Here is a 1,153,433-nt window from a genome sequence, read left to right as displayed (position 1 = left end):
TAAATAAATGTAATTTAAAAAATTAAGAAGACCTATCTTCTATTTAAAAAATGGAACAGATATAGTTGAAGATTAATTAGGATAGAAAGTAAATTAGATACAATAGGATAGATAAAGGAATTATTTTCTCTGAATTTGTCAAATACAAATGAACTAGACATTGTTTAGGTATTTATTACTTGTATATATTGTATATAGTTATTGTACTTTTGTATATAGTTTTTCTTATGTTAGTTATAAGTTGCATAAGGCCAACTTGCATCTTAAGTGACAAATCACAATCACACTTGAAATGTTATTGTATATACATTTGTGTGTCTTTTATTGCCTGAACCAAGAATCATCAAATGTCATAGAGGAATCAAGGAGACAAGAGGCAGCCTGGATGAGCATTCCTCCTCATCACAATTTTACTTCCCACGGCCTTAATTTTTTGATGGTTATTCGTTTTGACTTTGTATTTTACAAAATATGTTTGGTCATTTTATTATAAGCTTCATGTATTCTGCATTTTCCATTTACACCATAATTCTTCCTCTCCCATAAACTAATGATTTATTCTCCTTCAAAATATGATAGCTTGCTATTTAACCAATGGAAAACTATATGACAATGTCAACTTTTTACTTTCTACATACATATAAGCACCTTTAAAAAAAACTCTATTGTGTTTCCAATTGACATATTTCATAAGTTCCTTTTTTTAAGTCTTTTTTTATTTTATAATTTAATTTAATTTTACATATCAGCCACGGATTCCCTTGCTCTCCCCCCTCCCGCCCTCCCTTCCCCCCAGCCCAGCCCCCATTCTCATCTCCTCCAGGGCAAAGACTCCCCTGAGGATTGAGTTCAACCTGGTAGATTCAGTCCAGGCAGGTCCAGTCCCCTCCTCCCAGGCTGAGCCAAGCGTCCCTGTATAAGCCCCAGGTTCCAAACAGCCAGCTCATGCACCGAGGACAGGACCCAGTCCCACTGCCTCCCAAACAGATCAAGCTGATCAACTGTCTCACTTATTCAGAGGGCCTGATCCAGTTGGGGGCTCCTTAGCTATTGGTTCATAGTTCATGTGTTTCCATTCATTTGGCTATTTGTCTCTGTGTTTTTTTCCAACCTTGGTCTCAACAATTCTCGTTCATACAAACCCTCCTCTCACCAATTGGACTCCTGGAGCTCTACCTGGGGCCTGGCGGTGGATCTCTGCATCCAGTTCCCTCAGTCACTGGATGGGATTAGGTCACAAAAAAATATAAGTGTGGTGGTATTGTGTTCACCAAAATATTGTGTACCTTAATAAACTTATCTGGGGTCAGAGAACAGACAGCCACTAGATACAAAGGCTAGAAAATGGTGGCACTCACACCTTTAATCCTAGCATTCCAGAGATAGAAATCCCTCGGGATCTCTGTGAGTTCAAGGCCACATTGGAAACAGCCAAGCATGGTGACACGCCTTTAATCCCAGAAAGCCAGCCTTTAATCCCAGGGAGTGGTGGTAGAAAGTAGAAAGATATATAAGGCGTGAGGACCAGAAACTAGAGGCATTTGGCTGGTTCAGCATTTGGCTGGTTAAGCATTCAAGCTTTGAAGCAGCAGTTCAGCTGAGGGCCTTTGGGATGAGGACACAGAAGCTTCCAGTCTGAGGAAACAGGACCAGCTGAGGAATTGGCAAGGTGAGATAGCTGTGGCTTGTTCTGTCTCTCTGATCTACCAGCATGGACCCCAATAACTCGCCTCAGGTTTGATTTTATTAATAAGAACCTTTAAGATTCATGCTACATATAAGGGCTTATATATAAGAACATCTTTGTAATGTTTGGTTGTAAGCTTCATCAGATCCGCTGCTTTTTTCTTTATTATTATTAGTAAGTTTTCTGAAGGTAGCTCCTAGTCAGATTGACTATCTGTGCTGTGTCATGCCCATGGCATACAGTTTGTTTGGTTGTTATTCAATTATTAAAGTAAAATTTAAAAAAAGTCTCCTGGACATGAGTGGGAGCAATGAATGGCGAGGGTCGAGGGAAAGAGAGTGGGAGATCCTAGCTGGATCAAGAAAAGAGAGGGAGAACAAGGAATAGGAGAACATGGTAAATGAAGACCACATGAGAAAAGGAAGAAACAAAGAGCTAAAGAGGCCCGCAGAAATCCACAAAGATACCCCCACAAAAGACTGCTGGCAATGGTCGAGAGACAGCCGGGACTGACCTACTCTGGTGATGGGATGGCCAAACACCCTAATAGTTGTGCCATAAACCCCATCCAAGGACTGAGGAATCTGGATGCAGACATCCACGGCTAGGCCCCTGGTGGAGTGCTGGGAGTCTAATTAGTGAGAAAGAGGAGGGTCTATATGAGCGAGAATTGTTGAAACCAAGGTTGGATAAAGCACAGGGACAAATAACCAAATAAATGGAAACACATGAACTATGAACCAAAGGCTGAGGGGCCCCCAACTGGATCAGGCCCTCTGAATAGGTGAGACAGTCGATTGGCTTGATCTGTTTGGGAGGCATCTAGGCCGTGGTACCAGGTCCTGGGCTCGTTGCATGAGTTAGCTGTTTGAAACCTGGGACTTATGCAGGGACGCTTGGCTCAATCTGGGAGGAGGGGACTGGACCTGCCTGGACTGAGTCTATCAGGTCGATCCCAGTCCTTGGGGGAGACCTTGATCTGGAGGCGGTGGGAATGGGGGGTGGGCTCGGGGGAAGGGGAGGGGGGCAGGAAGGGAGAGAACAAGGGAATCTGTGGCTATTATGTAGAACTGAATAGTATTGTAAAATAAATAAAAAAAATAAAAGGGAAAAAAATAAAAAAAGTCTCATACTACAATGAATTGACATTTAATTTATAAAATCAATTTGATGTTTTTAAACAAGGTTTTATGTTTAAGATTTTTCCCTGTGTTTATTATTTTCAAACACATTTTCTTGATAATGAATAAAAATCATAATAAAACTTTATGGTGTGGAATTAATAGGAAAATATAAAGAACAAAATGAAAAAATACCTGTAATCTCATTATGCAGAGAAAATTGCTGTTAAATAATTTGAGTTTGTTTTTCAGGCCACTTTCTCTGTTTCCACATAAAATTGATAAATGACATGTATGTTAATACACAGGCACTCAAATATGTTTTACCTCATTCAGTTTGGTATCCCATGCCACAGTAGATCATATGAACTTCCCATATAAATGGCTGTTTTACTAACTGTGAAATTATTGCATAGGTAAAGCTCTTGCCGCAGTGCCTGGGGCATAGTGAACACAGTGGTAACCATTGCTAATGTCTGTGTATGTAAATATTTATACGTTAAAATGCTTATTGTTAAAATGTACAGAATTGTAGAAATTTTAATTTATCCAAATTCCCATCTTCCTTTCAAAAAAAAGAGAGAAAAAGATAAGTACTCTTAGAAAGTCTATTTCTTGTTTTCTAAGGAGCAAATGTTCTCTGACCTTTCATGCATCAGTAGGATATCTGTGTTCGTCTGTGCTAGCAATAATATGGTCTGCCTGAACTGGGAGATAGGTGTTTCCCAATCATTGTGTGCCTATCTATTTCTTTGGGTTCTTTCTAGTTTTAGTTTCATAATTTTCATTAAGATAGCATACATATCTCTGCCTGAAGATTGGATATTTCAATAATGATCATTTTTTACCTTAATAATTTGTATTTTAAATGCGACTTTACCTAAATTTAACATCCTTGCTGTTCCTGGTGGCTTTGGCTCCGCATGATCCTACATGTCATGGGAACTGAATCCCAGAACCTCACGAATGCAGGGCAAGCGCTGTGCCGCTGAGCTGGAGCCTCAGCCACTCCTCTAAGGTTTTTATATTTAACTGATTTTAATTATTCTTTTTCATTTTGTTAATTGGGGAATTAGTGCCATTCACACTCATGGGTCTGTTTTCATTTATGGTTTGCTTTTTCTTGCCCTTATTACTAATTCCCAAATAATAAGTTTTCATTAATTTGAGTATTTCCTGGGTTTTCTCCTCTAGTGACTGAGAGACATACTATAAGTTTGTTTCATGTTTTAAAGATAATTTTATGTGTATTTCTGGTCACTATTTTAGTAAGATGCATAACACCTTCTTGATCTCCCTTTATACTACTTTTATTGTGGGCCCATGATAGCCCTAAATTCTTCATCTTTATTAGTTTTATTTTGGATTTTAGGCCAGCTATATTAATGGTTAAATAAATACTTGATATGTTACATTGTTTTTAGTTTCAGTGGGCCTTTACTGAGATAAATTGATAACAACAACAACAACAACAACAACAACAAAAAATCAAGATTTTTGCTAACCATCTTTTCTGAATCTTAAGAACTCAGTGAAGAGTCCAGTCTACACATCTGTATACAAAATATAACATGTCAACAAACTAGAGCCCCAGAAGATGTAGCTAATTAAACAGAAAACTGATTTCTCTTTCTTCAAAATGTTTACAAAATTTTCCTGTTTTTTTTTTTTTTTTCCTGGTAGAACTGCCCCCATATAGTAAAGGACATTAGAATTTTCTCCCATTACTGGGACTGGAGAAATGGCCTAGTTGTTAAAAGCATATAACAATCTTACAGAGGATCTGAGTTCACAACCAGGTCACAACCACATGCAACTCCAGCTCCAAGGTCTTCAACACACTCTTATGGCCTCTACAGGCATCTACACATATAAACAGACATGTACATACATACACATAAAATAAAAAAAATCTTTAAAAAAAGAATTTTCTACCATTTTTGCTGAACAAAAATTACGTTTTTTCCAAGTTTGTTTGGTTTATAAATTGAGAAGTGACTTTGTTCTCTCTAGGCACCCCCCTCTGTAACAACTACTGGTTAAAACACAACAGCCTATATCTTACTGACACAGTCCTGCCCCCTCTTGCTACCTGTGAGATTTTTCACTCCATTTTATAATCAAGTGTACCATTATGTTTTGTAGTCAATCATGACTTGGCTCCACTGATCATCACCATTGGTCCTTATGTGGGAAAATGTTGTGTCAAATGTTGGCTCAAATCTTTTGAGGCCATTCTTAGTTAACTGACTTTAGATGTTCAAGAAAGCCTACCCTGACAGCTGTGCTCCCCAATATGTTCTAAAGAGCTGGTAACAGACAAGGGTCAAGTGGGGTGAGGAACAGCTAAAGTCCACAGCACAGAAATGAGCAAGCTTTAACAGGAAAACACAGTCCTAATATGTTGGCTTATAAAATCATTAAAAAGGCAAGAGACAGACTGGAGTGAACCTCAAACATCTCCAAACCCAGCCACCTGGAAAGGTTAAAGCAGGAGGTTCTCCACCTCTTAGAAACAGTCTACCTTCGGTTCAAAGACATCTCTTCATGTCCAGGAATCCATTTCTGTTGTTGACTGCATAACCATGCCAGACTTGTTACAAAACATCCCAGCAAGAGAATGGATGACAGTCTGTTTTTTTTGTTTTTGTTTTTTTGTTTTTTTGTTTTGTTTTGTTTTGTTGTCACAGCAGTTGGTAGGGACCGGAGTCCATGCTGTCCCAGAGAAAACAAAGGCCTCCATGACTGTGCTGCCATAGTGCAGTCTGTACCGCTGTGGCTTTCTTTCCCAGATCTCCTCCAGGTGTGTTTGACCCATCAAACCCAAACCATATCTGGAACTTTAGCTGAAAAGTTTCCCATTCACTCATCTGTAGGACTCTTCTCTGAGGAAGGACAGAATGGACACCTGGAGTCAAATCTCCTAGCAACTGCACTAGTAGATAAAACCCAGCATGCTGAGGGGGAATCAGGCAGCCAGGCAGTGGGTGGACTATATACATCACCTTCCTTCAATCCTGGAGACCCAGTATAGGTAGTCTATCAACCACAGCTAGAAAAAGAAAATGGTATACGCTACCTGAACAGGTACTATGTAAACTTTTCCCGAGGAGACAGGCAAATGTCTTCTCACCCCAGAGAGGGTACCACTGATAGATCAAAGAAATGATTCTTTTCGAGTTCATCTTGGTGAAATGATGAGTATAATTAGGGTTATTTACAAGAGTATGGGTGAGAGGTCACTTACAAAAGCAAGGCTCCACCACCAAAGAAGTTGCTCCTCTAGCAACCATTAACTGTCCATATACCCTTGGGGAGGAGCGTGACCTCTGAATCTCTCCTTCTAGCATCCGTTAACTGCCTTTAAATCTTGGTGAAGGGCAGGGCCTGACTTTTGAGCCTATTCCCATAGCAACTATCAATTGTCTATAAATCCTTGGAGGGTGTGGCTTCATGAGCTCCTCTAACCTCCATGACAGAATGTTAGTGGGACAAATCCTTTCCTTAATCACAGCCGCTGATAGGTCAAGAAGACCACATTCCACAGCAGCTTTCTTTGTGGAGTTTTCTTATTTACCTAATTTTATTCCTAGGCACTTCATTTTTATTTGAAGCAAATCCACTTTACTACGAATCCCTCTCAACACAAACAAACAAAGGAACAAATGCTATGCTTTCAGTATAACGAGGCACAGAGCAGATATAAATATTTTCATTCCAAAAAGGGAAGAACAGGGTCAGAGCAAGAAAAGATCAGACCAAAGCAAGATGGGATCCTAGCAAGGCAAACAGCCAAGCCTGGAATTCCAAGCTTGATCTCTGGGGCTCATGGCAGCATGATCTGGGATCCAAGGGCTTTGAACATCTCTGCCCTTCCAGGTCTGCTACCCACAGCACATGTGACCATCCTCTTTATGATGGCTCAACCAACTGTGGAGCAAAACTATCAACAAAATAAATGTATCGAGACTACAGATACATGGACTTGTTTGTCATCGTTCCCTCAATGATATACTATATAACAAGACAAGTAGGCTTTGGAGATATTGTAGGCTCCATTCCAGACCACTGCAATAAAGTGCTTATTACAGCAAGGGGAGTCACAAGGCCTGTTTGGCTTCCCAGTGCATTTATGGTTATGTTCACACTCTAATATAGCCTCTAAAACACACACACACACACACACACACACACACACACACACACACACACACATACACACACACACACACACACCAAAACAAAACAAAACAAAACAAAACAAAACAAAACATTGTGTCTCAATGTAAACATCCTAACTATAAATATTGTTTGAAAAGATGTTGGAAAAAATAGTACTGATAGACTTGCTTGGTGAAAAGTCAAAGATTAGAGATGTGGGTCCTGGTTGTTAGAAGAGCTTCAGGGAGTTGCCAAGCCAAAGAACTGAAAATCTGGTACCCAAGTCCTGAGATCTGTAACACTAAAAGGAGCTAGGTAGGATCCCGACACACAGCAAGGTCACATTGGCTAGAACCTGCTGCTGCCACTATGAGCCATAGATTACTGCTCCACAACAGTCAAATCCCGGGTCAGGAAGCTCTGATGGAGGGTCTAGGGCTGTAAGTCTCTGGCCTCTGGAGCTCTGAGATACAACTTGTAGTTTTCAGGTCTCAGAGCCATAAGCATTTTAGCCTGATGGTCTACCCAATGGGCCATTGGCCTTCTACTGCTTGGCTTGGGACTGCCTATACTGAAGAAACCATTCTTGCTTGTTCTTGATTTCCATATGGATAGATGAAAGGAATTTCAACCAATGGATCAGTAACCAGGAGAGGATACCTCTGTGGGGAGCCTGTTGACATTCCTGAATTGAAAGCCCATGAAATCATGGGACTTTCTCTAATGTAGAAGCCCAGGGTTTCCCACTTTCCCACTAGTCTACACTAGGATGCCAGTACTTTCTCAATATAACTGCTTAAGCATTCCTACCAGTACACAGTCCTAGTGGCATCAGCTCCAGGTAACCAGATCTCAATTATTGATTCTCCCTAGAGGCATCTGTCACTTTTATGTTTGTGGAGGGAATTGATCTGTGGCTTCAGTTCTCTGATAGGTCTAAGAAAGGTTATTGATTTCTTAGTTTGACTTTATTTTTTCTTACTGTAAGGATGGGAATAAAATCTTCCAATAGCTTTTATATCAGAACTGAAATTAGAAGTTGCCCTGATGGAGTCTTTTGGAAGTCTTCTTGCCATTTTTTTTCTAAAGTATTTTATTTTTTTCTGTTGGTTTTGCCAGGTGAATAAGCAAGAGAGCAAGCCAACTGATCTAATCTAACCCTGTGGTCAGCGTTGTTTGTATTCTAGATGAACTGGAAGTTGAATACAACATGTGAAGAGTATGTGAAGAGTGATTAAATTCTTCTGTAATATTGGCCAAATATGAATATCTAAAAGTTTTCCTTTCTAGATTACCTATGGAGCTCTAGAAATTTTCACATTTTCAAAATTATATGTATGCAACACACACACACACACACACACACACACACACATATACATATGGAATTGGAGAGAGAGAGAGAGAGAGAGAGAGAGAGAGAGAGAGAGAGAGAGAGAGAGAGAGAACATTATGTGATGCCTTAGGCTTTCCAACCTCTCTCCAACTTTATGAGAATTTATTTTTAGCTGATGCAAAAATACTTATTCTAAGTAAATGATCTTAGTAGTACTTTCTCCCTGTAACAGACTTGTGATAACCATATCTTTAGACTCTACAGATAACGTTATCAAAATAGTCTTGATCTAAAACAATCTACTCTGCTACAAGAATAACATCTCCTATATCCAAATGTTTTGCAGCTGTGCCTTAAAGGGAGAGGAAAAAAAAAAACCCTAAAATCCACATACACTTGCTTAAACATTAATTATTTGAGCAGCCAAAAGAAAAATAAAATGTGAAAATTATTTGCACTAATTCAATACATTTGTAACTTCAACAGTCACCTTCACCCTGGACAATGATTGTTTTCCTGAGGACTCTCTTATCTCCACCCCTTACACACACATACCCTGATAGAAAGGCTCGATCAGCTAGGTGCGGGTTTACTTCCAACAGACTGTAGTTGCTTTGAGTGAAGGAGAGGCAATTGTATTTTTAAAATAGGTTTAGAATTTTGATTGAGAGATACTTCGCCTATGTTGTTTGGAAGCATATATCTGTCAGCCACAAGTTGTTAAAGATACATTGTTAATAAGAGTCAGGAAGGGCTTTTATGGACAGAGGGAAGGCTGAATATTTTTTTTTAAACATGAATGCTTAGAATTTCCTAGGTACACAGCTGTACTTGAAGCTTATACTAATGATTAAGTTACTGGGTTTTATTTTTTTAATAATGATGTAAGAACATTCTGTATTATTCCACAAAGCTTCCATTCAATGTTATAAGATTGGGAAAACTTATTTGATTTCATTAGATTAATGCTTGTATCTACTTTGTATTTATAAAACTTTAATACAATTTTCTAAGCTGATAGATTGCTCATGTTTTATTTTTTTGAGTAACATGAGTTATTAATTCTACCCAGATGAACTTAATTATTGTTTAAATCTGTGGACTTTTTGGCCCAATTGTGACAAAAGAAGGGGGGGACATTTATTAAATAGTCAGATATGTGGTATGATTACAGTCTTTGGAAAAGAATAAAAGAATCATGTGAAAGATGGATGGATAAACCAATTATTGCTACAGAGATGTTTTTCCAGAGGGCACTGAGAGCTTCCCCCTGATCTCTTTTCACTACTTCTTAAGAATTTTGATATTTGGCCTTCTTCACAGTGCAGTCTTTAGGCTTGTAGGAGAGAGAGAGAGAGAGAGAGAGAGAGAGAGAGAGAGAGAGAGAGAGAGAGAGAGAGAGAGAGAGAGAGAGAGGAGAGAGAGAGAGCGCTTGCGGATACTAACAAATTGTGTGACTCTTGTGCAAAGTAGAATTAGATAGTCAATGTGTGATACAAGCATCTAATAGCTATACTATGCTTATGATTTTAGTATAAAAAATTTCCAGTCAAAAGATCTTAACAGATCATTCTCTTTTGTATGTATGTATGTATGTATGTATGTATGTATGTATGTATGTATATTTTTTATATGGAGAGTGAACACAGAGAAAAGAGATTTTAGCATGGCTAGACATAAAAAATGCAAATTAAAATAGAAAGTTATCACAACACCTACACAAAGATTAAAAATTTAAAAGTCTGACCACACCAAATATTACCAAGAATAAAGAACTGGAATTGCATGTGGAATTACACCAAATGGAGTTGGTGATGTGGTGGTTAATTCTAGGTGTCCACTTATCTGGACTGCTAAGAAAGATCACTCCTGGGTGTCTCTCTCCCTCTCCCTCTCTCTCCATCCTTCCATCCTTTCCTCCTTCCATTGCTCTCTCCTTCCTTTCCTTCTTCCATCCTTTCTTCTCTTCCTCTCCATCCTCCTCACCTGAGATGTCTGTCTTTACCTAGACTCCCTGTCCTTCTTCCCTGACTTTAGCTCCAGGACTCAAACCAGCTGTTTCCTCAACTTTGTCCACTCATATACACACTGGTGTTCTGGCTTCTGGTCTCAGAATGCAAGATATGCTATACACTAGCTTCTCTGGTCTCAAGTATTGTACTTGGGCTAAACTACATCACTGGCTTTCCTGGATTTTCTAATCTACAGACAGTTGATGGTAGGACGGAAAGCTGATGGTAAGACTGACCACCGGCTACAATGATCATGAATTAATTCTAGTATGCCCAACCCTCTACTGACTCCAATTCATTGTCACTTTTTTGGTGACATGCTAAATCTCTTTTCCTGTGTTCATTTGCCATACATATGCATATATTATATATGCATATTTATATATATATACATATTCAAAAGTGAACTATCTTTTGACAATTGAAATCTTTTGACTGGGATTTTTATTTTATACTCTAGAGTCGTAGGCAAAGTCATTTCTTTGTTAAACACCTGCTGCATGGCCCAGCTATTTCATTTCTTGGTATTTATACAGGAGACATGAAAGCACATGTCCACTGAAATATTCAGTCACGATGTTGGTAGCATCTTATTAACAGTAGCCCCAAGCTAGGACATCAACAGGCAAATGTGTACACAATGCCATGTGTGCATACTAGCATATAAAAGCCACTACTGATAGATCCCTGGGAATAGATGGACTTCCACAGTTATATGAGTGCAGGGAGACAGAAGAAATATTATATAATCTGCAATTCTATCCCTATAAAATTCTAGAAAGTACCCACAAATCTACAGTTACAGAAACAAGATGATTGGTATTTGTCTGAGAATAGTGAAAGGATTGTGGGAGGACGTTGCTCCAATGGCACTGAGTGGACATAGAAAAGTAGAGTGTGTTTGGTATGTATCTATTCAGTTTTTATCAGAAAAGGAGCTTGATAACTTTTCCTTTAAAATCTCAGTTTTGATACTTCTTTTACCCCAAATTAGCAACTTCATTAAAGAATGAGGCAGAGGCGCTGGGGAGTATAAGTTTGCCTGTCCTTGAAGATCTCGTGGATCTACTGTACACCATATGGCTCCTGCAGATGTGGTGGTATCAAGTGTGTGTGAAGGATAGTCTCAAAATCATTTGGTTCATAAACCTGTCAGTTGATTTCATCCATCTAATTGAAGCATTTTCTACCTAGAATGTGGCAATTTGCAGAACTGCCTCTGCTTTATTTACATCGAATTTTCCCATAAAGCAGCAGGTTTGCAATAAGGCATTTGACACCCCCATGGTATTTTGGAAAAAAAAAAAAAGAAAAACAATATACAATCTGGCACGGGCTAGACTCAGTGTGAGATGGCAGACTGGGGGGATCACTTAAGCAGCAGTGACTTCTACAACTAAATGAAGTGTCATCTTAAGGAGTCTGCTGTTAATGCAGTTTAAATTACTCACCTGAAATTAATATTCTGCTGAGGGAAATAAAGCAATTTAAAAGACCACATAATTTCCAATCACTTTAATGACATTATGTGGTCATGGACGGCTCCCTTATCTAATATAGTAACACTCCAGTTTCTTTGAACACTAAACACATTTTTCCATTTTAATTACTTGGCTTCTGGAGAAAAAAAAAAGATCTAGTCATTCCCTGCAGATGGTTAACTATTTGAAATTTATGCTTTGCTTCATTACTATTAGGTAAACATGACCTTGACATACTTATTATCAAACCTAATAGTCATTCCTACAGAAGAGGGTAGAAATCAAAGAACTGTGGCCTACCAAGAGAGTTCTTCCAGCCCTTCAAGCCCATAGAAGCCAATTTCGCTTTCCTTCCTCCTTACAGCTAGAAGCAGAGTGCTCCCATCACCTTCCTCCTTCCCATTCGGGTATGTGGAAATGATAAAGGAGAATTACATCTTTCAAAACTGCCCAGTTGTCTGTGGAAAGAAAAGCAATCTCACTGGATTCTTTGAGGGGGATTTCTGTGTTTGGGGGTTCAGTGTATGAGACTAAGAGAGGACAAATGTGTTGACTGTCATTAGTACACACAGAAATAAGTATTGCATTAGAGTGTTGATGTGGCTTCAGGAGGGAAATGAGATCACCGAGGCCAGAGGCCTCACTGTTGGCTCCTCTCACTTTTAGTTGGTTCCACCTTTCTGTGGAAGGGGCGCTCCCGAGGCATCTCCCAGCAGATGCCCCTGCCCCTGTCCTCTGGACACAAGCTACATTTTCCTGTCTCCCCTGGTCTTGCATGGGGATAGCAGCCATTTGCTGTGTCTCCCATCCTTTGGGATGAGGTGTGGCAGTAGTGCCCTTTGTATCCTAACAATTAACTAGACCGCTACTTCTGGGGAAAGAAACTAAAAGCAAATGCGTCATAAGATTCTCCAGTCCATAACTTTTCTTTGGATTTACAGAATCCAAAGCATGTGGTGACTGATGGATATCAGCAGCCTGTGCTGCTTCCTCTAAAACAGACCCACAGAATTTCCTAACTACCCTAGCTTCCCTTACCTGGCTCTTCTTCCACAGCCCCCTGATCATCCTGTAGTCCCCAAAAGAGTCCTAGGTTGATGATAGGTTGATGGAGTTTGCCAGTTTTCCACATAAACATTCAGCAGAGCTTGGTGTAAAGTTTACTCCCTCACCCACCAGACCTGAGCCGGGAGTCCATCTCTTCTTGGAGCTTCAGCGTTTCCCTTTTGTTTAATGGTATCAGTAGTCTACGATAAACCTTTTGTTTGTTCATCTATCATCCTCTTGTTGTCTAGGAGTTCTTGGAGGAAGTTTGATGCTAAAGACAATAGGTGACAAGATCTGAGACATCCCAGCTGGTTCGGATCAAGAAGAAATTAGGCCAAGCTGGCTTGAGGCATAAAAACCATGTATAAAAGCGATCTGTAGGTCAGGTGGAAGCTTCCAATTAACCCGCTTCAGGGTTTGTTATGGCAGAAGGCAAGGCCTCAGTGCTCTGTTTCAGCATATTGCATATATAGCTCATCTGGAGGCTGCTGGCCTCATGCATGCGTCAGTCCTTGAAGAGCAGTTATGGAGATGCTTTTGTCCATACCTTATGTAGGAGCCCTGCTGTTGGAAAACAGTTTTGTGGCACTGTTAATGAATCGGGAGCTTGCATAGCACCTCACCGCAGGGATGGGAGACACAGCCAAAGAAGAGGAAAGGGAAGAAAACAAAACCCAATATCTTTAGGTTGTAGCCTATGTACATTGCTTTAATGTGGATTCTGTAGGGCTGGGGAGAGGACTCAGTGATGGCTGTGTATGTGTGGGGGCTTAAGTTGGACATAAGCATCTTTAGAACTCATGTCAAAAGATGGAGGTGGCAGTGTTCTTCAGGTTTGGTGAGAGACCCTGTCTCAAAAAGAAAAAGAAAAAGAAAAAACAAAACAAAACAACAAGCAAACAAACAAACAAAAAAAAAACAAAGCAAAGGAAGGACACCCAAGGTCACCCTCCACCTCTGGTTCCTACACCTAAACACACTCATTTGCACATCCGTATGTAGACATCCACACTAATAAGCATACATGCCACATATACATACACCACCACACACAAAAACTTACATATTATTCAACCTATATGATCACGGAATGAACTTGAGGTGCAGTCATAGCCTGTCTCACTGAAAACCCTTCTGTCTTCCTAGCCCAAACCTAACATATTCTTGGGGCTTCTTTACCCAAGGAATGACAAAGGATCCTGAGATGTTATTGTTTAGTTCAAAGTGGGAGATGTAAAGAGATGTGCTGTACAACATCCTCTGTAACCTTTGTTGATTGCTCTACTGGGGTGTGGCTGCTTGGGACCAAAGCTCTAGACATTACAAACAAACGAACGAATGAGTAAACCCACTTTTTCCTCCCTCTGCATAGTCACTGGTCTCCAAAGCCTAGTCACTTCTGTTTTTTTTTTTTTTTTTTTTGGTTTTTTTCGAGACAGGGTTTCTCTGTGTAGCTTTGCGCCTTTCCTGGAACTCACTTGGTAGCCCAGGCTGGCCTCGAACTCACAAAGATCCGCCTGCCTCTGCCTCCCGAGTGCTGGGATTAAAGGCGTGCGCCACCACCGCCCGGCTTCACTTCTGTTTTTAAATGTTTGTTTTATTTTTATTTATGTGCGAGTGTGTGTGTTTGTATGAATGTATGCCATATATATGTGGGTGCTCTCAGAGGCCAAAAGAGGAAGTCAGATCCCCTAGAACTAGCACTGTAGGCACTTGTGAACAGCCTGATGTGGGTGCTAGGAGCTGAACTTGGATCCTCTGCAAGAGAATAAAATGTTCTTTACTGCTGAACCATCTCTCCAGCCTTCTCCCCCAGTTACTTTTTAATGCATACAAAATACACACATTCTTGCATAATGCTGATCTACAAAAATCAGCCAGAAATTGCTGAGCCCTTGAACCACACGTATTGGGCTATGGTGTCCGTAGAGCTGAAAGGTTATTTGTTGGCAGTGTGAGTCACCTGAAGGCTTATAGTGCCTCTTGCATTAGGGCTCTCAATCTTCTTATCTATTTATTGGTGTTACTTGCCTTGGCTTGCTGACACAAATCCCATAGGATTTGTTAGGAAGTCAGAATTGGCTCTTTTTCCATGACCTCTGTTAGAATTACCCATTTTAGCTTTCTGTTTCTTGTGTTCAGATTCTCCTTTGGAAATATTATGCATTCTCATTGTTTACAGTAGCATTTTTAGGCATTCATCTCCAATTTACATGTCCAGCTTAATTCATAGTTCCATGTACCCCCACCTGTTTTTCACTGATTACATTTTTCACATGTTTCTCAAGCATTTAAAATAAGATGCATGTAAGACTGAAGTCTCCAATTTTGTCCTTTAAAACTACTCTTTTTACAGTATTTTCATCCAGTTGATATCTACTCAGCTTATGACACAGAACACATTCTTATACAAACCACCCCATCCCTTAAGAACATTTACTTATTTCCTTCCATGACCTCCTGTATCTATTTACCTTACGATAATTGCTGTGTGTCTAAATAGAAATTTCACCTTGAATCCACTTAACATGTATATGTATTTACTTGGGTGCTACAGATTGAACCCAGGGCCTTGTGAATACAGATAGGCACTCTACAGTAAGAGACCCTAGATCTAGCTCTTGTTCTTATAAGACAGGATCTTACCCTCTACCTCTGGTTGCCCCGAAGCTCACAGAACCCAGTTGTCTTGCCTCAGCTTCCAAAGTGCATAGATTATAGGCATTAAATACCATGCCTGGAGATGATTAATTTATTATAAATAAAAGCATTAGTTTTCCTGGTATCAAATCATTTAATGATGTTCCCTGGCACTTAGCATGAAGTTCAAACCTTTCACTCAGCTCTTAAATCCCTGCAAGATTTTGATCTCTGAGTAGCTGTGTTCAGCACCATTGTTTTCATCTCTGTCCTTGTTCATTCTTTCTAAGGTCTCTGCTCATTTCTTCAACATTTCTTGAAGCTCATTTTTGCCTCTGGGCCTTTGTAGTTGTTTCACAAGCTGTTTATGGCTCTCTGTCTAGCATTCTGAGTACTCCAGTCACACTCTCTACCTGGTTCTCTTGGATGTGACAAGTCTGCTTAAAGACTCCAATCTAATCTAATCTAATCTAATCTAATCCAATCTAATCTAATCTAACCTACTTTTCATAGATGTCTTATCTGACACTTTCCCATTATTTCTTTTTTTTTTTTTTTTTTTTTTTTTTTTTTTTGGTTTTTCGAGACAGGGTTTCTCTGTGTAGCTTTGTGCCTTTCCTGGAACTCGCTTTGGAGACCAGGCTGGCCTCCAACTCACAGAGATCCGCCTGGCTCTGCCTCCCGAGTGCTGGGATTAAAGGCGTGTGCCACCACCGCCCGGCCCATTATTTCTTTTTTAAGAAATATTTTTATTCATTTTGCATATCAACCCCAGATCCCCCTCTCATCTCTCCTCCCACTTTCCCCCAGCCTTCCCTGCCTAACACCCCCCCCCCATACCCTCTTCCAAAAGGCCTCCCATGGGGAGTCAACAAAGTCTGGTACATTCAGTTGGGTCAGGACCAAACCCCTTCCCCCTGCATCAAGGCTGAGCAAGGTGTCTCACCAGAGGTAATAGGCTCCAGAAGGCCAGCTCACGCACCAGGTATAGATCCTGATCCCACTGCCGGGGGCCCTCAAACAGATCAAGCTACACAACTGTCTCACACATGCAGAGGGCCTAGTCTGGTCCCATGCAGACTCCACAGCTATTGGTCTAAAGAGTGTGAGTTCCCACGAGCTTGGCTCCACAATTAATAAATGGGACCTCCTAAAACTGAGAAGCTTCTGTAAGGCAAAAGACACAGTAAATAAGACAAAATGATAGCCCACAGAATGGGAAAAAATTTTCACCAATCCCACATCTGACAGAGGACTGATCTCCAAAATGTATTAAGAATTCAAGAAACTAGATAGCAAAAATACCAAACAATCCAATTAAAAAATAAGCTACAGAACTAAACAGAGAGTTCTCAACAGAAGAATCTCAAATGGCTGAAAAGACATTTAAGGAATTGCTCAACATCCTTATTCATCAGGGAAATGCAAATCAAAATGACTCTAAGATATCATCTTACACCTGTCAGAATGACTAAGATCAAAACCACTGAAGACAGCTTATGTTGGAGAGGATGTGGAGCAAGGGGAACACTTCTTCACTGTTGGTGGGAGTGCAAACTTGTACAGCCACTTTGGAAATCAGTATGGCGTTTTTCTTAGAAAATTGGGAATCAATCTACCTCAAGACCTAAGGATACCACTCTTGGGCATATACCCAAGGCATGCCCAATCATACCACAAGGACACTGGCTCAACTGTGTTTATAGCAGCATTATTTGCAATAGCCAGAACCTGGAAACAACCTCGATGCCCCTCAACTGAAGAATGGATAAAGAAAATGTGGTACCCATTATTCTTGGTCATCATCTTCACTCTGGTCTTTGAGAACTGTCTATACTTTTAGAATGGTTGTGCCTTTTGTTGGACTAGGGTATCCTCAACAGATAGTGAATTCTGTAATGTCAGTGACTATGCCTGCTTTGCTCGCTGTGGAAATACAGGGCACAACACAGTGCCTGGTACAATCTACAGTGGTCAGTTAAGAGGAGAAAAAGCATGGAAGTGGAAGCAAGTGATGCTCTGAGCTGCCAGGTGCTGCTTTACCTCTATCCTGAAGTTTGTGGATTCATTTTCTACCCAACCCCTCAACACCTTCTTTTCTTTCTACTAACTTTATTTTTTTTTTCATAAGAAAGCCCATAATTTTCTCTCCTTTCTGCTCATGTTCTCCACTGCTATTGCCATCACCTCTGCTATTTGAGTTTGTAGTCTTTCCTTCTTCTCAACTCTGTGAGGTATTCAAGCTGAACCACATAAATAGAAGTGTAAGTTAGGTAATGCAATATTGCTTTGTGCTGATGAAATGGGAAAGAAGATAAGGGTAACATGATTAAAGCCTAGGGCAAAGATTTTCAAATTTTCAGTCCCTAAGTGTTTCATGAAAAGCTTGTTTAAAGAAATTAGCTTTTGCTTATGCTTCATCTGGTTTGGGGTCTGGGAATTTAAAGTGGTAAGAAGGCATTCTGGAGTGATGTCATTGAGAAGGAGATAAGAAGAGGAACCAACCCTCTCAGATATTTGTGTTACTTTTCCTTTCTTACTGAGGAAGTTGCCTGTGGGACACAGTAAAATTGAGAACTCAGGTGTCTGCTGGATCATGAACCAGTTTTCTGCTTTGAGAGAAGCTCTGGCTATGATGAGAGATTCCACAACTTGGAGGTGAAGTTGAAGTGTGGTAGCTGGAAAGTTAAGGGAGTTGAGGTTTTCAGGCCCTAAGACGCAAAGCCCTGGAAGGTGTGTGGGAGCCAGCTGGCACTCTCAGATGTGACTTTTGGATAAGTTGAAAAGCTAAAGCTAGAAGTACAAGGCGTTGTGCTTCAGTGTGTGGGGTGGGAGGGGCTGGACTCTGAGCAAATGTGTGCGAGTGAACACTTGCCTCTGTGCTGCCCATAGTCTCTGTCCTGGCATCCACCAGGGCTCTGATTTTGTGTTCTGGCCCTAGCCTTCAACATCTTCACCTCCATGGAGGCAGCAACTGTGGCTGCCACCTCATTCCTGTTAGATGACAGAATTGAATGGACTGTAACTGAGGATATTTGGGCAAGCACCCTCAAAGATGTATCACCTGTAGATGAACTACAGTCTCAATACTTTTACCAGCCCAGAAAGCTCAGGGAGTTTCCCAGATTCTTGTGTTAGGCATAATTTGTCTGGGCTCTTTTGTAGAAGTCCATTTCTGCAGAAATGAACTAGATTTAGTCAGAACAGGGTCCAAAAATCATGCAAGGGGAATTCTGAGTGCTTGTGAGAAATCTCCAAAAAAAAAAAAAAAAAAAAAAAAAATAAGACTAGAGTCTTGTGACCTCAGTTTCTTCAAAAACACAGAATTGTTTTGGAATGCACTTTCATTCCATGCCCCTCCCAGGTGTAGCAGTTAGGAGTGAGGTACTTTGGATTATTCATTACAACTGGCCATTGTAGTTTGTTTACATGCCTCTATAGAAAAAAAAAAAAAACATGTTTCTTGTTACATGTGTGCAGCTTGTCCTTGTGGTTATATACAGCTTGAACTTGTGAAACTTTATGCAGGTGACCTTTCCTAAGCCTCAGGGTATAAACTGTCTGATGCTCTGAGTAAAGTTGGCTTATTGCATAAGACTTTGCCTCCTTTTTAGGTTCCATCCCCCAGGGTACTGTCTCTAGAGTGGTAAACAGATTTATCTTTAGAGATCGTTAGAACAAACCCTTCTCCAAGGCATTTATGAGAAGCAAAGGACATCTGGGATGTCCCCAAGAGGTGGTAGGACCCGTGGAAGGTAGGCTGGACTTCTGGACTTTCTACTTATTACCAGTAGAGGTACCATGGAGTTTGTCTTCTGCAGGTGAGCTGTATTGATGTGCCCCAGCATAGGCAGACTAGCTTAGCAAGTATCTTTGTGAGTGAGATTTATTTATTTTGATTTTTTATGTGTATGAGTGTTGTCCCTGTGTGCACGTATGTGCACAGTGTGTGAGCTTGAGGACCCCAGAGATCAGGAGAAGGCATTGGATCCCCTGAAATTGGAGTTACAGATGGTGGAGAGTCACCATGTGGGTACTAGGAACCAACCCAGGGTCCTCTGAAAGACTAGTCAATGATATTTATTATAGGATAGAACACCAAAATATTTCAAAATGCTGATCATTTTGTTTTATTCACAAGTGGGGTTTCTCAGTTGGTTCACACTCCTAGGAACTTTGAAACACCTGAAATAAGTACTTATCATTCCATTAATTATTCCCTTTGTTTCTACTTTGTAAATTTAATCGTCTTTGTTTTGAGGTAGATTAAATTTAGGGCTTTAAAAAAGTATATTATTGTGGTTTCTGCCAATCTTTACTTCTCCTACTCTATTTAAAATTGCATGAATTAAACTGACCCTTGAACAACAGAGGTCTGAACTATGTGGATGCATTCATTCCTTGACTTTGTTTTGGAGATTTGAAAGAATTTGAAAAACTTTAAAAAGAAGCTATATTGCCTACAAATATTGAAAAATTAAGAAGAGGAATTTTATGAATGTATAATATATGTATAATACATTAACATAAGTCACTACCATTAATACATGCAAATAAAACATTAAGTTTATTGTTAAATTTTTAAATTGGGGGCCGTAGAGACAGCTCATTTGACAAATTGCTTGCTGTGTAGATGTAAGGACCTGAGTCTTGTCCTCAGCATCATGTGACAATCTAGGTACAGTGTCATTGACTTGCAAGCTTAGAGCTGAGGAAGCAGGAACAGGCATATCCCCAAGGCTTGTTCTGCTCTGACAATTTCACAGCCACCTCTGCTGCTCTGTAGTGACCTTAAGTATTAGTGAGCATCCACAGGAAAGCCTTGTGATGCTAATCACCTCTGTAGGAGCCATCCAACTCGTTAATGAATTGCTTACAACAGTTAAAATCTCACAATGCCCACATATTTTAAATAAATAACATGTATAAGCATTGACTATTGATATGGATGCATTGATAACCTGTTGGTCAAGAGTAGGTTGCTAGTTTTGTGGAAGTAAAAGGTAATAGGGTAAATGTGAGCTGAACAATAGACACGTTAAAGTGGACTGGGGAAGGACCAAGAAACCTCAACCTACACAACAAGAAATGAAGGGGAGGGAGAGAGAGAGAGAGAGAGAGAGAGAGAGAGAGAGAGAGAGAGAGAGAGAGAGAGAGAGAGAGAATCTTTCCCACGGAAGAGCACACCAAGAGCATATACATACAACTAACATACAGACTAAGAAGGTTGAATTTAGGAATTTACATGTATGCACATAGTACATATGCATGTGATAACAATCAATGAAAACAGAGGCCATGGATTTGAAAGAGAGTAAGGAGGGATATATGGAAGGAAACAGAAGGAGGAAATGATGCAACTATATTACAGCCTCAAAAAATAAAAGAAGTAATTTTAAAAAGGATGGATTTTTTTTTAATTGTGTGGGATGTTGGGGGTCCCTAATTCCTACATTATCCAAGGGCCAACTGAATTTTGTTTATTGTTGTTCCTATTAATACAACAGTATGATGATAGCAAATCACATTTTAAAAAGTGAGGAAAAAACCCTACAATTCCATCATTAATTACCATTAGAGCTGGGAGTGGGGGTACACTTGTTCTCTTTTTAATTGAATGTGCATGTATTTTCTTTCAAATGCTACATTGGATGAAATTTCAATGATCTTTAGATTGTAATCACAAAAAATGCCTTCCAAACACAAAAATTCTTCCTTTCCCCAAAGCTGTAGTCCATTTACAATAGAATAAAAAGGATAATATCATTTATATTGCGGTGATATTAAATTTTCGTCTAACAATGGAGTGACCCGTGGCTAGGACAGCAGCTCCTAACTTTTACTTAGTGAGATCACGTTGCTTATAAGTAAAGCGAGACTGCCTCAAAGAAGTTGCATTTCTTAGATTTACCTCCAAAACATACTTTTCACAAATTTGGTATTCCCTGATTATTTTCAAGAAAGAAACACAATTCATAATTCATGCTAATGAAATAAATATAAGCGTCCTCCACATTTGGTGTGATGGGTACAAACAGCTTGCCGTTTTGATTGTTATTTACGAAACCTGTGTGTGTGTCCGCAAGGCAGCTGAGGTCAGGGGTTGCACGCCGGTGGAAGCATCCATCAGCATAGGTGGTTCAAGGTGAGACACAGCGGACAGTGAAGCTGTCACACACAGAGACACATGAAGAAACCTGAGGAGAGGGTGGGGACCTGACGTTTTTCTTCCTCTCCTGACAGCACATCCATCCTGCCTGCCTTTCCCTCGGTCCCTTCCGTGTCGGCAGGCTAACAATACAGTCTGTACTATCTTCAACTTTGGATGGGGAGCATAGATTACATCGGTTTTTGATGGAATGGCTTGGGTTCAGGAACGGGGAAGATAAGGGATGTTTACAGTCTGAAAAACCGTTATCTGTGTTATTTTAACCACATGTATCTGTTTCCAGATTTTTCTTTGATCAATATTCAGTTTCCCTTTATAATTTTCCTCCCTCTTCCTTTTTCATTCGTCTTGCCTGTGAAGTTTAGATAGAGCTGTCGGGGTGGAGGCTGGTTTTGTGTTGCACGTTGAATCTGGTGTGTTTGCTTGTGTCATTACTGTGATTGTTATTATTGCCCTCCTATAATTTTAATGCTAGATCTTCCTTGCTCTCTAAAACTAATTATTTTTATATGAGTTCTGCCTTGGAAGTTGCATTACAACCCAGAGAACACACATGAATAATAGATTGCCGTTGTACCTTTAGAAAATAGTTTGTTTATGCTGGAAAAATTGCTGCAGCACCCAGAAGCATGAGCTTTTCAGGTGTCCAGCTGCTCACAAAAGGCATGGAAGTTCACCCCCAGCCTGGCATCTTCTCCTAGTCCCTGCTTAATATCTTTAAAAACTATTATAACAAAACTTCACCTCTTTGGTTTATGTAAAAAAATCAATTCAGGTGCCATGACTGACTTTGATACATTGTTTGGCAGGCTAGTCCTGTTAAAATAGCAGTGAGAGATTGTCCCCAGGTGTCACAAACCAGAGGTGGTATGCCGCAGCCTGGAAATAGACAGTGTGGGAGCCGCTCTTAAGAAACTTTAGAACAGTGGTTTCTAATAGTAGGCACTAAAAATACTCATTAATATTGTACTAATCCCATGTAAGATCAAAAAGCTATAACATTACACACAAGGTTTCATGAACTAAATGGGTACTCAGGTAATTTTTATTACATTGATTTTTGACAGGAAATTCATTCAAGAAGGAAACAATCGCTTTGTTGAAATGTATTTCATGTTTAAAATACTTAAAATTTATTGATCTCTTACTTTGTGTCAAGTGGTTTGCATAAAGTCTTTGGATTTTAATGAAGACTGAGAGATGGTTCAGTGATTAAGAGCACTTGCTGCTCTAGCTGAGGATTTGGGTTCGATTCTCAGCAGCCATGTGATAATTCACAATCATCTGTAAATTCAGGCCCAGGGGAATCTGACACCATCTTTTGGCTTCTGAGGGTTCCAGATGTGCACATGGTACACATACATAGATAAATGCAAAACACTCATACATGTAAGAAAATTAAAATTCTGTCAGTGTAATGTTTACTTTCCTGAGTCAATGTGACTGGGGGAAGAAATGACCAAATATTTGGTAACATAGTATGCCCAAGTACATCTGCAGGATGTTTCCAGAAGATACCACATTTGATTCAGTTTACTGAGTATGTGAGTGAGTCTGCACGGAGGCCCAAGAAGACAGCCAGCCAGAGGAAGAGGATATTCTAGCGCACCCTTCTTCCGACTCTGAGCATCCATGTTCCTAGTTCTCAGTCCTTAGAGTCTTGGACTTGCCCCAGTGGTTCCTATCATCTTCTAGCTTTTGGATTCAAACTGAATTGCATCATCACCACTACAAATATTTTGGTATAAGTCATTCAATTTTTCTATACATATTCTATACATATAATGACAGTTTGAGAATGATAACATGGCATACTGTGTTCTGTTTTTTTTTTTCCCAACTCAGGCAATTCCTCCTGCAAAGATGCATTATTCAAATAATAAAGCACCGTTGACTTTTCTGTCACACTCTAGGTCACTGTAAACAGCTCTGTAATTCTCTATAATTATTCTGTATGTGCATCATATTTTAAGTAGATGTGTTTATAGATATAACTATATTGTCAGAAAACTTCCTGGGAATGTTTCCCTTATGATATAACAAAAGATTCGTTTTCTATGGCTGTAGTCTTCTTTGCAAATTACAAAGTAATTTCCAAATTAATTAATTTTTTTTTTTTTTTTTTTTTTTTTTTGGTTTTTCGAGACAGGGTTTCTCTGTGTAGCTTTGCGCCTTTCCTGGAACTCACTTGGTAGCCCAGGCTGGCCTCGAACTCACAGAGATCCGCCTGGCTCTGCCTCCCGAGTGCTGGGATTAAAGGTGTGCGCCACCACCGCCCGGCTCCAAATTAATTTTTTAGTAAGCATGCTAAATAATAGGTGTCTCTATGACATTTTCGTGCATAAACAATGCTGATCATTTTTATGGTTAATGCCTCTTCAAGTTTTTGTTAACTTGATCATGTTATTATTCAACTGTGAACTTCCATTGTCTTATCTATGAACTTTTTTCCTCTTCTTTTATTGCTTTGATTTTTTTTACATATACAAGCTAGCTTTTTGCTGTTATATACTAGCAACCACATATTTTATGTTTGCCTTTGCGTTTATGTTTAAGTCTTTCTTACTCTAAGATAAGAATAAATTATTGATTTTTTTACAATTTTATTTCATTCATGAACTAATTTTTAAAAAATTTATTTTAAAATAAGTTTTTTTTTTTAAATTTTATATACCGATCCCAGATCCCCATCGCTTCCCTTCTTCCGCGCCCTCCCACCTCCCCCCATCCAACCCCACCCACTCCTCGGAGAGGGTAAGGCGTCCCTTGGGGAGTCAACAAAGTCTGGCATATTAAGTGAGCTAGGACCAAGCTTCTCCCCTACTGTGTCAAGGCTAAGTAAGGTATCTCACCCTGGGGAATGTGTCCCAAAAAGCCATTTCATGCACCCAGGATAAATCCTGGTCTCACTGCCAGGGGCTCCTCAAATGGATCTAGCCACATAACTGTCACCCACATTCAGAGGGCCTAGTTCAGTCCCATGCATGTTCCCCAGCTGACAGGCCAGAGTCTATGAACTCCCACCAGCTTGGGTCAGCTGTCTCTGTGATTTTCCCCACCATAATCTTGACCTCACTTCTCTCCTATGATCCCTTCTCCCTCTCTTCAGTGGAAGTCTAGGAGCTCAGCCCAGTGCTTGGTTGTGGATCACTTCATCTGCTTCCATCAGTTACTGGATGTGGGTTCTATGATGACAATTAGGGTAGTCACTAATCTGATTATAGGGGAAGGTAAGTTCAGGTACCCTCTCCATTGTTGCCAGGAGTCTTATCTGTTGTCATCTTCGTGGATTCCTGGGGATTTCCCTAGCACCAGGTTTAGTTCAGGTACCCTCTCCATTGTTGCCAGGAGTCTTATCTGTTGTCATCCTCGTGGATTCCTGGGGATTTCCCTAGCACCAGGTTTCTTCCTAACCCCCTAACGGTTCCCTCTACCAAGATATCTCTTTCATTGTTCTCCCTCTCCATCCCTTGTTCCACTTGGCCTTCTCATTCCCTCTTGTTCCAATCCCCCATCCCTTTCCTTCTACTCACCCTTTCCAGTTTACCCAGGAGATCCTAACTATTTTCCCTTATTGGGGCCCTCCATGTGTGTCCCTCTTAGGGTCCTCATCTTTATCTAGCTTCTCTGGGGTTGTAGATTGTAGCCTGGTTATCCTTTGCTTTGTATCCAGCTGTGAGCACAGACACTCACCTATTCCTGTAGGTGCAGGTGGTTCCTGTGGTAGCTCATGAACTAATTTTTTATGTAAAGATTTTGTGTTTTACATTGAGCCTCCCACAGAGGCTGACTGACTAGAATTTCAGAGAGTTGAAATGTTAATGTCCAGAGGTAATTACAACTTTTCCTGGCCTCCCTTTAGCTCTCTTAATAGCCATTCATTGCCCATCTTGGTGTCTGACCTAATATCCCTATCAGGTGAAACCTTTGGAATGTATTAACTCCACAGACCACTCTCTCCAATTCAAAATCAAAGAATGCCATTGGATAACAGCTGAGGCCTATTGCAGTGACTTCCCTGTAAAAGCTTCATGGAATTGTTGCCACATTAGAACATGGAATTTGAAAATAGCCTAAATTTGTGCTCCTGGGCAATTGTATTTGACTTAAGAATAGACTTGTTTCATCTTTGAAGTAAGAGCTGTTTTGAAACTTTTTTGCGTTAACAAATTATTATACATTTTATTACTTTTGATAAATTAAGAATTTGTTTTCATGCATGTGAGTATTTCTGAGTCCATGATTGAGGAATACATTTTTGTTTACTTCACGTATGAACACCAGTAGGATTAATACAGATCTCTTGAGATCAACCTTTCTCATGAAAAATTCTGTACGCCTTGGTCCAGGATATTTTACTGCTTGATAATGGCAATGACTTGGTGTTCCTGAGCACATATGAGATTGTTCTTAAAATTGAAAAATTCATCCAGCTATGTTTAGATGTTCTCTTTTGCTTTATTTAGGATGAACTATCTAACTGTAGAAAAGTTTTCTTTTATAAGACATTTTGTATTATCTTCTTCTCTGCTTTTCCATAGCTCCAGCTACCTATAATAAGGGATCTATTTCATATATATATGTATGTATACATATATATATAAATATATATATGTATGATTTTCTTTTTATCACTTAATTATTCTCTTTGCATTGTTTTTCTAATTAGAATTCTGCAGTGTTGACTTACCTCAGATGCTTCTAAGGTCTTCAGTTTAAATACATTAAATATGGTTTTGTGTCTTTAAATTCTTGCCTGTTCAAATCCTTACCGTCTCCAACTTTGTTTTCTCATCTGTTCATGTTTGCAGTTTTTTTTTTCTAATTGAGGCTGACAAGAAGATTCATGTTTCATTTCCTGTAGCACAATATTCCATTCAGTTATCAAATCATTTAATTTGCTCCCCTTTCTTGTCTTTAAAGAAGATGGGTATGTAGGGTCAGTATATGTGCCAAATGATCAATAATGATAAAATATGCACAACAGTGTGTTGTGTAGCTATTTTTTTCTGAAACAAAACATTCCCTGCTGGAGGGAGACTTGTGAGACTTGAGAGGTAAACAAAACTGATACAGCTCAGAAAACTCTTAAAACTTAGAAGATTCGCAAGGTCCCTCTTGAAGGTTACATACATAGCAACAATTGCTAAGGAGAAGAGACTCACATCTGCTGAGCTCCTGCAGGTTGTGCAGAGAGTTCCAGGGATGCAACTCTCAAGATCCAGGGATGCAACTTTCAAGAGCTGTCACTCATGCAGAAATGTGCTTTTTAGGGATGCAGCTGCCACCGAGTTACCCATAGGACTGTAAGATATTCCTCATCCATGCTCCTGTACCTAAACTGAGAATCTTACCAGCACACTGTCTTAGTGTTCTATTGCTGTGAAGAGGTACCCCAACTATGCCAACTCTTATGAAAGAAAGCATTTAATTGGCTTGCTTACAGTTTCAGAAGCTTAGTCAGTTATCATCATGGCTGGGAGCATGGCAACATGCAGTCAGACATATTGCTGGAGAGTTCAAACATCTGGATCTGCAGGCAGCAGGAAGAGAGAGACACTGGGTCTGGCTTGGGCTTTTGAAACCTCAGAGACCACCACCAGTGGCACACTTCTTCTGACAAGGCCACATCCACTCAACAAAGCCACACCTCCTAATCCTTCTTAAATGGTGCTACTCCCTGATGACTAAGGATTCAAATATATGAGCCTATGGAGGCCCTCTGTATTCAAACCACCGAGTTCACTGAATAGACTTGTGTGAAACCATTTGTGTAGTCTGTAGCCAGTTCCCTATCTGGGGTGAATAGGCTTTGTGTTTGCTAAGCACAAGCACAATCATATGTCAAAGTCAGGCCAAAGATGAGATGACAGATGTACTAAGCCTAAGAGATTATACAGTATCTGGGGTTTGTCTGTATTTCAGTGACCTTAGTATATCCTGGTGTTGAACCAATGCTTTCAGGTTCTTCAAAGACTACTGGTTCAGAACATATAGATCCTACTACTATATAAGGGATGCAGATGATAACACTGTTGTTATAAGCCCCTGTGCCTGGTCTAAATCCAACAACAACATAGCATATAATGAGGAGGAAATATACTTTCATATATATGGCCAAGGGCAGTGGGAGTATACAGCGGGTGACAACTAGTGTTTGACAAGTTGAACCACCAGACATGAATCCCTGTTGGGGGGGGGGGGCACTTGGCAAAGCCATGGGGTTATTGACCGTAAATGACTAGTTGTTGATGGGGGAATGTCTTTCTGGACGCTGCAAATATGTGTTGCTCTGATTGGTTGATAAATAAAGCCATTTGGCATATGGCAAGGCAGCTTAGAGGCAGGCAGGAAATTCAAAGAAAGACAGGAAGAAGGTGGAGAGGGATGCCAGTGAGCTGCCCAAGGAGCAACATGTAATGGGACACAGGTAAAGCCACGGAACATGTGGCGATACATAGATTAATAGTTATGGGCTAATTTAAGATATAAGAGCTAGCTAGCAAAAGGCTTGAGCCATGGCTATGCAGTTATAATTAATATAAGCCTCTGTGTGTTTACTTGGGTCCGAGCAGGTGTGGGACTGGTGGGTGAGAGATTTGTCCTGACCGTGGGCCAGGTGGGATGCAAAAAAACTTCAGCTACAGGTTTTTTTTCTGTCTGTAACTTTCTTGGGTGCCACTGTTATGCCTCCCTAATAAGAACAGCGGTGGGTGCTTTCCTCAACTCTTTGGTAGTATGTTTTACATCTGTGGGCACACATTTAGCGGTAGATTTCTGTTTAAACTGTATAGTTCTGATGTATAGAAATAATACCAGAATGTTCTTTACTGACACAGGAAAGTAACAGTATTTTCAGTCTTAAAGACAGCCTTTTACACATTTTGCAAAGACCTTAGAACTAATCCAAAACAGACTAAGCTGCCCCTACAGAATATACACAAAGACTAATTCCCAGGTGTTGTTTATTGCTAAATCAAGGCCAGGCTGTTTACATCAAAACATAGTCCTAGCATTAGCTCCCTTTCTGCACGTACCCCAACCACTCAAGGTTCGGCGAATAGTTTAATGTCTGGGACCCCTCACCAACTTAGAGTTACATGCATGGGTTATTGTGACATTACTAGCCTCAGAGAAAATATGTGACTTATCCTGTGTTTTGAGCATTGGCTGAGAGGGAGCAGCAGGTGGTGTGGAGCGAGATGACTGTGTAGAGCTATGTGAGAGCTGCTGCAGAAAGTGAGTGATGTGTGTGTGTGTGTGTGTGTGTGTGTGTGTGTTGAGTGAGATGAAGAAGCATGAGAGAAGTATGAGGGAATGAGTGGATTTAAGAGTTAATGAGCAAAGAACGAGTGAATAATCTAGAAGTATGTGTGTGTGAATGAGTGTGTGAGAGAGAGCAGTATATAAGAACTGCTGCTGTGTAGAGGAGCTATGCCTAGGAACTGTGTAAAGTGCTGTGTGGTGAGAGAGCTATAAGCTCTTCAGCTGTGGCTGTGTGGAGATTTGTAACTGTGTGGAGACAAGGAAGATGAAGCTGTATAGAAAAGAGATATAGAAGAGAAATTATGTAAAAGAAAGATATGTAGATGTGAAAACAGATGTAACTGTGTATTGAGATGTATGACTGTATGTATATAAAGAAAGACATGTAGCTGTATGTATAGAATGTTGCAATGTGGAGATATGTAGTTGTGTGGAGACAGAAAGAGTCAGAGATCATCCTTAAGATGAAGTAAAAGAGAAAGTTAGTATCAGAAAGCATGTTTTCTTATCTTACCAGTCAGAGAGATAGAAACTTATTTCTAAATACCCTCAGATTAAAAAAAAAAGTCTAGCCCTTGCCACCTTCATGGATTTTCTTGCATTACCGTGGAGGTGGTCTTGGAGCAGGCTCTCCATAGGCCCTGAATAATGTATGATCTATTTTGTAAGTTTTGATGAGATTTCTTAGCATATTTGATGATTTCTTACCACAGTTGGTCCTCTATATCAAAAGTCTTTATATCTTGGAGCCTAACAGTCATGGATAGAAAATAATAGTGTGGACAAATTAAAATTTTGCTGTCCTTATTCCCTGAACAATGGAATGCAGTAATTATTCCCAAGCATCTAAACTGTATTTGGCATGATAAGTCATTTTGACACGATTTAAAGTATTTAGGAGTGTGTGGGTAGGCTGTATGTAGGTACCACAGCATTTTGGAGCATCTGCAGATTTTGATGTCTGTGAAGTTTTAGAACCCAGTATCCCTATGGATAGTGATGGACAGCTCTGGATTCATCTTTCTGTTTGTTATACTGTAGGAACTGGTGTGTGTTGATTACAAAGGCTTCATTTTCCCACATCATGGTACATCTGCTCTCATTTGGATGTTGTTTGCTTTGTATCATAAAGTAGCAGCACTGTCTGCCTAGGAGGTTGAAAGTACCTTTTCTTCAATAAGTTTGCCGGTGTGTGTGTGTGTGTGTGTGTGTGTGTGTGTGTGTGTGTGTGTGTGTGTGTGTGTGTGCATGAAATACTCTCAGATTTAGTGAGCCTTTCTGATAAGCTGGCTCAGGCTTTTCTTCAGTTGGAGAAAATTTATCTACCAAAATAATTATGACATTTTGTTCTACCTGCAGTAAGCAATCTGCCCATTAAGATCTGTCCTTGAGGTTTCTTATTTATTTCCTTAGAATACTTGTCCAAACTAGATGTGGCACATACTTATAACCCCAGGGTTTAGGCTGAAGCATGAGGACCAGAAATTCAACATCATCCTCAGCTCAATAGTAGAACTAGAGGCTAGCCTGAGCTACATGAAACCCAGTCTCTAAATATAAAATAAATAAATTAGCAAAAACAAAAAAAATGTCAATTTTCATAGGACCTAAAGTGGGTCGAGAGATTGGGAAAAACAAATCTACATCAATGAGCCAATTTTAAATTTGAAAATCATGGCTATTTTTAGAAAACCTTTTTGTCTTGTTCAATTTCAACCTCCTTACAACTGCTTATTGTTTTCTATTCAGTAGTCATCTTTTCTCCTGGCAATTCTTTTTTTAAGGTGGAGCATCTGCTAAGTCTCTCAGGCTATAAAGATGGGTGGTCAGTGTGACAGGAGAGTCCACATTTCTCCTGAAGTCAAGAGGGGCACGAAGGAGGGCCTCCCATCATTTCAAGATTTTGCATAACCATGGAATTGGGCATTTCTATCTGTTACTAGAAATGCAAGTTTCACAGATTTTATGCGAGAAACCATGGTTTAAACTAGAAAAAGTCTTTTTTTTTTTTCTTAAAAATGACACGTCATCCTTCTCTTCAGGAACAGCAGTTGTGCAGGCTCTGGCAAGGTGACATTACCAGGGGGAACCTAGTGACGCCGCAGACCTTGGCGGATGGTGGTATTGGCAGTGAAGGTTCATAGTACTTCATTCATGCTGCTGTTGCCTAAATATTAATGATTTATAAAAGCTAATGAGACATAAAGAAAACTATGTATCACTTTATTTTGTATTGTGCTACTTGTGCTTCATGGCTGAATGTCAGAGTCCCTCCAAAGCAAGCCACTTTTATGATGTGGCTATAAATCAGGAACAGGGAGCCAGAGCCCATGCCTGTGTGGTGATTCTACCTCACCGCCCCTCCCCCTGATCTCCTGCCACAGGTGTGGTGAGTGAGGCTTGATTTTACTTCCTAAACTTGGCCTTCCATGTAATGTTTCATTTTTTTTTCTTTTTGGAAACATGCTGTGGTGATGTTGTGTTCCCCCAAATATTATGCACCCTGATAAACTTATCTGGGGTCAGAGAGCAGAACAGCCACTAGATATAGAGGCCAGAAAATGGTGGCACACACACCTTTAATCCTAGCATTCCAGAGGCAGAGATCCTCCTGAATCACTGTGAGTTTAAAGCCATACTGGAAACAGCCAGGCATGGTGACTCACGCCTTTAATCCCATGAAGTAGGCCTTTAATCCCAGGAAGTGAGCCTTTAATCCCAGGAAGTGATGGCAGAAAACAGAAAGGTATATAAGGTGTGAGGTCCAGGAACTAGAGGTGGTTAAGCTTTTAGGCTTTTAGCAGCAGTTCAGCTGATATCCATCTGGATGAGAACTCAGAAGCTTCCAGTCTGAGGAAACAGGATCAGCTGAGGAATTGGCAAGGTGAGGTAGCTGTGATTGGTTCTGTCTCTCTGATCATTCAGCATTCACCCCAATACCTGGCTCTGGGTTTGTTTTTATTAATAAGAACTTTTAAGATTCATGCTACAACATGCTTTACTTCTTGTGTGTAAAAACACATTTCTGTGCACCTGTGCGGAAGATCTGATTACATGCATGCTTATAATGCATGAGCACAGGCTGCCTCCTCCTTCATGCTCTTTCTTTCCTCCCATTTTCTGATATGTGTTTAATTTCAGTTGGTCTCCATCCTCTGAGTACCCTCCCACATCACCAACATGGCAGATGCTGGAGGACACAGCAGTAAGTACAACATGGCGCCCGAATGCCCTCCCAATGGGCATGTGAACACTACCTGTGTAATGCTGCTTAAAATACTCCACATGCTCATCAGGCCACAATCGTTCTACAGAGTAAAGCTCCAAGTTTTGTTTCACCTTTATAGACAAGATGAAGCATGGTTTTACAACTGAGATAAAGGTAAATTATATGAGGGATGAGGAATTGGGGGTGAGGCTTTTTTTTTTTTTTGATCCTCATTTGTTCATCCCATCCCAGCCATAAAAGTCAGTTGTTTTTATTTCCTCAAAAAGCGGATATTCATCCCCTCTGCCGTTTTACTTTGCAGATTCCAACTAGAAGAGCGTTTGTAGCTGCCGCACAGGACACCATGCCGGGGAACATGGATTCCAATTTGGGATCACAGCCTGGTGAAATATCAAGTTCCTGTTCCAAATTAATTGGATGGAATGGGACATTTGATTTTCATCCTGTGGAAAACGTTCAGGAAATGTATCATCTTTTGTAAGGTGGATTTGTAGAACCTGGTAGACAGCGTATAACTGAGTTGCAATCACTTGGAAAGATATGAAAGGATGCTGTCCTAATGATTACTGCTGAAGCTAAATTTTAGACTCACCACTGGGTCATACATTTCCTAAGTGGAAACTGACTTGAATGATTTGCCTGTAATCTGAAAATCAGTGGCTGAAGCTCAAGATTTTTTTTTAAAAATAGAACAATTAAAAATTATTTTTGTCAAATACTGAAGTTATATAGCCTTGGTGAAGCAAAGCAGTTAAGTGGCCTAAAGTAAAGAAATATTAAGAAATAGAACAATCTTCTTGAGAGTGACTTGTAAGCTAAAGTGAGTTCTTAGGTGTTGCAATGATGAGATAATTCTAGGGACCTAATTTTCATCTGCACAGAATATTCCTCTCCAAATATAAATATCTAGCTGAAGGTTAACCTGTCGGGAGTAGATCTGTGCTGACAGTGAGTGGAGAGGCAGGCCAGGTTCAGAAAAACTCTGGCCTTGAGTGAGGGATCATGTTCAACTGAAGTTAAGACGCTTACTTAACTTGAGAAGCTGAAGATTCTTCATTCTAACATAAATCTCACAGATTAAGAGATAGGCAAGTGTGGCTGAAGCCAGGAAAAACAGCATCAGCACCACATGGGTCTGTGCTCCTCCACATGTTTGTGTGGGTTTGGTAGACTGAGATTTGTAAAAGAAAGAGCTGGCTTCTACAGCATGCCTTCTGTGTTCCCGGATGTGCAGCTGTGTTCTGAGGGCAGGATGAGGGAAATTCGTTCCTCAAGGCTTTTAGCCATGAGTCAACATAGCCACGTCGAAGCCCTGAGTAGGGAGGTCTTGAAAAACAAATGGTTTGCAACTGTGGTTAAAGCCAAAGATGAAACAGTTTTCTTCACTCAGTATATTTCCGCTTAAGACAACTTATCTTAAACTTTAGTCTAAAACTTGATCTGGTATAATTTCCTTTAGAATATAAGAGTGTAACACTAAACAAGTGTAAACTTGTTTAGAAATGGATTTCAAGTTTGTTAGGAAAATAAGAATGTGAAATAGTATACATATTAGTGTTCTTAAAGGAAATCTTACCAGCGATTTATAACAAGAAATATGAATTTCCAGAATTTGGCATTAGCTATTGTGATGATATCTTCCTTCATGAATAAATTATGTTTTGATTAATGAATGAGATGATGCCTCAACTTGAAGCAAGATAATTGGATTATTTTTCACTTCAGCCAAGGTTTGCACTGCATAGTAACCATTCCTTAACCATGGCCAACTCAACATTATTTGTGAGGTCCCAGAATCAAGGAAAATTAAAATATTGGAATGAGAAAGACATGCGCAGTGCCTTTGTGCCAACTGATCAGGGCTGAAACTATCTCTCTTCCTCTTTTCTTTTTCTTTCTCTCTTGTTCCTTTGTGTGATGAATCAAACCTTAACTTGTTCTTAACTCAGAGAGCTGTTTGCTTTGAGCAAACACACACAGAAAAGACCTCAGGCATTTCTTTCTCTCTTTCTCTCTCTCTCTTTTTTTTTTTTTTCAAGACAAGGTTTCTGTGTGTCGTTTTGGTGCCTGTCCTGGAACTCACTCTGTAGACCAGGCTGGCCTCAAACTCACAGAGATCCACTGGCTTTGCTTCCTGAGTGCTGGGATTAAAGGCATGTGCCACCACCACTGCTGCCCAGCTCTTTCTTAGTTTTTAAAATAAAGTCTCCAGATTTCCAGATCGGCTGTGTTTATGCATATATGTGTGTGTGTGTGCTCACGTACTGTGTGTGTGTGTGTGTGTGTGTATGTATGTGTGGTGTATGTGTGTGTGCACTGTGTCTGTATATGTGTATGCTGTGTGTGTATGCACTGTGTGTGGTGTGTGTATGTGTGTGTATGTGTACTGTGTGTGTGAACATGTACTGTGTGCTTCTGAATACATGGAAGTGCTTTGCCTATGGGTATGAAAGTGGAGCCATCAGGTTTCTTCATCTATTGTTCCCTCTCTGTCTTATTACTTGGAGAAAGATGTGTCTCCTACCCATCCTGACACTCACCATTTGGGCCAAGCTGACTGGCTAGTGAGCCTCTAGTATCCTCCCCTCTCGGCCTCCCAAAGCTTAGGTTCCAGGCATGTGTATCCATGTTCAGCTTTTACATGGGTGTTGGAGATTCAAGCTCAGGTCCTCAAGGGTGCAGAGCAAGTGCTCTTAGGCACTTAGTCATCTACTCACTCCCCAGAGTTAATTTTAGTGTTATATCTATGAAATACATATCAAAAAGCACATTAGCAAATATTAATGGATTACGCTGGAAATTATGACCAGATTAAAACAGCAGGTGTTCTAATGTTTCCATAGGTGCAACATCTTCCAATTTATATTTTTCTTTTTGACTACCATTGCTTTATATTCCATTTCTGCAATGATTATTGCATTTTCCTTTCAAAATAGTTATTAACAATGATTCCTAAGGGTATAATGTTGTCTGCCTCTTAGAAGAGGCTAACAGAAATGGAATGCCCCAGGTTCTGTTTCTGAGCTGGCACACAGCGACCCAGCAGCAAGGTCTTAATCTGAGTCTTCCCCTTAGAGAAAAATAGAAGTTTTGATTAGCAATTACTTTCAAATGCAATTATCCATAGGAAAAAACCATTGTTATTCAGTGAACACACTTACATTAGCCATACACAGGCACAAAAACTGAGGTGTCATCCTTAGGAAAAGGTCAATCTCCTCTCTCTCTCTCTCTCTCTCTCTCTCTCTCTCTCTCTCTCTCTCTCTCTCTCTCTCTCTCTCCTTGATGTCTTTTTCCCCCCACACTGTGTGGGCAACCTGGACATTGAAGCTGAGACCATTTGTCCAATGGAATTTAGGATATCTTTCATGAATGTGTGTTCTTTTACCTTGTTGAGTCTTGGACAAGTAAGTGAGAATTTCTGGAAAGAAGCTGTGACTCCAAAGACCAATTGATGGATGTTACAAGTCTGGAGTCAAATTATATTGGACTATCTTTAATAGCAATTTTATCCTCCTCCATATATGACTGAGTATCTTTGTGACCACTAGTTAAATCCATTGGCACTTATAGACAGACTGCAGCTGCCACCAACCAAAGGCTAAGACGAAGTCAATAGCAGAAATTTCCCTGCTCTGCTATGTCCCATCTACCCTAAGTTTCCACCAAAGTATTTAAAGTGCCTTGATTTGTGGCTTTCTTTGTTGTGTCACTATAAAACTTCGTGGTGCAGTTACCACGTTGGAGCGTGGTATTCGGGAAACCAGAATCTATGTTCCCAGGCCACGATGATTCGCACTTGGTTCCACTCTTTCGTTGACAACACACACAACAGAATCTTCTCAGCATGTGAAGTGTAAGTGCTGTGAACAATGCTTTCTTCTCTCTCCCTTTTGTAAAGATGGTCTTGCCATGTAGCCCAAGCTGAACTTGAACTCACAATCTTGCCTCCACTTCCTGGGTGCTGGGATTACCATCCTGCCCCCGACACACAGTGTCCCTCTCTTTCTGTCTCCTGCTTTCACTTATTTTTTCAGCCCTTTAGAGTAGGTCCCCTGGATGGCTTCTGCTCTGCAACATCTCAGCCATTCTACTCAGTCCTCTATTACTGATTACATTAGCTCAACAGTCGTTAACTACAGTTTCCGTGGTCAGTCATTAAGGATTGTTGCATTCTGCCTGTCTTATTACTTTGCCAACAAAACTGCTGGGAAGTTAATTACCTGGCAGTCATTTAAAGCATAAAGATGCAAAGAAAAGGCTTCTGCAGTTAAGTCGTCAGGCAGACCCACTTTTGTCCTTACGGAATAACAACAGATGCCTTTGACAACAAAGCCAAGCAGGCCACTTGAACCCTATTGTTGAAACGGTTGACAAAATATTCACAAAACTGAAATCTGCCGGGGTCTGGAACCCGTGGCTGTGCAGCTTGGACCGCATTTAATTATGCCCTTTGAAGAATGTTCATATTCTTTGAATCTAGCTTTTTAAAAAAGCTTATTTTTTGACCTGCTGAGCTTGTAACATTTAAAGGAGACTAAGCAGCTTCCAGAAATCATGGCACCCTAAGCAGAAAGGGTTTTCCTCTCAAACAAAGGCTAAGAGAGAGACCTGACCTCAGGAACCATCCTGAGGCTGAATTGTTGGGCCTCTGCACTGTGGAAAGGGGATGTTTAGGGAAGACATAAGAGTTCACTGTTCTTACAGGATTGAGACTCCTGCCCATCTTGATGCCTCTAATAAACAATTGTTTATCAAGATATGCTGACACTGCTCAGAGGTTTTTACTTAGCAGTTTCCGATGTCCTGTTAAGGAACATGTGAGGAACAGTTGAAGTTCAGAGCGAATGTGTATTGTTGACATGAGCATGGCCATGTCAAAGACCCCAGTGCATCAGATCCATGGGAATGGCAAGAACTACCTCTGGTCTCAGTTCAGGTATTGACAATGTATACAGAAAGCGTCAACCACAGCTTCTTCCTCCAGGATAACTGCAGCCTGAGACTGCTCCCCTACTGAGACTCCCTGATTATCAAGATTAGCTAACCCACTTCCTGATTCAGCTGTACATAATAAGCCGGCTTCCTCTTTAGTTTAGCCATATACAATAAATGTGCTTCGTTTCTAGGCTGCTGGTATCTCCAGTAAAGCTCCTGACGTACCAAATCCCAGCTTTTCTATGTCTGCCATTTCTTCATTCCCTAGTTCCCTACAGCACCAATCAAGTCAATCCCCAAAGCTGTGCAGCTCATGGCAGGAATGTATGAAGATCAGGTTGTGCCTTGTTCTAAGTTACTCCAGTTGCATGAAATGGTGACTTAAGTTGTGCCTTGGCCTGGAAGACTATTATACAAAGCAGGACTTGGTGCTGTTTGAGTGCAATATAGAGGGAGAATGACTATGCCCTGTTGTGGGTGTGGATGGACTACCTGTATAATGCCCAGCACAAGGCATGGACCAAAGGATAGCTTATTCCTGCAAGGAAGAAGGAGGAGCCACATCTAAACGTATCAAAGCAGATCAGGGACATATGGGCACAGGCATGTCTTCAAACCTTTTATATATATATATATATATATATATATATAAAAGCAGACCAGAGAGCTGATCAAACACATCAACCAATGAGGGAGACAACACTTTCATCTAGACTGTGTGAAAAGGATGCATAAAACTGTCATGCTGTTGACCCTCCTGACCTGTCATCCTACCACTGGGTGTGTGTCAAGGGATGGACAGGAGAACTCTCAAAGCCCACTAAAATTGTGAGCTTTATCTGTGTGCCTGTCTGTCTGGATTAAGTCTTATGACTCTCATGTATGGCCCTGAACCTCTGAGGCTTGGCTTGACCTTGTGACTCACAGTGGCTTCTATAATATTTTACCTAGTCACCTGGAGTGACTGCCTGTACCCAACCAACCCCTTTGAACTCACTGTTCTCTTTTATACTTTTATAGCCATTATGCAACACACACACACACACACACACACACACACACACACACACACACACTCACACTCACGCACACACATAACTGTATGCTGTTTAATTTGTGACTTGGGGGCTAATATTAGTAATTAAGATTGCCAACCTCCAGACATCGAAAGAAATTGAGTCTACTTGATAAATTGCAGCCAAGGAAATGGACCAGCTTGTGAATTTGTTGCTACCCAGTAAATTCCAATGTTGCCAGGAGCACAGTCTCCATTTGAGATGGCCAGAGTTCACAAGCAAACAGATAGCCCAGGAACATTTGAATTTCAGAAAATTAGTGTCGGCCAGGCAGTGGTGGTGCACGCCTTTAATCCCAGCACTTGGGAGGCAGAGGCAGGGAGATCTTTGTGAGTTTGAGGCCAGCCTGGTCTACAGAGCGAGATCCAGAAAAGGAGTAAAGCTACACAGAGAAACCCTATCTTGAAAAACAAACAAACAAACAAACAAAGAAAATTAGTAAGTGTCATTACCCTGTGCTTCCCTAGGAAGTTCTATGTTGAGTTCTATTTGTTTTATCCACATATATGATACCCGGATTTTACTGTCATATGTAGCATGTTGGGGCACAAATGAGATATAATTTACTATTTTGTTAATACTCTAATTTGGTTAGGGGCAATTTTTACGCCATTTCTAAATATCTCAAAGCATTGGTTTCTAACCTTGGGTAGCTGTCAAATCTCATAAGTTCATAAAACTCATTGATGTGTGATCAAGACAGTCCCTGTGCCCCTTTCAGCTCCAGTTAACTTCAGACATTTTTTTTATAATAGCTCTAACATGAGGTAGGAGCCTAATTTCTGTAGAAGATAGTTAGCGAACACCAAGAGCCTCTCCATATTGAAGTTTTCCTGCTAAGGGTCTATATTTGCATCCACTAGCTTGCACAATGTTTAAAAACTTCCCCTGCTTTTGTTTCGCTGAGGCCAAGATGAACTCTGCATAAGTCTTTCCTATGATGGTCCCATGTATGGAACTGTCCTGTTGTAAAGGTGTCTTTTTTCGTTTGACAAGGGCAATGCCTGGTTCTGCTAAGTTTCCACGTCCTGTGGATGATTCTGCTCCTGACCAAACTGGAGAGGCATTTTGGCTTTTTGCAATGGTTTACACAATGCCATGGTAATATATCTCAAAATCCATTTCTGATTATAGAACAAATAAGGCTCTGAGGACTAGCATTCCATATAGGAATATAATTTGTGTAAATTAAAAAAACATAAAATTAGTCATTGCTCACTTTATCTTTTTCTCTAAACAAATTGGATAATGGTTCTGAACTTCACAGGCAACTTGATATTCTTGGTTACTGAACTACATGGCCTGGCTTTCTCCTGAGTATGGCATTCACTCTAAGGAGGTAGAGAGAAGTGGAGAAGAAAGAGGAGGTTGGAGTGCCACCACTCCATCAGTCAGGTGAAAATGGAGCAAAAGACGGGTAAAGGGTTCCCTGTAACTGAAATCATGGACTGTTTGGAGCATGCTATTAAAGCCACTGCAGAAGTGTCATTAAAGGGACTACTCTACCCCAGGATCCTAACATGCTCCTTTCCATGTCCAGCAGGGGTGGAAACGCTGCAGCAGGTGTCCATCAGTCTCTGCTGCAGCCAGGAGACCCCCATCATAGCATTGGAGATTTATCTGGATGGGCAACATTGGAAATCCTTATGACTGAGAAGGAGGATAGCATGGCATGGTTATTGTTTTAGTTAGGTTTCTATTGCTGTGACAGAACACAATGACACAAACACCTTAGGGAGGAAAAAGTTTATTTTAGCTTGCAGTTCATATCACAGATCATTATCCAAGGAAGTCAGAACAGGAACTCAAGGCAAGAGCTTAGAGGCAGGAGCTGAAGCAGAGGCCTTAGAGGCATGCTGTTTACTGGCTTATTCTCTATGGCTTGCTTTTGTATACAACCTAGGATCACTTTCCCAGGGATGGCACTAGTGGCTTAGACCCTCCCACGTCAACCGTCAATCAAGAAAATGGCCCACAGGCTTGCCTAAGGCCCATCTGATGGGGGTATTTTCTCAACTGAAGTTCCCTCTTTTCAGATGACTCTAGTTCTTGTCAAGTTGACAAAATCCTAACCCATCACGATTGTGATATCAGGGTGGATGAAGTGAGGTAGACAGGAATGTGGCAGGGAAGCTGTCTTAGGGACACTGGTGCCTAGATGCTCAGAGTGGGAAAAAGGGAGTCCCATGCCAGGAAATCTATTGGTAGTGTTCAAATAAGGCAGTGACTAGACTGTTAACAGTATGTGAATAATGAGCATTGAGAAAGTCTCTTGAGACAGTCGTATTCTTTCAATTAAATTTTGTTTGTTACAAATACTTTAATTAGTATTCTTTTCATGTAGGATATGAATAGGTATACATGCCTTATTTCAGAAGTGAGCATAAAGCACCAAGGGCATTTATTCTCTCTGTCCTGGTTATTCCATATTACGTCATCTCTCTTTCTTGGCTGAAGATAAGTGGAGCATTAATTCCTTGCCCTAACAGTTGCAGTTAGCTCAGGATTTTCAGGAGAATTTATGTTTTAAAAATATTTTAAACATTTCAAAAATTTTTAAGTATTTTCTTAGTCACAGACTTTGATATGTTATGACTATTTTTTTTCTTCAAAATTACAAATGTACTTTCAAGTGGTTCAAGGCTTGCCAGAAGCCTCAAAAGAAAAGCCCATGGTCAGAGGGGGCTTCTCTGGCAGAATCCTGGTTATCAGGAGATGCAGAGGCACCTCTGCCTCTGGCTTATTTAAGCACTCCCCCTCCCTTCTTTTTTAGTTGTGTTGGTGGTGAGTCTTTCCACGACTCAGTGGTCAGTGCAGCCATCGTGGTGCCTATAAACCTGGGAGTTAGCAGGGTGAGAGTGCTTCTTTATGATGACTTTCCTGTCTATACTTGAAGTGGTTTTCTAGTGGTTTTTGTGCCAGGAGATCCCAAACACTGAGACTTGAAATGGCTTGGCTGAATTTCTTCAGGGCATCCAGATTCTCACTACGCTTGTCGGGAACACTCATGCTGTGGCTGTGACCCGATGTGGGTTTCTCTACCTGAATGACGGGGGCTGGAAAAATCTTAGAAACAATGAAAGATCACAGAATGCACAACTGCTGAAGGAAGACTCAAACACAGAGTGGATATGAAGTGTTTCTGGCACTGCTTTCTCATTGGTATCAAGAGGCTTCATTCACTGCAACCTTAGTTTTGAATACACAGCATGCACACTTTGCACTATGTGTGTTATCACAACACACAACACCAGTGAACACTGCCCCAAACTCCCAGGCTCAGATTCATGTCTACTATAGGCTATTAACTGCAATGGTTTTTACTTTGTGTACAGTTTTCTGTCTGATAGAAGATATTATAACTATTAAAAAACCAAGTACTTTAAATATTCCTCAGCACATAAATACTTAATTAGTATATATTTTGATAGCACGGTGTTAGGATGCTTGATTTAAGCAATTATGGTGGAGTTACTGACTTGCATTTCATAAAAAATTCTTAATTATAGTTTAGGAATAGAACAAAATTTACAACAGTTTCTGAAATAGTCCTAAATGTATTTCTGTGATTTTTTTTATAATAAGTATGTACACAAAGAAGCATTCTTAGCCTTGACCATTATAAAATCAAAATGTTGATCAGTTCTGACAAATACTGAAAATGCCCTATATTTAGTAATATTGAGTATTCAGCCAAGATTTAATTCTTTATGCAAAAATAAATAAGCACACCTATCTCATTAGCATGCAAATTTACTTTAGTCTTTAAGAAATGGTAAAACTGTATGTATACTAGAGTTGTTTTAAAATAAATTTTAAATGATTTTTATCAGTAAGTGTTTAAATTTATATACCTATTTTGTACAATTACATACCCAAGACTTGTAAAAATATGTTTAGATGAAAGGGTTCACTAGTGGGAAAAGTTTAAGAAATTATATTAGGGAAGGTTCTGTCACAGAGCACTGTTGTGCCCTTAGTTTTATTTAATTTTGAGATGGTCTCATGGCTGGCATTGAACTTGCTATGGAGTAAAGAATGACCCCGAGCTCCTGATTCTCCTACATCCACCTCCTGAGGGCTAGGAAAGGTCTGTACCACTACACTTAATTTTATACAGTGGTGGGGATCTAACCTAAGACTTCATGTGTGCTAGGCTGGCACTCTATCAACTGAACTATTGCCACAAGCCCATGCTTGTTTGTCAGAGGACCAACTATGGAAGGAGTAGGCCCTGCTTTACAGAGCAATAGCATAGTGCTAAGATTAGGAGTCCAGAGTCCCGAGGAAAGCATGGCTTATGAGGATTGCAGAGTCGGATAACCTGCAAAAAGCAATTGTCGAGCATTATTCAGTTTCCATGAGATTGTAGGTTTTCTGTAGTTTTTGTTGTTGTTGAAATCTAACTTTAAACCATGGTGATCTGATAGAACACAGGAGGTTATTCCAATTGTTTTGTATCTGTTGAGATTTGCTTTGTGGCCAAGTATGTGGTCGATTTTAGAGAAGGTTCCATGGGGTGCTGAGAAGAAGGTATATATATATATATATATATATATATATATATATATATATATATATATATATTTTTTGTTAGGATGGAATGTTCTGTAGATATCCAAAGACTGAGGGATCTGGATGCAGAGATCCACGGCTAGGCCCCGGTTGGAGCTCCGGGAGTCTAATTAGCGAGAAAGAGGAGGGTTTATATGAATGAGAATTGTTGAAACCAAGGTTGGATAAAGCACAGGGACAAATAGCCAAACGAATGGAAACACATGAACTATGAACCAAAGGCTGAGGGGCCCCCAAATGGATCAGGCCCTCTGAATAGGTGAGACAGTTGATTGGCTTGATCTGTTTGGGAGGCATCTAGGCAGTGGTACCAGGTCCTGTGCTCATTGCATGAGTTGGCTGTTTGAAACCTGGGGCTTATGCAGGGATGCTTGGCTCAGCCTGGGAGGAGGGGAGTGGACCTGCCTGGACTGAGTCTACCAGGTTGATCTCAGTCCTTGGGGGAGGCTTTGCCCTGGAGGAGGTGGGAATGGGGGGTGGGCTGGGAGGAAGGGGAGGGGTCAGGAGGGGGGAGAACAAGGGAATCCATGGCTGATATGTAGAACTGAATGGTATTGTAAAATAAAATAAAAGGAAAAAAAATGAAAGGAAAACAAAAGCAATTGCCAACTATGTGGAGCCATTCTAACAAATTTGCAAGGCCATGATTGGTGGGTAATAAGAAGTTACCTTAAAAAATGGCTGATTTTGGAAACAGCAAATGGCTGAGGACACCATCCAGTTGAAAATGGAGGTGCTTAGAAGCTAGAAGAGATGGAGTCCCTCTCTTCGTGATTAAATCAAGGGAGACCCTTGGCATCTCAGGGTGTACTGTCTGTGGCACGTTCATTCTTACACCTCAAGCAGTAACTACCTTTACCTTGAATGGCAAACTCTCATCACTGCTCCATTGTGGCACAGTCTTTCTACTTTCATATGTATCATTCCCACATGGTTTTATTAATTCAATTTGTTTTTTGAAATTGTCACAGATGTGTGAAATGCTCTCTCATTACTTTCACTTCCTACCCCATCAAACACCCTCCTCCCTACAAATCCCCTTTTCACAATCACGTCTTTTTAAAACACATGTTTTCTTCTCTGAGAATGTCATACAATGTATTTTGATCACATTCACCCCTTTCTCCTCTCTTTGAGATCCAATCCTACTTCCCTGTCCCTGTAACTTGTGTCCTCTTTCTTTTTATAAAATTAGTAACCACTTGACTCCAATTTGTGCTGACCACGTACTTCTGGGTGTGAGGCATGGTCAGCTTACCAGAGGCCCAGAAAACTGACTCTCCCTCCCCACAGAAACCATCAGCTGTCCACAGCTCCTCAGTTAGGGATGAGGGTTCAGGAATCCCTTCCTAGTCCATGCTAGAATATTGATTGCTTTGATCTTGTGCATGTCTTATGCCAGCCACCACAGCTGTTCTGAGTTCATGAGTATAATGTTTGATTTTGTTTTACGACTCACTGGGCCTTTTTTTGGACATAAGCCCAGATCCCAGACTAACCTGGAACTTGGGATCCTCCTGCTACCCGTGGGACTGCAGGCACAATAACACCATACTCCACTATTTGAGTCACATTTGGTTAGACAGTACCACCAGCTCTACCGCCTTTCGGTTCTAGAATTGTGGGCTTGACAGGTCTCATAATTCTCTCTGCTTTCTTGGAGCATAGATCAAATGGAAGAGGTGCAGTCTATCTTGTTACACAACCTGTGACAAACCACATCATGAATGTCACTAACCTTTCAAAGAATCGTCACTATTTTTTGTAGAAGAGTATATTTTTTTAGATCATTTCCTGTTTTGAGTTAAAACATAGGTTTTGTAGCAAATGTATATTCAAACACTTTAATGGGCCTATTTAATTAAAATTCTGCATATTTAAATTTATTTAAATTGGCTTATTAATTCAAATGAGAAAAGTGTGAGTGTCTTTATTTCCAGAACTGTATGTCAATCTTATATTAAGAAACACAGCCCAATGCCACTAAGATAAATGGAGAGGTGATGGAGAGGTGAGAGAGATGGAAGGTCGAAGCGTCTTTTTGGTTCTTTTGTTGTTGTCTGTTTTTATTTTTGCTTTTGTTTTTTCATTTGTCTTTTAAATTAATATTCTTATTTATATCATTTATTTCTTTATATTTTATTTTTATTATTTCTTTTTAAGTTTTCCTTTGGTGAGGGTATGATACAAGGGTAAAGGGCAGATACAGAGGGACTGGGAAATGAATAAGACTGATGTGAATGATGTGAAATTCCCAAAGAATCAAATAAAAATTTATTGTAAAAAAGAGAAACACATTCAAGAAGAATATTTTCTCTGCACCTCTGTTAATTTTGAAATAAATTCCTTCTCAAGTTCCTATGAACTAAAACCTAAACTTGTATCCAAAATACATTTCCAAGTAAATCTGGCAAAGTCAATGTGTTAGAAAAGAATTCCTACTTTGTTTGCATCAACACACACATCAACATATGTATGAATGCATATAAACATACACATACATATCTATGTTGTGCTCCTTGAAATATCTCCACACATGTATGCATGTACCTAAGTGTAGGATGCCACCACATAGTTTTGGTGAATTAACATTGGCTTTTACTTGTTCTCACACAAGTATGCATATTTAAGACTGTGACTCCCTTCACTGATTTCACAAGTTCTTTCATAGCAAATTACTGGTTTATATTTTAAACAAATTACCATCATTTTTAAAAGACATAAAGAATATAATGACATTTTTCCTTTTAATAGCAAAAGCACATTTGGAAGTTTTGGAATTTACACATAATTTTGCAAGCATTTGCTCAGAAAATAAATCCAAGAAAAGAAGATTTATATGAAATTAACTACCCAAGTAGGGGGTGGATTTTAAACTCAGAGAATAAAAGGTTTATTAAAACATATCAGCCCATAATTTCCAGACTATGCCTTTGAAAGAGCCAGCATTCTTCCTTCAATTTTGGATAGTGTTCTGTTCTTTTAGGTCATAAGATGGATGAATGGATAGACAGAATCATTTCCTTCAAGTATTTAATTCCTTCTTGCTGTTTTCTACCTGCATGTTCTATAGCCATGTTTTCTATGTGTGCACTTATTTTGTTACATTCAAGTTATAAAAATCACTTACATCTGAGTTCATTTAAGCAGACCCAAGCTGCCATAAAATTGGGAGTAAGTGTCCCATTGTTGAGTTAGTGTGCTGGTGACCCATGAGTACAACTATTAGCATATATTGTTGTGCATGATAGTTTGTTTTAGAGTAAAGCAGAAGTGTATGTGTGTGTGTGTGTGTGTGTGTGTGTGTGTGTGTGTGTGTGAGAGAGAGAGAGAGAGAGAGAGAGAGAGAGAGAGAGAGAGAGAGAGAGAGAGAGAGAGAGAGAGATATCTGAGATCTGGTCAAGGGTACGTATGTGCAGGTACACATGTGGGACAGATGTCAATGTCTTCCTTAATCTTTCCTCCCCTTGCTTTTTGGGACAGGATCTCTCACTTAACCTGGAGCTCATTGATTTGGCCAGACTATCTGGCCATTAAGTCCTATTATTCCTCCTGTTTCTGTCTCCTCGGTACTAGAATTAAAGGCACACACCACCACAACCAGATTTGGGGATCTAAAGCCAGGTCCTCATGCTTGTACAGCAGGATCTTTACTGGCTGAGCCATCTCACCAGCCTCAAAGTAAAGACTTTTTGAATTGCAAGAACACCTGGAAATGAGGTGGGGACTATAAATGCCAGAAGGAAAATATGGCTGTAACCCACTGGGATTTTTGAGCTCTAGAAAGTAAGGGGAAAGAATGCTAGGGGTTGCTTTCAGGAGGAATGCTATTTTGGGGTGAAATGCTAGGCTGCTCCAAGGACATTACTAGAGAAATGCAAAGAGTATGTGAGGATTCTTATTCCCAACTCCAGAGAGTGATTGGTGTAGCTCTGTCTTTGAGATAGGCTACTTTGTGAATGCAGAGGGGCACATTGGTACCGGCTTGGGCATTTCACAGAGATCTAGGAAAGCTATCGCCGTGACTGGCAGTTTCCCAGCAGAAAGGCAGTATTGGAAGAGAGAGGTAGAAACAGATAACATAGGAGATTTCTTATCCCTTCGAGGATATCCAGGACCCGGTCAAGGGTCCCTTCCTGATATTAAAATCTTCCCTTATGGGCAGAGGTGAAGAATGAATTTTGGGCATGGATTGTTAGTAAGAGCTTCTTTTTTTTGCCATAGACTATTGTCATTTGGACACATCCACATTGTTTTTATCTATGGAGGTTCAAAATCACTATGATAAACCTTTTAAAGGTAAATGTAAACTTATTTGCAAACACTTAAGAAATACAAACAGCACTTGATCGATATCAAGTAGTGCTATTTTCTTTCCATAATCTAAGTCATTATTGAACACACAATTGCCTTTGTGCATATTAACTTAGTTAATAGTTATAAAATAAGGGAGGCAGTATAATTTAAAAGCTATTAGCCAGCATTCAGACATAGCCTATCTATATTATACCCATATTTATCCAGAAAGGTATTTTCAGTTTCAGAGTTTTATTATATATTAAACTATTAAAAAAAAGTTCTTTTGTTAGTAAAATTGGGATTGCAATTTCAGCCTTACTTGATTGGTGCTAGGACACACACTAAGTTAAACATTTTATATAGAATGCTGTCGTGAAATCAGAAGTAGGCCAGCTAAACAGTTGCCAGTTTTCAATGCAGCTTGTGCTTTGTTCTCCTTTAAAACTTCAATCATATTTGAGGTTGAGGAACCTCTGAGAGGCTCTGTGGGATTTTATGAGTCATCATTGTGCATGTGATCTGTTTTGAGTTCATAGTTCTGTTTTTTTCCCTCAGTTATTTGGGCTGTGATAAGCTGATAAATTTTCCATTCTAGCACAAAACATATGTGGGGGTGTGTTCAGACATTCATGTACATTGTTTTATTACTAAAGAAGCAGCATGCTCCTCCATTTACTAAGATATACCTAAGCAGACACCTAAGCTCTTTATAGTTGTAGATTTAGCTTTGTCATCTTTAAAGTGGGGATACCAGAAACCTTGATACTGATGGGGAACTGCAACATGTTTTCCCACGCCTGGTGTGGTTGAGTACTCTCTGACTTCCTTCTGTAATGCAGCTCTCGAACGAGCAAAGACTTCACTTCGAACTTAAGTGTGTGGTCTTTTCCCACCAAATATCCAAGGCTGATAATTAGACTGTTGTCATGTCTTAACTCTGGACTTAAATGGCCTATCAAAGACATAGGATGAGTACATTTATTTCTAATTCCAATAAATTTCTGGCTGCATAATTTTCACATGGAATGTCCTTTTGTGCTATCTCTTTTTTTTCTTAGCACCATGATTGTAATTTGGGTCTTTAGCATCCCATGCAAGGGTCACTGAGCAAAACCAGTAGGCATCAGACTATATTTTCTCTCCTTTTTTTCCAATTTGCATATTGCTAGGTTTATTTTCTTAAAAACCATCACTTCCCTGATCACTACAGGATGGTGAAACTATAGATTTGAATTATGTCCTTGTTTCCTTCTGAGCTATGATGATTATTTATAAAAAGTACATTTTATTTTTGCAGTCATTTCATCCTCCTTTTACATTCTATGTTCCCGGGAGGAGTATTTCTGTTGTGGTCCTTTGCTCTGGCTTCTGTGCCTGTGTGTGCCCTATACCCATCACCTGGTATGCTTGTCCTTTCACCTCATGGATCAAGGGATCATTCAATTTGATGTTTCCAATCCAAGTTATATGAAAACTCACAAAATAATCATGTCTCTTGAAGCTTTTTCAAAGGTGTACAGACAACTCATCTATTCTGACATTTTTGATGAGGGAAAATAGAGAAAGCATAAACATGCTTTTTTTTTTCCATAGATATGCCCAGATTATCTTCAAGGTCATTCTAGGTATTGCCAAGTTGACAATCAAGATAAACAATTATGTCTCTTAAATTTTATTTGTTTATTTTAAATGACCCCTCAACTTAAAAGTAGTATGTGTCTATACCTGGTGCAACAGACATGAAAATAAATAAAGGAGGTGGATTCATATACCGTGTATAAACTGTGATGCACTGTGAACTTTCCTTCTGAGGTCTCACATGCCTTGTTTTTGAGTTATTGTCTGTGCTGTTTGTATGATTTTATCAACTATTTTCTTTATAAAAACTTATTTTGTATCAAGGTCCCCATCCTTAGATTAGATCACCTAATCTGTTAGAACTATATATAAAATTAGATTAAATACTCTGATGAGTGCATAAGTGACTTAGGACTCAGCTATTGTACAGAATAAATGCTTCATTGTTTGGAGTTTGTGATATAAAATCATTGCTTAATTTGTTTACTGAGAAAGCCAAGTAAGAAGGAGGAGATGTGAGATTTGTTGTGATTCTCAAGGGAACAGCCACATTTGGTTATTTACCCATTGAGTTAGTCAAACTTTGCACCTCCGTGCTAATCTAAAGAAAAGTTAGATGTACTTTGGCTTATGGCTTCAGTCTAAGTCTTGGGGTGACAGAGAATATCATGGTAGGGGAGAGTAACCCAGAGGCTTCTTACCTCCTGGTGACCAGGAGACAGAGAGGAGACTATGAAGAAGGGGCCAGGGTCAAGATACTCCTTTCAAAGGCACACCTTCAGTAACATACTTTCTTCAGGTAGGCACTGCTTTCTATAGTACCACTGTTACCAATATTCTATTCACATTTTAGAATCATCATTGGATTAAATCATGGATTATACTTGAGCTCTCACAATCTAAAAGTCTCTGGAAATGTCTTCATAGATGACCAGGGGTATGATTTTCTAGTGTACCAGGAACCCGTCTCAAGCCAGTATGTTAACAACAGAGATCAGCTATTACACGTCCCCTCTGTGCAGCATGCTGGATATTTAGTGGATATTTAATAGCTTAAGTGCCTTTTGTAGGTCTGTTGAAGCTATATCACAGAACAGTTTTTATATTCTGTCATAGCTGTTAGAAATTGGAGCTGCAAGCTTAGGAAGGGAAGCTGAAACCAATTTACCATTCATAAATTAGCTTTCTTAGGGCAGATAGCTCAAAGTGAAAGTCTTGATCATTTGGAGGCTAGATTTGTTTCTCCCCTTGCTCAGAGCTTGTGTGTTAAGAACAGGGACTGTCAGTCCTTTGTCTCAAGGAACAGATTGCAGGAGTCATGGCCTGATTTGTTCAGGCTGCCTATTTGATCTCTTAGAATGAACAGTGTCTTAAAGTGGTAGGCCTATGATCTAGCAATGGCTATGTCAGTTCTTTTTATCATTGACTCTAAAGTTATGGCCATTATTCGGAATGGGACTTCTATGTTATAAAACAAAGATCACTTTCTCCTTTTGCATGCATCTGTGGTTCAGCAGTTTGGGCTAACCTCTACTGGGCTGTTCTGATGCTCTTACCTGGCTCACTCTTGGGGCTTTAGTCAGTTGGGAAGTTGGTTGGAATCTGATTGCCAAGAGATGTTTTATTCACAAGGACAGAAGTTGGTCCCAGGGAGTGTGGAGACTGTAGACGAATTTCTAAATGGTCTTCTTAAATAAAAAACACAGGGCCAGATATAAGGGTGAAAGCCTGAGAGAGATCAGGGAAACAGGGAAAGCCACAGCTAACCTTACCTCACCAGCTTGGCAGCTTCCAAGTGAGAGCTAGCCACTTCCTGTCTACCCACGCCTATATGACTTGCTATTCTGCCATCTGATTTGCTCTCTCTGTCCAGCTACATCACTTCCTCTTCCTGCCCAGCTCTGTCATTTCATGTCTGTCTATACAGACCTCCAGACCTCCATGGTTAACTAGTGTTGGGATTTAAGGCATGTGCCACTACACCTGGCTCTGTTTCCAGTGTGGCCTTGAACTCACAGAGATCCAGACAGATTCCTGCCTGCCAAGTGACAGTATTAAAGGTGTGTGCTACCTTTGCCTGGCTTCTTTGTTTACTTATAATGGCTGTTCCTATTCCTCTGATCTCCAGGTAAGCTTTATTTATTAAAGCACAAATAAAATATCACCACAGGGGACTGTATCATGTATCTCTACCTCTGCCAAGACAGTCTGCTTCCTATAGAGTCCCAAAAGTAACAAGTGAAGGCAAGATCATATTTACTAAAGTCCCTTGGCCCAAGAAATTTCATGGCTAAGGATCAACTCAAAGGAAAAAGAAATAGGTTCTATTTCTGCAGGGAAAAACTTCAAAGTGTTGCCAGTTGTTTTGTTTTTAATTGAACACAATCTTCATATTCGTTCATGGCCCTGGTGTTCATAGATGTAGCATAATTCTTATAGTAAAACAGTATTTCAAGTATGGTGTTTATACCTTGTATGCAGATTGAAGCAATAAGTATAGGATGTTGACATGTTATGAGGCTTGGAGGCTCCTCTTTGAGTGTATGGTGTAAACTCTAAAATATTTTGAGCAGGATTAAAAATTCAGTACTTTGCCTTTTAAACAAAGTTTTCAAGGCAAGAGAATTACTGTAATGCCAAAATGTCTATGCTTAAATCCCACAACTGAGTGCTGAAAATTTCAATATGAAATCACTCCCTAAAGCAACTGTGTCCTTTTAATTTTTAACTTCTATAGAATATTACAAAAGGGAAAAAGAGAATAAAAAAGAAAACGTGGAGTAAAATTGTAGTCATCAATCTATTGAAGGTACCTATGTTATTTGGAAGCTAATTATGACTGTGTGCGAAGCAAATGAAGTAAGAACTGAATTAATGGATACCAGCTACCTCCCACAAGGTAATGAGGCATGCTTTATAGCAATAGTGCCTCAAATTGAAAAATTAAACTGTGGTGGAGAGAATAAAGGGGCAGTCAGGTTAGGAATAACAAACAAGGCCAAAGGACTTCCCAAAGGCCTTCTCTGGGACTCACAGCCTTTGCTTGCTTTTCTGTGATATGGAATATACTACTCAGCACAGAATTTTAATGACTTCTTCCACTCTTCTTTTTCTCAAGAGAAAAGAGAAGAGGAGAGGAGAGGGCAGGAGAGGAGAGGATATATCTATATATCAATATCTATATCTGTCTGTCTGTCTATCTATCTATCTATCTATCTATCTATCATCTATCTATCTATCTAGAGATTCAAATATATTTTCATTTCTTAGGTGCTGTTCTTCACTTTGATGCAATGCTAGCCTTGCTGCTTTTCTTGCTATGAACACACTGGTGATTTTGAACTAGTTTCTTTTTATGTACTCTGTTTTTATGTGCTAAGGTTCTTTTACCAAAGGAGTCACAAGACTATCAAATTCAGGAGACAAAAGTACGTTCTATAAGTTGCATCCCTATGCGGAAGAAGCAACTGTAAACTATTGTGTATAGTTTTTCAATGTTTCACCACAATACCTCAAAAACAAAACTCATTGACTTCATATTATGTAAGTATGCATGCATGTATGTATGTACATATGTATGTTTCTGTTGTGTGATACTGTTAAACAAATGTTCACTTATTCAAGTAAGAAACCAGTGAGAGCCCAAAGTACGATACTACCAAAGTCCAACTGATGAGTCAAAGAATTTTGGGGGGAGTTACTTACAGAAATACAGGTGAGGAGTTACCAATAGGAGCAGAAATGACTCATTGACAGCTCCATCACCAGAACTTCCCTCAGCATGGTGACTGCTCACAAAACTGGGGAATCTTGAGCACACTGAACAACCTACAGGCAGTAGGTTGAGTGTCCTTTCCAAGTGGCTTGCTTAGTTGGTTTGAACCTCTTCCCGATAGCTCAGAGGGTCTCTTCCTCCATGTGGCTCGGTTGATGCCTATTTTTTCTAGATAACTCAGTCACTGCTGGTTCCTAGCCCCACTAGACAGCTCAGCTTGACTGAGAATCCCAGCAGTCCTTACTGTTTATGTGTGTCTGGGGATGGAGGGGCCTAGCGGATTTGGTTTTAGGAACTTCCTGAACCTATTACGTTGTTTACTTCCTATAGGATGGACTGTTTCACTGCCCCTTAGAATATCCCTGTAAACAGCCTGTGTTTTAATGAACTCTTCCATTAGGAATCTTTTTTTTTTTAACCTTTGAACTTTTAACATCCCATCTTAAACTATCCTGTCATTTTTATCTCTCCTTAAATATAGTGTGGTATAATGCATTCTGCCCTCCAAGATGGATTGTTTTTATGTAAGAGAAAAGTGTTATATAATAGTGTTTATCTATCTATCTATCTATCTATCTATCTATCTATCTATCTATCTATCTATCTATCTATCAATCAATCTATCTATCATCTATATCTATCATCTTTAAGAAGATATAGAAACAAAAATTTCCAAAATTTATGGGTGGCATTCTTTCTTTTGGAAATTTCATTTCTTGTTTTCTTTTTTAATCACCCTTTCATACTCATAAACCAATGCTGTACTTTTATAGTTTCTGTGTGAGTATATCTCCTTCTCATTTAATAACTCAATTCATATTTTTAATCTTGAAGAGGCTACTACTTCACATAAATTATCTTTTTTAACTTTAAATTATCTGTATAAGTGTGTGTAAAGATATGTATGACTTTGAAAATATTTTAATTTTAAGCCATTCAAGAAAGATTTCATGCATATGTGTGCGTCAAGTAGTAACACACACACACACACACACACACACACACACACACACACACACACACTTGTCCAAGTATTGGAAGCTTTAGTTAAAAAATATTTTGGCAAACCTTAAAAGTCCTATTTGCTTAAGTTTTGCCATGCTGGTATCAGGGAGATCCTCTTATTGAAGCACTAAACAGTAACAGCACCATCATGGTTCCTGTTCCTGTTGCTGCAACAACATGCCCATAACACAATGAGTTTTAAAGCATAGAGTTGGTTCTCGCTCACAGTTCTGAGGTATAGTCTGTGATGTGGAAGTCGTGGAAGCAGGAACTCGAGGGAGTCCTGGTCACATTTGTATCCACAGTTAGGAAGGTGAGAATGAATAGTACGTGCTGCTGCTCATTCTAAGTTTCCATTTATACAGTCCAGGATATCCCACCAGTACTCATTCTAAGTCTCCATTGATACAGACCAGGATACCCCACCAGGGAATTGTCCCATCTTCAGCTGAGCGATCGTCTCACATCAGTTAACTTGATCAAGAGAGCCCCTAAACTGGGCCCAGTTCCCCAGGTGATTCTGCAGTCTGTCCAGTTGGCAAGCAATACTATCACAGCTACAATAACACAGTAATGTTTAGAGTTAAAAGGAATAAATTATATGGAGTATCTTTTGTAAAACATTTAAAAATTCCACCCTTTACTCAAAGAAAACAGAATTAATCTTTATTTTACCCCTTTTAGAAAATGTTCTAATCATTTAAACTTGCTGTTTTTTCAAATACTTAAAAACTATTTAAATTTTTCTGAATGTAAAAGTGAGAAATAATTCAATAATTATAAGCAGCAAATTATTATATTACAGTATAATTTGAGATTTAGATGCATACTTTGACATATTTCCATTCCCAAAGTATGTATACATTATTTAAATATAATTTATGCCATATAAATTATAGTGACTATATAGATACTTTGTGTATTCTGCTTCTCATTGACTATGGTTGTGAAGCTTCTATGATAAAAATTTATTTTGAAGGATGAATTATATATATTCCCATGCCATTCTATTAATGTTTCCAAATTAACTATCTTATGGGCTTGGTTTAATATACTTATATCACTGTTTACTGACTATTTCAAATGAGCACAGATAATTAAAGGTTTCTTATTAAATATGCTAATGTTATAAACTAATATAGGAGACATAATTATTTCTCTCTTTCTTTTGTCCCTCCTCTCTTTCATTCTGTTCTTTTATTCTAATCAATAAATTTTGATAAGAACCCATTTTACTATTTTTCTGTCTGTTGTTTTGTTGTTGTTTTCCAGGTCTTATAAATACCTGAAATCTTTTTTTTTTTTTTATTAATTAAGCCTGGATAAAAAGTCCCATGATTATGTGTTTAGAAAAAATACCTGAAAAATTACGTGATGAAAATAATAGGGAGCAACTGTACAAAGCATTGTATTTGTAAGCTTATTTGAGATTAGCAACAGTATATGCTGTTAACAATTATGGTTGTGACTGTGCTCATACGTAATCTAAACACTACCAAATTAACAATAGATTTATTCTATTCATCCTATCTTATTATTGTCAGCATTCCATAAACATTGCTGTCTTTCGTAGTGGTGAGAAATACAGTATAAGGACTCTATGGCTTCTGTTGCTCAATGCCAATTCTTAACCTTGATTATCCATTGTTCCTGCTAAATGAGGGATTATAAATTTTGCTAGGGTGGGTTGCTAAAACTCTTGCTGTGACTCGATAAAAGTGTAGGTGGATGATTCTTTGAATTGCCTACTATCTACCAGTTACTACAAATGTTGATTGTCTCTAAGGAGAACTAGGACCCCCCCACACACTCACCTTAAAAGTTGGACAATCTGGGGTGAACAACTGGCTACCCCAAGGTGAGCAACTTTGCTGCATTATATGTTTTTGATTCCATGACTTTTTGCTTTATCACACAGGCCCAAGGCAATGGAATAAGCCTAGCACAGTCAGACACTTTCCAAATCATGATCAAAAATATACTTTTAGCTCTTTAAACAAAAAACTATAAGCTTTTTTGTTATAGGAACAAAAAAAAAATCCAACTAATGCAGAAAACTGGTACTGGGAATTGTGGACCTTGCTGTGACTGACTATGTAATTTAGAAGCACTGGAAACTGGTTTGTGAGAGGAATTTGGAAAAGCTTGGACATAGAGGATAGAATACTGCAAGCATTCTTAATGGATGGTTCTAATAGGGTCTTAGAGGACCAGAATGCTGATAGAGATACTAACAGTAAAGACTGTGGAGGTTTTTCAGGGAACCGAATGTCTGGAAGTGTACTAGAGGCCAGTCATGCCGCATTGTTGGAAAGGACTTGCCTGCCTGTTTCTGTGCTCTCACAGTTTGGGGAGGCTGAGTTTAAAGGTGATAGACTAATTTATCCGAGAAAGGGACTCCCCAGGCAATCCAGCATTCAGACTATTGCACAATTATCACTAGTTTATCTTAGTCAATTTTATGGTGAGAATCAGGAGGTAAATGAGAAAGAGATATTTTAAACACTTGCAGTTAAGTAACGAAAGTTCATATAAAGCTTAGCTTTAGAAAAAGTAAGGTATCTGAAGAAATCATCGCTATTAAAAAGAAGGCAAGTATTTTTTACTTGGATAATAAGAAAAATGCCTGGAGGGTATTTCAGGAATTGGCCAGAACCTATGCATTGTAAATTTAAGAGGAAAAAAGTGTAAATGCACTTGAAAAATTTTCCTTTGAGGATGAGAACCGAGGTAAACTTCTTATAGACATAGATTCCTAGAAATCGTGATTTTCTCAAAACACAGATGCTTTCCTGATGTCCAAGAATAAGGAAATCCTTGAGTCAAAGAGGAAATGGAGGGGCCTGAATCTGAGGCTTGGGGAAGGTCAGGGGTTCGGGCGAGGAGAGTAGAGGGAGGGGAAACTGTGGTTGGGATGCATTGTATGAGAGAAGAATCTATTTTCAATTGAGAGAGAGAGAGAGAGAGAGAGAGAGAGAGAGAGAGAGAGAGAGAGAGAGAGAGAGAGAGGAGAGAGAGAGAGAGGAGAGAGAGAGAGAGAGAGAGAGAGAGAGAGAGAGAGAGAGAGAGAGAGAGAGAGAGAGAGAGAGAGAGAGAGAGAGAGAGAGAGAGAGAGAGAGAGAAAGAGAGAGGAGAGAGAGAGAGAGAGAGAGAGAGAGAGAGAGAGAGAGAGAGAGAGAGAGAGAGAGAGAGAGAGAGAGAGAAAGAGAGAAGGGGATCCAACTGTGACTGGGGAGGCTGCTTCTTTGTTTAGCTCCATGTAGCCCCCAATTTTCTTTGGACCCAGGTTGATAATCAGATTTGAAATTCTCTAACATCCAGAGGAGTGACTGTGGCTGATAGTGAGTATTGGATATTTCTCTTAGATTTTTAAATGTGGTGTATAGGATGAATAGGGATACAGATAACACAATTTTTGTTGTTATTTTTCTAAAAATAGTGTTATGACTTACAAGCCATACCCAATTTTAACCAGTAGGGTAGTTTTTATAAACTCACTTTAAAATATGAACATGATAGGGATTGATGAAAGCTTTAAAAAATAATTGAATAGGTTACTATAGGTTCATTTTCTAAATTACCAGATAGTACACACAGTTCTTGATAATCAGATAAGGAAAGTACAGAATAGATAGGAGGAAATGTAAAATATTACCCAGTAAGTAATTTCTAAACCTCAACCCTGGACAGTTATGTTAGACCTTCTTATTTATATACCATTTGATTACTATCAATGATGGAACAATAAATAGTATTATTCAAGTATTATTATTTTTTGTTAATTTTACATTTCAGTTCATAAATAGTATGATTTCCATGATGGACACTAGCAGAAAACCTACTTTTGAGTATGACTACTCAAGAGTATATCTTGGCTTCTGAGTGGTGTATTGTTGAAAGGGAGATGACATTAGCTGTGCTTACCAGTTGCTTATGAAAGTTTAATGGAATTTGTGATATAAAATGAAATATTGGATGAACTTAAGACAAGTTGTCTTTAATGACAGCTTGGAATACAAATACCTCATTCTAGAGGCCATTTACCTAAGGCTTGTAAATTAAATTTTCTAAGTATCTTGCATGTTCAGCTCTACATTTAAAGCAAGTGGCACTCTACTTCAGGGAACTGAAACCACTTATGGTCATAAAATAATAGATTTAGATTGGCCTTTCAATAAAGAGATGAGCATGCCAGAAATCTGAAGGGTATTACTGTAAGTAAAAATCATTACTGAGATCTACAGAGAACAAATTGATTTTAAAGGTTGTCATCTTTGCTGGCACATGATAAAATACAATAATGATAATCAATATTAAAATGTTCCCTAGGAAGGAAGATATCCTGAAGCAATACATAATTTCAGTCTTGCATAGCTCAATGTCATTGATAGGATTGCTGAGTGCATGAAACAGATGGATTATCTCAGTGGGTAACTGAAAATGAAGCTTGAATACAAAGGACAAAGCATGGAAATTTACCATTGGAGTTGTCTTTGCCTTTCTTAGACATACTGTCCTTTAGTCCACCAGACTCAGTTTACAAAGAGATTTATCAGTCTATACCAGTCAGCATTGCATGCAGAATGCATCCACAAGGAAAGCTGCCTCTAATCAAAGCTGTTAGAAAGATTTGAAGGTAGAATTATTTATGACAGTTCTTATTTATGCCTTTTTAATATTTTTGATATGTAATTCATTTTATTACTGTCTGTTTTTGAGGGGGAAGCATGCTTTCTTTCATTTCCTTTTTAAAAAGACAACACCTGTAAAATAGGAATATGCTATTCTGAGGTTCCTCATACATATCTGGGTTTTGGAATATTAGATTATCAAAGCATCAAGAGAACTGCATAATGGATAGTTTGAATTGAAGGCAAAGTAGGCTAAACAGGGACAGAATTTTGCAACTAAAAATATCCATAGCAACAACTTTTGAAAGATGATTTATTAAAGTAACATTGGTCATTTTATTGCTACAGCCCAGCAAGGGCATTCACTTGTAACATTTCTCAATTCTGATCATAACTGATCATCTCATTCTTTTTCTACATTTCAAGTTTAAATGTAAGCATAAAACATTCATCAAAAAATTTACAGAATTGAAAGGAGTCCTATGAAGGAAATTTATAACTGTGACTACATTAAAAAAAAATTCAGAAAAAGCACAATTAAATGGCTTAATGATGCAACTCAAAAAGTTGGAGAACAACAACAAACAAAATCCAAATACAGTCAACAGCAAGAAATCATACAAATCAGAGCAGAAATCAATAAAATGGAAACAACGAAAACAATGCAAAGAATCTTTGAATCTAAGAGCTGGGTCATGGAGAAGATAAACAAGGTTGACAAGACCCTTGTCCCCACTAACCAAAAGAAAGGTAAGACCAAAATTAATAGAATCAGAAATGAGCAGAGAAAGATTATATCAAACACCAAAAAGAAAAGACCAGAATATTAAAAGGAAATTCTTTAACAACCTGTACTCCATTAAGCTGGAAAACCTAAAAGAAATGGATGAATTTCTAGATTCAGTCAGACCACCAAAATTGAACTAAGAAGTCAACAACCTAAAAAGCCCATAACAAAGGAACAGATTGAAACAGTAATAAAAAAGTCCTCCAGCTTTAAAAAAAAATATGTTCAGGAGCAGATGGATACACAGCAGAATTCTATCAGACTTTCAAAGAATATCTATAGACAGTCTTTATAAACTATATTTTTAAAAAGAAAGAAGGAAAGTAGAGGAAATGGAAGAAACAGAAGGAGCACTCCCAAACCCCTAAGAAGCCAGTGTTGTTCTAATACCAAAACCAGGTAAAGACACGACAAGATACAGAGACTACAGGCCAATATCCCTGATTAAAAAGAATTCAAATATGCTGAACAAAATACTTGAAAATAGAATACAGACATACATCAAAAAGATGATCTACATTGGCCAAATTGGCCAAAGACCACCTAACAAAACTCTAACACTGCATGAGAAGCCCTCTTGTGAGTTGTTGGTCAGGGCTGTTGGAAAGACTCCCCAAACATTACAGACTATTGCTATTGCCTTTGGTTGCCCTACAGAGATGGAAAAGTAAGTCCCTATTGCTGAAGACACCATGTACTTTAGACACATGGGTCAGAGGCCCATGAACTGGAACTAATCTGGGGACCAGCTTTCATTGAATGCACCATATAAACTTCCTGAGGTACTACATTGCTATGAGCCACAACGATGACCAGCATGTCACAATAATCTTAAGGGTGCAGTAGTGATACGCATAACTTGGTGGAAGCCAACACCTCTCTAATTGGATTTAATGCCAACTCAATAAGAGGAAAATCATTCCTGGTGCTGGAAACCTAGCCAATAGTTAGTGAAGTCATGAGGAAAACTACAGCTTTATTAAACCAGCACAATCTCGAACTACATACTACATATTTGTCCTTATACCCACAGGTAAGTGCAGCCCTCATAACCCTCACTCTTCATGAAGGATACTCATTTTGCAACAATGGAGACTTTTACAGAAAACCAGAACCAGTCCAAATGCAGTTATGGGGGCCAGTCTCAGTGGATACAAAACGCTACTGTATCTAAGGCACAATAAATATTGAAGAGGGGGCAAAAAGATTGTAGGAGTCAGAGGACCAAGGAGTTTGCTGTGAGACTGTATCTCCTAGTAATGTCATAAGCTACACCCATAAAGTCTCACCAACATGACTGCTTAAACATGAGCTGAACAAGGACAACATTAGACATGCCAAAGTGGATGAAGGAAATCCCAGGAGACCTCAACCCTACACACAGAACTATAGCTAACTAAGGAATGCTGAGAGCAGGAGAATTAGTTTTCCTAAGGGAGGAGCACACCAATTGGTTATTGAATACCATATGGTCAGCACTGAAAATACACACATAACTAACATTATATAGGCTAAGCAGGTTATATTTAGGAATATATATGTATTTGCACATATATACATGCATATAACAGCATTTAATGAAAAAGAGGCCATGAACTTAAAAGAAAGGAATTAGGAATATATGGGTGTGTTTGGAGGGAGAAGGGGATAGGGAAATGATATAATTTTATTAAAATATCAAAAATAAAAAGTAATCAAAAACTCTACAGAGTGTTTGGATTTATTTATTTTTATTTATTTATTTTTGTCTGTGGTCATAGTAAGGAGTGTAAAAAAATCTCCTGTAAGACTAGCCCTATTCTCTTTTTATATCTATAAAATATTACGAGAAGTCATGTAGAGTCATGCAAAGGTATCAACTTTCTAATAACAAGGATGTTAGTGGTTGAAACCCACAAAAAATAACCTTGAAATTCAATAGAAACTTAGTAAAATTATGTTTCAAAGAACAGTAAATCTAAATTATTCACTCACTAGTAACTTGGCAATGACAGACTCCATGCTGTCTTTTACACTCGTTTGTGTGTGTGTGTGTGTGTGTGTGTGTGGGTGTGTGTGTAATAGAGGGATTATGATTTACCTCTAAATAGAAGTCATCATAGTTTTATTATAATTATTAATGCATATTAATTGTAAATATTAATAGGCATCACTGTAATATTTCATACTGATGAATTTCATGCTTTGGACATAGCCACACTTTCAACTGTCCTATCTTTCACAAATTCTGGTGTGATATGTTTTAATTTTTATTTGTTTTAGTTTTCTACTGCTTAGTTTTCTACTGCTGTGATGAAACACTATGGTCAAATACAACTTGGGGAAGAAAGGGTTTATTTCACTTAGATATCCTAAATTACAATCCATTAAGTGAAGCCAAGGAAGGAACTTGAAAGGGCCAGGAACTTGGAGGCAGGAGCTGACATAGAGGCCATGTAGGAGAGATGCTTACTGGCTTGCTCCTTGTGGTTTGCTCAGCCTGATTTTTTTGTAGAACCCAGAACCACCAGCTTAGTACCCTCAGTGGTCTAGGCCCTCCCCATCAATCACTAATTAAGAAACTGTTCTACAGGCTTACCTACTGTAGCCTGACTTTATGGAGACATTTCATTAACTGGGGTTCCTTCCTCTTAGGTGACTCTAGCTTGTGTCAAGTTTTTATAAAACTAGCCAGCACATGACTTGATTTCAGAAACTTTTTAATGTCTTCCTGCCAGTTTCTCCAGTGGTCCACCGATCCTTTAGAAGCGTATTGTTCAATATCCATACGTTTGTATAGTTTTATAGTTTCTCTTTATGTTGATTTTAAGTTTTATTCCATTAAGGTATGATACGTTATAAAATGTTCTTTTGGTTTTTATAGTTGGCTTATACCCCAAATATGATTTATTTTGGCAAAGTTTTGGGAACTGTTGAAAAGGGTGTGTGCCTTGCTGCTCTTGAATGAGATGTTTAGAATATGTCAGTTATTTCATCTGATCTCTCGTGTTTGTCACTGGTAATTTTGGTCTATAAACTCGTTTTCTTGGCCCGAGTGGGGTAGCGAGGCCCCTCACCATTAATGATCTGGACCCAGTTTCTCCCTTATTTCCCGCTGTGTTGCTTTATCACGTTGATGCTTCGGTGCTTGGTGCTGGCTTGCTTTCCATTGTTCTATCTTCCTGATGGACTGCTCCCCTTATTATTGTGGAGAAATGTGAATAATTTTGGCTTCAGATCTGTCTGTTCCATTTTTGAGTTCCATTTGTCAAGACCTTCACTGCTGATCTTTCACTTTCAAAGACTCTGTACGTCTTTGCGGGTGAAGTGGGTTTCTTGCAAGCAGGAACTTGTTGGGAACTTATTATAATTTTAAAATATAGTCAGTCTGACCCTTTTAATTAGAGAATTAAGACTGTTACACTCAAGATTATCAGTGAAAGGTATGTAACTTTTCCAATTATTTTTGCCGTTTTGAATAATATTTCTTTCCCAACTATTCATTCTAGAGGTTTAATGTACTGAATTAATCATGTTTGATTGTTTACTAATTCTTACTTTCTTTTCTCCTCTTCTAATGAGGTTTGTTATGTTTTCCAGGTATTTGTATTATTCCATGTATTAAGTATTCCCATATTCTTATGATTGCTTACCTTGCTTCATGTTTATTATATGTGATTTCATTTGGTAACTTCTCTAATGCTGTTTTAGTGTTCATAATTTTTTGACTGCCTGTCTTGGGAGACCTTCATTTTACTGTAGACTTCGAAAGATAACTGTGTGGGATGTATCAACCTAAGTTTGTATCCCTTTTCTTTAAGAATTTGAAGTGTATCAATCCATGTCATCCTGGTCTTTTCATCTTTCTGCTGAGAAACATTCTGTCATTCCATGGGCTTGTGTTTGAAACTGGCTTGTGCTTCTTTTGCAGGTTCCAATATTTTTTCTTGATTCTGCATTTTAGACACTTAACTATAAAATGGTGAAAACAAGTTCTTTCCATTATGTCTGTATCTGGAAGGAAATAAAAGGACCAAATTGCTTTGTATAATAGGGTGCCATCAATAATACCCATTTGAATGATTTAAAAACCTTTTCTTTGCATAAATTCATACATGTACATAATGTGCTTTTATCAAACCCATTCCCATTCAACCCCTCAAGTCCCTCCACTATTGCTTACCACTTTTCCCTTCCAACATCATTTGCTCTATCTATCTATCTATCTATCTATCTATCTATCTATCTATCTATCTATCTATCTATCTATCATCTATCCACTATATATTTATATTTATATATTTTATGTATATTTATATACTATATGTATTACATATTATATCTATCTATCTATCTATCTATCTATCTATCTATCTATCTATCTATCTATATGTGTGTGTGTGTGTGTGAATATAAATATCTACTGAATTCACGTAGTTCTACCTGTATGTGCATGGTTGTGGGACCATCTACTGGATCATGATTCGCCTCTCAGTGGATGCATTCTTAAAGAAAACTGACTTTCCTTTCTCTAGCAGCCATTAACTACCAATAGCTTCTAAGATAGAGCATAGGACCTCAAATAGAGGTCAGACTCAGATCTGTAAAAGGCAGCTTCCCTGATGATGGTTTAAAAGCACACGCTTTATGGTTATAAAGATAAGAACTTAGGCAACTGTTTATTACTTTTATTTTATTACTTTTAGTAAAATAATAGTACAAGGCTCTCCCTTAGGTAGAGAGACTTAGCAAGCCATGGATTTTTGGCCCAGTTAACTCTACTAGACACGAGTTCCATCTTATGAAGTGAGATTTAAACACAATCATAAAGTGGTTGGATATTCTCATAACATTCATTTCACTCTTATAGCAGTGTGCATATCTTGCCAGACCAGTCATTACTGAGGCTTGCAAGAGTTCACAGATGGATAAGACTGTGATGACTTTTCTTTCTTAGTAGCATGCATAGACCCTTCCAGCATAGCTATGTATTAGAGGGAAATACATACATATTGGCCAGAATATTGGCTTCAGAATGTCTGTTGTGGGACTAATTGTTAATAGTGTCTTCTCTTTCTTCAAAAGGTCAGATAAGGGCCACCATGATAAATTGGCAGATGAAGGCACTTGCTGCACTAGCCTGTCCACCTGAGTTGATCCCTGAAATCCATGTAAAGGTGAAAATAGATACACATCAATATTTTCTATGCCTTTGATCGGCTTTCATTCCATTCTTCAATCCCTATTATTTGTAGATTTGATCTTTTTATAGTGTCCTGGATTTCCTGGATGTTTTGTGCCTATATATTTTTAGATTCAACATTTTATTTGACTGTGCTATCCATTTCTTCTGTGTTGTTTTCAACACCTGAGATTCTCTCTTCCAAGTCGTATAGTCTCTTGGTGAGGCTTGCCTCTAACGTTCTTGTTTGACGTCCTAAATTTTATTGTTTCATTCTGCTGTTCATTTGTGTTTTTATAGACTTCATTAAGGGACTTATTCATATCCTCTATAAGGTTCTTGAACATAGTCATAAATTTTTAAAGTCCTTTTCTTGTGCTTCAGCTATATGTTATTTTCCCAGGTCCTATTGCAATAGGGTTGTAAACTTCTAGAGGAGGCATATTGTCTTGGTTGTTCATGTTTGTGGTCCTGCTCCTGGATCTAGTCATTTGGAATTACGATGTTTAAGGTGTTTCTTAGTGTTAGTATCTGGTTTTGACTTTGTGGGGTAGGTATTCCATTCTTCAGTTTCTGCTGCCTTCTCTAGACCCAGGAAGTGTGGTGGCTGTGGGGTTTCTTACCGAGAATGCTTCTGCAGGTGGGTGAGTGACAGAAAGTGATGTAAATGGGCTGTGATGAAAGGCTGAGCGTGCTGCAGGGGAGCTCTGGGTAGACTGTACTCTGCTCCAAGAGGCAGAGTTCCCAGGGAATGAAAACAGAGTGGGACGAAGGGCTCCTGCTGATGGGCTACAGTAGGACAAAGGATAAGTCTGGAGAGACGGGGCAGGGGTGGGGGGGAGAACTAGGTTGACCCCAGGTTCTGCACTGGAGTCCTAGGGAATGGAAATGGGATAGGAAGAGGGGCCCCTGCAAGCAGGCTGTTACAGGACTAAGACTAAGTCTAAAGAGATCACAGTGGAGGAGAGGAGGATAGTGAAAATTGCCTGCCCAAGTTCCAACCCAGCATGGCCACTGGGAGCGCATGGAAGAAAAAGTTTGTTAGGTTATCATGTTGGTAATTGAAACCAACCATTGCCACATCTCTTATTTTGAGTTTGCTGCCCCTGCCTCCTCTTCCTTTTGCATTTGCGACTTTATGACTTTTCTTCCTGTTGGTCTCTTGTCCTGAATCTGCCTACCTATTTAGTCAGTCTTTATGAAGGGCTGCTGCCAAGGGATTGGTTTATTTCATGCCCACTGATGCCAGTTATAATGTCTCACATTTGGTCGTTGTTCTAAGTTTAAGAAGATAAGAAGAGAAAGCAGAAGACTCAATAAGATTTTTAAAAGTGGGGGTGGGCTGGGGGGAAGGGGAGGGAGGCAGGAAGGGGGAGAACAAGGGAATCTGTGGCTGTTATGTAGAACTGAATAGTATTGTAAAATAAAATAAAATAATAATAAAAGATTTTTAAAAGTATGATACTTAGTCACAGAAACATCCACACTTACCTTCTGTGGCAGAAGCTAAGCTGGTGACCGCTTGGAACTAATGAGGCTGAATACATAGTCCCTCTTTCTCAGGCAGTCCATTTCCCTAGCCTTATCTCTAGCCAATGCCAGCATCTGTGTGTCCCTGCTTCTTCTGATCAGTGATGTTTAATGGTGGCATGAGGCCTGGATGCGAAAGAGGATCAGTTTCTTTCTTGCTCCTGGCAAAACAACTCCTGACTTGCACTGGGGGAAGGAATGTGGCTCAGCAGAAACATCCTACTTCAGGCCTTTTCCACTGTTAACGATTTTCCAGAGGGAGGTGACTGGGTGAAATACTTAGGTGATATAAAGTGCTTTAAACTGCTAATTATGACGCTTTGTGGGTCTGTTTTGCAGATGATCTGTGCTTGGTGAACCTGCTCGGAGACATGGGGAGCAGAACAATATTGTACCCCGCTTATCTCTACTCCCTATGAGTGCCTCTACCTCTATCACAGGTAGGTTTTGGCATCTTACAGCATTTACAAATGCAATCTCCCATTGTGATTTCTCAACCTGGCTCAGAAGGAAAATAGAACAAGATAGCTAGGAACATCTTTTTAGGAGAACAGGAAGATTAGAAGCATGAGATTAACAGGCAGTTCACACCATTAATCATGTACCACGAGCTAACAAAGGACTGGGATCTTACACTGCACAGGAGAAACAACAACAGCCCAGAAGCAAAGAGCAGCTACTGATGCTAGGTCTGCTGCGGAGTGCTTGTTCCAAATGTGCAATTTAATCTCCTGCAACAGCATGAAGATTTGAGAGATATAGAAGTAATTACTCCTGTCCCTGGCAGATCAAGCTCTTGCCCATTAAGGAATTACAGTCAGCTCTAGAGAGGATGTAAGGAGCTATCTAACATATACAGTATGCAAAATTGAGTAACCCCTAGTCCATCATGCCAGTACAGTTTACAGTAGGTGTTAAATAATGTATCTTTATTAATGAATTTACTGTGTTTGGCAGCTACACCTTTCCTCCATAAGTCATAAGGGAACCTAATAAAGTTCAAATTTATGGCCCTTAGTCTAATATTGGATGGAGTCAATTAGATGCTCTGGACACCATCACTTTTAATGAAAGATCTTTTGGAATGTTAGTAAGAGAAAGGAATTTGGAAGTAGATAATGTAGTGCTTAGTATGGGACTCTTGGATGCTGTTGTTGATACATGTATACGGAGGTAGAAAAATAAATTAGCAAAAATCAAATTCTACAACAAAGATACTTACAGACAATTCTTTTTTTTTTTTAAAGTAGCAACTAATCACACTGAGAGAATAGAATTTCTGACAACAATCTTTACTTATACCCCCTGGTCCTTCATTATTTCACTTCTTGTCCATGTGTGATCTGAAAATATATAAGGTGGTAATGGAGAGCCAGTGGGAAAAGTCTGTGTCAACGCTGAGGTTACATCTGAAGGGACCTCTTTGTGCAGCATCTGGAGTTATATTCCTGTAGGGATATGAGGGGATATAGTGGGGTGAAGTGGGAACATCCTAATAGAGAGAATGAGAGGGCTATATGGGAGGGTTGGGAGGGAAGAAAGGGGAACGGTGAAATGATGTAATTACATAATAATCCTAAAAACATAAAAATACATTAGAGATGTGAAGGGTATGCAAGCTCACACCTCTAATTGTTAACTGTTAACAAACTAATTGTTGGCTAACTTTTAGGTAGTTAATTAGATAACTTTTGAGAAAGGTGAACTACGGACTCTACTGTGAGTATGTTCCAGGTTGAAGTTCTCTTCCTTTCCAGACTCACTTTTTCTCCCATAATCCTCTCAGTCAATCACACCCTTCTGGAGTCAGCTGTGATCTGACTCCCTCACTCTTGCTGAATTCAGTCCCTCAGGGATAGAAAGATGAGCACATGGGAGATGCTGTACGCCACTATCTTTGTGTGTGATTTCTTTTTTTTTTTTTTTTTTTTTGCGAGACAGGGTTTCCCTGTGTAGCTTTGCACCTTTCCTGGAACTTGCTTGGTAGCCTAGGCTGGCCTCGAACTCACAGAGATCCGCCTGCCTCTGCCTCCCGAGTGCTGGGATTAAAGGCGTGCGCCGCCGCCGCCGCCGCCGCCGCCGCCGCCGCCGCCGCCACCACCGCCCGGCGTGTGCGATTTCTTAACTTGACTTCTTCCTGTTACTCCTATTCTATAGTCTGACTGTTCAGCTGTCTTATGGTCTGTTGTTAGATTAATTTTTTTGAAGCAACATTCTATATGACTATAATCTTTCTGTCTGGCAAATCCTCGCAGCTTCTCAATAGTTCTTTGCAAGGAACTATATAGACTTCACGGTATGACCCCACCCTAACTTCACAGTTTAGTATGTAACTTGATAGTCCTATCAAACTAGCCAAGTTAACCTTTCTCTACCATTGTTCATGTTCCTCACTTCTCCAATGGACACTGTCCAGTTGCAAACAGGTCTTCTCTGAATTGTTCCCTCTGACCTTTGCCTTTCCACAGTTCTAATCTTCTTCAAGATGCTGCCTACACACGTAGGATCACCTGTGAGGACAGTTGGTGCTGCAGTGGTAGAAGATGTCTCTGCTCCTTGGACCTAAGCGCATGTGAGGCTGAGCCATGTCTTCATCTGGAGATGCTCCCTAAGATGTTCCCTTTTAATATGTGGTCACCAAATAAGCTAAACTAATGAACAAATGCAACGAGTTAATCATACAAACCAGAAAACTCCCACTTTGAGTTTAAATGTTCTTATTTATAAAGTCTTGATTTTTGTTTCCTTCTGACTTATAACGACTACGGTTCTATATCAGTTCATGTCATCACATTTATATTTTAAATAAATGTGAACAGCAGTGCTTTGAACATTGTGAGCCTTTTGCTATAATTACTATTTTGATTCCTTCAGCTCCACAGTCCTATTACTTTTAACTCCCTGTCGCTGTTAGCATATTAAGTACAAATGGCATTATTATTTTTTAAAAGTAATTAATTAAAATCTTTTCTCAAATAGAGGAATATAATGGGATTTTCAGCGGGTGAAAGGCTAATAGAATCTTATACCAAGGTGTTCACAGATTGACAGATTTTGCAAAAATTTAAGATTGCAATTTGGTAAGAAGTGGGGAACTTATATATTTGCTTTTATGTAAAAATTAAGTAAGGTTCTTAATGCTAGTGTTTCTTTTCCTTTTTTGCATCTTTACTTTTCTAAATACGTATTGTGGCTACTTTGTGGAGCTCCATCCACTCTTCTGTAGAGACGCCTAGGACTAACAAGGCTCTCTGATAGAGCTTTCATTGTCTATGTGATGTTGTCTATTTCCTTAAGCTACAGAGGGTGTGCTCCAACATGGTGAGTAACCTGTGAGGTGGTGTGGTCGTTTGAATAGAAATTACCCCCATGGACTCCTGTGGTTGAATGCATGATTACCAGGGAGTGGCACTATTAGGAACTATGTATGGCCTTGTTGGAATAGGTGTGGACTTGTTGGAGGAAGTGTGCCCCTGGGGGTGGGTTTTAAGGTTTCAAATGTTCAAGCCAGTCCCACCCTCTCTCTGTCTTTCTATCACCTGCCAGTCCAGATGTAGATGCTCAGCTCCTCTCCAGCACCATGTCTGCTGAATGTAACCATGTCCCACCATGACAATAATGTACTAAGTCTCTGAACTATAAGCCAGCCCCAGTTAAACGTTTTCCTTTATGAGTTGCTATGGTTATGGTGTCTCTTCATAGCAATAAAAACCCTAACTGAGAGACATGGCAAGAAACTCTCTGATAGCACTTTTCTGTTCTGCAAAAGAATATTCTTGATGGGAATGTTACTTTGAGTCATTATTCAATTAAATGACAAAGGCATGTGCTAGATCTGGTGACAGCATGAATGTTATATTTCCCTTTGCATTTCATTGAGTGTTTTAATTTATATGTTTTATTAACTGATACACCAGCAGTGTAATTCCAGTGTTCTTATTTTCTGCTTGGGAAAGACAGTCATAGTTTCATTTCCTGATGCTTTGATAAAATATTCTGACAAAAGCACCTTAGAGGAGAAAAGGTTTGTTTGAACTCATAGTTCCAGGTTCCAGTCTGTTACAGCAGGTAAGTCAAGTCACCAGAAGCTCGAAGGAGTTAGTCCTATCATGTCCATAGTCAGGAGCAGAGAGCAATGGATGTTCAAACACTGGTTCAAACACACTTGCACTCAGCTCAATTTCTCTACTTGGGCACACCTCAGGATCCTTTGCCTGTGGAGTGATTCCACACACAGTGGGTGGGTTTTCCTACCTAATCAACCCAAATGCTCATAAGCCAACCTGTTTTAGAAAATTCCTCATTGTTTCTCCCTTCCCAAGTGAATATAGATTTCGTCAAGTTGATGATTAACTAACCATCACAGACGATAAGAATTTTTGTAATATACTTGTGGTAAGGTTGGATATTTTGAAGGTTGTTTTATTACATGGTCTGATTTTCATACATCTCTGATGATATTCTTTAGGAAGTTTTTGTGTCTCATCATGAAAAGGTTGTCATTAATAATTCCAGTTCCTTTAGAGGTTGGAAAAAATCCACATTCAATTCATAATTGCTTCTTTGCTTTGATTTGAATTGCAAAGATGATTTATTTCTATTTAGAATTTTAATGCTATTTTTACATTTTGCATTTGTGAACACACATATTCATGGGATATATTTTAGTGTACAGATTATTTAACCAATTGCTTTATCTTCCTTCCTGAGAACTTTATGTTTATCTTTATCCTGTGTTGGTTATTTTTAAAATTTGCACATAATCATGACCCTTTCAATTACCAAACACCTTGGTCCTACCTAATATATTCAATATCAAGAGGAACAATGATTTACATAAAATTTGCTGATTTTCAAAATAGTCTCGCAAGTTTTCCTTACTTGGTATAAAGGGAGCTGTGTTCAGTGGCACGCATTTGGAAAATAGGCCCCTCCCACATTATTTTAAGATGTTATGTCTCTTTGGGGGGACCCTAAGTGAAATCTCTGGCAAACCTTCTGACTTTTTTAGTCACTTTAAAATGCATAATACTCTTATTTTTAAATATTAAGAAGACCTTTGTAATGCAAATAAAAACTGTTCGCTTACAGCTTCTCTTCTGTTCACTCTGGCAGAGTCCTGGCTGCAGAAGAGGAAAGTGGAGGACTGCATAGCTGATTTCCTTATTGATTTTTGTCCCTGCTGCTTCTTCCACTTGTTATTTGTTCCTTCTGGCTCCATCAGGACCAGACACGGAGGAGGAACTGAATAAAAAGAACAAGGTCTTGTTGTTTGTTGCTAGCGTTAGCAGGATTAAAGGCACAGTGTTGTCCCATGTTCAAACACTGGTTCTTCATCTCAAAGGATGTCGTTTGGACTTTGTAGATCCTTTTGTACTGCTTGCTCCCCTGCAACCCACAGACGGATGGTCCCATTACTCCCTCTGAGGTAGATGACACGTTCTATGTCAGCAAGAGTGGTCATTCATCCCTTCAGGTCATGCTTCTCTGACCGTAGCAGAAGGCAGGCTTCCTGAGCTGAGAGCTTTTCAGATGTTTCAAGTCCAGATACTTTCTACTCTAGAAGAACACTCAGAATTTGGGTCTTGATATCAGAAACTTAGGCATGTACCCTGTGTCACCTCATCTCCTATTCTCATATTTGACATTATGAAGCTCTTCCAGGTGAGAGCCCTACACTAGCCAATTGGGTAGTATGTCTTCCATATCTAGGCTCAGTATGAGCTCAATAGCCCTCATCTGAAATGCTCTTATCTATAGTGTTTTGAATTTCAGATTTTACACATAGGGAGACTTGTTGAGGAGAGGATCCAGATCTCAACACGTTTCATTTGTATTTTATAAATATCTTGTATGCACATGAAAGGTAATTTTTAATATACTGTGTTTGATTCATCCATTATATGATATCAGATATCAGTTAAACCTTCCACTTGTGACACCAGTTGGTCCTAAAAGAATGCTAGGTTTTAGAGTATTTCAGAATCTGCTTTTACACTGGGGTGTCTAATTGGTATTAACACTGCAAGATGGCCTGTGGGCTTCTATAAGTGAGTAGGTGTAGCACTAGGGGCTGGAGGTGGAGGAGGGGGTGCAAGATGCTGATTTTATGACTTGTCAATAGATAGTTGTCCAGGCACAGCAACACTGAAAAGTAGAAAACCCCGTTTAGCTGTTTGAACTGATTTCATTAGTGACTTTAGATTTAAGTGAGGGAAAATGTTCTAGCTAGCATTTTTAAATGAGTAAGTGCAGATATACATCCACACAGCAATAGCATGAATGCAAAGGTAGCTAAAGTCTACTGTAAATGTGTGGTATTGGGATTCAGAGACTATTGTAGTCATTGGTTATGTGCTTTCTTGGCATTTTAGTAAGTTTCTGAAGAAAGAAATTGTAAAAGCCTTCAACTTATACGAATCCTCATCTTCCTAGTTGAATTTTTAGGAAAATGTGTGTGCTTTTAAGTCATGCCAAACTTTCAGGTGCAGCTGTGACTGAATAAATTATATCAGTTGGAACTTCCTTTCTTTAGGTAGGTGTATGTCTGGGAGGAAGGGGACTCCTGAGAGATCTCAGAGTCCTCAAGGGAGAAGAACTACACAGAAGCAGGACATTAGAGAGAGGGAGACACATGCTGCGCCACCTTCTTTCTTGAGACATTGGATGAATCATAAGAAGGAAATAGTGAGAGACTAAAAAGATGAGCAAAACCTGTCTGGCAACACGGGAAGATGCTAAGCTGAATTTTTAGAAGCGTCATGTTGCTTGAGTGACAGAAGCTAGAGGTTAGGCTTGCCACAAAGAAGGGGCCCACGTTTTCAGTTGGAACCAGAAAGATTTATCTGTGTTGAAATGACATAGCTAGACAGGCTCTCATAAAGATTGAAGTCAAGGTTTGAATTAACTCTGTATTTAATTTAAACCCTAGACAAACACTGAAATAAATCCTCTCTGGAGGCAAGCCATGACATCTGGAGTCCACACAAGCGATCATACCTGGTATTTACATTCAATAAACACTCATCAGGCTGAATGACAAATGAAACTGAGAAAAGGAGGGACTATGGAAACAGACTCAGTCATATGGATATAGACAGAGACTACATGACACAATGTAACCATGGAAACAGAAGACAACATTTGAGCAGAAAGCAACACATACACACTCCCCTACAATCACATATGTTCCTAAGATCCTAATGTTTGTGTCCCCACTTTCTTATTTGAAACTTAATCATCAACATGGTAGTATTAAGATATGGAGGTCTTTTTTTTTTTTTTTTTTTTTTCGAGACAGGGTTTCTCTATGTAGCTTTGCGCCTTTCCTGGAACTCACTCGGTAGCCCAGGCTGGCCTCGAACTCACAGAGATCCGCCTGCCTCTGCCTCCCAAGTGCTGGGATTAAAGGCGTGCGCCACCACCGCCCGGCCTGATATGGAGGTCTTTGGAAGGTCATTAAGCCACAAGAGATTCACCCTCATAAATTGAGATTAGAGCATTGTATGGGAAACTTGAGGGACTATTCCTTGTGGGGACATAAATAGAGCCCATCATCCATGAGAAACAGACTCTCCTAAGACACCATATTCATGGGCACATTGATCTTGGAATTCACAGCCTCTAGAACTGCTGGAAATAAATATATATTGTTTATAAACTACCTATAGTATTTTATAACAACTGGAATAGACTAAGAAATACATATACCTGTGTATACATTACTAGTAATATTATGTAAGACAAAATTAGGTCCTAGGTTCAGATAAACATAAGTATAACCTGAACATTAAATAAGCTTAGATATATGTTATACCTATGTGAGAATATTTGTTCGGACATTTGATAAACTGTGGTATATGAGAATATTCCTCATTGTATAGAACTGTCCTGAGGATTGCAAGGTACCTAGTGGCCCATCTCACCCCAGTGCCAATTTCCTTTGGGGAGTAATATTTCTATTGAGAACTATTGCTCACTTGCCTAGTATACCCTAGCTGTTCCTTTTTTATTGTTGAGACATTATTGCTATGTAGTGGAGGCTAGCCTGGAATTTACTATGTAGCTCCTGCTGGTTTCAAACTTGCTCTCTTTCTTCCTCAGTCTCCTGAATGCTGAGATTGTGGGAGTGTACCACTGTGTCTGGATAACCCAACCCATCTTTGGATGGGGACAATAAAACCAGAGTGCTGTGACAGCTTCACAAATCTGACCCAATCATACAGCCAGTTATTTGCAGAGAAGAGGATGAAAACTGATTTAATAACTCATAATGTACATCTTATCCATGAGCCCTCTGTTCTGCCAAGTTTCCTAAATTCTTGAGAGACATAGCCTGGATTTCTTTGTCAAACAGTAATAAATAAGTGCTTTTTTATTATACTGATTTAGATGTTTAATACAATATACTCGCCAACCACTGATAATTAAAATTACTTTTGGTAAATGGTAATAAAAATTTCTTTCCAAATTCTGAAGGAGTTTGACAATTTTGCCTGAAGATTTAAGAATCTCAAAACATCTTACCTTGTTTCAGCTTAGCGGCATTTAAGGGGTATTTCCAAATCTCGATTTTAAAAAGAAATCTCAGGAAGTACCTGTGATATAGTTCAAAGTGCATGGCAGGGGTTGAGGGGGGGCAGGAGTTTGTGTAGAAAGTTGGTGTTCAAATATATCTTTCCCCTGAAATTCACGTGGACTTCTCATTTCAGTTGTGGTAGCATTTTTATAAATTTCCTCACAACTCCACAGTTCTTCATTATCACCTGAAACCACAGCCTCTACTCACTATGAACACTGAGATGTTACAAGATGTCTACAGAACTTCTGAGACATTCAGCCTTTTATCCAGTTGCCCTCTGCTTCCCTCACTTTGGCAAAACAGAACTTGTGTAAAAGATTTGTTTTCTCATAATTTCAGATTTTTATTTTTACCACTTCCTTCTCCAAACATGTTGGTGTAGCTATTGTGTTCTAAGTTCTAGTGGTTCTTTATTGGTAATGCTATACATTAGTGCATGCTTGTTAATTAACCTCGGTAGGCTGAAATGCACGATATGCCCTATTTTTAGACTCATTCCCTATTACTATCCCTTGGACTTGTGACTTCTTAGTATCTATTAGTTATCTACAGAATAATATGAATAAATATATATTTAAATATACATACTAACTTATACCTCATTTTTGTAAAGTCTACAAATGAACACCCCTACATACCTTCAGAAAGTAACTACATAGTTACCAAATTTTTAGTTCATTTGCTTGCTTGAATTTTAGGTAGAGTCTCTCTATGTGGCCCATGAAGATCTGAATTTTGGGATTCTTCTGCTGCAGCATCCTTGATGCTGGGAATTCAGGAAGGGACTTGTGCAGGCCCACAAAGGTTTTCTAGTGAGAGCTGAGCTTGCTTCACCCAGCAGGGTTGCATTAGAGGATTGCTTGACCACATGTGTGGTTACCAGGTGATTGGAAGGGTTTGCACTTGGCTGTGCTAGGGGGAGGTCTTTTGCTCCACCCCTTGGCATTCCTATAAATAGCCCTTTAGAAGAGACAGAAAAGGGCTGGTGGATATTGATCCAGGCCCTCCCGAGGCTATCCTGTGTTTCTATTTGTTTTTCTCCCCTCTATCCTTCTATCTAATATTTCTTATCTTTCACTCCACAAGAGTACCCTGTTGAAAAATGTGGGAGCCGGTCTCCCAGCTGGGCTCCAACAGGGACTGCTCTCTGGCCAATTCTGTCTCACTTTTCAAAGACTCTGTGAGTACAACTTCAATAAAAAAAAAAACTTATTAGGGAGGTGCTTCACCTTGACAGAGGGATCAGCATAGCCTTTGCTTGGTGAGAATCTAGGTATACTGGGGCTGCTTGAAAAGTGGTGAACACACCAGTAGCCACCCTTTATCCCATCACCATTTAGTAATGGCCTCACTAGTACTGTATCTTGGAAACTTAAATTGTTTTTCTTCATTTTTTCCAAGCAACACATACATGTGAACTTTCGTTTGTATACAAAGTTTCTATAATTGACATATACCTGACCGTTATTGGACTTCAATACTTTAATTTCAGTCCTTGGATCGCTCCCCCTTCACTTGTGTGTGTGTGTGTGTGTGTGTGTGTGTGTGTGTGTGTGTGTGTGTGTGTGCTTGTGCGCACGCACATGTATGCAATTCATGTTTGTGAAAGCAGGTGCACAGATGCCATGGTGTGCAGGTGGAGGTCTGAGAACAGCCTTGAGTGTTTGTCCTTGCCATTCCTCTTGTTTGAGGCAGGGTCTTTGTTCTTTCCCCATGGTGTATGCTAGTCTGGCCCATGAGCTTCCAGAAAGTCTCCCATCTCCTCTCCCCTCGTCCAGTAACAGTGATGGGACTTCAGATTCTTGTTCTATGCATCTGGCTTTTATGTGGGCTCCAGGGACTCAGCACCAGGGCCTCACATTTGTATGGCTAGCACCTTACCTACTGATTCTTTCCTGCATCCGTCTTAGCTTTTTATATGCTTCTGCCATGCCTGTGCAAATACTTCAGTCTCTGATTTCTTGAGTCTTCTTTATGTAGCTTCACCACAGAAAGTAACTAAATGTAGTCGGAGAAAATTTGTGGAGCTACATTTCAGGGTTACTGTGGAGGCCTCTACCTTCTTTCTTGTCCTTTTGTTTTTCTTTCCCCTCCAGCAGCATGGAAGCTTCTTGTGCCACCTCAGGAACCTGGCTATTTAACTCCAGTGGTTTGTTTTGTTCTGTTTTACATTTAGAACACACATTTTTATTTGGTGGCATGTTCCTGTGGACTGACCTTCATTTAAAAAAATCTATTTTTATTGATGTATTTATGTCTGCGTACGTGGGTACCTTCAGAGGTGGGAAGAGGAGGAGGAGCAGGAGTTGCAGGTGGTTGTGAGCTGATGTGAGTGTTGAGGACTGAGTAGGGAACTGAACTCTGCTCCTCTGAAAGAGCAGCAAGTGCTCCTATCCTTTGAGCTATCTTTCTATATTTTTAAAGGTTGTTTTTAGATTTATTTATTTTATTATATCTGTATGAATGTTTTTCCTGCATGTTTATATGTGCATCACATGCATGCCAGCTGCTCACAATGGTCAGGAAATTTCACTGAGTCCCCCAGAACTGGAGTTCTAGATGGTTATGAGCCACCATGTTGATGTTTTATATCAAACCTGGGTCCTCTCCAAGAGTAATAAATACTCTTAACTTCTGAGCTATCTTTCTAGCCCAATCATCTCATTGTAAGATAATGATTATGATGAGAAGATGACAAATTCTGGTTTCTCTAAGGAGAATGAAGTGCAAGTGTAAGAGGCAGTCAGGGGTAACCCAAGCCTTACAGATCACACTGGACCCTGGTGACGAAGTCCTCACCAAACTTGTTCTTACCTTGAATTGGGAATTATCTCGGGGTGAAATGAATACGCAGTCTAACTGCGTTGTTATGCTGCCTACTCAAACTGCCAGTGAGCACAGGTCCAGTCTAGAGGAAATTGCTTAACAGAGCAGATTTAACAAGCGTTTTCATCTTTCAGGGTGAAGACTGGGGTACAGTAGCATAAATATATATTTGTTGTCAAGTTGTATATCAGTAATAATATGTTATGTGTCTCAATTCTAACACAGACAGACAGGCAGACAGACAGACAGACACACACACACGTGCACACACACACACACACCACAAGTGATTATTGGATGTATAGTTACTAGAAATCATCAGCCTGAATCCTGGCTGTGCCACTTACTGGCCAAGTGACCCAGAGCATATTGTATCATGGTGCTTAAGTTTCCTGCCAAATGGAGACAAGTTGTTTTTGCCCTGAAAGAAGCTCCCTCTGTGGCTGGCAGTGGGCTGCAAGCCCTTCCATCCCTCAACATGAGATTCCTGGAGAGAGTCCAATTCCTTAGGGCCTGTTGTTTCAATAGCGTGATAGCCAAAGAGCAGGGCACACTTACCTCTCTTTGAAACCCATTTCCTTATGTCAGGAGGATAACACTTCCTGCCAGGACATAGGGACAAGGGACACACTTCTACTTAGAAAAAGAACAGGTACAAAACATTGTTAAAATCACTATTGGTGTTTATGATAAGTTCTTTCCATTTATTTGTGCAATCCCTCTTTCTGATGCTCAGTTTCTTGTAAATAAAACTATTGAACTCTTCCTTGATGCTGAGCTGCCTTGAAAGATAGGGCTGTCTGTAGCATCAGCTGGTCCTACCACCCCCATGCAGGCACCAGCCATCTTGAACACTCCATGCACACCCTGAAATAACTACACAAAAAATGGAAGATGATTATCTGTCTCCTGAATGCAGAGCATAAGCCCTGGCTGTGACTGTCTGAAACCTTTCTAAAAGACCTCTTGAAATCACCAGCCTCAGTGACCCATTTCCACCTAAACCAGATGGGGAGCCTTGCTCTAGTGTGCGTCTTGGAACTGCTATGATTGGTGGAAAGGCTGAAATTGGACCAAAACAGCAGCCCTAATAGCTGCAATTAGTTCAAATGAATATTTGTGATTGGCCAAACAAATGACTGTGATTGTACAAACATCCTTTTGGAGGCTATGTAGGCAGCTGTTCATGCTCACTCAGGGAGTTGCCTGGGAAACACGCTGCTCTTGCATTGCCTCTCTTGGTGTTGAAATGTAAGGTTCGGTAAAGACTGCTTTTGAGTGATTTTTCCTTGCCTACTTTTCAGTATTGCAGGCCTAGGTGGTAACTCCGTGAAAGAGGTAGCAGAGGCTGGCGGCGGCACCAAGGATAGCGGCAGCACCAAGGATAGCGGTAGGCAGAGCTGCCAGACCACCGAATAAATGCCAGCACTGGGTCGGCTCAATGACAGGTGGGCGGGGCGTAGCCCCTGGTGCAACCCTGCCTTGGCCTGCTTGACAGCTAGCTGAAGATTGCACAGGACCCTGTACTGCCTGTGACTCACAAGGGTTCAGTGTGGCTCCCAGTGGAAACAAAGTGCCTGTAACCACTACTTTTTGCTGAAGAAGGGGCCACCTGCAGAGGCCCTGGCTCTGCACCGCAGGAGCATTTCCACATACCTGAGTCCACTAGGTATCAGGTGGTGTTGCTTACCACTGATTGTTGCCTGGGATCCCAATCTGGGTGGGAGTGCAGGTCTGAGCCTCAGTGATTACAGCTGTTCCATGTACCCCAGGTCCTGAATGGCTCCTTAGGTGCCTCGAGTCAGCGATGGATCACTGAAGGAGCAGCTTGAACCGTTTGGGGGCGGGCACTCAGGGAGGGAAAACATCTGAAGAAGAAAGATGGCAAGAGAGAGCTGGCTGTAAGGAGTCAGACAACGTGCAGGCCCTCTTCCACAGAAGAGTTCCTGATAGCTGTCAAGTGTTCAGGACCAAGAACCCTAGCTGCTACGAAGGGTCAATGCCAACACAGACTCTGGAACAAGTAGAGGGCTGGGGTTCCCATCTCTGAGGCTATAGATCACTCTAACCTGTTGCTGTTTTCTCCTGTCTGCTACTCTCATCAGACACTGAGGGAGATGAAGGCTTCTGGAAGAGACCAGCATGTGAGTAGCATTCTTCCATACCTATGATTAATATATAGGTAGAGTGAAAGAGCCCTTAGTTATCTGACTTTTTTGATAGGCACAACCCACAAGAAGTAGTGATATCCAAAAGGTAGTAAAAATATCCGAACCGGGTCACCTTTGCCTGGGGATTTTAGCAACTGGAGGAAGGAGTTGGGTTTTCATCTTTTCGTCTCTACTGCCAGTAGCGGGAAGTCTGCTTGGTGCTTTCTCGCTGTCAGCTGGACTGAGAACAACAGGGAAGACACTGATAAAGAAGAGAGCATTTGGATAAGTTTGAATTCCCAGATCCATTAATAAGAGCCAGGTAGACTTAGCTTGACTGAGCTGTACATTACTTGAAAATAAGAGCAAAGAAGTTCAGTAATAAAGCACGCTTTGCCTTCAATGTCAAAGTCGCGGGAGGATTTTAATGGTTAAATATTTAGTTATTGTAAACATCTGTTTATGTTATGCGAGTGCATGTGTATGTGTGGGTTGGAGTATGTACACATCAGTACATGTGCCCACGGAGGATTCCCTGGAGCCAGATTCAGGCAGTGGTGAGCTACCTGAAATGGGAGCTGGGTATGGGACTTGGGTCCTCTTATCTAGTGAGCCATCTCCCTAGCCCCAGGTTTCAATATTTTAATCAAAGCTCATATGACAGTGTAAGATTGAATGCCTCTGTCAGAATGCAGCTAGTCTAGAGAATTTATCATTTTTTTTGAATGCTCCTTACCATTGCTTGTGTAAACCGAACACGGCAGTGGCGTGAAGTTGAGTGAGCTCATATATTGAGTGGAACATTAAAACACAGCAGGTCAGATCAAGGTTCAAACCCTGACGACAACTTGCCACCTAAGTGATCCTGCCGCTCATCTTTACATGTTCCCTTTTGTGAAATGGGGGTTATAGTGACCCACGGTGTGGGCCTGAGAGTAAGTGACATATTGAGTAGAGTTTAACAGACATGTCTCTCCAAGGATAAAGCTATCTTCATTTTTCTGCCCTTTTGTGGCATTCCAGACTTCAGCTTTTGTTTTGCTGCAAATCTTCCTGTGGGCAGGGACTGGGGTGAAGCTAGTCTCAGCAGCAGACTCTAAAAGCCCCTATTCAGCCGGCTTTTCTGTTTACTGAGACCTTTTCACTGTTATTCAAACCCTGAGCATCCAAACTAAAAGAGTTGTCTGATGCTTCTATTGTTAACACACTCCCCGATAGGATACTTGCTTTCCATAGCACCCTCCAGCTGCTGTTTGTGCTACTGATCTCTGGCAGAAAAACAGAAGCTAAAAATAGGCTCTCCCTCAGCCAAACCTCCTCATGCACTTTAGCTCCTCAGCACCCTTGCCCATTTTCTAAGTTTTGTTATTATTTGTTCTTAGTACCTTCTCTGATAAGGACTGAGTTCAGTTTTCCTCCTGTTCTCCATGGCTAGAATCCTCCAGTCCACAAGAAGTTCTGCCATTCCTTATTCTCTGGACACTAGTCATTCCAGGTTGACATTAATAGCGGCTTCTATTCAGGGATGCACTTCCCTGTCATGCTTTGGATCCACTAGGCCCTGACGAGTTTGAAACACTGAGTAAATGGTAACTGTAGTTACCAGCACCACAGTTATGATGTTCATTATGTTTACAAATGCTAGGACACCAATGAACTGACTTCTCTCATGCCTCTGGTCACCAGATCCTATGATTTTTTAACTAGTGTAATCGATGGGGTGGATGTTACCTTCCTCTGTATAGCAGGTGTGTCTGCTCTGAAAGCATTCACTTGGCCAGGAAGGGTTAGGAGTCTTGCAAGCAAAGCGCCCTTGTTTGTACAAAGACTTTCTCCTACTGGAATTTTCAAACAATATTTTTTAGGCTTATATTTACAGAGACTATAGTAACTGTTCTTTTACCAAATTTATTCAAATTGGGGCTATCTAATACTATCTGTCCTGAATGCTTGATTTCTCTGAGTACTAAGGTCTGGCCACTGTACGTTTTTTTTTTTTTTTTGGTTTTTCGAGACAGGGTTTCTCTGTGTAGCTTTGCGCCTTTCCTGGAACTCACTTGGTAGCCCAGGCTGGCCTCGAACTCACAGAGATCCGCCTGGCTCTGCCTCCCGAGTGCTGGGATTAAAGGCGTGCGCCACCACCGCCCGGCCAACTGTACGTTTTTGATAACCAGTCAAGGTGGCCTCAGGAGAAAAACCTTGAAATTTTCCATCCTCCTTGGTCTTGAAAATGTTTGCCACCATGGAGATAAATGGACAGAACTGCTCTAAGTCCTTGGTTTTGGGGTTCTGCATTCCCGCCCTCCCTACAGCAGCCAGTGCCCCACAGCACTGGTCTTGTTGGCTAGGGTCATGGCGCCTCCAGAGTACTGCCTATTTTGGAACTGGGACCCTGAAAATTCAGCTTTGACCATGCTGCTGGAGACACTGCCCCCCTCCACTACTCCCCCAACTCTACCTACCTACCCCCCTCCTACAGGGACCACATGTTCAGCAGCCAACATTCCTCACATTCCTCCCTCTATCCACCCCTCCCTCCTTGACAAAGGCAGAAGACTAAATTCCCCCTCCTTACCTGTCTTCCTGGCCTCCCCTCCCCTCCACTGTTTCCTCCTATCCCCCAATGCCCCAACCTACATCCTGGTGCCCCTTCTACACACTGGCCTAACACCCATGAAACCTCCCTGGTTTCTTCTCATACCCGGTCTCACCAGACTCCTGCCCTCCTGGGCCCTCTCTGAGAGGGAGCTGGAGCCAGTGGGATTGTCTGAGGAGTCCAAGCACCCTTCTCTCTTCAGGACCTTTCATTCACAAATAGAAAAGCAATTGGATTTCTTCTCTGCTGATCCTTCTGTTTGTGTCAATGAGTTCCACTACCTGTCCCAGGCCTTCGATCTGACCGGGCATGACCTTTATGTGATCCAGGCCTCCACTCTCACTCTGGAGGAGCAAACTCGAGTTTCAGGCAGCAGCTAGGCAGTAGACCAAACCCTCCTAGTAGACAATATGATCCCTGTGGGTGATGTGGCAATGCCAGCTACAGAGCCCTCCTGGGATTACCAACCAGGTCAAAATGGCCACCAGAGAAGAGACCTCATGGCTCCTTGCAACCTCCAAGGTATGGAAAAGGTCTCGGCAAAGTTGTTAATTTTGATAAGCTCTGGGAAATTACACAGCTAGCTGATGAAACAACAACAACAACAACAACAACAACAACAAAAGAGCCATTTTTCTAAACTGGTTAGAAGAGACTATGGTTCAGTATACTCGCCTTGACTCATCCTCCCCAGCAGGAGCCACAGTCCTGGCCACCCATTTCATTTCTCAGTCAGTGCCAGATATTAGAAAGACATTAAAGAAGGCTGAGGAGGGTCCCCAAACTCCTTTATAGGAATGGGTGAAAATGGCTTTTAAAGTTTTTAATGGCAGCTGAGTCACCCTGACCCACAAGGCTGCAACAGAAGGCTATGCTCTAAGCCCAAGCCTTCGCAGCTGCCCTGAGGCCACCAGGGCCCCCACAAGGGGGTCAAGGGAAGTCAGCCACGAGGTTCTCCATCCTGCCAGAGCTCAGCCTAAGTCGACTCCACCAGAAGCCTGCTTCAAATGAGGCCAGCAGCCACCCAGGAGGCCATGCCCTGTCTACCGACAGCCTGGACACTGGAGATGTAAATGCCCACATGTGGCCTCATCCTCTATCCATGCCATGGAGGTCCAGCCTCACCAACATTGGCCACTGAGACTCTTCTGGCCTGTGGACTCCTAAGCCTGGTGGAGGACTGATGAGGCCTAGATTTGGTGAGCTTAGGTTGGGCCTAAGGTTGATGCTGCAGGTAGTGGGTAAGTCTGTTGACTTTCTGTTAGACGTGGGTGCTACCTATTCTGTTTTGACATCTCTCTCAGATCCTACAGTTCCCTCTTCAATTTCTGTCATGGACAGGACCCTTTCCTTCCCACTTAAGACTCTGACACTTCCCTGCATTCTTGCAGGACGATTCTTCTCACCCTCTTTTTCTAGTCATACCTGCTTGCCCCGTACCTCTGCATGGTTGTGATATTCTTAGCCACTTTGGGGCCACACTCACCTTGGCCACCACACTCTCTCCTGAGTATTTCATGGGTCCATTCTTCCTGCTAGATGTGTGCCAAGGCCAATTCACAGCGGGCCTTCCAGATACATCAGCCTCTGCACCAGCTTTGAGGACACCAACTGGGCGAGGATTGGCGGGGAAAGAGCAGATATGGTGGCCCAAGTACTCCTGGAACACATCATTCCTAGATTTGCCTTGCCACAGGCCATACAAATGGACAAGGGGCCAGCCTTCATTTCCAGGGTCATGGAGCTCACGTCAGAAGCTCTCAGCATTTCCTGGAAGCTCCACATTCTTTATCACCCACAATCCTCAGAATAGGTTGAGAAGGCCAATGGACTCATCAAGCAACAGCTCACCAAGCTCTCCATTGAACCCAGGTTATCTTGGCCCTCCCTTCTCCCCATTGCTCTTACCTGCCTCTGGGCCACCCCATGCTCTCTTACAGGCCTGAGCCCTTTTGAGCTCTTTTATGGAAGGCCCTTCCTCCTCAATCACCACCTCCCAGTCTGAATTCCTCCACTGACCGGGTAACTCCCCTACCTCTCCCTTCTGAGGTCCCTTCTCCATCCACATGCTGACAGCTATCTCCCTGCCCCCCACCAACAGACCCAACTGCCCCTGAGCATGCCCCACTTTCCCCAGGGGACCAAGTACTACTCAGTTATCTCCTATGTCTCTGATGGAAAAGACCTTGTATTGTGATCCTCACCACCCCTTCAGCTGCCAAGCTCCTGGGACATCCATGCTGGTACCAGCTCTCCAGGCTCAAGTGGGCACCTATTCAGGATATAAGGTCTGTCCAGCAGCTGGGACCCTCCACCCTCCAGTTTTCCAAGATGTCCCAATGAAGGGCCCATCTGCTCTTCTGCCCTGTACATTCATCTTTTCAGTACAACTAGGGCAGATGTTAATGATCTATTTTTTTTTCTAGAAACTTGCCTTTTCTGCTTCCTCAAGAAACAGATGCCTGAGGTCTCCAGGAGGACAATTAACTGGGTATTTCTCCACTCACACCTCCTGCCGAATGTGAGCTCACCAACTCCTGACTCCCCACTTCTCCATGTTGCTGCATGCCCACAGGAAGTAGCCAGATTTGAACCAGCTCTCCTTATATCCAAAGAGTCTGGGATGTTCTGGTGGAAGCCCCACCTCTCTGCCCAGACCCTGCCCTTCAGAAAGTCCTGCCAAACACAGCTTCTTCTCCCCCAAAGATGCTCAAGACCACTCCCATAGGATATTTAAACTGCATCCCAGAAAACAGACATGTGGTTTTCGGTCTCTCTCTCCTCTGGGAGGTTGGGGCAGGGGGCAGAGAATCACCTGGGAACACTTTACCCATTAAACCGGGCTTTTACTAATTAAGTCTGATTTGGATTGCTGTGTCGGCAGGAGGCTTACTGACCAAAATTAAAATAATCTATTTGGCCATTCAGCTTGAACGTAGACACTACCCACATACATGCTAAGAATAAGCCTGTTAGTACATTATGATGACTTTTAGGGCTTGACAAGAAAAAGAACAGTTATTTGTGACAGACCTGACTGGAAATCATTTTTGAGTTCTAGAATTCTTTCTATTGTCTTTGAAATCAAAAGCAACATTTGGATGAACAGGCAGTTGGTAGTATGTCCATGGCCTGGTGCTAATCAGCTTTGAAGAAGAGAATTAGGTTGCTTTGAATAATGTTCTTGTTTGCTGATGGTTTTCAAGTACTTTCTACCATTTCTGTGAGCTCACTAACACTTAGGCATGAAGGACAGGAAAATGAAACTGTTACTAGGAGTTACCCACCAGAATAGCTAGAGGCAAGGGTTTGAAAAGGAAGGGGAAGAGACCAAGAATTGGTCTTTTTGTAAATTATACTGTGGTTTTTCTGAAATAATCATGTATTAGGAAAAAACCATATTGGATGTTAGAGCCTCTGTAGTCTGAAGGACACTTTCTTTCAACTTCTCCTACCAATTAAAGTATGCATTGCATTTTAAAATTACAGCTGGTACTGTCTGAGTGCATTGGCCATGGTGTGAAAAGATGATGTATGGTATGCATCATTTTGAGCATGTCAGAGTGAAATGAATAAGAAGGAAGAGATTCAGACAACCAGGTGGCACAACATGTTAGTGTTTGGACCAAATGGTCATAGTCTTTAATCATCCTTATATTTCTATCAAATTGACCAAGATTTGTCTAGCAATTTAAGTAAGATCATCAGGGGAGAGGCTGCACCCACTTGCTGATGCCTTGTCTAAACTTAGGTTCAAGAAAGATGCCTTTCAGTGCAGATTTTAATTCCTCTACTAGGTCTGGCTTCTGGGAAATGTTGTTCTTGGGAGTACTTTGTAGCATTTCTTCTGTCCTGATAGTAGAGATGAGGTCAAACATTAGTCAGCATCAGATGATTGATGTAATGTAGTGCCAACTCCATCATTCTGTGAACATAGGGCTTGGGTCTTTCGTGTCGTTTACCACAGAAGGGTAAGTACCTTGCAGTTCCTTCACTCTCAATTATGTTGCACTGAAGTGAGTTGGTTTATTTCCTGCTGGTGTCAGTTTATGAAATCATTGAGAAAAAAACATGAAATTAGCTTATGGTGTTTGTAGTTGTTCTGTGAGAGTGCTGTGTTACATCAGGTGTTAGGCAAACAATGTTTTCTTTGTTTTAAATGACAAGGTACCTACTCTTTTATGAAGGGGTATTCCTACTCTTTGGCATATGCATTAATTCATACCTAGTAAGAAAATGGAAATAAACTTGAAGATATTTCTTTGCTGTCTTGACTTAGGTTTCTGGGGAAGCTACTTCATTGGCTAAAAAAAAAAAAAACAAAAAAAAGATACTTTCTTTTTTTGTTGAAAATATTATGGCCAAAGTGCACCTGAGATGTTTTCTATCTCAAGGGAAATTATAATACAATGTAATAAGTTACAGTGGCTTCTTGGGGCTGCCATAACAAATGATCACAAACCATGATAAATTACCATAAACTTGTAGCTTTTCTGCTCATAGTTCTAGAGGCCAGAAGTCTGAAACCAGTTCTACAGGGAAAAAATTGCAGGCTACATTTTCTGGGGCTGCAAAGCAGGGTCTGTACATTATCTCTTCCAGATTTCCACATGTGCTAGCCAGCATTCTTTGGCACATCATGTTTTATCATTCTAATCTCTGCCATCAATCAATTACTCTTTTCTATTTTGTGTAGTAAAATCCCCCTTTGTCTTGACCTTATAAGGACATAAGTGACTGTATTTAGGGCTCATCTAGATAATTGTCTTACCTCAAGATCCTTAATCACAGTTTAAAGTTGCCCTTTTTTTTGAATTTTGTTTTTTGCTACATAAGGTAATGGTACCATGCTCAAGGGCCTGTAATCTGTTGTCTTCTGTGAGCCGATTATTAAGCCCACACACAAACATGACCAGGATTTAATACATTACTAACAACAATGCTTTACAAGAATTAGCAACACTTCATTAGGAACATAGAGCATCTAAGCATCAAATATGAGGAACATCACAAAAGAAAACACAACCAAAGAGGAAACACCCAGAGTTTGTGTTATTTTATGCTTGTGTGCAGTTGTGCATTTAAAATTGTGTAAATTTTAGGTTGCATGTTTGTCAACACTGCCTGCCTTTGTCTTTGAATGTTTTCTCAAAACCAGAGTAAATTCACTGTAAATTTACTTTACCCCAGACAGACCAGTAACCATTAAGCAAACAAGCACCAAATGCTGGCAAGGATGTGAACAGAAGTCCTGTGCTCAAGGAGATAGACAGGTGAGAAAATTCTGATGTTAGATAAAATAAAGGGGCGGTGACCTCAGGGCACAATCCCTTCCAGCTAAGCTTCCAGTTTGTAAAGAGGAATTAAAAAAAAAACTTAGAGCTGGGTGTAATGGTACACACCTTTAATCCCAGCACTAAGGAGGCAGAGGTAGGCAGATCTCTGAGTTTGAGGCCAGCCTGGTTTACAGATCGAGGTTCAGAAGAGCCAAGCTTAGGCAGTGAAGGTAATCACTGAAAACAGAAAGTTTTTACAGATGTAATTGAAAGAAGGGACCATGTTCCAGCCCCAGCAAAGAGCAAAACTTGGCAGCTTTGGCCAGATGGTTTTGGCTTTTAAAGTCAAGGACAGAAGAAAGGGTTATGGAAGCTCCCTCTATGACTAAGGAAAGCTGCTGAGACCAGGCACATGTTAAGGATGTCCCTGATTCAAGGCTTAGGCCATTACATGAATCTGTGAAGGTGAAGCCTGGATTGCATTGGAACCACAAGAATCGTAGAATACCTGTTGAGGAAAGCTGATAATATGGAGTGGAACAAGACCAAGAAAGAGAAGTATGTTACAGTCCACAAAGATGAAAGAAAGTTGGGGATCTGAAAAGTTTTTTTTTGACATGAGACATGGAGATGCAGTTTGGAGTTTGCCTAGCTGGTTTTCAGTCTTGCTTTGTCTGATATTTTCTCACCATGTTCCCTTTTGGAATGGTAATGTATATCCAATGCCATTATATGTTGGAGGTATGTGGTCTGCTTCTTGATTTTCATTTTACAGGGGAATTGCAGTTAAGAGATTGCAGGAGACTCAGAAGAGACTTTGAACTTTTGATTTTTGATACTGTGATATAGACTATGGGGACTTTTGAAGTTGGACTGAATGCATTTCTGCATTATGATATGGCTACAAGTCTATTGGAGCCAGGAAGTGGAATGTGGTAGCTTGAATGAAAAGGAGCCCCATAGGCCCATAGGGAGTGGCACTGTTAGGAAGTGCAGCCTTGTTATAGTAGATGTGGCCTTGTTTGAGGAAGTGATCACTGGGATCAGGTTTTGAATTCTCAGATTCTCAAGAAAAGGCCCAGGGTGGCTTGGTCTTCCTTCCTGCCACCTGCCATCCAAATGTAAAACTCTCAGCTCCTTCTCCAGCACCATGTCTACCCTGCATGCCACCATGCTTCCCACCAGGACAATAATGGGCTTAACTTTTGAAAGTGTAAGCTAGCCCCAATTAAAAGATTTCCTCTATTATAGTTGCCATGGTCATGGTGTCTCTTCACAGCAACAGAAACCCTAACTAAAATGGGGGCTAATAGGAGGAGGGAAAAGAAAGGAGTATACAAGTATTGGGAATACCCTCACTGTATATGCTGTATATGTATACAAAAGAGGGAGAAGTCTTTCTGCTAGGACACAGTATTTTTATCCTGCAGATATTGCTGGAACACCGATTTATCTATCTATCTATCTATCTATCTATCTATCTATCTATCTATCTATCTATCTCAGAAGTATGAAAAACAGTACACAAAATCACTGTTTTTCTTCCATAATAAGTATCTCTTTATTAGGTAACTCAAACCAAGGTCTGATACACAGTGGTGATCCCTGGGTTCCCATTTGAACTGCAACTTGCTCCCTGGTCCTAGATGTTCTTTATTACACCACTTCTCCATCATGGTCCCTGACTGTGAGGCCCAGGTTGTGATTTGGTCTTGTAGTTCCATTGTTAGAATGCTCCAGGCCAGAGGCTGCCTTTATGCTTCATGATGCCTCCATGCAGGTGTTTCTGGGCAGCAGGTTCTTTGGCTCCTTCAAATTCCTTGCCTGTCCCATGTATCCTAAGATAAGCTTATGCTTCCTTCTCAATTCTCTACTAAGACACAGCTTTAATAATGACAATGTAAAAACCTCAACACTGTGGGTAATAGATTGAAAAGTTTTATCTTTCTGTGGCTAAATGTAAAATAAATTGCCTAGGCTTCTAGGCTATTAGCAATGCTAAATGCAGACTATGAGAGACAATGATCTCATTAACCTGTTTTGGATAAGACTGGCCTACAGACATTCATTGATTCATTCAACAAATAAAATTTCTGTCTATAATCACTTTGGCTAGGTGATGGTGAGACAGGAATAATTATGGACTACGATATGTCTAGGAGTCTGGTTGAAGCCTTTCACTAGCCAAGAAGCAAGAACTCCAGCACAGTTAACATCTCCTGTGAAGATCCCTACCACACAGAAAATATTCCTTTCACAGCTGTATATTTTTATTTAAGAACTAAATGTATGTGACTTTGGATGAGCCCTCATTACTTTCATTAGATGTCTCCTAAAAATCACACACACACACACACACACACACACACACACACACACACACACACACACTCCAAAAACAAAACAACCTCAAAAAACAAAAACCCTGTTTACTTTCTTTACAGTAAAGATATCCCACCTCACCTCCCTGGACTCCTCTGGCCCAAATTTTTACCTGATCACTTGTAATGCTGTCAGGCACCTCAGGAACCACCATCCTGTGATCTCATGGAGCTCCCTTAGCAACCCTCAGCAACCCTTTGAAGACAGTAACTTCAAAACCCTTGAGAATCCTACCACAAAGAAAAGCAAACTGCAGTTGTGTCTTGGCGAACCCTTGTCATACCTTTGGTTGTGCCATACTCTCTGCTATGGTCCTCTCTCAGGCTTTGATCCTTTAGCTTAGATCTGTGTTAAAACACCTCTGTTGGCCCCCGACCTTGCTTCATACTGGTTACTCCGGGAATTCTTTTTTGCATCAGGCTTGGCTTTAGCTGCAGAAAGGATTTGTGGAACTCCTCAGACTACTGTGGGTGGGACCAAATGGAGTTGTGCCTCAAGTGTCTCCCCACCTGCTGACTATGGGGTAGAATTTAAGTGAAAACAGGTTTGTTTTGTGCCTCTTGAGAGCTTACATCTATTAAGAAGAATCATATATTAAATAATCATCAACCTTGCATGTTACGATCATGAGGACTAGAAGACCTATTTGAAAAGAATGTGGGACACATAATTGCTAACTTAGACTAACTAGTTGGAGAGACTTATTTTGCAGGCTTTCTCTGAAGAAGGAACATCTATATGGGAATTTGAGGGAGGAATGGGTGGGAACTGGGGTGGTGGTGGAAGAGAGAGCATTGGGTAGAAAGAACACATGAGAAAACATGCTGCAGTAAGATGGAACATGGCATTATGAAGGAACTTTAGTAAGATGAATGAGTATGGAAAAGTACTAAGTAGCACACAAAAATAGCAAGGAATAGGCATAAACCAGAGATACTGGAATCCACAGACTTTTTAAAGATTTGGTCTTGCTGGAGTGCCAACAGCAAACTGTAAAAAAAAATGGGATCAGACTTGTGTCTTCTTTTTATTTTAATCACCTAATTTGCATATTAGTTATTTTGCTTAAAGGACAGTCCAAATGTGATGAAAGATTCTAGTAGATGGGTAGCTCCAGTTACCTTTGCTTCTTGTCCTGACATACAGAATGTCTATCTGCCTGTTCTTATCATTGCTGGTGTTTTACATAGTTCAGGATTTTATTTATCAGTTGATGGACTGATGTATTTTGAAATTTTTTATTTTATTATGGTGGACCTCTTAACATACAGTCTGCCATCTTAAGGCCTTTTTGAGTACATAATGCAGTATTGTCTACCATGGCTGTGCTGCTACACACTTCCTTAGAGAGTGTATGCAGTTTTACTTACCTGTTGATTATCTGGTGATACTACCCTTTGCCTGTTATTAACTCTCCATTTACCTGGGAGGGGAAAAACCAAGATCAGATTAATCTTTATTAAAAGGGAACTACTTGGAAAAGAAGTGTGGAAGCCTGTTTTCAGGTTCCTCGTGGCTTTACCCAGCAGGTCCACATAGAGAGGATGAATAGGACCACGGGCCCGAGTGCAGGTGTCTGAGATGGTCTGCACTTGGCTGTGCTGGGGGGAGGTCTTTTGCTCCACCCCTTGGCGTCTCTATAAATACCCTGGGGCAGAGACAGTTGGGGCCCGTTGGAAAAGGTTCCAGGCCCTCTCAAGGCTATCCTTTATTTTCTATCTCTTTATCTCTGCAATATAAATCCTTCTATCTAATATTTCCTGCTGCTCACACTCAAGAAAACTCTGGGGAGCTGTGGGGTTGGTGGGTAAATGCCCCACAAAGAAGAGGTGTAAGAAAGCACAGTCCATATAGGACATCTAGCTTGGAGACTGCTGTAAAAATGGAAGTGAAGAATGACTTATTCTGTTCTTCGATAATCTTTGGCAAACTTTTCTAGTTTCCAGCATTGCATGGTTAAGGAATGACAAAAGATTTGTGGATAGATAAATGGAACAGTGGCTTGGTATAAGAAAGCAATTCTGATAGGCTGTTCTGTGAGTCCTCAGTGTCTGGCTTGTGATAGACCCATATTCAATTAAACATTCAAAAGTTCTGCCATATCATCAAAATATAGAGAGTGAAATGCTGAAATACAAGAAGTTACAGAACTTGTATAGCTCTAGGACAGACATCCCACATCTTAATCCTTGTGAGCCAACAAATGATTAAACAAAATTCAAGACCTGATTAAGGTCGCAGAGTACAGAGATTCCTGGAGTTCTTGGTAAATTAAGCAATAGTGATTTAATCCAAATTGGCAGGAAATTAGTCTTTCAAGGATAAGAAAATGCTAACCAGGTCAGTGACAGTGCAGTCTGAATACTTCATCTGAGTCTAACAGATTACACTAACTGGTTCATTAAAACTCCCAACATTCTAGCACAGTGAAAATATTCTAAGTATACCAAGTGTTAGAAAATAACCTCCACACTAGATATTTTGAATTGCAAATGCTTGGTGTTAATTCCTAAAAATTAATTTGATAGGCACAAAATACAGAATGGCGGTTTCTGCTGGAAATTCCCTTATTATTTATCAACAGTACGAGTACAGTGTTCCAAATTACAACAAGGCTGTGGTCGGAAGCCTTGGAATGTCTTGGAATGTCCTTGCTGGTCTTGTGAGGAGGCATGAGAGGCATCAGAGTACCTCCTAGCTTCTCCCAGACTTCCCACTTGTTCCTCAGAGATCATATTTGGAGCCTCATGACTTTATTTACTTAGAAAAGTGGACTGAAGGTTCTAGAATAAAAGGTTGAAACCACAATTTAAAGGGAACGGAAGATATAATGACATTTAAAGTCTTATTTTATAATCTAAAAAATCTGAGGCAAGTCTTTCTCTGTCCCACCATCCAGCTCCCAAATAATGACATGGAGACATTATTAATTATGAAAGCTCAGCTTTAGCTTAGGCTTGTCCCACCAGCTCTTATAACTTAACCCATTTATTTTAATTTATGTTGTCATGTGACTTGTTACTTCATCTCTCCATATTGCTCATGCTGCTTCCTCTGCATCTGCCTTCTTCCTAGAGTTCTCTCTCAGCCCAGAAATCCTGCCTATACCTCCTGCCTAGCTATTGGCAATTCAGCTTTTTATTACACCAATCACAGCAAATACATCTTCACGCAGTGTACAAATATCTCACAACATTTTCTCTTTTTTGTTTAAATAAACAGGAAAGGTTTTAACTCTAACACAGTAAAACTATGTACAATGAGAACAATTATCAAGTAAGAATTAATTCACAATGTTTATTCCATATGTATTTGGTGAATTCAGAGAAAATACTATATTTTCTCTGAGTGACTTGAAAGTTTTATACCTAAATCATTTTCTATTATAACTTGCATTACCATTCTAAAAGTACCTTTTTGGACCTAAAGATATCTTATTAGATAAACAACTTAAGTTTTTATGTTTCTATGTTTTTTTTCTGAATTTGGTAACATGGAAAACTGTATACTTTCTAGTCTTCAATCCCCACCAGAGAACAAAGAAGGATATTACCTGAGTAACCAGGAAGTGCAGAGCAAACAACTTGCAAAACTATAGAAATTACAGAAACAGCTTGCTGCCCGTAAAGTCACCCCAAGGTTCCTCTGCAATGTTGGGGCATCCATCTTTGGCCTATGGGCCTAAAATATCTGACAGACTTTTTGGAGAAGCAGGGCAGTTCTAATTTGTCTTGGAAAAGTTTAGCAGTCACTTTCTTTTGTGTCCTGCTTATCAAGTTTGGACAGCATACTGTCAGAAGTTGAGGCAAGGGCAGTTTCTTGTCCAAATGGCTAGCTTGGCCACTTAGAAATCAAGCTCCATATAGAGGTTCTCTAACACCCACCATCATTTTTTGAAGTAAATTGATGCTGCCAGGAAAAGATGTGTCTCACTGTCATGAAAAGCCTTCTTATTTGAAACATTTTAAATGCCATAATATGTATGTCTCTTAAGTGTTTGAAGACCATTTATCTATCTAAAATATATTTCTATATGATCTTGAAAAAACATAATTAGCATGACAATAAGTTTGATTGTTATACATGACTATCTACTAATGTGCATTTTAAATTATCTTAAATAGTTTATAATAATAGCTTTTAAATACTAGAACTTTACATTACATTTTTAAATGAGCTGCATAGGTATAATACCTCAAACAACAGTAGAAAGATATATACAGTATAACAAAAACAACCTTAAATTTGTATTAATATACAAAATTTTTGAATCAATATTCAATGGAAATATGCATGGAAAATATTTGAGACTAGTGATTATTCAAAAGTAGACACAACAATCCATCTACTATTTTATCCCATGATTTCTAGACTATATCCTCCTTTTTCCCTTCAGAAAGAGACTCTTGAATCTAATCTTTGTTTAGCTTTTTTTTGACCATGACCAATAACAATTTGTACCCAACATCCCTAAATGATGACAAACAGCCATAACCCACTGAACAACCCAAAGCCACCCACCCTAGCTCTTGGGAACGTAGGCATTGTATTCTCTAGACTGCTTCCTGCTATCTGGTGGTGATGGCATCTTTAGTGGACCCTGAGAAAATTGAGCTAATGGTCAAGTCCTGGGAGAGCTAGCTATATTATTTTTTTGTTTAGTCTCTGTGTGATTGGAAAGTGTATAGCTTATCTGAAGTCTTGGCTGGACAGTCTGTGAGGCTGGGCCATCTCAGCTAGTAGCTTTTAAGTTGTTCTGGACACAGATTTTTGAGGAGACTGCAAGAGAGGCATTTTGAGAGGCTGTCTTACCTGAGCTACTTGTCTTTATTGGTATCTGGTCCTTTTTTGTCTGAAAACACACAAACTTTTAAAGATAACATGCATATCTGCATTAATAGAAGTATAGAATGTATACTGTACACAAATCAGTTAAAAATGATTTTCTGTTCTATGTTTGAGCAGGTAAAACTCATCTGTTAACTTTCTAAGCCCTTTTGGACTGTATATCCAAACCTCTATTTATGTCATATGAAAGTAATAATGTCATGAGGACTTGGTAGCCAACAAGATTTATTATGTCTTATCCAGTCTCAGAGCTGTTCCTATGTGGAAGAATCAGCATATATGTCACCTGTTCTGTAGTCTTTCTTGGTTTCTTTCTTTATGTTTGTAGTCAAGATTTTCATGAGTTCTCCCCCAATCAAATCTGATCTTCATTAATTTTGAAGAGAGCCATATGTTTTGTTTCCAGTGGAAACAAAGATATAACCTCTTGCCCAACACAACATATTTTATGACTTCCATTTTGAGGTTAAGACATTTTTAAAATTAATAGGTTGGTTTAATTTAGCAAATTCCACAATCCAGTGTCTCTCAGTAGCTATTGATTTTTGTAAATTAGTATTTAAAAAATAAAGTCAACAAAGAACCATGCAGGATCCAGACATCCTGTATATTTTCTATCTTTACGTGACTCATTCCTTTTATATTACTTTACTCTCTCTTTGAGGGTTTTACATTATTATTTTTAAACTTATTATTAATTTAGACTTATTATTAATTATGAAAACTTGGACTTAGCTTAGGCTTGTCCCACTACCTCTTATATCTTAAATTAACCCATTTAACTTAATATACATTCTGTCACCTGGCTCATTACCTCATCTCTCTGTACTGCTCATACTGTTTCCTCTTCATCTGGCTGGTGGCTCTGCCTTCTTCTTCCCAGTGTTCTCCCTCCCTCTCTGCTTGAAAGTCCCAACTATACCTTCTGCCTAGCTATTGGCCATTCAGCTTTTTATTACACCAATCACAGCAAGACATTTTCATACAGTGTACAAATAACCCACAACAAAAATCTGCTTTACTTCAGACCCACAAGTAGGAAGAACAAAGTGAGGAAACAAATGCTGAGTCTCAAAGCAAAGTCCCAATATTATTGAGAAAGGAGATAGCCTGGAAAATATTTCTGAGAGTGTTATTTCTAGGGTCCAGTCAACCCAAAGGTAAGCTGTCATCTTATTAAATAAAATTTACTTCCAGGATCTATTGAAACATAATATCAATTAAAAGAACCATACTGCCATCAGTGCTGTATTCTTTGTTATAGAACTTATTTCTATTTACTCGTTGAGTATGTGTATGTGTGTGAATGTGTGTGTGTGTGTGTGTGTGTGTGTGTGTGTGTGTGTGTGCACATGTCAAGGTCAGAGGACAACTTGAAGGAGTTGGTTTGCTCTTCTCTCCTTCTACCATGTGGGTCCCAGGGATCAACCTCAGATGGTCAAGCGTGGGAGCACATACCCTTACCCACTGAGCAATCTCTCTGCCTCCCCTAGTCTTATATTATTAAGGCAAATCTTGGTGCTACCATTTGTTATCCACGGAGGCCTTGATCAGAATCTTAGCTGTTAAATGTTTCTCACTTTTAAATGGGAGTAATAATATGATTTACTTTATACAATCAATGGGTGAATTAGATGATTTTATAAAAATGAGGCCTGTACACAGGGTAAGCCCCAAGAGTGGGAGAAACTTCTATTAAGAGGCCTTTAGGAATTTTGTCCAGTCTTTAAATACAAACAGAATAAAGTGAAAAGTTGCCATAGTTTATGATAATTATGTAATCATAGTGACTATTTTATGAAATGAACACCAATTCTCAGAAATAGTTATACAATTTTAGGAGAAAATGATTATAAGTTGCAATTCCAGTAATTCTCTGATTTGATTAAACATTTATGGTATTCTCTCACTTTTCACTGCCATGGATGGAGAAGTATTAATGGCATACTACAGGTATTTTTCTTATATTCAGAAATAGTTTTCCTTGGGAAATATATTAACTGTTTAAACAAATTCTGAAAACTAAGTGACCGGAGGGGATAAACCTAATGCATACATTGAATATCACAGTGTTTTCTTGATTTATTTAAATGGGATAAATCAAGTGATTTTTTTTGAAAAGTGCAATTTATATGAAAATGTAATTTCTAGACATTCAGCAGCCCATTCAAATGGTAAAAATCTGTTGTTATAATTCCAAGCAAATGTAATCTTACATTCTTGTGGCTATCAAAAATGAAATATTTTTTTCTGCAGGCACGATAGACAACTTATTATTATACATTTGGGGTGTTTAAAGATTTATATTTCTGTTTCAGAAACAAGCTATTATTTCTGATTGACTGCTGTGGATTTTACAACCAGTATTGTCATTAGCAAAAAAATATACCATGGCACATGAACATAAATGAAAGCAGACTACATCTGAGGAGAACCTCATAGGAAGATTCTCAAGAACCCATTTAGATAATTTAAAAATTATTTTTGTTCGTGATGTTCTGAGGTGGTTCATAACGATGCAAGACGTTTGCTGCTGCTATGCCTGGATCTGTTCAGGCTACTGCATTTGTATCTTAAGTAGGGTGGCTTATGAACCTCAGAGAGTTATTTCTCATAATTCTGGAGAAGAAGGTGGAGAGTCTATCTGGCGAGGGCCCACTTTTCTAGTGTTATAGGTGTGGATCTGAGTTCCGAGGTACCTACCTAGGTTTCCAAGTTCATCTGTTTCAGGGAAAAGAAATGGAACAGGGGCATTTTGTTAGAAACAGAAAAAAATAAGAATTTATTAAGAAATGGAAAGTGGGCTGGGCAGTGGTGGTGCATGCCTTTAATCCCAGCACTCGGGAGGCAGAGCCAGGCGGATCTCTGTGAGTTCAAGACCAGCCTGGGCTACCAAGTGAGTCCCAGGAAAGGCACAAGCTACACAGAGAAACCCTGTCTTGAAAAACCAAAAAAAAAAAAAAAAAAAAAAAGAAATGGAAAGTGTCCTTCCGCAAGGATATGAGTGGGCCAGTGAGCAGGGCTTGGAGGATTATGGCCCTTTACTGGTCATTTATGTATCATCCACATCTATATCTGTATATCCTGGGTTTTTCTTGAACATGCAATTTGTTGTGTGTACCCTGGACTGGACAGTGTCTAGTCTTTCTTGGGCAATAAGCTTTTTTTGAATGTTAATCTTCGTGTCCCATTGTCTAATTCTTCCTCCAGTGCCATCATTACCCCTTGAGTTCTGTGTGTGTTTGGGGTTGCAGAAGGATGATGAATGTTAAGTCAGTTTTCTATTAAGTGTTCTCCTGGTGACAAAGGGCATAGTCCCTGCTCTCAAGGGACGGCATGACTTCTCTACGTTATCAATTGATTGTAAGGGAAGGGGAGAGTTTGGATTTTTTTTTTTTTTTTTTTTTTTGGTAGTAGTAGGAGGTGACTTGAATCTCTGCATCATACAGAATTTAGTTTGAAATTGTCATGGGTCCTAGACACAAGTTTATATGAATGAAGGAAGTGTGTCATTTCTTTCCTCCTTTTAGGCATTCATCCTTTATTCATCTCTGCCCCTTCCCAGGCTCAAGCTCACTAGGGAGTAAAACCCTTGATATGACCATTATGTAGTATTTATTACCTGCCAACCATCTATCTCTCTTCTCTCCCTCTGCTTTTCTTGAAGTTCAGTAGAACTAGGAATTATTTTTGAATGTCTCTGAAAGTAGGATTTTTTTGCGAATTTTTTTTTTAAGCAGATTCTGGTGTAAAACCTTTTTTAAACATTTATTTTATTTTTCTTGTGTGTGTCGGGGGGCATTTTACCTTCAAGGCTTGAAGAGAGTGTCAGATCCCCTAGGGTTACGGGCTTGTAAGCTTGGTACTGGGAGACAAACTTGGGTCTTCTGCAAGCATAGAATGTACTCTTAACTGCTATCCAGCCCCTGGCATTTGCCTCTTTATGTACAGTATAAGACAGCAGGTAAATGAATACCTCTCTCAGCTACCACTTTTAAAATTAGGCTCTAGAGACCCAATACTTTTTATTACCTTAAATAAAGCTGAATGTATCAGAAGATCCTGTTGTGCTTTTTATAGTATATTTGGCAGCTCTCTGTAGTTGACAGTGACAAATGAGCATAGCTTAGGGTTATTTTCATATTTATTGATCCATGCTAAAAAGACCGATATAGTTCTTATTGCAATATGTTATGAGTCTAAAAAACAATGGAGAAATTTATGATGAGTCAGTTTCTTGAACTATAGCAAAATATATTAGAGATTTTTTTTTATGAATGAAAGAATAAACACGATAGCTACTATAATTACTGAAAACATATCCAATAGAATTACTATTTTGTCTTCAGTTAGAGAAACCCAGTACCATACTACCTGGAGTAATTCTTCTGGCTCCAAAGTTTTGTTTAGATAGAGAGATTGTAATCAAGTTGCAGAAGCTATTGCTTCCACGAGTTTATTGGGGAAAAGGAACAGCATTAGGAATAATTGACAAAGAAGGGCTGAGAGGGATAAAAAGAGATGGACTGGGAAGAATTTAATGACTCTGTGGCTTTACATCTGTCATGGTTTTTGTGCTACATTAAAGTTTCATTATTTTCACATTTTCTGTTTTCATATTTTCCGTCCCCTTCTTTCTGCTAAATTTACCAAGTAATACAATGTAGATAATGGAGAGCTATTTCTGCAAATGTCACCGACTTTGTTACTATAAATGAATCAAGTATGTCGGCGATGCATCTCCTCCAGGATGCATTCTCAATTAGCAGGAAAATACTGTGTACAAAACACACTTTTTATAAAGTTGCATTAAAAAATAGACTGGGGCATAAAAACACAAAGATGTAAGCTCATGTATCTTTGGTCTTTTGTTCAATTTCATTTGGTCAAATGGTTGCATCACTTAGCTTTACCAACTGCATTTTTTTTTTCATGAAATTTGGAATTTATCTGGGAATACACCCTGACTCAGCTCCTTGAACTTTCTCTTCTACAGGATCCATTTCATTGTATGTTGTATTAATTTTAGTAATGGGTTAAATATATTTTATGTCTGAATATTTGAGAACACTTACGGAAATGATTTCCATCACTTGCATTTGTATAACTATTATTCTGGAGTAAACATTTAAAGACAGTTAAAGACTTCTGACTATGCCTGGACCCCAAATCTCTATATTATGTTGAGACTGAAACTAATCAAACAGCAAGATGTATCTCCAGTCCTAACAATTATAAATGGGACCAACTTAAACTCACCCTAGGAGATCTCTAAGGAAAGGGTACCTGCTTAATGTCACCAAGATACCCCCTATAGTTCACCCTATGCAGATTCCTGTACCCATATACAGCAGCTTAGCTCCAGAAATGGTGACTAAATGTATTTCCAGGTCCCAGAGACTACCTGGCTTGCTTGCACTAACAGCTTAACCAAGTGTGTGTCTTCTAAATTGTTTACACTGGAGGAGACCTCATTCCTTTGCGCTCTCATGTACAAGATGTTTATCTATAATTGAAAGCAGGGCAGGGCCCACCTAAATCTAGATTCAGGGCTTCTCTGTTCATGTGAGCAGTCCCCATTCTCATCCCTCTGTTGGTGGGGATAGGTATTGCAGACTCCACTTCATCTAGAACCTCAGCCCTAGTTATATATGATAAAAACTTCAAGGAACTCAGTGCTCAAGTAGACATAGATCTGAGCCATCTGGAAAATTTCGTTTCCTGTCTGGAAAACTGTGTTTCCTGTCTAGACCTCATTAGCTAAATTTGTTCTTCAGAATTGAAGAAGACTGGACCTCCTCTTCATGAAACAATGAGGTGTTGGTATGGCACTGGGAGAAACTTGTTGCTTCTATGCCAACCAGTTGGAAATAATTAGAGAAAGTTTAGCCACGGTCAGAAATAACCTTCAGGAGAGAGAAAGGAGACATCAAGGATCTAACAACTGGTACCAATCTTCCTTTTCTTAGTCCTAAGGGAAATTACTCTACTTATGGCTATGATTGGGTCATTAATCCTTTTGCTCCCAGTCCTTACCATAGGACCCTGCTTGCTCAACTACCTACTTACTTAAGTGTTTAAAACAAAGAGTAAACTCCGTTGAATTGTTAGTGCTGGTGGGATGTCATAGCTCCCTGTCCCACAAGGAGTCTACGGTTTGACTCATGCCCATAGAACCAGTGGGGCATATAACAGGTCTTGAGAGCTCAGCACAACTGATGCTGTGTTAGAAGTACCATTATGACCTTAGAACCAAGCATGTAGGCCTCAACATCTGCAAAATGGGAACAAAGACTTAATCCATCAAAGACCTAGTCCATAGTTCCAGGACCTAGGAAAGTTCCTAAATACACTACCTTGCATTTTGACTTCTGTAATTTCACACATCTGGCTAACTGTTCTTGCTAACCAAGTAATGTCAACCAGGATAGTGTGTGTGTGTGTGTGTGTGTGTGTGTGTGTGTGTGTGTGTGTGTGTGTGTATAAACGACAAAGAATGGTGAGCTTGGTTGGAAATCTAAGCTCTCACTACTCATGGTATAAAGGTTTTAGTTAAATCACTTTTCTTTCTTGAGCCTCAATATTTTCTTATGTCAAAGAATACAAATACATTTGCTTAGGTTCATGTGCAACAATTCCTGAAAAGCATTTGTAAATGCTAGGGAGGCTCCCAGATTTAAGGTACTAGAATTACTATAAAATGCTCAGGCCACTATTGTGATGTAGTAAATGTAAGCACGTGCAATGAAAATGTCATGCCAGCTGAGACCTTGCCAGAATATCTTAGCCAGGCCTCCTTTGAAAACTGAATTCCAGCTGGACTCTGGTCCATGATTGACAGTACCATGCTTGGAGCACTACATAGACCCGCTTCAGTGCTCCCACTGTGTTCTCACACTGCCTGCTCATTGTTAATTAAACCGAGTGGAGTGTCAGCATTTATTAGGCTGGACCCTGGACAAGCCTGGAATTGTGAAATCTAAAAAGGGTTTAAAATTTGTGAAAGGTGATTTAAAACACATAGGCTTGGAGGTTTGCATACTTTTCCTTCCCATGGAATATAATGTAAAATAGGCATCTTTCCCAAAGAGGAAAAAAAAAAAAAAAAGAAATGTCCAGCCTCGCTAATGCTGATGGGCATGTGGGTCTTTCAGCACCACCAAAGCATTTAGATTTGTATCCCCATGAGGCCTGCAGTCTTCACTGAGCTGGAACGAGTGGGAAAGGATTTTAGAGATAACAATGTTGTAGCCAGAATGCAAGAGCCAGTCTTGTCTGCATGGTATGTTTTACTTTTATCACCTTTAAAACAGAAAGAGGAGAGAGTTCTTCCTGGAGCCTTTCACCTAATTGAATGGCACAACTCCCATCTTGAAAAGCTATGGACAGCTTCCCATTTCTTTGATTTATTTAGCCAGTAGGGTCTCTTGACAAGGAGATGTCATTTCCATACACTCTCAAAGGTGGAAGTTAAGGAATAAGAAGAGAGACTGTTCTCCTTTCTTTCTTTCTTTCTTTCTTTCTTTCTTTCTTTCTTTCTTTCTTTCTTTCTTTCTTTCTTTCTTTCTTTCTTTCTTTCTTTCTTCCTTCCTTCCTTCCTTCCTTCCTTCCTTCCTTCCTTCCTTTCTCTCTCTCTCTCTCTCTCTCTCTCTCTCTCTCTCTCTCTCTCTCTCTCTCTCTTTCTTTCTTTCTTTCTTTCTTTCTCCTTTTTTGTGTTTTTTTTGTTTTTGTTTTTGTTTTTGTTTTTTTTTTTGAGACAGGGTTTCTCTGTGTATCCCTGGCTGTCCTGGATCTCACTTAGTAGCCCAGGCTGTCCTCAAACTCACAGGGATCCACCTGGCTCTGCCTCCTGAGTGCTGGGATTAAAGGCGTGCACCACCGCCGCCCGGCTCCCATTCTTTTCTATTACTTTCAGTTACAAGATTTCAGCTTTGTCTGGAAGAAACCTGGCTTGTTCACGTATCTGGTGGTTATATACTATAGTTGCCACTTGGGTGTTAAATTACCCTGTTTTAAATTTTCATGAACACAACTTTCTTGAGTCATTACAGATGGGATTTCTGCACCCTTTTTTAAGGGAGAGCACAGTCAATTTTTAAGAGTCTACATAAAAATAAAATTGTACTTTTGTCCTTTTTTAATAAGCAGAAGAGACAGAACAATTGCAGTTAAAGAGAGAAATGCCACATCAATCAAAATGTATAAGAAACCAGAGATTTATTGGGAGTATTAACTAGTAGGTGACAAAGGAGCACACTAGTGTTTCTGCAGTTATAGCCTGGGGCAGATGTGTGGTGTCATCATTAGTTACAGATTTTCGATTAACACTAACTCCAATTTACACAAGTTCTCTGATGATATTTAGATGGTATGCTGAAAATGTACAGTGTATTTTAAAATATTAGATTATGGTTTATTATGTAAAAAAATTATAATGAATGAATTTTTGCTCTCTGGATAATGTTAAAATATCATCTTTTAATCCAGGCAAACATATGTGTATGTATATGTACATGTATATATATTATATGTATGTGTGTAAATACATATGGATGTATATATGTATGTGTGTATATGTATATATGTGACTATATGTATATTTGTGGCTATATATACACCTATGTGTGTATGTATATATATATATGTTTGTAACTGTTTTATGCAATTTTGCTAAAGTTGATCATAAATCATTTTCTTGCATTAATTTTCTTGTTTTTTAATAGGTCAGGCATGCAATCATTCTTTGTGATGATTCCAATCTTTAAAATGGTTAAATTGTCTTTTGACAATTTTTGCCTACTCTGCCTATAACAACTAGGAGAGGTAGAATGGATCTGACAAAGAGACATTCATTAATAGACAAGTTATGGGGATTAGAAAAGTCTGTCTGAGCACAAAGCATGGATGGCATTTAGTATCCAAGTCTGCTCTCAGACAAAATTAGCAAGGGCTGCAGTGAAGTTAAGCCTGCTGGTTGCAAAATTGGAAATTGGTTTCCTGGGGCTCTCTGTAAACTCTTCATTACTTTACTCAATCATGGTTCATTAGCAAGTTAACAGACAGAGGACCAGTGCACACTGGGATACGTGTGGAGTTAAGCCTTCCGTCTCCTTGAGCATCACTTAAAAACTTGAATGTCACAGTGGATTAGATACCACATCAGACAGCGTTTTCATCCAGTGCTGTCCACGGTCAGCAGCAGATCATATCCACTTAACCTCTAAATATTGTCAGGGATTTTGGTTTTGTCATGTGTGCATTTCATAGAGGAACAAAAGGTTTAATTCAAAGTGACTCTGACGGAACAAATAAAAAATCTCTAAAGGCATCTGAGAAAGAAACAACTCAAAGAAACTCAGTTAAGAGACTCAACTAAAGTAGATTTAATGGGTCCCATTAACTTGGATCTAATTCACTGAAGGAGAAAAAAATCTATAGGGACATTAGAGCATTTAAATGTGTTTCTGAAAACGGCTGGACAAACTGTAGCCTTGTTGCATGAAATAGTTTCATTCAACTTGAGCAAATGGCTTTGACTCTCAACCTAAAACAATTCATGTTATGCAGTACATATTTTAGGACAGTATGTTTATTACCTCATACTAAGTGAAAACAGTGACAAAAGAATGCATGGGACTCTGGAAGATGCACTAGGGCTTCCAGTGAATTTCTATTTTTGTTTAATAGGTATTTTTTTTTTATCACTCAGAGGATATGCTATTAGTTATTGTTTAGATTCTCTATTACCCAGATCTTCTGTGTGTTTTATATTTGGAGAGTGTTTCCTATGAGGGCATAGGTCTTACAGAGGAAATGCAGCCCACTGGTATAAAAAAAATTGGGTGGTGGAAAGGGGGAAAAATACACCTAAGGGTGATTGTACATGGTTTTTCAAAGTTTACTGTAGTAATACTTAATCTTCAGCAATAATCGTAGACACAAAGCTGCTGTTTTACTTAGTCTTTATTTTAATGGGACGGAAAGCGTAACAATGGTTTATTTGGGCTTTCCTTCGATAAAAGGCTTTGCTTTTTCTTTCCACTTTATTTTCAGTTGTGTTCTTTTACTTGTATTTTATAATTTGGAGATCAATCTCTCCTACATAATTTTACATGTTTTCATGTAAATTAGAGAATTCTATGAAATGGCCTGCATACTACAGCTAAGGACACCGCCGGTTAGCATTGCCCGATGCATTCAAATGTATTGATTAGAACGAGTGCTTCACTTGAAAATTTCAACTCCCTACAGAGGTTTTATTTAATAGTTAAACTACAAATACATCTACATTTACATTCAGGCTACCGAATTCCATTGCCACGTAGTCCTTGTTGACATTAATAATTAGCTGCAGTAGGCCCCTTTGCAAACTACTCTGTGTAGGAATACCTGCTGTGAAGTCAAATTGCTTCTTTCTCTGACTGACTCTAGATTAAATTACAATTGACTCAGAGGCGTCCCAACTGGGAAGATGCATGGGCGTCTGAAGTGGTCTGTGGGTAGCTTGGACCGTGAGACTTCTCCTAGAGGGACTCATGGGTGCCTTCTGTACTGGCCTCAGATTAATCCTGATTCTAAGCAGTCACTCAGATTGGGGCTGAATAGAGGTTTGAGCTGGGCCTGAGGCCTGCATCATAGGCTATGTGTGATTTATTTTGCTAGATCTTGACTCTAAGAAAAAGCCTCCATCCTGTACCATCTTCCTGTTCTTTTCCCCCTTTCACTGACTCTTCTCAATTGCTCTATTATATTCTCACATTCTGTGTCCACCCCCCCACCACCAAGGTAATTCAATAGTGTTGTGCTTCGGTTTTTATTCTGTTTTGTTTGCTTGAGATAAGATCTCAATCTCGCCAGGTGGTGGGCACACGCCTTTAATCCCAGCACTGGGGAGGCAGAGCCAGGAGGATCTCTGTGAGTTCGAGGCCAGCCTCGTCTACAGAGTGAGTCCCTGAAAAAGCACAAAGCTACACAGAGAAACCCTGTCTCAAAAAACCAAAAAAAAAAAAAAAAAAAAAAAAAAAAGAAAAGAAAAGAAAAAGAAAAAAGATATCAATCTCACTCACTCCAGGCTAGACTCAAATTTACTTTGTTGATGAGGATGACTCTGAACTTCTGTTTACCCTGCCTCCACCTCCCAAGTGCCAGGATTACAAGCAGGCACTGCCACAACCTTGTATATGCTGTGCTCAGGGATCGAGCTCATGGCCTCCTGGATGCTAAGCAAGCACTCTACTGATGGAGCTACATCACCAGCCCCCAACATTAGGAGTTGAAAATACTCTCAAATAGTAAAACAACACTAACATAAAAGCCCCACTTGCATAAATCAGGTTGATGTCTTTTACATTCAGCAGTATCGTTTTAGAGTATAAACTCTTAGGAAGCAAGGATAATGGAAGCTTTGATTAACTTTTATACAAATGCCTTGTGGTTACACATACAGCGAGCACACAGAGAGATAGAGCCTCCACAAAGCAAAGGGTAGTATTGGGAAGCCCAAGCCTGCCCTCATACTGAGGTCTGGGTATTTTATTTTTTAAGTCTTTGAAGGGTCTTCCTCCCCTAATTTAGGTTTGGTCAGTTTGAAAGAAGACAGGATGGCTTATTGGCCCATAACTGTTGTGTAAACTTGTCCCGATTCGCCCTTGAAACTTGTTGAACCAGTCTACCAGAAGGGGGCTCACTAGGCCTTTGTTTTAAGCAGTCAGGCTTCTGTCTCAAGTCAGGAAGGTGAGAAAGAAGTCATCTTGGAAGTCTGCCATCTTTATTATCTAGTCATGGCCCCTCTCCCTCTCTGTCTGCCTGTCAGGCAGTCAGATAGATCCTTTCTTCATTAGCTACTTTCTTCGTGATCTTCCTTCCAGATGTTTTTAGGTACTAGCTTCTGTTTCCGAGCATCTCAAACACTATTATTCTTCCTCTGTGCAGAGTGCAGAGTCCATACTTGACAACTAGATGCCCGAGGGAACTAACAGTGAGGCTGTCATCGTTCTTTAGTCTCCTGACATAATACATTTATTAGTGTTAGGGCTCTTGCTTGTGTGCTTGTACCACAGCTTGATGGATTCTGACCTAATTTCTTTAGTGACATCTAACCTGCAGAGAAATATTTTTGTCTCTTTCCCTGAGAACAGCTACCTAATGAAACAATTAATCACCTTCCAAATCAAACCAAACTATCAATTAATAAGGCTGAAGAAACAGAAACTAGAGGTGCTACATCTTGAGTGTGAAAATGTGTGAGATACAGGGCCAGTCAACCCAGGTATTGGATAATAATACTGATAATTACGTTTCAAGAAGAACTGATTTGGCTACCATATTAAAGACTAGATGAGAATCAATAGTTTAGTATGTAGTATATGTTGAGAAATTGTTCATATACAGCTTTCCTATAATGAGAAAAGGAAAACACAGTAGTGAATATATATAATCATATTATATATTATAATATATAATTACATATATAATTTCTAGAGTAGGATGCAGATTAGCATGAGAAATCACAGATAATCTCCAGCACTAACTACTCTGTTTATTAAGAAAGCATAGTCAGAAGCCGGGGTGGTGGTGATGAGTTAACCAAAGCTAGGGATGTATGAAAAAAGCCTTAGGAAGCCCACGGCTTTGTAAGCTAATAACAATAATTAAAAAAATAAAGAGCACGGTGGAGATGGTTCAGTGGACAAAGTGACCTGGCTCCGAGCCTGAGAGCCTGACAACTTGATGAAATAGTAGATAGATAGGTAGGAGAGTAGGGTCTGATGTAAGGTTGACTTCCAATGGAAAAGTAGAGCTAAGCATCCCAAATTGTGGGCTTAGAGTAGGGTGGAGGAGCATAGGATGCGGTACACTTGTCTGGGGTTTAAAGGGCTTGACTTCTGAACTTGGTTCTCCTAACAATCTTTGCTACTTACAGCCTATTGCTTACCCTTCATTAGCTTTGGGTTTCATTTTCTGTGAAATAAATGGAAACGCAAAAAAAAAAAAAATTTTTTTTTCTAAGTTCTACCATTGTTTTAAATCTGATTCTATGATCTTAAAATCTGATTCTTAATCCAAAGCTACCATACTGTTGAAAGAACAAAGCTGCCTGGAAAACATTAGATTTAAATTGAAAATAACACTCATGGCTAACTAGTAACTTAGCATCTGAAGCTACCAAATCAATTCAGGAGAAAGATGAAAATACATTCTATCAAAAATGCTTTTTTGCCAGTCCGGTGGTGTACACCATTAATCCCAGTACTTGGGAGACAGAGGGAGGTGGATCTCTGTGAGTTCAAGGCTGACCTTGTCTACATAATGACTTCCAAACCAGCCTGGATACACAGTAAGAACCACCCCCCTCAAAAAATTTTTTTAAAAAAATATGCTGATTAGTTAAAGCAGATCAGAAATGTCTCTTAGACAAGTAGTGTATTTTTATAAATTCTTTAACGGGGGTGGAACATACTCATTTGAGATTTTGCTTCCCTACTTTTAAAAAAGCTCTGTTTGCCCGTAAACAGAAATGTTTTGTACAAGAGCACTAAAACCCATTGCTTTACTTATATTTGAAAAGAAATTATACCAACATCATACTGAAATTGAAAATGACTGTGTTGCATGTGTCCATCTCTTTAAAGACACATTACAATGCAGACTCTCTCCACAACCATATCTCCTGTGTATGTTTAAAAAGCCTGAATAGAGAGAAAAGCAGGAGTTATTCAGAGGAAAACCAACTTGTACTATCCTGACCCGAGGTGGCAGAAACAGCTGCACGAGAGCTTAATCCCTGTGACAAGCCCCCAGTTCTACGATCACGGCTGGCACTGCCTGATGAAATTGCCAGGGAGCCAGATGCTACAGCTGGGAACATTATCTTTGTGTTTCAGATCTAATTGATGAAGCAATGACACTACACTTTTAACTCTTCAGTATTCATTCCTGTTTACTACAAGGAACTGGTAATTATTACATAAAGACTCCATTCTAAAGGCTAACACTGAGGAATGAATGGAAAGGAAATCCTTTTATTGGGAGAAGACAGTAGAGATTTAAAAATATTGATCAAAGGAAGTAAACATGGAAAGTCATGGAAAATGAGATGTGATTTTAAATAATCTACAGAGGAGTAGGAGGATGTTTGACAGCATCAGGTGCCCTAAAATTTATGGCTAAGTTTCCTGGAATTCAATGGGATTCAGGTTGAGAATCCTTTCTTGAAATGCTTGACCCAGAGTGTTCCCCATTTCAAATGTTGAAATGTCTGCATGGGATGTTGAGATATGTTGTGATGGGACCCACATCTAATATGAAGTTTGTGGTGTCTTATATGCATCTCATAAATAACCTGAAGGTAACTTTATATATTTTTTCAATTCAATTAATGTTGATTTTGACCCATCCATATACAATCTGATGTAGAATTTTCCTTTTTTGGTATCTTGTAGTGCTCAAAAAATTTCACATTTGGGAATATTTTAGATATTGAACTTTCAGGGATATTTGGCCTACAGTTTTTTTTTGTTTTGTTTTGTTTTTTACTAGATGAAATGAAGGGAAAAATAGACAATATCTGAAATAAGAACGGTGATGGATACTTCTCAGAATAACATTTAAAATAGTCTGCAATTCTTCACTGAATATTAGAACATATATAATTCTGTGTTTAGGAATGGATGTATCTAAAAGGACATGTGGTATAAAATCGTCCCCACGAAATAGGAATGTCTCCAGGACTCTTTTTTTTTTTTTGGTTTTTCCAGACGGAGTTTCTCTGTGTAGCTTTGCACCTTTCCTGGAACTCACTCTCTCACTCTTTTGACCAGGCTGGCCTCGAACTTACAGAGATCCACCTGCCTCTGCCTCCCGAGTGCTGGGATTAAAGGTGTGTACCACCACCGCCTGGCTTCCAGGACTCTTAAAAGAAGAGAATGAAAGTGCTGAAGATGATGGGGGATGAACTTGTCTCCCAGGAAGAGATTTCACATTTTCTTACAATTTGTAATTCCAACTTGCAGGAGAGGCTGGAGCTAAGACTGATGAGTTAATGATGGTTGAGACCAACCTTGACCAGAACTTCCCAGTTGTTGTTCTAGTTTGGTTTGCAGCTGTGATAAAACACTTGACTTACAGGTTACAGTCCATCACCAAGGAGAGCCAGGCCAGGAACTCAAGGCAAGAACTTGGAAGCAAGGATTGAAGACCACAGGGGAACACCGATTACCAACTTTTTTTGAACCCAAGACCACCTTCAAGGGGGCAGTACTGCCCACAGTGCACTGGGCCCTCCCATATCAATCATTATTCAAGAAAATGTTTCACAGACATGACCTTCGGCCAATCAGGTGGAGGCATTTCCTCTATTGAGTGAGGGTCCTTCTCTCTGGGTGTGTCAAATCAACAGTCAAGGTTAGCCATCTTTGGTAGAGGAAGATTGGAGGAATGAAAGGGGAAGAAAGGAGATGATGGAATAACATTTTAATAATAAAAAAATTCTTAAGAAAATAAAAACCAGCCATCACAGTATACATTTCTTTGCCCTCTATTTATTTATTATTAATTAATTTTCCTTTAAGTTCCTTTATTGCATTTTATTCATAGAGAATATAAAGGTATTTAAACTTTTGACAATAATTTTAACTTGATAAGCCCAAGCTTAACTTGCTTTTTTAATATATTTATAGATATAAAATTAGGCCTCTAACAGTGATAGGGACAGGGAAATTGCTGCCACTGAACAATTAAAAACAAAACAAAGAGGTAACTTCTTCCTGTTCTTCCATCTCTTGGCCCGCCCCCACTTCTCCATGACCTCCATCACAGACCCCCATCAGGAGGAGGATGGGATGAAGAGGAGAAAGTGGAGAATACATAATCAAGTGCAAAACATTGTGGTAAGTACAGAGTAAGTGCAGTCCAAGCCTCATGTCTTACCATAAGTTAGAGTTAGATTTTCACTATTGTTGGTCTCTAGTTGGTGTACTGGAGACAGGCGGCTGGTTTTAGAACTGTCAGGCGCCAAACATTTACAAACTCAACAGTTTATCTCTTTGAGTTCAGAGGAGGCTAGAATAGCTGATCCTACCTCCTCCTCCTGTTCCTTCCTTCCTTTCCTTTCTAAATTGAAGCAGGGAAATTACTAGAGCATGAGAAGGGAAAGGGGTCTCTCACTCAAGAGTTCAGATGACTTCTCTCCCAGGCTGAGAGCCTGCAATTCCAGCACAATCAACATTTTCTATGAAGCTTCTTCCCATAGAGATGCCATTCCTTTTATATGTTCAGATAAGAACATTAAAATAACAATGAGACATATGGTTGACCTTACAATATAGCCTGACTCCTTTACTAGCTATAAGCCTCCAGTTTTCTGAGAATCCTACAAACAGGACTATAAACTTTTTTCACAGTAAAAAGCATCCTAACTTCCCATGCACTTATTGTCATCTAGGGATTATTATTAGTTGTAATGCTGTTCAATGCACCTCAGGAAACCACTCTGTGATCTCATTTGAACCCTCCAGCAACACTTGCAAGATAACTCAAGAATTTACCAAAATAATATATAGGGCTATTGTAAGGGCAACTAAAAATATTTGTACCTGTACACTTGTCCAATGGGGCACTGTGGAGGTCAGATGACAACTATTGTGAATTGGATCTTTCCTTCTACCATGGATTACTCAAGTAATCAGGCTTGGCATCAGGCACCTTTACCCACTGAAACATGGCCCTGTAGGAACAATTAAGTGTGACTCTCCTTTGAGAATCCCATGCTAATGTCTTATCCTTTCCCTGAGCATCTCTGTACTAACATCCATAATCAAATCTATGGTAAAAAATACCCATTTTAAATAAATCCCAACTGTGCTTTATTCTAGCTCCCCCCGAATTCTTTTCTGCAATGAAGTCAAGGATTCCTAGTCATCTGACTGGAGGAGTCTGTGTGGAAGGGAGTTCCACAGGTTGCTATTTGTCTTCTACTAGGATATCTCTAATATAAACTAATTAAAATAATTCTACAAAAGCCAGTAGGGTGGAGGTCTGCATGGAAGGTCAGAATTCTGAGTTTTTCCTTACTTGAAATGTTTTTTTTTCTTCATTTCATGATATACTTGCAATGTAGAAATTTAGGCCTGATTTTGTTTCTCTTAGAAACTTGGAAGATATTTGTTCCACTGCTTCTTGAGATCCAATCCACAGAAGGGATATATTATATTAAAATGAGATTTCATGTCTTTGTAGCAGCTTTGGGGATTTTTATCTTTATTCTAATTTCTAAAATGTTATGAGGGTATATCTAAGTGTGAGTGTTTCTGCCATTTATTGCTTTGGAGATTTTCAGTTTAAATGTTTGTGTATAGAACTTACCCATCTCTCATTATTTCTTGCATTCTTTCTCAATACCATACATTAAAAGTTAAAAGATAGCTAAAGAAAAACTCAAAACAACAAGAAGTTTAAGGTAAAAATAAGGATGGCCAAATGTTTACTTATAAAACAAATTAAACAAATATTGTATAAAATATAATTAATATAATGCTTTTGCAGCATATAGTAACATGGTGGATTATGCATTTTATCACACAAAGATATAATTGTATACACCCAGAACCCCAAACTATGACACAAGGAGAAATGGGGAATATAGTTATTACAAAACAGTGTGAAGGTTTGAACATGACCTTACAAGCTAAGAGTTTTGTGCATTAATATTTAATCACACAATGATGCTGAAGTAGATACTATTTTCCTCATTTTATGTATAAGAAAGTGTAATGTTGAAGGTTTTAAGTAATGTACCGTGGGTCAAGCAACTATGGGGTAGTAAAGTTGGTTTGTAAATTCAAGTACATCTGTGTTTAGGGCCTGGGAGGCTACGCAGCACTTTCAGGGTAATCTAATATGCATCTACCTTTTCTCCTCTACTGCAGAAACCCCTTGGTCTCTTGGTCAGTAGATGCTGGGGAATGGAGAATTATGGACAATTTCAAATTAAAGAATGGACTAGAGAGTATCATAATGAATAGTAACATTTGTTTTAAATCTATTCAATTTTATTGAATAATTTCAAGGCAAATTGACATGTGACATTTCACCCCCACAGATACCTAATAATAAGCATTTTCTATACTACTTCAATATTATTACCATACCTACCAGAATTGCCTAATATAAGCTAATATCCAACAAAGGTAAAAATTTTCAAATTGTTCTCAAATTGTATCTTAGAATGCTCCTCCTCAGCTTTGCTTTCCTTTTAATGGAAATTATTTGAGGAAATATGTTTAGTATATAACATGAATCACTTCATGGAGTTGTATTATGATTTTCCTTATGTTATGAAATAAAATTTATTGTGTCTATTTGAGGTTTATAACATGATATTATGAGACTCTCACAGATAATAAAATCGTACCATACTGAAGCAGATTAACATATCTGTCATCTCACACAATTATTTTTTGACAAGTTAAATTCTGTTTAGCCAAAATCCCTAATCCAGTACAATTTCATTGGCTCTATAGTTTCATTATGTTCCTAGACTTATTAGCTTTACATATCTGCTACTTTTTACCTAAGTCCCTCTATTTTATCCCAGCACATACTGTCCCTAACAACTAACATTTTAGTATTTGTCTCTCTATATTCCCCTCCCCTCTTTAGAAGCAAGCATTATTTTCATCATCCATTCATCTGTTGAAGAACATTTATGCTGTTTCCATTTCTTGGCTATTGTGAGTATGGTATCTATGAATATTGCTGAGCAAGTATCTGTGGAGTAGGATGTTGATGCTTTGAGCATATGCCAAATAGTGGTATAGCTGGATCATATGGTAGATTTAATGTAAATGGTTTGAGATTCACCATACTAATTTCCAAAGTGGCTGTGTCAACTGGCATTCCCACCAAAAGTGAATGAGGGATCTTCTTGCCAGCATTTATTTTCAGTTGGTGTAGTGGAGTTTTCTTCTGTAAATCCTCAGGGTCTACATTTTTTAATATTCACACAATATCAAAGTATCTGGAATTTTTAGCTCTCAACTCCCTCAACTGTGGCAAAGAGATTTTTTTTTGGTTGTGAAATCATCCTATCATCTATGAGTATTTATAATTCTTATACAAATAGTACCTTTCTTTTCAATCTTGTTTAACCATTTAGGAGCTGATGAGAAAGTGAAAGAAATTGAGAAAGTTGCTCCAGTTTAAAGTAAAACACCAGCAAAACCAGAAGCATGATCAAGTCCAGCATTTTCCTTGATGGTGACAAATTTGTTTGCTCTACACTTTTTTTTTTTTGAAGAAAAAAAAGTTTTCCTAGTTTGCCATTAAGTTTAGAAGCTTGTTTAAATTAATTGTATGTAATGTTTAATTAGCTAACTAATGTAGCAGGAATCTTAAAAGTTCTTATTAATAAAATCAAACCTGAGACGAGTTATTGGGGTCCATGCTGGTAGATCAGAGAGACAGAATAAGCCACAGCTATCTCACCTCACCAGTTCCTCAGCTGGTCCTGTTTCCTCAGACTGGAAGCCTCTGAGTCCTCATCCAGAATGAATCTCAGCTGAACTGTGTTGCTCCATAGCCTGAAAGCTTAACCAGGTCAAATGCTTAACCAGCCAAAAGCCTCTTGTTTCTGGTCCTCACGCTTTATATATCTTTTTGCTTTCTACCACCACTCCCTGGGATTAAAGGCTGGCTTTCTGGGATTAAAGGTGTGTGTCACCATGCTTGGCTATTTCCAATGTGGCCTTGAACTCACAGAGATCCAGAGGGATTTCTGTCTCTGGAATGCTAGGATTAAAGGCGTGTGCTATCACTGCCTAACTAGTGGCTTGTCTGTTCTCTGACCCCAGATAAGTTTATTAAGGTACACAATATTTTGGGGAACACAATACCACCACAAACTAACAGGCAATAGTTTTATCTTAGCAACGGACATACCCAAGTTAAGCTTTAGTTGGACAAAGATACCACTCCACATGCCTAAACAACACATCTTGTTTTAAAAACAAAAGTTTGAAGTTCAAAATAATCAAAATTTGAAAGTATTTCATCATACTTATGAGTTACATTTAATATTAAGTGTTTCAACTAGAGTTTTCAGGACATTGACAGATTCTTCAGGAAATTTCTCCCAGATGACTAATTTCTTTTCTATTTTGAAGCTATTTTGGTTGCAGGATATTTTATTCACAATACAGTTTATCTACCTTCACATGATTTCACAAGTATCACCCAGTTCTTGTACTGTTTACTCCTATCCCTTAAATCTCTTATTGTTACTCTTCTGAGGTTCTTCCCCTACTCAATATTCTTAAGAATAATTGAAGTAAAGAATAGCTATATTTAGTAAGAAATGTTCTTGGTAGACACACATGCCAATTTCTTTATTAAAACTTAAATACTCATTCTGAATTTCTAGGGGAGTCTTTTTCTTTCATTTTTATGGAAGCTACTGTTTTTGGTGTTTGTATTGTGATCTTTGGAGCTATTGTATTTCAGTGATTTGGCAAGATGTAAGCTGCAATGCAGATATGAGCACTCCAGATGGCTGTGAGGCTGTGTCCTATGAATTTGTAGCAAATCTACTATTAGAAAATGGAGGGAATGATTTTTTCCTATTTTTTTATGAGAAGAGTATTTTCTTCCTTACTTTTACAGTGTTCCCCTTATTTTTATGTAGGCTTTCTCTACAGCAGTTCTCTATGGGTCCTTTTTAAATAATCCCCCAAACTACTCTGCACCTCAAGAAAATATTTTACAGTCAGTTTACATATATACCTCCTGAGAGAAGATTGTAGTAAACTTATACACACACAGTGGCCTAAAGGGACATATAAATTTAAAGTGGATATCTTGTGCATACATATTACCTTAACTTGTAAAATTTCTGTATTGGAGTATTAATATTTTAAGATATATCTCTACAAGTGTTCTTTTGAAATATTTAACTGTTGAATACCCAGCAGTATGTGAAAAAATATTTTTAAAGTTTCTTGTGTTGTTTGCTTCATGTTTATAGTTCTACACATGACCCAGTTCTGTTTACAGTAGCTACAGGATACATAATTCCTTAATTGATTTGAACTGAAATTATGTTTGCCAGTGACATGCAGTTTAAGGTAGAGATGCCTATGCTACTAAATTGGAAGAACAGATAATCTAAACAATGATACCAATATTAATTTTTAACTGGTTATAAAACAACAATAAACAATTGCTTAGGATGAAAATTTAGAATTCCACATTGTATTGACTTAGGAAATAAAGACATAATAAAATAAAAATACTAACATAGTAATTCCTATATAAAAAGTAAGAGCTTAGCATTATTTTCCTTTAAATTGTTTTAATTCTGCTATTCTATTTTTCTGTTTATTATCAGTTATCAGTTCCCTTACATTGCTCTTATACGTGCTTTGGGAATTTCTTTAAAAATTAATTAATTCTCTAAAAATTAATACTCATATCATTTGGTGCACTAGTTTTTCTCTAAACATGCAGCACATACAAAAAACTACTCTGTCTTCCTAAATAAGCATCTAGTAAAAAAAAAAAAACACCTAAAATTTACTGAACACTATGATACAAGTTATGAGTGTTAGCAGCAGCCATGTTTATTTGCTCACGTATTGATAAGTTGCTTATCAAATGCTGAGCTAGACTGTTCAGATTTACTGGCAACACCAACTGAAAGAACAAGTCCTTACTAGGATGAAGTTTCTGCTAAGGAAGACCAGGGACAAGTACACAGCTATAGACTATAGAAATGCCTACATTATCTCATAAAATGAGATAGTTTTACATGATGAGGAAAATAACAATAAATCAAAAATCCAATTGATTCTGACTTTATTAGCATAATTACTTTCACCAAATGATTGGTCATGTTGTCAGTCTGCTGTCTAAATGTTTATGCTGCTATCTATCCACCCGGCCTACTCTCAACCTTGATGAGAGAAGCTTCTTTTTGCAGTACTCAACAGTATTCCACTGATCAAAGTGCTGAGAATGAGTGACAGTGAGTACTAAGCCATACATATGAGATCTCTATCAACTTGCCCATCACCCAGCCCCCACTGGGCTCAGGGAACATCACTGAAAGGAGGCAGGCAAAAGACTATGAGAGCTAGAGGATGGGGAGAACTGCTATGAAATGCTGTCTTCTGTTAATGACGTGAGTATTGCACTCGTGACTTCATAGCATATGTGCCTAGCTGCACAAAATCTGTATAAGATCAAGCCAGCCAAGTCAGTATGGATAGACAAGAACCCACAAGGCCTTACCCCTAATCGAGGAGGTATTGACAGTTGATAGCTGCTGGGAGGAGGAGAATAATTCTTTTTTTTGAGAGTATTCCTTCTGGTAGGTTTCCCATGTTCCAGAGGATGGCCCAACACCCATACACATGTGTACATCACCAACTGAACTTAGTGGATTATTTTTTAAAAAGACAAACAACATTTTGGGTAAATCCAACCAAGAAAGTAAAATCTTGTGTAAATAAAACCTCAAGATACCGAAGAAAGAAATTGGAAAAGATACCTTAAGATCTCCCATACTCAAGGATTGGTAGGTTTAGTACTGTGAAAATAGCCTTCTTACCAAAAGCAATTAACAGATTCAGTGCAATCCCTATTAAAATTCCAATGCAATTTTTTCACAAAAATTTTCAAAAATCTAGGATAGAGAAATCTATCCTGAATAATAAAAGTACTAGAGCTATCACTATCCTTGATTGTAAGTTATATTGCAGAGCTATAGTAATTTTAAAAAGCAATATGGTAATAGAATGAAAACAGACACAGTGATCAATGGAATAGAATTGAGGATTCTAATATAAGGCCCACACTGTTTTTTGACAAAGAAGCCAAAATATATACACTGAAGAAAAGACAGCATCTTCAACAAATGGCTCTGGTCAAACTGGATGGCTGCATGCAGAAGAATGAAACAGATTAATAGGTTATCTCTCACCTTACACAAAGCTCAGCTCCAAGTGAATCAAGGACCTCAAAAACGAGGCCCGAGTCATTATTATCTGTACATCTGACAAGGTTTAGTATCCAGAATATAAGAAGAACTGAGATACTTAGCAAAATTAAGAGAACAAATAAGGGCTGAAGAAATGGCTGAGAAGTTAAGAGCACTGATTGCTCTTCCAGAGGTCCTGAGTTCAATTCTTATCATCCCTGTGGTGGCTTGAAACCATCTGAGACCTGGTGCCTTCTTCTGGCATGCAGGCATACATGTAGGTAGAACACTGTATACATAATAAATAAATTTTTAAAAATTAAAAAATAGAAGTTGGGTGGTGGTGGCACATGCCTTCAATCCCAGCACTTGGGAGGCAGAGCCAGGTGGATCTCTGTGAGTTCGAGGTCAGCCTGGGCTACAGAGTGAGTTCCAGGAAAGGTGAAAAGCTACACAGAGAAACCCTGTCTTGAAAAACACCAAAAAAAAAAAAAAATAGAAATGGTTGAGAAATGGTGTTTAAGATGCTTAATGTTCTTAACCACTAGGAAAATGAAAATAAAAACAGTTTTGAGATTTCATCTTACCCAAGCAGAATGGGCAACGAAACCAAAACCAAAAAAACAAATGAGAACACACCAGGGTGGGTGTGGAAAAAGGAGAAACATTTATTCATTGCTGGTGGGCATGTAAACTAGTGCTATCAGCATGGATGTTACTCAAAAGCTGAATAGATCTACCACTATTCAGCTGTGCCTCTCTTGGTCATTGTCTTAGGGTTTCTATTGCTGTGATGAAACACCATGACCAAAAAAAGCAAGTTGGGAAGGAAAGGTTGGCTTATACTTCCACATCACTGTTCATCATAGAAGGAAGTCAGGACAGGAACTTAAACAGGGCAGGAACCTGAAGGCAGGAGCTGATGCAGAGGCCATGGGAGGGTGCTGCTTACTGGCTTGATGAACATGGCCTGCTCATCCTGCTTTCTTATAGAACCCAGAACCACCAGTTCAGGGATAGTACCACTCACATTGGGCTATGCCTTCCCCCATCAGTAACTAATCAAGAAAATGCCCTACAGGCTTGCCTGAAGCCCAGTCCTATGAAGGCATTTTCTTAATTGAGGCTCCGTCCTCTCAGATGATTTTAGCTCATGTCAAGCTGACATAAAACTATTCAGTACAGACATATACCCAAAGGATTCGGTATCCTCCAGTGATACTTGCTCATGCGTGTTCATTACTTCTCTATTCACAATAGCCAGGAAATAGAACAGCTTAGATATCTATCAAGTGATAAATGAATAAGGAATATGTATCATATTTATACAATGTGATATTATTTAGCTGGTAACAATGAAATTACAAAAATTTCAGGTAAATGGGTAGAGCTAGAAACAATTGTCCTGAGTGGAGCAACCTAGACCCATAAAGACAAACATCATATGTTTTCTCTCATATCTGGAGGTTAGCTTTGAATCTTTAGATATGTATGCTTCATTTGGAATCCCCATAGATGTGAGGAAATTAGCAAGGTGTCATGAGAGTGGGGTTATCACTCAAGGGTGGAGAGATAGAATGCAGTGATGTAAAGAGGGGAAAGGCAAAAAGGGAACAGGAAAGATTAAACAGGGTTTGAGGTCAAAGTCTAGGGCACAGGAAGGAATAGAGGAGGGATAACCAACATTAAACGCATTTAAAACATCACAGATATATCTACTACTGAAGAAGCTTCCTAAAATAGACATATATACACATACATATACATCACATACATATATAAAAAGATTCTAAATGAAGTTACCTTATAATAGGAAGACAATAACCCTAACAGCACAGTCTGGCAAATAAAATCCCAGTGCCAGGAACGTTTTACCCTCTTTTGAGTTGTTGGCCAGAGAAACTCCATAGACCTTTAAACATTAAAGGGTATAGCCATTGCTCTTGATTACCTTCCAGAAATTGAAAATAAGACCCTATCAATGAAGATGCCATGTACTTGAGACACGATACTTGGGAAAATCAAGCTTGTACACACTTGGAAACATCATCCCTACTGACTAGCTTCTGTGGTGTGGGAGGGTGCTACGTTTGCACACTACCAGGGAAGAAAAGCAATCATCCGTCTTACCCAGCTGCAAACTTTGTGAACTATAATAATGAGTGTCCCAGCATTATAACACATGAGAATAACCAATCATTTTCTGATTAGATTTAAAGCCCGTTCCACAAAATGGAGCCTACACATGGCACTGTTAGTGGAACTGAGAACCTGTGGCTAGACAGGTCATAGGCTCTAGGAGAGAACCTACTACTCTTATTCGGCTACATGAACATAGTAGTAAAATGACTACTTCTGTGAGCTTATCTCACTATTGCAGCCAAACAGGCCATTATAACCCCCTCTTCAAGCACTTTGGCGTCTATCATTTGCCCTCCATTCCTGTATCGAATCCCTTCTTAACTTATTCCCTGTGTGGTTGAACTTCTCATATTTTAGCTTTGTAAGGAATGTATAACCCAAAGGGTTGTTTCCCACCCTGTATATAAAGCTGATGGCTGCTGTGGTTTTTGTTACATACTGCATTTCTTGATCTTAGCCCAAAGGAGAAAAGCATTTGTTGACTGCTTTTTTTGACAATGTGACAAAAATAATATTATAAATAGTAATGGTGGGTTTCCATATGTTATATTTATATTAGTATATTTATCATCCATGACTCCATGAAGCTTGTGTAATTCTTTAATGACAAGTATCACACTATGTATTTAATTCCTGATTTGGTGTATTTTGTGTGATTATATTTATAAAGTGAATATGTCTCTTATGTTCCCTTAGTTCACTAAGACATTCCTGACACTTTGGTGTGGGTGGAATTAAACAATTGCTTAGTTTTACTATGTGCAAAGTCCTGATTTTTATAATGTCCTTTTATCAAGGATCAGATAACCAGGCTAGACCTCTTTTTCTGAACCTGTTGGGTTTGCCAATACTTTCTTCTTGTACTCTTATTGTGTATTGAATTGGGGATACTCATTCTAGATCAGCATACACGCTACATGGTCTTTCCCTTCAGTTAAGAGCAATATTTGTCCTTAAATATTACTGGTAAAAATTCCATTTAGAATGTTTAATAGCATTAATAAATATTTCTGGTATAAGACAGAGAACGGAGTGTAATTTGGTTATTCATTCTTTACTTCCTCAAAAGGATAGTAAGAAAACTGACACCAGGGCTGGGGGAAATTGAGGGACAAAAAAACATCAATATAAGCAGGGGGAATAGGTTGATAGCAGTTGAAAACCAAGCTAAATTTGATTTATTATCAGAGGAAACTGACAGATAATGTCTCCAGTGGATAAGAGAATAAAGTGACATGAATCAACTGGAGGGGAATGAAGGACTCCAGGCAGAACTACTGCCTGAGAACCAGGCATTCAGTTGTTTTTTCCCCCTATAATAGATACACAGTTGCTATTTAGCGTCCTATATCTACCTGTAACTTAGATCAGATACTTAATATAAAAGCTGCCATATAACCCTGGAGAGATGGCTCAGTGATTAACATCACATAATGCTCTTGCAGAATAATTGAGTTCACTTCCCAGCATCCACGAATTTGGTTCCCAGCATCCCCATCATGTAGCTCCATCAACCTATAATTCCAGCTCACAATCACTTGTAATTCTAACTCCAGAGAATCCGACACCCTACCCTCTGTGGGCATCTACATTCATGTGCACAATGCCCCTCTCCTCAACACATGCACACACACCTAATTCAAGAATCTCTAAAGCCAATTTTCAATTTCCATGTGTATCCAAAGCTTCTTAGTGATGACATTTACATGATTTTAAAAACTGTTCATAGGAAAATTTGCATGTAGTGGAAGATGCCTATACTCACAGCACTGAGGTAAGGGGGTAAAAGGTTTGAAGCCAGCCTGAACTACCTAGGAAGATCGTGCCTAAAACAAAAGACAAAAAACAAAAGCATTTTTTACTACAAATCCTACAAGTCATTTTTGCATATTTCCAATTTATTTTGAAATGTGATATGATTAGGTCTGTCCTGGGAATTCATAATTTGAATAAAAATACCAAATGAATTTATGTGTCTTGTTCAGATAAGAAGGTTACATCTCAGGAGGTTCACGGTTTCTTGATTTTGTTTCTCTGTTTGGTGTTGGGTTATCATCAGTCTTCTCTTGATGGATTTTTAGTGCAGCAGACTACTAGAGTACTTATGCTTGTGGGAGCACAAAGGAAGTCACTGGGATAAAGGAAGGAAGGAAGGAAGGAAGAAAAGAAGGAAGGAAGGAAAGAAGAGGAGTGATATCATTGTAATGTAACATTTTCAAAGGATATTACAGTACAAAATTATTTGTATTGGTGTGTGTGTGTGTGTGTGTGTGTGTGTGTGTGTGTGTGTGTAGCTGGGGATTGTTCGTAGAGTCTAGGCAAGTGCTTTACAACTGAGCTACACACCTAAGCCCTTCTTTGTTGTTATTAGGCCCGTAAATCCTAAAAAACCAGGATGTTTGGTTAAGAATCATTCCATTGTGTATTATTATGCTTTAAAAGTTAGTCAACCAATATTATACATATATATTACATGTGCTTATGCCCACACTTGCTTATACAACACAGAGACTGGATGTTGACTCAGCAGGGCAATAAAACAGTCATCAATTTTATCCACACAAGTCTACAAAGTTTTTACAAGAATAAAATTAAAAATATTTTCATATATGAGTTCCTTACAATACAGTTATTTTTATTAAAAAAAGAAATATTAGCAATTAATCCGTAAAATTGTGCTTTCAAAGTTTATCAGCATGGATATACTCTTGGTGATTTTACATTTCCTCAATGCCATACTTTATCTTATCTATCTAGCCCCAAATCAGATTATTTCAGTAGAAGCAAATTAGTGGCAGCATTATCCAGCTCTTAGAAGTACCTTTTTATGCCTCCTTCATTGAAAGAGTCCCTTTTGTGTTGTGAATTTGCTTCAGTGATATTTATCACAAAATAGAAATAGTTAATTATAATTTTAATTGTAGCATCACTAAATTATTTTAAAACAAATATTCAGAACTTGTAGATATTTCTTTTCTATTTTTATTTTATGTTTTACTTTTAGCTATTTCCTTCTTTGTGTTTTATAAAAAATAGGTTTCTCATACAATATATTATGATTACAGCCTCCCCTCCTGAACTCATCTAGTTCTTCCCCACTTCCGCTCCCATCAGGCTCCACATTCTTGATGTCTCTCTTTAGTAAATAAACTGGTATCTAAGGAATGATAATAAAATAAAATATGATAAAGAAACCCCCCAAAAAAGAAACCCAAATCGAAACAGGATAAACAAACAAAAGAAAATAGCCAAAAAAAAAAAAAAAAAAAAAAAGCATGAGAAACATATATAGATACAGAGAGACACGTTTGCATACATAGGAATTCCATTAAAACACAAAATCAGAAGCCATGATACATACGCAAAAGCCTTGTAGGGGGGTAAATCCCAGACACAACATTATGAAACAAAGAACCTTCAGAGACGTCACTGAGTTCCTTTAGTGTTAGCCTTCTACTGCTGGACACGGGGCCTGCCCTTAAGGATGCTTTGCTTCCCCAGTGAGATTCCTTTGGAGATAACTAGTTTTTCATGTTCTCGTAGCTTTAATGCTTGGCTTTCTGACCTCCACCACTCTCTTGTGAACTGAGCCCTGCACTGAACACTTTTGTTTTTTTTGTTTTTTCTCCTGTGAAGCCTTATTTCCTGATGTCTCTTGCCTTTCCATCTCTGCGAGCCCAAACATGTCTTCATTTGCTTTATCCTAAAAGTTTCTTCTTTTCCTACATTCTGCAAACATTCACTTTGTGGGTCTCTTTCAACACTTACCATTTTATATTCTATATTGACAAAGGAGGGCAAAGGTCATGCTCCAAACATACAACTGACTTAATCCATCAACTATTCCTAATTGGAACTTCCTATGATGTTTGCAGATGTTCCATGCAGATCATAAAACAAGTCTAGGTGATGAATGTTAAGAGAATGGAGTCAGTAACTCTTGTGACTTTGGGAGAAGAGTGACTGAAGGACCCACAACATCAAATTTGTTTTCATACAAGGACTAGGAAAGCCAAAATGCCTATCTGGCTTCAGATAGTAACTATGGATCATTAAAATATTATTTATAATGACAAAAATACACATAAGCATATGAATACATGTATATCTTGCTCAATAATAATACAACTCTTTCTAAAAGTTAGTGATATTGAATTCTAAGTCTTTAATAAACTAGTGTGAAATCAGTCTCTGATTTGGAGTCATCACTGCAGTCTTTGGCAAAAAGGAACTGGCTGCTGAAGTTTAATGTGGCAGTATAGTATAAGGGCCATGGGACAGAGAGGCATGATCTTGACTATTGAATATTGGATAGCAAATGTGTCAACACCCAACTCTACCAGTTTGACTTTTTTTTTTAATTTCTTGGAAATTGGAATCAAAAAGGAAAGAAATCATGGGTCTAGAAGAGTTACCAAGACCACACATCAGCTCTAATGGCACACACCAAGTCCGGAAGTCCTCGCTCCAATTGAAGGTCTGAAAGAATGGTGAGATTTGTCATCTTGCCTTCTCTTTGTTGCTCTTAGTTAAAGGAAATACTGTCTGTTGATGGCACTGTGTACTAAGTCCTCCTTAAGATTGACTTTGACTCATGCAGAATATTTATAGAGGACTGGAGTAAACCTACTCGTTTTCATAAACTCTTTAACTCACAGGATGACTTGTAAAGCAGGGGAAGGTGAGGAAGGCTTCCTGGTAGACAAAGATCTGTCATATAGATCAGAAGAAAAACAGCTGAATAATTTACTGTTTAATCTAGAAATGAGAAGACTTAAGGGCCATAATAACTTTTAGTAATATATACTATAAAATAATGTATGTATAATAATGTGTGTATATATATAAAATATTTCAAGTAAGATAACTATACATTTCTGCTTTGATGAATAAGCATACTAAGGTTAATAAACAGCCTATATAGAGAGGTAGACAATGAAGGGAAAAGACAACACATCACCAACCAACCAACCAACCAACCAACCAGCACAAATTTTTACCATAAGAGAAAATAATTGCTTTCTTATATGGTAATGAGTTTTGGGTCATTGGAGATATTCAGGCAGAGACCAAATGGCCACTTTCAGGCAGTAGGGCAGAAAAGATTGCAACATCTGATAATAGCTGGGTTAAATGATCTGTAAGGTTGCTTTAAAATCTAGCATTTTATGTTTCTAAGAATGTGCCAGAATTTATGCCTTAGATATAAGGGCTGTGAAGCCATATTATTTTTAAGCAGTTTCTCATGCCCTATTTAACAAAAAATAAGGAAAAGACTAGCTCCTGAATAGGAAAGGAGTAGAACTAGAATTTCTGTTTTTCTGTTTGTTGAGATCTTCAAAATCTTTGGCCTCATAGATTCTAGGAAAATACATAGCACACTAAATTCTGTGTGTTTTCTTTTTACTTCTTTTGTGGAAACCACTTTAATTTCTCATTCTGTAAGATGTTAGCTTTGAGGCTGTTGATACTTTTGGATCCCTTTACCTTGGAAAACAGCGTTTCTCAATGTGCTGTCCAGGTACTGCTTAAATACTGCAGCCTGTGCCGCAGCTTTCAGATGTCTACCTCTGGTTTCAGTCAGGCATCAGAAATCAGAACTTTGGGGTTTGGTCTGAGTCCTAATACTAAGCAAACACCTTCTGATGCTCTGTATTCATTCATATTAAATTGAAGAATGCTTGTGATAGGTTTAGATGATAGGTGGGTTCTGTATGCACACATTTTATTTTCATGTCATCAATTATGTAAAAACTCTCTTATATAATATCTGGCATTAAATGTTTTGAAAAAATCAGTAGAACCCCCAACAGTTCTTTTCTTGTTGTAGTTTTTTATTTGCTTCTTTTCATTGATTAAATTAAAAATAACAAAAATATTACAATTATATTTATATTTTCATATGCACATTTACTTACTAAGAGGTAAATTGTGTCAGAAGATTTGAAAAAGAAGTAGAAAAATGTTTTATCTTTCATTTTCCCATAAAAACAATTGGTAGCACTTTTGGTTATTATTTTCTTTCTTTTTTTCAAGACAGGGTTTCTCTGTGTAGCTTTGCACCTTTCCTGGAACTCACTCTGTAGCCCAGGCTGGCCTTGAACTCACAGAGATCCACCTGCCTCTGCCTCCCAAGTGCTGGGTTTAAAGGCATGTGCCACTACTGCCCAGCTTCAGTCATTATTTTCAACAGGATGCTACTGAATTTAAACATATGCCAAACTATGATATGTTCAATAACTCCACAGTTTAAAAAAAGTATTCCCTCATTTTAAAGAGAAACTGTGGTTTTTTTTTTGGGGGGGGGTCATTAAAATATTAATAATAGCAATACCATTCAAACCACCTTAAGAAAAGAAAGAGTCGACTTCAGATATCTTTACCTGGGGCTCAGGTGATATCATCAGAAGGTAGTTTTAGAACATCATTAGTGTAGCTGGAAGTTTCTCCTGCCCTGCCCAGCCCCACAGTTGGAACAAATCTCTCCTACCTGTTTCCCTCAGCTGCTTGGTCCCCAGTCAACACACAAAAGCTTATATTATTTACAAAATGTATGGCCTATGGGTCAGGCTTCTTGTTAGCTAGCTCTTGTAACTTAATTCAACCCATTTCTATTAATCTATATGTTGCCACATGGCCGTGGCGTTACCAGTCTGCTGGCATCTTCTTGCTCCTTGGGCAACAGGGTGGCATCTCCCCCTCCTCTCCATTCTCCTCTCACTATCTCTCTTGGATTTTACAGCCTGACTCCATTTTGCCCTGCTGTAGGCCAATGCAGCTTTATTTATTAGCCAATGGGAGCTATCCATATTCACAGCGTAAAGAAAGATATCCTACAGCTATGTAGCTCTCACTTTTTTCTGGATTAATATTATTCTATATGCACTCTCTATGTAGTGGGAGAAAAAAATGGTTATCACCAGCTTGAGACTTTCATTATTCTACACAGTGGTCAAAGAAAAGAGAGTGTCTCTTTCTATTACTCCAGGACGATTCCCAGAGGTGAGCATACCTATTCATGACTTGTGCTGATAATGACAAGAAGTGCTTGGACTTCTCTGAATGTTCATTCTGAGTCACACCTTTTGAGTCAAAGTTGTGTCATACCAGAGGGACCTGTAGAGACTTGGTTGAGCAAAAGGCAGTAGATGTGCCTTCCAATGAAACTACTTAAAAGCTTTTCTTTTGTTTGTTATTTATTGACCACAAAACCCTGGAGACATAGAGGAGCTCGCCATACTCACTTCCTCCCAGGCTCAGTCTAGTGGCAGGATTGTTTTTTTTTTTTGCTTTTAAATAATTGATGTAAAAAGTGGTAAAGGCTGTGAGAGAGGTAGGAATAAATTCTGGGGTCACTAGGAAGAGTGTGCAGATAAATGAGACTCATAAACTTGAAAATACACAAAGTGACCAGCAAGCTGGTTCTGGAAAATAAAGTAGATGACGTAGAGCCTGGCAGCAAGTAAGTGTGAATATCCTTCTTGGGTAGCTAGAATATATATTAGTATTAAAATAGGCTTAACAGGCAAAGAACTTGAGCAGAAATACTGACTCAAGGTAAAATTTCAGTCATTTGTCCATTTTGGCTGGAAGCCAGTGCAACTTACCCTGGATAGCTCAATTTCTATTAAACTGAACCGTGTTTCTACTTGTAAAAAAAAAAAAAGCCTCAGAGTAGGAATAAAGATTTTTTTTTTAAAGATTGAGCTGTTAAGATAAAATGTTAGGAAGCTCTTAAAAGCAATTGCTGTGATGTTTAGCACTTTCCCTTCCTTCTTACTGAAAGGGAAAAAAAGTGGTAACAGTTCGGGAAAGGCAACCTTGAGATTCCGTATCATGCAGACGTTAGAAGCAAGATACCTTCCTGCAAATTTGAATTGTTTTTAAAGACGGCAGTGCATTTTGTCTGTATATCACTGGTGATGACTCGAGGGTGGAATATTCTGGATGCTGCAGTGGATTAAAATATAAAAATATAAATGGCTTTAAATACTCTGGAGCCAGGAGGAGTGTAGAAGAGCTGGGGATGAGACTGTAATAAAGTGAAGAATAGTTAAGAAGCAAATGACTACAGAACGAGGCTTCACAATGCATGGGAGCACAGTTACAGGCAGTGAAAATAAGATTTTGGAAATGTGAAACCCTATACATATGCTATTACACTTAACTTTCAAAATTATCCTTTAATTTAATAGACTTTATCAAATCAATTAGAGAGCTGAGAGAAAGAAGGTACAGAAAGACTGTGTAACATGGCCGAGGTCAGAGAACTAGTATAAGTCCTGGGATTCTGACTCATGAAGAGTGACATTGGAATCTGAATTTGGAAGATATGAGCTAGTGTTTATGAGCATTTGGTATGATGCCATGAGTTAAGAGTTACAGGTGATTGAACAGTGTCTGAGAAGTAAGCAGGCATTTGCGCAGGAGTCACAAAGTTTATGCAAAACTGAAACTTATCTTAGATTTTTGTTATCATTTTTATCTAGCTCAGGAAAGTAATCAGTCATACAGAGTTTTGACTCAAATTCAGTCTGTGAATTCCAGAAGACCTATATTGACCCTGTGCTTTTCAGTCTAGATTTGACTATATGGGGTTTTGAGTAATTTTAATCAGCATCCCATTACCTTGCATCTGAATAGTATAGTGTAAAATAATACTTATTAATAGTGAATTGGGAAGAATAGATGATACACTAATAAGAATTTAATAGTAAAGAATAGTAACTGAAGTATCTAAATATACCAATTATAAGATAGTTAAAGTAACTTATGTATGTGCTATAAAGAACTATGTATACAGGTTAGGGTTTCAGTATATTTATGAAAAATTTACATTAAAATATCTTATGTACTGATTCTCAATTTCTATCTGATTTTTTCTTTTAAATATGTTTTAGAATTTTGATATGATTTCAAATATGATACGTTAAATCTGCACTTATGCATAGCTGCTAACATTAGTGTTCAAGACTGTAGTGTGCTAGGCATATACCGATATTTACTAGTATGTTCCAGAACTCCTGATAAAAGAAAAGATGGGAAAGGAGTTTGTGTAGTGTGAATGATTTTTATCAAACCTAATGGGAGGTAAAGAGCTGCTGAAGGAGTAGTGGCAGTTAAAAAGGACAGGGGAAACATTGCCTTAGAGATGCACCTGGGCATACAAATCCAACAGTAACTTTTCCTTTCAAATCCTGGGGGTCATAGGTGATTTCGTGACTTAAGGTTGGGGCAGGCAAGGGGGAAATTGCCTTGCAATGAAGGAGGTACCCTTTGAGACTCACCAGATCCTAGCTAAGTGTCTTCTAGGGACTTTCCAGACTTCTTACCTGGCAAGGATACCAAAGTAGGCCACCCGAACTTTTCTATTTACACAGCCTCAAAGCCCCTTGGTTATTTGCCATGGTCCACCACCTTTCCTGGACCTCTAACCTCTCTTTGGAATTTGCTAGATCTCAGTCTGCTCTCTACCAGGGATTCTTCAACCATCATATATGGTATAGAAACCCAGAAAGGCTACTGTACCCCCTTTTCCAACACCCTCTATTTTGGTTACCCCAAAAGTCCCTTGGCTGCTTGCTAGAGACCACTACTTCTTCCCAAATGGCAGGGAAAGCAAGGCCTTCCCACCTCTTGGGGCTCACCAGAGCCTGCCATCTACCTGATCCAGATGCTCCAGTTGTCCTTTCTGTTCTTGGGATCCCAAACCAGTCTACTCTGCTAGGGAAAAGCTTTTCTAAGCTTCTTTTTTTTTTTTTTTTTTTTTTTTTTTTTTTTTTTTTTTTTTTTTTTTTTGGTTTTTCGAGACAGGGTTTCTCTGTGTAGCTTTGCGCCTTTCCTTTGCGCCTCTCCAACTCACTTTGGAGACCAGGCTGGCCTCGAACTCACAGAGATCCGCCTGCCTCTGCCTCCCGAGTGCTGGGATTAAAGGCGTGCGCCACCACCGCCCGGCTTTTTCTAAGCTTCTTGACTTGAAAATACCAGGTTGCAGCTTACAAGCAGAAGACCCAAAATAGGGACTACACCCTTAAACACCAGACAAGCCGAAGGTATTGACATGCCAACCCTGTGTAAGAATTAGCCCCATCTTGAACCTATTAACAACTCTACTGAAAGTGAAAGGTAACTTGAACAAAAAAATAAAGAAAACCTCAGATAGCAAACTACATACAGATGCACAAATCCCAAAGAAGGAATCAAACAAGAAAACCTCAAATAACGTATCTTTGCCAAAACCACAAATACTGTAGTAATAACCCTCATGAAAAAGACCTAGAAAAACTTCTAGACAAGGAATTAAAAAGACTGATTATGACAATGTTTGAACAACTCAAAGACAATAACAAAGAGATGAATAAAATAAGGAAGTCAATCCAAGACATGGAAATAGAGTTGGGATTGCTGAAGTAAACAAACATTGAAATGATGCTAGAAATGAAAAACTCAATCAGTAGGCAAGTTAAGAATTTCAGGGAAAAGCCTCACCAACAGAATGGATCATGTCAAAAACAGACAAGCAGGGATAGAAAAAAAGGCAGAAGAATTAGATCACTCAGTAAAGGTACATAATGAATTAAAAATACATGAGCAGAATGTGGGAGAGTTTAGGGATATCATAAAAAGACCCAGCCTTCAAATCTTGGGGGTAGAAAAAAAACTATAGCAAAAGCATAGAGAGTATCTTCATTAAAATCCTAGAAGGAAATTTCCTGAATCTAGAGAAAAATATGATCATCCAAATCTACAGAACACCAAATAAACAGGACAAGAAAAGAAATTCCCCATGATATATTACACTGAAATATTAAAAACAGAATAAAGAAAGGATATTGAAAGCAGAAGGGAGAAAGGCAGGCCCATTGGAACAATACCTGAGTATTCAACAGAAATCTTTAGAGACAGAAGGGCTTGAAAAGATGTATTCCAAGTTCAGAAAGACCCAGACTACCACACCTAGCAAAAATATCTTTAAAATTGAAGAATTAATAGAAACCTTCCATGATAAATAGGAGGTGGAGGACAATGGAAAAGCTGTATGTGGATAATAGTTGTATTCCTTTCATTCAAGAAAAAAACTCAAACCTAAAATCACTATCTAAATCAAAAATAAAAACTAATTAAAGGTGGACACAGGAAATAAAATCCAAATGCTGTTGCTCTTCAAGGGATTTTCCTGGTTAATAGGTTTTGTGATTTTTCTTGGGAAGATGTGAACAAGCACCTATCCACTCCAAATAGGGGACTGAAGACAGACCCAAAATACCATTCTAAGTTCAGCTTTGCGAACAGTGAGCATATCTGAGTTACTTGTAGGAGCATGGGTAATGGTCTACCTATAGGAGGATGGATGACAAAGGCATTCTGCACAAAGTATAACCAAATATTCATAGGAATGTTATGCATAACAATCCCAAAGTAGAAATAATTCAAATTCTGTCAACTAATGAGAGGTAACAAAATGCAATCTATATATAGTAGAAATATGTACAAATGTACATACACAACAGAAAATTAAGGTGTCACATGTCACAGAATGGCTACACCTTGAGGACATTATTTTAAGTGGATGGAGCCAGTCACAACCACCCAGATGAGAAAAGTCAAAAGTTTACCCAGAGTTTCCTATAGCAAGAGAGTTAGGTAGCATTACTTGGTTTTGCCAGAAACACAAAGGTGACAGTGAAGTGAGAAGGCTTATCATATAGAAAATGGACAATAGACTACTGGCAATGGTCAAGAGGAAGCCCGAACTGACCCAGTCTGGTGACCGGATGGCCAAACACCCTAACTGTCCAGGGTAGAACTCTCATCCAATGACTGATGGAAGAGGATGCAGAGATCCACGGCCAGGACCCAGGTGGAGCTCCGGGTCCAATCAGCAAGAAAGAAGAGGGATTGTATGAGCAAGAATTGCTGAGACCATAATTGGAAAAAGCACAGGGACAAATAGGCAAACTAGTGGAAACACATGAACTATGAACCAATAGCTGAGGAGCCCCCAACTGGATCAGGCCCCCTGGATAAGTGAGGCAGTTGATTAGCTTGAATGGTTTGGGAGGTCCCCAGGCAGTGGGACTGGGACCTGTCTTTAGTGCATGAGCCGGCTGTTTGGAACCTAGTGCCTATGCAGGGATACTTTGTTCAGCCTAAGTGCAGGGAGGAGGGGACTGGGTCTGCCTCGACTGAATCTACCAGGGTGAGCTGAATCCACAGGGAAGTCCTTGCCCAGAAGGAGATGAGAATGGGGGGTGGACTGGGGGGAGGGCAGGGGGCAGAGGCAGGAGGAGGGAGGACAGGGGAATCCATGGCTGATATGTGAAATTAAATTAAATTATAAAATTAAAAAAAAAAAGAAAACGGAAGATTTTGGCTGTTCTCTTACTGGAAGTTGTTGACATGCAGAAGTTGTAGGTTGACTTCTAAGAGTTAGGTATCCTATGTGATTTGTTAAGGAAATGCAATCCCCATCAAAATACTAACACAATTCTTCACAGACCTGGAAAGAATAATACTCAACTTCATATGGAAAAACAAAAAACCCAGAATAGCCAAAATAATCCTGTACAATAAAACAACCTCTGGAGGTATCACAATCCCTGACTTCAAGTTCTACTATAGAGCTACAGTAATAAAAACAGCTTGGTACTGGCATAAAATCTGACATGTGTACCAGTGGAATTGAATTGAAGACCCTGACATTAATCCACACACCTATGAACATATAATTTTTGACAAAAAAGCCAAAACTGTACAATGGAAAAAAGAAAGCATCTTCAACAAATGGTGCTGGCATAACTGGATATCAACATGTAGAAGGCTGCAAATACATCCATATTTATCACTGTGCACAAAACTTAAGTCCAAGTGGATCAAGGACCTCAACATAAATCCAGCTACTCTGAATCTGCTAGAAGAGAAAGTAGGAAGTAGTCTTGAACGCATTGGCACAAGAGATCACTTCCTAAATATAACACCAGTAGCACAGACACTGAGAGAAACAATCAATCAATGGGACCCCTTGAAACTGAGAAGCTTTTGTAGAGCAAAGGATATGGTCAACAAGGCAAAGCCTACAGAATGGGAAAAGGTCTTCACCAACCCCACATCTGACAGAGGACTGATATTCAGAATATATAAGGAACTCAAGAAATTAAACATCAAAATGCCCAACAGTCCAATTAAGAAATGAGCTATAGAACTAAACAGAGAATTCTCAACAGAGGAAACTCTAATGGCTGAAAGACATTTAAGGAATTGCTCAACATTCCTAATTATCAGGGAAATGCAAATCAAAACAACTCTGAGATACCACCTTATGCCTGTCAGAATGGCTAAGATCAAAAACACTGAAGACACTCTATGCTGGAGAGGATGTGGAACTAGGGGAACTCTCCTCCACTGCTGGTGGGAATGCAAGCTTGTACAATCACTTTGGAAATCAATATGGCCCCTCCTTAGAAAATTGGTAATTAATCTCCCCCAAGATCGAGCTATACGACTCTTGGGCATAAACCCAAGGAATTCTCAATCATACCACAAGAGTACTTGCTCATCTATGTTCATATCAGCATTGTTTATAATAGCCAGAACCTGGAAACAACCTAGATGCCCTTCACCTGAAGAATGGATAAATAAAATGTGGTACATATACACAATGGAATACTACTCAGCAGAGAAAAACAATGACATCATGAGGTTTGCAGGAAAATGGATGGATCTAGAAAAAAATCATCCTGAGTGAGGTAACCCAGACTCAGAAAGACAAACATGGTATGTACTCACTCATAGGAGGATACTAGAGGTGGAACAAGGATGACTGGACTGCTACTCACATCACCAGGGAGGCTACCTGGAAAACAGGACCCCAAGAAAGACACGGGGATCACCCAATGATGGAGAAATGGATGAGATCTACATGAACAGCCTGGACATGAGTGGGGGTAATGAAGGGCGAGGGTCAAGGGAAAGAGAGCTTGGGGGAGCAGGAGATCCCAGCTGGATCAAGAACAGAGAGGGAGAACAAGGAATAGGAGACCATGGTAAATGAAGACTACATGAGAATAGGAAGAAGCAAAGTGCTAGAGAGGCCCACAGAAGTCCACAAAGATACCCCCACAAAAGACTGCTGGCAATGGCTGAGAGACAACCGGGACTGACCTACTCTGGTGATGGGATGGCCAAACACCCTAATTGTTGTGCTAGAAACCCCATCCAATGACTGAGGGAACTGGATGCCAAGATCCACGGCTAGGCCCTGGGTGGAGCTCTGGGAGTTTAATTAGCGAGAAAGAGGAGGGTTTATATGAGTGAGAATTGTTGAGACCAAGGTTGGATAAAGCACGGGACAAATAGCCAAACGAATGGAAACACATGAACTATGAACCAGTGGCTGAGGGGCCCCCAACTGGATCAGGCCCTCTGAATGGGTGAGACAGTTGATTGGCTTGATCTGTTTGGGAGGCAACTAGGCAGTGGTACCAGGTCCTGTGCTCATTGCATGAGTTGGCTGTTTGAAAGCTGGGGCTTATGCAGGGTCTCTTGGCTCAGTCTGGGAGGAAGGGACTGGACCTCCCTGGACTGAGTCTACCAGGTTGATCTCAGTCCTCGGGGGAGTCTTTGCCCTAGAGGAGGTGGGAATGGGGGGTGTGCTGGGAGAAAGGGGGGGGCCAGAGGGGGGAGAACAAGGGAATCCATGGCTGATATGTAGAACTGAATTGTATTGTAAAATAAAATAAAATAAAATAAAATAAATAAATAAATAAAAAAAAGAAGTGGAGGAAAGAATGGAAAACCAGTGATTGGGTAGAAAGCTGTGAAATGCTGTCCTTCAGACATGACATGGTTACCAAAACTCTGGGTACCTGCACAGGACCTGAACAAGATCAAGCCAGCCAATGGGAGCAAAGATGAGGCAGATGACCTCCGGACCCCACCCTTACTAAGGATCTATTGGTGAGTGATAGCTTCTGGTGGGAGGGACAATCATTCATTTTGAGGATGTGGCCACTATATAAGTCACATGCTCTACTGAATGGTCCTACAGCCATGCATATATGGGCAACACTAACTGGATTTGTTGATTATTAAAAAGAAAGACATGAAGTTCAGAGGGAGTGTTTAGATCGATTTTAGGATATATATATATATATATATATATATATATATATATATATATATATATGAAATTCTCAGGAATAAAGAAAAATTTAAATTTTGTAGATGTTATGTCATTTTTTTCTGTCAATCATTATAATAATATATATCTGGTATTCAGATATCCTAGAATTCCTGGAAGAAATAATTTTTGGTTATATTGCATTCTTTCTTGATTTTGGGCTTATTATTATAATTATTCTATATTAATTGAGGTTACCTTATTCCATTGATAAATACAACATGATTTTTGCATGCATAATTTCAGGTAATTTGGTCTGTAGTGATTTCTTTGGGGACTGCCTGTGCCAGGTTTGGATATTTTGATTATAAGTAGCTTACAGAAAACTCACTTATTTTGTTTATGTGTTTCTGTGTGTTTGCTCTTGAAAAGTAAAGTTTTTATTTGTCTATTTATCAACTAATATATTGATTTAGTAGTTTAAGGAAATCTCATAGTCCATTGGCTTCACTTCCCTCTTCTACTTCTCTATCTCACAGCTTGTTCCATGAATATTAAGAAAGATAATATTTATATTATATTCTGTACTTTTTACATGGATTTTCTTTAAATTAAAAACTGTCAAATAGCTTGCTTAATAAATATCAGGTAAATAATTTTTACTACACTATCAAGTAACTCTTAAGCCAACTATTAAGGAACTGTAGCTTTCTGTATCATCAAACCTGTGCTACTTGAAGTACCTTATTCTAATATTCAAGATCTATATTTTAGCCCCAAACTTCTCATAAACACGTGACATTCTGATTTGCTTATTGACTCTTGGTTGTATAAGAATTATTTTCTCATTTTTGAAACTTAATATTATATTTTAATTTATATGAGTATTTTTATATTCATTTGTGTTTTTGTTTTTATTTATACATGTTACTTGAATCTTCTATGTCTATGAGACATCTTGGGGCACACTGAAGAGAGGTCTGTGCATAAGCTCCTGCTGTTCTTGTTCTTGACATCTTATGGGGATTTAGGACAGTCTTCTTTCCCATGTCTCTTTTGGACTCAGTCTCCTTTCTCTCTGACACACTAAGTCTAGTGGCTCCACTCTTGTCTCAGACTGGAGTATGATCTTCCCTATGGTGGTTCCCTGTATCTTTTCATAACAATAGATACTCCTCTTTTACTTCCTTCATCCCAGACAGGTTGTGGGCCCAGTGTTATAACGGCACCTTACAATGACTTCAGCTTTGTCACCGTCTTTCTTCACTGTATTCACTTGGTGAATAGTACTGAGTTGAGCTAATTAGTCTCCATCTTTATGATCCCTGACACCCACAACCTCCTTTAGGAAATGTGCACAATGTTGATTTGTATCACTTCCAGCCACAAACATAAACTTCAGTGCCTACTCTGTAGTATCTTGGAGCTCTACTAGGCTGTCTCTAACATGAACAACTGTGAGGAAAGCCAGTAGTTTCACTGTTAAATCATTGCTCTGACAAAATTTTTAGCTTGTGCTCATCATGAATCTAATTCTCCACATGTGTCTTCTGAGATCCACTTCCTCCAATGCTCTTCAGATCACTCCCATCACACTGTGTGCCGCTGCTCAGTATGTTCTTCTAGTACATATTTATCTCTACTTATGGGTGCAAAGGGATTGTGTCTAAAATGATCTTTCATTTACACAAATAAATCTTCAAATGGATATTATACAGTTTTGTTGTTTGGGGATTATGTATTGCTTTAATTTTTCAAAGATTTAATATCAACAGGGTTTTGTGATACATGCCTTTAATCCTGTCACTTAGGAAGCTGATGCAGGAGGACCTGAATTGGAATGCAGTCTGAGTTACCTAGTGATATTTTCTCTCAAAAAAAAAAAAAAAAAAAAGATGAAAACATCAGTCTATATGTTGTTTCATCTTAATTATGGAGAGATTTGAGTCTAGTCTGAACATGATATAAGTGGTGTTTTCTTGTTTCATTTTGCAGTTTCTCTTAGCTATCTAGGGTCTCATGGGGAATTAAAAGCAAACATTCAGAATTTCAGTTAGACAGAACCGCTGTGTAAGATTAAGCAACTTGAGTAAAGCACCAGCATGTCCAGCTGAGAGTATGAGTGGAGATTGCTTTCAGTCTCTGTTCTCCTACAAAGCCCTAAACTTGGTGAAGAGTGGCATGTTCCACAGAAAGGGGTTCTCTCTCCTTCTTACAATAACATGGTCTATCAGCAGGATCAAAAGCATGGAGAACAGTCTGCATGCTGAAATCAGAAATAAATCAGTAGATGGGCCTCAATGGAAGTACTCTTGCTTAGCCTGAATGGTGCTCTGGGTACTATCCCTAGCAAGACAAAAAAAATTACAAATAAAACAACAACAACAAAGTAACAGGAAGTACCTGTGACCCCACAAATGCAAATCTCCTACCTGCCTACATTGCTATGTCTATCTGCCATCTTTCCTGAGCCAGCCTTGCTCCCAAGGCGAGCTGTCTGCCTTTCTATCCATCATTTTCTTCAGGGACACATGCTGCCATCTGACAAATATGTAAACTCTTCCATTGACAGATGAGTTTCTTTTCTCTCCATGTTACCCTGTCTTCTGCCCATTTCCCTGCTCTAGAGTGACAGCAAACTCACCAGCTGGAGAGTTGTCAATGTTCTTTAAATCTCTGTTCTATTTCCTAGCAATCTTTTAAAATCCTTGTCTTCTCATTCCTAGCAATCCTTATCTTCCTTCCCGAAGTTTGTTTCCTCCATAACATCAGAATCATTTGACATACTGATTTTTTTTTTTTTAGTTTTAGATCTGCAATATATAGCTAGGTCACATTCTATATGTTGGCATTTTCCAGGGCATATCTACAGATTTCTATTTCATCCATGTTAAAAGGGCTACCTTATCATAGAGATGAATTCAGAATAAAGCTAAGTAAGCTTAAGCTTCAGGCTCCTCCCTCACTGGCACAGACCAGTGAGAATGTCTTAAGTTGCTGAGAAGTGGAGAGTGCTCTAGCTAGGAGAGGAAGAAGGCTTACTACCAGGAAACATGTCTCTGGAAGCCATTCTGTACATTACACACAGAGAGCTCAAAAGAAATTATCTTCCAGTTTTAAACTTTTAACGTGATTTCAAAATAAATACATGCTGGTACTCTAATTTTAATTAAATATATTGCTTTCACAAAGAGGGCTCACCAATTACGTGTGTCAGACACTAAAACTGTATTTTCTACATTGGGATTGGTTGATTTAAATGAGTTCAATAAACGTGGAACTGAAGAATGTGAAGCAGGATTCCTCGATACAGACATTTGGAAATGCTGTCTGTGTAAACGGCAATGTAAAGTTCTAGAAGGCCCTGGGGCATGCAGTATTTCCTGTCTGCACATCTGTGTCTTCACGGATCCTCTCACACAGCCAACATCCTACAGCATGTGCTGTGGAAAAAGCTATGTCATTCTTCCTGCTCCCTAGCCCGTTTCCATCAAGAGCTGTGAGAAACCCTCCGCCTCTTCTTAGCTGCTTGAAGAGCTTGTTGAAGTGATGGGAGGTTATCTCCAGAAATATACTGAGACTGATCAAACACCGGGGTCTTAGTAAGACTCTGGATAAAAAAAAGAGAGAAAAAGCAATGCCCTTGAATACAAGCTAGCCTGCCTATAAAAATGACTGTTTAACCCCCCTCGGTCTCATGTTGATGAAGAAGATTCAAGCTGCTTTATTGATGGGAAAGCCATCGTCATATTTTCAGATTCCACTGGCTCACAGGGAGCCTCCAGTCAACTGCCCTCTACCCAGAAGTTGCATTAATGCAAATGCTGATGGAAGCACTCATCATAGTCTTCAAACAATTTCAGCTGATTATTACACATAAAAGAAGCATGGTTTATAAAATCATTAAAAGTGTGTGTGTGTGTGTGTGTGTGTGTGTGTGTGTGTGTGTGTGTGTGTGTGAGAGAGAGAGAGAGAGAGAGAGAGAGAGAGCACTCTGGTGCCAATACCTACAGAGTTCAGAGGACAACTTACAGGAGTCAACCTTCTTCCACCAAGGGGTTCAGGGATCAAACAGATTGCCAGGCTTGATGGCAAGTGCTTTTGCCCATCTTACCAGCCCCTCTTTTTTTTTTTTAACTTTCTAAATATAATTAAACTGGGTAATATTCTCACTAAGAAGCAGATAATAGATTAAATTAGACAGTTCAAATCTTCTGTACTAGAAAAGGCATTTCAGATGGTAGAAGCGAAGTTGTACTTTATCCAAACCAGGTGGCATTTTAAATAGTTCTTCCCCAAGGGAGCTGGAGTAGTGTGAATGTGTGGGGTTATTGGTGAGAGCTACATCTCTCTTTGTATTTGATATTTTTCAAATGTATCATCTATGTTTCTATCTTTTAATTTGAATTTCATCACGTGTAGCACCTGCATTCACCAGGATCACTCAGTTCCCTCGATCAGATTTCATGGCGTTTAACAACTGTAATTACGCTTTTCAAGTGCCTCACCAATCTTCAATAGCAGGATTTTAGCTTTCAAAAATCCAAAAGGCTCTTAGAACTTCCATTTGTAAAGATGGCTGTTCTTAATTTTGATGGTAGTTATCTTGTGCATAACTACACCAAAAAGATGAATCTCATTAGAAGTGTATCACAATTGGCAAATCTAAATATGATGGACTGCACTCTATCATCACATCTGTAGAAATGATCTTAGATAGGAGTTATTTAGAGTTTTAAGAAAAGTGGTTGTAAAAGACAATCTCCTTCCTTCTTGGTAACTATTATTCCAGATTCACAGATAGTGTGAAATTATATTTTGATTTTATCAGGGCATTCCCCTGTATGTGTGCTCCTTTGGCTTGTTAATGGTATTTCCTTTTGTTATCAACTATGTCTTGGTATGGATAATAAATTACACAATCATCCAATTTATAGATGGTCCACTGAGATCCCATAACTGGAATGATTAAGTCATCCAGTCCTTTTACTTATCTTCCCTCATACCTACTAACAGGAGGCTTGGATGGACCTATTATACTCATTTACTTTTTATGTGAGCTATAAAAACTAAATTTTATGTCATAAATGTGTACATACTTAAGACACAACAAAGTAACTAAGGTCAGTAGGAAAGCTGTTGAGTGTGTGTTATTTTTAATCCACTTTCTTACCTTCAGATATTAAAGGCCTCCAGTAAACCCTGCCCTGTGATTATTTCCCATCCATGGGTGTAGGGACATCTGTATCAATAATTAATACTCCTACATCCTAAATCAAGACAACCACCAGATGAAAGAAAAATGTGGCTGTTTGCTAAAGATACAGGCATTTCTAATTCAATCCCCGTGTCCCTCCTTTTAAATTGAACCTAGTGACAATGTTCCAGCAGTGACAGACATGGTGTCATAACCAGCTGTTTCCTTACTTACACTTACTGAAAAGTTGGGTCCCTGATTTGTGGTGATAAAGCTTTTAGCACTTTGAATCATTTAAAAGAATTCCATCTTATATATTTAAAATACAAAGAACATAATCCATAATATTTATATGGTTTATATTTCTTCCTGGTATATAATTAATCTCTGCTAGCATTTAAATATATCCAAACTTCCTACCAAGTATTACCAAAATACACGATGTATTTATCTTATGTTATAATATGAAAGTCACTCCCTGCATTTATCAGTTTAAAAGCCACGCTAGTGTTCCCTTACAGTTTCTGTGAGTCCATAATACAGGATGTGGTCCCACAGCCTCAGCTTGGAGCTCAAAGACCCAAGCCACTGACATTACCCCAAACCCTCACCCAGTCCTACCATCTGCCCCCTTGCCATGCTCCTATTCCCTACGTAGGCTGATGTCTGCTGCTCAGGTGCAGACCACACCAGTCATAGCATGTAATAGCCCTACTTACACTCAGAAATCTCCCACACCCTTGGTTTCCAAAGACCCACCCTGCAGACACCCCTTTCTGTGCCCACCCCTGCAGCATCCCTCCCTCCACCTAGGGTGGAAATCCAATGCTCACATATAAGCCATGCCAGCCAGAACAGAGAAGAGCTTTACCTGCCATCTACACCCTCTCACTCCCTAGGTTTGGAGCTGAAAGACCCAAACTGCTGACACCTCCCCAACACCTGCCCCTGCTGCCCTGTCCCTATACAGGCAGACATCTGCTGCTCAAGTGCAGGCCATACCGGTCAGAACAACAGAGATCTCCTGCTGGATCAAAGGCCACACTAACTACCAGGAGTCCAGACCCAAACTCTGACAGAGACTCCCTGCTGGACCAGAGATCATGCCAGCCACCAGAAACATAGACCACAAAGACCAGAAGACCAAAGAGGAAACAGAAAACAAGGAACAAAACACTCATCCAACAAAAACAAACTCAGAGATTGACTCTGACCTATATTCATCCCAAACACAGATGATACCCAGATGCCCAGATGCCAGTATAAAAACACAGTCAACAATAGTCAGGGCAATATGGCACCACCAGAGCTCAGTTATCCTACTATAGCAAACCTGGAATATTCCAACACAGCTGAAGACAAGAAAATGATTAAAACCAACTTTATGAAGATGACAGAGGTCCTTAATGAAGAAATGAATAAATCCCCGATAATAATATGGGAAAATACAAACAAACAATTGGAAGATATGAGTAAAACCTTTAACATAATCCAGAATAAAACCAGATAAACAAAGAGAGGAAATGAATAAAACTCTTAAAGAAAGCCAAGAAAAAATAAACAGGTGAAGGAAATAAACAAAATTGTTCAAGGCCCAAAAATGGAAATAGAAGCAATAAAGAAAACACAAACTGAGGAAACCCTGGAGATGTAAACCTAGGTAAGTGAACAGGAACTACAGACACAAGGATCACCAACAAAATACAAGAGTAGAAGATACAATAGAAGAATTGATACTTTGATCTAAGAACATGTTAAATCTAAAACGTTCCTGACACAAAACATCCAGAAGATATTATGAAAAGACAAAACCTAAGAATAATAGGAGGGAGACAATTCCCAGCTCAAAGGCCCAGAAAATATTTTCAACAAAGTCATAGAAGAAAATTTTCATAACCTAAAGAAAGAGATGCCTATAAAGGTACAAAAAGCATACAGAACACCAAATAGATTGGGCCAGAAAAGACAGTTCCCATGCCACATAATAATCAATACAATAAACATACAGAACAAAGAAAGAATACTTTATCCTTTATTTTTAGAAAGATTTATTTTATATTAAGCTACAAGTGGAAAAGGTCAAGTAACATATAAAGGCAGACCTATTAGAATTACACACAACTTCTTAATGGAGACTCTAAAAGAGCCTGGACAGATGTCTTACAGACCCTAAGAGACTACAAATACAAGTCTAGACTAGTATAGCCAGCGAAACTTTCAATCACTGTATATTGTGGTGGTATTGTGTTCCCCAAAATATTGTGTACTCTAATAAATTTATCTGGGGTCAGAGAACAGACAGCCAGTAGATACAAAGGCTAGAAAATGGTGGCACTCACACCTTTAATCCTAGCATTCCAGTGACAGAAATCCCTCTGGATCTCTGTGAGTTCAAGGCCACATTGGAAATAGCCAAGCATGGTGACTCACGCCTTTAATCCCAGAAAGCCAGCCTTTAATCCCAGGGAGTGGTGGTAGAAAGCAAAAAGATATATAAGGCGTGAGGGCCAGAAACTAGAAGCTTTTGGCTGGTTAAGCATTTGGCCTGGTTAAGCTTTCAGGCTATGGAGCAACACAGTTCAGCTGAGATTCATTCTGGATGAGGACTCAGAGGCTTTCCAGAGGAAACAGGACCAGCTGAGGAACTGGTGAGGTGAGATAGCTGTGGCTTGTTCTGTCTCTCTGATCTATCAGCATGGACCCCAATAACTCACCTCGGGTTTGATTTTATTAATAAGAACTTTTAAGATTCCTGCTACAGTATATGAAGAAAACAAGATATTTCATGACAAAGTCAAATTTAAGCAATATCCACAAATCCAAGCCCTACAGAAGATATTAGAAGAAAAACTCCAACACAAGGAGGTAAACTACACCCATGAAAACACAGGAAATAAATAACCCCGCACAGGTAAAACCAAAAGAAGGAAAACACACACACACACACAACACACACACACACACACACACACACACACGCACACACGCACGCACGCACGCACGCATGCACGCACGCACGCACACTACCACCACCACCAACAACAAAATAACAGGAAGCAACATTGATCATTTCATTAGGTGCTGAAAAGGCCTTTGGCAAAGAATCCAACACCCCTTCATGATAACTGTCTTAGAGAGATCAGGGACACAAGGGACATAACTAAACACAATAAAGGCAACATACGGCCAGCTGATAGCTAACATCAAATTAACTGGAAAGAAACTCAAACCAATTCCATTAAAATCCAGAACAAGACAAGACTTTCACAATATAGATTCAATATAGTACTTGAAGTTCTAGCTAGAGCAATAAGACAACAAAAATAGATCAAAGGGATATAAATTGGAAAGGAAGAAGTCAAAGATTTGCTATTTGCAGATGATATGATAGCATACATAAGCGATCCCAAAAATTCTACTAGGGAATTCCTACAGCTGATACACATCTTCAGCGAAGTGGTTGGATTTAAGATTAACTAAAAAAAAAAAAAAAAAAGTAGCCCTGCTATATACAAATTACATATGCACTGAGAAAGAAATCAGGGAAACAACACCCTTCACAATAGCCAAAATAATATAAAATATCTTGGTGTAATTCTAACCAAGGAAGTGAAAGTGAGGAATAGATTTGAATGCATTGGCACAGGAGATAATTTCCTGAACAGAACACTAATAGTTCAAGCACTAAGACTGACAATAAATGGGACCTCATGAAACTGGAAAGCTTCTTTTTTGTAAGGCAAAGGGCACTGTCCATAGGACAGAACAGAAGCCTAGAGAATGGGAAAAGATTTTTACTAACTCCATATCTGAAAGAGAGCTAATATCCAAAATATATAAAGAACTCAAGGAAAGTAGTTATCTACAAATGTAATAATCCGGTTAAAAAATGGAGTACAGGTCTTAAACAGAAAATTCTGAACAGAGGAAACCAAAATGCTCAAGAAACACTTAAAGGAATGTCCAACATCCTTAGCCATCAGGGAAATGCAAATCAAAGCAGCTTTAAGATTCCATCTTACGCCTGGAGCCGGTGGTGCATGCCTTTAATCCCAACACTCGGAAGGCAGAGACAGGCAGATCTCTGTGAGTTTGAGGCCAGCCTGGTCTAGAGAGTGAGATCCAGGACAGGCACCAAAACTACACAGAGAAACCCTATCTCGAAAAACCAAAAAAAAAAAAAAAAAAAAAGATTCCATCTTACACCTGTCAGAATGGCTAAGATCAAAAACACAAGTCACAGCTCATGCTGGCAAGGATATGGAGCAAGGAAAACACTTCCACTGCTGGTGGGAGTGAAAACTTGTACAACCACTTTGGAAATCAATATGGTGGTTTCTTAGAAAATTGGGGTTCTATCTACCTCAAAATCCAGGTATATATATATCATATACCCAAAGGACACTCCATCCTATCACAAGGATAGTAGCTCAACTATGTTCACAATAGCCAGAAATTGAAAACAACCTAGATGTCCCTAAACCAAAGAATGAATAAAGAAAATGTGGTAATTTATACAATAGATTATACTACTCAGCTGTTTAAAATGAAGACATTATGAAATTTGCAGGCAAGTAGAACTTGAAAACAATCATCCTGAGTGAGGTAACCCAGATGTAGACCAGCAACTAGTCAGTAGATATGTGTATAAATGTGTTTATGAAGAGAAAATTCAATAATGGAAATAATGTAAATATGTAATAAATGCATTACTATACATAAGATATATGAAGCTATATCTAAAAGAAATGAGTCATTTTAGTTATGGAGAGAGTATAAAGATGAAACTGACTTCATTTTCAGCTACCAAATCATGGGTAGGTGACCTGGGCAGCATGAAGTCTTAAAGTAACATGAAAAATAATGTTGGCTCTGAATATCTGTGTTATAAAATTTAATAAAAACCAATACTAAAAAAAAGTAAAGCAAAGAAAGGAAAGAAAAGAGAGCACACAAAGTTGGGTGGAGAGGAAATGGTGGTTAGTACATCTTGGAGGAGCTGGGCAAGGGGTGAGTATGATAAAAAATGTGATGTATGAAATTCTCACAGATTAATAAAAATATTTTTTTTTAAATTTCAAAAAATAAAAGAAAAAGAAAATGGTGAAGGTGTTTAGCATTATGGTTCTCATGGTCAGGGGTTCTCTCAGGAGGTTACAGCTGGAGTTAATACTCACCCAATGACTTAATCACTGCTGCTGAGAGGGCTTACTCACACTGCTGACAGAGGCATAGTTATCTTTCTGGTGACTGCCTGGGGTTTGTTCTCATCGCAAGTCCTCTTCAGAGGCTGTCAGATATCTTCATGAAGCCTACGTGAGCTTTCTTCCCGACATCATCCCTGAGGTCCAAAGAAGCCGAAGTGCCTTTTATTACTTAATCTCAAATGTAGATACCAATCATTTCTACCATATGTAACAACTCTTTGTCCGAACTTAAGAGGAAGAAAATTAATCTCTGCCTTTTTATTGGGAAGTTTCAAAGAATTTGTGAAAATACTTTAAAGGTCATAACACAAGGCAGAAATGTAGGTGATCAGCAACAGAACATGGAAACATTGAGAGTTTAGACACCCTGCGGCAGAGAAGCTAAACAAATGGAAAGATACATTCAAAGATTTCAGACTCAGTATCATTGATATGACAACTCACTCCACATTGCTTTACATAGATGATGCCATCACAGTCTAATCTCTAATCAGCAATATGTCATGGAGAAACTGATAAAATGACTCCTAAATTAATATGAAAATCCAAAGGGCCTAGATAATAGGATGACCTTAAAGAAAAGGAACAAAATTATGGACCATCTGCCAGGAAATTTCAAGACCATGAAGCTGTAATCAAGCAAGATGGTTCGAGCGTAAACAGAGATAAACGATTCAGTACGATGAAAGCAAAGTCCCAGGAAGACCCATTAACCACTTGATTTCAGTGAAACTGCCAACAATCCGCAGGGCAAGATTCCAAACTGAGAACAGTGGGAAACAAACTGGTCTGTTCATACTCTGAAATACTAGGCAGTGGTAAAATGAAGAAAGCTGTGACATCTAGAACCCTGTGCAGGTCTTTGGAAATACCTTACTGAGCAAAAACAGTGAGATACAAATGAATGCATATTTATTTGATTTTCAGAACAGACAAAATTTACCTCTAGGCATATAAACAAAATTAGTGTTTAATGTTGGGGGGAAGCGTAGTCGGGGCTGGAGCACAAGGAGATGTTTTAGAGTGGCAGAGTTCAGCACTCTGAGAACATGGTGGCCAGGTGAGGGTGTCCATTGGTGAAAAGACGTGGGATTTTACTCACACAACAAACACACATTCTTCTCTATCCAAGTTACTCCCCAATAAAAACACACACAGAATAACAACACAACACAAAAACAAACCTGAAACACATAGAATAGACAAAAATCCTGGCAGTTTCCATGAGGTGCCAGAATGCTATAGGATCTGTATGTTAAAGATCAAAGTACCAAATTTACAAAATGGGAAACTATGTTCCAGTTGTTTTACAACTTTTGGGCTCCTTGGAAAAGTCAAGGCAAACTGTGATTAGATTCAGGAAGAAATTGCACTGTCTTCTTTTGCTCTGTTGTGGGATGTGAGATTATCACCTATCATTAAATCTAGACCAGATACAAAAGAGAACTGTTGTTTATTTCTGCCTGGAGTAGCAGGAAGATAGCACAGATTAGATGCTGTGTATGCACAGAATGACCGGAAATGGAAAGAGGCCAGTGGGAGATAAGCATTGCTGCATGGACAGAGGGCTGCTGCTGCTGAAAATACAGGGGAGAGGATGAGCCATCTCTGCTCACATAATACCACATGTTATGTCTATGTGATCACGGTGTGTGTGTGTGTGTGTGTGTGTGTGTGTGTGTGTGTGTGTGTGTGTGTGTGTGTGTGTGCAGGTTCCTGCATGCCATGAGTACTCAGGTTGAGAGGGTCATCAATTCTCTCCTTCCACAGTGGGTTCCAGGGAATGAACTCAGTTCTTTAGGCTTGTGCTCTGTTTGCACAGGTTGAGCCATTTCAGCAGCCTTCTGCATCCTTTGTTGGGTAGCTTGTAAGCAAAGGAGGATGTAAACAGCGGAAGGAATAGGAGGGAAGAACAAATGCCCCCATCCTCTTCTTTACAGAGTGAAAATGCACCATTCCATCTGCAGACTCCACTTGAGGATCAAGTCTTGTATTTCCATAAAGGCTAATGAGGACTTCACAGTTTGGATTTAGAACATTGAATTTGGGGGGTTCCATTTTCAGTCGACTCTAGACTGTTGTCTATTAGTAGAAAAATCACAGAGTTCTTCCCTGAATTAAGTTTGCAAGGGAGAGTTGTAGCTGGAAGTTTTCCTGTGTCCCCCCAGGTCCTGTAGACACTCAGACCCAAATAAGCACACAGAAGTTTATATCAATTATGAACTGCATGGCCATGGCCTATGGCTCAATTTTTTTGCAAGCTAGCTCTTGTAACTAAACTCAGCCCATTTCTATTAATCTATGTGTCACCACATGTTCTGTGGCTTTACCTGTGTGCCATTACATGCTGCTCCTTGGATGGCAGGAAGGTGTCTCCCCTGCCTCCCCTTTCTCTTCCCCCTATCTCTCTCGGATTTTCCTGCCTGGCTCCATCCTGCCCTACCACAGGCCAGTGCAGCTTTATTTATCAACCAATCAGAGTAACACATATTCACAGTATATAGAAATACATCCCACAGTGCAGAGGGAAACACATTGTTTCATTATATCACAACACTGCTCTTTTTTCAGAGAATTAAGGTGCAGTGTTTAGAGACTCTGGATATATGCCTTCACTACTGTGGAAGAAATGTTAGGATTGGAGCAACAGAGTACTGGGCATCATGTTTGATTGTAAAACCTCCCTGTTAGTAATAATAAAGTAAACCAAAAAAGGAATGTTTGTCTCATGAATGGTGGATAAAATAAAAAGAGAAGTATCTCATGGTTTTAAAATTAATTCTACTTAAAACAGATCAAGGATGTGTCAGACATGTGGTAGATCCCACTTCATTTCCTTGGTTTTGTTTCTTTGGCTTCTGGAGGAATTGCTACCAGCAGTTAAATGAATCCTGAGCCCAGCTGCTACAAATCCTCTGTGATTTCCAGACTGAACTATTATGTCAGTTAAGAATGGGTCTCATTTAACTACTGGCCTGTAAATCACAGCATATTGACCCAAATACAGAAGGCTATAGTATTGACTGAATCACACCTATTTGTATTGCAATATTTCAAGAACCCTTTTCTTCTGACAATATTCCTTTGAGCATGGTTAGAATTATAGTCTGAATAAAAAAGTTACATTGAACTTGGTTATTTAGTTTGGAGAATCTTAAAAGAGACAAGCCATTACCAGTAATATTTTGAAGTTATGTAAACAACTCTGGTCACTGTAGAGGCAAGAGAAGTTTGAGGATATTACAGGTCTAACAATTAGAATAATCTAGTGACAAATTGCTCTTCCTGCATGCTGCTGAAAGTCCTGTTACTGAAAATCTTCAACCAGTTAATTATCACTTTTTACGAAAGTTATAAATAGGACCTGGAGACTTATTAACTGGAATTTGTTGGGTTTCTTCCTTAAACTAAGACAATGTGATTTTAGTAGCAGGTAAATTTTCCTCATGATTTTCCCACAGCAATTTGTAAATAGATTAGAAACTGTAAGAAATAGAAAGAATTATTATCCTACAACTCAAAGATAAGTATTTCCTAGAATTATCTAGATTTGGATATTATTGTTATATAGCTCAACATGATTCTGTATATTAGTGCTTACAGTTTTATTTTCTAGATTCTTCATTATCATGTGAATAGTTTTGTGCTGTTACTAATTATTTGAATGTATTTTAATGACAGTTAATCCATCTTAAATTCAATATTTTAAAACTTTTCTGATCTTTGAAGAGTTTATAATTGTCTTCTGTTATTTATCCTATCTTTATGAGAAACTTTGTTTACACAGAAATTTTGGTGTGTCTTTCTTCTTGCATCTATTATTTTGTTTATGCATTAAGGGATTCAGATTTTTTTAATATTTAAATATATTCTCAAGTTGTTTTGTAGATTTTTTAAATTTTTACTGTCTTCCATGTGTATGCTTGTCATATAATTTTTTTAATCTTCACTCTTTACATTTGGATAATTTATTATAAGAGATTGAGCATTTCTCCCATATCTGTTGCCTAGTTAGCTTTCAAATGATCTATTCATAGCACCGGTTGTTGAAGATATTAGAGTTCCAAGCACATATGTGATTATGTGCTAAGTTCTTGCAAATGCAGTCTATCACCCTTTAGCAGTTTTACATTCTACATGATATGCTACCATGGTTTTCCTTTATGTAAGTACATGTATCTTTCATGCCAAGTTGAGAGGTCATAGCGTCTGGCCATGTCTAATGAAGGGCCCATACAAATGAAGGTTCAGATTCATTAATGTTGCCTGCTATATTTTCATGGAAATATATTCTGCGATGTGATTTCTGAAGTTCCAGTTTTTATGATTTCAATATTTCTCATTTTGTTAGATGACTTCACTGTAGCTGTCCATTTTTACACCTTCTATGATTTCATTTATTAATTCTAAAATAAGAATACTCTATTACTACAAATGGTTCATGGATATCTATGCTTATAATTTTCCAGTTTAAAAATTCAGGATTACTTGTAAATTATTTGAAGATTTATGGAACCTGATTCAGTAAATATTAACTATTTCCTATTCTGTATTTGTAGAATAATTCATCACATGAGTCATCTTCTAAAAGTGGTCCTTTTCACCTTTGCTGTGCTATCAGGATCTGCCATACTCAGTTTTGAATTAAAATATTAAGGACTTTGTTATTCTATAATCTTGTTGAGTTAGTCCATATTTTCCTTGCCAGTTTCCATTCTAAGTGTTATTCAGCATTTTTTCCATATAACATGAGTGAGGCAATGAAATATTCTCAATGTAAGTAAAAATGTCTCTTTTTAATTATATAAATGCACATTGATAACATGGAATAATGGGTTTCCTTATGGCATTTTCATACATGCAAACAATGTATTTTGATAGCAATGACCCTGCCTCTGCCCCACCCTACCTCCCGCATGGCTCCTTTGTCTGCAAACAATCTTCTGCTATGTCCTTATCATTTACAAAAGATCTATATTTTATCTGTGAAAGAAAATGTGATGGTTATCTCCCAGTCTAGCTCATTTCTTTTAATACAGTTACCTCTAGTTTTATTCACTTTCAGAAAAATGATTTAAATTTGTGCCTCTTTATGGGTGAATAATACTCAAGCATATGTACACTCATGTGCAAGTGTGCACACACACTTGTGTGTGTCTATACCACATTTTCTTCATTCATTTACCTATTGGTAGGCATACAGACTGATTCCATAACCTGGCTATTTTGAGTAATGTCCCCATAAACATGAATGTGAAAATATTTCCATTACACTGATTATGATTTCTCTAGATATATACCTAGGATATGATAACTGGGCCTTCGATTTTTAGATTTTTGAGGAATCTCTGTACTGATATCCAAGGCAGTTAGATTACTTTACATCCCCTCCAAAAATATATAAAGATTCCTTTTTCATGTTTCCTTGACAACATTTCTTCTTCTTTTCCTCCTCCTCCTCCTCCTCCTCCTGCTTCTTCCTCTCCTCCTCCTGAGGTATGTAAGTTGTTTTAACTTTTACTATTTTATACTCTCACTGAGTATATTTTGTGGAGTATATAATGTATATTGAGTATATCCGCTCTGTAACCCGTTACCCTCCTTTTTCTTGCTCCTCCTTTTTCTTGCTCCTCCTCTTCCTGCTCCTCCTCTTCCTGCTCCTCCTCTTCCTGCTCCTCCTCTTCCTGCTCCTCCTCTTTGTCCCTCTAAACAGCTTTACTTCTATTCTCACATCATATATGCTTTCATTATTTATATAATTTGTAATTATATTGAGTTTAGGAATCATGAATGAGAAAGAAAATGATATTTGCTTTTTTGAGACTGGCTTAATTTGTTTAATATGATCCTCTCCAGTTACATCCATTTTCCTGCAAATGATGTAACTTAGTTCATCTTTATGGCTGAAAACAGTTCCAATTTTGACCAAAATTTCTTTATTTATTCCTTTGTCTCAGATACCTAGACTAGTTGGTGCAAATAGTGCTGTAATAAGCATTGATGTGCATGTACCTCTGTGATAGACTGACTTGGAGTGATCGGAGGAACTATACAGGAGTGCTATAGGGACATCATACATTATACATCTGCTTTTAGGTTTGGGAAGAAACTCCACACAGATTTCTATAGTAGTTAGAGTGTACATATTCCCGCAAGCTGTATACAGGGCTTCACTTTGTCTACATCTTGTAATTTGTTTCCTTAATCACTGCCATTCTGACTGGGATAAGATGGATTTTTTAAATTAATTAATTAATTAATTAATCTTACATCTCAACTGCAACCTCCCCTCCCACCTTCCCTTCTACTCCTCCCCCCACCTCCCCTCCTCTGTATTTGCTCAGAAAGGGACAGGCCTCCCATGGGCATCAGCAAAGCATGGCATATCAAGCTGCCTTAAAACCAAGCACGTCCCCCTGTATTCAAGCTGGGCAAGGCAATCCAGCATGAGGAATAGGCTCCCAAGAGCCAGTCAAAGCACCAAGGGCAGCTTGTTCCCATTGCCAGAAGTCCCACAAATAGACCAAGCTACACAATATATGCAAAGGGCCTAAGCTGATCCTATGCAGGCTCCCTGGTTGTTGGATAAGATGGAATTTGAATGTTGTTTTATATTGCAATTTTGATGACTAGGGGGAGTGAACAGTTTTTCATAGTTAGTGACTATTTGTATAACTGTCTATTCATGTAATTAGCTCATATATTGATCGGGTTGTTTGACCTCAGGTTGTTTAGTGCTTTGAGATCTTTTTATATTCTAAATATTAATCCCCTATCATAGTACATAGAGGGTTTTTTTTTCACCCATTCTGTAGGCTGCATTTTCACTCGATTGTTTCTTTTGTTATGTGGTAACTTTTTAATTTTATAAGGTCCCATTTATGAATTGCTGACATTTCTTGAGTGACTGGAGTCCTTTTCAGAAAGTCCTTACTTAAGCTTTAGAGTTTTAGGTCTTACATTAAAGTATTCGATCCCATTGCAGTTTATTTTTGTGGAGACTGAGGAATAGAGATGTAGCTTTACTCTTCTATGTGTGGATATTCAATTTTCTTAGCACCATGTGTTGAAGAGAATTTCTTTCTATCAATGTATACTTTGGGCTTCATTCTGTACAAATATGTGGCTATTGTAATGAGTATTTACATGTGGGGCCTCTAGTCTGATAATCTGCCTGTCTGTTTTTCTGCCAGAGTCATGCTGTTTTAGTTACTGTGTCTCAATAGTACAAACTGAAATCAGGTACAGTGATAACTATAGCCTTGTTTTTTTTTGCTCAGAGTTGCTTTTGACTATTTCAGGCCTTTTGTGCTTTAATATGGAATTGAAGAGCAATTTATTCTATTTCTATGAAGAATGACATTGCTGGTCACATTGTGTCCATATTTAAGAGGCAGAGTGAGATCAGTTAGTGTTCAGCTTGCTTTCTCCTTTTTATTAAATCTAGCAATTACAGTAGGTTTTTCTACATCAATTTATCTACTCCACAAAATCTCCCACAGATACACCCTAAGATGTGTCTCTAAAATGTTTCTACATCCTGTCAAGTTGACAATTAATATAAACCATCACTCTATTTTGTTAATCTCTGCAATGATGCTAATTATTTCTTTTCACATCCTGATTTGAGGTTTATCTAACCTGGTTGTTCCAAGGCCCTAAAGTGTGTGATCAAGTCATTTATTATCAATCTCCGGATTTTTATCAAAGTCACTTGTGGCTAGGAACTTCCCCTTTAGGACTCTTCCATTTGCCAGACAGGTTTGCTACGTTGTGTTTTCATTTTCATTTGGTTCTATGGATTTTTATATTTCCCTTTTTTTTATTTCTTCACTGTCCCTTCCACTGCTCAATACGATATTGTTCAGTCTCTCGAACTCATTCGTGTTCTCTTGCTCCTTTAGCTGTTCAGTTCTAATTTTGTTCCACTGCAGTCAACCGCAGTCAGATAGAACAAAAATTATTTCAATTTTCCTTTATCTGTTGCGACTTGCTTTGTGTCCTGTTATATGACCTATTTTAGAGAAAGTACCACAGCGGGCTGAGGAGAATTTGTATTCTGACGTGTTCGAGATGGATTGTTCTGTAGATGTCTATTAGCTCCAATGGACTTAAAATATCACTTACCTCAGAAGTTTCTCTATTTTTTGTTGAGATGATCTGTTGGAGACAGTGGGGTACTGAAGTCTCCCACTATAATTGTGCTATAGTTAATCATGATTTTATCTCTAGTAGTATTTGTTTTATGAAACGGGATGTACCTGTATTGGGGGCATCTACATTTAGAACTGCAATATTCTTTAATGACATGTTCTTTTAATCAGAACAGAGTGACTCTCTATTTTGAAATCAGATTTCAGAACAACGACACTTGTTTGTTTACTAGTTCTATTTCCTTGATATAGATTTTCCAACCTTTCACTCTAATATTGCATCTGTTAGTTTGATAGTTAGGCATACTTCTTGGAAGTAATTACTATCAAAAGGATGGGTCACCATTAAAATGCAAGGAAAAAAATTAAAGTATAGTAAGCATATGTCTAACTCCAATCATTTGAAGAAGCAAAGGAACACTAATATTGCTCTTTGTACAGTTATTTTGTGTAGAAAGAGAAAAAGGTAGAGGAAGACTACTGGTTCATATTGAGAAGATAGAGAATAAATAAAGAAGTGAAAATAAAAAGAAAAGGGGAAAAGCAAGGCTGGGAGAAATGAGACTGTTCTGTCTAGAAGAGGAATAAAAAGCCAAAAAAAAAATTGTAAAGAAATGTGATGAGGTAACTTAAAACAATCCCAGCTCTCAAGAGGATGATGCATGGAGAATTCCCAAACCAAGCAACCTATGGAGAAACTTATTCTAGAGAAAATGAGAAAGATGTGAAAATAATGGTAAAAAAGACAAAGGATATTAAATGAGAGGAGAGAAAAGAGAAAAGAAATATGAAAACAGAGGGAGCAGAGCTGGCCTGCTGAACTGGCCTTGAGTGTTTAACACAGGGAACAGAAGTGGAGCAAAGGCAACCAGATAGAAACACAGGACTGAATGCAGCTTCGTGCTTTCTTGAGAGGTTCAGTCTCTTCTCTGGGCATTCCTTCCAAGTGTCCCAGATGCAAGTCACACTCTTGGATAGCCTTTTGAGGGGTTGGGTTGAAAATGTTGGTCCCATCTTCAAAGGCCAGGTTACCAATGCTGGTGGATCACAGATGATGGTTACCCCTTGTGTAGTTCTTCAGGGGTTGAGTACCAAACGCTGTTCTCACCCCTTGGGTAGCAAGGTCAGGTTGCAAGTGATGGTTTGCTCTTCACAGGTAAGTTTGTGAACTGGCCTGGCCCCTTAGCAATTCCTTTCAATGTCTGGCACACTGTTTGGAGCCTGAATCTATTTTCCTTGCAGACATTGGCTTCCATTGGTTTTTTCCTCACTCCACACTACAGTTTTGATGCACATTTTCTCTCACAGTCTGAAAATCTCCTGGCGAGGCTGCATTGTACAGTCCTCTGACTGATTCTGAATTTGCCCACTGTGTGGTTTATGAAGAGCCTCCCGTGGTTAAGCCAAAGGCTGTTTTTTATTTAACAGTTTCTTCATGCAATAGTTTTTTGATCATGTCCTTCCTCTCCTCTCACTCCTCCTAGATCCTCCCCACCTCTTTACCCAAACAAACTCATGTTCCTCCTCCCCCTTCTGAAAAAAGAAAACAAAAATAAAACAATATTGAAAATCAAAACAAATAATAACTACCCAAACAAAACAAAATGAAACAAAATCCACAAAACTCTTCCAAAGATTCTGTTTTATGTTGGCCAACTACTCCTGCGTATGGTGCTTGTCCTGGGGTGTGGTTGACTGACACAATGTCACCCCATTGGAGAAAACTGATTTTCTCTTTTGCAGCGGACATCTCTTGCAAATGGCTTCATGATTACGGGTGGTACTTTGTGTTCACTTCTTCTTCTCAGTCTGGTTGGAACCTGTGCAGGTCTTGTGAGTGCTGTCACATTGTCTGAGTTCATATGTGCATCACGTGTCTAGAAGACACTGTTTCCTTGGAGTCATCTATTTTCCTTGGAGTTACACTATTTCCTTGGAGACACTATTACCTGCAGATCTTATACTCTTTCAGTTTCCTCACTGCTATAGATCCTTGAACTTTCCGGGGACAAGGCTTGAGGAAGACATCCCATTTAGGACTGAGTACACTGAAGTCTCTCACTCTCTGCACATTGTCTCCACACAGTGACACACTGTTGTGGATCTCTCTGTTTTAATTCTCATTTGCTGCAAGAAGAAGTTTCTCTGATGAAATTTCTATTGGTACAGCAGTACGTCATCAGGAGTCATTTTATTGCTATGTTCTTTTAGGACAGTGGTTCTCAACCTTCCTAATGCTGTGACCCTTTAATATAGTTCCTCATGTTGTGGTGACCCTCAATCATAAAATCATTTTCATTACTACTTCATAACTGTAATTGTGATACTGTTATGAATCATAATGTGCCCAGAGCTGCTGGTAGCAATGGCTTCACCAGAGACCAGAATATACAGCAGATGGCAATTCAATTGATGGTTCAGGTATCAACCCACCAAATGAATAATTCTCTGATGGAGAGACCCTGTCAAGCAAGGCTTGCAGGACCATGGACTGGGAAAGCCAGTTGCCTCTGTAATTTTTCTCTTGTGCCACTACATTTTCTCCCTAAAGACAGCTGTTTTCCCACAGCTTGTGTGTTTACCTTGTGAATATATTCCATCTACTGGGCACACATATAGCTGTGAATGGTCAGGAAGATGATTTCTTCTTAAACTGTGTAATTTTGATGAATATACATAATACTAGGATATTTCTCACTACTAAGACGGACAGGAAAATGGGACTATTCTCAATTTAAAGACAGCTTTTTAAAATCCAAAATAGACTAGTATCCCTTGCAAATAATGCACAAAAAGATAAATTACCAAATGTTTAATTGTGAAACCAAGGTCAGACACAAAGCGGGTTTTTTTTTTTTTTGCTAGATCCCTGCTTGCTAAGTCTGGTTGATAAAGACCTATTTCCTACCAAAATTCCTCAGCAGCTTTTCTCCCTGGGCACCAGGCCCCTGGCCTCAGGTTACAGCCTGAATTTTGCAGCTAGGCATTGCCAAGGTTTCTCATTCCTTTAGATTTAACCTTTTTACTTTCCACAGGATGTATACAAGGGGAGACAGAACAAAGAAAGAGAGAAGCTTGAGAAAAATAAAGAAAATGATAGTCAGTATGTGCATGAGCCCTATTCCCTCAGATAAATAAGAGTTATTCCTAAGTCCCACTTCTCTGACGGCATTTTCTTTACAACCCTGGGTACAGTCCTCTTAGGCTGCAGTAATAATTTAAATATCTGTGTTTTCCAATGGTCTCAGAGGACTCCTACAAAAGGGTCCTTTGACCTCCAAAGGGGTTGGGACCCACAGGCTGAGAACCACCACTTTAGGGGTGTAATAGTTTTAGGATTTTCCTGAAGGGGTATTTTAAGAATGGAATCTTGGTGCTGCTCTGGCCTCATGCCAGAAGCAAGTGGCCATGTACAAGTTTTTTCCTATCATCCCCCCAATTTTCCTTGTTCTTTAAAATGTCTGTTACTGCAGACACAATGTAGATTATCTGAGGGGTCAGTCGTGTCTGCTTTAGTGGGATGGAGAGTGCCATTGAACTGCAGCGGTCTCTCCATCATGTTCCCTGAGCTTTCTTTCCTGCTTTATCATGGTTCCTGTATTACTTTGCTATTACAACCAGACATATTCAGGTATCGCTCAGCTCTTCTGACATCTGTTATCAGTTTCTCCCACTTTATTCTCCAAAGACGAGCAGACTGTGTGTGCCTGTCACCTGGTACCTTTCCATCTCAGAAGATGACCACGAAAATGCTCCAGACAATAACAACGATTAATTTTCTTCCCTAAAATGGTCTTTAAAAGTATGTGAGTTTTGTTCTCTTGATGGCAGTTACTGGAACAGGCCTGAGATAGAATCCTCCTGTAGTTTTTATTTACAGTTTCCTGATAGCTAATGACAGTGATTCTTTTTCATGGATTTATTGGCCATTTATACTTCCTTTGACAGCTGTTTGTACAGTTGAATTGCAATGTATTGATTGGGTTGTTTTTCTTTGGCATTTATGATTTTTAGTTCTTTATTTATTTTAGGTACCAATCCTCTTTTAAATGAACAGCTGGCAAATACTTCTATCTCATCTTGTAAGCTTTCTCCTTGAGTTTTGATTTTTAAGCTTTTCTGTGCAGAAACTTTTTCATTTGATGCAATTATGTTTTTTTCTTCATGGGGATTATTTCCAGAGCTGTCAGAGTCATTTCCGGAAAGATCTTGTCTGTGTCTATGTCTTTCCTATGCTCTCTTTTAGCAGTTTCAGAGTTTTAGATCTTGCATTTAGTCCTTGATCCATTTTGAACTGATTTTTATTTAGGGTGAGAGACAAGGATCAATATTTATTTTCTCATGTGTGCAAATCCATTTTTCTGAGCATCATTTCTTGAGTGACTATCTTTTCTCTAATATATGTTTGGTATACTTGTACAAGTATTGCATGGTTGTGGATGTTTAAATATATTTTTGGATATTCTATTATATTCAGTTTCTTCATATTAATTATACAATCATTTGTAGTAAACTAGGAGCTGTTGTTTTAAAAATGAACCTCAGGGAAATAGAATGGGAGAACAAATTATAGACACTGTTATTGGTGCCAGTTTTATATTTCAACTGTTAGTCAAAATTTTTATGGTTGTCAAATATCCTGTCCAAAGCACTGATGTGTTCTTTGGATGTCAGGCATGATCTTCACTGCTGGGGCCAAGCTCAAGAAGTGTGTGGAAGAAGGAATGGCTCTATGGTTTCAGTGAGAGCATGCCTATGCCACCCCTCTGTGACACACAAATGACTCATTTCCTAAAGATAATGACCACAGAACTGCAAGGAAAACTGAAGACGGCCTTAATTTATTATATTTGAGACCAAAGTTAGTCATGTGAAGAACTACCCAGATGAGAAAGGGCAATTTAATCAAGCCTCTCAACCCTTACCATGAAGACTTACATTTTTCTCAACTCTCTATCATCTTGGCCCCCAGGTTACAAATGTTGGGGTGTGTATATCGCCTATTTTTTTTTTTTTGAGGAATGTGTTCTCTGATTTGTGTCAATATTGGAAGGCTGGCGTTTCATTGCTTAAGGAACTGTGATCTCCTTTCAGGATTTTACAGCTCCTTTCCCATTGTAGCAGTGTATTCAACTTTGCTTAGTTTTCAAGCCTCGCTGCCAGAGTCACTGTCCCCAAATTATAACATAGTACTCTTAAACTCACTTTACAGTAAGGGAAAGCTGAAACCCAGAAAGATTAAATGGCTCGGCTAAGGTTAAAAAATAGGTCATCCCAAGTGTGACATAGAAACCAATTCTTTTGATCATATCTCACAGGCTTCATTCCGTGTGACTGCACCATCTCCACGAATCTGATTTAATCCTGCCTTTCTTCTTCATATTCTCTAGCAGGATTGCACCATCAATCAGTTTCCAGTGACATGAAGGCCATTTATTCTTACATGGAGTACTGTCTTCTATGTCAATACATCTTAGACACTTTTTTTTGCCACTGACTCTACTTTTTTTTTTTGTAGTGCATTCTCAACTTTACATAAATCTTCTATCCTTAAAGTCCTTCTGTTTTAATTTTCATATATCTAGTTAAATAATTGTCTTGTGGATCATTTTTCTCTATAGTTATTCTTATCATGGTATTTTATTTCTCTTTTAAACTATATTTCAGGGAATGAAGGGAAAGCTCAGCAGTTAAGAACATTTATTCTTGCAGAGGACTTGGGTTCAATTCCCACCTCTCATGTGGTGGTTCACAATGGTCCATAACCCTAGTTCCAAGGTCCCTGATGCCTTCCTCTCACTCTGTGGGCACAAGACATACATGTGGACATATATACAGGCAAAACACTCACATACATAAAATTAAATAAACATAAGAAATTGTAAACTGTATCTTGTTTTTATGTCTTTCCTTTTCTGTTAGCACTAGTTTCTATTGTCTATAGATTGCATTGAAGAGTCCTATTTATTCCAGTGTACTTTGAATAACACCAAACTGGCTCTATTGGTCTTTCATTTTATATCTTTATTTTTGATGTGTGTGTGTACTAGTGGACTTGCACGCATCACAGCTCATGTGTGGAGGTCAGCAGAAAAACTGGCAGCCTTCACTTCTCTCCTGCCACAATGTGGGTCCCTAGGATTGAACTCAGGTTGTCAGGTTTGGCGTCAGGAACCTTTGTCTACTGAGCCACCTTCCCAGACTCAAACTGCCTTTTAAAAACAATTTATTGCTTTGCATTGTTCCTGAAAAGCCCAAGATCATGAGTGGCAAAGGATTAACAGAGAAGCCTGCAAGGTGGTTCAGCTGGTAAAGGTGCCTGATGCTTAGAGGGCCAAAAAGCTGAGTTTGATCCCTGTGTGCCCCATAGTAGAAGGAGAGAATTGAATCTGTTGAGCTATCCCTTGACCCCTGTGTGCACACACACAATAAATAAATAAATTAAAATATTTCCAGACTCAGTTCTGGCAATGTATGTGACAGAAACCAACTATGATAAAAAGCAAAACTGAGATGGATCTTCCCATAGAAGTTAATGTCCCTGGCCTGGAATGTGTCCTAGTAGATGAGAAGTATCTAAAAGCATTCAAGAAGAAGCAATGGGGAATGAAACAACTCTACATCGCTTATAGGATCTTTCCCAACATAAACATCAGGCATAAGGATATCGGTTCTCCTGGCCCTGCCCCCTGCTCATGGCTGCAAGGAGTGAACTCGCCAGGGAAATGCATGAGAACACCACCCTGGTGCTGAAGACAGGGGAGAGTTGTCAGGCTGACCAATCCTCAACTACCTAGGCCCAGAACCAGGGTTATGTGTTGGCCCACCCCAACATCCACCCATGTGTGATCTGCTAGAGCACAGGACAGGGTGGGGTGGGGCTGTTTGTCCTTCCTATGGACCCAGGGCTGGAGGATCTCCACCACACAAGACAGTAAGGGGATGTCCAGGAAGACTCACAGTGTAACAGAGACCAGGGGCCTTGAACGAGGCCAGTGATATTTTGTGATGAATACCTATATGTAAAAATGTACAGATAAAGAGGTTTACTGTGTGACTAACTGTCACACTGCAAGCTTCCATGATGAGATTTTCCCTTTCTTCCTTTTCCTTTTCCTTTTTTTTCTCTTAAATTTTATTTTGTTGCTGGGTGGCAGTGGCACACGCCTTTAATCCCAGCTCTCAGGAGGCGGAGCCAGGCAGATCTCTGTGAGTTCAAGGCCAGCCTGGTCTACAGAACAAGATCCAAGACAGGCACCAAAACTACATGGAGAAACCTTGTTTCGAAAAACCAAAAAAAATTTTGTTTTATTTGGGGCCAGGAGATGGGTGGGCTTAGGTGGCATGATGTGAAAGACACAATAAATTTTTAAAAAGTTTAAAAAAAAAAAGAATATTGGTTCTCAACAACCAGCCTATGTATCCCGCTGTGTCTTTCCTGGAGCCTAATAATGTATCCTGAAGAGCATACAACGAAGGACTGCATCTCCATTAGCAGCACTGATGTGTATATTCTGGAAGTGCAAACCCCAAAACAACTCTGGATAAAGGAAATGAGAGACATGGACATGGAACACTGAGCTTCCCTCTGTGGAGTAGGGTGCTGCAGGATTACGAGGGAAAGGTGCATTAGGAATCCCAGAATGATTATTCCTAGCATATCAGAGTTCAGGATAGCAAGATTTGAAGGAAACCAGTCACAGGGCAATCATGCCACACTGGAAAGAAGCCCATAGATACTGGGAACTGGACTATAATTAAGAATAGTATCCTGTCATGCTTTATATTTGAACAGTACATCGTGGAAACAAATTACAGCCAAATGATGGGTTTGGACAATACAAAGGGTTAGGACCTCTTTTCCCCCAATGAGAACTGAACAGAAAATAATCAACAAAGAGATTCTGGAAAAGCTAATATAAAGCAAGGGAAAAAGAAATAGTGTCTTGAAGATGCAAGAGAAGAATAAATCTCAGTAATAGGTTTAAATCAGAATAAAATGCAACCTTGAAGCAAACTGCCATGCAGAATGAAAAAGGATGATTTTATGAAATTTGAAACATGTTGAGAAAACAATGAGAATAAATTGTAATGTGGATTGATGAGACAAAAAACTCTAAGGAACTTAAAATTCAATGGCAGTGGAATAATAAAAGTTAGAAATGTCATTGTGAAAATTAAATTAAAATACATTACATTTATCATTTTTTTGGAGGATGAACTTGAAAGGATCTCCCAAGGGGATAGAGTAAGACAAACAAATTAATGAGGGAGAAGGTAAATTGAATAAGGAAAATATACTGTTGATGACTTTCTCTACTACCAAAGTAATCAATAATAAAAATGTGTGTATGGACTTATATAATTACAGAGTTCCCTCACCAACAAACAACTGAATAAGTAAGTAGAAGCAATTTTGTCCCTTCATTAGAAATAATAAACAGAAAACCATACTCCAAGGTCTTAGCAATTTTTTAAGGTGCCAGAAATCCCTACATTCAGCAAGTTATTTCAAAAGGCATAAATGTAAGTGTAACCTCTGACTTCTCCCTTGTGGTCCTGTTGCAAGATAATGAAGTAACTCCTATAATATTTCAGAGCAGTATCATTGAGGAGTCATTAATAACAACCACTGGTCAGCACCTTGCAAGCAGTGTTTGAGCTTACCCTTACTGTCAAAAGTGGACAACTGCCTCAGTGAATTGCATGGGTATGTATAGAATGCATACATAGAGTACACAGAGTGATCTTGGTAGTATTGGTGTTTGCCTCCTCCCACCATCCTCTGTCCCAGCAAGTCCTCTGGCTCCACCATCAAAATGTTTCTAGAAAGCATCCTCAATTGCCATTCCCACTGCTATAACCCTGAGCTGGGCTTTCATATTTTTGGCTGCTTGTGGAAAGGGTCTTTGATGAATTTGAACATAATATTCCTCTCAGTTGGACTGTACTAAATTAGATAGGATTCGTTTGAATTTCCCAGCTTAACCTATTTTCTTAGAGCACTTACTGTTACAGTTTGCATGAGAAATGTCTTCCGTAAACTCATGTATTTGAACACTTGGCCTCCAGTTGGTGGCGCTGTTTGAGGAGGTTATGGGAGCTTTAGGAGGTGGGGCTTTGCTGGAGTGTCATTAGGGGTGGGCTTTTAGGTTTTATAGTCCAGCCCACTTCCTGGTCTCTGTCTCTGTCTGTCTCTGTGTCTCTGTCTCTCTCTGTGTGTGTCTCTGTCTCTCGTTCCTGTGTGCAGATGAAATGTTATCCTTCTGCTTCCTGACTGCTAGGCCTCACAAACCTGTTGCCATGACTTCCCGGGACTCCATCCTCTCTGGAACAATGCGATAAAGTAAACCATTTCTTCCTGAATTGTTCTGTGGAAGTATTCTATCTCAGCACCAGAAACCAGAGCACCTTAGAGAATTTTTCCATTTAGTTTTTTTGTGCCTTTGAGGTGTCTTTTAAGAAACTTCCTGAGAATTGTTGAAACCAAGGTTGGATAAAGCACAGGGACAAATAGCCAAACGAATGGAAGCACATGAACTATGAACCAAAGGCTGAGGGGCCCCCAACTGGATCAAGCCCTCTGAATAGGTGAGACAGTTGATTGGCTTGATCTGTTTGGGAGACTACTAGGCAGTGGTACCAGATCCTGGGCTCATTGCATGAGTTGGCTGTTTGAAACCTGGGACTTATGCAGGGACGCTTGGCTCAATCTGGGAGGAGGGGACTGGACCTGCCTGGACTGAGTCTACCAGGTCGATCTCAGTCCTCGGGGGAGGCTTTGCCCTGGAGGAGGTGGGAATGGGGGGTAGCTGGAGGGAAGGGGAGGGGGGCAGGAAGGGGGAGAACAAGGTAATCTGTGGCTGTTATGTAGAACTGAATGGTATTGTAAAATAAAATAAAATAAAATTTAAAAAAATTCAAAGGTTGTGGGTTCGTGTCCCACCAGAGTCGCTTTAAAAAAAAAAAAAGAAAAGAAAAGAAAAGAAACTTCCTGACAGTTTAACAACCCAGAGCTGGAGCTGTTTTGGGGGGATCTGGGAGCCATCCCTTTGAAACGTATCATCAAAGAAGATAGTGGCCTTGGCTTCACTTCTGTGAGGTCACAACACCTACCTTTTCCACAGGGACCCTTAGTCCAGGTCACATCTCCTATCATACCATTAAGAGAACACTTCATTTTCCTTTGGGTTAAGTCAATTAGCAAACACATATGGCTTGAGGTCTCCCCCTCACTCCAGCTTTTAAAACCTTTCCAGTCTTTCGTTTCAGCAGAGCCCACTGACTTCTGCCCTTTCTCACGTAAGAAGAGGACTTGTGTTTGTTATTACACATGGACACACAGATATGAAAAGTACAGAACTTGATCTGCTTGAAGACGAATGAGCACTGCTGAAGCCATAGTCATCATCATGCCACGGATTCTCCATCACCTCCAAACATTATTGGTTGCTCGTTTGTTGTTGTTGCTGAGGTTTCTTTTGCATGGCTACATCCAGTCTCTTAGCAAAATTTTAAGTACATAATACAGTATGCTTAATCAAAGGCACTCTGATGTATAGTGCCTTCCAGGACTTATTTTCTAGAACTTTAACTTTGTACCCTGTGACTGGCATCTTCCCATGTCGGCCTCTGGCCACCACAACTCTATACTTTGCTTTTGCTTGTAAGTAAATTTATTCAGTCTCTCTCTCTCTCTCTCTCTCTCTCTCTCTCTCTCTCTCTCTCTCTCTCTCTCTCCTCTCTCTAACGTATATAATTTAGAATAACATCTGCCTGCTCCGTCCTCCATGTTGTTTGAATGGGCAGGATTTCCTTTCTTTTTAATATGGATGGTTTTATTTTATATGCATATATCACGTTTTCTTTATGTGTTCATCTCTAAATGGATATTAATCTGCTTCTGTGTTTTGGCTGTTGTGGATAACGCTTCATTGACTGTGAGGATGTAGATATTACTTTCAGGTCTGATTTTAATTTGGGGGATGTTAAATCAAGTAGTCATTCTGTTTTTGACATCTCTGGGGAACTTTATTGTTTTTCCTAGCATTGGTCTCAATTTGCATTTCCCTAAACAGTGTGCAGAGAATGTCCTTTTTTTTTCATCCTCACTAACATATATCCTTTGTTCCATTGATTGTAGCCATCCTAACGAGTATGAGGTGTTATCTCAACAGTTTTTTTTTACTTGTATTTCTCTCATTTATGACACTGAGTACTTTGCCATATACTCATTGTGTATTTGTATCACTTAGGTATGGTACTAAAGGTATTGGCAACAACAACAACATAAACAAGTGAGATTCCAGCAAACTAAAAAGATTTTTGCATAGCCAAAAAGAAGACAAAGAACAAGGAGGAGGAGGAGGAGAGGAAGAGGAAGAAGAAGAAGAAGAAGAAGAAGAAGAAGAAGAAGAAGAAGAAGAAGAAGAAGAAGAAGAAGAAGAAGAAGAAGAAATGAAAAAAGAGTTTGAAGAGAATACCCTGTAGTTTGGAGGAAAAAAAAACATTTGCTTGCCCTATGTTTTCAAAAGGCATTTAATGTCTAAAACATATAAGGAACATATACAACTCAATAGTGAGAAACAAATAATTCATTGAAAAATAGTCATAGAACTCATTTCTCCAAAGAAGGCCAGGGTGGCGGTAACAAAAAGGCTTTTGTCTGATGCAGGTTTTGTCTTGACAGTTCTGAGTAGACTTTCCTGCTTCTGTTGACTTTGCCCTCATGGAATTTGCTCCTTAATTCAGCAGCCAGGGCAGTATGATCTCAGCATCCCTGTAATCAAAACCATCAGTGAGAGAAAAACTTAAGTTCTTGTTAAAGCTATGGGGCAATCCTTGGTGTTTCCCTTTGGGGCTTTCCTGATGTCATGTCCCACACTTCTCAAGTCATTTTCTGCTACGTGTGCCTCTGTGTGTTTCTTGAATAGATGTTTTCCTTCTTGGGGGTCTTTACATGATTTTTCCCCCTTCACCTAAAGAATAGACTAACTTCACCTGTGCCTCCAAATTTTAATACAACGATTACTTCCTCAGTGAGACTCACTCTGACCAATTAATTCAATGTGTGTGATTGACTAAAGAATGATCTCCCAAACATGTCCACCTTTCAGTGAACAGAACCTGTGAATATGTTATCTTACATCGAGAAACAGACTTCTCACATATGATTAAATTATAAACCTTGACGTGGGGAGATTTTTCTAGATCATCAGGTGAATTCAATGAAATTATGGAGCTCATCAAAGCAGGACAGAGTGTGAGGAGCTTTTCTGTGCCATTTGAGGTCTGGATCCCTTCCATACTTCAGGTCCACCTGCTGTTCACCACCTGAGACTGGGAAGGCTGCCAATGCTTTGGACCAAATACTCTGTTACCTTCTGAAGTTCGGAGTGCACCAAGACTCCAGACCCACCCCTGGTCTCCCTGTGAGAAAGTCAGTCAAGAATCCAGCCTCACAGCCAGTTCCCATCCAGCTCATGCTCCACTCTACTGCTCTTCCTAATTCCTATGATGCTGAAGGTTAGAGTCGCAGGAGGCTTTGGACCTTCACTATTTCCTCAGTGTTTGCATCTCTTTTTTATTTCCTTTCTCTATAATCTTCCCTCCTTTTATTACATCTTTCCAAGGACACAAGCTTCCCCACCTCATCATCTCTATAACTTGACCTCCCGAGAGATGACATTAGACTACATTGTCTGGTTGCACATTCTTTCCTTTATCTTTTCTTTCTGTCTGGAAAGTGCCTACATGTCTCTCATGCCTCCTTTACTACTATCCTTCTTCCTATGTATGTGTCCCATGTTCCTAATACTAATTCCTAATCTTACTATGATTTTTTAAATTTATCTTTAGGTTTTCCACCCATACTCAAACAACTAATATACTAGTACCTGAAGTTCTATTGGCTCTATACTGAGGAGGGAGTGTTCTGCAGTTAACTGATAGAGAGTGAAGGTAGCTGCAGATAGTCCCAATCCCTTGATAGGGGTCTGAGGACAGATTCTGGTGCCCCAAGCAATAGTCAAAGAAGGGAAATGTTACTTTAATCCTACTATAACCTAGTTTCTATTGAACACTGTATATATCTCCACTTAAAGTAGAAAGGAAAACTGAATTAAAAGACAATAATAAAAATTCTTAACCAATGATCTGTCACCAGATGGGCAGGTCAGGGGGCTGAAACATAAGAAACATGAAACAAAACAAAAGAAAACAAACAAACAAACAAACAAACAAAAAACAAGACAACTCATTACCTCTCCAAATTACAGATCCCATAGTTGTGTTTCCCCAGTGAAAATGACCTAGATGAAATTCCAGATACAGAATTTGAAATAACTATCATAATAGGTTTGAACAACTCAAATAGGATACAATATTTATTCCAAGAAATAAAACATCTGAATAAAAGAAGGCAGTTAATTCAGGATATGAAAAGAGAATTCAAAAAGAAATATTGAAGACACATCAAGTTGAAATGATGGAAACAAAATAAACTATAAGTTAAATAAAAAGTTCAGGGAAAAAAGTCTCATAAAGGGGCTAGAGAGATGCTCAGGTTAAGAACACTGACTACTCTCCCAGAGGACCAGGGTTTTCATCCCAGCACCCACATGGTGGCTTACAACTTTCTGTAACTTCAGTAGCAGGAGATCTGTGGCCTCTGTGGCCACTGCTGCCATGTGGTACATGGGTATATATGCAGACAAAATACCCATGAACATAAAATAAAAATTAAAAAATTAAAAATACCAATAGGCTTGAGGAGAATGATGTATAAGGAATTGAAGAAAAGGTAGAATAATTGTGTCATTCAGTCAGCTAAAGATTACTTTTTAAAGTATGTGAATGGAACATGCAAGATGTTTGAGGCACCATGAGAATGCAAAATTACTAATTATGGGTATAGAAAAGGGAGAATAATTCCACACCAAAGAAACAGTAAACATTTTCAATAAAACACCAAAGTTCTCCAAGTCTAGAGAAAGAGAACTCTATCCAGATAGAAAGGGCACACAGAAGATCAAATGGACAGGACCAGAAAAGAAACCCCTCATGCCTTATAGTTCAATCATTGCAATTACAGAGCAAAGAAAGTGTATTGAAAACTGCAAGAGAATGGGGCCGGAAAAGAGCCAAGACTCCTCTGAGGGCAAACCAGTCAAAATAACTACTGACTTCTCAATGCAAATCTTAAAAGCCAAAAGGCTGAGAAAATTGTATTTCAAATTCGGAAAGACAATTGCCAAACCTTCCTAATATACATGGCAAAATTATCTGTCATAGTCAAAGAGAAATAAAATTTTTTCATGACCAAAGTAGGCTAAAAGAATTTATGACCATCAAGCCAGATGTACAGAGGATATTATATTGGAAGGAATCCATCAGACTGAAGAGAAAGATAAACACTCACAAGTGTCTACAGGAAGAAAATAAATGAGATTAAGACAGTTCTAAAATGAAAGACTAAGAAAATACCAAAAATTACAAAATCAACAAAATGGTGGGACTCAATACACACTTGTCAACAATAACCATGAGTATTAATGTTCTCAATATTCTTAATAAAAGACACAAACTAGAAGATTGAATCATAAAACAAGATCCTTTTGCTTTCTCCCAGAATCACACCTCACCATCAACAGTAGACACTTCTTAGGGCAAATGATGGGATAGGTACTTCAAACAAATGGAACTAGGAAACAAGAATGAATATCTTTTCTAAACTGCCTTTTAAATATATTTTTATAACCATAGTTAGTTCTGAGTTCAGTCTTCATCCAGCAATGTTCTTATTGCAGTGGGTAGGTAATGCAGAAAGCCATAACTTGCTAAGATGTCAAGAGTAAGTGTTGTTGATCAGTCCTAAATGCACTGTTTTGTCACCCCATCCAAGGCACAGGGAACACTGAGGAAGAAAGGGTAAGAAGAATGTGGGAACCTGTAATGGGCATATTTGTAGCAAAAAGGTGGATTCTGGATGTTACATAGCTGTCACACTCACGAACATAGCTGTCACACTCACAAACTTGCTGCAACTGTGAGGTTGCAACACAAGACCTTTCAAGATTGGTCCTGTCAACATTTGAGCATGTGTGGAGAGGGGCTTGTGAGGACCCACCCTTTGCTCAGAGTCTATTGGCAGGTTGCTAATGGTTGCTGGGAAAAGGGCTACTATTTTCTTCAGTGGTATAACCAAGGATTAAGTTCCCTGTTCTCTGATAATTGGCCTTCTACCAGTGGTCATACAAGCAACCATGATTAAACTCAGTGTGTCAAGCACACAAAGAAGCTGTGCAAGTGGGGGGAGGAATTGCTTGGAAGAAGAAAGTGCTTATTAGGGGGAAAGGAGGAGAATGAGAGATAAAAATTACTAAATATATAATATTTACATATTGCTTAGAAATGTCATATATATGACACTGTAGGAAAAATTAATCAGAGTGAGATAAGGTACAGCAATAAAGGGAGAGATAGGGATGTAGCTGCTACCCAAAAAATGCTAGTAGCCCTAGAAACTGGGACAGGAAATAGATTCTTCACTTGAGCACCTAGGAAGAACACAACCCTACCCACTCTTTGATTTTAAAAATTGCTTGGACTTCTCACATCTAAGCTGTGAGACAATACATGTGTGCTGTTTTAACCCCCTAAGCATGTGGTAACATACTACAGTAGTGATGGGAAGCTAATGGCATGTGCCTCTCAATACTCACCCATTCTCCTCTCTCCGTTACTTTTCTGTTCTTTTATTCAAAGCTTTGGGTCTTCTTAAAAAAATTATTGCTCTTTTCATCAAGAATATGTGTTTCATGTTTAGAGATTTCTTTTTGTTTCACTCACTTATCCCTGAGAACAGTGTATGAACAAATGAAAGTGCCTGTAAAGGTTTACTGAATTGATTAAGGAAGGAAAACTGTATCTCAGATAGGTAAGGAATCACACAGTAAATTGCTGCAGGCCGCAGGAATACATCATAAGAACTCAGCCGGTTATGGCAAAGTCACTACCTGGAGGAATCAGGGAATTCCTCCAGAGGAAGCTGAATCCCAAGGAGTTTTTGGTGTTACTTGGCTTGTTATATATCAGCTGTATTCTGTTATGAGAAATCATGTGTGCCTTCATAGTTTTCCCAATTAACTTTTCCCTAAGAAGGGCTAACAGTGTGGACTGGTCACTCTCTGGACATACACATTCCAGGTATTTGGAGAACAGCCTCAGGAAAGGCTTTCTCTGGAATCAGATATCCCCTTTAGCTACTTTCAAGGACTAGCAGTAATAACAGTCTACATGAAAGTCTCCCGATTTAAGGTAAATTCCACAAAGAGACACCGCGTGGGTCAGGTGGATGTTAAGTAATAGCTTTACACAATTCAGCTTAGACCCTCCTTTCCTACAGCCTTACTAACTTTATAGACCTCTAACTACTTACCTAACCACTTCTAGGAATATTTAGATAACCTTCTGTGCTGACAGCTATGCTCAGCCAGAACCCCAGTTCAAGCCTCCCTGTAATTATCATTAGCAGCATCCGGCCAGGTCCATCCCCAGATGGAGGAAAGTACCTTATCAGAGATACCTCTGTACTCTCTAAGAACAGACTTAAGCATACAGGCTACCTATCTGAGAAGGCCTGGCAGATGTGCCAATTAAGCTTTACTTCCTCCTTTCCCAAACCTTACCTCTGGTTCCAGATCTCCCTTTATCTATAACCAGAGGCATCTAGCTGTACATAGGTTGCCTAGCGACTGAGTACACTTTCCCCCACCCTTCAGAAAAACGGCAGATAGCTTGGACAGATAGGAGCCACAGGAAAAAAGAAGACAGTTTTATTTTCTCCCATTGACCTAGCAATGTACAGATTCTTAACATTTTCTACTAATCACGTTTAAGACTATAGTTGAGGACATAAAAGGCCTCTTCTTAGATATTACGTGAATTTAGTCTTTAGTTAATTCATTTCCCCATTGGTCACTTCCCTTTGGGGTTGCAAATGATAATTAACGGTTATTGCCTCCCTATGTGATTCTTATCACCCCTTCATTTGACCCTGGAAGCCTGGCTTTGCATGGCTAAGGGAATACTGCTTGTAAGTGTATATATACCAGGACTTCCAGGGAACGTGGAAGACAGAGAAGAGAAAAGAGAGTGGAAGAACTAGACGGGTAAGAACTTGCGAGGAACAAACTGAGATGGGGAAGAACTAGATTGAAGGGCTAGAAGAGAGGACTAGAGGAATGAGATGGAAGATGAGGAAGAGCCAGATGGGGAAGCACTAGCTGGGTAAGAACAAGGGGAAAAGGACCGAGATGAGGCAGAATTAAGATGAGAGAAATAAGATAGAACTTAGAGGGAGCAATAGATAAAACAGAGAGAAATCAGGCAAGAAGGGAGCTAGGCATGAGAACAGAACTGAAGCTGTGCATAAAGGATGTTATGCCAGAGGAATTAAAGCAAGTGGATGATAGAGCTCGGTGTGCTGAGATTCCCTTTCCTGAAAATAGTCCTCGCCGTTAGTAGTTCTCTCTCCTGAGCCCCTGGGATGTATAATATTAAGGCTGGTCCCGCTAATATTATACAAAAGTAAATGACTTGTGATGTTTATTGCATATCTTTGCCTTAGACACACTGAAGTTGAATATAGTTAACCAAATAATTCAGCTGGGAAATTTCTAGAAGTGTCACTCTCTTTACTCTGCTCCTTTTCTGCGGAGTTTTAACTGCATGGTGCTATATAACAGTCATTTCACTGCCCCAGAACTTTGGAAAAATTTGATGCATTCCCCCCCCCCTCTCTCTCTCTCACACACACACACACTAAAAATGGCACATCAACTGAATTATTTTCTTCATCTAAAGTTTTATAAACCATCTGAAGTCAGATGTTTTTGTAATCAAGTTTGGCACATACTCACTTTGGGGTTATTTTTTTAATGTTCTAATATTCTAATATAGAGACTAACAATTTTTTTCTCTAAACGACAAATGGAAAATATTTTCACCCTTTTAGACCTTATGTTATTTCTTACAACTGCTCAATTTTTTTTTTATTTCTTACCACTACTTGATTTTTTTTTCAATGTGGTACAAAAGCTGCTGTGAATAATGCATAAATGAATGATGTGTGCCAATAAAGTTTTATTTCCAAAATCAAATGGTGGCTGTAGTTTCTCCTTTTATGTTCTAGACTCCTGAGAAAACATTTTTGGTAGTAATGATCAACAAGGGGCTCAGACTCTTACAGAATCAGGATGGTGAAAAGGTAGTAATAATTCTCTAGGGAACCATGCCCAATTTGCAGATACACACACACACACACACACACACACACACACACACACACACACACACACACACACACACCTATATACCTATACCATCTCTATCTATGTAGCATGAATTGTTAGAAGGTCTTGTTAATAAAAACCAACCTGGAGCCAGGTATTGTGGTGAACACTGAAGATCAGAGAAACAGAACAAGCCACAGCTACCTCACCTTGCCAATTCCTCAGCTGATCTTGTTTCCTCAGACTGGAGGCCTCTCAGCTGAACTGCTGCTCAAAAGCCTAAAAGCTTAACCAGCTCTAGTTCCTGGTCCTCATGCCTTATATACCTTTCTGCTTTCTGCCATCACTTCCCGGGATTAAAGGCTCACTTCCTAGGATTAAAGGCATGAGTCACCATGCCTGGCTGTTTCCAGTGTGGCTTTAAACTCACAGAGATCCAGATGGATCTCTGCCTCCCAAGTGATAGAATTAAAGGCGTGTGTGTCACCATTTTCTGGTCTCTATATCTAGTGGCTGTTCTGTTCTCTAACCCCAGATAAGTTTATTAGGGTATACAATATTTTGTGGAACACAATATCACCATCTATCTATCTATCTATCTATCTATCTATCTATCTATCTATCTATCTATCTATCATCTATCTATGTCTGTGCATATTTATTTATAAAACATATATACACAATTGATCTTTGCTATTCAAGACTCCTAAAATATTGAATTAGTGAATATTGAGTAACTGCTTCCAGGGAAAATCTAGGGTAGGTTTCTTGAAGCCTCTGGTCACAGTGGTCTTCTTTGTCCAGTCAAGGCATAGTCTTGTTTAATGCATGTTTCTATTTCAAGGGATCTTATTTGATTAAGGTTGAACTCAGAGCCCCACCACAAATCAGATGTAAATGAAAGTAAGAAGTAAGATCCTGGTCCTATGTTCAAGGGATTCTCATGTGTAGAGACATTAGATAGTACTGTCTACATATACTGTGTATGATTGGAGGTCATTTTAAACAGTCATATCACTAAAAAAATACATAAAAGTTGTTTCAAATTTGATCCTTATTGTACCATGAAAAGGAGAAAAGGACAGAGCTTGGCTTTGTATCATCTCCATTGGGAATTTGAATGTAAGGTGGTACTTTTTTTCCTTTTTGCACATATCAGGAATGACCATGAAAATCTTGCAAATACTGATTTTGGCTCTAAAAGTAAATGCTAGTAAGTAGATATTCATAAGTGAAAATATATGAATTGAGAGTATCTTCTACACACACACACACACACACACACACACACACACACACACGCACCTCATTTCAAGGTACTGACTCTTAGGATTGATAGGACCTGGTGAGTCTGGAGTATATGGGGTGGAGCAGGCTGCATACTCCCTCAAAAGCTGGTGTTGAAACCCTGAGACTTCATTTCTTTTTCCATGGGGAAACCCTAGGTTTTATTCTTCATGCTTTTCAGGGGATTGGAAACCCAAATTACCACAGATTATCTCCTTTACTGAAAGGCAAGTACCTAGTCCATGTGTGTTCTGTTCATATCTAACAAATGGCCACATATTTAACTCTGTCAATGTACACAGACTATATTACCAGCCCGAGCACAGATGACCTTTCCTCATCCTCTCATCAGACTCAAATCACAGTGGTAGGCAAGGCTACAGAGCCATCTGAGGCACCAGAATTCCATCCAACTTTGCTGGCTGTTGGCAGTCGGACTAACTTTCCCCTTTGGCAGCTACCTGTTGGCTAGCTTGAGTTGCTTTCAACTCATTGAGAATGAATTTAGGCCAAAGCCATGTGATTTTCTCAGAACATGGTATCTCCTTCTCCAGTCAGCAGGAGAATGTCCGGTAAACTAAGAGGGGATCTTACACAAAATAATCTAATCACAAGAGCAACTAACTATCCAATCATATTCACAGATCTTACACAAATTCAACAAATGAATTAAAAAGACTATACAAAACATTTGAAGGTGAAGGGTCATTTTAGCATTCTGCCTTCCATATCATGTAACCACAAGTATTAAAAATACGCACGTGATAACTGACCTGAGGCACATGTGACCCCTTTGTGTACAAGCTACCTTTCCTGACTGAGTCTCTCCTTCCTTTTCCCCTCCTTTCCCAAACCTTCAGGCATCTACAAACCCACAAGCCTGCTCCCAGATCTTCAGCCTGTGAACCCTTTCATTTGTAAGGCTCTTTGCCTGTCTTAGCTTTAGATTTGTAGTTTGGGAGCCATCTTTACCGGGTCCAATTAAACAGCTCATTGACTCATCTTTCATGGCTCAGGTCACACATCTCCAGCACTGGTCCAATCTAAGAATGGACAGTTTGCCACATCTGACAAACAAAGAAAGAGGTCCACATGCCCAGTTCAATTAGCAGAAACAGAAGCATGAAGACCAAAACAGCATGTCTCCCATCAAACCCACTAGCCCCATAGAAAGGTTCTCTACAAAAAACTACCTACACTGGGTGGCAGTGGTGCATGCCTTTAGTTCCAACACTCAGGAGGCAGAGCCAGGCAGATCTCTGTGAGTTCAAGGCCAGCCTGGTCTACAGAGTGGGTTCTAGGACAAGCACCAAAACTACACGGAGAAACCCTGTCTTGAAAAAGAAAACAAAACAAAACACCAAAAAAAAAAAAAAAAAAACCTACCTAGATGAACCCCACATGGAATTTAAAATAATAATTATAAACTTTATCAAGGAATGCAAACAATTTAAAGAAAATTTACAGACAAAAATTTCATTGAACTTTAATAACAATAATCTAAACATGTAGTTGCCTTTAAGTAAGGGAGATAATCTGAGGTCTTTTGGATGGGACATTTTCAACCCCTTGATGAGACAATACTTTATGATATATCCTTAAAAACTCTGATAATAACACCCAAGAAAATACAATTACATACCTGAATGAAATGACAAAGTAATTCAGGATTTGAAAACTGAATTCAATAAAGAGAAACATTGATGAAAACATAATCTGAAATGAAGCTAGAATTGGAAGACTGAATATCACAGCTAGAAAACCAGGGGAAAGACTTCCAAGTAGAGTAGATCAAGTAGGAGACAGAACATCAGAATATGAAGATAAGGTAGAGGATTTAGACAAATTAAACAAAGAAAATTGAAAAAAATTAAAATATGCATGAGAAGCTGAAGAGCAATAAGCAAAATATGTTAAATGTTTCCCCTGAGAGATGGTACCATGCAACTTGGTGGTTAAAAATTCTTCTCTACTAATCATTTCATTATTATATTCATTCAATTTTAACTAATTTCACTTACAGAAGTAATACCAATAAACAATGCTGGAGGGGCTAATGTTGGAAGTAGAAAGTTTTACTCCTTCTATGGCTTTCCCTAGATATGCCCTGTAGGTAAATAACAAATACATGGAGAAATCCAAGCCATGTGTGTTCTTCAAGGTTTCCATTTCCATCGAACAACATGCACAAGGCATTCTGTATATGAATACAGCTATTAAAGTCTTAATTTTAATAGTTATGGTTTCATATCTAAGAACTTTGGTTTTATCCCATTGAGATTTCACTTCCTTAGTAAATATACTCGTTTCATTGTGCATGTCAAATATAACCAAACTCTGTGAATTTACTGTTTGACAACAAAGTCCATTTTTGTTTCTTTCAATGTATGGATTACCTATGAGTCTCTTTCTCTCTGTCTCTGTCTCTGTTTCTCTCTCCTTGTCTCTCTGTCTCTCTCACTCTCTCTGTCTCTCTTCTTAGATTTAGCACTCTGGGTCTGACTTATTTCACTTAACAAGGTCCTCATGTTCATGTCTGCTGTTGGAAATGGTAGAATTGCTTTCTTTTGAAGGTTGAAAGTCCCATGCATGTACTCATCATGTATTTTTTAAAGTCATCTGTTGATAGACACTTAGGTTATTTCCTTAACTTGGTTGCTATGATCAATTCTGCAAAGTGTGTGGCGCTGTGCATTATCTCTCCAAGATTTTATTTGCAATTCCTTCAGCTATACAAAAAAGTTAGATTGAATGGTAAGACTTTTGAATTTTTTTGAGGACTTCCATACTGTTTTGTATAATGACCTCATTGTGGTGTACTCAGCCACTGTGTTCACAATAGGATCACTACACCTTTGCCCATGTTTGTTCTTGGTGCTTCCATGATGCTCATTTGATTTATTTATTTCTCTAATCATTAACAATGTTGAGTGAGCACCTTTTTTGTGTACTAGGTAGCCATGTATAGGTCTTTTTTAAAAAATGGGACAGTTTAATTTCCTATTGAAACATGGTAAGGCAGTGGTAGCACACATCTCTAATCCTAGCACTCAGGAGGCAGAGCCAGGTAGATCTCTATGAGTTCAAGGCCAGCCTGGTCTACAGAGTGAGATTTTTTTTTTAATTTTTTGAAATTTTTTTAAAAATTTCCTTTTTTAAAAAAAAAGGAAAAAAGGAAGGAAGGAAAGGAAGGAAGGAAAAGGAAAGGAAAAGGAAAAGGAAAGGAAAAGGAAAAGGAAAGGAAAAGGAAAGGAAAAAAGGAAAAGGAAAGGAAGGAAAGGAAAGTGAAGGAAAGGAAAAGGAAAAGGAAAGGAAAGGAAAAGGAAAAGGAAAAGGAAAAAGGAAAAAGAAAAAAGGAGAAAGGAAAGGAAAAAGGAAAAGGAAAAAGGAAAAAAGGAAAGGAAAAGGAAAAGGAAAAGGAAAAGGAAAAAGGAAAAAAGGAAAAATTACACAGAAAAACCCTGTCTCAGAAGCCCCCACCCAAAACACCCAAAAGTGCTAAAATTAAGTTTTGCTGGGCAGTGGTGGTGCATGCCTTTAATCCCAGCACTCAGGAGGCAGAGGCAGACAGATTTCTGTGAGTTTGAGGCTAGCCTGAGCTACAGAGTAAGTTCCAGGACAGCTAGGACTGTTTCACAGAGAAACCCTGTCTCAAAAAACCAAAAATAAAATAAAATAAAATAAAATAAACATGGTGTTTGACCTTTTTCAAATACATTTAGTAACAGTCTATTGTTAGTGTTTTCCCTATTATCTTGTGAAAAAAATGTCATATTAGGGTTGGCAAGAAGGTTCAACCTGTAAAAGTGTTTGTCATGCAAGCCTGGTGCCATGATCCCTGGAACTCAAATAAGAAAGCTGGATGCAGTGGCAGCATGCATTGACAGGATGCAGTGCAGCATGCATTGACAGGATGCAGTGACAGGATGCAGTGACAGGATGCAGCGGCAGGATCCCAACACTCCTGTGCAGAGATGGGAGGCAGAGGTGGAAATAGGCTGCAAACTCTTGTAGGCAGCATGGCAGCAGATACAGGAGTGATTCTTCTTCTTCTTAAAAAAAATTACCTTTTAGATTAGTTTATGTGCACTTATATGTATGTGAAATGTGATTGTTTAAGTGTGTATGCGTGCATGTGTGTTTGTGTGTATGTGTGAAGGTGCACATATGCCATAGCACATGTGTGGAAGTGGCAAGACAGCATATAGGAGGGACCATTTCTCTCTTTCCACCCTGTAGGTTCCAGGGATCAAACTCAGGTTGTGAGGCTTAGGGACACAACAGTCTTTACCCAATGACCTATGTCAATGGCCCAAATAAACAAATCTTTTAAAAATGTCATTTTAAAAAATACCGTTGTTCTTTAATGAAAAATTTTATTTATATAATTCCTGGCTAACTTTTTTTGTTCCATCAAATTGTTGACATTGTGTCACATGCCACAACTTTTGATTTTGCTGTGGAGAAATCAGCCCTCAGCCTGGTGATTGTCCACTTTGAGTTATCAGCCTCTTTGCTCTGGTCATTTTTATCCTTTTTTCTTTTTCTCTCTCTCTGTGTGTGTGTGTGTGTGTGTGTGTGTGTGTGTGTGTGTGTGTGTGTGTGTTATCTTGGTAAAGACAATATAATAATACTGTGAACATTGTTGAGCATATAATAAATAAGAATGACTATGGTGAAGCCATCTCTGCTCTGCAGTCCTCTCACCTAAGAACCTCCAGTCTTCCATATACCATTGTTTCTTTCTGTGTAACTTACACAGTGTGAGATTTGGGGTGCTTCCTGAAACGGTGTTCTATTTCTTCTGTCTGAAAGAATCTCAGTCATTCTCTCTCTAAATTGGGATTTTCTTTGACTTTCTCCATTCTCCTTTTCTGAGACAGCCACTGGACAATTATCTCCTCAGTCATGGGTCCATTTCTTGTCATTCCTCAGTGTGATCTCTCTTCAGTTGTGTCTGATTTACAGTTCATCAGACACTGCATTTCTACTTTCAATTATACTTCCAGTCTAGCAGGTGCATTCCACCCCCACCTCCCCTCTTCTGTCTACCTCCTCTTCATCATTGTTATTTTCAGTGCTTGGAATTTACACCAGGGATCAATGCATGCAAGGCAAGGGATCTGCTATTGAGGCTGGTGTTTCCACCACTATTTTCCCACCCGTTAAGTGGGTAAGCTGATCATTGATAGAATTACAAAAAGCGCAGGCTGTGCTCCTTGCATTTGGGCTCCAGGACCATGGTTCATGCTGGGTCAAAGTTCAGACATGTTCCTTTACTTCTCAAGGCCTTGATGTCCTCATCCACAAAACTATTAGCACCTGATTTATAGTTGGGAAAAATTCAGTGTGCGAATACATAGAGATAGATTTAGGACAGGGCCAGACACAAAGAGAACATGGTGCAAATGTTGATGAAGTAAAATATATTTTTGTGTATTAGTTACTGATCTTGTCATGGGAACAAAGTATCAGGGAAAAGGAAGTCGGAAGAAAAATCTGTTCATTTCACTTCATCTCACAGTTGCTTGGCGTGGAAATCATGGCGGCTGGGAATGGCCTGGTGACAAGTACTTGTGGGATGACCAGTTCTATATCAGGAGGTTCGGCTGCAGCTACTTGAACCACAACCAGAGCGCTATAAACCTCCAGCCTTACTCTCATGACCCTATGTCTACCAGAGGTGGCTCTTTGCTGGAAAAGTTCCATAACCTCCCAAAACAGCGCCACCACCTGGGGGTTCAGGTGTTCAAACACATGAGCCTGGGGGAAGCTTTTCACATGCAAACTGTACTGTTTCCTTTTAAGTATTTTGAACAGACACTTTTGTATGCTGATTAGATAATTTAAATAGTAGAAATCTGGAATTCCAGAGATTGACTTCTTCTTTACACTAATGTCCTCCTTCTCTCTGTTGTATCTTGGAACTCTGTAGCTCTCCTTGGATCCACTGGATTCTCTGGTGTATACTCCTTGATTCAGTTTAAGTACATGTTTTTATTTAGGGGCTCTATGAAAATTTCAGCAGAGATGTGGTTATGAATTCTCACTAGGTAGTATTTTCCAAATTCATGATGCTGAAACACGTTTATCCTCTTCGTTAGCTAGAAATGTCTATTCTAACTCACTCTACTGAAAATACAGCTTGTGAGGATCCTATCTATGTCTTCCAAGATGTGTTGGGACCAACACATCTTGCTCCTGTTGGGAACAGCAGAACCCAGACTCTAAATTTTCTGCATCTGCAAATGTCTAGAGAATTTGAGCATAATTCCAAGGCTGGTTTGTCTTTCTGGTTTCCGATCTTTATTGTGGGGTCAAGGGAATACTTACTTTCATATAAACTTATAATGTGAAGTAAAAGTTGTCACAATTTGTGAAAACTTGTCCTATCCGTACCTGTAATCATTGAGAGTTATTTGCACTTCATTTTTGTGTGTGCATGTGTACACATAATGCTTTTCACTATATTTTTCCTCATTATATTTGTAATATTTATTACATACTCATTCTTTAACAACATGACCAAACTTACTCATCATTGGAATCACTCTATGAATTGTATCAAAACTGTATCCTTTGTAAGCCAGCGATTTTCAAAGTGTAGGCCACAGATCTCTAGAGTTCCCATGCAAAATGTCTGTGAGGTTAAAAGACATTTATTTTAAAATCATATTTTCCTTCCTTCCTCCCTCCCTCCTTTTCTTCCTCCTCTCTTCCTCCCTCCCTCCCTCCCTCCCTCCCTCCCTCCCTCCCTCCCTCCCTCCCTCCCTCCCTCCCTTCCTCTGTCCCTCTTTCTCTTCCTCTCTGTCTGTCTTTCTTTCTTCTTTCTTTCTTTCTTTCTTTCTTTCTTTCTTTCTTTCTTTCTTTCTTTCTTTCTTTCTTTCTTTCTTTCTTTCTTTCTTTCTTCTTTCTTCCTTCCTTCCTTCCTTCCTTCCTTCCTCTCTCTCTCTCTCTCTCTCTCTCTCTCTCTCTCTCTCTCTCTCTCTTTCTCTTTCTTTCTTCTATGTTATTGAGGCTCACACTAATGATACCAAGGCCAAAGCTCCTAGTTACTTTATACAAACTGAGGCCACAGCCCTCACTTTACATGTGAAAGGAAGCCCATTCACATCAAATTTCCATTTCCCTTAGGAATGATTGTGGTAAAGAATCATAAAATCATTCCACTTGTAAAACACTGACCTCTAAGTCCATACCTTTTTAATATTCTGTCTGATGAAATGGAAAGCAGGTACAGAACATTTGTGCTGCAAAGCAAAGTACTGTGTTATGGTGGTTGTCTGGAAGAAAAGGGTGTGTGGCTGAGCTTTTTGAATAGAGCCTGTACTGTTTTAAGAATGCTGCGCTTTTACATTGAAAAATGACAAGCTGTGGCTATTCAAAATTGGGTATTCAGCAGAAATTATCTCAGTTTTGAACAAAGTGAGCCTGTCAGTTTGGGGAATAATCCTGACGGTAAATTTTGCCAAATTATAAATGAGCTTTCAAGTGAAAATGAGAATTTTATAAATTTGTATAAACTTCCCAAATGCTTAAGAACTTCTTTGAAGAGGTCATTGGTGATATTAATTAGTGTGCTTTTCAAAATATTGAACCAACATTTTCTGAATGAAAAATTTATATCATAATTCACAGACATGCGAGAGCTTTCTTCTTTTTCAAGATTGTAGGACTTGTTTGTGGTCTCTTGAGTTTTATGACCTTGGAGATGGACTTAAATCTCTTCCAAAAATGGTACCAAGATTCTAATAGAAATTGCATTGAGTGGTAGATCAATCTGAGTGATGTTGCCATCTTAACATAAATCTTTGTGTTTATGTGTCTTTAATTTTCTTCATCAATGTTTTAGTTTTAAGTACGAAACAGTTTTGACACTTTAGTTAAGATTGTTGATAGCATTTCGTTACTTTTGATGCTTTCATAGGGTGGACTAGTGTTTGCAAGCAACATCTTTTGAGTACCAATATTGTTTTGGTGATTTGACTAGGATGTGCAAAATGGGTTGCATTTTTAAACTTAAGTCAAGAAGGATACCCTTGCTTTGTCATATGCACTCTATAAGAGGTTGTTCCAGGGTGCCATTTTTATCTCACTTCAGATGTCATACTTATCATCAGGTAGGTTTCATCTCAACAGACCCTTGATGAAGAAGCAGGTTTGAGAAGGATTAAAAGATGGATGTCGGGAAAGAAGGTGTGGGGCAGCATCAAGTATACAGAGAACTTCAGAAGCTTGAAGTTGAGCTGAGAGTGTCCCAGAAGGAGACAAGAGGGAGAGGCTCTCCCCTGTCCCCACATCCTCACCAGTGTTTGTTGTCAGTTGTTTTCTTGACCTTCAGCCACTCTGACTAGGGTAAGATGAAATCTCAAAATCGTTTTGATTAGCATATCCCTAATAGCTAAGAATGTTGAACATTTTAAAAGCTATTACTTAGCCATTTTTATTTCATTTTTTTTGGGGGGGGGGAGAATTCTCTGTTCAGATTTATAGTTCATTTTTTAATTGGATTGTTTGTTTTAACTTTTTTAGAAATTATTTTTCCAATTAAAATTCTGCAACATTTCTTTCCTCCTTTCTCCTCTTCCCTCCAACTATCCCATGTCTCTTCACTCCCATTCACATTCTTTTCGTTTATTATTCACACACACACACACACACACACACACACACACACACACACACAATCTGCTGAGTCGCTTTGGTGTTGGTGATATTTATATAATATTTAGGGGATTCGTCCCTGGGGAAGACTAATTTTCCCTTTCTGAGAACCTGTTAACTGCTTGTAGCTCTTCATGAAGGGCCCTGTGAGATTTCCTCCATCTACATTAAGAATATCAACTGGTGTTTGACTTGTTCAGGTATTTTTTTTTTAGGCAGCCATATATTGATATTTCATGGGTATAGCTTCTCTGTGGTATCTACAAGACATAATCTTGCAGCAACTTTCCTGTTCCTCTGGCTCTTATGATCTTTCCACCCCTTCTCTGGAGATGTTCCCTGAGCCTTAGGTATAGAAGTTGTATTGTAGATGTATCAGTTGAAGCTGGGTGCTGTGTTCAGTTGTTCTCTACATTTTGACCGGTTGTAGCTTTCTGTAATGGTCTCTGCAAACTGCACATGAAACATTTTTTGACAAGAGATGATACTTATCGGTGGGTATAAGGATAAGTATTTAAACTGTAGTTAGAATTACATGGTATAGGAAAGTGGTGGTATTAGTTTCTCCTTAAAGAGCAAAACCTCCCTAGCCCCAATAGTGGGCTAGGTTTATAGTACCAGGCATGATTTCCTTCCTGTTATGTGGGCCTGAAGTCCAATTATACAGCTGTTGGTGACTGCCAAGATATGAGTGCCACTATTGCGCCTTAATGGATATCTTGCTATGCTGATCATTGTTGTGGTTCCTAGGTATCACAGCTGGGTAGAGCTATTGAATGCTTCAATCATTTGGTAGCTTGCATATCACCTTCTAATACTATGAAAGCTAGTCCTCGGGAAGGAGATTTTGGGATTAGATTCATCTTGAGTTTTATGTCCAAAGTATGTGATGTTTTCAGCTTCTGAGAGACAGCTAAGAGCCACAGTAGTATATTGAGTAGTATATTGTGGGCATCTTCTGGACTCCCCTGACTAAAGACTAGAATGGACATTTTTTATGTGTGATATGAGGCTTTTAGTAAGATGGTCATTTTCACAATGTTAATTTTACCATTCATAAGCACAAGACCCTAGTATTTTCATTAATATCTTTTTTTCAGATGCTTAAAAATTTCATTGGTGAGCTATTTTTATCTCTTTGGTTATATTCATTTCTAGATACCTTATTTATTTTTGAAGACATTGTGAATGGGAGTGTGTCCATGATCTCTTTCCTAGCATGCTTGTTATTGATATAGTAAGTCAATAAGGGTGTTTATTTTTGTTAGTTGATTTTATATTCTGACACTTTGCTGAAAATTTTCAACATTTCTGGAAGTTTTCTAGTGGAATTTTGGGATATAATTCACTTTTGGTGGGATTGAAAACTAGTACTGTTATTGTGGAAATCAGTATGAAGAATTCTCAAGAAGCTGAAAGCCGATTTCCTATATGATCCGGCTATCCCATTCTTTGTCATATGACCAGAGGACTTGACATCTTACTTCACAGATACTAGCTCAGCCATGTTCACTGATGCTCTATTGATGTTATCTAGGAAATAGAAACATCTGAATGCCCTTCAAGTGAAGAATGGATAAAGAAAATGTGGTACATATATGTAATGGGATTCTTTTCATGTATAAAGAAGAACTAATCATGAAGACGAACTGCAAGCAACCAATAATTGCTAAGATAGCTAAAATCAGTTCTCTTCAGGGACAAGCCTTCTGATGTGTTAGCCATAAATACATATACATATGAACAACACTAAAGGACTTAGCCGGATTTATCTATCATCTATCTATCTTTCTATCTAACTACCTACCTTCCCATACATTCATCCTTTTATTTATCTATCTCAATAATAATTAAGGTAGAAGACATCATAAAGTGGGCAGGGACATGGGAGAAGTTGGAAAGAGAAGGAGAGGGGTAGAATTGGGGTAAATGTATTCTCAAAAAAATAAAATATTTTTAAAGGAGGAAGATGGTATAAAAAGCAAGCTAGAATTGATTTGGAAAAACAAAAATCCCAGGACAGCTCAAAAATCCTGTACAACAAAGGAACTTCAGGAGGCATCACCATCCCTGATTTCAAGCTCTACTATAGAGCTATAGTAATAAAAACCATGTGATATTGGCATAAAAACAGACAAGTGGATCAGTGGAATTGAATTTAAGACCTGACATAAACCCATATACCCTTGAACACCTGATTTTTGACAAAGAAGCCAAAATTATACAGTGGAAAGAAGAAATCATCTTCCACAAATACTGCTGGCATAACTGGATGTCCGCATGTAGAAGAATGCAAATAGATCTATATCTATCACCCTGCACAAAACTCAAGTCCAAATGGATCAAAGACTACAACATAGATCCAGTTACACTGAATCTCATAGAAGAGAAAGTGGGAAATAGTCTTGAACACATTGTCACAGGAGAAAAGTTCCTGACTAGAACACCAGTAGCACTGACACTGAGGCCAACAATAAATGGGACCTCCTGAAACTGAGAAGCTTCTGTAAGGCAAAGGACACAGTAAATAAGACAAAACGACAGTCTACAGAAGAGGAAAATACCTTCATCAACCCCATATCTGACAAAGGGCTGATCTCCAAAATATATTAAGAACTCAAGAAACTAGACAGCAAAATACCAATAATCCAATTAAAACATGGGTTACTGATCTAAACAGAGAATTCTCTACAGAAGAATCTCAAATGGCTGAGATACACTTACAAATTATTCAACATCCTTAGCCAATCAGGGAAGTGCAAATGAAAATGGCTCTGAGATACCATCTTACACCTGTCAGAATGGCTAAGATGGAAAGCACTGATGACAGCCTATGTTGGAGAGGGGAACACTCCTCCACTGCTGGTGGGAGTGAAAACTTGTACAGCCACTTTGGAAATCAGTATGGTGGTTTCTCAGAAAATTGACAATCAATCTACCCCAAGACTCAACTGTAACAATCTTAGGCATATATCAAAAGGATACTCAATTATTCCACAAGGACACTTGCTCAAATGTGTTTATAGCAGCATTATTCATAACAGCCAGAACCTGGAAACAACTTAGATGCCCCTCAACTGAAGAATGGACAAAGAAAATGTGGTACATTTATACAATGGAGTATTACTCAGCTGTAAAATAAAAAAATGACAACATGAAATTTGTAGGCAAATGTATGAAACTAGAAAAAATCATCCTGAGTGAGGTAATCCAGACCCAGAAAGACAAACATGGTACTCAATCATAAGTGGATATTAGCTGTAAAGTAAAAGATAACTAGGCTACAATCCACAGCCCCAGAGAAGTTAGTTAATAAGGAAGACCCAAAGAGGGACACATGGATTTCCTTGGGAAAGGGAAATAGAAGAGATCTCTTGGGCATGCTGTATGTGGGTGGGGGTGGGAATATGAAGGATTGGGTTGGTCAAGTTGGGGGTGTACAGAGGGGGAGAGTAATGAAAGAGATGTCTTGATGGGGGGAATTTTAGGGTTATGGAAAAACCTGGTGCCAGGGAAGCTCCCAGAAATCCACAAGGATGACCCCAGCTAAGACTCTTAGCAATAGTGGAGAGGGTGCTGGAACTGGCCATCTACTGTAATCAGATTGGTAACTACTTTAATTGTCATCAGAAACTGATGGAAACAAATGCAGAGATCCACAGCCAAGCACTGGGCCGAGCTTCAGGAATCCAGTTGAAGAGAGGGAGAAAGTATTGTGTAAGCAAGGGGCTTCAAGATCATCACAAAGGAACCCACAGAAACAACTAACTTGGACTCTTAGGAGCTCAGGCTCTGGACTGACAGCTAGGGAGTCTGCATGGGACTGGCCTAGGCTCTCTACATATGTGTGGCAGTTGTGTGGCTTGGTCTACTTGTGGGACTTTTAGCAGTGGAATCAGGCTCTGTCCCTAATGCTTGAGCTGGCTTTTGAGAACCTATTCCCCATACTGGGTTGCCTTGCCCAGCCTTAATACAAAGGGAGGAGTTTAGTTCTATGTCAACTTGATATGCCATGCTTTGTTGACACCCATGGGAGAACTGTAGCTAGAGTTTTCCTGCCTTACCCACAGGACACATCTTTGTCACCCACCAGTCCCACAGCCACTCAGACCCAAGCAGGTAAACACAGAGACTTATATTGGTTACAAACTGTATGGCGTGGCAGGCTTTTTGCTAACTGTTCTTATAGCTTAAATTAATCCATTTCTACAAATTTATACCTTGCCATGTGGCTCATGGCTTACTGGCATCTTTACATGCTGCTTGTCCTGGTGGTGGCTGGCAGTGACTCCTTCTGCCTTCCTGTTCTTTCTTTTCTCCTCTCTGTTAATCCCACCTATACTTCCTGCCTATCCATGGGCCAATCAGTGTTTTATTTATTGACCAATCAGAGCAACTTGACATACAGACCATCCCACAGCACAGCCAAGTGCAGACCATCTCAGACACTTGCACTCAGGCCCGTGGTCCTAATCATCCTCTACGTGGACCTGCTGGGTAAAGCCACGAGGAACCCAAGAATGGGCTCCCACAGGACATACAGAACATCACACAGCAGAGATCTGCCCTTTTCTGAACAGAAACAGAAGAGTGGATGGAGATTGTATAGAGGGGAGGGGGCCATGGGGGAACTGAATGAGAGGAGGGTGGGAAAACTGTGGTAGGGATGTAAAACAAAGCAAACTGGATCAAATTTTTTTCTTAAAATTTAGGTTTTGGGAAGTCCATAAAGTCCTTAGTGACATTTCACCCACTTGCCTTGCCAAGGCATCTACTAATAATATTATGTGCAAATGAATCAATATAATGAAGTTTATAATCTGCTTATATGCTGAAGATAGTGCCTGGACACACACTGCTGGTTATTCATTTCCGAATTCAGTGCATATTTTTGAATAGAAAAATTCCACAGTAATACTACTATTTTAGAAAGGCAGGTTTTTTTGTTGTTGCTGTTGTTTTTGTTTTGTCTGTTTTTTTTTGTTTTTTGTTTTTTTTGGTTTCTGTCTTATCTTTATGGTAAATTTTACAAAGGAGACAGACAAAACAACTGGAAAATTTCACAGAGAAACCAAGTGATGAGATTTCCAGAGTCAGTGTGTGACTCTGGAAACAGAAAGCCATGGGTCCAGAATGTGCTGTATTCCACACACACACAGTGAGGAGATGTACTCTAGAGGGAATCAGGGTGTGGGATAGCTCATGGCTAATGCCATCTGTAAGCTGAGTTCAGAAGGGAGACCAATGTTCCAACATTCACAAGGATTTGGGGCTGGCTGTGAAACAATCAACTTTATTGTCTTTCAGGGAAAATGTGATCAGAAGGGAAGCAAAGAGAGTAAAGTGAAGAGGGCTGCATAGCTTAAGAAGAGATTGGAGAAGAATTTGGAGTTCTTACAAGCAGGAAGCCTCTCCTCGAAAACCTTGCTTCGAAGGCAGTTTGTTTCTCAGACGCGAAGGAAGCTGAACCGACCATCTGTCTTCTGACCTCCCTTGCAAGTCCTCCAGCTCTGCTGCCCGGGTCGAGTGCTTTTCCTACAAGTATCCATCTGCACCCACTGTGTCATGTGAAGACTTTTAATTTTCCATTGCTGTAACAAGGCAAAATCATTTTAGAAAATAGGTTTTCTCAAGAAATTCAGAGTGCTATATTAATCTTTTTGTAGACCAATACAAAATAAAGTCATTGCTATGTCATTTTTTTTTCAAGAAAAAGAGAAATGTGCAAAATTATTCAAGGTGACAGAAGCACCTTCAGCTCTCATATGCCAGCAATGCAAATTCTTTATGGAGTGACCTTGGATCACAACAGTGAAAACAGTCTGTTGTAATGTGTCTAGGCCACTGTAAGACTGCCATGAAAAAACCAGAGGAAAAAGAACCTTTATTCACAAGCTACAATTTTAAAAATTACATACTGCGTGAGAGGATATTATTCTCTGTTTGGAGAATATGTCCAACAATTACATAGAAAATGTCTCTTTTCTAGCAAAGGTTGATCAAACAAGATTTAAGATTTGAAACTATCAACTTGAAATGTTTCCTTGTTTTATTTATATTTTGAACTAAAATAATAATTTTGGGCTATATGACTAAGGTAAATAAAATTTATTTTTTAAATTAATTAATGTAGCACATTAGCAACTCAAAATGTTCAGTCAAGGACTTCCCAGACATACAAATACTGGCAGCATAGTAGCATGTTACAACCATGGAGAGAGCACCATCACAAACAAACTTCATTCAGAGCATGTTAGTATACAGTACTCAATACACTTTATAAAATATGCAAAAGTGTTTCAACCACTGCCTAAAATGGCTAACCTCCTTGATCTTTACATAATTTTTCTATGTAAACTGACTTCTGTAGTTGGACTTTCTCATTGGGACTTCAACTCCTCAGATAATGACCTGGAGACTTATTATTAATTATGAAAGCTTGGCCTTTAGCTTAGGCTTATTCCAAACTAGCTCTTATAAATTAAATTAATCTGTTTCTATTAGTTTAGTTTCTGCCACATAGCTTTTTAACCTCTCTTCCATTTTGTATGTCCAGCGATCTTCATGTCTCGCTGGTATCTTTTGTGTGCCTGCATTCCTCCTGAGTTCCTCTCTTTCCCTGAAAGTCCTGCCTAGTCTCTGCTGTCATGTTATTGGCCATTCAGCTCTTTATTAACCAATCAGAATAAAACAGTGACACATTTTCACTCACTGTGATCAAATATCCTGCAATAATTCCCCCTTTTGGTCTAAAAATGTAAAGGAAACATTTTTTTAACTCTAACACAGTAAGACTATATACAATAAGAACAACTATCAAGTAAAAATTACATTCACAATGTCCAGTCCATTTGTATTTGGTAAATTTAGAGAAAATACTTTATTATCTATCCTATCTTGGAGAGTCCAAAGTTTTATACCTAAACCATTTTCTATCACAATTTGTATTACCAACCTAAGGCTATCTTTTTAGACTTAAAAACATCTTCTTAGATAAAAACATAAGCTTTTATGTCTATCAACCTTATAAACTTTATATCTCTTTTGTAATTTTCTTTTCTGAAATTGGTAACAAGAAAAACTGTAACTATAACTTTCTAGTCTTCAACTCCATCAGATACCTGAGAAGGATATAGTATTACCCAAGTAAACAGGAAATACAGAGCAAGCAACTTCCAAAACTATAGATAAGACAGAGACATCTGGCTGCCTGGACAGTCACTCAAGGTTCCTCTGCAACACTGGGATATCCATCTTTAGCCTACAGATTTAGAATATCTGACAGACTTTTCAGTGAAGCAGGAACTTTGAAGGACTGTCCTGCCTTTTCTTGGCAAAATTCAACAGTCACCTTCTTTTGTGTTCTGCTTGTCCGATTTGGACAGCATATTGTTAGCAATCAAGGCAAGGGCACTTTCTTGCCCAAATGGCTAGCTTTGCCACAGGGAAAGCAAACTCCATATGGAAGTTCTTCAGTGCCCATCCTCCTCCTTTGAAGTAGATTGGTGCTACAAGGAGCAGACATGTCTCACTGTCATGAAAAACCTTATAGTATTAAGACATCTTAAATGCCATATTTTGTAGGTCTCTGAAGCATGTGAAGATCACCTATCTATCTAAAATATGTCTATTTAACCTTGAAAACATACCTAATAGGATTACAAGTTTGATTATTATAGATGATTAACTACTAGCCTGCATTTCTTTATTATCCTAAACAGTTTCTAATAATAGCTTTCAAGTACCAGCCTTTATATTACATTTTAAAAGGACTATATAGGTATAATACCTTAAATAATAGTAGAAACATATATACACTGTATTAAAACAAAAATAACCTTACATTTGTATCAATATACAAAACTCCATACCAATGTAAAATATTTGAGACTTATAGTTGCTTTTTTAAATTTTTTAAAAATTTATTTTATAATTTAATTTAATTTTACATATCAGCCATGGATTCCCTTGTTCTCCCCACTTCCACCCACCCCCTCCCTTCCCCCCAGTGCACCCCCCATTCCCATCTCCTCCAGGGCAAAGACTCCCCTGGGGATTGAGTTCAACCTGGTGGATTCAGTTCAGGCAGGTCCAGTCCCCTCCTCCCAGGCTGAGCTAAGTGTTCCTGTAAAAGCCCCAGGTTCTAAACAGCCAGCACATGCACTGAGGACAGGTCCTGGTTCCTCTGCCTGGATGCCTCCCAAACAGATCAAGCTAATCAACTGTCTCACTTATCCAGAGGGCCTGATCCAGTTGGGGGTTCCTCAGCTATTGGTTTATAGTTCATGTGTTTCTATTCGTTTGGCTATTTGTCCCTGTGCTTTTTCCAATCTTGGTCTCAACAATTCTCGCTCATACAAACTCTCCTCTTTCTCACCAATTGGACTCCTGGAGCTCCACCTGGGGCTGGCCATGGATCTCTGCATCCAGTTCCCTTAGTCATTGGATGAGGTTTCTAGCATGACAATTAGAGTGTTTGGCCATCCTATCACCAGAGTAGGTCAGTTTGGGCTTTCTCTCAACCATTGCCAGTAGTCTATTGTGGAGGTATCTTTGTGGATTTCTGTGGACCTAACACTTTGAGACTTATAGTTGCCTTTTTTAATTTAAAAGTAGATTCAATAATCTACTTTTTCCCCTAGCATTTCTATATCCCCCTTTTTTCTTTTTAGAATGAGATCCCTGAATATAATTTCCTTTGCTTAGTTTCCTCCCTGACCATGACCAATAACAACTTACAACCAACCCTGCTGTGGGATGTCCTCTATGTTGTGAATAAATAAAACAGTGATTGGCTAGTAGCCAGGCAGGAAGTATGGTATAGGTTGGACAAACAGAGAGGAGAGGCTGGGAGGTGGAAGTCTAGAGGAGACACCAGCCTGCCGTCCAGGGAGCATAACGTAAAGGCAGCAGGTAAAGACACGGAACACATGGCGACATATAGATTAACAGAAATGGGCTGAGTATAAGAGTAAGAGCTAGACAATGGTAGGCCCGAGCTAATGGCTGAGCAGTTTAAATAATATAAGCATCTGTATGTTTATTTTATAAGTGGGCTATGGGACTGCCGGGGGCTTTGCGGGACCCAGAGAGAAAAACTCTAGCTACACAACCCCCTAAACAATGATAAACATCCATAACCCATTGAATGACCAAAAACCTTACCTATTGGATATATGGTTGCTCTGATCTTTAGACTCCTTCCTGTTGTTTGGGGTGACAGAGTCTTTAGGGAACCTTGAGAAAATTGGGATAATGGTCAAGTACTAGGAGAGCTAACTGTTGTCCAGTCTTCAAGTGATAGGAAAGTGCAGGGCTTATCTGAAGTCCTGACTGGAGTAGTCTGTGAGGCTGGATCATCTCAGATAGCAGCTTTGAAGTTGTTCTGGATGTAGATTTTTGAGGAGACTGCAACAGAGGCATTCTGAGAGGCTTGATTACCTGGGCTACCTGTTTTCTTCATTGGTGTCTAGTCCTTTTTTTTTTTTTTTTCTGAACACACACAAACTTTTAAAGGTAACATGCATATCTGTATTAGCACATGTATAGAATGTGTGGTGTGCACAAATCAGCTAAAATGATTTATTGGTGCCTGGCCCAATTGTCTTTAGAGAGGCATCATCCAGCAACTGATGGAGGCAAATGTAGAAACCAACAGCTAAACATTTGGCAAAGTTTGGGAATCCTGAGGAGAAGGAAGAGAAAGGAGTGTAGGAGCCAGAGGGGTCAAGGACACCATGGGAAATCTCACAGAAACAACTCACCTGGGTTCACAGGGGCTCGCAGAGACCGAACTGACAAGCAGGGAGCGTGCATGAGACTGACCTAGGCACTCTGCATATACATTACACTTGTGTAGCTTGATCCTCTTTTGGAACGCCTAACAGTAGGCACAGAGGCTGTCTCTGACTCTTTAACTGGCTTTTAGGATCCGACTACTCACACTGTGCTGCCTTGCCCAGCCTTAATACATGAGGAGGGCTTAGTCTTGCTGCAATTTGATATGCCATGTTTTATTGATACTCATAGGGGACCTGTCCTTTCCTGGATGAAGACGGAAGAGGGGGGGGATTGGGGGATGGGAGGGGAGGAATGGGGGCAAGGGACTGGGAGGGGGGATGGGGGGGAGGCTGTGGCCAGGATGTAAAATAAATAGATGAATTTTAAAAAGATGATTTTTCTGTTCTATGTTTGAACAGGTAAAAGGCATACGTCAATTTTATAAGTCCATTTGGACTGCATAACCAAACTGTCATGAGGACTCTGTAGCCAACAAGCATTATGTTTCCTTGTTCAGCATCATATATTTCTATTGGAAAAACAGCTAAGTGGGACCTCCTGGTTTGTCAGCAAGACCTAGTTCAAACACTGATTTTATGCTATCATCATGCAATTTGTAACTGTATTTCTGCATTTTCTGTATACCACACATTATTCAGTGATGAAAAGAAAATTTTGACCTTAGTTAATTAGAATCAGTTTAATGCTATCTTATCATGTCTAATTCTTTTCACCACATCTAATGAAGAACAATCTTTTTATATTTTTACTATACAACTGTTCTCAAAACATGTGCTAATAAAACTAATCTAAATGTACTGAGGATGTTTATCGAAGATAAGTAAATGTTCTCCTTAAGAGTTTAAAATATAATTAGAAAACAAAAACTAAAACAAACAAAGAAGGAATGAAGTAAAGAGCTCTTATTGACTAACTCGTATGTGATAGGCTTTGTGCAAAACATAACTGAAAAATTGAGCTTCAAGAATTCCTAAGTTATAGGTGAACAGCATGAAGTTCAGTCTATATTTTACAAAGCCAGAATTCTAGCTGAGGTCCTTCTGGCTTCAGAATCCCTCCCTGCTCTTTTCTCTAGACTCCAGGAGCATGCATGAGTAGTTGTCTGGCTAGAGGGAAATGTGTGCTACAGAACAAGACCTTAAGAACAGCCAAAGAAGACTAGCTGGGTAGGGAAAAATGCAGCACATTAAGGAGACGCTTCTGTGCTTTTCACAAAAACAGAGCATTAATAAGAGAAGAGGACAGTTTATTCAGATTCCAGCATTTATGCTTCAGTATAAAACTGTTATGATCACATATTAATAACTAACAGCCTAAATTTCAAGAAGACCACTATAATATCAGAATTTTTTTTTTTTTTTTTTTGGTTTTTTTATTATTATTATTATTATTATTATTTTACAACACCATTCAGTTCAACATAATAGCCACAGAATCCCCTGTTCTCCCCCTCTCGCCCACCCCTCCCCCCAGCCCACCCCCCATTCCCACCTCCTCCAGATCAAGGTCTCCCCTGAGGACCGGGGTTGACCTGGTAGACTCAGTCCAGGCAGGTCCATTCCCCCCTCCCAGACCGAGCCAAGTGTCCCTGCATAAGTCCCAGGATTCAAACAGCCAACTCATGCAACGAGCCCAGGACCTGGCACCAATGCACAGCTGCCTCCCAAACAGATCAAGCCAACTGACTGTCTCACCCGTTCAGGTGGCCTGATCCAGTTGGGGGCCCCTCAGCCTTTGGTTCATAGATCCTGTGCTTCCATTCATTTGGTTATTTATCCCGGTGCTTTATCCAACCTTGGCTTCAACAATTCTCGCTCATATAAATCCTCTTCATACTCACTAATTAGACTCCCAGTGCTCCACCAGGGGCCCAGCCGTGGATGTCTGCCTTCAGATTCCTCAGTCCTTGGATGGGGTTTATGGCATCACTATTTGGGTGTCTGGCCATTCCATCACCAGAGTAGGTCAGTTCCTGCCGTCTCGCGACCATTGCCAGCAGTCTTTTGAGGGGGTATCTTTGTGGATCTCCGTGGGCCTCCCTAGCTCTCTGCTTCCTCCCCTTCTCACCTTCCCATGTGGTCTTCATTTACCATGGTCTCCTATTCCTTGTTCTCCCTCTCTTTTCTTGATCCAGCTAGGATCTCCCACTCTTTCCCTCGACTGTCGCCCTTCATTGTTCCCACTCATGACCAGGCTATTCATGTAGATCTTGTCCATTTCTCCGTGTCTTTTTTGGGGTCCCGTTTTCCAGGTAGCCTCACTGGTGATGTGAGTAGCAGTCTAGTCATCCTTGTTCCACATCTAGCATCTTCCTATGAGTGAGTACATACCATATTTGTCTTTCTGAGTCTGGGTTACCTCACTCAGGATGATTTTTTCTAGATCCATCCATTTGCCTGCAAACCGTGTGATGTCGTTGTTTTTCTCTGCTGAGTAGTATTCCATTGTGTATATGTGCCACAATTTATTTATCCATTCTTCAGTTGAAGGGCATCTAGGTTGTTTCCAGGTTTTGGCTATTACAAACAATGCTGATATGAACATAGCTGAGCAAGTGCTCTTGTGGTATGATTGAGCATTTCTTGGGTATATGCCCAGGAGTGGTATAGCTGGATCTTGGGGGGAGATTGATTCCCAATTTTCTAAGAAAGCGCCATATTGATTTCCAAAGTGGTTGTACAAGCTTGCATTCCCACCAGCAGTGGAGGAGAGTTCCCCTAGTTCCACATCCTCTCCAGCATAAAGTGTCTTCAGTGTTTTTGATCTTAGCCACTCTGACAGGCGTAAGGTGGTATCTCAGAGTTGTCTTGATTTGCATTTCCCTGATGATTAGGGAAGTTGAGCAATTCCTTAAATGTCTTTCAGCCATTTGGGATTCCTCTGTTGAGAATTCTCTGTTTAGTTCTAAAGCCCATTTCTCAATTGGACTGTTGGTCCTTTTGATGTCTAATTTCTTGAGTTCCTTATATATTCTGGATATCAGTCCTCTGTCAGATGTGGGGTTGGTGAAGATCTTTTCCCATTCTGTAGGCTGTCGCTTTGCCTTGTTGACCGTATCCTTTGCTCTACAAAAGCTTCTCAGTTTCAAGAGGTCCCATTGATTGATTGTTTGTCTCAGTGTCTGCGCTACTGGTGTTATATTTAGGAAGTGATCTCCTATGCCAAGGCGTTCAAGACTATTTCCTACTTTTTCTTCTAGCAGGTTCAGAGTAGCTGGATTTATGTTGAGGTCTTTGATCCACTTGGACTTAAGTTTTGTGCACGGTGACAGATATGGATCTATTTGCAGCCTTCTACACGCTGATATCCAGTTATGCCAGCACCATTTGTTGAAGATGCTTTCTTTTTTCCATTGTACACTTTTGGCTTCTTTGTCAAAAATTATATGTCCATAGGTGTGTGGGTTAATGTCAGGGTCTTCAATTCGATTCCATTGGTCCACATGTCGGTTTTTATGCCAATACCAGGCTGTTTTTATTACTGTAGCTCTATAGTAGAGCTTGAAGTCGGGGATTGTGATGCCTCCAGAAGTTGTTTTATTGTACAGGTTTCTTTTAGCTATCCTGGGTTTTTTGTTTTTCCATATGAAGTTGAGTATTGTTCTTTCCAGATCTGTGAAGAATTGTGTTGGTATTTTGATGGGGATTGCATTGAATCTGTAAATTGCTTTTGGTAAGATTGCCATTTTTACTATGTTAACCCTGCCTATCCATGAGCATGGAAGATCTTTCCATTTTCTGAGATCTTCTTCAATTTCTTTTTTCAGGGACTTAAAGTTCTTGTCATATAGGTCCTTCACTTGCTTGGTTAGTGTTACCCCAAGGTATTTTATGTCATTTTTGGCTATTGTGAAGGGTGATGTATCTCTAATTGCCTTCTCAGCTTCTTTGTCCATTGTATATAGGAGGGCTACTGATTTTTTTGAGTTGATTTTGTATCCTGCTATGTTGCTGAAGGTGTTTATAAGCTTTATCAATTCCTGGGTGGAATCTTTGGGGTCACTCAAGTATACTATCATGTCGTCTGCAAATAGGGAAAGCTTGACTTCTTCCTTTCCAATTTGAATCCCCTTAATCTCCTTATGTTGTCTTATTGCTCTGGCTAGAACTTCAAGTACTATATTGAATAAGTATGGGGAGAGTGGACAGCCTTGTCTCGTTCCTGATTTTAGTGGAATTGCTTTGAGTTTCTCTCCATTTAATTTGATGTTGGCTGTTGGTTTGCTATATATTGCCTTTATTATGTTTAGGTATGTTCCCTGTATTCCTGATCGCTCCAAGACTTTTATCATGAAGGGGTGTTGGATTTTGTCAAATGCCTTTTCTGCATCTAGTGAGATGATCATGTGGTTTTTTTCTTTGAGTTTGTTTATATGGTGTATTACATTAATGGACTTTCGTATGTTGAACCACCCTTGCATCCCTGGGATGAAGCCTACTTGATCATGGTGGATAATCGTTCTGATGTGTTCTTGGAGTCTGTTTGCCAGTATTTTATTGAGTATTTTTGCATCAATGTTCATGAGGGAGATCGGTCTGTAGTTCTCTTTCTTTGTTGCATCCTTGTTTGGTTTAGGAATCAGGGTAATTGTAGCCTCATAGAAGGAGTTTGGTAATGTTCCTTCTGTTTCTATTATGTGGAACAATTTAGAGAGTATTGGTATTAACTCTTCTTTGAAGATCTGGTAGAATTCTGCGCTGAAACCATCTGGTCCTGGGCTTTTTTTGGTTGGGAGACCTTTAATGACTGTTTCTATTTCCTTAGGGGTTATTGGACTATTTAAATAGTTTATCTGGTCTTGATTAAACTTAGGTATGTGGTATCTATCCAGAAAAATGTCCATTTCTTTTAGGTTTTCCAGTTTTGTGGAGTAGAGGTTTTTGAAATATGACCTTATAATTCTCTGGATTTCCTCAATGTCTGTTGTTATGTCCCCCTTTTCATTTCTGATTTTGTTGATTTGGATTCTCTCTCTCTGTCTTTTGGTTAGTTTGGATAAGGGCTTGTCTATCTTGTTGATTTTCTCAAAGAACCAACTCTTTGTTTCATTAATTTTTTGTATTATTCTCTTAGTTTCTAATTTATTAATTTCACCTCTCACTTTGATAATTTCCTGGCGTCTATTCTTCCTGGGAGACTTTGCTTCTTCTTGTTCTAGAGCTTTCAGATGTGCTGTTAATTCACTAGTGTGCGATTTCTCCAACTTCTTTATGTGGGCATTTAGTGCTATGAATTTCCCTCTTAGCACTGCTTTAATAGTGTCCCATAAGTTTGGGTATGTGGTGTCTTCATTTTCATTGATCTCTAGGAAGTCTTTAATTTCTTTCTTTATTTCTTCCTTAACCCATTGGTGATTCAGTTGAGCATTATTCAGTTTCCATGAGGTTGTAGGTTTTCTGTAGTTTTTGTTGTTGTTGAAATCTAGCTTTAAACCATGGTGATCTGATAGAACACAGGAGGTTATTCTGATTGTTTTGTATCTGTTGAGATTTGCTTTGTGGCCAAGTATGTGGTCGATTTTAGAGAAAGTTCCATGGGGTGCTGAGAAGAAAGTATATTCTTTCTTGTTAGGATGGAATGTTCTGTAGATATCTATTAGGTCCAATTGGGTCATGACATCAGTTAAGTCCTTTATTTCTCTGTTAAGTTTCGATTTGGGAGATCTGTCCAGTGGTGAAAGTGGGGTGTTGAGATCTCCCACTATTAATGTGTGGGGTTTTATATGTGGTTTAAGCTTTAGTAATGTTTCTTTTACATATGTGGGTGCTCTTATGTTTGGGGCATATATGTTCAGAATTGAAACTTCATCTTGGTCGATCTTTCCTGTGACGAGGATGTAATGTCCTTCTTGATCTCTTTTGATTGATTTTAGTTTGAAGTCTATTTTGTTGGATATCAGGATGGCTACCCCTGCTTGTTTCTTAAGACCATTTGATTGAAAAGTCTTTTCCCAGCCTTTTATTCTTAGGTAGTGTCTATCTTTGAATTTGAGATGTGTTTCTTGTATGCAGCAGAAGGATGGGTCCTGCTTTCGTATCCATTCTGTAAGTCTATGTCTTTTTATAGGTGAATTAAGTCCGTTGATATTAAGGGATATTAATGACCAGTGATTCTTCATCTCTGTTATTTTTGGTGGTAGTGTGTGTGTACTTCTCTTCTTTGGGGTTTACTGTTGTGGCTTTATCTATTGCCTGTGTTTTCAAGTGTGTATCTGACTTCCCTCGGTTGGAATTTTCCTTCTAGTGCTTTCTGTAGGGCTGGGTTTGTGGATAGGTATTGTTTAAATCTGGTTTTGTCTTCGAATGTCTTGTTCCTTCCGTCTATGATGATTGAAAGTTTTGCTGGGTATATTAGTCTGGGCTGACATCCATGGTCTCTTAGTGTCTGGATTACATCTGTCCAGGTCCTTCTGGCTTTCAAAGTCTCCATTGAGAAATCGGGTGTTATTCTGATGGGTTTACCTTTATAGGTCACTTGGCCTTTTTCCTTGGCTGCTCTTAATATTCTTTCTTTATTCTGTACATTTAGTTGTTTAATTATTATGTGTCGAGGGGACTTTTTTTGGGGGTCTAGTCTGTTTGGTGTTCTATAGGCTTCTTGTATCTTCATAGGCATTTCCTTCTTTAAGTTGGGAAAGTTTTCTTCTATAATTTTGTTGAATATATTTTCTGTGCCTTTGAGTTGGTATTCTTCACCTTCTTCTATCCCTATAATTCGTAAGTTTGGTCTTTTTATGGTGTCCCAGATTTCTTGGACATTTTGGTTCATGACTTTGTTGGCTTTAGTGTTTCCTTCGACTGATGGAACTATTTCTTCTACTGTATCTTCAATGCCAGAAATCCTCTCTTCCATCTCTTGCATTCTGTTGGTTATACTTGCATCCGAAGTTCCTGATCTTTTACTCAGGTTTTCTATTTCCAGCATTCCCTCTGTTTGTGTCTTTTTCATTTTTTCAATTTCCCTTTTCAGATCTTGGACTGTTTCCTTTGTTTGTTTCATTGCTTTTTCATGGTTTTCTTTCAGTGCTTTATTGTTTTCTTCCAGGATTTTAATGTTTTCTTCCAGGACTTTATTGTTTTCTTGGAGGGCTTTATTGTTTTCTTCTAATTTGTTTGCCCTTTCCTCTAGTTGTTTACAGCGTTCTTCCAATTTTCTTGTCTTTTCCTCTACACACGCCTCTACCTTCTTCATGAAGTTACTCATAAGGCTACTTTCTTCTGCTTCTTCCAATTTTTGGTGTTCAGGTCTAGATGTTGGAGGCGAGCTAGGTTCTGGTGATGCTGTATTGCTCTTCATTTTGCTGTATGTACTTCTGCTTTGACGTCTGCCCATCTCCTTGTGATTCCTTCTTGGTCTTATCAGTGGACTTGTTTCACAAAGATCTGACAGACTCAGGAGGACTCTCTCTCTTGTCCAAAAGGGAGTTCTCTTGTCCAACTCTTTGGTCCAGAAGGGAAGTCAGGGGCAAGCTCTGGTCCAGAATGGCAGTCGGGGACAGGCTGGGAGCTGGGGGCCGGTCTCTAAGTCTCAGGAAGTGGGTGGGGTCTTGGGCAGATGGGCGTGGGGGCAGGGCGCGGAGACTGCAGGGGCTGCCGGGGGCTTGGAAATGGGGATCCCTCCCGGTGGGGCTAGAAGGGGAGCTGCCCGGTGGCCAGAACCCGGCGCCAAGCTGGGCAGGTCCTCCCGGGGTGGCTGGTGGCCAGGGATGCGGTCCGGGTTGGACCCGGGTACTCACCTCTGGTCCAGAAGGGAAGTCTTCGGGGGCAGCCAGAATTTTTTTTTTTACAGAGTACATATCCACTGCATTTTTGGAGATTCTTCCAAGGTACAAATATGAAAAATTCTCAGAAAAAAATGTGGTAAGCAAATATGGAATTTTTCCAAAGTAATGGAGTGGATACAATTTATGAAAGTGCTATGACATGTAATCACATTTCTCTGAATAGTGATGTGATGGTTGATGTTGTTAACTTGGCAGAATCTATAATCACAGGGCACACAGAGAGAGAATGCTGGGAAACCTGGTGGTCTTTGAAATCCCAAGCCCACTCCAGTGACACACCTCCTCCAACAAGGCCATACCTCCTAATCTTCCCAAACAGTTCCATCAACTGGGGACCAAGTATTCAAATACATGAGCCTATGGGAGGAATTCTCAATCAAACTACCACATACCCCATTTGCTTGGCATCAATAGGTTACTTGGTTTCAGGATGGTTTAACCAAGCTGGTTATAGAAACTCATAAGATGCAAAATGCTGGGAAGAAAGTGAAACAGTGTAGTAATTACTCCACAAAAACTACAGCCTGTCTCCCAGGTTCCTCACACAGTTATGCTGTTATCTTTTCTTTGGCATCAGGCTGTTCTCTCTTCATAGTGACTCCCTACCCAGCTGGAATTGCATCATCCTTCAGTCTCGTCCATTTGCCTTTCTCAACAGTTCCTTTATTAAATGTTGCTCAAATGTCCTAGTCTGCACACTGCCATCTGTTTTCTTCAGAGACCCTGTCTGATACATACAGTTACTTAAAAGAAGAAAATATGCATATCAATTACAAAAGATAAACAGATTGGGAGTGGAAAAAAATCATGGCTTGATAGAAAGGCAAACTACACTTTAACTATTTCCCATGGATCCTCTCGTTTAGTAACACAGTAGAAATGAGCTCAGGACACTAGAGACACTCAGTCAAAGCAAGAGGCACTAGTGTCATAAAAGAGACCAGCAGTAACTAGTTTCTTGCTTCAGATTTCCCCTCCACCCTGCTTAAACCTGCATGTGTACCTCTCAGCCACAAAAGTCATGCAGTTCCCTTGGCTTTTTATTGTTCCAGGGCTTTGTAATTAGCTTCACCCCATGTCTCTTCCTGAAAAGAAAAATGCCCCTGCATTGTTTTTTTTAGGGACCCCTGACCCTAGGGCAGTGGCTTGGTGGTAGAAACTTTGTAGCTATACACTGTATATGGGCTTAAACTCCCTTAGCTATTAGTTCAATGTCATACTTACATAATTAGTTTTCAGGCAAGCACTAGAGGCTTAGAATGAAGAAGATCTTAGTTCCAGAAACTCTCAGTCATTAAACATGAATATAGGGGGAAAAAAGAACTTATTAAGGAGAAGGAACAAGGTATTTGCATTCCCTGTACATTTCCCCTTCAGCTTGCATGTATTACGGCTTATGGTAAGATGTCTAAATCACCATTGCATTTTTTTCCATTATAGAGAAATAAAAGAATATTCCTTAAAGTTCAATTTTATTATATTTAAATTTCTTATTATGGGATATTACTTTACAGGCATGGAAGCTAACCTCCTGGAAATACTTTCATTGGGTACTAATAACAAATACAAGGAATCAAATTTTGTAGCTAGACATTTGTGCTATCACTTTCAGATTGATAGTAAGGAATTAATCATGTAGTGTACGTGAATGTTTTTTAGTTAGGTCGTGATGTCTTATTCAATATAGAAACTGTGAAGATTTTTATTGCAAAGGAAAATTGTAAAAAAAAAATCACATGTAGAGCCTAGATCACTAATCTTTTATTTTATTCCCCCCCCAATAAATAAAATGCTACCCTGCTTTTAATCTCTGTTGAAGGAAATAATGTACTCATGAATATAACGGCAAGGGAATTTTTATCTGTCTTTTCTATGCACCCTGTTCCTATGTGGTATAAAGGTTATCTATGTGATGATAACTAACACATTTTCATCTACAGCCAGGCTGTTGTGCAGAGCTCTTCACTTATATACATATTCCCCTTCAGATATTAAATTTCATCCCTAGAGCTGGGCTCCAGGTCCACGGCGCAGAACTGGAGTGAATGCAACCCTTGGCATCCCAACTGTTGGCGCTCTGCTTGCCCATCAAGCCAATCCCGCCTCCATCCTCGCCGTCTTCCTCTCACATCCCGTGTCCAGTTTGTTGGGCGATCTTACTGCGTTTACTTCAAAATCCAAGTACCTTTTCCCACCTGGACTGCTTTTCCTCTGGCTTAAGCCGCCATCACTCGTCTCCCAAACTGACAGCAGCCTCTTCACCTGTTTGACATCTCTTCTCTTGGGTTGCTTTTGTTTCCTCCTCCACCGATTCTTAGGACAAGAGTGAGAGCGGTCATCAGAAAAACGAGGCAGATGATGCCACGTCTCTGCTCAGAGCAAAAGCCACACTCTCTGATCCTTTGTGTTATCGGACTGCTGCTCTGAGCTCATCTCTTGCTGCTCTGCCTCTCACCGACCCACTAGACTGCAGGAAATGTTCCCCAGCTGCCTCCCCCGCTGCGTGCCACCCCCCTACCCCCGCCTCCTTTGCCCTCCAGCTCCCATCCTCCTTACCTACAGCAATTTTCTTTACTCTAGAATACCCACTGCCTTTTTTCTTTCCCTAGTAAAACAAATACAGATTTATTAAAGAAAAGGAAGTAAGAACTCCTGAGATTGTGTGGGGCCCCAATGGAGGAAGACCTCCTTCCACCTCTTAACACATGAGGGCTTTACTTATCATGCTTGTCTTATAGTGACTTTTCACCTCTTAAAATGAAGCCTTAAGCCCTCCAGGTTTTGCTTCCAAATCTTCCCCTTATGCCTAAACTAGTATCCAGGCCACAGAGGCCAGTTTGTGTTTAATATCTGGCCCAAAGTGTTCTGAACTGTCTCTGTTGTAAAATTGTTTGGAGGGCTAAGCAGGAAGCTGTTTTGTTCTCAGTGTCTCTACAGCTACATTGAAGTGGAGATGAGTAGCAATACTTTCCTAAAAACAGAAAGAAGCTTCAGGGTTGTCATGAATATCCGGAGATGACATCCCTGAAAGAAGTACTTCCTGGGACAAAGGGTTTACTTTGGCTCACAGTCTGAGGATACAGTCCATGTTTTGGTTACTTTTCTCTTGCTGTGCTAAGAGACCGTGGCCAAGGCAAGTTATGGAAAGAAGAGTTTATTGAGGTTTACAGCTTCAGAGGGTTTAAGTCCATGACCATCATAGAGGGGGACATGACAGTAGGCAGGCAGGCAGGCATGATGCTGGAGCAATAGCTGAGAGCTTACATCCTTAGGAGAGTAACCACAAAGTGGGGAGAGAGCTAACTGGGAATAGTGTGGGCTTTGAAATCTCAAAGGCTACTCTCAGCTACACATAACCCTCCCTCAAGGCCATACTTCCTAATCCTTCCCAAACACTTCCACCAACTGGGACACAAACATTCAAATATATGTGCCAACGGGGGCCATTCTCATTCAAATCACCACCCCATCGTGTCAGAAAGGGTGGCAGGAGTTTAGAGCAAGCTGCTCACACTGCCTCTGAAGTCAGAGAACAGAGAACAAGAAATGCGTATGCTCAGAGCGCTTCTTCTCCTTAACCAACAAACAATCAAATGCAACATTTATTTATTCAGTGTGCACGTGTGCGCACACACCTGTAAACATCTGTGTGGGCACACCTGCATTTGTGAGGGTCAGAGAACAATCTGAGGAACTGATTTTTTTCCTTCTACCACATGGTTCCTGAGGACTGACTTCAAGTTATCAAGCTTGGCAGCAAGTGCCCTTCCTCACTAAGCTGTTTCATTGGCTGCAGCTTCCTCATCTTTTAGTATACAGGACCTAAGCCCAGAAAATGGTACCTCTTCTCTTAGAGTGGGTCTTGCCTCTCAATTTACCAAATCACAATAATCCTTCATGAACATGCCCAGAGGGTAACCTGATCTAAATACAACCCTCCCCACAAGAAGCTTGTCTCCTCTTAAGTTGACAGTCAGTACTAAACACCACAGAAGGTTAAAAATTGATTACTCCTCATTTTACTTGTGAGATCTGTTCATACAAATAAAACAAATTGAGTTTTAGGGTTAGACTAGATAGGTTCCACACACAACTGTGACATAAGGAGAGTAACCTTGAATGAGACATTAACATTCTTTTGGCCTTGGTGTTGTCTTCAGTGGAACTATGATTATAATGCCACCTACCTCCTAAGGTTAATTTAAAGATCAGTGAGTTAGCACATGTACAAACAAAGATGACTAGACTGCTACTCACAACTCCAGGGAGGCTACCTAGAAAACAGGACCCTAAGAAAGACACAGGGATTGCCCAGTGACAGAGAAATGGATGAGATCTACATGAACAACCTGGACGTGAGTGGGGGTAATGAAGGGCAAGATTAGAGGGAAAGAGAGCTTAGGGGAGTGGGAGATCCCAGCTGGATCAAGAACAGAGAGGGAGAACAAGAAATACTAGACCATGATAAATGAAGACCACATGAGAATAGGAAGAAGCAAAGTCCTAGAGAGGTCCACAGAAATCCACAAAGATACCTCCACAATAGACTACTGGCAATGGTCGAGAGAAAGCCCAAACTGACCTACTCTGGTGATAGGATGGCCAAACACTCTAATTGTCATGCTAGAAACCTCATCCAATGACTGAGGGAACTGGATGTAGAGATCCATGGCCAGGCCCCAGGTGGAGCTCCAGGAGTCCAATTGGTGAGAAAGAGGAGAGTTTGTATGATAGAGAATTGTTGAGACCAAGATTGGAAAAAGCACAGAGACAAATAGCCAAACGAATGGAAACACATGAACTATGAACCAATAGCTGAGGAGCCCCCAACTGGATCAGGGCCTCTGGATAAGCGAGATAGCTGATTAGCTTGAACTGTTTGGGAGGCATCCAGGTAGTGGTACCCGGTCCTGTGCTCATTGCATGAGTTGGCTGTTTGGAACCTGGGGCTTATACAGGGACACTTAGCTCAGCCTGGGAGGAGAGGACTGGACCTGTCTGAACTGAATCTACCAGGTTGAACTCAATCTCCAGGGGAGTCTTTGCCCTGGAGGAGATGGGAATGGGGAGTGGGCTGGGGGGAAGGCGGGGGAGGGGCTGGGGGCAGGAGGAGGGAGGACAAGGGAATCCGTGGCTGATATGTAAAATTAAATTAAATTATAAAATAAAATTTTTTAAAAATGCCTCACCTAGGGCATGCTGCAAAGCACAACAGAATCCTCAGTTCACTTGAATCCTAATATGGCCCACTGGGTTTCAATTCTCCAAGAACAAAGATAAAAATCTATTCTTGCTGCTGTTTGTGACATTGCCAAACACTTTTTCTATAGACCAGGACTTAAAAAAGAAGTAAAGATTTTTTTTCTGGATGTGGGGTGGAGTTCATCAGTAGAAATTGAAACTATTGGGCTTGGATGTAGCTGGGTTGTTAGAGTACTTATCTAGCATGCACAAAGCCCCAAATTCTACCTCCAGAATCACATAAGCTGGGTGCAGTAGTTTAGAACTAAAATCCCAGCCCTGGGGAGGTGAGAAAAGAAAGATAGAGAGTTCAAGGATAGCCTTGGTTTATAGTTAGTTCAAGGACACCTGATATATAAGAGACCCTGATGGAAAGAGCTGGGAGAGTGTGAAGATGTGTGGGTACTGGATGAGCCAGTGAATTTATGGTGAATTGAGAATCTAGTCTATAGTGGGTTCTCAGCAAACCAGATAGAAGAATTAGCTTGCCCTAAAAGGGAAGGTTATCCATGGAACGGTTATTAAAGTCTAAAACATAAAGCATCAGTGACAAAAAGTAACTTTTTCAAGTAAACACAGCAGGAATGTTGAGTCACATGTAACTAATGGGGATTGGTAATTTGGGAATTTAATATTATTACAACATTGGTCTACTTAAGAAATTTTAATGTTCTGCACCCTGTGTCTGCGTAGCAGTTCCCAATCATCTGAGATCATTTCTATAATGAGTCATCTCTTCAAGGTCTTTGCATAGCATATTTTTTCTACTTGTGTGTGTGTGTGTGTGTGTGTGTGTGTGTGTGTGTGTGTGTGTGTGTGTGTGCCAGGTATGTACAAGTTCCTCTGTAGTCCAGAAGAAGCCATGGGTTCCCTGGAGTTGGATAACAAGAGATTGTGAGTCATTTGATGTGGGTGCTGGGAAATAAATTCCAGCCCTCTGGGAGAATGGGAAGCATTCTTGACTGCTGAACTATCTCCCCAACCTTCTCCTCCACTTTGGAGAAAAAAATTGCAATAAGTAGATTAAATGACTTATGCAGGCATAATCATACAACCAATGATAAGACTGAGACTTAGAAACAGCCTACTTTCTTTTCTTACCATATCTGTATCTCATATGATCATCTCTCCAAATGCCACTAAACAGATTTTCTAACAAAATGCCTATGTATGACTGAGTAAGTGGAAGAGATGAGGCATTGTTGGGGAGGGGGCATGGTAAATTGAAGATGAATACTTCTAACATGCCCCTGAACAAATGGGGATGGCAGAAGCAAGTGTCTCTGAATAGCCTTATTTGGGAATCTTAATGATAGTCACATGGGTTGACTGCAACAGACATGTGAATATCAATCTAACTCCAGGGGCCAAAGTCTGATCTGTAAAGCTTTGCATTTTTCTGGACTCTCTCACTTGGGTGATTTTATCTGAAAGTCAGCAAAGTTCAGAAATGCTGCTGGCAGCCTGAAGTGATAAGATTGTCCTTCAGACCCATAGCAGTGCAAACCTAAGTCTGTTGACTCTTAGTGCTGGATGCCAACTTCAAGTCAGAGCACAAGCAGTTCTGCTCACAAAGACTTGAGCCCAGCAGGAGCACTGAAATCATCAGGTGCATCTGTACTACCCACACGTGAATTATGGTGGATAAAATACTCAGTCACTTCACTGTCAAGGTTACTGCCAGGGCAGGCTCGTGACACACCTTACACCATAAATTATTGCTCCATATCCTTTCATTAAATCTAAGTTTCGTACTTCAGTATTATGGAGACTCCTATGCTTGACTCTCCTATAAAGTTGTCTCAGAATGTCTATTAACCGCAAGGACTTCAGGCTTGATGTTTTGGTACTTTAATTGCTACTGTAATTGATTTTACCTTTGACTTCGCATGGCGGTTTCTTTGTAATTTGCTGATGATTAATGGCTCCCCTCTGGTTATCACTTCTCCGACAGCCAGGAGTGGAGCAATTGGTTTGCCTTGGCTCCTAACTTTTCTCAAAGACTTTAAAAACCATTGTGTGATGTGGTATAAAATGAATTTATGACTTATGTGTCTTAACTGTCTTATCAGAAAAAATCTGGAGATCAAAATAAATAGATATTGGTTAATTTTATCTTATATTCTTGAGATACATCCAAAACTTTCCAGTATATAACATTTCAGTCAATATATTTATTTTAGAAAACTGAATGCTTTTGAAGGTTTTGAAGAGTTGGCATTTTTAAATTATTTCAATTGTTTTCTGAATAAGAGTCTTCCCCAAAGTAATACTATTATCATTAGGGGCATTATTAAAATCCAAGTAATATAAACTATTGACCACCACACCAGCAGAGAAAAGAAAATGTCCATAAGTCTTAGGAGAGATTCATTTAAAATGATCTTCAACTTAAAAAAATTAAGCATAAAATTATGAGTTAACAGAGTAAAAAGGCATTCCATCCGATATTGAAGAGATGGATACGTACACAGACATGCCATTTAGCCCAGCTCTCTCCAGAACAGCATCACCTAGAGATTAGAATCAAAGGAAATCTAAGGGACACAAAAGAAGGAGTAAAAAATGTACAGCATATAAAAAAGGTGGTGGGCAGGAAAGTGTGCATTATTTATGACCCTTTTGTATACAATTTTCTGAGAGGAGGGCTAAGATACATGTATTAAATTGCTCCAGACAAGCAACTTTATCATGAAGCTGACATTGAGTGGCAATAGCATAGGGAGAGAAATAACCACTAAGACATGCATTTCTTCTCATTAAAGACTTTGGTGTAGAGCTGGCAGCATAGATGCAAGCCTGTATCTCCAGCTACTCAAGAAGCTGAGGCAGGGGATCAGTTAGGTCCAGAGATCCTTAGCAAGCCTGGACGACATGGTGAAAACTATCCCTGATCTCAAAAGAAATCTAAAAGATATATACTGCTGTTTTAGCCTATTACAGTTCTACTTTTAAAATTAAGACAATACATTGTGATTTAAAGTGCCTCAAGCTAATACACAATCTTATTATAATATATACTATTAAATGATTTTAGGGTACCAGGTGTTTAGAGCAGTGACTCCTTGACGTAAGCATTTGATTTATTTTATCATGTAGTCTATAAATGAAATTTTGTTAATTGATTTTAATAGCAATTTAATAAGGGAATATATTTAATGTTTAGCCATGTAGATCTATTTTTGTGAATTCATAGTACATCATTCATTTTCCTACCTAGCAATTTCCAGGTATTTTTTTTAATGAAGGAAAATAAGTCGTGAGGGGCTAATACCTTACCCAGGGATTATGCCTTTGATTTAGAATATTTTCACACACTCAAAACATATTGAAAAGCATTTTAATTAAATTGGTTAAAATATTGAATCTATTTTCCAATAGTTAAAATATTTCACTGATAGTTATGTTTTTTTTTTTCAGGGAATGTCAATATGATCTTCTAACTTAGAATTCCTGAGGATCTGCTCTCAGGGTAAGAACTTAACTCATGTCAATATTGCTATTTCAGAAAGACAATGTGTCTGGAGATGGAGTCCTTTCCCACTCTGTACCTGCCAGGGGTAATTTCTGGTTTCTGGGTGTCTGTGGAGGCCCACAAAGGTTTCCTAGTGAGATCTGAGCTTGCTTTACCCAGCAGAACTGGATTAGAGGATTGCTTGACCACATATGTGGTTACCAGGTGATTAGAAGGGTCTACACTTGGCTGTGCTAGGGGGAAGTCTTTTGCTCCACCACTTGGCATTCCTTTAAATAGCCCTTTAGAAGAGACAGAAAGGGCCAGTGGATAATGATCCGGGCCCTCCTGAGACTATCCTGTGTTTCTATCTGTTTCTCTCCCCTCTATCCTTCTGTCTAATATCTTTTATCCCTCTCTCCTCAAGAGTACCCTGTCATAAAACATGGCTGGGCTCCCACAGGTCTCTAAGAAGGTGAGAACAGGAAATGAACAGAGCACCAGGATCTTACGCAGCTGTGGTCACAGAAATCCTGTTCTCTATGGCACTCTCTTCCCTCCTCATCCCTTAGTCCCTTGTCCAGCAAAGGTTTTTATTCCTTCTTTAAACAGGGTACGCAATCCAGTCTCAGCTCCTTTCCTGCCATTGCATCTGTCTGACAACTGAAGGTCCTTCTGGAGTTTTCCACAGATGCTACAAGTTCTGTGACAGCAGCCTGTTCAGGAGTAGAGTCTTCATGATTAAGAGAATCCCTGTGTCAGCTGAATGGCTTCCTGAAGGTTCTTTAAAACGTTTGATATGATTCCACATCAGAATAGTTACCAGTGTCTGTCTGCCCATCTATCTGATGATCTCTATATATTTATTTTTATCAATCATCTAAGACTCTATCATATATCTATTATCTATCTATCCATCATCTACCAATATATCATCTATTCATCTGCCATGTAACATCCATTTATCATCTCTGATACCATCTAGCTTTCTAGTGAATTTGGTGGTGCTTTGAGAAGAACATGGTGAGAAGAAAGGGCACTAAATATTTGACTTACAGAGTTCTAGCACACTGTAGATGCTACAAAGGTTGTTCCTTGCATTCTCTTTGGCACTGTGCTCTACTCCCTTAAAATTTGAAGGAAGGACAAATAAGAGCAAGTGTTTATTCTTTTTATGCAGATGGAGATTCGAAACACTGGCACATTTAGAAGGATGTCCACCAAGAGTTGGTAAATGCAAAATATAACTGAGTGTCAGATTAGAATGAAAAAGGCTGAGTTTGGCCATGCTGGGTGGGCAAGCAGTGGAGAGACTTGGCAATACTGAGTGTGAGACCTCAGCCAAGAGACCTGCAGTGGAGGCTGGAAATTTAACCCAGCTGTTCATCCGTCAAAAATGAAATGCTTTTTAGTGATACTCATCTCTGCCAAAAAAGCAGAAGTTTTTTTCGCCCAGTAACACATCTAAAATAGTAAAAAAAAAAAGGGCACTAAAATAAAAGGCGCTATAGAATTCTGCTGATTAGTATGTTGTGACTTTCTGTTCCCATCTCCACAGTCTAAACTCTCTTTCTCTTTCTTTAGCTGATATTTTGTGTGTGTGTGATATACATGTTGATATGTGTATATGCATCTACTGATACTGAAATATTGTCCTTCTTCTAACCCAAATACTAGGATTTAAGTAAAACCTTGTAAAGAATTTTCTTGTTGATTTAGGAGAGCTTCATAATTAATTAAGTTGCTAAAGATTCTAGTGGAATTTGAAGTCGAATTATATTTAATTTCCATGTTTAATTTACAGAGACTTTATAGGTTAAAAACACTGTCTTTCTTTCTAAGAACATGGTATATCTTTCTGTTCATTCAATCATTCTTGAGCCTCTGAAACCCATTTAAGCCTCTTTGGGAGGGAAGATAGACAGAGGAATGATAGGTTTAGCTCAGGCAGAAGGACAATCAGATTCTCTTTTAAGTTTTGAGTTCCTGCTACATAGAGATAAGCTCCCAAATGCCTTGTCATTTCTCAGAATGATAAGACCAGATGGAACACTTATCACCTGAAAACATCTTTAAGCCAGGAAACACATTTGTTAAATTTAGTTGCTGGCCTTTTATAGATGGACCTTACCTAGGTCATGACATATCTTCCAGCTACTAAAATAGTCTTGGTTAAGTGTGAGAAAATGCCAAGAAATTCACACCAAAATTATTTATTACATATGCATTTAACAGAAGTTATTTATTGTTTGGCCTTTTTAAAAATAACTTTTAAACATTATGTCAAAAGATATATTAGTGAATCTTGCAGTTATGTTTATCTAAGACTAATCTACATGTTCTTTTTGTTCTTTTATAACATTTAATTAAAAGGTAAAGTTAAAGTTAAAAACTGATTTATTTTTTTTAATTGTGAAATTTGTGGAAAAAATTACTGTATTTTATAAAAATTAATATATTCTGTGTCTAACATGTAAGGTCTTTTTTTAAACTTAAAAGTTTGTATATTGTATACTTCAATGTTTTCAAAGCGTTACAGAGCTCAAATTCATACTTGAAGATCATTCTGATCTTACCCAACCTGACCCAACAAAACCTATTGTTTTATCTGCTCTACTGAGAAAATTCTCATTTAGTCGACAATGTGTTAAATCTAAAAAAGACCCAAATATTCTTTCACCCAAGGACCACTGCATATTAATTTCTACATAAATTTTCTTTTCCTATTTCTTCAAGATCATTCTTTAAAAATCAATTAAAGTACCAAAGATAAACTCATAGGCTTTATTCTGACAATTTGTTCTCTCCTTACTTGGTGTTCTGAAACTCTCTCTCAGCCTGTTGAATATTAGACATGCTTTGCAGGGATCTGGCACATAGCTCATTGGTAGAATACATGCTTAGTATGTGTGAGGATCTGAAGTCAATCCCCAAAACAAGTGGGAAAAAATGAAAGAAAGAAAATAAAACAAAACCTTCCAGGGTATACTATCTGCGCAGGTCCAAACAACTGCTTACTAATACTCACTTTAGATAACAGAAGACTTTTGACTGTACTGTTTAGTTTTATGTTTTCATACTATTTTATTAATTATTTTCATTTTAATTATATTTTTAAAATCACTGAAATATTTCTTCTACTTTTCACTGTTTACACATTTTGGGGGATTGATCTTTGCTAAAATTGAACATGATTCAAGGAATACTTGTTTGTTTGTTTTTCAAACTGTGTGTGCATGTGTATTTGTGTGTGTATGTTTCAAAAAGCTTTATTTTCATTTGGTTCAAGATTGAAGATGGGCCCCGGGGTAGTTACAAAACTGCCTAGGGGCTGCAGGGGCTGAGGCAGAGGTCTGGATGCTAGACTGTGCCAAACAGATGAGCCTTTTACAAAGCAGCCAAATTACTAGTTGCGCTTGAGTCTGAGAGACTTATTAGCCCATTGATGGCTGAGGCTCGATAGTCTGTGATGGTTGCAGCCAGCCAGCTTGCACAGGTTAGGAGGTTGCCCATCTTCACGGTGAGTTACACCTTTTCATCCTGGAAATGGCTCTCCAGGAACTGACAGAGATGGGTGTTTGTTCATGTTCTTTCAGAACACAAAGATCCAAGAGAGCCTGACTCAGTCTCTTCTCTGAGCCATAACAGTTTCCCTGGCCTCCTAGGCTTTGTGCCATTCATTCACACAGCTTCATTACATCCTTCTGGGTTTGCAATTTGAGAAGATGGTAGGTACTCTTGCACTTCTCCTGGGCCAATTCTGAGAAGTAGCCTTCTCCCTCCAGAGCTATATCTTCTCAGTGGAAATACTGGTCCTGGGACAGGTGGGTAGGAAAACCCCTGTGTACATTGACCAAGGTATTGTGGGTAGCTACCTCTTCTGTGAATCTGGGAGGTCATCATTGATAGGAAGTAAAGAGATAACTGCAAAAGGATGGTGTTGGATGCTCCTGGGATGTGGAGACAGCAAGAAGGTGATCCAGCAGGCTGTGACTGGAGAGACTGGGGAGGCAGTTGGAGGTTTAAAAAGAGAGAATCCTGCTGAGTAATACAGCATTGTGTAAATGCACCACATTTTCTTTATCCATTCTTCAAGTTGAGAGACATCTAGGTTGTTTCCAGTTTTTGGCTACTATGAATAAAGCCATATGTTCTGCTAAAAACATAGTTGAGCAATTGTCTTTTTGATAGGATGTGGCATCCTTTGAGTATATGCCCAGGAATGGTATAGTTGGGTCTTAAGGTAAAGAGATTGACAATGTTCTGAGAAACTGCCATATTGATTTCCAAGTTGACTGTACAAGTTTTCACTCCCACCAGCAATGGAGGAGTGCTCCCCTTGCCTCACATTCTTTCCAGTGTGAAGGGTCGCTTATGTTTTTGATCTTATCCATTCTGACAAGTGTAAAATGGAATCTCAAAGTTGTTTTCATTTGCATTTCCCTGATGGCTAATGATGCTGAACATTTCTTTAAGTGATTCTTGGCCATTTGAGAGTCCTCTGTTGAGAATTCTCTCCTTAGATCTGTAAGCATTTTTAATTGGATTATTTGATTAGTTGATGTCCAGTTTCCTGAGTTCTTTATATACTTTGTTAAAAACAGTGTCATCATGAAATTTGTAGGCAAATGGATGGAAGTAGAAAAGATCATCCTGAGTGAGGTAAACCAGACCCAGGAAGACAAACATGGTACGTACTCACTTATAGGTGGATATTAGCTTTAAAGTAAAGAATAACCCTGCTATAATCCACAGAACCAGAGAAGCTAAGTAACAAGGAAGGGCTCAAGTGGCGACATGTGAATCTCACCATGAAGGGTAAATAGGATAGACATCGACAGTGGAGGGGGATGAGGAGTCTGGATGGAGGAGTGGGAATCAAAACAGGAGGGATCAGGTGTAGTCAGAGGTTTTCCTGTGTCCCAGACAGCTGGCAGTCAGGACAAATCTCTCCCACTCATGTCCCCCCAAGTAAACACAGAGGCTTATATTAATTATTACTGCTTGGCCATTAGCTCAGGCTTATTACTGACTAGTTCTTACACTTAAATTAAACTATAATTCTTATTTATGTTTAGCCACATGGCTTGGTAACTTTTTTCAGTTCTGCCTTGTCATCTTGCTTCCTCTGTCTGGCTGGTGACTCCTGACTCAGCCCTCTGCTTCCCAGAATTCTCCCCTCTGCTTGCCCTGCCTATACTTCCTGCCTGGCTACTGCCCAATCTGCATTTTATTTATCAACCAAATCAGAGCAACACATATTAACAGCATACAGAATGACATCCCACAGCACTTTACCTTTTCTGTGTAATCAAAAAGAAAGATTTTAACTGTAACACAATAAAATTACATACAGCAAAACAGTTATTAAGCCAGAATTACAGTTATAATATCTAGTCTATTTGTATTTGGCAAATTCAAAGAAAATATTCTACTTATCCTATATTTGTGAGTCAAGGTTTCATATCTAACTTATCTATTATACCTTTTTATTACCAAGGGAAATTATAACTGTCTAGTCTTCAACTACATCAAAGACCCCAGAAGGATACAATATTACCTAAGTAAACAGGAAGAGCATTGTAAGCAACTTCCAAAAAAATCTAGAAAAACAAAGACAACTTGGCTACCTGGACAGTCATCCAAAGTTCTTCTGCAATGATGGGGCATCTATCTTCAGCCTATAAGCCTAGAGTCTCTCAGTCATTTTTCCTGTGTCCTGTAAAATGTGTGGCAGTCTCCTCTGCAAAGCAGGAACCTGAAGGCAAATTCAGTGGTCATTTTCCTATGGGTCCTGCATGTCCAGTTTTTATGACATATTATCAAGCAGTTGACACAAGGGTACATTTTTTTTGCCCAGTGGCTAACTTTAGCCATAAGGAAAGCAAACTCCATAATGAAATTCTTCAATGCCCATTATCTTCTCTGAAGTATATTGGTGCTGCCAGGAGCAGACATGTCTCAATGTCCAGAAAGTCAAAATTCTTAAAATATTTTAAATGCCATATTCTGTAGGTCTTTGAAATGTTGGAAGATTACCTACCTAATTGAAATATATCTATGTATAGCTAGAAAACTTAACTAATATGACTAAGTTTGATTATCATAGATGATTAGCTATTAATCTGTATTTTCTAATGATACATTACAATTTTAAATGAGTTGTATAAACATAATACCTTAAATAAGTAAAAATACACATACAGTATAACAAAATTAACTTTAAATTTGGATTGATAAACTAAAATCTATAGCAATGTAGAACATTTCAAACAAGTTGTTGCTCTTTAAAAGTAGATTCAATGATCTACCCTTTCATCTGATCATATCTATATCCTATCCTAGCCCTCTTTTTTTCTTTAGAAAGATACTGACTATAACCAATAACAATTTGTAACCAACAACCTAAACAAAGACAAACATCCATACTCCATTTTTGGGGGAATGTGGACATAGTGTTCTAGGCTACTTCCTGCTGACAGGGGGTGCTGGTAGTCTTATGCGGATCCTGAGAAAATTCAAGATAATGGTCAAGTCCTGGGAAGACTGGCTATAACCTTTGTGGATAGGTACCATCTGTTAAGGTTCAGGAGGTCTGGCTTCATCTTAATCTGATCCATCTTAACCTGGAACAAATCCATAGCCTCTTGCTTCCCGTGAAAACAAAAACAGAGCCGCCCTTTCCAAAGCAACATATCCTTAGATTCAAATTTTGAAGTCAAGATACCTTTAAAATATATATATATATATATATATATATATATATATATATATATATATATATGTATGTATGTATATATACATAGGTTGAACAGAGCCTTTACAATCAAATGTCTCTGTGCAGTTAAAATCCCAAAGACAATATAATCCATACTCTCTGTGTGATTTCCATCTTTATGTGACTTATTTTTTATATTACTTCTATTCTTTCTGTAAAGATTTTATTTTTTTTAAAACTTTCTATTTTTTATATAACTGTCTATATTTCTTTTTCTCTTTCTTCCAAGCCTACGTATATTTTTATAGACATTGTAAACCATTTAAAGTCTTATTCCATCTGAATCTGCCTTATTATGAATCTATTGCTTTAAACTGCAGAGTGGTTAGGACAGAGAAGCATGGAACTATGTTTACATCCATCTCTGGGGGAACCTTACTCATTGCTGACTCTGTGAAGCAGTGGGTTTATGCTTCCATCCAGCAGCGTGAAGCCCAGAAACCTCTTGGTTTTTGTTTGCTTGTTCCTTTCTTTCTTTCTTCCTTTTTTTTTTTTTTTTTACTAGCAAAAGCTAAATACACCATGCTATGCAGCTTGGAGACATCCCTGTGTACTGCAGCGGGAATCTGCCATGCTGCAGGTCAAGCCCATATGCTGTGAACCCACCATACTGTAGCTCAAGTCCACATGCCATGGCCTCTTTGAACCTTGGTGTCCCTATATCTCGACCCGCATGAGACATGAAGTAGAAATCTGTTTTTGGTTCTGTTATTGTGTGTTTAGAAGCCCCTTTTAAACTTTTAGGCCTTATGGAAATTCGAGATCCCCACATTGGGCACCAAGTATAGACAGAAGTTTCTCTGGTCCCACCAGACATTACCCCCTCCCCCCTGCAGTCTCATGGCCCACTTATAAAATAATCACTCGGAAGCTTATATTAATTATAGCTGATTGGCCATTAGCTCAGGCTTATTACTGACTAGCTCTTACACTTAAATTAACCCATAATTCTTATTTATGTTTAGTCACATGGCTTGGTAACTTTTCTCAGTTCTGCCTTGTCATCTTGCTTCCTCTGTGTCTGGCTGGTGACTCCTGACTCAGCTCTTCCCCTTCCCAGAATCCTCCTCTCTGTTTGCCCTGCCTATACTTCCTGCCTGGCTAATGGCCAATGAGTGTTTTATTTATCAACCAAATCAGAGCAACATATATATTCATAGCATACAGAATGATATCCCACAGCAATCAGATAGGGGGAGGATGGGGACAGAGAACACTGGAAGAGATAACTGGAATTAGAGGACATCTCTGGGAAGAGCTAGAAACCTAGTGCAATGGAAATTCCCAGGAATCCATGAGAGTGACCCTAGCTAAGACTCCTAGAAATGAGGGACACAGAGCCTAAACTGGCCATCTCCTGTAACAAGGCAAGACTTCTAGTGGAGGGATTAGGACACCAACCCAGCCATAAAACCTTTGACCTACAATTTTTCCTGCCTACATGGTGTGCTAGGGTAAAGGAGGTGCAGAAATTGTGGGAGTGGCCAGGTAATGACTAGTCCAGTTTGAGACCCCACACCAAGAGGAAGCCCAGCCTGACAACTCCTGGAGGGCCAGGACTCAGAGGTAGGATATCTCAGAGACCTGGGATAGAGCCAAACATGACTGGCCAAAATAAAGGTCAATGAAATGATTCTTAATGATATTCTGCTATACTCATCGATTGGTGCCTGGCCCAGTCATCATCAGAGAGGCTTCATCCAGCATCTAATGGAAACAGATGTAGACCCACAGCTAAACATTAGGCAGAGCTTGAGGAATCCTGCTGAAGGGCCGGGGGAGATTGTAGGAGCCAGAGGGGTCCAGGACACCACAAAACCCCACAGAATCGACTAACTTGGGGTTATAGGGGCTCACAGAGACTGAACCGAAAACCAGGGAGCCTGTGTGGGACTGACCTAGGCCCTCTGCACATATATAACAGTTATATTGCTTGGCCTTCTTGTGGGTCTCCTAACAGTGGGAGCAGGGGCTGTCTCTGACTCTGTTGCCTGCTTTTGGGACCTGTTTCTCCTACGGGGTTGCCTAGTCCAGCCCTAATAGGAGAGGAGGTGCCTAGTCTCACTGCAACTTGATATACCATGGCTGGTTGATATCCATGAGAGCCCTGGCCTTTTCTGAAAAAAAAAAAAAAGGGAGGAGTAGAAGTGGGTGGAGGTGGGGGAGCCAAGTGTAGGGTTGGGAGGAGAGGAGATAGGGAACACTGCAGTTGGGAATATAAAAACAGTAGTAAATAAGTAAGTAAGTAAGTAAATAAATAAATAAATAAATAAATAAATAATGCACAGGAAAAATAAAAGAGGGAATATAGGCTGGAGATAATGCTGAACTGTTAAGAACACTTGTTACTCTTGTAAGGGACCCAGGTCAGGTCCTAGCTCCCACATGATAGCTTACAAACACCTGTGATTCTAGCTCCAAGGGATCTGATGTTATTTTCTGACCCCTATGGGCACCAGGCACACAGGTGGTGCACAAACACAATTGCAGTTAAAACACTCAACCATGTAAAATAAAAATAAATCTTTTCTTGAAAGAGAGAGTCTTTTATTTTTTTTTTTTTAAATCTGAACATGGTTGAAGGGAGACATAGATCTATCTAGAGTACTAGGGATATATGTATGTATGTGGGGGTGCTGGCTCTTAATATCAATCTTAATCATAGTAATGTCTTGATATTTTAACTATTCAAATAAAGCTTACTATTCTGACCATTAAGCCAATGCTTATCCGAATCCTAGGGCTTGTCCTACATACATCCAGTCATTTGAATTTAAGACCAGTCAGTAGAAAACAATATTTACTACTATTGGGCAAGTGGCATGCAGTTCATTCTTGAATAAAGGTGAAGATTTGTTTATAAACCTTTATTCAAGTATCTTTCCCCTACTTCACAGTCACCAACGCATCACGATATAAAGATGTCTCTGCAGAATGCTAGGAGGTGATTTCCAGCTCACATGGATCGCTTCGCTTGACTAGTTTCTTTGTTGACTATGGAGACCTTGCCGTTGGACAATCTACAAAGTGATTTAAGATAGAGTTGCTGGAACAAGCCAACAAGCCTGGTCAGTTTTCAACTCCCAGTGAACCTTCCATGTAGGTGTGACCAGCCCCAAACCTGAAGTTTGTATGTGACCACGAATAGGCATGAATGCAGCAGAACACAAAATCATTAACTTACTTAAAACATTAAGGAAAGTTGTTGCTGTTGTTATTTTGTGTGGAGGATTTGTTTGTCTTTTTTTTAAAATCTAGAATGTGTTGTCTCAGGTATGAACTATGGAGATGGCAACACTGTATTACAGTGTCAAGAGGTTGAACACCCCCAGGAAGGCTATTGGTGAACAATTTGAATCGCTCTACCTTGAGGAACTAGCGAAATTTAACACTTGTTCAGACTATTATGTAACCTAAAGTTCTCTTCTGAGATGATTTTTCTGTTTGATATTGCCCAAAGACACATTGTTTTTATAGGATACTTTGAGGTGACTAGAAGTCAGCCTTGTGTTCAATGTGAGGTTAACCCCAGTGAAAAGCCTTGGACTTTAGATTTATGTCAACTTTCTTGATTGGTGATATTTGGTGTTGTCGCATAGAATACTGTATTCCAGAAAAGGTAACACTGGCAAGCTATCACAAAGATGCTACCTTTGGACCCTCCAGATCTGCTCTGTGCATCTCTCCTGAGGTGGATCTAATCTGTACCCTTTCATTATACTAAAACTCTAACAGCAAGCACAGCATCTCCTTAGGCTCTGGGAGGGGCTCTAGAGAATTAGCAAATCTAGCGATGGTCATAAGAACTCCAAAATTTATAGACAGGTGATCTGAAGTGAGGGTGATTCCGGAGTTCCTCAAACTTGTGACTATTATCTAAAAACTAATATCTGTCAAATATTGGGAGAAGGAAGTCTTTCAGTAATTCTTGCAAGAAATATTGATTTTTGAAGTCATATTAGTTCATCATGGCAATTTGTGCTTACTTACAACAGAAATAATTAGAATATGATAATATATCAGGATGGAAAAAATCTAAAAATAAACCACCATATTTGTGAGCAGTTTGAATGATTTGACCTTGGGACATTAGTTAGGCTATCTGTAACCTAGAGTCCTGAGAATCTTTTTAGCTTGATGGTAATGGAATATTCATTTAAAAAAAAAAAAACAGGGTTTAAGGAAAGATAGAAAAGATCAATTAAACCACAAAATTTGGCAATTTAGAAGAGTCCCTTTTAACTGGAGATAAATTGATTCAGCACACGAAATTTTCCTAGGTTTCATTGTGTTCAAAGGTTACTAGAGATTAAAAACTCAAAAAGGATGGCAAGCCCACAGAGACTTCTCTTACATGCCCCTGGGGTGACTACAGAGAAGTAGTCAGTATGAGACCAGATGAATGATCTCCCAGAAAGCCTTGCTTAATAGTTTGAGAGAGATTGTAAAAGCATTCTAAGGAAATTTTGAAGATGCTAAGTGAAGGTCTTTAAAACACCACAAAATTGGCCAAAGTATGAAGCAGGGAATTAGGAACATGAAGTGCAATTATTTCTCAGGATTCAAGTGGTAATGTCTGGGGAGAGGTAGTGGCAATTATGAGGACAGTTTGGGGCTTTCTAGAGCAGTGTTTATCTGAGCTTGACCTGCCAGCCATCTGCAGCTTCTGTTGAATTTGTTTATATTCTTAAAGTTCAACACAGTTGCTTGGAGATCTACAATCACAGTTAATAATTCATCCATATTTAAAAAAATTTTTTAAAGGACTTTACAGTTTGGGTTTTGAAGAAAACATCATTGGGAAAATTAATTATCTAAATCCATCTAATTCTACTATGAACTTTATTTGTTGTTCATTTTTATAATACTAACCATGCATGCCTTGCTATGTAATTTTTACAGCATCAGCATCTATTCTTAGAGTTAACAGATTAATGAACGCTATAATTTTTCTTATTATCTCTTTGATTCTATAACCTTTGAAACCCCTTAAGGCTTACCGTCATTTCCCAAGAAGAGTGCTGATAACAAAACCAATTTAGTAACTTGTGGCTTTCTGTCCAGTGGCAGAAGTGGGATGGTAGTTGAAAGAGTTAATGTGGTTTCGATCGGTGTCTATTTACAAGCCCGGAGTGGCAAGCATAGGGGAATAGGGCTGAGTGCACGTTTGTAGAGTCAGCGGTGGAATTTCAGAAAAATGACTTAATGCTTTGGTCGTGTGCTTCAGTTCCAAGGTTTGGGGTTATTAGAGTGAAGACAATATTCACAGTGTCTTACACCTTCTGAGTGTTCGACATAATGTTATCCTTCCAACTGTGAAATGAATTCTGGGCTGTCTTCAAATCCCAGTAAGTAACTAAACCTGCTCTAATGTAAAGTAGGAAGCAGAGCAGTAATTACTGCACACACTTAAAAATGTACCGAGCTCATTTACTCGAGGTTTTTAAAGTGATACATAGGGTAGCCAAACTGACACTAATTCAACTCATCACCGATGCTGCAGAATGGCACAGGTAAGAATGTGCTTCCTCTAATCCTGCCTTATTTCAGGCCAGATTTCATGATAGCTTAAATACTGGCCAGGTTGGTATGCCTCTCAAATTCCCATCTTTGAACAGGGCTTGTAGGACTGTACAGTCAGAACTTAAACTTGAACATTTGGAATAACACTCCATTTGTCACCATCCCAAATGAATCACCATAAGACGATGCCTGAGACACAACCAGTACTACTCAGCCAATATCTTAAGCAGTTATCTGTACAGGGCAGATTCCTGAGAGATAGCGATGATGCTTCATGGCCTGACATGGACTGAGAAAATTATGTCTAGAAATTTTAGGTGTGTGAATGTATTAAATGATCATAACACAGGTGTTACAAGCAATTCTGCTGTTTTCTACTTTATAGCTTGTGGATGTGAGGCAGAGCAGTAAGTTAGCTGAAGTCATATACCAGAAACGCTGAGGTTCGGAATCACGCAGTCTTTCTGCTAGAATGCCATTTCATGATGATTTAGGAATTCTGACATAATTGGCCCCTATTACCTACATATATTTATATTGCATGCCCTAGGTATATTTAAGAAGTTTCCAGACTTTATTCTGGCAAACATACTGAACTCAGAAAAATCATTTGGGGCTGGCATTCCAATCAAGTAACACCTGGTACTGTATGTGACTTCAGTATGCCTCAGAAGGGCCATCAGGTTAAGAATATCAGATATTAGATCATAATCAGATAGTGGCTGGTAGAGATGGGGTATCTTTACTTCATCTGGTGGCAGCCCTCATTCTTGGAAAGCATGGTATAAGAAGGTTATTGAGCTTCCTGAAATAATATGGTTTGTAGGTAAATTGTTCCCGTCTTCCAATTCATAAAGAATTCTATCACCCTCACAAGACAGAATACAACCTGTGTTTGGCTAATGCGTCTTACCTTTCTTCTCCCAGTTATCTCCTTGAAGATGCCCATTTTCATCTTTTCCCTTCATTCCCAGCTTCTGCTTCCAAGCACGTTACCATACAGAAGCAGGTTCCTATTTGTCTAATTATGAAAGCTGGTAGTACCAGCAAATTCATTTTCTTTGGCTTACAAAAGAGCCTACCCTTGAACCACAAAATGGTTTAAAGAAGGTGCTGTTTTCACGTCCCTTTTCTGAAGCCATTCACTTCATGATGCTAAGCCTGCGAAGTGCCAAGCTCCCACCCCCGCGCCCCACCCCCATCAGAGATACCCTGTAGTAATAATGTTGGAGCCCGGCTTTCAATCTCTAGCAACATACTATTTCTCTCACTTATGCTGACTTATGGAAATGTTCTCTTTCTCTTCTCTTTCAAGACAGATGCAAAATATACTCAAAAGTATACTGAGTAGGGAATACCTAAACAAGAGAAAGCACCATCTTGTAGTTTCTTCAATTCTTACTTAACATTCTAATTGAATTTGCTCATTAAGTCCCCCACTCATCCATTTATTCTTTATTTCATTCACTGTCCCGACATCACACCGGGTGCTAATGACATACTTTTTGCCTGGTGCATCCTTAATTCAAAGCCACCTCCTTTACTTTCTCTGAACCATGGTCTTAATTTAGGTTTCTAAACGAATAAATTATCCGTTCTGAAGGCAGGGTAACTTTGGTGCTGCTCTGGAAGGGGCTGCTCCATTCTTTGTCCACTTCTTACTAGGTAGCTTCCAGAGAATTCCTTAATATTCTGGCTTCCTGTTAACTCATAAGCGTGTATAACAAAGACTATAGTAACACTGCGTGATTTTAATGACCAGACACTAACTACCCTGAAAACACACAGAGCTTGGAGTTACAGGGCGCAGGGGCCATTTGAAATCTCATTTCTATCTGGCTGCCTGGGTAGCCGTTTAACTCAAATTCTGTCCTCCTTATGTAATTTCCTTTGTGGTTGCCGACATCCCTGATGCCATTATCTGCTGTTTGACTTGAAAATTGAACCTGTCTCTTTGAAATATGTTACACGGTTTCAAAAGTGTAAGCAAACTTGGACATTAAAATCAACTTAAGTAGAAACAAACAAAATGAATACAGATGGGCTGCTGCTAGCTCCGCCCCTCCCCCAGCTGCCCTTTGGCGGCGATGTGCAGCATTTGACAGAGCCATAATTCAGGGCATGTTCAAAGGCTACAGATCCAGCAGCAAGCGCTTAAATGGTACTGTAAGTGATATCTTAACAACTTCTGTTAGGCTTAAAAATGAATCCTTGCAGGGACTAATACATTGAACAATTTTTTAAAAAGATGAATGGAGAAAATAGGCTGACTTTAATAGAGTACTTTCCCATAATAGCACCAATTTGTGACACACCAGCAGACCCACTTCAGGGTCTCTGCAGTGGTGATATTGCTGTTTAAGGAACATTCTGCTCTCGAGGCTTCATTAATTAGAATTTATATCTAATCAACATAAAAATAATAGAATCCTGGTAAGAGAACTATTTCTATAGCATTTCTAGCTGGGGTACAGTTCTGAATATCACAAGTATACTGAATATGGCTGTAGCTACTGACCACTTTTTTTTTTTCAAGACAGAGTTTCTCTGTGTAGTTTTGGTGCCTGTCCTGGATCTTGCTCTGTAGACCAGGCTGGCCTTGAACTCACAGAGATCCACCTGGCTCTGCCTCCCGAGTGCTGGGATTAAAGGCATGCACCACCACTGCTGGGCTGCTACTGACCACTTTAAAAACAGGTCCTGGGCTGAGTTCTTGCTATGATTGGGAAAGGAGTATAGGGCAAAGATTCCAGGATAGATAACTGACTAGGAATCTACCGAATATGATGACCTTAATTGCTTTGGGAGAAGCTTGAGACAAGGCCATGAAGAATGCACAAGAGCACAGCATTGTATCACATGAATAATTTTTTTATCACCTTTTTTCTTTGAAATAAACTTTGATTAGTACATGTGTATGGAAGATGCTAAACTAAGGAAGAAGGAAGGAAGGAAAAAATCTTCTGTGTGCCCTGATCTGTGCACCTACAGTAGTTTTTGTGGGAAACTGAGGAAGCAGCTATATTCTGAAACAATGTTGGTGCCATGTTACAGCCTTGAGGTTCTATGCAGGACGATGAAACTTTGCTCAAAGCCTGTGTTTAACCGGTATGTTTGGATAAGGGAGTAAATGAGTTTTGTGGCTTCAATGAATTCTGAAGTATGCCAAGCTGTAGCCAGAAGTTTTCTTTTGTCCTGACCAGCCAACATTTGGGACAAATCTCTCTCACTAGCACCCCCAAAGTAAGCACACAGAGGCTTATATCAATTAAAATAGTTTGACCGTGGCAGGCTTCTTGCTATCTAGTTCTTACATCTTAAATTAACCCATTTCTATAAATCTATACCTTGCCACATGCCTCGTGGCCTACTGGCATCTTTACATCGTACTTCTCAGGGCAGCGGATGGCTCTGTCTCCTGACTCAGCCTTCTACTTCCCAGCATTCTTCTCTCTGCTTATCCCGTCTATACTTCCTGACTGGCTACTGGCCAATCAGCACTTTATTTATCAGTCAATCAGAGAAACACATTCACAGCATGCAGAAAGACATCCCAAGTGCCAAGCAGAAGCAGAAGCAGTGGGCAAAGTCAACAAACGGTGCCTAATTCTCTGCCAGGTGTGGAAATGGATACAGAGTAGGAAAGGCGAGCAATGGAGGGGTATGTAGATGAAGTGAGACTTTTCTGAACTCCCAGACGATGGAAGCTAAAGATTGCACCAGCATTAGAGCACAGATAGAACAGATCTTTGAAATATTAACTAACAAAATGAGTTCTATATGCAGTTTAATTCAATGACTTCAGATCGGTGTCCTGGTAGCTAGGTGCTAATTGTAATAAGCTCAGAACTTGGCATTGTACAATAGAAAAGTATATTTTGCCTTTAGATCTGTAGCCTCCCTGTTGGGTTCATAAGAAATAACTTTTTTTATTCAACTGAGAAGTTAACAGTATGTTGTATTCATTGTGCAGAGAATGATATAGCCCCTCACTACATTTTGTCTGGGAAAACTGAGTGCTTCTGATGTTTCTTTCTAAGCAGAGACACAAGTTCAAGGTCGATAGCATCAGGGACCTCATTAGGAAGCAAGCTTGCTGATTCTGTGGTTAAGCTTTGAGGTTCCCCGGGTTGTGTCGGCTTCTTTACATTTTTTTTTTTTTTTTTGTTACTTGAATTTCTCTTCTTGGAGTTAAAGTGATAAATTGCATGTGACTGAAGCAGTCTCATTTCAGCATTGGCTTCCTCTCACCAACAAAGCCTCCAGCTCTGTAGGAGGTGTTCTTTAATATGGAGACACTCTGTCAAATTCATATCATGCTTATAATCACATGCTGGAATTCAGAGTCAAATTGTTTCTGCATAGGGCACATGGCTGTCAGGGAATACTCGTTGTTGTTGTAAAAAGCTTTGGCGGATCAATGTGAATTTTCCCTTTCCTGCTCTCATCACTCTTCCTTCTAGGTCTCCCCTTACATCTTTGTTTCCTACCTAATCTTGTGCTGTAGATGAGAACATAACACATCTTCTCTCTCGGGAGAGGATGCTTATCCCTTTGATGGGTGTCTGGTATCAGCAGGAGAGTGGAGAAGAACAGTCACAACAGAATGATAATGAATAGCTTTCAAGCATGAAGAGAGAAAAGGAGCCTGCACCGTACAATTTATGTGAGTCATCTACCACTCTGGCCTTTTGATGTTCAAAAGTCACAGCGGACCTGCCTTTAATCTTTGCGCATGTAGGTTTAGCTACAGTTCTTGGCAGAGCAGGAGTTCAAAGAGGAGAAACGTAATAACAACAACAACAAACCCCAATACAGGAGTAGAAGGTCTGAGCAGGCCAGGAGTGCTAAGCAGAGTTTTGTTTTTTTTTTAATTCCACTTATATGCACTGTATTAATATCATTTTCTCCCTTGCTCCTACTCCACCCCTGACCCCTTGTCTCTCTCTTTAATGAATGGCTTCCTTTGCCTTTAGTTATTATTTTTACACCCTCCCCCACATAATTGAATAAATATATAAATATAACCTGTTGAGTTCATTTAGTATGTACTTTTAGGGCTGACCACTTTTTCTTTAATAACCAATAGTGAGGGCGAGAATTACTCCTTGTGAAAACTGATTCTCTCTCCCTCAGCAGTCATTAATTACCTGCAGCACTTTATGTAGTGTGGGGCCTTGTGAGATTTCTCCCCATCCACGTTGGGATGCCAACTCATATTGTCATTTTTCAGGTCTTATTTAGGTAACCATACTGTTGATAGTTCATGGGTGCAGCTTTCCTGTCACATATAGATAACACAATCTCAGAGCAGATGTTCTGGCTCTTAATTTCTCCACCCCTACTTCCATGAAGGCCTGGACGAAGGACTTGTGTTGTAGATGTATCAGTCATCAGGGCCCAGTACTCCATGGGTTATTCACAACAGCTAAGAAATGGGAACCAACTAAATGCCCTTCAAATGATGAATGGAGCGTGGAAAAAAATAATACATGTACACAGTGAAATACTATTTAGCTCTAAAGAAAAATCAAATGCTGGTTTTGTGCTACCCGTTTCTGATTTGAAAGATTACAACGTGGAAGCACCGCCATCATTTCTAGGAAATTAACATGGTAACAACGTTTGATGTGAGTAATACAGATCCCACAGGCCCCCTCAGGTCTCTGTGGTTCTGAACCCCAGGCATACACACGGTGTTCTGGAGGCCCTGGGTTTGTTTATACGGGTGTAAGATGCCTGGTTTCTGTTTGTTTTGTTTTCTCAACACTACCCGGGATGCTGACATTGAACCTGGTCTTCACATGACAATTGTCCACAGCTTCAACCTCTTCCTATCACTCACTCCTTCATTCAGAGCCGGCAAGTCGTCAAGTGAGGCAGCAGCTGTTGCATTCATGGCTCTGGGGTTAATTTGTTCAGAAACAATTTATGGAGGTTTGAGTTATTGTTTTCCATAATAAAATTTCAAATGCTCAAATGACATTGTCAGAGCAGCAGCATTAGCTATTCTTCAGAAATTAAGAAATAATTTGCCCTTAGGTACCTTATTCCAGAAATGTTTTTCTCTAAATTAATTTGGGTGGTAGAGCAACTTGATGGAAATTAATTCTTTTGGGGGAATTGTTTATTCTCCTCTAGTGTAGGTTTAACTAAATAAAAATGCACACAATTAGGTCAATATTTTGTGTAGATTTAGAATTTGTTTGTTTTTAAGCAAAGGAAGGTTGGATTTATTGTCTTCCTCTGTGATTAAATCACCACCCTATAAGAAACGTAGTTATGGATGGCTACTGACTTGGTCCCAGTCTCATTAAGTTTTAGGCAGTCACATTCCTTGAGTCTGAGGTAGATTTATTATCTGAGAAAAGTAGGAGGCTCTGTCCCCTAAAAACCACGGATAAAAGAAAGGAGTGGTTTCATTTGTAGAATTATTGTGACTGGAGTGCAGGGACTAGAGACAATAGAATGGAGACTGACATGGGAAAGATGCAGCCGGAACCTTTCCCTACCCTGGCTTCATAAAGGAAACTGGATGTACTCAGTCTGAGGGCAGAAAAAGACCAGAAACCTGCAGACTGAGACGGGGCATAGATACTTACCTCCTTTGCCCTCCTTGTCCTGTGCTGATACACTTATCCCTGGCTCACTAGCTCCTCTTCTTGAAAGTACTTTTCCTTTCTTAATAGACAATCTCTATTTCTATTTCTAACTATGGGTCCCCGGTGTGATCCTTTGTCTGGAGACACGGATCTTGGGGTGACCTCTGAACTTAGATTTGAAACCTGGTAATAAGCACGGTTTTCCTTCCTGTTTCTTTTTCAGATATTGGCCAAAACTTAAGTATGCTTTCTCGGAAACTCGGGTTTCTAGGTGCTTCTCTGACCACTCCTTCCCTGCTTTGCACAGACGCTGAACAATGTGCATGACCAAGCTCAAAGATACGATTTTTCTTTCCTCTTCTCCATCTTCCTCCTCCTGACAGCTGCCGGGATTTGCGTCTTGCTTGTCCTTTGTTTCTTTCCTCAAACTCTAATAAAAATGGTCCTTAAGCTTCCTTCTGAGCATTTTTTTTGAAATTCTTTCATTAACAAGATTAAGAACTTATAAAAGGGATTCTCTGATAACACAGTGTGCACATGATTTAGGAGTTGATTCATTTCCTTCTCTTACTGTAGCTAGGTTTTCAGCTTAAGTCAGATTTATTTGTATGACTCTTTTTAGCATTTCTTGTAGGCATAATATACGAAGAAGGCTATCACTAATGAGAGACAAGCCCAGACTTTGGATCAGAGCACTGAACTGGTGAGCAGCCCTGGCAGGCTATTCCTTCCCTGTCTCTGAGCCTTACTTTCCCCCATGAACCAAAGGAAATTAAGAGCTTCTTTCTTACAACATCGTTGTGAAAACTCAAGGTGAAAAGCTCCAGCTAAATGAAAGACATTTAGGTTGTATCCTCTGGGATTTGCTGGTTCACAAAAATGTTTTATAAAGATTGATTAGGTCCCACTTTAAAATTTAATCCATGGGGTATAAATCTTGAATTAGGGCATTCAAAACATGCTGCTATTAAATGAATGCAAGACAAAGGGATACAGTGAGGGAATCTAAATGATGTGCATGTCTCTACCCACTTCATTCATTGAGTCTTTATTGTGCTCCCACAGTGTGTGGAGAGTACTTCAAGTATCAAGATGAATGCCTATGAATTTATGAATCCGATAAAATTCTTGCCTTTGTATAAAGGCCACATCAAAGTGAAAGCTGTCTATATGATAGGTTTTACAACATGGGTTGTACAGAGTAGGTTCTTCAAACAGGAGAATGACAACACAGTGTAGGCATAGTTGGGGGAGGGCAGAAAAAAATCAGGCTAAAGAACAAACTTGTCCAAGGCTCTTATTTCCTTGCACCCACATATATAAGTCTGGCCTTTGAAAACAGAACAGTGAGTGGCTATCCAGAGAAGGTTGAAAGATTCACTGGGAGCAAGAAATTCCAAGGATGTCTTATTTTCTCTCTGGCTTGTGCTGAATGGCTTACATATACAAGCTCATTCTATTACCGGAAGGAGTGTTGCCTACTGGCTCAACATATGTATTTTTGAAAGTCCTGCAAACCTGTATTTTAACCTAGTTTGTCAAACTTTGCTATTTGTATTATATAACACACTAATCTCTAAGCCTTTCTGTCCGTATAGAAGGGATAAACAAGCTACTTAGGGAAGTCAGCATGGGGTTTCTTAGAGAGCTTCTAATGCAACCAACTGTATCCAGCACATAGTGAGTGCTCAGCAGGCACCCTGGATGTTCTTGTTGGTAGGTTGTGAGGCTGTATCATCAGTATCAAATGCCATTAAGCTCAATAAGGAGCATTCCCAATACTAGTGGTGGAAAAATCAGGATTAGAATCCACTACAAAACCCCAAATCTTGAGCACTAAAAGAAGTTATAATCAAACTGATTTCTGAAGTGCTCAGGAATATGCCCAAAACTGAAGATAACCACTTCATTTTGAAGTGCTTTTGAAGTTTTGGGCTGCTGTGCTGTGCCAGTTGGAGAAAGAACACACTCTCTCTCTTCTCTCTCTCTCTCTCTCTCTCTCTCTCTCTCTCTCTCTCTCTCTCTCTCTCTCTCTCTCTCTCTCTCTCTGTGTGTGTGTGTGTGCAAGTATAAAGGCCAGATTGACCTTGGGTAGCCTCAATTGCTCTCCACCCAGTTTTTGAGACATAGTCTCTCACTGAACCTGGCTAGACTTGTTGGCCAGAGAGTTCTAGGAATCCTCCTTTCTCTACTTTCTCTGTTCCATGATTATAAACAAAAATGTCATATCCACCTTTTTTGGGGAATATATGGTTTCATTTTACAGACATTTAATTTAGAATATGATATCTAACAATCATATTTTCATTAAGGTTGGGTGTGGTGGCATACACCTTTAATCTCAGCACCCTGGAGACAGAATCAGGCAGATGTCTGTGATTTCAAGGCCAATTTGGACTACACAGCAAGCTCCAAACCAGCCATGGCTTTATATTCAGACACTTTGTCAAAAACAAAACGTGAATCTTTATTGAAGTGCTGAGTATTTCCAAGCAATTGTGAAATGATCATAATAAGGTTATTTCTATGCTGTTTATTTTTCAAATTAATATTTTTATCTATTCTTCGGGACTTTCACCTCATACACCCTTATCACACTCACTTCCCAGTCCTTCCCTGTCTGTGCCCCTCCCCCATTGTGGGGTATTTGTGCACTGTGTGAAGGTGGACTGCTGTGATTGGTGTAATAAACAGCTGAAGGGCCAATAGCTAGGCAGGAGAGACAGGGGAGACTTCTGGGCAAAGACAGAGGAAGTAGGAGATGAATCAATCCAGGTGTGTGAGACACCATGCAGACATGGGATGAGAGAGAGGTAAAAGCCACATGGTAGAGTGTAGACTAATTAAAAATATATATGGGACGCCGGGCGGTGGTGGCGCACACCTTTAATCCCAGCACTCGGGAGGCAGAGCCAGGCGGATCTCTGTGAGTTCGAGGCCAGCCTGGGCTACCAAGTGAGCTCCAGGAAAGGCGCAAAGCTACGCAGAGAAACCCTGTCTCGAAAAACCAAAAAATATATATATATATATATATATATATATATATATATATATATGGGTTAATTTAAGTTATAAGAGCTAGTAGGACAATCCTAATCTAAGGCCAAGCTTTCAAAATTAATAATAAGTCTCTGTGTTATTATTTGTGAGCTGGCGGCCCAAAGGAAAGTCTGATTGCAACCTCCCCTCCCCCACAAAAAAAGAAGAAAAAAAAAGTCCAATTTGTGTTGTCAGTATATTTACTGGAGCATAGTTGGGCTTCCAGAGGCCTGGCCCCTAAAGAAAGTTGATCTTTCCCCACCTGCACCCCCTCAGAAGCCATCGGTTGTGGAACACTACACTTCAGCATCCGTATCACAATTTTTAACAGTTCTTTGTGATGGCTTCCTTTTTAGGTTGTTACTTTTTTTTTGGTGGGGAGTTGAGGTGGAGGGGTGGCGGTAGGGGTAGTCTCAAAAGCCTCCCATGTCCCTCTTTCTCAATTGTGTGTCTGCAGTTATCTGTATCACTGTCCAAGTAGCTTCCTTGCTCTTTATAGCTGGAGCTGGGATTATGGGCTTCCTAATGGTTTCTGGCACAGATCATGAACAAGGGCCCCAGCCAAAGTAGGCCCACAGACCCAGACAAGGCCCCCAGAGGCAGTGGACTGAACAGCAGTATGGCCTCAGGTGGCAGCTCAGGCCACTCAGATTGGTATGGCCCCCAGCAGTATCAGCACCTGAGGAGAAAATGGCTTCAGGTTGCAGCGTCGACTACAGACATCTGCATAGCCTTCGGTGGCAACATAGGTCACAGACATCAACACAGACCCCTGGTGCAGTAGGACCTCAGACCTAGACATGGCCCTCAGTGGCGGCAGGGACCCGGACATCACATTGGCCTCAGGTGGCAGCCCAGGCGGCTCACATCAACATGGCCTCTGGGGGTAGCATGGCCCATGGACATCAACATGGCTTCAGCTGCAGCCTAGACCATTAACACCCACATGGCCTTCAGAGGTTAACACAAACATGGACATCAACATCGACCCAGGGACCCAGGCTGCAGGAGGATCATGGACCCAGATATGGCCCCCTGCAGCCACATAGCTGACAACATGGAGGACATTAACATGGCTTCACGCTGCAGCACAGACTATGGACATCTGCATGCCCTCTCATGGCTACACAGGCCACAGACATCAACAGAGACCCAGGCTGCTGTAGGACCATGGACTTGGACATCATGATGGTCTCAGGTAGCAGTGTAGGCAGTTCATATTCATATGGCCCCCATGGGCAACACAACCCATGCTCCATGCTCTTTTTTAAAGTAACTATTCTTTTGATATCCCCAAATCATTTGAGTATTTTATTTGTGTTCCTGGGAATGGAACTCACAGCATTGTGAATGCTAGTCAAATGTTCTTCGTCAGAGCTCTTCCCTCAGCTCCTCCCCCATATAAATGCCTATTTATGTGGATAATGAGATTGAACTCACATCCTCAGTTTTCACAAGTGTGAACCAACTGAACCCAGTAACAAGAACTCATTTTAAAGACATTTATCCACATTACTGCAAAGCACATCAAAGGTAGGAATTTGTAATTGATGGTGTGATAAACATTAGCAATGTTTGTGCTCACTGAGCAATCTCTAGTTCTTTCTTGGACAAGAGAATTACTTCCATTCATATCCCAGAAGCTGTGTCAATTGGATGCTAATCACTTGTCTGTGGCTACAATGTGCATACGTCTCAATAGCTAGCTTTCTTCCAATGGCAGTATTTTGTGAGTCCATAGTGCGTTTGCCTTACCTTAGGTTTTTGTCTTTTTGTCTTGATATCTCTCAGGCATTCTTGGAGCACATATGTCATTATTGATGGAGGTGTCATTCCCTACTCCAGTGATAATGAACTGTCAGCAACAATCCCTACTCCTCCATGCTTCAGGCTCCAATACCTTACAGCTCAGTTTTCTTGAGCAACCCTGTTTCTTAGTAATAAGTGAAGTCCTTGTAGGGTGAACCTATGTTTTGCACTTATAACCCTATGTTTAAATTTTAGACAAGTAACTTCTGTCAGTTTCCTCAACTGTACAGGGAGATATCTATATTATTGGTTGTCATAGTAACCAATAGTAAGCAGTTGTTACCATAAATTGTAATATTCAAGAAGAACATTTTCTCTCATGCAAGGACTGGGACCTACAAGGCTTTCTCTTTGTGCGTGTGCAGATATGGGGGATGAAACCCAGGACATTGCTCATGCTACGCAGGTGTTCTACCAGGGAGCTCCATGCTCAGCACTAAACCACCTGGAGTTTGATGTGAAAACTTATTGTATTTAAGGTTATCTTTAAATAACTAGATTGTTTAACTTTTGACACCTTAATCATTTTCCAAAATGAGTAACAGTCTGTTAAATACGTGCCCCCTGAAGATATCAACATTCATGGAAGGTCTAGGTCTGTGACCCAGGGGACAAACTGACCTGACCTCACTTAAGAGGATCTGATGTCTCTTGCCAGGGACCAACTGCTGCCATCCATCTCTCTCTCCTCAGTTACAGTGACCTACCCAATGAAAGATACATTTTACCTTTCCTTGCATATCTCTATCCTAGCCATGTTCTCCAAGCTACACTTGGCTTCTTTGCCTTAGCTCTGCCTCCGGATGCTCATTGTCCATTTGGACTTCGTGTTGCATTTGCCCTTATTGCCAGGTTTCATCTGCTTCACTTGCTTCCTTGCTTGACAGTTCAAACGGGCTGTTAGAACGGGATTTAACCCAACCTGACTAGAATTTTATAAGAGAAGGTCAGCAGAGGAGAGGCCATGTGCGGGCACAATAAGAATGCAGCCACCTGCAAACCTTGCTTAACGTGCTCTGGAGTAACGGAACTTGATGGCAACTTAATTTTACCCCTACCTTCTCCAGACAGCGAGAAAACAAATTTCCTTCTGCTCTTTAAACCACTCAGTAGGTGGCACTTTGTGAAGTCAGCTCAAGCAAACCAATGCAATAGACCTTGTAATTTTGGAGGAAAGCAATTTAGATAGACCTCAGTGCAGAAGGACAAATTTCCTCCTATTTGTTCTTCAGCAAACTATGGATGAAGGAAGCTTCAGGCTCTATTACTACCTCTGTAGAGCCAGCCAGCTCCAGCTCAATCCATATACAAGAGTCGAAGTCCGGTGGGGATTATACTAACTGTGCTTCATGTCCTGCAACTCTCCCCATTCAGCTAAGGAAAATTGTATGTAGACACTTTGATAACTGAATGACCCTGCATGGTGTGATTTTCTTCCCCAAACTCTTCCCATCCCTACTTTTATTTTAACGCTTCATTTCTTTTTAAAGCCACTTGCAGAAAACACTCTGAAAACTGACATTTTCAGGCAGGTCTGGGGCACTATGCGGGGCACTCAGGCAACCCTACCTGAGAGCTGACCTCTGCCTTTCCACGCGCCAAGTTCTGATCACAGTGGGAGATTTGAACTCATTATGAAGTAGAATTCTGCTGCCAGAATCTGGGTACCATATGTCCTCCTTAGTGATAAGGTTGACATTTGCTTCCATTGAAAATCTGAAAGTCAAGCCATTGTGCTAATGCCCAAGGGAGGAACCTGCTGCTGATGCCTGCATCAACCCAAACTTTGACAGACAGAGCCCTGGGATCCTGCGTGCTTTCACATCAGTGCATCCTGATGGTGAGGCCATGATGTGGGGACTTTGAAGCAGACAATAGACCTAGAAGTAAAAGAAAGTGAGGATTTTTTTTTTGGTATTCTTTTCTTTGTCTTTTTTTTTTAAATGTATTCTGTTCACTGAGGGACCACCTTTCTATTCAATTTCCATTTGGGTTTGTTTTTACAAAAAAAAAAAAAAAAAAAGAGTTTTTCTATAGCAAACTTAAAAATCCTAGCTATATTCTGTTTGAATTGGAAACCATTTCCTTATGTCAAGACAGAGTTGAAGAAAATGCTGGTTTCTCTTTATTCATTATATTCTATCAATGATCTATTATGTTTTCTGGATGAATCATAATAAAATAAATAGAAACAATTACGTATATCATTCTTTTACTATTTCAACTCTGATGAGCTTTTCAAGATTTAATCATATATTAATGGCTACTATCTTACTTTTAATTGGCATTTTATGCACTGCATATATTCAATTCTTACTGTGTTTTGTCTTTATGAAATCATCATCCTGCATCACTGTGACAATATAACAATATAAACATATAGAATGATATGTTTATCATTCTATAGTCAATAGCAATACTATGTTTGTAGTTAGTTATGCATATTGGTTATTTGGACATGTATATGACTGCTTAATATTTTACTGAGGAACAGAAAAAGCAATTTAATAAAACTTTAATTCTTTATCCTTAGGCCACTTGGGTGTTGGAATGCCTAATACTTTTCTTTTAAGCACCGAAATCACATGCGAAGGTTTAGAATTTATTAGGTTAGTTTGTAATATTTTTTTCAATACAACCAAGTTGAAGACAATCAACATATAGTGAAAAAACATAGTCCCAAGGGGTTCTGGGAAAGCAATTGGCAAGCAGTCATCAGGTGGACTCATCCTGCTTCTGCCACTAATAGTCTGTGTAAAACAAATCCATTTACATGGCCTGCCTCATTTTGCCCACCTAAAAATAGTGGTAATGAGAGGCAATTGCCTCTAAATGTTTTATGTAATGGCTAACCTTGACAACTTTACTAGACTGAAAAATACCCACATTAACAAAGAGCAGGTCAGTGAAGGAGTTAAGAGACAATTAACTAAGGGGGAGGACCCAACCTTAATGTAGGCAGCACCATCCTATAGGTTGTGGGGTAGGATGGAGTAAGAGTGGAAAATGAAGAAAGATTGATACCGATGTCCACTTCCTGATTGTGTTGTGAGGTTCAGTGCTTTACTAAAATCCTCTCCAAGATGATAGAGTAACATCTCTGAAACCATGTTATTGGTTTTGGTTGTCTTTTAGTTTCAATCGTGTATATTTGTAAATGTCTGTGTGAGTGCATGCTCTCTCTCTCGCCTCTCTCTCTCTCTCTCTCTCTCTCTCTCTCTCTCTCTCTCTCTCTCTCTCTCTCTCTCTCTCTCTCTCTCTCTCTGTGTGTGTGTGTAACTGTGTTTTCAGAGGCCATAGTCATTGGATCGGTCACAGGTGGTTGTGGGCTGTCTGACATGGGTACAAGGAATTGAACTCAGGTCCCCTATGAGAGTAATGTGTACTGTTAACCACTGAGCCATCTTGTTATCACCACATATTTATATTATTAATTGGAGGTTTACCTATTACTCAACCTAAAAGGTCAGTTAGTATAAGTGAGAAAAGACTCAAGAGAATTTTACTTCTTAGAACAGATACTAAGTTCACTTAATTAAATCTTGTATTTTAATAATATTCCTATAGATTAAAAATATTTTCACATACTCTCATTTTTTTGTGTTTGTGTTAGCCTCTGTAATACTAGGAAAGGTGTCTTGGTATGGGAGGTAATTAGTAGATGTGGTGGTTTGAATGACAATGGCCCCATAGGTTCATGGGTTTGAATGTTTGATCTCCAGTTAGTGGAACTGTTTGGGAAGCCTTGCTGAGAGTAATATATCACTGGGACTGGCTTGGAGACTTAAAAAGTCCACACCATTACCACTTAGCTCTCTCTCTCTGCCTTGAGCTTGTGGATCAGGATGTAAACTCTCAGCTAATGCTTTGGTGCCATGTCTGCCTATCTTGTGCCATATTCTCCATCATAATGGTCATGGACTCACCCCCTGGAACTGTAAGCTTCAATAACCTCTTTCTTCTGTAAAGTGCCTTGTCATGGTGTCTCTTTTCAGCAATAGAAATAGCTAAGACAGTAGCTTATATATATCAAATGATCAAATATAAGATGTATTAATCAATCACTCAAATATGCAAATATGTACATGACATTAGATTCTCAAAATAGAAAATGAGACAACAAATAATTGTAAAATGATTTAATCCTATATTATTTAAAATAATCATTAAGTGGTTCCCAGTAATAATATACATTCAAAATAAGTTTCCCCCAATTTATTGATTTCACTTAATTCAATTATTTATGAGTATAAACTCTTTATAATTTATCAAATTATTTCCTTCTCGTTAAGAAGTTCAGTTGTAGACAAGGCTAGCCTGGTGTGTGAGACTCCCTGGACGCACAGGTGAAGAATGACAGGCTGTTGCTATGACTGAACTGCATTCAGGAAAAGACGTCACAGGGAGTATACAACACTATAAACACCAACCTGAAACTGAGTGTTTCTGTCCTGATCAGATTTCACATGTCAAAACAGAACCTTCTTCAATGTAATGGGGGATTAGGGAAATGCTCTGCCCCCTTCTCTTCCCCCTTCATCCCCTCCTTTTCTGCCACAGAATCCACAGACTCCTCCTGTTTAATTTTTTTCGTTTCCTTTTGTTCAGCATGTTGATTCTTTGGGTTACCATTTTGTGCACTTAAAATAAAACATTTGAGCCTAAGCACTTCATAAAAACAGTTATTTAGTTCACAGTTTTGAAGACTGAAAGTCCAGGACTTGGGGGGCAGGGGGCATCTGTGTGGCCTCTGGCCAGTGGCTACATCACATCAGGGTAGGAGTGGATAAAAGGGAGATGTCAAGGGCGAGACAGAAAGCCAGAGACCAGACCAGTCTCCCCCTTCTCCTGTTCCTGCTCCTGTTCCTCCTTCTCCTTCTTGACAGGGTTTTGGTACTCATTTCAAACCTGATCCAAACCCTTGAGTCAACTGGACTGTAGTCATATGACACCCTGTGATTTTAAAAAAAAGATAGTTTTGAAATTATAATTTAATTATAATGTTTCTCCTTTCTCTCTCTAAACCCTCCCATATTCCACTCCCAGCTCCCCTTCAACTTTATGGCCTCATTTTCCATTAATTGTTACTGTATGTGTATATGTACTTGTATAGATGTATTAATTCCTAAATACATCCTGTTGAGTACATACAATGTTACTTGTATGCATGTTTTAAGTTCTGCTGTTGGGGCTGTGCTGCTCCCTTCAAGATCCAAAGATCACATAATAAAAACCATGTGCTTTTGTCATGTTGTATTCTTACAGAAAACATCTCACTCTGCAAGGCCAGTAGTATCCCATTCTAAGGAAGGTGCCTTAGAATCACACAGCATCATGTGTCCTAATTAACTTGTACAAACCCCAACCTCCTGGGGTCTCACTATGTCAATACCATCATCTGGAGGACATGTCTGCAACACACAGTCTTCAGAACCATACACTGACGCTCCTTTTTTTCCCTATGGATGCTTTCAGAAGGTTCTTGCTTTCTGATATTCAAAATGCTTTCCAGTTTGCTTTCTGAGGAGCCATTCCTCTATTGTAGGAGGAGAAGTCACAGGGATTCTCTTGTAGACCATGTGTCTTTGATAGCTCTAAGATTTATCAATGTTTCAGAAGATATTGGCTTTAATTTTCTTTATACTTCTCTCCTTGATATGCGGATCACACACCTTTATCCTCTAACTATTTGAGGATATAACCTGAGTCTATTTCACTACTGCTGTATCAAAAACTACTTATCTGCCATTTTCACATTGACTTGGGAGGTCTTACTTGAGAGTGACTCCCTTCATGAGAGACATATTTTTCCCCAGTAAACAAACAAACAAACAAACAAACATAGATTTTTGAAAATTAAGATACTATATAGCTATATATTAGAGCTAACACTGTAATACTCAGATAGTTTACGAGAAATGTATCAGAATTGTATATATCAGATTCTTTAGCCCAAGTTCTGGGAGCTTCTATTCTATTTTCATCATAAACACTGCATTTAGAGTGTTTTCCTTAGTTTATCTCTGTAATATATTGATCATATAACTTGCATTTGTGATAGCACAGTGGTGCTACACCACAAGAAGTTTAACTTGTGTATCTCTACATAATGTCTGTATAATGGTAACTCACAGAAACTACATTTCAGGTAGGAGCTGTCCAAAATGAGCTTTATGAAGCTGAAAAAAAGAAATGTAATAATATCTTACCCAAACCTGACTTTAGAACATTTTATGCGTATTAAATTTTATTATATCACTCATATTCTTCTGGCCATTGCTCTGTGCCACATTTGCTTCTCTGACCTTTTTATTCATCTCTCTCCATATGTGCGTTAGTCACTTTCCCTGCTCACCAATGTACAGTAATCTTGATAGAATGGAGGTTCTAATTAGCTTCTTATCTTTGAAATTGTGCCTTCAAATGACTTGCATTGGAGGATGATGTATTTTTCTCCAAATGTAGATATTTCCAGGGATTTTTCCTTTTAACTGACTAAAAGGCCAACCGTTTCTAGCTTTGGGGCAGTTGTGCCATGACACACAATTTCAGAATAGATTTCTCAAAGCATATGTGAACAAGTCCTGTATCTAAGTGTGGGAAATACCTGTAAATATAACTCAGTGCATTGTGGAAGCTAATGCTTTGAAGAAATGAGTTAGAATGTGAGTGCTGACAAATACTTTTCACCCTGACTCTTGCGTGTTCAAGTTCTTGTTTGTGCACATATGAGTGTGCAGTGAGTGCATATTTTTTAAAAACACTGAGAATTAGACAAATGATCACTAACTCACACTGTCCCTCTTTGTGTTTTGTGAAGGTCATCCAGATTCTATGACTGTCCTTGGCTGCTCAACTGTCTCCTGAAGTCTGGCTTTACCTTCTATTAGCAATGGATTCCTCCTTCTTTGTATTTTCAGAGTCCAGATAACCTAAACCACATTTCCCTCCCTGAGTTTTGATTTAAGTTTGCTTTCTCCTGAGACTGTAAATTCTTAGTGGTCAGGAAGCATGCTTTTTCCCTCATGGCATTTTAGATTAAATACTTATGACAGTTTATTAAGTCAGAAACTCTGAGGGGTTTTCATGTTACTCTTCTCACAAAACTTGAAACATGAGGCCTCTGGATCAGAATAGAAAGCTATTATTTTCAGAGTACTTTGCATCAACCGCTAAGAGCCTAGTCTTTGCAAGCAATTCATCTGTGTTTGCACCGGGAATTGTTCACCTTCAAATAGGAAATGTAAAGTTTGTATAGGATACTGGTGTATATATATGTATATACATATATATATATGTATATATATAGTATATATACATACATATACATACATACGTGTGTGTGTGTGTGTGTGTGTGTGTGTGTGTGTGCGCGCGCGCACGCGCGCGCAAGGAGGAATAAAAGGTAATTTCCAAGTTATCTTTTGGGAGAGGAAGAAGTTCCCCATCTCTTTGTGTTAGGATGGAAGCAAAGGGGTGCCTGTGCCTGCCCAGAGTTTCTTCTCTTTTGAGATGCTGCTGCTCAAGTGTTCACTAGCTTGTATTTTAGTGCTATTTACTCAGAAAGCATTAGAATGCAGAGTCAAGGAAATGTCCATGAATATTGTCTCCCAACATATGTAAAGAAGATGACATGTAATTTATTGTCCAAATTAGGATGCTGGAGACCAAAAGGGTGCCATTAAATATTGCCATAGTATCCTAAAAGACAAAGAAAGGCTGAGAAAATAGTTTTTGATATAAAAAAGAGCAAGCAAAAACTATGCTATTTGAATTCATTGTGTGGGATGGATTGTAAAATGAATCTGAAAAATAAGTAATAAAATGTAATAAAATACTCTCTTGCTATAATTGGGAAAATTATATTATATATATATATATGTGTGTGTGTGTGTGTGTGTGTGTTTGTGCTATAATTAATATATATAATATAGATGTGGTAAGTTGCTTAAATTTAATAATTTCACTAAGACATAGAGAATGTTTTTGTCTGGGGGATATATGTTAATGTTCAAAGTGAAATTTTATATAGCATCTATATACGTTGTCTATAAATCACTCAGAGAAATAGATATTAAGGTATATTTATTTCCTTTTAGTGAGCTCATCACAAAGAGGGAAAATAGGTTAACAGATGTCCAGTATGTTATATAGGAGATACTTTTATGTACCTCTGCATTTGAGTTAGTATAAATACACTTTGCTGAAACTTGAGACCTTTAAGATTAATATATGGAAGACAATTTACAACCAAGTAAGTAGTGAAGATTCTAGATTTCAGTGGTTTGCTTTTCAAGGTGGCTCATGCCTGGGATCTTGGAGCCATGTCTAAGCTGTAACTGTAGAAACACTGGGCTCACATGATACATGGGAATCCGGTGTTTTCCTATCAAAGGTTAGAGTTAGACTGTGGGCTGCCTCCTCCCAGTACAGAGCCAGATTCTCTTACTAAAATAGGGGCAGAATATAAAACAATACTCTGCACATATAGGACATTTGACTTGACTCCCATCACATGATCTCAGAGATAAAAACAGCAGCTGCTCAAGTGGTATGATTCAGACGAGATCTGAAATTCATGATGAAAGTTACTAAAAATAGAAATCCCTTCAGTTAGAGGTCTTGTGTTCCCTAGACACAGAGAAGGGAGTGGTTACTGCCCTTTAGGATTTGGTCAGGATTCCCAAGAGTTACTAGCCCCAAATAGAAAGAAAAAAAAGCCCTTTTACAAGTATTTTCAATGAAGTGCATGGGAATTGGAAAACATGGAATATTGCAGTTTTTAAAAGGCCAGTGTCTTATCTGTTAGATCACAGGGTGGCATATATTCCATTGTTTAAATTCATTAAATAATACCTATTCCCTTCTTGCCTCATATGGAAGGATTATTAGAAAAAGACAACACAATATAAATGTCTCTGAGCAGATTTTTTGGGAGGCAGGGAAACCACAGAAAGCATCCCAGTTGCAAAGCTGATCAGATCTGAGTTTAAATCTCTACCAAAGGAGCTTGAACCTGTTCATCTAGTTTCAACTTATTAAAACCTGGAAGCACATGAAGTGTTTTGTTAGGAATAGTGTGCAATCACTGACAACGTAGCTCAGCGATGACCATGCAGGCCTAGTGTGGGCAAATCTTTACTCAGACCCTCCCCTGCCCCCAGCACAAAAAAGAAAACAGAAAGAAGGAATTCACGCTAAATGAGTGTTTGTCCTCCCCTTCTTTGTAATTCTGCCCGTTGCCACTTTTTTAAAAGGCCACTCTATTATAAAAAGAAAGGTAATTTACAAGACATCATTTTTGCTATTTACCCATCTCTGAAAATATTTAATTCTTGAACTAGGGTTTCACACACATCAATCCTATTTTTGGAAACTGAGTGCACATTGTAGACATCTACAGAGAAATTCTTTAGCAAATGGCATCAGGAGAGACCACAAGACTGGGAAGCATGTAATCTATCTTCATAAAGGACTACAGGCCATTTGCAGTATTGGCCACATTCTAAACAGCTCTTAGGCCAAGGCAAACTAATAGGAACACAAGTGTCATTCCATCATACTCATTTGTAGAATAGACATTACTGAAACTGTCTAGAAACTCCATGAACATTTTTGTAATTTTTAAAAATTTATTCTTTGATTATTTATTTTTCCAAGACAGGATTTCTCTGTGTAGCCCTGGCTGTACTGAAATTTGCTCTGTAGACCAGGCTGGCATCGAACTCACAGAGATCTACCTACTTCTGTCTCTGGAGTGCTGGGATTAAAGTTGTTCATCACCACCACTACCTAACTGAAAATGTCTTACATTTATATAATATATATTTTGATCAGATCTATCCACCATTATCTTCCTCCAACTCCCCCTAGTGGTCTCCACCATGATGTTTTCTTCCAAAATTCCCTTTGTCTTCACATTTCCTAAAGATAAACAACTTCTCAAAAAAAAAAAAAAAGATTTAATGGACTTCTTCAATTAAACACTCAAGGTGTGTGTCATGGATTTCAGGCTCTGACCATTTCCAAAGTTAAGACCCCCGAGTAAGGATCATCTACCTGTGGTCAAATTGATTGATTGATTACATAGGCTGATATATTTCTTGTTCCATTGTTTATGATGTAAACCCAGGAACAAAAATAGAGCTGAGTGTACTAATAGAGAGAAAACCAGGAGCAAGGCCAGGATGGTGGCACACACCCTTAGTCTCAGACATATCTCTGAGTTTGAGGCCAGCCTGTTCTACATCACAAGTCCCAAGGTAACCATGACTGCAAAGTGAGAGCCTGTTTTTGTTTGCTTGTTTTTCTGTTTGTTTTTAGAACAGAAAGAAGACAAATGCAAATTGTTATAAATAACTTCTTCACATAAAACTAGGAAAAACAAAAATTTATACTGTTTTAGTTAGGGTTTCTAATTGCTGTGATGAATCATGATGACCAAAAACAAGTTGGGGAGGGAAGGGTTTATTTGGCTTATGCTTCCACATCATAGTCCATCATTGATGGAAGTCCAGACAGAAACTCAAACAGGCCTGGAACTTGGAAGCAGGACCTGATGCAGAGGCAATGGAGGAGTGCTTACTGACTTGTTCCCTATGGCTTGCTCAGCCTGCTTTCTTACAGAAGCCAGAACCACCAGCCCAGGGATGGAACCACCCACAATGGATGGGCCCTCCCTCATCAATAGCTAATTAAAAAATTGCCTTACAGCTGGAGCTGATGGAAACATTTTCTCAATTGAGGTTTCCTCCTTTTAAATAATTTTAGTTTGTGTGTCAAGTTGACATAAGACCAGCCAGCAAGACACTACTGCAAAACCAGTTTTATTTTTCACGAACATTATACATTGAATGATTTTGCTACACATGCTGTCTCTATTTGAGATCCTGGGCTAACCAAATGGTAGGTCCTGTTTGTATGTCCTTGGATGGCAGCACTGTAGGAAAGGCTGTTTGGTCCCCTCTCCAGAGCAGGAGAATTACGGGCTCACTCAGCATTATGAACAGTGATCTGTTAGTTATCATCAACCCTGAATTCTCCAAGCTGATTTCTACCATCTTTCTCCTCAGTGTCTCTCCACGAGAGACTTCTCAATTGCAGCTTAATTAAATGTGAAGAGGAAGTCTGAAACATTTGAATTAGCCTTCCCATCCACTCCAGATTTCTTTCCCTCTCACAGAGCCAAGAAATCTGTCTCGCCTTCTGTTATATCACTAACAGTATCAAGTTGGGAGAATTATCATGTTACATAAATCATATGATGGAAAGATCCTTAAATACTTGTTCTGAGCTGGAATGGGAAAATAATTCATTCACTGGATCCCTTCTTTAAAGTAAGGGTGCCTGAAAATTCTTTCTGGAGTTTTAAAGTTACCTCTTAGGTAGTTAGTTTAAAAGGTGTCATTGCTTTTTTCTCTTTTTATCTTCTATCTCAGAATATCAGAATTGTTTGTATTTTTGTGATCAGTCTAAGTTTATCTTTTGGATAGTTATTTGATCTTTCAATTAACATTAACTGAGGATTCACTGGATGGTTCCCACAGTCTCTACCCACAGGGAAGACACAGACCACTGAGAGAGACAAGAAAGTCAACACCCACTCACAGTGGACTGAATTTTTTGTCTGGGGCCTGGACACAGAGTTCTGACCTGGCGGTCAAGACAGGCTTTCCAAGTAGACATTGTTTAAGTAGTTATCTGGAAGGTGAGGCAAGTTAATTCAGAGAGTGGGGTACATGCTTTAAGAAAAGCATCCAAGATGAGAGTGCCGTGAGACAAAGGAAAAGGTGACAGGGCGGTGTGTGTGACAGAGGCAGGGGTGAAAAAATGTCACAGGAGTAGGTATCCATAGCCTAGGACTACTTTGTTTCACTTAGAAGCTTTCCCCACGGTATGAAGTGGCATAGACGCCTTTATCGACGACACTGCTAATACAAAACTAAACTTTAGCTAGCTGTCAAGATGAACTGTAATACTCAGTTAAGAACATGTTTCCATCTTGTGTTTCTGTTGTTTTCCCTGCGGTGATTCTCTCAGTAAGATATCTCAGATTTGTATTGGATTAAGTCAAGTAACCCAACCAATCATTTCCCATTGTCAGGAGTTTTTCATTGTTTAAATTTCAAATGCATCACCTTTGCCATTATATAGTTCAATTTTAAAAAAATGTATTCTGATACAAATTAATATAGCTGGCACTATGCCAGAAGATGCTCGCATGGTGAGCAGGCTTCAGTACAGTGCTTCTCTGTAGTTGGTTCTTTATTTTTTACTCTTTTCTTTAGGGACTCACTGCCCAGCTCCCAAACAAATACATGGAGACTTATTGTTTTTTATTATGAATGCCCGACCTAAGCTTGGCTTATTTCTAGCCAGCTTTTCTTAAATTATCCTGTCTACCTTTTGCCTCTAGACTTTTACTTTTCTTTATTCTATATCTCTTTATTTCCTTCTCACTTTGTGGCTTGCTGTGTGGCTGTGTGGCTGTGTGGCTGTGTGGCTGGCCCCTGGCATTCTCCTCTCCTTCTCCTTTTCTCACTCCTCCCTTCCCTTCTCTTTTTCTCCTTCTATTTACTCTCTCTGCCTGGCAGCCCCGTCTATCCCTCTCCTGTCTACCTATTGGCCACTCAGCTCTTTATTAGACCAATCCGGTATTTTAGACAGGCAGAGTAGTAACACAGCTTTACAGAGTTAAACAAATGCAACACAAAAGAATGCAAGACATCTTTGCATCACTAAACAAATATCCCACAGCATAAAGAAATGTAACTAATATTCCATAACACTTCTCTTTCTTTCTGGGGATAGTATTTTCCTTTTCTGAGAAAAATTAGCTTGATTTTTTAAGCTAAACACATAGATAAGATATGAACATGATGTTTCCTCACTGAATCCTATAAACCTACACCATGAATCAGGTCATTCTACATCAGCTTACTGCTTGCAACAATAACTGGTGTGTTATATCTTGTCCACCTTATATCCCCATAATCTCTACTGTCTTACCTAAATTTAATGTTGTGAGCCAGTCGGTGGTGGCACATACCTTTAATCCCAGCACTTGGGAGGCAGAGGCAGGTGGATCTCTGTGAGTTTGAAGCCAGCCTGGGCTACAGACTGAGTTCTAGGAAAGGCTCCAAAGCTACACAGAGAAATCCCATCTCACAAAACAAAACAAAACACCAAAAGAACAAAAACAAAAAAACAAAAAAAGTCAATGTGATGAGTTGACGAGTGAAGTTTAGCTTTTTATTGTGAAAACTTTCAGTGTGTGTGTGTGTGTGTGTGTGTGTGTGTGATGTGTGTGTGTGTGTGTGGTGTGTGTGTGTGTGTGTGTGTGTGTGTGTGTGTGTGTGTTGGTGGAATTTTCCTGTCTCACCTTCTTGTTTTCCCAAATACTAGGCAACTGCTTCTCAAAAAATTGATTTGATTTGGAGTCTTAATATTAGTTATAAGTACTCAACCAAAACCTCATGCTCATTACTAACTAGCTCTTACAACTTAAATTAACCCATGTCTATTAATCTACATTTTGTCACCTGGCTCATGGCTTTTTCTGTCCTCCAGTACGTCCTGCTCCCTCTGTGGCTCCTGGCAACTCCTCTGACTCTGCCCTTCCTTATCCTGTCATTCCCAGTTTGGCTTTACCACCTAACTGTATCCTGTTCAGCGATTGGCCAGTTAGCTTGTTTAAGAAACCAATCACAGTGACATATATTCCACAGCATCCCATTCTGGTTCCTCTTCACATAGTTAATATAGGTAAACAACTGAATGAACTCAAACATTGGATGGATAGAACATCTAAAGGCACCTACAGACAAGCAGCTCTGCCTTCTCTGGGTGTGCTTCCAAAGGTCACATTTGTCTAATTTGGCTTCTGTCTGATGGATCCCCACAGCCTGAGCCGCTGCTCTGCTATGTTTAGGAATGCTTCCATTGCCTTTTATCTCACCCTTTCCCTCACACAAACATGTGCCCTGAGTGTTCAGTGGTATTCACTCACACTGCATCTAAAATGCAGACCTGTCTTCTAAGTGTTCGGCAGCATTTACACACTCTGAATCCAAAACACATCCCAAATCTTCTCACTACTTATTCTATGGTAGTCCTAAACTCTGGCCATTTTCAAGCAAGTTCTTACTCAACTATTTATAAAACTGCTCAAAATAAAAGGATTAATTACTACAACATTCTAAGAGTTCCTATATATGTTTAAGAACTCAAACATTCTAATAGAAAATTGTCAAAATATAAAATAACCAATTTCCAGAATATGAAAAATTGAAAAGGATTCAATATATTTTCCATGAATGAAACTAGATCAACAAAATATTTTTTAAGTTCTCATATTAGAAATGTGCCTTCTTACTAATTTTTACTAAGATAGGAAGATAGTAGATAAGACCCATGAACAGACTAGGGGAAATACAACAAAGACAGTTGCTGAGCAGACATGAGATGGGATAGATGGGAACTTGGGAGCTCCCAAAGGCATCTTTAGAAAGTAAAACACATGGAGAAAGGATCCAGAGACCTTTCAACACAGAAAGCAAAATAGCACTCAGGATCTTCTCTCTTCAGAAGACACAACCCAAATAGCCAGAGAAAGGAAGGCAAGGAGAGACAAAGATGGACTGTGTACAGATGTGAGCACTGGTTCAGACAGACTGCGTCACCGCATCACTGTCTCTTTCTTCCACTTTTATATCTCCCTCATTTGTTTAACTTTATTGCTGGGTATGGAAGGTGTGTGGATGTGAGTGTGGACACACACATGCCACGGCACATGTCTAGAGGTCAGGGAACAACTTCATGGGTCATTTTCTACTTCACCAGGGACTGAGCTCAGGTCTGTAGGGCTGCGTGGCAATTGCTTTTACTCTCTGAGCCATTTTACTGACCCCTGTACCTGCTCTAAATAGTACCTAACTTTAAAAACATATTTCTTTTATTTTTTAGATTATAATTGCATCATTTCCTCTTTCCCTTCTTCCCTCTAAACCCTCTCATATGCTCCAACTTGTTCTTTTTAAAATCCATGACTTCTTTTTTTTTGTTAATTCTTATTACATAGCTGTGTGTGTGTGTGTGTGTGTGTGTGTGTGTGTGTGTGTGTGTGTGTGTTCATAAACACATAAACTTGATCAATCCGTATAATGTTACTTGTATTTGTGTTTTGAGGGCTGACCCTTTGGTATTGGATGGCCAACAGGTGTTCTCATCCTATCCCCGCCCCCCAGCCTTCCCTAGTCACCTATAGTTCTTTGTGTAGGGTTGAGAACAGCCTTGTCCTGATTTCCTTCCCTCCCCATCTCTTGGAGGCAGGCCCTTTCCTAGGGCACAGGTTGGCCTAGGCTCTTCAGCACGGATCCATTATTGTCTGGGCTATAGTTTCTCCTGCAAAGTGTTCTGCCAAGTTGTCAGAAATAAGTAAAATCTTTTTCCTTGAGACAAATTTCACTTCTGGCCGCCACCAGATTTCAGACTTTTCCTCTTGGTATAAAATTCCTGGAGGAATGTCTGTTTCTTAGGATCTTTAATAGTCTGATAGCCAGTGTCTTTAAAATATCTCCATTCCCACCAGGAGAGTTACAGTACTGTTTTTTAATCATGGAAGCCAACATTTTATTTTTTTAACTTAAAATATACACTACAAACTGTTTCTTGCTATTCAATATGGATAAAGTATAAATGGTTATTACCATAAATGATGTTAAATATATAAACTGATCTAACATTATTTGGGCAATTTGTTAGTACTGACTGAGCAAAGTTTAAAAAAATGATCATGATGTGTTAGTAGCCAGGCAGGAAGTATAGGTGGGACAAAGAGAGAGGAGAAGGCTGGGAGGAAGAAGGCTGAGGCAGAGAGACGCTGCCAGCCACCACGATGAGAAGCAGATGTTAAGATACCAGTAAGCTACAAGTCAAGTGGCAAGGTATAGATTTATAGAAATAGGTTAATTTAAGTATAGGAACAGATAGCAAGAAGCCTGCCACAGCCATACAGTTTATAAATAATGTAAGTCTCTGTGTGTTTACATGAAGGACACAAGTGGGAGAGATTTGTCCCAACTGCTGGCAGGCCGGGACACAGAAAAATTTCAGCTACAATGATGTTTTAGTCTGGGATACTGCTTTTAGAGTCTAATCATAAATTTACATTGTATGGTTTGTCACAAATGAACAAGAAAGAACCAAAACATTATAGGCTATAGAATGTCTATGTGCATGAACAGTATGAAGCCTGCTTTATCTACTGCCAGGAAGGATTCCTCTCTGGAGCTAGGCTCCTCTTATTGTTAGCAATGGTCTCTGCACAGTGTGTTCCAGACTCTTGAGCATTAAGAGCAAAGCAACAGTACCAATATTGAACACACTGTCAAAAGAAGCATAGGCCACCTATGCTAAGTTCCCATAGGTGTCCTACTCACACATCCCTGTACATTTCAGCCTGGAGCAACCACAGAAAAGCACAGCACACAGTGTTTGGAGCAGTTGGGGTTCATATCTGGTACAAGTTTGAGAGGATTCCATATACAACATCAGTTTTGACTGTTGACATGCAATGCTAAGATAATCCACTTCAGCTTCTAGGGGTCTGTTGACCCTTTATTTATACTGAAATCAAGGAATAATGACACTGTCCTAACTGACTAGAGATAAAAAATAACCATTGCTTAAAACATGCCATTAAGATTGCTACTGAATATTTAGGTGCAGAGACTTGCTTAAATAATAGGTATATTAATAACAGATATTTTACTATGTCAATGTGTGCTGTCAGTAGTCGCTCAATGAATGATCAATAATATTGAAGATAAATGCAGAGAACTGAAAAGAAACCCTGAGAGTATTTGGGATAACACAGCATAGATGAGATCTGAACCATGGGGCTGAACTCACTGTGGTCTTTTACAGCTGTATGATGGACTGCACCTTGGTTTCCATAGGTACAAAAGAAAACTCCTTAAATCTAGCAGGAAGATGGGTGAAGGCATCTTATTTGTGATATGGTTCCAGAGTTCAGGTGTCAGAAAAGGAAGAAGAGCTAACAGGGAGAGTTTAGAATGTGTCCTAGACTTGCTAGGTGGGAGCAGGGACAACTACTAGACCCCATAATAGGGTGACTGAGGGCTGTTCTCAGAGTTATTATCATCCCTTACACTGTCAGCTGCCACTGTACATAACCCCACATGGATCTCAAAGCTGTGGGACCAGAACAGTGGAGCAGAGCATCTGAAATTGTCTTCCAAAGCTGCAATAGAAGTCAGACATAGGTCAATAAGAGTGGGAAGTCATTTAAAGTATTTAAGGTCAGTTAGAGGCTCTTTGATCCTTCAGCAACACTTAGAAATTATTTCCCTGCCCATCATTTTAAAAATGAGAGAAGACAGTAAGAGTAGGAATTCCAGTTCATGTAAGTTCTTGAGACCATAGCTAGGTTCAGCTGCCATAGGACCCCCATTAATGTCATTCAATTTTTTTGGTAAACCCACCATAAACTTGACTTTAAGGATCAACATTGTGTAGTTAATATCTTGTCCACAATTACAGCTATAGTATCCTAAGTTTTATCAGCAGTGTTATGAAGTTCCAAATTATACTTTCTGAACAAGGAATAAGAAGGGTAGAGTTAGCATATTCTTGACTTTCTAAATGTGTGACAACCTTGTTACATGTTAATATGGGACAGAAAGCAGACTTTAGACAACTTTGAAAACTCCATGGTTATCTTTTGAAGTAGACAGCATTGTCTTATCCCAGAATAATGGTGGAGAATGTTGGTAAAACAACAACTATTGCTGCTACTACAAGAAACATGCTGAATTTTCTATTAGTTTTTAGAATGGTTTATGATGTTAACTGATTCAGGTTTTTCTTTTGAAACTCGCTGCTCTTGCTTTTCTTTTTTCGTGGCTTCCCTCAAGCTGTTCATTTATGTCTACTTTCCAAAAACTGGTTGCAATTGCTTTTTAGCATCCTTCAGATCAAGCCACAGGCTTCCCAAGGCTCTTCTCTTCCTACTTCCATCCAATACCTAACCTGATTACCACAAACCAACAGGTAATGTCTTCCAACTCATCTCATAGGATGCTCTTTTCATCTGTCTGAGCCACATTTCAAATAATAGCAGGAAGTTACCTCTTGGTTTTCAAACAATTTATTTGTGTTAATTTGGTCCAATTCCATGAAATACAATTTGTGTGTGTGTGTGTGTGTGTGTGTGTGTGTGTGTGTGTGTGTGTGTGTGAAGTAAGAGACTGGGGATGTTTTAATTCTATTGAACAAGAAAAAGATCACTACCATGATTTTTGAACTAAATTTGAAGCAAAGTTTTATTAATACTGGCCAGGATGATGGACACTGGCTAGGTTCATACCTGGGATTCCCAGAGTATGGTGCTGAATTACATTAGCCAGAGGCTTATAGAGGCAAAACTCACAAGGTTATGTACCTCCTGCCTTTGTCCAATCAGGGGCAAGCACACATCCTGATATACTTCCTGCCTACTTACCTCTCACCTAAGTGTGATCAAGCACATTATGTGCAGTTGGGGCAGTCAAGCTTGTTTACAGAAGTGAAAATACATGACTTGTTCTCTTGTGCGATCAACAGCCTCCAGCATTCCAGGAAGTTATCTGTCCTAGGGCTTACATGTTAGAGGCATTTTTGTTTTATAGATCTCTTAAGCACAGTCATTAAAACTTAAAACATAAATTTAGTTGTCACAGATGTAGCACAGTTGGTAGAGTGTGTGCTTAGTATTCAGCAGGCATGAGGCCCTGGGTTTGATCTCCAGCATGAAATAAACTGAACATAGTGGTACAAGCTTGTAATCCTAATATTCCACCTAGTATGTGGAGGCAGGAAGATCAGAAATTCAGGGTCATTCTGGTCCACATATGAAGGCTAGCCTGGGATACAGGAAACTTTAGAAGCAAAGAAAAACAGAGTAAGAGCTAGGTCAATGAGACACAGACTCTCCTTTAGTTAAATGTGATTATGTGACTATGCTCTAGTCAATGGAACTCAGGAAGAATAGTGCTTGCTGTTTCTATTCCCAGGCAAGGAGAATCAGGACAGTTCTTACTTTATATTTATCAGGAAGCTATCCCAACGGAGCCTCTGGATGCCACCTCCAAATGCACTTTGTGCTACTGAGTAACCCTGTGGAATAGAAGATTCTTTCTGTCTTCCCCAGCATATTACAGAGCTAAATGGTATCTATTCTGTCATTTCAAAATCAATTCACATGACTTCTTCAAGAGAACTTTGCTCGCTTTAACAATTTGCTTGTTATAACAAATATCCAACCTGTATTAGTGTGACTTTGTCATTAAAAGCACTTTACAAAACACATTGATGTGCTTGTTCTTGCATTATAGTTTCTATGTTGTGTTTTTATGTCCACTCTCCAATCAAGGAACTGAATGGAGTGATGTCAAGAACTTTGGGTCAAGTTTAAGATAGATTACAGGACTTGAAAGATGAAACAAATAGCTGCTATCCAGGCAGGTGAGACATTGAGTGAAGACAGCAATAAGACATGGGAGTCTTCAATACATAAGAACCATGTCAGCCAGTGGGCAAAAACTACAAGGCTGATCCTGAGTCAGAGCATAGTATTTTCTTCTGCTAGCCCTCTGCAGGGCCAGCATCAGCTCTCAGCTGTCTTACTGTTCTTGCTAGATGCCTCTAAGGAATCCCTAGGTAAGCAGGGTTCAGTTTCTTTCTTGTTTGTTTTTGTCAGTACTGAGGGTTGGGTCCTTTCTTTATGGCTTGGCTTCTTCTAGTTGCAGTCATTTCCACTTACTTCCTTCTAACTTGGTGCCAATCCCACAAAGCCTTCCTTAATAAAGCTTTGTGATTTTTCACATCTAGGAAAATATGGTTGTCTTCTTTGTCCTACTCTGTCTAGGATGGGACTTTCTCATGACTGACAAAACCAGAATAAGTTCATAATTGACTGGGATTACATCTGGCACAAGAACATCAAAGAGGCCAGGCGATGGTGGCACACGCCATAATCTCAGCACTTGGGGGGGCAGAGCCAGGTGGATTTCTGTGAGTTCAAGGTCAGCCTGATCTACAGAGTGAGATCCAGGACAGGAACCTAAAAAACTACACAGAGAAACCCTGTTTCGAAAAACAAACAAACAAACAAACAAACAAAGCAAAACACTGAAGAATGACTTTTACTCAGTGTGTAGTTTTTAATCCCCGCGAAACTATGAACATCTATGATTTTAATCAACTGTATGGTACAGTTTTATGCAAGTGCTTTTAAATGTAAGTTTTATTGAGATACAATCCACATGCCATAAAGTTCAACCCTTGAAGACATAGAATTCAGTACTTTTTAGTGTGTTTTAGTGCATCAGTACTCTTCTAACTCATAATGTTCCCATCATAGTGCAAAGAAATTTCATACCCATAAGTGGTCAATCCACATTCTTCCATCCAATTCCTTATAAGAGTTAACACACTATATGTTGTGGCTGATATATTGTGTGCCCCAATAAAACTTATCTGGGGATCAGAGAACAGAAACAGCCACTATATTAGAAATAGAGACCAGACGGTGGTGGCACACACCTTTAATCCTGTCACTTGGGAGGTAGAGATCCATCTGGATCTCTGTGAGTCCAAGGCCACACTGGAAACAGAGCCAGGCACACGCTTTTATTCCCAGTACTTGAGATCTCATGTCTTTACTTGGGAAGGACACATGCCTTTAATCTCAGAAAGTGACGGTAGGAAGCAGAAAGGTATATAAGGCATGAGGACCCGGAACTAGAGGCTTTTTAGCAACAGTTCAACTGAGACACTCAAGAGTGAGGGCTCAGAGGCTTCCAGTCCGAGGATTGGTGGAAACAGGATCATCTGTGGAGTTGGAGAGGTGAGGTTGGTTGTGGCTTGTTCTGTTTCTCTGATCTTTCAGCTTTAACCCCAATATCTGGCTCCAGGGTTTTTCTATTAATAAGACCTTTGGGTTATAATATGTCTTTACTCATTTACATATTTTTGGATACTGCATATAAATAAAGTTTTATTGTATCATCTCTAATGACAACCTTTTCCAACTAGTATAACGTCTTTCAGCAATTTTCTAGCATATGTTAGTTTTTCATTCCTTTTAAAAAAAGATTTTGTTATTTTTATTTCATATGTATGACTGTTTGCCTGCACATATGTATGTGTACCACATGGATGCAATACACGAAGAGGTTGGAAGAAGGAGACAGATTCCCTGGAATTGGAATTACAGACATTGTGAGTTGCTATGTGGGTGTTGGGAGCCAAATCTGTGTCCTCTGGAAGAGTAGCTAGTGTCTTTAACCATCTCTCCAGCCCCAGTTTTCTCTTCCTTTTTATGGCCAAATAATATTGTACAATATGACTATAGCATATTTTATTTAGCCCATTCTTTACTTAGCAGGCATTTGAGTTGTGTCTACTTTTGGCGGTTGTGAGTAATGTGCCTATGAACTGTTGTGCACTAGTTTTTGCGACAATACAGATGTTTTTAATTTTTATCAGATAGAGTTCTGGGAGTCTAATTGCAGAGTCATACAACAACTTCACCTTTATTTGGCTTTTTGAACATCTCACAGTCATTTCACACCCTCACAACAGTACAGGAACTTTTCAGGTTCTCAATGTCCTTTCCAATACTCAACAATCTCTGGTTCAAACCATACCTCTTCTGGACAGTGGGACCTGGGTTCCTCCTGTGGTCTTGATTTACATTTCCTGAGTTAGACTTGACATTGACAATTTCCCCTGTGTTCATTGGCTTTTTCAAACCTTCTTTGGAGAGACATCTTTGCCCATTTTATTTAAACTAGGTTGTTTGTGTGTTGGTGCTTTTGAATTGTGAACGTTTTCTCCATGCCCTGGATGGAGTTGTTCAATATTTGTGAATTGTAAACTTTCTCCAGGTTGGTGCACCACTTTTACATCTTTGAAAGCATCTTATGAGGTTAAAAACAATGTAATTTTGGTAAAGCCTGACTATTGTTTTGGCTCTCATGGTTTTGATGGGATCTTTACCATAGTTACTGCACAGTCTGAGGTCACAAAGATTAGCTCATTTTCTTCTGAACTTTTCACTTTTCTCTCTTACACCAGGAACTGATATCTTTTGTTCCTTTTTGTTTTCATATATGATTTAAGTAAAGTGTGTCTTGTCCTTTTGCAAATGGATAGCCAGTTGTTCCAGCCTAATTTATTGAACATCTGTTCTTTTCCCCCATTGAATTATTTTGACAGCTTTGTCAGAAATTAATTCACTATACATATGTGAGGTGCTTTCTTAATTCTTAATCCTATTCTCCTGACCTCTGCACTGGTCTTATGCAGATACTATGCTTTCTTAATTATTATAGACTTGCAGTGAGAATTCTCTAGCAACATTTGTACTTTCAAGACTGCTTCTGGCAGTTCTGGGTCCTTCTGTTTCCACATACATTTTAGGAGCAGTTTGAAAGTTTTGCAAAAATGGCGGTTGCAATTTGACAGGAACTGTATGGGTCCCTACAGATGTACTTGCAAGAGCTCTACCCTCCCATTTCTGAGCACTGCTTCCTTTTCTGTGTTTTGCAGCTTTTCAGGGGCAGTTGAATGTTCAGCTGCTGCCTCCTATCACTGAACTTAAGAGCACTTCACTCTTTTCTGTTTTTATCAATACAATGACTCTCTTCATTTAATTTCAAAAGATGTTGCTAATGCACTTCTTGTATATTGATCTTATTGGTGCTAACATTCATGGTGTTCTTAAAACTCCCTATGTAAAATCAGGCCATCTGAAGATGTAACTTGGTTTTCTTGACTAATTGCTCAGTGCAGAAGCTGAAAAGTGGGTGGTCTTTGACATTAAGCATGTTGCCCTGTTAGTTGTGGGCTTTTTACATATAACCTTTTAGCAGTCTGCATCATTTCCCTTCTGTTTCTACTTGGTTGATTTTGTTTTCAAATCATAAGTTGGTTTTTTATTTTGCATGATCATTTTCTACATCAGTTAAGATTATAAGCACTATGAGTATGTTCCATTTATGATCCCAGATGTACTTTGGAGTTTAGCAAAATTCTCGATGGAACACCATTTCTCAATTTTTCTGTCTTTTTCTTTACTTATTTATTCTAGAGAAAGCCTTGCTATGTAGACCAGACTGCCTTGGAACTCTCAGAGATTAGCCTGCTTCTGCCAAGGAGTACTGGGATTAATGATGTGTACAACCATGGCCTGCCGGTTTTTCTTTAGAATTTTAATTAACTCTTTGGGAACTCTAAGGCATAAAGCTCTCTATGTCAACACTCTGTTCAAAAGTTGTTGAGTTTTTCCGGATGGATGACTTAGAGATTAGATCGTTTTCGCAGACACACACGCAAATGCGAAGAATGCAGCTCCTCCATGAAGGCAAAACTAGGCACTCCTGTGAGCCTGGGGAGCTTTGACTCAGTCCTTCTGGTGCCAGAAGCAGCAGGATTATTGCGTCTTCACAAGGGTGATGGTTTCCAAGGCTGCCCCTCAGGGCTGGAGGGAAGATGATACTGGGATCTTCTTGTTTCTAGAGGTTTTCCACACTGTTTCCAGGTAGTGTGTGGTGTCACCATTGCAACTCTGGCTTGTCTTCAGCAGGTATAGCTCCCACAGAGCTCATTAAGCCCATGGGGTGGTGACATTTGCCAATATTGTAACATTCCCAGGCGTTTTCTCTTTGGTTGCTGCTTCCGCGTGTCCCTTTTGTCTTCTTCCATCCACAGCTTCATGTGCATTCCCACCGTGCCTCTTTAATGCTGCTCATATTTTCTGATGCCATTTAAGACTAGTTTCTATCCTTTCTCATTTCTCTGCTTCAGTCAAATTAGTTTTTCTAATTTCCTAGTCTCTCTTCAACTAACTCATTGAATGTTTTGTTTATTGCGTGTTTTAGTTCTAGAGCTTCTATTTTTAATTATTTCCAGTTTTCTTTTTAAACTCTACTTTAATTATTTAAACAAAATAATTTTAACTTCCCTAAAATTTATTTCCACTGTCATTATTTGAATTATCTCCGAGAAATAAGTTATTACATCTATTGAGTTTGGGTCATAGACTTTCATTTCCTTGTAATCCAGTTTTTGATATGTGTGACAAATTACAAAGAGAATGTTTAAGCCTCTGGAGTGAAGACTGTGTTTGCTTTCAGCAGACTCCTGGGTTGGAGCCTTCCTCAGTCCAGGATACCTTGTTCAAGGAAGCATTGATTCAATCATAGTAGAGCTTTCATCTTTTTCTTTTCTTTTAAATTTTGCCTACATTTATTTTATGCATGTGCCTCTTCCTGTGTACATGACTGTACATGTATTGCTGGTGCCTGTGGAAGCCAGAAGAGGGCGTCAGATCCCCCAGAACAGCAGAGTTGGTTGGGAGCCTTCATGTGGGTGCTGTGAACTCTGCAAAAGCAGCAAGTACTTTTAACATCAGAGCCATCTCCAGCCCCAGTGAATTGCATCTTTGATACACTCTTGTTCTTGATATATTGCCCTTTATCAAAGGTTTCTCTTGAAACCTTTTAATGTCTGTTGGAAACATCTGCTCTAGTGTTATGTAAATTCCAGTTCTTACCTTTTCCATACTCATGAAGCTGATGGATTTAACTTCTTGTGTACTGATTGGGTACACTGCGAAGATTAGCAAGTACCTCTGAGGCAAAACAGTTCCGAATGCTTGTCTACATCTCCCTGAACACTGAATGCTTGTCTACTTCTCTGGTCATATCACCCTTCTTTTCTGCAATGCATAAATGTTCAGGGCCTTCAAGCTTGTATTTCTGTGCAATTTTTTTCTGTGATTGTTATTTTAAAAAAAAGTGTCTTCCTAGTCACTTAATCTGCATTTTCTAGAAAGGAAATGGTCACATCAAATTTTAAACACAGTACAAACCTTTGAAGAAATATCTTGCTTTTTTTGAAACATTTTATTTTATTTTTTAACACAATTTCTTTACTGATTTTTCAGAAATTTCACACCATGCATCCCAATTCTGCTCACCTTCCAGTCCCCCCATATCCTCATTCCTGCAGTGGGCCCCAAAAGAAAATTAAAAAAAAAATCAAAACAAAACAAAAAACAGCAAGCAACAAACACACAAACAAAAACAAGAAAAAAACAAAACAAAAAAACCTCTTTGATTCTTCATCTTTCCCACCTCTCTAACACCTCCTTATTTGTCCTGGTGGCATTGGGAGCAGTGTGTCATATAGTACATCCTTTTGTTCAATCAGGGTGTGTCACATAGTACATCCTTTCATCCAATCAGCTTTACAAGCAAATGGTCATTGCAATGAGTCATTGGTCTGGTTCAAGGCCTCTGGTTTTTGGCTCACCATCATCACTGGATCGTCACTGAAACTCCTCTGGAATATCTTGTGGCTGTTCTGAGTCATGGAGATCCTTCCAGTATCATTCCACAGGACCAGTCCTTTCAAGAGCTCCAGCAGGTCCTAGATGGGGTAGATGTTAGGGTGGTCCAAATCAAGGCTCAGCTGTGGGCCTGGGTGGTAGCTGAGCTGGTCAGTTTGGCCCTGCTCAAGTGAGGAGGTGGACCCAGCTCCCCTATGCCCATGCCACCAGGGTCAGTTCCCCCTTGCCTCTGGTTAGGTATGGGCCCATCTCTCCCAAGTGCAAAGGTCAGCTCTTCTATGAGAGTCAGTGCCAGATTTCTTGCTGCAGTCCAGTCTTTTCCAGGGACAACAAAGGGCAGGCCAGATCAGCAAGTCCCTTTGATTTCATTAGGCATGGTTCCTATGGGCCCCTGACACAGGCCACAGACCCCAGCTGCAGTTGGACCAAAGATCCAGACATAGCCCTTAGCAGCAGCCAGGTCTGAATGTCATGATTGCCCAAGATGGCAATGTAGGCTACTGAGATCCATACAGCCCGATAACGTCGCCCTCAGACACTAACACGGCTCCATACCTTGGCATCTGCATGGCCTTTGATGGTAGCAGGAGCCTCGGAAATATCTTGATTTTAATAATAGCCTACTTCACTGTGCTATATACAGCAGATTTTTTTTCTGAAGAAACTTTTCACATGAAATTTTGTGAAGGAAGCAGGGAGAGAGAGAGAGAGAGAGAGAGAGAGAGAGAGAGAGAGAGAGAGAGAGACTATGATTTTTTTTAGTCAAACTCATTTTTATGTCCTAATCCTTAATTATCCAGTTGATTTAGTAATATGAAGTAAAAACATATTGTATGATCTGGTACTCAAGAACAGTCTACCTAATAGGACTTTGTGTGACGATGGAAATAGATATACAATGTGATATCTAATATGGTAGTTACTAGCCACACAGAACCACTGAGCCTTTGCAATGTGGCCAATGTGAAATGTCTCATATCTCAGACTGTCCTCTAACTCTATGTATGTACTCCTGACTCTACCTCCCAACTGCTAGGATTAAGGATATGCCTACTATGCCTGAGTGAGGAATTGAAAAATTTTAATATTATCTAATCTCAATCCATTTTACTTTATTTGGATGGTTTTGTGTGGGTAGGGCTACCATACTACCACGGTTCTAGTGAACTCAACGTTCTTCCCTGCTCAGTCATGATGAATCATTTGAGAGTGTCTTTTCTCTGTTAGCAGCATCCACTCTTTGCTTGTCCATTTACTTTGCTAATTTTGGTATAAGGTTATTGTATCAAAGTACACATCAGTGTTCTAGAACCCATACTCAGTGTTGTTTGAAAGCTCTGCTGTTTACGGATGATCAGAAATTCCCTCTCTGAGACCCAAAGCCCTGGCCTTTTACTTTAAGGGAATAAGGATAGGAAATCTTTCACCATTTCCCCATGATACACTTACACTAACAAAGAGAATGAGCTGACTCCTCAGTCATTTTAGTGTGCTCTATGCAGCTCACTGGGACAAGAAAATGAAAAGTCAACAAATGAGGATAATTATTGTCCTCTCAACTCTATACTTCTGTTTATAAACACTAGTGATTTTTTTACACTAGTAGACACATGGTAAATGAGACAAAAATGCTCAGAAATATTCTTTGAAAGCATAAAATTTGGCATTTCTGGGAACCAAATGCAAGGCACTAACTGTACAATAATTTGTAAGTTCTTTTTACATTCTAATAACATTTCTATATGAGCAAATTTGAAGCATAGGGAGGTAGTAACATAAAGACTCAACAACGATAGCCTTGAAATGCCTCGAAATGTTCTAGTTACCATGGTAATTCTACAGTAATTATCTCATCTCCCAGTAAACATGTAAATTCAGGTTTAGTTACAGAATATTCTGAATATATATATATATATATATATATATATATATATATGTTTTGTTAAAATGAAAGCAGCCTACCTATGTTTTTATTAGTCAAAATGCTGTCATATGATGATTATAGCTTACCTTGGACAGTTGGTTAAACAGCTTTTGCAAATTAACCAAATGTAATTTATGTTAAATGTTGTGTATAAATTATGAATTGGAATAGGAAGCAAAAAGTAAGCACTGGTGCCAATAATTCATGCTATTAAAATGATGTTGTAGTGTTGGCATAAAAACACACTGTAGAGTAAATAATACAATGTTGGTATCAATTATCTTGCAGAAATGGGAAAAATCAAAAGAATCAACTTGGCTGTAAGCCTCAAAATATCATGCCTTCATCTTTTGCATCCACTCAGAATGGATATTTAGTTAAGCATACAGTTTCTGTGCCGTTAGAGATGGTGCTTCACATTATATAGATAAATACCCATGATGCAGGAAAGGTAATTGAATGGTGTATTAAAGTACAACATAATGTGACTTAAATGATTTGGAATTGGTCACTAAAATGCAAGATTTTAAAGAATATTCCATATGGACAATATGTTATATATACATGTGTTTATAGCCTATGAAAAATAGTAGACAGAGAGAACTAAGGCTGGAAACATATTTTCTCATTCTAATCTTATAGTTCATCAACATGAGTTCATAAGAAAATCATTCTGATAGCTCATTGCAGTTTACTCACTCATTAAATTGCAATAACATCCATCATGTTTATCTTGTAACCATGAGGCAATGATCAAATTATACTATTAGAATATAGGGAATGTGTGGTGTGTTCTGATTAGATAGGCAGCTGAGGAACAGTTGGAGCATATCTTATTTCAAGACAAATGACAGACATTCCAACTCAGAGATGAATAAAGACTGCACACAATAAAGGCCATTATCATCATTGATTCATTGCACTTAGTATGTAATTCTGTATATGCCATAGTCATGCCTAGTGTAAAAATCCAGATGATTCTATTTCTGAACATAATTCCTTTCTAAGAGCACACCAATACCAAATGGTCACCCCCCAAAAACATACATACAAGTAACATCATACAGACACAGCAGGCTATAATTAAGAGTATATATGGATATACATATACATACATACATGTAATAACAATTAATGAAGAAAGAAGCCAGGGATTTTAAAGAGAGCAAGGGGGGCCTGTGGGAGGGCTTGGAGGGAGGAAAGGAAAGGGAACAATGTTATAATTATAATCTCAGACATTAAAAGAGTAAACGAAAGGAAAGACTATAGCATGAGAAGGAAAAACAGACAATGAAATGATGATTGCAGAACACTGAGAGAAGGGTAGCCATGGGGATGGTCCATGAGATGTCACAGTTATTATATATTTAAAACATGACAAAACATTTTCTTTATTCTACCAAAATGACAGAACAAGAGAGAAAATTGATGAAGAGCTATTAGAAAAATCAAACATGATTGCCACGAACCAATTAAAAATTAAATTAAAAAAAATAAAAGGAGAGGTTAGTTTGCATGTAACAGGAAGCTCCCAACAATGACACACAACATAAATCTGGTGGCACACAGCACTCAGCTGGAATGGCAGCTTATCTTGTCTTTACATCACTATTTTTAGTTAGTGACATCAGCTCTACAGGGCCATATGTACAAAAAAGCCACAAGCCTTTATTCCATGGAAGCTGGTTGAAAGTTGTTCAGAAAGTCTTGGTACTATTTTGTTTTTGTTTTGTGTTTTGTGTTTTTGTTTTTTCCATGTTCTGTTAACCTGAATTTGTTTTAGTGAAAAATTTAAAATATTAAAGAAGGGGAGAATAGCTGTGCTCGAAGGGACCATTACAATTTGACTTAGAGTGGTTGGAGACTGTATATTGAGGGCTGCAGAGAAGACTCGGTTAATAAAGAGCCTGCCGCATAAGCATGAAAACTTGAATTCTATCCTAGGTACTCGTGTAAAAAGCCAAGCGTGGTGGCGGTACCCATCTGTGTTGGAGGAGTGTGTGTGTGTGTGTGTGTGTGTGTGTGCATGTGTGTAGGAAGGGGGTGGTCCCTGAAATCACTGTGATATGGCCTATTGGTGAGCTGGGTTCAGTGAGAAACCCTGTCTTCCAGAGCAGTTGAATAAGATAACTTAACACAACTTCTGGGCTCCACATGCACGCATATGCATGTGCAAAGGAACTGCTTATGCACATGCTACAGATAGACTCACAAAGGCATTTCAAGTGAGAGGAAATGTTCAAGTTGGCAAAATAATAGGAGTTACTTGGAAGTATAGCTTTAAATTTTATTATGTAAGGGAATTTTATGAGTGTATATATATTGTTTCAGAGCAAAAGACTTTACGATCTTCCTTAAGTTTTCAGTGCAAAGCAATCGAGTGAATGGAGGTTTTGAATTTGATGTTTAGGTATCTTCTTAGCCAATAAACTCCAAAGTATGAATTGAAACAAATCCCATGAGTGTAAAACACTGCATAAAAACTAGAAAACCACAACCAAAGTAAATAAACACAAAGTAAATTCAACAATTCCTTGTTCGCCGGAAACAAGCAAAACACAGTTTGTGAGAAATGGCAATGCAAGGAGACAGTTAAAAATGTGCTTCATTTCTTCTGTGAAATTTCCCTGTAGAGGTATGTAGCAGGAATCTTAAAAGTTCTTATTAATAAAATCAAACCCGAGGCGAGTTACTGAGGTCCATGCTGGTAGATCAGAGAGACAGAACAAACCACAGCTATCTCACCTTGCCAGTTCCTCAGCTGGTCCTGTCTCCTCAGACTGGAAGCTTCTGTGTCCTTATCCAGAATGAATTTCAGCTGTGCTGCTCGAAAACCTGAAGCTTAACCAGCCAAATCCTTTAGTTTCTGGTCCTCACGCCTTATATATCTTTTTGCTTTCTATCACCACTCCCTGGGATTAAAGGCTGGCTTTCTGGGATTAAAGGCGTGTGTCACCATGCTTGGCTATTTCCAATGTGGCCTTGAACTCACAGAGATCCAGAGGGATTTCTATCTCTGGAATGCTAGGATTAAAGGTGTGAGTGCTACCATTTTCTAGCCTTTGTATCTAGTGGCTGTCTGTTCTCTGACCCCAGATAAATTTATTAGAGTACACAATATTTTGGGGAACACAATACCACCACAGAGGTAAATTGTCTTACAGGTGATTCCCTTCAACTCAGCTGAAGGCACTTGCTGCCTCCTTGCTAGTGTGACTACCTACAGCTTCCACATGCCTTACATTGCTCTCTCAGCTCTCCTCCTCCTCTTGCTCCTGCTTCTTCTGCTTCTGCTTCCTCTTCCTCTTCTTCTTCTCATAGACCTAAGGAATGTCCTGCACTCTTACTGCTATTCTAATTCTTCCTTGGAAATTCATTGGCATAACTTCTAAAGGAATATAAGGAAGACCTTGGATGAATTAAAAATCAAATAAATGGCATTTTAAAAGTCACTTGTGACAGTTTGAATGTGAAGCATCAGAAAAGTGCCTAACTGTTGGTACAGCTCTTACACAGGACCCAAGTTAAGTTCTCAGTAACCATGGGTGACTCAGAACTACATGCAGCTATATCTCCAGGGGTTCCAACATCTTCTTCTTGCCTCTAAGGGCACCCTAGTCCAGTGAACAAGCCCCTCACATACATACATAATTTAAATAAAAAACAAAATAGTTCTTTATAAAGGATAAATGTTATTATGAGTTGAGTATTACCCATATTAAGTCATTTTGCTGTCTGTAATGGTTTCTCAGGTTATATGAAGGAGTATTCATTCATATTTTGTGGGATGTTTGAATTAAGTGGTGAAATAGTCACTTCTAGGATTTGCTAATAATTCAGGATAGGCGGGATAAGTAAAAAAATCGCTTTGATTGATAACATTAAGGATGAACACTGTAGTCACCGCAGTATGGCTGTAAGCAGCAGGACTAGTTTCAGACTTTTGACATGTGACCTGGATGAACTGTCAATGAGGTGGAGAAAGAAGCTCTTGCTTGGGAAGGGTATCAAATGGGAATGTGGAAGAGAGTTTGTTAATAGCGAGGACTGTATAAGTAGCTGTTTGCAAAAAGGAAAATGGCACCCTTATTAGTCATTTCACATTTTAAGACCTACAATTCCAACTAATCTTATTTGTTTGTTCATCTATTTATTTTTTATTTTTTGAGACAGGGTCTCATTGTGTAGCCCTGGCTGATCTGGACTTGCTGTTTCACTATATAGACCAGTCTGGCTTTAAATAGAGATCCACCTGTCTCTGCCTCCTGAGTGCTGAGATTAAATGTATGCATAACCATACCTGGCTGAACTCATCACTTTCACAGGTGGGATGCTTTCAGGAAAAGTAAATTTTTATTTAAGCCTCAGTACCTAAAATTTATTATTAAATCTTTTTTGGAATGATTTAATTATACTGAGTACTAGTCTCTAAAAATAAAAAAAATGAGATCAGTAATTCCCATTATAATTCATGATTAATCTTTACATGCTAATAAATGCTAATAAATGAATAAAATGTCAAGGTGCTAATAAATTTATTTGTTATACACTGAATAAGATTACCACTTTTTTAGGTTTAAATTTGCATATTGATATCTCAGGTTGAGTCAACCCCAATAAAGTAAAAAGATGCACGGAAAATACAAAAAGAGGAGAAGCAGAAGAAGCGCACAGGACATCCACAGTTACTACGGCCAGGAAGAGCTACTGGTGGTTTTGTTTTATTCACACTTCATTCTTTCACACTTATTTAGTCACACGTTAATCTGTGTTGCATTTTATGGCCACATAAAAATAACATTAACTATTTCAATGGACAGAGGAGCACCTTCACCGGGAGCACTCCACACAATCATACAGAATGTTCTTTCAAAAACGTGAAGTATGAGATGTGGAACATAATGCAGCGCAGGACCCTGCCGTAAGAACATGAAAGGTGATAGAAGAATGAAGCCTCGGTTCCTGTGCATCATTTTGGAAATAACAACTTGCCATTTATTTAGTGCTCTGATGGAAAAAGTAAATTAATGGAAACAATGAAATTCCATTGTCAGTAAAACTTTCTAAAACTTGCTTCTTTCCCCTTGAGCTTTATTTTATTTTCATTCTTATAGTATGAGTATTTGAATATGCACATGTCTGTTTAGGTGCCTGTTTAGGCCAAAAGTGGGAATTAGATTCATTCCCAGGAGCTGGAAGTACAGGTTTTGTGAGCTACCTAGCACAGGGGTGCTTGGAGCCTAACTCTGGTCCTCTTCAAGAGCAGCAGGAGCTCTTAACCACTGACCCATCTCTCCAGCTTCCTCCACTGAATAGTCTTAAGCTTTGATTTAGAATGGAATTATTTGGAACCTATTTGATCATATTATGGGTTTTTTTATGGTTGTTAGGAGGTAGTGTAGTTGCTTGTGGATCAGAGCTAATAATAAGCCATAGCAGAAGCTGGGCGGTGGTGGCACATGCCTTTAATCCCAGTACTTGGGAGGTAGAGCTAGGTGGATCTCTGTGTGTTCAAGGATACAGCCAGCATGGAGACACATGCCTTTAATCTCAATACCAACCTTAGAAGACCTGGAGGTCTGTACAGAGAGGCAGTGACAAGGAGGTCATGCGGTTGGGTTTACAACCAATGAGAAGGCAGAACAGAAAGTCAAAAAAAGGACAGACACACAGGAAATAGGTCTCTTTCTGAGGGGAAAGATGACATCGGCAGCTAAGGGTAAGAAAGGCAGTCTTAAGTCTCAGCTCTCAGCTACTGCTCTGACCTCTTGGGCTTTTAACTCTGCAATTGGCTCTGTGTTTCTTATTTAATAAGACTGTTCATCTACAAGACTTTTCTGTGAAGCAGGAATTTTGAAGGACTATCCCACCTTGTCTTGGCAAAGTTTGGCAGTATTTTTCCTTTGTGACCTGATTGTCCAGTTTGTACAGTATATTGTCGGCAGTCAAGGTAAGGGCAGTCTTTTTTCCCAAATGGCTAGCTTTGCCACAATGAAAGCAAACTCCATATGGAGGTTCTTTGACACCCATCATCCTTTGATGAAGTAGATTGGTGCTCATGGGAGCAGATGTGTCTCACTGTCATAAAAAGCCTTAGGTTATAAAACACCTTTAATGCCATATTCTGTAGTTTTCTGAAGCATTTGAAGATCACCTATCTATCTAAAATATATCTACTTAACCTTGAAAACATACCTAACATGACTACAAGTTTGACTGTTATAGATGAATACTAACCTGCATTGTTAATTATCCTAAACAGTTTGTAACACTAGCTTTCAAGGACTAGAACTTCATATTACATTTTTAAATGAGCTGTGTAGGTACAATACCTTCAACAAGAGTAGAAACATATATGCAGCATAACAAAAATGACCTTAAATTTCTATCAATATACAAAAATGTCTTAAACAAGAGTAGAAACATATCTAGAGTATGTTCTAACAAAAATAACCTTAAATTGTGTTAATATATAGAAATACCTTAAACAAGAGTAGGAACATGCAGAGTATTTTATAACAAAAATAACCTTAAATTTTTATCAGTATACAAAAATCCATACCAATATAAAATATTTGAGACTAATAATTACTTTTTAGTTTAAAGTAGATTCAAAAATCTACCCTTTTATCCTATTATTTCCATATTCCCCCCCCCCTCTCTTTTTTTTTTTTTGTCAGAAAGAGGTCCTTAAGTCCAACCTCCCTTGCTTAGTTTTCTTCCTTACCATGACACACAAACTTTCAAGGGTAACATGTGTATTTGCATTAACACAGATATGGCCTGTGCATTTTACACTAGCCAGCCAAAGATGATTTTTTTTTGTTTTATGTTTGAACAGATAAAAGACATCTGTCAACTTTATGTTTGTTTGGACTGTATAACCAAACCTCTATCCATGCCATATGAAAAGACAACCTATAGTAATAAGTCATGACGACCCTGTAACCAACAAGATTTGTCATGTCTCATCCAGTCTCAGAGTTGTTCCCACATCAAGGGATCAACATATACATCACCTGCCTTGCAATTTTTCTAGGTTTATTTCTTTGATTGTAGCTAAGATTTTCTGGAGGTCTCCTCCAATCACATCTGGTTTCTATTGATTTTGAAGGAATCTACCACATTTTGTTTCTACAGGAAACAAACCTCTCCCCCAATGCAATACATATTCTGAATTCCATTTTAAAGTTAGGACATCCCTAAAGTATCTAGGCTTCTTTAATTCAACAACTCATTTTACAACCATATGTCTTTCAGCAGCTGCCATTCGCTCATCAGCATTAAAAAAAAAATTCAGAGTCTACCAAGCACCATGCAGGATCCAGATTCCCCATGCATTTCTCATTTTTATGTGGCTTATTCTTTTTATGTCACTTTACTCTTTCTTTAAAGATTTTACTTAATTATTTTTAAACTATTTAATTTTTCCCATGACTGTCTATACCCATTTTCTTTTCTTTCATAAGCACCTACACACACTGTATGTAACTCAGTTAAAGGTTTTTGTTTTTGTTTTTGTTTTTTTTCCTGTCTGGACCTGTTTTATTATGCAACTGTATCATTCTCTAACCATGTGAGCCAAACCTTTAACTGCTAAAGGACAGCTAGGCCTTCTGCTGTGAGGCGCTGGCTATTGGCTCTGCACACTCCTTGCGGGGTAAAATAAGAGCTGTGTTCAACTGTGAGCAGCATCTAACTGGGAGTTGCATTTAACCACCCTAGCTCTAGGAAGTTGGTGCCCGCACTTATGGCACGCACTTTTGAAAGACCCCCACTCCATTATGAGGACATGGGGCATTGGGCTGATGTAATGCCCCCCCCCTAATAACTTAGCCTAAGAAACGCCATTCTGAAGGAATCAGAAAAACAGGAGTTCACAGCCGTAGCCAGCCACCCGGCCTTGAGAGAGATAACTATGGCCAGCCATCCAGCCTTGGGAGAGATAACTGTGGTCGGCGGCCTTGGGAAAAAAAAAAACAGTTGAGTCAAATCAGGATATTTTATGGCTGGCCCCCTGGCCTTGAGGAATAAGCAGCTGGGCTGGAAAAACACCCACTATACCCTGGGCACGGCCAAGTCAGCCACCCACATACGACCCCAAGTTCACCCTGGCCTTCTTTGAAACAACCAATAGGGACCCTGTAACTATGCTTCTCGCTTCTGTAACTGCGCCTCTGCCCCTGGAATCCCATAAAAAGTCCCCCTTGCTCTAGGAAAGCGCGCAAGTCCTCCAAGAGACTTCGCCCCAGGTACCTGGTCTAAATAAACCCTCTTGCTTTTGCATCTGATCTGTGGTTTCGGTGTGTTCCTTGGGTTTGGGGTCTCTCCTGAAGGAAGATCTCCCCTGGGAATCTTTCACTTTTACGTAGCTTGTTGTTTCTATTTAACATGCTGGCTGCTCAAGTGCTCCCTGTATGACAGAGCTGCCCCTCTGTACACTATGAGCACCGGGCTACTAGGAAGCATGTCTTTTTTGTTTGTTTGTTTTTCAGCTTTTTCAGGCCCTATGTAGAAATATGGGCCCCATGTTGGGCACCGAGGTAGGCCTACAACTCAGTCTGGGACTAGTTACTGATCACTGCTGTATCTAGTTCTCCCTGTGTATTCCACACAATACTCCATGACTCATGTAGTTCAGCTGAATTAATTAGAGATACACACAATTTCAGGCCATGTATGAGCATCAGACACTGTTGCCTCTCAGTAGGGTTCCTTTCACAGGCCTCTGACAACACTCAACTGAGTGCCTGAGGGAAGGCTCAGAATCTCCAGAACTCTGTCTGTGTGAAGCCCACTTGTGGGCTTTCCATCTCACTCCCTGGCTCAGGGATCCCATCATCCTGAACTTGGGCTCCCCTCTATGGACCATCATCTAAGTGGCCTTCCAAGGTCCACAGCAGGAAACTTGATCTTCTCTGGTCATCTCAGGGATGTCTTTTTGTTGCCTGAAACCCATCGCTTTATAAATTATGCCCCCTCCCTTCCTATGTTCAGAGGTTTGAGATAGGAAGTTATATTACTCCCAATTTTTCCATTTTGCCTGTAAGTTCATTTACCTTTTTTTCATTCAGCAGCCCTTTATACTTTCCCATAGTTTCTGCCACAGTGCTTTCCTGAAAAATTTTCCCTTGCGTCATTTTATTTTCTCTTATTGATGGAACTGGAGTTTATAAACCATCTGCTTTTGTAAATTAGAAATTTTAAGACTTTCAACCTAAAAATGTCACTGAATTCCAGAAATTGTTTTTTATATTAAGTTTAAGAAGTGAAATCACTTTGGACTGATCCAAATACTGATACTCAGTTAGTTCTCAAGCTTCAGGTGTGAGGTAGAGGTCATCCATCAATCCCTTTACAGGACAAAGACAGTGCTTTCTCAGGTTCTGTTTACAAGACAGATTGCTTGGTGACTGGAAACCCAGAGATTCAGAGGTAGAGGAGCAGCTGAGAACTCCCTTAGCTCCCATAGAGGCATGTCTTATTCTGACACTTACTACACAGATGGGTGTATTTCTATTTCTGAAGAGAAAACTCACTCTTTGCAGTATGTGCTAATGTTTACTAAATAGCTGATTAAAGACTCTTGACTGTGGAGAAAGGTAACAAATAATTACCACAGGCAACTGCCCTCCCAAGGCAGCTCATGCTGACAAGGGTACTTAGCTCTGGGAATTTCTTCTTGCAAATATATAACCTCACTATTACAATGTGTTAGAAGTCAGCCATACCCGAATTGAAAGACATTCTGCAAAATACTTGAGATTTTAGGATTGTTGCTTCCTAAAACAGTCAAGGTCATCAAAAATAAAGAATGACTGAGAAACTGTCATGGTCCAGAGAAGCCTAAAGAGATGTGACATTTAAATGTAATCTCACACGAAATGGGTACTGTAACAGGAAATGGACATTAGAAAGAAGGTAATGAAATCTGAATGAAGTGTAGATTTTGGTTGCTAATTATGTATCTGTGTTGCTTCATTAGGCATGACAAATGGGACGTACGAGCATTAGAATTGGCACAGAGGAAACAGGACATGAGATCTAAGAGCTGTGTACAGCACACTACAACAGCAACTTCCAGTAAAAACATTTCTAAAATTAAACTTTCATTTATATGAATATCATCCAGGTACAGGAAGGCTGTATTATACCAGAATACATTGAAAAGAGCAGAGGTGCCCATTTACCCAGCTCTACCACAAGGTCCAAAGCCAGGACAGGGTGGTAGACTGTGATGAGTGTTAGCAGCTGAATCCCAGGTCTCTAGACCTTTGAAAAATCCAGATAATTAGTACCAGAGCTGAATCTCTCTGCCTTTCTCTGTCTCTCTCTGTCTGTCTCTGTCTCTGTCTCTCTCTCTCTTGTGTGTGTATCGGTGTCTTTCTCTTGAGATAGGTTGTCTTTCTGAACCTGGAGCTCAGAGACTGGCTGGACTGGATACCCAGTGAGCCCCAGCGATCCTAGTCTCCACTTCCATCACTCGGCTTACAGGGGTACAATGCAAAGCTTGGCTTTCATGTGGATGCTGGGGATCTGAGCTCAGGCCCCCATGTTTGTACGACCAGCACGGAGACAGCTCCCCAGCCCCTTTATAAACCAGAGCCTTCATAAACCAAGACAAGCATTCTTTATCCTCAAGCAAGTCCTATAGCAGTAGTTCTCAACCTGTGGGTCATGACCCCTTCAAGGGGCGACTGACCTTTCACAGGAGTCACCTAGGACCACTGGGAAACACAGGTATTTACATTACAGTTCATAACAGTAGCGAAATTACAGTTATGGAGTGCAATGAAAACAACTTTGTGGTTAAGGGGTCACCACAACACGAGGACCTGTATTGAAGAGCTGTAGCATTAGGAAGGTTGAGAACCACTGAGCTAGAGGGACGGAGTCTGGTGAAATAGGTTGTTAGAGGGAGAGTTAACATCCGCAGGAAGAACAATTGCTTGTCAAATTTCGGAGAAACAATAACACCATGATCATTTACCATCAGGTATGAATCTCAACACTTCAAGTAGTATCCTAAAAAATGGCATGCCACTTATTTTTGTATAGACAGTCATGGCTATATTCCATCTTATATTCTAAACTCCCTCTTAAGAAATTACACCATTCATTTTAAGTCTTAAATGGAAGACACATTTCTCATTTTGATTAGGTCTTATTCAAGAGTTCATATAATTCATGCCAAGTGACTCATTTTTTTTTCTGAACAAATAATGTAAAAGATAGGAAAATATATATCATGTATCATATCTCTCTGATTGTTTAGTTGATTTTTTATCTTTAACAAATGAGTTAGTAGCACTTTTAATACTTTGAATAAAAATTTTCTGGTCCTCAGAAATATATAATCTATCCCTTGATGTGACCTTCATAATGAGGTGGAGCTGATATTGTAAGGTTAATGAAGCAATCATTCTTACAGAGAACATCAGTCACAAAGGCACAGTGTCTTCCCACCTTTATTAGACACATTAATTAAAATAATTTTCTTTGCTATTTGCATTGGTAAGTAACCATCGTGGATGGGAGGAACGCTTATGACCCCATGTCTCCCAGGCACTCCTAGGCTCTCGGATTTTTAACATAGCATTTTCTTGCATGATAGGTGCTTTTAGAGTTTCCTTGCATGGTTTTCTATGTTTCTTCTTCCTCTTCCTCCTCCTCCTCCTCCTCCTCTTCTTCTCCTCCTCCTCCTCCTTCTTTTTGCTATAAATGCAGAAGTAATGTGTGTCACTATGAAAATCAATTATATATGAAAGAACAAACTTTGAAATTGTTTCTAAATCTGACCTTGGCTATCACCTCAAAGAGGACTCAGTTGGTTAACAGTGGCTTTAATTATACTTTGAGTTTTCTTTCAGATTTAATTGATCTTGGGGTACAATACATGTATATTTTATTAATAAAAGAACATTCACATATGAACATTCCTAACAGAATGCAAATCTTTAATATATTTTCACTCTTCCATAGCAAATTAGTTAGCAAACCTGTAGGTACATAAATCATTAATAAACTTAACTGAGCATTATTTGATTCCAGTGTGGTAAATTCTCATAGTACACTTCAACTAAACCCAACTGTCGCATTTCAGACACATACATCCCTCTGCATCTGGCCATAGAAATACATGAATGCTGAAAATGCAGACTTTCATTTTAAAAACCAACAACGTATTCACTTCGGTAGCTTACAGGACAGACGTATGCTTCCCGAGGACCCCTTTTTCTTTTGTAAAATGCTCTGTGGAGATACTAGGTTGTGAAAATTGGGACTTGGACATGACTGGAAGGGACGAGAAACAAATAGAGGAAGGAAATGGAGAGGCTCACGGCAAAAGAGGAGAGTACCGGGAGCCAACAGAGCCAGTGTGCGACAGTGGTGGTGAAGAAGAGGGCCAGAGCATGCACTTCTAGCTTTACTTGCCTGCCGGCAACTCCATGGTGACAGTTCCAGGAGAGGGATGTCCCTTTGAGAAGCAGGGATACAAAAGCCCTTTCTACCTCTCAAGACCCAGAGAAGAGAGTCAACAGCTTCCCTTAGGTAAGGGTCCTCGGCCTGGGTCACTGGGCCCTGAGCAAGGACCCACCCGTTTCCAAACACCAGTGAGACAGGTGTGTCCTCACATTAAAATTTGGCGTTACTATTTCCAGCACCTCCGCAGTGCCCATGTTTCGTAATGCCTTAGGCACGTTGTCCGCCAGATCAGTGCACTGTGGCTTTTCCAAAGTGTTTCATAAGAATCCGTGAACACATATATACCTAAAATAGAGAGGATGTCTGCTTTTGAGAGAAGAAATACATCAGCCACATCGAGTAAACGCTCTAGCCGTCTCTCCCCTAACCTATTGCAGTATCAGAACCAGAGACCGGCTGCCCAGGTCACACTGCTCAGCAGGAACCATGGAGGAGAAACCATAAGGGTACTGTCTAGACCTCCGGAACCGGAAGAAGCCCAGTGGGGTTCAGCTTTGGTTTTCTGTCTAAGGAAGTGCTGTAACATTGTGCTATTTCTCAAGTGATTTGGAAGTCATTATTGAACACTAATCACTTTTACAAGGTTTAAACTTTGTCTTAAGGTGGCTGACCAATAACCTAGTAGTACCATTAATTGGGCTGGTATACAGTTTATATAAATGCTTTTTTTGGTATATTTTCAACACAAATGACTTCTGAAAGGGAGAAGTTATACGGATTGTGATGATCTTTATCTCTTCTTATTGGATTAGGAAAGAATAGTACAATTAGCCTCTTCCAGTTAATTTCGTAATTTAGAAACTTACTTGGATAATAACTGACTTAAAGTAGAAATGAATGGGGATTATTAAACATTCTTACTTTAGCATGAATTGCTTGTTAGATGACCTTGTACCTAACATATGTAAGACCATCCATGATGAATAATTCAGAGTGCCAACAGAGCCAGAGAAGGAAGCTTAATTCTGAGCAAGGGTCAGTGACACCAGCCTCACTGACAGTGACCTGAGGCAGGTTAGGGCCAAAGAAAGGAGGAAAGTAAGATACGAAGGATCACAGTAAAATCTGTGTCCTTCTCAGTTTTCTCACAGCAACCCATACGCTTATCACACTCAGCTATGGGGTAACCAGAGAGGTGTAGGACGGCCAGAGAAAATGCGTTCTTAAAGGTAATGGAACAAAGATTTTTAAATCTATTTTTAAAAAATGGTGCTGTTTCTCTGTAGTCTCTAGATGCCTGCATCTACCAACAGTAAATCAGTGGCAGCCTTACAAAACGTCACAGACACTTGGCCTCGAGGGTAGAAAGATGAGCAGAAAGCAGGGCTGAGAGCCATCAGACATCCACTTAGAAGCTGCTCACCTGTGGGGACCTGCATCGGGCGCCTTTATTTCATTCTGATGACTAGCTTTACTGTTTCCTATAGAACAGAGAACCGATTTCTAGAAGCATGCTGTTTTAGTGTAGGATTTTACACACACACACACACACACACACACTTACACACTTGTAAAAACAATTCTTTAGAAAATGAGGCTCAACAAATATTTTTGGTGTGAGATTCAGTTAGGGGCATTGAACACAGAGTGGACATAGTCTGTCAGTTGAAGTATGGCTGAAAACATATCACTCTCCATAAGACTTCAGAAAGAATTGAGTGTGTGAAATAATATAAAAACACCGTAAAATCCAAAGCACCTATATTGACATGTTTACATTCTTAATTCTTATCATTTGCTATAGTACTGTGTTTTTGTGGTCTACCAGAATGCTCTAAGGTATGGGAAACACAATAATCTAAAAGAATTATGTAGAAATTAGGTCATACATGGCAGAAACCATTTTCTGCTATCAAAATGTATTAGTCATATTTGAAAAACCTAGACTGACGTGTGGGCTGTCATTTAAGCTTTCTGAATTTTCAATTACCTTTGCTGCCATGTCAGGGCAGAGGTGACAGGGAGTGCTGAGACTATCTAATCTCTAAGGTCCTTTCAGCTTTAATATTTTATCATGTTAGAGTTAGTATCCTTTCTATAATAAGAAGTGAGCCCCCGAAGTAGACAGCAGGTAGATTTCAGGGAAATGTCCTGTTTTGTTTTAAATATCTTGACATTCTTCTAGACACCTTGGCAAACTATTTTTAGTTGAATATTTTAGACATTTATATTTATTGAAGCTAAGTGTGCAATTAGCCATGGTTATACAAGGGTGGCTCAAAAAATAAAAATGCTGCCCTTGAAAACATTTCCTTGACATCCCTGTGTTCTCTGTCAGATCAGGATTCTCCAGAGGAAACAGAAACCACTCGACATAAAGGTAATTATGTGCTAATGACATTGTTGGGTGAGCTGAGGAAGTGAAGATTGCGCAGGGTGGTCATGTTTGATTCTTCAGCACCAGGGAACTGGCCTAACCCCACATCCACAGGTAACACTCCCGTGGCCAAGAAGGCTCCAGGGAACAAGAAGAAGACAGCTCTACTGCTAGCACACTTGCCATTGCCACTACAGTACCCTCATCCCCTTGACAAGATGAAGAAGTCAGCTTTTCTTGATGCTGGAGACATGGAGATGGGCCTGCAGTTCTCAGAACCATGAGCAAGCACGTCTACCTGATGAAAACTGATTCAAGTCTAGATCCCTGCTGTAAGAGATCCTAACCAAAGCAGTTTTCACTTTTTGGAGCAATATCAGAAGATGATGGATCTCAAAGCCTTATCCTTGGTGTAGAAGCACCACACATCCCTGAGAAATTGTGGGAAACATAAAATTGTAGCCTACTGGGCCATGGCCCAGTGCCTTATAATTTCAGGAGACTTGTAGCTGACTCTGATTCAGAACCTGTGTTGCAGCAAATAGGAACTATTTTAAAGGCTCTCCCCTCTCCTTTTGCAATGATTTCGGCTCCACTACATAACAACACATGGAGATAAATGTGCATAGCATGATATGAGCCACACATGACACTGTGCACCTCTAATCATGGCATGTATGTGCCTGTGAGTGCAGGTAGGTACAGTTGGCACGTAGGGGTCTGTGGTCAACCACAGGTAAGGGCCTTGCTTTCCACCTTGTTTGAGATGGGGTATTTCTTTGATGCATACCTCAATCCAGCTGGCCCATGAGCTTCTTGGAGCTCTGCTGTCTCTATCTCATATCCTGCCCTAGGAGCCCTGGGGTTGCAGCCTCCAGGTATCACACCTTGGCTTTGCATGGGTTCTGGAGATTTGAACTCAGATCCTCATGCTTGCATGGCAAGTGCTTTGCTTCCTGAGCTGTCTTTCCATTCCTGTGTTGGCTCACTTCATTTTTGTTATCATTATGCAATTCTTTTTTGATTTTGTTTTTTCGAGATAGGGTTTCTCTGTGTAGCTTTGTGCCTTTCCTGGATCTTGCTCTATAGATCAGGCTGGCCTCAACATCACAGAGATCCACCTGCCTCTGCCTCTGCCTCCTGAAAGCTGGGCAATTCTTTTTCTACATCACTATAGGCAGTAATAACTTACCTACCTCTTAACTCATGAGGTAGTTAAGCACTGCATTGTGTTAGTGTGTAGTCTTGAAAAAGTGTTATTTTTATGTTTCATTCCCCACATTTTAATTACAACAATAACAACATGATAGTCCCTATTTTAAGAGGTTATCTTTCAAAACCTTCCTAGAAAGACTGCCATAGAATTTGCTAATAGAAAATTCCTTGCTGAGTATACACAAACAAAACACTAACAAAACACAACAACAACAACAATAAACCCTCTCAAATCTTATTGACATTCATCACATGGTACATGCACACTGAGACTCACACATGAGTATGCACACAAACACACATACAAAGTCATATATATGTAAATCTTGTATGTGCACATACATACAAAGATTTCTCAAAAGTACAAGAAGGACTGAGTGACACCTTCTCCTCTCTCTGTTCTCCAGACCCAACCCCTCAGCCGCATCCCTAGTGCTACAACAGAAGATCAAGTGCAGCCTCCCCCCACTCCCCCCCCACAACATCTCCTGTGGATCCCACAGACCATCCCCTCCTAACTTCCCTCCCTGCCCCTGCCTGTTTCTGTAACCCAGCCTCCAAATTTAGCAGGCACCCCCTGTTAAACCATAGGCTAAGCCTACCAGAAAACCAGATCAGCTACCTGCAGACATTCTCTTCTCTCTTTGTTCCCCCAGAGCCAATCCCCCATCTCATCCTCATCTCTGCAGGAGAATGCCTGTGGCAGATTTCCCTGCTCCTATCTCCTGTGGATCCCACAGATCTTCCCCTCTAATTTACTTCTTCTCAACTTGTTGCTTTGACCTAGAACCCAAATCCAGCACACACCTCCTGCTAACCCAAGAATTGTTCCTCCCAGGGTATAACATGTAGGCTGAAGGCAGACCTACACCCCTCCTACTACTCCTGAGATCAGTCCCCTCAGTCTTACATCCACTTCTGTAGGTGGAAACCTGCTTTGGTCTCCCTTTCCTCTCTGACCTCATCTCCCACAGATCACAAAGACCTTCTCCTCCAACCTTCCTTCCCCAGTTCATCCCAATATCCCAGCCTTCAACACCAGCAGGCATTCCCTGTGAACACACCAGCTGAACAGGCCAGGAAAACAGGCAACATACAGTCATCACACTTTCCAAAAATCCAGAGAGGAAACAGAAACCAAGGAATGAAACATCCACCCAACAAAGACAAATTCAGAAATCAGCACCTAGAAATATAATCATCCCAAATCCAGATGTCTAGATGCCAGTATAAAACAACCAAGGCAATATATCTTCTCTAGAGCACAACTATCCTATCACACTAGGCCCCAAATATTCCAACATAGCAGAAGCACAAGAAAAAGAGCTTAATACCAGCTATGTGAAGATGGTAGAGTTTCTTAAAGAGGAAATGAATAAACCCCTTAAGAAAATCTAGGAAAACACAAACAAAAAGTTGAAGGAAATGAATAAAACTGTTCAAGACATAAAAATGGAACATAAGCCATCATCGTTCTACTACATTCAAGAAATACACCTCAACATTAAGGATAGACATTACTTCTAGGGTATGAAAGAGTGCTGGAAAAAAAGTATTCTAGGCAAATGGATCAAAGAAGCAAGCTGGTGTAGCCATTCTATTATCTAGCAAAATAGACTTCAGACCAAAACTAATCAAAGGAGGTGGAGAAGTAGGCTGCATACTCATTAAAGGAAAAATACAAGATGACATTTCAATTCTTAACCCATATGCCCCAAACACAAGAGCACCCAAGTTTGCAAAAGAAGCACTACTTTGGCTTTCACCACATATTGACCCTCACATACTGAGAGTGGGAGATTTCAATGCCTTACTCTGACCATGGATCTGATCTTCTGGTCAAAACTAGTTAGAGAAATAGTGGTGCTATCAGACATTATAAACTGAATGAACCAAGCAGATATTTACAGAACATTTTACCCAACCACAAAACAATACACCTTCTTCTCAGCACCTCATGGACCTTTTTCTAAAGTCGATCATATTCTAGGACACAATTCAAGTCTTAACAAATACAAGACAATTGAAATAATTCTCTACATTCTATCAGACCACCACAGATTAAAGCTGGATATCAAGAACAATAGAAAACCCAGAATCTCATGGACTCTCAGCAACTCTCTACTGAAGAAAAAAAAATGGATCAAGAAAGAAATAAAAAAAGAAATTAAAGACTTCCTAGAATTCAATGACAATGAATACACAACAAATCAAACTTATGGGATACACACACACACACACGCACACACACACACACACGGAAAGCAGTGCTAGGAGGAAAGTGTATAGCCCTAAGTACCTACATAAAAAGTATTGGAGAGATCTCATACTAGCAACTTAACATCACACCTGCAAGCTCTAAAACAAAAATAAATTAGGATACTCAAGAGGAGAATACAGCAAGAAACAATCAACTGAGGGCTGAAATCAATAAAATAAAAACAAAGAAAACAATATAAAGAATCAAAGAAACAAAGAGATTGTTCTTTTAGAAAATCAACAAGATAGACAAACCCTTATCCAAAGTAAATAAAAGGCAGAGAGAGAATATCCAAAATAACAAAACCAGAAACAAAAAGAGGGACATAACAGACACAAAGAAAATCCAGTGAACCATAAGAACATACCTTAAAAATCTGTATTCCACCAAATTGTAAAAATCTAAAAGAAATTGATAATTTTCTCAATAGATACCACTTATCAAAGTTAAATCAAAATCAAATAAGCAATGTAAATAGACCTATATAACCCATATTAATATAGAAGCGGTCTTTAAAGTCCCTCTGCCAGAGCCAGATGGTTTTAGTGCAGAATTCCATTCAACTTCCAAAGAAGAGTTTGCAACAAAGCTCCTCAAATTATTACACAAAATAGAAACAGAAGGAACACTTCCCAATTCATGTTATGAGGCCACAGTTACCCTAATACCCAAACCACCTAAAGACTCAAAGAAAGAGATTTGAAGACTGATTTCCCTTATGAACACGATGCAAAAAGATTCAATAAAATACTTTCAAACCAAACCCAAGAGCACATCAAAAAGATCATCTATCATAATGAAGTAGGCTTTATCTCAGAGATGCAGGGATGGTTCAATATACAAAAAAAAAATCTGTAAATGTAATCTGCCATATTAAAAAACAGAGGAAAAAACTACATGATCATCTCATTAGATGCAGAAAGTCTTTGACAAAATCAAACACCCCTTCGTAATAAAAGTCCTGGAGAGATTAGGGATTCAAGGGAAATACCTAAACATATTAAAGACAATTTATAGCAAGCCTAGAGCTAACAAGAAATTAAATGGATAGAAACTCAAAGGAATTCCCCTAAAGTCTGGTACAAGGGAAGGTGGTCCACTCCCTCTATACCAATTCAGTATAGTACTTGAAGTTTTAGCTAGAGCAATAAGACAACTGAAGGAGATCGAGGGGGTACAAATTGGAAAAGAAGAAGTCAAAGTATCATTATTTGTAAATGATATAATAGTATACATAAGTGAACCTACAAATTCCACCTAAAGCTGATAAACACTTCCAGCAAAGTGGCTAGATACAAGATTAACAACAAAAAAATAGCATATATACAAATGACAAGTAGACTGAAAAAGAAATCAGAGATGCAACACCTTTCTCAATAGCTTCAAATATTATAAAATGTCTTGGGATAGCTCTAAGCAAGTGAAAGATTGTATGATAAAAACTTAAGTCTTAAAAAAAGAAGATATCAGAAGATGGAAAGCTCTCCCATGCTCATGAATCAATAAGATTAAAATAGTAAAAATGGCCATCTTACCAATTTATCTTACAAAATCAAAGCAATACCCATCAAAATTCCAACACAATTCTTTACAGACTTTTAAAGGACAATTCTCAACTTCATATGGATAAACAAGAGTCAGGGTAGCTAAAACAATCCTGAACAATAAAAGGACTGCTGATGTTACCACCTATCCCTGATTTCAAGTTCTACTACAGAGGTATAGTAATAAAAAATGCATGGTGTTGGCATAAAAACAGACATGTTGATCAATGAAATCAAATTCAAGATCCATACATAAATCCAAAATATATTAATACCTGATTTTTTATAAAGAAGCCAGAAATACACTCTGAAAAAAAAAGCATCCTCAATAAATGGTGCTGTTCAAACTGGGTGTCTGCATGTAGAAGAATGCAAACAGATCCATATTTAATACCCTGCATAAAACTTGAGCTTTGTAGCTGGAAGTTTTCCTATGTCCCACCTGGTCTGCAGCCACTCAGACCCAAATAAACACACAGAGGCTTATATTAATTACAAACTGTATGGCCTTTCACTCAGGCTTATTACTGACTGCTCTTACACTTAAATTAACCCATAATTCTTATCTGTGTTTAACCACATGACTTGGTACCTTTTCTCAGTTTTGCCTTGTCATCTTGCTTCCTCTGTGTCTGGCTGGTGACTCCTGACTCAGCCTTCCTCTTTCCAGAATTCTCCTTGTCTGCTTATCCCACCTATACTTCCTGCCTGGCTACTGGCCAATCAGCATTTTATTTATCAACCAATCAGAGCAACACACATTCATGGCATACAGAATGACATTTCACAGCAGAGCTTAAGTGGATCAAATACCTCAACATAAAACCAGATACACTGAGCCTGACAGAAAAGAAAGTGGGGAATAGCCTTGAATGCATTGGCACAGGAGACAACTTTCTGAACACTAATAGTACAAACACTAAGATCAATAATTAATAAATGGGACTTCATGAAACTGAAAAGCAATCTTCACCATCAATCTCACAAAGTGGTAGCCTACAGAATGGGAAAAGATTTTTAACAACTTCACATCTAATAGACTGATATGCAAAATATACAAAGAACTCAAGAAAACAAGATACCAAAAAAAAAAAAAACAACCCAAATAATTCAATTAAAATGGGGTACAGATCTAAACAGAGAATTCTCAATAGAGGAATCTCAAATGACTAAAAAAAAAAAAACACTTAAAGAAATGTTCAACATCCTTAGCCATCAGGAGAATGCAAATCAAAACTATTTTGAAATTCCATCTTACACTTGTCAGAATGGCTAAGATCAATAACACTAGTGACAGCTCATGCTTGAGAGGATGTGGAGCAAGGGCAACACTCCTCTGTTGTTGGTGGGAATGCAGACTTGTAAAGCCACCATGAAAATCAATATGGTGATTCCTCAGAATTTTGGGAGTCAATCTACCTCAAGATTCAGCTATATCACTCTTGGGCATATAACCAAAGGATGTCCCATTTTACCCCAAGGATATTTATTCAATCTGTCCATTTTGGTTTTATCCATAATATCCAGAAACTGGAAACAACTTATATGCTCCTCAAAAGAAGAATAGATAAAGAAAATGTGGTACATTTACACAATGGAGTATTACTCAGTTATTTAAAAAAAATTACACCATGAAATTTGCAAGCAAATATATGGAACTCAAAAAAAATCATACTAAGTGAGGTAACCCAGACCCAGAAAGGCAAATACTGTACTTATTCACTTTTAAGTAGATAACAGATGTTAAGTAAATGATAACCAAGCTACAATCCATAGACCCAGAAAGGTTAGGTAAAGTGAAGGGCAGTAACATGGATCTTCCTGGGAAGGGAAAATAGATTAGATTTTCAGATAGACTGAGGACGGGTGGGGACAGAGCAAGAAGGATCAGGTGGGGGGGGGATGATGGAGGGATAGTGTGGAGGGAGATGGCTAGAATTGGGGGGCATTTGGGGAGTGGTGTGGAAACCTAGTGCAGTGGAAGCTTCCTGAAATCTATAAAGATGATCCTCATGAGGACTCCTAGTAATGGGGGGTATGGAGTCTCAATTGGCTATCTCTTGTAGCCAGGCAAGGCTTCCAGAGGTGGGACTGGGTTATATTCAGCTGAGTTGTTGGCCAAGGGGTTCTCATGGAAATACCCAAACAACCCAGTCTGATGCCAAGATAGAGGGTTGTTTCTTCACAAATTGACAGTGCAGCTCCATTGCTGAGCACAACATCCAAACAACTCATTAAACATGGAGAAGTTGAACTGGTCCCTATACGGAGCTTTCACCCTTATGTTCTAGAGTCTTTGGTGTGGGAACGTTCTCTGCAGGCTACTAAAAGAGAGACATGACCACCAACACGGCCACAAAAATCTTTGACCTTCAGTCTGTCCTGCCTGCAAGATATCCTAGGGTAATGATGACACAGAACTTGTGGGAGTAGGCAACCGATGACTGATTTGATTAAGACCCACTCAACACCTGACACTGACTGGGTAATGAAAAACCAGAGACTACCTGGGCAGTGGTGGCACACGCCTTTAATCCCAGCACTCGGGAGGCAGAGCCAGGCGGATCTCTGTGAGTTCGAGGCCAGCCTGGGCTACCAAGTGAGTTCCAGGAAAGGCGCAAAGCTACACAGAGAAACCCTGTCTCGAAAAACCACACACACACAACCCCCGCCCCCCCCCAAAACAGAGACTAAACAGCTCAGAGACCTAGGGTGAAACAAATACTACAGACCTAACACACACACACACACACACACATATACACACACACACACATACACACACACACATACACACATATGATAGATACATAAAATTAACAAAATAATTCCTAATGGTATTCTCTTATACTCATAGATCATTGTCTTATCCAGTCATCATCAGAGAGGCTTGCTCTCATAGTAGATGGGAACAGATGCAGGGACCTACAGCCAGACATTACATGAAGAGGGAGTCTAAACTTGAAGTCTCCATCAAATCCCTTCTCTGAGAGCTCAGGGATCCCATGGAAGAGGAAAAGGAGCGATTGTAAGAGTCAGAGGGGATGAGGACACCAGAAGAACAAGGCCCTATGAATCACCTAAGCAAGACACATATGAGCTCTCAGAGCCTGTAGCAGTATGCACAGAGCCTACATGGGGCTACACCAAGTTCTCTGTATATATTATAGCTATTGGCTTAGTATTTTTATGGGATGCCTGACTGTGAGAATCAGTGGATCCATGACTCTTTTGCCTACTCTTGGGACTCTTCTCCTCCCGTTGAGTTGTTTGTCCAACTTTGAAATAATAGTCTTTGCTTCATCTTCTTATATTTTATTTTGTCATGTTTGGTTGTTACCTCTTAGAAGCCTGCTATTTTTTAATGAGAGACAGAAAGGGAGTGGATATTGAGAGGGAGGGAGGTGAGGAGGAACTGGGAAGAGTAGAGGTAAACTATAATCGGATATATTACATCAGAAAAGAATCTATTTTCAATAAAAGAAAAAAGAAAAAATCAATAAAGGCATATGCTGTGGGATGTTAATGTATGTCCTGTGGGAGCCCTTCTTGGGTTCCTTGTGGCGTTACCCAGCAGGTCTGCATAGAGGATGATTAGGACCATGGGCCTGAGTGCAGGTGTCTGAGATGGTCTGCACTTGGCTGTGCTGGGGGATGGTCTGTATGTCAAGTTGCTCTGATTGGTCAATAAATAAAACCTGATTGGTCGTGGCTAGGCAGGAAGTATAGGTGGGACTAACAGAGAGGAGAAATAAAAGAACACGAAGGCAGAGAGAGACACTGCAGCCGCCGCCATGACCAGCAGCATGTGAAGACGCCAGCAAGCCACCAGCCACGTGGCAAGGTATAGACTTATGGAAATGGATTAATTTAAGCTATAAGAAGAGTTAGCAAGAAGCCTGCCACGGCCATACAGTTTGTAAGCAATATAAGTCTCTGTGTTTACTTGGTTGTTTCTGAGCGGCTGTGGGACTGGCGGGTGACAGAGATTTGTCCTGACTGTGGGCAAGGCCGGAAAACTCTAGCTACAGGCATACACACACACACAGGGGAGAGAGAGAGAGAGAGAGAGAGAGAGAGAGAGAGAGAGAGAGAGAGAGAGAGAGAGAGAGAGAGAGAGAGAGACTGGGCAGTAGCTCAGTTGGTAAAGTGCAACCATGTATCATGAAGATCCATGATCAGATCTCCAGCAGACAGGTGCAATGTTATGCATCTGTATTCCTAGCACTGGGGAGATAGAGACCATGGCCAGCCAGCCTACCTGAATCGGTTTGCTTTAGGCTTACTGAGAAACTCTGTCTCAAATAATAAGGTGGTTAGTGATAAAGGAAGACGCTTGAAGTCAGTCCCTTGCCTTCACACACACTTGTACATGTGCACACACACCTGCACTCATGTGTGCATGGACATAAGCCCATACATACACATACCATACACAGATAAACATTTACAAGAAATTTGAGACATAATGCCTTTTTCAAGTTAAACCTATAAGTTTTCTTGAAAAGTGGGTTGATGTATGCATGCTAAGAAAGCAGAAATTAGTTTGCTGGAACATTTATGTTCTCTATACTGCAGATTTTGTTTTCCTTTTTGTAAGTTAGAGCTTATTGAGTATTGAGGATATTAACTGGTTCTTAAATGTACTGAAAATACTTTCTTTGATATGCATTGATTTACATATATTTTATATATGCATAACTTATGTGTATTTTTTTTCAATAATGAGTTGGCTGCAGCCAGGCATTGTAGAGCATACCTGTAATCCCAGCATTTAGGAAGCAGAGGTAAGAACATCATCTCACCACAAGTTTCAGGGCAGCCCACACAGTGAGACCCTGTTTAAAGGAAAAAAATGATTTTAAAATTTCAATAATTAAATTCATCAACATAAGTTAATGGCTTCAATCCTTGCTGTCTATCTTTTTCATATAAAGTATTCCTGATGGGCTTTTTTTTTTCAATTCCATCATTTTCAGCTACTTTTAATAATCCATACTTAATTTCATTTTATGCATCAAGCCTTGATTATGCCAGTAACATATTTTATGTTAATATATTTCATTATACAGCCATGTAGACCGTGTCACTGGCTGGGTAACCCACATCTCTCCCAGAGCTAAAATGCCACCACTTCAGCATTAAACACTGTGGCCTGAACCTCACCTTGTAATGTGTGCTGTTCACCTTGTACTTTTTCTGTCCGTACCTTTGCATTTTGTGACCACAGTGTTTTAGTGTTAAGCTTTGTCCCTATGCAGTGACTTTTAGACTGGTGTGTTGGAAGAGCCACTTCATTCTCCTCCCAGCAGGTCTTGAAGAGTCACTTGTCTAAAATGTGCAATGAGCCTGAATTCTCTTTCTCAGTTCCTTTCTAATCACTGCTTCTTCAGAGCTCAGTATAAATATTAATTAGCCTTTAATCAGATAGAATGAAAAGTCTGTACAAAATACATACTCATAAACTCTAGGAATATTTGTGAAAATATTCTTCATTTAATACTGCTTGTGTATGATTTTTGCAATTTAAATACTTATTAAAATATTTAAAAAATGTTATTTATTTTGTCTTTCTGTGTATGAGTTTTTGCATGAGTTTTTTCATGCATGTGAGTATATGCACCTCTTGTATGCCTGGTGCCTGCAGGACTCAAAAAGAGGGCAGCGGGTGGTTGTGAACTTCCCTGTAAGTGCCGGGAACTGAATTCATCTCTCCAGTTCCTGAAGTCCTTTTTGCATTACTGTATAAATATTTATAGTTTGTAGTTTATTTTTTAAATAACTGATACACTGTTGGGCATTTGGGAATCAAATACTAATAGAGACAGTATGGAAACATCAAACATTGCTTATCTGAACTTACATTTTAGGGAGACTTGAAATTTAAAATGTTAAATTGTATGTATGTTTATATATGATTTATACATATTTATATATAATTTTAAATGTAATCCATATACTAATATAATATAATACTATAATGTATTAGTATATAATAATAATACATAATGTCAGCTTTCCTTATGGTATTGGCATCCATAGTTTCAGTCCAGCTTTCCCTCAACCTTTTCCCCTTCCCCATCCCCATGTCCTTGCTTAACGTTTTTTGGCCGCAGTATTTCCCCATCTACTAGTATGTCTCATGTGTTCAACTTTCTTCCCTTTGAAGCTTCTATTTTCCCTCTGATGAACCTGTCTACTTGACTATCCTCTAAACCCACTCACTTCCACATACATACATACAAAAATTAAAGCTATTGCCATTATCTAATTACATACAAGAGTAAACATGTGGTGTTTGTCATCCTGAGCCCAGATTATCTTATTTAAGAGGATCATTTCCGGCCCAGCGGTGTTGGCGCACGCCTTTAATCCCAGCACTCAGAGGGCAGAGCCAGGCGGATCTCTGTGAGTTCGAGGCCAGCCTGGGTTACCAAGTGAGTTCCAGGAAAGGCACAAAGCTACACAGAGAAACCCTGTCTCGAAAAACCAAAAAAAAAAAAAAAGAGGATCATTTCCAGTTCTATCCATTTTCCTGAAAATATCCAAATTCCACTTTTCTTTGCAACTCGGCAGAATTCCAGTGTATCTATGTAGCACATTTTCAATATTGATTCACCTGTGGATGGACATTTATGCTGAGTCTACTTCCTACAAGTGATCTTTTCAAAAACAGACCGGAAAAATACGTTTTTAACTGACTAAGAAAATGAAATTACTCCTGTTACATTCTGAATTGTTGTGCAGTGGTATTGAGTCTTATTATGAACTTTGAACAAGTGTTTATTGAGTGTCTTAGGGTTACTATTGCTGTGATGAAACACCATGACCAAAAGCAACTTGATGAGGAAAGGGTTTATACCATTCACAGTTCCATATAACCGTTCCTCATCACAAGCAGTAAACACAGGAACTCCAGTAGGGCTTGAGGGAGGGAAGAGGGAAGGAGGAGCTGATGCAGAGGCCTGGAGGGGTGCTGCTTGCTGTTTTGCTCCCTCTGGTTTGTTCAGCCTGCTTTTTTTTAGAACCCAGGACCACCAGTCCAAAGGTGGTCCCACCCAGCATGGGCTGGGCCCTCCCATATCAATCACTAATTAAGAAATTGTCCTACAGACTTGCCCACAGCCCAATCTTAAGGAGGTATTTCTTCAACTGAGGCACCCCCTCCTCTCTGATGACTCTAGCTTTTGTCAAGTTGACATAAAACTTGTGAGAACGAAGGGTATGCATTCATTATACCATTATCTAAAGAATTCTTTGCCTCTGAGAAAGTCTGAATGATTTTACCCTAGATGCCAAGAAAGGGGTTCCAGGGATGGCAATTGGAGATTTTAGGGATGAACATCCTTTCTTGATATTAAGATTTTTCTCCCCAGTGAAATAAAAGTCTTTATTCTTAGATATTGTACATATTGAGATTTATAAGGAAATGTTACCTAAACTGGGTGTGGTGGCACAAGCCTTGAATCCCAGCACTTTGGAGGCAGAGGTAGGTGGATCTCTGAATTCAAGGCCAGTCTGGTCTACCACTTGAGTTCCAGTACATTCAGGGCTACACAAAGAAATTCTCTCTAACTCCACAACACCCCCCGCCCCCCAAAAAAACCCTGAAACAAAAAAAACAAACTAAAACCCCAAAGGAAAACAAAACAGAAAAAGAAATGTTATCTAAGTCTACTCATGAAGTAACAAGCATTTCATAAATACCCCTTCAGTAGACATATGGGCTAGTGATCAGTTGATTTGATTTAATTGTCATTTATATTCAAAACTCCTAATTTCAGAACCCTCACATCTTCAGTGCAGCTGACTTTCCTGGTCATTTAAAGTTCTATCTAGGATTTGCTGCATGTTGTCACCCAGACTGACACTATCATAATTAGCAATGCTTACATTTAGGAGATGCTGACCCTTTCTGTCTTTGAAAATGCAGGAATATAAGTTAAATCATCCCTTTAATGTCTATATGTAACTGTCTCACTTTTGTGGAAGGTTTTCTAGTTTTTTTTGTGTAACAATTTGTCTTAAAGTACCTTTTATGACCTGTGAATCTAGAAAAATGCCAAGTAGTTAAATGTTAACAAATAGGATTAAAACTATTTTTGTTATTTGCTAAACAAAATGCCTGCTTGATAAACACTGATAGGTGAACAAATTTATTTCAATGATTTGTTCAATATACATAAACTTTCTTTGATTGATATGAAAATGTTAGTGTGAATATTTTTAGGTTCTGTTTTTATTTAACTGATATTTTCATCAATTTATTTTATATAATCATATTTTAGCTCCCTATTTCCATATATCTTTCATTATACTTTCCACAAAGAATACAACTTCTAAAATGCTGTTTTACAAAACCAGATATTCAACTCAAGCCATGTCTCCTGAAACATCTCTAAATACAAAGAAACCTCTTTGTCAGATGCTTAAACAAGTGGTGTTTTATCCATCCTTTGACAGTATCATGAATTTCTGTATGCTGTAAAAACTTTTTAACTAAAATTTTTGTTGATTCTTGGGGATAGTTCCTGTGCTATTAGAGTGCTTTTCAGAAATTTCTTGCTTATACACATATCTTAAAATATTTTGCCTATTTTCCTCTAGTAGTTTCAGAATTTCCTTATGTTTTGGTTGTGAGCCTAGCCTTTAATGGCTGAGTCATCTCTCCAGCCTCAGAGTTTTCTTAATGTCTTTGGTAAATTCTGAGCTGCTTTTTTTTTAGCTGTACACTGCTAGAAGTATTATCTAGAGCCATCTTTTACAAGGACCCCTTGTTGAAGAGTATTCTTTTCTGCAATGTATGGTGTTAGTATCTTTGTCAAAATTCAGGTTGCTCCTACAGTGTGAGTTTACTGCTGAGTCTTCTATTCCATTGATCTTCATGCTTGTTTTAACACCAGTATCATGATGGTTCTGTTCTATGTAGTGTAATTTGAGAAAAGTTAATGTGATGCCTCCATTTCTGCTTAGGATTGTTTTGGGTACTGGGGAGTCCTTTGTGCTTTCTTAGGAGTTTTAAAATTGTGTGTTCTTCTTCTGTGATATTAGAATTTTGATGGGGATCTGTATATTACTTTTGCTAGTATGGTTATTTCTGTAATATTAATTCCACCCATCCATAAGCAGGGGAGGTCTTTCTATCTTCCTTGTCTTCCTATAAGTATTTTTTTCGTTGTCTCACAGTTTTCATTATAGCGGTCTGTGGTGATTTGAAAAAGAAATATCCCTCATAGTGTTAGATATTTGAATACTTAGTCCCCAGCTGGTGGTATTTGGAGGAGGTTTAGGTAGCGCTGCTTTGGTGGAGGAAGTATATCACTGAGGGGATTAAAGGTGTTACACTTCTTCCACATCATTCTCTCTTTGTCTTCTTCACTCTTAGGTTTGAATATGAACTCTCAGCTTCCTGCTCCTGCTGTCATGCTTGTTGCAGTATCTCCTAGCTATGACAGACTCTTTCCCCCTGAAACCATAAGCCCAAGTAAACCCTTCCTCTATAAGTTGCCTCAGTCATGGCGTGTTCTTTTAGCAATACTTTCATTAATTCTTTGAGAATTCCATACAGTATGTTTTGAATATGTTATCTCCCACTCCCCCATCCTTTTCCTGTCAAATCCACTTGGTCACACATGCTAGATTTGAGAGTGAGGCTCCTCATGTGTTGTCAACCCACCAGGGGTCATATCATTAAAGACAACCCTCCAAGCAGCTATCAAATGCCAGTAGCTCCTCAGTTAGTGGTGATATTTCATGTCCAACTTCTCCTCTATTTGATGGGATTTTGTCAGGTAAGATCCGTGATGACCTTTCTGCACCAACATCCTATATAGCACCTTTGGTGGTATGAATGCTACCCATCAGGGAAGAAAACATCCAGCTCTATTCTGGTTTGATTCTTCTGTGTCCTGCAATAGAAGTATTGGTGTACTCAGTGATAGGATCTTGCCCTCTGGTACTTGATGGGAGATGTTTGACAAAGAAAAAAGGTGTAGTTAAAGGATCACTCAGTTAACTGCTCCATTAAGTGTGAGACATGGAAAATCAAATGGTATTATAACAGCTGGTTGGTTTGCTTTTCTATTGCTATGATAAAACATGCTGAACAAAAGCAACTTAGAGAGAATAGGGTTTATTTCAGCTCACACTTTCAGGTAGCAATCCATCACTGAGGAAAGTTAGGACAGGATTCAAGCAAGAGCAGAGGTAGACACCATGGAAGAAGGCTGCTTATGGCCTCTGACTCATGCTCAGCTCACTTTCTTTAACAACCAAGGGCCACCTGACTAGGGTGGCCCTGCCCACAGTGGGAGGGGCCTTCCAACACCAATCAACAATAAAGACAATCTCCTATGTACATGACCACAGTCCGTTCTGATCTGAGCAATCCATCAACTGAAACTCCCTCTTCCAAGGTGACCCTTGATTATGTCAAGTTAACAATAATAGAAACAACAATCATCCAGAAAATTTTATACCATCTTTTTTTGTTTTTTTTCTTTTTTTTTTTTATTTTACAATACTATTCAGTTCTACATAACAGCCACAGATTCCCTTGTTCTCCCCCTTCCTGCCCCCCTCCCCTTCCCCCCAGCCCACCCCCCATTCCCACCACTTCCAGATTAAGGCCACCCCCAAGGACTGAGATCGACCTGATAGACTCAGTCCAGGCAGGTCCAGTCCCTTCCTCCCAGACTGAGCCAAGTGTCCCTGTACAAGTCCCGGGTTTCAAACAGCAAACTCATGCAGCGAGCCCAGGACCTGGTACCACTGCCTAGATGCCTCCCAAGCAGATCAAGCCAATCAACTGTCTCACCTATTCAGAGGGCCTGATCCAGTTGGGGGCCCCTCAGCCTTTGGTTCATAGTTCATGTGTTTCCATTCGTTTGGCTATTTGTCCCTGTGCTTTATCCAACCTTGGTTTCAACAATTCTCGCTCATATAAATGGAAGAAAACCAAGACCTGGAGAATTCAGCATCATGCAGTGAGTAGTTGGTGTGCTGTAATTTCAATACAGTTGTATCTCAACTTTGGTCTGGCTCTAATGCTATTCTGTGTTGCTTCTCATATCATGCACCTGCATTTCTGTCCTAATTGCCACTCAAAGGTCCTTTAAAAACCTTGTTTACCATAGAAACATAAAGATTTATTGGATGAACAAATGAATGATATTCTGAAGAAATGTACATATTTAAGAGCTATATGTTTATTTATATTCTAGTCTCAAAATAGGAAATTTTAATTCTTTGTTTATAGAAGATAATTGAGGTGGAACCCTTCACTTCATCTGTAAGATTTATGCTAGAGTTCTGAATTATGCTTCTTATCAAATACAGTATTTAAAAACCTTATTTACAGCTAGAAACAAAACTCCATTCATCAGAAGTAAGATATTGGATGAATCCAAAATTTTATAATAATATTTCATTTAATATTTGATTCAAGTCTTGACTTATTTGTCCTAACGTTGATCTCTCTCTCCCCATCCCATTTCCCTCCTCTGCTAAAGACTATTGTGTTATCCTGTCAATGCCTTATAACATTTTTGGGGAGCAGTGGCAGAAACTTGAAGAGGGGTAAGGTAAGGGGAGGCCAGGGTGTTTCTTGCCCTCCCCTTCTCTATTTGTATAACAGGGATCTTCTGTGACAACTGTCTCTTGACTCTGGTCCCCAAAAACATCCATTATGGTCACATCTACCAAATAACACTGGCCTTACCATACTGATAATGCTGGTCCCTCAATGTTTCCAGTTTAGAGATGGTTCTGTCTCTTTGTGGTTTCTAATCTCTGAGTTGCTCAATATCTTTGATTGGTTTCTCAGCAAGTCAACTTTGTCATCTTTTTAAAATCAATTCTGCAGCTAAATAGCTTTCATTTTAAATATTAATTGGTAGCTCTTATTTTTCTGGTTGGGTCCTGGCTGATTAAATATTGTATGAAATTATTTTTTATGACACATCTTTTCCCTTTGTATAATGGAAAACCACACAAACACAACAGTGCATCCTATTTTGTCTCCTTCAGAGGAGAAAAGTCAGATTTAGCATTCCAGTGCTTCCCTATAAGCAATGGTGTCTGATTCTAGGGGCGGCAAGTCAGATTTTGTGATGATTGTTGTGTGTGAGTATGGATGAAACGGAGTTAACTGGACTATAAGGAAATTAAAAGTATTGAGTTAAGTTCAGTAAAATGTTTGATCCAGGAATGCGTGCTATAGCAATACACATTTGTGAATGGATGTTTGAAGATGAACTTGACAGCTACCACATTCTTAAAATTACAGTTTAAGAGGTTCTTCTGTCAGTGAAACTACCCTGTGGACTTGTCACACCATTTATCATCTTGCTGTATCCTTGTTTTTTTTCCTCTTGCTCTTAATTCACCACAACCATAAATTAACCATAAACAAGTCAGAAGAAATTCATCTAGCATTTGATTTTCTGCACAGTAGATAGTCACATTCTGAGACATGTTTAATATACTTGTCACCTTGCCACTAATTGGCAGAACAATGAAAGAGAGATTATCCCAGTTTGTTACTTTGATATTTACCCTTTAACTTTTAACTGGCATAGAGCCCTGTGAGGTAAGGAGCTGTATATATGTATTATGTAAATATTTTTAATAGAATTGGATAGTGGATGTCAGAGGATGGAAAAGACATCCATTAAATAATAGTAAGTTTATAACTTAAATTAGGGTCAGGTGAAAAATTCAAGCTTCCAAAGAAAATGGTGGGAAGAGTATTGGATCCTAATTGCAAGATAGAGGTTGAAATCCTACTTTGTTCCTCTGCTTGTTGTAGGGCTTTAAGGAAATTCTTTTTCAGCTTTGTCAGTACCCCAGTCCAATAGACTGGCCACAGATATATAGAGTAATGTAAGCAACTGTATTTTATAAACATAAAGAACAGTGTATTATTATTTTACTTCACACATTCAATGTCTCTATCATCCCCAAACATCACTAAGCTTTAGTAACAAGGGCCATGGATTGATTGTGATGTGTTGTATGACTTTTCTTGCGGCAACAACACTCACACATCTAATCATCTCAGGGAAGGAACTCAGAACAGAGCAAAGTAGTGACTTTGTCAATGTCCAACTTGGTGAATTGGTGAATTTTTATTGGGGTTACTAACAGGAGTGTGGGTGAGCAGTTACTTAGAAGGATCAGTGGTAAATCTAATGCAGCTACATCAGGGGAAAGCCACCCCAGCATGGGTGATGACTCCTGAAAACTGTAGCCCTGGAACTCTCTGCAAAACTTGCAAACAGCTCCATAGTTAGAATCTTGTTTTCCCTGAAGTTGAGCTGGTCAGATTCTCCACCTACAACAATTGTTTATGTCTTGTTATACTGCTGGGGATGAGCACTCAAGACTCACCCAAGTTTCTGTCCTTCCAGTACTAGATCCTACCTTTTAAATAATGTCCCACCTCCCCAAAACACTGCAGACTTACAGTCAAACCTTTAACACAGAAACCTTTTGGATCAAGACCACCACATTGCTGGGGATGTCTTTCTGTATGCTGTGAATGTGTTGCTCTGATTGATCGATAAATAAAACACTGATTGGCCAGTAGCCAGGCAGGAAGTATAGTATAGGTGGGATAAAGAGAGGAAAATTCTTGGAAGGGAAGGCTGAGTCAGGAGATGCTGCCATGAAAAGCAAGAGGTAAAGTCCCAGTAAGCCACAAGTCACATGGCAATTTATAGATTAATAGAAATTGGTTAATTTAAGATATAAGAACTGGATAGTAAGAAGCCTGGCACAGCCATACAGTTTTTAAGTAATATAAGTCTCTGTGTGTTTACTTGGGTCTGAGTAGCTGCCATAGCTGGGTGGACACAGGAAAACTTCAACTACCCCATATGACACATATGTTTCTTTCTCCATTATTTTTCAACTCATCCAGAAATCACTTCCCTACTTGTTTCTTAGGGGCTGGTTGTTTAGGAATATAGGAAAATTGTGGGCATCGTAGCATTAGGTACAGAGTTGTTGGTTACATTTCATATTTCCAATCTTGAGCCCCACAGCCATGTACTGTCTTAATTTGTGTTACCATCATGAACCCTATTTATCCATCAATAATAGTGATCCTTTGGATGACCCACCTGTGAAAGACCTTTTCTGCTCATATTCTATGGTCTCTGGCACTGGCACCTTTGCTCTTAATGTGGTTCAGATAACATGTCAGTCACTTGTCTTCTTGATGCAACACAATTCTTGACAAGAACAACTTAAGGATGAGTTTATTTTTAGCTTGTGGTTCCAGGGGAAGTGGTCCATTAGGGTGGAGCAAGTGAGGCAGAGGAAGAAGGTGGCTTCTGGTCACATGGTCAGGACACACTATCTCCATTTTATTCAGACCAAACCTCCAGCCCTTGGGACAGGAAAATCTACATTTAGAGTGGGTCTTCCTACCTCAATTAACTTACCAAGATAACCTCTCACAGAAATTCCCAGAGATCGTTTCCATGGTGATTCTAAGTCCCATCAAGTTGACAATTAAGATCAGACATCGCAGATGGCCCATGGGGCAACTTTATCTTCAGACACTTGAATTTTGTCTCTTTTCATTCCTCTGCTACAGTTATCTTTTAGTTTATCTTCTCCCAATATGTTCCTGGCAGCTCAAGCCAGCTTCCCTTTTCTCATCCATGGTGAGAATTATAACTGTTTTAGTTCTTTACTCTCATTTGCAGAGGGCTCTGCGTTTGATAAGGAGGGATAAGTTTGCTATGCTCAATGGAGATCTAGTTTTACATTTATAAAACTCCAGACCAATATTGTAAAGCACAGGAAGGAAGCTCAATAGTCTCAAATATGAATCATTTCAACTTTCCTCTTTAAGCTTCTCTCCTTGTTAAGGAGCATTTTAAACAATGTAGACAGGAACCATCTTGTTTTAAATATGGCTCGCTTGTTTATTCTTGCATATTAAAAATGGCACAGCATACTAAAGTAAACTTGAAGCCTATAACCACAGCCATAATTCACATTTCAAAATACGTGGTTCACTATGGCATGCTTTTGAAGAAGCACACTTAGTTGGCAAGATGGTAAATTCTTTTTTAGAAAATAAAATAGTTCATAAAATTTCATCTCTCAATATGAAAAATCGGTGTTAAATTGTGCTAACTTACTTTGATAGCAGCATTTAGTCTCTGATGATATTATCTGGTACTCATTGAGAACTGGCTTTCTGAGCCTCGGATTTTGTTTCTTTGGTCTTATCACTTAGTACAAAGACATCTTTACAGAATTGGAGGATGACAGTAGGAGATAAAGATCAAATTACTCGTGCAAGAAAGAGAAATGGATAACTTATCATGTTTTTCCATTCTTAAGGTTTCTAGGTGAAATCTCCTCCCTGTAAATGTCAGCCAAATAAATATTAGAAGCACCTCAATTTTCTTTTTCACTGAGAATGATATTAGAGTGATTGTGATTTAGTGTGCAGGTTGGACTAAACACAGAGCCCAGACTTTGCCCTACTGTCACTGTTATACTCCTAGGAGTGGATTCTACTTAATTATAATGTCTGAAGCAGGCCTGTGAAGGCATCAACCATGCAAATAGAGATTACAACAAGTTTATTTCCAGAACCTATCGTTTTATTTAGTTTTATTGTCTCAGCTTTCCCTCCATGATAAAGAAATGGCTCATGCAATTTTGTGTGATGAGTTTTAAAGCAATGTTTATTTTTAAAAATGTATCTAAGTGCTATATATTGTTTTCAGGCAACTTATTTAATAGCTCATGAATGTAATGGAATGTATTCTAATAGATGAGAAATACACATACAGGAAAAGTACATCCGATTTTAAACCTAAATTATGCTTTTAAAAAAATGAATTCTTGGGATGTGTCTTTTGTGTATTTAAGTATTTCCATCTCTGCCAGTGAATTCTTTGGGTTTCTGTCACAGAAGAAAATGCAGCCAATTAAAACTGAAGGAAAGCACTCTCTGTGGTTGGCTCTAGAAACACCTCACTCCAGTCTTCAGATAGCCTGGCACATGCATTGTTATAATAGGAATGGAGATGGCATACCCGCATGGGCTCCGCAACAGTCCAAGTCCTTCACTGTGGGCTGACCTTGAAACTGTGGATCAAGTGCACATGGTCAATGATAAAATCTTTCGTGTTTGTGGATCTTTCACTAGTGATTCACAATCCTTTTAAAAGGACAACCTCCTCCTCCTCTTCCCCCTCCTCCTTCATCTTCTTCTTCTTTATCCTCCTCCTTCTCTTTCTTTTTTCTTTTCGTTTTTTTGAGACTGGGTTTCTCTATGTAGCCCTGGCTGCCTTGGTACTCACTCTGTAGAACAGGCTGGCCTCCAATTTAAAGAGATCCACCAAACTCTGCCACCCAAATGCTGGGATTAAAGGTGTATACCATCATTGCCCAGCTAGGACAACTTTCTTAAAGGACCCAGAACAGGACTCCATGCAGTGGAGCAAGTTTCAAGTCTTCTCTGGATTTGCAAAGCAGACTCTGATAGCTAAATCCACATATTAAATAAGGGAGCGATCTATGGTAAATCTTACCTGCATGTTTAAGCTGGTCATAGAAAGTCAAAGTACTGACACACCTGACTAAGACCTAAAATAAATCAGGACAGGGCCACAAGGGGGTTAGACAGCAAAACTAATGAGGACCGGGCAGGCAGCCTGCAGAAAAGGGTACTATACTCCCCTCCCCTTCACGCTCTCTTTTGATTAGTTTTTTATCAGGCTCTGGGGAGCAGGCTCTGCCTCATGTGTGCAGCAGGAGGAAGCTGGTACTCTGTGGACCAGTGTTACCGAAGCAGGAGCTATGGATTGTTCATTGTGAATGGGAATAACACAAACTTTGCAAACAACATAAAAACCTTGTGGGTCTACAGAATATCAAAAATGACAGTATTGCTGGAAAAGGAGTAGTTCATTATAGTCTCACAATCTGAAACCAATCTGCTGAGTGAGGTCAATTTTTTTATTGGCATCTATCTTAAAGGACCCCAATCCATATTTTTGGGAATGCTTAATTGTAGTGTTTTGTTTAATTATTAGTGTAAACAAAGACACAAAATATTTTTAGCTTTCTTAAGGTTCTTAATGATTTCAATTTTATATCCAATCATACTAGCTTTGAATGAAAATAGTGCATCTACAGATGGTACTGAATTCAATAAAATTAATTACATGTGCAAGGTTTCAGTAATTAACTCCAGTATGGCCTGTAAAAATCCATTGTGAACAGAACTCCATGCTTCTTAACCTCCTGGTTTCCAACCTGAAGATTTCATTTGCGGTGTTGTGAAGAAATGAAAGTGACTCAGAACTGCACGGCTCACTCAGGAAATGCATTAAATGTTGGTACAAGGGAAACAAACTCAGGCTTGGAGGATCCCCATGGTTCCCAAGTGCTGCAGGTTTTCATTTATGGGGTGCTCATCTCTGTGGTGGATAAGAAGGTCAACAATGTCTGCGGGAGCTTGTGCTGTTGTCTTGCATACGCTCTCCAGCCACAACACACCTCAGAGACTGGCTAGCATCTAAGACCTCATCTTTTGTACTGCTGTGAGATGTTGACTTCCACAGCATTTTCTGTTGTCTTCATAAAGGAATGCTTACATCTTCCAAACATACTTCATTCAGTTGAATATTTTGAGTGAAATATTAATGTACCTTGTATAAAACAGTAATGCATCTGGTCTTGCTAAAGGGGCTACTGTCATTGGATAAGAAAGAAACAAGGGAGTTTCAGATTTTCAATTCAAACCGCTAATATTTTATTTTTGTTTCTGTTGGTTTGCTTCAGACAGAGTCTCTCTATTATACAGTCCTGATTATCCTATAATTCATTAATAGAGTAGGCTAGTCTCTAGCTCACAGAGATCCTCTTGCCTCAGCCTCCCAGGTGCTGGGATTAAAGGTATGAACCAACACTACTGACAGACTGATACTATTTTAATTTGAGAATTTTTACTAGTTATTTAGATGGCATTTTGAGTCATGGACCTTTAAAATCTTCATGGTTGTGAATTGTGGAAACTTTTAAGCCATTTGAATTTTATCCACATGGCATAATGCACTATTTATAGTAAATATGGAGCCTGTTTGAATAAAGACATTGTATAGTTTAAATATTTACTCATGTGGATAAAGTTAGCTTCTATAATAATAGGTTAAATTAGTTTAAATATAAACTTGGAAGTCTCTCAAAAATAACCAGAGACAATGTATTACTTTTTAAGCATTATCATCCCGGTTCATTATTTATACATATAGCCAAACTGGCTGCATTGAAATGTAACTATGAGGTTCTTCAAGATAAATTTAATGCTAGTCTTACCCCAGACAGAGTGACTCAACTCTCATAACTACGCATATACTCATGACTGAGCAGTTTCTCAGTTAGCATGCATTGAGACAAATATAGCTTATTTGGGGGGGGGGGAAATTGCTAACTTACTTTGCTTTCTAAGGATATAATGTTCATTCTAAGTTCCTTAAGAATCTCATGTCTGAGGAAAGATTGGGATAAATTACATAAATAATTCAACAATTAAGATTTACATTCAGTTTCTGGCATTCCTAGAACTTAAAAACAAAACAATAGATTAGATGTGAAACTTATTTTGAAGAAGAATTGTCTAAATTTTTTCAACACCATCCAACCGTCAAGGAGGAGACAACACCTTAGGATTTGTGAGGCAGTGTCTAAATCCTCCTTCTGACTCTGGGCAATTGTGAACAGAACAGGAATTACTACAAGTGGAAACTGAGCTGATAGGCAAGTCTTTGCTGCATTGCCTCATTCCTATTTCCCGGTCCTGTTCCTCAAAGACAGAGGATGTTTATATTCCTTGCTTCCTGCTTATGGTTCAGCTACAATGTATTATACCATTTTGGACCTCTGTCACATCGTAGTTGACATCCTGGAGAGATAGGAAAGATGGAGGCCCCAATGTGAGTTTTCTCTGATACAGTTAGCATTGTCAACTTGACAGAGTTCAGGACCACCTGTGAGATGGGTGTTTGGTAGTGCCTGTGGAAGGTTGTTTTGATTACAATAATTGACATGAGAAGACTCATCATGACTTTGAGTAGAATATTCCCCTGGCAGGAAATCCTGGACTGTATGTGTAGAAATCAATTTTGGCATTAGGACACACTGCTGTTTCTTGATTGTGGATATGATGAGATAAGTCACTTCAAGGTGTTGTATCTGTGGCTAACTCTTATCTACCATGATAGACTGTCACTTGGAACTACAAGTCAAATGAACTTTTCATCATTAGGTTGCTTTTATCATGATTTTTTTTCACAGCAGGGAAAGGAAACAGAGACACCTTTGTGTCTACATGAAATGGACCAGACCCAGAAACATCCACGGGCCTGTCTTGGAAACCTGGCAGAATGGGAAACCATACCAATTCAGAGTACTTGATAGCATGACGGGGAGATGGCAAGTAGAGAGTATCACTAAGAATCTTGCCTCAGCTGGGAGAAGCTCTGTGAGTTATCAGCTAAAGACATAAGTATCAGTGGCTAACAGGGCATTCAGTGACCAGCAGTGACCAGATACTTCTTCGGTGATGGCAATAAAGGCACCACACCCTCAGATATCACCTAGTCAACTTCATGAGAACATGGATGTCACACTGCTTTCTCTTGATGTAGCTGAACACCATTCTAGAAAAAAAAAATGAGGAAAAGAGATCAGTATGTGAGTGACTATGCTAAAATTTTACCAGGCCATGAAAGTAAGCTTTAAAACTATTAAAATAACTAGGTGTGCTTATTTATTTATTTATTTATTTATTTATTTATTTATTTATTTATTTATTTGTTTATTTGCCTTGGAAGAAAATCATATTATGCTACTGACAAAGTATAGCTGGAGAGCTTCACTCTAACTAAACAAATTTAGTAAAATAGCAGCCTTAGATAATTTGCACTGTAATTTGCACTGTTATGGATTCTTATATGTTGATACAAATGTAAACTATTTTTATATTCCTGTTTAAGATAATTTGTATATTGATACAAATACAGAACTATATTTGTCATAATGTACATGTATTTCTACTCTTATTTGAAATATTTGTATATTGATGCAAATGTAAATTTATATCTGTCATACTTTATGTATGTTTTACTTCTGTTTAGGATATTCTGTATATTGATATATGTTTAAGGTTATTGTCATATTATATATTGCACTATATATTCCTACCTCTGTTATAAGTATCTTGTGTATTGTCACAATTTTGAAGTCATCATTCTTTACCATACATTTGCTTATAAACTGTTTACTTTGTTTACATGAAGCCTTAGTCCTTAGGTTACTTCCGTAGATAAGACTTATAGATGTATAGTCACCTATGCTTATCTCTATAGTTACGCTAGTTAGGTTATCCAGATTTATAGATGTATAGGTTGGATGGACAGGTAATCTTCAAACACTTCATGGACCTAGAGAATATGGCATTTAAATAACTTAGAATTCTGTTGACATGAGACACATTTGCTCCTGGCAGCACCAATTTGATCCCGAGAGAATATTGGGCTTCTAAGACATTTTCATTTGGAAGTTTGTCTTCTTGGCACAAAGTGGCCTACTGGGCAAAGAACTGCCCTTGCCTCGACTGCTGACAGTACAAATACAATACTGTCCTTTCTGGACAAACGGGACACAAGGAAAGCAACCACTGTACTCTGCCAAGACAGGGTAAGATGGTCTTTTAGAATTCCTGCTTCTGAAAATGGTCTGTCAGATACTCTAGGCCTGTAGCCAATTTGAATGCACCAACAATGCTGAGAAACATTAGGTGACTGTCCAGGCTGCCAGCTGTCTCTGTCTACTTTTGCAAGATTCCCGAAAGTTGCTTGCATCCATCTACCATTTCTCAGGTACTATTATATTCCTTCTCAGGTCTTTGATGGGATTGAAGACTAGCAGTTATAGTTACAACATATATATATATATATATATATATATATATATATATATATATACATAATCTTAGATAAAACATATTAAGTATTAGATTTTTTAGGATAAGACACCTTTTGGAATGATCTTTGTAACATGCCATTACCAATGCTCTAGACTGCTCTGGATTTTAGTATGTGTTTCTTGCTTGATATTGTTTACATTGGTTGTAGCTCCATCTTATCTAGGTCATTATCCCTCATTATTCCTGGACAATATTTGATAACCATTCCTTTGTATATAGTCTTGTATTAGGTTAGAACCTTCTTATTTAGACAAAAAAGGGGAGATGTAGTGGGTAGCCATTCCAGCTTTGATCTGGAAGTTCCAACCCCCATTGAGGCTTCGGTAACTGTCACGCCTACAAGGCGGGGCCAGGAGAGGACCCTGAGACCTGAGATTTGGATGGGCCAGCTCTCTTTGTTCCTGGACACTGGACGCTGGAGGTGGACTGAGCAGAGCTCCAGAGAACACCGCTGGACTGCGATACACCTTCCCCAGACCCCACGACCTACCTATCCCTTCATTTGAAATTTACCCACTAAATAAATCTTCCACTTAACTATGTGGAGTGGCCTTAATAATTTCACCAATACAAAGTTAAAGCAAAGTGTATATAAACATTGTTTTGAATATTGGATGACATAAAAGGACCATTATATGTTCCTATTTATTCTACATATTTATTTCAAATATAATTTCAAAAACATTCACTAAAGGACAGTGAGATGGCTGGGAAGGAAAAAAAACTGCTTAACAGGAAAACCTCATGACCTGGGTTTGAGCCACAGACCCTGTGTAAAATGCTGGATTTGGTAGTACACGTGGAATCCTAGCATCCCTACAGTATGGGAGGTAAAGACAGAATTGTCTGGGAGTTCTAACTAGCCCTGAATATGTGGTATAGCAGAAACTGGAGAAACATTGCTTCTAAAACAAGAGAAGAGAAACTGTCACCTGAAAATTGTCCTCTGACCTACACAGGCATGCCATAGCATGTGCACACCTACATTTACACATTCACACACATACCATATACACACATACACACTAATGATAAATACAATTAAGAAATCTTAAAGCATAATTTAAAATTGAAAATCTTTTTGATTTGAGTTTTATTTACATGAAGTATCTCACAAAATTTGAGATTTTTGTAAGTTTTGCTAGGTGTAGTGAATAATATAACTTCAATGATGTGAAACTGAACTGCTAAATTTACTAGTCTGCTCAGGCTGCAGAAAAGAATTGCATTTATTCACAATTCTGGAGGTCTGGTGACAGCTCTCCCACTGGCTGTGAACAGCTACCTTCTCACTGAGTTTATTTGTCCTCTGCCCTTTTCATTCTGTGCGGCCACAATTTCATTAGACTAAGGGCATACCCTATGACTTTACTTATTGTATTTATTTATATATTGCATAATATAGTATTTACACTTGGTGACAGGGTCACAATTTATTAATTTTAGAGAGAAACATTTCTCTATTGCAGTCATATAAATCATAGTATTTCAACATAGTTCTAGTCCACCATAATATATGCATATAAACACAACTTTAGGTTATGCAAGGTTCTGAGTTGGCTTCTGAAGTGTAAGCAAGGACCTAAATTATGTTCATTATATTTCTTGTGTTAAATAGCTTTTTAAACTGTATAGATAATGCGGTGATATTTGGTTGACAGCACAATAAGTTGACCATCCATTCAATCTTTTACTAATTCTGAGAAAATGGAACTCATCATGTTTTCACCTTGGACACCTATTAGAAGATGTTTGATAGTCCTTCCTTCATTTAAGTAAAAACTTTTCTAATGTACACAATAGCTAATAAGCCATTTATTAGTCATAACTAATCAGTCAAATAAACATGCAACATTGGCACATTTTTTAAACCACTTTAGTGTGATTTTCATTCCTTGTCCTTATAACCCATGTTCCTTGGGACCCTTCCCCACTGCAACTGTAGTGAAAGGTAGAAAATACATTTCTTACAAGGCAGTGGCCTTTATCTCAAGGCTGCCACAAACAGCTACTCTGGCTGTGACATGTCTAGTCAGGTTCCACTTATATAATAGGCATTGTAGTTTGCATATGTATTTTCCACAAAAATGTTCCAGTAGATGGCAGTCAAATGTCTCCTTCTACGTAAATCAGTGTAAGATAACAATTTTTTTGATAGGTAGAAATAATGATTTGTAAGGAAAGACCATCGTTTTGTAATTTACAAAAAGATGTTGAACAGGCTAGCTCATTCTGGGTGTGCCTCCTGCAGCATGTGCATGGGTTAAGCCATCTGTAGTCATTCCTGGTTTAGTCACAGACTGAATGAAGATAAGTTACTAACACTTCTTCAACAGTTTCTAGTTCTGCCCAATCTCAGTATCCACAAGGGCAGATTAAAGAGCCCACACATGGATAGAAATATCTTCAGGAAAGAGAGAAGGCATGGAGTTCTTTCTTATAGAAAAAATGAATTCTTTTGACAATATTATTTTAAAACATTTAGTATAAGACTTAAACATTACCTACAGTGAATAGTCAAGATTTGATTATATTAGCTTAGATATCAAGACTGATATATTTAATTTTTCTCATAGAATATTGGGAAGTAAGGATCAATGTTTCTTAATAATACATTAATTTTAAGGCCATTTCCCCCTTATTGTGTGCAAAATGTGTCAGCTCAAGTCCTGTGATAGGAGGGTTCTAGGACAAGACTGAAGAAGGAAAGCATGTAAATCCTTCAGACTATAGATAATGTAGGCCTTAAACCTGTGAAAGGAGAAACTGAAGGAAAGAATTGACAGGAATCTGAGAGAATATATCATATTTCTGTAAAAGCCTTGGTCAAACCAACATGACCATCTAAACCAAGGCTGTCCACAGAAGTCTCATATTGGACAGGAATAGCCAGTCTATACCACCTTTCCCAAGCTGTTACTAGTTGGAAAGAGCCTAGAGGAAGTACATTCTCTGACTTAACTCAATGGCAGATCCAAAGGCATAGCAAGTGGATCTATCCATCTACCTTTTCCATAACACCTGAAGAAATTTTTTAATGAGATGTGAATACATTTTCTGATCTTGCTTTATGCATTTTAAAACATCATTATAACACACCTGTACCTATTCATCCCTTAATACGTGTCCTAGTGTTACATCAATATTTTCAGAATTGAAGGAAGAAGCATACAGAGCTGTAGCAGTAGTGAGACACTTCCAGTCCATATTTTCAATAATAGATGGAGCAACAGAAAAACCAATCATAATGGAGCTGACCGGGACAATGCTAATCAGATTTGGCAGGTACATGATGAACATTTTATGTGACAAGGGTAGGATATGCATTTTTTTCAAGTGCTCACAGAGAATTATCAAGAATATTTTTAGACCACAAAAAATTCTAGTAAGTTCTAAAACATTGAAATAACCTAAGTTATTTTTTTTTTATCACAATAGAGTGACGATAGAAATCAAGTAGGGAAGAAAAGCTGGAAAAATCCATGTAAATATGTAGAAATTAACAACATACTCTTGAACAACTAATGGTCAAAGAATGAATCAAAAGAGAAACATTTAGGCAAATACAAGTAAAAACACACTATAAAAATGTGAGTTGCGCCGGGCGGTGGTGGCGCATGCCTTTAATCCCAGCACTCGGGAGGCAGAGCCAGGCGGATCTCTGTGAGTTCGAGGCCAGCCTGGGCTACCAAGTGAGTTCCAGGAAAGGCACAAAGCTACACAGAGAAACCCTGTCTCAAAAAAAAGAAAAAGAAAAAAAAAATGTGAGTTGCAAAAAAAATATAGTGCTCACTGCAAAATTATAGTCTGTAAATTCTCCTTAAAATGAAGAAATATCTCCAATCAATAACTATACTTTATAATTCATGGAAGTACAAAATGAGGATCCAATTAAGCTTAAAGTTAGGAGGAAGGAGAAAATAAAAAATGCTCCAGGGATGAAATAAAAAACACCCAGAAAACTACAGAGAAAATGAATGAGGCTCAGAAATTGGTTTTGGGCTAGAAGACCCATCAAACACTAAGGATAGAGACCTCCTCGCGGCTGCTTTTACAGAAGAAGAATGGAATGAAAGAGCAGAGTGTATAAAGTTGCACATCAGTAAACAGGATAACCTGGATGAAGCAAGTAAATCCTAGCAACACATCACCAACCAAGAGTAGATTTCGAATTGAAAATATGAATAGACTTAGTAAAGTATTGGCTCAGTAATAAAAATGTCACAAAAACAAAAGCCCAAGACCCACTGACTTTTCTATTGAATTCCACTCAAACATTCAAGGAAGAAATACCATTCTTCAAATCTTCCAACAATTTGAGGAGAAAAGAACACAGCCAATCTCATTCCAAAAGGCTGACACCAAAGCTAGAGAAAGACTTAAAGAAAGAGAAACTGTACACCCTCTGCAATCTGCATGGCTTGGCTCTTGAAACTTCAATAGGGTAGAGAAGGAAGGAGAGACATCCGACAGACCTACAGAAAAGCTGGGGTAGAGTTTGATGGAGTGGCAACAGCCACCACAACTATCCAGAAGCTCAGTGTATTTATCGTGTCCAGCAAGTGGGAAGAATTTAGCTCAGTAGGGGGTTTCAATAGACAAGCAGTCTCAGGCTGTAAAAGTCCTAAAGGAGGAAGCTGCTGTTGCTAGTTTGGGTACACACTAGTCTACTTGGACCAGAGGCAAGCTTCTCCAGTTTTAGCCTCATGGGGTGGGGGTTTTGTTTGATTCTCACGGGTCCAAGACATTGGTTCTTGACATGGCCATGCCCATGTCATCAGTACACACTCTACGAAGACTTCATCTACTCTTTCCACACTCAGGGCTTCCTCACCTCCTCACAGGATCTATATTCTTGATGAATATTGGAGTGAAGTCCTCAGTAAGATCCAGTCTACATAAATTCAACAGCATAAGATTATACATTTAAAAAATATTTTTAGGTTTTTTTGCTTTGTTTCTCTCTCTGTCTCTGTCTGTCTCTCTGTCTCTGTCTGTCTGTCTCTGTCTCTGTCTCTGTCTCTCTCTCTCTATCACTCACCATGTACATCAGTGCAAATATCTGTGGAGGTATTAGATTCCCAAGGAGCTGAAGTTATGGGAGGCTGAGAGCCACACAGCGTGGATGCTGGAAAAGAACTGAACTCTGGTTCACTGGAAGACAGCAAATGTTTTTAACCACTGAGCAATCTCTCCAGCCTCAAGGTTAAATTTTATAATCAAGTAATTTTTATAACTAGCATATAAGAATTTTCTCACATAAAAAATTAAGTATTGTATGCCACACAAATAAAATGAAGAAGGAACACACACACACACACACACACACACACACACACACACACACACACACACACACTGATTGATGAAGAAAAATATCAGACAAAATTTGTAAAACCTCTCAACAGACTAGAATTCAAAGGAAACTCTCTTAACACAATATTCATATATTCCAAAAATCCGATTATCTTTGTATTTGGTGGTAAATGGCTGAAAGTTTTCATCCAACACAAGGGGTCAGGTTAGGGCCGACTTGTATTCTCACCCAGAGAATTGGGTAAGAACATAATACACAGAAGGATTCTGATAGCAGACTGACTTCCTTTTTCTTACTTCACTTGCTTTGCTTTGATCTCATCCTTGTCTCCCTCTCTCCTAGACTTCCACCCTAGTACCTTTTCTGCTCCTTCCTTCTTCCTCTTTTCTTCTCTCCCTGCTCCTCCCATCTCCTTGTCTCCTCTCCCCTTCATCCTTTTCATTGACATTCTAATTGCTTCTTATCTCTGTCCATCTTAGAGCAGATGAGTAAACAAAATGGCATATATGCACAGAATAGAATACATTCGATTTTAAGAAGGAAAGAAACTGAGCTAGGAATTCTCAATGGGAGAATGTTTTCTAGCATACACAGGGCCCTGTGTTTGATCCTAGCCTTGTGAAAAAAATAAGGAAAGAAATTCTGACAAAATGTACTGTAAGGGTGGTCCTTGAAGACTTAGGTTAAGTGAAATAAATCAGTAATGAAAGCACAAGAACTAAATGACTTCACTTCTATGACATACCCAAAATAGTCAAACTCACTTATCTAAGGAAGTAGAATGTCTGTTTCCATAGGCTGGGGGATTATGCTTTAATAGTGTAAAGTGTCCCTTTTAAAGATAAGGAAACTTCTGGAGATGGATGTTCATGGTGGTTATATAACAACAAAATGTACATAACACCACCAAAATGTATTTAAACAGGTGAATTTTATTTTATATATATATCTTATTTATTTTATTATATTATATATAATATCAATTAACATATAGAACATTAAACATGCTATATATATTTATAACATATAATAATCTGGCAGTACAAATCATGAGTAATTTAAGTAATGAAGGTCTATGTCAAAAAAACCAGATTGGACTAAGAAATACTGATTTAGCCATTAACTTATCAAGGGGAAGAATGAACATTCAAATTTCTTTAAAGTATTCTGGATATATTTGTATTTCAATATTTATTTCAGATAAAGTTAAAAACATAGACAAAAAGCTTCTAAACTCAAAATGTGGAAATGTCCCATTGGTAAACTATTCCTGACATTTCCAAGTTATTTTGATGACAGAATAAATTTTGACCCTTTTCTAGAAAAAAAAATTGTTGTGGTATTTCTGTATATGCCCACTTTAGCATGTAGCATATATAGTATTAAAGTTTTCTTGTAGTATTTATTTACACACTTCAATGAATTGAAGGAAATAAACACAGACAATACCATTGTTAGGTGATTGTGTGTCTCGGTCTTTGATGAAAAATTTACCACACATCAAAAGATGTGAAATCAATATGTGGCTAAGGGAAACACAGCGTTATTGAAATGCCACTAATCCCACCAGTTGTCATTATTTAACAACCAAGTACAGCCACATGCCACACAACAGCATTTCATCAATGAGAGACCCCATTCCAACTGTTACTTGGCAGGATCATAATGCAACTGAAACACTCCATCTCTCTCTTTGTTATTTTTCTACTGCTGTGAAGAAACACCATGGCCACAGCAACTTATAAAAGAAAATATTTAATTGGTGGCTTACAGTTTCAGAGGGCTACAGTCCACTAACATGGCAGGGAACATGACAGCAGACAGGCAGGTGCCTGATACACATACAGGAAGCAGAGAGAGAGAGAGAAACAGAGGGGGGCAGACAGAGACAGATGCAGAGACAGAGAGACACAGAGACAGTGAGAGAGAGGCAGAGAGATACAGAGAGACACAGAGACAGAGACAGTGAAAGAGACAGAGACAGGCAGAGAGAGAGAGCTAACTAAGAATGGCACCATCTTTTAAAAGTTCAAAGTTCAAAGCCTGCCCCCTCAGTGACACACTTGCTCCAGTAAGACCACATCTCCTAATCCTTCCCAGACACTTTCAACAACTGGGGACCAAGTATTCACACAAACATATGAGTCTATGGGGCCATTGCCATTCAAACCACCACAAGCACTGGGTGACGCATGGCCATCGTCATGTTATAACTTCATGTTATTCCTCTATGTCTGGTGGTACAAGTGTAAACAACCCCATAGTGTATTGTCAGTGATCGAAGTATAAAATTATATAATTATGCATTGAAATCATACTTGATAATAAAAATAGTTCCTATTTGGGTACTTACTATATTTCACTGTCTATTACATATTCATATAGTGTATGTATAATTAAAATTTCAAGAGCCTCAGGAAGGTCCACCAGGAGACTTTACTGAAGAAGACATTGTTATCGTAGGAGTTGACTTCCCTAAAGACCCTCAAATGAGGCAAGAGGAAGTCATCTAAAACTTTATGTGCTGATGGCTTGATCCTGAACTCAGCAATGTCCAGAAGTGAGCCTTTCAGAGGTAACTGGAAAGTGGGCATCTGGCCTCATCAGAGCATTAACCACTTGGGGAGTCTTAGCTTAATGGAGAACTGGTGTGTGGCGACGAGTTGCAGAAAACTGGTCACCAGGAGCATGCCTTTGAAAGATGAGTTTATTCTCATGCCTCCCTTTCTCTTGCCTTCCCTCTGGTCCTCTGTGAAGCAAGCTGCTTTGCTCCAGTGCATCTCTCTCCATCACAATGTTCTGCCTCACCACAGGCCCAGACCCAGGAGCCAGGCACCCTGGACAAAGCCTCTGAACCATGGGCCCAGAGAAGTTTCCTTCCATTTCCTTTTTTGTCTCCCTTTCTTCCTTCCTTCCTTCCTTCCTTCCTTCCTTCCTTCCTTCCTTCCTTCCTTCCTTCCTTCCTTCCTTCCGTCCTTCCTTCCTTCCTTCCTCCCTCCCTCCCCTTTCCCTTCCTCCTTCCTTCCTTCCTTCCTCCCTCCCATTTCCCTTCCTCCCTCCCTCCCTCCCTCCCTCCCTCCCTCCCTTCCTTCCTTCCTTTATTTTGTTACAGGGTCTCACTCTGTGGCCTAGGCTGCCCTCAAATTAGTGGAGATCCTCCTGCCTCAGTATCTTGACTTCTGGTATTACCAGTATCATTATTCTGACTTTCTCAGATATTCTTCAAACAATAATCAGCTGATAACTGAATACTGATGATGGTGCTAACTGCCAGCAGGACTAAACTAATATATGTTTCTATCTGTAGTTTTGACAAAATCTTTAAATATAAAAAAACCAGAATGAAATCTATCATTTTTAAGATAGAAAATGGTTTGTATAAGACATTTAGAATTTAAATTATTTTCATATAGTTATGCAATGTGTTTATATTTGAAGTGATGAATTTTTACAGAGTTGAAAGTTAAAAAGATTGAATAATTTACTAAGTAAATAGTTATAGTAAATTTAGGTTAATTTATTGCTGGAAAAAAATTTTAAACTATATTTAACAAATATAAGGAGAGAGAGACTCAATGGTCAAGAGTACTGCTCTTATAGAGGACTTGAGTTCTATTTCCAGCATCCAGGTCAGTCAGTTCACAACCTGTAGCTCTGGCTCCAAGGGATCTGACATCCTCTTCTGGTCTCTGCAGGGTGCAGGTAGGTGTACACACACACATTTACACACACACACACACACACACACACACACACACACACACACACTCACACACACACTCACACATAGACAGGCAGATAAATAAATAAATAATAAAATACACCTATATCTACCTGTCTATATGTATATGTATATATATAATATACATATCAGTGTAGCACCCGTGTACCAGAAGTACAGTCTTTAAAGTCTCAGTAACTGACAGTCCAGTCCCTCATGTGCATGTCTCTCACTCACTGATCCACATGAAGTAACTTCCAAACCTGTATGCCCCATTCATAGAAAATGCTCAAATGGTGCACACGTCTCCAGTTTTATACTCTGTTTCTAATGTTACTTTTCTACCCTTAGAGGGTGTGCTTTACCAATGCATTTCAGTTGTCTGAGGTCGTCTGTGTACTGATGTGCTGTACAGGCAAACAGCCTGGGAGCAACAGCCTATGCCAGGGTGTTGCAGGTTTGTGGAAATGCTACCATTGATGTCTGAGGAACAAAAATGGCTGACAAGGCTTTTCTAAGAATGTTTCCCTTTGATAAGTGTTCTCATTGTGTTGATACTGAATAGTTTGAGAGTCTGTAAGACATGAGTTTTTTTTAATGTATATTATGTTCAAATCATTAGATAATTTATACAGTTCTGTCACTTCTGCAAACTTCATGTCAATAAAGGGAAAATATTCCCAAAGTGTTATTTTCTTTCAATAAATAATTATTATTTTCTGATTTAAAAGTTAGAAAATACAGGATGAATTGCATATATACACGCACAAATAGGATTGATACCTCTTTGAGAAATTTCATTTAAATAATAATGACATCTTAAATTGTTTATGTAACAATGAGACTACTTAATGCATTAGAATCAGAGTCAAGTTAGCTCTGTGTCTATAAACTACACATCATCTCCCAGGAAGTTAGAAAATCACAGCTGGTGAGAATACAGGATGTTAAGGAGAATCACTCCCTCATTTGATTCAGAGGAAACCTAACCGAATCATATCCTTGTCAATCAATTGTATTTATATTGCTTGAATGTAAAATGCATGGTTGAAGGCGCTTGATGTATGTACCCATGCCCAGGATCACATAAAAACCAAGTACACAGAAGCTTGTCTTCTAAGTGCTTATGGATCATGCCAGGTTGCTGTATGGTAATAAGCACTGTTATATAAAAAAGGTTGGCTTGGGAAAGGAGATGGATGGTGTGTGGAGAGGAGACAAGAGTGATGTAGTGATGGAGAAAAGAGAAAGAAGATCAGCAAGAGAAAGAAGTGGGGAACAAAAGAAGGGGAGAGGTAGAGAGGGAGATGGGAGGGAGAAAGGGGGAGGGAAGAAGGAAGAGAGAGACAAATACACACACACACACACAGAGAGAGAGAGAGAGAGAGAGAGAGAGAGAGAGAGAGAGAGAGAGAGAGAGAGAGAGCATTTCATGTAATAATCAAAGGCAGAAAGCAGATCCCTACTAAAAGAAGTAAACTTGTTGGCAGCTTGGGAGAGTTAAACTGTGGAAACACGACAACCATCACCATTTAAGTAGAACACATGCATTGAACATACTGTAAAATTTATGTTTTTCTGATATTTTTCCAAGGCTTGAGTTTCACTAATATATCCGCCAAAAGTGAATTTGGAATTGGATTTTTGAACTATGGCAGTATATAGAACTGACTCCAAAGGTCACAGAAGGAGCGTCATTGTGCTTAGGTTTCAATTATGTATATCTAGTTTAATGGTATGTAGGAAACTGAGAGCCAATTTTTAAAGAGTTAAAAAAAAAAAGTACATAGTCTTTAACATTGCTTTCCTGCTTACTCAGATCTAGCAATATCTCCGAACTATTTAAACCAACATAAGAATTTTCATTTTTTCATTTATGTGTATTAGTGGGTTCAGTTCAGACTTAATGTCTTCATTAACCCTACTATACTACCACTCTTACTGTAATAAAACCATCCTCTCTCAGCAAACTAGGAAAGCTTAAAGTCTCACAATTCTCTTCCTATATTACTAATAAAATCTTGCATATGTTTCCATAATCATGCAAATCTATAAGCAAGCCAGTTTCAAAAACATGGTTGCTTTAAGATACATATATGGGCCATCTATGAAAGACAAAAATTTAAAAAGTGTGTGAGAGTAATGGTCTTGGAGGCAGACTGAAGGCCAAGAACTATCTCTGCCACAAATTAGTTATGAGACCTTGGCTGCCCCATTTACACTCTCTGAGCTCCTGCTTTCTTATCTTTTATATGAGAAATTTTATCTCAATGACCTTTAAACCTCTTCCAACTCAAAACCTTTATGTGTGTTATAACGGTTGATTAGAAGTAAGTAGAGGTATTTATGGTCGGTTGTGATACTCAGCTGTAAAGTAAGTATCAACTGAAATCAGCAATATAGCTTATTTGGCGAATTACTTTTAAGTTTCAATATACTATCACCCTCTTCGTATATTACTAAGTAGTTTTGAAAAGTTTCCCAAAACTTTTATGTTCATAATGGTCTAAGCTTTGAAGGAAGGAGAAGAAACTCAGATTTATTTTTTCAAATTATGTTTTTTAATTATTAGCAAATATATAATCATATATGTTGTAAAAAAATAGTACAGACAGATCCTATGTGCCCTTACTTGTTTTATTGTTACTAGATGGTAACATTGTATTGTTAACATTTACGTGTGTGTGTGTGTGTGTGTGTGTGTGAGAGAGAGAGAGAGAGAGAGAGAGAGAGATAGATAGATGATAGATAGATAGATAGATAGATAGATAGATAGATAGATAGATAGATAGATGATAGACAGAGCCTTGCTATGAAAAGTCCAGCTTAAAATCAATTGCATGATCTTCCTGCCTCAGCCTCCTAAATCTCCCAAGTCATTGTTTCAGAGGTGTGCATCGCCATGGTCATCCAGGTGATATCACCTTGTAGAAAATATGGTGAAATCACAACCAGGATTTTGACATTGATATACTCAAGATATGTCAATGTTGCCACATAAAAATCCTTGATACTGCCTTTTATAGCCATATTAAACGCTATAATGCCAATTGGCCTGGTAAAATGTCCCCAAATGGGCAATAGCAGCATGAATGGCATGAGAGTAACCAACTAATTTCTTATTTGACTTAAGGCCCACTCTACAAGATGTCACTCATGCCTTCTATCATTAATTGTCAAAAATCCCAACAAACATGGCTGGCTAGGTTGTGGGCTTTTGTAGCTGGAATCTTAGAAGGGTCTTATTAATAAAAGCAAATCTGGAGCTAGGTATTGGGGTGAATACTGGAAGATCAGAGAAGCAGAACAAGCCACAGTTTCCTCACCTTGCAGTTCTTCAGCTGATCCTGTTTCCTCAGACTGGACGCTTCTGAGTCCTCATCTGAATGGCTCTCAGCTGAACTGCTTCTTGAAAGTCTAAATGCTTAACCAGCTAACAGCTTCTAATTCCTGGTTTTCACGCCTTATATACCTTTCTGCCTTCTGCCATCACTCCCTGGAATTAAAGGTTCAATTTCTGGGATTAAAGGCATGAGTCACCATGCTTGGCTATATCCTTGAACACACAGAGATCCAGATGGATTTCTGCCTCTGGAATGCTAGGATTAAAGGCGTGAGTGCCACTATTTTCTAGCCTCTGTATCTAGTGGCTGTTCTGTTCTCTGACCTCAGATGAGTTTATTAGGGTACACAATATTTTGGGGAACACAATAGCATCACCGGCTTTAAGGGAGAATCTAATACTATTATTCTTCTTAGCAGATATAGTGTTAAATTTTCCCTCATTTCTTTTCTTGATACCTGTAGTTTATTACATCCCTCAATCCTCATCAGACAAGTTTCTTTTTTGTAGTAGATGGTGATTAACACAATTGGTAAATGTGCATATAATAAGAAATGGTAGAACAATCTTATATAATTGAGACACCTATATTATAGTACTTCCATTTGAAGATGAGTGGTTATTAAAGAAGAGGGAATGGAAAGATTATAAGAGCCAGAGACAGTGGATATCTACAACAAATAAATATTTCTTGGGAAGACAAGATCATTGCACACATGAACCTCACAGTGGCTAGGGTTTCATAAAGATCATGCCAGCCAAAATCCCAGCATGAATAAGCAAGGAGCTCATGAAATCTTCCTCTAGCTGAGGAGTTTTGGCAGTTGATTGCTGTGGAAGGGAGAGTCTGTTTTCTTCAGGGATGGGTAAGTACTAAGGTGACTCTTTCATTTAAAAACAAAACACAAAAAGTTAGGAGGGAAAAGTAGTGGAGTGGATAAAACATGAATTGGAGGGGAAAGACTGAAGAATGGAATGATCAAAACACATTATATTATGTATTTATGTAATGAGATTCTCAAACAATGAAAAAAGTTTGTTTGAGCCATTCTTTTTAAAGTCTGTTGATGTTAATTTCATAGTTTCCCCCAGTAAACCTTGTTTTTCCCTTCATTTATGAATAATGTTCTGTCTGGAGATAGTTTTAAAACTATTATTCCAGTGTGCATGATACCCTTGATTTCTGATGAGAAATCTCTCCTGCCATCCACTATTCAAGTAGTTTTTTTTCTTTAGATGTATGATTTCATGCCATAGGACTCTGAGTCTGATTTAAATCTTTTGACTTGGCCAAGAGGTCACCTCCATGGTCACAAGAGCAACACAGTATCAGTTACTGTTAAGTCTCATCTGCACCCTTAAGGTCCTGCAGAAGCAGTATGAGTGCCTTAGCTCTCTGTATACAGAACTGGGAAGAAATGTCCTGTGTAACATCTTGGTGTGAGGCTCATGCAAAGTGAAAGGCACCAAGGCTATGTGGAATGGGGTCCATTTTTGTCATTCTATGTGACATTACCTTCTGCCAGAGCTCCCAGAGAGAAGGAAGACTTCAACGGCATCAGAGACAACTGCCAAACACGGTGATTTAGTCACCAATGATGCCAAGAATGGAAACAAAAAACAACAAAACCAACAACACAGCCTCTTCTATACCTAAAGACAACTGTGGTCTCCAAAGTGTAAGGCTTTTGTCTTTTGTAAGGACACCAGAAAAAACATCAGAAATGTGTACATACAACAACAAGGATGCTAAAAATTCTGGTCCTCCTCTGACACCACTCTAATAGGAATAAGGAAAGATGTCTGTCTCTTTAGTCAGCTGACAGTGGAAAACCAAGCTTGTTGTTTTCTTGTTACCTGGGTGGAGGGTACAAGACCTTCAAGCACTTTCTTAGTCTTTTCTGACACTGTAAGAAGGAAGGATTAGGTGCTCCATTATAGCCATTTCAGGATTGAATATGGGCATACCACTCATATTTGCTGCCATGGGTGAGGTGCTGGCATGTGTTTTCCCAGTATAAAAGCAGCTGTTGTGTGAGAGGTTGCTGTTCTGCTGGGTTTTCCATTCTCTCCTCTCAAGCCCCAAATATCAGGCTTTGTTGCTGTTGTTCCATCTTCACTCGGGTGTTGGTGAATTTCCAGCTTTCTGTTCCCACCCTGGAATACATGGGGTGGAAAACACAACAGTCCCAAGCGAAAGCCCACGGAACTCATCTCTGCATTGTCCCCCAGGTCCTGAAGTTCGACGCAGTCCGTGTTCTCTCCTTCATAGACTTTTCTTGTTCATTTGCTATCAAATAGCCCAGGCTTTCTGGGGGTGATAGGGAAAATGGGTTTGCTTCACTGCCCAGAAATGGAAGTCAAATGTTTTCTGCCTATGATCAAAGATCTAACTTAGAACTTCAAATAGTAACTTAACAGTTAGATGTCTGTGCCCTCATTCTAAGAAAAACAAGAAGAAAGTATCTTCTTTTAAAATAATTAAGAATCTTCAATAAAAATGTATTTACTATGCAGTTGTTCTAGAAACTGAGATGGGTACCACTATGTATATTGTCATTATTTTTGAAGTTCCTTTAGCGTTTTCACTCCCAGATGGTAAGGCCTCACAGGATTAATGTTATAGAGACTTAACTCTGTAGCTTCTCTCTCTCTCTCTCTCTCTCTCTCTCTCTCTCTCTCTCTCTCTCTCTCTCTCTCTCTCTCTGTGTGTTTTCTGCTTCACTTATTGACTAATGCATGTTTAGTCATTGCACTCTCAAGATTGAAAAATTTGTTCCCTCGTCTCTACTCGAACTAGTATTCTTTTACATTTTTTTAAAGAATCAATTGCTTAGTTGTAGATCCAATTGACTCTGATTAATAACAAAGCTTAAGCAATCATAAGATAAAAAAATAAGTGTTTCTGCTTTTGTTATATTTCAAACTGAGTCATTATATGGATATCAGTTGTTTCTGTTTTGTTATTTGTTTTTGTCTTCTTTTTTCCATGTGGTTTTCCAGATGACTGGAAGATTCATAAAATGTACGTAAATTAGCTCAGTTAGAACAAGGGGTACCTAATACCACTTCACTTACCTACAAATGGGAGAAGAAACTCAGAAACCTTAAGTAGATTGCTCAAGTTTATACAGTGACTAACTTCGGTTGGTGAACACTGAATATTGCCGCTCTTCCTGAGGCTCAGGTGAGACACAAGATGAAGGAACCAGTCCTCCACTAAGCTCCTGGGCTGGTTAGATTATTGTTGTTTGGTTGGTTTGATTCTGTTAACTTGGCAAACAGTGGTCATCAGGGAAGAGGGAACCTCAACTGAGAAAGTATCCCCATCAGATCGGCCTGTAGACAGATCTTGGGTGGACATTTTCTTGACTAATGATGGATGTGGGAAAAGCCCAATCCACTAAGGGTCATGCCACCCCTGGGCAGGTGATCTTGGGTTGTATAGAAACCAAGCTGAGCGAGACCTGAGGATCAAGCCTGTAAGCAGTTTCTCTGTGGTTTCCTCTTTAGTTCCTATTTCCAGTTCCTGCCCTTGTAGTCTTTCCATTGGCTTCCCTCAGCAATAAACTGAGATTACAAAATGTAAGCCAAATAAACCCTTTCCTCCCCAATTTGCTTTTGGCCATGATCTTTATCACAGCATCAGGAAGCAAACTAGAACAGCCACTACTGTGTCCAGAATAGAGTTCTGTGTTGTAAGTAGATATGTGCCCAGGAACATGGTACCAGCAAGCAGTACTCTTCAATGAAGGACTTTTCCCCTCTTACCTGTGCATGCATGCTTTATTACTGAAACATTCTATGGACATTTCCAGATGTATAAATGGACCCAGTGCAAAATAAAAATGTGAATCCTCTCTTCAAAAACCACAGCAGGAGGTACTGAAATTTAAAAGGTTTTGTTGCTGTTGTTGTTTGCTTTTTTGTCCAAAGGCTCTTAGTGTCTCTACTTTCTTTTTTCCTGCTTTAACATTATTCTTTGTGGAGAGAAATTACACATTCAAATTGTCAACATAAATTTCTACATTCATCCTTATATTCATGATGGCTTTAGTGCAATATGATACTTGACTATTTAGAATGGTCAAGCACACAAATGTGCTCGTGTGTGGGTTGTGGGTTCTGTTCCTACAGAACAGTGGCAAAGCCTGCTCAACCCTGGCACTAGGATTCACTTCAGGTATGTACTCATGCAGCCCACACATTTCTGTCTCACTGCTGAGCGTGAGGAACAGAACTGCATCTTGCTCTCTGACCCTTCTGCGGTATCATTTTTAGCTTCATTGGCTAGCTAATGCAGGGAAATAGCATGAGTGAGAGAGGATAGGATTGTGTTCCCTGAGTGTTATGTTTTCAGGACATCACTGCTTTGTTTTTGCACTTCAAGCAAATGGTTTGTTAAAATGGAAAGCTGGTGCCTGCTCTCTGAACCGTTTCTGTTTGGAGATTCAAGACAGAGTAATTTAATCAAAATCATCATTAATAAAAAGCTATTTTCAGATTTGTTGTTTCTTTTATGTAACAAATCAAGGTTAATATTCTAGACAAAGGTTTTTAGATCAACTCTGGGTAGAACATTTTGCATATAAATTGGAGGAAACACTTTATGAGAAAGGCTATTCTCTTTTTGGCTGTCTTGCTAGTTACAGCATAAGCTTGGGAAACCTCGAGTGTGGTTGTCTCCCTTGCATCCTGTCATGCTGACCAAACACAAATGTAAGAGACTTAAAATGTTGTTAGAGTGCTATTCTTGGTAGAAAGCATTCTGAAATTTCTGCCGAAACAGGCACTGTCTTCCCTAATGATAGACTTTATGTTGTTTATTAAGTGTCTTTTCTACATGTGACTCAAATGATGTCACACACTATTTACAAGAGTCATTTCTCTTTTGCGTGTGCTCAGCAGATGCCTCTCAGGTCTGCATATTTTCCTGCATGAGTTCTTGCCTTTTTAAGGATTAAAACTAGCTCAGGAGATTAAAGAACATAAATTACAGCATATGTGCTATGACATCAGACCTCACTCAGAAAGCTTTTATGAGTTTCCTCATTTTAAACTGATAGACTAGTATTCATCATGGTGGAACTGGCTTGAGAGTTTTCTGTTGCAAGATTGAGAAAATGTGAATCTTCTATGATAATATATCTACTGTCCTGATAGGGCTTAAGACAACTATTGCTGGGGTAGGTAACCAGAACAAGAAAATTTTGTAAGATTAGAAAAATCCATAGATCTAATTGTAAGAACAAGCTTATAAAAACATTTTTAAATAAGAATATATGTGAGTGAAAAAGGAACTAGAATTGGGAAGTCAGTTGGAAGGAAATCAGAAAATCTCTTCATGTCTAAATAAATCTGAGACCTAGGAATATCTTGCTGTTAGTTTTTAAGTATTATAGAATATTTATGTTAATATAATAATAATGCCTGGCACACAGAATATGCTCATCTGCTAACAGACTCTGTTATTACCATAGTTGTCATGATTTTTATTTGAATGGAGAAAGCTGGATAATGTTTGACAAATATGTAAACCCTAAAATGGTTTCTTGTATCCTTTTTTTCAGATGTGAATAGATACTTAGTGCATGCTATTCAACCTTAATGCCACGGAAGTCCATGTCCCAGGCTCCTTAATCTTCATTGGGTGTTGTAGAAGAACACATGCTCTCCTATCTACTCATGGTGAGCTCAGTGATTTGGAAGTCAAACCCTGAAGCTCCATTACCTATTCAGCTGCTGAATTGTGACACAATTTCATTAGTCATATCAGGTTGTTTGGGAAATACATCTCATCAACCTATAAATTATGGAGCTGTTGTTATAAATTCATAACACAACTGTACGGAAGTGTGCGATTAAGTTCATAGCTCTTTGCCTGAATTAAAATATGAATGAGCTACTTTGCATCCCAGACTGTGGTTCTCTCAAAGTCTGAAGTGGGAGGACAATACTAGAAAAAAAATATGAGAACACAGTGTTATTTGAAGTCTGCATCTAGGCTGTCACTTTGACAGATGCATGTTCTCGGCTTATTTTAATGCTTAGTTTGAGAGAAAAATGTAAGAATTCTAGTTCAGTTTTCTTATGGATTTTCAAATCTATAATTTTTTTTTTACTCCCACAGGAAAGAGATCATGAGCTACTTTAAAAACAGAGAGAAAGTTTTATGTCTGGTGTTGATTATCAATCCAGGAGTCTGTTTACAGTTCAGCTAGAACTTTGTGTCATTTTACCATGTTTTTAATTCACTCAAGAAAATATGTGTACTGAGTTGTAGTTCATATACAATTAACAGATTTAATACCCACCTTCAAAAAGCATGCAGTAAGCACAGTGGGCCATGATGCAGATACACAAAAAGAAAACAGTGATAGAGAGTCCACTGTGTTGTTAAGAATAACACTGAGGGCAAGTGCCACCAATCTTCAGAAATCTGACCTATGCTCTAAACTGCTATAGAGACTTCAGTGTAAGGGAGAGCAGTTAGTACCATTTTGCAGAGAGTTGCAGCCTGGTATCCAGCTTTGATATCATTACTAACCTGAGGTTTCTCACTGTCTCTAGAGCTAGCCCACAGTAAGATTTGCTTAGGGCACAGAAAGAAATATAAAGTGGTCCATCCATTATGGTGCCCTTAAATTCATTTTCAGATGATGTCAATTTTTATTTGTTGTCCTTGTCTGTTGTGATGGTTCTTAACAGAAGCACATGATATGGGGTATGCAATCAAAGTTATATAAAGTTGTTTTAATACATATGTGGCTATCACAACTTACAAATTTTTAAAATACCACTTCAACATAAATGAACTGGACTTTCAGAGATGCACCAAACATATATCACAACCAGATCTTCTAACAATATTTAAACATACCTCCCAAGTGCTAGCCCACCCAGAAAGAGCTTTTGTTTATACTTTATGCATTTTTCTCTGCATGTTTTCCTTCAATCTGCATGTGTATTGAGTATCTGTATCTATTGATTGCTCTAATAGTAATACCAGGAATACAGAACTAAACAAGACATGTGAGATCCACCTCTTGCCTTCTACTTGGAAGATGGACAATGAACAAGTAGGTGTGAACTTTATCAATAATTAGAAGTGCAGGAAGAAAAGTGAGAGTAAAATAATATAGAAAGAAAAGGATTGAAGAAGAGGAGTGTGTCAGCACAGTGTCCTTCCTAGAGGTTTTTATTTGAATGAAGTGAAGAAGTAAGCCAAGATAAGGGTATAAAAAGACAAAATGTCAGGGTGGGAGGCCCGAGTGCAGCTGGTCACTCAGGACAGCCCTGAGGAGCTGTTTGGGACTTTCGAGGGCCAACAGTAATACAAAAATAATTTCAGAGGGACTCAGGTTTTACTGGAAAGAACTTTTAAACTGCCAAGAAGACTTTGGTTTTGCTCTATTCAAGGTAAGAGAAGACAAGATCTGGCTTGGCTATAATAGGAAAACTCTGATGTGATGCAATCAGAACTGGCAAGTCAAGCCGGAAGAAGGGAGAACCATAGAGGAAGTTCTTGTGCTAGACTGACAAGACAGGAAATGGAAGTTTGAGCAGCAGTATAGCTGTCATGTGGGAGACATGTCAAGTGACATGCATGAGAAAGGAAGACATATATGATTGGTTAATAGGTTATGAAGGAAGTGAAGGCTGATGCCAATATTCTTGGAAGCACAAGGTTCCAGTTTCTGTGTACACAGGCTGTTGATAAAGGGTGAGTTAAGTTTGTACTTAGAAGCCAAAATTCTTTGGACTGGGAACATTCATTTGGGGACAGCCATCAGACATAAAAGTGTCGACCTTGAGCCTAGAGTGGAAAGAGCAGAGACCTGAAATAGGACACAGAGTCTTCAGTGTGTATCTGGCATCCAGTGCATGGGCCAAATAAAATCAACAGTGTCTATGCTTGTAGAAAAGGACAGAGGTTAGAGGGCTGTCTTTGAGGTATGCCAAAATACGAAGATAAGGGAGATGGAGTAGAATTATTTATAGTCCCAGGAGAAGCAACATGAGAAGAATATTGCAGAGATAAAATCCAACATGTTTCAGGAAGATAGAAATTTATAAGACATGTAACATGCTGCTGACAGAAGCATATGAGAATAGTTGATTGACCAAAACACTTCACAATACAAAGATTATGTAACCTGTCTTTGAAAAATCCCTTTCCCCTACCTTTTATCTAGCTGATTACACTCACATACTTCATTTCCCAGTGGTGGGGGACAAATGAGAGAGGAAGGGAGGAAAAGAATGTTAAGAATAACCTTTGCAGAGGGAGGAAGGATTTTATGAGTCAGAGGGGTCAAGGAAACTACAAGAACACCCCCAGAAACACTAACCTGAGCTTATAAGAGCTCAGAGTCTGAATAGCTAGGGAGTCTGCATAGGACCAACCTAAGTCCTCTACATATTTGTGACAGCTGTGCAGCTTGGTCTGGTTGTGGGACTCCTAACAGTGGGAACAGGGGCTGTCCCTAATGCTTTCACTGGCTTTTGGGAACCTATTGCCCATAGTAGGTTGCCTTGCCCAGCCTTAATACAAGGGGAGGTACTTAGTCTTAATGCAACTTGATATGCTGTACTTTGTTGATACATATGGGAGGCCTGCCCCTTTCTAAACAGAAACAGAGGAGTGGATTGGGGAGAGGGGAGGGGGAGGGATTGGGTGGAGGAGAGGTAGGGGAAACTGCAGTCTGGATGTAAAGTAAATATAATTTAAAAATAACCTTCACATGTCTTTTGCATGTAAAATAAGCATGTATTGAGCTATAGAACAAAGTCTAGGCTAATTGATGACACTGTCAGATGTTGTGCTGTTGTGTAGCTGTGCCATTGGCTCTGAAGTCACTATAACAGGGCATGTACTAACCAGTGGGAAGGGTCTGACAACTACACTCCTTTCAGCGTCCATTATTCTGAGGACAGAGGAGAGCCAACATTTAGACATCTGCCATTGTTTTCCTGAGGAAAAAAAACTGTTGATATCATTCTGTAAGGCAATTGTTTTTCATAAATGTTTGAGAGTTTCTGGAAGTACAATGCAGATGTATTTTGAATTAGGAAATAAAAATATTTGAGATGCATTATTACCTCCCTAAAATAATCTTTAATAAGAAAACTAGCACTAACATGTGGGTTAAGGATAATACAGTTACCAGTGGACAGTATGACAGTCTACTTAAAAGAATCACGCAACAGATTAAAATAAGCTTTTGGACAGATGTTTCCTTAAGTCTTTCTATTTAGGAGAGAACAGAACTAAGATTAAAATATTCTTTTTTTTTAAAAAATTTCAATGTAAAGCTACAAATAGGTAGCTGTATCAATTATATTAGAAAACTACAGGATACAAGAAAAAGCAAGACTAACAGAACCAGATCATTTAAAAATTGTCACGTCCTAACAGCTTTACCTTTTCAGGAGCTGTTATCTGCATTTCTCCAAGTGGAGGATGCTGACTGTGCCATACCAAGAAGATTTATTTTCTCTTGTTAGTATCAGTCTAAGTTTATAGAGCTGATATGATGAATGCAAAGGTGGATAGTTTGGGTGTGATCCGATGCTTCTCAGAGTCTCATGTGCAGAGAGATTGCCAAGGTTCATTCGAATTCTAGCTCCTTAAGGTAAGAACAAGATTATGCATTTTGAACCAAGCCCCAAGTGATGTCAGGACTGTTGACTGACATGTGAATCTTTGAATAGGGAAATACAGAGGGATTTTTCCTGGGCTGAACTGGAGTTGTGTTTGATTATATTTCAGAACTGACCCTATATACCTTATTAGCATCATTTGAATCTTCATCATTTCTTTTCGATAAAGCTCATGTTCTTGAGGGGTATTTGGGGTATGCTCTTAGAAGAAGTGATGGGTTTACAGTGTTAGTTCCTACTCATTAGGTTTATTTCTTTACTGCTAAGAGGATTGTTCTGGGCACAGGGGAATGAATGTTTTGTGGCTATCAGATAATGAAATAAGTAGACTATTATAAAATCATAAATGTGGTCTGATTAACATTATGTTCTAAAACAAAACTCTTTGCCTTTATAAATGTGTGTGTGTGCATTCACGTATTCGTGTGTGTGTGTGTGTGTGTGTGTGTGTGTGTGTGTGTGTGTGTGTGTGTGTGTGATGAGATTAAAAATAAGGTCAAAGGCTTTTACCCTTTCCTATGACCACAGCACTGTCCTAAACCAAGCAAGTTTCTTGAAACATATGGGCCATTGTGTGAAAAGGAAGTCTATTCAGTAGATAGAAACAAATACAAGACTAACTAAAGTATAAAACAAACACTGCAATCAGTCATCTGAATGAATAACTTGTAACTTCCAACTACTCCAGCCTCTGAGGAGCAACTCCACACTGCCTGCCCATTAACAGTATTGCACATAAACTTTGAAAAATCTAAAGCCCTGCCCATAAAACACCTGTAGTCTTTATTATTATTATTATTAATTTCTGAGATGATTTGTCATTTCCCTTTCTTTGTCATTTTTCAAAAAAATTTAAAGTTATTTTAATTTATAGCTAAGGTTAAAAATAAATGTTTCGAGAGCTGGAAGAAGAGGAAATTTGTAGACATCTCTTTTTGTAGAAAAAGTGTATAAGCCACATATCAAGTTACTGAAAAATAATAAGTATTCAGAAACATTTATTTAAATAAGATATATTTAACTATAACCAGTGAATATTTATTTCTCTACAAAAGATACATGAGTATGATTGAAGACAGCTTTAATATTCCACATTGATTTCTTTGCTTCATCTTTAAGATACAACTATGATTTTCACTAAATTGGTAAGCATTTCCATAGTGCCTGTCTTAGTCAATGTTTTATTGTTATAAAGAGATGCCATGAACACATCACCTCTTATAAAGGAAAGCATTTAGTTGGGACTGACTTACAGTTTCAAAGGTTTAATCTATTATCATCATGGAGGGAAGCATGGAAGTGAGCAGGACGACATGGTACTGGAGAGGTAGCTGACAATTCTGCATCTGAATCAGTGCTAGGCAGGAGAGAGAGAGAGAGAGAGAGAGAGAGAGAGAGAGAGAGAGAGAGAGAGAGAGAGAGAGAGAGAGAGAGAGACAGAGAGAGACAGAGAGAGACAGACAGAGAGACAGAGAGACTGGGCTGGTCTTGAGCATTTAAAAGCCCAAGGCCCCCTCCCAGTGGCACACTTTCTCCAACAAGGCCACACCTCCTAATCCTTTCACATAGTGCCACTCCCTATGAACCTATGGGGGCCATCTTCCTTTAAACTGTACCCAACAGTGTACTTACATCTCTCTATCTGGAGTTGTTAAACAAAATGGAGCTTAAATAAATTACCATCTTCTTGTAATATTAATAATCAATCCTATTTCTCCCTCTTCCCTTTCTCTCTCTCTCTCCTTTTCTCTGCCCCTCTTCCTCCTCTGTGCCCTGAAGCAACTCTACATGCAGTTACTCGTCAAAATTCCCAATACATTCTCTTGCCTATTTCTCTTTGCTGAATCTGAGAGTTCCTACTCTCACATCTTCAAAGTCATAAACATGTGCCTCCTACTAATTTTCAAGGTTGTCCTGAAATGCTGTTTCATGAAGCCTCCCTTCCTTTCCTGGGTAAATTTAATTTTCCTTTCCTACATGAGACATTTAATAATGATGGAGAGATAATTATGGATTACCTTTAATAACATTTATTATCTAGCAGTCATTTATATATATTATTATTATTCCCTTAACCTATAAGCAATTTGTAAGGTAGGACATGAAATTAGAGATTTTTTTCATGCCTAAGTATTATATATCTAATAATAATTAATCCAGTAAAATTCCTTTACATCGTCCCCCTCCACATTTCAAGTCATTTATTTAATAGGTGTTACTCAAATTATGATGGGGTTATCACCCAATAAGCCCCTTATAAATTGAAAATATCAATAAATCAAAACTCCTTTTAATCTATTGAGCATCATAGTTTAGTCATGGGTACTTAATATGTGCTTAGCAGACTTATGTGGCTTTAAGTTTGGGCAAATCATGTAACACAAGGTCTGTTTTACTCCAGTGTAGAATAGGTCAGGTAGGTGTACTCTAGACTACCATTTGTTTACCCTGCATGGCTGACTGGGAGCTGAAGTTCACTGCAGATGCCTAGAGTTCTGAGGAATCTGGTATTGAGCATCTTGCCCTGAGAGAACCTCAGAATTCAAATCTGAACAACAGAGATTCCTCTTTAATACCTAAGAGTTTTTCCCCAAGGCAAAAGTAAGGAATTGTGACTAACAACAGCCTAACCAGCATCATACAGACATGTGCACGCAATTCAAACAGCGCATACAGAGTTTTTTGTTGTGTTTCATTGAACTGAAACTAATATTCAGTATTATGTGTTTTTTCTTATGCATTTTAAATTCAGAAAGATTCTCCCTGGTTTGCTTATCACATTCTAGACCATCAAGATTTTCCTCCTGTGGAAAACAGTTTGCTTTATAAGAAGCTTGGACTGGTGCTCAGAAAGAATGTGACATTATTTATTTATTAAAATAGTCCATATTTTTAAAAAAAAGTCCAGGCAAGAACTAGGTTAGGAAAAGGAGAAAGTTATGTGTGAGCTTCAACAACCTTGAGAAACAGACCTCCATACATTCTATAATACATGATGTGACCAACGTTTGCCATAGGACTCTAATAGGTAAATAACAAATGACAAGACAAAACATTTCACCAGACTACAAATCTTAGATTAACCACCTCCTTGTTCTCCAGATCTCATGCTGTGGCAAAGCAGTCTAGACACCCAAGAATATAAAAAAGAATTCAGTGAATAATTCTTTCTAGGAGGTAGAGAAGAGATTAAAGAAAAGTATTTTAAGATTCTATATTGATCAAACTAGGATTCTGGTGCTGGGCTTGTGGATAAAGACTTCAGAATCCAAGACAAGTGTAAAATGCAAATTTTAAAGGTGAGTATCACTGTGGAAGGCCATACATTTCTGAACTTCTCAGAGGAAAACAATTTCCAAATCAATGTTAGCCTTCAAAAGTAAACAGAAATGAACTGGGTTACTTTTCTGGATATATATTGCTAACGGCAGAGGAAAGAGCCCTCAAGACAGGAATGCAAACTCTTCTGGCTGTTTTCTTAAACATTGAGGTCTTCACATCTATTTATTTATTTATAGTGTGTGTGTGTGTGTGTGTGTGTGTGCTGCAGATGCACATGTGCCACAACGAGTGTTCAGAACTTCCAGGCATCCATTCTCTCACTCTACCTTGCTGAGGCAGCATATCTCTTGTTTCTGCTGTTCTGCACATTTCAGGCTAGCTGGCATTTGGCTTCTGGACAGTTCTTCCCTCTGGTCTTCCATATCTTCCCATCTCATTATAAGAATGTTGGGTTTACGTATACATGCTACCGCCTTTGACTCATGTTGTCAAGCTTGTTCAGCAACACCTGTTTTAATGTGTTTTGTTTTTAATTTTTGAGATTATAATGTAATTATATCATCTCCCTTTTCCTCCTTCCAAATCTTCCCACATACTCCGCCTTGCTCTCTTTCATATTCATGTCCTCTCTTTAATTAATTTTTATTGCATTCATATACATACACACACCATACACACACACACACACACACACACACACACACACACACACACACATATTCCTAAACACAATCTGCTCAATCTATATATTATTACTTTTATGTACAAATTTGGGGCTGACCATTTGATATTAAATAGTCAATTACTGTGCTTTGGCCTTGCCTGGGCAACTGTCCACACTTGCAAGTCTACTGTTGTTATTTGTGTTCAGTTCATGTTTAGGCAGTCATGTTGGTGAGACTCAATGGGTAGAGCTCTTGACATCAATTTGGAGATGCAGTCTTACATAAAACTCTCTAATCTCCTGGCTCTTACAATCTTCCCATCCCCTCTTCCTCAATGTTCCCTGAGCCGTACATGCAGGAGTGCTTTGTAGATATATGCATTGCGACTGGGCTCCACAACTCTGCCTTTTGATTGGTGGTTATCTTCCATAATGGTCTCTATCTGTTGCAAAGAGAAGTTTCTTTGATGAGGGGTGTGAACAAATATTTAAAATGTAGTTAGGGATTATTTTGTTTTAGTAAAGTGGTGGTTGTAGAGTCTTAAAGACCCACAATTTCATTGACTCCAATTAGTTGGCTACATTTCCAGTACCAGGCACCATTTCACCCTTGTTGAGTGGACATATGCACCATAGCAACCACCAGCGTAACACAATAAGCCTAAGCATGCAGCAGTGGGATGCTTACCTTGACAGCAGCCGATAGCTCTCTAATTGGACTTAAAAGCTTCTCAGCAGCACTTTCACCTGCAGGGGCTGTCTTACCGTGGCTTTTGTCATTACTCACGTAGAAACAGTACCCTAAGACTTAAAACCAAACCATAAACAGATAAACAATCCAGTGCTTGGTATTTGAAGCATACTTTTGAGGAGGCTATACATTATGTAAGAGAGAAAAAAAGCTATAGGTAGCATTGTACCTAATGTTGAAATAAATACTTTTCCTAAGAATTAGAACAAGACAAGAATCTCTACTTCTAGTCTTTATTTGATATTATACTGGAAGAGCTAGTGCAAGAAAGCAAGAAAAATAAATAATAAGCATCCTATTTGCCTGCTGATTTACATCAAATGTAGGATGTATCATACAGGAAAAAAATGCTATTAGTAACATGAGTTTAGAACAGTTGCAGGATTTATTATCCATGTACATGTTTCTCAATTTCTGGTAGTGTTACATCTGGATAAATCCATTAGAAATTGAAAATATAATTAAATTGAAAATGCATTTAATATCCTCCACATTCCACTATGATAGCTTAGCCTGAGCTCCCTTTTACATGCTTTGGAAATATTGATATTGGCTTTAGTTGTGCCAGACCATCTAAAAAGTCTATTTCATAGTAGCATGTTGAAGAGCTCTTATAATCTCTTGAATAGCTGTATTGAAGAAGTGATAGCAAGACAGCACACAAGAGAAATGTAACTTTTTATCTTCATGGTTATTGACTGCCTGAAAGCTGAGGCTTGCTGCTACCACCCAAGAATGAAAGATAATCATACTAAAAGTATATTGTTAAGATAAGAAAAACAGTACACATAAAGAGTCAAAACATGATATCTATTGCTTGTGCATCTTTTTAAAAGTCATTATAAAGCGAAGAAATCATAAGTTCAACTATTTTAAGTTTATAATCATCTTTATACAGAAACAAACTGCTAAACTCTATGTGGTGGTAAATTCATGCTCTCTCAATACTCATATAACCAAGGCAGGAGGATTGAGAGCTGAAGGTCAGTTTTGGTTATGTATGAGAGCTTGCCTCAAAACAAATCAAATCAAATAACAATATAAATTGGTTTTTTATATACTAGCAACAAACAACGGACAGTGAAATTATAAAATAATTCCATGGGGACTGAATTATGGGCCATTATGATGAAATCTGTTATTGACAACTCTGAGTATTTTCTCGAATGGACATTTTAAGGCAAGTGAAAATTTGTGTTCAGGTCAGCCTATTAGGTAATAGCATATCAATATTGATGTTCTGTACTTGATAACTTTGCCATGATTATGTAGAGGACTAAATTTTTTATGAAATGCACACTAAAATATTTAAATATTAAGGTTCATCTGAAATAGGCATAATGCATAATACACAAATGCATGAGAAAGAATAAAGCAAGTTCTGGCAACAAAAAAAAAAATAGTGAATCTTGAAACATATGCCAGGTCTCTCATCACTGTTCTTATATCTTCTCTATAAGTAATCCTGAAATTATTTGGAAATTAAATATTAGAAAACAGAACATGAGGAAGGCTGTTCACCTAGAGTCATGCTAAGGAGATAGGATAGTTATTTCCTAAAAGAGATAGATAATTGCCATGTAGTGGTTTGAAAAAAAAAAAATAGCCTGCTGTGGGATGCTCTGTATGTTAAATGTGTTGCTCTGATTGGTTAATAAATAAAATACTGATTGGCCAGTAGCCAGACAGGAAGTATCAGTGGGATAAGTAGAGAAGAGAATTCTGGGAACAGGAAGGCTGAGTCAGGAGTCAGGAGCCAGACACAAAGGAAGCTACAAGCTATATGGCAGCTTATAGACTAATAGATATGGGTTAATTTAAGATATAAGAACTAGATAACAAGAGGCCTGCTGCAGCCATACAGTTTGTAAGCAATATAAGTCTCTGTGTGTTTACTCGGTTGGGTCTAAGTGGCTGCAGGACTGGCGGGTGAGAGAGATTTGTTCTGACTGTGGGCCAGGCAGGACTGGAGAAAACTCCAGCTACAAAAGCCCCCAAAGGGAATGAGGCAAGCTCTCATACATAACCAAAACTGACATTCAGCTCTCAATCCTCCTGCCTTGGTTATATGAGTATTGAGAGAGCATGAATTTACCACCACATAGAGTTTAGCAGTTTGTTTCTGTATAAAGATTTGGAGATGTGACCTTCTTGGAATAGGTGTGGTCTTGTTGGAGGAAGTCTCTTTTCTCAAGCTTCACTCAGGGTGACAGTCAGTTGACTCCCTGTTGCCTGCAAGATGTAGCACTCTCAGCTCCAGCACCACATCTGCCTGTACACTGCCATGCTCCTTGTCATGATGATAATGGACTGAACCTCTGAAACTGTAAATGAGCCACACCAATTAAATATTTTCTTTGTTGCTGTGGTCATGATGTCTCTTCATAGCAATAAAAACCCTAGCTAAGACCAGCCATCAAGCTCTTTTGCCATGGTGGAAGTAGAGAACTGACTCCTTCAACTCATCCTCTGATCTTCATGTATGGGTTGCATGCAAGCATAAAATAAATTAAATAAATAAATAAATGTTAAAAAGAATAGAAGTGAAATGTGGTCAATACAATAGAAAGCATTGAGTATGAACTGCTTGAGAAATTTTGCTGAGGATGAATGATAGCTGAGTGGGCAGGTCAAGATGTGAGAAATGGTAGGCTAGTGGGATAACAGTCCAGTGCTGAGTTGTCTGGGTCTCCACAGCATGCTCCACAGAACTCACTCTTCCCTGTTTTCTCTTCTCTATGACTCATACAGCTATGTCTGTGTAAGTTAAGTGCATCCAGTAAATTATTCTTTTAGTTCTCATGTGTCAGACCAGAATTTTCAATGGATAGCCATATGATTTTAAATGTCAAACATTAAAAACTGTAACAGAAGAATTTTTACAAAAACTTCATAGAACTCCCAACAGGAGTGAGGCAGTCAGTCGCCGTCAGACTGTATTACATGACACTCACAGAATCAGAGAAAGGGGAAGAAAGAATGGATCTGTTATGAGCATGTGCTCCAACTCCATTGTAAAAATAGAGGGAGGAATGAAAGTGAAATGGAATCTCTCCTGGAAAGGACCTTGACGCTTAATAGGTGGCACTATCCCTTAAATGCTTTCAGAACATTCATGGGAACATGGACTATGGGGTCTAATATTCCTTCCTTTTGCTCTACAAGGAAGTTAATCAGAGATGTGGAGAGTGATGGGAATTCTTGCTCATGAGTACTGCAATCAAGATTTCAATTAAAGGTATATGGCTAGGAGAGATGTACTCTATATGATAATTTCCTCAATTTAAGGTAGATTATTGCCTTTCATAACACATGTTTACCTTTCATATCTTAGAATATTTCTCACTGGATGGCAGATATTTCAAGTTTTTTTCATAACAAGATTCTGGAGAATTTGTAGTTCCATCAACAGACACATCAAACAACTACTCTTTGAAGTCTTTTCCTTGTCTTCAGTGGATGAAATTCAATGATTAGTTATGATTGTATATTTCAATATTGTAGGATGACTGATGTCTAGGAAAACCTCACTATACTCCACTGCCAGAGGGCTCAGAATTCATACTTGGGCTCCTATCGATGGAATAATGACAAAGTAAGATAAAATGAAAATTCTTTGTAGTCTCCACACGGGGGTGGGGGTGGGTTGTTGTGTGTGTTATCAGTAGGATTAGGAAATGGTTCTTAAGGCTCAAAGTAACAAGGAAATCAAACAGAATTAAAATGAGAGCTAACTAAGATGACAGATCTGAAAAATAACTATCGACATTAAAGGGCATCTTGTAAATATTGGATACACTTACTACAAAAAGGGAGAAAACATTTATCAATAACAGCATTGAGACTGCCAATCGTTGATGGATATTTGATCACACTGTGACTCTCCAAGGCTGTTAATAAAGTTAACCTTAAATCATGGGCCAGAGTCAGTGATTAGCTGATCAGAATTAGCCATAGAGAAATCAGGAATGTGGATAGAGAAGATGCACAGGAAACAGAAGGGAAGGGCTTGGAGATTCCATGCTCTCTTCGATCTGGGAAGTATAGCGAGAAGGTCAGCCGATCACTCCTCTGCTGCTTCTGTGATCTATCACGTTTTCACCCTAATATTTGACTCTTGAGTTTTTATTGGTAATAGGACAACTTAGAAAAACACTTGAGCCAATATTCATTTTATTCTGTATTTTTGTTTTTACAGAATGTTTATCCTGTAAAATTAGTTTAAGTTGTCTGCTTATGTTTATGTAAATCATGTAAAACTGTGATCTGGTAAAAGACGTGTAGTGATACAAAGCAAGACAAAAATACAGGAGAGAAACCCAAACACAATGCAAGGAGTGTTAAGTTACTTGAAGGATAAAAATTTCAAAACCCTATTGGTAGGTAGTAAAGATAATCTAGATAGTGGATGCCTGTTAAAAACCAAATTAGAATGGCCCTATATAGTCGATGTGATATTAACTGAAATTTCACACTGGAAATAAGAAGGAAATATGGTTTCTTATGTTTGTCTGGTCAAACCTTTCTCAGTAAGCGGACGTCTTTTGACTATACTTGTGATATCCAGCAGCAAGAAAATTTCAGAATTTCAAACAAGCAAGCTAGAAACCAAAAAGTTTGACTTCCAGTAATAATATAGAAAAAAATTCAGTTTACAAAGCTTGGCCAAATTGAAATAACCCCAGATGAGAATCTGTAGGGTATAAAGGAAGAAGAAAAATTGTTTAGAATGTAGTAATGGGATGCAATTAGGGAAAAGAAAATGCAGGCTGAATATGAGAAGCAAGTTCCTAACAGTCTATTAGACTGTGCATTAGTGTCCTAGGGGAAGAAAGGGAAGCCTCATTGCCTCAGTCATTTAGAGCCAGACTGATCCCCAGAGGGTGTGGCAACTGAGAAGGAATGAAAAATAGAAAGTCAGGCAAATCAGTCCAAGTTAATTTTATAGCACAATAAAATTCTGCTCGAGGTGTTACAGGGGCCTGAGTCTCTGCAATAGACATATGTGATCACTTCAAAATGAAGAGTTCACACCTATCCATGTTTCCAGGCCGATTGGTTCTCTAGCACTCTGGGCTAGGACAAAACAAAACCATAACATGAGGCATTCTACAAATAACCACCCAGAAAGAAACAACACAGACTTGGGTCACCTGGTTCCTTTCTTTCTTTTTCTTTTTTAAGTTTATTTACTTATTTTACATCCAGACTGAAGTTTCCCCTCTCTCCTCTCCTCCTAGTCCCTCTCCCAACCTCCCCTCTGCCTGATCTCCTCCTCTGTTCCTATTAAGAAAAGGGCAGGCCTCCTATGGATATCAACAAAACATGGCATATCAAGTTGCAGTAAGACTAAGCACCTCTCCCTGTACTAAGGCTGGGCAAGGCAATGTAATATGAGGAATAGAATCCTCAAAACCAGCAAGAGTCAGAGACAGCCCCTGCTTTCACTGTTGGGAGTCACACAAGAAGACCAAGCTACACAACTGTAGCATACAAGCAGAGGGCCTAGGTCAGCCCCATCTAGGCTCCCCAGTTGTCAGCTCAGTCTCTGTGAGCCCCTAGGAGCCTAGGTTAGTGGAAAAACTTGTGGATTTTCTTGTGGTGTCCTTGACCCCTCCAAAAATCCTTCCTCTCTCTCTTCAGCAGTATTTCCTGAGCTCGGCCTAATGTTTGGCTGTGAATCTCTTCATCTATTTCCATCAGTTGCTGGATAAAGCCTCTCTGATGACATTTGGGCTAGGCACAAATGAGTATAACAGAATATGGTTAGGCATCATGACATTGACATTTTTCTCTCTCCAGTCATGTTTGGTTGTATCCTCGGTCTCTGGGCCATCCAGCCTCTAGGTCCTGGAGATCCAGGCAGTTTCAGGGGTGGACTCACTCTTGTTGCATGGGTCTGAGGTTGGAACAGTCATTGGTTGGGCGCTCCCATAATCTCTGCACCACCCTTAACCTAGCACATCCCATAGGCAGAATAGAGTGTTGATAGAAAGTTCCGTGGCTGAGTCGGAGTGTCCCAATCCCTCCAAGTCTTGCCTGGTCACCTGGCTCCTCTCATGTTCTGTGCTTCTGCTTGTCACAGATGTTTCTCCATAGCTCCATGAGAAGAGATTGTGTCATAGGAAATGCTGTTTCCATTTGGGACCCACTTCCCAGATAGAAAACACTTAAAAGTGCTTTCAGAACTAGTGTGTTCTGTTCACATGGACTTTTTCGGGGACTCTTAGTGTTGTTTATTTATGTATCTTCTCACCACAGAAATTAGATTTTGTGTTTTTGCCTCCCCTCTAAGACTTCTCAGATACTTCAAGATCTAACCAGCATTAACATAAAACAGACTCTAAGGGAGATTAATGCAAGACATCAGCATCATATCTCACAAAGATGAAAAATACCATGCTGACCATAAACATGTGGTGTGACAGTTAATCATTTAAAATTTTTATTTAATACTTATTTAAAGGGATTTTCCCCCCATTGTTTTTTATACATTATGCCAATGTCAGTGTGAGTTTTAAACTGATGAAGTAAGTTACTGAACAGAACCCAAACAATTTCACCTCAACGGTATAGCTTTTCTTCCTCAAAGGAGCTGGGTGTTGGCTTAAATCTTTCCTTCCTCCTCTGAATCCTAGGTGTGTGTCTTCCTGATGGAACCTGAGGGAACCAGCCCCGGCTGCCCAGGTACTTGGATAAAGTAGTCTTTACTGTCTGCCTACAGCATATAAGGCAGAGGATCTCAATTCCTGATCCTTAGAGTAGAAACATCAGCATCCCCAGGAAGTTGTAAAAAATGAACAACTATATCCATTTTAAACTCAGGGTTGTTACTATCAACATGTAATTTTGCTACCCAATACCTTTTTCTATGCCATGTGTAGTGGTATTTGCTCCACCCATGAACTTGGGCTATAGGGCCCGAAGGATGTATGTGACCTCTTAAAAGAAAAGGGAACAGGGTCACATGGGCTTTTTTTTTTTTTTTTTTTTTTAAATTCTGGGATGATCAGATACCTGACAGCCTGGGAATTGAACCTGGGTCCTCTGGAAGATCAGTGTTCATAACCACTGAGCCATCTCTGTTTCCTACATGATCCTTCTCTTTTTCCTTTTAAGAGGTCAAATACAAGGGCAAGAAGCACCGCCTCTTTCAGGCCCTATAGCCCAAGGTCATGGGCAGAGCAAATACTACCACGTTATTGGAATAGTTACTTTCTTGCTGCTCTGATTAAACCCCACAGCAAAGTGTGACTTACAGAAGAAAGAGTTTATTTTTGCTTACAGTTTCAGAGGGATTGGAGCCAATATGTTGGGAACTGAGTCAGCAAGTATCAAGTACAGTGGCAGGAACAGGAAGCTGGGAATTCATGTCCCTACCCCAAGCACACAGCAGAGATAGAATTATAGGTGACATGAGATTTTCAATATCAAAGTCCCTCCCCAGTGACATACTTCCCACAGTAGGACAGGACAACCTAAGCCTCCTCAAACTGTCACCAACTGGGGACCAAGTGTTCCAGTATCTCTGGGCCTGTGGAGGACATTCTCCTTCAAACTGCCATAGCCATCCAAGACCATTAAGCATACAACATTGATTTCAAACATTCCTCTGGAGATGGTTGAATTTCCTCACCATCTGCTGACCCCAGCTCTGTAAAATCTGTTGCCAACACTTTCTTGCTTGGCATACAATAAGCAAAAGTAAGACAATATGCATTTCCTTACCACCCTGTGGTACATGCCTTCCTGCACTCCAACAAATCACTTTGTTTCTGCTTTTCAAGTAAATATATATTTCTGTTTATGATCTTGAGGGTGGGTACTTGTTTCTATATGATTTAAGCGTGTGCCCCACTCTATGACCTCTGAGGAGCCTTTTTAAAAACAGCAATTTTCATTTTAGTGCAGAATCATAACTCAGTCCTTGAAGACATTTTAAATGGCAATTAAACGTAACACAGCACAAATATAATTTAATTAAATGTCAATATAAACAGTTAGGAAACCTTGCTTGTGTGCAAATAATTGCATCTGCATTATAACTGTCACCTGGCTGATAATGACAGGGAGATGTGAAAAAAAATGTATTATTGGGAAATATTTCAAATCCCTAGTTTTTATAATTTCTTCAGGCCTTGTTTACCCATATGGAAGATTTAAACTATTCCTGAGTTAAATCTAAAGTTACTGAGAAGATCACTGGGGTCTTTTGTAGAGACCTTTCTTTTCTACTCCACATGGCAAATACTCCATCTGATGAAAGGGCATGATCTTGAGGGAGAGCCTTTTTTTCTTACACTTTAGCCCAGGTTGTCTGGAATTCACTGTGTAGACCCAGATGGCCTCTGATTTCTGGTGATCTTCCAGCTTGAGCCTGCAGAGTGGTGGGATTACAGGCGTTAGACACAATACCTGGATGAGAAGAACTGTCTTACAGGGTGACAGGCCTTGCTTGACATCAGAACTTTTTATTGCTTCTTCTAAGAGGGGTTGTGTCTTGCTCCAATTACTTAATAAAATTACTTCTTTGTATAATGACCTTTGAGTACTTTCTTCAGAGTCTTTGGGAAGTATCTTAGTTAAATTTCTATTGATATGAAAAAAAAAAAAACACCATGATGAAGGCAATTTATAGAAGGAAGAGTTTATTTGGCCCTTACAATTCCAGAAAGAGAGTCCATGGCTACCACGCCAGGGAAGCAAGGCAGCTATCAGGCATGGTGGCTGGACCTGGAAGCTGAAAGCTAAATGCTCATATCTTATAACACGGAGGGAACAAACTCAAAAATGTCAGGAGTCTTCTGAAACCCTCAAAGCCCACCCACAGTGACATACTTTCTTCAACAAGGACACACCTCCTATGCCTCCCCAAAGAGCTACCAAGTGGTGACTAAATAGTCAAATACCCCAACTAAGGGGACATCTTATTCAAACCACCATAGAAGGAAAGAGCTTTCAATTCCTTCAGGTCTTCTCATGCACTTCAACAAATATCATTAACTGTAAAATGAATTCCTGTTTTAGAGATATGTATTTTACAGCTGATACAAACAATTACAGGCCATTGCATAGACTTTTTGTGTTGTTTGTTTTTCCTTGGCTAAAGCCAGGTGTGGCATGTATTCTCATAATCTATCATCATATCATGAACCATAATCTAGGTTTCACATCCCTGCTAGGGACAACCCCCAACTTCAAGGGACTAATGCAACACACCATATGTCTAATTGGTACCATGAATCCACACTCACTCTCTCTACTTGAAAAAAACAACAATGATTAAAATCAAGTGGTTGGAAAATAAATTTATTTGGGAAGCTAGAAAGCCAAAGAAGGTAGAGGTTATCACAAAGACTATCTAGGCTGCAGGCATAAGAGTTCAATAAGGAGTTTGGGGGAGACTCATCAGATGGGTGGGTACCATGGAAGTCACAAATCTCAGGCAATCTGCTTCTCTGATTCAAGGCTGCTGTTATTATGTATAGGTCAACAAATGCTCTAGGTTTCACAAAACTAACAAGAGTATTGATTAGAAATCCTTATAACTCATGTCCTTTTAGCTTATTCCTAAGAATAGTTAATTGTTCAGTTAATTACCAGGATACAAACTTTACCCAGAAAACAGAGGAAAAGAACAGATAACTATTTTTTCCAGAAGACCAGGGAGTTAGAGAAAAGTCGTTTTCTCAGAGGACGTGGAGAAATATTATTTGCTGTTAGATGGCTTTAGTCCAAAGTGTTTTCTATAGCAAAACCAGTGGGAAACTAGGAATATATTACTGGATGCTATATAATGCCCAAATTAGTAACTTTTAAAGTCAATTAAAAACAAGTCTACAGATGTAGCTAAGTGTATAGCATTTGATTTTCATGCACAAAGGCCTGGGTTCAATCCTTAGCATTATCAAAAAAAGAAGTAAATAAATAAATAGATTAATTAATGAATGAAAATCCAGTGGAGCTGGAAGGTTTACTTGAGTCTTCCCTTGGTAACATGACTGCTACATCCCTTATTCCTGAGAGGCTCTTTAAGGAATACCAACATTGCTACAAAACATGTGTACCTACTCCTAACCCTGTAAATCTGCGCTCCCTTTTTCCAATGAACAAGGAATTACTGAGCACGTAACATGTATCATTTTTAGTGTCAGGCTCTAGAGAAAAAGGTGTGTTAGATAGGTGTGGCTTCTAATCTAAGACTGAAGACTTACACAGAAGTGTCTGTCAGGGATGCTGAGGAGCTGCTGTAGCATCCAGACAGCTTGGTGTCCCAGCTGCAGGGGGCATGAACTGTGCCAAAGCAAATGGTCCGACTGTGAGCTGCATCACAATAGCTTTTGATTTGTATGTATGTTTGACCATGTAAGAGGGCATAATCACACCAGAGTTCTGTGAAGGACAGACAACTTTCAGGATAAAAAAAAAAAAAAAAAAGGCACCAGGGGTTATCTGTGGTTATGTAGGAGCTCCTCTAAATTCTGTGCTAATCTTGGAAGAAGCAAATTTTAAGGTCACTGGAAGAGTTTTTCAGGATTCTGCACACTTTAAAGGAATTAAATGGAGAGAATAGAATAGCTATATAAATTTACCAGAAGAGAGCTTCTGAGAGACACAAATAATCTCCTTCAAGCCATTCTAGGTTTCAAAAGGCAAGTGAATCGTTAATTGAATATTTAATTAGCATTTATTGCTTAGCATATTCGTTTGGCATGACTCACATTTACTACGACAATAGAGCCATTCTTTGCCTCCCACTTGCGCACTTTATAACATATTCAGCCCTGTGTATAATCAACACACGGTTCATTTATACTCATTTTGTAATAGTGGAATATGATTTCCACTTTTCAAAGGATTATAAGAGTTTACGGTTCTATCACTACTTCCACTGGATTCACTAAGAATTTACAGAGGAAACTAAGTGCAAAGTACTTTTCAAAAGACACTGTGAGAGGCATAAAGACAAATCAAGTATCAACGTCTATACTTAGAGAATGCGGTACTTGACAAAGAGTCTGGACAGCCGGGCGGTGGTGGTACACGCCTTTAATCCCAGTACTCGGGAGGCAGAGGCAGGCAGATCTCTGTGAGTTCAAGGCCAACCTGGGCTACAGAGTGAGTTCCAGGGAAGGCACAAAGCTACACAGAGAAAGCCTGTCTCGGGAAAAAAAAAAAAGAAAAACAAAAACAAAAAAACAAACAAACAAAAAACAAAAAAGAGTCTAGACATGATTAGCTGTTAATCTGTATCTAGACATGATAAGCTGTCAATCTGTATCTTCTGTTGCGGTAAAGATTGGAGCTCCCGGGAGGAATAGAGATGTATTCTTCCTTTTGGTAGAAAGAATTAGATTAGAAAAAAGAAAGTAGTTGCTTTTGCAAATGTGTGAGAAAATTTCTTAAAAAAATAAAGGAAGAAAAAGTTCTTTGGGCTCATGTTTTGGAGAGCTCAGTCTATGACTATTTGGAAAATGTATTTGAATGAAACATTGTAAAGATAGAAATATGTGGTTGAGGACAGTTGTTCATATCACAGCAGAAAGGGAGCAAATAGTAAGCCAGGAAGTGGCCAGGGTTAACCTTCCCATGCTCTGCTTCCATGACTTCTTCCAGCTGGATTCTACTTCCCACAGTCTCTGCAACCTCCCCAAACAGCATTACCAAATGGGGACCGAGCATTCAAACACATGACCCTGTGAGGGATATTTTTGTATTAAAACTACAACAAAATCCAGAAAACATAAGGGATATTGGAAAGGAATAGAAGAATGTTCAAGGACCATGGTCAAAAGAGACAAGGAAAATTTGCAGAAATAGAAATGAGTTCAACATGCATTTAAACATGAATATACAAGGTATGGGGAATAGGGAAAGAGGAAGGTCTAGCAGTAACTAACATCATATGCTATGGCATATAGTGGAGAATTGTGGGTAGTTTTCAGTGGACTTTAACATGGGGATGATATGAGTATTCTTTTGTTTTAGAATAATTATGCTGGGAAGGGAAAGAGAGAGATTTGAGGAACTTGAGCCATATTTGTCTACCTAATAAATGGACATAAAAGGTGAGGACAGTGGAGAGGACTGTGAAGTCTTTTTAGTAGCTTGTGAGCCCTGTCCTCCTCTTGGACATGACCCCCTACATTTCTAGCCCAGATGTTGTCCTCATTACTTCTCTGTATAAGTGTGTTCCAGTATTCCTTCATTATAACAACACCATCCATTCCCTCGGCCATACTTTGTAGTTCAAATCGTGGAGGAAACTGGTGCACTTAGCACATTGGTAAGTTCTCTAGCACCATATTTCAGCTACTTGTCTGGATATTCCAAATGAGGTCTGGGATTTAAAATAATCAAATGCTAATCCATATTTTTGTATATTCCGACCATACTGCTAAACAACTGACACTCATTACATCACTGAATGGCCATGTTGAGTCACAAGTAAGCATAGTGGGGCCTACTATATCATTGTGGTAATCTAGAAATTGCTTTCTCTTAAGTTGAGACCATAGTTCATTTTCTTTACCAGCGTCAGTGGTCTCTAGTATCCAATAGTTTAACTGAACATTAATACAGTTAATTAATGTCTCTGTTGATATCCTGCAGACATTAAAATATACATAAACTCAACTGACTTTAAATAAGCACTAACTCTGATGACTTGTGTGGAAATCCTCAGTTATTTAATCAGTTAAAAACAAAGATTAGGCTTTCCTGAAGGAAAAAAAAAAAAACGAAGAAGAATTATGACTCAAGATTTTCACTTAGAAATATTGCCCAAGTTTCCAGTTATACAAACTTTGCATTCAAAAGGCCAACAACAGCTTTATAACTGTGTTGCCAGCCTGTGGCTCTTCTCCATAGAGTTAGCTTGCGAGCCTAGTCCCTGGGCAAATACATGAGCAGATTCTTTCAAATTAAACATCTCTCTCTCTCTCTCTCTCTCTCTCTCTCTCTCTCTCTCTCTCTCTCTCTCTCTCTCTCACACACACACACACACACACACACACACACACACACACACACACACACCACACACACACACACACACACACACTCACATATACAAACACTTTTTGTGAATTGTTCAGTTTCTTTAGAGAACCCTGACAGTTGCTCAGTTGTTGGCTTGGTTTTTTGTTGCTGACTAGAAGAGTAGAAATGAAAGATGGAGGAGACATTCCACCTAGTCCATGCGAGAATGGCATGAGTGCCAAACAATGAAAACTTTAGTAATTAATTTACCTTGCCTGTGGCTCCAATTCTTTGCTGTTCCTTGGTCTTATTATTTTTGTTATGGGGCCTATCTCATGTCCTCTAATTAGACCTAACCTTTCACAGGAAATAGCAATCATTTTTTAGGTCCTAATAATGCTATTTACTGCTGGCTGTTGACTGTCATTAGCTCTATGAACAATAAAAGAACTAGCTATGGTTTAATATTAATATTAAAAAAATAAATATCTTTTTTACCTCTGGCATTCATGCTTATGTTCACGAGCCAATAAACGGTGGCTATTAATTGCTGTCATTTCCATGCAGAACATTCTTAGTATTTTATTTATAAGGGAAGATGCTCAAACCATCCTGATTCTAAAGCACAGAGGTCTATTTTTCCCCTTATGGTTTCCACCCAGTGCTGCTTTCAGAAACCATGGCAAATCTTTTATATTCATTGAAACATTGTGGGTAATGAACCTGAAAGTTTCTAGCCATTCCCTCTAATTAGAGCCTCCCCAGGGATTCAGTGGTGACAGTGGGAAGGAAATAAACTATTTGGGCCATGTATTGATGAATATTTCTACAACAGGAATAGATATGAAAATAAACTTTAAATTATTACATTAATTCAATGGAAACCAATGGGTTGACTAATACTTCAGCTAAAGACAACTCAATGCTGTTCTTTATAAATGACTTAGAAGAGGTTTTTGTTAAGTAGAAACTAAGACTGGGATGGTAGGAAGCAAAGACTTGCAACAAAATAGCCTAAGAAATACATACATTCAGTCTCATGGAGAGGGAAAGATATTTTTTTAATTGAAACTCAGTATTCTATTCTCTTGTGCCATTTTTTCCTCCTAAGATTCACAAGAATTTTCTTGGGAACATTTTGGATTAGTCTGACAAATCCTTATGGTAGTGATCTTAGTCCCATGTTCTATTACTGCTTAATTGTATTATGAAGTATAGTCTCTCAGTTTTCCAGCATGCCTCAGCCTATGGCATTGATACTGAAAGAGAATAATATGGTTGTTCCTGCTTCAGTCGACTGCATAAAAACACCTCCAGCACCATTTCCGAACACTGTTTATACAGTGTGTGTATGTGCCTCCACAGTGGAAGTGGATATTGGTCACTGGCTGTTGAGTGTCATTGATGTCTCTTCATGGTTTCCATACTTGGTTTTACTTACAAAAAAAGGTAAACTGTATCTCTGTATTTATATAAATGTTTAATATATTATTTTCTGTTAAACCACAAAGGTGAGGTGTTTTAGTGAGGAAGCACCACTTGATGAAGTTGCTTCAGGTCGCCCCACAGATACTGTATCCATTTCTTTCTCATAGTTGGGGCAACATACTTCACAGAGCAACTTCAGGAAAGAAGAACTTAGTTTTGTCTGATGGTTAAGAGGGGATACAGATGCTGGTCACACCTCCTTGGCCAGCAGTCTCATGAATAAGAAGGGATACAGATACTGTTCATACTGCCTCTTCAGTCAGCAGGCAGGGAGAGATGAATGCTGGTCTTCAGCTGGCTTTCTTCTCCCCACCCCCCTTTTCAGTCTGGGACCCTAGCCAGTAGGACACTGTCATGCATATTCAGGGTAGGTGGTCTCTGCTTAGTTAATCCTTGATGGAATCTCCCTCTCAGACATACCCAAGAAGTGTGTCTCCTGGGCCGTTCTAAATCCAGTCAAGTTGACAATGAAAATTAACCGCCACAGATTCCAAAATTCATGGCACCTCTTACATGAAATAGTTGAGTATTTGTATTTCACTCACATACCCTCCCCTAAACTCTAGATTATCTGTAATATCAAACACATGGTAAATGTTGTGCAAATACTGGTGCTGTATTTTTAAAGGGACAATGACAAAAGGAAGTGTGATCACACTTGCTATGTGACAAAACATTTCCTGGGGAGATGATGCACATACCATATGTCTACACACACCAGATAGGAACCCACAACAGACCAAAGCACAGATACCACCAAAGTCCAAGTTGATGAACCATGAGTTTTATTGGGGTTACTTATAGGAATATGGGTAAGGAGTTACTTATAGGAGCAGAAATTACTCAAAAATAGCTACATCACCAAGGCCCACTGTAGCATGGGTGACAGCTCATAAAGCTGGGAATCTGGAACACACTGCAAAGCCTGCAGGCAGCTCAACAGGTTGTAGAGGGTCTTTCCTAAGTGACTCAATTGGTCTAAACCACTTCCTGGCTGCTCAGCTGGTTTTTGCTTTTTTGAGGCAACTGGTCTGGTCTCAGAGTCGCTTTTCAGCTTAGCATGTCTGAGAGTCTTCCCTGTATCTCAACTCCACTTGTCTGAGAAAAGCTCAGCTTTTACTACTTACTCTGGTAGGGAGGGAGTCTAGTCAATCTGGTCAGTTTCAGGGACTTCCTAAAGCTGTTTTGAGTTGTTTACCTCTTTATTTAAAAAACTTCCCTACAGGATGGAATGTTTCAATTTCAGAGGAAGCTGTTACACAACAATGTTCACTAAGGGCATATTATTTTTAAATATCTTTGATCCATAATTGGTTAAATCTCTGGAAGCTACCCAAAAAATAGATTGATCACAGTACTTTGCAAAAATAAATTTTGCTTCATAGACACTGAAAGAATTCCACACCAAATAAATAAACAAACAAACACATAACCAATTGGGTAGTTCTCATTTGTAAAACAAAGTTAATATTCTTACAGTACATAAATTTTTGTTAGAGGCAGGCCTTTACACCATAACCACTTAGTAACCATGTAATATCATCATTATCATAAGTGTTGTCTTTGGTATCATGTGTAGTAGATCCTGCAAATGGTTTGTCCTTTCTGTGCAGCTGACCAAAGTTAGGTCTTGCACTGAAGTCTTGCTATGTTTCTTTGGCAACTTAGGTTGTAATAATGATCTCCTTTCTTATTCCCCTAGTTTCCAAATATTTTCTTCATGGAGATGAGAGTCCTAACAGAGGATCTGTGCCAGGCCAATACAATCTAAGGCAAATTTTTTAAAATAAAGTTTACTTACCTTAAAAACAGGGACAGACAGACCTGGCATAACTCCTTGCCTCCTCTGTTTCTGCCTTTGAATGTGGGTTGATGTAGTGGACATCTTTTGAAGACCTGAGGGTCAAAGTCTGAACCTTCTTGGTGGCAAACAAAGGCATAGAAAGTTCCATCACACCTAAAAACATCATTTATCTTTGATACAAATTTTGGTGCATGTTTTTTGTCTGCAAAATAACAGAGACTGACATTGTATTTAGTAATTTGGGTTGTTCTACTAACTTAGATTCATGATTTTTAGGTATATGTCTTTCTTCTCAGTGTATAATTGGAATAGCATATAGGAAATGGGAAACAGAGTCTCAAGAGGGAAATGAATTAAGACTGGAAGAATTTATATGATTTTCCTGAAATTTTTAATAAATGTAACCCTTTAAAAATTTTAAATTCCCTGGTTATTTTGTACTTATTGCTCACTTTTTTCGACATTATTTAAAAATTTTAAGTAATTATACATTACTTTAAAAAAACCTATTTTTAAACCCAGAAGGGAGTATATTTTAACTGAAGAGACTCTTGCAGTTTGTAATGTCTGCGATTGTTTTAGTTACCATTCCATTGCCCTGACAAAACATCATGATCAAGGCATTTATTTGTGGCATTTATTTATTTATTTATTTATTTATTTATTTATAGTTTCAGAGGGTGCGTCCATGTTTAACATGATGAGTATGGAGGCAGGCAGGCATGGTGCTGGAGCAGTAGCTGAGAGCTCATATCTGATCCACAAGCATAAGTGGGGTGGGGGGAGGGAATTGGCATGGCATAGGGAATTGAAACCTCAAAGCCCACTCCCAGTGGCACACTTCCTCCAACAAGTTCATACCTCCTAATCCTTCTCAAACATTTTTACCAACTAGGGACCAAATGTTCAAACATATGAGCCTATGAGAACCATTCTCATTCTGACTTCCAGAATATTTTGGGTTGTCAAATTGAAGGAATGCTTCTTGTGTCTAGTATGTCAGGGTAAAAGATGTTTCCAAACATCTTCTAATGTAAAGGATCTAATGCAAGACACAGGATTACACCAACTCACCAAAAAATGATCAGCTCAATGTCAAGAGTGCTGAATGAATATAAAGAATTTGGTGCCCACTGTTAGGAAACTTCTTTAAGAGGACTGAACCAATTAAGGCTGTTTATCATTAGTCATATATGATAGTCAGATTATGGTTTTGCTAAAACTAGTGCTGAAGTTCAGGTATCCTGAAAGCTGGTTTTTGTGTGTGTGTTTGTTTTTTGTGTTTTTGTTTTTAAACTAGGAATGCTTTCCATGTGCAGCATTTGATTATAAAACTGCATAGAGGACAGTTGACTTACAACTATATGCAATGAAAGTCTGTGTAACAAAGCTGAGACCATCCCAAGGTTGTAACATTTCTACTCTGTTGACTAGTGATAACAGTGATTGTCATTGCTGGAAAGACTTACAAATCACTAGGAATAAAAGCTGAGTTGAATTACTATCATCTTTTACTGAAATAAATGCCATATAGATCAAATAGTAACATACAAAATCTTGCCATTAACCAAAAAGTAGAGTGAGAAAAATCTCACACATTACAAGGTTATAATAACATTAGTGTAGTTTCTATAAACAATATATAAAATGAACCATGTATAAAAGTGAGCAAATGAAGTTGATAGAAAAATATAATTATGAACAATAAATATGTTGTTCAGTTCTATTCACTAATAATTCAATTATTATTCACCAATAATAATCAAAGAAATTTAAATAAAAGACAATTTCATATATATATGAAATTATATATAATTATAAGTAATTTTAATTTTATATATAATTATATATAATTTTACCCAGGAAATTGCAGGATGCATGAATGGTGCAGGAACTGGCAGTGGGAGTACTCACACCCTGTTAGGAGGAACAGGTTCCTTTCTTCAAAGAGCACTTTATGACAGATGCGATAATTATGAAGGGTACTCAATCTTAGATAAGTAAGTACAGCCCTAGAAAACAGTCTAAAGTAACACACAGTGATTTAGAAACAAAGGTGCTCATTCTTGGCAGATTCCAAAAATAGAAAAATATTCCTTTTCAGCTTTTCTAAAAACAAAATTATGGCGCAGCTTTTTAATGGGGAAATGGGTTACATTTACTATTTATTATTTTATGAGCCTAAAGTCACTGTCATAAAAGAGACTACAGTAAGGATTACATAAAATTATGCAGAGAAAAAAATGTATTTCTTCCCCTATCTAGTACAGAATGTGACTATCAATTATATTAAGTTGATTTCCCTTTTTCCAGATTGGTAATCTTGGTCCAACAAAAGTTTTTGCCATGATTCATGGATCATGGCCATAGCTTGAATGCTAATTTGTTTTGATTGAGATACATTTGTGCTCTGAAAGAAGGAATATAATCCCTCTTCTCTTCTTTATGAACTGCTTTTGTTATTGATTTTTAATACTCATTAAACATAGACAATTTACTTTTAATTAGAATCTAGAATTCTTCGGATTAAGTAGTAGAGAAAGGGAAAAATAGACAGACTTGCTTTAAAAATTAAATTGGAATCCTGCAACCTGAGCTAACATTTAACTGCAATTCTACTTTAGATGTCTTTTCATTAACATTAATTTAAGGCATATCTGTGTGCCTGCTTTATATTCATAAGAAATAATGTATTTTAATATTATCAAGTCCACTAAAACCCTTTCAGAAAAGTTTTCTTTGTGCTATTGACCCCAGGATAAGGTGTTCTTCAACAAGAAATACAGACAGGTTGCTTAGGAAAATATTTTTCTTTGCAGAGCAAGTAACACCACTTCCCTTTTCATGGTCTTAGTTAGGGTTTCTGTTGCTGTGAGAAAACACTCTGACCCAAAGCAACTTGTTGTGGGGGATAAAGGGTTTATTTTAGTTTGCAGTTGCAATCAATCACTGAGTGAGGTAAAGAACTCAAGTCAGGAACTGAAGCACAAACCACAAAAAATGCTGCTTAATGGCTGGCTTGCTTTTCCATCCTTGTTCAGTCTGCTTTCTTTTGTACACAGGACTACCTGTCCAGGGGTGGCATTACCCACAATGGGATGAGACCTTCCCCATCAATCATCAGTCAAGAAAATGTCCCAGAGGCTTGCCTTTAGGCTGATCTGATGGGGGAATTTTCTCAAATGAGGTTTCCTCTTCTCCAATGACTCAAGCATCTTTCGAGCTCACAGACAAACAAGAAAACAAAACAAAAACAAACAAAACAAAAACCTTACCAACACAATTGACCCCTTGCCGACTTGACACACAAATACATCATCACTGTTAAACAATACACCTTCCTTTCTTGTTTGTGGCCAAGATCTCATATTACTCTCAATATTACAATATAAAACATTTCAACTTTTAAAAGCCCCACAGTCTTCAACAATACAAACACATTAAAAATTCAGTCTCTTTAGAGTATCTAAAATCTCTTTGAAAGCTCAAAGTGTCTCAACTGTAGGCTCCCGTAAGTTAGTTACATACATTCTGACACCAAGACGAAAGAGCCAGAGCTGTGATTCAAGGCAGGAACTGAAGCAGAGCACATGGAGGAATACTTTCTTCTGGGATTTGCTCTGAATGCTTTCTTATATGCCCCATGACCACCAGCTGAGGAGTGGCCCCACCCACAATAGGTTGAGCCTTCCTACATCTATCACCAATCAAAAAATGTCCTACAGGTTTGACTAAAGACCAATCTGATGGGGGGCATTTTCTTATCGAGGTTCTCTCTTCACAGATGACAGCAGATTGTCAAGTCCATGAAAGACTAACAAACAAACCCTGCAAACTCAGGTATGGCAGGGTAAGTTGAGGGTGGCCCAGCTAATGCCCAACCATTCCATGAAACTCAATTCCATGCCTGTTTCTTTTCTGAGGATACATTTGTCACCAAGAAAGATTTCATTAGAAAGGGTTCGGGTTCCCAAACGTCTTGACGGCAGACATGAATTTTGTTTAAAGGGGTGTGGGGGGCAGGCACTAGGATTTAATAGCTTACATAAGAAGCAAGAATGTCTAGTTCACTTTTTCTTTATTCAGACTATTTTAGAATTTTTGAACATTAGTTCTTTCTAATTTTCATGCTACATATGACAAAGCAGAAACCTTCTCACTTTCACAGAGCCCTGAAAGTCAGCTCACAGGTGAAACTTTAACAGTTCATGCAGATTCCTTCTTAGAATTATAAACCATCTCTTCCTTTTAAGGTGGAAAAAAAAAAAACCCAAAGACACACGTGGTGTTTCTATTGTAAACAGATATTTCCTCCTTCTAGAATTCCCATGAAAGCAAGCTTGGGATTTATGTAGGTGGCTTTCAGATCTGTTTTCAGGCTCCGAACAACCCATCTCCTCACTCAGGATTGCCTTCTTGGCAGCAGTGGCACAGACGGGATACCGACTTCCCGGAGATTTCTCCTTCCTCTTTGAGTATGCAAGTGACATTTTCCCATTCATCCAAAGAATGAAGTAAACCTGATTGGATTTGTTCTCCATCTGGGAGCAGGAAATTAACTTTGAAAATGATTTAAATCTCTTGCCTGGGGGAGGACTTTTACCATCCAAAGTTCAATAGTTCAATTTGACAGAGGCCTCTGACAGAATTCTAATATATAGCTGTGTTTTAAAAAGGATGACGATGTGGCTGCTTTGAATTTTATTCACTGAATATTTACATTAAGCTAAATTCTGAGACTTGTCAGATAGAAAAAGTTGGTGGTGAATAAACATTTTAAGTAGACAGGCATTAGTTTAAAAGAAAAAGAAATGCATGCCTTTTCTATTGTTGAGATGAAAATATTTAGGATTGGAACTTATCCCATGTTAATATTTTTCTTATATTGGTGATTGTTCTAGTTTTCTTTCTGTTGATAGATAAAACTGTGACCAAAAGTAACTTTGGAAGGAAAGGATTTATTTCATCTGATATTTTAAGGATCATTATCTAAGTAAGCAATGGCAGAAATTCAAGGCAGAAGCATGAAGCATGGAGGAATTCTGCTTACAGGCTTGCTTTCAGGCTCATCTTCGGATAATACATATACATATATATGTACATATATGCTTATATATATATGGCCCACAAAGAATGCCCACAAATGGTACTGCCCACAGTGGTCTCAGCCCTCCCACATGAATCAGAAATCAAGATAATGCCCCACAGACACACTCACATATGATCTGATGGAGGAAATTCTTCAGTTAAGGTTCCCTTTCCTGGGCATGTCAAGTTAAGACTCAAGATGAATCATCACAGCCAGAAATTAAGAAACTACATGACCAGAAATTAGGACTGGATGTTTAAATTTAGAGGACAACAAAGGGGTGGGGATGAACCTCAGGTGGTAGGGTTGGCTAGCATACATGAAGCTCTGCACTGGATTCCAAGCACCACATAAACTGGACATAGTGATGGATACCATCACTCAGGAGGGAGCTGGAAACAGGAGGTCCTAGGACATTCCTAGCTAAATAGCAAGTTTGAGGCCAGCCTAGAATACTGGAGACTCTGTCTCAAAATAAAAATATGATTAATAAAGTTATTTTGAGATTCTTTTGATGTATATATACAATTTTATTGAAAGATAAGTGTCCAAGACAGCAATTTACTATACTAAATATCTTTTTGAATTTTTTATATACAAATATATGGTAGTTTTAGGAATTATTTCTTCACACTTTGTTTATCTGCATACATCTATAGCTAACATTGGTGTTGACAATAATCTCTGTGAAGTAACATCACAGAGGCATGAACATATCATGTTTGCCTTCATATAAACTTATATTGGTATGGTATGCACCACATTTCTTATCCATATTTTCTATTTGTTTGGGATCCTTTTCCCATGTTCCTGAATAAAATCACTATTTTCATCTTTCATGTACTTACACTACTGCTTTCTTCTCAGATGAAAGACATCTTTAAAATCTGGCCAGCAGGTAATAGTTGCATTATGCCAATCTGGATTATGGTAGAAAATGACTCAAATCTGCCTCCCTTTCCATATAATTTTTTTCCTGATTTATCTTTAATGGGAGTTGGCTGCCATTCTGATTTATGACATTTTCACACTGAGACATAGGTACATGGAGCAGGTACTATCTGAGGCTGTCTTAGTCATTTTCTGTTGTTAATTAACAGAATACTACAGACTGGTTTAAATGATAAAGACACAGGATTGTTCAGCCCAAGTCTCTGTTTCAAGATTGAGGGGCCACATCTGCTAATTGGCAGAGTCCTAAGACAGGACAGGGCATCTGAGGTGAAACACAGAGAGCATTAAACTCCTCTAAGATTGTCCCTGTAGCAGACCTGCCCTCCTGATAACCCAACAATTACTACTCAATCAACTGTATAAGTGGGTTAATCCATTCCTGATGGCAGGTCACTAACTGCCTCTTCAAGGACCTATAGGTTAGTACTGTAAGTATTAAATTTAAACACGAGTTTCAGAGGGAAAACATATTTAAACCACAGCAGAAATGCCACCAGATCTATGGTACAGGAAGAATGAAAGTGGAATTTTGGATGTCCCCTAAATCTTCTGTTTGTGGGTGACACATACTATTCTCCTTTATATTTAATTGTTCATACAAAATCATGTAGCCAGACTCAATGTCAATGGAGTAGGGAATGTAATTCTCCCACAAGGAATGTCTTGTCAGGTAAGAATTCCAGGTATTCCAAGTATATCAGCCTGTGACACTACGTCAATGTGCAGGGCATAATATATAAGTGTGCACCGAAACCAATCCCAGATCACTGGGGTTGCTTAGTAAAGACTTCTAGAATGAATTATTGGAAGAACATGACATGACATGGTTCGCTCAGATATCCTGATCTTTTTGTGTTCGGTTTTACTTTTGTAAACTGACTATCATTATCCAATAAATGTCAGGATCTGCAACTTTCAATTTTGCAGAATCAATCCTTGATTCTGCGGTTTTTCCAAGAATCAGGAATACACATCCAATGAACATTTCTTTTATGTGTTAGCACTGGTGTTAGGAAGTAATTATAATGAGATGAATTAGTCATTTAAAAAGCCCAGGGCTAATACTGTCATAGCAAATTTAATAGAAATACATGGTGATGAGAGAGGTGTGTGAACTAGTGATATTTGAAAAGGCTTATTCAAGAAAGGGATGCTTAAGTAGGTCATGAACAATGAGGTTTTGAAACATGAGAAAGATTTGTAGAAGAAACTTCACACTATCATGGAGATTTATGGTGAGTTTGAAGCCATCTAATAGGCAGGAGGGCAGAGAGACTTTTCATAACCACAAACTACTCCCTAATTACTAGGTCAGTCAGGAATTCCTGGTCTGTGATTCTGGGCTTAAAGGGCGAGAGAAAAGAGCGTGGAGGAGTAGAAATGAGGGTGTTACTCTATAAATAGAGGAGACTTTGGGTTAACAAGTTCCATCTCACATAATTGTTAGATAAGGTTTGTCTTTGAAGTACACTGAGCTGATTTTCTCTTAAATCCTCCCATTTGAGGTTTTCCAGGTACCAATTACTTAGTTATAAAACAAATTAGCCTCAATTTCTTTATCTATACAAATAAATGCATAATAGCTACTTTGTGCACCATGTAGGAAGTACTTGGCAGCATGTAATAGAAAGGAGCTTAACTTTAATCAAGTAAGAATGGCAAAGATAAGCCACGGTTCATATGGAGATGCTGTTTAAGCCAAGGTCACTGCATTCTCATGGCTTTCCTGCATGATTGCCAGGCAATTGCTGGTCCTCTAACTCTAGCATCCATGTATCAGGATTAGACAAAAGAGGAAAGGAAAGAAGCAAGTACACAGTAGCAAACCACACTTCAGAAACAGCCAGCCAATTTTGAATTGAATTTATTATTAAAGCCGTATCATTTTTAGACAGCTATGCTTACCTTAAAAGAAGTCTGGAAGGACATTAAAAGCCAATTGTTACCTTCTTGTCTTAAATAAAATGAGAGTCATTTGTAATTTTGGAGAAGAACTGCCACATCTACATACCTCACAGATTCCTGAGGGAATTAGTAAGTTTTATACATATAACAGGTTTTGAAAAATGTCAAATAACCTCAAGTATTCTTTTGTCAAAATGAAGAAATCCTCACAATTATGCTTAACTAATTAGTTATGTCTGACATATTCCATTAACACATACAAAATACTATAAAAGCATTTTCAGGTCAGCACTTTATAAAATGAATGGTAGTGCTTAGTAAAATGAATGTTTGCTAATTCATCCATGACAATACTGAGTAGAAAACACGCTTTTTTAGTTTTTTTTTTTTTTTTTCTTTTTAACTCACAGGACTTTGGGCAAAAGCACAAGGATGACTATTATGTGTTTGGTTCCAGGGCCTTTGATGATTAGGTAGCTTGATCTACATTAACCCAAGCATCAACATGGTATAAAAGGTAGACAATGTCTTTTTGTGAAAACGCTTGTATATTCATTTCAATTGGAAATAGCCAGGACAGTGTCCGGGGATGCCTGACGACAACTGAGACCATTGTTATTTTGCCTGGTTATGTCAGCAGAGAGCTATTTGCTAGACTAAGATCACAATAATATTGTGCTGCATTTATTATGATTTTCTTATAATAGTTTGTATCACGAGCCTTCATCATACTGCCTTATTTTCATCTTAGCACAAATATGTAAGGTTATTGATCAGTCGTGTTAGCCAATAATAATAATAATAATAGCAGACACAAAAACAAATGTTTGGGGGCACAGAATCCATGAATGCTTTGACTTACTTCTTCAACCTTAATGGGTTTTCAGTTCTTCCTGACATTTCTGACAAGATCAGAAGTCATACTAATAAATTGATACCACATAATGGCATGTCAATACTTCAAAATTATTTGTAATTCATTAAAACGTTTTCCTTATGACCAATAAAATGAGGTGATAATTTTTTTATGCCAGCCAATTAGCAGGTGTGTTTGCAAGAGCAGTACAAAGAGTTCTTTTCTATGTCCTGCCTGCCTCCCCCCCTCCTTTTTTCCACTTCTCTTCTTTTCTCTCCTCCCTCCCCATCTCCTTCCTTCTCCCCACATGCTCATTGTCCTCTTTCAGTCCTTCCCTCTTTAATCTCCTCCTCCACCTCTCTCCCTCCTTCTCCCCACTTCTGTCCCCTTTTTCATCCTCACATCTCCTCCCATCCTCTTCCTCCTTCTCTCCTCTTTTGTCCTTCATTCTCCTTCCTCCTCCAATTCCACCCTCTTCTCCATCTCTTCTCTCCTTTTCCTTCACCCCTCCTCTTCCTCCTCCTCCATTCCTCTTTTCCCTCCTCCTTTCCTCCCTCTTATTTCTTTTCCTGTATCATCTTTCTCTTTCTTTTCCTCATCCTTTGGGCTAGAGTTTAAACACAGAGCCTCCTGGCATGCCCTCGCTCAATGAGCAATACCCACAGCCCTTGCTACAGCTTCTGAAAAGGTTTACAAAGTTGATCTAGAAATACGCACCTGTCAAGTTTGGATGTACAATCAAATAAGAATATCCATAACCTTCTGAAAATACTAAACTATCCTTCCTGTTTTCAGTTACCTGTGAGGCTAGGTTTTTATCACATACTTTAATCAAAATATATAATCATAAAGTAAATATAAAAGCAATTTGGAGAACAAGTGTCTCTAAAATAAGATTTACAAAGGCAATGCAGCCTTTCACATTATATTTTGCATTTTGGGAAATATTTTTGTTTTCAAATATGTTTTGGTATTAATAATTAATTGATTGCTATTGTTTCCAAATCATTTAATACACTAAGTTAAAGAAATTGAGCCGGGCAGGCCTGGAGATATAGGTTTATAGTCCTAGGTACATGGAAAGCTAAGGCAGGAGGATTGCAAGTTCAAAACTTTTGGGATATAGGGAGAGAGAGAGAGAGAGAGAGAGAGAGAGAGAGAGAGAGAGAGAGAGAGAGAGAGAGAGAGAGACCCAAGCCATATCCTGGTTAACTTAGCAAGACTCTTACTCAAAATAAAAAGTAAAGGAAGGGTTGGTTATATACCATCGTAACAGAGCACTTACCCAGCATTGCAAGGCCCTAGGTTCCTCCTATAGTATCACAACATAAACAACGTAAAATTAAGTTTAAATTTCTATTTTAATTGTAATATGGTAAATAATTGATACATTCATATAAATAAATGCTTTTTAGTATCTTCAATGAATTATAAGACTGTATAGGTTTCTTGAGACCTAAAATACTTATTATTACACCATTGTTCATACAATTGAGGCTTTCATTAATCTGTTGTTTGTGCCATTTATATCCCACAGTTTTTATTTTTTCTTCAATATATGTTTTCACCATTCAGATAAGCAGATAGCCTCCTTAAGCTCCCAATGCTTTTAAAATCTTCACAGCCTACAAGGTCAATATAGTCTCACTATGCTTAAATTCATTTTCTTCAAATATCACATGGTGATTGATATTGCAATCACATCTACATTGATATTGCAGTTTACATGGGTTCCTGCAAAAGGTTAATGTGTTAAAGCCTTGGTTACTACCTATTGGTACAATTGATAGATAACTAGATCAGTAACGGGCTTTTATGAGTTGGGGTCTGGTTGGAGAAGCTGGTCATAAGGAACATGTCTTTGGAGAGTTATGTCTTCCCCAGGACCCATTCTGTGTCTGCTTCCTGTGTACTACCTAAGGTAAGCAAAGTTGTCCCCTGACAGCCTTCCAGTATGATGGACTACCTCATTATTTCTCAGAAACAACAGAGGTATATAATCAAGGAATGACACCTTTGAAACTCCGATCCAAAATAAATTATCATTCTTTAACTTGGTTTATCAGGTGTCTGTCCCAGTAACTGAAAACTGCCTAGCATAGAAAATCAGAATCAGTGAGGTAGGTCACTGGTACAGTCATTGCTAATGATGTAAAATGTTCATAACATTTGAGACTGTTTTATGAGAGGAATTTGAGGGGAAAATTTAGGATGTTGTGTGGTGATATTTTGTTGTGCTCTAATAAAACTTGCCTGAAGATCAGAAGACAGAGCCAGCCACGAAGTTAGCCACAGAGGTCAGGCAGCGGTGGCACACACTTAATTCCAGTGCTTGGGATCACACATCCTAAGTCTCAGTATACTAGGAAGGTTGAAACAGGAAGTGATATGGCTGGGCAGAGAAAAGAATATAAGGCAGGAGGAGACTGGAATTCACTCTCTTGCAGAAACTCTGTCAGGCCGAGGAGTTGGTAAGGTAAGAGGTGGCAGCTGTGGCTTGCTCTACTTCTCTGATCTTTCAGCTTTCACCCTGGATTTTTATTATATCCATTTAGGATTTGTGCAACATCTGGTGTCCAACTTTTGGGGCACAAATTCGAAAAAAAGACATAGGAATACAAACTGAGAATATTACATGCACCTGATTTCAAAACAGGATGAGGATGCAAATGGTATTTGGGTTAAAGCTGACTTGTGTTACATTGCAGCAAAGACCATATCTATATTTTCTTCAAACCCTAAGACTTGGAGGGAAGCTGTTTTAAAAGGAAATGGCTCAATAAATTGGCAAATGAAATTTCAAGGTATCCCATCATTCAGGCAGTCATGTGAATCTTATTGGATGCTTCTTGCCAGATTTGCAGTAAGAAATATCAGAACAAAATGATATGAAAATCTTTCAGTTTGGCCAAGAAGAAAAATGCATGTATAAAGTTGGGGATAATTGATGTGTGCTTTTAAAGAGACTGGCACCATTAAAAAGAATTCAAGGACTTCACACTAAAAATATTAAAGATGCCCAAGAGTACCTCAGGAGGCAGAAAATTCTACTCACTATAGGCTCAAAGGCATAAAAGTATAGACTCATTGGAGTGATTTTTCTCTTGAGAAGAAAGCATTGTTGAAGCATGCAGATCATCTAGGACCAACTAAGGGAGGATTTCCTTAGGTTTAAAGTAGCCTTTGCTGGAGGATGGTCTGTATGTCAAATTACTCTGATTGGTCAATAAATAAAACACTGATTGGCCAGTGGCTAGGCAGGAAGTATAGGTGGGACTAACAGAGAGGAGGAAAGAAAGAACAGGAAGGCAAAAAGAGTCACTGCCAGCCACCGCCATGACAAGCAGCATGTGAAGACGCCAGTAAGCCACGAGCCATGTGGCAAGGTATAGGTTTATGGAAATGGGTTAATTTAAGCTATAAGAACAGTTAGCAAGAAGCCTGCCACGGACATACAGTTTGTAAGCAATATAAGTCTCTGTGTTTACTTGGTTGGGTCTGAGTGGCTGTGGGACTGGCGGGTGACAGAGATTTGTCCTGACTGTGGGCCAGGCAGGAAAACTCTAGCTACAAGCCATGATCCCAGAGAATTCAACTAATATTTTAGCTGGCAGTAAACTTTGGTATTTTCCATGTGATGCTGTCTTGGTAGGTATGCAAAACATAAAAGGTGTATAACTGGGGTCTTCCACCTAGATCTTTAATAAAAACTTCAAGGTTTAGGCAATGTGTGACAGGATTGTAGTCCCTGCAGGTAGCCCTTGAGAGGTCAGTGTCTGAAGCTGTGAAAATGAAGCCTACACTATAGTGGATACAAGAATATTAGATGAAGCAGAGGAATGAACATCTGCAGCATAAAGCCCCAGGCAGTGAGCAAAGCCCATTCAGGAAAGAGACACATGTGGTATGAAGCTAACAAGCTGGAATAAGGCTGAACAAGCCCCTTGGAACTCACAGAATGTCATCACACATTTCAGATGGTAGATACTCAGCTGTGGGATTATGATAGGTAATCTTGGTTATCAATTTGACACATTTGGAAAAAGAGACCCTCAACTGAAGAATTGCCTCCATCAGATTGGCCTTTAGAATGCCTTTGAGACATTTACTTGATTGCTAAATGATGTAGGAGGGCCTGATCCACTGTGGAAAGTCCTATCCCTAGACATGTGGGCCTGGGCTCTATAAGAAAGGAAGCTGAATATGAGCCTGCGGCAAGCCAGCCATCAATAGTCCTCCACGGTTTCTGCTGCAAGCTTTTGCCTTGAATTCCTGCCTTGGATTCCCTAGATGGTGATCTGTAAAGTGTAAGATGAAATAAAGCCTTTCCTTCCCAAGTTGTTTTTGGTCATGATGCTTATCACAGCAACAGAAACCAACATAGAACAAGAATATGATTGTTTTTTGCTTCCTCTTTGCTGTAGGAACATGTATCTTGTTCCACCACTGTGGAACATTGGAATTATTTAATTTTTCTTTTCAATGATACAAGGGCTTACAAGCAAGAGTTGACATTAGTGTTTTGATTTATTTTCTTAAAGTCACATACCTCCCTGTCTATTCTGTAATTTACTGTATAGACTATGCTAGCCCAGAACTCATAGAGATTGACTTATATCTGCCTCCTGACTCTTGGGATTACAGGTATGTGGCCACCACACCTGGCTGCCTGGAGTCTATGAACTTGACTTTTTAAAACAGTGTTGGAACTTTGAAGACTAGTAGAGATAAACTTAATACATTTTATATTACGATTCTTTCAGGGACCAAGAATAAAGCTTTACAGTTTGGATAGAAAATGTGACTCTAACATATTCATGCATTAAAGACTTTCTGCCCAGTTAGGGAAAGCAGCAATGATTACATCATGAGACCTGTGACTTAAACAATTAATTAATTAATTAATTAATTAATTAATTCATCAATAGATCTACAGTTGAATGTATTATGATGAAGTAGTCAAATCTTTAAAAGACAGGAAATGACTGAAGTAAATGGCTTAGTGGGGCCATGCCTTTGAAGCCCGTATCTGTCACTGACTTCATTCTCATTCTCTCTCTGCTTCCTGGTTGCCATAAAAGGAGCAGTTGCATTTCTACCTGCGAATGCTGCCCTGATGCTCTCTGTCTTACTGTGGACCCATAATAATGGAGTCTTGTGACTGTAGAGAGAAGCATTTGAAACTGTGAGACATATGAATCTTTCCTTTGGGTTACTGTGTCAGGCAATCTGTCACTGTGATGAAAAGCTGGATAACATTCATTCTCCTGTTTTAAATCCTTACATTATCTATGGTGACAGCACTGATACCACGGCCAAAAATTAAACTTGATTTGCATTTTAACTTTCTAATCTTCAGCCAGCTATTTATAGCCTCGGTGTGTTGTAGAGACAAAGAAATAACCAGCATCAAATATCCTCTGCTTTTCATGGACAAAGTCACAGAATCTACTTTACGTCTTAAATTTGATTATTTTGTGAATACTTTCATCTGTGTAGATATTAAAGATGAATAGCTTGCCTTAGTAATGCTCCAACATTCATTCTTGCCCTGTAACTTCCTGTCCCCTGGGAGTTAGTTAGAAATGCAGACACTTGTGCTTCACAAATACTTAATCAAAATCTGCATTTTAACAAGTTCCCTAGGAGGCTTATGGCATCATGTTTGTAGCGATGCCATGGAGTTGTCTCAGCCCTAATGATCTCAGCATGCTGCCTTATAATTGGCAAATGGTCACTATATAAATAGAGCTCCCACCACATGTGTTATGTTTCAAGATATTAGCAAAAATATCCCATCCGTCCTGCTTCTCGGTTTCTCTTCTATGTTATTGTTCCCTAGCTAATTGAAATTACCACCTTTCAAATATTAGAATGGTTCTATGTGTTTTCAAAGTCCATTTTAAAAAAATCATTTTTTCCTTTTTATTCTTTTTTGGAACCTAAGATCCATCATTTCAATTTCTATTAGGTTTTTTGTCTCCTTGAAAGGACTGATCTGTAAATTACATGCTCTGTGGAATGATCAGGTGGAGTTGGTACATATTTTCCCTCTCTGTCAATATGGGGACTCATTTTTATGTATTACTGAATTAGCAAAGTGTTCAAACACTGAGCCTCTGGATTCTGTGAATCATCCCCAATTCTTTGGCTATAAAGTTCAACAAAATTTACTATTGTGTAGTTCGAGAGCTTGGCAGAGTAATTGGATATTTTGGAGGAGGAAGAATAAATAAATTTATAGGAATTTAAACAAGTCCTTCTAAGGCAGCTAACTCACCTTGGCTGCACTTTAAGAATTGTCTGGGAAAGGTTTAGGAAGCCCAAGGATTAGGTCCTTGATCAGCTCCTCCATAGACATTAGTTTCCTTAGATCAGTATTGTTTCCAAGTGTCAGTATATTTTAAAAAACACTTTGTTTTAGTCTCCTTTCTATTGCTATGATAAGACACTGTGTCCAAGGCAACTTACAAAAGAAAATGTTTAATTAGGCTCACAGTTTCAGAGGTTTAGAGTCCCTGATGTCATCGTGAAGACATCATGGCAGGAACAGCCAAGAATTCACACCTTGATTGACAAGTAGGAGGCAGGGGGCACACTGGAAATGATGTGAGCCTTGTGAAACCTAAAAGCTCATCACCACAATGCACCTTTTCCAACAAGGTCCCATCTCCTAATCTTTCTGACATAATTTCAAATAGTGACCAAGTATTCATATATATGAGCCTATAGGGGCATTCTCATTCCAACCACCACATACTTAGGTTTTGTTGTTGTTATGTTTTTCTTTTTCTCTTTCCATTTCCATGTGTTTGAGTGGTGCATGTGTATGCATGTGTATGCCTATCTGTATAGGTGAGAACAAGGGGGACCCAGAGTTCATGTCAAAGATTAAGAAGCATTCTTGATATTTTTCCTTCATATCCACATAGACAAGGTCTCTGAATCAATCACAGAGCTCACTGATATGGCTACTTTATCTAGCTACCTTGTTCTAGGATATCCCTTGTCTCTGCCTTCCCAAGTCAGAGTTACAGGCTGACTGCAGTGCCACCCAGAATTTATATGGGTTCCTGGGGTCTGAACTTCAGTTGTCATGATATAGCAGTGTTTTAAGCACTATCTCTCCAGCCCAGAAATACTCATTTAAAATATTCACTATGGCAAGTGAGCCAAGCTAGAGATTAAGGGTCATTATTATTCAAAATGGTGAATCAAAAATAAACATGCCTTGAATAGCCTTAGTTCAAGCAGGGTCCTCTCCACTAAGCTCTTCCTAGGCACCAGTGTTGATAGTGTTTAATATGTCATCCACATGTATAAGGATTATTTGAATATCTGTAAGAATTAGTTAAATGTTTGTTTTTAACCTTAATAAAGGTTTGTTATATCTTAATACAGATTCCAAAGATCAAGCAAACTGATGAGGTTCCACTGTGAAATAAATTACGTAAAATTAAATAAATATCGAATACAAAGTTAGACATATATATGTATGTACGTATATATGTATGTATGAACATATGCATGTATAAAAAGAATGCAAGCATCAAAGTGGATAACAAGTTCCCCAAACTTTAATCCTAGACAGAATATGATGCATGATCCCAATTGAGCCAAAACACAAACTGGCCTAGTATAATAACCTGCAGGAATAGGACATTTCATTTCTTTCTTAGAGTTTTATGTCATTTTGGCATCCTATCTCATAAATGTTTCATAGCACTATATTTCATATATCATAATATATATGCATTCAAGGCACCAATGTAAATCTTCAAATGCAATAGCTATTTCAAAGTTCTTACGTTTAAATTTTATCAGAAAATTTCCATGAGAAGTTTCAGTTAGGTCAGAAGAATAATAGATTAAACTTTTCAGGTCAATGTCATGTATTTTCTTTGTTCTTGATGACTATTTTAGCCTTGGGGCTAAGGGCTTTTTATTTTAAAAATAATAAGAAATTTAATAAAGGATTGTGACATTCAAAAGCAGCTCAGAATTCACCTGAGAGATTGACAGACCCACAGGGACCTTAGTTGAGGTGCTAAGAGCCAACTCTACTGAAATTACTGGTTGATTTTCTGAGGAAGAAAGTGGTTTGATTTAGGCTGCACATCAACAATTTTCCATATCTGGGGTCTGAACTTTGTCTTATACATATCTTTGTGTTTGGTTCTCTATCTTCTTGGCAAGTAAGATAGCAGATACTTATTTTTGATGCTAAAATATTACAGCAGAATTCATGATAATCTGATGGCCATTTTGCACATCTTTGCAGAGATAATTAATATAAATGACAACAACAACAGGCCAAATGACCATGTTTTTAAAAAACTGTATTAAGAAAATCTCAGGTTGAAGAAATGGCTTAGTGGTTGTCCTAGTTCACTCTCTGTTGCTGCAAGAAAGACCATGATCCAAAGCAAGTTGGAGAAGAAATGGTTTATTATATTTTACAGGTTAGAGCCCATCATGGATGGAGACCAGGGTAGAGACTTAGAGCGGGGAACTGAAGCAGAGGTGATGGAGGAATGCACTTGTTCTCTGTGGCTTGCTCAGCTTACTTTTTTATACAGCACAGGGCCACCTGATAAGGATGAAATTGCATCAATGGGCTGGGCCCTCCGACTTCAGTCAATCAAGAAATGCTCCCATACTTACCTACTGCCAGTTTGATAGAAACATTTTCTTAATTGTAGCTCTCTCTTCTCAAATGACTCAAACTTCTGTCTAGTTGATCAAAAACTAACCAGCTCAGTGGGTAAACTTCTTACTATGCAAGTATGTGTCTCTGAGTTCAAATCTCCAGAAATCAAAATCTAGGCATGGAAGTCCAAATCTATAATCCCATTGCTCCTTCGGAGAGTTGGGAAGCCAGCAGTGGAGAGTTGGGAATCCAGTAGTGGAGATTCTGTGGAAGTATGTGGGCCAAGTTGCCTGGCATAGAAACCCTTTCTCAAGCAAAGCAGAAGCCAAGGACCAACAGTTGAGGTTGTCCTCTGACCTCCATACATGTCACACACACACACACACACACACACATACACACACACACACACACACACACACACACACACACACACATTCACATGACTGAAAAAGCAAATACAATATAAAATAATTTGAGACATTGCCACTCAAACAAATAGAATTTCCCTGTGGCCACCTGGTAATATATGTTTAGTTAATTTTTATGCTTGTGTTGGACATAATAATGCTAAGAACTCAAAAGTTGGGGCTGAAGACATTGTTCAGTGGTTTAAGAGCATGTACTTCACCTCTGGAAGACCCCAAGTTCAATTCCCAGTGCCATGTCCAGTGGCTCAAAATTGCTTGTAACTCTAGCTCCAGGTCAGAGCCTCTGGGCATATGCACTCATGTGTATAGAGACTTACACATAACTAAAAAAAAAAAAGATAAATAAAATAAAAAGGACTTAAAAGTTTCCTGTAGCCAGGTGGTGGTGGCACACGCCTTTAATCCCAGCACTCAGGAGGCAGAGACAGGCACATCTTTCTGAGTTCAAGGCCAGCCTGGTCTAGAGAGCAAGATCCAGGAAAGGTGCAAAGCTACACAGAGAAACCCTGTCTCAAAAAACAAAAACAACAAAAAAGTTTACTGTGGCATGGAGGCTTATCCTTGAAATTCTAGCTCTTTGGGAGGTACAAGAATTGCCATAAAGTCAAGGTCATCTTGGTCTACACAGCGAGCTCCAAGCCAAGCCAAGCCAAGGCTACATAGGAAGTCAACACACAGCAACAACCCCAAGGATATAAGGAGAAGTTTGAGAAATGTGTCCAGTTATATCGAGTTTAAAATAAAACCAGGGATTACCATAGCCTGGGAGACAAATTCAGAGAAGGAATTATCTACACAAAACCCACAAATCTTATCTGGAACACAGATTTGTTACCCTAAATTCCATGTTTCAATGTGGAAGCAGTTTCATGAAGTTTTTCTAGTTTTACAGAACAAAGAAAGTTATAAGTTAAGGCAAGTTTAAAGTACACTAGTGGATACATCAGAGAGGTGGTTACAGTGAAATGGGGGAAGCTTTTCTATAGGCCTCAGATGTTATTGAGCTTTGACGTTGGTGGGAGCCAGTGGTCTGCTAACTTAATAGATTTTAAAATGTCTTTATCTATTAGTCACAAGATGGTAGTAGTTAAACATAGAGGTGGACGAGGAATCACTGTGCTGGAGGGCTAGAACTAGTCTAAGATAAGGCAACCAGTCTCTGAGCTTATAGCACTGAAATCTCTCCAGGTCACTGAAATTCTGCAGACACAACTTCTTTCTGGGAGTTTCTCACTCATAGTTCTCTCTGTTGGTCAAGCATCACATTTTGTACATGTGGGGTCACATATCTTTTATTAAATATTATATTTTCTCTCAGAGGTGGGAAGGAACATCCTTAGGATCTGATGTAGAGGAGGTTATGTGGTAAGAAAAACAGCAGTCTTCAAGAGAAAGAAATAATAAAGACCTGTTAATAACTGAAGAAAGAAACTCCTGGATCATGTCATAACTATTAGCAATCATAATCCAGATCTGAATTTTTTACACACCCTGTATCTGACATAACATTTACATGTGGTATTTCACTTAATATGATAAGCAGTCCATCTATTTATGATTTCATTGTACTTTAGGGTTGTATAAAGCTCCATTGTGTATATAGGCCACTTTTTTCTTCTCTGAACCTCTGGATCCTTGGTCACTTCCCCAAATTGGCTATTGTGACTAGAGCCAAACCAAACATGAGTATACATCTTCATTATACGCTTTGAGTGTCACCCACTAGTGGCACAGATGAATCAAATAATAGTTCTATTTTTAGTTTTTGGAGGACCTTTATACTGATGTCTAAGTGACTCAAGTAACTTACATTCCCACTAACAGTATATGATGACACCCTTCCCACCCCCCATTCCCCCACCCTGCCTTGAAACACTCAACAGCTTTTGTGGTTACATCTTAGTAACAGCCTTTCTAATTGAGGTGAGACTGGATCTCAATACACTTGGATTTGTATTTCCTCGATGGCTATAAATGGTGGTATTTTTCACTTATTTATTGGTCATTTGAGCTTCTTTTGAGAAGTGTCTATTTAGACCATTTGTCCATTCATTTTTTGACATTTATTTATTTATTTTTATTCTCTACATGATTTCCACCTTAGTCCCTTATCAGGTAAACATCTGGCAGAGATGTTCTCTCATTTTGTGTCTTCATTCTGCTGTTTCTTTTGCCATGCAGAAGCTTCTTTTAATTTCATGGAGTCCCTTGTATTAACTATTATTTTCCAAAATACTAGTGTTCTGCTTGGGAAGCTGTTTCCTATGTCTATATCTTGAAGTGTTTTCTAGAGCAGTTTCAGTGCTCTAGAAATTTCCTAGAGCAGTTTCAATGTTTCAGGTCTGGCATTCAGGTCTTTGATCTATTCTGAATTGTCTCTCTGAAAGAGATTTCACACAGTTCTATGAGATGAGACTGAGCACACCATTATGGGTCAAAGGTCAGCAAGACCATATCTTGACCAAAACTGTTTAGATGTGCTTATCCTTTACATCCTATTTAAACTTTTATACCACTTCAGGACCCTGAAGATGGACTTGGGGTTTTTTCTGCATCTCTCTGTCCCTGTTCTTAATGCAGCCACATTAAAAACAATCTCCTTATTTGCTTTCACTATTAAGCTGGCTCTTTTTATTAGCTTCTTGAGAACAGGGCCCATGTTAAAATGCCCAAGCTCAATAACAGATATTTGAGACTGTCTTTTCTTCAGTGGTTGTTTTCATTAGTTCTATCAAAATCTCAAGGGCTGTGGCTCTGAGGGACTGCTCCCAGGTCCTAGGCTTCATGGATCTGTGTATCAGTTCCTGTGCTGGTGCCATGTTGCTTTGTCCCCACCTATGATGTATTTGAAGCTAGGAATTAGACTCTTTCCAGTGTTGCTTGTATTGATCTGTATGGCTTGATTTACTTGATATCCTTTGTTTCCATTTAAATTTTAGTACTGCTTTTTTCTGTTTCTATAAAGAGCTGTTGTATTTTCCATGGCTATTGCACTGAATGTTTCTCACTTGTCTTAGAGCTTTTCTGGTTTACTAAGCTATTATATTTGAGTCTTCCCTATTTCTACTTTGTTTACTATTTTCTAGTGAGATTTGTTTGTTCTCAAGCTCTTGTGATTATGTGCATTTTCCTCCTCTGTGGTAGGACAGGCCCATAGGGTCAAGGAAGTTGGCTCAAACCAGTTGCCAAGGCATGCACATAATGTACTTCCTTATGAGCCAACCTGGAGTCTGCCTGAAAGCCTAGCAACAGGTGCTGTCAGAGTTCCTGGTTGCTATCAGAGTTCCTGATCATGCCTAGCCAATGAGGGATGACCATGCATTGCCATCAGAATGGGACACAGCTTGGGTGCAGGGAGGAAGGCATATAAGGCTTTCCCCATTATTGAATAAATGAGTTTGCTGTTTGCCTTCAACTGGCTTCTGGTGTGTGCTGTGGATATCACTCTGTATAAATAAAATGCTGATTGGCCAGTAGCCAGGCAGGAAGTATAGGCGGGACAAGGAGAGAAGAGAATTCTGGGAACAGGAAGGCTGAGTCAAGAGATGCTGCCAGCTGCCACCATGAGAAGATGTTAAGATACCGGTAAGCCACCACCCATGTGGCAACTTATAGATTAATTGAAATAGGTTAATTTAAGATACAAGAACAGATAGCAAGAAGCCTGCCACAGCCATACAGTTTATAAGCAATATAAGTCTCTGTGTGTTTACTTGGTTGGGTCTGAGCAGCTGCGGGACTGGCGGGTGAGTGAGATTTTTCCTGACCGTGGGCCAGGCAGGACCAGGAAAACTATAGCTACAGATGTCTGTGTCGTCAACATCTCACCTTCTTACCCCCTCCCCTGAGGGAGCCATTAGTACCCAGCAACATTGGGAGCCATTAGGATCCAGCAACACTTCTCTGTTTATAGATTCTGTATAGGTATATTCTGTGGTACTGGCTTAGTGGTCATAATGTTGCTTTAGTTTGTGGACGGTCTTGATTTCTTCTTTACTTTTAAAGTGTAGCTTCAGTGGAGACAGTAACTGTGGCTTCTGTTTCTTTTCCTTTCTATTTTTTTTATTAGTTTATAAATGTCATGCAACATGTTTTGATCAAATTCATCCCCCATCAACTCCCCCAAGATCCACCCTTATTTGCTACCTACCCAATTTGCATCTTGTTTTTTTCTTTAACCTATCAAGTCCAAATTGTGCTACTTAATTTGTGCTGCCCATATATTCTTGGATGCATGGCCTTACACTGGAAGTGGAAGTATAGTCAACTTGCTAGGGGCCATTCTCAAAGAAACCTGACACTCTATCCCACTAGCTATCAATTGCCAGTAGCTCCTCCACTAGGGGTAGGCCTGTGTGCTTACCCTGACCCATTTCCTGCACTGAGATTTAGGCTGGTTTAAGCTTTCACAGATTTTATGCAAGTTACTATAACCACTGAATTAGTATGTACAACTGCTCTGCTGTGTCTGCAAAATAATCTTATTTTACTAAATGGAAATAGTATTAAGCCAACTCCCAATGACTTATCATTATATCCATTGACGATGCATCTCTTGACCTTCATCAGAGAAGCCTTTTTTTCTCCAGAAGACAGTGATTAACAAAGAGACCTACAACTGGCCAAAGCACAGAGAATAGGAGCATGTAGAAAAGCCCTAAATGGGACACCTATTTCACATCCACTTCTCTCTAGGTTCAGGGATCATTACAGAAGATGGTGGGAAGGAGTATAAAATTCAGAGGTGGTAATGACTCCAAGTTGGTTATTTTCTCTCAGAGCTTAAAATACACAATTCCAAGTTCCTTTGGCTTTATTTTTCCTGAGAAGTCTGCTCTACTACTAATAGATTCTCTTCAAGTGACTTGATATTTCCCTTTTGTGGTTTTCATCATTCTTTCTTTGTTCTATACTTTTAGTGTGTAGTATACAAAGTGAAAATGTACTTTTGTAGTCATGTCTATGTGAGTTTATAAATCTTCCCTATATCTGGATTTCTATGTTTTCTCCATGTTGTGGGAAAGTTCTTATTATTGTCTTGCTGAATAAGTTTTCTATGCCTTTAGTCTGAAAATTTTAAAGCTTTTGTTTTTTAAATACCAGAGATTTGTAAATATGGATTCTGACTCATAATCAAAAGGCTTTTAAAGTTGTTACATAATTTTATATTTTTCTTTATCACCATTTGAAGTAATAAATAATCAACCTTTTATCCATACACTGGTTTTCTATCCTTTGTCTGATAACATCTGTTAGTGAGGGACCTTTTTTTTTAAGTGAGCTTTAATTTTCTACATTTTTGTTTGCTCCTTTTCCTTGATTCTCTCTTTGTTGAACTTCTCATCTAAATCCTATGTTGTCTTTCTTATTTTACTGGGTTATTTATATCCACTTTGAGACAGTTGATTATTTTTAAAATTAGACCAATAGACTGATATTTTCTTGGGTTTGGAATTCTGTTATTGAAACTTGTGAGAACTTACACTAGTCACAATGCCTTCTTTCATCCTGTTTGTGTTTCTATATGTAATTTGTGTCTGTTGTGGCATTTCTTCAACTTCATATGCAGAGATTCTCTGTGAACAATATCATTTGAGGGCTTAGTACTCAATACAATTCAGGAATGAGAAGACAGTATAGTAACAATGTCGATACCTAAACAAAGCAGTTACATAAATAGAGTCAGAAGCCTTGCCCTACACTCCCAATAACAACAGAAATAAAGGGGCAACAATAATGCTGAGCAAACCAAGAGGGTAAAAACTAATAAAGTTAAGAGTAGTGTTATTAGAGTGGTAATAATAAGAGGATGGGAGAGATGAGAAAGAAAGAAGCAGAAAATAGAAAAGAAAAAATATGAATGTAGATATGGAAAAAATGAAGGAACACACAATAAAAAATGTAAAACAGAACAACAAAGAAAAAATTAAATTTTTCTCTTTTCTAGGACCTAGACATATCATTTCCTTGGGTCTCCGGTTCTAGAGTACACCAGTTATGAAGGTGGAATGCAGTGACTTACCAAGTTTCAGAAACACTCAACATTTCAAAGAGACTAGGTATTATGGAGACTGTGTCCTGCCCTGCCTTGTCTGTGGATGCAAGGTGAGCCATGACAGGGTGAGGCAAGACCATGTACCCTGCTGGACTGTAGTCACTGTCAGTGAACTGTGTATGGGCATTAGAGGTTAAACTTGAGGCTAAACTGGTACATGTCTATTCACACCTAAGGGACCTGAGAGGGGATGTTTAAGTACTAACAGCACATATCTTCCAAATGCATCTGCACATCACTATGTGAAGATTGCAGGAAAAAGCTCTACACCAGGGGGATATGGTGACCCATAGTCTCTAGGGCTTTGGAGGTGGAGAGCAGACAGTTCCTGTTCTACTCATCACTCTACTCCTTAGGAATCCAAACATACATGGTATGACTTTTCTCTCAGAACTCAGACCAGAGACTAAATAGAAACTCCTTCCCTTTCTTCCGCAAAGCACGCCATGGTTTGTACCTCATGGATTTATGTCTGTGAATGTGTGTCTAATAGTTATATGGACCTATACTGCCTGGCATAGAGAGTGAAGAGGAAATATCCTTGCAACTTGGAAATAAAAGAAAAATGCCAGTAAGCTCAGACAATAAGATCTCTTTGAAAGTATCCCCCTCATATGGTTCCTGTAATTAAGCTAAAAAAACGCAGGGGACCCCATTTTTTATTATTGTGGATCATTTTGTCCTTTAAATATCATTTTTATTTTTTTTAATTTTTTTCCTTTTATTTTATTTTACAATACCATTCAGTTCTACATATCAGCCACGGATTCCCTTGTTCTCTCCCCTCCTGCCCCCTCCCCTTCCCCCCAGCCCACCCCCCATTCCCACCTCCTCCAGGGCAAATCCTCCCCCGAGGACTGAGATCGACCTGGTAGACTCAGTGCAGGCAGGTCCCCATGCTCAGCTTGCCATGACAATTGCCGGACTCCCGTTTTACACTGTAATACTTTTTTTTTTTTTTTTTTTTTTGGTTTTTCGAGACAGGGTTTCTCTGTGTAGCTTTGCGCCTTTCCTGGAGCTCACTTGGTAGCCCAGGCTGGCCTCGAACTCACAGAGATCCGCCTGCCTCCGCCTCCCGAGTGCTGGGATTAAAGGCGTGCGCCACCAACGCCCGGCTTTTACACTGTAATACTTACAAAGCATCTGTTTCTGTGTTTGGGGAGCCCTTTGCCTGCTATTCCAATCAGCTCTTCTCCCACCTTGCTACCAGTATTTGCTATTAGAGTTCTCTCTTTTTCTTTCTTTTTTTTTTTTTTTTTTTTTTTTTTGGTTTTTCGAGACAGGGTTTCTCTGTGTAGCTTTGCGCCTTTCCTGGAACTCACTTGGTAGCCCAGGCTGGCCTCAAACTCACAGAGATCCGCCTGTCTCTGTCTCCCGAGTGCTGGGATTAAAGGCGTGCGCCACCACTGCCCGGCCTCTCTTTTTCTTACAGTTCTAAAATCCAGTATTTCTGTCACCAAATGGTTGATGACTGTTGCAACCCACTGACTTCCATGAAACCCCACCTCTCCCTGCAGCCGCATACCTATTGTTTAGAGTCAGTCTATTGGACATACAGAAAAGTTCCAGTATTTTCAGTCTCCATCTTCTTCATCATCTACGTGTTAGTTTATTGCTCATCAAATAATAAAAGATTTTTCTATCCTATTACAATTATATGCTATTACAGTTCTATCCTACTACAATCTTGTTTTGGAGATTTCGTTTTTAATTCTATTTCCCCAGCACTGATTCCTAGTAATCTTATAGCACCTGATGCCCAATTTGTCAGTTTCTGGTGTCCAACTATAAGTGTTTGGGGACTCTGTTGGATATAAATTTTAAAATGTAGCCTTAGAAGATTCCACTTTCTCAATTGAATTTCATTGTTCTCAACGTACCTATATCTTTACTAAAACGTTGGCAAATATAGAGTCCTTGGGATGTGTTGTATCTGATAGAAATGTGTTTTACAAATGTCATCTATGCATTCCTCTCTTCTCTACATTCCTGAGAAAGGAAGTATCTTAACTCTATCCTTTGATTACAGCCTGACAGACATTTCAGCCTTAAAAGGTAAATGTTAATTGCCAATACTGAGTTGAATTTTAACTAAAGTTGGTGACCTTCCCTTTATTAATATTAATATTGATTGGTTCAATCTAATTTACTAACAATGAAGAGAAGGTGCAGACATTGTACAGAGAGTCTGTAGCATTTGGATTTACAGGAATTAGGACTTTTGATGCTAGCCTTTTCACTTTCTGAAAGGCTTTCATTTATCCATGACTTGTAGTTGCTCTTTCCAAGCAAAATATGTACAGAGGGATGTCTATTAAAATAGATTCAAAATACATCACACAGAGCCTAAGGGGGAATGGCTTGTTGATGTGAACCTAGGCAGTTCATGGCAGCTGGTGAAAAGGTATCTGGAAGGTCATTTGCACATAAACAGAGAGTTTTCTTCACTGTGGCGTGCTCAAGCTTTAGAACTGTGCAGTACTAGAAGAATAGGAGTCTGCTACACCCTTGCCAAGACGGTAAAATCCAGCCATTTCCTTTATTTTCAATGCAGTGATCACAGACTTACAACAAGTCACAGGATTTTCTGTATAGTGACTGCCATGAGCTCACCAGTGTAGAGAAAAGCAGTAGCAAGCTTAAGGAGCCAAGAGCTTCGAAGGTCCATGTCTAGGCCTCAGAGCGCAGATCAGTCCCTTCATGTGTCCAGCTTTACTTCATTGGGCATTTACCACAGCCCTTTGCAAAATACCCTAAATTCTGTGAAAGGGAATAGAAGGTATAGTTCTTGCCCTTTAAAAATTGCAGTATTTAGTTGGAAGGAAGATGTTCCTGTTGTCCCAAGTAACTTCTGTCTGTCTACAGCATTGTGTGATTCTCTCAGGAATACCTTCAGCCTCTGTGTAAAATAGAGGTCTCCTCTGAACCAAGAAGCTAAGGTTCTGAGACTGCATCCGCAGCCAAAGGAAGGAAAGTTCAAGACAGGAGCAAAAACCATTGATTTAAAAAACATTTGGTGTGGGGCTGGAGAGATGGATCAGTGGTTAAGACTACTGGCTGCAGAGGTCCTAAGTCAACTCCCAGCCACCACATGGTGGTGGCTCATAACCATCTGTAACAGGAATGAATGTACTCTTCTGGTGAGCAGGTGCACATGCAGACAACGCACTCATATACATAAAATACATAAACGACCTCTAAAAAACTCAGTGTTGTTTATTGGAGCACCATAAAGAAGACTTTATTAGGGATGGTGGTGGTAGGAATTGTATTTATTGCAAAGGGTTCTTGAAGTGGGAGAGATGGGTGTGGCTCAGCTCTGGCCACAGACTGGGAAAGTACAGATTTATATCTAAGGATCAGAGATGGCAGATTACCGGGAACAAACGTCAGGAGTAGAAGGAAGTCTGCCTGTATTACCCTAACAGCATTCTTGCTGAAGACAGGGCAAAGTGATCAGTTATCACCTGGGGGATAATGGAGGACAAGTGTCCAATCATGTGTGGAGAAACTATGGGGAAGGGGTGTGTGTGTGTCTAAACTGACTTAGTGGGTTTTTTTTTTTTTTTCTGAAACAATTTTACAGCACTGCACAGATGGTCTAGCAGGAGGTTCAGGAACCCGACTCACATTTGGACAGGTCAACAATCTATGTCGTTGTTCATTTCTGCTTTGCTTGTGAAGTTTTATTAAGGAAAAGGGGACCGTGGGAATGGATTTGAACCTGACACACTGGGATGCAACTGTATTAAACGTTTTTAACTTTGGACGTTACTTCTCCATGGCCCTGGCATTTCCCACTTCTCTATGTTGGCTGCTTCCCACAGAAAATATATGGCTTCAAAAGCCGTCTTCCTTTGAGTCAACCAAACTGTCTGCAGTTTGGGGATCTGAGAGCCATGGTGGCAGTGGATGGAGGGTGTGTGTGTGTGTGTGTGTGTGTGTGTGTGTGTGTGTGTGTGTGTGTGTATGTGTGTGTGTGTGTGTGTGTGTGTGTGTGTGTGTTTAGCTCAAGATGAGCTAAACAAAATTAGAGAACTGGCAAGAAATGAAATGTCTAAAGGACAAACAGAACAGGCAAGAACACTACTCTGAAGGGGAGGGATGGGAAGATTTTCAAATGCTGGGATGAGATCATGGAAAATTAGGGAAGTCCATGGAAAAACTTTAGGGTGGAGACTGGGGAATGTGACTAGACCAGATGGTAAAGTCAGGCTCCCTCCTATCTTCCCACAGACGGAGAGACAGGGGCCCTATCTCTTTAATAGTTACTTCTCCAAAGGATGGTTCCCAGTCTGAGAGCACTATCACTGGATTATTGAAGATTTACATCTCAAAGGGACAAAGAAAAATTTTACAATTTTGTTTTACCAAGTAAATGCACTAAGGAAAGGAAGATCAAGAATTCAATGTGATGAAGGCGTCTGTATAAAGTTTAGTTAAACTAAGGATTACATGTGTAGGGATTACATTTAGCATGTGTTGGTTAGACACACATGGGTACAATATGTTCAATGATTTGACTGTGTGTGTGTGTGTGTGTGTGTGTGTGTGTGTGTGTGTCCATCCCTCTTTTTCTGTTCCTATGTTTGGTTTCTCCCTCCCTTCCCTCACCTCTGTTTCATTCTCCCCATCTTTGTCTCTTTCTTTTCCATGAAACTAAGTCTTTATCTTTAAATCTGGATGACTTGACTGTGGCCATTTGATTGATCAAATTATCATATTAATCATAGATTGACCAATAAATGATTAGAGTGTGGTGAAATGTATTTAGCATAACAGTAAATATAATTGAGCTTACCATTTAAAAGGTAATTAAGATGTTTTGTGGGAAGGAAGAAATTCACTATTAGTTGCATAAATATCAAATGCCCTAAACTAACTATGGATGCTTTATAATATGTGTGGAAATAAAACAGTGCTATATGAACTTTTCCTGGGGGAATGCTAGCAAATGCCCACTCTCCCCAGTTAGGGCATCAGCAACAGGCAAAGTGGCAATTCTACCAAAGTCCAATTGAACCAATGAATTTTATTAGGTTTTACTTACAGAAGTATGGGTGAGTGTTTACTCACATGAAAATGAGTGACCCCCCCCCCCCCCCGCCCCTGCCCCAAGCAGCTTCATCACCAAAAAGTCTCATCCTAGCTTGGATGCTGGTAGATTCCCCGCTTCAGTCACACTTCCACACTCGATATACTCCAGTGCTTCTCAGGACTGTAGCACCACTGGGGGAATTACACATAGTTGACAGGGAGATCCAGGAAGAAGAGGTTGGGATCTCAGGTGGGAGTGTGTCAGATGACCTTCCCACCCCTCTTTCTGTGATGGAATGTCAGCAAGTCCAGTCTTAGTGGCATCTAATGGAGGTGTTAATAGTTAATGTACTCAGAGGGCAGAATTCCACAAGAAATATGCAAGATAGATTTTGATTATACAATGGTTGTGAAAGATAGTATATGGAAATAGTATTATTTTCCTAAATGGGATATAGAATATTTGGCATTTCCTATGTTAAGGTTAATATAAAAGACTAAAATATTTTTGAAGCATAAAAATGTGATTAAGATCCAAAGTAAAATTTGATGTTAAGTCACTATTTAAAGAAATATATTCCAAAATATTCTTAATATACCTTGACTCCATTTCACTGTTTGTTATGTTCATTGAAATCTTTGTATACAGTCTTCTAGAACATGATTTCTATTATGTATTTTAGTACAAGTTCCACCTACTGGTAGCATGTTGTTAGCAGATATACGAATACAAAATCTCCCAGGACCTGACAAAAAATCTGATTGTGTATGATCTCTATTCACTCCTATGGGGAAGGGTTATTGATTGCCTTCTTGTAAAGCCAATCAAAGAAACTTACTTTTAAAGGCCTATACATTTAAGAAAGGATATGTTTACATATTTTAAATCTCTCTCCTCTCTCTCTCTCTCTCTCTCTCTCTCTCTCTCTCTCTCTCTCTCTCTCTCTCTCTCTCCCTCCCTCCCTCCCTCCTTCTCTCTCCCTCTCCCTCTCCCCCTCCTCTCTCTCTCTCTCTCTCTCTCTCTCTCTCTCTCTCTCTCTCTCTCTCTCTCTCTCTCTCTCTCTCTCTCTGTGTATTTGTACCCAAAGTGGCCAAAAAATGCAGTGGATCTCTCAGAGCTAGAGTTACAGGTAATTGTCAACCATTCAACATGGGTACTGTGAAGTACACATGAGAAAGATACTCAAAACTTTTCCACCAAATTCTATGATTTCATTTATTTATAGACCTCTATCTGAAACTCTATGGTTGTCAATGCCTGGGAATGATTCAAATTTTAGATGAAGATCTCAATTTCTTTTGACTACTTTAAAAATTATATCTGCTATAACAATCTTCACATTTTGTTTCCTGCCTACTTTGCTTTGCTCTTTTGATGTTTTGAGTATCTTCCCTAAGTTTAGAAATCTTATTATCTTGTGACACTATAATTTGAATCATTGTTGATTTCAATATGGATTTTCAGCCATTTGTAGGCTTTTTACTGGTATACCGGTGTCTTTTATTGACTCATATGTACTGGAAACATGGCTTATGAAGGAGATCACACCAGTTCTCTTGATGTGTTCTCACACTATGTCCCACATACATGGATGTAGATGTTCTGAGCAACCATTCACCCAATTTTTACATTTTAATTAATTAATTTTATATGGAGGGGTTGTACACATGCCCTGATGTGCACATCAAGGTCAGAGAACAACTTCGTGGAGTTCTGGGGATTGAACTGTGGTCATCAGACTTACATTGTTGGGCAGCAAGTACATTTATTAGATGAGCCATCTCACTGGCTTCTAGGCATTATAAATAATCATTTTAGTGACATTCTTCCTATTAACCATGATCATACCTTTTGTAAAACTTTTTCATGTTGGCTAAACAATGACAATTACTGAAACTGAAGTAATTTGGGTCCTAGAACTAGAGTAATTTAGTTCTCTATAGTCTTCCCTTTGCTCACTGGTGCCCACTGGTGACCAGTCAGGAGAAGTGGTTTTCCATCGTTTGACATTACTAGCAATGAATGGGCAACCACCAACTGATTAAAAATGGGGGAATCTCAATCTCCTTCCCATTCAATTTCCTGTGGAAATTTTAAGAATGGACCACTCCTCTGACTTGGGTCATCTCTTTAGAATCTCCGCCACATTAAGGTCTATCTATCTGTGGTCTTACTAACTCTTCTAATAAATCTATTACCCCCCCCCCCAAAAAAAAAACTCTGCCTCAATGTCCTCTTTGAATTCTGAAGCTGAAATATTATAACTGCTCACGCAGAAAATTTCAATTATTTAATAAAAGTGATATCTTTTAAGAACCTCTCCTTGGTATAATATCTAGTTCTGACAGGTAAATACTAACAATATTATTCTACACTTTTCTACAGATAAAGCTCCATGCCATCCTATATTGTGGCTGCGCTTGTCTTCCACACACCTGCATACACCTATGGTAGAGGAAAATTCCTTGAACTACTAATAGAAATTCAGTCATAACTTACTCTTTCTGTTTTGGAGAATTTAATTGCCAAAAGAGAAGAAGAAAGGGTCCAAGTATTAGAGACATAAAGCATACAATTTATAGTCTTCTCTTTCGATGGAATAAGAGAATAATAGAACTCTTCTTCCATCAAAAATAAGAGGAGGTGAAGTTCTTCTCCCATGTGAACTGATGTACAGTGACTGCCCTGGAGAGACAGCAGGAAGCATGCACATTAATGCATGCCGAGACTGTGCTGAAGAGAGAGCTGGGAGTCCCCACACTAATGTATGCTGTGACTTCCCTGGAGTGACAGTTGGGAGTCCTCACACTAATGTATGTATTGACTGCCATAGAGAAAGAGCTCAGATCACAGGCCCTGATGCAGTGTACATGCCTCTCATTGCAAACAAGGTATCATAATAAAGAGACATGGGTAAGTCACAAAACTAAGGACATGATGGAGGAGGGTCTGACTTGATTTGTATGTATGTACATCATGCCTGGCAGTAGCTCCCTTTGGTTCAGATGCCTCCTGAGTCTGTTTTATCCATGCTGACAGGAGTGCACTGAAGAGATACCTGCGGGTCATCAAATAGGCATTCATTATTGAACTGATATAATACCTCTCTTAGTAGCCTGCTGTGCTTCTCATGAAATTTTAAATTGTACACCTAATTTCTTGATAGGTCCTTGTGTGCAGAATCAGTAAATCCCAATATGGAGCCTGAAGGAGAAGGCAGGGGAGAATCATGGCAGGGCCTGTGCTTGATATCTATAGCCCCAGCCAAGCTATGCTCAATTCAAATGCACATGAACAAGGCCACATTCTGGTCGACAAATCTGGTTGAATCTCTTAGAGCATGGGGCAGGACATTTAGGGAGATGTTATTTCCTTATTCATTTGCTTGCAGAAAACTCTGTGAGGAGTCACCATCCAATTATTTCATCATCGATTGCTCATAGCAGCTCATATTTGAAACTAGTGGTCTAGTCCTCAGCTTAAATATGCCCCTCTCAGATTTACTATAAGTATGATACCCCAAATAGTGGGCACACAGATATAATGGTGGCCTGCACAAGATCAAGCCAGTCAACATTTCAGCATGGAGGAGGGATGGGCTCATGGGCCTCACTCCTAGATGAGAAGTTATTGATAGTTGATTGCTTCTGGAAGAGTGAGAGTCAATTTTCTGTAGTGATGTGGGCCAAGGGAGACAAACTTTTATCCAGTGAATGGTCACAAATTCATATGTATAACGACAGCACACATTGGAGTCAATAGGTTATAAAACAAGCAAAGAGAGGATATAAAGTTGGGGTGTATGTGTGCAAAAGTAAAGGATGGACCAGGAAGGAGTTAGAAGAAAGAATAGCAGGTCAATATGATCAAAATAAATTATAAGCATAGATAAAATTCTCAAAGAATTACTAAAATATTACATAGTAAAAGAAATATCTGTTGAATGGATGAATGAATATACAATGCATTTATACCTAAATGCCCCTTTTATTTGTTTGGGTTGTCTGAGAGGGACTCAAGGTCCAGATTCAGGCTTGCCTTGCCTTTGTAATTCTCCTGACTCACCTCTCTGAGTGCTGGTATTGCAGGCTTGTCCCACCATGCCTGGTTTCTCATGTTCTGTTGAGGCCATCTTTTTGAGTGAAATTAAGTTTTACTCATTTCTATTTAAGTTGTAGATTGTAAAATAATCTGCATATGATGAAGGAGGAAAACCAGGATGCTGTGTGGCTTTGCTATTTGCCTCCCTTGCTCAGAATTTATTTTTCTGATGATATGGGCCATGTGGGTTGTTCCTATTTTCCTGCCACATTTTAAAAAACCTGTATTTCATCAAATTAGAATACAACAAAACACCCTTGCCATTGATCTCCCAGTGTTAAATGAAACCTTTAGCAATTCTCATCTACCAATATATACAATTTATTCTTCAACAGATCTTGAGGCATCTGGTATCAGTTTCTCTTATATTTATTTAAAGTCAAATTTCACAATGTTCTGGCCCAGTTGAAGGATAATGGCTTTCCCACTGATTGCCTGTTGTCCATACTTTCAAATCTGACCCTTCTTTAACTCTTATAATTCAGAGAAATAGCTCATGAGTGTTATAAATTGCTCATACCAAGTGCTACAAGCTATATTTTATTGCTTGTAAATAAAATTAAAAGCAAGAAAATAAATTTATGTATTTTCATGACTTATAAAGTATTATAGGGACATACTAATATACTTATAAAACATTATAGGAACTATTAACATGCCATGCCTGTAATTCTGCACGTTGGAAAGAATGGCTGAAAAACATATCTAGTAGTTTTTATTACCATTAAAATGGCCCTGTAGTTTTAAGTGGCAAGGAAGGCAATGCCTCCTTCAAGGTAAAGGGGTAAATAAGATAAGTGCTTATTTTGGTTCTTATTGATAGATGACATTCCAGTGAGTAAATGACAGTGGGAGAGTAGGAGGTTTACACAAAGCAAAGAATCTAGAGCATGTCCGACTTTACCTAAGAGAGTAAAAATACTTGGTAGAAGGATGTATTTAAATTTTGAAATTCTTTAGAAGTTAATAATGAGACAGTCTGGGGCTCTGTTGACCCTTGCAACAGATTCAGCCTTCCTCCCTTACCCCATCCCTTTGTGTCAACATCCAATACCCAGAGGCACTCTATCTGGGAACCTGCTGGCCACGACAGCTTGGAATCAGGGTGATTTTCTCTCTTCTTCTAGTCCTTCACTGCAAGTCTCCTGATCTCATCCCCAACCCTCTAGGAGACTACTTGTAGGGTCCTGTCTTCTCTCTCTGTCCTCATTTCATGGGAGCTTCATTGACTCTCCCTGCAGACCCAGCTTTCCTCCTTCCTACACACCTTCTTAAATCTGAATCTAGCCCACCGCCATTCCCCAATACCTAGAAACATGTTCTACTCAAAACTTCCAGTGACCACACTTGGCAGGGAATCAGAAGCTATCTACCAGGCAACCAGCAGTCACCACACTTCCCTAGGATTCAGAGAGGGCAACAGACACCAAGTGATAGAACACCCACTCAACAAAGACAAGACCAGGTATCATATCTAGAATCACAATCATCTCAAGTTCAGATGCCTAGAAGACAGTGCAAAAACACAACCACTACCAGCCAGGACAATATGTCTCCACTAGAACCATCAACACTAATATAAAGAATTGTGTTGGAATTTTGATAGAGATTGTATTGAATATGTAGATTGACTTTTGGTAAGATGGCCATCTGGATGCCAGTATGGAGAAGAATACAAATAGATCCATGTCTATCCCCATGCACAAAATTCAAGTCCAGGTGGGTCAAAGATATCAACATAAATCCAGTTACACCAAACAACTTAGATGTCCACCAACAGATGAATGGCTAAGAAAAATGTGGTACATTTAAACAGTTAAATAACATTCACCTACTAAAAAAAAAACAAAACAAAAGGCCGGGCGGTGGTGGTGGCACACACCTTTAATCCAAGCACTTGGGAGGCAGAGCCAGGCGGATCTCTGTGAGTTTGAGGCCAGCCTGGGCTACCAAGTGAGTTCCAGGAAAGGTGCAAAGCTACACAGAGAAACCCTGTCTCGAAAAACCAAAAAAAAAAAAAAAAATGAAATTCACAGGTAAGTGGATGGAGTTAGCAAAATAAATTTGAGTGAAGTAACCTAGACCCAGAAAGATAAAAATGGTGTGTGTTCACTTATATGTGGGTGTTAGCTTTCATGTCTTCAAGAAACAGTCTCCAATCCAGATAACCACAGAAGTTAGGTACAGCATAAGGGACTAGGAGAGGGAAGTATCTTCTGAGGAAGTGGAAATAGAGTAGATATCTATGGCTGGGTGGGGTTGAGGGGAGAATGGAACACTATGAGAGGGAGAGGTGGATAAGGGAAGAAGAAGATAAACTAAGAGTCATTTGATGAGTCCTATGGAAACCCATTACAGTAGAAGCATCTTAAAATGCATACATACATGAAAGCAATCTATGTGGACTTACCAAATCACAGGGGAGACAAAGCTCCAGCTAGACATCTCTCACCACCAAATGAAATCTTCAGTGCCTGGAATGGATTGCATCTAATTGAATTGTTGGACAATGGGGTCCCATGGAATTACACCCCTCCCTCCATCACCAAAGCTATTGGCTGTTCTCAACAAATGGATGGTAAAGCCCTGTTGCTGGAGACAATGCATACACAACTCACTGGATTCAGAGAACTCAGGCTGGTGCCTGGCTAGGGCCTTCCCTTTATTGACTAGTGTTCATGGTACTTACTATAAGGCACTCAGCACACTACTACAGGAGAAAGGTGAACATCAATCTAGCTACAAGCTCTTCAGTGTATAATGGTGACTTCCTGGTCCAATAGTCGCACAAAATTTGTGGGAGTAACTAATTAATATCTGATTGGATTTAAGACCCACTCCATGGGATAGAATCCATACCTTATGGGGTTTATTTGGCTAAGAAACTGAGACTAGATAGGCCAGAGACAAAGGGAAAAAAAATACTACTGTTCTGCTAAAGAAACATGGCAAGAAAATGGGTTCTAATGCCATTCTATTATATTCATAGTGGAATTCTACTATCCTCATGCCTTGCTCGGCCATCATCAGAGATGCTTCCTCTTGTAGCAGATGGGAACAAATACAGAGACCTAGAACTGGACACTGTGAAGAGAGTGAGAGACCTTGGAACACTCAGGCCTAAATGGGAGGTCTCCATGAAATTCTTCCTATCAGGGCTCAGGGAACTCTGTGGAAGAGGAGGCCAAGTGATTGCAAGAGCCAGGAGGGATGGGAGACACCAAGGACATAAGACCTTCTCAGCATAACAGTACTGATGTATATATGAATTCATGGAGACTGCCACATGCACAGGGCCTGCACAGGTCTGAGCCAGATGGGGTCTCAGTGTTGAGATGGGAAGTGGACCCAGTTCACATCCCTAACTCAGAAGCTATCTTCAAGTGACAACTGCTTGCAGAGAAAAAAATTAACTTTCTCCCACTGAATCTCATTTGGCATAATAACTACACATAAGGGCAGGTCTCATGCCCAGCAGTAGATGGCCAGCGCAAGTTAACTTAATAGCACCCTTAGAGGTCTTTTGTCTTATAACGCTTTTTTTCTGTTGTTTTTTTGTTCCTTACAGGACTTTTGCATATATGTTATGGTTTGTGGTTTTGTGTGTGTTTTTTCCCAGTGGGATTCCTGTGTGTGTGAATGTGTGTGTTTCCGTGTTTGTATGTGTTACTTGTGCTTTTCTTTTGGCTCTTTTTTTCCTGTTTGTTTGCTTTGTCCTATTCTGTTTGTTTGTTCAATTTTGACTGTTTTCTAATGAGAGAGAGAAAGAAAGGGTACATGGATTTGGGTGGGTAGTGAAGTGGAGAAGATCTAGGGGGAGATAGGCAAGGGGAACGATGATGAGAATATATTGAATAAAAAATCGATTCAACAAAAAGCAAAATAAATAAGTTAATAATGATTTAGCCTGTTCTTTGATTTATATTAATATTCTTTTCACCTATTTTTAAAGAGACATTTTTGGGGGGATTTCATGAAACATGCTTTGATGGAGGGAAGGTGAATGTTCACCTGCACTCGGGGCAGGTCTTCACACATCACTTAAGGCAATTAAGACAATTCTGCAAGTGAGCATCCCTACTCAGGTCATCCTAATTTGTGGCAAATCCCCATTAAAACCAACAAACCCAACAACTCATATGATTTTTAGTCAGTTCACATGTATTTTTTTGCTAGAAATACAATCAAGAGAAACCTAAATTCCTTTAATTGAACTTTAAACTCAAATTGGAAATTTATGAAATTGATAAATTGCCATCTAAGTTTTTGTGAGCTGTTTTCTTACACTGAGACAATGGTGCACAATGCCACCAGCTTTTTCCCTCTCCTCACCAACATAATGAAGGACTGGACTTCCAGAGTAGCATTGTTTTGATCTTAAAGGTACTCGTGCTTATGAACCAAGTTAAACATATTTGAATTTTTTTTTAGAACTTTGTTTCCTGTTCTTTGAAAAATATGTTCATATTATTTGCCCATTTTGGGGGGTTCACCTTTCTTTCTCTTAATAGAAAGCTTTAGTAACAGTGCTTTATATTTTAAGGGAATTAGATCATGGCTGAAATAGGTTGCTGTAGCTTGATTTTTCCGCCTTGCCCACAGTCAGGACAAATCTTTATCACCCGCCAGTCCCACAGCCGCTCAGACCCAACCAAATAAACACAGACACTTATATTGCTTGCAAACTGCATGGCCGTGGCAGGCTTCCTGTTAACTGTCCTTATCTTGCTAACTGTGCTTTTATCTTAAATTGATCCATTTCCATACATCTATACCTTGCCATGTGGCTGGTGGCTTACTGGCGTCTTCACATGCTGCTGGTCATGGCGGCGGCTGCAGCCTCTCTGGTCATGGCGGCGGCTGCAGCCTCTCTGGTCATTGCGGCGGCTGCAGCCGCGGCTGCAGCGTCTCCTTCTGCCCTTCCTTCCTTCCTTCCTTCCTTCCTTCCTTCCTTCCTTCCTTCCTTCCTTCCTTCCTTCCTTCCTTCCTTCCTTCCTTCCTTCCTTCCTTTCTGTCTTTCTTTCCTTCTTCCTTGCTTCCTTTCTGACATTATCTTGCTTTGTACCCAGACTGGCCTTGAACTTGTGACCCTTCTGCTGCTGTCTCCCAAGTGCTCCAATTCACTGTTTTCATTTGTTTAGCAGTCTTGCCAAAACTCTGGTATGTTTTGTTATTTTCACTCCATAAAAACACTTCTAACTTCATTTCTGATGGAACCTAGCCTTGCTTCCCTTCTTCCCTATGTCTTAGGGGTCAGTGTGTTTGTCCCTTATTGTAGCTAGGTTTCAGTCATCAGGTCTGATTTGTAAGTGAGCATGCAAATCCAGCCCTGTTCCTCTATCTTGGGCTGAGTCCTGTGTAATCAAACTTAATGATTTTATAATTTATGGCATATGCCATTTGTGTTCCACATAGAAAGAGCTCTAATATCAAGAGGTTTTTGTTTGTTTGTTTGTTTGTTGTTGTTGTTGTTTTTACAAGTTTTCTTCTAGTATCTTGTGTTTGTTTTTCTGTAATTTATTTTGGAGTAAAACATGAATTATAGGGATAGAATACATATTATTATCCACCTTACATACACCCTAGTTTTTTACTGAGTAAATTATTATCTACCTCACACAAACCCTACTATTTACTGACTACTGACTGGAGATATTTGCCCCAGACTAATTCCAGTATGCATTCAACTGTATTTTTGTCTCCTTATTATGAAATTACCACCCATCCATGAGCCAATTCCACAGTTTAAATGTTTGACATGAAAAATTACAATAATATTGAATAGAATTTATCTGACTTTCTTATTCTCCATTTTTTAAAAATTTCTTGTGTGTATGTATATAAATCAATATTCATGTCCATATGTATGTGCTTGTGTGAGGGTGCATATTGTGTGTGTGTGTTTGCATGTGTAGGCATGTGTGTGCATGTAGGTGTGCAGGTGGAGGTCAGAGGACAGCTTTCAGAAGTTGGTTCTCATATTTTACCTTGTTGAAGCAGTGTTTCTTATTGCTTCTGCCGTGCAGTATACTCCAGGATAGCCCACTCTGAAATTGTCTGGGTGATTCTCCTGTCTCTACTTCCCATCTCTCCATAGGAGCTCTGGGATCTCAGATGCTTGCCACCACATCTGGCTTTCTACGTGTGCTTTGGGTTTCAATTCAGGTTGTCAAGTGTGCACATCAAGTGCCTTTACCCTCTGAGCCTTTTCTCCAGACTCCGCCTACTTTTATTCTTCAGGCGTGGTCTATCATGGTTAGTGAGCTCCAGAGATCCACATGTCTTCACTCTGCCCTCAGCATGAGATTGCCAGGCTGCATGACCACACCTGACTTTTTATTTCTATGAGGTTTGGGGTTTGAACTCACACTCTCATGACTGCAAAGCACACTACCAACTGAGCTATTTCTCTAGCCCAGTGATACCCTCAGGCATACTTGTCCCTGTAGAATTTGAACAGTTTGGTTTCTGTAAGATGTTGTGCCATTTTACATGAATTACAGAAAACCTTTGCTGATTTTATTCCATTATATTTTTACTATTTTGAATTTTAATTTTTTCATATATTAAAAATTCCCAATTTTTTAAAACCGTGAAATGTTGCATTACTTTTGTAAGTATAATCTTTTTTTCTCTTGATCTTTTAAAGCAAAATTAAAAACAAATCTTTTGTGGTTTGTTATTAAAACAAAAACTGGTTGGTGCACCTAGCATTAATTGTGTCATCAAACTTACCTTATCTTTGTTGAGTTTTATAAAATAAGTTCTTTTTAACCTTAAATGGAGACACGAAATGAACACGCATTCATAGCAGCCAGGGTGGGACCACAAGCGAAAAGAACAGGAACTTCCAGAGATGTCTGCATACAGCTGTGGAGTCGCTGTTTGGTTTTCATACCACCCTCATTCAAGACTTTTCATATTCAGAAAAGACAATAAATTGCCTAGAAGACAATGAAATATTACATAGAATTAATAGGATTATTTTCAGAAATCACTTTTTGTAACACGAATCTTAAAAAGGTCTTATTAAATAGAAACACAGAGCCAGATTTAGGGGTGAAAAAGCTGAGAAATCCGAGGAATAGGAGAAGCCACAAGCCAACCTTACCTCACTGACATTTCAGTCTCCAAGGAGACCTACTTCCTGTATACCCACGCCTGTATGCCTTTCTGTTCTGCTGTCTCATTTGCTTTCCTGTCCAGCTACATCACTTCCTCTTCCTGTCCAGCTCTGTCACTTCCTGTCTGTCTGTGCAGACCCCCAGGCCTCCATGATTAACCAGTGTTGGAATTTAAGGCATATGCCACCACTGCCTGGCTCTGTTCCCAGTGTAGCCTTGAACTCACAGAGATCCACACAGATCCCTGCCTCCCAAGTTATAGGATTAAAGGCATGTGCTACCATTGCCTGACTTCTATGTTTAATATAGTGGTTGGCTTTTTCCTCTGATCCACAGATAAATTTTATTGGGGAACACAGATAAAATATCACCACAACTTTTTCTAAAATTATATCTTTTATAGCATGTATCATACAGATTAATAATACTGAAATTTGAATTTTGATAACTGAAATGATGTTCTTTATATAATAGGTATTTTGTATAGAGTTAAAGACAGCATAAAAGCCTTATTCTAGTAAAGGGTCTATTTGGAGTAACAAACTGTACTGGGACAGCCAAAATCCAGCCTTCTTTATGTTTTAATATTCCCATCATGGCAGACAGAGGAGATTTAAAAATCTTATTCAAGGTTAAGATCATTTTTCTCCCAAATTTTAATACAAATATGATTTCATAAAAAATTGACTTGGTCTAATAAAATTAGTATCATTGAATAGACAGAGATTTGGAAATTACTGGTAAGAAGAGAGTCTTTTTATAAATAAACATTCAATCAGATTATTTTACTGTACTCATATATTCATAATTAAACTTTAAGACACAAAGGCTAAAGACACAGGACTCCTGGTAGAAAAGGCTTAATGTGGCCGTGTGGAGATTGCTCAGCAGTTACTAGCAAAGACTGTTCTTGCAGTGGGCCTGAGTTTGATTCCTGGCACCTATATGGCAGCTTCCTACCATTTGTCACTCCAGTCCTAGGGCATCTGATGTCCTGTTACGACCTCTGTGGGTACTCTTCACATATGTTGTACAGGTATCTAGGCAAGCAAAAACGTCATACACATCAAATCACTAAAAAGTTAAAAAAAAGGACTTAGAATCCAGATGGGGTGGCATGGTGGAGGGGTAGTAGAGGAGTGTGAGGGTAGAGAGGTGGAGAAGTGAAGAGAGGAGAATGGCAGGTCGGGTCACAGGGGATCAGCTTATCTTTATAGCTCAAGGATGACACATTGCATCAATATTCTGCCAAATGTTTGTGTTGTTCATTGTTTATTTTCATCTAAGAGCAGTCATCTTGAAAAATGGCAGAGCCATGCTCGTGAGAGATTCCAACGACAATTGCACATCACGGTTGCCTTTGGAACTGAGAAGACATGTGGCTGTAAAACCACTGACTTTTATAGAAGATATTAGTTTAGTGGGCCAGGCATTTGTTCCTCCACAGCAGTAAAGCTTTCAGTTACACAAAGCCTTCCCGATTCTGCCTTTGCTTCCTATAGTTCATCTAAATCTACTTTTATTTGATAGTAAAAAATTTGCCTTATAAAAACCAAATGGGATTCATCATATCAGATCAGATGCATGTGAGGTCTATTGCACATAGGTCAGCATTGTGATGGCAAGATATTTTTTTAAAGTCATAAAACTACATTTTCACATGTATATCATAGTAAAATGATCATGGTTAGATGCATGGACAATGAAACTATCCTCATCAATTAAATAAAAGAGGTCCAATTTACTGAGGATGGTGAGAAGGTTTTCGTTTTCCTTCATCACTTTAGAAGCAAATTATATTTCCATGGGATATGCACATTACTGGTAATTTCCTTTCTTGGCCCAGGAGGTAGGTTGGTAATAACATTAATGCTATTTAAACAATCTCACAGTGTAACAATTTGTCACAAAATGTTAGCTCTATGTATCTTGAAGTAGGGATAGAGAGATACGTGGGAATCCAGGACTAAGGTTAATGCAGAATAAGGATGGCACATTGCATGGGTCTAGAACAAGCAGAAGATGAGCAGTGGTGCTAAGAGCTGAAACCACTGACAGACACCTTGGCCTTTTGCTCTAGGGCTCTCAGAACTTCCTCTGCAGGCTTTTAATTATGCAACTGTAATCTTGGCTGAGTCCTTTGTTCGTTAGGAAGGAGAGATGATGAGGATTGGTTTTGAAATGGCCCTGTATAGTTTATATATTCAAGTCCAGATCTCCAACTGGTAGAACTATTTTAGAAAAAGGACGCATCCTTGGGAGGTAGGTCCTATATACAGGAACAAGGTCTGCTGTGGATATCACTCTATATAAATAAAACACTGATGGCCAGTGACCAGGCAGGAAGTATAGTCAGGACAAAGAGAGAGGAGAATTGGGGAAACAGGAAGAAGGAGGAGAGACACTGCAGCCACTGCCAGGAGAAGCAGCATGTAAAGATGCCAGTAAGCCACCAGCCATGTGGCAAGGTATAGATTTATAAAAATGGGTTAATTTAAGATATAAGAACAGTTAGCAAGAAGCCTGCCACGGCCATACAGTTTGTATGCAATATAAGTCTTTGTGTTTACTTGGTTGGGTCTGAGTGGCTGTGGGACTGGCGGGTGAAAAAGATTTGTCCTGACTGTGGGCAAGGCAGGAAAACTCTAGCTACAAACGTCATTGTGTGCATATCTTTCCATAGGTCCCCTCCTTTGTCTCATTTTTATTTATTTATTTATTTTTGCTTCCTGGCTTCTGTCGTGATATTTTATTTGTACTGAAATGTTATTTTAATTTTATGTTAATAAATAAAGTTGCCCTGGGGTCAGAGCTATTAGAGCCATAGTAAGAGCGTGGTGGTTAGAAGAGCTAGGTAGATTTCTGTGTGTTCAGGGATACAGCCAGTATTGGAGACATACGCCTTTAAGACCTGGAGGGCGGTACTTACAGGCAGTGATGAGGCAGTCATGTGGTTGGGTTTACAACCAATGAGAAGGCAGAACAGAAAGATTATTTAAACAGGGACACAGGAAGTACCTCCCTCTCTCGGGGAAGCTAGGAGCACTGCAGGAGGTAAGATTTTATCTCTGAGCTCTGACCTCTCGGCTTTTCTCTTTTACCTTGGCTCTGTGTTTCTTATTTTAATAATACGATTGGTTACATCTACATCTGGCGCCCAACGTGGGGCTCGAACCCACGACCCTGAGATTAAGAGTCTCATGCTCTACCGACTTTAGGCAGTCTGACAATGGAACAACTATATGAAAAGATTAGTATTATGGGAATTATGCAGTTAATCACCATGCTTATTCTCATTTTACTATTTAAAAAGATAGTCGATTTAAGTGCCAGGATAACAGCTTTAGAAAAACCTGTTAATTTTAACAGTGAAGTTGGTTCAAGTTTGGATCATAAGATTACAGAAAGAAAGCCTGTTTTCACACAGTCATCCTTAATTTATCCTGTCCCATAGCAGAAAATGGCTCTTTCTGGCATGATACAGGGAGTTTGCATTTTCCTTTTAACAACATGCTTGAGTTTGAAGAAGGAGAGAGCCATTCTCCAACTCCAAAGTCAGCTTTAAATTTTAATTGAACTGGGACTATTAGAAAACCAATAGTGTTAAATCTTTAGAGAAAAGCAGAAACAAACATTTAAGAAGACATAAAATTTTTTAGATAATATATACCCATATGCCATATACTCCCATATACTCTGTTTCCTGGGATAGATGATTTGTCCCTTTTCTTCAGTTGTCTCATTTGTCTTGTGTCCTTCAGATTCCTTAACCTTCATTCTCCTAAAAGACAAAAACAAAAACCTTCCCCCAAGACTAATTTTGGGGATGTTCCTTTTTGGCAAGTTATTATCTGATTAAATGAAAAGACATGTGTTACAGGTACAAGTTAGTTTAAATTCGATGTTCATGCTGATTGATGAACTATCACCTCCTCTAATTAAGAGGTTTTTCTTGTTTAAATCGAACCTTTATCAATTTTGATGGTATCCACAGCTTATCTTCTCCTGTAGAAACAAAAGCAAAACCTCGTCCCCAACGTAATACATACCCTGGCTTCCATTCTGAGGTCAGCACATCCTTAAAGTATATAGGCTGATTTAATTCTGTAGGCTTCCATAAGGTAAGCAGCTTTCCTCTTTTCTCTGAGATGTTTCTGTCTCGCCACAGGCTTTAAAAGCAAGGCAGTCAGCCCATCTCTGTAGACTGAAACTTCTGAAACAGCTAAAATGAACCTTCTACCCCTTTGTGTCCGCCAAGTATTTGTCTCAGCTATGAAAATTTGACTAGTGCAGAAGTGTGGGTGCCTTTTTATACAAGTTTTTAGTACCAGAATAAGATGTTTAGTAAATGTGTGTGGTTAAAGTACGGAGCTACTGGGGAGTACAGAATATACAGAATTTCTTCTTGTTGATGGCCAGAACCTTGAGTTGTAACTGGAGAATCATAGACTGACTTTACATTCCCCATATTCTGTTCAGCAGGAACACCCACTCTGCTCAGATGGTGCATGCACTTTATAAGTCTTGCTGTGCTCTTTTTCTCATGGCTTGGCCAATGTATTGAGTCAGGTGTATGGAATGTTGGCCTTCACATTCTCGTAGTCTAGTGGATCTATTCTCTGAGAAATCGTGCTGAGCTTCAATGTCATTTAAAAATCACTTTGGATTAATCTGGTTCAATCTGGTTTTGATCTCTCTAACTAACTTGAGTTTTCTTTTCTTTCTTTTTGAGACAAGATCTCACTACGCAGGCTATGTGGCCTCAGAGGTCGTTATGCAGTTAACAGACTTGGCAAATACATTATAATCTAGCCAGGATAAATTCTCCCATGGTTATGGTTCTCAGGTGACCTGCATGGTACAGGCCCTGGGATGAATTTAAAATGTGACAGTGTGGTTGCCTGTTTGCCACCTTTCTTTCTGATTCCTTCCCTTGGTTGCCATGATAACTGTTTCCAATTCTCTCTAGAACTCACTTTACGTTTTAATTCAGTGTGTTGTGCATGGGCACTACAGACTTGTGATTTTCCGTGCCTGTTTAATATACATCTTTTCAAACTCTTCATGGAATAACTTTTCGAACAATTAATTATTTTAGTTAGAATATCTTAAAAAAATTCGTGCCCACAGGAAATTTGTAAGTAGTAACGTGAACTTCTACCTATTGTTCATTTACTTAGTGTTACCATTCAGCCCCATTTGCATGCTCACCCTTGTTTAGTAAAATATTACAACTGGACTCAGTTTCTCATCATTGTTCTACAAATTTTCTTTCATTCCTTTTTGAGTGAACTTCTGTCCCTGAGAAGTAATCATTAATCTCAGATGTAACCACTAACAATTTTTACCTATTCTAGAGTCTTGTTAATCCAAATAGTCTATCTTTTATATGTCAAAATTCTTCAACAACATATTTTTAAAGTATTATTTGCATATCCTAATGGTAAGTATATGGTATGATAATTTGAAGATATGTGTAAAATATGCTGATCAAATCAATGTAAAAAGCCTTTCCATCTGTTCAAGCAATTCTATTCATTACTGACTCTCACACTTTTCTAGTTACTTTGAAACATATCATTCATTGTTGTAATCAATGTCTACCTAGTAGGCTTTTCAAAACCAGAGTTACTTCTTCCTCTATAATTGTGTATTGGTATCACTTATGTAGCTTAATTTCTGTCTATCCCCTTCTCCTTCCTCTTCTCTCTTCTCTGTAGTGTCTACTATTTCACTTTATTCTTCCAATGAAACCTTCCAGAAACCAGTGACAGCATAACAGTATGGGGCTTCCTGCCTGTGACTTACTTTGGAAGTAATTATTAATTCCACCAGTTGAGAATGAAACCACTATCAGAGTTTAAAGCCAAATTTGATGCAAAACTTAATTAAATACTGGCCAAGTTGATGGACTCTCTCCAGGCCCACCTCTGGTTTCCCAGGAAATGGCCTTGACTCAAGTTTTGCAAGGGTTTATTAAGGCAAAACTCATAATTCACTGCATTTTGCATGAGATCTAGTCAGGGGCAAGCATACATCCTGATATACTTCCTGCCTGCATACCTCTTTCCTATATCCAATCAGGGCAAGAATACATCCTGACATATTTCCTGCCCACATACCTCCCGCACACATGTGATTAAGCACATCCGGTGCAGATGGGTCAAACAAACTTGTTTAGGGAAGTGAAAACATGTGGCTTGTTATATCCCATAAACAGTAGCCTCCAGCATTTCAGAAAGTATCTGTCCTTGGGCAAGGAGCTTGCAGATCAGAGGCATTTTTGTTTCGTGGATCTCTTAGTAATTAAGATGTTACACATTACTTAAAATGTAACTTTGGCTCTTAGTTTATGTCCTCCAGTTCCATCCATATTGTGGCAAATGACAGGATTTCATTCTTTGTTGTGGCTGTATAGTAGTCCCAACCACACATGTACTCTGTTTTCCTTACCCACTTCTTCACTGATGATCCCATATCTTCATCATCCTTCATGTCTGCTGTTGTTAGGAGTGCTAACTAAACACAGAAGTGCAAGTCTAAGAATTTCATTTCATTTGCATATTTATGTAGCTGTGGGACTGCTAGACTCTACTGCAGTTCTATTTTTAACTTTAAAACTAATCTTAATTCCATTTTCCCTAGTGGCTGTATGAGTTTACAATACCATCAGTAGTGGACAAGTTCCCTTTCTGCATAGATCCACCTGTGCAGAAAAAAAAATGTTTATCTTTTACTTTTTTGATGATAGTTTTTCAACACAATATGCCACCTTCTTTTGGTTTTGATTTGTATCACCATGAGTTATTGATGTTGGGAAGTTGTTTATATGAAGCTGCTGGCCATTTGTATGTCTACATTTGAGAGATGTCCAATCAAATCTTTTGCTCATTTTGAAATTAGATCTTTCTAGTGTTGAGTTCCTTAGATATTCTGAGTATTAATTTCTCGTAGGATGAATAGTTTGTATTTTCTCCCATGCTGAAGGCTGTTTTAACTAATTGGCTTGCAGATACTTCTTAATTTGTTATAATTCCACATGTATCTTTACTTCTGTTGTCTGTGCTCATGGGTTGGTTATAGTCCATCCCAATGTTTTGCTATCAATAATTTAATTCTGATTTAATGCTGTATATGTGTATCCAGTTCTGCTAGTATACATTTATTGAAGAGACTGTCATTACTCCAACATCAGCAAAGTGATTTGGAGAGTCATCTCTATTGTTGAACATGAAAGTTGTCTGTTTTCGTGGAGTCATTTCTGTTGCCAAATGGGAAAGTTGTCTGTTTTTACAGAGAGTCATCTCTACTGTTGAATGTGAAAGTTGTCTTTTATGACAGAGTAGTGTCCTACTTAATAAAATAGAATTAGTCTCTTGCTCCTGTGATTAACATCTGCATTATTTCAAATTTTTAGTTATTGTAAATAAATGCAAGTATTATGAACATTATGAAAGAAAAAAGATATTTTAAATACGACTATGTAGTTCTTTCAGTATCACTTATTTGAAATTCATCATTTCTTCCATTGAATTATTTAACTGCTTTGGTGAAAAATCCTCTGATCATGTTTGTGTGACTCTTCCTTTCTTCTCTGTTTCATCCATTGGCCTGTATGTTAATCTTTTGGCCATGCTGACTTCACTACTGTGGGTTTATTACAAGTACAATAATTCGTCTGAGTTTGTTCTTTTGGCATATTAGGCTATTCTAGCTTGTCTTTTAAACATTTTTTCAAAGCTAGACTTTACAATTATAGAACAGGTTCTACAAATATGTTAATTTAGATTGAACTAAATTTATGGATCCATTTATGGAAAATCAGCAGCTTAAGGGTATTGAATATTCTAACTCATAAACACAGTGCATCTCTCATTAATTTAAATCTTTAATTGAACTCAGAAATGTTTTATCATCCTCAACACAAATGTCTTATAAATAACAAGCATTAAGTTTTTGCAGAGGTGTTTTGCTGTTTTAAATTCTATTGTAGATGGTATTCCTTATTTCTTATTCAGATTTCATTGTTAGTATGTATAAAAAGCTTTGATATTTATAACTTGGTTTTATATACCATGACATTGATATACTTTCTGCTTTGAAGGTTTTTGTGATGGATTCTTTTGGACTTTCTACTTGACATTGTCTACCTGACAAGGATTAATATAGTTTTATACCTTCTTTCCAATCTTCATGTATGGTGGTATTTTATTTGTACTGAAATGTGATTTTATTTGTATGTTAATAAATAAAGTTTCTTGGGGGTCAGAGCTAATAGCAAGCCACAGCAGAGCTGGGCATTCGTGGTGCACGCCTTTAATCCCAGCACTTGGTAGAAGAGCTAGGTAGATCTCTGTGTGGTCAAGGATACAGCCAGCATTGGAGACACATGCCTTTAATCTCAATACCATAGAAGACCTAGAGGGCTGTACATACAGGCAGTGACGAGGCAGTCATGTGTTTGGGTTTATAACCAATGAGAAGGCAGAACAGAAAGACAAACACACAGGAAGTAGGCCCCTTTTTGGAGAAGTCTCTTGGCTAGCTGCAGCAGGCAGGTAAGGCTCTTAGCTCTGATCTCTTGGCTTTCTTCTTTGCATTGGTTCTGTGTTTCTTATTTAATAAGACAGTTGGTTACATCTACATTCATGTCTGCTGTTCCCACAGTTATGAACTGTGCTGGCTAGTGTTAGAACATGGCTACTCGAGTAGAGACAGTAAGAGTTCACATCCTTGTTGACTGCAGATATCAGAAGATGCATCCATCATCCCATTTCATTGTTGAGTATTTTCTCCAAAACTTTATGGTTCCTTTTCATGGTTTATAAAACTGATTTTCTTCTGGTAATTTGTGGAGCATTTTAGATGTAAATATCTATCAAAATTATCCATATAACTAGTTTATATGACTTTTCATTCTCAGTCTGCTAGTGCTGTGAATTGTATTGACTGATTTACATATGTTAAACTAACTTACTATTTGTAAATCTCAACTCTTTGTTTTCATATTGATGAATTTGATTTGTTAACACTTTAAGGATTTTTGGACCTATAATTTAAGGGTTATTTAGGAGAGTTGATAGTTTAGTAAACATGTTGACAGCAAGGTAAATTTTGCAGATAATTATTATATGAATATGGAAGCATGAAAGGGTATGCTTCTTGGTTGTCTGAAGTAAATAATTCCTCTTGTAGGGTTGTTTGGTGGCTTTTGGGCGACAGAAGATAGAAGAGATATTGTGAATATAGAGATCAAATATCACAATATAAAAATGAATTTCCATTCCTTTTTTCAAAACTGTTAAAGTGGAAATTTACTGTCGAAAATTTTCTTTCCATATTTATTTTTTCAATTGGGATTTTCCTTTGTTTTGGTGAGAATTTGCTTTAAAATTATTAACTTTAAAAAATATGCTCATATTCATTTCATAGAAAAATAAAAATACATAATCAGAAAAATAAACCACATAATTGCTACAGAACAACTAGAATGCAATGTATTCATCGCATTACTCATCATTGTTACTTAAAAGCACTGGGAGCTGTTCCCTTGGCCAGTTTTCATTCAATGCATGAAAGGATGATAGGAACATGATGCAGGAAAGGAAAGCCAGAGCAAGCATTAGCACAAGTGTCATTTGTGAAAATCCTCAGATTATGTTAAACAGATAAACATGGCACTCCGTCATTTAAGAGACCCTGTTCATGGATGAAAACATCTACCACACAGTGTATAGTATAGGGCTGGCTGTTTCCAGGATGGTGAGCTGGAAGAGCACAGACACTAAAATGGAAATCACAGCGTGACTTTTTGTAGCTCTAGACATCATACCACTTTTCTGACCTTGTGTGCTATTCTCAGTCATTGGCTTAGTCAACCAGGTGTGTAAGGTTTCATGCCTAAGACCACACCTGGCAACAAATAGCAGTCATCACCATGACTCTAAAGTTTCAAACATCCTGAGAAATTATGTTCTAAATGACTATTGACATGAATATCTTCTGTGTCTGTCAGCTACTCCCTTTTAGAAACAGTGGTCAGATATTGTTTATCAGGACATTCATTTTTTTTTCAGAGTCCATTGCATCAAGGTTGGTGCAAGGCTTAAGTTTAAAATAGCTGTAGGCCCATTGCCCTGATTTCAGCAATTTGTGGATATGGATCAATGTAATTGATCAGTTCAACCTTAGATCTTGTAATTAGATATTACGGAAAGTGTACTTCTGTGCTACTGTGAATAAGAAAGCACAAAGCCCTGGGTGTGGTCAACAGCCAGCAGGTCACAAAGGAGAAGTTGATAATAGAGCCAAAGCTTAGAAGTAGAAAAGGAAGACCTGGCTCTGGGTTGCAAATGATTTGTGTGAGCTTTCCAAACAAGCTCTGTCAAAGACAACCTTCTGATATCTTTGTTTACTCAGTTCTCACTACTTTTCTTTGAGTATTGGTTATCTAATCATACTAAAAGATCTTGTTGATATTAACTGGGAAACGCACTTATTTACAACATACTTCAGGGAGTATATGACTTCCTACATTACACGTCCCCTAATAATAGCTCAATCTCATTTTAATGGTGATTTCCCTAAATTTCACCATTACAGATGTAACCAACCGTCTTATTAAATAAGAAACACAGAAACAATGCAAAAGAGAAAGCCGAGAGGTCAGAGCTCAGAGCTAAAATCTCACCCTTCCGCCTGCGGTGTCCCAGCTTCCCGAATGAGGGCTCTATTTCCTGTCTGTTCGTCTATTTAAAGTATTTTGTTCTGCCTTCTCATTGGTTGTAAACCCAAACACGTGACTGCCTTGTCACTGTCTGAATGTACAGCCCCCTAGGTCTTAAAGGCATATGTCTCCAATGCTGGCTATATCCCTGAACACACAGATATCTATGGGATTAAAGGCGTGTACCACCACCGCCACACTCTTGCTATGGCTCTAATAGCTCTGACCCCCGGGCAACTTTATTTATTAACATACAATCAAAATCACATTTCAGTACCATTAGATTACCACCACACACCATTTTCTCAATTCTTTTCTTCAGGAAATAGATGTCTTTCTCTTAAGAATGTCTTCCATGTTTTACAACTCAATTCTTCTGTGAGTAGTTTCCTCGGATAACTCCCTGAGTCTCCCTGTATAACTCCTCCAGAATCTATAAAGACAATGCCCCTGAATCCCATGCTAGCTCCAACCTATCAAAGATTCTAGCTTTCTCAGCAGAGTAGCTAGTACACAGTTACTCATGGCCCTCCAGAGAGGAATGACACGTCTTCTTGAAATAAGTCTTCACATTTAGAAAGAGGAGTCGTTTCTCTGCTTGAATTTCTCAAATGCCTTCTTTCTGGTCACCTCATGGAAATACATACAGAGAAGAACAGAGTCAATGCAGTAAAACTGGAGAAACGGAGAGAGAGGGGAAGCTCCAAAGATGGCGGGGCTTGCAAGGCAATGTCTGAAGCCAGCTTCATTCTTGAACTTCATTGTTCTTTTGGGTCAGTAAATCCCCTTTTGAGGTTAACTAGCATGAGTCTGTTTCTGAGTTTCTCAAATACTGACTAATAATACATTAGAAAACCTGTTCAAATTTCTCTATGCACAAAGATAACTCCTGACTAATTTAGAAGCACACCTGCTCCCTTCATGTCCTCCTTGTCATCTGCATTATTTCTCAGCATTTGATGTTCCAGCAGAGCACGGGAAACTCATGGCACATCCTCCCTCTCTACATAGTCTCTGCTGGTGATGGCTTTCCTGACAGCAAGTCTCCTAATGAGGGAGCCCCAAGGCTGGTGTTTCGAATCAGTGCCTGGGCCAAGTATCAGCTAAGCTTAACAGGCATTTCTTTAGGAGCTGCCCAACATCACAGTTTGGTTTTCATAAAAGTTTATAAAAATCTCAGCATCCTTTTGCTGACCATGTGCCTAGCAACAGTCAGCTGGAAGCAACCAAATTAGGAACAGACAAAAATGCTATAGATTGCTTTGCAATTTTTTTTCATAGGTACACCCTGCCAGGAGAGCACATTCTCAAAGCAGCAAGAACACCTATTCTCAGTAGTTTCCTTGTGTAAATTTAACTCAGTGTTATGTCTCAGCCTTGTTTTTGTTGCAGTTTAATGGAAACTTACACACTATTAGTAGGTATTCAAAAATGATCTTGACTCTGTATGGATGGCCCTACCTTCCTCCATCAGGAGGTTTGTCTAATACAGGGCTACACTTAATGAGCTATCACCGGAGACAAAGGCATGGCATTTTTAATTGTGACAGGTTGTTGTCCTTTTTAATATCATAATTTTAAGTTGTCTTAGTCTCCAAATATCATTGGTTACAGTGTATATCTTCATAATAAACTCCTGCTGTCTTTTCTCTGATGCCATCTTTCTCCTATTACCCTTCCTCCATGGAGGGCACAATTCTACTTTATTTGACAGTCACTCCATTCTGAAGTTTAATGTTGGTATTTACTGAGTCACTTAAAAACTAATTAGAGCCGGGCGGTGGTGGCGCACGCCTTTAATCCCAGCACTCGGGAGGCAGAGCCAGGCGGATCTCCGTGAGTTCGAGGCCAGCCTGGGCTACCAAGTGAGCTCCAGGAAAGGCGCAAAGCTACGCAGAGAAACCCTGTCTCGAAAAACCAAAAAAAAAAAAAAAAAAAAAAAACTAATTAGAGACAGTTTTCCTTCCTTCCCTCCTTCTTTCTTTCCTTTCTTCCCCTCTTTCTCTTTCATTTCTAAGTATGGAACCCAAGGCGTGTGCATGCTAGGCAAGCATTCTACTATGGAGCGACATCCCAGATCTTGGTTTTCGGAGCAAAGTCAACTGAGTTTACCATATAGAGGAAAGTTAACGTTTTCTCTATATAGCCCAGGCTAGCCTGGAACTTATTATCCTTCTGTCTTATCTTCAGTGCATTCTCTGGGAATGTACCATCACGACCAGTTTGTGTTTCTCATTCTCGCATGAAAATATGTAATTATCTTACATTGCAAGTGATGGGCTGCTTCATCCTTTCCACCCATTCCTAGTTCATTAATTTGCAGGCATTTATGAATTGCATGTTAAGAGCTCTATGGAGAATACAAACATGGCACATGCTCCCATCAAACTAGTCAATGATCTGGTGGCCCTTAATTCTATTCCTATGTGGTCAACTGTTTTTCAGAATTTTTAATGTGTTGTCTCAATCATTCACAATACAATTATTATTTGAACAGTCTTTGTAAACGAGAAGGCTGTACCAACATGTATGATTGTGTCAAAAACTCTAAGAGTATCCATAAGACAAGAAGATCATTTGTGGGTTGGGTATGATGGCCCACACCTTTAATCCCAGCACTTAAGAGGCAGAGGTAGATGGATCTCTGTTAGTTGAAGGCTAGCCTTGTCTACAGAGTTGTAGCTAGAGTTTTCCTGCCTAGCCAAGCTGGCTTTGGAGATGGAATTGGCTCACTCCTTCTCTAAACCCAAGCATATTGCTAAAAGAAAAGTTTAAGAGATTCTTCAGTCCCATATCAGAAGAGCCCTCTGGTGTGAGACAGAAGGAAACCAATAAAAAGGGACCATTGTCTTCTAAATTCTAATTCTCTCCATGCTTACACTTGATTTCTCAGAATCCTTTCTTACATGCTATGTCCTCTTTAAATCCAAACCTCCCATTTTTGATAACAAATAAGTTTTTCCAATAGCGACCTCAGGAGTCACCAGAAGGAAGATGGGGCCCCAACAACAACTCTACCCAATCCAGAATGATGCCATGGTAATCATCATCATACTACACTTCTTGCCAGAATTTCAGACAATCTTACCCATTACTCTAAAACTTGCTGCAGAACCTACAGTTAGTCTAACTGAGATTTAACTATCTGAGCTTTCTCACAGTACCCAACAGAGATAACATCACCCCCTAAACGGCAGGAAGCAATTCTAAGAAAACGACGCCCCTTCTCCCTTAGGTTTCATAATTCTCAGGGTTATGGATGACGGTTATAGGGTTGGGGGTGGAAGAAAATATTAACTCAGGATTGTAAAAAAAAAAAAAAGGGGTGGGGTGGGGGGAGAAGAAATGGAACAGATAGGTATAAGATATGATGGTAAATCATTGTATATACTAGTAAACAAACTTAGTAAAATAGCAACCTTAGATAATTTGCACTGTAATTTGTACTGTTATAGATTCTTATATGTTGATACAAATGTAAACTATTTTTATACTCCTGTTTAAGATAATTTGTATATTGATACAAATACAGAACTATATTTGTTATAATGTACATATATTTCTACTCTTATTTGAAACATTTTTATATTGATACAAATGTAAATTTATATCTGTCATACTTTATATACGTTCTACTTCTGTTTAGGATATTCGGTATATTGATATATATTTAATATTATTGTCATATTGCATATCGCACTATATATTCCTACCCCTGTTATAAATATCTTGTGTATTGTCATAATTTTGATGTCATCGTTCTTCACCATACATTTGCTTATAGACTGTTTACCTTATTTACATGAAACCTTAGTCCTTAGGTTATTTCGATAGATAAGATTTATAGATTTATAGTTGCCTGTGCCTGTCATCTCTATAGTTACGTTAGTTAGGTTATCCAGATTTACAGATACATAGGTCAGATGGGCAGGTAATCTTCAAACACTTCATAGACCTGGAGAATATGGCATTTAAATAACTTAGAATTCTGTTGACGTGAGACACAATTGCTCCTGGCTGCACCAATTGATCCCAAGAGAATGTTGGGCTTCTAAGACATTTCCATTTGGAAGTTTGTCTTTTGGCACAAAATGGCCTACTGGGCAAAGAACTGCCCTTGCCTTGATGGCTGACAGTACAAATGCAATGCTGTCCTTTCTGGACAAGCGGGACACAAGGAAAGCGACCACTGTACTCTGCCAAGACAGCGTAAGATGGTCTTTCAGAAATCCTGCTTCTGAAAATGGTCTGTCAGATACTCTAGGCCTGTAGCCAATTTGAATGTACCAACAATGCTGAGAAACATTAGGTGACTGTCCAGGCTGCCAGCTGTCTTGGTCTACTCTTGCAAGATTCCCGAAAGTTGCTTGCATCCATCTACCATTTCTCAGGGACCATTATGTTCCTTCTCAGGTCTTTGATGGGATTGAAGACTAGCAGTTATAGTTACAACTTAGTATATATAATATCTTAGATAGAACATATTAAGTATTAGATTCAGGTTCTTTAGGATAGGACACCTTTGAATGATCTTTATAACATGCTGTTTACCTATGCTCTATACTTCTCTGGATTTTAGTATGTGTTTCTTGCTTGATATTGTTTGCATTGGTTGTAGTTACATCTTATCTAGGTCATTATCTCTCATTATTTCTGGACAATATTTGATAACCATTCCTTTGTATATAGTCTTGTATTAGTTTAGAACCTTCTTATTTAGACAAAAAGGGGGAGATGTAGTGGGTAGCCATTCCAGCTTGGTTCTGGAAGTTCCAACCCCCATTGAGACTCTGGCAACTGTCACGCCTACCAGGCGGGGCGAGGGGAGGCGCCTGGGGACCCGAGAGCTGGATGGGCCAGCGCTCTCTCTGGGCGCTCTCTTGGTGCCGGAACGCTGACCGGTGGAGATTGATTGTGCAGAGCTCCGGAGAACACCGCTGGACTGCATTACACCTTCCCCAGACCCTGCGACCTACCCATTACATAATTTGTGAGTTACGCCATTAAATAAATATCCTTTTAACTACGTGGAGTGGCCAAAATAATTTCTCCAATACAGAGTGGGTTCCAGGACAGCCAGGATGTTGGGATGACATACAGAGATCCAGTCTCAAAAGAGTCCATGTTACTGCAGCTGCAAGTGTTTTGCATTTGTTTTCTCTGTATTCTTTTTTTGCCCCTGGGTTTCCATTTGCTCTTCTTTTGAAGTTTCACAGATTTGGGGAAATTAAAACGTCTCTATCTTAGTCACTGTAATGACAATGTTTATCCCTTTATTGCCTGAAGATGTGACAGTGATATGGCTCATATGTTTGGGTTTGAATATTCTAAAATTAAACTCAACCATAACTTAAAAAATAGATACAGAGACCTCATAGATACCTTGTTGGCTTCATGATTGCAGCTGGATGATTTAGATAATTCTAGGCTCCAACTTTTATATTCTAGAAAGAATCAGAACCACTGAGGATCTCAGGAGATACTTTGCCTTTCTGGGGACAAAACACAAATTTAATGCTGTTATTCAGAAGTAGCATATCTCTCAATAACTAAATTCTAGTACATTTTCTCATGAACAGACTTTTCTTTTTCTTTCTTCTATGTGTAATTTTCTTGGGAGCCTATGACACAACTAACTAGCTATATCATGCAAATGTATTCAAAATGATACTATTTCACCAAATGAGATATAATTTCATAACAAACAATAAGCTGGGAAAGAAAGGACTGAAATAGCAAAAATTCCTGACCCTTGATCTTAGTGCTGTTTTGATCCTGTGTCCTCATGGCCCAAGGTATTTGGTAATGGGGAAGAAATTTGCTTGCTGAGGGGAAAGCTTGTAGTTGTTGGAAAATAATCTCTTCAGTAAAATTTGCCTGAGTATTATTTTCCCCACAGAAGACTATAAATAGCCCCTTCCACATTCTCCATGGGTGTTATAATCAATGCTAGCTACAAGCAGATGAAGAAGGCTACCTTAAGGCAGTCTTTCAAATACCCAAATGTTCAACATCTCAGAAATAGCCCCACCATGACAACAGAAAGGCCTACCATTGGATGTCCCTCCTTCCGGACATTGTAAACACATTGTGTATTCAAGAAGCATCTGCTAATGAACAAAATGCCAACTGCAAGAGAGACAAATATTAGCCATGGAAATGGTTCTGTACAGTTTTGTGTCAATTTGACACGAGCTGGAGTCATCTGAGAAGAGGAAACCTCAATCAAGAAAGAGCTTCTATAAGATCCAGGTGTAGGCAAACTTGTAGGACATTTTCTTAATTAGAGATTGATGTTGGAGGGCCCAGCCCACTGTGGGTGGTGCTATCTCTGACCTAGTGGTCCTTGGTTCTATAAGAAACAGACAGAGCCAGCTGTGATGATCAAGCCAGTAAGAAGTACCCCTTTATGGACTCTGCATCAGCTCTTGTCTCTCCAGGTTCCTGCCCTTTATGAATTCCTGTTCTCACTTCCTTTGTTGATAGACAGTGACATGGAAGTGTAAATCAAATAAACCATTTCACCTCCAGTTTGCATTTTGGTCATAGTGTTTCACCACAGTAATAGAAACCCTAACTAAGACAGAAATCCTGTAGTTTAATCTGTGCATAGTTTTTAATTCCAATAACTTTTGCATTCCTGGATTTATTATTTTTGTCATAAGGCTTGGGATGCTATAATATTAAAAAATAATGTGGAGTGGTTAAAAAAGATTGTTAGAAGTATGGCACACTTGTACAGCATAGAATCTTGGCTTTGAGTATACACTTCAGAAAGCTGTAAGTCCTAAAATCTCATTAACTACCATATAATGGACATGTCTTAGGATTTCTCTTGGATACAAAACCATCCTGTGCTCTCCCAGGAACCATCAGGGTGACATTTGCCTTAATGCATTGTGTCTTTTCCCAAAGGCTTATGTGAATAAATAAGTTACTTAAAATAACAGATTTATTGAGTCAAGTAAATGTATTGGATACATGGCACTCCACTCTAAAAGACTGTTACTGTAAGGATTCCTGCCAGAAACCATGAACTAATGAAATATGCTTAGCACTTCACACAGCACACCTCTAGTCTTTGAAGCGAGTTGTATCCTGTGGCTTTACTCTGGGACATGGGACCTCCTGTGGCTTTTCTTTCTGATGGCCAATGAAGAATGCCAAGCTACTTTCTCAGATGAGAATGCTGAGGTAAGAAGATGGTATAGTCACTAACTTGGCAGCACTAACATTCGAATTTGAGTTACTTCATTTCCAACTCCAAATAGTCTCTGCTACACATTGAAAAGTTTGAGCTTTCACCTTGAGGTTTTATAAGCAAATCTTTGTCTAAGGTTCAGAATGTTCTACCTATAGTGCTGAAGGTCCATGGAAAGATTTCCAGAGGATACAGTTTTAGGCCAGAATACTTAATTTATATTATAAAAAAAGAAATTGTCTTGGTGAAGATTAGAACCTTCAGAATGAATCATTTATTTATATGGGATTATTCATTGCTTCTGAAAATGTACAGGCACTTCAACCACAGCATTTTGCTTCTGATAGTAAGTTACAAGGAAGATTTGCACAGGTGCACAAGTTACCTAAACAAACACTTGTTGTTATAACTTGTCTCTAATTAAAAAAACAAACAAACAAACTAACTAACTAACAAACAAACAAACCCTAGAGCTAAATCTCTAGTCCATCCTGAGTTAATGCAGTAGTCAGGTTTAATTACTATGTCAAAATACCCGAGGTATTAATCTTAAAGGGAGAAATGTTGTTTTTTTTTTTTGGGGGGGGGGGCAGGGCTTTGAACATTTTGGTTCATGGTCCATTGACCTGTTACAAGGCAGTATACCATGGTGAGTGGGAAACAAAGGAGGGGGGCAAGACTGAGACAGAGAGGCAGAGAGACAGAGGTTAGAGCCAGGATCCTAATATCCATTTCAAGGTCATATTCCCAGTGACACAACTTTCTTTCACTTGCTCCACATCTGAAGGCTCTACTACCTGTCGATGGTGTCACAGGTTGGCAACCAAAGTCTTCAACACACGAAGCTTTGAGAAGCATTCAAGATTCAAGCTTTGTTTTCTTTTTTTAGAAATAGTGTTGCTATATAATCCTGGCTGGTCTGGTACTCTCTCTTTATATATCCCCGGCTAGCCTCTTACAGACATCTGCCTGGCTCAGTCCACTGAGTGCTGGATTTATAGATGTATATCACCATGCCTGAATCAAGATTCAAACTTTTGCAAGTAAATGTACGTTGGTTAATATTGAAGGATCTAGAGGCCATGTGGTTGAACTTTAGTTATTGAAGAGTCATGAAAGCATTGCCAGGTGTAAAGAATGGAAGATGAGAGTGCTAGGGAGAAAGGACTGAAGAAGGGATACACTGTTTTCCATTGTGCTTACCTCTGGGCACGTGGTTACTTTTGAGAAAGGATTTAACAATTCTCCTGTGTATATTTTCATATCTTAAAATAAGAATGGTTTTTAAGTAGTTAAAAGTTAGCATTGTCAGAAATTTTCAGAACTCAGAGATAATGTCTTTCTGAAAAGTGAAATAATTTTAAAGAATAATTTTTGTAGAAATGGTAAAGGTGTTTTATCACAAGTATTGATGCTTAGTCTTTCTCTCTACTGCTTTTACAAAGCTGTTTATTATACTCACAAATCCATTTCTAAGGTTGTCTTTAATGCATATAATTTTCACAGTCAAAATGATACTGTTTTAAGGCCACACATGTTTCTTGTGAGGTGGCTTCAAGGCTATCTGTGTCAAGGCAAATACTGTCCTAATGTTCACTAAAACAAGTCACTGTTTTTAGGGATGCTTTGGAGCCTCAGCAATGGAACAAAGAAAATGGTGAAGGATTAGTTGATTTTGAGTTAGCTTTGCCTGTACCAGGTAGGAAACAGTGATGACATTTAAATGCCAGGAGGAAGCTGGTGGATCTATAGCCATCAGTCTGGTCATGGTAGGAGAACAGCCATGTTCTAAGATTCCTTTTCTCAGAATATGTTCTGACTCATTTCAACTTTCCAGATACTTCAAATTTTGCAAGCAAAGAGTTTAGAGAACAATGTCTATTACATTAACCTACTTAGAATTAAAAAGCATTCAAAGTTCCAGTAAAATAATTCCTTTTCAGTATGGGTTTTGAAAGAGTTTTCCTCGTGGGCTTAAAATTTCCATCCTTTTATTCATTCTGATTTTTTAGAAGTTTTTATTAGTTCTTTGAGAATTTCATTCAATGTGTTTTGATCACATGCACCCAGCTCAACTCCCCCCAGATCCTCCCAGACTTTCTACCCACCCAACTTTATTACTCTTTCTCTCTGTCTCTCTCTCTCTTTTTCTACCAATAAAATCTAATTTTCTTGTCCATATTTGCAGCCACCCCTAGAGTGTGGTTGACTTACCAGGGACCACACTCTTAAAGAAAACCAACTCTTCCTCTCCTAGCTGGTATCAATTGGTAATAGCTTCTTGGTTAGAGGTAGAACTTCATGCTCATCCCGCCTTTCCACGCTGGCATTTTGTGTGGCTTGAGTTTGCAGAAGCCGGGGGTACGTGGTTATAACCTCTGTGAGTTCATATATGTATCTGTCCTGCCCTGCCTGTACTCATCCATGACCTCTGGCTCTGACACTTTCTGCTCAGTATTTTCAAAATGACTTATCACTCTCACAGTGGTGAGACCTAGGGTTTGAGAGGAAAGGAATGGGATAATTCTTAGGCCCAAGGAATATCTGAAATGAAACCTTAAATTTGCCTTTTCTCTCTCTTGTGCTTTTGAAACATGTGAATCCGGGTACAGTAAATCTTCATTAGAAGTAGCAAACCAGTTTGCTGGTGATTTGCATACATGGGAGAATTCATTGAGTTGGTCCTACCCGTTCTCCTTTTATTCTATTTTAAAGCATTTTAAATACCATTCTCCATTCAGGAATGATTTACATCAGCTGCATAGAGAAGACCTGAAGGAATCAGATAATTTCAAATGCATGCCTATCTGTAAGTGTGCATAAAACTTAAGACATGGGAAACTGCATATGCATCCTGTCATGATCACATGCAAAGGGGGAATGACTAGAAAAAAAATATAAGCAGTATCTTCAAGATTTCCTGCATAATTTTTTTTCTTGGAAAATTTGCTAGATTGAAAGCTCCTAGCAACATTCTGTCTATACAATTTCCCTCATCTGCTGCCTTCGTGAGACTCAGCAGCACATTCCTTAGGACCCTGGGATCTCCTTGATCATGTTTCAACACAGATCATGTTTCCACATTGATAATGTTTCTGCAATGACCACACAGCTCACAGGCCATCTAGTCATAAAACTGGAGTTGAGCACTAAAGCCTAAGTGCTGTCACAAGAGTTTGGAAGTCACGTGGTTTATTGGAATAAATATGAGCTTTGGAGTGATTTTCCAAAATGTTCAACTACTGTCTGTGAGACCAATATTCTGTCTTTGTTTTCTCATGTATTATATGAGCACAATCATGTCCACTTGTAACATTGATACATGTGGGAAAATTAGACAGTATCTATAAATATAATAATATTTGACAAAATCAATCAACAGATAACTTATATTCACAATTTATTGAGTATTTACTTTGTCATGGGAAATATGCCACCTCCTCAAAGTATCCATAGAAACAAAAATTCACAGACAACTGGGAGACTAGAACCCAGAAAAAATATCTCCAGGCGACTGTTCAGAACACAGAGGAAAGAGCACCTTGTCCTTCTTCCATAAGGTCTCTGGATAGAGTTGGTTAATGGATGTTAGTAGATATATGAATATCTTTGATAATTACTTTTAAAAAATAAAATATGACCCCATTTGAACAATTTATACTTGTAAGAATTTTGAGCCAACTGGAATATGTAGTATGTTCCAAGCCAGAAGAGCTACAGTATGAGACTATTTGAAAAACAAGCAGTAATTTAGATGCATAGAAATCGAATATAAGATAAATTCAGAAGCTTGCATATGTCATTGACCAAACAGTAAAGCAACCATACTCAGATCAGGATGTACTTGGCTGCCTAATGTTTAGTATCTTTTCCAAAACTATTTATAATATTGTATTATACCCATGAAACATGAAGTGCTTTTAATTCTGTGACACTGATACATTTTCAGATAGGTTGATGAATTATTTTCTTGAAACAGGGTCGGTCTCATCCTGTAGCCTAGATTGGTTTGGGATGTAGTTGAGGTTTGCTCAAAATTCTTACAAGTAGGAATTGTTCAAATGGGGTCATATTTTATTTTTTAAATGCATTGTCAAAGTGATTAATATATCTACTACTAGATGCTAAACAAGCTCTAGCCAGAGTCCTCAGGCAAAATGGAACAGACAACTTTTACTGTGTATTCCTGATGGTCTCTTATATAACTTCATGGATACTTTGAGTATCCAAAATAACCGAGAGAGGTAATGTAAAACAATGTCCTGCACACACAGGGGCTCAGGGATGTTATAATTTGATTGTACAAGGGGTAGATGAGGGACAGTTGAGGGGTGGGGACAGGGCTGATAAGACACTCATTATGAGTCAGTCTTACTTACATGTGTATAATGTACCCCAGGACTCTGGCTGTGGGGCTTTCTGATAGAGACTCAACTACCAACTCACTACAGAGTCCAGTAATACAGTCAGTAATCAGGATCCCTCTGCTGTTAATGTACTTGCTATAAAGATTAGCAGGAAAAGCCTACAATTTGTTTATTTCAAATTTATTGTTGGGATTAACAATACTTGCAGAAATTCATGAAAATTAGTGGGGGTTTTTGTCTTTGTTTTTTCTCTGTTCTTTAAATTGTTTTCATATGGTATGTTTTTCTTGGCTTTAAAATTGTGAGCTGGAGATTTTGTACCATGTTAAGGGCTCAGACTTTAAAGTTGGTGAGACCTTGGCTTACTTCAGCCTTGAGACACTGGATCTCTATGACATTTCACAAGTGAATCTCAAGGAACATAGAAATTATAGAAAAATCATTCAGATGTTTAATGTCAAGATTAAAAGAGTTACTACAGGCATTGTCCTCAAAATAGTGCCTGACTCAGTTAGTATGAAATAAATACCTGGTGAAAATTATCTTGAAAAGACGTAGCTTAACTTTTCCTGGTCTTTGCTTACGTTGGGAGTAGATGTTATCCACAACACAGAAACAAATATGCCAAAGGAAGGAAGAAGTCATGTGTGTGTTCTTTCTTTTCATACTCTACCCCTATTTGTAGATTCAAAGACCTTGTTTTTTAACCTGTGAAACTGCTAACTTGGAGATATTGATTGATAATATTTTACATGCATTTCTTGCCAGAGTCAAACATCAGAGATATAGCCCAGAGCTCCTGAGCTTTGTAATGGCAGTTGAATTCGTTCAAAGTTCACCAATTCATAAAAGTCTATGAAAAGGACATTAGGACTGCTTCAGTATATTATAAAGAAAACCAGTCATTTTTCCTTGAAATGCCACTTTTCCTTTCCATTAAGAGACTGAGTCCTGAGTTGGATAGATTATAGTACTGTCTCAAAACGGCAGTTTCTTCCTAAAAAGGACTGACTTTTCACAAATGTCTACTTTTCTTTGTCTCCCGCACTAGATGGACAGGAGGAGGGAGGATTAGAACACAAGCAAGACTTCTATTTATCCGAAAGGTGCTAAAGATACCATTAGAATGCTTTTCTAGAAGACTGGGACCTATGATTTATGATATGGTTTTGTGGTATCTCTCTGCTCCAGGATGGCTATACCTCAATGTGGAGCTGAAGGAGGAGGAATGGTGAGTGAGAGATGAGGAACAAAAAGGAATTGAACTGGTTCAACAGTAAAAACATTCTGGCAAACTTGTTGTTACAAGGTAAAATAATATTTATATGATATGCTGTTTTCCTCATTAAGATTTATTTTAGTTTTATGTGTTTTGCCTACATGTCTGCCTTGTCTGTGCAACATGTCTGTGTAATACCATGGAGGCCAGAAAAGGGCATCAGATCCTTTGGGAACCCAATTGGGGAGTTTGAATAGCAACAAGTGCTCTTAACCACAGAGCCATATCTTCACACACACACACACACACACACACACACACACACACACACACACACACACACACTGTGCTTCTTTATTTTAAGTGGAATGTTTTAAGTGGTACATAAAACATGATATTTATACATAGTTATAGGTTAGCATCTGATGGATGTTTCAATTATGCAGCATTGAGGTCAGGGTAAACATATTTATTTCCTCAAACATGTATCAATCATGTTAAAACCTTTACTTAAAAGTCCCATTCATGGGGCTGGAGAGATGGCTCAGAGGTTAAGAGCACTGCTTGCTCCTCCAAAGGTCCTGAGTTCAATTCCCAGCAACCATATGGTGGCTCACAACCATCTGTAATGAGATCTGGTGCCATCTTCTGGCCTGCAGGGATATGGGCACTGTATACATATAAATAAATAAATTTAAAAAAAAAGTCCCATTCATGAAGTACATGGTCTGTTATCATTACAGTGACTCTCCTGCATAATAGTGCACAGAACTTATCTGATTGCCTTCTTAACCAGCTATTGCATGAACTATTTTATATCATTTCCAATGTTCAAGTGACTTAATTACTTTGAATGGTTTGTTAGTATGGATCTTCTGCATTTGTTAAGGCCAAATATGAATGAGCAACTTGCAATCCTGAAATGCTGATGTCACTCAACACTGTGAAAGACATCTTTTTTTTTTTTTTTGGTTTTTCGAGACAGGGTTTCTCTGTGTAGCTTTGCGCCTTTCCTGGGACTCACTTGGTAGCCCAGGCTGGCCTTGAACTCACAGAGATCCGCCTGCCTCTGCCTCCCGAGTGCTGGGATTAAAGGCGTGAGCTACCACCACCCGGCCTGTGAAAGACATCTTAAGTAAAATAAAGAAATACCAAGGAGTCCAGTGTCTTGCAGAGCCCATGTAGCCAGATCATTAAATCGTAGAACAGACTCAGCTTCCCCACTTTCTAGTTGAGAATTTTATTTTTCCTTAATGTCCCAGCTTAACTGATTTTTTTTTCCTTCTTAATTATAAAAGACCAGCCTTAGCTTGGCTTCTTTCTTTCTTTCTTCCTTCCTTCCTTCCTTCCTTCCTTCCTTCCTTCCTTCCTTCCTTCCTTCCTTCCTTCCTTCCTTCCTTCCTTCCTTCCTCTCTCTCTCTCTCTCTCTCTCTCTCTCTCTCTCTCTCTCTCTCTCTCTCTTTCTTTCTTTTTCTCCTTTCCTACCTTCCTACCTTCCTTCCTTCCTTCCTTTCTCTCTCTCTCTCTCTTTCTTTCTTTCTTTCTTTCTTTCTTTCTTTCTTTCTTTTTCTCCTTTCCTACCTTCCTTCCTTCCTTCCTTCCTTCCTTCCTTCCTTCCTTCCTTCCTTTCTTTCTTTCTTTTTCCCTTTTATTTTATTTTACAATACCATTCAGTTCTACATATCAGCCATATCAGATTCCCTTGTTCTCCCCCCTCCTGCCTCCCTCCCCTTCCCCCCAGCCCACCCCCCATTCCTGCCTCCTCCTGGGCAAAGCCTCCCCAGAGGACTGAGATCAACCTGGTAGACTCAGTCCAGGCAGGTCCAGTCCCCTCCTCCCAGACTGAGCCAAGCATCCCTGCATAAGCCCAGGTTTCAAACAGCCAACTCATGCAATGAGCACAGGACCTGGTACCACTGCCTAGATGCCTCCCAAACAGATCAATAAAATCAACTGTCTCACTTATTCAGAGGACCTGATCCAGTTGGGGGTTCCCCAGCCTTTGGTTCATAGTTCATGTGTTTCCATTCATTTGGCTATTTGTCGCTGTGCTTTATCCAACCTTGGTTTCAACAGTTCTTGCTCATATAAACCCTCCTCTTTCTCACTAATTTGACTCCCGGAGCTCCACCCAGGGCCTAGCCGTGGATCTCTACATCCAGATCCCTCAGTCGTTGGATGGGGTTTCTGGCACGACTATTAGGTTATTTGGCCATCCCATCTCTAGAGTAGGTCAGTTCCGGTTGTCTTTCGACCATTGCCAGCAGTCTATTGTGGGGGTATCTTTGTGGATTTCTGTGGGCCTCTCTAGCACTTTGCTTCTTCCTTTTCTCGTGTGGTCTTCATTTACCATGGTCTCCTATTCCTTGTTCTCCTTCTCTGTTCTTGATCCAGCTGGGATCTCCCGCTCCCACAGGCTCTCTTTCCCTCGACCCTCACCCTTCATTACTCTCACTCATGTCCAGGTTGTTCATGTAGATCTCAGCCATTTCTCAGTCATTGGGCGATCCTTGTGTCTTTCTTGGGGTCCTGTTTTCCAGGTAGCCTCACTGGTGATGTGAGTAGCAGTCCAGTCATTGTTGTTCCACCTCTAGTATCCTCCTATGAGTGAGTACATACCATATTTGTCTTTCTGAGTCTGGGTTACCTCACTCAGGATGATTTTTTCTAGATCCATCCATTTGCCTACAAACCTCATGATGTCATTGTTTTTCTCTGCTGAGTAGTGTTCCATTGTGTATATGTGCCACAATTTATTTATCCATTCTTCAGTTAAAGGGCATCTAGGTTGTTTCCAGGTTCTGGCTATTACAAACAATGCTGATATGAACATAGCTGAGCAAGTGCTCTTGTGGCATGATTGAGCATTTCTTGGGTATATGCTCAAGAGTGGTATAGCTGGATCTTGGAGGAGATTGATTCCCAATTTTCTAAAAAAATCACCATATTGATTTCCAAAGTGGTTGTACAAGCTTGCATTCCCACCAGCAGTGGAGGAGAGTTCCCCTAATTCCACATCCTCTCCAGCATAAGGTGCCTTCAGTGTTTTTGATCTTAGCCATTCTGACAGGCATAAGGTGGTGTCTCAGAGTTGTTTTGATTTGCATTTCCCTGATGATTAGGGATGTTGAGCAATTCCTTAAATGCCTTTCAGCCATTTGAGTTTCCTCTGTTGGGAATTCTCTGTTTAGTTCTATAGCCTATTTCTTAATTGGACTGTTGGTCGTTTTGATGTCTAATTTCTTGAGTTCCTTATATATTCTGGATATCAGTCCTCTGTCACATGTGGGGTTGGTGAAGAACTTTTCCCATTCTGTAGGCTGTGGCTTTACCTTGTTGACCGTATCCTTTGCTCTACAAAAGCTTCTCAGTTTCAAAAGGAGATGGGCACACGTCAAGGCAGATTTTTTTTTTTTAATTCAAGAAAAACTTTTTTTTTTTTCTGAGTAAGCCTATAACTGAACTTGCTAAAAGCAGAAATGTTGAGATGACTATTTTAATTCTCAGGAACAACTTATTTTATTTGAGCACCTCTCTTTCTTTCTTATGTGTGCAGAAAATTGGAATGAGATCACAAGTGACACTAAGTGCCAGTTGAGACAGATTTCAAAACAAAAGAAACAAGAATGTCGATGCAGGTGAAAAGCAATTAAGCATTTGCGGCAGAAATAATTGATCTACTGGGATTTTAAAATGCATCTAGGATATAACTGATCTGGTTTGATATGTGTACTTGCTGGATCTTAAACCTTAAATTTAGAATCATTAACTAGTTTCATAACACATTATGAACTGCATTTTCTCTACAGCTCTGTACACCTGTAGTTTAAAGACTGGTACATAACAACAGCAACAAATCCACTTCAGATTACTTAATCAAACAGCTAGCATGGCTGCCTAAATGGCATTCTATGTACTAAGTTTCATTTTGTTTTCTGCAAGGTCCGAGCCTGAAACTCATTTTATAACCCAGCCTGACATCAAATTCATGGTAATCCTCCTGCCCCCGTTTCCTGAGTGCTGGGGATTTTGACCATGAACCACCTTGCCTGGCTTTGGGTATCCATTTTTGAGGACAGTCACAAATTGATTCAGCTTACTTGTCTCCTTTTCCTAGTTATCTTGTTTTACTTATCTTCTTGCTAAAATACTACCTGTTATTAAAGCCATTACCCATGATTATTCTGTGGCGGCACTGGTGCAGCGTTCCAATTCCTGTAAGCGGTATTTATTTTGACATGTTAAACAGCCAGAGTATGTGATTAGAACTGGATATTAAAAATACAAATTGAGAAAAATATTAATTAATTTTGCTCCAAAAGCTTATTAACTCAAGGAGGCTCTGATTTTTTTAAAGACCTATTTTATGTATCTCATGTCAGTGGCACCATGCTCATAGTACACCTCATTAAATAAACCAATTAACAAAACAGTGTCCAAATGAATTCTAATAACTTTGAAGACATTAGTAAAATTGAATTTGTTGAGAAATTGTTCTTTTTTCTATGCTTAGATACAAATGCAGGAATTAATTTCCACATATGTCCAAGACATTGAGAATCTCCACATTCTTATTTTTTATAAGTTTTAATGAATATCATGAAGAAATAAATCCTATTTGGTCCCTGTTGTCAACTTTGCCAGGAAATTAGCACTATTTTACCTCAGTTTGCCATTCATTTCCAAATTCTTTTCTTCTCATAACAATTCAGATACAGTTGCTCTCTATGCTACTATACACAAATTTTGGAAATTAGGACCAAAGCAGAAAAACTACTCTTGTTAGTAATGAATTAGTGAGCAATGATAATCATTTGCCTCTTTTGTTTAGGGATAAAGTCCCACTATGTATCCAAGACTGGCCCTAAACCCTTAATGCTCCTGGGGTAGCCTCCTAAGTGCTCAAAGTCCAGTGGTGTTACTGTGATACACAAATGATAATCATTGGGAAGACCAGTCTTTGCAGAGGCCCTAGAATTCATGCATCAGTCAACAAGATGTGCTCATGCCATTTGTTAGTCACTGGTTTGAACACTCTTGTCCAGCAGGGGATATGCCTCTGCTAAATGGTTCTCTTTTCTTGCTGGTCTTTTAGTTACTGACCACCATGAAATCTAAAGCCTACCAGACTATGTGGGCAATGTCTAGTATGACTGACTTTGGTAATTTGGGGGGAGATTAGTTCTTTAAAAAAAGTTAATTCCATTTATTTATTTATTTGTGTGTGTAAATATGTGTGCATGTGTGCCTGCATGAGCACACACTCATGCTCATGTGTATGTATGGACATGGGCGTTGGCATGCATGCTGAGGTGAGAGGACAGTTTGCACCACTCAATTCTCTTTTTCTACCACATCAGCTCCAAGAATAGAACTCAGGTCATTGGGGTGGTAGCAAGTACCGTTACCTCCCAAACCATCTTTCTGGAGAGGACAGTTTTAAAGGACTTTTAAAAGTGCTTTAAGTTCTGCCTTGCATGTTTTAATTAATCAACTAATATTTATTTGTGCACCAACCTTTGGAGTTCTTTAAAAAGCATCTGCTGCTGTTCCTGTATATGGCCTGTAAGAGCCTGTTTGGGCTCTAGCTGGGGAGTTCAGCTACTCTACCCTTGACCTAAGCCCAGTCCAGCTCTATGGAAGACGATCCTCTATGACCAAGTACACAGCTTTGGGAAGGATACACATGGCATGATAGTGGGTACTTTACTGTCCAGCAAGATCAGAGAGGGTGATCAATGGCAGACAGACATTACAGCAAGATTGGCCTCACAACCAGTATTGTCATCATAGTTTCCTTACAGATCGCTTTCAGAAGTGCTTGAACCTATCTGTTTCTACCTTATTGTTGCTTCTCTTGCTAGAACGGTGATTAAAATACTTTTTCTGTCCTTGTAGAACTTAGTTATTTTCCTGCTATGATGTAAAGAGTAAGTGAGCTAAGTTTTGTGAGATTAATGTTAAAAAAAATCTAAGCCTTAATTAAAATCAGTCATTTTGCATTAAGAGCTCCATTCTATTTAATAGATAATTTGCTCAGTTCGAAATGAAGAGCAGAAATGTTACCATTCTGTCTCAGCAAAATGCTTGCCTCATGGTAATCACTCCATTTCTATTGGTTATTTCCTACACACTTCGTATGTGCTTTTTTATTTGCTTGGAGGAGTTTTAATTTTACAGAAATTCATTATATTTGTGAAGTACACATAGTAGTGATATAATTTAAAAGGTGAAACTGTAAAGTTCAGCTACTGAGAAGCATGTTCTACCTCTGCCTTTTCACTCTTTTCTTTGCACATACTTGGGTCATCATTTTTAAAATTTTCATATTTCACCTACAACCATCACTTTAAGTAAATGGACTCAAAGAGGATTATTTCTTGAGTGTTGCCTTATCTGTATTATTATTCATGATTCTTGAAACTTGTATTTTTTAATGTGTATATGTTATGTGTTTAAAACAATGATTATTTCCAAAGTTCATTTGCTGAGCCATTATGGCGATGCGATATCCTGAAAATATCTCTTACATTCTAAGAGAATGAAACTTTTCTGGAGCTCACAGCCAGCATTAATAGCACATCTTGAGGTTACTTAAGACTTAATACTGCTATCCTAGTGTGTACTCAACTTGTTTGTTTAATCTGCCTTTAAGAGAACAATGTAACATCAACCTTACTTGCTATGAATTTCCCACATTTACAATCTAAACTAATGCAGAGCTCTAATCTCGAATCATCTCCTCTTTCATGTCCTTGGCCCAGATAATGCCCGTATATTGTTTGCTGAAAGCAGAAAGTACTTTTGTATTTTGAAAGCAACTTCCTAAGATCTACCAGGAAAGTTGAAAGCAACCATAGGTCTTTGGTTGATGAACAATGGTGTTTGGTGTGTGCTATATGGTATTTCGTTTGTGTTCTGACAGATGTAGCTTGCATGGAGATCAGAGGGAAGAGCTAGTCACTAGTTGAATGTAGAGGCCAGGCAGTGCTGGTACACAACTTTAATCCTAGCACTTGGGAGGAAGAAGCAGGAAGATCCGGAGTTCAAGGTCACCCTGGGCTACACGAAATTAAATCAGTCTAAAAGAGAAACAGAGTCAGGCAGTGGTGGTTCACACCTTTAATCCCAGCACTTGGGATCTCATGCCTTTAATTCAGCACTAGGGAGGTAAAGACAGGAATATAAGGTGGGTGAAGACAGGATCTCTGCCCCATTCAGTCTGAGGATTCGTAGAGACAGGATTCCCGCCTTGGTCTGAAATTTCATAGAGGTAAGAAGTTTTGGGTGACTGGCTGCTTTGTTTTGCTGGTCTTTCAGGTTTCATTCTTGATATCTGACTCTAGGTTTTTATTGTTAAGATTAATTAGGATCACACTTCAGTTGTGTGGGTCAGTTGTTATCATTGGGAGTCAGTGACTGAATCCCTTGTTAAATATTATTGGAAAGTATCTCTTTTCTTACCCATACACTTTTTGTGCTGTTCAATAAATAGAATGAAGCTCTTTGTTAAGGCCAGAAACAGACAGACAGTTATATACATATATATGTGTGTATATATCTATATCTATCTATACACCCACACACATATTCATAAATACATAGGGACAAACAGATTCACAAAATATCCTTCAGATAAGTTCAGATTCAGACTCATACAACAGGCAGGCAGAGAGCAGAAGACACAGAGAACATGTAACAGGGAATTAAAATCTGAACTTGCTCTTGGTTCAATGACTCCAAGGGAAGTGCTTTGGTTTCTTTCCTTAATGTGACATATTGGTAACTTGGAGTTAAACAATAATGTTTGTAATTCATGCAAACCAGAGGGAATAATGACCTACTGAAAAGAAGGCGCAGACTTTTGAACATCTTCCAGACTCAGAACATCCTTCAGTCTCAGCCTCATCTCAGGCTCAGCTTCACTCAGAAGCCACAATTATCCCAGGGCCCTGTAGCCAACAGGTGCCTGAGCTCAGAAGGGATAGTGCAGGCAAACCATCTTTGCTTTGAATTTTTCTCCTTGGTGGTTGAAACATCTCTCAGAAGCTCCTAGTCCCTAATTCTCCTTTCTTTCCACATTAATTTCACAGGTGTTAGGTCTTCTTTGCAGTCTCAAAATCACATTCCTACTCCTGCACCTGAGGTACAGTCCTGATATTTATCCTAAATAAAGCTCTTATACAATTTACCTTGATGTCTGCTTCTCACAGGACTTAAAGTAATCCAGTTGCTGCAGAAGTGGTCAAAAGGCATGCAGTAAATGTAGTTTAGGGACAGCATTGCTTGTACCAGCTGTGTGGGGACACCTACTTGAGTAGAATATTCGGCATGCAGGTAGAGGACCAGTTGCTGAAGATTGTCTACTGATAGCCTAGGATAGCCATCTTAATGTGAGGAATATCCTTGCCAGTATTGTGATCCAGGCATCTGAAATATATTGAGAGAATGATGCCTGAAAGAAGGGTAGAGTTGTCCATTCATTACTAATTTGCAGCAATGTCTGCAAAGGGAAAAACTAGAAACTGAGGGAGGGTGGCAAATCGTTTTTAAGTGAGATAGGAAGCTAGTAGACACCTGTGGTGGTTTGAATAAGAATGGACCCCACAGGCTCACATATTTGAATGCTTAGTCATCCAAGAGTGGCACTATTTGAGAAGGATTAGGAAGTGTGGCCTTATTGGAGTGTGCGACTTTGTTGGAGGAAGTATGTCACTGGCAGTAGACTTCTAAACTGTAAGCAAGCTGCAATTAAATGCTTTATCTTACAGGAGTTGCCTTGGTCCTGGTTTCTCTTCATGCAACTGAACACTGACTAAGACCTCTTTAGTGGTTTATGTGACCCTTACCTCATTTAGTGAAAGCCATCATGGCTTCAGAGCAGCTGAAGATTGGCAACTGAACATTTAGATTCTCAGGCAAGTGAGGACTGTTTTAATAAGGCCGTGATCCTGCTTAGGAAAATCTGGTGTGTTGGAACATCAGCTGTAAACCTCTAGGTGGATAATCCCAAATACTCTTTACACTTGTGATAAACAAACCATAAAGTGATCCTTAAAGATCTACATTCTTGAGTCATCTCTTCTTAGCAACCAAATGGGACCTCTGACTCAGTCCTAACCATAGTAGAATGTGGTGAGAAGACTTAGGGCAGGACAGCAGTAGATTGTTTATTACCCATGAGACCCGGAGTTTAAGCGCAACATACACACACACACACACACACACACACACACACACACACACAGAGACCAGTGGACATGAGATATCACTTCTGAGATTTTTTTTCATTATATAATACTCCATATTAGAGGAATGAAGAGACTCTCTTGCTTCTGAGCCTGTTTATGGAGAGGGTCAAATGACATGGAATTTACATATCTCACATATCCTTTAGGATTGGAGGGAGGCTATAGCTGAGAACCAGTAAGAAGCTTGAAACCTCAGCCACACAGTCTTAAAAGTTAATTTTGACAGCTTAAATGGGTTCAAAAGTTTTGCCAGGCAAGCCTCCCACTGAGAATACAGCTAACCTTGATTGTAACCTTGTGTGAGCCTAAACAGAGGATCCAGCCAAGCTAAAAGCTATGCCTGTACTTTTGACCGACAGAGACTTTGAGATAATAACTGTATGCTGCTCCAAGTTATCAAGCTTTGGGTAATTTGTTACACAACAACAACAACAAAAAACTAATATAGCTCAGTAGAAGTTTATAACATCCTTAATTCCTTGCATAGATGTCTTCCCTTCTCCACCAAGGAACACCAGTAAAATTATAAGGTCTCTGCAAGACCACAGAGTCATGACTACATTGCTTAGGAGTAGTCACACCTCCTCTAGGTAGGTTGATAACTAAGGTGAAAGCTCAGTATTGCTTGGTGGGAGATAAGCTGAGTGTGATAATGGAGAAAGAAGATTATAGCAAAAGGAGCTGCAAAAAGTCATAAACATGAACCAATTAGATCCAAAGACACTCCCCTATGATTTGTGGGTATTTGATCAAGTAAGCCAGAATGTAAATCTGAGCAAACAAGACTTCAATAGCTCAGGTGTCTTCCATTGCAGCAGAGGCCTCAACACTGTAGCAATGATCTGTGAGACAAAAGGAAAAAACTCAGAGTGAAAGAGCAGCAATTAGAACTCAGGAGAAAATGATGGTGTCTGCTTAACAGAGTAGAAATGTCTGAGATTCCTTTGAAGAAGTAAGAAAGGTTAGAAAAGTGGGCTTGCTGGCATGGATGGGTATATTATGTGAGACCAGACGACCAGCCAAAGGACATGGAAGAACTCAGAGGACACACACTCCTCAAGACCTTCTAGAACAGCAAGTGGAAGGCACATCATGAAATGCAGTGGTAGCTCTTCTGTTCTGTAGGTCAGACATGATGGCTGAAGTGCTCACAGCTCTGGGTTCATTAATAGTGAAGGGAATCAGGAGGCACAAATTAATAAAAGCCATTTGGTGATGTTTGCTTGACTAATGTCATGGGATCTCAGTTACAATGGCCAGCAAGACTGGAGTAACAATCATAGAGAATTGTTTTGCAATCTGTTGAGGGTAATTATGGCATCTCTAGAGAAACTGATGATAGCCAGTAAAGGTGTTGTTTAATATCTACTCACAGAACAAGGCACATCTGGGAAATATGAACTGCAGGTAGTCATCTCTACTAAAGGTAATGATCTCTTGTTAAGCTCCTGGATCTGGATAAATTTTATGATATGAAAACTATGGACTAAGAGATGTGGGCTATAGGCAAAAGATGCTTTCACAGTGTGGCATGACCAGGCTGCCCAAATTCCCTCAGTCCTCACACTGCAGTGCTGGATATGTCATTTGGGGTTAATGAGGCAGAATGTAGAATTTATTATCCCTAGTGGGACATTTACAACATCGGTGCCTAGACTATTATATTCTTTCCAATAAACAGTTTCTGTTGTGTTACTGACCCCTGGTAGAGACAGACTATTGCTATGGGTTAATAAGTGACCTGCAATCAAAATGTTGCATAATAAAGTAGATTACTGGCAGGAGTAATTGATTTACAGCAAAATATAGCTAACTTTACTATGAGGAGACAGAGAGAATATGTGGATTTTAGATGAATCTCCTGGAGGCCTTACAGTAGTCTCAGAATCAGTTAGTAGTGAGCAGACAAGTATTGTTGTCCTGGTGTGTTATGCTTACCCAGGGCCAGGGATGAGTAAGTGCGGACAGGATTGTGATCTATTCTACTCTTCCTATTTTAAAGCTTCTCTCAAGACTAAAGGCCCATGGGAATGAGTGGCTATGTTATAAAAAAGTATAGATAAAGATTCTTGGAGAGATATGGAGGGTGAGATGCAAGAGAACCAGCTGCAGAAGTGCTTGGATAATTAATAGTCCACAGTTGCTACACTTTTGAGATATACCAAAAGTTTCCTTGAAAGGCCACACATTCTTCCTCAGCAATTTCCTGCCCATAACTAAACAGAACAGGACTACTAGACCCAGGTGATTTCAGTCCTATGCAATGCTCTGCTGATAGTCAAACTATTTCATGACTATTGCACACTGGTTCGGGACTATAGCTGTCTTCCTTTTCTTTTTCTTGTCAGAGATACCAGACTTCCCTCAGAGACAGAATCCTTGTCCTCTGGAGAACCCCTTATTTATCCTTCCTTTAAATCACTGGTGTTTTTAATTGTCTCAGAATCTGCTTCTCACAGGATACAAACTGACACATTGGATAATGATCATGAAATTCTCATAATTGTAACTAAAACCAAAATGTCTATACTTCTTAAGCCAATTTCTCAAGTATCTTAACTATGGGTCTATGACTATTTTTATGGACACAGGTCCAATGACAGAGGGATATAATCACCCCTTACCAAATGATTATATTTATTAAATAGAAATGAGAAATACTCATCTATATTTTTGTAGGCAAAGAGAGCAGTTTAGTTGATCTTCTTGACTAGGTTATAGTGATCTGTGAACAAAAAGTTGAGAGAAATTGACCTTTCACTTATCAAACAAGAATAAAATGTTTGAGTTATTATTTTGTCAACTTTAGATTTATAATATATATATTATATATATTTAGAATATATATATATATATATATACATATATATATATATCTTTGTCCATTGATTAATCTGGTTGTAAAGGTTGCTACATTTTAGGCATTTGATTAAGAAAGAGAAAATGATGTAGTTTTTTAGCTTGGGGTTTTTGTGGGACTCCTAATAGTTGGAGTAGGGGTGTCTCATACTCTTTTGCCTGCTTTTAGGATCCTTTTGCTCTTACTGGATTGTTTCATCAAGCCTTGCTAGAGGGCTTTTGCCTAGTTGTGATGCATCTTGTTATATTTGGTTGATGTCCCTGGGAGATCTGCTCTTTTCTGAAGGGAGCAGTGGATCTGGGGGAGAAGGGGAGGTGTGTGCGTGTGCGTGTGCGTGTGCGTGCGTGCGTGTGTGTGTGTGTGTGTGTGTGTGTGTGTGTGTGTGTAAAACTGGCAGGAGAGAAGGGAGGAGAAATGCATTTGGGATATATTATGTGAGAGAAGAATACATTTTTTTTTAAAAAAAGAAGGAAAACAATAAAAAAGAAATTTGTTTCTATTTATGGTAATGTCTACATCAGGCTAATTTTTTTAAAAAATTATTGCTATTTGTTTAGGTGCCTTTTCCCATGTATACCTTCCTGTCAATGTGCTGAGATATGCAGCCTTTGTAGAGGTGCTGTAGTAAAGCTGACACTGAACTTCTCCGCCTGACTGTTCACTTTGTAGTCAACAGCACAGTTCTGGTTCTCATTTTTCTGTCTTTCAACTCTATGTTGTAGTATGCACCTGAGTGGCCCTGGTTGCTGTATCAAGTTCATTCTGCTGGAAAATAAGGAATTTGGCTTGCACTATGCTTGGTTATTTGGAGGGAATCTCTAAATCCTCTGACTTTTCAAATGATAGGATTGTGTTTGATAGTCATGGTAGTCCTAGTGACCATACCAGTGTATACGAAGATTAGTCCTGCAAAGTGCCTAGACTGTTTATTCTAATGAGTCAGGATGAAGACTGGTAGTTCTAGAAAGAACATTTCTTGTGATAAGAAGTGTGTGTGTGTGTGTGTGTGTGTGTGTGTGTGTGTGTGTGTGTGTGTGTGTTTGAAAGTTTGAGTACATGCAATTCACAGTGTGAATCTGGTCACAGGACAGTCTTTAGGAGTTGATTCTCTTCTTCCACTATGTCGGTTCTGAGACTGGAACTCAGGTCATCATGATTGGTGGCAAATGCTTTTACTCACTGTGCTGATTAGTTTCAAAGGTCAACATGCCACAACTAGAGCAACCTGAGAAAAAAGAAAAAAGCTCTGGTTGAGGATTTGTGTAGAGCAAGTTGGCCTGTGAGCATATATACAGGGGATTGTCTTGATCATTAAAAATCAATAGGAAGAGCCAGCCCATTGTGGGTAGGACCATTCCCTGGACAAGGGTGTCCTGAACTATACAGGACAGGAGAAAGCTTCGTGAAAGCAGGGAGGAAGCAGCAGTCAGGGCACATTGATCTCTTTCTGGTTTTGACTGTGGAGGTGATGTGACTGGCTGTGTGGAGATCCTGTCTTATCTTCCTCTCAACAACAGGCTGTGCTCTAGAATTATAAGCTAGTTAAAAAACCTTTCTTTACCAAGTTGCTTTTCATCAGAATGTTTTTATCACAGGAACACAAATGAAAGCAGGACCTCCAGGGAACCACTCTCCGGCCCAGCCAGTTTATGCTTTTGGTTGGAGTGCAGAACTTCATGTCTCACAGAATTCCTGGCCTTGCTCTCTACATTTCTTTGTCCGGTCTCATTTTTTTTCCCTCATACAAAACTGTTAAGACTGGTGCTGTCCCAAGCTCTGGATTTATCCAGTAAATTCTCAGATCTGACTTCAGAAACTTCAGAAATTTGCCCTTCCTATAGGCAGCTGGACTGCCAACCCTTGTGCTTAGAATGTGAAGCAAAGGCTGTCGTATGTTTGCCCTACATGTACATTTGACCTAACTTGTTGGCTTGAGGACATCATTGCTTTCCATCCTGAAGCATTTTCCTCCGTGAATCCCATCATCTTACCTTCCAAACTGTGCCTCTTTTCCTGCCTATCAACCATTTAATCCAATTACTTCTTCCTTCCCAGACTTCACAAATATCTCCTTCAGTCTAGCATGACATACATTGACTCTTTTTCCTGGATTGTTTTAATTCTATACAAGGTGTTTTGTCTTATTTTAACTGATAGTGCATTTATTACTCAAATTCCTTGCACCCACCATTCAAGCTGAAATTTCATTTGCAAAGATATCTGTTTAGAGTTGATTGAAAATGTTTCCTAAGCAGCAGATAACCATTGTTAAACACAGGTCTCCATGAGCCCCACAAGGTGATTCTGCACAAATCTGCAAGAATAACTAATATAAACTTTTGCTGTGAATCAAGTTACCTTACATTATTAATATTAGTAACAAACAATATGGATCCATTCCAATTAAAGTAAGTGCAAGATAGTTGGTTTTAGAACTATTCAAGTCCAAAACTGTTTTTCTCTTTACTGGCCTAAACTCCCCTCTGGGTGTATTTGGATTTTCCCATTTCTCTGGGTTTTTTCTTTCATCTTCAAATTCTTTGTCTGTATATGTGTATATGAACGTGTGGGTGTGGGGGACTTGAACTCAGGTCCTCACACCTGCATAAGAGTTCTCTTTCCCACTGAGCCATCTTCCCAGCTCAGTTACTTCTGAACTCTTGAAGCATGCATTTTGTGCATATTGTGTATGATGACAGCAGTTCTCACTGGCTGCTAGTCTAAGGCACCTAGAAATCTTATTTTTTATTATTCTGTATCCCTTTGAGAACTACACCAAGGACTTTATAAATAACATAATGTTCATGATCTGAAGCATGGGTGTGTAAGATGTTCATGTGTCTTTGAGTTCTGTTACAGTTGTTATAGTTACAGTTGTCTTTTTCTTCTAATTTGTACCAGCAGCCATCAGGGCTTCAGTAACAAGGAGGGAACAGTAATGTAACTACTAATCCCAGAGAGTTTCTAGTTGATTCCAAAATTAAATATCCTCAAAGTTTTAAGGATAGTATTGTCTATATTATGTTATTTGTAGCTACAGTTGTAGATAAGTGGATATTTATAGGTCACTATTCAATTGAGTGTGTGCATGTGATTTTTTCATTTATTTGTAGTAATCAAAATTTTCTCACTGGGGGCCCAAAGCCAACAAGTCTCCTATCTGTCACTGTAGAAATATGCACCTATTGATCAGGTGCATAAAGGGGTTACCCTTGCTGCTCCTGAACAGAGAAGGAACTGTGTTCCAAGGATTTATTTGAGAAATACAGCATGTTCAGATAGTGTTGTGACTCTTACTTTGGCATTAGTGCTTATATTACTCATATTTCTACAAGCAGCTGAAGACTACACACAGGCGTTCTTTAAGTTTCTCATTGTAGAAAGGATAAGAAAACAAGACTAGTTTCACTAATGATGGAGGGTACATAGTAGTTCAGTGTTCACTCACCAGACATCTGCCTTGGGAAAAACAGCTTTGTGGTATATAGCATCATTTTTTAAAGTATCAACTGCTGGAGGGAGCTTCAAGGAATTTACTGATGAGCTCTTTGTGAAAATGGGTTCTGGGAAAATATATCTACATTTGTTTTAAACAGGTTTGTATGGTCTGGACTTACATGATCAATAAAAATGCTGAAAAAAAAAAAAACCCCAGAATGTTATAAAGCTGAATTTTATCATTCAGTATGTAATGTCTGAATAAAAATAAATGCATTTGAAAATAAGGATGAAGTGAACAATGAACATTTACTTCCGTGAAAAGCCTTATCCAATAAATCTCAAATTTCCTATGCGTCCACATCATTTTTACTTACTGTCCATGAACATACATTTATAAAGATTTGTTTTGTCAAATAAATTTTTACAATTGCTTTGTATTCCTACATCTAAGTTAGTGGTTTCTCTCAAATAGCACGTTCAATCATTTACACCTTTATGGGTCAATACACATTTTAAATTGCCCCGTAGGAAAAAAATTCAAATTAATTCCTATCTGTTCAAAGGAATGGTTAAACTTTGTACTCATGAAATAGTCTCTAAAATGGCTAAAGTGACTGAAAGGCTCAATGATATTTGCTTTTAAATTCTGCCTCTTGAATCAGTTATTATATTGACATTATATTATATTATATTATATTATATTATATTATATTATATTATATTATATTATATTATATTATATTATATTATATTATATTATATTATATTATAGGCTTGACAAAAAATTCAATAGTAGTAGAAATGTACACATGTATATATTTTTGGTACCTCTTTATTTTAAAAAAAAAGTCACCGGTAAGATGCAATATGGGAAGCCCATCATTCAATGAAAGTCGCATTTGTTTGAGTCAAGGCACACCTTATTTTCACCAAATAGAAAAGATAAAGGAATGATTTACTTTGTCTTTAGAAAGACTCACTTCTAATCACTGGATGTTCCAGAAGCCCCAGGAGTGAGAAGGAATCTTTAACTTTGAATATAGCAAACCGGACACACATGGATTGAGAAACTATGCTTGGGAGAGTTCTCACAGAAAATGAAAGGTTCATGTTACACTAACTACACAGTCCATACTGGAAGGGAGGAGCACATTCTAGCACTAGTTCTGAAATGAGAAAACACGGAAAGGCTCCCAATAGGGCAATTCCATCTCCTAAGAGTCCCATCCCCAGTAGGCGGGGCAGAGACAGAGTAACTAGGACACAGAAGCCTGGGTGGAGAATAGAATGTAGATTTTATTCTACCAACAAGGGGTGTGAAGTTTGGACTGTAAGTATGGGGGAGGTTATAGCCCAATAGACACTATTTCGGAGTTCAGGGTATAGGAGTAGGGCTAAGGTTGTACAAGAAAGCATGCCTGGTCAGACAATAGTGCATATTTGCCCCGTTGGCCAATCTCCAGAGTGCTCACATTGCCCAGTGCCCCTCTTCTCAGAGCCCATTACCTCAGTGCCTATTCTTCTAGTTTTTAATCTCCTTAGTGCCCATTTTCCCTGTGCAAATCCTCCTCGTGCTCAAGTCACCAGTTCCCACTCTCCCCAGGGTCCAATTTCCCCAGTCCGTAGTCTCACCAGAGCTCACTCTCCTCAATGGCCATTCTCCCCAGAACCAACTCTCGACCACGATTTCTCTCCCTAGCTCCTCTTCTTCATAGTGCTCCCTCTTCCCGGTGCTCAGTCTCCCTACTACACACACAGACGCTCAGAGACAGACAGGCAGGCAGGCAGGCAGGCAGGCAGGCAGGCAGACAGACATACCCAAACACTTTAGTCATAAAGAAGAATGAAATAATATGATTTTTAGTGTAATGATAATTCTAACTCAAATGCAGAAAGACAAGTATGTTTTTTCTCATATAAAGAATCTAGGCTTTTCTTTTAAGTCAGGGGAGCAGAAGAGTGATTGTTTGAGGCCAGTGATGGGCACAAGAGAGGATGAGAGGGGATGAAGATGAATGAGATTTTCATAATTGTTTTGTATAATTAATATATTCTCACAAAATCAATTTAAATAGAAGACAGGAACGACTGTGTGAGAGGATTGCACCAAACTTGAATGTGGCCACTAGAAATGTGTCCATTAAAACAGCTCTTTAATATATCTAAATATTATTTCCATGCTGAAAGATTTTTTTAGGGGAAAATAATAAGGAGGCAGGTTGAACAGTCCCGGTAAGAGAATTTCACCATCCCAGAATAATGTATGATCGAGGTCACAGAGTAACAAGAAAATAGAAACAATCACATCAAGCATTTACATTCCAGATGCTGTGGTAGTCACTGTGTTAGAAAAACAGTAATGCCTGAGCTAGTACATGTATATATTATATTTTATCATTTGGTTGAGAAGTTCTGTAGAATGACATCAGTTTATTAATCACATAAAGTTCCAACACAGCCCAATTTGAAAAATAAATTAGAATTCACAAAGGAAATATCCAGATAAAATTCAGCTTTTAGGTAATTAGTTGTCAATGGCATATTCCTGAGCACACAAAGCTTCTACTTTGTTTAAGCGCAGTTTGTTAATGCCTGTGGTTTAGGTTCTGGCCCTAAGAAGACAGCCATTTTGCTTACACTGTTGGTAGAAGCAACTCTGTGACAGGATCATTGGCACATTTTTCTCAGTGATGAATTGCTTTAAATTCATCACTGCCACAGACAAATTAACAAAGCAAATATCCTACAGATCTCAGGTCACAACCACACTCGGAAGGACAAGCATAAATGAAAACTAACATCCCTCTTCCTTAGCTCTTCTAATTTATCTCCTAGCTATCTGTTTTGAAGTACTCATGCTTCGAGTTAAAAAAAAAAAAAAAGAAAGAAAATAGTAAAAGCCTACTTACACAAAATAAATTACCCTCTGATATCCAGTTCAGTAGCTTAGCATTTAAAAAAAAAAAAAAAAGAAGAAGAAGCAATGCAAAGTCTGTGGTGGATTTTCTGCTTTGGTAAATAGGTCACAGTTTGTCAAATCTGGAATATATTAAGGCTTTGTGGAGTTCTGTTTTTCTCATAATTTCAGAAGTAGATAAATCATATTTAGCAACCAAAGAGAATTGCCTCTCAGCTGACTGATAGGAAAAGTAAGAGGAGAAAGAAGGGAAAATATAGGAAAGTTGACTTAGAAAGGTGTTCCCAAGATACAAATATACAGAATTTTAAGTATTTCCTAGGAATGACAAAATGTAGGAACCATTTGCCAAATGGATGTGAAGAACCATGGTAGCTCTCCTCGGGTCTTCAAATACTGTGAACAGTTTATAGAAGCCACAAGTCATGCCTATGTTTTCTTTATAAGAAACTTCTGAGATTTGGGGTTAGAATTTTAAGCACAATAGAAGAAGAATAAGCGACATTATAAGAACTCATTCCTACTCTGCCTATGTGTTTTTCATCGCAGTGGTAACATGTTTTACATGAACTTATTTAATTTCCTCTCTTTTACTAGACTAAATATAATAATGAAGGAAAAACACTGGAGCCCTTTGGCAATTCCTCATAAAAGAGAAACATAATGGCAATGTACTTCACTTTTCAAATAAAAGAATGAAGTATTTTCTAAGTTTTTACTCAAAATAAATTTGAGGCACCAGAACTCTTTAAGGTGATAGAACTATCACACAATGCATATATGTATCAAAATGTCATTACCTCATTAACATATACAAATTTATGTGCATATGTATTAGTAACACATAATGTAGTTTTAATAAACAAAATTGGGAAATATAAATGGAAAGTGCTGATGCCTTATTGCAAGTTTCAGTGTAGAATTTTTCTGCCTCAGTGCAAAGCAAACTAAAATCAAACATTTACATGAGATTCAGATACCTTCCTTTACTCATGTTTACAATAAGAACAACATAGTTGGGTGGTGGTGGCACACGCCTTTAATCCCAGCACTCGGGAGGCAGAGCCAGCCAGATCTCTGAGAGTTCAAGGCCAGCCTGGTCTACAGAGCAAGATCCAGGACAGGCACCAAAACTACACAGAGAAACCCTTTCTCGAAAAAAACAAAAACAAACAAACAGAAAAACCACAGCAATAAGAGCAACATAAACCCTGATTATACTAAAGTTTCCAAAGTCCTGCCAAAGAGTTACACAAAAGAAAATTCCTTTACATAAAAATATCAATAACAAAGTTAACATAATAATACGAGTTGTATAAGATGCATTCTAAGGACTGTTATAATAAACGCTACTTCCTTAGGGCTTCCAGGCTGTGCCACTTCTAGCAACAAACTAGAACCATCCCAGAATCGTGTCATTCTCAACCACTTCTCACATCTTACTGTGATCCAGACATTAAGCCAAAATAAATAAAATTTGGACCAAAAAAAAAAAATGGGGTTTTCTGACAATCTGAGTGTTGCATCATTTTTAGGAAAAAAAATCAGTAGAGGTATAAAGTCACATAGAAGGATTTAAAACGATTTTCAAATAAGCTCCCTTCTTCACTGACAGCCACTGTGACGGCCTGATAGTTCCCTTCCACAATGTTACAGATCAAATTAAGAAAAACTGGGGATAGCTTTTGAGACCCCTGGAAATCACCTTCCACCTAGAGACACAAGAGCAGACATGACCAATAACAGGGCCCATTTGGTCCATTTATTTCTTTTGAGCACACTCATACTCTCTGATGCTTTGCAGGGGGACTGGGGTGGATTTTGGTTCCCAAGACTGAAGACATGGAGCCTTTGATAAAGCTTTGAGTGGCTTGCATGGCTTCCTCCTGCCCAGCCCTCCTCCCTCAGCCGAATGTCTTTCTGTCAGAAGCATGTGCCATTTACACAGACTGGTGTGCAGTGGGTCTGCTACTGTTAGCTGAATCCCCCTCGTGGTTCTTACTGTCATTAATTTTGGGAAAGCTTCCCAATACTGTGGATCATCTTCAAATCTGTAAAGTGAGGTAGTGTAGGCGTAACAGCCTCAAGTAAATGTGCATCCTGAACTGGTTTAATCACCTTATTAATATTCAACAGCGTCATTTCCATTTCTGTAGCCACTGCCCTAGTTCATGTAAACAAACATTCATTTGTATCTAATAAATTGCTATTAATGCTGTAGAATCTTAAATATTGCTTTTAATAAACATTTAGATTATTGCACCACCCATTTAACTTCTCTCACACAACTCTATTGTATATCTAGCTGCCAGAAAGAGAAATCTCCTGATTTTATGACCATAATATGTACTTTTCCCATTTACGAAACAAGTTTATTATGTAACAATCAAAACTACATGTGCCTCAAGTGACATTTTTTTTTCACCAAACTCCTGTATTTTCAGTTCTACTGTCTAGATGATCTTTCCTGACTTCACCATGTCTTTATATTTTAACAAGCACACTTAAATATTTTTGTGACTACCAAATAAAATACATTTATAATCTCAAAAACACAAGTTTTCAGAATTCCAACATCAGCATATACTAGTGCATGGGTAAACACAACAAAGGCTCTTGCCTTGGTGTCTTGGGCAGAATGGACGGTGTGTGTGTGTGTGTGTGTGTGTGTGTGTGTGTGTGTGTGTGTGTGTGTGTGATGTGTGTGTATGTCTGTGTGTGTGTGATGTGTGTGTATGTCTGTGTGTGTGATGTGTGTGTATGTCTGTGTGTGTGTGTGTGTGTGTGTGTTTATCAAGTGCCTGAACCTCTGCTTGATTTTATTTTCCTATGTTAATGCCCTATCCTCTGTACAGAAGAAATTGTACATCTATACAGAATATACCTCTGCCCAAAGAAAGAGAAGAGTAGAGTTACTAACCAAGGGCAAACTAGTTTAACTGTATGGTTTAGTTATTCAAGCAGGGACTCCAAGGGGTCTTCACAGCTTAGTTGTATGGCACATAAATGGTACTGAGTCATGTCTTGGCCTAATAATTCACACTGAAAATGAGAAGATGATGATAACCTTAAACTGATGCTCTCAAAACTATTGGAGAAATATGGAGCCTCAGCACTGCCTCCTTGCATGGTGAGAACCTTGACGTGTACTAATACTCATTTTAGAAGTCTTCATTGGGGCTGGGCAGATGGCTCAGGAGGTAAAGTGCTTGCTATGGAAGCATGAGGACCTGAGTTCGGATCCCCAACATCCATTCAAAGGGCCGGACATCATGGTGCACACTTGTAACCTCCTTCTGGGAGGTGGGATGGGGCATCCTTGAGGCTTGCTGGCCACCAGCCTAGCTTAACTGGTGAGCTCTGGGTTCAGTGAGATGGACTCTGCATCAACAAACTAAGGTGGAAATTCACTGAGGAAGACACCTGGCACCCACCTATGACACCACAGACACAGCTATACACACAGACACACAGACAAACAGAGACATAAACACATACACAAAAAATTTCCACTAAACAGGAAAATGCTGAACACTTGTTCTGTCCAAGGCTTTAAAATTTAATTTTTTTCTTTAATGAGACTGTTCAAAAGCCCAGATACATTCTTTCTGTGTCATGCTACAGCTGCTATTTGGAATCATACATCTTTAGCCTCAATAGTCTGCAACATCAGCTGCAAACCTTCCACACAGAGTCCCTGAGTGACTGAGAAAATCTGTTGACTAGTCCTACTGTGTGTTGACTCTATGAGACAATCCCAACAACTCACAAGTCAGACACAGACACAAGGTTCAGAGTTGAATACATGCTCTTCCCTCTCATCACCCACTGGGACACCTGTCCCCAGGATCTCCAATTTCTTCCAGATAGATCCTTCATTGAATCACACCAAGCAGTTTCTTATATAGATTAATACCACATACACATTTCCAAAATCATGTTTTATTAAGTTACTTTGTATATTCAAATAGTATTTCTACAAAATGAAAAAGTCTTTTTATTTAAAGATCTCAACAATTTGATTGCTTTTTATAGTGCTGGAGTTTCTATTATTCCTTTATACATTTTTATTAATTATACCCCAAACACTGAAAGCTCCATGGCCCCTAAACACAACTTGTACTTAATTATGTCTTTTTCAAACTTGAGCTTAATCACCTTTTCATTATTTTGTACTCTGAAAATGCTTTATTTCAAGTTAGTTGCATCAGCCAACAAACATTATGAATTTTCCTCAGCAGTGTGTTGTCTTCATTAGCAAATTGCATTTAGAAATCTCCTAATCCAGTAGTTCAAGCTGCAAGGGATTTTATTTCCATTCTCACTGGACTTCTGGCAGTATCTGCAAACAGGAAACAGTTTTGGTTGTCACAATTGAAGAAGTGATAGTTCTTCAGTCCTAGGAAATATTTTATCCCAAATGTCAATAGTTTTGTTAATGAGGAACCCTAACCTAAAGCAAATGATTTCTTTATTTTAATCCTTTTACTTGGTGGTGGTGATGTATGTAGTATGTGCATGCATGTATGTGTGCATGTATTTATTACTGTGGTGTGTCTGTGTGTGTGCATGAATGTGCTGTGGTATGCATAGTTTGTGTTTTGTGTATAGTGTATGATTATCTATTCTTGAATGTATACCACTAGAATACTATGATTTCTTATGTGATTTTATTATCTTCAAAGCCTGGCATAAAATCCTGACATATAGGTACTCTAAAATATTTTTAAAATGTAAAATTATATAGACTATCTCATTCATAATTTTACAAAGAATAAACATGCAGGAAGAAATTACTTACCAATAAATCTGTGTCATATTCAACATATAATTTCTTTGATGAATTTGATAACTCAGTTGCCATTTGAATATTTCAATAATGAAAATCAGTATTGTTCTGGTAAAGAAAAAAATACTATGAGTCATTTATATTTGCCATCAATGGAAAGAAAACACACACTTTAATAATAGATGAAAAGTTGATTTTGGCAGATCTGTGTTTATTAGATTTTCCTCATGATAAATTTGTCAAGATTTTATTGTATACCAAGCTACAGCTAATTCTTGCTTGCAAAGGCCTCTGTGCTCAGCTGTAGTTGATTAAATCAGCTCCAATTTGTTTGGATTTTCTAAAAATGGAGAATCTAGCTGTTGGGCAAAATAAAACATTAAGTTTTCTTGCAAATTTGTCATAAATATTTTAAAATTAATGCTATTGGAATGTATAAACCACTTTGAAGTCCCTTGTGAAATGATGCATTTTGCCTATTAATGAAACATAAAATTTTACATAATATCCAATAGTTTCCCATATATGGAAAAATGAATGGGTCTTGTAGTCTCTTGTCCTGGAAGACCACATTCAAATTATTTTGCTTGCCATTTAATATTCTCCCAAGCCAGACCTTACATATGTTTTTAGGCAAATCTTTTACATATGGTCTATACTGACTGGCATATTTTATTCAGTTTCCCTTGAGAATGTCTCTCATTTTCTCCATGTGATATTTTGTCTCTATACCCTATATTTTTTCACTTGGAGAATGAACTTGTTCTTCTGCCTACAATTTGAAATTACGCAGTGAACTTTTTCTTTTGATTTCCTCCCAACCCAACTTCCTCTTAAACTACTAATTACCGTGACCTGTCCATCTGATCTGCTAAATCCCTCCTAAAGCTCAGTTCATCTCTTAGTTCACCCCTCCACCTAAAACACTGTAACATTTATCTCTTAACTAATTTATATGACCATCATTTATCCTTACCTCTGTGTATTTTAATCTTTATTTTTCCTCCAGATTCTGCAGTCCTGGAGGTGGGGACCTGATTTACAGATAGCTGTGATTATTTACATTTAGCATCCAGTATGATGTCCTGTACATGGCAATTATGACACAGCTGGATGAAGGTTAGATGAGTCACAGTTTCACCTTAGAAGTAGAAAACAGTGCAAGTTATAAAACATGAAATAATATCACCCAACATAAAAATGTAGAAAAACAAATGGAGGGAAGCATGCTAATAATCATTAAATAAAATGACCATAGTATGTTGTACACATGATAGCCAAAAGTAAAGTGTGGATCTTGTTTGGATCTGGATTTGAACAAATTATAGAGGGTCATATTTCATATAAATGGAGAAATATGTATACAAATGTGTAAAAGAGAACATTAGAGACCTATGGTATAAGAAAGGGGTATATAATTTATCAAAAGTGGTCTTTATCAGAGGTAAACACATAATTGTTTTTAAATAACAAGATGACCTTTGCTTTAAATATTCCAATAAAAATAATGAGGGAATAAGCCAATTAGCAACATTAGGCAAAATGTTGATCATTCCTGGCACAGTGAGGGTGGTATACTGTCCTTTGTACTGTAGTCAACACAGGTCTAAACATGTCTATCACTTTACTGACTTCTGCTGGTCTTTTTTACTTCTAAACTTTTCTCTCTTCAACATTCAGTATGGGTCACTTCCAGCTTAGACTTCCTGAAATTGAGCATCCACTATGGTCCCCTACATTCAAAAGTTTTTATTGGTTTATGACTGCCTACTAAGTAAAATCCGTTATTTTCTTAGCATCCCAGAACTCAGGGTGGTGCCTGTAGTGTCTACATTTTGAGACTTCCTATAAACACTATGTCAACTGAAACAACTGCATTTCCCTGAAATACTTCACATGTTTGGGTCTCTTTTCTTTGCTTTAAGATGTCCTTAACTTTTCTACGTATGATAACCTTCCATTCTGCCTTTCATCCCCTGAAGCATGAGTCATTTCCTGTCTTTCAGAATGAGCCTGTTTCTCTATAAGGTGCTAACACGCCCTGTGTATGTTTTCCTTGGATAGGGATCTATCTTGTATTATGATGCAATATAACCTTCACCTCTGGAGTTAAGTATAACCTCTCTGAAAATACAATTTACCTCAAATTTCTGACATAGATCTGTGTGTAAGATATATTTAACAAATACTTGTTAACAGGTGGGTGGAAGGTTACTAATAGTTGTAAACAATGATAGTTTGAGATCAAGAAAAGGCAGTGTTCTCATAAAAATAAAAACCATGACTTTAAAATTTAGTTTTGCAGTGATTGTCATTATTGGAAATTACCAGGCATTGGGACAAGTACAGCATTTTCACTGCTATGTTTACTCTTCTCATTCTGTAATTTTATAGACGAGGAACAAGACTTGGCCATATTAGGTAACTTTCATGAATAGAGTTCATCTGAGTTCAAACACAAACTTCTTTTATTATTTTTTTTTTACTGTGTTTGAGAAGCCCGAGTTCTGAGGACATGACTAAACAGCTATTCAGAAGATTAAGCAGAATGTAAACAGATGGTGTTGCCCTTCTTCTCCCTACAGCAGTAACTAGCTTCTCTCTAATTGGTTTTATGCAATGTTTAAAGTTGCTTTTTAGTTTGCCCTGAAAAAAAAGATGTAACATCCACATTTATATTTGCCACTATTTTCCATTGTCTTTTACATAAGGACTCCATGTATTTGAATTACTTGACTGAATGCATGATAACACTCCCCCACACACATTGAAATGATCATGAATTACTTTAATCTGAAAATTAGAAATTGCAAGTACTGCCCTAACACAGGCATGTGCCCATGGGCCTATTAGTCAACATATTGTAGCACACACTCACTTCTGTAATTGCTCTCAGAACCAATTTAAAATTTCATAAGAAAATTAATGTCATTATTTGATAGTTTCAGATCCCACTTGCTTTAAATAGTCTTGTTTCTTTTCAGAAAAAAAAAAAATCCTCCCTGGAAAGATGAGATAATTGTGAGAATACTTAAAATGTTCCTCTAAATCAACTCCAAAATTGTGTTTTTGAAAATTTTTTTTGGGAAATACATGGCTCTCCAAGGTGACCATTTTAGGGAACTGCTTTGAATATGTAAACCATGCTATAAATGTATGCATATATCTGCATACATTCTCCAATATGTCTATATATAAACATGTGTATGCATAGGTTGATATGTATCTATATTTCCATAGTTTATATGCTAATTATCATAAATTTACTAAATATTTGACATTTCTCTTGAGAAGAGTGACAGTAATATCCCTGTAAACGGTCCAGGGAGCGTTGGCATAGACAGGTGGATTCCTTAAGAATATTCAGGTAAGTCATTTTAAAGCATTTCCTGGACTGCTAGATGCACAGCATGCTTCTATGCTCAGAGAAGGAGACTTATGAGGCATGGCAGCCTATTAAAGCCTCAGAAACATTTGTCAAGACAAAATGTTTCATTAAGTCTCCAATACATAACATAATGGATGACTCTTCTTTTCCTTTTTTAAAGATTATTTTTATTTTATATGTATGGTTGTTTGTCCTGCATGTATGTCTGTGCATGAAGTATGCACAGTACCTTCAGAGGCCAGAAGATAACATCATATTGTCTGGAACTGGAGTTAGATAGTTGTTAGCTACTATGTATGTGGGTGCTGGGAATAGAACAAGAGTCCTTTGCAAAGTCAACAAATGTTCTTAATCTCTGAGCTTTCTCTGCAGCCTCTGCTTTTCTCCATAACCTTTTGTGACATCCTACTGTCTAGTTTACATGGATCCATGATAGCTAGGGTGACAATTGGAATGTGGTGCAGATGCTGGGGTTGTGTTCCTCTTATTCCTTCCAATAAGCACACACATTTTTGTGTTTTGATTAGTTTCCAGGGCTTTTATTCAGCTTCTCTTTTTGCAAATTGTATTACTATGGCACACTTTCAAATCACTGTGAGTGTCAGCTTCTTTATGTATAAAATAGAGATGACCTCATATCTATTAATAGTTATTTGAAAAATCAGTAGTGTGCAATATGCTTAGAAATATATTTGGCTTATCACCAGTGTGGTCTTGGACAATTCCAGCAGCTCAGTGGGGAACATTAATATTCTTATAGCAATAATCTTCTTTACAGTAGTTACAGAAATGTTACATACCCAGGTTCCTGATGCTGTAAAGTGCTTTCCCAGCCATGGGCACTACATAAGGTCTGGGATTACCAAGTATTTTAAAGTAGATGGTGTTCAGAGTCCTTGCTTCTCAGACACAGGGGTAGGTGAGTGGCCTTGGAGGAGAAGAGGAAGGTAGAGAAGGACAGTGTCTGGTAATTATGGGGAAATGTTTTAGAACATATCATCGATTGCCCTTGTTTTTATTTTTTCTGAATGTGAGCATCTGTATGTAACCTAAGTTGGCCTTGGTCTTACAAGTCTCCTCGGTGATAGGATTAAAGGTATGCTTCACCATGCAAGACTAATTCGTCTACTATAAAAGACCATTATTCTGTTTTGTTTTAACTTGTAAAGTGATGAAAATACAGAGTTTTTGACCTGCCTTTTGTATGTGTTCAGAAAAGTTCCTGATGTTCCATGACACACAAAGCATCAGCTTCATCTGCTGGGAAAGAACTGCATCCTTGGGGCAATTTGGGAAGTTTATTACATTTTAATTTAAAAATTTTTTTTGTACTTCTGAGTCTAATTTTACTATTAGGAAAGAACAACTAGAATATGAATACATATGATGTGTATTTAAGTATGCATTTATTATCTTAACTTTTAGTTTTCTAAAAGTAAATTAAGATCATTGAGAAATAACCATGAAACTATTCTATAAGTGGCAAATCATTATAAAAACACTTAGTGATAGCAAAGGCAATAATTTGTATGGGGGGAGTTTGATAATTAGGCTTCCAATTTAACTGGAGAAGAGGCAGGGGAGCAATACAGAGAAAGAGAGGCAAAAAAAAAACATCAATGGCAATTGAAAAGACTACAAGGAAACATTATTTTGTGCTTATTTAAAAATTAACACGCACACACACACTAATATTAGTCTCTCTCTCTCTCTCTCTCTCTCTATATATATATATATATATATATATATATATATATATATATATATATATGCTGCTTGGGGTAACAATACCCCCTCACAAGTGGCATAGACTATTTAACACAAACCTCAGTGACATAGGAAAACTCTCCTCTAGTTCTTGGTCAAAGGAATCAAAAAGACTCTGTAAATAATGCAGGCAATTTCTATTGCCCTTGCTTGTCTTCCATAAATTGAAGGTAAGAAACTAGTGCTAAAGACACATGACTTGGAGGAATCAAGCTGGAACTGACCTGGAAGCCTCCTTCCTGAAGACTAGTTCTCCTAGTATCTGAAGGTGTTATACAAGCTTCCCAGGAAAAAAATCACTACTCTTTCCTAGCTGTAAAGGCCATGAGCCACAACATGAACAGCATGACACGATACCTCCAATGTTGCAATAGTAGTGCTTGTATCATGGTGACCACCAACAGCCATTTAGTTGGATATAAGACCAGCTCAGTAGAAGTGAATTCATGCCTGGTACTATAAACCTAGTCAAACTACCCATGGCTGTGGATGTCACAGACCTTTACAGATCATTATATAAATCTACAACTGGTCAATATGAAGAGAACTGACCTTGCAGTACACATCTTCAATTCATTCATCTATAACAGAAGCCTTTCACCTAAGTCTCAATTAGCATAGCAGAAGATGGAGCAAGAAAATGTAAGAGTCAGAGAACCAGGGCTTCTATTGCGAAATTGATTTTTCTATATATTGTGACAGGGAGTTGTACCCCTAAAATCTTAACAATATGGCCACCTAAGCAAGACCTGAACAATGAAAATATCAGCTGACTTCCCAAAGTAGGTGGGAAAAAAAATCTCATAGTTCTCACTCATGGATGAAGAGCTCCAGGTGGCTTCTGGGAAATAATCAGTTTTCCACCCCAGGGATGAACCCCCTGAGAGGTTATCCAGTCCCAAGTGTGCAGCCTTAAACACATACGTATATGAGCAACACTAAGTTGATTCAGCATATTGTATTTACACACACACACACACACACACACACACACACACACACACACACACACACCTCATATAATTGAAGAAGTCAGGAATTTGAGAGAGAGTCAGGGGGAAGTTGGAGGAATTGGGGGACTTAAAGGGTAATGTAGAAATGGCATAAATACAGTAGTCATGTAAGAAATTCTAAAAAAATTTAAATTGAATTGTTTTACATCTTAAACGAAGAATCAATCACAATCAGTATTTTCACAAATGTATCAATAAATCCAAAGATGTGATATATGTGTAAGTTAATGCATATTTATCTACAATTATGGATACATTTGATACTTAAAACAGAATTCTAATGTTTGATAACTGATCCTCTCTGCCCTGAAGATGAAGTTGCTTCAGTTATTAGTTGTGACACAATGGATTAGAAGATCAATTCTAAGATGCACTTAGTGAGATTTTAAAATTTAGCATTCAGCTGCTTCTCACAATGTCCAAAACTTGCTGATTTTTCCTTTTGTACTGAAAGGTTTTCATTAAATATGTAACATGTCTTATGTTCAAACTTTTGGCACAGCTAAGGAAATAGGAAGTATTGTGCTCCCATGTGTCTAGAGACCTTGCAAATAATTTTGTATTAGTTTTTTAACCATAATGAACCTGTATCTCATTTACTTTATTATTATTGTTGCTGTTGTTTGACACAGCATCTCGATATGTAGCTCTGACTGTCCTGGAACTTACTATGTAGACCAGACTGACCTTGAAAACACAGAGATCCTTTAGCCTCTGCCTCCCAAATTCTAGGATTAAAGGTATGTGCCACAACATGAGCTTCCTTACTTATTTTTACTATGAAGTATTATGTCATCTGAGAGGAGGGATCATCAATTGAGAAAATGTCTATATAAGTTCCAGCTGTAGGCAAGCCTGTAGGGCATTTTCTTAATTAGTGATTGATGGCAGAGGGCCCAGCCCATTGTGGGTGGTGCCATCCCTGGGCCCATAGTCTTTGTTCTATATAAAAGCAGGCTGAGCAAGCCATGGGGATCAACCTAGTAAGCAGCCCCTCTTCAATGGCCTCTGCATCAGCTCCTGCCTCCAAGCTCCTGCCCTGCTTGAGTTCCTGCCCTCACTGCTTTTGATGATGGAACTGTGAGTGAAATTAACCTGTTCCTTCATAAGTTACTTTTGGTCATGGTGTTCAGTCATAGCAATAGTTACCCTAAGACAAATGCCAAGTTGTGTATTAAGAAGAAGTGTTTTAGTAGAAAATATAAGGAAAAATAATCTAACTCATAACATCCTGGGACTAGCTTTGCTTCCTTGATTGAAAGCCCAATGACAGCAGCACTGATATCAGAAAATGAATGGTAATTAAGACCAGAAAAGTCCCCTTAGAAGTGACTCAGATTGAGATCGCACACAACAGGAGCTACGATGCCACTGTTTCTTTATCACAAATTTCTTTCTAAAGAAGGTAAGTGAATTTAATATAAAGTCAGAAGATGAATTATAACCTAGCCATTGGTGTTGTGATGACTGCTAGCTTTTGCAGAACTAGCTGTTTTTGTAATTAACTGAACTATTTACATATAACTCCATCATTTCTCTAGATAGTTTCTGCCATACAATATGTGTACACCCCAAGTTCTAAATGTTTATATTTCAGATAAGAGCGAGATCTAGTTTGACACTAAAAATAAGATTAGAGAATACTACTGTCACCATGAAAGCTAAAGATGTCCTATCCTGCCCAAGTCACCTGTAGTCTATCAACAAAGCACCATCACTAACTTTTCATATTTTACTTTGGCCATATCGTTTATCCATTCACTCACTTGTTCATTCAGTCATTTAGAAATATATTCACTTAGGACTCTATACCAGATGTGCTAGATCTTTGAAATTTAGAGATGAACACATATTGTGCTTTCAAGGACAATTTTGGGTGAAGGCAATAGCCAGATGCTTATGGTAATGTGATGAAACCACAAGAAAACTACAAGGGTGGAGAAGAAAAGAGTGTATGTGGCTATGTCATGGAGGAGGCAGTATGTCCTAAAGGAATCACCAGTGCATGGCCAGAATGACTGAAAGTAGGCAGACACTGACCCAGTGGTTATATGCATATGTTTCCTCTCTAAGTCCCATATTTTACAAGACACCTGATTCTCTAGGTTCTTAAAGTAACACATTGATTCTCACTTCTAATCTTTTCCAGAAAGATATCTGAGGGAAGATCTCTCCTCCTCCTTGGGCTTTTTGGGGGTTGAGGAATTTTTGAAACTGATCAAGAACAGTGGTAAGATGGCAGTAGCTCACACAGATTCAGTGGGCCACTTTGACAAACTCTAGGGAAATGGCCCTTATCCGCAAGTCTTTTCCAGAGTCTGAGATATGGAAGGGTGTAGGGGAGGACAAAGGAATCCTACAAAGGAAAGCATCGGGTTGTTGGGGAAGTAGGTGCCAGAGAGGTCCAAATACATTTGAGCTACGATTTACCAACTACCAGAGATGTGGAGTCAGGTTTGATTAGGAAACACAGAGCAGGCATATCTTTAAATGGGTTAAGATTTTGTAGCCTACTTTAAGAAAAAATAAATGCATGTGTAACATTTTGTCCTTTTTTTTTCTCCTGGAGTCATTTTGAACTAACTGGTTTTACCCTGTAGGGAAGGAGTTAAACAACCAAGGGGCCATAGTGCAGAGGCCATTGACAGAGGAACTCCACACTAGTGTGATCCCATGGCTACTTAGCATCTCTGTTGGAATGCCAAAATCATATCATGAAAAGACCTGATCAAGACAGAAATCTTATTTCTACTATTTTTTTTTCTTCAAGTGGGACTGTCACCGAACACATGAAACAGACACCTCAGGCTTTTACGTGGTTCTTCCCTTTCCAATTCAGTCACTCCTAAGCATGTCGGAACTACAAGCATCTTCTCTGGCTTGCACTGTTCTGGTAGTTGTCTTCCTATTTTATTTACATCCTCTTTCCCCGTGGTCTCCATAAAGCAGCCAGGAGTGTCTCTTATAATATGTATTAAGCCACAGTGGCCTGTTTAAATAACTTCTACATTAAGAACACTCATATCACAAGAAGCTGCATTCTCTGATCAGCACTTGTTCCTCCATGCCCTCCTCATGGTGATCCTCCCATGGCTCTCCATGTCCCACTAAAGATGCATACATACTCACTCCACACCATGACACCTGTACGGCTGTTCTTTCTGTATGCCATGGGAATCTTGCCCGGAACTTGAATGCCTGCTTCTTCTCTGTCTTCAGATGATGCTTAAATGGCAGTGTATTGCCCTAAGATAGCCTTCAAACTTCCCAACCTCATCATCTTATCTAAAGCTTTCAACTGATTTCTGGTATACATTACTGGCGATTTGCTGTTGAGAGCTGTAATTAGACAGAAGCTTCATGGGAGCAGACTCTATTTGTTGATGGCTGCTTGGTTTGTGGTTTACGTTTGTTTTTATATCAGGTATCTAGTGCAGTGCTGTGTCCATAGAAGAACCTAAATAAATATGTATTAAATGAATCATACACGTATTAATAAAGAATCAAAAAGGAAAGAACAGAGTGTGAGAGGGTCTCTTACTTTAAGGACTAATCGTGCTATTTATAATGTGTGGGGAGAATGTAATTGTGCCCTTTGGGATGAAGGAAAGGGGGTCAAAGAGCCTTTGAATGAGGTAGTTTGCTAACCACCCAGTTAAGTCAGTGTAGACTCCTCAGCAATGCCAAGCTGACTGTGGAGTGGATGGTGATTAATTGTTCTCCAAATTGCTTAGACTGTGGGGGATGCTGTAAGAGTAGTGTTCATTAAGTTCTTGGCAGGTATATGAAGTCATATTTTCTACTGGGGCAAGAGTGAAAGACAGCAAACAGATAATCCTGTCTTTCTGCTGCACCTTTTCATGTTCTCCTACATCTTTTCTAATGCCGTCTTTCAATTCTTGCTATTACTTATGTGAGTTTTTCATTTCCCCCACTTACTAAGTCTTGGTGGAAATTTAATCATCATGTATTAGCAGCAATCCTATCTTAATTTTGGGATGGCAACAGACAAAAGTAATTATAAAAATGACAAAAATGACTGAGGAACAATTATTAAGCATGTTGGACATTATTCCAAAGGCTTTGTGTGTCCTGTTATTTACTTCTAGGATGAGGTCTTATGAATTCAATGATTTTAGGATCTCTGCATAAGAAAGAAGGTGGAGAGAGAAGAAAAGCAGAGGTTCACAACTTGTTTGCAATCTACCACTTAGAAAGGATTGAGGCCAGAACCTGAAACCAGATGGTCTGGTTCCCAGTATACTCTTGTGATTATATTGCATTCTTCCTCTCTTCTAAGTAGTTTTGATTTGTGATAAGTGAACAAACACTCATATAATATGCTCTAGGTGTGTTCTGAAGACATCTAGGTTGGACCGTTGAGGAGAAGCAGGATGCTACAGCAGAATGGGCCAAAGTGTCCACTTACTTTTCCATCTCACTGGCTGGACAGCAAGGTTTTACTGACAGGTATTCTCCCGGAAGAGCTGGGGCTTCTTTATTAGTGGGCAGCCATAGCAGTGAACAGCAGAGGTTTTCCACCTTTTTCTTTCTGTGTCAAGCCGAAAACAAACAGAGAGGAACGGGAGCTTTTTCCCTGGAAAGGCAGATCATAAACCCATGAAGTTTTAGAAGAGAAAAAAAAGCAATTTTTTAAGGCTCCTAGTTTTCTTCTTTCTGTACTTTTTTGCTCAAGATGACTTAAGAGCTGATATAATTAATGATTAGAAAAAGCTGTTGACTTCCACTGATTCATTCCCTCAATGAATATTTATAGATATTACTATGTGCCAGGCTTTGTGTTAGACTTGGTATTTGTTTACTGGAGACAGACCCTTAGGTACAGAAAATCTATGGAGGGAAATAAAATCAAACATAAAACCCACATTTATACAAACATGCATATGGTTGTATTTTAAATATGCTACTTACACATAAACATACTTTATGTATACTATGTATTTTACACATTTATGTTTAAAATTCCACATTTTTATATGCTTATTACAGGTACAGAGTTAAAATATGCATATAATATCGTTATGTGTTTTGAAGAAAAGGGCTAGGTTCTATGACAGAGACCTACTTATCAATGATGAAAGTACTATAAAAGTAATGGTGAGTCCCTAGGGAGGGATATTTAAGGACACTCCTTATTGTTTTTATTATTATTATTTGTTGTTAGTTGATTATTTGTTTTGAGACAGGTTCTTTCTATGTAGTGCAGACTGTCCTAGAACTTACTATGTAGACCAGGCTGTCCTCAGTCTCACTCACGTAGACCTGCCCACCTCTGCTTCCTGATTTCTGGGATTAAAGTCTTAAGCCACAAGCAGCAAAGTCCCTGTAGTCCCTGGGCTGCCAGGCCTAGCCCACAGAGTATCCGGAGAAGGGACCACTCTGACCAGTGCTCTCTATAGGCCACCAAATACCCATTTATAGTGGACCTATGTACAGTGTGAGTACACAGTATGTTTATTTGATAAAGAACTAAGACACCAGCACAGATAGCAGTAAAATCTAGAAGACATTCAATTCGCAAGCCTATGCCGTGAAGAATGAAAGAAAAAAACACTGCTGTCTGTAGAGCTCCGAGTCTAATTGGGGCGAATAAACAAATGCATGAGAAATGGCACTGGAGGCAATGGACCACTGTGTGCAGAGACAGCCATTATAATTGAATAAACAGAGCACGGCTGAGCTCGCCCTCTGAAAGGAAATGAGTTAGAGACGCGGCATTTACTTAATTGATGGTGGAGGCAGCGAGGACATATTTAGATGGACATGGAAATGAGGCTTAAATTTAGGCAGACAGACTCAGAGAAAGGGTGCAACTTCTGCTGGAAGAGAATGTAGCCAAGAACAGATTGGAGAATTTTCATCTCAAGTTGCTAAAGTGCTTTCATGTCTTCCCAGTGTCACTGTTGTTCAACAAAGGTATAAGTTCCTTTATGAACAGGGAACAAATAAAATGTCTTAGAAAAGTAACCAGTGTGTTGTTGAAATGCGACTTAAAACTAAGAACGGTGAGAAACAAAACACTTTCTTGCCGAGAGCTCATGGTAATTTTGACCTAGCCCATGAGACCCCAGAGCTGTCAGCACTGTTTTAAGAGTTCAGCAAAAATGTTTTAAATGACACCTAAGTGTCAGGGAAATTTCTGGGCAGTAGATGAAAGAAGGCAGATAGACTTTTTATTATGGAGACTCAAATCTGTCAGAAAAGGGAAACATTACACTTCAAATAATGCCCCATTGGGGCACAAGCAAGAAGCTGCTTGGGATGGGGGCGGGAGGGGGAAGTTCACAGAGCCTAACAGGGGGAATTGGGAGGAGAAAGGGCCATTTGAGGAAGAGAAGCAGAGCAATAGCATGGTGTGTATGAAAGGAGTGTGGGAAATCCGCCACACAAGGCTATTTGTAGAAACTTGACATTGGTAGATGCTACAATGTTTACACCCCCAAGAAAGCTTAAGAAGCTGCAAGGTTGCAGACCATCAGTTTGGCACATGTGGTGTAGGACAGGTGAATAACTGTAATTGAAACCTTTTTGAACTGGACATGTTTTGTAGCCCTCACTTCTTTCATTGGAAAGAAAGCACAAGGAACAGGATTTTAGAACAGGAACTAATATACCATATATTCTAATTCTGCTGTTTGCACAGAGGGGAGTCTAGGAACCTCATTATCCTTTGTGACTTACTAGACCAGTGGTTCTCAACCTTCCAAATGCTATGGCCCTTTAATATAGTTCCTCATGTTGTGGTGACTCCCAACCATAAAATTATTTTCATTGCTACTTCATAGCTGTAATTTTGTTGCTGTTATGGATTATAATGCCAATATCTGTGTTTACAGATGGTCTTAGGTGACCCCTGTGAAGGGGTCATCTGACCCATAGGTTGAGAACTATTGAACTAGGAGGGGGGCACTATCTTTTCATAGGATAAACCAGCTCCCATGACATATATGAGGAATTCTCTGTGAAAAAGAGGGCTAGGCTAAGTTTATGCTCATGGGTAAAAGTTGAGTGTGTCCTGACACTACAGTTAGCAGAAACTAAGACAGTATTTCCTGTCCCCACCTCTGGGAGAGCACAGACAGAGCTCAGGTGGCATAGTCACTTAGCAAAAGAGAAGAGATGTGAAGGGAACACTGTTTGTAGGAGATCCTGACCTGAAGTATCTCTGAGGTTGGCATGACGATGACCGGAAAGATACTACAGCCAAGTCTTTCTTCCCCAGGAATTTAGTAAGAGCAGGTGGTCCAAGCCCAACCTGGAATCATCCAGCCACCAATGAGGAAATAAAGATTCACTTGGAGTATCTGCATGAGTCTGTAATGTAGGTACTAAGAGAAATAGGAAATTGATTATTACCAAAAGAGAAGCTATGGAATAGGAAAAAAAAAGGGGGGGGGGATGAACCAGAAATTAATACCAGGAGTAAGTCACACCAAGATCAGACTAGCATAGCACAGGGGAGTGACTGTCACAGCATGAGGAGCTGGTTGCTATCTGGTGGGAGCCAGAATCCAGGCACATCTGAGAGGGTTCAGTTAGGAGACGAAGCTGCGGCAGAAGTGACAAGATGAGTGAATCTCAGTGAGGGCTCTGTCTTCTGCCTGCTCCATCTCTAGTCTCCAGAGGCTCCACTTGGAAGAGCCAGCTGCGCCAGCTGGGATGACCCTGAGGGAAAAGAGCCCTGGAGAACAGATTGATCCTGATTGAGCCAGAGGAAGAGCAAGGGCAGGGTTCAAGGGCAAAGACCTAGAAACTGCAAAACCCAGTGAAGAGGGTTGAGCTGTAGAAAGCACAGAAAGGAAGCTTGCACTTTTTTTTTAGATTGTGTGCATGAAAGGTAAATATGTGCAAGACAAATCTCCCATCTGCTTGGCTTTGCTTGGCCAGGTCAGGAGGGAACAGCGATGTGCCCACTAACTACAAGACACAAATGTGCAACCAAACCTTGGTTTCGCTTTGTCTAGGGATGCTCATCAGAAAAGACCAAGTGATTATTTTTCCTCTCTAAAAAGAAATTGCTCTTTCATCAAACTTAGAATTAAGAATTTGTGTTACTAGTATATTTTATTCAGTAATTCCTTGAATTTGTCAACAAAGGTTTATTTGCCTAAATTACCATGTTGCATCAAGCTAAGATAGGGGGTTTGCTTTGAGTCTTTACTGACCTGCGGCACTTTGATAAATGTTATTGCCTAGAAGGATTCAGTAGGAAGTTTGGGCACCATCGGTGTTTGCCTCTGTAGGAATAGTAACTGCCCGGAAAAAAATCTGATGCTCATTTAAAAGATGCACTATATGCAGAATCCAAGATGATCCCTTTAACGTAATTACTGCACCTTTCGTTGACACAGCTATCTCAAGCTGCTTTGATGTGCTTTTATCATGGATTTCTACAAAACTCATTCAAGTGGGGCATTGGCTTCTAGACAATGTAAAAGCTTGGCTGATACTATGCAATCTTTAGGAGACTAAAATGTTATCTAGTCTAATCCTCTGCTGATTTGCCGGAACACACTCCCCAAGCACTTTCTCCATGCCAGACACTTTCTAAAAGGGCAACATGATGGTAGCTTATTAAATAGATTGTTTCATCAGGCAAAGAATCATAAAAGAGCATATATTTTCTTCTCACTTAAGGAAGGAGAGATTAAGGCAGAGGTCTTTTCCTCACTGTTAGCCGATTGCCAATGAAAAATTCATACCTAGGCAATCTAACAACAACAACAACAACAACAACAACAACAAAAACTATTTCTCCCATACAATGCCTTCTTTAAATAGTTAATCAGCCAGCAATATCACTAATTATAGAGACACATGTTTAGCTTGCTCAGCTACGTTTTTTACACACCCCAGGCCTATCTACCTAGGGATAACACTACAGTTTGCTGGGTCCTTCTACATCAATTAGTTATCAAGAAAATGCCTCACAGACTAATCAGGTGGAGGTAATTCCTCAATTGAGATTCCAAGGAGTGTCAAGTTGACAAGTAATAATAGTCATCACATCAAGGATGTGATGGTCCATGCTTGAAGTATCCTTAATACATGGATTCATTGTATTCTCAGCTGTCTCATGTGGTCCAAGGTAAATGAAATATTTTGGATCTGGTCTTGTTCAATCACTACTCATAATGAATTGTGCAATTATGAATTCCCTCCCACTGTTCACTTGATGATGATCAGGCCTCTGCATGATGAGGATGAGAAGGTAGGACAGTGCAGTGCCAGTCACCGAGGAAGTCAGGAGAACAAAGCTTTTGAGTGGGGCTTATTTGGCAGCCAATATAAACACTAATATTGTGCTGAGTAATTTGAAGTTGTGAGGTTTCATTCAGTTCTGTATTTCATGTGTCTGTGAGAATCCAATTCCCTTCAGAGTTTACTAAATATTACTTCAGATGGGAGGTCACTTTTTAAAAGTGTTTCTATCTTAGACAGAAAGGTCAAATGAATCAAAATCAATCAATGGGGAGGGCCAGCCAGGATTTCTTAAAGTGATCTCAGGTCTAGGCCCCCAGTGACCTAGGGCTATGACAATAGCTTCTGCCCAGGCTCTTCCTTCCAGGTCCTACATGCTCTCATTTCCTAATTCTAAAAGAAGTGGCTATCTTTACTACTAAAATTGTCTCACCCTGAATGCATGTTCCATGTCTTATGAAGTGATTGACACACTGTTAGAAAGATCAAAGCTTTCTGCCATCAGCTCACCATAATATTTTCCTATCTGTCTTCTGCTTTCTTTTCATTCTTTATTCTTCCTCGTATCTTCTCCCTCTGAACATGTTTCAAAATGTCTCCTGAGATTCCACCCGCAGAATATGAAAATCCAACCATTCTCCATCACAGAAACCAATGCTAATGATGTTTGATCTCACTGTGGCCAATAAGATTCTTGGTTATCTTTCTGGCTATGACTTTAAAAGCGTTCTCTATCTACCCAACCAAAACAGTGAGAAACCAACCATCTCTTGCTAAAAGATAGGAAGCAGCAGATGGAGCTTGAGAAAACTTGGGAAGCCAGGGTACTGTTGATGGATAGGCTTGGTGGCTTTGCTGCTTCCTGTGGAGGGACTGATCTGAGTGAAGAGCTGGATGGCTTTGGCGGTTTGAATGAGATGTCCTCTGTAGTATCAGACATTTGATCTCTTAGTCCCTAATTGGTGGCACTGTTTGGCAGAAGTATGTCACTGGAGGTGGACTTTGAGAATGTAAGGACTCCTGCTACTTCCTGCTGTCTCTGCTTCTGGCTTACGGTTTGTGATGTGAGCTTGGATGCTCCTTCAGCGCCCATGCATGCTGCCTGCTGTCTCCATACTGCCCCCACGGACTCTAATCCTCTGAAACCATAAGCTTGAATAAACTCTTTCAATCTATAAGACACCATAGTCATGGTGTTTTATCACAGCAGTAGAAAAGTAAGGAATACACCAGCTGTTCTCAGAAGAGAACCTCCTGCAGCTAACTTGTTTACAGCTCCTTTGCTGTTCTCTCTTTCCTTCTGGAAAATAAAAAAGCCGTAAAAGCTTGCTTCATAAGGTTATGATAATTGTGAGAGCCTTTGGTTCCAGAACAACAACAACAAAGCAAAAATAAACAAAAGCAAACAAAAGCAGCACCAAACTGCCACAGCTAAAATAATCAGTCTTTACATGAAAACGACTGTAATTGGTATCATGGTGAGGGGGGGGGGAATAAAGCAAGTGTCTGAACTGTCCCATTCACTTAATAACTATATGATATACAAAGTCTAGATGCTAACAGCTATGTTAACAATCTAAAGATCAAAATGTGAACAAAGGCACACAAATCCTGCCATTGTAAGTTTGTGGTCTAAATTAGGTTTACTAGCTGTGTATAAATTTATTACAGATATTAATATGAATGTGTAATCATATATAAGATCTCAAACATATTATAGCTCTTTTATAAACTTTCAAGATTTATTTTTATTATTTTAAAATGTGTGTGTGTGTGTGAGAGAGAGAGAGAGAGTCTGAGTGTCAGAGTGTGGGTATGTGCATGTATAAGATAAAGGCATTGGCTACCCCAGGAGTTGGTGTTATGGATGGTTTTGAGCAGCCTGACATGGGTACTGAGAATTGAACTTAGGTCCTCTGAAAGAATAATATGGAGCTTTTAACCACTGAACCATCTCTCAAGCCCTAAAGACAAGACACTATTAGTTTCTGCTATAGAAGATAAAGTTTCTTTCACTTACTTTTTCTCCACATCTGATCATTCCATCCAATCTCATCTCATTTTTGATGACATTTTTTTTCAGCCCTGGGCCCAATTAACTTCATCTTTAGTCTGTAATGACAGCACACAGCACAGTCCATATTTAGAGGCATACATTGTATCACTAAGTGAACTGTAATCATATTGTGCGTAAGCCTGGTTGTCTCTACTTGCCTTTCTATAACACAAAGAACTTAGTGTATACTCACATGGATTTCCACTTTTTACTAGAAATAATGACTAGATATTTATATATAATAACATTTCTGTACTGCTATTACATATGTTTTATATTCACATTGTTTACACAGTTGTACAAGAAAGTTGATTATGAATACATATTATTCATGTTTATTTAATATTTTTTATCAGAAATATTTCTAAATTGGAGCAATATGTAGAGATTTCAGAGACGAATATCCTGTATAGCACAGCAGAATTGAACTTTTATTGGTTCAAATACAGTTCTCTTCTTACTTGAGATATGGTGAGGAGAAAAACAAAATACAAACAGTATGTAAAGTACATGTCCTCATCAAGTATTCAGTACATGATAGTAACTATAGATATGAGAGGTTGGGGAGTTCTTCTTCCTCTAAGAATTTTCCTTTTATTTGGATTCTTTGTCCAGTATCCTGATAATAAGTTACTCCCAGGTGCCCAGGCATAGAAGTTTCAGTGGTGGGCAATCTATGGAAAAAACATAATACCTCATTCTTCATTTTTAACCTGTAAACCAATTTAGGATTAATAGCTGAGGCAATGTTTGTGTTCATGAGAGTCACATACTTTGTCTTGTAGAACTGTTTAATAAAGTTGTGGTCTAACATTGGGAAAAAATCAAAATTACAGTGCCTGGCATAAACAAATCTTTCTGCAAATCTCTTTCATTAATATAGAGACATCAGTGTCTTGAACTACTACTTGGTTGAGTTCGGACTTCTGCATCTTAAAGATCACTTGGTTTTATAAAAACACAGTTATAAAAGCTTGGGATAGTAAAAGTAGAAAAACTGATAATATTTGAGTATGTTATGCAAAATAATTAGTTATACAAACTGGTAAGTAGGAAAAGACTATGCCATCTTCTGTTGTAGGCTGAGATCTAGGCTTGCACACTGTGAGAGCACACCATGCTGTTCTATTCTCCCTAATTCTGTTTCTTTAACTGTTATGAGGCAATAATAAAGTACTTGACTCATTATTGCTACTCCTTTTTTCAATGTTGTACATAGAAATCAGGGCTTTGTGCGAATGATCTACCACAGAGCACTATGTCCCCAGCCAATGCATTATTGGGTTATTATAAAGAATTCATTATTCATGGAAAGCATTTTAAGGTCTCTAACAATTGGCAAGCATCTAATAAATGGGTAATAAATACTGAGAGCCTTTTATTATTGTTCATAGATAAGGCTACCATACTTTCTCATGCATACTAAAACCTTGAAAATGAAAAGGTGGAATGGGTCAGATCTACAGCAGATCAACACTGTAAACTAAGACCCATGGGCACTCTGTTTACAGTGCATACATTCATTTCTCCGTTTGCTTTAGAGAAAATTAGAATTTCAGGAGGGAACTCATGGCCTTATTCTATCACATTCTGTTCTCTCTGCTCAAATTCATATTATTCCACAGATATTTACTGAATGCCTTCATGCTGGCTCTTTGCAACAAAATAGAACTTCCCTCTAACATAAAAAGGTGAAACTTGGAAAGATGACCACAATAATTCTTTAAACAGAAGCCCTATATATATTTATCAGGTTTCATAGATGACGTTTTTCTCCACAGCTACATTTGTCTCCTGTTCCATTTATTGTCAAAAATCGTTCAAACATTTATCATGTTCTTTCAACAAAATTCATATCCTTGTTGACTTATTTTGGTTTTCTGTTTTACTCTAATACTCAAGAATTCATAACTTCAAATTCTGGTGATATAAGACCTAAAAGTCATGGGCAAATGAGAATCAATACATTATTGTTTTGTTGCTATAGTCTACAATAAAATCATGAGTTTTTCACTTGCTTGACAATAATTTAATGCACCACTCAGCTTCCATCTGATACAAAGAGTAGTTTCACTTATTTAAACATTTCTGTGTGGGCTCACAATAACACTTTACACTCACCTTAAAAACAGTTCACGAATGAAATCACAAATGGATGATGAAAGGTTCACCTCACTGCTAGAAATATTGACCCTCCAAACAACCAGTGTCAGATTTATGCTGCTCTTGGGCTTTCTATTATACATCATCACTTATATTCTTTTTTTGTTGTTTTGTTTTATTTTTTCGAGACAGGGTTTCTCTTTGTTGTTTTGGTGCCTGTCCTGGATCTCACTCTGTAGACCAGGCTGACCTCGAACTCACAGAGATCCACCTGGCTCTGCCTCCCAGAGTGCTGGAATTAAAGGCGTGTGCCACCACTACCCAGCTGTCACCTATATTCTTATATGAATGGAGTAACTTTGACGTATTACGCAATCACCCAGATAGGCATCTCTTAGGGATTCACATAGAGGATTTCAGTTCACCACATGGCAAATTTAACCACAAGCAGCAGTTGTCAGGCGGACTCAAAACACAATAAATTATCAATCTCACCTTTTATAGTTAAGTGCTTTTATGTTGCCTGTTGTAGTAAAACAGTTTAACATCATTCTAGCTATGATTGGTCTTTCTTGAGCAAGTTTTTATGAGTCTGAGTGAAGATAATGACAACCATTAATCATTGTCATTGGTAGAAGACATGGCACAAACAGTGATATTTATAAGCAGCTAAGACATGTTGGAAAGCAGATGACTCCCTCGGACTTGAGCAGGCATCTGACTTCAGCTGACTGTCATGCTAGTGAAACTAGTACTATGCAGTGGACAAGTGTATCATGAGACATAATTTGTCTTTCTCTACAGGGCACCAAGCTTTATGTCTCTACCAACCCCAAGCAAGCACCCTGCTTAGTGGCTACCAAGTGATGTTCATATGCTGCTTTCATATCCTTAGTTATCCAGGAATAAACTCTTTTAAGTCATTTGAAAATAATTGAACTTAATGAAACTTCAACAATTCTTAAAAACTCCAAGAATTCTTATAGGATCTCATTCTATCACCTAAATGATAAGGATTATGCATCAGTATTCAAAGTTCTTACTTTGTATAGGAACTTAAGACGAGCATGAAGAAACGACTCTTACAAGTTGAATTTTACTATACTAACACTGAAGATTAAAGTGGGGTTTGAACAGAGGAATGTGTCAGACAAACTCAAAAGCAAATCTTAGTTTGGAGTACCAGAATTCTCACCTTGTCTGTATGTAACCTATAATACCACTGATATTCTATGTTTATATAAAAGTTATCACATATAAAGCAATAGTTGATTTATGACATATTAACATGTTCCCTCTAGTTTGTAGAACTGCTAAAAAATATATGTTTGCAGAAATTGGGTCAGTTTTTAAAATGGAAAAATTATTTCTGGCTTTATTGTTATTTGGACAGAACAGATTACAACCATTCTCTTTTTGTTCTAATATAAAATCTCTGATATCTCCCACACTGGGGCTGTTAATTAACTGATCAAGTTAGCTGAACATCCTTGTTCACGGGGGGAACTGAAATGCATACTGAGGAAAGGAGAACACATTTCCTTTGCACAATGAATACAGCCTCACATCACACAGAGCACGGCAAGGACCACGACAAATGTATTTTACTAAAGCTGTGGCTTTCCTCTTCTTGTCCTCTGCCTAAACTCACCTCCAGGAGGCTCAGAAATGGTGACTGATGATTGAAGGGAAATTTAAAACCTTGCCAACTTCACACTGTGAACACAACTAAGTAATGACAAACTTGATATTCCTGATCAAAGCTGACTGCTTTGGACACTTAATACAATGGGCTGTTCATTTCTTAGTTGATTTGGCATTTATTAAACACTATTGAATTAAAATATATGCAATTGAGTTGATTAGAATTTGATTATTTCAGCTCTATATTTTTATTATTTGTCATAAGTAGGAATTATTTGCCCATTGTTAACATTCTAACACAGAATCCCTATGTTTTCAACAGTTAAGCTGGTCAGTCCATATTTGTTATTGTTCCAAATGGGGTTGGCCAGCCTTACATACAGAGCATTGAAGAATGTGTTACCTGAGCAATTGGCTTATTTTTATTTACTTTACCTTAATTGTGTGTGTGTGTGTGTGTGTGTGTGTGTGTGTGTGTGTTAAAACAAGTCATTGTACCTCCACTGAATATACTTTGTTTAATTCTGCATATTATTATATATTAATTCATATACTAATTGATGTGCTTATTTTTAAAGCTATTGAGCATCCATAACAAAAAACATTGGGCATGTTCTCCTGGCATTTCACATATAAACTGATGAGAAATGAAATAATAAATCCTTAATCTTGCCTCCAGTTAAAATTAATACAACATGCTACTACAGATACTTTATAATTGTTCCTTATATATTAACAATTAAAATACAAAAGATATTTTATTAAAAACACTGGGGATAAACTTTAAGTTTTATATATTCTAACACGAACCATAAGTTATTGTTAACTGTAGCTAGAATTGTTGGGAAATGTTCAAGTGTTTTATGTTATAGACATTCTGCTAATATGTGTACACTTTGAAATACTGTAAGCGTATTGTTTATAATATGACACCTGGATCACCTGTAAGTAATGCTAATTCTGTAACTGAAACGTTTGAAAAAATGGTTCAATGCTTGTTGACTATTTGGCAAGTGTCTTATTTATGATAGACAACTAGTTTAGTAAATTTTTTTCTATTTTTCTAAATTTTATTGTTTAAAGTAGAATTCTGGCTTAACAATAAAGTCAGAGTCATGTAAATCCCTGATGTGTATATTAGAAATTTTATACAAATAATGTTTGTTTTAAATCTGCAGTAAGAATCTCATTTACTTAGGTAAGTTTTGAGACGACCTGTATTCTTTGAATGACATAACAAACAATATTCTGGGCAATACAAGACGTTGTTGGTGGTTTTTTTTTTCATTACACTTTTAATATTTTGTATGTGTGCATATGCATATAGAACAGTGTAAGTGTGGCGCTCAGGGGACGGCTTGTGAGAGAAGGGTCTATCTTTCCATCATGTGGGACCCTAAGATTGAATTCAGATGGTCAGGTTGGATAGCCAATGCCTTTACTCACTGAGCCATCTTGCTGGTCCTCATTAATATTTCTATCTTATGTGTATGAGTGTTTTGCTGGCATGTATGTCTGTGCACTATGTGCATGCTTAGTGCCAGTAGAGGGCAGGAGAGGGAATTATAACCACTCAAACTAGAGTTACAGATGGTGATGAGCTGACATATGGGTGCTGAGATTGATCCCAGGTCCTCTGGAAGAATAGCCACTGCTTTAAACCACTGAGCTATCTATCTCTCCAGCCCTAGTTTTTATTTTTGACCATAAAAGTATTCTTTGTTTTTTGAGACAAGATTTTATTGTGTATCCACCACTGATCCTAAAGTTAGGAATTTCCTGCCCCAGGTTCTTAGCTGCTGAGGTTATAGGTATATGCCATAACACTCAGCTTTGTGGCTTATTGTTTTACTTTAATAATTTGACTTTAAAATTTAATTCCATCAAAATACATAAACAAATTAACAGCCTGCCTGGTCCTAAAATGTCTACTTTCAAATCATGTTTTCCTATTTGTATTAGGAAGGCAATTACAAATGAATAACTATGCCTAGGAACCTCCCATCAGCTAAGTTGGACAGTTATAATTTATGTCATCTGTGGTCTTACTAAAAATAAAACCATGCTATATATACAGATTATTTGAGAAGTGAATCTGCCAATCATATTTATTGCCTGATAAGTCCATTAAATTAACTCCATTTGCAGCATAGTCTCATCACTCAGAGTTATTGAAGGAGATAAAATGCACCTTCCCAGTGGAAGAAAGTCTGATCAGATAACTAATCGGCACACTATTTTCTAATTAGACAACAATTACATAGAAAATACAAAGTGTTTGTAACATCATATTTCCAAAAATAAATCAGCCTCAGAAGAGAAGGAAATGGTGTCCGGTTAGATAGTTACGAAATGCCATTATGAAATGGTCTATCTTTCTATGTGGGTTTGTGCTCTAGACACTCTCTTACACACTCTGTATATGGTTTTTCTGCTGTGGACACTGGCAAGGTAATGAAAATCTCTCTCATTTATTCTTAGGCCCCCTTTTCCCTTGCACTGGGGTGCAGAGAACGTCATGAGACCATCTCATTACAGATGCATCAATCTATGTCGCCATTTTCAGGTGTCACAAAAGTACATTTTCTGACTCCCATGGTTAGCCAGAAATCTGTGAGGTCCTGAGACACCAGGCCCCGAGGTATAGAGCTCACCGAAGCTGTGTAAAATGAGCAAAATTCAAGAACCTGTTTCCAGTTCAGAAATGAGATTTCTCCTGGAGCCGGAGAAAGCTCAAAACTCTTACATATGCTGCTTTTTTTATTTTTATTTTTTTCACAGAAAAGGAAACAAGCCATCTGCCCACAGTAATGCAGCAGACATGCTTGCAGGCAAAACACTGTCACTTACAAAAATGACAAGGTTAATTATCTTAGAGAGAAGATGTTTCACACCAAGTCCCAACATGAAGAATTCATGTGAGTTTTCTTGAACAATCCTTTTTAATTTCAAGAAATCTTATTTTCTTATTTTAACAAAGACGATTAGACAAAAAAGTCTTGCAGGCCAGTGCAACAGTTCAGTGCCAAAGGTACTTGTTGCCAAGTCTGATAGTCTGTGTTCTATCGCTGGACCCACACATGGCGGATGGAGAAAACAGACTTCCAAAGCTTGTCCTTTGTCTCCCCAAATGCATGATGTTGCATGTGCTTCCTCAAATAGATAAATGAAAAAATATATATAATTTGTAAAATGTATTGCTTTCTCCATAAAAGACAATTTGCCCTTCTTGGTTGAATGTCTTTTCTTGCTTTTTACTACTGTGATAAACATCATGAGAAAGCAACTTGGGGGAAAAAGGGTTTATTTCAGGTTGTGGTTTATAGTCCATCATGGAGGGAAGTCATGGCAGGAATGTGGAGGCAGGAACTAAAGCAGAGGCCATGGAGGAGTGCTGCTTCCTGGTTTGTTCCCCATGGCTTGTTCAGCCTGCTCTCTTATAAATGCAATGGCCACCTTCCAAGGGATGGCATTGCCCACAGAGATATGAGTCCTCCACATTAACCATTAATCAAGAAAATGCCCATAGTCTTATCTGTAGGCCATTCTGAAAGAGGCAATTCCTCAGTTGATATTTCCTCTTCCCATATGTCTAGGTTGTTGACAAAAACCAACCAAGACACTCTGCATTATATTAGAAATATTTTAAAGTATAGAGACTTACATTTGTAAATATATTCGTGCACATATAATGCCACATAGAACATCAGCACTTTACATACATATCAATATGATAATCTGCAGAAATCATAGATAATACATAAATAATATAAGACATGAATGAGTTAGAGGCAAAGTGTTACATGTCTATTCAGTATTCATTTGATGACAGCCTCCCATCAGCCTAAAGTAGTATCCTGGCTTAGATTTCAAAAGTTATACTTTTTTCTAGGAGACACTGATTCTTACAATGAGGAAGGTGAAGTCTGTCTGTTCTTTCCAAATATTTCTTGGAGATATTAACAGAGATATAGCCCTTGATGCTACTCTTCAGTGTGTGGTAGCTAAGGATGTAGTCAGCTTAGCAAATATTTTAGCTGTAGATTTTTATAAGACTACTCTTTAATAAGGGTCCTTCATTTAGTCACAGGCTATCAATACAGTGTTATTTGCTCTTATCTCCTGTGTTGAAACCACACAGTTACTGGTAGAAAACTATCAATTCTGTAAGTCATTTGGATATTAAGATATACAAAAAACTTAGAGTTAAGCCCTAGAGAATTGAAAGTCCCAATGCCTGGTACCAGGTTCATCAAGAAACTTTATAGCAATTAACCTGTTATCATAATAATCTAAAAAGTTTATCAATAACATAAATGCATTAAATGAGCAATGAATTCTTATTCAAACCCCCTTTAGAATCAACGCTTCTAGTAGCACTGTACACTATAAAGTTACAGGACTCCAAAAACATAAATGGTTGGACACTGTCACTTGAAAATACCAGTGGTGTTATAAGGCAGTGTGGTAAGGTACCTGTAGAAACAGCACTCATTGATTCTGTACTTGTTTCTTAAAACCACTATTTATGTGCATGAGTGTTTTGCCTACATGATATCTGTGCACCAAGAACACCTGTTCAGTGTCCATGAAAGCTTGAAGAGGCATTAGATTCCTGAAACTGGAGTTACAGATGGTTGTGAGACACTAAGTGGGACCTGAGACTCAAACCTAGGTCCTCTGGAAGAGTAGCCAGTGCTCTTAACTGCCAAGCTCTCTCTCCAGGTCTAGATTTAAATTTTCTTTTAAATCTCTGGACCAGTCCAAAGATGTGATGTACAGTATTTGTAATTTCCTAAAATGTGAGTTTAATTACCAAAAATCGTGAGTTGTCATCAACCTGCACTGTTTACTTAATATTGTACACATAGAAAAATTCAAATTTGTAAAAGTCACATGGGAAAGTTCAATGACCTAAGAAAATGGTGATAAATAGTTGTCCTGTTCTGGGCACCATGACACACAAATGGAGACACAGCCACTTGGCAGGATTGTAAGCTCTTATTGCTAAGAGCACAAGGCCAGCTGAGGTGCCACAGGAAATTCAGATATGGTCTTTAATGAAAACCTGCATGTGGTGGAGACTGGAGCCAAAGCCTGCTCTGAGGATGTAGGATTAACCTTGTTTCTCATCCCCTTGCACTCAGAATGGACCCTTATTTTTTTCTCTCTCTGAGTCTAGTTTGTCCTTTATTTCTGTGTTCAGTTTTATTTTGGCATCTTAAGTATAACAAAAGATAATGCACATTTCAGTTGTATTGTCTGATAGAATAAGGGATAACACCCGGAAATTGTACCATATTTTGCAAGAATATACATAGAGACTCACCAATACAAGAAAGCATGTCTTCAAGAAGAAGTGACCATGGTTGTTGTTTAAGACACACAATTTCCTAGTTTACTTTCCTTTTTATTGAAGTTTTATGTTACTTGGTTATTTATTATATCCCTATATCAAAAGGCTTATGTATTTAGCAATATATAGGTTTTCTGGCAGTCAGATGCCAGGTTTGTGTAAAGTAAATACTTTCACCCAGGATTATCTACATCATATGTAAGGATATTGGGAAAATAAATGAAGATGTTTTTAGGTGCTTAAACCACAATTTGTAATATGTTAGCCATCATTGCATCAGCCATTTTCTTTACATTATTAATTTAACAATTGTACCAAATTACTGCTGGAATTACCTTCATTTTGGCACGTAGGACATATTTATATATCTGTATTTTCATCATTTTATAGGATTTTTGTGAATATAAGTATCTTATAATTCCCAATATTTATCTGACATATGTGGCTAAAGAATAAATATGATAATGAATATTTCATAATTGTGTTCTAAGACATTATACTACATAAATATTAGTATTAGAATTAAAATATTTTATTAAAATTAGAATATTTTAAAAAGTACATTAAATTTTTCTAGCAGAAAACTTATCTGGATTCTAAGGCTTTCTTACAGGATAAATTTTCATACGCCCACTTGAAATACACTATGAAGATGTCAATATATTTAGAATTTGTTGACAAGGAGAAAGAACCAATTTGAGGGCATCACAACTAAATTTGGGAGAAAACGCAATCAATCACTGGTATCATTTTATTTCATCTCATGATGCTATGTGCTAACGCTATTATTATGACTATTTTACCTATGACAAAACTGCAGCTGAGAAATTTAAGATAATTTTGTTCACACTCCAGCTCATTCCTTGTTCCCAGCCAGTTTATACAGCCTTCATCCTCACATACACACTAACTTTGGCAGACTGGGTTTCAGATTACTTTGTCCCTCTAAAACAGAAAGTCATTTCATTTCTGAGAGTTGAAGTCCCATGTATTTAACCTGGTTGTGATGGTGCACAGCTGTAATCCTAGCATGTGTGATACTGAGGCAGGAACATCATGGTTTTGCAACCAGCCTAAGCCCAACAGAAATTTGAGAACAGCCCTTTCTTCATAATGTGAACTGCAATAAACAAATAAAAATATCAAACCCAAACCCCTGGAATGTTGACTGTATTTATCTATTAGCATTTTATTTCAGATAAATAAACATCACCTGAAGAAGAAAAAAAATACTGAAGGTAAAGAAGATAAAGTAAAAAAATTATTTCTAAGAAGTGGCATTATATACCTGAATTTTACAGTAGGCACTCTGTTCACCAACTTTGTTACATGTTATTTTAACAATCATAAAACTGAATCATTTAAAGCAGTATAAAACAAAATAAAGCCCTTCTGAAAATTACCCATTCACGGTAGAATCTGCCCTTTTTGGAGACTATAATTTTCAGTGTTCACTAGAGATATTTTTTTAATAGACAAAGAGTTAACAGCTAGAAATTCAGTCAATTTATACTAAGAAGTCATCAATGATAAAAGAATTCTAAAGAAGTTTCTAAGAAAGTGTGATATATATGTTTTAAATATTATTGCCCACAGTGGGGCAGGGCAACGGGGGGCCTGAGAGATGGTTCAGCAATTAAAAGCATTCACTGATATTTCAGAGGACCCCAGTTCAATTTCTAGCAACCAACTTGGGTGGCTTACAGCCACCTCTAACTTCAGTTCCAGGGAGTTATGAGGCTTCAGGCTTCTGTGTGCACCTGTACTTATATGCATATGTCCACACAAACATCCACACAATATAAAAAGTAAATCAAATCTTAAATAAAACATTGTTCATACATCCGACAGGCGTACAACAAAAAGCTCACCAACACTATTTCATCAGGAAAATGCAAATGAAATTCCCAATGAACTATTACCACAACCCAATAAGAATGATTATTATAACAAATAACTCTCGAACCCTTTTATGGAATATGAATTCATATGGCAATTATATAAAATGCTATGAAAGTTGAACCCAAACTAAGAATAAAATTATGGTACAGTTCAGCAATCCTACTAGTAGTTAGAGCCAAAGGAAATGAAATGGGTATGTTGAGGAAATACCTGCATTCCTATGTTCATTGCAGCTCTATTCACAGTAGTCAAGACATGGAAATACCAGAATGGCCATCAGCCGATGAACAGATAAAGTAAATGCAGTCCATATGCATAGCAGAATACTATTCAGCCATACAAAGGAATGAAGTCCTGTCATTTGAAACAACATGGATGGAATTAGAGATTATTATGTGAAGTGAAATAAGACAGGCACAGAAAACCATGTGTAGAATGCAAAAATGTTGATCTCATAGAAGCTGAGAGCTGAAGTGATATAAGAGAGGGTTGGGGAAATTAACCAACGTGTGCTAAGTTATGTGTAGACAGGAGCAAAACGCTCTGCTGTTACAGTTCAGGGGAGTGACTACAGACACCAGCCATGCTACTGTGCATTTCTAAATGCCAGGAAAATGGTTTTTCATGTTTTCTTCACAAGGCAATATATTTGAGCTGATAGATATGTTCGACCTGATTTAAACATTATACAGTATAACATGCACCAACTCATTATAGGATATCCCATTAATATGTTTTAAAAATGTGTTTATGTTGCTGTTAGAATAAATTTAGATAGAAAAGAATGACAATTTGCACATGATCTCACAAACCTTTCTCCCAAGAAGAGAATGTGAGCTTCTCTCTTGTCCTTTTACTATGCCACGTGTTACTAAGAACGTGATGGGGGGGGTATTAGGAAAGGAGGTCACCATGGCCTCAGAGAACATGAAGAACATCATAAAGTCAGGCTATAAGGTTACAGGATAGGGAACGTGATATTCCCACGTGAGGCAGACAGAGTGAGATGGGGAGAGTGAATAGTCTCATCAGTTGAAGTCACCTTAAGAGACACTAAGGTGGCAGAAAACTAGTGGGGATCCTATCTCAAGGAAGATTCTGAGAAGAGGAGCCATCTGTCTCTAGTCTCTATTGTAAGTAAATAAATAATTCATCACGTAGCACCGTGAAGTGGAGACACAGTGGATCAGAACCATAAAACATTATTGATGTGTAGCTGGCTAACCAAGTTTAAAGGGGTGTTTTCTCTCTCTCTCTCTCTCTCTCTCTCTCTCTCTCTCTCTCTCTCTCTCTCTCTTCTCTCTCTCTCTCTCTCTCTCTCTCTCTCTCTCTCTCTCTCCCGTGTGTGTGTGTGTGTGTGTGTGTGTGTGTGTGTGTGTGTGTGTGTGTGTATAAATAAGATAAACCAGAACCTCTTAAGATGTGTAGTGTGTGTGAATCAGACATCTCATTTCCTCCCAATCCTTCTCCTTACCAAGTACAAAAGACTCAGATGTAAAATGCATATTAAGTACAGTGACCTTTTCTCTCTCACAGTAAACAATCTTTCAAGAACCAATTAATATATTCTGCATAAGGAACCAGGAAATTAATCTCCAAGCTCAATGTAGAAGACTAGTGTTGGTCAGTCCAGGACACTACTGTTTGTGAAATCAGCTATTCATGGGGACACCAGAACGTCCAGACAAATGGAATATATTATCCTAGCAGCAGAGATTTTAAAAAGTGTTTCAGATGGGCTGCTTCCTTCAGCTGTGTGCCTAACACATGACTGTATGGCTACACAGCAATATTTCTGTGTTGAAATTGACCCTATTTTTTTTTTAAATAGAGTTCTGATCTTTGATTGCAGAACAAAGGCCTGGAATTGCTTTTGTGCTCATCTAATTATGTGAGTGTTTTATCATCACGTCAAATGGAGCTTAGACTACAGATGGAATCTTTGACTCTACAAAAGGCGACAGTCATGCTTCGTGACAAACGTGTGATGCTTTTACCTGTGTCTTTCAGTGACTGAGTCAGACATTTTAGAAGGATGATGTTTGTGGAGATAGCAAAGTAAAAATGCATTTCAAAGTAAAAGAAAAACACCACTGTGTGTTTTTTTTAAAAAGTATTCATTTTATTGCTACAGAATAAAAACTAGGGTAAATTTGAGGTTTTCATATTTTCAAATTTCTTCAAAATAATGACTCTCTATATGACTATTTTTAAATTTATTTATGATTGTGTTTGTGTGTCTATGTAAGTGAATGCCACAAATGTGCAGGTACTCATGGAGGCCAGAAAAGGGCATTGGATCCCCTGGAGCTGCAGTTACAGGAGGTTGTTAAGAACCCCTACTTGGATGCCTGGAATCAAGTCCTCTGTAAAAGCAGCAAGTGTTTTTAACTGCTGAGCCATCTCACCTGCCCCTTTCCATGTAAATGTTAAAAATATAAATTCTTAAGTAATAAAAGAGTAAAAATAACAATAGCATGTGGGACAGAAAACTTTCTTTTACCATATTCTTTGCTTCTTATTAGCAGTAAGAAATTAATGTTTTTTTCTACAGAATGGGGATGCTTGCATTATTCCATGTGTCTTTTTTTTTTAAACATGACATATGTTTAATAGTAGTATTTATGTAAAACTTCTGGTCCTGTGTTTGGCATGTGTGACCAAACCCAAAAGGTTGCATCATGATTACTGTTATTATTTTTGATGTTCTGCCCTATATCACATATTAATCTATATGTAATTAATTTATAAATTGCCTTATAATTGCATATTTCCACACATTTACTGTGGTATTTTTTATAGTAAGAACTAAGCCTTCCCATGGAGTCTGCTGGAGTGGCAAACAATGGTTTCAGTAACAGGTATCGTCACGCTGGAACCTGAAATTGAACATGGTGCCCACTCAGACTTCTGACCAGCGCTCTGTGTTCCATCAGTACCAAAGAGAACCAAACCCTGAGTATGTCTATGTTGCATGAACTCAGAGAGAATGCTATAAAGGGTGTCTTTCCAAGGGCATGTGTGGTTTTGAAAACACAAGCCCAAGTCATTTTTAAATGAACCACTAAAGGAGTAAAGGCGAGAACTTAATATATTTCTAAAACATTGATTTATTTCATTGAATTTCCAAGAATATTTATATGTCATTTTATGTCGCCTTCATTTAAAAATGGTTTGCAGTTCAGTTGTTATCAAGCCAAATGGCTTTGGGTCCATTAATAAACTAAAGGTGAATACTATCTAAATATCAAGACTTGAAATCACTGGCTAAGTTCTCAAATGCAAGCAAATTGATTCAAATCTAGCCAAGCTTGAGTATAGTAAAACTTGGACAAACACAAGCACAAAACTTTCTTAATTACCAATGTGACTATTATTTAAAGTACTTTGTTAAGGGCTCAAATTTGGTATTTCAGTGAGTTCCCAGTTGTCATGGGATTATCAGTTGACCAATAGAAACTTCATCATCTAAAGGAATCCATAGGAAGTTCACACAGAGCTTCAGAATGTATGTACACAGAGTGCACAAAGATTGATTTGAAGTGTGCTGTGCAAATCCCATCACTTGCATGAGATGGTTTCAGACATGAAAATATTCACCATATCTAGCAGGCATCACTTAGAGTTCCTGAGAGCAGATATGATGTTGGCAGTGGAACCCAGCATAGCTTTCTGCTGCTTATGGGAGAAGCATCTTGTTAAGAACACTGGGTCAAAGGTTGTCATTCTAACCTAGGAGAAATTTCATTCCCCAGCTCCAGAGAATCCCACTGTATTCATTTCTAATTATTTGAAGAGTTGGTAAATTATCCAGTAAAGAAACATGCTTATGTATATATAAAATCATGTTTTCCTGTTCCTAAATTTGATTTCATATTACTCTGTGTATTCTTCCAGGTAGGGAAAAATAACCTTAGGCGATGCAGACTAATTTAGGCCATGAATTTCTGTATAACTCAAGGGATTACTTTCCTTCTTTTCACTTTGTGGTTTGATTTTTGAGTCTTGGAGGTGGCAGGGACCAACTGTTCTCTCTTTTCCACTTGGTTGTGTCTACTGACATTTCTGCATCCAAGTTAGTGAGGTCCCTGCCTTTCTGCAGATGACTTCATGTGTGTATAACTCTCTTTGCCTTTCTGCAGAAGGCCTGCACATGACTACGGGTCTTCCAAACAGCCTCACCCTTGCTCCCTCTAATAAGCCTGGGGGAACACACCATCGCCTCTTCCACAGAGAGTGTTCTGTAGTTATCCGAACAACTTGAATTTGGAGAACCACCTTATATGAACACATGCCTATATAACTACAAATGGCTCCATGTGGCTTTGACCTTGTTTCCCTGCAGACGTTTTCTGTCTAATAACCCCTCCCCCTCCTGGCTGTGCTTCTGCAAAGGTTCTCCTTAAAGATCTCCAAGGCTGTGAGTTGAAGAGGCATTTCCAACAGCCCATTCCCTTCCCCAAGGGCTCTTTCCTCCCCATGGAATAATGTCTCCTCTGTTCCTTCCAGTCCCTCCAAGTTCTCGAGCTCACCCCAGGTGCTAGAATCCCTTGGAGCTTCACCCAAAGAATGAGTATTTATATAGTTAAAAAATACAAAAACAAAGAAACAAATGACCAGAGACAGAAAGCTGGGGTTGGGGGTATTAATCTTTCCTTAGACATTGTACACAGTCATTTCAGTTTTCCTTGCCTCTGGTCAGCCTGCGGCTTTCATAACTGTCTGTGTTTGGATTTCACTCAGAAGTTTATTGGCTAATATTTTCAGCTCCCTGTGTACAGAAGTTAGGCCTCAGCTTCCTCTAGTGCTTGTTACTCAATAACTATTTGCTAAATCAAATAAAATGGCGGCTGAGGAACAAGGAGTTTTTCAATCACTCGAGGACCAATTGGGAAAGGCTGGGTGGTGTTTATCTGACTGGTCAAAAGGGATGGGGGTGATAGCGTAAAAATTGAACACCTTTTCTCTTCCTCTTAACCTTTCTTAAAGATTATGTTTTTCTACTTTGTATCTTCAGAGTACTAAAAGTTTTAATACTGTGATTGTACAATTGGGAGAATAGTTTGTAGAAGAAAAATTCATTGCAAAGGAAAGGGCTAAATATTAACCACTACTTCTTATTTCCTTTCATGCCAGTTGACTGCCAAGCCATATCTTTATTGCAAAGATAAGTATTATTCAGCTTTTTAACAAAAATCTAAGCTTATTCAGTATACCAAAACGTGTCATATTTTGGTAAAGATTATGTCAAAGGTGACAGCCATCAGCTTACCTTTATCCTCCTTAGCCCATCACAGCTGCTACCATTTATGGTGTTCTTTGTGCATACCTGAAATAGTAAGAAAGAATAGAAAACAAAAGCATAACTGAGCAGCATTTATAAAAGGCAAATGCTTACAGTTTTAATTGATGACAGACACACACGTCATAAAACTATTAGCATGCAACTCCAGCTGCAAGAAACTAAACAGCAAAATGCCTCAGCTGATAAGCAGCGAAAAAAGTAAACCAATCACATTGACAAAAAGCCACCATAAACAAAAAAAACTATGTTAAAGGAGTAACCGTTTTGGCATCCATCCCTACTATCCAGTCTTCCACTTTCTTTTTCTCCATCAAAATTTAGCTTACGTTTGATGTTAGCAAGAGTTGCATTACTGTTATTGCTAATTTTAGTTCTGTTTATTACCTTGAGGGTTATATATTGTAAAATAATTTTGGTGCCTCTAGTTAATGTTGATTAGTTGTTTTAATAGCCTATAGACCTATTTGTTATGTTTTTGTAGGTTTACTTTTTTAACTATCAGGAACTTAATAACTGAGAATATTTAACATTACTGTTGCATAGGCAAACTTACAGTTACTATTAGTGTTACCTGTTTAACGTTTAGTCATCCTGTGAGTCCTGCGACATATTTCCTTAATAATCATCAGCCATCAAGTCTGATAGTCTCAAAAGAAATATCAGCCCTCTAAACTGCCTTCAAGGGCGGTGATATTTAGCACTGAAAATTACAAATAAAGTTTTTGAGGTTGAATAGCAACAACTAGCCATTGACACTGATGATTTGTTTGTCAAACAAACTGTTAGAAACTACGCAAATGAAGTCCACGCACTCCTTCGAGTGAAAACAATAAAGTGAATCTACGCAATGCTTACATGTTGGATGGGATATTTAATGTGCGGGGAAACTCAAAGGTTGAAGAACTAGGCATTTAGACAGTGGTAAGTGGTAATCTTACCTCTTTATACTCCATTACTCTTTCTCACGAGAGACAGGCTAGTGCAAACAAGTCAATCAGAATTTGTGTTTAGCAAGATAAAGCTTAGAGGATAGTTTAAAATCCATTTATTATTCTAAATCCATTTCTTCCATTAACATGTTATACATTAGTGTTTACTAACCATGATTCATGTAACAGTTTAGTTTGTTAACTTTTAAATTATTTAACAACCATAAGTTATTAATACATTTTAAGTATTACACAGATAGCTTAAAACAGACTTGGGTTCATTTTTGTAATTTTTAAATAGAAAACATTTTAGGCATCTCTTGAAGAAGAAATAAAGCAGGCATTTAAAGTTAGAAAACAAGTAATTCCAAATTTAGTTTTTACAAAAGCCTTCAGCTTTATTGACAAATTATGGCAAACATATTTGACAAATTGTGGTGCCTATTTAGAGAAGCTTACACATGGAACTTTATGTGTGTTTTTTCTTTTTCTTTTTTTTTTAACAAATACAGGTTAAAACACTGAACAAATTCAGTTAGCTACATACATACAGTAGCCACTTGTTTTCAACCCCATTAAAACAGCATTTAAAAATTAAATTTACAACTTAATATTGAACATCTCCATCTGACTAACAGATATTAAAAGACAGGTTAAAACATCTTATCTACAACTTTATTATCAGCTAGTTCAAAATCATATTACAGTCTTTTATCAACCCTAGACAAAGGTTATGCTAGTTGGTTGAGACTCAAAATCTGCTAACAGATTCATGCTCTTTCTTACAAAAGAAAAAGGAAATGATACTAAAACAAAAAGGGGTAAGGGGTTTTACACACAACAGTTAAAAAAAAAACAACCAAGAGAGTATCATCCTACTGAATGGTTTATAAACTATGCTTGCCAATGATTTTTTTCAGTCTGTTTTGTAAAATAATACTAGTTTCAATGTCACGTCAACAGTATTGAGGGAAATACAAGAAATAAGTGGGGATAATTATGAGCATTTATCCCTAGAATAGAAAAAACAAACAAACAAAAGGACTATTACTTGTCTTGTTGCTGTTTATGTGGAGACCAGAGGCTATGAACTGTCTCTGAGGAGGTCACAGGTGAAGAGGACCTTCAATATCTACCATAGGGGTGTTCCCTGTATCCCCCTCTGGCTGACCTTGGTGGTGGTGCCTTCAGGCTGGAACGAGTTGTGGCCCATTCTTCTGGTGCTATGAGTAAGAGAAAGATAGTGACATTCATGTGATTTCACAATCACAGTTAACATCTTCCAAGAAACAACGGTTAACTAACACAAAAATAATAAAATGATCTCAACAGTGCAAGCTAAAAACCTTTTACTGTTTCAGAAAGTGAGACTATACCAAGGATATGTACATGTCCATGACATGATAGCCATTTAAATTAAACCTCCCTGGTGTTTTCCAAAGAAGAGAACATTTTAGTACTAAGATAAATGAACATTTGTTATGTGTTAGATTTCAATGCTATAACATTGCAAGAAGGGCATAAATGTAATCTGGTCATTTAGTCTTTCAATACAAACTTCTAAAACAAAGTGCATATAGTAAACCAGTAGTTCTTAGCCCCTGATTATCTCGAGAATCAAATAAGACTCAAAGCAAAACAAAATGAATGCCTATTCTTAGTCCCACGGACCAATTAATTGAAACACTCTGTAATGCAGGATCTGTGTGTTGTATCTTTTCAGTGCCTCTCATTTGGTCCAGAGTTGAGATCTATGATAAGCCTCACTACACAAAGTGGGAGATGAGCAGGGCCCAGGACAGAGAAAGTTGAAGTAGGTGAGTAGGTACAGAAAGATTTCTCATATCCCCTCTTCCATAAGCCACTCAGAAAATAAAATGGCTCTTAAGAGACTAGGAAGAGTTGTCTGTGACATGGAACTTAGACTACCACTCCAGAACAAAAGCAAATATCAAAAGCCAGCCAAGCATGTGAGAGCTGTGGGAAATAGAGACTGTATTGACCGTTTTCCCGAAAGTGACCCGCTTCTTCCTCCCCTTTGCTTGTGGGTGGATTTATTTCAACAATCTATGTGATTCTAGAAACTAGCATATCTAGGTCTTTCACTTATAATTTACTCCTTCAGAGTCAGACAGCAGACACTGGAGAAGGCAAGTACCAGAAAGAAAGACACACTTGTAAAACCAGACCAGTAGAATCAATGAAACTATCAGCTGGAGAAACCTCACTGAGGGCAACTGATGCAGGTCCTCTGCCCTGTGATGCATCTTGCAATTAGCTTTTAAAAGCTTCTAAATAGGGATAAGAACATTTTAGTTTTCAGTATAAGATAATGACCTCAATTTTATATAAAAAAAATCAAACATATATCAATATTTGAAAAAGACTTCATTTAAACAGATGTTTCAGAGATGATCATGGAAACATCATTATGAAAAATGATAGTCAAGACTGAAATATTCTGTGTTCACTATTTAAGACTGCGCTGGTTTGAATGAGATGATCCCCATAGTTTCGGGCACTTAAATCCTTGATCACCAGGTGGTGGTGCTCTATGCGAAGGCTTAGATGTGGCTTTGTTGGAGAAGAGAAGCCACTGAAAGTGGCTTTGAGAATTTGAAGACTTTGTACTGCATTATCTTTAAACATTGCATTCCATTTCACACACACACACACATACACACACACACACACACACACACACACACAAGTATTCATCTGTGTGAATGAACACAATGCTTTTGTCTCCTTGCTCTAAGCTGGGAAAATGAATAATACTGTTAGCTCACAATAACTGAAACTATGAAGTTGGGCAAGCAGCAAAAAATGAATTCTTATTCAGCAAATGCAAGTGTTAGACTTTCCAAGATTCTTTGCCATTAACAGATGAAACCAAGGGTTTATGTCTCTTAATTGGGACCTTTCTTCTGTTTTCTACATTAAACCCAACCATAACAGTGAATCAGGGTTTGGAGAATTGTAATTTCTTTTTGTGTCCAGTTTCCTTCCTCGGTGTCTTTCCCACCATGCCCATGTTTGATGCGGTTACCATGACATTCACCACATTGTGCAATCAGTAGCAGTACATGCATGTGCAGTACTTTGGCTTCTCAAGAGTTCCAGCTCAGTAAGTGTTTCCCATTGTCACAACTGACTATGTTTTCAAAGTTTTTGTTGTTAGTGTCTCACCCCTCATCTATAATATTTGTGATCTATGATAGTTTCATTAAAATAAACGTGATTTTAAGAACTCCAAGGCCATCCTAACCTGAGTCAACTATGGAACCTTGGGCGGGGTTGGGGGGGGCAAGAACAGAAACTAGAGAGTGAGAGGAAGCATCACAAGGTTGATTATGCTGGAGGTTTTGAGAAAGATAAAGGTATAAAACTTAGAAATCCATTTGGAGTTTAGCTGCTCTTTTAGGAGTCCATTTACTACACACTAAGATTTCAAAAATATTTTCAAATTAAGTACAAGGTTTGGATTCATAGTCAATTATTTTTAGTCCCATCATGCTGTTGCAAAGTCACTTAAAAATATCCTCACAGTGAAGCTTGAAACTGTCTGTCTTATTGTAAATAACAGAGTAAACATGGTGCTCTAAGTATCTAGGGGATTGTTGTATGAGAAACATTGGCTGGACTATAAAATAAATGAATAAAAAATTACTTCTCAGAGAGGGTGCTAAGTATCTCTCTGCCACACTGAAATGACTAGACTACCACAGGATTTATAAAACATGAACTGAGTTCATATTTATTTATGAATAACAGTATCATCAACTTTTCCTTTATGATGCATGTCATTAGCCTATGTTCTGATTATGAGCAGAGTCAAGGACAAACCCAGAGAAAAACGTGTGTCAGACTTCAAAGATTATAGCACATTTATAGCCAGTCTTTTAGGAAAACCTTGAGAAAAGTGGGGAGGAGGGAACCACAAACTTTCATCCTTTACCTGAACTTAGATCGACATCTAACATGTAGTGATCTAGATGAGGCTGTTCTGAGCAAATCTACAAATTCACTGGGAACTCAGGTGGAATTGAACCTATCCCAGATCATTCCTTCTCTAAAGACTTTCCTACATTAATTATATTTTATCATCTTGCCTTAATTCTAAAGTGGTTCTTGAGACCTATAAGGAAAGGGACTTTGGATAGTGGCAGTCCCATAGTAGAACAGCATGAATGAAAAGTGCATAGAAATCATTGGTGTTACTGAACCGGGAGGAATTTTTTTTTTCTTTTTGAGACAGGGTTTCTCTGTGTAGTTTTGGTAACATATTACTTCAGTCCAAATGTACCCTTAACTGCTTCTTCTTAGGTTTTCATGTTGATGAAGATACTAACCTAGCTGGGAACCCAAACTGACTGCCCTTGTCAAAATCTGCTTAGGGAACCAGGAATGTGGCTCACAAGAGTCACATGGCTATCCTGGCTCTGAGTCACTTCATAGAAAAGCGCCTTTCAAATATATACTTACTGGTTGTTTTCAAACTGTTCATAAAGGATATGATAAGCTTAGAAGTTTTGCAACTCATTATGATGCCAATTTCTTTTAGTATAGATCATCAGCAAGCTTCACAATTTTCCTATGAGGTAAGGATTACTATTGTCTACCTTTAATCTATGAGTAGTATAGATCAGTGGGTTTAGCTGAGAGAAGAAACAGCTTTCTACCTTCATTATTTTACTTTGGTATGGTGTAATGTTTTTAAGGAAGGATCTTATCTTGTAGTTCAGATTTGCCTGAAATTGCTACATAGCTCAAAATGCCGGTGACAATGAGTCTATTGTGACTCACTCCTGTACAACAGAGGACCACAATATTTTAATTAAACATCTTCTTATTGTAGAGTTCAGATCTCATCTCAATAAAAGAGGAGACAATGAAGCCAGCTGAAGAAAGAATTAGCACTATGGAAGGTAGAAAACAGAATGGTGAGTGACAACTGAATGCAATTTAGAAACTTATCTCACTTGAATCTAAACTGTACTTTATTGTCCATCTAGAGTTCATCCACAGACTTGGAAAGTACAAGAGGACTGTATGAGAAATAACACATGGAAGAATCAATTGGTAATATCGAGTACTAAATTACAATTCTTTCCCTTTAGTTCAGTGAAGAAGGTGGGCATGATTACATTGCTTCATTGATAAGAAACTCAACTTCTATCTACCAGCTTCCTTTACATCTCTTTTCAATTATTATATAGTGTTTGGTCCCAGAAAGACACTCAGCATGGCCATTAGTAAACAAAGAAAGAAAGAAACAAAAACCAGGTTTTAAGCTCCAGGATCATGGAGACTGTGCTTCCATGTTGATTGCTTTGGAGATACAAGTGCCGCTCTTGCACCCTATTCTTAATCATCCACAGAATAGTACTATCTCATTGTGTACCCCCCAACTAGCTCGTGGTGTCCAACAAGCTTTTAAATCATCCTTAACACATGTCCTTGTCTCAAAAGATTTTTGACATAGCTGATCAAAAGTTAAAACTAGTCTTTTCTTTTTTTTTTCCTAAGCTTACCAGTGTAATTGAATTGACAATCTCTAACATAGGCAGATGCAGGTTTCCAGATTGCCTTAAACTATTCAATTGAGAGTAGATAGTTCAAAACAAAACTGAAATCTTAAATATAGCTAATGTAAAAAATACCAACTAGGCAATGAAGTAGTGAAGTGGTGGTGGTGGTGGTGGTGGTGGTGGTGGTGGTGGTGGTGGTGGTGTGTTTGTGTGTGTGTGTGTGTGTGTGTGTGTGTGTGTGTGTGTGTGTGTGTGTACACTCATTTCTGGGTACGCAACCTATGGAGAGCTGAGATCAGCCTTTATGTGTTAGCCTTTGTCTTTCTGCTTGTTTGAGGTAGGTTCTCTTCAGTAAACCAGGCAGTTAGCCTCTGGAGAGTCTCCTGAGGCTGCTTCCCATACTCCTGGAGAAGAGACACTGGGGTTATAGGCAAAGGTGTGACTGCTACAGTGTCCAGCTTTCACTTGAGTTCTGAGGATCCCAACTCAGGTTGACAGACTGGTGTGCCAGGACATTAACTCACTGAGCCATCTTCCTGCCACCCTGCAATTGTTCAAGTTATGCTGCCTTTAGGAAAGAAGATATCCATGTATTATCAGAACTCACTGTATTAGATGTCATTTAATTGCAATTTCTGAAATAGTATAAGGGAAAATTAGTTTATTCTTAAATTACAAATGAATTTTTTTTTTGGGGGGGGGGTTTCAAGGCAGGGTTTCCCTGTGTCACTTTGGTACCTGTCCTGGATCTCGCTCTGTATATGAGGCTGGCCTTGAACTCACAGAGATCTGCCTGGCTTTGCCTCCCAAGTGCTGGGATTAAAGGCATGTGCCACTGACACCCATCTACAAAGGAATTTTTAAGATACTTTTTGAACACAATTCCTGTAGGTTGTCTTTCAGTTAAAAAAAATAAAGTTCAAAATTTTACATTAAGATGAAATAACTCTGTGTTGTTGTGGAATATTACTTTAACTAGGTAACGATGTGTTACATTTGTTAATGTTGTGGAATATTACTCTAACCATGTAAAGATGTGTTGCTTTGCCTGCCTAAGGCACTGAATGGCCAAGAGCTGGTGGTAGAGGGATAGGCAGGGCCGATTGGCAGAGAGAAGTAGGAGGAGGAATCTGGGCTCAAGAGAGAACAGAGAACTAGGGATAAAAAGAGGGAGAAGTGGGGGGGCAAGCAGGCAGCCACCAGCCAGCCAGACACAGAAGAAACAGGAAAAGTAGGACATACAGAATGCAAGAAAGGTAAAAACGCCCTGAGGTAAAAGGTAGATGAAGAGAAACAGGTTAAATTAAATTATAAGAGCTGGTGGGACAAGCATAAGCTAAAAACAGGCATTCATAACTAATAATAAGTCTCCGTGTCGTGATTTGGGAGCTGGTTGGCAGCCCAGAGAAAGCCTGCTGCACTGTGTGATATTATTCTCAGGAATACAAAAAAAAAATTCAATATTAAATTCTAGGACAAACAAACTGTTTGCATGTATTTTATTTCCAATGGCTTTTATATTCATGGCAATTTTAGAAAACTCATCTTTTGTAAAATCAATTTCTCAAATGTGTATCTCTATTTACTGTTAAATACAGCAGGCTTTTTGTTCTTCAATCCCAGGGCTGGCATGAATGCCAGTTGGCTTCATTTTCTTTAGCTGTTTTCACAGATTAATCAATGCAGGCTTATTTTCGCACTGGGATAATAATCATCAAGCTCCTCAACGAAAAATGAGGATGTTCGTGTTCTGCAATCTACTTGAAGAGCCGCACTCCGGTGCCCTGGATTGAAATACAGCCCCCAATTTCTTTTTGCTTCCATTCATTTCAAGATAGTGTATTAATATTATCCTCCTTGGTTCCACACAGCTGTCACTTAAAATGCCACTAACGAATGGATGCATAATTAGCTCTCTGGTTCATACATTAAATACATTTTAATAAACAGCTCTTTTCTCTGAGAAGATAATATTGCTGTCCATTCATAGCTGTCAATCTCAGAGAGAATGAAGAGGGTGTTTCTCATGTGAAGTCTTGCTTGGGTAAGCTGGTGCTTGGCCTGTAATTAAAATACTTCCCCATTGAATTATGAGCTATTCAGACATATCCAAAATAATTTTAGTAATTCTGATTTAATTAGAAAATATTTTAGATGTGCAGAAACTGATTTTAAATTCTTACCAATCTAATATTCATTCTCTAAAAATAATACATTCTAAAAATGTAATAAATATTAGTTTAATAAAAACAGATCTGATAACATACTAAATATTAAGTGATCTTTATAATCAATACATTTAAATATTTAGTTATATTTAAATTTAGTATTATAGTGTTGCAAGGAAAGCATTTAATATTTAATGTCACCTACAAATATATAATTTGTATTTTTTACTTCAACAATGAAACATGAAACCCAGTGAGACAAAAATTCTTTTCATCTCATGATACACAAAATAAACTGTATAAAATAGAGGCCCAGACTTGGAGTCCCAGATACTTGGGAGTTTAACTGCAGAGAAGCACTTGAATCCACAGTTTGAAACTAACCTGGGCAATGTAACAAAATGTTGCATTCTTAAAATTATGGAGTAAATCAGTAAATATTCAGTTACCACATGCATGCACACACACACACACACACACACACACGCGCGCGCGCGCGCACGAAAATGTGTTGTTTGTCTTTCTGAGTTTAGCTTATTTCCCTTCATATAAAGATCTTCAGTTCTACCTATTTCTTGCAAATGTTATGATTTCATTTTCCTATCCAGCTCAATATTTTACTGTGTATATTTGCCATGTTCTACTTTTTCTGTTGATGTTCTTAGCTGTAGTGAGTCTGGTAGCAATAACATCGATGTCCAAGTGTTTCTATGATAGGACTTAGAGTCCTCTGGATATATACTCCAGGGTGATATAAACTGAGCTATTCTATTTGCAGTTTTCTGAGAATCTTCTTTATTATTTTAATAGTGGCTAAATGAATTTATGTTACCACCAGCAGCAAATAAGGGATCTTCTTACCCCACATCCTCAACTAGCATCTGTTGTCATATTTTTTCCTTGATGTTATCCCCTCTGACAGGGGTGGGAGGGGATTTTAAAGTATTTTCAATTTTCATCTCTCTGATGGCTCAATATGTTGATTACATTTTTCTTGTGTTTGTTGCTATTTCTATTTTTTTTTCATCTGAGAACTATCTATTCATTTTGTTGGTTCATTCCCTGATTGAAGTTTTTTTCTCTTAGGACTGAATTTTTTTCATCCCTTCACAAACCATCCTGCTGCACATCACCAAATGCAGCACTGATTCCACTGCATATGATTCCTTAAGGAAAGACAGCAGCTATTTTCCTTACACCGACATACCAAATGTGAAAAATGACGACCATGATGAAAATCTCAAGACGTTTCATGAATAATAATCTACCCCCTCATTAGAAAAGAAGTTCCAGGAGATTTTCATCTGTAGTATTCCACCACTGAGAGCATCACTTACATTTCATAGCCACTTAACAAGCATTTTTAAATGAATAGTGTTCTCCAACTTTGTACAGATCTATGCCAATTCAGAACACTTGGTATCTGAATTCTGGGTTCTAAACTCATAAAGATTATAATCTGGTGTAATATGTATACAGCCATCTATTACTGAACAGGAAACAACAGGAGCCATAGAAAAATAATATCTACTTTGTACACCACCGTAAAGCTAGCACCTACCAACGCCTATGTGCAAAAAAGAAGAATACATTTATAAAAAGCTAAGTTTGTATCTTTTCTTCATCAGATGATCATTTGTTGAAACACTCTCATGTTGCTCTTACACTAGCTGAGCTTTGACAGTACCACTGCTGATGTCATCAATGATGTCATGAGGGTGGCAGTCATCCACATTGCTGTGCACATATTGTGCAGTACCCAGGATCTCCTTAATAGTTCTGGAGAGTTCTCCGGGTAAGACTAGTCCCACATCTATCAGACAATGTTGACAATCTCATCAAAGTGGTATTCCCATGGTTTCTAATGCTTTTCTGCTGCTTCCTGCTTCTTGGTGGCTCCATGAAGGCTTGCTGACCAGGATGAAGGCAGAAGGTACATACTTAGCCTGGGTCTGTTCTAAATGGCCAGTTTGACTATCAGTCTCAGACCTTTCTAACCACCAATTGCTTGGGCAAGGTCATCACTGACATTTGGGGGGACATACCTGGGAGATGGACCTTGGAGGTCATCATAGTTACTTCTCTATTGCTGTGATAAGAAACCATAGCAGAGGCAACTTACAAGAAAGTGTTTAATGTGGGTTTATGATTTCAGAGGGTTAGAGTCCATGATAGAGGAACAAAGGCATGGAGGCAGGAACAGCTGAGAACTCCATCTTGATGAGCAAATAGAAGACAGAGCTCACACTGGGACTAGCACGAGTCTTATGAAACCTCAAAACCTGCCCCCAGTGATACACTTTCTCCAACAAGGCCCTACCTCCTAACCCTTCCCAAAGAGTTCCACTAATTAGGGAACAGGTACTCAAGCATATGAGCCTATGGGAGACATTCTCATTCAAACTGCCACCGAGACCAAGGCAGATAAAGCACTGATCTTGCCTCTGTGTGGTAGTTTGAAAGAAAATGGCCTCCACAGGGAGTGGCACTCTTAGGAGGTGTGGCTTTGCTGGAATGGATGTGGCCTTGCTGGAGGAAGTGTGTCACTGCAAAGGTGGGCCTTGAGGTCTCATATATGATCAAGCCACACCAAGTGTTTCAGGTTACTTCCCGTTGCCGTTAGATCAAGATGCCTAATTCTCCAGCAGCATGATTGCCTGCATGCTGCCATATTCCCAGATGCCATGCTTCCCCCCAAGATGACAATGGACTAGACCTCTGAAAATGTAAGCCAGCCCCAATTAAATGTTTTTCCTTTATAAGAGTTGTCATGGTCATGGTGTCTCTTCACAGCAATAGAAACCATAACTAAGACAGTCTGATGCACCTCAGGTACATGACTTTGATCTCATTGGGTTAAAGATGAGGGGAATGGTGGAGGTGGCTGGTTGTTAGATGATCCTGGATTCAGGATGACCAACAAAAGCTACACCTCAGCACCCTCACTGATGAAAGCAGAAAAACTATGTTTGTATCTTATTCTTGTATCATCTTTGGTCACTAACTGGACAAGGTATGTGGCTTGATTCCTGTACAAGGAGGAGTAGGCTTGGAATTTGATAAGACAGCTATTTTCTTGTTGAACCTAAGGAACTATGGATGCCACGGGTGTTCAGCCCTGTACCTCAACCTAGCTGGGCAGTGGTGACCTTACCAAGATTAAAAGTGTCAGATCTTATTCTTTCCCCGATAATCACTGCTCCCATTTTTAGGGGGAAATGTCAACCAGACACTTTGGGGTTTCATGTTAACTGTTCCACTGAGGAAAAGTCACTTAATGCTACAGCCTTAGTTCCTCATCTTGAAAAGGCAGGCAATGTGTGAGAATGTTCTCTAGAGGATGGTGATGCAGATCCTATCATAGGCTAGGATCCTATCTCTTGCTAGTGTGCTATGGTGTTCCTAAGTAATGACTGTTTCTAAGGATGACTCCATTCTTCTTTGTAATCTTTATTCTTTCCCTCCCCATATGACCATCTGGGCTGTGCTCCCCACCTGACCATCTGTGATGTCCTCCCTACCCAATCATCTGTGCTGTCCTCCCTCCTGACCATCTGTGCTGTCCTCCCCACCTGACCATCTGTGCTGTCCTCCCTCCTGACCATCTGTGCTGTCCCCCCCCACATGGCCATCTGTGCTGTTCTCCCCATATGACAATCTGTGAGGTCCTCCCCATATGACCATCTGTACTGTCCTCCCCACCTGACCATCCATGATGTCCTCCCACCTGACCATCTACGCTGTCCTCCCCTCCTGACTATCTGTGATGTCCTCCCCACATGACCATCTGTGATGTCCTCCCCACATGACCATCTGTGATGTCCTCCCCACATGACTATCTGTGATGTCCTCCCCACATGACCATCTGTGATGTCCTCCCCACCTGACCATCTGTGATGTGCTCCTCCCCACATGACCATCTGTGCTATCCTCCCTCCTGACCATCTGTGAGGTCCTCCCCATATGACCATCTGTGCTGTCCTCCCCACATGACCATCTGTGCTGTCCTCCCTCCTGACCATCTGTGCTGTCCTCCCCACCTGACCATCTGTGCTGTCCTCCCCAACTGACCATCTGTGCTGTCCTCCCCACCTGACCATCTGTGATGTGCTCCTCCCCACATGACCATCTGTGCTATCCTCCCTCCTGACCATCTGTGAGGTCCTCCCCATATGACCATCTGTGCTGTCCTCCCCACATGACCATCTGTGCTGTCCTCCCACCTGACCATCTGTGCTGTCCTCCCCAACTGACCATCTGTGCTTTCCTCCCCACATTACCATCTGTGATGTCCTCCCACCTGACCATCTGCGAGGTCCTCCCCATATGACCATTTGCACTGTCCTCCCCACATGACCATTTGCACTGTCCTCCCCACATGACCATCTGTGCTGTCCTTCCCTGACCTGGTCTTCTGCACCTTCCTTTCCTCTTTCCCACAACATTTGTTCTTTCTTCCTCCACACTGACATAGCAGTACACTCTCATGACATGGAGCTCCAAACACCTAGATTACTTCATTGTCTTTTTTATTCTCCATCAGAGAAAGAGGGGGCCTTTGTATAAATTTAATGAAAATCCAAGAACATAAATGTCTAAATGTCATTTTCAAGGCAAACCTGCTAACTGAACATTTTATAGAACCAGACCCATCAAAATGTTGTATTGTGTAAATCGATCACAGGCACAGCAAATGTTTAAATAGAATTATGGTTAATTTATAGTGATTTTCTTGATTCATTAAGGCACTTCAAAATCAACTTTGTGGACTAATATTTTTATCAAATTTTAATGCTCACACGATAAATGTTATTTGGAATTTAAGAGATACATATGATAGAGAAATAATTTGAAGATTATTACATAATAAAAATTATCTGTACTTATAAGTCTAAAAATATTTTAAATTAGATTTTACTGGTATCTGTGAGACAAAAGGAGAGACACGATGTTGAGGTTACATCAAAGGCTGGAGCAATGGGCATGCTCAAACAAAGCAGCACTACTGGCTGCTCACCGACACTGCAGAAATGATCTATGATTGTGATTAATTTCTTTTGAAATTTTGATCAAAATTGATCTGTTCAATTTTCTGCACTGGTTCTGTAAGTCAAATCTTACTGTGAAATTACATAAATCAATGTAGCCAGTACTTCTGTGAAAATGGGGCCGGGAGGTGGATATAGAAGTAATTTCTGACTTGTCAGTGACAGATGGTAGTTCTGATCTCATAACCATAGGAAGGAAAAGGTCTTACCGTAGCTGTCGTAGGCATCCTCATTTACTCCATGACCGTAGTCATAGTATTCAGGCACACTGCAACAGATTTAGACAGGAATCAATGATTCTGTAAGCAGAAGAATCAAAACTAGAACTTCACAAGAAATTCAAAGCCAAACGTGTGCTAAGGTAATATCCTGGTAACCTCCAGCCATAAAACACCATCCTAAAAAAAATACTCAGTGAGAAAAATAAAGGCTATTAACTAGAAGTGCTCTGATCATATTTATCACCTATCTATCTATCTATCTATCTATCTATCTATCTATCTATCTATCTATCTATCTATCCATCTATATCTTCTTCATCATCATCATCTAACAATCATCTATCTATCATCTACCTATCCAATATATTTTGGTGCTGTTTTAGTTGGTCTTCACCTCCATCTTCCTATTTAATAAATTAAATTTCCCCTCAAACACAAGTCTAAGACTTCAAAAGTTGATAAGAAGAAGGATATAGAGTCTATTTTGAAGAAAACATTGCCATACAAATTGATGATCTGATATGTGTCCTTTACTACTGGCAACATTAAAAATATACATCTTTTCTAGTCTATAGACTTGTTAAATATTTGAGCTATTTATTTCCACTCAGTATTTCCACATTGAATAGCTATGAAAGTGGCACTTGTGTTGTTTCTTTTCAAAGGATCACAGAGTCGCCCCCCCCCCCCAAATTGTTTCTTTCTTGGTCCTGCAGCATCACTGCTTCCCTCTTACAGACCTCATTCCAATTAGCATCCATCTTTCGCAGTGACTAGCCCCCTCTATGTGAGCTTCCACAGCAACACTTCCTGAAGGGAAGGCTGTACTCATTCTTTCCACCCACAATCCCTTGCTTCCTTTTGATGACACCAGGCTGCTATATCTGTGGATCCACTGAAAGAATTCTTGTACAGATCCTGACATGTTCCAATATAATAAGAATTCATTGTAATTTTCCTCTAATGTCATGTGATACCATTGGCCATTTTATCCTCCTTTAAGTACCCCTCTTGCTTTGAGATATTTCTAATTCATTCCTTCATTTTTCTCTATTAGCAAACTTCCCATGGCCCAACACCTACTCTCATTTATTAGAAATTTTCTCTTCTTATTCTAACTCCAAAAGCAACCTTGTCTGTGTCTGTGGTTAAACACCCACTCTCTTCCTATGGCTTCTCAATTTTATCTCTACCATTGGCACCTCTCCCTTCTGCTCTCAAGTATGTGAGCCTCGTGTACATTTCTATTTGCTTGTCAAAGTGAACTTTTCCAAATTCAAAAATGAAAATGATTTTCTTCCCACCTCATACTTGTTCCTTTTACACTCTTCTATCATTATCATTGGATACATGTTAGTGTGACTTAAATGACAATATGTGGGCTTCTCTCTTTTATCTCATGTGTAACATTTAATCCCAACAGCATGTTCTTTAATTTCTACTTGCAAATAAGTATAGAACCTGAACATGTCCCAACATTTTCACAGCTGCAGCTGGAGTGAAAGAGTTCTCCATTTCTCTCTCAAATGATTCAACATCCTGCTTACGGCTTTTTTTTTTTTTTTGCCCTATTTTTGTCTTTCTATTTTCTACATAGCAGTCATTGTTACAGATATGTTAAACTGTCTGAGTTCTCTACTCAAAGCCCTTAGATGTCTTCCCAAAGTCCTTTAGAAAAAAAAAGAGAAAACGTTTATAAAAATCTGTTATTTCCGGCCCCACTCTGCCAGTTTCCTCCTTCCTGACTCAATTCAAGGCACACCAATGCTACAGAATGTTCTCTGATCACGGAAGACATGCTATTGTCCCAGTGTCTGTCTTTCTATTTGTTGACCTATTATCTGAAAAATGCTTTTCCTCGGTGCTCAGCTGTCCCCATTCTTCCTGTCTTTAACTTATGTCACTCACAAGAGGTTCTCCTGATCCTTCTTCTGACTAGCACTCAGCGTGTGTCCCCTGCTGGTTCCTCTTGGCACTTGCCAATCACAGCATATTATCATGTAAACTCAAACGCACATCTGTTCATTTACTCAGCAGCTGTTTCCTACTTGTGCTTAGGCTTCCAGGTTTGAGTACTTTGTCCTCCCTTATTGACTCTCTACTACTGTCCCAGACTAATTTTCTGTAGCAGTGTTTGCCATATGACAGCTTCTCAAGATTTATGGCATACAAGGGTTGATTATCTATATGAGGGTAAACGGCATGTCAATGAGTGGCTGCATTCAATTTGGACATTTTAAGAATAATATGCCAAAAGTAGAAAAGCTACCATTATAATAATACTTACATTATTACTGTTACTATAGGCTCTATACACACTTACAATAACATCATATTTTGCCTTAAAAGTTGCCTGGCTTAAATTAGCTGTAATCATTATCATCCATTTGAATATTAATTAATTAAATATCTTAGTATTACGAATTCCTTTTATTGACAACATTAGAGATTGAACCTATTAAATAAGCATTCTATCAATGAGCTCCATGCATTGTGACAAGAAAATGATTTCACACCAAATAGCACACCAGATAAGATCTGAATATGGGTATAGGTTGAAAGAAAATACAGAAGGGGCTAAAATGATGTGTTTTGTGAATATTGTTCTTATTCTTCAAGAGTTTCTTCTAGGTATCAATAGATCAAGCATTTAAGATTTCATTAAAAGTAGTGACACAGGAAGAGAAAAATAAGTCTATGCTTTAGAAATAAAACAAGAAACAGAAAGGAATTTGGTTACATTTGTTTTCCCAGAATACAATTTATAGTGACCCAACTTTAATTTTAGTGAAAGATGCTGAAAAAAAAAGAGTGCTTAGCCCTGCCTTTACTGCTTTCAATATTCATATAAAATTCAAAATTCATAAAAAACTATTTAAAATGCTGAATGATAGATTCATCTTTGCATCATAGAAGGTTAATGGCATTTATTGGTAGCTGAACATTTGTATCTTCTTTCACATATGTATCTTAATAGAAATGATGCAACCCTGGGCTGGAGCAACGACTCCACAGTTCAGAGCCAGTGTGGCCTTGCAGAGGGACATAAGTTAGGCTCTCACCATCTAAGTCAGGTGGCTGATAATCACTTCTAACTAGAGCTGCAGGTGATCTGACATTCTCTTCTGGATTCTGTGGACACCTGCATTCATCTATACATACCCCTCCAATACCTATGTAAGCTAAAAATAAAAATAAACATTAAAAAATAAACAATACAAACCAATTCAGGGGCCTTATGCAGACTCAGCAAATTCCTGATAGTCATTGGGTTAATTTCCTGAGACTCACAATGTGGCAAACATGAGAAAATTATTTAATGATCAACACTTACAGGGAAAGATGCTGACATTGGTAGCAGCTTTCTGTTGAGTAAATATCTGGTTCTGTTTCCTAGAGTATACTATATCAAGACAGTATTGCTGAACACTATCTGGTGCCATTACTATATTATATCATTGAATTGTCATCAAGATTTGTATTGATGAACACAAAGGAGAACAAGAAGAAGCAGCCATGAGAAAGACTATGACAAAGAAAATATAATTATTGTTTTCCATGAAAACATAATCACACCAAGAAGGAATTGTCACTTTCAGATTATAAGGGACATAATGGAGTACCATAGGAAAATGATGGCTCACTGTCATAATGGACTGTGTAGGGCCCATGTCTATGTTTACTCAGTGTTATTTCCATAAAAAGGGCCTTCCTTTGACAAAAAGTTCTGTAAGCAATGAATATGACCAGACACCCTGCCATCTATATGTACTTTTGTGACAAATTGAAGAAGCCCAAGATGTGTGCAGATGTAATGTGGAAACCAAGGTCATTTCAAACTTAAGAACAATCTACTTTTCATGGATTTGTGTTCCTGGGCGTTCTTAGTGATGACATAGCCTTGACTCTGCAAGGCTTGGGGAGTCACAGACTGTACCATGGGCAGCACCTCAGCTTCAGACTTACCATGAGAAGAAACTGTGCTCTACACGGTTGCTTATCTCACAGTTTGCTAAGAAGAATGAATATGTTTAATATTGTTTGAGAACAAAATGAAGGAATGAGGGTGAAGAACACTTTGATGAAAGAGGTTGTCTCTAGCTGGTTTGTGTTAGTTCTAGAATTTAAATTGATGAAGGGTTTGGAAATGTAGGCTTTATTGAGAAAAAAGTTTTCTATATCTCAGCAAGAGATAATTAATGTTGCTTTAAGACATCCTCACACTTTTCCATTGAGTTCTTCAACATTGATGATTCCCAGAACATCCCTTGCACCTCTTGACCATTCACCAGTGGGAAGGATGCTATACAAATTGAAAAGCCTCCAAAAAGGGCAAATGCTACCATATTCCCTTCAGATATGCTCATGAACACATCCATTTACCAGGAGGATACAGAGGAACCTTCCAGGGGAGTTGGCATGACTCCCAGAAAAGAAAATCAGAGTTGCCAGATGCACAAATCAGAACTTAGTTTATCACTTTCACCTCCACTTGGCTGAATTTCATAGCTGTTATTTCCACTGAGTCTTCCCTGCCTCCTTCTGTTTTCAGGATCGTAGTTTTTAGAACAGTTACTCTGTTCCTTTCTGACTCTTTTACACTGGGTCTTTTGTATGGGGAGAGATAGAAAGCTCTGTGTGCTGATCATTTTACAAGGTATTAGACCTTGCAGAACCTCATCAAGACCTAACTGATCATGGAGATCTATACCTCTTAGAGATCCTGGATTTTAAGCTAGTTTCAGTAATTATAAGCTGGGATGTTCTACATTGTGAAGAAGGTAGGTATTTCTCTCACAACACAAAGAAGTAAAGTCACATTTGGTGACTCAAGGATCTAATAATAGAATAGGTCTTGTTATTGCCTCTGATATGGTCAGTCCTTTCCTTTCTAAGAAACAGAGTGGCTCAATGTTTCCTAGTGCCTTATATGACTGCGGCCACATGCAAAGTGATACTACAAATTCATTGTAGTTTTTGTGAAAGTAAATTCCCTTCCTCTACTTCCAATGAATTTTCATGATACTGGCTGTGGAAATATCAGTGACTAATTCCACTTTGGGCAGCTCATGTTAGTGACAGCCTCCCACCAGCCTGAGTCCTTGAGTAGAGAGGTAGAGTAGAGTGCACCCATCATCACCTGCCAATTATGTAGGAAAACGACAAGATTTTCTCTGTGCCACCCACTCAACTGTGGGACATCTTTGCTATGGAATTTTAAAATAGTAAAAATTGACAATAAAAGAAATCCCATGATAGTTAACAGGTATTTGGCAATATTTGTTGAATGGATGAATAAATGATATAATAAAAAGAAGTAAAGAAAGAGAACATTGTATTTCAGTATCAAGGATATAGAAGCATGTTTTTCTGCAAGAGATGAGATATAGAAAAGACATCTGCTTGTGTTGACAACAATGGAACAGAAACACACACAAAAAACAAATCACTCATGTCCTTTTTGATGTAAATGATTCTAGTTAAAATTTGTAACAAATGACTCTGATAAGGTTCTTGTCCCTTAAACTCCAATTATTCTCCATTTCTTTTTTAAATATTTACTAATGTTGAAGTTATTTAAATATAAAAGCTACTAGCTAGATACTGTTTGAGTAAATGATAAGAAAAATTCAGATTTTGTATATGTGCCAGCTCTGAGGAAAAAATATGTCTTTTATGGCTACAACAGTAATTAAGCTCTAAATCACCAATAATGATCTAATTTTAATTAGCACTTCTGTAATAATAGCTGTGTTGAGAAATCTTTCTCCCTATATTTTATAAAATCTGAGATACAACAATAATCAATTGAGTAACCTAGTTGCGTTTATGCAGAATTCACTGGTCCTCTGACTTCAACATGACAAAACAATGGGATAAAGGAAACATAATGCAGTAGTTTTCTGAAGTAATAAAACAAAACAATGAACATGATATTATGTTATGCTTAAGGTCACTTTAAAAATACATACACATATATAATATATATAAACATATATATGTATATATATATATATGGAATCCAGCATAGTGTTTTTATATTTACAAATAGAAAAGTGATTGCAATAGTTATGCAAATTAGCATGTTAAAAATAATGTAATAATATGAAAATTATATGTACAGACATAGAATATTGATGCAACTACACTTGGCATTTAAGAAGTCATTCTCAACTGTTTTCCTGCATCTACTCTGCAATCTTGATTGTTTGTATTGACAGAAATATGTGGAACAAAAATGTCAAACATAGGTGAATTTTCAGCCTAGCACCCAGCCTCAAGTTACCAATTGGATTTTCCTTTACTTCCATGTTCATTTATAGATGCTCAATTCCTTCTGTTAAATTTCATCAGCTCTGTGAAAATCCCTGCTTACAAAGCCATAAAGATTTACTGTTCAGGTTAATGAGTACAACACACAGGGTCTATGTATCATTCAGTAGCATCTGGAATGTTAATGGATCATTACTGGCACGGAGAAAGGGGAGACTCTGTACCAAACATCTTATCATTTTTGTGTTATCCTCCTGATTCTGATGACTATTCCTAAGTGTTCTCTAATCAGAGTAATCTGTTATTTCTAGTAATAAAAATGAGATTCTCCAACACAGCATTAAATTGTGTAAGCCTACACCTATTTCAAAACCTATTTGCTATTAGGGTTTAAGCGATGATTCCATGAGTCTATTCTTTGTATTTTCCCCCAGAAACCATCAGTATGTGTCCCTACTCACTCATCTCCCTGAGTATTCTTTCATGTTCATTATCCCCAGCTGTGCAAAGTAATGGCATAATGACCACAGAGTCACAATAATAGCAAAACAAAAGCCTGGCAGCTACATATAGATAAATAAATCTTGTCTGTTTTGTAAAATATCATAATAAAAATCAAATAGAAGAAACTGAAAATATCCTGGTGGGAATAGCAGTGTAGCAGAAAGCCAATTAAGCAAGTAGGAAATATTCTTTCCTTATGTTTCTCACTTGCTGAATACTAAAACACTAATACTGATAATACTAATACCTCAGAGTTAGTAGGCATTGCCCAGGTCAGAAGGAACAAGGGAGCCACAAGAAAAACATTAGCCAAAATTCAGACAAGAGAAAGGGTGGCAACTGCTGCTGCTTCAAAGTATCCAGGGAGGCGGTACTTGGAGTAGCCATCCGTGGTCAGTCCGGAGCAAGAAACAGGGGCAGATCTTTAAGAATTTTTCCTTGTTTGATGGTCAAGAGTCTAGACTTAATCTCAGCGGCAAGCAAAGACGCCATGTGACTTAAGAAAGATAGTGATACAGATGACCAGAAACTACTCTAGTCGTTTTTCTGTTTCATTGTATAGAGAACATGAGATGGGAATCTCCTACTAAACAATTACTCAACTGTGAGGGCAAAGAGTTCAGTCTCAAGGATGGCAAACAGTGAAGGCTTCATTGTCTGACTTATGTGTAGGAAATCAACATTTTAAAAAAATATGATTTTATTAGTTTAACCCACTGGCATGAGACAGAATAATTCAATGTAGAAGTTGAGAGGTGATCTTTTATGTAAATGCCACTTGGGAGCAATCATTTAATCCCTCTGTACTCCAGTGTCCACACTTTGATGGGTAATAATTTATAGCCCTCAAGTACTAAGGACATAACTTGTGATAACTCCGTTAAGTGTCTTCTACAAATCAGGTGTTCAACTGCTTTCAATAATTGGTGATTCTCCCACCAATGAAGGCATAGCCACATGGCTTCACTTTTTAATATTCATAAAGGGTGACATGCCAAGGCAGATTTCATTTTGAAATATTCTGAAACATTAAAAAGCTATATATGCCTCCCTAAGTTTCACTTGATGGTAATCAGTGTTCATAGGATGAAATATAGGCTGATTATTCATGAGGTAAGTGACATATTTGTTCTGCTCATAGATTAAAGATCAAGATAGATGATCTATATAAGGCATGCAGTGTAGAATTATTATCAGCCTGGCAATGATCTCCTTGACATAAAATGGGCGCTTTCAGGGTGCTACACTGCAAGCAATAGAGAAATGCACTTCTTCAAGTCACTATTTGGGGATCTAACACTATTCAAACATTTCTACAAGTAAACTCGTATGATAGGCACGATTGCATCATTTATTCTCAATTTAGTTTATTATCTTTCGCTTGTTTTGACCCTTTATTGCGTAACTGAAGGGTGAGAAATTTATAATGAGGGCATTAATCTTCTGTTTAGTTGTGTAAAGCTATCATTAGAATGAAGCAATTATTTTCTAGAAATAAGACTATCAACTGACTGATTAATTAGGTTCCCTGGCACATGACATTGTTAAATGAACCATAACATGCCATTGGTACAAACTGATAGACATTACTGAATCCTGGTTTGGAGTGGACACAACTTAAATTGCATACACATATTTTTGTTTGAGTCATAATTCATGCGTGTCAATAGGATTTCAGTGCTGTAAACACTGGTATGATTTCTATTTATTTAAATAGAGTAGGTGTGGTATGTTGAATGTAATTGGCCACTATAAAATCATAGGGAGTGGCAATATTAGGAAGTGTGGCTTTCTTGGAGTGGGTTTGGCCTTGTTGGAGCAAGTGTGTCACTATGGGGGTGGGCTTTGAGATTTCCTAGGCTCAGGATACCACCCAGTGTCTCAGTTGACTTCCTGTTTTCTGCAAGATGTAGGACTTTCAGCTACTCCAGCACTACATCTGACTGCACGCTGCCATGCTCCCTGTCATGGTGATAATGGAATGAAGCTCTGAAAAGAACCACTGCAATTAAATGTTTTCTTTATAAGAGTTGTTGTGGTCATGGTGTCTACACAAAACCCTAATTAAGACAGTAGGTAACTCTAAGGCTGTAAGCACTGATATGCTACAGCTGTGGGGTAACTGTGATTCATATTCTTTTCCATTCAAATCACAAATGTATTCTCTCCTAAGCTACATAATGTTCTCAAACCACTTGTTTCTGTTTCAAGAGCTATTTCCACACACCACAGTTTGGAAGTTAAATACACATAACAGAGTCTGAGGAGGGAATGCATACATTGATAAAAATGATTCTGTTTGGACAAAATATGAGGCTATATTTATCACAGAAACAGCATGTGACAGATACCAGGCAAACCTTCTGTTTCATGAGTAAAAGTATCATGAAACATGTTTACTGCCAAATGTTAGAAATATGAAGTGTTTTTGTTGTTGTTGTTGTTTTCAAATGGGAGAAATCAGAATTCTAATTGCCTGTCTTCTGCAGCAGCATGTTTGAACTGACTTGGGGTCATGTATTTTCACACCTTCCTTTTTCTAGTTCTCAGACTGAGTGACAATTCCTTAGCACAGAGCACGGTCGCTAAGAATGTTTTCACCCTTCTCCTAGGATGCAGGTCAAGCGTCAGCTTCTCTCCAAGGATTCCCCACATGTTGGACAATGTACTTTGCTGTCACACCTGCTTTCTGTAGAACTGTTCTCACACTTCCACGCAGAGTGTCTCTCAGTGCATCAGAGCTCTTTAATTTTTAAAGCTTTACCTTTTCCTCTGTTGCCATAACTCCGCTGATGTCTAATATGTGTAACACAATGCTAAAATAAAGATTCAGGTTCTGAGTCAGTTGTCCTTAGCTGTGTACAGACATTTTAAATTTCATTTGTGGTGTTTCTGATGCAGAAGTCCAGGGTGATACTTCGGGAAACAATGCAAACACAACAAAACCTTATGAAAGAAAACGACACTAACCAAGTAGATAAAAACTACACGTTTGTTTCTATATATCTGGCACAAAGCAAAGCCTCTATATTGTGGCTTTATTAGCACTGTTAGAGACTTTCACCTTTGGAAATGCTGATGTGTTCTCTCCCCAGACCTTCATTTTTTTCCTTCTCATATTTCCTGCAATTCAATTTAACAGAATTCTACAACTATTTATTTGGAGTTATTCTGGAAATTTTAAAATTCAGAAGCTCTGGGATTTCTCATTTTTATAAATTTCAAATGCCTAGACTCTGAAACCAACTGCTCCTTCACAAGTTCTGGGTCAGAAATAAGCAGACAGTCCAATCCCAAGCCAAAGTAACAAGAAGCTAGTTACACCAATTTATGATTCACTAGACCTGGTTAATGATGTGCATGCTATGATATTAGCATGTATCTTGGGCACAGATGCTGTCAAGGGCATTGTGTAAGATACAGCACATGCATTGCTCTGACTTTCTAAAATAAAGAAGAATTCTGAATTTGAATCATATGGGTCACAGTATTGCAACTATATGATAAAAGCCTGTACTTGTTTTAATCCTTGCCTGTGATATGTATGTATGTAAGATGTGTGTATGATATGTGTATATGTGTGAATGAGTTTCTGTGATGTACTGTGAATAGATGTGGTGTGTGTGTGTGTGTGTGTGTGTGTGTGTGTGTGTGTGTGTGTGATATAATATGTGTTGTTGGCAGGTTGGCAGGGGCATAGTTCAATGGCTCCCAAGTGGAGGTCAGAGGATAACGTTGGGTATTGGTTCTCTCATTCCACCTGTATGCTTACTACAGCAAATATTAGACTAGTTGATCCTTAGATTTCTCAGGATTTTTCTTCCTCTGTCTTCCATTTCACCATGATGGCACTGGGATTTTGGATATGCACTATGGTGTCTGGTCTTTTCATGGGTGCTTGAGCTCCAACCTGAGGACCTCATGCTTGTGTGGCCATATCCCCAGGCCCAATGAATTTGTACTAATATATATAACATATCCTTCTCCATTTTATTATTTTTCTTTGGGCATTCATACTACTGTGCATTTTTAAACTGATGAATGAAAATTATATTTTATAATATAATATTTTGATATATGTATCCATCATTGATACATATATCTTAGAATTATATAAATATTGTTTTAAGTTTTTATCTTTTTGGTAGTGATCACACTTGAACATTCATTTGTTATTTCCTAGCATACATCATGTGATTAGCAACAATAATCAAAGTGAGGTATATAATGAGTGTTTTGCAACATATTCTTTGAGAATGTTTTCTCTAGGGTCCATGATCTTACCAATCAAAAATGGTTGACTAAGTTTATGGTAATGGATATGAATTTCCTCCCACTGAGTGGGTCCTAGATCCAGTTAAACATCTGTTAGTTACTCCTAAGATGTAACTGTCACTATTATACCTTTAGACATATTTTGCCATATTGGTCATTATTGTTGTTTGTAGGTTTTCTTGCTAGATAGGACTATTGCATATGTGTCTCGCTGGGCAGCTTTCATACCACCTCTGATACTGTGAGTGCTAGTCCTCAGAGAGCAGCCTTCTAGTTCAGTTACAGCTCAATGCTGTCATGCGCCTGAAGTGTGTGGTGACTTCGGCAACAGTGTTTTACCTTCATATTCTGGGAGGCAACTAAGGACAAAGGCAATGGCTTATATTGTTTGGGGAACTCCCTTGTACCATGTTAATGGAGGCTTCCTGGGACTGGGGAATTTTGAGTAGATAGTCTGTGACTCCTTGCTGAGGCAACTGTTAATCCAAGTGGCATAACTTCAATTATATATACTAAATATACATTGAAAATATAATAAATATATTTTAAATTATATATATATATATTACCATAATATACATATCACCAGTGTTTCTCCCCTTCATTTTTCCCAATTTCCCTTCATGTCCAGTGTCCTGCTATCCTCCTTTCCTCTGCCCAAAGCTTGTTATCTCTCCCACTGATAGTCTCTATTTTCCTGGTGTCTGTGGCTTCTCCAGGTTATATACTCACATCTAAAGATGTGGAGTTATGATCCACAAATAAGAAAGAACATGCAGCATTTATCTTCCTGGATCTGGGTTGCCATACTTAGTATCATATTTTCTGCTTCCACCCATTTAATGGGAATTGGTCATAATTTCATTTTTCTTCATAGATGAATAGAATTATATTATGTATGCATGCTACATTTTCCTTATCCATTAATCATCTGAAGGACATTTATATTGTTTCCATTTCCTGGCTGTTATGAATATACCAACAACGAACATGGCTGACAAAATATCTGTAGATTAGTACGTTGAATCCTTTGGGCATATGCTAAAGAGTAGGATAGCTGGGTCATATGGTAGACTTATTTCTTTATGATTTAAAAACCATAACAAAAAAAGAATGTATTGAGATTTAGTATACCACACTGGTTTAGCACAAACACATTTTTAAATTTAGTTTTCTTAACATAATTTTTGAGAACTTTACATTGTGTATACAATGTATTCTGATGATATCTACTACCCAATCCCTCCTTCTAACTTCTCCCTCACTTCCCCTCCAACATTCCTCCACCCTGACTTCATGTTCTCTTCTTTATAACTTACCGACTCCAGTTAGTGTCACCACGACTGGCATAGGTGTGGGGCCACCCACTGAAGGATGGACCATACCCATGAGAAACACTGAGTCTCCCTCCCTCAGCAGCCATTGTTTACCAAATAACTCTCAGCTAGGAGTTGAATTATGAGCCCATCATCTCATTCATGCTAAAATGTTGATTGGCTCCTTTTGTGCAGGTCTCATGCAGGCAGATACAGCTGCTCTGCGTTGATGAGCACAATGGTCCTGTCATGTGCAGAGGACGTGGTTTGTAATAGTCCTTCTTTATCTCTGGCTCTCATAATCTTTTTATCTTTGTTCATAATTTTTATCCCCCAAACCAAAGATAAACTCTGGGATGGGGCTTTTAGATTTCACGAATGTATCAAACTTCACCAATTGCTATTTTATTCCTTGATAATGTGTTCAGCCTTTATTTCTTTGTGTCATTTCAAGGGGTGCCTTTTCACACCTAAGTGCTTTATAATTGGATACTCCTGAAGGACATGTGGTTCAGGAGTGAATCACACTTTCATTTCTTTGTCCTTGCACCCGATGATACCTCTTCCTGGCTTAGTCGTATCCATCAGTAAAATCCCAGCTGAGCACCAGTTCCTGAAGCCTTCTGGTACTGTCTCTTAACCCTCTACTTGAGGGCTCCTCACAGTGCCTCATAATAGGTTTCTAGCACTTTACAATTTTATATGTCTTCTCCCTGATCATTCCCATTTATTGCCCTGATCCTCAGGATATCTTCTGGAGACCATGTCCTACTGCCTCAAATGACCATTTTGAATGAATCTTCAATATCAATTTCTTGGAAGCAGTGTCTGTACATTGATTTCTTTATACTCACTTTTTGTGTACAGCAAAATTTAGAAAATAGTAGGCAGAATAATTTATAGATACATTTGGTTTAATTCACAAAGTGTTTAATATGTTTCCTGATATTGCTAACATCTAACAATACTATATTGTTAATAAATAACTGATGCACCAGGCTATATTTTCCAAAACTGGCTACAATAGGCCAGGCCATGGTGGTGCACACCTTTAATCCCAGCCCTTGGAATGCAGAGGCAGGTGGATCTCTGTGAGTTCAAGGCCAGCCTGGTTTACAAAGTGAGTTCCAGGACACTTATGACTGGCACACAGAGAAACCCTGTCTCTAAAAGCCAAAAAACCAAACCAAACAAAAACTGGCTACAGGAGTATTTTCCTTCCTTGAGTCACACCAGTCATCAGTCTACCGCGATGCCCATGCCATCCATCAACCCACCACCCATGCTGCTGACTCCAGCTTGGCTTCTAGGTCTCATATGACTAAGGATACATCAGAAAAGGTGATGTATATTTTGCTTGTGGTTTGGAACACCCATCTAGCACAGTGAGCTGCCATACTGTGAGGAAACGTTAATGACACCAACGGTCTCTATGAGCACTCTACACAATAGTTCCATTTCTGGTGCAGACTGACAGAATCATGGAATCAGAGGCAATCTCCAGATAATTCCAGTGTCCTGCCACTGAATTATCAGTGAGACTCTCGTCCTTTGTGTCCTTCCAGGCAAGGCTCCAGACACGGAGGGACAAAGCCAAGTCATGACTTGAACGTTGATGAAATTCCTAATGCACAAAAATCTCTGTTTTTGTTTTTATCCCACTAATCTGTCAGGTGGTTTGTTACATAGAAATACTGCTTAAAAGCCTAGATTCCAGTTTTTATTCAGAGAAGTCAAATAGAGACTAGAACCCCCGGAGCCGTCATAAGGAGCCTACAGCTCTGGCATCCTATGTTTGAACAAAGGGTGGTTTCAATTCATTCATACTGTTTGCCACTTCTTGATTTTTGTGATTTTATTTTTTTGTTTTTTGAGACAGGATTTCTCTGTGGCTGTCCTGGAACTTGCTTTGTAGAGCAGGTTGGCCTGGAATTCATGAAGAGTGCTGGGATTAAAGGTATATGCCACCACAGCCCGGTCTTATTTTATATTTTGTATTTTGACAATCATATATTTAGCACCATCCCTGACTCCTTCTACATGGTGTTTAACTACACGTTAAATATATTTGTTTGTTTGTTTGTTTGTTTGTTTTATTTTTGGTAATACTAAACTTCTCTATCTATCACTGAAAAAAGAATCTCACCCAACCTGGCCTTCACTCGAGGTCCTTTGCAACACATGGAATCTTTGAGAGTTTAAGATGATTTAGTACTCCTCACTTCTGGAATTCTAATTGAGTGTGGTTTGCCTTTCTCTTTCAGGTTTCCTGATGAGTCGTGTCTCCAATTCTAAATTAATCTAGTGAGGAGAGATCTCTTTATCTCCATAAAAGGGTCAGCTAGTTTTGATAAGGAACTGGGACACCTAGGTTCCTGTGGAAGACTGGCCACACGACTAAGAATAATGTGGTTTCTAACTGGTCCTGTTAGAGTGTCATGGTAATCTTATCTTTGCAAGCAGTCCAGTTATCACTGAAATTAAGTTTAAATTAATGAAAAATGGACTGTAACCATAAACAGTGAATAATTTGAGAGAATGCAGTATTTCCTTTATATTTATGCTGCCTCTTTAAGGTCCGTATCTGAAACAAAAGTCCGTGAGGGCTTCAAGAAGCCAAGGTTCATTCTGTTGAGGCTAACTTCAAATGTTGTGCAAGCTACTTTTTATTCATGCAGAGATCTGTAGATAGCATGAGCACACAGCTGACTTGTGTAATAGCTGTGGGAAAACATCTCAAATCCAATAATCCTGTAGATTCAATAATATCATGGACTCCAGCATTGAGACAAGAGAATTGAGTTATAAAATCAAGGTGCACAGTTTTACAGTGAATGGTGACACCAGAAAAGAGCAAGACAAGCTGTTATCTACCTAATATCGTAACATTTATTAAATTACTGCAGATTTTTACTCCTATATTTTCATTAGAAGGATTTCTATAAACTTAGCATCAAATGCATAACTCACCTGAAACTTACAGCCTGAAAAATAGTTTGATTTTTCTCATGTGCAGAAGAATTCTTCAGACCTTTTTTTTAAGCCTGAAGGTAACCGCTTGCATCCTCACTACACTGTATGCACGTTCCCTCCTGTTCTGTTCTGTTCTGTTCAGTTCTGTTATTCTGTTCAGTTCGGTTCTGTTTGGTTCGGTTCTGTTTAGGTGTGTATTGGAAATCTGTTGAATTTATGACCCACTTCAAAGTCCCAGGCAGTATTTAGTAGTCTTTATGTCTCAGGCTGTAGACTTAACAGACACGGGTTTGAATTTACTGTTGGAATTAACTAGAATTAGAAACCAGTGCCTTGCTCACATGGTGTGTCGAGGAGATAAATAAATGCCCCTGAACACAGCAGAGCAGTTAAACACTAAACTAGTGCCCTGATGAAGCACTAACGGCAAGCAGACTCTGAAGAAGAAAATGGGGGTTCCTACCCTTAGGGATGTGACTACCAAAGAGCCAAGACCTTTAAAAAGGTACATTTCCTATCCAATATGCATTTCAAATGTTCACTGTACTTTCCCAAGAACAAAAGATGTTTTCATAAATAAAAAGTCATTTAAAACCTCAGTGCTTGACTGTTTCCATAGCAATTTCACACCTTTGTTACAGTCTTCAGACAGCTGACATGGATCATTACAATTACTACTTACTGAAGAATATTAAAAATTATTGGATGCTGTGAGAGGTCTCTTTGGTCTTCTCCATGTGCTCATCTCTTCCATCTTCTTTTCTATTGAAAGGATAACTAATGGCTGCCCCGTCTCTTGGGTCATTTATACTCTGCTTCCTAAAGGGTCAAGACAGTGGGATCCATGGGAGAGACTGTGGGGGAGACAGAGGTGTTGCAATATCTACCAGTTCTTTATATTTCCTTGTCACTCTGAAGTAGAAGTGTCAGCTCTTTTCTCATGGCTTCTCCTACTGGGCTCTCCATCTCACATTAATTTCCATTTTGGGTTATAGAACAACTCAGTCACAGGAGTATTGACCTCCCAGGGGACTAAACTCTTCCTTGTGGTACTCTGCCAGTGAAAATAGTCCATGTAAGATGAATTACTAAATGGCCTTACTAATTAAAAACAAACAAACAAACAAAACAAAACAAAACAAAACAAAACAAACAAACAAACAAACAAACAAAAAAAAAAACAGAGCCGGGCAGTGGTGGCGGATGCCTTTAATCCCAGCACTCAGGAGGCAGAGCCAGGCGGATCTCTATGAGTTCGAGGCCAGCCTGGGCTACCAAGTGAGTTCCAGGAAAGGTGCAAAGCTACACAGAGAAACCCTGTCTCGAAAAAAAAAAAAAAAATCCAGAGCCAGACATTGAGGTGAAAACTGAGAGATCAGAGGAATAGGAAAAGCCACAGCCAACCTCACCTTATGGACTCCTCAGCCTCCAGAGAGACTTCCTGTTTACGCATGCTTTGTATACCTTTCTGTGCCCTGCCATCTTCCTTCCTTCCTAGTGCAGGGATTAAAGGCGTGTGCCACCACACCTGGCCCTGTTTCCAGTGTGGTCTTGAACTCACAGAGATCCAGACAGATCTCTGCCTCCCAGAGTGATAGGATTAAAGGTGTGTGCAGCCATGCCTGACCTCTGTCTAATTTGGTATTGGCTGGCTCTGTACTCTGATCCCCAGATAAGTTTTATTGGGGTGCATAAATAAAATATCACCAGTCCCCTTGCTATACTTCCCTGAAATTACCTCAAGTGCCTCTTCCATTCTGCACCCCACACATTGTATATGCCTGACCATTATAGATATTCAGATGGATGGATCTTTTATACTAAGAAATTATAAAACCTTAGCCTTTCACATCCAAATTAAATTGCTGCTGTTAGAATCAAAATTTCAGACCTGACCTTTTAATTTTTATTTGTGACAATACCATTCATATCTAAATAAATAAGTTACTTCTCTATATCTATGATTTGTTTTGATATAGATTTTTCAATTGTGAAATGTTAGCAAAAAAATCTCATGAACTTGTATGAGTTTAAAAACTTAATCTCGGATAATGTTAATGCCTCCAGGAGTAGATAAAAATGTGGCAAATGGCATAAAAGATTGTTTGGTCCAATTAAAGGTGTTGGCCACATAGTATAACTGGTTTTAAGGCAAAGGCTTTTAGAAAGCGAGTCACCCTGGAAACTTCAGTTGTAGTTCAGTAATTTGGAGGTTGCATAATAACTCTGAGATCTATTCTTTTACTTTTCCTGTTAGACTTAGGAGATCAAAGGGGAAAGATGGAGATTCTTTATAACATTATCATCCTCAGCAGTCATTAATGTCATTCAATTATGCCGTCTCTTGAGCAGTCTTCAGCACAGAACCTTTCCTGATACATTTGAAAAATTTCAGAAGTCATGGTGCCTTACAAAACAATGAGGGATTAATTAGGCTGTTCCATCTTCTGAACTCCGGGTGACCTTTTACAGTTGTTACCTTGTGAACTCCCCTGGGACCTCAGCCGAGGATGACACAATGATTCCTGTAAGGAACCACATGGCTTCCTCTTCATAATTTCTATGACTCTGTATTCACCTACTGACTAACAATCCAACGACCATTTCATTTTGTTTCTGATAGATTACACATTTCCTATTTTGACTTCAGAATTCAATATCAGTATATCTTCTGACTTTTGGCTTTAACAAAATACATATAATTTGTATTATTTACCAAAACATTCAGATTGTTTATAAATGTTGCAGTCATATGTTCGTATGTTTCTTTTTTACTTTATTTCTTTCTCTCCTTTAATTCAAGTATTACATTAGTTTTTCTAGTTCTACTCTGTCATATTTGTTTTGTTTTGGTAGTGCATAAAATATATTTAATAGTGAAAGCATAAACTCCATTGTGAAGCCCCACAGCTTCCATGACGAGTGGCTGCTCTGACTGGAAGATCACTGAGTTTCACAGTCCCTGGGTCTGGTTAATTTCATATATGATGTCCTTTATTTGTAGCATTTTTCTTTTATATAATAAAGTTTTTTTAAAAATTAAAGAAAGTCTTACATTAATAGTTTAATTAGGTAATTATCTTAGAAAAAATCTGAACTAATTCTTGAGAAAATGAACTTCATTTCACACCTAATTTCTAACACTTTTCACCCTCTAAGTATATGAATATACAGAGTTACAAATGACTTCTCAAACAAATCATTAGCAGCAAATATTATATTATCATTTGAAAATTAAGTATTGTCCCTCTTGTTTCTGTACTGTTATGTATACACATGTCTTTCACTTATTTACTAGACTTGTGGTGCTGGGATGGATTTGAGGGCCTTATGCAAACTACACAGGCCCTTTATCACTGATCTATATCCTCAGCTGAATTGTGAGTCATACCTTCTTCTTATATTGATACACTAATAAAAATAATGTAAGGTTAAGCATTGAATACATTTGGCAATAAATTTTCCAGTGTTCATCTGTTTATCTCTAGTTCATACTGATGTTACACTAAAATCCCCATGCAATTTTATAAACTAACACTTCTTTCATTGATGTATTTATTTACATTTATTTATTGAAAGTCTCCAATTCTCATCTCTCTCTGTCTCTATCTCTCTGTTTCTCATCTCCCGTCTTTCTTTCTCTTGACATGGTCTCATTATGTTGCCTTGGTTGGTTTGGAACTCATTATTCAGGCCAGGGTAACCTTGAATTATGTATGAATTCTAATGCAAGATTCTGTATTAAGAGTGATTGAATGATATTTGACAAAATAGAAACTTATGATTATTACAAATTACAAGATTAGAATTATTATAATTAATTTGGGGACATCTTTATTTTAATTAGTAAAAGTACTTACATCGGCATAAACTATCCCAATTTAAGAGACTGCTTTAAGAGAAAAAGTGTCCAATGCTGGGTTTGGGTTACCACTCCTCAGATTGCTGTTAAAGAGTATCTTGGAGAGACCTCAAACAATTCAGGCTATTGTATAGACCATTTCTTTTGTTGTAGTTGTTCATTTATTTTCAAGATAGGATTTCTCTGGTGCACAACATGAGGCACAAACCCATGACCCTGGGATTAAGAGTCTCAAGTTATTACCTTAATTAACGAGGCAATTCCATGTAATTATCTGGCTCAGTTGGTAGAGCATGGGACTCTTAATCCCAGGGTCTTGGGTTCGAGCCCCACGTTGGGAGCCAGGCAATTCCATGTAATTTATCTGGTAATCAAGAGAGGTTTATTTCTGGGATAACTTACAGCCAATAAGGGTTGGATACAGAATCTGGGAGAGATGGGGTACCATCCAGCAGAGCACTCTGGCTTGGTGTCCCATCCAACTTACAGGACCACGACGTACAGAGAAGGGCCAAACATGTATGTACCTCAGGTCTTAAGGGGCTCCCTCTCAGCCACACCCCAGGGGCAGGTCAGCCTCAGGGGCAGGTCATAGGCAGGTGTGGCAGTTACCTGCTGTCACTCTAGGGACAGTGTTTCAAGGTCAAAGCTGGAACAGCCACCCACTACATTTCTCTGTGTAGTTTTGGAGCCTGTCCTGGAACTTGCTCTGTAGACCAGGCTGACCTTGAACTCACAGAGATCCACCTGCTTCTGCCTCACTAGTGCTGGGATTAAAGGCATGTGCCACCACTTGGCTGTATGGACCATTTCTTTTGGTTGTCCACTGTAATTTGATGGTAGAATTCTGCTGAAGATACCACACACTTTGGTCATAAGACATGGAGAAATAGAGGTAAGAACCAGGGACTTTCCTCCCTGTTCTCTAGTTTTCATAGCACTGGGAAGTGCTTGCTACTTATGTTGCTTTTGAGGAAACATTATCAATAGTCTGACCCAGTTGTGAACACTGTGAGCTACAATAAGAGCTCAATAGGGTAACATATGTGTATGAGTACAACAGTGAATTGAATGTTAAGGGAGTAGACAAATAGTTTCTGATTAGATTTAAAGTTGGCTACATAGGAGGAATCACTTAACTAGTACTACTGTAAATCTGGCCAAGTACCCATGGTTGGAGAACTCATAGACACCAAGAATGAACAACAGCCCGTTTGCTAATAGGTTGACTACACTCCAGAGGATGGCCCCACACCCTACACCTATAAGTATAAGGACAACACAAACTGGACTCACCAGATAAAAATAAAAAATAAAAACTGGATTAGGAGTAAGGGTGACTCTAGAATGACTTAGAGGGATGAGTAGGAGGTGTACATGATCAAAATGCATTGCATACATCTATGGAAGTCACAAAGAATTTATAAAAAATATTGCATTAAAATGTGGAAAAAATTTAACATAGCACATTACTAAAAGACACATACAGATAAATGCAACCTTCATCAAAATACTCATGACATAGAACTAGCTAGTTCTATGTCAATTTGGCACAAGCTAAAATCATTTGGGAAGAAGGAACATCAGGTGAGGAAATGCTCCCACCAGATTGGCCTACGGTGGGAGTTTTTGGTGCGTTTTCTCAATTAGTGATTGCTGTTGAGGACCCAGTCCATTGTGGGTGGTACCGCCCCTGGGCAGTCGGTCCTGGGGTATATAAGTAAACAGGCTAATCAAGCCTCGAGGGAAAGGCTAGGAAGCAGCACTCTTCTATGGCCTCTACATCAGTTCCTGCCCTAACTTCCCTGGATTATGGACTAAACCATTTCCTCCCCAAGTTGCTTTTCCTCATGGTGTTTCATCACAGCACTAGAAATTCTAACTAGGACAATATTCTTCATAGTACTAGAAAGGGTAATCTTATTTTAAAAGATTCATGCTAGAATCTTCACAAAGAATAACAAGATTGTAGCATACAAACGATCACGTAGGCCAATGGAACAGGACCGAGTACCAAGAAATATATCACCACTTCTTTAACCCACCCAGTCACAGCACGAGTACTGAAAATACATTGTGGAATAAGCTGGGGAAAGGACACCATTGGCTGCAAATGGTGTTGGGAAAATTAGAGAAACGTGTAGAAAACTGAAACTAGACCCCCATCTCCTAACCTGTCTAAAAATTAACTCAAAATATGTTAAAGATGTTACTTAAGACTTGAAACTCACACTCTCAGAGGAAAGCAGAGAAATTCACTTCGTGATCCCAGCACAGGCAATGAGTTTGACAGCATTCTGTCAAATAAGAACATTTTTTTTCCTTTATCACATAAGGAAATAGTCCTAAGAGTGCAAGAAAAAGCCTATAACATGGAAGAGTATCTTTGCTAGCTCTTTATTTGACAGATAACCAATATCCAAATCAGATAGAGATCAAAATATAAACAATCCAAGGAAAATGTACAAATGATTCTAATAAACATTTCTCAAATAAGAGCGGAAAAACACAAATGCCGAATACATATAAGAAAAAAAAAATAGTTCACAGTCTTAGCCATCAGAGAAATACCAATCCGTTTTACATCAGAAGCTCATTTCACAACAGTGAAAATGAAAATTATCCAAGAAAAACAAAAATAAAAACATTCTGGCAAGGTTGTAAAGCAAAGGGCATGTGTATGCATTGTTGGTAGAAATTTAACATAGTACTGAGAATTGTATAGGGACTCCTCATTTTCCAAAACCAAAAACCTCCATATTTTTTAGCCACACCACACTTGGATACATTTGCAAAGAAATGAAATCATCACGGAAAAGTGGTATCTGCTCATTTTGACTGTGGCTTTATGTACAATAGCTAAATGATGGATTCTGCCTAGCTGCACATCTACAGAGGAATGGGTATGCTAGATATTGTTATGTGAACTTGATACTAGGTAAAGTCATCCATCAGAAGGGAACCTCAAGTAGGAAAATACCTACACAAGATGGGGCTGTAGGTCATTTTCTTAATTGGTAATTGATGGGGGAGTGCCCAGTCCATTGTGGGTGGGGCCATACCTGGATAGGTGATCCTGGATTTTGTAACAAAGCATATTGAGCAAGCCATGGGGAACCAGCCAGTAAATAGCACCCCTGCCCTACTCTGTGGCCTCTGTATTGGCTCCTACCTCCAAGCCCTTCTTGAGTTCCTGTCCTGACTTCCTTCAGTGATGGACTGTAATATGGAAGTATAAGCCAAATAAGGCTTTTCCTTTGTTTCATCATATCAGTAGTGCTGTGTGTGTACATATACATTGGAGTCTTATTTGCTACAAAGAGGGATGAAATCCTGCTACATGCCTGGAAATGGAGATCATCATATCAAGTGGGAAAAAGCCAGACTCATAGACAAATATTGCTTATTTTCTGATAGAGGAGAAACTGTAATAACAACAAAAAGGCCCTGGAAGTGGAAGAGGGTCTATTGGGGTTTGGAAATGAACCAGGAAATGAGGAGAGAGAAGGAAGGTGGGTGAGGGCAGAAGGTAGAAACCATAAATTGACATGATAAATAAATTGGCAGCAATGCCACAGTGAATCTCATTAATTCATACAATAAACACATAATAGCATTCATGTAAAAAAGAAAAAAAGGCTGTTGTATTGCTTCTTTACATGGCATTGTAGAAAGGTCAAGTGTACAGCAAAAAGCCAATTCATGGAGTCCATAGTGTGTGAAGGAAGAGGGCAATGTTGATTATAAAGAACCATCATTATAAAGAATGACTTTCAGGCAAATAGGATTCTCTACAGATAAGTTATCTATGGAGCTGGTTACACTGTAGATGACATTTGTGAACCTCACACAAGGGTGCCCTAAATGGGTAAGTTTTATCATTTGTAAGCAATATGTTAATACATCTGACTTTCAACTAGTACAAATTTATCAACATCACTGATTCTAGGTCAGTGTAAAGAGATATTCAACATTTTAGAGATACTGATGAGAAAGAAAAGGATTTTTTTTTATTCCAGGAGTATTTTTTAATTGCCTATTTTCAGCTTTTCAATAACATGTCCTTGTGATTTACTTTACAAATAAAAATTACAGATTAGCAGGCATTGAGCACATGCCTGTTTTGTCAACTAAATTACAAGTTTATTAAACTAATTTCTATAAGCAGTAGTGCTTAGTTAAGTATAAGCTTGTTTAATGAGTTCATTGGTATGATAACCTGCCTGTCTCAAGTTACATGCTATTGTTCCCTTGTTTGCAGTTACGGAGTTACCACCAGAGTGACTATATTTACCTCTTGTGGTCTAGTGAGCATTTCCATAATTTAGAAAGGTAATGGATATAAACTAACGGCTTGAAACCTTCACATAACTATAATTCACAGGTATGAAACAAAACAGAGCCGTGTAACACCTGAAAATGTGATCAGCCAGCAAACGCCTTACCTTTGTGTCGGGGTCACGTAGCTATTATCGTAAGCCTCATAGGTCTGGTCATCGTATTCACCCCCATAGCCATCATCGTACCCCTGAAATATAAAGCATTACAGTAACTTTTACAAATCAGTCTGCTTGGATTGGTTTTTGTTTTCTAAGGATTTATGCCCCATAAGCTTGGGTTAATTTCCATTCTTTGTTATATTTGACTATATTTACAATTTCCACATAATAAAAAAACATTGTAGGTTTTTTTCTGCCCTTTTTTGCAACTTTTGTGCTTCTTTTTTTTTTAAGAGAAAGAAAGAATATGAAGTCAGGTGGGTAAGAAGGGGGTAGATCTGAATGTAGTTAAGAGAGGGGAAAGAATATGAACAAAATATATTGTATAAAATTTTTAAAAAATGAAATATATAAAAACATTTAATACTTGTCAAATAAACTCTCAGTCTATCAAAGACACAGAAATGTCTATTTTAAAATTCATTTACAATTTTGAAATATAATAAAGAACAGTTAAGAAATTAAATGTAATCCTTCCTTTTCAAAATATTATGTTTAGGAGCTAGAGAGGTAGCTCTTTTTCACTGAGGACTCTGTTCATGTCCCAGCATCCACACTGGGCATAACTCAAGTTCTAGGGGGCTCTTCTGGCCTCAGTGGGTAACTGAGGTCATGTGCACAAACCCACACACAAAGATACACACACGTAGACATAATCACAAATGAATAAATCTAAGAAAAATAAATTGTGAGTATCTAGTAACACGAACCTAATGGTGGAATAAAGTATTGGTGGCAATCCAACTCAAAGTACTGTTTTCTTCTAATTATCATTATTTTTAAGACAGAAAACTTAAAGTATAGTATCCTTAAGCTGTGATCAGATTTCAGGGATAAAATAGTGTGTGTGTGGGGTCATTATTGCAAAAGTAAATAAATAAATTAATGAACACAGAAAAGATGAGAGGTTAAAGTGATTAAATAAAGTGCTTTTAGTTTGCTGTAAACTTTATTGTTTTTAAATCTCCTGAGTAACGTTCTGTGCCAAGTCTGATTAAATTACACCAACAAGATGACTGGAGATTTGTCATTCTCAAGTGTGCAAGCAAGCGAGCAATTACATGTTGCAGCTATCAATCACTCTGTGAGTGCTCCAGGTTTTGTTTTTTTTTTTTCCCCTTTGTGGTCCTTGACTTTACACCCCATCCATTCATCTTCACTGCTCCCCAGGTCTGCTTCTAGATCTTTGCTGGAGCCATCTTCTCTCCGAAACATGCTTCCACCCAACCCAACCCGTTCATACCATCACTTCACTCTGGAGACTTACAAATCTCTTTTGCACCAGAAATTAAAACTGAAACTTGCAATTGTTTTAAAAATCGCTGAACTTTCACACACATCTTGATTAAATTTTTTAAGCCAAGTAATCTGAAGGCTAGTATTTTATCACTGAAGGAAATATTTTCTTAATTTTTGAAAATTTAATTTTTTTCTTTCTTCCATCCAGTTTTCCTCTATTTGATGCTACTATTTACACATAACATATTCTGAGTCTAAAGTCCATGTCTTTAATTACCTCATTTGTTTTGATGTCATTATATTTTTGTAGTGAAATATATGTTCTTCTATGAGATATTTAAAGTATTTTAATTCAACTACTCTTTAATTTTTTAAAATGAGATATTCCAAAGTCATCAGAGTAGTATTCATTAAACAAGTTTTGCAATTAAAAAATCATTTATAATACAATAAAGGATTTATATAAGAATTATTTGAAAAACACTGAAGGATTTGTGTCAACAAGGTGGTAGGAATTATGTTTCTGGTTCTCTGATGTACAATTCTCTTTCAGCCCCTTCCGATATTACTTTGTTGCCCTCTGGTTCACATAGATGGGCTGCTAGGCCTGAAAGTGGACAAGTTTTCTAATTTCTCTTTCTTGTAGCACCCACTGGCCTCACACTCATAGCAATTCCTCTGTCTCGTGACCCACCATGCCTGGCTCCTAAGACCTCTTTACCAGAGTTCCCTTATAACAGATTCATCTTTTTCTTCATTTCACCATTTTGTTGAAGATTTCCTCAGGAATTCCTACTGTGAGGGTTTTTGAGAGATTCTTTTTCATGCTCCCGTTTCTTTTTTATTCCATCTCCTCCCCAGCCTAGTTTGTTTTAGGGGCAGAAGGTGAAAATCATAATTGTACAAAAAAGGTAAAATGATAACATGATAGAAACTCCCCTATCCTTTATTTGCTGATTTGCATATTGCTGGCATCTTGCCTACCTGTATCATTATATATTATATTGTATATATACACACACATACAGTTTTAAACCATTTGCAAATCAATTTTAGAAACATAGATATTATTTCAATAATAGTCATAATCTAATAATGGTTTTACACGATTTTGTGAGAAAAGACATAGTTTATTGCTTTTAGTAACAAATATTATTTGGGAAACATAGCATAAAATTTAAAGACATGATATTTTATTGCTTTCAAGATTATTCATGTAGTTTCTGACATACATAAAATATTATAACATTGATTCATTACTTTTTAGAATTCTTGAAGTTAATATATTATTGATGGAAGTCAGTGTGGTAGTTGGAATGAGAATGTTCCCACCACAGGCTCATAGAGTTGAATGCTTCGTCACCAGAAAGTGGCATTATTTGAAAGGAGTAGAAGGTGTGGCCTTGAAGGAAGCGTGTCACTGAGAATGGGCTTTGAGATTTCAAAAGCCCAAGGCAGGACCAGTATCTCTCATCCTGCTGTCTGCAGATCTGGATGTAGAACTCTCAGCTATTTCTCCAGCACCATGTCTGCTTGCAGGCTGCCATGCTCCCTGCCATGATGATAATGGACTAAACCTCTGAAACCCCAAGCATGCCCCAATGAAATGTTTTCCTTTATAAGAGTTGCCTTGTTCATGGTGTCTCACTGTAGCAACAGAACACTGACTAAGATAGTCAATGAAGCATGTTCTTTTGTATGCTAACAAAAAAATTAAAATAAAACCATGGGAACAAGTTTAGGAAAAATAATTTTCAATTAAAATTTTGCAAGTTCTGATTTAATGCTTCCTGTTTATACCAGTGCCTATTGATGTTGAGCATGTCTGCTGCTTATATATATGATAAAGATTTTATTTTCTTCCACTTTCTGGATGCTTTCCCAATTGTTGGTGGCCTTTCTCTTTGTTGTTGTCTTTAAGGTTTCAGTTGATGTGTATGAACTGCTTGTGTTACTGATACCTAGTATGTCGCTGCTCCACAGATGCCCTCGACGCACAATGCAACCTCCCTGTGTCCACTTTCCCTCAGCCTGCCTGTTTGCAAAATGTGAGTCATGACAGCACATTCAGGTAGAATTTTTGCTTCAATATATGAGATTATGTGCAGCATTTTCTTGTCTGTGCTGGCTTATTTAAGTTAATATCTTCCAAATATACCCTTAGTGCAAATGATAGGATTTCATTCTTATGAATGATGACTCCATAGTAGTACTTCATGCACGGAGCTCTACATTTTCATCATGGTCTGCTTTTACATACTTCCTTTTCATTGTTCTGGATACACAAATAGTTCTTTTAGTCTAGAGGCTTACATTCTTGCAGGTAAGGACCTCTTAATAAAGATATACCATAGATTAGAACTGTAATGTATCTTTTGGTTCTATGTGATTATTCTCTTTCTTATTTTTTCTTGAGGAATTCTTCATATTCATTTTTCAAGTAAAACACTTCATTTCAGTTACACACACATTACTATGGGGTGTGGAGACAACTCCCACAGTGAAGCTAGTTTAAGCAGCCTATTCTTGGCCCAAGAATCGTCTTTGGTGGACAACATTTCCCAGGCCGGATGGATTTTCTACGAGCCATCATAGAGCATCCCAGGACAGGATCCATGGAATCTACCACTGTGGATAACAAGAGGACTGACCTGGCATACAATAGGTTTCCAAAGACTTGAATCATCTCTTCCCAAATCTATGTTCTTGTTCCTCCACCACCCCTCTTCCCTTTTTATTCAGGATTTTTGTACTGTAGCTTTGAGTAGAAAGTAGGGGTTGAAAAGTATTATAGTATTTTTATCTGGCAGATTAAATTTGTATCCTGTGGAAGCAGCTAACTGAGTTAGGGGTCAGTGTTTTTATGACTCCAATACCCTGGGTTCTCTGTTTCTTCTAGCTCTATCTGTTGAAATTCTGTTGATTCTTCAAGGTCATATTACATAACACTGTCTCGAGGACGTGCTTTTTGCAGTTACCAAGCATAAGGTGACCTCTGAGTTATTATGACCTGTTATTTGCTGTACCCTATACCTACAGTGTCTACACAGATGCTTTATTCATTTTTTCTATAGTTTTGCAGGTTTTAGAATTTTGACTCCTTTAAAAAAAAAGAGTATACCACAGTTACACCTTTTTTTAGGCCTGTGGCATTTGATATAGTATATTAAACAGAGCAGTCATCTGATAAATCTATATTGAGTTGCTAATGTAGCACAGAGAATATTCTTTTAAAAGGTGGCTACAGTTTGGCTCCATCAAATCCAAAAACCATCAAAACCAAAGAGAAATACTTCACATGGTAGGACTTAGCAGTATCACCCTGCCCTTCTCCTCCCCCACCCCCCCCCACCCCGCCCTTTCAAGAATACTATGAACTCCTCTGGGAGCCACCTCTGGGGAGACTACTGGATTTTATATTCACCTGTACACTTTTACTTTTGTAAAAATCTTACACAGACAATTCTTAGAACAGAGATACAGTTTCCCTGTTAATCCACAATTTCATAAAGTGTAAGGTTCAATTGTTCCTATTAATTAGTTACTAATGAAGAAAAATAAAAGTTAATATATACACATTTATTTTTGTTTTCTAATACTTGGCATATTTTTGAAAACAACTTTTAGTACCAAGGTTTTATAAGCATGAATGTTCATTAGTGTGGGGTTTTTTTGTATGTAGATATTTAAAATAAACAGTTCTGCAAAGCAGCAAATGGTCACTAATTAGTCCTCAGTCACATAAACAGCATGTTTGCCAATATTCCATTCTAAACATTCAAAACAAAATCATGAATTATTCATAGGGAAGTCCTCCCTGCATAAACCTGGCTTTCTGAAGGAGATGGAAGAAAATAAGAGAGTGTTCTAGAAACTGGACATGGAGGTGTAATAGTACAACCGAAGGGGTGATCACTCCAACTTCATCCTGCCTTCCTGTGGAAGCTCCTACTTTAATTGCCAATCAAGGTGCAGAAACACCACCATGGTTATCTCTATCCTATACCTCAGTTCCTATGTTGGTAAAATGGATTAACAAATTTAATTACAGGAATTTAATCCCATGGAGGCTGCAAAACACACCATACCTGATACAAGATTGCTCAGGAGCTATTTACTGTCAACGTGGTAGGAGCTGGATTTGCAGAACATTTTGGATAATTTAGTGACCACGTGGAACACTCGGGGGTGGCAAGAACAGAACAAAGTTAGAAAGAATTTTATGCTAATGTTTTCTAAAATAAACTTATAACCAGAGTTTTCCATCTGCATTGTTTTCTTGGAAATTTGGATTAGGGACTAAGAGTCTAGCTTGGTTTAGGTTCATTCATGTATTTACTCACTCCACTGACATTTGCTGAGTGTCTACTGAATACTAGGGACTCCTCTAGGAGCTCTCCTCTAGGAGCTTTGGTTTTTAATGAAAAAAAAAATGCTGCAAAAAGTGCATTGGTGTGGGGCCACCCATTGGAGCACAGAAAACCCAACCCTAGTGGCATCACTGAAGAAAAATGATACTCCCTTCCATCAGACGTCAACTACCAAGAGCCGTCCACCTGAGGTGGGTCTTTGTGAGCTCCCCTCCATCAATGTTGGGATTTTGGTTGGCTTGATCTGAAATTTGGGAGACATGCAATGGAGGGAATGTTTGAGAGGAGTTAGAGGAGGGACTGAGATTGGATAGCATCAAAACACATTGTATACATGCACAGGATTCTCAGAAAACATAGAAAGAAACCAGGAGAATCATATGTGAAGGCATCATCCATAAAGGCACGTAGCTACACAATGGAAGCGGAATCGTTCAATTGGCCCTTTTAGAGGAAGAACTGTGGCTTGCTTTACTGGGCCTGCAGTGAAGAGGCAGGCAGTAAAGTCCCAGTGCAGAAGGACACACACCGAGAAGCAGGTGAAAGGAACTGGCTAGGTATGTGAGCTACACCAATGAAGTACACCACCAGTCAGTATGCTCCAATTAAAGTCTAGGTACGTGATTCACACCAATGAAGCACACCACCAGTCAGTTTGTTCCAATTAAAGTCATGGGCTAGAAGAGCTGCCCGCTTCATTCTTCTGTTTCCTTGAGAGAGAACGCCATTCTATTCTAACTTGTGAGTACCTCATGGCTAATGACCCACTTAGCGTAGATGCGGAAAACAGCACTAAAGATTTCAAAGTCTTAAAGTGGTGTTTCCGAAAACATATAGAGTATACCTGATGTCCTAGTAAGAGAAAAATGTCTGTAATAAACACCATCTGTTCATAGACACATGATCTCTCTATAAGGAGATATGACTTATTTCTTTTTGGAATATAGCAAGAAAGAATATATCTTCAAAAATATATCTTTTCTTTCAGATTTCTTCATATTTGTGCACCTATCTGTTGTTTTGTTGTTGTTTTTTCTTTAAATAAAATATAAAAGGCCTTGATAGCATCCTTAGAAAGCTCAGTTTTGGTTGTTTTCTGAACTCTTGGTAAGTCTTACACAACTCACTTTTGGTACAATAAAAAGTGTAGGTCTAAATTCAAGGCCTTAAAAAAGTGAAACTAAGTAACTTTTATAATTTCCTGTGCACAATAGATAATTCATATCTCTGAATATCGTGAAAATCAGTGTGGGAAACATACATATTCTTTTGACTATGTAGGCATGCCACACCAGACTATTTTTACCTGCTTCAGACAATGCAATGAACTAGGGCGGGAGAGATGACTCAGTGGTCATGAGCACATGAGAGAACCTAGGTTTAGTTTACAGCACCCATTCAGCAGCTAACAACCATCTGTAACCCCAGTTCCAGAGTATCTCATGCTCTCTTCTGGCCTCGAGGAGCACCAGATACATGTGGTACACATACATACACTCAGGTATGCATGTTCATGCACACACACACACAGGCATGCACACACGCATGCACGCACGCACATACACATGAAATAAAAAAGAAATAAATCTTTTTTTTTTTAAAAAAAGAAGAAAACGTAGTGAATTTTCTTTTCTACATCTATTAATTCTTCTTAAGGAGTCATTTTGACTTATCCATTCATTATTGAACTATGACTTCTATACCAACATCGGGTTGTCATACTAGCTCTACACACAAGCTTCAAATGACTAAAGTATCTCACCTGACTTAGAATAATCCACTGAAATGGTTATTATTTAGACATTAGTTATACAGGACACTAAGAAACAAAACCTGCTACCGGCAGTCCTTATTCAGTTGTGTTCTCACGGTACCTTTACATGGAGATTGTGTGAATATGTATGAATATACTCAGAAATACAATATCAAATTTGTCGTTACAAAAACTGTAACTTAGAAATAAACCATGGGATTTGCTATAATCCCATTCAGATATAATTTCACTGCAACTTACTAATTCTTGTAAAAATCCACTGTAAGTTTTATAATTATATTCTTCCATTAACATATAATAGCTCATGATACAGTCAAATGCCTGACTAATATCTAATGTAGTAAGGAGACACCCAGATTATTGATAAACATTTCTGTTCTGATCAATGTTACATGACATTTTCACTTACGTTGACAATTTAGGGGAAAGTAAAGTTTCCAATACTTCTATTAGCAAATCACGTGTGTATTATTGATATGAACAATATTGCTCTGACTTAAAGAATGGTCCTCAGATTCTAGAAGATTATTTCCTCAATTTTAAATTCTATTAAAAGCAGAGGCTGTAGTCAAAATAGATCCAACAATTGAATCTTCACAAACAACATTCTATCCACAGCTTCTTAGTTCCAAAAACTGTCAGTCCATCCATGGTTTAAATACCTACATCACGGCCAGGTGGTGGTGGCGCACGCCTTTAATTCCAGCACTCGGGAGGCAGAGCCAGGTGGATCTCTGTGAGTTCGAGGCCAGCCTGGGCTACCAAGTAAGTTCCAGGAAAGGCGCAAAGCTACACAAGAGAAACCCTATCTTGAAAAACCAAAAAAAAAAAAAAAACCTACATCACGTTTGCTTTCAAGTGACTGGTGTGGTTGAAAACTGATATGGGATGACATGAATGGTTGCACAACTCTGTAAACCATTTCACTCAAGCAGATACAAAACTACAGAGTATAAATTGTGATGAAATACACAAGTTTGTGTTTACTAGATTTCTTGTTAATGCAATTTATTTAATTTTAAACTTATGCAACTTAAAGGCTGTTTAGAAACTAGTTCATTAACTTCCTGAAATTTTCATAAGGGATGGCTAGTGGCTTACTAGAGGAGATCAGGAAATGTCTAAACAATTGAAATAGCATTTGAGGGTCATCCAGTTGGAGACACAGTAGGTACTAGGGGAGCACACTGGAGGAGTGTCTAAATCTGCCTAGGACTTGCAAAGAAATTTTCAAGGAGGGTCTTGTTTGAAATGTGTGTTTGAAGGCACCTGAGCATACTTCAGGAGGATAAACGGGCAAGATGAAAGCATTCCATTTCTAGGCACAACAGAGGATAAATGTACAACATCATGATGAACTACCAAGAAAATCAGGTTCTGAGTTATGAACTTCTAGTAGCTGCATCTGACAAAAGTTCTAAATGCCTAGTTTTGTTGATTTGTTTTTATTTCTAACATGAATTATACATTTTCACTGAAATCTTGATTTTGTGTGCAGAAGTCTGTGAAAGCTTTGTCTGATGTCATTTTCTTACCTGGAGGTTTAGGTATTTTTCTGGAAGGGAGAATATCAGAGGAGAGCCTCAGTCCATTTCTGAGTTAGTGTTTAGGCTTTGGACAAAGTGACTTGAAATTTAGAAAGTACGTACTAGAGAGATAGTGTCTGCCAGCTATCAACACACAGGTAGTAGTTAAAATACCATGATGTGCACCGTGTCTATAGAGAAGAAAGACATAATTCAAGGAAAATCCTTAGCTGAAACAAACATGATCATATTGTACATAGGAAGGCTGCACCCTACAATGGTCTACAATCTGTGTGTATGGTTTTTATTGTTGTTTGTTTTTATTTTAACACAGACCTGTGAGAATTTCTTTCTTTATCCTTATTACCATTACTACCTCATAGAAAAATATTTTAAAGACATGGAAACATAAACAGTATATTAAATAGCCTTTATGGCTCAGGGAGCAATTTGGGGATAGAATGCTTGCTTATCATAAGCAAAGACCTGGGTTCAGTTCTCAACAGTGAAAATAAAATAAATAACCACAGGAAATAGATGGGTTTTTTTCTTTCCAAAATGTGTGTGTGTGTGTGTGTGTGAGAGAGAGAGAGAGAGAGAGAGAGAGAGAGAGAGAGAGAGAGAGAGAGAGAGAGAGAGAGAGAAAGAGAGAGAGAGAGGAGAGAGAGGAGAGAGAGAACATACCTAGTTTCATGTGGAGGCCAGAGGACAACTCTATGGAGTCAGTTCTCTGCTTTTGCCTTCACATAGGATCTGGGGATTGAACTCAGGAAGTTACACTTCTATAGCAAGTAATTTTATCAGTTAATTCATCTCGCCAAGCCAGAAATAGAATTTTTCTAATTATTACATATTTATAGAGTAATGGAGTTTGAAGCTTTCTTGTCACTTAACAAAGGGAAGTGTGAAGGATGGGGGGAACTTAGCTCAAGTTAGAGAGAAGGAAGAATTTTCCATGTGCCTCTGATGGTGAGTATAGATAACAGAAAAGCAAGCACATTTCAAAGCAGATAGAAGAGGAAGTTCAACAGCTTTTAGCAAAAAGAAATGATGAATGTTTGAAAGAACAAACACTCACTCAAAATTGAATAATATGCAGTGATCACTGTATCAGAAACTCACATAGGACTTGGGGTACAGATCAGTGTAAAGCATTGTGTAGTAGGCATGAAGCCATGGGTTTATCCCTACAAACCATAAAAGTTATATATTAGCACATAAACACACGCAATTTATGTGCCAATTAAAAAATAAATAAATGGTTTAAAAGGAATTCTCATAGAAAACATCTTAAAATGATTCCCACCACATATTTTGGAACATAGATGTCTCAAAAACTTGTCACTGATGTTGCAACAAACTTCTACATGCTGATTCTTTTTATTTCAAACGTTAAATTGGACCACAGGAAACAGCCAGTGTTGTAGGTCCAATACTCAAATGTTGGCAGTTTCTTGTAGTACAATGTAACATTATTAGTAAAATATACAGATCCAAAGTTTTTAATCTAAAGGAAAGTGAAAAATGTCTTAAAATACTAGATGTTCGTATACTATGATGGTTTAACAAAAGATCATTTGGACTTTTAGATTTATTCATTTTCATCTTATGTGTATTACATGAGTGTTAAGTACATGTATGTGGACCATGTGCATGCATGTAGGTACCTATGAAGGCCAGAAGAGGATGCTGATATATCTGGATATGAAGTTACATGTGGTCCCGAGCAGTCTGATGTGGGTGATGGGAATTAAACCCAGGTCATATGCCAGAGTGGTATGTGCTCTTAACTGCTGAGTAATCTCTCCAGACCCCTCATTGGAAAATTAATTTATATGCAATGTCATTTTGGCTTGATAACTACCTACATTTTCATTTATATTTTTAATTAGAAGAAATGTAGGTGATAGATTTAGCATTTGGTCATCATCCTCATTTTGGGTTTTACATTACGGAAAAAGTCAATGGATATTAAAACAAAACAAATAAATAAAAGGAAATGTGTCATTTCCTAAGCAAGCAAGAGAAACAGAAAATAAACTCAACAATCAATAATAATAAAGCCATAAAACATTTAGAGTTAAGTAATTTAATTATGAGGGTCAGAATCATAAACCTGTCACTAAAGATTAAAGTGTTAGGCACTGAGGCAGTTTGCAAATGATGACCTTTAATATTATTGAATGTAATTAGCCAGTCAAATGGGAACTTGACATTTATTAGTTAAGTGTGGTTAATTCTTAATTCTTAAATGCACATTCCTTTCTTAGCTTAAGGTTTAAACAATAAAATACACACTGACTACTTTGTGTATGAGCCCTTCTTATTATAAATACTCATGTAATAGCTCTAATTATAAGGTATACATGAAATTTCAAAAAAGAAACAACATGAAATACCAATACTTTACAGTTGCTACTTCTTTAGCACATAAGCTATCAATGTTTATGACCAGTGCTCCTCAGCTGTGGGCTTACACACTGAACCATTTTTGCTTTTAAGCCTTATATATCTCTAGCTATGTTTACCACACGGTCTAGTCTTGATATTACACCGATGGGTTTGTGTAAAACAGATGTGATTGTAATGGTGTCTTCCAATGACTTTTTATTTTACTATTTTTAAATATCCATACAATATATTCTGATCATATTCTTACAACTTTCCTTAATCCTTCCCCTCTGCCCACCCAACTTCATGTTTTTCCTTTTCCTTTATCTCTTTTTATCTTTCTATTTATTCATTTTTTTCATACAACACTTCCCAATCACAGCCTTCCTACCTCCAAAGAGTAGCTTCCAGTCAGGACAATGTGTAGCAATGCCTGGATACTCCTCTGATGGTTAGCTTGTGTTACTAACAAAGCAAGTGCTACTTCTCACTGTGGGAAGTCATTATGTACTGAAAATCACTCCAAAACACAGGGCACATACACCAAGTGTGGGATATGGTGACACTCAGCAGTCTAGCTGCTTAAATTTGTGCAGTTTTCTGGGAATTCAGTGAAGAAGGCCTTAAACAAAGTATTCTGTGATACCATTGCCTCTATGTACAGTGTAGCTATGAGATAATATTCAGTGTGTGTCTGTATACTTGATACAATGCTGCAAGGTACATGTTACTGAAATATGCTTTCTTAGGAAACTATTCCTATGAGCCACCAGAACACCCCTGACAGCCAACATACATGACTCAGTATTCTATATTAACACAATAATCTCCAAGGAGGCTAATGCTAATTCATAATTCCACCAAATAAGATAAAATGACAAGCCCAAGAGGGACGAGACCACAGAATAGAGAAACACAGAATGACAGACACAATGTGCTCTCCCTTAAAATTGGTACTAAAATAATTGAAAATAATTTAACTCACAGAAACAGAAAGAAGGGTGGGTACAGTGGGTAGGAGTGGGGATGGTGGGGAAGTAACTGTCCAACAGCACAAAATCCCAAATGGACAGAACATTGTAGCTTTTATTTCTCTTGTACAACATGGTAGAAACAGCAGAATGTCATGATTTCACAGTTCTCAAGAGCAAATTTTAAATGTTCTTACTTCAAAAATGGTAAGTATTTGAGGTGATAGCTAAGTTTATTTCAAAATTACTTTAAATTGTAACTCCTGAATCATATCACTTTTTATCCTACAAATTTATTCAGAATATTCAATGCGCTGTAAAAAGCAGCATTTTATCTTCAAGTGGTTGCATAGCTTTACAAGAATATTTCAAGAGTTCAAGTTAGGGGACTGTTACGCACTTACAAGTAAAGCACTCTGATGCCGACTTGTAGACAGTAGCACATGGTGTGAGACTCCTGGATTAGAACGTGGGACTTTACTATTCACAGCCAAGAGATCTGCCGTGAAGGTGCATGTTCATTTGGTTTAGGTCCCTTCGTGTCTGTCATCCCAGAGGGAAGGCAGCTGGCCACGCTGAATGCCATACAGGATAAAAGGAGGAAGCTAAGGAAACTTGCAAAATAAGCCTTTCCAGGGCTACTGCCTGCCCCTAAGTTTTGCTAGTGGTATGAATAGTCCTAGACAGCAGAACAAGTAGAGGAACCAGGGCCTGGTGTCCTTGGCATACCTGGGAAGAAAGTACCGGGACAGTCAGAGCCCAGGGCAGATTCTATCTCACAAGAATGAAGTTCTGCAACAGTCATGCAATGTTGAGAACAGGCAGATTATTTATTGTACAATTTCCATGTTTGTGTAGTATCCAAAGATTAGGTTAGTAGAGCATGGCATATACCTTCAAGTTTATTTCATAATTATAATTTAATAGATTCCTTCCTTTTCAGCCATCCTTTTGTTTCACAGATTCCTATAATACTTTACCCATTAGAGTGTTACCCTGTGATTCTTTCCCATCTATTATGAGCAATCAGCATTGTCAATCATGGCATGCTAATTCCTAAACTTACACATTTATCTTTACTGAGGCTCTTCAGTTAGTGCAGAATCTTAATCCTTTCCCTCAAAACATTAATTTCAAGCCAGCTTCCTAGTCTTGGAAAGTATGACTGAAAATTAATTTCCAAAGCTGCACGTGTTCCACAGCTCACCTAATTATTTCTGTTGATCAAATTGTTTGTGACCTAGGTTTCCAAGTAGGTGATACTTAATCATTAGCTATTGTATTCATTTTTCTGTTAATAATAAAGCTATATAATAAAAACGGCACTGCAAACACTACATTAATAAAAATAATAAAATTTGGTGCCTGGTGGAGACAGAGGAAAACTTCATTAATTAGAGAGTATTCCAAGGCTATAATTAAAATTAAATCTCCTACAACATTTGAGCTATTTTTCTCTAGTACACTCCAAGAGGATATTAACACTGTGTTTTGGGTTTTTTTTTTTTTTTAAGATTCTATTCTAAGTAGGGTTTCTCTCTCCCTGTTTCATTACTGCTTTTAAGCACGTTAGAAATCCAAGAGTAGTACGTTCAGTCCAGTTGACCAACAGACACATGACCAATAAGATGCAGATTTACAGTCCCGTGGTGCCAGGCTCTTTTCTTTCGATGTGGTCACGCTCCCTGACTCCTTGCACTCCATACTGTGCTGCTCCTGCCTTAGAGATTAGAAGTCAGTGGCCCAAGTCTCGAAGGCCTCCCAGCTCACTCTGCTGCTAAAAGACAGAAAATTGCTAATGCTGTCGGCGCTAAAAGCAGGAACAAGCGTTAGAAGGCAACTCATGCTTTCCATTTGTAAGTACCGAAAGGTTAAAGATGAACGCAAGGGCAAGACACAGGGAAAGACCTCGTGATCACAGGAATGTAGGAGGCTGGCACATGGAGAAGGCAGGCTGTCGCAAAAAGAACTCTAACACCAGTTTCTTACACCGTGCTGTGAGGCTGCAGCTATGGTAGTGGCTTCTAAATATTTATTATTATTTGCAAATTGTCACGTGTACACACAGTGTCCATGGAACTGTGCTACAGAGGACATTTTCATGCAAATATATATTGTATATATTGAACAAATTACCGTCCCGCATCCCTTTTCTCCCTCTTCCCATTGTCTGTTAATTGCATGTCTCTCTGGTGTCTAGACAGCGTTGTTTCTACTTTTATACCATACATACAGACATGATTTTCTATCTCTGTACAGAACAGTACTACAAACAAAAGAAAATAAACATTTGTCATTCTGAGACTGGCTTCATTCCCTTATTATGACTATCTGGGGTTTCATTCATTTTGCAATAAATGATGTAACAGTCATTTGTATGGCTTTGAAAAATTCCACTGTATATATGCTCTATTTTCTTTATTCTTTGCTCTGCTCATTGTGACTAGGTTGCCAACGAGCATTGATGTGTAAGGTACTTTGTGTCCTTTGTATAAATATAAAGGAGCAGTACAGCTAGCCGGGTCATGAGGCAGATCTGTTTTTAAGTATTTTAGTAAACAATTTACAGATGGAGAGGTGGCTCAGCAGGTACCGGGATGGAGAGACAGCTCAGTGAGTAGAGCGCTTGATGCACAGGTATAAGAGCTTGAGTTTGGATCCCAGCACTCATACAAAAAAAAAAAAAAATGGGCGTGGCTGCGTGCCAGTGTCGGGAGACTATGATGGTAATATCCTGGGGGCTTTCTGACTAATCAGTGTGGCCAGCTTTTCAGCTCCAGGTTTACTGACTCTGCCAGAAAAAAAAAAAAAGAAAAAAGTTCAGAGTGAGAGGAAGACACTCAACTTTGACCTTTGTCCTTGACACCCACATGCATGGGTATGCATACACAAGAATAACACACACACACACACACACACACACACACACACACACACACTTGAAATCAAGTATGGTGATAGTTCCACCATTATTATTTTTGCTCAGAATTGCTTTTGGCTATCTGGGTTCTTTTGTGGTGCGCGCACTTGTGTGTGCAGGTCAAAAGTGCGTGTTGGTTATCTTCTATCCTTCTACAACTTGACTTTTGAGACTGGATCTTTCCCTGAACTGGGAGAATGTCCATTAACTAGGCTGATGTCTTGTGTGCTCCAGAAATCTGCCTTCCCAGTGCCTTCCCTGGCAATGGTGTTGTGTTCTATACTGTCACACTGCACATTTATGTGTTTGTTGGAGATTGAAACTCAGGTTTTCACAACTGTGTGGCTCCAACTGACACATCTCTGCAGCCCCTTGCATACGACCTCTGTATTTCTGGAAGAAAATAGCTCTGGAAATTTATTGGGAATTGCATTGAAACTGTGCATTGCCTTTAGAAGTATGGGCATTTCACAATATTAATTCTTTCAATCCATAAGCACTGGATATTACATCTTCTAGTATGTTTTATATTGCTGTTTTAATCTGTCGGCTCAAAATGCTGACATCATCATAACCAATCTTATTCAAGGGGTCTAATTCAACCTGGCTAAGGCAGAGGATGAATTAGAGAGAACACAGCATAAAAACAATATCCCATAACAACCTCTGTTATGCTTAGTAATATGATATTGCTCATTAAGAAGGCAATCTTATGTCTTTTAAAACAAGAACATTCTAACACGATGTATCTTAATATTTTTCAGTCCTCTCTAAACATTGGAGTTCAGGTCTTTAATAACATTTTTCTAATTAGAAAGCAACTGAAAAACCTATTGCTTACATTAATAAATAAAATGTTTCTTATATTTTTTTCACATAACTGTTACTTTCCAATAAATTATGTAAGCCAAATAATATAGTAATGAAATAACTAAACTAGTTTGGCACCTTCATTTTTATGAGTTTTTATTGTTGCATGAACCAGGATAGCAGACATTTCTTTATTACTCCAAGAAGGAGGCATTTGCAATTCTTCTGGGATCCTAGTGATTAAAAATACATCAAGATGTGGCAATGCCCTTTTTATTTATTTATTTATTTATTTATTTATTTATTTATTTATTTATTTATTTTCAAGACAGGGTTTCTCTGTGTAGCTTTGGTACCTGTCATGGAACTTGCTTTGTAGATCAGGCTGGCCTCGAACTCACAGAGATCCACCTGGCTCTGCCTCCGGAGTGCTGGGATTAAAGGTATTCACCACCACTGCCCGACATGGTAAGGCCCTTGTATTTATCTTTAACCTCGTGTTACTTCCTTATGAAAAGCTGAGTTGTCTTCTAAAACATGGTTCTAATCTTAGTCATGATAGATTTATTAACCTGATTTCCTTGAATATTTTTCCTGAAGCCACAGAGTAGATTGATACATAAAACGTTTTAAGTGTTCAAGTTAACTACAACTTCAAGAATACAATATTTTACCTTGCGTGTATAGTGACTCCAAACTGTGAAATTAAGTTCAGATCTGATCCATTCCCTTCCTTCTTAAGAAATAGGGTTTTGTTCTTTACCTAGACTGTTCACAAACTCCTCAGCTACAGCAATTCTCCTTCCCCAGTCTCTCAAGCAGCTGGGATCACAGACATTGACCTCCATGCCCAGTGTAGTGCTGATTTTTAATAGACTGCTCTTGAAGATACTCCAGCCAGGGATCAAAAAATAATAAAGAGAGAAACAGTAAGAGCAGCCAGACAATGGGCTAGGCCTTACTTGGAGCTGGAAATCCAGCAGACAGTGTGAGCTGTGAAAGTCTTCCTCTGGCACTACTGTCTGCCCAGTTCTATTAACTTTTACATGGGATTTCTTTGAATAATCCCATCTAAAACTATTTCAAATGCATTGTACACAACATTCTGCTTTAGTAAACATTTTTTACATGATCCTGCAACTACCACACGTAAGCTGTTTGGGCTAAAATACCCAGTGGCCACATAGAAACTCAAACTTTGATCAAGGGGCAATTTAAATCACTACATTATTTGAATTACTCATTTTTATGAAGTGATTCATTTCCTTCCAGCTCTTTACAATGTTAATTCATAATGTTGACACGTCAACCTTATTTCATACTCAGAGAGTTTATGTATGCTAATGTGCTTCCCAGTAGGTCATTTCATGATAGTGGGTTTCATACTGTGTCCTGTTCATTCTGGTATTCAATAGCCAGATGTGGCCAAGGATCAAATTGTGGTTAGTGAAAGCTAGAAACAGAACTTTTAATTTTATCCAATGTTAATTCATTTAATTTTAGATTTAAGTAGTTCTGTGTAGATTTGTGGTACTACTTAGGTAGAGAGCACTGGGAATCAGAATTATATGACAGTATTCAACTGACCAAAATTCTGGTTAAAGTCTGTTCTCTCCTTCAGCTTAAACTCAGCCACAGGCAAAAGAGACAATGACCTTTAATTTTGTAAGTGCTATTATTTTTTTTAAAAAAAGTCTGCCATCAATCCCTCTTTTGTCTTTAACGGTTACTTGTAGACATTTCACATGTTTTTATCTTTCAGGTTTTGAATCATCTGACTTTTCAAGTGAATGAGTGAGATGGACTTGGAACTTGGATGGCATTTTCTAAAAAATTCTTCTTTTAGAATCCTCACAAATAGAACCAAGATCAAATTAATAAAAAAGTAATCTTTGGCCGAGCGGTGGTGGTGCATGCCTTTAATCCCAGCACTCGGGAGGCAGAGCCAGGCAGATCTCTGTGAGTTCAAGGCCAGCCTGGTCTGCAGAGTGAATTCCAGGAGAGGCACAAAGCTACACAGAGAAACCCTGTCTCGAAAAACCAAAAAAAAAAAAAAAAAAAAAAAAAAAAAAGAGTAATCTTTGATAGTTCTGAGAAAATTTTAATGTTCAAACATCTAAACAACAGTCAAGGGTAATGAGCCTAGGGAAAAGGGAAAAAAAAAGGATACATTTCTAAACTCTTCATTTACCCTTGCTTGAGTAATTTTAAAGAATCAATAGAAGAAAGAAAAGAATAGAAGCTGTCTAAATCTTTGATAACATAAACATTGCTATTTTAAAGTAAAATATTGTTTCATCAGCTCCTCAGTATTGATTACTGTTTCCTAGAACAATGATCTCTGGAACTTAGGCTCAAGGAAATTTTCATCCCTCAAACACTTGATAGTAAAGAATTGTTTGTAAAAATACAGATGACTAAATGTCTGTAATTGGCTAGTCCTAGGAATATACATGTAAGTAACATTATACAGAATGAGTAAATTGTATTTAGAAGTATATGTATATCTCTAAATATATGTATATTTGCATATATGTGCATATTCATACATAGACATGCATGTAACAACAATTAATGAAAAAAGTCAGGGATTTGAACGAGAACAAGCAGGAGGGGTACATGAGAGGGTTTAGAGGAAGGAAAGAGAAGTGAGAACTGATGTAATCATTATAATCTCAAAAAAATTAAAGAAAAAATATGGAAGACAATTATATGGGAAAAGGTGGAAGACACCAGAAACATTTCCTGTATTTTTTTTTAAAGGCAACGCTAATGAAAACATCCATATATTCTGACCACAATTAGCAACTTCAACAGAGGAAACAAAATGGGGAGGGGGGTTGCACCGTAATAGAGCAAAGGTTTTATTTAAAGAGTAGTGATATCCTCGAAACAAAAATGAAATAGGCAGAATTATCATGATAAAGCATCTATTAAAAAAAAAAAACTGTAGTTGTGGGAAGTGAGGTGGGAACAAGCCCAGTCATTGAGAGGGGTGGGGGAGCCCACACATGGGCTTCCTGGTGAAGAAGCCCATTTTTTCACTTGCGTGCTCCAGTCCTGACCCCTGTGCACAGGCACAAGCTGCCATGCACACTGACCTTGCTAACTAACCCAGCACTGCTCACCACGTCTGCCTGGCTTCTTTAGAAGGCAACCAAGCAAGTGCTCTAGGAAATCCACCCCTACTCTGCCTCTTCTCTTCATTTCTTTAACCTTTATTTCTCTTTTTTAAGTTTTTTTTTCTTTTTCTTTTTCTCATCCAGGACTAAAGTGAAACAAAACAAACAATCCCCCCGCCCCCCAAAAAAATTAAAAAATAACTAGGGAACTAAAAATTACTGTGGAATCTCTCCAAGTTTAGACATCATTGCAAAGTTGATCCCAAGGCTCCCAACTTTTGTCCTGAGGAGCAGGTCCGTGTAAATGGTATGTAATGACTTCAAAAGCATGGAAAATCATGACAGTGACTGGCCTGTCATTGAGGACATTGCTACATACCTCCCCAATCCAAATATTAAATGTTGTGTTATGTCACAGAAGTAAGTAAAAGAGTTTTAGGAAACCAATTCTGAGGTCTGTCTTCAACTGCAGTCACGCACAGGGAGCTGCTACTTTTATCATCTCTTGTTTATAACTTTCAAAGGAAAAAAAAAAACATATCATACACAGAGCATGTGCCTCATTGTAGGAGCCAAGACCTTACAATATGACACACACAGAGGAAAAACACTCAGAGAGAAGGGGACACAGCATCAGGGAATCGAGGCAAGGCTGAACTCTGCCGTCTTGAGCCCTACATACCTTTGAGGAAGATGTGTTTGTGGCTGGATGTCACTTGGCAACGTTAGGAGCTATGGTTACAAAGATTAGCCAAATCTGCACATTTTGATTCTAAGTGTCTAAGAACATCTTTGCTTACTAGGGCTGCAACAACTACTCACCATGTGGAGTCAGCATCCAGTAAGATGTCACAAATGTGGTTTCCTCTGAGCCTCCTTTCCATGCTTTGGTAATGCTTGCCTTTCTGTTCTATGTCAACATGTCCTCTCTTGTGTGTCTTAGTCCCTTTTCATTAAAAGGACACAAATGCTATTGCATTAGGACCCTCCCTAAAGACTATATTTAAAAGTTTAAGTTATATTTATTTATTGCAGGGGGTGGTGTACACAATCCATGGCCCCTTCAGGAAGAATAGACTATTAAATTTTAAATTACATTTATTTATTATGGGTATGTGTGTATACACAAGCCACAGCTGAATGTGGAGGTCAGAGGACAACTTTAGGGAGTTGGTTTTCTCTGTCCACCATGTATATTCAAGATGAAACTGAGGTCATTTGGTTCAGTAGCCAGTGCCATTTCAGGGTTCAAAAACTTCAGTTTAAATCAATCGTCTCTTTAAGAGCCTTGCCATTGAATTTCATCACAGTATGATGGATAAAAAGACTTCCGCATGTGTTTACAACTGCACCTTGAGTCAAAACAACAGCAAGTGTAGCAAAACAAAACAAGCAAACAACAAGAAAAAAAACAAACACACAACACCAACACAATCAAAAAAGTCAAAATGAACATTAACAACAGTTTTGAAGTAAGGCACATAAATCACAAGTGAGACTCTGAGGCAATAGAGGTGTGATGACACGGGTTAGGCCAAGACTAATAAGACTCTTATGGCTAGAGCTGTCATCATTATATTTAGGTGCATACTCAGGAATAGAATTGCCTAGTCTCCAAGTCAGCATCATTCCACACACTTGCAGATCTGTGTTTACTACTGCATCAAACACAATACTTAGGAAATAGAATAAGCCTACCTGTCCATCAACAGTGGATTCTTTAAAAATGTGGTACATATAAACATGATTTTATTCAAGTGTAAAGAAAAGTGAAACCATAACATTTGTCAGGTCCCTCCCCCAACAAGGATCTACTTCCCAAGAACATGCTGAGGAGAGGGGAGGATAATTATTCTATGAATGAGCTAATGCTTTGTCCCTTCCAGAAGGCCCCTCGCCCTTCGGAGATGCAGACATTTGCACATTTGCTGCTGTTTGTTGAGTCCCAGTTCTCAACTCATAACTTTCCCTTTCTTTCCTTTCTATCTTTTTCTTTCAGATACCGGCCAAAGCCCAAGTGGGCTTTCCTTTACTTGGAGCTTTTTACTTGGCTTCTCTGACCCTGATCCTCCTCTGCCATGCAGCTGCTTGCCAAACCCCACTGCTGAACCTTCCTGTCCTCTTGGATCTGAACAAAAACAAGAATGGCTTTCTCTTTCCTTTCTCCATCTTGCTTCTCCAGGCAGCTGCCAAGGCTTAGAGCTTGCTTACCCTGCTACTTTCCTCTCAAACTTGAATAAAATTGTCCTCAAACTTCCTACTGAGTCTATTTAAAATTATTTTTAGTAACAAGATTAAGACCCCGCTGAAAGGAGAATTTCAGTAAAACTGGTAATATATGGTGCCCAACATGTAACCCCCCAATTTTCCAATAACAATGAGCACAAAATAATATACTAGTAGGGTTGCTGGCTGTTGCTCTGCCCGCTGCTTTTCTTTCTCAGCTCTTCTTCCTACTCCCTGACTCTGTCTTTCAGGCATCCTCTTTGGCAGGGAACACTGCCATACTGGAACTGGTCTGTAGGTATCTTGTGTGGCCACAAACTGAAGGAAAAAAAGCTTGCTCAGCCTCAGTTTTCAAACTCTGGAAAGAGGTTTGTGCTCAGCCTAGGTTGGATGTTGGGCAATAACACTTTAACTATGTATAAAGATGTGCTACATTTGTTTATGTTGTGGAATACTTAACTATGTAAAGACGTGTTACACTTATTTATGCTGCATTTAACTATGTAAAGACATGTTTCATTTGTTTATGTTACATTTGTTTAACTATGTAAAGATGTGCTGCATTTGTTTATGCTGCAGAATACTTTAATTACATAAAGGTGTGCTAGGCAGCCAGACACAGAGTAGGACATACAGAATGAAAGACAGGCAAAAATCCCCAAGGCAAAATGTAGTTGAAGAGAAACAGGTTAAATCAAGTCATAAGAGCTATTGGGGCCCGGGCGGTGGTGGCACATGCCTTTAATCCCAGCACTCAGGAGGCAGAGCCAGGTGGATCTCTGTGAGTTCGAGGCCAGCCTGGGCTACCAAGTGAGTTCCAGGAAAGGCACACACACACACAAAAAAGCTATTGGGATATATAAGATTAGGCCAGGAATTCACACCAAGTCTCTGCATTACCATTTGGGAGCTGGCAGTCTGAAGAAGTCGGCTATAGTTGGGTGTTCCCTGTCATTAGATTGCCACTCCCAGGGGGTAGAAAGTGTGGTATTCTGGACATGCAAAACTAATTAGTAAACTGGGCATAAACATCTTTAAGGAGAGAACGTTGCAATGGCAGTCAGATCAGCTGAGTTAGTGAATAGGAGCTTTTGCTCATTTTTATGTAGTGCAGGGATGTTTGTTTTCTTCTGAGGGCTGTGTGGGAAGGGCAGGAGATAGAAAGAGAGGAGATAGAAGAAATGCCCAAATCTTTGTTCTACACCCCAGAATTAGTGTGTAAGATGGTGAAGTAGATTCATAATCACTCTGGGTAATATGTCCACATCTGCTCACAGGAATCCTCAAATATCACTTTATTTGGAAAAGTTCTTTCCCCCCAAATGTAATTATGTTTAAAATCTTGACATGAATACTATCTAAATGTCTTCTGAGATTGACACAGGTATATTCAAAGAAGACACACAGGAGTACAGGTGATGTGAAGATAAACCAGAATAGAGGTGATGCACCCAGGTCTGAAATGCTGTCACAGCCATGCAGTAGGTGCCACATGCCTTTAATCCCAGAACTCTGGAGGCAGAGGCAGGGGAATCTCTGATTTCAAGGCCACCCTCAGCTACAGAACAAGTTCAGGTTCCAGGACAGAGCCAGGGCTACACGTAGAAACGCTGTCTTGAAAAAACAAAAAGAAAAGAAAAGAAAGAAATGTTGTTGGCTGTTGCAAACATAAGAAACGTCTCACAAAACACACAGAGTAAACACGGTGTGCTGACAACTTCATTTTGGATTTCTGGCCTTAGGTGCAATGGAGTTTTCCTGGTTAACGATATGATTTGTAGTAATAGGCCACCACAAATCTGTTTAGAACAGCTTTTCATAGCTGTGGGAAAACACTGCAGGAAAAAAAAAGGGAGACAAATTTATTTCAGCTCTCGGTTTCAGGGACTCTGGCTCCCAGCCAGGTGCTTCTGTCACTTTCAGTTCTGTGGGGAGGCAGGGCAACAGGGTGTGACCCAGATCATGTCATGCAACCAATCTGGAAGGAGAGGGTGGGGAAGAAGGGGATGGGGGAGAGCGAACTAGATACTATTCTTCAGTGCTCACTTCCAATGACTTATCTCTACTGACTAGGTCCTAATGGCCCATTCAGCTGATCCATTGATGACGTTAGCACCCTTGTTATCCAATCACCTCTCTATGGTGTCATCAGCTAAAAGGCAAGACATCAACGCATGAGGAAAGAAAAGCTAAGAACACTGTGAGAAGTCAGTAACAAACTAACCTCTCAAAGTTACTTTCAAGGTTAGCATAATCCTCCACTAAAATAGAAAAGATGGCAGTGATCCTCAGTCCACGAGTTTGGTGGATAGAACATGTTGAATGTAAGGTTCGTTGCCCAAAAGTTTTCATTAAAATTTTGATAACAATACAGAATTTATTACAGAATCTAGCAAAAGGCAATACCTGTTTGAGCTCATATTATATACTTACCTACTTTACAACTAACAAATCACTATTTCATGAGTCAGCTTTAGGTACTTTCTTCTCCAAACAGTGATTAAGGTCTGGTGATTGCTCTTGCATCAGAACCAAGTTCTCTTCCCAGCACCAATGATGGACTGCTTACAACAGTCCTGTAACTCCAGCTCCAGGGGATTTGATGCCCTCTTCTGTCCTCTGAAGCACTCACTCATACACAAACCCACCCACAGAGACAAACACAAACGCATAATTAAAAAATCTTAAGAAAAATGTATTAGATTATCCAGTTATTAACTGGAATCAGGGCCCAGTACATACTTTCTTATAAGTAGAAGGAGCTAAAGCCACTGACCCATCACTTGCAAACTTGTACTTGTTCTGATGTCTTCATCTTTCAGTGTCATAAACAGCATCTTAGTGGTCCCAGGATTGTTCCTAGGAAAGGTGACACTTCACTATGACTATGGTCTCTCATACATCAGCAGTATTGTTGACTAGCTTTTCTCAGGGTAAGTTTATTTAATGAGCCATTTTCTAAGTCAGATATATTACTTTGAATAAGTATGGATTTATAGCTATACTAATTAATTAGGGGACCAATTATTATCAAATATTTATGTAGCACTGATGACATGGCTATGATGTGTGAGTAGTCCTGGATATCATTCATTGTCAATAACTCAAACTTGACAATGTTGATCAGGAAATTAGCAGCTGTGTACTTTTCTGAAAGGTTATATACTCTAAAAATAATAGTATACCTTACTATGTTCTGCATAAATATTTTTAATTTTATAATTTACAAAGGTGTTGTCTTAGTCAGGGATTCTATTGCTATGACAAAACACCATGACCAGAAGCACTTTGGGGAGCAAAGGTTGATTTCATCTTACAACTCTCAAGTCACACTCCATCACTGTGGAAAGTCAGGGCAGAACTCATGGCAGAACCTTGGAGGCAAAAATTGAAGCAGGGGATATGGAGGAATGCTGCTTACTGACTTGCCTATCATATCATCTTGCTCAATCTGGTTTCTTTTCCAACTCAGGGCCACCTGCTCAAGGATGGCATGACTCATGGTAGACTGAACCCTCTGTTTGAATCATTAATCAATAAAATACCTCACAGGCTTGCCTATAGGCTGATCTCATGGAGATATTGTGTCAATTGAGGATCCCTCCTAACTGATGACTATCTTGCATCAAGTGGACAAAAGCAAATAAACAAATAACCAAACAAACAACAAGAAACAACTAGCCAGCACAGGTTTGCATATGTGTTTTGAAATACCTTACTAGAATCAGTGTGGACATCTATCCATCCTGCTTCCAAATTTTTCCCTGCCACTTCGTAATTCCCTCCCTTCACTCCCCAGCTTATTGAAAGTCAACAATAGATCTGCTTTCTGTTGCTCTAATTAGTTTGTATTTTTCTCTCATTTTCTCTAAATTGAATAGCACAGAATGGTCACTTTTTAATTACTACCTTTCACTTAGCACAACTCTTTTAAGCCTCATCTCCATTTTAGGGTTCCTCAGTGGCTGTTCTTGTTTTTTTATTACTGAGTAGTAGTCCATGTTCACTGTTGTTCCGCTCCATGGACATCTGAAAATAACGTGCATATGTTGCTGCCCATTGTTGGAATAGTCTATAAACTTACTTTGTTTGAGTTGGCAGTGTTCCTCAAATTATCTACATTCTTGATGATTTCCAGTTTATCTACTGATTTGCTAAATTTCTTCCTATGATTGTTGACTCAAGCATTTCTCATTGAAGTTCTACTATTTTTCTATATTTGCTGAAGGCATTTGAAGACATTATTAGAAGATTAAATATTCACAACTAGCTTGCTTTGTGATATTATTGTTATTATTATTATTGTTGTTGTTCTAATAATAATTTGAATCTAAGGCCTCATTTTGCTAAGCAAGCACTATACCACTGAGGTACAACCCAACCTTTCTGGTTTTTTTTATTTATTTTATTTTTTACTGTGAGACAGGGTCTCACTAAGTTGCCCACACTGGCTTTGTGTTCATGGGTGTCCCAGCAGGCTTGAACTTGTGATCCCCTACCACAACTTCCTTTGAGATTACAGACCTGTGCCATAAACCTTGGCTGTAATAGTATTGTTAATTGGTCCCATACAATAAAAGATTATTTTCATTGCTACTCTATACAATGCTCTAAAACTTATTTTTTCTGATAATATAGACAACCTAATTTTCTCTAAAAATTTGAAATATGATTTAACTACCTTAATTTCATATTTAAAATACTTAAATCATCAGCCATACAACTATTCAATAATCTAGTTATAAGCATTTTCATCAATCTCCCAGAAAGCTTGTACCTATTAAGACTTCTTGCATACCTCCCTGTGCTTTCCCAATCCTATACAGAGCCTGAGTAACAGGCTTATTTATATTTGTATTTATTTGTCTTGTATAGACATTTCTTAGTGGGACCACACAGTATGTAGCCTTTTGTCCATAGCACATTTCTGACGATTGTATACCATATCCATTTGTAGTATGTAGCTTTTCATTGTCAAATAATATCTCATTGTGTAAATATCTGTATTGCATTTTGTTTTTTCATCCATCAGGTAGTGAGTGCTTGGATTCTTCCTGCTTCTTGATTTTGTAAATGATGCTGCATTTGGTAAGAGGACAACAATTTTTGAGTGGATGTTTTCATCTATTTTAGGTGTATTTTAAGGGACAGAATTGCAAAATAATATGACTACTCCATTTTGAACATTTTTTGAAGCAATGCATTAGGGTTCTCATATTTTTCACATAAACATATTTTGACAGGTATTAGAAAAAAATCACTTTTTAATTATTTTTATAGGCTGAATACAATTGTGCCTTTAAATTTATTCAATGTGACAATATCTGATTTTTATTGCATATTTTGAGGGATTGATGACATAGGGAGGTTTAAATATACCATATCATTGTTTCTTTGGGAGATGGTTAAGACAGGATTTTGGTATAAAGCTCAGACTCACTTTGAACTGTGTGAGACCAGAGCTGCATGGGACATGATCCTCCTGCCTCAGCCTTCCAAGTGCTGGAATAATATGCATAACCACTATTCCTAACTCATCATTTGATTTAGATGTCTAATTTTTTGTTTGTTTCATCTCTTTCTCTCAGTTCATTTTTAGTTATTTTTATTTATATTTTATTATATTTATATTTCATCTTCTTTATCATCTTATTAGCTATGATTTTGTTTCCTTCCATTGGTATTGTCTTTATATTTTATGTGTCTAGGTTATCACAGTCTGTGTTCTGTGGTGTTATAGTATTACAGTCAGAATCTGGGAGTCATGTTACAGTTTGCCTCCATACACTTCTTCACGGGCTGCAAGTGTATTGTGAGAATGTTTACTTTCTTCTCTCTTACACCCTGAAATATCACTATTACTTTTGCCAAAACAATCAATTATCATAAAATGATAGTCATCCCTTTGTATCTCTAAAAGTCTTGTGGTAATAATTTATTTGTGCTCTAACAAATAAAGCTTGCCTGGGGATCAAAGGAAAAAGCTAGCCCCTATATTAAACATGGGGGTGAGGCAGTGGTAGCACATGCCTTTAATCCTAGCATTCAGGAGGCAGAGATTCATCCAGATCTCTGTGAGTTCAAGGCCACACTGGGAACAGAGCCAGGTACGGTATCTCAAGCCTTTAATCCCAGCACTAGTTAATCATAGAGGTTTGGAGGTTTGTACAGACAGACAGGAAGTGATAGAGCTGGGCAGAAAAAGGAAGTGATGTAGCTGAGCAGAGTGGAAGTAAGATGGCAGGGCACAGAAAGGTATATAAGACATGAGTATACAGGAAGTAGCTCTCTTGGGCTGAAGAATTCCTAGTGATAAGAACTTGTGGCTGGCTTGTTCTATTCCTCTGGTCTTTCAGCTTTCACCCCAATATTTGGCTCTAGGATTTTATTAATGAGACCATTTAGCAATTCATGTTCAAAGTTAGTTCCAGAACTGTGTATGCAGATGCTCAAGATTCATGTGTTTAATGGCATAGCATTTGCATATATTCTATACAACCCTTCAATTTAAATCATCTCTAAATTAACATATTTTATGTAACTACGTGTATTGTTTAGGGAATGGCTAGAAAAATGGCATGTGCGGTACTGATAGAACTCTTTCTGTGTGTTTTAACCTGTATTTGAGTATACAGATGTGGACTTCTTGGCTGTGGAGAGCTCCCTACGCAGATTTCCTTCCCAGTACTGCTTCCTCCTTTGTGCGGGCCCACGTTCTCATCTGGCAGACTGTGTTCCTCCTGCTTAATGAACTGTTGAAAATGTTTTTTTGTAGTTTCAGTCTGTTGCTGATGAATTATTTTAGCTTTTGATTGTCTGAATAAATGCTTGTTTCATCTTCATTTCTGAAAGACGTTTTTAAAGTTTCAGACCTTCAAGCTGCTGCTGCTCGCTCTCTCTCTCTTTCTCTCAGGTTTCTTTGAAAACTTTTGAAATTGCTCCATTACCGTTGCACACATCATTTGTTAGAGAAGTCTTTATAGGCGTTATCCATTTCTTTGTAACCTTGCACAAATGCACCCTTATTTCTGACTATGTAGGAGATTTTCTATTTATTGGCAGTTGGATCCATTTAGTTCTGATGGTTTTCTTCTTGCATCTGGTGCTGAGGCTGCACTGAGCCTCTTGACACTAGTCTAAAGGGTTTTCATGACAACTGAAAATGTCCAGGCATCATCCTTTATAAATATTTTCTGTCTCTTTGTCTCCTCATCTATACTTTTTTCTTGAAATTGTGAAACAATTCTCTTGTCTTCTGATAATTTTTCTGGCTATGCTTTATGGGGAAACAGTCTCCACCATCCTGTTTTTTAATACACAGAAAACTCATGTTTCCTTCTATGATACCTCACCCTCTACTAAGTCAATTTAGCTTACACAGTCAAGTTTTCATCTCTAGTCTAGAAATTTGATCATTGCCTTATTTTTAATTTTACATTTTTGTTGTTTAAATTTTTGATGCAGTATATTTTGATCATACTCTTTCTCCTCTCCCATGTCCTCCCAGGTCTGTCTTACCTCCTAACCTAACCGATATGAAAGAGAGTTCTTGCTCTCTCTCAGAAACCCTGAACCCTACCAGACCAAAACATAACAAAACAAAAAGCAAAGGCCCCAGACACCAGACCACACCCACAACACCGACGAAAGCATAAATGCAGTACATTTTGGGTGGCCAACTAGTCCAGAGTGTGGGCCCTGGGGTGTGGTTGATAAACCCAGCGTCATTCCACTGGAGATAACTAATTTTTATGTCTCCCAGGAGGTACCAATTGAGAGCAGCTTCTTGGTTTGGAGTGGGACTCTGTTCCCTTCTCTGTGCTGTCATTGGTTTGACGTGAACTGGTGCTATCCCAGTCTGTGAGGTCCTGTGTGCGTCAGCCCTATTGTATCTGGAAGATGTTCTTTCCAAGCAGTTGACTACTACCTCTGGCTCTTAAAATTTTTCCAACCCCCTTTCTGCATAGATCCCTGAGCCTTGAGGGGAGCAGCTAGAAAAAGGTATCCCATTTAAGGCTGAGAGCTTCATCGTCTCTGTCTCCGCATTGTCCAATTGTGGATTTTTTCTGTTAATTACCATCTATTTCAAGAAATTTCTCTGATGAGGGCTGAGTGACACATGGCTGTAGCAACATGTCATTAGGAATCATTTTATTGAGATGTTCGTTTCACAGACTAACAGCATTTGATTTTCCCCTAGGGCCCATCCATAACCTATCTAGTGTCAGGTTCTTGGCCTCACTAACAGTGTCAGGTGTGGGTTCCACCTCATGGAGTAGGCTTAATCCAATAATATGTTGCTTACTTCCACAACATCTATGTTTCTACTGCACTAATATATCTTGCAGGCCAGTTGCTCTTGTAGGTTGCAGGGTTCATAGCTGGGTGAGATTGATGTTTTGGATTGTGTCTGGTGGCTTGTATAGTACTTTCTAATACCACGAACACTACTAATCAGTAGAGAAGAAGTTTCTAGTTGGGCACTGGCTCAATTTCCTCATATTCAATGACAAGAAAGTGGTGTTTTCAGCAACAGGAGCTACTGTCAGGTTATAGAGGGTAACCAAAAGCCTTGTCAATAGCCTATATTGTGTGTGGGAGTTTATGGGATCCCTCTGGCTCACTGCTCAACAAGATGTAACCCATTCCTGGTACTGGAGATTTTACTTGGTAGTATATGTCTAATTGAATTGTCTCCTCATGATATAGCCACTCTATTTAAAGTCCTTTATTTTATATTTTAGGAAGCCTCTGGAATAGTAAGTTTCTATAAGGCCTTTAGAGTTAGAGTCATCCCTCTCCTCTCTCCTCTTACTCACCCTCCCATTCCCCTGCACATCTAATCCTCCTATTCTAGTTTCCTCTGTACACCTTTGTGATACTGCATTCTATTTCCCCTTTCTTGGAAGAGCCCCTCATTCCCATGTGTCCCTTAGGAGATACCTTACCTCTGTGGGTATCCTAGATGAAACACATCTACATAAAGTTTAAAAGCTAGCGTCCATATTTAAGATGCAATATTTACCTTCCTGAGTCTGGGTTACTTGACAGAGTGATTGGTTCTAGCTTCATCTATTTACCTGCAAATTCCATAGTTTTGCTTTTCTTAACAGCTGGACAATACTCCATTGTATAAATGTACTACCTTTTCATTGTCTGTTCATCAGGTGATGGACTTTGTTCTTTACAATTTCTGACTATCGTGAGTGCGGCAACAGTGAACATGGGTGATAAAATATCTCTGTATTAAGATAGAGAGCCCTTCATGTATACACCTAAGAATGGCAGAGCTGGGGCTTGTGGTAGATCTGCTTTCTTCTCTTTGAGGGACCTCCACACTGATTTCCCATAGGGTCTGTGCCAGTCTGCATTCCCACCAGCAAGGAGTAAGTGCTCCTCTTTCCCTGCACCCTTGCCAGAATCTGATGCCATTTGTTTTATTAATCTTGGCTATTCTGACTGGGGTATGATGAAATCTCAAATTAGTTGTAATTTATATTTCCTTGATGTATCTCTGTGCAACATTCTGAATGACTTGATAAAGCTATGACAATTTTTTTAGTGTCTTTGTTTACTTATCCAACACAATGTTAATTCTGGGTCAAGTCTGATCAGTCAGTTCATCTCTTTATTGCATGTCAGGCTTTCATAGTTATTTTGCATATCTGGCATTTTTGATTGATTTATTCCAAATGAGTTTTATGTGTTGGTGGCTTGATAAATTCTGCTTTCATATAAATATTCAAGGCTTTTCTCTGGGATTTTGCCTAATTATATAGCGATATGTTTCTTTCTAGTCTTGCACCTAATATTCTGTAGGTGGAGGCAGAGTAATATTCAGTTTAATCCTCATTATTTCCTGTGGCTTAGTAAGTCCTTCATGTGTTCTGCTTAATGTATCGTTTTAAGTGACTTTTTCAAGTACAGCTGAGAGAGGACATTCACAGGCCTGTGTGAAAACTGGGCACTGATGTCTCCGATGGCTTAAATAGCATGTATCCTGAGACTTGGTTATTTATTCATACATGCACGCCTATGATACCTTGTAGATTTCTGGAGTTCTCTCTGTGCCTCTCTCTCCTGCCTAGTACTCTAAGGACCTCCATCTGCACTAGTCTTCCTAGACGGGGCTATATATTTTCAATTCAAGATTTCTCCAGCTACCTGTGTTTCTTTCTCTGTGTCATGACATGAGAACTCCCTTGGGGCCACAGAATAGTTAAAATGCTCTTCTTGCCTGTTCCTTCTCTCCCAGAGATCATTCTACTTCACTGACAGATTGGCAGCATTGCATACTATTCCACATGGTTTGTGTGCTTTGGTTGTTTTGGGTAGGTGAAAGGGCATGTTATGTTCATGTTTATTGCATTTGGCCAGAAGCATGAGTTACTTTTTTTTTCTGGGTGGAATGACATTGGAACTCTTTCTCCTTTATCAAATATGAGTACTTGATGGATAACTTTTTTTGTATGTTTTATTCTTAAAATCTTCTACACATAGCTCCTATACTGTGTGTGTATATTATACATTCACTATTTGCTAATTTGGGGGAAATAAGGGGGAAAAATCAATGTTTGGAGTTCTTCTGTTTTGTAATGTGAAAAGTCATACTTCTTAACACCATCTAAGTTTGTATTTATATAAAACAACATACACATGTTGCTTGAGAGTGCCTGATGTGGGTGGTGGTGGCTTTAATCCTAGCACTCAGGAGGCAGAGGCAGGAGGATCTTTGTGAGTTTGAGGCCAGCTTGGGCTACAGAGCCAGATCCAGGAAAGGCACAAAGCTACACAGAGAAACCCTGTTTCGAAAAAAAAAAAAAAAAGTATTTCCAAATAAGGTTGCTTCTGAGGTTCCCAGTAGATAGGATTTGCTTGGATACTATTCCTTGGATCCTGTCATCCACCAGTGTTTGCTACAGAGAGTGCCTGATGTTTTTTCAGAAGATCCCAGTTTGGTTGCCAGTCCCTGAGTCAGTCAGCTCACAACCACCTGTAACGCCATTTCCAGGAGGTCAGACATCCTCTTTTGGCCTCTGTGAGCACCCTTACACACAGGGCATATACACACAGATGCATGTACTAATAAAACGGAAAATTATTTTGTAATGCAGTTTTGTGACAACGACTATATGTGGCTTAAAATAAAAACATTTTAAAACTAACCCCACTTCATAGTTTATAAAAGAAAATCCAGCATTCCAGTTAGTTTATATGCTTCTTAACTCTTCCCTCCTAACATTAGGACACTATGTCCATTCCCTTGGTATCACAGGCTTCTAACCATATACATGAAAAGTTTAAACATTAACTCCTAACTTTCTTACATTTAGTAATTTAAAAACCATGAAAATATTAAAATCAATTTGCCACTTGTAATTCTTTTTTAAGCATGCGCACACACACACACACACACACACACACACACACACACACATACACATTCATATTTCAGTGCTTTAATTTGCCTATTAGATTCTGATATCCTGAAAGTAAACCAAATCCATTTTAAAATGTAGCCATGGTCACCAAGCCACTTGTTCCCAGTAGGTAACTTATTCCTTAGAATTTATCAAAACATGAAATTATTGCAAAAAATATATGGAGATGTTTCATTTCCTCTATTAGCACGATTGAGCCCTGAGTTTGCATTTAGGCCGTTTGGTGTAATAACAGGCCTCCCTATGGTGGGATTTTGCTAATCCAAATAAATTAGTGAACACTAGCAGCTAAAGGAACTTGAATGTATGCAATGGGTTGTTTCAGCTGTAATTAACTTTTTCTTTCCATCTAGAATATGCTATCTTCTAAGTCCTGAAAACCTTTTTTCTTCAAACTTCTGAGCATCTGGGCAAGCTGTACAGGCAAACTCATCTTCCTAGTAGAGAATTCACACTGTCTGTGCCTGTTTACCTAGACACAAGTAACCTCAAAAAGTAACATGTGCTTAAATTGTTTTTTTTCCTAATGTTAAAAACCTATCTAGGCCGGGCGTTGGTGGCGCACGCCTTTAATCCCAGCACTCGGGAGGCAGAGCCAGGCGGATCTCTGTGAGTTCGAGGCCAGCCTGGGCTACCAAGTGAGCTCCAGGAAAGGCGCAAAGCTACACAGAGAAACCCTGTCTCGAAAAACCAAAAAAAAAAAAAAAAAACCTATCTAAACAGTCCAGCAATTTTAAATGACTGTTATTTTTAATTTGGTGATTTAATTATATATCATCATAGTTTTAAGACAATATAGGTGAGCTAATTCAATAAATGTGTATTTGTTTTTCTAAAAAGAATCTGTACTATTCCCTTACAGAAAGATTGTATACAACTATGGGCACAAAATATCAAGTCTCCAAGTTTCTCCATCTCTTTAGATCAAGCAGAGGCCCAGAGAGGGGTTTCCATGTGGAAGTAATATCTTGACCAATGTGGCACAGAGAGGCCTTTGATGTAACACTGGGGGGGGAGGTACAGACATATTTAAATAATAGAAAAGATACTTTCACACCGCAAGTCAAAAGAGCACAAAGTTCCTTTGAGTGAACTTGCAACCATGTTGCTTTCATGGTGTCTATGTAAGTAGCCTCCCCGAATAGGAATGAGAGAATTCTCCAGCTCCTGCCAAGCCTTGCCAGTCCCAGAGCCCACTTATAAAATAAACATACCGACTTTTATATTATTTAAACTTGGCCATTAGCTCAGGCCTACCATTGTCTATCCCTTACTTTTATACTAAGCCCATTTCTGTTACTCTATATGTCACCACGTGTTCCGTGGCTTTACCTGTTGCCTCTACATGATGTTCCCTGAATGGCAGCTAGTGTCTTCTTTTTCTCTGCCTTCCTCTCCTTTTCCTCTCTCCTCTCTGCTCGTCCTGCCTATACTTCCTGCCTGGCTACTGGCCAATCAGTGTTTTATTTATACAGAGTGATATCCACAGCACTACAGAGACACTTGGGCCCATATCTTTGAGTATCAGACTATTGGCAGAATGGACACAAAGACATTAAGAATTTTCCCAGGACTCTCTTGCTAGCGAAAGAAAAGGTTGAAGCCTTAAGGATAGCCTGAACAGAATCCAGTGTCCCAGAAGAAACTTACTGTTCAGTACTCGTGAGATGGCCTTCCAGGAAAGACTTGGAGGTGGTTGGCTTGGAGAGAGGGCAGACACAGATCACTCAGTTATGGCTATTTCCCAGCTTCCATTTAAATTTCACCCTCATGACGTTAGCATCTTAAAGGATCTCTGCATCTCGTTGTCCATCTTTCCAATGTGGCCACATTGACAATCTTTTCCTTTTCACTGTTATTAGCTTATGGAGGACCTATGGTTGAACCTGGCTAGTTGGGGCACAGGCTGTGACCCCAAGTCTGGTAACATTTTCTGCTACACTTTAGAGGGGACTGTTTTGTGTGCTTAGGGAACAGCTATTTCCACTGTCTTTTAGGTGAAGCTTTAATGCTTGGTCGATGCAGGTACAATATAAGTCTGGATGTGGAATACAGAAGGGCATTGCCAGTTGCAGGGCCTGGCCTAGGTAATTAATCAAGGCAGTTGAACCTGAAGGTTGCTGGCACCTTTGACTGTTACACATTTTAGAAAACATTTACACATCTGTAACACGAATCTTAAAAGGTTTTATTAATAAAAACAAACAGAGAGCCAGGTATTGGGGTGAATGCTGAAAGATCAGAGAAGCAGAACAAGCCACAGCTAACTTCACCTTGCCAACTTCTCAGTCAGTCCTGTTTCCTCAAATTGGAAGCCTCTGAGTCCTCACCCAAATGTGTCTCAGCTGAACTGCTGCTAAAAAGCCTGGAAGTTTAAAAGCCTCCAGTACCTGTTCCTCATGCCTTATATACCTTACTGCTTTCTGTCATCACTTCCTGGGATTAAAGGCATGTGCTTAGCAATTCCTGTAAACCTCTATTTGGTTTTATGTCAGGAACACAGTATTTGCTTAGTTTCTGTTGTAATGAGGCTCTGGTGATATCGGCTTATACAATTCTAATGGTTCATTTTAATCTAGGAGATCTTTACAAAGCAGCTAATATGTTCTTGCATATTTAGAAAATAGAATTGAACGCTATTTGTACTAAGGTATTTGGTACCATTTGTCTAGAGACTAACACTATAAATGTCAAATGGAGATCGCTTAGCTCAGGTTCATTACATTTACTGATGGAAACTCTATGAAATATGTACTTGTGTACTAAATGGAACTGTCATTACTATTTGATGCTGTGAGATTTGTGGAATTTGAAACTAGATTAATGAGTACTTCAGTTTTGACTTTAACACTTTCCTATTTTGTAAAATGTAGCTACTAATGCATACAATCTAAATATGGACGCCATGATTTCAGGAAATCGTACATAGTTTTTCTAAGAGTTATTGGTTCCAGTGGGAATTATGAACATTTTATAGATTATCTTTTTGGCAATAGAGTATGGACTGGAGAAAGCTACATTGAGAGTAATGTAAGGAAGCTAGTTTGCCAGAGAATGCTGGAATTCTCTCCTTCCTGGGTGCATGGAGTGTGGGGGAACCTGGGAAATACAGACCGGAGAGGCAGGGCACAGGAAAGAGCCATGCACTGCTTGCCAGATACTTGTTGGGCTCTTCCCAGCTCACTCGATTACTTTAGTTCTTGGGAGAGTTCTTGCTTTCTATTTCAAATTTCCAAACAACTTTGAAGGTTATGTTGTGTGTACATGCATGTGCGTGCGTGCGTGCGTGCGCGCACGCGCATAGAGCAGAGGGTGGCAGATCCTCTGGAACTGGCACTACAGGTGATTGTGAGCCATTTGATTTGAGTGCTGGGAACTGAATTTCAAACTTTGTAAGCAGCAAGTACTCTTACCAGCAAGCCATTTCTCCAGCCCCTCTTTTTTTGGTCTCACTGTATAGCATGGGTTGGCCTAGAACTTTCTATTTAGGCAGGCTGGCCTTGAAATCACAGAAATCTGCCCGCTACCGCATCTCCCCAGTGCTGGAATTAAAGGTATGCACTGCCAATACTCAGCTGTATTTCTGTTTGTATGGGTTCCTGGTATAATTTTTTACCCTGAGATACAAAAGCCTGGGATGGAGTACTCTTTGAACTGGCATTCCTAAATACATTTCCTTTTATATGTCAGGCTTTCTTACTTTTTCCCCTCCATGATTAACTAAGAAGCATGGCTTTTTGTCTATCTCCCCTGCTGGGGGATGCAGGGATTTTCAGTTTTGGACTGTTGTTTTTCTTTCAAACTCTAACAGATGTGTGTTTGAGCTTCTGACTGCATTTTTAATTTTTTCTACTAGGGAGGCTAAGAGCCCCCAAAAGGAACCTTCCTTTTCCCTAGTAGTGCTAATGTCCATGTAAGTTTAGATATTATACAAGTAGTAGAGATATTAAAGACCATGTTTTTCATGTGGTCTAATGTTCCTCTGTTTATACATGATATTTAAAATAGTTTAAGCTGGTAAAAGGATAATTTTCACTATCTAAATGTTTTCTCTTTCATTCATTCTTTTATTCATTCATTCAATCATTCATTCATTCACTCATTCTTGAGATGGTTTCTCAAAGCCCTGGGCTCAAATCATCCTTCTACCTTAGCTTCTTGAGTGGCTGAGACGATAGGGTGTTTCCTGCTCACTCATTGAGGTTCAGAGATGCCAGTGGCCATCCTAGGTGAAATCCAGGATATATATATATATATATATATATATATATATATATATATATATATATATATATATATAAAATGTTATATTAATATATATATTAATGTAGAAGAATAAAAGAAATTGGTTAATCAACTCAGAGATTCAGCTGTGGGAGGGGGAAAAAGACATATATTCATTGTCAGCTTTTTGTTTCAGAAAGAGATTTGTTGGCTTGTATACCCCAGACAAAACAAGGCTGGCTCTTAGTCAGCAACACCATATTAGCAACATCATGCCATAAAGAAGAAAGCCAATGCCACAAGCTCAGAACAATTGGCACACAAAATCTCTCAATAAGGAAGCGATGAAGGCTATATCTCAGAACTGAAGGTCCTGTTCAAATGTTATATGCTTATCTCTTTTCTTAAAGTCCTCATCTTCAAACCATCAGGCCCTCAGTAAGGAGGGGGACAGAGGCAGATGGAGGAGGGAGGAGGCCATTTCCAGGCATGCCCTCTCCTCCTATTCTCCCACTCCATGCTCCCTTATGCTCTTTTTCTCTCTACTCTGCCCTGCATCGTGAACTGGTCTTTCTAATACATATTAGTGTAAGCTCTTCCCGAGAACAATTCTGCCATTGTCTGTGACATCACTAGAACAAGAGAAAGCCTAAAACCCAAGGTGGAAAAAAGCAAATCAAAGGGACCTCTAAGAATTGGAGGGAGGAAAAGTTATTGAAACTCTACACAGCAGGTATTGGTGTTCTGTTTTGTTCTCTAGTGCATCCTGCTGCCTCTGGCACTTGGAAAGGGCTCTATAAATATCACAGAATACTTGAATAAATGGCTCAACAAATGTTTAACACATTTTGTGATACTGGGCAAGTGTTCTGCCATTGGCCTATATAAAAACACCTTTATATTAGCTTCTGTGTATTAATATCTTGATTTCTAATTCTGTTGTATGTTGAGCTTTTATACTGTGGGGGAAGTATATGCAGTATAGATTTTACTGTGAAGAATTTGAAATATTGCTCTTCAGTATAGATGGGGTAGGAGTAAAATGGAATTCCAAAATTCCCAGCAGAAGTTGTGTTGACTGCCAGAAAACATGAATTTCCAACCAAGTGAAAACCAAGGCTGGGGTGCAGAACAATGATGGAACACATGTACCCGGAACACTTGCCCTGTATGCATGAGGTCCTTGAGTGACAGCCAGTACGGCAAAGAAGACAAACATTATCCAATAATCTCAAGAAATAGAAGAAACAAATGTAAGTACATGAAAAAGAAGACAGCCAAAATCACCATTAGGAGGAAAAATAAAGGATTAATAGAATCCCCCTTCCAGAACTGAAAATAGACCTAGTTTCTGTGGTCCATAATTCAAAGGTATATGATGTCTTGCCATTAAAGACATGTAGTGTCAGAGTCAAACCAGTGTGAGTGTTACAGTTTCTTCAGACTATGAGGAATGAAGATCAGTTTATATTCACATGACAAAAAAAAATATTTTATGATTGTCCTTTGAAGAGAATGATACATCATGAATTTTGGTTCACAGGTTAGATAAAAAACTGCTTTGTGGAGCCCATTCCCTATGGTGAGATACCTTGCTCAGCCTTGATGCAGGGGGGAGGGGCTTGGTCCTGCCTCAAGGTAAAATGCCAGGCTTTGCTGACTCCCCATGGGAGATGGGAGGCCTTATCCTCTCTAAGGAGTGAGTGGGGGAGGGGTGGGGAGGAAGTGGTAGGGATCTGGAGGAAGGGAGGGAGGAGGAACTGTGGTGGTATATAAAATAAAAAAAAATAAATAAAAAATAAACAACATTTTTATTGATTCACATTTCTGCCTCACATTTTAAGTATGCCTTACTGTATTAAAAAACAAAACCAAAAATCTACATTAAGTTTTTAAAAGTCTAAATTAAATGAAATAGTCATTAGATGTAATAACTTGCAAAAGTAATTTATTAGTTGTCACCAGACAAGTGAATATGAGTGAACTCAGTAGTTTTAAGATCTGACTAAACCACCGGAGAATTTAGAAGGAGCATGCATTCATTTTAGTTCAAAGCAAGCACCATGCTTATGTAACTGAAAAGATAATAATGCTGAACCCCTTGAACTTTTCACTTGTCTTCAGTATCTTTGGTTCATTTTATTGATAATGAGGATAAATGATCATGCAAGTAACATGTTTTTAAAACCCATTTTCAAAGTTTCATATATTTTAATTTAGTCTGATAGCAACTGAGGTCATACACAAACATTTATGATTAGAACATTTTCACTTTAATCAAATATAAAACTTGAGTGTTTTATTTACTTTTATCTTTTAAAGGAATAAACTATTATGTGTGGGATGTTCATGGGCATATGCCATGATGTACTTGTGGCTTGCTAAAGTTTTTATTCCACCATGAGAGACCTGGCGGTCAAATTCAGGTCAGTGGCTTGGCATTCATTAACTTACTGCCCCCAGTGTTTTGTTTTCAGAAGAAAGTCTAAATTAAAGAGGACAAAGGAAGGAAAGAAGCAGTTCTGCAAATAAACATGGAAACAGAGTGTGCCGGTGGGCCCTGGGAAAACACATGAGAATTCTATTTTTCACCTAGTGGAGAACAAAGCAGAATTTAAGAGGGACAAGACAATGGAAGACTCATGAGAGATACATGTATGGTGTAAAATTGCCTATGTTTTCTGGTAATGGGAACTTCAAAGGAAACATCTGCCTGTCATAATGATGATACATGTTCCAGGTTCTAGTACTCTTATTGGTACAATATAAACATCCCATAAATTTTATTTTATAACAGTTTAAAAATGTTTTCCTGTAGTTTGTCTCTGAAATAAGAGCAACTAGCAAAATACATTAACAGTAGCTTCAAGAATCACACTTACGAGGATTTAACCTAACTCCAGAGATTCTAAGTGTGTGTGTGTGTGTGTGTGTGTGTGTGTGTGTGTGTGTGTGTGTGTGTGATTCTAAGGCATTTGAACTGGGGAGACCTTACCTGCTGTACTCATTTGTGTAAGATTGTACACATTCTTGACATCATGCCCTCACTATAACTCACCAATATGCATACTTCTCTAAATTATTATCGAGGACTAGGGGGGTCCAGCCCCTTGATAGTCCCCTCCCAGGGTCTGGAAAGAATCTACAAGCAGCAGATAATTTAATCTTTGATAAAAAGAAATGAATCTATGTATACAAAACTCCTTAGTCCATACACTTTATTATTCTGAGTCAGTTCTCTCTCTACACAGCTTCTGTTCTGCTCTTATGCCTAGCTCTTTTCTTGCCTGATTTGTCTCTACCTTCATCTGCTGTCCCCTCTAAGTTCTATCTTAATTCTCTCATCTTAGTTCTGCCCCATCTAGGTTCTCATCCATCTAGTTCCTTCCCTTCTTAGCTCCTCTCCCATCTTGTTCTTCCCCATCTGGCTCTACTTCATCTTCCATATTGTTTCTCTAGTACTCTCTTTTAGCTCTTCAGTCTAGTTCTTCCCATCTAGTCCGTTCTTCTCCAGTTCTTACCCATATAGTTCTTCTGTTCTCTTTTCTCCTCTCTCTCCTCCTCTCTGTCTCCTTATTCTCTCCATTCTAAGTCTCTCAGGAATTCAGTTATAAACCCAAGCAATAGCAATCCTCTCACAGAGCAAGGTCACCAGGCTTGAATTCTTATGGCGTCATAAAGGCAGGTAAGAATTTTCCTCAGGCAGTGACCACCAGGCTTTCTTTTACAACCTAGAAGGGGAATGGCAAAGGAGGAGATCAATAGAGAGCTAATGATTGGTTATTATATCAAGAAGGGAATTTATATGCTCAACCTACATTCCTAGAAGTAGTTAGGTAAAAAAAATTAGGAGTCTGTTAGTAAGGCTATAAGGAAGGAGGGTCTCACCTTAAATTGCACAAGAAATAAAGCTATCCGCCTGACCTAAGAGACAGGTGTTGTTTCGTTTGGCCTTGGATGCTTGATAGATATTTTAGATAAATACACTGTTAGGATTTCTTGAAGCACACATAGCATTACAAGAAAATCACTGTAGGAACCAGCTAATATGTATACAAAAGCTAAAATATCACCAAGACTTCTTAAGCCATGGCTTGACCTTTGGATAAGTCCTTGACTTTTCCAAGTAGCAGCTTTTGTGATAGTAGTTGAATTCCATTTCCTGCGGCTTTCAGCAAATTATAAGATAAGAAACTCTGAGAAAAAAGAATCCACCCAAGACCGCACACTTGCCCAAATCATAGCATAGTCTAGGATCTAACTGCAATCCAATGTAGTGTATAGTAAATGTGAAATAGAATGGGTAGTTCAAATAAAATGGTAAGTCCCAAGGGTAGACATGCCATGTGACAGCCTGACAGCAGCCGCTAAAGTCTCACTGAGTCATACATCCTCTCACAAATCCTTTATGTTAGCACGGTGTCAACTAAACACAGTTATGCCGTTTCATATGCCACATATTCCTTGGTCCACCCTCCCACTAATGTGTATTAATGGGGCCCTTTGGGTGCCAGCTCCTCAGACCCCTTCAGGGTTCAGAAAAGATGCTACAGCAAGTATAGGAAACCTAAGAATCTGAGGGCAAAGAAATCAACTCACACACATCTTCTTAGCATGTCTCTTTTTTATTCTGCCTATTCATCTAATTCTTGTCCTAACTCTAAATCCTTCCTAGTTTCTTCTCCTTCTTACCTAAAAATTCTTTTTGAAGAGACTTGAAGCAATAAAAAAAAAAACAAAAAACTACAAAAGTTACCTCTCATTGGTCAAAAGCACATTCCTAGGGTAAACAATCAGGACCTGAGCCATTTACCATGGTAACACAAGGTTTCAATGTCTCAGGACCAGAGGGAGGGGTTGCAGTGCCCAGTGTGACAAACTGTGAGACGTAGCTCTTTATCAGTACACTTGGCAAGTGAAGAACTGACATGCTTTTCTTAGGGTGCTTTATGTGGATAACCTTGGTTGGATACCTGCAACTTTGACCCGGTGAATAATTGTAAAGTTTTAAACTTATGGTCTATTTACAAAAAGCCTTTAGTCTAGTTTGAACTTACTCTGAAGTAAAGATGAGCTAATTGTGTGCAATTAGTCTGAGCAAAAGGAACAAAGCAGGCTTCTAAAGGTTTACAGTCCTCATGGAACAAGAGATCTAGCTATGAAGTATATCCCAGTATATTTTCTATACATCAATTTTATACAGCTAAATGAAAAGTCATCTTTCTGACCATCCACGGATATGTGTGCCAATAGATGGAATATATGCATGAGGTAAACACACAAGCAGTGGGAAAATGCCGGTAGCTCTTCTTAGGAAAGAAATGAAATGGCATATGGGAGAAATTATAGACAGGAGCAACTGGTCATTAACAGTGAGTAACTCCACAGTCTTGCCAGGTGGGGCTCCATATCATAGAGTCTAGTGGGTTCACCTGTTGAACACTAGTTGTCACCTGCTGTATACTCCCATGGCCTCTTGCTACCAGTAGCTCTCAATAGTTTATTGCGATATGTCATGCCCCAATGTCAACAGGAATTAGATTGTATTTCCAGTATCAGTGTTCAGTGAGTTTAAAGGCTAAGATGTTACAGAAGATGGATTAAATATTACTAAACACCAGATCCATTTGCCTTGGTTTCAACCCCTTATCAATTTGGCTCTTCTTGCTTCTGTAACTATATTTCAGTGTTTTGCCCACCAACAATCTGCTATTTACTTCCTGACTAACCCCCATTGTGTCAAACTCATCTCCACACTGACATCTCCTTTTCTTCTACCTCAGTGAAATGCACTGAAAAGTCTAAATGCTTTGAGAATAAAAAGTAGGCAGTTTATTTACTTGGCATTTGAGTATATTGGCAAGCATGTGAGTTATCCCTTCATCTTACTGTTCATTAGAGACTACTAATGGTAATAATAGATTATTCCATATTATACATTTTAATATACAATACAACATCTATCTTATGGGATTTTAATGATAATAAAAGCTCTCAACACATTTTTTATATAGACTTTCTTGTGTCTAGTTATTAACTACCTATATCAGATTTCTAACCCAGAATTCTTCTTCCATGCAGGCCTTACAAAATATGCCCACCATAGTTTCTATCCTGTGGGACAGTGTTACAGTGAAAATTGGACACTTGTATAAATGTGGTAATGTGAAAATGTGGATCAATATGGCTGGGTAGAATTCTTAACATTGGTCATGCTTGGATATAGGCCCTTTATGCTACACTACAAACATGCCAGGCAAGATGTGTCTATTGGTATAACAATCACAGATATGTTGTGTAGCACTTTCCTGCAACATATATAATTTAATCTTGGGTGGAAATTTAAAATATAGGATGTTCTAAAGTAAGGTAAAGCATTCTATCCTTCAGAGGGAAGATTATTAAAGCTCAGGAAGTAAACACGTTAATAGCTTCAGGAAGTCCCTAAAACTGAAAAGATTCAGTAGATCTTCCCTTCCTGTTGAGGGCATGGAGATTCTTGTACTCACAGAAAAGCACTAAGAGAACCAGGAATGTTATTCATACAGGGGTGTCTCCTCAATGGAAGGGGTAAGATCAATATCTGCATTCCACCCAGAAAGCTGAGAGTGCAGACTGTTAACAACTTGGTGACCTTTTTTTGTTTATGAAGGGATAGACTTCACCCTAGTACTGGGATGATCCCAGACTCTTCCCTCCCTAGACCATTCTCTACCTTACCTGTCCCTCGGGTAGATGTCACAAGTACTTTGTGATCTGCTGATCTTTATGCTACCAGTCAGAGACCTAGGTTCTAGGCCTTTTAGCTATAGAACCCACTCTTGTGGTCACACAAGGTTCTAGGCCTTTTAGCTATTGAACCCACCCATGCGAAAGAGTTTCCATGTAGTCACAAATCTTAAACTTTATTGTGTACTTGGAATTGGAGTGATTGGACTGTCTTCTCAAATTGTACTGTGTTTTAAACGTGTTGACAAAGAACTGCCTGGCATTAGAATCCCCAAATTCTGATCCAGGTCGAAGGAATCAGTCTGTACCAGGTTTTCATTTTTACCTCTTTGCAGTGTTTGCTTTCCTGGTTGACACCTGCAGGGACCCCTTCACCTCCCCAAGTGCACACCACACACACACCACACACACAGACACAGACACACACACACACACACACACACACGCACGCACGCACGCACGCACGCACGCATGCATGCATGCAGTAAGAATTTCTAAGGGATACTCTGAGACCTGCCAAGCTTCCTGGAATAGGTTCAGGCCAACTGAGCTGCCTGAATCTCCAATATGTTGAGCTGTCTTTATGTTTTGCAGTTTACTCCAGGTTTCCATTTTTTATGAGTTGTCACCTACATTGGGGTGGGCTTTTGGTGATGCCACTGTCATTTAATCATTTATGCTCCTGAAACAGTCCTTAACCCATATCCTGTAAGAAATCCCAATAAACTTACTGGTTCACTATTTTGGACTTTAGTTTATGGTAAATTCCCTGTCTGGAGTGAGTAGACCTTTGTTCATGTCTCTCAGGAATCATGTCACATAACAGCTGGGATAGATGTAACAAATTGGTTTTATGATTGGATTGAAGGCACATTATACAGAAAGGAATCCATATTTGGAACCGTGAGCTAGGCAGAATCTTGTGGCTAGTGAGGTCACAGGCCCTAGTGGAGAGATTATTCCTATTGTTTTGTAAACCCATCAAATTACTTCTAGATGTTTATAATGCAGGGTAGAAGTCTGAGGTCAGTTTAGGTTTATTAGCAGCTGAAATGAAATACAGTGCACACACAGTACAGAATGAAGCTGTGCTGCCGCCACTGATCCGGCTGCTGCCGCCTCTTTGTTCCCAAGGGAGAGACAGAGACCAAACTGAAAGTCAAGCTTCTCCATCTCCCTTTGGTCTCCCCCACTCCTCCACCCCTGTTCTCATCGGTCACATATATCCAGAGAAGACCATGCCTATTGTACCAAGCTGCTCCAAACAACTGGCTATTGGACCCAAAGGCAGAGTTCCTACAGCACATTTATGTTTATTCTACAGATAAATACATGTTGTAGGCCTTGTTCAGGTCTCACAGCTGGGCAAAGTATTCAGAATAAATGACTCCTAGTGGTCCAATTATCAGCCAGAAATGATAGAAAAGCAATACTTATAGCACCTTCTAAGGCTCGGGGAACATCATGGAATAAGGATCATAAAGAATGACCTAGGTTCTCTGCATATATGTTATGGTCATATAGCTTGGACACCTAAGAGTCAGAGTGGGTGTTGTCTCTGATTCTTGCCTGCTTTAGGAGGACCCTTTTCCTCCTACTAGGTTACCTCATCTAGCCTTAATATGAGATAAAGTGCCTAGTATTATTGCGACTTGATTTGCCATGTTTCATTGATATCCCTGGGAGGGCTGCCCTTTTCTGAAAGGAAAGGAGGAGGAGTGGTGGAGTTGGAGTTTTCCTGTGGCCTGGCCTGCCAGTGGTTGGGACAACTCTCTCCCATTCACGTCCCCCAAGTAAACACACAGAGGCTTTTATTAATCGAAACTGCTCATCCTTTAGCTCAGGCTAACTGCTGACCAGCTCTTACACTTAAAACTCAGCCCATTTCTGTTCATCTATATGTCGCCATGTGTTCCGTGGCTTTACCTGTGTGCCATTACATACTGCTCCCTGGACGGCGGGCTGGTGTCTCCTGACTTAGCCTTCCTCTTCCCAGAATTCTCCTTGTCTGCTTATCCTGCCTATACTTCCTGCCTGGCTACTGGCCAATCAGCATTTTATTAAACCAGTGTACAAAAGCACTATCTCTCAGCAGAATGGATCTGGGGGAGGGAAGAGGTAGGGAGAAGGACTGGAAGGAGAGGAAGGAGGGGAAACTGTGTTTGGGATGTAATATATGAGGGGGAAAAAGAATGTAAAAGCTGGAAGAAGGGGAGGAGTACTCAAGCATGAATGGCCATCGCTGTCTTGCGATCAGAGCAGATGAGATTATACACAGCAATGGTTCTCAACCTTCCTAATGCTGAGACCCTTTAGTTCAATTCCTCAAGTTGTGGTGACACCCACAACCATATATTTTTCATTGCTATTTCATAACTGTAATTTTGCAACTGTTACGTATCATAACAGAAAGCTAGGGGCTGTTGTTCATGTAAGATGACAAGACATCACGTGCTTTGATTCTATAAACAGGCTTGGTTGACCCAACTGTATATGATGTGTGTGTGTGTGTGTGTGTGTGTGTGTGTGTGTGTGTGTGTGTGATTATATGTAGGCAGGCAGTGTGTAGGCAGGAAGTATGATAAGATTGGATGAAGGTGAGAAGTATCTAGCCTTGTGGGTTTTGTCTTTTATAAACCCCTGACTAATATAATTCTGTATTATACTCTAGGTATGGACCTGGCCAGTATCCATCATCCTGGCCTGTATTCTATAACACTTCCTTCAAATTTGTCTAAAAAGGTTGTTTATTCTCACCTGATGGGATTAGCATAAGTATATACATGTGTGCTGCTAGCCACTGTTGTTCATGTAAGATGCAAGATGCTTGTATCACTGATTACTCTGGACTATTCAATGAACGTGCATGTTTGACAAGTGTTTTATCAGAACTATCTTCATGAATGTAAGCTTTCCATCTCATTTATGAGGCATGATGGTTTTCCTCTAAATCTCAATTTGCTTTATTACAGAAAATTATCAACTTGCAAATAATACGACCAAAATAACAGATGCACAACCCCCTGGCCAGTAATTTAAAATCAATCACCCCTCAAAAAGTGTGTTCAATCATATTTAGATTATTAACTAACAAAGACCTACTGTCTTTTCAACCTGCTTCTAGACACCAAAAATACCATAAATGTTAAGATGTGTATATAAACTATTCTTCCAGTAATTCTAAACTTCATGTCCATATGGAATTATTTTTCAAAAACAAATAATAAAATAAAAACCAATAAAATATGTATAGTATTTATATTATTAATTGCATTACAATTTATTTTTATATGTATTTAGATAACTTATGTTAAATATAATTGTTATATAATATATTGTAAATATTATTAAATTAAAATAGAATTAAAATTTAAGATTATTTAGAAGATTAAAAAGTATATTTTCCAGTTCAGTGGGTAGGAATCATTTATCTCATGAAGAACAGTGCAAAAAACTACACTTCCACTTAATTACAGGTTTTGTTTAAAGCATTATGGAGGCATAAACTGTATACTCTATACATTCTATTTAAAGTAAAAAAGTCACTGATAAAAAAGTAAAGGTGAATTATTTTGCAATAAAACAATAAACTTTACAAATGGGCAGCTTTCAAAAGTCAGTGAATCCTTTTCTATAAATTTGCTTGAGTAGCTCATTAGATATAGACACACACCTTCATGGTAGTCATTAAATCCATTACTCAAAATAAGAGAAATTATAATAAATAAATAAAATTAATATTTCTCAATTGGAATCTTTCCATCTTCTTTGCTTTCCCCAGATCATTAGTCTGGAGATCAAATGCAGCAATTCAAGTTTCATACACAGGTGGGTGATTTCCTACACTTTTCTCACACTGACAACTTTGTCAGGAAGGAGAGACAAATGGATGATGGCCAGGAAGAACCTACCTGACCTTGAGTGTTTAAAATAACTCCTATGTGACAAATTAAACATGTTAGGAAATGTTAGGAAGGAGACGACTTTTTCTTAAAAAAAATAAATTTTTAAAAAACGAAATAGAATGATCTCATTTCTTTCCACCACTTTTCCTTCCTCTAACTTCTCCCATTCTTTGCTTCTTCCTACCTCCCAAACTCCAGGCCTCTTTTCCACTGATTGTTAAACATTTGCATAACAAACTACTTCTCTTCTCAGCATCCTTAGTTGCCTGTTATTCTTTGTCTAGGGTTGGGACCTCCTGTGATTTCCCCTTTCTACATTAGCATATCTATTGGTAGTGTCCTTGTTTAAGTGGCCATATTGTTGCAGTATCAGGGGTGAAGCTGCCCTGCCATTTCTAGGAGACACAATCTGGAAGCAGACTTCTGGTCTTCTGGCTCTTACAGATTTTTCTGCTCCCTCTTTTGCGATGATCCCTGAGCCTTAGGGGCAGACATTACAATGTAGATGTATCATTGGGGCCCCAGGAATTCATCATCAGTTATTTCTTGTTTTAACACCTTAAGGAATACATCTCCACTAAGGAACAAGGAAGTGGGTTTTAGTTGATTCGTTTCCTGGTTTTGCTTTGAGTTGGAGTTTTATAGCTGAAAATCCAGTTTGTCATACACAAGGAAACCAGTCTGCTTGCTGTTGACTATGCTGACTGACTGATAAGTTACCTTCTAGGCAATAAGGTGTCCATCTTTAGACTTTGTTTCTAAGGCGTAGACTTGTTGTCAAAGAGAGACAGTGGTGTGCTGGTGGGAGCTCCACCTCAGCCCCTGGCACCCTGGCATCCATATACCCAAAGAGTCTGGAATGTTCTGGTAGAAGCCCCACTTCTCTGTCCAGACCCTGCCCTCAGAAAGTCCCACCAAACACAGCTCCTCCCCTAGAGAGGCTCAAGAACACACCCACAGGGTATTTAAACTGCATCCCAGAAAACAAACACATGGTTTTCCTGTCTCTCTTCCCTGTCTCCTCTCTGTGGGGCCAGAGAATCATCCAGGAATGCTTTACCCATTAAACTGGGACTTTTTCTAATTCGTTCTGATTTGGATTGCTGCATCAGTAGGGAGGCTTATGGGGTACAAAAAACTTTTCTAGTGACTGTTTTAGTTCTTGTCTTATTAGATGTGTTCTGACATCAGGTAGGGTGGCTGTGCCAGGATATAATGTACATAGGTTGAAAATCAATCAAGTTTTAGGAGTTAGAATTTTATGCTTCTCTTAGGGGGATGAAATGCCATTTCGGAAGGGTACAAATAAAAACTGTTTGCTCTAACTCAGCAGTCTCAAGGTTCAATCTGAGCTATCTGAATAAATCTGAATTACAAAAAAAAAAAAAATTACAAATGTATTAAAATAGGATTTTCTCTTCAGAAAATATATACTGATTATGGCTATGGCAAAGTTCATGCTCAGATTATTTATTAGCCATTAATGCAAAGAAAATGGACAAAAATTCCTGTATCATGTGGGAATAAGTTTGTACAATTCATTTATGTGTCTAAGTGTGTATATGTTTGGACACAATCAAATTGGGCATGCTCATTAGGTGCACTTGTCTCTCAGGCTTTTAGAATCAGATAGCTCCTCTCAGGCCATAGTCTTTTGGCATTGGTAGAGGCAGAGTGGAAAACACACATGAGGCAAGATATCTTCATTTTATTTACACTCAACTGCACTGGCTAAAGCAAGTCACATGACCAAATCTACTGCTAAAGACTAAGGAAGTATTCTGCCTACCATAGAGCCATGGCAAATATATGCATTCGTAATATGGCTTCAAGGGCATGAATGAGCACAGTAGTTTCAACTACTATAGGTCAAAGAAAAGGAAAATTTCATTAACTATGAATTATTTGTTTACAAGAATAAAGTCTTTAGCCTTAATTTTTTTCCTTTATGACTAAATAATTATTATATTTTCTCTCAATGAGTTACCCTGACATTTACTTAAGTATATTGTTATGCCCAGATCATGGGGACCCCCAAAAGACCACCATATATAAAAAAGCAAAGAGTCTTTATTCAAGCTCAGACTTGGTCTCTGTGTCCTACCACAGAGGTGAGATCAGAGAGGCTGGAGTCCAGGCAGCACAGGGTTTTCATCATAGCAGAGGTTGGGGTGAAGGGACTTAGGTTCAGGACCCTGGTTGGCTGACATTTGTCTGGGGGTATCAGCAAAAAGGAGAAATAGGTGTGTGCTAGGCTCAAGGACATCTGGACATCTTATCTAACCTTATCTAATGGTTGGAATGTCTGGGATCTCAGGTACTTCCCCATCCCTGGCCCATCCCTGGATGGTGTCAGCTTATGGCTTTTCCTGGATCCAGGTGTTGCCTGCCAGTAAGCCTGTCATGGCAGCTGTGTCTGGGCCTCTAAGCCTATCATGGCAGCTGTGTGGTCAAGCTGTTTTTGGCACCCCAACACATACATCACACACAGCCATAAACAAAGGGTAAAGGAGTACCAAGACAGTGACAGTGTATTTTTACAGGAAGAGAGAGAAGGGTCTTACCTTCAGCATGAAAGACAAGCCAATCAAAACTTGACATTAACAATGATGTTGCAGTGCATTATCAAGAAATAAATGTCAGAAAAAAATTACTTACAAGAGTAAATCTTAAAAGCAGTTATTGTAGCTATTAGTATTCAAAACAGTTACTCTAGACTTATTTAGTAAGTGGAAGGTCATGGCAGAATTTTAATAAAATAAACAAATATTCTGATTTTCATCTTAGCAATGCTATTCTGGTTGCATATTCAGGATGAATTCTACTATAATAGCTTTAAGAGGCACTGACAAATGGAGTCAATGTGACCTGTCATTGAATAGTCTTCAGATCCTTGAAAACACATGCTGTGTTCCATAATGAATGCAAATACAATACTCACAGTTCTATGTACCCTAAGCATCATGGACTCTTTGGAAGGGTCTGAAACAGATTTCTTAAAGAGAGTAGAACTTTGGGCCTTCATCTTTATACACTCATATTTATTTCCTGAGCATTTTCACAGTTGCTTCTCCTAAGATGTCTATAATTTTCTTAACTAGATGTGGTTCCACTCATCCATTATGATCAGCATACAAAGTTTCAGGAATTGCACACCCTCTGTGTCAGTTTCCACAGAGGTCGGAGTACCTTTGAATCCATTGTTTAAATGGAGCAGCTATTCACTATACACTTACTAAAGGACAGAAAGTAAATAAATAAGTAAATAAACAATGCATCATCCCTGCCATCAAATCTCATACTGTGTACTCTAAAACTACACATTTTCTCAGGTTCATAAAATACAAATTTGAATTATAAAAATAAATTAACAAAAATTAAAAAAAAAATGAAGTGGAATCATATAACTGAGGAGATTATCCATTTGAAAATTCAGTATCTTGTTTTCTTTACAGACACTTTATATGTACTTATTCTCTAAAATGGCTTTCTCTTTTATTTTACACACATCCATAATATAAGCAGGTTGGTGAGAGATACCAGAGCCCACATATGCCAGGATTTTGCTGTTGATCATATTACAAACAACTGGACTATTATGTTTGAGGGGAAAAATGTAATTTTTCATCAATGTTTTTTTGAGATCAAAAAACTTCACTTACTTGGCAATATTAATCATTACTCCTTTAAATCACAAAATGTGAATCACTGTGATTAAATCACAACACCCAAATTTCATTAAAGAAGTATGAAAAAACAAACCTAAGAATGACTCTATTAAGTAAGTTTCTTTTTATTCAATTAAAAAAAAATAAGCCCTGAAAAACAATAAACCCTGAAATTAAATCTAGCCAAATATTCAGGCTTCTGAGCGAGGAATAATTTTTGAAAACTTGGCTATTCAGACTAGAATTACTTTGATATTTGAACACAGAGTTATATCAAGTTATACATTATTTAATTTGAAAACACATGCATATCCCTAAAGAGTTTTAGTATTTCAATAACCTTAGGCTTGTGTTCTGGTGTATAGCTTCTTTTCAGACTCTGGAAAGTACTTATTATTCCAGTCATCACAGTGATGAGAAGGCTTTAGAATTACATTTATTTATTTACTCTTTGTGTATGGGCATGCTTATTGTTGCTATGCTTGTGTGCCTGGGTGCCACGGCATGGATGTGGCTGTCAGAACACAGTTTGTGGGTGTCAGCTCTCTCCATCATGTGTGTTCCAGAGACTGAACCCAGGTTTCAGGGCTTGGTGGCATATGTCTTGACCTGTGGAGCCACCTTGTCAGCATGGATGAGAACTTTAAATGATCTACTTCATTTAATGATCTTTATCAAGCACTGCACTTGTCCTTCAACCCATGTACACATTCATTTCAATCATTTTGAACTGGTAAGTACATACAATTCTACAAGTGAAAAACAGCCCATGTGAGGGAACTTTAAAATTACAAGGAAGAATTTTTCCCCCAAGTATCATTCTTATAATCTAACATCTTTGCTTCATTAATCAAATTTATTTTAAAAATTAGTAATGCTTAGAATGACAAGGGATATGATCAGTACAATTAAATTAATAATAGGAACAGTATTACTGTAATAATGCTCATATAATTTTTGGTGAGAATGAGTTTAAAGAGTACAAAATTGATAATATCTACTGAAATTTTTACTCATGAAATAATAATTTCACGTGGTTCACATCAACAAAAAGTTCACTGACAGCATTATTAATTTGTGTTTCTGTACAGTAATGTCAATGTTTCCTTTTGTTCCTTCTGTTTGCTGTGTTATTTGGAGATAAGGTCATCCTGGACTTGAACTGTTTGTGTATCTTGGGCTAGTTCCAGACTTGAAGTTCTCCTGGCTGCTTTGTGGGAATGTTACATTTTTATTTATTAATTGCATTAAGATTCCTATGTTGGGAACTGAACTTCTGTCAATGCGACAGACACAATAATCATCTGAGAGGCAGAAACGTCAATTGAGAAAATGCCTCCATAAGATTGGGCTGTTGGGAACCTGTAGAGCATTTTCTCAATTAGTGATTAATGGGGGAGGGCCCAGGCCGTTGTGGGTGGTGCCATGCATGGCCTGGTGGTCCTGTGTTCTATAAGAAAGCAGGCTAAGCAAGCTAGGAGGAGAAAGCCAGTAAGCAGCTCTCCTCCATGGCCTCTGCATCAGCTCCTGTCTTCAGAGTCCATCCCTACTTGAATTCACTTCTTGGCTTCCTTCAGTGATGAACTATGATATGGAAGTGTAAGTCAAATAAACCCTGACCTTCCCAAATATTTTTGGTCATGATGTTTCATCACAGCAATAGTAACCTTAACTAAGAACTGGAACAGATTTTTAAAAAATAAACAACAATAAAAAAAAGTGTGAGATATACTATATATTATACCTGAAAGTGAAAGCATGCCAAATTTAGAACATTTTTGCCTCTCACCTCAACAACAACAACAAAAATTACAAACAGATTATTCACAGTATGGGAAAGGGATATTCTTATTCTTGATGGGAATATAATTTTCATAGCACCTTAAGTTGTACAAATCTTAGAGGTGATCAATATAATTTTTAGGACTTTATCTCACAAATATACTAAGTTGCAAATATGACTGGATCTTTCTTTTCTGGAAAAAGAAAAATATGTATCTACATTAATGCCATAAAGAATACTTAAAGACAAATCACTTTAGTGTATATAAGATTGAAAAAATAGAGATTTTTCTTTTTAAAATATATGCCATCCATAATGGAAATATAAAGAATTGGAATTGTTTATTTTAAATTTTATGTGCTTAAAATAAACAACCTATAATGAAAACATATCTTTCCTTCCTCATCTCTAGTCATCATCTAAAAGGAAAAAGTATCACTTTTATTATATAATAATTATAGTATGAGATATACTTCCTTTTCTCAAAATGGACTGCTATTTGTTTTTCTGTCCCATTGTTTTGTCAGCCAAAATTATTAAGGCAAATACAGCTACTAATTGCATAGATCTGCTTTGCTACTGACAAGAGCCTTAGCTAAAAATCAAAACAAGACACACATCCACAACAGTCTCAGTCTCTTCTCTCTCTCTCTCTCTCTCTCTCTCTCTCTCTCTCTCTCTCCATTTCTGTTCTCTCATATAATAAATATCAAGTACAACTTTATGACATTAAGAAGTGTACGCAATGCTAGCTTTTTAAGGGCATTCATTTTAGTTCTGTGAGAGACAGTGAGAAGAAAGACTCAGAGAATAGAAAGATGAAGAGTTTTAAATAATGAACCTGATATTCTTAATTAAATTTATGTGTTGAAAACTGTTCTATTGGTTCATGTATATCATTCCCCTATGAGACAACCTTTTCATGATTAATGGTATATATATATAATTTATATAATATATATATATAAAATTTCCTTAACAATCATTTTAAATTAAAATTATATAGAATCACTGAAAAATTATATAAAATTCTTTGAAAAATTGAATTCATACATAATCCTATGAGGAATCTGCTAAAAAGAAGACTCGGAAATTTTAAGATGAGGTTCTAAGTTAAAGAAATTTGGAGCAGCAAGATTTTACATCTCAAGAACTAAATTGTTATAAACACAGTGGATTCCTGAATTGGAATACTAAATGGATAGTCTTTCAAATAGACTGTTTACTTGATTCAATCTTAATTTCCAAAAACAAGTATCAGGGCTTGAATACTACTTCTCATTCTCAATATGGCTTAGCAAACACACATACAGGCAGACATACAGACAGACTTTCATACATACAGACAATATTTACACAGACACAGTCACAAACACACACAATTGCATACACACACATGTTGTAGGATATCATTTTAAGATGCGTTACATTTGTTTATGCTGTGGAACACTTGTTCAATGAAGCAAAGATGTGTTGCATTCTTTTATGTTACATTTGTTTGACTCTGTGAAGCTGTGACACTTTCCCTGTCTAAAACACCCGATTGGTCTAATAAAGAGCTAAGAGGCCAATAGCAAGGCAGGAGAAAGGATAGGAGGGGCTGGCAGGCAGAGAGAATACATAGGAGGAGAAAAAGAGAGATGGAGGAGAAAGAAAACCAGGAGAGGGGGATGCTAGCAGCCAGCCACGGAGTAAGAGTGAAAGGAAGATACACAGAAGTAAGAAAGGAAAAAGCCCAGAGGCAAAAGGCAGATGGAATAAGTTAAGAAAAGCTGGCTAGAAATAAGCCAAGCTAATGCCATGCATTCTGAAGTAATAATAAGCCTCCATGTGTGTATTTATTTGTGAGATGGGTGGCTGGTCTCCCAAAAGAGTAAAAGAGCCAAAAGAGTAAAACAACCAACAACACATGTATACCAGGAATGTACGCTATATTGCAGACGTGTTTAATACATAGTAAATTACTGCAGTATAATTTCCTTCCACAATACAAAACTAGTTTCAGTAGAGACTCCATTATTCTTTTTATCTGAATATATTTTAATATAGTTGCTCAGAGTCTGATCTTTAAACGTCATATGTATGATAGTATCTTAAGTAAGAGTTTTTACATAGTCTTCAATGTGCCTAAATCTGCTCTGCTTTATGTATGGAGTTATGTACAGCTGGACAAGATGCTTGAATTCACGGTGCTACTGCTGTAGAAGACAGCACCATTGTGCAACGGTGTACTTTACCCAGTTACTTTTCTTAGACATTTAGTTTGTTTTCAACACTTGACTATTACGAATACTGCTGTAATGAACATCTGTGCACATGAATCTTTGACCTCATCTATCTTGTTACCTATTTCTAGAAATAAATTTAATCACCAAAGGATGTGCATCTCTATATAGTATGAAATTAGTTATGATTTTTACTGTGTTACAGTTTTTAATCTTCTTGGGATTTTGAAGAATCACACATGACAGGCACCGATCCAGACTGTGAATAATTTACAGTCTTAAGACTTTTAGTTTTCCATTACAGATGAAAACCATGAAGTCATTCTCCTTATGGTGTGATTGTAGCCAGCACAATAGGCCTGACTGCAGTTGCTGCCTTCAATGGTTGTATACTGACCAGGCCTGGCAATAGTGAACGATAGTCCAGAGAAGAGCCAGGTGGCCTTGTCTCTCTCTGCTGAACTATGATCTACTGATGAATAGATAATGGGACAGGGGGCAGACATTGTCTTCAGTTTAGATCCACTGATGAACCCACCAGGTGGCAATGAACAGGTCTACACCCATAGTCACGCAGATGGCCATGGATAAGCTCAGTAGATAGATAACAAAATTAAACAAAACCATGAATGTGGGAAAGGTACTCATGGGGGCTGGAGAAGTGGTAGAGATGGGAGAGAGTTAAGTGAGAGCAAGGGATATTGTGCTGTTGCCCAGAGTCATGGAGATCATGCTTCTATGTTTCTCCAGCTCTGGCCTTGTGTTTCAGTAGTTCATAGATGGGGTAGATGTTAGGAGGGGCCAACTCAAAGCCCTGGATCTGGGTGGTAGATGAGTTGGTCAGCAAGGGCCTGTGCTGGGTTCTCATGCAACCACTCTGTGAGGGGTGGGGCTAGCTCTCATAGGCCCTGCTATATCTGAGAGGAGACTAGCCAGAGTCCAGTATTGATGGTGTAGCAGAAGCCAGAGGTCTTGAACAAGACCAACAACTCAGTGAACATTTGCATGTAAAGTTGTTTGGGTAAAAGGGTACACCTGCACGACACACTGCAGCTTCCAATGCCACTAGGACCCACTACAATAAATGAATGTGTGCTGGAGAGGAGGGAAAGGTAGAGGATTAGAGTGGTACTTACAAGGTGAAACTGGAAACATGGCAGCTGTGACAGGTGGGAGAGAAGGCTGTGGTTAATAGCGAAACAGATCGTTACCCAGAGTGGTCGAAGAGATATTTGTTTGTCTCTTTGCTTTGTTGTTATTAATTTTTATTTTTTACTTTCTTTGGGGAGCATGGAAGGACTGGGAAATGAGTGGGATTGGGGTGCATGGTGTGAAATTCCCAAATAAGCAATAAAAGATATTATGTTTAAAAAAAAGAGAGGGCAAGGGAGACAGTAACCAGGATGTACTGCACATAAATTTATGAAATGCTCAAAGAAGAAATCTAATAAAAAGATAAACATACAATGCAGTTGCTCAGTATAAGCCTCTAAGCTTAAAAAGGAAGGGCAAAAATTCATATTAAGCAGTTAATTTTTTCTCTAATTAAGGTCTTGCCTCTTTTTTATTCCAATTTGTTAATTGTTCGGGGCCGGGCCATGATGACTCCAAAGCACTCACAATTTTTCACAAAGGTCTGGGTCCTAAGCTGTGTAACGGCTCAATGCTAATGAGAAGTTTCCCATTTCCTATTTTCTGCCATGCATTCATCTGGGAATGTTTTGTTTTGTTGCTGTTGGGTTTTTGTTTTTGTTTTGTTTTTGTTTTTTGTTGTTGTTGTTTTGTTATTTTTGTTTGCCTACCTCAGACACTTTAGTACTTGTTACTTTTCTATGTAAGATCTTTGGAGCAGACTAGATTTTAACTATTATGTTTATGGTGAGGTCGGCTCAGTCCAGCAAACCTGGACAGTGAGTCTGTATACTGAACCCTATGCCCAAGCAGTCCTATATGCACAGCTCTGAATCACGATGCACAGTTGCACATAAATATCACAATCTAACACACTGAGGGGCAAGTTATGTTCCTGGAATCACACTATTGCATGTGTTAGAAACAATTTTGATCACATTTTAAGTAAAAAATGACCAATACTTTGTATAGTTTTCTATTTACAGATAAGGGTAAAATAATTATCTAAAGTTCTTACAAGATAATATCCTCTATTAAACATTGCTGGTTAATAAAATGTTGCCAATTTCCTTTTGTGTATGAAATACTAGATTGCTTCCTACTCGGGCTTATATTATCTAAGATTAAAGAGAAATATTGGGAAACATACAAATTATTGAAAAATCCTACTACGGTTAACTGTTAGGAGAGTCTTCATTTGTGACACCAATAGGTTGGTTGCCATTTTAAAGCAATAATTTTCTCAGTATCATTGTATCTTAATGAGAAGAAGAATGTATTTCTATCTGATGCCAGCTGGAGCACAAATGTAGCTTAACTTAATTACGCAAAATGCTAGTCTGAAAATTTGTTAGTATACATCTAACGTTGCATTGTGATATATGTATGCAATCTTTCACACATATTCTGACTTGGCTTTTACAAAAATATGTATTTAGTTAAGCAAAACTAAATTTTAGTGTAATTTCAAATAAGTTGTTATTTAAAATAAAAATGCCCAGTTTTTTTATTTATAAAATATTTAAAATTAAAATATAATTACATCATTTTTCTCTTTCCTTTTTCTCCATCCAATCTATCACATCTCTTTCCGCAACTATTGCTCTTATTATTACACACACACACCCACCCACACACACACACACACACACACACACACACACCCCTAAATACATGAAACACAAACTGTTCAGTCTGTATAATGTTACACATATGTATGTTTTCAGTGCTGACTATTTTCTATTGGTTAACCAATTGATGTGCTCCCACCTGGAAAAGGCTATTTCTCCAGGGCTCAGCATTCCTTGGTTGTCTATGATACCTTATGAAATCTCGCCCTTTCATCGCAGCATGTTTGTTAGTGTTGGTCTTGTTCGCGCCTTGTTTAGGTAGCATGTGACCAATACTTTGTGAGTATTGCTTTCCTGACCTTCCTAGGACACACAGTCTCATAGCAGACATGATGGTCCTCTGGCACCTACTCTCCTCATGTCCTTCTTCCACAAGGCTTCTTGAACCTTAAGGCATCGAAGTTGTGTTGTAGATGGATCAGTTGAAGCTGACTTCTGGATAATAACTTTCAGTTACAAGTTTCTCTGAGGCTGAACTGGCTGCAACTTACAGAGAATATTCCACTGCCAGGATGAGGAAATGCTCTAGATTCACAACAGTTTTATATCACGATGTTCAAAATGATCATATACAGTTTGTGTTCCTTGGACACAGTTTTGTATACAAGTTTACCATAATACAGTAAGAAATGGTGATAAGTTAAAGTCACATGATAGCGGTGGTAAGTACTCAGCTTTCAGATTTGGGATAATTATTTAGCGCTTTGATACTTGAGCGTGCTCTTAAACTCTGTTCCTTATGTTCCTTAGTGTTTTTTTTTTTTATCTGTAAAATACTGAAGATGATAGTAGTTATCTTTAAATTACAAAAACTTAATATAGTCTGGAATTTCATAAGCTTCAAAATATGAATGCCATAATAGCAGCATCTTACCGAAAAGTGACATCCAGTCATTAGCCAAGATTTGTTGAAAACTCAATCAGTGCAGAGGAACTTGTGTAGATATTAGCAACTTGCTAAAATAAGCTGAAAACACAAACCTTGAATATTGAAAACAGAAAAGGGTAGTAGCAGAACAGCATGTGTACAAGGAGAAGGTGGATGATATTGGTAGAGAAACTGACAGAGAGGGTAAAGCCAAAATTATGTGAGATAGGAACTATAAAGAAATTTAAAAGGGAAATGTATTGCAAACACACAAATATGTAAAGATTAAAATTATAGCATTAGAATTTTGAGAGGTACTTAACATTTATTTCAAATTTCTACCCATATAGGATTATCCAAAGGAAAAATTATTTGAAGACTTTATTAGTATGTTTGTTGTAGATTTTTTTGTGTGTATGTGACACACAAATCTAAACATTTAGAACATTTGGGCTATTTTTATAGGAACTGGGCTTGTTTGTCATAATTTTGCCATTCTTAAATATCTTATTGTTAGTAGAGAATCATTTTCAATATCTTCTTTGATGTTCCAGTTGAAGTTTGGTTAAAAAAAGGAGTTAAGATACATGTGTGTGTGTGTGTGTGTGTGTGTGTGTGTGTGTGTGTGTGTGTGTGTGTAACTATGGGAACCTACCTGAGTTTATGCTTCTCCCTCAGTCCTCATAAGGATTAAGTAACAAAGCATAGAAACTCTGTTTTTTCTTCACATATTTAACTATCCATACTCTTAAAATGCAACCCAAGTTATTTTAAGCATTGGATAACTTCTGTGTTTTTCCTCTGGATAACATACTATTTTAATAAAAATAAAAAGCGAAGAACAAAGAGAAAGGAAAACAGATAATCTTAAAAACACTATTCATTTGAAACAGGTACATTACAATGAGAAAACAAGAAATGGCAGAATTCTTTTTTCAAATTGTGTACTGTACTAAATTTAAAAATAAAAAGCATATAGCTACACAGCCAACTAAAATGGTGTAGCAACTATATATTTTTTATAAAACAAAATAATAAAATCTGTCCATGGTAATGAAATACAGAATCTCATGGGACTATTATAAACTTCAGTGAAATTTCTCAGAAATGATGCTTTTCAAAGATAGAATACATCTATTTACCTACTTATGTTGGGCTAGATGCTAGTGAATTAATTCAGGCAGGTAACCCCTTGTCAAAACAGTGACATTTTAAATCTGAAAGGTTATAGAAAGATCCCGACCAGAATGGCATATGCACTTTCCATTTAAGGCTGCTTCTCAAAAGATGTCTTTATGAGAAACAAAATGAATCCTTTTAAACTTAAAATGCTGGTGAGATTTCCTCAGTGGGTTGTCACCGGGCTGCTTTTACTTTGCTCTTTACTGATTTTGAAGTATTTGCCCTTTAGTTTCATCAAGATTTCTAATCCATTAGGTTTGAAAGATGCTTAAGTGTGTGCATTTGAAAGCAGCACTTGCTGGAAGAATTAATCACAGCTCTCACAATATGCCTTACTTAGGACTTTTTGGAAACAACAGTATAGGAAGACCACAGTAGACTGAACCAGCAAGAATACTTCTTCAGCAGTTCAACTTTCAAAGTTCCATGCCTGCATTTTCCACCTGATCCTCAAAATAGCTCTGAGTTAGAGGAAGATGGTAAACAATAAATTAAAGAGAGAAAGATGGCTCTCCCTTTTAGCCAGTTCTAGTGACAGGTTCATTTTTTGGACTTTTAAACCAAACTACCACATGCTCTTAGGATTAACCATCTGTCTAGCTTTCATTGCCAGATGCAGTTGCTAATATTTCACTTTGGATATTTTTCATCTGTGCTGAGAAGCAATCATGTTCCGTAATTTACTGTTCATGCGTGATTCATCAGCCTTTGACATCCAGCATAAATAACTTCAAACTGAACTTTTTTCTGCATTGTGGGATTGTCTGTGTAAACACCAGCATCTATTTCAGAAGTGTTTCACCTGACATGCCCCCCAAATTTTAGAGTTCAGAATTGAAATGCCTCTTCAACTGCTGCTGGATTACTCAATTTTTCCACTTTTTACATCATGGCATCATCATGATGTAATTACATCAGCTTATTTTTCGAGAAAACTGTTTAATCTTCATTTTTATATATGCATTGCCATGAGAGAATCTCAAATACAGTCTTGTTATTTTTATGACTATAGATTGACCTCTTTTTTAGTGTAAATATATATGTAATAAATATATGTATATATGTATATTTATTTCTTTGGTTTGCTGCTATTTAAATCAAAATGTGGTCATGTGTATTACTTTTTCTTTTTTAAGAATAATTTTTAGCCTTAAAAACTATTTTTAAAGTGATTTCTTATTTTTTTCCTTTTATTGAAGTAAATTTTTTTCTCATTAATATATCCTTGTTGTGATTTCTTCTCCATCTACTCCTCCCAGTTCCTCGTACCTCTCCTCCCATCCAGATCAACCCCTTTTCTGTCTCTCAAAACAATAAAAACAACAGCAAACAGTAAAAAAGATGCCCTTCTGCCTCTCATAGAAAACAAACAGAATAATCTTGAACATGAAACTCTTATTACTTTCTGTAATAATCCTTCATCTCACTCTTTTTTTTTTTTTTTGGACTGTTTTCTTTCTCTTGGTTCTGAAAACACTTGTTGCATAATTAAATCTTAGCTAACTTTCTTTACTAAAATACGCTATTTAAAGTACTGTGTTAATTAAATTCCTAAATTTTATTCTGTACAATTTTCTTTGTTACTGGGCCGTACATATTTTCTAGTATTTCAGCATCATTTCTTTCTTCTGGCAGTGGTCATATACACTTTGGCTTTTTTTTTTGTATTATTTTATAGAGTAAATACATGGAAGTGAGGAAAAATGTCCAGAAGCTAACAAGATTTGTTTTCTTTGAAGTCTTTATGAATTAATATTGTGAATGATTTCGTGTCATTGGAAACTGTGTCTGCATAGTTAGCTGTTCATAAAAGTTAAAGTAATTCTTATTCACAGTCATGTTGATACTTTCCTTATTATGCAGTTTGTCAGTGTCTACAGCAGGCAGTTTTTTTCTTCTTATTTTTGTTTCCTCTTCTCTCATTGCTACTTTTATTTATTCTAGAGTACTTCTCAAACACTAATATAGCAAAATATATTTGTTTTAAAGGTTTGGACCAATATGTTTCCTTTCTTTATACCATTACAGTTACAGCTACACTAACACTTGATGTATAGATGGATATTGAATTTTTACCATCTCTTTTCTATTTTTATTTGCCTTTTGTGAACCATGCATGATTTTCTTCTTTCTTAAATCTGTAGGATTGCTTTCCTTATTTCTGTCTTTGTTCTCTATAACATGGAATATTATACTTTAAATTTCTATGCATTTACCTTTCTAAATTACTAAACTGTTAATTTGTCATGATTGGCATACTTAATTTAAAAAAGTGTAAAGTTAACATTAGTGCATGCTTTTCAAGAAATCCTTCATACAGTCATTTTAACTCCATCCTCTGGTGCTCCTCTCTGTTACATATATTGCAGATTTAAAGGCATATTTATATTTAGACTCTGTTTTAATTTTTCTATTATTTTATCTTAAATGGTCAGGCTTTTTGTTCTTAGTGAATACTTTAACCCTATTAGCCATTCTTAAAATTTATTATTTCTATATGGGTTCTTTTTTTGTACATTATTTCAAATTTTGATTAATAGTTGTTATATCAATTTTTAAGTAAATATTATATTAAAATATTCATCTTGAATTTTACATGATATATTTGATGCATGCCACTATATTTACTTTAAACTTTGGGCATTTTGATATTATTCACATTATCAGCATCATCATAATTACTGATGAAAAATCAGAATGACAACTTTGAAGCAGAAAATGCAAAACTCTTCTTCCCTGAAATCTAAAAGTAAGCTGGCACTGATAAACCAATCTGCTTTCATCTTGGGCTTGGAAACCATTTTATAGCAAAGTCAAATTAAGTTTATTCCTGTTTATAATTAAATTCCTGTTTCTTAAGAATTGGGCTACGCCCCACCTATGACCTTAACTACAGATAATTCTGTACTGCCTTTTCCAGAAAATGGTAACCATGCCTTTGACTCAGGAAGTTGTTATGACCAACTTGTTACACTTATGTTCTGCTTCTGTAACACCACTTATTTCCCAGGCACACCGCCGCCCTCTCCCCCCACAATTTGGAAACCTCCAGCCCCTGAACTATAAAAACCTTGGCTTCCCCACAACCAGGCTGATCTCTTGAACCCTGCTTTAGAAGGAGACAGCCCATTTACATGAATAAAGCTTGCTCTAATTTGGGCAGTTGGGTTGCTGGTCTTTTACTTGTCTGGTAGGATTAGCAGCATTTACAAATCATGAAATAATTTCATATAGAACATGTGGTGGCTTGACTGAATGCTTTGTCTCCAGTTGGTGGTGCTGTTTTGGTAGCTTTAGGAGGTGCCACCATGCTGGAGGAAGTATGTCACTAAGGGCAGGCTTTAAGAGTTTAATAATGCTCACCATTCCCAATTTATTCTCTGCTTCTTGCTTGTGGCTTAAGATGTGAGCCCTTGGATTTTGCTTCAGCCCCCAAGCCTGCTGCTGCTTGTTGCCACTGTTCCATCATCATGGCTCTAAACCTCTGGAACAGTAAGCCCAGTTACGTTCTCACTTCTATGAGTTGCCTTGGTCGTGATGATATTTCACAGCAACAGAAAAGTAACTAATGCAGAACATTTTGAAGAAATATATCATGTGCTTCGATACAAAGACTCACTATCAGAAAGATGTCGATTTTCAAAATTAATATGGTAACATAATAGAATTTTAATTGAAGTTATAATAGGCATGTAATTTGTGTATATGTGTATTAGCACCCAAAATCCACATGCAAGTATATATATTCAAGAAGTGCCAAGAAAATACTACAGAGGATTAAGACCAGTAATGTGGGTTTTTCCCTGTTCATATTTAAGGTAGAAACACAATCAAGCAAAGATTTGGTGATTGCTATTTTATCTTTGTCCTTATTTGGAAATAAACAAAAGAGAAATTCATAGTAATAGAACTTGATAATAAATGTAAGGAACTTGACAAACAGGACAATACCTATATGTTAACTTGGCACGTGACAGCAATGATGAATCCTGTATGTAATAATAGCTAAAAGAATAGGCTTATACAGAAAAAAAAGTTGAAATCTCTCTCACAATAATTATAAGGATTTCAAATAAATACTAAATTTAAAAATGTGAAATCTTGGTCTAGAAATTTAGAACGGAGGTTGATAATACATACTACTCTTGCAGAGGACTGTTGCTTGGCTCCCTACATCCATGTTGTGTAGCTCACAACTGTCTATAACTTCCTTCAGGGGGGCCTACACTCTCTTCTAGCTTCTGTGGGCCCTTCACTCTCACACACGTATAAAAAAATTAAACTAAAAATTTTTTACAATATTAAATATAAAAATGTTATCAAGTAAAGGGCAATATATGATCATGAAAGTATAGAATCAGGCTTTTCAAATAAGGTATATGTTCAAATAATTAGGAAATCTTATTTTTATGAGTGTATGAAGATATGAAGATGCAGTGAAAGTATGGAAATTTAAGCAGGAACTCACCAGCATAAAAGAAAAAAACAGATTACTTTTAAGGAATGGTGGTTAGAGGATCAGAATACAGATGTAGAAAGAAAGCCATTTTATAGCTGGAGAGTTTTCTCTCTGGTCCTGCCAAACCCCGGCAGTCTGATAGCTCACTTATAAAATAAACACACAGATGCTTATATTATTTAAACTGTTTGGCCTAATGGCTCAGGCTTCTAGCTATCTAGTTCTTACATCTTAAATTAATCAATTTCTATAAATCTATACCACGTGGCTCATGGCTTATGGGCGTCTTTGTTGCTGGAGTGCTTCTCTCCAGGTTCCACCAAGCCCCGCAGTCCCACAATCCACATATAAAATAATCACTCAGACACCTTTATCACTTATAAACTGTATGGCCGTGGCAGGCTTCTTGCTAACTGTTTTTATATCTTAAATTAACCCTTTTCTATAAATCTATACCTTGCCACGTGGCTGGTGGCTTACCGGTGTCTTTACATGCTGCTTGTCCTGGCGGTGGCTGCAGTGTCTCTCTCTCCTTCTTCCTGTTTCCCCAATTCTCCTCTCTCTTTGTCCCGCCTATACTTCCTGCCTGGTCACTGGCCATCAGTGTTTTATTTATATTGAAAGACCCCAGCATACTAGCTTAGCCTAACGCCATTTCAAGTAAGGTCTAAAAAGCGCAGGGTGTCTACAGCCGGCCTCCTGGCCCCAGAAAAGGGTACTAAAGGTCAGAAAAACAACTTGGAGCCAGGCAGCAGGCGCGTCAAGCTCGGGGGAAAAACCACGAGCTGCCCTGAGTTTGAACCCAGCCTCATTTGAATCGTCCAATCAGAGCCCTGTAAACCATGAGCTGCCCTGAGTTTGAACCCGCCCTCCTCGTGCTCCTGCTGCCCGACCCTATAAAAACCCTCCACTCCAGCCCGGGGGCGCGCCAGTCTCTTGAGCTTCTTGAGGGACTGTGTTGCCCCGGGTACCCGTGTTCCTGAATAAAGCCTCTTGCTGTTTGCATCTGACTTGTGGTCTCGTGTGATCTCTGGGCGAGGGTCTCTCCAGAGGGAAGACTGCCTTCGGGGGTCTTTCATTTGGGGGCTCGTCCGGGATTAGAGACCCCCGCCTCGGGACCACCGACCCACTGTCAGGAGGTAAGCCGGCCTTGGTGTATGTCGTTTCTGTCCTGTCAGAATGTTGTCTGTTTGCGCGCCTGAATCGGTCTGGAGTCAGTGGGGCTGAAGGAGCTGACGAGCTCGGACTTCGCCGCTGCGACCCTGGAAGACGTTCCACGGGTCTCTGAAGTCCCCTTCGGGGGCACGGGAAGTCCCCTTCGGGGGCACGGGAAGTCCCCTTCGGGGGCACGGGAAGTCCCCTCTGGGGCACGGTTTTTCGGGGCCACCCCCGTATCAGAAGGATACGTGGTGCTGGCAGGGGACGGAGAATTCAAACACTCCGTGTCCCCATCTGAGTTTTTGCTTTCGGTTTTACACCGGAGCCGCGCAGCGAAACTGTTTCTTGTTTGTGGTGTCGGTTTGTTTTGCGTTCTTTGTCTAATCCTTCTCCATCCAGGCGCGGCGCCTCCTGTCATAGCGCCGGCCGCGACCACCCCAGCGGCTGCGCTTGCGGCGCCTCCTGTCATAGCGCCGGCCGCAATCCCGGCGGCTGCGCTCGCGGCGCCTCCTGTCATGGCGCCAGCCGCGGCCCTTCCAGCGGCTGCGTTCACAGCGCCTCCTGTCACGGCGCCGGCCGCAACCCCGGCGGCTGCGCTCGCGGCACCTCCCGTCACGGCGCGGCCGCAACCCCGGCGGCTGCGCTCGCGGCGCCTCCTGTCATGGCGCCGGCCGCGACCACCTCAACGGCTGCGCTCGCGGCGGCTCCTGTCAAGGCTGCGCTCGCGGCGGCTCCTGTCACGGCGCCGGCCGCGACCTTCCCGGCGGCCGCCCCCCCCATGATGACCCCGCTCGCTGGGGACTCGGAGGAAGAAGAAAAGCAGAGAGTTTTCCTGGAGGCCTGGAAGCAGGTTCCGGGCGATGACGGGAGGCCAACCCAACTCCCAAATATCATCGATGCCGCCTTTCCCTTGACCCGCCCAGACTGGAACTTCAATACACCTGAAGGTAGGGAGCATCTACGTCTCTATCGCCAGTTGCTCTTAGCGGGTCTCCGAGCGGCCGCCAGAAGGCCTACCAATTTGGCTCAGGAAAGGAAAAAGAAAAAGGAAAGGAAAGGAAAGGAAAGGAAAGGAAAGGAAAGGAAAGGAAAGGAAAGGAAAGGAAAGGAAGAATCACCCGCTGCATTTTTAGAGAAGCTGAAGGAGGCTTATAGGATGTACACTCCGTATGATCCAGATACCAGTCTAGCTCAGATATCCGAACCAAATTGCAGCGGTTGGAAAGTTTGCAAGCGCTAGGTTTGCCAGATTTATTGAAGGAAGCAGAGAAAGTGTTCAATAAGAGAGAAACTCCTGAGGAGCGTGAGGAAAGGAGATGGCAGAAACGTGAGGAAAGGGACAAGAAACAACATAGGGAGATGAAAAAGGTTTTGGCCGCTGTTGTGTCTCAGGGACAGCGGAGAGAGGGAGATAGGTCGGGAGAGCGAAGGAGGCCACCCCTTGATAAAGATCAATGTGCTTACTGTAAGAAGAAGGGACACTGGGCCCGCCAATCACCTTGGAACGCCCCTCTCTTGCCTGTTAAGAAACCGGGGACAGGAGACGATAATCTCCATCCCCCCTCCTCGGAACCCCCACCAAGTTCGAGAATTCCTGGATACGGCTGGGTACTGCCGCCTTTGGATTCCTGGCTTTGCCGAACTGGCAGCCCCATTATACCCCCTCACTAAACCAGGGACCATGTTCCAATGGGAAGAGAAACATCGGAAAGCGTTTCAACAGATCAAAAAGGCCTTACTCGAGGCCCCGGCTCTGGGTCTGCCAGATCTAACCAAGCCCTTTGAGCTGTTTGTGGATGAGAACTCAGGTGTTGCCAAGGGGGTACTGATGCAAAGACTGGGACCTTGGAGGAGACCTGTAGCGTACTTGTCCAAGAGATTGGACCCGGTGGCTACAGGATGGCCTCCATGCCTCCGCATGGTGGCAGCCATTGCCGTATTACTCAAAGATGCCGGAAAACTGACTCTGGGACAACCATTGACTGTGCTGGCCTCCCATGCAGTGGAGGCCTTGGTCCGACAACCACCGGACAGATGGCTTTCTAACGCCAGAATGACTAACTATCAGGCCTTACTGCTGGACTCAGACCGGGTAAATTTCGGGACCACAGCCTGAGAGAGACCCCATGCCCTATAGCCCAGAAGACCATGAGCTAGCAAAGAAAATGGGGGCGGACTGGGAACAAAGAAGACATGCATATATACTAGGGGACCGGATGGTCATGTCAACTTCCCATACCCGATATATGCTGAGATTCCTCCATGCATTGACCCATTTGAGCAAAAACAAGATGAAGACCTTATTAGACAGAGAAAACACCTGGGCAGTGCTGCTGAACCAGGATCAGGTACTCCATCAGGTAACTTCTACCTGCCCAGCCTGTGCTCAAGTCAATGCAGGAAAGGTTCATCTAAACAAGGGGGCCCGACAAAGAGGCCATCGTCCTGGTGTTCATTGGGAAATAGACTTTACAGAAGTAAAACCTGGACTCTACGGGTACCGGTATCTCCTGGTCTTCGTGGACACCTTTTCTGGATGGATCGAAGCATTTCCAACCAAGAATGAGACGGCTAACGTGGTAACAAAGAAACTGTTGGAAGAAATCTTCCCCAGGTATGGGATGCCTCAAATATTGGGGTCGGATAACGGGCCTGCCTTCGTCTCCCAGGTAAGTCAGAAGGTGGCCAAACTATTGGGGGTTGATTGGAAACTCCATTGTGCATACCGCCCCCAGAGCTCAGGACAGGTAGAACGAGCTAATAGAACAATTAAGGAGACTCTAACCAAATTAACGCTTGCAACTGGCACTAGAGATTGGGTGCTCCTACTTCCCTTGGCTCTCTATCAAGCCCGAAATACCCCCGGCCCACACGGCCTAACCCCTTTTGAGATCATATATGGGGCCCCACCTCCTGTTGTAAACTTTCTCCATCCTGATATTTCCTCTCTTGCCACCACCCCTACTTTAGAAGCACATCTTCAAGCCCTCCAGTTGGTGCAGAGAGAGGTCTGGAAGCCCCTGGCCAAGGCTTATCAGGAGCAGCTAGACAAGCCGGTGGTGCCCCACCCCTTCCAGATCGGGGACTCCGTTTGGGTCCGACGACACCAGACCAAGAGCCTGGAATCACGGTGGAAGGGGCCCTATACTGTCTTGCTGACCATCCCCACTACCCAAGGGGAAAGCCGCACATGGCGCCCACTCACCCGAGCACATTGTTGGGGTTTCCCAGGCGAGCTTAGTACATACTGGGAGGGGGAGGGCCCCTGTATAAACTTCACCTGCAACCCCCTAAACATATCCTTTACTCAGAAAGGAAGGGGGACGGCACAAGATTGGATTAAAGGAAAAACATGGGGACTTAGATTTTTCATGACAGGACAGGACCAGGGATTTACCTTTATGATTAAACTTAAAATTGAGGAGCCCTCCGCCTCTATAGGCCCCAACCAGGTTCTCGCTGACCAAAAGCGCCCCTCTTTACCTGCTCCAGCACCCCCGAGGGCTACCACCCGACCCAATTCGGCCATTCGCCCAAGCACGGCTCCGAATGCCGCTGTAACCCCAGTCACCCTCCAACCACCCAGACCCAGTACGGGAGACAGGCTATTGAATCTTATAGAGGGCGCTTACTCAGCCCTCAATGTTACTAGCCCAAATCGGACTCAGGAGTGCTGGTTATGCCTAGTTTCCACACCTCCCTATTATGAGGGGGTGGCCGTAGTCGGAAGCTTCACCAATTCCTCTTCACCCCCATCAGGATGTGCCTCAACACCTCAGCATAAGCTCACAATCTCCGAGGTGTCAGGACAAGGACTATGTCTGGGGACAGTACCCTACACCTACCAACACCTGTGTAATCGCACCCAGGTACTTGTACCAGGACCCCATTATCTCGTGGCTCCCAACGGAACTTACTGGGCCTGTAGCACTGGACTTACACCATGCCTCTCCCCCTCAATACTAGCTAATACGGCCGATTATTGCGTGCTCATAGAACTGTACCCCAGGATAGTCTATCATACACCTGAAGATATCTATGCCCGATATGAAACAGGGGTCCCCCGTATAAAAAGAGAGCCAGTCTCACTAACCCTGGCCCTGATACTAGGTGGATTAACAATGGGAGGGATCGCCACCGGAATAGGCACAGGTACCACTGCCCTCATGGAAACCAACCAGTTCCGACAACTCCAGGTTGCCATGCATACCGATATCCAGGCACTGGAGGAATCCGTGAGTGCCTTGGAAAAGTCACTCACCTCCCTGTCGGAGGTAGTTCTGCAGAACCGGAGGGGATTAGACCTCCTCTTCCTGCAGGAAGGGGGGTTATGTGCTGCCCTTAGAGAAGAATGTTGCTTCTATGCGGATCATACTGGGGTGGTGAGAGATAGCATGGCTAAGTTAAGAAAGAGACTAGAACAGAGACAAAAACTCTTTAAAGAACAGCAGGGGTGGTTTGAAGGATGGTTCGGAAGGTCCCCCTGGCTCACCACCCTCATCTCCACCCTTATTGGGCCCCTTCTGATTTTATTCCTCCTTCTGACTCTCGGGCCCTGCATCCTAAACAGACTTGTCCAATTTATCAGGGAACGTGTTTCTATTGTTCAGACCTTGGTATTGACCCAACAATACCAACGACTCAACCAGGTGGAAATGGAGCCACATCCTTATTCTTCCTCATGAATGGAGGATTCCATTCCCTGAGATAAGAAAATGGGGGAATGAAAGACCCCAGCATACTAGCTTAGCCTAACGCCATTTCAAGTAAGGTCTAAAAAGCGCAGGGTGTCTACAGCCGGCCTCCTGGCCCCAGAAAAGGGTACTAAAGGTCAGAAAAACAACTTGGAGCCAGGCAGCAGGCGTGTCAAGCTCGGGGAAAAACCACGAGCTGCCCTGAGTTTGAACCCGGCCTCATTTGAATCGTCCAATCAGAGCCCTGTAAACCATGAGCTGCCCTGAGTTTGAACCCGCCCTCCTCGTGCTCCTGCTGCCCGACCCTATAAAAACCCTCCACTCCAGCCCGGGGGCGCGCCAGTCTCTTGAGCTTCTTGAGGGACTGTGTTGCCCCGGGTACCCGTGTTCCTGAATAAAGCCTCTTGCTGTTTGCATCTGACTTGTGGTCTCGTGTGATCTCTGGGCGAGGGTCTCTCCAGAGGGAAGACTGCCTTCGGGGGTCTTTCAATATAGAGTGATATCCACAGCACATCTTCACATGCTGCTTGTCATGGCGGAGGCTGGCAGTGACTCCTCCCACTTCCTGTTCTCCTCTGTTAGTCCTGCCTATACTTCCTGCCTGGCCACTGGTCAATCAGTGTTTTATTTATTGATCAATCAGAGCATTTGACATACAGACCATCCCACAGCACCATATTTTTTCATTTCCTTAAAAATGCATTGACTAAATCAAATTAGTTAAGAGTGGCTGCCGAGTCCATGAAGCTATGACACTTTCTTTGTATATCATTCGCTATATTAAAAATATCATATTTTAAAAAATAGACTTGGAAATACAAATCGTCTTGTAAAATTGCACCAAATGTCACACATGAAATCAAACAAATGCTATGAAAAGGATGCCAAATCAAAATGGTACAAGCTTTGCATATCATGAGAGCCCTGAGCATATAAAATGTGGCCATTACCACAAAGAAAATCAAAGTGCTTTTTAAAGTTTAAAATATCATTATAGTTTCAACTACATGGTTTATTTTACAACTATAAAGACATTTTGATTACATAGAAATTTTATGTTTGATGTCTGTTTATTTTGTAAGCAGCGTTACCTGTAGTCCAAGGAGCCTCAAACTCTGTGTAGCCAACGGTAATTGAATTTCTGATTTTGCACCTACATCCTGAATGCTGGGATGGCAGGTGTGTACCACCATGCCCACTTTATACAGTACTAAGGATCAAACTTGGCCAAGGCAAGTACTCTATCAGTTGAACTACATAACTAGCTAGCTCTGCTTAGAAAATTTTAATAAAACTGACAAATTCTTCCAAAGCTAAGAAAAATATTTAGTTTTTGCTTTAATATTTTCTGAATTATTGTCTGGTTCTATACACAGGTTTTAACAGTGCACTAAGAGTCCTGAGCCCAAAGTCCTGAAAGTCACGCTATTAAGAAATGAGGGCAGGGATAGGCCAGGCATGATGGTGCATGCTGCATGCCTTTAATTACAGCTCTCTGGAGGCAGAGGCAGGATGATCTCTGAGTTCAAGGCCAGCCTGGTCTACCGAGCAAGTTCCAGGATAGGCAGGGCTACACAGTGAAAACTTGTCTCAAAACCAAACCAAACCAAACAAAATGTTGGGTGGATACAGGACTGCTCATGGTTTGTAAGTCAACAGAAATGTAACACAAAATGCTCCAAAGGGAGTTCTGTCAATTTACCCATGATGAATCTCCTTCCTGTTGCTGTATGATCCTCAGACAACTATACGGTGGGTTCTGCATATATTTGGAGCTGTATTTATGGGACATAAGCACTTTTGCACATCTTTTTAAAGTTCTTTAGTGTAGGCAGGTTTATTGAACGCACTGCTATAAATTATATTTAAAACCAAGTTCACTGATGCAAAAAGAAAATAATGGTTTTGATGCAATTTTTGTCTGGTTTTGTTTCTCTTATGTACTTCATGGCGTTCCTGTCCTTTCCACATCAGTGTGACTTATACTTTGTTCTTACCTTGAAGATCATTTTCCCATTTTCTCCTTTTCTTCCTACCATCATGTATGCATTTGAGCAACACATTATCTACAATTCCCTGGTTTGTTCATTTGGTCTACTACACCCAAGTACACCCAAGTGTTTTCTGGTTTTATCATCATCCTGCTATTACAGATTCCCTTAATTTAAGTCAGTGTGCTCAAAAGAAGTGAAAATAAATTCTAAGAACAAATGATATGCCTAAGTAAGAGTTTCAAGACAAGATGGAATGGGAATGAGTCTCAGTTCTGTCCCTTTTAACTATGTGAACTTGAATAAATTTGTTTCCTCATATTTAAAATAAACACACTAATAAGCCTGCTCTAATATTAAATAGTACTTAAAAATTCCATTTTCTGGAAGAAAATAACTAGTTTTCATAATTTCATCTACTGAGCTTACCATAATATGAGTTTATTATTATTTCTATAGTAAATTGAATACATGAGAAATAAGCAAGCTCATTTCGAACAACGTAAATAATTGAGATGTAGCCTTTTCTGCAGAGCTAATGGTTTTTAATATAAAAACATTATCTAATTAAGATCTGTACAAGATCAAGCCAGTAGAAAATTCTAGTGTGGATGGAAGAAAGCCTCTTAAGGCTCCACTGCTGGCTGAAGAGCTATAGGCAGGAGAGGATGACTAGAGGATGAAGAATCACTTTTGTTTGGGGGTCTGGCCACTGGTTGGTCCCATACCCCAGTGGATAACCTACATTTGTACATGCATGGGTAGCATTATTCAGATTCAGGGCATTAAATAATTAATTGTAAAAGGGAAGGTATGAATTTGAGAGAGAGATGTAATAAGGGGGCTTCTTGTGAATTGTAGGGTGGATATAAGCATACATTTTATACACATAAGAAATTTGTAAAAAATAAAACATAACCTATAGCATGCATCACTACCTTTTCAGTATTTGCTTACTCAATAAACTTGAATTAAAAGCCCATTATCTGTTAAGCATGGTGTAAATGATCAATATTTGATATTCGAAACCAAATGAACATAGCTTGCACTCATGAAGGTTACTTTTTAGTCTATTCATCTCAAATGTTACATGAAAAATTTGTAGAATTACTTTATACCAACAAATAATTGTTACTGAAAAATAATTCCATACACAATAAAAATGCACACAAATGCTTTAGTGTGAGTCTAATATTGATTATATATGATTCCTTTTATATCTAAAAAGCACATTAGTTGTTTCTAGAAGGGGACATCCTGGATTTTGCCAGATTTTCGGAGGATGCAATATAATGTTCCATATTGTATGCTGTGGCAGTATTGGTAAGAAAAGATGGACAAATTTGAAAATATGTTATGAGGTTTGAAGACTTGGTTTAATGAATGTTCCTCTTTACTATTTAAAATATAAACAACACACTTGAATTTCCATGTTACCTGTACCTTATGTTTCCATGTAAAATATCTCAAGTTTCCTAAGTCATGTAATTGATCATGAAGAACAAATGTCCAGTCTTTTTCTGGAAATAAGAACCTGTTAAATGACATCTTTAGACATTTCTTTAAGTGACTGATCGATGAATAAAAAGTTTCAGAAACCTTAATAGTGCTGGCAATACCTAAAACTCAATGTATGGGGCTTTATTTTCCTCACACATAAAAAGGAGGAAAAATCAGGATTCTCTGTGATGCAGTGGTTAGGGGAGGTAAATACAGAAGGCTTGTTGATCATGCTGTGGCTACTATTCACAAATCCACATGTATTTTCATCTTTCTTGATAGGATCCTAGTAGCTCATGAGGTGTAGCTGAGTCATATTTTATACTGGTTTATTATCAAAATGATCCAGGTAGTATGCATTCTTATCACTACCATTATTCCAAGGACAAGTAGAATCAGAGCCTATGGAGAAGAGGTGGGAGAAGCATACCAGACTACAACAGAAGTTGATAAATGATATTCAAGGTTTGATAATTTTTATTTCACAAATACTTATGAGCATTTAACAACTACTCAACCTCACTCACATGTCTGCATTTCTAGAAAATGACAGATGCCATCTTTTACTTATTGGCTCAAGATACTCATCCACATGAAATTGCCTAAGGTAAGAGTCTCTGAAGTAAGAACATCAGAAAATAGCCGCACCACAACTAATACAATGTTACAGTGATGTGCTGGATAGTTTTATGTCCACTTGACACAAGCTAAAGTCATCTGAGGGGAGGAAACCTCAATTAAGAAAATGTCTCCGTAAAATCTAGTTACAGGCAAGCCTATAGAGCATTTTCTAAATTAGCAATTTATACAAAAGGATCTAATTCATTTTGGCATTGTCATCCCTGTACTGCTAGTCCGTGGTTCTATAAGAAAGCAAGCTGAACTAGCCAGGGGGAGCAAGCCATTAAGCGGTACTCATTCATGGCCTCTGCATCAGCTCCTGCCTTGAGGTTCCAGCCTGGTTTGACTTCCTGTCCCCACTTCCATCTATGATGAACAGTGCTGTGGAAATGTAAGCCAACTAAACCCTTTCTTCCTCAAGGTGCTTTTGGTCATGGTGTTCCATCACAGCAACAGTAACCCTAATTAGATAGGTGGTGTGGATATGTGATATACTGTACATGTGTTTATATATATATATGTATGTATATGAAATAACATGGAATTTCAGTGTTTTGACTCAATGGAGAAATAACTTATAATGTAAATAGTGAAACTATCTCAATGTAGAATGTTCATTTTGATCATTTTGCATATAACTAGAAATATAAATATGCATAATGCATATTTTTAATAACATCAATGTGCAGAATCCATGAGCACACTGAAGTGTGAGTTACTTTACCTTGCATGAAGGTATTTAATCTTTGTTATTGGGAAGGCAGTGAATACATACAGCATTTTTACCAGTGAGAGTTATTTAGACCCATGTAACAACATTAGAAAAGGCCTGAAAGAATAGTTAAGTAAAATGTAAAAGTTTCAGATTTGTATTTTAGACTCTGCTAAAATAATCTAAAAGATTTTAAGATATTGTTTTAATTATTATATTAAAATTATTTCCAAAGAACCTTACAGTTGTTTCCTGTGGCCACTATAGTTATCATAGAAGCATATAATTATCTTTTTTATTGTTATATCCCTGTATTCAATATAAAATTACTTAGATTTCTTAATATTTAATATGTGAAATTGAAAATCATCAAGTAGACTTCTCTTTTTAAAAAAGTATGTATTTTTGTAGTTGTGAATACCATTAGTATATATAGATATATACTGATGTACACATAAGGTTAAAAAGGTATACCATATTTTTATTTTATAAGTATAAAATCATAATGTTAGTCACAGATAGAGGCATGTGCTATTTAAAGTCTTTCTTTTCATTATTTTGAATATCTTGAGGGCTTTTAATTATACATTCCTATTGTCCTGCTACTACAAAAATATAATTTCTACACTTACTTTTTTCTTTAATGTAGTTCATGATTTTGATAGTAATTCACATCCTCTATGAAACAACAAAAAGGTATTACCATTTTTATGGCATTTTGAGACTTTCATACATAAATTCACTATTTACATTATGTTCATCCTTTTCTCTTTCTCTCAACGTCCTCCAATGTTCCCTTCCACTTCCTCTCAAAATCCTGACCTCTAATCACTGTTACACAGAAACATGAACATATAAATGTAGCCCAATGAGTACCTTCAGTGTTGCTCCTCTGTGTGTTCAGAGCTCACCACTTGGGATTGGATACCATATCAGGAGCCTTGTCCCTGGAGAAGACTAATTCTCCCTCTCTCGGGAGTCACTGATTGCCTGTAGCTCTCCATCTAGGGATGGGGCCTTGAGAGATACCCTATCCATCTTGGCATGTTGACTGGTGCCAGGTCAGTCTAGGAGACCACATTTTTGAGACTTCAAAGATTCAGCTTTCATATTATATATAGCAGGTATTCTCTTATAGCAGATATCCTAACTCCTTGACCTTGTGATTTCTTCCCCCAATTCCACACTCTTTCATTAGCCTTGGGCATAGGGGTTGTGTTGTATATGTACCAAATGGTTCTGGGTATCACAGCTATGTTCTCTGCAGTCTGACCAGATGTAGATTTCTGTAATGGTCTCCATCTGCTGCAAAAGGAAGCTACTCCACTTGCATGTGAGCATAAGAATAAATATTTATAATGCAGTTAGGGATTATTTCTTTTTAGAAAAGTGTCAGTAAGAGCAGGCATGAATGGGTCTAAGTAGACAGCTGGTGATTACCCCCAACATGTGACACTTGGTATCCTTGGGATTATCCTGTCAGGCTGATCATTGTTGTGGTTTTCTCCCTAGTAGCTTGTACCGTGCCTTTAGATTCTATGACTTAGTCATGAGTCAAGAAGCTTTCAGGTTAGTTCCAACTGGATTCCTCTAAGTCCTGTGTTTGAAGAATTTGCTGCCTTCAGCAGGAGGATCTGCCCAGAAGTAGGGTCAAGTTCTGGAGGAAACAAAGGGCAAAGGGTTGTTCTGGGAATGTATTGGACCCCTCTGACCAATTGAAATGAGTTTTTACGTGCCTGGCACTAGAGTTTTTGTTAGATAGTTTATGGCCACATCCAGAGTGGTGTAAATTAATCTAAAAATATATATGCATATATGTATACATATACACTTATCTATGTCATTTATGTATTTTAAGTAAATATAAATTATACATTTACTTATGGCTCTTTCAAACATTACCCTCCTTCTTCTCTTTCCCAGTGTATTGCCTCCCAGTTAACGTTTCTCACCTTTTCTCATTATCTCCTTAATTTTAATTAAGTATATAGATTCAAGTTTTAAATTTGAAATAAAAACCATTTAATCACACAATCATAGGTCTGCTTCTTATGGTAGACTATTTTGTAAATAATTTCCTTCCAATGTTCCTCAAATAAACCCTTTGTCTATGAAACGAAAACTCTCCATGAACATTAACTCAAGCCTGCCATTCTCCACACTATCACATCCAGCCAGTGCTGGGGTGCACTAATCTTTTTGGATGACAACAGAAAAATAGCTGATTTGCAGTAAAGAGATAGTTGACAAATAATGTTTAATTTAGTTATCCTTATCCTGCTTTTAAAATTATAATGATATCTTTGTCATTCATTGGGCACTCTGAAAATACTATTTACAAGTATTATTGTTGGTAAACTTACAAAATAATGTCATGTATATCAATCAAAATTTAATATATGCATTATATGTATTCCAGCATAATCATATAATTATATTAATACATATGTGGATACACAGACGTCTTTAAGTAAAATTATTTCTTTCATAATATACCTCTACTAACAATTACAAGAGGATTCTTTACAGCCAATTAAATTTGCAATTTTAATAACACTGCTGAGAAGAATCTTAGTGTCTGTGGAGTTCTCTAACCCTTAACCTAAGAATCAGAGTTCTTAGTAACTAATTAATTTTGATGTTCAAAACTTTGCAGTAAAAGGCAATCATTGAGAATTTAATTCTAAGTTCATACCTTTAATCTCAGCATTCAGGAGATAGAGGTAGGTAAAACCCAATGATTTCAAGGCTGATATGGTCTATATAGCGAGTTCTAGAGAAGCCAAGGCTAGTGGTAAGACACTATCTCATAAAGATGTTATTCTATACTTTTTAAATTCATATCTTGTATTGATAAGACTTCATTATGTTTGAGTAGAAAGTAAGGCAATGCTCTGAGAAAAATATTCTTCAAAAGAAGTTCTGACCATTAACAGAGTTGTATTTCATTTTTTTTAAAACTACATTTTATTTTAAAGTTATGTGTGTGTGTGGGGGGGGTGCACATGAGTGCAGGTACCCATGGAGACCAGAAGAGGGCATTGTATTTCACGGAATTAGTGGGTTCTGGGAATGGATCTGGGTCCCCTGCAAGAGTAGCAAGCTCTCTTAACCACTGAACCATTTCTCCAATCCTAACACAAGGAATTCTAATGAGATGATTGTAAATCTTCTTTTCTGCATTTGTGTCTTGAGTCTCTCAAATATTTCCTCATAAGATGCCTGGGTCTCCAAAACACCGTGACCAAAATTACTTTGTCCTGCACTGGTGGTTGTAGTAATACAGGCAATGTCACATTTCTGTCCTTTAATATAACTAATAGAAGAAATATTTTTCTTGGATGCACTGGTTTTAGAATTTTGATGACTCTGAACTTTGCTGCAAATAATAATTGGATCCATGCTGCTTTTCATATACGAGGTCCATTCTATCCATAGGCAGGGAATGTATGCAGCATTTGTGTTTCAACCACAACTTCTGGTATAGAATTACCCATCTCATACTCCACTATGGGAGCTCATATTTTATCTTGTCCACCTTTGATGTAATTCTTCTTTTAGCTCATTACTTCCAATACTTTCTCTCTTTTGGGTTAGGATACTATTTCATTCTCATCAGTTTCTCACCCTTAGTGATACTGTGTCATAAAAGGACTCACATCTTGGTATAGACTGCTTTCATTAATATCTCAGTATCTTCAGCTCCCAGATGCTGTGCTGCCATAACCCACTCACGTGCATGCCAACTCATCTTGAGTATACATGCTAAGCTTTCACACCAACCACATGCCTGTGCTGACATAGGATAATGAGACAAAAGTAACACTACCAGTTACTTCATGTTTTACCCATGTTACACTTAATTTACATGTCTTGCATATTATCCCACATCAATTTGGTTTAATTATATATAATTCTGTGGATTACAGACATTCTTGTATATTCTTAAAGAGTCCAAACGGTCTACAAAGAATACAATATATTGGAATTAGAAGATGATAAAAAAGAGCAAAAACAATTCAAAGAAGGGTAGTCTGGTTAAGCTTGGGCAGAACAAAGGAGGGAAGTGGTCAGTGAGAGCTGTTTAGGGCACATACTATCACTAAAGTGAATGAATGGTGTTTCAGATGATAGTCCATGGATTCATGTCTGCTCCATGTTTCTGCAGTAAAACTGATAATTCTTTATATTTGACAAAGACAGCCTACTAATGAACAGCCTTTTGGCATTCTACAGGATAGAAACAATCTTCAGGACTTTTTGGAAGATAAAAAATACCACTTGTGTTGAAAATCAACAAGTGAGGCTTCAGAGTCTCTCTAACAAATAATGATGTGATGTTTCTACTAGAACTTAACAATCAACCTTTTTTTCTCACAATGTGGAACTGACACACTTTTTTGTAAAGACACAGGATCCTCTCTTTTCTTAAATCTGAGCAGGGATGCCTGTGGGTCTCAGCCAGATTATAATGAGTATTTTGAATTTCTTTCTTTAGAAGATGAATAGACTCAGTTTATATAGATTTATAAGCAGAAAATCATATAGCAGCTTTGAAGGATGAAGGGCGTGACTTTGCATGATCTTGGTTCTGATGAGGACTTCACGTTGCATGGCAGATGACATAGTCAGGGAGAGAACTCATCTCAAACAGGAACAGAATGACAGTGGCTGGGAATAGGCTTGCTCTTTTTTTTTCCCCTTTCAAAAATTCAAGGGGTCACATCCCAACTACACCACATGTCCCAATGCCCTCCCACCAGGCCTTACATCCTATCAGCTACCCAACCTTTAGCAGACCCATGCGACCAACACTTTGATCATTAGTAATCTCAAGAGCATTTATGCCACACAACGCCACTGCATTTAGCCACCATTTCTACACTGTCACTTTAGGAACTACAGTAAGTAGATTACAAAACACTAAACTCTTTTTTCCAATTGACAAACACCATGCATATTTATGATATACAACATGATGTTTTCAAATATGAATACACTCGAATACAAAACAACAGAGCAAAAGCAGTATTCCTCGGTGAGTTTGTTCCTGGGAAACAGTATTCCATCAACTGTGCTAACAGTGAGAGGTTGGGAAAATCAAATTAAATCCATGTTCAGCTACTAAGAGAAACAACTTTTTGAGTGCACACACAGAGCACACTACCTCATTACTCAATGTGCCCCTTAGTTGAGACTGCTTGTCTCCACTAGCAAACATATACATTTCATGATTTTCATTCTGTATTTGAAACAAAATGTGGTAGGGACCATCCAATGAATACTGAAAACTAAAATCTGTAAAGGAACTTATCTTATATATGTGAGACCAGACCAGACATGCTCTCCAGGGACCGTCACTGTTTTCACATACATTCACTAAAGAGATGCAGATGTTGGTATATATATATATATATATCTCATATATATATATATATCTCATATATATATATATATCTCATATATATATATGAATAAATTCATACAAATACTTAAACATTCCCTCAATCAAAATAGCAAACTTTTTTTTTACATGTTAGGCTATAAATGAATCTAAGTCCAAGCTGCTATTAAGCAGTTTCCTCCCTAGAAACCAGCATATTCACAATGACAATGAGCATCAACATAGTTTTCCAAAAATATTAACCAAAGGGAAAACACGACTTCTCTATGTCCTGATGTGGTTTCTTCTTAAATACAGCTCTAAAAATGGCACCAGAGTCCTCTTTTGGAGTGGGCCTTCATTCAGGATAAACACTGATATAACAGATACATGAGAAATGGATTCTTCCCAAGATATTTTAGGTTGGTTTGAGGTACAGTCCAAATGTTTATATTTCAGTGATTGTAATTATAACTAAAGGGACTATTACATACTTTAGGATTTTAAATGAGTCAAGGCGTTACAGGAATATGAAAAAATGTTACATCTCTTAGATGCCTGAAGATTCAATTCAATTTTTTTCTCTCTTGGTATTTATATATGAAGCAACATACAAATTCATTCACCTTAAAAATAATGCATAAAAAGTAGAAGGTTAGATGAAATTGAGTTTAATTTGACATAAACATGTATTTGGAGTAGTTTGTTAAATGAAACATGTATTTCTTCATTTCCAGGACTGAGGTAAAAATGATCTGTAAGTAATGATTTCCTGAATACAACTTTCATCTCAATTGCTGCCTGTATATTTCACCGGATGGCAGGATAAACTACGACAAGTAGCCCTGTCACCATTTAAGAACTGGCCTCCTGTCACTCTATTTGCAGAAGTCAAAATGCACTAATATCAGACAACCGCTTTGCAGTCCCTGCATGTAGATGGCGGCAGAGCCAGCATAATAAATCAATGGAACAAATTGTCAGAGCGGTAATGTGGCTTCTGTTGGTGTGCTTCTCATTAACAGCAGTGGCAATTGAAGAAAAGCTATTACTGCAACCAGAATTCTTAATGAGGTTTGCTACCAATTAGTTTACTGCCCAAGTATACGCTTTGACATTTGGTTATCTTGAAACTTGGGCAACTCTTCATCCGAGAGGATATTACTACACACAGGCTGAAATGATTAGTTTTTCTAATGTCTGAGCCAGTTATTATAATAGGCGACTGCAACATATCTTAAGGGAACATTGACCTTCAAACTCTTGCTTTCTTTTGGGGCTGATGTCAAATCAATAATACAGAAAAAAAAAAAAACCAACCCACAAACACTCGAAAGCCAATGTTTTATTGATATCTAAACTAATACAGTTTGCAAACACTTTTATTAAACTCTGCAAAGCAATGCTATGTTAAAGAATTGTGCCCAGAAAATGTCAGGCTGAGAAAATTATCTGACAAATGTGATAGAGCTTCTCTGATGCATTCTAATCAAGACCAAGCTGACACTCTCTTCTCCTCAATCACTCCAAAGTATGAATAAATATTGTAACTTATTTTTAGTAACTAGGATTTAAGCTGTTTAAAATAATGGGGACACCCTGGTATATCAGTCATTAAATATTTTCAGTTTTATTATTGCAAAGCAGGATTCAGAATGCAAGAAACATCTTTAAAGTATTATAGGATAAAATATATAGTGTGTCACAGTATCTCAATCAAATAAATGCTCCGAATAATAATAATGATGATGATAGCATATGTGAGAAATTTGGGACCTGGAAATATGGTGACTCAAAGAATAAGAAGTTTGTCTTACAAGTATGAGGTCCTGAGACTCATCCTCACAAGCTATGTAAACAATTACCTCACCTGATGGTTTGGCATCCCAATGCAGTGAAGCAGAGACAGGAGGATGCCCAAGGCTTGCTAAACAGCCAGCCTAACTTAAGTGCTGGGCCCCAGGCCAAAGAGATCCATTCCATCTCATAGGAAGTTGATGGTGTCGCTGAGGATGACAGACAATGTTGTTATAGTGTCCACATGTTCATATGCATGTGCGCGCGCGCACACACACACACACACACACCACAAAACATACTTGGATAAATTATTAAATAGATACTGTTTATCTATTATGAAAGTTAAAAATAATATAAAGTGTTAATACTAAGGAAGAATAGATTTCCAGAACATTTAGAGTGAGGAAAACTAAGCTCCTTCCTAGAAGGAGTAGGCTGAATTAAACTCTACACATCAAAGCAGGAGGACATTTGAAGGTTACTCAGGACAGGACACCTATAGCTATTTCCTGATAACCTCAGTTTCAATACAATTTGCTAAACCAAATTTCTCTGTGCTTGGATATTTGATTTATGTCTGGTTTAAGGACATTTAACATTTTCTTCCTTCTCTACATTTCTACCAGATACCTATAGTCACGAAGTTGTATCTATTACTTCTATGTATTTTTGCTCAACACATGAGCAAATCTGATATTCCCACATTTCTCCCTGCATTTCTAATGTAATGAATCTGAAGTTTTCTAGCTTCTACGTGAAATGTCCTGAGCATCCTGTGCCTTTATGTGAATGTAAAAAATGTTGTAGTCTTCAAGGTCTATTATAAAAATCAATACAGTTTGTATCTTCGCCTTAAAGCAACTGGGAAAAAACCTTTGCACCTTCTAAGATTCATTCCGAGCATGTAAGTCATGCTGCTGTGATACTGCAAGCTGCCTAATACAGTGATGCTCAGATGGTCTCTTCACATCCACAGTGACTAATTTCACTTACTTGGAGGAGTTTCTCTTACATATTTCTAGTTATCCAGAGAAGATTGCCTTTCAGCTCTTTCTGGAATTCCCTAAAGCAGTGATTCTCATCCTTTTCTAATGTTGCAACCCTTTAATACAGTTCTTCGTGTTAGGGTGACCCCGAATCATAAAATTATTTCATTGCTACTTCATAACTGTAATTTTATACTGTTTTGAATTGTAATGTAAATATCTGATATAAGGATGTCTAGTATGTAACCCCCCAAAGGGGTCACAATCCACAGGTTGAGAACCCCTGCCTTAAAGCAATATATATGATTTTGTGTATCCCAGATAATGAAATCTTGTTCCTTTATATTTTCCCATACATTTTTGCCTCCCAGTACTAGATAAAGTGCTTAGGACATGGAACTTTATGGGTACTTTATGGTACTCAGTAAATGTATATGTGATACCTCAGATACAACATTTACTAAATTCATGATTTTCATGATTTACATAAATCATCAGATTTAATCTTTCCAGAAACCACTGAAGAAAATGAAGGGCATAAATTTCAAGTAACTTATCCCAGATCAGTTTCATGTGATGGAATGAGATAATAATATCCATGAATAAATTTACATATTACTTAATTGTATAGTCACTTGAATTTGTCTTTATGGAAACTAAGGTTTTTAATTTATTTTACACAAATAACTTTAGTACTAAAATTTAAAATATAAAATAAATTAATACTTTAAAGCAGAATGAAAAATAAATGAGATGAAATAAAGTTTCCTTAAAAGGAAACCAAAATTAAAACTATTTTAATGATTTAAAAGTTCATTACAAGGAAACAAATAGTAGACATTATAGTTTGAAAGAGATGGATCTACTTTTGCATTTTATTATTATGTTAGTCCTTGAAAATTAACCACAACTTTGTGTTAATTTACCATGCTCCTATCATATTCTCACATTTCACATTTCCTCTTAGGTAGGTAATTTTTCATGTATATTATGGGCATGATATTTTAAGTTACCAAGTTACTTAAAGACACCTAATATAGCTTGTGAGAAACATGATTTCTGAGTCCCATAAAAGATTTGAATATCATATGCACATGTAAATTTGTATAATTATACAGAAAATCAAATTGCAGGAAGGAAGTAAGGGAGGGTAAAATTTATAAGGCAAATGAAAGGGTAATACAAAAATTAGAATATAAAAGACATTTGTGGATATTGTAAGCACAGCATGCAGTAGAAAAGAAAAAATGACCCAAGATAAGAAGTTGGGTTGGTTCCTGTGAACATACAGATAGAGGTTAGATGTTAGGCAATCTCTTCTGCTATCATGTGACAATACTAGGTTTAGAATTATCATCTTACAATTAATGCTCATTTACCACAATACCTAGTTGTTTTGAAGCAAAGCTAGTCTGTCACTATCAGGTAGAAGGGAAACTAATGAATTGCCATGGACTGGTCATGTCATTTGCAAAATTGTCATAAATATCATGATTTGGTACAATCTGTTTTGCTCATCATAGTAGCATTGTGATAAGAGGTTCTGTCTCAATGTTTGGGTCCTGTTTGTAACTCACCTCCTGGAAGAACTGCTTTTACTTTATCAGTATCTGTTGAGCTGAACCTCCATATGACTTAAATAAAGCCAAAATATTCTGGAATGACTTGGTTACTTAATCATAACAAAGAAATGTATGCCTGCTAGACAGGTACTAAGCACCTCACATGCCTTATTACTTCTCACTTTGTCTCATTTCTCATTATAACTGTATAGAAACTGATGGAACACTTTGTCCTGATCTCACCCTCCATGCCAGTGTGAAAAGAGCTAGATACTGGGTTTAGTCTGGTGGAACTTTAAGATTTACTAGAAGAACAAGCAATGAAGGGTAGGACTTTGAGCTGCTGTTGTCCTCTATGTTAGTATAATGTGAAAATAAAACAAGAATGAAATGAAATTGAATGAATACAATACAGTTCTTAAGCTGATTAGCAATATTCAAACTCATACATACAATGTTAATATGGCTTTGCTCTACCTACAATTTAAATTTTATGGGCTCTCTGGGTTCAGGTAACTATTGAAACATAAATAATAAAATGAAAACAATGTTTTTTCTCACCAAATATTTTAATCACCATATTTCTATGGCTTTAGCAAAAGTAATGAATTTTTGGTGATCCTTAACAAGTTTACAGTGACCTCATGACGTATCCCACATTTGCAAGGTTTGGAACTACTCCCAGAGTCAACAGCAATGAACATGAGAGAAATTAACTGATTCCTACAGTCTACAATTTCATGATCTTTGTTAGAAGATGGTGGAGACATTGGATCTGTGAAGATGGCTGTCTCCAAAGTATTTGTTGAGAACTTTTTCCCTCTTGTTATTAATACAAGTCAAGAATGATTTTACTATATTGAGTTAATGAGTCTTAGACTTGGCTTTCAATTTGGGTGTTTATTTACCCTTGATTAGACTTCACAAAACTTACATCTGGATAGCCAGAACACATATTTAGCTTAAAATAACTTGCACCAGGGTACTCATCATAAAATTTTATGTTTAATGGAAATACCTATCGCATAAGGATTCCAAACCTCACTCCATAAATCTAAAAGCACATTGTTCAAGGTGGTATGGTACATCTCTGAGATCATTGATATTTATCATTTTGTCCAAACAATTACTATTTTGTCCAAATAATTACATACTGAATCTGACATGTAAAATACTTCTAAAAACCTTTGTCAAAAGTTGAACTCTGTACTCTAAATAATGGTTATTATTAATTCCTGTGACCATGACCTTATTTGGAAATTGGGTCTTTGTAGATGTAATCAAATTAAGAACAAGTCTTTAAAGGTGATGTCTTAGTCCAGTGTTGGAGGCATCTTTATAGGAAGAGGAATTATAGGTGTACACAGACTCCCAGAGAGAACACATGCATTGATAGAGGGAGAGGCTGGAGGAACTGGCTGTGAGCGAATGCAAAGAATCAGTGATAAAATCAGGTGTCAGTGAGAGGCAAGGGAGACTTCTAGCCTCACTCTTTGGGGAAGGGGCTACTGGTGTCTTGGTCTCAGACTAATAGACTCCAGAATTGGGATTTAGCAAATACATGCCATCTAATTTGTGGTATTTTGCTTCCACAACTCTGAGAAGCATCAGTGTCATGGAATTTAAACACAATGTCTCAAAGACAGACAAGTTTATTGTTAAAGAAGGAATCTATTAAAATCTAAAATGTCATGATATTATGCAATAAAACATAATTAAATCATGCTGTTCACTTTAGGTGACATTTAGACCCCATCTGCATACAGTTTTATGTTATTATTTTTTGTGTGCAAAGCATTCCTTTTAAATGCAGGGGCTTCTTCTAAGTGTGTGTGTCTATCAGCCTATAGTTCCTAGACATTACTTAGCAGATTTCAATTTTGATGCTTCTATTTGGAACATATTACTCATTTCCAGAATGAAGGGAAGGTGGTGGCGGTAGTTAATGAAACATTAACTAGAGACATTTAGGTATAAAATCCACACTGCGGATAATATTTAGGATTCCCAAAAAAATTTCCAAAATATAACCTTTTTCTACCAAGAATGTAAATACTGCTCTCTGAATTACATTTCCCTTGTCAAGTGATATTTCTTGAAATCACATTTGACAGTAATGAAAAACAGCATTCCTGCTGGAAGTGTTCAAGTTAAAAATAGCCCATAGAAAATGACATGATAAAAATTACTGCTTTTAATTTCTTTGTGTTCATATAGGAGTCCAATTTAATTTTAAAATATATTAGGTTTCATCATATAGTCTCTAATTTTTCACTTATATTGTCAAAATACCACATTAAATGCCCTGGTGTACCACAGGAACATGGCAAACAAATTAAATAAATAAGAGTAACATAGATATCCACTGATACATTTTCTTAAAGAAACATAAAAAGTAATTAATTTGAACGATAATATATAGTATTTTAAAAATGGTCTCTTTAAGTGTATTTTGTTTCAGGGACTTTTTAAAATTTTTTTTTTTTTTAAAGATTTATTTATTATGTATACAGTGTTCTATCTGCATGTATGCCTGTAGGCCAGAAGAGGGCACCAGATCTCATCACAGATGGTTGTGAGCCACCATGTGGTTGCTGGGAATTGAACTCAGGATCTCTGGAAGAGCAGTCAGTGCTCTTAACCTCTGAGCCATCTCTCCAGCCCCAAATGTTCTTTTTTTTTTTTTGGTTTTTCGAGACAGGGTTTCTCTTGTATAGCTTTGTGCCTTTCCTGGGACTCACTTGGTAGTCCAGGCTGGCCTCGAACTCACAGAGATCCGCCTGCCTCTGCCTCCCGAGTGCTGGGATTAAAGGCATGCGCCACCACCGCCCGGCAAAGATGAATTCTTTTTTTTTTTTTTTTTTTTTTTTTCGAGACAGGGTTTCTCTGTGTAGCTTTGTGCCTTTCCTGGAACTCACTTGGTAGCCCAGGCTGGCCTCGAACTCACAGAGATCCGCCTGGCTCTGCCTCCCGAGTGCTGGGATGAAAGGCGTGCGCCACCAACGCCCAGCTTAAAATATTTCATATGTTCATTTCTTGTTATGAATCACAGTGGTTTTGCTATTTATTGGTTATTTACCATATTAGTACCAAGTCAAAGCTGTGATTTGTAAATAGTGCCCTGAAATCTCACCCTAGTGACCTTTACATAGACTTGCAAGTCACTGGTGCATAATAAGCACAGTCTCCACGGAATGAAGGTAGAGTTTTATATTTTAACACTCACTTGGAAAACCAATTAACTCTGCCCTTATTGAACAAATTGAACAGGAAATAAATCAAGTGTTAAAACATTGGTGATGGGCCAGACTCTGTGTAATTGGGCTGCTGATACGCCCAAGGCTGTGCATGGGGAGTTCTGTGTTTTGATTGGCAACTTCCACAGATTAAAGGCACTAATTTATTTTAAGCACTTTGTCCTCATCTCCATCTCAAGACCCACATCTTGAATCTAAAAGTCCTACACAATTTACAACAGGAAATTCACTTATTATTTCACACTCAGCTTGTCAAGATAATGCTTATTGAGTTTAAGATGCCACTCAGTTGTCCTTCATATCAGGTAACACTCAGAAATAAGTTTTACTACTCATTTAAAAAAGATCATTCAGTTCTTAAAATCAGAACAGTGGGCAGGAGAAATACCTTGAAGTGAAGGAAAAACAATATAAAGATCAAAGGGAAGACAAAGAATGATGGGAGGGAGTTCAAGGATACTGAAGTTTCTGGAATATGGTGTTATGGCGCTAGATGATAAGGAGAAAGAATGGCTGAAAAGATCCCTGACATCTCTAGCAGTAAGATATTGGGCACAAACTTTGGCACTGCTTAGAGACCAAGGAATCGAGATCAGGTTGACAAAGGATCCTGCCCTCAGTGTGGCCACACTGGGTTTGGGCTGGGTGAAATATCATTCATGAGGATATTGTTCCACATTTATCAGACAGTTTTGACATTGAATAATGGGAATGAAAAGACGTTCAGGAAGAGGCCTTGGGCGATGGCTCAGCAGGCAAATTGCTGACTGCACAAACCTGAGAGCCTGAGCTTTTGAGCCCAACCAAATCTCAAGTCATGGTGGTAATTGCCTGTAATCTCATCACTAAATACTAAGAGACAAAGGGGATGCTTGGGCCTTGCTAGTCAGCCACAATGGCTGCTTCAACGAGCTCCAGATTCAGTGAGATATCCTAGCTCAAAAACTAAGGTAGACAGTGATTGAAAAAGACACGTGGCCTCCACATGCGTGTGTAAACACAGACAGAAACACAGAAATGCACACACAATCATGTACATATCCGTACAAAGTTGTTAGAAATGTGTGCCTCCTTTTTTACACCACTAATGTGACATTTTACTCTATTTACCAGGATTCTGAGAGATCTGGTTGCTTTAGATTATTCTAGAATCTAAAAATCATAGGACAGAAATAATACTGGGCTTCTAGACATAAAACTGGAACAAAATGAGCAACAAAGATGATACCATAAGTCTATTTCCCCCCTAAGCTTTTATGCTTTGCTTTGCTTGTTACACTTAGTGATTTTCCCTAAGATGTCCCAACAGACTGATTCTTAGGTGAAACAACAGCAACAAAACAAAACAAAACAAAAACAACAACAACAAAAAATCTGTCCCTATACACGTCACTGTGAATTAGTTTATTGAATACTTGGGTAAGCACATACACTGTAGTAAGATCAGGATATAATTGACATAACTGCCTGTTCTAAGTCTCCCTCTTCTCTTCATTTTTTTTCCAATACCTGCTTGCTTTAATGATGTCTATTTCAGATATAATATCTTTGTGCATACCAGTACTTGAGAAACCTTTAGCCTTTTCAAAAGCAAGACAATATTTAATTTGTGAAATATAAAATGGTTTCACTCATACAAATCATCTAAGGGAAATGAATATTTGGATGAGGTCAAAGGAGGGCATAAGAAAATAAGGAATGGAGAAGGGACGTTCCATTCAGTTTTAATGAATAATTTAAATGAAACTTTTAAAATATTAGTTTCTCATTATATTATTTCTCCCAGTTCAATATACTTTAGTGCGATAAGTGAACACCAGGGGCTCGCTATGTTCAACTGTTATTTTCTTCTTTTCCTGTATTTTCACAGACATATCCAAAATTCTAGACTGGTGCTATATCCTCTTCTTTCAATGCTAGCTACAGATGCCTTTATTGTGAATATCAACACTGTACTTTCACCATTACATTGTATCCTACTCATTAACAAAAAAGGATGCTGTTCTTTCTGAGATTAAACAAGATCCACAGACACTTGTCCTTTTTTTTTTTTTTTCCCCAAATAGGACCTCAGAGTAAATTAGAACTTATTCTCACAGCTCAGGAAGGAAATGTCTACAGTTTCCAATCCTAATGTGAATCTCCTCTCTCTCTCTCTCTCTCTCTCTCTCTCTCTCTCTCTCTCTCTCTCTCTCTCTCTCTCTCTCTCTCTCTCACACACACACACACACACACACACACAAAGATAAATGATCATGACGATTTCTGAAGTTTAGAGACATCTGTAGGCAGACAAGAGAAGGTTTTTCTGAATTGATGAATGAGTTTCAACTGAAATGAGATAATGTGGAGCCAAGATCTGGGAATGAGCAGTTTAAGTGTGGGGAATGTCAGGGGTCCAATTCCTAAAAAATAAACACAGGCAAAATTTTCAACAAAAAGCGTGGGCTACAACCAAATATTTTATCATTGTATTCAGGTGATGCACAGGAAAACTGTTAACTTGCCTAAACTGGAAAGCAGAAAGCCAAGATGCAAGATGCCCAGGTAATGTGTTTTCACAACCTTGCTTTCTAAGCAGCACAGCACTTGGTTGTCACACTTAGAATTTATAGTGATATGCTATTGTGGTAACTAAAGGGCTTGGTTTCATACAAAGACATTTTTTTTTTAATTTGCTTTTCCAAGTTGCAATGGGAAGACATTGAATATCCAAAACATTTTATTTATATTTGAGAAAGATAAAACTTGCTGCTGGAAAAGCATGAATTATTAGATATAGGTTTTTTTATATACTTATTTTCTTAGAAAGCCTTCATGCAGTTTTGGAAAGGATGATGATAACTCAAACTATGTTATATTACGTCCAGAGAGGTTCATGATGAGTTTTGTATAAGCAAAGGCTTTTCTGATGGATTTGAAATGAGCGGTTAAAAAATGGAGAAACCTAGCATGTCTCCAATTTTGGCTCCAGTCAAGTGCATATAGAGATGCTATATTTGAGATTAAAAACTAATGGAGAAGGGATATGGTTAGTCAAACTTGTGGCTGTTGAATAGAAACCTTAAGGATGTATTTTAAGCATGTAATTTGGTTTAAAAATTTGTGTCATGAGGAGATTTGATTCTAGAAAATGAACTTAGTACTGGAGAAATAGAAAGTATTTAGGTGATCACACTAATCCATCCTTTCTGTGAGGAATAATTTTTGTCCTTAAGTATTCTCTAGTATCCCATTTCTAGGTATAGCTGCTTTAATGGGAATGTATGAATTATAAACACTGATGTGTGCTTATCTGTAAGGGATCTCCTTTACTGGAAGAAAATTATGGTCTCTTTTGCACATAGTTGTGTTCATCTACTTACTAGGACTGTGGTTGTTTTCAGTAACAGTGTTGTGGGGAAGGGATAAACAGCAGAAATCACAGATGATGGGAGGACATGTTATCTGGACCACTGTGGTTGTCTTTATCTTCCTCTTTATCAGTCACAATGGCACTGACTTCGATATAGTAGTTGTGTAAAGAGAATTTTGCTCAGAATTAAGAAGTCAATATGAAATGACTATTTAAAAAGACAGATTCAGAATTTAAAATTGTCTGTTGTTATCTACTCTTTTTCTCCAAAATTAAGTATTTCTTGAGAGCTCTGCCTTATTTTACCAATTAAACTAGGCTATATCCTTGGTCCCCTGGATCATCTGCTTTGAAATAATGTGCTTTCATTTTTCCTCTACTTCAGAAGTTCTCAGAATGTACTTTGTGGACCTTCTCTGGCATAACCGTACTATCATTTCTCTTCGGATATGTTCCATTATCTTCATGGGTAAGTAGACTTATGGGTAGGAGAATTTCATCTTATCTTTTTTGACCTATGAAACTTTGAAGTGATGAATTTATTTTAGCTGAAGTTTTCAGTAACTACAGAATGCTTCCAGTACTTTGGTTATCATATTGCCACTCTCCCCTCCCCCATTGTATTGGACACGTCTTTTCTTCTCAGTGTCAGAAATACATTGGATCATAGTTAGGAAAAAATTAGATATTGTTGATAGAATAAATATGCAGTAGCTTAGTCCAGACTTTCCAGGCACTAAGAATATTCTAATCCAAAATATATCCACTTAAAACTTTATTAGTTAAAAAAAAAAACAACTGCTATAAAAATTTTCCATAAACTAATAATAATGGCTTTGAATGATTTTATTTTTAAATTTGTTTCCATTTTTTATGCTGATCGGCAAGTCTTTCTCAAGAAACTGTGTCCTTAAACTGGCTTCGTCTTCTTTCTTCTGATTCATCATTTCAGTAAATAGTGACCCTTTTTAACTAGTTTCCCAAGTCTGAAAGCCAGGCATCCTCCTGGAATCTGGTGCCTTTTCTTTACACATGCTAGTGAATACAATGCAAGCAAATGTACATGGCAAGAGCTTGCCAATGTCCTAACCTCTCTACCTTCACAGATCCAAAGTCCTCCTATTACATCAACATTTTTCCCTAAGATTTTGATCAGTATTTTAACTTCCTAAAGTAGTTTCCATCCTATCAATTCCTCTTGATTATTCTCAAAACACACAGGTCTCCTCTAAAATATTTTAACCACCTTAATGTTCTCTTATTATTTTTAGGATAAATTATAACTTCTTAAAATATTCTAAAATTTTATTCACATGTTCCTGGGCTAACTCTTCTAGCTCTCTCCATAATTTTTGTTTTCCCATTCAGTTCTCTGAGTATATCAAGACTTGCAAACCAGTGTTGCTTTTCCCAGTCTTCACCTGTATCCTCTTTGCTGTGCCATGGGCTGGAATCCCAAGGAACAACGCACATTTTCCCCATTCATTTACATTGAGAATATCTTCTGATCTTCAAAATGCTTCTTTGCTTTTGTCTTTTTAGTTCTCATGTAAAGAAATTTCTAGATGCCAAGTTGGGAATAGCTTACCTGGAGGCTAAAATTAACTGTTCAATGACTCAACGAATCATCTCAGAAACAGAATATACCTTCTCCAATGTTGTCCTAACCTGGGTTGCTTAGATTGTTCTATTAATCCTTGGGGTAATTGCTTAAAAGTAGTTTCCCTGGCTTCTTTTCTTCAGCGTTTTCAAAGGAAGAGCTGTTGATTCCTAGTATAATATACAGCTTGCCTCCTGAGTATTTGTGTGTGTTTAAGATGATTTTGGATCAGAAGTAAAGGTTGTCAAAATTTACAGTTTTCAAAATTAGGTGACCATCACAAAACCCGGAGATTACAAAATTAATTCCAAGAAACTAGGGACCAAAAAAAAAAAAGATGAATGTGAGTTTCCCAATGAAGAAACATACTCTAAATTATCAGATCTGTAACCCAAATAAAATCATTTAGAAAGGCTTAATATCAATCCTTTCTAAATTTGATGTTGCAAAATCAAACTCATTTTTAGTTTTCCCAGGTGACAGTTCCTTGCTGTTTTATCAGCACGAAAGCTGCATGACGTTTAAGGATCAAAGAGCATTTGAAGAACATAAAGGACTTGTGTTTATCAGTGACAAAACTCTGACTTTAGTAAAGTTTATGTTACTGTTTTATTTAGCTTGTCTGCATTTATGTAACACAGAGAACTGCTTCTGTAATAGTATCAGAGCACAAGGAGATAACGCTTATAAGATCTCTTCTTTGCAATTCCTCAAGAAATTTAATTTACTTTTTAAATTCCATTTAATATACAGAACTGTCTCTGTAAAACCTGAAAAAAGTTTTATTTATAAGATATTAGTTCATTTGTTTATTTACTATAACAGTATAATATAACTAATATTTGGGTAATCAGTTAGTAAAAGTGAAAGCCATAAAAATAAAATTTACTACATATTTTTAAAAATAGGAATCAGGATAAATCATGATGTTCAAATGACTGATTGTCAAATAGTCAAATACTGGCTGGTTTTAAAACAGGGTAGAAGTTGTGAGAGCATTAAATCTACAATTTCAGTTTTTAGCCTGGAAAATTTTCAGTCTTGTTTTTATTGTATGCCTGACTTAATAATAATTTTAATATTAGTATTATTTTAGTCATTACTTAATTTATTATACCATTAACACAAAATTATCTGAAACTCTTGAGATATAGATAGGAAAAGGAAAATACATAATATGGTGGTATACAAACCTCACTCTAAACCATTACTTAACTGCAACAACACAAACAATGTAACCCATTTTTTATATATTGACCTAAGATTGAGCCCTCAATTGTAAAATACCCTTTTCAGATAAACCTATTCTCCTTTACATTAAACCTAAGTGTGAATCTCACTTTATATTCCTTTAAAACACCTAATCATTTGGTTTTTACACAAGCACTACATGTTCTGTAACTCTATGAGCTAACATTGATCGTGAGGGGCAGTGAGCACTGGGTCTCATTAAAAACTCAAAGATTCCGGAAATCCAGAATCTTAGGCAAACAGAGAACTGGTTATAGGAGATGTCTCCCAGGTCTGTCTTCCCATGTCAGGCATGCATGTTAATTTATTATCACCAGTGGCATCTCCAGTTAAGGTACACACGATTGCCTCACAGAAAAGGGAGCATTTAACGTACGCACTGTTTCCATTTTATACTCACTTTTTTTTTTTAATACCATGAATTCACAGATTAAGATACCAGTGTCTGGTGTGACAGTATTTTGGAAGTGGTACCTTTGAGATAATTGGATTTCTGTTGGTCATGAGGGAGAGCCCTTTATGTCACATTAATGCCTTTACAGGATAAGATACATAACTTGTGGTTTCAGTTTCCATATATGAAGACCGCCTAAATTATGATGATTTTATGACTTCTATGAAAACAGTACATACCAGTGGAAGTTGTCTAAATTACATGTATTATATAAGAAATTATGGATTTAAAATATAGACGTTCTGGATAAGTAAGTATAATCTTTAACAGAGACACCCTTCCTCACACTTAATAGAAAAAATGACCTCTTCTTTATAAGCGTCATGTATCTGTTTAACTGGAAGTCTGGGAGAGCTAGGGTTTGGTTTCATCTGTTTTCTCAGCGGCAGCATTGACCTTCTGCAGGAAGTGAGTGGATCAAGTTGTTTCAATGCTTTCCTTCCAAATCCGATCACGATGATGACAGGAACCTTTCTTGTTTTGATTATCACTGTTCACTTGGTGCTTTGCACACTGCTTAGCACTGAGATAGTTAAGTAATGAATAAGACAATGAATAACTGCTATCAAAAATAACAATTGGCACTTTGTTCTAAATACGCATCCTTGAAGCCCCCCAAAGTAAACTGTACTTTCAGCATATCCTGGCTAGCTTATTCTCAGCTTGACACAAGTTAGAATGATCTTGGAAGGGGAAATCTCAGTGGAGAAAATGCCTCCATCAGATTGTCTGTAGGAATGTTTGTAGAGCATTTTCTTGATTGATGATTGATCAGGAGGTAAGAGCCCACTGTGGGTAGTGCCACCCCTGGTCAGGTGGTCTAAAGATATATAAGAAAGCAGGCAGAATAAGCCATGAGGATCAAGCCACTAATAGATCCTTCATGATCTCTGTATGAACTCCTGCCTTCAGGTCCCTGCCTTCAGTTCCTGCCCTAACTTTCCTCTGTGATAAACTCTAACCTGAGTGTTGTAGATAAAATAAACCCTTTCTTCCCTCAGTTCCTTTTAGTCATGGTGTTGATCACAATAACAGAAACTCTAAGAAACAGCATTTAGCAACTGGTTCAATCACTGAACTTGCTGGTCTTTATTTCCAAATGAAGTTAACAGTGTATTAAATTTTATGTGGAATTTGCCATTTCTTTGGTGAAATTATCTTCTAGTAGATTTGGGGTGATTGAAAAAAAGAAGACAAACCTTCTAGCTAGAACTCTGCTTTTCTATAACATGTATGAGACAGGTGTACTCTAAATTCTCCTGTGGTTTCTCTGGTTCATACTAGAAAATAATAAAAGTACTGTACTTTCAAGAAATTTGCTCAGGATTATGTTTAGGATTTGTAGCCAGTAGAAAATGTCTCCCTGAAGAACTTCTGAACTTCAGATGCAAATAAGTGTCTCAGGAGCAGAAAGGAAATCGTTCATTGTATCATAATAACTTTGAGACATTAACACGGGTGTCTTTCGACAAAAAAGCAGCCACATTCATAACCAGTTAACGATTACCTCCTGCATATACCACATGGCTATCCTTACATCTACAGTAACCTTCCAGGGGCTATTAAAAACAGCTCAGGAAGGGTTCGTTCCAAATAGAGAAGATGAAGCCATCATGATGCTAGTAAAAACAGGAAGCCCTCACAGTTCTGGGATATGGAAGCCGCTGACCTAGGAAATCCACTGTCCTGGAGGGGGGCACTTAAACCTTGGCCCAGTAGAGGAGAGCCCTGTTAGTAGGAGAACTTTCTTCTTTCCAGTACCACATGTTCATCTTCTACTACATGTTAACAGCGCAAAAAAACCATCTTAAGATGGCACAACCATCAGCAAGGCAAGCGGTGACGTTCCTCCTGGATTCAAATCAAATGAAACCCCAGCATATAGTTATCCACCATTGAGCGCTGGAAGTAGTGAGAGAAACAGGTTTTAAGGGAATGAAAAGTTCACCCCAGGACAGAGGTGGTCTCAGGTATACTAGTGTGAAAAACGCCACAGTGATACTGACTTTGTACCCAGTTGCTCTCCAATAAGATATATTTCTGAAATTTGTAGAGAGAACATTTAAAAAAAAATGTCTCAGGTAGCTCAAGATGGCCTCAAACTTGCATAGGTGACTTTGAACTCTTGACCCTTCTGCCTCCGCCTTCTAATGCTTGAGATTACAGGCTTGTGTAGCCATACCCTATTTACAAACACATATTGAAAGGACTCTTAAAAAGACATATTTAAAGCTACCCCTTCTCCCTTCACTTTCTTCTACCCTTCATGTGAACATTTTTCAAATGACTGTCCCAGAGGTTTCCAAGCAACAACTGGAGCTGGTGATGATGACTGCAGATGAGAGAACTAGACCAGACATCATAAACACAGATGCCGTGCTCTACAGTTGTGGTAAAGTTTCTAAATTGAAAATCATTATACTTTCATGTTCTGTGCCAACATCACCTTCACCTATCCTTCCATTCACCTCAGGAGTATTCTGTTTTGCTTTTTAAATCACACATATTATTTATGTGTAGATCACTAAATATTAATAACTTCAAAATGGTCCTAAGGTAGAATTAATCAAATAGACTCATTTTGAGCAGCCAGATGTATTCTACTTTTTGGAATCCAAATCCCACAAAGGGTTTTCTTCCTCAGTTTCTTCAATCCAGTTATTTAAAAACAAAATATGTGTTTAATCAGCATCTTAAATACAAGGCACAGGGAAGTGCCTAACAAAGCAAACATGTAAATGCAATCACTTAGCATCCTGAACCTAATTAGCATAGAGAGAATGAATTCTTTCACCTCTGGTAGTTTAAATTCTGGTTTAATATTCTTTATTATAATTGAGGTAAAAGTACTCTCCAAAGCTTATTCCTTTTGGTTTAAAGGCATGTTTTGTATTTACATTTATGCTTGATCCCCTGGAAGCAAATTCAGGGATGTCAATCTGTCACAGTCCTTAGCAGACAGAAATCACAGTGTCCTCTTTTGCTTGTTAATGGGGTTCACAATTTAATTTTCCCAAGAGAAAGGCTGCACCAAAATTAAACTTGATTTACAAATACTACTATATTTTAATGAAATCTTATGGTGTACTTTTTATAAAGTGAGCAATTTAGTTGAAAAGTATAATTCTAATTTTCCAACAGATTCATCAAGATTAAGGCTAGCGGATTCCTTAAAAAAGAGTATTCATTGTTGGTTGTTGAGAAGGCATCTTATGGATGTCATTTCCCCTTCCTGTCTTTTCTCCCTTCTTTCTGCTTGAAGACGAAAGTATAATGAATCCAGATTTACAGGTCTTAATATGCTTTGTTCTCAATTCTGGATTGGGGCAGCAGTCTCAATAAAGCACAGTTCTGGATTATTACATCCCAGCATACAAAGGTTATAGTCAAAGGAAGTAGATTACAGGGAGGAAGAATAGAGAGAATGACTGAGGGAGGGAGAGAGATGCAGAGACACACACAGAGACAGAGACCTAAGATATCCCTTCTTGTTTCTACTCTTTTCCTACTTCCTCCCTTTCTTTCTTCGTTCCCACTTTCATTTTTTTCTCACTTTTTTTTTCTTTCTAAAAATTTTCATTTCTTTCAAATTGGGAAATGCAGCATATATTTGTCAGGAAGCCCCTGACTGGAAATCTTTTGGTCAAAATCATGCCTTGCCTGATGTTAGATTTTATTTTTTATAAAATTTTTTTGTTTAGCGATTCCATTTTAAAAATGTGAAAAGCTTTGAGCTCATAGTTTGAATTTGTTAGCTTTTATTTTGACTTATCTTTATTTTAAAGATTTATTTGTTTGTTTATTAGCTATGTGCATGCATGTGTGTGTTTCTGGGTGGGCATGTGCATGTAAATGCATGTGTATGTGAAGGCCAGAGGGGAGTTAGATCTCTTAGAACTGTCTCGGATTGCAAGTAGGGTTACAGATGGCTGTGATCTGGGAAACAAACTTGGATTTTCTGTAAGACCAGTATGTTCTCTTAACTACTGATCTATGTCTCTAGCCTCGTAGCTTTTAATTCTACAGAGATACATCCAGAATTCCTGCTGATACCTCAGCTAATGCAGAGAGATGTCAAACTTAGACATCAGTTACAAAGGGTTAATAAGCAACTAAGAGCATTTGCTACTCTTGTATGACCCACTTTCAGTTCCCAACACCCATATGGCAGATCACAACCATCTTTATTTCTAGTTACAGAGAAGCTAACACCCTATTCTGACCTCTACAGACATGAGGCATGCACATGGTAGAAATATACTCATGTAGGCAAGCATCCATATACACAAAATTAAAAAAAAATCAATCTTTAAATAACTTGATTAGTAAATGGCACTATATAATTATAAGAACTTATTCTTTCAACTTAGAATTCATATAGTATGTTTATAAATGTAAGCAGTTGGGGTTATTTATTTAAGAAAAAATATTTTCTTGATGTACTACATTTGTTCTAAGAATGATGTGAAGAGAAAAAAATAAGTAGATCAACTACGAAATGTTAGATCTTCTAATGAATTGGTTAATCCTTTTTCACAGATCTGGTGACCTTCATATATTTTCTCAGTGTTTCATGGACATATGAGAAATCTGATATTAAAATGATTTCTATACTTGAAAATATTTGTCAGGATGACAAAAATATGACTAACAATAAAGTTTCCATGTTGTTTTTCTTAGTTTTCAGTTGCAAGCATGTTGTTTGAAAGTGGATAATTACAATATGCAAATTCATCTTGGCCAGGAGGAGTGGAGAGAAGACATCTTCTGGTTCCAATTTTTCTTTTATTAACTGTCATGTGATTTATTGCTCTTGTAGAAACTTAGGCATTAGTGATAATAACGTAGGACATGAAATCAGAAAGAAGACAGGTGGTAGGTCCTGAGGGGAGTTGGGAGGAGTTAGTGGACAGTGGATTACATCAAACTGTGCAAACAAATTTTCAAAAAAAAAATAAACATAGTATTTCAAAAAATCATCAACAAATATGGACTCATCTTAGCCATCATTTCATTTACTGAAAAGCAGCTAATCTAAGTGGCTCTGGAATGGTCTCCTCTATGGCTGTTGTTGGCCAATGCAGAAACCTTAGTGCATGTATTTCAACAGATACTTGGTTGGTTGCTAAATGCACAGACACTTAGTAAAGAAAGAATCATATTTTCCCACATAAAGCTTACCTATCTGGCAAAATTATAGTAAGATAGGATAGATGCCCTTTTTAATTTTATGAAATTTATTTTTGCCTTCTTATCTATTTACTCAGATAAAATTAAGAGGGCACAAGATGCTTTCAATAAACATGTAGAATGTGCCCATAGAGTGAAAACCCTCGACTACTCCATGTTATTTGCAAGAGATGAATCTAATCTGTATTCGGACACTAATGTCATCACTAACTAAAGAGATAAAGGTAGTGCCTATGACCTCTCTGCAATTACCTAGTATATACTGTCAAGTGGCTAAAAGTAATATATATTCCTAAAAGAACCTGTTGAGTCCATATAGTGTTACTTGTATGTAGTTTTCATTTTTAAGGTGAAACTAACATCTAATAGCTTATAGCTAGCAGCAGCTACCAGCCTCATCTTTAACTTGCTCTTTTTTCAGATTAATCTCTCTTACTAGTATTTAACTATTCTAAAACCACTAAAAGAAAGTATGGACTAGGCTTTTTTTGTTGTTGGGGGAGGGGCACTGCTCTATAAACACTGCGAGGCCTGGTTGTGTTTCTATAGCCATGCTTTCCACATGAAAAATGTTCTGTAAAGACCTCTTAAAAGTATTCATGCCAGAAACGAGTTTGATCCTCAAATCTCATCCTTAGTTTTAAAATAAATCAACAAAGTAGAAAAATAACATGGCTTTACAGAGATTAATGTCACCCTCTGATTTTATTAGCAAACCCGTTAATTGATACTTACAGGCTTGTCATTGGTGGCACGGCACGGCCCTGGTGCTGATACTGTGGGGTGAGCTCATTTCCACGCATTTGACTAAGACAGGGATGGATTGCATCTTCCCAGATGAGTCCCACAATTACATCTTCCTCACAGCGCTATGAATCATGCACAAGAGCTAGCACTGAAAAGCACAGTCATGGCAGCATTTGCCATAAAACATGCTCATCTGAAGCAGTAATTGCTCTGCTATCAGGGCACAGCCCTCCATAAAATTTCTTGAAGAGATTTCTTTTTATATGAAAATGGAACTCTAATTTGTTCAGTAACTACTAAGTGCAAGGCCCGCATATCTCCTCCATTTTTCTCTTGGATGACACTACTCAGAGGCTATCATTAGCTACTCTACACACTTATGATCGCGGCACCCAAGCTTTCAACTGAAGCAGAGTACATTGTTCCTTTTTCCATATACTGACAGATGGAGAATACACATTATTTATATTCTTCACTGCATAACAATAAACACCTTACTCTGTTTGCTATTGGCTTCTATGGCATGCAGAATTGCAACCTGATTACTTTGCTGCTGGATTTTAACTGAAAGCATGCTTTCTTTGAGGCCTAATCCAAAAGATGCCACGTTTCTTTGTAATGGCGCCTATGACAAAACAAGGTCAGAACACCAGTTTAGCAGAGCAATCTAATCATTGTTACATATGCAACATTCTGGTGATATACATCCTGAAGAACAAAATTTGTTACTGCTGTGGGGACCGGCCAGGGCTAGCTGTGGGAAACATGTTTCTGTTACTCAATGGGATACAAACATTCACATTTGAAACATGTTTTCAATAATGACAGTCCATATCACCTTTGCTCATGTGATCCACATTTCACAGGAGAGAGGGGTAAGCACTACTTGTTTTCCATGGCAGAGCTGGTAGTTGTGTTGTAACTGTTTAAGGATCTGAAGAGCCTACTAAGTGTAACCCGATTGAAATGCTGCCAGACTTGCTAACAAAATGCCTATTCCCAGTGCTAGCAAGGATGTCGAGCAGTCGGGATTCTTTATACATCATTGATGGGAATATAACATGAAGCAGCGACTTTGGAAGAATACCTGGTGTTTCTATAAATAGGTAAGTATAAGTGGGGATATCACATGGTCTATGCACACACAATTGAGACAATTACAACCAAATAAAAAGTTGTGCACAGATGTTTATAGAAGCATTATATGCCATCACCAAAGATTAAGGGACATTAGTATCTACCAACTAATGAATACCGAAATCAAATGTGGTATATCTGTAAAATGGTGTACTGTCAAGTTCCAAAAGCCACAATGTCCTCCTGCACAAATGACATTTTGTAGGAGAGAGGCATTAAGCAAGTGAAAGCAGTCAGACACCAAAGTCATGCGTTGCATTCCAGTTTTCCATGTATAAAATAATCAGATAGGCAATCGAGACCCATAGCAGATTAGTGCAGGTTAGAGAGTGGAGGAGTGAGCAATGGGGCTGACTATTGTTGAGAAAAAGTTTTTTTCTTTCTTTTTTTTCTGAGAGTAAAGCAAGTGTTCTGTGATGAGACAGTGCTGGTGGCTGCGGATGCTTTTAAAGTATCCACAAAACACCTTAAAGAGGGAAAAGTATTTGAATTATATATAATAAAGCACTGATAGGTTATTATATTTTCACATGCATGAAGAAGCTGACTTGGAATGATATATTTAGAATCATATTCACATTAATCATTATTCTGCATTTTTATCAAATGGCTCAGGTTTAAAATATCATTGGTAAAGTGTAAATCGTTTGATGAATTATACCACATCTCACTTCTTCTTATTATGACCTCAGATTTCCTTTGTTGCATTTGTTTAATGTGGACAATGCAACAATGTTTTTCTTACAGATAATAAACATTGTTTAAAATGGGCAATGCAACAATGTTGTTCTTAGAGATAATGAAAACAATAACTATTCAGTCAGTTTTAAGTCTGTATTTTAAAAAACTTATCCTTTTGCCTTTAGGGAGATGAATAAAGAGAGGAGGCAGCCTTTAGTTTATAATTCTGATCCCAGTTGACTTCAGGAAATACAGTACTGGATCACAGGCAGAAATAAATGTATTTTAAAGGCGTCAAATTACCATCTTTTTCAAAACCCATTATTACTTTTCCCTGGGATAAAAAATGATCTGTTAACTGGCACCATCCAACCTCTCACCCCACCTCTCTAATTTATCCCTCACTTTTAATATTCAGTAAGGAAAAACCTACTATACAACAGGTTCATAAAAATATAGGCTTTTATAAGAAAAACCCTATACAGTGTTTTTCTCTTCAATACTGGTTTCATAAATCCATAATTTTCACTATGGATTATGCCTTCTCTGCCTTTTCTAGCCCATATTGCATTTCTATATTTACCTTTTATTCTAGGCCAGTTAATGCTTTCTTTTTCTCATTTTCCTACACACTCCTACTGTGATCCTTGTGAAGACTGACTGGCAGGTTGATAGCATTCCAGTTATTAGCCCACCCAGTTTTTACAGCTGATTTTATTGTCAGGTAACACTAGAATAGCCTGACAGCAAGAGTCTTGGCATTCTGCATTTTAACCTCAATGAATAAAATAATTCATGTTGCAAAATAGAAATTCAACTCAGAAATAAAGTGAAATTAGTGATAAAGGATAAAGCCAATTACATCTACATAGTCTCAGCCTCTATAAAGTCTATACATTCTTCTTGTTATACCAATTTGTTCCATTCTGAAGACTTGTAAACCATGGTTTTCATTATGCTAATGTAACTTCCTCTGTAACCCTCCCCACGGGCCCTACATTTTCTTCTTTCTTAAGGATCAAAATCAGAGCTGCATGCCTGATAGACAAGTGACCTACCACTGAGTTGCTCTCTCATCCCCACTGAACATTTTAGTTGAGTATTTATTTCCCTTGTCTCCTTCATTTAATATTTCCTAAGGGTTATAGCATGACACATTGCTCTTGGTCACTCTTTAGCCAATGTTGGCTGAATTAAATATCATTAGAATTCAATAAAGCCAGTTAAAAAAAATCACACATGCTCTGCATTTTTCTCCCTAAAGGTTAATGCATATAAGTATCAGGCTATTAGAAAGCAAAGAATTAAGTAGGGAGGGACAGCTAGCCCTAAGGGCCATTTGCGGGGTCATAAGAACACCAAGGTTTTAGAAGCTTCTTAAAATATATACATATATGAAAGAAGTTAACAAAGGTCTTTTGCTTATATATTATAGTTTCTGGTTTTGATTTTAATATTTTATTTTAATGTGTGTCTACGTGTATGTGTGTGTGTTTCTAGCACACTTTTCTCTTTTTTTAATACTGTTTTGTTGTTTGCCTGCATGCTTTTTTTTTGTTTGTTTGTTTGTTTTTTGTTTTTGTGTTTTTGAGACAGATTTTCTCTGTGTTGTTTTGGTACCATTCCGGAATCTCACTCTGTAGACCAGGCTGGCCTCGAACTCACAGAGATCTGCCTGGCTTTGCCTCCCGAGTGCTGGGATTAAAGGCGTGTGTCCCCACTCCCCGGCTTGCCTGCTTGTTTTTTAAAGAGAAAGAAAGGGCATGATGTTTGGTTGGTGGGAGGTGGGGAAGATATGGGAGGAGTTATAGAGAAAACCATGATTAGAATATATTGAATGAAAAAATGTTTTCAATAAACAAGAACTTCAGTTCATTTATGTAGTTTTAAATGTTCAGTTTTTAAAACTGTATATGTCATTGTTTATTTTCTATAGTAATTTCGGATTTGTATATAATATGCCTATTAAAGACAGTGTGACTGACAGTTTCCCCACAGAAATCAATAAAAAATGTATGGTTTTTGGAGATTATCACACATATTATATGTGCTTTACCTATCTGCTCATACTTAAGAAATATGAATAAATCTTTATAACACCTTTGAGATCAATTGATTTTTATGTAATTTTTGAACATTTTTCACTAACTGCCATGGAACATGCAGTGTTTGGGGGTGAATGCATGAAGACCAAATCTGAGAAAACGTCTCTGTCTGTCACTTTATGAAGGACAGAAGTGTTTCACAGAGGGTGTACTTTTGCCATTTCCTCACTGTTAGTTCAACTATCATTTCTTTGCAAGAGTAAAAGAAACAGATAAGAGACTAATTTTTTAATTTAACTTAATTTTATTTTACAATATAATTTAGTTCTACATATCAGCCACGGATTCCCTTGTTCTCCCCCCTCCGCCCCCTCCTTTTTCCCCCAGCCCACCCCCCCAATTCCCACCTCCTCCAGGGCAAAGCCTCCCCCAGGATTGAGATCAACATGGTAGACTCCATTCAGGCAGGTCCAGTGCCCTTCTCCCAGGCTGAGCCAAGCGTCCCTGCATAAGCCCCAGGTTTCAAACAGCCAACTCATGCACTGAGCACAGGACCCGGTCCCACTGCCTGGATGCCTCCCAACACATCAAGCCAATCAACTGTCTCACCTATTCAGAGGGCCTGATCCAGTTGGGGGCCCCCTCAGCCATTGGTTCATAGTTCATAGAAATCCACAAAGATACCCCCACAATAGACTGCTGGCAATGGTCAAGAGACAGCCCGAACTGATCTACTCTGGCGATAGGATGGCCAAACACCCTAATTGTCGTGTTAGAAACCCCATCCAATGACTGAGGGAACTGATGCAGAGATCCAGGGCTAGGCCCCGGGGTGGAGCTCTGGGAGTCCAATTAGTGAGAAAGAGGAGGGTTTATATGAGCGAGAATTGTTGAGACCAAGGTTGGATAAAGCACAGGGACAAATAGCCAAACGAAGAGACTACTTCTAAGTATGATGTTTATACAAATTTACAAGAAAAATTTTCATATACTGGAAACCTAAGCCATAGTTGGTACCTTTATTTACTCCACAGTGGCTTCAACTTCCATAGCACATGTTGCAAATCCATGATCCCGTTACTTCGGCACCACATCCTTGAGCTAGTACATATCTGTTGTGAACCATATCACAAAATCTGTTTTGAGCTATATTTTGCCATCACATACATACTACTTAGAATGTCTCCATCTCAAAAGCTAGATGTAAAAATAATTGTTTGCATACATCCACTAAGAACTTCTGTTAAAATATAGAAAATTACAATTCTAATTTCCTCATAATTTCAGGGTTTAAATCAATGGTTCTCAACCTTCCTAATGCTGTGTCCCTTTAAAATAGTTCCTCATTTTGTGGTGACCTCCAACCATAAAATTATTTTCATTGCTACTTCATAACTAATTTTCTACTGTTAGGAATCATCATGTAAATATCTGTGTTTTCCAATAGTCTTAGATGACTCTGGTGAAAGGGTCTTTTGACCCCCAGAGGAGTCATGACCCACTGTTAGAGAACCACTGGTTTAAATGGTTGCATGGGTTAAGAACACCCTCAAAGAAATTATGGGTAATTTAGTGATTGTAAAATTACAAAATAATTTTAATATATATCTCACAAGCATAGGTCATTGTTGAGTAATTTGTTGTAAATAAAAACATTTTAAAATATGGATGTATATTCATTTTTACTTCAAAGTCTTTTAAAACTGAAAATTAGATGTTATTTTATTTAAATATTATGATATAGTTGTTTATGTATGATAGTTTTTGGTGCTATAAAGAAGGAAAGTGAATTACAATTATATGTTCTTTTGATAAATGCATCTTAATTTCAAACATGATGAACAAAATGTTCATTATATAAAATATTCTATGATCATTTAGCACAAACTATATGAATTGAGGTAGATGGAAAGGTGATTCAAATTTTATCTTTTGTTTAAAAAATACACCTAGACAATGGTGAGGGTTTTGATTTACTTAGAAATACATGGACTGGATCCTATTTGTTTGGTTCTAGAAGGTGTGAATTTCCTTTGTTAGTGAACTGATCATGCTCACATTCAGGATTAAAGTTCATTCAGTAAAACAAGGGGCTTCTTTCCCACTTCATGGACAGAATTTCTGAGTTGAGAAGTATTTTTGTTTTTAATTTTATTCTCTAGCATTTTAACTCATTAAGATATGCTTGTGTGTTATTCAGTAACAATAAACATAAGTCAACTAATTGTACTTCACAAGCTGCACTGTATTTTAAACAGCATTAGAAGGTCTTGCTTCTGTTAACTTCATTCTAAGTAATCAGGGCTCTTCCATAATTTGGTATGTTAGAGACGTTAGCACTTCCCTCCTTACTGGGGTACTTAAGGCACACTCTTGATAAGACCACTAAACAGCTGGTCAAACACTTGTTTTGCTACCCGCTCCTATGGTTAAATAAAGTAAGTAACTGCTTCAGTATTATCATGTGCTGGGCTATAGAGGGCGGGAGCTGACAGGTGAATGTAGGATATGGCCAGAGGTCTGAGGTGTCTGCCTTTGGAACAGGTCTAATTCTGGATACAGATGTCCCCTCCCTCATACTTTGTACAACAGTGTTTATATAATCGATCCCTCTACATTTATTTGCTTCTATATCCAAAATCTGAAACCTGGGAATGCACATAGGGTTGCTTAGTAGATAGCAAGTAAAGATGCAGATGGCAATGCTCTATTTTAAGATTAACATGTATAAAACTCCCCATTTACAAATGAAGACAGAGGTATCAATTCTACATTTGAAAAGGGTGGGGACATTTTTCTTTTTACTTAATTCTATGGCTTCCATACATGTCATTCTTCAATAAGGTTTGGTCCATGTTATTCACCTACAGCTTTTTCCTAGTGACCCAAACCTAAAATTCATGGCCCATTTCAAAATCTGGCTGCCATTTATTCATATCCCTCTATGTTTGTGTCATAATATTTTACATGTCTTCTTATTTCCCTCTCACACTGTTAGCAATTTGAAGATACATTTTTTTTATTTACACTTTGAACTTATGTTAAGTTGAAGAGAAGACAAGAATTATTTGCTGTATAAATTTGAGGAGTTAAGCCAATATGTATTATTAGAAATTTAAATTAGAAAAAGTGCAATAATTTAAGACAAATGATGGACAGCACAATCTTCCTATAGCACACAGGAATAAGGACATCTAAAGATGTCCTATTGACAGGTTTTGTTAACCATGATGCCATTGTTGGTGAAGCCAGTCTCATAGTTTTCTTCCAGAAAGACTGAAGTAACTTGTCTAGTGAAAGATATCATCATAAATATTGATGACCTCTTAGAAATCAACCAGTTAGCATTACAAAAACGGATGATTTACATTTTATCCTAATGCTTCTTGAACAAGTTTCCTATAAATAGACTCTTAGCTTCTTAGTTTTCTTCAAATCTGATATAACATCACGAGTTCCCTCATTAATTAATGTGTTAAATTGAATCTTTCACATAGGTTTGTGAAAAATTTGCCTAAGAAAAATGATTTACCTATTTACAATTATAGTTTAACACTGATATTTTATTTATTAAAATAATTTCTGTTTTTAAGCAGTGAAATTCATTCTAATTTGAATGATGTTATTTATAAAAAAATACAAGGTATGCAAATAAGATTCTTTTACTAATTGGAAATCTCTTTAATGAATGCTAAATAATGAATACTTTCACATTTTCTTCATATTATTAACAATAATTTGTTTTAACATTAGCCTCCTGAATAGAGAATGCATCTGTCCTTAAAACTGACTTTAGATTTCAATAGCCTGATGAGTAATATCCCTCAGGGAATTTTTTAAGCTAAATCTTTCCCAAAGATACAGAAGGAGCTTTCAGTGAGACTCATAAAACATTATTAATGTGTATCACAGACTATGATGAAGCCTCTACAAAATTTTATAGTGGATAAAGATCTCTTTAAGATCTCCCTTGTGCTTTGAAGTTTATTAGAAATAATCTTAACCTTATGGCAGAAATGGACCAGCATGCTGTGCAGTGGATGCTGCAAGGTATCATGGCTTATGGTACATGATGGAGGTGCCAGGTTGTATTATTTAGATTAAGTCACCAGCATCTCAGCCAGCTAGAGATGTCTTCAGTTTAGAGAACACAGCAACATTATATGACTAAGACCAGCACCCACAAGTACTTTCTAAAGTCTATGTTTCAGTGTGTGGTTGACTAGGCTTAACTGCCCCAAGATTTGTGTCTAATCCCAGTTCCAAACTCTCTAACTCCCCATCTCTAGATGGTCTGTTTGATCCTGAATCTCCGATAGAGTAGTGTGGAGATCTGATTCTGTTCAATAGGTCCACTGGGAACATGAATAAGAAAATAAACAGAAATATCTTAAGCCTAGGAATCTTAGGCCAACTGTTCAGTGTATTACAACTAACATTTTAAATTTAGTTAACAAATAATATGTTTTCATGTGGAGTGTTTATACATACTTCAATTTGGTGGATCCCTGCTCACTGAGTCTCCTCTCATGCCCTGTCCCACTTCTCTGTTATACCTTTTTATCTCCAATATGCCCACTCCAGTTTGTTTTTTCATCTACTACCCCTTCTGTTAAAGTTTGTTTTAATTTTTTTTCAGTCATATGGGCACCTTTCTGGTTTCCTGGTTTTTACCCATATTTTCTCAACTTGGATGCACATGCCTAACAATTAGAAGCTTGGATCCACACGTCAGAACATACGGTGTTCATCTTTTCCATTTTATTTTCCTGTAGATTTCATTTTTGTTTCTAGATGAATAGAATTTCACTGGTAACATTTTAACAGGTCCTATTTGCACTTTCTTTTGGACCAGCTACTGTTAATCTTAATTAAATGAAAATATGAGAATTGATGAAAAATATGGTCAATTATATTACAACACAGAGAAAGAGCACTTGTGATTATCATCAGTAAATGATTGGTAGAATAAAAAATTAGTTTACTTAAGGTTGAAAGCTGCAGTTTGTATTTATGATTTATTATATCATGTGATGCTGAGTAAGTATGTGAGAGTATTTAAAATAATTTATCTAAACCACTCTTAATAATGGGTCTTACACACCTCTTTTTTTGATAGGCTCATCATAAAATTTTAATAAGTACCCACCAAGTTCTATTGAATAGCTCCATGCCTATGGCCACACAGATGACCCTGGTTAAACTCAGTGGGTCACAAAATGAAACCAAAAGATATGAGCATTGGAAAAGGACTTGTAGGAAGACAGTCAGGCTCATGGGGATGGGAGAGAGATAAGAAAGGGTTGAGGGAGAGTTATCAGAACACATTAAATACATATACAAAATTGTCAAAGAACACACTAACAGAAAAATTATTCAAGACACAGTCTTGTTCCCTCATAAAAATGAATTATTTTGCCGGGCGGTGGTGGCGCACGCCTTTAATCCCAGCACTCGGGAGGCAGAGCCAGGCGGATCGCTGTGAGTTCGAGGCCAGCCTGGGCTACCAAGTGAGCTCCAGGAAAGGCGCAAAACTACGCAGAGAAACCCTGTCTCGAAAAACCAAAAAAAAAAAAAAAAAATGAATTATTCCAATTCAAGGCTCTAGGTTGATTTCTGATGGTCAGCTACCTAGTAGGAAGCTTGGGTCAATTTACCTGGATCAACTGTTTAGGTGAGACTGAGGTTGGCGTGGGGCTGACAACCAACAAGATCATAAAATCCTTTCTTTGGAAATATGACTGTGTCCGAAATAACCACGAAGAGGATTGTGCCATATTCACCAGACTTGCTCATCAGAAGCTTGTAAATCACTTTCTAAGGAGTTGCAATCCTTCCTGAAGGGCACACCCAGTCTCCACCATAGCATGCAGTCTCCACCACAGCAGGACCTCAGGGTGTCCCCACCAGTCCTCTGCAGAAGCATTCTAGGAGGTCACTCATCACCCATTTACTCTGTTCTTTGTCTCTTTTCCTTTGTGACAATGTTGTGGTTAACCAATCATAATAATTATATGTATCTTTTTTTTGTCTAAAATTCTGTGCTGCTACAATGAAAAAAACAAACATATAACAACAATGAAAGTCAAACAAAGCCAACTAACAACAACAGTAACAACAAAACAATCTACTTTCTCCAGTGTCAACATTTGAGTAGGAATTTTGATGCCATAAGGTTGGATACTGTATAAACCAAAATTTCATGTTCATCAATTGATAGTGAAAAATCTCCTAAGATGACAGGATTTTAAAATAGGGCTTTAAAAAACAATAAGGTTCAATGAGGTCATAAGGCAGGTTGAATTTAATAAGACTGATATCATCATAAGCAGGGAAGATTAGCACCCAGACAAAATAATGAAAAGAGATAATGTATGCCCCAGAAAGAACCACTGGGAACCTAAGAAGTGAGGCCCAAGACCCTTCTGAGATGTTCTTCATCTTTGCATTGTTTACAACCATCAGTCTGTAGTTTGTAGTAATTGTCACCCTACGCAAACTAATATAATTGTGATGAAAAAAGAATGTGTCCCTTGTTCCATATATGCAACTGTACCAATGAAATATGATGTAATCTGTTTTTTTCACACACAGGATAAGAATATTAATACAGAACTTATAGAATAGCTGTAATTACCACCGAGTGGTGAAAAGGTCCATTTCATCTATTGATCAAGGAAATGTAAAACAGGATGACACTGACTTTATCACCAATTAAATAAATTTTTCTCCTTTATATATGTACATACACATATATATAAAATTATGGTAGTAGGGAGTGATAATGCTTCTCCCATGGGGCATATTCTAGCCAACAAAAGCCAAGTTCCAGGCATGGAAAACACTCTTGGAGCTGTTGGTCTGGGCAGTCCAAGAGACTCCCAAAACAACATAAGCTTTTGCAGTTGTTCTTTGTTGCTTCCCAGTATTTGAAGGTAAATCATAACTTCCAAAGACACCACACATTTCAGTCACAGCACTTGGCAAAACTGACCTGGAACTAACTTAGGTGCCTTCTCTCTGAGGACGAGCTCTTAAAGTATTGGAAAATGCTATGCAAGTTTCCAAGGAGTTTCCAAGGAAGAAAAAGCCAAAACCAGTCTTACCAAGCTGTGACAGTTATTAACCACAACAGTGACCAGCGTAGCAAGGTAGTTCCGAAGGTGAAATAGTGGCACTTATATCTTGGCAATAACCAATAGGTGTCTAATTTGACTTAACACCCATGCCATAGGAGGAAAATCATGCCTAGTACTGTAAACCTAACAAACTACTCAAGACTGCTAAGAATATGAAGCCCAAAGGAGAATCTGCTACTGCCACTTTCCTAAAGCAGTATAGTTCCCAATTCCATTCCTCTACTCATCTCTGTGTAGACAGAGAAGTATAGCTTTTACTCCCCATCAAAGAAACCTCCTTGTGCAGCAGATAGAGACTATTACAGAAAGCCACAATTGTTCAGACTGTAGAGATCATCTGACTATGTGGTACCTTTACTGGCTAGTTTTATATCAACTTGATACAAATTAGAGTCATCAGAGAGGAGTATGACTTGATTGAGAAAATGCCTCCAAAAGATCCAGCTGTAGCTATTTTCTTAATTAGTGATTAATGGGGGAGGGCCCAAGCTATTATGGGTGGTTCTATCCCTGGGCTGGTGGTCCCGAGTTCTATAAGAAAGCAGGCCATGGGGAGCACACCAGTAAGAAGCACTCCTCTGTGGCTTCTGCATCAGCTCCTGTCTCAGGGTTCCTGTCCTGACTTCCTTTCATGATGAACTGTGATGTGTGTAAATAACACTTTCCCTCCCCAGGACCAAACTGAGACAGTACCCAACCCCCAGTTGATACATCGATAATACAAACCCCTACACCAAAGGTTCAGGGAACATTGAAGATTGTAAGAGCCAGAAGACCAGGATGTCTGCTGTGAGACAGCGTCTTCTATATATGACAGGGAAGCTACAACCCATGAAAACGCAGCAGATGATGGCCTGAACAGGACCTGAACAATGACAACATAATTTGACATGCCAACATGGATGAAGAAATCTCACGAGGTCCCCCATAACCCCCCCCATGAAAAGCTACTGGCAATTAATGACAGTTGAAAGTGCAAAATTAGTATTCCCTGGAGATAATCTCCAAAACTGGTTATCCAATAGCAAATACCAAGTGATCAACTTTAAAAATTTATGTATAAGAGCAACATAAAATGGTCTCAGATATATATATGTATAACAATACATAGATATAAAACAATAATAATTAAAGAAAAACAGAAGACAACCCAAAGAATTGCTGGAGTTTGTTGTAAGACCATGGATGTACTGTAGCAGGGAGCAACAGAAAAGTCATTATAAAGAGTATGATGTGGATGCATTTTTCATGGAGTCTACTAGTGTGCAGTCTACAAAGCATACATGGCAGTATCAAGAGTAGCACTGGTCCAGCTTCTATATATACTATATTGGTTTAACATTTTATACATAAAATTTTTAGAATTAAATTTCTTTTCTGAAAAAAATCTTTTGGTTTTTGCTAATATTTTTTGAAGGATAATTATCATGTATTGAGAATAGAATTTCTGGAAACAAGTTATTCAATTCAAATCATAATTCTGCTTGTCACTAGCTAGGCCATCCTTGATAAAGCAGTAGTAATAATAACCATTTCATGGGAAATATATGTGTGTGTGTAACAACCATTTCATACAGATCACACCTTAGTACACTTGATTTCATTTCATACTGTCAATTTTATTATCAAGCAAGTATTTGTTCTTGCTTGTTTTTCCTAAAGACTGGAAAGTATACTTCAACAACACAGATATAATTGAGAGGCCTTAGAACACTCAATGTTCTGATAGCAGAAGCCCATAGAAAAAGGTCTAAGCTTCTTTTCACTCTGTAAGAAAATTTTGAGTGTCTTCCACTTGGTGTTTTAGAGTCTTCAGTAAGAAACAAGTTCTTCCCACACTAGCACCCAGGTCATCTATCACAATACTATCTTTTCCTTTCTCACTTTTAGCTCATGCTTGATTTTGTTCCTTGGAATTTCTTCTTAAATAACTGCTGGCACTGAAACCCTTGCTTCAAGTTCTGCTTTTGCAAAACAAAAAGGCATGCAAGAACATTATATTTAGCTTGAATTATGCCTGGGTGCCTTGTCCAACTACTAATTTCACTGTCTTTTCCTTTCTGTTATTGTGTGCAGCTTTTGCACAGATTGTTTTGGCTGCTTGTAGAATGTCATTTAGGACTTCAGCTGTGCCCCCCATATCTCATATATATGGGGTTGCATTATTGATGTATCAACTGGGGGTTGGGTACTGTCTTAGTTTGGGTTATTAGTGCTGTGATATATATGTGAGACACACATGTATATATGACATATATATGTATATATGTACCCAGTGCCAGCTCTCAGATCCTTGTCATGTGTATTCAATTTTTATTGTCTTAGGCTTGTTTAATCTGTTGGCTATTTTATTGCACTTGCAGTCAAAGCAAAGCTTCCTTTGTTTTCCCCTACTGGCAATGGTCATTTTTTTTCCCCCATATTTTTTGAGAGAAGATGGCTGAATCTGAAAGAAAATCTTATAAATTCTATATAAATTAGCTTAATATTTTGTTATTTAATTTACCTGAAAATAAACAAACATTTTGTATATATTCAATTTTTTTAAAAAGATAGACAGGAAGTGTTTCTTTTCTTAGTTATTTAGGGAGTTTCTTTTGTTTCTTAGCTCTGGTAAGAAGAGAAAGAATTTAGAAGGTAGCTTTAGAAGGTTTCTTCTTCCTATGTTACTGAGTTAGTACCCTGCTTTTTAAAACCATCATATTTCATTCTGTTTTTCTACAGTCATCCAAGTGCATTTTTCTGCTCAGAATCCATAGCAGTGACTTTTATGATTCTCAAGCCCTCACAGAGGTCAGGCTCATTCATGGAAGTGTTGGCTATGGAAGAGAGTCAGCAGGATAATTTAGTAGTTGTTTCAATCGTTCTACTTTGACACATAGTAATGATAGACTATCTTAAGAAAAAACAGTTTATCTGGCCAGATCATGAGAACAGCTATAACAGACAAGACCCTATCCTTCCTTAATACTATGCTGATGAGCTCTGCATGGACAAAGAATTCATCTAAAACTGTAGTATTGCTTCAGGCCATACTTAGCCTCAATCACAGTAATTCCAGTAATGATAATAGAGTCGAGGAGCTGTTAATCAAGTAGGTACCTTTCTAGAAGTTCATTTTTTTCCTCTGTAAGATTCAAGGATTTCAGTAATTATGTGAATTACATATTTCAAAAACAAATGAAGAAATTTTACATTTCAAAAATTCAACATAAAAATTCAAAGACTAATTAAACATTTCTCTGAAACTTTCAAGACTTTATTATGTACCATTTGAGGTATGTCACCCCCTTACCTATCACTACTGTTTTAAAAGTGGCTTCAAATGAACCTAGGTGACTTTAGTAAAGTTTAAAAAAAAAGTTAAAATTTACCTTCCTCACTTTTAAGGAAAGGCTATGTTAGTAACACACTAATCTTGTTGCCAAAGAAAATGCTGGCAGCTTATGTATGCACACAGAGATTCCCTTTGTAGCTTCTGAGATTGAACTAACTGTATGATCTCATGAACTTTATGCATAGAAATGCCAGTGAGAATGGAAATATCCAGTGATAACTTCTTACAACATGATGAGGATTTTTTAGATAAGCAGTACCCTTCTGGGTATATGAGATACCTACTCAATAGTTGATAGGACTCTAATCAATGGTATCTTGCTGAATGTACTACTTAAAAATTATTTTACAATCATATGCCATCTTATGCAACACTGTCATAAGGTAACATTTCATGTTAGATTATGTTTTCATAACATTTCAGAAGTGCTGTAGGCAGAGTAACAGGGATTCATTGGAACAATGAATTATGAGGGACTTGTCATCATGACATAAATTTGCATTTTTCACATTGTTACAAAGTTAGACATATTTTGTTGAATTTTCTACCCGTATTCAATCAAATGAGATTTTCAAAGTATGTATTCCTACTTTACATTCTATATCTCCTTTCCCTTTTCTTGAAACAGAGTTTTGTCACACAGCTAAGGTTTGCCTCATACAATCCTCTTCCGTTAGCATCCCAGTGGTGAAGATTACAGGTGTGCATTACCACACCCAACCCCTCTACCTCTCACAGTACGGTGTCTGTGCTTTGATGATGCCAAGAATCTCTTACATAATTTTGAAATAAAACAACATCACTAAACATTCTTAATCCTTTATGACCCAATAGATCCTGAATATCATTGTTCCTCGATGTTATTGTCAATAGAGCAGTCAGAAACCGGCATATTGTAGGGTCCTTACATTTGAATAATAGATTTGTATATGGTAGAATCAATACATCTTCTTTAAGAAGGAATATTCTATGTCACTAATTTTGACAATATCATATAATATATTCTGATTACTCCTTCTACATTTTATCTCCTTTCTATTCTTATCAACAACTCCTCACCCCCTTTCACTCCCTATTAGCCCCTTTCCAAGACTAATGACTTTGGGGGGGGTGTTTTTTATTTTAACCAGAGACATAGATGTGATCAGTAGATTGGACCTATCCATTGGAATCTGGTAGGATTATCAATGGACACACAACTGAAGACCATGTTTTTCCCTCTCCCTGAGTCTATCAGCAGTAAATAGTTCAGTAGTGAGAGGTAGCAGGAGATAGCATTTCAGGATCTCTCTCTGTATCTTCCAGGCTATGTTCTCTCAAATGTAACCATTTCAAATTTTATGGAAAGATAATATGGAACACTATTTGATCTATTGATCTATTGCTTGGCAAACAATAACTTCTTAATTTACTGTAACACTGTGAAAGTTGAAATTTTGCTGAGTTTTTATTGAAGCACATAGAGAAATTAAATTTTCTACTATTTTTTGCTACAGTGAAATCAGCCCACATCAAGTTTTGAGTTTAAATTTTAATACTAAAATGTATTATTTCTGAATTTTTCACTGTAGACTTTTTACATAATAGCTAGTTTATATACAAGGGCCATATACTGGCCATATTCTCTATGAAACAATGTAAGAAATTCAAGCCATCTGCCTAAGCTCTAACTCGTGTGTGTGTGTGTGTGTGTGTGTGTGTGTGTGTGTGTGTGTGTATACAATATTGAAATTTATGGATTAATAAAGTTAAGACTATTTTCAGCTTCAGATGATTGGAAAAGCATGAAAAAAACCGCATGCAAGTTATTTAGAGTACTATGGATAAGAAATATATGTACATATACATAAACAATATGTATACACACCTGGGTGAACAGACATGAAATAAAGGATATAGTGAGGAACCTCATCTGATTAAAAAGTGTGATAACAGTGATGTTAACAGCACCAAGTAGCTGAAGTATCTACTCCCTATGATGCCTAGGAGAAAGACTTACTATTAAAAGAATGACAAAAGTATTTCTTAAAAAGAAAAAAATCAGCAGAAAAGGTTTCTGAGTAAGTATATTTCAAGAAGAAAGGAAAAGGAGAAACATAGTTGTGGAAAAAAATCATAGACTATTCAATATATATATACATATATATAGTCAGGAATAAACTGAAAAACATAAAAAACCTAATTTGAAACAGACATTACAGTCAAAGCAATCTGAGCTCTTTGTGTTACTCAGAGGAAGGTTTAAAATATTGTTAAACTGTGTATATGTAAAGGTAGAGCAGCACATTGTAATAGCCCATATACTCTTCTGTAGCAGGAATCTTAGAATGTCTTATTAATAAAATCAAACCTGAGGCCAGTTATTGGGGTGAATGCTGGAAGATCAGAGAAGCAGAACAAGCCACACTACCTCACCTCGCCAGTTCCTCAGCTGATTCTGTTTCCTCAGACTGGAAGCCTCTGAGTCTTCATCCGAATGTCTCTCAGCTGAACTGCTGCTCAAAAGCCTAAAAGCTTAACCAGCTAAATGCTTCTAGTTTCTGTTCTTCACGCATTATATAACTCTCTGCTATCTGCCATCACTCCCTGGGATTAAAGGCTCACTTTCTGGGATTAAAGGCGTGTGTCACCATGTCTTGCTGTTTCCAATGTGGCCTTGAACTCACAGTGATCCAGAGGGATTTCTGCCTCTGGAATGCTAGGATTAAAGGTGTGAGTGCCACCATTTTCTAGCCTCTGTATCTAGTGGCTGTCCTGTTCTCTGATCCCAGATAAGTTCATTAGGGTGCACAATATTTTGGGGAATACAATACCACCACACTCTTCAAGTTATTCCATTTATCAAAACTTTCAATTAGTGCTTTTGTGATCAAGTTAATATATAGAATTTGTTTAAGTTACTATATAATAAAACAAACATTTGGAATTATTAGGTTAATCATTTAAAACACTTATCAGTTATAAAGTAATAAAGTATAAGATATATAAGCCTGAGATGTACAGACAGAAATAAATAAAACACTATTAAAGGTAATTAAAAATGAACTAAGTATATAGGGTATGCATTGGGAAAGGGAACTCAATATTATCAAGATACTAATTCTCAGGTAAAATTAAATTCAATTTATACATAAGGAAGCAAAACCACAGGATTCTAAGATAATGCAAGGAAAAAACTCAGTCAAGCTCCCTTGCATTGCTAGACATTAGTCCCCAAAGCTCAGAAAATCAAATTAGTGTCATATTGACCTTCAAAGGCTAAAACAGAGACTGGAAAACTGGGAAATGGATCCATGCATATCAGAAGTCATGGCTTAGGAAAAAGCAAGTTTTGCACATTTGTGGAGAAGCAACAGACTTTGTCAGTATGTTTCACTGACTGAATCCTGGTCGGGGTGGTGAAGCCTAAGTCTGTACAAATACCATGAATAAAGTCTTTCATGGCAGACTAACACTGAGTGAAACAATAACATATACAATGCCTTAAAAATTCAAGATTTCATAATAGGAAATTATTTTTCATAAAATTAAAGTCTATAAAAATGTAAAACTTAACATTTAAAATATAATTTCTACTTATCAAATATCATAAACTAATAGTGAAAAGATAAAACCATAAGTCAATGCAAGTATTTGACAAAAAATATAAGTAACAAAAATTTTGTATCCAGAATTCATAGAGGAATATCATACAGATAACATAAAAGACAGAGAATCTCTAAGAAAAACAGGTAAAAATCAAGCAAACATTGATCACAAGAGGAGATAAACAGTCAATAAATATACAAAAGCATCACAAATGTCATTAGTAATAAAATACAAATAATTACCACAATACAAGATTTGATTTCTTATTTGACTAGATACAAGAATATAGAAAAACAAGGATTCTGGTAATAGAGTACGCTTCAAAAAATGTAAGAACACTCTTATTTCTAATGACACAGTAAGTCCATGGTAGTGTTATTAACAAAAGCATATGTGTGTGTGTGTGTGTGTGTGTGTGAGAGAGAGAGAGAGAGAGAGAGAGAGAGAGACAGAGACAGAGACAGAGACAGAGACAGAGAAGAGAGACACAGAGAGAGAGACAGAGAGATGGAGACAGAGACAGAGCAAGAATGAGATATTATTCAAATATTCGTATATGCAAGTTGTATTTTTAAAAATGCTACACACATCAGCAAAAATGAACAAGCTGTGCTACATGTCTTATGATAAACCGTAATTGGTGCATCAGATTTTGCCCCTCCAAGGCTCAGAAAGAACCACAGAAGAGGCAGCTGAAAGCAAGTGAGAACAAAGTGCATGGGAGGTGTGCTGTCAATAGACATCTGAATATGACAAGGATTTTGCATTCACGACCTCACTGCATAAGACCTGCGCAATGTCAGAACCATCAACATTTCAGCATGGATCATGGGGAGCTCCTGAGGCACCACCCTTCCCTGAGGGATTACTGACAGATAATGCTTGTTATGGGAGGAATGTCACACTAAAAAGCATCCATGTTCCAGTACAGAAACTCCACAGTCATATCTGAATGGAATGGCAGAAGTCATAAAGCCAGCACAGCTGCTTGACACTGATCCAGCAGAGCTGAGCCACATGATGGCTGCCATGCCACCTTTGGTTTTCATCTCCACCTGTTGCATACTTGGGGCACTTTTAATATTTGTACAATTTGAGGATATTGGATTAACGGAATATTTCTTATGTATCATGTATGCCTTCTCCCAGGAATGCTGCTTCTAAGCTTACCCAGGAAAGTCCTGAACATACTATTCCCCCCCACACACACACTTTTTGGGAGATATCCTTATCTACTTGAAGGTCTTCCTTATGCCTTGGAGGTTGTAACACAAAAAGAATTCAGAGGTCTCTTCATGAGGCTTTGAGACATTCTTGAAACATCTGTCCCTGTACTTATACAGGAACAAGATATTCAAAACAGAGTAAAAAAGATCAACAAGATTCAGTGGACTAGAGAAATTGTCCACAGTTCAGATTACAAGGCTCTTCCCACTGTACACTCAGACAATTACGTGGCATACAATTCTGCCCTACATAGAGACATATTGATGAGCAAAGTATGGAGTGGAAAGATGATAAAAGTATGAGGTGTTAGGACCTCCCTCTCTTAGAAATTAGCTCATGTAGAACCACTATAATGTCATATGGCCAAGGAACAACAGAATGCTAGGATTAGACATATAGACAAATTCTATTAAGATATGTGAACATTGGTTGTATTACGCCAGAATTGAATAATAGCTGCAGCAGCTTTAGCCTGAGGATTTTTCCTGGGTACTCTGACCACTAAGAGTTAATAATACACTGCTTGTGACATGGCAAAATGCCCAGGGTGGTTAAAGATTTTTGTTTTGGTATAGTGTTCTTGAAGCAACCAAAGCAATCAGCCTGAGCACAGGCTGTCATGTGCCTCTAGATTCTCAAAAAATGGGTTATGGGGTTTATGAGTAAGAATAATAACTCTTGTTTATTAATGATGTCAAAATTTGGAGGGAAATGATTGGAAATGATAACTCTGTTCTGTCAAAGTTTATTAATGATGACTAAAAGATGAGCAAAAGGAAGTAAAACACATGTCCAAAACCAAAAATGATATGCTCTATGTTTTGGAACATCATGAATGTATCCCTACTAACTAAATTCTGTATAAATAAACACACATTCTGGCTGCTAGTCATTCAGGCTGCAAGATTCTCCCAACCACCATGGCCTGGCTCACTTTCTTCTCCCGCTGACTCCTTACACCCTCTGCAGGACCGTCCACTGCCAGAGATGGCTCCTGGCAAGAAACACCATAACATTATCAGGAGATTTGGAAAGATGTGCTGCAGCAGGAGAGGAAAGGGGAGGGGCATGAGAGAGAAGCAGGGTATTTAATAAGTAAAAGTCATTATATACAACAACGAAGACTCAAAGAACAAGGCAAAGAATACCTATATATTGAGTCTTTATTTATGAAATTTAAAAAGACACACACTAGATGAGAATTATTGAGGTACATATATGTGTATATAAAGCACAATGAGTGGCAGTGTTGGGAGTATTCATGCAGGATAGCAGGATACTAGAGCCCAGCCTGAGGAGATGTGCTTGCAAAGGCTAAGTGAGACTTTTTGGAATTACAGTGTGTTCTTTTTTTTTTTTTTTTTTGGTTTTTTGAAACAGGGTTTCTCTGTGTAGCGAGTTTATCAGTATTTATTTTATGAACATTTTCATGTTCAATATTTATACTTTAATGATAAAACTCAATGTGTTTATAAGCTTCTCACAGTAATGGAGAATAATGGCAACAATAATGCTGAACAAATGAGGATTTTGCATTTTTTAATTTCTGGAAAATTGTCTTCGGTTACATAATATAATAAGCCAGAACAGTTAATTCATTAGTATGACTGTTTCTTTCTTTCTTTTTTTTCAGAATAAAGGCTATTAAGTAGTATTCAGTATACATACTGACAAAAATACCTTTTATGGCGATAAATTTGAGAGCTAATTTTTTGAAAAGATCTAATATTTATCATCCTCTGCCAGGTAACCACATAAGAATTCACACTGATTAAACAGATTATCTTGCATACAATATATAACAATAGTGTCTAATATAGGTCAGGATCTAAGTAATATTATTTCAGTCTCTCTCAAATGGGTATACTTCTTACACAAATACCAATCTAACTAATTGGCATTAGTGAAAATTTTCTTTGTGCTTCTTTGCTCTTTAGGTCTCCATACATGTGTTGATTGTCATAGAGAAAGAAATGTTACAGGCTTACAGAGCTCCACATGAGAGAGAAGGCAGGTGCTCCATCTCAATATTTAAGATCTTAGTGATGAGACTGAAACAACTCTGAGCATCAAGATCTGAGCAACCCCGACCTGTGGGTCTGGTCTAGCTGTACACTGCCAAGTATGTCACCTCCACCTCAGCACCAACCCTGGAGTCGAGGCGGAAGTGATGCTATGACTTAACAGCCTCTGGGATGTCTAAAGACCTCCAGATCTGTGGAAGAGAATAGGTATTTTGTTTCGGTCATTTGTTTAGACTAATAAAACCATTGATTTATTAATTCTCACTCATCACTTACCTACAACACAATAAAGATAATTAAGAAAAAGGTATACACATTGCTCCCCAGAACTCACATGGCAGTGGAACAGACAGGTAAATGTATATATAGCTAACGTCATTAAATGCCATCTGACCTAGGCATTTCTTTTCAGGAGTTAGCTCAGGAAGAGAAGTGACCATTCTAATGTGAGGTGACAAGGGTAGATCCTACTATCTGTAAATGTGTGTGTGTGTGTGTGTGTGTGTGTGTGTGTGTGTGTATAGGCTAAAAAGTGAAATCAGGTAGGCATGGAATAGCACTGTAAACAGGTTTTTTTTTTTTTTTTTTTTTTTTGGTTTTTCGAGACAGGGTTTCTCTGTGTAGCTTTGCGCCTTTCCTGGAACTCGCTTTCGAGACCAGGCTGGCCTAGAACTCACAGAGATCCGCCTGCCTCTGCCTCCCGAGTGCTGGGATTAAAGGCGTGCACCACCACCGCCCGGCCTGTAAACAGGTTTTGATGAAGCAGGTTGTTTGGTTTTCTCTTTTAGAGTTAGGGCGCGGTGACAGGAAGATGGTACAGGGAGTGAGCTACTCAGGAAAGGTCAATATCAAAGACAACAAATAAACTTGTGCTATGAAGAAATTACAGGGGGCAGTAAATGCTGCCTTTTGGTCTATTTCACCCAGAATCCACATCTGTGTGAAGGTGCTCCTGCTGGACCTGCTCAGTCTTCACTCTGAGCATTCAGTCACAATCAAGTACCCATAAATATGCCCTTACTAGGTGAGGGGATCCTTGAAGATGCTCTCCATATTTCCACCAAATATTGAATTTATTCTTCTATTAAGTTGTAGCTTGCCTATAACATGTCGTTAAAATCAACCATCCCATAGTTAGCAAACACAAATAAGGATTTTTACCTTTTCCTGATAACACAATAAGTATTTTGATTCTCAGTTTCTGTAATAGTTAATTTTATATGACTTTTTAAATACACTATCACATTAGATTTTTAAATCTCCAATTTTCAGAGTAATGTTTGTCTTATTATTAGTTAATTATCAATAATAAACAATGTATCAGTTATTTATTAAACAATTTCTTAAATGTTTATTTATTAAATCATTATATTTCGAAAACTATTTGGTACATGTTTTTTTTATATTTCACTGCTGGTCTTCTATAGAGTAAGTACAATCAAGTTCCAATTTTAAAGAAATGCCAGAGAGGGCAGTGTCATTTACTCATCTGTGATGTGGAATGTCGTGATAGTCGAGTTGACAAATGAATGGCTGACTTGAAAGACTGGGTTTTGCAATGACTTCCATCCCTCACTGTGGGACCTCCAAACCATCGCCTTGAAATTCATTTGTTGCTTCCCTGCCTTACTGATGTGGAAGCCTCTAAGTGGCCTTAACGTCAAATCTAAGGTACTAAATTTTACAGCAAGATCAATTTCCACAGTGTTTTTACTGCCGAATACATTTTTTTTTAAAGGATGCATTAAATTTTGAGTCTGTCTAAAGGATGATTGCTAACAGGTTGTTTCGGGAGAAAACAAGGGGTGCACTCGTGTGAATACTTGTCTGACAGTGCCTTGCTATACTAGATTATTACAGATGGCAGGAAGAAAGCACTACCAGTGATGTGACATGGGAGAATTTATCATCAGAAGTAGGTGGTTTCATAGAGTGTCAGCATTACTGTACCTACTGTCTTGTAAAAAAAAATGAGGATCCCAGTTCATTTATCATTAAACAAGGCATTCACCTGTGCACTACCTTCAGAAGTTCTGTTCAACATTTGCTCATCTTCCTTCCTCTGCTGTTAGTCTGTTAGTGTGGTGGACAACTTAGCAGTGGATTGCTGTATGGCATATGCACATTTAAATGAAAAGGAGGAAAGGCACATGAAAAGAAAATAATCCCGTGTAGACTCCCCTCTCTGAAAACTGATGAGTAAAACTAACACAGTTTTATGTGCTATTTTGTCTTTCTTACTTGCATGCAGTCTGTAAAGAAAGTATTTGCCTCAGATAATTCACCCAAATGAATGTATCCTAGGGACCGATTGGTTGGTTTGAAACCCCAGCTCTGGGACTCGTTCCTTGCACAATTGCGCTGATTTCTCATGCTCTCCTTGCACACAAGCGCCCATATCTAAGACTTAACACATCCAGGCACTAAAGGCAAAACTGAAGTCTTCACATGGGCATCACTCAGACAGGCACCCTCTCTGTGCTTAGTGCCATTGGGTTATGGCCGAAAAGCCATCAGCTCTGCCACCGAAATCTGACATGAAGTCTGGCTCTGATGCTTATGGGCTAGGTAGCTTTTTGTCATATTACTAAACCTTTTATACCTACATTTCTTCAATTTTAGAATGGCAATAACAGGAATAAAATCAAGTTGTTATGAAACTAAACACTGAAGTTACAAACTTTGTAGAGCATATAGATCACAGCAAACATGAGGTTAGATTAGTTCCCTTTGTTATGGAAACACCATTAAGAGTCCTGTTCTGTTTGTTTGCTATTTTATTGTTAGAAGCTACATCTGATGATTTTTGTCTCCCAATTTCCTATAATTGCACTGAATAGTTAATTAGCAGTGGACCTAACCAGTTTGACCTTCCAGGGTGAAAAAACAAAAACAAAAACAAATAAAAAACACTGCAGATGTTTAGGTAAATAGAGTTTCTAATTGGTGCTATAACTACTTTCCCATAGCAGACAAGGTATATCAAGGAAATATTTGCTACTATCATACAGTTTGGAATTTGGCTCTCACATCTTCTCAGTCCTGTACCCATGAGATTTGCTTTAGGAGTCCTATCAGCTGCCCTTTAAGGCCACGGCCTTCGCCTGTCATATATTCATGGGGAATAAGGTGTTTGCTATGTAGACAGACCTACCTGGCTGTTTCTAGACATGCATTCAGCATATTAGTCTAATATTTTTAATCCTAGAACTCCTTAATGCAAACAAGGAGCTCTACTTTCTGCTTTCATTGTGGTTTGAGAACATGAACGTAAAAGCTTTAAGGGAAAAAGAGGTAATGAGGTTGACTGCAGTTTTCCATCCTTTACTGACTTGGCCTTTGGGAATTACTCTATATAAAATGAGTGTCGGGTAAATAATAAGTTGAATTCCACAGAATGACTCTATATTGGGATATATGAAGAATGATAAAATTGCTGCTCACTCCTTACAGTACAGGCTGGGAATTTGCCCTCTTTTGGGATCATCTACTTCATTTCTACTCTTGGTCAAAATCAAATGAAAGTGGAGGTATTAGTTGACAGTAAGGAAGCTTTTAGCTTAAAGTACTTACTACAGTCATTGTACTTTTATGTTCATTATATTAAGTTATACTCATGCAAAACAAAAAGTTGGGAATTCATCCTTTAGGCAATGGGAAGTTGTTTATTAAGAAAGAAGTGACACAGTGAATTGAGTATTTAGGAAAACCAACCAAAATTTAATATTTGAAGTAGAAAAAGCACTGAGAAAATGGAATGACAACTTGCAGATTTTTATCTGAATAAAAGAAACCAAGCCAGGAGAAAACTAGGTAGGCTTCCTACAGACCTTCTCCTCTCGCTGTTCCCCCAGATGCAAACCCCAGTCTCATCCCTAGCACTGTAAGGAACATCAGCTGCAGCCTTCCCTAACCCATGCCCACATCTCCTGTGAATCCCACAAACCACCCTCTCCTAACAACCCTCCCCAACTTGTTGCTTTGGCCCAGACCCCAGCTCCAGCAGACTCCCTCTGCCAATCCAAGGGCTGCTCCTCCCAGAGTAACAAGTTGGATGAAGGCAAACCCAGACCTCTCCATCTGCTCCTGAGATCCAATCCCCTGCTCTGGAAACTTGCTGTGCTTCCCCTTTCCTCTCTGACCCCATCCCAAATGGATCACAAAGATCTTCTCCAACCATCCTTCCCTTAACTCATCCCAGGATACCAGCCTACAACACCAGCAGACATTCCCTGTGAACACAACACCTGAACAGGACAGAAAAACAGGCAACACAGAATGGATGTGAAAACAGGGTCCATCCTTCTGCTGCATCCAAGAAACACACCTCAACTCAAAGATAAACATTACCTCAGTCAGGATAAAGGGGGAGAAGTAGATATTAAAAAAATGGACATAAGAAGCAAGCTGATGTAGCCATTTTAGTAGCTAACAAAATAGACTTCAAACTAAAACTAATCAAAAGAGATAGGGATGGATACTACATGCTCATCAAAGGAAAAATCCACCAAGATGACATTTCAATTCTTAAAATTTATCCACCAAACTTAAGGGCACCCAAGTTTTCAAAAGAAACACTACCGTGGCTGCTTAAATCACATATTGAACCTCACACTGTACAGCCACTATGGAAATCAATGTGGTAGTTCCTCAGAAAGTTGGCTATCAATCTACCTCAAAACCTAGCTATATTATTCTTGGTCATATACTCAAAGGAAGCTGTATCCTACCACAAGGACACTTGCTCAAGCATGTTCACTGTGGCTTTTTCAACTAGTATCCAGGAACTAGAAACAACTTAGATAAACCTTAAAAGAAGAATAGATAAAGAAAATGTGGTACATTCATACAATGGAATATTACTCAGCTGGTAAAAATAATAACATGATGAAATTTGCAGGCAAATGGATGGAACTAGAAAAAATCATCCTGATTGAGGTACCCCAGAATGAAGAACACAAATATGGTATGTATTAACTTATAAGAGGATACTGACTTAAGTTAATGATAACCAAGTTAAGATACATAGGGCCAAAGAAGTTAGGTAAAGAGGAAAGCCTAAGGGGGATACATGGATCTTTCTGGGAGAGGAAAATAGAATAGATTATATGGGTGGACTGTGTGGGAGTGGGGAAGGGAGTTGGGGGATCTGGTGAGGGGGAGGAGGGATGGAGGGCAAGAGTATTGGGGGAGACAGCTGGAATTGGGGAGGCATTGTGGGGTGGTGTGGAAACCTAGTACAGTGGAAACTTCTTGGAATCTATGAAGGTGATCCATCCTAATGAGGACTCCTAGTAATGAGTAGTAAGGAATCTCAACTACCCATCTCTTGGTAGCCAAGTGAGTCTTCCAGTGGTGGGACTACATTGCATTCAACTGAGCTGTAGTTCCATGGAAATCCCAAAACCACCCAGGCTGATGCTCAGACAAAAGTTTTCTCTCTGCAAACTGACATTGCAAGGACAATACCCACACAAATCATTGACCATGGAGAAGTTGAGCTGGTGCCTTCACAGAACCCTCACCCCTACATTCTAGTCTTCTGTGTAGGAAAGTACTCTGCAGGTTACCAGAAAGAGACATGTGGACATTAACTTGTCCACAAAAACCTTTGACCTACAATATGTCCTGCCTACAAAATATGATGGGTCAATATGTTGGCACAGAACTGTGGGAGTGGCCAACCAATGCTTGATTTAACCTAAGACTCACTTCACGAGAAGGAACTCATACCTGACTCTGCTTGGGTAACCAAGAACCAGAAACGAGATAGACGGGTAAAACCAAACACTACTAGTCTAAAAAAAATCAATAAAATGATTCCCAATGATATTATGCTGTACTCAGGTCAGTGCCTCATCCAGTCATCATCAGAGAGGCTTCCTCTGACAGCAGAGGAAACAGATTCAGAGACAAGAAAAAAAAATCAGATGTATCCTAAGTTGGGACATGTTTGATGAGATCCATTCAGATACATAGGTGTAGGAGAAGGGGGACATTTTAAACAGAAGGGTCCCCAAATAATTATAGTCTCAAAAACATAGGTCAGTAGACTCAGAAAGCATTTTATGAAGTTTTAGAGATTGAAGCTAAAAATGTGTCATGACAGCCTGTGCAAAGCCTAGGACAGAAAAGAAAGGAGAGAGGGGGGTCTGTGGCCATGTTGGTGTTGGAGGAACTCGTTGCCACAGGGACCATGCCAATCCTAGTGGCCCATGGAGCCACCCTGGGCTGCTACAGTGGGCCATGTCTGGGTCTGTGGCCCAACAGCAGCCACAGTCTGGGCTCATGTCCATGGCTCTTGTTACCACAGGGAAGTCATAGGAACCATGTGGGTTGAAATCCTAGGGGCCCTGCAGAGCCAGCCCTGTCTCTCATGGGCCCCAGGGACAGCTGGCCCTGCCCTTTGCTGGACACTGCAGCAGGAGAGCTGGTGCCCCAAACCCCATGGGAGAACTGACCAGAATAGCATGGGCTTCTGAGAGCTGGCTCTGACTTTTGCCTGAGGTGGGCAGTCCCAGTGGCCCTGACTGACCAGCTCAGCTATCACCCAGACCCACATCCTGGGTCCTATGTTGGCCCGCCCTAGCAGCTGCCCTATCGATGACCTGCTTGAGTGTGTGAGGGAACTGGTCCCTATGGAACAATGATAACAGTATCTCCACGACTCTGAGCAACAACGGGATACCCGAGGCTTTTGAACCAGACCAATGACTCACACTGCACTGAACATTTTACGGGTGGGACTGATTGAACAAAAGGGGTATACTGTGTGACACACTGCAGCTCCCCAGGCCACTGTGGTGAATGAAGAGCTGTAGGAAAGATGGAGGCTCGAGGCGGGTTTTTGCTTGTTTTGTTTTTAGTTAATTTTGGGGGTGGCATACTGCAGGGGTGAGGGATAGATATGGAGAGACTGGGGGTGAGCAGAATTGGGGTACATGATGTGAAATTCCCAAAGAATCAATAAAAAACTATGTTTAAAAATCAAACAAACAAACCAATGCATAAACAAACAAACAAAAAAACAAGGGGTGGGGGAGAATGGCTGGATGACACTTGTTACTGTGGAAAGAATTTCAGTGGAGGCAATCTTGAGGAAAGGGGAAGATTTGGTGATTTATTTTAGGGCAATACTTGCTGCATTAAATTATGAAAACTATCAGATGCCGTCATCTACATCTGAAAAATATATGTTCAATGCAAAAGAAAATAACAGGCAGCATCCAGATGTGAAGTGCTTTTTGTCATCATATTTAGAGTGCTATTTGTGTGACTCTGACCTACAGCACATATTGTGCTTAAAAGGTTTTCACGTACATTTGTCATGCAAACAGAAGAGATTTCCTGGATAAACAACAGAAATTAAACACAAAGCCTTTTCCTTTTTAAAGTGGAAAGGACTATTTATTGTTCTTTCTATCAAGTAGGTCCCCAAAAAGCTGTTTTAAAAGCAAGTTTTCCTATCTCTGCTCTGCCTTCCGCTTCTCACAGCAGTATTCTCAGGCATTCAGACCTCCTTTCATAAGGGAGTCTTAAAAAGGGAGTGATCAAATGTATGGGGAGATAACAATCCTTTCTTTAAAAAAATTATTTATGTATGTGTACACATGTGATGTTTATTTGTGGTTAGTGCATGCATTTATGTGGGTGCCCACAGAGGCCAGGAGAGGGCACCGGATTCTCTAGAGCTAGAGTTACAGGTGGTTGTGAGCTTGTCCTCTGCGAAAAGATTACAAGCTCTTAACCTCAGGGCTGTCTCTCCAGCCTGAGCAAAGATATTTTCACATGGTTTCAATAAACCATGCTTTCAGGAAGGAGCTACTCTTATAAACAAAGATGATAAATAGTTGTCTCTTTAGTAGTGCCAATAACTAGAAACAAATAGAGAAAGTGTGTGTGTGTGTGTGTGTGTGTGTGTGTGTGTGTGCACATATGCACACATTTATCTTCTAGAGAGCCATCAGGATTATATGGGAGGGACATGTGCAAAAGAGAGACATTTGGGTTACATCACTGATATATCTGTTGTCAGGGAGAACTCAAACAATCCTGTCTGCCATGCTCCCAGTGTATAGTATCTAAATTTAGACAGGCTTGGAACACAGGTCTTTATGGGAACCATATAACTGACCTAATGACTTGGAGGGAGAAATTTGGAGAGCCTTTTGATAATCTCTAAAATGCCATTAGCAAAAGTATTTGACTTAACAAATAGTTACCAAATAGTATCCTCAGGACATGATAGAGCACTAGTGAACTCACAGCAGCTGTGGCTGGCTGAATAAGACCAGTGCAAGATCAATCCAATCATTATTCTAGCATAGATGGAGAGAATCACAAAGCCTTGTGTGTGTGTGTATGTGTGTGTGTGTGTGTGTGTGTGTGTGTGTGTGTGTGTGTGTGTGTTATACATTGTCACCATTTTGATATAACACTTGAGAAAAGTATGTGTGTGGGGGGCATATATTATATTTTAGTCCCCATCATGGTGTGGGGGAAGCCATGGTGGTTGGATCAGCTCAGACCTTAGTGGGGGAGCCTGTCACAGTGCTGTACACATGACAGAGACCAGGAGGCAGGAATCTCACAGAGCTAGTCCCACAGGCTAGCACAACCTTCGAAGGCCTGCCCTAGTGACCTACTTCCTTTAGGCAATCTCTCCCCCTGAAGACTCCACAGCCTTCAACATAGTACTAAACAAACTGAACCTATGTGGATATTTTGGGTTTAAGCCATAGCTGGATATAATTTTCAGTTTTGCAATGAAGCATGCAAAAATGTGTGCATATTACTTGCAACAAGCAGAACCTTTGAGAACACACCTTTGGAACTAGCTCAAAGCAACACACGTTCACTTATTTTTAATTCTTAGGCCATGTGTATGGACCAAAGATAAAAATGATACTGCCTCAAATACATTAATATTGTCAATGTAATATATCAATCACAGTAGTATATTTAATTTTCTAAACTAATGATAAACCTCCCAAACTCCAGATTTCAGCCTGGTGTTCTCACCACTGTCCTCCTCTCCTTTTCCACAGCGGGCAGACAGACAGACACAATAAATAAATAAATAAATAAATAAATAAATAAATAAATAAATAAACAAATAAATAAAGCTTTTTTCCCATAACATAGCCTAGAGGAAACTTTAATAATATGTTTGTATGAACATAATATTGCCCAGTAGCTAGCAGACACTGCAAAGAAGAACAAAGAGAGAAAACTCATTTTTGTCACTGTGTTAGAAGAGACATTTGTCATCTTCATAATTTTTAGGTAGAGGTTTAGACTCAATCTTGAGTGTTGTTGCAAACAGAAGAATCCTTCTTTATTCTAAAGTGACTTGAAATCTAGCACATTAGAAAGATGGCATATCCAGACTTCAACTACAGGGAAAGAATGTCAGTGGATTTAAAGGACGGCTATTCTATTATTTGTGAATGTAATTTATTATGTAGTTGTTCCTAAATACCACTCACTTTCTCTGAACTCAGAACCACAGTAACATAATGCCCAGCCCATAGCTTCGCAACACATTCCATTAACCTCGCATGTTTCAGCTATTTTAAATATTAGTTCCATTTCAACAAACAAAATCCTGCAATGCATTCTGGTAAATTAGTCTCTAATATGAAGAGACTAGAGCATGAAACTCCAACAAGAATGTTTAATGGAATACAAATATCCAATCTAGAGGCTCTAATAAAAGTCTCCTCTCTTTGGGTGAAGGCCCTTGGCTATTACACAAAAACCATCATACGTGGCTGCCCTCAAAATGCATTATAGATCAGACTCATAATCTTTCCTTCTACAAATGGCACAAGAATTGATTTCAATTATCATTTAATACTGATTTCCCTCTCCTGTCAAAAAGTTCTCTGTACACATGAAACTGGAGGTTGTCAGCTTGAGCTCATTTATGGAACTCTTAAGGACCATTGATTTGTCGGCGAAATGTCTAGTTCTCTCATAGTTACTGGAAGGATACCTCGGAGGCTGAATTAGATGACAGGATGGGCCAGAATGCCGATAGGCTTAGTGAAGACTGATGAAAAGAGAAACTCAAATTTGTCAGAATGCATTCTGTAAATTAGGTTAACATGATTGATTATACTAAGCCAAAATTTCTCATGTAGCATTGGCCTGAATTTTAATTGTCTCTTTTCTTGCTGCTTGGTTTTGTGCTTTGGTACATGCCTTTGATGTCTGCACATTAACCTTTGGAGAAAATATGAAGTGGTTTAAAAATAAATTGAACTCATGACTTTGGCAACTGGGAGATGTTTTGTGCCCCTATGGAGACTTGTTTTATTTCTTTCAACTCCATCAGCATATGAGTTACCACAGAGTATTTATATAAGCACATATGTAAGGCCAATATTTTTGTAGGATTTTATGTTCTTACAGGCACTTAAAGAACCCAAGGGCCTTTATCTTCACCTTAATTTTCTCACAATCCTTGTAAAAAAGACAGCTTTTCACAAGTGATGTCTTTTCAAGAGCACTGACATCATTCTGAGGAAATGCAGATGCATCTTGCAGGCACAGTCAGTGTTTCCTTTAAACAATTTCTCCCTGCCCTGTCTCCCACATGCATTTTTCTATAAACGTTGTACAGATTTATCTCTAGAGAAACAGACCTAGACTTTCTGTGGCTTTAAAAGATGCAAGTTTGCATTCTACCAGAAAAAAAGATCACAAAATCATGGATATAAAATCAACTTGAGAGTGAGTGTTTTGTTTGACAAATCATGACCAACACAAATTTTTAGAAGCTTAAAACCTAGAAACATTACAAAGTCCACAAAACATATCCTGTGAGATATGAGAGAGAGAGAGAGAGAGAGAGAGAGAGAGAGAGAGAAAAGAGAGAGAAAAGACAATTTGGGTTATGGGCTTTTGCCTTACATCTTGTTTGAGACACAGGCTACCAGCCTGGGGTCTCTAGCAGCCTCCAGGGATTCTCTTGTGTATGCCTGTATGCCTCCTATCTTTCTATGAAGTACTAGAATTGGACGTGTTTGCCTATGTGTTCAGCTTTATGTCTTTATGTAGGATCTGGGGGTCCAAACTCTGGTTCTCACACTTAAGCAGTAAGCATGCTACCACTGGGCTATCATCCTAGATCCTTCCCCTTTTGTTAAAAGTATAGTCTCTGATCAACTTATAAAATAAATGTGATTTTATAAAAAAAAATCTATAGAGGAGGAAAAAAGCAAGATTTTTTTCTCTATTTTCAATGATAGAAAAACATTTATTATTGATGTTTTGTTGTTGATGTTTCACAACACATTGCTGGCTATATAACAGATTCTTTGCGCCTCTCCTCTTTCAGGGCTGTGGTGAGTGATATGAAGAGATTCCACAGAAGAGATTCCTGATTAATACAGTCAAATCTTGTATTCCCTTTGCCAAACACGTGCTTCCTGGGCCAGCACTGCCGCTCAATTAGCAGGACGACCTCTGCACATGAATACCATGTCGGGACACCAGGTGGAGTGCTAGAGCAATACTGGATTTTCTACATCAGAACAAGAGCAATACCCAACTCCCACAAAGAAAGTATCTCAGGCAACCCAAACTGAATGAACTTCAGATAGTGCTCCGCTCAGCATGCTCTCGCAAACAGCCATGCCCACTGATTCTCCTCACACCTAGGGTGTACATGATGAGAATGCCTTCATTTTCTCACCCACACATATGTGCTGCCTCTCAGGCCCCATATGGTCACTCTTATCTTTCTTTTGCCCTTGTTAATTACATCCCACTCTAAACTCACAGGACCATGTATACACATCACATGACCTTACACGCATCCCACCATAACCTAACAGTCCAGGGCACATCTCAGCCAACTGCGCCCCACCGTAACCTCACAGTCCAGGCCATATCACAGGAGGCACCCCTAAATCTTCTTTCCTTGTTCTCTTTTCCATTTTTTTTAAAACAACTGAAAAATCATAATTTTCTCCCAAACCCTAGTGTATCTTCCCAGAAACCTGAAGGTAGCCTTTCATCCTGACTCTGTTTCCATTCTCCGGTGCCGTTTCCACACTCCTGCTCTGTCTAATGGACTGTTTTACTAACTTTTCTTCCAGATTCTCTACATCTGTGATGAAGATACTTTTCCTGGCTTTGCCCTTACCATTCTCTTTTCATGGCAAGTCTCCTCCCACGGCTTCTCAAAGATTTGCCTATGATCTCTATCATAGAAACTTTGTAAAACATCCATAGCCCTGAAAGGCAATTCCTTCTACTGGAACTTGGGCACTATGGTAGTTTGAATGTCATTGGCTCCCATGAGCTCATAAGGATTGGCACTATTGAGAAGTATGGCCTTGTTAAAGTAGGTGTGCTCTTGTTGAAGGAAGTATGTCCCTGTGGGGCAGGCTTTGGGGTCTCTTTTGCTTAAGCTTAGCTCAGGGTCACAGTCTACTTCCTGTTGCCCTCTGTCCAAGATGTAGCTAGTACCATGTCTGCCTGCATGCCACCATGTGCCCAACCATGATGATAATGGACTGAACCTAGGAAACTGTAAGCAAGCCACCCCAATTAAATTTTTCCCTTCTAAGAGTTGTCATGGTCATAATGTCTCCTTACAGCAATAGCAACCCTAACTAAGATAGGCAGTATTAATTAGATATGCAATTTATGCCATTCTATATTCTCATTTAACATTAACATAATATACATATGTGCTATAGTATATACATATGTATAATATTTCTAAAAATATAATACATAGGTTAATTTTATTGTTGCTACCAAGCAGTTTATATAGAACTGGATAGACAAATTTAAGAAATATTTTCTGCCTTTGGGATATGTGAAAGCTTGTAAATGGGAAAAGATTAGGTAAAATGATTTCTAATAAATGAGAGGGTAAGACAAGAACCTGACATAGCAAATCTATAGGTTATGGTGGTTATTGGACCTACTTATTCTCCCCAGATTGGTATGATTTTCAGAGAGTCTTTCCAAGCTCTGTAGATGGCCATATTTCTGGTGCCTGGTTTCTGGAGGTATTCAGTTTTCTGTGGTTGGAGGTATTCATGAAGGGATGACTTGAACCTTCAGTCATTGCCTGGATGAAGATGAAGTGCAGGTAGTCGGCCTGGGGAGAAGGTGTGTACTCCCCATGAGCCAACACCAAGGAGCATTCTGCTGTGCTCTTTACTGAGAGAAAGAACAGTGTTGCAAAGATTGCAGAGCCTCTGCAGACCAAGAAAAGGGCACAACTAGCCCCAAGCTTCTGGTTCCTCCTCTACTAACACAGTGAAGTTGAGAGCTCATGGGTAGCACCAGCATCAGCCCAAGTGACGTAAAACATCATGGAGCCAGCTGTGCCTTCAAAAGTGTCATTTCACTTTTAGCCTTTGGTAGATTTGACGTGACTACTAGTTCATCCTTTGTGAGCTTTTGTTAAAATCCAATTTTCAATTTTTCCAATTTTCCTCAGTTATGATGATGGCTCTATAGATTGTGAATGTATATTCCACTCCCAAGAAGTTTAACAAAAAGAAGCTTTCAAAAATTTAAAGTCAGGATAAGAAATTACAAATCCATATATGTGTGTGTGTGTGTGTGTGTGTGTGTGTGTGTGTGTGTGTGTATCCATATGTATCAATATCCATATATATATATGTATATATATACATATATATATATGCACACATGATTCAGCTAACACTAATGATGACCTTAAAACAGCAGTCTCAATCACTGTAAGTGGTTTCTTGTCAGGACAGCTGCAAGGAGTGGATTTGATTACCTCCATGCATTCTGTGTGGCCGGAAACTTAATGCTGAGACTCAGCAGGAGACAGTGTGTGAAGAGGGAATTGACTCACACTGTGATTTGTAATAAAGGGAACCTTTTTCTGCGAAATTTTATCTGAGAGTTAAGAACTCCTGTGAGATTTTTCACTATCAACTCAGCATGGTGCTATTATTTTGTTATTGAGACACTTAAATTTTTGTTTTTCTTACCTCTTACAAAGGAATCAATAGTCTGAAAGTTCAGCAGAAAGCAGCAGTCCCTACCTCTAGTCCAGTTTGGTACTACAGAGATTGCCACCAGCAATTTAGCAGACTCACCTGAAACTTTGTATGCACCCACTGAATTATTTTTTAACAGAAAATAATTATAAAATATGGTCAGTGATAGGTTTTCCTATGATTAAAGAGATTAACAAGAAAAGCTGTAAGTACCCAGTCTTTCCTGTTGTCCATGCTCTGTTACTGTAGTGGTACTGTGATGCCTGCCAACCAGATGCTTTTTCTCTACAAACCAGCGTTTCTCCATAGAAAACACAAGCAATTTGGGTGGGCGGGGCAGGGGAGGAAGTGTTTTATTAATTGATTTTCTACCATCTCAAATGATTCTAGCTTGTGTCAATTTGACGTAAACTCACCAGCAAAATATTTGTGTGAAGTTTTATGAGTGCTAAGAATTATAGTTCTGTCTGAAGTTAACAAAAATGATGAACAGATCTTAATAAAAATGAATCATTTTTGCACATTATGCAATATTATCTTTATTAAATGGATAATTAGTATGTAGCTTGAGAATCTGTACAGAGAGGTAGAAAGTTTTGACTCAGAGTAGAACCAAAGATTGACAAAGTAAGTACATGAATTATATAATTATTTATTAAGTAAAAATCAATAAAATATTTGATAAACTTCAAGCAGCATAAAAAGTGCATATATTCTCAAATATTTGAAGTGGCATTACCTGACAATACTCTGTCGTTATTTGGAAGTATTCTTTGAACAACACCTTGAATAGTGTGAACTGTTATATACATTTTAAATGAGTACCATGGAGTGCAACACTAAGGATAGAAAAGAGAAGTTTGAAAAAAAAGACAGAAAAGAAAAAAAGAAAAAGACTACAAAGAAGACATGGAGCAAAGATTCCTGGCAGGTTCCTAGCTCCTTGGTCCAAGCATTCCTCAGGATCTAACGACATACTGTTATTGGATTCTTGAACTTCCACACACAATATTCCCACAATGCTAGGTTTATATTTCAATAACATAAGGTCAGATGTTTATTAGCTATTTAAAATCAATAATACCTGATTAGTTTCAAAAAATATAAACATCTATGAATTAAATACATCTGTAGTCGAAAGATATTAAGGAAAACACAATGTCATTTTATATTGTACTTAGCTTTTATTCAATACTTACAGTATTATAAGCACTTATGGATGCCTATAAGTGTTTAGGAGTATTTATGGTCATAGTGCACACTGTATCTATGCAGCAATGCCTTGGTTCCTGCAGGTTGAAAGCCTTGGCTCAGCATGATCCCAAACTGAACTCTCACCTTTCCCCTCCCACCTGGGTTCTCATTTTAATACATATTCCCCTTGGTTTAACCCAATTCTTTTATCCCCAAAATAACATTCCATGAAAATTTTACAAAAATAAACAAAAAGGAAAATGACCCTTTACTGCATCCACCCACACCCATCTCATCACCAACTGTGGAAAGATCCCTTTCCCAGGGAATTTGCACCTTATGCATCCTCTCCAAGCCATCATTTTGTCAAAGTGGGGTATTATAAGATGTCACAGTGTTTCTGCATAACTTGTTTACATATCTCAGGACTCATGTTCTGGTCTCCATGAAATAGGAAGAATCAACAGTATAAAAACAAATCCAATCTGATCACATTTCCTTTCTCTTCAATACCTTCTACTTGGCACCATGAGTAAGCCTGTCCTTCCTGGCGAATTTCTTTACTGTTCTCCTCACACATTCTGTTCCAGCTCTCATCTTACTGATCCCCCCCACCCACACCACAAAAAGATTCAACTTCATAATGAATGCAATTGCTGATTCTCCTACTTGGGATGCTGTTTATAAATTAGCCCTTTAGCTTACACACCATTTCCCTGAGTCAGCCACTATACTCATATCCAAGAGACTTTCCCTAACTGCCCATCCTGTGGTACTCAACCACCCCCATCTCTGTCCAGAGCTTTACCTTGCTTTCCTTCACTTACCTATATGCGTTTGTTTCTTAAGACCGCCTAGTAAAATGCCAGCTTTATGAAATAGCTGTTGATCATGTTCATTTGCACATCTATTCCCAGGATCTCAGAAAAGAACTTAAAATAACGGAGGTCCAGTAAGCAAAGGTGTGAGACAGTAACATGGCCTCGCTGTTTTAGTCTTCCTGAAGGCCACACCTTTCTGGGTTTTTCCCATTCAGAATGTTGTGCTTATTTCCACAAAACCCTTGTGCTTCTGCAGTTTCCTCTTACCTCATACTCAAAGCTTAATTCACCATAAACAGAAACACACATGATGAACTACAATTCTCTTGGCCCATTTTCTTCTCTTCCAAAGTGCTACATATACCATAGAAGATTTCAGTTAATGACAATGAAATTTTCCCTCTCAATTTAGTGTTTTTGGTGTGTGTGTGTGTGTGTGTGTGTGTGTGTGTGTGATATGCATGCATGTGTGGGATCACTCATCCTTGCATGAACATGTAGAGAACAGAAGTTGATGCCCAGAGTCTTCCTCTATCATTCTCCATGTTAATTTTGAGGCAGGGTCTCTCAGTAAATCTGGAACTTAACTCTTTTACCGAGATTGGCTGGTCAGCAAGCCCCAGCAGCTGCCAGGCTCTACCTCTGAGCTTTTCAATTAAAGATGTGCACCACATTCACACAAGATTTTATATGGATACCTGAGAGGCACACACAGCTTAGACAGTAATGTTTTACTCACCAAAGAATCTACTCATCCCTCATTTTAAATATTTGAATGATCTGACTGAATAAATATACAATGCACATAACAATTGTGGGCCTCCAAACTTTTTTAAACATGAAAAGTTATCCTATCTTCCACCATGTTTTTAATTTACCACGCAGTAAGGACTTATTTTGTAAATAATATGTCTCAGGTAAAAGGTGTCAGATTCCTGATAAACTTTGTGTCAGCTTAATTACAAGCTGAGTTATGTTTTCTGACTTTGCATTAATGTCTAAGTTTGTAGATAAACTTTGTGTCAGCTTAATTACAAGTTGAGTTATGTTTTCTGACTTTGCATTAATGTCTAAGCTTGTAAACATCAGTGTCTTATATATGAAAGATATTTCAGATGAATGTATTTTGTCAGTTCTATTAGGATTTCCATATTTAATCTTCCTTCAGTACTTAAGATATTTGTCAGTGTTTTATGTTAAAGCAGTAACATCATAGTTAAAATGTACTCAGCATTAAGGATTTGTATCTTGAATGGAACCTATCAACTATGATCACTTTATTTTGGGATCACATTTTGACTATTAATTAGCCAGTGTATAATGATTTATATGATTTTAGTGCCCAGAACATGATAGCAATTATTACTGAAGGGTTTAAATTTAATGAGCAATGATTTTCAGAAGGCATTTAAGAGGAGGGCATTTGTTGGTAAAATGAAATAAATGCTTAGATTACAGGATGAGCATACTAGAGAGATTAAAGACACACTAATGCTTTTTGTAGTGTGTTTCTAAATGTATTTATTTATTCTTATGTGAGTGAACGTTTGTCTGCATGAATGTATAGGCACCACATACATACTTGGTGTCCTTGGAGACCAGAAGAGAATATCAGATCCCCATGGAACCAAAATTACAGAGGCTTGTAAACTGTCATATGGATTCAAGGAATCCATCCCAGACCCTCTGTAAGAGCAGCATGTGCTCTTAACTAGTGAGTCATCTCGCCAGTCCCAACAATAATTCTTTCTTATCGGATAATGGCCTGACTTGTGTCATTTCAGTTTAAAATAATAGTAGAGTATTATGATTACAAAATCCTGGGACACAAGTAAGAAATTCCCTTTCCAAGCTTCATAATACAGCAGAAGCAGACATGGAGGGTACAACAATGTGACTACTGGACTAGTGATTTTTTCAAAGCAAAGTCAGAGGATCCTAGAAGATACAAGATGATCTGGACCTACAGAGGGTTCATGCCTCATAGCCTTATCCCATGGGCAGATTAGCTGCTGTCTTCATAAGACCAGTTATGTCTGCTTATACAAAGACTGCCACAGCTGGGCCAGTTGAGTGCTGATGTTCTCTCATAATGGGAAGGGTTATTGGAAGCTCACCTGAATATCCAGTCACCCCTCCAAGCCAGTTGTATGCAATTTTGCTCTAATTGCATGTGGGTTTCAGGTTGGGGGATGGGCTGGATTACACAGCCTGGAAAGGACTTGGTGAAGGAGACTCCACTTAAGAAGCTACAGGAAAGCCATCATCTAGGCTGGATGAAGACTTCCCAGTATGGCTGCTCTGTGGTCACCCATGTTCCTGTTAGTAACACCTCATCATGTCCTATAAGTAAGTCCAATAGACTCATGAGTGCCTCAGGAGGAACTTTAGTGGGATGGAACTTTTGTTTGTCCCTGGGACCTTTCAAAGAGGTGGAGGAGTGGACACCTCTGGGTTCTCCCCAAGGAGAAAATTCTGGAGAAAGGAAAATGGGAGGAGGGTACTTAAAGATACTACATTTCCTGTTTATGCTATACATTTCAATTCTGGATGGCAATCACATATCTTTCAAATGGTCAGCGAAAGGGTAAGCCATAGAAATGGTAGGATATCCATCTGTGTATACAGTGTCTACATTGATGCTCCTATTTATCAGTTTTCCCCTAATGTTTATTAGGTTCCAAGCAAATCCTATAGCCATATATTATTCATATCATGCTTATAATAATTTATCATTATTTCCAATTTGAAAGCTGATCAAACTCTATAAAGATGGGATCAACTCAGCAGAGTTGATTCTTGAAACACAAGGTATTGATGTCACATACACTGCAATGATGGCATCTATGAAGTGAAAACTTTTTTTTCCCCTTAGTGTTCACACGTAAATCCATGGCTTGACTTCTGTTGAAAATGACATTTGTATGCTGCAACTAATATTACCTTCTACTTTCATGGAATGGAGTCTACCTTCTGAACCAGTAATTTTAGCTCTTCCTCACTACAGATTTCTTGGGGGTACTTACGTATTCTTCATAAGCCTCGTGGGCTGGAGGTGGGGGTGCTCTGTACCCGGGTACTGCTGCGGTCCCACGAGCACGAGGTGTAGGGACACCTCTCGCTATTGGGGGCACTGGAAGAGCTCCACGGGTCACAGTGGTCCCCCGAGGGGTAAGAACACCTCGTCCAGGTGGTGGTGGTGGAGGAATAGCACCCCCACGGCCCCTACGAGAAATAAGTAACATGCAGATGAAGGAAAAGAAAGACAGGAAAGTAAGTGCCCAGCTCACTGGCTCCACACAAACTGGTAACCAGAGTGATGTCACTATGTGGTTACAATAGCTTGAGTTTCGCATCACTGATTTATTACCATGCCGTCACTTCCAGAGATGGTGAAGTCACTGACATATTTTCAAATGGTCTTCAGGGCTGCTGAACTAATGCCCAGCAATGAGAAGGCTGAATGAATGCCCTGGACCACAGACTTAACGCAAAAGCGATCTGAACAAAAAGCATGAGATCAAAGGAGGCAGCCATTTTTATGACATTCTGAAACATTCAGAAAGGATGTTTATCTGAAATCTTTGGATAAATGCATGGTTATTTCACTTTTTATTATGTCTGAAAGTTGACCTCTAGCAAGCACCGCTATCAGCAGGAACACTTAAAGCTTTGGGGAAAATGATGGTCTTTGAAACGCCAACAATCATAGTGTTCAGCTGTAGCATCACAAGGGAAAGTGGGGTTACCCTTTCTGCTCTGAATAGCCATCAACTTGCTCTTTTGTCCTGGAAGAAAATGAGTTTTGGAAGTGAAGAGTAAGAATGCTGGTAGAGCTTTTAAAATTCTTGGCTTACCCAGCCTATGAGTAGAGAATATACAAAACAGTAGCCTAGCGTGGAGGACATAAAGGGCCCAAAGCTACAGTGCCAGCTTCAAGTATAATGGCCAGGAAGACGAGCTAATGTCATCACACAACAGAAAAATATCTGTGCAGTGCAATTCCCTCAGCTTCTGAGTTGTTCACATGTGACATGTATGAACTCATGGGGTCCAGCTCTTGATGATTTGGGGGGCTGTAGAATCTCTAGAATGAAGAGCCTTGCCGGAGGAATTAGTTAACAGTGGACAGGGTTATAGCCCAGTCCTGTCCACTCTTTGCTTTCTGCTCTGATGAGAGACACAGGAGCAAAGCTCTCCCAGCCACTGGTTCCCATCACGATAAGCCATCTTTCACGGTACCTTTCCAAATATGATGGACTGCATCCCCTTTCCACTGTGAGTCAGAATAATCCTTTCTTTCCTCCATTCAGTTGCTTCTTGCTGGGTGAGTATTTGCTCAAAACAACAAGACAAGTCACTAATACAGCCTCCAAGTGCCTGTTCCTCACCAGTAACATATTCCCAGGTCTGACAACTAGTGTAATAATTCCTGCTCAGTTTAGCATTTTAGTACTATCAAAATGTCGATGTGTTGATAATAAACTACATGTGCTGGCTATATCAATGAATAATGGTGGGTAAACATTTTAATTACCTAGACCTGAAATAATATTTTTTCCTAATGAGTGGTATCTAGATTTCTAAATCTATATAATGTTTCTGCTCTGCAATTATGTCATGCTCATATTGATTCTGGTTTTTCTTTACATTTCTTTTTCAACTGACTCTTAGCCCCAGCTGCAGCAAAACCTCATCCAGAGTCTGTCTCATTCTCACTTATATGTTCTGTCATTTCCTGGCAGTATTAACACCATTGCCTTCTCCTATTCAACCTAAAACATGCATCATCTATTTTAGGATACTGTCCAAGGCTGAATCCCCGGTGCAGTATTCTTTTAGTTTCTGACTTCTTCAAAGAGCATTTTCTGCATTTAATCTTCACTTCATGTTCATTTCTGAACCAAATGTCATCTCTTCAGGTCTTGTTTTCAGCACTCTGGGAAGACACTCGTCTGAGCCCCGCCAAGCCCCCAGCCTACCAATTTCCTCTTATAGCTCCCATGACCCTGTGCCTCCTGAGTTATATTTAAGACTTCTCCAAACTGTTATCTGGAAACTGTTTCTTCAGACTTTTATTCTTTTCTCTACTCTGCCTCTCTGTATTTCATGTGCTGTTCATTTCTGCCAGCCTTGGGTCACGGGTTTGTGTCCATTGTCTCCCCAGTCATGATTCAGTCTCTTTCACCACTTCCTACCCCCAAACCCAGCTAATTGCTTATCATCACATCAATTACTGAGATCCTTTCTAGAAACAGATATGGATACCCTTCTCTTTCAAAACTCCATAAGTTTCACATGTTAGTTCTTAATGTTGTCCACAAAAATCATTCAAAATCTGCCCTTAATGATAATAGTGTTTCATTATTTATTTGATTAAGAAACAAATTGAAACTTTAGAATAAAGATTACCAAAGTCAAGGTCCATTCAAATTTGGCAAATACTCTGAGCCAAAAGAAACATTTTTCCCCTAAGGTTCCATCAAGCACATGATTCCCTGTTAATAACAGAACAGAATCTATTGCTATGAAGCTTTTAAGCTTCCACAATAAGAAAGGTGAATTATTTTAAGTAGTTAGACTCTCAAAGAATACAGAATAAATGTGTGGCTTTGTTTGGTGTCCTAAATATGTAGTTAAAGTATACCTGGCAAACTGCTGGAACTGTTAAAAATGACATTTCTGAACCAAAAAACATGCTGAGGTTCTATTAAGATTACTTGCAAGGATGCTACTTCAGAATCCAACAAAATCAGGCTAGAAATGCAAACATTTTATAAAGACTGGCGTCATATGAAGTGTTGGATCTTGTCAGATTGACACGTATCAATAAGCAAATGACCCAGCCAGGTGTTACAATGATTACTTTTTAGTTTTTAGGATGAAATATGAAGTGCTGGAATTTCTTTCTGGTCTTTTCCTTCAGGTAGATTTAATTCTCCCAGAATGTCTACATTGATCCATATATATAGTTAACTGTTAAGTATTCTGCTTGGGAATTCTTATTTTTTTTTTCTGATAAATGAGCATGGCTTTACAATATTAAATGCAAAAACAGTGGTGTATTCATAATGATTGAAGGGCATTAATTAAAGTTATAGAATTCTTTAGCACATCTTAAGATACTTTTATTGTGACAGATGAGTTTTTTTTTTTAGGGTACATCCTCTACAAATATGAGTCAACTATACAGAAAAGGAAGTAAATGGATTACACAGCTTGTGTGTGAGTGGTGTGTGTGTGTGTGTGTGTGTGTGTGTGTGTGTGTGTGTGTGTGTGTGTATTATAACTTTTAAACAGAAAAATGTTTATTTTGGCTCCTGTTTCTACAAGTTCCGGGCCATAATTGGGAAGACTCTCTGCTTTAAGGCCTCTGATAAAAGGCCAGACAGAGTGTAGGGGCACCCAGAACTGATATGGGGCAGCAAGGTGGGCAAAGCAGTTGAGCTTGTGGGGACGCACGACAAAAGAAAACCCAAGATACACTAACAGTTACAGCATCCTTGGAAGGCATTCAATTCTATGACCCCAGACTTCCCACTGTGCCTTATGTTTTGATGTTTCTATTCTGCCTATGGAGTAGATGCTCAGGAATGTTAATCTAAGTGCTCTTTTTTTTTTCTGTTTTGTCTCTGACTTTGGTACTAGAGTATACATAAATCTTTGCCTTTTTGCAAATCAATGTTTTCTGTTAAAAACTTACAAAATTCAGAACCCTACAAAACCAAAAGACTATTATCATCGTGAAGGATTTTGCAAAGCCAAATATATGTATGGACTTTGTATAACCATGCTGATAGTCACACCAAAATGAGCTTCTGGATTTTCTTAAGTGATAGAGATATCTAATTCATTTATTAGTCAACTTGACAATATTATATTCTTTCAAGAACTGTATATGGCATGGATAAAATATATAGTTTTATGTCATGCAAAGACTTTCTTGTTTTAAAAATGCAAAGGACTATGTCATCTCTGTATCTTAATCCTGGAAACAGAACAGGGAAATAAAGACTCTCAGGTTCCCACCTTATTTTTTAAGAATAGTTGTTAAGTGCTCAAATTCATGAATTCTGGAGTAAGAATGTATCTATTATTTTAGGTAACATTTTAATATTCTGCCCAACTTTTGCTGTTGTTTTGTTTTTGAAACTATTTCCACAGCTGGCCTGAAATACACCATGGAGATCAGGCTGGCACTGAACTCACAGAGGTCCCCTTTCCTTAGCCTCTTGAATTCTGGGATCAAAGGCATGGGCTACCATACTTGGCCCACACAACTTTTGTTCCTCAGTTCTTCACTTATAAAAAGTAGTTATCTCAAGTTCAAAAAGATGTAATGAGTTAATGTGTATAATCTCTCATGTGCTAGTTGACCCTCCATGTCTACTGTTTTGCTGTGAGTGTTGATAAGGCTATTGTCATATGTGCTATTTAAGCATCCAGTCTTACTGTCTTATTATGGTGTGAGTGTTGTTGAGATTGTTTAGCTCTGTTTAGAATCATGACACACAGCAGAACAGCAAAGGCCTGTAGTCATCATTTGCTGTTAATATACTAAGAGAGAGAACTCAGGTACCTTGAAGGAGCTATGGGAGTTATTCTGATTCCTCTGCCTCTAAGACCTCGGCCACGGCCAGACTCTTCTGAGCCATTTAAGTAAGACAACTCTCGGAGTTGTTCTTGACGAATTTCATCATTGTAGTCCTAGAAGAAAAAAAAAACAGAATATGATGAATTACTATGAGACATTGGGTTCTTAGACCTGGAACACATTCCCCAAACAATAAGAAAAAGGCTGAGGATACAGCTCAGTGATAGAATATTTGTCTAGCATGTGAGGGACCCTAAGTTCTGTTGCCAGCATTTCCAAACAGAAGAAAACCAAACAAGGTAACAATGCTGTGTGGCCAGAGCTGAGTCTAGCTCCATACCTTGCCTCAAAGCTCTGATCCCGGTACTCAAGAGCCTGAAGTAAGAAAGGATGCTCCCAGAGAGTTCCGGGACTGCCTGAGAACATCCTGAATTCTAGGTCAATCTTGGTGAATGTGTAACAAAATAAACAAAACAGCTTTGCCTGTTCCCTTAATCATTATATACAAAACCCCTCAAATGATATTAAAGAAGGTGTAAATCTCTTCAAGCCTCTTATCCCATAGAGAAAATGAAGATGCTTCTTTGATCAAGAAAGTACTCTTCATGACACTGGATTCAATTCTCTTAACTATCACTTTAGGCTTTATCTGAAGAGGGTAGGTAGCAGGGTAGTATCAGTACATGGAAGGTACCTCACCTACAACTGTCAACATCAATGTGATGGAAGATAAAGTGTACTTGGGTGAATATGTGCAGGTTATGAGTGCATGCTATTCAAACAGTTCCAGAGTCACAGTGCAAAAGGGAACAGTCCCAAGACCCAGAGCAACTGAGATTGTCTTAGATTCATTAAAACAATGTGCATCCACAAGCTCTGTGGAAATCTGTGGTTTCTCACTGAAAAACCTGGCTTGTAACATTTTCAAATCAAGGAACTTCCTTATGTGTCTTATCCATGGAAAGAGGGAGTCACACATAAATCAAATTTCACAGTCACAACCAGAGACTTGGGTGAAGCACGTGTCATCCCTCAGTCATTTATTTAGAATGACTGAAGTCATTTAAAAAGATAGAAAGTAGGTGTGAGTCATTATAGATGGATTTAACCTTTAATAAAAGTGCTAGCCCTAATTATTTCATCAAATACACATATACACATATACAGGCACACAAACACTCAGTCACAGACACAGATGCACACACAGACACAGACAGATAGAGAGACCGACATACATAAACACACCTTTGTGGAACAATATAAAATGGAGCAGTTGTTTATTTGTGCTAAATTGCCAATATGATCTTTTTCTCTAACACATATTTATGTGATATCCACCTCTGCTATTATCTGACATTGGAGGAGAATTTATATTCTAGAACTTAAAACTTTTGTAGCAGCTGAGCCAACTGAAATGACATATGAGATGGAAGTCTAGTGTATCAGCAAACAATGCCCATTTAGCTCATTATAAAATTAATCTATGTGTTAAGTGAATTGAAATAAAGAAGCCACAGTCAGCCACACACTTCTACTGTGCAAGGTCTGCGGAATTCTTAATGCACAGCTTTACCTCGTGCTCCAGAAACTGACTTGATTACAACCAAAGTGCTAGTCATGCCAAAGTACTTATTTTCTTATTTTCAATATGTTACTTTCATGTTTATCCTCTTCAACACCTGATTATAGTGATGATGGGTTTATCACAGAGGATAGAAGAGCTAGACAGTGAAAACTGCAGTTTCTAAAAAGTCATATATTATTCAATTTCTGCTTCCTAATTTTCATCTTCATGCCCCAACTAAACTGGAGAACAAAACACACATTTCTATTATTTTACTAGGATCAGGAATGCAGAACATTGCCACTGCTGCTGGAGTCGATCAGCCAGCCATCAAAGTGGAACATGAATCCCATAAACTTCACAGGTAACATTGCTGATTACAATGCTGTATCTGAAGCTCCTTCTCTGAGGTAAATCCATATTTTTAGTTCTTATGGATTAAAAAAAGATAGACTGGCATTATTCTGTAGAAGACAGATAGGATAGAACAGCCCCTAGTTCGTTCAGAACTTCCTGGATCCATGCCTTTGAAAGTTGTAGTAACCTTGACCTGGCACTGGCTGTGTGAAACTTTTCAGCTAAGTACAAAAGGTAACCAAAGTGACTGGAAAGTACCTGTGTACTGGAACTTGAGCTTTTTGCCATTGGAAACTGTTATATCACAAGGTGGGGGAAGTCTGGCTCAGCTATCTGGAAGGTATGAGAACAAGCGGATAGATTCTAGTCACTCTGTCCCTTCTGCTATCCTTTCTGAGATACAAGAGACCAGAAAGAAACCTCCCTTGAAAATCTCAGAAATCTACTTTGTCCCAGGATAAAGGATAATAACCTGGTAATCAAAGCCATTAGGACTATTGTGTTGATTTGATGTAAGGGTTCCAAGAACAGCGATGATTTGTCAGCACAGGACGTGAGCATTGTGCGTCAGAGGCCGGCTTAAACAGCCATTCTCCACATATCTGGATGAGAGTTCTTGGACCTACATATTACCATTTATCTCTTGGGTCAGGTACCACCTCAGATCGAATTCAATGTAGCTGAATAAAAAAAACTAGGTATTATAATAGTTGGAGACATTTACTGAATCTCTTTGTTTAATGTGTGAGTGCACTAACTCGATGGCACGGCTATTTCGCTGCTCTGGAAAATTCTATTAACCAGTAAAGATTTGCCAATCTTGGTTAGATGAATATTTCACACTGAAGAATAATTCTTAATGTAAGTAAAGCCACTATTGACAATATACACCTGAATTCCTTATGGGCTTAGCTGGAAATGTTCCCTTTAAGAGATTAATTACTTTCTAGGTTTATGGTGGCCAAGTGAATGGAGACAAGTAATTACAAGTGTAACTGACCATGAACTGCAGCTGCTACCTTCTGAAATACTACTTCCTCAAGGCCATGTTACTGAGAGCTCCTGATGCTAAAATAAGTCTAAAATCCAGAGGAAACACTGGATTCCTGTATTTTAAGGACTCCCTTATGGTATTGCTGAACTCTCTTTTTACTTCCGCACATCAGAGAAGTCCAGAGACTCACACTTCTCTTTCCATGGTTTCAGACACTGTGTGGAAGAACCCTCCTTATTTTCCATAACGTTTTGATTTTGTCACAAGAGCACTTTCTCTAATAAAATCCCTCCATGTTTAATCCACTCTTAGCATTCAGTTTTTCAAGAACTCAAGTGGAAATGTAGTATTCTGACAAAATCAAGTTCCTAAAAATCCCAGAGCTGAGAGCTGTGGCAAACTCAGTCGTGTTCATGCTGATGGAAGCTATTTCATTCACCATCCCCTGTACTGTGACTGAATCAGTGTGACTGCCATTACCCTACTTTAAAATGGCTACAGATAGGGTGAATATTAGACTCACTAGCAATAACCGGAAAGTGTAATTCTTTGGATTTAAAGAAAAAAATGTAACTTGTTTAATACATTACTTAATAAGAAACTAGGAAAGACTCATGGACGTTGGCAAACGTGGGAACTATTTTGAGGCAGAGAATAGAAGAATTTCTTTAGTACAGAAGAACTATGGTGGCAGCGGACAAGCTGCTTTTTGCATGAGTGTGGTGAGATGTGAGAAAAAGAATAGGACATCTAATAGCTTAAGGGTGTTTGGGTAGAAAGTAACACACTTCTACTTTTTTTTGTCATTTCTAAAATGTTTCGACTTTTTTAAGTACCACAATTGGTTTTAGAAATATATTACTTGAAATAATGACATGTACACTCACAATACTTTTTATATGTTCCGTTCCCTGAATGAGATCAAATTTACTCTATGAAAGAGTTTCCATGAGATGTACGAGTGTTCCCTTTCGCCTCTCAGATAAGGCCCTCCCACTGTGCTGGCATATGGTGAAAACAGTATACACAAGAAAAGCTGAGAGCAGAAGGATGTTTGGATGTTCCTAGAAAGGAATAAATGTGCACAGTTCGCAACATTAAATGTATATGCATACTTTCCAGTTACATACAGTCTTGTCCATCTGCTATGGTGGCATTTTGCCAAACTACAAATTGGGAAGATTATTTAACTTACATTTAGATGGCAGGTAATGGCAGGTGTTAATAGGCAACCTGGGGGTTCAGTCGGGGACCACTTTCCTGCCAAATCCTCTCCATTAAGACTCAGCAGGCACTGGTGCCACACATTTAAAACTGTGGCCATGGGCTGAGGATTTGCCTTAGTGGATGAAGGGCACTTGCTGTCAAGCCTGACAATCTGAGTGATCCTGGAAATCTACATGGCAGAAAGAGAGAGCTGACACCTGCAAGCTGTCCTTGCCCTCCACACAGTTGTCACGCTGTATGTCAGGTAGATACAGTGTGTGCCCAGTGCACACACATTTATACACACACTCTCATAAATAAGTACATGAATGTAAACAAAAAAATGAAGTGAAGATGTTAATTCTCTTGGGTTATAACAAAGAGAGCTGAAGAAATATCAGCCTGTACAAATCATAGCAATAAACAAGAAATTGAAATTGGATGTGGTTGCACAAGCCCGAAATCCTAGTACCTTGGAAGCCAAGACAGAGGATTATGAGTTACAGGCCACCCTGTGTTACAAAAGCAAAAACTAAATAAAAAGAAAATGTGGGTGCTGAGCTAATATCATACTTATAACTGAGCTGGAATGGATAGGAAAATTTAAAAAGTATTAGTAGAGATTATGTAATAAAACAAAAGATTAGGTAGCTTTACTGAGCCAATACAAAATGAGCTTTACTCAGCTCACACTAGAAATCAGAAAATCCATTTGCAAAATACAGTCAATGAAGAGTAAGTTAAGATTTATTAAGAATCTGCCCAATGAATGATTCTGTATAAAGTTCATATAAAAGCATTATAATAGTATTGTTGGAGAAAACAATATCAGAAATTCAAAATGTCTTTGATTCTGAACCTTAAACTTCTATTGATGGCAACTTCTGATTACAAATGTCTTTTCCTTATTTCCTTGTTATCAAAACCTCATTATAAGCTATTCCAAAGTCATGACCAATTGTGATGATAACAAAACAGATTGAATGCGTATACTATGTATGATTATTAGAATGTCTTATTTTCTTTTTCATTTTTTTTAACAAAACATTGGCTACTGACATAGGAGGACTACCTGTAAAGATCTGTGACATGAACAACAAATAACTCAAAGATTTGTTGTAAGATTTTTAACTTAAGCTTGTCTCGCAAATCAGCTACCATCCGAAGAGAGATTTAGGATACTAGAAAAATATTCATAAAACTACAGGTGTCAGATTTGAGCTGCTACAAATACCAAGTTCCATTTATCAAAATAAAGTCAAAATGACTCTAAGCTTGTTCATTAAATGTTCTTAGCAAATACAGACAGAATTCCAGCATGGAGGAGGGGAAGCAGGCACACAGTCCACTCCTAGCTAAGGAGCTATTGGCATGTGATTGCTGCAGGAAGAGAGAGAGGCCTGTTTTCTTCAGTGGATTGACAGGTATATCACCCACATTTTAAGGCAGGCCCCATCCACAGGTGTAGCTTGTCAACACAAACAAGACTGCCCTTTTTTAAAGAGAGAGAGGGAGAGGGAGAGGGAGAGGGAGAGGGAGAGGGAGAGGGAGAGGGAGAGGGAGAGGGAGAGGGAGAGGGAGAGGGAGAGGGAGAGGGAGAGGGAGAGGGAGAGGGAGAGGGAGAGGGAGAGGAGGGAGGAGAGGGAGGATTGGGAGAGAATCTCAATGGAGGAGGTGAATATAATAAAATATATGAAATTCTCAAAGAATAAACAAGAATATTATTTAACTTTTTTTTGGTAAGTTGTCAAGCACATGACATGGGAACCATATGGAGTTTTAAATAAAAATAGGCATTAATTTAATCCTTTAACATATTATGGTAACTTTTATTTATAAGGCAAACTCTTTAAAACACTTTTTACAATAATAATCTCCTCAAATGGGCCTCAAAGCTTCTTAAATGAAAAATCATGGTGGAAAGCACAATGTGAGAAAAATGTGTAACAATTCTGTTCATAAACAGAGATGATGTGGGTGTTTGCTATCAATTGCCCTACAACTTCAGGCTTCTTTGTAGACAAGGGAAATTACAAATTGAATTTTCCTGAATGCCTGCAATCTTGATGTTTTGAAGCTTACAATTCAGTTTCAAAATTTATAGGTATTTATAAAATGTTGTTGGCTAACCAACCAATCTGATTGCATTTGCAGTCTGCTCCACAGGAGGGAATTTCCTTCTGATGAGGTAAAAACCTATGGCTGTGAGGTAATAGGCCCTGGGGGTGTGGTGAGCAGTTACACTTACTGTTTTACTAAAAGGTCACATTAGCAAAGTTCTTTCTAAATATTAGGTTTGTACCCATGGGTCTATGGGGCTCTCAGCTTTGGTCAGAAAAGATTCATTTTTTTAAATAGGTGAGACTAATTCATGTTTATAATTAAATCTGTTTCTGAAGAACTGGACTGGTAACTTTAACAACAAATGGTTCTGTACCACCTCTTCTAGGAAATGGCAAACATGTCTTTGTTTCGAAAAAGTTGTTTATAACCAAATCTTGCAACCCTACCTTTGTTTCCAAAGGTTGTTAAGACTACCTTGCTATAACTACTTTGTTATGACCACCTTGCAATCACGTCTTCATTTCAGGAGGTTGTTATGACTAACATAGTTATGTTCTCTGTTCCTATAAACCTGGCTATTTTGCCCTTCAAATCCTTTCTTTGGAAACCCCCTACCTCTGAGTTATAAAAGCTTTGTCTTCCTCACATCCAGTGCTTAAGGAGAGGCAACCCCTGCACACAAATACAAAAGCTTGCTTAAATGAATTGCTTGCTTTAATTATATTGGCTGTGATGATTTTGTTTAGACTTTCTCTTCCTATCTTTGGGGTTAGCAAGTACTCTGAAAAACTATCTCATCCACATAGCACAGCTACAGTAGGAATGAACTTACATTAGCTATGGATATCAACTAAAAAGCCTTTGCAAAATTTCAACATGAAAGGAGACTAGCTCATGAAACCCAACCCATAGCTGAGGAGTTATACGGATGATGGCTGCCTGAGGAGGCAGAATAATTTTCTTTGATCAGAGGTCATTGGTAGGTTGCCTACACTTCCATAGATGGCCCCACTACCATACATAAACAAGCAACACTGTGGTGGTATTGTGTTTCCCAAAATATTGTGCACCCTAATAAACTTATCTGGAGTCAGAGACAGAACAGCCACAATATTAAACATGAGGATAGTCAGTGGTAGCACATGCCTTTAATCCTAGCATTCCAGAGGCAGAAATCCATGTGTTCAAGGCCACATTGGAGAAGGGCAGGCATGGTGACACACACTTTTAATCCCAGAAAGCAAGCCTTTAATCCCAGGGAGTGGTGGTAGAAAGCAGAAAGGTATATAAGGCGTGAGGACCAGAAACTAGAAGCATTTGGCCTGGTTAAGCATTTGGCCTGGTTAAGCATTCAGGCTTTTTAGCAGCAATTCAGCTGAGACCCATTCTGGATGAGGACTGAGATGCCTCCAGTTTGAGGAAACAAGACCAGCTGAGGATCCCGCGAGGTGAGGTAGCTGTGGCTTGTTCTGGTTCTCTGACCTTCCAATATTAACCCCAATACTTGGCTCCAGGTTTGATTTTATTAATAAGAACTGTTAAGAATTCTGATACACAACACTGGTCAGACTCAGTGGTATATTACATATATATGTATACATACACTTATGTATGTATTTTTTTTTTTTGAGACAAGGTCTATGTTTTACAGGCTGGCTTCAAATTCACTATCTAGCCCAGGGAGATAGAGAATTTTTGATCTTTCTTTCTCTATCTACCTAGTGCTGAGCTTAAGTGTGTGCCACCATGTGTGGCTTATGATATGCTGGGGGAATTGTTGCATGCTAAGTAAGCACTTTATCAACTCACTTAGATACTACTGATTATATTTTTAAAATTATTAAAAATTTTAATAGTTGAAGTTATGTCTGAAGGCAGAGAACTAGCTAACACAAAATTATTTGTTATTCCTCTGAATTTTTTGGAAAGTAGTTTTAGAAATCTAGCAAACTTTCAATATGCTCCAATGAATTATATCCCTATTTAGAATATGGATATAATATATTTATTCATAAACCAATATTAATTATAAAGCTCTTATATTTATATATAACTAAACACAACAAAATAATTTATTTTCATCATTATTATTAATGCAAGCAGTGATTTGATTATTACAAGCAGTTTGAAAATTAATGCAGACTAGAGGAAATAACCCATCATGATTTCAAAAGAATGAGAAGAAAAGATACATACCAGGAAAAATTAATTAAAGCATATCTGATAGAGAACTGTTTTGTTCAAGATCCAAAAAACACTTAAAAATCAATGAGAAAAAACAAGCAGTTAGGAAATGTGTAGAAGGTTGGGTATGGCACTTCCCCAAAGTAGATATATACAAGTGGGAAATAAGCCTCTGAAAAGATGTTTGACAACATGTACTGCCAGGCAGCTGCACATTGAAGCAATAATGTGCCTGTGTATTCTTATAAAAATTTGGAAAATCCAGAAGTCTTCTAACACCAGACCAAGGAACAACAGGAAATATCTGTTCCTAGTGGGGATTTGGAACAGCACGAACATTTTGCATTACTATTTAATGGTTTGCGACAAAATTGAACATATTCTACACTTACAGTGGAGAAATTATGCCTTTTTTCTTTCCCAAAGTAAGTCAGAGACTTATGGTCACACATTAACCTGCACAAGGATGTTTGAAAGTGCCTTGATTCATGAGCACTAGGACTTTTAAACAACTAAGATTTCATCTACGGGGAATGAGAAAACTGGTATATGTGGATAATGGAATGTTCACAGTAATATAAAATTGAATGACCAAGACATGGAAAGACAGGGTGGTGGAGTTAGTCTACGTAGAATACAAACGGAACCAGCTACATGTATGTTCATATATGCAGAAACCTGGTGTTAGCCAGATATTTTTTAGCTAATTATCATAGACAAGGCACTAATAAAGCCCCCTTCACAGAAACCACTGACTTTCAAGCAGTCCAAAGTACATTGTGAGTAAAACCAAATACATCTTTACAATTGCATCTTGATGAAGGATAAGGGATTGATACCCACATTTATGGCATCAGGAGTTAAATAAGGAATGCTAGGCAAATCACAAGCAGGGGAAAGTATTTTAAATGCCTTACATTTCCCATCAATAGTCTGTTATCTATTTTTTATTTCATTCTTGTTCTGCTCCTGACATCTTCTATGCTTGTAGGTAGCACACCTTTGGGTACATCATCACTTACAATTAGAAAGAAAATGAAGACCGCAGGCACTGGCCATGCTAGCAGAAATGTTGAATGCACAGACTGGAGTTAATGGGAAATGAACGGACAATATGTTTTCAAAATCAAAAGACATGGTTAGGAGTCAGAAAAGGTCTAGCAAGAGAAACAAAAATGTGAGGAAAGGCATGAGAGAAATGGGCTAGAGTAGCTCAAATTACAGCAGAATGAGCAATAAATGACAGTTTAGTAATTTGTGGGCAGGTTGGAAATCGACTGTGCAGAGCTTGATGAGATCGAAACTCACAGTGTTATTAGATAAAACTGTGATGTCAGAATCGTTCCAGTAAACGAGCTGGCTCATAAAAGCCATTTTTTTTCTTTCAACTTGAATGCACTGGGTAACTTTTTAATGTAAAGAAATAGCGAGGAATGAGGATCTATGACAAGGGAAAGAGACAAACAACAGCAAACCCCAGCGAGTTGAGACTGTCCCAGAACTGACACAATGCTGGCTTTAGATATAAGGCAACTGAAACAGCAATTATAAGCTGTGGTGACACATTGTGAACCCCAATAAAGCTTGCCAGAGGACCAGAGGACAGAGCCAGCCACTAGATTAGACATAGGAGCCAGGCAGTGGAGGCACACACCTTTAATCCTAGGGAGTGATGTCTGGGCAGAGAAAGGTATATAAGGCATGAGGAAACAGGAACTCACTCTCTTTAGACTGAGGATTTCCTAGGGGTAAGGACTTGTTCTGCTTTTCTGATCTTTCAGCTTTCACCCCAATATCTGGCTCCAGGTTTTCTACTAATAAGACCTTTTAAGATTCGTGTTAAAATAAGCTGTATTTCATATAATGAAACCATTAACTAACTAGATATGGGAGAAAAAAATGAGCAGATTGAAAGTCTACAGATTAAAGGCATAGAATGTAGATTTGCAAAATACAAGATGAAACTGTAGTAGAATAGACAATCCAGGATACAGGGCAATAAAATTGAGGCCATACAGACAGAAATTATTTAAAATGAATGCTGAAGATAAGAAATACACAAAATAAATAGAAGACAGGGATTCTAATATGTGAAATATAAGAAATTATATCATCTGTTTCTACAGATTAAAATGTCACTTAGGAAGATTATGAGCAAATTTATGCTAAACTAAAAATTTAGATGAAGTATCTGAACTACTTATAAAACAAAACTAACAAAATCGTTGAAGAATATCTTAATAGATGGTGAAAATAATTCATGCCCAGAAAATATGTCACAATTATTATATTATTTAAAGAGCTTTCCAACAAGATAAAAATATAATGTCACTTGTCTTAATTAGTGAAGTTACAAAGAAAAATTATAAACTCCCAGAAAATTGGATTACTTGCTAGAGGAGTGATCACTAAAAATGGCAAAATAAATAGCTGAAGAGACTCACTGTTTGACAGGTATGCATTAGTCACTATTTAATCCACGTTGTTATATGTTCAATATATATTTTCAAAGAAAGAAAGATGATTTAGATTATTGCTATGGTAGTGTGAAGGAATAAAAATTCAGAAAGTATTATTGAACAAATACAGTGTGCCAGTAAACAACAGGTCTCTCAAAGCTACATTGATAAAACTATACTTTTGTTAAGAAATTTGTATTCTATGGGGGGAAGAGAGATGCCTACGCAGGCAAAAGCACTTGCTCTTGCAGAAGCTCTGGGTTCAATTCCCAGCACCCATGTTGCAATACACACCTATCTGTAACTCCAGTTTCACAGGCTCTTACTCCCTCTTCTGTAGGTATCAGGCATGCAAATAGTACATGTATATGCACACAAACACAACAGTCATACAAGAAATTAAATTAATAAATCTAACAAATTTTTAAATGGAATTTGCAGAGTTATGATGTAATCACATTTTATTTATATGCAGTGACATCACATGCAACATTCATAAAATATTTACTGTGTGGGAGGTGTTCTTTTTCATATGTGCTATGCATTCAATCCCCACATATCCACAAATCAGGTAGTAACTACGGACCTTTGGAGAATGAAAAGCTGAAACTGAGATTAAATGTACGCTTACAACTAATTACACAGGGAATGTACCATTTGTGAGCTCAGTTAATCTTTTAGTGGTCCAAGAGAAACTTAAGACCACATTCATACTTTGAAAACACAGTTGATTCAATTCACAATGACAAAATCAAAGCATGCTCTAATTCTTATCCTCTGAAATTCCATCAACAATTTATATTGGGAAATTTATATTTATACACTAGTATGCATATACATGCAATAACAATTGATGAAAAAAGAGGCTATGAATTTTAAGAAGGGTGGGGAGAGGTACATAGGAAGGTTTGTAGGGAGTAAAGGAATGGAGAAATGTTGTAATTAAAATACATTCTCAAAATCAACAAAGAAGTAAGAAAACATTTGGATGAGATATTTGTTTCAAATTTTACAGCTGAATTTTTCCATCAGTCTTGAGATTGCAGCTTGCCATAGTTCTGTACCTACAAGTAGAGAACTGTCGGCTCCATAGGCCAATGTAGAGAGCAATGCATTATCTTCCTGAGCTCTGCCTGTTCTTGACCCCTGTCTGCAAGTGTATATCTGGGGTCACAAGTAAGGCTATCTAAGTTCAACCTGTGTGCTTTGGTGAGTGAATGCTTAACTCATTACATAAAATGCTATAACTACCATAGAACAAATAGAATTTTCCCTGTAGAAAACAATGTGGCTGAAAACAAGTCACATTTTGATTGCCTATTCAAATCAATTTGCAATAAAGCCATTCTATTTTCAATCATATTTTTACTTTCATAGTGAACTTAGTTCCTGGAATTTAAACACACATAGATAGGTACATACACCACACATAAATATAATATGCTACTTGATATTTTAAACAGGAATGTAAACAGTATTCGCTAAAGTCATTTTAAGAAGCTTTAGTAAGACAAGTTAATGACTAATTTAATCAAAATATGCATACTCAATAAAGTATTTTAATGTGTTTGTAGTGGTATCATATACTAAAATTTAATTAAAAAAACATAAGAGCATTTATTTAGTACTAAAAAACAGTTTCATGCTCACAAGAGCACTGTAGACTAGTCAATTCTTTAGTCTAAAAAAAAGAGAAATATCACTTGGGCACAAGACATTATCATTGATAAATACAATTTTAGAGTACATGCCTTGTACAGTCTCTTTCCTAGATTACACAGGAGATTTTCCTAGATTACACAATGAGAGCTATCTAAGTGAAGATGGAATCTCTCTTCAGTAAAAATTGTGCAGCCCCACATATATGCATCTTTTGTCAAAATGTGAACTTAACTTTACCAGGTTTTCTTGATTAACAGAAACTTGGCTAAAGAAGTTATGATGTATATTAAACTAAAAGAAACCGAAGTTCAAGTTGAAAAAGGTTGTATCATCATCATCAATGACTAGAAAATGTCCTTGGATAATTGCGTTGAAGTGAGAGGAATGTAGAATCCAAGAATTTCCTCAGACATATCATGGCAAAAAGAAGATATTGGGGACAGCAGTGATGTAACAGCAGATGTGTGGGAGGTGGAGGACATCATAGAGAGCAAATGGGCTCATGGCCTCTCAAGGGAAACTGGAGAGAGATCTTGAAGTCCATGATTGCTACACACTGTCGTTCTAACAGCAGCTCTCTTTCTGTCTCTCATGGTATTCAAACTTCTTTCATTCTGTTCCTAGAGAATCAGCCCCACCCGGAGGTACTTTCAAAATGTAGCAGCAATGAAAAGGAGTAAGGCTTGTCATTCTTTATGACACTTCCTTTTATTCTAAAGACTATACATACTTTTTCATTAAGAGAACTTAGAATTTTGACTTCTGAGGGCTTGCATTGTGGCACAGATATTGAAAGAGGAGGAAGGGGGAAAGTGAATTTGTTTTAAATATTTGCTTTGGTTTGATAATTTCATACCTGAATGGGATATTTATATCATTTCCACTCCTCTATTCTCTCCCTATAACTCCTCCTGTATCTCTCCTAACATTCTCTCAAACTCATGACTTCTTATTCTTCTACTATTGTTATAACACACATATACATATGCACATATGCATATGCAAACAGTACACACTCACACACACACACACACACACACACACACACACACACACACACACACACCTTGTATCTGTTTAATGTTGCATGTATGGATGTGTGTTTAGGGCTGACCACTTAGGGCTGAATAATCTATCAGGGATCTCACCCCTGAAGCAAACTGATTCTTCTTTCAGCATTCATTAATTCTCTGAAGCTCTTCAGCTAGCAATGGGGATTTGTGAAACTTCTCCCACATTGGTTTGCCAACTGGTGTTGTCATTATGCAGTCTTATTTAGGCAACTGTACTGTTGAGATTATAAGGGCACAGCTTTCCTGTCATATCTAGAAGACAGTGACTTAAAACAGGTTCCCTGGTCCTGTCGCTCTGAGAACCTTTCTGCTCACTCTTCCTTGATGTTCCCTGAGCCTTAGTGTAGGGGTGTCTTTGCAGATGTACCAATAGAGGTGAGGCACACCACCCTCAGTTGTTTTCAGCATTTTGGCAAGTTGAGAATTTCTGTAATGGTCTTTGGTTGATGGAAGAATAAGGTTCTTTTTAATATATATATTTTTAAATATTTCTTTTTACATACCAACCCCTGTTCCCCCTCTCTCTTCTTCTCCTGCTCCCCCCCCCACCATTCCCATCCCCTCCTCGTGGAGGGTAAGGCCGCCCTTGGGTAGTCAACCCAGGCTGTCATACTATGTTGGGGACTGACCTAGCCCCTCTCCCAGCATCAAGGCTGAGTAAGGCATTGCACCATAGGGAATGGGATCTAAAAAGACAGTTCATGTACCTGGCATAAGTCCTGGTCTCATTGCCAGGGGACCCACAACACATCAAGCAATACAATTTTCACCCACATTGAATGGGCCTAGTTTGGTCCCATGCAGGCTCCCCAGTCCAGAGTCCATGAGCTCCAACCAGCTTCAGTCAGCTATCTCTGTATTTTTTACCATCAGACAGAAACTTAACAGAGAAATAAGGGAACTAACAGATGTTATGACTCAAATGGACCTAACAGACATCTATAGAACATTTCACCCAAACACAAAAGAATATGCATTCTTTTCAGCATCCCATGGAACCTTCTCTAAGAATAAGATTCTTTAATGAAGTCTTTGAACTACACTTATATGTGGACATAAATATTTAGAAAATATGAATTATATTGGCTAAGAAAATGCCAATAAGATGTTCTCATCTCAGATCTATGGTGTCTCCAGAATGGATAGTTTACAAGTTTTAGAGTACCAGACATGAATCCTCTTCTATTGATTACAACTTAAGTCCAATTAGACAACTATCCCCACGGTAAAATGCCACAATTTCACCATTGTAGAAATTTTGTCATTTTGGTCATTGTGAATTATAGGCTTTACAGTTGGACACAACTATTGATTATTTTTCTTCCCTGGCAGCTTGCACAGCACCTCTGGATACTATGAGAGCTAGTCCTCAGTAAAGAGACCTCCAAGTAAAGTTTGGGTCAATTCCTCCAAGTCCTGTGGCCAAAATTCATAATGTCTTCAGCTATAAGGTCTCATTTTCAAGTTCTGAGAAGCAACCAAAGGCAGTGTCAATATCCTACATTAGGGGCAGAGAGTCTCTTGGGCCACCCTGACCAAAACTCAAAGGGAGGCTTCCCAAGCCTGGCATTCTTATTTTTGTTAGTCTCTCAAGAAGCATTATAATCCTGTTAAGCAAAACTCCATTTAAGCTATATATGTGTGTGTGTGTATACACACACATTTTTAAATAAGTTTATAAAGTAATGTTTTTTTATGGCCTTTTCAAACATCCTTAACGATATACGTCACTTCCTCCTCTTACCTATGTGTTACCCTTCCTTTTCCAATCCGAGGTTGAAGCCTTATCTAGTTTTTCAATTTGGTCTTTATAATACTTGTGTCCCGCTTTCCTCTCTAGAGTTTCTTTTATCTCCCACCTTAGTCCCTTTTTATTTTCCTGACTCTATATTATTTAAAGTTATAAATGTAAAGATTTTAGTTAGGATCCATAAATAAGGGAAAATGTTTATTTGCCTTTGTGGGTATCGATGACCTCAGTCAGTATACTATTTCCTAGTTCCATCCATTTACTTGCAAATTTCAATGTTCTTTACATCTGAATATGATTTCATTGTGTATATGTACCACATTTTCACCAACCAGTCTTCAGTTAAATGATACTTAGGCTGTTTTCATTTCCTAGATGCTGTGAATAGAGCAAAAATTAACATGGCTAAGCAAGTATCTCTGTGATAGTGTTGAGTCCCTTGGGTATATGCTAAGGAAATTATATCTGGGTCACATGGTAGACCTATCTGCTTTAGCTCTTTTGAAGAGTTTCTACATTGACTGCCGAGTGGTTGTACCTGTTGGCAATCACTCCAACAGTGTATGAGGGGTCCTCTTTCCCCATATCTTTGCCAGCACTTGTTGCCATACATTTTCTTGACTTTTAGACATTCTGGTTAAGATGAAACCACAAAATACTTTTAGTTAGCATTTCCCAACTGAGCTATTTAGATCTCTGTTCGGTACACTTTTTAATTGGGTCACTCATTTTCTTGGTTCTTTGTTTATTGATATGAAATAGCTGGCAGTGATTCTCGCCCACTCTCTTGGCTTCCTCTTCATATAACTGTTTCCTTTGCTGTACAGAAACATTTAAGAAGTCCTGTTTATCAGTTGTTGCCCCTTCTTCATTGGCAGATAGAGCCCTATTCAGAAAATCCTTTCCTGTACCTAAATCCTTTGGGTTGCTGCTTTTTTATTTTTATTTTTCTGAGAATTTCACACATGAATACTGAATTTATACCATTTCCCCCTCCCTATTCCACTCCTACCATGTCACCTACAACCTTTCAAATCCACGATCAATTCTAATTACTATCGTTTTATAGGTATATAGTAGTACAACCCAACACGTCCATTTGGTGTTGCTTATCTGTATGTGTGTTTAGGGGTGACAACTTGACACTGATAACCATCATGGGGATTTTCCTTGTTTCTTCTCATCTCAGCAGCAATAAATTGCCTATAGTCATTCATCTAGCATAAACTTCACCTTAGTCTTGCATAGCAATCGCTATATCTTCTTCTAGGAGTTTTAGCATTCTAGATTGCACATTAAGTGAGGTTTTGCATCCATTTGGAATTAAGTTTTGGGCAAAGTGGTAGATACAGATCTATTTTCTAACACCCTTTTTAAATAAGATGGTGTTTTTCAGTCAGTTTTTTGTTTTTTTCTTTTTTGTCAAATACAGATGGCTGTAATCATATGTACTCATGTTTGGGTCGTCTGTTTTGTTTCATTGATATTAATGTCTGTTTCTGAGCCAGCACAATGCTGTTTTTATAAATATGTAAGGTTCATATGACCTATTTTTCCCTTTTGGCACTATTTCTGTTCTGGACTAGGAACTTTGTTCTGGATGAGCAATAGATAAAATAAAATAAAGCTATAATGACTGAGGGTTATCAAAGTAGCATAGCGATGGATCAGTTGGTTTAGAAAGGCTATAATCAAGCCCAGGTATTCCTGTGTGCTACACTGCATGCTGGGGGTCAGAATAGGCATGGGTACTTGGGATCTTACTACCTAGGAAACTACAGACATATCACCTGAGTTTCACAGTATATAATAAATTATGTGTATTGTTCTGCATATAGGAAACAAATTCTTCTGTTTTTCTTGATTCTACTAAATCCTTGGTATTTTCTCTATGTTATATTCTCTACAATGTATTAGTGTTCAATGAGCCTTGTAAGCAACACAGTGAAACCTACTCATTATTAGTTTTTAAATCAAATTTTGGAACCAGTGAGTTTAAAAGCACTTTCCTTAAGGTTAAGATGCAACTAGGATGCATGGTTTCTCAATCTATATTTTTCCAACAATATTTAATGAAAAGAACTTAAAATGCTAGCCTTGTAACATTGATTTCAGCATTATTTACATAATACTGATAATGCGGAAACTTTCAGCTTCCCCATTTCCATCTTTATGTTTCTTTTCCAGAAGTAAGTTGGTAAGGCTTCCTTCTGATTCCTGCTTTTAAAATTTGAATGCATCAATATTCTTGCATATTTATTCATCCATTGCAAAGAAATCCTACAGACTTTCAATAATCTTTCCACAATCTGTCTTCAGTTAGCATCACTTCATAAGATCTATCTGCATTGACACATGATTATATTATGTAAATAAATTTTACCCATTATATATTCCTTCTTCCTGCTCTCTTACTTTTGTCTTCTCTGATACAGACATGTTTTCTGTTCCTTTCTCCCTCCTTCTCTCCCTCTTTATCTCTTTCTTTTGCTTTATTCTCCTTGGTATAACTAAGAAATCACATACTCTATTATATAATGTCAACAAGCAAACTGACTTGAAGGTACTCCCACATTGGTATCTGTAAGCTTCTCTCTCCATGGAGACTAAATTGCTACTCTAACTCTTACAGCGATTCATACTTTACTCTCAATTGAGGCCCCATTTTTATTTTTTTCATCTCAGTGCCATCCCATACCTTCCTCTAGAGGGTTTAAAGTATCCTTCTATCTAGTCTTTGATTATTTATCAATTTTATAATCACTTAGCTCTGACCATTGTGTCTTCCTTGCACCACCACCCCCGCCCCCGCCACCATGGCTAACACTCAGGGTGTCTTGCATTCCATTCTGTAATTTTCTTTTGGGTTGAAATACACTTGTCATAGTTTTGTTCAGTGATGATCTACGGCTGGTAAATTTCCTATTTGTAGGTATAAGATATTATTTATTTATGCCTAAATTTAATTTTATGTTGATTTGAAAGCTGACTTTCATTTCTGTTGGTTCCGGAGAAGGCAATCTCTCTCTACCTTCTTTACCTGGTGACACTTCCATGAGCCCAGTGACTTTTTCCTTCCAACATTTAACAATGTTGTTTTTCTTTCATGGCCCATACTATAACAAACTTAATTACTTCTCAGTTTTGAATGCTCTTATTGAGATGGATTTTCACATCATGAAGCTGCCTCATTTTCTCAGTTTCCTCCTTGAAGTTCAGACACACACTCAAGAGTTTCTTGTTCTCTCCCAGGATTTTCTCCTTTATGAGAGACAACATGCCAAGTGCAGCCTAGGGATTGTAACATTCTCCCCAGCTCTCTTCCATCAGCATTGCTTACTTAGTTTATCGAGGTTTGGCTTTAAATTAGATTTTTTGTTTTCTGAATTTAATATTTGAATCTTTTATAGCATATTTTTCATCTTAATAATCACATTTCTTCTTTTTATTTACTTGGGCTTGGGCAATTTTAAAAAGTCATGTTTTAAAGTATCTTTTAGATTTTATAAAATCCTCTGCTCTTCCTTTCTAGTCCTGAGTGAGGCATAGTGTTACTGGGTTTCTTTTTTATTCATGTGTCTTATTATTTCCTGCTGACTTCTCTTTGGTCTGCTGTACCTTGAACTTACTGGTTGACTTATCAATGTGATGTTTGGGAGTTCCTTCTGTATATATAGCATAAAAATTTAAGGCCCATGCCTGTTTATATAATGTGCTGGAAATCACAGATTCTCCTCTTGTGTTATGCCAACAGATAGCACTCTTCCACTGGGACTTCCTTTCTTCTGCAGCTAGATTTATTAATGAATCCCTGGCCCAGCAAATCATAAATACAAGAACACTCTTACCTTTATTGTGACCTCCAAAGAGAATCAAAGCCCACCCTTCAAAGCTTATAGCTACCACATTATTCCCATGGTCTGCCTGGTACTGCTAAGTATTGCCAAAAGCCCCTCTGCATGCTATATCAGTGAGCCACACCTCTGGCACTATCTTAATTTTTCAAAAGCATATTTATAAGAAGAATACATTCCATGAACATAATATAAGATTACCTTGTTTGCAAAGCTGTTACTATTTTTATAAACTTAGAAGCCATAAATTTAGTTTGTAGGTAGAATGTGTGCTTTGTGTATGCAAGATGTGAGATTTGAAATAAACATATCCAGATATTTAACACACTAAACTCTGTGCCAAGCATCTCCAGGAAGCAGACACTATTACTTTCTCATCCCCATCATCTTCACCATTCATAATCTTTACTTAAAACTTCATCTGCATTTTTTACTAAATTCAGTGTCAGAGTAAACACAAATATATCAGTATGTCAAGTTTCATTTATTTTAGAATTATTTTTGCTGCAATACGATTTCTGTTATTCTGGAATGAACTTGAATGAATTTATGTATATTTTCCTTGATTTTAACTATAATAGTTTTTCATAATAACAGCTACATTGCTATTCTAGCAATGTCTCAGTTGCAAAAAATACAATTGAGATAATCAAGCAGGAATCATAAATACGTGTTAGAATACTCATAATAACTATATAAAGACAAGTATATCATGGCCACTTAAGAGCAAACATTATTCATAAAATACTGTTTTGAAAAGTGTAGCAAATACAAATAGGGTGCCATAGTCCAAGTAAATAAAGTATTAATAAATAAGTCCTTCTAAACTAAATTCATAATTTAGTCATATGTTTGCTTTTGTAAGCAGAAACACAAAGAGGGAGAAACAGAGAGACAGGCAAAGGAGAGATAATAGGAGCACTGTCTCTTTTACACAAATGGATCCTCTTCTACACAGGTATCCAGAAAGAAACTGGAGAGAAGTAAGAGGCCATTCAGAACTTTATTTACAAATTATAGAATCAATGCCACTCGCCATGTTTAAATGACTGTACATTACATGGTTGCTGCCTTAGTATCTCTTGTTAAAACTTGGGTTGACAATGAATCTGATTTGATGGATAATTATTGTTAGATTCTCTAGTAATATATTGGAGATAATAGCAGGTATAACAATGTGCTATGACATCTCCACCAACTCCTGCCTCCATTCACATTAAGGTTTAGGATAAAATGATAAGAAGGAACTGTTAAAAACATTTTTTTCCAGGTTGCTTTGTTGGATGACACAGAACTGTATATAAGACAGTGGTCTTTCTTTCAAGTAGTGTAGAAGGTTTTCTTAAGTAGAATACTTTCTCACAGGTTTAGATACTCAGACAGTTTCTATGAACACATTTGAATGAAGGCACCATTGAGAAGGGTGCTGCAAGCAAATTGAGGCTCACAGGGCTGAGGGAGGGGTTGCAAACCAGCAGGTCTTGAATCTGAACTGTCCAGTACACGCTTTTCTTTCTCCTTCCACCCCTCTGTTTCTTTCTTACATCTGGCCACAGCCAGGCTGCACAGATGCCAACAGCTGTGCAGTAAGGGGCTAAATACTCAAACATAAACCTTTTTGATCTGATAACACAGAAGAGAGTGAAGGAAAATGAGAAAAGTTCAACAAACATACAATCTTTCAAACTAAATGTTTTCCTTCTAGAATTATATGTTAAGGCAAGTTAAAGAATCAGTAAGTAAGATGAAAGATTTGGCCGTATCTTATCTTATTCTACGTCAATTTTAACTTTAATACTTAATGTGTTCGTACTCAACAGCTGATAATCATGTGTTTCTCACCAGTAATTGTGACCTATTATATGGCATGTGCACCACACAAGCAAGTTAAAAGCCAGTCAGTAAGAGCTGGCAAAGGAAAAATCTTAACAGAGAACACCTTGCCATCGCCCCCTCCAAAGTCCTAATTTACGAAAGAGAGCTCAATGTAGTCCAATTTCTTTACTGAAGAAGTGCCTGACATTCCAGGGCACAGACATTGGGGTAAATTTTGATAGATCTGCCATACTTTCCCTCATCCCAATGAAAAAGTTCACCAAACACCTGTTCAGATCTATAGAATGGATGAAGATTGTTAGTGCATATTACTTTGTAGTACAATTGTTAAGGGTATGCTTGGTACCTCTTCTTTCTTTTCCTTTCCTTTTTGCATTTACACATAAGTAGACTGAATCACAGCATGAAGAACATATGTTATCAAAATTCTCAATTCAACCTTTTTGGAAACTACCAGTACACAACAACAAGGCAGTTACCATTTAGATTCCAATGTGCGATTAAAAAACAAAACATCACCACCAGCAAACAACGGCTGGAGAGAGAGGCTGCAGTAGTTAAGAGCTTTTGTTGTTCTTACAAAGAACATGTTCAGTTCCTGGCACCCACCTGAGGGCTCACAGCCACCTATTCTCTCACAACTCCAATTCTGGGGCATCTGTCCCCCTCTTCTGACTACTGTGGATACTGGGTATATATGTACATGATGCACACACATGCACCCAGGTAAAACACTCATACACATAAAATAAGTAAGTCTAAATTTTTAAAGTTACGACAAAAACAAAACAAAGTAACAACAACCCATAAGAAAATGGGGTCCAGGGTAGCTTATATACAAACAGTATGCAAAGAACATTAATAATCCATCAAAGAGCAACATTAATAGAAGACAAATGGCTATAATAAATGCAAAGTATACAAACAAATAAGAACCAAGCATCAGGACTTCATACAGAACAATGATTTTGTGTGTATCTGAGTGGATGGCTCTTGGGTCACTCACTTTTAATATTTTTTCATTATTTTATCTGTGTGTCTTGCATATCTGTGGTTTGAAACCAGTAATAATTATATTTAAAAGGAAATAAAATCTAGACTCCTTACTTTTTCTCTATATAAAGTCAATATATTTTTAGCTATTTATTTTACTTACACTGTTAGCCTAGAAATTCAAGGATAAAAACTATAAATCTGGCATATATAAGTATCCACATTGCAGAGAAAATTACCTAAAGTCTTTCTTGGGGTTTCCTTTTGTACAAACACAGGAGTTTCTTGTGCTCAAGTACTAGTGAGGATTAAGTTAGGAAGAAGGAACAGTAGGCAGCGTGGCCTCACACATTCCAGCGTTTACAAGTCACTGGTGTTGGTAGTTGTCACCTTAAGATTCACTAAGCCTGAACAATCTCTTGTTCAGGTTTATAGGTAGAAAGACTTCCATCAAAGATGCCTGGCGTCTCCATCCACAGACTGCAGCAGCAACTGAGCTGCTCTTGGGAAGGAGCCAGCATATTTGGCTGAGCGCCATCCCCCTTCCTTCCAGAGCCATCCTGTTCTAGTAGTTCACCCTCACCTCCTCCATGTGATGATATCATCAAGCAGATATGTCCCTAGAAGGGGCTAGTGACACGTGCCTGCTCCACCGAAGAAATAGTTCTTCTTTCAAATGCTTTTGGATAAATATTGAGAGCTACTCAGTTTGATTTCATATAAAGTCGATGGTATTTTGCTTTTTGACTCGTTGGTCTGTTTTAATGCAGGGGGAAAAAAAGGCAGGTTTGCTAACTTCTGATGTTGTTAAGTCATAAGGCTTAATGTTTTTGTACTCTTTTTACTAGTAGGCAGTGTGCTTATTATTATCATTATTATTGTTATTGGATATGTGTGAAGTATATATGGCCAAATGTGTTCCAGGCACGTGTGTCACAGTTGTGGGAAAACTCTGTGGAGGGTCTTTTGTCCTTCCAAACTCAAGTCTTTAGACATCACAGCAAGGGCTTTTCCTGCCGAGCCATCATTCTGGCCTCATATCTGTAAGTTTTTAAACAGGAAGAAACATAATGCTTTACTTCCTTAGAAGGACTTATATTAAATAGGAATGCTACGATCAATCTGGTTGAAACTATATGAGGTATTTCACAGGGGTGTAGGCTATATGCCCTCTATTTCTGTTTATACAACCACTCTATCTTATTAAAGCACAACATATTTCAAAAGAAATTGTATTTTTAAAATTCCTGTTTATAAAGTTACATGTTGTCTATGCTTAAATAGCACACACACACACATACACACACACACAAACACACACACATATGCACTATGCTTAAATTTGTGTAAAACTTTGTGATTACTTATAATTTTGTTTATATATTTTTGCCCATGATGACATAGTTTTTCACATTTATTAGAAATTAAGTATATAAAGCTAATATTTAATTTATTTTCTCAGGTATAAGTATTTTCCAGGTTTAAACATAACTCCCTAAAAGGAAAAATAAAAACAAACAATGTAAACAATTCACACATGAATGCTTTTTTTTTTTTTTTTTTTTTCTGTTTTTTGGTTTTTTGAGACAGGGTTTCTCTGCGTAGCTTTGTGCCTTTCCTGGAGCTCACTTGGTAGCCCAGGCTGGCCTTGAACTCACAGAGTTCTGCCTGGCTCTGCCTCCCGGGTGCTGGGATTAAAGGCGTGTGCCACCACCGCCAGGCCAATGAATGCTTTTATCAAGCATTCTATTAACACGTTTTAAACATGTACAGACATCAGAACTGTTACAGCAGTGTGCTAAGAAATAATACTAATTCCTTCAGTCAGTGAGAACGTTTATGAACATGACATTCAAAAACAAATGGAACATTCCATTATATTTGAAAATTCTTAAAACCTGTAGTTAATATCCTTCAAGAAAGCATCAACAGAAAGTTAATACTTATGTGACCACACAGTATTCCTCTCTGTTGGAAAATGACAGTCTTGGCAAGCTTATTAGGTGACAGCTGATGTGCTGGGAAGACTGAGATAATGCTACTTTGTTGCATCTGAATTCTCTTCTCCTGGATACAGTACAGCTCTCTGATTTGAATGTCTTCCTATTTAACAGGGAGTGCTGATGCTGAAAAATCCAGTGTATTATTGTGGTGCAAATGGTCTCTAGAAATCAGTGCTGAGATCACCAACTTCTATCTGCAGCAGATGCTAGGAAACTCATTCCCCGCATTGAGGTGGTAGAGAGCAAGTTAAGATCCCATATGTTCCCACACTCTCCATTATGCAGGCCTCCCCCCCCCCCCCCCACACACACAGCGGGAGCTACCTTCCATTTCTTTGACCAGGGATATTGATATGACTCTGCGTTGTGTGTTAAGTATGTTTCATACCAAGAGATGGAAGATGTGTATTTTATATGTAATTCTTTTAACTTTAAATACTTTTTTCAACTCTAATGCTTTTCAGTTACTGGTCCTCCCTGGAGAAAGATTATTTGTCTTTACAAGACTGAGCATGTGTAAGACAAGCCATCCCTTGAGAATTTTAAGTGGCATTTTCCTTGAAGTGAGGCTGAATGTCAAAAAGAAACAGTTGCCTGGCCCTGTTTTTTCCTCATGTCTATAATTCTTTGTTTATACAAATAAATAAACTTAAATATGCAATGTACCCAAATTAATTCTAGGAATGTCTATAATAATGAAAAGTCTTATCCTTGTGGTTCAGAACTACTTACCAGGCACAATATTTATTCTGTTGAAAGAATTTGCAACTATCACAGAAATATACAAATGGAGAGATACACAGATATAATGGGTATCCTGTATTTTGGATTTCTCTTCTATGGGAGCCAAACAGACAAGGAGGCATGGGAATTGCTTACCAATGACTTGTTACATCTCCTCTGTTTCATTTCTCTGAACTTACATGAGCATTTTTGAGAAATCAGCAACAATGAGAAAGAGAGAATCTATGGCACTAATCAACCTGTATGGGGAGGGGTTATTTTACCAAGAAAATTTCTATGGACAAAGCATTTTAATATTAAAAAAAAGAGAGAGACCTGAAATTAATACAGGGCATCAGGATACCTTGGATACACTGGAGTTGAGAAAGTGAACTGCATAGTTTGTAGCTATCCATCTACTTCTAATTGACATTAAATGATGCATTCTAGTTTCTAAGAGTCACATATTTTTCTGTACTAGTATTTTTGCTACCTTGCTTACCACAGATATTTCCTAGGAAGGCTCACATTCTTCCTCCTGACATTGTGGTCAAGAATATGGGATATGTGTCCTATCATAACATATGTATAATAATCACTTCTGCTCACTCGTTCAGCCAGTTCTTTAATCTGTGTTAGTTTAACAGTAAAAAACATTCAAAGCTGGGATGAGAAAAGTCATCACATGGAGTAAATTACTGAGCACTTTGTAAGATACACTAATCATGGATTACTAGCCACAAAGTGACCTTGAAAAAAATTTTTATAGCATTGATTAAAAAAGTGTGAATAAAAGGTATTTATCACACCTATTTCTGAATAATTGATTCTTCTCTCGTAGGGGACTATTTACTTATTTATTTATTTCATGCTGCCAAAAAGTTCAAAAAGCACATTAGGAATAATCTTTAATTACAAGAATACAGTCCACAGAATCAACTAAGCAGGGCTCATGATTGATCAAAGAGACTGAAGCAACAGTGTGCTAGATCCTATGCACATATGTTATCTTTGAGTAGCTCTGTGTTCTTGAGCAATTCCCGACAGTGGGAGGGGGTTGTCTCTGACTCTTTTGCCTGCTCTTGGGACCCCCTTTCCTCCTACTGGGCTACCTCATCCAGGCTTGATATGAGCATTTGTGCCTAGTCTTATTGCATCTTGTTATGACATGTTTGGTTTGGAGGCCTGGGAGGTCTGGTTTTTGGGGGGTGGGTGTGTGGTGATATTTTATTTGTACTGAAATGTTATTTTAATTTTATGTTAATAAATAAAGTTGCCCTGGGGTCAGAGCTATTAGAGCCATAGTAAGAGCGTGGTGGTTAGAAGAGCTAGGTAGATTTCTGTGTGTTCAGGGATACAGCCAATATTGGAGACATACGCCTTTAAGACCTGGAGGGCGGTACTTACAGGCAGTGATGAGGCAGTCATGTGGTTGGGTTTACAACCAATGAGAAGGCAGAACAGAAAGATTATTTAAACTGGGACACAGGAAGTACCTCCCTCTCTCGGGGAAGCTAGGAGCACTGCAGGAGGTAAGATTTTATCTCTGAGCTCTGACCTCTCGGCTTTTCTCTTTTACCTTGGCTCTGTGTTTCTTATTTTAATAATACGATTGGTTACATCTACATCTGGCGCCCAACGTGACAAGAATCCATTAAAAACTGCTTGGGGCCGGCTCCCTAGCCGGAGCAGCCGGCTCCCTAGCCCCAGCCCAGGTCTGCTTGGGCTCAGGCCGGACTGTGAGCTGCTTGCTTAAAGCCAGTGCTACAAACAGCTCAGGCCTGCCCTGCTAAACAGGGCCCCTGGCTGTAAAGCCAAGCCTTGACTCGGCTCAGAGGGAACAAGTGGCTGGCTTTAAGCTTTAGCCGGCTACCCCTTCACTTTCACTTTCACTTTCACTTTCACTTTCGCTTTTGCTTTCTCTCTTGCTTTCTCTCTGTCTCTCTGTTTCTCTCTCTCTCTCTCTCTCTCTCTCTCTCTCTCTGTCTCTCTGGATTTACACCTAGGACTCTAGGTGGCTGTTTTGAAATTCGCTCGGATTTCTACTGTTCTACGCAGATTTGGTAAGTCATAAAGGAAACTATTTAAAAGACAAATTTTTTCCACATTTAAAAAAATGGGTTTCCTGTGTACATTGGAAGAAAATTGGGTTTTGTTTGAAATTTTAGGCAGTCTGACAATGGAACAACTATATGAAAAGATTAGTATTATGGGAATTATGCAGTTAATCACCATGCTTATTCTCATTTTACTATTTAAAAAGATAGTCGATTTAAGTGCCAGGATAACAGCTTTAGAAAAACCTGTTAATTTTAACAGTGAAGTTGGTTCAAGTTTGGATCATAAGGTTACAGAAAGAAAGCCTGTTTTCACACAATCATCCTTAATTTATCCTGTAACCGTACAGCAGATGCCTGATCAAATGGCTACACAAAATATCTGGGCTCCAATTGAACTGATGGATTTTAAAAGGTTTAAGGAGGCAATAGTATCTTATGGCATGCATTCCCCATATGTAAAGCAAATGTTAAACTCTTGGTCAACATATAATAGGATTATACCACAGGACTGGCGGGACCTTGCACAAGCTGTTCTGGAACCCAGCCAGAGAATTCAATTTCTGACTTGGTTTAAGGAGGAAGCTAGAAACGTAGAAACACAATGGAGGGATAAAGGAATACAAGTTTGTCAGGATCAGCTTATTGGAGAAGGCCAATATGCTTCAATACAAACACAATGTTTATATGATGTTCAAACCGTAATTTTATGTCGAATGGCAGCCTTGAATGCATGGGACAGAGTTGATGAACCAGGAAAAAAACATGAGTCATTCACAAAGGTTATGCAAGGCCCTAAAGAATCTTTCACAGATTTTTTAGAAAGACTGGCTTCAGCAGTAAACAGAATGGTCTCAGGATCAGAAGCTAGTAAGGCAATAATTGAAGCTTTGGCATTTGAGAATGCGAATGCAGCATGCAAAAGAATAATCAGGCCGTTAAGGGCAAGATCTGCACCTTTGGAAGATTGGATTAGAGAAACAATTAATGTTGAGGTTGATGAGCATGATGATACGTGGGTAGGAGAAGTAATTTCAAAAGGTTTGAGGAGTGTTAGATGTTTTGGGTGTGGAAAGCAAGGACATTTTAAAAGGGACTGTAAACAGGTCATTCCTAGAAGCAATGTTTCTTCAAGGAACAATGGCAACAGAATGCCCCTTCCTTCTGGAGTATGCAGAAGGTGTGGTAAGGGAAAACACTGGACCAACGAATGTAGATCAACAAAGGACAGACAGGGTAATCCTTTGCCTCAGTTTTCGGGAAACTCCCGGAGGGGCCTCATGCAGGCCCCCATAGCAAAACCAGTTCAAACCTTTCCTGCAGCTGTAGAGGAAATCCCTGCTCTGAGCGATTAAATAACCAAATGACTATTGGAATAAATCAGGCTGGTCAGGATGATGAAAAAGAGAGAATAGAAAATTCAGGAGAAAACATAAAGAAAATTTTTTGGCAAACTTCTATTAATGAACAGAGACCAAAATTAACGATAAAAATAAATGGTGTTTTGTTGTCTGGTCTGGTAGACACAGGTGCGGACATTACCATAATTGCACCAGAATTTTGGCATCCAGCTTGGCCTCTTCAGGAGGTAAACGTTCAACTGTTAGGAATTGGGACATTATCTGGAGTGAAACAGAGTGCAAGATGGCTGGAATGTATAGGTCCAGAAGGACAGAGAGGAAAATTAAAACCATATGTCGCTAACATAGCTATGAACCTGTGGGGTCGAGACTTGTTGCAACAATGGAATACTCAGATTAAAATCCCTCCAATCTCAGAAACAAATCATAAACTAGCACATGTTTCTGAGAGAAATATTAGAAGGCATTATTTTGAGTGGTCACCAGCCATCCATATTATACAGGAACAGGGCACAACAACTGATAATCTTCCAAAAATACCAACAGCTCTAACTTTAAAATGGTTAACAGACAAGCCTGTATGGGTTCAGCAATGGCCTTTAACAACAGAGAAACTCCAGGCTTTAGAAGAGCTGGTAGAAGAACAGTTAAATGCTCAGCATATTGAACAGTCAACCAGCCCTTGGAATTCTCCTGTATTTGTTATTAAAAAGAAATCTGGTAAATGGAGAATGGTAACAGACCTTAGAGCAATTAACAAAGTAATTCAGCCGATGGGCTCTCTACAATCTGGAATTCCTTTGCCTACTCTGTTACCAAAAGGATGGCCTCTCATAGTTATTGATTTAAAAGACTGTTTCTTTTCAATACCCTTACAAGAAAAAGACAAAGAAAGATTTGCTTTCACAGTGCCTACTTATAATAATTCTCAACCGGTTAAAAGATTTCAATGGAGGGTCCTCCCACAGGGAATGTTAAATAGCCCAACTCTGTGCCAATATTTTGTACAACAGCCATTGGAAGTGATACGTAAAAAATTTCCTAAATCTATAATTTATCATTATATGGATGATATTTTACTAGCTGACTCAAATGCAGATACTTTAGAAAGAATGTTTGAAGAAGTAAAGAAAATTTTGCCTTGCTGGGGATTACAAATTGCTCCTGAAAAAATACAAAGAGGAGATTCTATTAATTATTTAGGATATAAAATAGAGCTACAAAAAATTAGACCCCAAAAGGTGCAAATTCGGAGAGATAGACTACAGACTCTTAATGACTTTCAAAGATTATTTGGAGATATTTCTCATCTACGAACTATTGTTGGGGTAAAAAATGATGAACTGACTAATTTGTTCAAAACCTTAGAAGGTGACAAGGACTTAAATAGTCCAAGAGAATTATCACCTGAAGCTGAGAAAGAATTGGCCTTGGTAGAAAAGAAAGTACATGAAGGGCACGTGGATCGTATTGATCCAAAGCTGGATTGCATTTTGGTTATTTTACCTTCTAGGCATTCCCCTACTGGAATATTAATGCAGAGGGAAGATATTATATTGGAATGGATATTTTTACCAAATAAACCAAATAAAAAATTAAAAACTTATGGGGAAAAAATCTCTGACTTGATTTGGAAAGGAAAATTGAGACTTCGTCAATTAGCAGGAATAGACCCAGCAGAAATTGTCGTACCTTTAACTAAGGAGGACATTGAAAAATTATGGACAGAAAGTGAACCTTGGCAAAGAGCTTGCAGTAATTTTTTGGGAGAAATTAACAGCAAATATCCCAAAAGCAACAGAATTGATTTTATAAAGAGAGCTGATTGGATCTTGCCTCGAATTGTACGGCAAAAACCCATATCTGGAGTTCGTACATTTTATACAGATGCCAACAAACAAGGAAAGGCAGGTTACAAATCAGAAAATTTAAGTAAAGTGGTACAAAGTCCTTATAATTCAGTGCAAAAATCAGAATTGTATGCTATTCTGTTGGTATTAATGGATTTTTCAGAACCTCTCAACATAGTAACTGACTCTCAGTATGCTGAAAGAGTGGTGTTACATATTGAGACTGCAGAATTTATCCCTGATGCTTCAGAATTAACTTCACTATTTATTCAATTACAAGATACAATCAGGAAAAGGAGTCATCCTTTATATATAACTCACATCCGATCTCATACTGGTTTGCCAGGCCCTCTAGCACAAGGCAATGATGAGATTGATAAATTATTGATAGGAAATGTGCTGGAGGCCTCAGACTTTCATAAAAAACATCACGTCAATAGTAAAGGTTTAAAAAAGGATTTTTCCATAACCTGGCAACAAGCCAAAGAAATAGTAAAGAAATGTCCTACTTGTTCTTTCTATAATCAAACGCCATTGCCAGCAGGATGTAACCCAAAGGGTACTCAGAGGAATGAAATCTGGCAGATGGACGTGTTTCACTTTGCAGAATTTGGAAAATTGAAATATGTACACCACACCATTGATACTTATTCAGGATTTCAATGGGCAACTGCTTTGAGTTCTGAAAAAGCTGATTCTGTAATCACTCATTTGCTAGAAGTTATGGCCATCATGGGTATACCTGCACAAATTAAAACTGACAATGCTCCATCATATGTCTCTGTTAAAATGAAACAGTTTTTTGCTTATTACAATATAAAGCATATTACAGGTATACCACATAATCCTACAGGTCAAGCAGTTATAGAAAGGTCAAACAGAACTCTAAAGGATATGCTAAATAAACAGAAAGGAGTAACAAAAACCCCCAGAAATAGACTGCATAATGCTCTATTAACTTTGAATTTTCTGAATGCCAATGAGAAAGGAACAACAGCTGCAGAGAGACATTGGGTAATAGAAAAAACTACAGAATTAAATCAGCCTATATACTTTAAGGATGTGCTGACCTCAGAATGGAAACCAGGGTATGTATTACGTTGGGGACGAGGTTTTGCTTTTGTTTCTATAGGAGAAGATAAGCTGTGGGTACCATCAAAATTGATAAAGGTTCGATTTGAACAAGAGAAACCTCTTAATTAGAGGAGGTGATAGTTCATCAACCAGCATGAACATCCAATTTAAACTAACTTGTACCTGTAACACATGTCTTTTCATTTAATCAGATAATAACTTGCCAAAAAGGAACATCCCCAAAATTAGTCTTGGGGGAAGGTTTTTGTTTTTGTCTTCTAGGAGAATGAAGGTTAAGGAATCTGAAGGACACAAGACAAATGAGACAACTGAAGAAAAGGGACAAATCATCTATCCCAGGAAACAGAGTATATTGGAGTATATGGCATATGGGTATATATTATCTAAAAAATTTTATGTCTTCTTAAATGTTTGTTTCTGCTTTTCTCTAAAGATTTAACACTATTGGTTTTCTAATAGTCCCAGTTCAATTAAAATTTAAAGCTGACTTTGGAGTTGGAGAATGGCTCTCTCCTTCTTTAAACTCAAGCATGTTGTTAAAATGAAAATACAAACTCCCTGTATCATGACAGAATAAAAGAGCCATTTTCTGCTATGGGACAGGACAAAAGCCAAATTAATTAAGGGACTATTCTATTACTAATCTCAACTCTTTGATTCTATTCTGATTCTTTAAACTTTTCTTAAAGTATAAATTTTATATCAAAATTTACAAGATTAATATATATATACATTTTAAACTTTGTTAAGATATGAATGGTCATATAGAGTACTAACTAATTCTAGAAAAAAGGCTTCAGTTAGCTGCATATATATGTCTTTGTGTTCGAGTCTCTTATCAGTTTTCTGCAGGAAATCACGGCCAGGCCTAACATCAACTGAAGTCTCCGGAAAGAAGATGGGGCCCCACAACAACAACAACAACAACAATTCCACGTGGACAATAATAATATCACTAAGCTGACAAACATCATCTACAGATCAGCTTTGAACTACAAGGTGCTCAGAACAATTTTGAGATGACTAGCTGAGATGATCCAGTCTCAAAGACTACTTGAATAAGGACTTGAGATAAACCCTGAACTTTGGCATTATACACAGACTGGATAATAATGAAGGATATAGTTACCTTTCCTAGAATTTGACAATTAACCTAAATTTTTCTTTCAGGATAAAGATAACTTCACCCATACCCAGCAGGAAGCAATTTTAAGAATATGACACCCACATTGCCAAAGAAGTGGTGTGGGGCGGGTGGTTTTTTGGTTCTTTTAATGGGTTTTGGGTCTGGGATAATTTTCAATTGTTTAGGGGGGTTGGTTACAAGTTGTCAAGGGTTAGGAAAAAGGCTAAGCAAAGGAGATTAGATTTAAGGTTCTTGTTTTAAAAAAAAAAAAAAGAAAGAAAGAAAAGAAAAGAAAAAGACAATTACTAGTTTTAAATACTTTACATTATTACCAACTATTAGGATATAAAGAAATGAAAGTTAGTAGTTAGACATTACAATAGAAATTGTAGTCATATTAGATATGTTTTAAAAATTGAGCAGATGTATTTTAGACAGGTCATCTTCAAACCCTTCAGAGATCTACAGAATATGGCATTTAAAATGTTTTAATAACTTAGAAATTTTTCTTTTTTGAGACATGTCGGCTCCTGGCAGTACCAATCTACTTCAGAGAAAATATGGGCATTGAAGAAACTGCATATGGAGTTAATTTTCATTGTGGCAAAAGTTAGCCACTGGACAACAAAGTATCCTCAAATCAACAGGACAAAATGGACAGACAGAACACAAAACAAAGGACTACCGATTCCTGCCAAAACAAGTGTGGTTATGGCTTTATCAGACGGCATCTTCTGAGGCCAGGACAATATGGCACCATCCCTGAAGTGGCCCTCACAATCCAGAAAAGGTACAGTGTCCTTTTCTTCAAAGACAGCTGAACAGGCAGTGGGCCGATGGCTTCTGTTGTGCAATGGAACAGCAACTGAAAGCTCACGCCTCTCAATAGTAGACTGGCATTTAATAGAGGGATGTGGAGAAGGGCATGCTTAGATGAAGCCATATATACACAGCCAAGAAGAATGGACAGCTGAATTCAAAAACCATCAACAATTTCCAGAATTTAAAATCCTGAATCATGACATGACACTAGTGGAATTCAGGTGTTTCTGGCACGAGGTTGAACTGTTGACCTTGTGTACAACCTACTTCACAAATGAGTCTGTCAGATACGCTAAGCCTATAGGCTGAAGATGATGCCCCAACACTGCAGAGAAACCTCAGGTGACTGTCCAGGCAGCTGCCTGTTTCTGTCGACTCACAAAATTTTTGGAAGTTGCTTTTGTGCACTTCCTGTTTTTATTTTTGTTAGCTAATATTATTTCCTTCTTGGGTCTCTGAGGGAGTTGAAGATTAATTAGTTATAGTTGAAGATTAATTAGGATAGAAAGTGAATTAGATACATTTTGGACTTACTAAAATAGGATAGATAAGGGAATTATTTTCTCTGATTTGTCAGATACAAATGGACTAGACATCGTTTAGGTATTTGTTACTTGTATATATTGTATATAGTTATTGTACTTTTGTATATAGTTTTTCTTTTGTTAGTTATAACCTTTTGCCTTTTTTCTTTTTATTAAAATAGAAAAGGGGAAATGTGGTGATATTTTATTTGTACTGAAATGTTATTTTAATTTTATGTTAATAAATAAAGTTGCCCTGGGGTCAGAGCTATTAGAGCCATAGTAAGAGCGTGGTGGTTAGAAGAGCTAGGTAGATTTCTGTGTGTTCAGGGATACAGCCAATATTGGAGACATACGCCTTTAAGACCTGGAGGGCGGTACTTACAGGTAGTGATGAGGCAGTCATGTGGTTGGGTTTACAACCAATGAGAAGGCAGAACAGAAAGATTATTTAAACTGGGACACAGGAAGTACCTCCCTCTCTCGGGGAAGCTAGGAGCACTGCAGGAGGTAAGATTTTATCTCTGAGCTCTGACCTCTCGGCTTTTCTCTTTTACCTTGGCTCTGTGTTTCTTATTTTAATAATACGATTGGTTACATCTACATGGGTGGGTGGAGGAAGAGTGGATCTAAGGGAAAGGAGATGTTGGGGAGAGACTGGGAGGAGTCGAGGGAGGATAAATTGTGGTTGAGATGTAATGTATGAGAAGTGAATAAAAAAATTAAAAATGTATAGTTTCAATAGCCTCACTAAAGTAGAATAAAATATTAACTGTACAATAAAGAAAATCTTCCCTTAGACTAAGAGGCAAACCATTTACTAAAAATCTATAATTATATCAGGCTTGTATCATTAGAAAATAATGATGTACTTCTTGCAATGATAATAGAAATATATATATATATATATGTATATATATATTATGAATCAAACAAATTCATAATATTCCATGTAGTGCCTCTTATCATTTTTATTTATGACTAAGAATGCATTTTGTTCAACTTTTTCCTTTTCCTTTTGGGTCCTTGGGGATTAAACTCAGTTCCTCTGCATTCTAGGCAAGTGCTATAAGTACAATTTTGAGCAGTGATTTAAAAGAAATATTTTTTTTAATTATTTATTTTATTTTTTGATTTTTTAATTACATAATTTTCCTTTCCCTTTCTTCCCTCTCAACTGTCCAACATACTGCTTGTTCTCTTCCAGATTCATGTATTAAATAGTGTCCCACGATGGCTTTTGAAACTAAAATGCTAAAACATAGGTCACAAAACAGACACCATTGTGCAAAAAGGACTTGGAGAGAAGTGGGAGTTGGAGTGTTGAGAGCAGGGGAGGTAAAAAAGTGAGGATCAGGACAAGAGTAACCAGAATGCATTCTACACACATATGGAATTGTCAAAGAACAAGTTAATTTTTATAAAGTCTATATTGAAAAGCACAGTTGCTACATAGGTCAGAAACATTTTTATAGAGGGCCTTGACTGGGGGCAGTCACTTAAGAGCCAATACAGTAATGACTAGCTATGAATATGGTAATCAAAATGTTTCCTCTTCCAGCTAACATTATTGCTGCAAAGACAACATCATTATGTTCTCTTTGTCTCAACTCTGGCTTTTAGGACAATTTACTGAGTGACTTAAATATAAATTCAAAACCAACAGATATCACAGAGAAATTTTTATAAGCTCATGAATTATCTGAGGATTCACATCTACCCACTTGCTCTGGTAACAACTCTTTCAGTCACGTGCTTTTCCTCTTGGATATCAAGAGCACACTAAGCAAAGTTTGAATATTCTTAATGTTGACTCAATGTTAAAATGATTCAGAGTTTAAGAGAAACTTCTTTTTCTTTCTTTCTTTTTTTTTTGTTTTTTTTTTTTTGTTTTTTGGTTTTTTGAGACAGGGTTTCTCTGTGTAGTTTTGGTGCCTGTCCTAGATCTTGCTCTGTAGCCCAGGCTGGCCTTGAACTCACAGAGATCTGCCTTGCTCTGCCTCCCGAGGGCTGGGATTAAAGGTGTGCGCCACCACCACCCAGGAAAAGAGAAAGTTCTTATATTTAAAAAATGACCCCCAAACACATACTCCATTAAAAATTAAACATTATAATTATGATTTTCAAAGCAGCTTCATATATACTGTAGGTAACTGGAGAGTCATAACCACCCAGTGAAAAGTAGAGAAGCCCCTGTTGTTATTTTAAATATTAAAATGCATAGTTAAATACTGACAATTCAGTAATATATAGTCTTGATTCGAAAAGATTAATTCAACTTTTAAAGATTTTTTTTTTATCTACAATAAATCAGTTCTTGGTATAGATGTATAAATGGACAGACAGACATATTGATGATAGACAGATATGAGAAAAGTAAGAATTTTTTTGCCATTGCTCCTATCTCTACTTTATACATGCACCAAAATCTATGCTAACTTACAAATATCATAAAGAAGAAAGGTAATCTGACATTTATCAACATCATAACAATTCTTAAGATTCTATAAAAGCCTGGATTATGCCAGCTCAACTTTGACAGACATGCAGAATTCCAATTCCTATCACTAGCTGCTTTCCTGTGTGACAACAATGTATTTCAGTTGCCAACTAAAAATTCTGGTTTCTACAGCAATTAGGAACACTCTCGGCTACGAAATTGTGCAAATGAAGCACCTGCTCATTGTCATGGGGGTCACTCCCACGAAGGAAACAAAGTGACCCATGTGTGCTCCAGAAATCACGACTATTCACCAATTTCATGGCAGATAGAGCGGCCATGGCCTCTCTACCCACTCATGTGGCTTGAGACAATACATTTAGAGGCTGACTCCAAAAGAGCATGAGCCAGAAGCAAATAAAACCCAGACAAGACATCATGGGTAACTCTGCAGCTAATGGAAAGGAAAGTCGTGAGCAATTTAAAGGAGTTGTAAGATGGATTTCGGGCTAAGAAATACAGGGTCAGGAAAAGAAACAGATGGCGATAGAAACAGCAAAATTTAACAGGACACAAGGACAATGCTGCCACCCAGTCAAGCTCTATCAAACAGTAACAGAAATATTCTGGCAGATTTCCCAGGCATCTTAGGGAGCCACAGTACAACACAGGGAACATGATTCCATGGTGTGCACTTTTTCTGGAAATACCTGGCGAGTTGCTTGGTTACATTTAGTGAGGAGTGTGAAGTGTGTGTGTGTGTGTGTGTGTGTGTGTGTGTGTGTGTGTGTGTGTACACAGCTATACTTGGCTTATATCTTATGCTTGTGGGTAAGTAAGATAATTTTAGTGGCAAGGCAGTGTGGCTTAGGCCTTTAATTTCAGTACTTGAGAGCAAAAAATCAGTGGATCTCTGAGTTTGAGGCCAGACTGGCCTATAGAGTAAGTTCCAGGACAGCCAGAACTACACAAAGAAAAAAAAATAGACCATTTTAGTAAAACCAGTAGCATTTACTAATTATTTTAAGCAGCAGTGAATAGCTAAATTTTGAGAAGCATTCCATGAACTCCCTATTCCAATCATCTTATTATCTATATCTTACCTATTTACAGATAAGAATGCTGGGGCACAGAGCAGGAGATTCACCCAGTCATAATAACTAAACAAAGAAACAAAGCAGATTGGTTGTAGGTCCTATGCCTTTATAAACCTTCATTAGATGTCCAAAGCACACAATTTTAGTAAATATAATTTCTTTGCTGTTAATAATTTTGATTCCCATGATCCAATTTTATTGTCTTTTATTTTTGTCTTATGAACATATACATTAAGGTAAATTCATAGGTTATAAACAGATAAATAGTTTAAAATTTGTTGACAAAATTATAGTAGAAAGTGTGTCTCTCTTTTCATGTCCTTGATTTCATAGTGAACCGGTGAAGTTGAACTTGCAATAGTGAAGGTCTCATTTTGTCACACCTACTGCCTTGAGCTCATATGTCTTGTTAGTCTTCAGGCTGCTCTCTGCTATCGTCACGATTAGACTCATAGTGGAGGCCTTTGAACAAATACTATGAATCCTACCAAACCTCCTAACCTATCCTCTTCAGTACACACAGAAGTTGTGGGAGGTCATGAGGCTAGGATGACCAAAGAGGAAAGACTCTTGGGACTAGGCTAATTAACTATCTTCTACACAGCCCTGAATTCTTTCTTAGTCACTAGACCACTAGACTTCATCAACTTTTCTGGCTTCTGCAAATGGCTGCTGTGTGCCAGTCTCCAAAACTCTCTGAGCCTCGGCATTAGTTATGTTTTAAAGTTCAAAACAATAGTACCTTGCTTGGTTGTCTTTAGGTCTGACTGAATAACCTAGAGGCACAGGCAAACAGCAAGTATCCAATAGCTGCATTCCCATTGTCATGGTTATTGTTGTAATCTGACTTTATCGTCTATCCTCCTTCATATGTTCTCACTGTCTTAGTCTCCAATCCAGCTTCTCGTTTCTCTACTCTCAGCTGCACTACTGCACTGTGCACTCTAATTCCACGGTCTAGCAAAACACACAGCAGAACAGAATTCCCTAGACTCTCAGGTCTTGATAGACAGATTCTCTGTTCTTACTTATGACTTGCCTTCTCTACAACCTGGTTAAATCTGCTTCTGTATATTGTCCCTTAGTCAGAGTCAGAAGAGAAAGAGGCTTCCTCCATCTTCAACAATAGTACTTTCAAACTACTACTTTTTGGTTTGAGGAATAGAAATGTCCACAGCCTTGTTTTTTTTTTTTTTTTTTAAAAAAAGGTAGTTAGGAGCTGGAGAGATGGCTTAGTGGTTAAGAGCATCAGTTGCTCTTCTGGAAGACCTGAGTGTGAACTCTAGAGCACACATGGTAGCTCCTAGCCATCTCCAATTTCAGGGGATCCAATGCTGTCTTCTGGCTTCTCCACTCACTATATATGCATGTGGTACCTGGACATATGTGGAGGCAAAACATTCATACACATGAAATAAAAATAAGTAATTACAAGAGACAGCCCTACCTTAAGCTGTTGCCTGTAAGCTGCTCAGTGACTTGTGCTTATGATTTCAATCTTGGTATGTTCCAGCAAGCTATTCATCACTATCACCATTTTCCTATCTCTCACGAGCTGCTATTCTGAGTGATTGCCATCTTAATGGTCCTATCCTTGATTTGCATTGATTGTAATTGCTTCCTTTTCTCAATGCTCCATTTAAGTACCATGAGTTTTGCACATAGCTTTGTTTTAAGCCAATCTTAAATACTTCCACAGCACTTGATCTCAAAAAAAAAGAACCAACAATCTTTCATCCATCTTCTTTTCCTTGCATCCTTCTTGTCATCCATCTTTATTGTCTATTCTATTGAGCATTGCCCTATGATCTATAATTCACATGATACTCTTGATAATGCCTTTAATCCTCTTGTCTCCTTGCCCTGACCTGACAGAAACCCAATTCTGGATCTCTGCATGTGAGCATCTCTATTAGTTATTTTTCATGGCACTCTAACAAAATACTTAACAAAAACAACTTACGAAGGGATTTATTCAGAGAACACTGCCCATGATGGTGGGGATGGTATGGTAATGGGATCAGGTTCTGTCTGTGGCAGCAGGAGGCTGCCTGTTCACCTCTGAACAGATCGTGAAATGTCAAATTTTTTTTTTTCCTTTTCTATTCCTCCCATGACTATGTTCAGAGCAGACCTTTCCCCATCTGTTAACCCTCTCTGGCAAAGCCCTCATAAATACAAGTAAAGGTGTGCTTCCTTAATATTCTAGGCTTTTATGAATCCAGTTAAGGTGGCAAATAATTAACCATTACAATGATCCTGTTTAGCTTCCTGCTGACAGCTAGCGGGGCAGATCAAATGCTACATTTACTTCTCCAATTCCAACCCCTGATCCTTCAAATGTGGGTCTGCCTAGGTTCTCCGAGTGCCCACATCCTGTGTGCCCTTCATATCTCTCGTCTCTTCTACCTTCACACTTGCCTGCTAACACGGCCTTCTCCTTCACAGGGACTTACCGGAAAAGACAATTAAGAAAGTAAAATATTGATTCGGGTTAAAAAAAAAAAAAAAGCATACGCCTAGTTACCACATGCTGTCTGTTGAAAAGAATATTTTAAACTACATTTAAAGCTATCAATAGTTCTTTTAAAAGTTTGATCTTAGATGTCATGAAATCTCAGCTAATAATATAGGCAGGAAACACTGACTTGTAAAGCTTCTTGAATTTATATGTTTAGGGTTATAATATACACAAGTAAATCAAGTTTGATAGCTCTTACCAAAGTCAAAGAATAAATTAAATTGAAAACACACACACACACACACACACACACATTTCAGCCAGATTTCCTTTGGCATTAACAAGCAGTAAAATGATCTACCACATACTGCCAATCTGCAGAGTTCTATAGACGGAGTCTGAAATGCAGTATGTAGTTTGTAGCAACCATCTGCTGAAATTGCTTTATTTCCTGTCATTCAGTTCCCATGAAATTAAAATATCGATAGAAACAATTTCTGCATGGAAATGGGAAAAGTTAATAGGAGAGTCAATTAAGTGTTTCAGCGGATTATACAGTCTAGATACTCCCACTGTTCTTAATTATATAACAGGATGGAGAGTAAAACCCCAAATGCAGGAGACAGTAGACTTTGTCAAGTAAAAGCGAAACTATGAAGACAGTTATGGGGTAGGCAAGATGCAAGAGAAGATTCAGTTCACCACAAAGTCCAAACACATAGCAAATCTTAGTCCCAGAAAAAAAATGCTAACTGTTTAAATGCCACTGTGGGAATGTCTTGGCCTGTCTCTGATCTCTCATATTCCAAACTAGCTGCGTGCTTTTCCTCTTCAAAAGACTTGAGATGTGCTTCCAATTTCATTTTTTTGAAAATATGCAAATAAAACATCCTTTCTTAGAAAACACTATGTCATTGTCAAGACCAGTCTGTGGAACAGATAGGTTAAACCATGTGCTCGATTTCCTCACCTCTGCTGCTCAGTAATGTCAGGCATCTTCCAGGCTTGCTTTCTTGGATCTCTGAGCTTACCCTCAGGCCCCACATGAACCCTCTTTTTTTCAAGTATTTTCCCTTTGAGCTAACACCCTGCAGGCTCTAAGCTGCTTCTTTACCTAGGCTTATAGAGTCTTTTTTTTTTCCCCTCTTGTATTCTAATAATCTTCCCTGGACACCGATGGCCCTTAGTTCTGTAATCCCTGGATATTCTTTAGTCCCTTGGCCATTTATCTCTATACAATCATCTTCTACGGAGAGAGAGAGAATCAGAAAGAGCTACTCAGTTCTAAAAAAGATTTATGGTGCCCTCACCTAACAACCATTGAAAAGGTGCAGGATAATCAACAGATTCCAGAGAAATTCGAGCCTGTGGTCAGACAGTTCATGACTGAGAATCATATTTTCATTCATTTGTGAGATTATTTTAAATTGTTTCTTTGTATTATCATCAAATTGATTCAACAACATACTTTATTTTTTTTTGAATCACAGAGAGAATGTAGTACTCTGTCAACATTTTCATATATGTGAACCATGTGTGAAACATAAACAACCGTATACAAGTTTAGGTAAATGATACATGGGTGTCACTAATGACATGAACCATTTCTGACTCAGTTGAGTCACTATTTTGTGAAGCAAACATCAACTAGTAAAGAAAGTACATGTGGACAAATAAATTTGGCATATCATTTTGGACAGAATTATTTGAAATATAAATTATAATTCTGAAAATAGTCTAATAATTATAAAATAAATTCACAGTCAAGATAACATGGATAAACTAATATATGTCTGTTTAGAAAGAAGAAATTTAAGTACACATTTGCTAAAAATAAAACCAAAAAATTGATGTATTTGTAATTTTGTTTCCTATGATAAAAAACATTACAGAAGATGTACTGTGATCATTTATTTTTATGCCATGGAAGAAAATATACAAAGATAATAGGTAGGCCCTTCAGAAATTAGTTTTGGATTGCTGTCACACACACAAAAGAAATCAAAAATTCAGATCTTAAAGTATGATATTAGAAAGAAAATAAACATTCTTTCCCTTCTGCTGGTCTTTAGACCAATTATAAATATGAATGTTCTGATGTTTTCCTAATGTAAAGTAACAGAAAAAAAATCTTCTCTGAATTATTTTACTGAACTAACCAACTGTTAACAGTCACAATTACAAAAAGCTTGATAATTTGATAAGCTTGATAATAGAAGGATCAAATAAAGTCATATATTTCAGAAACAAGAGAAACATTGGGCTTCAGATCAATGAAAACACGATGAGCTTACATTGATTAGTTTCAGAAAATAAACAAGAGTTATATTACTACATTACAACAAGAAACACGTTTCCAAGTCTAAAATGTAAAATCCACTAAAAGACAAACTATTATGAATATCATAATAAATTTGCTGAAGAAAAATGAATGATTTTCCTCCTTCTACACACATTTCTTTTGACAGGAATTAAATATATATTACAATGAGATACACTGAGATATACCAGCTGAGGGTAGCAGGAAATAAACACACTCTACATTGTTGCTCACACAGAACGCAAGGAGCAGGCACTGGGAAATTTGGCAAAGGAATCACACCAAATGGATTCAGGGTGAAGGCCTGTTTGGAATACCACTAGATTGAGTGGAAGACAACTTCAGTTTTTCCTTCAGTAATTCTTAGGCTAGAACTCAGAATTCTTGGAAGTGAGGATCAATGAGGAACTTCCCCTAGGATCTCTTCCATGGTGAACATTACATTATGCCATGATAAGAGTCCAACAATAGACCTTCCTGCAGTTAATCATCCAATCAATAGCGTGTTCACTCACTGATTCATGCACAGTTATTTACAGAGTGCTTGCCACAGCCAGGCCTTTAACTGATTGCCGGTGGTAGTCAATGAATAAAGCAGAGGCCACTGGATTGCACCTTCTAAAGGGAAGCAGACAATAAGTCACAGAACTAATTTTAGAAAAGGGTTATCTAAGAGATATAAGTGATTTATAAAAAAGATAAAATATGAGCTAGGAGTGCTTGCAGGATGATGCTGAAACTTGATGTTTTTTTGGGGGAAGGATTCATTGTGGAAAAATGACATCTGAATTTAGTTTGGGAAAAGATGAAGTCTACAGACCTGAATCAAGAGGAGGAAAAGTGGAGGATATATGGCCAGAGAGAAAATCAGGGGTGGGAGAATCATATATGGCTTCTCAGCATGAAATCAAATGGAAAGCCACTGCAGGGCTTTGGGTCCATGATTGCTATGATCTCCATGACAGTTCACAAAGGATGATTCTGGCAGCTGTTTGGAAAATAGGCTATGTGGAGACAAATAGTCTATGTTTTTAACTGCAAACATGCTGGTTTATTCAAACTGAGTCAAACAGGTCAATGGGAACCTGATCCCTGCTGAGGGGCCTCCCTCAAGGCCTTGCCTGCCACATGCCTGGGGCCCAGGTATACACAATAACATGTTTCATAGGCCTAGGTTATAAAACACTGTGCATATTGCAGTATAATCACATAAAGACTTCTCTGTGTGGCTATGGGGTGGTGTGTGTGTGTGTGTGTGTGTGTGTGTGTGTGTGTGTGTGTGTGTGTGTGTGTGTATGTAGGTGTCTATATGTATATATGAGTGTGTATGTATGTACATGCACAAATGGATGTGCTTGTGTTGTATAATTTGGGTAAAGCCCATATGTCTGTGTGTATGTCTATGTATGATGCATGTGTGTATTTGTGTATGTGTATATGTGTATTCATAAGAGAATGTACAATATATTTATGGTTCATGTGTCTGTGTGTGTGAACATCATATGTGTATAAATATGATTGTGTGTATGTGTGTGTATATTTGTGTGTGTATCTGTATGTATGTATACACATGTGTATTTGTTCTTTTCATACCACTCAGTGGTGACTTGTGTTCCATGAGAAATGTCCCAGCAAATAAAATTCACAGATTCATTCATGTTCTGAAGGCTAGTATATTGTACAAGCAATTTTCAGTAAGTATGTCTCACAAACAAGCTTTGATAGGAACTGGCTAAGTATTTGCATTTCTAATCTCTGACAGGATTTGAAGGACGGGTTCGTCATGTTGAAAATCAAAACTATAATCATACGCTTTGAAAGTTTACTGTCTTGTCAATAAAGGCAATCTTTTGCTCACTGATACAAGGCTAGTTTGGATACCACAGATTTAAAGAAGTGTTATTGATGATGAATGGTGGTACAATAAACAAGGGATCTTCCTAGGATACCTCTCCTGACAGGAGGAAGCATGGTCATTGCTCTCAATAAGCTTGTGAAGGACAAAGAACTATAATGAGAAACAGGCGCTCTAGCACAGAGACAATATAGCCCCCATCACTCAAATCTGCCTCCACTATGGTGGTTTCCACTTCAAAACCTGAATACCACAAGAGTCACATGCACACAAGGGAACATGTGTATGAGGCAAATAGTCTGCAAAGGTGTTAATTTTTTTCATGTAAAATGTATCTTTCAACAGACTGAAGCCTATGATTGCTACACAGTAGAAGTCAAATAATATTTTCTACATTAAGCATGCTTAAATTAAAGAATGATTATAATCAGTGAATTATGATGAATACATTTGGGAGATGTATGTTAAAATAATCATTTTCATCATGGACTTTCATACTAGCATACTGCTAAACATTAGTAATCTGAGAACATAGATACTTTGTGATGAAGTAAATAACATGGATTCTAAAACCTTCTTCAAAGCTGAACTATTCCTGTGATACTAGTTTCTCTAAAATATGTTGAGAAGCAATGAAGAAACCTTCTGTACAAAAAGATACTTGGCCAAATGAATGCTGAAAATTATTTTGAAATATTTTCATCAGTTCTTTGAGAACTTCATACAATGCTTTTTGATCATATTCACTGTGCATCTTCCAAGTGCATCTACCAATGCACTTTCCCTACTCAATTTTTTGTCCTTATTTTTTTTGTTGCTGTTTTTCCCCTCCCCCAACCTATTCAGGCCCATTTGAGATGCTCCACCCATCTACACAAAGGGTGTTGAGCAATCTGTGGGTGTGTCCCACCCTTATCAAAACCTGACTGACTCTTCTCCTAGCAGTTGTCAATTGCCAATACCTCTTCCACAAGGAGTGGGATTTGTGTACACCTCACTCCATACTGGAGTTTTGACTGGCTTGAACTTGCCCAGGTCCTAAGCAGTCTATCATGGCTATTATTAGTTCATTAATAAGTGTCCAGAAACACTTTTTTCCCCCTGTCATCCACCATTTCTGTTTCTGGCCTTTACCATCTTTTGTCCCCATGTTCACAATGATTCCTGACTCTTGGGAGTTTACAATGATCCCTGACTCTTGGGAGGAGGAGCCGGGTCATGGAGGAGAAAGCAAAAGATGGATTTTTTTTTTTTTTAAGCAAAAGGTGGATTTTAAATGTTAGTACAGGTGCTGTGTTTGTGGCTCCATCTTGCAGCGTTTGCTTAGCATAAGCAAGGCCCTGGGTTCAATTTTCAGCACTGACATAAAATAACTAAATAAAATGGGAAGCAGCTTATTTGTGAGAGTTCACTAAGAGACTGAAATGATACAGCTTGATATATGTTATGACTGGAGGCCACGTTTCTAACCGTCATTGCATACATTGCCACTTTTCCTTTTCCCATACTGTGGAGTGAATTGTCCACAAAATACCCACAATTGCCATGCTCTACATTAAGGAAATTATTCCTATTATGTCATGTCGGGGTACATGTCTTTTCATCCTCCATGCCGGTTCTAAAGACTATATAAGAACTCAGAAATCCAGGTGAAAAGATTTTTCTTGATAACAAGAGAAGAGAATTCCTACAGTCTGCATTAGAATGATTTCCAAACTATTTTTTAAATACGGGGTGAGGGGAAGACTGTTTATTTTTCCTTAACATCTAGCTATTCATGCTTTTTGCACTAAAGAAAGGACAACTGTTAAGAATCTAGTTGTGTCCCTTGGATGGCCCATTCCAACTCTGTTTCCTGCTGACTTTGTGCCCTGTCGTTAGATTCAAGGTGAACTCTGGGCTCCGGTCTCTACTCCTTCCCCCTACAGCATACTGCAATATGAAGTATTTAACTACCTTGACCTGCAGTTCAAGGGTGAAGCTGAATACTTAACAAGACATCATTGCTGTCTTCAAAATCATAACATACTGTATAAATTATGGAAGATATTATGGAAAACATGAAAATTCAGGTGAACATCCTTTGGCTGTTCTCACTGTAAGCATCTGTTTCTTTGAGTCAGAAGTCATGGACTAAGGGTGCAGGCAGAGGTTTGAGCCGGCAATGGTGCTTGTAGACTATAATCCAAACATGCTTCGAACTTCATGAAGTTAGAGTACAGACTCTGGGCAAGCTGCATAGCCCCATCATCAATGTACACACTCACCAGCACATCCAGTTTACACTAGTGCATCAATCACTCTGTTTTCTTGAATTCAGAAAGCAGATGTTTGTGAAAAACAAATGAATGCCTTGAAACCACAGTCTATTATTACTTGCTGTGACTGGTGTTTTTTTTTTTTTTTTTTAATGTTTTAAAGTAACTTCTGATGAACTTAATTAGCTAATGTGATTTACAGACATAGAGCTATCAGGAAATAAATTAAGGAATCATTGTTTTGGTCTAGCTTTCAAGTGATTCTGACATCCCAGTCATAACATAAATATCAGATGAGTGAGCCAAGCAGCAGTGGCAGAAGCCCGTTTCAAAGAAAAATCACTTAAACAGATTTCTACACAGGTGTTTAGGCAAAAATAGTCTGCCATCAAGATAAAAACTGTCTTTAGAAAAGTATCTGTACATTTTGTTTCTGTGTGTGGTAAAACATCTGGATGTTTAGAAATAGTGAGATGTCTTAATGTTTCACTCTCTATTGCATTTATATGTAACTCATGAGTACCAATCCATGTTTTGCAGAATTTATTATTCACTGCCCTTGGATCAGGGTATACTAAGTTTTGTTAGTGTTCATAAAAGTTAATTTGATATTGTCTTCCTAAGCTAGAGACAGAAAAAAAAACATAGAAAGGGATGCTGAACTCAAATAAAATGAAAACCAAAAGAGGGTCTCACTGCATTCTTGGTGAGAGTTTAGGGTTTGCAGTGTGCCAGAGCATCAGTGTCCTCAGAACAAATGATGCCAAGTCAGTAATCAGTGCTCTAGGTTTGGAACCATGAGAGCCTTGAAGAGAAAAGAGGGCCAGCGTCTAGATGACTGGATACAACCTAGAGCTGGGACTGGGAGGAAGTGGGAGATACATTAAACACCCCTGCTCTTCTTACCATTTAAATGTTTACAACAGACAATAAAAACCAACTGGCATAAGGAGAGATGTCTAGGTTTCAGGCCACCATTACTTCCCGCAGTGACCTTCTTCCCCTAAAATCCCAGAGTCAATCAGGCAAAGTGTGTGTAAGGAGCATGGGGGACTAACATTTTCCAGACTGGATAGATATGGGCTAGAAGCAAATTTGATATTATAAAAGCATGTGCTCTGGTTACTAAGCCATGGCAGCCTTTTTCCATTGTCATATCTAACAATTATCTATTATTTTCCAAGAGTAAGTAAGTAAGTATAATTTATCAATATGGAAATTCTGGACCATTGTAAATGTTTATTTTTAAAGAAAAAGAAAGCATTTATTGTAGAAGAAATTAGAAAACAATTGGGCTACTAAAATTACCTATAGCTATATCTATATTTTTTATTTTAGAGATTACAACATAATCACATCATTTTCCCCTCCCACCCCCAAGCCTTTCATATACCTCCCCTTGCTCTCTTTTTTTTCATTAACTGTTGTCACATGCATATGTATATATACATATACTCCTACATATAACCTGCACAGTCTGAATAATGTTATTTGTATGTAGGGATGATTACTCGATATTGGATAACAAATTATGTGTGCTTGCCTAGGGAAAGGCTCACTGCCATGACTGCCTAAACATGAGCTACTGATATTTTGATTGATGTTTTAAAATCCATCTCAATAGGAGGTATAATTTTGAGCTAGTTTAATAAATTAAAATATAAACTTTATAATCAAATTTCTTTACTTTACTCTATACTTTTAAAATTAGCCGTACACAATGTTTTATTATTTAAATAAGAAGTTTAGGGTTACTTAGATACAGACGTTAAAAAAATTATCATATTTATTAAGGGTCACACACTTTTTTGTCTCACACATCAGACCAAGTGGTAAGATTTATAGTAAGATAAACCAAATCTCTAGATGAGATATGTCCTAAATGTACTATAGTTTATACTGCATTTATATCATGTTTAAAATAAAAATTGGAAGAAGAATCTGCTGTAAGATAATTGTAAAATTACATCCTGAGGTAAAATATTCATTTAGTTACCCATGTCACTGTGAGCAAATCTACTTTTCTATTGTAACAATCTTCAGGCAGTTTGAGGCAAAATGACCTATCTTTTTCAATATAGGGCATTTAATTCAAAATATAGGATAAATTTAGCATCTTAAAGTCATGAATTTTTATATTTTCTTCTTGCCTGCTACAATTTTGATAATCCCTAGTCTTGGATCCGTGAATGTGAATTCACTGGATTTTTGTGTAAATACTCTAAACCACTTTTCAACCCTCCAGTTCCATTTTAAATTATGTTTTCCAATTTGCTTATGAAGTAGTAGGTTTCAATGTGGCTCCTCAATTCCTTAGTTTTGGTTATCTGTCATCCATTCCCACTCTTCTCCACTATCTCGCACTCCCATCCCTGCTAAAACAGTTCACCCCTTTATTTCTTCCTTCTGTATAATCAAATGTACCCTACCATCTCCCATATGGTCTCTCTTCTTCTACTTCCCACATACACTTCTAAGTTAATTTAAAAAAAATCTAAATTTTAAATGTCTAGGAGGTATAATGCGCAGAAATTTACTTAACTGATTTTAAATAGATCTGAAGCCAGCTCCAGAGAAGTCCAAGTCTGGCACCTCACACATGGCTGAAGGCATGGTTGCGGAAGTCCCAGGCATTAGGAATGAATGGACTGCTTCTGTTTTGTTAAATGGACACTTTGTCAAACTGTCTCCTAAATATTTATGTTTACATCCATAGACTGGTACTGTCTACAGCCTTAATCAAGAAAATTTTCTCTCTAGAATGACTACAGTTTATAGAGAAACCTGGGGGGTGGGGGAGACCAGGTGCTGAGAATAGGTGACAGTTCAGTGCTCAGTGTCAAACAGGACACCCACGTCACCCACTCCAAAGCCCAGGAATACTGGGGAAGAGGAGCGGAGAAAATGTAAGACCTGGTTGATGGAAAGGTAGCTATCTTGATGACATGGCGGGACACTGACATTCCTGAGCTCACAAAAGCTCTGGGCCCCCAAACATACAGTCATTGATGGGGGATGGGCTTATAGGATTGGCAGTAAAGACATGCTGAGGAGAGGGAAGCATTGTCCTCAGTGGTATAATGACTATGCTCCAGTGCATACCCATGTTCCTTCTGCCGCCCTGGTTAAGGCCAGTGGGGCACCAAGAGTGGTGGTTTGAATGACAATGGTTCCCATAGGCTCACATATTTGAATGCTTAGTCATCAGTTGGTAGACTGGTTCAGAAAGAATGGACTTGTTGGAGTAGGTGTGTCACAGGGAGTGGGCTTTGAGGTCTCAAAAGCCCAAGCCAAGCCTGGTGTTGCTCTGCCTTCTCTCCTGTGAATCAGGATGCAAAGCTCTCAGCTACTGCCCTGGCACCATACTCACTGCCATGATGACCAACTGACCCTCTGAAACTGTCTTTGATGAGAGTTGCCTTGCTCATGGTGTCTCTTCACAGCAATAGAACAGTGACTCAGACACCAAGTAAAAACAACAACAAAAATAAAGACACTTAAGTTGGGATGGGGACTCGGTGGAATGGGAGGGGTTTGGTATTAATGAGAAAGAGTACAGTATGAGAGGGTGAGACAAGCTATAATCCACAGTCCCAGAAAGGCTGGTAACAAGGAGGACCCTAAGAGGGATGCATGGCTGTCCCTAGGAAGGGGGGATATAAGAGATCTCCTGGGTAAACTGGATTGGGGGAAGGGGGCATGATGGATCAAGTTAGGTAGGTTAGGGCAGGGCAGAGGGGGAGAGAAATGAAAGAGATGTCTTGGTGAAGGGGGTCATTTCAGAGTTAGGGGAGAAACCTGGTGCCAGGGAAACGTCCAGAAATCCACAAGGATGACACCAGCTAAGACTCCTAGCAATGGTGGAGAGGGTGCCTGAACTGGCCATCTCCTGTAATCAGATTGGTGAATACCCTAACTGTCATTGTTACAGAGCCTTCATCCAGTAAACTGATGGAAGCAGATGCAGAGATCTACACCCAAGCCAGGGCTGAGCTCCTGGAATCCTGTTGTAGAGAGGGAGAAGGGATTGTACTATCAAGGAGGGTCAAAGCCATGATGGGGGAACCCACAGAGACAGCTGACCTAAGCTTGTGGGAGCAAAAGGACTTTGAACTAACAGCTAGAGAGCCTGCATGTGACAGATCTAGGCCCTCAGCATGTGTGTGACAGACAGTTGTATAGCTTGGTCTGTTTGTGGAGCTCCTAGAAGTGGGATCAGGACCTGTCCCTGGCACTTGAGCTGGCTTTTGGGAACCTATTTCCCATACTGGGTTGCCGAGTCCAGCCTTGATGAGGGTAGGAGCTTGGTCCTGCCTCAACTTGATGTGCCATGCTTTGTTGACTCCCATGGGAGGCCTGCCCATTTCTGAAAGGAGACAGAGGAGGAATGGGGGCAGGGCGTAGGGGGGTAGGCAGGAGAAGAGGAGGAAGGGGAAACTGTGGTTAGGTTGTAAAATAAATAAAAAAGATTAATTAATAAATAAAAATGATAAAGAGAAAAAACTAGTCAGAAAACAAGAGAGAGGATAGGAAAATGAGTGTAGTCAGAATATAGAATACACATGTGTGAAATAAACTAATTTAAAATATGAATAAATATGAATATAACTCAAAAAACCTAACCCATCATGCATCTCTAAATAATACCATAGTGAGAAATATTCATTCCTTCACATGTCCATGAATTCTATAAACAAGCAAATTTAATCAGTACTGGAAATATACTAGAACAGGGCATTAAGTAATTCCTAAACTGTATTTATTAAATACATGGGATAGTGCCATAAAATAAGACCTATCAAAGTTATATCTTAATTATGATACATTTTAAAGAAAATAATATTTGTTATATTCCTTTAACATTTCTTTAAATATATTTGGATCATTTGTCCATTTTTATCATATCTGTATAATTTTAAATGCAAAAGAACAGCACATTTTTTTCATTTAAAATGTATTCCAACTAGATAGACATATAATTTACTAAAAAGAAACTAAAATATCCTGTTCAGTTAAAGTTATACAAATATAGCATAACATAGTTGGTTAACACTTGAGATATTGGACTTGGGCAGAATTTCTTTCCTCTATGTTTATAAGAAAGAGAAAAAAAAAACAGGCATCAACAAAAGTCATTGAAATTTGAAAAAAAAAAAGAAAAGGAAAGATGAAAGAGAGAGAACAGAAGGCAAAATATATACCGCATCTCAAGAGTGAGTCATAGTGTGTCTGTGAATCAGGAAGCAGAAATAGATTCATGTGAAAGTACTTTAAAATTAAATGCAACATTCCAAGATGCATAGCTTGAATCAAAATTCCAGACAAACACAAGCTTGAGCACAAGAAGCAATGGTGATATTTAGAGATTAAGAGGGAGAAAGCAGAGCAAACTCATGACAATGACTCAGACTCAAGAAGCTGCAATCTGATTGAGGAGCTGCTGTGAACGGAAGTAAAGACAGAACATAGATGAGGAAGCCACTTAGGGAGAACCTGAGATGTGAACATGCTTACAGAGATGTAGCTGAAGTTTCCCTGTGTCCTTCCCTACCTACGGTCAAGACAAATCTCTCTTACCCGCTGGTCCCAAGTAAACACACAGAGGCTTATATTAATTACAAACTGTATGGCCATCAGCTCAAGTTTATTACTGACTAGCTCTTATACTTAAATTAACCCATAATTCTTATCTGTGTTTAGCCACATGGCTTGGTACCTTTTCTCAGTTCTGCCTTGTCATCTTGCTTCCTCTGTGTCTGGCTGGTGACTCCTGACTCAGCCTTCCTCTTCCCAGAATTCTCCTTGTCTGCTTATCCCGCCTATATGTCCTGCCTGACTACTGGCCAATCAGCATTTTATTTATCAACAATTCAGAGCAACACATTCATAGCATACAGAATGACATCACCCATCATACAGAGAAGGCTGAAATCCTTCCACACAGTGCACTTCCTGTACTCTTCCCTGGACACACAGCACAATCTTCTATGGAGGCCTATGTTACTCTTCCTTCTCACTCAGAAGATTCCAGATGCTATTTCTGTCTTTCCCCCAGTCTCTCTGCCTCTTTTTCTCCCTCCCTCTGCCCGCCATACACATATATACACAGGAACACATGAAAAGTAGGCAAGGTTGGTCCCTTCTTCCTGCCCTTCCACAGGTGTCAAAACTAGTTAAATTGATAATCTTATTATCAATGTAAGAGAATATAAAAGCTCTTAAAAGTCATTTCCCATACACAGTGTAGTTTTACTATCAAGAACAATGGAATAATCAAAGATTTATAAATTTTGCTGCACCACTCTCTCTTTTTATTCTAGCTTAGTTTCTATTACATTTTAATGAAATACAATATTAACTGTTACTACTAACCAAGACTGACTACACATTGGCAAGCTTCCAGAAGTAAGTCAGGAAACATGAATTCAACAAATATCTGTTTCACACTTCCACATCACAGAGGCTCTGCTGCACACCACTTCTCTATCTTTTAAACAACTGCAAAGTACTACCACTATATTGTAAGTGTATGTGTACATGAAAACAAGAGGCCACCAGACAGAAAATATGTGAAAGTATCCTTGAATGAATGAGCACCTAAAAAAGTACAGGGGAAAAAGTTACCTGCTTTAGCATTGGAAGAAATACTGGCAAATATTAATGAATGACAGTAAGCCCAGATGCATTGGCTTTGACAAGAATATAGACATATGGTGCTCTAAATATAGAGGAACTTTACAGTAACTATAGAGCCCATGTCATGATCATATGACCTCTATGGTAAGGAGGAGTTCTATCTGTCTCTGTTGCTGCCTGCCTTTGAAAAGGTCAGGACAGGCAACGTTCAAGTAAAGGGAACCTCCCAGTATCATTAACTTGTACACTTACAGAAAATCATCCAACCTAATACTTCTGTGCAATTCTGTAGAGAAGTGTGTTTCTTACACTGTGGATCTCTTGTGCATTTTAAATTGTGTGTAGGATACAATGATGTCTGCTCTCTACAAGGGAATGATTTTTAGCTGAAATATTATCCTTAGGGCAGCAGGTCTATTCTTGAGTTTAAGAAGAGTTTTTACAAATATTTTATTAGTGGGCAGTTTTCCTTTAATTTTAAAAAACATCACTCTGTTTATAATTTATACACTTGTATGTAAATTGTTTTTGGAATATTCTTAACTTCCTCAAGTAAGACTAGAAATCAGAAGGAAGGGGCAGAAAAGGGGAAAATGTAACTCATTTTGGGAAAATGTGCTAATAGCAGATGGTGTTTTCTTCCCTTCTGTGTGCCCCGGGTTACACAAAGGACCTGTGGGACTGGGCAAGATTATTAAAAGGATCTGTGAGCTTAAAATTTATTGTGACTGAAACAAATGTTCAACAATGGCTGGAAAATGTTAAATCCCAGATGAGAGATGTGGTTTCAAGAAACCAATTAGAAACTCTCAAAATTATAAAATCTTACTAGTTTTGTTACAGGACAACAGCTGGGATGTTTATTTATAGAACGCAAGCCCTAAAATTCTAAACTTAAGAAGAAAGAAAGTGAACAAACAACATTTTATATGTGGTAGCTAAAAAAAAAAAAAAAAAGCAGATTCAAAGTACCCATTCCCTTGCATACACTGCACCATGTGCACTGTATACACTAGGATCCACACTATAGCATCACTCAGTAGGGACTTACACTACTCCCCTCCATGTGACTTCATTATTGGAGGAAAAGTTTCTTGTTTGAAGAAACACAGGAAGAAGTCAGTTTTCAAATAATTCCATCTTTGTGTGTATTTCATAAGATCCTAAACTGTTCTTAATGTTACACACAACAATGATTTATTCCTGGTTTCCTCAGGTGATTTTTTTATCGTTTTTTTTTTTTTTTTCTGTTTTGACACTCTAGGCACCCAGATATATTCTCAAATCTTATATATTTTAGTTAATTCTTAAAGTGCTTAACCTTTTCTTACGTGCTTTTGTCATTTTATACAAACAAGCAAATCAACTAAGAGTAGTTGTAATGAGTGATGAAGGCAGGATCCGTGGAGGCCACCTTTGCATGCCATGACATAAAGAAAGACTAAAATGTTCTCTGCAATGCCAGCAACCTTATAGGAGCAAACGATTTTCCCCTAGTCATTTCTACCCACATTGATCTCAGATTAGTATTCATTGACAACAAAAATACAAAGAACAAATATGCAGAAATAGTAGTCCTGTATTTCATCTGAAGCTAGTTAATATACATAGGGGCTTTGATATTAAGTACAGATGTCTAATTGAACCAATACTAACAGTGTTGTTCTTCTGCTACTGAACATGGAAAATTCTGTCCCTATAAATAAACTACCGGGTTCATGCATATAAAAGCCAGGCACACCATGCTGCGCTATGGAGTTAAGCCACTTATGGCCTTATTCACTCTTGGTCCTTGCAGCCTCCTCATTTATGTAATGAACATTGCTCATTCTTCTCAGGATGTGTTAACCTGACAACTGAAATCAGTATAAAGCATATGGACATATTTCTGTAATTAAATTTTAGGAAGGCCAGTATCCACAGGACACAATTTCTCATGCAATTTTGTAGTTTTAAAATAGAGAATTTCTAATTCATTACAAAATAAAATATTATTTTAGCAGTCTCACATGATATAAAAAAAAAGTCACTGTTATTTAAAGTTTGGAGTCCATAGAAAGTTGCTTTGGATGGTTTCTCTCCTGAAGAAAGCTCAGTAAATTAAATGTGGAAGACCTTAGCATATCTGGGAAGAGAATAGGCAGAATGTGGCTCCCTTCCTTAAAACATCAGTATATTAGCATCCTTTGTGTACAAAAGAGGATGACTCTTCAGAAGCTGTGTGTAAGTCAGGCCCAAGGGCCTCTTCAAGTCTCGGTCAGTGGACAGCCTGTTAGAGTCATTTTCTACCTATAAAACAGGACGAATATCTATGCTGGAAAAAAAAAAGTTCAGAACAGTGGTGGAGAATATTTGAGAAAGAGTTTGGCTCGTAAAAAGCTATTCTTTGCTTATGAGCAAATGTGACACAGACTCACTTTATTCTATGATCCCTGGCCAGAAAGAAAACCAAATGATTACCTGAGTGAGTAGACTATCAAATGCAGGATTGCTGCAGAGATTGGAGAAATGGACACACATTTTAAGAATTCTCGGATTCAGTTTGCAATATTTTTGTTGAATATTTTTACATCTATGTTTATAAGGGAAAATATCTGCAATAGTCTTTTTCTTTGTTGAGTCTTTGTGTGGTTTGGATATAAGGTTAACTGTAAGCACACAAAATGAATTGATCAATGTTTTTTGTTTGTTTGTTTGTTTCTACTTTGTGCACTGGTGTTAACCTCTCTTTGAAAGTCTAATAGAATTCTGCACTAAAACCATCTAGCCCTGGGCTTCTCTTGGTTGGGAGACTTTTAATGACTGCTTTTATATCACTGGGGCTATAGGTCTATTCAAATTGTTTATCTGATCATTCACGATGATCAAATAGGCTTCATTCAAGAGATGCAGGTATGGTTCAATCTATGAAAATCAGTAAATATAATCTATCATATAAATAAACTGAAAGAAAAAAAGCAGACATGATCATCTCATTAGATGCAGAATAGGCCTTTGACAAAATGCAACACTCATTTATATAAAAGTCCTGGATGATTAGGGACACAAAGGACATATTTAACCATAATAAAGGCAATTTGCAGCAAGCCTATAGTCAACATCAAATTAAATGGAGAGAAATTCAAAGCAATTCCACTAAAATCAGGAACAAGAAAAAGTTGTACACTCTTTCCATATCCATTCAGTGTAGTACTTGAAGTCTTAACTAGAGCAATAAGAAAACTGAAGGACATCAAGGGGATACAAATTGGAAAGGAAGAAGTCAAAATATCTTTATTTGCACGAGATATGATAGAATACATAAGTGAACCTAAAAACCCCACTGGGCAACTCCTTCAGCTGACAAACACATTCAACAAAAGTACCTGAATACAAGATTAACTCCAAAAAATGAGTAGTATTCTTATGTACAAATGACAACTGGACTGAGAAAGGAATTAGGGTAATACCACCTTTTACAATAGTCTCAAATAATGAAAAATATTTGGTCGTAATTCTAACAAAGCATGTGAAAGAATTATATGATCAAAACTTTAAGTCTTTGAAGAAAGAAATTGAAGGAGATATCAGAAGATGGAAAGATCTCTCATACTCATGGATTGGTAGGATTCATATAATAAAAATGACCAAAAGAAATCTACAGATTTGATACAGTCTCCACCAAAATTCCAACAAAAAATTTTTACAGACTTTAAAAGGAAAATTCTCAACTTCATATGAAAAACAAAAATCCCAGGATAGCTAAAACAATCCTAAACAATAAAAGAATTGCTAGAGGTCTCACTATTCCCAATTTCAAGTTGTACTACAGAGCAATTTTTATAAAATCTACATTATATTGGCATAAAAACATGCATTTTGATAAATGGAATTGAACTGATGGCCCAGACATAAATTGACATACATATAGATACCTGATTTTTTACAAAGAAGCCAGAAATACATATTAGAAAAAAAATAAAAGTTAGCATCTTCAACAAATAGTGCTGGACAAACTGGATGCTTGCAGAAGAATGGAAATGAATCCATATATATATCACCCTGCATAAAACTCAAGTCTAAGTGGATAAAAGACCTTATAATAAAACCAGTGTCTTAGTTAGTGTTTACTACTGCTGTGAGGAGACACCATGACCATGGCAACTCTTATAAAGAAAATATTTAAATGAGAATGGCTGGCTTATAGTTTCAGAGATTCAGTCCATTATGATCATGAAGAGGAGCATGGCAGCATGGAGGCAAACATGGTGCTGGACCTGAGAGTGTTATATCTTGCAGGCAACAGGAAGTCAACTAACTGTCACACTGAAGAAACCTTAAGAAAAAGAGAACTCAAAGCCCACCCCCACAGTGACACACTTCTTCCACCAAGGCCACACCTCCTAATAGTGCCCTTCCCTTTGGGGGCCATTTTCTTTTAAACTAGCACAACCAGATACACTGAACCTGATAAAAGATAAAATGGGGAATAGCCTTGAACATACTGACACAAGACATGACTTTCTGAACAAAGCATGGATAGCACAGATACTACAATCAATAATTAATAAATGAGACTTCATGAAATGGAAAAACTTCTGTAAGGCAAAGGATACCATCAATCACAAAAAGCAGCAGCCTACAGAATAGGAAAAGATTTTTTACCAACTCCATACCCAATAGAGGACTAATATCCAAAATATATAAAGACTCGAGAAACTATATATCAAAAAAATCAAATAATTCAATTAAAAATGGGGAATAGATCTAAACACAGAATTTTCAATATAGGACTTTCAAATGACTGAGAAACATTTAAAAACACGTCAACATATTTAGCCATCAGGGAAATGCAAATCAAAACTACTTTGAGATTCCATCTTAAACCTGTCAGAATGGGTAGGATCAGTAACATAAGTGACAACTCATGCTGGTAAGGATATGGAGCAAAGGGAACACTCCTCCATTTCTGTGGGAGTGCAAACTCATATAGTCTCTATGGAAATCAATGGGGCTGTTACTCAGGAAGATGGGAATCAGTCTACCTCAAGATCCAGCTGTACTACTAGTGTGCATGTACCAAAAGGATGCCCCATCCTACCACAAGGATACTTGTTCAATCATGGTCTTTGTGACTTTATTAATAACAGCCTGAAACTGGACAAAAGCTAGATGTTCCTCAACATCAAAATGGATAAAGAAAATGTGGTACATACACAATGGATTATTACTCAGCAGTTAAAAAATAACATCATAAAACTTGAAGGCAAATGGATGGAATTAGAAAAAAAAGCATTAGTGAGGTAATCCAGACCCAGAAAGATAACTCTAGTATATATTCACTTATAAATAGATATTAGCCATTACATAAATGATAACCAAGCTACAATATGTAGATCCAGAGAGGTTAATTAAAGAGGAAGGATCTGGGGAGGGGAAGCATGGATCTACCTGGGAGGGGGAAAAAATAGATTTTATGGGTGGAATGGGGGCTGCTCGGGATAGCATCTGGGGGATTATGGGGGAGAAGTGTAGAGGAAGAGATTGTGGGAGAGAACACTGGGATTGGTGGGCATTTGGGGGTGGTGTGGAAACCTAGTGCAGTGTAAACTTCCTGGAACCTATGAAGGTGGTCCTAATGAAGACTCTTAGTAATGGGGGATATGTAGTCTCAACTGGCCATCTCTAGTAGTCAGGCAAGACTTCCAGTGGAGGGACAGGGTTGAATTCAACTGAGTTGTTGGCCAAGGGGGATCCCATGGAAATCCCCAAACAACCAAGACTGTTGCTAAGTAAAAGGGTTGCCCTCTGAAAACTAACAGCATGGCCTCGTTGCACAGGACAACACCCATATAATTCATTGAACATGGAGAAGTTCAGCTGGTGCCTACATGGAGCCTTCATCCCTACATTCTTGTCTCTTTGTGTGGGAAGGTACTCTACAGAAGAAAAGGTAGAAAGATTGTAAGATCCAGAGGCTACTAGAGGACACCAGGAGAACAAGGCCCTTGGAATCAACCAAGAAAGGTACATTTGAGCTTACAGAGTCTGAAGCAGTAAGCACAGGTCCTACATGGGTCTTCACCAGGTCCTCCATATATATATGTATGTATGTATATATATATAATATATATATTATAGCTATTAGCTTAGTATTTTTATGGGACTCCTGAGAGTGAGAACAAGTTGCTCTCTGACTCTCGTGCCTATTCTTGGGGCTCTTTTCCTTCTGTTGAGCTACTGTGCTCCACTTCAGTCTGACAGTTTTTACTTCGTCTTATTATATTTTATTTGGTCATGTTTGACAGCTGTCTCTTAGAAGCCTGTTCTTTCCTAATGAGAGGGAGAAAAGGAGTGGACCTGTAGGGGATGCAGGGTGGGGAATAACTGAGAGGATTAGAGGGAGGTAAAACTATAATCAGGATATATTGTATAAGACCATAATCTATTTTTAATAAAAACAAAATAAAAACACTCAAAACCAAAAGAAAGGAAGAAAGAAATCTAACTACAAGTCTACTAAAACAAGCTAAGAAATAACTTAACTGAGACTTAATAGTCTTTCCCAGAGAAGAGCACACCAATTGGTTATCCAATATCAAATGATCATATCTGAAAATATACTTACAAGTAATATATAGACTGAGCAAGTTGTATTTATCTATTTATATTGGAATATATATATATATATATATATAATATATATATGCATACATACACATGCACACACATATATGAATGTAAAACAATTAATGAAGAAAGACACCACTGATTGAAAACGTGCAAACAAGGAGTATCCGAGAGGGTTTAGAGAGAGGAAAGGGAAGGCAGAAATGGTGTAATTACATTATAGTATAAAAAAAAAGTATTCTCACCAACTTGCCAATGGCCTTCTTAGTTCTTTATTTTTCACTCGTGGGAGAAGACTTCTTCACATTGAAAGGTATTCGGAGTCTAGGAGTTTGGGCCATGGGTTAGTGGTAGAATACTTTTCTAGTAGGTGCCCTACTACATGAGCAACCATTATTCTGGTGTGTAGCTTATGTATGCAATTCTAACATTTAGGAAATTTAGGGTTTTGAGCACACACACATAGACACACGACATGAAAAACAAAATCATTCTGGACATCTAAAAAACAATAGGAACTCTTAAAGATTGACCTTGCAGAGGAAGGATTGTAGGAGCCAGAGGGGTCAAAGACACCCCAAGAAAACCCACAGAGTCAACTAACCTGGGCTCATAGGAGCTCACAGAGATTGAACCAACAACCAGGGGTTCTGCATGGACTGATGTAGCCACTCTGCATATATGTTACAGTTGTTTAGACTGGTCCTCTAGAGGGACTCCTAACAGCAGGAACAGGGGCTGCTCCAATTCTTTTACAGCCCTTTGGGGCCCTACTCCTCATTCTGGATGACTTTTTTCAGCATTAAAACATGGGGATGTGCTTAGTCTTACTGCAACTTGATATGCCATGTTTTGTTGATACTCATGGGAGACCTGCCTCTTCCTAAACAGGAAAGGAGGAGGAGTGGATTGGGAGGAGGGCACAGAAGAGGGATGGGAAGAGGGACTGGGGGGAGAAGAGGGGAGGAAAACTGAAGCCAGGATATAAAATAAATTTATAAATACATTTATTTTAAAGATGAAAAAGGAGAAAAACATTGGCCTTGGGAACTTCAAGATTCTAGGCTGTCACAAGTGAAAGCAGACATATCTAGTGATGTAGTGTGCATTCAAAGTCTTTATTTGTAAATTACCATTACTTCAAAGTGAGCACTTGATTATTTGGACACTGTTTTCCTGTTTGTGAGAAAAACTATCTCATTCTAATAGTTATTTGCTGCTTCTTTTTTTTCTGCATTCCAGGCTATGTCAATCAATTGGCTATGCTAAAGTCGTCTTCATTTTTAGCAATAATAAAACATACTGCTAACATACCTCCTCTCAGAACTAATAATGATTTTTAGCTATATTCAATGTCATAGGTCTGTTATTTTATGATTATTTAGAGAATAAGAAATACTAGTATTAGACGATAAATTTCTCAAATAAACCAAAAATAGGATCACAGTACCATAGCAACAGAGGAAGCATCGCTCAGCAGGTAACAATTAAACCAGTTCCTGCAGCTCTTTGCTTACTTCTCTTAACTCCCACATGGTTACATTACGATTACTTACATGAAAAGGGAATGCTTTTCATAACAGCAGTCTGAGGAAATTCTGAGTAACATTTACCAACCACAGCACTGAAGGACTGCTGCCAGCTTATGGGTTGTGCTTTCCTTAGTGCACAGACAGAACGTTACGTCATATTCTGGAGCTGATGATGCTCTTGTTTGCAGGCTGAGGCTGCAGTCAAATGCTCATCTCCTCCCACAGCAAGCGCAAAGGCATCTGCTGCCTCCCACTATGTCTTCCCACCTTGGAACATCACTTGTGTTTGCTTGTGGGTTCTTGTTTAATACATTATTTCTCCTACATGTTCATCTGCATAAAACACTGATGAAACTTCCGTTTAAAATAAAAATATAGCATGGATCTCATGGTAATACTATTTACGCATCTATTATGTAAGTAAATGTATTTGCATAAGATATTTATGGGCAATGTTTTACATTCTTTATGCTTTAAAATATTATTAAAAATTTTTGTACATGAAAATCCAGTTTTTTCTCCCTCTCCATACTGAAAGCACCTTCATCTTTTTCTAGCTTCTCTACATCTGCTTACACTCCTGCATGACAGTGTCCTATTCTAATTTCAGGGCAGGATGATCCTCTTATAAACAAAATGAGAGCCCCTCTACTTGTTTTTATCATAAGAAAAAAAAAACCTTTACTTTTATTCTACAGTCAAATTCTCTATAAGTTTTCAATATGGCTTTCCAATATCTCGAACTTTAATTAGTACCTTTAAATGCTCCATTTTAAGAAGGATGACTATCAGCAAGATACATGTCTAATATAGTGGAAGAAAGAGAGAATCTGGAATGGTCCATGCATATATGTATGTATATATATGTGTGTGTATTATAGTTCAACTTTCTACCAAATAGTAAACTTCATGTGTTAACTATAGTGTATATAACTATATATATATAACTATATATATATAACTATATATAGTGTATATGTATAACTAAAGTGTATAAATAGCAAGAAACAATATAGCAATTTTATTTAACATTTTTTTGATAAATTCCAAAACCATAATTATTAAAGAATATATAAATATCCAGTAATTTAGATTATATTACTAGACATTCTTTTCCAACCTTTTCTACTGTTCTTTTTTATTACTACTTATTTGAGAAATTAATAAAACTTGTTTTGATCATATTCAAAATATACTATTATTCTGCTAAATGTACATAGTATTAAACTAACCCTAATGAATTATCCTTATATCCATAGATTCATGCATCTCTCAGCCCTCACCTGAGAAGCTTCTATATACAATAGATGATTAATGTAGGGACCCACAAAGGTGCGGAGACTAAGAGACTGCGAGATGCTCAGTCCTAAATGAGACACTGATCACCCCCCTCCCCCAAGGCTAAATGATCATTGTATAAGAGAAGACAGAAAGAGTGTAAGGGCCAGAGGCAGTGGATGACTACAAGAAACATTGCTTTCCACACAAGGCAGAGCAACTACAGATATGAACTCGCAGTGTCTTAGTTAGGGTTTCTATTGTTGTGAAGAGATACCATGACCATGGTAACTCTAATAAAGGGAAACACTTAAATGGGGAGGGGGTTTGCTTACAGTTCAGAAGTTCAGTCCACTATCATCATGGTGGGATATGGTGTGTGGTGTGTGGGCAGACATGGTGCTGGAGAAGTAGCTAAGAGTCCTACATCTTGCAGGCAACAGGAAATGATCTGAGACACTGGGTGTGGCTTGAGCAGATGTGAGATTATTCAGTCTACTTATTTTACTAAGTTTGCAGTGTCTGAACAGGGACCAGTAGGCTAGAAATTCCACCTGAGACAATAGTAATTACTTCTTCTTTAGCAACTAATTTAATTACAGAAATTGAGTTGATTTTCAACATCCTAAAGCATTCAGACATTTCATTACTGGTTACTCATTGTCATACTGGTAGTTTTGATAACTGTAGAGCATGGGGGCAGGTGTATTACTAATTATACCTCACAGAACAAGGGGAAGATCAAAAGTTCCTATGGTGAAAGACACAGTCTTACAGAGAAATAAGATGTCAAGATGTCAGTGGAGTGTTGGAGTCCTAGTCTACATTAGTCTTCTGTATTGTTCCAGAATTCATCTATTCATCTTACTGATCTGAATTCTTACTTTTGATCTTTATAAATAATAAATGTCCAGTTATGTTATATGTTATGATCACCTGAACTGTAAAATCAAATATCAGAAGTAATGTAGACAACTGAGAGGATATATATATATATATATATATATATATATATATATATATATATATATATATATCTCGGTTTGTTTTAGCTCTTTGTGGTTCTTGTGATAGTTAAAGTAGACAGATACTGTCCTTTGCCTGGGGCTAAGCAAGGCAAGAAGGAAAACTATATCAGTCAGAATGGCTGTCACAGATGGTATAGCATATAAACAGCATTGGGAAAGAGGTCCACAGTCACAGCCCTCAGGACATTCATGTTCAAACAGGTAAACAAAGCATAAAGAACACTGCCTGTCTATCTATCTATCTATCTATCTATCTATCTATCTATCTATCTATCTATCTATCTATCTATCCATCCATCCATCTACCTACCTACCTATTCATCTCTCTATGTACAATATAAATGTAATAAATACCTATGAGAGAAATAAATTAGGTAAGGACAATGAATCAATATGTTGAATAGAATGATCAGTGATGTCATGAACCTGTCACAACAGCATTGCATGACAGAAGGCAACCGAGCAAGTTACTTCAGATTTGTAGTTGAACAAGTTCCTGTACATGTAGGTTTGAGAAGATGCTAAAAGAAAAGGGAATAGCCATTTAATATTTTAAAGAAGAATCTTCAGTGCTCCAGAGTTATCAGTGAGCTTGCATGTTGCATAAACAAAAACCAAAACATTTAAGAAGACAATGATGAGACAACTGCATGAAAGAGGAAATCACAGAAATGGCAGGGGCGAGGGGGAGCCCACAGTTACATGGTGCACACAGATCACAAATGTGGCCAGATTGCATTTGTGTTACATGTTTTCCTGCCGAATTTGGTCAGTCATTTCAACAGTTAGACTATAATAAGACAAACACTGTCAAACAAGGTGTTAAATTCCCAACTGGGTCTAGTATATATATTTCAGTGGATAAAGTAGAAATAAAGTGATCAAAAGGTAGAATATATGAGAAAGTGATGCATGTCATTGGTATTTACTATAAGGAGGTTAACTTAGCCTGTAGTCTATGTCATATATATATATATATATATATATATGCATATTATATGTATATCAATAACATATTACAAGTAACATTATATGGACTGAGAAGGTTATACTTAGGAATATATATGTAAAGATATATATGTAGGAATATATATGCATAAAATAACAATTAGTAAAAAAACGATTCCATGAATTTGAAGAAGAGCAGGGAGGAGTACATGGGAGGGTTTGAAGAGAGAAAGGAAAGGAAGAAATTTGTAATTATATCATAATCTCATATATATGTATACATACATTCATACATACATATACACACATATATATACACACATTATATATATATATATATATATATATATATATATATATATATATATATATTTAAAATCCCAAACAAAAAAAATGACATATTACTTTGTCTAACACATTTTACCTCATACTCTGGTGTGGGACAGAGAAAAACCAATATTTTCATTTAAAACAGGTTAATTATAAATGCGATCTCTTTCTAAAAAAAGAGGGGGGATATGATACAGATATATAGGATATAGAGATGATAGGATAAAAGGATAGATAAATGAACCTACTCTTAAAGAACAACAAGTTGTTTAAAATGTTTGACATTGGTATAGATTTTAGTTTATGTTTAAAATGTTTTACATTGGTATAAATTTTAGTTTATTGATACAAACTTAAAGTTAATTTTGTTATACTGTGTGTATATTTCTACTCTTGTTTAAGGTGTTATGTTTCTACAGCTCATTTAAAATTGTAATGGATAATTAAAAAGATTAATAATTAGTCATCTCTGATAATCATACTCATAGCCATGTTAGTTAAGTCTTCTAGGTATATATAGATATATTTCAGATAGATAGTTAATCTTCAAATACTTCAAAGACCTACAAAATATGGCATTTAAAATATTTTAAAAATTTAGACTTTCTGGACAGTGAGACATGTCTGCATGTCTTCTGGCAGCATCGTTTTACTTCAGAGAGGAGAATGGGCGTTGAAGACACTCTGTATGGAGTTTATCTTTACCTTGCAAAAATAGCCATTTGGGCAAGAAACTGTTCTTGCCTGGACTGCTTGATCAACTGGACATGCAAGACCCATAAAAAGGTGACCACTAAACTTTGCTTGATAAAATGGTCCTTCAGGTTCCTGCTTCACAGAGGAAACTGCCAGACATTCTACAGGACACTAAAAAAAGTGACTGAGAGACTCTAGGCCTGTGGGCTAAGGACAGATGCCTCAACTTTACAAGAGAATTTTAGATGACTGTGCAGGCTGCCAGCTGTCTCTGTCTACCCTACAAGACTCCTAAAAGTTGCTTATATCCTTTTCCCATTTCTCAGGTAATAGTATATCCTTCTGAGGTCTTTGATGTAGTTAAAGCTAGATAGTTACAATTTTCCTTAGCTATGATAAGAGATAAGTTAGATATAAAACCTTAGACTCATAAATATAAAATAGATAAGATATCTTCTTTAATTTTGCCAAATAAACTAGTTATTATAAATAGACTAGATATTATAACTGTAATTCTTGCTTGATAATTTTTTTTTAATCTGTAATTTTACTATGTAAAAGTTAAAACCTTCCTTTTTGAAAAAAAAAAAAGAAGAAAAGGGGCAAGTGCTATGGAAATTGTTCTGTATAAATAAAACACTGATTGGCCAGTGGCCGGGCAGGCAGTATAGGCGGGACAAGGAGAGAGGAGAATTCTGGGAAGTGAAAGGCTGAGTGAGAGAGACACTGCCAGCTGCCACCATGAGAAGCAGCATGTGAAGATGACCGTATGCCATGAGCCATGTGGCAAGGTATAGATTTATAGAAATGGGTTAATTTAAGATATAAGAACAGTTAGCAAGAAGCCTGTCACGGCCATACAGTTTGTAAATAATATAAGCGTCTGTGTGTTTATTTTATAAATGGGCTGTTGGACTGCTGGGGGTCGACAGGACCCAGAGAGAAGCTCTCCAGCTACAAACAGATTTAACAAATCAATTTTTCCAGTGTTTTCTTATTTTTAAACCCTTTGTGTATATTATCCTGTTTAATATTTATAGTAATTGTGAAGTGAGCAAATTATGACTATATTCATTTGAAAGATCTGTAAACTGATGCTCTAAACATTTAAGTAGATTATCTAAAGCCATACAATGAGATTGTGAACAGACCTAGCCTCATTACACATACGTTTATCTGGCCTGTTCCTAAGAAACTAGACTAAAATGCTTTACTCAGCCTAGCACTAAATATTTCCTTGTAAAACCAAAGGAAGAAAGACTATAGCATCATCAATCTTGAGAATGAGATCTATTTAGGAAGGTTCCTAGATGAGACTCAAGTAGCAATTGTGCACATGCAATTAAGAAATACTCAACTTAGTATGACATATTCTATAATTGTGCCTTGACAAAGATTCATGTTGGGATTGGACATGTAATTAGAAAATGTGAAGAGAACTTAATGCTTGTACACTTAGGGAATTCTCTGATATTTTTCCTTTCCAGTTTTCAATACCACTACTAATCAGGAGATCTTATCTGCCAGCCACCTTCTCTGAGGTTTTTATCGAGTATACAAATCTCCGGTTTCTTCATTTGCAGATTAATCTCAGCTATCTACACTCTGGGCTGAGGATCTTTCCAAGATCTTCCAGGGAACTTTACTGAGCATTCTCTCAATTTCTCACTATTAGTCTCAAGCCTCTTGGCAAGATTTCTACTTAAGCACTTGTTTCTAGAATGCTCAACTGTCAACCTTAAGACTTCATGCATTTATGTTCGTCTGTTTCTTAGGAAACCAGTAGGGAACTCTACTCAATTTGTAGCTGAATTTGTCAACTTACTAAATGAGCATCCTCTATTATTCTCACATTGCATGGTGAGTTTATATTTCCAACTTTCTATGTTAACATTTATCTGACTCTATTAATATTATCTGCCTCTATTAATAGTAATACTATATGTTCTATCAGCCAGAACCTGACATATTACCACATAAAAGGCATTTGTTATTTTAAAATACTATCATTGCCTTACTATAAATAATACATATTCAATCTCATCTTTTCTTAACTATATTTTCCTACTAATTATAAATTATCAAAATACATATTAAGGGCTTAAAAGAGGGAAAGGTGAAATAAATCATGCATTTTTGCTTGCATGATTTTCTTATTAGTGTTTCTGGTTGTGGACTGGTGTATACTATGCAAAGGGCTGGTGATGAAACTTATGTCAGACAAGTAGAAAGAGCCAACATGCCAGGTTTTATAAAACCTGTCTTGTGTGCCCTATTTATTTAAAATTTGTATCCAATCTACATATAGATAATTAATGTGCAGTGTGAATTCCCTTCCAAAATGTCAGTAGAGATCAAAGATACAATTTAAAATAGGAACTGATAAGAAACAGTTTGTAAAATCAAAAATCACTTACAGGTACCAGGAATTTTTTAATCTCTTCCAAGGCATGACTCATCCGTGAATAAGCTTCCCCAGGTGGAGCAAACACTTCAATTAATACATGCAGTTCATCACTCAGGTGTGCATACTTGGCCTCTCCGCTCTTCCTCAGCTCTTCTTCCTGTGAAAAGGTTATTTTTAGAAAACGGATCCACTCATTTTGCACATTCTGCATTGATTTAACATTTCCTGAGATTATGACAAAGGGCCACAATCTAAGTAAATTTTCCAAAAGTAAAAAAGCAGCTCTTGGAAAAATAAAAATCTGCTGCAAGCCAGTTGACAATTTCCAAATAATTCTTCTGGATTGGAATCATCCACCACAGATTTAAATCAGCTAGGTGAAATGTTAACCTTCTGAAGGGGAGACACCTAAGTGCTGTTAATCCTTGCACATACATTGCTACATTTCTGAAGGACAAGGTTCTTTTGTGTATAGTATACAGTAGTACTTTGTATGCAGTATATAGTACTTACTGGCATTGCTGCTCTGGCAAAGAATAAAAGTTGGGTTCTCAGAATACATGTTGGGCAGATTACATTCACCTGAATTCACCTGTAAATCTAGCTCTTCTGTTCTCCACACACAACCCACCCCCACCCCCGCCTCCCCGCAAGAGCAGAGCTAAAAACCTGCATCCATGCGCCTGTTTGCTGGCTTAGCTACCCTTCTTCACTCTTACACAGTTCATGGCATAGCCTAGGGAATCATGCCACTTACAGTGGGCTGAGTCAAAAGACAATTAAGACAATCTCTCTTATGGATACACCCACAGGCCTATCTTAAGATAATTCTTCAGGGGAGACTCTCTTCCCAGGTGATTCTTCACTGTAGCAAGTTGGTATTTAAAATCAGGCACATGCCTTAATTTACTGAAGATCCTTTAATAGAAGTTCAGCTGTACCTTAAAGGAGATCACTGTCTGACCTGAAGAAGGAATATTGCTGTATGGGCTCAAGTGGTCTGAGCAATGCACATCAGGGGGCACCTCCAGCAGAGGGAGAGTCTTCTCCCATCTACTGAATTTCATGTGCTCAACTTGATCTATTAGAAAATAATGAGCAGGATATATTCTCCTTGAAGTTGAACAAACTAAAACAATATACATTAGACAAGAGGATGACTAGAATTTCTTCTAAAGTTAAAATTTTGTAACTCACCTATGGCTTGCATTCAGTTCTGGTACGTAAAACCTATGTGTTTGAAAATAGCGTTTCCCAAACAATTTGTCCTCTATGATGTATTTCCAGGACAAGAGTTTTTGAAAAGAGCAGAGTAGGAAAAAGGAAAGGATTTTGGAGACGGCAGTCTAGATGTGAATTAATAGCCACGGTATTTTCTATATGTGGAATGTGAGCCTAGATACTTAATTCTCTGAGCTTTCTAGCATTTTATCTGGAAAACGAGATAAGCTAAGTTGCTGTGGTGACACATGACTGTGGCCCTGCTACACTGGAGCTAAAGAAAGAGAAGCCAGTGTTCAAGACCCAAATGGGCGAAAGAGTGGGCTCCTATCCCACCTTACACAGATACAAAGACAAATGATAAACTATTAAGCCAGCTTTAGATTTCCATGCAAAAATGACACTTGGTAAAGCAGATAAGTTTCAGATAAATACCATACTGTTAATACTAGAGAAATTTAAGGTTTTTATTTCTTCTGGGAAGGACCAAATTGTTGTTGTTGTTGTTGTTGTTGTTTTAACCATTTGGCTTTTTGGGGGGCCCACCCCCCAGCTCCCAAATAAATCATATGGAGGCTTATTCTTTCTTATGAATGCCCAGCCTTAGCTTGGCTTATTTCTAGCCAGTTTTTCTTAACTTTAATGATCCCATCTACCTTTTCTCTCTGGGCGTTTATCTTTCTCCTATATACCTTCCTTTATTTCTTACTCCGTGGCTTGTTGTATAGCTGGGTGGCTGGCCCCTGGAGTCCTCCTCCGATTGCTCTTAGATCTTTCTTGCTCTCTTTTTCTCCTTCTATTTATTCTCTCTGCCTGCCAGTCCCACCTGCTTTTCTCCTGCCTTGTCATTGGTTGTTCAGCACTTTATTAGACCAATCAGGTATTTTAGACAGGCAAAGTAACAAAGCTTCACAGAGCTAAACAAATGCAACATAAAAGAATGCAACACATTTTTGCATCATTAAAACAAATGTTCCACACCATAAATAGATGTACCACATCTCAAAATAGTATTCCACAACAGCAAATCACTTGATTATGGTTTTCTTTTTATGACTTTTAAAATTAAATTTTTTAAAATTTTATTTCACTTCTTTGTAGATTTCACATCATGCACTCCAATCCTACTTATCTCCCTTTCCCCTCACATCTGCCTTCTGTCCATGGAACCTCTCCCCTAAAACAAAACAATATTTAAACAAAAAACAAACAAACAAACAAACAAAAAAAAAAACCCAAACAAACAAGCCACCCTGTGCCCTAAAAGGAGAAGAACCTTGTCATGGAAGCTATAGTATGGCCCATTGAGTCACACAGTTTACTCTTTAGTCCATTGATCTTTACTCCTACGCATTCATTTCTACGAGTTATTGGTCTGGTTTGAGGCCTCTGGCTTCTGCTGCACTATCAATAATGGGGTCTCTCTGGGGTTCCTATTGGATAGCCTGTTGTTGTCCTGTATCCTGGAAACCCTGCAATTTTGGATTTATAGGTTTCTCCCCTTGACATGCTCTAACAGTCCATAGATGAGGTGGATTTGGGGATGGGCTAACTCATAGCCCTGGTTCTGGGTCTGGGTGATAGCTGGGTTGATCAGTCTGCAAGCTTTCTCTCATCATCACTACCCAGCCTAGCTCTCTAACATTGCCTCACCTAGCTTACCCAATGCAGTCTACTGCAAGGGGAGGGGCCATTTCTCCTGTTCTCAGGTCCTCAGATCAGGCTCACCTGCGCTCAAACCACCAGGGCCAGCTCTACTGTTATGCCCAGGTGAGGTGCAGGGCCCTCTCTTCTGATTGATGCAGGGGATCATAGCATACAGGGGCGGGTTGCAGGATCAGCTCTCCTACTCTCACACCCTCAGGCCAGGCTCACCTGTCCCCAACAACAAGGTCAGCTCTAGTACTGTCCAGGTGGGGTGCAGGGCCCACTCTCCTGTGTGCTGCAGTTGGTGAGGGGCAGGACGTGTTCTCTCACTCTCGCAATCCTAGGGCCAGATCTCTTGACCATTGGAGGCAGAGGGCGGAGGGCATCCATCCTTCCCTCACCCATGTTACCACAGGCAGAGGAAGGGGTGGGCAGGTCAGCCTCTGTTGCTTGCACACTGTCAGGGCTGGCTCGTCTGCATACCAGACAATAGGGTCAGCTTCAGTGTGCTGCCCAGGTGAGTTGCACACCTATGGATCTCCACACTTGTTCCTGTGATCTCCTGTGCTAACACTGGCCATGGACATCATCACAAACCCCACTTGCAGCAGGACCACAGACCCACACATGACCCTTGGCAGCAGCTCAGACCTAGATGTCACCATGGCCCTGGAGGAAGCACAGGTCACTCAGGTCAGTATGGTCCTGGTGGCAGCATGGCCCTTGGATAGCAACATGGTCTCAGATGGCTGACTGGACCCTGGGCATCTGCAGAGCCCTTTGTGGTAACAGGAGTCATGGACATCACTCCAGATCCTGGCCACTGCAGGGCCATGGACCCAGACATAGCCACAGGCAGCATCCCAGGCCAAGATGTCTTCCATGGCCCTAGGTGGCAGCACAGGCTACCCAGCTCAGTATGACCCAGCAACAAAATGGTCCTTGGACACTGAGATGGTATCAGGTGGATGACTAGACACTGGTAATTCCCAAGGCCCTTAGTGGTAACAGGGGCTGTGGACATAAACTTAAACCCTGGCTGCTGTAGGGCCATTGACCCAGACATGTCCTTAGCAGCAGCCCTGGCCTGGACAACATGGACCCAGGTGAGAGGACAGGCCACTCAAATCATCATGGCTCTGGCAAGGTTTTCTTTTATGATTGAAGTTTTCTGTTAAGAATGCTTTGAATTCTAGAATGTGATATGTGTGACTCCAAAGTCACATTTTTAGGTCAACTGTATATTTTTAACATTTAATTCACTTGAGAGAATATCATCTCAAAAGTTACAAATAAAATGTTGCTGTGATAAAAGGAGGAGTATGAGTTGGATGCTAATTTAGGTGTTAAATCAATTCAACAAATAACAACGTTAAGGGGTTATATTCTTGAATACTATTTTAAACTCAAAAGTTCAAATATTTTGGAAAAGTTGTCATCATTTTGTGTGTTAGATTCTTCAGCATGAAACAGTGGAATGCCATAGGCTGGGTGGCTCACATGCCACACTGCTGATTCTGTTGTCAGGGTGATCTGCCAGGCTTGTAGACAGCCACCCTCTGTAGCTTCATGGGGGTCCAGAGAAGGCTCTGGTTTCTTCTTTGCTAATAAGGACACTGCTCCATAAAATTCCTATGCATCCTCTTCATGTCCTTTAACCTCAACAATCACACCAGGGATCCGTGCTTTCAGTTCGGGAAAGCACACATGCAGACATTTTACCCACTGTGCTGAGTGCACGGTCTAAGCTGGTAATGTCTGAGTAACTTGTAAGGCTATCATCTACAGTAGGTTAGAACTTGGCCACGTTATGCTGAAAGAAGAAATAGTGTGGCCGTTAACCCATCTAGTTTGTTTTATGGTAACCAGTGTGAATAATCCCAGTTTCTCCACATGTTAACATATAAATCGGCCAAACGTTGACTTCACTGTTTGGGATGTCTAACTGCTTACCCACAAAAGGCTGAGAAGTGGTGAGAATACTCACAGAGCAGGAAGTAACCACACATCACTATTGCTAAGTATTCTCATCATACTTATCTCACGTTCAAAACAATGAATCAAATTATATATGAACAAAGGAGTTCAGGTCTTCTAAGATCCGAATTAATTTTCCACAAGTAGCTTGACCAGTGACTCAAACAAACTAAATAATAGAAATGTTGAAAATGTATTGTGTACAGTATATGTAGTTTTATACTTTGGTTTTTTACTTTAGCAATCATTATTGTCATATTTTTATGCTAAAAGTTATAATTTACCAAAGTGCTTTTTGCAGGCTTTCTATTTTTAATGCCCCAGGGATATTTCTCCTAACATAAATCCTCTTCAGAAATAAATAAGTCTATTGTCTGCAGGACTTTCACCACCAAGAAGTTCAAATAAACACACATTTATTATTCATATTGTGGCCTGAGTGGGATTTGTATAAATCCCCAGTTTAAAAGCATTTTTAAATAGGCATATGTAGAAAAAACTTAAGTTTGTATAAATAAGTAGTACAAATTGTATACACATAAAGTAGATACACACAAGTACATAGTACAGATTGTAGCTTTCCTAGACAATATCAGCCTAGATCGGGGAATATCAAATCATATGCTGTAGGTCCCAGTAAGGCTACTGTCAATTCCCAAAGTATAAAGTGGTGTTGTCTGAAATCGTGTCCTCATAAAATGAAAAGGTCCTGTTAGCTCTTCAAGGAAAGCAAGGGAAAAGTCTTGACCAAAGGGAATTGACTGGACAGTTTTTGGACACTCTGTCATTCAGTCCTCCTCCAGAATTATACTTCTGTTGATATAGCGCATCTGAAAGCCAGGTACTTTGTAAGGGTATTTACAAATACTCATTTTGTGGAAACAAGATAATTTAAGGACTATATTATTTACTTCTATCATTGTTACAAAAGCAACTCAAGAAAGGATGGATTTATTTTGGCTCACACCTTGAAGGGGCAATCCATCAGAGTAGACTACATGGAATCAGGAATGTCAGGCAGCTGGTCACAGCCTTCCTGTATCAAGTAACCCAATGAAAAAACTCCCTCAAATACACACCCAGAAATGTGTCTCTAGGCACCTCTAGGCTCAACCCAATTAACTAGATAGTAAGCCTCACAGGGACACAGTCATTTAAAAGAGTGACTCTAATCTCTTTTATTCCCACTGGATCATAATGAATGCCAGCAGTCAGAAGAGGCAAATCATGCTGAATATCTGCAAAAATGCCATTTGAGAAACAGGAGGAAAATACAAATACTTGGAAAAGAAAAAACAGTTTCTAGAAGCAAAAGGGGAGACAAAATGCTGTTACAAAGAAAGGATCAGCCCCTGCTGTCTCAATACTCCTGGCCAAGATCTGGTTGTATAGCTCCTGTACACAACCTTAAAGAGATCCCTAGAACTAAGCCTGCCCCTGCCATCTCCACACACCTAGGCCAGTTTCAAATACATGGCTTGTATGCTGGCTCTCCTTGGTGAATACCCCAAAACCATCCTTCTACTCCTGGGTCAGCTCTAGTAGTAGCACCAGCATCCCATTTCCATAGTCAGATATGAACCAAGGGCATGTACTAGCCCAGGACCAAGCCCTCCTCTGCCATCTCCACACTCTCAGACATAGCTCTGGTCACTCAGATCTTACAGCCGTTGTCCAGGTAAAAGACTTCTCCAAAGCAAAGTTTAAATCTCAGAAGAGATTGGAAGAGGACAGTATGAGACAAAATGATTCCTTATGCTCATAAAATCATAGGATTAATACTATGAAAACGACCATTCTATATATAGCAATTTAGAATTAATATAATTCCAATGAAAATCCCTGTGACATTCTTCACCCAAATAGGAAAGTATATCCTAAAGTTCATATGGAACTACATAAGATCCTAGATGGCAAAAGCAAAGTTGAGCAAAAAGAACAATACTGGAAGGGTTACTATGCCAGATTTCAAGCTATATTACAGAGCTATAGTAATAAAAACAGCATAGTACTGCCACTAGAAAAGACAAGAAGATTAATAGAATAAAACAGAAAACCCAAACATAAGTGCATGTAACTACAGACATCTGACATTTGACAAAGATACCAAAAATACACACTGGAGGAAATATAGAATCTTTAACAAATGTTGCTAGGGAAACTGGATGCCCACATGGAGAAAATTTAAATTAGAACTCTGTTTATCACCTTAAACAAAAATCAACTCCAAAAGGATAAAAAAAACCTCAATGTGAAACCTGAAGCACTGAAACTTCTAGAAGAAAATATAAGTAGTTCCTTGCATGGTAGTGAATAGGGATCCATTTGCTGAGTAATTAAGGCCAATAATTGACAATTGTTTCCCCGAAAATGAAACTATTAATTGAATGAAATAGAAGCCCAAAGAGTGGGAGAGGATCTTTGCCAGCTATACATTTGACAGATCATTAATATCTAGCATATATAAATAGTTTTCAAAATGTCAAGAAAATAAATGACCCAATTAAAAAGTGGGCTGTATATCAGATAAGTTGTTTCCTGAAAAAAGAAATTAAAATGGGTAAGAAATATCTTTAAAATGTTCAATAGTGCCTGGGAATATACTTAGCAGTTGATAAGACTTATACTCTTTCTGAGAACCTGTGTTTAGTTTCCAGCACTCACATGAGGCAGATAGCAACCTCTGTTAATAGCAGCTCCACAGGATTCAATGCCTTCCTCTGGACTCCATGGGTACCTGCATGCATGTGATGCACATAAATTCATGCATGCACCCAGGCATACACATAAATAAAAATAAATACATTTTGAAACAATGTATTGAATATCCTTAATAATTAAAGAAATGAAGATTAAAAGTATTTTGAGGTTTCATCTTAACTCTTGTCAAAATGGTTAAAATCAAGAAAACATCTAACAATGCATGCCTCGAAAGATGTGGAAAAGGGAACCCATTTCACTGTTGGTGAGAATGTAAAGTAGATGGACTTAAGCTGATATAACCCAGTAGATTAAATTAAGACAACAATGAATGGAAGAATGAAATCATATAGACATACAGGAAAATTAAATGTGAAGGAAACTCCACAAATATATGAAGATAACAAAAGAAATAAGAGAGGTAGAGGATAGTAGTTCTAACTAACTGTAGGACGGGCAATCTTAATGGATATATCTACAACACAATTCTTACTGGAGGCTCAGGGAACACCATGGGAGAAGGGCAGAAAGATTGCAAAAGACAGAGGACCATGTTGTCTGTGGAGAGAGACGTGTTCTGTATCTGACAGAAAAGCTGCTTTCATGGAATCTCAACATTCTGATTGTCTAAATAAGACCTGCACAGTGAGAACAGCTGTTGACAGGAGACTGTAACTAGAGGAAATTTCACATGGTCCTACTCCAGAATGAAGAATTACGGGGGAGCAATGATGATCAAAGAGGGAGAATCCAGCATCTCTGGGTACAAGCTCCTCCCTGTTATTACTCTTTTGTTTCTTTGATCTTTTGGGGGATCTGCCACCTAGCTCCCAAATAAACACATGGAATCTTATTATTACTTATGATTGTCCAGCCTTAGTTTGGCTTGTTTCTTGCCAGCTTTTCTTAAATTATCCCATCCACCTTTTGCTTCTGGGCTTTTGCCTTTCTCTGTTTCTGTATATCTTTTCTTTTCCTCTTATTCCATATCTGGCTGTGTAGTTGGGTGGCTGGATCCTGATGTCCTCCTCTCCTTTTCTCACTCCATCACCTCTCCTCCCAGATTTCTTCTCCTATTCGTTCTCTCAGGTGCCAGCCCTGCCTATCTGTGGTGACATTTTATTTGTGCATTAATAAATAAAGCTTGCCTGGAGATCAGTGGGAAAAGGCCAGCCATTTTAAGTAAACAAAGAAGTTAGGCAGCACATGCCCTTAATCCCTTAGCAGGCAGGATTTCTGTGTCTTCAGGGTCACACTAGGGAACAGAGCCACACACGGTAACACACGCCTTTAATCTCAGTACCAACCATAGACAACTGGAGGTCTGTATAGACAGACAGACAGTGACAGAGCTATATAGGAAGAGGAAGTGAGGTAGCTGGGCTAAAAGCCAATGAGAGGGCAGAAAAGCAAGGCATACAAGCCTGGGTGGATAGGAAGTTGCTGCTATTTGGAAGCTGCAGGGTTGGTGAGGTGAGGTTAGCTAGAGGCCTTCCGTATTTTCCTGATCCCTCTAAGGCTTTAACCCAAATTTCTGGCTCTGTGTTTTTTATTTAATACAACCATTTAGAAATTTGGCTACACCTGTCCTTTCTCCTGCTTAGCTATTGGCCAGTCAGCTCTTTATTAGACCAATCAGGTGTTTTAGACAGGCAAAGCAATACAGCTTCACAGAGTTAAACAGATGCAACATAAAAGATGTATCTTTGCATCATTAGAACAAATGTTCCACAGCATAAACAAATGTAACACATCTTAAAATAATATTCCACAACACTCCCTGATAGGTTATCCAACTGCAAGTAGTTAGTTAGCCCTGAAAGCATATACAGAGAGCTACACCAACTGGACTCAATAGACTGTTTTTAAATGTATACACACACACACACACACACACACACACACACACACACGCAAATACATGTAAGAATAAGTGAGAAAGTGGTAATGAATTTGAGAGGAATTTGGGGCATTCAAGAGGAACTTAATGGGGAAGATGAAGGTATAACTGCTTCAGTGTAGTGCTCATATATGAAATTCTCAAAAATTAAAATAAAGTGAATCTTACCACAGTGCCTTTTCTGAGAGGACTTAAGCTGATATCATTCAGCAAATTAAATTAAGAAAACAATGACTGGAATCAGGCAGACCTCCAAGAAAATTAAATGTGACAGAAATTATGTAAATAAACAAAAATAACAGAGGAAACAGAGATGTGGAGATGGAACAAAGAATGCTAATATCCACAGTAAGAGCAAATTGTGGATTGTGGGAGAATAAGAATAACTCCTTCAGATTTTAAAAATTCATTTCATTCAGTGGTAAAGGAAATGGGGGACTACACTATGGACTCTCAATGAAACCTCTGAAGTAATTTTATTTTTCCTTTATTTATAATTTGAGACAGGGTCTGTCTAGGTAACTTAGATTGGCTTGGAACCCACTATATGTAGCCCAGGCTGGTCTCTAATGCATGGTTATCTCATCTTAGCCACCATGAATATTAGCATTTAATGATACGCTGCACAATGCTTGGCTTAAAATCTCTGAATAAAGAAAATCAAACAAAACTTTATGGGAGATTTTAGAAACACTCCTACAGGGGGAACAGCTTAGGTGGTATGGGAATTCTAAATTAAATTGAATTTTGAAAGAGACATAATGAAACACCTACCAGGTTATGCAGTATATTGAATTTTATGTACTATTCAAGAAATACCACCCAACGTTTGATGACCCCTCTTGAGCACTGAGAATTTTACTTTAATTAATTAATTAATTAATTAATGTAAATGAGTGTTTGTCTGTGCACCATGTGTGTGGATTGCCTATAGAAACCAGAAGAGGGAGTTGGATGACCTAGAACTAGAGTTATAGAAGGTTGTGAGCCAGTATGTGGATGCTGAAAATCAAACCCAGGTACTCTGGATGAGCAGCCAGTATTCCTGGCCACTGAGCAGTCTCCCAAGCCTCTAGAATTTATTTAATTTTATAACTGATATATTGTTGTGTGTGTACGAGTCCCAAAACATAGGTGTGCCAGGGTGTATATGTGAAGGTAAGAGGACAACTTTTGGGATGCAGATCTCTCCTTCCACCAAATACAGAATCTGTGCATAAGCAAAATAAATGCTGCTTACTAAGAACAAGGGTAAATTTGCAAAGAACTGCTGACTCCTAGAGAATCTGCGTTTGTTTTCCATTCCAAGAAGAGATATCCTCAAGGAAGGAAAGGCTAAAGGAGGTCTCAGACTGGCATTTTGTAAACTGGAATATGGCCCAGGATGAAAGGTATTCTAAAAAGAAGACTATGAACCAATTAAGTGAATATAGCTAGCCAGATGGTGAGGGGATCTCAGCAGAGCATCTGTAACCTGATAGGCATGGCCAGAGCCTCTCCTTATCTCAGGATGCTGACAGAGCAAGTCATCACTGCCAACCAAGGGAAAAGCAAATACTGTGAGTCCCAGATGTCAGGGAGCAACAGGCCAACCCCTGCTTCTCAAAGACATTTTGGAGGCAGGATGTCAATTTGGAAAAAGCAAAACAAAACAGAAAAAAAAAATCTTGTTCAAACAGACATATTTGTGCAGGAGACAGAAGTTGCCTACAAAATGAGATGTGACCCTCTGTGCTCAAGTGCAGGAACTGAGATAGAGAGGGGGAAATAATAGCAAGACACCCTAACATTCTGCAGAGTTGTTAAGTTGTTCCCCCACAGGGAAAGCGATAGCTGCAGACAGATCAATTTGGCTCTTGACAATGTAATGTGGAGTGCTGCACTTTGATCAAATACATTATGCTGTTTATCAGACAACCAGACTGAGAAGCAGACACCATTAGGACCTAGAAAGTGGCTAACCACTGACTAGAATATCCCTGGCATCGTGTGAAAGGGCATGCACATTATAGCATGGACTCAAGGTCAGTCAATGACAGAGCAGAAGAATATGTACTGCCACTTCTAGCTTATGGAAAATCATGGTTGATCGTATGTATCCTACATAAAGCCTCCACTGACACCTCATTTACCTGAAGTTCAACAATTTTAACATGGAATTCACCTCTTTATCATCTGACACCGACTTAGTTTGCCAGTTTTACCTTCTGCCATCCCTTTTGCAGACACCATTTTCAGTAGCAAGACAATCCTCACTGATTTCGGAAGTAATTATCCTTTTTTAAGTTCATATTGACCTATGTTCTTGCAAGGTTCAAATCAAATCTATTTATCTGGACTCCGGGGAACCCGCAGTGCTGAAATGATTGTACCTCAGGGTCCTAAGAAGACCATCTCCTAAAATGATATTATGCTATAAATGTTTGGTAAATACCACTATCAGTTACTGGGGGGGAATGGGATCCAAATGCAGAGCTGGGAACTCAAGTGTCAGGGGAAGGAGCCAGGGGTGGTAGGCTGTGTCAGACAGCCTGCCACCAGGATGGATTCGATGGTCTCAGCTGTCAGAGAAGCAGCAGCCTGGAAGGAAATGTGAAAACCACAGCTGGGCAGACACTGACAGGAAAAGCCCTGAGTACCATCTGGGCAGGGAACAGGCTGAAGCCTAAAGGTACCCTAAAGATGGGCTGCCAGGACAACAGCAAGACAACTCAGGATGGAAACCACAGCAGCCATTCTAGAGGAGGGAGATCGCATCAGAATGCCCCACAGTAACTGGAAACCAACAGAAACTCTTACATGCCTTTTCCACAGCTAAGTGCCTGCTTCCCTACCTATCCTAAGAATCTGATTGGAAACATTCTTACATGATTCAGCTGTCTTCCCTTTTCTGTCCAAGACTAACAGCTCTTAGCTGACTGGCCCATTTTTATCCCTCATTCATTCAATCGGGACCAAACTGTCTTTATATAAGAAAGTGTGCACACTGAACAGAAAGACTCATGGTTTTCATCCCAAGGAAGAAAAGAAGGAACGTTGTCTTAAAGATACTCATTGTGGAATTTCTGAGCCTGAAACTTCTGCCTTAGGGAAATTAGTGGAGGCCCCAGGGCTTTAGATATCTTTGATATCTGGGGTTTCAATTTCAAAGGGCTCATTCATGTTTAAATATGTGGTCTCTACCTGGGGGAACTGATGAGTCATGGAAACTTAAGGAGGTGGAGCCTTGCTAGAGAAAATATAGCACTTGGGGCAGACTTCAAGGTTTTGTGGTCTGTCCTCACTTCCTGTTGTTTTTCTCTTTGCTTCTTGTATGTGCTTCCTGACTTCCACGCTGACCTCATGCTACTGGTGCTGCATATATTATCCCAGCCATGGTGGCCTCTACCCCACACAGAACAGTAAGCCAGAATGAATCATTTTTTTTCCTAAATTGTTTTTTGTCAGGGTATTTCATCACACGAAAAGAAAAATAACTAATACTGAAACTGCTGGTGAAACTATGGTTGTTGCTCTGAGAAACCTGACCACATTGTTTGTGGAAGGGACTTGGAAGATATGGAATTTGGAGTTAGAAAATCCATAGAGTGCTCTAAGCAGCACATAACTGTCCATTCTTCCAAGCTTGGAAGAAAGATGTGCTGAGAGGGATGTGGACAGTGGACCACCAGCTCATGAGATTTTTCATGCACTGATAATTTATGTGAGGCTGCACTGAAAGAAAACTAATGGATCATTTTCTTTGGTGGAGAAAATTCCAGGGCAGTATAATATTATGTCTATGGAATGGTTATGACTGATTAAGGAACTCATAGATTCTTCATCTTAGGTTTAGAGAGCTTCTAAGGCCAGGGAATGCATGGCAGTGTGGGATTCCCTAACAGGGAGCCTTGGGAGGCTGGTGAGTAAAGCTGTGAAGATGAAGTTTGAGACTTGATGGGAATCCCACAATGGTGGGGATAAAAGAGTTAGTGGACATCTGCAAAGGAGTTGGTATATAGGGAGAGAATCCAGTGTGTGTGTGTGTGTGTGTGTGTGTGTGTGTGAGAGAGAGAGAGAGAGAGAGAGAGAGAGAGAGAGAGAGAGAGAGAGAGAGAGAGAGAGAGAGAGAGAGAGAGAGAGAGAGAGATTATAGGCACCGAAACTGGAGGAGCAGGGCCACATAAGCCCTTTGAAACTGAAGCTCCAGATACCAGACATAGAGCTACAGAATTGGATGTTCACCTGCTGGGTTTTGGTCTTACTTTGGTCTATTTTTCCTCATTATGCTGTCATTTTGTCCTTCTGGAATGGGGATATGTATGCTGTGCTACTGTATATTGGAAGGATGTGATTTGTACCCGATTTTGCAAGAAAGAGGGAATAATTTGAATCTCAGAAGACATTTTAGACTTCTTTTGGACCATGCTGGGACTATTAAAGGTGATGAGGACTCCGAATGTTGCAGTAAATTCATTTTTGTGTGGTGAGGTAGCCATCAGACTAGAGAGACAGGGAAGGAATGCTGTAGATTGACTAAGAAATGTGCCCCCATAGGCTCAAGTATTTTCATTTGATTTCCAGTGGTTCTGTTTGGGAAAATGATGGAACCTTTAGGAGGTAAAGCTTTGCTGGAAGATGTATGTCATGGTTTAGAAGGCAGTTTGGAGTTTTATACCCAGCCCTACTTCCTGTTTTCTGTCTCTTTGCTTCCTGTGTATGGATAGAACACAATTAGTTGGCTTCCTGATTGACATTCCTTTTCTATCATGATGGACTACATCCCTTCTGTTAACTACTAGCCAATGTAAATCAGTTTCCCCTAATTTCTTTGTGTTAGGGTATTTTGTCACAACAATGGGAACTGGATACTACCATATTTTGTTATATATGTATAAAAGTTTCAAAAATATTACAATAAAATAAGAAAAAATACTTTGACCTTTGAAATACAGTCTTACTACATGAATTCCCCATTTCTACCCTGAGCCTTCCTTTAACAAAAGTACCTGTGAATTATTTAGTGGAAAGTGGGTTTTTGTTTTTTTGTTTTGTTTTGTTTTTGGGGATTATTGTTTGTTTGTTTGTTTTGCAAGACAGGGTTTTTCTGTGTAGTTTTTGTGTCTGTCCTGGATCTCACTCTGTAGCCCAGGCTAGCCTCGAACTCACAGAGATCCACCTGGCTCTGCCGCCCAAGTGCTGGGATTCAAGGTGTGTGCCACCACTGCCCAGCAGAAAGTGTTTTTATGCAAGTGGAAAAAGGGGAATGTAAGAATGCATACATTTTCATGTATATCAATAACATGCAGGAGAATACACTTGCATCGGTGGCTGATAATCCTACTGGTATATTATTTTTCTGGTATGTTCATCTCTGCTCCTTCTTATGAATGTTCCACAGATGCTGTTGTATGCGCACAAGGCTCCAGAGAGATTGCTGAGAGCACCAAAGAGTTAAAACACATGAAGGGAATACTTGTGATGTCTGAATGAAAGCTTCAAGGGTCACAGCTTGCCAGGAGGCAGAACATAAGCATGACACTCAACCAGATTACAAAAGTTCTGCCATGACTGAAAAATATGTTTCAACAACAACAACAACAAAAAGTCTTTAAAATTGATTTTACTTTGGAAAAAGTATAAGGTAGTGTGTGAGAAGTCAGACATACATGTAGGTTCCTCAGGATACTTCACACTTTCTGGATGTCTTGCTACACACAACCCAGCAATGTCTTTTTTTTTTTAAAGGGGGGGGGCAACAGTTCCCTCATAGGCTATGCCAGGTTTTATTTATTCATTCTGTTATCTTAGGAAGTGAGCATCTGAAGATAGAATGTGAATGGAATGGAAAAAAAGGAATTAAAACAGTTTAAAGTTTTAGGTGTCTATTACATAGGACTGATAATTAAAAATTAGATGCCAAAATATTAATTGTTAGCCAAATCTATCACACACACACCTACCCCTGCCTCTACTAGACACTTACTTGTCCCTGACTCTACTAAACCCCACAGAAGAGTGTGCATATTCGGGTGATTAATAAATACAGAAAGTGGAGGTGAGGGACAAGAAAGATACAACTTTCTCCAACTAATTTATCTGTGTAAAACCATAGATAGGGCCGGACGGTGGTGGCGCACGCCTTTAATCCCAGCACTCAGGAGGCAGAGCCAGGCCGATCTCTGTGAGTTCGAGGCCAGCCTGGGCTACCAAGTGAGCTCCAGGAAAGGCGCGAAGCTACACAGAGAAACCCTGTCTCGAAAAACCAACAACAACAACAAAAAACATAGATAGGATTTTCTGTGTGTGTGTGTGTGTGTGTGTGTGTGTGTGTGTGTGTGTGTGTGAGAGAGAGAGAGAGAGAGAGAGAGAGAGAGAGAGAGAGAGAGAGAGAGAGAGAAGGAGGGAGAGAGAAGGAGAGGAGGGGGAGGAGGTTCATGTATTCAACTGATTGCTCCTGGTAGTATTGACATTCTAGTTCAAACTTTGAGTATGAATGAACACATCTTGGTTGTCCAGAATCTACTAGAACCAAACCATATAATTTCATGTGATCTTACTTAAAACTCATATTATGTTAATATTATCTGTCTTTTTATTATTAAAGAAATAAATATGGCTTGTGAATGAGCCAGGCAGAATTCTAAGAAATAGATTGACTCAAGTGTTTTACCAAAGATAACTGACAATTCCCAAACTGATACTTGTATCACAAGAATAGAACATTGAGTCAAGTTGGAGGCTGGAACCTTCCTTAATGATATAGCTATAATGCACCAGGTGAATTACAAGACCCTGTTATGAATGTTCACAGAAATTCCAACAAATTGTTGGTTTTAAGGGAAGGTATAAGCCACTTCACTCTTAAAGTCCTCAGTTGGAATGAGAATAGCATCACGATAAAACTCACATCTAAAGGCACATCTTTCAGGTCAGCACAAACTGTCATTGTAGGACTTCTATTTCAGAGGCTAACTCTGGACAGAGGGAATTTAACTGCTTATTTAAAGATCCTCTCTCATTGATTTCTCTCTTGATACAATCTGGGTCTGCTTGGAAAATAAGCATGTAGGTAGTCCACAAAACGGCTCTGCTCTGGTCAATAACTTCATATGAATATATTCAACATGTGAAGACAGTATGTTATGGGTTTCAGGATAGACTCTGACCTGAAAAAACTCATTATTATGTGGAAACCTAAATTATCTATTTATAAGGAGATCTGCTCTGTGAAACAGCCTGGAAGAAAGACTATGGAAGCTTACTAATTGATATCATGTACTCATTCAGCAATTTACATGGGTCCACAATGGCTTATTTTGGGATAGAGTAGCAACTAATTTTCTGTCTCCTGAGTTACCACTTTTGTGGAAGAAGATAAAAATAGATACAAAGTATTTATTAACTAAGCAACTAAAGTTTCAAAGTAGAGGGGTAGGATAATGTATCATTCCTGGAAAGTGTGGTCTGGAAGCAATTTAGTGCTGAGTAGGTGAATGCAGAGCTCTGCTGGATGGGTAGGTCCTATGGCAAGAAATAAAAAGAATGAGATAGTATATTAAGAAGGAAGACAAAAATTACCATGTCTGAGAATCAGTGATAATAGATGCCGTTTGAGCATAGAGAAGTAGAAGCAAAAATGAGATAGAACGAGACGTAGAAGCAAGAGACATAGTCCAGAAATCTGGGCTCCGTGGCCACACTAAGAAAGTCAGAAAGACAAAAGCTGTTTCTTATTGTGAATGTGCACACTTGGGGAGGGCACCCTTTGTTTCTTAATTTTGGAAAATTCAACAGATATATTGCCAAAAATTCAATTGTTAGTGATAACTCGTTTAGTTTTAGAGTGACAGATTGCTAAAATAATATTTTAAGACATGTAAAAATAATACTCTTGAATAGAAGTGATTATTATTGTTTTACTTTTCTACGTGATTAATGTCTACTTTCCTAATCATAAGAAGTAGGCAGATGAGGTACCAGTTCAGCTGTGCCTTGAAGAAAGCCAAGCATTTGAATACAAGGAAGGGGACTATTAAGTAGAAATAGCATTAATGTGATCTCAGAGAGTTTTGGAGAGGCCCATTTAAACCAACTTCTTTCCCCTGTAAATAAACGGTACCTTCTCCCATTATTGGAAGTGTTCAGGTTTAACAAGAGATGACTTGTCCTAATCACAAGCAAAGGTCTGCAGGCAGGAAAGCATACCATTTGGTCAAAAATCAACAAAAGTTTTCTTTTTTTTTTTTTCTTTCCCCCCTGAAAGCTGCAAAGTAAATAGTCTAATGGGATGGCAGGGGAAATGTCAGGAAAGTCTGACAACAGAGGCCCTGCAGGCATAAGGGAGAACTGCACTTTCATTATTTAAACTTGAAGTTGCTGTGTTTGCACTTTTTGATCTGGCTTTTAGCTTGTCCCTAGAGGTTGATATACTTTAAATCTCTTTCCCCCCTATTATTGAGAGGTGATGGTTCAGAGAGGCTTCATCCAGCAACCAAGGGAAAGGAATGCAGAGACCCACAGCCAAACATTAGGAGGAGCTCAGGGAATCCAGCTGAAGAGGGAGGAAGGAGAGCAGGAGCCAGAAAGGTGAAAGACATCACACACACACACACACACACACACACACACACACACACACACACAAAAAAAAAAAAAAAAAAAAAAAAAAAACCACAAAATCAACTAACTTGGCTCATAGGAACTCAAAGACACTGACCCAAACCAGGGAGCCTGCATGGGACTGACCTAGGCCCTCTGCATATATGTTACAGTTTTATAGCTCAGTCTTCTTGTGGGACTCCTAACTATGGGAAAGGGGCTGTCTCTGGCTCTTTTGCTGGCTTTTGGGACCCTACTCCTCATACTGGGTCACCTTGCCCAGCCTTAATACAAGAAGAGGTGCTTAGTCTTACTGTAACTTGATATGCCCTGTTTTGTTGATATCCATGGGAGGTGTGGTCTTTTCTGAATAGAAGAGGAGGAGTGGATTGGGGAGGGGGATGCAGAGTGAGGATGGGCAAGAGGGACTGGTAGGAGAAAATGCAGGGGAAACTGCAGACAGGATTTAAAATAAATTAATTAACTAAAAAAAAAAAAAAGAGTCAGTGACAGTGGAAGTCTATTACTGGGTCTGTGTAGCAACTCTAGGGAAAAGGATTCCATGGTTCTTGTATGATAAGTTATTGCTTGAAAGACTAGTTTGACATAAAGCAAGCCATCCCATGTACTTGGTCCCTTTCTGATTCCTTTCCACTTTTCAATATTGTTGTGAGTTAGCCAATGTAGCCCAGAGTGGTACAGAAATGATACTGTTTATAATTTATCACCCACATTGTAAGACTAACCTATTTTCTTGGTTAAGAATCCTGTCTCAGACACTTTTGTACAGTAACACAGATTGAACTAAGTCAGGAAGGTATCTTAGATTCTTAAGAAGGAAAATGCTAATTAACACCATGTTTTTAAAAAAAAGAAAAAGAAAAAGAAAAAAGGAAAGCAGCCAGCAGTTTATGACACATTGCATCTGCGGAGGTTTAAGCTGACTGTCTAGTCTTTCTCCTATGAAGTTTCTGTCTGTAAATAGAGAGATGTTTTACAAACATCCCTTTGAGTTTCATATTACAAACAAATTCACCAGTCTCTGGACTTAAAAAAAATACCATTGCTGATTAGAATGCTATTCTATGAAATATTTCTCATGATGCATCTACAGATTAACTGACAGCATTGGTCAAAAACAAAGAGGTCAATAAATTGAACATAAGAGTAATTAACTGTTGAGATGTAAACTGCAATTAACTCTATGTACACACACATACACACACATAATATAAATATATAAAGATAACATTCATAAGCAACACCACTATGTTTCCTCTGTTTATAGGGCCAATGTAGAAAGAGTTTTAGTACTGAATAAAGGAGTACCTGGGCCATGCAGTGAAATTCCCAGTTGAAGTAGTAATGTGTTTCATAATTTGGATATGAAGAAGACCCTGCTGGAGCCTATGTGCAGAAGACTTGGGAGAGAAGGTGACTCCAACTACTAAGAGGGTCCGATTTGTCTGTGAGGGCCATGCCATCATCAGCTGAGTAGAGCATTGGTGTGTCCGTCAAGCTCTCCAGAGTTGGTAGAGAGTAGAAAGCACTTTAGTTGGAGGAATTAGGTCTCTAGAGACATGCCTTGGAAAGACATGGTCCAGCACTTCCCTGCTTCTTCCTTCTCTTTCTCTTCTCCCTGGACCCCTTTTCTTTCAGATGTAACAGCAAAGTGAGAAACTGCACTGCACCATAGTCTTCATCAAAAATACTCTGCCTGCTCTCCAAGCCCAGAAACAATGAAGGCAGCCAATTATGGATTAAAAAGTCTGAAATAGAGGCCCAGTATATATTGCTTTTCTGTTTTCCTTGAATGTCTGTCACAGTGAGAATTAACACATGGTATCATAAACGGTAAACTGGAAATGCAAACACCATGCTAACAGAAGCATTTTCATGACCCAAAGTCTTGCTAAGTGAGAACTGCTGTCAAGACATTGACAAATACAATAAACATATGAGTTGAATAGAAAAAGAAAACATTAAATATATATCTCTACCTAATGTAGTTAACATTACAAGTAGAGTTTGGAAAATATACCTATGTTCCTTAATGTCTTCATAATCAAATGTGCCAAGTGCTTTATCTCAGCTTTATCATTAGGATAAGTTTTTCATTTCATGATCTGGATTGGATCAAGAAATGGTAGGTGAATAATTGAAAAGTGAAAATGCTTCACCTGCAAGGGGAAAAAAACCTATTCCAATTCAGAACACTCCAATTTTCTTGTGGAATTCTCAAAACCGAGTTAATGGTTAGAGCTTTTTCCTTCTGCTGTTGTTACTTTTGTTACCTTGAGTCACACAGAAGCATGGCCTGTTAAAGGCAAAATGGACAAGCACGGGCATGCATTTCACATTTCTCAGCAACTCAGTCTGATGTGTTTCCCGACTAGGTCATGCTTTGTGTTTGTCACTGAACTTATGAAGCCCAGCTTGATAATTCTCTTAAAAAATTACCCACAATTTTAAGATACTTTTACTTACAACCAAGAGAAAAATTAGTATCACTTCATTGTTTCTGAGTGTAAAAGTACATGGATGAGCATTTTGAGGGTGCAATGATCTAAAAATCTCCCTCTCATCATTCAGGCTCTTTAGACATCATTTATTACTGCCTCTGAACTTAGAAGAATGGTCTCTAATGGCTCCTCCAAATACCTGCCAGAGTCATATGTCCCTGTCCCAGGGTCTAATTGCAGCTTATGTACCCTGTGTAAACAATGACATCATAAAATTTGCTGGCAAATGGATGGAACTAGAAAAGATCATCCTGAGTGAGGTAACCCAGGCCAGAAAGACAAACATGGTATGTACTCACTTATAGGGGGATATTAGCCATAAAGGAAAGGAGAACCATGCTAGAACCCACAGACCCAAAGAAGCTAAGTAAGAAGGAAGGCTCAAGGAGAGACACACGAATCTCACTGTGAAGGGGAAATAGAATAGACATTATGGGTGGACAGACGGAGAGGTCTGGATGGGACGGTGAACATGGGAACAGGAGGGATCAGGTGAGGGGGAGATGGAGGGAGAAAGTACTGAAAAAGACAACTGGAATCAGGGAGATCTCAGAAATGTTCTAGAAACCTAGTGCAATGGAAACTCCCAGGAATCTATGAGGGTGACCCTAGCTAAGACTCCTAGCAATGGGAGATATGGAGTCTGAACCAACCAACTCCTGTAACCAGGCAAGACTTCCAATGGAGGGATTGGAACCCCAACCCAGCCACATAAACTCTATCCCACAATTTGCCCTGCCTAAAGATGTGGTGGGACAAAGGTGATGCTGAGATTATGGGAGTGGGCAACCAACGACTGGTCCAGATTGAGACACATATTTGAGAGGGATCCCAACCTTTACAATGGCTAAAGGGCCAGGCCCCAGTGGATGGACAACCCAGGGACCTAGGATAGAACCAAATATGACCTTCACAAAAGGAAAAAAAAGTTAATTAAATGATTCCTAATGATATTGTGCTATACTTGTAGATCGTAGCGTATCCCCATTGTCATCAGAGAGGCTTCACCCAGCAACTGATGAAAACAGATGCAGAGACCCACAAACAGAACATTAGGTTGGGAAATCCTGTGGAAGAGGGGCAGGGAGGATTGTGTGAGCCAGAGGGGCCTAGGACACCATGGGAAAACACAAAGTCAACTGACTTGGGCATATGGGGGCTCAAGGAGACTGAACCACCAGCCAGAGAACTTGAATGGGGCTGATCTGGGCCCTCTGCACATTTGTTGCATTTATGTGGATTGATCTTCTTATGGAACTCTTGGTAGAGACAGTAAGGGCTGTCTCTGACTCTGTTGCCTGCTCTTGGGACCCTTCCCTCCTGCTGGGTTGCCTGCTGGGTTGCCTTGTCCAATCTTTTTTTTTTCCTTTTAAGATTTATTTATTTATTATGTATGCAGTGTTCTGCCTGCATGTGTGCCGTGTGCCTGCACTCCAGAAGAGAGCACCAGATCTCATTAAGGATGTTTGTTTGCTACTATGTGATTGTTGGGAATTGAACTCAGGACCTTTGGAAGAGCATCCAGTGCTCCTAACCGCCGAGCCATCTCTCTAGCCTGCCTTGTCCAATCTTAATAGGAGAGGAGGTGCCTAGTCTTGCTGCAACTTGATATGCCATGGCTGGCTGATACACATGGAAGCTCTGTACTTTTCTTAAGGAAAGGGAGAAAGAGTGGATGGGTGGGAGGTTTGGGGAAAAGACTGGGAGGAGAAGAAGAAGAAGGGAAGTGTAACTGGGGCCAGGTTTCGAAAAATTAATTGATTGATTAATTTTTGAAAAGTAATGGGACTATTTTGGAGACAATTACCACATTCAGAATACATCAGACTTTTTAAGTCTCATCTAAGAAAAATGCTTTAGGCAAATTTGGGTTCTAATACCAGGTGGAATTAAAAGATTAGTATTCTGCTCATCAAAGTAACTCAATCTGATGATGCTCTAGTCATTTTACAATGAAATTATAGATATAAGCATTAGTGTAATTACTGTGCTTACAGAAGTACTAGAAATGAAATATGTTTACATTTCAATATATTTACATTCAAACCGAACTAATGAATTTCTTTAAAATTTCAAAGCATTCTAGTGGGCATGAATGAAATCTTTAAAAGTCATAAAAGCAGTTTTTTTTTTTTTTAAATAAGGTTTCTCTGTATAACAGCACTGGATGTCCTATAACTTTGTAGAACAGACTGGCCTCAAACTCACAAAGATCTGCCTGCCTTTGCCTCCTGAGTGCTGTGATTAAAGGCCTGTGCCACCAAGTCCCAGCTAGTTTAAACAATTTTAAGGAAAGAGAATCATCTAGATTAATTCATTGCACAACTATTTAAACAGAACATTTGTAAACATACCTCATTGACAAAATTTTATCCAAAATACATTGTTGTTATTTCCTACACTATTAAAAAATTCCGGTCAAAGTTACTGGAAGATAGCAAGTTCCCTCTAATGAAGTGAGTCATTTTGTCATAAGATTCTCCTTTCTTTATAGGTCATTGTCTAGCCAACAATCTCCATTGTTTATAGTCTTCAGGTCCTGGTTTAATTCTAAATACATAGAAAGCAATATCAGAATGGATTGTCTTAATGTTGCTTTCAAACATATTTTTGATATCCAGAATGTCCATTTGTGGACCTTTGAAGTTGGGCTAAATGCATTTTGGATTATGATATTGCCATGAGCCTAAGGGGGTCTGGAAGTAAAACATGGCAGTATGAATGAGAATGGCACGTATAGGCTCATATATTAGAATAACAGTGAGTGGAAGTGTTTGGGAAGGATTAGGAGGTGGGACCTTCTTGGAGGAGGGGTGTCACTGGGGTCAGGCTTTTGAGTTTCTAGATTCTCTCTCATTGCCTCCCACTTGTGGATCATGATGTGAGCTCTCAGCTAGCTGTTCCTCCTGCCAAGCCTTTGCTCCACCATCATGAACTTTAGTCCTTTGTAACCATAAGCCCAAATTAAAGCTTTCCTTCTTTAAGTTGTCTTGGTTATGGTGTCTTATCACACCAGTGGAAAAGAAATTAAGACTATGAATTTGATAATAATCAGAACAAAAGAGGCCATCAATTTGAGAGTTGGGGACGTAGGAGAGAGAGTACCTAGGAGGAGCTGAATGGAGGAAAAGGGAAAGTGGTGTCATTCAATTCCAATTAAAAATGTACTTTAAAATCCAGGAAAAAAAAATAAAATTAAGAATGAATTTCAAAAAAAGGAAACAATCCTCTTCCTTCTTAAGTGCTTGTCTCACATTGGTCACAGCTACATACCTACAAAATAAACAAATAAACAAACAACAACAACAACAAAAATCACAAAACAAACAAAAAGCAAAAACCCAAACACGTCTAAAGCTCAGCAGGGTTGTGTTCCCTCTGGAAACTGTAGGGTACCAGCTTTCTTCCTCTTTCCAATTTCTAGAAGCATTTCTTGACTTGTGGGTCCTCTCTCCACTTCCAAAGTCTAACAGTACAGACACTGATTCTGTCTGACATCTTGATTGTGTTGATTGGACAGACTGTGCTATCACAGATAGGGTGGGCAGTATGCTGAACATTTAAAGCGAAGGAAGCCCTGTGTCCCTTTCATCCCTGAAGCATGCCATAAAGCAGCTCTCTTCTCCCTGAAGGGCCTCCTGTGCCAGGTGCCTTCTTACTTAATGAGTCTTGTGTTACTATGTTTTCAGTGTCTCTCATCATGCTAGGTGATGCCTGCAGGTTCTGATGGTCCCTGGGAGAGCACTCTCTAGTACATCACAACTGTGTAGGCAGGTTTCTTCATGTGCCATAATTATGTGGTCATAATGCTCTGTGTTCTAGTTTTCAGCAAAGGAGGAAACTGTGATGTAGATCCAGTGATTGTAAGAGATTCATGGGCTGTGCTATAGTTCTACAGTCCCAAAGCTGCCGGGACAAACACAAAGTGATCTCAGTTTAGCAGATGTTATACGCTAATGCAAACTCAGTCCTCCATACAAAGTCACCAAAATATTAGTTGATTAGAGGGAGAATTTAGTAGAAGGCTTTTTATTGCCCCTCCTAAATCCACTTTCAATAGAATAAGCAAAATGGGTTGAGAATGAACTGAACTATTTATTACAAACTTGATATTTCTCCATAGAAGGATGACAAAGGTTATTACATCCCACACTTTATAGACTTGTATGCATGTTTAAACCAGTGGTCTTTCATTCAGGCACAGTTTAAATTTTTTTCAAAAATTATTCATAATTTGAAAAGTATGGCCTTTCAGGAGCAAAAAATAAACCTGGCTAGGGAAAAGTGGGTACTGTGAAAATAGTCTCAAATATAGCAGGAACATGGGAATTGATACATAAAAGTCAAACAAAGGAAACCTTAAGACTGCCTGGAATGCAGGCTGCCAAGCAGGCCATTATGATTTTTTGTTTTGTTTTGTTTTGTTTTGTTTGTTTCTTTGTTTGCTTCACTTTTTCATATCATTGCAGCAATACACTGTGCTTTGGTCACTTCAGGAAAAACAAATTAAATGATGGATAAAATAGAAGAAGAGATGACATGCTTCAGAGCAAAGTCCTCAAATAACATGTAAATTAGGTTTCACCTCAATTAGTGAGTTAATGGGTCAGCAATCTGGCTAAGGCTTAAAGGTCATTAATATGCCCAGAGTCTGTGGCATTATTCTTTGTGAATAGAAGATTTGTAGGGGAAACTATTTTGCAACACGATGAGATAAAATTGAAGATCTTATAATTGTGTCTAGTTTTATACACAGGAGCTCTAACAGTGGCACTATGTTATAAACACTGAATATCTCAGAAAAAATATTTAAAAGTTCAAAATAAGAGATACTCATCAATATGGTGAGATGCTTTACTAGAAACTGTTCAGGATATAAAAACATAAGATCCCAGAAAACCAAGATCTGTAGACCGAGAAGCAATTTGGAATGATGGAGGCTAGACTTAATAAGATCAAACTGTTAAGTTGGATAATATATACATATATAATTATATATATATAATGAAAATTCCTACCATATATATATATATATATATATATATATATATATACATATCAAAATATAGATGCTCCTTGGGATCAACATAATATATTATCAATCAAAATTATGGACACAGAATTATTATTAAGTCAAAAACAGGCTTGGGAAATGGCTTGGCCGGTAAAGCTTGTTGCCAAGCCTGAAGACCCAGGTTTGATCACTGGGACCTGCATAGTCAGAAGAAGACCTGCCCCTGGGGTTGTTCTCTGCCCTCTTGTTCTTCCCACCACACAAAAAATAAATTAACCACCTTCTGACTGGATTAAGGCTCAGTCTGCAAGATAGAACTCAAACTTGACACTGTTAAATAGGCCTAGAATATATGGATAAATAGGTAATAAGCCATAGGAGAAAAACTTAATGTTATTATTCTGTTAAATGTACATAGAGTTAAAGAATTCCTCAGTGACTTATTTTTGTACCCATTGTGGTGGTAAGAAAGAGAATGGCCTCCGAAGGCTTATATGTTTGAGTGCTTGGTCCCTAGTTGGTGGAACTATTTAATAAGGACGAGGAATTGTGGCCTTATTGGAGGAGGTGTGCCAATGGGGATGGGGGTTGAGATTTGAAGCCCACACCATTCCCAGTTAGCTCTTAGTCTTTGCTGCCTACTTGAAGATACAATGTTAAGTTCTCAGCTACAGCTTTAGTACCATGTGTGCTTGCTACCTGTGCTAGCTGCCATGACGGTTATGGACTTACCCTCTGAGACTGTAACCAAGTCCCTAATTAAATGCTTTCTTTTATAAATTGTCTTTATCACAGTGCCTATTCACAGCAATAGACAATTAACTAAGGCACCCATAGATCTGATCATCGCTCAACTCTCATCAGACCACATTCTCCTGGCAATAGATGCCATGTAACACAGACATTCTCAACTAGTCAGAGAGAGAGAGAGAGAGAGAGAGAGAGAGAGAGAGAGAGAGAGAGAGAGAGAGAGAGAGAGAGAAGAGAGAGAGAGAGAGGGAGAGAGAGAGAGAGAGAGAGAGAGAGAGAGAGAGAGAGAGAGAGAGAGAGAGAGAGAGAGAGAGAGCTCAGCCCTAAATGGGACATATATATCTCACCTCTCTGCCCCAACTCTCAGGGATCTTTGTGAAAGAAGCAGCAGAGAGATTGCAAGAACCAGAAGGGGTGGATAATATTAACGAAACTATTTTCTGGACACAACAGAACATACAGACAGAACTCAGCCAGACAGAATCCCAGCATGAGGCACAGTAAACATGTTATCCCACCTCTAGCTAAGGAGTATTTGATAGCTGCTGGGAGGAGAACCAGTCATAGGATGGTGTGATCACTGGGATATGGGATACACTCCAGGGCGAACCCCAGACCCAAGAGTAGCCAGCCGACACAAGCTGGACTAGATTATCAGAGAGGAGGGGGAAGAGAGAGAACAAATAAAGGAAAAAATATATATATAAAAAAATAAGGTTCAAAGTAGAGCGATTTACAGCTCAATAAAACTCATACCACATAGGTGGATTCTATGTTATACAACAGAAAAAAATAATTTATTCATTAAAATGACCCAAGGGGAGCCAGGCGGTGGTGGCGCACACCTTTAATCCCAGCACTCGGGAGGCAGAGGCAGGTGGATCTCTGTGAGTTCGAGGCCAGCCTGGGCTACCAAGTGAGTCCCAGGAAAGGTGCAAAGCTACACAGAGAAACCCTGTCTCGAAAAATCAAAAAAATCAAAATAAAAAAATAAAATAAAATGACCCAAGTGTATAAAATCCTTCAAGCTCATGATTGATAATTGTGGCACTTTCTGTAATTTAAACAGAGGCAAACCCAGTCATTTTGATGTCAACTTAAGGAATTTGCCAATTTTATTATAATTCCCTCATGTTCTTGGCATATAAAATCTGACGTCAACAGTCATTACTCAGCAGGACCGCAGCTGCAAATAGACTAAGTGGCTTTCAGGATTCCTCTTTCTAATCAACGAAGTAGTATTTGGAAAAGGGCTACTTAAATGAGAGAATCAGTTATGCATAGAAACATAATTATGTGATAATTATTCTTAAACTTCTTATTTTTATAATAACTACTACCAGTAGCATTATTATTGTGAATCCTCTACAATACTGCTAATTACTAAAAAAAAAATATTGTCATTTGTAATACAAAAATCAAAATAAATTATCTATGTGCTTTACCAGTTATGCACAATTACATAAATTTATCTCCTAAAATATAAAATGCCCTTGTTGACAAAACAGCATATGTAATTTTTTTTAATAAAATTACAGAAACATTACAAACAAAATAAAATATTTAGGGACAGAAAAATCAAACGAAATTAAATATTAACAACATTTAGAAATAAACTTTTGCGAATGTAATGTGTTTTTTTTTTTAATAAATGACATATATAGCAGTCCTTAGAGCTTGAAATTGTCAGTAGTAAAGATATGGAATAATCACGGGCTTATAAAATTCTAAGTGAAAGAGAAGGTTGAAGGGGCTGGAGAGATGGCTCAGAGATTAGGAGCACTGGCTGCTCTTTCAGGGGGACCTGGGTTCAATTCCCAAAACCCACATAGCAGCTCATAGCTGTCTGTAACTCCAGTCCCAGGGGATCACATGCCTTCACACTGACATACATAAAGGCAAAACACTAATGCACATAAAATTTAAAAAAATAATAAATCAAAACAAGAAAGAAAATGAAAATTTTGGAGATAAGAAACATAACATGGAATGAAAATAATGTCAAAGCACGGTTAGAATATTTAGAAATTAAAAAAAATAAAATTGGTGAAAGTAAGTTACAATTTGATAGGTGGATCAATCTAGAGATGTTAAACATTTTATGAGATAGATACACTGAGGAAATTACCACAAATACAATATAGAATCGAAGAACATGAAAATTTTGAAAATGGAATTAAAAAAAATGGAGTGTCAAATAAGATTCTCTAGTACATTTGAGCCTCCAAAAACAATATAGAATAAAGAAGGAAAAATATTCTAAAGACCGAGATTAATAAATAATTCAAAATAAGAACAAATAATATATAAGATCCATGAATCTATCTTAGATGCCCAGGAATGTAGCTGACCAGGGATGAGGAATTACAGAACCAACTGCAGAACTTTGGCTAAGTAGGTCATAGGCCCAAGGGGAGAACCTATTATCATTGTTTTGTTTAATGGACATAGCATTATAAAGATTCTCAATGATTTATTATTATACCCATAGATTAAAATATCTCTCAACCTTCATCAGACAATCTCGTCTCTTGTAGCACGTGCAAGATGAGGACCTTTGATCAGATCCCTAAAACCAATATACAAAATTTGGTGCAGTAGCAAGTACCTATAATCCCAGTACCTAGGAGGTGGAGATAGAAGTATTTCTGGGCCTCCCTGGCAGTGGGACCAGGACTTATCCATAAAATGACTTTTTGGAACATAGTCCCTAGGGTGGGATATCTTGCTCAGTCTTCATGGGGGCAAGGGGAGGGGGGCACCTTGGTCCTGCCTCTAGTATGCCAGACTTTGTTGACTCCCCACAGGAGGCCTTACCTTCTCTGAGGAGTGGGTAGGGGGTGGGACTGGGGGAGGTGAGGAGTGCAGGAGAAGGGGAGGGAGGGAAACCTAGGATTGGTATGTAAAATGGAAAAAAATAAACTTAAAAAAATAAAATTAAAAAAAATACATGTATTAAAAAAAAGAAGAAAAAGAATCCCTGGGGCTCACTGGCTGGACAGTCAAGTTGTATCAATGAGCTTTGGGTTCAGTGAAAGAATCTACCTTATAAAATAGAGAGCCTTTGACAAGGAAACTTGAAGCCCACTACTGGCATCCACACACACATCTACATATGAGCATACATACATAACACATACATACATACACAAATATAGAATATCTAAATGGTAGGAACTGTTGCATTTATTCTTTTAATCCACCTTTATTTTATTTATCATATGAAATATAAAGTCAGATTTAATAGAAATTCCCAACATGCCCCCACGGTTGGGCATGGTCCCACATGCCTGGTGGGACACTTAGTCATTTCCACCTAGTCATTTCCGGGTCAAACGTCTTGTGTGACCCATGATCCTGTGGTCATGTGGTTGCGTAAAGCCTGCAGCACAACCATGTGATCTATGTGCATGCATGGAATAGCCACGTGGGCCTGTGTGCATAGGCACAGCTCAGCCTTTATAAGATGGTGCCATGTTCCCCGGCCCCCTTCACACACTTGTCTTTCCACAAGCCTGATCACATCTATGTAGATGTAATTCTAAATGATTTTATTAAATAAGAAACACAGAGCCAAATGCAGAATTAAAAGCCCAGAGATCAGAGAGCAGTAGCCAAAAGCTGAGACTACCTTCTTACCACCCACTACCACTGTTGTCCTTCCCCTGAGAAAGAGACCTGCTTCCTGTGTGTCTGTCTTTTTATTGACTTTTTGTTCTCATTGGCTGTAAATCCAACCACATGACCTCCTTGTCACTGCCTGTCTATACAGACCTCCAGGTCTCTATGGTTGGTATTATGATTAAAAGCGTGTGTCTCCATGCTGGCTGTATCCTTGAACACACAGAGATCTGCCTGTCATGTGATCAGGATTAAGGGCATGTGCTGCCCCTGTCAGACTTCTACTAAATGGCTTGCTATTAGCTCTGACACCCAGGCAAATTTATTTATTAACATACAAATAAAATCACATTTCAGCACAAATAAAATATCACCATATTTCCCCTTTCTATTCTAATAAAAAGAAAAAAGCTATAACTAATATAAAAAACTATATACAAAAAGTACAATAACTATATGCAATATAAACAAGCAATAAATACCTAAACAATGTCTAGTCCATTTGCATTTGACAAACTCAGAGAAAATAATTCCATTATTTATCCTATTTTGGTAAGTCCAAAATGTACCTGATTCACTTTCTATCCTAACTCATATTACTAACAGAACTATCTTATAATGTCTTTCAAATTTATACACTTACACCTCTTTAGTGGGTTTCTTTTCTAAAATTCTTAACAAGGAAAACTATAACTATTTAAACTTTAACTAACTATAACTAATCTTCAACTCCCTCAGAGACCCAAGAAGGAAATAATATTACCTAAAAAAGTAAAATCAGGAAGTGCATGCAAGCAGCTTCCAAAAAATGTGAGTTGACAGAAACAGCCAGCTGCCTGGACAGTCACCTGAGGTTTCTCCCCAGTATTGGGGCATCGTCTTCAGCCTATAGGCTTAGCGTATCTGACAGAATCATTTGTGAAGTAGGATGTACACAAGGTCAACAGTTCATCCTCACATTTGGTGAGAGTAGTCCATGTACCAGAAACACCTGAGTTCTACTAGTGTCATATCATGATTCAGGATTTTAAATTCTAGAAATTGTTGATTTTTTTTAAAATTCAGCTGTCTATTCTTCTTGGCTTATGTGCTGTGTCTTCATCTTGGCATCCCGTTCTTCTCTGCATCCCTCTATTAAATGCCAGTCTACCATTGAGAGGTTAGACTCTGTCAGCTTAGTTGCTCTTTCAAGAATAACTGTTTCAGCTGCTGTTCCACTGCACATCAGAAGTCATCGGTCCACTGCCTGTTCAGCTGCCTTCGAAGAAAAGGTCACTGTACCTTTTCCAGATTGCAAAGGCCACTTCAGGGATGGTGTCATATTGTCCTGGCCTCATAGGATGCCTGTTGTTAAAGCCACAACCACAATTGTCTTGGCAAGAATCAGTAGTCCTTTGTTTTGTGTCCTGTCTGTCCATTTTGTCCTGTTTGTCAGTAGTCAATTCGAGAATATTTTGTTGTCCAGTGGCTAACTTTTGCCACAATGAAAGTTAACTCCATATGCAGTTTCTTCAATGCCCATATTTTCTCTGAAGTAGATTGGTGCTGCTGTGGGATGTCCTGTATGTTGTAAATATCTGTTGCTATGATTGATTGATAAATAAAACACTGATTCACCAGTAGCCAGGCAGGAAATATAGGATAGATGGGACAAACAGAGAAGAGAGGTTGGAAGGTGGAAGCAGGGAGGAGGTGCCAGCCTGCTGTCCAGGTAGCAACATGTAAAAGCAACAGGTAAAGCAACAGAACATGTGGCGACATATAGATTAACAGAAATGGGCTGTGTTAAGTGTAAGAGCCTGAGTCAGTGGTAGGCCTGAGCTAATGGCCCAGCAGTTTAATTAATATAAGTTTCTGAGTGATTATTTTATAAGTGGGCTGCGGGACTGACGGGGCTTGGCAGGAGCTGGAGAGAAACTCTCCAGCTACACATCTAGCCCTCTCTCCTCATCTTAATAAACCTCTTGTTAGTGAATTCTATCATGTTTCATGACTTTTCCTTACAGGGTAAGAGTGCCACAAAAAAACAACAAGATTAATATTGAATGTCAAAATAAATGGGAAAGTGAATGACTAGCAGTATTAACTAAACTATAACTCAGTGTCCCTATGTATGTAAGGGGTGGAGTGGACACACCTCCCCTAAATGGGATGCTTACTTTAGTAACCACAAGGGTGGGAAGACTTTATCCAAACAGAATTTTGCACATGCAAAGCCTTTCAGTCCACTCACAGGACTGACTCTTCCACCCTCTGATAGATAGGTACCCTCTGTTTTATGCCTTCTAGCACCCACAAGCATGTACTACATTTCAAGCTTGTCCAAATTTTATAAGTGAGTTTTTTTGAAGGCCACCTCACTCTGCCTCCATCACTCAATATGCAAGGGAAGATTAGGTTTAAAACTCTTATATTTACCTAAAGTAAACCCACTGTACCTGTTTCTTCAACATTGTGTGAATTTAATTCCCTTCCTAGCCCATTGATGTATCAAACTGATGACTTAGACCATATTTTATTTATGATTGATTCTTAGGAAATAATTAATTATTAGCTCTTGAAAATAAAATGTGAAACAAAGTATAATTAGCCTGTTGAATAAAATCATTAAAATATGCATGTTTATTAATCAGAATCAAGGGTGAAGCACACCTCTGCTCTCTAGGGAATGCCAACTATATTCCACAAGTTGACTGAGTGGAATGTAGTTGATTCAAACCTTTAATAGTTTAAGCTATATATGCACATATATATAATCAAATCTCTTGTATTATCTTTATTATTATGTCATATGCTCTAAGGCACATTGGATTCTTCCAGAACAACAAAATTAGCACATATATAGGCTGTCTCTACTATCAGAGGACAGAATCCTGTACTGAGGACTCGTGAAAGAGAAAAGAATAACAGGTACAATGAATTCCTATCTTCTGACATGAAAAAAAAAATGTAAGGGCCAGGGTCAGATACTGGACTCCTTCCATGAAACAGCAGCAAAAACATAACGCATTCTTGGTAGAGATGTCACAGAGATTTAATGTTTGTATCATCATAAAAGTTCTAAATAACATTCAGAGTCACTTAAAGAAAATCAACACAAATTTGCCCCAGTGGGAAGTGTGCATCCAGTACATCAGGTATTTTCATTTGTAAGAAATTTTGTATTTCCTGATCAAAAAATATCTCAAAATGCTGTCTTCTCCCAAATGACATTTTAAGGTACCTCTCATATATTATATACTGATTTCCTCATTGATAAACAGCCATTCTGCAACAGTTTCGTGAAGAGCTTGAACACATGGTAAGCATTTACTGACAATAATTAAACATGACAGCTATAATTAGCTTTATTATGACTATCAATTTTTACCTTAAATCAATGCAAAGAGAAAACATTTAAAATTTGGAGACAGGATCACCAAATGTTGACTCACTAAGGTTGAAATTGGTGCAAAAAAATATATACTTGATGAAGAAATTTACTGAAAATTCCTTTCCTTCACATTTAGAAGTATATAGACGACATGCCCTGAAACAAAGAAAATGCACACAGGCAGGCCTGTGATCCCAGCCCCATGGAAAGGAGGAGATTGCAGGTTCAGGGCCTTCCTGGACAACAGAGTAAGTTCAAGCTATCCAGGCAGCTTTGTGAAAGACTGTATTGAGAAAAAGAAAAGGACACTAGGGAATATAGCTCTGTGACAGTGTTTATAAGGCCCCAGGCCTCAAGTCCCAGCTCTAAGAGCCACAGCTGAAAATCAACTGATATAAAAGAAAGCAGGAGGTCGCAGAACACTTGACTATTTAAATTCACTAACTTAAAGTAACTATTGCTACAGTGACCTGTGGCTGTTTGGACCAGAAGGGAGGGCTCTGTGGGCCAAGGCATAGTGAGTAACAGCACCGGGGCTGTGCATTGCACTCCTATGAACACAGGATCTCCGGGTCTGCAAAGAAGCAGTGAGTGACTCTGAACAAGTTCCTTAACATTTTTAAAGCCTCAGATAATTCCCCAGCAATGATTCTGACTATCACCCTTCCCATGATGGGTGGCCTACACAGACACATAAGGTAGTTTCTTGAGCACAGTAAGCATGAAAATAGCAGGAGCCTCTTTTTAGCATCTTTCTTATTATCAACACTAGAAACCAGAAAGATGGAAGGTAACAGCAGGGTTACAGACTAATGACTCCTGACCCCATGACATAATCCTGGAATCCTTCTGCATTCCTTCCCACACCTTTGTCACCTACAAGCTCATAGCCTTACTTTTTACATAATACAAAGCAACTGAACACCAAAGTAAGTGGGTTAACAAGGGAAATTCTAAGTATCAGTGCTGATCAGTGTATATGGGCCATGACATTTAAAGTAGATAGAATTTTGGATAAAGTTTATGAGGTGTTGAGAACTATAGTGCTCTAGGAAAATAGAGTGGAGTGAGGTGGGAGAGAGATATTAATTATGAAGACTGTTCACTAGATCTGTGAGTGTGGCCATACAAAGCATGTCCTCATGAGTAAGAATACACAAGGACATTAAATTTCCATATGATTAATTGTATATGAGAGCTATCAATCTCTAGACCTCATATGCAAAACAATATGAGTTATTCTTGAAAATTAAATCGTTATTTGTAATAAAGCTGATTGATCCTTTATGACCAATGAAAAATATTCCATAAAATAGAAAATATATTTGCTCAAGATTTGATTATTTGATGCATAGGAAGGTGTAACAAGTAATTTCACTAGTTTTCTATATGCTAACATATGAGCATTTACTTAACTGTTATTATGCAGCACATTTCTAAGCTAGTGGCACTTTGGAAGTTCATATTTTAACAAAGAAATATGCAGACAAAAAAATTTGAGGCAGTAATCATCTACCTCTCAGATTCCAAAATTGAACACGGCTGTGCATCTTGTTCCATTTTTCTCCTTTGCCGTGCTCTTTAAATTCTCCATGTGAGTCTCTTTGTGATTTCTAACCAAGAGCTTGTTATTAAATAATGAGCAGGCAGAAAATGACAATAACATTTTGATAACTTACATGTGCCTCTGAAACAGTACAACCAGGGCGATGTGGATGAAGTTATTAGAAGAAATTCTTACAGAATTCTGCCATCTGTTCTGAACTACACACATTAAACTCAAGCATTTCCCAGCATTCAAAGTGAGCCAGAGAAAAGTGTGTTATGTAACTTGTCTATTAATGTTGGTAAACCTTGTCATGAAATAAGGGTCATACTGCTTACAAACAGGAACATTAATCAGAGTCAACAGGTTTCAGATAGATCTGTAGAGGGCACAGATTATAGAAAGCACTAGGAACCAAAACTGTTAAGTATCCAGGTTTTTTTTCTTCAAAGGAAGGAAATGACACCAGTTCACCTGGAAGGCTGGAGTGGATGTTGTTTAACAACCTGATGATCTTTTGCTAATCTGTGGAGCCAGTCTTCACCTGAATCTCTCCAAATGTTGAGCAATCCTCTCAGTCAAGAGAACTTATCTTTATGCTTATTACAAATCCTTCCTCTCTAGGCCTTTATCCTGTAGTGGGTAGCCATTCCAGCTTTGGTCTGGAAGTTCCAAACCCCAAAGAGGCTTCCGTAACTATCACGCCTACAAGGCGGGGCTAAGGGAGTACCCTGAAGACTCGTGATCAGGATGTGCCGTATTCTCTTCCTGTTTGGACCCAGGAATCTAGAGGGAGACCAAGGAGAGTTCTCCAGAGAACACCGCTGGACTGCACTATGTCTTTCCCAGAACCCGCAACTTACCGATCCCTTTATTTGTTAAGTTACGCCATTAAATAAATCTTCCTTTTAACTAAGTGGAGTGGCCTTAATAATTTCACCAATGTTATTCTGAACACTCCTTCTCTGTCATTAAAATCTACTCTTATGGTAAAAGTCACAGGAGTGACCTATTATGGTAAAGGTACTTTGCTAAAGAGGTATATTTTGCAAAGGATTTTGATGTAGCAATGCTCAAAGCTTTGTTATGATAATTGTCATTTGGAACCAAAGTTTTACAATCTTTAAATGTATAAAAACAAACAAACAAACAAACAAATAAATAAACTGCTTGGTCTGACTAAGGAATTTTGACCCAGCACTGGCTAAATTGTACTGACCCAAGCTTCATTTTCACCTTATGCAGACCTTTTCCCTGCAGGGCATCATGCTTGCAGGGCCCCACAGCTATTTGACATTTTACAGACAAAGTGGATTTACTTGGATTGTTATCGCATCCACATAGTTGAAAATATTTGATAAATAATAGTATTTAAATAATGAAAATAAATTCATCAACCAGCTAGCCAAATCTAGTTTTTACACCATCATGCTAGGAAACTGGTACTATAATACATCAACACTACAGTTCATTCCTACACATAATAAAGGGCACTGTCTGGGAGGGCACATTAACAAATTAATTAGTAATGATTTTTGTTCTATGATACAGATTAGACAAATATTTATTGCACTAATAATTTGAAAGTCACAGGATTAATTTTGATCATTTCAATAGTAGATGTGATGTGGCTCCTGAATTTAGGGAAAGAAATGGACATGGCCATGACACAATCATTTACTTACATGTAATGTAAGGCACATGAAACTCACTTAGACTTAACAGAACACTGAAAGAAACAACGTTCTGCAAGTTTTAACTACAAAACATCACCTTCTTATTATTCACCATTTTTATTTTGTACCCGTGAGAAGGGTCTTTCAGATTCATTTGGGAAGATTTTAAAGTTATAGATCTCATAAATATATAAAAATAAAATGAGTCACAGGCAGAGCATGAAACGTATGGACGATTTTAACCCATAGTTACAGGTGTTTCCTTTATTCCATAGTATCAGGAGTTTTGTTTGTTGGTTTGATTGTTGTTTGTTTGTTTGTTTTTAATCAGGTGATAAACTGCTCATAGTGTTTTTGTACATGCATATGTAGCCAGGTGGAGTTTGCCACATGGCTTTGCTGACATTCTCATTTACTGACATGTTTGGTAGCTGCTTGGCTGTTGGATGATGAGGCTGGTTTGGGCCATGTCTTCATTCTGTGTCTTATCTTTCAGAAAGCTGATTGACATCAGGTTGGTGTCCTGACAGTCAAGAGAAGAAGGCCCTTAGAAGCCCCTGGTATCATATCTACTAATTCTTCATTGGTCTAATTCAGGACTCGGGGTCAAGATTTGGTGCAGACCAACACACCTGTGGAGTATGGTGTAAGGTCACACTGTAACTTTTCTGTGTCCACTCACTTTTCAATGAATGGTGAAATGGACTGCCCACAGTTGAGTTTGGAATCTGAAGAAAGATTAGGCAATGATCCAATGAACAATATGTAAGACTGTGTGAGGGGGAGGCGTTTGCACAAAAGAAGTAAATGAAAAATGATGATCTGAATCCACAAACTGAGTTCTGCTGTTCCTTGTACATTCTTGAGGACATCAGCAAGGCTTCCTGAAGGAAACGTTATCATAACAGTGCCACCTCAATGATATAACTCCAGAGAGCAAGGAGAAAACCCTACCAAGGACAAATAAAGGCCAAATGATTTCTACTGAGTTTGAAGTGAATGTATCACACTGTTCTTAATTTAGAATTTACTGAAAAAAAAAGATGTTATTTGTACTATGTAAATATTAGACCCTAAATCTATAAAGTATAATTCATGGATCCAACTTAAACAAAATCAAAATGGAAACAGAATTTTATTTTACTCTCCCACATTTGAATCTGCTTATTACACGTAAAAGCACATGAAATTCACTTAGATTTAACAAAACACTGAAAGAAACAAAGTTCTGCAAGTTTTAACTACAAAATATCACCTTCTTATTATTCACCATTTTTATTTTATACCAGTGCCAAGATTCATTTGTCTACTGTTTTCTAGGCAGAGGCCACCATTAGCTTTTTCCCCTTTTAATAGGATCTTTCTATTGCAGGTGTTTATACCACTCCAGGCTACTATCATTATCTTAACTTTACCATAACTTTTCCAAGTGTAGAAGGAGCCTGCACCCAGGACTATGGATATTAAACTAGATTCTATACACCAATGAATTAGTGTGCTATGCAATACACGATAAGCACACAACATACAATAGTAACTATTACTCATGCATTGCTGAATGAATAGTATAATTTTATACCATAACATATCAGTATAACTTTGGGAGGATTTAACAGAAAGGTAAAACTAAAACAGTTAATGAGTATCATTAATAATATAAACAAACAGGAAATACAGAGATAGCCAAAAATTTCACAAAGATGCAGTGGAATGAGAATTTTAAGTGGGGCACTTAAGCTCAGAAACATGCTAGGGAAGCAACAAGACAAAGAAAATTACAGGATACAATATTTAATATTTTAAAAATTCATAATTTTTATTTAAATTTAAGTATATACTTGTTAGTTTTGAAGTTAAGTAATTACTTAAGTATCAGCATAATTTAAAACTAAACTTGATTCCTTAATAGAAATATTTTAAAAATTGACATAACCCAAACATTCAAAAGCTGAAAGAACTTTATGTGCATGTGCACCTGTGTGCAGCTGAGGAAGGTATCCAGGGCCATGTAGTATGCTGGGAAACTACACTGATAGAGCCTAGAACTCCATCCGCAGTCCATAGCTTGTAAGAAAGAATCACACTGTGGCTAACCTTGAACTCAAGTTTTCAGTCAATATGGATTATAGATGGAGTTCTTGGACTGCCTGGGCTACACAACTTGGCTATATCTGAAGAAAACAAACAAACAAACAAACAAACCCACAAATAATAGGTGTTATTATACTTCAACTAACTGATTACTTGATTTATACTGGAATTAAACATGAATTTGGTTGAACATTAGCTCTATTACGTACATTTTAATTTTAAATAGTCAAAACTGCCATATCAGCCGGGCGTTGGTGGCGCACGCCTTTAATCCCAGCACTCGGGAGGCAGAGCCAGGCGGATCTCTGTGAGTTCGAGGCCAGCCTGGGCTACCAAGTGAGCTCCAGGAAAGGCGCAAAGCTACACAGAGAAACCCTGTCTCGAAAAACCAAAAAAAAAAAAAAAAAAAAAAAAAAAACTGCCATATCTATACCCAATAGAAAAGACTGATAAACAGATGAAAACGACATCAATTTCCTTATCAGAGTCCCACCAGGCTTATTGACTGAGAGATTCATGTGAGTTTATAGGGTAAATAAACAATTCTCTATACTGGTTGGGGAACTTTGGGGAAATTGCCCCTGCATTTCACCATTAGACCTGGATCCCTCTTTTTTTTTTTTTTTTTTTTTCCGAGACAGGGTTTCTCTGTGTAGCTTTGCGCCTTTCCTGGAGCTCACTTGGTAGCCCAGGCTGGCCTCGAACTCACAGAGATCCGCCTGGCTCTGCCTCCCGAGTGCTGGGATTAAAGGCGTGCGCCACCGACGCCCGGCTGGATCCCTCTTACAAAGTTGTGCTGGTCCACATTATCACCCCAGTGTCTCCGACATTCACCTTACATGCGCACAGCTACCTTCACTCAGGACTCTGTGGTGTGTTAGGGGAAACCTGAACTGCACAGCAGTTGGCAATGGGCAGGGTAGTTTATCAGCCACAGTAACAGGAAGGCCCTGAAAATGGGTGTACACTTTGCCAAAGCATACCATCTCCTGTACTCAGTCTGTTTAAAGCAACCTTACCTTCCCCAAAAAGCTAAAAATCCCAATTGCTGACATGTACAAGTTTATTCTAACTAAAATTCTTCCATTTAAATCACTCTTTCCATTCGCCATCAAAAAACTGAGACATTCAAATACATCCTATTTCTAAAGTATTCCTTCTACTCATTAAACTTTCGGGCCAAGGAGCTTTCACCTGACTCCCAGTGCTGAAATTTATCAGGATTTTAACTACACTAATAGCAGTGACATACATTTGCTGTGAGCTAATCCCTACCCACACACTCTTACATACTCATGTCAACTTTATTTCAGCAAGGTGTTAGTGCATCACTGTCTTGGTGCTTTTTGTTAGTAGAACACCGTGTAGTCCTATGCACCATCCATGCTGTGTACCATACTGTTAATACTTATATATCTGTGAATAAAAACATATAAATACTTCTCCAAGCTCACTTATACAGCAAGTGTCCGAGAACTGTTTCATAACTAGGTAAGGTCAATGAGGTGTTAATCATGTACAAGCATTTCCCACTCTCCAATTCTACCAGTGCTCGTTTCTTAGGTTATAAGGTTGTAATGTGTGCCTGAAACATGAGCCATGAGCAATACTAATGATGACCATTCCTGAAAAAAGAGTTTTAAAACATGGGAGGAAAGGTGGATTTTATACGTTGATCCCAAACACTTTATCTAGTTCTAAGGTGGGATATCTACTCTACAAGAGTTGCTGTATGTTTTGTTTTTTTGCTTTTTTACAATCTTTGGTGTATAATATTTAATTAAGTTTCATAAAAACCAGTTATATCTGTTTTCATTCTTATAGTTTCTGATAAAAACTGGATCAATATATTGGATCATCATGCTTTTTGGACTTCTAAGGAAAGATTTAATTTATTAATTTTTCAACCTGATACTATAACTGAAGTTTTAGTTTTTTGTCAAAGAAGACAGATATTCATCCCAAGTGAAAGTACCAAACAGTTCTGTGAATCAGTTAGTGGGAAATGTTCCCCCGAAGTTTAGACAAAGTAAATTGTCCCATCTGATTCCTCTTGAACAATACATATAATTACTGGCTTCAGTATGAGTAACACAGAATAAAATCAAAACCAATTACGTAAATTGTATGTGAAAGATTTTCAGTTATGCTTTGAGCAATACAGATTTTAAAAAATTCATTAGCATAGACAGTAATTGAGTAATTTCTCATTCTTAAGTTATATACTTAATTTGGTTTTACAATCATTCACTTTCTGAATTGAAATAACCTGTTTTATTTTTGTCTAGTCATAAAATAAAAGAAACATTCACACATAGGTACAATTATTATTGACTTTCCTACAAAACTGCCATATGCTCTGTAAATTGTATAAATCACATTATAACAAAAATAGTAAGACTCCAGTTTCATTTAGGAAGTTATTTTATAGATATATCTGCAAAGTCTACTCTCCTTTACCAACTTTCAATTGTCATTATGTTTTTTTCCAAGATAAAAGCACATCTCAGAGAAGGCAAAATATGTTCATGATGATACATTTTAACGATTTAATCATTTTAGGGTTAGACTAATTTGTGGAACAGAAAAATCTGAACAGATGCATAGTAACAAGTGATGTTGAAGCAGTAAGAAGTCTCTTGTCAAGGAAACCAATAGACAGAATGCTGCACAGCTAAGTTCTCATGAACAATTTCAGTACTAATAGAAATTCCTAAGCTTTTTGAAAGAATTTGCAAGGACAGAATTTTTCTAAACTCATTTTACTAAGGCCAGAATGATATGATTCTAAAGTCACATTAGGACACACCAAGAAAGACAGCTGTAAGTCCATATACTTGAACACAGATGCAAAAGTTTTTCACCAAATAATAGAAAGTTTAATCCATTTACACACTGAAATATTTACGATGATACAGTGGCTCTCATTTTGGGGATTCAGGGATGGCTCAGTATGACTCACCTTCAAATATGGGGAACAAGATGAGCATGCCCACTCTCCTAGTTTTGTTTCTGTCCTTGTCATAAAACAGTGACCAGTATTAACCTGGAGAGCAAGGGTTAATTACATCTTTCAGGTTATTTGTCCATCATCAAGGAAGCCAGAAAAGGAGTTAAGCAGGAACCCAGAGCAGAACCTGAGGTAGAGAGACCCTGGAGGAGGATGCTTACTGGCTTGCAGTTTCATTTTCTTACATATCTCAGGACCACATGACCAGGGGTGGCACTGTTCCATGGGCTGGGCTGTCCCACATCTATTATCCCTCAGGAAAATGCCACACAAATATGTCTTAGGACATCAGATGGAGGCAACCCCTCAACTGATGTTTTTTCTTTCCAAAGGACTTTCCCTTGTGTCAAGTTGACTATAAAAATAACCAGAACAGCTATTTTATATAACACACTACTGGAAGTGCTTTTCAGAGCAATCTGGCAGGATGATAGTTAAGTAACATCTAAATCTTTTACGAATTTTTTTTTCAAAAGCTCTACCAAAAATATTAGGGCTAAATAATTAATAAAAGTAGCAAAACTGTTACTAATATAAAGTATCAATATGGTTGTTATACACCAATTCTAAATTATATTAAATAGATGCCAATAAAGCAATCACATTTGCACTTTTTAATGAAAATACCTAGGAATAAACATAATGAGAGCAAAAACACCTCTACTACAAAATTAGAAAGCATTCATGAAATAAGTTGAGGCATGTACCAAATAAAGGACATATATCACAAGTTCATAGATCTTTTAAGAGGGCCATGCTCTTGAAAACTATCTATAGATTTAATAAAATCCTCATCAAAATGCAGAGGAGATTTTCCACAGTATTAGAAAAATTAACCATGAAATTTATATCTAATAGTCTTCAGTAAGAAAAGTGAAGCTGTAGGCTAAGGCGATGGCCTAGTTTGTAAAGTCCTCGTCACATTACCTAAAGGAGTTGTGTTTATTTACCTGAGTATGTTCCTCAAAACCCACACCAGACATGGTAGTTCATGGCTACAGTCTTAGTGCTAGGGAGGCATTGAAAAGAAGATCACTGGGGCTCGACCCTCAATTTTTTAGATTGTTAGGTGAGTTACAAACCACTAGCAGACATCTTGGAAAGAAATAGATAAAGGAAGGAAGGAAGGAAGGAAGGAAGGAAGGAAGGGAGGGAGGGAGGGAGGGAGGGAGGGAGGGAGGGAGGGAGGGAGGGAGGGAGGGAGGGAGGGAAGGGGGGGAGGGAGGGAGGGAGGGAGGGAGGGAGGGAGGGAGGGAGGAAGGAAGGAAGGAAGGAAGGAAGGAAGGAAGGAAGGAAGGAAGGAAAGTGAGAGGATGGCTCTTGAGATATAACTCCTGATGAAGGTGGTCCACGGTCCTTGACATGCCCCCTCCCAAGTAGAAACCTGGGATTATCAGTTATTAAATTTTATGGTAAACTGTCTTACAAAACAAACCCTACTCTATAAAAGCAGACTGGTGGAAGAATGGGATGAATGGAGACTGCAGAAGCTGATATACACCTAAAGCCAGTGGACTTCCATCAAACAGGCTAATAACATGGTTAGGAAAAAGGAGTGTCTGTTCAGTAAACATAGAAAATTATATGTATATAAGTGAAAGGATGAAGTGAGACCTCTCTCACTTGTTACAAACACCAACTCAGAGTGGATGAAACACTTACAGGTGAAACCTGATACATACCACTGTGAGAAGAAAAGACAGAAAAATGCTTCAGGATATTGGAACAGGCAAGAATCATTTGGAAAAGACCTCAGAGGTATAGAGAACATAAACAAAAATCAGAAAAGTTTCTACACTGCTAGCAAACATTGTTATTCCTATCGCCAAAACAATGAGTTAAGGTTTCTCAGCACAGCAGAGAACACACTCTACGAAGTGGTGAGACACCTCTACAAAGCAGAAGAAATAGTTTTCAATGGTCCTTCTCATAACAAATTAAGATATAAACTATATTAGGAAATTTGAACACTGTATAACAAAGAAAATCAAATATCTGGTTAAAAATGCACAGCAGACACAGGTGAACATTCTCCAAAGAAGCCTTACAAGTGGCTGGAAAAATGTATGGACAGATGCTCAACCTCCTTAATAGTTAGAGAAATTAAAATAAAAACCATGGGGTGTCACTTCATTCCAGGGTTTAAAAAAAAAGATTTTGTATCAACAAGGCATGAAGTAAACAACTGCTGGGGGAATGTGGAGAAAAGGAGCAGAATCAGTAGTGTTAGGATAAATTTAAATCAGTGTGGCCATAATGGAAAACAGTATGGGAGGTATTCAAATGCATGATGAATATAATTATAATACAGTGGAACAATTCCTTTAATGAGTCTGTATGCAGAGGGTATGAAGTCAGCATGTTGGAGACACATAACACATGCTCACTGTAGAGTTGCTTGCAAAGGCTAAGGAATGGGAAAAATCTTAAGCGCCTCTCAACTGGTGGATGGAAAGAAAATATGGTATATATTGAAAAGGAAACACTATTCAACCCTAAAGAACACAGATGTAGAAATTTTCAATAAAATCCAAGAATGCATCAAAAATATAATTCACCATGATCAAGTTGGCTTCATTTCAAAGAAGAAAGGGTGGTCCAGGATAATAAATGTAACCCACCACATAAATAAACTGAGAGACAAAAATCTCATGATTATCTCATTAGATGTAGAAAAAGCGTTTGACAAAATCTAATACTAATATTATGTATTATAATAATATGATAATATTCCTGGAGAGCAGAGTTAAAAGTGACATACTTCAACATAATATAGGCAGTTTACAGCAAGACCATAGCAAACATCAATTTAAATAGAGAAAACAAAGCAATTTCATTAAAATCAGGAACAAGACAAGGTTGTCCACTCTCTCCACACCTTTTCATCACAGTACTTGAAGACTTAGCTAGATAAATAAGTCAACTGAAGGAGATCAAATGGCTACAAATTGGAAAGGGAGAAGTCAAAGTATCTTTATTGGCAGATGATATGCTATTATTTATAGAATGAATCAAAAATTTCACCCAGAAACTAAAACTGCTAAATGTTTTCAGCAAAGTAGCTGGATATAAATAAAATTAACTCGCAAAAATCAGTGTCCTTCCTATATACAAAAGGCAGACTGAGAAAGAAATCATAAAAATAACATTTTTCATAAAAGTCTCAAAAATTTAAAATATCTTCGGGTAATAAAGTAGTACACTTCTGTCAGGACTGCCAGCCAACAAATAATGTTCATGATGCTGGAGAGATGGCACAGCACATGACACAGACACTTATTAATTATGAAAGCTTGGCCTTAGTGTAGGCTTGTTACTAACTAGTTCTTATATTTTAAATTAACTCATGTTTTAAAATCTATGTTCTCCCATGTGGCTCATTACCTCAATTCTGCCCATCTTGTTTTCACTGGGTATGGCTGGTAACTCTGCCTTTCTCCTTCCAAGAGTTCTCTCTTTGCCTGAAGCCCTGCCTATCCTCTCCTGCCCAGCTATTGGCCATTCAGGTTTTATTACACCAATCATAGCAATATATTTTCTTACGGCGTACAAACATCCCACAACAGGGTAACTCTAACAAAGCAAGTGAAAGACTTGTATGCTAAAACACTGAAGACATTGAAGACAGAAACTGAAGAAGATATCAGGAGAGAGTTCATGATGCTGGAGAGATGGCACAGCACATGCCTGATGGCTCACACCATATATAATTTTGGTTTCAGGGGACCCAATGTCCTTGGGTGACCTCTGCCAGCACTACACATGTAGGTGGTGCAAATAAGGGTAGAACAGTCATACACACAAAAATTTAAAATAAAACTTTTAAAGACAAAAATGTTGAGGGATCTTTACATATTATCTAGTAAGTGTTCAGTAAACATATGATAACATATGACTTTTATAAAGGCCTAGAAAAAGAAAATATATGCATTGTATGTAAATATATACTATAAACATGTTCATTTATGTGTGTAAATACATTTATGTAAATATACTTATACTATAAATATATTTACAATATAGAACATTCATGCACATGTAAAATTGATATTTATATATTTACTGAATATTTATGTTTATTTACATATGAGCACATATATAAAAAGGTCTTATTGATACTTGTGGAATATATAATGGGGAATGACTGGAAGATAACAAGGTTTACAGTATTCAAGATCTGGTAATAATGAATCAATGATACCCTCTGAGCAAAGCAAAGAGATGCTGACCTCAAGCGCAGCCATTGGTGTATTTCTTAGTAAATGAGGCCTTCTCAGCAATCCTAACCTGTGAAGTGGACAGAAAGCATGCTCTACCCTTGTTCACGTTTTATCTTTGAAGGATAAAGTCCTAATGAGAAATATTCAGCAAATCACAACAGTGATTTTTATTTTTATATGAAGTAAATTTCTATTTTTTAACTATTTTCATTTTCTCCTCACTGGAAATTTAACAATCGGAGCAAACTGAGCAAGAGTCACCATTCTCTCTAGTTACAATAGACCGCTGGCAATGGTCGAGAGACAGCCGGAACTGACCTCTTCTGGTGATGGGATGGCCAAACACCCTAATAGTCGAGCCAGAAACCCCATCCAACGACTGAGGGATCTGGAGGCAGAGATCCATGACTAGGCCCCGGGTGGAGCTCCGGGAGTCCAATTAGCGAGAAAGAGGAGGGTTTATATGAGCGAGAACTGTTGAAACCAAGGTTGGATTAAGCACAGGGACAAATAGCCAAACGAATGGAAACACATGAACTATGAACCAAAGGCTGAGGGGCCCCCAACTGGATCAGGCCCTCTGAATAGGTGAGACAGTTCATTGGCTTGATATGTTTGGGAGACATCCAGGCAGTGGGACCAGGTCCTGTGCTCAGTGTATGAGTTGGCTGTTTGAAACCTGGGGCTTATGCAGGGACGCTTGGCTCAGTCTAGGAGGAGGGGACTAGACCTGCCTAGACTGAGTCTACCAGGTTGATTGCAGTCCTCAGGGGAGGCTTTGCCCTGAGGAGGTGGGAATAGGGGGTGGGCTGGGGGGAAGGGGAGGGGGGAAGGAGAGGGGGGAAGGAGAGGGGGGAAGGAGGGGGGAGAACAAGGGAATCCATGGCTGATATGTAGAACTGAATGGTATTGTAAAATAAAATAAAAAAAGTCACCATTCTCACTCCCTAACCTCCCTGGAAGTTTTGCTCAAGGGACCCTGTCAAGGTGATGTCCGTTGGTCCTTTAGATTCATTGCAGGTCACTAAAAACTGCTTTGGGCAGACCAGGAAGAAATTCTAACATGGGCTAATGGAACTTACCACCAAATCATGACAACATGCTCTAACAAGGACATTAATCCGTGGGAAAGAGAAATAAATTCATGATTCAAATGTGAACTGAAGACAAAACCATACATTTCCTTAAACATAACCATGAAATTTAAAATTAATTGAGATGAGAAAAATATACTATTAATTGTCTTCTCTCTATAAATGATCCTATAATACTGCATTCTGATCAAAAGGTACCTTTGTCTAATAACTTGAGTTACTGAGTTGATACTTTTAAATTCTACTTTACTAAAAGGAAAGTTCACAAACTCAACACTGGAGTTTGCCTCATTTACAGCAGTGTTGATAAATTTTGAGATGAATTTTTTAAAAGTTAATTTAAAATACTAAATTTAGATACTAATTTACATTGCAATATCTTTTCTTCTAAAAGGTAAATAAGTAATGAAATAACAACACTTTCCAAGTGGGAGCATGTTCAGAACTGAACTTCATTTGGATTGTGAAATTATACAGGGAAAGGCCATAGCTATTTTAATATATCAGTTTGTTTCCTATATTTGTGATACAAAACTTCATTCCTAATGCAAGTTACTGATGGAACACAATTTTATTCCATTGTTTATTAAACCTAAAATGGAATGGACTAAAACTCTAACACTTGGTCACAGTACAAACACTTACCATAAAAGAAAATTACCATCTTCAATGAACCAAAATGTGGATGGCTATGGCTGTCCCTCTGTCAAACACTAATTTAGTATGTCTTCATCAGAAATTGATGGCATTAGAGATGAAACAATTTTCCCATTTTTAGAACAGAGCTTATTTGTAATAACTTAGTCACAACAGAAATATAAATCACATGCTGTCAAAAATTATAACTGTGCATCTTTAGGAGTACAATATTTCAAAAAGCTGGTTGTATTCTTGACATTTGCTCCTCAAAATGAAAATGAGGAAATGAGAAAAAGTATTTTAAGAAGGAGAAGGTTTTAGAACTGTCTGATGCTAACAATTGATTCTTCTCTATTACTTACCCTGAAAGGATTTGGCTTCCTTCTTCCTAAATTTAAAATAAGAGTGCTGTGGATGACTGATTGATAAATAAAGTGCTGATTGGCCAGTAGCCAGGCAGGAAGTACAGGTGGGACAAGGAGAGAAGAGAATTCTGGGAAGTGGAAGGCTGAGGCAGAGAGACACTGCCAGTCGCTGCCATGACAAGCAACATGGAAGATAACGTTAAGCCACAAGTCACATGGTACTGTATAGATTTATAGAAATGGGTTAATTTAAGATATAAGAACTAGATAGCAAGAAGCCTGCCACGGCCATACAGTTTATAAGTAATAAAACATCTGAGTAATTATTTAATAAGTAGGCTGTGGGACTGCGAGGGCTTGGAGGCACCAGGAGAGAAACTCTCCAGCTACATAATAGTGATTAAAGTTAAAAGAAAATAAAATCTAAATCTTACATAAATGATTCTTCAGCCAAGTAGTATTACAAACATTTTATTAAAGTGGATTTAGTTATGGTTTCAATGGCCCTCTAATGTTATTAATATAGTTATTAGAGGCATTTTTATGTTGAGAAACAGGTAAAAGCCTTAGATTTTGAATAGAATGGTGTTATGTTGATCAAATTATGGATAACACTGAGTTTTAACAGTATCATCTCTTCCAATTTATATTTTGCTTTAATTGTATTTATTTGGTGTTGTTTTATTATCTGTGTATTGTTAGTTATTTTTGGTGAGACTTATCACTAAACACATTTCTTATATTATGCAATTGAAAATAGTATGTTTCCCCACTTAAATATCTAGAATTTGAATAAAATATTCAAAAGCTGAAATTATCAGTTGATAGTTTAGTTTGAAATCTAGCTAATTAAAATAATCTTGGAGGCATGAGAGCATGAAAGTACAGGAACAAAAGTGACCTTTTCCACACCACCACCCCTTACAATACAGACTTCTTTTAAAGCAGTTGGTTCGGCCACACATTGCACGCATTGAGGGTGAAAGATGAGTCAGAAGCAGCACTAGTTAATGAAGCACTGATACAAAGCTGGGATGAAGGCATTGCCCATCTCCAGGTGGTTAAGATGCTCCTGCAGGATGCTGTACTGCCAGACATGTTAGCAACATGGTTGTGTGGGCTAATTTTATATCAACTTGACATAGCCTGGAGTCATCTAGGAGGAATATTGGGCTGTAAGCAAAAATATAGAGCATTTTCTTAATTAATTATTGATGTGGGAGGGCCCAGCCTATTGTGGGTGGTGCAATCCCTGGCCTGGTGGTCCTAGGGTCTATAAGTAAGCCATGGAGAGCAAGAGAGTAAGCTGCACTCCTCTATGGCCACTGCATCAGCTTTTGCCTCCAGGTTCTTGCCCTGTTTGAGTTTTGCCCTGATTTTCCTATATGATGGACTGTAACTGGAAGTGTAAGGTGAAATATAACTTTTCCTCCCCAAGTTGCTTTGTTCATGGTATTTTTATCACAGCAGTAGTAACCCTAAGTAGGAAACTGATCGACCTACAGAGTCTAGATTGTGAACCATGTCACAGCCAATCATTTGCAGTCAAGGTGAATGTTCCATATCACCCAATACCTCAAGGCATGTTCAGTCTATGATGGGACAGACATTCTTCCTGCTTTCCTGAACATGAATAAAACCACGTAATGCTTCTACATAGCCAATAACGTTATCTTCAGTAAAGACTTTACTTCTTTTCCATTCAGTATGTATATGCATACACACACACACACACACACACACACACACACACACACACACACACAACTTCCAAAGGATGTTTTAGAATGTCCATTTCCATATGACATTCTAAAACATCCTTTGGAAGTTATTGCTCCACAACCTCTTCTTCTGATTTAACTCTCTTCTCTTCCCACTAAAGTTACTGCTCCACAACCTTTTCTTCTGATTTAACTCTCATCTTTCTTCCTACTAAAGTTACTCCAGAATATATACTCATATCTGAAGACTTAGAGCTAGGAAGGATGAGAGAAAATATGTGACTTTTGTTTTTCTTGGTCTGGGTTATATCACTCAATATGATCTTTTCTAGTTTGATCCATTTACCTGAAAATTTCATGAAAGTATTTCCTTTCCAGGTATACACTAAAATTATGTCGTGTAGATGTACTACATTTTTGTTATGGGGGGGGAGGATATTTAGGCTGTTCCCATTTCTTAGCTATTATGAATAAAGCAGCAATGAACATGGCCAAGCAAGTATCTGTAGGGTACAATAGCAAGTTCTTGGGCATATGCCAAAGAGTGGTATTGTTGGGTCATATTTATTTTTAATTTACTTTTAGCATGATTTATTTTTAGCTTTCTGAGAGCTCTCCACATTGATCTTCAAAGAGGCTATGCCAGTCTATGCCAACAGTGAATGAGGCTTCCCTTTTCCTTGTATCAACTTCAGCATTTGTGTGGGCTGTTTTGTTGATATTTGCCCTTCTGGCTAGCATAATATGAAATCTCAAATTTGGTTTGATTTCTATTTCCCTAACCGGGACTACGAACATCTCTGTGATATAGTTCTCAGCCATTTGTCTTCTTCTTTGAAAATTCTCTGTTCTTGTGCCAGGTACATCTTTTTATTCTTTCTTCCCCGCTCCCCCCCCCCGCCATGAATTCTTTATATATTTTAGAGATTAATCCTCCTTCCAATACACAGCTGGCAAAGATCCTCTCCTATTATTCTCCTTTTTGTCTTCAAATAACCCGCATTCTTCTACATTTTTTATTTGAAATATAACTTATACAATATTCACACAACCATTTCAGCTTCCTTGAGATTAGCATTATTCACACACATTTTCATGTTCTACTAACCACTTGTGTATCATGTCAAGTTTGTTTCTTTTACGTTTCATATCATTTGATCTTACATGTTAACCCAGTTTGATAATATCTGCCTTTTTGTGGTCTTTCATAGCATTTACAGGTAATTTGAACATTAAAGGGATCCAGTCTCATTCTTCCATTTTGATGGTTTTATATTTATCTCATTGTTTTTTGTTCTCCTTTCTTCCTACATTTCAATGATTTGAATATTTGTGTGTTAGTCTTCCTTAGCTCTTTCATTTCTTTATTCAACTGACCTAAGCCAATTTTGCTCGTCTAATATATTTATAAATAATGAATATGCCCTACTACTTTTAATCCTGTTTTGTTGGTTAAATCCTGTTTTGTTGGTTAAATCACATGTGCTGTCTAATCATTACATCAAAGCAGAATCCATGAAACTATTTTGAAATTGCATTTAGTGTCAATCCAATTCCCAAATGTTTTACTAGGGCTCACATGGGGCCAGTGCACACACTAAGGAGAAAAATTTTAGATGTAAAAATGGAAAATTGATACAGTGGTGGATTAAGGAGTATACTGTATTTTACCCTGGCAAAAATCTCACTCTTATTTCTTCATAAAAGTTAATCATTAGCCTGAAATACTTTGCTGAAGGCAACTATCCAACTATAGTTGTATTTAATTTTTAGATATGTTTTAGCAGTGCATAGACACTTATCAATGTGCAGACTCTGTCACTTTAATTAAAGATAAACTTTTTACACAGCATATGTTTGAAAGTATAGTACATGGTTTGGATAACTGCGGATATGAGGTTCAATTCATTTTTGTTGGAGCCAAATTCCACAGTTACTCATTGTGTAAGTGGTCACTCTTGTCTATCTGCTCCATATTTCAGTCTCCATGCTTATGTTCTTTTGTCTATCAGAGGCTGTGTATAAATGACTCAGTACAATCAACTTTACATCCTTACTGGAAAGTAGAGAAACCCATAGTTACTGCTTTATGCTAGTGACTAATGTAGAAAACTGCTCATAGTTGCCAACACAGCCATTTGCTTGTATCATCGGTCCATTCTTAATTATATCTAAGGAGAAATTTGTGCATTATGATTTATCAAGGATAATGAAAAATCATTCTATAGTATTTCCAACTTTGAATTTCTGAATAAAACCAGGTGAATAATACAGTATAAGTTCTCATTTTTATTTGCTTTATATATAAGAAAATAATATATATTTAAAAATATATTTTAAAAATATATATTTAAATACATATATTTAAGAAAATTCAATATCTTCCTTCAATTTAGAAAGGGTCTAAAGGTTCTCTGTCTTGTGAAAAATCATTAAAAAGAACAAGGGATCTAAAAATAGACAAGACTCAATTTACAGCAATTTAAAAATTATCTAATTTGAAAATTAACATTGCAATTTGCAACGCCTGAATAAAAACCAAAGTCTCCTTTGTATGATTTGTATTTAGACAAGAAAACTAGTACTAAAGGATTATGATTTACACTGTGAACAGAGAATGTGTGAGGTTTTTTATCTTTTGAGATTGCAAGGTTCCCTCTGATTAATGGCACTTACCTACTTCCTACTACACAGCACAGCTACATTTCTACTGGTCACCCAAATGATGTGTTGTTGTTTGATTTTGCTCTTCTGGGGGGCCTGCCACTCAGCTCCCAAGTGAATCATACATGGAGGCTTATTCTTAATTATTAATGCCCATCCTTAGCTTGGTTTGTTTCTAACCAGCTTTCCTTAACTTAAATTTTCTCATCTACCTTTTGCCTCTGGACTTTTTCCTTTTCCTTCTGTAATCTTACTTTTACTCTTGCTCCATGACTAGCTGTGTGGCTGGGTGGTTGGCCCCTAGTATCCTCCTCTCCTTGATCTCTTGCTCTTTCTTCTTTTTTTCCCCAGGATATCTCTTTCTATTTCTTTCTGCCTTCCAGCCCTGCCTATACTTTCTCCTGCCTCACTATTGGCTGTTCAGCTCTTTATTAGAACATCATGTGTTTTAGACAGGCACAGTAACACAGCTTCAATGAATTAAATAAATGCAACATAAAAGAATGCAACAAATTTCTGCATCAATAAGCAAATGATCCACAGCACAAACAAATATGACACATCTTAAAATAATATGCTACAACAATGATGTCACCATAAATATATTGATATACCACATTTATTTTTTGTAGTTCGAAAAGCAGATGTAAGCAAGTGAAACTATAAAACAGATGAAAACCATGTATCATATGAATCCTTGAAACATTTCAGTTAGACAAGAATTTACTACTGTGTAGCTGGAGATCTCTCGGGGTCCCGCCAAGCCCTGGCAGTCCTGCAGCCTACTTATAAAATAAACACATAGACACTTATATTATTTAAACTGTTTGGCCTAATGGCTCAGGCTTCTTGCTGGCTGCTCTTATATCTTAAATTAACCCATTTCTATAAATCTATATCTTGCCACATGGCTCATAGCTTACCAGTATCTTACATGTTAGTACTCATGGCGGCGGCTGGCAGCATCTCCTGACTCAGCCTTCCTGTTCCCAGAATTCTCTTCTCTCCTTGTCCTGCCTGTATTTCCTGCCTGGCTACTGGCCAATCAGCATTTTTTTTTATACAGAGCGATATTCACAGCACTACTGATTACATAGAAACAAAATAATACATGGTAGTAAAAATAAGTATTTGAAGAAACAAAAGGAAAAGATAAAGCTATTTTCCTTTTGAAGGGGACTGGTCCTTGAGGGAAAGAGCTGAATGGCACTTGGAATACAGATGTATGCTCTGTGTAGGAGTTTTCCTTCCTTTCTTTCTTCCTTCCTTCCTTCCTTCCTTCCTTCCTTCCTTCCTTCCTTCCTTCCTTCCTTCCTTCCTTCCTTCCTTCCTTCTTTTCCCTGTGTTGAATCAGGTATACAAGAGCTTGCTCACTTGTCAGAGAATTAACTTAAAAGTCGATTGCTTATTGTAGCTGCCAAATAAATTTTATTTAAGGTCAAATGTCTAAGGAATAAATGCAGTGAAGATTTACCATATTTTGAAGGATCCTGGGGTTTGCCAAAGGCCCCGAAACTCTGAGTTTTCAACCTCTCTGAAATACAATGGCAAATGTCAAGAATGCATTTTTGTCTGTTCAGTATTTTAGTAACTACAAAGTGAAACACTGTGTTATTTTACTGAACTAAGAAATTCTTGGGGAATTAATTATAGATATCTTTAAAAATATTTATGGAGACAATCAAGACAGCTTTATGTGGTACTCTTTCTGTTTTCATTTTCGATACTTGACAAATATTTTACTTCCTATTGTTCTTTTTGTTTTGATGAAATGTACATCACCGTCTTTAGTTTATTATGTAAATATCTCATTTCCCTCCCATTTTAAGCCAACACCTAAACTTCAACAGAAAGACTACATAAAAATATTTTAGATTTTTATTTCACCAATGAAATGCATGCACTGTATGTATGTATATCTATGTATATATACATATATATATGCCTACTAGTTCATATTTTATTAATTATAAAACTCAAGTTATATACATATTTTTGTTCTGGTATTTGGCAAAAAAAAATGATTACTGAGGAAATTGACAATTCTTTAGAATTGTAGCATGAAGGCTTTGTCAAAATTAAGGAAAAAGACATTAAACCATTCAAAGCCTGAATGAAATGGTAGGTTTGTAAGGTCAGGGAAATACTGAAGGAATTTTAATTTAGAATGTCAAAAAGAAAAACATGTAACATCACAGGCTTATGAGGTACCATTAAAAACATGTATATATATTTCCTTCTTTAAGAAATACCTGTTAATACTCAAATTAATAAAGTATATATAAATTGTCAAATATTAATTTCCTAGCAACTTGCATATTCTAAGAATCAGCCCAGGCATGAGGCTAGGTATGCTTGTGAACTCACACCACAATAGTAAGAAAGGCAGGCTGAGGGTGAAGCATGCTCTGGCCCTCCCACACATCTGAATGACTTAGGTGAATGCGTTGGCTTTCTCATTTCACTGCCCATACTAATGAAATTCTTTTGTTTATTGTTCAACCACAAAATGTCACTCAAAACAAAACTTTATTTGGTAAAATATATTTTTATTTAAAAATGATTAGGAATGTAACTAGTCTTTTTACAAATGATGGTATAAATAAGAAATTATGTAATCATTTCCACTGCTGTTTCTAGGGATTAAAGGTAAATTTACATATAATATAAGTCATGGCAAATTGGTCACACTTTATGTTGTTTATAACATATTGTACCATGCTATGTAATAAATATTTAATCAACAATGCATTTATAATGTATGGGAAATTTGAATTAGAACAGATTTAAGAATATTTGATGGAATTATCTTTTTAAAAATTATTACATATGTAAAATTCCACTTTGCAGTTATTAGCATCTCAAATGAACTACATCATTGGCAATTTGACCACTAATTAACCCAAAATAATACTCTGAGCACTGTTACCCCAATATAATAAAACATTGTAAAATTTTTTTTTTTTGGTTTTTTTTCGAGACAGGGTTTCTCTGCGTAGTTTTGCGCCTTTCCTGGAGCTCACTTGGTAGCCCAGGCTGGCCTCGAACTCACAGCGATCCGCCTGGCTCTGCCTCCCGAGTGCTGGGATTAAAGGCGTGCGCCACCACCGCCCGGCTAAAACATTGTAAAATTTATGTTCATAATGCCAATCAATATATTATTTTAGTAAAATTTAAAATCTATTAACAATGGGTATTCTCTCATCGACATTAGCATGTCTATTTTTGTAGTCCCTGTTCTGTTCATGTTCAGGCAATCATGTTGGTGAGACTTTATAGGTGTAACTTCTGACATTATTAAGAGATAATATATAAAAGTAAACTCCCTGTTCCTTAGGCTCTTATCATCTTCCTGCCTCCTCTTCTACAATGTTCCCTGAGCCTTAGGGGTGGGATTTGTTTTGTAGATGTATCCATGGCTTTACAACTCTGCATTTTGATTGGTTGCCCTTGAAGAAGGGCAGGCAACTAAGGAATGCTGAGAGCAAAAAAAAAAAAAAAAGTCTTACCCATGGATGAGCACCCTGACTCATACAATTAATCAAAAGTAGAAATCATGCATTTGAAAAGGAGCAAAGAGAGGTTATATGGGAGTGTTTGGAGGGAGAAAGGGGAAGAAAGAAGTGATGTAATTATATTATAATCTCAAAAGCAAAGTAAAATAAAATAATATTAACAGAATTTTTAATATTTATTTTCCTTTCCACCAATTAGTAATCTCTTCTGTCTCACAAGGTCTGTAGACCTAACTGAACATTACTGCAATAAATGAGTAATGACCTGTGGTGGTAATATACAAAAACATAATGTGGAGATGAGACTAAACAAGAAATGAATATTATGTAATAATTTATTTTCACTACCCCTAACCATTATTATTTGGGAAATATACATTTCAGGATTTTTCTGGAAAGACTACTTCATATTACTTCAATTTTTATTACCAGGTGAAATAACTCAAATAAACTACAACATGCATGTGTATAGAGCACATAATTGAAGCTATCCTTGGTCTCCTGGGCTTCCTTATGCCACAATTCCAAGCCATCAAGTACATTTTAGGAAAAAATAAATTACCAAAATGTTTCATATCTGACCTATTTAAAGTCATAACTTTAAAATTAAAATCATTCACCATAGATTCATATTGAATGACAAAATGTTTTATAACAGCTATTTATCAAGATAAGATAATTTGCATGTTAATCAGTCTTTCTAAATGGGAGATCATTAATCTTTGATGGTGATATTATAAACAAAATGACTTTGTTTAGTTATCTAAATTTTGTTTATCATCTTCCTGAGCTGTTAATCAAAGAATCTAATTTCTCTGGGCTCTAAAGTATTGGTGCTTTGAGCCTTTATTATTTCTTCATTCTATTTAATTGTAATCCTGTAACTTAATTTAATGTAATGTAAATACTCCCTGTGTTGTGGCAGTGCAAAATTTCTTGAAACAGTAACCCATTAAAGTATATTAAAAGTATTTATCATGAGCCTCATGAGTACCAATAACACAGCGAATGAAAATGTGGGATATGTAATTGGAAGAAATAATTCAGAAAAATGTCTCACAATTTGTCTATGTAAAACAACCAGAACAATCACCATTAAAATGAAAACTTTTTTTTTAAAGTAAAATCCTAAAATTAGTCATTTATATCTATATCTAAAAATTAGTATTAATTAAGTTTAATGGATTTTATCAAAGTTTTATATTTTCAGTATCACATATCTAATGAAACAAATTTAATTTTGATAGATACTTATCCCAGTTTCTTATCCAGCAAGGCATTCAATAATGTCAATCAGTTCTTTTTAAAGAGCCTGTGTTATTGATGAATTACAATTTACTTAGAAAACCAATTTTCAATTTTGTGTGCCACTCCCAACCATTATTTTCTCAAGCAATATTGTCATTTGTTTCCTAAATTCATATTCTTAAGCTATATAAGCCCATGAAATCAACTTTAAGGATATTGTTATCTTTCTATCTATGGAGGGATCACTTATTATCACCTTAATTGATTTTATTACATTTTATTTATTTATTTTGTGTATCAGGATTGGTAACAGGTCAAGACACATACATAGAAGTCAGACGACAACTACTAAAAGTTGGTTCACCCTTTCCACCATGTAGGTTCCAGATAACTAACAGGTTTGTCGGTAAACACATTCACTGCTGGGGTCATCTCACCAACCCTAGAAACTGAACCAGTAGTGTCTTAATCTCAACAAATATTAGTAGTATCAATTTCTCTAGTTACTTTTTTATACTTCTTATTAGTAACAAGATCAAGAGTAGATTCAGGCTTAGTTATTGGTTCACAGTTCCTAAGAATCTTTCCCCCTTTTTACGTTTATTATATTTTATTTTGGTTTTTCGAGACAGGGTTTCTCTGTATAGCTTTGAAGCCTGTCTTGGATCTCTCTCTGTAGACCAGGGTGGCCTCAAATTCAGAGAGATCTGCCTGGCTCTGCCCTGCAAGTGCTGGGATTAAAGGCATGTGCCACCACTACCTGGCATGTTTATTATTTTTAAAAGTCTATAGTGTTGGGTTCAAGTGAAACGCAGCATGCATGTTGAGGTAAGAGAATAATTTGTGAGCGTTGGTTCACTCCTTCCACAGAGTGAGCTCAGGTCAGCAAGCTTGGCAGCTGCACTCTTACCTGCCGGGCTATCTTGCCAGCTCTAAGGATCTTTTATAAATTCTGTGGGGGCTCTTGGGCTAATACTTTCCCACATTTTTTCTCTTAATTTATAATTATGCACTTCTGTTATGCTGTTGTAATCTGTCACAGCTACATGGTTCATCATGTTTTTTCTTACCCTGTTTCCCTAGAAAAATGTACTGCATTCTAAAATCTTAACAGAAAAGTCAGATTTCAATTTATCAAGTATTTTTCACTGCTGATATTTCATGTTCCTATTTTGGAGTTTAAAATAGTTAATATTAATTATTGCCCTTATTGATGACCAAGTTGTCTTGTTTTTGAATGGAAGGGCTATTTCAAGTTGTATCCTCTAGACAGCTCACTCCAAAACAAATAGATTTCTTAACTTACGACAACAAGGTGTTTCAAGCTCCAAGTGTCATTTGGTTCTCTTTTCTTTATCAAGTGATACTTTCCTCACTTACTGACATGTAAGATGACTCAATAACCTCATGACATTTTGCCTTTGTGGTAAACTATGCAGGAAGGGCTCAAGAGACCCATCTTTCTTAAGTGCCAATGTTACCAACTGTATAAAGCAGTAGTTCTCAACCTTCCTTATTATTACGTTGATAATTCATAACTGTAATTTTGCTACTGTTATGAATTGTAATGTAAATATCTGATCCCCAAAGGGGTCATGACCCACAGGTTGAGAACCACTGGTATAGAGGCTTTCATGTATAATGGTTAGTAAGGATAAATTAAACATTCCTGGCTTGCATGATTGTAAGCAACCTGCCAGTCTTTCTGAAATCTAAGTTTTATTAGGATATTAGGGTGTGTCTAAAACTTAGGTAAATTTTGGTAGGTACATGATATGCTCTTTATATGTACTGTTAAAGCTTGAGTTTTTGTTCCAGGATAATTTTTTTCATTAGAAAATTCATTGTTTTTCCTTATTCTGTATCTATGCTTTTTATAATTCTTATTTGGTAGATGGTGTTTTCTTGTAGTTTATATTCATTTATGGAGTTTAAGAAATGGCTACTCACCTTAAAAATAAGCAGTCAGCTAAATACATTTTTTTCTATCATAATTAAAAGTGTGAGAGATCAATGCTGGATAGCAGTTGTTTCTATAGTGATAATGTATTGAGGAACTTTATCACAATAAAATTTGTAAAATTATACAAAACACGTAATACCTAGTTTTTATGACAATTGAGTTCAACAATTAAATTGATTATTTAATTAATAAACTAAAAGCAAATGTGTAATGGGAAAACAAACACCTTTTATTTTGATAGCAAGCCCCTATCATCTACACTAGAGACATATTATTCAGAAAAATATGAAGGATGGACAGCTAGTCATCAGAAGGATCTACCAAGTGACTAGAGGATTGGAACAATAAGCTATACTCTCCCAATCTCCAGAAGGGTGTTTCAAGAGGCTGAAAATTGACATAACCATCAATGGCCAACATGTTCATAAAACTTCATGATGAAATAATATCCAGATAACCCTAGGGGTGAAGCCTGGGAGAACTGTGAAGTTGAACACATTGGGGTACAAGCAGGTGGCATGGCAGGAGATGCTCCATGACACCTTCTGATTTTCCTTCATTTGGATGTTTGTAATTGACTACACTTTACAGAAAACTAGTAATGGATTAAACAGTGTCTCCCTGAGTCTGCAGGCTATTCTAGACAATCCTTCAACCTGATGAAGTAATTGTAAAGACTATAATTTGTAGCTATGTCGGAGAGCAGTTATTCGTCACATGGGGAGATAGCACTTCTGACTGACACCCAAAATATGGCATGGTCTTGTGGTTCTGAGCATTTACACTATAGGGACTATGTTGATTATGGGCAGTTAGTACCAGAACGGAGTCAAACTATACTTTAACCAGTTTGTGTCAGAGAATTAGGGGGTGGGGTCGGTTGTCACATATCAGGAATCACAGAAAAGATTGAGACTAACAGTATGAAAGAAATAAGACCTCTGCATTTTAATATAAAAATAGTTTACTTTTCACTTATATCATTATATCATTTACTTTAAAAAACATTGTAAGAAAACCAACAAACAAAAAACACCAACTAGATTAAAAGAATATAGACCTTAGCGGGGTAAAATATGGGTAGGACTTAAGGCTATTACTAACATTTTTTTTGTATTGTTCATTGCAATGAAAATATTTAAGCATGCAATGAGACCATCTGCATATAAGCTGTTTACAATTGACTCTATGTTGATTAATTGTTAAGCTGAAAATGCACTATTATTTTCTGTGGTGATGGGATATTATAAAAATATTTCTTACATTCTAAGACACTGGAAGTCAATAATACACTTTGAGGTCACTTAAGACTGCTATCCTACTATGCATTCAGCTTGTTGTTTAACCTGCTTTTAAGGGAATAATATAACAATCAACATTACTTGCCTTGAATTTCCTATCTAATCAAGTTTTACCATCTAAGCTATTGTATATCGCTAGCCATAAGTTATGTACTCTTCCATGCCCTTGACCAAGAACAATGCATGTGTATCATTTTCTTAAAGCAACAAACTTTTTAAAATCTACCACGAAGATCAAAAGCATCCAGTTATGGATGTTGGTTGATACACAAAGACGTTCATAGTACTGTTTGTTGTCTGGGTCTTTTGGGATCAGTGGAAGCCAATAACTTAATCCCTTATAAAACTCCTTTTAACATTTCTGTATAGTATCCCATTCCTTCCATATGTGATACTTCCTGTACAGTTCAAGAAAAGGGAGACCAGAGCCCTTTGATAGGGCCCCCACCCTCACACACCCAAGGACCTCACAGACACACAAAGATACAAAGACAGACTCACAAGACAACCTTCTTTAGACTGACACAATATCAGACTCATGTAATGGACATACAAGGGATAGAAGACATAAGGAGCATGAAAGAGCTTTTAAATCTGGACTTACTGTTGATTAAAATGATTCAAAGAGAAGTACTTTTATTCCTTTCCTTAATGTGACACAGATGCAATAATGGTAACTCAGAGTTAATCACTAATATGTTTAATCCATACATCAGTCTTGGTTCTTACATAAGAGCAAATGAAAGATGCTGCTGGCTGCTGTTAGAGCAGTCACATGATAGAATCTAAACTTACTTCAATTTCTATGTTTTCTTTCAGTCTCATTGTGTCTTTAAACTGTCTGGTTCAATATTTATATTTGTTTTATTTTGAAGAATTATGTGTGATCGTGTAGATACATGTGCAGTATCTCAAACTAGTAATGACACTATACTGGAAATTGTTGGTGCAAATGACCTGCTTAATAAATTAGTGCTCAACTTTCAACTTATCTATTTGGTAGAGTGTGTAATTTTGTCAATAACTGGGATAATTCATGAGATCCTACTCTTGGTGTCTAAGTAGCATATCTTGAAAGAACAAAGATGGAGAAGTAATGATGTAAGTTTTGCTACTTTTTCCTGTATCTTTAATTTTCTTTCTTCAACATACAGCTGTTCGATTATTTAGGCAAGTGGATCTGGAAAATCAAATTCTTACACCACTGAGTTACACAGGCCTTGAAAATGAACTGATCGCAAATTACCTTATAATCTTCTTAAGTATGGGAATAGTTCTCATGTTTTATAGCTTTTGCATACTAAGTAGGCAATCATAATTCTTACAAAATGCTTTGTAATATTAAATTAGCAAAAGATTATAAGCAAAATTTAAGCAGTTGCACCAATAAAATACTATGACTATGCCCAGAAAATGATTTTTGAACAAAAGCGCTGACTAGTGGCAATTACGGCTTTTCAGTAATCTTTCAAATAATTTCAGGGCATTCTCTACTTGCCTACCATCCTTTGATGTAACCGTTTCAAATGTATTCTATCCATATAAATTAAACCCATCATGAGTTACAAAGTCCAAGATACTTTCGAGTCAATGGTGTTGTAAGGAACCAGGTTTAGAAGTTAATTTTTAATTCCCATCCAACAGGTCATAGAAGACAAGTGTTCTCTATATTAATTATCTAAGCATGCCCTGAATAGCCAAGTGGCTCATTAGCATTCAGACCCACTAACCCGGCACAAAGAAAAAGATCAGAAGCCTAAGCTGCAAAGATAAGGCAAAAGTGAAGGTGGCATATTAACAGACTCCTGGGTTGTCGTACTAAAGCCATCACCAAGATTTCCACATGAAAAGCAATTGCCTGAGAAGCAAATCTCATGGATTATATCAACATAGATAAAATTCTATTAATATTATATGGAGATATTGCATTTTTCCTTATTGAAGTGAATATTCATGTATAGATATAATCACCTTACAAAGAAGTAAGTTTGAGTGACAGAAAAAAAAAGATATTCTCCTCTGAAACATGTCCTATAACTTCCCCTGGTAATAAAAGCTAAAATTAGAAACCCAACAGAGGACGCATGGGAAATCTCATGAAAACAGTTCAATTTCACAGTAGAGGAGAAGAGAAAGAAGAATGGTTTTTTTTTGGAGCAGCCACAAACGATCATAACACTGAGCTGTCAGAGCTTAGAAGTAGAAAACCTGATTCAGTTTAGGATGCAAGGGACGAAATGAAGATTTCCACCATCCCCTCTCCACTGCCCTAGTAAGGAGACAGGGATCTTGCAGCATCTGTACAGCGTCTGATGGAATTCTTTGGTACTATTCCCTAGAACAGTGCAATTTTCTATACTATTAACTCTATAGTGTGATTCTTCAGAGAAGGTAAACTCTCCTCTTGGTTATAGAATTTGAAAATGCCACCTCTAATTATAGGAAAATATTAGACACTTCAGGAACCAATTTGATATTTATCCAATTGATGAAAGATTGCTTCATTTATCTAACAAATCTGCTCTTTCTGACAAGGGCATTAACAGCATGAGTTTACCTCAGGGTGTGGGTATTCTTACTCAGGGAATTGCTGAGGAAGTGCTCTCTCAAAACCTTATTTAAAATGATTACTCATAGATAAAATATGAATTTATAATCTCCCCTAGAAACAATACATACCAATATGCTATACCGCAAATCGGATTTCAAATATGTAACCAATATCTCAGGAGTGCTTGCTAAAGTTTTCAGAAATTATACTTATGATAAAGATAATATAAACATAAGATACATGTCCTTATGTTTTAACTTTGGATGAATAATTCTTAAATTCTCTACTGTGAAAACCTATTCTCACACTAGGATATGCATAAATCTTTACAGCAATCTTAATTATAGTTTCCTGAACTAGAAAGTGATTTGCTATCTAAAGAAGAATACATAAGAATGTTGTGGTGTAGCTACACAATGTAGTTGGTCCCTTGATCTAAAAGAACTATTGCTACACAGAAGAGCACAGGGAACCCAATGAAGAAACACAGGAGTAAGCTTGTTGTGTGCACTATTGAAATCAGGATATTATAAAAGAAGGGTGGAGGGACAGTAACAGAAAGGAGTTAACTACTTACGAGGGGCCCTCAGTAGAGGGAGACAGAAAGGAAGTATTTGAGATCAAAACAAAAGCTTTAATCATGATTGTGATAAAACAAAACTATCATTGTATGTATTAGAATTCTTCAAATGATCAACCTTAGTGGTTGTAAGATGTAAATTATCCATAGAGAGGGAATGGATAGAATAATCCTGTAATGTAGTAAAATAAACCTTGAAAATTAACCTTTTGAGGCTGAGGAGATGCCTCAATGAGTAGTGTTACTGCATAATCATGCAGACTTGAGTTCAGAACCCCAGGACCTAGAAGCTGACACACATTCAGTATTCCAGCACTGGATGAGCAGACAAATGGATTCCCAGAGTCACTTAGTCTAGCCAAAATAACAAGCTCCACCTTTAGTGAGGGATCCTGTCTTAAAAATATATGGTGGAGAATGATGGAAGAAAAAAACAGGCATGCCTTTATAGCCTCACACACATAGGCTTGCACATCCTCATGTGCGCGTGCATGCGCGCGCACACACACACACACACACATATCTAAACAAAGGTAACAGCTTTGGTTTGCAATTTGAACAATATTTATGGCCATGTGTAACAATTCCTCAATATATGTATACTGCAATATGTTTTAATCAGTTTTCTAACTTGTAAATTACTATAGTGATGAAGTAAGAAAAACTCTTCTCCTAGAAAGTCAACTCTTATCTCTAGCAGCAGGACGATTTCCTAAAGAGCCAGCAGCTGACAGAGGGATGAACAGGAAGTGCTCTTTTCCACAAGTACAGCATCAGGTGCAGATAATGCCACACCCTGGTCGCAGGCTTTGGGCTCCAGCACCCCAGAAACTAAGTGTCCAGCTCCTCTTTTCCAAAGTACACACTCTCTGAAACCAACGGAGAGAGGGTAGATTGTGGTATTCTCAGAAATAAATCACATCTAAACTCTCAGTTCATAGCAGCAAGACATAAGAGGGAACAGCAGTCTATTCAATTTCATGTCTTCCAGGAAATTTAAATTATTTCAGATTATTTAATTTAAATAATTTAGATATGAATTATATTTAAATTGATTTGAATTAATTTTTAGCTATCTATTTATGTTTCATATTTTAAGAAATGTCAAGAGAAAACAATACAGCTTATTTCTCCTTCTATTTTGATACCTTAATCTACTAAGCTAAAACAAATGTATATTATAAAACAGGTCGCCAAGTTTTGGGGGATCCTACAGTTAAACATCCCCTCAGTTTCTCAGTTAATCAGTTGTCTCAGGCAATTGCATATATAGAACACCTCCACACAAAGAATGAATTTTGACTTCATGTTTTCTAAATTTTTGATTGGAAAGATGTATGCTGCATGTGTGATGATGTACTTGACAGAGCAGATAAATGGCAACTAACCACCAGCAGTCACCCTGCTAGTACTGTGAAGTAAAACCTGGTTGACCAATTTCAACTTTCATGTCCCAGGATATATTTAAACAAGAAACAGGCGCTAATGAGATGCAGCAAGGTATGTCTTATTCACACTATGAAATCATCCAGTATTAATAGTTATGATGAAAAGTTTCTCCAAATTTTATTTTAGATTAGCATTGAATATAATCTTCATAAAATATTTTAGTAAAAGTTCATATGACTAGATAACATAACTATTACCTCCTCCCAGGGAGGACCTATCTGCTCAGTGTACAGCCAGCCACAATATTTGGCATCTTGTATTCTCCCCTTCACTGATTCGAGCAACTATATACTTCGAAGAACTTGACTGAAATAATCATGATATTGGCAATATCACCAAAGAATGGAGCATCTCCCAATCATTTGAGAAAATAAGGATTTTGGATATTATCACTGTTTGAAACAGGAAAAAAATCTTGATTTTTTTTGTATATATGTGAGGTATATATGTATATAGTATATGAAACTTAACTTTTCTTTGTTATTCACATAGAACTTTATGTTTTTCATGCATGCTTAGCATTTTGTTTCAAACTTGAAAACACCAACTTTAAATTTCTTTTTGGAATTTAAAAATGGCATTTATTTTTTCATATTTACTTTTAAAAATTTATACAATACAAAACAACTGTACACTACTCTTTCAGTATTCTGCCTGTTGATTTACCCAGATAAGGAATCTGATATTAGACTCTAGGGATAGAATTGTTAATGTAAAACAATTAATCTTTACTATAGGTTTTATAGTGTGCAAAAAAGGGGAGGCACCGAAAAACTGAATAACATTTTTAAACTAAATAAGGTCACAAGGAATCCTAATGGGAGCAAAAAATTCAAGTGCATTTATCCCATTGGTATTTGGATTGCTTATCTTTTTTTTTTTTTTTATTGCATCAACTGTAAAATATTTATTCGTGGACAGGTAATTTAACATATCCAACAATAAAACATGTTTTTAAGCAAAAATCGGTTAAGTATCATGAAGTCACTTTACAATTGATAACTTATGCCCTACAATGCATTAGCTGAATGAATATCTGTATGTTTTACTCAAAACAGTGACAGAATATAAAAGTGAACCACACATTAAAACAGTACTTTAATAGAACAACATGTGCAGAGATTACTCAGCAAGGCATGAAGGACAGCTCTCCAATGATACACCCAAGTGTGTATTTGCTTTTACAAGAAGTGAAAGTTTATGTGAAAAACAATGTGAACCAGATATAACCAAAAAGATAAGTTACATATTTTAAAATTCAACCATAACTCATTTTCATTTATTCATATATCCCCAAAAAATCTTTGAGTTGTATAAATCATAAGTTTTTCATCTAAGTGTTTGAAACTCTCTGATGGACCAAGTCCCCTAGATTACATGTCTACTAAACAGATTTCCTTCTCTTTCCAAATACGTTATTGATCAATTTGGCCATTGATTTAGACCCACTGGGTCTCCTCTTCTCCTTGTGTTTGAAGATCATCAGAATGTCCTTGATGAGTCTGAGAAACATCACTTCCACCTCCGGGTACTGCTCTGCTGCAGACAGCTCACAGAATTGGCAGCGGAAATCTATCGCTAGCTTTTGTCCTTCATCCCAGCCAACCTCTCGCGTGTGGCAGAGGTCTTGCTTGTTGCCAACTAAAACCACAGCTGGTTCCACCTGGATTGCTTATCTTTGCAGCAAGTTGAGAGACCACATTGGACAGTGTCATTTATGTGGAGGGTTTTGTGAACAGGAATTCTGCCAGTGCACAAAATACAGCTGGGCTGTAAAAGTCAAGTACAGCCCTGCCATGTTGGCAGCAAATTAAATAAATGTCCACATATATCCTCCACTGCACTTTCTTTGGACTGTCTAACTTTCTTTATTTGAACCTAGACACATGAACAAGTATTAAAAGTGATGTTGCTAATCCATTCAATCGATGATATGGTTATTTCTCTATCATTGCCTGGGCTTTATGTAGCATTGCTAACCAGAGCAAGTAAACAGAGGTCTCTATTTTCTGAACCAAAGTTACTAAGAACCCAAAGACATTGTCCAATTCTTCATGATGGCCCTACTCAGCTAAGGAGTCTAATTTTTAAGTATTCGGGACAGATGGAATAAGTACTATTCAATTTGTGATTGACCTGTGAAGCAAAAATAATGAGATAGCAAAATAGTGAGTCAAACACACATCCCTGCAACTAAGTCTAACACACACCCCTGCCACTAAGTCAAATACACATCCCTGCAACTAAGTGAAATACACATCACTGCAGCTAAGTCAAATGCATACCCTTTCAACTAAATCAAATGCACATCACTGCAGCTAAGTCCAATACAAACCGCTGCAGCTAAGTCCAATACACATCCCTGCAGCTAAGTCAAATACACATCACTGCAACTAAGTTAAATATACATCCCTGCAGCTCAGTCAAATATATCACTGCAAGAAGAGGTGAGTTTGAGCAGATGGCCGCCTATGTTGAGTACAGCATTTAGCTCCAGAGCATTTCCACTCTGAGCCTATTATCCTGTTAATTGAACATCTAAATGCCCCATGTTGGCTAGAACAAATTTTGCAAAGTTCTCTTCAAAGAGCTTGGCTTATGCTGGGGTCAAGTTTCAACTCTTAAAAAAAAGTGTTTAATGGCATCCTCCTGCAAATCTACAAATAACAATAAACTTTGCACCATAGGATTTTCAAAGGGATTGATTACTGGAAAGTTGAAAGGGGAGGGTCAGGAAGGGGAGGGAAGGAGTGAGGGAGGGAGAAGAGCACTTATCCAAATAGAAGGCTGAGCTCTTGTGTTCCACAGTGCAGTGTGAGGGCTGTGGTCTATTATACTATGCTATGAGGAGATAAAAGAAAGGAGCTTGAAGCCTGTTTACTAAAGTCGACAATGAGAAGGCAGCATCAGTGCAAATTAACATACTTGCTTATAATATCAATTGTATCCACCATATCAATATGTGCAAGCAGTCTGCATTTTAAAAAAGTTAAATTAAGAAGATAGGAAGATTAACCACCTTAGTTTTATAGTTGTTGGTTGCACATAGATATTGAGTCATAAAATAAATTATAGAAACATATTCATTAAAATAGTGATTAATTTAAAAATCACCTTAAATATATGCTAACATTAATTAACTTTTATGTCTGTATGTGTGTCTGTGTATGCATATGTATGAATGCCTAATATGAGAGGAGAGAACATCAATTAAGAAAACACCTTAAGATCAGTGTAGGCAGCAATGTAGGGAATTTTCTTAATTAGTGATTGATCTGGAACCCAGTTTATTGTGGGGAGTGCCACCGCTGAGATGGTGGTCCTGAATTACACAAGAAAGCAGGTTGAGCAAGCCATAGGGAACAATCCAGTAAGCAACACTCATCCATGGCTTCTGCATCAGCTCTGGCCTCCAGGTTCCTGCTCTGCTTGAGTTCCTGTCCTGACTTCCTTCAATGATGAGTAGTGATTCAGAACTGTAAGTCAAAATAAACCCTTTCTTTCCAAGTTGCTTTAGTCATGGTGTTTCCTCTCAGCAATAATAACCCTAACTAGGACAAGTATAAAGTATTAAAGTCTGCTAATATTACTAATAACATATAACATATACTCACTATGTATGTTATAAATGTAATAAATGTATATCAATAACATATAAGTGATATATGAGCATACACTACTGAGTTGAATTGAATTGTTTGGATACTCTTCCCTAAATTAAAAAACTAGAAAGAAGAAATACTTATGTGTACAATGAGTTCATGCATTAAAGGTATTTATTTGATGGTCTGTATCTTGTATGATGATCTTTTTCTAGCTTTAACTTGTGTAAGGAATGGAACATTAAATAGCAAAATCAGTTATAAGTCTTAACACACAAACACATATTAAACAAAAAAACACCAGATGAATAATTTTTGAGCCAGAACAAATCCTGAAAAGTTTCATCTTTATCAAAAAGAAGAACTAAAGAATAACAGCAAAACAGTGCTCCCATTCAGAATGGAGGCAATACCCTCAGTATGGTAAGGTGCACTTCCCCTAATGACCCCATCGAGCATTCTGGGAAAATATTGCAGCACTTGCTTTTCCAAGTTATAATAAAGTTGAGAAGCCTGACAGAGAAATTGGAAGCACCTTCCCCCATTAGCCTTACAATGAAAATAAAAAGGCTTATGACAGCTTTATAACCTTTTAAAACTTTTAACTGGAGCCTTTTTAATACTTTTAATTGTTGTGGTGCCCTGTCTCTCATAAACTGTTTACTATGTAGAAACCTTAAGATGACTCTTGTTGGAGACATTTCCCTGGCTGGAAAGTTTGATGTGACACTTTCCCATGTGCTATAGTCATTTGGCTACAGTGTCAAATTCAAGGTAATTTGCACATGAAAATAAAACAAAGTGAAACAAAAAACAAAACTACCCAACACTCTCCACTCCCACTGACACCCCCACATGCACCTCAGCACACACAAACACACACACACACACACACACACACACACACACACACACACACAAACACACACACACAACTTACATGTTTATGGTAATTGCCAGTAGGTAACAGCAGAAACATGAGAAGTAAACAAATCTAGGATTTTGAAATCCCTAACACTGTTGGGAGTTTTGAATCTTAAAAATAAAAGTAGTGATTAGTGGCCCCCTTGTGTATTGTTGCATAATCAATCATGTAGAACTCACTAGCTTATAATAATCACCTTTTTAATATTATTATTATATACATAGATTCTGTGGGTTAGGAATTTAGATGGGGAAAAAAGGATACAACCTTTGTTTCACAGTTTATGGTGCCAGAGCTAGGGCCAGAATCAACTAGAGAACTCCGGTCTTGTGTGTGAAACCTGAACTGTGATGATATAGACTGGACTCTCTCTGTATTTATGTAGTTTAAGCTGGCCTCCCAGGAGGCAGCCTCAGACTTTTCAGAGTCCTCACCAGGCAGTATTGGAATCCATGAGACGTAGACCTTGCACCTGAGGGAAAGGCAGCATAGCATTTTCCCTATCACTCCATTCTCCATTGGTTGCAAGTAAACCACTGAAATTACTCAGCCTTAGAGGTAAAATAGGCCAACTTCACTTTTCTCCAAATGAAATAGTAAAGAATATGCAGCCAATTCCAAAAGTGTTCACAATGTAAGTTTTAAGATGTTCCAAGGTACAGTTGGTTTTAATGTAGTTTTTTGTTTGTTTTTATTATAGTACTTTGAGACAGACAACAAACCACTTTATTAAAAGAAAAAAAATGCCTTCATCAGTAGTATAAGAAATGTACTATTATAGTTCTGCTTTGTAAATGCTAAATTTCTCTTTCTGTGGCTATATTTCTAGATTGTTTCATAAATAAAACCATACTGCGATAAGAGGAAAGAGATTCTGCAATTTCCCCATTTCCCTTTGACTGGAACACAAGAGTAAAGTCCAAACATTGAGTGACAAGTGGTTTACAGATACACATTAAATTCCTGAAAATGTTCTAAAGGCTCTTTGTTGGGTAGTGATGTCCTCCAACAGAAGTGTTCCTTCTTGGAATGAGGAGGAAAGATCGTAAGAATTAAAAAAAAAAATCAAAAGTCTCAAAAAACTGAAACTTACAAGACTTCCAAGTTTCCTCCCTGGGGTTATGCCAGGAGTAAATAATTGTTGGGGGAAAAGATTCTCTGACTGGCCAAGGCCACCTGGGAGTCATGCAGGCAGCACCAAGAATGCAGCTGTCTTGACTTACCTTCCATACTAGGGTGAACTTTTCAAGTCAGTTGTGCTTTGAGTTAGCTCAGCTCTTGTCAATGACCCCCAGTCCTCCTTGGTTCACTAGTGAGGCTTGTGTGGAATCAATGACCCCAATTCTCCCTGGTTCACTAGTGAGACTCGGGTGGAATCAATGACTCCCAACCCTTCATGGGTCACTAGTGAGACTTGGGTGGAATCAGTGACCCCTAATCTTTCCTGGTTCACTAATTGAGGCTTGGGTGGAATCCTTACTTGGATTTGCCTTGGGTACCACGTCTCAGGGGAGTGGATATTTGTTTTTGTTGCCACAGAAAAATTAAACAAACAAATTAAAATTATTTAATTAAATAACAATTGAACAGAATTGTTCCAGCTTTTAATAAAATCAAAATACAGGGACTTAGTAATTTAACAAAAAAAATGTTCTCAACTCACTACATAAAAAAGGGATACCTCATATTTATTTTCTCATTGAAGCTTGTTAAAAAAAAAGCTAAGGCTGGATAGATTTATGTTTTTTTTTCTTTTTCATTTTAAGGTCATGGTATACTACAGTGAATGACAAATTGCTCATACATAAAAAAGAAAAGACACTAATAGGAAAATCATATTTCTCAAATACGATGATATATTTTAGCTTCAACTAAAACCCAATCCCTGTAATTACTTGATCACTAGAGTCTAAATATATCATATTTTGAAATAATATATTGGTTCAACACTGAAAGACATATTTCATTTTGTCCTCATAAAATATGTGTTCATAATTCAGCGCCTCGCACTCTATGTACTGCTGCTTAGGTGGGACCTGCCAAGCTGCCACTTTAACTCTTTAGAGTGGAGATAGAGATATAGAAGAATTTGATGAAGAAATTGAGAATAAAAATGGAGCCATTTATAATTTATAATATTTTCTTGACATTCATAAACCCAGAAGATGTGTAATCCAATAAAGATGCATATTCCACATCTCTGCTGGAAGTCGTGATGAGCAAGGAATGCTTGTCTATAGGAAGGAAACTGAAGAAAGAAATATTGTTGATTTCCTGCCCACTATGCAGCCATAGCTAAGGTAGAAGCTGGGGTGTCTGAGCTCTTGAGTCTGTAGGGTTGCAAATTGTTACATACATTAAAGCACTCAAACAAGTGTCTATGTAACCAACCACAGCATGACTGACAATCGATGAGTATGGTTTTGCCACTTCAGGGTCTGAGAAATCATGAGCCTGATTGATGTCAAGCAGAGCCCAGGATAATGGGGTGGGGTTTACCCCAGCATTGCCCACCAGGCAGCCGCCACTTCTCTTTGAAGGTTTTTAGCTGATTTTATTGTTGATGAAAACTAGTCTTGCCATGAAATCAGAAAGGATTTACTAAGCAGCCATCACCAAATACAGAAAAATGTATTATTGAACAGAAAACCCTAATGTTATTAGCACATCAAAGAATTAAAGTTTGCCCCCGAAGACTTCCCTTCTGGACCAGAGGTGAGTACCCGGGTCCAACCCGGACCGCATCCCTGGCCACCAGCCACCCCGGGAGGACCTCCCCAGCTTGGCGCCGGGTTCTGGCCACCGGGCAGCTCCCCTTCTAGCCCCACCGGGAGGGATCCCCATTTCCAAGCCCCCGGCAGCCCCTGCAGTCTCCGCGCCCTGCCCCCACGCCCATCTGCCCAAGACCCCACCCACTTCCTGAGACTTAGAGACCAGCCCCCAGCTCCCAGCCTGCCCCCGAAGACTTCCCTTCTGGACCAGAGGTGAGTACCCGGGTCCAACCCGGACCGCATCCCTGGCCACCAGCCACCCCGGGAGGACCTCCCCAGCTTGGCGCCGGGTTCTGGCCACCGGGCAGCTCCCCTTCTAGCCCCACCGGGAGGGATCCCCATTTCCAAGCCCCCGGCAGCCCCTGCAGTCTCCGCGCCCTGCCCCCACGCCCATCTGCCCAAGACCCCACCCACTTCCTGAGACTTAGAGACCGGCCCCCAGCTCCCAGCCTGTCCCCGACTGCCATTCTGGACCAGAGCTTGCCCCTGACTTCCCTTCTGGACCAAAGAGTTGGACAAGAGAATTCCCTTTTGGACAAGAGAGAGAGTCCTCCTGAGTCTGTCAGATCTTTGTGAAACAAGTCCACTGATAAGACCAAGAAGGAATCACAAGGAGATGGGCAGACGTCAAAGCAGAAGTACATACAGCAAAATGAAGAGCAATACAGCATCACCAGAACCTAGCTCGCCTCCAACATCTAGACCTGAACACCAAAAATTGGAAGAAGCAGAAGAAAGTAGCCTTATGAGTAACTTCATGAAGAAGGTAGAGGCGTGTGTAGAGGAAAAGACAAGAAAATTGGAAGAACGCTGTAAACAACTAGAGGAAAGGGCAAACAAATTAGAAGAAAACAATAAAGCCCTCCAAGAAAACAATAAAGTCCTGGAAGAAAACATTAAAATCCTGGAAGAAAACAATAAAGCACTGAAAGAAAACCATGAAAAAGCAATGAAACAAACAAAGGAAACAGTCCAAGATCTGAAAAGGGAAATTGAAAAAATGAAAAAGACACAAACAGAGGGAATGCTGGAAATAGAAAACCTGAGTAAAAGATCAGGAACTTCGGATGCAAGTATAACCAACAGAATGCAAGAGATGGAAGAGAGGATTTCTGGCATTGAAGATACAGTAGAAGAAATAGCTCCATCAGTCGAAGGAAACACTAAAGCCAACAAAGTCATGAACCAAAATGTCCAAGAAATCTGGGACACCATAAAAAGACCAAACTTACGAATTATAGGGATAGAAGAAGGTGAAGAATACCAACTCAAAGGCACAGAAAATATATTCAACAAAATTATAGAAGAAAACTTTCCCAACTTAAAGAAGGAAATGCCTATGAAGATACAAGAAGCCTATAGAACACCAAACAGACTAGACCCCCAAAAAAAGTCCCCTCGACACATAATAATTAAACAACTAAATGTACAGAATAAAGAAAGAATATTAAGAGCAGCCAAGGAAAAAGGCCAAGTGACCTATAAAGGTAAACCCATCAGAATAACACCCGATTTCTCAATGGAGACTTTGAAAGCCAGAAGGACCTGGACAGATGTAATCCAGACACTAAGAGACCATGGATGTCAGCCCAGACTAATATACCCAGCAAAACTCTCAATCATCATAGACGGAAGGAACAAGACATTCGAAGACAAAACCAGATTTAAACAATACCTATCCACAAACCCAGCCCTACAGAAAGCACTAGAAGGAAAATTCCAACCGAGGGAAGTCAGATACACACTTGAAAACACAGGCAATAGATAAAGCCACAACAGTAAACCCCAAAGAAGAGAAGTACACACACACTACCACCAAAAATAACAGAGATGAAGAATCACTGGTCATTAATATCCCTTAATATCAACGTACTTAATTCACCTATAAAAAGACATAGACTTACAGAATGGATACGAAAGCAGGACCCATCCTTCTGCTGCATACAAGAAACACATCTCAAATTCAAAGATAGACACTACCTAAGAATAAAAGGCTGGGAAAAGACTTTTCAATCAAATGGTCTTAAGAAACAAGCAGGGGTAGCCATCCTGATATCCAACAAAATAGACTTCAAACTAAAATCAATCAAAAGAGATCAAGAAGGACATTACATCCTCGTCACAGGAAAGATCGACCAAGATGAAGTTTCAATTCTGAACATATATGCCCCAAACATAAGAGCACCCACATATGTAAAAGAAACATTACTAAAGCTTAAACCACATATAAAACCCCACACATTAATAGTGGGAGATCTCAACACCCCACTTTCACCACTGGACAGATCTCCCAAATCGAAACTTAACAGAGAAATAAAGGACTTAACTGATGTCATGACCCAATTGGACCTAATAGATATCTACAGAACATTCCATCCTAACAAGAAAGAATATACTTTCTTCTCAGCACCCCATGGAACTTTCTCTAAAATCGACCACATACTTGGCCACAAAGCAAATCTCAACAGATACAAAACAATCAGAATAACCTCCTGTGTTCTATCAGATCACCATGGTTTAAAGCTAGATTTCAACAACAACAAAAACTACAGAAAACCTACAACCTCATGGAAACTGAATAATGCTCAACTGAATCACCAATGGGTTAAGGAAGAAATAAAGAAAGAAATTAAAGACTTCCTAGAGATCAATGAAAATGAAGACACCACATACCCAAACTTATGGGACACTATGAAAGCAGTGCTAAGAGGGAAATTCATAGCACTAAATGCCCACATAAAGAAGTTGGAGAAATCGCACACTAGTGAATTAACAGCACATCTGAAAGCTCTAGAACAAGAAGAAGCAAAGTCTCCCAGGAAGAATAGACGCCAGGAAATTATCAAAGTGAGAGGTGAAATTAATAAATTAGAAACTAAGAGAATAATACAAAAAATTAATGAAACAAAGAGTTGGTTCTTTGAGAAAATCAACAAGATAGACAAGCCCTTATCCAAACTAACCAAAAGACAGAGAGAGAGAATCCAAATCAACAAAATCAGAAATGAAAAGGGGGACATAACAACAGACATTGAGGAAATCCAGAGAATTATAAGGTCATATTTCAAAAACCTCTACTCCACAAAACTGGAAAACCTAAAAGAAATGGACATTTTTCTGGATAGATACCACATACCTAAGTTTAATCAAGACCAGATAAACTATTTAAATAGTCCAATAACCCCTAAGGAAATAGAAACAGTCATTAAAGGTCTCCCAACCAAAAAAAGCCCAGGACCAGATGGTTTCAGCGCAGAATTCTACCAGATCTTCAAAGAAGAGTTAATACCAATACTCTCTAAATTGTTCCACATAATAGAAACAGAAGGAACATTACCAAACTCCTTCTATGAGGCTACAATTACCCTGATTCCTAAACCAAACAAGGATGCAACAAAGAAAGAGAACTACAGACCGATCTCCCTCATGAACATTGATGCAAAAATACTCAATAAAATACTGGCAAACAGACTCCAAGAACACATCAGAACGATTATCCACCATGATCAAGTAGGCTTCATCCCAGGGATGCAAGGGTGGTTCAACATACGAAAGTCCATTAATGTAATACACCATATAAACAAACTCAAAGAAAAAAACCACATGATCATCTCACTAGATGCAGAAAAGGCATTTGACAAAATCCAACACCCCTTCATGATAAAAGTCTTGGAGCGATCAGGAATACAGGGAACATACCTAAACATAATAAAGGCAATATATAGCAAACCAACAGCCAACATCAAATTAAATGGAGAGAAACTCAAAGCAATTCCACTAAAATCAGGAACGAGACAAGGCTGTCCACTCTCCCCATACTTATTCAATATAGTACTTGAAGTTCTAGCCAGAGCAATAAGACAACATAAGGAGATTAAGGGGATTCAAATTGGAAAGGAAGAAGTCAAGCTTTCCCTATTTGCAGACGACATGATAGTATACTTGAGTGACCCCAAAGATTCCACCCAGGAATTGATAAAGCTTATAAACACCTTCAGCAACATAGCAGGATACAAAATCAACTCAAAAAAATCAGTAGCCCTCCTATATACAATGGACAAAGAAGCTGAGAAGGCAATTAGAGATACATCACCCTTCACAATAGCCAAAAATGACATAAAATACCTTGGGGTAACACTAACCAAGCAAGTGAAGGACCTATATGACAAGAACTTTAAGTCCCTGAAAAAAGAAATTGAAGAAGATCTCAGAAAATGGAAAGATCTTCCATGCTCATGGATAGGCAGGGTTAACATAGTAAAAATGGCAATCTTACCAAAAGCAATTTACAGATTCAATGCAATCCCCATCAAAATACCAACACAATTCTTCACAGATCTGGAAAGAACAATACTCAACTTCATATGGAAAAACAAAAAACCCAGGATAGCTAAAAGAAACCTGTACAATAAAACAACTTCTGGAGGCATCACAATCCCCGACTTCAAGCTCTACTATAGAGCTACAGTAATAAAAACAGCCTGGTATTGGCATAAAAACCGACATGTGGACCAATGGAATCGAATTGAAGACCCTGACATTAACCCACACACCTATGGACATATAATTTTTGACAAAGAAGCCAAAAGTGTACAATGGAAAAAAGAAAGCATCTTCAACAAATGGTGCTGGCATAACTGGATATCAGCGTGTAGAAGGCTGCAAATAGATCCATATCTGTCTCCGTGCACAAAACTTAAGTCCAAGTGGATCAAAGACCTCAACATAAATCCAGCTACTCTGAACCTGCTAGAAGAAAAAGTAGGAAATAGTCTTGAACGCCTTGGCATAGGAGATCACTTCCTAAATATAACACCAGTAGCGCAGACACTGAGACAAACAATCAATCAATGGGACCTCTTGAAACTGAGAAGCTTTTGTAGAGCAAAGGATACGGTCAACAAGGCAAAGCGACAGCCTACAGAATGGGAAAAGATCTTCACCAACCCCACATCTGACAGAGGACTGATATCCAGAATATATAAGGAACTCAAGAAATTAGACATCAAAAGGACCAACAGTCCAATTGAGAAATGGGCTTTAGAACTAAACAGAGAATTCTCAACAGAGGAATCCCAAATGGCTGAAAGACATTTAAGGAATTGCTCAACTTCCCTAATCATCAGGGAAATGCAAATCAAGACAACTCTGAGATACCACCTTACGCCTGTCAGAGTGGCTAAGATCAAAAACACTGAAGACACTTTATGCTGGAGAGGATGTGGAACTAGGGGAACTCTCCTCCACTGCTGGTGGGAATGCAAGCTTGTACAACCACTTTGGAAATCAATATGGCGCTTTCTTAGAAAATTGGGAATCAATCTCCCCCAAGATCCAGCTATACCACTCCTGGGCATATACCCAAGAAATGCTCAATCATACCACAAGAGCACTTGCTCAGCTATGTTCATATCAGCATTGTTTGTAATAGCCAAAACCTGGAAACAACCTAGATGCCCTTCAACTGAAGAATGGATAAATAAATTGTGGCACATATACACAATGGAATACTACTCAGCAGAGAAAAACAACGACATCACACGGTTTGCAGGCAAATGGATGGATCTAGAAAAAATCATCCTGAGTGAGGTAACCCAGACTCAGAAAGACAAATATGGTATGTACTCACTCATAGGAAGATGCTAGATGTGGAACAAGGATGACTAGACTGCTACTCACATCACCAGTGAGGCTACCTGGAAAACGGGACCCCAAAAAAGACACGGAGAAATGGACAAGATCTACATGAATAGCCTGGTCATGAGTGGGAACAATGAAGGGCGACAGTATAGGGAAAGAGTGGGAGATCCTAGCTGGATCAAGAAAAGAGAGGGAGAACAAGGAATAGGAGACCATGGTAAATGAAGACCACATGGGAAGGTGAGAAGGGGAGGAAGCAGAGAGCTAGGGAGGCCCACGGAGATCCACAAAGATACCCCCTCAAAAGACTGCTGGCAATGGTCGCGAGACGGCAGGAACTGACCTACTCTGGTGATGGAATGGCCAGACACCCAAATAGTGATGCCATAAACCCCATCCAAGGACTGAGGAATCTGAAGGCAGACATCCACGGCTGGGCCCCTGGTGGAGCACTGGGAGTCTAATTAGTGAGTATGAAGAGGATTTATATGAGCGAGAATTGTTGAAGCCAAGGTTGGATAAAGCACCGGGATAAATAACCAAATGAATGGAAGCACAGGATCTATGAACCAAAGGCTGAGGGGCCCCCAACTGGATCAGGCCACCTGAACGGGTGAGACAGTCAGTTGGCTTGATCTGTTTGGGAGGCAGCTGTGCATTGGTGCCAGGTCCTGGGCTCGTTGCATGAGTTGGCTGTTTGAATCCTGGGACTTATGCAGGGACACTTGGCTCGGTCTGGGAGGGGGGAATGGACCTGCCTGGACTGAGTCTACCAGGTCAACCCCGGTCCTCGGGGGAGACCTTGATCTGGAGGAGGTGGGAATGGGGGGTGGGCTGGGGGGAGGGGTGGGCGAGAGGGGGAGAACAGGGGATTCTGTGGCTATTATGTTGAACTGAATGGTGTTGTAAAATAATAATAATAATAATAAAAAAAAAACCAAAAAAAAAAAAAAAAAAAAAAAAAAAAAAAAAAGAATTAAAGTTTGCCTTGACAGTCACTATATTTTCATGTAAAACTCATCCCAAAGCCCTTTTCTTTCAGCATATACTCTAGCATGTTGTAAGACTATATTCCCAAAGTTTTGTCAACCTTCTTATTAGAAATGCCAAAATGATTTTCATCACTATGTCATTCCTTTGCAAATGGCCGTTTGCAATTTTCATCTAAAGACAACAGGTAGTCCCACAAGGAAGGTACTTCCATGGGCTACTGTTTCTGTAGTCTTCTGTGGGTGTGTGTACCCACTGTGGTGGCCAACCTAAACACTCTAGCCAGGTTCTCTAACGTCCCTGACCATGTTGCACACTGTCCAAAGATGAGCTCGTACAACCACTGGCCCCTCAGTTCCCCTTCACCAATTCACCCTCCATTCCACTAAAAAATAGCAGCCTATTACAAATAGCTGCAGTAAGTGACCCCAAAGACTCTGTAAGCAACCGCCAGTTAAACCTGCAGCTGTGTGGTTGCCCAGAACTGCCCATATGGTTTATGAACAACTTTGACTTTCAAGAATGTTCTAAACTGTCAGCTAATTTTCTTGAGTTGTTTTGATACAAAGCTAATAATATTACCGATTTTATTTCTTGGGTTTCCCCAAGAATACAACTGTCCTAGTCATTTTCATCACCACTAACAACAAAATAAAACTAAAATATATAACTTGTTGAACATTCTGACATACTTTTAGAACTGTTTGCTACATTACACAATTAACTTTATAATGATTCTGGAATAAATCTTAAAATCTAACTTTTGAACCAAAAGGGTTAAAGGTACTGCAAAATCTCGGCAAACAAATCTAAGACAACTTGCCAGTCTATCTTTCTGCTATCCAAAAAACCCTTTCTTCATTGTTTTTAAGGGAAATAGTAAATAGGTCAGGCTGTATAATTAAGTAACAAGCTTTGTAAAAGCTGGTATGGTTTTTAATATTTTATAAAATGCAATCTTGAATTTACCCTTGAGAACATAGTTATAATAGAATAAATATTTGTGACTTATTCACTTCTTTGTTGATTTAGATAATTAAATATCTCATTTTTTCATAAAATGACATTCAAGTTTAAGATATACATTGAGCATTCTATCAACAGCATATTCAGTGCAGAAATACAGTTTGCATGACAATTTCTGTGCAAAGGTAAAGTAGGTGGTTTATTTAAATAATATTCAGTGAAATCACCATATAGGACAAGCATAGAAAGGATACTGAATAAAAAGCTCTGTCTATAAGTACAAAAGGGATGTTCTATTATACTTCAGTTATTCTTTTAATTAAAAAAAAGCAATTGTGTACTGGTTAATTTTTGGTTAACTTGACACAAGTTAAAATCATGGCAGAAGAGGGAACTTCTGTTGAGAAAATGTCCCTACCAGACTGGTCTGTGGGAAAGCATTTTCTTGATTAGTGATTAATGTGGGGTAGGAGGGCCCAGCTCACTGTGGGTGGCACCACTCCAGGGCAGGGAGTCATTATTCATAAAAGAAAAGGCAAGCCATGGAAAACAAGTGAGTAAGCAGCATTCTTCTATGCGTTCTGTGTCAGTTCCTGACTCCAGGTTCCCGTCTTGAGTTCTATAAGAAAGCTGGTTAAGCAAGCAAGAGGTACAAGCCATCATGCATCTCTCCTATATGGCCTCCACATCAGCTCCTGCCTCCTGTTCCTGTCCTGTTTGAGTTCCTGTCTTGACTTACTTTAATGAAGAACAGTGCTTTGGAACTCAGCAATGTGAAGCAAAATAAACTCTTTACTCATGAAAGTCACTCTTGGTCATCAAAATCAATCCAAAACAATGTGAAAAACCAGATTGATAGTTGAATGTTGTTCCTTAGTGACAATAGCATCAAAGCAATACTGATTTTGAAATATATAATGAAGCCTAATTGAGCAAGAGTCAAAAGTAAGTTGACTAAAGTCTGGTTGATCTTTGTTTATCTGTGCACCTGCATACACAAACACCCTCCTCAATACACACACACACACACACACACACACACACACACACACACACACATACACACACACAGTTAGTTGCACACACATTGCGCACATGCACACACACTATATCTCAGTTTACAAAATCTCTAAACTGTGTAGCAAAGGAGACTAGACAGTCAACAATAATGTTTATATTGAGAAACATGTAGATAATAAAGTAAGTGAAGGGAAGTAGGGAACCTAAAAACCAATCACATGCCCTGGGAGTCCATCTAATGAGGAGGAGCACACATCCACAGAGACTGGGGTACTGTGAAGAACACAGGAGATGCAAGTGCAAAGCAGTTTGCAGTAAGTTTTACAATGTCTGTGGTCTAACAATCTGATTGTACCCAACGCAGAATAAATTCACTAAAATGAGATTAGCAAACAATGCTACAGTTATGTTCACCGCTACAGTTATTAGAAGGTTAACGAAGACAGTACACATTCCCCCTTGCTTGGTCTTCTCTTTCTCAGTTCTATGTGTTTCATGATTGTTTCTCTGTTCTCCAGCAATCATCTTGATCCATATGTCAAAATACTGTTTTAACTATTACTAGTTTCTTCTCTTTTCCTGTTTTATCTTAATTCTTAAAAATTTCCAAGTATTGCATTTCAAAATGCATTCACTTATACATTGTCTACCCTTTCATCAGAATATAAATTATAAGAGGAAACATTTTTTAATCTATAAGTTGACCATAATGTGTTTAATAAATATTATTGAAATTAATGCATGTATTCAAACCTGTATAATGTATACATACAGCTATATATATAGTCATTGGAAAAATAGATGAGTTTTACTTACACATTTTAAAAAATCAAATGAAATCAGGTCATGTTACAAGAAGGCAAAATAGTAACAGAGTCTTCAATAACTTCTTGAGAATTTATCTAGATTTTAATCAAATATTTACTGAAAATAAAAGTTTTCAAATCCATGTCTGTGGTTGTGTTTCATTAGTGTGTCTATTACACTGAAGGTTAAGGCCTAGAATTGAGAAAATGTGTTGTATGATGTAATATTATTAAGCACTTTGTTTTTTTAATTTTTAATTTAATTTTGTAATGAAAACTGAAAACATTACAAACAAAGCCAACTATGTTGTGTCACCAAAAATTAATTAGAAACAGAATGTTAAGTAATAAGTGACTTTAGTAAGTTAAACCAAATGAAAATTTAATGGAAGCAAATATGTTTCCTATTGCATTTTCAGAGAATTTTGCTGGTACCTAACATTATCCATTGTAGTGCTTCATGAACAAAAAATGCCCAAATATATAGAGATTAAAAATAGGCATCTATCTATTTTAAAAGGCAGGAAGAAATAATATGGAAGTCCCTAATGCACAAAGGCTAATTAGGCCATTTCCATCCTGGAAGAGTTAAGACTTCAATGAGATACACAAATAAATGAGTCAGCTGAGTTGTGAGCATAAAAGAGATGTCAAGATACTGCAGAGTTCAGGAAACATTCCAAGGGATATATGATGCTTAATCTAATTCTTAATTTTGAAAAGTACACAGTTTATCTTATAAGAATTTGACACAGTTGGGGAAAATAGCAAATTCACATATTATGTTCTATATTAAATAATTAAATATTCAATATTAAAGAATATTTGAAAATGAATTCAAATGTATCAACTTCATCTTGTTTTTGAAGAAAATGAAAATTGGATGTGACATGGGACAAGTGATTATTTTATAGCTACCTGCTCTCAAATGTTTACTTGGTTTCTTCTAAATGCAGTCAGAGTGACAAGAATGGGAAGGGCTGGCAATAATTTATTCATTTCTGAAATTTTACACAATCATGAGTGTCCAAAATTAAAGATAAGTAAAATCGTTAATATTGTAATTTAGAGACATAACTAGTGCACCATTGTAAAAAGTGCCCATTTAGGTGACTTACTCAATATCTAACTACTTACTACAAAAATTATAAAATAATTTATGAGTGATAAATTATTGACCAGTTTAGTGATACTTTTTTCATTTTAAAATCATTCATTTAAGATCTTACCTTAATAGTTTAAAGATAAAACCTATACACGATTTTCCGAGCATTCTCATGGTTATTTCCCATAGTAGTATAATATATGAAATGATAAAACCATAGTCTGGTCAAACAATGCAACTGTACATATCCCACTACTTATAAAATAATTTTTCAGGATTCCTGATGAATACATCTCTGTAAATACTGAATTCAAAGGCTGGAAAGATGATAGCACTTTATGAATTGGGAAGTTAAGTTGCTCAGATGTGAAATAAAAAACTACAAACTACAAACGATGTTTCTTAGCTTATTCCTTGTCTTCGACTCAGGTATTGTGTGGTAATATCACTGAAATCTTTTAAGACTTAACTGATAAAATTAATTTTTTTAAATTAAAGTATATTACAGATTAAATAAAACATGACAGTGTGTCAGACTATTAAGAACTGAGAAAGGGAATTCCTTGTGGTTATGTAACATTTGTTTTGCTAAAAATTACACAGGGCAAATGAAATAGAGGTGTAAGACTACTGACAGCTGCCCACTGGGGAAATGACCTCTCCCTGGGAGATTGAGTCCGGGACTGAGCAGAGAAAACAAATCACAGTCTCTATTCTATCATCTTGTTAAAAGACTTTCAAGAAACCATACAGACCAGGGATGGCAGACACATGGCCCATGTGAGTCATGAACACATGAACAAATACATTTGAAAGATCCTCAGGCTGAGGCTAGAGTGGTCATGTCTACCCACCCTAGTGTCTGCTAGCACCACACTGGAAGAGTCCTGATCCAGAATCCCCATTTCTATCTACGAGGAACTGGAGAGAAGCTAGACCAGAGACTTGGGGTCAGAGTTCACCGTCAGGAAGACAGTTCTGGGGAAAGGATGGTTCAAGGACTCTCAAAGTGAGAAGAGGGTTCTCCTTTAAAGAAGACGCCCTCTACATTCAATGACCTCACAGCAGCACAGCAGCTCTTTGCCTTCCACACTGCCCACTTCGTAGTTGTAGTCCCAAGTAAGTTCTGTTCCAGCCCGGATCCTCTTGCTGGCAAAGAAGGCCACCCTAGGGAAGCGAAGATCGTGGGTATCCACAAAGACATTCTGGACAAACAGGTTAGGGCTGCAACTGTGGCAGGATTTTATTACGTTTTCAGATAAATGTATTAGTTAAGTGGATCAAAGTGAACTAGAGGAGAGAATAAAATGAGAGAACGGATGGGACTAGGGGATAGAACAAAAAGTGTCCAACTAGGGAATTAGAAACCCTGAGTACTAATCTATAGAAACGTCCCACAGAGGCTTTAAAAAGTGCAGCAACATGACAACAGCCTAGAAAGAGAACTACAAAAGGCAATACAGGAAGTATGTCCTGAGGAGGAGGCAGAGACAATGACTGAAGAGGAGAGAGACATCAGCATGGGTAGCCATGTGGTCCCGGAAAGCAAAAGGCACAGGGAATGGAGAAAGTCATCTCTGTGTACTGTAAACAGCTCCCCCAGTATTTCAGGAGCCTCCCCAGTGTGTTAAGAAGCAACCTCAAAGCTCTGTACCTTTGCTTTATCTCGCATGGATCCTTTGCCCAGGATAGACATCTTAGCACCTGCTTCTTCCTGTAGCCTCTTCAAGGAGTTTCCTCTCGGTCCAAGCAATTTCCCCACAAAATTGAACTGGAAAACAAAACCAACAGAATGTCTGAATTAAGGGAGAGGAAAAGTGTAATTTCTATCAAGTATAACTAATGATTATGGGCTTTTAAACTTTACCATTAAGAAGTAATGAGGCGTAACTCATACATAAGTATATACTTACGTATATGTACACAAAAAACAATTGAAACTACTTCAGATCTGTAATTCAGGAGTGCTTTTAAAAAATAAATGCTTTCTAAAAGAGAGCCAACATCAATAGTAAGGTGAAAATACTATTTATTCAAATAACAAAATATGTCACTTACATAGAAAAAGAGTGAGAGGATTATACAGGCCTAAAAATGTCTAGATGCTCTTTCTCTTCAGATTATTAAAATTAAAAAAATAAAAAAAAACTCCAACAAATCCAAGGACCTTCAAAACTGAAAAGATATTTCAACAGCAACTCCAGCATCATAGTTTCAACAAGCATTCCTTAATTGAGTCTTGCTGCATGTCTTAACTATCAATTCAATGTTGCTCTCCTATATATTTGCTACTTCTTAGCATCATCTATTACATGTGCTTATTACATTATCCTGTATATGCAGTTTCAATTCAGTTTTCCTTCATTAAGTGGATGTTGCACAGCACTATCTTTAGCCCAACAACTGCCATCTTCATATGCTTAGTTGTTCCTGCTTACACCAGTTTTGTTAACTGCCAATGCTCCTTCAGAAAAGGTGTATGGAGGGTAAATGGGCAATTGCCTGAGGATCCAGCCTTCTTCCTACTCAGTGGTAATCAAGTCTGCCCTAATCACATGTGGCCTCATGATGTTGGGGAGAAGCTAAAGTACATTGTATAAAGAAGACTAGAGAGTGTTAGGGGGTCCACTTAGAGAGCTATAGGAAAGCTGTTATCCTGGGTGGAGACTTTCAAGCATTACCGCTTTGGGGTACCCACACTCCTGTAGGTAACCCCTTATGCATGGTCAGTGTGTAAGTTCAATAAACTCATTGGTCTCCTAGGGTGAACTCAGGTGAAAGGGCAATTCTTGCAACTGTTTTAAAATCAATAAATGTACACCATATGATATGCTCTCACTAACAAAAATTGATCTCTATGCTTGTAGCTGATCATAGCCAAAGCTTCTCTATTAGCTGAAGCTTTTGGAGCCAATACTGAGGAATGGTTCAGAGGACTTCCTTTCACAATGAAGGAGCATTTGAAATTTAAAATGTCAGAAATAATTATGTAATTAGCTACATATGTATTGATGTGCTTCACTTTTGGAAATTTATTTAAAGATATATTCTGAAAATAGTCTATATGAAAGTTCTTTCAATATGACTCTTTCTCGGCTTTCTTATTTACCCAGTTTTTTGTTTTGTTTTGTTTTGTTTTGTTTTGTTTTGTTTTGTTTTGTTTGTTTTTCGAGACAGGGCTTCTCTGTGTAGCGTTGTGCCTTTCCTGGAACTCATTCTGTAGCCCAGGCTGGCCTCGAAATCACAGAGATCCGCCTGGCTCTGCCTCCCGAGTGCTGGGATTAAAGGCGTGCGCCACCACCGCCCAGCTTTATCCAGGTTTTAAAACAGCAATTGACATTTATCCTATCGTGGAAGGCAAACTGCTTCATGGATGTACTTTTTTTTTCATCTTTTCCTTAAGGAAATAATTTACACATAAAAATTAAACCAATCCAACTCAACAGTGTCTTTCATATTAAAACATCATTTAATATTCTTAGTGATTGAGGTTTTTTAATATGTAAAATAGTGAACAGAACTGTAGTTTCAACATATTAAATATCTTCAAATGTATGTCAACTATTTTGAAGTCACTGAACAATTTCTTTATTTCAGTATCTTGTGATCAATATTATCACATTTTAAATTTTAGAAAAATTATCAAATTATTACATGGGAAATATCTCCAATTCCCACATTTTACTTGATTTGGAAAGCAATAAAACATTATCAATGACAAAAATAACTGCTTATCATGAATCCAGTGCCACATTAAGAAAAAAATATTTTTGAGAATTTTTAACAAAGTAAGCCAAAGCATAATTCACAGTTACGTGAAAATAATGATTGACATTTATACTTGTACATTAGCCAGTTTATCCTCTGAGCTTAAAGTATCCAAGAACACTCTATTTGAGACTTCTAATTTTCTATTTTTTTTCTCATGGCTAATAAATAAATATAAGCTGTTCATCAATATTCATGTGAAATAACCCTTTTTAAAAATGTCACATTTACACATGAATTCCGGTAGTGATCTATCCCTTCTCATTCACTGAAAGCACAGGGTCTGCCTCTGGCCGCCTGAGAGGACAGTGTTCTTCAGCAGCACCAGCTGGGAAGCATCCCTAGATTGCAGTCTCTGCTGGACTTCTGCCTTTCTCCTTTGATGTGACATAGCTATGCAGCAGCCATGATTCCTGGTCCTTCCAAACTCCAGTCCTCATACTTGGTAAAGCTTGAACTCTATTAATGTTTAACCTAGTCCTGGTTTGAAGGTGGGTCCCTTACTAGTGAGTAGAAATTCATAGACCTACTCTTCAGTGCTTTGGGAACACAGCACCAAGACAGGCTTTAGCACTCTAATTTTCATTTGTTAGCATTAAAACAAAGCAGTAGAAATAGGGGCCTATATAGCTGGAGTTTTCCTGTGTCTACCTGGCTCCTGCAGCCACTCAGATCCAAATAAACACACAGAGACTTATATTACTTATAAACTGTATGGCTGTGGCAGGCTTCTTGCTATCTAGTTGTTATATCTTAAATTGACCCATTTCTATTAATCTGTAAGTTGCCATGTGGCTTGCGGCTTACTGGTACTTTTATATCTTGCTTCCTCTGTGTCTGACTGGCAACTTCTGACTCAGCCTTCCTGTTCCCAGAATTCTCCTCTCTCTTTGTCCCACTTATACTTCCTGCCTGGCTACTGACCAATCAGCACTTTATTTATTAACCAATCATAGCAACACATTCTCAGCATACAGAGTGATATCCACAGCAGGTCTATGAACAGAGAAGGTGCAAAAATATTATTTCTGTGTCAGTAGAGCTGAAATGACAATTCTAAAATATTGATCTCATCATCTCCAGAGAGTATGGATGAGGAAGAGAAGAAATTAATTTGAATACAGTAGAAGAGTTTAATTGCACAGCATTTAGATGAAGTATTTGTTACATTTCTTTTAGAAACAGACGTTGTGTGGAGCACTGTGGCACAGGTATATGGTCCAGCATCTGGGAAGCTGAATCTGTAGGATCTCAAGATAGAGATCAGCCTGGGTTCATGAGGGACACCCAATATCAAAATTAATACATGAGTCTTAACGACAATAGCAAAAAGAAAAGGTAGTAAATGAAAGAGCATGTTTTAGGATTAGCTATTAAATTGCAGAAAACGATATTGCCATAAACTAAGTTTTACTCAGTATATGTATTTCTATAAAATCAAAGGTGGAACATGAAACAGTTGCTTATCCCCCTCAATTTGGGAAATGTAGAATAAAAATGGAACTTGCATTTCTAAACATTTCCAGAAACTTACAACTTCACTGAAGGACTGGGGCCTTACACATAAAGTGCTACATAATTAGACCAATTGTGGTCATTGCTATGAAATGAGTACAAATCAAGGCCTGGGAGGAGCCAAAGAAAGAACTGTTTTGACTAAGGGGAAACTATGAGATCCACACTTCCTTCCTTCCTTTCATTTTCTTATTGAGCAAGGTAAAGGGAGTGATACTAAAAAAAAAAAAAAAAAATAATGGAAAAAGTTTGAGTAATATGCTGTAGAATTTGAGGTCCTGAAAATGTTAGCGCCCAATACAAAATGTTTAGTGTACCTTACTGAGCAATAACAAGCATGCAAACAGTAGAGTGCCCCATGTGGGATGGAGGGCACAGGAAGAGATACGCAAAGGTGTTGGCAATAAGGCATAGACAACTACAAGTTTGGGGTGATCTGGTAAGTAGAGGCCTTCATACATTATGTTTGAACAATATAAACATAATAAAATATATTCAGAGTAGACATGAAAGAGTAATTAACTATTAGCAAAATACTTGAATATAGAACTAAGTAGTTGAGGACATTTTTAAAGATGGTTGCACTGAAAACAGAAATCTAGGAGTCCTAGTAGCCATGCACATTGAGAAATATAAGATGTTTAGTAATAATATATGCCCATTCCTAGGTAGAAGGACAATTTAACTTACTTAACACAAACAGAAAGGAGTAAAGAAGTGAGTCTTGGAGAGAGCTTAGAGAAACGCTAATATTTAGAAAGAAAAAATAAGGAGGAAAGGCAAGAGAGTGTTGTTTTTGTTGTTCCTTTGTTTTTCTCCTGGAAGAATAACATTGTGAAAACAAAAGGAACATCTTTGACACATTGATTACATTACAACTATTGATCAGGTGTAAGGCTTGTGAGCTCCTGGAATATGTGACTGGAACCACCAGGAGGCCCTGGGGACAGAAAGATTCCTGCTGAGCTGTGACTGCTTCAAAGTCACACCAGGGTGGGGGAGGAAGGTGTCAGAAGATGCTCTGGGGCTAAGTGCTGCTTCAGGAGCAACTCTGTGTTGTTTCTCCTGTGTTGCAACATCAAGACATCAAAGCCTTCTCCTGGGTAGAATTTGCTTACACATTTTCAGTGATGTATATTGAGTTCAGAAGACAAAGGCAGAAGCTGCAGAGAAAAGAGGTGGAACAGAGGGAGAGCAGGACTAGCTCTGGGGGGTGGGGTGTCTCTGATTGCTTAACAGCTGAATAAGTGTGACTGTCTGAGAGCTGAAAAACACCAGATCCCTGTCCCTGTGCACCCAAGCAGACCTGCTTGCCCTTGATACTTGATTTACTCTCTGGGTCTGGCTTCCAAGAGCAGTGAGGACAACCATTCCCTGACAGCCAAATGTCCTACAGTAGATAGCTTGCATGCTGCTGATCTTGTCTGCCTGCTGGGATCTGTCTGCAGCAAAGGACTGAGCTCCAATGATGCTGGCCACCCCTAGTACTTTAGATGCTGACAGGCACAGCAGGTGCTGTAGCTGATGCCCTGACTATATATTACAGTCCAGATACAGGAAGGTACCCTGAGTCATCTTGAAGCATTCAGTGAACTGTGTAAGAGGTCAGCCACCTGACAACAAAAGATTCAGCTGCATAGTTTCAGGGCTTGCAGGCAGGCCGAAGCAGAAGTAGTCAAGAGAAAGCAAAGAAGAGTTGATAAAAGGCTGAAATAACTCAGCAAGAGAACAGGCAAATTCTGGTCACTAGAGTTCCGGAATGTTTTCTTCAGCACCAAGTGCCTCAGGACCCAGGCTGACACCAAAGCCATGCACAAGGTCTAGCTACTGGCTACTGCTGAACAGTAAGGGAAAGATGAGCTGCTGGAGACCAGCCTTTGAAGAAGTTCTCCTTTTATTCATAGTCTAAGAACTTTCCAGTTTTGATGAACTTTGTAAAGAACCAGTTTTGACTTTGAGTTTTTTCATAATGATTTATTATTTTATTTTCCAGTTTTTAATAGAACTTTATTTTAGTTGTTTTAATTTTCCCTCCTAGGCCACACATTAATAATTTGAAGCATTCTTCTTTTCTAATGTAGGCATAGAAGGTACCCATCACAGAAGGGCATGTCTGACCTGTTACTTCCCATCTATTGACCTTCTGGTGCTGTCCTGTTTTACTATAAGCATGTATCTATCAGGTTTTCTTAGCTGTTCTCTAACAATATCTCCATTATTTTTAAATATTACTAGTCATGTGTTTACCTATTCCAATAACATTTATATATGCTAGATTGAGCTAAGTTCTATGTGAGGTGGTCAGGATATTTGGTTTTCTGCCTACATGTATGAGATCAAAGCCCTTAAAAATGAGACCTACAGGAGCACACTCATCCTGTAGACCACGTAAGGACAAAACAAGGTGCTATCTATTAAGTACATGGCAAGCCCTCACTAGACATCAAGGTGATGATATCTTGATCTTGGAGTCCCATGAAACTAGACCTGTGAAAAAATAAATTCAGTGGTGTTTACAACCACCTTCTCTACAATACTGTTGTAGAGACACTAAATAGAATAAGATATCCTTGGACACCATATGGGAATGGGAATGCAGACTTTGCTAGCAGTTGAGGGCAGAGGAAGTCAACACATATGAGTGAAATCATTACTTTGTTTTCTTTTGGTTTTATAGGTAACATACAGAATAGTAAGATTTTGGCACTCTCATGTAAGGAGCAGCAGGGCAGTGGTCTCTAGATTTTGCTAGATCAGTTGGCCATGTTGTGGGATGTGCAGAATGGTCTTGATGAAGGTGTTCCCTGTGATACCATTTTGGCTAAAAGGTCAGTTTTAGATGACACGATTAAGTGATTTGACACCATTGAGTAAGTATGAGGGATTTTTAAAATATGTAATGAAGACTTAGATTTAGTACATTCAAAACTGCATTTCCAAGGCTTCATGTAGTCACCAGGAAAATCAGGAGAGTGGAGACTCCACAGTATTTCAAATGGACAAATAAACAATACAACTTTAGCAAAAAAACAACTGCTACAAATGTTCAGGAATTAGAAGTTATAGAATTCATCACAACAGCATACAATTTTATTTTGTAACCAGCTTATTTGGAAAAAAGAAAAAAAGGAAACATCCTGAAGAGCAGGAACTCTAGAGGTCAAAATGCTATCTATCGATCATACTGGTCTCACCAAGGGTAAATATATACATACACACACACACACATATATAAGTATATATTATATTAGACATATAATATATATTTAGAAATATATATTTATTTATAAATAATATATATGTAAATTGCCTGTCACGACCTAGAGAGGAATGCGACTGTTCTCTCACCAGGCTTGGGGCAGTTTTCAGGAAGAAATTGAAGTCAGGAGCTCCTGGCTAGCTGGACTTATGTGCATATCTGTAACCTTGTTCCAGTCACCAGTGCACACAACTCTTGTTCTTCTGAATGAGGTAAATTTCCCAGCTTTGAATCGATGATTGTCATTCTTCACCCTCCCCTTCTGTCATGTATCTCTACTATCACTCAGCCCCCAAAGGCAGCCTCCTTACATAGGGTCTTCCCAGTAGCCAGACCATTCTCCCAATCCGGGCTAAGTCTACCTGACATTTGCTTGCTGCTGGTCCTTGGAGGACAATAGTCAAAGGCATCTTTTGTTGCTTAATTGCACTGCTAATGGACACTAATAAAGGTTTAACTTGTTAACTTCAGTCTCATCCTGTCCTAATTAACACCGTCCATATCTAGAAACTGGTATCACTCTATAATCAAAATGAAATAAGGAGTGAACTAATGAATGAATGGAGTAAGAGAAGTGTCATATCACCCGGAGTATGAGATAGTGGAACAAGGAGAATTTATCAGAACTATATGGTGTCAATAGGCATATTGTCACCTCTGAAGAGAAGAAGGTTATGAAATACATAGAGAGTGGCAGTACTATCTTCCTAAGCACTTCATCAAGGAAATGCGAGGTATGCAAGCCTTCATTTGCACATGCATAGGTAGCATTATTGCATGGAATTTATATTTTCAGCAATGGCTCAATAAATACCACCCACTAAGAACACTTGCACAGCACCCTGCTTATAAAATCAGTTTCAACTTTACCAAGATTATGTTAAATTTTAATGAGTATGAATGGCCAAAATGTGGATTTTTACATGACTAAAAAAACCTTGCAATTTCTAACCGTACTTTAGAATCCTTTGATTATCATATGAAAATAATGTTGACATTATAAAATGAAATTTTATGTGTATGATTTCTTTTGTTTTATCAAGTTCTTAGAAATTTATCAGAACTATACAGTTTTATTAGAGAATTACATTACTATTAAATATGCAAAGCAGAATTATTTAAATTATCACATTCATAATGTATATGAATTGCTTTTTTTCTTCTAGGTAGATAAAGAATAGTTATGCCCATTTCCTCCAAAATGTGTATAAAATTGCTAAGTATTTGACATCTAAAAGAAAATATCTTAATTTATACTTTACTCTGTATTAAAAGAACAAAGAAAAAGACTACTTTGCAATTATGCCTAGAAACCATGACAGGCATTGAAGGAAAAACTTAATTCATGAAAGTGTGCATAAAATGCAGTCATTATTCTACACCTAAGATCAAATATTCTTAAGAAATTGTGCCACAGAAAGTACATTTAAAGTACTTTAGTTTCAACTTCTGTGGTGTTAAAAGGTTTTAAAGTGCTTTAATGCAAAATGGCAAATGACATGCTTTAGAGAAAAATCAATATTTTTTGCATTTGGTACTAAAAGGGAACACTTCTGTGTGTCATTGTTGGGAGATTTGCTGTTACATAGGAAGCTAACTATATTTTTAAACAATTTCTTCAAAGTTTTAATCATAATCATACTTCACCATAGGCAAACTGCATCCTAAGTAACTGGTAAAGAATGATATTAGCACAAAGCCTTCCTTTTAGTATAACATTCAATATCTAAAATATTCCTTTAAGTTATAAACAAACATGAGTTCACCATGATCCTTAATTGTCTGTCCACTGTTTTTCAAGTAGGTCTTGAGTTTCTCAGTTCATTCATTTCATCATGTTTTGAATAACATATTATGACGTCTTATTTCTCTTACTTTAAGAGAACAGCACCTTTTCCCCAGGTAGATACACTGTTATTTGTAGATTAAAACATGTACCATGATTTTCTAATACAGTTACTAAAAATGGTTGGTTTTATTTAAATTTATATTACAAAATATGAACCAGAAGACATGTGGGGCAACACCTACATATCTAGTCTTGATGTTTAGACTGAGGTCATACATCAGCATCTGTCAATCTGAGGAGATTTTCTGCTGCACAAACTTCTAAGACATTGAATTCTATAAACAAAGTTCGTAGGGACAAAAACTACAACATATGAGGGTCTTAATGGTATTGTATTTAAGTAGGGAAGAGCAAACAAAAGAAAAGGTAATTTTACTAACAAAATGTGTAAATATAATCCAATTTATTTCAAATATCTGCTACTATCTATTTCGTCCTGTGCACATTCATTTTAGTTTGTTTTCTATTGCTGTGATAAAACACTGCAAAGAAAGAGTATATCCAGGCTTACAGTTCCAGGAAGTTAAAGTCCATGATGCCAATGCAACGGAGCTGAAATAGCAAGCTGAACACTCACATCTTGAACCTAAACTAGGAAGCCTAGATAGTGAGCTTAGAATGGAGTGAAGCCTTGATTCCTCATAGCCCACTGACAGTGGTGTATTTCCTCAAGCAAGGTCACATCTTCCAAGTCTTCAAATCGAACCCCAACTGTGGACCAAATCTTCAAATAGCACCCACCACTGGGACTGTCTTCAAAGCACCCCCAAATAGCATCCCCAACAGAGGAGCAACTGTTCAAACATCACCCCCAATGGGGCACCAAGTAGCACCCCCAACTGGGACCAAGTCTTCAAATGCCTGTGATGGTAGAGTACATTTCATTCAAAGCACACCCCAGGGAACTTCAAAAAAACAGAATTAGCATCACAAAAATAATTATGATAAATCCATATTGACCCCATAATATCTATGCAAGAAAGGATGAGGTAGAAAAAATTACTGCAAATTATCACATATACAAAAACCACATATCAGGAAGATGTTCATAACTAAATGCTAATAATACAAAACTTTGAAAAGATACTACTGAGAATGAAACTCCACAATACAGAATAAAATTATTGTCTATGGACACATGAATATGGTGGTTCTGGCAGGGTTTCTGAGATATGAGCCCATTTCACAGAGATCATTCTTGTGAGCAAATCTAAATGAGAGGCAACGTATTATAACGTACACAAGATAAGGATGGGAAGTGTGTATTTTAAAATAAAATGAACATTGGAATGTAATATAAGAGACCTTGAAATGAATTTCTAAATAGCTATTTAAATAAGGATTTTCAACTATTGTAGTAACATGTTGGAAGCCACATTTTATAAAGCAGCCATCTTCAAAATAAGCCAATATACCTGACATGGCCTAGAGGTATATAATGTACCAAAACAACACTTCATGTTTCATATTCATTGCCCTCTTGATAGCCCAAACAACCAAGAACATACTAACTTGCTGACATGGAGGAGAAGCTAACCAATATATCCTAGGTGTAGCATGAATTCTAATTGGTCTTAATAATAAAAACCTTGAGTCAGATATTGGGGAATGCTGAAAAATCAGAGAAGCAAAGGAGCAGCCAATGTCACCTCTTACCTCCATGACTCCTTAGACCAAAAAGGGACTGAGTTCCTGTCTCTGCCTGCCTTATGTTTGTTTCTCCACCCAGGCATAGCATTTCCTGTCTCCTGTCTGTACAGACTTCCAGACCTCTATGGTTAACTAATAGCTAGTTCCACTCTGATCTTAGGCAAGCTTTATTTGTTAGAGCACAAACAAAATATCACCGCATTTCCCCCTTTTTGTCTAAAATAAAAACGGTTATAACTAATATAAGAAAAACTATATATAATAATTACAATAACTGTATACAATATATACAGGCAATAAAAACATCAACAATGTTCTGGTCCATAAACATTTGACAAATTCAGAGAAAATACTCCATTAATTTTACACATTTTACATTAGTGTGGATTTTGGTTTATTAATACAAATTTAAAGTTAATTTTATTACACTGTATGTATATTTCTACTCTTGTTTAGTGTATTATGCTTATGCAGCTCATTTAAAAATGTAATATATATTTAAGAAGTATAGGTTAATAGTCATCTATAATAGTTAAACTTATTGTTATGTTACATTTTCAAAATAATACAGAGATATATTTCAGATAGATAAGCAATCTTCATGTAGATCTCAGCCATTTCTCCATCATTGGGTGATCCTCATGTCTTTCTTGGGGTCCTGTTTTCCAGGTAGCCTCACTGGTGATGTGAGTAGCAGTCCAGTCATCCTTGTTCCACATCTAGTATCCTCCTATGAGTGAGTACATACCATATTTGTCTTTCTGAGTCTGGGTTACCTCAGTCAGGATGATTTTTTCTAGATCCATCCATTTGCCTGCAAACCTCATGATGTCATTGTTTTTCTCTGCTGAGTAGTATTCCATTGTGTATATGTGCCATAATTTATTTATCCATTCTTCAGTTGAAGGGCATCTTGGTTGTTTCCAGGTTTCGGCTATTACAAACAATGCTGATATGAACACAGCTGAGCAAGTGCCCTTATGGTATGGTTGAGCATTCCTTGGGTATATGCCCAAGAGTGGTATAGCTGGATCTTGGGGGAGATTGATTCCCAGTTTTCTAAGAAAGCACCATATTGATTTCCAAAGTGGTTGTATAAGCTTGCATTCCCACCATAAGTGGAGGAGAGTTCCCCTAGTTCCACATCCTCTCCAGCATAAAGTGTCTTCAGTATTTTTGATCTTAGCCATTCTGACAGGCATAAGGTGGTATCTCAAAGTTATTTTGATTTGCATTTCCCTGATGATTAGGGATGTTGAGCAATTCCTTAAATGTCTTTCAGCCATTTGAGTTTCCTCTGTTGAGAATTCTCTGTTTAGTTCTATAGCCCACTTCTTAATTGGACTGTTGGTCATTTTGATGTCTAATTTCTTGAGTTCCTTATATATTCTGGATATCAGTCCTCTGTCAGATGTGGGGTTGGTGAAGATCTTTTCCCATTCTGTAGGCTGTCCCTTTGCCTTGTTGACCATATCCTTTGCTCTACAAAAGCTTCTCAGTTTCAAGAGGTCCCATTGATTGATTGTTTCTCTCAGTGTCTGTGCTACTGGTGTTATATTTAGGAAGTGATCTCCTATGCCAATGTGTTCAAGACTACTTCCTACTTTCTCTTCTAGCAGGTTCAGAGTAGCTGGATTTATGTTGAGGTCCTTGATCCACTTGGACTTAAATTTTGTGCACTGTGACAGATATGGATCTATTTGCAGCCTTCTAACACAGCAAAGACCTATAGAATATGACATTTAAAATGTTTTAAGAACTTAGACTTTTCTCAACAGTGAGACACATTTGCTCCTGGCATCACCAATTACTTCAAAGAGGAGGATGGGCATCAAAGGAACTTCATATGGAGTTTGTTTTCTTTATGGCAAAAGATAGCCATGTTGGCAAAAAAAAGTGTCCTTGCCTCAATTGCTAACAGTATGCTGTCCAAATTGGAAAAGCAGGACACAAAAGAAATGTGACTGTAGAACTTTGCCAAGACAAAGTGAGACAGTCCTTCAAATATCCTGTTTCACAGATAAGTCTGTCAGATATGCTAGGCTTGTAGGCTGAAGATGGAATCCCCAGTGTTGCAGAGAAACTTTGGATGACTGTAGAGACAGCTTGAGGTCCCTGTCATTAGGTAGCTTTTCACCTTTCTGGGGTCTTTGATAGAATTGAAGACTAGACAATTATAGTTTTCTTTAGTTATAATAAAAGATAAACTAGATACAAAACTTTAGACTTACCAAGATAAGATAGATAATTATTTTCTCTAATTTTGCAAAATGCAGATGGATTGCATACTGTTACTATGATTCTTACTTAATTACTATTTTTGTCATATATAGTTTTATTATATTAAAGTTTAAAATCTTCCTTTTTAATTAGACAAAAAGTGGGAAATGCTATGGAATAATACTCTTGTGCACTGTAAAGATTTGTCACTTGAATTGGTTTAATAAAATGCTGATTGGCTGATAGCTGGATGAGAAAGCCAAACAGAATGATGAGAAGAGAGAGGGTGGGGTCAGAGAGTCACTAGCCAGAAGCTCAGGAAGCAAGATGAGAATGTCATATTGAGAAAAGGCACCAAGGCATGTGGCTAAACATAGAAAAGAATTATAAGCCTGAGCTACTGGCTGAGGTTTTATAAGTAATATTAAGCCTCTGAGTCATTATTCAGGAACTGGCAGGTGGGAGAGAACCATCTGTCTACACCTAGGTTTGTTGCAATAATAATAAGTATGGTTCAAAAGTAGATATTCTACTAGGCATATGTGCTCAGGAAAATATTGCCCCTTTCATTCTGGGGATTAACTTAGAGATAACATGCAAAATTTATTAATGCATAAGTGAACACAAAAGTCCTGTAATGCAGCATCCAGAGTTTTGTATTTTTGTGTTTTTTTCCAAACAATACATGAAAGAGGTAGACAGTAATATAAATGACTGAAGACATGCTTTGTAGAAACAAACTAAATTGAAGATTTAGTTTATGGTTTGGGATACTCTTTGCCTATTCAGTTTCCCATGACCACCTTTCTCTATCCTGCCTAAGTACTCAAGCTTATCTATGGGTGGGTATGATTTTAACTTCGCTCTGATCATTCCCTTGGCTTTGTTTTGGTTTCAGCTAACCCCAGCAATTACAGAGGACAGAGAAACTAAAATTTTTACTTTATTTTGAGAGAGCAAAGAATATGACTTTAAAAAGCTCATCAAGGAAGAAAAGAGCCATTTCAAATTAGTGAACTGATTAAATGATCATTGTTAATAAAGCTGGGACATTTTCTGCAGAATGTGCTCACTAATGTGATGGTTCGTATTGATTGTGACCTTAACAGCATATAGAATCATCCTTCTCCAATGATGGAGAAACAGTAGTTAAGGCACAGATGTGAGTAGATTATTTTAATTTAGCCTTTCCTCATGCCTATGAGGGATTATCCTAACAAGGTTAATTGATGTGGAACGATCCACACTAAATGTGGGTGGCAGCCCAAACATGGTTGGGATCCTAGATAGAATAAAAAGAAGAAATATAATTGAGGACAAGCATGTATTCATTGGTTTTGTTTCCCGACTGCATATACATGCGAACTGACCACCTGCCACCAGGATTGGTTCACCACGATAGACAGGATGCACATAAACTCTTCCTCAAGTTGCTTTTATTAGCACTTCTTTGTTTTAATCACAACAAGAGGTAAGGTGAGTAATAAAATTGATAACAGTATGAAATGTTTCAAATAAAATCACAGAATGTTAAATAAAAAGGGGAATTCTTTTGAACATCTGGGGGAGTACCTTACAAAAGGGAGGAAATGAGAGCATCATTGGTCTGTATATCATATAGAAGTATTTCAAAACAATTTGACATACTCGGGGATCAAAGCAATCATGACTACCGAAATATTGATGATAAAGATCAAAAGTTTGATCTGTAAGAACTCAGGAAGTACTGAGCTTAGAACATTCTGGATGAATTTGTCTACCTATAAGTAGCTTTATCTAGCCAAACATCGAACATGTCATTGAAGAAAGAAGGGAGTGTCAGACAAATAGTTAAATATGGAATTTTATAGCATTTCTAAGGTAGAAAATTCACCTTTGATGACAACAGAGACACATGATCAGGGCCATTAGTTTTTATCTTAATTTATTTTTAATAATTATCTCCTTTATTTTTGAGTTTATATTACATGAATTACCCATTCTCTTTCCTCTCTCCAAATTCTTCCATACACCCCTCTTTGCTTTTTTTTAAACACTCATGGCCTTGTTGTTCACTAATTGCTATTCTGTACACTTATCTATATCAGGGCCACTAGGTGCTAAATATGACAATAGCAAGTAACTCATATCATCCTTTCTCCCTCTCTTTCTATTCCCTTCCTGCTTTTTCCTTCTATTCTTCTCCTAGCTTACAGTAATTCTATTTTACTCTTAGCATTATTATCCTAAGAAGACTCTTATGTATGGCATTTGTGATAAAGCACATGAATAACTTATGTGCTCCATTTTCTATTGCTGCATAACAAACCACCATGGATGTACTTTGTTTAAAATGTACATTTATGCGTTTGCATTTTCTGTGTATCAGAAATTCATACATGGCTCACTGTGTATAATTGTTCACACCAAAATTTGAGAAGTCCAGGGCTAATTTATACAGAAAGATGTCCTAGGAGGTTGTCTCTTCCACTAATAAGGTTATTGACATCATTCTTTTCACTGTAGCTTTCAAACTAGCATCCTTTCCTCTCCCCGTTTTGAGTACTAATTGGTCATCTAGTGCAGAAAACATATGTATAAATAACATTATACAATCTGAGTAGGATATATTTAGGAACATATATGTATGTATGCACATACACACACACACACACACACACACACACACACACACCATTTAGTGAAAAATGAAGCCCTGGATTTGAAAGAAAGTGGGAAGGGGCATGTCAGAGGAATTTGACAGAGGAAAAGGGAGGGGAAAATGCAATTTTATTAAATTATATTGTAATCTCAAAAATAAAATTAAAACATAAGTTTTCCAATTTTGGCATTTAGTTCATTATCTTCAAAGACATTTATAAACAGAATAAAACAGCCACTCTCCATCTTGAAGAGTATTTTTTTATACATTCTAAAAGAAAAGCAATATTAATAGATTTGATGAATCAACAATTTGTACCTTAACAATGACTTAAGAGCTCCAAGCACTGGGTATGGTGTACTACAGAATTCTCACAAATGGAGATCCATAGAGCAGAACTGTACCTGCTGTACAGTCCAGGTAACAAACAAACAATGGAGGCCTCAGAAGGATATGTACAAGACTAAACACAAGCTTAGACCCAACAGAATGAGCTTCTTAAGAACAGTACATGTTGAGTGGCCAAAGTATAGGACAATAACATGGATACAAACATTACTAAAGAAAATTAGTATTTAGGCAAATTTTAAGAATTAGTATTTGAATGGTGACCAAGAATTTCAGAAATAATTAAAATTAATTAAAATTACTATAAAAGCCCCCTGGAGTATGTAGTTAATTTAAGGAGTAGACCACTTTTCTATTCCTTGTACATTGAATTGTACATAAGGGGATAGTCTACAAAGTTAGGCTTTGTGTTGTAAGTGCCAGGTTTTCTGTCTCACAACAATTCATTAAGCTATGTGTTTGTCTGATTGTTTTACAATTTAGACAATTAAGCTTTTCCCAGCACTCTTGTTGTATAATGCACTTAGAAAGGTTAAACAATATATGGAACATTCTAGATTTAGGAAAAGCCTACAGGATGTTACAAACACATAGGGAGTCAGAGGTCAAGTAAATTACAGTGGCTGTGAAGCTTTGAAGTCTACTCCCTGTTTGGGAATCCATGTGGATGAAAGGTTCCCAGGCAATGGGAAAAGAAAATTTTCAAATAGAAAAGGACCAGAAAATGCTGCCCAAATTTGGAAAGGGGATGATAATTAATGAAGATGTGCAGAATGGAAGTAATGAATATACGATAAGAAAAACAAGAATAAAGTTTCTCCTTATAAATAATATGGGAATGATGTGAGTATTTGTAAAGATTATTCAAGAAAATAATTCCATTTTATTTTGAGAAACTCAACTTCGAATGGGTTAAGAATGTTTATTAGATCCATATATTTTTACTCACAGTTGCTAGTCTTAATAGCCCCAAGCATAGCTGATTCTAAAAATAGCCATTGTTTATGTACCTCAAGAAAGAAATTGAAATTAGCATCCATTATCAGCTAATATGTATTAATCAACAGCTGTGTGCTTGGCAGTGTAAGAGCATGCATTGGCACATAATTTAGTGGCAAAGATAATCCCTTTCTAGTGTATAAATGGAATAATGGAGCAAGGCTGTATCTGCCAGAAACTCTAGTGGCTACAGAAAAATGTCGGTTTAGTTATTTATTGAGTACCAGCCATGCATGATGCTCCAAAGAGAAGTGAATGTGGAAATGTTCCAGAAAAAACAGAGGTATTTCATTAGCCAAAAGTCTCATCATAAAAGAAACAGAATTTTCTAAGGTGAAATGCACATTACCAATGTTTCCTTCGGTTGAATGAACTTATCCAAAGGATTCATCATTCTAGGTTGCAAGCATTAAATGAAATCCTCCTACATTTTGAGGTAGATTCAAGAGCATACATTTTGCAAATCTAAAAAGAGATCATAACCAACAAGCATTTTAAGTTCCATTCATCAAGGTTAAGATGATGAAAACTTCTACAAAACCTAATATTCTACAGGTAGAGTATTGTCTCCATACCTGAGCAAATACAAAACCAGGAAAAGCAAAACCTGCCTTAGCACTCGTGGTGCCCAGCTGCTGCTCCACCACAAGGTCAGAGGTGCTGAGGCATCCATAAGGTGACTGGAGGACACAGTACTGGCGCACTCCTTACCCCAGAGAACCCTACTTACAAATTATCCTGTCTGGGTAGAAACACCAAAGGGATGGCCACAGAATTTCACACCTAAAATAAGCAGTGAAGGCTCAGTATCTTTCTAGGGCTCAGTATCCTTCTGATAGTTAAGTGATCACAGCACTCTGCATTCAGATAGTTTGTGTAACAAGCACACGGTCTGAAAGTTTCTAATAACTCATTATAACCTATCAATGTCTATTTAATCTTCCCCAATGCTACTTACAAGGAAAGTCAAGATAATGGACAGTTGCTTAAATTTATAATTTCCTAGGCATTTAATAGGAAGTTCTCATATTAATTTACTTAACTAAGGGATTCTTTTCACATCGAAAGAGTTTGAAAATAGAGTCTCTTCTCTTTTCCGTAAAAGACATTTTCTACAAATCTTTAAAAGCCGATAGGGCCCAACCCTTGATTGCAAATTGGTTACCTTAGGCGCTGTAGGCCTTGTGGAAAAGACATGAGATTATGAATGGACAATGCAGCCACTTCATTTCTCTTGAAGAAAAGAAATTATATCATTTCGTAGCTAAGTGGATGAGAATGAATTAAGGAACATCTGTAGCTCCTCCTTCAAGTTAGCTATTATATTTAGATGAAACACCCAGGAAGCATTTACAGAGAGATTAACTTCGAAAATGCTCACAGCAAGATTTTGAGTGTTTTATTGAGTAGTTTATCTAATATTCTAAGTCGATGGTCACAGAAGTCATTTTATACTACCTATATTTCTGCAAGCATATGTTTATACATCTGTTTGTCATTTTGGAGCATGAATATTTGGGAAGTGAAGTCTACCATCACATAGTAACTTTCAGTGATATGTAACAACACAGTATAAAGTTAGAGATTGTCCTGTTGTCAGGTAACAGAAAGAGAAAGAATAAAGGAAACACACAACTCAGGTAGCTTTAAAAACCTCAAAGGCAAGAGTTCCCACGGGAATAAGTGAGCTTCCAGTAGTCCTCTATAATTGTTCATTCCCGCTGGATGTTAGTGTAGCCTGAGCATCACAAGTGCAAGGTCATATCATTTGAGAAAGCATTTGGAATGCAGGTGGTATAGGTTGGTGATTAATATCAGAGCAATATTTTAAACAGGGATAAACAGGTAAGAATGGCATTGCCTTATTAGAAAGGAAAATGATGTATAAATTGCCTTGCAGAAAGTACATCTGAAGAGATGACCATTTCATACCACATGGAAGGGAATTCATACAGTCCTCAATGTTGCAAATCCTATTATAACACTAACAGGCTAAGTTTTAGGTCACATAAAGATTTCTCTAGCTACCAACTATTTGCATGTTTGAGATGGAGAGATGTGTGTATATATGACTCTTCCCGTGAGGAAAAAAATGATTTAGTTGATCCATCCTTGATACAGGACCTTGATAAAATTATACAAAAATGAAACATCAAATGTGTAAAAAGGACGATGAGAAAATGCATGTAAACCCTCTATAGGAAGTATACAGTGAATGGAGGAGACAGGTAGTTTTTCGGCTCATGAGAAATGAGGGTCATTATTTCCTGCCCTTTTGATTAATAGCATTTGTAAAATGTAGCCAATAATTAAAATTCAAAGGAGTTGCTACAACATAGCTTTGTTTGTCTATTTGAAACTCTAATTTAATCTTCAACAACCATCCCCATTTTCCCACACCAAAAATTCTCAAAATGTTTTACACCTTTACCCTGACAGAAATGCTCCACAGTCTAGAAAAATACACAATTGTGATTTGTTTACCAACAGCACACTTCTTCTCTATATTTTATGATGCAAGAAAAGTCAGTTAATGATCACAAACATAAGACACTTTGTCTTAAAATAATACTCTCTACGATTACTATGACAGCCACATAAATCAATTACAGAATGGATTTGCCCAGAGTTCCTTGGTCCCTCACACAGATATTACAGTGAATGACAAGATTTACAGATTATTGAAAGGAAATTGAAATCCATCTTTCTTTAATCATCAGTTGCAGTCATTTAAGTCAGTAATTTTAGTTAGTAAAAAATTTTGGTCATCCAAAATTTAAATATTTACCAACTATCTACTTTATACTTTATGCATAAACTTCTGCCTGTCAATGGTCATCATCAGCTTTCTTCTCCGAGGTTCTTAGGTCTGCAAAGCTAAACTAGAATCCTCAATCAGATTTCTGAGCTTCTTCCAAAACTCCATAGAGTTAACCATATTTATAGGGCAACTCACAAATGACCAAATTTCCATATAGTTAAGAACTTATATGTCATTTTTTAAACGCTCCATCTCCCTCTCTTTCCCCATATACATATGTACATTATTACTGTCTCTGTCACCGACAACAATGCAAAGTAGCTGGGGGCATAAATGTTTAATTTTCAAACTCAGACATAACCATATCAAGGAAAAAATCTGGCAAGTGCTTAGGCCAGAGTGTCATCCATAGTAATGTAGTATGACTCTGGAATTGCAATCTATAGGGAGGCAGTAAAGGTTATTAAGTAAATAGTAATTGAAATTGTCTTGTCTGAGGACATAGAAGAACTAAAAGTGAGGAAATTGAAGATGGTAGGAAATTAGCCATTCAGTTTTGGACATATTAACTGTAGGATGTTTAAAAGCTCAGCATCCAGTTTGTAAAATACAGTGAAAACAAAACAAAACAACAAAAAAAAAACCCACATAATTTTCCTTGTTTGGCATTGTTCACTCCTCTATAAAACATTACAGATGAATATATTAGGATGCCTCCCCATGCTGTTTACAGGTGCAAACTGGCAGTATATCTTGACTGTGCAGCCTGCTTACATTTGTGAAACACTCTCCCTAAGTTGTAAGAATTAAACACCAGTTATGTGATTGTTTTAGATATCAGAAGCATTATGTGATTATTAGACCACACATTCTATTCATGTGTTATGGAATAGCCATTTGTATACTGTGAAGATGTGTTGCTCTCTTTGGTTTGGGGATGAGGAAAGGCAGAGTCTCCAAGAGAAGCAGAGAAAGTAGAAGATGAACTTGCTGTGCTGACAAAAAAAATGCACTGTCACATGGTAGAGCATAGATAAGAAACATGGGTTAAGTTGTAACACCTAGTTAGTATGAAGTCTAAGTTTTCGGCCAAGCATTTATAATTAGTAATAAGTTTCGGTGTCATTATTAGGGAGCCAGCATTCTTGAAGAAAAAGTCTGCCTACACTCACACTTATATTTCCATTATTTTATATAATAATAACAAATAATATGAATAAACTGCATTTTAATAGAAATTATTTAGTATATTGTGATACTTTGGACTAGTTAACTTATTACTAACTATATAAAATTTTATATACTAACTATATTTATATATTTAAATAAAATTTTATAGTATTTGTACATAACATTAGGCTTTGAACAGTTAACATGAAATATAATTTATTACTTTTACTTTCAAATTCTATCAATAAACTTTTTACCAAAGAATATTAATTTTAACTCACTTCTAAAACAAGCAAAAGTCACCAGAGAAAGATAATTATTTATTCAAATATTAGAGGATAGATATCAGTTACCATAATAGCCCTCTCTAATGGTACAGACAATATAAATGCTAAATAATATTTGCTCACAGTATCTAAACTTACCCAGGAAAACATTTAAATCCTCTCCCACAATGTGAAGTGACACACAGAGATAGGCTAAGAAGATTTTGGTTTTAACTAGCAAAAATGAAACTCCCATGTATTTATCAATGAAAAAAATCTAATTCTGACATATGCCACTTTAAATGTTAACATTAAAAAAAATTTGCATAGTTGAATACCATAAAATACATAAAATAGGTATGAAGGCACATAAATTTCTTTATATCTTAAATATGAGTGAACAAAATAATATTAAAGAGGAAAAACTAGTGAAAACAGAAGCAAGCAAGCAGAGTAAAAAAACACAAAAGTTAAATATATATATAAAAACAAACCCGTCAAGGTAATGGGTATGAGAAAATGCAGAACAGTTCCCTGTGAAACAGGAAACAAGTGAGGCGAACCTGAAGTGACCTCTGTTTACTACTTGATGCAGGGTTTCTGCACAGTGGGCAGGTAAGTAGGTCCAGGCAGAAAACAATGTTCCCCCTCATTGCAAGGGACAACGGAAGAGGCGAGGGAGGGTCAGTAAAATGAAATTCACATCATTGCATTGGAGAACAAAATGCTGTGTTTAAGAGAAATCTGAAGACTATCAGAACGTTAATATTGATTGGAACATAATTTTTAGTCATATGAATCTGTCACCAAATGATTCCAAGTGACAGTAGGATGATATTTCATTTGTGCTGAAATGTGATTTTATTTGTATGTTAAAAAGTTGCCTGGAGATCAGAGCTAAGAGCAATACATTTAGCAGAAGTCTGGTGGTGGTGGCATATGCCCTTAATCCCATCACATGGCGGGCAGAATCTCTATGTGTTTAAGGACACAACTAAACAGTGACCTGAACCTTTAATCTCAGTATGAACCATAGAGACCTGGAGGTCTGTATAGACAGGCAGTGACAAGGAAGACATGTGGTTGGGTTTAGAGCCAATGAGAAGGCAGAACAGAAAGGCAATAAAATGACAGGACACAGGAAGAAGGTCTCTCTCTTGGGGGAAGGACAGCAGCGAATGATAAGATAAGGTGGTCTTAGCTCTTGTCTACTGCTCCATCTCTGGGCTTTTAACTCTTTATTTGGCTCTGTGTTTCTTACTTAATAAGACCATTTAGAATTACATCTACATGTCAGAATTTTCAAAATTGGATACAAAGCCATATATGCCACTGTCTTCCAAAAGTTAAAAAAAAATCCATCTATAAAAGGCATTTTTAAAAAACTAAATAATTTCTATAGATAACAGCTAGAATAAGTTACAAATAAGATACAATAGCAATCAATTTTCTCAATCCTTGAAAACCACAAGCACAAAGATGCATGCCATAGCACCCATCAAGCACTAGGAACAAGAAGAAACCTAGAGCACAGTACACATTGCAAAATAATCCAATCCTCTGTGTGGGTGAGGAAGACGAAAATGTAAATGCTTCCAGAGAATAGAGACACTTCAGAAGGAACTGTGAGCTTCACAACACATTTCTCATCGGGAACAATTCAGAGGCAAAGATGAAGCAAACTCTTAAAGCATCATACGAAATAAAACTGTCAACGTAGAATTCTTCGCATAGCAAGAAGAAAAATTCCTTAAAATGCAGACAAAACGTAGAGTTCTTTTTTATATAAAAGCTGAACATATTCACCCGACCATATGACAAGAAAGGTAAAGGCTAATCTTCAGGTAAATGAAAAATTATATCAGCAGGGAATGCAGTTCTATATAAAGATTCAAAGAACACTGGATATGCTAACTATATGGGGATATGTTTGATGTTTTGATCATTTAAATCACTTTAAAAGAAAATACTTTCTTCAAAATACTACTTTTGAACCGGGCAAGGTATTAGAAGACTTGAACAAAATTAGCTATCACGTTGACAATATTAACATTTTTTCAACACGATCCAGAAACAGTGTACATACAGCTCTCCTATGTATATCTAAAACATGTACAAAAATGAACAAGATTTGACTATCAAGTAGGTATCTTGAATTTAAAGTTATACAAGTCATTAAATATGCATTTTATAATCATAATTGAGTTACATTGAGTATTCGTAATAGAAAAACATCTCAATTATTTCCAAATATTTGGAAAGAAGGCACTAGACTTGTAAGTAACACGTAGGTCAATATATAATCAAAAGGGAAATAATTATGCATTCTAATGTGAAGGAAAAGCACAAGAAATCTCCAGAATACAAAGAATGTGTAGGGGGAGGGACAATTCCATAGGTCTCAGGCAGTGATCCCAGGATTCCACCCCTCAGGAAAAGGGAATACATGAAATTTTAAGTGAGTGAAGAAAAAACCACAGTCCAAACAAATGACATCAGAAATAAGCAATGATAGAAAAAAAAATCACTGAAAGAAAGTGGCTTTTCAAAGACAGCAACAAAATTAACACACTTTCATCCCGATTGGTTAGGGGAAAAACAAGACAAAAAAATCAAATAATAGGAATGAATTGCCATCATCACTCTCTAGAGATCCTTAAAGGAAATAGGAGACAATCTTTAAGTGTCCAAACAATATGGAAGAAATAAAACATTTGAAAACCCAAGTCTCTAACCTGCATCAGGAACAGGTTATTTCTACAGCTCTTCAGCACTGAAGAAAGTTTTTATTTTGGAATATTTTGTTACACAGGAAGGACAACTTCACTATCGATCTCCATCAAATATTTAAGTAAAACAAGATTTAATATACAACAACCAAATGAAGAAATGCTAAAAGGTGGCTCAACTCAAACAGGCCAACACCAATGTGACACCATAATCAGGAAGCTTGTACAGATGTGCCTGACCTACGTCTTCTGCATATACATTATGCTTATGTAGCTTGGTGTTCCTGTTGGACCCCTAACAGTGAGAGTGGGGCTGTCTCTGATCCTTTTGCCTGCTTTTGGTACCCTTTCACTCCTGCTGGGTTGCCTTCATTCAGCCCTAATATGAGGGTATGTGCCTTGTCTTATTGTAACTTGTTATACTAGGCTTGGTTGATATCTCTGGGAGGCCTGCTCTTTTCTGAAGGAAAAGGAGGAGGAGTGGATCTGTAGGAGAGGAGAGGTGGGCGGGGACCAAGAGGGAAGAAGGGAGGTGAAATTGCAGTTGAGATGTAATATAGGAGAGAAGAGTAATAAAAAAGAAGAAAAAAGAGAAAGAGGTTGATGTGTGTTGATCAATGTCTTTCATGAACCTAAATTAAAAAATTATAAACAAATCTTGAGTGAGTAGGAATGGAGAATATATAACAAAGGATGAACAGGAACTTTTTATGACTAGATACATAGGTTTTCTTGTAACCTCTGAACATTAGTTCACATTTCTCACCACGTTAACAATGTAAAGCAACAGCATTAACATGAAGGATATTGGTTTGTATTTTCCTTTCTAGAGCTGTCTAGAAAACACAGCACACATTCCTTAGTAATGAAGTGTGAGAACATGCTTGATAAATTAAGACTGGAAAATTACCTCATTTTTAAAAGGCATCTTTCAGAATTCCATAGCTAATATGAAAGATCAAAAGACATTAGATGTGAAGGATAGGGGTTCACCACTTACAAACAGCACTGTGCTGGACAATCCTGGTAGTGAAATCAGATGGTTAAAAAAAAGGGGGAGGCCCTGAAGGAGAAAAAAGGAAATCAATGCCTTTATGTACAGAAGTATGTAGAAAATCCAATAGAACACTCAAAAATTATGATTAGGTGAATTTGGAATGATTGTTGAATTATGATAAAAAACATATTGATAGTGAACAGGAGAAATTAAAATAGCATTTGCAACACTATATAAAATGTAAACACATTTGATTTTGAATTAATATGTAGAGAACAATAAAATATTAGTGGGAGAAAATTAAAGCAAGTTTAAATATATAGTCATGTTCAACAACCAGAAGGTGCAATGCTGTAAAGACAGCCTTTCTCCCAAAATCTTCTTTGGAAATTAAAAAAATAAATAAATAAATCAAAACATTCTTACAAATATTCAAGGGAACCTAACATGCAAATAATCTTTGACAGCAAAGAATAAAGTTGGAAGGCTAATATTACTTATTTTGAAATATACTATAAAAATTCTGTGAACATTGAGAAATCAATAAGGCAGAGTAGAGTGCATCTATACACGTTTACAACTACTTTTCAACAGAAGTTCAATCTCTTTATCAGAGAAAGAACAGCTTAGTTTTTTCTTCCAAAAATGCTTCTGTAAATATCTTACATACATATTTAGAAGGGAGAGAAAGAAAAGAGGAAGCTACCAGAGAAGGAATGAAGAAAAAGAAAAGAGAGCTCACTTCATATATCAAAATTAAGATAGATCACGTATCTCATCTGAAACCTGTGCTATGGGACTTAAAACAGTCCCAAAAAAGCATTGGCTTTGAATATAACACATGTTCTATATGAGACCATAAGCAAAACTCATAACAGAAAATATTGATACATTCATTGTGGGGCGTTTACCCACCAACCCCACAGTTCCACAGAGTTTTCTTGAATGTGAGCAGCAGGAAATATTAGATAGAAGGATTTATATTGTGGAGAATATTGCAAAGATAAACAGATAGAAAATAAAGGATAGCATCGAGAGGGCCTGGAACCTTTTCCAACCCGCCCTGACTGTCTCTGCCCCAGCATATCTATAGAGACACCAAGGGGTGGAGCAAAAGACCTCCCTTCACCACAGCCAAGTGCAGACCATCTCAGACACCTGCACTCAGGCCCATGGTCCTAATCATCCTCTCTATGTGGACCTGCTGGGTAAAGCCACGAGGAACCTGAAAATGGGCTCCCACAATTCATAAACTGGATCATAAACTAAAATTTCTGTTCTTCAAAAGAAAAACAGAGACACAGGGGGATAAGCTATTTCAACGCACATGCCTATTTGAGGACTTCTATCCAGAAACAGGGTAAGAACTCAAGATGCAGTGGTGAGAAAGGAAACACATGCCCCAGATGCTTGCCATAAAGATCTGCAGATGGTTTGGAAGCATGTGAGAATATGCTCTACTCTGTCAGTAATTTATCAGTGGTACTCAAGAAAAAGCACATTGAAGTCTTGAAGTACTACTGAAGCTTAGGTAATGGGAAGGCTCAAATTAAAAATAAGGAACATATCAAGTGTCAGTGATGAAAAGAAGATACTTTATATGCTATCGATAGAAATACTAAAAAGCACAACTACTTTAGAAATTTTACAAGTTTGGTAGTTTTTTTCCGATATGATCCACACATTCAAATTAAAGTTCATTATTTTAGATAAATGAATGTCTTTGTCTTTACAAAGACTTTCACACTGTTGGTTACAGAATTTTTATATGGATTAGCAAGATTTAAAACAAAACAAACAAACAAAAACAAATGGTTCATCAATAAATCCATGAGTAAAGCCTCAGTGCCTCAGGCTTGCTGAGGAATGCCACACACAGGAGAAAGGAATTTCCGGTTTCTGTGATAGAAGTTGGAGGCATCTTCAAAGACGTACATGAAGTGAATTGCCAGACTTCTCTCAAAACACAGTACAAGCTGCAGAATCTTTTATGTAAAACTTGGGGATATGCAAATCATACATAATTACAAAAACAGAATGGTAATTTCATGGGGATCTAGGTCAGCTAGACACATAGGAGTTAAAGATAACAAAAAATCATTTGAACAGAGAAGAAGCTGAGGTTGGAGAATTTGTTCATTTTCATAATTATACTGATAGTTTCAGTGGTGTACAGTTAAAAGCCTGAAATTACAACAATATATATGTGCAAATTACTTCAACAAAGCTGTTAAAATTAAGACAGTATTAACAACCAACCAAGTTAATATGTATGTGTTAAAATTTTGAAAGTCAGTCACCTCAGGTCTAACATTGAATTTATCTTTGCTAAATTTGAATTATTACCATAATTCTGAAGCTACAGTTATAACAGTGTGAAGTAGAATATATTGTAGATGAAAAAAGGGAGGAGGAGGTGACCAAGCCAAAAACAGATTTCTCCTCAGAAGATGTGAGTTGGGACTCAGGTATCTTCAACGTAGTTCTACATGAAGTCTATTCTTTAGTTTTGGATCCATTATTTTTAATGTTGATGTATTACAAGAACCTCTTCATTAGTAATTAAGAATAGAGCTTTGTTTGGCTGAGGAGACTGCTCACTGGATAAAGATGTTGTGGTATAAGAGTGAGGACTTGATTTCCCATCGCTAGAACCCACACCTATGCAGCCTAATGACTGGTGTCTGTAATCTCAGTGTTCCTGTAGGGAGATGGGGGTGAGGTGGAAGAATTGTCAGAAACTAAAAGTCTGGCTAGCCTGCCAAACAAACTGGTGACTAACAAGAAGCCACATCTCAAACAAGGTGGCAAGTGAATCCCAACAGTCAAATTATCCTCTGATATCCACACTCATGTAATGACATCTATTCATCTGCATTTACACAATAAATATAAGAATACAGTCAGAGATTATTTTATTTCTTTTTTAATGCAGTTTATACATACCAAATTGTGGTGGTATTGTGTTCCCCAAAATATTGTGCACGCTAATAAACTTCTCTGGGGTCAGAGAACAGGACAGCCACAATATTAAACATAGAGGATAGGCAGTGGTAGCACACGCCTTTGATTCTAACATTCCAGAGGCAGAAATCCCTCTGAATTTCTGTGAGTTCAAGGCCACATTGGAAACAGCCAGGCATGGTGACACAAGCCTTTAATCCCAAGAAGTGAGCCTTTAATCCCAGGGAGTGAAGCAGAAAACAGAAAGATATATAAGGTGTGAGGACCAGAAACTAGAAGCATTTGGCTGGTTAAGCTTTTGGGCTTTGAGCAGCACAGTTCAGCTGAGATTCATTCTGAATGAAGACTGAGAGGCTTCCAGTCTGAGGAAACAGGATCAGCTGAGGAACTGGCAAGGTGAGGTAGCTGTGGCTTGTTCTGCTTCTCTGGTCTTCCACCGTTCATCCCAATAACTGGCCCCAGGTTTGGTTTTATTAGTAAGTACATTTAAGATTCCTGCTACACCAAATATTAAAGTCAAGGTGCATCAATAACAAAGAAAAAGAGTATCTAGTAATAGCCATTTCTTTATTTTGAACCTCACCTCAGAAATCTTGATTACAAATGTGAAAGTCTATAGTTAACTAAGCCAGGGCCCCTCAAGCTGACATTCGCACCTGCAAAATTTCTTTCAAAAGATGGAAGAAACATTTATATAATCCTAAAACCTGACTTTTTTCCCTCAGGTAATGGAGAACCAAGTAAACACAGTTTTAATGGGGCAAATGACTGCATTAAGCAATTTTGTGGCTTGAGTCATCTGTATCTCTGCTAAGAACATTAAAAATATCACAGTGAAGCAACAACATCAGAAGAAAACCTTTGGTCACAGAAGACTCAGGGAACACTGAATAAATAGGGCATCTCCACAGGGATTTATATACTGAGCTCCCATGAGAAGCATACAATAGAAGGCTGGGACTTAGTGAAAGGTAATAAAACAAAGTTCACACCTCGTATGATGATTCGTTGTATAAATGAGAACAGTTATATAATCACAGGGAAATACAAAACTTAATAAAATGCTGAATTATATTGCATTTTCCCTGATTTTTTAATATGCATGTATGTGCATGTGTTTTTGCATTGTGTGTGTACAAATGCAAGTGTGTATATGTATGTGTGTGTGTGTGTATGTGTGTGTGTGTGTGTGTGTGTATGTGTGTGTGTGTGTGTGTCTGTGTCTGTGTGTGTATGGTAAGCATGTTTAGAGCATAGAACAAGTTTTTAGATGCTGTTCTTTCTTCGTATCTTCTTTTGAGGCAAGTTCTTAATGTTTCTGTTGTCCTGTCATGTAGTCCAGGCTAGCTTCTGGGTGAGCCTCATGTCTTACCTCCCATCCTTGCCGTGGGAGTGCTCGGAAGACGTGTGTTTTGTCTTGGTTTTGGGAATCAAATTCCTGTCATAAGTTTTACACAGCAAGTGCTTTTACCCAGTGAGTATTCTCCCACAACATCTAGTACTATTTTTAATAATACGCTTTTGTGTGGTAATTGTATGACATTTTAGTATCACTGAAATAGGTTAGAAACTCTGTCTGCTTAAGAGTTCAATAGTGTCCATGCCATTAACAAAATAATTAAATACAAGTATTATTAGAACAATGGGGAAATTAATACATTATAACTAGCTTTAATTAGAAGCCTTACCAGGAATTATATAAAGTAGAAATATTTTATAGAAATATTAATATCAGCCAAAGTTATGATAGTTCTATTTACCGTTTGAGATTTAAACCAAGTGGATCTTGGCACTATGAAAGTAGAACATTAAGTATGGAAGCCTGAGGGAATTCTCTCTTATTTTTGGTTTGTTTGTATTCATTTTTTTAAAAGAAAGGAAAATACAAAGTTGGGTGGGTAGGGAGGTAGGAAACATCAGGGAGGAGATGGGAGAGAAGAATATATATGATCAAAATATATTGTGTGAACTTTTTCAGTAAAAGTCAATTAATATTGAACAAACCAAAAGAATAAAAGTTAATTAAGACTGAAGTGCATGCCTGTAGTCTAAGCACTTAGGAAAGCTCTATTAGTATATTAACTACTACATAGCAATAATTCTACAAACAACAAGTAATCATGCACATTAAACTCATACATGTAGGTCTCAGTCTAAATTCTCAGCTACTTCAATGTTTTTAAACCTTGAAAAAACAGAAACATTAAAACTTCCAATCTGAATTATGCAATGGTGTTAGTTTTGTGAAAATGACATTAAAACTGCAGAAAAACATACTTTCACTAATGAGAAAGCACACTATTAAATATTTAGTAAGTAATTTTCAAATTATTAATTTTTTCATTAACATAACTATTTCATAGTAGAAATAAACTAGAAGTCAGTTGTCATTCTCTTTGGAGTCAGCAACTTGAGATTCCTTCAGCTGGATTAAAATTATCCTGAATTTTTTTAAAAATGATTTTATTTATTTTAAGTATATGGGTGCACGTCTAAGCATATTTGTGTGCATTTTGTGTTCAGGTGCCCATAGAGGACAGAAGATGGCGTTAGATCTCCTGAAACTGGATTTACTGATGGTTGTAAGCCACCATATGGGTGCTGAGGAGTCCCTCTCAAGGATAGCCAGTGTTCTTGACCACTGAGTTACTTTCCAGATCCCACCAGAATTTTAAAAACAAAAACAAGAAAATTATCATGACAAAACTAATGTTCTGTTTGCTGTCTGATGTTAGTTTTGCCTCTAAAGGGAATGAGTTTGTGTTTTAAAGCATCATTACTTTTGTAGGAAGGGCTTCACAGCATGAGCCCATGGTGAGCAGTTTTATTTTGTGCAGGACATTGTATACTAATGGCAAAGCTCACCCTAGGCTGGCCACTTTTGAGGTTAGCATTAGAATAGACTTTTTTTGGTATGTGCCATCATTGCTATACTTTTACAGAGACAGTTTCATTGAAGCTTAGAGAGGCCACAAAGCCAAATAACAAAAGTAGGATGAAAGAGAAGTTCTGAGCTTTAGGGCAAAACTTGAAAACCTTAATCTCTAAATTGTGAAATAGTCTTTCGCTAAAGTAGAAGGAAGGCAGAATGATAAGAGTATATCATATATATATATATATATATATATATATATATATATATATGTGTGTGTGTGTGTGTGTGTGTGTGTGTGTGTGTGTGTGTGTTTATTTTGCATTGGATGACTGATAAAAGTACAATTTAAAAATTGATAAAAATATTTAAATTAGGTAAAATATCATTTTGTGAAGATGTCCAGGCTACTATAATGGAACATTCTGTAATTACTCTTCCTTCTAATGTCTTCTTTTAAACCCAGTGTCCACTTAATGGAAAGACTAGTTTCATCATCATTATAATCAAAATATTTGTGGTGAACTGAAAATACATCTTTTGAATGCAAGCATGGTATAGACTCAACCTTAAATCCTGACTACTGTTTTTCAATAGTGTAAGTTGATCATCAATCCCACAAACACGTTAATATCATATTTTATATGACACTTTATATTGTTACTTTCTGGGGCTACATCAACCATGAATAAAGTGGCAGGTAAACTTTTGTGAGACACACTGAGTCTTCATGTTTAGGCATTTGCAGCCTACGAACACATGAATATTATTTTTTCTGTTGTTTGTATGTTCTGTCTTAGTGAAAGATTTGCATTTGTCAATGAAAATACAGACAAATGTCATATGTTCCTTGTAGATCAAGTGCCCTTTTAAGCCCTGAGAGCATGCACGGCACACAAAACAGCATCACCTCCTCTCATTGATTTCCTCCCCCTTTGTGTCTGCCCTTTTCATCGTATATGTTTAAGCGGCACTGGCAAAGGTTAAGAATGACTTCAAAATTGCTAAAATTGATGGACATTTTTCTGTTCTTATCTTACTTGACTGCTCTGTAAAGATTTGAACTCTAAATATCAGTATCCTCTTGATTCTGAGTGTGACCTTCTCTCTTTTTGTAAATGACCTTGTTCATCTGGTTGACTTCTAGTGCCACATAATAAATGTCTATTGGAACCTCAATCCTGAGCGCCAAACTCAAGCTATTTATAACTTCCTGCAAGACATTGTAAAAGTCCATACTTCTTAGTGGCGTGATTCTCATCTATCATGTTCTGAAGCATTACTTTCATCTGATACTGCTATCAATGAAGAGATGCAGTCTCACAGATCTCTTAGAGTCTATGATCCAAGCCCGTTTTATCTCCTCGTGTATATCTCTTCCTTCTGGAATTCTCTGTTCTTTAATAGGAATGTTCAATTTAAAACATTGGACTTTTTATGCAAACTGTTCTGAATTCTCCTCATCCACTCTCTGGGGGACATTTACCAGTCACGAACTGGAATACACATCTAAGTTTACAACTATGTCACCTCCTTCTAAATCACCAATCGTGAATGCCCAGACAAATGCTTGGGGAAATTTTAAAGTTTCTTTTAGTATGTAGTTTATCATTACATGTAGATATCCAGTACTTTTAAAGTGTTTACTGTGTTTAATATTAACACTGATATTGGACTCTTATAAGTAATTATATATACACACAAATGATGTCATTTGTAAAGTATTTGGTTTCATTACAAAAGGGTAATATGTAAGGCTAGTCTGTTACAAACACATTTTCTTTTATAGATTCTTTTACAGTTGTACTTCTCTTTGATGTGTAAACCTAATTTTTGTAGTTTAAAAGTGTTTATTATTGTCCTCCTATTAATAGCAACCATCTAAGGGACTTGCATTTCTTTGCAGATATATGGCAAATTTGAGCTGGTTCCTGGGAAGCATTCATCTTCTATATATGCTGAAGTTTTCAATTCTTCACACAGTGTTAGAGATTTCTCTCACCTGCTAGTTTCTTATTTGGCATTTCTGGAGGTAAAGAGATCTGGAGGTAAAGATAATGGGTCATCATTCAAGAAGAAAACTTTCTAATTTTAGCTTTAGAACCATGGCTTTTTTTCCCCAGAGATACAAAACCTGGCATCAACAGCAAGTTACATTCTGCCTCCCATCTTTAAAAGGCCAATTAGAGAGACAAGTAACAGTGAAAAGCAGAGAAAGTAGATTTATTAAACATGACTACATTGTGTGTGTGTGGGGGGGGTTGTGAACTCAGTGACACCCAAGTCTGTCTATATAGTCAAGTCTATATTTAGAGTCTTTTTTTTTTGTTGTTTGTTTGTTTTTTGTTTTTTGTTTTTTCATGACAGGGTTTCTCTGTGCAGCTTTGAGCCTTTCCTGGAACTCACTTGGTAGCCCAGGCTGGCCTCAAACTCACAGAGATCTGCCTGGCTCTGCCTCCCGAGTGCTGGGATTAAAGGCGTGTGCCACCACCGCCCGGCATATATTTAGAGTCTTAACATGAAGGTGTAGATTTGAAACAGTGAAGAGGTATGCATAGGTAAGCAGTCCTGTCAAGATATGGTCTAGCCCATCACTGTGTCTCTTCCAGTTTGTCCTTCAATGTGGTCTGTTGTCAGAATTGTTTGAAATCTCTTCCTGGCAAATTGCTACTCTGGCTGACATCATGACCCATCCTATTCTTCTTCAGCATGAGATTCCTTGGGAAGTTGCAGTTCCTCAGAGTCCATTATCTTAATACTCTAAACCAAGAAGGTGGCCACAGAGGTTTCTCTTAGAACACATTCACTGTATTCATCAGTGTCTTTAATTTTCAATCCAGGTTTTTTGAGGAGTCAGTCAAAGAACAGAGCTTTCTGCACTGCTGAGTGAGTGGAGAATGAGGCACAACTATGATCTCAATTACAATTAGGTAAGGTTAACAGCTGATTTTTAGAAAATAATTACTCCAGCTCCTACTCAGGAGTGTTTTACTCAATGCAATTTAGATTAGGAGAATGGTATGCAGGAGTCTCCTTTCTATGAGACAATTTTAGATTCTAAACCTAAGAGATTCACATTTAATAAAAATATTTGAGTGATAACCATATATTTTCTGGATGTATTTTTAAAGCAGAGGAAAGAATCCTATGTTTGAAAATCATTGGACCTACTTACCTAGCAGGGGAGGTACCATGATGGAAAATGTCCTATCACTTTAAGGGCTGAAATATATTTAGGAGAAAGTACTTCCAAAAAATGGAAACATTGCCTACATTATTAAACAATTTATGGTAAAATTAAAGCTATCTTTGTCTTTCAGGATTCACAATTTTAGTTTCCATATATTTCAAGCTTCAGCAGCATTCTGGGTCTGTTTTCTGTAAAGTCTGTCAGTTACTGATCTATGAGATCGTTTGTTGATTAATTCATTCATTCAACCATGCAGACATTTCATGCTCAATGTCTTCCAGAAGCCAAGGTTCCATGCTGGGAGGCTCTTGATTGACACTAGCAAAACACTAACACTAAAATGTGACTCTTTTTATCACCCATTCTTTATAGAATTCAAAACTTTTTCTTTTATTCTTTTATGAAAACCTTTGTGAGTCTAACACTGCACCAGTATTGCCTACATTTCAGTAGTTCATAGCTAAGCTTTACTGCTGGTGTCCTCTCCTAGGGCAGAGACTCTCGTGGGTTTACAGGAGTCCTTGCTCTGCCTCTTATTCTCTGTATTTCTTTAAGGAGACAGCTCTGTGTGTATGTCTCCACCTCTGATATGGAGGTACTACAAACTGAGGAAGTATGCATTACTCAGAGAATTATTGTGACTGAATTCTTCAGTCTACATCCATCGACCTTAGAGTTCAGTAAAGACAGCTAGGATTTGGAAGGACCAGTCTTGATATTCACTGTGTAGTCTTTCTTTTGAAGCTATGTGTTAACGGGATTTACGTGCATATTAAGGAGAGATGTTTAGGAACTAGATGCCAATTAAGCTTAAAACTACACACACACACACACACACACACACACACACACACACACACTTTGTTCTGTTTTCCTTCTCTCCTTTATACCTTTCCATTAAAAAGATAAGTTCCTGATATGTAGCCACCAGGCTATTCTAAAATTCAAAATTCTCTTGCTCAAGCTCTCTGAGTGTGGGCGTGGGAGCATGCATACCTAAGCTAAAAATAATAACATATTTAATTTAAAAAATGTTCCAATAAGTTTTTTAGGAGACTATCACAATGGTCAAGTAAGCCATGGTATGAATTCAAGTATCTTTCAAATTGATAAATTTAAGATTTATAGGTTTTAAGTATATCTTTAACACAGATATTTAATACAATGACAGAGCTATAACTTCTTCCAGATGAATACAATTTTTGATACATCAAATATATCAACATTTTAAAACCACATACCAGCCAATATATATATTCCTATAAGATTAAAGATGAACTTGAAATAACTATATTCTGTGCATATGCTTAACATTATTATAATTGCTTCATATTCTATAATCTCCATGTAGTAACATAACACAGTTCCAGGAGATAACTTACTCCTTTACAGACATGATAAATATGATGTGTATGACTATCACCATATGATAAATGGCATCTTTTTTATTCATGAAGTTGGATGCCAGGCCCAGCTGAAAAATGGGTATCATATTCAATGTATTTATTCCAAGCCTTAAAATTACCCCATTTGCTGCAGATGGATAAAATAACAACCACTTTCCTATATTTTATGGGTTAAAACAGCATGAAATAATGGCTTTAAATTTTCTATGCTTACTGGTTTATTAAAAAACACAACAAGCTATATACTTGATTAAAGATTTATAGAAGATACATTGGACTATATTCTAGGTAAATGCCATGATTTCATGGGAGACTGCTCACACGCTGGAAATTTTCTGACAACATCCATCATGTACAGAAGGGTAAGTTCTAGGTAGAAAAAAACCTACAGCCTTGAAAAATTATAGCACAGGAGAAGAAAGAGTGTGGCAATAGGCCCAGAATACACAAGTGCAACTAAATTTTTGCTACATTGGGTGCAATTAAAATACACATGCAAAGAGAGCAAATAATGAGGCTAAAAATTTAAGGTCTGAAATATATTAGCTACTTCCAAGTCCAAAAGAACAAAACCAGATTTCAAATACTATTCCGGTTTGTCAAACAGAATTCGTGACAAAATAATACCATGCAACCTGCTTTCCAGATGATGCTGGCGATAAGATGGCCCCTTGTCACAAGAAATTACATAACTTTAAAACATATGAAAGTAAAATGTGTTTACATTCGCTCTCTTCAGGTGCTCAGTAGCCATGTGAGTACTGACAGCTGTGTTAATGCTGTGAGAACATTTCTTTCCATTCAAAAGTGCCTGGCAGACAGTGATAACCATAAAGAATCAACATCATACAACTAAATCGTGATTATCACCTGAATAAAAGTTTTAGTAGACAACCAAAATAATTTTTCTTCCAAAACTAAGAAAAATTAGTTTAAATAACATGTGCATTTTCTGGTTTAATACGTAGTCAACTTGGGGTCCATTGTTTATTTTATATTTATTATTATTAATAAATATCAAAAGACATAACTTTATGAAATGAATATAGAAATAAATCAGTTAATACCATAAATTTAACATTCCTAGAAGTAGTTATGGTGTGATCATTCCATCTGAAGGGTTATTAGAGGCTTGTGATAATGTCAGCTAGGTCACCGAGGAAGAGCCCATGACAGCTGCATGGTGAAGCATCTCCTTGTTTTTTATCACTCAGTAAGTACTTAGGCTTATAATTCTCAAGGAAGGAATCCAAAATGGACTGGCCTCTCCATTAGTCCTACTAAACCTGAACGTCTGAGGTGAAGTCTCTATTAAAGCTTGGGGTAATTCTGACCAGCTTAAGCTCGAGAGGGACACCCTTAAAAACCTGTGCAACCTGTAGTTGGCCACCCCAGCACAACTGGAGTGTTTAGAAGGAACTACCCTACAGATTAGCATTTTCCATTGTTTTAACCTGATTGAAACATGAATTTGATGCAATTGTACAATGTGGGCAATTGTTGCTTTTCTGGGAACACGCTTACTCCAACCATATGCTCTTACTACATCACTTCATAATATTTTAACAGTATCTGGTGCCCTTTTCTCTTCCTCTTTGATGACATTTGAAGAAGTCAGTATAAAGACTAGAAATCATGTATCATGATACAAGTCCAAACAGTTTTAAGCCAGGTAAACATGGCTTAGTCTGCTGGAATATACTAGAGAATATTAGATTAGGAATGAACACATACATCTGCAAGAATTTTCTATGATGGGCCAAATGGTTCATATTTTAGGCTTTGAAACTATGTGGTCTTTAGAATTATTCTAATGTGACATAACATAGAGCACCCATGACAGTACATTACAGACAGAGTCAGTTATATTCTAATAGAGATGACTATTGTGGAAAGATCAGACATAAAAGTGTTACCTTTTACTAGGTAGAGAAAAGGAAAGCAATGTACACTTCCAACGGAAATGGAAGTCAGTATGGCCATTGTGAGGAAAGAGAGGAAAGGAATGAATGTATACCTTCAATGGAAATATAAGTCAGTGTGGCCATTCTTAGGAAAACTACAATGATTTTCAAAGAAATTAAAGATGAAACTGTCACTTGATGCAGCAACCCCTACCCTTGATACATAACAGCAAGGGGAAGCAGATATTCATGGATGGGCTAGAAGAACTGGAATAAGAGGATGAAACGGGAAGGGGGGCAAGAGAGTGAACAGGAGTGACAGCTAAAACTAAGGGCCATTTGAGGGGTGGTATGGAAACCTAATAGAGTAGACGTTTCCTAAAGTACATACATAAATGAAAGCAATCTAAATGAAGTCACCCAAAAACGCGGGGGGTGGGGGACGGACAGAGCCCCATCTCACGTTGCCAAAGGAAACTTCAAGTTCTGGGAGTGGGTTATAGCTAAAAGAGCTGTTGGTGAAAGCGGCCCCATGGAACCCCTCAAACAAGCCAGCTATTGCTGAGGCTATTGTTTTTGTCTCCACAAACTGACAGTAAGGCTCTTTTGATGAAGACAACACCTAGACAACTCACTGAAAACAGAAAAGCAGAACTGGTGCTGATCTAGAGCCTTCACCCATACTGACTAGCGTTCATGGTTCTGGAAAGCACACTTCACAGTACCAAGGAAGAAAGGCAAACACCAACCCCCTGTAGACACTTTGATCTACAGTGATGATCTGCCTGAAAGACAGTCTTGTACAACAGTGGCACAAATCTTGTAGGACTTAGCAACCAATATCTGATTGGATTTAAGGTCCAATCCATGAGATCGAACCCATCTCTGACACTGTTCTGTGGGCCAAGAACTTGAAATTAGATAAGCCATGGACCAAGGGGAAAACATACACTAATGTTCTGCAAAAGGGATGAAATGACTCCTAATGACATGCTGCTATACTCACAGACCAGTACCATGCTCAGTCATCATCAGAGAAGCTAGATCTTGCAGTAGTTGGGATCAAATACAGAGACTCACAGCTGGACAATGTGCCAAGATGGAGAGACCTTGAAACACTGAATCCTAAATGGGATGCCTTCATTAAATTCTTCCCCCCAAGACTCAGGGAACACTGTGAAAGAGGATATGGAAAGATATAAGGGCAACAAGGGAAGGACACCAAGGAAGCAAGGCCTTCTAAACAAATTAGGATCTATGCACCTATAAACTCACAGATACTGGTAGCATGTACAGGATCTGCATGGGTCTAAGCCAGATGGGGTTCCAGCTGAGAGGAAAAGTGGACATAAACTCTGATCCCTACCCTAGAAGATATTGCCAATTAATAACCACTCACAAAAGAAAAATTAGTTTTCTTCAAGGGAGTCTCACTGGGAATCAAACTATTCTTAAGGGTAGGTCTTATGTCCAGCAGTAGATGGTCAACACAAAACAAACTCAATGGCATCTTTCAAAGTTCTTTCAAAGTATCATGCTTTGTAACTTTCAAATCCTTGCTTGTATATACTGGGAAGTTACTGTCACAGAGTGCTCTGTAGGGCTTTTTAAAAATGTTTTTTTAACCTTACTGGTTGTTTTGTATATATTCTGGCTTCTTGGTTTAGGTTTTTAAAAGATTCCTGTGTGTACAAACATGTGTCTATGTGCCTTGCTACTGAATATTTTTCTTATGTGTGTTTGTCTTTTTCTATTTTAGTTTGTTCCTTTCCATTTTATTGTATTATTATTCTTTGGATTCTTTTATGTTTTCTAAGGGGAGAGAGGCAGAGAGGGAGAGAGAAAGGCAGAGAGAGACAAGAGATAGAGACACACACAGAAAATTGGAGACAGAGAGAGAAAGAGAGATGTAGTGAGGGAGGGGGAGAGAGAAAAAGAGAGAGCGTCAGAGAGAGGGGGGCTGTGGATTAGGATAGGAGGGGAGGTGGGGAAGATAACAGAGGAGCATAGGGAAACTCTAACCAGAATACATTGTATTGTCAATAAAAGACATAAAAACAATAAAATGAAAACAGCTGTTCACAAAATTACTTCCTCTCTCATCTCCACTGAAGCTTTACCCACAACAGTGGGATTGCAAAGAAAACAACCTAATATCCACCAATATTAGAAGAAACTGTGATAAAGAAATTGTGATTGCATAATAAAAATAGGTCCTGCCATTTATAACAGTGCAGATGACCCTAGAAAACATTATCATTAATGACATAATACAGGCATAGACAGAAATACATCATCATCCCATATGTAGAACCAAATGAGAAGAGATGAACTATATAGAAACCTGAAATGTGATTACACAGAAGAGTGTTGGGAAGTCATGTTAAGGCCCAAAGATGTAATATCTCAGCTGCAAGTCTATTGTGGGCTATAATTAAAAATTTCATATGTAATGAGAAAACTGCAGAAAATGAGGAAAGAAGGCAACTCTTTAATAAAACCCCCTTGGGTATGTCTAAAGCCTAAGTGTTTCTCCTAAAACTATGTCTATTAAAACAAAAAAGCTTTTTAATAAACTCCAACTCTGCCTCACAAAATAAGGAAAAGTAGTTATAGGAGATGACAGCTGTGTTTAATGTACTTAATTTAGGGTGCATTATAGTATTGTATATATTATACATACAATATCTATATTTTATGTTATATATAATAAATATGCATATGTGTGTGTGTGTGTGTGTGAAAACTCTTGGTGCATGCTTAAAGAACATTATTTACTATAACAAGTCATGGGAAATGGTCCACAGATGACCGTTCATCAATACTTGATATAAATGATCATTTTTTCTAATGACTGTACTTCACATAAGAAAAGTTGAACCAAATCATGTGAGGGCATTTGTCCAAATAAAACAACTTAATAAGAGACAGTTTCTTTTTTTTCAATTTTATTTATTTATTTATTTTTCTATTATCAGCTTGATACAGTATAAATTCTTATCCTAATAGTGATAGTGAAATGTTTCATTGAGGCTTGCCCAGTAATTGAGTAAAACCAAAATTAATAAGCCACAGTCATCCTAGTGTCCCTCCTGCAATATAGCCTCTCTGGTATTGTGGGTTGCAGTCTGATTGTTCTTTGCTTTATATCTAGTATCCACTTATGAGTGAGTACATACCATGTTTGTCCTTCTGGGTTTGGATTACCTCACTCAGGATGATATTTTCTAGTTCCATCCATTTGCCTGCAAATTTCATGCTGTCATTGTTTTTCTCTGCTGAGTAGTACTCCACTGTGTATATGTACCACATTTTCTTAACCCATTCTTCAGTTGATGGGCATCTAGGTTGTTTCCAGGTTCTGGCTATTACGAATAATTCTGCTATGAACATAGTTGAGCATGTATCTTTGTGGTATGATTTAGCATTCCTTGGGCATAAGCCCAAGATTGGTATGGCTGGGTCTTGAGGTAGATCGATTCCCAATTTTCTGAGAAACCACCATACTGATTTCCACAGTGGTTGTACAAGTTCACATTCCCACCAACAGTGGAAGAGTGTTCCCTTTGCTTCGCATCCTCTCCAACATAGACTGTCATTAGTGTTTTTGACCATGGCCATTCTGACTGGTGTAAGGTGGTATCGCAGAGTCATTTTTATTTGCATTTCTCTGATGATTAAGGATGTTGAGCATTTCTTTAAATGTCTTTCAGCCATTTGTGATTCTTCCTTTGAGAATTCTCTGTTTAGCTCTTAGACAGTTTCACTTCATGATAACCAAACAGGTGAAATGCTGCATTAAATATAAGCAACTAGTTCTAACTAAAATTTCTAGCTAAAACTAATGATTATATTACCCTTTGATTTCATCCATTATAACTTAGTTAAGATTATATTGATATTGTATAACTGTGGTATCAAGACCTGTGATGGCTTTTGCTTAGGCAACAGTTTGGGTTTTTCTTTCTTTCTTTTTTATTAAATTAGGCTTTATAATGTTAAGACTTTGTAGTCTGATAATAAAGCCATTTTATGAAGGAAACACAATGTAAGGGCATCACTAACATTAGTGAGTGGTTCCTATCAAAGGGAGCAGTCACAGTCATGTGACCTTTCTGACATCCTGTGGCAAAATTCAATTGACTTTGGTGGTTTTTGTTTTTCCTTAAATCAATGGAATTTTCAACTGATTTTTTTCCCTTTAGATGTCTGGCATTTAAAGTAGCCACTTTGAGGTGAATTTGTTTCAGAATTATAATTTCAAATCATATTTGATTATATCAGCATTGTGGGCTCATGGCCCTTAGAAGCAATGTAGGATATAATCATAAATATAAAAGCCAAATATAAATTAAAAGCATGACTTTCGTTGAAAATAAAAGTCAGTCTATCCAATCTAAAGAGTCTAAATCCAGACAGGGGGTTAATAACCTTATTCTATAAATGTGTAATGTCCCATTTTTCCCCGATTTTCTCAAACCATTTTTTCCCATCATTCTTGATTTTTAAGTACTGTAATGGTTAAACATACACCACAGGAGCTGCCACTTTATGAATTTACCTTTAAGGTTTAAAAGTCTTTTTAGTGCCTGAGCATACATACTGATATTGCTCTAGTTAAATGAACTTTTTTTCTATTATGTCATTTTATTACTCTCCAAGGTTTACCTGAAATCTTGGTATCAGCCCAGAAGCCTGATAAGCTGTGTTTTTCTGTATAACTCTTTTGCTGCACCATTCACTTGGTCCATGACTGACTTGTATGCTGAGCCTACCACATTGCAGAGGCATGGCTGTGTCTGACTCCTATGTTCTGCATGACATTTGGAGACTAAGCAATAGCATGCAAAGGCCCTCAATAACCGGTATTTCTGAATCCAAATTGTGCATGGATAAACATTATCATCCACTTCTTTTCAGCTAACAGGTTATCTGGACAGGTTTCGATTACACTATAGTTGCCACCAATTTTCAGCAGTTGTGTCCTTGGAATGCATTTTCTCTTTTGACTAATCAGATAGATTTAAGAGTCATTGTCATAACTGTGATACAAACAATATCACTGAGTCATTTGGTATATTTCTCGGAATCTATATTTCAAGGGAAATCCATACTATCAAATGTTATTGATGGTGGAATTCTTGTTATTTTTAAAAGAATGAGAACTCCAAACTTCTTCTTATAAAAAATTTTACCAAAAATTCTTTTAGTACTGTGACTAGTTCAGAAGCAGATAAAAAAGTGACTCTATAGTGAGTGCTTATATTGAATTTTCACTTAATCTTAAAATAGCAGTCTTTTGCCAAACAATAGAAATAACAGAATAACTGAAGCTTGTCAAGTGTATCTAGGAGGCTGATTGAACCTAGAAATGGTTCTGTGTGAAATTGACTGTGAACTAGAATTTATGAACCCATTATATTCCACAGATACAACTTCTATAGATTACTCCCTTGAGAAAAATGTATGAATTAAAAGATATGTCACGCAAACATGTATGTGTTGCTCTTATAATAAAGATTTAATAGAAACAAGGTTAAATGTGCATCTTTAATGTTTTGTCTTATCAAACTGCCTGCAACCTTTTCTGGAGAGAGAGAGTGTAAAACTGGTTATTTAAAATTATTGCAGTGTATGAAATGGCCACTGGTAAGTCCTAAGTGACTGTGGGCAATACACTTTCCATTTGCAAACACAATGTTATTCTTTTTTACCCCGAAATAAATAATGCTGGAAATAAATTGCTTGATAGTTTTAGTATGGAAAAGAATTTGAGAACACTGTATTTTTAAGCCCTTTAGATCCAGATTTTATCACTTTTTTTCAAAAACAAAGTGACAAGAATTAGCAGAAAAATTTAAGTTTCACCAAATGCCAGTGGAAAGGACAGTGCAGAAACATATAGGAATTTATAAAAATGACTTTATTACATCGAGTCAATGTGTCTTTTATCATTTATATAGGACGCATCTGGGGTGAATACAAAGATTACTGCTTCCTGCCCCATCTCCTAAATATTGATTCAGCCCACACTGTTCTCATCATACAGTACCCTACTCAGCAATGCATACACTGCGTCAAAGCACACCACTGCTGATCAGTACATGACAAGGTCATTGACTTTTGAGCCATTATAGTAACGTGAGGTAAATCAAACCATTCATTAAATGATAATCAAGCACACTGCTGCTTAGCAGTGGGCAATTAATCCATCTCTGAAGGAAGGCTGTACTCTGCTGCTGCCCCCTATCCCCCATTCCTCCTCTTGACTTTGTCAAGTGAGATTTCACCTTGCAATTGCTTTCCATCTACAGTCCAATTTACTGTTCAAAATGCATTTAGACTATGTTAAATCTCTGGATGTAAATAAAAAAGAGCCCAAACCTCAAAGCTGCTTAACCTTAATTCATAAATATAAAAATCTAAATTATCCAAAGAACATCCCCTTTAATAGAGCTTACTTTTTACATTTCTTGAAAACTGTAGGGTTTTGTAGTTTCTACTAAGAACCATTTCTAACTTTAAGTGACTTTCTAGATGTGAGCTTTTGAGACAAGAATGATGAAATAATAAATACTCTAACTTGACCACTGTTTGAAGTCTATGGAAAGCATTTATATACAGAAGTTGACATGAGTGTGCCAGGAGAGACAAGTGGGAAATAAATGATGAGAAGCAGCTCACAAAATATTGCATGTGATATATTTTGCAATAGGATTTCCGCATTAGATGATAATCCTGGCAATACTATGGACAATATTCTTGTCGGGGCAGGGGCAATATTTGAATGCTTGGAAACTATAATTGTAGACATGGGATGAATTGAAAAAAAATGAGGTTATTTAAATTAACCCAATTAAGGGTAAATAATCAGAATTTCTTACAGAAAAATCTCATTAGTCAGGTATGTTGCAATGCTCACATCTGTAATTCCAAGCACTTGGGAGTCTGAGGAAGGAGAATGAGTCCAAGGAAGGAGAATTGCCATTAGTTTGATACCAGCCTGTGCTATACCAAATGACTTCTAAGATAGCCTGGACTGGTATGAGAACCTATGTCAAAACTTTTCAAGTTTATAATTAATTTTATGATATATATTTTGATCTTACACAAATGTATAATAAATTTATCATAAATCAAACATTTTAAACATCATATTTAGCATACATTAATAATTTCCATAACTCACTGTTTTTCCTCACATGGGTACACATCATACACAATTAGAGTTCTTGGTAAAATTCAGTTAGTACTCTGTAGAGAATCTATACTTTCTAAAATACACAAATAATTTCCTATGCTTGGATGGTATACACGTCATGACCCAATCATGCCCCTTTTGCAGCAGAATGCTTATACCAGTCAACAAAGTCTCTGAGAAATGTACCCAAACAAATACTGACAACAAAAAGCACCACAATGAAAAAAAAAAACCCACAAATTAGTAAAAGTCAATAGTGTTGATTACATCATGCAGTAGATTAGGAATGCATTAATATTTGAGAAGTAGATCAAGGTTAAGGGTAAAGAGAAAAAATATGAGAGAAAGCTGAATAAATAGAAAGTTTTGAAAGACAGCATGGGATTAATCATGGGCAATGTAGCATGGAAGTCTTGAATTGAAAAAAAAAATGGTATTTCCAAAGTTGATACTGTTCTTTTGATAGGGCCTCACTCAGTAGGCCAGGCAGGTCTCAGTTATAGCCCATTTGCAACAGCTTACCAAATGCTTACACTTGCAGACAGTTGACCTATACCTGCTGTGGATACAGTTCTTTAGAAATAAAACACTGATTGGCCAGTGGCCAGGCAGGAAGTATAAGCGGGAGAAGGAGAGAGGAGAATTCTGGGAAGTGGAAGGCGGAGGAAGGAGACACTGCCAGCCGCCACCATGACAAGCAGCATGTGAAGACGCCAGTAAGCCACGAGCCACGTGGCAAGGTACAGATTTATAAAAAACATGGATTAATTTAAGCTATAAGAACAGTTAGCAAGAAGCCTGCCACGGCCATACAGTTTGTAAGCAATATAAGTCTCTATGTTTAGTTGGTTGGGTCTGAGCAGCTGTGGGACTGGCAGGTGACAGATTTGTCCTGATTGTGGGCCAGGCAGGAAAACTCTAGCTACAAATACCCATATAAGACACTTACAAGTAGAATGCTATTGGGGTCCTTAAAGTGAATATGACCTAAAAGAGCAATTGCTTACCCTCAAGGATAATTCGTTTCCACTAAGTACATATATGAAAATATATGCACAAAAGCCAAAATGAAATAGACTTAGCAGTAGGGAATTGAGCATGGTGAGAACAGAATATATATTTGAAAAGGTAAAATGAGAAAGTGAGAACAGAGGGTTAGACAGGGACTAGATGTGTATTTTCTTTAAACAACTGGTAAAGTTTAAAACATATTTTGATTACATGGAAAAAAACATGTAGACAAAGTGATATTGATAAACAATATTGGTAAATCAAAACTCTGGACTGGCATGGTAGAGTACATGAGATTCAGAAGAATATGAAGATTTGACATTTGGTTGTAGGGAAAACCTTCATCCTCTATTATCAAGGCAGACATTAAGGTTTAGAGGTGGCTGCTGATAAGAGATCTGGCTGGTTACTATAGTTTTACCAATAAAATATGTCTGGGAGCCAGCAACATAGGGGATTTCTCATTTTCTTGTATTTTGTACAATAAGCTACCTTCAAAATATTCTTTCACTATAAATGAAAAATAAAACATCCCAATTTCTGCCATTTGGAGAGTCATAAACATATATATATATATATATATATATATATATATATATATATATATATATATATATATTAAAGGTTTTTTTGTTTGTCTTTATGTCTGTATGTGTATATGCCATGTGAGTGCAGGTACCCAGAAGATCAGAAGAGTGTTTGATCACCTGGTGCTGTTACAGGTGGCCATGAGCCACCTCATGTGCTGGCAATCAAATTTGGGTCCTTGGAAAGGGTAGTATGTGCTCTTATGCACCAAACCATCTCTCTAGCTCTAACAAAAATGCCTTTATAGTAGCTTTTCTATAAGTGTGGAGTTCATCCAAAAATTGCATCCTCTTTTTTTAGCATGTATTCTATCACAGTACATGTTGGCCCTCACCAGTGTCTAAAGTAGGTGTATTTCTTCTGATGCCAATTATATGAAGCATGCTAACATGATTCTGGCTTCAGGTTTTTTTTTTTGTTTGTTTGTTTGTTTTTGTTTTGTTTTGTTTTTTGAGGAAGTCTGAGGGCCCATATTTTTGTTTATTCTTTTCATTTTTACTAAGAAATTTTTTATTCATTTTACATACCAACTGTAGATTCCCCTCTCATTCCTCCTCCTGCACCTCCAAAGCTTTCCCCCGCAGCCCACTCCAGCCCCTCCTCTGAAAAGGTATGGCCTCCTACGGGGAGTCAGCAAAGCCTGGTACGTTTAGTTGAGGCAGGTCCAAGCTCCTCTCCCTGCATTAGGGCTGTGTAAGGTGTCCCATTGTAGGTAAAGGGCTCCAAAGAGCCAGTTCATGCACCAAGGATAGATTCTATTCCCAATGTCAGGGGCCCCTTAAACAGTCCAAGCTACACAACTGTCTCCCTTATGCAGAGGGCCTAGTACAGTCCCATGGAGGCTCCACAGCTGTTGGTCTAAAGTTCCTAAGTTCCCACTAACTTGGTTCGGTTGTCTCTGTAGGTTTCCCCATCATGATCTTGATGCCCCTTGCTCATAGAATCCCTCTTCCCTCTCTTCAACTAGACTTCTGGAGCTCAGCCTGGTGCTTGGCTGTGATCTCTGCATCTATTTCCATCAGTTAGTGCATGAAGGCTCTATGATGACAGCTAGGGATTCAAGAAAATGAGTATAAAAGTAGATCTGATCATTGCTCGGTCAAATTTACTTCTTCTAAAGCATATTTTCTATGATTACTTTTACTAGGCCTAAAGCCATGTAATTCTAAAGTCTTATCAAGTATTATACACAGAGGAAATATTCCAAATAATTTAAATAATTCATCAAACTTAACTCTTTGAATGAAGACAAAGTCCTGATAATCATCAGTTCTAGTAGTTGTTACAACCAAACAACTTTCTCTCTAGTCATACCTCTGGATTATCTCATCTCACTGAAAATTCTAGAAATTACAGGACGAAGAGTATTATTATTATTGTTATCAGTAGCAGTAGTAGCAAGCAAAAAGCTAACCTGCCCAGAGACTGTAAAGTGAACAACCTGACCTGGGTGTTTGCTTATCAAGTTCACAGGATGTGTCAGTTCATGTTCATTTTCAACTCAACAGGATCTGTAATCACCTAGAAGACAAGCCACTGGCTGTGCCTCTGAGAACATTTGCAGACAGGCATAGCTTCCTGGCCCTACATGTGGTACTACCATCCAAAGAACTGCAGTCTGAACTGATTCAAAGAATGAAAAGTAGAAAGGACTGGACCATAAGCACTCATTCCTGTTTCTGCTTCCAACTACAGACACAGGGTAACCGTTGCCCATCAGCTGTGGTGCCTCCATGCCTTCTCATGTGATGAGAAATGTGGATAGAAGTAAGCCCTTTCTTTCTTAATTGCTTTTGTCATTGCAAAGAGAAAATTAACTAATAAACAAGTCTAGGCAAAAAGAAGAGAACATTAAATAATACGAAATACTTTCACCTTCTTAATAACTTGCTGTTTCACATTTATTTTTTAATGTATTTTTAGTCTGTAAGTCTATTCATTAATATTCCCTGAAGACACAACTGTGCGGCCTTCCCTCTCCAAAGAAACTCTTCCACAGATTTCAGTAAGACCCTTTCAATGCCCATAAACATGATTAGCTCTTGTAAACACCTGAACAGTGTTTTACATGTAAATATACTTATTTTCCACATAAAACTGTAATTAATATTATTATCCTTAAGTAAACATCAGCAGTGCCATTTCTAGATACAATGGAGTAATCAACATGAATATGTGAACATTTTTGATAATGAGAAAATAGGTCCATTCCAAATGAAGATAAATTCTGTCTTTGTACTCTGAAGAACTGCATGAGTCCTGAAGCTATTGGTTATATGGTTATAATTCTGGGAAAAAATATGTGCTTCAGTACTATTATTCAATATATGCAAACTGAAAGTAAGAATCTGGTGAGATATATGTAGACACACATTATATATTACATAGCTTAATGACAGAGCTAACACAAACAGATAATATATCATACATATGACTTCAAATATTTCACATCTTTATATCGTAAATAATTGAGGCAACTAGTCTCATGCTTTGATTATTATTAACAACAAATTGATTCTGCTTCATCACATCAAAATAAATGTGGATTTATACAATATATATTATACATATATGTAAACACACACACAGACATATTTCCGTAGTAGTGATACAACAAAAGCTTTGTCAATGTTACTATACAGATTTATTGTTGCCCCATTTTAAAACTACAACTGAATGACACAATTATGACACAGACTTATTATAACAAACTGTTATAACTAATAGTACATAGTGTAACTATATGCAAACAAGTATCAACTGCAATTCATGTTCTCACTGCACAAAAAGATTCCCTTTTCTGAATTCATATTTTGAACTATGTTGAATCCATAAATGGTCATTTGCTTTTACATTATGGTAGGAAAGCTCTTTTATCAGGGTTTTAGAGTAATTTTAATGTATGTATTTAATAATTATCCAAGGACTGGACATGTATTTCAGTTGTAGAAGGCTTTCTTAGTGTGTACAAGGCCTTGAGGTCACTTCCCAGCATTCACACAATTGTCACTATTTCTGTGAATTTGAATTTGGGTGGATGGCTTCTGTATATTCCCCACACCTTAGAAGTAGATACATCTTATGGACCTTACAAACTCCGTGTGCTCCATTGCCAAGGAGCATTCTCAAGTCTGAAGATTCCTCTCTTCCACTCTCCTTTCATCCCCTCACATCTCCTATCTTCCCTCTTTCTTATTCCTCTCTTCTCTCCCTCTCTCTTCAATGAGATCTCATTACTTAGGGCAGGGCAACAACTCCTGAGTAAGAGAACTTGCTGTGCAAGCCCGAAGATCTGAATCTCTGGAAACCATGACAGAAGGAGATAAAGAATTCCCGAGGCTTTTCCACATGGACAACAAACATGGCATGTGCCCAGCTACAAAGACAAGACACACACGCACACACACACACACACACACACACACACACTGATACTAAATTTAATTTAATTTAAAAAGATGTCATTATGTGGCCCCAAATAACCCTGAACTCAAAACCTTCCTGCCCTGTCTCCTGAGAGGATTAAAGACAGGTGCCCAAAGGCCTGGCTCAGGATTACTACATTTCTTTCTATTCAGCTGGAATGTTCTCTTTTTAAAGGCAAATTCCAGTGCTTGCATTGTTCCCAGGAGATTATTCTGAGAAACTCTGTAATCACAGTTTATATGGTTATTCTCTGCTGATTAGCTTCAGTGTATTATTTCCCCCTACTTTAGAGTGTCAGACTTAAAAAGAAGACAGTATTTAAGAGTCTGAGTAGTGTATGGGGGATATGAACTTGCTTACATGAAGACTGGACCTGCTATCCCAGTCTTAAAGCTGTCCCAGATCTTGGATTCAAATTGACAGTGCTCAGACTTCATTGTTGGGAAGAAGTGACAACATCTTCAGTTTATTTCTTTGAAATACACAAACCACATCTAATTCAATCAAAATACAATAACAATCCTTTGCAGCTTGAAACAGCAAAGTATGATGGGATAGCGTACAGTGCCTCATGCAGGCCAGGAAGCAAATAATGCACCTATTTCTGTAAGCCACCAACAGTATCTGAAATAGAAATTTTTGGGTATGATCCTATAGCTATTATTGTCATAGCTACTTTGTGCCCAAGTCCTATTTGTTTTTAACTATACTGTCAGAATTGGGAACGGGCACTAAGTAAAAACAACAAACATTCAACCTTATCAAAATGAGATTTCTTGAATAAAAAAATTAATTTTGACATGATCTATTTTTAGAACCCCTGCCTATTATTTTTAATCACACATTGCTTTTTTTTTCTATTTTAAATTTGAAAAAAACATGTCCTCTTGAAATTCTTTCTATGCTAATTATGTTTAGAACTGATGCCCAGTCGGTAGTTTTTAACTCAGCTCAGTTTATCAAAATTAGGCATCCAGTTGCCATGCTGAATCCCTGCAAAGCATGCCTAAATACTCACATTTCTTTTCATTACCAAACATAAGGAATGGCTTGATAATGTTGTCTACAATGTTCTTTAATGCCTAGTTATGCAACTATTGTGTATTAAGGTTCTGGAATTATTATAAACCAACTGTATACGTTTATGAATTTACCATTTTGATTTCACATCTATCTTACCAAATAACATTTAACTCTGATTGATTGGTGGGTACTATCTGCTTTTTATTTGGTAACCTATGACTTCTCAGAGGTGCATTATCTTCCCATGTAGAATAAATCCAATTAAATTCCTTTTTAAATGTATTTTAATATTTAATATTTAGGAAACTTGTAAAATAAGGGGTTTCTGCATTGCCTTTCAACAGTTCTTCCCTGAAAATTAAATGTAAAGTTGTTTTTACCCATACAAATACCAAAAAAAAAATATCAAGACACATCTCCTGACATAATGTCAATTATGAGAAATCACACATTTCTTCCTTCCTTATACCATCCAAATCAGTGGTAATCAGAACTAGTTGCAGCAACTTCTATGTCAGCTCTTTTTCTATTGTTGCTGCTGAAGAGAACAATGTTCACAGAGCATCCTCAAACATGCCAGATAAGCCTTCTCCTGCCCATCCTCTTCTAGCCTTGTTTTTATTTATTTATTTTAATTTTGAGATAATATCTAAATTGAAATCACTCTGCAACCAGAATTTTCAGCCTTCTTGCCTCAGCCTCCAGAGTGTTAGGAATTACATGCCTGATCCACCAGGCCCACCTCAAAATTTTTACCTATTAAATAAAACAAGAATGAACATTCCTTTAATGGTTACATAATTTTATATGAATAAATATGAACTGTTTGGTCTTAAGTATAATGTCCACTTCTCCCCAAATGATGTTATGAAAGTATGTTTATGTATTATAATATTTTTTCATTTATATGTACAATTCAATGAACTGTTGTGTATTTGTACCTGTGTTATTGATACTGGCCTGTCACTCTTTCCGAGGCGTTCACCTCCAAGGTGGGGCGATTGGTGCATCCCACTTTCCCCCTTTCTCTTTATCCCATATTCTACTTCACGTTCTCCTAATTAGGACTTGACTCTTTTCAAGGATAATTATTTCATGAAGGACAGAATTATTAGTTTGTTGGGCAATATAACAAAGAGCACAGGCGAGGAGATTTCTTCAACAAAATGCATTTTCTAGTAGGTCCAAAGACTAGAAGTTCTAGAACAATTCCATTCTACTCGAGGAATAAACAAAGATTTATTTATTTTTATTAATAGTATTCTTACCATTGAAGTATTTGCTAAGTTAAAGTTTGGTTAGGGCACTGATGAGGATCACAACCCAGTAAATAAATGCTGGGCCATTGCTCAAGACTTTCCATGTTATTCCTCCATCACTCCAAGGGTAAAGTGATAAGTGCCGAAGCGCCCAAAATGGCTGGATAGGCAGGTTCATAAATGTCATGTTACATTCCAACAGCAATTAAAAGCAAACATGTCTTTAACTTCAGTAATTACTGGAGTTATGAACAACGATATTACAATGTATTCTAGGATATTTAAGATTTGGATGAAATGAAAGTAGTTTGTGTAATGACAAGATTAGGTCAACTGAAGGGAAAAATATCAATGTCATAAAAGTAACTGGGAAGGGGAATTAGGGATAGTAGGTCCACAGAGATTAAAGATCACTAAAGCTAAGGAAGGCTATGCTTAAGAAGTAAATAGAGAAAATAGGAGGAAGAAAGAGGAAGTGAGGACTGAGAGGGAAGTCCATGGGTTGTACAGGAGGAAAAAGAGTGAAATATACAATGGAATGGGTAGAGAAACACACAGAGAAGTCACAAAATAATTATGAAATACTTACAGGCGTGAACACTAGAAAATATAAAAGCAAAATTTAACGGTAATAAAAAGACAAAGAATGAACATAAATTATATTAAAGCATTTTGCATAATTCAGTAATTCTTCCAAACCAATGAGTTTGAATTACCTTCTTCCTATGATGTTCCATGGAACAAAATGTACTTATAGGGGAGATGAACCAGATTCGGGTATTTATCACCCCAGGCGTTAGACAAATTACCTTTTGGATTATGTTTCTGGCACAACTTAGTTGAGTTGAGCAATGTAACTCTGAGTTGCAAAAAGTTGTACCTAACAACAGTAAAATTTTAAAAGGAAAAATGAGAAGAATAAAAATTTCCACTCATGATTTTTCACGATGAAACTGTGACTGGTACATAAATTCTAACATACCTAATCCCACCATTATAGTTGCTACAATGGTACTTTTCATTCTGTCACTATCGATTACACATAGGACAATAAAATTACTTTAAAAGAAAACTGTGTCACATGACACATAATTCTATTTATGTCCTATTCTTTGCAAAAATAAAGCTCCTTCATAAACCATATTTGTTTTATTATTTTTGTTTTCCAAACTGATTATCATAATTAAACCAGAGACCAATCACAACTCTCTAATATCAAACAGTCAAGAGTTATTTCTTCCACTCCAGTTCCTAAGTTAAGGTAGAAAAGACACAAATCCATAAGTGTATAAAAATGTTGACTTATAAAAACGTTTCATATTTGTGTATATATGTATAGTATATGTAGTGTGTGAAGGGGTGCCCAGTAAAGGCATGCATGAGGAAGTGAGAGATCAACACTGGGTGTCTTCTTTGATTCTGTTGCACAACATATTTGAGAGAGGGTCTTCTTTGACCCTATAACTCACTGGTAGACAGGCAGACTAGCCTATGACCTACTGGGGTCAACCCCTCCCATCCCCAGCTCTAGGGTTACAGATATGTGGCATAACACGTGGCTTTCTACAAAGGTATTGGGGACCCAAGTGTGGGCTTTCATGCTTGTAATAGTACAAACTGAGCCATCTCCTAAGCCTCCAAGAAATAGCATTAAAATATCACAAGGTACAATCACATGCACATGGAAAATAAAATATGTTTGAAAAATGTTATCCTCACAGGTTCCTCCACCTTGTCAGAGGAGCCCTGACTTTCACTCAATGAATGTGTCAAGATCAACTCCCATGATAAGATTTTGCATTTTTTGTCGAGGCCACACTTACAGCAAACATGTTTGCATTTAATTATTCGGATCTCTTACCTTTAATAATGCTTACAATCTAAGATAAACAAAATAATTATCACATGCCCGTACGTACTTTTATTCAAGCCCTCTGATTGCATTACATTCAGAAACTGTATTTGAGTATCTACTAGTTAATCTGTACATGAAGCAGTCAAAGCAAGGAGTTTGGAAATTTGTAGAATACAGCCTAAATTCCTGACAATGATCAATCTTAAAAACTAAAAAACTGGAGACCATCCAAACTGAAGCAAGCAAAAGTTTCCTTGCTACCTCTTCTCACAAATGTCATACTAAGCAGAAGATCTACCTTAAATCTGCCAAATACTAGTAAAAATGTTCAGTAAGCTAGTATTATGAATGACATTATGGAATGACTTGGAAAAAGAGAGAGAATGATTCATAAGTCATTGGACATTGGTCTGATGTTGCTTAATTTTGTCTTGTTCCATTCCCTCAGGCTATTTTACAGGTTGCTGCTGTGATATTTTATAGATGCCACATGAGAAGCCATGAAAGAATGCTCATTAGTGACAGCATGTCATAAGAGGGATGTGGTATCATGAAGAATTCAAGGTAGTTCTAAAAAGAGCTTTTTTGGCATGCTCAGGAATAACGTGGAGATACAGTGTCTGCAGAGGATGATGAATGCCATCATTAGACTACTCACAGTTCCCTAGAAAGACTGTATGTGTACAGATACTGATAACATAACCTTTTCTTTCCACCAATGGTTTCATCTGCTTCCCCAGCATCAGTTTCAGAGGAGGTCAGAGGCCAGCGACTAAGTAATTTATTTCAGCACTAAGCAGTTTGCATATTCAAGGATGATGAACACAAAACTCTCAGTCCTCATCCACTTTGAACTAGGAACAAACACACAAGGACAGATATTATCCACAGGTCACAGAAATGCGAGACCCTCTAAGGTATACAAGGAGGAAGGGTAAATGCTAATCATGAAAAATCGGTTCAGACACATTTTTATGTTAATGTTTACAGAATAGATTGACTTCCTGAATTGACTCTAGAAATTAATAAATACTTGGGATAACTGCATTGTCTTTGGTCCTATTTTGATTACAGTGAATAGACAAAGTAAAAGTCATGCTGACATTTCTTTTTAATGCTGTCTTTTTCTAACCATAAGGTAACGCTAATTTTCAGTATTCATCAATAAAGAGTGCGGGGGGTCTCTTGGCCTGTTGGGCACCAGTTCGAAGGGGCAAAGGGGCAGAAGGGGTGACAAAAGCTTTGTACATGACCCATGAGCATGACCCATGAGTCTCCTCTGGGAGACTGATTTCAGTGAAACAGCTCAACTTATTCCAGAGTATAAGGAATATACAGGATTGGGGAGCCTGGGGACAAACCCTGATTTGCATTAAGTGGCATGCTCCTATCACAAGGCTTTATATGTGGCAGGAGGTTCCTATAGCAGAGCTCCTAGCACAAATCTTCTAGCAGGAATCTATGCCAAGGATCAAGCTGAAGATAAATCAGCATCCTGCTTAGATACAGCTTTCAGATAAGGTCAGTCCTCCAGGACCAGGGGCATTCTTCAGAAAAGGGCAGCCAGAGGCAGGAAGTTCTGCTGCAGAGGGAATGAGTTTCCATGTTGCTGAGATTTTGAGAAAAAGCTGCCAGGCCATGAGAGACTACAACCTCCATCGGCCAGCAATGCCTTCCAACAAAAGAGAATGAAGCCTTATGTATATATTAATTAGCTGATTACCTAGGCACTTGTTCACTAACCTTTCTGAGCATGGAACTGTACTCCACGCTAAGAATATGGTGATTAAAAAATCCATCTTAAATTCAAGAGGCCCATGAGTCTTGGTGACAACCTCAATGCGTTAATACAGGACATTATGGTGAGAGCATAGAGGAGGCCAACACAGTAACCATGACAACCACTGAAATAAGACCAAGAAGGAAGAGAAATGGAAAAAGAAAAAAGAAACACAGGGATTTCTGGGTTAGGTGTTAGAGTGAGTTCTGGAGCACAGAGGCCTCTTGGTACGTATATAATTCTCTTCTGCTGGTGCTAGTTGCCCCCCTATTTTATAGACTTTCAGTGATGGTTCACATAGGAGGGTAACACTTTGCATCTATCTCTGTAACTTAAGAGTAGCATTTTTGTTATAGCAGCAGGAAGGGATATAGAAATATTTATGGAGTCAAGTCCTCAAATTCTGCTTTAGACAGCCTAGTGAAACAATGGCAAGGTGTGTAAGACATTTTCCTACAACTTTAGGCATGTTTATTTAAGATTCATTTAAACAGAAATTAGCCTTAAATATTTTGTTATACACTCTAACTTAGGTACAAGAACTTATATGTTAGGATTTACCTCTTGTTATGTAGTCAGCAGACATTAATCTTCTAATCTTTTGCTGGCATAGAAAAATGTTGGATTGACAAACTGTCCTTTTTCATGCTTCATAATCACTGAGGCAAATTACTCCACTTCTGAAATGTTTCTTTTAAAATGTATTAAATACAGAGCCATGTTCTATTTAAGGTTTTCTGGTTCACTGACGAATAGGACTTGCTTTTGAAATTAATTTTAAGTAAACATGCCTAAAGTTGTAGGAAAGTAGAATGTAATTTAATCTTCTCCAGGACTATACCACATAAAAAAGACAATATAACTTAACAGTTACAGATTAACTAAAAACATGGGAGGAAGAGGCAGCACAGGACTAGTTGTTGGACCATTCATTAAAGTCCCTGCTAACACCAGAATAAGAATATAATAAGTGCACATACACATGTCACTCCAAGCAGGCCTGGCCTTGACATAAAAATGGACATGTGGAGCACTGAAATATAGTGTAGAAGATGAGATAATCTCATATATCTAGAGTCATCGGACTAGATAATGGTTCCAATACACATGCCACATAAGCAATGACCTCTTCAAAAAGTAATGCTGTAAAATGGCATATTTTCATGCAGAAGAATGAGTTCAAATTCCCATTTCTCACATGTTGGAAAATCATCTATACATGAATTCAAACTCTTGCTACAAGAGCTGAAACTTTGGACATACTAGAGAGAAACAAAGCAGAAATATACATTGGCATAGGCAAAATTTCCCAATCAGGGGTACAAAGCTCAGGAAACAATAGCAAGAATTCATAAATGAGAATGTATCAAGTTAAAGAGCTTATGGGACAGCAAATGGAGCAAGAGACTGAAAGCACAGCCTATTCAGTGTTTTGTTTTGTTTTTTTTTTTACTAGCTATTAATCAAGAAAAGGACTAACATCTAGACAATAAAAACTTGAAAATATTAATAGTAAAACTAGCCAAATCGATAAATGAGCATCTGATCAAAAAACTCTCCAGATACTTCTCAAAGAAGAAGGACAAATGACTAACAACTGAATAAAGAAATGCCAAACATTCTTAGTCAACAGGGAGATGTAAATCAAAATCACACCCAGATTCCATCTCACGCCAGCCAAAATGACTTTCATCAATGAGCAGGAAAAAAAAAAAAAAAAAAAAAAAAAAAAAAAAAAAAAAACAAACCTGTTTAGGCTATACGGAAAGGAACCTAAACAACCTAAACATTATTTTTGGAAATGAAAATTAGTCTAGGAACTAAAGAAATCAATACTGGAGCCCCACAAAATATAGAAAAGAGGGCATCCATACGATCTGGCAACATCTTGTTTATGCAGTAACTGAAGGAACCCAAGCCAGCCTACTATAGATACAACATTTTTTTTTTGTGGTTGCAGAGGTACTATTTACATTTGTCAAGATATGTTATCAGTCCAGGTGTTTATCCATTGATGAATAGATGTAGTATATGCACATAATGGAATATTGCCCAACCATAAAGAACAATATTATGCTGTTCGTGGAAAAGTGCGTGGATACAGAGGTTACCCAGTTTATCAAAATAAGGCTGACTTGCAGCATGGCTTCTCTCATACATGAAACCTAGAGGAAAGATATGTAAGTATAGCAGGAACGTAGAAGAGGGTTGATTATAGGCAAGAAGAAGAAGGCTAAGAGAGACAAATATTATACCAATGAATATGGCGAAAGTAGATCTTATGAATGTATAAAATTTTAATGGGACCTATTATACTCTACAACTAATATATACTAAGCATTTATTTAAAAAATGTGAAGGGGTAGAATTTTAATTGAAAATTCTAAAATGTTACTAGCAATGATGATTAGAAATTCAGATTCAAATCTTAGCCTGACTACATTCTTTCTCTATGGCTCACTTAACGCCTTTACCACCTGCTTGCTTCATGGAGATGACTGGCATAGATTGGTACAGGCTGCACTGTAGCTGTCACTCACAAAGTTATGACTCCTCAGGAGTGACTGAGTTGTAATGTGTGCATGACAAGCATCCCCAGGGAACATAGCTCAGATCCAAAATAAACAGATTAATATCTCTAGCCTGTAACTAGCACTTTCAGATGCATACATTTGGATTCCATGAACACAGCAGGGCAAAGGCAGATCTTGGACCAACTGGTGGCATTGAGGCTTTGGCAAAGGCGAAGCTTACTGCTGATTATGCATGCAAATCAGGGTTTGAGGGGAAACCTGGACTGTGAAACATTATTCCATAGCTTGCTCAAAGGATAAATATTAAACTCCGCAATTTAAGCCCATATCTCAAGGATTAGTCTCCTTCTCTTCCAAAACTTAAGTTCATTACCATGAACTATGAACGAATTGAACATCAGGGAAATAACCTGCTGTAAACTGCTTCATTTAAATGGAACATGCTGCAGAGTCAGATTCCAAATCCAGATTTTCTTGTACTAAGCCTGAGTAAATAATGAAATTCCTCAACATTTATTATAAACTAAAATTGGTTAGTAATACAAAATAGAATGCATTCTTGGAGGTTCACACATGCTTCATCACAGGTAGGAAATGGTTCCTTCATTTTCCATTTCACTCTGATCAATGCTAAATAAAAGTAAGGAAATGCATGCTCTTAAAAAATCAGGTCTCAGCTTCATATCACATTTTTTAAAGCACAGAAAAATAAATAAGCAGTGTTTCAACCTTAAAAGGAGATTAAATGTTGTTACCCTATAATGGAGGGATGTTCTCCTACACAACCATAGGCTACCTATGAAAAGCCCACTGCTGGGTATATTTTTTTTTTCTTTTCGACTTGTTGCTCAGTTGGATCACATAGACCCTCCCCAAACAATATATACTATTTGGCATTGCACTTGGCCATCCTCTGGAATTTGATGGCATGGCTGATAAGGCTGAAGACACCATTGACTTGAACAATAGAATATGGGGAAATCAATCTGGTATAGATCTGGAAGCTTCATCCTTACTGGCTAGCTTTGTAGTTCCTGATGATTCTATCTAAGCTTCCAAGGAAGAAAAGTCTTTAAAATCTTGCCCAGCTATGAAGCCTGACAGCTACAAAAGAGGCCTAGTTATAATAGGCAAACTAGTGCAATAGCTCAAATGTTATAGTGGTGACCAATCATTTTCTGTGTGAGTTTAAAGCTTTCTCCACTGCATAGAACCCATGACTGGTACCACAAACTGGGCTCAAAACAGTATCCATCTAGGTCCGATTCCCAAGGGGAGAAATTCATATTATTATTTGGCTAAATTGACACATTATTAAATTTCCTCCTCAGTTCTTATCCTCCTACCACTGAAGAGTGCACCTCTCAAATGAGAAATTTCTTTTCGTGATAAATAGAAATTAATACAAAGACCTACAATTAGTAAATGTTCACAGAATATGAGACTGTGACTTATCTCTAAGTGAAACATTTACATCACACTCTTTCTCTCTAAGCATCAATGATCATCATGAAGGAGAGAGCAGGAATATTACAAGAGCCAGAAGTAGTGAACATTTGGCATAAAACATCATTTGGTAGACATGATAAGGCCGTTGTATACATGAACCCACAGCAACCATGACTACACACACAAGACCAGTGAAAAAAATTAAGGCAACCAAAATCCTAAGATGGACTTGGTAAAGGCTCATGGTTGAGAAGCTACTGGCAACTGATAACTTCTGGGTGAGGAAAAGTAAGTTTTGTTCAAGAATGTGAACTCGGAAAGGCTTCTCGTGTGTTCTAGTAGATGTTCTTACACGCAAGCACATACAGAAAGTGCTAAGTAGACTCAAGAGGGTTAAAAAAAAGAAAACAAAATAAATGAAGTTTTCAGAATAATGTGGTAATGGAGATAGGGAGTGACTGGAGGGGAAGAATGGGGGTTAGGACTGAGCAAACATGTCATAATTGACCAAACAGTATATGCATAGTCAGTTCTCAAACAATAAAAAAAAAACCCAGTAATATAAATACTAATTTAGATGCTTGTCTTTCTGATTTTTGTCAAAGTATATGGAGAGAATGATTAATCTTTTCAATGATTTCTCTTGGAGGCCTCAGGATGTCACCTGGAACTGAGCAGGGACCTGAATACAGCTACTGTCATGAGCAGCACATACTTGCTTATTGAAAAATGACTAGTGTAAAGTATGTTCATTCTGTTCAATCATAAATACAGTTCAAGGAATGTTCTTTGCTGCCCCTTCCCCAGCCCTCACTCCACATGTTACCTGAAGTCCCATGGTGTGATTTTAAAGGCAGCACTCAGCTACTCCTACTGACTTCATTCTATGACACCCCTGTTGGTTCCCAGAAATCACAAAACATGTCTTTCCTGAAGTATTTGGCTACAGGAGTTATTGGTAATTGGTTTACTTTTTCATTTATTCTGGTTTTAAAACAATCTTTGGGATCATCACCTTATCATAAAAGATGACAATGGTACCTCTAAGAGGGAACAAAGCATTGGAATCTGTGAAGGAGGACCCTGAAGGATCCCAGTGACAGGTTGTGTGTGAAGCAATGGAGGAGTCTTTATAGATGGTGCTGTCTCAGGAAGAGCTAGGCCAGGGGAGTGAACAGAAAGCCAGGAAGGGGGTTTAATCTCTGCAGCTCCAGGAGCAGTAAGCACATTCAAATGAGGATGTCAACCAAGCTAAATTAGTCACTACACAAAAATAGAGGTAAGAGAGAGGACTGGCTGGAAATACAAGTTAGGAAACAATCAGCAAATCCTCACACTGACAATCATGACAGGAAGTGATACTGTCACTGTCATGAGTCAGTGCAATGTGAGGGACCCAGGCCCAAGTCACAAGGCCTCTGTTTTTTCCCCTTGTAAGGATGTTAAGACAACCCCTTTGGCTCTGTATGACACTGCCTGGACACAGAGAAGGATGGGTCATTTGATTCCACCCCACACAGAAACTACGGTTTCCTTTAATGCATCAACACTATTTGGATGATGAAAAATGATTTTCCTCACTTAGTTCTTTAAAAATGCACAGTATACACTATTCCCAGGTCTGCCTTTCATTAATTACAAAAATACAGAAGCTCAAATAAGTCATTAACAAGAAGGGTGAAAATGAGATCAAAATAAAGAAAGAGCTCCATTATCTTTCCATTTTCCCGCACACTGGAGTACTCTATCCTGTAGGGCTGTGAGGAAACAAATCCCTTCAGTACGTAATAGGTTGATTCTTCCCCACACATATGAAATAGGATTACAGAATTTGTCTGTCTTGTTAAGAAAATATTCTGTTTGGCAGCAGAATTTTGAATGTTAATTTAATGCATTTCCCATACAGTTCCCAAAGAGCAGTAAAAACAATCGTAGATATTCTAAAAAAATTAAAGGATCCTGGCAATGTTGCAGATCTAATTACAACTGACTGCTCAGTGCAGAATAAGTGTGTGTGTACAAATGTTCTGATAACTTCAAGCCATCTGTGATACACAGGTAAAAAGCATTGAACCTGTGGAATGTATCAAACTATGTACTTTTATTTTTATCATCTGATGATTTTGATTAGTCTGTAGTGCACTTGATTTAACTGTGCCTTCTTCACAAAGGCATGCTGATTTGTTCCGAATCAGTCCACTGCCCTCTAACATCACCTCCTGCCAGTTCCTGCTGGCTGCTACCCTCTCCCCAACACATTCTCTTCTGCTTTCACATCTGTTATACCTGCAATTAACATTTTACTTAGTATGCAAAATAATGTGTTTCATTATGATATTTTCATACACATATGTATTTAATACCCATTACTCAACCCTACCCTTTCTTCTCCTTCACCATTTCCTCCAACAGGGAACACTCTATTATCAGGAAATGTACATGTATGTGGATACAGAGACAGGTAGGTTAAGTTCTGCACATGAGAGAAAATAGATACTTGTTATACTTCCTACTTATTATTCTCTTTTATTACTCCTGCCTTTCCTTCCCTTCCTTAAGGTTTCTCTCTTCTCCCTCATATTATCTCTTCTATTTTCATCTCTCTTCATACTGATAAATTTATAGAATATCTATCTATCTATCTATCTATCTATCTGTCTTTCTGTCTCTCTGTCTTAATCTATCACCACTGAGTCACTCTTATAAAAATTAATTTTGTAGTTTTTCATAATCCAACACCAAAAATTATAAAAGATTCAATATTTGTTAGATAATTCTGTAGTCATTTAAATATCCAGATGACTGTATAGTGTGGAGACTTTACCCCTGTCTACATAGTACTAATAATTAAAACAAGTTTCTGGGAAATTAGGCACTAGCCACCACAAGAGCATGTCAAAGACAGGTGTCAGACAGGAATGTAAGAAGTCAGCAATATATTCATCAGGGATATGTATTCATATCTCTTAAGATAAGATATAATTGACATGTCAGAAGTTTACACCTAAGGCACAATAAGGTTTTTAGCAACTTCTGTGAATTTCAGTACATGGAGATTATCCAACTTCTAATATGTGTTTTCAAAGATCTCAATCTCTACTTCAACAAAGTTGAGATGTAAAGAGTAAAATTTTACAGTTGCACTCAGGAAACACATTACTGGTCCTCTTTAATGAACAGCTGAAACTGGCACAGGTATCTGTAATTCAAAGTTTGATCGTCTTCCCCTTATACTATGTCTTCCTCACCCCTCTTTACCTTTTAAGTATGACTTGAAGACTTTTTCAGACAGAAAGAATCTGCATGAAATAGACCACAGCTAAAAATGTATCAGGTTACAAAGACACATGTAGGAATAGATGTTTCTTTACTGAGAAGACCTGACAGTAAGAAATGCATCATCCCAACTGAACTCACTCTTTCTCTCTACCTTGCATGCCAAACATTAATATATTAATGTTCATTCTCAGTCTCTGGGTCTCTCTCTCCCTCGCTCTCCCTGTGCTCTCTCCCCACCCCTGTACCTCCCTCTCCTTTTCTTTTTCTCTCTGTCAAATAATGACCTTATTTAATATTCTTATTTCTTTTTCATAACTTAGCTCTATATTTTAAGGAATATTGTTTTAAAATTGGCTTGAGTTTTTTATATGAGTTAACACAGTCCCCAGCTTTTATGTATCCATCATAAAGTAGGATACATTAGGAAGGTTGTTTAATATTCTGCAGAATTCCATCTTTTTCACATTCAGAGTTATGAGATGAATGCCAAATGTCTAATGTAGATCCAATAAATATCTCTCGAATGACTGAATAAATTAATTGAAATTAATATTCTGAAGGATGATGTACAGGCTATGAAAGCTCTTTTGTAAAAGGTCAAATAATGTTCAATACACTGTACTTAGTAAAAATGGGTGATTAGGTAATAAAACCATAATACAATATTCAATGATGAGTTGAAAGTGATTCCTAAGTTAACCTTTTAACTTAATTTTAAATAGGAAATTTGGTTAGGTAACATAATTGATTAGGTGGGCATGAGAATCAAGTAAATTTTCCACTAGAATTATTTTACTCTTGTAGCCAGACTCTGCGGCAAGATTAGAGAAGCAGTGAGGTTACAATAGCATCAGCTGTGCCGATCCCTTTCTTTTTTCTTTTCTTTTTTTTAATGTTGATGGGATGTACATAACATCAATTATGACTGTTTTTTATTTGATTGGTTTTTTTTAAATTTATTTTACAACACCATTCAGTTCAACATAATAGCCACAGATTCCCCTGTTCTCCCCCTCTCGCTCCCCTCCCCCTCCCCCCAGCCCACCCCCCATTCCCACCTCCTCCAGATCAAGGTCTCCCCTGAGGACCGGGGTCGACCTGGTAGACTCAGTCCAGGCAGGTCCAGTCCCCCCCTCCCAGACCAAGCCAAGCGTCCCTGCATAAGTCCCAGGATTCAAACAGCCAACTCATGCAACGAGCCGATCCCTTTCTGAGTGTGCGTGGGGACGAGGGATGGTCGGGGGGACCCATATTCTAGCCTTGTTTCATAGAAAATGTGTCTATACCAGCAAGAATAGCCCAGGACAGACTTTCTTACGTGTAGTCGGCAAATATTTAGTGCTTAGGCACTTATACATAACTAAAATAAAAGTGACTGAGCAAGACACCAGCATGCCATCTTGCTCCATATGTAATGGGCAGGGGAGTGCCTTCATGCAGTGAATAAGAAAAGTACAAAATGTGTTGAAAGGTGATGCACACTGTGGAAAAAGAAAAGGGAGAGGGAGTGGTTATTGTGAGTATCAAGATGGAGGCGCTGGAGCTCTTCTATATGTTCTTAATATGGAAAGGAAGGGCAACATCTGAACCATATCTTACAGATGGAGCTTTCGAGTCTGCTAAGAAGACACTGTAAAAGGCTACTGTAGAAATGAGAAGAGTTCAGAGAAATTTATGACAGAGGACAAGGTAATGGAGACTGCTGGTTCCGTTTCTCCAACTCATTGAACTTTATGAAGGTGCACATGAAAATTACATTTATTCATGTCTATAATTCATGGAATCAAATGCATTTATAATGGTACGAAATTGTCAGTGATTGGGTTCTATCATGCTGTTCTGTACGGATGAAATTTTATCCATTAAACAACAGCTCTCCCCCACTGCCCAAGTATCTCAGATTAAATTAAGTAGAAAAGAGAGTAACAACTCTTACAATTATATTTGTCTTATACCTTATTTTTTTAATCATTATTGAAAACATAACTCAATCCTTCATAGATCTAAAAGTTATTGTGCTGTGGGATGTTCTGTATGTCCTATGGGAGCCCATTCTCAGGTTCTTTGTGGCGTTACCCAGCAGGTCCGTATAGAGGATGATTAGGACCACAGGCCTGAGTGCAGGTGTCTGAGATGGTCTGCACTTGGCTGTGCTGGGGGATGGTCTGTATGTCAAGTTGCTCTGATTGGTTAATAAATAAAACCTGATCGGCCGTGGCTAGGCAGGATAAAAGGACAGAAAGGCAGAAGGAGACGCTGCAGCCGCCACAATGACCAGAGAGGCTGCAGCCGCCGCCATGACCAGCAGCATGTGAAGACGCCAGTAAGCCACCAGCCACATGGCAAGGTATAGATGTATGGAAATGGATCAATTTAAGATAAAAGCACAGATAGCAAGATAAGGACAGTTAGCAGGAAGCCTGCCACGGCCATGCGGTTTGAAAGCAATATAAGTGTCTGTGTTTACTTGGTTGGGTCTGAGCGGCTGTGGGACTGGCGGGTGACAGAGGTTTGTCCTGACTGTGGGCGAGGCGGAAAAATCAAGCTACATTATTGTCTACTAGATTTTCTCAACATTCTTACAGAGTACTCTAATGGTGAAAATCTCCATCTGTATTTGTTTATCAGAGACTGCCTTAATTTTAGCCACCATTTTTGGAGTAGAAGTCTACTTACTGTAACATCTGCAGGATTCTTGGCTGGCACTGGTTGTTGTTGTTTTATATTTGTAGTGTTTGTTTTAAGACTTTGAACATAGAAGAGCACAGAATCCTAGTATTTACAATGTCAGATGAAAAAGCAGCAGGATGTCTGATTGGGTACACTAGGATGTGACAAGTTATTCTCCCTTACTACTGATTATTTTTTGTCTGCCTTGTTAAAAGTTTTCACAAAAGTGTCTGTAGGTGGGTCTCTTTGGGGTTCATCTTCCCTAAAGTTCTAATTTATTTTTCAACATCTATTATTTGTTTTTTGTCAATTTTGAAAGTTTTCCATTATTATCACATCACATATCCTCTTATTGTCCTTTTGTTTCTTTGTCTGCTTTATGATTTGCCCTAAATCTCTTAGGTTCACCTTACTTTTTTTTCCCTTTGTGTCAGAAAGACTCAATAATTTCTATAGTCCTATCTTTGCATTTGTTGTTTCTTCTGTTTATATATATATATACATTTGGATTCATCTTAATAATTTTCAAACATTTCATACTTTTCTGCTGTAGAATTCCAGATTGTGCTTGGTTTAGGGTCTTTACTGATACCTTCAATGTCACACATTGTCTTTATTTCCTCATGTCTTGCTTTAGCTCTTTAAGGCAGCTATTTTAAATCCTTTGACTGGAGGACCAGCAACCAGAACATTTTCATGGACACTTTCTACTGATTTCTATATTTTCCTTTGAATAGGTAATGACTTCTTTTCTTCCTTTCACACACACACAGACACACACACACACACACACACAGACACACAGACACACACACACACACACACACACACACACACACACACGGGGGGGGGATTTTAAACACGTATAAAATTCTTTGTATCTTTTTGTTTTGAAACTTGTCTTTGATGATATCAACGTGAGAATTCTAGAAATCAAACTCCCTTTCCTAAGATTTGTATTTCCATGCTGGTTTTTGTTTGTTTGTTTTTAATTGCAGGCTACTTCTGTACTAAGCATCAGTACAAGAGGTAAAATAAAAGTACTTCTCAAGTACTTTTCAGAATCTTGCTTATTTTCCTGAGCCCACATGATCAATTTCTAATTTTCTGCTATACAATTGTTTGTTCATTTTTTTAATCTTTAATGGTTTGTTTTCCTCCAAAAAGAATAAATAAAAATAGAAATGGTAACAAAATAATTTGTAGTCCCTTCAATATCCTGGGAGTTAGTTTGTCTGATGAGGGAGAGACTTATAAAGATGGAAAAACTTTCAAATACACAATTGCTTCCTGCATCATTTGTCGGCGTGTGTGTAGTCAGGTCTGTCATCTCTATGGCATAATTCCTTCTGTCCACCCTTACTTGCAAAAGCTGTGCACAAAAAAAACAAAATGAAATGCCTAGCTTCTCAGTTTGGTTGTTTCTAAGGCAATGGTAGCAGCTCAAAGCAGAAATAAACTGAAATTGATAGTCATTTATGATGCAAGTCTTTCCCCAGAAACTGTGATTCCCCCACCAGAGTACAGTGCACAAGAGTTCCATCAGAAAGAGTCTATCCCTGCAGTTCTCTCTAAGAGGACAACAAAGTCGTCAGACTCCTCAATATTCCTTACATACTCCTCTGATACTTGATTCTGCTTGAAGAAAAGGCTACTCACTTAGATGGTTGGACATACTGTAAGGAGAAAAAATGGAAGCAAGAGAGGTTTAGTTTGTGGCCTAACAAATTAGTCTAATTATGTTGTCACAGAGTAGAAAGATTAAAGATGACCAAAGTGTACAGTGAGACAATTATTTGACTGTGACCTGCTATACCTAGATAACCATATGATGTGATCAGTTGACTACTCTCCAGAGAGAGCAGTCACAAGAGGACCATCAGCTGGTGCAACATTAAAACAAAACAAAACAAAACAAAACAAAAAAACTTATGCAGTAACAAAGAGAGAGTGAAAGAAGATAGAGGTATTAATTACGAACAATTTCTTAGCAATTTCAGCAATACAAAGTTATAGGCAAAAAATATAATTCAGCAGACTAGTCTGAGAAACATAACCATATCTAAGAGACAATAAAATTGTGTTGTTCCAGAAACCAAAAGAAAACAATGCATGCAAGATAGACTAAATGAGAAGTTATTTTCATTAAGATACTTATTGGAAAGCCGGGCGGTGGTGGCGCACGCCTTTAATCCCAGCACTCGGGAGGCAGAGCCAGGTGGATCTCTGTGAGTTCGAGGCCAGCCTGGACTACCAAGTGAGCTCCAGGAAAGGCGCAAAGCTACACAGAGAAACCCTGTCTCGAAAAACCAAAAAAAAAAAAAAAAAAAAAAAAAGATACTTATTGGAGCAGAAGAAAAAAAATATCAAGTACAACAGAGTCTTCTAGAATAAGAACATTTTGGGGATAAAAAAGAAAGCATGAACAGTAGCCTCTACACGTCATTAGATCAAGTTGATTTATAACACAGTGGATGTTCTTTCTAATCACCATAAGAATTCACAAACAACTGTTACACCTGTAGAAGTCATTCCTTAATTCAGTAGAATATCCAACCAAAGACCCATGAGAAACTCTTCTACTAGACTTTATTATTTCAATACATTTGAATACTAGAGGCCTAAGGCAGCTGCTTTTCTAACCAGGGGCTTGGCAAACTTAGCAGTCCATGTCCTGATCTATCTTTTTATCTAAATTGTTGAGATTTTTGAGAACATATATGTAAAATACTTCCCGATAGGTTTTTCAAACATCCTGAGTGTTATCACTTACCTTCTGACCCTCCCCAGCTTATCCCCCTCTCATTTTCTCCTTTGTCCCATCATAGCACCTATGTCTTACCCTCTGTCCCTACTACTTTTCTGCTTACAGTAGTTACCCCAGGCTATTCACTCAAATCCAGAGCTAGAAAACATAAATAATAGAAGACATGCTGTGTTTGTCTTTCTGGCTCAAAGTTACTACACTAAGATTAGTAATTGCAGTTCTTTCTATTTATCTGCAAAATTATTCTAATGCCTCTTTGTAATAGAGGACCATGAAGAAATATATATTAGTTTAATGTCAAGGAGATGTTTTCCTGAAAAGACTTATGGAATCAATTGTAAGCAGTATCACCAGTACATTTTGAATCTTAAGGAAAGCTTGGTTTTAGATTTTGATCTCTTCTTCAGTTCTCTATAGACTAAGAGAACGAAAACTGCACTCACTGTGGTGTGTGCATTATGTGACTTACAGTGAATGTTCACACAACCGGTAATGTTCTAGGGAAGAGGCTCCAACTTTAAGCATTTCTGTTTATCTTTGATGTGTGTTTATTTTCTCACTAAAAGTGGATGCTTTAAAGTTTGTCGTCCCCTAACTGATAAAGTCTTCATTTCTACATTACATCAACACATGAAAAACAGAAAATGCATTAGTTTTTCCATTTGACAAAATCTTCATTATTTTCCCCCAATTTTTAAATTTATTTGATGAGTTTTTCATTCATGTTTGGGGTCAAATTTCTCAGTATAACATGACAGTGTGTGCTAAAATTATAGTAAAGAACCCCCCAAGTCTAAACAGTTACCCACCACAGGCATAGAAATGTTGTGGTTTAAGTGAATGTGTCACCAAAGGCTAATTATGTTTGAAAGTTTGGTCAGTCCCAGGTTGATGGAAATGTTTGGGAAGGATTAAGATGCATTCCTTGGTCATGGTGTTTTATTACAGCAACAGATAAATTACTAAGATATTCTAGGTCTTTCAGTTTACCTACCATGGGAAAAAGCTCCAGGTTTAAGGAGTTACCCACATATAGACATATGAGATATCACCCCCTAATGACAGATTTAGCAAGACAGTTCTGAGACTCAGTATTCATCTATCAAAATGGAAGGATAGAATTATTAAGATAATTTTAACAATAAATAAAAGCTATGAGATACTAGACCTACAAAAAAACCCCACTTAATTCTTAGTGTTTATTACTTTTTCACCTGTCCTAAGAAAAATATCTCATATCACTGATTTTTCTATTTTGCTATTTTATTTGGTTTTATCCTAATCTAATTTTATCCTTGTTATTAGGAAAATAGTATGTGAATAGTAACAGAAACAGCACAAAGTACTGTATGGGCTCCTATGTTCATATTTACTTATCTAACATTCACATGTCTGCAGATACACAAGTTTACATCCTCATCACATGTTTTATACTTAAAGGCTTTCCATGTGGAGGGCATGGAGGTATCACGATACCATGAAAATAATTGGCTAAAATGGAGTAAAGGTATTTACAAAGCAAGAAAGACTGGTAAAATACCAGGACATAAAAGGACATGTTTATGAGGGTGGCTAAGCCCATGAAAAGGAATATTGAAAGATGTACTCGGAATTCAGAATTAAGAATCTGTTGTCAAGCAAGGCTCCATTGCTGAAGACAACACCTATACAACTCCTTGAACATGAGGAAGTCAAGCTGGTGCCTACATAGAGCTTTCACTCCTACATTCTAGCAACTTTGGCACGGGAGAGTAATAGGGACCAAAAGATAAATGCAAGCACCAAGACAGACACAAACCCTTTGATCTGCAATGTTGTCTTACCTGCAAGATATGCCAGGGCAATGGTGGCACAAAGCTTATGGGAGTAACCACCCAGTATCTGATTTGATGTAAGATCCACCCTACCAGCTGGAACCCATACCCAATACTGCTTGAGTGAGCAAGAACCAGAGAATAGATAGCTCAGGACCAATGGTAAAACCAAACACTACGGAGCAAATAAATGAATAAATAAATAAGTTAATGGGGGACTCTTCTCTAGTTAGAATGTCCCACCTAACCCTATTATTCTGCCTCACCATTGGCCAAACAGCTTTATTTATCAACCAATCAGAGCAATATATTTTCACAGCATACAAAAAGACATTCCCCCATCAATAAGTAAAAGTTGAAAGAAAATGACTCCTAATGGCATTCTTCCCTACTCATAGATCAGTGTTTTGCTCAGCCATCATTAGAGAAGCTTCCTCCATCAGTAGATAGGGACAAATACAGAGATCCACAGCCATACATTACAGAAACTGAGAAGCCTTCAAATATTCAGTCCTAAATGAGTCCAACAAATCTCTCCCCTCAGGGTTCAGAACCCTGTGAAAAAGAAGGAAAAAGAGTATAAGATCCAAAGGGGTGGAGGAAACAAGGTCCTCTGAGTCAAGATGATCAAAGCTCATATGAACTCACAGAGACAGCATGCTCAGTTAGCATGAGTCTGCAACAGGTCCTCTCTGTCATATATTATGGCTTTCAGTTTTGTGTTTTTATGTGATTCCTGAATGTGTGAACAAGTGGGACTCTGATTCTTGTGCCTTTTCTTGGGCTCTTTTTCTTCTGTTTGATCATCTTGTTCAACTCTAATGTAATAATTTTTGTTTTATCTTAATATATTTTATTATTAGCCCCTAGAAACCCATTCTTTTCTAATGATAGACAGAAATGGAGTAGATCAGGGGTGAGGGGACTGAGAGGAGTAGAGGGAGGGGACACTGTAATCAAGATATAGTATGTGAGAAAATAATCTCTCTTCAATAAAAGTGGAAAATATTTTCTTAAAGAAAAAGAATTCATTATCAATATAAGATGGAGAGAATGAATACAATCACAAAACGAGAAAGCAATAGCATTTAAAGGGCATTAACTAAGAGAGAAGGGCATCAGAAAAGAGGAGCAGTAAATATTGTACCATTGCACATATCTAAATTTTGTTGGAAATGGGATCAATTCAAGAATATAAAGCAGCTCCAAAGCATATTGGAATAAGTTTCCTCATGTAAAATTTGAATCAAGCTTGCACATTATTTTCTCAACTGATATTTAAACACAAAGGTGGCAGACTAGGAAACTGATGTGAACGAAAACTGAAATTGTAAAATCTTGTCAAATATGTTCTTTATTTCAAGAAGTAAAATAGAAAAGAGTCAATGCTACACAGTGCTATCCCTGCAGGGTTAACTAGTTCTCTAGCCATTTTAAAATATACACAGAAGTATTACCAAACTCGTACTTAATTCTGTTTGGCTTTTGAATGTGGTGGTCAGTTTACACATGTCTATAACGATGGGACCCAATCATTACTTGTTAAATTAGGATAGCATTCATGGAAAATTTGCAGTATTTCATCTTCTCGAACACAAAGCTGACAAGCTGAGAGGGGACAGGGACGTTGCACCTGGAGTTGAGAACATCTCCAGTCAGAACTGCTGGCAGCCCTGAGAGACAACCACAAGGCAAGGGGACTGCTTTGAAACATATTCTGATACTCTGTTTTTCCACATTGATCTATATAAGGAATCTATTTGATAAACAAGGAAGGAATGCTACTGTATTTTATGTTATAAGGGGCTAGCTGTGAGAATGTGAGGCATATTTACACTCTTGGAGATTATATACATACATGCATAAATACATACATAGACACACACATACATACATGTATATGTATATGTATGTATGTATATATATGTATATATATATATATATATATATGTTGCTTTTAAAAGATGGTAACAGTCAACTTGATAAATAAAATGTGATCATTGGGACAAATTTACTTGAAAAAAAGGTCTAATGCATTTTTGAAGGATACTAAATATACCAAGAAAGGAGATTTTAAAGTCACTGAGAGGATGAATTGCTCAGGTATACAAAAAGGTGCACTGGAAACAAGCAAATGTCCTCTCACAATGGAAGCCATTCATGTCTGATTTTCTAACATTTCTCAAATTTACTCAGATTCTTGGAAATTTTCACATGAAAATGATCAGTCACACAGAGCAAAGCTTATATCTTGGGTTCTTAAGTCCTATCAGATAATTCTTGGTTATGTTTCAAAATTATGTAATATTTCAGTCTTCCAAAATTAATAATATGCTTTGTTGAGATTCGTACTCCAAACTACTCCCATTATTTCTTGTACATATAATAGCTTTGTGTGTCAGCACTAACTCTGGGATTTCCTTGGAGACATGCCAAACTTCCACTAACTGAAAGAAAAAAGGTAACAAGCAACTCACAGTAAAAAGACGGGCTCAACCAAAAAGATGAACTCAATGGTATTTTTGTAGACATATTTTGCCTCATATTGCTAAATTGGGCATTATCTTTCAGGTCTTTGCTTGTATATTATGATTTCTCTTTTTGCATGTGTATGTGTATGTTAAGTGAGTGTTTCTTAAGCTTTTCTTTGTTTTTTAATTATGATTTTATTTACTTGTCTTCATCTGAATGGATCTCAGCTGCTGCTAAAAGCCTATAAAGCTTAACTGCCAAAAGCCTCTAGTTCCTGGTCCTCAAGCCTTATATATCTTTCTGCTTCCTGCCGTCACTTCCTGGGATTAAAGGCATGCGCCTTTCCCAAGCAAGACACCAGATCTCAAATCCTGGGATTAAAATTGTGTGCCACCATGCCTGGCTCTGTTTCCAGTATGGCCTTGAAGTCATAGAGATCCGGATGGCTCTCTGCTTCTCAAGTGATAGGATTAAAGGTGTGTGTGTGAGTGCCACCATTTTCTGGCCTCTGTGTCTATCTAGTGGCTGTTCTGTTCTCTGACTCCAGATAAGTTTATTATGGTGCACAATATATTGGGGAACACGATATCACCACATGTGTTGAACTGTGACATACAGTACAGATGGATTTCAGGATGAGAAGCTAATGTTAAGGATGGTGTCTTAGAGTTTTTATTGCTGTGAAGAGACACCATGACCACAGCAACACTTATGAAAACAAAAACAAACAAACAAAAAACATTTCACTGAGGCTGGCTTACAGTTTCAGAGGTTTAGTCCATTATTGTCATTGCAGGAAGCAAGGCAGCATACAAGTAGACATGCTGCTGGAGAAGTAGCTGAGAATTCTACATCGTAATCCACAGGCAACAGGAAGTAAACTGTGTACCACACCGAGCATAGCCTGAACAAAGGAGACCTCAAAGCCCATCCCCACAGTGACATGCTTCCTCCAACTAGGCCACATCATCCAGCAGTGCCACTTACTATGAACCTATGTGAGCCAATTACATTCAAATGACCACATGAGGCATCTTTTCCATAGGAAGACATTGATTCATGAGGCCAAAATACCAAAAAATAATTGCTCACTCTCCTTGTAAGGGCAAAGATATATACAATGCTTATTTCAAAATGGTGGTTGGCACCTGATGAATGACACCCTGGTTTTTCCTGACCTCCCAAGCATGTACACATGTGCATCCTCCAACACACACATGTGCATGCACACACACACACACACACACACACACACACACACACACACACAGGGGTGGGGGAAGAGAGGGAGAGAGAGAAATCTCATTCATATTTTAAATAAGTTCTCTGATGTTATTGAAAACATATAGACAGTAAGTAGTTATTACAGTGGGGGCTGGATAGATAGCTCAGAGGTTAAGAGCACTGGCTGCTCTTCCAGAGGACCTGGATTCAATTCTCAGCACCCACATAGCAGTTCACAACCATCTGTAACTCCAGTTCCAGGGGATCTGACACCTTCACATAAATGCATATAAAATAAAGTTAAATAAATTATTTTTAAAAAGAAATTATTACAGTGAACCAAATTAACACCTGACAATTAACCATTCTTGTGGGAAATGCAGCAAAAATGCAATCTCCTTTCTTTTAGCAAGATTCCTGAATACACCTATATAAATCTTGCCACGAAAATATTAAAAACTGTCCATTAAAATGATCTGATAATATGGCCTATTTTCCCTAAATTAAATCAATAAAAATAAAATGCTATGGTTAGATAAGTCATTATTAAAATGCTTCAACAGTATTCTTATAGTTTCAATAATTTAAGATACTAAACTTTCAATTCCTTGTAGTATTCAACTAAGTCAGCAATTTAGCCAGAAGTTGGAGACTAATTGAAACAAAATCTATCTGAAAAAGGCCATGTAGTAAAGCCGTGATAAGGTCATTTCCCCCAAGATTTCCCACAGTTCTTTATTGCCCTTTGTTTGAAAGGACCTTGTCATCAACACCTTCATCACTGGTGCAGACAGACAGCAGGCATCAAGGGGAGAGAAGAGTCTCAGAGAGCTGTAAATAAAGCAAGTCATTCTGGAGAGCCCATCCACAAAGGATAAATCACATTTTAATATTTAAGATTCAATTTTATATCCAAGTCACTGCTCAGTGTTTCACAGTATTACAACACTTAGTTATGATCACTGAGCTCATGAATGTATATCAGCTAAAGTTCGATGGTCAAAATGCAATTTTTTTCTGACATTCTGTGAGAAGTGGCAATAAGTACTCATAGAAAATCAATACAATGTAATAAATATAGTGAGCTTTGAAAAGATTATGGAAATGATGAGACAGGGTGTGTTTTGGAAGTCTCATTTTATTGTTATATTATAAAATCCAAATAGACTACCGTTGATAGGCGGCTAAACAGGATAGAGTTAGGTAGATAGTTAGGTAGCCTCTTTCATGGTATTCTCTCAAAGGGATCTAGAGTTCATATCTGTGTGGTCAACAAATGGAATAGATACTGACTGAAAACATTAAAAGGGCTGGCAGGTTACTCAGCAATTAAAAAGATCAAGGATTTTCTGAAGCATGAGTTGTCACAAGACTACTTTATACTTGATTATCATTAGTGCTATCACCTTTCAAATTCTTCCACACTTTACATGAGAACTAACACAAACACATAAGCATGATCAGTCAAATTAAAAATATAACTATCTAGAAAAAAAGGAACAAATATGTACTAAAAACTCCATCAGTAATAAAAATAGTGTTTTAAAAACCCACAATATTCCAGTTTTCTGATCTGTAGCATAAATGTCACATATTCTGTGGCATTCCAACATTAGCCCTAGCTTAAGCATTCTGATTCCAAAACATCTAAGTAAAAACAATTTCCAAACTTTTGTGTTTGAAGATCTTCAAATTAACTAGGAAAATATACCACACATAAAGATGTGATGCTACATAATATCCCTGTTTTAATAGTTGCCATTATGAATTAATTACAGACTCATATTCAGCATTATCAATACACACAATTAACAATATATACGTTCAGGTCTCTTAATGACTTCCATGTTGTCAATGATGTTGGGCCAGAGGCTACAGAGAAGCAGTTCATTGTCATGGTTTCACAAACCAGACTGATAAGTGTTATCCCAAAGGACAGTATGAAGTCATGCCGTATTTAGATTAAGAAAAAAACCCTCTATTTGAAAATGTAGTTGGTTAATAAAACTATTAATTCCTTCTTCATAGTCCAACACATTGCTATCATACTTGCTAAGCAACAAAACCCTTCATGCACTTTTATATGGTGGTCCAATTTGATATTCACAAAAATCAAATAACACTTATGACAAAAACATATTTCTACTGACCATGCATTGCTTGCAACAGACTAAGTCTGTTTTAATAAAATAAAACCAAAACTTTTGCGCCTTAAAAATATCATCTGAAAGCTAAATTAAATGGTTTGTTGATATAATAGCTATTTCCGTATTTTAGGTGATTGTAAACAAAGCATTTGACTTAATTATATTTACTCCAGTTTATCACATTAAAAGGTAATTGGTAAACTATAGCATTCACTTCTGTAATCTTTATTTATTAAGATAATTACATGGTCCTTGCTTCAAATTCACTCATTAGAAAGAATATTATCGGCTTGATTTATCTGAACTATTTTTAGATTTTTTCCATTTATTTGCCAAAATAGAAACCTTTCATCCACTGAAATTAATTAATATTGCCCATGAAACCTTGTCAATGATTGCTATATTATATTATAATCAACCACTTATGAGTACAAGAATATTTAGAGATGTAGTACACTGGAAACAATACCATAATTAGTTTTAAAATTGACTATAAATGACAAGAACGTAAAAACCAAGAGACCAGTAACACACCGTTTCCTGGATATAACAATACTCTAGTGATTGATTAGCTAATGTTATATATTTTCTATTCTCTTTTAAAATAAGAATGTGTGTATATATATATATTAGACAAATTCACTGCCATGCTGAATAAATGACTAGAATGTAATTATGCTTTCCATGTACAAAATAAAATTTCACTAGGCTTCAGTTGAAAATGATCCTTATCACTGTACTTTCAGTTTTTCTGACTGTATCAGTACCAAGTATTTGCATATATCCATACAACAAACCCTTACATATTTATCGCATAAGAGTCAGTGAAAACCAAGACATTTACTATTTTTGCCCAAACACAGTGAGAACAAAGTGCATGCTGCGTGCAGTACCTTTGGGTATTGCTTAACAGGAATCAATACTCTTTCAGAAAGCTTTATGTTTTTGTTGCTGATGACATCAAGATATTTCTTTTCTTCGTCTTCCTTTTTTCCATCTGATCCTTGAAATTTCTCAATTTCTGAAAAAAAATCACAAAACCAGAATAAGTGAAATGAAAAATAAGCTGCTATAGTCTGGTGATTGTTCTTCTTACTACGCCATATAAAATTTAGATACTTTTGATAAAGGCTGAAACTGCACTGTGCACACAGCTATGTGAATACTGCTATGAGGTGACCTCTGCTCACGGTACCTAAAAGGTGATAATGCAAAATGACTGCAGCCACTGTGCACAAAATGATGCACTCACAGTTGTATGTAGCTTCGAATAAAATACAAGAAAACTATGTCCTCTGACTAATTAAAACATCTACACAAACAGCTCTTCTGGGAACAGGGACTAGAGCAAAGCATATTTTAAGTTTAATATTATTTTTATTTTATTTAGAATTATTCCTAGGAAATTAAAATATTTAAAAATAGTTACCATCCAGTTCTCTAAAATACAGCAAAAATAAATTATTATTTTTTTTTTTATTTTTTTTTTTTTTTTGGTTTTTCGAGACAGGGTTTCTCTATGTAGCTTTGCGCCTTTCCTGGAACTCACTTGGTAGCCCAGGCTGGCCTCGAACTCACAGAGATCCGCCTGCCTCTGCCTCCCAAGTGCTGGGGTTAAAGGCGTGCGCCACCACCGCCCGGCATTATATATTTTTAAATTACAAACAATCTTAAGATCATCTTTCAAGGGTCATACAAAATATAAAGATTATAATTAGTAAATGTTAAGGAAAATGATTATATTGCCCTTTAAGAGTGTTCCAAAGTGTCTATTCTAAATATAATTATACAATTTATTCATTCTCTTATTTTAATATATACGTTGAAAATGTGAATCTCTACTATGCTTACCAGGGAGAGAATAGAAACAGAAAGAGCCCTGGTTTCATAGAGTGTATGATGAAAACAGCATACCAGTAAATATGTGGGAGGAGAAAATACACCATGAAACTTCTAAAAGAAACAATGAGAGTTGAGTCAGGGGATGCAGCCTGTGCTTAAGACTTGTTAGAGGGAGTCAGTCCAGGCCCTGAATGTCAAAGAAGAGCAAGCCATGAGGAGACAGACAAGAAAGACTAGCCGCTGAGCAAAGAGCAAACTTGACTGGCTGAAGAAGAGTGAACACACAAAGGAGTTTGATGGGAGGGCATAGGGCATTGAAAGATATGTTAATCATTTTTAATATCTGGCTACTCACAAAGGCATAAAATATATGCTAGATTTATTATACAAAGGTCTCAAATGAATACTGATTATTAATCCTTTTAACTTACATATTTACTAAAACGACTTCCAAAAGGTTACAGGAAAATTACTACCACTAACATACCCCAGTCATAGATCTATTGACTTCCATCTTGTTCTGTGTGCAGCTTTAGCAATCTTTTCATAGTTTTACATTGCTTACATAGACACTGCCTGGATCGAAGCTATGTGGAAGAGTTGGAATATGTGTATTGACTTCATTATTTATACACTAAAATTTACTTAAGCCAAGTGTCTTACTGAAGAGAACTATTTAAACACAAGTTAGATGGGTACTGGTTTCCTACTTAGCATGTTGGGATCAGGTTTCTATTGTCCTACTTCAGGATTAGTGTCTTCAGTATACTAAAGGCTGACTTTAAATTGACGACTTTATAAAGCCCAAGAAGCGCTTTCTCCCGATCTTTTCCTACCTTATATCTTTTTAACAACCAGAACACTGGTAACATCCAGTAAATGCTCTTCATTATGTACTCTGTGATGACAATGAACTTCTGATCAATGTCCTTGGTACTTGCACCTTCCCAGCGAGGGAACTGTAACGTGAAACACACTGAAGCTCAAGCTAGTCCCAATCTGTGACATGAATGGTTTCTTTGTCATTCTGTCACAATAAGAAACTGAATTTGTCTCACATTCTTTGCCTCCCAAAAAACTCCAAGGTAGGCTTTTTTAGACACTTCCAATCTGATCATTCTATGATTAATTCTAATAATGTTCCTCTCAAGAAGCAGAGCTAAATGAAATCCCATTTCGCTGCTCTTTCTGTTCAATTCTGCAATTTCCCTTTGAAACTCTTGCTATTTCTTTTAGCCCCATGACAGATTCACATAGTCATCTTTTCTTCCCTGACATATCTGCGTAAGCAATAGCTCAATAAGTACCTGTCAACTGCAGTGCCACAGAATGGTATAACCAAACCTTGCCTGGTTTCAAATCCAGAGAATTCAAATTTAGGCAGCACTTTTCCTATTTTAATTTTCGTTCTCAAGGTATTTACTTTCCTATATTTAAAATAATTGTTTGAGTTTTTACTCTTTAGTTAGGTAGTTAATAAGTTACTTATGGTACTATGGATTGAATCAGGCCTCATGCACAACACTAGGCAAGTGCTCTACCACTCAGGTATAACCCCAGTCCTCTTTGTTCATTTACTTTTACTTTAAAGTATGATCTTTAAGAGTCCACAGTGTTCTAAACTCACTCTCTATTATACAGTGGCCCTAACATAAGGTAGTCCAGCCCCAGCCTCCCGCAGAGCTTAGTACACAGGCTTGCATCAGCAAGACCAACTTAACATAATCCTTTATTTTATTTGATGATTAAGGGATATGCTTTGTAACATTTAGAGAATACAGTTACTCATAAAAGTTCAAGCTTGAGCTAATTAGAGAGTACTGCATAGTAAAATCGAAACACTTCACATTTCTACATAGTATCTATTTAACTCCAATCAGTACATTATGGGATATGCTATTTAATGTATTAGAGGTGATGGTTTTAAATGTTGAAGTGTCACAATTTTAAAAATCTTATGTTCTCCTGCTTCAGTGTGCCAGTGAATATATTCATTTAAGAATTTCTAATGCTAACCCTGTAGAACCTGGGTGACATGGAGATGAACAGGCACATTCCTTCATCACGTCTCCATCTACTTAAGGACTGGCTGGCATCACAAGGCTCTAGAAGGAAATAATGAAAAGGACATTTTCACTTCTGGTCTTTTACTACTTCATTTCATTGGCTGCCATATAAATTCCTTAGACATGATTTCCTCAGGCATTAATTATATTTTATAGATAAGTATATTTGTGTTTTAATTTTTTATATTTTAATGAAAAATGTTAACATCTAAGGTTATGTACGCAGAATAATTGTGTTTAGAATTTCAGAAATTGCATCTCATTCTCTAAACTTTGTTAACATCATTTTATAGAAATGATGAGAGGCAGATATTTTCTTTTTATGTCCCTATTATTTTCTTTTAAAATGTATTTTATCTGTTAATTGTACATTTAGAAATCAAGTAGAGGCTTCTTGGTAATTAAAGTTTACATGACTCATTAATGTTTCATGAAAATTATATGTATTCTCTGTTATTAGAGTCAACAGTAGGATGGAAATGTATGAGATAACACACACACACATGCACAGAACACATCTTTGAATAAAAAGGGAATGCGAATATTACTTTGGAAAATGCACTCAACAGTATAATTTAATTAGCAATATAAATTAAGTACATAGTTAAAACAACTAAAATAATCTCTACTGTTTGGGTCTAGGAAATATTATGGGCCCATTCTAATAAAGTATAAATGTTTCAATTACTACTAACACCTCAAATAGGGTTTTTGAATTTCTTATAGAAAGGAAAACAGAATAAAAATGGTGTGAGTTGGAGACTAAACTTTGAAGATAGGCTTACAGTCCAATAACAAGGTATAAGGAGAATATATTGATTATTTTTAAATCTAGGAGCAAAGGTGACATCGCAGGTTGTATAATGAGAAACTGTGAGAAAATTTGGAAGAAATAAGGTATTTGCTAATAATATCAAGAATCCTAAAACATAGATATCTCCAAACTGATCAAAAAGAACAATGCTTGAGGCAACACTATACATGATCTCACGTTCTATGACAGAAACAAAGTAACAAAAACAACATAGTCAGACACAAAAACAGGTATGGAAAAGAGAATGCAGGACATAAGTATGAGAACACACAGTTACATCCCTGATTTTTAACAAAGATATAAAAAAAATACTTCAGGGAAAAAAAAGAGTCTCTGTAATCAATGGTGCTGGGATGACTAGGTACAACATGCAAAAGAGTGAAAATGATCCCTACTTCAATCTACAAAAAAAAAAAAAAAGTTAGCTCAAAATGGGTCACATGTCTCAACGTAAGACCTATAACTCTGAAATTGTTAGAGGACAAAAAAGAGCAAAGAGAAAAAAAATGCTAAAGAAAGAAATGCCATTTGGCTTCAAGTTATTAGCTTAGGCTAGGATGTTCTGGGATAGACTTCGGTAGTTCAGAAAATAATAACAAGAATCTGTTCGCTAAATTTCATGAAATTTAGAGTGCTGGGAAAGTAACATACCTGCTAAACAAACATGAGGTCCTGAGTTTGGATCTCCAACATCGTAGAAATGCTGGGTGTGTTGGTCTACGACTGTAACCCCAGCAATGGGAGATGGGAGAAAAACAAGCAGGTGTTGGGGGTTTACTTGCCAGCCAAGGTAGCCAAAACAGTGAAGTAAATGTTTAGTGAGAGATGCTGTCTCAAAAATAACCAGGAGAAGCAACTGAGGCAGGTATCTCAACAATCTCTGGCCTCTGCATGCACCCTTATGTGCAAGCTCGCCCACATATATGCATAATATACCATGTATTACAGAGAGAGGGGGAAGGAGACAGAAGGCAGGGAAGGGAGAGAGAGAGACAGAGACAGACAAAGACAGAAACAGAGGGAGGGAGAGGGAAGGAGGAATGGAGAGAAAGAGAGTATATTAAATGTTCTGAGTTTGGATTGCTTGTTGCTAATAAGGAGACTAAAAGCCTTAGTGTGGAGGAGCTTGGTTTGGTTCCTAGCACTCACAATTTTTCACAATCATCTGGACTCCCAATACCAGGGAATTCAACATCTACTTTTGAACTATGTTAGTAACAGTCATGCACGTGGTACAGACTTGCAAAACATTCATACATATAAAAATCAGCATTTAAAGAAGTTCTGCATAAAAAATGAAACAAGCACCTAGACAACCCACAAAACTGGAGATTATCTTTGCTAGTTCTATATTTATTAATGGACTAATATCTAAAATATATGAAAAAAATGAATAAATTAAATATTAGAAACCAAACAGCCTAATTAAATAAATGGGCTAATGAAATGAGCAGACAGTTCTCAAAAGATGCTTGGCAAATGGCCCATAAACACATGAAAAAATAGGCAGCATCCCTACTCATCTGAGACATGCAAATTGAAGCCACAAGTATATCCCACCTCACTGCAATCAGAATGGTTATCTTTGAGAAAATAACTAATATCACACGCTAGAGATAATGCAGGGAAAAGGAAACCATTATACACTGTTAGTAAGAACGTTAATTAGTGTAGAGAGGATGGAGCTTCCTCAGAAAACTAAAAATGGAAGTACTACATGGCCCAGCAATATCTCTCCTGTGTATGTGCTGGTATGGCTCTAAGTCAGCACACACAGGTTTATCATAGTGCTACTAAGAAGAATGATGCTACAGAATCAGGCATGGCTTCTATCTATAGATGAAAGAATAAAGAAAATGTGATATGCACACAGACTGGGTTTTATTCACCTATAAAAAATGGTAGCTGGAGAGAGGACATAATAAAATGCTTGACAGAAAAGCATGAGAACCTGAGTGCAGGTCCCCAAAACATGCATAAGATGGTGTGCACATTTAATAATATTATAGTTGAGTCAGCAAGCCTGAAAATATGAATCAGTGTGCCATAGCTTCAGGGACACATCTCATTTCATGAAACAAGACTGAGATTAAAGAAGACACCCCAACTGTAAACTTGGGACATCACATGCATATGTACACAAGTGAAATGCACCTGCAGGCATATTTGTGCATACACAGGGACACACACAGAGTTCTGTTACATTGTATTTTTTGACATCTTTGTCATATATAAGTAGCTCTACTACTTATATATGATAACTCGTGTTTGAGTCCATTTCTGTGCTAACATCATAGTTTTAATACAATAGCTCTGTAATATAGTTTGAAATCTGGCATGGTAATCCACTCAACGTTGTTTATTTTTTCACTCTGTATTGATTATGGTCATTTGTTCTTCCAAATGAATTTTAAATTATTTCTATTCATGTGAAGAATGTCATGGTGATTTGGATTGCAACTACATTGAATCTGCAAATTGCTTTTGGTAGTATGATCATTTTCACAACATTAATTCTACCAATTCACGAGCATGGCAGTTCTTTCTATCTTAACCTGCCTCCTTCAGACAGCATCACTGACAGACTATGCTGGGAAACTTGAATGCTCATATGTAGAATTATGAAATTAAACCCCAAATGGATCAGTGACCTCAAGACGAAACGTGAAGCAAAGAAGTGGCTAGGAATAAACAGAGGCAACAGCCCACAAGATAGAGACGCCGGAAAGGACTTTCTGAATAGGACTTTATTCACTTAGGAGTTAAGGTGGGAACAGTTGACAAGTGGGAACTCACAGAACTTAAAAGCATGTGCCCAGAAAAGACAACAATCAAGTGAAGAGAAATCTTAGACAGTGGAAAAGAGTCTTTGCCAGATACATCTATAATAAAGGATTAATATCTAGAATATCCAAAGAATTCAAGAATAAAGAATAAAAAAAAAACAATGAAAACATGGGATATGGATCTCAAGTGACATCTCAAAAGAAGAAGTAAAAGTGGTTAAGAGATGTAGCTAAAAGGGGTTTGGCATCCTTAGCAATTAGGGAAATATAAATTAAAGTTACTGTGAGGTGTCATCATTTCATACCTCCATCCTAATAGCTAAAATAAAGAAAGTAAGTGACGGCAAATACTTGCAAAATACATGGGAACAGGAAACTTTCACTCACTCTTGGTATGACAGGAAAAGCCGCTTTTGAAATCAATGCAGAAATTTTACAAAAAGTTAAAAATATGGAATTTTTATATAAAATTCCATTATATAAAAAATAATATATTTCAGTCGGGCGGTGGTGGTGCACGCCTTTAATCCCAGCCCTTGGGAAGCAAAGCCAGGTGGATCTCCATGAGTTCGAGGCCAGCCTGGTTTACAGAGCAAGAGCCAGGACAGGTATTAAAACTACACAGAGAAACCCTGTCTCAAAACCCTGTCTCAAAACCAAAAACAAAACAACAACAAAAATATATATATGATATATATATATATATATATATATATACATGTATACACACACACACACATATATATATATATATATATATATATCATAAGTACATGAAATAATTTTTCCATAGGGCTTTCAGGCACCCTTAGTGTCATTTATCTGTTCTTCCTTCATCCCCTGTATTACCCTCGTGTCCTCCCCATGTAACACACCATGCTTTCGTCTTTTTATCTCTTTACGTCATCTGTATCCCATTATCCCTCTCCTCACTATTCCTTCCTGTTCTACAATGGTCCTTTTCTATTTTCCTGGATTCTGTTGTTATTTCAGATTATACATTCAAATCTAAAGATTTGGAGCAGAGATATACAAGAAAGCTTGCAGTATTTCACTTTCTGAATCTGGGTTACCTAACTCAGAATACTATTTTTCAATTCCATTTATTTACCTGTAAGTTTAATGATCTAATTTTTCTTCATGGATGAATAGAATCCTATTGTGTACATGTATCACATTCTCATAAAATCATTGGTTAAAAGGCATCTATACAGTTTCCATTCCTAGTTATCATGAATAGAGCAACAATGAATATGGATGGCTAAGTATTCTGTAGCGAGCTAACGCTTCTTTAAGGTTTATGCCAAGGAACAGTATAACTGGGACATTATAGAACATTCTGGTGAACTCAAACACCAAAAGAGAAATAATGCCAACTTTCTTTAATCCATCTAAAAAATACGAAGTGATACTTTGAATTTCCATTTGCTAAGGTCATGATACGCAGACACCAAGGCCAAAGAAAGACTGAAAAAGAAAAATAAACTTCAGGTTAATAATCCTTGAACATAGGTGTAAAATTCTTCAAAAAGATGTTAGCACAATGAATTCCATAGTAGACAAAGATGATCACAGTAAGACCCATGGTTTCATCTCTGGGATACAAAGACTATGGGTATACACAATCAAGCATGATGTGTACTATACTCATCAAATAATATACTAAAAATTACAAGATCACTTCTACTAGCATTGAAAAGCATTTGACAAAGACCAGCATCCATACATAATAAAGGTTCTAAAAATTGGAGTAGACAAAATTGTCTCAATATAATAAATACCAGATATGAGTACATCATATCTAATATTATATGCAGTATTGCAAAATTGAAATCCTTTCCTCAAAGATTCAGTATAAGGTAAGAATGCTCACTCTGGTCATGTTTACTCAAAATGTTAATGTGTTAGGTCAACTAAGCAAGTAAAGAGAGAGAGAGAGAGAGAGAGGCAGAGAGGGGGGACACAGAGAGACACAGAGACACATACAAAGAGACACACACAGAGAGAGACAGACAGACAGGCAGACAAAGGCTGAGACAGAGAGAGATGGCAAAATAGAATGGAAAAAGGTAAAATTCTCTCCATTTATACTTGACATACATATGCAGAAAGATAAAAAGCCCAAGTAAATGTTATTAGAACCTGTGGATTCAGTACATTCACAGGGTATAAGATACACAGAGAATAAACCACTCAAAATATAAACCTAAAAACTTTAAGTATTGATAAAGTAGTGACACACTTAAAGTAGTGACACACTAAATGAAATAGAAATTCAGTATCAACTTAGTGGAAAAATTAAGATTTCCCGAATATGCACATTACACAGGCAATGTAGGGCCTCAAAACAAGCCCTAAAATTATTGAGAAAAAATTTTACTGAAGAACAAAACACAAAATTGTGCTAAAATTCACAGTGAACAACAAAAAATATCAAGTAGTTAAAGGAAAATGTGAGAGAAAACAAAACTGGAGGCATCCTTACTTTACACATATGACAGGCTACAGTAACAAACCAGTACTGCAATTCCACAGAAACAAACATAGAGAGCGAGGCTCCAAAAACAAAAGCCCTCACACAGTACATGAGGAGGTGTCCGCATCCACTAAGCCTGCAGGAGACACCAGTCAAAAATCACAACAAAGCCAGGCTGGTGTCAGCAAACAGTCAGAAGGCTGAGAAAGGAGAACTGAGAGTTGGCTGCCAGCTCAGGCTGCATAAGGAGACTTTGTCAAACCAAAAATGACAAATGATACATGAAACAAAAACAGTGAAGACAGAAAACATTGGGAAGAATGACACTGGTGGCAGATATGCAAGCTGGTACAGAGATGATGGGAAGATGTAAGAAAACAGATGGAAATTTACAAGGGTGCCAGTATCAGTGAAGGGGCCGGTGATTGGGAGGGAAAATGTGAGAAAAGGACAGGACAGAGTACTAGGAGGAAGAATTTGATCAAAACACACGTACATTTGCAAATTACAAAGAGAAGCTCAGTAATCTGTACAATTAACATGAATTAACATAAATAGAACTACCACCTTAGAACCCAATAGCTATCATCGGAATGCTAGGATAATCTCAAAATTCATCTGTTCAAATGTTAATACTCAAAGTGAGGAATTATAATGGGAGATTGAACTGTTGATAGAAGATTGACTTGTGAACACTCTACGCAAATGAGTGAAATTAAGACTCTTATAGCAAAGGGTCTGAGGGCAACTGCCCCAGCTAGAAAGCACTATAGAATGTGGGCTTCACCAGACACTGTATCAGCCACTACCATGATCTTGGTCTTCTATTTTTTTTCCTTTTATTTTATTTTACAATACCATTCAGTTCTACATATCAGCCACGGATTCCCTAGTTCTCCCTCTTCCTGCCCCCCTCCCTTCCCCCAAGCCCACCCCCCATTCTCACCTCCTCCAGGGCAAAGCCTCCCCCAAGGACTGAGATCAACCTGGTAGACTCAGTCCAGGCAGGTCCAGTCCCCTCCTCCCAGACTGAGCCAAGCATCCCTGCATAAGTCCCAGGTTTCAAACAGCCAACTCATGCAATGAGCATAGGACCCAGTACCACTGCCTAGATGCCTCCCAAACAGATAAAGCCAATCAACTGTCTCACCTATTCAGAGGGCCTGATCCAGCTGGGGGCCCCTCAGCCTTTTGGTTCATAGTTCGTGTATTTCCATTCGTTTGGCTATTTGTCCCTGTGCTTTATCCAACCTTGGTTTCAACAATTCTCGCTCATATAAACCCTCCTCTTTCTCACTAATTAGACTCCTGGAGCTCCACCCAGGGCCTAGCTGTGGATCTCTGCATCCAGATTCCTCAGTCCTTGGATGGGGTTTCTGGCATGACTATTAGGGTGTTTGGCTATCCCATCACCAGAGTAGGGAGTAGGTCAGTTCCGGCTGTCTCTCGACCATTGCCAGCAGTCTATTGTGGGGGTATCTTTGTGGATTTCTGTGGGCCTCTCTAGTACTTTGTTTCTTCCTTTTCTCATGTGCTCTTCATTTACCATGGTCCTTGTTCTCTCTCTCTGTTCTTGATCCATCTGGGATCTCCCACTCCCACAGGCTCTTTCCCTTGACCCTCACCCTTCATTACTCCCACTCATGTCCAGGTTGTTCTTGTAGATATCAACCATTTCTCCGTCATTGGGCAATCCTCGTGTCTTTCTTGGGGTCCTGTTTTCCAGGTAGCCTCACTGGTGATGTGAGTAGCAGTCCAGTCATCCTTGTTCCACATCTAGTATCCTCCTATGAGTGAGTACATACCATATTTGTCTTTCTGAATCTGGGTTACCTCACTCAGGATGATTTTTTCTAGATTCATCCATTTGCCTGCAAACCTCATGATGTCATTGTTTTTCTCTGCTGAGTAGCACAACCACTTTGGATCTTGGTCTTCTTAATCCCCATAACTACTAAGGGAAAGTTTATATGTTTGTATGGGCATGCATCAAACAGAACTGGAATTATAATCCTAAAAAAAGTAGTGTATAAATATATGTATTGCATTGAAATGAAGATATTTTTTTTTCATTTAGGCTGACAAGGATATTTCTTCAAGCCAACAATCATCTAACAAAAACCCCAACACCAGACATGAGAAGATCTCTTTTGAATTGTTGGTCAAGGTGGTCAAAGGGACTCCCTACACATAAAGGCTATTGTTATCACCCTTAGTTGCTCCCTGCCCCCAGAAGTAGATGGAAAGTCCCTATTGGTGATGTTTAGACACAGGCTCTAGAGCTGCAATTGATCTGAAGCCTTCCTGCCTGAGGATTAGCTTTCATGGTAAGAGAGGGCACCCTAAAACTCTTAATGAAGGGAAGCAACAGTCCTACCCAAATATGATACCTATGAACCACAACAATGAGTAGCATCAAACAATAAAACTAAGGCTGCAGTAGTAGCATGCACACTTTGGATGTAATCACAGTTTTCTACTTGGACTTAAAACCTGCTTAACAAGATGGAAATCGTCCCTGGAATGGGAATCCTAGCCAACTATGCAGGATAGTGAAGTCATGGATCTTGAAGGAGAACCTACAACCACTAATTTACTAAACCAGCATAATCTACATTCTGTATATGTGTCTTTATACCCTGTGGTGATTTGAAAGAAAATGGTCACCAAAGGGAGTGACACTATTATGAGCTGCAGCCTTGTTGGGGAAGGTGTGGTCTTATTGAAGGAAATGTGTCACACCCAGTAAGACAAACCAATTCTGGTTGCCTGTAAGTTAAAATGTAAGAACTCCCAGCTCCTTTTCTAGCACCTGCATGCTGCCTTGCTTCCAACCATGATGATAATGGAATATAATATACCTCTGACTGTAAGTGAGCCACCATAATTAAATGTTTTCCTTTACAAGAGTTGCCATGCTCATGGTATCTCTTCAGAGCAATAGCAACCCCTAACTCTATCCCCAAAACATATTCACAGATACAATTCATATAGTTCTCACCCCTCATCAAAGAAACTTCTTGTTCAAACAGATGGAGACCATTACAGAAGATGATGATGAATTAAAGCACAGAGTTGTGGATCCGAGTCTCAGTGGAAACATCTACAAAATAACTCCTGCAGGTGAGACTGAGGGAACATTTTAGAAGATGGGGTAGAAAGATTGCAAAAGCCAGATGATCTGAGAGTTTTTGGTGAGACTATGTCTCCTAGGAATATCAGAATCTAAACCCACAAAGTGTCACCTACATGACTGCCTAAGCATGAGCTGAATGAGTACAATAGAAACAGACATGTCAAAGTAGATGGGGAAAAGTCCATAAGGCCTCAACCCTAAACAAAGAACCACAGGCAACCAAAGGATGCTAAGTAGAAGAAATAGTCTGCTCTAGGGAAGAACACAACACCTGGTTACCCAATGCCAAATGGTCAGCCCTGAAAATACACATACATGTGACATTATGCCACCCGAGTAGTTATATTTAGAAATATGTATTTTATACCATATATGCATATAACAACAAGAAATGAAAGAAGAGACCATGAATTGGAAAGAGAACATAGAGGGACATATGGGAAGGTAAGGTGGAAGGAAAGGAAAGAGGAAATGATGTAATTATATTATAATCTCAAAAAATAGAAAAAATGAAAAAAAAATGTCCTTAATGGCACATGTCAGATATTCTAAACAGAGGAGTCATAATTTTATTATTCCATTATTTCAATAAATATTAGTAAATAATAGTAGCTTGTGTGATGTGTGAAAGGCTGATTATAGAAGGACAAGAGCAAACCCGGAGAACCATGGGTGACATTTGGCCTCTGTGACACGAGTTGAAGGGTCACAAATAATGGTGTCTGTGATGAACGCTGCAGAGAAGAAAGCTCACCCCAACCGTGTACAGGAAGGTAATACGGGCCAAAGGAGAGAGGGTGGCTCCTGGGTCAGTGGTCCTAGAAGCAAGGATTGAGTATGGGAAGTGGGGGGTGGGGTATGTAAACAAGGGGCAAATGAAGAAAGTCTAGAATAGTCACATGAAAGCATTTTCCTTACGTGATGAGCTTGTTTTTGAAATTAGCTTTGTTTTTCTCATTCTTGTTATCCTGACTGCATTGCAGCTCTTCTCTATATAGTAATTCAATAAAGAGTATACTCAATATTATTAAAAAGTCTGCAGATTACAACATTATTTTTAGGAATATATATATAAATTTCTCTATATATAAGTATATATATGTACATACAAAAAACATATTTTTTTGAATAGCTTCACTTGTGCTCCTTTATTAGTTTTCTTTCTTTTTTTTAATTATTATTATTTTACAACACCATTCAGTTCAACATAATAGCCACAGATTCCCCTGTTCTCCCCCTCTCGCCCACCCCTCCCCCCAGCCCACCCCCCATTCCCACCTCCTCCAGATCAAGGTCTCCCCCGAGGACCGGGGTTGACCTGGTAGACTCAGTCCAGGCAGGTCCATTCCCCCCTCCCAGACCGAGCCAAGTGTCCCTGCATAAGTCCCAGGATTCAAACAGCCAACTCATGCAACGAGCCCAGGACCTGGCACCAATGCACAGCTGCCTCCCAAACAGATCAAGCCAAATGACTGTCTCACCCGTTCAGGGGGCCTGATCCAGTTGTGGGCCCCTCAGCCTTTGGTTCATAGATCCTGTGCTTCCATTCATTTGGTTATTTGTCCCAGTGCTTTATCCAACCTTGGCTTCAACAATTCTCGCTCATATAAACCCTCTTCTTTCTCACTAATTAGACTCCCAGTGCTCCACCAGGGGCCCAGCCGTGGATGTCTGCATTCAGATTCCTCAGTCCTTGGATGGGGTTTATGGCACAACTAACAGAGTGTCTGGCCATCCCATCACCAGAGTAGGTCAGTTCCTGCCGTCTCGCGACCATTGCCAGCAGTCTTTTGCGGGGGTATCTTTGTGGATCTCCGTGGGCCTCCCTAGCTCTCTGCTTCCTCCCCTTCTCACCTTCTCATGTGGTCTTCATTTACCATGGTCTCCTATTCCTTGTTCTCCCTCTCTTTTCTTGATCCAGCTAGGATCTCCCACTCTTTCCCTTGACTGTCGCCCTTCGTTGTTCCCACTCATGACCAGGCTGTTCATGTAGATCTCGTCCATTTCTCCGTGTCTTTTTTTGGGGTCCCGTTTTCCAGGTAGCCTCACTGGTGATGTGAGTAGCAGTCCAGTCATCCTTGTTCCACATCTAGCATCTTCCTATGAGTGAGTACATACCATATTTGTCTTTCTGAGTCTGGGTTACCTCACTTAGGATGATTTTTTCTAGATCCATCCATTTGCCTGCAAACCTCATGATGTCATTGTTTTTCTCTGCTGAGTAGTATTCCATTGTGTATATGTGCCACAATTTATTTATCCATTCTTCAGTTGAAGGGCATCTAGGTTGTTTCCAGGTTTTGGCTATTACAAACAATGCTGATATGAACATAGCTGAGCAAGTGCTCTTGTGGTATGATTGAGCATTTCTTGGGTATATGCCCAGGAGTGGTATAGCTGGATCTTGGGGGAGATTGATTCCCAATTTTCTAAGAAAGCGCCATATTGATTTCCAAAGTGGTTGTACAAGCTTGCATTCCCACCAGCAGTGGAGGAGAGTTCCCCTAGTTCCACATCCTCTCCAGCATAAAGTGTCTTCAGTGTTTTTGATCTTAGCCACTCTGACAGGCGTAAGGTGGTATCTCAGAGTTGTCTTGATTTGCATTTCCCTGATGATTAGGGAAGTTGAGCAATTCCTTAAATGTCTTTCAGCCATTTGGGATTCCTCTGTTGAGAATTCTCTGTTTAGTTCTAAAGCCCATTTCTCAATTGGACTGTTGGTCTTTTTGATGTCTAATTTCTTGAGTTCCTTATATATTCTGGATATCAGTCCTCTGTCAGATGTGGGGTTTGTGAAGATCTTTTCCCATTCTGTAGGCTGTCGCTTTGCCTTGTTGACCGTATCCTTTGCTCTACAAAAGCTTCTCAGTTTCAAGAGGTCCCATTGATTGATTGTTTGTCTCAGTGTCTGCGCTACTGGTGTTATATTTAGGAAGTGATCTCCTATGCCAAGGCGTTCAAGACTATTTCCTACTTTCTCTTCTAGCAGGTTCAGAGTAGCTGGATTTATGTTGAGGTCTTTGATCCACTTGGACTTAAGTTTTGTGCACGGTGACAGATATGGATCTATTTGCAGCCTTCTACACGTTGATATCCAGTTATGCCAGCACCATTTGTTGAAGATGTTTTCTTTTTTCCATTGTACACTTTTGGCTTCTTTGTCAAAAATTATATGTCCATAGGTGTGTGGGTTAATGTCAGGGTCTTCAATTCGATTCCATTGGTCCACATGTCGGTTTTTATGCCAATACCAGGCTGTTTTTATTACTGTAGCTCTATAGTAGAGCTTGAAGTCGGGGATTGTGATGCCTCCAGAAGTTGTTTTATTGTACAGGTTTCTTTTAGCTATCCTGGGTTTTTTGTTTTTCCATATGAAGTTGAGTATTGTTCTTTCCAGGTCTGTGAAGAATTGTGTTGGTATTTTGATGGGGATTGCATTGAATCTGTAAATTGCTTTTGGTAAGATTGTCATTTTTACTATGTTAACCCTGCCTATCCATGAGCATGGGAGATCTTTCCATTTTCTGACATCTTCTTCAATTTCTTTTTTCAGGGACTTAAAGTTCTTGTCATATAGGTCCTTCACTTGCTTGGTTAGTGTTACCCCAAGGTATTTTATGTCATTTTTGGCTATTGTAAAGGGTGATGTATCTCTAATTGCCTTCTCAGCTTCTTTGTCCATTGTATATAGGAAGGCTACTGATTTTTTTGAGTTGATCTTGTATCCTGCTATGTTGCTGAAGGTGTTTATAAGCTTTATCAGTTCCTGGGTGGAATCTTTGGGGTCACTCAAGTATACTATCATGTCGTCTGCAAATAGGGAAAGCTTGACTTCTTCCTTTCCAATTTGAATCCCCTTAATCTCCTTATGTTGTCTTATTGCTCTGGCTAGAACTTCAAGTACTATATTGAATAAGTATGGGGAGAGTGGACAGCCTTGTCTCGTTCCTGATTTTAGTGGAATTGCTTTGAGTTTCTCTCCATTTAATTTGATGTTGGCTGTTGGTTTGCTATATATTGCCTTTATTATGTTTAGGTATGTTCCCTGTATTCCTGATCGCTCCAAGACTTTTATCATGAAGGGGTCAAAAAACATATATTAACATGTAGTATCTATACTTCAGTTTCATAATATGCTAACATATTGGCACACACACACATATATACATACATATACATTAATGAAATAATTAGTGAAAAAATAGGTCATAAGTTTGAAGGAGAGTGGGGAAGGGTATATAAGAGGATTTGGAGGGAGGAAAGAGAAAGGAGAAATGTTGTATTTGTATTTTAATCTAAAAAAATCTTTATATGAAGTGATAATGTGGGATTGTTCTGGAGAGAAAGTAAGTTGTTGTTTTTTTTCTAAACATAACAGAAATTGTCTCTCTCTATAAGAACGCTGTCATTATCAATATTTTTGGAATTTAAGCTCAAGAAAAATTAAAATATTTATTTATTCAAAATAAACTTTTAAAAGCTGTAACTTTATAGAAACATTGAAAAGCAATGTTTGACTATTATAAAAAGAATGTTTGATTAACAAGTAGAGTTTTTATTATAAACTAACTGTTTGCTCCATCTTCAAATTACACCAATTTAGCTTACTAAATGTGTTACCCTCAACATATTTGCATTCACTCATGTGTCAAGAGAGTGAGAAGCACAGACATTGTCTATACTTCAAAACCTCCATGTGAAATTCCCAGGGTCAGTGTCATGGACAGGCACCAGCACCCCAGAATCTAAATGAACAATAAAGGAATAAGTGCACTGTATCCATTTTAAGTGAAACTTAACATCAATAAAGCAACATGAAGAAATCATTCACTATCAATTGTACTTCGTTGTGGTTGATGAGAAAGATGTGCATTTTTAACACTTCTTTTGTTATTATTTTATTGAAAATAGTTTTTTTTTCATATAGTATTGTCTGATCACAGTTTCCCATCCAACAACTCCTCCCAGATCCTCCTCACTTTCCCACCCACCCAAATCCATACCTTTCTTTCCTCTTTCTCAAAAGATAAAAGAAAAGACATTGGTGATAATTTTGTGTGTCCTATCTTTTCATCAAACCTCTATAGGTCAGGATCAACAGATCAACTACCACCATTTTCCAAACACAGAGGCTTGAGGGAGCTGGTGCAACATTAGACACACAGGAAGAAAGCAGTAGCCAAAGGTTATCAAATCTTATTTAAAATTTCAAAATATTTTCATTTTGATCACATTATTCCCCTTCCCCCCCAACTCCTCCCAGGTGCTCCAAAACTTCTCTACTTCTATACCTACCCAACTTCATGTTCCCCCACAACTCCCTAAATACAGAAGCACCCAAAACCAAACTAAGAACACAAAAATTAGACAAACTTAAAAAAAAAATCCAGAAAACACTACAACAAAATAAAACAAAAATAAAAACAAGCAACCAAACAAACAAAGAAAACATGAACAATATTTTGTTTTGGCCAAATATTTCTGGCCCAGGGGTCTGCTATGGAGTGTGGTTGATGTAGCAAGTGACATTTCATGAGAAAGGGGACAAAGTAAGTTTTCCTTTCCAAGCAGGTATCAATGTCAAACAGCTTTATGGTCAGGGGTGATATTTTTGTGCACTTCTCCTTCTTCTTGCTGAGATTTTGTCTAGTTTGAACCTGTGTAAGTACTGTATATTGTCTCAGAGTATCTGTGAGTTTATGTGGGTATCAGTCCAGATGTGTCTGGAAGATGCTGTGTTCTGGGAGTCATTCATCACCTCTGACTCTTACAATCTTTCTGTCTCTTCTTATCCATAGGTCCCTGAACCTTAAAAGGAGAGATTTGATTAAAACATCCCATTTAGGACTAAGTGCTCCTAAGTTTCTTCCTTTCTGCACATTGACCATTTGTGGACCTCTGTGTAAAATACCATCTATTATAAGAAGATGTTTTTCTAATTAAGTTTGAGGAATGCACAGATCCATGGGTACAGCAATATGTCATTAGGAATCATTTTATTTCTATATGCTTTTCATTTTATTGCTATGTACCTTTAGTAGAATAATAGTAGTAGGCTTCCCCCTGAGGCCATGGTCTATCTAGTTTTAGGTTCTTGGCCACTTTAGCAGTGTTAGGTATGGGTTCTATCTCATGGAGTGGGTTGTAAATCCAACCAAAAAGTGATTGGATATCCCTATAACATTTGTGCTGCTATTGTAGCAGTATATCTTGCAGGCAAGTCTCTGTTGTAGGTCACAAAGTTGGTAGCTGGGTAAAAACTGATGATTACTTTCCTCATCTGGTATCATGTAACATATCACCATGGATGCTAGTCAGTAAAACTATAGCTTCTAGCTGGACAACAGAACAAAGTATTTTAAATATACAGAGAGAGAAAATCTATCTGGGTTTGCACTGGTGATGTGAACAAACAATTACACTTGGAAAGTAGCCAGATTTTGCTTGAAACCCACTCAGAAATTTGCCCTCACATAAAATGCTTTCCAGGAGGAACAGTTAAGGTCTAGATCACAAGTCAATTTGACTCACAGCTGCCAGAAACTCCAGCTCTACAGAGAATCCAAAAACCTGTGGCCTCCATTGACATCTACACTCACATGCATATACCCCTGCACACTACATGTAATAAATAACAAGTAAAAAGAATTCAAACAAACATCTCTTGCTCTCCCTTTAATCACCATCTGTACAATGTTGGGGGAAGGTTTGGTGTGTGTGTGTGTGTGTGTGTGTGTGTGTGTGTGTGTGCGTGTGTGTGTGTGTGTGTGTTTGCTTGCTTATTTTATCCTGCAATAGTATTTTATATTTATTTTGTAAACTTAGCTATTAAAAGCTGGTTTAAACCCATCTCAGAATTAGTGATAAAATGTTAGTTTCCATTTCTTTAAAATTATTTAATTTACATTAGAAATATTACTCCAATAATCCTAACCAATGTAAAATTTCTTTAGTTTCTCTTTGTCATTTATAGAATTAAATCTGAGGAGGAAAACAGCTTTGCTACCTCGTAGAAACTTGATCTCAAGAGAGATCAGGTTCCTTGTATTTTAGAGAAAGCAAAGCTATCAAATAACGGCACTGCAAGGGTTAACTGGACAAAATTTACACAGACTTGATTATGTAGCAACTCAAACATGTCTCCTTCTACTTTGAAATGTCTCAACAAATATTTCATTTTACTTTTCTGTATAACCTCTGTCCCAAGCCCAGTGACTACCAAGAAAGAAGAAAAAACAAAGCTTAATGTTGCTTTCCAACACTGAAAATTGAAATGAGTAGTTACTTTTAAAAGTCATATCTCAATACTAAGATCGTTATTGTTTGTGTAAACAGCGCTAGCAAAAATAATATTATATAGTAACCGCTCTTTCATATCTATGGTCATCAGGCAATTGGACACCTAATTCCGAAAGTACTTAATGGTTGGAAGATTGATTGTAGATTGATTGTGATGATGAAATAAAATTGATCGCTTTTGGAAACCATGCAGATGTCCTACCTGTGAATAGTGACACTGAACTATTTAGAAATAATATTTTATAGTGCATGGATAATTTTTCTTGGATGACTGGAAGAGGAAGATGAACTGTTATATTTGATTTGAGGTGTGGAAGTGTGGAGGACCCCTGGGGAAAGTAGGGGGTCAGTAAGAGAGGAGAAAATGTGACAAAGCAAAGAGGTTGGCGGCAAATAAGAACAAAGTATAGTGATACAAATGCATGCTGCTGTCACAGCGAAACCCATCACAATGTATGCTAATGAAAAATTAATTTATAACAACACCAGGAGCAGGGAGATGGCTGAGCAGATAAATGTTCTTGCCACCAGGCCTAAGAACCTGAGTTCAATGGCGAAAGGAGAGAAGTGACTCCAGCAAGTTGTCCTCTGGCCTCCACACCTGTCTTGCACGTGTACTTGTGCACAAAGAGGAAGATGTAAGTGAGAAAAGGGATGCAAGTACTATGTTTCAATGTGCCTTCATCACACTAATCTCATTCCACATATAATATTATGCAAATTACCTTAAAATGGGAAAGAATAAAATAGAATGAGAAAAATTATTCCACAATGACGATAAAGAGGAGATGATGTACACTAAATTCGTGAAATCTACCTTTAAACATTCATAAATTCTTTGAATAGGATTGTCACATTATACAAACATAACACAGTCATACTTCACCAAATGCAGAACAAATTTTGCTGTTTTCCAATTGGTACATACTAGCCACAAATTTCTAAATTGAAAATTCAACATTTTAATTTTGAATAAATAGAGTCTTGTACAGACCCGTGTTTTTTGAACAGCTTGGGTACCTCTCTTTGCATGCATTCTAGTTTTGTCCCGCTCTCCTGGAGATCAAAGAGATGTTATGTATAAACCCTGTGTATTACACTCTGTGTATGCCATGTTTATACCCGACCTACAAAGTACTCAAGAACACATCTGACTCTTACTGTCTGAAGGTTAAATTCTTAACTCTTTCATGTTCCTGTTTAACCAAGCATGACAGTCTTATCCAGGCCACATTATACTTCTGGTTCCTGGCATCCTAAGAAAGAAAGACTGAATTAGGTCCACACACCCTAGGTAAACTATACCCTAGGTAAACCACAGCACCAGGGATGAAGCTGCTTTGCCCTTTGCTCAGCTCTGCTAGCCCACCCTAAACAGTCACTTCACAGGGTTTTCCCCACCTCTGGTCTTCTACAGCATTTTGTTTTATAAATAGAGTGCTTTGATCATAGTACAATGTTTTTTTTTTTTTTCTTTCCCAACACTCAAAACAAAGTGAATGACTTCAGGGATGAATTTACAATCAAGTCTACCCATCAACCTGTCTTTTGAAGAAGGGGTCTAGAATAGTATCCTTTAGTTTACATTACTAAAACTTTGGAAATGTGATCCTCGAAGTGATGATCTTTAGGTTGTATTTAGCATGGGCATATCTGTATTTCCACAAGACCAGGAGAACCATTTTTAAAACACGGATTAATTTCATCACATACATGTGTTAGAAACATAAAGAAGGGAATAACTGTGAGAGGTAATACACACTCAAAAAGAACCTGCCAACAAGCACAGTATTTAATGATCATAAATTGCTGATTTAAACAAAACTCCTTGGCATAATCTCATTGCTGATTTATTAATGCTTATGTATAACGATTTTACTTAAGGAAACTACCTGAAGATTTTGAATTAAAAGATTATCCAAGGACACATTTTACTCAAAAGTATTTTATATTAAAAGTGAGTTTGGGGGCAAGGTGTGCTGGTGTACACTTGTAATACAAAGGGGATGTAGACAGATTAGAAGTTCAGGGCCATCTCTGGTGACACAGTGAGTTTGAGACAAGTCTATGCTACAAGAGACCCTTTCTGAAAAAGATTACGAAAATAATAAGTGAACTAATATTAAGTGGAAACCACCTATCTTCAATTCTATTATGTATGATTTTATCACAACATGTTGATTGTGTTTATTTTCTGAGCACAGGTAGAAAATATAACATGCTGGGTAGAAAATTAAGTCTGTTGCCAAAAATATCTTTAAATACATAATAGTAATAAAAATAAATCATCTTGCCGGGCGGTGGTGGCGCACGCCTTTAATCCCAGCACTCGGGAGGCAGAGGCAGGCGGATCTTTGTGAGTTCGAGGCCAGCCTGGGCTACCAAGTGAGTTCCAGGAAAGGCGCAAAGCTACACGGAGAAACCCTGTCTCGAAAAACCAAAAAAAAAAAATAAATCATCTTACTGACAATCAGCCACTTTGATTTTCTTGGTTTGCATAAAATTAAAAGACTGCTTTTCTGAGCTGTAATTGTGATAATTATGTAAAATAACATTTATTCACCATTTAGACTAAGTTTATAGAAAGTTACACCCAGATGTTCATGAATTTATATTCATTTATGTTTAAGAAATTCAAAAGACTAATTATATTAGGTATTCCTTGGGTATGAAAATAAATTCTCCTGAACTGCCTAAAGTATGTTGTCATTTATCAGAAAAAAAACAATTTCCACATTTTCTACTATATCTATATGACTATTATTTAAACATGGGTGCATGCTTCATATTCACCACACTCCAGGGCACAACTGTTCATGCAACACCTCTATACACTCAGCATGCACGACTCTGAGACCTCAGTGTGAATAATTACAGGAGGAAGATGCAGCATCATTTGACCTTCAGTGTTCCAGTGACATATTTTATATATACATATATATGTACATATATATACACACATATGTTCAGTACATGTGTACATGTGAATGACAACAAGGGATTATTAATCCAACTTTTAACAAGAATACTAAAACTGCATATAAGTATAAATAATATCAAATTATGTTATAAGCACAGAAATGGAGTGAAGAGTCCATTACAATAAATATATACACATGTTTACAGGCTATCTTGGAGATATAATTTCCAAAAGAAAAATATTTCATCTGTGATCAGTTCTCTATTAAATTGTAAGCTTATCTGGCTTATGTAGAGTGCCTAGTCCAGTCCTGTGGAGGCTCCACAGGTGTTGGTCTAAATTTCATGAGTTCCCACTCGTTTGGTTTGGTTGTCTCTGTAGGTTTCTCCATCATGATCTTGATGCCCCTTGCTCATAGACTCCCTCCTGGAGCTCGGCCTGGTGTTTGGCTGTGAATCTCTGCATCTGCTTCTAGCAGTTACTGGAGAAAGGCTCTATGATGGCAAGGTATTCACTGATCTGATTACTAGGGTAAGCCAGTTTAGGCACCCTCTCCACTATTGCTAGTGATCTAAGCTGGGGTCATCCTTGTGGATTCCTGAGAACTTTTCTAGCACCTGGCTTCTCCCCACCCCTCTGATATCTCCCTCTATCATGGTATCTCTTTTATTGCTCTTCCACTCCATCCCTGTTCCAGCTCAACCATCCTGTTTCCTTTATGTTCTCATCCTCGACCCTCTATCCTCCATTGCCCTCTCTCATCCCCAGTTTACTCAGGGAGGTCTCATCTATTTCCCCTTCTCAGGGTGATCTATGCTTCCCTCTTCAGGTCCTCCTAGGCCATCTGCATAAGCAAGACAGTTGTGTAGCTTGATCTGCTTAAAGGGCCCCCTGGCAGTAGGATCAGGATCCATGCCTGGTGCATGAGCTGGCTTTTTGGAGCCCACTACCTATGGTGGGACACCTCACACAGCCTTGAGGAAGGGGGAGGTTCTTGGACCTGCCTCTACTGAACATACCAGGCTCTGCTGACTCTCCATGGGGGGCCTTACCTTCTTGTAGGAGGGAATGGGGGGGAAGGGGGAAGGCTGGAGGGGCAGAAAAAGGGAAGAAAGGGATCTGTGATTGATACGTAAGATGAATAAAAATTTTCTTGGTTAAAAAAAAAGAAAGAAAATGTAAGCTTATCTGAAATCTTAGATTTGTTTTTTTGTTTGTTTGGTACAAGTGCATAAATCACCATTTGGAACTAATTCTGTCCTATAAATAAAGAAGAACAACCATTGCTTTTGAAGCCAACCTGATCTAATGCTTCCTAATCTCAAAACTGTAAATGAGTCTTGTGGACAATTGAAAAAAATAAATAAATAACATCCAAACTCCCATCTTGATCGTTTTGGGAATTAGACATGATCTAAGTTCAGGATTTGCTGTTTCTGGTGACTTTCAATCTTGAGTAATGCTTACCAACCCTTCCTCTCCTAGTCTTCTCTCTCTCTCTCTCTCTCTCTCTCTCTCTCTCTCTCTCTCTCTCTCTCTCTCTCTCTCTCTCTCTCTCTCTCTCGGAGACAGGGTTTCTCTGTGTAGCTTTGCCAATTTCCTGGATCTTGCTCTGTAGACCAGACTGGCCTCGAACTCACAAAGATCTGCCTGCCTCTGCCTCCCGAGTGCTGGGATTAAAGGCGTGTGCCACCACTGCCCGGCTTGTCTCTCTTACAGAACTCTGGAATGTTCTTCTATTCCATTAAGTTATGCAGGTTGGGGCCTGCTGGGGCACAATGCTCTGTGTGAGGTTTCATTTCCCTTTCCTTAGCACTTCTCTGTGTGTCAGCTGACTTCGGTGCTGATGGGCCTCTGAGGAGTGGTTCCATAACTGTCTTCAATAACTGATGGTGCTGAATACATTAAGATGCCATTCATGGCACCTGGCAAACTTCCAACTAAAAGAAACATGCTCAGGCCAATTGTCAGCTCATAACTGTATTATGTTATTACTGTGTTACTGAGTCATGAAAGTTCTTTAGACTGACACAAATCCTTCATTGGGTTAAGAATTTAGAGATTTTATATGAATACAGTTTTTCATATCATTGGCAACATTTTCAGCACAGAAATTTTAATTATGATTTAGTGTAACTATATGTCATACATACATACATACATACACACACACACACACACACATATATATATATATATATATATATATATATATGTATGTATGTATGTATTTGTTTGGTGTGCATCTTTTATATCACACCAAATGAATATTGATTGCCTAATCTGTGGTCACAGGGAGACGTTCTTCATTTGCTTGTTTTCTCTGAGATCTTTAAGTAATTTCACGTCTTACATGTCACTCTTTGGTTTCATCTAGAGGGACTGCTGTGACATGACAGAGAGCTCCCATATCAACCAGTATAAAATAAGGTAAGGAAATTGAATTTTTTTCCTGGATATCCAAACTTCCATTACCATGGACTGCCACTGTTTTTTTCCTTATCAGAAAGAATGCCAAGAATACAGATAAAAGAGAACCTTGCACAGTTTATGAGAAGTTTAACTCAGTTGTGACTAATTTAACTCAGTCATGGTAAACAGAAGGAGATGCCTCAATATATTACAGTAGCACACCTACTCGGCACAATAATGGCAACACTGGGCAGATACCCTAAGGAAGTGAAATCATTTTGTGGAAGAGACTTCTGTGCCACAGTGTTCAGTGAAGCACTGCCCGCCTTAGCTAAATGAAGCAAATAGATAGATGTAAATGAATAAAGGAAGTCAGTATATATGTACAATGGAAGACCATCCAGTCATTAAAAAACATGAAATGCTGTCACTTGTGATGGCATGGATGGAAATGATAGTCATGTTGAGTGAAATAGACCAGGGACAGAAAGACAACTACTGCATGACCTTCATTCATGTGGAGAACAATTAAAAAAAAAAACCAACACCTGGTCTCATAGAAGGTAGAGAGTAGTGTGGTAAGTTCCAGAGGCAAGGGAGAGAAAAGGCGCGAGGGGACAGAAAAAGTTCTGCAAAGGGTCACACGTTTCAGTTGGAAAGAAGCTCTGCTAGGCTAGTGCACAGCTGGGCAGCCACAGATGCAGAAATGGAATAATAATCCAGCAAGCTAGAAAAAGGAAATGAAACTTCTCAATGTTAGTGATGAAAATGTAAAAAACACAGACATGTTCTCCTAATTTAAACACTGCACAATGGATGCATGCATGGAGACACACGTCGCCCAGTTAACATGTACTATTTTTTTTTTTTTTTTTTTTTTTTTTTTTTTTTGGTTTTTTCGAGACAGGGTTTCTCTGTGTAGCTTTGCGCCTTTCCTGGAACTCACTTGGTAGACCAGGCTGGCCTCGAACTCACAGAGATCCGCCTGCCTCTGCCTCCCGAGTGCTGGGATTAAAGGCGTGCGCCACCACCGCCCGGCAAAACAAAGTGGTTTTTTTTTTTTTTTTTTTCTGGTTTTTCGAGACAGGGTTTCTCTGTGTAGCTTTGCGCCTTTCGTGGGACTCACTTGGTAGTCCAGGCTGGCCTCGAACTCACAGAGATCCACCTGGCTCTGCCTCCCGAGTGCTGGGATTAAAGGCGTGCGCCACCACCGCCCAACATGTACTATTTTAACGTGTCTAGAAGATTAAAAGGCATGGCAGAACAAACAGGGAAAAGCCTAAGAGGACTGAATCCTACCCAAAGAATGGAGGACAGGAAGGAGAAAGGAGAGTGGGGGAAGACACCAGCTGGCTGCTGAAAAAGCAACAAGATGCCAGCAGCCAAGTAATGCCAAGGCCTCGTGGCAACATATAGATTAATAGGAATAGGTTAATTTAAGATGAAACAGCTAGCTAGCAAGAAGCTGAAGCCATAGGCCATACAGTTTGTAATTTTATAAGCCTCTATGTCACTGAAGTTTTCCTGTGTCCCGGCCTGCCGACAGTCGGGACAAATCTCTCCCACTCACGTCCCTCAAGTAAACACACAGAGACTTATATTACTTACAAAATGTATGGCCATGGCAGGTTTCTTGCCATCTGTTCTTATATCTTAAATTAACCCATTTCTATAAATCTGTACCTTGCCACGTGGCTCGTGGCGTACCAGTATCTTGTATCATGCTTCTCCCCATGGCGACTGGCAGCTTCTCTGCCTCAGCTTTCCATCTCCCAGAATTCTCCTTGTTCCACCTACACTATCCTTCCTGCCTGGCTACTGGCCAATCAGCGTTTTATTTATTAATCAATCATATCAACACATATTTACAGCATACAGGACATCCCACAGCACCTCTGACTAATTATTTTATAAGTGACTGTGGACTACGGGTGGGAGAGATCCTTCTTGATCATGGGGCCAGGCAGGACAGGAGAAACTTCCAGCAACATCCTACAACCTTGCAGGATCTGTTCATCATTTCCAACATTTGTGTGTTGAGTCTATGGGACATTCTGCAGCATTTACATTCTGACTCTTGCATTCTCTCAACAATAGTTCTCTCAATCTTTCTTATGTCACAGCATAAATATTTAGAAGATAAAAGCATATTAAATTTTCTCCCAAATCAACTAATATTTTAATGACATAAATTCAGTCAGGAAGTAATGCTCAAAAAAAGTTTTCATATTCATTAAGAAAAAAAATCCCTTCCTTAGAAAAAGAATATTTGTTATACAACACAACTTAATGCTTTCTTTATTCTAAAAGAATGGAAAGTAATACTGGAAATAGTAACAGCACTTGTCAAATCTTTTCTAAGCTAAAGAATGGATCAAAAGCCCTTGGGAATGCAGCACTCAGTAAATCTTCAGTGAATGAATGTAAAAATGAATGACATATGTAATAATACATCCACTGTGGCGAGTTCAGCTAAGAACACTCAGTAGATTTCCACCCTCACTAAGAAATATCAGTACAGAACAGAGAGCTGGCCCACATTTTGGAATAAGCTGTACTGAGATTACTCACAATTTCACCTTACTAGATGGAGAAAAAGTAACAAAGATTACACATGAGAAACTATTAGTTCTATTAGTATTGATCTCCTGGTCTCAACTGATCTTCCTGCCACCATCTCTAAAGCATCTCAGACCACAAACAAGTACAAGACACCAACACCTGAAAAGAAATGCACTTAATACCTGCTTAACAGGAAGGGAATCATGCCTGGGACTAGAAATCTGTAGCAAATACTTATTTGGTTTATGTCTTAGTATTTTATACACAGGAAACCATACTCTACTAAGCAGTGTTTTCTGTTTTTTTTTTTTAATTTACATTTTAAGATCTATTTTATTTTTTCTCATGTTTTTTAAATTTTAATTAAAAAATAATTTATATCACTTCTTCCCTTTTCTTCCTCTGCCCTTTCCATTTCCCCCCAGCCTCTCCATGTCCTTTTTCTTTCCCTCTAAAATTGATGGCCTCTTTTACTTATATAATTATTACATTATATAAATACTACCTGTTTAATCCAATTAGTGTTGCTTGTGGATCTATATGATTTATTGGCTGACCACTCTGTATTGTATAACCACACAAGAGGCTCATCCTTGGGAGAGACTAATTTTTCCTCTCTCATCAGTTGCTAGTTACCTATAGATCTTTGTCTAAAGATGGGACCTCAAGAGATTTCCTCCTTATATGTTAGCATGCCTATTTTTATTGTCACTTGGGTCTTGTTTAGGCAGCCATATTGTTAAAGTATTATGGGTAAAGCTGCCCTATCATTTCTAGGAGACAATCTCAGCAGATTTCCTGGTCTTCTGCCTCTTACAATCTTTCTGCCTCCTCTTCCCCAACATTCCTTAAACCTTAAGTGCAGGAGTTGTGGTGGATACATATCTGTTCAGTTTGGGCAACTCATGATAGGTTGATCTCTATGATCTTTATGGCCAGTTGTGTTTTTCCAAAATTGCCTCTGTTTACTGCAAAGAGAAGCTTCTTTAATGAGGGATGAGAGCTACACTTATCTGTAGGCATAAGGGTATGTTTTAGAATACAGTTGGGAATTATGCAGGTATACAAAAATGGTGGTAGTAGATCTTCCTTTAAGATCCATGACCTCACTAGCTCTGGATGGTTGACTAGGTTTCCAGTCCCAGGCATGATTCCCTTCCTGTTAAGCAGGTATTAAGTGCATTTCTTTTCAGGTGTTGGTGTCTTGTACTTGTTTGTGGTCTGAGATGCTTTAGAGATGGTGGCAGGAAGATCAGTTGAGACCAGGAGATCAATACTAATAGAACTAATAGTTTCTCATGTGTAATCTTTGTTACTTTTTCTCCATCTAGTAAGGTGAAATTGTGAGTAATCTCAGTACAGCTTATTCCAAAATGTGGGCCAGCTCTCTGTTCTGTACTGATATTTCTTAGTGAGGGTGGAAATCTACTGAGTGTTCTTAGCTGAACTCGCCACAGTGGATGTATTATTACATATGTCATTCATTTTTACATTCATTCACTGAAGATTTACTGAGTGCTGCATTCCCAAGGGCTTTTGATCCATTCTTTAGCTTAGAAAAGATTTGACAAGTGCTGTTACTATTTCCAGTATTACTTTCCATTATAGATGAGCAAGAATAATCAATAGACTCCAAATTCCTTACTTCTATGAAATAGTCCAATTAGCATGTTAGACACAGAAGAAACAAGTTTAAGTAACCATTTGTATATCCATCACTTTAACATCTACAGAGGCTGGGGTAGTAGAACATATGGAAGCTCTTCTGCCATAAAGGTACATAGTTACATGTCACATTAACAAACTGTTACATGAATTCAATTCTCCTATCATGAGGAGTAGATGATCCATATTGATATTGGTACTGGTAATAATACCTTTTCAATATCTGTATCTCCAAGTAGGTAACAATCTGACAGGATTTTAATTTCTAGAATTCCTTGGAGTATGTGCTAGAATAGAAAGCCTAAAGAGATCTAGGCTCACCTAATCTCTATGCAGTACCATAGGAGGCCAAGCCCACATGCATGTGAATACTCACTTCACACCACAAATGTCCCTGCACAGAGTCAGGCCTTGGAATTTGATTAGCCTGGAGTGTGCACACCCATGACGTAGCTCATGTCCGGGAAGGTATATAACCAGCCCACTCTGCCAAGCTTTAAGTATTCCTTTCCTTGGAATTCTTCAGGATGTGCTTTCAGACAGTGTGATCATAAGCCCAAAGCCCTTAACTTGGGGATTTAGTGTGACCACGCACTGTTGCACAAAGGCACAACTTAGTTCTACAAGAGTTCATGTTGCAGAAGAAAACGAAAGCTCCAGAAGATAATCGGAACTCTCACAAGCTGAAGAGCTCAGGAGAAGCCCACCACCACTTTTGTAGGTCTGTGAAGAACATTACTGTGTCTAATTGGTTCTCTACTACTACACTGGAAAAAAAAAAAAAAACATTGAATAGCTAAGGCAACTATTTGTACTTGTAATCTCATGAAAATATGGAAAACATGAAAACTTCCTTTCAAAAGTGCAACATCAGGTTATAATAAATTAACTGATCATATACAGTAATTTCAAGTCCCTTAGGATGTGTAACTAAATTTAAGTTTCACACTGTCCTTAAAATTCCATCACAACCTGAGGCCATCATGATAATGCAATGTACCAAGATATCAAGTTAAAAGTTGCAAACTCAATTTACAACAAAGACCAAACAGTGCTTTTGCCAAGCTGTATTTTACTGAGAAAAAGCCGTGGTTACAATTTAATCAGCATGAATTCTAACTGGTATCATGCAATACATCACCCAACATTTAAGGGGAAAACATTCGCTGAGATTCCCCTGAGAACACGCCTGCTAGGGATAATGGGTCCTAAAGGAGTTTACCCTTCTCATAACACTTGCATGGCCAACTCAAATATTGATCACACCAAGCACTAAAACTGTGCTTTTGTGAGGCAGGTCTTCCAGACTAATAAACGTGAAAGCCTTCTACTATGTACAGCAGATGAGGCCCATGAATTTATAAACACATATTTCAGGGAACTGATAAGAATGTCCGATGCTTGCACAAACAGATGAAGAATATTCACATAAGCATGAAAGAAGAAGGCATAATGAATGTGCAGCGGCTGTGACAGGTCTCTGAAAGACAGCTTCAAAGTAAAAAGTATTGTTAATTTTTAAACATGCTGAGAACAACACTGTGCTGATATATTGTGTACCCTAGTAAATTTGCCTGAAGATCAGAAAAGCAGAGCAAGCCATAGATACTACCTCTTACCTCACCATCTCCTCAGCCTGAAAAACCCTCTAGTTCCTGTCTCCTCAGGCCTTATATACCTTTCTCCACCTAGCCATCACTTCCTAGGATTAAAGCTAGGTGTGCTTCCCAAGCAAAGGTATAAGATCTCAAGTGTTGGGATTAAAGGCCTGTGACTCCCAAGTATTGGGATTAAAGGTGTGTGCCCCCACTGCCTGGCTTTTTCTCTCCTAGACTGAGTCAATCTCATGTACTTCAGTCTGGCTTTGAACTCACAAAAATCCACCCGGATCTCTGCCTCCAGAGAGCTAAGATTAAAAGTGTGTGCCACCACTGCCTGGCCTCTTTGTTTAATCTAGTGGCTTATTCTGTTCTCTGATCTTTAGGCAAAGTTTATTAGGGTACACAATATATCACCACACAACACTGTGCAGTTCACATGGTTACTTTAAGGTACCATGTCAGTGAAATCTACTAGTTTACAAATAACAGCAGCCCATGAGTTACACATTGGAAAAACATGCTTCAAACAAAGTAAGTGAGTCTAAAAACCACATTTCTCATTAGCTTTGGACAAATGGATTAGAAGGATAAAATGTTCCATCCCACAAATGTGAGTATAATAGAACAGTTTAAGTAATTCATATATTAAAGCCTTAATATAGTAGTAGGGGAAAATATTTCAATTAAAACTAACATTCAGCCCTATCAATGTTTATAAATTTTAAACATTTCCATTAAAGTAAGACATTAATGTTTAATGATATTCAGATCTTTAAAATTTCAGAAATGTATTTCATGTGTATATCAGAAAACATATTTAAATGATCTTTAGAGTCAAATTTAAAAATTACTTAAAGGCCTATGCAATAAAAATTTATGTTTTAAAAGATACAATTTCCTGAACAACGTGAAAAATCAATCATTATAGTGGTGAAATTGGAAGTAGTTATGACCTATTTTGTTTCAATTATACACCACAAAATAAAAATTTATCTTATAAAGATAACTTTATAACAGATTATAACAACATATATATAAAATGAACATGAATATTGCCATTCATTAATTAAGAACCATGTTCTTGGCTACCTACATCAATCAAGAACAATTTATCTTTCAAGTCATTGACTTCTTCTAACCCTCAAACATAAAAGCTTATGACTCTTCAGGTCTCTATTGTATTGTTATAGTTACATATCTAAGATATCGATTTTCTGGTATCCTAATTCTTTTTAATTTCATAAATCTTATTATAAAAAATATTGCAAACAAAATAAGCATCAAAGCCAAAACCAAGCAGACACTGAGAATGGCAGTTCTGAAACTGTGGAACTTCACATTAGATTTTATACTTTTACTATCAAATATACTTTAAGCACTTATCCACAACAAAACAAAGAAAATCCATGACAGAATTACAACTAGAAAAGCCATTAATTAATTTATAACCTCTTTCACAACAAATATTTCACAAGATATATTTAGTACTTACTTTTATTATTTTAAATTATAGATTGGTGTGTCAGTATGTGAGTGAATATAGAAAAGTACAGGAGACTACATGCCCAGGACCCCCTGGAGCTAGAGTTATAGCAGGTTGTGAACCACTCAGTGTGGACGCTAGGGGCTGAACTTGGATCCTCTGCAAGAACAGTAAGCACCCTTAACTGCTTAGCCATCTCTTGCTCCCTATGTTTTTTAAATTTCTTGAGAATTTTGTAGATGACTACTGTACTAACATCACCTCCACCCCTCCTTTTCCCTGTTCCAATTCTGCCCATGTTCACCCACTCCCTCCCAAATCATGATCTCTCCTTTCATTTCATCATGCATCACAGCACAGCATACCATTGCTAAAAATAGGGCAGTGGCCATCACTTCCTAGAAAGCTCAGCTTCAGGAATGAGACATAGGAGAGGGGTGACACAGACACTTCCAAGGCATTTGTTGTAACATGATTCTTTCATTTTCCTTCAGGTCTTGTGAAGACAGCACTGAAGTCCTTATTTGTGACTAGCATTTCATAGATATTTCTGTACCCATAAGCTCAGAAAATAGTGATACTATTTCCCTCTAGGGCATATGCACTTAATAGTAAAAGTCATATTTATTTGTGGTGAAAATTCAGCCATCTACTTCCCAGAGTAAAAGACCCCATTTATCTAACTTTGGTGTGTCCTGCCTGCAACACAAGCTTCTGTCTCTGTAGTCATGACCCGGTCCACTGTCATCTACCCCATGGGAACTGGGAGCCAAAGTATCAACCAATGTGGACACTTTGGCCATGGCTCCTGCTCTGTAGGATATAAACTGATTAATGGCTGTAGGTCTTCTGTTAGTGTCCAAGAAAACATGACAAGATAACTTGTCGGTAAGCTACAATAGCTTGCCAGGATTAGATCTAAGTCACTTAGGGTGTTCAATGCTTTTAGGGTGAGCAACAAAAATACCTGAACCTATCTTTGCCCACTAGCAGTGGATCCAATATGTCTTAAGATGCATGAATGAAGCTGGGTGCTTTTTCCACTATTGGGTTTATTTGGCTCAAGTGACTACAGAGATGTCTCTTGAACTGGGAAGCAATCACTTTCACAGATACATCCAGATTTAAGTATTATATTACAGTATCTACTATTAATTTCTGGACAAATTGTGATGATATTAGCTGGCATAGAAAACGTAAAAGTACTATCAGGTATGATGGAACAAGAAGAATGACTGAACTTTGTGACTCGTACATTGGTTATTACACTGATTTATTCAGAGAAGGAAAACTAATTAACCTAGGAATATTTGTATCTAGAGATCAAGAAGAACCTAAATAAAGTTGGAGAAATAACACATATGAGTGAACATTTAAAACACATAGCAAAAGCATAGACCAGTCTATAGTAAGAGATTTGGAAATGATGGCTAATTATTAAATCACAGGAAGTCTCTGGGACAACAATTTATTGAAGAGAATTAAGAAGAATTGATCAGAAGAATAAACTAAAAACCTAGGAGCCAGGAAGTGAGGTGAACTCCAAAAGGAATGGTATTGAGATAGTCTAATGACTCACAGACCAGCTATGGGAGCTTGAGTGGAGACAGCAACGGTCTAGCATAAAAAGCCTCACTGAGAGAGTCTATAAAACATACCCTAGCATGCTTACTGGGCAATAACAAGGGGGCTTACATATGACAAATAATCACCTATTACTATTGTCTAAGGCATTGTTTAGACAGGAACAGTTCAAGTGTGATGGGACCACTTCAGAATAGTACCTTTATTAAAAATCAACATTCTATTTCATGAAATTATACTGAAATTTAGGAAACTTTTAATAATGACGTTAGCAAAAGCCATTGAGTACATCTTGAGTTGCATTTTTCAACCTACATCATTAGGCAGAAACACAAATGTATATCTAGCAGTGTTCACAAAGAACAGCTAGCTGACGGCAGTTTCTCTCCTGTGTGCTTGCAGAAAACAAAACTCAGACAAACATATATTGATTGGGCCATATATTGATTGTAAATGGAAGGCATTCTCAGATGATTTTCTCAATAGAAGCCACTGCACTTAAAAATCTGAAACACTAACATTATGTGGATCCCTATTTCTGACAAAACATGGTGGTATGGTTCAGTTTATTGATTTAAGTAGCTAATTACTTTCAGTAAAACTGGGAAATAGATTCATCTGTTCATTCCTGATAAGTATACAAATAAACAATGAGCATTTATGATGAGGAATGTTTGTGTGAACATTTACAAAATTAATTACTGTTTATGAGGTTATTTCATTTTTTCCCCACGATTGTTTTCCTGTCTCGAATTTCTTTTGTTTCCTTATATGTCACACACATATGTGCCAATGAAGATGAATCTGGAGAGTATGTGAGGACAAAAATGAGTGAAAATTGGCAGAATGTTCTTTTTAATTTTACTAATGAAGAATTAAATTTGATTATCATCAGCCTGTTAGTTTGCATTAATTTGCAATTTTAAGTCTAGGGTCAATTCTTAAGAATAAAAATTAAAATGATGGTATCCTAACTCCTCAGGGCAAATTTTCACATGGTACTTTTGCTCCTGTATCTGTGTAAATGTATATATACAACACCACTGTGGTAGTTTGAATGAGAATTGTTTATGTATTTGAATACGTAGGCCTCCTTTGTTAGAAATCTTTGTGAAGGATGAGGAGGTATGGCCTTGTTGGAGCAGGTATGTTACTAGGCTTTGAATTTTTAAAAGGCTTATGTATGCCTTGTGGTTGTGAATCAAAATTTCAGCTGTCAGCTGTTCCTTTACTCCACGAGCGTGGAATCTAAACTTTGGAAACTATAAGCCAAACTAAATGCATTCTTTTGAAAGTTGTCCTGATCATGGTGTCTTATCACAGCAATAGAAAAGTAAATTAGACGACAACAAAATTTGAGTATAATTTCATGAAATAGAATTTTGATTTTTAATAAGGGCTTTAATCTTTTATTCTCTAACTTTGTAGGCTTAAGTTATCCATCTGTACTGCTCTATTTCATCTCAGTGAGTCATTTTTAAAAATAAAACATGGTACATATATATATGAAATTATATTTAGCTGTAAATAAATAAGGAATAATAAAATTTTCAGATAAATGGGTGTAACTAGAAAATATTATTCTGATAGAGGTAACTCAGATTCAGAAAGACAAGCATGATGTGTTCTCTATGATCTGTCTTTGGCTCCTAACTCAGAACGTGTAGTACTGACTATATAGGAATTTCTGTGGACGTTAGAAAAGTCGATGGAGATGAATGGGGGGTTTGGGGGGAAATTCTAGAGGGGGTGATAGTGGGCACAAGTGCTTTGAAGAAGAAATGGAGGGCTAGGGGTGGGCAAACCTTATTGAGAAGTAGATAGGGATGGTAATGCAGAGGTAGAGGTTGGAAGAAAATAAATGACAGAATATTTGAAAAGCTATAGGGAAACCTGTTATTCTTAATAACACATATGTGTATGCACACTCAGGGGTGTGTGTGTGTGAGAGAGAGAGAGAGAGAGAGAGAGAGAGAGAGAGAGAGAGAGAGAGAGAGAGAGAGAGAGAGAGAGACATGGAGATGTGGAGAGTGCAGAGCAGGACCTTTGGAGCATGCTCAGCTCCCAGAGGGAAGTCAGGGCCCAGGACAGAGGGCGAGCGATTGTCTATGGCAGGGGCAGAGCCCAGACCAAGAACTTTTCTGTGAGAGAGAAGAGTAGTTAATCAGGATTACACATAGAGGGATAATGCTCCTCCCAAGTACCATAGACTATCTCATAACAACCTCACTATGAGACAGTGGATTTCTCCCTTTGAGTTTTGTCACAGGGGTCCAAGAGACTCACAAAACAATCTAAGCTATTGTTGTTCTTCTGTGTTGGCTGCTAGATCCTGAAAGGTAAAACTTTGCTGTTGAAAACATTACACAGTCTGGTCACAGGAAATGGAAGAATGAAGCTGGCACTGACCTGGAGGATCCTTCACTGATGGCTAGTTTTCACCGTACTGGAAGGTGAAATGAAGGATGATGGAAAGGAAAGTCAACAAGTCTTACCTAGCAATGAACCTACCAAGCTACATTAACTATCAGCCTAGCAAGACAGGCCCAACGCTGCCAAAGTGGCACGAATCTTGAGGCTAATCAACAGCTATCTGACTGAACTAAAACTTCACTCAATAGCTGCAAGGGAACTCATGCCTGTTACTATAAATCCAGACAAGAACTCATGATTTAGAGAGGCCTTGGACACTAGAAGAGAACTTACTACTATTATTTTACAAAATTAAATTAAATCCCACCCTCACCCCTCACAAAGGAACTTATTTTTGCATCATGTGCGGGCTATTAAAGAAATCCACTACAGGTTAAAGTGCAGATAATAAGTGACCCTAGAATGCCTATAGGGCCATAACATAATCTCCACCCCAAAAGCTCAGGGAAAATTAAGGGGAAGGGAAAGAAAAGAGCCTAAGAGCCAGAGGACCAGGAGGACTGTTGTGAGATAGTTTCTTTTGGAGATGACAGGAATGATACACCCATGAACTCTCAACAATGTGGTTGCCTGTACAAGACCACACCAGTTGATATAGCAAAGTGGATGGGCAGGGCATATTAACAAGGTCTTACATTTAGGTGAAGAACTACAAGTCTTCAATGGCTGCTGAGAGGAGGGGGATTTGGTTTTCTTCATGGTTCAGCCCCAATAGGCTACCTGAGCCTAAGTAGTCAGCCATAAATCTATGTACACATATGCAACACTAACTAGTCTCTGTAAGGTGTGTGTGTGTGTGTGTGTGTGTGTGTGTGTGTGTGTGTGTGTGTGTGTGTGTTGAAAAGACATGAATTTGAGAGGGAGATGTGATGGGGAGGGGATATGGGGGGGAGTTGTAGATGGAAGAAGGGGTGAGAATGATATAAACATAGTCGGTGTACTCATGTATAACATTATAAAAATAACTGTTCCATGACCAAAAATGGTAGAAAAGTGTTTCCAAAATAATGTATCTTATTCTACATCAAATTCTATAAGCTGTAAAACCAAATCATATCTACAATAGGAAAACCAATTGAAAATGCATTAAAGATTCTATAAATGAGAAACATTAGTTAAAAACAGGGATATCACATATGTGCACATGAAATTCATAAATAACTGCAAATTTATTTCTTTTAAAGGATCAGTTTTCCCATGATATACTCTGTTATGCATTGTCAGTATTTATTTTATCCCCAAATATCAAGGCCAGTGTGGTTTATATGTTTAACAAGAGTTCTGGCTCTGTCAGCTTAAGCTTAGTAAGGATGAAAGCAGTGAAATACAAAATCGTGACACCCATTCCTTCCTGAAGGCCAAAGAGAAAACCCTCATGAACTTTACAATCAAAAGCTTTGCAACAAATGAAATATGCACACAAGAAAAATAAAGGAGGCTGTAAGTGGAATGCACCAAGCTCCTTTGTGTTGTGCAACATTATTCTTAGACTCTTTTTGCATCAATCCTCCTCAGTGCTGTCACTTATCCAAGCACAATGCCCTCTTAGGAACAGTATATGCAGAGGTTACTTTAAAAGAATAAATTCTTCTACATAGTTGAGGTTTAAAGTGTTATGACACAAATTTAAATTTCAAAACAGCCACTGCAGGGAAACAGATTAACAGACTGAGTTTTTCCACAATTCCTATTATTGTAATAAGAGCAAATAAATTCCACAAACCTAACAAACACTCACCACATAGCTATTCTTAACTATAGTCCTCATGTTGTACATTAGATATTCAGACTTGTTACACATTCGCTGATTTATATATTTTAACTTCAGCCAATGCCTTCCCCTCCAAATACAAGGTGTCCAATCTTTGGTTCTCTGTGTACATCATTGCCTCCCCCCCCCAAAATATTACTCCTGTGAGACAGCACAATATTTCTCTTTTGCATCTAATTTGTTTCACTTAACAAAATGCCCTCCAGGTCAGCCACATTGTGGAATATTATAGATCTTATTTTGCTAATTAAACACTAAATTGTATATATCCCACATTATCTAGTTTTCTATTAAGGTTGTTCCCATACATTGCCTATTGTGAAGACTACTACTTGAATCTGTGTTACGTCTGCAGTCACACACACGTACACACCCCCCTCACTGCCACCATAAATTCCAAAAACCATTGGATGCTATATACCCAAAGCCAGAAAAACATGTGCTTTTATGGATCTCCTGAAGAAATTGATGATCTCAATATATCTATTTTCTTACTAAAAAGGTAGAAAACTTGAAGGTTCTTTTAAGAATTCTCCTGTTGAATACTCAAATAACATTTTCTTCTACCCCTTGAGGGTCTTTCTATTTATATGCTCACTTCCATCCTTAAGTCTTTGCATGTCCAAGTTTGTTTACAATAGGGATTCAATTCACATTGATGAAAGTGCATCCATGACCCCATGTCCTGTGCACATTTGCTTCTGTGAGACTGCTAACATTCTTTATTTTTATCTACCACATGTAAAATATAAAGGATTACCTATCCAATTAAAACTTTCAAATCATGAGTATATAAATCCATGTGTGTATGAAAAATTGAAACATTATAAATGTTAAAAATAGTGAATAAGTTTATGTTCCTAGAAGGTTACAAATTTCCTAGATATAGTAACATACATGAGCTGCACACCTTCATAAAAGTTATCTGTTGGTAAAAGTTGTCCTCATAAGACTATTTTTCCTTAGATGTCAACAGAAAACTCTAGGGATACTTAAGAAAAGCAGCCTGCTGAAAGCATTGTTAGGATAGAAGTAGACCTGAGAAGGTGAATGAAGACCCTTTTTACTCACATCTTTGTTCATAATTCATTCACAATGTTTCTGATATTCTAGATGATAAGACTCTCTCTCTCTCTCTCTCTCTATATATATATATATATATATATATATATATATATATATATATATATATACTCACAACTGCCAGTTACACACAGAAAGTAAATAACAAACTGAAAATGGTATTAGTCTTATGCCACTAAATACAGATCTGACACAGTCACACTGCATAACTGTACACACACACACACGCACACACACACACACACACACAGAGAGAGAGAGAGAGAGAGAGAGAGAGAGAGAGAGAGAGAGAGGGAGAGAGAGAGAGAGAGGGAGAGAGAGAGAGAGAGAGAGAGAGAGAGAGAGAGAGAGAGAGAGAGAGAGAGAGAGACTTGAAATTTACAGAAACCAGAATTTCAAATACACCTGAAATCTAATGACTTCTATTGCTATGAACACACACCATGACAAAGGGAATTATGGGGGCTTACTTACATTTCAGAGGGTTAGTCTATGACCATCATGCTGGGGAGCATGGCAGTAGGCAGGCAGATATTCTCTGTAGAAACTGCTGAGAGCTTACATCTATCTGATCCACACATGGGAGGCAGAGAGAGACTGGGCATGGTGTGGTCTTCTGAAATCCCAAAGCCCACTCCCAGGAACACACCTACTCCAACAATGCCACACCTCCTAATCTTTGTTAAACAGTCCACCAATTAGAAACCAAATATTAAAATATTTGAGCCTATGGGGGCCATTCTCATTCAAACCGCCGCACCATGTACTCTATAATACACCATAAATTACTTAAATACATGCATATAGCCAAATAAGCAGATTTAAACCTTCCCGTGCTAGGTTTTCTTATTGTTGACTCTCACAATATCCTTACAAGGTTTCTTTTTTGTGTGTCTGTTTGTTTTAATGTATTAGAAGGTGAACCCAGGCCCCCTATCAGGCTGCCAGGCAACCCCCACTGCTGCCACTGAGCTCACCCTCAACCCATCCATCTTGTTTTTTGTTTGTTTGAAGGATTTGCTATTTTGATCAGACTGGTCTGGACCTCAGTCCTCAGCTCAGGAAGGCCTTGATTTTGTGATCCTCCTGCCTCTACCTGGGTAGCTGGGATCACTGCCCCACAGGCTCAGCTCCCCCAGTTGGTGTAAATGCTAATTTAAAAAAAATAACAAAATTGAAATGGCCTCCAACCAGGAAACTTATTATCTGTTATATTTAGAAGTCCAGAATTAAAGCAGGCAGTCAGGGAACTAGAGGTCTCCAACAAACTATAACTAGGTCGCAGTGAATTTGTCTCTCTGCTCTGTCCCCCATTTACCATCTCAGAACCTTGTCTCGGCTGCCATGAGAAGCTTAGAAGAGAAAGACTGTCCAAGACCCTGTCTGGATCCCACTTTTCCATATATTAGCTGGGTGACCTTCAGCAGGTCTCCCCATTCTCCCTGGTTAATGTGCATATTTATTGCTACTTTCAGCATCCTTTTTGGTGTAAAGATATACATACAAGGGAGACTGAGTAATTTATCCAGTATTCACTGAGTACTAACAAACATACGCAAGACAAAAAGTGATGAGAATATAGCCTCTGTGAAAGTTGGCTCTGCATGCAGAATATTGTGAGCAAGTTTGATGAACATAGGCATTGGTGTCGTCAGGGCCCAGTACTCCCTTGCTGAGTGTCCCATTACCCTGATTTAAACAGTGAGCTGTGGTGATTTGGGGAACTACTTGAAAGGAACATCCCACAAGGTTTCTGCCACCATCACACAGTCGCCACCTAGTATCATCTCTGATAGTTGACAGATTTGTCAAATATCTTTAAAATGTGAACATAGCAATCACTAAATGACATGACTGATGATTAATTGGTGATTATCAACGCCTAATAAGAGATCTCCAATACTACTCTATTAAAGCCTAGAACAACTTATATTATAAATGGAGATATTTCTATTTACCACATTCTATTCTTATGAGGATTTCATACATGCATACAATGAAACAGGATCATATTCACCCCCTCCAATTCCAACCACATCAAGATAAGAAAACACTGTCTTAGCACTGACATGACTCATTTTTATTTTAGGTCCTCAGTTAAAGATGACCACAGTTGACATGCTGGGCTGTAAAATACTCAAGAAATGTTGCTGTGTCCAACTTCCAACCCTACACATCTCTGGTTTGTGTTTATTTATGTCTCCATTGCTTCTCGCCATTCTTACATTGCTCAGTTCTTAACACTCAGCCATTTCAGATGTCCCCAAGGCCTCACTTCTGTTAACACCACAGGCTAGTTTTATAAGCCCACCTATTTACAAAGCTGCATTCTGTCTTCATCTAGCAACCTTGGGATAGGAATCCCCCTATCTGTTTAGGTGAGATTATTATAGACAGCGAAGTTTGTTTTTAGTTCTGTCTACTGTTCCTAGAATCATATTTATTTCCTGGAAATCAGAGACTATGTGGGCTTGTCTTGGGTTTTCTCTTACTGATTCTGTGCGTGTTTCAGGAAGTTGCCTTGAAAACTAGAGGAATGTTTCAGTAGCAGTTTTTAAAAAGATACATTCTAAGTAAATTTAAAATCGCTGCTGGGGAAGGGAAGGGTCTGTTTTCTACAGGCATGCAGCCCTGAGAGGCTATGCTAGCTCCAGGGGGGATCATACTCCACCAAAGAAAATACTGGTAACCTGAAGAGGACTCAGAAGGACTTTTTAAAAATGTATGTGTGTGTGTCGGGGTGTGGGGGAGATACATGAACTGGGAGAGGAAATTACAAAATGATTTTTATAGGAAGATAATAAATATTAGTTACTATGTTAGCCTTACATTACCTTTTGACTCTCCCTATTTCTTTCATTATCCCTACTATGTGGATATAACAGTATCTATTCAAAAAGAATTATACTTAAGATTGATTTTAAAAAGTTAATAATATAAAATACTTAAAATTTTCCCCAAAGAAAAGCATCAATGGCTTGTAGACAACACAGTCTAATGCTCAGCATGTAACCAGGAGAAAGGACACTTGCAATTGAACTCTGTAACTGTAAATGAACAAACTGACCTGTTAGAAATTCTTGAGAAATCAATAACTCAGAATGTTGTTTTATAAGAAATAATACATCAAAATGATTCTGATCTACAGAGAGGGAATGCATTATTTCATCATTCACTACCCATCTCAGAATGACGCTGAGCCCAGGGCTTACACACAATCACTTCCTTCCTCACCAAAACATCAATTTCTTCATTTTTTTTTTTTTTTTGCTTCCAATAGATTGTCATTGCTTTAAATGTTCTGCTTTTTACATGCAAGAAACTCTATAAGGTTATACAAGCTTTCTTAAAGTGAGTTGTAAAGGAAGTCTCTGAGGATTAGCCTTTTGTTGATTTTACAATTCTTTGCACTAAGAATCAGAGATGGCTATAGTAAATTAACAGGCACACATTTAGTTATAGACATGGAGATTTGATGCCAAGGTCATCTATTATTACATTTGAGTTACACAATTTAGGAAGTATAAAAAGTCAAAGATGGTTTAAGATTTAAAACAATTAACTATTTAAAATTCCTGAAGTCTTATTTTATCAGTATCCACAGGGATAACTATATTTAGAGGTTTCAAAGAGATTTTGAGGGAGCATTTCATTTGTTCAGTAGCATGCAAAAGAAGAGATGTGATAGTAGGAAAGTGATACATGATACATTTACTCTAATACTAAATTAACAAGCATGAGGAAATTATAAAATATTTTATAATAGAAATAAACCAATAAAGAAGTAAGGAAATGCAACCGCTGTTGCCAGTCAAAGGAACATATGAAGAGGCCAAGAGAGTGTCATCATTGCTCAATCTCACACAAACAAGAAAGGTGTTATACTTTCTTAAACACAAGTTTTAGTTCTTATACATTGATAAATACCCATTGCACCCACCTACTCAGTTACACACTACTTTGTACCTTAATGCATTAAGCCCCATGCAAAGAAACACACTTTCCTGTATACCAGTGTGTGTCGGTAATGTTCCTGGAGCCCTTGGGAGCAGACAGAGAGTGATTGCTCTGTTACGACTCCAAGTAACTGCTATGTCTTACATCAGTGTAGTTCGGGATTCCAAACTTTCCAGATAAATTTTGGAAGCTTAATGGCCTTATTCACTTGACTCCTTTCTTATATGATGACCAAGACTTATCAGGATTGATTTCCTACCCTTCTCTACATCTGAGAAAATAGAATAAAAATGAGTGTGGGAGACGAAGGAAAGGCTCCTCAAACATCCAAGAAAGAATTTATTCTGGAAATGGTCATCAGTGGATGCTAGAGCCATTGGGTCAATGCTGCTTGATCTTGGCAAAGGTACATACAGGCAGCCTCAAACCATGACCTCAAAGATAAGTTATCAATGATCACAGGAGACGTAATTTGCAGCTTGATACTATTTACGACACCATAAGCACAAGTGCAAATCTTGTACAGGCATCAGTGGAAGATGCTGAAATGAGATTGATTTTACATGAGAATGAGAATGTCACAGTTTATGCACTCATTGTCATAAAATGTTTTGCCTGATTTTAATTAGAAAAGGAAATCTGAAGTAATTTCAAGATGTTATAAAAGGTTTTAATTTTTCAAGTAATAGTAAATAAAATAAAGAACTCTAGAGAATACAGGGGAATAGATAGGACAACCAAAAATATTTTGTGAATTTTGATGTAATTTCTTATTTCTTAATACATTTTATTTTCTAGAGGTTTCATTCATTCTTTTATGAAATGTATATTGATTAGATACATTCAACACTGCCTCCCTCCTACTCTCCTGAGATTGGCCACCTCATTCCCTCTCAAATTCAAGTTCTTTTTATTATTAATCACAATTACTACTTTCCAAATACCACAGGGCATGAGTAACACTCCCCAAAGAGAGTGACTCTCTCTCCCTAAGCATCCATAAATTGTTCAGAGCTCCTTTGATAGGCATGGGGCACAGGGGTACCTTCTAAATTCATGATTGAATTTTGCTGTCTTGATCATTTGTGGGTCATGTGTGGGTAACCCCAGCTTCTGTGAGCACACCAGCCATGTACTGTCCACAAATTAGCATTTTATACGTCTCCTTTCCTTCCACTGGGTCTCATGGTTTTTGTTCCCTCTCTTCTGTGAACTTCCTTGAACCTTGGATGGAGGTTGATACAGGTGACTCATCCATAGGTGAGCACTCCACGTTATTTATACTCAGCACTGTGACAAGTTATTAGTATCTACAACTATCTGCTAAATAATGAAGCTTCCCAAACCTAAGTGGAGTTATATTCATAAATACCTGTGTAAGCATAAATATTAAGAATGCACTTTGACTGTAAGACAATGTAGCAAAACAGGAAAAGTAGGCTTCTCCTCCTATGTCCTATGATTACCCCAGTAACAGATATATGACCAGGTTTACAGTACTAGGCATAAAATTCTTCCTGTGTGGCAGGCCTCATGCCCAGTTAAGAAACCCCATGGTTATCCCATAACCAGCATGTCACTACTGCATGAGTGGACACAGCCAGCAGGTTAGGATCTAAGATGCAAGGTTCACTGCTGTATAAGAGAAATGATGGTTTTCATCTCCAGCAGCCTGCACGGAAACTTGTTAAAGTTCTTGATTATGGCAATAGTGGTAAGCATGGAGGATGCCTTCATTGTACAGGAGTAAATGCTAAAACGTTAGGATAAGAAAGAAATATCTGATAGTCTGTAAGTTATGTGTAAGTAGTTAACAAAAGTCCACATGTTAAAGTGTAAATATGCTCATGACAAAAAAAAGTCATACCAATAGCAGGTACATTTTAAACAATGTAACCATTTCAATCCAGAATGTATTAAGTACAGAAGCCTCTACATACCATTTTTGCTACTATCAACATCTAACAGTGCATGGTACATTTGTCACAATAAATGAACCAACACTGATACTTTATTGTGAACTGAACTCCACACTTGATTCAGACTGCCTAAATTTTTGCTTGGTGTCCTTTCTGTGTTTCAGGACATCATGTAGGAGAGTCATTAAATTTAAAAGTCAATCTCCTTAGGCTTTTAAAAAATGTAATTTATTTATTTTATATACTGACTGCAGTTTCCCTTCCTTTCTCTCCTCCAAGTCCCTCCTCCACTTCCCCTCTACCCCCCCCCCATCCTCTCTTCCTCTATTTCAAAAAAAGGACAGGCCTCCCATGGATATCAACAAAACATGGCATTGCAGTAAGACTAAGCATCTCCCCTTGTATTAACATTGGGCAAGGCAACCCAATAAAGGGAAGAGGGTACCTTGGTACGAGCAAAAGAGTCAAAGACAGCCCAGGAGTCCACTGTTAGGAGTCCCATAAGACCAAGCTACACAACTTTCATATATATGCAGAGGGCCTAGGTCTGTCCCCAGCAGGCTCCCTGGCTGTCAGTACAGTCTCTATGAGCTCCTATGAGCCCAGGTTAGTTGATTCTGTGGGTTTTCTTGATATGTCCTTGACATCCCTAGCTTTTACAATCCTTCCTCCCTTTCTTCACCAGGACTCTCTGAGCTCAACCTAGTATTTGGCTGTGGGTCTCTGCATCTGTTTGCATTAGTTGCTGGATGAAGCCTCTCAGATGACAATTATTTCGTCACAGTAATGAAAACCTGAGTAATGCATTTTACATTTTTTTTCTGAAACTACTTCAGATTTGCTATTGGGGGTTTACTTAATGGTGTCTTGTGTTCTTTTAACACATCCTTTGTCACTGTGGGCATTTCATTTTGAGAAATTCATTGCTGTTTAATATTATAAGTTGATCAGGCTCATGTCTATATTACCATCCACCTCTACTATGAAACATTGTTTTGATGACCTTCTCTTTTATTGAACAATTTAAGGAAATTTTAAGGTATGGGTGCTGTATATGCCCATGGCATTGGTCCTAGGCAGGCTGAGATAACAGAGCAAGGAGACATGGATATTTAATAGTTATGTACATGTATCTGACATCTTCTAATATCCCCCATATTTGTATGAACATGCAGAGAAACTGAAAAGACTGAACATGCTTCTCCACACTTTTAACTCAAATCCCCGGGACCTTTCTTCCCAAGTGAGAAATGAAGCTTCTGCATTCATCATATCCTAACACCTCTGCTTATTGCCAGGGCACACATCCTTTAATATCACAACTGTTCCACACCTCCCCATGGGACAGGACTTCGTGGGTAGGATATAGTGCTGACGTGTAGCTGCATAGATCTTTGGTCTTACAGACTGTGCTCATTTCCATAGTGACTAGATCAGCAGCCTTCATGTAGACACTTCCGTTGTCACTGTTATTGCTTTCCTGCAGGCATGGAAGTTTTTAATATTTAAAAATGTAAAACAAAGAAGGTAAAAAAGCATCTTATTTTGGAGATTTGGCAACATAACAAAACTATAGAAACGTGTTCATTATTGCAGGCTCTCATAGTATAACTGAGGAGGACATGGTAGAAGGGTCCCTAGAGCATCCTCAGCTTATTAAGTTCTTGGTGGGGACATGGTAGCTTTGTGAGATTTGGAGGCAGATAAGAATTCAGAAGAAGATGCTCAGCAAGAAGCAGCAGAGAAAAAAAATCACACACATAAAGTCCAGGATATACTTTAGTGAACTGTTGAAAGCATCGAATCGTTCATTTGGAAATGGGGAAGAAAAGTAAAATCAATGGAGTATTACGTAAAACCCTGAGGGTGAAAACTGAGCAAACCCTAGTTGGTGCCCTCAATGCCACGAGATTTCCCCCAGTGAAGCTTACATGCACTCTGAGAAAGATGATGAGAGAGCAGTGACATCATGAGCAACAACTCAGATGGAGAACCGGGCTCCATAGTGAACTTAGAGTGGAAGTCCGAATGAATTGCAGAAGGAATGTATACATAATTTCTCACTCAAACAGTGTTTATCATCATCATAACATCTGGCGTATAATTACTGATCAAAAATATAATACCCAATATCATGAGTATTCAAGAACTCAGCTCCAATACAGCAGACAAGGCACTGAGTCCTGTGTGACCATTTATAGCCTGTCTCTGAAAACACAGCTGTACTCTAGTAGTCTCCTGTAATCAGGTTCTTTTGTTGGAAGAGGGTCAGGGAATATCTCCCAAAGGTTTACTCATAAAAGTTCAACATCAGTGATACCAGATTGGCCTATCTTAGAGATTTTGTTGTAAGAATTGAAGACTGATTTGTAACTTTCAGTTAATGACTTTATACTCTTTGCTACCAACAAGAAAATACATTTCAATCATCCTATCCATAAAATTTAGGCAGAAGATACTGATTCAAGAGAAAGACAACAAAAAATGGATGTAGACTTTAGAATCTACTTCAAATCCATCAGCCATTCTCATCAAGTCTATGAGCTTTATAACTTCCACACATGCTAGCATGCTAAAACAGTATATGCACAAAATAGAGCTCTGGGAGTTTATCTGGTGGCTCTTTTTCTCCCACTTCCCAAGCATTAAAGTAAAGATATGTTTAAACATCATTTATCAACTACAGATACTTTGGTTGTTGGGCCTATCCTGTGCATCATGGGATAGTTAGTAGCATCCCCGATATTTACCCAGAAACCAGTAGCACTCTCTGCTATAACAAGAGTCAGAAGTCTCCCACAAACAGATGCTCCCAGATGTACATCTCAAGTTGAGAAATAATATTTCGGAGGAATAGCACACGCTGAAGCAGGACAGAGGAGCCTCTAATAATGAAATAATCAAAAAACACAAAGAGCTTTCTGCTAAGAGTCAACTAACTCTTATTGCAAAGCATACTGAACCTCAGCAGCACTGAAGAAATGAGTGTTTTCTCTTACATTACATCCTCAGCAGTAGAGAGCTGTGCAGTGTAATTTCCTTCAGAACCAACACCTTTGCTTGTTTCTCTGAAGACATCTGCCCTTCCGGCACTGACACAATTTAAAATCCAATCCAAAGCCAGTCTTCGTGTTACAGCTGCAGGACATGGCTTTTTATTTTTATATACCTTGTCAGGTCCCACTAGCAAACACTTACAGACGACAGGAGCTCCGAAAGAAGGAGGGTGTGCGCTCAGGTCATTCCCTTCAGAAACCCCTCTCTTCCGTGAGTCTGGCACCAGGATAGCCTGAATCTGACATTAACAGGAAGTGACATAGAAGCTAAATCTCAAACTTGGGGCTGTCTGGGCACAGTGTGAGGTATGACAGCAAAGCAACAGGTAAATATTAAATGCACATTTGAAAGGAAAGTGCTGGACTGTCAACGGCAGGAACAATGGTTTTTACACAGAACTCCTTGATCGAGCTTGGCATGGTGCACTTAAATGGTTAGGTGGCTCAATTTCAAATTTTATAATACAAATACTTCTACACTACAGTGGAGCCACCCAGACTCAGAAGCCCAAAACAAACATATAAAACAAAAATTTTCGCACTACCAGTCAAGTTTGTAAGTCTGTCACAGATGTGCAAACTGTTAAGACGCCCAACATCAAGGATATTGTCTGTAGTTTTCATTTGTTTAGAAATGTGATGGGGAAAACACAGTCTTTGGCAGGAAATGATGCAGAGTAATTATTTGGAAAGAATATGCCATCATTTTAAGGAGACAAAGCGTAAGCATATACTTGGTAATAAGGAATAAGCAGGAAATGCAGATTTTGGAGGCAGACACTGTAAGGCGAAACCACAGCTCTCAGTTAATAATTCCTTCGGTCTACATCGGTGAGTGCTGATGGCATTGTCAAACATGCAGAGCTGCTGAGGGAGAGGTGAGGTGGTATCATAAATGACAAGCACAGACCAAGGCAGAACAGAATCTCAGCATCCACCCCCTAGACATGGTACAGAAAAAGCCACAGGAATCTTGCAAGGCCTTGTCACAGTTGTCAAGGGAACCATGTATCTTCCTTTCTCTTTACTCAATTAGTGTGATTAATTGTGTGAATCATATTCCAATTATTGAACCATGATGCATTTCTCACAGGAAAGTGAAATGCTGCCTGCTCCCATCATCTACTACTCTTATATATGTTACTATGTATATTAATAAATTACTTAAGGCTCAGTATCTAAACATAAACATGAAATTATTTTATGTGCTTATCCCCTCATTCTGTTGAGGTTTTGTTATCTGTCGTTAATATCATGTGAAATATCTCAGTTTGTTTTGTGTTATTTTATTCTTAAAAGGCAAGGTCCCCATTGCCTATGATGGCATTTGAACCCATGGGATCAACCTGGACTCCAGCCTCTGGTGTACAAGTGCCTCCGATTATGCCATGCTTTGTTGACTCCCATGGGAGGCCTGCCCCTTTCTGAAAGGAAGAGGAGTGGAGGGGTGGGGTAGATGAGAGGTGGGGGGAGGGAACGGGAAGAGAGGAGGGAGAGGATATTGTGGTTGGTATGTAAAATAGATGAAAATTTAAAAAAAAAAAAGAAGAAGAAGAAAAATATGCCTAAAAAAGTCAATTTACCATGCTTGGTTATTCCCCAAATCTTCTATTTACCATAAGCACTTACCTATCTTATATACCATAGTGAACTGACTGGCTTTGTGTGTCAAACTGACAAATGTTAGAGTCATCAGAGAGGGAGGAGTCTCAGATGAGGAAATGCATACAGGAGCTCCAGCTGCAAAGCATTTTCTTAATTAGTGATCAATGTGAGAGCGCCCCGCCCATGGCAGGTGGTATCACCCCTGGACTGGTTGTACTGGGGTCTATAAGAAAGCAGGTAGAACAAGTCATGTGAAGCAAGCCAGTCAGTAGCACCCATCCATGACATCTGCATCAGCTCCTGCCTCCAGGTTCCTGCCCTGTTTGAGTTCCTGTCCTGACTTCCTTCAGTAATGAATAGCAACGTGGAAGTGTAAATCAAATAAACTCTTTCCCTCATAACTTTTTTTTTTTTTGCCATAGTGTTTCTTTGTGGCAACAGAAACCCTAACTAAGACACATACATTTTTTTTGTTTTTGTTTTTAATACTAGATACTGGATTTGTCCTGACTACTTTTTAAATCTTCTTCTTATCATTAAAAAATTACCTCTTAATAACAGAACTTAAAGGATGTTTGGGGGAGTATGTGCCTATGAACTCTCTTCACGGTCCCAGTCTGCCTTAGGAAACAAAGAAGGAAGAGACAGCCAAAGGAAGAGTGGCATGTGTCACCATTATGAGGAAATAGTAAAAGTCCATGGACACTGTCTAGTACAAACTAGAGTAAATTGAAAATAAAAGACAGACAAGCAGGCTAGATCTCCAGGAAGCTCAGATCCCATACCAGGAAGGATTGGTTTTCAATTTATTCCACGTTCTTCCCTGTGTAGGTAGATGAGGTGAAACAGCATGGTATCAATTCAGGGATCTATTACAGATGGATAAATATAAATGGAGATCACATGCAATTTGCTTCTGAAGATCTTCACCACAGGTCTCTGAACTGGTAATTCGTTTTACACCCAAATATCGAGTCTCTAGAAGGCCACCTCAACATTCCAGCACTGGCTCAACAGCACTTTGTAATATTAAGTGGAAGAATGGACAGAGCAGTCAGACAAACTCCCACGTCCTCATAACTCAGGGTTGCGTTCTCCTGAGCCACAGGGTGGCAGGTGCCACCTTTGCCTATATCAAGAAGGCGAGGGTGACTTTCTGTTCAGAAGGAGATGGAATTACAGAATTTTATGACTTCAACAGCTTATTCCCAAGGTCCCTGTGTAATAGAAAACTGCAAATGAAGGCAGCATTCCCATGCTGCTGGAAGGGCTTCAGACTGGTAACTATGCAGATACAAGGAGAAAGGTGCAATTGAGAAGTCCTTCCAGTTAATGCTCACAAGCAATTTTGCCTTCTCTTCATTAAAGTCATTTAGGTCCTAATTGTTTTCCTGCTATTTTCATCTGAAAACTGTCATCTCTGTTGCCAGATACTTAAAAGGAAACTTCTAACTGAATGATTAACCCAATGGAAGAGGAGGCAGAAAGACTGTAAGAGTCGAAGGGGATGGAGGACACGGGGAGAACACGGCCCTCTGAACCAACTAAGCAAGGCACATATGACCTCAGAGACTGAAGCAGCAAGCACAGGGCCTATGCTGAACTTCACCAAGTCCTATGCTAATATATATATGCTTAGCTTAGTCTTTTTATGGGATTCCTGAAAGTGAGAACGAGTGGGTCTCTGATTTAATGCCTGCTCTTGGGACACATACTCTTGTTGGGTTGCTATGTCCAACTTCAATACAATAGTTTTTGCTTAATATTATTATAATTCTTTCGTCATATTTGGTTGTTCTCTCTTAAAAACCTGTTCTTTTCTAATGACAGACAGATCGACAGAACGCGAGTGGATCTAGAAGGGAGGGGAGGTGGAGAGGAACTGGAAGGAGTAGAGGAAGAGGAAACTATAATCAAGATATATTGTATGAGAAAAAAATCTATTTTTCAATAAAAGGAAAAATAAATTATAATAACAAAAATAATAGAAATACCTTGTTGGCAAGAATCAGTCAAATTTGCATTTATGCATATCTTTCTAATATTCCATCTATGTTTCCAATAGAAAATGAAAATTATGTGCCAATGCTTACATCTCTAAGAAATTTTCTAGGAACATGATATTTATATGCATACGCACATACATACACATATTCATAGGCTCTTGGGAGTTTTTAAGCCTTAATGAAACTATTTGATATGTCAAATATATTAAAATTATCCCGTAAGCTAAGATTATCCTTACATGATCCATGAAACACTTGTATAAACAGGGGGAATACACATTAAAGTGTGGGGTTCTTGACATGCTAAGCTCTTACCAAGTAAATAGTCAAGAAAGGGTGAGGGGCAGAGAACTAGGGACAGATGCAGACAGAGGAAGGAGCTCCATGGCAATCACAAGAATTTGGGGAATTACTCAGCAAGTTTCATGTGCTAGCCAGAGTTAAAGACTGCTGTATCTTAGAAAATGCACTTTCTCAGCTACCTTTATACCTGACATATTTCTATTATAAACGCCTTTGGGAAAACCAAAGAGATAGCTGACCTCACCTAGTGGAAGCTCATGGACTCTGGACTTACAGCTGGGGAACATGCATGGGGCGAAACTGGGCCCTCTGAATGTGGGTGACAGTTGTAAGGCTTAATCTGTTTGTGGAACCCTTGGCAGAGGAACCAGGACTCACAATAGGTGCATGAGCTGGCTTTTTGGAGCCCATTGCCTATGGTGAGATACCTTGCTCAGCCTTGCTGCAGTGGGGAGGGGCTTGGTTCTGCCTCAACTTGGTATGTCAGACTTTGTTGACTACCCAAGGGAGGCCTTACCCACTCTGATGAGTGGACAGAGGGTGGGATGTGAGGGGCAGAAGGGAAGGGAGGGGGAACTGGGGATGGTATGTAAAATGAAAAATATTTAAATCAATCAATCAAACAAACAAACAAAAACACATTTGCCCTCTGGCTATGCACTGCTAACAGATCATTGTTCATGTGTAGTTTCCTATCATTGCTTACAGGATGGTATGAAACTCTGTCCTTGCTCTTTGCCATCTTTAGTATATCAACTTGAAGCAACCAGCTTCCCGAAATAAAAGGTAAAAGAAACTTTTCAGGGCAGAGAACACAGGACACTTAATCTGTTTTCAGAAGGCAGATGCAGAGCCATACCAAATGCTGACAAAGTAGGAAAAGAAAAATGAACCCTCATGTATCTTTAATGAAGCTTTCAGGGAAATATATCTGTATCTAGATAGACATATCGCTCAGTGATTGTTGTTTTTAACGGATGTTTTCCAATTTGGTAAATCAAACGATTACTCCATCATAACCATCCTAGTTTATTTGGATTTTGGGTAAACGCTGTATAATGATCAAATTTAAGGTAATATATTTTTATAAAACCAGGTAAAATTCCTGAAGAGTAGCAACATGAAGATCAGGCACTGAAGAATGTCTGATATGGAATTACACTGCATTTTACTGAGGAAATTGGCAGAACACTGTGTCCTAAGTCAAAAGCTGCAGTTTCAAGACTTTTATCAATGATTCATTACTAGTGGTGAAGGATCAATACCCAAATCCATCCACAGAAACTGTCACCTGGGAGGAAAAGGAGAAGGATTGGCAGGAAAACTTAGGGAAATCACACTGGTCTTTGCTCTGAATTTCTGTGGTGACCAACGGTCAGGCTCATGTTTTGCTGGGTATTTAAATCTAAGTATTTGAGCTAAACTCTACTACAGACAAGATCTGTTTTCACTATAATATTATAGTACAAGTTACACCAAACAAACTACAATGCTTAGGTGAAGATATTTAAGAGAAAAAAAACAGAGAAAAATATTAATATTGGAAAAGACTGAAGAATTTTTCAGAACTGTGTACCTTTAATAAAACTACATCTTTATTACTTTTTATAAATGCATGGCACATAGCAGACTGAGGACCTTGTTCTAGATCTTGATGTTCTATTTATTTCCTCAGTTTCTCTTGGTTTTCCTGTTAAGCCTCATAGTCTTTATTTGTAAAAAGAGCAAAGGATAACTTTGACTTCAAAAAGAAATCGTGATTATGAAAAAAACAAACAAACAAACAAACAAACAAAAACAACAAGGAAGTCCCACTGGGTAGAGTTAACTTCATGAAGCTGGTGATTTCAGTTCTATCCCAGAACCCACACAAAGGTGGGTTGAGAAAACTGGAAGGTGACTCCACTAAGTCACTTTCCAGAGAGAGAGAGAAAGGAGAAAGGGAGAAAGACATAGAGTTCCAATACTAAATCAAATCTTACAATTACCATTACAAACGTGTCTTTTTAATTTTTTTTCCATGTGAGACGAATCGTGAGTAATTAGAAAACCAAGATCACTATGAGTCCATCCTCCTCTACTATCCATCCTCCTCACTGCAAAGTGGCTGCAGGCCAACTGCTTTCTCCAAGAAAAGGAAACCACAGTCAGCATCCACACTGTTTAAATCTACTGGAAGAAGATACAAGTTTGAAATATACCACCTCAAACTTACTCCTTAAAATATTTTTAGCCAGATATAGAACTCATAAAGCAATACCCCTCAGGTTTTTAACTCACACTAGAGTTTTTAGCTCTGTTTTCTATGGTCTACTGTCGTAAAAATAAGTTCAAGGAGATCAGCATAAACCATAGTTGTGTCTATGCTAACTTCCTTGAATTTTGTACAACAAAGAGAGAAGTTATGAAGATCATAATTAGATAAAATTATTAATTTTATGGAAAGACAGCTGTATGTGTTTAAACTTTTTGCACCACAAAATATTTCTTCCAGTTTCATTTTTGTTGATGATACCCTCGCCTCAACTTTGAAACTTGGTGCAGAACTCAACTGAATCAGTTGACTCTCTGCTTAGAGGAAATCCACCAGGGTATAGGACATTGTAAATAATAAGTGGATCTACAATGGATTTCCATAACAATACCATTCCTCAAATGGCTAAGATAAAGTAAAGGAAGCATTTTTAAAAGGGGGCCCCTGGGTGTTCAGGAGTTCCACTTACCTCCATACTGCCTCTTAATGATCCTTGTTTTAGCTATAGTATTCTGTTCTGGAATTAAGTTAGAGAAAAATGCTCCTGAGTTACTTACTTAGGATGATAAATGGAAACAGATCTAGGATAATGATCTGCCAGCAAAATTTAAAAAAAAAAATCTTCAAAAATCAACCTTGGGAATACAAAATCCATTGCTGACACTCCTGCCAGGTAGATAAAGGTTCACTTTAAAAAGATGAACTATATCCTCAACATTACCTACAGTTAATGAAAATGCTATAAATACAAATCATTGTCTAGTCATGTACGTAATACTGTCTCTCATTGATATTGTAAATAATGCCATACGATACGTAACTATATAACACAAAACTAGCTAGGATTGTTTTAAATTTCAGTAATAAGGCAAGTGCCTTGGAAGCCCAATGACACCCATCTCTATCAGCTCGCTCATTCTTAGGTAACTTCCAATCACAAGGTTTACAACATAAATACAGACTCTGATTTCAAATTAAGATAGATCTACTTTAAAAAGAAAGTTGTTAAGGGAGGAATAGAGAGGGAGATGCTGAATTGGGGAAAGGGGTACCTCTGACTTTCAACAAAATAGGGTGCACATGGAGAAAACGCTAGAGTGGAAACCCATAATGTTTTAACCATCTCAATGAAAACTAGATCAAGCATAAATATCAACATGTGCATGCGCTTGGAATGTCTTATCACACATTCATCAGTTGCAACAGAGAAAAAATAAGAAAGGATTAATAAAAATGAATCTTATGTTTTAAAGTCCCAATTTGAACAAATACTCCATAAAATTTTCTAGTTTCTCTTCTTGTCTTGTCTTATTTATTGATTAACTAAACTTGAACTACAGATACACATTCAGAACACTAAGTAAAAACTGCAAAAATAAAGTATATAAAATGTGATCATGACCATGAAAAAGAATTTTTTTTTTGCAAAGCAAATAGAATGACACAAAATAAGAGATTTCCAGCAACAGCTGAGCGCTCAATTGTGTAACTTTTCATTGTTCTGGGCCTTTCTCCCAAAGCCATACTTAAAGCGCATATCTAACAACACTATCTTTGGAGAGACAGAATGGGATTGACAACTGACATTTGTTTTATGCCTCCAAAATTCCAAAGGGATTTTTGAAGCAATAGGTTAGATTTCAATTTCTTATCACCAATGCCGTTTCTTGACCTGTGTTTGCCAAAAACGACGGCTGTTACCTATTAACACTGTCTCCACCTTTAAGCCAGGGAGACTTTTTTTTGCCATATATATTTAATTATACATGTACATAATTTATGCACATTTTCATATAATTATACAGCTCCATGAGCATTAACCTTGTTCTTTATCTGGTCCTTCTGGAGAAAAACAGCTTGAGCCAAGACTATGTTAATGAAATATCTCTCTGTGAATGCTTTATATAAGAATCATAAAATTAATTAAAACTATTCAAATTCCTTTTCTCTCAAAAAATATTGAAATGTCTCTCCCCCTCCATTTCTCTCTTCTCCCCCCTCTCTCCCACTCTGTCCAGTCTGTCCTTCTACTTGTTACCCTTCTTCTTGACTAAATCTTCAAAGATGTACCACTTAAAAGCTGTTTGACATCCAGAAACCCTTTCCTTTAAAATATATTATCAAACATATGAACAAAAATAACAGACAGAGACAGAATAAAGAAGACATAGGGAAAGAAAATAACCCAATGTATTTGTAAAATATGTACAATAAGTTTTATAAGTAATGTATTTCCTAAGAACTATTACAGTGATACTTGGGGTTCCAGGAGTCTAAATCTTTGCAGCTCATGAAACCTGAATGCCTTGCCCACCTTGATTTAAAGATTTTATTTATTTTAAAAGTATGTTTACGTTTTTCTGACTATAGTTTAGGGCACATGAGTGCAATGTCCACAGAGGCCAGAAGAGAGCATCAGATACCTCTGATCTGGCATTACCAGGGTTGTAAGTGACCAGACATGGGTGCTGGGAAATGAGCCCAGAGATCCTCTGCAAGAGCTAGTACATACTCTTAACAGCTGAGTCGTCTCTCCAGCCACCTAAGTGATCTTTTAATGACTACAACATTTGATCTGTAGCCTAGTGCAATTAGCAAAATCATTCTAAAATAACAAAACATTGCCATTTCTGGTATAACTAGAGGAATTTCTGCCAGCTCTCACACATCCTCACATACTAGAGGTCTTTCTTTGGAGGAATCTTCTGTCAGCAGCCCTACAGAAGAGTACAGCAAGAATTCTAACTGACCCAAAACATCACTGCTGACAGAGACCCAAAACAAGTCAAAAGGAAAGATGCAGTAAGAACTAAAACAGGCCTTTCTTCCTTGTAGAAGGGTTGACAAAATAAAGCAAATGTTGAAAACCTATCATATCATAATTTATTTTGTAGCTGGGTTTCAAAGGCTGTTCCTACATTGTACTGTCTCTGTCACTTCAGCTAAGAAGTTCTGCATTTCTATATTACAGTGTCATTCTCTGAGACAAGGGAGACATTCTGTAACCTTTGCAGACACATTCTGTAGCCTTTCAAAAATATACCCATTCATTTCTTCAACAAATATCTGAGTACTTCATACATGCCACGTGCTTTTCTAGAAACAATGAAGCAGGGGGACAAAAGATCCTGCTGTCATAAAATATGCACAATGATCAAAGGGAGAAGGACAGGGAGGAAAAAGGTGATGATGAAGCAAAGGAAGGTATGGTTACTCTTAAGTCGCTCACAGAGTGTCACTTAGCTGAGGCAAGACAGACAAGTTGCTATCGGTAACACTAAGATCTGATGCTGATGTTTTTTCAGAAGAATAAACAACTGGCGTGGACAGGAGGTGGCCAGAAGAGAAAGGACATCGGCACTCCTGGGACAAAATGCGCAGTGGAACAAGCACAGCAGAAAATCCGGTCAAAAAGACAGACGGTGGCCAACAGGGAAGCAGAGCTGACCATGACCTAGACATTACACTGCATTCTAATTGCAGTGGGCAGTTAGGGTTTGCAATCAGCTGAAGGAATAAATTAAGGCAGTTCACAAGAGGATAATGATAACTACCATGCAATTATTATACATTAACTTGACAATATATGTCAAGTATTAATAGGGCACCCAACATACCATATGTCCAAACTTATGGAGTACCCAGGGTCCAGGGGCTCAGCTAAGTCCGGCATGGGATCTGACGGAAAAAAAAAATCTACATAGAATATGTTCTTATGTCTATTAACTTTATTCCTCTAAGACAAAATTCTACCAATTCAGCTATAGCTCCTCCAGGCATTCAAGGCAGGAACAACTCTAGACATACCAAGCTCTATATCCATCTACTTTATTTCTCTGAGATGAAATACTGTCTCCATAACTACAGTTCAGTCCAGTTCCCCAGCTCATAGTCTTGGTAACGACTAAACTATGTTTTAAGCCTCATCTTCATCCTCTGTATCCACTTTCTCCATCTCTGCTACTCTCTACTCCTGGCACTCAGAAAACTCTACTCAAGATCTGCTTACCCTCTAAGGAACCTCTGTCATCCTCTCTTCTCTCTAGCCAAACTGTTCTGTCCTTCTCTACAGAAAATGCCTGCCCTTTCTTTCCCTGGGCAGGAGGTTCCCTGGTCCTCAGGACATTTGTTTTACCTCTCACCTTGATATGTGAAAACCTCTTTTGTTCTCAATTAAAATGCTCTGGAGAAGCACTAGGCCTCCTCAAATTGAGGGGGATGGTCTGAGCTTCATTAGCACAAGAAACAAAGCTAGGTGTTTCCAGTTAGTTTATCCCCTAAACTCAGCAGGGCAGTTAGTAACTTAGTAGGTTCAGCAGGTCTGGGGAGCTGAACTGTTTGGTCTCGGCACACAAGGATTTCATAGCAGAAAACAGCTGGAATATTAAAGGCTGGGTAACACCAAATATTCATAATAAATGGCTTTACCTTTTGACAGACCCTTGGCTGGTCAAAGTTCAGCTTTAATACACAGCTGAATCTCTATGATATATTCTTGCAGCTGGCAAGACAAACTAATGCTTAGTGATAAATACTTATTGTTATTTGTCCCATGAGTTCTGAAAACAAGAGTTGTTCCTCAATCAGTTATCCTGAGAATCAACCTAAGTTAAAATTTCAAGTCATGCCGGGCGGTGGTGGCGCACGCCTTTAATCCCAGCACTCGGGAGGCAGAGCCAGGCGGATCTCTGTGAGTTCAAGGCCAGCCTGGGCTACCAAGTGAGCTCCAGGAAAGGCGCAAAGCTACACAGAGAAACCCTGTCTCGAAAAACCAAAAAAAAAAAAATTTCAAGTCATGCAAAGTTATCATTGCAGAGGGAAAGAACTTTGTAATCTGTGTGTGTTGGGGCGGTGGCGGGGGGGGGGGGGCGTAGTATAAGAGCTTTCCCACTATGTTGGATACTTTTCTGTTGCTGTGATAAGATACCATAAGCAATGCAACTTAGAAAGAGTTTATTTGGGGATTACAGTTTCAGAGGGTTAGAGTCCATGATGACAGTAGAGGTTTTAGGAACCAAGTTTCTGGAGCAGTGCCTGGGAGCTCACATGAATCACAAGCAGGAAGCAGACAGCACAGGAGGAATGGTGTGAGTCTTCTGAAACATCAAAGTTTTCCCAGTGACACACTTTCTCCAAAAAGGCCACACCTCCTAATCCTTCCCAAACAGTTCCACCAACCAAGGACCAGCTATAAACATATGAGCCTCTGGAGGCCATTCTCATTCAAATCTTGGTACCCACCTACAAATGAACCATCTTCCAAAACACATTTCAGAGTAGAAGCAATGAATGTCAGTTGACTCACCAGAAAAGCCTGGAAAGCTCCATTTTATCCATTACACTGACACCTATTTCATTTAAATACCAGGAAGCAGAGTTTAACAACCAGCCCATGTATTCAGTAGCTTCAGAGCAAAAAGTCTCAGGCAGTTAAGCCAACCATCAATATTTTAAATCCTCTAACACTCATGCAATACTATATTCATTACCATTCTTCATCTTTTCACACACACATACAAACACACTAGAATCCTCTATTATTTTCCTGTGGACCCATACTAAAATTTTTATGGAATTTTATTCCAATAATCTTATCCTATACCTTGGAGTACCAGGTACCCTACTTAAAATAAAAGCAACCAACATGTTATAAGACAGTAAAATAAATCTTGAACAACAAAGCCAGAACAGTAACCTTCATCTCAGGGATAAGGGGAAATTGTAGGTTTTAAACCTTAAGCACATATGCCATCTCTGCCCAGAAATCAGGCCCCCAGCTGATGTAATGAGAGAGAGCCTGTTACTGTTTTACCCAATGACTTGGATGTACTTTTGAAGAATTTAACTTGCTCTTCTCAGGAACTGTCAGAATGTTGGCAGTGGTGATGGACCAGAAACACTAGCAGTTCCTCAGATCTGCTCAAACTGGTGCTCAACCTGTGGGTCACAACTCCTTTGGCAAACTTCTTTCTTCAAAAATATTTACATTATGATTCATAACAGTAGCAACACTACTTTTATGAAGTAGCAATGAAGGTAACTGTATGGTTGGGGGGTCACCACAACATGAGAAACCATATTAAATGGTTGCAGCATCAGGAAGAAAGGTTGAGAACCACTGCTCTGATCCATCCCTAGAAAAGACACAGGAATAAAAACAATATGAACTGTGAGGACAGAGACTCCTGCACTTTTATAAACCATGTGGCTGTTACCTATGGTTACCTGTGCTCTTCAGTCCTCGGTATCATTACCTCAATAAGGCTGAAGCAGTATGGCTTAAGACATGCATAAGGTAATGGGAAAGGAAAAGCCACAGTGCTTTCTCTTTGTGACTTCATGTCACCTGCTTCCCAGTTATCAACCTTCAATACTACCTTGCTTGCCGTAAATATAATTTGTTCTCATTGTTTAATGAATAAGCTGTTTTGGCCTATGGCAAGGCAGCTTAGAGGCAGGTGGGAAATCCAAGCAGAGATACAGAAAAGAGACAGGTGGGAAGAGGAGACACCAACCTGCCACCCAAGGAGCAACAAGATGACAGCAGACTGATAACACCACCGGCATGTGGCAACATATAGATTAATAGAAATGGGCTGAGTTAAGATGAAAGAGCTAGGTAGCAAGAAGCCTGAGACACAGGCCATACAGTCTGTAATTAATATAAGCCTCTGTGTGTTTACTTGGGACTGAGTAGCTGTGGGATTTGGTGGGACACAGGAAAACATCCAACTACACTACCTCCCGTGAAGTTAAATGTGATATTCATCTTACGGAAACACAAATTGAAGTGTGTCAGATGACAAGCACTGTTCTTAGGTAACTCAGAGTCCTGGGATTTGAATGTTGGCTGCCTCCACTCTAAGTCATAATCAGAACCAGGAAGCTGTACATTCTCCTAAAAATGCAGTTAATGACAAAATGAATTGCTGTGGGGTTGACCCATCCTTGATAGCAATGCTATTAACTGGCTGTTACATAAATTTAAGAAAATACCAAGTACTTGAACAATGAGTAGCAAAATTCCAATATTCCATATTGGAATATACCCATATACCCCCTTCCTCTTTTCTATAAATTATTAATGACATTTAATCTTATTAAAACTATCATACATGAGAACACTTGAAATAAAAAACAAGCCTGTTCTTTATAGAATGAAATATTTCACTATACATATTTCAATCTTTTATCACAGATTCATATTCCTTAATATTTCAAATATGTTGAACAGTCACTATGGATGTTAAAATGAATACCAAAAAGCCTTCAAGTGACTTGTGTTCCTCAGCTCTGGACTTATTTCATCCATTAATTAAGAGAACATTTTTAGTGTTCTTGCTTAGCTGTGGCTTTCCCTATTTCCCTGATCTCTCAGGTTTTCATGCCTATATCTGGCTCCATGTTTTTTTTTAATTTAATAAGACCATTTTTAGCAATTCGTCTACATTTGGCATCCAACTTGTGGGGCAGGAATTCACAAAAAAACCACTTGCCTGTGGCTTTGCAGTCCCCAGCTCAAGCCCGAGGTGCAGGCAGCCAGTTGTGGTAGTACACGCCAGCAGGATTTGCTGAAGGAAGCGGAGGCAAGAGGATCACAAGTTTGAGGCCAGCCTGGGAGGCTTGCTGAGAAGAAGCTGTGGTCAGGCCAGGCCAGGCCACAAACAGTGGTGGCAGGACCATGAAGGCTGTGGCTTCTGCTCTGAGCTACAAGCTGCTTCTCATCATGTTGGTGGTGGCAGCTACACTGCTACCAGGGACAGAGGGTTTACCACTGCTTGTTCAGAGAACAATTGCCAGGACCATCGTGTTACAAGAAAGCACTGGCAAAGCATTCTCCATTGGTTTGAAGAAGTCTGGCGAGGCAAGTGGCAAGGAGAAGTCGCTGTGAAGATATTCTCTTCTAGGGAGGAACATTGATGGCTCCGAGAGGCAGAGACTTATCAGATTGTGATTTTAGGCCATGAAAACATTCTAGAATTTATAGCAGCAGATCACAAAGACAATGGCACATGGACTCAGCTGTGGCTGATGTCGGATTACCATGAGCATGGATCCGTTTTTGATTTTGCTCTGTCCATGGCAAGCAATCTTGCCCATATTCACATGGAGATTGTTGGTACCCAAGGAAAGCCAGCTATTGCTCACATAGATTTGAAATCAAGGGATATCTTGGTGAAGAAGAATGGAACCTGTTGTATTGCAAACTTGGGATTGGCTGTGAGACACGATTCTGCCACAGATACTTGTGCATTGCTCCAAACAACAGAGGAGGCACACATACAAAAAAAAAATTTCTACAGTGAATCATGACCACACCTAACAGTGACTTTGAAATCTCCAAACAGATCATGGGATCTCACTATGATGATTCCACACAGACTATGATAAAGCCATTAAGCTGATTAATACCACCCAAAGATCAGCTTTGGACTACAAACTGGACAATATTGAGTTTGCTAGCTGAGATGATCCAGCTTCACAGACTATTCAAGCAAGAAATTGAGACAAGCCCTGTACTTTCTCATTATGCAGAAACTGGACAAATGATACAGCTAACTCTCCCAGGACTTGACAATTAACCCAAAAATTTTCTTTTCAGGATCTTCTAAAGATGCCTTCACCCACAAACAGCATGAAGTAATCTTAAGAACACAATGCCCACATTCTCAAGTGATGGGGCAGGTGGGTTTTAGTCCTTTGAGTTACGGATATTGTCATTGTTTATGATGGTTGGTTACAAGTTATTAATTGCTAATGGTCAGGAAAAGAAGATTAGATCCAGGGTTCTTGTTTAAAAAAAAAAGAAAAAGAAAAAAAGAAGATATAGATAACAGGTACATTATTGAATCTACTATGAAAAAAAATAGAGAATATGGATATGATAAGATAAACAGGTAGATTATTGAATCTACTCTAAAAAAATGAACTACTTGTTTTAAATATTTTACATTGGATTGAATTTTTATATATTGTATACAATTTTGGATTGGACTCACCAAAATAGGATAAAGAATGATTTTTTTTGTCTGAATTTGCCAAATGTTAATGGACTGGACATTGCTAATATGTAGAATGGAGTTTTTTATCTGAATCTGTCAAATGTTAGTGGACTAGACACTGCTAATGTAATTCTTGACTGTATATATTGTATATACTTATTGGATATAGTTTTTCTTAAATTAGTTATAAGCTTCTTTTATTATTTTAGACAAAAAGGGGAAATGTGGTGATATTGTTTCCCTCAATATATTGTGCACCCTAATAAACTTATCTGGGGTCAGAGAAAAGAACAGCCACTATATAGACATAGAGGCCAGAATATGGTGGCACACACAACTTTATTCCTATCACTTGGGAGGCAGAGATCCATCTGGATCTCTGTGAGTTCAAGGCCACACTGGAAACAGCTAGGCCTGGTAACATACCTTTAATCCCAGGAAGTGATGGAAGGAAGCAGAAAGGTATATAATGCATGAGGACCTGGAACTAGAGGCTTTTAAACTTTTAGGCTTTTAGCGGCAGTTCAGCTGAGATCCATTTGAGTAAGGACTCAAAAGTTTTCGTCTGAGGAAACAAGATCAGCTGAGGAGTTGGCCAGGTGAGGCTGGCTGTGGCTTGCTCTGCTTCTCTGATCTTTCAGCATTCAGACCAATATTTGGCTGAGTTTTTTTTTTTTTAAACTAATAAGATCATTTAGCAATTTGTGTTACACAGCTGCCTTAAGTTATGCATCCCCTTTTCCTCAGCTACTTTAAGATTTTTCACGCTCCTCAGCCAACTGGCTTCTGAACAAGGCTTTCTTCATGTACCACAAATGCGGTGAGGTCCATAAAAGCATCAGCTCGCACCCATCTTCTCTTCGACTCATTTATGGGATGCACTTTTTACTCCACTCCCTAGGATTACTACTAGTCTGTCCTCAAGCACAAAGAAGGAAGAACTACTTAGCAATGCATGAAACAACCACACCCTCTGGTGTGCCTTGGTAGGCGACTGGCACTCTGGCCTTGTTCCCAACACTGTGGCCTCTTAGACATGACAAAATTTTGAAAAGTGTCCCATGTGCCATAAAAAACACTTTGTGTGAGCAGAGGTGATGCCCTGACTCAGAAAACAAAATGGTGAAAAGAAAACTTGATAGTTTTTTTCAGTGCCTCAATTACCAAATCCCAACCCAGAAGACAAGCTAATCCCACGCTCAAATGAATGAGGCAGTATGAAAAGTACACTCAATAGACAAAAACTCTGCCTTCTGTGTGAGAAAGTTCCAAGAGCAATGTTTTTCTTCCTATAATATTTTTTCTCTAGTTTTAAATGAAACTTATCATCATTGCTAAAATTTAGATATTAACAAAAATTGTTATGGAAAAAACTAAGAATTCAGAAATTTCAGCATATATCCCATTATCATAGCACATATATAATTTTGTTATTTTACTTAGCCCTTATGTGTGATCCAAGTAATATATTTCTATGTACATAAAGTATCTCATTAAAGCCGTGTTGCTATCAAATAGCTGCTGACTGAGCACTTAGATTTACAGTGTTTCTTGGCTCAGTCCTCAGGAGGACTGAACTCAGGGCTCACATATCACCAGCTCACTTTGTACATTTAAGTTGGGGACAAGGTCCCACTAAGTTTCCCAGTTTGGCCTTGAACTCACTCTGGAGTCCAGGGAAGATCTTTAACTTGCTATCCTCATTTAAAGCTTTGTTATCCTATCATTAAATTACAATTTCTCATTTGCCTCTGCATTCTGAGCTGCTATGGTGAGCAAGAATGTAAAAGGCAGGGTCCCTTAGTGTTTTTTTTTTTCAAATATGATTAGAGATCACAAGGGAAGTTTGGAATGTTTAAAATGAAAATTAGATGTTGAGAGGCTTCTTGACTCAAAATGATAAACTCTTGTTCTGATAAGTTGATTAAATAAGCAGCTTGATGTTCTGTGATAAATTTGTGATATTAAGTCCTACAATGCGAAAAGATTAAAGCTGCCTTAAGGCAGCCTTCCACTCACTGTGCTCCCTCTAACAAATTCATCAAGTTCTAATCAAAGCGAGCCCTTAAAACCTCCCCTTTAGTCTAGCGTAGGAGCAGAACATTCAGTATTCTTACACAGTTATGCATTCTGTGAGTCTAATTTTCCAGGTGGAGTCACACAGGTTGGAATTCGTCATATGTCAGAGTGCTGTCCAGAGTGTGCAGAAAGGCCAGCAGATGCTGGACTCTGCTGTCAGTAAGATTTGTATGTCAAGTCAAGCCTGACCATTTTCTAGATGCATGGGCCCTGGTAGCAGTTACCACGTGAATGATACTATACGTGTTAGCACTGTGTGAGGCCCAAACAAACTAGTTGTTACTTCATTCTACCGAGTCTTAAAAATTATATTGTGCTTCTGCATGAAAGGACAGAATGATAACCCTATCATTTACAATCCTTCCTCCTATTGTCAAAACTCTGGTGGTCAGGGATGTCTGAGCTGAACTGTATGTTTAGAATAAGGGAAACAGGGTGATGGCTACCACCCAATTCTTCCTAAACCAGAATCAGTCAGACTTTTTTTTTTCATTAAAAAATTTTCTACTCACTGTACATACCACCCACAGATGCCACCTCTTCCCTTTTCCCACTCCCATCCCTCCCTCCCAAGCCACCACACATCCCCACATCCCCCAAATCAAGGTCTCTCATGGGGAAGGAGCAGAGCCCAGCACACTGAGCCTGGGCAGGTCCAATCCCCTTCCCACTGCACCAAGGCTGTGCAAGGCATCACACTGCAGGCATCGGGGTCCCAAAAGCCTGCAATGCACCAGGGTGGATCCCAATCCCCCTGCCTGGGTGCCCCCCAAACAGTTCAAGCCAAACAACCGTCTTCTGTATCCAGAGGGCCTAGTCCAGTCGCATGGGAGCTCCACAGCCACTAGTCTACAATTCATGGGCTTCCACTAATGTGGCCGGACATCTCTGCACATCTTCCCATACTTTTAAAGAAAATAAAAATTCTACAATATTTCCAAGAAGATACCCACCAAACCTTGATCTCCGTTTCCTCCCCTATCCAGGGAAAAGCCACATTACATACAGATGTGAATCTCCCAATGGTAAGGCAGACAGAATTTACAAGGGAAAAAATGAGAATTTATTAGCCTGGCCATTATACCTGGAATGCCTAATGACTTCTTTTGAGACTGACATTTGTAGCATTTATGCATATGCTTGTGTATGCATATATATATATATTATATATATATGTTAATATCAACATATCTGTATCTACTTTAAAATCAGGCTCTTTTACCAACTCAAGTCCCCATGTACAATAGGCAAGCATTAAGCTATATACTGCACACCACTAGGCTATACTGCCAGTCCCCAGACTGTTTCAATCTCCTTGTTCAATCTCTATGTGGCAGGTATAAGGAAAACTTACTGTGGGCAGAATTTTCCTCATGTTTCACTTCTGAGTTTCTCCAGATATATTTAATTAAAATGAGTATAGCACAAAAAGGAAAAAAATTGAAAGCTAGATAAAATTACAAAATATATTTTATGAAGAAAAATAATTAGCTTAGCCTTGTTTTCCACTACATTTTCTTTCCTCAATCCAGGATTCTCTCTTGAAATGTAGCCACTGGCAATATATCTAATTCAATACTAAAAGACAAATGTATTTGCTTTTGTTAATTTATCATGATAGCTTTAATTGGGAAAACAGACAAGATCCCAAATGAGCATGCTAAAGTTGTTCAGCTAATTATATTAAGTAAATATAATTTTACTTCTTTATTTTAATTGTCCCTTATTATCCAAAATAACAGCACTAAGCTTACTGAGCTACAGATTTCCTCATGATCTTATCCTAATCAAGTCCCACAGTGGCACGCTTCCATGTGTGCCCATCCTCCTGCTCAATGGAACTACACAGGACTTCCTACTCTATTCATAGGATAGAAAGTATACAGTAAGTACCCATAATTGATAGTCATCATGGGCAGTGTTTCTAACTTGACAGGAGTCGCCTACCCCAATGCATAGCAGCAAGTGAGAATTGTCTGCTTTATAACATGAGAACTGCCTCCCTGTCTGCTTAGTAACATCCCCCGTCATTATGAATAATACCCGATCACTAGAAAGATGTGTACATGGCCTTTACCATCCAGTGAATGCAGTGTAAAAGTGAGAAAACATCTGATTTTGAGAGATAGGAGCCATTTCTCATTAGCAGTACTGTACTCCAGCTAGCACTGCTGAAACTAGATGTGAAAATGTCTTTCATTGCCATTTTAGGCAAATCAGAGCTAACACTTAGGTAAACCTTATGCTAAAACTTGGCATTTCAACATTGTACATAACCTATCTGCTCCACAAACATTCTAATGAAAGTATGTGGTATTTGTGTAACTTATTAACTGCATATCAATAAATATGAATTCTGAAACTCATGTTGAATTCAGTTTATCCTCACTCCAAGTTCCCCTTAAACATCATCTGTCACTGGTACATAGGTATGCACCTAGAGTGATTTTTGGCTTTGATTTTTAATTTTTTGAAACTTTGCTATATTTATATTTAAAACTGGTAAATTTGGTGAAAGTCATGTACAACTCTTAACACTGTAAGAAAATCATGAAAAGGGTTATGAAAGTATTTCCTGGATTTAGGCCAATGTAGAATATGCATATTTGGTGCATTAAAAACCCGCACTGAACAGGTCTTCTTCATCCATATTTCACTCATTGCCACATTCATTTTGATCATCTTATCAAGAAGAGGCAGGATGTACACCCCACTATTGAGATTTGCCTGTCTAACTACCTGACAAAATAAAACACAATCTCATTGCTTGACCTGAAAAAATGAGGATTATGAAGTCTGTTGTGCATTTCTAGCATCTAGCCTCAGAATTCACAGTCGAAAATGATTCTAGATTTGTACAAACAGGTACAAGTAAATTCAAATAAAATCATATTTAAAAAAAAAAAAAAAAGCTGAGCGACAGTGGTGCATGCCTTTAATCCCAGCACTCAAGAGGCAGAGCCAGGCGAATCTCTGTGAGTTCAAGGCCCGCCTGGTCTACAGAGAAAGATCCAGAAGAGGCACTAAAACAACACAGAGAAATCCTGTCTCGAAATACCAAAAATTTTTTTTCTGCCAAAATAACTATTTAAAGTTATGTTAGAATTAATCATGTCAGTTACTCCCAGAAAAATCAAGCATTTTATATTAGTCTACATCTTGAAGCAATAAAAGCAGAAATAATGTTAAGTATTTAACAAGATTTCAAAATGCAGGATTTGACATGTCAACATTTATTTAAATTTATTTAAAGATTTATTACATTTAGGTTATAGAATCTAACCTCATATTATCTGAAATTTGAAAAAAAATGTCTTGCAGGGTGAGAGGTTATTTTTAGCAATTATTGCCTTATTAATTTGTTTCCTATTATTGATCAGAGTTCCTGATGCACTGTGAGACCCAGTTAAATTACCAGAACATGTTTAAACACAAAGGTGTCTACAAGTGTATGTGCAGCATTTTCAAGAATACAGGAAACAAAGTTTCACAGAAAAATAACCTGGAAATAAAGAAGAAACCTGTTCTGTGATTTTCCTTTGGTGAGCAAATATTACCTCCAAAAATATATGTAGAATTTTATAGCTGTGATCAGTATTAGCAATACAATAGACATCCAAGCATGCCTGTATTAAAGCATATAATCAGACAGAGACAGGGAGACAGAGAGACAGAGAGAAAGAGAGAGAGAACAAAGTCAGACTATGTACTTAAACGTAAGAATTATATTAAATGAGTCTGATATTCAGGCACTGCCATATATTTTATTCACCAAGAAATTATAAAGGAACACCGAATGGTATTTGAAGTTTTTAAATGAACTGTGTGCTGTGGAGTTGTATCATGCCAGGTCTGTGTGATAGACTAGTTGTTTATCACACTGTGCTTTGCAAGTGCCAGTCTGGAGTGCCTCCATTTTCTTAACAGAGACTTTCCTTGTGTTTCCCGCATTATTTGCATTAAGCCTCCTCGATTCAATCACATTTGCAAAAGCACATTTCAATTCTATGAAACTTTCATTAAAAATCCTATTTTGTTTTCTAGAATGTCCTCACAAAAATTACTTCTTATGAATTTATAATTAAGTAAAAGAAATGGATTGTTCTCTTCTTAAAAACTCAGCAGCTCTTTTTTAGGATCTATCTAGTAGCAGTTGAAGCACAAGTTCTTTCCAGTAATTAAATTACCAGCTAGGTTTGAAGAGAAAATATTTTAAAATCAAAATTAGTACAGATTATCTCTGTCAAGTGTTATTTACTCTTTAATAAGGTTCATCACAATGTTTAGCAAGTTATTTTGTTTTGTATAATGATGACATAATATAGACATATATCATTAGAATTAATATCAATTGTTTTCTATTAATTCAAATTATTTTATCTTTTAATCCACTCAAATATATAAATATTTTTCTCAACTACACTCTACACAGAATGAAAATATGTGACGCTCTTTACAGATGAATAAAAAGATGAAATCATCTGCTGATAAAATCATGTATCTAGAAATACTGAAGTCAAATTCCTAAGTTATCTAACTATTCCACTTCCAGGGACTTATAAAAACTTGATCAAGAATTGAGGTGAAACACCTTTACTAAATGGTCTGATATCCTTTTCCATAAAATAATATTTCAACTACTTCATGCATAACAGAAACTTTCCTGTATTTTGTGCAAGTCAGAAAATGCTAAATTTCAAAGCCAACACATTACATCAGTGATTCTCAACCTTTCTAATGCTGTGATCATTTAATACAGTTCTTCATGCGTGGTGATTCCCAACCATAAGATTATTTCGTTGCAACACCATAACTATAATTGTGCTATTATTATGAACCATGTTGTAAATATATGGTTATTCACAGAATGAAATCAGAATCACCAACAAGATACCATCTCTCATTTAAAGTCAACCTCCCTTAATATAACAACTATTCAGCCCAAAAGATTTACACAAACTTAAACACACATTTTAGTACCACCTCAAATTAGCATAAGTCAGTAAATATTAACTTGAGCCATATCACTTTTAGCAAGAAGAATTTGGCCGATCACCTTACTGTAACTTCTTTGTGTTTCATAAAAATTATAATTATCAATGTTTCAAGGGCCGACAAAAGGATTCTACTGGTAGTAAGCTGACATATTGTACATATTTCTGTGTCCTTCATCAAAACATCGAAACCTCTAATGCACAGAAAAATATATTACTAACCTTTTGGATTCTGTACCTGGACCCACTGTTGCATTTTCTTTAAAAAAAAAAAAATAGAAAGACAGCTCACTAGTTCTCATACTGACTTTCAGATTCAATATGATAGCCTGTTTCCCCTGCATGGAGCAAATGTTAACTATCCCTCTTTTCCTTCATCAGCCTCTCTTCTTCCTATAAGGCTTTGATTGTGCAACAAGTCACACAGAACAATTAACAGTTTCAAATTATCTTCCTTATGGGATTTGCTCTTCTGCGATTGTGATATACAGTGACATAATCACTGAGTCCTCTCTTTAGTAATTGTCCATCATTCCCTTTCTAATCATATACTTCCATCCTTATTTTCTTAATTAATCAGTTCATTAAGTTTATCTTTTTCCTTCTCCTTCTTAAAATCATTTAGTCTAAAAGTTGGAAAGGAGATAAAATATCAGAACATTAACAACTGTCCTATCTTCCAATGACCTGTACAACTATAACACAAAAACAGCTGCATACCCACTGTTGACTTTTGTGTTCTTATCACTCCCAAGTAAGTCTCAACAGGTTAACAATTCCAACTTTCTGATATGAAGATAAACTCTTAAATGCAAAAGATCCTGACAAACATTATCAGGGACTATTTGGTTACTGTATCTCAGTGGCAAAGCACTTGTCTTACGTTCCTGATAACTGGGTCAGTGGAAAGATGGGGTGTGGGGGGCAGGGGTAGGGTCTAGAACGTATTAGGTGGAAAGACAGGGGCGGGCATTTGGGTCTAGAATATACCAGGAACACAACAAACAAACACCAATTTAGATGTGGGCTATGGAACTGAACGTGTTTCTCAGAAGAAATGCAAATGGCTAAATACTTTTAAAAATTCCATCATCCTTAGCCATAAAGGAAATGCAAATTAAAACTTCTTTTAATAGGGTGCTCACATTCACTATTGGCCAGAGTGCAAATCAGTGCAGTAAATAATAGGAAGTGTCTCAGAAACAGATCTACTATATGACCCAGCTATTCCACTCAGGGTGTACACCCAATGGAGATGATTCCCTACTAAAGGGACACTGTTCATCCATGTCCATCAGCGGCTGTATTCACAATAGCTAGGACATAAACTCCGCATCTATCAACTCATCAATGGATAAGGAGATATGTATTCAATGTCATTTTATCCCACTGTAAAGAAACATAAAATTAAAACAAAATCATAGACAAACAGGTGGTGCGGGGAAACAATATGTTGAGTGACGTAACCCATACCCGGAAAGACAAATGTCACATGTTCTCAATTGTTTTGTGGATCTTTTCATCAAGTCTTAAGATTTGTGTATTGACTTGAAATACCTGTAGAATCTGACAAAAATATTTTAAAAGTTAAGTTCATAAACTCTCAGAGAATTACCAAGTTAAAATTTTTACTTAAGCTGGGGCCCCTGGAAATACTGGTGGTGAAAGGTACGCTAAAGATTTCAAGGACATCCAGAGCAACATAGTGAGACCTTATATCAAAATAATAATAATAATAATAAGAAGAAGAAGAAGAAGAAAGAAGTAAAGATATATTAAAATTGTATTTAGAAAATGAAAAGTCTTGATGTTGTTCAAATCAGAAATTAAATGATAGGAGGGAAGGCTAAACCTGATCACACAGAGAATGTCCTCCTGAATTCCCACCTGACAAAAACCAGCTATCTATTCTGAGTTACAAACTGGAATTGCTAATTAGTTAGCATCTGCACTGATGACATAAATAAGAGCTGTTTGAGACCCATTGTATTTTGGATGGATGAGTGTCCATGTTTGAGAACAGCTAGATGAATTAAATGGACTATTCTGGGCTTAGCATAAGGAAAAAATGGGATTGGAAAAAAAAACTGATTTTAAGATTAAGGAGTCAGCTAAATATTGTATTTTCAATTAGATTTAGTTTGACCAATACAAAAGTATGTAAATATTACAATAAGAAAATGAGAAACATTGTGACTATTTCACAAAATTTCTTTTCTTACTTTCTCAATTAGAAATATCTTCTATTCACCTATTCACTGCAGGCTTTCAGCTTCCAGCAGCCCCGAGAAAGGCATAGCGCGGCAATAGGGCTTTTGAAACCCAAAGAAAGAACTGTCACTCCCAAACTACCAGCTATTTCCCTCTGAATACAAACATACTATTGGAAGTAATTCATTTAGCTTTTTCTAAAGGCGCCTTGTGTAACCTTGCAAGTGCTGATTTGTAACATGGCAGGCTGTTATCAGGCAGCTACAATATTTTACCTCAGCTCAATAAAGAGCAGCATTATTCTAAGGTTCATCCATCCAGAAACATTTCATGGGAGGCACACTCAATCCCAGTTCGTGTGTATCCATTTGTTGATGAAGGGGAGCAGGGCGGCTGCACAGATAACTACCTTCCACCGTCTCTAACTTGGTTCTTTCATTTATAAGCAACCTCACATGTTTCATCTGTACTATAAGGCAAAAGAGGACTAAAGATTACCTGCCACTACAGCAGACCACGAGTTACAGGCCTGTGTTTAACTACCTTTGCTCACCCTTTAGAAGGCTGCATGTCTGCCAGGCTTTGGAGACGCAGGGTGTCTGCATTGCTTCCCTGGGGACAGTACATGCCTCATGGAGTCTGAGTTGTTTGCTGTTGTTGTTGTTGTTGTTGTTGTGGACTTGTGGGAGTTGTTTAGTTAAATATGGAGTATTTTGTTGGTGGTGTTTTTATTTTTGCTCATTTTCGGGTAGGGGTACTTTTGTGGTGATAAGCAGGGACTGCCAGGGAAGTCACACTCTCTAGAAGCTTTCCACCTAGTGATAACAAAATGTTCTAAGTCCTTCAACTCTCTCAATCTGTGTATTTTACCCTCTTTCCAAATTTCTGCAGGATGACTAAGCACCGGTTTCCTATAGTGATACCTTGCTTGAAATCAAACTCTTTGGGTCTACATTTCCTTTCCCTGTGGCTTCCTCATCCTGAGAACACTTCAAAACACTTAACACCTTTTTTTTTTTTTTTTTTTTGAGGACCAGATGTCTGTCAATGCGTGGGTTTAATTCTGAATCTTCTATCTTAAGGCTGGAGTATAGGTGTCTGTCTCAACAGAATAAAAAGACCATCTGTGGAATGAGAGAAAATCTTTAACATCTTCTTCTTCTAACAGAACATTAATAGATTAAAGTAATTTTTTTTCAAACTCAGAAAATATCAACAGAAGAACACATAAACCAATCAATAAATAGGCAAATGCTCTGGATGCTTCACTGAAGAAATAGCACAAATTGACAATGGATAAAGAAAAATGCTCAGCATCTTCAATTATAAGAAATGAAAGTTATAAATACATTTGAATCCCACCTTACCACAAGCAAAATGGCTATTAACAACAACAATAAAAATGTGAGTTAGGACATGTAGGATACGGGACCTTTACACACTATTGACTAGTAGATACACTATAGAAAAAAATTGGAACTTCTTTACATGTCTAAAACAGAATTAACACATCAGCCAAATACACCAATGCTGGGTTTATACTCAAAACAAAATAAAGTTAGCATTTAAGAGAGATCTACAAACACCATGTTCATTGGAGAAAACATCACAATATGCAAGGCCCTGGATGATTCTACACATCTGGCACTAGGTGAATGAAGAGAGAAAACATGGCACACACAAGGGAGCCTTTTCGGTTGTCAGGGAGAATGAAGTCATGCTATTTGAAGAAAATGGATGAAAATACAAATTAATCATCTTCACTGAAGTAAGCCAGACACAGAAAGACAAGTATCTCATGTATTTTCTCACATATGGGAAGAGGAAAATCGTCACCAGCAAATAGAGGAGGAACTAAAGAAAGGCTGTGAAGGAAGAGAAGTATGGTAAGCAAAGAACAGGGAAGAGTAAAGAGAGGGTTGTAGGTAGCCATATACAATCAGCACAATACACAGAGAGAAACAGAGACAGAGAAATGTCATGGTAATACCCAGTAATTTGTACAAATAAATGAGTTTTTTAATAATTAAAATAATAATAAAAATAAATCATTTACCCTTCAAAGAATTTCTCTCAAGGGCTACTTCTGGAGCACATTGTAAGACACTATGTCTCTTTTACTAAAGAGTGTGCCAAAATGAACAGAGGGAAATCTGAGATAGATATTGATTCTAATAAGCCAGCAAGTAGAAAGATGGTAACAAAATAACTGTATGCTTTACATACTTCCATTGCTAAGGATAGAGGATTTTGAAAAAAAAAATACTTAAATAATGTGTCATTTTAATTTACACATAATTAGACTTACATCCAAACAAAGAAAAATATCTAGCTCTTTAGATTAATAAAGTCTATCAAGAATTTTCATTAGTGTTATAGCTGGGAACATAACCCTACATGAAGCTTCTCATCAGTGTCTGCTTGTAGGAAACCACATCCTAACAGATAACTGTTGTCTGTGGTGGTATTGTGTTCACCAAAATATTGTGTACCTTAATAAACTTACCTGGGGTCAGAGAACAGACAAGCCACTAGTTAGTCAGTGATAGCACACGCCTTTAATCCTAGCATTCCAGAGATAGAAATCACTCTGGATCTCTGTGAGTTCAAGGCCACATTGGAAATAGCCAAGCATGGTGACACACGCCTTTAATCCCAGAAAGCCAGCCTTTAATCCCAGGGAGTGGTGGTAGAAAACAGAAAGATATATAAGGCGTGAGGACCAGAAACTAGAGGCTTTTGGCTGGTTAAGCATTTGGCCTGGTTAAGCTTTCAGGCTATGGAGCAACACAGTTCAGCTGAGATTTATTCTGGATGAGGACTCAGAGGCCTCCAGTCTGAGGAGACAAGACCAGCTGAGGATCTGGCAAGGTGAGATAGCTGTGGTTTGTTCTGTCTCTCTGATCTACCAGCATGGACCCCAATAACTGGCCTCAGGTTTGATTTTATTAATAAGAACTTTTAAGAATCCTGCTACAGTTGTCTTTTCATTTGTTCTACTTTCCCTTAGTAAAAGGGAAATTTCATTTGTTTTTTTTTTTTGCAAATGCAACTAATGATAACAATCTTAAGTAATAATAATTAGATCTACTCTATTGCAAGAGAATATAGTTAATAATGGTGCATGGCATTCTTGAAAACGTGAAAGCAAATGATTATCAATATTTTCCATGCCCCAAAAAGGGAAAAAGATAATGGTGTATTAGCTAACTGGTAACCAGGATAATATAATTTTACCATTCTCCTTGATTACCCACCAGAAGCAGCTGTTAAGACCCTATTGCTTTAGGACAATACACATCTTGATTATATGATATAGAGAAATCAAATTGAATGTGAGCTGGTAGCCTCTACCCTGATGGCTATCTTTCATAATGTAAGAAGATGCTACATAGTCAACTGAAGAGGCATCAATGGTCATATCTAGCTGTGAATAGTATGACCCTGAAAAGCAAAGTGTGCATAGTGGTACCCATTGGTATGACTATTAAAAGGATAAACAACTGTTCTCTGATTGGTTCAAGGCCTACTGCTCCACAAGAGAGAATCTATACTTACTAATATAAACCTGGTCAAAATCCATGACTGAAGAGGAGGAGATCTTAAGCCCTAGGAACAAATTTAATATTGTTGTTTAAAACTGCCACAATGCCAAGCACTCTTCTAAATATTTATATTTACACCCATAGACAAATGCTACTCCCAACTCTCTCTATGATTAGCAGTAGTAAGGGCTATACAAAGTGCTGGGGAAAATAACGGTTGAGTGCTTAGCTCTAAAGAACACATCTCTACTACTCTCACTAAGGCTCAGAAAACATGATAGAAAAGGAAGGAGAAAGACCATAAGAGTTGGAAGATAGGGAAAAGGGACATGACATGTTGTCTTCTAGGCATGGTATAGACAATACTGTCAAAAAGTCACAACAGCTGTTGCTGCCTGCAAGGCTGTGCCTCCTGTCAACAACAGTCAGTCATTGATGAGGGAAGAGCTTACGGTGTCCTACCCATCCTGATGAACTACTAGCTACTGATGGATTCTGAGGGAGGGGTGATGCATGTATTATAAACCCAATGAGAAACCCAACATGCTCCAATGGATAATTTTAGACACAGAAGGATAATACTCAATGGGTTTAAATCCAAGCACTCAAAATAATAAAAATAAAAATAATACTTAAAGAGCTATGAATGTGGAAAGGAGACTAGCAGGGAGGAGAGGGAGTAATGAGTCATCAGGGGGATTAGACAGTAGGGTGGTTATAACAAAATGAATTCACATTATACATGTATCAATTGTCAAATGTCCAACTCAGCGAAAGTTCCATAAAATGATAATGGTATGTTAGTTAATTAGTTAAACTTAACCATTTACAATGCATATGCATTTAAAAACACCATGTGGCAAATGATTAATAATAACACCATATCAACTCTCACTATAAAATAAAGATATTGAGCGTGACAACTGAAACCAAACTGAAAAGGACATGAGAAAAGAAAATGAAACAAGTAAGGAGAGGGAAAAAGGAGAGAGAAATAGAGAAGACAATATAAAACAGGGCAAATTTGAAAAAGTAATAATTCTCATTTCTGCAGCTGGCTAGATCTTTAGGAGGCCAGAAAAAAACAAAGGAGTACTCTCACCTCTACCTCACTGTCCATACCTATTTTGTTATGTCTGAACAGGGCCCATAAGCTCCTGAATGTCTGCTGTCTGCACGAGAAATCAGCAGAAAAGGTTCTGCTCGCTCTCGGGTTTCATGTTGAGCTGCCTTCAGAAGGAGGAAGGCTGTGGTTGCCCTGATCTAACAGCAGAGTCTGGGGGGAAAGGACTGGAACACCAGCACACAAAGAAGGGGAGGAGGAATCAGAAGGGTCCAAACAAACTTACAGGGCCTACTAGAATTCCTCCGACACAGTCAGTGATAGAATTTTAGTTATTTGAGAGTAGAAAAGAACCACATCTAAGAAATGCATATTTACTTTTCATTTATAACTGGAAATACCCAAATATTAACAACAAACCTAAGAATCCCCAGTGGATTTATACTCTGTATTTTATCAGACCACCACTGATAAATTTTTCTTCTTTCCTGGCAACTAAAGGAAGAATTTTCTAATACAACAAAAGTGCAAACATGCAAGATAAAAATGGATGTTCACTGGTCATCTGAACAAAGCTTCCCTTTCCAAGAATGTTTCTACATATAACCTTTGAATAATGCAAAACCGTTTCCATTCTTCATGATTTTGTATAGGGTATTTTAACTACTCTGAAGGGAACATATTTCAGTATGTGTGTGTACGTGTCCACTTCCATAATTTAAATCCATTTCCTTCTGTCAAATGTACACACGCATGTGCATTCTCTCTCTCTCTCTCTCTCTCTCTCTCTCTCTCTCTCTCTCTCTCTCTCTTTCTCTCTCTCTCTCTCTCTCTCACACACACACACACACACACACACACACACACACACACACACCACTAAACACCTCTAAATGCCATGCATAAACTTACTTTCCTTCAGGGGCTATAGCCCTCTTACCTGCAAATAAATATACTTGTGTCAGAATTATCTTGTCAGATGCTAGCACTGATGTTTTCTGCCAGTCTGGATCACTGTCAACTCTTCTTTGGGTTCTCAGTGTTGTTGTGATGAGTGAGGACATGTTTCCTGACTGACTGTGCTTTGGTACATGAGCTTTTAGGATAAGCACTAAGTCACTAGTTATGCCCTTAAGTAACCTCAGAAAATGTATGTTACATTCTAGGCAACAGTGAATTTGTCAGTTAACATGGCCAATGAAGATCAAGAGATAAAGATGGACAGTTACTACGAGCACAGACATAGGCTTCTGTTCATGGTCTATAAGTGTATTGACTTTATTAAGGATAAGGATCAAGTTTGCTACTATCTAGCATATTTTTTTTTCGGGGAAAATTGGAAAGGTCATATAGTTCATGACTAAATGCTTGGGGCTGTGTACTGAAAACACCCATGTCTCCACTGCTAGTTTTTTCTCATTATGGCAACTGCTCCCTCAATAAATATGTCACTTCTTCATTGATACAACAATGTACTCAAACAGCCAGGCCTCTTAGATGGCTCCTCATATTTTCAGTTATGATAGGCAGAATATATTCAAGTTTCCTACAGTGATTATGTCCTAAAATTAGAAGAAAATAAAAGAAAAATGTCACACAGTTGAATGTAGGTTTAAAGACATCTGGTTAATGACTGCTACCAGCTTTAGGTCTGAGGCAGTTATATATGGAGGCCACTATGAAAGGTTATACATCTATTATTAAACATTACAATCTAAGTTTTTCTATTTTTCTTTCTAAAGATATACCTCTTTGTCTGTGTACACAGTTTTGAACCCTAAAAGTAACACTAATCAAAGAAAGCATTCAGAAAATGATGCTGAAAAACCTACATATTAGAACCTTAAGCAAAAGAGTATTGCCCTCCCTCACTTAATACCAAACACAATAAAAAAATCTGCATGGGATATAAACATATACTTAAAGGCTAAACACAAGCTTCAAAACATATGAGGACAACTTTCTGACCTTAAAAAAGGCAAAGGTTTCCTAAGAATGACCACCATTACAAAAGATAAAGGAAAAAATGTTAAAGTAGACCAACAAAATTAATAACTTTTCTTCTGAAGGCTTTTCTGAAAATGAAAATTTAAGATGTATACTGGGGTGAGATGTTTATAATTCATATGGTTAATAAAAGATACAAATCCAGAACACATAAATAACTCCCATAACAGTAAAAGACCAACAATCCAATTTAAAATATGTCAACCTCTAAGCAATCACTTCGATGGGAATATGTGTAAGTGGCAAAAAGCATATAAAATATGTTTAGCATCATTATTTATCAAGGGGATGCAAATAAAAGCCACAGTATTTTAACCCTTCAAACAAATAGAACATCTCATATTAAAAAGACTGAGAACTTCAAATGGCGGCCCAAAAGGATGACCACCAGAATTTTCACACATTGCTGGAGAGATGGTGACAGAGCCTTGAGGACTTTAGAGAACTGGCCATACGTCTCACTTAAGGTCAAAGAAAACTCTGCTTTAAAAGCTGCTAACTCTACTCCACATAAAGAAACACTGTCCACACCCAGTGTGCTGATGTATGACTGTACTCTCACTACCTAAGTGAGAGAGACCAAGGCAGCAAATACTAACTTCCAGGCCAGATTGGGATACATCAAGAATTCCAGGACAGCTGACACCACATTGACACCACAGACGAGAGAAAGGGGAAATGAACATTGGTAACAACTTATCCATATAATAATTTACTGCTGAAGACTTCCCACATGTCCACCCAGAAGAGACAGAGTAAACTGTGACACTTTATACAATGGAATAGATAGTCAGCAATAAAGGAAATAAGCTACTGAGAAATTCGACACCACAGACGACTGCTGAAGATATAGAGAACTTTAAAGACGTATGATTGAATGCAATATTAAGACATCTACAGGAAATTGGGGAAGAGAATAAGAACAGTACTTGTTAGAGGATATGAGGATCGTGGGAAGAAGTGGAGGCAGTATCTGAGCCGATAGGAATACTATCTGTGTTGTCAAGGGTATTTCTCACACAAGTTATATAATTAACATATCTCATCGAGTGCTCCATTTAAAGCTCCATTTCTATTTACAAATTGCACCTCATTTTTTTAAAAGTAAGATAATCACATGCATTGAAGCAGATAAAGAAAATAGCTATTGTTAATATCTGCACTGGATAAGTACTGCATACAAACCTCCAAAGAATTTATCAGGAAATTTACAGATCAAAGAAACTGTATTTTCACAAAGGCCAACGTAAATCGAGCAAATTTCCCAGAGTTAGGAAGCAACCATTTAGCAGATCTGGAATTTGGCTTTTGACTTGATCTACCAAGTTCTTTTTGCTAGAACAGTAGCTTCCAAATAATTTTTCCACTTTCTAGGTTAAGAAATAAATTTTACTTAACAACGCAGTAATTTCACAAGCAAATCTCCCATACAAGTCATAATAAATACTTCACGAAGTGACGTTTAATCCAAACATATATTTAAGTGACACAGAAGCACCTCCTTTTTCTTATGACCTCGCAGTCTTCATTTCTTCCGCAGTGTAACAGCTCTGTATTGCTTGCCATATGAAAAGGTAACATGCATGTGTGTGTTCATGGGTGCTTATCTAAAAAGGCATATATGTGTCTTTTCACTCAGTCACACTACACTAAAAGAAACATTGAGGTTGACAGCATGGCAATGTGCCACCCCCACCCCCCATCTCCCATCTTTGTAGATCTTTATTCCACTGGCCAAAATGAAAGCAGTACATTTTTAACCAGAGTGTGTAACCACAGAATTTAAGGAGAAAGAGCATAAGGAAGGTAGCAATGGTTCTAAGGTCACACATTCCAACAAGTCAATACAAACCAGCAATGAAAAAGGAGGTGTAAACAAAGGACATGGGAGAGAGGAAGCCTCAAAACACCAAGGACGGACCTCAGAAAAGATCCAAGGCTGAATGGCATGATCTTATCATATACAATATAGTTCTTTTAAAGCATGTTCCTGTCACACGGATAAACGGGCAAGGTATAAGCAGTGGAGTAGAGAATGGGCATGGAGGGACAAAGAATATGATGTGTGCTATTTACAGTTAGCAAAATAATAATAATAACAAGAACAACAACTTAGCACCACATCATTTTCTTAGTTTAGAACTGTTCCCAGTTTACACATAAAGACAAAGGAGCACATTAAGCTTTAAAAATATCCACTCAAAATCAAGGCTTTCATTTACAGGAACAGAAAATAGACATAAGGAGTATAACTACAATATTAGTGATTTAACCTACTCTCCAATACCTCTTTCCTTCTACCACTCCCCTCTGTGTTAAAGCACACAAATTCACTATTTGTGTAGGTTGAAATGATAAATGTTATCAATTTCAGACATTTCAATATAATTCCCTATGAAGTCAATGCTCACTTTCTCATGACTTAGGCTCCTATTTGTTCCTCAAGTGCACATGGATTTTTTTCACATTTCTGTTTTCCTTTCTTTCCTTTTCTGTCTCTAAATCAATTAGACAGTATTTGTGGTTGTTCCCCTTTCTTTTGGATTTATTGTGACTTTCATTGCTGCTGATTGTGATGGTAGACTTGAGGACAAAGTAGAAGCACGCAGTGTAGGCTGACCTTAAACTCAGAGTCTCCTGCCTTCATGTCTTCAGTGCTGTGGTTACCAGTGTAGATTCTCAAACCCAGTTATTCCATGAGAGCACACAAAAATTTCTTCATACTCACTTCTTTACTTCTGTACCTGAATTTGTATTAAACTCTCTACTGGTCCTTCAGTGGATAGCCTCCTGACCTTGATTTCCCTTTTCAGTGACATCTCAGCAGCTGACAGTGAGTTTAACCCTATTAGCAAGGAGCACCTCTGACAGCAGCTGTTAGTCCTTTTATTTATTATCTTCCCTAACCAAACCAAGTTATTACACCGTGCTTGTAAACTTTCAACAGACCTTTCCACTTTGGCCTCTCTGCACTGTGTGATTTGAACTCAGTTCTTCAGAGCTTCTTAACCAGTTGTCTATTTCAGCCACCTCACATCCTGCCCACATCTAAGACACACCCAGGCCATTTCCTAAGAGTGCAGCCATATCATGGGTCAACGAAAGGATGATCCATTTGCTACTATTTAGCATCAATGCATGATGAGACACTTCCATTCTTTTTAGATTCTGATCTTCATTTCTGTCCTTTTTAAGCAAAGTTGGGGTTCGTTAAGAATGGTTGTAAGCATATCTAAGCATGGTCATTCAGAAAAGAGGAGAGAAATGTGAGAGGACAGTGTTAGATGTCTTAGCGACAGAACAGGCTTTCTGACAGACTCACCAAGACCATTTCTCTCGAAAAGTTTACCACTTATCCTGTCTCCAGACACACTACTTAACTTGTATTTCTCGGGATAGATATTCTCTCTCTTGCCAGGTTTTGGGAATGTTGCTTGCTACATGTCTAATTTGAGATCATAGCTCTGTCTTCAGTGGATTCTGTCCAGATTCTACTTATTTATAAGATTTCAATTATTCCCATGTCCCTCCTATGAAAGGTCCCCAAGATTTCTGGAGACGCTCTCAGATGTCCTGCCCGGCACTCCTACAGCATCATCTACTTCCTTTATTGTTGTGCTTAACCCACACTACAGAAATTGCTGATGTAGTTGCCTGCACACACTGCCACCTCCTCCCTAATGTATCTGTGACACAGTGACAGCAGAGAGTGAGAAACACTTTGAACAAGTCTTCAGTGCTTCTCCATAAATCCCCGTGTTTAATACTTGACTAGCACACATATGATGTATTGTGTGTGCGTGTGTGTGTGTGTGTGTGTGTGTGTGTGTGTGTTCTATGGATTTTACACAGAGAGACACCATTCAGTTTACTGCAACTTATTCCAAATACTTATCACTTCTTCCATTTCCATTAAACTGCTTTTAATTATCATAATGTTTTATTCTACCATCCTGTGGATATGATATACTTTCCAGTCTTGCACTAATTTCAGTATACCAGTTTAACTCATATCCATCTATCTTTTTGTAAGTCCATTTCAAAGCAATATCACACCATAAAATGCCATCTGCCTCAGCACACCAAATGTTCTTTTGACTTAACACAACTTAAAGGGCCCTCCTTCACCAGGTCCAGGAGAAGAAACATAAACTCATATCTAAGTCTTTCTATATGTAGATGATCCTTAGTCTAGTTCTACACTTAATTAAAATTTTCAGTTTATAACATTTACATGCTTAAGCATAGTAAGTGCATTCTACTCCCATTGCTTTCGTTTTATAGGAAATTGATACACTACTGTGAATAAATCGAATTTCTTAATTTCTTAGAGAAAGTTTTTGTTTTTGTTTGGTTTTGTTTTTTGAGACAGGGTTTCTCCTTGTAGTTTTGGTGCCTGTCCTAGATCTCTCTCTGTAGACCAGGCTGGCCTCGAACTCAAAGAGATCCACCTGGCTCTACCTCCCGAATGCTGGGATTAAAGGCGTGCGCCACTGCCACCCAGAGAAAGTTATTTTAAATGAAACAGTAAACTCTATAGTAGCAAATATTTTTAAGTCTTTTTACAGTTAAAGTGGGATTTTTATATTCCCTGAAACAAGTGTGTGTGTGTGTGTGTGTGTGTGTGTGTGTGTGTGTGTGTGTGTGTTTTAAACATGTCAATGTTTAGTAACATCTTTTGACGCTTTTCCAAACTTCTTTCAAACATTTGCCAATGGTCCTACCTCTAAATGAAGAGCACAGGTGATCAATGGCTGCTGAGAGAAGGAGAACAATTTTCCTTCAGGGTTGAGCTCCTGCATAGATGGTCCAATATCAACTAGTCAGTCCAGGCACATGAATATATAAGCAATGCTAACTGGACTCAATAGACTCAGTAAGCTGGACATGCGTCTGTGCATATCTATAAGTGTGTGTGTGTATGTATATATGTATATATATGTGTGTGTGTGTGTGTGTGTGTGTGTGTGTGTACATACAGCTGTATATACATGAAACAATAATTTTAAAAGAGGTCATAAGTTCAGTTGGGAGGGGTGATATTGGAGGAGATGGAGGCAATAGGAAAGAGTGGTAAAGATGCTCATGTATGAAGTTCTCAAAAAAAAAAATGTACATTGATGCTGCTACCACCTAACGTGTCTCTTCGTATTTTCTCATAAAATGGGAGCAATATTCCTTACTTTTCATGACATATTCTAAATACTTGTAAAATAAACCATGTTAAATGAATGTCTCATCACTTAATCACCCTATTATACTCGTTAAGTAATTTCTTTCATTGCTCTTGCCACTGAATCTGCCTCTTCTGAGCTGCTCTCAGGACCTCACATTACCCAGCATACAACCACAAACCTACTAAAATGCACTCTGGGGAAAATGCATGGATTATGATTTTTTTATGTAAGTAGAGGGAAATCTAATCACTAACATTTTAAAGGAAATGGGCATTGATTATATCATCTCTGATAACAGGACAGTAGTAACACCAGTCAATATGTTTACAAACGTGTTAAATCCTAAGAATTCAGAACCTATGGATAACATTTAAATCAAGGCACCTGTTTCTGACCAAATGTGCAATCTGCTTGCTTTCAAATATTAAACAAAACAGTCACTGCTCAAGAGAAAACAATGAAGCCACAGTTGTTCTTGGTTGGATAGAAGAATTCAACAAATGTAAGGGGTTCTCCTTTAAAAGAAACCAGAAAGAAAATGCCTCAGCAAATCACACAACTTCTCCAGTAGTTTTCTAGGTCATTAAAAAAAATAATGAAATGTTCACTTATGTCTTTATTGAACATTACTAAGCATTCTCAATGGCATCCTTATATATAAGACATTTGGGGTTCCTCAACCTGACTATATAATTACCTACCTGGTAAATGCCCACACTACAAATTCCTTGACCTTTTACTTACTGTATTTATCTTATAGTATTGTAAATTAATTCATGTAATACTTGTATTAAGGAGTAATATGAGCAGTTAATTGATAAATAAATATTAAATCTCTGACATGAACTTTACATTAATATCTGACCTTCCTTCAAAGCATAAATAGTTTTTGCCTCTTCTCCAAGAAGCAATATATTTTAGTGGCTATGGAGGGTGTCTGGGTGGAAAAATCTGGATTTTAGTCAGCATTTCTTTTGACTTGTGCTAAATAATAAGCATTAACTATTGATATTTATAAGAATTATGCCAGTAACAATCTAATGTGATTGGTGGGTGGACTCATGGTAAGCCATGAAAACATCCCATGCAGTTTCTGATAAAGAGCATTACCTAAGAATGAGTCAATAGTAAGTATGATGACTCTGAATCCCTGTGATCTTCAAAATAACTGCCCTTCTAAATTCACATGAAATCTAGCAGACCATCCATGAACTATTGATATCATGAAAATGTATGTGTACTTATGTGCATTTCACACACACATACATGAATGTATTAAATCCCCTACAACTGGTAAACTTCACAAATTAAACATATGATGCCTCTATGTATAGTAATAGCATATAGTTGTTATAGAAAGATGTCACCAACCCATATTAAAGGACAAGTGTGATTGTGTGATTAAATGTAACAGAGTCCTAATCAAATAGACTCTGTTGCCCAAACTATAGCCAAATTAGGAATAGGTATAGAAAGGAACCTAAAGCAACTCAGTTGTTCTTAAATGCTTAATTATTTCTCTACTGAGAATCAATGAGCTTAGGAATGGAGATGAGTCACAAATAGATCACTTCAAGGAAAAATCAGTAATGCAACGAAGGGCTATGTGGGCCATCACTCCTCAAATGCTGGATGAGTGAAACTAGCTATTACAAGACTTTTCACCCAAGAAAACCAAGGGTCCTATAAAATGAGTATTTGATGACTCTAATTTGATAAATCAACTACTAACCATGCTTCTTAAAAATATTTCTAGGTCATTCATATTTTATTGAAAATTACCAGTTTTATTAAAAAATATAATTTTTCAATCTATGAATATATTTAAAACATACACTATCTATAGCATTTAAAAACTATGGAAGTGTCAGAACGTAATTTCAATTAAGATATATTTCTTATAATATATACAGGCCCAAAGGAGAGATGTGAAATTCATTGTTTAAGCAATCACAGTCAAATGAAATGATGAAGGCACTATATGGTTGTATCCTAACGTTTTCTAAACCCTGTAAACACATTTCTTTACAATAACTACAGGAACAAAATTTTCACACAGACTATTTAAAGAGAAACTAAAAACAAGGGCCAAATTTGTTCCCCTTTATTTTACATACCATAAAAATGAATATATCTTAGTCATGCCCACACATACATAACTAGTTCATAAAACATTAATGTTTAAATCCAAACATGTATTTACATGAAAAGATTATAAGAAAATATAAATTCAAAAGAATAGGTGCTTGTTATTATATGTAAAAATGAAGAGATATTCCAAAAGGCATAAGGAAGGAGGTAGGCCAGCTGGTTATCATAACCCACAGATCTGAACCCAGAAATAACATATCAGTGATTTCCTCTGCTGGGAATGTAGAAAAATCAACAGAGACAACACACATATGCATACACACTCACATAGTCACAAAGACACATACATATATAAATATGCTTGTTCTTTTTATAGCCAACATACTAGATTAAGGGCAGCTTAAAAAAACATAATTTTGAAATACAAAATGTCCTTCTCAGTTAAATGAACTATTAAAAAACTATGTTCACTCATTTTAAGAAAAATTGAGTAGAGCTGAGTATGGTGGCACAAGCTTGTAATTCAAGCATAAGGCTGAGATGGGATCATGCAGCCTGGAATATAGAATAAGTTCCAGGTCCAAAAGAAAAAAATAGACTGCTACAAAAAGAAAGATTAAGAAGGGAGCCTAAGGCCGCAGCAGCCGACTGGACTAAGAGAGCCTTTGTCCAGTGACTGATGGAGGCAGATGCAGAGATGCACACGGCCAGGCTCCATGCTAAGATCCGGGAATCCAATCGATGAGAGAGAGGAGGGATTCTACAGGTGGGGAACATCGAGATCATGAGGGGAAGAAGTGCAGAGATGACTGGCCACACTATTGGAGGCCCATGAACTGTAGACTAGTGGCTGTGAAGTCCCCACGGGACTAGACTAGGCCCTCTGGATACGGAAGATGGTTGTTTGGCTTGAATTTCATGGGGGGGCACCCAGGCAGGAGGATCGGGATCCATCCCTGGTGCATGGGCAGGCTTCTGGGAATCTGGTGCCTGTGGTGTGGCGCCTTGTGCAGCCTTGGTGTAGTGGGAAGGGGCTTGGACCTGCCCAGGCTCAGTGTGCTGAGCTCTGCTGATTCCCCATGGGAGATCTTGATTTGGGGGATGTGGGGTGGCTTGGGAGGGAGGGCTGGGAGATGGGAGGAAGGAGGAGGTGGGATCTGTGAGTGGTATGTACAGTGAGTAGAAAATTTCTTAATAAAGAAAAATAAAAAAGGAAGGGAGCATATACTTTTAATGCCACTCCATGATAACCAGGCACTAGTCCCCTCTGAATGCTATCAAAGAAGACTGAATTGTAAGTCAAGACTTCATTTCTACCTAACTCACACAGTGTCCACAGAGGTCATATGAAGGTCTTGAATTGGTACCTTCACATATAATGAATAGGCTCCCGTGTCCAAGCAAGGAGGTATCATAGAGGCTCTATGTCTGCTGGATACTGCTGGAAATTTCACCATGACCCAGTAGGAATGAGGCCTCCCCATCCTTCTTGACATTAGCAGAAATGCATGCGCAGGAAGCAGTGACGGGACATCCCCTACCTTCCAGATAGAGTAGGTTCAAGGATGCCAGTGAGTGGAACAAGGCTTTTCACTGCTGCCTGGAATGCTGAAGGTGACTCCATGTCTATAGGAAGAGTGTCATAAGTTTGTTCCAAAAAATGTTTTTAAAAAATCCTACTATCATAACACAACACTGAAAATATCCAGGGTGCAGTTTAAAAAGCATATGCCTCATGGCAAAAAAAAAAAAAAAAAAAAAAAAAAAAAAAAAAAAAAAAAAAACGAGGAAAAACCATTTGAATGAGGAAAGGCAATCAACAGGTACCCACTCACATTAAGTTCTGTCATCGTCTTAGCAAATAAACAGAAGATCTGAAACATTACACGTTTACAATTTGAAGACACAGTAACTACGATTTTAAAAATCTTCTCTGGGACAGATTCAACAGTAGCAGTTATAGAGCAGTGGAAAGAATAAAAGCAGATTCAAAGAAATTAGTCAGTCTTAACAACAAAGAAACCCAAGGGCAGAATCACAAAGGGCCCAACAAAGTAAGGGAAAAAGTGTATACCCCTTGTTATGAAATCCAAGAAGGAAAAAAAAAAGAAAGGCAGGGCTGAAAAGCACCTGGATTGACAGAAAACAACAGTCAGGAGCAGAGTGAGTGAGGAGTAACCTAGACTTTCAAGGAGGAAGGTCTTTGTGGTGTGGGTAGTCAAGCATCTCAGCAGTGGTAATCACACATACCTATATAGGGCCACACAACAAAGCTGTGTCCATGCAATGTATCAATGTCATCCTCTCCATTTGGATATCATAGACTAAACTAGCCTCTGCTTTCATAGTTACCTGCCAATGTAAAGCTATGACAAAGTAAGTTTCTTAGTGAATAAATGCTCTTAAAATGAGTATTTTTAGTGTAATTTGAAAGAAGGGTTGATAAAATATGGCTGAATTCAACAGTGAAGGAATTTCTGGAATTTTGCTTCTGGAGATGTCTCCTAGCTAGGAGAAAGGTAATATGTAAGTTTGGCTTCATCCACTTAGTAATCATGTATCACACACAGAAAATGAAGGCAGGCATTAAGGATTCAGAGACCCAAGTCACAAATCCAACCTCTCAACTGAGAGGGCAGAAAGACAAGATCAAACAGAACTGGTATGTTGCAATGTAGCAATGGAAAGGTCAAAAACAAGACAGGCAGGTTCACCTAATCCATAATAAATAAGATAAGGGCACTATTATGGAAGGCTTCCTAGATGAATGGGTAGCCAGACCCAATTTGTTAAATGAGTAATAGTTAAAACCAGAGAGACAAATTAGGAAGGTCATTCCAGAGAAGTCACAGTACATAGAACCCTTAGATTCAGGATGGGGAAAAGAGGCAGGCAGTTGTACATCATGCCAGATGACGTAACAGAGAGGCCCCCGGGGGCAGATTCTGAAGCCTGATGAGGAAAAGTTTTCCACATATGGTGCTGAGCTGCACCATATGTGAAGCTCTCATGATGGATACTGTTGATGCAATGCTGAGTGAGACTTAGCTCTGCTTAGTGAGTTCAATCTAGTGAGACAGACCAGTACAACCTAGGAATGACGAAACGATAATAGGGTGGACAGGGATCTCAAGAAGTAAGAAAAAGAACAAAGCCACCACGGTGTGGACAGGTAAGGGTGAGGAGAGCACATGCAAAGACGTGAATAAGTTGTTACAGCTCAGATAAATTAAGCAGAAAGGATCAAGAGATAAGGCAGGCAAAGGAGATGTATAGTAAGAAAGCCGAAGAACGTGAACGGCATGTTGCGGGAAACAGAAATGATTAAAAAGCACCAGCTGGTCAGAATTTCATTTTGAATGAATCCTTATGAAAATACTGTGTGTAGTGGTGGTGGGAATGGAAGAGTACTGAAAAGCCTGGAAGGGTCAGAAAATTATGGAAACCCAGCAACGGCCAGTGGAGAAGCCCAGAGAGGAGAAAGGCCCTGCAAGGGTAGCAAGAGGGCAAACCACAGGCCAGCCTGGGGAAAGAACGCCTTTCATAGATGAGGCAGGTAGGGGGTGATTCTGTCACTAGAGTGACTTTCAGGGCAGTGGTGAAAGACAGAGGGTAGATTGAAGAGTTTTAAAGAGGTGAAGTAAGAAAAATAAGAGAACCAGGCACAGATTAACGGTATCAGACATTTGAAAGACACAAGAGAGGATAAGTGTCAAGAAAGATTAATTTTATTACTTTTGCAAGTGAAATGCATTCTTTTTTCTTCAGTTATTCATGTTGACAAGGCTGCTACAAGAAAAGAACAAACAGAAGTGGTGGGAGGACCTGAGGAAAGGATGTATCTGTAGAATGAGGTAAGACCATGTGGGAAGCACTAGTGTGCAGGATATGGGTCAACCTGGAAAAGAATGTTAGTCTTTTATTAATAAGAGAATGTGAGGTTGGGCATGGAGTATGGGAGGATGAGCACGGAGTCTGTACGGGTGGATAGGCAGGAAGTTTCTATGTGAGGTAGGGCATGGAGTCTGCATGTATCAGGAAGTAAGGAACACAACAGAACATATACCCAGAGACCAGAGAAGCTGAAATCACTTGCTAAGAGGGAAGTATTGTAGGCTGAAGAAGAAGGTTGATGAGGTCTGGGTTTATCATTGAAAGAAAAAGAACTAGTGTTGACCACGCCAAGGTAGGCTGACAAGTAACCATTGATGCAGGGGGCATTTAAAAACTCCTCTCTGCAATCATATTTTACAAGAGAATATGTTTTCTAATTTGACTTGGGAGTTAAAATTCCATTCAGCAATAATTCAAATAGTAAAACAGGAATTATTTTTCCTTTCCTTATAAAATCTAGTCTCAAATTGAGGTTCACCAGACAATGGCATAAAAATGCCAATGAAAATGTGTTTCTTGTGTTTACATAAAATTCTGCCCTTATTACTACAAGCAGAAATGTTTATCTCAAAATATCTGTCTGATAAATGTTGCATTTCCTGATTTACAGATGAAAATAACTCAGTGTCATACAGGAAAGCAAATGGCATCTTCACTGTATCACAGTGAAGTTTGGAAGTGCCAATACTCAGTATCAAGCATATGACACTGAGATAGATTGGTTTTTTTTTTCCCATGTCATTAATTGGTTTGAATGCAGATTGAAGATATCAAGATTTAAATCTATACCTGTGTTTGTTTTTCATTTAAGAAATGTAAATAAGAATATACTGAATCTATGGAAACGAAAAAGACATTCTCTTCATCAAGAAAAAAATCAACTGAAGGAACTGTGTAAATATTATTTTTTTTTAATCACAAGATGATTTTAGGCACACTATTAGTAAGTTTTGGAAAACATTTAGGGAATATGATCTAAATTTCAAAGTGATCCTTACTGAGAATTTGACTCTAATTCAGTTTTGACACATTACCATTTGTGACAAATAAAAATGTCTGTTGTCATCCCATTTTTAAAAATCCACATAGATCTGCAAACATAAAGGTTAACTGGAGCTGACAGGTCAAGTCTTCACCAGACTCTGAGAGGAGTATCTGGAGTAGCTCAGAAACGATTTTATTTGGTCATCTTTGGTTTCACAACACCACAAGTTAGCTAAAACAGTGGCTAACCCATCAATATTTGTGAAGAACACAGGCAAGAAAGTCTTGCCTAAGTCACTTTCATTTGAACGCAATAATACTTCTGAAAGTATAAAATGTCACAATAGAATCAAAAAATGTGAATCTGTCACACAGCACATTCAAATGAAAACAAGCATATGTTCACACACATATTATACACAGGAGACCCGAGCCTTCAAAGTAATTCAATAGACTTAAGAACATGAATCTTTCTCCACTGTCCAATATAATATATATGCCTCAAATTGCACTATAGTGCAGTAAATATGTTATTAATCATTAAACTAGGAAGGAATGAAAAAGTTTCAAAATTTTTAGCTATTGATTTTCCTGTTCTGCGTATGTAAACATCACCACTTCGCATCAGCAAACATCTGAGAGTAAATACGAATTGCAGAAATATACAGGTCTCCTAGTCTCACTGTTGAATTTGAGACAAGAAAACTGGGCCCAGGGAGGGAAAGTTTACAAAATTCAGGTTAAATAAACATGGAATTAAATGGAGGTAGCAAAGCTATAAATAGCCTCATGTAACTCCAATGCTCAAGCAAAATCGGACCTGGGCCAGAACTTTAAGAATCATGCTGAGTTTGTTCTATTATCACACTTAGAAAACATCTTTCATAACAAATGAGTAATTACATAAAATTGTAATTACAGGAGGGAAGTTAGTCTAATTAAATACATTATGTAAACACCTTAACCCATATTATTCAAAATCTGCTATGACTAGTAGTCAGATTCATAAATTATTTGCTTTTAATGTTTTTTTTTTTAGAATCACACCTACCGAACACAAAACAGAAGCAAACAAAATAAAATACAATGAAGATACGAAAACAACCAAAACTTAAAGTAATTTGAAGCCCATGGCCTTCCATCCTAAATGAAGCAGGCACACGTAAGCTTAGGCTTGTGTCTATCAATAATCGCAGAGCAAAATAAGTCATTGTGAGAGCTCACTGCTTTATATCACTGCTTCTAGAGACTCATTCCAAAGAATGGAATCATCTGGATCATTTTTATTGCCCCCCTCAGTCTCAAGACTGTCTGCACAGCACTGCTGGAATGTACTCGGTCTGCACCTTCCTTCCGTCTGAGTATCTGTGTCAGGTTTATTTATAGCCGATGTCTTCAAACAGAGCATTTCCAGGTACGAGAAATAAAATCTCTACCGTGATCCTAGAAACCTTCACAAATAGCCTTTTGAAAAGACAATGGAAAAAAATCTATAATGCAACATGTGCATTATGATTCACTGAGCATCCACAGCACACTCACCTTACACTCTAGTAAGCATTTGTAAAGACCCCGGGTAGAGTTACAGAAGTGATGTGCGCCCTGTGGTTCTTTTTATGTAACTATCTGGCTACTCTCGGATTACTGTCGCTGCTTTCTTATTTCTCTTTTCTAATTAAGAATTCTCTGAAATTTAGGCACCCTCTTTTGTTTTACTGAGATGCCTTTCTAGTTTGGAGCTTTTTTCCTAATCCATTACAAAAGCAGTCCATGCTTCCCCCTGCTGGGAAAAAATTAAATTACAAGGTGCATTAGAACAATTTCCTAAGTCTCTAGAAATTTAGTGCCTGGGAAAGAAAAATGCCAGGAAGCTGGGTACTTAGTGTTCTCTTAACTGTTTTACTAGTCAGGAATATCCGTGTACCTCATTCTGTTAAGACTTTCACCCATATCTCTTAGTTTTGTAAGTTTTGAAAGCACAATTAATACACATTCATAACTGATGAATCAATGATTAAGTCATCCGTCCCAAAGAGAGCTCCGGTTATCAGGTCAGAGAAGATCATGAATTTGTATTCTTTTCCCATTGTACACTGAATGGAAACACTTCTAAAGAATAGACTGATGTGAACAATTGAAGAAGACATTTTTAATCTGTTAATGCTTACTAAGTCATTCCTTTTCAATACTCCTATAATGATTATACAGTTGCCCTTTAACAGTAGAGGAGAGTATAGTTCTTGACTTTGGCTTTTCACTTTCATTTGTTATAATTTGATTTTTAGTTAAGTGGTAAACATGACTGCATTTCACTCCCCCAAGTACTCTACAAAGCCAGCCTTTCCCTTGAAAAACAGTTTAGATATTTCGAATCTTCCATATTCTGATTATAAATTTCTTCCCGGCAGTCTTTCATGAAATTCTTTGTTATTATAGGTCATAATAAATAATAACCCAGTAAAAATGTCAAATAAATCTAATGTCTCTGAATCATATGAGGAGCATTTTTTTTTCTACGATGCAAAACGAACTCTCAAATCTATTTTAATGCTGAGCAGCTGGACAAGGGGAAGATGTCACTGATTCATTTAGTGGGTAAGACCTCCAGCTAGGAAGCTACACTGTAGCTAGCCAGTTAGAAGACGAAGCAGTTCATTATTAATGAAACATTCATCCAAAAATTCTGCCGTTGTGTTAAATAGGCTTGTGCAGATTACTGGATATCTGGGGTGTCTTTAGTAGCTAGAATTGTTCCACATAAATGGAATAGTTGGGGTTAATATTTCTGACAGAGAAGTTTGTGTGCCTCTTCTCAAACGACCTTTCAAAGCAATGCAAAAGGCAAGACATAGATGCCCCTCTGGGAACCAAATCTCCGCTAACATCACAGGTACACAAAAGAAAACGCACACCTGGTTTAAAAAAAAAAAAAACAGTTGATCAATTATGGAGCGTTCCTAGGGAACAATATCTCGCAGAGTACCCAATCATCACGTTTCAAATACGTTTATAAGCACTTTAGCCTCTGCTTACCACGCTCACGTAAATACACGAACATGCATACTTTAATGCTGATTAATTCTAAGACTTTCCAGCGGGGAAAGACTGATTAAAGGGTATCAAAATCACTTCGAAACGCCAAAGGAAAAAAAAAAAAATATATATATATATATAAAATAAATAACGCTGATCTGTAACCAAGACGTTCTCAGAACACTCCATGGATCGATCGCATTTACTCCTGAACTGATTTCCCTGGCTTCTGTGAAGTGAAAATGTCCCGGTGGACCACCTGACACTTGCTGGTTTCCTTGTCCAGGACCCTAACAGGTCGCATCACCCTGCCATTAGACCTCAGGGCTTCTGTCTTTAGCAATTGAGCCTCGGAGGAGCCCGGGCTGCCAGCGCTGCGCTCCTGCCTTCGGAAGCGGCTCCGGGAGACAGTTTCTGCCCAGCAGAGCACCCGCCCTCCCCAACTTCGCCCTGCCCGGGCTGGCGGGCGCCGGGGGCCGGTCCTACCTTCCGCCAGAAGGCGCGACGCGTGCACAAAAGATGGATCCAGGCTATCCTTCTCTGCCATCAGCTCAGGCAAGTATTTCTCTTCTCCCATAGCGCGGACTTCGGACCGTGCCGGGCCAGGCGCCAATCCCGCCCGCTCGGACGCCGCGGTCCCTGGCTCCCGCGGGGACCGTCCTTCCGGCAGGCAGTGAGCGCAGCTCTCGCGCCTGGGGCTGCGCAGCCCGCGCCGGTACCTGCTTCTCCCGCGCCCCTGCCCGGCTCCAGCCGCGGCCTCAGCTGGAGAGGCTGCCCGCGCGGCCCGCCCCCGCCGGCCTCCCATTGGAAGCGGGGTCCGGGGGCGGGGCGCCCGCGGAGACGGCGGGCCATCATTGGGCGGGGCCGCACGTCGAGTCGCCTGAGTGACAGGAGGCTGCGGCGGAGGGGAGAGGGTGTGCGAAGTGCAAGCGCTCATCTGGCGGGGTTCTCGGGCCTGCCTTGTGCCAAGGGGCCAGTGAGGACCGCCTGGCGACCGGGATGCTGAGAGTGGGAGAATGTGCGCGCCATGCGCGGGGAGGTGACGGACGTGGTCACCTGTGTCCCCGAGGCACAGGTGTCTCTCCTCTGGCGGATCTCAGCTCTGGGGCAGGGTAGGAAATCCAAGACCAAACCTACATACATTTTGGGACGGGGGATGTCCACTGATGAACAAATGAATAGGTTATTAGGAGATTTTTGTAGTACAGCAAAACGCTTCCAGTGTGCATCATCGGGATACGGAATTAGTTCGAGGGATCCACCCATCCCCATGGAGAATTTACTCACCATATAAACTTAGTGGGGACAATCGTAAATGAAAGAAGGCAGATGATACCCAACTCCAGTCTCTCTGATATTCTCATAGTTTAGAGGTGATGGTCTCTCTCACTGTCATGGAGAATGTTACTGAACTACTTTATATCTGCCCAACCTTTATTCAAATGAGCATTTAACCCTCGAGAATCACCAACGAAGGAGGGGGAAAAATACATCCTTCCCTAACAGATGGAGCTCTGAAATACACCTTGCCTACTTCAAATGGAATGAGTCTTTTCTTTACTTCGTTGTTGTCTTTTCACAATTCCTTTTCAGTTCTCCTTCTAAAGTGATGACCAGACAAACTTTTCCTGCACATAAAATCTGCTGGACATTTTCTAAGTTCTCTTATTTCCCCAAAGCTTTCCCTCTTTATTTATTTTGGATGAAGTTGGGGTATTTGTGTGACTTTTTACAAAGTTAACATGCCTTGAGTTATCCACAAGATAACTCACTCCATCTCACAAAAACACTGAAAAACGTGGGCCCAAAGATATCGGGTTTTGTTTATGTAGTTGGGAGAATAAGTCTCTTAGCTGTGATAAAGCTGAGGCTAAAATCCAAGTATAAGTAATGCCTAAGCTTCAGATGGCACGGCTTACCCTACTCTCCTGTATGCTAGATATTCAAAGTATATGTATCCATCTAATTAGTGTTTATGGGTACTGAAAGGGTTTAGGGACTGGATTTGAAATTAGAGGATCATTGCCAGACAAGACAGACACATTGCATTTCCTCTCATGGTGGAGGTAGAGATGCTTTCTAATGAGTGATGACAAAAGGAACCAGGAACCCATGACAAATCATCAGAAATAATAGAAAATTAGCATAAATCCCAATCTAGGATAGTTTGTGAATTTAGTACATGGTGTATATCATAAAATCAAAACAAATAAGCTACATTGACCCTTAGGAACCAGTTTGCTTATTGTTCACTTCCAAACAGTATGAGTCACCAAAGACAAACCCAAAATGCCCTGCCCAGGTGTCCTCATCCACATTTAGATCCACATGCTCCCAGTAGGTGACTCCACATCACTATGTGTTGTCCCCTGACTCACATATAGTTATTTTGTGGCCACCAAAATTGTGTATTAAATATTTTAAGAGCAACCTTAGGATTGAGAACATCTTATAAATACAAATGTAAATAAATTGATAACCCATAAATAAATTATTGTTGAATAGAGTATTTGTGGCTATACATAAATAAATTATAACTGAATGTATACTTCCCTCTTCTGATGCTAGGAAAAATCAAATCATTGCTTAATTGATTTTCAACCTGAGTTCTAGTCCTGGAAGACTTTTTAAAATACGATTTTGCTTATTGTACCATTATTTCAAAAGTGGTTTGTTATGAGAAACGTCCCAAGTCATTTAGTATCCGGAGGATGAAAAAGGCACACACTATATAGAATATGTTCTGTGATGAATGAGCAAGCTGTGTGTTCAGTCCCTTCACATAACCTGTGAGAAAGGCCAGTATCAAAGACATTTAATCGGTCTAATCACACTAGTAAAATCTATACATTGTGAATTTTTCAATAAGATACAGCATTTTTCTTTCTTTCTTTCTTTCTTTCTTTTTTTTTTTTTTTTTTTTTTTTTTTTTTTTTTTTTTTTTTTTTGGCTTTTCGAGACATGGCTTCTCTGCGTAGCTTTGTGCCTTTCCTGGAGCTCACTTGGTAGCCCAGGCTGGCCTCGAACTCACAGAGATCCGCCTGCCTCTGCCTCCCGAGTGCTGGGATTAAAGGCGTGCGCCACCACAGCCAGGCTCTTTCATTGTTTTTTTAATCAACTCTTTGGATACACACTAGCAGAGCACTAACTCACAATAACATTCTGGAGAGATGGATCAGCCATCAAGTAGGCTTGATCCACTTACAAAGACTGGAGCTCTCGCACCCTCATCTCAAGCTTAGTGTCCCCAAAATGCCTGTAACCTATCTCTAAGGAGGGCAGAGACAGGAAGATTCCTAAGTTTAACTACCTTCTGGTCTAGCTGAGATGGTATGAACCATGTCTTCAGGGAGAAACAGTCACTCAAAGGAATAGGGCCTCTGAGCATCTGCAGGAGCATAACCTCACATAGATACCTATGAAGAAAGAAAGAATCATGGATTAACAAAATTGCCAAGGATTAGTAATTTGTACAATGATATGGAGTCTGCTGTCCCCCATTCATGTGTATAATATTTGTTTAGCCTTCTAATGAGTAGGCACAGCACCTCATGTGACCTTGAACTGAAATACTGATTTGCTTTCATTTGCTGAAGAGTCTGGTGGATTCTGATTAGTGAAAAGCTTCTGTTTTGATGCTCAGTGTCTTTGAATTTCATTAAATTCACAAGTCATTTATCAGTTCATTTTTCTAATAACTTGCACAATATACTTTAGGGTTATAAAAAGGAATGAGGAAGGCAGGCAAAGGTCTCAACAGGTACAAGCATTGGCTACTAATGAATGGTATCAACATGCCCTCGCCACTTTCAATAAAAACATAAAACAAAGTACTTTTTGGAGGGTTTTTTTTTTTTTTTTTTTTTTTGAGACAGGGATTCTCTGTGTAGCCCTGGTTGTCCTGAAACCCACTCTGTAGAGATCTGCCTGCCGCTGCCTCCAGAGAGTGTGGGGATTAAAGGCCTGTGCCACCATCACCCAGCTTAAAGTATTTTTTAAAGGGAATGAAGAATGATATTGTGGCTATACTGACTATCAATAGCAATGATAATATATACTGCAAAAGATCTCTGTTTTCAAATCATTTGCTAGCTAGGAGAAGTTAAGGGAAGTTGGGGCAAATATGACCAAAATATATTGTGTTAAAGTCTCAAAGAATTAATAAAATATTTATTAAAATAATAATATTGTAATATTGCTGTTCTGAATACTCACAATTTAAGCAAAAAGGCCAAAGAATAAGCTGCCCTCACAACCCAAGTAATACATACATTTCTGGTGTTGAAATCATTTATTTTAAACGAATCTCTGGACAGTTACCCCCTCTACCTCTTGACACGTTGGTGGTGGTGCTGATAGCAGATTCCTTATGAATGAAGAGAATGTAGTTGTCATTATCACTCCAAGGCAAAGTTATTGACTGTCTTCTTAATATTAAATCTGATAACTGTTGACTTGTTGCTCGAGTATTGATTGTTTCTCAAGATCAAAATATTAAAGGAAGGGATTACAGCACTAAGATATATTTTCTGTACACAGCAAATAAAGATCTGATCTCCATTGCATTTGGTAAAATTAAGGAGACAAAGGCTACAAGTAGATTAAATTAATATACTAAAACATTTTATAGTATATAAAATATACTATATAATATATTTTATAAATATACTAAAACATTTAGTATATTTATATACTAAATATTTTATATATATTTTATATATATTTATTTTACTAAATATATTTAGTATATTTATATATTAAATATACTAAACATTATAGATATACTAAAACATTTTATAAACAATGTATTATGACTAATACAAGGGAAGAAAGATTGGGTTAAGTTTTAATTTTAATTTAGGAATTACTTATGAACATTCCTGGAAGAATTGCCTAACAGTCTCTTAAGAGAATACCACCTTACTCAGGATTTTAAATCATTGCAAGTAATCGGCTGGAGTATGTTTTCTCATTCTTGACCTGTGTGTTAGGATACTGCTACACACGATACAATCATTGTGATGTTTTGCTGCATAGAATAAACATTCAGTGTTATATAAAATATTTTTATGAATTAGGTGCCAAATGTAGCAGTAAATATTTCAGAGACAAAAATTAGCCGGGCGGTGGTGGCGCACGCCTTTAATCCCAGCACTCGGGAGGCAGAGGCAGGCGGATCTCTGTGAGTTCGAGGCCAGCCTGGGCTACCAAGTGAGTCCCAGGAAAGGCGCAAAGCTACACAGAGAAACCCTGTCTCGAAAAAACCAAAAAAAAAAAAAAAAAAAAAAAAATTAGAATGATGTGGTCAGAGCTGGAGGTAGAAGTGAAGAGAAGGACAGTTGTTTAATGTGTAGAGTTGAAGTTTGCTGAGACAAACAAGTTCTGAACATGGCTTCTGCAAATTCCTGAATCTGCTTAAAATAACTACAGTGTACATTCAAAGTGGTTCATATGGCAAACTTTGAATACAACCTGACACAGTGTCAGGCATTTCAAAAGAACAATGAAATTTAAAAATGGCCTTTGTCTGGTACTTCACACAGCAGTCCCAACACTCGAGAGCTGAGGGGGATAGCCGTGAATTGAAGAGCAGCCTTGGCTACATAGAAAAGCATATCAAGAAAAAAAAATATCCAAATTAAAGAACTCACCCATTCTACATAAAAAAGGGAGACAGGAAGAATTAAATACGGGATTCAGAACAATGTCATGGGCCCGTTTCTGTGGGGACAGGAACTTAAGAACATCCAACTAGTGTAAAGCTAATGATTATGCTGATAATCATATCAGTGTGCAACAAACAATTCAATACTGGGTTAGAACCTGGGACAAATTTTGTTTCTATTTTTTTTTCTTATAAATACTGACAGTGTAACTGACAAAACATGAATAATATCTATGATTCTGGTTTCATGCTTCTCCTCATTGTACAATGATTGTATAAATGATTGCCACTGCTTTAGGGGAAGCAGATAAGGTATCTGAGGAGTGAAGGGCCATCATATTTGATTCTATTCTCAAATAAGAAAGGAAATTGTCTATACACAGGAGCAGAGATGGAGAAAATGGCACAAGGCTGTAGTGAGCGGGGTAGAATATTAACATGTGGGGACAGCTGGCTAAGGCTCATTTCCATGGTTTGGCCACTTTTCTATGTGGTATAATTTCAGAATAAGAAAACAAATAAGTGCTAATAAAAATAACCACAATGGATCTAGCTCACAAATCATTTGAAGTGTCACAGTTTACTAGCTGGCCTTGGAAATAACAAACCTGCAATTTTACCATACAGTGTCCATTATAGTGTGCACTGAATTCACAAATCTACTGAGAAGTTAGTAATATTTTGAAAATACATAACTTTACAAAATCTTAAGTATACCAAATAAATAAATAAGTGAATTATCTATGTGTCTCTAAATTCCAAGCAATAACATAAATCATTTTGTTTTGGTTTTAATATTCTTTAAAATTATGTTGCCATACATTTATTAAAATAACTTATTGAAAACTACAGTGGCACATACCTGATCCTAGTACTCCAGAGACTGAAGTGGATATCATGACTTTCAGGCCACCCTGAGATATATATTGAAACTCTGTCTCAAAAAAAAATACATATATTTGATTGGAATAGAAAATATAAATAACAACTGTGTTACTGATTGGTGTATATAGACCTGGACTGAAGCCCAGAGGGAACCCATAGGCATTTCAAGATTCTCAAGTTCCAGAAGGAATTGGACCAGGGCCTAACAGATAGTGCTATAAATGGAGAGATTTTTATTGAAGGGGAAAACGTTTTTTGAGAATTAGGGTGGGCCTGAGCTGAAGAAAGATAGAAGGCACGGAAGTCTCAAACTCCTATGGGTCATGCTCATATGATCTGCCTCCCTCTGCATGTGTAGTTTGTAGGATTTCCTATGCATGGTCTGGGTTTCCAGTCATTATCACTGTCTTTAATTTCTTCCATATGTTAATCTTGACACCTCTTTACCTCTCTACCATACTCACCTACCACAATTCTCACTTAAGAACTATGGTACAAATTATTGACCAGTCTTTGATAACCTCCACCACATTGATGATCAATATAGTCCCTGAGTAGGAGAAATGCCAAACTTTTCCTATTTTATCCATAGGATGAAGATGGTGCTTTGGATTCCTGCAGTTCGAGTTGCCAGAATCCCTGGATTATAGAAAATTTACCTCCAAGCTCTCTGATCTTAGAAGACATAAACTTCACAGAATTCAAACTTTAAGGCCTAAGTAAAAGTAGCATAATTATGCCAAACAATATCCAAAGAAAGAGCAAGAGCCAAGAAAGCTGCCACATGTTTTTCCTAGGAGAGCCATCCTGAGTGAATAGTTTGTTCTCTGGATTGTGATCTCATGGACTATCAAAAACAAAACAAAGGAAAACTGATGATCATATTTTGAGAATGTGGTACTAAGAGTGATAAGTGAAAAAAAATTAAGAAAACCCAAATATAAAGGAAGGTTACAACTACTTATACATATGTAGATAAAGCTTGTCTTTGTATTTCTTAATTGAAGATTATTTTTTAAGTACTTTTAGCACTTTAGACTTTTTTAAATTAATTTTAAAATTTATCTATTCTATGTATTTTTCCCATCCTGTGTCTTGATCCCACTCATTCCCTATCCTTTCGAATCTGCCCTCTGTCCCTTCACACACACCCCCAAGTAAAACAAAATTTAAGAGAAAAAAAGAAGAAAATAAAAATAAGAAAAAATTTAAAAGGGAAAGGAATTAAAGATCTCACTATGGAAGCTGCAGTGCAACCCAACAAGTCACACTATATACCCCTTGATCCACACACCTCTACTTGCAAGTGTTCATTGCAAAGAGTCATTAGTCTTGTTCATGGCCCCTGGTCGGTGGTAAATGTTCTGTAATACAGGAATTCTAGCAACTCACACATCAGGGCAAAATGATGAAGGCAGGGACCAATGCTGACGCGGTGGAGGGACTGGCTTGCTTCCATGGCTTTGCTCAGCCTGCTTCTTATAGAAACCAGGAACACAAGGAGAGCACTACTGACTGTGGACATACGCAGCATTACATGGGTATCTCTTTTCCAATGCCCACCCAAGAATTATACATTTAGTATTCTCTCTTCAGCTCAGGGTTTTTCTGAAGGGAAAGTTGTTTTCTGTGTGACAATATATTATTTCCAGAGGTAAGGTTATCATTTGATTTTTTTTTAAAGTATGTCTGTAACAATTTCCCTGTGCTTTTTGGACACGCTCTGTTTTTATCTTGGTTGTTGAGAATCCCAGAAGCCAAATTGCAAAGTTAAACAGAGTGTCTGGGATCCCATTGCCTCCTTTTGCAGTTTCCACCTAATGTCTGAAGCACATTGATGAAATAAGAATCTGGAACTATCTGATATTAGGAAAAAATGAATTAGCTTTTAATTATATCAAGCTTATCATATACTTGCCATCACTAAATTTTATTTCATTAATCTTTTGGGGACTTAGAATTTCTACTACGTGTTTAAGCTGTTTGGTTTTGCTCTCTCCCTCCCTTCCCATCCATTTCCACTTTGGAACAATGCTTACATTCTACAAAACTGTTAACCAAAAGTATTTATCCTCTGGAAGTATTTCTCCTTTTTTAAAAAACTTTGTGTGTGTGTGTGTGTGTGTGTGTGTGTGTGTGTGTGTGTGTGTGTGTATGTGTGTGCGCTTGTTATCTTTTCTTACTTGATAGTTTCTATTTTATTCTTTACAAAATTTGACATTTTGTTAATAGTAAAAATAACTACTTTCCAGTGAAAATGCAAGAAGCTGAAACACAGCAAAATATGTTAACTGTCTTAATGGCGATTTTTGTTTACTACTGGTAAATTTAAATTAACCAATTTGTGGGAAACTGAATACCTGCTGTCAAAGACATTTTAAAAACTGGATTTTTTTTTTTTTTTAAAAATAGCCATTTCATCTGGGTCTACAAGATAGTTAAAAACAATGAAATTTAGGTATTTTTGTCTCTTCCATGTTTTGGGCTCATTTATTTTTTTATAACTTGCTTACCAATATAGAGAAATATATTAGATCACAGAGGTAAGTCATTGTTTTAAAACTGTTGACATCTAGGATTCCAGTATATGCAAAATCTCCCAGGGTAGATCATCCTCCAAATGAGGGTAATTATCCAGGAGGGGAAGGTTGTATCATGGAGCAGTAATCTGGGCTGAGAATCAGTTTTCCCGGGAAACAAAAATGACTTATTTGTATTACACTACTTCAGAAAGAACACAGCCATTCTAGTGCATCTCAGCCTCTGACCTTTAGTGCATAAAATAGTAAAAGTGTTATTCAGAACTACTATAGCAGAAAGAAAACTCAGAGAGCACAATCTTCACATTGCCACAGGTTACTTGGATTAGAATGTGAGTATTGTAGTAGCAGGCGTTTAGTTCACCATAACATCCATATTTTCACTTAAATAAATTCTGAAGTATGCATATTCATAATTATGTTAGCCAATAAAGAATGTTCTTTCACTTAAATGAACATTATATATATATACATATATATATATATAATAACCACCATATATATATGATGACCACCATATTAAAAATGTATTTGCCTGCTAGAGGCAAGGTAATAGCTTTCATAAGCTTTTAAAAAAGTTTTTTCCTTATAACTTTTTTTTCTGAGAAACTTAACATAACAAAAATTATCTATACAAAGGTAACAAATGGAAATATGACTAAGAAAAAATACTAATTTCATCCCATGAACGTTAATACATGACTTCTATTAAAAATAAAGCATAGCTTAGATAAAAGTATTGCCAACACACAACTTCACCTGCTCATGAAATTTTCTTTGGAGAAACTAAAGAAGATACTAGTTTCAAAGATGGCTTCTAGGAAATTTATATTTCCTCTAAAGCAAACAGAAAGAAGTAATGAAATGATGAAAGACAAATCCAAATGTGGTATCAGCAGCAATTTCAAAATTCCTTTCTCTTTGTATGTGTGGAATATGTATGTGTTTATATGGGTCTGAACATCTGTAGGTGGCTGTCTAGAGGTCAACATTTGCCTTTTTCTAAGACTTTCCAAATCAATGTTTGAGACAGGGTATATCACGGAATCTGGAGTTCACCAATCTGTACCAGCTGGCTGGCTGAGGAATTAGCTCTTTTCTATTACTCAGTGGTGGAGTTAGAAGTGTGTTTCCATGCCAGCCTTTTTACATGAGAGCAAGGGATCAAAACTCGGGTTTTTATGCATGCACAGCCAGCACATTACCAACTGAACCCTCTTTCCACCCCTCTGTCATTTTTTTTTAAATAAATAAAGTACAGATTTAGTTGGCTAAGTACTGTGAGAATAAAATGTAATACAGTTGTGGTAAGTTTTGGTTTGGGCTTCAGTTTTGATAAGCATTATCAAAGGTACATCTATCATCCAGAAAAAAAAAAAAGAAAACAAAGCAATGTATTTGTATTGAAACACAATCACATTTACAAGTTATACTTAGGATTGACAAAACTGTCCAAAGTTAGGTAGGGACATAATATAGTTAGAATAATTTGTAGGGGATATTATGCTCTTGGTATACTTCCATACTCATTACTGAACAGGCAGAAGGAATTATAGAGTATTTTACTCTCCCATGAATAAGTACAAAAGCAAAGTGCTTTTTAAAACACCACTTATGCAGATGAAATTTCTACATTTTCATCCCCGACTTGCTAAGATGCATGCAAGATTTTTTTAATAAAGGCCTGTCTGGATATGTATACATCATTCCAAAACTCATTAAAGACATTTTCTTAGCAGGCAATGTGGAAATGATTTAAAACCTTTGGATTCACTGTTGTTTTCATTAGGGGATTAGATCCAATGGATACAAAGCTTACAATGTTGTTTCTAAAGAGAGTTTACAATCAATGATAATTGTTTTTACACTTATGGTCAAATTACTCACTCTGTTGATGTTGTTGAATTACATATGTAGTTTTCAAACTATGACTGTGAGGTAAAAAAAAAAAATTGAAAAAATATTTAACCAGAAAGAGAAAGTCAAAGCATCAATCATTTCATAAAATATATTGTATCTCCAGATTTTGAAAAGACTATTTTTATAACATTTCTTCTTGCCCTCCCTCTCCTCTTTTTCCTCCCTTCTTTCTTTCTTTGGTTTTCCTTCTTTCTTTTGTTTTCTTCTGATACTTTATTAGCATTTTCTATGAACACACTCTTTCTGGTTAAAAAACAATGTATCTTCCCTCACAGAATTTTTAAGAACGTAGGTGAGCTAAATAGAAATCAATTACAAGAAAAAAATAGTACATGACATCATCAATTAGGGTCCTAAAAGGAATATTGGGCTCCAAGATAGAGAAACAGAGAGGTAGTGACTTTATTGGATTCTCAGGGAAGATCTATTTAGAGAAGTTTTATTAACCTAAACCTGAAAGATGAGGAGTGGTTGTATGGGGTATAAATGGAGCTAAACAAATCAATCAGGTAGGTATTTGTATGTGCAAATGCTGCAAATTGGAGAGAAGCTTAACACATGCTTGAATGGCAGCACAGAGGGATAATAAGATGATACTGCAACATCATGTAGAAAGTCAGGCAAGAGCCTGTTGAAAACAGAAGCCAGGTTTCCAGGTATATACACTGCCTGAAAGGTGAGATAGTGCTCCATGGATCTTGGATGATCTCTGTAACAGTACAGAACACACTCCTCTGTCCTTCCTCCACACTATTGCACATGGTACCTGAAGCTCTTGCGGTTGATGTGCACTATGGAGTGAGCCTCAGAGTCATTTTTCTTGTCGTGAGCTGAATAGAACCTGGTTCTGAGCTTTAGAAACCACCATGGCAAGATCTAGATTACTTCACTCTTTGTTTATTTTCTATAAGAAAGAAACAACTACATTTGTAAAGCAATGGCTATTAAGGTTTTTTTTTTGTCATTACATGTAATAACCAGAGGATTGATATAATAGTTAAATGAGTTGTATAGTAATAGTGATTATGGGAAGAGGAGTGATTTTAGAAAATTTTTTGAGGTATAGTATTTAAGAATATTTGATAGAATGTGCATGGGAGGGTGGAAAATGTAGCAATGTTTAAAAGTAATTCAAGGTTTGCTGATAGAATCATCATGAGGGATAATGCTGTGATAACTGATTGGGGAAAGATAGCACAAATGTGTGGTGATATTTTATTTGTGCTGAAATGTAGTGATATTTTATTTGTGCTTTAATAAATAAAGCTTGCTTAGAGATCAGAGGAAAAAAACTGAGCCATTATAAGTAAACAAAGAAGTCAGGCAATGGTAGCACATGCCCTTAATCCTATCACTTGGCAGGCAGGATCTCTGTGTGTTCAAGGCCATGCTGGAAACAGAGCAGCTGTGGTGGCACACGCCTTAAATTCCAAAACTAATTAACCATGGCGGTCTGGAGGTCTGTACAGACAGACAGGAAATGACACAGCTGGGTAGAAAGAGGAAATGATGTAGCTGAACGGAGAGAGCAAACCAGATGGCAGAACAGTAAGTAATACGCATGGGTAAAGAGGAAGTCGCAGCATTTGGAAGCTGCGGAGTTGGTGAGGTAAGGTTGGCTGGTGCCTCTTTCCCTATTTCCCTGATCTTTCTAAGACTTTCACCCCTATATTTGGCTCCGTGTTTTTTATTTAATAAGACAATTTAGAAATTCGTCTACAATTGATGCCCAATGTGGGGCTCAAAACCAGGACTCTGAGATTAAGAGTCTCATGAGCTAGCCAGGCACTTATAATTAATATAAGCTTCTGAATGATTATTTTATAAGCAGCTGCAGGACTGTGGGTGAGAGAGATTTGTCTTGACCATGCGTGGCCGGGTGGGACACTGGAAAACTTCCAGCTACACAAGTGCATGTCTGAGAGTGAAGAAAGGTTTCACTTCTGGAAATTCTTCAATAATTCATTGCTATTCACCCTTCACATTTAGTTTCAATATGTGCTCCATCCATCAGGCATCAGATAGGAAGTGCTAACTTCATTAAAAACTTCATAGTGATACTTTGTAAAGACATCAATAACTAATCGAGGAATTCTTCATGCCACTATTTTTTACTTTGTTACCCAAAAGCAGATTCAGTTTCTGTGAAAACATGCAATTTTACTTGGTTGTGAAGTATTCGAGGCAAAACTCACCTGCGCCCATCACATATATTTAGACCAGTATCTTCTCTCATTTTTCTGAAGGGAAGACCAACGTGTCCAAAGGCTCTCGACTACACTAGTGATTTACAGGGTCCTTGTATTTTGACCTGAGTTGTAAGGCTTGTCATCATTTTCCAGATGGAAAACTCAGAGAAGTTAAATAGTGTCACCAAAGTTACATAACTGTAAAAATGCAGGCCACGGATGTATATCTAGTCAGGCATGGTGGTAAACTGAAGGAGGCGTATCAAGAGTTCAAGACCAGCCTGGCTAAGCAATGACGAAGTAAGTGTTAAGAGATGGTCACAGCTCTTTTGTCAAACCAAGGCCCATGCCCCTTTATTCTTTAGTGCTCATCCTATAAATAAGTGTCGTCCTAAAGATAATTTAGTTGAAACATTAAAATGCTTGTTGACATACTTAGATAATTATACATGCATATTCATATATTTACACTCTGAAACTTTTGCAATTAAAAAAAAGACAATACAGCAGGAGTTCAACTAGAGTAAAACTTTCTGTGAGAAAATCTATATCTCTGAGCAGCCTCTGGCGCTGACTAAATTGAAGTTTGAAAAAAAATTATAATTCAGTTCCATCTTCAGACAGTCCATTATCAAAGCATAATGCCTTTTAAATGAGTTGGAAGAAGAAAGCCCATAGGCAGTAAAAAGTAGTAAAATCAAGAATGATAGTCTAATGCATAATATTTAAATGAGAAGGAAGGGAAGTAAATAAAGGGCAGCCACTGCCCTCCAGGAGAGAATACAGTGTGGCCACTCAAGAATAGACTGAACATATTTTTAGAGAAAAGCAGTAATTTAGTGATGCAGTGTTCTTTAACCTTGATTCTATCTTCTGAAGTGCTCTTCTTGTCCTGGGTATATATTATTACACAACGTCCTAAGGGTCAGTTCCTAGCCATGTATGTAGAGTCACCAGGATAACCTTTTGCCCCTGATTTTAGTTACAAATGTAAACATGTTACCTAAAAACACAAGCTATAGCATGATTAGACTCGTGGAGAACTGTGCGTATGGGAGGATTTCTTCTAGGTGAGTGGCTATAAAAGAGAAATGAATAGCTTCTCCCCAATGAACTTTCATTCAGCTAAAGCAACGCACAAATAACCAAATCACTATGAAGGCTGTCATTATGATAAACTACATTTTAGGTCCATAAAAAAAAAAAAAAAACAAGCCTTGCCACTCATGGACTTTCTTACTATGTGGTCTATTGCTAATGAATACATTAGGGGTAAATAATAATTTAACGCATAAATAAATTATGCCTTCATGAATGACCTTAAATTTATCCTCAATTGGCATATTTGAGCACAGAATATTGACAACCTGGTGATTTTAAACTCCAAACTAACACTTTGCCGCTGAATATTGAGAAAACTCAGTTGTCCCCTTCATGCCATTCTGTTTTGGCTCGTTTGCCATTTTCTCCTCAGTGAGTTGTCGTAAGCTGTGTCGATGAACTCTCCTGCTGCACCACTCTGTAGTTTAGAAAGAAACCTTTGCTTTCGGTACTGTGGGGATGCTTACGACACCCTCAGATGTTTTGATGTTCATGAACCTCTTGAAAGTCAAGTTCCTGGCTAGTTTACTCAGCACCCTCGGGTTAATTTAACCCTACATGAATTAAGTCAGCATTTGTTGCCTTCTCTGGAAATGAAGCCAACACCCCTAGATGTCCTAATCGTTTTGAATATTGAGCTATTGTGTGTATTTCTTATTTGAGTGTATCTTTCCATTAAAGTGTAGAAGCACTAAGGATGCTTTGCCACAGGCAGAAGCTCTCTTCTTCTTATTTCACTCCCTTCATTTCATTAGCATCTTGGTACAGAGAAGCACACGTAACCAAACTTACTCTTTTCATGAAAACCCATTCCATTTTCTAAAGTAAATACAGTAAAGTCGCTGCTTGAGAAGTTTCTAATACATTTTGATACATTGCAAACAGAAATTAAGTTTAGGAGACATTTGTAAAAACTGAAATTGATGGATGGATAAAGATTTTATGCCTGATAGCTCTTTAATTTTGATAGATGTTTTCAAAGGAAATGTCTAAATTCTCTGAAAGCATGTGTTTCCAGTCCAGTGTTCAAATAAATAAAATAAAATAAAAATATAGGTAATCTTTAATTATTTAATCAGAAGCAATCCCAAATTTTATGTTCATATTTGTAGCTAAAAAGTCAAAATTTTTATACAGAAGACTAACAGTAAGATATCTTTGTGTGTTTCTTATATTAAGCACAAGGAGAAGACATTCTTGGAGGCTCTATTTATGAACAGTCATGGTTGCTATATGATGAGTGAAAGGTTCACTAATTCATTGTTCATCTCACTTGTTTTAATTTTGAGGTGAAATGGAAATACATTCTCTTCTTTATTTCTGAAAGCTATGGGTGAGACATTGTGTGTGTGTGTGTGTGTGTGTGTGTGTGTGTGTGTGTGTCTATGTCTGTGGGGAGTGGGTGTGTGTCTATGTATGTGATATTAAATAAGGATAGCTAGCATATCTATCTCCTTAAACTCAATAGGCCACTGATATATAGTAATCACACATATTTATGCATTACAGTGTCATGTTCCATGCATGTATATACCATTTTTTACTAAATCAGCATAATGAACGTTTACATCTTATTATTACTTTGTCCCCAAACCTTTTGGGATTCTCTTTTTTGCTATTCATAAATGTTATAGCAAGTTACTGTGTATTGTAGTGTCCCACTGTTCAATAGTACAGTGGAACTTGTTATGCAATGGCATACGATTAAGTCATAAAAAAGAATCACATCTCTCCACTTACAGAAAAATTGATGCAACTATAGAATATCACAGTAAGTAAAAGAAGTCAGTCACAGAAGAACAGCTACTACATGGGGGCTCGTGCACACAGAATCGGAATTCTGGAATGTATAATAGCTTTAATGATTGGAATGTATAATAGCTTTAAGTTTCTTAAGTGTGATATTTAGGTCTCTCATACACATGCCAATAAGTGAAGGCCAAATCACAAATAAGGTAGAAATTATTTTTGCAGGAGAAACTTGCAGGCTATTGGGGAAGCATGAAGAAAAATCAAAGGAATCACAAGAACACTGCTCTACAGCCTTGTTCTGCAACAGGGGTTTCCACTGAAAGTTCCCAGACCAGCTGCCTACATGTTGTACACTGGTGTCTCAGAGTAAGAAACAATACATTAAAAGAAGAATAAAAAAGAGATCGTGAAGTTGGAAGAATAAGGAGGTGGGTCTGGGAGGGTCTGCGGGTGAGTATGATCAAAATACATTATAAGGAATTCTCAAAGAATTAATAAAAATACTAAATAAGAGCAACAAGGACTTGCCAACATTTTACAGAGTGGACAGCTAAGCATCAAAGCAAATAAAAATTTAAAAAATTGAGTTAGAAGTGTAAGCAAATATGTTCAGAAATATAATAAAATACTCTTTATCATTGAAAGTGGGTGATTTTTCAGGAATGCAAAAGTCATTGCACAGTAGAATATTTAGATATGTTTTTAAGGGAGGGTTTGAAGACCAACTCGGTTTGTGAAGTTGGTAAAACTCATCATTTCTCACTTTTTTTTTTCATTCACAGTCTTAGGCTAATAGAACTAAATCACACAAGTGTTGTGAAAGTAGGCTACTTAATACTTTTTAAACCCTTCAGACACTGTGAAGCATGCTGTAAATATTCAATAGATGCTAGTTACTAGTAGAGTATTATTAATTATTGAATTAATTATATTATTGGGAATAAAATTAATAGTGACCCAAATATTAATATATCATTAGAGAACATTAAAAATAAAATGTTGACTAGACAGACATCACAGTAAGTATAGTGGTAATTAATCAAACTTAAAATGATAGGTAACTAAATTTATTAAAATTGGGAAAAGATATACAGCTAAAATAATTCATGTATGTATTATTATTACAATATTATAGCTGCTCTTATTCCTTCATATTCTCTCATCAAGATTTTTCCTAGAGCTATGATGCATTAGTTATCTGTAGTCAATGGGTGGAGGATTGTGTGGTTTAGAGGTCATATCATCATTCCATACACATTCACATGGTCTGCAGAAATGGGCCACATGGTCTCTCTAATTGGAAGAAAATTGAGTACTGTGTCGCTTGGAGGACTCAAATGATGTTGTTAGGTACTAAGAGGGTTTGGGTCATGCACCCACTGAAACATATTTAGAATGCCACTATGTTTGTTAATATAAGTAAGAGTGAGAAACTATGTCATATTTTTGTATTTCTATGTACATATCTAAAAAATGTCCACAAGCAGAGAACATTGAATTTCTAAATATTGAGAGATATTTCTAGACTAGCTGCCTCTCATTTTTAATAATTTACTGTCCTATCAATAATATATCCTTTTCCTTCATATTTTTGGTCTTTTGGATCTCTGCTAATCTTATGTGTAGGTGAAATGTATTTTATGAATTATATCCATCTCTGCATTTCACATGTCATACAATGAGCAACATTTTGTTTACACCCCAATGAAGCTTGTTCATTTTTATAACTGTTAGTCAGATGTTTTTGATGGTGTTGTTTCCCCTGTGTTTTCATTCACAGATGCACTTTATAAATTAGGGAAAATGTTCCTCATATCAAGCAATATGAGATATTTCCCAGTTGTTAATATTGGTTCTATTTTAAATTTTATGGATGTACAATTTCTACAGGAAAATCTATACAAATATTAGTATAAAGTCAAAATAATTTCTAACTGATCATATCCATTAAGCCAGAAGTTAAGTCAATAATTACAGGGAGAACAAAATCCTATTACTGATCCCCCTTTTACTTAATTTTTGATGCTCTACTAACCTTCCTAAGATAAATATTTTATGATTTTTTAACATTGACTCATCTTGGATGGTTTTTAAATTTATAAAATTTGAGTCATATATTGTATTAATTTTCCTACTGTTAGCTATTCAATATTGTAAGAAAATACCTGGAGAAAGCAACTTAAATCCTGAAGGACATACTTCTTTTTCCTCACACTTTCAAGGGCATTCAGTCTGATGCCTGATGAACATTAAGCAAGGCAGAATTGCTTTGGGCCTGAGGTAGAGCAGAAAGCCACTGGGGTAGGAGCATGTGGTAGAGGTAGAGCTCAACTCAGGGGAGCCACTAATAAGATAGACTCGTCAAAGAAACATCATCAGTTACCACTTCCTCCAAACAGGCCCCTCCTCCCATACCTATACCACATTGCAAAAGTGCAATCTCAATTCCATCAGTGAATTAGCTCATAAATTATGGGTTAATATGAGAGATCGCATAGTTCAATCACTTCAGGAAGCCCAATCTCTGAATTCTGCAGTGAAGATCAACACTTCACCATAGAAATCTTTGGGGGAGCATCACTTTTTTTTTTTTTTTTTTTTTGGTTTTTTTCGAGACAGGGTTTCCCTGTGTAGCTTTGCGCCTTTCCTGGAGCTCACTTGGTAGCCCAGGCTGGCCTCGAACTCACAGAGATCCGCCTGGCTCTGCCTCCCGAGTGCTGGGATTAAAGGCGTGCGCCACCACGCCCGGCTTGGGGGAGCATCACTTAATCACGCCACAAAAGTATCATTTGTATAGTATGGTATTTATTGTATTTCACCTGTGATCTTGTGATTTTAGGATCTTTGGGCCGTTTTATATATCCTTTGATAATTATCACTGTTGTATAATATTCATTATGTAAACACATAGTTTTTTTAAAAAAGTTTTATTTATTCATTTTTACTCTTTGGATGTATGTTTGTACTGCTGCCCATGAACAGAAATAAGAAGATATGAAATATGAGATATCTTCTTCTATAACTACCCACCTTATATTTTGAGACAGAGTCTCTCTTTGAGCCTGCATCTCACTGTATCAGCTAGGTAGGTTGGCTAATCAGCCCCAGCATCTACCTATCTCTGTCTACCATTCCTGGGTTGCAGCCCTATGTCATTGTGTCTGTCTGTTATATTGGTGCTGCCAGCACTTACACACTAAGCTACTCCCCAGACCTTTATTTTTTGTTATTCATTGATTTATTTTTTATTTAAAGTTCTTCTTGATGTTTGAGGAATTTTCAGACTGGAGCTGTTAAAAGTATTGTTGCTATGATTGTTTAAATTTATATAATACATTGCTGAGAAGTTCTTCAAAATAGTTGTACAAACATATTATGATTTATTATGCACAGTGTTTCAGTTAAGGTAAATTTAAAAATTTGCATTGCTTAAATTTTAATTTTAGTTGTTTTGTTAAATATGTATATCATGAAAATTTGAGTAATCTGGGTTTAATGATATTGAACATCTCTGTATACTCATTGTTCTTTGGGAGGTTGTCATTTAACTTCTCATGTTTAGACTCTTTTACTGTTTTTCTGTATGAAGGCCTTATTCCAATGGACTTCCCTGAAGTGTTTCAAAATTCTGTAAATGAGTCTTTGGTTCAATATATTCCCAACAAATATTTTCTGTATCATTTTCAGTTGAATTGTCACCTTAATCACTTAAAACAATCAATCAGTCAAACAAACAAACATGGGTGGGCTTAGAACTCATGACTTCTGTGCTGAGGCTCTCTAGATTAGAAATCTGCTCCACAACACACAGCTTTGTGCCTTTAAAGGAGCAGTTGTTCTGAATATCATTATGGTCAATTTATCTATTTCTCTTTTACATTTATGTTCTCTGTCTTTTTTACCTTCCTGAAGAAATGCATTGTTTTCCATGTGGTCATGAACATATTATCTTATTATGGTATTTATTTTATCCTTCCAGTTTAAATTTGTGGTTCATCTGGGCTGGACATTTTATGAGTGAAATCAGCTAAAGTATATTTCTAATATGTAATTTGTTAACTGCCCCAGAACCTTTCATCAGGAAGACTCCCCTATTGACATTTTCTCTCTCAAATTAATCTCATCCATAGTATACTAATATCACATGAATCTGTAGCATGTGCACACAAATCACAATGTAAATGAATCATAGCATGGTAAGTTCTAATAGAGTCTCTCCATTCTTCATTGTTACATGATTAAAGATAACCGCACTTTTCTTGGCCATTTTCCCCATGCATTTATTTTATTTTATTTTTGTATAACTTCTTAATTCACATATTACTTCCCTCAGAGCATGCTACTTTTTATATCTAGAATGTATTTTGTAGATTGCAAATAGGAAAGGTGCCTCTTATTTTGTCTTAGTTAAAAATTGGAAATAGAAGCTTGGGAAGCTAAGTGACTTCTTTGTGTTCATTAAGTTGTGTAGGTGTTGTTTTCAGCGATGGGGACTTTACCATCCATTTATAAAGAGCCACCAATTGACTTGGCAATAGCCCGTGTTGTTTGTGGTTTCCCATGGGATCCCTTTGGCCAACAACTTGATCTTGCCCAAACCCATGCATTTTAGAATAAGGGTATTGCTATTTGAATTTGATTAAAATATCTTTGGATTTATAGATTAATTTGGGAGCAATGGACATCTAAAAATACAAAATCTTTCAACCTATATAAATTAGGTATAATTTTTTGGTTCCTTAGTTCTGTTCTGTTTTGCTCTTAGTTACAATGGATATACATTTTGAAACATGGAAGTCTTGAGTAGCTTGTGTTATACTGTATTTATATTTTATTCTTTGGTCTCCATTCCACATCACATTTATTCCAGTGTCACTGTGTTCCTTTACTCTGTATACAAATACAGTTGTCAGTTGGCTATTGACTAGGTATTAATGGGATTATATCACTAGCAATCCACGGAGTCTGCTTAATGGGCAAAGGAATTTATTTGGGAAAGAAAACACACAAGACAAAATAGAAGAATTTGTGTCAGGATACTGGAAGGGTGAGGCACAGTCCAACACTGTTCTCTGGCGAGATCTGCCCTGGTCCATCCCAGCATCCAAAACCACGAGGTAGTGAAGAGTGAGCCACATACATGCATCCCAGGTCTTAAAGGTCCTGAGCAGTCACGCCACAGAGGCATGTACTTCAAAGTCATAAGCAGGTGTAACAATAAGCAGGTGTTACCTGCTACCCCACTAGGGGTGCTGCTTCAGGGCATGGCGAGAACAGCTACCCACTACAAGGTATCCACTGAAATTGCTTGATGTGCTTACCAATTCTAATACTTGTCTGTGGTGATATTTTGTGTATGCTCTAACCAAAAAAAAAAAAAAAAACAAACTTGCCTGAAGATCACAGGGCAAACCCAGCCACTAGTTAGCCATAGAGGCCAGGCAGTTGTGGCACACACCTTTCATGACTTTGCTCCCAGTACTTGGGAGGCACATAGGCCTTTAATCCCAGCACTAGGGAGGTTGAGACAGAAAGTGATATGACTGGGGAGAGAGAGAGAGAGAGAGAGAGAGAGAGAGAGAGAGAGAGAGAGAGAGAGAGAGAGAGAGAGAGAGAGAGAGAGAGAGAGAGAGAGAGAAAGAGAATATAAGGAGGGAGGAGAGAGGAGAGAGGAGCTCAGTCTTTTCTGCTGAGGCATAGTGAGGTGAGAGATGGTTGTGACTAGTTCCTTTGTCTCTCTGATCTTTCAGCATTTACCCTGATATCTGGCTCTGGGTTTTTATTCACACCAGTTAGGATCCATGCTACACTTGCCTTAAAATTCTTTTGGATTTCCTTAATATACCTGTTATTAGTGTCACATGACAACCTGTGCTACTTGCTGTTTCTTCTCTTATTTAATTCCCTTCTTGCCTTCTTACATTGGTTTGTATTTCTAGTACTATACTAAATAGAAGTAGATATAGTGGACTTCACACTTTTCTCATGGGAAGTTTCCTGATTTTTAATTGCTCTCTATATTTGCTGTGGGCATTCTGTAGAATGTCTAACCAGTTAAAAATACTTAATTCTATTCTATTCTTGGTTCCTATGAATTTTTTCTATGAAATGCATAAAAAGTCTGCTGCTGTCTAGCAAAGGATCTGTTGTATATTTTCATTCCCATTGTAATGTAGTGTATTACAGTAAATGAATTTCAGCTATTAAAACCTTTTCCATGATATATTGACCAATCCAGCTATGTGTCATTTTAATTGGTTGCTTTGATGCCCTATCATATGGCTTTTGGTGTACATTTCTACTTTTATTATTCTTTCACCTTATTATTATAATTTTCTTCTACATTTCAAGTTTATCACTTAGATAATTGATTTTCACTTTTTATCTGCTCCTCACAGCTGTAGGTTTAATATTTAGTTCAAAACGTATTTTTTAAATTAAACTTTCCTCAAAGTTGAACCATACATTGTATAGAAGAGTACTTCTTAATTTACAGTACTGACTTACCAGGTATTTCTATCAAATTCTAGCTTAACTCCACAATGTAAGAAAATGGACTCTGCATTAAATTGATCTTGTGAAATGTATTTAGGTTTTCTTTATTGTTTACCTTATGGTTAGCTATGGTAAAATCTTCTGCAGTGTTGAAAAGTTTGTGAAAGCTCATGGCTGGATTTAGTGTGCTATGTACAACGTTATGTCAACATAATTCAAATCAAATGTTTATTTGTCTAATTATGTTTGTGTTTTCATTGTATGGTTTGAATCTGCCTCATTGCAGGAATAAAAACTAAAGATTAGGGTGCTGCTGTAGAGAAGGCTCACTTATTGATGCTTTTCCAGAGGACCTCAGTTCTATTTCCAGCCCCCATGTTGGGTAGTTCACAACTTACTGTAACTCTGGCTCCAGGGTCTCTGTCACTTTCTTTTGGTCTCCCTGAGCACTGAAAACAATATTTGACATACAAGACAGAGACATACACTTGTACATACAGGTGTAAATAAAAATAAATCTTAAAAATGAAGATGATTATATCCTTCAGTTTGGTTGACTAGTTCATCATATCCCTCACTTACTAGAATAGTTTATCATCTTCCTGCAGTATTTTGTCAGAGATCCATTCAATGTAGATCGTCTGTGTCTATTTGTTTGACTCTGTATCTACTGACCTTATTCCTATAAAAGATATTTTCAGTAAATACACTGCTCTCTGGTGGCAAGGTTTTATTTATTTTTCTTTTTTAGCTCTTCACTTCAAATCTCATTTCAATAAATTCATTTTTTGTTTTAAATTCATTTTACTTGATTGTTAGTTATATGCAATTTATTTATTTATTTATTTATTTATTTATTTATTTATTTATTTATTTATTTATTTATTTATTTATTTTGTAGGCACAGTTTGAAGAATTTTTGCTTGGTTTGATCTGGTTTTGTTATAGAGCCTTCCTCTATAGTCCAGGTTGGCCTAGAACTCATAATGTGTCAGGCTGGCCTTGAACTTCTGACAAACCTCCCACCTGAGAGAAAATATACAGTTGTGAATGACCAGTGCAGCTAGTCAGATGAATTCAGTGTCAGCTACAGCAGTCATGCTGTAGGATATATTCAACACTACAAACATTTCCTCGACTTTCCATCAAAATCACTCATTTTTATAGGGTTGCAGAGATGGCTCAGTGGTTAGGAGCACTGGCTGCTCTTCCAAAGGACATAGTTTGAGTCTCAGTACCATATAGAGGCTAATAACTTTCTGTAACTCCTGTTCCAAGGGACCCAAAGCCATCTCCAGGCCTCGGAGGACATTGTATGCATGTATTGCGTAGACACAAATGCAGGCAAAACACCTATACACATAAAATAAAAACAATTTTAAAAATCTTTTAAAAAAGCATTCCTTCCTCAGGATCTTGGAAATATAGCTCAGTGATAGAGCACTTGTCTAATATGCACAAGGTACCAAGTTTAACACTCAGAATCAACCCCCTCTCAAAAAATATCATCCACACCTCCATCCTTGTCCTCAGATATGACTGTTCAATAATATCTGTCCTTTATATTGGTTTTGATTTTTCTAAAGCAATATGTAGTACACTGAATCATGCATAACAAGGCTCATTGTTTTTTTATTCCTCTTATTGAGATGAGCTTCTGGAACTCTTCCATAGGGCTTCAAGCTAATTATCAGTAGTTTACCTTAATTATAACATCCCAGAAATGGCATTCACCTGTTGTTGGATGCTTGGATTACCCTCCATATTTTATTCTCATGTATAAAGCCATCATGACATATACGTTCATTGCTTTATATAAACACACATTTTTATTTGTATGAAGTTTTGGGGAGAAATTTTAAGTGTGGTAGGCAAATATTTAATTTGTAAGAAACAGAAAATATCCATAAACTAGTATTTATGCTTCAGATTTTCATTTGCTTCAAATCCTTATCAAAACCCCACTCTGTCATGCTAGTTAATTTTGAAGATTTTCACTTAAAGTAGTGGTTTTTCCTTGCATTTAAACTCCCATTGTTTAATGACATAGGAATTTAAATATCACTTAGTATGGACTGGCTGCTTGTGAACCTTCACATAAGGTATGTATGTTCTTCAAATTTTATCCATTTTTATTGATTTTAAATTTTCTAAAATAATGTTTTTAGAGAAGTGCAGTGTCTTTCACCATAATCCAAGCACTTAATAGACTGAGGCAATAGGATTGAGACACATTTGAGGCCATCCAGGGCTACATGGTAAGGTTCAGTACAGCCTAGGCTACATGGTTAGTCCCTATCTCTAGTGAATAATTATTAAATATACAGCTTTTAGCATAAATATTATAATATTAACTCCATTAAACAATGTTGTGTGTTACTGAAGTGTAAATTCTGTGTTGCAGTTTTTATATAATCCCAGCTGTTTGTAATTTGCTTTAAAATTCTTCCCCTGCTTATCAGCATTGTCATCATTTATATTTTAATAAGTACCTGAATATTTTTATTGATTTTGAATTTAATTATTTTATGGTATAGAACAACTTATATAAATCCTTTTTAGCACTTTTTATCTTCAGTACAAAATTTATCTCTGTTAATTATCTTTCAGTTATCACATGGAGTACGAAAGGGAATATCTCTAGAATACTTCTTTTAGTCAATAAGTTGATTGGAGTATCTAAACCACAGGATTTTTAAAAATTTATATATATATATATATAAATTTGTATATATGTGAATATTGAACCTCAACTTTTCAGTGATAGTGCATTTAACATCTTTGTAGTCCCCTGAAAAGTTGACTTCTCTATTGTTATCAAATGGTCACCTGAATTCTGTAGTAGTCTTCAGTTTCAGATAGTTATTACCACCATAGAGTTCTTATGGTTAAGGTTTTTACTGTTTGTTACCTTCTGACCTTATACTTTTAGGCCACTATATGTTTATCCAACATTTAAGAATTTTGCTGCCGGGTGGCGGTGGTGCACACCTTTAATCTCAGCACTTGGGAGGCAGAGGCAGGCGGATCTCTGTGAGTTCGAAGCCAGCCTGGTCTACAGACCGAGATCCAGGACTGTAGATGAAATTCTAAACAATCTTAGTAAATACGAAACACAGAGCCAAATACATAGTTAAAACCCCAAGAGAACAGAGCACTAGTGAAGAGCCAAGACCACCCTATCTTACCACCTGGCCGCCGTTACTTTGAGAGAGAGAGAGAGAGAGAGAGAGAGAGAGAGAGAGAGAGAGAGAGAGAGAGACCTTCCCGTGTGACTTGTCTTTTTATTGCCTTTCTGTTCTGCATTCTCATTGGCTCTAAACACAACCACATGACTTCCTAGTCACTGGCTGTCTATACAGACCTCCAGGTCTCTATAGTTTATACTGGGATTAAAGATTCGGGTCACAATGCTTGGCTGTGTCCTTGACCACACAGAGACTCTGCCTGCCATGTGATTGGATTAAGGGCATGTGCCACCACTGCTGGACTTCTGTTTAATGGCTTGCTTTTACCTCTGATCTCCAGGCAACTTTATTTATTAACATACAAATAAAATCACATTTCAGCACAATTAAAATATCACCACACAGGACAGGAACCTAAACTACATGGAGAAACCCTGTCTTGAAAAACAAAAACAGAGAGAGAGAGAGAGAGAGAGAGAGAGAGAGAGAGAGAGAGAGAGAGAGAATTTTGCCTTATCTTTTTCTTGTCTTTTTATTCTTTCTGAAAATAAGATCTACATTTCATTTAATCTTGTCTAAACTTTGATTTTAATCTACATGGTTTTACTTTTGTTTGCTTGTATTTTTAAAAATTCTCTTCCTGTCTTATTTTATAAATGTCTTGTCAAGTGATTCTGGGCCATTGCTTAATTTTAGGCTGACTTCTTTCCTCAGGGGGGCAATGTGGTGATATATTGTGTCCCCCAATATATTGTGCATTCTAATAAACTTATCTGGAGTCAGAGGAAAGAACAGCCACTAGACTGACTTAGAGGCCAGAAAAGGGTGGCACACATGCCTTTACTCCTATCACTTGGGAGGCAGATATCCATCTGGATCTCTGTGAATTCAAAGCCACACTGGAAACATCCAGGAATGGTGACTCATGCCTTTAATCCCAGGAAGTGATGGCAGAAAGCAGAAAGGTATATAAGGCATGAAAACCAGGAACTAGAGCTGTTTAAGCATTTAGGCTTTTGAGCAACACAGTTCAGATGAGATCCATTTGGATGAGGACTCATAGACTTGCAGTCTGAGGAAAAAGGATCAGCTGAGGAATTGGCGAGGTGAGGTGGCTGTGGCTTGTTTTGCTTCTCTGATTTTCCATCATTCACCCCAATACAAGTCCCTGGGTTTGTTTGTATTAATAAGATCTTTTAAGATTCATGTTACAGGGCAAGGCTTCCTGCATAGTGCTCTCTGTGTCCTGCAGGATGAGTTTTCAGTTTTTTTGCAACAGGTAGAGTGACCTCGGTCCTTCTAGATGGTTCTTTCCCTAGCTCTGGATAGTCTTGTTGGATTCACACAATAATGATTTCTTTGCTCAGTACTTGGGAATCTTCTGCAGTCTTCTGGGCTTCTATTTATGGAGCACTCTTATTTTGAGGGTCTTGTGAACCCAAGCTTTCTTCATCTCCACCCACTCTCCCTCCCATCTCTATTGGGGCTTTCCTGCATATAGTTTGGATTAGACTTCTCATAGTAGTCAAAAGGATGGAGTGAATGAAGAGTTTTTTTTTAATGCTTGTTCCTTGGAATTCAATTTCTTTATGAACTCGTGTGGATTTATTTTAATTAATTCAATTAAGAAGGTAAATCTAGCATCACTTTTTATCTTGTTGGAAAGTTGAAATATATGAATACATTTAAAAGGAAAAAGCCACTAAGCATCCTGATTTCAGCTATGGTCTGAACAGAAGGTGAATTGCACACCTAAATTCTAACATTTAAATGGAGTTTATTAACAACAGCATGTATTTACAGAGGATTGCTGTGCATTTTGAAACCACAATAGGCATTGGGATAATCTCAAGTTTTAGCAGCAGACTTGTTACTAATTGTAGGTCCTTTGGGTATAATACTAATGGTGACTAATACTTATTATCTTATGTATTTATTCTTTTCTCTCCAATTTTATTACTACTTGTGTTTAAACACTATCATCACCTTTTCTTTTAATTCCTGATATCCTCTTAAATGTTTTGACATGATCCATCATGATTGGGAGGTGTGCCACTAAGATTGTGACTGGTATACTCAAGTTTTCATCTCCAGCATTTCAATGATCCATAGCCTCTAATGAAAATGACATGGAAGAATTAACAGACGACCGAGAATCAAAGAGTGTTTCTGTAGTCAAAGAGCTCAAAAAAGAAAAAGGTGAAGATGAAGACAAAGAGATGAAAGGAATAAGGAAGTAAATCTGAGATATGAAAGAAGTGTTTTCATTAGATACCATTACTAAGGGATTTGTATTTTTTGGAATGATCTCTCTCTCTCTCTCTCTCTCTCTCTCTCTCTCTCTCTCTCTCTCTCTCTCTCTCTCTCTTTCTCTCTCTCTCCCTGTGTGTGTGTGTGTGTGTGTGTGTGTGTGTGTGTGTGTGTATGTGTGTGTAATTTTTGTATTGAAATTTTCATATCTGGAGGAGTTAGTTTGTAGGGTGGCTTTTCCATTCCTTATGTTCAACCCACCTTTCTTCTTTTAGCAGAGGTATTTATAATACTCAGGATGAGGCTAACTCATAGGAGGGATGGAATTTCACTTTCCTCTATTTGCCTGGTGCTTGTGGGTACAGTCGCTGTCTAGGTCTTCTTTTTCTTTACTACATTCTTGTGCCTTCAACAGTTTGGTCAAGAAGCCTGGAATAAGTTTTCCATTTCAGTGTGGACTGCTCCTAGGTCTTGAGGCCAGATAGGGCAACTGGAAGGTTACAGTAGGGCAACTGACAGAACCCCAGGACTCTGGGTCTTGCATGATGGCTAGAGAGTTTCTTGTGGGGATTGTGCTGGGAAAAAAATCATGACAAGGGGAGATTGTGCCCTTGCTGGTCAAGTAGCATGGGGCTTGGACAACCCAAATGAATGGTGACAGGATGGGAACATACTGGTGACCTATCTGAGTCTGCATCATGTGTCTTGACTACTTACAGCTTAGTTCAAAATCTCTGCCTTTCCCAAACTGCTATCACATGTAACTCTACCACCCAACCCACCCAACTTCAAGTTCTCTTATTTTTCTTTTAAATCTATTGCATCTAGTTTGTGTTGCCTGTCTCTTGTCAACCTACCAGGACTAATATTATAAAACCAACCAACCAACCAAACAAACAAACAAAAACCCAGGCTCTCCTTGTCCTAACAGCTAGCAAATGCTAATAGCTCCTCAGCTAAAGGTGAACTTCATTCCAGCCCTGCCTGGCTTTTGCCTTATTTGAGCTTGCACAGGTTTCCTGCATGCTTTTACAATTGTTGTGAATTTATATGTTCAACTTTCCAGTTGTATGCAGAAAACATAGTTTTTCTGAAGCCGTTTACCATCTTTGGCTCTTATAATTTCTCTGCCACTTCTTAGTCATCTTAGTCAGATGACCTTGTTGGTGTTATTGCTCCCTGTCAGTGTTCATCACTCCAGGGAGCTCACTCCCACAGTTGCTTAGTTTCCTGATCATGCTCTCTTGCTTGCCACCGCCTCCTTCTCACTGACATTTAAGCATCTGAAGAGTTCTTCCCCTGAAATCATGCTCCCTCTGCATGACTCAGGCCATCATTTCCCTTCTGTTCTTTCCATGCCTTCTTTGTTCATCCTGTTTACTCTACTTCCTGCTTTATTTTCCCACATGACATTTATGATCACACCAGGTGTTGCTATATTCCTTGCTCTTTCTCATTCCTTCCATTTCAAATAAATTCAATAGTAAAAATGTCTTATGTCATTGAAAATATTTCACTACAGTACACCACTGTCTGGTATGCAGAAACTATTTGGATAATATTAATTGAAATTAGAAATGTTAAAATAAATTTACAAATGTATGTTTAAAATTTTTATTTAAAATAAATCAAGTATTAAAGCCCCCCTTCACCATTTTCCCATTTCTCCCTTCATGAGAGGGTGGGAGAAGAGAAATAAATCCAAGCTTATTTGATAAAGCCTCAAGGAATCATATTGATTTATATTTACCTAAAATTATATAATTTTATTATATATTATAATATATGTAATATATTATGCACAATATAATTTTAACATATAAATGAAGTTATGCTATTTGGAGTGACAGTGTTCCCTCAGAGAGCTATAGACTCTCTAACAAAACCCCAGTGCCAGGTACCAGCTATTCTAGATGTTGATGAGAATAGTACAAGCTTCTGCTATTGCCCTTGGTAGCCTATCACAAGTTGAAAGTGAACCACTATTGGTGAAGACAACATTCACTTCAGACACAAGACTGAGATGATTCTTATTAGATCTAACCTGAAAGACTGGTGTTTTGCAAACTCCCAACAGAGGGAGGCAATCATTAATCTTACCCAGCTATGATGTCTATGAATCACAACTATGACCAGTGTGGCAAGATACCTACCTCTAAATCTACAATAGTAACACTCTAGTTGGACTTAAGGCTGACCCAACAGGAGGTTAATTATGTTTGGTGCTAGAAACCTAATGATTACTCCATTAACAAATCTTAGTGGAGATCCTCTTACTACTACTTAACTAGACCAGCATAATTCCTTAGCAGACTCTAAAACTTACTCTCATACTCACAAGTAAGTGTAAATCTCACCTTCATTAAATAAGCTTCTCTCTGCATCAAGTGGAGACCATTACAGAAAAGTACAAGTCACAATATAGAGATCAACTGATGGTGCCAAGCCCCAGTGGATACACCTACAATACAGCTCCTCTACTTAAGGCTCAGGAAACATTGCAAAGGAAGGGGTGGAATGATTGTGAGGTCCAGAGGACCAGGAAGTCAAACAGGTGTTGTGGGATGTTTTGTATGCTCTGAATGTGTTGCTCTGATTGGTTAATAAATAAAGTGCTGATTGGCCAGTAGCCAGGCAGGAAGTATAGGCGGGACAAAGAGAGAGGAGAAGGCGGGGAAGTGGAAGGCTGGGTCAGAAGACCTTGCCAGCCTCTACAAGGAAAAGCATGATGAAAGGTACCAGTAAGCCACAAGCCACGTGGCAACTTATAGATGAATAAAAATGGGTTAATTTAAGATATAAGAACAGATAGCAAGAAGTCGGCCATGGCCATGCAGCTTATAAGTAATATAAGTCTCTGTGTGTTTACTTGGAGGATGTGAGTGGGAGAGATTTGTCTCGACTGCCGGCAGGTGGGGACACAGGAAAACTTCAGCTACAAACAGGAGACTGTGTCTCTTAGAAATGACAGGTAACTGTAGCCTCATAAAGGGACTTTGGCAGTGTTCCTTCTGATTCAAATGTTTGGAACAATTTGAGGAGTACTGGTATTAGCTCTTCTTTGAAATTCTGGTAGAATTCCATGCTGAAGCCATCTGGTCCTGGAATTTTTTGGTTGAGAGACTTTTAATGACTGCTTCTATTTTGTCAGGTGTTATAGATCTATTTAAATTGTTCATCTGGTCTTGATTTAATTTTGGTATATGGTACCTATTCAGAAAATTGTCAATTTCTTTGAAATTTTCTAGTTTTGTGGAGTACAAGATTTTGAGGTATGCCCTAATGATTCTCTGGATTTGCTCAATATCTGTTGTTATGTTACCCTTTTGATTTCTAATTTTGTTAATTTGGATGCTCTCTCTGCCTTTTGGTTAATTTGGATAAGAGTTTGTCTATCTTGTTGATTTTCTCAAAGAACCAACTCTTTGTTTCATTGATTTTTTTGTATCTTTCTCGTTGTTTCTATTTTATTGATTTTCACCCTCAATTTGATTATTTCCTCATGTCTACTCTCCTGGGTGAGTTTGCTTCTTTTTGTTCTAGAGCTTTCAGGTGTGCTGTTAAGTCCCTAGTGTAGGATTTCTCCAAATTTTTATGTGGGCATTTAGTGTTACGAACTTTCCCCTTAGCACTGCTTTCATCGTGTCCTGTAAGTTTAGGTATGTTGGACATTCATTTTCATTGAATTCTAGGAAGTCTTTATTTTTTTTTCTTTATTCCCTCCTTGACCCAGAGGTGATTCAGCTGAACATTATTCAGTTTCCATGAGTTTGTAGGCTTCCTGTAATATGTATTGTTGAATTCTAACTTTAGGCCATGGTGATCTGCTAAGATACAGGGAGATATTCCATTTTTTTTTTATCGGTTGAGATTTGCTTTGTGACTAAGTATGTGGTCAGTTTTAGAGAAGGTTTCATGAGGTGCTGAAAAGAAGATACATTCTTTTGTGTTTGGGTGGAATGGTCTATAAATGGCTGTTACGTCCATTTGAGTCATAACATCTGTTAGATATCTTATTTCTCTGTTAAGTTTCTGTCTGGCAGACCTATCCATTGGGAAGAGTGGGGTGTTGATGTCTCCCATCATGAGTGTGTGGGGTTTGATGTGTGTGTTTGGGTGGGAGCTCCACCTCAAGCCCTGGCACCCTGGCATCCCTATACCCAAAGAGTCTGGAATGTTTGGAAGGAGTCTGGTGGAAGATGCACCTTGGCTCCCTTCCCTATCTCTTTCCCTAAACCTGCCCCTTCAAAGCCTGCCAAACACAGCTTCTCCCCAAGAAAGTCTCAGGACGACTCCCACAGGAGATATATAAGTAGCATCCCAGAAAACAGACTCGTGGTTTTTCCTGTCTTGCATCCCAGTCTCTGCTGGGCTGGGGAATCACCTAGGAGTGCTTTACCCACTAAACCTGGGCTTGTCCTGATTCGGTTTGTTGTAACAGTGGAGAGGCCTTTAGGAGACCTAAAACTTATCAGTGTGACTTGAGCTTCAGTAATTTTTTTTTACATATGTGGGTGCCCTTTTATTTGGGGCATAAACGTTCAGAATTGAGACTTCAATTCTTCAATTCTTGGTGTATTTTTCCTGTGATGAATATGAAATGTCCTTCTTGATCTCCTTTGATTAATATTAGTTTGAAATCTATTGTGTTAGCTATTAAGAAAGCTATACCAGCTTGCTTCTTAGGTCCATTTGATTGGAAAGTGTTTTCCCAATGCTTTACTCTGAGATGATGTCTGTTTGAATTTGAGGTGTGTTTCTTTTTTGCAGCAAAAGGTTGGCCCCTGTTTTTGTATTCATTCTGTTACCCTAAGTTTTTTTATTGGCAAATTGAGTCCACCTTGCCTGTTGGCTGGCTAGTGGGGCTGTGATAGGTGAGGGAAGAGCCTAGGGGGGCTATCCAGATAGGAGAAGATGTAGAGTAAGGGGAACACTCCTCCACAGCTGGTGAAAGTGCAATCTTGTTCAGCCACTTTGGAAATCAGTATGGTGGTTTCTCAGAAAATTGGGTATCAATCTCCCTTAAGACCCAACACTACCACTCGGGCATATATCGAAAGGATGCTCAGTCATACCACAAGGAAACTTGCTCAACTGTGTTCATAGCAGTGTTATTTGTAATATCCAGAACCTGAAAAGAACTGAGATGCCCCTCAACTGAATAATGGATAAAGAAAATGTGGTACATTTACACAATGGAGTATTACTCAGCTGTAAAAAACAAAGACATTACGAAATTTGCAGACAAATGGTTGGAACTAGAAAAAAATCATCCTGAGTGAGGTAACCCAGACTCTGAAAGACATACACAGTATGTATCCATTCATAAGTGGATACTAGATATAAAATAAAGTTTAACCAGACCACAATCCACAACTCCAGAGAAGCTAGGTAACAAAGGAGGACCCTAATAGGGATGCATGGATCACCCTGGGAAGGGAATAGAGATGAGATCTTCTAAGTAAACTGGGAGTGGGGGAGGAATAAAGGGGAGGGGATAGGGGATGAGAACATGAGTGAATGGGATGGTTGAGCTGGGGGAGGGATGGAGTGGGAGAGCAATGAAAGAGAGGGAATCTTTATGGGGCTAGGGAGAAACCTAATGCTAGGGAAATTCCCAGGATTCCACAAGGATGACCCCAGCTAAGACCCCAAGCAGTAGTCCAGAGGGTACCTGAATTGGTCTTCCCTTGTAATCAGATTGGTAACTACCCTCACTGTCATCATAGAACCTTTTGTCCAGTAACTGATGGAAGCAGATGCAGAGACCCACATCCAAGCACTATGCAAAGCTAAGGGAGTCCAGTCAAAGAGAGGGAAGGATTATAGAAGCAAAGGGGATCAAGACTGTAATGGGGAAACCCACAGAGACAGATGACCCGATGTTTTTGTGGGGCCCCTGGCAGTGGGACCAGGATCTATCCCTGGTGCATGAGCTGGCTTTTGGATGCCCATTCCACATGATGGGATGCCTTGCCCAGCTTTGATGCAGGGGGAGGGGTGAGGGGTGGGGAGGGGCTTGGTCCTGCCTCAGTTGAACTTGCTGTGCCAGGCCTTGTTGACCCCTCATGGGAGGAGTGGGTGGGGATAGTTTGGGGGAGGGGAGGGAGGAGGAACTGTGGTTGGTATGTAAAATGAATAAAAAAATAAATTAATTTAAAAAAAAAAGACAGGGAAGCTATTCCTACAATACTTCAACAGTATGGCTATCTAAACAGGACCTGAACAATGACAACACCAAAGGACATGCTAACATGGATGTCACAAAGAATCCTAACACTACACAAAGAACTAAATGCACCTAATTACTGCTAAGAGAGGGAAACTTTGTCTCTCTTATGGATGAAAGTGATCAGTCCTAAAATCATATGCACACAGCAATACTAAACAGACTCAGTAAGTTGTATCTAAATATTTATGTCTATGTTTGTCTGTGTAACAATAATCAAAGAAAAAGAGGCATAAATTTGAAAGGGACTCGGGGGCATGTGAGAGGTAAAAGGGAGGAAACCAAAGGGGAGGAGTCATGTAATTATATTTTAACTAAAAGAACAAAGAAAACAAGTTAATGGAGGGGCTAGGAAGAACGATTTGTGGTTAACAGTGCCTACCACTCTTGCAGAGAATCTGAGTTCAGTTCCCACCCACATCAAGCAGCTCACAACTGCCTATAACTCTAGGTCCAACAGATCTGATGCCTTATTCTGGCCTTCGTGGACACCTGGACTCACCTGCACGTGACCATAGGCAGACACACACATGCATATAGTTTAAACAATGAAAGTAAATCTTGAAAAAGAAAACCCCACAGAATACATTTATTCATCAACCATGACGCAATTTAGAATTATAACATACACTGAAAAGTAAGCAACCTTCCCAGCATTTTCAAATTCCTGGCATGATACTCTTTATCGTCTAGTGACAATGAATCAGTATTCACTGGCATCCTGAGTTTTCCTCTTTACCTTAAATAGGGCCACAAACAAATGTGAATGTGAGCACATCTATGGTGGTATGTGGAACTTTCTGGGTATATGCCCAGAAATGAAATTACTGGGTCATATGGTAGTTCTTGTTTGAATTTTTTGAGGGGCCTCCAAACAACTGATTTCCATAATTTCTGCATTATTTTGTATTAAATTGTGTCCTCAAATTTATATATTGGTGTCCTAACAAAGCACATCCCAATAATATGAAACCCAGAAACAGGTGCAGTAAAGAAATGATTAAGCTAAAATGAGCCTGTAGGTATGTGCCTTAATGATTTTATAAAATGTACTTTGAATAAGCAAATGAGAGCAGAGAAGATGTGTGTGAGGAGACAGCATGAAGTAACTAGGACATTGCACAACGCTTCCTTTGTCTGACCTCCCTAACGCTTTCACCCACAGCGTGAAGCCTCCTGAAATGCAAGGCCATGAAATTTTATTGTTTAAGACACCCGTTGAATGATGGTTATGAAACATACAGGGAATCAGCACTGTGTCTTAGCCCTTGATGTGGACTCCAAGGGCAGAACTCTTGTGAGGACTGTAAAAGAGCAAGATACAAGTCCAGAAAAATGGGAAAAATCTCTATTCCTTTATAGCCATACCTATCCACTGATAGAACCATCCGACATTTAAAAAAAATGAGAACTTTTGAATGTGTGTTATAAAGTCAGAACTGTCCTAACCAGAACAGATGAAAATGCAAGATAGGTATATTCCAAACTCTGTTGTGAAAGTGTTTTACCACTTCAATTAATTTTTAAACTGCACTAAAATCACCACTATTTCTTCCTTACATTATTTCAAATATTTTAGATTTTTCTTCCTTTACTAACTCTTGATATCTTACAGTCCATTTCCTACAAAATAAAAAGTCAAAAGTCAAGATCAAACTTCCCATGGTTGCCTATTATGATGAGAAAGGAGCATACTCCTTGCCACAGGCTTGAGTCTTTAATTTGCTCTCATAAATATCCCTGAATTCTTTCAGAGGGTATATGATGCTGCTCTCTTCTCTTGAACAAAAAACAGTTTCTTCTCTGTGGAGCATTTGTCCTCTCACTGAAACACTAGAACCTACATCTTCTTTCTTTGTTATTGTATCTCACATCTTAATCTCAATTAGCCATCATATCCAAAGAAAACATACAACTATCTGAAATTATTTTCTTCATTTTACTTTGTATCTAATATATTTCATAATTAAGAAAGCTAGTTAGCTTCTAATTATGTCCCTTTGAACCAGAATAAATAAACTAGACATTAAAATTGTATGTGACAATCCAAGATACATAAAAGAATAAGAGAGAAAGAGGAGAAAAGTGTAGCATGAATCTTACAAGTTCTTATTAATAAAAATAAACCCGGAGCCAGGTATTGGAGTGAATGCTGGAAAATCAGAGAAGCAGAACAAGCCACAGCCACTTCACCTTGCCAGTTCCTCAGCTGATCCTGTTTCCTCAGACTGGATGCCTCTCAGCTGAACTGTGCCGCTCAAAAGCCTAAAAACCAGGCTTATTTCCTGGTTTTCATGCCTTATATACCTTTCTGCTTTCTGCCATTACTTCCTGGAATTAAAGTCTCACTTCCTGTATTAAAAGCTCTTGTTACCATGCCTGGCTGTTTCCAGTGTGGCTTTGAACTCACAGAGATCCAGAGGGATCTCTTCCTCTGGAATGCTTGTATTAAAGGTTTGTGTGCCACCATTTTCTGGCCTCTATGTCTGTCTAGTGGCTGTTTTGTTCTCTGACCCCAGATAAATTTATTAGTATGCACAATATATTGGGGGACATAATATATCACTATAGAGAAGTAAGAGAAGGAAGGTATGGATATACATGGATTATTCCCAAAAGGATGTGTGTTTGTTGAGCATAGAATTTGTACTAAGTTTTATTCGTCTTCCATTAACCTGGAATTTTCCCCCCAAGGATAACAGCTTATTTAGTCATTTATGTGAATGTTATAATTGAGAGATAGTGACTGCATAAATCAAAGACAAAAATAAATTTACTTGGGGTTTATCATTTTTATAAAGGAAAAGAAAAATAACAATTGTCAAGTTCCTTCTTTTGTAACGTCTATTTCCTTGCTTAAAAATAATTTAAGATGTTAAAAAATGAAATCTGTAGACAAATGGATGGAACTAGAAAAAATAATCTTGAGAGAGGTAGCCCAGACACCTGGAGAATATGGTCCACCAAATCAACTAAGCAGGGTTCATATGGGCTCAGAGAGACTAGACTGGCAAGCACAGGGCCTTGATGGGTCAGTACGAGGTGCTCTAGGTACACATTACGGTTGTTACCTCAGTATTTTTGTAGGACTCTGATCAGTGACTCATTTGCCTGCTCTTGGGACTCTTTTCCTCCTCTTGGGTTGCCTTGTCCAGTATCAGGGCTTTTGCCTCATCTTATTATATTTTGTTTTGTCATGGTTGGCTGTTGTCCCTTAAAGGCCTGCTCTTTTCTGAAGAGGAGACTGAGAGGGAATAGATCTGGGAGAGAGGGAAGGTGTGGGGAAATCTGAGAAGAGTGGAATGAGGGGAAACTATGGCTGGGAGGTATTGCATGAGAGAAAAATCTTTTTTCAACAACAAAAAAAAAATCAGAAAAAAAATTGAGAATATCAATTTTGAGAAAGTAAGATGTGATGTGTAAAGATAGCTCTAAAATACGATGCTTCAGTTAGAGAAATGTTGAGGCTCTAAGGCAGTGTTAGTAGAGAGATGTTATGAAGAAGTCATTTGGGACAGTGTGTGTAGGATATTCATATGCTTAACTGCAAATATCATGGTTATTCAAGTCTAGTTCAAGTGAGTTGATAGAGGCAATAGGTTTATTATATCAAGTCTCATCTTCAGCCCTAGAAGTTCTGGGTGAGGGTTTATTTTCATCTTTTATTTCTCATGCTTATTTCGGTGGCTATTAAAATAAATACAACAATAAGTACGCATTGATCAAAGGATTGAAAAACATTGATAGACAATATGGAGCTTATCAAAAGTAATGGAATGAACACTTAAATAATGGACTTTGGGTCCTAGTTCAGACCTTGATAGTATATTTTATGACGAATAACTAAGATCCAAAATTAGGTACCATGTTACCCCATGTGCTTAAGGAAAGGTTGGGTCAGGGCTGTGCCATACCCACTTATAGCTATGATGAAGAGAGAAGGGCTGAGGACCTAGGGGCTCACTCCTAATGTATATCTATACATGTTTATATGGAAAGAGGAGAGCTCACTAGCATGATAAATACTTGCTATTGCCTGAAAGTGTTCTAGTTAGTAAGAGAGCTAGAACTATCAATATTAGAATACATTTTGAGGAGAAAAGTAAAGCAAATGTTATTCATTACACTTAAAGATGGAAATGCTTAAGGAGGAGAAGAAAGGACCCATTTTGAGATGAAAATTATTATCACTAAGATAACTTTTAATATGGAAAATCATAACATTTTATTTAAATACTTTCTAGACAAATACATTTAGTTTTATTAAACTCAGTTGTATTTGAGTATTAGCACAAAGCGAATTTAGAAATTTTGTCATGGGGCTAGAGAGATGCCTCAGCAGCATAAGGGTGCTTGCAGCATTTTGAGAGGATCTGAGATTGGGTTCTAGCCTTCCTGTCTGGAGTTCCACCTTCAACTCCAGCTCCAGGAGGTCTGATGACATTTTCTGGACTCCATGGACACATGCACACACAGATATAGACACATAATTAAATGTGAGATAAATATATTTTTTAAAAAATTGAGGAAGCTGTCATTTTATTAATCACTTTCTTCTGGAGGCTTTATTTGACATTTAATTAGTATATGTATATTTATACATTGGGCTTAATTAAAACAATAATTGAAGGTCAATATGTATTTAAATAAAAAAATATATATATAGACATCTATATTCATTATCTCTATGAAATACACTGTGTCTTAGAACCCAGAATTACACAGTGCAGCAGAAAAGTCATAAAACAAAAACACTCCAACTTACCCACCCTACTACACATTTGTAGCCCATTACTAGGAATGCGGCTGAAGGGAGAAGTGGTTATTGTGGGAAGCATGGGATATCCAACAGTCAGCACCAGCCAGAAACAGATGAGACCCAAGAATACAGAGATTGAAATTTGTAAAAGAAGCAACAGACACTATCCACCCTGTGCTGGGCGAACAAACAAGGAAGGAAGAGAATCCGGCCTCAAAGGGCTGGAAACGTAACAGCAGAGGAAAGCCACAGCCAGCAGTGAGACCACAGTCCCAACATCCTGTGAAAGTGCAGCTGAAGATGAGAGACGTGTGATCAGTGCGGCAAACAGATGCCAGGGAAGTGACCGCCGTTCTTCCTAGCTAGCTCAGTGGTCCTCAGCAATAAAAGAAACCAAGACTCTCAAAAAACAATTGCCAAGATATTGACAACTCATCAGAATTATATTAGGAAACCTAGATGAAACACCCAAATGGATGCTGCATTCCACACAGTGAGAGTAAATAACAGTTAACCAAACTTAGGACATCCAGCAAAGCTGTCCTAAAAAAATAAATAAATAAAAAAGGAAAAACAAAGACAGTAATTCAGCAATTCATGACCAACAAGCAAGAGTCCATGAAGGTCCTTGAAAGAGTCTTACTCACAGGTGAGGTGGGAAGACATGCACAACCACGATAACTCAAGAAAAACTGAATTTCAAAAGAGAAGTGCAAGAACACGAGAATTGTGAAGAATCACAAATAATCAGCTAGTTAATCAGCAAAGTCTAATATGTCAATAAAAACAAAACAAAAGGAAAACCAACAAAATTACAAAAACAAGCACATTCCTCTCCATAATAGACCCAAATGTAAATGGAATTAACCTTACAGCCGAAAGATTCATACTTTTAGACCACATTAAAAACAAGATCCAAATATTTGTTGTCTGTAAAAACTATGTCTTACTGACAGAGATATGTAGAGACAGAACATGCAGGGATGGAAATTGATATATAAACAAGTGAGAGCTGAAATTAGGATTAGTAAATGGTTCTGTTAGCTGGTGTTCTGGGTGAATTACTGGTTTTTCTCTCTCTCCTCCCCAGTGAGAATTAGAAGTTTGCTGGATTGTTGCAGTAGACACGATCAGTTCCTTCCTGCTCTTCTTGTTCTTCCTGTTCTTCTTAAGGATGAAACATTCCTCCTCTGTAAATAAATATCCTCAGAAGATTTTCTCCAGTGCTGTCTTAGCTGTAAGGAATTGCATGAATTTGGGTTTATCTTGAAATATATGTTTTTCTATCAATTTTAAGTGGTAAACTTGCTGGAAAAAGAAATCTTGGTTAAAAGTAATTTACTTTCAGGACTTAAAATATATCAATACATGGATTCCTAGATTTTAGAGTTAATGATCAAAATGTGATATGTTTATGGTATTTCTGCTTTTATGAGTGAATTGGCATTTTCCCTTACAGTTTTAACTATTACTTCTTTAATTTTTATTTTTTGACATACTTTGGGGAGACAGACACTTATCTAAAGCAGAAACACAAATAGCCAATAATGTTTTTAAAGACTTCAATATCCTCAGCCACCAGGCAAATGCAAATTAAAGGTACCTTTAAGTATATCTCACCCAATCAGTTTTGCTATCATCAGGAAATGAAGTTTTATGACATGCTGATAAGGGTGTGGGGAAAGGGAAACACTTACTGCCAATGGGAGTGTAAACTGGTACAGTTATTATGGAAATCAGTGTAGTGATTTTTAAAAATCTTATAAATAGAACTATTATATGACCCACAACATAAGATTATACCCAAGGTGTGGTGATATTTTATTTGTACTGAAATGTTATTTTAATTTTATGTTAATAAATAAAGTTGCCCTGGGGTCAGAGCTATTAGAGCCATAGTAAGAGCGTGGTGGTTAGAAGAGCTAGGTAGATTTCTGTGTGTTCAGGGATACAGCCAGTATTGGAGACATACGCCTTTAAGACCTGGAGGGCGGTACTTACAGGCAGTGATGAGGCAGTCATGTGGTTGGGTTTACAACCAATGAGAAGGCAGAACAGAAAGAATATTTAAACAGGGACACAGGAAGTACCTCCCTCTCTCGGGGAAAGCTAGGAGCACTGCAGGAGGTAAGGTTTTATCTCTGAGCTCTGACCTCTCGGCTTTCTCTTTTACATTGGCTCTGTGTTTCTTATTTTAATAATACGATTGGTTACATCTACATCTGGCGCCCAACGTGACAAGAATCCATTAAAAACTGCTTGGGGCCGGCTCCCTAGCCGGAGCAGCCGGTTCCCTAGCCCCGGCCCAGGTCTGCTTGGGCTCAGGCTGGACTGTGAGCTGCTTGCTTAAAGCCAGTGCTACAAACAGCTCAGGCCTGCCCTGCTAAACAGGGCCCCTGCCTGTAAAGCCAAGCCTTGACTCGGCTCAAGAGGGAACAAGTGGCTGGCTTTAAGCTTTAGCTGGCTACCCCTTCGCTTTCACTTTCACTTTCACTTTCACTTTCGCTTTTGCTTTCTCTCTTGCTTTCTCTCTGTCTCTCTGTTTCTTTCTTTCTCTCTCTCTCTCTCTCTCTCTCTCTCTCTCTCTCTCTCTCTCTCTCTGGATTCACACCTAGGACACTAGGTGGCTCTTTTGAAATTCGCTCGGATTTCTACTGTTCTACGCAGATTTGGTAAGTCATAAAGGAAACTATTTAAACGACAAATTTTTTCCACATTTAAAAAAAAATGGGTTTTCTGTGTACATTGGAAGAAAATTGGGTTTTTGAAATTTTAGGCAGTCTGACAATGGAACAACTATATGAGAAGATTAATGTTGATCGAATTATGCAGTTTATCACCATGCTTATTCTCATTTTACTATTTAAAAAGATAGTCGATTTAAGTGCCAGGATAACAGCTTTAGAAAAACCTGTTAATTTTAACAGTGAAGTTGGTTCAAGTTTGGATCATAAGGTTACAGAAAGAAAGCCTGTTTTCACACAGTCATCCTTAATTTATCCTGTAACCGTACAGCAGATGCCTGATCAAATGGCTACACAAAATATCTGGGCTCCAATTGAACTGATGGATTTTAAAAGGTTTAAGGAGGCAATAGTATCTTATGGCATGCATTCCCCATATGTAAAGCAAATGTTAAACTCTTGGTCAACATATAATAGGATTATACCACAGGACTGGCGGGACCTTGCACAAGCTGTTCTGGAACCCAGCCAGAGAATTCAATTTCTGACTTGGTTTAAGGAGGAAGCTAGAAACGTAGAAACACAATGGAGGGATAAAGGAATACAAGTTTGTCAGGATCAGCTTATTGGAGAAGGCCAATATGCTTCAATACAAACACAATGTTTATATGATGTTCAAACCGTAATTTTATGTCGAATGGCAGCCTTGAATGCATGGGACAGAGTTGATGAACCAGGAAAAAAACATGAGTCATTCACAAAGGTTATGCAAGGCCCTAAAGAATCTTTCACAGATTTTTTAGAAAGACTGGCTTCAGCAGTAAACAGAATGGTCTCAGGATCAGAAGCTAGTAAGGCAATAATTGAAGCTTTGGCATTTGAGAATGCGAATGCAGCATGCAAAAGAATAATCAGGCCGTTAAGGGCAAGATCTGCACCTTTGGAAGATTGGATTAGAGAAACAATTAATGTTGAGGTTGATGAGCATGATACATGGGTAGGAGAAGTAATTTCAAAAGGTTTGAGGAGTGTTAGATGTTTTGGGTGTGGAAAGCAAGGACATTTTAAAAGGGACTGTAAACAGGTCAATCCTAGAAGCAATGTTTCTTCAAGGAACAATGGCAACAGAATGCCCCTTCCTTCTGGAGTATGCAGAAGGTGTGGTAAGGGAAAACACTGGACCAACGAATGTAGATCAACAAAGGACAGACAGGGTAATCCTTTGCCTCAGTTTTCGGGAAACTCCCGGAGGGGCCTCATGCAGGCCCCCATAGCAAAACCAGTTCAAACCTTTCCTGCAGCTGTAGAGGAAATCCCTGCTCTGAGCGATTAAATAACCAAATGACTATTGGAATAAATCAGGCTGGTCAGGATGATGAAAAAGAGAGAATAGAAAATTCAGGAGAAAACATAAAGAAAATTTTTTGGCAAACTTCTATTAATGAACAGAGACCAAAATTAACGATAAAAATAAATGGTGTTTTGTTGTCTGGTCTGGTAGACACAGGTGCGGACATTACCATAATTGCACCAGAATTTTGGCATCCAGCTTGGCCTCTTCAAGAGGTAAACGTTCAACTGTTAGGAATTGGGACATTATCTGGAGTGAAACAGAGTGCAAGATGGCTGGAATGTATAGGTCCAGAAGGACAGAGAGGAAAATTAAAACCATATGTCGCTAACATAGCTATGAACCTGTGGGGTCGAGACTTGTTGCAACAATGGAATACTCAGATTAAAATCCCTCCAATCTCAGAAACAAATCATAAACTAGCACATGTTTCTGAGAGAAATATTAGAAGGCATTATTTTGAGTGGTCACCAGCCATCCATATTATACAGGAACAGGGCACAACAACTGATAATCTTCCAAAAATACCAACAGCTCTACCTTTAAAATGGTTAACAGACAAGCCTGTATGGGTTCAGCAATGGCCTTTAACAACAGAGAAACTCCAGGCTTTAGAAGAGCTGGTAGAAGAACAGTTAAATGCTCAGCATATTGAACAGTCAACCAGCCCTTGGAATTCTCCTGTATTTGTTATTAAAAAGAAATCTGGTAAATGGAGAATGGTAACAGACCTTAGAGCAATTAACAAAGTAATTCAGCCGATGGGCTCTCTACAATCTGGAATTCCTTTGCCTACTCTGTTACCAAAAGGATGGCCTCTCATAGTTATTGATTTAAAAGACTGTTTCTTTTCAATACCCTTACAAGAAAAAGACAGAGAAAGATTTGCTTTCACAGTGCCTACTTATAATAATTCTCAACCGGTTAAAAGATTTCAATGGAGGGTCCTTCCACAGGGAATGTTAAATAGCCCAACTCTGTGCCAATATTTTGTACAACAGCCATTGGAAGTGATACGTAAAAAATTTCCTAAATCTATAATTTATCATTATATGGATGATATTTTACTAGCTGACTCAAATGCAGATACTTTAGAAAGAATGTTTGAAGAAGTAAAGAAAATTTTGCCTTGCTGGGGATTACAAATTGCTCCTGAAAAAATACAAAGAGGAGATTCTATTAATTATTTAGGATATAAAATAGAGCTACAAAAAATTAGACCCCAAAAGGTGCAAATTAGGAGAGACAGACTACAGACTCTTAATGACTTTCAAAGATTATTTGGAGATATTTCTCATCTACGAACTATTGTTGGGGTAAAAAATGATGAACTGACTAATTTGTTCAAAACCTTAGAAGGTGACAAGGACTTAAATAGTCCAAGAGAATTATCACCTGAAGCTGAGAAAGAATTGGCCTTGGTAGAAAAGAAAGTACATGAAGGGCACATGGATCGTATTGATCCAAAGCTGGATTGCATTCTGGTTATTTTACCTTCTAGGCATTCCCCTACTGGAATATTAATGCAGAGGGAAGATATTATATTGGAATGGATATTTTTACCAAATAAACCAAATAAAAAATTAAAAACTTATGGGGAAAAAATCTCTGACTTGATTTGGAAAGGAAAATTGAGACTTCGTCAATTAGCAGGAATAGACCCAGCAGAAATTGTCGTACCTTTAACTAAGGAGGACATTGAAAAATTATGGACAGAAAGTGAACCTTGGCAAAGAGCTTGCAGTAATTTTTTGGGAAAAATTAACAGCAAATATCCCAAAAGCAACAGAATTGATTTTATAAAGAGAGCTGATTGGATCTTGCCTCGAATTGTACGGCAAAAACCCATATCTGGAGTTCGTACATTTTATACAGATGCCAACAAACAAGGAAAGGCAGGTTACAAATCAGAAAATTTAAGTAAAGTGGTACAAAGTCCTTATAATTCAGTGCAAAAATCAGAATTGTATGCTATTCTGTTGGTATTAATGGATTTTTCAGAACCTCTCAACATAGTAACTGACTCTCAGTATGCTGAAAGAGTGGTATTACATATTGAGACTGCAGAATTTATCCCTGATGCTTCAGAATTAACTTCACTATTTATTCAATTACAAGATACAATCAGGAAAAGGAGTCATCCTTTATATATAACTCACATCCGATCTCATACTGGTCTGCCAGGCCCTCTAGCACAAGGCAATGATGAGATTGATAAATTATTGATAGGAAATGTGCTGGAGGCCTCAGAATTTCATAAAAAACATCATGTCAATAGTAAAGGTTTAAAAAAGGATTTTCCCATAACCTGGCAACAAGCCAAAGAAATAGTAAAGAAATGTCCTACTTGTTCCTTCTATAATCAAACACCATTACCAGCAGGATGTAACCCAAAGGGTACTCAGAGGAATGAAATCTGGCAGATGGACGTGTTTCACTTTGCAGAATTTGGAAAACTGAAATATGTACACCACACTATCGATACTTATTCAGGATTTCAATGGGCAACTGCTCTGAGTTCTGAAAAAGCTGATTCTGTAATCACTCATTTGCTAGAAGTTATGGCCATCATGGGTATACCTGCACAAATCAAAACTGACAATGCTCCATCATATGTCTCTGTTAAAATGAAACAGTTTTTTGCTTATTACAATATAAAGCATATTACAGGTATACCACATAATCCTACAGGTCAAGCAGTTATAGAAAGTTCAAACAGAACTCTAAAGGATATGCTAAATAAACAGAAAGGAGTAACAAAAACCCCCAGAAATAGACTGCATAATGCTCTATTAACTTTGAATTTTCTGAATGCCAATGAGAAAGGAACAACAGCTGCAGAGAGACATTGGGTAATAGAAAAAACTACAGAATTAAATCAGCCTATATACTTTAAGGATGTGCTGACCTCAGAATGGAAGCCAGGGTATGTATTACGTTGGGGACGAGGTTTTGCTTTTGTTTCTACAGGAGAAGATAAGCTGTGGATACCATCAAAATTGATAAAGGTTCGATTTGAACAAGAAAAACCTCTTAATTAGAGGAGGTGATAGTTCATCAATCAGCATGAACATCCAATTTAAACTAACTTGTACCTGTAACACATGTCTTTTCATTTAATCAGATAATAACTTGCCAAAAAGGAACATCCCCAAAATTAGTCTTGGGGGAAGGTTTTTGTTTTTGTCTTTTAGGAGAATGAAGGTTAAGGAATCTGAAGGACACAAGACAAATGAGACAACTGAAGAAAAGGGACAAATCATCTATCCCAGGAAACAGAGTATATGGGAGTATATGGCATATGGGTATATATTATCAAAAAAATTTTATGTCTTCTTAAATGTTTGTTTCTGCTTTTCTCTAAAGATTTAACACTATTGGTTTTCTAATAGTCCCAGTTCAATTAAAATTTAAAGCTGACTTTGGAGTTGGAGAATGGCTCTCTCCTTCTTCAAACTCAAGCATGTTGTTAAAAGGAAAATGCAAACTCCCTGTATCATGCCAGAAAGAGCCATTTTCTGCTATGGGACAGGACAAAAGCCAAATTAATTAAGGGACTATTCTATTACTAATCTCAACTCTTTGATTCTATTCTGATTCTTTAAACTTTTCTTAAAGTATAAATTTTATATCAAAATTTACAAGATTTATATATATATATACATTTTAAACTTTGTTAAGATATGAATGGTCATATAGAGTACTAACTAATTCTAGAAAAAAGGCTTCAGTTAGCTGCATATATATGTCTTTGTGTTCGAGTCTCTTATCAGTTTTCTGCAGGAAATCATGGCCAGGCCTAACATCAACTGAAGTCTCCAGGAAGAAAATGGGGCCCCACAACAACAACAACAACAACAACAACAATTCCACGTGGACAATAATAATATCACTGAACTGACAAACATCATCTACAGATCAGCTTTGAACTACAAGGTGCTCAGAGCAATTTTGAGATGACTAGCTGAGATGATCCAGTCTCAAAGACTACTTGAATAAGGACTTGAGATAAACCCTGAACTTTGGCATTATACACAGACTGGATAATAATGAAGGATATAGTTACCTTTCCTAGAATTTGACAATTAACCTAAATTTTTCTTTCAGGATAAAGATAACTTCGCCCATACCCAGCAGGAAGCAATTTTAAGAATGACGCCCACATTCCCAAAGAGGTGGTGTGGGGCGGGTGGTTTTTTGGTTCTTTTAATGGGTTTTGGGTCTGGGATAATTTTCATTGTTTAGGGGGTTTGGTTACAAGTTGTTGTCAAGGGTTAGGAAAAAGGCTAAGCAAAGGAGATTAGATTTAAAGTTCTTGTTTAAAAAAAAAAAGAAAGAAAGAAAGAAAAGAAAAGAAAAAGACAATTACTAGTTTTAAATACTTTACATTATTACCAACTATTAGGATATAAAGAAATGAAAGTTAGTAGTTAGACATTACAATAGAAATTGTAGTCATATTAGATATGTTTTAAAAATTGAGCAGATGTATTTTAGACAGGTCATCTTCAAACCCTTCAGAGATCTACAGAATATGGCATTTAAAATGTTTTAATAACTTAGAAATTTTTCTTTTTTGAGACATGTCGGCTCCTGGCAGTACCAATCTACTTCAGAGAAAATATGGGCATTGAAGAAACTGCATATGGAGTTAATTTTCATTGTGGCAAAAGTTAGCCACTGGACAACAAAGTATCCTCAAATCAACAGAAAAAATGGACAGACAGAACACGAAACAAAGGACTACCAATTCCTGCCAAAACAAGTGTGGTTATGGCTTTATCAGACGGCATCTTCTGAGGCCAGGACAATATGGCACCATCCCTGAAGTGGCCTTCACAATCTGGAAAAGGTACAGTGTCCTTTTCTTAGAAGGCAGCTGAACAGGCAGTGGGCCGATGGCTCCTGTTGTGCAATGGAACAGCAACTGAAAGCTCATGCCTCTCAATAGTAGACTGGCATTTAATAGAGGGATGTGGAGAAGGGCATGCTTAGATGAAGCCATATATACACAGCCAAGAAGAATGGACAGCTGAATTCAAAAACCATCAACAATTTCCAGAATTTAAAATCCTGAATCATGACATGACACTAGTGGAATTCAGGTGTTTCTGGTACATGGACTGCTCTCACCCAGTGTGAGGTTGAACTGTTGACCTTGTGTACAACCTACTTCACAAATGAGTCTGTCAGATACGCTAAGCCTATAGGCTGAAGATGATGCCCCAACACTGCAGAGAAACCTCAGGTGACTGTCCAGGCAGCTGGCTGTTTGTCAACTCTCAAAATTTTTGGAAGTTGCTTTTGTGCACTTCCTGTTTTTATTTTTGTTAGCTAATATTATTTCCTTCTTGGGTCTCTGAGGGAGTTGAAGATTAGTTAGTTATAGTTGAAGATTAATTAGGATAGAAAGTGAATTAGATACATTTTGGACGTACTAAAATAGGATAGATAAGGGAATTATTTTCTCTGATTTGTCAAATACAAATGGACTAGACATCGTTTAGGTATTTGTTACTTGTATATATTGTATATAGTTATTGTACTTTTGTATATAGTTTTTCTTTTGTTAGTTATAACCTTTTGCCTTTTTTCTTTTTATTAAAATAGAAAAGGGGAAATGTGGTGATATTTTATTTGTACTGAAATGTTATTTTAATTTTATGTTAATAAATAAAGTTGCCCTGGGGTCAGAGCTATTAGAGCCATAGTAAGAGCGTGGTGGTTAGAAGAGCTAGGTAGATTTCTGTGTGTTCAGGGATACAGCCAGTATTGGAGACATACGCCTTTAAGACCTGGAGGGCGGTACTTACAGGCAGTGATGAGGCAGTCATGTGGTTGGGTTTACAACCAATGAGAAGGCAGAACAGAAAGAATATTTAAACAGGGACACAGGAAGTACCTCCCTCTCTCGGGGAAAGCTAGGAGCACTGCAGGAGGTAAGGTTTTATCTCTGAGCTCTGACCTCTCGGCTTTCTCTTTTACATTGGCTCTGTGTTTCTTATTTTAATAATACGATTGGTTACATCTACACCAAGGGACTCTACATCTTACCACAAGGCATATATATATATATATATATATATATATATATATATATATATGTGTGTGTGTGTGTGTGTGTGTGTGTGTGTGTTACTGTTATAGTTACAAGAGTAGGGAAACAGAGTCAGCCTAGATGTCCATCAACTGGTAATGGATAATGAAAATGTGGTATATGTACACAATGGACTTTCAAACAGCTGTAAGAGCTCTGGGAGTCTAATTAGCGAGAAAGAGGAGGGTTTATATGAGTGAGAATTATTGAAACCAAAGTTGGATAAAGCACAGGGACAAATAGCCAAACAAATGGAAACACATGAACTGTGAACCAATGGCTGAGGGGCCCCTAACTGGATCAGGCCCTCTGAATGGATGAGACAGTTGATTGGCTTTATCTGTTTGGGAGGCATCTAGGCAGTGGTACCAGGTCCTATGCTCATTGCATGAGTTGGCTGTTTGAAACCTGGGACTTATGCAGGGTCGCTAGGCTCAGTCTGGGAGGAGGGCACTGAACCTGCCTGGACTGAGTCTACCAGGTTTATCTCAGTCCTTGGGGGAGGCTTTGCCCTGGAGGAGGTGGGAATAGGGGTGGGCTGGGGAGAAGGGGAGGGGGGCAGGAGGGGGGAGAACAAGGGAATCCGTGGCTGATATGTAGAACTGAATGGTATTGTAAAATAAAATAAAAGGAAAAAAATTCCCCTTCCTATTTACAAATTTTCTATTTTAGTCTTTTGAAATCCCTATCCAATTTGATTTTTAAATGATAAAAGTTTCACTGAAGATTTATGGCTACACAATAAAATTGGATTTACTTTAAATAAAAAAAATTAAAGCAAAGACTTTGAAGAAAAGTGGATTGATTTGTCTATCATAATTTTGTTTGTATTTGTCAAAAATTGGAGGAAACTATGATTCCCTCTGCTAAAAATGGATAATGAAATTGACATACAACTGTAAAATATAAGATTACTGTAATATTTGATCTATCAAGCTATGAAAAGATATGTAGGAATATTAATGCATATTATAGGTGGAAAAATTGAACTGAAAGTCTAAAGTGTGTATGATTCCTTTTGGGGAAGGTCAATGGTTGGTGAGGAGTCTGAAAAGAGAAGGAGAAATGATCAGGTAGAGCAATAAGGGTGATTTGGACAGTGAAATCCTTCTGGGAATCACTTACTATTAAGCAGTTGTTGACATTCACAGAAGACCAAGGTTGGGTCTAATGTAAAATATGCTCTTCAGAGAGAACCATGTGTCAATATGTAGGATTGCCATTGCAGCAAATGCACCACTCTACTGCTCTAATATAGAATATTGAGTGGTATAAGCTATAGATGCATGTATGGGAACTTGACATTTCCTGCTCAATTTTGCTATGTAGCTAAAACTGTTCTTAGTTGTCATGTATATATATATATATGTGTGTGTGTGTGTGTGTGTGTGTGTGTGTGTGTGTGTATGACATACATTCAGTGCTTTCAAACAAATAATTTTTATGCTGCTATCTGATGAAATGAATTTAATTAATTGGCTGTGTAGGATCTCTAGATAAAATAAGAAAATCATGTTCCCTGTGGGCACTAGAATGCCTGCTATGTCTCTTCACCGAGAGTTATATTGTTGCAGACACATTTTCATCTGTTTTGTTGTCTTTTTTTCTTCCAAATAGAAACCATTCTTCAAAGACATTGTTCACATTCAGTCATCAGCACACTTTTTCTTCTTCAACCCAGGAAGATGGCTTTGTGACTGGTTCATTTATGAAAACTAGGCCATCCAATATAAATGCCTCATATGCTCCCCACAACTGCTATTGTCCTAACAGTTTCTCTGTAACCACAAAGTCATCTAGATTTTTACCCATTATGTCCAAATTTCCTCTAGCTTATGTTTTATTTTGCTAATGACTCTTTTCAGGTTGGGCCACATCACTGATTCACTCATACTTGTTTGGCATCTATAAACTCTTACAATTTCTTAGACAGTTCATTCATCAATCCCTTAAAAATAGGGATGAATAATGGAGCCATGTCCCAATGTTAGGGGAAGTTACCCTCTAATAAGTTAATTGTCATATGAAATTAACTAGCATGAGAATGTGTTATAGATTTTAGGTTATACCAAACAAAATGTTATAATGAACAGCTACAAATGTTTGCTCGGGGATATACTGATCATTAAGATTTAAGTAATAGTTAAAGACCATGTAGGGAATAAACTAGGTAATGACAAGGTGGAAGGACCCAGAGAAGATATAGAAAACTTGCAGAGATTATTCTGCAACTGAGAGAAATAAAACAAAATAAAGTGAGAGCTACAGGTTTGGACTAGGACTTGGGGGACTGGAATTTTACCCAGCTGCAAAGGCAACAGAAGGCCATTGCGAGTTTTATAATGTGCTGATATAATTGCAGGTTTGCATTACCACAAAAGCTTTCTGACAGCACGGTTCATGATAAGCCTGTGTTGAGAATGATTGTCAGGTGAAGGGCAGGTTTCCAATAGGCATCTATTTAAATTGTTCTTTTATGAAGTAGCAAATATCTCAGTGAAAGACCAGAGGCTAGTTCTGAGCTCTACACTGTTGTTGGTCGGCTCCTGAGTCCCATGATTAATGACTAGATTACTAAATACAGCTTTACCTCCCTTTCAATCTCTTGTGGAAATTATATAAAGTATGGCATGAAAGCTACTTACTATGTGGGTGCATAATAGGTACTAATCAAATAAGTCACACTATTGCCACCTTCAACAGCATTAACTATATGGTTATACAAGAGTGAAAAAGAGCATGGAACATAGAAGCAAAAGGTACATGACTATTTGATAAATTACTAGGTATGTGGTAAGAATTCAGAATTTCAATTTTGAATGAATCAGATATTATAAATGCTATTAATTAAAACAGGAAAATCAATAGGAATTGCTGATTTTTCGAACTCAAGTATTAAGTTTGAGTTTTTTCATCTTTATTTTCAAGAGCAAATAGGTCATCCAGGCTCTGAAAAATATATTTCACGAATTAGAAATGACACTATAAATCCTAGAGTTTCATTGGCACACTGAACAGCTAAAGATGCAATGAAACGTTTAACAAAATAATAGTTGCAGAAATGAAAGACTGCCACAATTTACGTGCTCCCGAGACTTCTTTATGACACATTCTCAAGTCTCAGAAGTGAAAACTCTTTTAACTTTCTTGTAATCCTGTGACCCTGTTCAGGCACACACAGCTCAGTACGTTTATCCACATATGGTTTTGTTTTTATTAAGGTCAAAACCAGCTACCCTTCTCTGCATAGCTATGTTTACACAAAGCAGTTGAAGGATGTGCAGAAATTGCTTACTTCAGGCCTTGATGATCTATGTCAGTGTAACAGGTCATTTGTGGTTTAGTGACCCTTCCATGGACCAAATTAGAAAGGGCCTAGAAAATTAGACATACACCGGTCACTGTGATGCATTTAGAAAATGTTTTATTATGGTGACTATTCTCCCAAGGGAATGTTTAGTCCAAATTCTAGTTTGTTTTAGAGGTATTTTTGTGTGTATGCATGTGCATCATGTGTCAGGGCCTGAGGAGGTCTGATGGATGTGGAAACTGGACAGACTGGCAGTTGTGAGCTACTTGATGTGGGTTCTAGGAACTGAACCATGATCCTCTGCAAGAACAGGAAACAACTTTATACATTCAACTATCACCCTAGCTCTGACACTCCAATTCTTAATTCATTGATTTACATAGCTTTTCTGGGTAGAATTTGCTCACTAGTCTGTGTTTCTTATTGTTTTGTCTTCTTTAGATATAAACCCCTACTGTGCTTTCCAGGTGGGGGGGGATCCACATCGTAGCTGTGCAGGTATAAATATTTCTCTTTTGTGGTCCCCTAATTTAGCCTCAAGATTCCTGACTATCTGACACTCTAATTACTCCTTCTTACCACTTTGGAGTAAGAGTGATTACTTAAATTTATGTTAAAGGAAATTATCCCTCCTGCTCTATCTACTAGCAACACTGGGAGATTGAGAAGCTAGCTACCTGGAGATCACTGAAAAAAATGTGAACAAAAGTCAAAAACAAGCCGGGCGGTGGTGGCGCACGCCTTTAATCCCAGCACTCGGGAGGCAGAGGCAGGCGGATCTCTGTGAGTTCGAGGCCAGCCTGGGCTACCAAGTGAGTTCCAGGAAAGGTGCAAAGCTACACACAGAGAAACCCTGTCTCGAAAAACCAAAAAAAAAAAAAAAAAAAAAAAAAAAGTCAAAAACAGCAACATGAGGCCAAACCCCTTAAAAACCAATTAAATAAGTAAAATGATAGTAGATGTGAAGTGTTTGAGAAACTGTCCTTTTAATAGGTTTACTTAAATATTTTAAATTGAATCCACCTGAAACTTTGGGATCTGAAAGCTTTGTTAACACCTGTTGGCTTTAGAGATTAAAAAATTATCAGCCTAGAACATGTTCTACATAGCCTTAAAAATGACACATTGAATCAATGGCAGTGTAGGGTAACCTCCTGCACTGAACACTGTTGATGTGCCTGAGATAGAGTTCATCCCCAACAAATCTAACTTTTCACATGGGCTTGTAATGAGGCTGCAGCCCCTCTAACTCCAGAATCAACTCAAAAACACTAAGGGAGACACGAATCATCCGCTGGCAATTATCTTTCTTTGGTTCCCATCAAAAAGTGTGATTCTGTCTCTAGTGTAATGTTTTGTGCACTCCAGTTGCTCATCTCAAGATCTGAGGGAAGGGAGAGGAAGGGAGACAAATTCCAAGATCCTGATAAAGAGTGCCCTGGAATACCTGAGTGGCCAATAATAGCCCACGACTACACAAGTGAAGCCCTCTGAATGTGGGTGACAGCTATGTGGCTAGATCTGTTTGGGGAGCCCCTGGTAGTGGGGCCAGGACTTATCCAAGGTTCATGAAATGGCTTTTTGGAACACATTTCCTAGCCTGGGATACTTTGCTCAGCCTAGACACAGGGGGAAAGGGCTTGGTCCTGCCTCAACTTAGTATGCCAGGCTTTGTTGACTCCCCAAGGGGGGCCTTACTCTGAGAAGTGTATTGAGGGTGGGATAGAAGGAGATGGAGGGAGGCAGGAGAAGGGAAGGGAGGGGGAACTAGGATTAGTATGTAAAACAAAAAAACTTTTTTAAATAAAAAAGTAGATAAAGGCAAATAATCCATTTAAATTATGTTTAAGAAATAACATTTATCAATCCAAATGAGACTGTTAGATAATTTTGTATTTCTTATTTTAACTTCATTATAAAACATTTCATTTTGTACTCAAGCATGTATTTTAATGTCATATATATTGGAATTCAGCAGATATAATATTCTGACTCTTGACTCTTTCTTTCTTTCTTTTTTTTTTTTTTTTTTTTTTTTCGAGACAGGGTTTCTCTGTGTGTAGCTTTGCGCCTTTTCCTGGAACTCACTTGGTAGCCCAGGCTGGCCTCGAACTCACAGAGATCCGCCTGCCTCTGCCTCCCGAGTGCTGGGATTAAAGGCGTATGCCACCACCACCTGGCCCTGACTCTTTCTTGATACATATCATCATATGGATTTTTAAAAATTGTCAGCTAGTATAACTATGTTCATTATTTGGGCAGTCAAAAATACTATTATCTATCTTAGGCAATTATATATAGATACCTGATATAATGTCAAAATAATATAAATGTCTGGTTTTTTTAGTGTTATCCCTTAATTGACACATTTCTTCCTATAGGAAGGAAGAAGGTTCATAAGACTCAGGAAGTAAACAACTTAACAAGTTTCAGGAAACTCCTGAAATTTACAAGATTTACAGACTCCCCTCCCAAAGACTTTATAAGAAGTAACCATTTCTGGGAGAGCAGACTCTCCAGTGGAACAGTCTATAAATGGTGATTAAGCTCTAGGGAGCCAGTTTTATGAGCCATTACTCATGCTGTGCAAAGATTTTTGACAATGCAGCTGGCTTTGAGTCATGCATGGTTATTTGAGTCCTATAAATAACCACTCATTGATGCCGACTAAGGAACTCTAATGAACTCATTAGATCACCAAGTTGGACTTCAGTAGAGTTGTTACTTTAGTCTTTCTTTGGTGCCTTTCTGTGATGAATACACCTTTGTTCACATCTTCCCAAGAAAAGTCACTAAATAATCCTCATACCTTTGGAATTATAATCAAACAGGCAATTCATGTACGTGAGCATTTACTATATAGAATGGTTTTTAAGTGAGGTAGCTTTTGCTATGGAAACATAGTGCATAGAACTACAAACTTTACTTACAGACCAATAACAAATTTCAGAAGAGGAAGATATATTTATCTTGATTTAAATATAACATACTACATGGAACAAATCATCACAATGTATGTTTTTTATTTTAATTTTTTTTCTTTCCTTTTACATACCAACCTCTGTTCCCCCTCCCTTCTATTCTCCCACTCTCCCCCACCCCCACCTATCCCCATCCCACTTCCATCCCTCCTCATGGAGGGTAGGGCCTCCCTTGAGTAGTCAACACAGGCTAACATACCAAGTTGGGGCATCAAGGCTGAGTAAGGCATTGCACCATAGGAAATTGGCTCTATAAAGCCAGTTCATGTACCTGGGATAAGTCCTGGTCTCATTGCCAAGGGAACCACAAACACATCAAGCCACACAACTTTCATGCACATTCAGGGGGCTTAGTTTGGTCCCATGCAGGCTCCATAGCTGTCAGTCCAGAGTGCATGAGCTCCCACTATCTTGGGTCAGCTATCTCTGTGGTTTTTCTCATCATGATTCTGACCCCCTTTGCTCTTACAACCCTTCCTCAATCTCTTCAATTGAACTGCAGGGTCTTGGCCAAGTGCTTGACCAAGGGTCTCTGCATCTGCTTACATCAGTCACTGGATGTAGGTTATATGATGACAATTAGGGTAAACACCAATCTGAGTGAAGGGAAAGACTAATTCAAGCACCCTCTCCACCATTGCTATGAGTCTTAGCTGGGGACAATCTTGTGAGTACCTGGGGTTTTGTCTAGCTGCAGATTTTTCCCCATCCCCTTAATGGTACACTCTGTCAAGATAACTCTTTCATTCCTCTCCTTCCCTGGCTTTCCCCCATGTCCCCCTATTAGATATAAAACTTTAGACTCACAAATATAGGATAGATGGAATATTTTCTTTAATTTTGCCAAATACAAATAGACTAGAAATTATGGCTGTAATTCTTGCTAGATAACTGTTTTGTTATATGTAATTTTACTATGTTGAAGTTGAAACCTTCCTTTTAAATAGAAAGAAAAGGAGAAATTCTAGGTGATGTTGCTTTGTATGCTGTGAATATATTGCTCTGATTGGTTGATAAATAAAATGCTAATTGGCCAGTAGCCAGGCAGGAAGTACAGGTGGGATAAGCAGAAAAGGAGAATTCTGGGAAGATAAAGTCAGGAGACGCCAGCCTACTGTACAGGAAGCAGCATGTAACAACACACAGGTAAAGCCATGGAACAGGTGGCAATATAAAGATTAATAGAAATGGGTTGAGTTTAAATGTAAGACCTAGTCAGTGGTAGGCCGGACTAATGGCCAAGCAATTTTAATTAATATAAGCTTCTGAGTGATTATTTTATAAATAGCTGCAGGGTCAGTGGGGGCTGAGAAGGACCAGAGAAAACTCCATTTACAGATTATAGCCTGATTAAACTTTGCTTTGCATCTAATACTCACCTATGAGTGAGTACATACTGTGTTTGTCTTTCTGGGTCTGGGTTACATCATTCAAGATGATTTTTTTCTAGTTACATCCATTTGCCTACAAATTTCATGATGACATTGTTTTTTTACCACTGTATAATACTCCATTATGTAAATGTACCACATTTTCTTTATCCATTCTTTGGCAAAGGAAATCTAGGTTGTTTCTAGGTTCTGGCTATTATGAATAATGCTTCTATGAATATAGTTGAGCAAATGTCTTTGTGGTGTGATTTAGCATATTTTGGTATATGCCCAGGAGTGGTATTGGTGGGTCTTGAGGTAGATTGATTCTCAGTTTTCTGAGATACTGCCATACTGATTTCCTGAGTGGCTGTACAAGATTGCATTCTCACCAGCAGTGGAGGAGTGTTCCCCTTTCTCTACATCCTCTCCATCATAAGCTGTCACCTGTGTTTTTGATCTTAGCCATTCTGACAGGCATAAGATGGTCTCTCAGAATCATTTTGATTCGAATTTCCCTCATGGCTAAGGATGTTCAACATTTCTTTAAATTTCTTTCAGCCATTTGAGATTCTTCTGATGAGAATTCTCTATTTAGCTCTGTAGCTCATTTTTTTTTTGTTTCTTTTTTCAAGACAGGCTTTCTCTGTGTTGTTTTGGTGCCTGTCCTGGATCTCACTCTGTAGACCAGGCTGGCCTTGAACTCACAGAGATCTGCCTGGTTCTGTCTCCTGAGTGTTAGGATTAAAGGCGTGCACTACCAATGCCTGGCTGTCTATAGCCCATTTTTTAAAATTGGATTATTTGATATTTTACTGTTTAGTTCTTGAGTTCTTTATGTATTTTGGAGATCAGCCCTCTATTAGATGTGGGGTGGGTAAATCTCCTTTCCCATTCTATAGGCTGCTTTTTTGTCTTATTAACAGTGTCTTTCAACTTACAGAAGCATCTCAGTTTCAGGAGGTCCCATTTATTAATTGCTGTTCTCACTGTCTGTGCTACTGGTGTTATATTTAGGAAGTGGTCTCCTGTGTCAATTCATTCAAGGTTGCTTCCCAATTTCTCTTCTATTAGGTTCAGTGTAACTGGATTTATGTTGAGGTCTTTGATCCATTTGGACTTGAGTTTTGTTCATGGCAACATATATGGGTCTATTTGCAATCTTCTATATATTGACATTATCTTATGCTAGCACCATTTGTTAAAGATGCTCTCTGTTTTCCACTGTATAATTTTAGTTTGTCAAAAAAATCAGGTGTTTATAGGTGTGTGGATTAACGTCAGGGTCTTTGATTTGAATCCATTGATCAACATGTCTGTTTTTATGCCAATACCAAATTGTCTTTATTATTATAGCTCTACAGTAGAGCTTGAAGTCAGGGATGGTGATGCCTCTGGAAATTCCTTTATTGTATAGGACTGGTTTTGACTATCTTTTATTTTTTCTATTTCAATTTTCAAGTGTTGAACTGTTTCTTTCACCTATTTGATTTTTTCTTGGGTTTCTTGATTTTCTTTAAGAGATTTATTGATTTCCTCCATTTTTTGTTTATCTTTTTGTCTATTTCTTTAAGGAATTTTTTCATTTCTTCTTTTAAGATCTCTATCATCTTCATAAAGTTCTTTTTAAGGTCTTTTTCTTCTGGATCATCTGCTTTGGGATGTTCATGTCTTGCTGCTGTAGGATCACTAAGTTCTGGTGGTGCTGTATTGCTCTTTATGTTGTTTAATGTGTTCTTACCCTGTGTCTACCCATTTCTTCCTTTAATCCAAACAGGTGGAGTTCCGAATAGCTCTTCTTTCAATTGGTGCAGGTGGGGCCTCTGGCTGCTGTGTTTGTTCTTCTTCCCAATCAGTCCAGGAAGGAGAGTATGGCTCCTGAGGTTGCTGGTGCCTCAGAGAATGATTGGTGATAGGGTGGGGATGGGAGGAGACTGCTGCTCAATCTCTGGGGTTGCACTGGTTCTTGGGGAGGGGCATGGAATGTGCCCCAGGGGCCTAGGAGCTAGAGAACTGGACTGATCAGTGGGAGATTTTTTTCTTAGCTGTTCCTGATCATGCAGGGTGGGCATGTGGCTCCCCATGACATGGTATCTTGTAAATTATAATTTTATGTGCCCATTAAATCTTTAACTTTAGATACTTAAAAGCTTTAAAAAATAAAAGTACATTGCAAGCTGTAGAAAATAATACTTAATGAAAATAAAATGAAAGGTAGTTTTTTTTTAACCATTATCAACATTATCAACAAAAAAAGTAGAATTTTACCATTATCAACATGTTCTACAAATTATGATGTAAAAGAAAAAATTTCACAGTTATGTAGGTATCCATTGTGGTTCATTACTGATGGCAGTCACTAATACAGTTTCCACTGTTACTATTATCTGGAGTGCTATAACATTTAACAATCTGTACTTATACCTCTCACCTCTGGAATGTGACAAGCCATGCTCTTCAGCTCAATTGACTATTTTTTTTCAATGCCCAGGAATGTGCCAACAATTGCTTTCACAGCTGAGACTAAAAATATGTCAAAGATAAGGGTGGCAAGTGGAATTGACTACCTAACATGTACATAGCTTTGTGAATATCTTTATTACAATCCTGATTTCAAAAATAGATATTTGGCTTATACTAAAACATAATGCTTTAGTTTGAAATGTGCAATGATCCAGAAAATAATAAATTCATCTTTTGTTCATTGCAATAATACTTGAGGGCAAAGAAAAAAGTACATACAGAAGAAAGCTATGAGGACACAATGATGAAATTGATTTAACTATTTTAGTAATCTTTAGGAAAGTACCATAGCACCTGTATATTGACATCTACATATTGATTATAAGCCAACTATTAATGAAGTTTGGGATTGGGTGCTGAAAATTTCATTTATATTAAATTAAGAAAAAGTAGAAGCTAAAAATCATAGGTTTGTTTAACTAATGACTTGGGATATCTTATGATATTTCTCAATTCCCGAGACCTTGGCCTATTCAGTAAGTCTTTTCAAGTTACATACAGTGAGCCCAATATCAACACTGGGTTTGCTCATCAGGACAGTTATTTGAAGATGCCTTACCTTGGGGAATTTTATTGCTTTTGCAAATTTCTAACAGCACCTGTGGTGAGTTCATGGTGCATTAAAGCACTATTCCTTAGGTTCTATTGCTGTAATACTATTCTAAATTGCAAAAACAGAAAACTCCTGCTATTGTGAAGCTGGGGACTTCCAGCCCTATGAGGGAGGCAGTACTCCACCGCCATCTATTCTTGGTAGCCTACAACAGAGAACAGCTGTGATGTAATAAAAATAGTACCAGTGTTGTACTAAGTATATATATTATATCACACACACACACACACACACACACACACACACACACACACACACTATATATATATATATATACATATATATATATATATATATAATCTTGATTGTTAAAATGTTTTAAAACTATATAGTACATAGCCAAAGTTATCAGTGACTGGAAAAGTTTCATGACTTCAGCTACGAGGTTGAATCTGGTCATTACCAATTTATGCTATCTCCATTTTCAATACATACTGAACATGAAGTTAACAGAGACATTTTATCCACAAATGTTTGCATTAGTAAACTTATTTCTACTCTTACAAGGACACACAGTATATATTGAGAAAATGAGAGAGCCTACATGCCGAGCTATCTTATTTATTTTTAATTTTTATTTATTTTATTTGTTTTTAATTTTTATTTCTTATTTATTTAGTGTTATACATTACATTCTGACTGCAGTTTCCCCTCCCTCCTCTCCTCCTATCCTCCCCTACTCCCTCAGATCAAATTCTTCTCCTTTCCCTTCAGAAAAGGGCAGGTCACATGGAGATATCCACCAAACGTGGATATCTATAATATATAGCTATAATAAGACTAGGCACATCCCCTATCATTAAGGCTGGACAAGGCAGTCCAGTAGGAAGAAAAGGGTCCCAAAAGCTGACAAAGAGGTCAGAGATAGTCCCTGCTCCCACTGTTAGGAGTTCCAAAGAACACCAAGCTTCATAATCATAACATATATGCAGAGGACCTAGGTCAGACCCATACAGGCTCCCTGATTGCCAGATCAATCTTGGTGAGCCTCTGTGAGTCCTGGTTATTTGATTCTGTGGGTGGTTTTCCTTATGGTGTCCTTGACCCCTCTGGTTCCTACAATACTGCTTCCTTGTCTCCTTTTCTGCAGGATTCCCCAAGTTCTGTCTAATGTTTGGCTTTGGGTATCTGCATCTGCTCCAATAATTTCTGGATGAAGCCTCTCTGAAGATGGTTATGCTAGGCTCTGGTCTACGAGTATAGCAGAATATCATTAGTAGTCATTTCATTGACTTATTTTTCGCCAGTCATATTTGCTTCTCAACAGGGTCTCTGGAGTGAGTATTCAGCCTTTGTTTCTTGGCAGTTTCAGGATTGGGCTCCCTCTTGTGGCATGAGTCTCAAGTTAGATTAGTCCTCGGTTGGCCACTCCCACGAGTTCTAGGCCACCTTTACCCTAGCACATCTTGCAGGCAAGACAAGGTTTGTAGGCTGAAGTTTTGTGGCTGGGATGGTGTCCCAATCCCTTTAATGGAAGGTTTGCCGATAACAGAAGATGACTGGTTCAGTCTCTCTATCCCCCATTACTGGAGTCTTTAATAGGTCACTCTTGTGGAGGCATGGGAGTTTCCATTGTACTAAGTTTCCATCACCTCCAAAATGCCCTCAAATTCCAATTGTCTCTCCCAGTACTCTCTTCCCAACCTAATCCCTTCTACTGTCATCCCCATCTGCCCCTAGTATAACCCAAAATCTTCTATTTCCCCTTCCCAGAGATATCTATGAATCTTCCCTTGAGTCCTATTTTTATTTTTTATTTATTCTTTTCTCATACAATATATCCTTCCTTCCCTCCATTCCTCCAAATTACCCCCACCTTCCCTCTCCCCCAGATTCACTGATCTCCCATTTCCCTTCAGAAAAATATCAGGCCTCCCAAGATATCAACAAGGTGTAATAAGACTAAGCACAAACCCTCATATCAAGGCTGGACCAGGCAACCAAGTAGGAGGAAAAGGGCCCTAAGAGCAGGTAAATGAGTCAGAGATATCTATATCTTAACATGTATACAAGACTCTTCAGGGATGAAATTGTCTGTAAGTTAATGTGACATTATGATGTATTCTTGGTGGAAGTGGAACAAATGCCCTTTAAGAACAATACTTCCTTGGGACAGGCAGATGGCTCAGTGTCTATGACCTTTTATTGTTTTACAGAGAACCAGAGTTCTGTTCCCAGAAGCTGTTGCATGGCTCAAAACTAGTTATAAATTCAGTTCAATGACCTCTTTTGGACTACTTGGGCACATGTGCATATGATTATCATAGATGACTAATTATTAATCTATTTCTTAATTATCCATTACAATTTTAAATGAGTTACATAAACATAATACCTCAAACAAGAATAGAAATATATATGCAGGATAACAAAATTAACTTTGAGTTTGTATCAATAAACTAAAATTTATACCAATGTAAAACATTTTAAACATAAACTAAAATCTATACCAATGTAAAACATTTTAAACAAGTTATTGTTCTTTAAAAGTAGGTTCATTAATCTACCCTTTTTCTTATCATCTCTATATCCTATGTATCTATATCATATCCCCTTTTCTTTTTTAGAAAGAGATCACATTTATAATCAACCTATTTTAAATAAAAATATTGGTTTTTCTCTGTGTCATACCAGAGGGCTCTTCTGATTTGGGACACAAGAATCTCTTAACCATTTTTTTTTTTAAATATGTCTGGGTTTAGAGGGGGAGTGAGCCAATTCCACCTCTAAAGCCAGCTTGGTATATTTGGGGATTTGGGCATAGCATCTCTTACTACTTCCTGCTGGCGGGGGGCACTGTATCTTATGGGGATGCAAAGAAAATTTTAGGCCTATGGGGTAGTCCGTGAGGCTATATTGTGTGAGCCAGTTGCCTTGAAACCGCTCTGGATGTTAGATTATCTGGGCCATGGTGTCATCAGAGACCTTTCAGGGGGTCTTGGCTGGTGAAACCTGATGTATCTTAATCTGGAACAAATCCATAGCCTCTAGCTTTCTGTGGAAACAAAAGCAGAACCTCTTTTCCAAAGCAACATATCCTTACATCCAAATTTTGAAGTCAAGGTACCTTTAAAATATACATATTGGTAAAAAAAAATATATACATATTGGTTTAATTTAACATCTTTTTCGATCAAATGTTTTTTTTGCAGTTAAAAATCCCAAAGACAACACAATCCAGATTCTCTGTGTAATATTCATCTTTATGTGGCTTTTTTACATTAATTTATCTTTTTTGTCTCTTTCAAGCCTACGTATATTTTACACACATTGTAAACGATTTTATCTGAATCAGTCTTATTGTGAGCCTATTGCTTTAAACTGCAGCATTCTAAGACTGAAACAGCAGCTGTGACTGCTGGCTCTGCCCACTTTAGTTTCCCAACATGGCGTTTTCCGCCAGTTCTGTGAGCCATCAAGTCTCATATATAGTGGGTCTATGCTTTTATCAAATCAGCATGTAGCCCAGAAACCTTTTTTTTTTTTTCTCTAATACTAGTAAAGACTAAATCTACCACATAGCGTAATGTGCCACTGGCAGACACTTCATTCCCCGCCATACTGCTGGTCAAACATGTACGAAAGGAACCCGCTAGTAGTTCAAACCCACGTTTTGCAGTGTCTAGCTGCCCATATGAGACATGAAGCAGGAACCTGGTTTTGGCTCTGTTTAGAATTGGTTATTAAATATTCTCAGGTTTAAGGTGTTAACTTGAGCCGTTGGGTGCCATTTGTTGCTGGAGGGCTTCTCTCCTGGTCCCACCAATCACTCAGACGCTTATATTACTTATAAACTGTATGGCTGTGGCAGGCTTCTTGCAAACTGTTCTTATATCTTAAATTAACCCATTTCTATAAATCTATACCTTGCCACTTAGCTTGTGGCTTACTGGCATCTTTACATGTTGCTTGTCCTGGAGGTGGCTTGCACTGTCTCCCTCCCCTTTTTCCTGTTTCCCCAAATCTCCTCTCTCCTTGTCCCTCCTATACTTCCTGTCTGGTCACTGGCCATCAGTGTTTTATTTATATAGAGCGATATCCACAGCAAAAAGGTTTAACACTTTTAGTTACACATTAAAGATCAATGGTTTGCAATATTCAGAATGAACAGTAACAAAACTAAAAGTAAGTATACATATTCAAAAACGTAGTTGGCTATTTCAACCCATTTCAAAATAATTATTTTATTTGTTTTGAGTTTTTGCGTGTGTGTGTATGTGTGTGTATGTGTTTAGCTTGTTGGATTTAAGTTTACAGTGTGCTATATGTAGGAGCCTGAGGAGGCCAGAAAAGGGCTGAAGTTAAAGATAGTAGTGTGCTGTCAAACTAATCTTTAGAACCAAACATGGGCCCTCTACAAAAATGGCAGGTTCTCTTAACCACTAAGCCATCTCTCCAGCCCCAAATTTGTTCTTTTCTTTTAAGAACTCTTGAGGATAGAACCTAGGACCTTGCACTTTCTGGCAAAGCACTATGCCACTGATTTTTATTCCCTGCATCAGAAATCCTTTTAATAATACTAATTTGAAGCATGCAGGGGAGATACAGAGGAATCTCTTTCTTTTCCTCTTGATCTCTTAGACTCAACCTGCCTTCTCTCAAAAAGTAAAAGAAAAGGGAGAGTCAAAAGATATCAGATAATAATGAGGCCCCAAGGTATATAGAGAGTTCTTAATATAGAAGAAACAGTACCCTTGGGGGGAAAATGTCCCACTGTTCCATAAGAACACTCAAAAAGAATGGAGTGCTTAGTAAGGAGGCATGAGTTCACATGTACCAAATTAAGGTCATGTCCCTTTGATCTGACTTCTCAGTCTACAAAGTGTGAGAAATAAACACCTGGATTAAGGCATCTTTGTCAAAGAACTGCATCTCATTATATGTAAAGTGGTACTTAATTGTGGACTAGATTTACATTTCTTTGATTCTTAATACTTCTCATTATCCTTTTATATTAATCAGTTAGATATTATCTTTGGAGAAATTGGGTAAGTCCTTTGTTGATCTAACATCTATCTAGCTATGTATCTATTATCTATCTATCTATCTATCTATCTATCTATCTATCTATCTATCTATCTATCTATCTATCTATCTATCTAGTGCTTTGTCAAGTTTCCCCAGATGGCTTCACACTCATGATTATCTTGCCTCAACTCTCTTGTAGATAGATTTATAGGTGTACTTCCTTTAGGCATTTTAAGTGGTGTTATTTGTCTTTTCGTTATTCAGTTTTTAATAATTTATATTTTTGATGGAAATGTCTTATGGATATATGCCCCAAATATTTGCTCCAATTCATCTTTTAATTCTCTTGATAGTGTCTTTTGTAGTGAAATTGACTGTAGTTTTGATGAGGTTAGACATTATCTCTTTTTTAGTTAGCTTATCTTGACTGTGTTTCTGGTATTGTTTAGGAATCTTTTGTCAAATTCAAGGTTATGATAATAGGTTGCTCATATTCCAGTAAACAACCTTCTAACCAGACTCTTGTAAGCAGCTATAATTAAACCCAGCAGCACATACACAAATAGGCACAAGATTAGCATTTTCATTCTTCTGGTTCTTCCTCAGAAATGGGATCTTCATAACTATCTATTTCCTCTTCCTAGGGTGATCAAATCTTCCCACTCTCCTTGTACTTACCTTCTTTGGTTATGTTGATTTTAGCTTGCTTATGAAAGACATTAAGAGCCAGCATCCATAAATAAGTGAATACATCCATATTTCTCTTTCTGGGTTTGGGTTACTTCACTAGGGATGATTTCTCTACCTACATTCATTTCTTCAGAAAATTTCATGATTTCACATTTTTTCTCAAACAACTTAGTAATAGTCCATTATGTGAATTTATCACATTTTCTTTATTCATGCATCCATTGATAGGCATCTAGTCTTTTTCCAATGTCTGGGTATTATGAAATCAGCAGCATTAAACATTGTTGAGCGAGTAGGTTGTAGATTTCTTTGGGTATATGCCCAAGAGTGATATAGCTGAAATATTGAGGTAGATCAATTCCTATCCTTCTGAGGAACCACTATACTGATGTTTATAGTGGCTATAGAGTTTGCACTCTGATCAGCAGTGGATGAGTGTTCTTTTTACTCTGCATCGATGCCAACATGAGCTGTCACATGTTTTATTGATCCTAGCCATTCTGACTGGTATAAGATTAAATCATACAGTAGGTTTGATTTGCATTTCCCTGATGACTAAAAATGTTGAATATTACTTTAACTTTTTCGCATTCTTAGCCATTTGCGTTTCCTTTTTTGGAGAATACTCTGTTTAGATTTGTAGCCCATTTTAAATTGGGTTATTTGTTTTCTTGATGTTCAGTTTCTCTAGTTTTTTATACATTTTGGAAATTAACCCTCTATTGAACTTGTAGTTGGTAAAAATCTTTTTTCTATATGTAGGCTGATGCTTTGTCCAAATGATGCTGTCCTTTGCCATACAGAAACTTTTTGCCAATGTGTCTGTCTCTGTGTGTATGTGTTATTTGTGCTTTTACTTTGGTTCTTTGTTTTTCTGTTCATTTGTTTTGTCCTATTCTGATTGTTTTTTAATCTTATTTTATTCTTTCTTTCTTTTCTTTTTAAAAGATGCCTGTTTGTTTTCTAATGAGATAGAGCAATATGATATGTGAATTAGGGTGTGTGGGAAGATGAGCATCAGGGAGGGATTGGGGGAGAGGAAACCTAATCAGAATATATTATATGAAGAATTTATTTTAAATAAAAAATGTTATCTTGAGAAAAACTGTTGTCTAATGAAATTTCATGAATTTTTGATTTGCCTTTTGAATTATTTTTTCCTGCCACAATATTATACTAATTCCATTCAAAACAACTTTCGCAGTAAAAATTATTTTTATTTGTACATTTCCTTGCTTGCTGTTGGATCCACCTACTAGACTAGAATGTCCAGAAGTGTTGGGTTCCTGTTGGTTCCCAATGCCCGGGACTTGCCAGATTCTCAGTAAACACACACTAATAAATGGTGAATGATAGAAACACAATCTTCTACAGGCATGAAGGTCAAGGATAAGAGGGCGAATGCAATTTGTGGCTTGAGTTGATCTAGTCTTGTGCAAATCAGATATTTAAAAGAGTTGAATTCTGCCTTTATTCAGTGGTCAAAGTAAGACAATGGGGTTAGCATCAAAAAAAAAGGTTCATGAAAGGCAAAATATGTATGTAAGAGAATTCAAGTTGCAGGATTTCATTTTACTAATTTCTTATGGAATCAAAAAAAAGAAGAGTTGATCAGGAAGGAAAAACTTGATACCTAGAAAATAAGGCTGGTATTTAAATATCACCTTGAAATTGTTGATGTATTTATGAAAGGTCAACTATTTTAGTAGAGAAATAATTTACACAAATTAACTGCATGTCAAATGCATACTATACTGAAATAATTCCACTTGATAGTATATATGCTCACAGAATGTTAATTTAAAAGTCATATGGAACTCTATATCTTATTTGTTTGTTTTTGAAAGTGTTGGATAGCTACTACAGTGTCTCAGACTCTATCACTAAGATATAACCCCAACATTGAATTCTGTTCCTCAAAAAACAAATATTTTATTTTCAGTAGTAAGGTGAGATATTTTGGACTTTTCAGGAATGTGGTTATACAAAAGCCTTCTTTCATAATACTGTGCCAGACCATAAAGACCATTAATTTTTGATCTATTATGACCTAAGTTTAGATTTATTTTTCTATGCATCTTGACCATTCACTTTGCTGTTCATGACGGATTTAGGATTATGTTTTCTTGGTTTTTTAACTACAGTGCTTTTCAGTCATCTTTGGCTTGATTTCAGCTCTTAGCCTGGGCCATGAAGCTGTTGGAGTCCTATGTAGTGTAAATTGTAATTCATCTTAATAATAAAATTGTGGAGTCAGATATCAGGGTAAATGCTGAAAGATTGAAGAAGTAAAGGAGCTAGCCGCTATAGAGACTTCTTTCCTCTACCGAATCCTCAGACTGAAAGTGGTAAGCTCCTGTCTCCTTCTGCCTTGTATTCTTGTCTCCACCTCCCTAATGCTGAGATTAAAGGTGTGTACCTCCCAAGTACTGGGATCAAAGGCATGATATCCCAAGTGCTGGGGTCAAAGGTAAGAGCTACCACAGCCTGGACTGTGTTTCTCTTTTAGACAGGTTCAATTTTGTGTAGCCCAGAGTGGCCTTGAACTCCTGATCTTCCTGCTTCCTCCTCCCAAGTGCTAGGATTAAAGATGTGTGCCACCACTGTCTGGCCTCTATGGCTAACTAGTGGCTAACTCTGTATTTCACTCTTATCTTCAGGCAAGCTTTATTTGTTAGAGCACAAGCAAAATATCACCACAGTCCTACCTGACTCCCTTGGCATTCTTTCCCCCTCTTTTCCTCTGCATTTCCCCCCTCAGTTTTGCCTGAGATTTCTTTTCAAAACACTATTTTCTTAACCCCACAATAATGACTTAACAAAGCATAAGTATATCTTTATTTACATCGAATCCTTCTTGGACTAGAATGAGGAGGCTTTAGTGAACTAGATCCAATCTGTTCTTTTCTGCTAATAAAGGCACTTGTCTCTACTGGCCTTGGAATTTGGAATTTGTCAGAACAACTTTATGGTCATTCTGCCCTTGAAGTCTAGAACATCTGTGTCCTTCTTCCATCTATTAATATAAACCCCAATTTATTTTATAGCTTTTGACAATAAAATCTTACTTTACCAGCTTCAGTTCCTACTATATCTATACATCTGGGATTGCAAAAATATTAATTTGTAGGCTCAACCTTTTTCTACACTAACCCAGTTATTTAAAAGAAAAAAAATCTTCTAAGGGAACACTATCAGTTTCAAAATCACATAAAAAGCAACCAAGGTTCATTTAACTGAGATTTTATGGAGAACTGAGGCAAGTGCAGCAGGGTGTGGGGTTCTGGTAAGTTTAGAGACCAGATTAAGACATATGCAACATAAAGTGTGTGAGAAGAGACAGAGGCAGTATATAATGGTGACTAGCATTTAGTGATGGTAGAATCAGAAAACACACAGTATAGAGAAGGGAGACCATGTGTCGAGAATAGGGGCAATGTGGTCACGGTGTTAAAGAAAGTTGCAGAAATTGTTGAGATGCTAAACTGATCAGAATATCTGATAGGAGAACCTCACAAAAGGTTGAATGGAAACAGTAATAGAAGCTAGGCAGAGATGGTGATTGAAACTTACCCTCTGTGTTTGTGTGGAGCCAGCCTCTGCTGGCTTTCTGAAATTAGGTTTGTCACACTGACTGCGGAGATGCGCACGTTCATTTATTCTTACTCTTGGGTTGGCGGTCCTTTCTAAGCCAGGTCAGGGTACAGCTTCATGTCATGGTGGTAATGAAGTCGTTTGGAGAATGGCTGGAAGTAGTGTGTGACACATTTAGCTCAATGTGAGCACACAACAGACGTCTGTCTCTTCTAACCAGGGGACTGCATTAAATACTGGCCAATACCTGAAACTGGACAGCTATTTTAATAAGATCAAAGAAAATTTGCAAACACAGTTAAAAAATATCGACAGGGGAATATACCATCTGGGCAGAGATCATCAAATGGAGAGAACCTTTTGGTCAACTTCGCTGTGATGTTTACATTTCATTTGGTACTAGTGTTACTAATCTCCACCCACAATTGCTGTGTATTCGGAAGCACTTCATTTTTAGTTTTGTCTGTGAGAGAAAAATATTTATTGTTGGAATTCCAAACTTCTCAAATTAAAAAGAAAGTGATATATTTGCAGCTAATGGTTCGTCCTCAAAACACCAAACCAAGAAAGAGGAGTGAATTTTAAAGAAAATGGTTATAAAATTTTCACCATGTTGAAATGTTGTAATTCAGTTTCCATGGGAGTTTGCAACAAAGACATCAGAAAAAAAATATAAAATTGCTAGCTTTTGTCTCAAGAAGAGGGATGCTGCTTACAGAATAAGATCTGGAAGTTATCCAAATGCTAAAAGCAAATATGCAGTATTCAGATTATTTCGGTTACTAGAACACTGCAGTAAGATGTATCAGTTGCTTAAAAGGAATAGAATAAAAAAAAGCTATTTTCAGACCAAATAATGAATAGGTATCTGATGAAAGACAGCAGAGTGTCAGGATCCTCAGTCAGAAAGCCATGTTACACATTAACAAATCCTCCAATGTTCATTGTCTTTCAATGTTTGAAAAAAAAAAAACCCACATCATCCCAGCAGTTCTAGCTTATGAACCACCCCAGTAAATAAAGAAATTAATATTTGCTTGTGTAAATTAAATACTTTCAGAGCTATGCATTTCTGACAATGAACTAGATAGAGATTGAGGTTGATGTTATTGGGCATGATCATACAACTTAGCCACATGTCTTGACACCTCTTATGTCTACCTTCGTACTTCACAAGCTGTCTGTAACCTACACATGTGACATTCCAGGCTTGACTTGTTTCTTGAGAAAGCTCAGAATCCTTCTCCATCCTGCATCCTGCAGCCAAGACCATCACCCTCCACTATCCTACAATCTGCAGCTAAGATCAGCATCCCCCACTACCCAACAACCTGCAGCTAAGACCATCACCCTCCACTACCCTACAACCCGCAGCTAAGATCAGCATCCCCCACTACCCAACAACCTGCAGCTAAGACCATCACCCTCCACTACCCTACAACCTGCAGCTAAGATCAGCATCCCCCACTACCCAACAACCTGCAGCTAAGACCATCAACCTCCACTATCCTACAATCTGCAGCTAAGATCAGCATCCCCCACTACCCAACAACCTGCAGCTAAGACCATCACCCTCCACTACCCTACAACCCGCAGCTAAGATCAGCATCCCCCACTACCCAACAACCTGCAGCTAAGACCATCACCCTCCACTACCCTACAACCTGCAGCTAAGATCAGCATCCCCCACTACCCAACAACCTGCAGCTAAGACCATCAACCTCCACTATCCTACAACCTGCAGCTAAGATCAGCATCCCCCACTACCCAGCAACCTGCAGCTAAGACCATCACCCTCCACTACCCTAAAACTTGCAGCTAAGATCAGCATCCTCCACTACCCTACAACCTGCAGCTAAGGCCAGCTTTCTTTATCCTACAACCTTCAGTTAAGACCAGCTTTATCCACTATCTAACCTACTTAGGTTCTCTCAGTTCCTTCCTATCTTCTAGAAGCCCAGTGCCATACTCTCATACAACTGTCAGTTCTCACAAGAAAGAAGATAATTTCACAATAACTTAGCTCTCTGGGAAATGGAAAAAAATTCTGAGCTTACTTTATACGATGCTTCAAAAGAGAAGTATCTTTGAATGTAGCACTGGCCATTTCAAGAGACACATTTCTATTCTCACTAATTTTTCTGTGTGCTTGCATTCCCTTCTTGTATCGTAGGCTTAGATTTCAAAATAAATTACCCACAAGCCTCCATCACAAGCTCTGTGTAGGGAAACTTGGGCTAAACCTTTGTATAAATTTTCTATTCAAAATAAAGAATTATCTGTAACTGACAGAAATTTGTATCTTGTTTTCTTAGTTGTAAATGGGGCTAAAACATACTAGTGGTTTATGCTTTTTGCTTATCAGTTTTCTTTTTTGATTATCTCTTTTTGTAAGAAAATTACAGTTAGTTTTCCAATGTACTCACATTGTATTTTGTTAGTCTGTTTATTTCTTTGAAAAGGGAAATGTCAGGAAACAAACTTAAGGTTATTTGGAGACAAAGCAAAAACTTAGGTTAGTACCAGGTCTTGTTGTGACAGAAAAAATTTAATCCACAGCTCTTGAGTTTTGTTTATGAGTCTGTCTGATTAGTTTAGAGTACTTTACTATATAACTAAACACAAACCTTAGTGTCGTTGATGAGACAGTATTCGTTTTATGTGTATGTATGTGTGTGTGCACAAATATATTCTTGTGTGTATGTGTGTTTGTACACACCCACGCACATGCACCAACTGATTTCAGGTGCCCGAGGACACCAAAGAGGCAATGAGATCACTTAGAAGTAGAGTTCTGGATAGCTATGAGCCACCTGATATTGGGGCTGAGAGCCAAACCCCAGTTCTCTGCAAGAAAAGCAAGTCCTCTTGACTGCTGCTCCATCTTTCCGACCTATGTAACGGTATTTAAAGGTGAGTCCAATCTTCAATGAACGGGCCATCTCTTCATCCCAGTATGCTGATCTTAAGTAAGGTCTTCAATCATCTTCAATGATGCAAGTGAACCTTGAATGTAATTTAATGTCTTTAAAAACAAAAGCAGTAATTCACACATAAGGATAAATTACACCTCATAGGTGCATGGTCAACACCTTTCTGTGAGCCTACAGGACCTGCTGGTTCCTTGATCCAGTTACTAGATTCCACACTAGCTAGTACCTTGCAGCTTTTGTCTACAATAGATGAAATGTAAAAATATATTAATACAAACAGGTTTGCATGGAAGTTCTATTTTTATGTTTTATGGGGCACCCTGATTGCTATACTGTGCTGTATCTTGAAGTAATGTTGTAAATGCATCATATAATCTAAATGTAATGACGCCTTCCAAAGAGTAGAGTTTGGAAAAGGACACATAGCAACTTTTCACTTGAAAAACTAAAGATACCAAACACTCAAATGATGATACTTAGCATCTTCATTGCTACAGTCTGGAATATTGGGTGCATGAAATGTGGACATTATGTTAATAACTTTGATACTTTTCTGTAAGTTTAAAATTATTTCAAAATATTAACATACTGAAGAAGATAAAATATTCCTATTGATAAAATCACGTTAAGATTTATAAACTTTGAAATAATTTTGAACACAAGGCTTTTGAAAATTTTTGGTAATTAAATGTTTCACTTAATGAAAATACTAATAAATTAATAACTGTAAATATATGTTACATATATAAAAAGAAAAATCTTTACATAAAAGCTAAATATGACAGCTGAGTGATAAGGTGTCAACTTTAGGGAAATATTCTAAAGACATTAAAATCAAGGACAATGTGATTTGTCATATATCATGACTTTTCTCCCCATTTTATCTGAATTCACACTGGAGAATTGAAAATTTTATAGCTCATAATATAAATCCTGTTGTATTATTCATAACACAAAATGATCTATAAACAGACTTCTAATAGTTTTGATGTATTGTTCTAAATTTTAGTTACAAAATATTGGCAATAAATCTCTCCTGATACCAAAAGCAGGCTATTTGAAATAAACAGAAGAAAACATAAAATTTAATAAGATGTGTCTACATTTGCATAGCTATTTCACTACACGTTGGCAAAGCTTTGTGTTCCACAAGGGAAATAAAAACATTATTCGAAACATTTTTCTTTTATTTCCTTATGACAATGAGAAAATGATAAAATTTTATCCAAAAATTTATCAAACTCAGTCCTTTTCACATTTGACTTGCATTATTATATAATAAATGATATTATGAAAAATGTTCTAATTAGCTTTCTCTTAAACTCAGTGCTGAGACCAGGTTTGATATCTGTTCACCTTTTCTTGTAATGCCTGTTGCTTGTACACTATTTTGTACCTGTCTTCTAGCTTTATGAGACAATGAAATGTCAGCTTTGGGCACCCCTGCAGGTGGTGGCGATTCGAGACTTTCCTGTGTGCAACAAAATGAAGGAATATGGACTGAGAGGGTATGTCAGAGAGCACACACTTGGACTAAAGAAAAGTCTAAGCTATTATGTACTCCTTGCTCTGTACTCACTGTCCTCATCATCTGTCATATCCTGGGTGTGAATTTGTCATCCTGCAATCACTAAGTTATAGTTGCACATGTCCTACAGAGCAGAAAAGCAATCCTTACTAGTCCATAGTTTTTGCTTATTCAGTTTTATCAGCTTTGAGCAGCCTATTTGCATATAACTGCTATGTATAGTCAAAACTGTTCCAATGTTTTGATGTATGAAAATGGCATCTCTAAATTATCTTGGGATTCTATTATCTGGTTCAGCTTCCCTCTAATTTTCTTCTATCTGGGTTATTTATTTTCGTTGGTTCTGTCTTCTAGGTTGGTTATTCCCCCCTTTTATCTGATGTTAGTTATGGTCTGTGATTATGAAATCCAGGTTGTTTTCTTCTGTGTTTCTGACAACTGGGCTACTTATCCGGTATGATTTTGTCATCTAGGCTAGTTGTGCACTGTTTTTCTCTCCTCTAGGTTACTTGTATTCTATATTTCTAGTGAGTTATTGTACAATAGAGTGATTATAGTTGTGGTAATGCACAAGGAGAAAAGATTTTGAATTCTTTGTCCCCAAAGTAATGATAAATGAGTTGGATGTAATGTTACATGCCTGCAATCTTATCTAACTCAGGAACCTGAGCGATGAGGATAGTTTGGGACTAATTTATAAAGCAAACTCCAACTCAAAACATGCACGTGCGCGCACACACACACACACACACATACACACACACACACACACACCAAAACAAAAAGGAAAGAAAAATGGAATTATAAATGATTGACAATAAAACTATGCTTGATTTTATTTAAAATTTAAAAGTGTGTATAGTATCTGTGGAGTAAGATGTCAAGTCATTTGGGCGTATGCCAAGGACTGGTATACCTGTGTCATATGATAGATTTGTTTTTAGCTTTTGAGCTCTCTTTATACTGATTTCTACAGTGACATCACCAATTTGCACACCCACAAACGGTGCATTTGCAGCTATTTTGTATACCTTAGTCATTATGATCTTATCAAGGAGAAATCTCAAAGTTGCTTGATTCACATCTCCTAACTACTGAGAACAAGGAACACATTTTGAGGTATTATTTACCCATTCTTATTTCTTCTGTGGAGAACTCTGTTTAGAACCATTGCACACATTTAATTGAGTCATTAATTTATGTTTTGGTTTCTTTGTATATTTTTTATGTTAATCCTCTCTCTCTCTCTCTCTCTCTATATATATATATATATATATATATATATATATACACACATATATATGTATACACACACACACACACACACGTGTGTGTGTGTGTGTGTGTGGTTGGCAAAGATTCTCTTCCATTCTGTAGGATTCATCTTCACTCCATTTATTCATTTATCTATCTATCTATCTATCTATCTATCTATCTATCTATCTATCTATCTATCTATCTATTTGTTTGTTGGTTTGTTTTTGCTCTGAAGAAATTTTTTAGGTTCATGAGGTCCTACTTGTCAATTTTTTGCCTTTATTCCTGGGCAAATGGAGTACTGTAGAAAATTCATTTCATATACCTATATTATGTAGTGCACTACCTATGTTTTCTTCTAGTGTTTTAGCTTCAGATGGAGGTCTTTGATCCAAATTGACCTAATTTTTGCGCAGAGTGATAGATTCTGGGTCTAATTTTTTCCCTCCAATTGTGAATACTCTGTTTCCCTAATACTATTTGTTGAAGACTCTGACTTTACTCCAGTGTATATTTTTGTCTGTTTCTTAAATATCAAATGGCTATAGTTATAAGTACTCATATTTGGGTCTTAGTTTATTCCTTTGGCCTACATGTCTTTTTTATACAAGCACCATATTGGTTTTATTACTGTAGATCTATAATATATCTTGAAGTCTGGAATACCAATCCATTTTTTTATTACTCTTTTCTGTAAGTATTGCTTTGGCTATCCAAATATTATATATGAAATATAATATTTGTTTTTTTCTATTTTCATGAAAAAATTTGTGGATATTTTGATTATGATTTCATTGAATTTGTTAATTGTTTTTGGCCAGACAGTCATTTTCACAATATTAATTCTATAATATCCATGAACATGGGACTCTTCCATTTTCTAGTATCTTTATCAGTCTCTTCTTGGAGAAATTTGAAGTTTTCATTGTAGAGCTCTTTTACCTCCTTGGCTAGGTTTATTCCAAGATATTTTATTGTCTTTGATACATGTGTTAATGGGGAGTATGTCCATTATCTTTTCCTCAATGTGTTCATTGTTGGTATACAGAAAGGATAGTGTTTTTTTTTTTAATAAGATTATTTTATATTCTGGACTGTTCTGAAATTGTTGATTGCTTATAGCCATTTTCTGGTGTAATTTTTGTGTATCTCTTATGTAAAATATATACTTGCAAATAGGGATAATTTGACTTCTCTTCTTTTCTTACTTATATCTCTTTAATTTCCTTCTCTTGCCTTATACCCCAGCCAGTGCTTACAGTGAGTGGAGACAGTGGGCAGTCTGGCCTCATTCCTGATTTAAATGGGATTGCTTCCAGTTTTCTTTTCTTTTTCCATTTAGGCTAATTTTGGCTGTTGGGTTTTGATATATAGCTCATATTATCTTGAAGTATGTTCCTTCTAGTCCTCCTTTCTCTAGAATTTTTATCATGAAAGCATATTGGATTTGGTCAGTTTTTCTACATATATTGAGATAAAGGTGTCATTTTTGTCTTTAATTAATTTGTATGATTTATTTTACTTGTTGATATATATATATTGAATTGGCTATATATATATATATATATATATATATATATATATATATATATATATAATTGGCCCTGTATTTCCAGGATAAAGCCAACTTGATCATAGTTGTTCGTCTTCTCGATACATGCTTGTACCCAGTTTGCTGATTTGCTAATATTTATTGAGGATTTTTGCACCTGTGTCCATCAGGGATAGTGGTCTGTAGTCTTGTTTTCCTATTTTTAGTGTGTGTATTTACTTGATTTGAGTACTAGAATAATACTTGCTCCATAGGACAAGTGTTAGAGTATTCTTTTTGGTTCTTTTGTTGTTTGTTTATTTTGGTAAGAACTTAAGACAGATTATTTGCAATTTTTCTTTGAAAGCCTGCTCAAATCCTGCAATCATTCCATCTAAAACTGGACAATTTAGTCAGAAGGCTTTTCAATACTATTTCAATTTCCTCCATAGTTATTGGTCAATTAGGTTGCTGGTCTCTTCTTAGTTTAACTTTGGTAATTCAAATGAATCAAGAAGTTAATCGTTCTACCCCCAGTTTTTCTAACTTAATGGACTACAGATTATTAAAGTTTTTCTGAATTTCTTTGATGATTCTTGTAATGCTTTCCTGTTCACTTCTGATTCTGTTAATTTGGATCATGTCTTTTTTTCTTTTGGTTAGTTAGGCCAAGGTTCTGTTAATCTTGTTTATCTTCCCTAAGAGCCAGCTCTTAGATTCATTTATTCTTTTATACTTTTTTTTCTATTTCATGAAGTTCTGTTTTGATTTTATCATTTTTTTTCTGTCTTTTGGGTTTGGCCTGCCCTATTCACAACAGCCAATTTCCAAAGAGGAAATGGAAACAATGTTAATGTTTTTCAAAAGATAAATGTTTAAAGAAAATATGGTAGATTTCCACAATGGAATACTATTCACTTGTAAAAAAATAAAATAATAAATGTTGTAAGTAAATAGATCAACCTAGAAAAGATTATATTGAGTGAGGTAACCTAGACCCAGAATTAAAATACCACAGATTCTCTTTCATCTGCAGTTTCCAGCTCCAACGCTTCCATTGTGAGTATACAACATGACATAAACACAGAAGCTAGGGAAGCTAAATAGACCATGGAGGAAGAGGGGCTTCTGAGGGGGAATCACAGGATATAGGTTATATGAAGTAGGATGCAGAAAAATGGGGGATGGGCTCCACCTGGTGTTGAGGGAGGTTGGTCAGTACAGGAGGTAAAGAAAAAAAGGACAAATGAAAAATAACTTCTAGATTTAGAATCAAATTGTACTTATCTATCGAAAACTGTACTATGTATTTTATATACAAACACACACACACACACACACACACACACACACACACACACACACACACACACACAGAGGCTGGGGGCCATTATACCATGCTCCTCACATGAACTATAGCCTAATAGAAACCATCCTAGTACAAGACACGAGAAATCTCCCATAAAGTGGTTGGCCCCCATAGTCTAAGTGACTCCACAAACAATATGGACAATTTGATGTGTTTGAAATGGACGGAAAGCAAGAAGGAGAACTAGAACAAAGAGATCTATAGGATATATTAGCTACTAAAATCATACAGTATATTAGCTGCTGTAATTCCACAATCATCACTCTCACATATGCCACAGAAATGCATTTTACAACTTAATTAGAATTCAAATTTGGACAAACATGGCATGTACTCACTCATAAGTGGATACTAGAGGTAAAGCAGAAGATAACCAGACTACACCCCACAGCTCCAGAGAGGCTAGCTAAGAAGGAGAACCCCAAGATGGATGCATGGGTTGCTCTTAGAAGGGGAAATGGATGAGATCTCCATGATTAGACTGGGGGTGAGGGGTGGGTAATGGAGGACAGGGGTTGGGGAATGAGAGCGTAAGAGAATGGGATGGTGGAGCTGGAACAGGGGCAGAGTGGAAGAACAATGAAAGAGATACCATGATAGAGGGAGACATCATGGAGATAGGGGTAAACCAGGTGCTAGGGAAGTTCCCAGGAATCCACAAGGGTGACCCCACTTAGACACTAGTGTAGACAAAATTCTAAACAGTCTTATTAAATAAGAAACACAAGCCAAATACAGAGTTAAAAGTCCAAGAGATCAGAGTACTAGCGAAGAGCCAAGACTACCTTATCTTACCACTTGCTGCTGTCCTTCCCCTGAGAGAGAGAGACCTTCTTCCTGTGTGACTTGTCTTTTTATTGCCTTTCTGTTCTGCTTTCTCATCAGCTCTGAACCCAACCACATGACTTCCTCATCACTGCCTGTCTATACAGACCTCCAGGATTCTATGGTTGGTACTGGGATTACAGGTTAGGGTCACCACGCTTGGCTGTGTCCTTGACTACACAGAGAGTCTGCCTGTCATGTGATCAGATTAATGGCATATGCCACCACCGCTGGACTTCTGCTTAATGCCTTGCTTTTACCTCTGATCTCCAGGCAACTTTATTTATTAACATAGAAATAAAATCACATTTCAGCACAAATAAAATATTACCATACTAGCAATAATGGATAGGGTGCCTGAACTTGCCCAAGCAGGTAATCAGATTAATGAACATACTAACTGTCATTATAAAGCCTTCATCCAGTAGCTGATGGAAGCAGATACAGAGATCCATGGCCAAGCACCAGGCTAAGCTCCAAGAGTCCAGTCGAAAAGAGAGAAGAGGGATTCTATGAGCAAGGGGCATCAAGACCATGATGGGGAAATGTACAGAGACAACCAAACCAAACTAGTGGGAACTCATGAACTGTGGACCAATAGCTGTGGAGCCTCCATGGGACTGGACTAGGGCCTCTGCATAGGTGAGACAGTTATGTAGCTTGATCTGCTTGAGGGGCCCCCTGGCAATGGGATCAGAATCCATCCCTAGGACATGAGTGGTTTTTTTGGAGCCAACTGCCTATGGTAGGACAGCTTACACAGCCTTAGTGCAGGGAGAGGGCCTTGGACCTGCCTCAACTGAGTGTATCAGGCTCTGCTGACTCTCCACAGAAGGCCTTGCCTTGGAGGAGGTGGGAATGGGGGGTGGAATGGGAATGGGAGGGAAGGTTGGAGGGTGGGAGGAGGGAGAGGGGGGATCTGTGGTTGGTATGTAAAATGAATAGAAAATTTCTTAATAATAAAAAGAGTAAAAAAAAGAATTCAAATTTGGAAAAATTTTGCAAAATATGCTAAGCAGTTTAGGAAACTGGGTAAGTGAAGATTTTCTTTAAGAGCATAAAGTAAGCTAAGATACTTTTTAAAGAGCAGAAGCATCATTTAATGATGAAAATGAATCCATCAATGCACAGAATGTATTTGTTCATGCACAAAATGATTCAACTTTAAGGAAGTTCTTTTCTCATCTACTTGTTCTTCTTTAATAAATGATAGCACTTATTCATGATATGAATTCAAACTCTTAACTTTAGAAATAAAAATAGATTTTTAGAAACTACGAGTACTTTAGTCCATGCACATTATTGATAGAGTGAGTATTGTGGGTGTAAATTTGAATAAAATACTTAAAATTTAGACTCAAATAATATAAACTTTCACAGAGTTATTTTACTCTACTCTAGAATTCTGGAAAGACAAACCGTCCAAGAGAATAGCAGTTATCAAGTTAAATATTCTTAAAAATCAAAGATTATTCTTTTTTTGCAAATTATAGAAATACAGAAATAATACTACCACTGAATGATTAATTGCACTACTCTTTCTTAATATTTAATGAAACTCCTTGTCCTTTTCCATCTTATACATTTTCTCTACTGTGTCCATTATTTTTATTAATTTGTTGTGTTCTAGGTGCTGAACGCATGGCATTATGTAAGTGATGAAAATACTTCACACTCATTCCCTGGGAACTCACAAGCAGCCAGAGAAGCTGATAAGCTAACTGCAGATCTTCATCTCTCTCTCCTATCCTTCGAATCCATTCCCCTGGTCTCATGCCTAGCTCCGTAGCAGAGCACCTGCAACAGTCTCCGCTTCTTCCTGCCCCCAGCCTTCTTCATCCCACACTCACTACTTGATCCCAGTCTCCAACTCCAGGGGGCCTTACCTGGGAGCCCACAGGTCGTTTACACCCTGGAAGTAGGTAGCCTGAGGATCACCACCTCTTCTTCCTCTCCACCAAATCCAATCCCCCGTCTCACCCTCAACTCTGTGACAGACCATTTGCTGCAGCCTCTGTCTCCTTTCTGTCAGAGGATCACCCAAATCTTTTCTTCCAAACTTCCTCCCTACTCATTTTGTAATCCTAACCTCCAACTCCTGCAGTTATTCCCTACTAAACCTGCCAGAGAAGAAAGTAGACCAGTGATGCAGGTAGGCAGGCTTCAGAGTTCCACTCCCCACACCCCCTTTCCTCCAAATCCAGTCCCAAATCTTATCTGCAGCTCTGTTGCAGACAACCTGTTGTGACATATCTATCCTCACTGTTCCAACCGAACCCCAGAGGAATAAGCAGATCCTAGTGGAACACCCTGTTTTCCTCTTTCCTATAGAACCCCTCAGCCCCTGCCCCTCTGACCATGACTATTCCTACCAGTCAGCTCCCAGTACGTAGAAAAACATTTTACTGAAACATATTTTACCCAATGGCCACACCTATCAAGATCCCAGAAGAATTTCCTACAAGGCAATACACAGCCACAATAACTTCCTAAGTATCAGAGAAGGAAAACAAACAAACAAAAAGGGACAAAACACTCACCCAACAAAAATAAGATCAGATATTTACATGTAGAGTTGCAATCATGCCAAATCCAGATGCATAGACACCAGTGTAAAAATACAATCAATAATAGCCAAGGCAATATGTCTTTACCAACTCTACTAAAATAGGCAATGAGAAAGGCTACATAGTTGAAGCACATGACAGGGACCTTAAAATACATATATGAATAAAATAGAAGTCCTCAACTAGGAAAGGAATAAATCCCTTAAAGAAATATATGAAAACAAACAACAACAACAAAAATACAGTGGAAGGAAATAAACAAAACATTGCAAGACCTGAAAGTGGAAATTGAACCAATAAAAAATAAAATGTAAGGGAAATCTGGAAATGAAAATTGTAGGAACTTGAGCCTCAGAGTTAAGCCTCACCAACAGAATATAAAAGATGAAAAAGAGAATCTCAGACATTAAAGATACTATACAAGACATAGATATCTTGGTCAAAGAAAATATTAGATGTAAAAAAATCCTGGCACAAGACATCCAGGAAATCTAGGGCACTATGAAAAGAACAAATATAAGAAAAATATGAATAGAAGAGGGAGAAGAAACCCAGGTCAAAAGTACAGAAAATATTTTCAACAAAATCAAGGAAGAAAATTTCCCTATCATAAAGAAGAAGATGCCTATTAAGGTACAAGAGGCATAAAGAACATCATATAGACTAGAACAGAAAAAAAGTCCCCTCAACACATAATAATCAAAACACTAAATGTACAGAGCAAAGCAATAATATTAAGAGCTGCAAGGGAAAAAGGCCAAGTAGAATATAAAGGCAGACCTCCTAGAGTAACACCTGTCTTCTCAATGAAGATTCTAAAAGCCAGAATGGCCAGGACAGATGTTCTGCAAAATCAAAGAGACCACAGATGGCAGCCCACACTACTATACCCATCAAAGCTTTCAAACACAATAGATGTAGAAAATAAGAAATTCCATAATAAAAACAAATTTAACTGATATCTGTCCACAAATCCAGCCCTAAGAAAGGCATGAGAAGAAAAACTCCAATCTAAAGAAGTTGAGCACACCCAAGAAAACACAGAAACACAGGAAATAAAAATCCCAAATCATCAGCTCAAAAGAGGAAAACACCCCCCCACACACACAGCCCCTCACACCACCACCACCACCACCACCACCACCACCACCACCACCACCACCAACAACAACAACAGAATAACAGGAATCAACAAGCATTGCTCATTGATGCTGTGGGATATTGTTCTGCATGCTGTGAATATGTGTTGCTCTGATTGGTTAATAAATAAAACACTGATTTGCCAGTAGCCAGGCAGGAAGTATTGGTGGGGTGAGCAGAGGAGCAGAGTTCTGGGAAGTGGAAGGACTGAGTCAGGAGTCACCAGTCAGACACAGAAGAAGCAAGATGACAAGGCAGAATTTAGAAAAGGTACCAAGCTACATGGTTGAACATAGATAAGAATTCTGGGTTAATTTAAGTGTAGGAGCTAGTCGGTAATAAGCCTGAGCTAATGGCCAAGCAGTTATAATTAATATAAGCCTCTGTGTGTTTACTTGGGGGATGAGAGTGGGAAAGACTCATCCTGACCACTGGCTGGGCAGGACAGGAAAACTTCCAAATACACATTGATATCTCTCAGCATCAGTGGTCTCAATTCCCCAGTAATAAGACACTTTTAGGTCCACTCAGTTAACTACATATATCTCCCACAGTTTTTTGTTTAGATTTTGTTGGAAAGATTGGTCTATTTGCCAGAGTGAGTTATTAAGTCTTCCACTATCAGTGTGTGAGGTAGTGGTACATGCCTTTAATCCCAGCACTCAGGAGGCAGAAGCAGGTGGATCTCTATGAGTTCGAGGCCAGTCTGGGCTACAGAGTGAGTTCCAGGAAAGGCTCCAAAGCTACACAGAGAAACCTTGTCTTGAAAAATGAGAGAGAGAGAGAGAGAGAGAGAGAGAGAGAGAGAGAGAGAGAGAGAGAGAGAGAGAGGATAGATGTAGAAAGGATGTGACAACAGGATCCACCCTTCTGTTGCATCCAAGAAACCACCTTAACATCAAGGATAGACGTTATCTTAGGGTAAAAGGACCGAGAAAGACATTCCAAGCAAATGGACGTAAGAATCAAGCTGGTATAGCCATTATAGTATCTGACAAAATAGACTTCAAACTACAATTAATCAGAAGAGATAGAGGCTTACAGACATTACACACACCTCAAAGGAAAAATCCACCAAGAGTACATTGCAAGTCTTAACTTCTATGCACCAAACACAAAGACGTTCATGAAAGAAACACTACTACAGCTTAAATTATATAGCGACCCTCACACACTGATAGTGGGAGACTTAATAACTCACTCTGGCAAATAGACCAATCTTTCCAACAAAATCTAAACAAAAAACTGTGGGAGATATATGAAGTTAACTGAGTGGACCTAACAGATATTAAGTGAACATTTCACTCAACAAAACAGAATATAGATATTGCTAGACACCTCATGGAGCTTTCTCCAAAATTGACCACATATTCAGGCATAAAGCAAGTATAAACGGATACAAGAAAATTAAAATAATTTCCTAAATGCTATCTGACAGCCAGCTACTAATGGTGGATATGCTTACAAACTTATGGGAACTGAACAACTCACTACTGATGAAAAATGGGTCAAAACTGAAACTAGGAAAGAAATTAAAAACTTTATAGACCTGAATGAAAATGAAAACATAATGGACCTAAACTTATGGGACACAATGAAGGCTGTTCAAAGAGGCAGGTTCATTGCACTAAGTGCCTACATTAAAAAAAAATGGAGAGATCATATATGAGTAACTTAACAGCACACCTAAAAGCTCTAGAATAAAACTAAGAAATCACACCCAAAAGGAAAAGATGGCAAGAAATAATTAGACCCAGGACTGAAATCAACAGAATAGAAACAAATAAACAAGCAAAAAACAACAAAACAATAAAAACAAAATTGAAAACAAAATATAAAATACAATGAATCAATAAAACAAAGAGTTGGTTCCTTGAGAAAATAAAGAACATAGACCTTAACCAAATTAACTAAAATACAGAGAGAAAAGATCCATATTAACAAAATTAGGGATGAAAATGACTACATAACAACAGACACTAAGGAAATACAGAGAATCATAACAACATACTTTAAAAATCTGTACTCCATCAAATTAGAAAATTGAAAAAAAATGGATAATTTTCTAGATACACAACACTTACCAAAGTTAACTCAAGATCAGACAAACAATTTAAACAAGACTGTAACCTCTGCTGAAATAAAAAAAAAAACAGATGGGGATGGGAGATAAGTGGGATTGGATGTATGTTGTGGAATCCACAAAGAATCAATAAAAGATTTAAAAAAATGGAAGCTCATGCTAGTGAGAATGTGGAGTAAGGTGAACATTCATTCATTGCTGGTTGGAGTGGAAACTTGTACAGCCACTATGGAAATCCCTCTGGTAGTGATCAGGAAGACAGGAATTGATCTACCTCAAGATCTAACTGTCTATCCTTGAGAATATATCTAAAGGATGATTCATCCTACTATAGAGACACTTGCACAAACATTTTCCTTGCTGCTCTATTCATAATAGCAATAATTCAGAAAGAGAGTATATGTTTGCCAACAGATTAATGGATGAAGAAAATGTGGTATATTTACATGATAGAATATTACTCAGCCTTAAAAATGAATTCATATTTGCAAGTGAATGGAACTAGGAAAAAAACATCTTGAATGAGGTTTCCAAGATCCAGGAGACAAATACAGTACTTATTCACATTTATGTGGATATTAGTTGTTAATTAAGTCAGTAATTAAGTAAAGCTAAAACATCTGTAGAACCACTGATGTTATGTATAGAGTGGAGGAGTGGGGGAACAGATACATTTCCCTATAAAAGGGAAATAGAATAGTTAAGGATGAATGGGGGTGCTGGAATGGAAGGATCAAATAAGGAGAGGAGGAAAGGGAGGTAAAGGAGGAATTGTGGGGAGAGACAGGTAAAATTAAGGGCCATTTGAGGGGTCTTATGGAAACCTAATAGAGTAGAAGCTTCCAAAACCATATACATATTTGAAGGTGATCAAAATGAAATTGCCATATATAATGGGTGAGACAGATCCTCAACTGGAATTTTTCTTTGTCACCAAATGAAGCTTTCAGTAGCAATGTTGGGTTATAGATGATTGAGTTGCTGGCCAAAGGTGTCCCATGGGAAACCACAAACAACCCAGGCTGTTGCCGAGGCTGTGATGTGTTCTTCATAAACTGAGGGTAAGGCCACATTCTAAAGACAACAATTACACAATTCATTGAATATGGAGAAGCCAAGCTGGTGCTAACACAGAGCTTTACTCATAAGGGCTAGAGTTATGTCTCCACATGGCACTCACTGTTTTTGTTTTTTAAGGAAAATATGTGTAGTATAGAAAATAAAAGTTTGTTGTAAGTTCCCTTTCAAATCTGAGTTAGTTTACTTCTTCAGATTTAATGTTCAAAGGCTCCTCTGTAATCCTCAAAACACATCATAATTGCTCTCTAGACCTTTTCCTCAAGCTTTACATGATTTCCTTTATTTGTCTTCTTTATGCCAATACGTCCTATTTGTCCACTGTAGATGAGAACAGTTGGGGCTTTAGCTGGCATAATGGTGAGTAGAAGATGTCACAATGAATGTGTAGAGTACTGCAACCCTGGATCAAAGGGCTACTTGCTTTTTTTCCCCTCTTGGTCTGCAGTTGCCTCTGCCAGCCATGACATGAGCTGTACAGTTCTGGAGCGGCTGGATTGCTTTCCTGAAAAGTCAGTAGCTACAGGAGAACCACCTACAGCTCTTCTGGACTCTTTTATTGCCTATTCAAGAACATGTGAAGGCTTATTGTTCACTGTAAGAATATATTGTATGTTTTACCTATTTGTGCCCTTTCCTTTTTATTCTAATTTTATCTTCTTCCTGTTTATGTCAAGGTTATGACAAGAAATCATTCTTCTGCTACTCTAAGTCACTTAAGACAAAGTCAAAGGCACATTTGGAGAAACCTAAGAGTGAACTCTCTCAGGGAGAACAAGAAGTGCTGTAAGTACTAACGTCATAATTATGGTGTGGTGGTTAATATTCATCAACAACTTGTCTAGATTTCTGATTACCATGGAAACACATAAATGGATGTGTCTAGAGAGAGTTTACAGGAAGAGTTAATTGAAGAGGTAACACCTACCCTGAATGAGGGTGGCAGCACTCTGTTGGCTTGGGTCTTGGATTGAATAAAAAGGAGAAACTAAGTTAAGCAAGTCGTTCAACTCTCTCTGCTTTCTGACTGCAGATGCAATGGGATCAGCTGTCACTTGCATCTGTTGCCATGTCTTCCTCTCTGTGAAGGACTGGACCTCCAAATGAATGGTCACTTGAATTGCTTTTGCAAGCCATTTTGTCATAGCAACAAGAAAAACAATTAACACAGAGAGAAGTGATTACTTTTAAAATGAAAAGCATAAAATTCCCTGTCACTCAATACTTGTGTGAATATGCTGATATGTTTCTATATGGCCAATGGAGATCTTTAGTTATATCAATGTATTTCTTACACTTCTTAAAAAAAGAAAAAGAAAAGAACTTTCCCACATCTATATGTTCCTCCAAAAATATGGTTTACTTGTTTTGCTGTCTTTTACTGGACTCTACCACAGATATATGAGTTTGCTTTGCATGGGGTGAATGCTAACGTTTTATTTTTTATTTTTATTTTTTTGTTTTTGAGAAACATATTCCCAGTTGAAAGATTCTTGGGAACCTTCAACATTAAGACCAACTCATGGAATCTAGAGCTTTAAAGTGAAAGAGGATATATACATCCTTTTAAATTATAGAGTCTCACAACTAGAGAACTTATAGAAGACCCAAAATATAGTTACTTTATACTCATGGACTGATAAAATGAAACACTCATGGATATAAATAATCTCCTTTACTCCTAAGCATAAAATTATAGAGCAAAGAAGGGTTCAAGGACCAGATGGAACAATGTTCCTTATTTTTTAATGATCTGTATGGTGGTTTTAATTGACATGACTGTGAAGATGCCCGTAAGCCACTAGCCACATGGCAAGGTATAGATTTATGGAAATGGATTAATTTAAGCTATAAGAACAGTTAGCAAGAAGCCTGCCATGGCCATACAGTTTGTAAGCAATGTAAGTCTCTGTGTTTACTTGGTTGGGTCTGAGTGGCTGTGGGACTGGAGGGTGACAAAGATTTGTCCTGACTGTGGGCAAGGCAGGAAAACTCTAGCTACAAATGGTGCCCAACGTGTTGGCAAAAGTTTCCACCTAAAACCCGAGAAAAAAGATTCTAAAACGGAGCTAAAAACAGTTCCTAGTTGTTTCTTTCAAGTTAGTGGCAGCCTGCGTGTTTGAGCTACTATGGTGGGTTTCTGGCATGTGCGCTCGACCTGCAGTTTGGCAGAAATGGGGCCTCTGCAAGTGGCACATTAAGCTGTGTCATGGATTTAGCCTTTGCTAGTACAAAACAAAAAAAGAAGTTTCTGGGCTACACGCTGCTTTTTTTTTTTTTTTTTTTTTTTTTTTTTTTTTTTGGTTTTTCGAGACAGGGTTTCTCTGTGTAGCTTTGCGCCTTTCCTGGAACTCACTTGGTAGCCCAGGCTGGCCTCGAACTCACAGAGATCCGCCTGGCTCTGCCTCCCGAGTGCTGGGATTAAAGGCGTGCGCTACCACCGCCCGGCTTACACGCTGCTTTGATAGAAGCATAGACCCACTATTTCTGAAAGTTGATGGCTCCCAGAGCCATGTTGGGAAGCTGAAGTGGGCAGAGCCAGCAGCCACAGCGCCATTTCAGTCTTGGAATGCTGAAGTTTAAAGTAATAGGCTCAAGGTAATATAAAAAATAAGCCACATAAAGATGGCTACCACACAGAGAATATGGATTATGTTCTCTTTGATATTTGTAACTGAAGAAAAACATCTGATTGCAAAAGCTGTTGAGTTATGCCAAAATGTATATTTTAATGGTACCTTGACTTCAAAATTTGGATGTAAGGATATGTTGCTTTGGAAAGGAGGCTCTGCTTTTGTTTCCACAGAAAGCCAGAGGCTATGGATTTGTTTCAGATTAAGATACATCAGGTTTGACCAGCCAAGACCCCCTGAAATGTCTCCTATGACACCAAGACCCAGATGACCTAACATCCAGAACCATTTTGAGGCAACTGGCTCAGACGATACACCCTCACGGACTACTCCATAACCCTTAAATTTTCTTTGTGTCCCCATAAGATACAGCACCCCCCTCCAGCAGGAAGTAGTAAGAGAAGCTACGCCCAAATTCCCAAATATACCAAGCTGGCTTTGGAGATGTGTAAAAGTTAAAACCTTCCTCTTAAAAAAAAAAAAAAGAAAAGAAAAGAAAAGGGGAAGTGCTGTGGGATGGTCTGTATGTCAAATTGCTCTGATCCGTCAGTGGCTAGGTAGGAAGTATAGGCGGGACTAACAGAGAGGAGAAAAGAAAGAACAAGAAGGCCGAAGGAGTCACTGCCAGCAGCCTCCATGACAAGCAGCATGTGAAGATGCTGGTAAGCCACTAGCCACGTGGCAAGGTATAAATTTATGGAAATGGATTAATTTAAGCTATAAGAACAATTAGCAAGAAGCCTGCCATGGCCATATAGTTTGTATGCAATATAAGTCTCTGTGTTTACTTGGTTGGGTCTGAGCGGCTGTGGGACTGGCGGGTGACAAAGATTTGTCCTGACTGTGGGCAAGGCAGGAAAACTCTAGCTACACATGACCCCATAGGCTCATAGATTGGAATGGTTGGTCTCCAGGGAGTGGCATTCTTAGGAGCTATGGCCTTGTTGGAGTAGATGTGGTCTTGTTGGAGGAAATGTGCCACTGGAAGTGGACTTTTGGGTTTTAAACACTCAAGTCAGGGCCAGTAACTCCCTCTCTTCCTATTGATTTCTGATCTTGATGTAGAATTCTCAGCTACCTCTCTTTAGGCATGTTTGCCTGCTTGCTGCTGTTCTTCCTGACATGACAATAATGGACTAAACATCTGAGTGTAAGCAAGCCTCAGTCAAATGCTTTCTTTTATAAGAGTCACCAAGGTCATGGTGTCTCTTCACAAGAATAGAACATTGACTAGGATAATCTGTTTTCAAGGGTAACTCAAGCTACACAACAAAGTCACCTTCAAAGATAAGGATTCTTAAGTTAAAAAATAAAACAAAAAAACCTGTTTCAAATTGGCAAATATAGATTTTATATAGTTGTAACATACAATATTGATCTAAGCGAATAAAAATGTACATATTTCCAAGTAAGCAATGGCTTAAATTTTGGTAAGTATTGTGATCTGTTGGAAATAATGGCATCATATGTTTCATTATCTGATTTTCTTTAACTAAAGTGCTATCTGGTTTGTGGACAAATGATTCTTTGATCAAGAAGTCTGTTACACAGACATAAATTCTCACAGCTATGGAAACCTAATTTCTGATAAAGCAGCCAGAAATACACACTGGAAAATGGTATTGGTAAAACTGATGACTACATGTGGAAGAATATAAATAGATTTATACTTATCATGCTTCACAAAACTCAGTTCCAAATTAATCAAGGACCTCAACATAAGGCCAGATACACTAACTCTGATACAAGAAAAAGTGGATAATATCTTTGAACTCATTGGTACAGGAAAAGATTTTCTAAAGAGAACACTGTTACTGCAGACACTAAGATTGACAATTAATTAATGGGACCTCATGAAACTGAAAGTCTTCTGTAAGTCAAAGGACACTGTCAATAGGACAAAACGGCAGCCTACAGAATGGGAAAAGATTTTACCAACTCTACATCTGATAGAGGACTAATATGCAAAATATATAAAGAACCCCCTAAGAACCCTGGAAATTTAGGAACAATAATCTAATTACAATGGGATGTATATATATATCAGAGATATTTCAAAATAGGATACTGAAGTGATTGAGAAGTCACATCGGGGGAATAAATATCAAATTTTTCTCTGAGATTACATCTGGCACCTATCAGAATAGCTAAGATTAAAAATAAATGATAGCTCATGCTGGTGAGGATATAGTGAAGGGAACATTTATCTTCTACTGGTGGGAGTGCAAATTTGTAGTCACTACAGAAATCAGTGTGACTTTTCCTCAGGAAACTGAGAATTGATCCAGCTATTCTGCATTTGGGCATATACCCAGAGGATGCTCCATCCTACTACAGAGACACTTCTTGCTTAATCATTTTCATTGCTGCTGTATTCACACTAGCCAGAAATTGAAAAAAAAAGACCAAATGCCTGCTAATGGATGAATGGATATGGAAAATGTAATGCATTTACACCATGAAATATTCCTCAGCAGTTAAAAAATGAGATTGTGAAATTTGTAGGTGAATGGATGTAGCTAGAAAAAAATCATGCAGACCCAGAAAGATGTATGGTATGCAAATGCTTACATGTGGATGTTAGCTGTTTATCAGGCTACAATCCACATAACCACAGAAGTTAGGTATAGAGTAAGGGCCAGGGAGTGACAGTTGGATTATCCTAGGAAAGGGCTTTAGAATAGATATGGATAGATGAGGGGGACCAGATGAGATGATCAAAAGGAAAGGAAAAGGGGAGAGAATATAGGGAGGTACAGCTAAAACTAAGGGTTATTTGAGGGGGTCATATGCAAACCTAATACAGCAGAATATTCCATATATATATATATATATATATATATATATATATATATATATATATATAAAAGTAATCTAAATGAAACTGCCAAATAACAGGGAGACAGAGTTCCAACTGGATATATTTTGTCACCAAAAGAAGTCTGTAAGTCTGAAAGTATGTTATGTCTCATCTCATCTAGTTGTTGGCCAAAGCTCCCCATGGAAACCGCCAAACAACTCAAGCTATGGCTAGGGGATTGTTTGCTCTCCACAAATTGATGATAAGCCCCTATTACTGAAAATAACACCTACACAACTCACTGTACATGCAGAAGCTGGGCTGGTGTCAACCTAGACCCTCACCCCATGGGCTATATAGTTCATGGTACTCTGCACAGCCCCAAAGGAGAAATATAAATATCAACCTGCTACAAACTCTTCAGTCTACAATGTGACCTTCCTGCGGGAGACATGAGAGTGCAATGGTAGCACTAGCTTTTGGGACTCACCAACCAACTCATCAGGTGGTCAAGAACTGAGGGAAAATCAAATACCGTTGCTTGAAATCTAAAATGGTCTTATAATAAAAAAACCCGGAACCAGATATTGGGGTAAATGCCGAAAGATCAGAGAGACAAAGGAGCAAGTCTCAGCCACCTCTTACTTCTAGAACTCCTCAGCCTGAAAAGGCCTCTAGCTGAAAGGGGTTCCTCAACCAAAAAAGCTCTAGTTCCTGTCTCCTCATGCCTTATATACTTTTCTCTGCCCAGCCATCACTTCCTGAGATTAAAGGCATATGTGCTTCCCAGTACTGGGATTAAAAGTATGTGCCACCACTGCCTGGATCTGTTTTCTCTCCTACACTGAGTCAATCTCATGTAATCCAGGGTGGCTTTGAACTCACAGAGATCCAGACAGATCTCTGCCTCCCAAGTGCTAGGATTAAAGGTGTGTGCCACTGCTGTCTGGCCTCTATGTTTAATCTAGTGGCTTGTTGTGTTCTCTGATCTTGAGGCAAATTTTATTAGGGTACACAGTATATGACCACAAAATACTAACTGTTCTGTTACAGGAATGCAGCAATAAAATGATGTCTAAAGACATGCTTCTAGATCCACAGGTCAGCTTCTCAGCCATTATCGGAGAAGTTTAATCCAGCAGTGGATGGGAACTACTACAGAAATTCAACACCTGGACAATATACAAATAGTGAGAAGCCTTAGAACACTCATTCATTCCTAAATGGGACATCTTCATCAAATCCTCTCCCCTTGGGGCTCAAGGAACCTGGTGGAAGAGGAGACAGAAAGAGTGTAAGAGCCAGAGTGTGGAGAACACCACAGAATCAATGCCTTCTAGACTCTACTGGTGCATATATGAATTCACAGAGACTATGCCAGCATACACAGGGCCTTCATGGGTCTAAGCCAGATGGAGTACCAGCACTTGGGGGAAGTGGACACAAGCCCACACCACTGTTAGGCGTACCTAATTTGAATTTTATCAAATTCTATGACAATGATAACAGATAAACTGGATGCTAGTAATATTTATAATTTTGCATTTGAAAAATTATATTACAACAGTTCAGATTAATCAGCATCGTTCTTTGTATTACCATATGCTTAAATTTAGTTCTAAACTTTGCTGTAACTTCATTTTGTTTCTACAAATATTTATTTTTGCAAATAGCCACAATATTTTACCCATGGAAACTTTGAATAATTTTAAGTGTCTTTGAAGTTATCTGGTATTTTATTTGGACATTTCTTTATATTTGTACCTAAATTAGCTTAGTCATCACACAGCTAATTTTTTGACATCACTTTTTTTCAGTCATACGAATTCACAGCTCTCCTTTCGAAGAAGACAGCATGCTCTTGGTTGGCATTTGCCCTCCCCTTAGCATGGTGCAAGAGCTGGAGTGATATACTTAGCTCCTTCCTGGCAGCAGAGGGCTGCCTGCTGTTCTCCTTACTCTCAGACTCTCTTCATCCACGGTCCCCTCTTCTCTTGACTTCTCTGTCTTTGACAGTGCACCAGTCTTGATGAAGAGAGGAAACTTCTTTGCCTGACAAAGGTGATGTGCGCAGGCTTGACCTTTATCATCTCACACTTAAAGAAAGGGAACTCTACAAACTGAGGCCATTCTCTCCTCTGTCTTCTCTGATGGGGTTTTGTACACACAGTAGAATCAGAACTGCCTTTCTTGCCAATTTTAGTGATTTCATCTCACTCTTCAGCTTCTCAAGTCCTCTGACTTATGCTGTAAACAAGCCTGTCGACACTCCCACCACAGGCAGAACAGCCTCTGACTTGGGTTTGTCCTCCCATGTTGTAGATCAGCTATGTGCTCAGGTTTGGTATTGGCTAAAGAATACAATTAAAAAAAATAAAAAAATTACATTCTTCAAATGTTCCTCTTTATGGAACTATATTAACACCAGAAATAACATGGGTTTTCTTCCTAAACTACGTTTTGTAGTTAGTTTCTCATCTTTCAAAATCATCATTGTTGAGGAATCATACTGAATATTTGGAAGGCCTAGAATTGTCAAGTTATAAAAAAGGTACATAAAAAGATATGATGAGATGTGTGCTAAGAAAACGTGGTGGGGAATTCACAATGATTTACAACAAGCTAACCTGAAAAGGAAAAGATTGTCATTTTACAGTGAAATAACTTCCAGATGGGTCAGCAATTGGAGTGCAGGAGCAGGCAGAGGCTGGTAAAGGCAGTTCTGGGTGTTTTCTGTGATAATTTGAGTGGTGCTAAACAAAATCAGAAAAAAAAATTATGAGATGAATAAAAAAATTATTCACAAGTTCCCTTAATTTCCAAGGAATTCACTTCAGTAAGTTACACATACCATGAAGAAAATTAGAAGGAAAGAGATAGAAATAAATATAAGAAAAATACAAACAGAAATGATGAATGAATACACATAAAAATATCCAGCCTTTATTTATAGCTAAGAGAATTAATGCACTAATTTCTGCCAGTTATAAATAATACTTGATTATGAAAAAGATATTTTGATGAGGGATATTTTGTTATGATGTAGAAGTATAAATCAACACAACAGTTAACACAGGAGGTTTTTTTGTTATTGTATGTTTGCTTTTGTTTTTTAAGACATCTCTAGAAGTTCTAGCTTGAATAGTTACTCATGCATCAAAAAATCCCTTCACAAGTGCTAAGGTAGCCAAATAAAAGATCATAGTATCTGGTTTTAATTTGGGGGCTGGAGAGATGGCTCAGAGGTTAAGAGCCCTGGCTGTTCTTCCAGAGGTACTGAGTTCAGTTCCCAGCAACCACATGGTGGGTGGCTCACAGCCATCTATAATAAGATCTGATGCTCTCTTCTGGCCTGCAGGTATACATGCAGAGCACTTATATATAAAATATGAAAAGAACATGAATTGAAAACTGTAAGAAGGATGAGTTCTTATTATCATCCCAATCACAAATCCAGGTAGCCCAGTGTAGAGCCAGACACTTCCCACTTGGGGGAGGGAGACCCAGCCAAGTCCAGGTTTCACTTTTCATACCCAATACTAAGTACCCTTCATTATTCTGAACCTATATGTTGACAGCTGTCCAGAGCCTCTATCTTCAGACCAATGCCATGAGATGAGCACCTGCAACTAAAACATGCAGTTAAAACTTCCAATAACTGGACCTCAAATTTAGAAAGCCATGGTAGGAGTGAGACTAAACATGTTGTGGAACAGAGCACAATGTATAGCACAAGACCTTATGACCCAACTATGCCAGAAATCATAGGTCCCCTACCTACACTTCTATAATTGCAAGAGCTGCAATATACAGCCTGGCGTCAAATGAAGAATTGTAAAGTGAAATAACAGATTCAAGTTTATATATGCTATTTTGTTAGCCTTGGAATGCACTTCTCCACCCAGATTGTGCAGATTCTTGCTTATTTGAAACACAGGCATGGCTTATCTTGGGACCATTTTTTGTGACCAGACAATGGACCACCTGCATCAACCATGCTTGAATCTTGAGTAACTTAGAATAAGTCACTTGACTAAAGTTTGGACAGGGTAGTAAGCAGACAATTTTGCTTGGAACTCAGTGCTGGACTGGAGAAGGCCAGCAATAGAAATGTTCATATTCCCATTTCAGGCTTCTGCCCATGGATGGAGGATCTGGAGCAATCCCTTCCCCATACAGAGACATGTGTCACCAGTCTTTCAGACTTGTAATTGGACAAGCATCATATGTAGCTGCTTACAGCACTTTTAGAACTTCTAGTACCAGTGTACATCTCAGTCATAAGTAGCTCAATGAATTGGTGTTGGTATTAGTCTGATGCTGTGCTGTTCTTATAATTTGTCACAGATTTCTGGTGTTGGTGGTCATAAATAAAAGTATGGACTGGCCTATTCCTGGTGATTCTGCCCTAAGCTTACTGAGACCTATAATGGTGATCACAGATCAGTGATTATGGATGAGGCATCTTGGCCTCTCAAACCCCAGGGTGGAACTTGGGAAAAGGAATTCCCACTTTTCTCAGTGATATGGACCAAACTTAGGCTTGCCTTGTCCTCTAGTGCTGGGGTAGTGATAAGCAAAAACAGCATATTTGCGACAAGACATAAGGCTCCCTCTAAAGACTGGATTACAAATAACTGTAGGCTCAGAGAAAATGAGCGGTGTCCTTAGAGTTTGCAAAGGACACACACATAAAGAAAGCCAGTGGAGGAAGGCGGGGATAAGTATTTGATCCTTCAGTGCCAAAGAACATGACATGCCAAAATGAATCAAGAGATTTCCTGAATCTATCACTAACCTGATATTCAGATTACATGCCAGCAACTAAATAATGGACTATTTTGAAAAATGGTGAAATAATTCAAAGCAGCTTTTCTTTTTCTTTTTTTTCCCTTTTTTTTGGGGGGGGGGAGGTTCGAGACAGGCTTTCTCTGTGTAGCTTTGTGCTTTTCTTGGAACTCACTTGGTAGCCCAGGCTGGCCTCAAACTCACAGAGATCCACCTGGCTCTGCCTCCCAAGTGCTTGGATTAAAGGCATGCACCACCACCACCTGGCTCAAAGCTGGTTTTTAAGGAAATTCAAGTTTCAATAAAAACAGGGAGACTCAAAACTCTAAACAAGAAACTAAACAGTGATGAAAGCAGTACAAAAAAGCAGAACTATTGAGTGAAAAATATACAATTTAACTGAAATTAGGAATTGGCAGAGGTACTGGAGAGATTATTCAGAGGTTAAGAGCTCTTTTTGCTCTTGCAGACAATCAGAGTTTATTTCTCAGAACCCATGTCAGTGAAACCATACTGCATGATACATATATTGCCTTCATAAGGTTTGGAACAACAACAACAACAACACACACACACACACACACACACACACTTTAAAAATGAGATGGGCAGTAACTTTAATGGACTTAGATACAAAAGCCCTCAAGAGTATTCTAGCAAACCTAGCCCTACATTGTATGATTCAGATCATTATCCTCATTCTTCAACATATCGAAAATAATAAGTACCATACACCAAATCAATACAAGGAAAAAGTATATAGCCATTTAAATAGATAAACAAAAGGTATTTATAAAATTAGGTACCATTTTCTATTAGGAACTCTGAACAAATTAGGAGCAAATCAGATGTACTTCAACATATAAAACTGAGATATGATAAGTCATTAGCTAACACTATTTTGATAGGGAAACATTCCAGGTTTGAGAAATCTGGAGTAAGATATGATTCTTAATTTCATCTTGTCTGAAGACATACTACTGTATTTCCACTTTTGTTTCCCATTCAGTGTAGTATTGGAAGCCCCATCTAGAGCAATTATCAAGAAAAATAAATAAAGAACATTCAAATTTGTAAAAAAGTGTAACTGATACTATTTTCATATGGCATTTAAAAAAACCTCCTGGGGATGGAGAGATGGGTCAGAAGTTAACACACTTGCTGCTTTTCTGGTGGAACTGTGTTTGATTCTTTCTTTTTTTTTTTTTTTGCACATGGGCCTCTTATTTTTATTCAGCTTTAAAAGCCTAAATTAATACTTTTCTCTGAACAGAGCCTTTTAAGACATTTTCATTGAAGTGTCTTTAATTTTTTTGAATATAAGAGATTTTCTAGTCATTTTATATATCAGCCACGGATTCCCCTGTCCTCCCTCCTCCTACCCCCACTGTGTTTGATTCTTATCACCTATATGGTGTCTCACAACTATCTGTAACTCCAGTTTTAGAGAATCTTAATGCACTTTTCTGGGCTCTGCAGACACCAGGCATGTATGAGATGAACATATATACAGGAAGGTAAAACACTCATACACCTAAAATAAAATAAATAAATTGGAGCTGGGCGGTGGTGGCGCATGACTTTAATCCCAGCACTTGGGAAGCAGAGGCAGGCGGATCTCTGTGAGTTTGAGGCCAGCCTGGTCTCCAAAGCGAGTTCCAGGAAAAGCACAAAGCTACACAGAGAAACCCTGTCTCGAAAAACAAAAATAAATAAATAAATAAATAAGTAAATAAATAAATAAATAAATTGGAAAAGAAAACTACAAAGACTGATGAATGAATTTAGCAAAGTTGCAAGATATAAAAATCAGTATACAGAAAACGGTAGCATTGCTGTATATCTATGATGATTTATTTAAAATAGAATCAAAACTACCTAAAGTGATCTGCAGATTCATATGCAATAAAATCCCCATCAAAATGTCAATGATTTTCAAAAAGATAGAAAAACTAATACAAAATTCATATGGAAACAAAAGTTCCCAAAGGTAAGGCTAAGATAGTCTTATCAACAGTTGTTATAACACCTGACTTCAAAGTGCAGCACTAAACTATAAGCACAATATATTGGTATAATAAATGGATATATAAAATCCAAAGGGATATGATAGACATGCTATATTAACTCCACACACCTCCATTTCACTGAGGGGTTTGTGCAAAAGTGCTATGAACATTTGATAGATTAAAAAGTCTACTAAATAAATGGTTCTACTAAACTGGAGACATTCATGCAGAAAAATAAAACCAGACCTCTATTTTAATCATGAATTATAAAAAAAAGCTCAAAAGGAATTAAAGACTTGAAAGTATGACTTGAAAATGTGAAATAATTAGAAACAATGTAGTTCAGAAAGATGGACCAGCCATATTTTGTTTGTTGTTTATGAGAAAACCATGAATGCAACAATCATTATGCTACCCAACTAAAATGTTTCACAGAAATGTAAGAAATAGAGAACCCACAAAATGGTAGAAAATATTTGGAAACTACACAATGAGATTAATATCCAGAATATATAAATATCTCGATGTTAATAAGCAAAAATAGTTAATAAGTAGGAAATGAACCACTTGATTTAAAATGGACATCTTTCCTGAATAAATATTTCTCAAAAAAAAAAAAACAGCTTAAGATTGGTTAATAGGTCTTGGCCAGTAGTGCAACATCACCAGTCATTCATCAAGCAAAAACATCGAAACCACAATGAGACATGAATGGAGGCATGTGCCTACCATCTAAACTCTTAGGAATTCGGGTAAGAGCATCACACATTCAAGGTCATTCTCTCAGGTACATGTTGAGTTTGAGGCTAACCTGGATTACAGGAGGTCCTGCTTAAACAAACAAACAAACAAACAAAACAAGCAAACCACAATGATCTGTCATTTTACTCAAGTAAGAATACCTATCATCAGACAAAAAGACAAAACAGAGCAAGTACTGTTGAGAATGTTGGGGAAAGGGATCAGAAATATTAGGTGATTTAAAGTATGTCTGTGTTTTAATATGGATAGTGTCACAGAATTATAAGCTCATGATATTAAATATCCGAATGCCGTTAAATATCTAAACAGCCATTATGGTAAACAGAATGGGAATTCTTCAAAAACTTAAACAACAGCAAAAACAAGAAAAAAAGTACTACTCTATGGCCCAACCATCCTGATTCTGATTTTATTTTTAAGGAAAACTTGCCTCATTATCACCGAAGCTCTTGTCACAGCAGCCAAAACCCCTAAATAATCCTTGCCTTTCAACTGATAAGTAAACAGAAAGCATGGTACACATCAATATATAAACAAATAGATTTTTATTAATCCATAAGGGAATGGGATTCTGTAACTTTCATAGCATAGGTGGGAGTGAAAACCATCATGTTAACTGAAAGAAGTCAGGCAGAGAAAGATGATCCTTGATGATCTCACTCATTTGTGGATGTTTAAAAGTTGATCTCATAGCAGTAGAAAATATAATTTGCAGATCCAGAGGCTATGGAGATGAGGTGATAGAAGTATGAGAAAAGGCACCCAGTAGTTGTTAAATCATCTTTGGATAAATTGAGAAGTGATGTGTTATTTCTCAGTAGGATGGTGATAGGCTGGATATCTCAAAAAGTCAGAAGAAAGATTCTCAATGTTTTAATAAAAAAAAACAAACAACACAAAACAACAAAACCCTTTCATTCACTGTTGGTGGGACTGAAAACTGGGGCAGTTGCTATGGAAATCCTGTGGAGAATTCTCAAAAAAGGCAAAAGTAGATCTACCATATTCTACTCCTTGACATATACCCGGAGGACTCCATATCCTACTTGTCATTTATGTTCATTAATACTCTATTCACAGCAGTTGGAAAATGGAAGACAACCTAAATATCCTTCAACAGATAAAAGGTATAATGAAAATGTGGTATACAACAGAATTCTATTCCGCTGTAAAAGAAAATGAAATCATGAAATTTGCAGGTGAATGGATGGAGTGGAAAATACTGTAAAGTAACCATGGCACCAAAAGTCAAATACTGTAGTCCCTATCTCCAAATACTAGGCATGGTTCTCTGTCCTAGAGTAATCATAGCAGTCAGGAAATTAGAAAGTGACCACAGAGAGTGCAGGAGAGCTCTAGAGGAGGGTAATAGAAGACAGGTGCTATGAAAAGGAAAAGGGGAAAAATGGGGAAAGATATTAACCAGGGAGTAGGTAGGAAGGAAGGGAGGGATAAATAACACTAAGGATGTTTGAAAAGACCACAGTTTCCATGCCTGTAGCAACCAAAGGGGCACATGTGTATATGTTTGTGTGTGTGTGTGTGTGTGTGTGTGTGTGTGTGTGTGTATACATATTCCAAGCTTTAATTTCATTTTATTTAATTTACTAGAAAATAAAAAATGTATACAATACAGAATGATTTTTATATTATTAAAATTTTTACTTTTTAAATGAAATGAAATGACAATTTAAAACTTACTTGATATATATTAGAATACATAAATAACTTTCTTTAAATTATATTATAATCAATTATAGCTTTAGTTATAGAAAATTACATAATATTCTGATAAATGCTAACTGTCATTTCTTCATTGCAGTTGTGTGTGAGTTTAAGACACATTTGTGTGTACATCTGGAAATGAATGGCTGTTATACATAATGATGGAAAACTACAGACATGCTGGTTATCTTCCCCTCTTTTCTGGAATGCTATCTGATAGATAATCTCTTCTGAAAAACTCAGGGTAAGAGCACCAGACAGTTTAGTGAGCTTGGTGATTTTGCCAGGTATCAGAAAGATGTGGTGATGTATTGTGTACCTCAATAAAGCTTACCTGAGGATCAGAGGACAGAGCCAGCCACTAAATTAGACATTGAGGTCAGATAGTGGTGGCACACACCTTTAATCCTATCACTCGGGAGGCAGAGATCTTTCTGGATCTCTGTGAGTTCAAGGCCACACTGGACTACATGAGAGAATCAGAACCAGGTAGTTGTGACACATGCCTTTAATCTTAGGAAGTAATATGGCAGGACACAGAAAGGTATATAAGGTGTGAGGAAACAGGAACTCGCTCTCTTAAGGCTAAGGATTTTGTAGAGATCATCTAATATTTGAACAACGGAAAGATTTATTACAAGCAAATTTACAGCAATTCTAATAGGACTTATTTCATATATACAATGAGATATATAGTATATATGATGTATATTCCATATACATGATTTATATTTTGAAGATATAAACTAAAAATTGTTTTTATATTGTCCAATTTGAATCTTTTTTTTCATACAAAACTCCCAGTAAATGTAGAAGAATAAATATTGACACTGTTGGTATTTAAAAATTATACATGAAATTGTGTTTTCACTTATAATTGATCAATTTTAATGAGAGTTTTAATTATGAAAATATGTTCCTGGCACTTTTCTCACTTGGCCCAGTGAAGACTAATTTCAATAGTGGGCTGATATGCTGGCATTATTAATCATAATACATAGCGATGCCAAATATAATGGAGGGTTTTTGTTTTGTTTTGTTTTGCTCTCTGAATTTTGAGTAGATGTAAGAATCATACTTTTATCAGAAACTTCAAGGTACTGAAATGGATAGATTTGGGGAAGTAAATACTTTCACTCTTTTTCTCAAGAAGTATGTGACTTGGTTGTCCTTTCTCACTTCCTCAGTATTGTCACTCATCCTGGCTATGACTTTCCTCCTTCCAGTCAATAAGAGCACTGGGGTGTTATCACTTACAGAGAGAAAGAATGTTCAAACCACTGACTAGGAAGAGTCACTTCAGCTACTTTGGAGTTAAAATCCTAAAACTAAAGGGAGGACATCAAGAGTTCATGAGTATTGACAGTTGGTACGGCATAATGGATGTCTGTCAGTAAGACTGTCCATGCCCGAGGCTCAATAATGTTACCTAAGGCAAGGGAGAATGAGGAGAGTTAAATCATTACCTGTCACTGAACACACTGTTTTTACCTTATCATGTCTCTGTCTGTCTGGGTTTGGGTCACTTCCTGTTTAGGCCTTTCTTACAACACTCGGGGAGCATGGCTTCTCAGAGAATGGATAGAATCATACCTGCAATAATAAAACATACCTCCTGGGATTTATTTGCACAATATGATGAAATTTTGAAAGCTTTGCTGAAAGGAAGCTCAGAACTACAATACAGAAGGAGAGCTGAAACAGCACCACACAGGACCATTGAACTGACTCAAGCCAAAGATCAAGTATAAAAGCGAATTTCTCAGAAAGAGTCAAAAGAAAAACAAGAGTAAGGATAAAGTCTGATAAGGGCAGGTGACTCCGCTCTGAGTCCCGACACCGTCACACTGCAGCCTATGGCACCTGTGACACAACAGCCTTGCAAGGGTAGGGACCTTCCGTTTTCTCCCAGTGTCACGTGAATGGTAGAAAACTTGTGGTGTCTTGTGGGAAAAACAAAGAAAACTGTGCATTCCTGAAGACTTTGGATTCTCTCTCTATAAATAGTGCAAAGCAAAGAAACACCTTTATAGTAGGCATGACAAATCAAGCCTGATGGTAATTTGGAACCATAAATCAATTAGTATGTAGAAACATTGTGTCATTTACCCTTCATTTATTAATGTTCGTATTATAAGAAGCAAAGCAAAACAAAATAAAACATTTAAAAAACACCCAGTCTGTAACACACATAATTTCAGTCTACCAAGAATTGTGCTATCAAAACAGAAGTGAAGTTCAATTTTTTGTTATAAATGCCTAGGATGTAGCAAGAGATAAAGATAAGAATATATTTCTTGTACTTACATAAATTTATAGTTCTTTAAATCTACCTTGTCTAATGGATTTTCCCTGATAAAATAATAGCTTGATTGGAAAGCTCACCCTAGAATCCTAATAGTGACTAGCTGAAGCATCCTGGAAGAGGTTCCTGCATGCTGAATAAGTTTGAGTTATGACTCACTTGGCTTCATCATAATTTTTATATTCTGCAATTTTATGAAAATAGAAATCTGGAAAATGAGGTTGAGTTGTTAGACTATTCAACATAGCACATAAATTTATAATTAAGGAGTGTTTAAGCACACATCTGATTACTGATTTTGAAGATATATTACTATTTTATTTTGTTTTTTATATTTTTATACACACTATATTATTCTGTTATTATATTATTTTGGCTCACAGATGAGAACTTCTTCCAACTTGGAAAATTTCCGTGAGTACTTTGATCTCAGAAATGAACAAATCTCTAGAAATTTTGTTTACACAATGGTGTAGTTCCAAGAGTAGAGCTTTGTGGAGGAGTCTATACACAGCCCTTGTCCCTGAGCAAATGAGCAAAGGGGAGTTTCAGAAAAACAAAAACAAAAACAAAAACAAAAAGCAAAAACAAAAACAAAACATTTTTCTCCTCAACAGCTACTTCCATCCTTTAATAAAATAATCTTGAGTAATAGTTCACAGTGCATACCATTTTTGCATATAAAAATACATATGCAAGGATAAGTAAAATAAATTTAGCACTATAGATGCAGGTCATTATCTCTGGTCAGGAGTTGGTATAGCACTCAGACATGATTCTTTGCAAGATTTCTATTCTGGGACTAGCATATGTAATTTAACTGTGTTTCAGGAAATATTTGCTTAAAGTCAAAGAAGGAACTTTAGGGATGAAGGAAAAAAATGAAATAATATATGTGCAACCAGAGAAACAATTCGTGACTGTCAGCAACAAAGATTAAAATGACCATTAACAATTTAAATATACTCCCAGTGTTGGCTTGATGATATAAGACATATTTAAATATTTTATCCATATTTGCATTTGCATCTTAATGGTGGATATGATTAAATTGTTATTAGAAATAATATCATTCAATTAAAATATTTCTGAGTGTATTTTCTAGATATGGTATTGGGCATATAAAAATGAATCTTTGAAAAACATCTTATATAAGGGTGAAATAGAAAAACCTTCTCTACCACAGAATGATTTGTTTTGTATACATAAATTAAAATACAAAGGCTGGAGATGAATAGAAAACCAGAAACTTTAAGAGGTCAGGGGGGAGGAAAGATATGGTGTAGTAAAATACGATGGTCCAGATTAAAGTGTGCTATTTAACTGGACACACATGATTGTTCTCCCATGGAAAACGTCTCTCTTGTTGACATCTTTTAGACTCCTTTTGAGCTTTGTTACTCCTGTACACCATCTAAATGTAGGAGACTTAAAGAATGAATTGAAAAGTGTCTCTTTCTTCACTTCACATACTTGATTTTAATTGCCATCTGATGACTGCTGAAATTTTAGGCTGTTTCTATTCATCTCTTGCTTGGTCCATGCCTATGCACTGTAATGTATACTTGGTGTCTTCAAATGGTAATTTTGTCTTCATAAATAAAGAATATCAATTCCTTCAGACTACCACTTATTACTTATAAAGAAGTCTCAATCAACAATATTAGCCTTTGCCATTGATTCAAACTCAATATGTAGGAGCAAATTTGTAGGGTCTCTTTTTTTCTCCCATCCTTTATACTCAAGCTTTTATCAAATTTTGTCATCTGTTCACCTGATAGCATGTCTACTCATTAAAAAAATTATTTTTAGGGTCAAGATCCAATCCAAATTCATGTTACTATATTGGCTAATTGTTAAAAATTAAGGTAATTAATACTCTATTTGAGTCAAATAGGTATTACCAAAATAAATCTGTGAAATAATCAATTCATTGATTTGCTAGTTTATTGAGTTTGCCAAATTAAAAACAAATTAATAAAATATGTTTTAAAAGATACTTATCCAACAAATGAATATAAATAATTTATGTAGTTTAGTATATTAATATATATGAATGACTTAAAAAAATTGAAATAAATCATAAAAGAGTAGTTTCAATAGTGTCCAAATATTACTTTTGATGTTTGACAGTGAAGCTTTTTGAGTAGTTCATTTAAAGATCATGTAAGAGTGACTCACAGTTTATACCATAAGAAATCCTCAAGCAAATTTAATTTAATGGTGAATATATTACTGAAAAATTCATTGGCAAATAAAAGTACTGTCTTTTAAGCCCTAGCACTGGGAATATGCCCCAAATGTGCCATTGAAAGTGCAGAAGATATTTTTTTCTCAAACCTGTGAATATTGGAACTACTAGTAATGTAATGATTTTGCTTTCCATTGTGAAATACATAATAAATAAAAATCAACTGAATATAAAAGTTAACACTGTAATACAAGTTATTTATTGCATATTTAAACTTTTAAAATCTCTATCAATATAGCAATAATCCTTAAAGTGCTAAGTACAGCAAGTAGATCATCTGGCACATATGTAATTTATTTTAAGAGATTCTAATTGATATATGTTTTATCTTGTACAAGTATAGTGGCAATTGTTTAATTGTACTATTTTTATAAAAAGTTAGAATGATTCTAAACTATGTTTTCTTTTTGTTCTTGACCAGTTAGTTTTCCCTCTACCTGGCAGTCAAAAAAATAATAATAACCTCATGAGATGCTGTGGAGATCACATCACTGTTTATTTATAGGCTAATAGTAGAGTTCAAAGTTACACAAAAGGGCATAAACTCATTGCTGCTGTATTCAGTCTTCTGTGATTTCATCTCTGGCTGTACCACTAGCACCGCTTTCTGTGTTACCTTACAGTTACCTTGCTCAAAGTCCTGCCCATCAGAAAATAAAGTTTGTGCTGTCCTAGGTCTTGATCATGTGTTTTCTGCCAGAAATGCAGTTGTCTGTTTTCCTACCTCGCTGGATCACTTTAAATTAAAATGGAACTCTATTTGATTAACAATTGCTATTTCTTCATTTGAACCTGCCACTAATTATACCCAATCTCAGTAATCTGTTCTATTCTCCCGTATACCTACTTCTTTCTAGGATTCCTTTATTTGTATATTGTGATATATTATGGTCTATCTCTCATCCCATAATATAAATTTCATGAGGACATATTCTGCTCTATTCTACTTCCTAAGTGGTAACAAACTAAGCGTCCGTGTGAGGAGGTTATAAGGATCTGGTAGGAGATGAGAGAGAGGAAACCATAAGCCGAACTCATTGTATGAGAAAATGTTTTCAATAAAAAGACTCTTGTATGTTCAAGTTCATATTCATTTTGTTTATCTTTGATTGTACAAATTATATTCTAGAGGGAGAAAGAATATTAGTCAGACTTTCACTTACAGAAAATTAATATTGTCCAGTTATACAGGTTGACTTTGTTAGAACTGAACTGAATTAATTTATTACCCAATATGCTATGAAACTTGGACCTTAGAAATGTGTTTTAAAAGTATAGGAGCTTTGACACAGTTTCCCACAACAAATATTTTAATAAATGTCATTTCTTGATAGTAGCATCCTTTAGAGATAATAGTCTTTAAATCACACATCAACACTTCCTACAGTATTAGTATTAGCATTTTTCATCAGTCCAGTGAATATCTTTGCCATGATTGACAGAGTCTTCTGCCTTAGCATTTCTCACATGGAATAAAGAGTGAAAGAGTTAGCTTATAGAATCTCCTGTTGAATTACCCATGGCAGATACTTACCATTCCTTCCCAGGGCTTTGGTTAGTCAGTAATGGAATTACATTATCTAGCCATAGCTAAATTTAAGGGAATAAGGATTGCATACTTGTCTCCTCACATAAAAAATTAGTCCTGTGAATTTAATGGAAAAAAATGTCCCTTCCTTCCTTGTCATTGAGCATGCATTGCACATAAAAATAATTGAGATAAAAATGAAATATCTTAGTTCTCATACCTCAGATTTCAAAGTGAATATGTATGTGTAAAGGATGACTTTGGTACATCATAGCTTTAATTAGCTTATGCAGATTAATCAAATATTTTCCTCTGTACCCTTGTTTGGTTTTATATTTTTATTTTCTATTATTGACAAGAATTTAAAAATTAAAATCATTTAAAAAAGTGTAATTCAAATAAGTAAATTAATTTGAATAAAAAATTTAAATCAAATAAATTAAATCGTGGCGTGTGCTTATAATTCCATCTCTCAGGAGGCTAAGATGGCAATATCCTGACAGTTTGAGGTTATCCTGTGCTACAGAATAAATTTGAGCACAGCCTGAGTTGAGATACAGAACAGGACAATATCTCAAAAAGCAGGCAAAGAAAATTAAGATTTTCCTATTAATTTTGTATTTCTTTTTTCAGGGAAAGATACTTTAATGAACATTTATTGATTATTACTCACTGAGACACATGATGATAAGTCTAACATCTACAGAGGTAAAAGGCTACATGGTAGCAGAAGAACATAATTTTATACTGGAGATGAAAAATAAAATTGAACATTGAATTGTATTATTTTGGCAAAATATCATTACACAGCATGTTGTCAAGGAAATAGAGAACAAAATAAAGAAAATCAGCATGTTCTCAGAAAGGCTAGCTAGTAAAATATGACACCAGCAGAGCAAAATGCTCCTATCCAAGCTAATAGCCCATAGAATGGTGTTAGTGTGTGATTTATAGTTTGACTGTGAGCCGCAGATTTAGATGTTACTCTGAATGTCAGCACTTCCAACGTGTCATAGTGGACAAAGGTAACCCCTTAGGTGCAACTGACAGCTGTGTCACCATTGAATCTCTCCTTGGGTAACCAGTGTGTCCTAGATTCAGAGTGGCATGAAAACAGATTCCGGGATCCTGGCATTTGTTCAACTCCAAGCAGTAGCAATATTGCAATAGGTTCCGCCTAACATGACAAGACTCCATAAATTTTGAACCAACAAAATTTTGGGAACACATTCAATTCTGCTGCAGTCAAATAAACTTACTTTAAAAAAAAATGGATTACAATGGCTTACTGAATAACTGCTTTATGCAAACCAAAATCACAGTAGAAAAATGAAATTCTATAAGGACATGCCGAAGCATAATTTCAAGCAACAAGGCATATCCAATGACTGCTGGGAAACCATAGCAACAGGCTGACCAAGCCGGCATGTTAGTAATCTCACACAGGATGGTTCCTATAAAGGAGGAAGCTAGAAGCTGGAAGCAGGATCAAGCTGTAACAGCAAATATTCATGCTTCCCCATGAAAGGAATGCCATTTGTTAGTTACAAGATTCAGACTGATACAACAGCAGCACCAGCATTAAAGAAGAATCTGAGTGATGCCATCCATAAGGGTGGGATCCATTTGTTCATAAAAACATAATTCAGGAAGTTAGTACACTCCCGTATGACTGAATGTTCATACATGAGCATGGACATGTCAAGGACCTTCAATGTCTCAGACTCATGGGAATGGCAAGGCTTTCCTTGATCTGATTCAGGAGGATGGCAAGGCCTTCACCTAGTCAGGCATGAATGTTGAGAAACGATTGACCTTTAGTTAAAAAAAAAAAAGTGCATACAAAAATATTGACTGTAGTTTACTTATCCTGGATGACTGAATGATAATACTTCCCTGAGACTGCTTCTCTACAGAGACCTCTCACTGAGATAAGCTAACCTATGTCCTCAATAATCTTTAATAACAGACATGCTGGGCTGTTAGTACACCTCCATTTGAGTGCTCAGCCTACATTATCTCTGTTCTACATAACTTGTGTCTGTCTTTCTTAATCTTCTGTCACTCTCTGCCCAGGTTTCCAAAACCCAGTTGCACTGTCTGTAGCAAACAATGAAGTCAACTAGAACAAACATTTAATTTTGTACTATTTAATTTAAATTCCAGGTCATTTTGTTTGATAATGCGAATTTAGTAATGGATGATGTATCAAAAGTGCTGTAAATCATAGCTCTATCAACAATGCAAGATTCAAAGTAGAACCAATTTATCTGTCTTTAGGAGACTAGGCCATCATGATAGCATGCAGTTCCTCTAAACAATTTTCTATGTGGCAATCACTCATTCGGTTAATTGAAACAGCTAGAGAGAAATAGAGGATGCAATACACAAGACTGTTGCCAATGTAACAAACCATGTCATAAACTTAATTTTGAAAATAGGACTACATTCTATTGTAATAATTAAACAGGTAGTAAAGCAAATACACAACTGTACATTTTGTCACCACTATCAAGAAAGATGCACTGTGTATAACTCTGAGTACTATAATTTCATATAACTATAGCACATGTCTGCTCATATCGGCATCACCACAAACAGGTGTGTAATGCATTGACCTCTATAATTACAATAGCAATAACATTACTAGGAGATAAATGTTTTTCCGCTCCCTTGTAATCTTATTGGACTGCCCTCTTACACAGTCTGTCAATCAAAATGTCATTTTACAGAGCATGACTGTATTTAAACAAGCCTTACTTTACCACAATAGAATATGAAATTTCTTCCATATGAATCATGAGAGAATGAAGAGTATATAAATACATAAACTTGGGATAATGGAGTTTCTTTCATATAGTGAAGATAGTATTTTTTTAAAAAAAATATCTAATTATACAACTATTTAAGAAATAAAAGGCTGAAAATTACAAATCCAATGGGAATTCTGAATTTACATATTTGGGGTACCTGATTATCCTTGCAGTGGAAGGTGAGCATCTTCTAGCTTCTCCGCATTCCACAAGGCTGTATAGTACTCGGGTACATTCAGAAACTTTGTAGGATAGAAAGTGTATAGAAGAACCTGATACAGACTTTTCCTTCCAAGTGGAAGGAGGTCTTTGATGCCATTTTGTTTTTAACTGATGAAATAATTTGATTTTAACTTATATTCACTAATTTCAACTTTTCCTGAGACTCATTGTGGAAATACTCTATAATCAGTGCTGAATTTTTAGTCATTATGATAAAAGACCTTTATAAGAGTGTATTTTTTATTTGAGACAGTTCTTATAATTTTAAAATTAATTTTATAGGATTCCCAAAATAATTTTGCAAGAAGTTAACAGAAGCTTTCCAAAAGGGGTAGATTTTATACTCACAAGATTTAGTGGAACTGTCTTAGACTAAGGAAGCAAAAGCTTTAATTTTGTGAACTGATTTCTTTTAAGGTGCTATTCATTTATTGGCCATTCCAGAGGACTGTAGATGATAAACACAGTAAAAGTTTTCTATAATAGGCCAAATACATTGATCTGGAAATTCCAACCCCCATTGAGGCTTCCATAACTGTCACGCCTACAAGGCGGGGCCAAGGGAGGCACCGGGAGACCGAGATCTGGATGAGCCAGCTCATTCTCTGTTCCTGGACCCTATACGTTGGAGGTTGACTGAGCAGAGCTCCAGAGAACACCTCTGGACTTTGATACACCTTCCCCAGACCCCACAACCTACCTTTCCCTTTTTTGTAAGTTACCCACTAAATAAATCTTCCTTTTAACTACATGGAGGGGCCATAATAATTTCACCAATAGCCAAATTTTTAAATAATTTTAAATATTTGTATATTATAGAAGTTTTATAATTATTATATAATTTACGAAGAAAATGCCAAAGTAGGAAAAAATTCTTTTAAAATTTAAATTAAAAACTTTAATTTCATTATTTCTCCCTTTCCTCTTACTCTATCTAACTCTTCTCATGTATTCTTCACTTAATACTTTTAGTAAAATTTCTTCTACAATTAAGGCATTGGCTATCCAGCAAATGAAGGCTTTACTCCAATGAAAAATCATAATACCTAATATTTAGATGAAATCTAATCATCACAGAATCTTAAGTAGTCTATTTAGTAGAAGGATAAGATGTAAAGACTTTTTTTTTGGTTTAGCTTTTTTAAGTGAGTATTTTATAACTGCAACTAAGGTCAAAACCACATTTAAAAATGCCTTGTTACTGTAAACAAAGAATCAGTTCTGCATCCTGACAATGGATTTTTGAACTTAGAAAATCTAATAACTTTTTATTATATGTAAGCAATTATACCCATGCCATGTTCCTTTAAATTTAAATTCTTTAAATCTCTTAGCCATCCAACTTTGGATCCTAGCCATCCAGGCATTGTTGGGCATGGTCTTCCTCTTGAGGAATGGGGCTGTCTCTGACTCTTTAGCCTGCTCTTGGGATCCTTTTCCTCCTACTGGGTTGGCTCATTTAACCTTGATATGAGGCTTTATGCCTAGTCTTATTGCATCTTGCTATGCCATGCCCAGTCACTATCCTTGAAAGGCCTCTTCTTTTCTGGAGGGAAGTGGAGGAGAAGTGGATCTTGGGGAGAAGGGTGGGAGTTGGGAGGAGGAGGGGAGGGAAGGCTAAGGTCAGGATGTACTCTATGGGAGAATAAAGAAAAAGGAAAAAATGAAAAAGCTCCCCCACACATGATTTTTTTTAATTCTCATAACTTTTATTCTCCTGGTCTCTTCCCTATTTATTTTATTGGAATAATCTTTGGCCTTGGTTAAAAATCTCCTTTCAAAATTCTTTCTCATCTAAAATCATTTCCCTTTATTTTCATTCTTTTAAGTTCCAGATTTTTGAAACTATATAGCTGGGTGAGATAAGGTCCTCAAACATTTTTTTTTAAAGAAGCAGTAGCATTTAAATATCATCCAAAGATGTTTATATTTATATAAGTGTGTGCATAAACACACACAACTATATTAGGCATTCCAGGAATGGTAACCTTATGATGTAGTCATTCAGTTAGTGGAATTTTAGAGACCGATTGAATTTCACCCCTTGTAAAAATATTTACATAACCTCTTGTTTTATTGCCTAGAACATTGTTATGCATGCAAAAAATCCACTCAGGATCAAATATTTCTCATTGAGGAAGTCATAAAACCAGTTTATCTTCAACTATATTTTTCACTTTTTAATACTTGCAAGATACATAAAAAATTATTAGCTATAGGGCCAGCTGGAGTACTAAATGGTAGATTTTTCTCTAAATATTTCTTTCTTCTCGAGTTTTATTGAGAAGTGACAGTCTGAGTGCCAGTAAACTGATGAATTAAATATTCCTAAAACCCATAAAAATAGAGAGAATAAACAAAATATTAAGCTCTAGGTCTGTAGACCAAACCACAAAAGGTGTGAGCAACACAGAATTCATTGACATCAACCTAAGAAGACAGTGCTAGCGGGTTGTGTACTAGGGGTCTATGCTAGCACCTAGTACTGATTCAGATGATTCTTCTGGCGAACATGGATTGTCCTTCAGGCTTCATGTGAAAAACTGTTGATGCAAGCAGAAGATGAGAAAGTTCATTCTGGAGCCAACTGTGAATGATGGATGGTGCTTTGTAACACAGACTCAGATTACCGATAACTCCATGTTATCATTTCATCAAGTACTTTCTATTAGAAGTAGAACAAATTAAGTTTACAAATGAAAACATTTTTAACACATTGAAGGGAGCATGAGGTGGATAACTATCTGTGGAAGTTCTTAGATTTTCAGTTTAAAAGGCGAGGCATTTAAAAGAACAGCAAGGGAGCTGTTATGAGGGAATTATGTGTGCATCATGTACAAATGTCAGGAGCAGAGTCGGTATTCCTTTTTTTCTGGGTAGCTTTGACTCCTTTGTGAGTGGAAGGACTTTGGTAGAGACCATGAAACCCTGATCATAAGAAATTGAAATTCAGTATTTTTTTTAAAGCTCCAACCAGAGAGTGATTGTGTAGTTGAGGCCACCATGTGGGTACTATTTCTTTCCACCCCCAGATTATATTGCATTGTGATATTAAAATATGATACTCATTTTCTAAGATTATATGGGACAAGCTTTTTCCAGTGATTAATTATACACCTAAGAAATGATTCTGGGAAAATAGAAAGGGAGTTTTCATGTTACTCTATAATGAAGAGGAAATGTAAAAAGGAATTGTTCGTTTTATTACCCCCAGAAAAGCATCCCATTAAGGAGGCATGGTAGGTGTGTTAGAATAGTCAAGACTCATATCTTTTTGGAATCTCTCCTTAAGATGCCCTTGGCCTTATCCCTTATATGGTTATCATGAAGTCTTTTTAATTTTTCTTTTGGTTTAGAAATGACATATGTCTACTTTCCATGGGGTGTACTCCTGGGTATAGACAGGATACTCATTAACTGGAAAATCTGATTTCCTCCCAATGAGATTATTAGAAAGACACTGGCACACATGCTGAGTTATTGTTTGAATCAGAGTTGTGGGAAAGTTTGAATCTATGGTTAAGAGTGATGGCTCATAATAGTCATAATAACGGAGTCATTAAAGGACACACACACACAAACACACACACACACACACACAGAGAGTAAGTTCAAGTGTCAAGATCTATTAGTGTCTTCATTCTCATGTTTATGTTAGAAATTTAGAAATGAGAAAGGAACACTTCAAAAGTTGCTTTATAAGTTTGGTCTAATAAAGAGGAGATTTTTCTCCCTAACTAAAGTGGAGGAATTATGCCAGCTTCTGTAATAGAAGATAAAGAATCCCTGGGTCCTTTATCTAGAGGTTATTACTCTGGAAAAGTGAGGTTTTCCAAAGTTCAATAGTGAAGTATTTGTAGCATCATTGAAAAACCAACACAGAAAAAGGACAGTAGAATTTATGTAATAATTTTATAAAAAAAAATAACTTAGTATATGCATGAGTTAATTCATTTCTTTTCCTGTGAATTGCCTGTTTGCCTCTGCAGGCATGCATTAAGTACCCAAGCAAAGTTAAAATCACAGGAATATGTCATGGTCTCCATTCTTGAATTCCAAGAATAACAGGGACTACCACAACCCTTTCTCAAAGAGGAGGGAAATTATGAAGGATGTTCTACTATGTTGGTCAGCTCTGGTCATAATGCAATATATTTTCCCCATAATCATATGAAGAAGTGAATGAAAAAGATGAAGGACAAAAGAAAGGGAGCAAAGGAGGTGGAAAGCTTTTGAAATTTAAGTGTTTGTAGTTTGGTTCTCCTCTGGAGATCAGGACTAATATTGCAAAGGGACAGAAGAATTTTCTTGGTAGCAGGGATTTTTGCTTAGGCCCTTAAATGCACTTGGCTTGCTGCGAGTTTATGCCCAGCCTTGGTTAAGAAGGCACAATGGCCCTGTTGCCCCTCTTCTCCTCCTCACTGTAAGAGAGTTCTCATACACACATACATGCCTATGTCTGTTTAATCCCTTCAAAACTGAAAATGAAGACCAGAAATCTCCCATTATCATGTCAAACTGTACAAGCGCCATAAAAATCCATATTTGCTTATACTAGATTTCACTCTTCTGAAAATAATGTCTGAAGCAAATGCAAGTCATCATTTGGTAGCTAACGTTAGGAAGTAGGTGAATAGGACCAAGAGAAACTAAGGAATAGGAAGAGGAAATGTGACAATGAATTAGCAAGATACATTGATAAACAGGATGTTCTATCACCAGGAATTATAAGTTGCATATAAATATTTCTCAGGAGTGTCCACTGACAAGACATAGCTCACAGTATTTAGCCAGTTTGCATGACTTTTAGGAGAGGATTGTACCCTGAAGTACATCCTTGCTGAATATCTGAATTGCATGCTGAGTGATCTGTTCATTTCAGAGAAGCCTTGGTGTGTAATGTTGCAAAATTCTCCACACTAGCCATGAGACATGATGGGCAAGGAGAATTTGAGGTTGTTCTGAATTTCCTCTGAAATTGTAATGCTAAGTCAGTTAGACTGAGGACGTGCAATGTATTTCTAAAATATAGCTGTTCAGTCTTTGGGTTAAGTCATTCAGTTTAAAAGAATACTCATATGTTGGATAGAAAAGAAGGAGACTATTAGAAATTGAGAACTTAATTAGGATAAAAGCAGGAAAAGAAATAAATGAAAACACTAAGTATTAATGAAGGGAAGAATGACAGGGTGGATCTGGTTAAATATTAAATTTTGCAAGGTACTCAAGAATGGTGTGCTTAAAATTCTATTGAATTAGGTTAATGAGAGAAGATAATTGACTTTAGTAAGAAGAAATTCTTGGATAAATTAAGCCTGACAGTCACATTAAAATCCATAAATACTGTCTCATTTTGCATTTATAAGTTAATCCCTCTCTTAAAGAATCCTCCTGACCAGACCCAAGGTGGGAGCGAGGACACACACGAATCTCTCTGAGAAAGGGAAATACAAGAGATCTCCTTGGGGGACTCGGGGTGAGTGGAGTAGGAACTTGAGGGATCAGGTTGGGGGATGAATGGAGGGGAGACTACTGAAAGATGTGACTGGAAAGTGGGGGTGGGGGTAGGAAGTGGGGGAGCATTTCCAGGTCAGAGAGAAACCTGATGCAAGAGAAACTTCCATGAATCAGCAAAGAAGATTCCAGCTAAGACTCCCAGCAATAGTGGATATGTTGGATATGTAGCCTGAACTGGTCATCCCCTGTGATCAGACTGGTGACTACCCCAACTGTCAGCAGAGAGCCTTTCATGCAGTCACTGATGGAAACAGATGCAGAGACTCTAGGGAAACCTTCAGCAGAGCTTGGGGAATACTGCTGAAGAGAGGGAGGGAGGATATAGGAGTCAGATGGGTCAAGGACATCACAAGAAAACACACAGAATCAACTAACCCGGACACATAAGAACTCACCAAGTCTGAACCAACAATCAGGGAGCCTGCATGGGACCAACCTAGGCCCTCTACCTGTATGTGACAGTTGTGTAGCTTGGTCTCCTTGTGGGAGTCCTAACAGTGGGAGCAGAGGCTATCCCTAATGCTTTGGCTTGCTCTTGGGAACCTATTCTTCATACTGGATTGCCTTGCCCAGGCTTAATACAAGGTGGAGGTGCTTAGTCTTACTGCAACTTGATATGACATGCTTTGTTGATACCCATGGGAGTCCTGCTCCTTTCTGAACAGAGGAGGAATGGATTGGGGGTGGCAGAGAGGGGGTAAGGGTGGGATTGGGAGGAAAGTAGGGAGGGAAACTGCAGAGGGGATGCAAAATAAATATTAATTAAATAAAAATATATTTTAAAAAACTCTCCTGACAGAATACCTTTATATTTTTATGAGAATTAATTGTCACTATAACTAAAGTTCTTATAACTTATTGCCAGTGCATTGTAAACTTATTCTTATAATGAAGATTGAGACTATTATAAGACACTATGATGTGTGTACTAAAAAACAGAGACCAATTTTATGATTGTTGAAAATAGTAGATTTTGTTTCAAGTCATAGAAGATGATTCTATAATTATCTTAAGAAAGTTGGGAGCTCAAACGAAGAGAATGAAGTGATGGAAGTGGAGAGATTCAGATTTCAGGGATAGGAGAAGCCAGGGAGGCAAGGAAACAGCTCAGAATTCCAACAATGGAGACAACAATGAGTGATCACAACTGGTGAAAGAACATATATGCAGTAAACTAAGTTGTGAAACCATGAAAATTGTTTTCAGAGAATAATTTTCTGATTAGAGATATTGAAATTTAATTCTAGCATCCATAGGTATAAAGCTAGACCCAAGCTTTCTGATATCTGAGGTACAGTAACTATGTCAAAATCAATATAATGATAAGAAAAAGTTATATCATTGAGCTTGCCACTTCTCAAAGTTTATATGTGTGTGTGTGTGTATGTGTGTGTGCATGCACGTGTGTGTTTGTGTGTGTGTAAAATATACTACATGCTTGAGGATATTTATTCCCTAAATTAGCAAGAAACTAATGTTTTGGAAAGATAATTAGGTTAGATATTTCACTTTTTTGGTTTTTTGAGACAGGGTTTCACTGTGTAGTTTTGGTGCCTGTCCTGGAACTCCCGAGTGCTGGAATTAAAGACGTGCGCCACCGCCACCGGGCTTCACTTAATATATTATTGACAAGTACACTGATTGCTCCTTTAATCTTTCATTCTAATTAATGTGATAGAAAATGATTTACAGATATTATTTTTTTATTAAAATTATTTTAGTGAAATGGTTTTCAGATTGCCTTATGGAGTAAAAATTATGAAGCACACAGATGTCCATGACCAACAGACTTCAGTTAGTACATGATATTAGTCAGTTTCCTCATTACTGTGACAAAATACCCAAAAGAAAAACCTTCCATGGGTAGGGTTTATCTTGGCTCCTGTTTTTAGAGGGTTCACTTTGCTTTTTTGGTTCCATGAACTTGGAAACTTGTTGCTGGGGATACTCTTCACCTGTGCCAGCTAGGAAGCACAGGAAGAACGTGAGCGAGCCATTCAGTTCTCCATCTGTTCTCCCCTCTTTCCTCTGTTTAGGATGCCCACCCTCCAGTACTGCCTCCTCAGTTAATCTTTTCTTCAAAGGCTTGAACAGACACTCCCACAGCTGTGCCTCTTTAATCATATAGGTGACGCTAAATACAGTCTAGTTGACAAGACAACCAATCACACACCTCTTTAAAGTTAGTCTAATTCTCTTCCCTCTCTGTTAGTGTGTAATGATGAATTTTTAGTTTTAAATGTCTCTTACATGTAAACATATTTGCTTGGCACTTTCTTTTTTTTTCTTTATTAAGAAATTTTTTTATTCATTTTACATACCAACCACAGGTCCCCTGCTTTGCACTCTCAAGAAACAAATTCTAGCTTGTTTCTTTTTTCTTTCTTTCTTTTTTTTTTTTTAATTTATTACGTGTACAGTGTTCTGCCTGCATGTGTCCCTTCAGGCCAGAAGAGGGCACTAGATCTCATTACAGATGGTTGTGAGCCACCATGTGGTTATTGGGAATTGAACTCAGGACCTCTGGAAGAACAGCCAGTGCTCTTAACCTCTGAGCCATCTCTCCAGCCCCCTCTAGCTTGTTTCTATCTACACAATTTTTATCTTTGCAGAAGCATTTTTACTTTCAACGTCGGCTTACTTAAGACACAATGCATAGTTTTGTTTTTTTTTTTTCAGATCAGTGGACAAATATCCAAATGTAGAAGATGTCTCTAATTTTACTACCTAGAATAATTTTCAGACTCACACATTAGTCACTTACCTTTGTCGTTAGTACAGTACACGACACTCAAAGACACATTCACCTTAATGCCTTCCAGTTTTCACAAAAGATTAACTTGAAGTGTAATTGTTTGACACAGAAGATTGAGTGCTTGTATGCCACCCTGGTAGTGATAGTTTTAAAATGATGTGAATATGATCTCACTCTCCAGGCAGGAAGTAGTCTTATGTTCCCATGTGTTGTAGCAATTTCAGATGAACCTTCAGTGTGAAGCATTACCTCAAGTGACCGTGTAGCCCCCTTCAAATTAATATATGAATTACTTAGTTACAATCTTCTTCTGATGCAGGATTTCATGGAGATATCTCATCTGTGAACTTAGATCATAAACTACCAAAACGGAAAACAGAAAAATCATCTACTTGAGATCGCTAGAAAAAGGAGAAAATGAATCCGTTTTTATCGTAAAGTGACATTTTTAGCTAAGTGTTTTCAAATCCGTTTTGGAAATGTATTGGATTTAACCATTTGTCTTGTGAAATATACAACAAAATAAGAAATGATGCAACACAATGCCTTTACAATGTCTTATATGAAAGGATTTAACATTCACTTTCTGCCAGAGTTGCAATTTGATTTCAGTGTTATTACTAATAGTACAAGATCCTGATCTAAACATAAATAAATGTGTCTTAATTCATGTCTTCAACAGAAACATTCTCTTTATATCACAGCCAAATTCAGTACGTTCAAAGAATTTAAATGCCTACAAAAGGTACTTAATCCAAGCAACTAGCTGTTCCAATTAACTTTCTGTTACATGTGAATAATGCTTTGTTTCCAACATACTGTGTTAAGATGGTGACAACTCATCCATTTGTTCATCACTCAATGGATATCAAATGAACACCATTTATAGAGAGTGTCTCTAACCTTGGAGTCAAAGCAACAAAACTTTTAGGTTATAATAAATACTGAATTTTTTAAAATTTATTTATTAAATTTAATTTTACATATCAGCCATGGATTCCCTTGTTCTCCCCCCTCCCGCACCTCCGCCCCCACCTTCTCCCCAGCCCAACCCCATTCCCATCTCGTCCAGGGCAAAGACTCCCCTGAGGATTGAGTTCAACCTGGTAGATTCAGTCCAGGCAGGTCCAGTCCCCTCCTCCCAGACTGAGCCAAGTGTCCCTGTATAAGCCCCAGGTTCCAAACAGCCAGCTCATGCACTGAGGACAGGACCTGGGCCCACTGTCTGGATGCCTCCCAAGCAGATCAAGATAATCAACTGTCTTATTTATCCAGAGGGCCTGATCCAGTTTGGGCTCCTCAGCTATTGGTTCATAGTTCATGTGTTTCTATTTGTTTGGCTATTTGTCCCTGTGCTTTTTCCAACCTTGGTCTCAACAATTCTTGCTTATACAAACCCTCCTCTTTTCCACCAATTGGACTCCTGGAGCTCCACCTGGGACCTAGATGTGGATCTCTGCATCCAGTTCCCTCAGTCATTGAATGGGGTTTCTAGCACTACAATTAGGATGTTTGGTCATCCTATCATCAGAGTAGGTCAGTTCCAGTTGTCTCTTGACCATTGCCAGCAGTTTATTGTGGGGGTATCATTGTGGATTTCTGTGGGCCTCTCTAATACTTTGCTTCTTCCTATTCTCATGTGGTCTTCCTTTATCATGGTCTTTTACTCCTTGTTCTCCTTCTCTGTTCTTGATCCATCTGGAATCTCCTGCTCCCCTAAGCTCTCTTTCCCTCGAACCTTGCCCTTCCTTACTCCCACTCATGTCCATGTTGTTCATGTAGATCTCATCCATTTCTCTGTCACTGGACAATCCCTGTGTCTTTCTGGGGTTCTGTTTGCTAGGTAGCCTCCCTGGAGTTGTGAGTATCAGTCCAGTCATCTTTGTTTTACATCTAGTATCCTCCTAGGAGTGAGTACGTACCATGTTTGTCTTTCTGAGTCTGGGTTATCTCACTCAGAATGATTTTTTCTAGATCCATCCATTTGCCTGCAAACCTCATGATATCATTGTTTTTCTCTGCTGTGTAGTATTCCATTGTGTATATGTACCACATTTTATTTATCCATTCTTCAGTAGAAGGGCATCTAGGTTGTTTCCAGGTTCTGGCTATTACAAACAATGCTGATATGAACATAGCTGAGCAAGCGCCCTTGTGGTATGATTGAGCATTTCTTGGGTATATGCCCAAGAGTGGTAGAGCTGGATCCTGGGGGAGATTGATTCCCAATTTTCTAAGAAAGCACCATATTGAATTTTAAAAGTGATTGCAATTCAAGTATAAGGACATGAATTCAAGCCCACAAATTTATATAAAAAAAGTTGGGTTTGTTGATGTATGTTTACTTTCCTAGGGCCAGGAAGGCAAAAAACTTTCTCATCTCTGGGACTCACAGGCTAGCCAGGCTAACTTAATCATCAAGATCCATGCCAGTGTGAAGAACTGCCTCAACAAAACAAGGTGGAGATGGCATGTGAGGACAACATTCAAGGTTGACTGCTGATATCCACATTCACATACACATGTGCAACTACAGTTTCCACATTGTACCCTCCCTAATCATAAAAAAGAAATGTTCCTGAAATAAAATACATAAAGTCAAGTAAAAAACAGAGGGCATATATAACTGTCTATAATAAAATAGAATCAATGTCAAATTTATTATTAAATTTCAAAATTTAAAAGCAATTTAATTTCTAATGATTTCTTGCCATGATAATCATGACAATACCCTTTAATATGTCACTGATTTTTCAAGTTTAGCTTGTTTTGTGAGAGTATCCTCTTCAGTAAATATGGTGGTAATGTTACTGATAATGGTTATTAATACTATGAGTGGGATCAAGATGCTGATATATGTCAATGTGTAAATCTTCTACCTCTTTAATGAAGTACATGATGAGATGCCCTCAAGTACAACCTAAAGACAGGAAACCTGAGTGACATGGTGATGATGTAATCTGTCCTAGTTACACTGCTGGTATAGAGAGATCAAGAATAAAATTAGACTACCTAGCTCTAGAGTGTGCACTGTCAACCAAACCACACTACCGTCTCTCAAGTCATCTTGGCATGTGACATAAGACAACATGGAAATTCCTTACCAGACAATTTATTTAGAAGTTTATTTTGACAATAGAATTTGACAACTTTTTTAATTAAGAAAGTTTTTATTCATTTTACATACTAACATGAGCTGGCTTTTGGGGGCCCACTACCTATGGTGGACACCTTGCACAGTCTTGATGTCTGATCATATTTTATTTACAAAGTAGGCAATAGTTTGTATTTGGTCCATGAGCTTAAAGTTGCATATAAAAATCATATAAGATAGGTGGGGTGAAAAGGGAGAGTTGGGAGGATAGGGAATTTTAAGATAATTAAGGTGATCCCAGCTACACAGAAATTTTAAAAACATCCATCTCAAAGCAAGTATACACAAACAAAATATTGAATAATAAAATATGGCAGTGGTTGGAATAAGTGATTTGATGCATTTTGATGCTCCCATTTCAAATGTAGTGTGGCCCTAGAAAAAAAAATTAAGGTTTAAAGAATTTAAGAACTCTCTCAATCTATGAAGTGGTTCTAATGTTGAAAATATCCTTCCTAAATTTCTTGAGATTCTTAGGTTCCAAAAGATTTTTTATCTAACTAACATTATACCTTAAATTGGAAGCTTCCCAAATTGGCATCATATTCATGGTATCAATGTGAAACACAGTTTAAGAACATAAAGCATGAACTCTGGGGAAGTTTTTCACAAATTAAATACCAACATATTCCTAGAATTAAGACATAAAATATTTTCTTTCACTTCATAAAATTACTTTTTGCTTCCCCCAATTGCATCTTTTGCCTCCAGGACTGGACAATGACTGATTGTGCTCTTTACTGGTATCTTAGGTATTTTCTTCATTTTTATACACATACACAACACACACACACAGACACACATATAAAATGAACAAGATATATATGAACTGAATAACACATATATATGAATGCACATTCTCTTGTTTCTTTCTGAATCATTTTAAGGTTCATTTTATTTCAAATACAAATTATTTTTTCAGGAAATAAAATAAATAAATTATATGACTATAAAAGCTTGTTTAGTAATTCCATTTTAAGATGAAAATTGGACTAGTCTTAGGTGTGAATTTTATAAGTAAAAGTGGTATTAATATTCACACATAGATTGTTATGTGAACATACATTTCATCCCCTTAGGCTAAAACAAAATAACAAGAAATGACTGATGTTAAAAGTAATTTCAAAACTCTTGAGTGTGTGATACTTCTTCCCCTTCATTTTAATTAATTCTTTGAGAATTTTATGCAATGCATTTTAACATTCACCCACTTCTCTCAACCTCTTCCAGAACTGCCTTTCCGTACCTACCTTAGCAGTATCCTGTGTAAAAAACCACATTGCATACAGTGTGTGCTCGACATTTTCTGTTAGATACATGACCTTCCACTGGAACATGGTCAGTCACATCCTAAAAGAAAAATGACATTCCCTCTCTTAGCAGCCATCAATTGCCAATATGTCCTCAGGTAGAAGAGGGACTTTGTGCTCATGTCCACTGTCTGTGGCAGTATTTTATTCTTGCTTCAGTTTGCACAGGTCTTATGCAGACTCTCTCAGGCACCATTAGTTCATATGACCAACTGCTCTGTGTGTCTGGAAAATGCTATTTCACTGCAGACTTTTTTTTTTTCTTTGAGTGAGGGTTTCTCTGTGTAACAGCACTGTCAGTCCTGGAATTCACTCTGTAAAACAGAGATCCACCTGTCTTTGCCTCCCAGGTGCTGGGATTAAAGGTGTACTCCACCACTACCCTGCTATACTCTCAGCCCTCGTATCTTTTTATTGAGTATGTGGTATTATCTTACCTTGACTTTAACTTATTCTCCACTCATTTTTCCATTTGAATATTTGTCATTTACCAATCTAAATATCCTTTCAAACATTTCTCTACTTTAAAAGTTAGCCGGGCGGTGGTGGTGCACGCCTTTAATCCCAGCACTCGGGGGGCAGAGGCAGAGGCAAGGCGGATCTCTGTGAGTTCGAGGCCAGCCTGGGCTGCCAAATGAGTTCCAGGAAAGGCGCAAAGCTACACAGAGAAACCCTGTCTCGGAAAACCAAAAAAAAAAAAAACAAAAAAAACACCAAAGTTAGCTCTTATAATACAATTTAATACAATTGAGTTCTTAGAAGTCATCTATGCTCACCCCAGACCATCTCCATGTTTGCTTATACGGATCTTAGTTCTAATGTGCTAATAATGAATTATCTTAGCATGTGATTTATTAAAGAGACTCTTATTTTTTAAAAAGTATTATCCCTGAGCAGATAATTATTGGTGGAAATTAGTTTCCCTTTCTATGAGATGCCACCTCAGCTTCTTCCTGCTTGTGTGGTTTTTCCCGAAAGCCTTTTGTACCTGTGACTTTTGTTTATCTGTATGCTGTATTTTATAACTCACCTTCTTTTCTTTCCTTCTATCTGATTTTAAGACTTTGTTTTTTACATTTATTTTTAACTATTCATCTATGTCAAGGCTTTGGTGTGAAAGTGTACATGTGTGTTTGTGTGTATGGGTGGGTATGTGGTGGTGGTCATGGTGCTTGTGTGTATGTGTGTGTGCATGCATAAGCACATATGGAAATGTGTGTATTTGTTCTCATTAAGTTTAGAATTCTGTCATATTTGATCAAGACATCTGATGTGTTTCATTGTTTACATGAATTCTTGGCTTTTATAATTTCAAATATTAAAATATTTTTTTCTTTTTCCAACTTGGAATTTTATTTAAACTTATGACAGGTAACTCAACACTCTCTTACAGCTCTTTTCTTCTATGTCTCTCTCTCTGTGTGTCTGTCTCTGTCTCCCTTCCTTCTCCATTTTCTTTATTTGTTTCTACTTGGGTGATGCGCACTAATCTTAGAGCATACCCCTTCTTTTTATCCAAACCTTTGTCACTTCTGCTGATGAAACTACAAATGTCATCTACAGTCTCTGCTAACATGCTTCCCCAGCATTTATTTCAAGTCATCTCTTTCTCGTAATTTTCTTCTCCTATTTGATGTTACTTCTCTGCCCTTGGATTTCTTTATCTTCTCTATTAGTGCCTTAGGAATACAAATCTTATTGATCTTAAATTGTGTGAATGATGGCCCCAACATATGAGATAATTGTGACATTGTGCATACCTCTGTATCCTTCTGATGGTCTCTGTATTTCTGTATTATGCATATCATGCTTTCTATTCAATTACAGATATTGTATTCATGAAAATGATGAATGGAAGTGGTTAATTATTTTCTGACCAAGAAAGATATACCTCTTTATTTTTAAAATTTCATTAAAACGTTTATAAATATTTTGCCTGCATGTATGTCTGTGTATTATATACATGTCTGGTGCCCACAGAGGCTAAAAGAGAGCATTAGATCCCCTGGAACTGGACTTATGGATAGTTGTGAGTTGCTATATTGATGCTAAAAATCAAATTTGGGTCCCCTGAAAGAGCAGAAAGCCACTAACCACTGAACAATTTCTCCAGCTCCTATACCTCTTTCTATACTTGGCACTGAGGGTAAATTGGGGTGCCATTATAGCCACAAAATATGGGCTTGGATTTTGTTGTTTTCCTCCAGCTTCACCTTACTCTTGCCTTGCAGTTAGAGTTAGAACTTGTTTGTCAAGGGTTCTTGCTGCTGTTCTACTCCCAGTGCCTTGTGACCTGTCTCCGAGTTCTTGCTCTTTCCCAGCAATAGACAGATAATGATAGTTTTAATTGTCAACTTGACACAATAGCGAATCACCTAGGAAGAGAGTATCCATGGGAAATTGTCTAGAATAGTGTATCTCTGGGGGATTGTCTTAATAACATTAACTGATATGCGAAACCTGCTAGGGTAGATGGAGCTATTCACTAGGTTTGAGTCCAACACAAAAGAAAAAAGGAGAGAGCAAGCTTATTACAAGAATACAGTATTCATTTTTTCTACTGCCCTTGTCTGTGGAATAATGAGTAGATGCTTCAAATTTTGCTGCCTTAACTTCCCCTCAGTGACGGTCTGTAACATGGACATAGGAGCTACAGTAAACCTATTATTCCCTAAGTTTCTTTTGTAAGGCTATTTTATAATAGCAACATACATGAAATTACCACACAGGTAATGCTAATTCCTTGGTGCTTGCCAGGCTCCTTATGCAAAGCAAGTGAGGGGCTCTGGTATAGACACAGCCTCAGTCCTAAAACAACCTTTTGTCTTGGAAGGTTTCAAATTATATTGGATATTCAACAGCCTTCTGTTACATGGTGATGATGGAAGTGAGAAATTACAAGGACTAAAATGGGGTACAAATAAGTATTTTTTTATATAAGTAAATTTATACAAATGTGAAAAGTAAGGAAACAGCTATATGACTATTAATAGTCTTTGGCAGAGTGTAAGAGTCAGGGAATGAAAAAAATTTGAAAAGCACTTTTTCATATAATGATATTTCTTTTGTGGAGATTTTGCTAGAAATTAAATACCATATATTTTAAAAAAGGTTGTGCTCTTAAAATCATATGTATTTAAATATAGCTGCTAGTACCATTCATCTATAAAACAATAAAAGGAGATATATAATTAAAATAAATGATTATGACCTTATTGTGAGGTTAATAGGGACTTTCGCATCTATAACTATATATTTTGTTGTTGACACATTTTGAGATGGGTCTTGCTATGCAGCCCACGCTTGCCCTTAACTTGTTGTATAACTTAAGTTCACATGAAACTCATGATCCTTCTGCCTGAGTCCTAAGCACTAGAAATGCTAAGATATAGCACTATGTTCAGCTTAATTTGAAAATATTTTATTTTTAAGTGTGTGTGTGTGTGTGTGTGTGTGTGTGTGTGTGTGTGTGTGTGTGTTTGCATGTGCATGCATGCTCACACAGGTATACTCACATGCTGGTCAGAGGACAACTTTCAGGAGTCTGTTCTCTTCTTCCACTGTGAAATGTGGAGTTTCAGATGGTATTAATGTTAGACTTGGCACCTCAAAAGCTCCTAATTTTTAAAACATTTCCCTGTGAGCTACTCATTTCTTCTTTACCATAGAAAGTATGTATGGTTTCATTTCTACTCTACACATCATGTCTTCTGCCATGTTTGGCTATGTGACAAGGTAGTTATAACATGAGTGAGAAATGTTTCAAATTTAAAAGAAATAGCATGGTATCCTTGAGAAATTTACAGACATCTGGGCAGCTTGTAACTATATGTACAAAAACAGTAGAACACTTCCTTTTTCTTCCATATCACAAGGGGACAGTGAAACTCCTTGTCTTATATATGGAGCAATCTATACCCTAAATAAATATAGAATGTTTCTCTTTAGTGTCTGCAATGGAATGTGTCATCATCTTTCTTCTTTGAAAATTGATAAGGGCATGTATAGGCAATTCAACTCATCCAAGGTTTCCAGAATAGCTGTGAAACAATAGTTCCATCATGTTAGTGGGCAAAATAAAAACCTGTCCTATTTTCACAGTGTAGTAATATTTTAATAGCACAGTTTCTCACAAATTATGAAAAAGTCTAAACCTATAATTTTCATAATCTCATAAACAAATAAAATAGAAAGTATTATCAAAGGAATTGGTTATGGCACTGCTCATAGAATGTTTCATGCATGCAACAAAATGGCATGCACAGTATTCACCATATCACAGATTTTATGGTCTTCGTGTCAGTGTGCTTCTCTAGAACAAGATGTTATGAATTCTTACATCACACTTGATTTAATATTGATACAGAATTCTAGCCCTTAATAATGATCTTAAATATAAATGCAGCAAAATGGCTGTTTGTAATTCCAAAGATATAGAATCATATTCAAATATCCATCTATTTATTAGACCACTTCTTTAATAACCTAAACTATGACCATCATTGAGAAATTTTCATAAGTTTTACACTTTCCCCTCCTACTCAGAAATAAACCTGTGCATTGAGAGGCAGCTTAATGATAGAAATGGCTTGCATCACCATTCAGTGGCTCATATTTCAGAGAACAATGAAGGCTATGTTCCTAGGATAACCAGAAAATTTGGCTCAAAATGAGTTTTCTCATCTCTAGTTGCTATGCAAACTAGCCCTGTCTTTGCACTGCTGTTAGTTCTAAGTACTCATTTGCTTTGAACGGACTTCCTTTTGCCATTTGCTTTTGTCTTTGCCTGGTGGGCTGATAGGTAATGTGAATGAGGCAAAGTCAAAGGATTTGTGAACATGTCTTAAGTGTCAGAATGTTGACTACCTCCTAGTATGACATTATTTCCGAAGACTACTCTTGCATTCTGTAGGGAGTATAGTATCTAGGGTCACTGGCAAATTATGTTTAGATAACCATATGGCTTTAATATCAAAGTAAGGACTTACACATTAATTAGACAATACTCTCAATTTTTATGCAATAAAAATAAAATGTCGCCGGGCAGTGGTGGCGCACGCCTTTAATCCCAGCACTCGGGAGGCAGAGCCAGGCGGATCGCTGTGAGTTCGAGGCCAGCCTGGGCTACCAAGTGAGCTCCAGGAAAGGCACAAAACTACGCAGAGAAACCCTGTCTCGAAAAACCAAAATAAAAAAAAAATAAAAATAAAATGTCTATAAAAATCCCATATGCAAACTGTTACTTTGTAAGCTATTTTAAACTATATAAGTTGTGGGTCTGAAAAGAATGGCCAAGCAGAGTTTTTTTTTTTTTCCTCTGACACTAATAATTGTATTTTAGTCATTTAAAAGTCTGTCTTCTATTTTAGTCCCATAATGGGAAAGGGAAATTTAAGGAATGGATGTGATTCATGATCACAAAGATGGTATTTCTTGGTCTGATATTATGTCGTCAGTGTTCATCTAAAGGCATAAGCCACTCTCTGTGTCTAAATCAGAATCAGCTTCCTGTGTTGTTTCCATCGCTGCCCTCTCCCTAATCAGCAGAGTTCTGAGAGTACCACCCAGGCAGTAAATCAAATAATAACGTCCTTTTCTGATTTGTGTGCTTAGACTGCTAACGTCTAAAAGCCTCATTTTTTTCGTGTTCTATATATAACTCAACTTACTTATTGAATCAAAGAACAAAATTGAAGAGTCTGCAAGTAGCATGCATGCCTCTTGAATTCTGTTTTTGATTTTTTTCCCCCTCTGAGACATAATCACATTCTCCCTTGACCACAAGTAGTAGCAACAAAACAGAATCAATTGGTGGTCTTTCAGAAATAACCACACATAGGACAATCGACTTTGATCAGGTTCCCATGTCAGTTATTGCTTTATTAAACCAGAAGTTGTGGGAAGGGAAGTAAGGGACAAATAGGCATTTCATTGTATACATGTATGAAAGTTTTAAGAATAAATAAATCAATCTTATTAAGTATTTCTTATATCTGCATATTTGTCTTTCTGTTTTGTTTTTGGTTTTTGAGTCAAGGATACCAGCAAACTCATGGTGATCCCGTCTCAACTTTTCAAATACTGGAACATAAGACAAGTGCCATCATTCAGGGACTTTGGCCCCCCGCTCCGCTCTGTGTGTGTGTGTGTGTGTGTGTGTGTGTGTGTGTGTGTGTGTATGTATGTGTGTATGTGTGCGTGTGTATATGTGTGTGTGTATGTGTGTGTGTGTATGTGTGTGTGTGTGTGTGTGTGTGTGTGTGTGTGTGTGTGTATGTATACTACACATATGTGTGAAAGTGCATGGAATGGAGAGCAGCAGTTGAAATCTTGCATCTTCCTCCATTGCTCTTCATCTCATATTTGGAGGCAGAGTCTCTCATTTCAAGCCAGGACTTGTCAATGCAGCTGTACTGGACAGTTCTTTGTCAACTTGACACAAGCTAGAGTTAACTGAAAGGAAGAGGTAGACTAAATTAAGAAAATGCCCAAGAGTGGTGTTGGTGAGACACTTTGCACAGCCTTGGTGCAGGGAGGAAGGGCTTGGATTTGCCTCAACTGATTGTACCAGGCTCTGCTGACTCCCCATGGGAGACCTTGCCTTGGAAGAGGTGGGAATGGGGGCTGGGTTGGGGGTGGGACCCTGGGGAGCAGGATGAGGGAGGACAGGGGAATCTGTGGTTGATATGTAAAATGAATAGAAAATCTCTTAATAAAAAAAAGAAGAAAATGCCTACAAAAAATCTAGTTGTAAAGGCATTTTCTTACTTAGTGACTGATGGTGGAGGGTCCACCCTATTGAGGGTGGTAGCACCTCTGGTCTGGTGGCCTTAGGTTTTACAAGAAAACAGATTGAGCAAGCCATGTGTAATAAACCCGTAAACATCACCATTCCATAACTTTTGCATCAGTTTCTGCCTCCAGGTTCCTGCCCTGTTTGAGTTTCTGATCTGACTTCCTTCAATGATTTAAATATAAGCCAAATAAACCCTTTCCTCTCCAAATTGTTTTTGGGCATGATGTTTCATTACAATTGAACCCCTAACTAAGACAAGTTAGCACAGGATGGTAGGGAATTATTATGACAGACATGAATATGCTGATATTGGGAGGATTGTGGAAGGATTTGGAAGTCTGGGGAAGAAAAGCCAATGAGTGTTCAATGCTTGGAGAACTGGTCTATAGATCTTGGAAGATAAGAATGTTGAGGGTTGAGCATGGAGTCCCACCATAGGTAATGGGCTTCAAAAAGCCAGCTCATGCACCAGAGATAGAACCTGATCCCACTGCCAGGGGCCTTTCAAACAGACCAAGCTACACAACTGCATATGCAGAGGGCCTAGTCCGGTCCTATGCAGGCTCCACAGCTGTTGGTTCATGAGTTCCCATGAACTTGGTTCAGTTGTCTCTGTAGGGGCTTGATCCTGCCTCAACTGAATGTACCGGGCTTTGCTGACTCCCCATGGGAGGCTTTAACCTTTCAGAGGAGGAGATGAGGGGTGGACTGGGGAAAGCAGGATGAGATATGAGAGGGAGATTTGTGGTTGATGTGTAAAATGAATAAAAAACATTCTTAAATTTGAAGGCAATGTAGCAAGTGGATCTCAGAGGGAAGTTTAAAGACTTCATCAGGTCCAACTTTTATTTTGAGTTCAGATTATATGGTTCTAGTTAGCTGGGACGGATGAATCAGCTATGATTAACAAGATACCAGAACTACTAAAGTGAAACCTTTGCTTTGCTGGCATATTCAATGTAGGCTGGCTGAAGCTGAGATATTAGAGATGATTAAGAAGAGACCAATATCACTGCAGTGAAATCTTCTGGGAAATGTTTCTTACGATCACAAATAAGCTGTGTTCCAGAGGTGGCTAAGGTTGAACCTCATCCTGGAGGCTGAAATTGGTAGTGTAAGAGTCACCTGGTGGTACTGGTTTTGCAGGTGTTAAGATGTCATGGAGAGCAGTTGAGGATTGGCACCATGAAGAGAGCCTATGGGAGGCTATTGGTGAAAGTGCAGCCCAGTTGCAGCAAAAGACCCCAGCTTTTGTAGTACCATGGGATGTCACTAGGTACAGCAGCAGCAGTGAGGTGCAGCCAGCAGGAGCCTAGAAGACAAGCTGTGTGTGTTGCAGAGAGAGGAACTGGAGAAGTGGATCAAGCTCCTTGGAGGAACCCAGAAGATCTTGAGTGAATTCTAGATATTAGCCATTGAGTTTACACTTCTGAGGTTTGTTTTTTCTTTATTCTGATTATGACTGTGCCCTTGTTCTTACTTCTTGAAGTAAGAAAGTACTTAATTTATTATTATTATTATTATTATTATTATTATTTATTATTATTATTATTATTACTTTATTTTATTTTACACAGCCCACAGTTGAGAGACTTTAAACTTTAAAGAAAAGATATTTAGGAGTTTAACAGAGAATTTAGATTTTTAAAATAAACTGGATATTTTTAAAGAGACAACTTTTAAAGTCTTTGAATTTGTAAGGCTCTGGGACTTTTTAAGTTTGTAAAATGTTTTATATTGTGATGGGTCTATTAATGTGTATTCTTGGGGATGAACAAGAAATGAAAGGTTGTGGCTTGATAGTAATGTGTTTGTGTGTGGGGTTGACAAGTGATTACTTGTGCTGGGTAGTTTTATGTCAACTTGACACAAGCTGGAGTCATCTGAAAGTAGGTGAACTCAGTTAAGTAAATGCCATCATAAGATACCACTGTAGAGCCTTTTCTTAATTAGTGATTGATGACAGAGGGTCCAGACTATTATGGTTGCTACCTTTACTGGGCTGGTGGTCCTGTGTTCTATAAGAAAGCAGGTTGAGCAAGCCATGTGGAGCAAGCCCATAAGCAACACCCCTCCATGGCCTCTACAACAGTTCCTGCCTCCAGGTTCCTGCCTTGCTTGAGTTCCTGACTGACTTCCTTTGGTCATGAACAGTGATGTGGAAATGCCAGCTAAATAAGGCCTTTTCTGCCCAAGTTTCTTTTGGGTCATGATGTTTCATCACAGCAATAGTAAACCTAACTAAGACAGTAGCTATCTCATCTAGACAGCTTCCTCATGTAATCCCTTTTTCAGTTTCATGTGTGCTGGTATTATAGGCAGACCTCTATGGTCACCGGAAATTTACCTGGGTTCTAGAAATCCTAATTAATATCTGGAATTGCATGATGTGATGGTTGGTCATATCTTCATTTTGATGTAACCCAGAACCCTGGGAAGAGAATCTCCATAAGAGATTGTGTATATTTGGATTGGCCTGTGGCAATGTCTGTGGAAGACTGTCATGATTTCCTTAATTGATGTGTGAGGATCCACCCTAAATCTGGGCTTCCCCTTCTGGTAGCAGCCTAGATAAAAAGAACATGGAAAATAGAAAGTTTTTTTTCTTTTTTCTTTTTTTCTTTCTTTTTTTTGTTTCTTGCTAGCTAGTTTTCCTACTACCCTCAGGTTTCTGGTGATTCCTTTGTTGATATTGTAATCATCGTCTCAATCTTTTAACATACAATGAAGGCCAGGGGTTCTCCAGATGTTTCTGAAGCCTTGGGTGCTGAATTGGGACAGTTGAGACATCCAAACTCATGTACTGAGCATCTATTGGCTTCTCAGTCTTCCCCATGTGAGACAGTCATATTGTTCCAACCATATATTATAAAGCCAATTTAATAAATCTCCTTTTATATGTATTTATTTTATTGATACTGTTCCTCTAAAAAATGGTTAATGTAATGATCAAGTATGCTACCAACTGAGCTATCTCCCAGCCCTTTTTTTTGTTTATGATGATGAATAGTTAGTTCATATGTGTACCTCCTTAATGCTACCAGAACATGCATTTCAACGTTCTAAAAAATATCTGTTCAATCCAATATCATGCATGCTTTTGAGATTTCTATATCTGAGTGGAATTAGAACATTAATATGCCCTTGCATCCTATCAGAATTTTTTCCCTGTCATGCTATCGAGATGACTGGAATGTTGGAAAAGGCGCTATACTGGTTAGTTTTCGTCAACTTGCCATAAACTAGAGTCACGTGGGACAAAGGAACTTCCACTGAAGAATCTCCTCCTTCAGAGTAGCCTGGGAGCATGTCTATGGGAGAATTTTCATTATCAATAGTGTATGTGGGAGGGTCCAGCCCACTGTGTGCAGTGGCATCCCTGTATAGTCCTGTGCTGTATGAGAAAGATAGCTGAACAAGCAATAGCAAGCCAGTAAGCAGCATTTCTCCATGGCCTCTGCTTCAGTTTCTCCCTCCAGGTTCCTGCTTTGAACTTCTTCCTTGGTTCTGCTTTTCATTGTGGACTATGGTATGTAAGTGTAAGATAAATCCTTCCCTTCACAAGTTGATTTTTGTCATCGTAGTATAGAATAAAATGACTAGTGCAAATGAATCTCAATCCTCTTACTGTCAAATGCAAACTATCCACCTCTCATGGCTATTTGGAAGACAGAGTAATGAAGAACAATGTAGTTTGAAATAGGTTATCTATTACTTATATGTAAGGAGTATTAAAGTGGGATTCAATTTACAAATAGTCTCATTATAAAGGATTTTTAACTATAGCCATAAGAGTTTGACTGATCATGCAGCTTATATTATCTATGATTGTATATTTTCTTTGGAATCAAAGAACTATAAAATATTCTCAGTACCCAGATATATCTACCTTATTGTTTGCACTTGTTTTACACATGCTGGTGATTTATGGATGAACACCCCAGCTTGTCACTGTTAATAAAGAACCACTCCTTCATCAGGGGAGGACCATCTGATCCACTTCTAGCTTCACTTCTCCACAGTAAGCCATCAGCTCAGGAAGTGTTGCTGACAGTAATTTAAGATGGTGTCACTTTTCCGATGCCATTTCTTAGAAAATTATAAGATGTTATGTTCCACCGGTGTCAAGTGATGGCATAGATGTTAGTGTTGCCACCAGAAAGCAAGTTTTCTGCCATGTGACAATGAGAAAGCCAGCCGTGCTCCTCAAGGGTGTTTGTGTAGCAGTGACAGTACGTCAATCTAAAAAGTTAAGAAAATATCTGAAAGCTAAAAATGGTTGCATTTTCCTCACTTTGATTCGAACTTTGAAAGACTTTTCCTTTGCTTAACTCATGGCATGGTTCTTTTTAAAGACTCAACTTAGATAAAGTAAACTTTTAAATTTACTACCACTAAGTATTTCTAATTAGATAGTTACAACCACTAAAATATTCACACAGAGAGCAATCATTTAAGAGCCTTCACGGGAAGCAACTTGTACAATGTCTATATTTTCTGTAATTATACAGCTCATTCCTTTTCTTTCTCAGGAGATTTTTGTATGAGATATTAACTTTAGAAAATGATATTAATATACCTAATGCCAGAGCTCTTACCAATCTTAATTCACACCTTTCCTGCTAGTTTGAATATTTTATTTATGCTTAAATGTCAATTATGCAACTGAAAATGTGCTCAAGGTGATATTAGCTACCCATCTCTTTGGATAGAATCTCAAAATATCACTGATTATATTAAGTGTGCAAATAGATAGGCTTGCATTCATTTTTTGCTTGTGGATGGTTACAAAAGCAAAAATCCCACAGATAGTTGTTCCTTCATATAGCTCAGAAAGAAAATTACTCTTGTAAAAGTGCATATAAGATGGTAAGACTGAGAGCTGGGCGGTGTTGGCACAGGCCTTTAATGCCAGCACTCGGGAGGCAGAGGCAGGCGGATCTTTGTAAGTTCGAGGCCATCCTGGTCTACGGAGTGAGATCCAGGAAAAAAAAAAGATTGTAAGATTGCTCAGTAGGTAAAGGCATTTGCTGGGCATGCATGACCATTAACTTCCTGATTCTGAGTCCTAGAATCTACAGTAGAAGAGGATAATGAACACCACAAAGCTGTTATCTGACTTCCACATGTGTGCCATGGCATAGGCACATCTACACACACACACACACACACACACACACACACACTTGTAAATGCTAAATGTTTTGTACTCGATAACTAATTTAAATGTTGTTATGATTAAAAATAAGATATATGAGGGAGAAAAATAAGATGTACTTCAAGAGGTCTATTTATTCAAGGAGATAGTGTTCCAGGATGATCAGAGCCTTTGGAGAGCCAGCAACTGAATTACATAGAGCAAGATATCATTAAAAAAATAACTGAATCATAATAGATAAAGAAATAATAGCACCTAGAAGCATCCAGAAATCTTTACAATCCTTGATGGTAGAGTATGTGATTCTGAGTCTGTCCTGTCCCAGGAGACCTAGAGCCAAATCCACAAATAAAAGTCTCTGACCACTTTCACTGGTTCCCCAAGATGAGAATCAGAGTCTGGGGATGCTCATGACATAGAGAGAGGAGTATCTTATGAGCAGTGCACATTGCTGAAGATTCTAGCCCAATACTTCCAGGAACACAGAAAAGCAGTATTTGGGGTCAAATGTGGAAATGAAGAATTTAAATGAACAAGACCTGTTGGGAGTTATGTAGTTTAGATTCAGATCAGGATATGAATGCTTGACCAACAGATCTCTTTGAGGCAAAGCCTTGGAGATGGTCTCTCACTCTGTAACAATCAGTGGTTCTCAGGACAGCTTAGAATTCTACTGGGACTGGGTGGCCTGTGTATTCTCTTCTCCATTATAATGTTGGTAATTCTCTTGGTGATTTTTAGTTGCATTTTGTCAGTCACACATGGGGCAGATGTGATCATTCTTGGGAACTCCACATTTTTGAAATTCTTTGGGAACTGATGCTTCTCAGATTTCTTATCTGGAAATACCAGCTGTTACTCCAGACTCTAGGAACTTTTCTGATTCAGTGCTGACAGAATCAGAGGCAATAAAAGTTAATGGGCACATATAAGGAAGCAATCCAGGCGACATTAATGACATCTCCTAATTCTGGGGGGAAAGTTACGATGGAAAAAGAGTGCCTTCTCAAAGTTCGTCCTTTATAGATAGGCCTAGGCATGCAGTAGCCTTTTGTAGGACAAAGGAAAAATGGGAGAAATAAAAACTACCTGTGCGTATGCAGCTTATGGCAAATCACTCCTATTTCTATAAATATGCTTTGTTAACTTTTGAACAATATTTTTGTTCTTAGAATGTGTACCTCTATCTATCACCTTTTAGCTTTGTAAGGACAGGATGTCCCTAGCTCAATATTTTGCCAAGATAACAAAATGCTGAGCGTTGTTTTTGGTTTAAGAGTCATTTTGCTGTAAAAAGTTGAGCAAAATGTATTTCTTTTTTTCCAATAAAGGCTGGAGGGTGGGAAAAATATGCTTGTTTTTGATGTATAAATAAAGATGGCTCAAGCTATTCAGGCCGGTCATTTGTGTGAAATTCTTCTGGTAGTTGTATACTTCTTCTTTGCCTTGTGCCAACACCCATTCCCCATCTCAGTTCCTGAACTCAGCTGTGGCAGGACCACGCCAAAGACCAACTTTTAATTGCTGAACTGAGACTCTTAATAATTCAAATAAATAAGATTTTATGAATCAGCCTAAGATACCACTAAGATACATGCCAATCTCAGGAAAAGCAGTTACAGGATGGTCATTGATAATACTGACAAGATCAATATAATATTGTTGACAATTATTTGAAATTGTTAGGTTTACATGTTAGTAATAAGAATGTTGAAGGATTTTATAAGAAAAAGACCAAACTTGTCAATATATTTCATTTATAAACCTTTTGAAATTATTTTTTATATTTAACCTCTCCACAAGACATTTTAATGACCCTTATTCATGTAAAAATGAACACTAATATAATGTAATGAGAGAAAGAATAAAATAATTGGTGTTTTAATCCATATATGTTAGAGGTACTTTGCAAAATAACATTATATTGGAATGCTGTTTTCGTCCGTTGCATATGCTACAAACTCCAAGGCTCTTCCTTGGTCTGACAGAAGAGATGACAATTGAGTCTAGTTATTTCTCAATTCAAATTGAGGTTGTTGGGATGAGCTAACTGTGCTCAATTCCATACTCCTACCACCTTACCCTTATGTAGCACTGGTGTTAACACATATGCACATTAGGGCAACAATGGAGATACTACTATTCAGTCCTCAGACCTCTAAGAGCCAAGTGCCATGAGAATGGAAAGGACTGTACAACTTCTTTGTCTGCCTCTTACTCCCAAGTGCTGGGATTAAAGGCATGTGCCACAACTGCCTGGCTCATTCCCAAATTTTTATAATTTTACCAGACTGAGATTTTAAGAAAATCAATATTTTTCCTGATATTTAAAGTTATACAATTAATTTTGATGTTTCTCTTTGCCTGGTCTATTCTCTAATATGAAGACTTCAGTATATGTTTTCTGAGTGCTTTTTTAAGCATATGTATACAGCTCAGCTGTAAAATATTTGCTTTTACTTGTAAGTCTCCCCTGTACAGTATTTGATTTGTTCTGTGTCACATATTTTACTTGAACCTTCCTCTATTTTCACTCTTGAGATTTTTGGGATCAATTGAGTATATTTTACACTCTGTTTTTCTTCTGCCATTTGTTTAGAACTGATGCTCTGACTATACTTTTATTGATTATGTCCTACAAAAGAATATGTAACTCACTAAATAGTAGAATTAACCATTGTATCAATTCTTTCCCTATAAATATTATTTTAGTTTTGAATATTCAGTCCCAAGACACATATCAACATTTGTATAACACCGCTCTTGCTTGTTAGTTCGAATGCTATGGATATTATAAAGGGGTTTTTACATAGTCAAAGCAGATTTGACTTGGCAACAAACATCATATTTTGCTAATTTTATTACATCAGCTCCCTGTCATTCATTGCAATATATTGCAAGATGCTGAATGGATATTAGGTACAGTATATGTTTTTAATATATACATGCTGAGGTTAAACTTTAATTTAATTTAATTTTAATTAAACACAGCTATGAATCAATAACTAACAATAAATGTCAACAATTATAATAATATATTATTATACAAATTATGTGAATTTGGCTTTCTCAAAGAATATTTTATTATCCTGTGCTCATACTTCTTGTGATAATGTGAGATTACACAATTCCTACACAATGTGTTGAAATAAAGTGAATAACAAACACTGTGATGTAGCATCAGGTTCCTACTACAGATAATTACTAATATAACAAAACATTTGATCTGATAAATGAGCAAAACTACTGTATGACTGATTGGTGGATAACATACTTAGTATGGATATAATGGACAAAAATATTATTTGTATCTTTGGCAAGATAGATGGGATGATGTGACACTTCATTACATATCTCTGAATTGTACACAATTCAAACTTATGATTATTTACTTATGGATTTGAACTTAGTATTTTCAGAGCAAGCATGATCATGGGTAAATGAAATAGTGTAAGAGAAACTTAAGATAAAGAAGGGGACCTCTGTACTTGTATCATAACAGTTCCAAAAGAGAATACTTTATTTATGTGTAATATAAAATTGCTTTGGTTGAGAACTGGCTAGTACATACTCTCATTTTTTATTTTTAAGTAAATATTAATTTAATCTCATTTTCAATATTTGCTGTTTGTCTATTACTTATGAACAATTGTTTTAGTCATAGTTTTTGAACATTTTGTTATGATATATAAAAATGTATACCTACTGAATACTGCCATCCAGTCTTTATTTACACTTCCTTATAGATAATATTACTTGAGGTAGGACTATAGATTTTCTAATTTTGTGGGGTTTCAAGATATTCTGAGGACCATGAGGAAGCTCCTCAAACATGAAATTCTAATAGTTTTGAAAGTGTGGACTACCCTAATGGAATGAAGTGAGATTACTATAACCCCTAGTAAGGGAACTCAAGTAGATAGAATTGGCAGATTAATTGATTAAAGCTAAATGATTTCATTTAAATTTATAATCCAAATAAACAGTAATATTTTGGGATGATCATGTTTCAAATTTCACATAGAAACATCCAGAAATTAGTCAATGTTTATCAGAAAATAAAATTTGAATGGCATCTTATATTTTATTGGAAAACCTACTTTCAACCATTTTTAACCCACTGACAATATGAACTAAGAAAAGATTGATCATTAAGAATGGAGTTTTTAAAAAATTCTTGATGCCATATAATATAATAAGCTAATTTTAGTCTCTATAGGCTTATAATTTACTGATGATAAAAGAGAACAAATGCTAGCATTGATCATTCCTTCAAAGATTTAGATTAACTGCACAATATGCCTAATATCAACACTGATTTATGTTTCTACTACTGATTCCTGATGTGTAAATCAATAAGAGAATTTGCACATGTGATTTCTTCATAACATTAATTAAAGTTTTTATATCTCACAAAATTTCTCATAGTCTCTAAATTATCTAAATAAAAGCTTCTTTGACCTAACTGATGATGTGATGCTGCGGTTCTTCACACTGTATTGATGCTCGTGTCTGTGCCTGTGAGACAAATGCAAAAAATTCTGTGTTGGGTTTAAAATAATGCATACTTTATCTGAGCTTTTAGAAAAGCACTGGTGTATTGAAAACCATATAGTGAAACTGTAGTGTACTCTTCATTTATTTATTAAGATCAACAAGCAGAAACAAGAAATAATTGTTACATGACTTCTGGTAGTGTAAATTAGTTATCATTGTGAATCAATAGTCATAAACAAGAACCATGTTCCAAGCTGAATCATGAATTATAAGTTGAAACATTGATTTTCCTCTACATATTTACTGACTTGAAACTTAAAAACATGTCATTGATTAAACAAGTATTCTACTGTATGTGATGATGAGAAAGCTAAAATGGCCGAAACAATAAAAAATAATCTTAGCAAGAAGTATTAGTGGGGAAATCTATTTCTCACTTTTTCAACCAGTCCAATTACTGAAGCTCTTTCTTTCTACCATGCCTCCTAGAGATTTGGGGGAAACAGAAATAACCTTAAGAGCATAGCATGAACTGCAATTTCATCCATTTGCCTTGTGAAAGTTGTAACCTGAGCACTGCTTGAAAATTGTCTTGATAAACACTCTGTAAGAAGTATAGCTTTGCATTGCTTTTACCCTCTGTACCCACACCATTTCCTCATTCTTTCATTTATGTACTATTCAAAAATGAGCTGAATTCTAATACAATACCACAAAGCATGTTGTCTTCTGACTATTTGGAGATGAATACATAATATTAGCTTCTTTCAATGAACCTATAAGCTATTACAGAGAAAATGATAAGGAAATAAATTATGGGAACAATACATAAATGTTGCTAAAATTAGAGAAATGCACAGTGAGAACAGAAGATGATGATTTTTCTCAGATGGTGGATTAGGGAAAGGAATGTATATCACAAACATTGCTATATAGATGCCCAAGAGTCAAACAAACACCGTACATTCTTTGCGAAAAACATCTCCCCCCATGTATAATGTAGAAGGGAATATGAATATATAAATCTGAACCTGGGAGGAATCAAAAGGCTGGAAACAACAGAAAGCATATGCATATTAGTTACCTTCTGATGCTGTGATAAAACACAACGACCATAAACAACTTATAGAGGAAGGAGTTCACTTTGTCTCGTGGTTACAAAGGCATAAGAGTCCATCACGGTGGGGGAACATGGCCACAAATGGCAGACATGACATCAGGAACAGAGAGCTTAGAGATCACATCCTCAAGAGAATAATCTGTGTGATACAAGACAGTAAACTCTCAAGGCCTTTTCCCCTGGATGAACTTCCTCCAGCAAGGCCACATCATCTAAACCTTCCCAAACAACAATGACAACCAAGGAGCAAGTGTTCAAATATTGTAACCAATGGAGTGCATTTTTGCTGAATCACTGTATTAGATTCTAGGCTTTCCACTAAAAGCTCAAGCATGTTGTATCGTAAAAGCAAATCTAGATGTAAGGTAGATCAGGAAGTGAAATAAGCAAGGTGATGTATAATGGATGTGAATTCTTAAGCGTTCGGGTCCCAGATGAAAAAGGTTGAAACCTGTCCTTGTCAAATTCATCTCTTAGTTTGCACTGCATACTGTTTTTCATTTACTCATTTGAAAATTCAAATAAAAGCTAAGTAGGGACCATTTTCAATAAAACAGTCTCCAACCAGGTATTAATATTTTTCTTTCTGAGACAGGGCTTCATGATGGATTCTAAAGTAGTTGAGAGACCATGATTCTCCTGTCTACACCCTCTGAGCACCAGAATTAGAGGCACAACAGATACCTGACTTAATTTTTATTTAGCAAACTCTTCATCTTCATTTCAAAATATGATCTGAAGGAAGATACACAAAATATGGACACTGTCATCTCAGAGACCATTGGGGATCCATTAATGAATGGTTGGTGTTATTTCATTGAATTGAAGGGTCTTGGATATTTTTTAGGTAAACAGAGAAATAATGGTTCTGATAACAATTAAATTTAATAATAACTAATAAGATTCCAACTGGAACACATCCATTTTCCTATTTTTTTATGTAGAGAAATTGGAAGTTTCAAAAATGTTGACCAATATCTTGTATATAAACATAACATGGCAGCTTGAAAAAGGGCTGATAGCATATTGAGTTTTTGGGTGCCACTCTTCACAATTTAATGTTACATTATATAATTTTGACTTGATCTTACCCACAATCTTATCTTATTTGAACAAATTAAAAGGCACAGTGCTTAATTAATATAGTATGATACTTATCTAATTAAAAATACAGGTTCCCTCTAAAAATAAAAGTAAAAGAGATTGATTACTCCAATAAATAATATAACTTACAGTCATCCATTTCTTATCATTTATGCAATGTTTAAAAATATTTTAAATTTAAAAAGTTCACCTTTAAATATTTATGTTGTGCAAAAGGCAAAGTAGATTTGAAAGGTGAATATTTTGGAAGTTTAATAGTTCATCGCTTGGAAATGGAATGAGGACTATTATATGTACTTTTCTTAAAGCTAATGCTGTGTAATGAATATTCATTTGTTACAAAAATATAAACTTGAAAGAAGAATTAGAACTGCAGTTATTTATGCACATTATTTCTGCTTTCTCAATTAACAAGTGGCTGTGGACATAGTGATATGAAGAGACTTTTTTCTGTCTAAATAGAAGATTTGTAGTTGTTGAAATGCCTCCATATCTGTCAGAAAAAACCTCAAAACAGAGTAAAGTTAAAGTGAAATCCACAAAAGAAATTAATAAAAAGCAACACTAGATACAAGAAGTGATTATTAACAATAGTATCTGTGTGATCCCATGCATCCTTATTTTTTTTTTGTAAAAGCTAATTTTAATTATATGAGTTATTATTCTCTTTAGTGACCTATTGTTAAAACAAAACAAATTTAAAGAGAAAAATTCTGAATAGCTGATACAAGACTCGTTTTTATAAAACACCTTATACCTGTACCTATCATGAACCCCATCATGAAGAGACTGCTTACTAAATACATTCGGTAGAGATGACCCTTGTATGTAAGCTCTTGTTGTGCTTACACACTACAAGAAACAACTCACCAATTAGGAGAAAACTACCATCAATTTCTGTTTATACTCCAGCTGCATCGGCCTCTGTGATGGAAATGGCCTCTCCCTGAGCCTAAGGAAGCCTTCCCACCCTGTTGAGAGTATATAGAAATCGCCGAAAGTACTTCTTCTGTCCCTGGGATGTCTCTAATCTGATTTATTCTTTTATCTTCATATATGGTTCTGCAAATAGTCCCTTAAAAATGAAGGGATATTCAGAACCACAGAAATTGTAATAGTCTTTAATGTGATTCAAATATGAAATGCACATCATAGGCTCTTGTGTTCAAATACATTGTCTCTAAATGATGACCTATTTTGGGAGGCTGTAGAACCTTTAGCCATTCTTCTAAGGGCTGGATGGTGAAAGTGGAGCAGTAGGGACTGGTTTTGGAAACTTCTATAGCCATCACTATTTGTCCTCTGGTTCATCCCTCAAGATTTGAAATAATTGTGATATAAGTTCTGACTGCCACAATCCATGCCTTCCCTGCCCAGAGGGATGGTACCTTCTGATACCAGGATCCAAAATAAAGGCCACACCCATCCTAGAGTTACATCTGTTGGGTATTCACCAAGGCAATAAGGGCTGTTTTAAGGCTTACCTGTAGAATGCTCAATTTCTAGCACTTGTAATATTTTTCCTAGGTGAATAATTAAATAGTAAGTCAAGTTTATCCCTCTTACAGCACTAAGGATTATCCCTACATGCACATGACAAAATATTGCCCCAAGTATTTTAGTTCTTACTGAAAACTAATTATCTTTCTGACATCTCCATGGACTACAGAGTAACAGCTTTTATTAACCTTATTTCTTTATGGATTTTTATGGTCACATACAGAATATATCAGCATAACAGTCTTATTTATCCTATAATGAAAAAATATTTGTTGATATCCTCATACCTTGCCTTTATGGTTGAATCATTCTTTTTAAAAATGTTTTTACTTACTTTTTGAGAATTCCATACATTTTTGATCATATTCTTTTCCTCCCCAAACTCTTCTCAGATACTCTTTTCTCCTGCCCCACTCAACTTCATGTTATTTCATTCTAAAGCACATGTGTATGCATGCACACGCACGTGCATGCACACGCACGCACGCATGCACACATGCACACACACATACACACATGTAGATGAATGAAACTGATAATAACTTTTCTTTTCTGGTGCCATATTTATCACTTTCCAGTACTAGGAACATTAGTGCATAGGGGTGGAACTTCTAGTTGATTACCAGCTCTCTTTCTCCATGTTTTATGACATAAGTATGTGGTGTCTTCAGCAACAGGATCTAACTGCCAGGTTTTGGAAGGTAAATAATAGCCTTGGAAATAGCTGCAGTATTGGGAGTTGTGCTGTGGGACTCCTTTGATGGCTGAAACTTTCCATGATGGGTAAAATATTTATCTCTACACATTGGCTCTCACATTATTCCTATAAAATGAATCAGGTGGGTGTGTTAAAATCCCTAAATTATGATCTATGGTCTACAATTTGAATTACATGTTTTAGTTTATATTTATGTAATTATATCTAGAATTCATTGCATAACCTATTGGCGTAGTTCAGTCCTAGATGAAAGGTCAGAGGATGAAAGGACTACAATGGTTTAGTCTGACGCTGATGACCACCGAGCAGCCTTGAGAGATCATTGATACAGGTTTCAATATCAAAATGCCTAAAATTTAACCAAACAACAAACAATAAACCCATCAAAAACAGGAGTTCTGATGTCTAAGAGCAGGACAGTAAGCACACCCAACTCCAGAAGAGACAGATTTTTTCCCTTCTCTATTTATTTATTCCATCTGGAACCACAGACAACTGGATTATTACTATCTATACTGTGGTGTGTTATCCACTTTATCATTGCCATAGGCCAGACATTTTTCTTTTAATCACTCTCACAAGCTACCTGTTAACAGAGCCTTACACCCTTGTAGGCTTCCATCTATGCATTCAAGTTGACACCTAGTACTGACTGTCTCATGGAAGTAGACACAATTTAAAAAAAAAACAGCATATTGTTCAGCTCATATTTCCATTATTATGAAACTAGACACAGAATTCCATTTCAGTCCAGCAATTACTTGGTACATGTAACTTTATCCTTTAGGAGACTCCATACCAGTTCTGTGGCTATCAGCAAGATGGGTGAGTAGGAGCTCTGGAACATGCCTTTGCTCCTGCCTTCAGAAAGTGAACAGTGGCCAACAGCAAAATATCCCTGAGATCATAGTTTTAGACCTGGAATATAGTAAACCACACCAAGGCAGTGGAGGATAAAATCTGCAGTTACCTTTAGAGAAAGGTGTAGCTAGAGTTTTCCAGTCCTGCCTGGCCCATGGTCAGGACAAATCTCTCTCACCTGCCAATCCCACAGCAGCTCAGACCCAACTGAGTAAACACACAGAGACTTATATTGCTTGTAAACTGTATGGCCTCAGCAGGCTTCTTGTTATCTAGTTCTTATATCATAAATTAACCCATTTCTATTAATCTATAAGTTGCTACATGGCTTGTGGCTTAACGGTATCTTTTACATGTTGCTTGTCATGGCGGCTGGCAGGCAGCATCTCTCTGCCTCAGCCTTCCACTTCCCAGAATTCTCCTCTTTCCTTGTCCTGCCTATACTGCCTGCCTGGCTACTGGCCAATCAGTGTTTTATTTATTAACCAATCAGCGCAACACATTTAACATACAAAACATCCCACAACAGAAAGAGGTCATAAAAATTTGACCAGTGACATCCCAAGCCCAAGGCACACATATGTCAGAGTTAAGAAGAACGATAGGCTTTATAGGGGAAAGGAATACTCCAGCACTTTTAGTTAACAAAGAACCTGTCAGTCTTTATTTTTGCCACATATCACCATACCTCATACCCCTGAGGACCTAAAAGGACTTCAGTAATGTAAACCTGTAATGCCACAGCTTCCTTGTAGCCAGCACCAACACACCTTACTCTATGAGCTCCAGCCCTATATGTCATCCATTTCAAACCTGGTAATGCAGTGTACTCTCTATATCTCATGTTCCTGAAGGTCTCCCAGGTGACATATGACTCATCATGCCTCCTCATGTCTACTTTGAGGTGAAGACTTTTGCCTGCTGAGATACAGTTTATAAAGGATGGACGAGGAGAGTTATTTTCAAATGTGCAATGATATTCTGCTATCAAATACGAATACATGTCATTATAGAGATATGAAGAAATGACTCAGTAGGGAAGTTTGCTGCTCTTCCAGAGTACCTAACTTCAGTTCCGGCACCCATGTTATATAATTCATAACTTCCTGTAACTCTAGCCACAGGGGAATCAGAAGCCTGTGACCTCTGAGAGCATGTGCACTCACGTGCATACACCCATATGTATGACTGCACACACAATTAAAAACCAGAAATCTTTAAAGTGACAATAGCAGTCCAAATAGTCATAAAGAAGCACAAGTCTCAGTGGAGATTCAGCATGAGACCACGATAAAAAAATTAGAAGTTTTGTGAAGAGATTTATATTACTAAAAAAAAGTGGTTATAATTTTAATACATAAAATATATAATTATTTATGTATGTAAGTATATATCACCAATTATTACCTGTCCTTCAAGAAGGAAGTGAATCTTCTGATTTATGACAATCTGGATTAGTGATTCTCAACCTGAGGGTTGTGACTACTTTGGCAAACCTCTGTTTCCAAAAATATTTACATTACAATTCACAACAATAGCAAAATTACAGTTATGAAGTGCCAATAAAAATAATGTTATGTTGAGGGGTCACTACAGCATGAAGAACTATATTAAAGGGTCACAGCATCAGGAAGGTTGAGAACCACTGAATTCTGGATGAACTGGAGCACCATATAGGGTAAATAAATCACTCATGAAATGAGCAATACTGCATGAGCTAATTCAGAGCCCATTTATTTGTGGAGTGACAAAACTCACAGAAACAAATGATAGAATAGTATTTGTCAAGTGAGACAGAGAGATGGAGAAATGTTGGGAAAAGTGCAATTTGTTATAAAAGATAGATAAATCATGGATATTTAATGTGTAACTCAGTGCTCAGTTAACAATACTGTGTTGTATACCTGAAATTTTCTTACACTGAATGTTTTGAATATCTTCACCACCAGCAAGGTAAAAAGAAACCGATGAGAATGCTGTAGGCTAATTAACTTGACTTAAGTAATCATCACACAATCTAAGTGTATACCAAAATGTGAAAGTTTGCACCTTAAACATACAATTTTATTTATTTATTTATTTTGGTTTTTCGAGACAGGGTTTCTCTGTGTAGCTTTGCGCCTTTCCTGGGACTCACTTGGTAGCCCAGGCTGGCCTCGAACTCACAGAGATCTGCCTGTCTCTGCCTCCCGAGTGCTGGGGTTAAAGGTGTGTGCCACCACCGCCCGGCATAATTTTAAATAATAAATTATACGGAGTTGAAGTAAGAAAAAGTTAATGTCTACACTGAGAGTTGATGAAGTCATGATGATTTTCATTTGAACCACCTAACCTTGAAATGCACTTTTCATAGATTTAACTCATATTATCAAATAGAACACAGAGAAATAGATGTTTCTCTCATAATTTTCCCCACATCATTCCTGTTGCTTAGAGACTTACCTATTTTGTTAACTGGGAAGTAGTTTCTCTTCAAGTTGAAGAAGTCCTTTGCAGAGTTCCTTTCTCTCCACTCCCCCTTCCTTTCTTTTTACAACTTTTATCAGGTTTGTGATTTGGGCACAAAATGCCCTAGCTCTATAAACATGTCACCATTTGATAAATATATTATATACTTGAAAACTATTTTTGTTCATGCTGCTTCTTTTTATTTTTTTTAGTCTTCACATTTTATACCAGTGAAAATTCCTGCTACTCTCTGTTTATTTCTTTAACTTGAGAATTTCATATATGCATAAAGAATGTTTTGGTCAAATCCATCTATCATTCCCTCTCCTCCAGTTCCTCCCCTATGAACTGTACCACTTTCCCTTCCAATTTCATATGCTTTATTTGTTCGTCTTAAAACCCCACTGAATCCATTTAGTGATAGGTAGTGTAGGATGCTAGTATAGGACCATCTGTGGAACATATGTAATCTTTCAGTGACCTCATCCCTGAAGAAAACTTTATTTCCTTCCCTGAGCATCAACTGGCCACAGCTTTACAACTAGTAGTGGGACTTTTTGAGCCCACTCACCATCCATGCTGAGAGTTTGGGTTGGCTTGATCTTGTGCAGGTCTTGTGCATGTGTTCATGTGTTCAATGGCCTATCGTGTACAACAAAGAATGTTTCACATCAGATATCCACTACCTCTACTTCTTGTAATATTTCTGTTTCCATTCTCTTCTATATTCCTGGAGAGAATGGGATGTGATATGGATCCTCCATTTAGGTCTGAGCACACCATAGTTTATTCTGGTGACACTGATATTGACTAGCTGTGGGTCCTTACATTAATCATAACGTATTGAAAAAAGAATCTTCTCTGATGAGGGATGGAATGGTCTAATATGTGGGTATAAAGATTAGAATTTGGGGGCAGTTTAATCGCATGTCCAGAACAAAAGTATTAGGTTTATCTCTGATCTAGCTAACCGTTGGTACAATTAACTGTACTAGGCATGAGTTTAATCCTGTTCAGCAGCTCAGGTAACTTTCTTTTGCTACTTTTTAAAGCTAAATTCTGTTACATTATTTTCTATGAAAGTATATGGAAACTCTTCCCAGAGATAGTCTTCTTTTATAGGCATCTCTCTATACCTAAGTACTATCTCATATTAATTTTATTATTTAGACTATTTTATTACTGACTGAATAACTGTTCAAAATGTGGTAAGTAGCTCTGTCAGTCTAAAATTTAAGTGGTATTATTTTTATTCTTTGTAAAGTTGACATGCATTCACTTTTGATTAATAAAAGTCTCCCAAGTAATGGTTTTTGCCTAGATTATACTAAGTGAGGAAAAAGATTGCATTTTCTCTAAAACCAAGAGTGAGAAAAGTGTGTTTACTCTCTCCACTCTTATCCATTATAGTGCTTTAAGACAGCTACAGTAATAAAGCCAGAGAGAGTCATGAGATTATGAGTATGAGAAATAACATTAAGATATCTATGTCATACATTATATAGACATTTTCAGCAAAGTAGAAGAACTCAGAATTAACCTACAAAATTAACTGAGAAGGAAATAAAATAAAATGTTTTCCTTTTCAACAGGTTAGAAAAAAGAACAACTAGAAATAAACCTAAGTAGGAGGAAAAAACTCGCTGAAGGCTTTAAAGTCTAAAAGCAACAGGTTGAAGAAAACACAAGAACATGGAAATAAGTTCCATGCCCAAGGTTTACAATAAATACTGGGCAAATGGCCGTATTAGTGAAAGTGGCCATAAATTCAATGAATTTCACATTGAATGATGTTCTTCTATATAGCTAGAAAAATAAATTCTAAAGTTCTTATGGATGTGGAAATGATCTCAATAGGCAAAGAAATCCTAAACACATACAATAATGTGAGAAGTATCACAGTACTTGATCTCAAATTATAATACAGAGTCGTATGAATGAGAACAGCTTTGCGGTGGCACAAAGACACAGAGACCAATGGAATAGAAAACTGGACTGAGAAATAAACTGAGACACTTTGTTCTAGTTTGCTCTCTTACTGTGACAAAAGACCATGCCCAAAGGCAACTTGGGGAGGAAAGGGTTGATGTGGATTATGGGTTATAATCATGAGAGGAAACTAATGCAGCAACTCCAGGTAAGAATGTGGAGGCATGAATGAAGCAGAGACCATTGAGCAAAGCTGCTCACTGACTTGCTCCCTATTACTTGCTCAGCCTGTTTTCTTATATAACCTCTGACTACCTGTCCAGGGTTAGTGCCACCTACAGTGGACTGGACCCTCCCATATCAATCATCAATAAAATCCTTGTACCACAGCGTTCCTCAAAGGTGATCTTTCTTTCTTTTCTTTTCTTTTCTTTTTTTTTTTTTTTTTTGTTTGTTTGCTTTTCGAGACAGGGTTTCTCTGTGTAGCTTTGCGCCTTTCCTGGAATTCACTCTGCAGCCCAGGCTGGCCTCGAACTCACAAAGATCCACCTGGCTCTGCCTCCCAAGTGCTGGGATTAAAGGCGTGTGCCACCACTGCCCGGCGTAATCTTTTTTTTTTTTTTTAATTAAGAAATTTTTATTTATTTTACATACCATTCACAGATCTTCCTCTCTTCCCTCCTCCCACCTAACTCCAGCCTTCCCACCCCCAACCCAACCCCCAGGCCTCCCACGGGGAGCCAGCAAAGCCTGGTATATACTGTTGAGGCAGGTCCAAGCCCCTCCCCCTGCATCAAGACTGTGCAAGGTGTCCCACCATAGGCAATGAGCTCCAAAAAGCCACCTCATGCACCAGGGATGGATTCTGATCCTACTTCCAGTGAACTCCTTAAGCAGATCAAGCTACACAAGTCTTGCTCTTGCAGCGGGCCTGGTCCAGTCCCATGGAGGCTCCACAGCTGTTGGTCTAAAGTTCATGAGTTCCCACTAGCTTGGTTTGGTTGTCTCTGTACATTTCCCCATCATGGTCTTGACGCCCTTGCTCATATAATCCCTCTTCCCTCTCTTCAACTGGTTGTGATTGTATGGAGGTATTCTCTTTGTTTAGGTTCAGTCTTCCCAGACAATTCTAGTTCTCGCTACCCTGAAAATGAGGTTAAATGAAAATGTGATGCTGTTGGGGTGGAGATGGGGAACAACTTCTTTATTTACAGATTTCAAAATGATATTCTGCTCTCTATCCAATTTCCTATTCCCATTCTTAACTATAATCATCTGCCTACAGTTTCAAAACCCTAGGATTTTCTTTCAAGTAAAATGGCAGATTGGTTATGAGAAAGGCTAGCTGTTTTCATAATGATGCTCTAAATCACTGGTAGAAGTTATTTTCTCTGGAACAAAGAATGCCACAGGCTTGTGGATAGTTCCCACAGATGCAAGCTACTCTATTTACATTGGCATGTTTGGCATATGAATTCTGTCTCTGGAGCCCAGGAGGTTCTTCTGATTGTTACCATCTTATTGTCAATGTAAAAGGCAAAGATTAGCTAAAGAACAGCTGTCTTATTTTTTTAAAATGTGACCTAAAACTTTACATATAATTTTCTGAGAACATTTCACGGATATGAAATTAGTCACAAGGATGACCTTAAACACAAGAGACTATCATCCCTCCTTGACAGATATATTCCTTACTAAAGATAGGAAGCTGGATGCCAGGGTGTTATAAGTGCTAAACAGGATGGTAGGTGGAATAGATGGGGGTAGCAATTTCTACTACAAAAAGTTCTTTTTCAGGATAACTCCTGTATATAAGATTCAGCAAGACTATTTTTTTCTACTATAATGTGTCAATGTTTTTCTATAGCATTTGTCTGGAAATTTTCTAGAAATCTCTTTTGATAATAATATAACCATTATTACTCCTGGTATTTGTTTATACTTCAAAAATACATTGTTATTTTAATGAGAGGAAATGCTTAGTACTAGTTTTAAGTCTGGCTTGTTAAATCTGTAGGTGTTTAACACCATAGTCTAGATGGCTTCCATAAACTCACCTTAAAGAATTTTTTTAGAATTATTCACATACAGTAAAGGACTTCTATTAATGATTGGAATCTGAGTTATTAAAGCACATTCTAATACATTGTGTGTGACTTTGAGGGACACGTGAACATCTACCTAGGCACGTGAAGTAGGATACTACTGGCAGAGAAAAGAAGTAATTCCACACATCTATCCTGGTGAACTAATGATCTTATTGGTTTATTTACAGAAGCATGGGTGAAAAATTACTTACAAGAACATGGGTGATTCATGGGTAATTGCATCATCAAAGAGCCCCTTTCAGTGTGAGTGATGACTCAGAAAAGCTACAACTCTGGAGCTTTCTGCCAAAATTGCTGTGGCATTATCTCTGCCACAGTGTGCAATAACAGTGCACATGTATGTGTATATAGTTTCTTCTCTTGCATTTTCTCTCTCTCTCTCTCTCTCTCTCTCTCTCTCTCTCTCTCTGTGTGTGTGTGTGTGTGTGTGTGTGTGTATGTGTGACTTTTCTCTGTGTAAATTACTGTGTTTGCAAGCCTCTGATTTGTGCACAGACTAGAAGGCCATGGTCAAATATTTAGAGTCAGTGTGACTTCCAATGCTTGTTTGTGTGCTGCAAAATGTACTATTTTATCCTTTGCCTCGCAGTTTCAGATTGTCTTGTAGATAGTCTGTTTAGTAGGTCAAGGCTTAGTGGGGAGTTTATGATGCCTGCTTTTTCTGATTTACCTCAATTCCAGGGTCCTTTTGATAAAGTTCTTTACAAATGTACCATTTGCCTAAACCGGGACTAAGCCTTTTGTCTGTCAATCTGGCTTTCTTGTTCCATTTTTCTTCCATGCTCCTGTTTTGAATCCACCTATTTTAGTTTGTAAGACAAATGTTATCACTACCCTGGAAACAAATCAATACTTATTGTAGTAAAGTTGCTGCTTTTCACAGAAAGCCTCACATGCCTCTGGTGAAACTAGGTTTTTACCTGGTGAGTAACAGGGGAATGGAAGGCAAAGAGACCAGTGACTCATGCCCATTCTCACTGTACCCTGTGCTAGCTTAAGGAAATGCATTTCCCTTGCTTTGCTGCCACTGAGCTCTGATTCATTCCTTGAAATAGTTGCTTTTGACAACATTGTTTATTTTCAGGCTTTTCTTCAGTAGTAGAAAATTGTTCAATTTTCTCGAGACTCCATTCATAGACGTATGTTATCCTTCACATATTTATGTTAGTTTCTCTGTATATGAGCTTACATCGTGAGAAAATGATATTAAAATGCTGTAGCCAGAAGAGGGAGAGGCTGACTGGGAAATATTTAGGAAAAGGCCCAAAGAAATGAAAGTGGCTCTCTACGTGTTATACAATGTCTAAACATTTTAAATGTAATAACTAAGACTTATAGGCCACAGTATATAAAGCAGATAAATTGGTCTCTTGCCAAAGAGGCTTACCCTTTGTTCCTGGCTCCTGGAAGGCCATGTATAAACTCTTAGGATATTCTAAGGGCTGGAAATATTTTGCTATTCATGATGAAGACTTGGATCACAGGTGTACAATCAGGTAATTAATCACGTACTCAAAATGTAATATCAATAGAATCTTGGACACTGAAGTTGTGAATCTCTTCCAATGACAGTGTTCTATTCATATTGAATATCCATGCTGGGGTGTGCAGCACTCTCTGAAGACACAGGGAGTTTGCATTGCTCCCAGATGCTGCCTTCGACAGGTTAAATGTATCTTTTTTTTTTTTTTCCTGTTGTAAGTCATAACTTTGACTGTAAGTGTCCAGTGAGGGCTGCTATGATTCTAACAGCAAAATATTGAGCCTGACCATGATTTGTAGATCCTTGCATCCATTTATCTGAGTTTTACCTACAAAGTACTGTAAAGCTGCATACCATTTCATTTCAAGTTTAGAGTGTAAATGGAATTATAAATAATGTGATAGTGTCAAGCAGTCTTGTTTTCATTGAAGTTCAATAGTAGGAGTTGAATGTATGTTTTCCTGTATATGAAATTTATATTTGTTATTTTGTGTCATCATTTGAAAAAATCATTAGTTCTTGAGAATTTCATATATTTTTTGGTCTTATTGACTCTGCTTCCCCAACTCTTCCCAGATCTATCCTTCCTTCCCTACTCAATAAACATTATAGCTTTATTTTTATTATGAAATTTTTTATTCATTTTACATACCAATCCAAAGTCTCCTTGTTCCCCCATTCTGCCCCATCGAGCCTCCCCCTCAACCCTCCCATTCCCTCCTACAAGCTACAGCTACAGAGAAGTTATCTAATGAGGAGGACCTGAAGAGTGATGTATACATCACTCTGGAAAAGGGAAATAGATGAAATCTCCATGAGTAAAGTGGGGATGAGGGGTGGGCAATGGAGGGTAGGGGGTGGGGGATGAATTTTTTTTAAAAAAGACCTATCAAATACAAATCCAATTTGTGCTGTCCATATACTATGGCCAACTTACCATGTGCCACATCCTTAAAGAAAACTGACTTCCCCTCTCCTTGAAGCTATTGATTGCAATTAATTCCTTTGCTGGGGATGAGACTTTATGTCCACATTCTCTCACAATGCTGGGAATTTTGCCTGGTTTGAGCTCACACAGGTCTTCATAATCTTCAGAAATGATCCCAGGGCCTTGGGAGAGGCGTGTAACATAAATCAAGTTACGCATAATGCAGAAACAGTACTCCCATTAGGCAATATAAGCTAACACATAAAAGGCTTAATGTCAAAACTGGCATTATTGGCCTCAATGCTGAACAATGAGGACCCAGAGACCCACTAAGTGCTCTGTGCTATTTCCAGTACCCTTGTTTTTCCTGTGGAATGTGACAGTAAGACTTATTGTTGAAGATACCACGTACTCGAGTCACAGAATATGGAGAAATCAAGTTGGTACTTACCACCTCTTCATTCCTACTGATTAGCTTTTATGTTGTTGTAAGTTGCTATGCATGTTACCAGAGGAGAAAGATAATCATCAGGCTCTCCCTGCTGGGACTCCTGCAAGCTATAAAAATGACTAATCTTGTAAGACATATCAACTTGTGGAATGGTGGCACTAACATCCTGGGAATAATCAACCACTTTCTGATCGAATTTAATTCTTAGTTTGCAAGATGAAATCCATGTCTTGTACCATTATGAGGCGAAGAATCTGGGGCTACACAAGTCATAGTACCTAGGGGAGAATCAACTACTATTTATTCTGTTAAATGGAGACTGTATTAAATCAATCCCTAGAGACTTTTGCCTGTAGATAAATGTATCTCTAAGTCCTCATCAGAGAAGCTTCTTTCTTCAGCAGATGGTGATTAACATACCAACCCACTGTTGATAAAAGTACAGAGAATAAGAGACTATCAGTGACAAACCTAAGAGAAAAACCATTCTTTATAGTTTATTTGCCCTACAGATTAGAAGATCCAAATGATACTGGATGTCTAGTAGGATCCTTTTCTCTGCCTGCTAAAGTATGTAAAGATAAGAAAACAACTCAATGCAAAGTTAAAGATTATTGGCAAGCATTCCAGACATCTAGGGTAGAGCGGGACCTCTCAGAATTAGGGAGTCAAAGAAAACACTAAAGCAAACAAAGTCATAACACAAAACATCCAGTAAATTTGTGACAACATGAAAAGACCAAACCTAAGAATAATAGGGATAGAAGAAGGAGAAGAATATCAACTCAAAGGCACAGACAATATATTCAACAAAATCATAGAAGAAAACTTTTCCAACCTAAAGAAGGAGATGCCTATGAAGATACAAGAAGCTTATAGAACACTAAATAGACTGGATCCAAAATAAGTCCCCTCACCACATAATAATCAAACTACTAAACATACAGAAAAAAGATAAAATATTAAGAGTGGCAAAGGACAAAGGACAGGTAACATATAAAGGCAGACCCATAAGAATAACACCTGATATCTCAGTGGAGACTCTGAAAGCCAGAATGTCCTGGACAGACATTATGCAGACACTAAGAGACCATGGATGCAAACCCAGACTATTGTACCCAGCAAAACTCTCAATCACTATAGATGGAGTAAACAAAATATTCCATGATAAAACCAGATTTAAACAATACCTATCCACAAATCCAGCCCTACAGAAAGCACTACAAGGGAAAATCCAACCTAAGGAAGTTAGATACACCCATGAAAACACAGGCAATAGATAACCCCACACCAGCAAATATCAAAGAAGGGAAACACACAACACGACCACCAAAAAATAACAGGAATTATCAGTCACTGGTCATTAATATCCATTAACGTCAATGGTATCAATTCACTTATAAAAAGAAACAGGCCAACAGAATGGATATGAAAACAGGATCCATCCTTCTGCTGCATACAAGAAACACACCTTAACTTCAAAGATAGACTCTACCTCAGAGTAAAAGGCTGGAAAAAGACTTCCCAACCAAATGAACTTAAGAAGCAAGCTGGTATAGCTACCCTAATATCTAATAAAATAGATATTCAAACTAAAATCAATCAAAAGAGATAGGGAAGGAAACTCCATATTTATCACTGGGAAAAAAATCCACCAATATGAAGTCTCAATTCTGAACATTTATACCCCAAATACAAGGACACCCACATTTGTAAAAGAAACATTACTAAAGCTTAAATCACATGTTAAACCCCATACACTAGTATTGGGAGACTTTAACACCCGACTCTCAACAAATGGACAGGTTTGCCAGACAGAAACTTAACAGAGAAATAAGGGATATAACAGACTTACAGAGGTCTTATGCATGCTATCACAAGTTCTGTCAGTCCATATGTGAAGCTTTCCTCCCGTTTCTAGAAGGCATTGTTTCCTTGTAGCCACGCAACACCCCTGACTTTTACTATCTTTCTGCCTCCTCTTCACGACCCTTGGATACGGGGTTGTGGTACATATATTCCAGTTATAGCTGAGCATTCTGCAACTTCTCATTCTCTGATCCTTGGTCAGTTGTTGTCTGTCTCAATCATCATCTATTTCAAACAGAAATTTCTTTGATGAGGATTGAGAGACACATTAATCTATTGGTATAACAATAAATTATTATACTTAATAATATATTCATTTAGCAAAAATGCAATGTTTATTCATAGTTGTGGATTTTAACTTTGAATCTTCAGATACATGGTTTTGTTTTGGAATACCAATAAAAGACAAAAAACTACTAAAGGGCTATGTGTAGCAGGAATCTTAGAAGGTCTTATTAATAAATCAAACCTGTAGCCAGGTATTAGGGTGAAGCTGGAAGATCAGAGAGACAGAACAAGCCACAGCTTCTTCACCTGGCTAATTCCTCAGGTGATCCTGTTTCTTCAGACTGGAAGCTTCTGTGTCCTCATATCAGAATGGCTCTCAGCTGAACTGTGCTGCTAGAAGCCTGAAAGCTTAACCAGTCAAATGCTTAACCAGCCAAATGCTTCTAGTTTCTGGTCCTCACGCCTTATATTCCTTTCTGCTTCCCACCGCCCCCCCCCTTGGGATTAAAGGCATGAGTCACCATGCTTGGCTGTATCCTTGAACAGATGGATTTTTGCCTCTGGAATGCTAGGATTAAAGGTGTGAGTGCCACCATTTTCAAGCCTTTGTATCTAGTGGCTGTTCTGTCTCTGACCCCAGATAAGTTTATTTGGGTGCACAATATTTTGGGGAACACAATACTACTACAGCTATGTGGAGGTTTTCAAGGAAGAATAGTTAGAATGTGCTGTTATAAAAGATTAAAAGGGAATACGGAAGATTAAATTAGAATGGGAGAGGGAGATCAGGGTAGAAAAGGAAATACAGAGGGGATAAATAACATTGAAGACCTTTCAAAAGTATCATATGAAAATCTTCTGAGCCGGGCGGTGGTGGCGCATGCCTTTAATCCCAGCACTCAGGAGGCAGAGCCAGGAGGATCTCTGTGAGTTCGAGGCCAGCCTGGACTACCAAGTGAGTCCCAGGAAAGACGCAAAGCTACACAGAGAAACTCTGTCTCAAAAAAACCAAAAAAAAAAAAAAAACCACAAAAACAAAACAAAACAAACAAAAAAAACAAACTTCTACAATAGAGACTTCCTAAGTGTATATATATATATATATTATTATTATAAAGAGTTCAACTTGAGTTACTCTATAATGAGGAAAACAATGGCTTTATTAGGCACTGAAGGCTAACACATAAAAAGCTCAGAGTCAGGAATGCATTATTGCTTTGGAGCTGTTGGTCAGTGAGCTCCCATAATTAAAAACCATTGCCCATGTTCTCAATTACTCCCCAGAATTTTACATAAGATCTTATTGCTGGTGACATAACAAACCTGAGTAATAGAATATATATAAATCAAGCTCAGACAAACCTAGAAGGTTCATCACTAATGACTAGTTTTTGTAATGTCACACATGTCAATGCAGGAGATAACTAATTATCAATCATGCACAGCTATAACTTGAACGATGATAATAACTGGCCTGGAACAACATGCCTACTACTACTTAGTCTCTACTTTGCATTAACAGCTTTTATACACAACCGTCCTAACAAAACTTTTCATCAAAATGCTTGCTATCACTTAAATACATGCTACAAAAAGACACATGCATTGAAGGTCTGGTAGCCAGGTCAGTGACATTGAAAGGTAATGAATCATTTTTAAGGTGGTGCCTAGTTAGTGATCCCCATGTCATCACAGATACCGTGGGACATTGGTCTCTTCCTATTTCCTTTTGCTCTATGGCTATGAGAAGAGTAGTTTGCTCTCCCATGCATTCCCTAAAAATCACTATCTGGAAGTCTACTCATCTACATTGAAGGACTTATAGTAATGGGTGGGCCTGATTATGAACTGGGCCCTCCAAAATGTGAGTCAAGTAAAACTTTGTCTTTGTAGTTTAATTACAGCAGGCGCTAGGAATGCAGCTCAGTTGTTAGAGTGCTTACATAGAATGCAAGGAGCTCCGCCTTCATCCACCAGCACCACATAAGCTGGGCATGGTGGGACATGCCTGCAATCACAGCACTTGAATGATAGAGGCAAGAAGACCATAAATTTACTGTCATCTTCAGCTGTATTAGAAGTTTGAGGCTAGCTTCGGATACATGAGACTGTTGTTCTTAAACAGCAAAATAAGATGATTATAGCAGTCATTTTTATATAGGCATTAACAGAAAGCTTCCTAGTACAGAAACTTGGTGGTAAAATATGGGGCGGTTGGTCATAGCTATACTTAGGACTCCATGAAGAAGTTTTTAGAATTGACTCATGGGATGTGTTTGGAAGATGCTGAAAGAGCACGCAAAATAAGTACTAGCATGCTAAACCGAGTTGTCTTGGACAATTCTCCAGGGAGCTGGGAATGCAGACCTCAAAGACAATGTTTATGATACTTCAGATGGACCTGATACTCCACTGAGAACTGAAATATTGTTGCCCTTTTTTACCATAGGGAAAAGGGTGGGGTCACAGAATGGGAGAAAGGAACATAATATACCCATTTTTGAACAGTCCTTTGCACATAGGCCCCCAGTAATAAGCATCACATATCTATCTCCTTGTGTGTGTGTGTGTGTTTTTTTTCTCCAAAAGAAAGTTTTCACTTTCTCCAAATTTTTAGGCCGTCTCCCTTCACGTGCTGTTGAGTTTTCTCTGTATCGGCTACAGCAAACAGAACAGATGGGGCTGTGGTGCCTACACCTATCCCAGCCAATCAGCAATGCAGGAAAGTGATTTCTACGCTTTTCGAAAGAGACAGAGACCCAGCCTGCTACAGAAAGGATGACAGGCACATTTAGGCCTGTGGAAAACGGGAGAGGGGAGAATCATTAAGTGGAAAACCATAATCCCAAGTGAATTCCCCTTAGTGTTGGTGAGTTAGTCAGTCTTTCCGGTTCTGAGTCCCTTCTCTACCTGAGAAGTATTTGACAACTCTTAAGAAACCTTAACTTTTCCACGAACTGCTCTCCTGTCTTTAGTTCCTTCACTAATGGAGAAAAAGACCCCACCTGCCAGCTGGTATCACTGAAACATTTTAGGAGACAGATATAATAGGTGATGGGCTAATTTACCTGGAAAACTATTTTTCAGGGCAACAAAACATTAAGATGATGGCATGTATATGTTTCACTGCCCGCTTTTGAGCATACCTGTAGGAACTGTCATGAACAAAAGAGACATGGCAGAAGATTGGGGAGGGGGCGGGGTGTAGCCTGTTTAACACCAGAATCAAATAAGGGTGCCATGGAAGATTCAGTTGTCCAGAGTGATCCTAAATAGAACCTAGAAAGGGTCAATAACACAGCAGGAAAAAATTCTCATGGTATTTCAACAACCAGCAAGGCCTCCACCATTACAGCCTCAGAAACTGAGAAATGCAAATTTGTAAGATTTTTCCAGGACAGAATCATTTCAGTAAAGATTCCCAGCCCACCCTGAAGAGACAGGACTGTCTAGGGAATCCAGAATAATGTACAGTATATAACTTTGGACAGTATATAACTATATAACTGACCATTACAGGATCTCTGAGGAAGCAAATCAATGGGAAAATGCAGGAGAGAAGGGATAGAGAGTGACGATACCTTTATTTGTAGAAGAATGATATGAATGTAATCAAAGAAAGTTTGAAGAAGAAGGAATAATCGCGCATGTTTTTATAGTAAGAATCTTTAAACAAATGCAAATTTAAAGAAAATAATGTAATGATGATGAGGGTTTCCTTGCCAAACTATGTTTTTTTAAATACAATCTTTTTTTTTTTGTTTTTTGTTTTTGTTTTTGTTTTTGTTTTCAAGGCAGGGTTTCTCTGTGTAGTTTTGGAGCCTGTCCTGGATCTCGTTCTGTAGACCAGGCTGGCCTTGAACTCAGAGAGATCCATCTGGCTTTGCTTCTCGAGTTCTGGCATTAAAGGTGTAAGCCACCACCACTCGGCAAATACAATTTTTTTAAAAATATATTTTTACTTTCACTTCAAAGAGGAGGAAATTTGAGTTACTTTTTTTTCTTATTTCATAATCTGTTTCTTTTGCTAAATAGTTAAAATGTCATTATTTGTATAGAATAAAATAAACACTTAATATAATTTCCATTCATTTTCTCTAATTGTGTCACAGATGTTCAGTTTATTAAGCCGGTATCTGTAAGAGATCAGTAACAGTTCAGGACCCAAGAACAAGTTCTCAGGACAAAGGAGATTTATTTGCCTCAGAGGAACAGAGGGCTGAAAATAAGAGACAAAGACAGGAGATAGCAGATGAGGAGGAGAAGGGAACAAGGGAGGGGGAAGGGATATTTTTCCCTGGGGGAAGACAAAGGACTGTCTGGATAGAGAGGAGACAGACATGGCACATAGGCAAATGGTGGTTTATAAAGATAAAATGGGAAACCCCGTGTTAGGATGACGTGTTTAATTTTAATTGGGCATGGTAATTAGGTGAGCCAAAGAGGGCTTTTGATTGCTGGACTTCAATACTTTAGTAGTCAGCCTCAGGAGGAGGAAATGGCCAAATAAGGGAACAGACCTTGGTGGCTAGCTTTAGGAATATAATCTGATGGTTTTTAGCAAGGCAAAGGGAATCAGGGAGAAGGGCAAAGTCTGCCAGAATGATGCTTGCCATACTTGAGCTGGCCAGAGTGCTTTCAGTATCCATAACAACTTGTGTGTTGTGATGGACAATAAGTTAGTATGCTTCTAAACTATTGTAATATAATAGTATCTTTAATTTAAAAATTAATTACATATTACTGTTTGCTCATTAATTGCTTTGGCTAAAATCTTTAATTTTAAATGTTAGATACTGTCTTAGTATCAGTTTCAATTGCTGTGGTGAAATACCATGACCAAAGCAACTTAGGGAGGAAAGGGTTTATACAGTTACATTTCTACACCACAGCTCATTATTAAAGGAAGTCAGAGCAGGATTAAAGGGGACAGGAACCGGAGGAAGGAACTGACTCAGAGGACATTGAGGAGTGCTGCTTACTGGCTTGATCCCCATGACTTACTAACTCAGCCTGCTTCCTTAAAGAACCCAGGGCCCTCGGCCTAGAGATGGCACCAACAACAATATTCTGAGCCCTCTCCCTTTATCACTAATCAAGAAAATGCCCTACAGGCTTGCCTACATTTTTCTTAACCGAGGTTCAATCTTCTCAGAAGACTTTAGCTTGTGTCAAGTTGATATAAAGCTATCCAGAACAAATGCATTTTTTTCTTTTAGCTGAAAAGTTTCTGTTATTTCTCCACTAAATATTGTTCTGGCCTCTGACCTGAGATACACATGATATTGGGGTATTCATACATGCCCATTTTATGCATGTTTTGTATAAAAGGATATTGAGTTTTTTCAGTTGTCTTTTGTTGTATTTATGAAGATAATAATATGTATTAGTCCCTTTAAATTACTCTATAAATTCAAAATACTTCTCATTAGAATATAAAAAATTGAAACTTGACAAATGAAATTGACATGAAAAATTAATATATGGAATGGTCACTTGAACTGCTAAGGGAACTAAAATCTTACAAGATCAAAGGAGGCTGAAATATATTAAAAAGAAAAATACTTAAAGATGTATTTTACTGAAAGGACCAGAGAAGTCAATTGGATAAATCAAATAGACTTGTAATGTCACCAAAATGACCATTTGCTAAAAGCTTTGCCCTTAGCTTGGCCCTATTGGGAGCTGTAAGAAATTTAATAAATGGGGTTTAAAGGAGTTCTTCCAGATACCTTTGAGAAATCCATGGGTTCCAAGTGTCTTCCTTTCTCTCTTTTACATGTTCTGTACATGTATAGCTTTTCTCCACTGTATTCTGCTACAGTCACAAACATGCTGTCTGATAAGCCTACAGAATGCTTCTAACAGTCTGTCAACTGAACAATCATTTATGTATTTGTTGGGAAGTGAATTGTTTTATTAAGTGATATCCATAAAGTGAGCTCTGGAAAATAAAATTTAGATGAGTTTCTCTAATATTTTTAAGTTTTCTAGACATCTGTTTCATAGTACTAATTATTATGGTATCATGGTGTAACAAATCTAGCTTCTGATACTGGACTTGAGTACTTATTTTAAAATTCAAAATTATTAGATAAAATCTTTGCAAATGTTGAAAGTAGTTATTTATTTGACAAGTTAGGACTTTATTTTATTTATTTATTCATTCATTTATTTATTTATTTACTTATTTATAGACAAGTTAGGACCACATCCTTTAACTTCAGTTGATTGAGGAGAAAGTCAACGTGTCAACAATAATGAGGAAGAGCATATCCCTTGCTCTTCATTGTAAATGTCAGCATCTCAACGAAAGAATAGATTTTACAAACCTTAGGACCCCTCTTTGATAAAATATGAGCCAATAACAATGAAAGAATTAAAATTTTCAAAATTGTCAGGAGATTATTTTTAGTCTACCCTATTAACTGATTATAATAATTTTGATTAGTCATGTTTGTTCTTAGTTTATTTTTTAAACTTTTCACATTTATAGCATACTGTACAATACATTGACAGATATACATGGTACATAATGCTTAAAATCATCATGAGCACACATCTAATCTAACCTAATGCAGGTAAAGCCTATAAAATACTTTAATTTCTCCACAAAGTAATCAGATGGAGGAGATATTGACCATTAGAAGAAATAAAGGTGGTTGAAGTATTTGGTTGTGGGAAGGATGAGGTGAGTTATACCATAGAGATTTTAATAGCTAGAAATATGCACTAAGTGAATCAGAGTTACTGCTAAATCTCTTTCTCTCTTACACACACACACACACACACATACACACACGTACACACACTCACATGTACACACACATTCACACACATACTCATGCACACACACACACACACACACACACACCTATATATATTATATAATATTATCTATTGTAGGGCAACAGAAAATTTCAACTACAGTAAATGTGGGTGTGAATCCCCTCACCTGATATATACAAAGTGCCAAAATAACACCTTACACTCTCTGGTGTTTATAAGCAGTACAAACCAAGCCATATTCTGTCTTTAACTTGACCAAGGTAACAGTTCTTACTGGAATCCACACTCCCCTAGCAATGTGGTTGCTCCAGGAGGAATACCCATTCAACTCTCCAGCTTAAGCCTTTCCATTTCTCCCATAAATTCAGCTCCTTCATGTCTACTAGACTGCTAAGAAAAGGAATAACTGGAGACACTCCTGTGGTGAGGAAAAGAAAAACCTTAATGAGTTCAATTTTTATAACTTTGTATTAAATTTAAGCAGAGAAACTATGTTTCTAGGTTACATGCCACCATAAATGTCTTTATCTGATTGTCATCCAAAAATAAACAGTATCAAAAGTAGGCATTTTTGGACAAATGAGAGACTTCATATTTTAAGAAACACAGTGAAACGCTTTCAAGTCCTAATTAACATGATCAAAAGAAACCTAATTTAGATGTACTCCACAAAAATTCATCACATATTTGCATACTATTCATAAACAAATTAAGGCTTAGTATTTTCAATTTACATTGGTAAGTTCAGAGTTTTAAATATTTACTCTTCACTGTATCAAGTGTACAAAAAAATATTTATAATCATTTAAGAATCATTCTAGGTGAGTAAATTCCACCACAAATTGCTTAACGATTATCTAACTTCTCTCACAGCATTCATTTTGTATATATGATATTTAAATGCATTTTGATCCATAGGCACATTTTAAACTATTGGTAAATGGCTATACATCACTAGTATTACTTGGGTTCAATAAATCTAAATCTGCATAAAGTAAGGTAACAACAATAAGAATATTAAGAAAATGACTAGGAAATATGCTGTGAATTATGTATAAAAGTCATAAGTATTGGCATATAAAATTTTATATTATTAGTTTTTGTACCACTGTTCTTTTACACATTCAACAAAGCTTTTTGGTAAAGGACTACAGAGTAACCATTTTGGTTACTATATATTTCAACTATATATTTCAAAGCTATTCAAGTAAGTTTACATTTATTTATTTATTGTGTGTGTGCATGTGCACATATACAAATAAGTATGCAGCCACAATGGTGTGTGTGAGGAGGTCAGTGAACAACTGCTGTAGATGGAACTCTCCTTTATGTCTTGTTACTTAGGTCCTTGAGCCGGGCAAATATGCTTTCTTATGTGCTGGTGCTGAGCCTTCTCTTTTGGTCTATTCAACTTTTTAATAACATGGTATCAACTGTAAAGAACACCTAAAAGAGTGGGTACAATGATGTTCCAGTTCCCATCGGAATTTAGTGCACCTCAACTTTACAAGTAATCTGGGGCCTGAGTAGGCGAGGCCAGTTTAAAATCTTTCTTCAGAATATAAGAGGGGCCTATTACAACTGATTTTCAGTGGAGAAAAACACTAGATTTTTTTTCCCCAGATTTTACCAGTTAAACATTTTAGGGCGGGAGATATGGCTCAGAGGTTAAGGGCACTGGCTGCTCTTCTAAAGGTCCTGAGTTCAATTCCCAGCAACCATATGACATCTGTAATGAGATCTGGCACTCTCTTCTGGCCAGCAGGCAGAACACTGTATACATAATAAATAAATAAATCTTTAAAAAAAGAAAAAGAAAAAGAAAGAAAGACTTGCCGGGTGGTGGTGGTGCACGCCTTTAATCCCAGCATTCAGGAGGCAGAGCTCGGCAGATCTTTGTGAGTTCAAGGCCAGCCTGGTCTACAGAGCGAGATCCAGGAAAGGCTCAAAGCTACACAGAGAAACCCTGTCTCGAAAAACAAAAAAACAAAAAACAAACAAACAAAAAAATTTTAACAACCTTAGCTGGTTTTTGAGTACTGTTAAATATTTTATTGTTAATTTGGGAAGAAAAAGAAAAGTGTTCAATTAATTATCCCTTACATATCCCTTACATTCCTATTTTTTCTATAAGAATTCATTCTTTTAACTTAGTATCTAGTCTTAATAATATCTTCAAGGCAAAGTAGCAATATTGATCAAAGGCATGAAGCCTCAGGCTACACAATCTGCTCTTGGTTATTAAACAAATTAGGGATGAAGTTCAAACAGAAATTTGCTTGCCCCCTAATACTTACCTTGCATCACTCAAGACTCTGTAAAAATATGTGCATTGAAGGAATATGAGATGCAAGAATCTTAGGGAAGATACCATGGCCCTGCCGGCCTGTCTCCCTTCACTGCCCATTTCCTAGTTCCTGATGATTTTTCCTTCCTGTTTACCCTGCTGTGTCTTTTGGCTTATGGTTTAATTTTTTTATCATATTGTTTTCACTGTAGTCTGTCTTCTCAGCACGCAAACCTTTACATATCTAACTCCTCTTCTGAGTCTTTTCACATAACATGCTATCACTCTCTTCTTTCTGCCTGTTTTAAATTTTCTGTAATGTAGATCCCTCAAAGTTATATTTTAAGTTCATACATTGTTATTATTTATGGTCTTCATGAGTATATTCTAGTAACTTCTAAGGACCAGGAACTTTGTGTTCATTCTTTCATTTTTGAAGTCTAGAATAACCTGAGATTATAGTAAATACTCATTGAGTACTCATGGTAAGTACTCATTCATTAATACTTCTAGGCATTTGCCAAATGAATGGATTGCTCAGTTAAGTGATATTCAAGAGACATAACATTTGGAAAAAGCAGACAAGCTGTAAAATGAGATAAAATAATTACAATAATATTCTCATTACACTTATTTTTTTTAAGTTCTGTAGGATCCCAAATAAGTAAGCGTTCATTAAAATTCAGTAGTAGTAAATTCAAAGCGTTCAAAATGTAGCAGTCTTGCATTAACGAAAAAAATTAATGGAATAGTTTGACCAAGGGCAAGTCAAGATTTGAATTATCTACTGTCTGTTTCTTCTGTAGCTTATGGCTTCTGCTTTGTCTATTACCTGATCTGTCCCTGTCTGACATCTAAGTATCTTGTCTTATCCCTAACAGATGGATTTTACTCTATATTTATTGACTAACACAGAAAACACCATATGGGGAAGCAATAAGGGATGCTTTACAGAAATCTTTAGCAGAGTTTTAAGAGGGATCAAGTCACTCACTTCAATTGATCCCAACTGGCCCAGATAACTAACATAACAGAAAACATATCATTAACAAGTAACAGCCTTATTCTGTTCCCAGCATTGGTGGGGGATATTTGTTGTATAAAGTTGTTTTCAATTTATTTGCTGTTTTCCTCCTTTATTACAATAACATGCATACATACACATATGTATTATGAGTCAGGGACATGGGACATATGTAAGATTGTAACTATATGCTTACCTGAGGTTGTAAAAGTTGATTATACGAGAAATCCAAGACAAATATGATTGGTTGTTCCAACCATTCCTCTCTTAAAGGCAGGTTATACCAACAGGCTGAGCACACAGTAGGATAGCAGCCTTAATACCTCAAGGTGCATTATTAACTCTGACTGTAAGGTCCAGAAATAGTTCCAATATCTTTGAATGCAAAATATTTTCTTATAATAATGTATTACCACACAATTGTTTTTAATCTGAGGTTTACAGAAGCACTATAAGTGAACCGAACATCGAGTTGTCTTGAAAAAGAAGGGTTTCAAAAGAAAAGACCATGCTGACTACAGATGCAGGCAGGAATGAGCTTTCAGGTATGTACAAAGAAGTCTTGTGGGAAATGAGGATAAAATTATGTATTTGCCTGCAGTATCCTGTAAGTCTATCTAGACCCTTGGCCATTGAGAAGTCAGATTAAAAAAACAAACAAAGTGAAAAGCATAAATTTTATTTCAGAAGCCCACACTACTTTCTATATATTAAATTGCAAAGATTAAAAAAATCTAATATGAGTTTTATTGAGGATCTCCTGAATGCATCTTGCTCACCAAATGACTCTACCTTTTGCTATGTGTTGGGCCTTGATATAGAACAACAGAAATGGGCACTTCATGATTCTGATTTCTTTATTCATTTAAATTAGATCAAAATACTAGTTCTTGGTCATATCTGAAAAAGCTTACTTCAATTAATTTTAACATCAGTAATTCCAGAAGCTGAGCTGAGGTGTTCTTCCAATTAAAATATTGTAGAATTGGTTGCAGTATAAAATTATTGCACATGGATATTTTATAAATTCCAGTATTATGCCACAAGAAGGAAAACTGGTGAAACAATTTGCCCTTGGTAAGAATATCTGAAGGAGAGTAAAATATTAATTAACAACATAATAAGTGAAATGAACTCTGTGCTGTGATTTACTTTATGTTTAAAGTGAAAATATCATTACTCTAAGATTCCAATTAACAAGAGGAAAATAAGGTGCTTCATATAAACTATTACTCAAATTAAGTATAAGTGAACAATTCAGGTAATTTATTGCAAATATCTAAGTACATGGTTGTACATGGTTGGTTTCCTTAATGTTAACCACGAAATAAAATTATGTAGCCATATGTTTTAAGTGATGAATATTCACAGTTATCTTATTTTAAAGCTATTTAGTAGACATTCCACTCACAGAGAAGAATAAAGCATTGCTTGATTCTCCAAAAAGATTGCAGGAAAAAATGCTATGGATAGTCAACTGACCTTTAAAATTCAAACTAGCAAAATATTCAAGAAAGAAAGATTGTTTTAAAATGCATTAATATAATGAATAGATATATAAACTGAACAATCTGTGTATTACCAGAAAAATACTCAAAGTCCATTTCCAGAATCATCTACATTCTTCAAGAATAAAACTTAATAAAAATTTCATGGAGTTGTATATGTATATAAGGATTAAGACATATATATATATATACATACATACCTATATATATAATGGCAAGATAGTAGAATTAAAAACAGTTTTTACTACCTTTATCTCTGTTTTTTCTGTACATCTTCTGTAATTAGCCCAATAAAGGCTTATAAATGTGAATTGGTAGGCAGATACCTGTAGTTAATGGTTTAAATGATTTCTTTATCAAGTGTGGACCTAAGTCCCCGAGATATATCAGATTTACTGCTTTTATCAGTGATAGAAGGCGGCATGAGCAGGGACAGGCTTGGATGGATACTTGCAGCACTCTAGTGGCTGTTTTGCTTCAGTGCAGTGGTGCCTATTAACAAAATAAATCACAAGTGGCACAGATGGTCTACAAGTGACAGCACACACTCATGTACTGTATTATTCATACACTATAAATAATTGAAGTGAAGTACATTTATTTTGTTAATTTCCCTTTTTTTTTCATTGCTGCACATTTTGAAGGACAATGCTTGAAGACAAAGTGAAGAAGCAAAGGTTGAAGACTTCACTCCAAGACACAGACAACTTTGCTGGAAAGATTAAGTTGAGGGGATATACTGATTGGTATAGTCAAACAGTCAGATTAATAGTGCTTATTGCTGGAGTTCAATGAACTTTGTGCTTATAACAAACATATCTACTTAGAGGTAGAATTTTTTGATGTATAAGAAGAGTCAATGGAAGGGATGCCTCATACTGCTTACTGAAGATTTTGCTTCACAACATGTAATTAGTATAAAAATGGGTAATGGGATAGGGAGTTTAGAGGGGCTGTATAAGTTGTGTGAGGGCTGGATTAATGAGATATACTAAGTGACATGTCATGTGGCCTTTCCATTTTTCATGTGACCTGACAAATGTCTACTTGCACCACACAGGACAGTGATGGTTGATCAAAGACATTTTTTCACCCAGATGCAACTTAGTGAACCAATGATTTTATTTGTGTTACTACCAGGATTATATGTGACTCAAAGGCAGATGAAGCTTAGAAAAACTCATCCTGGTGTGAGGGATGACTCTAAGGCCACATTTCTGGAGCTCCGTATACAAACTGAAGACCCCTGGATCAGTGGGGGGACAATCCTTCCCCAGCTACAGTTTACACAAGCTTAGGGAGGTCCTTGTGAATCTTTTTCTTTACTTCCAGAGTCCTGTGAACTCCCCCTCTTCCTCTGAGGTCAGGAACATTTCTGCTAGGGGGAATAGTTACACAAGAAAAAGAAAATAAATTTTGGAAATAATTCAGAAATAACATGCAGATGACAGTCCAGCTACAAAATAAATGGGGATTAAAGCCTGAGCAAAAAGCAAACTTTTGATTATTTGTAACAGTTTCTTTTCATTTCATTAATGATTGGATTTAAATTATGGAAATACAAAGAATCCTCAAAAGTGCATTTTAAACAGCTCATCAACTAAAGAGTTACAATGCTGTTCTTGCATTTTGATAAACATTCTGTCAATAATATATAGCTGTCACCGGACAGTGGTGGTGCACGCCTTTAGTCCCAGTACTTGGGAGGCAGAGGCAGGCAGATCTCTGTGAGTTCGAGGCCAGCCTGGGCTACAGAGTGAGTTCCAGGAAAGGTGCAAAGCTACACAGAAAAACCCTGTCTCGAAAAACCAAAACAACAACAACAACAATGAGAAACAAAAACAACAACAAAAAACCCACAGCTGTTAATAATGTGAATAACACGATGTTTGTAAAGTGTGTGGACTTCCTTCCTTCCTTCCTTCCTTCCTTCCTTCCTTCCTTCCTTCCTTCCTTCCTTCCTTCCTTCCTTCCCTCCCTCCCTCCCTCCCTCCCTCCCTCCCTCCCTCCCTCTCTCCCTCCCTTCCTTCCTTCCTTTCTTTCTTCCTTTTTTTTCAGCTTGGCACAAAGAGAATCACCTATGAAGAAGGAAACTCCATTGGGAAATTTCAGATGGTCAGGAGGGTAAGTCTGTGTGGATTTTCTTGACTATTGATTGAAGTGGGAGGGTTCACCCTACTATGCATAATATCAGCCATGGGCAGGTAGAGCTAGCTTGTGTAAGAAAGCAAATTGAGGAAGCAAGAGGACCAATACTGTAAGAAGCATTCCTCCACAGTCTTTGTGTCCTGCTTCACTTCCCTTTATAGTCTATAGACTGTAACCTGTAGACTGAAATAAATCCTTTCCTCTTCAAGTTGTTTTTTGATTAGTGTTTTGTCAAAGCAATATAAAGCAAGCAAAGGCAGAAAATCGTACCAGAGAGTGAGATACTGTTGTGTGTTACTTGATTTTTTTCTTTTTAGGCGGAAGACAAAGGGGAAGAAGGATTGTGGAAGAATTTTGGAGCTTTGATTTGGAAAGGGTGACTGGGTGCTCAGAGCTTAATGAGCTATTACAAAGGCTTGAAAACTAGGAATTTTTAGAGAATTACAGACAATGGAGGTCGGATGTGAAGTTCTGGTGAGTTAAACAATGACTCTATCTTGGAACTTCCTGCTGTTCTGTGGCTCGCTTTGGGCTGTTCTTGTGATATTTTGGATTATTAAACTATGGAAGTGGAACCTTTGGTTTACTAAGACAATTTATACTGGTCATCTGGAGCTTAAGAATTAGTTGTGATCAATAAGAGACCACTATCACTGAAGTGGAAGCATTTTCTCAAGGTCAATACACAGAAACTCTGGTCCAGATGAGGCCTTGGCCACATCTCATGCTGGCAGCTGAAGATAGGAATGTGTAAGAGTTTTCCATGTGGTACTGGTTTGAAGGCAATGGAAATGGACATGGAAAACACCTGAGGGTTGGCACTATGAATGAACAAGAGAGTCCACTGGTAAAGGTGCAGCCTGAGTTGCTGTAGAAGCCCCCGGACTGAAGAAGTCCTGGAGAGAAGATGAGGCTCGGCATCATGTGGTAGAGCTAGATTCCCTGAAGAGAAGAGGCCTGGAGGGGCTTTTGGTCAGAGTGCAGCCTCAACTGCAGTGAAGACCCAGCATATTAGAGATGATGACATCATGTGATATCCACCAAGGCCATTGGTAGGTGTTGAGTGGAACTATCTCGAGCCTATAAGAGAAGCTGAATGTGTTGTGGATGGCAGAGCTGGAGATGTTATCCTACCCAAGCCCTTTGGAGACCAATCATGAGTGAGTCCCAGACACTGCACACTGAAAATTTTATACTGCTGGACTTTGGTTGCTTTCTTTGATTTTATTGCATTTATGCCTTGGTTCTTCCATATTGAAATTAGAAAGTGTGCAACTTGTTTTGGATTTTATAGGAACCTATAGATAAGAGACTTATTCAAGTTTTTAATGAGAAATTGAACTTTTAGAGTCTTTGAATTTTTTTTAAAGAGTGTTGGATTTTGAAAACTAAGTTATGCTTTACGTATCATATTAACATGAGATCTTAGAGATAAACAAAAAAGGAATGGTATGGTTTAATACTAATGTATTTGTGTGTTAAATTTACAAGGAGCCAATTGTGCTGGAGAGGTTTATAATTTATTTATTTATTTATTTTGTCAACTTAACTCAAACTAGAGTTACCTGGGAAAAGGTAACCTCTATTGGAGAATTTTCTTCATCGGATTGTCCTGTGGAAATGTCTGTTGGGGCATTTATCTTGGCTAATAATTGATATGAAATGACCCAGTCTATTGTGGGTGGTGCCATTATTGAGTGGTTGGGCTGTTTGTGAAAGCAAGCCAAGCAAAGCATGGAAAGCAAGCCAATCATCACGTTCCTCTGTGGTCTCTACTTCAGTTCCTGACTCCAGGTTCCTGCCTTGGAATCTCTCAAAGATGGGATGGCTTATAGCCTGTAAGGTGAAATGAACCCTTTCTTCATAATGTGCTTTTGGTCATTGTTTTATCACAGCAACAGAGAAGAGAATTAGGAAAATGGGCTTATCTGTTTTCATCTGTGGAATTATGTGTTTTAAAGTGGTGTTTCTCCTCAAAATGTTACATAGTTTCTCAAAAAAATTTTCACCTATCCCTACAAGATATAAAAATTAAAGAATAGCAATGCGTTCAAGACTACTTCCTACTTTCTCTTCTAGCAGGTTCAGAGTAGCTGGATTTATGTTGAGGTCCCTAATCCACTTGGACTTAAGTTTTGTGCAAGGGAATCTGTGGCTGTTATGTAGAGCTGAATGGTATTGTAAAATAAAATAAAATAAAATTAAAAAAATAATTTGTAGCAAGAAGAAAGAGAGGAAGGGAGGAAGGGAGGAAGCAAGGGAAAAAAGAATGAGTAAGTGAGGGAGAGAACAAAAGAGCAAGGGAGAGAGGGGAAGGGAGGGAGGGAAGGAGGAAGCGATGAAGGGAAAGAGTAAGTAAGGAAGAGAGGGAGAGAGCAGGGAAGATATTCAGACTTGAAACATGGAAGCCTCCTCTCCCTTTGCAATTCATCTTATACATAATGTGCAGTCAAATATCAAACCTGAAGATTCTGCTCATCCCGAAGACTCTTCGTTTATTTTTGTATAATTTCTTTGTCACCACTTGTGTCTTGTCTTGTTCAGGATCTTATTCTCCCGGCTAAGCCACTGAAACAGTGCTATTAAAACTCCTATTTCTTATTTCTGAAAAAAATTAAAGAATAGCATTTTGCTATAAATTTTCCAGTATAAATGCCAAGAATATAAATATAAGCATTTGTATCGTTAGTAATGCCACAATAGACTTGTGAATTCGTGTGCATGAATGTGTCAGAATGTGTCAGGGGGTAACTCTAGTACCAATGAATTTTAGTGTTTCAATCAATGTTCATCATACACAGGCAACCATAATTCTGATGACATATAGACTGGCATGATATCATATCTAAAATGTTTCCAAGGCAGCATTTTATATGAGAAAAAAACCCTAAAATGAAAGTATCCACACTCAGAAATCCAATTCTTTAAAAAAATGCATTTACAGCATTATACTCCAGTCTTCCTCATTTTCATAACAAGAGTCAGGAGCAGTTGACTACTAGGGACAGTATGAAATGATACTTTTCCACTTGCTTTCTTCACAATGAGGATAATTTAATATTAAAATGAGAAAATTTAAAATCATGAAAAATTCTCATCTTGATCATAATTTAATATTAATATTTTAAGAATTAACATTTTTGCATTGAAATTTACATTGAAGACTGATTTGTAAAGGAGAAAATTCACAAGTTCTCTGTGAGTTTGAGGCCAGCCTGGTCTACAGGGAGAGATTCAAGACAGGCACCAAAACTACAGAGAGAAACCCTGTCTCAAAAAACAAAAACAAACAAACAAACAACAAACAAAAAGAATTATATTTAAAGTAAGTTTTTATTTTTATCACATATTTGTTAGTTGTGCAATAACATTGATTATATATGAGTGCCTTCTGAAGAATTTTAGGGAGACTTACCTAATAGATATGAATAAAATTTGATGATAAGAACAGTATGATGTGTAATATCACAGTTTTACAAGAAAAGCGTACATTTCTATTGTACTAACCCCCACATAAGTTTTTCTGCTTCACATCTTGCTTTTATCAGTTTATCTAACCATGTCCTATACAGTCGGACCTCACTTTCTTCCCACAAACTCCTTTTGATACTTCACACACACACACATAAACACACACAGCTGTGCCTTTCTAGATAGCTCTTTCCAATTTTATTCATGTAGTTAATCTTACTAATTCATTAAAAGTCAAGAAAGACAAGTATGGTATGTATTTGTTGATATGTGAATATTAATTGTTAAATTAATGACAACCAAACTGCAATGCAGAGACCCTCACAGGGTAGATATAGATTAAGGGACTAGAGGGTACAGGTAAAACTCATTAAGAAAGGGAAATGGAATGGATATTTATGGATGGATGGTGGGGGGAGGCTGGAATAGAAAGATCAAATAGAAGGAGGAAGGGAGGAAGCCTAAGGAGAGAATATAGGGAGAGAATATGGGGAGAGGCAGGTAAAATTAAGGGGCATTTGAGGGGTAGTATGGAAACATAATACAGCAGAAGCTTTGTGAAATATATAAATATATGTTGGTCATCTAAATGAAATTGCCAAATAATAAGGGCCATTGCTTGTCACCAAATGAAGCTTCTAAAGACCACTGAGAGGATTGGATTACATATAATTGAGTTGTTGACCAAAGGGGTCCCATGGGAATCCCCAAATAATACAAGCTGTTACCAAGACAATAGGTTGCTCTCTGCAAACTGACAACTAGGTCCCCTTGCTGAAGACAACACCTACACAACTTCCTGAGCATAGAGAAGCTGAACTGGTTCCCAAGTAGAGCCTTCACTCCTTGTTTTAGAATCTTTGGTACAAGAAGGTACTCTGAACACTATCCAAAGAGAAATGTAAACACCAAACCAGCCACAAACACTTTGACCTACAATGAGGTACTACCTGCAAGATATGCTAAGGCAATGGTGGCACAGAGCGTGTGGGAGTAACCAACCAATAGCTGGTCTGACTTAGGGCTCAGACCACTAGGTGGAACCCATACCCAACACTGGTAGGGTGACCAAAGAACCAGAGACTAGATAGCGTAGGGACCTAGTGTAAAACTGAATACTATAGGCCTTAAACAAGCAACCAAACTATAGTGTTAAAATGGCAGTGCTGTTCTGCTATTCTCATAGATTAATGTGCAGCCACCATCAAAGAAGATTCATCTTGCCTCAGACCAGAGAAAATTCAGAGACCCACAGCCAGACATTACACAGAACGTGAGAGATTTTAGAACACTCAGCACTCAATGGGGTGTCTCCATCAAATTCCTCCCCTCAGAGCTCAAGGATCCTGAAGAAAAGGAGGTAGGAAGAGTATAGAAAAGGAGGTAGAAGGAGTCAGAGGGGATAGAGGACACCAAGAAGTTCTCTGGTGACAGCTGAACAAGACACCGATCTATGAGCACAGCAGGATGTTATGAGGAATCCTTGTCTTCTTATTCTACTTTAGCCAAACAACCCAGCTATTGCCAAAGTGATTGGCTGTTCTCTATAACAGTGTTTTCAAATTTTATTTAGATGATAATACATTTCCCATTTTTTCAAACCTAAACTTTACACTCCTGAGATTTTTGTGGTGGTTAGTTTTTAACTCAACTTTCAATCACACAACTAAGAGTTTGCTACACATCTGTATTACATGTACTGGCAAAAATGGCTTCTTTGACATTTAAAAAAAGTGAATTTAGCTATCTCTCCCATTAACCTTTCTACTAATTTCATCAGTAATTAATGTAGTATTCATTTTAATTACAAACAGCTTAAATACACCCATAATCAGGAACAAAACTGAAGCAGTCATTAAAAGTTTCCACATAGAGAAAATCCTGGAAGTAGATGGATCCTTCTGCTGCCTGGGGGCCAGCAGCACAGAGCTCAAAGGAAATCCATGGAGTCAGTGCATGCTGTGACCTTTTCTTCTGAGGGGGTTAAGGGAAAAAACACTCACACCTTCTCTTGATGGTTTCCTTCTATATCCTTCTTCTGTATTCTGATTTGTTTCCTTTGCAGCTTGTATACCCCCGTGAAATCTTTCTGGCAATACAGAAATTATAATGCGGTTACATTGTGTTTTTCACATGAACGATTACAGTGAATGCAGGTGGAAAACAGTATATCCCTTACACGACTAAACATTCTACGTATTACAGGTGAAACACAGGTTGTCCCAAGAACCCACACACATTGATGTCCAAGCAACTTGTTATAGATTAACAGAGTGTCAACAAGTAAGGTATTTTCCCCAGCCAGTTCTTTTACTGGCCGGCTGCATTTTGTGGTTACAAAGAAAGGACCAATCACTTTATAACTCATCTTGAAAGGTAATCTTCTAAGAAATCTTAAAGGAATCATAAAATTTTGTGCATGAAAAAAGACCAGTTGGCTCTACTTTGAATCCTTGGGGTGCATACCCATTCATCACTAGTTTTTTGTTTGTTTGTTTGTTTGTTTTGTTTTCAAGACAGGGTTTCTCTGTGTAGCTTTGTGCCTTTCCTGGAACTCACTTTGTAGACCAGGCTGGCCTCAAACTCACAGAGATCCGGCTGCCTCTGCCTCCCAAGTCCTGGGATTAAAGGTGTGTGCCACCACAACCTGGTTTAGTACTTTTTTTATATCAGGAGGTTGAGGGCAGAAATTGATATAAGGACTTAATCATCTTTAATCACCAATTAATCCTTGCAAAGAAAGTACATCAGCTAGTAATAATTGGACTTCTTTGTTTTTGTTCCCTGACCTTAACGAGTTCCTCAGCTATGTGTCTTTCTAAAACTTTGGATTGTCTTCCTGTTTGTTGTTGGTGGTTTTTTTTTCTCATAGCTATTTAACAAAAAACATCTTAATCTAACCTGAAGTCATTTTAAGGCTTTGTTTTAGTTGTGATGCACATTTTTTCAGCTATGATGCACTCCAAAATCTGTGAACACAACTCCCAAAATTAAGATTGTGTCTGAGGTATTGTGACTCAGTTGTTTTTCTTAATCATTCACCTAATCCACAGTCTTTATGGCTCCTCAATAAAACTCACATGTCCTAGCTTTGTGACATTTCCTTGTTTTATTTTTATCCTTGGCAGCCTATGCTTTATCAGAGGGAGGGACAACGTTTTATCCTGCTTTTACCTATGTTATTTTTTTCCATTGAACTAACCTCTATCATAATACCTTACTATATTTATTAAAAACCCTCAGTCTTCAAAATCTTATGTAAACTAACATTATCATCGTATAAAATCATTGCTTCACTTAAGCAGTACAGCTTGGGAGGAAATCATCATCATTAATCTACAGGTAAAAATGCCCAGTAGAACAGGATATTTCCATGAGATAAAGACACTACATGACAGGTAATGGGGAACTCCCTTCACCCATTCACACCATGCCAGATGCCAGAGAAAGATGGTAACAGCAAACATGTAAAGGAACAACAGAAGCAAAAGAAGTTCTGGAGTCTGTAATCTTGGGACCTTTCCTACCTGAGATTTACCCATCGGGGATTTTTCACTCAGTGAATTGATACCTCAAACTTCAATTACCACCTGCTAATTCTATGACATGGCCACCAGCAGGATTCATTGGTAAATTCTGCCAAATTTGTAATGACAAATTAACACTAGTAAATTTTCAAATAGCTCCATAAAATATAAAAATTAAGAATAGTTTCAAACTCATTTTACAAGCCCAATATTATCCTGATACAGGTAAGGGCACAGCTTAAAAAGAAAACTATGAAACAGATTTCCTGATAAATAGATGTAAAAATTCTTAATAAATTATTTTTAATCGGAACTCAGTAACATATTAAGTTCACAGATCACAACTACATTGAATTTATATAAAGGATGCAAGATTGGTTAAACATAGACAAATTAATAAATGTAATACAAAATATAGACTTAAGACAGAAACCACATGATCATCTCAACAGAGAAAAGGCAATTTTTAAAATTTCAATATCCCCTTCATGATTTAAATCCTGAAGAAATTAAGAATAAAGGGGATATATCAGAACATATAAAACTATAGTTAACATTAAATAAGGTAGAACCAAAAGTGTTTCTTCTAATGTCTGGCCTGATGTGAGGGTGTCCACTCTCAGCATTTATTTCATATAAAGTTTAAAGTCCTAGTTAGATCAATAAGACAAAGGAAATAAATTAAATAAAAATGAATAGAAAAGAAATAAGGAAAATTATCATTTATTGTAAAAGAAGTGATACTATAAACACTATACCAGAAAACTCTTAGATATACACTTTTTTTGAATTAACAGGATGCAAAAAATCTGAGGAGCTATTGACAATTGATAATTGCATGGGGCGGCTGCTCAAGCTTCAGTAGGTCATTCGTGCTCATGCCAGTAACACTAAATGGATTCAATGGCTTTTTAAAAAAGTAGTCCATGAAATGGGGGTTGGGTTAAGAAAATACAGTAGGAATAGAATAAGGAATGGAGAGCAGATCTGATTAAAATTGCATGCATATATGAAATTCTGAAACAGCAGAAAAGAGATTACATTTAAAAATGGGAAAATAATTAGAAGTTCTCACATATTCTAATGATGATTTTGGCACAAAAGTTTAGGAAAAAATATTCCAACAGCAATGACATCAAAGGAATTAAAAACACCTAGGAATAACACAAACCAAGGTGGTAGAATATTCATATAATGAAAACTTCAAGACACTAAAGTAACTAAAGACACTAGACAATGCAAAGGTTTCCAGTACTCGGGTTTGCAGGATAAAAATGTGGATGTGTCAGTATTCTAATAGCATTCTTTATAAAGCTATCAAAAACCTTGAAATTCATGTAGAATCACAAAGAGTCCCAAAGAATCAGATAAGTGACCCACAGCTGGTTGATGTACAGAGAATAAGAGACCTTGCAACACCGATTCTTAAATGGGATGTTTCCATCAAGTCTCTCCCCTCAGAGCTCAGGGAACTCTGTAGAAGCGGAGGTGGAAATTTCATATAAAGTTTAAAGTCCTAGTTAGATCAATAAGACAAAGGAAATAAATTAAATAAAAATAAATAGAAAGGAAATAAGGAAAATTATCATTTATTGTAAAAGAAGTGATACTATAGACACTATACCAGAAAACTCTTAGATATACACTTCTTTTTGAATTAACAGGATGCAAAAAATCTGAGAAGCTATTGACAATTGATAATTGCATGGGGAGGCTGCTCAAGCTTCAGTAGGTCATTCTTGCTCATGCCAGTAACACTAAATGGATGAGTGAACAGGTTGAAGGACACCAAGGAAACAAATCCTCCTAGATATTAAGTTATTAAGTTCACAAGAACTTAAGGAGGGCCTGCATAGGTCTAAATAATATGAAGTTAAATAATTTATTAAGAATTTTTACATCTATTTATCAGGAAATCTGTTTCATAGTTTTCCTTTTAAGCTGTGCCCTTACCTGTATAAGAGTGAACAGGATGAAGGACACCAAGGAAACAAATCCTCCTAGATACAACTGGACTGACACACATATGAACTCATAGAAATAGTGGTGACATGCACAGGGCCTGCATAGGTCTAAGCCAGAAGGGTCCTACTACTGACATGAGAAGTGCATCCAAACCCCCATCCCTGACTCCTTAAATTGATAACCAATCACAAAGGGAAAAATAACTTTCTTCAATGGAGTCTCACTGTGTATAATACTTAGGAAATTACTCAAAATATAGGTGTGAAAATATTTATTACAAATGTTAAAATAAAAACACATGAATTGCTTTGTTCAATAGAACTGGATAAACAAATTGTTGCATGGTCTTAAGAATGGAAAGCTCCCTTGGTGTCATGGCTTATTGGGTAAAGGTGCCTGTCACTAAGCCTAATGGCAATTTAGGGGTCCACATAGTGGAAGAAGAGAACCAACTCCTGTAAGCTATCCTCTGGTCTTCACATGCTCTCCATGGTAAGCTTGCACACATGCATGTGCGTGTGGACACACACAAGCACACACTCACACAAAGTAAACAGTCTTTTAAAAACATGCAACAGAAATGGAAGGCTCTTCAACCATTTAAAAATAATATTTTACCAAAAATTTAAACCAAATGTCAATATAAACTGCCAGGTTACAGAAGTGAGCTATGACTAATTCAAACCATTCTACAATGTGTAATATTAATAATGAAAGTGAAAAATTGTCAGCTCTACTTTTTCCTTTTTGGGGTTGTTGGCTGCATAGGTTCACGAAGGTGGAGGGAGCAGAAGTGGAAACAGGGTTAGAACAGCTGTGGGTACAACAGAGACAGCACTCTGGGAGATAGACTTCTGTGAACAGCTCAACATTATTCCAGAGTATAAGGAATATAAGACATTAGGAGTCAGGGGACAAAACCTAATTTGCATTAAGTCGCAACCTCCTATCTCAAGGTTTAATATGGGATAATAGGGTCCTATATCAGACTCCTAGCATGAGTCTTCTAGCAGGAGGTTCAAGGTAAAGATAAATCAGGCATCTAGTTTAGAGACAGCTTTCAGATAAGGTCAGTTCTCCAGGCCCAGGGACATTCTCCACATAAGGGCAGGTTGAAGCAGGAATTTTTTCTGAGGAGGGAAGGAATTTCCATGTTGTTGAATTTTTGGGAAAAGCCAGCAGGCCATGAGACAATACAACCTCGACCAGCCAGCAAGGTCTTCCAACAAAAACTAATTTTAAGAAATAAATTGTTTCAGCCATTTTATTATGCCTTAAGATTTTGAAATGGTTTAAGCCAAATTGAAATATATCAGAAACACTGATATGCCACATCTATTGATTTCAATTATATTGACTGTTTAATAAAGACAAACAATGAAACTGTGTCTACAAAGTTCACAGAGTTTTATTTTGTTTTAAATCTAAGCTATAAAACTATGCATGTGTGTATGTATACCTTTATGGACAAAATCTGGAAGACCTCTGACACTAACTGGAAATTATATATAAGGTTCCTATATATACGGTATGAGGCTTGCATTTTATGATTGGTAAGTATTTTAAAGCTAGACATTCACTGTCTTAGTTACTTTTCTGTTGCTGTGATAAAACACCATGACCAAATATGGCTTATGGAAGAATTTTGTCTTACAGTTCCAGGTGGATAGGAATTCATCATAGCAGGAAGCAATCATACAGCAGGATTGGTAGGAGCAGGAAGACTAGAGAGTATGTCTCAACCACAAGCAGGAAGATGAAGGAACACACCACCACCACAAGCAGGAGGATGGAGGAGCACACCACAACCACAAGCAGGAAGATGAAAGAGCACACCTCTACCACAAGCAGAAAGATGAAGTAGCACACCTCTATCACAAGCAGGAAGATGGAGGAGCGCATCTCAAACATAGGCACAAAGCAGAGAGAACAAACAGAATGTTGGGTGAGATAATCTTAAAGTCTGCCCCAAGTTACATACTTCCTCCAGCACGGCTGCACTACCTAAAACTTCTCAAATAGCACTGCCAACTGGCAACAAAGTGTTCAAATACCCAAACCCATTAGAGAAATTTCTCATTAAAACCATCATAGTCAAAGATGAACATCTCATCCTGTTCCACTTGATTTCATGTTTTCTCTCTATGAACAAATTTATTTTTGATAATTATTTTTAGCTTGTTGTTTTGTTTTTGAATTTTTTAACCATGAAAAAAATGGTTTTATCGAGTACTCTACATGAGTACCACTTTCCAAAATAAACATAACACGGGAATAGGAATGCTACAGCTGTGAAGTAATATTTTCTTCAACCATAAACACAATTGTTTTACTCTCACTAACTTCAATAATCTCATAGAGAGCTATACTCTGAGTCCCAGATGCAGAAGCACTGTGTACCTTGGATTTATTCCATGAAAGCACAACAGTGTGATAATTGCCTTCACTTTTTGATTCAAATCATTTTAGTTTTGATGCTGTTCGCATCCTACAGGATAAATAATCTTTCCTGTGTTTGCATAACTGATTGTTTAGGAAGAAAGAACAAATATGGTTGATGTAGACTCTGAGATCTTTATCTTTCTTGGGGGGATTTCTGTGTCAGGTCACATATATCCAACTGTCTAAACCAAATTAAACTATAATCCCCACCAAATCTTTAAAATCTCCCCTAGGAAGAGAAAAAGGGAAGGTATAACTCTAAGGAGTAGCTAACTGCTGTACTCAATTCCAATCAGCTTGAAATTAAATTACATTTTTGATTATTTGATAAATAGCTGCCATTCCCACTATATATTTAGCAACGTGAGAGAGCAAAAAGTATATGCTTTTTGTTTACTACTGTTTCCCCACATCAAGGGATCACAAGCTAAAGAAAATGCAAAGAACAGAAAAGTGAAGTGAACGTGGGCTTCAGAATTGAGCATCAGATATTTCTGGATCCCACCTGTGGGAGTAATGGAGGATAGGTATGATTAGAGTGCATTGTGTACATGTAGGAAGCTGTCAAAGAATAAGTTAATCAAAGTTAAAACATAAAGAACCTAAATGTTAAACAGTTGTAATTATTTTACTTAGCCATATTACATATACATTATTACATAGCCATACACTAACACAGGTGCCAAAGACATATTAGGTGGTCAATAAATATATATTGAAAAAAATGAAAAATATGATTAACTATAATAACATCAAAAAGTAAAATAATATAGATTTGTCTATCTAAAAGCCACTTCCTAATTATAATTTGTAAGCCAGCCTTTGGGATATTCTCAGTGCCTACTACATATCCACATATTATAGATACTTCAGTCAGCAGTTTGGGCCCAGAATTAGATCTATAGAGAAAATTTAGTTCATTAATGCTAATTGGTCAATAAATATTTTGCAAAGTAATTTTGCAAAGTAAATGTGGTAAATAGTGTATGATATGAATAGAGTAGCTTTGTTCCAGCATGCCCTTCTGCCACGATTTGCACCAACATAGGACCTGAAAGTAATCTACCTAACCAACTATGGACCAAATTCTCCAATACTATCAACCAACATATCTTTCCTCCTCTTAAGATATTTTTGATATTTCTTTCATCATTGTGTGAACAAACCCCCAGAGGACAGAGACAGCCACTAAATTAGACATAGAAGTCAAGCAATGGTAGCACATGCCTTCAATCCTAGCATTCAGGAATCAGAGATTCATCCGGATCTCTGTGAGTTCCAGGCCACACTGGGAACAGAACCAGGTGTGGTGGCATATGCCTTTAATTCCAGCACTAGTTAACCATACTGGTCTGGAGGTCTGTACAGACAGATAGGAAGTGATAGAGCTGGGGGAAAGAGGAAGTGATGTAGCTGGGTAGAAAGAGGAAGTAAGATGACAGGGCATAGAAAGGTATATAAGTAAGAGTATACAAAAACTAGCTTTCTCTTGAGCTGAGGATTTCCTAGCAGCAGTAAGGACTTGCTGTTGTGGCTTGTTCTATCCCTCTGACCTTTCAGCTTTCACCCCAATACCTGGCTCCAGGGTTTTTATTAATAAGACCATTCAGCAATTCATGTTACAAGACACAGTAACCAAAACAGCAATATATATGCATAGGAAAACAACTGTATCTGTGTGTAAGTGTAAAGGACCTTACTCCTTGATTTAATTTAAAGACAGTTCTTCTATAGGTTAGATTACTATCTTGTGATATTAGCTAACTGAACATTTTATGAAATAATATTTCTTTAAATATTTCATTATTTTGTAAGTGTGTGTGCACGCACATGGATGTGCATATGCATGTGTGCACAAAGGCAGGCTGATGGATGATAAGTGTTTTTCTCTATTGCTTTCCACCTTGCTTCTGAATCAGTCTCTCACTGCCTGGAACTCACTGATAGGCTAGACCAGCTTGCCAACCAGCTCTGGTAATCCATTCCTGCCCCTAATCCTAAGATCCAAAATATTTTATAATATCTAAGTTACCAAATAATTAAAAAAAAACCTAGCACTTAAAATGAAAGGCCATATTCCATTATATTTTTCAAGTCAAATGCAAATATGTAATTGTAACTGGGTAATCAAAGACTAATTATTATCCTATTATTCTTTATTTATTTAGATAAACAAAATGTACAAGCATATCATGCACACTAAATACTTCCTAGCTTTTAATTGCAAAAAAATCTGAATGTCTTCCTTGCCATCAATTAATATATACAGATACTAGAAAATTGAACCAAACTGACCTAGAAGTAAAATATAAGCAGACTGTCTCTATGGTATTGAGAAGACAATTCACATCAGTGTCCCCCTTGAGTCTTGGAACCCCAATGTCATAGTTTTCACAAGTCATTGATTTTCTGACAATAAAGTGACAGGATGACTTTTTGTCAGAAGTTTTATAACAATAAATAACATTTGACAGCCAAACACACTGATGGTAGCAAGCCTTAAGACAAGCTCTGCAGTCAACTGTTCTGTGGACAGTATAAGAATCTATAGTATCATAGCTCCAATCTTCAAAGAGCGCTTCTACTGACTAAATACATGAGACATGATGAACCTCATGTTCCCTGTGAACATGCCATGGGGGTCAACCTAAATTGAAACTCAATATATAAAAATAAAAGCTAGGATAGTGGACTCTTATAGAAGGATGCATGAGTTCTGGTAGGTCATGAATATGTAGATAAAAAGGTAAATGCTAGTCATGCATGGATACTTCAGAACTTTATATACTGAGGTCCTTTCAGGGAAAGTGTGATCACTCAGAACACAGAAAAGACAGTAGTTGTCTGTGTGAAAAATTATTCTGTGGCTGTTCTTCATGGTGACCTAGGAAACTCCTGAGGAAGAGTTGTGTTGTGCTGATCTTGGGTGGGAATTGAACCTAACAAATAATCTGTTGACAATCCACTGAGACACTGCATATCCAAACCTCAGGTCTAACAATTTTCAACTGGAGACAAAAGAAGCTGCTCTGTAACCAGAAAAGATAATCCCATAAGGCAACTCATTGGGGAAAGGATCTATCATCCTAGTCTACAAAAGGTTGAGATATTAATGGATGATAAATATTCTTCATTTTACACCTGTTTCAGGTTTTCTTTTATTTTTATGTTTGCAAATTGGTACTACTCTGTAATATTTTTTATCTTTGGTTCTTTCCATAGCTCAATTATGTTTTATGGAGCTTCTGTTGTCTTTTGCACATATTCTATTTTGCCTGGCACTGTTCTGCTTATCTCCAACCTATATATTTCCCATCTCAATACTTATTTTCTTTTTTTCCATTCCAATTTTGTTAGTTCTTGATTATTATAATGTTATATAGCATTACTATCATTAAAACGTTTATTTTAACAATATATTTTCTTTTTCTCTGACCTTACTGGTGCTGTAATGAATGTTCCCAATTGAATTTTATTGCATTTGAGTATCAAAATTTCTCAAAGTATTTTTTCTTGTTGCCTGGTGTAAAAAGAAAGACTCCCAGTAGGAAAATCCACATAAAATAAAGCAAACAGAATGAGTAGGAAGAAAGATAGATACATGTATTTCAGTAAATATACAAATCACAACATAGGAACACACAAAAATATGAAAAGCAAAGCCAATTTGGCACCCCAAAATCTTACAATGCCTCAATAACTGAAATAAGTGATAATAAAATAGCTGAAATGCAAGAAAAATATATCAGCTGCCTGTATTTAAGAATGCTCAACAACTTCAAAGAGAATTTACATGAGAAGACAAATGAAGGAACAATAACAACAACAAACAACAAAAAATTTAATTCAGGACCCAAATAAGAAAGTAAGCAATATAAATGAGATTCCTGGAAAAATGAATGAGAAATTCAACACAGAGGAAGAATGCAACAAGAACTTTTTGACAATGCAAAAAACATAGGTAGAACTGCTGGACATGAGACAGCCCATCAAATATGAAGCACCATCAAGAGTCATAGTCAAACAGAAGAAAGTAATACAAACTATGGTTGAAGAACTATGACATTGGCACAACATTAAAGGAAAAAAGTGAGTGTGACATTCTAAGAATTCGAGGAAACAATGAAGAAATGAAGCTCACTTATCCACAGTATCAAGGAAAGTACTGCGATAAAAAATAAAGGTGTAGAAATATTTAATGTGGAAATTTCCTAAACCCAAGGAATTATATAGCCAGTAACTGTCTCAACAAGCATGACCAGAAAAGACATACTATTACAATATTAAAGCAGATCAAAGAAAG

At 38.0% G+C, this 1,153,433-nt stretch overlaps 1 protein-coding gene and 2 long non-coding RNA genes across 8 annotated transcripts; 1 reads left to right on the top strand and 2 right to left on the bottom strand.

The window, feature by feature from the left end:
• Nucleotides 1-83,179: 83,179 nt before the first annotated feature.
• LOC143269854 (uncharacterized) lies at nt 83,180-84,505 on the top strand. Its single transcript, XR_013046623.1, has 2 exons — nt 83,180-83,529; nt 84,084-84,505. It is a non-coding gene; the product is annotated as an uncharacterized LOC143269854 (long non-coding RNA).
• Nucleotides 84,506-428,316: 343,811 nt separating this feature from the next.
• Nucleotides 428,317-440,176, bottom strand: LOC143269853 (uncharacterized). The gene is made up of 4 exons (XR_013046622.1): nt 439,994-440,176; nt 430,373-430,537; nt 429,409-429,504; nt 428,317-428,949 (listed from the first exon to the last, which is right to left on the bottom strand). It is a non-coding gene; the product is annotated as an uncharacterized LOC143269853 (long non-coding RNA).
• A 6,628-nt stretch (nt 440,177-446,804) lies between these two features.
• Khdrbs2 (KH RNA binding domain containing, signal transduction associated 2) lies at nt 446,805-969,510 on the bottom strand. Of its 6 annotated transcripts, none has more exons than XR_006066591.2 (12): nt 969,222-969,493; nt 874,516-874,643; nt 798,270-798,386; nt 713,863-714,009; nt 646,386-646,513; nt 641,833-642,031; nt 500,698-500,780; nt 477,038-477,096; nt 465,133-465,304; nt 463,120-463,176; nt 458,058-458,201; nt 446,805-446,898 (listed from the first exon to the last, which is right to left on the bottom strand). XR_006066591.2 is itself a non-coding variant. In XM_076557974.1 (11 exons), the coding sequence occupies exons 1-10, from the start codon at nt 969,310-969,312 to the stop codon at nt 463,155-463,157; spliced, it is 1,026 nt and encodes a 341-aa protein (XP_076414089.1). In that variant the 5' UTR covers nt 969,313-969,493; the 3' UTR covers nt 446,819-446,898; nt 463,120-463,154. The 6 variants fall into 6 exon arrangements, 3 of the variants coding, with proteins under 3 accessions (XP_076414089.1, XP_042121754.2, XP_076414090.1); XR_013046800.1 differs by having other exon boundaries at nt 465,253-465,304; XM_076557974.1 differs by lacking the exon at nt 458,058-458,201 and having other exon boundaries at nt 446,819-446,898; nt 465,253-465,304.
• Nucleotides 969,511-1,153,433: the final 183,923 nt, after the last annotated feature.

This window comes from Peromyscus maniculatus, chromosome 21 (assembly GCF_049852395.1).
Source record: "Peromyscus maniculatus bairdii isolate BWxNUB_F1_BW_parent chromosome 21, HU_Pman_BW_mat_3.1, whole genome shotgun sequence".
In the NCBI taxonomy this organism is placed as follows: Eukaryota; Metazoa; Chordata; class Mammalia; order Rodentia; family Cricetidae; genus Peromyscus; species Peromyscus maniculatus.
Note: the sequence above shows the minus strand (reverse complement) of the source record. Positions and strands in the feature narration are given on the sequence as shown.

Excerpts from the sequence above, each read along its gene's own strand:
- Khdrbs2 (XM_042265820.2), bottom strand. The coding sequence starts at position 969,312 with ATGGGAGAAGAGAAATACTTGCCTGAGCTGATGGCAGAGAAGGATAGC. Across the intron at positions 500,781-641,832 it reads ACGAGGCTTATGAAGAATAC|GGGTACGATGATGGCTATGG; the intron begins GTAAGTACCCCC and ends TTTATATTTCAG. Across the intron at positions 465,305-477,037 it reads GGATGCCTACGACAGCTACG|CACCAGAAGAATGGGCCACA; the intron begins GTAAGACCTTTT and ends TCTTACTCATAG.